This window comes from Python bivittatus, unplaced genomic scaffold (genome assembly GCF_059951505.1).
Source record: "Python bivittatus isolate LINGU-HERP-01145 unplaced genomic scaffold, Pbiv_v1 ctg000070_np1212, whole genome shotgun sequence".
NCBI classification, from domain to species: Eukaryota; Metazoa; Chordata; class Lepidosauria; order Squamata; family Pythonidae; genus Python; species Python bivittatus.
Window position 1 is genome coordinate 34,849,626 of NW_028277034.1, and position 1,153,433 is coordinate 36,003,058.

General features: G+C 37.6%; 12 protein-coding genes and 3 long non-coding RNA genes across 70 annotated transcripts; 9 read left to right on the plus strand and 6 right to left on the minus strand.

Annotated features, from left to right (window-relative positions):
* Positions 1-43,088: 43,088 nt before the first annotated feature.
* Positions 43,089-114,997, minus strand: UGT8 (UDP glycosyltransferase 8). 2 transcript variants are annotated; one of them, XM_088132924.1, is made up of 6 exons: positions 114,427-114,997; positions 73,910-74,733; positions 55,620-55,762; positions 50,270-50,346; positions 47,917-48,136; positions 43,089-47,722 (listed from the first exon to the last, which is right to left on the minus strand). In XM_088132924.1, exons 2-6 carry the CDS (start codon positions 74,729-74,731, stop codon positions 47,359-47,361), a joined length of 1,626 nt encoding a protein of 541 aa, XP_087989050.1. In that variant the 5' UTR covers positions 74,732-74,733; positions 114,427-114,997; the 3' UTR covers positions 43,089-47,358. The 2 variants fall into 2 exon arrangements, with proteins under 2 accessions (XP_087989050.1, XP_087989051.1); XM_088132925.1 differs by lacking the exon at positions 114,427-114,997 and adding an exon at positions 75,289-75,449.
* A 197,164-nt stretch (positions 114,998-312,161) lies between these two features.
* Positions 312,162-354,617, plus strand: ARSJ (arylsulfatase family member J). The gene is made up of 2 exons (XM_088132926.1): positions 312,162-312,988; positions 348,821-354,617. The coding sequence occupies exons 1-2, from the start codon at positions 312,666-312,668 to the stop codon at positions 350,205-350,207; spliced, it is 1,710 nt and encodes a 569-aa protein (XP_087989052.1). The 5' UTR covers positions 312,162-312,665; the 3' UTR covers positions 350,208-354,617.
* An 18,336-nt stretch (positions 354,618-372,953) lies between these two features.
* CAMK2D (calcium/calmodulin dependent protein kinase II delta) lies at positions 372,954-515,855 on the plus strand. Of its 11 annotated transcripts, XM_088132927.1 has the most exons (21): positions 372,960-374,242; positions 375,595-375,689; positions 437,508-437,567; positions 454,756-454,810; positions 456,528-456,593; positions 458,804-458,876; positions 463,919-464,021; positions 464,864-464,947; positions 468,423-468,517; positions 471,139-471,261; positions 472,094-472,177; positions 472,957-472,999; positions 480,273-480,310; positions 481,973-482,005; positions 485,936-485,995; positions 487,545-487,586; positions 491,583-491,631; positions 508,835-508,910; positions 509,824-509,918; positions 512,128-512,356; positions 513,731-515,855. In XM_088132927.1, exons 1-21 carry the CDS (start codon positions 374,178-374,180, stop codon positions 513,732-513,734), a joined length of 1,572 nt encoding a protein of 523 aa, XP_087989053.1. In that variant the 5' UTR covers positions 372,960-374,177; the 3' UTR covers positions 513,735-515,855. The 11 variants fall into 11 exon arrangements, with proteins under 11 accessions (XP_087989061.1, XP_087989063.1, XP_087989054.1 ...); XM_088132928.1 differs by lacking the exon at positions 513,731-515,855 and having other exon boundaries at positions 372,956-374,242; positions 512,128-512,360; XM_088132929.1 differs by lacking the exon at positions 481,973-482,005.
* Positions 515,856-530,516: 14,661 nt separating this feature from the next.
* ANK2 (ankyrin 2) lies at positions 530,517-834,739 on the minus strand. 24 transcript variants are annotated; one of them, XM_088132944.1, is made up of 51 exons: positions 834,309-834,739; positions 834,057-834,232; positions 660,410-660,511; positions 647,707-647,805; positions 646,710-646,808; positions 639,598-639,696; positions 637,193-637,378; positions 636,491-636,514; positions 635,246-635,344; positions 631,669-631,767; positions 625,012-625,110; positions 624,180-624,377; positions 613,297-613,395; positions 613,058-613,156; positions 611,727-611,825; positions 611,316-611,513; positions 610,777-610,875; positions 608,873-608,971; positions 607,946-608,143; positions 606,636-606,734; positions 606,443-606,541; positions 602,690-602,788; positions 601,345-601,443; positions 598,891-598,963; positions 597,591-597,647; positions 591,925-592,069; positions 587,634-587,736; positions 587,032-587,135; positions 584,730-584,771; positions 583,475-583,510; positions 579,583-579,807; positions 576,625-576,779; positions 574,605-574,816; positions 572,726-572,930; positions 569,787-569,883; positions 568,703-568,931; positions 566,169-566,294; positions 561,481-561,603; positions 560,477-560,509; positions 557,384-557,405; positions 547,258-547,332; positions 545,072-545,203; positions 543,009-543,149; positions 542,217-542,496; positions 540,676-540,967; positions 538,848-538,940; positions 538,274-538,357; positions 537,543-537,707; positions 536,109-536,291; positions 534,379-534,470; positions 530,517-532,767 (listed from the first exon to the last, which is right to left on the minus strand). In XM_088132944.1, the coding sequence occupies exons 2-51, from the start codon at positions 834,129-834,131 to the stop codon at positions 532,584-532,586; spliced, it is 6,174 nt and encodes a 2,057-aa protein (XP_087989070.1). In that variant the 5' UTR covers positions 834,132-834,232; positions 834,309-834,739; the 3' UTR covers positions 530,517-532,583. The 24 variants fall into 24 exon arrangements, with proteins under 24 accessions (XP_087989070.1, XP_087989068.1, XP_087989065.1 ...); XM_088132942.1 differs by lacking the exons at positions 834,057-834,232; positions 834,309-834,739 and adding an exon at positions 730,525-730,679; XM_088132939.1 differs by lacking the exons at positions 834,057-834,232; positions 834,309-834,739 and adding an exon at positions 688,866-689,003.
* On the plus strand, positions 669,757-776,226 carry LOC148216873 (uncharacterized). Of its 2 annotated transcripts, XR_015794594.1 has the most exons (6): positions 669,757-670,199; positions 688,970-689,077; positions 720,330-720,423; positions 763,640-763,733; positions 769,778-769,897; positions 775,110-776,226. It is a non-coding gene; the product is annotated as an uncharacterized LOC148216873 (long non-coding RNA). The 2 variants fall into 2 exon arrangements; XR_015794595.1 differs by lacking the exon at positions 688,970-689,077.
* An 11,748-nt stretch (positions 834,740-846,487) lies between the features above and the next one.
* Positions 846,488-870,555, minus strand: LARP7 (La ribonucleoprotein 7, transcriptional regulator). Of its 6 annotated transcripts, none has more exons than XM_088132968.1 (13): positions 869,921-870,249; positions 868,276-868,491; positions 867,414-867,514; positions 867,241-867,324; positions 865,158-865,322; positions 864,252-864,360; positions 863,688-864,047; positions 862,875-863,013; positions 858,678-858,835; positions 856,799-856,920; positions 854,788-854,947; positions 853,258-853,349; positions 846,488-849,324 (listed from the first exon to the last, which is right to left on the minus strand). In XM_088132968.1, the coding sequence occupies exons 2-13, from the start codon at positions 868,472-868,474 to the stop codon at positions 849,244-849,246; spliced, it is 1,770 nt and encodes a 589-aa protein (XP_087989094.1). In that variant the 5' UTR covers positions 868,475-868,491; positions 869,921-870,249; the 3' UTR covers positions 846,488-849,243. The 6 variants fall into 6 exon arrangements, with proteins under 6 accessions (XP_087989094.1, XP_087989091.1, XP_087989092.1 ...); XM_088132965.1 differs by lacking the exon at positions 869,921-870,249 and adding an exon at positions 870,481-870,555 and having other exon boundaries at positions 846,582-849,324; positions 863,688-864,050; XM_088132966.1 differs by lacking the exon at positions 869,921-870,249 and adding an exon at positions 870,366-870,489 and having other exon boundaries at positions 846,582-849,324; positions 863,688-864,050.
* A 433-nt stretch (positions 870,556-870,988) lies between these two features.
* LOC103058795 (5'-3' DNA helicase ZGRF1) lies at positions 870,989-909,241 on the plus strand. The gene is made up of 26 exons (XM_088132963.1): positions 870,989-871,444; positions 873,200-873,275; positions 873,401-873,481; positions 873,588-873,644; positions 879,116-879,292; positions 881,119-882,700; positions 884,041-884,117; positions 885,876-886,061; positions 886,458-886,563; positions 886,647-886,750; positions 889,472-889,604; positions 890,213-890,388; positions 891,203-891,390; positions 891,869-892,008; positions 894,775-894,921; positions 896,208-896,322; positions 897,076-897,332; positions 898,048-898,207; positions 899,251-899,328; positions 900,349-900,496; positions 902,272-902,399; positions 903,971-904,094; positions 905,409-905,585; positions 905,983-906,117; positions 906,532-906,793; positions 907,197-909,241. The coding sequence occupies exons 2-26, from the start codon at positions 873,255-873,257 to the stop codon at positions 907,346-907,348; spliced, it is 4,911 nt and encodes a 1,636-aa protein (XP_087989089.1). The 5' UTR covers positions 870,989-871,444; positions 873,200-873,254; the 3' UTR covers positions 907,349-909,241.
* On the plus strand, positions 887,735-889,475 carry LOC148216874 (5'-3' DNA helicase ZGRF1-like). Its single transcript, XM_088132969.1, has one exon. It carries the CDS (start codon positions 888,173-888,175, stop codon positions 888,848-888,850), a length of 678 nt encoding a protein of 225 aa, XP_087989095.1. The 5' UTR covers positions 887,735-888,172; the 3' UTR covers positions 888,851-889,475.
* A 12,131-nt stretch (positions 909,242-921,372) lies between the features above and the next one.
* Positions 921,373-922,740, plus strand: NEUROG2 (neurogenin 2). The gene is given in 3 exon segments (XM_088133267.1): positions 921,373-921,930; positions 921,933-921,966; positions 921,968-922,740. Coding segments are annotated over 3 exon segments (1,011 nt in total). The 5' UTR covers positions 921,373-921,659; the 3' UTR covers positions 922,674-922,740.
* Positions 922,741-936,634: 13,894 nt separating this feature from the next.
* ALPK1 (alpha kinase 1) lies at positions 936,635-1,008,766 on the minus strand. 6 transcript variants are annotated; one of them, XM_088132972.1, is made up of 16 exons: positions 1,008,739-1,008,766; positions 989,747-989,854; positions 980,449-980,629; positions 976,469-976,623; positions 964,620-964,818; positions 963,224-963,283; positions 962,581-962,667; positions 961,517-961,593; positions 960,308-960,403; positions 958,916-959,020; positions 955,769-957,845; positions 954,203-954,356; positions 953,045-953,207; positions 952,731-952,917; positions 950,887-951,092; positions 936,635-937,598 (listed from the first exon to the last, which is right to left on the minus strand). In XM_088132972.1, the coding sequence occupies exons 3-15, from the start codon at positions 980,561-980,563 to the stop codon at positions 950,893-950,895; spliced, it is 3,675 nt and encodes a 1,224-aa protein (XP_087989098.1). In that variant the 5' UTR covers positions 980,564-980,629; positions 989,747-989,854; positions 1,008,739-1,008,766; the 3' UTR covers positions 936,635-937,598; positions 950,887-950,892. The 6 variants fall into 6 exon arrangements, with proteins under 6 accessions (XP_087989098.1, XP_087989099.1, XP_087989096.1 ...); XM_088132973.1 differs by lacking the exon at positions 936,635-937,598 and adding an exon at positions 943,698-950,746; XM_088132970.1 differs by lacking the exon at positions 936,635-937,598 and having other exon boundaries at positions 943,698-951,092.
* Positions 1,008,253-1,010,846, plus strand: TIFA (TRAF interacting protein with forkhead associated domain). Of its 6 annotated transcripts, none has more exons than XM_025172883.2 (3): positions 1,008,253-1,008,536; positions 1,009,388-1,009,541; positions 1,009,659-1,010,846. In XM_025172883.2, exon 3 carries the CDS (start codon positions 1,009,681-1,009,683, stop codon positions 1,010,218-1,010,220), a length of 540 nt encoding a protein of 179 aa, XP_025028651.1. In that variant the 5' UTR covers positions 1,008,253-1,008,536; positions 1,009,388-1,009,541; positions 1,009,659-1,009,680; the 3' UTR covers positions 1,010,221-1,010,846. The 6 variants fall into 6 exon arrangements, with proteins under 6 accessions (XP_025028651.1, XP_025028652.1, XP_007437808.1 ...); XM_025172884.2 differs by having other exon boundaries at positions 1,008,253-1,008,508; positions 1,009,436-1,009,541; XM_007437746.4 differs by lacking the exon at positions 1,009,388-1,009,541 and having other exon boundaries at positions 1,008,253-1,008,532.
* A 336-nt stretch (positions 1,010,847-1,011,182) lies between these two features.
* AP1AR (adaptor related protein complex 1 associated regulatory protein) lies at positions 1,011,183-1,037,979 on the minus strand. The gene is made up of 10 exons (XM_007437748.4): positions 1,037,646-1,037,979; positions 1,032,394-1,032,442; positions 1,029,846-1,029,872; positions 1,026,913-1,026,938; positions 1,023,263-1,023,359; positions 1,021,213-1,021,311; positions 1,018,560-1,018,612; positions 1,018,112-1,018,185; positions 1,017,277-1,017,405; positions 1,011,183-1,014,026 (listed from the first exon to the last, which is right to left on the minus strand). Exons 1-10 carry the CDS (start codon positions 1,037,723-1,037,725, stop codon positions 1,013,761-1,013,763), a joined length of 900 nt encoding a protein of 299 aa, XP_007437810.1. The 5' UTR covers positions 1,037,726-1,037,979; the 3' UTR covers positions 1,011,183-1,013,760.
* Positions 1,037,980-1,038,078: 99 nt separating this feature from the next.
* On the plus strand, positions 1,038,079-1,066,870 carry LOC148216875 (uncharacterized). 3 transcript variants are annotated; one of them, XR_015794597.1, is made up of 3 exons: positions 1,038,079-1,038,143; positions 1,046,705-1,046,871; positions 1,064,737-1,066,870. It is a non-coding gene; the product is annotated as an uncharacterized LOC148216875 (long non-coding RNA). The 3 variants fall into 3 exon arrangements; XR_015794596.1 differs by lacking the exon at positions 1,038,079-1,038,143 and adding an exon at positions 1,044,447-1,044,670; XR_015794598.1 differs by lacking the exon at positions 1,038,079-1,038,143 and adding an exon at positions 1,044,447-1,044,670 and having other exon boundaries at positions 1,046,705-1,046,828.
* On the minus strand, positions 1,058,757-1,073,625 carry FAM241A (family with sequence similarity 241 member A). The gene is made up of 2 exons (XM_025172881.2): positions 1,073,404-1,073,625; positions 1,058,757-1,061,992 (listed from the first exon to the last, which is right to left on the minus strand). Exons 1-2 carry the CDS (start codon positions 1,073,614-1,073,616, stop codon positions 1,061,747-1,061,749), a joined length of 459 nt encoding a protein of 152 aa, XP_025028649.2. The 5' UTR covers positions 1,073,617-1,073,625; the 3' UTR covers positions 1,058,757-1,061,746.
* A 43-nt stretch (positions 1,073,626-1,073,668) lies between these two features.
* On the plus strand, positions 1,073,669-1,101,808 carry LOC112541816 (uncharacterized). 4 transcript variants are annotated; one of them, XR_015794601.1, is made up of 4 exons: positions 1,073,669-1,073,798; positions 1,098,255-1,098,478; positions 1,099,110-1,099,225; positions 1,100,128-1,101,808. It is a non-coding gene; the product is annotated as an uncharacterized LOC112541816 (long non-coding RNA). The 4 variants fall into 4 exon arrangements; XR_015794599.1 differs by having other exon boundaries at positions 1,101,586-1,101,808; XR_015794602.1 differs by having other exon boundaries at positions 1,098,255-1,098,422.
* Positions 1,101,809-1,153,433: the final 51,625 nt, after the last annotated feature.

The window sequence follows — 1,153,433 nt, forward strand, 5'->3', positions numbered from 1 at the left end:
TTTGAACAGTGCACCCAGAAGTTAATTTTAATAGGGTCTGCCTCTATAGCTAGACTGTGTTTAAAAGATGTTATGGAAGAGGAACAAGTTCTACATGACAAGATCAAGACTGATTTTAATGTGGATTTAAAAATGACAAGATACAAAAATGACATGGAAAAAGATGTTATACTAGACATACAAAAGAAATCAGCTGATGTCTTAATAATTAAAAGGTATTTTAAAAACAAACAAACCAAGAGAGTGACCTGGATAATTTTCCTATATTGGATTTACAAAAGAGGGTTGTTAAAGTTTTGAAGAATTTTGTGAGAGGGAACAAAGAAAAAATGAAGGGAAATCAAGTTCTATGACTTATCTGAAGAGACTAAAAATCAAGATTGGTAAAAGGAAAAGGAAAAAATATAAAGTTGGTTTATCTGATCAAGGTTAAAATAGATGTTATTATCTCTAATAACCCTCAATGGATTTTTGCTGACATAAGGGCTGAAATGAAGAAGTTTTAAGGTTTTGTTTTATAAATAAGAGATGGGATATGGGAAGAACAGATCATTTGTTGTATTTTAAGAGAAGGTGATAAGTTACTAAAATTGTTTATACATTGTGATGAAGCAGGAAGTCAATTCTTTATATATATTCTCCTTCTTTACTATATTCTTATTTTTTTTCTTTCTTTTCTATTTTTCTTTCTATTTTTTTCTTTTTTGCACCTTCTGTTTTTCTTTTTCTTTTTTTCTTTTTTTAGTTTCTATTAGTTTTTATTGTTGTAGTTATAATTTTTAATAAAGTTACTATTTAAAAAATCAACATGACCCAGCAGTGTGACATTGCTGCTAAAAATGCAAACGCTAACTTGAGGTGCTTTAACAGGAGCATAGATTCCAGAACTCAGGAAGTAATTGTTGCACTCTATTTCACCCTAGTCAGATCCCACTTGGAATACTGTTTCCAGTTCTGAGCACCACTGTTGAAAAGGCAAACTGGAGTAAGATCAGAGGAGGGCTACCAAGATGAACTGTCTAGAAACAAAGTCCTATGTGGGATGGTTAAAGGATCTGAATGGTTAGTCTCCAGCAGAGATGACTGAAGAGAGATGTGATACCAATATTCCATTATTTAAGTGTGGTCACATATAAAAGGGAGTGGTCTTAGTCTTTATTGTTCCAGAGGGCAGGACCAAAACCAGTGAGTTCCAACTAGAAGGAAATTAGGTCCAGGCTAGACACCCAGAAGAGCTGTAAAAGCTGGCAGTCAAATAGGCTGCTAGGCTGCTACATGAAATCATGGCTTCTCTTTTGTAGGAAGTCTTCAAACAGAACTGGTGGTCATCTGTCAGATGTGGTCTAGTGGAAACTGCAGAGAACTGGAGTAGATGATACAGTACTACTCTAGGATTCTATGATCAAAAACTTGGTACTTGGATATTTCTCCATGTCCTACTCTGGGGCCTAAATATAGACAAATTAAAAGCAGACATCTAACTGTCAAAAAGACACAGGTCTTAAAGAAACCGTATTGTGGGTAGATCTGTTGGAAGGAAGGGAGGGAAGGCAAAAGTTTTCTATGTTTCATCAAGCCATAATTCTGTAACACTCTGCAAACGTGTGTGCTAGGGTGAAAAATAAAATAAAGTGATTTCACAAGATCTTAAAATAACATAAAGCTGGTAGACAAGCTGTGTGAATTACAAGTTATTACATTGCCAGTGCCCTCTTTAAAACTCTTAAGTAGAGCTGTCTATGCTGACAAAACAAAGTTAATTTCCATATGTTGCTCTTTCACCCTAATAAATCACATTACCTTGATAAGATACATTTTTGTACCAAGAATTTAACCTCTTAAAACATCTTAAGCTCTTTATTAAAGATCACACTAATGAAACAATATATGTGCATGTTCTAATTTAACAACTGTCCATCATAGAGCAGCCCACATTCAGCTTTTGTGGCAAAATCTGCAAGGATGGAGGAGGCAGCTTTAAAAGTGAAGCTTCATGCCCCAAATCATTTGGAAGCCTCACAAGATCCAGGATATGATAAAACATATCTTGAAAACTGAAACAGGAATTAGGAATGGATCTTATAAAATGTCCATTTCCATGGAAGATGTGAGAAACGTTTGCCAGCCCTCCTGCACTCCAGATTAAAATTGGTGCTGAAAAAAAAAAATCCTGGATGAAGTACTATACTGCTAGGAATCTCTTTCCCCAATGATCCTCAGGAGGTGAGATTTTTCCATCAAGTCTGCAGTCAGCTTTGCAGCACAACAAATCTCTATTTTTCTGCACAGAAATATGTTTTCAATAGCAGCTTCCAGTAAATCTTAAGGTAAGAGAAAAATTCCAATCTTGTGGACATCATTAAGATGAGTAGGTCAGCCCTTTGGAATAGTCCTGGAAACACAGCAGCTGAAAACAAAAAGAGCTTCCATCAAAGCCATCTTATACAAGCTACTTTGGGCATAAAATGCTTTAATGCCTATAGCAACAAGGCTATATTCTGAGAAAGAAAAATAGAAAAGAAAGGAAAAAAATAAGAATATAGTAAAGAAGAAGAAAATATATAATTGACTTCCTGCTTCATCACAATGTATAAACAATTTTAGTAACTTAACATCTTCTGTTAAAATACAACAAATGATCTGTTCTTCCCATATCCCATTTCTTATTTATGAAACAATATCTATTCTGAGTTTGGCTGATTTAAATAATAAAGTCAGCAACTATTACCTACAGAACTTGATTTTCTTAAAATTATTACCAGGCTATGGCTTCAGCATTCTTAGATGGGAAACCAGGGGAGACACTACAGACTGAGAGCTTCTGTACAGAATATATAAGTGACAAATGCTGGACAGCTGGAGGTTGGTGTGCCTTTTAAAACATTCAGGGAAGGCTACTGCAGTGAAGCCTTTGAAACTATCTGGCAAAAAAATTACAGAGTTAATATTCTCTACAATCATGGTTATACTTTAAGGCTGTACAATTCTTTGGATTGGACTGAGATACTTCACAATGTGCAGCAGGATAAATGTAACACCTGTCTGCATCTCATTAAAACAACATCTTCCATCAACCACAATTTTCCAGGAATATGCAAAGCATGCATCTTTTACAAATTGAATCTGAAACACTGCATAGCCATACTATTTCCATCCCATTCTGCCAATAATCTAAAGCAGCTTTTGGCATTTTGATAGTTATCTATTATAGCCTATTGTCATAGCCGTTTCAAAACTGAATCTTTAACAGGGTCAAATTGAATAATGTTTGACTTCAAATCTTAAAGTGCAAAATCAGATCAAATCACGCCACTTAAATCTCCAATTCAAATTGTATCAGCACCAATTTAAATCCTATATAATATGCAAGTCTCATTGAATTCATTGTAAATTGGTTTTAGATTTCAGCCTCAAATCATCTGTGGTTTGTTCAATTAGGCTGGGGAAATACAGCTTCAAGCCCATCCTCAGCTATGGAATCTCACTGAATTACATTGGACCAATCAGTTGCTCTCAGTCCAATTTACTTCACTGAGTTGTTATTATAGGGATAACATGAAGGCAGATATAGTGGATCCAGGGACTCACCTTCTAGCTAGTGTCTCTTCAGTGAGTGGCCTGCTGCTACCTGACTATTATAGCTAAATCTACTGTCCTCTTCTACTGAGAGGCAGGGGACAGAATTCATTGGGAGACTGTTATGTATCCAGACAATCTTCACTAGAGGTCCCATAGAAGTAAGGACTTTGCTGAGTGCACCTGAGATTCAGGCCCAATGCTCCCAACTTCCTGAGAGAACTAAAACTAATCGGAGGAAAAAAATGACATAGAAAGTATGCTGGGCTACATTGGAGATCTTGTATTTTTTTCCCCCCTGTTCTGTTTGGTTCAGATTGAGTTGTGTAACATTTGCTCACCTTCTTTGTCTTTCTATCTCTATTTGATTCCTTAGGGTAAGGATTGCTAGCTGTGGAATACAGTGCTCAGCCTTATGTGAGATGGTGCACCTAACCTATTTTCTCAAGACCTTAACTTTGTTAAGATGGAACTAGTACCTCGTACTACAGTGACTTGCCCCAAGTTACTGTGGCTAAAAGGGTTAGGAAAACTGCAGGCATTTATTTAAATGTTTATTCTGGAAAAAGAGGATCTCCAGTTCTGCCCAATCCAGATTCCAAATGAAGGGAACATTTCCCCAGTCCAAAACAGGTGGTGACAACAAACTACGTGTCCAGGTGGAACAATAGCCTCAGCCAGACACCTTGGAACATCCTGGATAGAGATCCAGCAGGCTTGTGCTAATGTTTATGACACACAAACCCTCTTGGTATAAGAGACTTGATAGCCATCTTGAGCTTCCTGAAGAAAAGACAAAATATAAATCTAACAGCCACATCTTAAAAGCTCTGTAATTATATATCAATTAATTAATCAGGGAACTTTGCCAACAACATATTCCTCTTCAGATTTTTATTTGCTGACAAATAAATATTGGTACTGTTCAGTACTGCATTCCCTTTCTCCTGGTAAGTACCCTTTGGTCTTTTTATTGTTTTGCAAATTGATATTGAGTCCTTTATTCAAGAGAGACAAGAATGAGATAGCTATGTGTGAATGAAATTTCTCAGGTGATTTTTTAAAAGAAGTTTTGAGACTTTTTTTTTTCTGATCCCATAGGAAAAATAATCCATTTTACAGACTTATTCATGACTTCTCTTTCCTTTTGAATGGCATCCATTCTCATCCCATAATGCCTCAGAATTATACTATTGTCATACTGCTATGGAAGATGCAAAATTATGCCAGCTCAGTTTCTGCTTTTGTCATCTGCAGTATGTGTAGTGACAAATAAAATACGAAAGACAGAATACTGTCCAAAATACTTGGACAGAAAATACGAAAGAATCTTTGCTACTGCTACCCTTAAAACAAAGCTTCTTCACTGAAAAATTACTGGAGATTTTTTTCATTCCTCAACAGAATTAAATAAAAGGAAGAGGGGGCTTGGGGACATGCCAGAATGGGGAGTGGGGGTGGAGTTTTCCTCATGGTCCAAAGCTCCCTTTGTTCCACCTCCCTCCAGCAAAGTGGCAGGCAGTTCCCCTGGTCAGCTGAGGAAGAGAAGGAGATTTCATGAGGGGTTCTCCTGAGGGTTGTGAGGGAAGGGCAAAAGGTGGAAGCCTATATTGTATGTGGAAATGAAGGAAGTCATGGGTTGTCTAGTATTAAGGAAATGTGTGTAGTAAACAACAATAGTTACAAGTGAGCCTCCAACTGTGAATATTTTTCTGTACTAAAATCAACTCTTTTCAGATCTGTTTATTAATTTTCAAACAATGAACCAAATAAGCTTTTTCAGATTAATGATTCTGAACCAATCTAATACCCCACTCTGACAACTATGTCTTTGACAGTCATACCAGGAGATTCTATGCATTCTCATAGATACATGTTTTGGAGAAAGCACTTTCACTTACCTCCAAAAATATCTCCTAAAATTTATTCAGGATCTGATACCCAATTAACCAGAATTCCTTTTTAGACATTTAACATTTTCAGGGGATTGATTATTAAGAATTATTAATGGATTCCTATTATTTGATTTATATTCAGCATCTCAGCAAAGAATGTAATATAAGAAAACCCTTTGTAATGGTCCAGACCCTCAATCTATTTGGCTGGATTCTGCCTACCCAAGGGAGCATAACTTTGTCATGCCAAGGATTGCTACTGGTCTTTGCACAGCATTCGGGAGACTACACTTAAATGTAATCAAAATTCACATTTAATATAGTAAGTTATTTAATAATTTCTGCTTTTTTCATGTTATAACTGCAATGTAGGAGATGGCTTTGGAGGTCCTCAGAGGCTACATTCAAGGATTTGGGGTGAGCACATATGGTTCTGAGGTATATTCCAGGTTTGCACTGATCAGCAACAGCCTTCCATGTAGGGTGACCATTACAATATTATAACAAAGAAAAACAGTGATGACCAACTGAAACAATTATAACATGGAAAAGGAGGAAGTTTATTTGTAGCTTATTCTGATTTTAGGATGAACCATTCCTGTTCTACAGAAAATAATGCTCTCACTAGATGCCCTTGTCTGCTGTTAATATCATTTATCAATGAACGTGAATACAGTTCTTACCTGAAACAAGGAAATATTCCCCAACAGCAAAGTCCATGTTGGTAGGTTCACCAATTCTCTTCCATATAACTCCTTGGAGAATTACTTTAACATTCCCACCTCTTGAGCTGACATGCACAAGATTTAGACACATAAAACATTCTAAATGAGCCATTCCAGAACTTGTCTTCCAGCTATTCCCAGCAAGTACTCTTAAGGTCTGCATATTGTCTACATTGAAAAACATTAGGCAGAAGCCAAGAATTCCTGAATATAAAGAGAACATTTAATGATAATGAAAATATTTAAATGCATTTTATCTTATGTTTTCCACATGTGTCAGGGCAATAATACTGGAAACCTATTTTAATATTACCACAGATACTCATGATTCCCAAAATGACAAATTGTATGGTTGTGAATGGATCTTAGCAGATCTTTTGAGGACTACAAATGTATCTAAGTGTTGAATAATAACAATAACAATAATAATGGACTGGACAAATGTGCCACGCTTACCATCAACAGAGGAAAAATCGTGAAAACTGAAGGAATCAAGACCTATGGAAATAACATTAAGAATCTCATTGAAGAAGATCATTACAAATACCTGGGCATCCTTCAAGCTGACAACATCAAGCACATTGAAGTAAAGAAGAAGGTTAGTAGTGAATACATCATGAGAGTGAAGAAGATCTTAAAGTCCAAACTCAGTGGAGGAAATACCATCAAGATAATTAACACCTGAGCAATTCCAGTCATTAGATACACAGCTGGAATATTGGACTGGACTCAAGCAGAACTAGAAGCCCTGGATAGGAAAATGAGAAAAATAATGATAATGAATTATGCCCTTCATCCATGCAGTGATGTTGACAGACTCTACTTACCAAGGAGCATACGTGGGTGTGGAATGTTGCAAGTACACCAGACAGTTGAAGATGAAAAAAGGGCATTAGAAGAATATCTGAAGGACAGTGAAGAAGATGCAGTGAAGCTAGTACACCATGAAGGCTTACTGAATACTGAGGAGACCAAATTGGTCTACAAGAAAGACCAAATGACGAATAGAAAAGAGATATGACAAGGCAAAGTATTACATGGCCAGTACACAAAAAAAACAGCAGACAAAGCAGATAACAACAAGATCTGGCAATTGCCAAGAGCAGGAAAGTTGAAGAAAGAGACAGAGGAGCTAATTCTGGCTGCACAAGACCAAGCCTTAAGAACAAATGCTTAGAATTGAGTCAGAATTGAGAAGACAGTAACAGACAGCAAATGCTGTCTCTGCAAAGAAGCTGAAGAAACAGTGGACCACCTAGTTAGCTGCTGCAAGAAGATCACACAGACTGACTACAAACAACGGCATGACAAAGTAGCAACAATGGTGCATTGGAATATCTGCAAGAAATACCATTTGCCTGCAAGCAAGAACTGGTGGAACCACAAAAGAGACAAAGTGATAGAAAATGAAGAAGCTAAAGTGCTTTGGGACTTTAGAATTCAAAGAAACACCTGCCACATAACACCCCAGACTTAACAATTGTTGATAAGAAAGACAAAAAAGTCTGGATAGTGGACATTGCAATAACTGGAGAAAGCAGAATAGAAAAGAAAGAACTGGAGAAAATCACAAAACACAAAGACCTGCAAATAGAAATAGAATGGCTGTGGCAAAAGAAAGCAAAGATAGTACCAATAGTAATAGGCACCTTGGGTGCAATCCCAAAACATCTGGAGCTTCACTTGAATACCATTAGCATTGACAAAATCACCATCAGTCAATTGCAAAAGGCAGCTTTACTTGGAACAGCTTATATCCTGAGACAATACCTTTAACACCATCAAGCAACATCTGCCTATCCCAGGTCCTTGGGAAGCACTTGATAGGTGGATAAAAATGCAAAATCCAGTCTAAACATCTGGCTGACTGTGCAACCAACAATAATAATTTATTAAATCTATATGGCACCCAACTCCCAGTGACTCTGGACAGTACATAATTGTTAAAATTATATAGCAAAAAAAAAAAAAGCAAAAACCACAAAAACAGCACAAGACAAAAGAACAACAATGGCAAAAAAAAAAACCCAGAAGGAAACAATAAGGAAGAAAGGGGCATCAGTCATCCTTGCCAAAGACCTGAGCAATGAGCTCTTCAAAATACAAGTAGGGTAGGTGCCATTCAAATTTCAGGGGGAACCTCATTGCAAAGGGCAGGCACACTTCTGGGGTCCAGATAGATGGCATTGTCTAATCAATGGAACCCAGAGCACATCAACCCTGCCAGGCAGATACTATGGGAGACATGTGGTCCCTCAAGTACCCAGGCCCTATGACATGTAGGGTTTTATAGGTGGCAATGAGCACCTTTAATCGCACATGCAAGAAAATGGGCAACCAGTGCAGCTTACAAAGCAGAAGTGTTACATGGGCATATTGAGGCATGCCCATCACTGCCTGCACTTCTGTATTCTGGACAAGCTGAAGCTTCTGGGTAGTCTTCAAGGCCAGCACCATGTAGAGCATGTTGTAGTAGTCAAACCATGAGGTGACCAGGGCATGGGTGACTGTCTGAAAGGCCCCCCACTCTAGGAAAGAGTGCAACTGGTGCAGCAGATGAAGTTGGACAAAAGCCTTCCTGATCACAGCTGACACCTGCTCATCAAGCAGGAGCTGTGAGTCCAAAAAGACCCGTAGATTGTGCACCCTCCTTAAATGGCGAAGTGCAACCCCATCCAAGGTCAAAGTTGGAACATCCCCAGGTCTGGGCAATCCAAATACCCACAGCCACTTGGTCTTGGTAGGATTGAATTGGAGATGGTTCCTCCCCATCTAAACCCATACAGCTTCCAGGTATTGGAACAGAACCTTGACAGCCTCACTTGGCCAGGCCAGAGTTGAAAGATATAACTGAGTATCATCACTGTACTGATGATACCAATCCCCAACCAGGCTGAAGCTGCCATAACCTAAAGATGAAGCAGGCATGTAAGCAGAGAAGACAAAAGCCAGGAATCTTGTCAAAAAGATCCCTTTGGAGAGGTAGATAAGAAGGAAATAAGTCACTAAAGAAACAAAAGATAAGTAACCAAAGAAGCTGGGCCTGAGCACATGGGAAAACCCCCCCAATCCCATCAACAGCTACCAGATTTATAAATCAATCAAGACTAGCTGCCAGTCTTGTGAATCAACAAAGCAAGGACTTTGGGGGATGAAAGGGGTCCTAAAGCCCATCCACTTTTTGAGTTGTCCTGGATCCAGACTTGGCAACTTCCATCTCTCTAGCTAGTGTCTGGCAGTTTAGTTGAGAAGGACATGGGTAAGTGGGGATGAGTATGTGCAGGTGTAAGGGAGAAAGGGCAAATGTATATTGTAACCAGTAAAGTTTTGCTGCTCGGTTAAATTCATTGGCTTTCCATGTATTCCAAAAAACCTAATGGGCCTCAGTGTTCTGCTGAAAGTGATTTTTGTGTGTCCCTAATTATATCCCAGCTGTTGACCAGAGCTGTGTGTCTCGTCTGCTCTAGCTGCACCTATCTGAAAAAACCCAGGTAGAAAGCAAGGGGGGCATAACAATATCGATGTGCTCAACAGGCAGTGAGTGTGTGAGTGAGTGACCATAAGCCAAACCTGAGATGAGGGGCCTAGGGGGATGATCTCTTCCCGCCAACCAGCACCAACTGGAACTGGGCCCGGAGAAAGGAAGAGAACCACCATATAATGGTGCCCCCAATCCCCAACCCAGAGAGCCAGCACAGAAGGATACCATGGTCAACAATATTGAAAGACACTGAGAGATCAAGGAGCACAAGGATGAAGGCACCACAATCATCTCACTCTGCCATAGATCATAAACAATCACAACCAAGGCTGTCTTAGTACTAAGTCATTAAATAAAGTGAAAAGAGGATTGCCTTGTAATTATTGCCCTGGCACTTGCCATTACAAGAAGGTCCCTGCTGTTTTGAATAAGCAAATAGGTAGGTAGGTAGGTAGGTAGGTAGGTAGGTAGGTAGGTAGATAAATAGATAAATAAATAAATAAATAAATAAATAAATAACAAGGAGCTTATGGAAATACAAAAAAGATTGTTGTTGAAAATTTTTGCACAGGGAATTTTATGCTTGTTGTTTAGTCGTTAAGTCGTGTCCGACTCTTCATGACCCCATGAACCATATTGCACCAGGCCTTCCTGTCCTTCACTGCCTCCCTGAGTTTGCTCAGTTTCATGCTCATTGCTTCAGTGATGCTATCTAACCATCTCATCCTCTGCCGTCCTCTTCTCCTTTTGCCTTCAATCTTTCCCAGCATCAGGGTCTTCTCCAAAGAGATCTCTCTTCGCATTAGGTGACCAAAATATCTGAGCTTGAGCTTCTTTATCGATCCTTCCAATGAGCAATCAGGGTTGATTTCCTTTAAGATTGACTGGTTTGACCTCCTAGCAGTCCAGGGGACTCTCAAGAGTCTTCTCCAGCACCACAGTTCAAAGGCATCAATTCTTCGGCGCTCGGCCTTTTTTATGGTCCAGCTCTCACAGCCATACATTACTACTGGAAAAACCATAGCTTTGACTATGCGGATCTTTGTCGGCAAGGTGACGTCTCTGCTTTTTAATATGCTATCTAGGCTTGCCATAGCTTTCCTCCCAAGGAGCAAGCATCTTTTAATTTCATGGCTGCAGTCTCCGTCTGCGGTGATCTTGGAGCCCAAATAAATGAAGTCTGTTACTGCTTCCATTTCTACCCCTTCTATTTGCCAGGAACTGATGGGTCCAGATGCCATGATCTTAGTTTTTTTAATGTTGAGTTTCAAGCCAGCTTTTGCACTCTCCTCTTTCACCCTCATCAAGAGGCTCTTTAGTTCTTCTTCACTTTCTGCCATTAGGGTGGTATCGTCCGCATATCTGAGGTTGTTGATGATTCTCCCTGCAATCTTAATTCCGGCTTGTGATTCTTCCAGCCTGGCATTTCTCATGATGTACTCTGCATATAGGTTAAATAAGCAGGGTGACAGTATACAGCCTTGTCGTACACCTTTCCCTATTTTGAACCAATCGGTTGTTCCATGACCGGTTCTGACTGTTGCTTCTTGGCCCGCATACAGATTTCTCAGGAGACAGGTAAGGTGGTCTGGTACTCCCATCTCTTTAAGAATTTGCCACAGTTTGTTGTGATCCACACAATCAAAGGCTTTTGCATAGTCAATGAAGCAGAAGTAGATATTTTTCTGGAACTCTCGTGCTTTCTCCATGATCCAGCGAATGTTGGCAATTTGATCTCTAGTTCCTCTGCCTCTTCGAAACCCAGCTTGTACATCCGGTAGTTCTCATGTATTGCTGAAGCCTAGCTTGTAGGATTTTGAGCATAACCTTGCTAGCATGTGAAATGAGTGCAATTGTGCGATAGTTTGAGCATTCTTTGGCGTTGCCCTTCTTTGGAATTGGAACATAAACTGACCTTTTCCAATCCCGTGGCCACTGTTGCATTTTCCAAACTTGCTGGCATATTGAGTGCAGCACTTTAACACCATCATCTTTTAGTATTTTAACTAAAAACTCAGCTGGAATACTGTCATCTCCACTAGCTTTGTTGTTAGCAATGCTTCCTAAGGCCCACTTGACTTCACTCTCTAGGATGTCTGGCTCAAGGTCAGTGATCACACCAGCGTGGACATCAGGGACATTAAGATCTTTCTTGTATAGTTCTTCTGTGTATTCTTGCCACCTCTTCTTAATCTCTTCTGCTTCTGTTAGGTCCCTGCCTTTTTTGTCCTTTATCATGCCCATCTTTGCACTAAACGTTCCTTTCATATCTCCAATTTTCTTGTAGAGATCTCTAGTCTTCCCCATTCTATTGTTTTCCTCAATTTCTTTGCATTGTTCATTTAAGAAGGCCTTCTTATCTCTCCTTGCTATTCTCTGGAAATCTGCATTCAGTTGCTTATATCTTTCCCTTTTACCCTTGCTTTTCGCATTCCTTCTTTCCACAGCTATTTGTAAAGCCTCATCAGACAGCCATTTTGCTTTCTTGCATTTCTTTTTCTTTGGGATGGTTTTAGTTGCTGCCTCCTGTACAATGTTACGGACCTCCGTCCATAGTTCTTCAGGCACTCTGTCTACCAAATCTAATCCTCTAAATCTATTCATCACCTTCACTGTGTACTCACAAGGAATATGATCTAAGTCATACCTGAGTGGTCTAGTGGTTTTCCCTACATTCTTCAATTTAAGCCTAAATTTTGCAGTAAGAAGCTCATGATCTGAGCCACAGTCAGCTCCTGGTCTTGTTTTTGCTGTCTGTATAGAGCTTCTTCATCTTTGGCTGCAAAGTATATAATCAATCTGGTTTCGGTATGGACCATCTGGTGATGTCCATGTGTAGAGTCGTCTCTTGTGTTGTTGGAAAAGAGTGTTTGCTATGACTAGCTTGTTCTCTTGACAGAACTCTATTAGCCTTTGCCCTGCTTCATTTTGTACTCCAAGGCCAAACTTGCCTGTTATTCCGATTACTCCTTGACTTCCTACTTTAGCATTCCAATCCCCTATGATGAAAAGGACATCTTTTTTTGGTGCTAGTTCTAGAAGGTGTTGTAGGTCTTCATAGAAGCGTTCAACTTCAGCTTCTTCAGCATCAGTGGTTGGGGCATAGACTTGGATGACTGTGATATTGAATGGTTTGCCTTGGATACGCACTGAGATCATTCTGTCATTTTTGAGGTTGTACCCCATTACTGCCTTTCCCACTCTCTTATTGACTATGAGTGCTACTCCATTTCTTTTAAGGGTTTCTTGCCCACAGTAGTAGATATAATGGTCACCCGAATTAAATTCACCCATTCCCGTCCATTTCAGTTCGCTGATTCCCAAGATGTCGATGTTCAATCTTGTCATCTCATGTTTGACCACATCCAGCTTGCCTTGGTTCATAGATCTTACATTCCAGGTACCTATACAATATTGTTCTTTACAGCATCAGACCTTCTTTTCGCTTCCAGATACATCCACAGCTGAACGTCCTTTCGGCTTTGACCCAGCCACTTCACTCTTTCTGGAGCTACTTGGAATTGCCCTCCGCTCTTCCCCAGTAGCATATTGGACACCTTCTGACCTGAGGGGCTCATCTTCCGGCGTCATATCTTTTAGCCTTTTAACATTGTCCATGGGGTTTTCTTGGCAAGGATAATGGAGTGGGTTGCCATTTCCTTCTCCAGTGGACCACATTTTGTCAGAACTGTCTGTCATGACCTGTCCGTCTTGGGTGGCCCTGCACGGTATAGCTCATGGCTTCACTGAGTTACGCAAGCCCCTTCACCACGACAAGGCAGTGATCCATGAAGGGGAATTTTATGCTACTGAGTGAAATAAAACCTTGTTTATAACTAAAAGAAAAACTACTTTGAAAAAAAAAGTCATCATTCTGCATAATGTCAGTCAGGTATATCTTTAAAGTTTGCAGTTAAAAACAACTTAGCAGAGTCTCATGGATTGTATATCATTTAATATTGCTGACAATCAAGCAAGTATGTACATTTTTTGTAGGCTCTATGATTTGTAAAAGGCCTGAAACTGGCTTAATGTTATATTTTAAAAGTTTTTATTTCACTGTTATAACCTTGTCATTTATTCTGTTTCTTGCCAAGAGAACCAGATGGCTCAGTATTAATGAGGTTAGAAAATGGAGCTATAGCGTTAGCTCAGAGTCTAACTCGGTAGGTGGCAGACAATGGCCAACAAATCAACCCTTCACATGTATCTCTAGTAACATCTAGTGATGGAATTATGCTCAGAATTTGGGTGTCATGCAAACAGCAACCAATGAGAAGAACTTTATTTTTTATTTTATTTTATTTTATTTAAAACTTATATGGCTCCCTATCTTATACATGATAATCCTAAATGGCTCACAGTAATATTCAATAAAAACAGAATAAATAAAACCAACCGAACCCCACAACAGTGCTATATATTCCAACCACAGCACTGCAATGTCTATAATCTCTACATTTATAGAATGTTGCATTTACCCACGTTCTGAGCTTACTTCTATCCTAGCCCAATGCCTGGACAAAGAGCCAGATCTTCACACCCTCCAGAAGGCTAATAGGGTGAGGGCCCTCCAAATCTTATGGGAGAGACTGTTCCAAAGGGTTGGGGCAGCCATGGAAAAGGCACGTCTTTGAGGTCCCACCAGATGGCAACATTTATGGGAAGGAACCTGGAGTGCACCCACCTGCCTAACCTGGTAGGACAGGGAGATTCCCTCAGAGAGAGGCAGTCCTGCAAGTAAGCTGGACTGATGCCATTTAGGGCTTTAAAAGTGATAACCAGAACCTTGAATTGCACCCAGAAAGCAACTGGAAGCCAGTACAGCTTATGTGACAGCATTGCAACATGGGCAAATCGTGAAGTGCCTAGAACTGCAGAGAGACATGGATCCAGAATACAGGTGGCAGAACTCACAGTGACAAAGACCCTGTCCATTTCCTCAGAACAACCAGCTCAAACTGCTCGCAGATAACTGGGCTTAGATATCCCTAAGGCACCTCCATAGGTCTAACCAGCTAGAATGCAACTCAGAGCAAAGCTAAGCAACTTCGTTTGAAAGATGCCTAGAATAGTTCTCACAGCAACACTGCGGGATTTTCTTGCTCCCTCCTTATCCAGGAGGGATCTGGTCACCTGAAACAGGATCACCAGCCAACTATCTGCAGATATGATAAGAGCAGAGAAGTAAGCCTACTTCACCAGTCTTATTGCCACAAAAGGCTCCCACCTGTGCTCAGTCAGCCTGGCTCCTAGTCATCCTCCATGGTGCTCTAGGCATCTCTTGTGTCACTTCCTATCCCAGAGTAAACCTGTAAACCAGGGAGCTTTACAGGATCTGCAATCATAGAAAGTCCACACAAGCGTGATCCAGTCCAAGGCGCTTGTCACACGTGCATTCCAAACTGTAACCAAGACCTCAGCCAGACTGTGCACTAGAGTCTTGGGAATAACCCCAGGCTCCCTCTGGAACCCTATTGCAGTGTTGTCCAAACTTGGCCATTTTAAGATGAGTGGCTGCGGAATTCTGGGAGTTAAAGTCCACTCATCTTAAAGCAGCCAAGTTTGGACAACACTGCCCTGTTGGGTCCATTAGTTGCCTACTGCCTACTGATCAAACAGGCCCCACCTCCCTGCAGTGGAGGGCAGCTATAAAAAACTCTAGGGCCAGGAAGGAGTGATCTATCCATGACAAAGGAGTAATGTTAACATTCCCCAATATCAGATCCCATTGCCACTGCCCTGAGACAAAAGCCAGATCTAATGTGTGACCCCTGATAAGGGTTGTGCTCCCAATAAGTTGGATCAGGTCCATGGTGGTCATGAACTCCTGAGCTGACTCCAGGCCCAAAGAAAGCAGATTGAAATCCCCCAAGACCATCAGCCTGGGCAACTCCACTGCCAACCCAGCCACAGAGCCAAGGAGTTCAGGCAGAGCTGCCGCTGCACAGCAGAGAGGGAGGTAAGCAAGTAGCAAGCCCAACTGATCCTTCTAGCCCAATTTCACAAAGCATCTCACATCCAGCTATGTCCAGGGCAGTGCCTCTAAAGGCCACCAGAGACTCCCAGATAATAACAGCCACACTCCCACCTCTGCTCCAGAGTTGTGGCTGGTAACCACACTCAAAACCAGGGAGGACATATTTTCAAGAGACAAACCCTACCTTCTGTGCCCAACCAGGTTTCAGTAATACATACCAGGTCAGCCCTCTCATCTACAACTAAGTCATGGATGATATGAGCTTTATTATAGGCCAACTGGCAGCAACTGGAGTCCAGGGCCTCCAAGCTACAGAAACCAGGTCAGGGGCTGAGCCCAGGAGGTTGGAGCATGGCACCAAGGCCACCTTCCCCAAGAGTGACCCACTTCCTATCTCCTACCATATCTCCCCATGCCTATAATGACTCCAATGCTGCCGACTACCTTCTCCACCAGCACTACCACCATACATACTCTATGTGTGTTAGCTTCCACATGAGAAAAGTTACTACTATAAGTAGGGCTCTTGCTAACAAAGAAGTGACCACTAAGATGTAGACTTCTGACTTCTGTAATGCCTGTCTAGAGAATTTGGAGAATGGGAATGTATATAATCATATAATTTGTGCTTTCCAAGACCACTATTAGACCTAATGAAGTAACCACTTCAAGCTGTAGATCAATTTGAGTAGTTAATTGAGGTCTGTAGCCAAATTCCTGACCTATTTAAATAGTTGCTTTATTGCAAGTAAGACTGTGCAATGCAATGGTGCCCCAGCCAACTGCTATGTATGTGTTACTCTGAGGAAGCTCTCAGAATAATTTCTATAAATTGGGCAACCACCTGGACAGAATATAAGTAGTGGAGCGCTGCTGCTGGAGAAGAGTTGCCAAGGAAGAGATGAAAGTGATGCTATGTCCTACTGCTCCCTCAAGTGGAGATCCTCTAGAACCATTCCGAATACTTTGATTATGCAGCTGACCTTTTGGGGAAGCAAAGAAGAAAAAGGCAGTCAATACATAAATATACAATACCAAGTTTATTTTTTTAATAGTAATTTTATTAAAGATTACAATTACAATAATAAAAACTAATGCAAACTAAAAAAGAATAAAAATGAAAAATGAAATGTGCAGAAAAGAAACAAGAGAAAGAGAAAAAATAGAAAGAAAAATAGAAAAGAAAAAAAAATAAGAATGTAGTAAAGAGAAAGAAAAGAAATATATAAAGAAGTGATTTCCCCTTTCATCACAAGTATAAACAATTTTAGTAACTTATCACTTCCTCTGAAAATGCAACAAATGATTTCTTCTTCCCATATCCTATCTCTTATCTATAAACAAATCCATAAAGCCTCATCATTTCAGTCCAGCAAAAGTCCATTAAGAGTTACCAGAGATAACAACAGATCTATTTTAACCTTCATCAAATAAACCAACTTTACATTCCTTCCCTCTACTTCTAACAATCTTGATTTTTAGTCCCTTCAAATAACATCCTAGAACTTGATTTTTTTTCATTTTTATTTTGTTCCTTCTCACAAAATTTTTCAAAACTTTAACAAGCCTTTTTTGTAAATCCAATATAGGAAAATTATCCAGGTCACTCTCTTGGTTTGTTATTTGTATGTCCCTTTTAATTATTAAGACATCAGCCAGTTTTTTTGTATGTCCAGCGTAATAATTTTTTCCATGTCATTCTTGTAGCCTGTCATTTTTAAATCCACTTTCAAATCAGTCTTGATCTTGTCATGTAGAACTTGTTCCTCTTTCATAACATCTTTTAAACACAGTCTAGCTATAGAGGCAGACCCTATTAAAATTAATTTCTGGGTGCACTGTTCAAAAATATCCTTCAGTATGTCCAATGTTAAAATATTTTGCTTCATTCTGTAATTGTAAATTGAGTTTAAGTGTTTTTCTCCTTTAATTATAATCTTTAGTTCCCTCTAATGTCCAATTTTAGAGTCTTATCTTACTATTTTTTAAAATTCATACCAAAAGCATTTTCCCATAGCAAGGATTCTTTATAAATAATTCCAAAATCTTATTTCAAATTTATCTGGACCCTTAGTCCATTTGTAACTTTCTAAAATCAAAATTCTAATCACCCTTTTGCTGTCTCTTCCAAAAAGATTTTTTTTTATTTATTATTAAACTTGTAGTTAAGATTTCTTTCACTAAGGATTGAAGGAAACTCACCTGGTGCTGTAAAATGTGTCAATCCAAAGGTTCCTAATAGCTGAAAAGCAGTTAACAAGCAATTTCAAAAAGTTATTAAATAAGGAAGTATGCGAACTTAGTGTCCTTTCAAAGGCGCTGACAGTGGTTTGAGAAAGATGGCTATTCCCTCATCTCCCAGAGCTCTAACACCACTGGAGACCGCTTTCTTGTAGCCTCCTCACAAGGAGCAACTATCTGGAGCACTTGTGGGCAATCTCAAGTCCTCTCCTTGTCCAGAGGACATATCCAAGAACCGGTCTACTCGCCAGCTCTTCATTCTGCCATGGTCATCAGCTCCACTTTTTGCAGAGCCATCTTCACTCTGCCATTTCTTCCCTAGAAGCTTCAATAGCACCAAGTTTCTATTTGGCAACAAAAGTTTTATTTACAATACCATATAAACAATCTCTTGCTCTTTGTAAGAAGTGCTAAGCATTTTTTCCCTTCCTTCATCCAGTTGCATGAAAAAGAATTTGTTCAGAAATTCTTTCAAAAGAGAACATAATTTTATTCATGGATAAAATGTGATCTTGTCCTGATTTAATTATGAGATGGCCAAAGGAAGTATGAGAATTTCCTGTTTTCCACTGACCAAAAATCTATCTAGTAGTCTGCAGTCTCTTTGGTTTTACATATTTCAATGTACTCTCAACAGAAGACATTGAGGGAACTCCTCTTATAGAGTGTTACGTTTCAATAGTGAACCCTGTTCTTAAGAAGTTACTGTATTTCTCCTTCCCATGGGGAAATATATCCAATTTCTTTGCTCAGAAATCCTGAGGAAAATGTTACATTCTGTACCAAGGTCACTGAGTTCAGTCCAAGTAACTGAGTCAATTTGATCAAGTTAATTTGAATAGTTAATTAAATGAATGTGTTTGTTTCTTCATTCATTCAGCAAATTTATATGGTCACCCATCTACCAATGGAACTCTGGGCAGCAAACAAAAAAAATAATAACATAATACAAAAATAAAAAATAAAAAAGTGCATGAAGACTCTGTGAGAAGTCCACCAGTCTAAAAACTCACTGGGTGACTTTGGGCCCTCAATGGCACAATCTGAAGAGTAAGTTGATTGATTTCTTATATAGATGTTTTCAAAGCAATAAGCCAGCAAGTCTCACTGTGGTTTTAAATTTTCCCAGTCAGCTTTATGGTGCTTGTAGACAGCATGAGTAAAATTTTATCGACCGTTTTAGCATCTGTAAAACAAAACTAAGAACTTGAAGGGAATTCCATTACCAGGAGGAGCCAAATAAGATGAATCAACACTTCTGCCCTTCTCTTTAGCTGAAAAGTTTCCTAAGGCATTTATAAATTGTTAATAAAAGAAGATTGCTCTGGCCTACAGGCTTGTATTTTTAGAACATGATATGAGAGGATAACAAGCAAAATCAAGAATTCATTCTTAAAGTTAAGTAACAGTTTTCAAAATGACCAGGGAATGGAACATTTTTAGTGAAAAGAGAAGTCTGGTGGAGCTGGTATTTCATCAAGTTGGCTAGAATAGCACTGCTTCCTATTTTCATCTGCTGAAGCCAAATGAAACCATTTATTTATTTTTTCACTCAGAAGTAAGTCTTAATTCTGTACACCAGTTTGATGTAGTGGTTAAAGGCACTGGATTACAAGCTGGGAGACTGTGAGTTCTAGTCCTGCTTTAGGCATGAAAACCAGCTGAGTGACTTTGCGCCAGTCACTTTCTCTCAGCCCCAGAAAGAAGGCAATGGTAAGCGACTTCCAAAAATGTTGCCAAGAAAACTGCAGGGACTTCTTCCTGCAGTCATCAGGAGTCAGGCTTGACTTGGACCATCACAATTAAAAGTCTCACTATGTAAGTGAGAATAGGATTGTAACCAAACAGGTTTTCAGCCTTGAATTTTATTTCTATTTATTCCATAAAACAGATGGAATAATGGAATCTAAAAAGGGGGCATTGATTAAATTAAAATACTGTAGAAATACTTTATTCTCTAATGTTCCACTTTCTATATTTAAATAGAAGGAACTTTTAAAATTGTACTGATTCCCAAAGTAATCTTTCATGTTTTTGCCATCTGATGGCCAAAGTAGCTCAGCACCTGCATTGTCCACCCATGGCTGACTGGGCATCATCATCAAAACATTTTATTTTAATATTAAATAAATCAGAGATAGCCAAAGTCTGTTTTCCATAACAGAAAAGAAGTTGCAAAGGTCTTCTTCCTTTGGAACATGTCTCCAGAAAATCAACTTCCAATCATCTTTATTTGAGTACAGGAGGAACAAACGCTTGCATTCAAATTCTTGGAATAGTTGTTCTCACAGGCAAGAATCTGAATAAAGCATAAGGATTCTTGAGAAGCAACCATTTCTTTTTAACAAAGCTATCTACAATTTGGATAACTGGACTGGAAATGGAAGAAAACAGCTCTTAAACTCTACCAAAAAACCAAGATTATATCTGCCAAGAAGCCAAGGCTCTGCTCATGGAGGCTTAATGGTCACAAGATAGAACAGGGGACCTCTTTCGAATATCTAGGAGTAATTCTGCATGCCACTGGCTCAAGGAAAACTCACTGCAAATATGCCACTGCCACCAGGCAAAGATCTATCAATGCCCTTCTTAAATTTTTTTGCTCCAGCTGCATTTAAGCTTTTTCAGGCTAAGACATTAGCCCAGCACCTTGATCGGCTTTGTTGGGTCTCCAGCTTCTTGTTTTACTGTCTTGGAGCAGCTGCAATCCAACTTAATCACAGCAGCTCTTATCTATGGCTAGAGAGAGCCATAATAAAAGTCAAAGTAAGTGTGTGTCTTGCTTCCATAAACCTTTGGCTAAAGCTTTTATCCTCAACACTTAGCACCATTAATTCTCAGGATGACTATCAATTTACCTGAATTAAGGGTATAATAACTAAACTCCAAAGTCTGGTCTTCCCTCTTTGGTTCTCAAAATGGAATATGATCAGGCAAAACAAACCCTGAAGGACACCAAGCATCAAGCAGATCTAAGAAAGGCCCCAGCCTTCCTGTCATCAGCAAATAATACATAGTCACTGCTGCCAGCTATTCTGCACAGCTACAAGCACCCAGCCATAGGAAAGCTTTCTCCCTCACCCAATGTCATGCTCTCCCCTCTGTAGTTTTGGATGATAAATACTGTTTTAAAAGTAGCATTGACTGAAAGGCTCTGCCCTTGTGAGAGTGGAAACCAGGGAACGTGTACTTCTTCGTTGCTGTTTTACAGAGACAGATTTATCCTCCCTCTAATCAGCAGATATCCTGTTTGCTCAGTCTCGGCTTATGGCCAGGTGCTACTTATGGCTGCAGCACACATTGCTAGGTTTTACGCAGCAGCTTGTAAGATCCTCCAGACCTTGATAGCTCGAGTTCCTGCTATGTAGGTGTATCTCATTCATAGCCTAGACTTAGACTGCTTCTCTTTGATTTCACTCATGAGTCCCAGTCAGGTGGTTTTATAGAGGCATTTTAATTTTGTTTTACATTTTTATTTGCCAGTTTCTTAAGCTAGGCTGTTTTATAGGTGGTTACAGATTACTTATGGATATATTTCTTGCACTGGTTTGAGACCACAATAAAAAACTGACTAACTGACTCAGACCCTAATTCAAAGGCAGCACTACATCACAAAACCCCATCAGAAGCTCATTTAGAACATTCAGTATTTCCATTTTAAAACATAATTTTAAGGCATTCAGATTAATTTGGAATAATCTTTATATGATAGGATTTTCCTAGAAATAAGCAGGTATGTTTTGCGAGCCACCCACGTGGTTGTTACAAGTTTTTTAAAATAAATCCGCTAAAAGGCTCAGTGACGAATTCCCCCACAATGCATTGTGTGTCATAATACTGTAGGGGTTCAACTCCCATATTCACACAGTATGGCTGTATTGCCACATAATGCCAAATCCAGTCAAGCATGAAGTTATGCCTTCCCCAGACTCTTTTATCCAGAGTGCCCACAACATCTTTTCAAAATTACAAATCTTCCTCTAAGCCTAGGGGAACCCAGCTTATGGCTTATATCTATCAGCTGCATAAGCAAGAACATGATTTAATCTTTGCACACTTCTAACTTTACCAAGACTTAATGAGGAAAAATTCACAATTGACTTCAAATCATCTGAACAGTAATGAAATTGCTGCTGTGTAGGTTAGGATAATCTTCACAGACTCTCACTGAAGAGCAGACAATTAAAGCCCTAAACCATTGTGTATGGCACTGTTGGTATAATAGGGCTATGCAGATATTCCAAGAAGTGCTTTTACTTCAACATGGTCTCCTCGGTTCTAAATGCAAAGTAGGCACATTGCCTATAAGTTTTCTTGAGTGCCAGGTGAGGCTATAAGGTAATGTAGAACACTTCATAAGATATATCACTTTTTTGTCTCCATTAGGAAGATCATATTGTCTCCAGGGTGCAAAGCTCCACATTAAGACAAATCAAACCTATCTCATGTTGACCTATTAGTGCTTTTCATACCTAAAAGTCTTTACTAGCTAAATTGTACTTATAATGTAATATAGTTTACTGGTCTGCAGGTAAAACTCTTAAATTAAAAGATTTAGTTATTCACCTATTGTCAGAACCTGCAGCAATTGAAGGAATAGCCAAAAGAGGACTGATTTATTGGGGATAAGAAATGCTGGGTTTGCTTGCTTTGATTCTTCCATTTGTAACAAGGGAGGGGGGGACTGAAAGAAAACAGAGACTATTACTGATTGGGCAATAGATGGCCCTAAGGCCATATGGAAGCTTTGGTTTACATGTGGCCCTTGTAATCCAATGATCAAAAACCTGCTATTAGTGACCAGTTCAGACTTCTAATAAAAGACAGCTATTTTCTCCCGTGGCAGATGAGAATAGCTCTCTAACTCCACTATATGTCTACCAAGAGATTATCCCTGGCAGGGGCTTTGAAAGAAATTAGTTGCTATCCCTGATGAATTCCATTCAAGCTATATGGAAAATGTCCGTTGTACATTTGCCAGTGTGTGTAACAACCTGGGATATGCAATGGATACATGCTGGTAGTTCTGATTAGCAAAGCCACCCAGACACATATCCAGAATATGCTTACAAATTTTGTTTCTAATTTCACATAGTATTTATTATTGCAATAATTAATGTATACTTAAAAACATGAACTGTTGTACATCACCACATGCAAGCTTGCTTTAGTATACAATAGCAAAATCCTATTTACACTTTGAGCACACACACTGATACATGTGTGCACATATACATCAGTTACATCATAGCATGTCAACTGCAAATCAGCCTAATGTACTTATTTAAAATGTAGATAGCAGATATAAGTTAGTTACAGGACAGGACACTTTCCCAAACCTCCATGAACATAACAGAAAAGATAAAATACACAGGGTAATCTTACAGACATATATACAGTACAGAGAGAGAGAGAAACAAAAAAACATATATTGGGTAAAGGATCACATCATTATGCATAAACTAGCATCTGAAACAACACAACACTTCAGCAAGCACAGAACAGACACTTATTTACTAGACTACAGTCCTGCATGAAAGAAAAGTTGGGGCACAGAGCCCTGTAAAGAGACTTTTATCCCAAGCTTGTTTCAGATGGTCTTTGCATCCTACCCCACCCCACCCCATCCCCACTCCCCAAAAAAGAAGGAGAAATATTGCCCAGCCAAAAAAAAAAAAGCCTATAGAAATAATAATATTCCACAGTGAAAACCCAAGCTCTATTGCCTTCAGAACAGTTATCTTTGTGTGCTTTTATTCATTTACTAGGTTTATATGACACTCCAGTCAACAACTGACTTTGAGCAGTTTATATACCTCATTCAATAGTAAGGTTAAAAATACAAAACCTTAACAACAACAACAACACATCAATAACAATCCAAAAAGAAAAACCTAGCTCTAGGAACATCAGTTGATCAACAAACATTCCTCTATAGCAGTGTTTCTCAATCTCAGCAGCTTTAAGATGTGTGGACTTCAACTCCCAGAATTGCTGGCTGGGGGAATTCTGAGAGTTGAAGTCCATGCATCTTAAAGCTGCTGAGGTTGAGAAACACTGCTGGGGGTGGGGTGGGGGGAATCACATGATTCAAGTCTCAAAGCCTTCAAGAAACAACCATGTCTTGGTGGGTTTGTGGAGCCCCAGAAGCATAGGGAACAATCCAGTCTCCAGGAGAAGGTAGAAGGGTTAGAGTTAGAGAAGGGAGAGTCTATTCTATCCTAAAGAAGGGAGCCAGCGCTGGAGAAGGCTTGGCCTGTAGAAGACATTCCTGAAGGGTAAGTACTCGAAGGAGCTCTCTCTTTTAAATCTTATCAGATGGGCAGTTGCCACTAGGAGAAGGTGTCCCAAAGATATCCTGATCTGGAGCCATAATAGGCTTTAAGGGTGTCCAACCAAAACTTAGAATTACTAGAGTTCTGCATAACAGTTCTTCACAATTTTTTTCTACCAGGTCTCATTTGATTTGATTAAAAGAATCTGCTTTCATTTTTTAAAAAGAATTTCAGTGGAATTCAAATGGCTTGTGGTCCTTTTGAACTCATTTAATTACCAGGTTTACTCATTTAATTATCATGATAATTCTGTATTTCATTATGTGATGAATTTTTAGGGCAACTGTCTCTCCAGCAGTCAGCACCCTCCTTTTTTATATAATAGCTTTAAGTTTTTTTTAAAAAGCAGAACGATAAAAAGTAACACAAACTAATAATCAAGAAAAAGAGTAGAGAGAAAGAAAGGTAAAGGTAAAGAAAGAAAACAAAAGTGCTGAAAAATAGAAAAACAAAAACAGAAATACAAAAAGAATGACTTCCGACTCCTTATACAGCAGATATAAATGAAACATAAAATAACCTCTTACTCTAAAATTACATCTTAACATACATTTTTTGCACAGTCTATTTCTTGCACCCTGTTCCAACTGCAGCAGTTAATAAATCTCAAAAATAGCACCAAACAATATTCAGAAGTAATTTTCAAGCACCAAAATTAGAAAAACAAAAACAGAAGACCCCAGCAAGGGAGAAGGAATGTTTTAAGAAATCACAACACAGATTTTGCAGATTTTGGCACAACCTTAGCATTTATATTGCTAAATCCTCATGGTAAAAAAAGGGGATGCAGGGAAACCATTGATAATTTGGACTCTTTCTGAATTTCAAAGGTTAGCTGGAAGTTGGGAAGCAGTCCACTAGAATCAGATGGGTACTCCTATGGCCTTTCTAGTGATCAATGAGCTGTGGCAAAATCCTCTTCCTGCTGATCTGCCTCTTGAACAATGTATCAACAGAAATTCAGGAGGGGTTCTCAGAACAAAGTCTATCTTTGTGGTCCATGTCAAAGGGGCTTTATAAGTGTTGTGTTCCTGATAGCTCACAAGATAAAAGGAAAGCTCTCTCCAACCCATACAATGGCTGCAATCTGAGACACTGTGGTGTATAATGAGGCTAAAGCATTGCATTCCCCCACCTTTCTTTGTCACTTCCTTTTCTTATTTGCTTTGAATTGCTTCTTTCATGACTTTCTTTGACTCTATGGCAGTGGCCTTAACAAAGCATAGAAAAGAGATGGGATGTGATCCAGAGAAGCAGTGATTTTGTCCTTTTTTCGATTTTTAAGCATTGTTTTATAGAAAATAAGTACATCCATATATTATCTGATTTTATCCAGTTCCCCTGGGACTGTTCTCAAGAAACCAACTTGAGAACAGTTCCAGGGGATTATGCTATTGCTGACTAAAATTTGAAAAATCAAAATGAGTATGACATTTGGCAATGCCATCCAGTATGTTTTCTTCTACCCCCTTAAACTTCTCTGCCTGCAGCAACATATCTTCTGTTGGCTGTAAGCATGAGAACATAGAAATGGCCAAAGCCAACCTTAGTCCAACATGTTTTCATAGGAGCTAACCAGATCCTTCACAGCTGTTCGCAGGCAAAAGATGGAAACCTATACCTCTCCTATCATTATTCCTCTGCACCTGATACCTGGAGGCAAGATGCCCCTGATTTATGAAGTAATATCAGAGTACTGAAGACCCTTTTTGGACCTGTCCTCCATTAATTTATCTGATCCCTTATAAAGCCATCCAATTCAGTGGCCATCACTGCATCTTGCAGTAATGTATTTCAAAGATTAATCATCCATTTTGCAAATAAATCTTTCCTTTTGTCTGTATTAGATCTCTGTCCAGTCAGCTTCATTGGAAAACCCTGGTTCTAGTGTTTTGAGAGAGAAAAGGGGGAGGAAAGCTGATTACTTCCACACCACACACAATTTCATACTCCTTGGTCATTTCCTCACTCACCTTTTTTTCTAAGTTAAAGAGTCCCAAACCTTTTTTTTTTCCTAATAATAGATGCACTTTGGTTTCCTCATCTTCACTTTTTTGAGGTCTATTACATCCTTTGTCAAATCTGACAGCCAGAACAGTACATAGTATTCCAAAAGTGGACATACCATAGTTTTGTATAAGACTCTTATAATGTCAACAGTTTTATTTTCAATTCATTTCCTGATAGTCTTATATGGAATTGTCATTTTGCTCAGCTGCCACATATGGAGCCAGCATCTTCACTGAGCTATCTGCCGTTACCCCATGACCCCAACATCTTTTTTTTTCCTTGGTTAGTTACAGAGAAGTTCAAACCCCATCAGTGTATAAGTTAAGTCTCCATGTTACCTTACACTTATTTAAACTGAACCACATTTGCCATTCATCTACTTTGAAGAGATCCTTCTGGGGTCCTTCACAATCACTCATGGGTTCCTCTATGATAGTTTGATATCATTTGTAAATTTAGTCAGCTATCTGCTTATTTTAATTAGAGAATGTCTAAATTTGGGGAAAGGAACAATGCAATACAAGCCACTCACATGGTAGTTATGGCAGGCTTGACAATGAAGCTTTGATTAGGAAAGTTGTGGCATTTCTTGCCTTCAACCTTTTAAAAAAAAATGATTAGAATTTAGTAGGTGAATTGATAAAGAGTGCTTACAATCCAAGCCTTAGCCACTTTCCCAAACAGAACAATCCAGTGCTCTTGTCAAAGTGGTATGATAGATGTGACAACAAAGGCCCTCTGCAGTCACAGAATGAAGATAAAAACAGAAATCTCCCTGCATTTCTCCATCCTTCTTGTGGTCCTGTTTCCTAACTTCTTCCTGGCCTTCCCTTCCTAATTCTCCTTCTTCTTTGACCTGCGGGGACAGATTCAGCTACCAGCACATCTCCTTCAGATACAGTAGAATTACTGACTTCTGGGGGAAGCATGGTAAAATGAAGACAACTCTGTGAAAGCAGAGCCAATGACTGTGGCAAAGACCAAGGAACCAGTGAGTAGATCAGTTCCCTGGAACCTCTCCAGATAAGGAGAGGATGGGAGATCATCCACATGTGCTCCACAGGACAACAGTTTTCCACAGGTTTGAGTGCTGGGAGATGAAGGGATTAACCAACTTGCTTGTGAACGTGGTGGAGCCTTTTAAAGGACACTAAGTTCACAAACTTCACTTTCTAATCACTTTTATAAATTGCCTATTAACCATTTTAAAGCTATTAGAGACCTTCAGAATGACAAGTCTGAAAAGTCTTCATTGGGTGAGTTTATCTTCAACTCTGAACAAAAGAAAAATTAATTATAAGCTTAAGAACTTAAAGAATCTGAAATGAACAGCAAAAAGCTAAATAAGATTTTGATCCTAGAAAGTTATAAATGGACTAAGGGTCCAGATAAATTTGGAATATTGAAACTTTTACAATAAGACATTGGAATTAATTATAAAGAACAAACAGTTTCTCATAGGAAGTAGATCTATTTTGGTTTTTGGAAGATGTAACAGAGATAAGTAATTTCATGATTAAAAAACTGGGCACTAACAGGTCTAAAGATTTTAGGTAGAAGAAAAAAAAAGGCAAGCCTATAAAATGCAAAATGTTATAACAATGAAAATATTGAAGGAGACTTCTGAAGAATGAAATCAGAAAATAGTAGCCACAATATCAACAATGTCAGTAATTATATCTGCTTCTATGGATAACTATGTCCCAAAGATGTTATTGAAGAAATGACAGATGTAGAACAAATTTTATCTGACAAGATAGAAATGGTATCAAAAGTGTATTTACAACTGACAAGCCAAGAGAATGACTTGGAAAAGAATATTTCATTGGATCTACAAAAGAAATTGGCTGAAGTTTTAAAATTCAAAAGGGAAGTACAAGTAATAAACCAAGAACATGACCTGGATATTTTTTTCCTTATTGGATTTACAAAAGAGGCTTGTTAAAGCCTTGAAGAACTCTGTGCAATGGGACAAAGAAGAAATGAAGAGAAATCAAATCCTACAACAATATTTGAATGAACTAGACCAGTGTTTCTCAACCTTGGCAACTTTAAGATGGGTGGACTTCAACTCCCAGAATTTCCCAGCCAGCCATGCTGGCTGGGGAATTCTGGGAGTTGACGTCCACCCATCTTACAGTTCCCAAGGTTGAGAAACACTGAACTAGACATTAAGACTGTTAGAAGTAAAGGATGGAATATAAAGTTGGTTTATTTGATCAAGGTTAAAATAAGATATGTTGTTATTTCTGGCAACCCTTTGTAGACTTTCTGCTGACACCAGGACTGAAAAAATGATGCTTTATGGATTTGTTTATAGATAAGGGATGGGATATGGGATGAAGGGATAATAATTAGTAACCTTAGACAGGGCGAAGAGTCACTAAATTTGTTTATACTTGTCATAAAGGTTGGAAGTCACTTCTTTCTACATTTCTTTTCTCTTTTTTTATTATATTCTTACTTTTTTCTTTCTTCTGTCTCTTTTTTTTCTTTTTCCTTGCACCTTTTATCATTTCTCTTCTATTTCTTTAGGTTTAGTTTGTATTAGATTTTATTGTTATAATCAAAATTCTTAATAAAATTATATATCCAGATACAGCAAAATTGCTAAAAGTTGGAAAGAACTTGCTTTAGAGTTTGAAACAGAGGCAAGTTAGGCACAATGTTCACTTTCTCCCTTTAATACAGAAGTTTTTAGAAGGGGAATCTGAGTGTCCTTCTGTAATGGTACATGGGAAAGACCTTGGGAGATTGGGCCAAGAGACACTGCCTAGGGAACGGTCAGATAAGAGACAGCATAGCCTGCAGCTGGATAGTGGACAGGGCAACGGAGTCAGAAGAGACACTCCCTAATTTCTCTGGCTGTAAAGGAGACAGGGGGAGTGCTGTATTTTCAGACTTGTAAGATTCTGTTAAAGAAGCCTACAATAAAGTAGAATTAGCTTATCTGGTTTTGTTTCCTGTCTGGTCTACCTAGTAAGGCTGACACCTTCAGATATTGCACCTAAAATCACAAGAGTGAAATGCAGGGATAAGCTTTTTCATCCAGGTCAAATGTTGGGGAATGGTTGTCCTTTACCCCTGTAATAACACTTACCATCATAACATAAAATGAAAGGTTGGGGAACCTTGATAAGATGGGTGTAGGAAACTGCAGAGAGAAGAAACAAAAATAACCCACATGTAAGCAGATTTTCATTCACATTATAAGTGATTTTTCTGCTACTGAGACTCAAATTGCATTGCTTGAGGCAATTTATAAATATACTGAACTAAAATGCCTGAGGATGAAACCTCTGCAAAGATTGGCCTACATACAGAACGAAGGTAGAGTTCAGCACACAGAAATAGTTTTCTGTTCTATTCTTTGGGGGCAACAGATGTTTGGTGATTGCATTAAAGCTAAAATAGCATTTGGAGATGTTCTTTGTTGCACTGGTGAAATATTAATAGCAATTTAGGTATGCTGCCAAGAGGTTAGTTATAGCCATTTGTTATAATACCAAAATGTTGAACTAATTAGCTCTGTTGCTAAGAATATTTGTAAATTCTCATTCTTTGGTCACTTCTTTGTCAGTGACAAATAATTCATTTGAATCGTTGGTTAGAGAAATGAAATTGCCATTAAATGGCTTAATTGCAATTATCTACCACTCATCTGGAATAAAGAATCAGTTTATTGGTGAACTGGATTCATAGTTTTTAGCATTATCATTATCCTGTGGAAATTCTGGGAGATTTTAACATTCCAGATAAATCTTTCCTATTTGGTAGAAAAGAATATTCACCCATTATCTTACAATTTAGAATCATTAGAGACTCCATCTATCCACTACCAGAACAATGTTATTAATTTAATCTGGACTAAGGATATGCTTCTTGTATTTAGTGATATGCTTAAGAAAAGTCATTCTGATCACAATATTGCTGATTTTATTCTTTAAAATAAACTTCCTCCTCCCCCAGTATTTCACAAAGTTAACACCAGTCCATTTGGTAAGATATCTACTAGATCATTTGTAGAAATTGCTTTAGTGCTTCTGTCTGTTAACTTGATTTCATCTGTATCAGATTCACCAGAGATGATAACAATCTATAATTCAACCACTTCAAATAATCGTAGATCTTTTACTCCGATTTATAAATATAAAAGCAATTTCTGAGCATAGTTAACTTCTGACTTATACATAAACCATATTCAGATTAAAAAACTGTAGCAAAATATAGAAAAGAGTCACTGATAAGAGTAAATCCTTAGAACAAGCTATTTCTAGTTAATTTGCCCCACTGGAACATGCAAAGCAATATTCATCGACACTTAATAGCTACTCAATATCTACTAATGTCTATTGAAGCCAAGTCCCCAGGTGGCTTTTGGCACTATCACTTTTAAGTTACCTATACCTACTGCTACTAAGAAATATTTTTCCTTGCTTGCACCTAATGAATTTGATAATAATTTTTTTAAATCCAAAATTTAAAACATCCAAGCTTTAACTGGCACTAGATCCAGTGTCCCAGATTTAGGTAATTTATATTATATTTCTTTTCCCCAGGTATAAGTAGTCTCCAAAATTCTTTTTTTAATAAGAACTTTATTATATTATATTAAGAATACAATTAAAAACAAAAAAAGAGAATACAGTAAAGATAAAAAATAGAACTAAAAGAAAAAAGACAAAAACTAAAATAATGAAGATAGAATAGAATGGAAAGCGACTTCCGACTATCTCCCATACAGATATAAATACAAATTTAAAAAAAATTAATCTCTTACCACTAGTTAATCCAAATTCACATTATTTCTATCAGCATAAACCACTTAATTATTAAAACCCACAATCAACACTTTCGTTTTTCCCCCTCACAAGCAGGTAATCTAAGAAGGGTTGCCATAAGGAGACAAATTTAAAAAACAATATTATCTCTTATTAATAGTATTAATTTTGCCATTTAAACCAAGCCCATTAGATAATCCATTCTTCTGCTGTAGGTATTTGTGGGACCTTCCATCTTTCTTGGCCTGTTCATCTTCCAGATTCATCTATAACAACATCTTATACATTCTAACAATAACATATTGATCATTTATACAAAAACATTTAAACAGTTGCATATAAGTAGATCACTAAAATATAAGGCCTTCTAACTCTAACTATTCTTTTATTTTAAAATTTAAATCACCCTATCCCTTCTAACTTTTCCCAACAAAAGAGGATTTAATTCTTTTTCAAAGTATCTATCAAAACAGCATAATCCTTTCCCTTCCTTGATATCCTTACTGATCTTTCTTTTGGCCTAGTTATATCCACGTTTTCAGTATTAAATTTAAAATCAAAGTGTACCTGAAGGACCAACACATCTCTTGATTTAACATAGATTCTTAGAATTTATACAAAGAATTTTCTCTATTTCATCCATCATATTTATTAAATTTTCTTCTTTAATCTCAAAAATTTCCCTAGACCTTAAACAAAGTTCTTTATCTCTCAATTCCAGTGGTACAACTTTATTTGACTTTTTGTCCCTTTCACTTTCCAACAAGTTAACTGTGTCATTAACTTTTTTATTTCTTTCTTCCAATTCCTTTTCGATTTTGTCCAGTTTTAGGTCAAGCTTTTTATCAAGATCAGCAAATCTTAGATCAAATATTTGATTAACACTTTGAGTAATGGTTTGTGTGATTTTGAGAGTATATTCTTCAAACATACCTTTCATCCAGTCAAGTTCACCAAATCCATGCCTTATATGCTTTTTGGTGGCCATTATTTCTGTTTCTTCTTCTTTCCACCCTTAGTTAAAAATTAAATAAAGGAAAAAAGGAAAGCTGTTTCTTCCTTTCGATAGTATCCAATTTCCCAAATGCAAATGTAACTGGATAGCCACAACAAATAGCAAGATGGGGGGGGGGGAGGATCAGCAGCCAATCCCAGTTTAGAAAAATCATCAGATTTTGCTTTCTCACAAACTAGCAACAAAACAAAAGAGGATCAAATCTGCAGCCAATCATAACTTGTGAAAATCGCCAAGCCAAAACTTTCCCACAGCTTAAGAGTAAATCTTTCTCAATTCCACAAAGAAAAAAAGACAGGGAAAAAAAAAACTTATATAAAATTCTTCCTTTTTAAAAGCAAAAGCAAAATATAGATAAAAGTGCTCTCCTAAAAGCGTAGAAAACTTTAAAAACATTAAAATTTCCAGATTGCATGCTCTTATTTCAATCCTTCAAATCCAGTACAACGCACTTTAAAAATCCCAGAAAATAATGAAAGTCCAACCAAGGGAAGAAATATTTCTGAAGTGGGGATAGCCTCTTTAAATTCTTTAAATAACTTACAACAAAAGTGATTTTAGAGGTGGGGTGGTCGGAAGTAGTGTCTCTTTAAGAGGCTTTAAATGCGGCACCGAAAAGCTGATTCACCCGCTTCCCAGCTGATTGCTCACTGTTCATTCACGACCCGTGTTTGATCAATAAGCTATAGCTGTCCAGAAGACACGTGATGCGATTCGATAGCTTCCCCTTGCCCGGAGAATGCTTCGTGTCTCAGAAAAAATTCCTGAGACACCAAATTAACCACGTTTAACACTCCAGCTTCAAAGAAGCTTCAGCCAGAGGTACCTTCTGCCACATTGTCCTCCACCGGAAGTCCCAGTAGTCTCCGAAATTCTACCAGTTTCTACACATTCTATCCATTATGACAGTGTTTGTGTTGGTCCCTTTCTATTACCAGTAGAAGCGAATATGTGTAGCTCAGGGTTGAAATGTGGAGTCCTTGGGGTTCTCTGAGCTTGGTTGTTTTCTTGCAAACGTTTTGTTACCTGGCTAGGTTACATCTTCAGTGCTAGAATGGAATGGGGTTTGCTCTCTATTTATATACTGTGTCATGCCCTGCCAGTGTTGGTGGGGATGTGGGTTTTATTTTTATTCCCCCCGCCCAGGTATTAGGGTATCCTGGACCCTGAACCCATCTTGATTAGGGTATTGTTTACTGCTTGATTGTATGTCTGGTAGTAATCTTGGTGTTAATCTCTACTTATCTGGGTGATGATTGCTGGTGAGGAAGTGTTCTGGTCTTTTGTTTTCCTTTCTATTGTCTCTTTTGATTAGTGTGTAGATGTTGTTTATCTCTATGTGCCTATTGATGGCTGCCTTGTCTGAAAACCAAGCTTCCAAGAATTCCCTCATATTTTATCAATAAACCACAAACACTAAAAACTTGCATTTAATTATTGTAGGTTCCATTGGTTCCTCACCCCAGAGAGCACAGAGCAATTCCTACAAACAACTCTATATTCTTTACATTCCTTCATTGAAGGTAAAATTATTAATGGAGGAAATTTCAGGATAATTCCTGACATAAACCTGAATTGTTCTAGTGATACAGCTAAATTTAAACCGATTTCTTACATTTCACAAATGGATGAAAAATAATAGTTTGATATTTGGCAAGTAAAGAATGCTAGTTCTAAGGGTTTTTTTCCCCCTCATTGTCATCAAAGCTGTTCAAGATTAGTTTTTATTTTCTGTTCTAACAATTGTACAGATAACCTGGTTTCTTCTAAATTGAGAAATATTTTAGGCTCAATGTGTCAGTGCTGAAATTATTTCAGTAGGGTTCATCAGTTTCCAAGACCTTTTCCTGGACATGTAATACAAGATTATTTTCTATGATAACTGCCCCATGCTGCAACGTTTTTATATCTTATTAAGTCAGATACTTTTTCAGAAATAATTTCATATATTATAGTTATTTATAATATTGTGGTATATGTATTGGATTGTGTCTTTTTATCTTGTAAACTGCCAGCTGTCTGGTTACACACACACACACACACACACACATACATATAAATGTTTCTCATTATCTTGAAGACATATTGAAACCTTGACATCTCTCACAGTTGTTTTTAAAAAGAATTACAAGAACTTTTTGGAATTGCAGATGAAATCCATAGCTAGAGAGACCTATGGCCAGCTTTGGCTGATCTGTCACTTGTGACCCTACCTGGAAAAGGAGGACCTAGCCACAGTAACTCATGCCCTTATCACCACCATGCTAGACCACTGTAATGCACTCTATTTGGGACAGCCCTTAAAAACTACTCAGAGAATACAATTGGCCCAAAATGCAGCAGCATACATATTTTATGGCTCCTGTCATTGGAAGCACATAACACCAGTTTTGCGGACCCTGCTTGAATTGCCAGTTGGTTTTTGGATACAATTTACTTTGCTTGTTTTAATCTATGAAGCCCTTTATGGCTTGATACCTGGACATCTGCAAGACCACCTACTCCAGGTAGAACTTCCAGAAGTTGCTATCCAATTATAATTTTATAAGAAGGACATATTAAATATATAAGAGGTAGCCCTATTCACTGATGTAATTAATATAATTTTTAATTCAATTAAATCAGCTTCAGCTTTTGTCTTGGCCCATTGAGTGTCTTGGGGTATGTTTATAGTCCATGCCCTGAAATCAGTTGTCCACTTCAGAACTAAAATGCCACTAGGGAGATATTATGAAGTTTGCACTAGGTAGGGCCCTTGAGTTGTTTTCTGCCCCAGAATAGCTTATTGCTAGATGTCATTTGACCCTGAAGTTGCTGTTTACAGGAAACAGCAACTGGGACACGCCCATTTTTAGTGAGAGAGGGAGAGGCTGAATCTAAAGAGAAGCAAATCAGGGTGCCCTGGTTATTCTTTTTCTTCCAAATTAAAAAGGGACTAACCTAAAGCCTGCAATTTATAGTAAAGTATTATTTGGCACTATGTTAGTTCATTTTTAAGATGCTCTTCCAGAGACAGGGAAAATCCGGGGGAAATTATTTTTACCACTAGATGTCACCAAAAGCTTAGAGTTGGTCCATGGATTCTCTTTACAAACCAGTATTCAAGAAAATGGATGGTTTCTTAATAAAACAGATCAATGTACTTTTAAATTATGAAAGTACAATTCCAGCCCCTAACAAGCATTTGATGTCCCAGGATTTCCTGATTATTTAGAGAATTACTATGATCACTGCACAAGTAAATGAATCATAATCAAGACCTAATTTCATGTATGTCTAAGAAATGTGAATGATCCAGCCAATGTGAGTGGTGGGATGACAGGCATCCACAGAGGGGACATAGGGGACAAATGATGAAATATACATTGCAATGTCATGACATAAACATTGCTACTTATGCACTTGCATTAGGCATTGTGATGTAAGTATGAAAGGGCAGAGCTTGTGTTGTATGTATATCATTATGTTTGTTTCATTATTTTGGCATCATTGTAGCTAGGAATGGATGCCTACGGTTGTAATGATGATCAACTTCAGAAGCTGTTGCAACGGATGTAGAGGTACACCCTAGACAATACACAACTTCCTGCAAGTCAAAGTTGCATGACAATATCTGCAAAACGGAATGAGGCATTTAATTATTTACAGCATTTCTTTTTGGCCTTTCATTCAAAGAAAGTCTTTGCATAACACAATGTTAATACCACTCATGACTTTTTAAATTGCTAAAACTGTACATCTATTTTATGACTGATACCTTGCACAAGTTTTTAAATTACTGAGTAGAGAAATATCAACAAAAGAAATACCAACAAAAATATTCCCCTGTTCCTTATGATCTTTAAGAAGAGAATAAGAGAATCAGTTATATACAGTATAGATTGAAGGGGTGATATGAAGGGTTCTTCAGATATTGAGGATTTTTCATTTCCAGCAAATTCATGTTCAGTTGCTCCAGAAGGCATACCCCATCAAATTACACACACACATACTCTAAACTAATGTTTCTCAACCTTGGCAGCTTGACGATGTGTGGACTTCAACTCCCAGAATTCCCCACGCTGGCTGGGGAATTCTGGGAGTTGAAGTCCATACATCCTCAAGCTGCCAAGGTTGAGAAACACTGCTCTAAATGTAAGAAAGAATGTCCTGACAGTGCAAGCTCTTCACTTGCAGAAGCTGTGAACTCTCCATTCAATGAGGTTTGGTGATGACGTCCCCTAAAATGTACTTTACATTCTCCTCAATATTTGTGAAGGGAAGAAATAGGTTATTGTGGTGTTGCTGCTGTGGAGATAGTATGGGAGGGGAAAACTTCCTGAGGAAAAGTAATAAATAAAACTATTATTGATGGATGCTTACTGTACTTCATATTGGAGTCTTTCTTAAGCAGGGGACTACTGAAGGAGATGGAGCTGTTTTACTAGGAGCAAACCCAGACTAGGGGAAGCAGAAAGTGGTTTATAATAAAGCTAGTTCCTAAGAGTTATCTGTTAGGGAAGGAAATTGAAACATACTGCTTTTGTGATGCAGATTTTTCTATTGTTCTATCACAGAGTTTAATTGGGACAGCTTGCTAAAGTAACAGACGCGTTAAAGTAACAGAATTGTGATGCTTTGTAAGCATGGCAGACTTATTTGTAGGAAGAAGAGGTCTGAGGGAAGCTCAGAGTCTTAGCCATAGCAAACCTTCCATGTGTAAGAGTGACAGATTAATGAATAACTTATTAGGAGCCTGGGAAGGCAAGGATTAACCACCAATAAATAAGTTGACCTGGTTGCAACTCATTTTAAGTTATTTAATAAACTTAATTGACTGTGCAGTTTTGTATCATGTTTCACATTGTGTGTGTGTGTGTGTGTGTGGTGGGAGCAGCATAACCAATAGATCCTTCAGAGGTTTTTCTGGGGTAGTAGGATTTCACTTTAATTCTGAAGAAGAAAGAAAAATAAGGAAAGGGTCCCCACCACACGTGAAGGACACAGAGGCTCTCTAGTTATCAAATCCAAGGACACTTTGGGTGTAATGGTAGCTGAAATTGAGTACAAACTGTAGTTATATGCAGGTAGTATGTCTTACGTATAATTATGTATTTTCTGTTCCTAATTTATTAATAGTGCAACAGTATTATTCAATTAATTGGAGAAGGACCCTATATTTAGATTGCTTGGACACATATTTACATATATATCACAATCTGGCTTAGGTTCATTATACTTATTAATGGAACATGTTTTAAATAATCCTAAAGCTATGTTTTACTTTTTTTATTATTAAACTAGATTAGAATTGTTATTACTAAGATGTATATTAGACATCTGCAAGAATTCTGGCATAAGGAGCTGGAATATCATACTAGCAAATTAATGACAAAGGGTCTTTAAAATGTTAAATGACATATTAAACTTATTAAAATGAGATTAACAAAGTTTACTGGGCTCCCCAGAGAATGTTTTCAAAGGCTGATTATAATTAATTTAATTATATCAGAAGGTAAAATGTACTAGGGGACACTTACTCTTAAGATATAGGCTTCTCCTATTATTGTTCCATTTTGGTTTGATATCTATAAGAATGTTAAAATTTTGTTACAAAGATCATTACAGTTTAAGGATATGAATGTATTTTTATTTATATATGACGATCTTAAATATTACTATATGATGAACTAAATATAAGGCCATGCGTATTTATTTTGTAAAACTATTTTGTTAAGAAGTCCTCCCCACAAAATTACACATTAGCATTGAAAATATGTCTTTTGTTGAAAATGCAATGGGAAGATAGTTCTGTTACTAAATCACACTGTAACTAGTTTGCATCAATTACCTGACTTGCATGTCAGGTAATCTCTGCTTCCCTCCACTATTATACTGTAAGCAGGATGGCTTGCTAACAGTACACAGTGGGTGTGGAAATTTTTCTTTTCAGTTCCTCCAGTCTTCCTTTCGTCCTTCCCTCCTTTTATGTCCATCACAAGGTGCTTTTTTTTCTTATTCTGTACACGAGGAAATGGAGACGCAGTTCCATTTTCACTGCGCCTTTGTAAACACACCTCAGTGAGGTCATACTGCGTCTCTTTTCCAGGCTTAATAATGATGGCCTTTGTAATCCCTTGAATAAAAGCCACAGTAAGCACTTCTATTGCTCATTATTTTAGCGTCTTACGAGACTACACAAAATATAAAAGACAAAGGAGGTAATAGAGTAGCAGCTGTGTTATCTTCTTTCTTTAGACATTATATAGTCATTTTAAGATTAGTCATAATGTTTAATGTTATGGCATACCATGGGTCATAATTCCATTTGGGTGGCTTTGATGGACTGATAAAGATAATTCAATATATAATGAATTAAAAGAAATACACCGCAGCTGGGTTGAAAAAAGTTACTTTGCATATACAGTATATTCAAGAGGAGAGCATGCCCAGTGAAATATTAGATATATGTGTGTGTGTGTGTACATATTACTGCTTTCATTGCAGGAGCACAAAATCATAGAATTAGAAGGGCTTAACACATTCAATAAAGGGGAGCCCACCCCTTTTCTGGACAATAGGTTCAACTGTTAAATTGCTCCTACTAGTAGAATGCTTTTTTAAGCATTTAACCTGAATCTGTCTTCTTGAAGCCATTATTCTGTATCCTATATTCTGCACTGAGACAGAACCAGTCTTCATCTTCTTCTATGAGATACCTTTTCAGGTATTTGAAGAGTCCTATCATATTTCCCCACGTCTCCAGGCATCTTTTCTCAAGGCTAAACATCCCAGCTGCTTCAATATCTTTTTGTCGGATTTAGTTTCCAGTCCTCTGATTATCCTTTTGACCCTGATTCAGTTTCTCTAAATCCTTCTAAAAATATAGTGGCTGGGAGAAGAGAGAGTACTCAATCTGTGTTCTGACTAAAGTAGAATAAACTGTAAAAATTACACCCTGTGATTTGGGAAGATTTCTCTTGCTGTCTAAAATTGCATTTGCTATCCTGCTGCTAGTATTCTGTTTTTAATAAACTACTTGAGAGCCAGTCTGCTGTAGTGGTGAAGGCATCAGGCTAGAAATCAGGAGACTGAGATCTAGTCCCGCTTTAGGCACAAAGCCAGCTGGGTAACTTTGGGCCAGTCACTCTCTCTCACCCCTAAGAAGCAGGCAATGGCAAGCCACTTCTGAAAAACCTTGACAAGAAAACTTGTCCAGGCAGTTGCCAGCAGTCAACGCCGACTCAAAATCACTAAATAAACAAGCTATTTATTCCAAGACCTTAATTCATGCTGATTTCTGATCATATATTGCTTTCAATGTACAGACCAATCTCTTTATGATTTGTTCTAGGATCTTCCCAGGTATCAGTAGGAGACTAATCTATGATTCCCTGGATCCTCCTTATCCATTTTGAAGATAGGGACATTTATACTTCTCTAGTCATCTTGCACTTCACTTCTCCAGGATTTCTTAGAATATTATACAAGGCTTCAACTGGATCATCAGTTATTTTTTATGTATCCCACTCATTTAAACTCATTCAAAGTAAAATGATAATTTAAAAAAAGTGTTTTTGACCAAGTTTCAAACCCTCTCCTTTATCCTGCACTTGATAATTTCCTAGTGGAATGCATGTTTTTAAAAAAAAAAAATTAAAGAGTGAACTAAATTAAAATTGTGAGTAGTTCTGCCTTTTTTTAAAAAAACTTGCTGGTATTTTGCCATCTTCACTGAGCAGCTGGTGTACTTATTTATTTTGAACCCTTTTGTTATTCTTTGCATCTTTTTCTAATTGCAGCTCATTCTGAGCTTTTGTTTTTCTGACCCCATCTCCGTGGTTGCACACTATTGGTCTATGCTCTTCCTTGTCATTTGGCCCTCTTTCACTGTTTTTTGTTTGTTCCCCACTCATATTTTTTAGTTAGATTCTCCACACTTAGATCCTACTTATTCTTGCTCTGAGTTTATTAAAATCCACTTTCTTAAAGACCAAGTTACATTATGTTCAGTTTCAGCTTCCCTTAAAATAATTTTTTAAAAACATGGTCCTTCCCTCGCTCCAAGTTCCTGCTGTTTCCATTTTTTTAAGTCTTCCCTACTGATTAGTATCAAGTTAGAGATAGCTGATCTTCCAGTACCTTCCTCTATATCCAGAAAGAGAAAGCTGACAGTAAGTCACAACTTTCCAGAAAGGTCCATGCCTAGCAGAAATGGTCTCTTCCCCCAAATGTCAGAATTAGTCTCTTATCACTTCTTCATGCAGGACAAATCTACAAGTTGGGAAAATTACAACTTGACATTATTAAGCTACAAGAAACATGCCTTACCAAATGATTTTTTCAAGGACTAGGCCTTAGAAAGGACAATTTTATCTTAGTGGATGTTCAACATGTAGGACATATGTTTAATAGCAATCTTAAAATTGATGTGGTATGAAGATAGTGATGGATGTTTTATTTATTTATTTAGCTACTCTCACTATTGCCCTCATTAATTATTATGAACCTATTAAGAATGCTCCAGAAATATTTATAGCAATATGTGCTGGCGATTTTACTCGAATTCAAGATTCTCAGCAAAAGCATTCCCAAAAACACCTCATACATTTTCTCAAAACTAGAAAACTTTACAAAACATATTTTGGAATTCAAATAGATATTTGGTGGGTTTTTTAAATCCAAAATATAGATAGTATAGTTATTTTTCACATGTACATCAAAACTGTTTTTGAGTAGATTACTTTTAATTTCTTCTGTTTTGGTGGATCAAGTTATTGAGTCTTCTATACATGCTATTGCAATGTCAGATCATGCTCTTGTGATTCTAATTTAATTTAGATTTAGGATTAGGAAATCTCAATTTCACTTTACATTTGAAGCACTTAAACATAACTTTAAACTTTGAATGCACTATATATAATATGCTTTATTCTCTAGTGAATCTGAAGACTATTTTTTTCTATAGGCTTGACAAGTATTAAAGAAATATATGTTTGACATATACTGCATTTTTAAAGACATGGAACACATGAAAGCTGGCAAATGCCTCTAAAATACCATTGGAAGTCTAGCTATTATGTTTTTAAAAGAGCAAGATACTAACCAGACCTCCAGTGTTATGAAAATATTGGGGTCAAGACAACCAAAATTCAACAATATCGTTTTTTTGAGCAAAGCTCAGATTTATATTAAGCTAATGAATCCTTAATTTTAGTTGTATCACTGTTAAGGTTATCTAAATATAAAAATTTGTGTGTGTGTGGTTTCTCATAATTTCAGTAAATTATGCTCTGGAAGATTCAGCTGAATCCTATATTTCCACAAATTAAAACATTTATTGTTCAGGTGTTTGTTCTATCTGCTGCTGACACTTGAGTTACTGATTTTTCAGTTGTTCCACCATATATCCTACAGCTTTTTCCAGGATTGTGAAATCATTTTATGGGCTGATATATGGGGTACACAACTTTAGGGTGGGGAGGGTGGGTGGTACTCAGGCTTACAGGAAAAAAAGACAAAATTAATTTTTATTTAAAATTGAGATAAATTATATCAGTTAATATGATTCACTCTACCTTCTTTAATCATGTTTGTCTTATGCAACATGACAAAATAACACTTTGCTGGCAATTACTGAAGATGCTTCTTGGGACACATCCATAGCTTTTGTGAGCTGCATTTGGATCTGAGGTCTCACATGCTGCTCCTTTGTTCCTACTATGTCTCAGCAAATTCAGGCAGCTTCCAAGTTCCTTCTAGGTATACAATTTGATATTATTCTCTGCTTGAAGATGATTCTGACATTTACATACCAGTGAGGCAGTTAATTCAATTCTCAGTGCCCCTGCAAGCTGACTGATTGATCTCTATAATTGTGGAACTACTTTGTTTCTAATACTCCATTCTTGTCTTCTTCCAAATACTCTCTGGAACATATAACTAAGACTAAAATTATTTGAAGTGCTATACATATTGATGTTTTTCTGGACCAATGATTTTTAGACCTATGAAAAACAATCTCATGGGTGCAAGGATAAAATGGGTGTAGAAGCAATGTGCACTGGCCTACGTTTCTTGGAGGTCATGTAGAATTTAAGTATAATTAATTGAAATGCATTCCTGAATGGTATTTTCTCATTTTAACTACACAAAGGTATGTCACCACATAGGTATTTTGATTTCTGAAAACAGGTTTTAGTAAAATAAAAACAGGTTTTAGGGTTTTTTAAATACCATTGAGGAATTAAAATGTTTCTTCACTGTAGAGCTTAACTTGATGAACTGATAGGTATAAAATCAGCTATGCTTACAGAACATGCATAAAGTCTTATACACATGATCATATTTGGATCCACTTAAACATATCCAATGTTTTCTTTAATATAATTCATATTTCTTTTAAGTAATCTAGGTCTACTGAGAAGAAAATCAATTTCAATAAAAATAAAAAAGCAATGAATACTTATGAATACTTTTGAAGCTGTTGGAACAAAAATCATAATCAAAGAATCAGTGTAATGGTCTGGTGGAACCCAACAGAATCCATCCTTTATATTTACATATTCAAAAAGTCAAATATTTCCTCTTTGTTGCTTACCATGAAGTCATGTTGGCTCCAGCCCCCCAAGCAAGCAGCTGTGAGGAGAAAAACTGCTGGTGTTAGATTGGATACCACCTTCTATTAGCAGATGTGCAGTATTTTGTATTGCTAAGTACTATGAAGGTACTGCTAAAGAATACCTGATATGCTAGATCCTAGATTTGTAAAGTATACTGTAAAACAGCATCCCATTCCTTTATTCATAAAAACTACTGCAGTTAGAATGTACTGGTTTATACAATCAAAGATTCATAAGGATTGTAGAGAGATGGTTCCATAGTCATGCTGAGAAGTAACTGGATATTAAAATGTTCTTATGAATACTTATATTTGTCAGATTGGCTTGTATTTGTTGGAGTATGTTGGTTGTATTATTATTAAGTTAAAACATGTTTCTTAGCAAAGTGACTAAGACTTTGGAAGGCTTCTGTCAGTCACAAGTCAAAAATAAACAGGCTGAAACAAAATTATTGTTCCACTTCAATACATTAGACTTTCTCAGCATGGTATTCCAAGGTATGTTGGAACAGTAATTCCCAGAATACAAAATACAGTAGCAAGTGACATAATATTGCACAATATTATTGAGTAACTTGACAGAGCACTAATGAACACAAGCATTTTAATTTTACTAATCTGAGCTGAAATTATAAATATCCAGATATATTTTCTTTTAACTCTGATAAGGCCTTAATCATATTTCTATGTGGAAGTAAATCATATTTAGCAAAACTGAACAATTGTGACTTCATATCTTGGTCTTCATTTGATAGACATCTCCAAAGCACATTTTTGTAACTTGCATGACAATGCATAAACAAAGCATAACGATGTTGTAACTTGATCCAAAAATATCTTTTTTTTCTGCACACAGTGCTCCTTTCATACAAGGCCACTTATAAGTGAAAATGGAGTGGGAAAATTCCTGTATAATCCTACTGCTGCTAAAGGTTTGGGGTGGGGATAGTGGGGGGAAATCTTCAAGGTTTAAATACTGTTCACAGTATTACATGAATATACAGGTACTCAAGAACTGAACACATTTCTAGATACTTTAAATGACCCCAGCTGTGAGCCCAACTACACATGACATGCATCTTGAAGTTGCATTTCTTAAAAATTACCATCAGTTTTTGCATCATCAGTTTATGCTGACCTTCCCCACTTCTGCTTTGTTTTTTCCTTGAGCCATTAGGGCTATGAAAGTTTTTTTTTTTAAAGTTTTGAAACATGCTACAGACAGGTCTCTCCCTGGCTCATATTTTAAATGTTTATATATAAATGTGTATATGTATGTGTATGTACGTGTTTATACACACACACACATTTGTAATTTGATCCTTTGTTACATAAATGAAATCAACATACATATATGTCAAGATAGGAGTATGTTCTTCACTGTATGTGTGATTCATGTAACTTGCATGCATTGTTTCATAGTTTGATTATAATCCATTTCTTTATTTTATTGATCTGTTTAAAAAAATCTACAAATATTTTCATTTAAATATGCATTTTGCATGTGTTGTATTTTTAAATACATTTCATCTCTAAATACTAACTTTTGAATACATTTTGAATTCACAAATATTGAGATCTCTACTGAGCTAATAATAAAATAGTATAAATGGCATCCCTATTTATCTAAACATCTGTCTATATTTAGTCATTATAAGCACCTACAAAAGTGGTCAGATAACTAGGTTTTAATTCACTGAATAACAATGTCAAGCACAATCTTTGTATTCAAACAAAATACTTCTAATTTTATACTTCTGATTGGCAATAAACTGAAGACATGATCATGATGAATACAAGAAGAAGTAACAATTTGAATATGACACATGTTCTTTTCAGCTTAAAGTCTTCAGATTTCAAACTAATTTTCTTGTATTTAACATTCAGCGCTAATTTCAAACTGAAAGTCAAAAATTAGTGAACAATGAAGATGGATTTTTATGACTAATTAGTATTTACCAAAGAATTTTAATTCTGAATCTATTGATCCCTATGGACTGTATTAAAAATGTGCTTTAGAGTTCATTTTGTGCTTCCATAGAAATAGTATTACTAGAGGCAAAATCATTATTACCTTTGCTATTTTAACTGAGCTAAAAAAAGATAAATTTTTATTTAATATCTGTGCATATTTATCACGTAAGCAATATCAAATGCCAAAATGAATTTTGAAAATTTATTTAGAAGAACTAGGATATGTAAATATATGTCAAAGCATCTTTACCTTGCAAGTTTAAGGGTACCTATTTATTTTAATTATCAAAACATAAAACGCAATGAAAAGCATTTTATAAACCTGGATATGAGAGACTAGATTCAATTTCCTCCTCACTCATAAAGCTCTGCAGCTGGTTTTGGGCAGATCACTATGTTTCAGCCTAAGCTACTTCTTGGGCTATTTTGAAAGTTAAAAATGCTAAAAGATACAGCAGCATTTGATATAAGGCACTTAACAAAATAAGGTAAGTAAAATCTTGATACAAAATTGCCAGATCTGAAAAATAAGATAGCACATAAACTTTTCTACAAAGGGTTGCATTATTTAAGAACAGAGTACCTTATGTATTCAGCAGTCTTAAAAATTATCATCCAATATGTTTAAATTGAAGGAGCATAAAGGAACTGAAGATCATTGGAACAGGGTTAAGGAAGAGGACAATATGGGTGATAACCATGGAGGCTATTTGAAAGTGTTTCTGGCAAACTGTCAAATACATTAAGTCTTTCATAAAATGACACTGAATGCATATACTAAAAAAATGCACACCCTTTTTCTCACTTTCTTTGAGAAAGTCTAGGACAATATATATTATTCATGTATATATACGTGCAGCTCTACTTACACATAATATATTTGAATAAAGATATACTTAAAAACAACTTTTTTCTGTATTAAATCCATGTTTATTGCTTAAATTGTATCACAGTGGAGATTAAATTATTCTTAATCATCCGGTCAGTGCTTGTGTACTTCCTTCAATACAAAAACATTAAAACTAACTCATTCATACACTCTAGGCTCTGTCTCTCTCCCACCACTCATTGCCTCTTTGTGTTCCCTCAGTTGACACATATTGATAAGATTGTAAAAAGATAAAGCTAAAGGCTTATTAATAATACCACACTCTTCAAGTATCTGGAAAGTACAAATGCCTGTACTTAATTTTAGAAATGCATCTGCAGTTCTACTTTATTGCTATAATATAGAGGCTCCTGATGGGATGGTAATGAAGCATCATGTCATTGTGTACGAAGATGATTTTAGTATACAGTTTTTAAGAACTCTTCCCATGTTAGTGAATATTCAGTTTAAATTTGTTTTTGTTTTTATTTCTAATGCTATCAGACATGGGATTTCAAACTGCAAATAAAGTGTACACTCACAACATGTGCAGTGCAAATTCCAAATAAAGAGGATGACAAGGAAATTTAATAAACATATAGTTGCCAACACTGTTTTAACTGGAGACTCCTAATATTTTTAATGCTCTGTATTCCCATTCTCTGTTTAAAAACAGAATCCTATCTTGGTTGCAGTGATTGAAAAAGCATTGTGCAGAAAGGGATGCTACGAATGTAGGGAGAGGCACAGTGTTTTAACTGGTTTATAGGTTTAATGTCATGCATGATATCAAACCTCTATAAAAACAGTGTAACTGACCAAAAGATAACCTCCATTATATTCATATAAATGATGTTGGCAACTAGATAACATGGATTACATGGACCAGATTACTCTAAAGAATATAGACAGAACAAGTGAACCTCTGAACCATTAGGGTTTAGGGGACAAAAACTTAATTGTAGTAATATAATAGATAAGACATTCAACTTTATAACAAACCCCAGAAGGGGTTTGATTCTGCATTGCTCAATGGACAAGAATAATCATTTTCCAAAGAGCCTGTAGCAGAATATTTTTCTCTCTGCTTAATTTATTTTTTATATCTATTTATTATATCCACATAGCCCTTTTAGTTATTGAAAGAAAACAACCTTACTATGGCATAAATGATGAATCTAGGGAAAGGTAAGGAACATAACTAAAATTTACATAAATATAAAATTACAGCTTATGGTATTCTTGTGCAATTTCCTTTTCTCTAAAGAAATGGAAGAGAATGGAAGAGTTAAGTAGTATATCAAAAGTATGGTGTATTGTTATCATATTCTTCAATGCCTTTTAAGAATATGATTTTTATGGCTGCATTATAATTCTACAGTTTGTTTACTGCTATGTACCGAACACTATGAAAGATTACTTTAATTAACATCATTGTCAGATAACAAATTAAACCTTGGATAAATAAAACCAAGATTTTTTTGCTAAAATATGAATGAGTATATGAGAAAAGGAAGAACCTTTGTAAGTAAAAGGAAACCATTCCTTTTCTGGGACACACGTATTAAGATTCACAAATTGAATAGTCATGAATATACTTAATGAGTTACTTCAGAGAATTAAGGCTTCTAGAAAACATCTGTGCCAGAATGACCTTTCTCCATCAGTATTAAGAATAAAATACATTTTGTATTTTAGGTTGTGCTTCATTTTTCTAAAGATTTTCCTTAGTTCTGCAGAATTTAATTGCATAAGATTACATATTGTAGGGGAGCATTAGAACTGTTTATTGTTTTACTTTAGGTGTTAGACTATGTTACAGCTATAAAATTTAATTATTGTACTGATTAGTTGCTAATGTACATTGAGTAGTTGGCTCATTTCACCTTTTTTTCATGTTTAATGTGGCCATTTCTTCTGTACTTGCCATTTGGTATCCCATTTTGGTAATGTCCATTAATAGTAAGATGTTCATCAGTGGACCAAAGATGTTTGCTTTGCTTGCAAATAAATTTTGCTATCCTGGCCAAAATGTAGCAGAGTAAGGCAGTACCAAGCAGCACAGCAGCAGCAATATCCAATAAGAAATACTGATATAAAGAGACGGTGTAAACTGCAGCACGCAGATGCTGTGCTCCATTGTGACGAAGGATGTAATTAATCCAGTAGACTGTTCTATCAACAGGATGACTTGGTTGGTCTTTATGAATTTCAGACAGCTTCCGGGCCTGTTGTCTGTAGCTATGAAATGAAAAATAACAAGAAAAATTCTGCATTTTCAATTCTACCATTCCCACAACTATTTTATTGTAATTAAACATAATTTATTATATGGTAGATATGGCAAGGACACATATAATTAGTATAAGTACTTTATAAACTTTTATTTTACTGAAAATTTAATAAACTTTTTTTTAAGAAAAGACAATTCTTACCTGGGATCATTAATAACTTTCACCAGTGCATTATATAACTCATCCTCAGTAAGAGTCTTCCAGTTTAATAGTATACCCATGCCTTTGGCCTGCACTCGAGTCATGCTGTCATAATGGTCTCCGAAAAAAGGGATTCCCACCACAGGCACACCATGGTACATGGTTTCAAAAATGCTGTTCAGACCACCATGACTAAGGAAGGCCTTAATATTTGAGTGACCTAAAGCAGTAAGAGGTGAGGTACAGGGAAAAAAAGTGTTTTAATCATAACATAGAACAAAAATCCATGTATCTAAAACTGATCTGTACATAAAATTTAATACTAGAATAAGAGCCCCATTCCTTCATTTTCCTCAGATTCCTTTGACTTTTTCTTACAGATGGCAAGCACCCATGCAATTTCTCGGTGCAGCTGCCATAGGTAGGACATAGAAAATTAAATAATTGTACTCATTATTTTAGACTACAAATGAGATCAAAGATCTATCTCACTTCCTAACATTGACAAAAACAAGTTGAACAAAAATGGTTTCACTTTCTTAATGACTGTAGAGTTGACAATAATATATATTGCATACAAAACCAATCTGCTTAAGATACTACCTTAATAAACAACATTAATATACTTGCATTTAGCAATCTTGTTAGAATTATTTGCAATCAAAACATTTATTTTTCATTCCAAGGATTTACACTGACACTGCATGCAAACTTAAGGAATATATTTTCACAATCAGGTGTTCTATTTATCTCAACCTGAGAATAAATTTAAGGAGAAATGTAAATCCTTAAATGGTATTTCTCCATATAGACTGATTTTATGTCAGTAGGTAGGATTTTTTTAAAAATCACACCCAGTATGGGGCAGTGGTTAATTTGTCAGACTAGGATTAGGAAGATCCAGGTTCATGCCCATCTCAGCCATGGAAGTTCACTGGGTGACTTTTCACCAGTTGCTCTCTCTCTCTCTCTCTGAACTATTTCATAGGGTCATGGTCATGGAGGAAAATTGAACAAAATACACTGTCTTGAGCTCCTGGAGGAAAGGCAGAAATATATAACTAACATATATATATATATATATATATATATATATATATATATATATATATATATAAATTTAAATTTAAATTTAAATTTATAATTTTCAAACACTTTTATGTGCCAGGTTGGTGCCAAAATCTTCCTAAAATGCATACATTATCTTAAGTACTTAATAGTCTAGGTAGTGCTCCTATAATACAGGTAGTCCTCGCTTAGTGATTGCAATTGGTTCCAGCAAAATAGTCACTAAGTGACATGGTTGCTAAGAGACATATAACAGGGAGGGGGGAGGATTGCAAAGATCGCTGGTTGCTGCTGTCTTATTCAGATAAAGTTCTCTCATACAGTGTCCTGTGCCTGACCCTTTTTTTTAATCTTTTTTTTTTTCTTTTTGCCTCCTCGCAGAGAGGATTGCTTAAACAAGTTATCTCTTTCTGAACTGCTTTGCTCCCAGCACAGGGCTTTCCTAAAAAGTGCTAAACCCAGGGTGACAAGCTCAGCTCCCTGACCTTAATTAGTTGATTAGAACCCTCAGGCTGGCTCACAGCTGCTGCCTGAAACTGACCAGACCTTAATCAGTTTCACACTGAAGGCTTTTGTTGTTGTAAATGCCCACATTTGTCAGAAAATAATTTTTTTATTGCCGTTCAGTTCAGAAAGAGATAACTTGTTTAAGCAATTACTGTCAGATTTGCAAAGAGTTGCTATCTGAGGCAGTTGCTAAACAAGGACTAGCTGTACTTCAGTATGAATATGCTGCATAAAAATCTATAGGTCTTATGAATGCTCAGTTGATACAGTATCTCAAATGTAATTTGTGTTTATTCACTATCATAAAAAGTAAACAGTGTACTTTAATCTGTAGTAACCTGCAACTTTTGGCCTCATTCATGTAGCCTGAATTTCAAAAACTATCTGAAAAAGATCAACTGAGACCTCTGGAAAGAGTTACTTCTCTCTTCCTGATAACCTGCTGCTTGAAACATAGAAATGGGTGTCAAAAGAGAAGAGAAAAAGGCTACATCAGAGAGACAACAAACTGGCTCAAGACACTCATGGCTTCAGCCCCATCTACCCCATACATTACCTCTGAGGGAATGTAGATCTTGATACAAAAAAATTGTCTGTCTCTAGTTTAAAGTTAATAGAACTGGTCAGCTATCTGACCAGTTCTATTAACTTTAAACTAGAGTTTACAATATCCATATTGATATTCCTATACAGATTTAGGTTACAAATAAATCTAGTATTAAAAAACACATAAGGTACAAGAGGTTAACTCTAAATGATAACACCTAACAATACTTACCTAATAAATCATTCTGTGGTAACCATTCTATGAGTTTTGTATTATTACCTAAATTCCTGGGTTTTTTACCTGAAAATCTAAAATACAAAACAAATGGCAGCTTTAAACTACATTCTGAGAAGAAGATATATAAATGTATTGTTAGTTTTCAATGTTCAAAGCTTCTCAATAAAAAAAATAAAAAACCAATATAAAAAATCAAATATTAACTATATCCATAAACATATTTATAAATATACCACCATACATACAATAAATATACTGACATGTCTGAAAGTGAAGTACATTAGTGATGAACTTAAAAATAGTTTCACAACTAGGTTAGATGCCATATTGTAATAGAAAATACATTTGACTGAGTAAGGTAGTGTAACGCAATGAAAAATGTTAAAATCTACAAACTTTCTAACTTTATACTACTATTTGGTTCTTTCACAGATACCCTAACTCAGCATACTTTTCTCCTGATGCTCCTTGCTTCCAACCTGCTGTAAACTGCAACTGCTGTTTTAATGGTTAAATATCCTGAGCTCCTGTACAAAAGATGGACTATACATCTAACAAATACTCTCATAGCTAAAATCTGGATATACAAGAACTGTTTAAACAAAAGGTAAGGTTGGGGATGGACTTAACCTATATTGCATGCAAACGTTTAGGCATCCCTGAGCAACTGTATGTTTGAGTGAACAGAAGTAGACATAGAAACTACGTGGTACAACTGAAACAGAACATATCTAAATTTAAATGCATATTTATTATTTTTCAAAAATTATTTAATTTTATTTACAGTGCAGCAAAGATAATATACAAGCAAAATACTGGGGTTTTGCTTGGATCCTCTCCTGGCAAAGAGCGTGGGAGTGGGGGAGAAGGAAAAAGCAATAGCCCTTTTTTTATTTTTATTTTTTTGCATCTTGATTGTGGGGGAGTAGGCACCCATAGCAGCTGCGTGACAGCAGGCTTGTTTCAGGGGTTCATTTAAGTATGTGTGGGACTGAGGTATGGTAGTACTGATGGCTGTGATCTGAGAGCTCCTGGAATATCAGGGAAGTGCCAGAAGATTGGAAAAGAGCTAACATTGTTCCAATCTTTAAAAAGGGGGAAATACTGGATCCAAGAAACCAATCAGCTTGACATCAGTACCTGGGAATTTGAATAATTATTTCAATTTATATAGCTGCCCATCTCACATACATGACTCTAGGAGGCTCGCAAGTTAAAACAACAAAAAACAAACTCATATAAATAAAATTAAAAACAATTGTAACAGTTAAAACAATTAACCAGAAACATAAAAAATGTGGGAAAGTGCCAACCTACAGCTCACAAACAATACAGCCATCTCGCAGGCTCCCCACCTCCATGGGATCCCCAGGCCTGATGGCACAGCCATGTCTTCAGGGACTTCCTAAAGGCCAATATGGTTGGGGACAATTTAAACCCAGGGGGTGATGATATTCCAGAGGATGGGTGCCAAGGCATAAAATGTTCTCCTCCTGAGTCCCATCAGATGGAACTCTTTTGCAGATGGGACCTGCAACATGCCCCATCTGCCAGATCTGATGGGACAGGTATATGTAACCGGGGAGAGGCAGTCCCTCAAATAACCTGGCTCCATGCCATGTAGGGCTTTATAGGTCATAACTAGTACCTTGACTTGAACTTGGAAACAAGCTGGCAACCAATGCAGTTCGCAGAGCAGAGGTGTAATGTGTGCTGATCTTGGAGCACACATAACTGCCTGTGCTGCTGCATTTTGCACCAGCTAAAGCTTCTGGATGCTCAAGGGCAGCCCCATGTAGAGCACATTACAATAATCCATACATGAGGTGACTAGCTATGAGTGGCAGAGAGTAGAGCTTCCTGACCCAGGAACAGGTGCAAGTGGTGCACAATTCAAAGTTACACAAAGACCCTTCTAGCCATGACTGCCAACTGCTCCTTGAACAGGAGTTGTGAGTCCAGAAGGACCCTGATTCTGCACAGGGTCTGCTTGAGGCAGTGCCACCCCATATAGCACCAAGGATAGTAAATTCCTAGGTCTCGGAAACCCCCAAACTCAAAGCCACTCAGTCTTGCCAGGGTTGAACTGAAGCCTGTTGTTCCCCATCCAAACATCCACAGCTTCCAAACACCGACAGGACCTCATCAGCATCACTTAATTCACCAGAGGCAGAGATATACATCTGGGAATAATCAGCATGCTAATACCTCACTCCATGGCAATGGATGAATTCACTCAGCAGCTTCATGTAGATGTTAAACAGGAGAACTGAATCCTGCAGAACCCCACATAACAGGGCCAAGGGCAGACCTCTCAATCCTGAACAACACTAACTGGAACCAACCAGAGGAAAGAAGAGAACAAGAGCAATACACCCCAACCCCCACAGCTGGTCCAGAAGGATATCATGGCCAATGGTATCGAAGGTGGCCAAGAGGTTAAGTAGAGCAAGAATGGACGTACTACCCTCACTCCTGCCAGGTAATCCAAAAGCACAACCAATGCTGTTTCAGTCCCATGCCCAGGTCTGAAACCCAAATAAAAAGGGTTTCCAAGCACTTATAAAGAAAGTTGATTACTAGAAACCAGTATGGATTGGTTAAAAATAGGTAATGTCAGGCTAATCTTACTGCTCTTTTTGATAAAGCATCTGGATTAAAGGACCAAGGGGATGTTGTATATCTAGTACAGTGGTACCTCGGGATACGAACTTAATCCGTTCCGTGACTCTGGGTGTATCCCGAGTTGGTCGTAACCCGAAGGAAATTTCCCCATAGGGTTCAATGTAAATCCGGTTAATCCGTTCCGCCCTCTGAATTTGGTCGCACCCCGAGGCAAATTTCCCCATAGGGTTCAATGTAAATCCGGTTAATCCGTTCCGCCCTCCGCCCGAATTTGGTCGCAACCCGAGGCAATTTCCCATAAGGTTCAATGTAATTACCGTTAATCCGTTCTGGCGTCCACGGACCACACGGAAAGCGGCCGGGCGCGGCGTGGTGCGGCGCGAAAATGGCCGGGTGCAGCGCGGCGCGGTGTGAAAACGGCCCGGCGCGGCGCGAAAACGGCCCGGCGCGGCGCGAAAACGGCCCGGCGCGGCGCGGCACGAAAACAGCCCGGCGCGGCGCGAAAACGGCCGCAGACCACGCGGCAGGGCCGGAAAAACAGCCGCGGACCACGTGGCACGGGCGGAAAAATGGCCACGGACCACGTGGCACGGGCAGAAAATGGCCGCGGACCACGTGGCACGGGCGGAAAATGGCTCGTACCCCGAGGCGGAGTTCGCAAACCGAGGTAAAATTTTGGGGCCAGAGCTGGTCGTAACCCAAAAAATTCGCAAGCAGAGGCGTTCGTATCCCGAGGTATCACTGTATATCTAAACTTCAGTAAGGTATTCGATAAAGTTGACTGCCTTCTTGATAGAATACTGTGAATGGATGGTCCTGCTACCAGATGGATTTGCAGCTGGTTGAACAAACATACCCAATGCATGGCCCTTAATGAACGTTTATCTATACGAAGAGAGGTCTGCTGTAGGATACCCAGGGTTCTAGCCTGGGCCTGGTACTATTAATTTATTTATTTGGCTTAAATGAGGGGGTAGAAAGGATGCTCAGCAGATGACACAAAGCTGAGGGAGATGGAGTTTTGCTAACACCTCAGAAGCCAGGCTCAAGGTTCAAAAACTCTTAATAGACTTAAACACTGGGCCCTTACCAACACAGTGTAGTTCACTGGCAAGAAATGTAGGCTTCTACACTTAAGAAATAAAAATGAGATGTACAGGTATAAGAGAGATGGTACCTGGCTCAGTGATAGTACTTGTGAGAAGGATCTGGGTGTCTTGATAGTTCATAGATTAAGCATAAGGTCAGGATCATGGGAACTGATAATCCCACTCTACACTGCACTGGTCAGACCACACCTAGATTACTTTGTCCAGTTTTGGTCTCCACAACACAAGTAGTATACTGAGAAATTGGAAAAAGTGGAGCCAACAAAGATGAAGAGCTTGGAAGCTAAATCCTATGAAGAATAGCTAAAAGAACTGCATAAAGAAGAGAAGCTAATAGGAGATATGATAGCAGTTTCCCAATACTTTATTCTCCATAGTGCTTGATGGTAGGACAAAAACCAACAAGTGGAAAATTTAAAGAGAGATATCCAAATTTGAAATAAGTAGGAATTTCCTGACCATGAGAACTATAAAACAGTAGAATAGCCTACCCACTGGAGTTATGGGTGCTTCATTACTGGAGGTTTTCAAACAAAGGTTGAACAAATGGTTGAAACAAAGACATTTGGTCTCAGATGGTCTAAGGATTCCTGACCTGGGCAGGAGGTTGTCTAGAGGACCTCAAAGATGCTTTCCAGCCCTATGATTGTATCATTAATAAGGGGTTTACCACTGCTTTCTTCTGTGCAGTATGAAATTATGCCTTTGCCATTGTGACTAAAGTTATTATCTGCCTCCAGCATCTTCTTATATTGCTGCTACCTGATATAAGTGCTTGCTTGCTTGCTTTTGTTCAGCAGCTGAGATGGCCTTCATGGAGACCACAGTGGGAATATATACTCTTGACATATACTCCTGGCATTATTTGTTCATCACTCCCAGTAATCTCCCCTGGCATGATGAGGCAGCATTAGAGGATTACCAACTTTACAGTTAAAAACATTATCTACTGAATCAACTGCAAAGGTGTCCACAATTCAGACACCTGCCATATTCACTGATTTCAGTGGATCACTGATTTTGAATCTGTTAACAGCTACCCGTAAATAATAATTACATTTTCAAATTTTCAGAAAGATGTCTTGCATCATGTTGTATCAATTTCTATTCACTTAGAGGTTAACTGAACTGTACAATTTGACCAGAAACACCCAAACATGCCACTATATATTCACTCACCTGGATTAGGCACTGGTATGCTCCAGCAGTCCCACCCACTTGGAAGTAACACATAACACTGCATATGCCATCACACTCAGCAAATGCACTGGGCATTCTTAAGAAAGACCCAGCAAAATAAACCCTTGGGTAGACTTATTTCATGAAGCAAAAGTAGCCAATAGGTCCCCTGCCTCTTACTGACTCGAGGGAATGGCTCGATACTGCATCTCACCCAAGATTTCGCACAGCTTTTGAAACTGTAATACAATGTCTGAAACTGTGAGAGGGACATATTTCAAGAAAGAGACAAAAGACTGATACGAAAAAGCGAGAAAAGGAATAGACCTCTGGCTCTAGAATCCACGGGTCAACAATTTTCCATAAAGCAAAAACATTCACCAATCCTACTTCATTCATATTTCAAGTATTTGTTATATTACTATACTTACCTCCAAATCACTCTTTGAGGAAGACTAGCCAGGGCATGTGCCAATTTATTTGCTATATCTTCGGGTAAGTATTTCACTCCAGCTCCAAATGATACAAGGACAAAGCCACTGTCATTAGCACCACTCACCCACGTTTGGAGGTCCTATGGAAATAATAGGCTTGCTATCAACAAACTTACTATTGGAAATGCATCCAATAAAGGTGTGATGTCGTAACAACAACTTTGTTTAACTGAAGATTCATCAATAAATGTTATATACTTATAGATACTGTACAGATTAAAAATATCAAAAACATACCTCTGCACTTACAAGAAAATAAATGAGTTCAAAAGTACAGGATCCAGGCAGCAGGAAAATTACCATCTCTAATAGGCATTTTATACTTTATGTTACAATACAAACATGCACTCAATATTTGTGTGTATGCGAATGTGAGTGTGTGTATTCTCACCCCCATTCCTGCTAAGAGTATCTTTGGCAACAGGGTATTGTGGAATATTTATCCAGCAACAAATAAACATGGATACATTTTATTTAAGTTATGGGGAATTCTAGCAGACAAATGCTAGTGTTACCTTCACAGCAAAGATTTAAAACATGTTTTAAGGATGAGCAGAATATTTATTAATCAGATTTTTAGACTGCACAACTCTGATCTTGAAATGTTTGGTCCTCAAAAAAATTTGGCTGTTTCAAGAGGCATAGTTTTGAGCGCTCTAAATGTCCTAAGTATAGCAAATGGGCTGATTTTTATGATTTGAGATTTAAAAGGTTTTGGGGTGGGGGGGAACAGCCCAAACATTTTCATTTATAAGCCCAGGAAGTGATCAACTACATCCTGTATGTTAGTTATTCTATTTATTTGAAATAGGACTGAAATTAATCACTTATACATAAAATCGACAGTTTGGTGTAGTGACTAAAGGCACAAAGCTAGAAACCAGGAGGCTCTGAAATGTAGTCCTGCCTTAAGCACAAAGACCTGGTGACCTAAGGCCAATTGCTCCCTCTCAGCCCTAGGAAAAAGGCAATGGCAAACCATTTCCAAAAAAGATTGCCAAGAAAACTGCAATTACTTCTCCAGGCAGTCACCAGGATTCAAAACTGACTTGAAGGCACAAGAATAAAATCAGGTGTTTTCTATAAATAATGAGGGAGTCAGCATGGTTAAGGGATTGTGCTGGCACCAGGTTCAAGTCCATCTTCAATCATGGAAGCTCACTGGTGACTTTGGGCCTGTCACTCTTATCAATCCAAACTATCTTATAGGGTTGTTATCGTGAAGAAAAATAGTAGGAGGAAACACTTTGTATACTGCCCTGAGCTCCTGAAGATACAGTGGAATATAAGAATATAAGACAGCAGAAGGCACACACATACCATACCAGTTTCATCCCATAGGACAGCCACATATACCTTGTTGATTTCAGATCTTAACTTCTTCAGGTGCAGTGCAATACAAATTACCTTAGTTACATTTTATAATTGTTACATTGATAAGCCAATGTTCAACATTATTTATATAGTCCATGAGAACTGTTCCTACACCTAATGTTTTTATAATTAATAAAAAGAGAAAGGTACAGGAAATGGAGACAGAAATAGTTTGGAAAATGTATGATTTTTATTTTATTTTAAAGACTGATATGGCTGCCCATCTTCAAGCACAACACTGGGAAGCTCACAACAACAATAAAATCATAAAAACTATAAAAAACAAAAGCATAAAACCAGGCACCTCAGTCATCTTCCTGGGATGCCTCAACAAACCATCCATAGGCTCCCATCTCACTCTGCCCCAGCACCTGGGTGTATACTGTAATTATAGTCAAGTAACCAGTCAGTCTTCACCGTGGTATCTGATTCAAACACAAGGGAAATCAACTAGGAATATTACCTGGAAGTGGGTGAAATCAGGAAAATACTAAGGGACAAAACATATGCCTAAAGGTTGCAAAGGTGGGATCTGATATCTAGACAGAAATGGCTAATGGAAGTCAAAAGCCGTCTTCAGATTGCTGTCTGTGAAATGTCCTACAGTAGCACACCCTAACCCAGCTGTTAGGGATTGATCATGTCTAATGTCTGCAAACACCTAATCGCTAGGGATGTATCTTCAGATAATAACAGAGCCTAATAGTAATCACTATTTTGACAACTACTTGCATTGTATGGGGAAGCCCATCCGTCCAGAATTAACACCAGACCTAACATCTACTACCTGAGTTTTAGAGGGCTTAAGGAAAAGAATAAGTAGAATTTGATCCTGGCACAGATGAAAGTCCAAGACCACCTTAGTTAAAAAAAAAAGAAAAAAAAAAAGGAGCTACCTCAAAGGAGAACTATCTTAACCTTATGAAAGACAAAGTTAAGTTTATCAGTGAACACAATCAACTGCTCTGTTAAGCTGATGCAAACTCCACCAAGAGAGCTATTTCCCAAGCAATGAGGTGGTGTGAAAAGGTGGCCAAGGGCTCAAAGGCCACTGAAAATAAAAACAGAACAAATGATAAGTTTCATCCTAGTATGACTGAAGGATTAATAAAAAATACATTCTAAGCAGAAACTTAAAAATACATTTTGAGCAGAAACTGCTTAAAGACTGAAGGGAAGAACACAGCCATACTGTCCACTGGTATGCAAAAAACAGTGCTTGCCATCAGAAAACTTTGCTGCACTGGCTGCCAGTTTGATTCAAGGTCATGGTTGTTACCTATAAAGTTTTACATGGCACACGGCCTGGTTACTTGAGGGACCACCTGTTTCTCATAACATATGCTTGGCTGATTTGATCCAGCAGGGTTGGTGCACTCCAAGATTCTTCAATTAAATAGCGTCATCTATCGGGACCCCAAAAACACACCTTATCTGTAGCAGCGCCTGCCCTCTGGAATTAGGTTCCCCCCAAGATCCAGAAGGCCCCATTCTGCTGTTGTTTCAAGGAGCTGTGAAGAGCTGGCTCTTCACCCAGGCCTTTGGCAAGGGAGAGTGAGACTTCTCACTTTCTCGTGCTTGCCATCTTTTATCTTTATATTTTATATTTTATTGATTTTATTATAATTTCGTTGTTTGATTGTTGTGAGCCATCCAGAGTTGTGAGTCAGGAGGCATTCAATTATTATTATTATTATTATTATTATTATTATTATTATTATTATTATTAGCAGCAGCAGCAGCAGCAGCAGCAGCAGCAGCAGCAGCAGCAGCACTTTTATGGAGAAAGTACTGAATGGTCTCAGTTCATGCCTTGAGCTTGAGAGTGGGGAGGTCTGATGGAAATACCTTACCAAAGTGGAAACTGAAATAAAGTCTGATGACACAAAGCTATAAGTGCGGCACATTAGGTTTGGCAAGCCTAGCACAGAGTTATGAGAACACAGTATCATCTTAAATAGCTTTTGGATCAGCTTGGCAATCAGCAGCTGTAACGTAACAAGATAAACTGGAAAGAGTCTGCAAACGAATTGAGACCATGCCACCATTCACTGAAATACTGAGCACAGACAGCATTGCCATGGGTTGCAAAAACATTGATTTCTTGTATCCCCCAGCTGCAAAAGAGGCTCTCAAGTACTAATTAATTCATGCAGCATGGATATTACCAGCTAAGAGCATCTGCCAGCACATTGTCTTTCTGTTCAAGATGAACAGCCACAAGGAAAAGATGCCAGGCAGCACACCAATCCCACAGCCTCAGGGGGAGGTTGAGTAAAGAGGGCAATTTCATGCCACCCTGCCTGTTTATGTATGTCACTACTATAGAACTGTCAAAGACAGCTATCTAAACTTCACACTTTTATTGATTGACTGAAAGCATGCAGCATCCTGAATACTATCAATAGTTCCAGAGATTAGTATTGCTTCTCCTGAAACCACTGGACCCATACATAACATGCTCTAACTGTGGGCTTCCCACCTCATATTGTATGTGACTATAGTAAAGATAAAAAACAGCACAAGGTCTGTACCACCAGTTCAGAAAGATGAATACATGTAGAAGGGGAGAAACAGAGCATACCAATTACATACCTACAGTATTCTCATATCTAAATTTGCAAAGGTTAGGCACTCTGGTAGCTATCACCATAAGACCCAACTGCAAAACTAATAAGAATAATTAATATCCAGGCAGGACAGAATAACTGAATGCATGTGACTAAACTCAACAACTTTTGATTATTCCCCTCTGGTCATCTGGCATAAAATTAAAATAGGATGATACTTTCTCTAATAGGAAATGTTGATATGTTGCATGGCAAGCTAAACAACTCATCACTCTCAGAGACAAAGCTCTAGATGAATAAAGCTTGCTACCCATCATATCCAGCAAGTCTCTGAAGGGCAATATTGATTCTGATGATGATTCTGATGATTCTACATGGATATGTCTGTTGCTACAACTGTGGCATATTGGAATGGCATTGACCAGTCTCATCTTGATCTAGAACCACTTAATGTTCAATTTTGTCATGATCCATATGGATAGAATTGCCAGAAATTTCATCATGCCAGCAGAGCCTGTGATGAAGAACAGGATTAATGACATTCCTGATGATTAGGAGGACTGCAGGCCTCACAAGAAAAATAACACTGCTGAGCAGCATCTGAAAAGGGAATGATGGACCAATTTCAGCTCACCAAAGATCCACTTCTGTTTGCCACTGACCCAAACAGAAACAAGCATTGTGATGAATATTGCACGTTCCGAGACTGATTCAATTAATTATAATCTAGTAGGAAATCCTGTTAGGTTTTACACTCGAAAACTAGGGATAGATAACAGAAGCAGTTGGATTGGGGGGGGGGGGGACATAGGGATTGTAGGCAGCAACAGTGTGAGCACTGGTAATAACAATGTGTTGATACAAACAGAAAAAACGCTGCAACTGTTGCTTTCAAGTCTAGCCCTAATTTGACCTTCTTTCCTTTTTGGAGTTTGTGGACCTCAAACACTATTGTCTCCAAATACATCATTCCCACCTGCTGGCTCAATATCAAATGATTTGGCAAAATTAAACCCTCCTACCAAGCTACTGTCCACAATGGACTTGGAAAATGTTGACATGTAGTCTAGCTTCAGTGGAGCTCAGCAACATCAGAACACAAAAGTATCAAATAGGTTTAGATGGGGCTTCTGAGATTTCCAGAGTGAGATGGGTACAGCCCATATCACCCCACGCACACTGATGGAGCCAGGTCTTTAAACTTTTGGAAAGCCAGGAGGGTAGGGGCCCACTGCACTTCTGGGGAAGAATATTTCAAAGGGTGGGGGCAACGGCAGAGAAGGTTGTCTTCCTAGGCCCTGCCAGTCGACATTCCCTTGCTGGCGGGATCCGCAACATGCTCTCTCTGCCTGACCAGGTGGGACAGGTTGAAGACATAGGGGAGAGGTGGTCCCTCAGGTAACCCAGTCCCATGCCATGTAGGGCTTCAAAGGTGATAACCAACACCTTGAATTGGACCCGGAAGCAAACTGGCACCCAATGCAGCTCCCGCAGCAAAGGTGTTGTGCCACCCTAGGGGCACCTAATATTATCTGTGTGGCTGCATTTTGAACCAGCTGTAGCTTCCAGATACTCTTCAAGGGTAGCCCCATGTACAGCGCATTGCAATAGTCTAACCGAGAGATGACCAGGGCATGAGTGACTGACCAGAGAGCCTCCTGATCCAAGAAGGGGCATAACTGGCACACCACCCAAAGGTGGGCAAAGGCCTTCCTGGCTACGACCTTCACCTGCTCTTTGAGCAGTAGTAAGTCCAGGAGGACCCCCAGATTACGCACCGGGTCTATTTGAGGCAGTGCAACCCCATCCAAAACCAAAGATGATAAGTTCTCAGATACAGAGGGGCCTCCAATCCACAGCCACTCCATCTTACCAGGGTTCAGCTGAAGCCTGCTGTTCCCCATCCAGACCCCCACAGCCTCCAGGCACTGCAAAAGGGTGGTCACAGCATTACTCAAGTCACCCAGGATGGAGATGTATAACTGGGTATCATCTGCATACTGATGATACCTCATCCCATGGTGGTGGATGATCTCATCCAGTGGTTTCATGTAGATGTTAAAAAGGACCGGAGAGAGTACCGAACCCTGTGCCACCCCACAATGGAGGGGCCGTGGGCTGGATCTCTTGCTCCCAATCAACACCAATTGGGATCGACCTTGTAGGAAGGAAGAGAACCAGCGCAGAACTGCACCGCCCACTCCCAACTCCTTAAGTCGACCCAAGAGGATACTATGGTCGATGTTATCGAAAGCCGCTGAGAGGTCAAAAAGAGCAAGGATGGATGCACTACCTCCACCCTGCTCCCGCTAGAGATCATCCGTGAGTGCGACCAATGCTCTTTCTGTCCCCAATCCAGGCCTAAAACCTAACTAGAAGGGGTCCAGATAATCCATTTCTTCCAGAATCCTCTGGAGCTGCAACACCACCACCATCTCAACCACCTTCCTTAATAGGGGAGGTGGGAGCCTAGGTGAAAATTGTCCAGTATGATGGGGTCCACTGATGGCTTCTTGAGGAGGGGATGCACCAGGGCCTCTTTAAAGGCTGCTGGAAACACTCCCTCCCTCAAGGATGAATTCACCATTGCCTGGACCCACCTACATGTCACCTCCCAAGTAGCCTTAACCAGCCAGGAGGGACATAGATCGTTGGCATTGACTGTTTGGAGGACCCTGTCCACTTCCTTGGGTTCAACAGGATCAAACTGTTCCCAGATAACAGGGCAAGTCCATAACATGGGCATCTCTATAGACCATTCTGCACACTTGGTATCCAACTGGGACTGGATACAAGCGATTTTATCCTCCAGATGCCCAAAAAGCTCCTCTGTGTGCCCCTGTAAATGGGCCACTGGGCCCCCCTTTCCGAAAAGGGATCAGGTGATCTTAAGCGGGGCCGCTGGGCAGCATTCTGTGGATGCAATGAGAGCGGAGAAATGTAGACATTTCACTGCTCTTACCACCACAAGGTAGGCCTTAATCATGGCTCTAGCTTGTGCTTGGTTGTATTTGGTCTTCATTTTCCTCCAGCAGCACTCTAGATGTCTCTTAATCCTTTTCAAGACCCTCAGCTCCTCTATGAACCACGGGGAGTGTCAGGCTCGATGGGCTAGGAGAGGTCGCACGGGTGCGATCTTGTCCAAGGACTCGGCCGCTTTCCTATTCCAGAGGAAATATTCCTTCCCAGAGAGATACCTACCAGTGTATCAAATAGTCATGAAAGTCCTGTTTTGTGAAGGCCTGACAATGAGAACAGTGAGCCCTACCTATAATGTAGCATTGTTCTAATGAGGCGAGACTCTTGCCCCCAAAAAAAGAATAAGAAAAAGAATCAGGTAAATAACAAAGAATTTACAAACGTGATAAAATTATGGTTCTTCCATATTCATAAGTGATTAAAGATACTTGAATATCTTTGATCCCTGAAACCACTATTAAACTCTACACAGAATATTAATATCAGGAATGACAAGTAATATAATACAGTTCATACAATAAAATTATGAAATTATAAATTGCAATGAATTTTTAAAGAAAAAAATAAAACAAAGGGAGAAAAAGAAAAAGTTGCTATTACTATGCCAAAATCTCTAAAATATTCCAATCTGTGTTTGTATGGAGATGCAGAACTCATACACATGAATAGCTGGAACCATGATGAAAAAAAATAGATGCAAGGAGAATCACACAAATTTCCCAAATGGCAGTTCAATATATAAAGGGTAGTATGGAAGAAAGGAAGGTCAGGAGACTTTTAAATGACTAAGATTAATGAAGCTGGACAGGAAAATAAAGAGATTTATATAGAAACAAGAGTGGAGATATGAAGCAAAGCAGGCTATAATAGGTTTTGAAAATAAGGATAAAGAACCTGTGCCATATCCAAGAATGGCCAGAAAATCAGTTTATGGCTTAAGAAAAACACAATACATGATCCAAATAAAAAAGTGAGCAATTTTAACAGCATGTTACTGAGTTTAGGTGACTGGGCTGAGTTGAAATAACATTATAAATAAGATTATTTGCAGCGAAGATGATAGAATAGTCCATTTTAATAGATTAGATGTGAGGAGCAGCTTTTTTGAAGGGAGATGAGAAAAATTATTGAAAAACACTACAGTGTTGCTTGAAAGAGGACACAACTGAAGACTTTAGCTCCAGTTCCAAAAGTAAAAATGTAAAGTTATATTTTCACTTCTTGTATTAAGTTGAGAGTAAAAAATAGCATTGTGAGGCTCTGACTTTCCTGGTTCTAGGTCGCCTAGCTGATTTATTTGAAAAAAACAAGACAATGAAGCAGGACAAAAAATACTGCACAGCTCAGGTAGCTTTCCCTCAAACTAATGCATGGCTAGGCACTGCTGAAGTCCATTATGTGAAGGCCACCAGCCTGGAGAAGGCAGACATAGAGGCAAGAGGATTTCTGCTGCTGGAGTAAGACACACTGAAGGCTGTAGATTTGAGGATCTAGATTTTAACAGGAGAGGATTTAATGTCATATACTGACTGGAATTTACAGTATGCCATTCCTTCTGCTTGCCTAAGCCATCTCTCTCTTTTTTTTTAAATCATCTTAAAAAGCCTAGATTAAAATAGTAAAAAGACTTACACATATTCAGAGATATGCAACAATGACAGTGCATCTCAGCTTCTCCTTGCTTACATTTATATGCATGGCATATTTATAAAAATAAATCACTTAAAATCTTCTTAACTCATCACATCACTAACATATTCACCAAGTTGCTTAAATGAAATTTCCTTAGAAACAAGTAATACACTTCTGGGTATGTTAAAAATTTATACTGTTCTCCTTACTGACCTCTATGTATTACAGCTAACTATTGGCATAGTTGTCATTAATACCAGTCAAAGCTATAATCTTCAGAAAATTAATTTGGCTCTGAAATTGTATTAGAACATTAGAGAAGAAAAGAACAGATGGATGTTGCACAAAGAATCACTTCCTTAACAATAATTTGCAGATAACCTAAGCAGGTTCAAGTCTGGTTAATGCTTGGATGGAAGACTATCAAGGAATATTAAGGCTTAACAATTAAGACTGAAAGGAGTAGATCCTGGCTTTAAAGACACTTTACTTTTTTGCTGATTGAATACCCATTAATTATTGTAAAATATGAAACAAGCTAATCTAAAGAAGTGCTTTCATCAGCAACTTAAGTCAATTCAGCAAATAAGTGAATGCTAGATAGCATACCTTTCAACACCTTAGAACATTCCATGAATAAAATACAGGCATAAGAACGATGAAAAACTAAGTGCCATCCATAGTTTACAGACCTTTTCAAAGCAAAATCTATGTTAAAAACACTATAAGCATCACCACAGTTTTTGCAAAAAGTAAAATACCACTGAAATGAAGATAGTCTGCTTTGGGAAAACTTCGTTCTGAAGGGCACTTTCTGCATTCCTAAAAATAAATATGTGAAATGAAACCAAAACTTATATAAAATTATATTCTAAAAGCAAAAGGATCAAGTGGGTGAATGTGTTTAACTGAAGTTGTCTCTACCATTAGACACTTAGAACTACTACTAAGAGCTTTAACCATTTTAGTATTTATAAAAGTACATGATTACAAGACAGATATGGTATTGTACTTATGTTACTGAGTGTCCTTTGTCCTCTTAGGGTTTTTTGTAATTAGCTATTCTTTGCAGGCATAAATGCTAAATGCACAGCTGTGACTATATAGTGTGAGGTCCCAGCTGGCAGTAACCAGTGGTGCCTAATACTGAGCTTCATTTCAGATAAACAACACACGCAAATACAAACATAACTGAGCTTCAATGTCTAAAGCGCTCTCTGTTCAGTTCTTGGAATCAGATATGCAGAAGCATCAGTGACTATTTCCTAATACTTTTGTGACAAATCATCATTTATAGAAAAAGATACTGGCAATTAATAAGTAATTCAGAAAATAAACTGAGCGTACTAAGTACAATGAATATTGATTCTTACTTCTTCCTTTAAAAATATACAAATGGCTACAATTTAAAATACGTTTAATTTTATACGGCTTTCTGGATTTATTAATGAAGCTTTAAGAGTATCCATTTGTCCACGCTGGTGTGATCACTGACCTTGAGCCAGACATCCTAGAGAGTGAAGTCAAGTGGGCCTTAGGAAGCATTGCTAACAACAAAGCTAGTGGAGATGACAGTATTCCAGCTGAGTTTTTAGTTAAAATACTAAAAGATGATGGTGTTAAAGTGCTGCACTCAATATGCCAGCAAGTTTGGAAAACGCAACAGTGGCCACGGGATTGGAAAAGGTCAGTTTATGTTCCAATTCCAAAGAAGGGCAACGCCAAAGAATGCTCAAACTATCGCACAATTGCACTCATTTCACATGCTAGCAAGGTTATGCTCAAAATCCTACAAGCTAGGCTTCAGCAATACATGAACCGAGAACTACCGGATGTACAAGCTGGGTTTCGAAGAGGCAGAGGAACTAGAGATCAAATCGCCAACATTCGCTGGATCATGGAGAAAGCACGAGAGTTCCAGAAAAATATCTACTTCTGCTTCATTGACTATGCAAAAGCCTTTGATTGTGTGGATCACAACAAACTGTGGCAAATTCTTAAAGAGATGGGAGTACCAGACCACCTTACCTGTCTCCTGAGAAATCTGTATGCGGGCCAAGAAGCAACAGTTAGAACCGGTCATGGAACAACCGATTGGTTCAAAATAGGGAAAGGTGTACGACAAGGCTGTATACTGTCACCCTGCTTATTTAACCTATATGCAGAGTACATCATGAGAAATGCCAGGCTGGAAGAATCACAAGCCGGAATCAAGATTGCAGGGAGAATCATCAACAACCTCAGATATGCAGACGATACCACCCTAATGGCAGAAAGTGAAGAAGAACTAAAGAGTCTCTTGATGAGGGTGAAAGAGGAGAGTGCAAAAGCTGGCTTGAAACTCAACATTAAAAAAACTAAGATCATGGCATCTGGACCCATCAGTTCCTGGCAAATAGAAGGGGTAGAAATGGAAGCAGTAACAGACTTCATTTATTTGGGCTCCAAGATCACCGCAGACGGAGACTGCAGCCATGAAATTAAAAGATGCTTGCTCCTTGGGAGGAAAGCTATGGCAAGCCTAGATAGCATATTAAAAAGCAGAGACGTCACCTTGCCGACAAAGATCCGCATAGTCAAAGCTATGGTTTTTCCAGTAGTAATGTATGGCTGTGAGAGCTGGACCATAAAAAAGGCCAAGCGCCGAAGAATTGATGCCTTTGAACTGTGGTGCTGGAGAAGACTCTTGAGAGTCCCCTGGACTGCTAGGAGGTCAAACCAGTCAATCTTAAAGGAAATCAACCCTGATTGCTCATTGGAAGGATGGATAATGAAGCTCAAGCTCAGATATTTTGGTCACCTAATGCGAAGAGAGATCTCTTTGGAGAAGACCCTGATGCTGGGAAAGATTGAAGGCAAAAGGAGAAGAGGACGGCAGAGGATGAGATGGTTAGATAGCATCACTGAAGCAATGAGCATGAAACTGAGCAAACTCAGGGAGGCAGTGAAGGACAGGAAGGCCTGGCGCAATATGGTTCATGGGGTCACGAAGAGTCGGACACGACTTAACGACTAAACAACAAAATTGTTATCAGCTGCCCAGAGTTGGAGTTTTTTTTTTGTCTGCGCTTAGTCATTGCTGACCCTGCAGTGACTGCTTGGACGAGTCCTTGCAGTTTTCAAGGCAACTGTTTTTCGGAAGTGGTTTGCCAGAGCCTCCTTCCTAGGGCAGAGCCCAGCTGGCGAGCGCAGGAGGCGGGGTTTCCGTTGCTTCGCGCCCTTTTCGGGCGAGCACGGTTTCGCGCTTACCGGCAGCTGCTCCCGACTCCCGTGCAAGGCACCGCCAGCATTTTTCCTCCCACCGGAGTGAGAGTCCCCATTTATCTACTCACGTAAGTTTTCGAACTGTTGGGTTGACAGGAACTGGGGAGGAAACAGGAGCTCACCCTGTTTAACGCAAAGGCTGGATTCGAACCGCTGAAGCGTCGACCATTTCTGGCCGGCAACTTTCAGGGTCATTAAGCCGCTGCGCCACCGCGTCCCCGAGTTGGAGTTAGGCAGCATCAAATTTAATCATCAGTATCTATTGAAGCTGCAGGGGCATCATCCGTCTCTGTAACTACCTCTAGTTTTTTTTTAAAAAACAATATCCTTGGAGCAATAACAAAATGGAATTCAGATGTCAAAAAATGAGATTCTGATTTCTCCAATAGTGCAAAGGAAGGCATATCACACTGCAAGGTAGAAAAAGAGTTCTATGTAGTTGATTTATTCCACCTGCTATAGTTGACAAATTTCACTGGTAGCAGTGCCTGGCTGATCTTGTCATGGCTTGGAAGCTAAGCAAGTTAGATAGTATTTGTATGAGAGATCTCCAGGGAACACCAGGGCTGTAGGTTAGACAAGAAGATCAAAACAATACCCTAGAAGAAGGCAATAGCAAACCAGTTCCATATTGCTGCTAAGAAAACTACAGCGTCCATGGCTTGACTTAAAGACATTATAGTACTGTTTTAAAACAGTCTATTAACTATTTTTTAAAAATCGCAAATATCTGTATAGTCCTATTTTCTGAAAAAGCAGTATTTCTTCATGGCAAATGTGAAGCCTTCTTCATATGTTCCTCCATGCCCCCACACATAACCACTATGCCTACAGAAGCAGCAACAGTTGGATGTATCAGTAGTTCTCAACATGGGCCAAGGCATATTTCTAGGGGACCACAGTAAATTTCTGAGGGGGCCATCCACACTTAATTGCTAGGTGTTACTACAGTTTATTACAGTTTCTACACTTTACAATAAATATCTATCAGTTAACAGCAACTATGAAGGGTGTTGCAGAGGTAAATTAGGCTCAGAAGGGGTCCAACTCTGAGCAAAGTCAAGTGACTTTGTCTAGCAGGTGCTGTGAATATTCCTCAAAGTGGCCCTGTAAGAGTTCCTCTGGCTCTTCCTTACCCAGGAGGGACCTGGCCACCTGAAACAGGGCTGCTGGATGGCTATCTGCAGACTCTATTATCTAATTGGGTCCCAGAGTTTGGAAAATCTTTGTAAATACCTATCTTGCTTCATTTTCAGGGGCACATAGCAGAGAAAGGCCTTGGCAGCTACATATGAGAAGAAGTGTTCCTTGAGATATTTTAAATCCAATCTATTCAGGATTTTAAAAATCAGCATCAAAAACTTCATATCTGGTTCAGAAAAGGACTGGCAGCTCTCATTCATTACACCAGAACTCAGATGGGAAAGTATATAATTGAATGTTTCCTTACAATACAAATTCTTACAGAAAACTACAATGTTAAAAATAAACTAAGCTACCTGACTATCGGTTTTCTGGGTATTTCAGAGAATATTTCTTCCGTATCTAAAACTGGCAGTTCTACTATAACCCATGCTTGCAGAGAATTCTGGGAATTGTAGTTCTGAGACAAATTGAAAGAATCAAATTAGATAAAGCTAAGCTTTGAACTTGAAAAAGTAGATGCTTCTCATGCCTTGGTGAGATGGTGTGGCAATATAAATTGATACAGGTAGTTCTCAACTTATGACCACAATTGGGACCGGAATTTCCATCGCTAAGCAATGCAGTCATAAAGCAAGATGTCATGTGATCTCATTGCTTAGCGACCACAATCCAAAAGGTCCGGTTGCCGGGTTAAGTGAGTACCCACCCCATTCCAAGCCATTCTGGGCTTGGTCCCTCCCAATCCCAAGCCTCAGAAAAGTAAGGGACTGTCTCCAACTCCCCCTACCTGCCTATCTCCCCCTCATCTCTGCCCTTCTGGCCGCCCTGCACGCTGCCTTGCCTCAGGAAGCCGCAGCTGCCCGAGCCCAGTCCCAACCACAGTCACCTTCACCACTCTGCACTACAAGACCCCTGCCGCCTTGCGCTCTGCCACCCCAGCTGACCTTCTGTGTCTTCTTGCTCCAACTGCATGCTCGGGCTGGCTGCTTGGCTGGGCTGGGCTGGGCTGGGCTGGGCTGGGCTGGGCTGGGCTGGGCTGGGCTGGGCTGGGCTTTGGCTGCAGGAGAAAAAAAAGCCAAAAACAATCCCAGAGCTGCAGCATACCAAAATGCCCGTTTGCAAAAGGTTCCTAGACAGGGCTGGGCTGGGCTTTTGCTTTGTGCTGCCAAAAAAAAAAAAAGCCAAAAGCCCAGCCCAACCTGGCCCAGGAGCTTTTTGCAAAGGGGCTTTTTAGCTCTGGGGCTGCTTTTGGCTTTTTTTTTTTCCCCCTCAGGTGAAGCCCAGCCAGGCCAGGCATGCCTTGTCAGCAGCAGGAGCAAGTAGATGGTGAAGGTCAGCTGGGGCAGCAGAGAGCAGGGTGACAGCGAGGCAAAAGGGCATAGATGGGGGGGGGATAGGCGGGTGGGGGGAGTTGAAGCACCCTTGTGGTCGTAAGTGTGGGCAGGCTACCAAGTGCCCAAATTTTGATTATGTGACTGCGAAGGCACTGCAATGGCCATAACTTCGGGCACCGGTCGGTAGTTTTTTCAGCACGCTCTTAACTTTGAAAGGTCACTGAACGAATGGTCATAAATCAAGGATTATCTGTAAATAAAATAAATAAATAAAATATCTTGTACACAGGGGATATATATGAAAAATATATTGTCATTTTTCCATAATATCAACTTTAAAACATGAAATCATCTAGATGTTTTTAGCCTCAATAATGCCAACAGGCTCAAGTGGTTTCATATACACATTTTTTTTTTTACAGGTAAAGGCAGTAAAATAAATTAATGGGGAGGACTGGTCCAAAGACTAATCAATACTGTATTCAATTTTTAAAAGTGCCAAGCAGTTTTCCACACTTTTGCTAACTTACTCAAATACAGTTTTATTGAAGGACTCCCTTTTCAAGCACTCTTCAAACTTAATTATGTAGGTTCAAGACCTAGATAGCTATCAAGACATCTATAAAAACTGCATTGTTTAAAAAGAAGCCTGGTAAAATTCTTATTACTAATCTGAGAGTAGTTTAAATGCTTATATAATTCTCCTATGTTTGTTTTTCCCTGACAGAAAGACATTGTCTCCTGATGTCATTTCACAAATAGTAGGTAAACAAGTATATGGAGCCCTTGCAATATTTTATTCTCAATATTTTTTATTCCAGCCTTGATCAACTCATGGAATTTGCTCTATTTGCCAGTATTCTGTTCATTCTACCACTCCCCCAGCATGATATTGATGTAAAATTCTCAAGTGCCCCACCCCTTTGCACCATACTGAACGGTCAATATTTTAGAATTGTCCAACAGATTCATCACTGCTAAAGGAAATGGCTATCATAACCATGTTCCCTTGGAGAGGAAAAGTGTTTCTAAGATAGGCAGGAGTGCACATATGAATAATTCTGCATGTTTACAGGCCTCAATTGTAACCCAACTTTCCTGGCTAAAAACGTTACCCATGGATTATAAATTAGCAGCACATACAAGACAAGCATTTAATAACAGTAAGCAAAAAATCTCCATGTGATTTTCAATCAGGGCTGTTTTTTTCAGTGATTTATATAACAGCCTTATATATTCATCCATATTAATAACTTATAATGATAAAAAAGATGAAATTCATGACAGATGCACTTGCACCAGTTTTGAAATTAGTATTAGACATTTTCCAAATCAAGACATAACATGGGCAGACCAGGATATGGAAGAACCATCTCATAAAATTCATTCTCAGAAAAAGTTAGCAAAAGAAGGATATTCTGACAAATTTAATTTGGCAAAGTGTTGCTTCTGTTTGTTTCATATGTTCAACTTAATATTCACAAATGCTTATTTTTTTAAAGTGTGCATCAATATTACTGTAAATAGTGTTGCTTAGAATTACAATTATTTTATTATACCACAAAACACAGGTGATCCACAGACCACAAGAATCTCTTAGCTCAATTTGCAGCACCTAAAGCTCTCTGACTTTAAAAATTCTGGGTCTGTTCTTTCCAGAGACATCAGTGTATCATTGCCAAATCTCCCATAATCCTCTGTCAGTTAAAAAAGAAAGATTTTAAAAAATATATAACTCCAGCTAAAAAAATATTGACCTAAACCTCTCAGTTTAGAAAACATTTAATCTTTAAATAAGTATTGATTTACAATGAAACCTCAGTGCAATGGACTTCGCATGTAATAGACCAAAATCTATTGCAATTTGTGTTATCTATGTAATGATGTCATGACAGAAATATCAATTGTATCACTGCACAAATAACACAAATGATGTCAGTTGTATTATTTGCATCACTGCAACAACTACTCTTCGATATGACTTTTGGGAATACAGTAATGGAAATCCCCTCCCTCAACTAAGTGTATTAAAATGAAGTTTCACTGTACAGGCTTATAGAACAAAGCTGAGAAATTTCACAGTATTTCAGCAAACATTTAGCAAACTTTATTTTCTGCACATAAATATGTTATTCAGCCAAAATATTTTTAATTTTTTAAAACTTTATACCAATTTTATTCAAATTAACTGTACTGTATTTGAATGGATTTTCTAGATGTTGACACAAATTATGTGACAAATCCAAGAAAAGTACTACAAATTCTGCAAACAACAAGAACAAAGCCCTTAATGCAATATCTTAGGAGGTTTTAGTTTTCATTATTATAAAGTTGTCAAGCAATTACCCGAGAAATATTGGTTTATATAGCAACAATTGAATATTGGTGCCAAAGATACAGCTGGGAATTTCAAATGGGGATTTCAAGCTATACTGGATGCTAGAAGGTACATCACATCACTATTGTTACTTATGTTCAATTTTCAACACTATTCTCCTGTATTCATATGCTCCATATTAATGGATTTCAAAATAGAGTTTCATATTTAAATTTGTGATATTTTTCCCTAGCTCAAGACTCTGATATTCACTGATTATAATTTGGACCCCTCACAACTTCTGAAATTAAGAAAGAAATATCAAAACATTCATTAACACTGGAAAGGTGGGAATAAAGGTATTTATTTCTCTTTCCCCATGGGCAAGCACACCAGCAGCTGCTATTCACAAGGGATGAAAGAGGAAAAATGTTTGCATGTAGATTAAATGCAGAAAGCAGGTACAATAAGAAGTAGCAAAAATGGTATGATGGATAACTGCTAAATAGGATTTCAGCAAGACTGAACTGAATTTTTTCATTATGTAACTGTTTACTCTAAAAGATGATTAAGAAAAATGCTTGTTGTACCCTTTGACCAATATGCGGTTTTAAAAGTATAGGAAAACAATTATTTAAAAAGTATATACTAATGCAACTGAAATTCTTTCAATGTTTTATATCACTCACACATCATTTTAAAAATATAAGATCCTTTACTTGAATCATACAAAAAATACTCAAGTCCGAAAGAAAGCAAACAAGTCCTTGTGACCTATGTCATTCAAATTACGACTTATTGCACACTTTTGTTCAAGAGAACTACATCTTAACCTCTGACAAATAAAGCATATATTTAATGCTCTGACAGATATAGCATATATTTAAACAATCTGCAAACTTCCCTTTTATAGATTTAGTGAAAACTAACCAGTTAATTTTTACTAACATGACTTGAAGCTCTTTCACTTTTTAAACTTACTGAAATAAAAGTAATTGAAAATATAAAACAGCCTGAACTATAGGTAGTCCCCAATTTAAGAATGAGTTCCGTTCCCAAGGTCTGTCCTTAAGTCAAATTTGTATGTAAGCGGAACAGTATTATTGTATAATACTATATAAATAGTACTGAGTAATTAACTCAAACCATTATGTATTTAACTCAAATCATTCTGTATTTAACTCGAATTTTGCTACAACAGGCTCCATTCTAAATTATGAGTCACCCATAAACAGAGCATTCTTAACCCAGGGGCTACCTGTATTCAGTGTTGATTACTGTACTTGAAATTCAGATTTTCTTAACTTCATCTCTTAATGTAGTAAACAGCTGCTTGAACAATGTATAATATAAAGTTCTATATATTCGGTTTCCTGAAAAATTTCTTGAATGTCATCTTTCTCCTAGCCAAAAGAGCTCCCCCAATTCTCTGGAGCTGTTTACAAATGGACCATAGGGGAAAGAAGGAATGTATAAGAAATTATAAGAAACAAAATAAAGTAACATGGTAATGGCATGATCATGAGAATACAGCAGTTTAAAAGCTATTCACATAAAATACCCAAGTTGTACAATCTTTCATAAAAATAAAATTCAGCAAACCTTACTTACTTCTGGTAGAGGACTGGGTGGTTTGGTCAGGATTCCTCCCACGTAAACAACATTTGGTAGCGTAGGTCTTGGAAACTCTAGTGCTATATCAGTACATAGCATCCACAGGCTGGATTCCTGAACCAATTCATACATGGACCTGGCTGGCTGTACATTATACTTCTGCATTATCTTTTCATATTTTGGCAGAATTAAAAAATTGATTCCAAATCTTGAAAGCAGATAAACAATAGTGTTCTTAAATCTTTCTAGGAAGTTCATATGGTCTGTGAGAAGTGAATTAAATTCAGGGACATATACTAAAGGAGCAGGTGCACCTACTTCTGCTGGATACCAAAGCCCAGTGGAAAAAACAGCATATTTAATTCCTAAAAGATGGGCAATAACAAATCCACACATCTCGTTAGCATCCACTAGTAGCAGGTCAAAGTTTTCCTGTTTCAGGGCATGCAGGAGTTTCTTGTTGCCCACAGTCATGTCACAATTCTTGGAATAGTGATCCAGAATATCAAACAGCTCCAAGGCTGTTAGACTCCCAGAAAAGATTCTCCTCATTTTGGACTGAAAAAATTCATCTGAGGTGGTTGTATTAAAGAGCCCTGGGTATCGCAGTAGTCTGTAATGACTAGATGGAGGGACTTCTCTGCCCTCAGACAGAAGGAGAACTGCCTGGTGGCCTTGTTCATACAAGGCTGAGGCCAGGGTCTTGAAAATATATAGATGGCTCTCAAACAAAATTGGCGGCACAATAACTATTTTGGCAGCCTTTGAAATTCCAACAGCACTCCACAGAAGAATGAAAAATGGAATGTAAGACTTCATAGCTGAAATGATAAGCAAAAATGTTATTTAACACAGCTGAAATGCCATTTAGATTTTTTTTAAAGCCATTACTTAGTAACAATTGGGCATTTTAAGCCAGTCTTTTCGAACCTAGTCCTAGCCAATTGTGTTAATATACAATTCCCATAATTCCAAGATGATTGGCCTTGCCTCTATGATTTATTGGAAATGTGTTCCAACATGTCTGGAGGGCATCAGGTTTGGAAAAGCTGTTTTAAACTCTAACAAATTGTCACTGAAACTGATGGTACTGACAATCCTAGAAAGAAAGCTTTAGAATACAGCTTTAAATGTAGTTTTTACAGCAAAAAAAACCATAATTTTTCTAGGAACAAAATCACTGTGCAAAAAAGCACGCTAGGAAGAGACTAAGCTATTTTTTAATAGAAAAAAGAGAAACTAGAAATCATTTAAAGATACAGGCATACACCAGAAATATATAGAAGCTATGCTGCTTAACATTTTCAAATCACATTTCAAACTACACTTTCATCCAGGAAACTTGCCAGTTGTTCAACAGCCCACCATATCTTTACCTTTAACAGCCAGATGTGCAGATATTAGTAGGGAATGTTATTTGTCTCCATGTTGTCTCCAGTTTGTCTCCAGCTGATATCTTAACATTTAATCATCATTAAAGGCAGATAGGGTGGCCAGACCATTTTTTCCTAGTCACCTTCTCGGTCGATGTTACTTCATTCTATAAATCTTAGGGCTATATGAAACCTTCCAAAATGGTACTCTGTAATCTGGGGGGGGGGGGGGGGGCAGGGGGGTAGCTTACAAAGCACTTCTCTTTCAATCATTAAAGTAGTGACACCTTTTTCTAAACTATGCACACAGAGAGAGCCAGAACGAACTTATGAAACTGTCACATGAACCTGGAAAAAGATGCCACTGTTTTAATTATTCAGAGAGGGGATTCATATGCACTTCTCCTTTTTGCAAAGCACATCTTTTGGAGGATTTGAATTGTAGCTCTAATAAATAATGTACCCTGAAGAAGAGATGGAACAGAATTCTAAACAAACAGAATTAAACTGAGGGGTGCATTTCCAAAGAAAACCAAAACCCAGCTGATTTCTGGCAGATAGAATTACCAGATACTATTACTTACTCTACAGGTAATCCTTGCTTAACGAGCATTTGTTCAGCAACCGTTCAAAGTTACGACAGCGCTAAACAAATGGTATTTACACCCAGTCCTTGAAGTTACAGCTGTTGGAGCATGCCTGCAGTCACGTGATCAAAATTTGGGTGTTTGGCAGCCTGCCTGCACTGACAAATGCAGGTGTGCTTTAACAACCCCATCTATCCCTCCCTCCCATCTCTGCCTTTTTGGTGCCCTCCACTCCACAGCCCCCGCTGCCCTGCGCTCCACTGGTCCAAGCACTGAGGCATGAAGCCCCACCCGTCCCAGCCTGCCCCAGCACTACAGAGTGAAGCCCCTGCTGCCCCAGCTACAGCCACCCTCACTGCCCTGAACTCCGCAACCCCTGTCACCCTGCTGCCCACAGTTGACTTTTGCTGTCTTCTTGCTCCCGCTGCTGACAAGGCACACCTAGCCTGTCCCTTTGCAAGGCAGCTACTTCCATGACTTTTGCATCATGGTGCTAGGCTGGACTGGGGCAGTCAGGGCTTTGCAAAGGGCCAGGCCAGGCATGCCTCATCAGCATCAAGAGCAAAAAGATGGCAGTTTGGGGAGGCAGCGATAGCATACCATAGGTGGCTTGCATGTCCTCCTGCCCCTGGCAGCAGCCAACTCTAGCCTAGCTGTACCTATACCAGGCTGTGGCAACCAGTTACCCACCTACTGGCCTGCTTGCAAGCCACCCGGAATTTGTGACTTCCTTCCAGCTTCCTCATTGACTTTGCTTGTTGGAAGCCAGCAGGAAGTCGTGAGGAGGTTCTCGCTTAACGATCCACGATTCTCACTTAACAGCAGCAACCTGGACTGCCAGGATTGCCATCACTAAGCGATACAGTCACATGAGTTGTGCTTTACGACTATATCGCTTAGCGACAGAAATTCCAGTCCCAATTATTGTCATTAACCAAGGACTACCTGTATTTTGATCCCATCTTTCTACCCAGATTTTAATCAGTTATCTGATAAAATGTTAAAAACACAATTACCTAATTCAAACTAAAAAGGTCTTGATAAGGTAGAAATAAAATTAGTGGCACTATAAATCCTTTTTTTTTTAAATGATTTACTATGCATATTTTTTTGTTTTTATATTAATTTGAAAAATATGAAAACAGCAAATTGGTATTATGAATAAACTATTCTTGTCAGGAGGTGACAAAATATATTTTCAGACTTTGTATAAGAAAACTATAACATTTTCTTATACTACAAATCAACAGACTTCAAAAGAATAAATGAACATACCCTTATCACCCAAATTCTACCCATTAAATTATACTGAACGCAATTAAAATTCCCCCCTCATCAGACAATATACCAATTAAACTCACAGCTTCTATATTTCATTCATAAAATGAATACAGCACACGTTTCTTTTTTCTTTTTCAAAAATAAGTCTGTCACATTATATATTCCTTATAATCTGCCTATCTGTCAGACCTATCACCCATTCACTGAGAACTTACAGTAACAAATGCTGGACATTACAAACTAAACCAAAGTAATCTCAGATTTAAATCAGCAAAGACTGAAAGTTTAATTTAAAAAAGAGAACCATTTCTCACCATGGTATCAATAAAACAATAGCAAAGTATTACCATAAAGTCATTTACTTTCTTAAAAGATGAAAAAGAATGCTGAATTAATTACTGAATAATATGTACTAGCAGAGAACTCCTATGACTGCTTGAAAGGAGAACTGTAATGATATGTGGGAATGACCTTGGGAGACAGGGCAAAGAGACACAACCAAGAGAACAGTCAGATAAAAGGCAGCTGAGCCCGCAGCAGGAATGGTGGGGCAACAGGCTCTGAAGATACCCTCCCTTGTTTCTTGGGCTGTAAAGGAGACAGAAGAAGAGAAGTACTTCCAGACTTGCAAGATTCTGTTAATGTAACCTTACAATAAAGTAGAATTAGCTCATCTGGTCATGTTTCCTGTCTGATGTCAGCATTATGAGGCAGCCCAATCTTGCGAGTCTGAAAGTCTGTGACAGGTTGTTAGTATTTACAACCCTTCCCTTCCCTTCCGTTCATATCTTATGAGAGTTGTTGACATAGGATTAAAGATTAACTAATTTTTATATAACAGATTTTATAGCTATTTTATAAAATAGTTAATCTTTAATCCCATGCCAACAATTCTCATAAGATATGAACAAAGGGAAGGGTTAGGGTTGTAATTACTAACAATCTGCTTCAACAAACCAAATGCAAGAAACAAGTTTAGAGATTAAAAATGATTGTGCCAAGCCCTGCAAGAGTAATGGAAACGTTAATTCAATTTCAATTATATTGAAAAAAAAATAGAGTACTTGCTAAATGTCTACAATACTTTATGTAATTATATATAGCACTGTCTATGGAAATGGCATTCTTTTCTTACTTGGACACCTCCTCTCAACTATATCAAATTATATGGAGATTCTAGTCAATCTCTGCCAAATTAGTATCTCTCCTGTTCTGTTGGCAGCATATATTTTTCAGCACTAAGTATAGTATTTTATATTGGCTATTCTACATCAATATCCTGAGTGTGACAGTAAACTGCACATGCCTTTTGTTTCTTGCACTTTTGTTTCTCTTAGATTTCTCAATGGGCTTTGATACTATCACCCATTGTATCATGCTGGACTACCTGTAGGAGTTGGAAGCACGTTTTATGGTAGTTCCACTCCTACCTTGACAATTAGTTCCAGTAAGCAGTAGTGGGAAGCTGTCACATTTGTGGTTACTTCCATATGGGATATCACAGAGCTTGGCTCTTCCCCTATCATTGTTTAACATCTTAATGAGGCCACTGGGAGAGGTTATGCACTGATTTAGAAAGAAGTATCATCATTAGACTAATAGATTTATGCTAACAGGAAGTATGAAAAAGGACACTTGGTGAAATGGTATCAAAGAGGCTGCAGATTTTAAAAATGCATATAAAAGAATGCTAAAAAAATAGGATGAGAGAAAGATACTGAATAATGTGGATATAGAGAAAAATATAGTTACAAAGAATGTACTTAGAAAAAGCAAGGAAAGGCTAAGATTAAAACATAGAGAAAAACTGCAGTGGGTGTCATGTAAATGGGTTAAAAGACAAGCAGAGAGCCTCCAGCAGAGTTAACATAATTAAAAATAAAAGTAATGAATTATTTGGGATGGAACTGAAGTAAGAGAATATTGGAAGTATTTTTGAAATTTGTATGGGGACGATGAGATGTTTGAAGAGCTGAAATGACTGCTACAGAAGTTAACGTCCAAGAAAAAAATGGATTAAAAGTAATAAAATTATTATTATTAGATTTATATTCTGCCTTCATTTTGTACAACTCAAATATAAATGCTGTGGGAATGCTGAAAAATAGTAAAGCTTTAGGTATAGATGGAGGTATCTAGGCAAATGTTAAAATATGATTATGGTTTGCTTATGGAATGGCTGATTTGTTTAACATGTGAATACTGCACCAGTGCCTGATAATTGGAACCTTGTAATTATTGTTTCCTTGAACAAATGGAAAAGAAACAAGAGTTAATACAGGGAAAATTATTTCTTAAGCATGCACTGGAAAGCATTTGAAAGATTCAGATTGAAAATGAAATAAAAGTGAATAGGCGAAGTATGGAACATTTAGTAGGTGGTATATGGTCTGCTGCAATGAGTAACTGTCTTAATAGTAGAGAATGGGTGTTCCTCTGATTTGTCTGGACTGTACATTGTCAGTATATTCATCTGTTAGGTTTGGTATGTTGCTGCAATGAATTCTTTCGTAACTACTAGATCTATGAATCAAATTTCATTTGATGTTACAGCACTCTTCACATCTGTGAATCTAGAATCCATTCTTTTGCTAACAGAACATACAAAAATTGAATTTCCCAGACTCAAGGAACTTATTGTCTTTGCCTCACCATTTATTTCCAGTTGTATGGACAAATGTACAGACAAGTAAGAGGAATACCCATGGGATTACCCATCTCATTCATAGCTAGAAGCAATAGTACTCCCAAACATACAGCCCCAAACATGAATCACTTACACAGAGGATACTTTTTGCCATAAAAAGAAAGGAACAGTTAGAGACTGAGACAATTAACAACACCCTTAAAAGAATATTTACAAGAGAAGACAACAAATTATTCTTCCTAGATATCCTTATCAGTAGAGAAAACAATGGCAAATAGCAAACACAAGGACATAAAAAAAAAAAAATCCACACTAATCAAGTGCTTTACTACCAAAGCAACAACCCAATGGCCAACAAGAGGAACTGCACAAGAACATTATTCAGACAAGCAAAAAGCATACTGCAGTATCCCAGAATTTCAAAAAGAGAAAACAGGCTACCTATACAACACTTTCCAATGCAATGACTCCAATGCAATGAAACATCATGAAAAAGTGCTTAGTCACACAAGTTATCACAACCACAACCAACAGAAGCTATGAAAAGGATAACTTTCTCATACATTATAAATATCTCTGAGACAGCCCCAGCCTACTACAACCTCTTGGCATCAGTGTAGCACAAGAACAAATGAAGTCTCTCCAAAACATCTTAAGCAAACTGAAAGACTCACCAACAGGAAAAACAGGAATCATCTACAACATCTAACATAAGGACTGAAACAGTCACTACATAGGACAGACAGAAGATTGGCAAAATGCATCCATAAACATCAACTGGCAGTCAGAAGTCATTGTGAAAATTCTTTAATTTCTCAACCCATTTACAAATTCAATTACAATTTCAGCCATGAAGCTGTTGACATTTTAGAACAAGCCAAATCCAAAAATCCTATGGAATTTCTTGGCATTCTGAGAAATTAGCCATCAACACACACATATACACACAGAGAGATAAGCACTATACAGTGGTACCTCGGGATACGAACTTAATCCGTTCCGTGACTCTGGGCGTATCCCGAGTTGGTCGTAACCCGACGCATTTCCCCATAGGGTTCAATGTAAATCCAGTTAATCCGTTCTGCCCTCCGAATTTGTTCGCACCCCGAAGCAAATTTTCCCATAAGGTTCAATGTAATTACTGTTAATCCGTTCTGGCGTCCGCGGACCACGCGTCAGGGGCGGGAAAACGGCCAGGCACCGCACGGCGGGGCGGGAAAACGGCTGGGTGCCGCGCGGCGGGAAAATGGCTGGGCGCCGCACGGCGGGGCGGGAAAATGGCCATAGACCATGTGTCAGGGGCGGAAAAATGGCCGCAGACGTGTCAGGGGCAGAAAAATGGCCGCAGACCACGTGTCAGGGGCGGAAAAATGGCCGCAGACCACGTGTCAGGGGCGGAAAAATGGCCGCAGACCACGTGTCAGGGGCGGAAAAATGGCCGCGGACCACGTGTCAGGGGTGGAAAAATGGCCGCGGACCACATGTCAGGGGCAGAAAAATGGCCGCGGACCACGTGTCAGGGGCGGAAAAATGACTGTACCCTGAGGCGGAGTTCGCACATCGAGGTAAATTTTTGCGGCCGGAGCTGGTCGTAACCCGAAAAGTTCGTCAGTAGAGGTGTTCGTATCCCGAGGTACCACTGTATGTATGTATATGTGTGTGTGTGTGTGTGTGTGTGTATATACACACACACACACACACACACATACACACACACACATATATATATATACATACTACTTAAAAGTTATACAAAAATCAACAATTAAAGAAGGAAACAAACATTTCAGAGACATCCTCTCCAGCAGCCAGCCCAGAGAAGCAAGAAACAGTACCAGATAAGCAATCAGGGAAGAAACAATACCTTAATCAAGGAACTAACTACACCTCAGTCAAGATTGGCAAGGCAAGCTACTATGTATAAACAATCAGCAAACTTCACTTTCCATGCAATGATGCTGTTACCTAGCCTGATATTGAAACATCTGCAGGAAAAACAAACAAGCTCAGAGAATATCAGTAACAGTGAAAATGAATGTAAAGTGCCCGTTATATGGAAATGACAACTGGGTATGTCAGGAGAAATATAAAGGTAAGCTGGACTCAAGACTTAAGAAGGTCATGGTGAAACAAGAAGAGATAAGTATTAAGAATGAGTAAGTGCTGAATGAATGTGGACTGAATACAAAAGTAACCAGTGAAAAAGAAGCAGTTTGGTCATTGAGAGAATTAATGTGGATTAAATTCCCATGCAAATATATGAAAAGTATATGGATTGAGAGGAAGAGAAATACTAAGGAAGCTTTGGTTGAATTGAGTTGATGTGATCCTCAATGACAGGTGAGAAGGCTAAAAAAAAAAGGCAACATATCAAGCTGCATGTGGTAGAAACAAGCAAGGATGGTTGGCAAAGACAGAAAGGTATGGAGATACACAATGAATGCTATTGGTGTAAAGCAGATTTAGCTATATTTTCATTTTTTCTTCATCTAATACTTTTCATTTATTTTGTTTACTACTTCTTTTTCTTTTTGTATACTGTATAACACTGTTTGCCCCGAAAGGTAGGTAGGCAGGTAGGTATCAATACCAAAAATTGTACATTTTGCCTTTTTTTTTTTTACATTTTTTATTCCACTGTTATTATTTTTATAAATAACTCAAGGTGGCGAACATACCTAATATTCCTTCCTCCTCCTATTTTCCCCTGTGAGGTGAGTTGGGCTGAGAGAGTGACTGGCCCAAAGTCACCCAGCTGGCTTTCATGACTAAGGTGGGACTAGAATTCAGAGTCTCCTGCTTTCTAGCCTGGTGCCTTAACCACTAAACCAAACTGAAGTCTTTATAAAATGCTAAAAAAATACTTCATGGTCCAGCAACTGTGCAAAAATTGCTGCTTAAAACCAACCAGATCTGCACTAGGGTTAAAGGAATAAGATACTACAAGATTGCAGATCCCAGCCAATGCACTGCTAGCTGTTTTCATGAGACATAACAACTTCACTGTTAGCGAAGGCCATTTGCTGCTTTGAAAAATAACTCAAAATTTTTGAGAAAATCTTAGGAACTAAAAGTACAGCTTACTCAGTTTGTAGGTACTTCTAAAGAAAAATTATTTTATCATTAATATTACTTCAACTGAGAGAATTATCGGTTGATAGCACCCTTAACAATATAAGCACATGGTTAAATTAATTGATTGGAGTAACTATATAAGCATGTTTTATTGACAGATCAACAACTATACAATTTGAAATGAAAATACACACAAGCCTGCAGTCACCTGCAGCTAACTCCCCCTTTTCTAGTCATTTCTAGTACTATAGTTCAGCAAAGGAGAAAAGTGTTTCAAGGTAAGTTGGTGGAACAATTCCTAAACTCTACCCGTTTACTTTTAACATTCAATTTTATATTGACTTGAACAATTCCATTTTTATATAAAATTAGAATGGTTGCTGTTTTGAATGAAAGGATTAAAAAAATCCAAGGTATTATTAATCAAATTGCATAAAACACAGTTTTACAAGCCTTTTGTTTTTTAAACCATCTGTTAGCTGAATTTCCTTTCCCACAGAAGCAATGCCATTATTTACTACCGCATTATTTACTAACTTTCTCTTTGGAATATTTTGAACTTGCAGTATCCTTAATATAAGCATTAGCGCACTCCCAAATGCAGCATCTGGGAAGTAAAAACTATAGACATAATTGTAACTTTAAAAAAAAAGTTCTGGCTAGTGAGGATAGGCAACAATAATTTCTACTACTGAGTCCAAGATTTGTAAATAGGTATCTCTAGCAGAACCACCTAAACAGAGATGAAGTAGAGGGAATGCAAGGGAAGAGGTGGATTATGCCACTTTCAAATCTCAAGTAGATAAGAAAAATGGCCACAATGCTAGAGAAAGATAGGGCAGGCTGAGGTTAGAGGTAGTCTTCGACTTACAACAATTGGGACCGGAATTTCCATCTCTCAGTGATGGGGTCATAAAGTGTGGCTGCATTGTTTAGCGATGTCAATCCCTGCATTCCCAGTTGCCATCATTAACTGAATTCCATAGTTGTTAGGTGAGGCAACTTCTTGCTGGCTTCCCACAACCAAAGTCAGTGGGGAAGCTGGCAGGAAGTTGCAAGTCCCAGGCTGACAGGCAGATAACTGGCTGCTGCTGGGTGGGGGAGGGAATGAGGGGGTGCACGGAGGAGGGTCAGGGAGGGTGTGCGAGGGGGTGAGTGAAAGGCACCATACAGGGAGGGTGCACGAGAGGCATCACACAGGTTGGGGAGAGTCCACGGGGGTGCACGGCAGTGCACGAGAGGTGTTGTGAGGGTTGGGGAGGGTGCACGGGGGTACAGCATGGGTCAGGGAGGGTGCGGGTGTGTGAGTGGCTGGTATGGCATGAGCACAGAGGGGGTGGGGAGAGGGTGCAGATGGGGGAGACTTACCCCAGCAACTTGTGACCTTCTCTCTGGCTTCCCCATTGACTTTCCAGGGAAGCCAGCAGGGTAGGTTGCAAATGGCAATCACGTGATCACAGGATGCTTGGCAACTGGTCTTAAGTGCTAACAGGTTGCCAAGCAAGCACCCAGATCGCAATCACATGACCATGGGGGTGCTGGGACGGCCATAACTCCAAAGACCAGTCTCAACCACCATAGTAACTTCAAACTACCTGTAGTCCTAAGTTATTTACAACATCCTGAATACAATATAAGAGCTCAAAAACAACTATTCCCACCCTGTTTCTGGACTGTGCAGGATTTGGATTTGGTACAAATTAGTCAGCTGAATGTCAAGTAGCTCAGTTGGACCTTGGCTACGTAGGACTGGACTGCAAAGTTAAGTATTTGCACACTTTACTGGACATAAGCTTCCCTGAAGAATATATTTCCATACACAGATATACACTTCATAATCACTATTTATCTTTTCAACAGATGTATTAAATTGGAAAATATAAAGATGACAATTATTTCTCATGGAAAGAAAGGAAAACAATATAAATAGACTGATATTACCTCATATCTTCCCATTTCTTTGTTCACTTCACTGCTCTCTTTCTGAGCACCCTAAATCTTCATCAAGAAGAGTATCCATGGATATAGATATGCTCTTCTAACTAGTCAAGAGCATTACAGGGCCACCAGCTCAGTAATTTTTCCAGCTTCAGTTTGTACTTCTCATGTTACCAGGAGGTTTTAAATTGCTAAGGTGTTATGCTATTAAGAGATAATGAAACAGAGCAGAAATCGCAGCACTGTATTTACCTAACTCTCCTGAAATCCTATATTCATTTAGTAATGAGCACTTAATTAGTCACTTTAGAGTCTAGTGACTCTGCATCATAGCCAAATAAAGTTTGTACTATTGAAATATCCCCTAAGAAACCTAGCCTGTCAGAGATATGATCTGCAAAATTATAGATACTATTCTTTCTACCCTGTGACACACAATTGTAATTGTTTATTTTCTCTTAGATTATTTTTACTTTCCTTCTGCTTGTCCAGGTCCCTTCAGTTAGCAGACTATTCCTTTGTGTATGTGGTGGAATTTCAGTTAGAATGTGGTAGTTTGAAATCAGAAAAAACATTTCTGAAGAGTTCCAGCCAATAGGCTTCTGTTATTCAATTAGGTCAGAGACAGGGGAGATTATTAGGGCAAATATGTCACCTATGATGCTCAAGAGTCTTTATGATCTCAGGAAAGAATTTCAAATGTAGCAAATGAAAATATGTTGCTGCTGCCATTTGCTTGCCTTCAAGAGTTTCTGCCCACCTCACCAGATCTAGTAGGGAGAGCATGCTTCAGGGCCTTTCCATCAGTGTCATCTTGTTGGACCCAGAAATCATGCCTTTCCCGTGGCAGTGCGTGCCCTGTGGAACAGCATCTGGAAGTCCAGATGGCCCCAATGCTGATAGTGTTTTGTAAGGCACTGAAGACCTAGCTGTTCCCCCAAACATTTGGATCAGATAATTGGGCAAGCTCATTTATTTGTTTTTTAATTGGGGCTATTGTTTTAACCTCAGACATTGTGGTTTGGATTGTGGGATTGTTGCTATTTTAATTTTGTACACTGCCCAGAGTTATTGCTCTAAGATGGACAGCCATTGAAATCATTTAAATAATTAGATAGGACAATACATTTTGGAATCCTTTTGTAAAAGGGCTGAATTATACACTAGTTTGGATATATATGCGTATGTGTGTGCCTTTGAGTCAGTGTTGACTCCTGGCCACTGCCTGGACAGGTCCCTGCAGTTTTCATGGCAAGATTTTGAAAGCAGCTTGCCATTGCCTCCTTCCTAGGGCTAAGAGAGCGCAACTGGTCCAAGGTCACCCAGTTGGCTTCATGTTATGGCAGGACTAGAACTCATGGTTTTCTGGTTTCTAACCTGGTGTCTTAACCACTACACCAAAATGGCTCTCTTTGGGTTTGGGTAAGGAAGAATTTAATGTTCTTCTCATTAGTCATCCATCTACTTGGATGGATATAGATAGCTATGTCTAACTGCATAAGATAATATATATGAAGCATGAAACAATGAGTACCCCAGGTTGCTTATCCCTAGTGTAAACTAATGCATCTCAAATTTTATATCTTAGAGTGACTGGTAGGATCTATCAAAACACCTGGGATCTGCCTTGAAAGAAACAAAAAGTCCACCTCTTCTAGAAGAAATGTATACATTTACAGGCACTCAGTTATTGTATTAATAATCTGGGGTAAATTTTAAAGACCTAACTAAAAGTTTAAATGACTTACCTTCTATCCACATCTGACTACTTCTGAGTCCCACCTGAGATACATGTATCATCAGTTAAGAACCCACTGGAGTAGACAAAACAGGCATGATTGAGCAATAATCTGATTTAGCCCAGGACAATTTGTGTTCCTATTTCACAGAATCCACAATTCAAATTCTACAACTGATCAATACCTTTATTAATTTCAGGCCAATCAAAATATTTTATCAGGAAAAGTTCTTCGGAACTCTCCATTTAGGGATGGGGAATAGAACAAAACTCCTCAAAAGATGACAGTTATTTTGGTGACATTTGCATTTCAGATTCAGTCTGAAGATAAACATATAGAATAAATTAGTTACTCTTATATACTAGAGATCATCTAGGATTCTAAGAAAAGGAATAAATAGCTGATTTTTATGTCTGATTTTGATTCTTGACTAGGACAGCTGCACCTTTATGCCTTCCTCCGATCTCTAAAAAAAAAAGTTGGCAGCAAGACAATTCAGGAACTTCCTGGAAGAAGCATGCTTAGCAAAGTTTGTTTCCAAAGAAATCTTAGGGGGGGTAATTTAAGTCTTCCATAAGTAGTATTTCATGCCTCGGTGTCTGCACACTGCCACTTTGCTGGGAAGAAACAGAAATGGACATATGCAAAGACAGTTGGGAGCAAAATCCACAGCAACAATGTGAGACTTGCAAAGACTGAATCTACTTTAACGCTTTGAAAACAGTCACTCTCTTGTACTAGGAAGCACTGTTTTTAATGCATTGCACAGGCCTACCAAATAACAGCTAAGATTCTGGAATAACAAATAGTTCTGTGTGTGTGTGTGTGTGTGTGTGTGTGTGTGTTGTGTATGAAAGAGACAGAAAATTTCCAACGTGGGGAGCCAAATCCATGGATTTTTAATATTCATATTCTCTGGAAATTGTATTATAAAAAATGCTCACAATCATTTCTAAATTATGTGATAATATAAATTGAGGATTACAGTGCCTTTTCACACGATACAGACCTATATCAGTCCATGTAAAGCTAATATTGATAGCCGTGCCTTTTGAGGAAAAAAAAACCATAAGCAATATATTTTAACTATCAGAAAGAGTACAGTATAAAAATATAGAATAAATAATGAATGACCTGGTTCCCATATCACATGAAGTTAAAATGTGATTTTGGCTTAGTATGATGAATGAACCCAGCCAACTCAAGTTTATTCAATAAATGATAGTTAAGCAAACATAGCTTAGTGCAACAATCAATTGCATAAAACCAGAATAAGTTAGATAAGTTAGAACTAGGAAAAGGTGCTTCATGAGATCACTTGTCGAATGCTGTCAACAAATATTATATCCAACAGAAAAATCTTTACATATTTTTTCAAAGACGACAAAAAGTGTTGTACAGCAAAATTACATATTCCTATCTACCATCTTCATGAAATAGGCTGTTGACTATTACAGCTTATTCCACAATATTATCCATTAACCCGTTTCCCAAATTTGGTGGGGAGGGGGGTATTTTTAAAATAGCTGCTTTTGTAAAGCAGATTTTTAAGAAATAAATCCTGCACTGGCTTGGACTTGGTAGCCTGACGGGGCTCTTCCAACTCCATGATTCTGTGATATCAGAACTCAGCATGATAGTATTTCATATATGATTTCAAAAAACCTACATAGCCAGCCATTATCAAATCTTCCTCTTAATCACAATCTTCACCATCCAATACAGGGTTACAATGCCATTTTACAGTAACATTAATTTCACCTAGCTTATTTATAAATGCAAAGTTAGACCTCAGCCATCTCTTCTAAATTAACTGACTGTATTTCGTTCACTACTACCTATCATTTGTTAATAGCAAAGCAAACATTACTGTATCAGAAGGAAAAAGATATATAAACATATGAGCATAACCATATTTTACCTGCTGAGGCCTGCAGCGTGCCACAAACAACCCAGCAGAGAATAACTGATAGAGGGAAGAAGCAGGCAGTGGAATCATCTAATTTAGATACTGTCAGCAATCACTCAAGCAAAAATATGAGAGAAACTGAAACCCAGTCATCTACTTGTGCTGAGGATTTCAGAACAACAAAGCTATAAATAAGGATATTGTTACTGCAGAGATTGAGGCCTATTGGAAGGCCTTAAACATTAAAGACCTCCATTCAGAAGGGAGCATCAAGATGTCATATTAAAAGGAGAAAGATGCCGATAAAACCAGACAGGTTTTGTCTCCCTCTGGAGGGGAGGAGGACAGAAGGCCCAAATTATTAAAAGAAAAAGAAAAGGAGTTTTTATGGCTAGTTCAAATAGTTCATTACATAACACACTTCTCATAATGCATAAGTAGCTATCGGCATTATAGGACTGACGCTCTTTTCAAGTCTATCCAAGTCTTAACTAACACTTTATAGGAAAGAAAACAATGGTATTTCAGTAAGATTCCATGCAATACAAACAGGTGGAAAAACTAATGATTTTTTGTCAATTACTGCATTTTTGTTACAACACCCAAAAACATGGATTTCTGCCATAAAAGTAGGGTTAGCTTTGTATGAGCTTTACTGTGGTCATTCCAGATTGAGAGCCAAGTATCTAGATTCTAGAAACATTGAAGAAATGCATAATTCATTCTGTTGCTAATTTTAGCTTATGATTAAATTTCTATAATGCATGTATCACATAAAAGCAAAGAAGAGAAAATTTAAATAAATGTACTTTGAGAAAAGAGAAAAAGCGATACTATTCTGAAGAACTATTAAGACATTATCAGGTACTTTGGCAACTGACTGAACTAAAAATAAGTTTTCCAAGCATGATTCTCACAAAGAATCTTCAGCAAGATTTGTTGACAAGAAAGGGATGGGGTGACAAGAATTCCAGTAACTAAATTCTTTTCCACTTAAAAATCAATATATTCCAAAGTACAGTAGGGAACAGCCTGTTTACCTTCTTACTAACAGCTTTTCTGTGAACCTACAAAGTGACAGGTTTCTTTGTTGGTACCACAGGAAGTTACAGCTTACAAAACTGTCTTCTGAAACTTCATCAGTCTGAGAAGTAATAATTGCAGCAAAGACCAGTACAGTTCATTTAAACGGCACTTAGAACATGTTGCAAAAAAGATACAAGAGTAGTATATAGAAATAAAATCATAATTAGCAGAACACTTCTTTTTCTGACATTTCCTATAATTTACAAAAAAAAAAAAAACCAATATATTTGGGAAGGAGGAATTTCTGGAAACCTTTCACAGATGAACAATATGCTACAAAGAACTAAATTTGTTTGACAGTGGGTTCCATTCGAACCTTTTGATGACAGAATACTAGTATTAATACCAAAACATAATGTTATCTGCCATGGGAAGTCCCAGCGGCTAGAGAGTGAGGGAATATGCATAATCAGCAAATCGATCCTTTTTTAACATTTGATGCAAACTGAATGAGTTGTGACTCTGAATCACAACTGATTCTGAAGCACCAGAATCACAATTCATCCTCCCCTGTTCTGATCTTTGACCAAAATAAACATGATTGAACACCTCCTAAGTGTGTGTGTGTTTATTTTTTTATTTATTTAAACCATGTATATGGCCGCCCATTCTACTATCGTGACTCTGAGTGACTGGCAATGAATTAAAAGTGGAAAACAGCAAAGCAACCCAAAAATATATTTTTTAAAAATTACAATGATCAATATATCATGTGTCAGAGGTTCAAATAGGTTTTTTCCTCTTGCAATTGATAGAGAACAAACAATACACAAACCAGCCAACAAGGCTCACCTAACAACCTGGTGTAAGTGCTTGAGTCAACCTCACTGATTCTAGCCTAGGAATTGCATGGCTTTTCTCACAGGTAATGCCTCTAAGGATTGACAAGTACATTGATCTACATGATTTTTATTTTGAAAGATGTCTCAGCTATTTCACTTTGTAATAAATAGAAACATGCTGCAACTTGATAGTCTGCTTCAGACACTTGAAAAGAATAAAAATATCTGGAATAGCCATAAACTGTACAGGTAGTCCTCAAATTACGATAATTCGTTCAGCAAACATTCAAAGTTACAACAGCACTGAATGAATAGTCCGGGATGTTAGGGCAGATTCTGTCACTTGAAAGTCTGGAGAAAAGTACCCAAGAAAGCTTGGTCCTCAATGTTACAGCTATTGCAGCACCCCCATAGTCACATGATCAAAATTTGGGCACTTGGCAGCCCACTCACACTTATTACCACAGGGAACTTCAACTCACCCTATCTGCCTATCTCCTGCCCATTTCTGCCATTTTGGCCCCCTGCACTCCGGAGCCCCTGCTGCCCTGTACTCCACTGCCCCAGCTGACCTTCGCCATCTTCTAGCTCCCACTGCTGACCAAGCACGCCCAGCCTGACCTTTTGCGAGGCCACATGAGGCTTTCTTCCTGAGATTGTACAAGGCTTTCTTCTTGAAGTTACGCATAGCAGTTTCCTCTCAAGACCTGGGGAAGGCCTTGCATGGCCAGAAGCTGCCTCATGAAGGACCATGCCGGGTATACCTCATCAGTAGTGGGAGAAAGAAGATGGCAAAGATCAGCTGGGGCAGTGAAGCTCAGGATGGCGGGGACTTCAGAGTATAGGGTGGTGAGGGTGGTTGTGGCTGGGCTGGGTTGGCTGTGGCTTTGCACTGTGCTTCTAGGCCAGGCTGGGGCTTCCAAGGTGGTTGCAGCTTCACACTATGGCTCAGGGGCTTCTTGCAGCCCCAGAGGCAGGGCAGCCAAAACGGTAGAGATGTGGGGGGGGGGGGAATAGGCAATTGGGGGGACTTAAAAGGGAAACAGTCCCTTACCTTGGAAGTACTGCGGCTTGGGGCTGGAGGGACCAAGTCAGGAATGGCTTGGATCCAGATGAGTCCTTGGCTAATGACTGGTGGGATTCAGTTAATGATGGGAATAGGGAGTACTGGGAATGCTGTTGCTAAGTGATATGGTTACATAACATCAAGCTTTAGGACTGCATCACTTAGTGATGGAAATTCCAGTCCCAAATGCTGGCATAACTCAAGGACTACCTGCATTTCAGATCTCTCTATGGTGTTGACAACAGGTTTGTTTTGTCACACTGAGGACTGAGACACTTGCTCTCATTTATGCAGATACTCAAACATGTCTAAGTAAATACAGGTTTACAACTTTTATTGTTCACTTTCAGAACTAGAAGTACTAGAAGTAAATTCTAATCATGAATACATTCCAAACTCAAAGATTAGCTGGCTAGACTAGGTTTGAGTTCCAAAAAAATCAATGTGAGATGCCAACATAGACTGCTTGTTCAGAATAATGGTGCTGAGGAATTTCCCATTTTTATACCTTCTAACAAGACTTGACCAGCCCATCAAAGCTTGATCAGCCCCACTTTGACTTTTCTCTACCTACCTTATCCAGTTCAGGTAGAAACTGTAACTAGTATCTTCTTCAAACTCCTTATTCTGGTAGTTTTCCACATGCTGCGTAAGCTAAAATCTTCCTGGGTAAACCTTTTTGGCCTACTTTTAGTGGGTCTTACTCTCTCTCTTTCTCTCTCTGTGCATGTGTGTGTGTGTCTACAGAGAGAAAGGAAGAGAGAGAGAGAATTAATATTTTCTATTATTAATTAATATTTGTGTCACCAAAATGACACAAAATAGGAAATAAAGATTAACCATTTGGAACTCAGCTAAGTATCAACTATTTAGAGATCGTACAAACTAAATTTCTTATATCCATTCTAAAAGCTTCTCCAGTACAGCCCTCAAGCTCGAGGCAGGGATTCCTAGAACATCTCATTGTCCTCATGTGAAACCTGTACACAAGTCAGAAAGCCACAGCCCAAACAGAACATGGTGAAAAAGACTGGCTGCAGATCAGCAAAAGAGTAAAACAAGTCTATGTACTCCCCTCTTATTTATTCAACCCATATGTTGAATATATATTAAGGAAAGATGGACTGGAAAAAAAATGAGCATAGTTTCAAAACTGGAGGAAGAAATTTCAATAGCCTGCACTATGATGATAACATTACTCTTTTTTTTTTTTCTTCCCAGTGTTTTTCCTGCAGGTGCTGGGTCTGCTTTTTTTTTCAGATCAACAGAATGCTGATCCATCGGTTGCAACCAGAATTGACCAACCAGCTTGTCGCCCAAGCCACTACTATAACACTATAACATAACCATAACTATAATTATATTTATATATTTATAAATATATAATTAACTATAGTTACATTATAAATATAATTATTATATAATTATAATTTATAAGTATATAATTATAAATATTTATGTTATATTTATAACATAACTATAACACTACTCTGATAGCTAAAATTGCAAAAGATCTGCAAGCTCTAGTAATGAAAATCAAGGAGCACTGTGAAAAATTGGGACTAAGATTAAATATAAAGAAGACCAAACTAATGACAACAGGTTCAGCAACTAGACTTAGAATTGACAATGACGATACTGAAGTGATGGACAGCTTTTGCCTTTTACAATCAACTACCAACAGTAAAAGAACCAGCAGGCAAGAAATACTCCAGAGACTAGTACTCGATAGAGCAGTCATGAAGGCCTTGAAAAAGATATTCAGATATCGTACTGTGTCTTTACCTACTAAGATCAGAATAACACAGGTAGTGGTTTTCTCTGTGATAGCCTACCGAAGCAAAAGTTGGACTCTGAAGAAGCAGGACAGAAAGTGCACTGACAGTTTTGAACTTTGATGCTGGAGAAGACTCCTGACAATACCATGGAGAGCCAAGAAAACAAATGGATCACTGAATAAATCAAAGTTCTCACTTGAGGCATATATGATTGGGCTCAAATTATCCAACTTTGGACACATTATGCAAAGGCCTAGCTCTCTGTAGAAGTTTATAATATTGGAAAAGGTAGAAGGAAAGAGAATGACCAGCCGCAAAGTAGATTGACTCAATTAAAGCAGTGATAAGTCCATCTCATCAAATTCCATGCAAGTAACATAAGGTGCCAAGGTGAAGAAACCATCAGTTTGGCTGCCTCAAAACTCGAAATGCTGTACATAGGAAACATATTTCCTCTTCTATCAGAATTGTTGTTCCCAGTAGGCACAACCATCACAGAAGGCAACAGTACACAGAGCTGCATAAGTTTATTGAATCAAAGTTGAATACAGTTGTCCCTTTAATACATTTCTCAATTCCAGCCGTGATAAATATGAGAATATAAGGTTATTATTTGTTAAGACACATAGCTTTTCCTCTCTGTCATGTTCCTCTGTATTTCTAGCATTTTGCCTATATTTGTTTCCAAGTGGCCAATGGGAAATAGAGCTCAGAAAAATACTTTGAACCTGATTTCAAATCCTCTCTCAGCCAAGTAATTGCTGGATATTTTGGAACAAACTGGATTCTGGAAGGAGGCTGAAGGCAGCAAAGACCTGACCAGCTGGGACTCATAACTCACAATTCCGAAGTGGATGTATTTATTAATACCATAATCCATGATTTAAGAATGGGGGAGAGAAAAAAGAGACAGCGTGTCCACTCTGCAACACAGACTTCATCTAAGCCACTGAAGCAGCAGAAAATGGACAACTATACAATGAACAAGCAGATCGCTCCAGTAAGTAACTTGGCTATGGACTCTTTTTCAGATAGATCTAATTCTTATAAATCACTGGAATGGGACCTACAGACAGAATTAGAAAGTCAACAGCTCATAGAGCTCTCTTCCTCCATTGCAGAGAATGTCTCCTCGCCTCAGTCTACAGCAGTTTGCTTGGCAGCTGCTCTGCTTATGCAGGACGGGGTACTAATTTAGAATTTAAAAAGGGAGAATGTAACAGATTTTATATCTAGACAATGTCTGCTTATAGCTCAGATGGTCATCTCAGTCTTGGAACTTCTAACAACAATCATAAATAAAGCTGACTCCTTGAAGGAGTCCTTTGCAAAATTTATTAAGAGTCACCCAAACAAAACAGAAGAAATTAGGAAGAAATTGGCCACCCATATTGATGGACACCAGGTGGCTAGTACAAAGACCAGAGCTGGCCCCACTCCCGAAAACGTAAGGAGAGGAAAGAATATCTGTAAAGAAATTAACCCTCAAGTAGAAATTGGGTAGAAAGGAGACAAATGTAATTATCACTTAAAGACTAATCAGATCACATTGCACATTTACAACAACAAGGTGAATAGAGGGCGATGGGGTGATAGTATTGCTGTTATGCTGTCCTTGAGTCAGCTGCTCCATTGCAAACACTCTCTGATAGATCTGGTGCATGCTGAATGGCTCCCATCGAGAAGGTACTGTACCCAAATTTTATTAACATTCAAGCAGCCTATAGTTTCTAGCATGCTTTTTAGAATGAAGCCCTTTCTGAATATTTTCTCAATATTTCCAGTACATGTTTTCCACTCAGAGAAAGCGAGCCCACTTCTGGACCAGTCTCTTCAAAAAGATACTATCACTTTAAAACTTGATTGTAATAGCTCACATACAGATAAACACGAAACTGTTGATTGATTGATTTGGTGTGCTACCAGAACCAGAGCAAACAGATATTATACAGAGATTGGATGAATTAAGAGAGGCACTGACAACAACACAATCCACAACAAAGCCATTAATTAACCTGACTCTACCAAGTACTCAGGCCTGTGATAATATATCCACTCAATAGAATATTAAGAATTCTACAGTAAAGAAAAGTTCAGATACACAGGCTGACAGTGGGGAAATTGCAGTGCTCAACCCGGTCCCTGATAATTTGCAGACTGTTAAAAAGGTCTCAGTGTATAGTGACCTCTAAGTACCTAAGTACACAGACCCTAAGGATATGGCTTACCTTCTGCCCTTACCAGATTCAGATGTGCTTTTAACAACTTCCTACAAGGTGGATCCCCAGTTGTATCCCCCAGGAAATGGCTGCAAATCCTTGTGGGGGCCAGATGGGGATGCTGCAGAGACAACTGATAAAGGCAAAGAATCTTTAGTTCAACAACCAGCAGTCTTCCAGAGACAGAGGCTTGCCTCGGAGCCCCATACTATTTCTGGGGCTATTTCTGCTGTTGCTGAGGATGACCTCTTAGACACCCAAAATAAATCCACTTCTTGGTTAACTGTAATTAATAATAAACAGCATAAAACAAGCTATGCTTCCACCATATCTTACAATCATCTTTTAACAATGGCCATTACCAAGAAGATAAATTGACATCACGAAGACCAGTGCAAGATAAACACTCTAAATATTTTAACATGGAATCTAGCAGGGTGGTATCGATTTAGAGGTCTTATTCATCTTGATCCTCTGAGAGGTAAAGACATTATTATGGTGCAAGAAACATGGACTGATGAAGACCTCTTGCTTGATGGATATTACTCATATAAATTAGAAGCAAGGCCAAGCAGAGGATCAGGGAGATTGAAATAAGGGTTGGGTATACTTATTTCACCTCTTTGAGAGTAGAGTCCATACCTATCCCCCCTCTAAAACATATGGCTACGGCCATTCTTTTTAAGCTAGGCCCAGACTCACTTTTAATTATTAATGTCTACCTCCCTCCATTGCAAAGAAAATCTGAAATCACTGCCATATGGATGGAATTGGAACATTATGTTAGTAATCTCCTCCTGGAACACCCAAATGCTAGGGTCCTATTAGAGGGAGATTTCAATGCCAGACTGGGGCTAGATGACTATACACTATATAATAAATTTCATCAATTCCCCCCTCCTCAGGATTCCAACTTAACTAATACCTCCCTCACACGACTCTCTAAAGATAAAAGAGCAAATTACACTCATCTCTCCCTTGCTAAGATGGTAAATAGGCTTAATCTTTTGATATCTAACAGATCGTTGGCAGGAGACTACCTTAGTGAGTTTACATTTATGGCAGGGGTCGAAACTAGCACTATCGATTATATCTTAACCTCCATGGATTTAATACAGTATATAGAACACTTTGAAGTTCTACCACATCTAGAAAGTGACAACTACCACTCTCCATATACTTGAAGCTTCTTACTAGGCAGATGCTCCCTGAGGACTGCTTTCCTCTTGCTATTTCCCCAGTAGCTGCAATAAGATGTCGGGTTGCATGGACCCAGCAACTTGACCAAAAGGTAAGGAGAGCTTTAGCAGAGGACAACTTCCAAATAATTCGAACAGCCTTTATATCAGCCAACTCCTCTCGAAATCTAATAGAACTATATCAGAATCTAGTACAAAAGCTACAACTGCTATTAGCATGTGATCCTGACTTCTCAGTTAAGAGGCCCGCCTTTGCTTCAAAGCCATGGTTTAATAAGGACTGCATGGAAGCTAACAAAGCCCTTATCTCAGCATGTAAGACGTATAAAACTGAGACCGGGGATAACAATATAATGACTCTTAAACATCTTCTTATACTCAAAAAACAATACAAGCAATTAGTGGCATTTAAGAAAAAACAAGACACAAGATCCACTTGGGAACGGCTTACTGAGGCAGCAAAAAAAAAGAACTCTTCTCTATTTTGGTGCTTAATAGCTTGCCCATCTGCTAGAACTTATATCCCATTAGACTCCCATATATCTGCAGTTTGGGAGCTTTACTTTCGGAGGATGTATGAAGATCCCTCCAGCGAGACAAAAATGCAAACAATGAAGGACTTACCCAAGTGGCCCCCAGTCTCAGCATCTGAAATTAAATCTCTTATGATCAACTTAGGATGGGGAAGGCCCCGGGAGCCGACTTCATTCCTGCAGAATTGCTGAAGAATAATAAGGAGTGGTGGATCCCAGTCCTGGTGTCACTATTCACTTACATCAACAATACGGGACTATAGACCAATTAGTCTGCTAAATATAATCAGCAAACTTTATGCTAAACACCTACAATATAAACTCAAGGACTGGCTAGATCATGAGAACTTGATAGCAGAAGAACAAGCCAGGTTTAGAGAAGGGAAAGGCACCATTGCTCAGCATTTAGTCCTGCAGCATTTGATTGAAAAATATGCGACGAATAGATCAGTATCATTATATGCTGCCTTTATAGACCTTAAGGCAGCTTTTGACTCTGTTACCAGGACCAAGCTATGGGAGAAGCTGGAAGCTGCTTCAATTGATCGTAGGCTTCTCCACTTATTACGTGCCTTACATACCAGCACGACCCTCAAGGTTCGGTGTAATATGTAAGGGTCTCTCTTGATGCCAGTCCAAGTTCAAAAGGGGGTAAAACAAGGGTGCATTCTGCCCCCCCGCTTTTTAATTTCTACATCAATGACATGGTAAAATGGATAAATAAACCAAATCATCACCCCCCAAAAATAGGAGATCGCAGCATTGCCCTGCTGCTTTATGCAGATGACACTCTCTAGGACACCAGTAGGCCTAAAAAGAGCCTTGTGAGCCCTGGTTCAATACTGTAATAATGATAAATTGGAAATAAATTACCAGACAACCAAGGTAATGGCCTTTGCTAAAAGGACAAGACTTCACTCATGGCATCTTAATGGTCACAATATAGAACAAGTGACTACCTTTAGTATCTAGGCATGGTCATACATGCCACTGGCTTAAGGAAAGCGCACTGTGAATATGCAGCTGCTACTGGTCAAAGATCAGCCAACTCCATCCTTAAATTTTTCTATTCACAGGGAGGATATTATATTCCTGCTGCAATTAAGCTCTTTCAAGCCAAGTCACTAGCACAGCTTCTTTATGGGATCCAGCTTGGACCCCCAGCTTCTTTTTTTACCCCTCTGGAAAGAGTACAATCTGTGATGGACTGGAATGGAGGAAGGGGGGTGAAAACGGTGCTCTCATCTCCAGAGCAACGCTCTGGAGATAAGCGGAGAAAGCTGGTGCATCCCTAAACATTCCAGAAGATAGTAGAGAGTTGTGCCTGGGAACTACTGGTCAGTCTGAAAAGATTCTGTAAATAAGCGCTAGCTAATAAACCTTGCTGATTGAACCTACATGGTCTCCAGGAGTTCCTTGGGCTAGGCCTGACACAATCAAATTTATTAGAGCAATCCTCTAGATGCCTCATTGTGTTTCAAATGCACACCTATGTCTGGAGACTGGGTTGTCAAAAGTTGAATCAAGAATCTGTATAGCTTCCTTAAACCTTTGGCTAAAGCTTAATTTTTTTCCTCAAGGTCTTGCACCATTAATCCTCCAAGTTAAATTCTCCTCTTCATGGATCAAGGCTGTTGAGTCCAATCTTGCAAAACTAGATTTTTCTCCTTCCTCAGTACTTGATTTGGATTATGACCTGGCAAAACAAAATCTGAGACAAAGGGTAAAGGACACTGAGAGGCAAGCGGACTTAGAGAAAGTTCCATCATTCCTGTCCCCAGATTATACCAGACAAATTGTCAGTCCTGCCAATCTTAGTCAGTTAGAGTCAGCGAATCATCGGAAAGCTTTCTCGCTTGCACGATGCCATGCACTCCCCTCAGCTGTTCTTGATGGCAAATATAAAAAGATACCATTGACTGAAAGGCTCTGTCCCTGTGATTCCGGAGAGGTAGAAACCACTGGACATATTCTTCTTCGATGCTCATTCTATAGAGACATCTGAACAAAATTTATTTATCCAATGATCAATAGGTACCCAGGCCACTCTGACACCAGCTATCTACAGTTTCTGCTTAAAGATGAACAGATTATAGTCACAGCACAGGTAGCCAGATTCTGCCCAGCAGCACTAAAGATTCGTCGGAATCTGATGAATAACTTATTGTAAACATTTTTATATAACCAACACACTTCAATTTTAGATATTATCACTTCGTTGTAATTTTAGTAGTTAACAAGTAATAATTATAGGAAATCATAATTTAAGGAGCAATAATATACTACAGTATAGGCTGCTTGACCTCATGTATAAATGAAAGTTAGGCTGCCAAATTATAATTAGGATATGGATTTTATTTGCTATTATTATAGCTAAGAATTTTTAATTAGATATGTTTTGTGCATTTTTAACTGTACTGATCTATGACTGTAATAAAAATAAATGCTCAAATGCTCAGTTCCAACCCAACTAATTAGAACTGCACATCATTAATCAACACAATTTTCCCAACAAAAATAAGCAAAGGTTATCTGAATTAGTAATCAGATAGTTACCAAAAGTTGTCTTATACCATTTTGATTCCAGAAAGATTTCCAAGTGTAAAAAGAAAGCATGAGAAGTACCAGGCAAAAGGCAGGAAGCAAAATAGCAAGCTACAGTATATGTAGAACAGGGAAGCTCTATTCTACACCTTTTTATATTTCTCCCAGCTTCCATTCAGAACTTCTTTTCATCTCTTATTGTATGATGTAAAAGTATTAGTGGCTCAACAGCTGGTTCTCATCAGTTTTGTCATGGAATGCTCTTACAATTTAGGGAGGCATCTAGCTATTCTTGGGCCATTATTAGTCATGGAAGTCCTGATTCTTGGTACTTATCCATCAGTCATGATCTTCTGATCTTTTGCACATAATTGTTTTACTTCAGCTTAGCGTACTGTTGCCTGCTGTTCTTGAGTCTTCAGATGGGACAGAATGTGCTTCATTAGGTAGAGGATTTATCATAGGGATAATCTGAACTTTTTTTCAAGAAGCTTTTTACTCTTCCAATCATTAGTGACAAAATTGTACATTTAGAAGTTAGCATAATTCTCTTGTACCTAAATTAACTAGATAGTCATTAGTTTCTATCAGATCACCGTAATATACTTTTATCATAGCACTTGAGTAAAAGAATGGATATTGGCTTATTTGTTATGTCATCAACTCTGATTTATCTCATTTACATTAATCAGCAACATAACTATTTGGTTGAAGAATGTATGAATTGCTGCTGCCATTAGAAGCTTGAACACTTAGCCCAGATCATGATACCACAACTGTAAATGAGCAAAGCTCATATGAGTCATTTCCTGATAACTTCTGTATTCCTTGTTCAGCCTTCAGTAGCTTTACCATGGATATAATTTTGGCATCCAAATGCTTTCTCCTCTAAAGTTCTTTTTTCTTATTATGTACAGCTCAAAGAGGCATTTAATCTCATCTGTTTTATTTTTAGTCATTAGTACTGTAGTTGGTCATAAATTGAAATAACTGTGCCAAAAAATAATTTTGGGGCACTAACTCCAGGTCAGGATCAAGGTAGGGAATTTGAATCTCTCCCTCCCCAGACTCTAACTGCAACACCTGCTTAAGAGACAACAACATTCTACTTTCCCAATCATGTACTGCACATTTGTTAACAGAATAAAGGTACAACTCACTTCCTATACCATTATGTTTCTTCCATTTTAAATTGTTTAATATCTTTAGCAGATATCAGAGCTCTTCCTATGCCATTTCTGATTTGCTTTTACTCTTTATACTGGTCTATCTTTTTTCATGCTGTTATTATTAACGTTCCCCTTATTTTCCCAGTCTGACCAACTGATTTCTCCCAGCCAGATACTGCCATAAAAATAAAACAAAATAATTATATAAGTAATGCAAAAATAGCTGGCATTTACTTCTCAAAACTTCATAAAAACAGATTAAAAAAAGAAAAAAGAAAATAAGGCCAAAGAAATCTGCTCAGCAGAAAGACAACAAAATATACAGACAGCAAGATGTGATTATTAATAAGACAAATATGAATCTTTCGAGACTTTCTCTTTGGAACGGCCAGAATCACCTGACCACTTTATAATCATATAGAGCAGTGATTCTCAACCTTTTTGAAGCTGCCGCCCCCCTAAGGAGCAGAAAATTTTTCAACGCCACCCTTTGTGAAAATCCTGTAATTTAGGGTATGGGGAGGGAGGGGGGGAGTTACTGAATTTTAAAAGGCAAAAATTTTAAATAATTTTTTTCAGTAGACTTACACACCAAATGTGTTCGATTTAACTCGATACTTTTGCCCTGGAAGGTAATTGCATTCCTTTTATTAAAATTAAAATGACTAATGCAAAAAAAATGCTTAAATGCTCTTTTATGTAAATACGTTTATTTCAAAATGCTGTAAATACGTTTATTTTTTTGATGCTCGTTTTTTAAATTTTTTTTTTTATTTTATTTATTTTATTTTATTTGCAAATGCTTTTTTAATGTTTAAAAATTCTTTATTCTTAATTAGATAATTAAAAAAAAGCAAACAAATACGCTAAAAGAGTAATATCAATGAAACATGCTTGATTATGTCAGTGGGATGGTTGTGCTTGATGGTTCAGAGCCAGTTTCTGAACGTTCGGTTCAATATTGTTAGAGAGATGAAGGCGCAAGTCCCCTCTTTCCACGATTTGGAGTCGACTTCTCTTTTTTGCAATTAGATCAGTCACAGCACTGACTCCTCGCTCGACAAGGTAGGAGGAAGGGAAGGCAATTAAAAAATTTTTGATGATAGTCCACAGTCCTGGGTAGAGGAGATTGATGTTACTTTGAAGCCAAAATTCTGTGAGACAATCACCATTCTGGAAGCTGGCTTTCAAAGTTTCATGAGTTGAAAGTTCGGCCAATTCCTCCTGAATCTGAACCTCTGCTGTCTCAATATTCATAAAAGGGTTCATGACCCATTGAGGGACTTCCAGGGACAAAATATCCTCAAAACGCTCAGAAAAGTCCTTGTGCAAAGACTCAAGGTGTTGACAGTAAACTTGTGTTTCATCGAAGGGGATTTCACTGCTCTTATGCAGATCCGACAAGATCAGAAACTGGCTGAACTTGTTGCGACCAAAATTCTGCTTCCACAAAGTGAGTTTTTTTAGGAACGCAGAAATAACAGATTTTGTTGTGATCAAATTGAGCTCTTCGCCTTGAAGCTGCAAATTAATTACATTGAATTTTGCGAATAAATCGGCCATGTAAGCAACATAAATCTTAAATTGTAGCAATCTTTCTCTTCGAGGAACTCAAGTACAGAGTCGAAAAGATTCCAGAACCTATTGAGGCAGGCGCCTTTGGAAAGCCAGCGAACCTCGGTGTGTAGAAGCAAGCGATTGAATTCTTCATCGTTGTCCTTACACAGCTGCCTGAATAATCGATCGTTGAGAGCATTACTGCGAATTTTGTTCACAGCAGAGATGACATATTGTAATGACTGATGCAAATGGTCGCTGAGGTTTTTTGCAACTAAATGCTGTCTATGAATCATGCAGTGAACAGCTAAAATACCTGGTACCTCTTTCTTCAAAAGGGCGATGAACCCACAATGACGACCCACCATTGCAGGAGCTCCATCGGTGGCAACAGACATAATGTTCGCAAGAGGAATATTTTTCTCTTTAAAATAATCTTTGACAGTATTAAAAATAGATTCACCTTTAATATCTGCAATCAAGCTTCTTGCAAAAAGCATCTCTTGAATAATTTTTCCTTCCTTCACAAACCGGACATACGCTAACAGTAAAGCCTCATTAGTACTTGGCAAGGTTGATTCATCAACCTGAAGAGAAAATTCGGTGGGTATCAAAAGTTTGCATAAAGAAGCTTCAACATCTTCAGCCATCTCATCAATTCATCGTCGCACTGTATCATTGCTTAATGGGACATTTTTTATAACATTGGATGCGGCTGGATGGTGTAAAACCGTTTCTAAAACTTCCTTGACAGCCGGCAGTATCAACTCTTCGCTGATGGTATGAGCTTTCCCCGATTTAGCAATTAATTTTGATATATTATAAGAGGCTATCAAACCATCGTCGCATTTTTTTGATGAGGTTGCTAGTAAGCCTGAGACAGACGGTGCCTTCAGAAACTTGTCCCTAATGTTCGTGAAAAACGACAAATCTTTATTTTGTTTGTCAGGATGAATTTTTTGCAGATGCTCCTGCAAACGAGACGGTTTCATTGCCTCATTAGATAACACTTTGTTACACTTTGTTACACATGTAAACACATGGGTAGTTGCGAGTTCGACGGCGAAGGAACAAATCCGAACTTCAAGAACGTGGAACTGTATTGACGACACTTCTTTTTATTAACCGACATTGTTGGCGGCCGCAAAATATGATGAGGGAAAGATAACTATTTCTCAAAATTAATAATTCACAACCACGATAAAGAACTAATAAGTGCACTTACCTAGCCGACTGGCCAAATAAACAATGAAAGTAAATCGAAACTGAGGGGAAAAAACAGAAATGAAGCGAACAAAAAGCAACTCAAGAAACACGGGTCAAATCAAACATTCATATTGAAAGGACACTCAACGCACGCACTGTGATTAATCGCACGGGAAGACAGCTGACGCACGCGCTGCGATTAATCGCGCGGGAAAACAGCTGACGCATGCGCTGTGCTGGTTGGGATCGGAGAAGAATCGTAGTGTCGAGTTCTTCAAGGTCATGCTATCTAGAATACAAATTCGTCTCACCATTCTTAGAAGTGCGTGAGGGCAGCTGTCGCATAAGTTCGTTTTATTGCTGGTACAAATGGTGTAAACCGGATAATCGATTTAATAAATCTTTTTGGGAGTTTTAAAATTAATTTCGAATGCCAAAACATGCTCATCGCCCCTCTACCACCCAAAACATACCCACCGCCCACCTACCGCCCAAAACAAGTTCACCGCCCCTCAGCATCCTCCCACCGCCCCCCGGGGGGCACTACTGCCCCCGTTGAGAACCAATGATATAGAACAACAAATCAAATGAAATCAATAAGCCGCTCACAAGAACATAACAGCTGAACAAAAGTCAGCTGCCACCAAGAAGAGAAGAGAAACAACAGAAAAAGAGCTGGCAGGTTCCCAGATTATAGGTGATTAACAATTACCTTCATCTCATCATGTTTCCTTGCTATCTTGGAACACTGCAGGATGGTGAGATAAGTCAAGTGATCCAGATGTTATATAATAAACTCTGATTTTAGCATTTTATAGGAAACATGGATGAAATTACTACTACTTGATGGATATTGTGCAATTTCACTAAATGCAGTAGGGTCTTTGACTGGAGGATGACCAAGTGGGGAGTTAGCCATGCATATTATCATTAGACTGAAGACATATCATAGTAAACTAATTCCATTCAAGATCTTGTTCTGCTGTTAAATGTTTGCTTATGCACATTAAACGTAAAATTTCAGAACAAAGGAATATGATAGGGGCTGGAAAATTATTGATCCGAGCCGATTAACAATCATCCTCAAACTCAGGTTGTGCTAGGAGGTAATTTTAATGGAAGATTAGGCCCAAGGGATCTGACCCTTAACTTACAAGACCACTACTATTCTGAAAAAAGATTATTTGCCTCCTCAATTATAGCTGTACCACTCTAAGGATAGAAAACGCAATTAAGCTAGACTTTGCTTGGTGCAGTATACTAACAAATTAGATATATACTTCTTAAATGGAGCAATCCAGGGAGAAAAACCAGGGGAAATTTACTTTCTGGGCTTGCTGCAAAGTAATTACCATAGACTACATAACCCTCTCATGAAGTTTGCCAAATCTTATGGAATACTTGATTTAATTTCAGATTGATTATTGGTTATATTGTATAGAGTATTAGAGTGCTATATTATTCTCACGTCATTTTACTGTGTGTTCCCGTTTCCTCATGTTCTTATTTTATTTTACTTTACTTTACCTATTTTTATTTTTATATTTTTGGTGGGTCTGTGACTTATAACAGTGTCATTAATCCATTCATTTTCTCATCTACTGACATGTTGTGACCACTTTGGAAAACTGAGTGCAAGTCTACCAAACTTTAGAAAAAGTTGTAAAGCTAGTAAATCGAGAGAAAACTGTAGCCAAATTGATAAAGAAGTTGGAAAAACTTCCTTCCAAATTTTTATTTGAAATACTTAGGCTTTTTTTTTTTAAAAAAAAAAGTAGAGGTGTATGTGATATGGAAAGTAGATACCTCTCTCATAGTGTAACCAAATTAATCTGAAAAGTGTTTCATACAGATAAAAAAAATATATACTTCATATCCTATGGAAATCAGAGCAAGTTGGAGTAATTGCCTATTATAATGGTTTTAAATTAAAATCAGATTAAACAACTGTATTAGGAATAGGGCTTTCAATAGCATAAATATATAATGATTTCAATAATTATTATATATTTACGGTATTTCCTGGAGATAAATAGCAGATAGAATGTCTCTGACTTCCCATTCAGAGGAAATCTATGGGTATCTTGCTATAACAAATCCTTGGCTAAATATGCCTTTAGAGGGATGCAGCATAGCATATCATGTGTATTTTGTTAGTGGTCATTATCCAAGGCCTCCAGCAGAGGTCTTTCTAGTTCTGATACATGAGTTTTTAATTGGAGCTGCCAAACACTGAAACTGTGACCTTGTTCAAAATCACTATTGTACTCAGCCCAAATCAGCAAGCTGTGTCTCACTGATGTAGAAACAGATATTTATCTGCCCTACTGTACTGCTGTCTATGGCCAAAAAGATTTTGCAAAATTTTTAACCACTGCAATACTCTGTAAAGACAGACTACAACAGGGTGATCATAAACAGTATAAGCAATTATGCTGTTTCTTACCAAAACAAATGCTGATAAAGAAACCTATTGTTTAGTAGACATTATAGGAGGACAGCTGTGTTAGTCTATGATAGCCAGAGAATTGGGAGAAATCTAGTAGTACCTTTTCCAACTAACAAATTTTGTTAAAAGGCATAAGCTTGCATGAGCCGAGCTTTAAAGATCTGGAAAGGTTTGTATCTGCTGAGTTAGCTTAAACAGGGTGCAACATTATAGCTGCAGAGGAATTAGGCACATAACTTTGACAATATTGCAATCATACAAGAGATGTTTGTAGAATGCAGTTATGGCCACATTTACTTTAACTATTTTGTTTCACCTTTCTATAGTTGTATTACTTCCTATCCCTTTTGGTTTATAAATTTAAGGATGAGAACAGACTTTTGGTGGTGGTGGCACAATGGTAGCAATCCTGATCATATAGCATACTGTGAGAAGTCAGACATTATGAAAAAAGTGAGATTGGTTTTGATTTGCTACGGAAAAAAGGCTACTCAACAGTGTGAAAGAGAGAAGTGGGATTTGGGATTGGGGGCATATCACTCTGGAAAAAATAACATGTTCTGGATCAAAGGCAGTTCTTTCGTTCATATGAAGAGTAAGATAAGTTCCATCCACATACCCACTCCATCAACAGCTTCTTATACCTTATCCCCCTAAACTCCCCCTAAACTAGCAGCACTGGATCCAATTTGATACAGTATTTAAATACAAAATGTCAAGGAATTGCTAGGGCACTAATGTGAGCTAGAAAATGGTTTGTTCAAGTTTGCCACTGATGCCTATTAAGAGTTATAGCTAATTATAGCTATTAAACACTATATAAAAGTATATTAAAAAATACAGTATTTTTAAAGGAAAAATATTTTTGAAATACTAACATGGGTTATGGAATTGGGCCTTATCAAAGATGCCATGAGAGTACTAAATCTAGTAATCCTGCAATATCAAACTATATGAAAAATCAGTTTTCAGTAGCTTTATTTCTAATTTTATTAAGTAATTGGAAAACAGCAAGTGACGTCTTACAGGATCATATAAGATCCTACAATTAACAGCACTCTGAACAAATAATCAAGATATGGTAATAAAGAATACCATCTGCTCTTTTTTGAAGCATAGATGCACACACTTATTTTAATGAAGTCAACAAAGTCCAGTTATACACAATTCCCCAAGGATGCCCAAATTTCTTGAAAAACCTCAAAATGTTTATTACACTAAAGCATGAGAACCCCTAGAAATATTTTGTAACCTCAGGCAGTTAAAATAGAATCTGATATTAATTTGCAAGTTTTGATCTGGCAAACTACCTAGAGGGCCTTAAAAAAAATTAGAATGTTTGGGAGTTGGTGAAATTCTGTTGCAAAGTTTTAAGTTGCTATTGAATTTTCCCTAAAATAACAATTCAGGCAAATTTTGAAGGCAATTTTAAAAAAAAATGAAAAAAGATAAAATATCTCTTAAACTAGAGTTAACTGTAAAGAATGTTTAAAAATAAAATAATTAGTTATTTCTTACATAGATTATACATATTTCTTGATTAATAAACATTATTACACCTCTGTTTCTGAATATATAACAATTTTGGTACGAGACTGAGATAAACATTGTTTGAATATTCTCCTATGATGCTCAGTGATTAGTGACATACATAAAGTAGCCCACCATTTGTACTTCTGTTGTTTTCAGTTTTCTTGTATCTGATCAAGTTTTACCGAACTTATATGTGTAACTGTACACACTTCAGAAACAACAAGATTCAAGCCATCTTCCCATCTACATACCTTATCCTTAATAAGCTTCTGCTTATTCGAATTCAAGAAATCAGAGTATCATGAGCATTTGTTATGACTTTTTATATTTCATAATTATAGTTATTAATATAAACTGAAGTCTACCCTTAAGATCAAAAAGGATGTATATCTCTATTTGTCTAAATCTAGTTAATGCGAGCTATTTAAAAATATTCAAGCTCCTGAGCTACAATCAGTGCAATGTCAAACCCAATAGATAGAAACAATTCCTTCCCTAGATCTCCTCTTTAGTGCTATTCAGTACTGTTTACTATTCCTTTCATTTTATTCAAAGTCCTTTCCATTCCTACATTCACCCTGGACTTTGGCCTAGCCTTATTTTCCTATTTCTGTATCACCTTTCCTATCATTCTTCTCCGCATACTTGCCAATCCTATGCCATATTTGGTCCTATTCCTATGAATTACAAGGTTAAGGTAAAAGATTAAGTTTCACAAAGATATGGAAGAAAGGGGTGCTTAAGATCACAACGACACATCAGCTTATCCAAAGCAGGGCCACAGTAGACCTGTTGACAAATTTGTAATGATGTACCAATTTATCTGAAATATAGTAAAGGAACAGAATAAGATGTATCTTCTAGCCCTTTGAAAGAGGAGGTAGTGTCAGAAGCCTCTACAGTGTCTTTGCAGTGTCAGAAGCCTCTACAGTGTGAGACAAATGTTTAGCTCTTTCCATGAAAATGGAAAGGGGAGTATTTGCACAACTGTAAATATGATTACTAGAAATGCATGGGATTCCTAAACTCTATTCAAGAATTAACATGAATAAAATTATCACAAAACAACAAGCAACAAGGCAAGCTACATATCAAAGAAACTTTAGGGATGTGAGGTTGAAAAAAATCTTGACTTTTTTATAGTTCAATATACATTTCAGAGTTTTTAAAAATCTAAATTGTGAAGCATTATAATGTTGTACATTAAATGTAGTAGTAAATGCAAGGTAAATGATATACAGCTAATTCTACCATATACATTCCAGAAGTACCAAATGATTTTAAATGTACCCTATAATTGTGTTAACTGCCAAGAAGTACAAGATGTAGAGGTATATAAATTCAGTAATAAATAGATGCACCTTCATGTTCTTTTAGCTATGACTCAGATGTATACCTCTAATTCCTGCTCCAAGACACTGTATATCAATTCTTTTTTAACTGGGCAGGATTAGCTGTTTATAAATATTTATTTTTCAAATTTACAAGCCACCACAATCATGAAAAGATTTTTGATGGCTCACAACAGTAAACAAACACAATAATACCAAAGACAAATATCTTAGAAATACACTTGGGGGAAAAAACAACACTTAAAAGCCTCCAGAAAACCTATTTTCAACTTCTTCCAGAAGGCAGATAATATTGGTAATAAACAATCCTCCAGTCCCAGAATGCCAGCCCTATCACAGGAAAACTGTGTCTCTAGGCAGCCTAACCTCCCGAAAATGGGGAATAACCAGCGCCTTCTCTTGGCATGATCAAAGTGATTGGCCAACTCTAGTGGGAAGATGTAGTCCTACAGGCAACCTAGCACCCAGCCATAAAGAGCTTTATAGGTTAAAATTAGCACTTTAAATTGCACCCAGAAGCTGATAGGAAGCCATGCAGGGACCACAAAACAGGTGTACTATATGCCCACAGTAAGCACCTGTGAGCACCTAAGCTACTACATTTTGCATCAACTGAAACTTCCAAGTAGTCTTTAAAGGCAGCCCTACACAGAGCACATTCTAGTACAGTAGTCCAATTAGGTGGACATGAGCGCATGAGCCATTGTAGTCTGATCCTACCATCCCAAATAGGACTGCAACTGGCATACCAGTTGGGCAAAGCCCTCATCCCCAGCCATGGCCTCCACCTGCTGATCCAACAGGAGCCTGGAGTCCAGGAAAATCCTCACATCACAGACCTACTCCTTCAGCAGCAGTGCAACCCCATCCAAGACAAAACAGAGAGTGTAAAGGAACTCCATGTACAAACAATAGCTCCATTTTGCTAGGGTTTAATTTAAGCCTGTTCTCTCCCATCCAGACCCTCACAGCCTCCAGACATTGGAATAAGACTTTAACAGCACCTCCGGCATGGTCTAGGGTCGCAACATACAATTGGGTATCATTAGTATATGGTGACACCAGACTTCATACTGCCAGATGACCTCCCCTAGTGGCTTCATGTGAATGTTCAATAACTGAAAGGAGTGAGGGCAGATCCTCATGGCACCCCACATGAGAACAGCCACCAGGCCAATCTCTACACCAAATCACCACTGACTTGAGCCAGCCACTGAGGAAGAAGCAGAACCACTGTAACACAATGCCCCAATCCTCACAGTCAGTCCAGAAAGACACCGTGCTTAGTGGTACTGAAGGCTGCTGAGAGGTCCAAAGAGACCAGGATAGGCACACTAGCTCCATAAAGTCCTGACGTAGGTCATCAACAAGAGCAACTGGTGCTGTCTCTGTCTCACACCTAGTTCTGAATGCTGACAGATTAGGGTCCAGATAATCTGCTTCTTTTATGGCAAACCACTATTTCAATCATCTTTACTAAGAAGGGAAAGCTGGAGATCAGGCACTTGTTATCTAATACATCCAGATCTATGGAGAGCCTCTTAAAGAGGGGGCAATCCAACACCTCTTTAAGGGCTGGAGGCATCAATCTTCCGACAATGAGGCTTTTACAGCCCCCAAAATCCAGGGAACTACCTGCCCACCCACCACCCCTAGCTGTCTGAAGAAGCCAGGAGGGGCAAGGATCCAACCTGCAGGTGCGCAAGGGCATCCTAGAGATCACCCTATCTACTTTCTCAGAGGTAACAGGCCAAAAGGAAATGCAAAATAACTTGGCAAAATGCCACAAAAGACTTCATCCAAGTGGAATCCAAATTAAAGCAAGTTTGAGTGACTTTACCAGCAAAACGTTGAGCAAAGTAGTCAGAAGCCAGATGATAAATCAACATAGTGGCCTCTTTCCAAAAGGTAGCCACCTAAAAAAGGCCACCAGATGACAATCAACCAAAGCAGCAAGAGAGAAGAAATAGATAAGAGTAAGCCCAAATCTGGACATAGAGTATGTCCAAGCTCAGTCAAATGTAGTCTAACTTGTTTTCCACCTATGCATCAGACATTGCTTTTGCCATTTCATCTCCTGGAAGTTCTCAGAAAACCAAGGAGCCACCTGGGATTGGCCAGCAGGAAAAAGCCATTCTAAATGGGTCAGGCCCTGCAGAAGAAACAGGTGGCAGTCAACTGTGGAAGTGATCTGTCCATGACAAAGGGCAGATAATACTGTCTTCCATATCCATATCATACAATTGCTCAGATGTGAAAACAAAGTTTAACACATGATGCATACATGCATCAGAGCCAAGATAACCTAGGACAGGCTCATGATTATCATGGAAGTCATGAAATCCTGAGCTCTACAAGACTCAGCCCCATCCATCAGTTCCTCAGTACTAAGAGATGGGAGGTAGGTCTCCATCTCCAATCTGGCAACCAGATCTAGTAACTTAGGAAGGGATCCTAAGGAGCAGCAAGGCAACTGTTGCCCCAAAGGACCCCTAGCTTGTCCTTACAACCTAACTGAACACATAGACACTCATAGCCAGCCACATTTGGAACAGCAATCCTTGCTACAGATAAGGCATCACAGTAGATCAACACTATCCCAGCCCTGGCATTGAAGTTGATACAGGACATGAAATCTGGCTGGGCAGATTCCTGAGAAGACATCACTGCCCTCACTCAACCAGGTCTCAGTGATACAGTCCAAATCATCCATTCATCCACTACCAAATCATGGATGGATGCAGTCTAATTACAGACAGACCTGGCATTAACCAGCACCAGCTTGAGGCCAGGTGCCCAAAGATCCAGCCACAGGATCCCAGGTAGGGGCAGCCATTTCTTCCCCTGGTAAGGCTTATTCAGAGCTTCCCATTGTATCTATCCAAGCCTAACAAGACCAGGATAGTGCAGTTGTGTTCTTTCCCCAATCCACACCTAGCCCCGACCCTATTTAATATGGGACCCTGTATCCCATCCCTCTCCTTCTCCAAACTTCCTTGCTGCAGTCAGCCATGTAGTATAAGAAGGTTTAGTATTTCAGCATTGTGAACAAAGTTACTGTATGTATTAACTGGAGTATTCAGTTTTTTCTTAGCCTAAACCATTTGATATTTATGAAAATGGAGAGTTAGGAAAACTATACAGTACATATTCAAAAAAAGTTATGCCACTATGACTAGTATTGCCAATTGATGTTCTATTAATTTCTAGGCACTGTTGCTAAACAGAAGTTGCTGTAAATGTTTCAAGTGAAGTAAGCAATGTGATGACATAAGGCAAAAGAGCCAAAAGACATCTACCTTCTTCATGCCTGCCAAGGACCCTTCCTCCTGTGATTTTAAGATTATCCTTTTGCTTAAAAAGGGGGCAAAGCCAATTACAGCTTCTAACATCTTTATTTACAAGAACCAGGCATTCTTGGAAAATAATGTTTAGTAACTGCAGCCCTGACCTTTTTTGGAACATACAGGAATTTTGCCTGGGACATACAAAGGTAAGCTGGAGCACTGAGGAGAATCCTAGGGGGATATTAGAGGAGGGGGGAATTAACAACATTCATTTTCTCTCTGGTAAATTATCATTCTGTGAACTGGTAACTTTCCTCATGGCTGCCCTTTATGAGAATCTCCATATCATATTCTCAGTATTCCAAATGTGCCCATTGATCATTCCATCCTCTTTCATTCAATTTGTCTGAATTTGAGTTGGCATTATATGAAAGCACAACTTTGTGGCACAAAAATATTTTAATATGTCTGAATGGTTGCTTAAACAGACTACCCTAGAACTACATACATACAATCCGTTTCTGTCTGTTTTGCTATTTTACAATCTATTATGAAAATAATGAATAACTTGCATGACAAGTATTGTGGTGGTTACGGTTCTGAGAAGCACAAAAAAATGTGAAGAGTCAGGAGCATTAAAAAGAAACAGATGGTGAGGAGGTGATTGCTGCAGATGTATGGCAGAAAAATATCAGCAAAGTCAAACTCCACCTGACATTTCATTCTTCCTCAAGTCACAGGGCCTTGCTAGTCCCTGAGCCGTTGCAGTATCTATACAAAAAATACCCTTCCATTGCCATTTTGTCCAGGGCCCAGAACCAATTCCTGCATTAATAAGCACCCCCTTCTATAGCCCAAATATTTCACCTTAATTATAGATATTTAATCTTCTGGCATTAATATATTTCATATTCTGTCGCTTTCTACTCTGTCAGGGAGGAAAACAGAATACCTTTCCATTATCCTTCAGGGCCTATAATTTCACAAGATTTTCAGCTTTAACCGTTGACTGGCTTAAATATAAACAAACTTTTGGTTCTCCCGCTTAAAGCTATTTTTGTTTCATCTCCCTATCTGCCCCACTATTAAGCAGCCAGACAGCTTTCTCACTTTTTTCTCGTCCCTCTAGCGACCTCAGTTTAGCATGATCACACCTATCAGGAATCACCCATTTTCCACTCCTACTTCCCTGAAGTTCTTATATGGGGCTTCATTTCTTCCCGAAATAACCACCGTATGTAAAAACAGCTTGCTCTTTAATGCCAAGGCAATATTGTACCCTCTTTCTGAAGCTTCACTTCGACCAGGGACAGGGCGGTGTGCCACTATATTGTTTACCCTGAATCGCCTTGACCTCAGCATCCTCATCCATTCTTTCTGCCCTTGAAGAAGCTAAATTTCGCCTCTGCGCACAAGCCCAGCACAGGCTTTTCTCCACCCTCCAGCCCCTACCTTCCCACTCACCCACCAGCTTTCCTGACAAGCCCCCACCCCTCGAGGCCTCGGCTGCCGCCTCCATCCGCGAAAGGAACGAGACTGTCCCCTACAGGGCGCAAGGCCTGACCGCGAAAGGACGGCCACTTGGGGTCGACAAGGCAGGTGACTGAGGACGCAGCTCCGGGAAAGAGGAGGAAGAGGCCACCCAATAGCTCAGCTCGCAGCACTCCCGGCTCTATCTCCACGCCCGAGGCCGGCGGAAAACGCTGCGGCGAGCGAGCGCGTCCGGGCCAAGTTACTCGCCAGCTACGATTTAGGAAAGGGGAGAGTAGACGCGCCCGCTCAACCCGCGTCGTGAAGAGGAAATGCGCCCTCTATAACACTCCCTACCCCTAGTGAGACCAGAGCCTCCGGCGTCCTTCGCTCCCCTCCCCACACCTTTCAGCCAATCCCCACCTGATCCCAACCTCCGTGGAGTTCACGCACCCACAAAGTCAGGTTTCTGGCAGACTGCCTTCTCTATTCGACCCTACTCGCCTTGGCGCGCACGCAAACCCAGCCCACTCCCTTCCTTTTTGCACCCCTCGCACAGGCGCGCGCATCCTCCAACTTTCTCACTTGCCCCAGCCCCGCCAATTTCACCTTCAGCATCCCCCTGCTCTCTTTCTCACACAAACACGCACTCGCGCAGAGGCTCACTCTTGCCTCCCCCTCAGAGCAAAAGGTATTTCTGCTTCCTCTCCGGAGCCTGCATTTCTCTGCGCTTACCTACGGTCAAAATCTGCCTCCTAGTCGATGGGTGTTTTTTGCAGCTAGAATTCGTTTTCTTCTGTTCCCGCGGTGTAATTGGAATTTTTTTCTCGTTCTTTTTAAATGAAATGGATGTTCTCGGCGCGCGTTCTCGTTATCTTTCTTTCAAGTCTGCAGCGGCGCGAGCGGGCAAGATTTACTCTTATCCGCTGCACCTGCTGCGAGATTTCGCAGTGGCCTCTGGCTTCGGGCAAATGAGGGATTCCGCAGCTCAGGGCTCTTTCAACTTCTCAGCACTTCTTTTCTTCCCCTGTCCTCGTCCCCTGACTTCAGAATTGGCCACTCAGCGTCAGCTCTGCACATGGACCGTTACTGACATTGAGCTCTTGAGGTGTTCTCCGTATCGCGCGTAGCAACAGCAAAAGTCCCCGGAGAGAGCCGGGAAGATCAGCAGGCGATGGAATCTGTGCCCTTCCAGCTCCCGTGCCGAAAGCCGCTCCCAGAAGCCCTCGGCCGCCTTCTGATTACTAACACCATCCAGGCTGCATACAGCTTTCCGTGGGGCAATCCCCATCTCCACCTCCCAGCAGGCGGGACTGAGTCTCCCTCCCTCCAAGCGGCCTGGCCACTTATAGGCTCTCTCTGGCGGGAGGGAGGGGTCATCTGAGAGGAGCGAGTTGCGACTGAGACACGAGCAGCCCTCGGAAGAAAGGTTAACGCGAAAATGGCACGTGGCTGCTTCTGGGCGGGGGCGTCCTGGATGGCGGCCAGGGCTCCCAACGCCATGACAATGGAGACGAGATTTACAGTACTGTAGTATCTTGGAGTGTAAAGGGGGGAAGACGGTGGCGGACTGGTCTGCTAGTCTAAGGTATTGATGGAACTGATTGTCATCTCAGTACGTCCGTGAACGCTGGCGTCCAAGCCACATTTGCTGCAGCAGACAAAGCTATACTAGCAGCCCTGCATCCTTCCACTTCTAGCCTCCATTTCCCTCTATAGTGTCCAAAGGGAGAAGCAGTCTTCTGTTCCATACGTACGGTATGCGGCCACTAATATTTAAGTTTTCTATATGTAGGAGGTGAAGCCTACGATATCTAGAATTTCAATTAAAAATGTACGTTTGATTCCAAAATCACTTCCTATCCCACATAAACAGTTTCCATTCCCGTGGGCAGTTACTGTACTTGATGCTTTCAGTATTTTATATGAAAATGCCCATTAGACAAGTACATTAATGGACACAGGTAGATTGTGGCAGATTGTTATGGTCACCACAACTCCATTTCCTAGACTCGGTTTGTAATTATTGTTTTTGCTATAACAATGGTTACTCAGTCAAGAAGCCCATTCTTTTCAGGAAATCTCTTTCATCTTGCTAAATCTGATGTCTAACGTCATGTCTAATAACCCTTGGTGTATTATTTATAATTTTGAATTCTATGTTTTAATTAGAATCTTATGGAACAGCATTCTGGAATTTTAGGGGCACTGATTGTATTATTTTTATCCTGTGTTTTATGGATTATGAACAACCCATGGATGGCAGCAGATCATGCAAATGATATGACTTACATAACTACATGGCACCTGTTTATTCTGATGTTTTCCTGGCTTGTTATGGACACTGCTGAAATCACCCAGAGTCTTAAGAATGAGGGCAGGATATAAATATTATAATAAATAAATAATACAGAATGGAGATGAGAATATAGAACCAATCTGGATCAAACTGAAAATAAAATCAGGCAGGTAATCTCACGGGGAGTAGAGAAATGAAATTATCCCTCCCTTAAATTAATTTATGGGCTTGATATTATCTCCCACACTGGTTCTGTGGAGGAAATTCTTCCATTATCACATAGAGAATAACATCACCCACTTTGGTCATTTTTGTACATTTTTCTATTATACCCACTTATTTATGTTTGCCTTTAATGCCATATTCCCCAACGTGGCTTAGCCTATTAGTGTAGACACTATTCTACTTGATATCCATCTTGGTTTATGCATTTCCCCAAGATTCTTTTCCTATTTCCTGTATGCCTATTTCTGTTTGGGCAATCTAAATCATGTTTGTCCTCTTCCCATAAGAATGGGTGATATGCACCAGGATTAATTTGTCAGCAGCATTGTTAGGCAATCTGGGTAACATGTGAAACCTGAAACCTTCAGTCTAGGTAGGCAAACATTCCTATAGGTTACATGCTTGTTATAAAACTATTTCTAATAATTAACTCTGTAACAATTGAACTTAGTAGGGTTCACTTGGTAAGTAAACAAAGGATCAAGTTTTTGTATTTTGCATTTAAACACATTTCAGGCATTTTGGCATAGCTTCTATACTTGCTATTCTTGCCTCCTTGGCAAGAAATCTAGACACACTTTTCTTGAATTGATATAGACGAAGGGTTATGATACACACATGTGTGCTATGAGGGCTGTACAAAACTTGAATTCAATCTGTACAAGAAACTTTGGAGTGCAATTGAAGTTCTTGTCTAGAACAACTTAAAACAGCTGTATCTTTTCACAAGATCATGCAGCAGCTGTGAGACAGATGATACATGCATCTTCTAAAATAGCCCTTACAGATTAAATCTGAAGTGTTGTATTGCCCTATATATGTCATTTTTTTATTGTGATATATGGGAGAACCCACTATGTAAAATTTCTGATAAACCCATAAGCTACATTAAGTGTAGGATACATATAGACCTCTCATTATTATTGGGGCTTTTGGTATCTGTGGTTGTGTGACATCTGAAGGACCATAAATTTCCCTCCTTACATCATATTTCTTAGTACAAATTTTATATGAAAAAAAAAATCAAAGTTCAATTTTAGTATTTCAAGGTAAGGCGAGGAAAGAATGTGGTCTGAATCCTGGAGAAGCTCTGCCAGTCATTATGTATGATAACTATTAAGAGATACTGATTGATGTTTATATTTTAAAATAATAAGTACAGGTAGTCTTTGGTTAACGACCACTCATTCAGCAACTGTTCAAAGTTACGACGGTGCTGAATGAGTGGTATCGTTGAATGATCCTTGAAGATCTGGCCATCCCAGCACCTCCCACATGATCGTGATTTGGGCACTTGGCAACAGGCTCAAACTTACAACTGTTGCAATGTCTTGCTGTCATGTGATCACCATTTGCAGCCTTCCCTCCCAGCTTCCCACAAGTAAAGTCAATGGGGCAGCTGGCAGGGAAGGTCATAAGTCACTCCTGTAAGTTGCTCCCACTCCCACCACTTTTTCTCCTGAGTAGCCCTGCATGCCTTCCCACACTTGGCAGCAGCCACCCCCCACCCAGCTGCACTCATGCCTCAGCAGCCACTTACCCACCTGCCTGCTTGCTTGTAAGCCATCAAGGACTTGTGACTTTCTGCTGGCTTCCCCATTGACTTTGCTTGTTGAAAGCCAGCAGGAAGTCACAAGGAAGTCCTCACTTAATGACACATGATCTTCACTTAATGATGGCAATGGGGACTGCTGGGATTTCTGTTGCTAAGTGATGTGGTCATGTGACATCATGCTATAGGTATCAGGCCTAGCCCAAGGAACTCCAGGAGACCATGTAGAATCAATCCAGCAAGGTTTATTAGCTACAACCCCTTAACAAGAATCTTCCCAGAATGAAACCAGTTCCCACCGATGGAATTTCTTAGGGAGGTGCCAGTCTCCTCCGCTTATCTCTTCCTTGCTCCTCTGGAGATGAGAGCGCATTCTTTACTCCCCTCCCACCATTCCAGTCTATCACATCAGGATAGCATTGCTTAGTATTGGCCTCACGGGGTAAACCAGGTAGGAATCACAACCAGATGAGCTAATTTTACTTTATTGTAATGCTACATTGACAGCATCTTGCAAGTCAGAAAGTACAATTCTTCCCACCCATCTCCTTTACTGCCTAGAAACTAGGGAGGGTCTCTTCTGAGCCTTTTATCCCTTCCACTATCCCTCTGTGGGCTGTGCTGTCTCTTATCTGACCGTTCCTTTGGCAGCATCTCTTTGCCCAGTCTCCCAAGGTCTTTCCCACATTTCAGTACACTTAGTAATGGAAATTCCAGTCCCAATTACCATTGTTAAGTGAGGACTACCTGTACTGAGAAGGACCTGTATATTTAATCTCCAAATTCTGTATTACAGGTGGTCCTAGAGTTACAACTGCAATTGGGACCAGGATTGAAGAAAGAGGTTTATCATAAATAACAAAATGGCAACCCAATCCCATCACTCAGAACAGTCAAAACATTTGTAACAACACCACTAAAATCAGCTATATTTTGTTCTAAAGTCATAACAAGGCATATTTTGTTCCTACGTTCAAACCAAAACTTTAAAAATCCATGTATTTTGTTTCATGCTCCCAAGAGCTTTTGATAGGTTGGAACATTTTGATGTCAAAATGCTTTGTGCATCATTTATTATCATGGTGTGAAAGATTGTCATGTCTATTTCTGTGGAACACCAAGCTCATAAGGGCTTAGCTGCATATCCTGCTTGACCTGGTGCAAGGATGGCATGATATCCTGGTCCTATCCCTGCCTACCACGAAGGCAACTTCTGTATGTCTTTTCTTCCTCCGCTTCAAAAGTAATCCTTCCAACCTCTGCCAGTACAAGGGGTGCTATGTCGTCTGTGTACTGTACTTCATTTTGTTGTAGGCAGTTATTCTACTCCAGTTGGCTACTGTGTGCTGAGGTGGGCATGCCTGTTTTGTCTGGGCTACTGGACTGATAAACTAGTGAACCTTTTGTAGAAGGGCTGGAGTTAAACTGATAAAGAGTTTGCCAGCCTGCCATTCTAGGGAAAATGACAGCAAGAACGGTGGAAAGACAGTTTCTGCTGGTCCATCAATGGACTGGGGAGATGCTTATACAGGTAGTCCTCACTTAGCAACTGCAACTGGAACCAGCAATTTGGACATTAAGTGAAGCAGTTGATAAGTGAAACCATGAGTGCTTGTGATCTTACTTCAGCTTTCCTTTGCTTTACAGCCCTGGGAAGGTAATAATGCGAGGATTGGTCATAAAGTTACTTTTTCATCACCATTGTAACTGCAAATGGTCACTGTATGAGACAGTTGCTAAACGAGGACTATCTGTAATAAGCGAATAACTCAGGCATTGAGCAGGGGTTTGGAATTTAGGATTCTATGAGTACTAGATGTTGTTTACTCACTCAAATAGAAACTAACATGTCCTTAAAGACCTACCCAAGGAAAGGAATGCAGTTGGTGCTTGCTTTCCTGGTGTGGTGGGGGGATGGTAAAAAAACAGGGGAATCCATCAGCTAGAGGCCAAGGTGACCATTGAGCTGATAAAACACTGGCTAGCTTCATTGCCAAAACTTGAAATCTGAACAACAATTTCTTCAGCCAGCTTCATTTCTAGCCAGTATCAGCAGCAGGGGGAAGCAGCTTAAGACTGCTATGCGGAATTGTTTTCAGACTCCAGACAGTTTACATTAACAGGGTTAAAAATATAATCAATTAAAATACAATAAAAATGTTATTCAACAACAATCTCCAACAAAAATAAAATGGTAGCTCACTTGGGAGCTAAGATGGCGACAGAGCAGCAGCTTCCATGCTAAGCTTTTATTTTATTTGTTTTATCCATTTTTATAAATAGCCTAGCTACACGTCTTAATTTTTATCTAGTTTTATTTAATAAGCACATTCTTATTAAATAAGATATTCTAAATCTGAACACCAAGTCCCTAAAACATCATAAAGGCTTCAGATGTGATACATTGACATTGAAGCAATGGGGAAGAACAAGAAATGCAACAGGACAAGTCCAGGCTCACAGACTCTACCTAAACCAACAATGTAGCCAAAAATTGATGGCTGTGATGGACAATAGAACTGTGAGTAAAAATAATAACAAAATAAATCCTCTCCATTTCATCCCTGCCTCCAATAGCTATGATATATTGAACTGGGATTTGGAAACAGAAATTTAAAAACAACTATTACAGCTCTCCTCTACTTTGCATGGGGAATTCAACCATCTGATTGAATCCCTGCCTTGATTAGCCTCCCCTGCTGTTAATACATCTCTGAAGGGGGAAGAGCTAATCATGCAAGCACCAAAGGAATTCACAACAGGCTTTGCTGCTAGACAATGTCTATTAACTGCACAAACTGTAACTTCAATTTTTGAATATTTAACCTCTATAAACACAAAGGTGGACACTTTAAAAACAGCTTTTGAAACTTTCATATAAAGTTATGCAGATAAGCTAGCAGCTTTCAGAGAAACTCAAAACATTAGCACCAACTCCAATCTGTTTATTGGACAACCAAAGGAAACAAAATTGCCCAGGAGAACAAATTAAGATTAGAAAGGAAAACCAAATACAGGCAACCAGAGAAATAAACCCAAACAAATACAGCCATACACTCCAAACAGATCAAGTTGCTTTAACTGAACTAACATTGTTCAATGCTGACATTCTTAATATTGCTCAACAGAACTAACATTGGACACTGGTTTACCAGGAGAGCTATCATTCTATCACTCAGCTCACATCTTTGATGCCAGTGTCATATGATTGATCTAAGTGCTGTCAAAAGTCTTCTAGAATCACAGGATATAAATGAATTCTATCTTTTAACCATTCCACCATCTTCTGCTTGCTGTTCAAAATGAAATATTTTCTTTCTGCTTTTCAAATATACCTACTCTGTGTTTTCCACTTTTCAAATATACCTACTGTATGTTTTCCAAGATGGAAAAAAAATGCACTCTTTGGTTCAACATCTCAAGCAGTTGCAAGATGAAGTTCAAGAAACAGAATTAATTAACTCTTTTGAAGCCTTACCAAACTGCGAACAAGATGAAATTCTGAGAAGACTGGATCAATTGCAACAATCACTGCTGTTAACCTGAGCAGCAGCCAAACCTTTAACTGACCTGATATCTTTGGACTTCTTATCTGACAGCAACTCTGCAGAAAATCATGATAAACTCTCTGGATGTTGTAATCAACTCTACCGAAAAAGGAAAACAACCTATACCCCAGCAAATCCACATGTCTTTCTACCCCAAAACAGCCCAAATTGATTCCATCTTGTTCAGTTTCAGATAATGACAATCTCCTTCATTCTGTTGTATCTGAGGGCCTAGATCAGAAAAAAGGACAAAGAAAGTTGCTATATCAAGAATACTGTATATCCTAACCAAGATCCCCAGCTTGCAACTCCAGCTAGGCCCAGAAATAGCAAATTAATTGATATGAGTTCAAAGTTGCTGCCTGCTAATGATCTAATAATTCCCATTCTGATTAGAACATCAATATAAAATAATCAGTATGCCTTCTTGCAGCTGTACAAGAACATAATGCTTTCAATGCTACCAGTTGATTCGCCCCTAAGGTTCTGGGTTACATAAAAGCATCTCTTGGAATATTGCTGAATACTTTTATTATAAACATTTTGAAGACAAACTACTACAACTGTTGTAACACAATGATGAATTTCATTTTACAGACTGGAAAGATACCGGACAGTTGGATAGAGACTAATATAGCATTAATACCTAAAGAAAGTCAAGTTTGACCTCACCCAAAAATCATTAAATAATGATTATAAGTTATTTATGATGATTTTAGCTGAGAGAATGAAGATGATTTTACATACTTTATTCATGACGTCAGTGTGGGTTTTTACCTAAAAGACAGCTGAATATTAGAAACATATTGGACAATAAAAAGGAAACAAAAAGACTAGAATATCTTGGATATTTTGTAATACTTGGAACAAAATAATGAAAAACAAGCAGCAATTATTTTTCTTAATGGGGAAAACCCCTTTGACACTTTGAGTGGGAGTTTTTTGTTTAAAAATTTGGAAGATGGACTTTGGTGGGAATTTTATCAAATGGGTAAAATCAATTTATACCTCAGAAAAGGCACAGATAATTGTGAATGGAGAACTAACAAAATCCTGTGAGACACAGAAAGGGACTAGACAAGGATGCCTCTTGTCACCACTGCAGTTTATTTTAGCTTTGGAAGTATTAAACAAAGATATAAAACGAGATGAGAGAATTGCTGGAGTGAAGCCTTCTAAATGATGAAGAGGATGAGGATGAGGAGGATGATGATACCAATACATTTAGATTTATATAGCTGTCTGTCTCACAATTTTGACTCAGGGGCGCGGGACAGAAGATTCAAAGCAAATAACAAAAGCAAAAATAGTAATAGTAATTAACATCCATACAGAGAACCATAGCACATGCATGTCAAAAAGGATCTCAGTACAAACTCTGATTCTTCTACTGAAAGCAAATTATTTCCAGGATTTCTGCTCAGAGGCATCTTGTTCTGGAATGTTTTGTCGGTCTTACTGTCACTCTTTTGCATCTAATGGAGATCAAATTGGGGATAGCACCGTGTATACCACCTGGAACTGTTCAAGAGAAAATGGGAGGATATATATGTGCAATCAATAAATGAACCTCAGAATTCCTGGGAAAAAGAAAGCAGCCCCTAAAGGCCTAAAGCAGCTACCCCAGCTTGGGGGTATTCCAGATGGGTAGGAATTTTGGGAGTTGAAGCCCAGATATTGAAGGGCACTTGTGTCAGGGAAGGCTGGTCTAAGGGCTCCCTGTATACTACTCTACATGTAGTAGTTATATATCTCTGGCCTACAATAGTACAAGTGGAGTTATAACTCAGGGCTACTGTAAGCCACTAACTTTTGTGCAGTCCTCTGTTCTGCAGACTAGGGGTAAAATAATAAACTGCTGCACACCTGTTGTGATAGTCAGTTCAATTTGTGATAGGAGTTTAATAACGCTGGACAGTACTGCATAGTTGTGATAAGCTTTCAAAGCCTCACTGAACCAGCACTTTGGGGAGGGTAAACTCTCATTTTCTTGGGCTTTGGGTTAGCTTTTGGGAGGAGTTTCCTTTTTTGTGACAGAATTTCTGAAAGTACTTTTGGGCTTACTTTATATTGGACTTAATAGAAAATGATATTGTTGATTTGTTGTTTTCTGTTACACATTTTTCTATCATCCTCACACCTCCTTGGCTGCCCACTGAAAAAGCCCAGTGAGAAAAGTTTCTTCAGGATGTTTTCCCTTGGGTTTTAATAGAAGACTAGGAAGTCGGGGAGACTGCAACCCCCTGGACAGATAATTATACAAAAAAAGACAAGACATTCACATGGAGAGTCCTATTTATTTATAAGTAAATAAAGGAAATAACACATTCTGCCCATTAGAACTTCACCAACATTCTCTCCTTTTTAGAAATAACTTCTAAAGGAATTCTTTTTTATAAGATTGGATAAGAACTAGTCTGCAAAAACAACAACAACAAACACCCCCCCCCCAGATATGTTTTCAGCATGCCACTGATCGATATACTGCCTCTTGCAATTAAACAATAGTGTGAATCGAAAGTGGAACGACTTTTTCTAACATGTATTCCGGCCATTTCATTCTAATCTCCTGTCTAACCCAGTTGACTAGTTTTCTTACCACATGGACATTTTATGCCACTGAGTTATTATGGGGCTGTGTGGGTTTTTCTCACAATGCTTTGGCTTTCCCCCAGCTATAAACATTTTTAACTTGGCAGTTATTAGGAATTACATTGTTATACTTTTGTACCCCAAATATCTGGCCTCCAGCTTTATCCTGGATGTTTATTTTCTTACAAAAAGCTCCTGTAGACAAGCTGTGTGTATGTTTGTGTGTTGTAGAGACCTAGTCGATTTTGATCATGTAAATCATGGTAGAGGGTCAGACCACTAAAACTCCCATTGTTACTGTTCTGCCATTAGTTTTCTGGAGATGGGGCTAACATTCTGGAAATAGTTAAGTTTCAATGTGGCTCTTAGGTAGATCATCTCTAAACCTCTCTCATCTGTAACTCCTGCAAGCCACCCTTTTGTCCACCCCCTGCACTGGCCAGATCAGTCCATCCTTAAGCAGACAGAAGTAAGCTTCCTTTCCCTCAGAGCCACAAAGGGCAATACATTGTTATGCTAAGTTAAAAGTTACAAAAATGTGCAAGCATTTAAATTCTGTGGATCTCTCAATCAGACAAGCTGTCACAAAAAAGCAGCTGGGCAAAAATAAGAAATACAGATAGTCCTCATTTAACAACCACAATTGGGACTGGCAACTTAGTCATTAAGTGAAGCAGTCACTAAGTGAAACTGCAACTGTGCTTATGATCTTACTTCAGCTTTCCTTTGCTTTATAGATCTATGAAGGCCATAAATGCGAGGATTGGTCGCAAAGTTACTTTTTCTACCGTTGTAACCTTACTAAACGACGCAGTCACTAAACAAAGACTACCTGTAGGAAGACAGTCAATTATGCTTTACTCATGGCTGTAATAGCAGCATCCATGGGAGACGAGGGAGCTGAAAGGTAGGTGTACACGAGAGAAGGCACACTGTCACATAGCTATCTGCTAAGCTATATAGACTTTAGGTGTTATCACAACTACCTTGAATTCTATTCAGTAGCAAACTGCAAGTCAAGACAATGACTTAGATATCTTTCTGATAAACCTCTATAGCCATAGCATTTTGCATCAGTTGCAAATTCTAGGACAGTCTCAGGAACAGCCCAATGTATACCATATCTCAGGAACAATAAAGCATTCATGATTTATGAGCTATTAATGCAGTTACCAAGACTGATAGTTATGAGTTGCTACTCCACCTCCCATTCTTCTAATAAGTCATCTGAGGTGAAGATAATATGGATTATGGTGGCCAGATTGTTCCTTTTCCTTGTTAGGACAGCCCTGAAGCTTCCATCTGGCTTATTCAGGGAGTACAATCCAATCCAACACAACACAACCCAGCCCACCCAAACATCCTCCCTAACTGCCAGGTAACAACGCTGCCGAGCCACAATATTTCCATCATGATACCTCAACAATTTGAACTGGAGTTTTTTGTTTAAAAATTTAGAAGATACGGAGTTTGGTGGGAATTTTATCAAATGGGTAAAATTGATTTATACCTCGCAAAAGGCACAGATAATTGTGAATGGAGAATTAACAAAACCCTGTAAGATATAGAAAGGGACTAGACAAGGATGCCTCTTCTCACCATTGCTATTTATTTTAGCTTTGGAAGTATTAAACAGAGATATAAGACGAGATGAGAGAATTGCTGGAGTGAAGATTAAAAGAGAAATATAAAAATTACAGTAGTTTGCTGATGACCTGGTGGTAATTTTGGAAGATCTTGAAGGAATAGAAAAATTGATGGAAATACTAAAGGATTTTGGGGTGTTAGCTGGTTAGAATTAATAAACAAAAGATGAAGGTGTTAACAAAGAATATGGAAATGGGAAAACAAACGGAATTGATGGAAAAATTGGTTTTAAGATTGAGAAAAAAGTGAAATACTTGAGTATCGCTATGACTAACATGAATTGTGTTATGCCACTATAATTATGTTAAGACATGGAATGAAATTAAGAAGGACATGTTAAGATGGGAGAAAATACAATTGTCATTGCTTGGGAGAATTTCTGTGATAAAAATGAATGTTTTGCTAAGAATGACGGAAGGCATGTGATTGGCCCCAAATTTATTCTGCAGGAGGACAACGACCCCAAGCATACAGCCAATGTAATTAAGAACTATCTTCAGCATAAAGAAGAACAAGGAGTCCTGGAAGTGATGGTTTGGCCCCCACAGAGACCTGATCTCAACATCATTGAGTCTGTCTGGGATTACATGAAGAGACAGAAGGATTTGAGGCAGCCTACATCCACAGGAAATCTCCAAGATGTTTGGAACAACCTACCTGCTGAGTTCCTTCAAAAACTGTGTGCAAGTGTACCTAGAAGAATTGATGCTGTTCTGCAGGCAAAGGGTGGACACACCAAATATTGATTTGATTTGGATTTCTCTTCTGTTTGCTCACTTTGCATTTTGTAAATTGATAAACATAAACAATTTCAATATATATTTTTGAAAGCATTCTTACTTTACAGCATTTTTTCACACCTGCCTAAAACTTTTGCACAGTACTGTAGATTTTAAGAATCATTAAATTAGAAGTGCCATATTGAGAATATGGAATAGATGTCATAGGATCATAGAATCATAGAGTTGGAAGGGACTCTGGAGGACTTCTAGTCCAACCCCCTGCCCAAGATAGGTTATAAAAGCAGACTGGGCCTGAAAATACCTTTATGGGTCTCAGCCCAAAAAATACTTTACAGGAAAGAAACAGTAGGTAAAGAAAAATGGTTATAACCTAAAAGAGATTTTTTATAAAATAATGTGCCATTGTTATGTGACTCCAGAAAAACTGTCTAGAATACATAAAGGTACTTCAAATGTTTAATTGGAAATGTGGAGAACCTGAAGGGTAATTTTATTATGCCTGGTGGATTTGTAAAAAAGCCAGACATTTATGGATACAGATACATATAATGATACAAAGAATTTTAAAGATCAGCATTCATTCGAAACCAGAACTTTTCTTCCTGGGATTAATCGACAGCCAGTTTGGAAAAGAGCCATGGAAGATTATTTTTATATATGATTATTGCTTCAAGACTATTATATGTGCAAAAATGGAAAGACTTCAAAATGGAGGAATGGTTGGTGAAAATGACAGAACTAGAAGAGATAGCAAAATTAACTTTTTTGATTAGAGAAAGATCAACAACTACATTTATCAGTGACTGGAAACCCCTTATGGACTTTTTGCTGAAAAAAGAGAAAAATGAACTTGTGATTTATGGGTTTGAAGATTAGAAAGGGTAGCTTATGCAAAGAATGAAATTATGATGTAACTTTAGAGAGAGAAGGCAAAATATAAATGTATTCATAAACACTGTCAAGAAGATTGGAAGTCACATCTTTATAATCTTTATTTACCTTTTCTTTCCATTTTCTATTTCTGTTTCTATTTTCTGTTTTCTGTTTTCTATTTTTTATTTTCACTATTTACTATTTTTCTTTATTTTTATTTTTTATGGGTTTTACCATAAATTTTTAATAATATTACTAAATTATTAAAAATATTGCTGGGTGGCACAATAAAGTGGTGGATACCTATTTTGAACAGTACCTGTCAGAATTTAACATCATTTTATTACAGGAGACATGGTGCCTGGATATTACTTCTCCTTCTTTGCCAGGATTCTGCTCACATATCATTCCTGCAACTAAACTGGGTCTGTATGGAAGAGCAAGTGGTGGGTTATCAATTTTTATCTCAGTTGATATTAAAAGAACTATACAACAAAGGGATTGGTCAGACAGTGATTATATCCAGGTAGTCCAGATAGATACATAGCTAATATTTTGGGTTAATTCTCTGCATTAACATCTACTTTCCAACAGGATGGAACCCAAATCTGTGGCTCAAGGTCATCATTATCGTCTCTCCAGTAGTTTGCAGTCTCCCTGCCACATAACACTTCAATTAAATCCCAGGAGAAAACATTATATGGAAACTCTTCCTATTGGGCTTTTTCAAATCAGGCTGCCAGAAAGACTACAGAGTGACAGCAAGGTGGAGCCCATTCCACTGTAACAGGAACAGCAACATCTACCATCATGTAGCAGTCAAGCTTAAAACCAGCAATTTGAAAGAATTCAAAATTCAAAAAAAAAAGATATCAAGTAAATGAATAAGATAGAAAACTGAAACCTCTTTCACAAAGGAAGACATTTTTAGTGAAATTAGAGGAGAAATTTCAGCAGGATATTAAAAAAATATTCTTTACAACATTGATAAGCTATTGAAACAAAATTTATATATTTGACAATTTCCTTTCTTCATGGATTGTAATTATTGTTGCTTAAATGACTAAGCACAAATGCACAAACAATGACCCCTAACAGAATAATTCTGCTCTACACGGTAGCTCTCTGCTTCCGTCTTCAAGAACTCATTGCCCTGATTAACTGGATTTGGCTTGGTAGTTCATTAAATTCTCTGTGCAGTTTCACATTTCTATCAGGTCATGTTCGCAAAAGAGAGATGCCCTCTAGATAAGCCTGCAAAGCTTATAAAAGGCTTTGAATGTCATTAAAGGACTATACACAAGACTCTGTTAAATGGAAACAGTGCAGATAGCAGCATTTAGGTATGTCCATAGTGACAAGGATTATTAAGCAGATGTAGTAATTATAATTTCTTTCCTTCAATGATCTAGCTTTGTCCTGAGTCTAGACTGATCCTTAAACTCAGTTTTATGATGCATGCCACAACCTGAGTTTAGCATAGGTTTAACTCAAACTCCCTTACTTTCCATCCAAAACTGCATTACATATAAGTTGAGTTTTGGTGTCTATCCAAACTAGCTGAAAGATGCTGGAAAAAAAATTCTTAGCTTCAATGTTTTCTGCATATGTGTTTGATGCATAAAATACATGCATGGATATGCTCCAGCTCCAAACATGTCATGGAATCATCTTCCCTAATGCCTGTATGTTTATTGGAAATAACTAATTTAGACCAGTTGGCTATTGTTAAAGGAAGATGGAAAGAAAATTAAACTGGAAATTAACTGCATGGGGCAAAGGATATCCCTGTCCCAAATAGAGTCTAAATTCCCAAAATGTCCAGATGTTCTTTAAAGGCCTACAGTTGGACCTCAAAAACCCCAGGAGAAAACAAGATAAACTGTCTTTTCTTTCTTCATTGTTGTTCTTTTGGTCATTTCTTTCCTCCAGAGAAAATGAAGAGGCAGACTTTAAATAGCATTTTTTGCTTTGAGAGAACAGCTATATCTTAAGGGGAATTTGGATTCTACCTAAGAAACTGATGTCCTTACCTATTCTCCAATTACTTTCCCATTTAATTCCCCCTCAGTCTTTTTTTAACAATATGCAACTGGACTGAAGTAGGTGAGATTTAGTAATAGAAACTGGAGATATCCTTTAAATCAGTTTCTTACTGATTACCCAAAATATTTATATTAAAACTGGGCCTTACTTTGTCATGATACTAGTTTCATATTCCTATAAATAACTGAAGTATAACTATAATATTTAGCTTCTTTTGAAAATCAGATCCTCTCCAACCCCAGACTACACCATACATTGGCAACTCATAGTTTTCAGCTTTAAGCCACATTTCATGTGTTATGCAAAGCTGTTAAGGGCTTCTGCTTTTTCCCCACTAGCAGCTGATAAACTTAATTTTCTGTTCCTAATGGCAGCATTGCTTTCTCCCATTCAACTACTTTCATCAGGATTACTGAAAGAGGAAATGATGAGTTCACTGCAAATGGTAACATTATAGTCTGACATGTAGGCATAGACTGAAGATTAAATATGCATCCCTGTATATTTACCCCTGTAAAGCAAATGCCATGGCTGAGAGGGACAGAGTAACCTGGATTGGTACAGTTCTATAGGCAAAAAAGTGTAATCACCTGCCTAGAAGTGGGCAGTGATGCAAATCCCCAGCTGCCTTCACCCCTTTAAATGAGTAAAGGACACTTCAGTGATTTCATTAGCTTTGCCCTTACAGAGAACCAAGCTTTTACTTCAGAGATTTATGAGCTAGTGAAACACACTGAAATGAATTCCTTTTGCTTTTATGATCATTGGCTTGATAAAAGTGAAATCCTGTAAATAGATTGCATATAGTTGTCCATTTAAGAAACATATGGTTAAAGGAATGTAGTTTAAGAAAGAAAAGGTTAAAGGATCATCTTGTTGACTTCTTAAAGATCTAATATGGGAATAGTAGGTTTTAGGATGCCTCTCTAAGTGTCTTAGTTATACCTCTGCTGTGCTCAACCAATATGTTTTTAAATAAAAGCAAATCCTATAAAGTACCAATACTTTTTCAAACCTGTGTATAAGTGCTGAGCTCTTGAAACTTCTTATAATTCACATGTAGTATCTTGAAGGAAAGGAGGAAGGTTCAGCCCTATTTTTTTCACAGCAGCTTTTTCATATCCAAGATTTGGAGAAGGGATATTTCTAAAAGCTACAACAATGCCTTTTTAAAAAAAATTCCCTGTGATATGAAATGTTTAAACAAAAGTCTGTGTTATAACAAAATGGTCATCTGACCAAATTCTGCCTTGTGGTCCATCAATGCGTCTTTGTTAGGGAGACATCTCTAAAATATGCCTTTGTCCTGAATGGAATGTTTCTAGAGGCGTTCAACATAAGTAGCTTGGTAGGCAGTTGGTAGTCTCAGGCTGAAATGTGCAATCAAATCATTTAAAATCTGTTTAAAATTGTGTATTTTCTGTATCATAGCCAGTTCTTTACCTTACTGAAACTCAAGCATGAACAGTACAAGCTAAACCATCTAACTCAAGACTTCCAAAATATTTTATATACCTTCTTACCTTGCAAAACTTGAAAGAAAAAAGAAAGAAAGAGTATTTATCTTTCCTTTTGAAATATAACAAGTTACTTGAGTTATTTGTTCAGTTCCTTTTGGACTTTGATCTCTCTGTTCAGATATGAAAGTATTGTGAGAACTGCCATTAAATTTAGAAACATATAAGTTTCCTCTTGTTGCTTGATAAAATCAGGCAGGTGTTTTAACTAGCAGATTTTTTAATTATACCAAAATACAGTAAATTGTCATTCATATGATTTATGTATATTATTATTTAATTTTATTAATAAAATTAATAATAATATTTGTTATTATTATATTACTATTATTTAATTATACCAAAATACAGTAAATTGTCATTCATATGATTTATGTATATTATTATTTGACAATAGCAGTAGGAGAGAGGATAATTTGTATGAGATACCAAAATACTTTCAGTCATTATTACATGTTAAGATATATGAATTATGAAATATGAATTACGTGTTAAGATATATGAATCACCAATATTTTAATCATCCCATTCTCCACATCCAGGTGATCTCATGGGAAAAGCAGTAGGTGTCAATAGCCTAGAGTAAATCGCAGAACTCCGCAACTGATAGATGAATATCAGTTCATATCTCACTGCACATCGAAAACGCCTATCCACTAGCCTTACTACACATCCACAATTAGAACAATTAGTGGCCTTTCCCTAGCCATTATAGAGCCGCCTTGGCATAGCTGTACCAGCAGAAAGAATTGAGAGTGATTGCACAGCTATGTGTGAGAAATCAGGAAGAAGAATATGACTCATTCCTGAGTTCTCAAGAATTGCCTATTCCTTACCCTGTTACATCAATACAAGCCTTGTCTATCTAGGCATTATAGATAGCACATCTGACCAGAATGATATAAATATAATGGCCAGTTGATTAGTAATAATGACCCATCATATCAATCTCCCACATTTTAAAAAAAGGAACAGTTTAATATTGCTACTTTTATTTTGGAGGAAATGCACTTGTTCTCTAATCTAGAATGTGCCACCAAGCTGAATCTTCTTTCTGAAAATTCTCCTCCCACAGCTTTTTTCCTGAATAGGGGCAGTTTTAAATGAATTGAGGATTTGCTGAAATTGGAATAGAAAACTAGTTTAGGTTTTGATCTAAACTAGTTTCTGTATTGTGTGTGTGTGTGTATATATAAATAAAAGGAAAAGATGCCAAATCTTGTATTTATAAAATATTTATTTATTTATTAAATTTGTATGCCACCCACCTCCCCCAGAAATTTATTTATGTATTTATGTAAACATTTATTTATGTATTTATGTAAAAATTTGGCTAAGGCAATATGGTTTAGTTCTAATCCTTCTCTACTATCAAACTGAAAGCTGGATGCAAATGGTCTTTTGAAATTCTCCATATCTGGGGGCAGAGCAAAATAAATTTGCTAACATTTTCTCAAAAGTAATACTGTCTCTTACCAATATCAGTGGCATTGCTCCATCTAGAAGAATATATCCAAAATTCACTTTTCCTTTGAGAAATTCTAAAGCAAAATGTCCTTCACTGAATTGTGAGGAAAAACTGCTGATTTTTTTGTGCCTGACATCACTATGAGCATTGATGTATGAACAGGGATAACGATCAGAGAGTGTACACTGATGGCTATTGGTTGTCTAAGGAAGCTAGGAAAACAGGAACATAAACATACATAAATCTTAACATGGTGTCAATAAACTACAGAGTCAAACTGATTCTGATTAAGCAGGAATGCAATTAATGGATCTAAATCTGGGACTGGATCTCAAACTCTCTGGATGCATTATGCAAGATTTCAAACTTCTGAGTACTGCCGAAAGGCAGCTATAATGCTAGGCCTGGCAACTTTGAGTTTTTATTTCTCTCTAAAAACTCAGGGTGGGAAGGGGAGGACAGGGAAAAGAATAGATTGGATTTTAAAATTCAGAATTAGATTCTTAAAACCTACAAATAAAAAAAGCCTGATTTTGTACCTACCTGAAAATTTGCATGGGTAATGCACAATGAAGAAACAACAATGCCAGCAAATCTATCTATATACTACTAAAACTCTCATGTTTGTAACCTTCAAGTGGGCAAAACAGTACATCACAGGGTAACCATTTTTGAACCAAAGTACCTCAAATGGACTAACTTACAGAATTAACTGTCCAAAATCTGGGACCAATTATTCCCATGGGAGTGAAATTTGGGAACTTTGTGGCTGCTTCAGCACTGCTGTGCTGCTGCACCGCCATGGTCAACCCAGATTATGTGATTGTCATGGGTATATCCCCGACCTCTTTCCCACCTCCCTCTGTCTCCTGTGCCCAGTCAGCTGGTGACAAGGCCCAACAAACAAATGACAATTGGCTGCTTTGTAAATGAGGCAGAAATTTGAAATCTCTTAACAGCGGTGGGCATTGAGGGAAGGATGAGGGAGCGACTTGGATGCCTGCTGGTGAGATAGGGCTGGCTGGAGGGTGCCAATGTTCGATAGGTGAGCCTTCTTCCTCCCTCGAGGGAGGGAGCCCTTGGGGACATGCCAGAATGGGGAGCAGGTGCAGTTTTCCTCACAGTCCACAGCTCCCTTTGTTCCACCTCCCCCCAGCAAAGTGGCAGGCAGTTCTGCTGGCCAGCTGAGGAGGAGGAGGAGGCTTCACCAGGGCTCTCCTGAAGGTCATGAGGGGAGGGAAGGAGGGGGGGAGGGAGGGAGGGAAGGAAGGAAGGAAGGAAGGAAGGAAGGAAGGAAGGAAGGAAGGAAGGAAGGAAGGAAGGAAGGAAGGAAGGAAGGAAGGGAGTTCCCTGCCAGCTTCCCACAAGTCAATGGGGAAGCCAACAGCAAATTGTAAGTTGCTCACACTCCCACTTCTTTTTTGTCCTTGGTTATTCTATTTTTCTGTTTAGGTAAGGAAATATCTCTGAAACAATGAGCCAGTGGGTCATGGGTTGTCTAGTTTCATCTAATTCTGTCCAATACAGCAGCAAAATATTTTTAAAAACATAATATTTGAAGTTTATTTATTTATTATTTATTTATTAAATCAATTTATATAGCCACCCATCTCACTACAGGCAACTCTGGGTGGTGTACAACAAAGCTAAAAATAGAAAAATACATTAAAAATATATAAAACAAAATAAAACAGAGAATAAAAAGAAGTTAAAAATAAGAGCCATCTCACCAATTACCCCATCCCCTGGAGTCCCCTGGCCTGTTGGCATAACCAAGTCTTAAGAGACCTCCAGAAGCTCAACAATGACAAGGCCAAACTCACCTCAGGGGGGAGAAGATTCCACAGCGCAGGCGCCACAGCAGAAAAGTCCCACTGCCTGGGGCCTGCCAAATATAGCTCCCTAGGTGATGGAACCTATAACATGCCCTCTCTGCTGGATCTGGTAGGACAGGCAGATGAAATCGGGGAGAGGCAGTCCCTCAGACAGCCCAACCCATGCCATGAAGGGCTTTAAAGGTCAACACCAGCACCTTGAATTGGACCCAGAAACAAACTGGTAACCAATGCAGCTCATGAAGCAGAGATGTAACGTGTATTCTACTAGAAACACACATAACTGCTCACACCACTGCATTTTGCACCAGCTGAAGTTTCTGGATACTCTTCAAGGGCAGCCCCATGTAGAGCGCATTGCAGTAATCTAACCGGGAGGTTACCAGGGCATGAGTGACCGTGAGTAGGTCCCTCTGATCTAGGAATGGATGCAACTGGCGCACACTACGAAGTTGTACAAGGGCCCTCCTAGCCACAACTGCCACCTGCTCTTTGAGCAGAAGTCATGAGTCCAGGAGAACCCCCAGATTGCACCCAGGGTCTGTTGGGGGCAGTGCAACCCCAACCAGTACCAAAGATGGTAAAATCCTAGAACCAGAGGGGCTCAAAACCCAAAGCCACTCAGTCTTGCTAGGGTTCAGTTGAAGCCTGTTGTTCCCCATCCAGAATCTCACAACCTTGAGATAGGCCACTCACAGCATCGCTTAAGTCACCAGGGGCAGAGATGTACAATTGAGTATCATCAGCATACAGGTGATACCTGTTGAGCAGAGTACAGCAGTGCTCCCAGAAACCCTTTGCCCAGGGAAAAAATACACACCAGCATGATAGGTTTGCAACTGCAATGTCCATATCTTGTTCTCCAAAGAAACTCAGCCAGAAAATATATACTATCTGGTTGTTTATTGATAAAAATGCAAAACTTCATAAAATACAAGTTGTATACAAAATATAGGAAAAAACACTTCTCATATATTCAGCATCCAAGACTTATCCAGAATTACAAAGTCTCTAGCCAAAAACCCTCAGAGAAGAGGTACACTACTTGGTTATTAGTTACAACTACATATCCCATAAAACTTACATACCTACATAGTGGCTAACGCTCTACTGCAACTGCAACTACAACTACAACTGTAGGACTGGGCATACAATGCTCCAGTTATATTATTACTCCATACCCCCCACTGGGTAACTAGCATACACACGCCTATAGGTGGCAGTACTTAGCAGTATGCGTGCACAACACACAAGTCACAAGCTGTTTTGTTTACATAAGCTACATAAGCTAGACATAATATTGTTGTACAGATAACGGGATGAATTTCTTCCCATGAGAAAATCCTGACACTCCTCTCGCCCGTTTTCGACACAACAATACATGTTACAGGATAGTACAAGCAAATGGTTACAACAATACAGAAACAATTACATTTGTTCAAATCCAAGTCTAGTTAACATTGTTTCATGTGGTACAATAGGTAATGTTTTGGTAAATACATCTGCAAAATTTGATTCAGATAAACAATACACAAGATCAATGAAATTTTCTAACATAGCTTGTCTTACATTTTCGTACTTTACATCAACATACTTTGTGCGAGCTCTTAGGTTTTCTGTTTTAGCTAACCCTATACAGGCTTGGGAATCTTCATGCACTGTATAAGGCAATGACACCTTTATTTCCAAATCAGTGAATAATTGATGAAACCATCTTAACTCACAAACTGTTTCTGACAAAGCTGCGAATTCAGCTTCTGCTGTGGACAAGGCAATGGATGTTTGTTTCTTTGCTTTCCACGCAATTGTGGATTCACCAAATTTACAAACAAACCCAGTTATGGACTTCCTGTCACCTTCTTCTGCAAATGAACTGTCAACAAAAATTACAGGCTTTTTAGGCCCTTTGGTTGACATTTTGAGACAAAGGTCTCTTGTACCTTTTAAATATCTCATTACTCTTTTTAATCCTTGCCAATCATGTTCAGTTGATTTGGCCACTTTACGGCTCAAAACTCCAACAGCATAGGATAAATCAGGACGTGTCCATTGTGCTAGGTGAAGGATTGAACCTATCACAGAATGGTACACTTCAGGTTTTTCACACAACTTTTCACATATCTCATGTTTTACAAAATCACAAGTCATTGGGGTTTTTACAGGTTTTGCATCTGACATCCCCATTTGTGCTAACAAATGTTCTATCTTTTTCTTTTGACTTAGATAGATTTCTCCATTTTCAGCTCTTTGCACTTCAATCCCAAGGTAGTATCTTAACATACCTAGACCCTTCAATTTAAAATATTTCTCCATTTGCTTGGCAAATTCTTTTACCAAGTTTAAAGAACCAGTGGCAAGACAAAAATCATCAACATAAGTGAGAAGCACTGTATAATCTTCCCCAGTTCCTCTGGTATACACACATGGATCAGCTAATGATTTCTTGAAACCAATTTCCAACAAAGCTTTATCTAAACATTGATGCCAACATCTCCCAGTTTGTTTTAACCCATACAGTGCTTTACGCAATCTGTAGACTTTCTGGGAATCATCACATGTGTAACCTGGGGGTTGCTTCATATACACAGCTTCAGGAAGCTCAGCATTCAAATAAGCTGTATCCACATCAAAGTGATGAACAACCATGTTTCTTTGTGCAGCTAAGGTCAACATTACGCGCAATGACTCAGGCCTAACTGTAGGTGTATATGTAAGATTATAATTCACAAACTGCTCTTGTGAATAACCTTGTGCCACCAGTCTAGCTTTATACTGAACAGTATCATCAGGTAAAAGCTTCTTTCTAAACACCCATCTGGAACCTATGGCTTTTTCTGATGCAGGTAAATCAACAATCTCAAATACGTTCTGTTTTACTAATGCATTGAACTCAGTATCCATAGCAACATTCCATTTCTCTTGCTCATCAAAAGGTAAGCTTAAAATTTCTTTAAAATTCTGTGGCTCGCAGGTGATATGACACACCCTGACTTGTTGAACAACGAACCTTTCAGGCGGAACCCCTTTTGTTACACGGGTTGACCTATGTGGAATTTCAAAAACACTTCTTTCTTGCTCCTCAGTTTTTTCCTTTGCCTGCTGTAATTGCTCACCTTCAGCTAAAGCCGGCAACTCCTCCACGTCTTCTTGTTTAATCTGCAGAGAGGGGGGTGCAGCAGGTGCTGTTTGCTCTCTAGCTAACTCTGTGTGTGACTGCAAAACAACCTCTGAATTTCCATGAAGACTTTGCCATTCGGAAGGCTCTTCAAATCTGACATTTCTAGAGATAACCACTCGTCCACCACCCACTGAAAATCTATAAGCGTTAGATTCAGATGAATAACCAACAAATCTCAAACGCTGTGTTTTTGGTTGGTTTTTTCTTCTTTGAGACTGAGGAATTTGTACATAAGCAAAAGTACCAAACGTACGCAAATGCTTCAAGCACGGATATTTCCCATGCAGCAAAAAATAAGGAACTTCATTCACAGCTGAATTCCAGTGTCTATTAGTGAGAAACACTGCTGTTAACATTGCCTCACCTCAAAAGTGAGATGGTACCTGAGCATCTTGCAGTAAACTATCCTTTAAAATTTTCAAAATGCCGACCTTGCATTCAGCGATTCCGTTTTCTGCAGACATGCCAACATTTGTTAACCTGTGAAAAATGTCTTTTTTACGTAGCCAGTTTTGGAACCCATTGCTCATAAACTCGCCCCCTCTGTCAGTCTGCAAACTCCCTACTTTATGCCCATGTTTTCTCTCAACAAAAGCCACAAACTCTTTGAAACAAGAGAAAGTTTCAGATTTCTGTTTAAGCAAATAACAAAACGTGAAACATGTTTTATCATCCACCAAAACAAAGATAAATCTTGCTCCACCTTCACTTGGAGTAAACGGACCAGCCAAATCAGCGTGCACAAGAGCAAACAGCTTTTTGGAAATTCTGCTACTCTTTCTAGCAATAGGGGCAGCTTTTATCTTAGATTGCTTACACCCAGTACAATCAAGAAACTTTGCACACTTCTTGAATCTCAAATCTGATACACTTTTGCCATTTTTGACAAACATTTCCATCCAGGATGACCAAGCATTCTGTGATAATAATGAATACATTCATCATGTAAAGGCACATTACCAGCACAACTTCCAATTAACACATCTTGTTTAGGAAGCATTTCATACAAAAGATTAACCAATTTCCCTCTAGCAGACTCAGCCCCCTCTTTGATTACATAGCATTCAGAACCTTGGAATGTAACAGTATACCCAATGCTAGTTAATACAGGGACACTGAGAAGGGAAAAATCAAGTGTAGGAACACAGAGTACTTCAGAAACCACTTCCCCCAAACAAGGAATGAACACTACCTTGCAGGGTCACTTTAGCTATAGAACCATTAGCCAAGTTAACTTGTTGAATTTTAGGCAAAGAGACAAAGTCTCTAGCCAAAAACCCTCAGAGAAGAGGTACACTACTTGGTTATTAGTTATAACTACATATCCCATAAAACTTACATACCTACATAGTGGCTAACGCTCTACTACAACTACAACTGTAGGACTGGGCATACAATGCTCCAGTTATATTATTACTCCATACCCCCCACTGGGTAACTAGCATACACATGCCTATAGGTGGCAGTACCTAGCAGTATGCATGCACAACACACAAGTCACAAGCTGTTTTGTTTACATAAGCTACATAAGCTAGACATAATATTGTTGTACAGATAACGGGATGAATTTCTTCCCATGAGAAAATCCTGACAATACCTCACCCCATGGTGACAGATGAGCTTATCCAGTGGTCTCATGTAGATGTTAAATAGAATTGAGAGCACTGACCCCCACGTAGCAGGGGGCGGGGGCAGGATCTCTCTTCCCCAAGCACCACTGACTGGAACTGACCCTGGAGAAAGGAGGCAAACCAGCACAATACCATGGCGCCCACCCCCAATTCTCTGAATCAATCCAGAAGGATACCATGGTTGATGGTATCAAAAGCTGCTGAGAGATCAGGTAAGGCAAGGATGGATGCACAACCACCATCCCGCCATGCCAGAGATCATCCAAAAGTGCGACCAATGCTGTTTCTGTACCATACCCAGGTCTGAACCCTGACTGAAAAGGATCCGGATAATCTGCTTCATCCAAGGTCCTCTGAAGCTGCTGCACAACCAACTTCTCAACCACTTTCCCCAAAAAGGTGAGGTTGGATACTAGACAAAAACTGTCCAGTATCATGGGGTTCAGTGATGGCTTCTTGAAGAGGAGGTGAACCAAAGTCTCCTTAAGAGGTGCAGGAACAACCCTCTCGCTCAAAGAAAAATTCACCATCGCCAGAACCCACCCACACAACACCCCCCGGGCTACTTTCACAAGCCAGGAGGAGCATGGATCTAAAGAGCAGGTGGCTGAGCTCATAGTCCTAAGGACCCTGTCCACTTCATCAGGCCCAACAGGTTCAAACCATTCCCAGATAACTGGGCAAGACTCCACCCGAGTCATCTCCCACAGACCTGCAACAAAGCCAGCGTTCAACTGTGAATGAATCCAAGCGATTTTATCCAACAGATGCTGAACAAATTCCTCATGACCCTGCAAAATGTTGTCCAGGCCCCCTATACCCAAGAGGACCCATATCACCCAAAACAGGGCTGTGGGGTGGCAATCTGTGGATGCAATAAGGGTGGAGGAGTGCTGTCACTTTGCTGCCCTTACCACCACTTGGTAGGCCTTAATAGTGGCTCTAACCCATGTTTGGTCAAGTTTGTCCTTAGATGAATGCCAGTGATACTCCAGATGTCTCTTCTCTTGTTTCATCTCCCTCAGCTCCTCTGTAAACCATGGGGAATGACAGGATCCATAGGAGGGGAGAGGTCACATAGGCGCGATTCGATCCAAAGGCTCAGCCGCCCTTTTATTCCAGGCAGAAATCAAGACTTCAGATGGGCCATGGAGCAGACCAGAAGGAACAGCCCCAACTCCCTCCGGAACCCCTCCGGGTCCATCAGTCACTGGGAGTGGACCAATCTAATGGGTCCAGCCTCCCTGCAGTGGATAGTGGCACCAGAGAATCCCATGGTGATCAGGGCATGATTTGACCATGACAAGTGGGACACCAACAACTCCCCCAATTGCAGATCACATAGCCATTGCTCCAACAGGAACACCAGATCTTGGGTGTGACCACTCTCCAATGTCAGGCTCTGGATGGCCTGGGATAGGCCCATGGCCATCATGGTAGCCATGAACTCCTGAGCCACCTCAGATCCCACTCCCAGGAAAGGCAGATTAAAAATCCCCCAAGACCATAAGTCTGGGGAACTCTACCGCCAACCCGGAGATGGAATCAAGGAGCTCAGGCAGGGAGGTTACTATGCAGCAGGGAGGCTGGTACAATAACAATAGTCCCAACTGATCCCTAGAGTCCAACTTAATGAGCAGGGACTCATACCCAGTGACCTATGGGGAAGCACCCCTGAAAGCCATAAGTGATTCTCATGACAATCGCCACACCACCACCCCTGCCCCAGTTTCTCAGCTTCCAGTAAGATGGAGGAGGATAGGAGCCACAAAATCCCAGCCTCCAAGCCTCATAGCACGTCCCAAAACCACAGCGGCTTCTGCTCCGACCAACTCCAGCCTCCAAACTTCACAGCTCACCCCAAAAACACAGTGGCACCTACAGCTGACTCAATCAGACCTCCCAGCAGTACAGCATTGACTTCTGACCCTCCTTGCAACAGATATAAGTAACAATATACATCAAACTCTTACTCTAAATTTAGAACATAACTTTCATTATTTCTATTAACCCATATTATTTCTAATCATCAAATCCATGCAACATAAATTCATTTTTTTCTGTTTCCTGCAAAAAGTCCAAAAGCGATTTCCAGTTAACATTAAAGTTACACAATGCCTTATCTTGAATCACAGCAGTCAATTTCGACATCTCAGCCAACTGGACTACAAGATCCCAGGGATCTTGAACTCCATAGCATCCATCTGCCCATAGCAACCCCCTGCCTGCACTCAGTAGCATACGCATGCATGCCTGCATGTGTGCAGTGCTGCAGTGCCCCTTCCCACACCCACTGCCTGATGACACAACCCACTAAAGCACAGCCAGCACAACCTATGAAAACAATAAGACTACCATGCATCAAAGTCATCTCAGAAACAACCAAGAGACTACTGCAACCATATGGTATCACTGTAGCACACAAACAAACTAAAGCCCTCCAAAACATCTTAAGCACACCAAAAGACCCAGTAGCCAAGAAGAAAAAAAGGAATCATATACAACATACAATGCAAGGACTGTAACAGCCACTATGTAGGTCAGACAGGCAGAAGACTAGCAGGACACATCCACAAACACCAGCTAGCAGTCAGAGGACATGATGAAAATCCCTTAATCTCACAACACATGGACAGACTCAATGACAGTTTTAATTGGGAAACTATTAGCATCATAGATCAAGCCAAATCCAAAAAAGGCTAGGGAGTTCCTGGAAGTTTGGCATCAGTATACATATAAACACACATTTCTGGGATCTTGTACTCCATAGCAGGGCTCCTTAGAAGAAAAAGCAGTAGGAGCAACTTACAGAAGCAACTTATGACCTTCCCTGTTGACTTCCCCATTGACTTTGCTTGTGGGAAGCCAGCAGGGAAGGTCGCAAATGGCGATCATGCGACTGTGGGAACGCTGCAATTGCTGCAACTTCATAGACTGGTCATAAGTCCCCCTTGTTCAGAGCCGTCGTAATTTTGAATGGTGACTGAACAAGTGGTTGTAATTTGGGGAGTACCTGTATATTGTCTTCATTAATTTCTTTGGCCCCACTAAGAATCCTTCAGAAATACTGTATCTTCAAAAATTTGGGTTTTTTTTCTTCAAGTTACATTCTTTAAGTATAAATATTCTATCACAGCTGGGGATTTCAGATTATCAGCTGGATAGAAATACTCCCAAAAAGCACTTCTTTGCAAAATTGGAATGTATTGCAAGCATATATTTTGGAATTTAAGTTGATGATATCTGGCACTTGTTAAATATGAAATGAAGAGATTATACTTTTTATTTCTTGTGCACATTAACATTGTTTTCAATAGATTTTTGTAATTTTTTTTTGCTTTGGTGGATCAAATTGTGGGCTCTTCAGTCACCCAACTATGGTTTCAGTCCATGGTGCAGTAGGGCCATGGAGCCATGACAGAACATCTGCAGCCCTCTGCTCTGAGACCCTAAGAGAAGGTGGACTATATATATAACATCCTGACAGAGTCAGTAAATAAGGACTGTCCATTCCAGTTTTTAAAGCCACCAGACACTTGTTTATTGGAGTTTTTAAAAGGTTGGGTATCAGATTTCTTGTGCTAGCATTGTAAAAAAAAAAAATGAAATCTCTTTGACTCACATAATTTGGTTATGTTCAGGCATGGTTCCTTTTGGTTTTAAGTTACAATGTATGTTAACATACTTTTAGGAAAAAAATATGTAATAGCTAAAGATGTAAATGCGATGTTGAATTACACTCCTAAAATATGGAATTTGACCTTTTATGAAGAACTCTAGCTTTATCAAACTGTAGATGCCAAAAAAATATATACTTTTGATGTTAAAGAATGCATTCAAGATATGTGTTCTTTCTCAATTTTTGAAATGTATTTATAGTCTAAAAATTAAAAGATAGAGCAGTATGTTTCCATTTGATCTACATTTAATAAGTTTGAGGATTGAGTTAATTTATTTTGATATCATATGGATCTTATTTTTTTCTAAGTTCTTTCCCCTTACATTTACTGTATGTTATTCACTGTAATGTAAGTACCTTCTTATTATATTATCACTGATCTAGTATTCTTTTTGTTTTTTAGCTTGTTCTACTTCACTAATAATGAAAAAAAATCATAAAATAACAACATGCCCATCAGAAGCAACATTTTCAAAGTGTTCTAGGACTGAAGTGCCCAATGAAGGACCACCAGAGCCAGTTCAAAATAACATCAATCATTTCTCTTTGTCATTACAGTTGCTGAAGAATTACTTATGACTTATTCAATCAATGATCAGCAATAGAACAAAATTACACATCAATAATATAGCATAAACAACAAATAAATTAGAAAACTAAAAAAGAAAAACCTAAATAAAAATGGATTTAAAACCATATGTAAAATTTTAATAACAGCACATAAGATAATTTACCCTGGGTATAATATTTATTCTTCATTACCTCAGACCTAGTTCTGTGGTAAGTTGTTTGCATGCTTTCTTCAACTGCTGAAGAAAAATTCCTTGTACCTTCTACATCCACCATTCAAAGTCAGAGATCATTCTGTGAAAAGGTTCTCCTTCACTGAATGAAGAATTGTGTTAATGTGGGAGAATGTTATATATGTTGGTGGAGCTATGCATCAATAATGTCTTTTCACCCAGTGCAGCTCATCTAGTTGTGAAAAAGCTGTAACAGCCTTAGCAGTTTCTCACAAAGAATAGTTGTTTGGTTTTTTATGTGTTGCTTTGATTCTTTCCACTACAATACAAGCAAACTCCCTCTGGGAGGAAAAAGGGATAAGGCACAAACAATCTCACTCAGCTCAGTATTTGTCTATTAACATAACTACTGATCATGTCTTCTGCCTTTTTTCAGTCTGTGATGGACTAAACAGATTCCAGATCCTACCTGTCGCAGGTCGAGGCCATTCCTAGTGTGACAGTCTTTTAATCAGAAACAGTAGATTAAATCTAAAGTATTGTACATACAATGAATGTAGGACCATCACCCAAAGCATTCTAATCATGGGGTCTCCAGCAATCTAAATGCACCTCATTCAACAGACTTCTACCTCCTCAGGTTGAACAGGCTAAGGAAAATTCCAGTGTTGAAATATTTTAAGTATTATGACTGAGTTCAATGGGTTTTACATACCTTATTTATTTGATGTGCAGACCTCTAGTTCCTTGGACTGTAGACCTAATGCAAACAATTTTATTCAGTAAGTTCAAGCAATTTTATTTCTATAAATGTAGGAATGTTTGAATGTGGCTTATAACACATAGTAGCCTATTGTATACATGCCTATATCTGCTTCTTTCTCAACTAGTTATTGCATTAGCAACAAGACCTGACTTCCACTGTAAATCAGTTTTTGGCCATTTAATATTTTTCTCTCTGTTAACAGATTTCTCTTGTGATCCCTTCTGTTTCCAAAGTTCAGAGTTGTGTGTGGCTGTTTTTGGATTTTACAATCCACACAAAAGAGAAAGAAATCGGGTATAGGGAAATCCACCATGCATGCAGGCATATTGGAATGCTCAAAACATTGTAGAATGTTCTCTGTATTCAATAGATATGAAATGCTGAATGACTCTTGGGGGAAAATGGAAAATTCCATCAAGTAAACAGAATTATGTTTCAGAATGACATGGCTAGCTAGCAGGAATCCTAAAAAGGAGGATTCTACATGGCAACATTTTTTTTTAGATTTTTTTTTCTAACCTGCCTTTATTATTATTTTTTTTTTATTTATTTATACATTTGATTTATTCTCCGCCCATCTCCCCCCAATGGGGAACTCTGGGCGGCTCACAAAGTATATAATCCTAACAGTGACTAACAATTCTTACAATTACAATTACAAATCTACAGTGCTATATATTATACTATGTGACCAGCAGTGGTTGCTAGGGAATCATCCGGGCTTTTTCCTCCTCTGTAGATCTTTCTCGCCACTCGCATCGATCATCGCTCATGCCGGTTGCATTTGGAGTTCGGTCAGCACCGATATTTTGCTCCCCCACGCAGAGCCGCCGGTTCCTCCCGTCTAAACGGGAGTCCCCATTTATCTACTCGCCTATGGAATAGCTTTCGAACTGCTGGGTGAGCAGGAGCTGGGACGGGTGACGGGAACTCACCCCGTCCCACGGAGCTGGGCCCGAACCGCTGGAGTGCTGACCATTTCTGACCGGCAAACTCCAGCGTCATTAAGCCCTGCCCCACCGCGCCCTTTTTTTTTTTTTTTTTTATAATTTGCTCAGTTTAATTCCTCCCTCATACTCTTTAATAAACAAGATAGGGGAACAATGCATGGCATGGCTTTTGGAATTCTTTCTAACTCTTTAATAATGGTCCCTTCTGGGTCAGTTGAATGGGAGGGACAGTGCTTAGAATGGAGGAATTGACAGCAAACTGACCCACTGCCTCCTGCCTGTCCCATAGAAATGGACTGAAAGGTTATTTTTCCTGGATCTTTTCCCCAACAGCCTCTAGCCAGATCTGACTCATTTTCAACTCTGATCTTTCTTTTTCCAGCTTCTCCACCCCCCACCCCACACATATACCAAATATGGCCCTGTTCTGTTTGATTTTCTGGGAGATATCTTGCTGATGGACAGTTCTGAGGAACTTTACAAAATTTCATTCCAACTTTCCATTGGAATGAACAGTATAAAACTGATAATAAACACGATAAGAATCTGTAATGCTAGTTTTAGATACATCACAATTGCATAGAAAAATAACCATATTCTTTCCCTGCAAATTTTCGCAAACATATATCATATTTATTTCAGTCATTGACCAATAAAATACATACAATAAAACAGACAACAGTATTACCCCTTTCATCAATAACTATTAGCAACCATTTGCGGGTGAAGCTTACACATTATGTAGCAAAATTTTGCAACTTTTAAGGAAATAGATTTATCTTGATTATTTAGCAAATAGTGCAAATAAAAATTATCAGAATGCCCAGGGAATTTAAATAAAAGAGGGGTAATCAGCTGAAAGCGGATGTCCCTATAAAACTGACAATACAAGAGGACATGAACTGTGATTTCAATGGCACCGGTGCCACAGGGGCAGTATCGAATATCATAAGGGATTTTCCTGTATCTTCCTTCTAGAACGGCTGTAGGGAGAGTGTTAAATTGGGCTAAGGATAAGGCTCTCCTGAATTTTGGAACTGTAATATGGTACAAGTATGAAACTGGTTTGTTCACTAGAATTTGGTTGTTTGCAATTATATTATGGCTAAAAACAGCAGTTTCTGCTTGGCCTTCTATATCTAAGATCCTTTGCCTTAATAGTGACCTGGCTTGATCAAACTCTAAAGTCAGAATAGCATCGCTGGAAAAACCATAGAGACTCGGTTTCTTTTGGATAGCTGTTTTCCAGGTCATCTCAAAGTTATCTGCCAGTGTTAGATGGGTCAGTCCACTGGGGTTATGGTGTAATTTTAGCCAGCAGGTAAAGATGTTAATCCAAAGATTGGTTTCAAGTGTGCTGACTCCTGCTTCCTGTCAGAGTACTGCATTTGGGACACAGCTGGCTACCTGGAAGATATTTCTTAGAAATTTTGTTTGAACTCTTTCCAAGGTAATCATGTTGTTGTATGGTCCTAATTGGGCCCCATATAACAGTTGTGCTTGAGCTTGAGCTGCGGACAACTTACTTGCAGCGGGAATAAACTGCGTTCCTCGGAAAAAGTAATAAGTTAGGATGGCTAAGGCAGACCTCTGTGCATTACAGGTTACATAGTCCAAATGGGCATTTCTATTTCCTGAGGCTTGAAAAACTATCCCTAGATATTTAAAGATTTTAACCTGCTCAATGGACTGTCCACCTAAATTCCAACTTCTTTGTTTGGGGTGTTTAGAAAAAGTAAGGATCTTAGTCTTAGTATAATTTATTATTAATTCCTCCTCGATACAGTAATCTATAAGTGAATTCAAAGCTCTCTTAAGGCCAATAGAGGTTAACGATAGAATTACTGCATCATCAGCATACAATAATAAGTTAATATGTCTTTGGGCTAATTTAGGGGGGTGAAACATAGAATTACTGAAATAAGACACTAATGAGTTTATATAATAATTAAATAAAACTGGGGCCAGTACACATCCCTGTCTAACTCCCCTCTTTACAGGTATTTCTTTTGTGCCATGGCCTTGTATGCTGCACCTAACCTTCAATCTGGTATTCTCATGGATTTTAATAAGCAGCAGTAATAGGTGTTTATCTATTGTGGAATTTTTTAATTTAAGCCACAGTTTAGTTCTAGAAACAGTATCAAAAGCTGGCCTAAAATCAATAAATGCTGCGTAAAGAGATTGTCGCGATTTATGAGTGTACTTCTGAACTAAATGTTGCAGGACCAAGGCATGATCTAATGTTGATCATCCTGTTCTAAACCCAGCCTGTTCATCCTTTATAATATTTTCAGATTCAAGCCAATCTAGTAATTTCTCCTGTAAATGTTTAGCATACATTTTACCAATCTGGCTTAACAAACTGATTGGACAATAGTTGGCTGGATCATCCCTTTTACCCTTCTTGTATATTGGTATTATAACAGCCAGACCCCAGTCCTCTGGTATCACAGCCAGACGATCTATTGCTGTGAAAAGTGAAGCTAACACAGGAATCCACCAATCCAGGTTATTTTTTATTACTTCAATTGTAATGAAATCCGCTCCTAGGGCTTTCCCTGGTTTAAATTGTTTGATTATATTTCTGATCTCCGTGTGTGAGACTGGAGGCCAATAGGGGAGAGAGGACACATCCAACTCTAAATCTGCCAAGGAATTTTCTGCTTGACTATATAGGGTAACAAAATATTGTTCCCACATATTGGCTGGTATATGCGACAAGGAACTATAAGTATTATTAGAAAAGGATGGGGCTACCATTCTCCAAAAGATGGCTGGATTTTTTGCGCTGGCAGCCTCTATCAAGCATTGCCAGGATGTCCATATGGCTTCCCTTTTTTTTTGACAGGTTAACTGTTTGTACTGTTTTTTCAGTTTCACTAGCTCAGAGACTGTACAGGAGCCAGGTATCTCTTTATATAGCCTGAAATGATGATTTAAAGAATCCCAGGCTTCACGGCATTCATGGTCAAACCAAGCATGCCGTGACCTTAGGTCATGCCTTATTGCAACTGGTTGTGGGGCAGTTAGCAGAGACAGGAATGATCTAGCTAGACTGTTAAAATTGGCCAGTAAGGTATTATCTATCTTGCCATCCACTATTGCTGAGTAGAGTGAATTTGCTGGTTCCCCTCTGATACGTTAGTGATTTTTACTGCTTGTTGAGAATGGGGCAAAGATAATCAGCCACTGCTGTAATGTGGCAAGTAGGTAAAAACAACCTATCAAAGATTTTTAAACACAACGTGACAGGAAAATGGTCACTTTCTGGTCAGCTAACAATTGCAAACTTAGATATATAGGGAATCAAGCTCTGTGAAATCCCTGCATAATCTAGCAGGGATGGCTTAGTACCTGCCCAGTGAGTATACTCAGCTGGGTAATCATCAGTAGTAGACCCATTTAAAATGACCAAATTCAGTTTCGTAAAGGTTTGTATGAGACAGAGCCCTCTATAGTCACTAAGGACATCCTTAGACTGGCGATATAGGATGGAGGGAGTTATTACACCAGGTAAAGGCTGGCAATGAAATTTAGCAAAAAGTGATTTGTCATTTGCTCCAATTCTAGCATTAAAATCACCAGCCAATATCAAATGAGCTGTAGGAAATACAGTCCTTAGATCTTCAACATAAATATCTATTTTGCCCCAAACATATTTAATCTCTGATCGTATACGCAGGGGTGGAATATAGACATTAACCAAAAGAAGTTGGCTCCTACTAAATTGAAGCAAAACAGCCATTGCATACCGATCTAATGGTTGTAAACTAGTTACTTGGGCCTGCAATGAAGTAGATGTTAAAATGCCTAATCCCCCACAAAGCCTCCCATGCCCTGCACCAGGCACAGCTTCCAGTGCAGATGTCTTAAACCCGTCTACTAATAAATCACCCGCATGCCATGTTTCCTGGAAAAAAAACTATGTCATAGTTAGAAATATATGCAAGAAATGAAGGATCTCTACTCCTGGACTTCCACCCTGCAATATTCCAGGAGATAACAAACAAGGGAGTAGTATTATTTGAATGTCATTTGGTTTGACGAGACAGGGATGTTGCTGTGAGTTCTACCTGGGACACACTGGGTGGAGTACATCCCCCTTCTGCACTGTCAGGTGTTGCACAAGAACAGTCAGATATTTGCATGTCCATTGATATGGCTGTGATAAAATCCTGTGGGTGGTGAGCTGCAGAATCTGTGGTCTGCGGGGCTAGGTTTGCCTCTCCTGGTGGTATGATCAAATCTTTTGTGACACAAACTGTTTGTACAATTGGCTGTCTCCAGGACATGTTGAAGGCAAGCTCTCATTTATACTGCTTTTGCATCCTTCTGCAGGGGGCACAGAGATCAGATCAATTAGAGGGGCCGCAGTCTCATACACTGTAGTTAAAGTTTGCTTAAAGTCCTCTAATTTCTTCAATAAATCCTCCTATTCGCTTCCTGGCATGGCTCCAAAGATGTCAGTTATTTCTGCCTCTAAGGGATCTATTGTAACCTGCCTCTTTCTGCCTGTGGTTTCTTATCTGTGTTAGCTTCTCCCAAGGCCAAGGCTGATTTGCTAACTATACAGCTGGCAGCAGTAGCATCCATTCCTTGTTTCTCATTTAAAGTGCTAACGGCACCTTGATGGGATGACTCAATAAGTGGGGAGATCTGTGTTTCACGGAATACACGTCTTGGGAATATTATAAAGGAGGACAGCATAAATTTCATCTTAAAAAGCATGCTTGGGATTACAGATTGCTTAAATGTCAGCAGGATTCTCTTCAAGCCCATCTTACTAGGAAGCCACTCCACTGAATGTAAGTCAATTGCATAATGATGGCATCGTAATAGCTGACTTAAAGAGTAACATATGGCTTTCTTTGTACCCCACCGTCCGCTGTTAAATCTATTATGGGTAATTTCCAGGTAAATCTGATTTGTTTGCAGCATACGTATGTTACGATTTTGACTTTCAGCTCTTCCATGACTCAGCCATTGAGAGGCAGATTTTTTTAGGGTTTGATATCTTTCCTCAATCAGATCATCTGTGGGGTCTTTATTTTGGGCTACAAAGGATTGAGCCTTTCTGGGTCCAAAACTTTCTGCATCAGTAAATTGGGTTAATTTGTTATGAAAAGCCTGGATAAATACATCAAAGGACTCCTTCAAAGAGTCCACTTTCACTTTTACTTCAGCTAGAGAGTCAAAGATTAGAAATATAGTATGCGCTATCAGTGAGCTTTGCCTGGACACAAATTCTGTGGTCTCATTTCCATTTTTAGAACACTCTTCCTGCCAGTTTTTTGTTGTAGCATTTGTAGTGTGTGCTGCAACTGAACATATAGCTGCTTTAGAGGAGGAGGCTGTTACGTCTAAGATTCCCACAGAGTTCAATTCTCCACTATTATGAGTGGGGTAGTCCAAATCACTTTCATCTTTTGAATCCCAGTTCAGAACATTGTATCTATTTGAAATATGCCCAACGCTTGGCTTATCTGCAGCACTAATACTAGTGTTGTCATTACTTACATTCTCATCTTCGGCCACTCTCCCTTTAAGTTCTATAAGACAGTCTATTTTTTGTTGCTTGGATGGTTTCGTCAGTGCCTGCATGCCAGAATTCATTCTTTGTCGTTTCTTCCTCTTCCCCATGCTATTATCTTCTCTTGGCAGTAAGTTATAGACAATTCTCACCCAGTTATGTTTGAAGGGTAGTCATATGCAGCTGTGTGCAAGGGCAGGTACTTAAAAAAGAATTTAGTTAGATAATATAAAATAAAAATAAAATTTGCTGGAGCACTCCGATAGTTAGCTGTTTTCACTTCACCATCTTGGGTCCACCCCCACAAACATGAAAACAGAATAAAACCTGCTCCAGACCTAACTGCCCTTTAAAAAATGAACATTAATGTTTATATTTTTATAATTCTGTTTTGCTATCAATGTTTTTACTGTTTTTTTTAAAGATTGTTCTGGTTCTTGTAAAATACTCTAGTCTCCTCTAATAGGAAAAAAAAGGTACAGAAATAAATTTTAAAAATTGCCTTCTGGAATGCACATTCTTAAGAAATGGTTACTACTCAGTCACAAGTATGAGAAACTGTATGTACTTACAGTTTCACAATATACTTTCACAATGAAGTGACTAGAGAGCTTGTGAACAGTGATTTGTCCAGGGTATAAATATAAATAACTCAAGGCAGCAAACATACCTAATACTCCTTCCTTCTCCTATTTTCCCCACAACAACAACCCTGTGAGATGAGTTGGGCTGAGAGAGAGAGTGACCGGCCCAAAGTCACCCAGCCGCTTTCATGCCTAAAGCAGGACTAGAACTCCCAGGCTCCTGCTTTCTAGTTTCTGACTTTAACAGACTTGACAGATTAGCTCTCTCCATTCTTTCCAATATTTTACATTTAATGTTTCTAGATTTAAACCAATTTCTTATTGATGATATCTATCCTGTACATTCTTTGCCAGACTCGTTTTCTAGACCCTTCAACCATTCCCAGCATAATTGATTTTTCTAAGAAATTTGATTGCATGACAAGATTAAAATAAGACATCCTTAGTATTGGAATATTTTCCTTATACAGTGGTACCTCGGGATACAAACGCCTCTACTAACGAACTTTTCGGGTTACGACCAGCTCCGGCCACAAAAATTTACCTCGATGTGCAAACTCCGCTTTGGGGTACGGTCATTTTTCCGCCCTGATACGTGGTCCACGGCCATTTTTCCGCCCCTGACATGTGGTCCGCAGCCGTTTTCCCGCCACGTCGCGCCCAGCTGTTCTCCCACCCCGCCGTGCCGCGCCCGGCCATTCTCCCGCCGCACCGCGCCGCGCCCGGCCGTTCTCACGCTGCACCGCACCACGCTGCACCGCACCCGGCCGTTCTCCCGCCGCGCCGCGCCCGGCCTTTTTCCCGCTGTGCCGCGCCATGCCCGGCCGCTCTCCTACCACACCACGCTGCGCCCAGCCTTTTTCCCACTGCGCCGCGTGGCGCCCGGCCGTTCTCCCGCCCCTGACGTGTGGTCCGCGGACGCCAGAACAGATTAACGGTAATTACATTGAACCTTATGGGGAAATTTGCTTCGGGGTGAGACCAAATTCGGAGGGCAGAACGGATTAACCAGATTTACATTGAACCCTATGGGGAAATTTGCGTCGGGTTACGACCAACTCGGGATATACCCAGAGTCATGGAACGCATTAAGTTCGTATCCTGAGGTACCACTGTATGCTAACAATGAGTTTAAATTATGGAAAGTAATTCTGTTTTATAGTCTGGCTCCAGCAGGTATAAACAAAAAAGACACATATCTTATGCATATCCATGTAAAGGAAGACATATATTTTATGTATAGAAAAACACACGTATAGGATGTCAGATTCAGCCAGCATGGCACAGCTGAGGACTTGCCCAGCCGCGCTGAGTCAGTTTCACCACCTGAGCACAGCAAGGCAAAAAGGGGAAGTGAAAACCGCAGACTGATTAATGGCCAGCTGGGGCTGCTTAGCTGAAACTGCGGAGCGGAAGTTTTGAACTGGCGTCCATTAGCCTTGAGCGCCGCGGACAAAGGGTTGAGCAGCAGCGAGCAGCAAAGCAATCAGCATGTGATTAGGAACACCCCAGCTTTGCGCGCAACAGAAAGAACCAACGAAGGCACGGCCCCGGCAGTGGGGGAAAAAGCAATCAAGGACAAAAGAACTAAACTGAATCTGATATTTCGGCGAAGGGAGGAATTACCATGGGCGATTTGTAATTTAGCAATGGGGCCAAGAGCGGGGTCAGGGGAACTATAAATTGTAATGGAAAATGTGCCAAGCCAGTTCTGGCTTTGTTTGTAATTATGTATGTTACGCTTGAGTAAACTTCTTTGTTGAACACACGTGTCACGAGAGTTTCTCTAGACGAACGGGGTAAACCTTACATAGGAAAGATAAAATGCCCATTGCTTTAGCTCTAGATACAGAGACATCTGTTCACCTATAAATAAGAAGGCATCTGCCATAACTCTAAGATAAGGAAACATCTATCTTAGCAGAATATGAAAGGAAGACACAATTGTAATAACCTAATGCATTCCATTCTACTGATAATGATTGGCTAAATCTTTAAACTAAAAGACCTATAAAAAGGGGATGGAAAGGCAGTTCACTGCAGCTGCCACACAAATTTGGCAACCTTGGGTTGAATAAAATATTCTTTGACCTCCACTGATCATCTGGTGATTTATTGAATTCCTGGCTTGGGAAATGAACCAAGGGAAAGGAAGGTGTTTGATCCTTCTGACACTTATTTGGTAATCTTAGCATTCTCTGATCTTTCTAGACTAATTCTGTCTAAAATTCCTTGTTTATCCCAGGTATACAAGTAGCCCTCTCCAAAGCCATAATTCAAAGAAATCTAATCTTCCTCTGTCTGCTTTTTTACTGTCCAGCTTTAACAACTGTAGTTACTTTCAGGGAAAACAATAGCCTTTACTACTCTGCTCTTGGTATTTGTATTTATTCTAGTCAGGCATTTCCAATGAATATCTTGCATATAAGTTAAATAAAATAACAGTATACAACCTTGGTTCAATCTTTTCCCAATTTTTAATCATTTTATTGCTTCATAGTTTTTTGTGGGTTTTTTGGTTCTCAATAGGCAGACGTGGTAGATTGATGATTTTAAGAGTTATCCATTATTTGTTGTAGTCACATAGTCAAAAGTTTTAGTGTAATCAATAAAGCAAAAATATAGATCTTTTTAGAACACCTTTGCCTTTTTCATTATCCATATCTTCTGACTCCATCTAGCAATCTTTATTCCATGTATTGTTAAGATGTGGCTTGCAAAGTCTTGGGCATTATTTTACTAGCATGTGACTTAAGTACACTTCTTCAGTAGTTTAAGTATTCTTTAGAATGCCCCCCCCTTTTTTTGGTATTAGAATATACTGTACATTGATCTACTTTTATCCCATGGCTACTGCTGTATTTTCTGTACTGCTCACAAACCTCAAATATCACTTGAACTGCATCATCTCACTTTCTCTACTCTGAGAGAACAGATTAATTGAAAGAAATGTGAGGAGAATTCACTAGGCTGGCTTTAAAAAAGAAAATATCTTAATCTGTTAACTTATTTGAGTTCACTGAACTTGATTTTCTTCTTGCAGACATTTCATTGGCAGACCTAGTCTGGTAGTAAACCTGACAATTCAACCCTGAGCTACATATATTTTCCAGAGTTGAGATCTTAATCTCATGCATACACCTGTCAAATCAATTTCCTCCTTGGGACAGGAGGACCTCCTTGCACTTCAGAAAATGAATTCAGTCAGTATATAAGCATAAATGGGTTTCTTTTGAAAATATTTTAAAGTAAAGCACTTCTTAATCAAGGTTCATACATGTGGGAATATGAGCTTTCTTCTACTCCAGTATTTAAATCAGTGTTTCTCAACCTTGGCAACCTGAAGATGTGTGGACTTCAACTCCCAGAATTCTCCAGCCAGCTAATGGCTGGGGAATTCTGGGAGCTGAAGTCCACACATCTTCAAGTTGCCAAGGTTGAGAAACACTGATTTAAAGGTTTACCTGCAGATTCTCCCCCAACCCACCCTCTTCTTTTTTTTTTTTTTTTTTTTTGGCAAACCTAGCACTGGCTGGCTGCTAAGAAAAATGAAGTGTCTGCCTGGTAGAAAGAAAAGAGATTGGATGGGAATATCATAAAATAAATAAGGCAGAGCACTCGGTCATGCTCTTTTTTCCTGTTGATTGTGTAACTTTCAGAGTGCCTTTGAAGCTAAAGACTTACTGTACTTAGAAAAGTATCCTGAATCTCACATCAGCCAGAGCCAAAAGCATGCAGAATGCATATCTACAACTGAGGCCAAACAGTTCAATAATATATGAGTATTTTGTGCATTTACATTCCATTTGATTCCTTATGAAGGCCATTTGCACAAACAAATTCACACATGAAGTTCAACTACTTTCAGGATTTTTTTACAAAAAGCAGTGGCTTACATTCTAGACAGTCAGGCAATAGCATGAGTGGGTGAATAGTCAGCCCTATGTTCCTTAAAATGCAAGCTGATTTCCTTCAAAACTCCACTCAGTGCTCCGCTCCAGCCTAAGCCAATAGATTGGAACATGGCTAATTCCTGTTTTACTGACCCACAGAGGAAATTTCAAAAGATGATCCTCTATTTGCAAGAGTCGAGACAACTTCTAGTCACATCACTTAGAATTACATGGAATGTTACAGTAGTTTCACTTAAAACAGACATGTTTTATCTCATACTTGAGCCAAACCATTTTGTTTCATATTCATCCCCAAACTTGTAAAATGCACCTATTTATTTCCTTATTTATATAGCAATTTAAATGCTGCCAACTTTCCAGACTCAAGATGGCTTACATCCTTCTTAATCTTCACCCTTCTTAATCAAATGCTCACTAGAACAGGATAGTCTTCACATCCTTCCAAAAAGAAGAAAAGGTTTGTGGCTACATGTTCCTCAAGGGATATGCTGTTCCACAGAGTAGGGGCAGATACTGATATGACCCACTTCTGGGCCTCCATTCCCTTCTCCTCTTGTGAAGGTGGAACCCTCATCCCCTTGCAAGAAGAACACACAGAAGTCCAAATCTAGGTATAAGAGTGTCAGGTTCAGCCCAAAGAACTCCATGAGACAATGCAAATACAGTTCTGTTGGGTTTATTAGCTTCCACCTCAAGACAGAATCTCACCAGACTGAACCCAAGTTCCCAAGCCAGCCAGCCACAACACCATGAATTCCTTAGGGAGGTGCCATCCTCATCTTCTTGAACTTCCTATGCTCCTGTTGGGGGCTAAGAACACACTTATCTCCCTGAGCATGGCCTTCATAAGTCCATTCCATCACAGAGAGATAGTTTTGTAAGTACACCTAGGCCAAATGATACAGGACATTATAGGTTAATACCAGCACTTTGAGTTGGGCCCAGAAACCTATCTGCAAGTAATGCAGTGAATGAAGCACCAATGTAATTCTGTTAAAACTGTTTGTACCAGTTATCCTGGCTGCTACATTTTGGACCAATGGCAGTTCCTGAGTCATCTTCAAAGTTAACTCCTTTTACTTAGTTAGACAGTTTAGCAATACTCTAATCAGATCATGATAAGGGTATGACTCATCATCATCAGGGCTTCCTGGTGGTGTGGAAAGGCCCACAACTGGCACACCAGATGAAACGGGGCAAAGGTTCCCTGCCACAGCCTCTATTTGTTACTCAGACAGGAACTGTGAGTCCAGAAGAACGCACAAGTTGTAGATATGCTTCACTGGGAGAATGCAATCCTGCTGTTGTGGGGAAAAATAGGAGGAGGTGCTATATATGCCAATTTGAACTCCTGAAGGAAAGGCAAAATATAAATTGCAATAAATATATGCCAAACTCAGTGCCACAACTACAAACCACTTGAAATCACTGCCCCACGTTCAAAATGTTTCTGATTCAAAACCTTTTGCATGTCACTATGATTTTTTAAAAATTTATTTAAACATAGGTGAAGATGCCAATCTCATATGGATTACTGAGACCTGGTATATGAGAGCACAACAGAAAAAGGGGCTAAAGAAAGAATGGCTCTAACATGAGGAGTTCCTTTTCCTTTGTTGTGAGAGTATGTACCTTTTTGAGGGCTGAAAGACTGAACGGAGATGTTATTAGTGTACCACCCAGACGACTTCCCAACAGCCTTCTTATCCAAGTTGACTGGGTCATTCTGATTTGGTGCTGGATAATCCAAGACAATGGTCCTTGGGGATTTCAGCTTCCATGTGGGTTCTACCTTGTCAGCATCTGCTCAAGACTTTATAACACATTAGGAATATTTCAATATATGACTTGCTCAGTGCATGAAACAGGACAGCTCTTTAAAAATATTAATAATTTTTAAAAGGAGAAAGAAGAGAACAAACGAACAAAAGGAGCAAAAAATAAAAAATAAAAAGGAAAAAAATAATGCACAAATCTAATATCAGTAAGTGACAAAGGAGTTATCAAGGTTGTACAGTTAGTACTAGAAACAGGACAACTCTTGTAGCAGGGCATGAACAATGTTTTTTAAAGGTGGAGAGGGGTCTTGTTTCCCTATTACCAGAATGTGAAAAAGTTTGTACTAATCGTCATCTCACCTTTTGAAGGGTCCTTTCTAAATGGCTTACAGAGTTCAAAGAATTCCTGAATGCTTTTCCAGATTTGATAGAGTAGCAATTGCATCAAGGCCCTAATATCACCATGGAATTGTAGTGGAAAAAATAAACCTAACAAACAAAATGGAGACTGCTCTCCACCCCTTACTCGGCCCCCCATCTTTTGGATATAGCCAAGTTAAAACCCAGTTCCTCTCTTTGCCTAATCCCATCAGATCCAAATTGACCCTCCTTCCTCCAGACAAAGCCCCCCTGCCACCCCATCTAGACCAAAGAATAGAAGCTTCCTCATGAGCGCAGCCCAAGGGCAACCCTTACAAGGAAACTATGACCTAGAGAAACTGCAACCTTCTATCCTCCGTCAGCTGATGACCTCAACATTCTACCTCCTTTAAGAATGGACTTTCCAAGCTTTGCTGCCCTCCTGAAAGGCCCATTTGGCCTAATAATAGAACCTGCCCCAGGTACACTGACAAGGACCTGCCTAGCTTCCCCAAACTGGCCAGCCAATCAGATCCCTAGGATATCCCACCTTGGAGCCCTCAACTTCTATAAACATCCTTGCTTTCCCATGGTTCGGGGTCCCTCTTTCTTGTAAAGCAATTACCCAGTGATCATTGCAATAAATGGTTCCTCTCCTCAGTGTTGTGTTCCTTCCTTTGGCAAAATTCCACAACAATGATAAGGTGAACACTACAGAGTTTAGAATGCCCCCTTGTTTTTAGAGGTCCGTGGTCAATAAAGCTGGCTGGGGATTATCAGTGTACAGACAGCAGAAATGTTGCCAAAAGTCAACCAAACCTAACTTAAAGCACACAATCCTGCCTATTACCTAGCAATTAAAGGGCGTGAAAACAGCCTTTATTGCATTCTTAAATATTGCACAATAGAGTCATTTCATGTGGTTTGTAGGTTTTCAGCATACACCCCACAGTGTCCTTAGGCCAACTTGTACCTATTGTGCTGCTCTAGCAAGAACCATTGTAATAAAACTGTTTTCTGTAACTGATACCAAAATTGGTACCAGCCCAAGTGAGATGATACAGTACATTTTGTGAGAAAATTTCAGCTTGACTGAGGATATAGACATGTACAAGTAGCATGCATCTAACCCTCTTAATTGCTGGCTGTTATGGATGATTCAAGCTAGCTGAAGGAGATTAACTGAATACATCTAGTGGTTTGATTTATTTATTTAGGTTTAGACATTGCCCACTCTTGTACAGATTCAGACTGAATTTGTCTTTGTGGCTTGATGGATAACTTTTATTGGAGGGAGGAGGAATATGATAGTTTTGATTGTCTTCTCTCAACAACTTCTGATGCAGTTGATCATGATATCCTTCCAGACTGGCTGGATGAGTTGGGAGGGTGTTATGATGTTTTTTTTCCTACTTACACAGTCTAAGAAGATTTTGTAATACTACCCACTCAAACAACTCCAGACATCCATCTAAAGCCTTTGGGAAAATGCTATTGGGAAATTTGGAGTTTCATTTCATCGATACACTGATGATTCTTTAAATCTATTTCTTTCTAAGTCAAAAAATGATATGCAGGTCCTAGACCAGCATTTTGATATATGGTAGTTGTAGACAGGTCAGTCAGTTGAGGTTTCTTTTCTAATATAATTTTTACTGAATGATTTTTAACAAGATAAAAACAGTACAAATATTAGAAAAGAAACAAAGGAAATAAGAAAGAATAGTGAATAAGTAAGAAATAGAAAAGAAGGAAGGAAGGAAGGAAGGAAGGAAGGAAGGAAGGAAGGAAGGAAGGAAGGAAGGAAGGAAGGAAGGAAGGAAGGAAGGAAGGAAGGAAGGAAGGATTATAAAGAAATGGTTCCCAGTATTTTTGACAATGGGTATAAATACATTTATATTTTATCCTCTCTAAGGTTACATCATAATTTCCTTAATTCGATAAGCTATCCTTTCTAATCCTCAAACCCATAAATCACAAATTCATTTTTCTCTTTTTTCAGCAAAAAGTCCATAAGGGGTTTCCAGTCACCGATAAATGTAGTTGTTGATCTTTCTCTAATCAAAAAAGTTAATTTTGCCATCTCTGCTAGTTCTGTCATTTTCACCAACGATTCTTCCGTTGTAGCTATTTCAGAGTCTTTCCAGTTTTGTTCATATAATAGTCTTGCAGCAGTAATCATATATAATAATAATCTTCCATGGCTCTTTTCTAATCGACTGTTCATTAATCCCAGAAAGAAAGGTTCTGGTTTCTGTTGAATGTTGACCTTTAACATTCTTTGTATGTATTTGAACCCAGAAATTTCTGGATTTTTTACACGTCCACCAGGCATGATAAAATGACCCTTCGTGTTGTCTCCATTTCCAACATAAATTTGAAGTTTATACATTCTAGACATTTTTTATTTCAGTCCTTTTAACCACATATTTTCCCACTGTTCCATAAGTATATTGTATCCAAAGTTCTTAGCCCATTTTATAATACCGTCTTTCACATGTTCTTCTTCCATTTCAAATTTCAGTAAAAGTTTATACATTTTAGCAATTATAGTGGTACCTCTGCTTACGAACTTAATCCGTTCCGTGACTCTGATTGCAAGTCAAGTTGGTCGCAAGTCGAAGTAAATTTTCCCATAAGGTTCAATGTAATTACCGTTAATCCATTCCGGCGTCCACGGACCACACGGCAGGGGCGGAAAAACGGCCGCTGACCACGCAGCAGGGCAGACAAAATGGCCGTGGACCACATGTCAGGGGTGGAAAAACGGCCACGGACCACGTGGAATGGGCGGAAAAATGGCCACGGACCACGTGGAATGGGCGGAAAATGGCCGCGGACCATGTGGAATGGGTGGGAAATGGCCACGGACCACGTGGAATGGGTGGAAAAATGGTCGCAGACCACGTGGAACGGGCGGAAAATGACTGCAGACCACGTGGCACGGGCGGAAAAATGGCCGCAGACCACATGGCACAGGCGGAAAAATGGCCATGGACCACGTGGAATGGGCGGAAAATGGCTCGTAAGTCGAGGCGAGTTTGTAAGTAGAGGTAAATTTTTGGGGCCGGAGCTGATCGTATCTTGAAAATTTCGTAAGTAGGGGCGTTCGTAAGTAGAGGTACCACTGTACATTTGTACATAGTTCAACTTCACATTCTGTCTTCTGCTGCTTAATTCCAAATCTCTTATTATCTACTTTAAACCTTTCTCTTAACTGTGCATACGAAAACGATTGAAAACTATATCCCTCTGTAGCCAATTGCACTTTTGATTTTATCTTATTTTCTCCATGTTTCTCTTCTAACAACTCTTGATAAGCAAACAATTTCTCTTTACCTATTGTTTCTATCCTATAAAATGCTTCTTGTGCTGAGACCCATAAAGGCATTTTTGGGCACACTCGGGGTTTCTATCTGTTCCATATTTTCAATATGGCACTTAGAATATAATGATTCTTAAAATCTACATTAACCTTAATTTCATTGTATCATAGAAAACCATGCGATCCAAACCTCAGATTGTGCCCTTCTAATTCTAAAATTATCTTATTTCTCACCAAAACCCACTCTTTCATCCAGACTAAGCAGCAGGCTGCAAAATACAGTTTCAAATCTGGCAGTCCCAATCCTCCTTGTTCCTTTGCATCTTGAAGTATTTTACATTTAACCCTTGTTTTTTTCCCTTGCTATACAAACTTAGATATGTCTTTCTGCCATTGTTTAAATGGTACATCAGTTGTCAGAATAGGTAAGGTTTGAAACAAAAACATCATTCTTGGCAAAACATTCATTTTTATCACAGAAATTCTCCCAAGCAATGACAATTGTAATTTCTCCCATCTTAACATGTCCTTCTTAATTTCATTCCATGTCTTAACATAATTATTCTGGTATAACACAATTCATGTTAGTCATAGCGATACCCAAGTATTTCACTTTTTTCTCAGTCTTAAAACCAATTTTTCCATCAGTTCCATTTGTTTTTCCATTTTCACATTTTTTGTTGACATCTTCGTCTTTTGTTTATTAATTCTAACCAGCTAACACTCCAAAATCCTTTAGTATTTCCATTAATTTTTCTATTCCTTCCAGAAGATCTTCCAAAATTATCATCAGGTCATCAGCAAACTACTGTAATTTTTATATTTCTCTTTTAATCTTCACTCCAGCAATTCTCTCATCTCGTCTTATATCTGTTTAATACTTCCAAAGCTAAAATAAATAGCAATGGTGAGAAGAGGCATCCTTGTCTAGTCTTTTACCCATTTGATAAAATTCCCACCAAAGTCTGTATCTTCTAAATTTTTAAACAAAAAACTCCAGTTCAAATTGTGGAGATATCATGATGGAGATATTGTGGCTTGGCAGCATTATTACCTGGCAGCTAGGGAGGATATTTGGTTGGGTTGGGTTGGGTTGGGTTGGATTCTACTCCCTGAATAACCCTGATGGATAGCTTCAAGGCTGTCCTAACAAGGAAAAGGAACAATCTGGCAACCATAATCATATTATCTTCACCTCAGATGACTTATTAGAAGAATGGGAGGTGGAGTAGCAACTCATAATTCTCAGTGTTGTCAACTGCATTGATAGCTTAGTTGTGAAACATTCCTTGCTGATGCTGTATGTCTGTAAATGGATTGGCTCCCTCTAACCCTGTCTTGTTTGAAGTCTTTGCTCCTTTGGCTTGACACACTGGTCTACTGACTTAACTTTGATGTGGTCCAATTTAATCAACAAATCATATTCCTTTGGTTCATAAATGCTTTCTTGTTCCTCTCATATGGTGTACACTGGGCTGTTCCTGAGATTGTCCTAGAATTTGCAACTAATGCAAAATGCTATGGCTATAGAGTTTTATCAGAAAGATATCTGAAGTCATTCTCTTGACTTGCAGTTTGCTACTGAATAGAATTCAAGGTGGTTGTGATAACACCTAAAGCCTATATAGCTTAGCAGATAGCTATCTGACAGTGTGCCTTCTCTTGTGTACACCTACCTTTCAGCTTCCTCCCTTGTCTCCCATGGATGCTGCTATTACAGCCATGAATAAAGCATAACTGATTGCCTTCCTATAGGTAGTCTTTGTTTAGTGACTGCCTCGTTTAGTGAAAATTCAAGGTTACAACAGTGGAAAAAGTAACTTTGCAACCAATCCTCACATTTATGGCCTTCATAGATCTATAATGCAAAGGAAAGCTGAAGTAAGATCATAAGCACAGTTGCAGTTTCACTTAGTGACTGCTTCACTTAATGACTAAGTTGCCAGTCCCAATTGTGGTTGTTAAATGAGGACTATCTGTATTTCTTATTTTTGCCCAGCTGCTTTTTTCTGACAGCTTGTCTGATTGAGAGATCCACAGAATTTAAATGCAAGAGGCAGTATATGGATCAGTGGCATGCTGAAAACTAGTTTGCAGACTAGTTCTTATCCAATCTTATAAAAAAGAATTCCTTTAGAAATTATTTCTAAAAAGGAGAGAATGTTGGTGAAGTTCTAATGGGCAGAATGTGTTATTTCCTTTATTTTGTTCTTGTTGTCCAGTCATTAAGTCGTGTCCGACTCTTCGTGACCCCATGAACCATACTGCCCCAGGCCTTCCTGTCCTTCACTGCCTCCCTACGTTTGCTCAGTTTCATGCACATTGCTTCAGTGATGCTATCTAACCATCTCATCCTCTGCCATCCTCTTCTCCTTTTGCCTTCAATCTTTCCCAGCATCAAGGTCTTTTCCATGGGTCTTCGCATTATGTGACCAAAGTATCTGAGCTTGAGCTTCATTATCAGTCCTCCCAATGAGCAATCAGGGTTGATTTCCTTTAAGATTGACTGGTTTGACCTCCTAGCAGTCCAGGGGACTCTTAAGAGTCTTCTCCAGCACCACAGTTCAAAGGCATCAATTCTTCGGCTCTCAGCCTTCTTTACGGTCCAGCTCTCAGAGCATATATTACTACTGGAAAAACCATAGCTTTGACTATGCGGATCTTTGTTGGCAAGGTGATGTCTCTGCTTTTTAATATGCTGTCTAGGTTTGCCATAGCTTCCCTCCCAAGGAGCAAACGTCTTTTAATTTCATGGCTGCAGTCTCCGTCTGTGGTGATCTTGGAGCCCAAATAAATGAAGTCTGTTACTGCTTCCATTTCTACCCCTTCTATTTGCCAGGAATTGATGGGTCCAGATGCCATGATCTTAGTTTTTTTAATGTTGAGTTTCAAGCCAGCTTTCGCACTCTCCTCTTTCATCCTCATCAAGAGGCTTTTTAGTTCTTCTTCACTTTCTGCCATTAGGGTAGTATCATCTGCATATCTGAGGTTGTTGATGTTTCTCCCTGCAATCTTAATTCCAGCTTGTGATTCCTCCAGCCTGCCATTTCTCATGATGTACTCTGCATATAAGTTAAATAAGCAGGGTGACAGTATACAGCCTTGTCGTACTCCTTTCCCTATTTTGAACTAATCGGTTGTTCCATGACCGGTTCTAACTGTTGCTTCTTGGCCCTCATACAGATTTTTCAAGAGACAGGTAAGGTGGTCTGGTACCCCCATCTCTTTAAGAATTTCCCACAGTTTGTTGTGATCCACACAATCAAAGGCTTTTGCATAGTCAATGAAGCAGAAGTAGATATTTTTCTGGAACTCTCGTGTTTTCTCCATGATCCAGCGAATGTTGGCAATTTGATCTCTAGTTCCTCTGCCTCTTTGAAACCCAGCTTATACATCCGGTAGTTCTCGGTTCACATACTGCTGGTGAAACCTAGCTTGTAGGTTTTTGAGCATAACCTTGCTAACATGTGAAATGAATGCAATTGTGTGATAGTTTGAACATTCGTTGGCATTGTCCTTCTTTGGAATTGGAACGTAAACTGACCTTTTCCAATCCTGTGCCCACTGTTGCGTTTTCCAAACTTGCTGGCATATTGAGTGCAGCACTTTAACAGCATCATCTTTTAGTATTTTAAATAACTCAGCTGGAATACTGTCATCTCCACTAGCTTTGTTGTTAGCAATGCTTCCTAAGGCCCACTTGACTTCACTCTCTAGGATGTCTGGCTCAAGGTCAGTGACCATACCAGCATGGACATCAGGGACATTAAGATCTTTCTTGTAGAGTGCTTCTGTGTATTCTTGCCACCTCTTCTTAATCTCTTCTGCTTCTGTTAGGTCCGTGCCTTTTTTGTCCTTTATCATGCCCATCTTTGCACTAAACGTTCCTTTGATATCTCCAATTTTTTTGAAGAGATCTCTAGTCTTCCCCATTCTATTGTTTTCCTTGATTTCTTTGCCTTGTTCATTTAAGAAGGCCTTTTTATCTCTCCTTGCTATTCTCTGGAAATCTGCATTCAGTTGCTTATATCTTTCCCTTTCACCCTTGCTTTTAGCATTCCTTCTTTCCACAGCTATTTGTAAAGCCTCATCAGACAGCCATTTTGTTTTCTTACATTTCTTTTTCTTTGGAATGGTTTTAGTTGCTGCCTCCTGTACAATGTTACGGACCTCCATCCATAGTTCTTCAGGCACTCTGTCTACCAAATCTAATCCTCTAAATCTATTCATCACCTTCACTGTGTACTCACAAGGAATATGATCTAAGTCATACCTGAGTAGTCTAGTGGTTTTCCCTACATTCTTCAATTTAAGCCTAAATTTTGCAGTAAGCAGCTCATGATCTGAGCCACAGTCAGCTCCTGGTCTTGTTTCTCCTGTCTGTATAGAGCTTGTCCATCTTTGGCTGCAAAGTATATAATCAATCTGGTTTCGGTATTGACCATCTGGTGATGTCCATGTGTAGAGTTGTCTCTTGTGCTGTTGGAAAAGAGTGTTTGCTATGACCAGCTTGTTCTCTTGACAGAACTCTATTAGCCTTTGCCCTGCTTCATTTTGTACTCCAAGGCCAAACTTGCGTGTTATTCCGATTATTCCTTGACTTCCTACTTTAGCATTCCAATCCCCTATTATGAAAAGGACATCTTTTTTTGGTGCTAGTTCTAGAAGGTGTTGTAGGTCTTCATAGAACCGGTCAACTTCAGCTTCTTTGGCATCAGTGGTTGGGGCATAGACTTGGATTACTGTGATGTTGAATGGTTGCCTTGGATTCGCACTGAGATCATTCTGTTGTTTTTGAGGTTGTACCCCATTACTGCCTTTCCCACTCTCTTATTGACTATGAGTGCTACTCCATTTCTTCTAAGGGTTTCTTGCCCACAGTAGTAGATATAATGGTCACCTGAATTAAATTCACCCATTCCCGTCCATTTCAATTCGCTGATTCCCAAGATGTTGATGTTCAATCTTGTCATCTCATCTTTGACCACATTCAGCTTGCCTTTGTTCATAGATCTTACATTCCAGGTACCTATACAATATTGGTCTTTACAGCATCGGACCTTCTTTTCGCTTCCAGATACATCCACAGCTGAATGTCCTTTCGGCTTTGGCCCAGCCGCTTCACTCTTTCTGGAGCTACTTGGAAATGCCCTCCACTCTTCCCCAGTAGCATATTGGACACCTTCCGACCTGAGGGGCTCATCTTCCGGCGTCATATCTTTTAGCCTTTTAACATTGTCCATGGGGTTTTCTTGGCAAGGATACTGGAGTGGGTTGCCATTTCCTTCTCCAGTGGACCACATTTTGTCAGAACTGTCTGTCATGACCTGTCCGTCTTGGGTGGCCCTGCACGGTATAGCTCATGGCTTCACTGAGTTACATACACCCCTTCTCCATGACAAGGCAGTGATCCATGAAGGGGATTTCCTTTATTTACTTATAAATAAATAGGACTCTCCGTGTGAATGTCTTGTCTTTTGTTGTACAATTATCTGTCCAGGGGGTTGCAGTCTCCCCGACTTCTTAGTCTTCTATTAAAACCCAAGGGGAAACATCCTGAAGAAACTTTTCTCACTGGGCTTTTTCAGTGGGCAGCCAAGGAGGTGTGAGGATGATAGAAAAATGTGTAACAGAAAACAATAAATCAACAATATCATTTTCTATTAACTCCAATATAAAGTAAGCCCAAAAGTACTTTCAGAAATTCTGTCACAAAAAAGGAAACTCCTCCCAAAAGCTAACTCAAATCCCAAGGAAATAAGAGTTTACCCTCCCCAAAGTGCTGGTTCAGTGAGGCTTTGAAAGCTTATCACAACTATGCAGTACTGTCCAGCATTATTAAACTCCTATCACAAATTGAACTGACTATCACAACAGGTGTGCAGCACAGTTTATTATTTTACCCCTAGTCTGCAGAACAGAGGACTGCACAAAAGTTAGTGGCTTACAGCAGCCCTGAGTTATAACTCCACTTGTACTATTGTAGGCCAGAGATATATAACTACTACATGTAGAGTAGTATACAGGGAGCCCTTAGACCAGCCTTCCCTGACATGAGTGCCCTTCAATATCTGGGCTTCAACTCCCAAAATTCCTACCCATCTGGAATACCCCCAAGCTGGGGTAGCTGCTTTAGGCCTTTAGGGGCTGCTTTCTTTTTCCCAGGAACTCCGAGGTTCATTTATTGATTGCACATATATATCCTCCCATTTTCTCTTGAACAGTTCTAGGTGGTATACATGGTGCTATCCCCGATTTGATCTCAATTAGATGCAAAAGAGCGACAGTAAGACCAACAAAACATTCCAGAACAAGATGCCTCTGAGCAGAAATCCTGGAAATAATTTGCTTTCAGCAGAAGAATCAGAGTTTGTACTGAGATCCTTTTTGACATGCATGTGCTATGCTTCCCTGTATGGATGTTGATTACTATTACTATTTTTGCTTTTGTTATTTGTTGGCTTGAATCTTCTGTTTGCCCCCCCCCCCACCCCGAGTCAAAATTGTGAGACAGATGGCTATATAAATCTAAATATATAAGTATTATTTTTGGTCGCATAATTAGCAAGATATTTAGATTGGATCTGGCATTTTTATCCACCTATCAAGTCCTTCCGAAGGACCTGGGATAGGCAGATGTCGTTGTTTGATGGTGTTAAGGTTATCACAGGATATAAGCTGTTCCAAGTAAAGGTGCCTTTTGCAATTGGCTGAGAGTGATTTTGTCAATGCCAATGGTCTTCAAGTGGTGTTCCTGATGTTTTAGAATTGCACCTAAGGGACCTATTACTGTTGGTACTATCTTTGCTTTCTTTTGCCACAGTCGTTCTATTTCTGTTTGCAGGTCTTTATATTTTGTGATTTTCTCCAGTTCTTTCTTTTCTATTCTGCTGTCTCCAGGTCTTGCAATGTCAACAATTGTTAAGTCTGGGTTGTTATGTTGCAGGTGCTTGTCTGTTTGAATTCTAAAGCCCCAGAAATGAAGAATGAGCTTCTCCATTTTCTATTACTTTGTCTGCTTTGTGGTCCCACCAGTTCTTGCTTGCAGGCAAATGGTATTTCTTGCAGATATTCCAGTGCACCATTATTGCTTCTTTGTCATGTCATTGTTTGTAGTCAGTCTATGTGATCTTCTTGTAGCAGGTACTGTAACTAGGTGGTTCACTGTTTCTTCAGTTTCTTTGCAGAGGTGACATTTGCTGTCTGTTGCTGTCTTCTCAACTCTGGCTTTGTTTATGGTGAGACATAATTGACAGAAACCTATAGATTTCTGTCAATTATGTCTCACCATATTGTTTATGGGAATGACGCTCTTTGTCACCATATCAAGTTAGTGCCTCACTGGAGGTTGGTATTGTAGTAGTAGTAGTAGTAGTAGTAGTAGTTGTTGTTGTTGTTGCCTGTCTGGAGGGAGATAAAACTTTATGTTTTCAAGTTTGTTAATCTATGGTGAAGGCAGAAATCCTTGCCAAACTAGAAGGAGAACTCTTCCACATGTGCTCTAAATTTTTCTCCCTTTCTCATTTAGTTTAGTGAGTTAGAGAAACTCACTTAGTTTCTCAATTTATGAATATTTCATTGGTTGGGGGTGTATTAAGGGGATTCAAGTATCTGCACCAGTTCCTGGTACTGAATTGTAGCAGGGTTTGGGAACATTGTTTCAATTTTGTCAAAGATTCAAATTCCAAGTCTGCCAAGAAGGCTATCATATATTTAATATCAAAAGTGCCCATAATCTGGATAATAAAACCTGGATAATGTCTTGATTAACAGCCAGTATATTACAGCAAGTACAAGCCTTTAGGAAGAAAGGGGACAATTGTTGTTGAAAGGCTGGGCAATGTGTGGACAATGAATACTATTATTTATTTTCTTTGGTAGAAATGTTTGAATAAAGTGTATTGTGATATTGCCAGCTCCCAGTGCCTGGTTACATGCTCGCCTTGACCTTCAGTGTGGACAAATAAAACTGCATTCTAAAAACAGGATTATACAGTATTATATTTACAGTACATTATAGACAATCATGTAGTATATAAGCACTACAGCATAGAACACAGTTCATGGCTAATCATAAGGTAATTGTACCAGAAAATTTTCATTTCCATCCATAAAACAACACAGAGAAATATACACGTAAAAGTATTTTATTCTGAACCCTAAAATTGGATTTCCTAAGAACCCAGCAAATATGCTGAGAGCAGTGTTTCTCAACCTTGGCAACTTGAAGATGGGTGGACTTCAAGCTGCCAAGTTTGAGAAACACTGGCCTAGAACAATGTAAATGTCTCTATTGGAAAAACATGCCAACAGGACCTGTCACAGGCTTCAGAACGGTTACCTTGTGGAAGAGATGTATGACAGTTGCCTCCAAAATTTCATTTTGGCAAAATTAAAATTATGCTTTCTAAAACCAAATTTCAGATATTTTTGGAAAGATTGATGATTTGGGGGAGCGGGGGGCTGTTTCTTCCTGAATGTTCCTAAAGGTAAGAACAAATTATCCTGAAGTGGCAGGTTTTCTTTATTAGATATGGATGCTTGAATTTGACTCCTGGGTAGTATTCAGTGGCTTAAATGGACTCTTCTAAATCTATAATTCTATGACTTTTTACATACCAAGCACTGCAGGCAGAATATAGCAAGGTGACATATACCAAGTCAATCTGTTTATCCATCTACTCAGACTGACTGGAAGAAGTTCATCATCTTACCACTTGTTATTCAGTCATACCCTATCTGGAAATGCCAGAAACTGTGACCTTCAGCATATACAGCCATCGCTATAGTTCTTTTCATTAACAGAAATTAACAATCAATAAAGCATTTTATTTTCTAAAAAAAATAGCACAAGAAAGAACAATGAGCAACAATGAACACATAGTAAAGAAACAATACATAGTTTGGAAGTAAGTATAAGTACATTTTTAATCTTAAGGAAAGAAAGAAAATTTAAAACATTTCTATTCAATTACAGGTAGTCTTTGAGTTACGATGGCAATTGGGACCACAATTTCCATCGCTAAGCAATGCAGTCATAGAGCTCGGTGTCACATGACTGCATCACTTAGCGATGGCAATCTTGGCACTCCCCATTGCCATCATTAACCGAATTCCACTGGTCATTAGCAGAGGACCCACCCTGAGGTCCCTCCAACAGCCCTTCCCCCCATCTCTGTCCTTTTGGCCACACTGCCCCCTGCCTTGCGGGGTGGCAAGCAACCCCAGAACTGCATGGCTCTGGGGCTGCTTGCCATGCTGTGGCTTAGGGGCTTTTTGGCATGCCAGGGCTCTGGGGCTGCATGAAGGGCTGCCCAAAGTTGCACCACCCTGGAAAGCCCCAGCCACCCCAGCCCAGCCCAGCCCAGCCTCCCTCTGCCACCCCAGCTGATTGCCATTTTTGTAAGTGCAAGTGGGCTGCCAAGCCCCCAAATTTTGATCATGTGATCACCAGGGTGCTGCAACAGCTGTAACTTCAGGTACCAGCCATAAGTACCATTTGTTCAGCGCCGCTGTAACTTTGAACAGTCACTGAACAAATGGTTGTAACTCGAGGACTACCTGTATCTAAAAACACAGTTATATAGCTCAAGGTAATCAATTAGCAATTACTCTTGTTAATATATCAGTAAGAATGGAAATATAATGTCAGTAAAACAATCTTTAACGATTGGATTTTTCAAGTGTCTTTAATATTGTGCTGGGTTTTTTTTCAGTTAATGCTGTTTCCAACACTTTTAAATACCATCAGTCTAAATAAAAGTGCAATAATATATTGCTCTTATAAATCTGGGGGGTAATAATTTAATTTAATTTAATTTAATTTAATTTCTTGGCTCTATTCTTTTATTAGTCCTGGCGGAAATGAACAGTAAAGACATACTAGAATGAATTAGCAAAAGTTGTGTACTTTTTTTCCAGATTTCTCAAAAACAACCAGCCAAAACAAGTAACTAAACAGTCTTGCCATCAAAAAAGTCAGCATATATCAGTTGGTCTCTGGTGCAAACTACAAAGATGTTTATTGCTTTTTAATTTTCAGTGAGTTGTTTCATATATTGCAAATTATTAGGTTTTTAAAGTAATATGTGCACACATCAGTACATTAAGCATGTGATAATAAATATCTACCAGTTATTTTTATATTACTAATATTATTGCTTCATATTGCAGGTCTACTGACTCTTTTTATATTACAAATGCTACTATTAATGGCATAAGAAGCTCTGTAGTAGCAGAATTCCTTACTCCAAAGTTCCTTATACACAGCAAGTCTTTTGAGTCTTTTGAATATAGTTGTTCTTCCCTTATGACTTTTTGAGGGCTATATACAGTAACAGTGATTTTTAAACCAACTGATCTATATTACTTAAATAAACTTGGCTTGCATACAGGGAATTTGAAATAGAGAATCATAGATTACAAACAAATGGCTTCAAGTTTTGAGAAATGTGAACTATGTTTCTTATTTTAAAAATTTGGTTGTATTTTTTGGATATATTAGACTCCTCACAGATGTTTAGAGAAAGTTGGCTGTTCTCTTTTCTGTTCTGGAAATGCAATATTGTACAATGCTTTGATTTAGAGATTTGGGTTACAGATTAATACTGTGGTAGATTAGGTTCTTGGAGAAAACTAAACTTCAAAGAAAAGTATCCCAAAAATGTGGAACTTGTCCACGTAAGAAGAGAACTATATCATGCCTGAACAGTAGCAAAAATAATTTTGTATTCTTGGAAAGAATTTTAATCTTTGTTTAATGATATATGGATTACTGCAATGCACTCTACATGGGGCTACCCTTGAACAGTATCCGGAAGCTTCAGCTGGTGCAGAATGCAGAGGTGCGGACAGTTCTGAATGCCCCCAGGGGGCACATATAACACCGCTGTTATGCGAGCTGCATTGGTTGTCAGCTTGCTTCTGGGTCCAATTCAAGGTGTCAGTTATCACCCTTAAAGCCCTTCATGGCACAGGACCAGGTTATCTGAGGAGACATCTCGCCCCCATTATGTCAGCCTGCCCCACTCAGTCTGGCAGAAGGGGCATGTTGCAGACTCCACCAGTCAAGGAATTTCGACCAGTGGGATCTAGGAAGAGGGCCTTTTCTGCTGTGGCCCCCAGTCTGTGGAACAACCTACCTCCTGAGGTGCAGTGTGCTCCCACTCTCATGGCCTTCAGGAAGAGCATGAAATCCTGGTTATGCCAGATGGCCTGGGGTCTGCTTGGGGGCTCACACCAGTGGAAGTGGCTTGTGGGGTAATTGATGTTACTCTCCTGTCATCTTGAATGTTTTTTAGTTTTTATGTATAGGGCTTGTTTCTGTACTTTGACTTTTTAATTAATTAATTAATTTTAATTAATGAATGGGTGTATTTATTTTTTAACTGTTTGTGGCTTTTGCTTTTATTGTGAGCCACCCAGGGGGAAATGGGCGGCATACAAATTTAATAAATAAATAAATGTCACTTTTCAGCCTTTGAGATGGCCTTGTATTGATGGAGAGGCAAGAAGGGACAATATGATTCTGTATGGTCTAACTTTAACTCACTGAAAAACTGAATAAAATCCTACACGTTATTACAGACAATTCTTGTTATTTGTGGGTTCCATATTTGCAAATTCACCTACTCACTAAAATTTATTTGTAACTCTAAAATAAATACTTGTGACACATTTGTAAGTATTTGTGGACATACACACAGCAGCAAAAACTTTGAGTCACTGCTCTGGGCATGTCTTCTCAATACGCATGTCAGATAAGCTTCATTCAGGCATGAGTTATTGTGCTGTTGGCCATGAGTTCAGTGTTAATGAATCAACAATATGGTACATCCAGAAAAAGGAAGAGGAAATATGCCAATTTGTACATTGGCCACTCCAGAAATCATCAAATTAATATCTATGGTGCATGATAAAGTTATGGAAAAGATGGGAAAATGGCTAAATTTGTGGATTCATGAGATTACAACCAATAAAAAAGCATAGTGGACAGCATTGTTATGAGGCTGAAAGCCAAAGAAATCATGTTACCCAGAGTCAGGAAAATGCTAGTGAAAACACCTAATGATATTCAGAGCCCACAATCCATAAGCACTTGAAGGGAAAACCTGATATGTCAGTCCATTGGAGGTGGAACAAAAACGCATGGAAGAAGTCCAAAATATTCTGGGTTTGGTTGCACAACTGCTTCAGCCCAGAAGTTGAACACTATCTCCTTCAAGGTTTTATTAATTTTGGATAATGCCCCAGCCCATTGGCACAAGGAGCTCAAAAAATACCCATGTCAACATAGAAGTTCTTTTCATACCCCCAAATATTATGTCTCTCATCCAACTCCTCGATCAGGGCATAATAAAAGCTTTCAAGGTGCACTACATAATGGAGCATTATAGCAAGGTTTGTGAGACTCTCAATACCAGCAAGGAAGCCACCATGATGGACTACTGGAAGTCAGTTACCATACACAATGTAATGATTATGTTGGCACAGCTTGGAACAGCATCAAGCAGGCTACTATCAATAACTGTTGGAAATACATTTGGCTGGACTGTGTGAAAAATTTTGAAGGTGTTGAAAGTGTGACAGAAAATAAAAAGAACAGTATCAAAAACATAATGTATATTGCAAAGCAAATAAAAGGCTTTGACCACATGAAGGAAGAAGACATGAAGGAAATTTTGGCAGAGAAAGCAGTAGAACCCACCAATGAAGACTTGGACAAGACAGCAAAACAAGGCATCACTCAGTGATGATCAGGATGGCGATGAAACTCAGCCTAAGACTCCAAGGATTGTTCCTCTCACAGTGGCCAAAACATCAGAATGGAATTCTGCCTTGGAAAAACTTTTCAATGACATGGAAGAATGTGATCCTGTGCTTGAATGCAGCCTTAAATTTAAGTGCCTAACCTCCACTGCAGTCACCCCTTATGCCAAGACACTTAAAGATTTGAAACAAGTAGCCAGGTAGACAAGGCTGACACAATTTTTCAAGCTAGTTTGGGAGGTAAATCACCAATGCCATCACCAAGTTACGAAGGCCAAAGTTCTGAGGTAGAACTGTCAGATGTCGACATGACGCCCTTGTTGACATCTTCCTCTCCTGCAGAATATTAAGTTTCACCACTTTTCCTTTGGTTTTCATGGGGCACGTTGAGAGATTTATGCCTCATCATACATCCTACAGCTCCATCAAAGGTAAGATTTTAGTTAATGTTTTTACAGTATAAAACTTTAAATGCTTAATATTTGTTTCATGTTTTTTTTCCAGAACTTTTTTTATTTGTAAGAAATATATACTTTAAATAAGGTGACTTTCAACAAAAAAACACATAAAACAAGGCTGTATATCAATCAGTTGATGAAGATGTTGAGACCAGAGGCTCACAGGAACGTAACCCTGTATTTTCCCTAGGAGCAATGGTTCCGTATTTACTGATTCAGTATTTGTGATGACATTATAGAACGTAACTACTGCAAATAACAAGAATTTACTGTATTATTATTAATGCAGAAAAGTACCTTTCCCCCCCTTTTTTTTCTTTTATTTTCTATGTTTTGTTTATTTAGCTTTTGAGGCACTACGATGAAATGAAATGTACTAGTTTTGCTTCCAGTGGTTACTAATTGTAATATTATTTATTGTATTGATATAAACCTTTAATAAAAGAATAAATAATATATAAATGAATATCATTTCACAATCAGTACATATTTTAAGAAGGATGCCTGTATTAATTCCACCTAGATAATTTAGAGAAATTACTAAGTTAATGGTGAGGTTTATATATACTCCCCAAACTCCTAGATTTTCTTTTTTTATACCAGGACTTCCATATTAAGCCGAGCCTTTAATTTTCCAGACTTTCAATTGTACCCATCAGCATATGTTTAAACCTGAGTTCCTTTTTGGAATTAGAACAAGATCAAATATGGACATTATGGGCACAACTGAACAGTTATTATCTGAAACCTTTGAAATCCTGGCAAATATTTTTTGGGTGGGATATAGTTTTATATGCTTCCCTTACCTTGAGTATCATGCCACCTTCTAGTTGCAGTCCCTGGAAGTTACATTTCCAAGTTCCCAGGAATTCGCTAAATTTCAATAACATTTTCTTTTCTTTTCTTTTTCTTTCAAAGTTAAGGGTGAATTTCTACCTTAAACCTCCCCAAACTGCCCCAAATCACTGATCTGGAGACAATTTTAGCCTACTTCTGGCTTTGGGGGCATTTAAGCGTGGAATGGAAGCAAGATGTCCGCTGGGAGATGCATGTTTTCCACTTCCACCCTTAAAACACCTCAAGTCACCCAGATGCCTAAAAAATCAGTCCAAACATGCTGATTTGGGGAGTTCAAACAGTGTTAATGGATAGCAGTTTGCCTACCAGAAGCCTCAAGCTTTTACTCACACCCAGTTCTGAAAGGGTGCAAAAAATGGTTTAACGTATTTCAGTCCTGTTCCTTCCTGATGTCACATGTCAGCAAATGGTGGTCCACACCTTTCTTATGCAATGCCTTCTCTGGTTGTTTTTTCAGAAGCGTATAAAGATAAAGATCTGGATAAGCCACGGACATCCTGGTGTCACACATGGAAATAATTAATCTGGGAAATGATTTTCCTGATCAGAGGAAGAACCAGACAAGGAATGCAAATTCCATCAGTTCCTACCTGCAGGAAGCATTCAGAGTACAAGTTAGAGCAAGCCATGTCATGGGTAGGGCCTTTTTGAAAGTTTCAGTGGGAGTGAAACTGAAATTATGGTAAAACTTCAGCTGGCTCCAATTTATGAAATCCACGTCTGTCAATTAGGTTAGAATTAAGAGTTCCTATGAGCTGGACCCAGTGAGGTGGCCCAATTTTAGTGAAATTGCCTTGCTATTGCCTTGCTCTTTGTTGTGATTCTTTGAACTCTTTTCTCCTGACTTTGCTTCCAAACTCTTATCCTACACTTCTAATTTCACTTTGTTTCTTTGTTATTACTTTTTTGTATCATTTGCTTATGGAAGTGCTTGTTTACTTGCTGTTGGAAGCCACTATTGTATTAGTAATCTAATTGCTGACAGTGCATGATTCTAGATTGATACTGTCCTGAATCTGCCCCCCTACTGACCAGTTCATCCTAAATGATAAATCTGGTTTATATAATTCACACTATGCACACAGGCACATCCATACACATACTAAACACTGCATTATATGGTTTAGAAACAGAGAGATTAGCCGAACCACCCATTTATAAGGGAGCATATAGTCATAAGATCCTTCATAATTTATAAATACAATAACCAAAACTCCAAAATGCAACATAAGATAATCTGTATAACAAAGAATTAATGAAGAGAGACAGACAGACAAAGAGAAAAAAGAAGCTTTTAATAAAACCTACCCATATTCTCTGGGGCCGATCCCAATCGGAGGTGATAGGGAGCGAGAGGTCCCATCCTCGGCCCCTTCTTTGTGGGGTGCCTCAGGGTTCGGTTCTCTCTCCGCTCCTTTTCAACATCTATATGAAGCTGCTGGGTGAGATCATCCGTCATCATGGGATGAGGTATCATCAGTATGCTGATGATACTCAACTATACATCTCCATCCCTGGTGAGGTAAGTGATGCTGTTTCCGCCCTCTCGCGGTGCCTGGAGGCTGTGAGGGTCTGGATGGGGAACAACAGGCTCCAGCTGAACCCTGGCAAGACGGAGTGGCTGTGGGTTAATGGCTCTTCTGTATCCGGGACGTTGTCATCGTTGGTTCTGGATGGGGTAGCACTGCCCCAGACAGACCCAGTGCATAACTTGGGGGTCCTCCTGGACTCACGACTCCTGCTCGAAGAGCAGGTGGCAGCCGTGGCCAGGAGGGCTTTTGCACAGCTTCGGGTTGTGCACCAGTTACGCCCTTTCCTGGATCGGGATGCCTTGCGAACGGTCACTCATGCCCTCGTTATCTCCCAAATAGACTACTGCAACGCGCTCTACATGGGGCTACCCTTGAAGAATATCCGGAAGCTGCAGCTGGTCCAGAATGCGGCCGCGCGGGTGATTTTTGGGGCCCGAAGAAGGACCCATATAACACCTCTGCTCCGTGAGCTGCATTGGGTACCAGTTTGCTTCTGGGTCCAATTCAAGGTGTTGGTTATCACCTTTAAAGCCCTACATGGCATGGGACCAGGTTACCTGAAGGACCGCCTCGCCCCCACGATCTCTACCCGTCCCACCCAATCTCACAGAGAGGGCATGCTTCGGATCCCCGTGGTAAAAGAACTCCAATTAGCGGGGTCCAGAAGGCAGGCCTTCTCTGCTGTGGCCCCTGCCCTCTGGAACATCTTGCCCCCGGAGGTGAGACAGGCCCCCTCACTCCAAGCCTTTCGGAGGGACTTAAAGACATGGCTCTGCCATCTGGCCTGGGGCAGGGAGGGAAGAAATCAGAATTGGGGTTGGCTGGCCCCTTAGTGGTATGCTGTGGCCCCAGCGGCCTCTTGGATTTCTTAGCTTTTTTATCTTTTTAATGCTTGGTTTTATAACTTTTAACTGTATTCATGTTTTTTAGTATGTTGTAAGCCGCCCAGAGTCCCCCATTGTGGGGAGATGGGCAGGGACAAATTAAAATAATAATAATAATAATAATAATAATAATAATAATAATAATAATAATAATAATATTGCATAACATTCACTATCACATTCGCAGAACTGCTAGACAAAAATTTGCACATTATGGGTGACAATTGACCTATGGCTTACTCTACTTGACAGTTCTTTTATCAGGGGTCAAATTCATATGGCTTTGTAAGTCCCTATAAATTACGGTATGGTAGGGTGTGCTGTACATCTTCTATAGTATGGGGGACATGTGGCAGAGGTGTTCATAGTAGAGAATCTTTTAGTAAAAAAGGAAACAATTTCATCATTGTAATTATCTGAAAGAAGACTTTCTGAGCCCATGTCATCAATTATCATGTCTGTTAACAATTTAGAAGCAGTTTTATAAACAAATGGATCCAAAAATAGTTTTTGTCATAGAAAAAAGTTGAAAGATCCAAGTTCCATTTCAAGGGGAAAATTAAAATTAACGTTATATGTAATCATGTATAATATTAACATTGAAAAGTGGAAGGTGAGGCCTAGAAATGCATACAATGGCAAATACAGCAAAATTAACCAGGTTGTTGAAAGTTTTCTTTCTTGCCCTTCTGTTGTAAAAAGACTATTTCATTTGTTGATAAATGCAATATAAATTATCCTTCCAATGTTGTATAATAATGGCTCTTGTCTCTACATTTTGAAGTACATTCAAAACTGGTAAAAACCCTTAGCCTTCTGAGTTCCCACAGAGATTGTTGCCACTGCTCACTTGCGTGAAATATTGTAGCATTTGGGACCCTGACGGAGAAGGAAGAAAAAGGATTATTCTTTGCTATATTAATTGATTATGTTCTGTTGAGTCAATGTCAATGTTTAGTGACCACTTTCTCAGGAAGATCTGTCCCCTACCTGGTCCTTCAGGTCTTTTGATATATTAATAATCTTTTAATGGGGAACTTTAGATGAATGAATGATACAATGTAGTCCTGCTGTATATGTCAATCTTTCAAAAATGAATCTAAGTTTTCTGTGAAGAATAAGAACTATTATGTTTGACCTGCATGCCTGGTTATGTAACAGAAAAGAAGAAAGGATGCTGTCTCTGTCATCACAGGGAAGTTGTGAGCAAAATTAAGCAACAGTGGGCTTGAAACATGATGCTTCTTATTAGTGCCTCCCAACATCCCTGATCTTGGGATTAATCATACAGTAAATTAGTGATACAGAAAATGTGCCCATATGCCATATGGTTAATGAAGACACTCAAGCATCTAGGTTCAGAAAAGAGATCCCTCATTGGATTTTGATACCTCTTCATGAAGAAGACATAAACAATAGGGAATTTATTATCAGGTTATTTACTCTCCTTCCTTATCTTCTTTATTGAGATTTATTCAGAGGGCAAAAAATATTATGTGACATGCTTGGCTCAATATATTGCACTGTATTTTCTCCCACAACCAATGGATCAACATTCAGTTGATCCAAAAAAAGCGGATCCTCCACATGCAGGAAAAACGCTAGGCAGAAAAAAAGAGCTGGTGAAGATCACATAATAAAATATTACTACTACTCATTGTTATCTCCCCATACTAGAAAAGTTTGGTATGTAAAGTGGTTTTATAAACACATGGATCCAAAAACAGTTTTTGTCATAGAAAAAAGTTGGAATATCCAAGTTACACTAAAAAAAAAAACCCTATGACATGTAGACACCAATTTCAGCATATCATATGAACTTGTTGGAAGAAAGATTTATCTTACCAGGTCCGTTTCTGAGCCGGGAGTAAAGACACTGATGAATTGCATGAAGTTAGAAGGTTTATTCTTCACCCAAGAGCAGAAGCAATGATAGCATGCAGTTAGGTGGGCAGCCGCGCTGGGCCCCCTCCCTACAGTACATTATATACCTTCTGTTACATTCAAACCCACATTAAGATGTCATGACCTTTCTGATCCAATCAAAACCAGTTACCTTGATCTATACTCCTCCCCTTACCCAGGACCCCTCTCTCTGGTGCTGATTAAGGTTCTTCCTTTCTGTATGTAAACTAATTTCTATCACCTTGAGTGTTAACGCCATATATAAACTATCCTTTATCACTCTGATTGTCCACCAGGCGCTGTCCTGATTTACATTCTTAAGAAACAAGATCAGGACTGCTTATCTTTCTTTGTGAGGGGTCATCTGGAAAGGAAAAGACTATCAGGTCAAGACAGTTTATCTGCTTACATGAATTGCCTTCCAGTCAGGAAGAGACAAACCATGAAAGCAATTAATGTATCCTTGGGATATTGAAAAGTGTTGAGGGTCACATCCTCAAGAATGCAACCTTTTGATAATCTCAAGTGACCCCAATCACCATGAGGTCAACCATACTAACAGGAAAGGGAATATTGGCATATTGCTGGGCCTGCTTTTACTTCATGTTATACAAGCAGGTAAAGGTAAATGTTTAAACATCTAAATGTCTAAATATCTAAAAATGTCTAAATTTCCCAACCTTCTAACAAACTAATGATGAGGATGGATTTGGACATAAGTGCACTATTCAAAGAAGTGGTTTGTCCAAATGTTAAAATGCCCATCTAGCTTCAAATAAATATACTGTAATTAACCTAAGAAAAAGTGTTTGTAGGGGCTTCTTTATTCCACTTAGAGTGGCATGTGTTTTGGAGCAGAACATTAGCTTTATAAGCTACCCAGAAATTAAAGTCTGCTTCCATACTTACATTCCTACAAGGTTTCATTGAACTCCAAGTAATTTTTTCCCCTCTTAATTATTAAAACCAATTCAAACATCATTACTTTAAGAACTATTTAGAAGTAGTTGGAGTTCATGATGCTTATAAGAGGATTCAAGTACTGAAATAATCATACTAAAATGCAATTTTTCTCTTGGCAGTTTTTTAAAATTATCCAGATTTTCTCTGCTGCATATTCTCATTGCTGATATTCCTGCCTCTGCTTTTGATTTAGAGCTATTGTTCACTGGAGCTGAGACTGTAAAGAGAAACCATAGATGTTGGCAATATAGGAATATGCCTCTAAGAGAAACAGATATCAAGTCTGCTATTTGAGCTGGTTATCAATTGTTAATTGCCTAGTGATCCTTCAACTAGATACCTAAACTGAAAAGACCTTTGTCAGCAGCATATGCAAATTATATATATCCTGTAGCTGTTCAGGGCCTTAAAGGTAAGTGGGATGCTAAATTTTTTATTGCTTTTCTGTGCTTCTTCAATCTGTTCACTTCTTCTCTTTGGTTAGAAAACTCACACCGAACTGAGGAAATCATGCAATAAATACATTTCCTGTATTTTCATACCAAATGCAATCATAGCAACTTTCATAAAGCAAACTATAAAATATAAAATCATAAATATAAGACAATAATTGTGATTTATGGTACAGGCTTAAACAAACTGAAACTAGGAATTTCTCTAAAAATATTCATTTGTGATGGGTGACAAAATGTGTTCTACAAAAAACTACATACTAAACATTCATGACTAATTATCTTTCTTGGAAATAAATAGGAATGAGAGTTTAATAAAAATTTTCTTTGAAGTTTGAAATGGCATAAACTGAAATTATTAAATGTCAAAATAAGATAGCTGTTCTGTAAAGACACCAGTATTAGTGAATATTCTTTCTTCCACTATAAAAACAGGTTTGTACAAGTCTCCAAGGAAGGGGAACAATACACATACACAACAGCTCAAGAACTTTCGAAATGGCCATAGTCTCCTTTCCACATTCACTGTAAGTTTAGTAAAAGGCAAAAATATTTTTATATGGATAGTGGATATTACTGTCTGAATATTCAGAATCCAATCCAGACAATATACAAGATTTATTTATGTGTTTAGGTACGGGTATCTAACTGTTTAGTCAATTTATAAGCCACCACAGTCACTGAAGTGACTTTAGGTGACAACAGTACATTGAAAACATTAAAGCAAGACAAGAAAAACAATAAATCAGTTTTTTAAAAAATATTAAATTACTATATTGGAAACAGAGAGGATAATAAAAAAACATTAAAATAATATTCCAATAGAGGATAATATGCATAGCTCAGGGTTGAACTGTGGAGTCCTTGGGGTTTTCTGAGCTTGATTATTTTCTTGCAAAGTTTTCGTTACCCAGCTAGGTAACATCTTCAGTGCACTGAAGATGTTACCTAGCCAGGTAACAAAATGTTTGCAAGAAAACAACTAAGCTCAGAGAACCCCAAGGACTCCATAATATTCCAATATCTGTGGGGTACAAATTACCTTGCCTGAGGCCTGCTGAAAAAAACACATTTTTAAGGCTTTCTTAAAAGCAGGGTTGTGTGAACTTTGGGGGCAGATGCTATTCTAAAGGGCAGCACCAGCTACCAAAGAGGCACATCTTCAAGGTTCCATAAGATAGCATAATTTTATCAATGGGACCTGGAGAATAAGTTAGGTCTACATAGCTGAGGATAAACTTGAACCTAAGCTTCTTGGGTCCTACTTCAACACTTCAACAACTATACTACATTGTCTTTTAAGAGGACAATGGATTTCCAGCAGAATGCTGAGCTGCTTGTCTCCAGTATGTGAAGGCAAAATATTTCATTGATCAGAATAGACAGACTACTGAACTTAACTGTTTTATCATGAGGCAAAGGATAATAAAGATGAAGTTTCAAAACTGCTGACAGATTTATCTCCTATTGTCATTTGATCTGAAAAGACACTGAATCAACAGAATAAAGATCCCACAGAAACTTCCCTGCAATCAACAACGCCCTTCAGAATGATACCTTTGCCTTTGATGCTCACTCAGGTGCCTTAGGAAAATGATAGCTTAAGCATTAAAAATAGCAGAAAACATGCAAAGGAGAAGAGAAGGCCATTGTTCATGTAAAATAATATATTGCACAGCTTCTTTTTTCTTCCCTTTCTGCATCTTTATCATCTTATTGTTTTGTTGTATATAAATTACAACCAAGGTCTGATTAAACAATCAGTAAATGAATAGGATTTTACTGAGGCATGGGAATTGGTGTCTGTTCTTCTACATCAGTAGTGAAAAGGTGTTGCTAAGTTCCAGGTATTACTGACTACAGCTCTCAACATCCCTCATTATTGGCTATGTGGCTTGAACTGATTTATATGTGATTATTTCATATGACAAATAAGCTTCAACACTGGTTCAATTTTATATTTAAAAAGTGTATAAATGTTACATATAAACTTTGTAAAAGTAATGTTCAGTTAATCTTACTACTGTGAGAGGAAAAATGTTAGTGGCCTAAAACTAATTAGATAGATCACATTTAATAATAAAAGCAAAGGCTAGCTTAGAGATGACCTTTGGGGCAATGACAGGAAATAAGTAAAACTTGCAAAACTAATCAAACTGTTAAATAAGCAAACTTGTTGATGGGAAAAGACATGACAAGGACAAAGGGAACAGGGAAGTGTGGTAAAATTAGCTCTGGGGACGTTATGATTCAGGTTGCAAATCCTGAGAGTCATGATTCTGGTTTGCGGTTTTAAAGGATAAAAAGGATTGCAACTAAAGTGTTGGGACCACTTGGTCAAGCTGTCTCATTTGACGGCTTGCTCTTGCTGGTCCGCATTGCAGTGTGCATCTAAGTAAGTACTTTGTATGTTCTTGATTAAATGTTACTTCCTTATTGAACTAACTTTTAACTAACTTTTAATAAAGCTTTTAGAACTTTGAAGTGACTTATGTTCTGGTGTGTCTGTTTCCCATGTTTAATGAGGTTTTTCACCTGACGCTACATACTGTATTTCTCTATAGGATTATAGTACTTGACAGGACTTGTTCCTTATTACTTTAATCTTCCTAATTTGCTATACTTTATTCTTTGTTTAATACATGCACAATTTAGATCATTTGTAACTCACTGATTCAAATCTCTATAACAATGTTTCTTAACCTTGGCAACTTCAAGATGCATGGGCATCAACTCCCAGAACACAAAAGGTGTACACTTCAACTCCCATGGCTGGCTGGGGAATTCTGGGAAATTGTACAGACATGTTAAAGTTGCCAAGGTTGAGAAACACTGCTCTGTAAGGTAGTTGAATAGGCAGGATACTTCCAGTGATGTTATTTGTGAGGCACTGTTTCTTAGGTTGGGCGCCCACGAACAGTTGGGAGTCCTGCCACTGTACCAGCCTCCCTGCCTGAGCTGCTGGAGGCCATCTCGGGGCTGGCGGTGGAGTTCCCCAGGCTTATGGTTCTGGGGGACTTCAACCTGCCATCCCTGGGACGGTCCTTGGAGGCAGCTCGGGAGCTCATGGCTACCATGGCAGCCATGGGCCTGTCTCAAATTGTGCAGGACCCAACCCGAGATAGTGGCCACATGCTGGATTTAGTTTTCTTGTCTGAGCAATGGCAAAGTGATCTGAGGGGAGATGTACAGCTTTCCCCACTGTCATGGTCAGATCACGTCCTGGTGACCCTGAGTTTCTCCTATGCCACCCCCCTCCACAGGGAGGCAGGACCCATGTGATTGGTCCGCCACCGGCGCCTGATGGACCCGTCAGAGTTTCAGAGGGAGCTGGGGGATATTCCCGTGGACCTGCTGCACGGTCCAGTGGAGGCCCTGGCTGCTGCTTGGAATAGAGAAGCGGCTGGGGCCTTGGACAGGATCGTGCCTTTGCGGCCTCTCTTGCCACATCGGCCCCAACACTCCCCATGGTTTACAGAGGAGTTGAGGGTGCTGAAGAAGGTTAAGAGACATCTAGAGCACCGCTGGAGGAAGACATGGACTGAATCCAACCGAACACGTTAGAGCCGCTATTAAGGCCTACATCGTGGCGATAAGGGCAGCAAAGCATCAATACTTCTCCACCCTTATTGCATCTGCAGAGTGCCACCCGGCAGTCCTGTTTGGGATCACCAGGTCCCTCCTTGGTAAGGGGGATGTGGTGGTTCATTTACAGGGCCGCATGGAGGAATTTGCAGAGCACCTGCAGGATAAATTCACTCAGATTCATTCCAAGTTGGACTCCGAGCATGGTGCAGGGTCTGGGGAGATACCAGGGGATCGTTCTTGCTTAGTTATCTGGGAATAGTTTGATCCTGTGGTTCCTGAGGAAGTGGACAGGATCCTCCAGACTATGAGGATCACCACTTGTCATCTGGACCCATGCCCCTCCTGGCTGGTGAAAGCAGCTCGGGAGGTGACATGTGGTTGGAACCAGGTGATGGTTAATGCATCCTTGCAGGAGGGAGTGTTTCCAGCGCCCTTTAAAGATGCATTGGTGCATCCCCTCCTCAAAAAGCCCTCCCTGGATCCTACTGTACTGGACAACTTTCATCCAGTCTCCCACCTCCCCTTCTTGGGGAAGGTGGTTGAGAAAGTGGTGGCTTCGCAGCTCCAAAGGGTCCTGGAGGAAACGGATTATCTGGACCCTTATCAGTCAGGTTTCAGGCCTGGCTATGGAATGGAAACGGCATTGGTCGCACTTATGGATGATCTCTGGCGGGAGTGGGATGGTGGAACTGCGACCATCCTTGTGTTGAGCAGAGTACAGCAGTGCTCCCAGAAACCCTTTCCCCAGGGAAAAAATACATACCAGCATGATAGGTTTGCAAACTGCAATGTCCATATCTTGTTCTCCAAAGAAACTCAGCCAGAAAATATATACTATCTGGTTGTTTATTGATAAAAATGCAAAACTTCATAAAATACAAGTTGTATACAAAATATAGGAAAAAACACTTCTTCTCATATATTCAGCATCCAAGACTTATCCACAAATATAAAGTCTCTAGCCAAAAACTCTCAGAGAAGAGGTACACTACTTGGTTATTAGTGACAACTACATAATCCATAAATCTACATAGTGGCTGCAACTACAACTACAACTGCAACTGACAAAGCTGGGCATACAATGCTCCAGTTATATTGGCACTCCATGCCCCCCCACTGGATAACTAGCATACACATGCCTATAGGTGGCAGTAAATAACAGTATACGTGCACAACACACAGTCACAAGTTACACTAACAATAACAACTTTGTCACATGACTCATATAGCCATAATATTGTTGTACAGATAACGGGATGAACTTCTTTCCCATGAGAAAATCCTGACATCCCTCTCAGCCCGTTTTTGACACAACAATACACGTTACAGGATAGTATAAGCAAATGGTTACAGCAATACAAAAACAAATTTACATTTGTTCAAACCCAAGTCTGGTTAACATTGTTTCATGTGGTACAATAGGTAATGTTTTGGTAAATACATCTGCAAAATTTGATTCAGATACACAATACACAAGATCAATGAAATTTTCTAACATAGCTTGTCTTACATTTTCGTACTTTACATCAACATACTTTGTGTGAGCTCTTAGGTTTTCTGTTTTAGCTAACCCTATACAGGCTTGGGAATCTTCATGCACTGTATAAGGCAATGACACCTTTATTTCCAAATCAATGAATAATTGATGAAACCATCTTAACTCACAAACTGTTTCTGACAAAGCTGCGAATTCAGCTTCTGCTGTGGACAAGGCAATGGATGTTTGTTTCTTTGCTTTCCACACAATTGTGGATTCACCAAATTTACAAACAAACCCAGTTATGGACTTCCTGTCACCTTCTTCTGCAAATGAACTGTCAACAAAAATTACAGGCTTTTCAGGCCCTTTGGTTGACATTTTGAGACAAAGGTCTCTTGTACCTTTTAAATATCTCATTACTCTTTTTAATCCTTGCCAATCATGTTCAGTTGGTTTGGCCATTTTACGGCTCAAAACTCCAACAGCAAATCAGGACGTGTCCATTGTGCTAGGTGAAGGATTGACCCTATCACAGAATGGTACACTTCAGGTTTTTCACACAACTTTTCACATATCTCATGTTTTACAAAATCACAAGTCATTGGGGTCTTTACAGGTTTTGCATCTGACATCCCCATTTGTGCTAACAACTGTTCTATCTTTTTCTTTTGACTTAGATAGATTTCTCCATTTTCAGCTCTGTGCACTTCAATCCCAAGGTAGTATCTTAACATACCTAGATCCTTCAATTTAAAATATTTCTCCATTTGCTTGGCAAATTCTTTTACCAAGTTTAAAGAACCAGTGGCAAGACAAAAATCATCAACATAAGTGATAAGGACTGTATAATCTTCCCCAGTTCCTCTGGTATACACACATGGATCAGCTAATGATCTCTTGAAACCAATTTCCAACAAAGCTTTATCTAAACATTGATGCCAACATCTCCCAGCTTGTTTCAATCCATACAGTGCTTTTGTCAGAGTCTGCACACTCAATCCCAAAATTCAGTAAATCCTCTGGAGACTAAAAGTTCCATCAGAGATTTCTTTATTCAGGAGAAGCATACAGCATCATAGTTTGTTGAGTCTAATTCTACATAGCAAAGCCTTGTCTTTTTAAGCCCAACTTCCCCCCCTTCGAGGTTTCTATTCCCGCTTACAGCTCTTCGCACCTTGCACCGTTTCTCACACCTCCTGGCCTTGGATGTCTATCTCAAGATAGAGATAACGGCACCTGGCCTCCTCCTCCTCCCTCCTTTATGGCAGGTCAAGCAAACGGTTTAGCATAACATTCCCAGCATTTCACTATTGACCTATGTTTGGCAGTAAAAGCAAAAATTTGGTTAGCAATAAAAGCGAAATAAAAACAATTGAAGGTTCTTGTTTGCGTAGATCCTGACATGCCGCCCTCCAACGGAACGAATGTTCCTACATTCAGAAGAAAATCTGGAAAAGAAGATAGAGATATTACAATGATCATTAATATGGTTACTTAGGTTTGTGAGTGTATTTTGAGTGAAAGCGAGCAAGTAGTTTAGGGGCTTTAACATTAATACTGTCTACCCATTCGTGATGGGTTTTGGGGAAATGTTTCCATTGAATCAAGTACTGGAATTTGCCTTTATGTTTTCTAGAGTCCAAGATGTCTTTTACTTCGAAGTGGCTTTGTCCCTCAATCATGATGGGTGTTGGTGGAGTTGTTTCTGGATCCCAAGTTTCAGATTGCTTGAATGCTTTTAGTAAATTTGCATGGAAAACAGGATGAATGTTTCCATAATGTTTTGGCAACGATAATTTAAATGCCACAGGATTTATAACTTTCTCAATTGGGAAAGGTCCCACATATTTTGGAGCAAGTTTTTTAGATGGTTGGGAAGATTTTAAATTTTTTGTAGAAAGCCAGACTAGGTCACCTACCTTCCAAGGGGGATTTGCAGTGCGTTTTCTATCGGCGAATTTTTTATGCTGCCTTTTTGCCTTTTCTAGAGATTTCACAATTAGTGGCCACAGACTTGTAATGTTATTTATCCATTGGTCTATTGAGAGTTCAGGGAGGTTTTTAAGTGGTAATGCTGGAAAAGGTGGGAAGTCTTGGCCAGAGGCTATTTTGTAAATCCAGTGCTTTGATGCACTGTGTTGTTATAAGCCACTTCAGCGAAAGGAAGGAGTTCAGACCAATCATCCTGTTGATGATTAGTGAAGCATCTTAAATATTGTTCCAATAAAGAGTTAATTTTCTCCGTAGATCCGTCCGTTTCCGGATGAAAACTGGAACTCAAAGCTTGAGTAGATCCAATTAATGTAAGAAATTCCCTCCAAAATTTGGAGGTGAACTGTGGCCCGCGATCTGAAATCACCCTCTTGGGGGCGCCATGGAGGCGGTAGACGTGTGCAATGAACAATTTAGCTAATTTTTTAGCGTTTGGAATTCATGAACATGGAACAAAATGCGCTTGTTTAGAAAACAGATCCACGACAACCCAAATTACTGTGTTGTGATTACTTAGAGGTAAATCCACAATAAAGTCCATAGAAACTTCCTCCCAAGGTTTTTTTGGAGATGCCACAGATTGAAGAAGGCCCAGAGGTTTTCCCCCTCTTTTCTTTGACATTGCACATACAGGACATGTAGAAACATAGTCAGAAATGTATTTTCTCATGGTTGGCCACCAAAATTGTCTACACAATAGGTGTAAGGTTTTTATAAATCCAAAATGTCCCGAGGTTTTATCATCATGTCCCCTTTCTAGGATTTGTTTACGAAATGAAAGTGGAACATAAAGCTTGTCTCCCATCCACCAAGCTTGGCCCTCATGGGTTAGAGTATTTTTATTATTCTGGAACCATTCATCAGAATCTAAAGCAGCATTTATTTTTTGGAGCAGTTCATTGGTAGGTTTTTGTTTTTGCAGTTTTGCTTGGGATCTGGTTAGGGCCACTGAGCCAGGTTCTGTCTGAGGTGGTGCTTTAGGGATTACCGGGGCAACCACCTGTTCCCTTTGGCTGTTATGCTGAGGCAACCTTGATAATGTATCAGCTAAAAATTTTTTTCCTCCCGGTATGAATTTTAAAGTGAAGTTAAATCGACTGAAGAATTGGGCCCAGCGTACTTGTTTAGGAGATAACTTCCTTGGAGTTGTGAGAGATTCCAAATTCTTGTGGTCTGTCCACACCTCAAAAGGCTGGGCTCCCCCCTCAAGGAGATGCCTCCAGGTCATAAGGGCCCAGCGTACTGCAAAAGCCTCCTTTTCCCAAACAAGCCACCTTCTTTCTGTCTCAGTAAATTTGCGAGAAATATAAGCACAGGGTTTGAATACACCCTCTTCATCTTTCTGAAGCAGAACAGCCCCAATTGCTACGTCCAAGGCATCGGCCTGTATTACAAATGGCTTGTCAGGGTCTGGGTGTTTCAAAATAGGCTCTGCTGTAAATAAAGCTTTCAGAGCCTCAAATGCTTTTTGGCACTCCTCTGTCCATGTTAACGGGGCCCCCGGCTTTTGAGCTTTCACTACGACTTTGCCTTTTGTTTTTAGTAAATCTGTTAATGGCAAAGCCACTTGTGCAAAGTTTGGAATAAATTGGCGATAAAAATTAGCAAAGCCCAAAAAACTTTGTAATTGCCTCCGAGTTTTAGGTGGTTCCCAACCCAAAACATCTTTCACTTTTGAGGGGTCCATTTCAATCCCTGCATTAGAAATGCGATACCCCAGGTAATCTACTTGTGTTCTATAAAATTCGCATTTTGACAGTTTGGCATATAATTGAGCTTTCAACATTTTTTTTAGAACAGTCCACACCAATTTCACGTGGTCCTTTAAGTTGTCTGAGTAAATCAGGATGTCATCTAAATAAACCAGCACTCCTTGATATAAATGCTCATGTAGCACTTCATTAATTAGTTGCATAAACACCCCGGGAGCTCCCAAAAGCCCGAATGGGAGGACCTTGTACTCATAGCATCCAAAAGGGGTCGAAAAAGCTGTTAAATGCTCGTCTCCTTCGCGAATTCTTACTCTGAAATATGCCTCCCTTAAGTCCAATTTAGTAAATATTTTCCCCTTTGACAGTTGAGCAAACAGGTCCTTCATCAAAGGGAGGGGATATTTATTTTCTTTGCAAATTGCATTGAGACCCCTATAGTCCGTACAAAGCCTCAAGCTTCCATCTTTTTTTTCCCGAAATAAAACGGGAGCTGCCATGTGTGATTTAGCTGGCTGTATAAATCCCCTTGCCAGATTGGTGTCAATAAATTCCCTCAGAGCGGCAAGCTCTTTCTGGGTCATTGAATAAGTTTTCTTTTTTGGGAATTTAGCTCCTGGCTGAATCTCTATAGCACAGTCAGTGTCTCTGTGGGGAGGCAGTGTATCTGCTTCTTTTTTGCTGAATACTGCCTGTAAATCTCTGTAGGGCTCAGGAATGCTTTTAAGGTACTCTGGGTCCAAATCTAGTGATTCACCCATGCTGCTAGCTGTTGCCGCCGTTGCATTTTCTGTTTTTCCTGGCTGCTCCGGTCCAAAATAAATTCCATCTGCAAATTGTAATTGCCTCGTCTTCCAAAAAACTCGGGGATCCCACCTTTTCACCCAGTTTGCTCCAAGGATTAGGGCGTAATTCCCTAAAGGAGCCACTAAACATTTAAGAGTCTCTTTGTGGGTCCCTACTTGTAGTTCAAAAGGCTCCTTGCGATACAGCAAAGCCCCTCCCCCTGCTTTTGACCCATCCAGCTGGGTGAACACTATTGGAGTCTTTATTTTTTTCACCCTTAGCTCCAACGCATTAACCAGTATGGGACTGATCAAACAGCGTGAGCAGCCGGTATCCATTAGCGCAGTTAGCGTGGCTTTGTATTCTGTTCTAAGTGCTGAAATAGTCACTTTAAGGGTGGTAACACTCACCGACTCCTTGTCATCGGAGTCGTCGACCTCCTCCTCCGGTTCAGCCTTGGGTTTGTGAGCAGGTTTGTCGGGCTCGACGCTTGCCTCTTGTTCTTTTCCCCCCGATCCATTTTTGTAAATGACGAGGTCTGGGAATGGCGATTCCGTGCCTGCCGCCGTGGTTCCTTTTTTTCCTTTCGTGCCGGGCTTTTGTGCTGCTCCAGCAAGCTTTTTTGCCTCCCCCCCCTCCGTGTGGGTGGCGGTTTAGGACAGGAAGGCGCCAGATGACCGGGCTCCCCGCAGCGGAAGCAAACGCGATTGACCCCTCTAGGAAATCTCTCGTCTCCTCCTCTCGATTGCTGTCTTCGGGACGTCAATGCCAGGGCGCTGGGTTTCCTACTGAAGTCCGGGTCTACTCTTTTCCACTGGGCTTCGACATTACCCGCGTGCTGGATCCATCCGTCTAGGGAATTTGGGTCTCCCCGGGCGAACGCCAACTTCCAGAGGTCGCGACGCATTCCTTGCTGGAAGCAGTCAATTTTGAACTGCTCTGGCCAATCTGGAAGCAGCCCCGCAACGCCGCGAAACTCCAGGGTGTACTCGCCGAGGCTACGGGTTCCCTGCCGCATCGTGCTTAGTTGCGCCCGGGCTGGGGTGACTACTCCTGGGTCCTCAAATCTCCTGCGAAGAGCGGTTAGGAACCCACCCAGGTAGTTTAGTTCTGGTGCTTGTGCCGCTCGGAGCTGGATCAGCCACTCCCCCGCTTTGCCGGTGAACGCTCTGCAGATGTAGAGTACGCGCTCCCGGTCGGAGGCAAAAAGATGCCCCGTCTGCTTCATGCATATGGTGATTTGAGCCATGAAGTTGGGTACTTCCTTTGGGTCCCTGCTAAATTTTTCGGTTAACCCCCAGTGCTTTAAAAGGGCATCTTGCTGGGCTTGGATTGGGGCAACCCTCCGAGGTATCATCGGGGCGGGCACAGGTGGCGGAGCTGGGCCGGCCGGAGGACCCGGTGCTGCCGGGGCTGCGGGGGTTGCAGGCGTGGTTGGTGGGGCTATTAGTGATTCCTCCAGCCCTTCTTCTTCGCCTTCCCCCTCTGTGCCCGGGCTTTGGTACAGACCTGAACGACGGACGAGTTCGCTCATCCTCATCAGCTCCCTCTTTATCAAGGTGTTTTCCGATTGCAAGATCTGCACACAATCTTCTAGGGTCCCCCTCCGTGTAGATTCGGTTCTCCCTGTCGTCAGGGCCCAGCGCTTATCAGGGGCCATGTCTAGGAATGACATCTCCCCAGTCAGCTCTTCCATGCTCCACAACTTAGTTTTGCGCTGGTCAGGTTTCCGTGGTGGCAGGAGAGTCAGGTAGGTACCCTTCAGGGATTCCTTCCCCTCAGATCCACCTACGGCCCCGGCCACAGGGCACTCCTCCTCCATTTCCACAGCCGCGGTTGGCTTTTCGAGGGATTTCTCCATGGTGGTTAGTTCCCTGGTAAATCCCTCGTAAAGTGGAGTGAGACTCAACAAAATGTCAGAGTCTGCACACTCAATCCCAAAATTCAGTAAATCCTCTGGAGACTAAAAGTTCCATCAGAGATTTCTTTATTCAGGAGAAGCATACAGCATCATAGTTTGTTGAGTCTAATTCTACATAGCAAAGCCTTGTCCTTTTAAGCCCAACTTCCCCCCCTTCGAGGTTTCTATTCCCACTTGCAGCTCTTCGCGCCTTGCACTGTTTCTCACACCTCCTGGTCTTGGATGTCTGTCTCAAGATAGAGATAATGGCACCTGGCCTCCTCCTCCCTCCTTTATGGCAGGTCAAGCAAATGGTTTAGCATAACATTCCCAGCATTTCACTATTGACCTATGTTTGGCAGTAAAAGCAAAAGTTTGGTTAGCAATAAAAGCGAAATAAAAACAACTGAAGGTTCTTGTTTGCATAGATCCTGACAGCTTTATGCAATCTGTAGACTTTCTGGGAATCATCAGATGTGTAACCTGGAGGTTGCTTCATGTACACAGTTTCAGGAAGTTCAGCATTCAAATAAGCTGTATCCACATCAAAATGATGAACAACCATGTTTCTTTTTGCAGCTAAGGCCAACATTACGCGCAATGACTCAGGCCTAACTGTAGGTGCATATGTAAGATTATAATTCACAAACTGCTGTTGTGAATAACCTTGTGCCACCAGTCTAGCTTTATACTGAACAGTATCATCAGGTAAAAGCTTCTTTCTAAACACCCATCTGGAACCTATGGCTTTTTCTGATGCAGGTAAATCAACAATCTCAAATACGTTCTGTTTTACTAATGCATCGAACTCAGTATCCATAGCAACATTCCATTTCTCTTGCTCATCAAAAGGTAGGCTTAACAATTCCTTGAAATCCTGTGGCTCGCAGGTAATATGACATACTCTGATTGTTGAACAACAAATCTCTCAGGCGGAATTCCTTTTGTTACACGGGTTGACCTGCGTGGAATTTGAAAAACACTTTTTTCTTGTTCTTCACTTTTCTCCTTTGCCTGCTCTAAATGCTCAGCTTCAGCTAAAGTTGGCAACTCCTCCGCATCTTCTTGCTTAATCTGCGAAGAGGGGGGTGCAGCAGGTGCTGTTTGCTCTCTAGCTAACTCTGTGTGTGACTGCAAAAAACCCTCTGAATTTGCACGAAGCCTTTGCCATTCGGAAGGCTCTTCAAATCTGATATTTCTACAGATAACCACTCGTCCATGGCCCAATGAAAATCTATATGCTTTAGATTCATATGAATAACCAACAAATCTCAAACACTGTGTTTTTGGTTGGTTTTTTCTTCTTTTAGACTGAGGAATTTGTACATAAGCAAAAGTACCAAATGTACGCAAATGCTTCAAGCACGGATATTTCCCATACAGCAAAAAATAAGAACTTCATTCACAGCTGAATTCCAGTGTCTATTAGTGAGAAACACTGCTGTTAACATTGCCTCACCCCAAAAATGGGATGGTACCTGAGCATCCTGCAGTAAACTATCCTTCAACACCTTTAGAATGCCCACCTTGTGTTCAGCTATCCCGTTTCCTGCAGACATGCCAACATTTGTTAATCTGTGAAAAATGCCTTTTTTACGTAGCCAGTTTTGGAACTTATTGCTCATAAACCCGCCCCCTCTGTCCGTCTGCAAACTCCCTACTTTATGCCCATGTTTTCTCTCAACAAAAGCCACAAACTCTTTGAAACGAGAGAAAGCTTCAGATTTCTGTTTAAGCAAATAACAAAACGTGAAACATGTTTTATCATCTATTAAAACAAACATAAATCTTGCTCCACCTTCACTTGGAGTAAACGGACCAGCCAAATCAGCGTGCACAAGGGCAAATGGCCTCTTGGAAATTCTGCTACTTTTCTTAGCAATAGGTGCAGCTTTTATCTTAAATTGCTTACACACAGTACAATCAAGAAACTTTGCCCACTTCTTGAATCTCAAGTCTGGATACACTTTTGCCATTTGTGACAAATATTTCCATCCAGAATGACCTAGCACTCTGTGGTAATAATGTATACAATTATCATGCAAAGACACATTACCACAACTTCCAATTAACACATCTTGTTTAGGAAGCATTTCATACAAATGATTAACCAATTTCCTTCTAGCACACTCAGCCCCCTCTTTGATTACATAGCATTCAGAACCTTGGAATGTAACAGTATACCCAATGCTAGTTAATACAGGGACACTGAGAAGGGAAAAATCAAGTGTAGGAACACAGAGTACATCAGAAACCACTTCCCCCAAACAAGGAATGAACACTTTACCTTGCAAGATTACTTTGGCTATAGAACCATCAGCCAAGTTCACTTGTTGAATTTTAGGCTTGCATTTAGTCAGTAATTACTGCTCATTGTTTACAATGATTTCACTGCAAGAAGAGTCCAACAACCACTTATCAGCACAATGTTTGTCTCTGTTAGAAATCAAAGCAGACACCAGTCTAGTACTTGCTTGTTTTTGTTTGATAGGTGCTTTTCCACGACGGTTGAACCTTCTGGAACTCTCAGTAGACTGATTTTTCATAGGACAGTCTTTTAGAAGATGTTTGGTAGACTGACAACGAAAGCATTTCCTCACCATGCACGCAGTCTCTGTGCCAGTAGAAAGGCGCTGCTTTATGTTGTCAAGTTTCTTCTTTGATGTTATCTGTAACTCCCTCGAGCACTGTATCTCCTGCAATCTGTTGGTCAGATAATCCACGGTCAGATCGGCAGGTGGGAGAGCTTGGACAGCTTCCACAAGCATCTCAAACGATTCATCCAGGCTCGAAAGAATTATACATGCCTTTTGTTGCTCTGGAATCTGCACATTACGATCTGCCAGCTCAGCAAACAAAGTCTTCATCTTATGCAGGTGCTCAATCACATTAGCTCCTTGCTCCAATTTAAGGTTATACAACTGCTTTGACAAACTTACGATGGCAGCTGAAGTCTGTCTTGCATAGATGTTACGCAAAGCCACCCAGCATCCGTTAGCAGTTTCCAAATCACGAACATGCACTAGTTCTGAATACTCAAGTCCCAAAATTAAATTACCATACGCCCGGTCCAACAAAACTTGTTCAACATCTGTGGGCACAGCCGGAGCGGGATTGTTTACAAAACGCCAAAGCCCCTCTTTCATGAAGAAAGATTTCACCTTTATACTCCAAGTCTGGTAATTCTTTGGATTCAGTCTTTCAAACGGAAGGCTCACTGCCGCTGTGGGTGCCACCGCCATGTTTTACAATTATAACAGGCACGCAGATACAGAGAAAAAATCCAAACTTCAAACGAACCGTTCACAGGCAGGGTAATAAATCCATAAATCACCCTTTCACTCAGGAATTTCAGTCCTGGCTTGCATCACTCCTGGCCTCCGTCCGGGGCACAGTCCTGGAACAGCATTCCTGAAATCTCATGCCTAGAACCTCTGGGCACTCTGGGCTTTGGTTCTGGGTCCTGGGTTATGGACTGGGCCCATAACCTGTTGAGCAGAGTACAGCAGTACTCCCAGAAACCCTTTCCCCAGGGAAAAAATACATACCAGCATGATAGGTTTGCAAACTGCAATGTCCATATCTTGTTCTCCAAAGAAACTCAGCCAGAAAATATATACTATCTGGTTGTTTATTGATAAAAATGCAAAACTTCATAAAATACAAGTTGTATACAAAATATAGGAAAAAACACTTCTTCTCATATATTCAGCATCCAAGACTTATCCACAAATATAAAGTCTCTAGCCAAAAACTCTCAGAGAAGAGGTACACTACTTGGTTATTAGTGACAACTACATAATCCATAAATCTACATAGTGGCTGCAACTACAACTACAACTGCAACTGACAAAGCTGGGCATACAATGCTCCAGTTATATTGGCACTCCATGCCCCCCCACTGGATAACTAGCATACACATGCCTATAGGTGGCAGTAAATAACAGTATACGTGCACAACACACAGTCACAAGTTACACTAACAATAACAACTTTGTCACATGACTCATATAGCCATAATATTGTTGTACAGATAACGGGATGAACTTCTTTCCCATGAGAAAATCCTGACACCTTGCTCTCCTTGATCTCTCAGCAGCGTTCGATACCGTCAACCACGGTATCCTATTGGGACGGCTCAGGGATATGGGGGTGGGCAGCATAGTTTTTTGCTGGTTCACCTCCTTTCTCCAGGGCCGATCCCAATCGGTGGTGATAGGGAGCGAGAGGTCCCATCCTCGCTCCCTTCATTATGGGGTGCCACAGGGTTCAGTTCTCTCTCCGCTCCTTTTCAACATCTATATGAAACCGCTGGGCAAGATCATCCATCATCATGGGATGAGGTATCATCAGTATGCTGATGATACTCAACTATATATATCTATCCCTGGTGAGGTAAGTGATGCCGGGACCGCCCTCTCGCAGTGCCTGGAGGCTGTGAGGGTCTGGATGGGGAACAACAGGCTCCAGCTGAACCCTGGCAAGACGGAGTGGCTGTGGGTTAATGGCTCCTCTGTACCCGGGACGTTGTCATCGTTGGTCTTGGATGGGGTAGCACTGCCCCAGACAGACCCAGTGCATAATTTGGGGGTCCTCCTGGACTCACGGCTCCTGCTCGAAGAGCAGGTGGCAGCTGTGGCCAGGAGGGCTTTTGCACAGCTTCGGGTTGTGCACCAGTTACACCCTTCCTGGATCGGGATCCCCTGCGAACAGTCACTCATGCCCTTGTTATCTCCCAGATAGACTACTGCAATGCGCTCTACATGGGGCTACCCTTGAAGAGTATCCGGAAGCTTCAGCTGGTCCAGAATGTGGCCGCGCGAGCAATTTTTGGGGCCCAGAGAAGGATCCATATAACACCTCTGCTCCGTGAGCTGCATTGGGTACCGGTTTGCTTCCGAGTCCAATTCAAGGTGTTGGTTATCACCTTTAAAGTCCTACATGGCATGGGACCAGGTTACCTGAAGGACCGCCTCGCCCCCACAATTTCAACCCATCCCACCCAATCTCACAGAGAAGGCATGCTCCGGATCCCCGCGGTAAAAGAACTTCGATTAGCGGGGTCCAGAAGGCGGACCTTCTCTGCTGTAGCCCCTGCCCTTTGGAACATCTTGCCCCCGGGGGTGAGACAGGCCCCCTCACTCCAGGCCTTTCGGAGGGATTTGAAGACCTGGCTCTGCCATCTGGCCTGGGGTGGGGAGGGAGGATATCAAAAATGGGGTTGGCTGGCCCCTTAGCAGCCTGGTGTGGCCTCTATCAGCCTCTTGGATTTTTTAGCCTTTTTATCTTTCTCTTTGTAACTTTGGTTTTATAATCATTTAATTATGTATTGCCAATTTTAGTTTGTTGTAAGCCGCCCAGAGTCCCCTGTTGTGAGGAGATGGACGGGGACAAGTCAAATAAATAAATAAATAAAATAGATAATTTTTAATAACCGCTTTCCTCTGAAGAGCTATTTTTCATTGGCAGCATTCTGGATTTCTCAACAAATTTATGATATTTCAGAAATGTATAGCTTGTATGACAGAGGTGTCTGCAGGGAGATAATGAGATATCATGCAAATTATCCCTTCTGTATGTGTGTTGTGACATGGCATGCATGTATGAAAGAGGAAGAGCTTGCAGTTCTTTACAGCTCTGCTTTCATCATTGCTGATGGAAATTTTGGATCCTGCTCTGTCCTCCATCTCAGAGAAGACAGCTCTATTTTCTAAGTTCCTAAAAATTGCAAGTTTCCCACAGGAACAAAGAAACAATCTAACAATTGGCTTTCAGTTAGAATGCTAGAATGACGATAACCAAAATCCAGATCTCATGCTACTCAACATGTCAAACAATTTTTTAAAAAATTCTAGTCCCACCTTTCCTATTAACAATTATTTTTATTTTTCATAATGTACAAATTGAGAAAACAAAAAGAAAAAAAATACAAAGATTAAAAGAGTTAAAGAAAAACAATAGAAGAAATAATACAAACACATATGAACTTTTAACAAAACGACTTCCAACTTCCTTTGCAAAAGAGATATACAAAAAACCTTTCATACAACCTTGTTTAACTTTATAATAAGACTTCTACTTTTCCCAATATCTATTATTATAACAAATCATCAAACCCATATGTCACTATTCAATTATGTTCAGTTTCATACAATAGATCAGTAAAAGGCTTCCTATCCTTTTTACATTTTTTCAATGTTTTTTCTTTTATGATCACCGTCAATTTTGCCATCGCCATGAATTCTGACAACTTAACTATCCACTCCTCTACTGATCTTTCCAGTATTGAGCCAGGAGCATTCTCACGGCCATTGTCATGTAAAGAATTAGAGTCCCATGTTCTTTTTCTAAATATGTATCCATCATCCTCAATAAAAAAATTTCTGGTTTCAAATCGATGTCCATTTTCAATTTTTTTGTATAATTGTATATATATCCACCCAATATTTTTTTTACTTTTTTACAGGACCACCAAAGATGATAAAAGAGGTTCCTTCCTGTCTTTTGCATTTCCAACAAGCATTCAATATTCCTTTGTACATTTTGGAGAGTTTAACTGGTGTCAGATATCATCTATACATTATCTTGTAAAATTTTTCTTTAAGATTACAGCATACTGTGAATTTGAGAACCTTTAACCATATATTTTCCCATTGTTCAATTTGGATATTATATTGGAAATTGTTTGCCTATGTTATCATACAATCTTTTACTAATTCCTCTTCTGTTTCCAAAGTTAACAATAATTTATACATTTTAGTTATAAGATTATCATCATTTAAATATAGTTCAGTCTCAAATGTAGTTTTATCCCTTTCGAATTCATATAATTTCTTATCAACTTTGAATCTTTCTGATAATTGCATATATAAAAGCCAGTGGCACTCAAAGCCTAATAAGGTCAAATCTTCTCTAGTTTTCAATCTGATATTCCTTTGATGATTTTCCAACAAATCCCTATATCTTATCCAATTGTAATTCCCCATCATCTCTCTTCTATGATATGCTTCTTGTGGAGATAATGATAGAGATAGCTTGGGACATGTTCTAGATTTATATTTATTCCATATTCTTAGGATGGCCCGTCTAATATAATAATTTCTGAAATCCGCATTGGCCTTAACCATATTATAACACAGATAGGCATGCCACCCAAATCTCAAGTTATTGCCTTCTAAGTTTAATAATCTTGTGTCTCTTAATGTTAACCATTCTTTTGCCCAAACTAAACAAAATACTGCAAAATATTTTAATACTTGCAAAGAATTTTAAGTTCAGTAGGGCTAAACCTCCCCTCTCTTTTGCATCACAAAGAATTTAAATTTCACTCTAGGTTTTTTCCCTTGCCAAATAAATTTTGATATTTCCTGTTGCCATTGTTTAATGGTAGTTCCATAGTTAATACAGGTATTGTTTAGAAGAAGAATAACATTCTTGGTAGGATGTTCATTTTTACCACAGCAATTCTCCCCAATAAAGACAGATGTAGTTTTTCCCATCTAACAAGGTTTTTTTCAGTTCATTCCATGCTTTTACATAATTGTTCTGATACAACATACAGTTCATATTTGTTAAAGTAGTACTTAATATTTCACTTTTTTATCGATGTTAAAGCCAGTTTTCGTCATCAATTCAGTTTGGTCTTGCGATCCCGTATTTTTTGTTAACATTTTTGTTTTATGTTTATTAAGTCTGAAGGCCGCCAATGAGCCAATTTCCTTTAATTTGTTCATTAATATTTCTACCCCTTTCAGCGGGTCTTGTATCATCAATACCACATCATCAGCATATGCTCTTAGTTTATATATCTCACTTTTTACTTTAATTCCTTTTATTCCATCTTCTTTTCTTATATCTTATCTTCTTTTCTTTTCTTATTTCTTATATCCCTGTTTAGAACTTCCAAAACCAATATAAATAGGAGTGGAGACAAAGGGCATCCTTGTCTCATTCCTTTTTTAATGTCGCATGGTGGTGTTAGATCACCGTTCACTATAATTCTAGCTTTTTGTGGTCTATATATTGACCCCATCCATTTTGTAAAATTATCCCCAAATTCCATAATTTATAGAACTTTAAATAGGAAGGACCAGTTAAGACTGTCAATGCTTTTTCTGCATCTAGAAAAATTAAAGCAGCCCGTTTTTCATTATGTTGTTGTAGATATTCAATAATATTATATTATTATAATATTAATAATATTCAAAACTTGAATATTTCAAAAAAATAAAATGCACATTGACCCAAATATAGACCTCTTCAATCAGTTCCTCCATATGTAAAGAATTTATGAGTAAAGTATAGGATCTGTTCTGTTTTATAACAGAAAATCCTGAACAGAGTTATGTTAGTAGTCTGCAAATGTAATCGACTAGAATGTCATATATATATTAAATGATGATTCCATATAAAACACATCAGAATTCATGGCTATGTTAAAATATTCCTGTATAAACAACACTTGGAATAGAAATCCAGAACAAAGGAAAACAGGGGAAAGACAAGCTGGAAAAAGGGGAAAAGACAAGCTGTCTTTAATAAAAGGTAAAGGTTGGAAGGGATCTTAGAGTTCATGTAGTCTGTCCCACTGCCCAGGAATCCCTTATTATTGTATCCCCTAAATGTGGCCATCCAATATTTTCTTTCAGCATCATAAATTTTGACATGGGCCAACATGTTCTTCATGTATCTGCCTCTCCTGTGCGCTATCTGTAGTAAATGTATATACCTGGGCATCCCACACAATAAATGCCAATGTTTGTAACTAATATTCCTAAAATGAATCAGGAATGACAGCCTAATATTCCTAATGTATTTTAGATGTAAAGGATGATGACGATCATGCTTCAAAAATGAATTAACATCAGTGAGCTTTCTGTTGATGTCTGTTGTAATCTGGTTACAGATTGTGTAACCAGGTGGTAATTTATGCAATTCAGTGTCCTTGCAATCCACTGCACATTGGTATAACTTCTAGTATGCACCCAGATAATTGAACATGCAGCTTATTTAAGTAGAGCAGGACACAAACTCCTTTAATCAAACTTTCCCTGAATGAAGGGCAGCCATTTATTTTTGGTCTTCTCCTTCCTCTCAACTCACCTACTCTTCCTTCATATATCTCTTTTCCAGTTGAACTCTCATTGATTTTCTTTATATGATCACATTACCTCAATGTACATATATTTGTATTCAGTCCACCTTCAGTATCCACCCATTGTCGACCTGATTTTGTTTTACCAGACTTACTCATAAGTTCCTCATTCCCCCTGCATTCAATTTACTTTTATGTTTCCACTGGCATACTCAGCTCTCACTTCCATATAACAAAGTGGCAGAAGTATATCCTTATACAAAGCTATGTGTTTTTTAAAAATATATATTTTTATTAGTTTTTAACAATATCAGGTAACTGCATTAACATAAATCCATGATACATATAGAGAAAAAAAATTAAAAAGTATAGAAACTACAAAAGAGATCAACTCCAATGCGAAAAAAAAAGAGATAGGTACTGTACATAGAATATTTGCCATATATATAAAGTATACCAGACTATAATCTATTGCTATTGAGATAAACCATCCATCCAAATTTGATAGAATTGTGGTTCCTGCCTTTGATGTCTCATTAATTTCCATCCCTCTCAACATCCCACAAATCCCTCAAGACCTGGCTATGTTATCTGGTCTGGGGGTTCCAGGAGACTGGGGAGATTTTGTGATGGCCCCCTTATTGTGGTTAATATCATCCTCTCTGTTTTATGTGCTTTTTATAGTTATTTTTAATTGTGACTGTTTTTAGGTATTTATTCTTTTTAGTTAACTTCTGTATGCCACCCAGAGTAACTTTTATGTGAGATGGGCAGCTACATAAATATGATAAATAAATAAATAATAAAATAATATTTAACTTTATCTGTGATTTTTTTTCTAATGTAGCAATTAAAGAGGTCTTGTTAATCTACAACTCAATTGTTATATTATCTAGAGTTTTCCAGTGTTGTACAATTATTATTTTGGCTGCTAAGATTAAATAAGTTATTTATTTTTAAGTTTATGGTTTGGTCCTGTAAATAAATGCAGTAAGCCTAACTCTGGGGAGCATTTCTGTAATGAAGCAATGGAGTTTCTGAGTACATTGCTCCCAGACTGCCTTAATATCTTCTATGGTCAAATAGTATTGCTCCATTGTATTAATGGGTCTCTTCCTCCTTAAATGTAATTGGTAATTCACTCTGGTTCCCTCTGTCAAGTCCCCTTATCATCTATTTATTTTCCAGACAATAAAACTTTCACACTGGAGGATTTCTTATAATTAATTTCAAAATCTTCATATATATTTTTAGTAATTTTTAAACACCCCACAGGAAACATTCTTTCAAATCCATCTAGCCCCTTAACTTTCCAACCCTTTTGCTGTTCAAAAAGTAAATCTTTTCTTTTTAATCCTTAGACTTACATGTAGTTTCTTTCATCTAAGGTACAAGGAGATTCTCCTGCTTTAATAAAACTTGCTGTTTGGAAAGTAATCTATAAAAAGCTACAGTTGGATACCAAGTGTGCAGCATGGTCTATAGAGATGCCCAGGGTATGGACTTACCTTGTTTGATCCTGTTGAACCCAAGAAAGTGGACAGTGTCCTCCAAACAGTCAATGCCACCACTTGCCAACTACATCCAAATTTGTGGGTGATCCTTGTCCTCTCCTTAATCCAGAGAGGAGTTCTGAGTAGCTGGTCACTTCACCAGTTCCTCCTTTCACTGTGGTTGTCAGCTCCATGGAAGGGGAGTTGTCTTCAGTCTGCCTCTGCTGTCCCTGGAAGTACCCCTTCTATGGAGATTTTGTTTTTTTTAATCATGCTCATCTGGTTTATACACTCTTCTCTTAATACTGCCTTCATAGCATCCCATCTTGTTCTCACTGATGTTTCATTTGTATGATTTTTCTTGAAAAAAGTTTCTCAAAGTTTGAGTTAGTCTTTGCTTTGCTGCTACATTGGATAGTATTGTAGGATTATAGGATTAAAACACCAGTTATAAATAAATGGAATGATCTAATATGAAAGTAATAATCTCTGGAACTAGGTGGGTGGAATAGATGAGTTAGCAACTTATATGAATGAATGAATGAATGGTTATTATTTGAACACCTATTTGAATGGTCTGCCCCCGGAGACTGATGGACCTGCAAGGGTTCCAAAGGGAGTCAGTGGTTGTTCCTGAAGCCTTGCTGCACAGTCCAGCAGAGGCCCTGGCCACAGCCTGGGATAAGGAGGTGGCTGGGGCCTTGGACAGGATCGCGCCTGTGTGGCCTCTCTTGGCTCATTGCCCCCAGCATTCCCTGTGGTTTATGGAGGACTTAAGGGAGCTGAAAAGGGCTAAGAGATGTCTAGAGTACCGCTGGCAGAAAACTAAAGACAAGTCTGACTGAACACGGGTTAGAGCCACTATTAAGGCCTACCCAGTGGCAGTAAGGGCAGTGAAATGCCAGTATTTCTCCGCTCTTATTACATCCTCAGAGTGTCACCCAGCAACTCTGTTTAGGGTCACTCAGTCCCTCCTGGGTAGGGAGGACTCGGAGGACTATCTACAGGGCCGTGCAGAGGAATTTACTGAACACCTGATGGATAAAATCACTCAGATCCATTCTCAGTTGGGGGCTAAGTATGAGGCCAGTCCAGTGGAGTTGCCCAGAGAACGTTCTTACCTAGTTATCTGGGAACGGTTTGATCCTGTTGGCCCTGAGTTAGTGCAGCTACCTGTATTCTAGATCCTTGTCCCTCCTGGTTAGTTAAAGCCACCAAGGAGGTGACCTTAGGGTGGATACTGGCGGTGGTCAATTCATCCTTGCAGGAGGGGGTTTCCCAAAGCCTTTCAAGGAGGCTTTGGTCTGCCCCCTCCTCAAGAAATCATCGCTAGATCCCACCCTTCTGGACAATTTTTGTCCAGTCTCCCACTTTCCCTTTCTAGGGAAGGTGGTGGAAAAGGTGATCACATGGCAGCTTCAGAGGATCCTGGAGGAAACGGATTATCTGGACCCCTATCAGTCAGGTTTCAGGCCTGGTTATGGGACAGAAACAGCATTGGTCACACTTTTGGATGATCTCTGGCAAGAGTGGGGTGGCAATAGTGCATCCATCCTTGCTCTTCTTGACCTCTCAGCGGCTTTCAATACCATCGACCATGGAATCCTTTTGGGTCAGCTGCAGAAGTTGGGGCTAGGTGGCACAGTGTTGTGCTGGTTCAGCTCCTTTCTCCAAGGCCGAACCCAATTGGTGTTGATAGGGAGCAAGAGGTCCAGCCCACGGCCCCTACTTTTTGGGGTACCACAGGGTTCAGTGCTCTCGACGCTCCTATTTAACATCTACATGAAACCGTTGGGTGAGATCATCCGGCACCATGGGATGAGATATCATCAGTATGCTGATGATACCCAATTATACATCTCCATCCTGAGTGATCTAAGTGATGCTGTGGATACCCTCTCGCAGTGCCTGGAGGCTGTGGGGGCCTGGATGAGGGACAACAGGCTTCAATTGAACCCCAGTAAGACAAAGTGGCTGTGGGTGCGGGGAGCCTCAAGATCTAAGAGTTTATCATCTTTGGTTCTTGACAGAGTCGCACTACCCCAGACAGACCTGGTGTGTAACCTGGGGGTCCTCCTGGACTCACGGCTCCTGTTCAAAGAGCAGGTGGCAGTTGTGGCAAGAAGGGCCTTTGCGCAACTTCATGTTGTGAGGCAGTTACACCCCTTCCTCGATTGGGAGGCCCTCCGCATGGTCACTCATGCCCTGGTCACCTCCTGGTTGGATTACTGCAATATGCAGTAATATCCAGAAGCTACAGCTGGTGCAGAATATTGCAGCGCGGACAGTTCTGAATGCTCCCAGGGGGGCACATATAACACCGCTGTTATGTGAGCTGCATTGGTTGCCGGTTTGCTTCCAGGTCCAATTCAAAGTGTTGGTTATCATCTTTAAAGCCCTTCATGGCACAGGACCAGGTTATCTGAGGAGCCGTCTTGCCCCTGTTATATCAGCCCACCCCACTCAGGCAGGCAGAAGGGGCATGTTGCAGAACTCACCAGTCAAGGAATTTCGACTGGTGGGATCTAGGAAGAGGGCCTTTTCTGCTGTGGCCCCCGCTGTATGGAACAACCTACCTCCCGAGGTGCGGTGTGCCTCCACCCCCCTCCTGGCCTTCAGGAAAGGTGTGAAATCCTGCCTGTGCCAGAAGGCCTGGGGACCGGATGGGGGCTTGCACCAGTGGAGGTGGCTTGTGGGGTGACTGACTTTGCCCCCTCCGTCATCTTGAATGTTTTTAGTATTTTGTATAGGGTTTGTCTTTTATAATTGATTCTTAATGGATTAATTAGTTTTAATTATTTATGGGGTATTTTTAATTGATGTGGGGTTTTGATTTTAACTGTGAGCCACCCAGAGTCATCCGTTGGGGGAGATGGGCGGCATACAAATTTATAAATAAATAAATAAAATTATAGTCAAGATCTTCTTCAGAAGATTTTCTCTTGTGAATCCAATATTCATGGTAGATCTTTGTCTTTACATAAAGATTTAAATTCCTTCATCATGCACAACAACTTTCCATGGATTATACTAACACAAACACTGAAATGGATATTTCAAGTATTATTTATTTTTACTTTAATACAACTACAAATAATAAAAGTGGAACAAAACATGTGAATGCAAATAAAATAAAATGAAATATGCGAGCAGGTAAATTAACAAAGAAAAAAAAGCTAAAGTAAATTCAACAATACCAATACAACTGTGGCAAGCCAGCAGTCAACCATGTCTTTGTTACTGATCCCTACATCTGTCTGAACTCTGAAGCAGGTGTTGGGAAGAAGGAGAGTAATCCAGATATACTCTTTCTAATGTTCTCCTTTGCTTTTACTGACAAGGAGCATAAGAGTAGGTAGTAGCTTTGCTTTTCATAGGACATCGTGTTAATAGGACAAGGGAGGGTAAAGACAGAATTAATAGCAAGGAGGGAAGTCTTAAAACCTCTGGGTGGACACACCAAGAGGATTTTGAGGAGAAGAAGCTGAGCAATGGAAGAACTGATGGGCAGCTAGAGATTCTATAATGGCTAAAAGAACAGGACAGCACCTGCAGCTGTTGAAATTGTACTATGTTCTGTTGATTTATATCCATAAAAAGGTTGGCTAATACAGGTCAGGGGGACTCAGCAGTTGACAATAATTAGGATTTATGGGATACTGAGTGAAACATTCAAAAGAGCAGCCTGAGAAGAGTGCTGAAGAGAGGACAAGATTCAGCTAGGGTTAAAGATGGTAGAAGGTATGAAAATTAAAGATTTGCCAGAAAATTAACCAACCAGTCACCTATTGTCTCTTCTGTTTGAGAATGAGTGGTACAAAGCCAATTATTTATGGAAACTCTTTCTTTAGACCTAAAGTGGTAAATAGAAGTAGAACTATTGGGTAGGGAGGGCCTCTCAAAATGTCTGCTGGGCCACTGTGAGGATTACTCAGGCTATCTGGTGGATAAAATCACTCAGATTCACTCCAACTTGGATTCTAACTGGGTAGGCCAGGCCAAGCCAAGATGCCTGTAGCACAGTGGTGGTGTGACCTAGGATGAGTTTGAGCCAATGACTCCTGAGTAAGTGGACAGGTCTCTCTGTGCTGTCAGCTCACCACCAGTTTACAGGATCCAGGTCTCTCCTGGGTTATAAAGTGTTGTGAACAAACACAGATCTAGAGGGGAAAAAATGCTTATTGAACTTTAGACTGTCTCAGGTTATGAGAAACTGCTCACTAAAGAAAAGCAGAAAAATGAAAATACTTGTTTATTCTTCTAAGGACTAGCTTATATGCAAACTAGCATATATGTTTTTGTCTTTGTTTTGGGATAAAATAAGTGACCCTAACCCTCTCCTCATCATATCTTGGAATCTCTGTTTAAATACATCTATTTAAATATGACTGTTTCAGCTCCAATGCAACTGCTATATTATCGTTGGTATAAAGTAGTAATCTCATCCCCCACCCCCACCCCAAAAACACAGAGACTAAAACATCCTCATGTCTGTACCTTTTGAAGGCCAGCTGTAACGAGCTGCCACCTGTTGATCCCAAATCCAATAACTTTCCTTGCAACCAATATTGATTCAAAAGAAAGTTCATTTATTGAGAATAAGTGTACAGATCCAAAGCATTGCTAAGACTGATCAAAAGCGCGCCAAAAGCTGTTTTTCTTACTTCCCCCCCTCCCCCCCACATCGTCCTTAGTTCTTGGTCCTCTGATTCTCTTGCTGGTATGACCTTGAGCATGCCAGAGCTTGTGATAAGGAGCCATCTGCTTTAAATGGTTTCTCATTCCTACTCCCTCCCCCCTTTTACAATGGCAGAACAGCAGCATGTAAAAAACCATTTTTTTTTTAAACTAGCCATCTAATAATCTATTATAAAATCTTGCGAGGATTCTGACACCAGCTCATTTTTGTGTGTGTGTGTGACTAGAATAAGCTGTGATTTTATATCAATTTATGCAGCATTCCTTCTATTGTATGATTTCATGTATTTTCCCTAACTATGGTTATTAAATAAAACAGGACAAAAACATTAAAATTGCTAGTGTTTCCTTTAAAAACATTTCCTCCCATTCCTTAGCACTGTTATCCACATTGTCCAAAATATTTGGGCAGCACCTAGTTTTTGAGATATTTAATTAGAAATTCAATTACACTTGCTTCTGGCTTTCTCCCCTCAGATTTCATACAACTCTACTTCTGTGCTGCAGTCAGATAGATACTGACTGAAGGTCAGGATAAGTGGTTGGATCATTCTCATGGATGGATGTGAGAGTGACCTGGTGAGGTTTTCTTGGGAGAAGGGAGTTTGAGTGTGAGGGGGGTTGTGTGTGAGTGGGAGGTTTATGTATGAGTGGGGTTGTGTGTGAGTGGGGATGGGGGTAATGAGGGAATCCTAGTGGTGTTGACAGCATGCAAGTTGACACCATGCACCCTGAGACTCCGTTGCCCTCCCTTGTTGTGTGGTATAGATGTGTGATTGGTATGGAGTGTGGATCCCCTACTGAAGAGGCCTTCCTGGAAATGAGGCTGGGTGATGAGGGGGATTTGGTTGCCTGTTTCAGATCTCAAATTCACTAACACATAGTTGCTAGGTGAGGAAAGCAATTTAGTCAAGGCTGAAGAGAAAACGGCAAACAAGGAAGCGAATATAAATCAACAAAGTCCCTCGGAAAGTAAGCTTGCCTGGGTGATTTTGCTTTCAACAGGAGCATGCAGAAGAGTAGTCAAAATTGAGTCCAAAGTTCAGAAAGCCAAGTCAGGTTTGTCAGCTAGTCCAAGGTCAAAGTTTCACAAGCAAGATTTGCAGGAACAGCACACCACAGTAGGAAATCAGATGCTTGTTTCCAATGAGGGTCATAGCTGTCTCTTAAATCAGGCTGCAGCCAGCTGTCTTAAATCAGGGGATTTACTCCCTTGCTCAACAAGAAGCCTCATAACACTTCTTTGCTCTGCTCTTCGCTCTACTTGCTGGGTGCAGGGGCTGGGGGGCCTGACAGCATCCTTACAGTATCTGACTGCCCTAGCTGTTCAGGTGGCACTTGTATTTCATCAGCTGCAGGTGATACTTGGCTTTGTGTCTCCTGAGGCTGACATTCCATAGGTTCTGATGGAGCCTCTTCTTTGGAGTCAGAGTCAGCATCTGAGTCCTGAGCCATGGCATTTGGGGCAGGCCAGAGCATCTCTGTGGAAAATGGTATGGGCAGGTATGATGAGAGGCAGGGAGCGGGCTGCTCTCGAGGAATGCATCTCTGTGTTTGTTACTTGTGCTGTGCTCTAGCCCTCTGTGCTCATCTCCATTTCCTGGTCATCATCAATTCCCGTCAGTGGCCCTGTGTAATGGAAGGCTTGAGCGAGGAAGATACTGGTATGGAGGACCAAGGTTATCAGGAGGGAGGGGGAGCGTTCCAGAGCAAGCGCTTTCTCAGTCTGCAACAAGAGCATGGGAAGAGAAAGAGGATGAGGCTAGCCCCTCCCTAGAGTCTCACAGGGTATATCCACTAGTTGCTTCAGCACAGGTTTAGTCTGGTGAGATTCTGTCTATTAGGTGCAAGCTAATAAAGGAACTGGACTGGACTGGATTGCCTCCTTGTTGTTTTTGGGCTGAACCTGACACCCTGGCTTCCAGCTGCTGTTACTGAATGCCAGGTCAGTCTGTAATAAAGCCTCCCACATCTGTGACTTGAGGGCTGATCTGGCATGTATCACCAAGACATGGTTGGGTCCAGGGGGAGTCCCCCCCCCTCAGAGATGTGCCCAGCCACAACTCCAGGGCAGGGGTAGAGGTAAGGTATACCTCTATAGGTATAGGTATATAGGTATTCTCATCTGAGAATCTCTATTAGCTTTCAGGGGTGCTGTTCCTCAGATTGCTGAATGTAACACTCTGTTCATTAAGTTGGGTTCTAGGGATCAGTTGGGACTGTTGCTGATGTACCAGCCTCCTTGCCTGAGCTCCTAGATGCCACAACTAGGCTGGCACTGGAGTTTCCCAGTTCTGATTTCTTACCTTCTAATTTCCTTGAATCTCTCTTACTCTGTAACATTCAGTACAACAACATCTTGAGGCTGCAGAGCTCCATTCAGCCCATGAAAGCTTTTTACAGCACTCAAAGTTCTTCCAAAAATTACCACTGAATTGTACTTTTTAATGTGACAGAAAGGTTTATTATGTTACTTGTATTTGAAAGGCCAAAGCAATCTTCTGCTTGAGGAAAGTTGTGCACGCCTGTAATTAACAGATGAATAGTAGCTTCCTTTAATCCTTTTCAAGAATCAGCTTTTAATATGCCTTGTTCTAATTTGGAACCTCAAAGGGAACAGTAGTCTAATTTTGCTAAATATTTGAAAACGAGCACGAGGATCCTTTAATTCAAAGATATGGTGTTTATTTTATATGTGAGATTTAATTTTGCCTGTCCTATTTATAGAGTAGGCTGTGTACATGCTGATTTCCATAAAACTCAAACTGTGCACAATGAAGAGTGTATTGCATGTGGGTTTTGTGTGTGTGTGAGTGTGTGTGTATGTGTGCGCACGTGCTAACCAGAGTAGGCTGAGAGGAATGCACAGTGAAAAGGTTTAGATTGATCTGCGCAGAATTTATGCTGTATTCAATTCACATTAGCCTGTGCAAAGGAATGGTTCACATATTTTCATGATAACCACTTTTATTGTACTTCATGCAAGTGGTAAATGCATACCATGAGATTTTACTTGAAGTCACCAAAGTTGTTGGTCCTGGGCAATTTCAGTATGCACAAGTATAACAGTCATGACTTGTCAACTATGAATGTTCTGGTACCAAGTCTTTGTTAAGGCTCACAGAATATTAAATAGAGTACACACATTGGAGGTATATTTTGTGATAGGTTTAGCAGTAGAGAAATGCAGTTTGACTTTTTGTGATGAACTTACTGCTTATTTGGTCAAAAGATTGCTCCCCTTTTCCCCCCAGTAGGGACAGAAGAGCAGGAATCTGGGTCTGCTATATGAGCAACTTGGATCCAGAAGGTTTTTGTCTTGCTGCCCTGCCTCTGGACTCTTCTGGTATCCCAGCTGGTGTACTAATGGTTACCTATAACACTTGGTTGACCACACCAAAGAGACCTCTAACCCAGGGTCATCCAAATAGTTAGCCCTGGTATTTTCTGCATTAGCTGAAACATAATCAAAGACTTGAGCATTGCTGGAGGTATATTCACTCCTTTGCTGATCATGAATATCTTACTGTATTTTCTTTGGAATCTCAAAGGGCTCATGTGAGGATGAAGAACTTTTTCTCTTCATGTATAAATATGGCAAAGAACCTTTCAATGGTCCAATCTAGATGTCAAGTTTCCCATAGCAAGTGGTTAATTATTGTGTGGCTTCCCTGTAAGGGAACGGTACTAAATTTAGAGGGTTGCAGTCTGCCTATGATGATTCCCAGAATGAAAAACTTCCTAGGGATTTCAAATTGATCCTTTCTTGGTTTTGAGAGGATTATATTTGCTCTTTACTTTAGCACCAGAAGCAGGTTAAGACCACAGAGGAGAATTGCAGACAAGAAAGTACTTGCACTCATAACTTTTGCTAAGCAACCAGAGATCAGATGTGAAGCTCGCCACCTCCAAGACCAAAATATAATAATTTTTGCTCCTTCAAGGAGAGAAGGGAAGGGAGGTACAGGATGAGATGATAAAAGGAAAAACAAAAGCCTTGGATAGAAGAGATGGAAGGGAAATCTGATTCAATCCTTCAAAACTTCCCCTCAGGTGAAGCAAAATGAAATAATGCACACACTGGAGACATTAATATGTACATTGAGGAAAGCTCTCTAGTTTTCTAACAGAAGTGAAGGAAAACCAGAGAAGACAATCACATCTAATATATTAAATAATTACAAAATGCAGAAGTCCAATTATTTCAGTTGTTTTTTTTTAAAGGATGTGGAATACCCCAATATGAGATATAGAGTGTAAGTTTAACATTCAGATGAATGCAGCACAAAATGCAGGGTACTAGTTAACAATTCAAGGTGCCCTGGAAGAAGCACCGTCTCTAGTAGTATTAATCAATCTATCTGTACAATCTACTGAAGTCATTAATGGGCACAGGGATCTGATTGAACCACCTTCTCGTACAGCTGGAAAGAGAGTCAGGCAAACCAAACAGGTCTGTCACAAAAGAAGCACTCTAGTATATGCTATAAAATAACAGGAGATGGCTCACAGTGGACCAACAGCAAGTGCCATGCCCCATTAGCATCTTTAAGGAGATGCTCAGGGATGTTCTGAATATTTCAGTCACTGACATCTCAGAAGTGAATGTGCAACTTTACTGACCAAATTCTCAGAATGGCACTCAGCCAAAGACTCCTGGCAATCATTTTCTGGTATACAGCAGGATGGAAAGCCACATACCAAGACTTAATTTTTAAGAGATACATTGCCAGGCATGGTATCATATTTCCACAGGAAACTTGTGCTGTGGAAGATCCAACACTAAAGGATTAGGTCCTTCTCCCTTAAAGCAATTCCAGAGCCTGGTCATAGCAGACCATATGGGGGAATATGATTGTTAATACCAATTCTTACAGGCATAGGTTTGAACTCATTAGACCATTGCCACTATTATTTTAGCATAATAACATCTCTTGTTGTTAATCTATATATCCTTCCCATAAGAATTCGCCCCCAGGTATAATATTTATGAATGTATGCCAAAAAAATTGCAAAACTTATATCCTGCTGTTTCCCTAATAGTGGCTGGTAATTTCAGCGCTATTGATTCAAATGATGAGATGTTATATATACACCATCAGTGTCATCCTTCAGAATTGGAAATTCCTTTTTCTCTTCTTCCCTGGCAGCTGAAACAGCTGAGAGGAGATTTCAAAGGGCTCCTTATGATGGAAACTTTCTCCAAATTAGATCGATTTCTCCTTAATGGAGCTACTGTTGATAATCACTCCATTAAATTCTCACAATGGGTTGATGCAAAGCCTTCCTTGATTGATTTGCATGGCTATTGCTTGCATTTGGTACATGACGTACAAAATTTAACCATAGAAAATCACCCCGACAGCAATAACTTCCCAGCGTGGGGTTTAGAAGTTTGAGTTTTAATCTTAGCTAGCACAGCAAAGAAAACAAGAAACTGATCCTTTCTATTTTGGTATGAATATAGTATATCCACCCATGTAACACCAGTAACAAGCAAGGAACACTGAATACTTTCTGATGCTGCAAAAATTGGTCCTGAGGCAAGAAGGGAATAAGAAGATATGAGGCTAAATCTCACAAGCAAAGAGAAGCATGAAGCAGGCCAGCTTGTTGCTCAGTGGAGCAGATCAGGGAAACAGAAAAACCAAGGGTCAGCTTCAAGGTTTGGGTTCAGGTATTTGTCTCATTAGTGATGTAAAATTTGTGGCTATAATGTGTAATTATTTATGCATTATTGATTAGCACATTGTCTGTCTGTTTCTATATAACCCTCACTGACCTAAATTCGGAGCTCTTTGTGATCCCTGCATAGGTATCTTACTAAAGAAAATCAGACTTGGATCATTGTTGCTCAGATTTTCATTTTAGTGGAGTAGCTTTTTCCCCACAACACCAGATATATTATGTTTGAAGATACCTGATGCAATTTTTATACTATCTTATATAATGTCAATGTTAAGTGATGCCTGGTTACACATTCAAGGTAATCCAAGGTTCCAGGGCCAGACTCTATTACCTCTAAAATCAAGAAAATGAATTTGGAATGGTGGGCCCCTATCCTAACCTCTCTCTTTACAGTAATTGACCATGCAACTTTAATCTCCCAAGACTAACTCTTGGCTATACTTTTCTTAATCTACAAAGCAGGTAACTAACTAGATCCATAAATTAATTATTTATTAATTAATAATAAAGTTATTAATTTGCTGAGTATAATTAGTAAAATATACACCAAACAACCAGAAGAAATATTACTGGTTTGGCATGAAACTGTGATGGACTGGAATGGAGGAAGGGGGGTGAAAACGGTGCTCTCGTCTCCAGAGCAATGCTCTGAAGATAAGCGGAGAAAGCTGGCACATCCCTAAACATTCCAGAAGATAGTAGAGACTTGTGCCTGGGAACTGCTGGTTGGTCTGAGAAGATTGATGTCAGGCCTAGCCCAAAGAACTCCTGGAGACCATGCAGGTTCAATCAGCAAGGTTTATTTGACAGCACCTGTTTACAGAAAATCTTCTCAGACTGACCAGCAGTTCCCAGGCACAAGTCTCTACTATCTTCTGGAATGTTTAGGGATGGGCCAGCTTTCTCCGCTTATCTCCAGAGCGTTGCTCTGGAGACGAGAGCACCGTTTTCACCCCCCTTCCTCCATTCCAGTCCATCACAGAAACAGATCATACACTAGATGGAACAGATAGAACCTCTGGACAAGATGTTCTCCTTAAAATGAGGTTATGATATTACAAGCAGTAGTTTAGAAATATGCTACCAAATCTTGCTCTTCATTCTGTGTTACATTGATTAATTTTAGATCTGCATTCAATTCAGTTTCAAGAGAAAAGTTGTAGAATAAGTTTAATGACCATTATGTCTGTTCTTCCCCTTCATGGATCACTGCCTTGTAGTGGTGAAGGGGCTTACATAACTCAGTGAAGCCATGAGCTATACCGTGTAGGGCCACCCAAGATGGACAGGTCATGACACAGTTCTGACAAAATGTGGTCCACTGGAGAAAGAAATGGCAACCCACTCCAGTATCCTTGCCAAGAAAACCCCATGGACAATGTTAAAAGGCTAAAAGATATGACTCCAGAAGATGAGCCCCTCAGGTCGGAAGGTGTCCAATATGCTACTGGGGGAGAGCCAGGGGCAATTCCAAGTAGCTCCAGAAAGAGTGAAGAGGCTGGACCAAAGCCAAAAGGACGTTCAATGTATGCCCCAACCACTGATGCCAAAGAAGCTGAAGTTGACCAGTTCTATGAAGACCTACAACACCTTCTAGAACTAGCACCAAAAAAAGATGTCCTTTTCATCATAGGGGATTGGAATGCTAAAGTAGGAAGTCAAGGAATAATCGGAATAACACACAAGTTTGGCCTTGGAGTACAAAATGAAGCAGGGCAAAGGCTAATAGAGTTCTGTCAAGAGAACAAGCTGGTCATAGCAAACACTCTTTTCCAACAACACAAGAGACAACTCTACACATGGACATCACCAGATGGTCAATACCGAAACCAGATTGATTATATACTTTGCAGCCAAAGATGGACAAGCTCTATACAGACAGCAGAAACAAGACCAGGAGCTGACTGTGGCTCAGATCATGAGCTGCTTACTGCAAAATTTAGGCTTAAATTGAAGAATGTAGGGAAAACCACTAGACCACTCAGGTATGACTTAGATCATATTCCTTGTGAGTACACAGTGAAGGTGATGAATAGATTTAGGGGATTCGATTTCATAGACAGAGTGCCTGAATGGAGTGGATGGAGGTCCATAACATTGTACAAGAGGCAGCAACTAAAACCATCCCAAAGAAAAAGAAATGCAAGAAAGCAAAATGGCTGTCTGATGAGGCTTTACAAATAGCTGTGGAAAGAAGGGATGCTAAAAGCAAGGGTGAAAGGGAAAGATATAAGCAACTGAATGCAGATTTCCAGAGAATAGCAAGGAGAGATAAGAAGGCCTTCTTAAATGAACAATGCAAAGAAATCAAGGAAAACAATAAAATGGGGAAGACTAGAGATCTTTTCAAGAAAATTGGAGATATCAAAGGAACGTTTAGTGCAAAGATGGGCATGATAAAGGACAAAAAAGGCAGGGACCTAACAGAAGCAGAAGAGATTAAGAAGAGGTGGCAAGAATACACAGAAGAACTCTACAAGAAAGATCTTAATGTCCCTGATGTCCATGCTGGTGTGGTCACTGACCTTGAGCCAGACATCCTAGAGAGTGAAGTCAAGTGGGCCTTAGGAAGCATTGCTAACAACAAAGCTAGTGGAGATGACAGTATTCCAGCTGAGTTATTTAAAATATTAAAAGATGATGATGTTAAAGTGCTGCACTCAATATGCCAGCAAGTTTGGAAAACGCAACAGTGGGCACAGGATTGGAAAAGGTCAGTTTACGTTCCAATTCCAAAGAAGGGCAATGCCAAAGAATGCTCAAACTATCGCACAATTGCACTCATTTCACATGCTAGCAAGGTTATGCTTAAAATCCTACAAGCTAGGCTTCAGCAGCAGTATGTGAACCGAGAACTACCAGATGTACAAGCTGGATTTCGAAGAGGCAGAGGAACTAGAGATCAAATTACCAACATTTGCTGGATCATGGAGAAAGCATGAGAGTTCCAGAAAAACATCTACTTCTGCTTCATTGACTATGCAAAAGCCTTTGATTGTGTGGATCACAACAAACTGTGGCAAATTCTTAAAGAGATGGGGGTACCAGACCACTTTACCTGTCTCCTGAGAAATCTGTATGCGGGCCAAGAAGCAACAGTTAGAACCAGTCACGGAACAACCGATTGGTTCAAAATAGGGAAAGGAGTACGACAAGGCTGTATACTGTCACCCTGCTTATTTAACCTATATGCAGAGTACATCATGAGAAATGCCAGGCTGGAAGAATCACAAGCTGGAATTAAGATTGCAGGGAGAAACATCAATAACCTCAGATATGCAGACGATACCACCCTAATGGCAGGAAGTGAAGAGCCTCTTGATGAGGGTGAAAGAGGAGAGTGCAAAAGCTGGCTTGAAACTCAACATTAAAAAAACTAAGATCATGGCATCTGGACCCATCAATTCCTGGCAAATAGAAGGGGTAGAAATGGAAGCAGTAACAGACTTCATTTATTTGGGCTCCAAGATCACCGCAGACGGAGACTGCAGCCATAAAATTAAAAGACGCTTGCCCCTTGGGAGGAAAGCTATGGCAAACCTAGATAGCATATTAAAAAGCAGAGACGTCACCTTGCTGACAAAGATCCGCACAGTCAAAGCTATGGTTTTTCCAGTAGTAATGTATGGCTGTGAGAGCTGGACCATAAAGAAGGCTGAGCGCCGAAGAATTGATGCCTTTGAACTGTGGTGCTGGAGAAGACTCTTGAGAGTCCCCTGGACTGCTAGGAGGTCAAACCAGTCAATCCTAAAAGAAATCAACCCTAATTGCTCATTGGAAGTATTGATAATGAACCTCAAGCTCAGATACTTTGGTCACCTAATGCGAAGAGAGGACTCTTTGGAAGAGACCCTGATGCTGGGAAAGATTGAAGGCAAAAGGAGAAGAGGACGGCAGAGGATGAGGTGGTTAGATAGCATCACTGAAGCAATGAGCATGAAACTGAGCAAACTCAGGGAGACAGTGAAGGTCAGGAAGGCCTGGCGCAATATGGTTCATGGGGTCATGAAGAGTCGGACACGACTTAATGACTGGACAACAACAACAAATGTCTGTTCTTTAAATTACATGAAGACTCATGACTAAAAGTGTAGTGTTTTAGGTCATCTCACAAAAGAAATTCCCATGAGCATAGGTTTTAGAACAGGGTTGTATATTGGATCCCCACTTTTCAATTTATTATATAAACACACTGGTTTGAAACCAACAAATCTTTATTACAGTCAAAGACCAGCATAAGGAAGGTGGAATACAGTCAATTAAAAAGCATAGAAAATACATCAGAGTCTTAATAATAACAGTAACAGTAACAGTAATAATGGAAAGGTGTTACAGCAGGGTTGTATATTAGATCCCCCACTTTTCAGTTTATTATATAAAATCACTGGTTTCATACCTAAGTAATCTTGTTCATCCCCCACTCTCCGCCCTGTCTTGCAAACAGCATGTATGAGTGTTACTCTGTGCTGATGATGCAATAATACTGTATCTGATGCCAATAGCTGTGGGAAAAGGTTTGCACTCCCTTGCATTATTCTGTAGAAAGGATGCCTTGAAGATTAGCTATTGTAAGACTAAGATCCTTATGTTCTTTAAATGCATCAAGGACCAGAACTTGCCAATTGGATGGCCATGCAAATGAAGAAATAAAACTTTTTAAATATTTAGGTATGGTTTTCCAGGCAACAGGGAGACAGAATGCTGACCTAGGCTATGCAATCCAAAACGTTAAAAAAAATCTGCCTTGGCCATAAAATCATTTCACTTTACCAGATGTTTGTAATTTATATCTGCTGCACTAAAACTATTTGCACCCAAAGTACATGCCCAAATATTATGCAGGGCTCAATTAGGCCCTTGTAACAACATGGCTGCACTGGATAACCTGCAGTCTGTTTTCTTATGGAATATATTTCAAGTTGCTTGCTTTGTTTCAGATGTGGTATACCAATAGGAATGAGGTATCACCAAAATTTGAGGAGTGTTCAGAGCTCTGCACTGGAGAAACCAAACAGCCTTTACACAAGAGGATGGCCTGGCACAGGAGGATCAACAACACAGGACCAGAATCAGTTTATCTTCATCTAAAGGAAAAAGGACACTCATTTGAGGACAATAATGTTCACATTTTGGCAGAGAAGATAGGTGGTTTGAGAGAGGAGTGAAGGAATTCATTTATGCCAAAGTGGAAAATCCTTCCCTCAATAAAGGTGGAGGCCTCAGACACAACTTGTCTCCCATTTTTCATGCTGCTCTTTCATCAGTCCCCAGGAAGATTAAGACCAGTTCACAAGTTCAGCAGGGAGGCAGCACTTAACAACCCATTTGGGGATGAGTGAGGGTTTAGGAATAAGACATCCACATCTCAAAGACTCTACTAATCACATCTCCTATTGTTCCTTCAACAAGCCCATCATGTTAGTGAGAAATGCAGCCACCCTGGAAGACATTTATGGGGTCCCCCCAACCAACTTTCTAGACTGAAGAAGCTGCTTGAACTAGCAGCAAAATGTATCAAGCCAAAAGAAAAGAAGTCCAGTTGCCATGACTCAACCTCCAGATATCACCAAAATTGAGACTAGGCTCTTGGCTAAACATCTTTGCATAGTGACTAAGCTTATACTTTTATCAAGTTGTATTAGTCTGCTTTCTAACTAGAAAAATGCCACTTGCTAAGAAACTGACAAGCTTTTCCAGTGCATTGATGAATTAACATCCAAGTACAGTAAGTGTTTATCTTCATAGATTATATGATGACCTCTTATTCTACTACTTTTTATGTTATATTAGATGTGTTTTTAGTTTTTTATGATGGCCTATGACTGCAGTGAAGTTGATCTAATCTCATCTCATCCTACTGTTGCTAGATATATCAGCAGCATTTTGATACCATTCACATGGATTGCTGATGAAGAGACTTTAAACCCCGACTGGGCTGATTGGTGAGGCTATCGAAAGGTGCCTACGTCCAGTCCTCCAAATAAAAATTACAGTTTTATTCAGAGGACTGGACTCAGTTAATGATAGGCACCTTTTCTTTAGTACCTGAGTTCTGCCTTCGTGATATTCATCAAGATTCTGTTCTCACACCTTTCATGTTGAACGTATAATATGCAATCATTGGAATATTTAATTAAATCTTGTATCATGCTGGGCTCTGTTTTTTTTGGTGGGTTCAGACACAGGTGCCTAGCTGACATTTGCACCTGGATGACCATGAGCCACCTGAAAATCAACATTAATAAGACCAAATTGTTGATGTTAGGTAGAAGGAAGGTTTAGGAAAATAGACAAAGGATGTCTATGGTGTATCATTCCTGAGAATCTTGATAAAGACTTACATGCCTTCTTAGATCTCCCTGCTCATCACAGATAAATGTTGTAGTCCACAGCTGCTTAAGCCAATTGAGGCAACTGTATCACATCTGCCCTTTTATCTTAAACACTGACCTCACTATATAGAGAGAGAGGAAGGTAGATGACCTTGATAGAGATATGCCAGATCAAAGCAACGTGGGGTGAAATATATCTTAAGTCCACAACAGACAGAAAATATGCAGAAGAGGCTCAGAAAGACACCTTCCTAATTCACAAGAATATAAGAACGGGGAGGAGGTATGACAAATTGATTTCCTGGTCTGATTTATGTGGTGGGGCTGACACGAGAGTTATGCTTACTCTGGTTATCTCCACTTTGGGCTACTATAATTCACTCTATGTGGACCTTCTCTTGAAGAAAATTCAGAGACTTAAAGCACTGTGCAGGGCAGAAGCAAAATTGGTCTAAGAGCTCTCAGAGTTCTGTTATTTAATCTCCATGTCTTAGTTCTGTTAGTTCATCCCCTTTATTAGATGCCTGAAGCTAGAAGTGTACATGACAAGGTTTTACTAATTGCATATAAAGTTTTCTATAGACTGGGATCTGCTTACTTTACTGGCATCTTCTTCCCCATGTAATTAGACTTGGTTGCAAGAAGGACATACTGTCATTTTGTATCACTGACTGGAGGCAGGGCCTAGGCTATGAAATTCCTGTTGAACTCAGGGAGGACCTGACATTGGTACAGGTAGTCCTTGCTTAACAACCATTCATTTAACGATGGTTCGAAGTTACTATGGCCTCAGAAAGGGTGCTTTATGGCCCATAAAGCACTTCTGGCTGTCGTAAAACGTCATGCCACCACCACCACCCCGCCACCCGTGGTCACGTAACCACATTTTGGGCACTTGGCAACTGGCTCACATTTATGACCAGTTACCAAGTGTCCTGTGGTCATGTGATCACCATTTGTAATCTTCTCTACCAACTTCCCCAGAAAGTCAATAGGGAAGCTGGCAGGGAAGGTTGCAAGTGGACGGGATGAAGGGGAGCTGAAATCCTTCCACACAGAGGGGACAGGAAACCCATCAGTAGTCTGCAGGAATGGAGCTCAAATCCTGACGATTTGAGCTCTGTTCCTGCAGCCCCATGAAAGATTTCCCCTCCATGCATGGAGGGGAGGGGAATCCCTCCGCAGTCTGCAGGAACGTTTGAGAGTAAAAGGGTTGCCTGCTGGGAGGCACACAGCTCTCCTCACAGAGCTGAAATTCTTCAGCAGGCAGCCCTTTCACTCCATCTGCTTAATGACTCAGGATATCGCTTAATGTATGGCTGTGAGAGCTGGACCATAAAAAAGGCCGAGCGCCGAAGAATTGATGCCTTTGAACTGTGGTGCTGGAGAAGACTCTTAAGAGTTCCCTGGACTGCTAGGAGGTCAAACCAGTCAATCTTAAAGGAAATCAACCCTGATTGCTCATTGGAAGGATCGATAATGAAGCTCAAGCTCAGATATTTTGGCCACCTAATGCGAAGAGAGATCTCTTTGGAGAAGACCCTGATGCTGGGAAAGATTGAAGGCAAAAGGAGAAGAGGACGGCAGAGGATGAGATGGTTAGATAGCATCACTGAAGCAATGAGCATGAAACTGACCAAACTCAGGGAGGCAGTGAAGGACAGGAAGGCCTGGCGAAATATGGTTCATGGGGTCACGAAGAGTCGGACACGACTTAACGACTAAACAACAACAATCGCTTAATGACTGCAACCAGGAGTGCCCAGATTGCAGACGTTGAGCAAAGCAGTCACATGGACATCTCACTTAACAACTGCTTTGCTTAATGATTGAGATTACAGTCCTAATTTTGGTCATTAAGCAAGGACTACCCAAAGATAAAACAAAGATATTAACAAAGAATATGTTAGTAAGGCGAAAGAAAGAACTGGAAGAAGTCTTAGAAATACAGGTCACAAACAGGGTTAAATACCTAGGGATATATATTACACCAAAATGTAGTACATTGAAGGAGGATAATTATGTTAAACTCAAACGACAGATCGCAACAGATTTGATAAAATGGGAGAACCTACAATTATCAATGATTGGGAGAATATCCACCATTAAGATGAATATATTGCCTAGAATATTATACTTATTCCAGACAATTCCTATTCGTCTAGGGAAAGAGTTCTTTGACGATTTAAATAAAATTGTATTGAAATACATTTGGCAGGGTAAAAAAGCAAGAATAAAGCTTAAATTACTACAAGACGCAAGAGTAAGAGGTGGCTTTGCCTTGCCTAATTGGGAATTATATTACCAGGCGACAAATTTGAGGTGGGTAAAGGATTGGATAACTTTAAGAAATAATAGATTATTGACGTTAGAGGGACATGACTTCTTGTTGGGCTGGCATGCTTTCCTATGGTATAAGGGAACGAAAACACAGGGCTATTTTAGAAGGCATTATATTCGAGACGCGTTGTTTTTAAACTGGGAGAAGACAAGAAGACAATATTATTTAAAAGTTCCACGATGGATATCCACTATTGAAGCCTTCTCTTATCCAATAACATATAAAAAGGAACAAACAGTTAGATATACTGAGATATTGAATGAAAAGGGTGAACTTAAAACTATGCAAGCATTGGAAGAACAAGGTATAAAAATGAATTGGTTTTCATATTTGCAAATACAATCTAGATTTGATAAAGATTTTAAAGCAGAAGGTATTTATGATAAGCTGACTGTTCTAGATAAAATTTTGATGGGTACTGATGAAAAGGTGATTAAAAAACTTTATGGACATTTACTAGAATTTAAAATGGAGGAAGAACAGGTTAAAGAAACAATGATTGCATGGGGGAAAAATTTTGGATATGGAATTGATTTAGAGAAGTGGCAAAAACTATGGTCTCAAAACTATAAAATGACAATGTCAACTGCATATAAAGAAAACTTGTATAAGATGTTTTACAGGTGGCATTTACCCCCAGCGAGGATCGCGAGAATGTGTAAGAACAAGTCCGATAAATGTTGGAAGTGTCATCAGATACCCGGCTCATATTACCATATGTGGTGGACATGTTCAGAAGCCAAAAGATATTGGATTAAAATCCATACATGGTTGGAAAAAATGACAAAACAACACATAGATTTTAAACCAGAGACATTTTTACTGGGAATTATACCAGAAACATACAGTAAAGAATGGAAATATCTGATTGTAAATGTTTTGACAGCGGCTAGAATTGTATTTGCTAAGAATTGGAAGAATGAAAAAGTACCTATGCAGGAGGAAGTTATTAAGAAAATTATGGAATGTGCTGAGATGAGTAAATTGACATTTGAAATTAGAGAGCAAGAAGACAAACAATTTTATATGATATGGGATTTGTTTTATCAATGGTTGGACGAAAAGATACAGTAATGTAATAGATTAGGAAATTTTATAATAGAAACTCGATAAACTGATATAAATTACTATATATATATATATATATATATATATATATATAGTAATTTATATCAGTTTATATATATTATAAACTGTTTATTATATATTATATATATATAATCAATGGACAAAAATGATACAAATCTTATAATGAAAGCTATAATTTCTCGTAATAAATGGTGTTATAGATAGACTAGTCACAAATGATTAATAATTGATAACTGATAAATGTATAAATATACGTTGGATAGATAACATGAGAATCTATATAAATGGTGAGTGAAGACTATGAAAGGATGGCACAAATGATTGGTAGCTGGCTGACACACGGTTTAAGATGGAAGATGGTTTTTATGTTTTTTATGTTCTTGTTTGTTTATGTATGTTTGTGTTTGTTGTAAAAAAATAAAAAACTTAAAAAAAAAAAGCAAGGACTACCTGTAATCTGAAACACCTTTTAAAGACTTTTTTATTTAGAGAGGCATTTAATATTCATTAGGTAGCAGGGAAAAGTGATTTGTGGAGATAAAAACATGGCCTAGAGAAGATTATCATTCCCTCCCGGTTTTTTTCCACCCTTTACATACATACACACATATAGAACTCAGCTTTACAGAATTCAGCATAATTTAGATTTGGATGCACAGATTCTGCAACCCCAACATTATTGCCCCAAAGTTATAATTTTAAAAAATGTAACTGTAGTTTGGAGTCTTTTTAAAACATTGATTAATATTGAGCTATTATTGGAAGTTCAAGTCTCTATTCTGTATAAAAGCATTTGGATTAATATGCCATAAAGAGAAAGTATGAGTCATTCAGTTCTACCAGGGCTTCCCTATGCTCCATATCTGGGTAGGTGTTCATAATTAAAGCCATCTATTAATGCCTTTCTTGATGCAATGAGCTGATTTTTTTTTAAAAAATGTGTGTAGGCCATACAGTCATTTGGGTTCTTACTTGTTTTTTCCTGGCAAAATCACTTGCTTGTGCTCACCCAAGTCCTAATGTGATGAAATATGTATACTGTACAGGTGTGATAATAGAAACATTATTCAGCATGACAGATAATGTTCAGTGGACAGCGTTGGGACATGTTTACTGAGCCAGGTCTGCCAGCCTAGCACGGACTGGTCACAATTGTTCTTGACACATTTGCCTTTGATTATATAAAAGTCACCCATTTCTGATTTGTATAAACATCACCCATTCCAATGATTTTTCTGTTCTTCTCATTGAATTATTATTCCAGGGTGATTAACTTTCTTGGAGAGTTTGTGTGTCTGTCATCCTCTTAAAACATTTTTATGAAGAAATGTCTGAAGGGTAATCACCAGGTACCTGAAAAAAAGGGCAATGTAGATAAATGCCTCCTTGCACATTGAAACAACTGGGCAAGAAGCAATATATATGTCCCACACAAACTTATCAAAAAAGTTTTAGATTATTCAGTCAAGGAAAGAATTATATCAACCAAACTTGCATCACAGTGGTGGGCAGAGCCCTGATCATGGCAGCACCCAAAAGTGCTGGTATAGGTACAGAAAACACAACAATATTTATGTAGCATTATATAGCCAAGGTATTGTTAACTACTGCCTTCTACCGCTGAAAACCAATTGCAGCTTGCACACTAATTATAAATGAGCTGGCTAATATGTTCTTTGCCACAGCTACTATTCAGATGTACAAGGAAAGCTTTCAGACAAGCTGTGAAACTAGTTCCTCCCCCACCCCCCAAGGGATGGAAACTCCAGTCCCTTTTCAAACATGTGGAGGATACAGAGTTGGGAGGGATGTCTCTCAGTAAATAGAATTAAAATTAGAAAGAACTTGTACAGAACAGTAAACTGATAACAAATAAGGGAAAATCAATAGAGGCAAACTGGGTTTGGGCAAATATATAAACAAAAAATTATTTGTGTATGCAGGCATTATGTGTATTGATTAAATTCCTATGTTAGTGACTACAATTGTCAGGATGTGAACTTGTGGTTTGGTAGTTCTAAATGAGCCAACAATGAGTGCTGATTTCCCATACACATACACAGTATATTGTAATGGTTAGCGTGTTGGACTAGGAGCAGGGAGACTCAGTTCGAGCCCACCTTTGGCTTTGGGATAGTCATTGTGTTTCAGCTCAACCTATCTCACACAGTTGTTGTTGTAATAGATAATAGGTGGGGGTACTATTATAAAAATAATTATCTATCTGAGAACAATAGAAGAAAAATATTGTATTTATAAATTGAAATCTTTAAGCCTAGAGCCAACAAGATTTCATTGCTTTCTCTTCCTCCATTCAGAGACTAACATTTCCTATTGCCTTCCCTTGCAAGAAAAATGCATGTGTAGGATGCAAAGAGGAGCTTCCCAGGTTGGGAAAAATGAGAGAAAATCCCAAGAGTCTTTGAGCAGAACAATCCAGTAGCTAGCATTGCTGGTGGGTGAGGTTGCTGCATGTGAACTCTATCCCTTCTAGTTCATAATCCCACCATCTTTTCTGGGTTTCCCAATAACCTAGAACTATTCTTAATGCATAGTATAACTATTCTATTATTATTACAACATTTCAACTTAGAGCAATGTTTTCTTCTTACAAATCTTGTTCTGCCTTCTGCCTTAATTCCTTTCTCTGGGATTTCTTTCTTTCTTTCTTTTTTAATTCTCTGTTAATGGTCAGCATATAGAGCAGTGTTTCTCAACCTTGGCAACTTTAAGATGTGTGGACTTCAATTCCCAGAATTCCCCAGCCAGCATGGCTGGCTGGGGGATTCTGGGAGTTGAAGTCCACACATCTTAAAGTTACCAAGGTTGAGAAACACTGATATAGAGTATTTGCACCTTTCCACGTTGTGCTTTGCTTTGCTTTGCTGTGCCTCTATACTACTTTTTTCTCTGGACCATCCACTCCCTTTGAAGGAAAAACCTTCAAAGGGAGTAGATTCTTCTTTTATTTAGCTGCTTTACACTGTTTGCTGGTGGCTGCAGAGCTTCAAAACACATGTTTTCCTCTGTTTTCCTCTCATCTCCTCCCACACCTGGTTCAAGGTTGCATCTTTATTAGCAACTCTGCCATGCTGATGCTGGGGAAAAGGCTCAAATTGGAGAAGAAGGCAACATAGGTGCCTGCAATTTTTCTAAGCATTCTGCTCTTCCACAGTGGGTTTTTATTATTTTTATTTTGGGGCACCCATAACTTGGAGTGTGATCAGGATATGCTACCTACCATCTGAAAATGTTGTGGAACCACACTCTACCACTTTACAGTTACCATTCCCTTATTTTGATTCCTCACTTATGTTTACTCAAGGCTGGTGCCAGAAAACATGGACAGGCTGCAATTTACAGAGTTTACTTTAAAAGGTGTTGTCCCAGGAATACTGGGTTGTGCCTAGTGTGCTATAGCCCAATGATTCACACACCAAGGGTAGAGATAAGAACAAATTTATTCTGTGCAGAAGAGGGCACCTGGAGATTATTCCTCAAAGTAGGTGCAATCTCTGATCAGATACCAACAGCTTTTATACCGCTGACCTCAAGCAAGCATCGTGGGCTCTTAGAGGTTAGCAAAACAAGCAGATGTCTCCCTAATAAGCATTTTTCATGATATACCGTATTTTTCCGACTATAAGACGATACTTTTTTCTAAAATCCTTATGCTAAAAATTGAAGGGCGTCTTATTCAAGGAAGCCAAGGAGAGAACCGTGTGGTTGCAAAACTGCCCATACCTTGTCTCTGTGAATGGGCTTCCTCCAATCACAAGCCTCCAATCACGAGTGAAACTGCCCATACTTTGTCTCTGCGAACGGGCTTCCTCCAATCACGAGCCTCCAACCATGAGTGAAACTGCCCATACTTTGTCTCTGTGAATGGGCTTCCTCCAATCACGAGCCTTATGTAACTGATGTCAGCTGATGCTGAACAAACCAATTGGAACACATCCCATTGGAGGTGGAGAGCCCATAAAGATGTCAGAAAATAAAAATATAAATAAGAGAATGTCTTACTGTGCAAAATTCGAACTGAATGTAATCAGTTTTGCAAAAGAGCATGGAAACAGAGCTGCAGAGAGACAGTTTGGACCTCCTCCCACTGAGTGTATGATCAGACAGTGGAGAAAACAGGAAAAACAACTCCTTAAGATGCCAAAAAAGAAGAAGGCCTTAAGAGGAAAACCAGCAAAATGGCCAAACCTGGAGCAGAGGCTTAAGACTTGGATTCTGGAGCAGCACAGAGTGGCTTATGTGTGTCAACCAAGCTTATTCAATGTCAGGCAAGAAGGTTTGCAAGTGAAATGAAGATTGTTGATTTTATAGGAAAGGCAAAATGGTGCTTCAATTTCATGAGGAGAGAAGGGTTGGCCATGAGAGTACGAACAAAGTTAGCTCAGAAAATGCCACCGGTTTATGAGAATAAAATCCTACAGTTTCACTCCTATCTCATACAACTTCGGAAAAAATATGATTTTGAATGAAGTCAGATTGCAAACATGGATGAGGTGCCTCTCAATTTTGATGTGCCTTCCAACAGAACTGTTGATGTGAAAGGAATCAAAACAGTGGCAATCAAAACAAGTGGCCATGAAAAGACACACTATACTGCTGTGCTTTCATGCTGTGCAAATGGTACTAAACTGCCTCCTATGCTTATTTTTAAGAGGAAAACATATCCTAAAGAGACCATACCACCTGGCATTATTGTGCAAGTTCATGAGAAGGGATGGATGAATGAAGACATTATGGCCATTTGGTTTGCAAAGGTTTGGTCCAGAAGACCTGGAGGGCTCTTAAAGAAGCCACCTCTGCTTGTCTTTGATCAGTTCCAAGCACATTTAACAGGAAAGACAAAAAGGGTTGCATCAGATTTGCGAACACAGCTAGCAGTTATTCCTGGTGGACTTACAGGTCAGCTACAGCCACTAGATGTTTCAATCAACAAGCCATTTAAAGCCCTGATGAGAGAAGAATGGAGTGGATGGATGCAAAAAGCAGATGGTAACTTGACACCAACAGGAAGAGTGAAAAAACCAACCATTACTGAGGTCTGCAATTGGGTCCTAAACTCATGGTATGGCGTCAAACAAGAGGTGGTTGTGAAGTCCTTCAAGACATGTGGATTCAGCAATGCCATGGATGGAACTGAGGATGATCTCACATATATAGACAGTGACTCAGAAGACAGCAGTGATGCAATAGAAGTTGAAGAAACTGATATGTCTGGAACTAATAGCGATGAAGAAGAAAACAGTGATGCAACAGAGGCTGAATAAAGTGATATGCTCAAAGCTAAGTGTGATGCATAATATCATAGTACTGGTATATAAATGTTACCTAATTACTAAATAAAAATGTGCTCTGCTTTATCTTTAAAATATTGATTTCTTAATTTTGGGTTGGAAAAGTGGGGGTCGTCTTATACATGGGGGTGTCTTATAGTCGGAAAAATACGGTATATCACTAGGCAGCAAAAAGTACACTTGGATTAATCAAGCCTGTAAGGCAGGATTACTTTACTCAAAGGCCAGAGCAGCCCTTTAATTGGGTAGGTGATTTGCAACATGACTTCTGGGCCTGTTACAGTACAAGCTTTTCTCAGGGGGATGGGAAAGTCATACAAAGCATTAAAATGGCTGAAAAGTCCAAAATGTTCCAACTCTGGCTCATCAAGGGCACACCGTGTTCAGAGTATCTGCATCTTTAATTATACATACAAAACCTCTGCTTGCAATGTAAAGTTTGCCAGCCTCTTCTGTAGACAAACTGAATTCCTTGCTTGATCTCCTTGACAAGCCTCAACATAACAATTAACTTCCTAGGGCAACAAGCCATGTGTTGTGCAATAGCACTCCTTTCTGCCTGATCTGAAGGAGCAAGGCATCTTAAAGTATGATATCCTATTTCTGTGATATCCGGTGCATTCGTGATTAACATGATGCACTCAATAGCCTATCTTCTTTACATTATTACTCTTTCCTATGATATCTTTTTTTTCTTTTCCCAGGTAGGCAGTATAACATTTCTTTAATAGTTCTGTGATTTTTGTGCATTATAATATAGCAATATCTTCTGTAGTTTAAGATGCCATCAAGGCAGCTTTCAATGGGAAAGTGAGATAACACTTTGTATGGGCCTGGAAAGCAAGAATGTGCAAGTGTCAGTGGAAGAAAACACCCACTCATGCTCTGGTTTTGTACTTCAAGGTTTTCTCTCTTTATGTAAAGAGCAAATTACCATCAGCACCAGCACAACACCCTCGTCTCTCTCCTTTTCTTATTTCTTGAACATAAGCAGTCCTCACTATGCTTGATCCCACTCTTAATATTATAGGTCCTCTTGTGCTGAGAAAAAAGCCCCATATAGAAATCTTAAATGAGGAGTTGCAAGTGGTATAACCATTGGCCTCCCATTGTTCCTTATCACCAGTAGCCACTCTGGATCCCTGGTGCAGAAAGGCTCAACAACTATTACTGCTGTCTGCTTTAACAACCAGAAAGGTCAATGATTGACCCTCACCAGTGGAGCAGAAGATAGCTGAAATGTGAGACAGACAGCCACAGTGTAGTCTGTACTTGCGTTATAAATGCTGGGAATACATGCATACATACATATATACACACCAGATAATATTTTAAAAGGATTTAAATGCGAAGCAAGCATATGTAGTTTTTAATTGTGAACTGCCCAGAGTAACCCTTTGGGGGAGATGGACAGCATATAAATGTAATAAATAAATAAATAAATAAAAATAAATAGATGATGTGTAAATCAATATTATCTGGGTACCTCTGATTTTTTTCTATTTCACGGTGTTCTCAATGTTTCAAACTGACCATCCTTCCCATCCTAATGCCCCCCCCCCTTTTTTTAGGGGTCTGAGATTTTCTTGGTGTCTTCATTGAAGATCAGCTAACTTTGCACCTGTTTACTGATTCCACAGGTAGGGTCATTACCTGTTTGATTAGTAGGTTAGTACTGAGTTTGGTTGTTAGCTGACAGTTCTAGATTAATGCCTGTCACCAGTTATTATGGATGTATGTAAGCTTGGTTCTTTTTCAGGATATTGTTTTAAATGTGCTATTATGTTGCGTATTTTAGAATTAATATTTTTTAATGTATGTATTTATTATCAAATTTATCTGACCACTTGACAGCAGCTGGATTCTAGATGGCTTACAGAGTTTACATAGTAAAAACAGGGTATAAAATCAGAATAAAATTATTAAAATAATAACTAGCTAAAAATTATAGAATTGTAAATGATTTGGAAATGTTTACTCAGTTCTGAGCTAATTGTATTCTATTTACTGGTAATTATTGTGTGGGAAAGATTGTTTTGTCTTGTTCCATGTAATAAAGAAAGATGATGATGGTGAAGGTGATGAGGATGAGGATGAGGATGATTCCTAAAATTAAAGAGGGTGAAAAAGAAAAGTATGCAGAACCAAACTTCCTGGAAAAACTTTTTTTTTTTAATTCTAAGAATGTTTCTGATTTTTTTTTTTTTTTTAGCCTTTGTTTTATAAATGTTCTAATAGGAACATTCCTATGGAGAATTTCTCCATCCCCTGAAGAAATTTCCAGAAAATATTTCCCAATTTCTCTGATCATTCCTAAAAAAAGGTGATAGAGAATTTTGCAAGGTCATTTGTGCACATTTCTAGAAATTCCCTGGATTTCCAGCTACCATTGAAACCATAGATGCTCAGATGCTTCCTGGTTTGAAAACTACCTGGAAGCATCAGATTCATCTCAAACAGCTTAGTTTTGATGATAATGTGATGATACTGAAAAGCTAGAGGGAAAATAAATTGTTCTTAGCATAGTAAAAAAAAACGGCAGTTTACATACCAGGACCATAAATCTCAGTCATGGTTGTAGGATAACTGCAGATTATTATTTCTGGGTAGAAACCAAGATTCAATTGACAACCTACTTAACTTCTACTTATAGCATGGAGTGGGGTGCATTTTGTCCCTAATCCACAAGTGACTCTGAGCAGTGAACAATTCTAAAACAATGAAAACAATTTTTAAAAATACAAAAATAAATATATACAGCAGCTGAGAAAATTATCATAATAATTATCAATATAGCCAAGAGACAGAGCCCTTAACACATTCAGGGCCTCAGGCCTAAGCACGTAGCCAGGTCTTTAAAGACTTACGAAAGGCCAACAGGGTTGCGGCCATCCTAATCTCTGAAGGGAGGATGTTCCAAAGGGCAGGGACTACAGCAGAGAAGGCATGTCTCCTGGTCCCTGCCAGCCAACATTCCTTGCCTGATGGGGCCTGCCGCATGCCCAACCTGTTGGACTGAATTGGACGGGTGATTAGGAAATGATTAGGAAAAGACAGTACAGTGGTACCTCGGGATACGAACTTAATCCATTCCGTGACTCTGGTTGCAACTCGAGTTGGTCTCAAGTCGAGGTAAAGTTTCCCATAGGGTTCAATGTAAATCCGGTTAATCCGTTCCGCCCTCCGAATTTGGTCGCAACCCGAGGCGAATTTCCCCATAGGGTTCAATGTAAATCCGGTTAATCCGTTCCGCCCTCCGCCTGAATTTGGTCGCAACCCGAGGCAATTTTCTCTTCAGAGCCTGACTCCCGCCAAACCTGCTCTGCATTTTCTTTGGAGCCATGCTAACACGCACACCAAAAACCTTTGCAAAACACCGCAAAACACACCACAAGCCTCACCGAACGTCTCCTTGCTACCGCGACCTCGCCCACAGGAAGCCGCGACCACGTGGCAGCAGGGAAAATGGCCGCGGATCCAGTTCGTAAGTAGAGGCAAGTTCGTATCCTGAGGTAAAATTTTCCTGCCGAAGCTGGTCGTAACCCGAAATGTTCGTTAGTAGAGGCGTTCGTATCCCGAGGTACCACTGTATCTCAGGTAACCCGGTCCCAAGCCATGCAGGATTTTAAAGGTGACAACCATACCTGGAATTGCACTTGGAAACACACCAGCAACCAATGCAGCTCATGCAATAGTGGTGTTATATGTATCACACATCTGATACCATTTACTACCCATGCAGCCACATTCCATACCAGTTGAAGCTTCTGAATGCTCTTCAAGAGCAGCCCCATGTAGACAGCGTTGCACTAGTCCAAGCGAGAGGTTATGAAGGCATGGGTGTCTGAGCAGAGCCTCCCAATCCAGGAATGGATGCAACTGGTGCACCACTTGAGGTATGCAAAGACCCTCCTAGTCATGGCTGCCACCTCCTTTTCAAGCAGGAGCCATGAGGTTCAAGAGGAGCAGGAGGATCCCCAGATTGTGTACCAAGTCTGTCTGGGTCAGTGCTACCCCATTTAGAACCAAAGATGGAAAAGCCTTCTCTCTAAAAGGTCCAAATAACCAGAGCCACTCAGTCTTGCTTGGATTGAGTTGAAGCCCATTGCGCCCCATCCAGACCCTTAAAACCCTCAGGCACTGGGACAGGACATCCACGGCATCACTCAGAGGGCCTGGGGTGGAGATATAAAGCTGGATATCATCAGCATATTGATGATACCTCACACCAAACTGACAGATCACCTCACCCAGCAGCCTCATGTAGATGTTAAACAGGAGAGGTGAGAGAACTGAGCCCTGAGGCACCCCACAAAGTAAGAGCCACGGCTGCATCTCTCCCCCCATCAACACCAACTGGAACCAGCCCCAGAGGACAGAGGAGAACCAGCACAACACAGTGCCACTCACCCCCAACTTCTGAAGTTGGTCCAGAGGGATAACACGATCAATGATATTGAAAGGAAGGATGGATGCACTACCCCCATCCTGGTCCCACCAGAGGTCATCCAAGAGTGCAATCAATGCCATCTCAGTCCCAAACCCTGGCCTGAATGCTGACTGAAAGGAGTCCAGATAATCTGCTTCATCCAAGGTCCTTTGAAGCTGCCATGCAACCACTCTCTCCACAACCTTCCCTAAAAAGGGAAGGTTGGAAATGTAAGATTTGCCCCGTTCAACAAGAGAAACTCCTGTGACACGTGTGGTTCACAAAAGAGGTTTACTCATGCGTAACATAACAGTTACAAACAAAGCCAGGACTGGCTTGGCACATTTACATTGCTCCTTTATAGTTGTCCCAATCCCCCACGGGCCCCATTGCTAGGTTACATATTACAAATTAGATTGCAGATTGCCCCCTGTAATCCCCCCCTTCTACTTGAATGGCAGGTTCAGCCCAGTTCTCTTGTTTCTTTGATTGTTGTTGCCTATGGTGTTAACACAATGCATCCAGATTAGTAAAGTGGCACCAGGTGGCCCATTCATTAGTTTGCAGTTTCGCACTTCCTCTTTCTGCGCTGGTGCTGGAGCGGTGAAATTGACTAAAGCACGCCTGGGCAAGTTCCTAGGCGTGTAGCGCTGGCTGAACCTGACAGGAAACTGGATAAAAACTGTCCAGGTTGATTGGGTTGAGCAATGGTCTCTTGAGGAGGGGGTGCACCACTGCCTACTTAAGAGCTGGTGGAATCACTCCCTCTCTCAAGGAGGAATTAATCACCACCCAGACCCAATCACGTGTCCCCTCCCATGGACCTTTAACAAGTTACAAGCAGCTTTAACAAGTTTATGTAAGTTATGTATCAGTTTATATGCACTCATCTACCCCCCAAACTGCCTCTACACAATGTTTCAGGTCTCCATTGCCTCCTCAGAATTAGAAAATAAAAAACACAGATACAACTGCCTGTAACCTACATGCTAATGAAGTTTCAGCCCAAATGTCTGGTAGATTTCACCAAGCCATTCCATAGTGCATGACAATGAGAATGGAACTTCGAAGCACCTAAAGATTCAATGGCTATGAATTCAAGAAGAACTTGCCTCATGTCCCCTTCTGTAGCCTATCCTCCAGATAAAAGGGAACATCATCCCATCAAGGTCAAGTGTATGAGAGAGATGTACATGATTCCAAAGAAGACTGCAATCTGAACATTCATGTCAGAGAATTGTGCATAATATTGTGTGACCTTTTTTTAGCACCTAGGTATAAAGATGATCTAAATAACATTACTTTTTTTTTTATGTACAGTACTTCCCATTATAATAGTCTTGGAGAGGAGTTGCTTTTTCACTGGAGAAAAATTAGGAATGGATCTTCTTGACGCTGATGATACTGTATGTGACAGTATTTAAGAATGACCTCACTCCTGGCATTAAGAATGTCTTGAGTCATAAGCACATAAATGTTTTAAGTTTCAAATTAATCCTCTGACTATAAACAAAACAAAAAACACTTCTTTATCAAAAAGTGCCTGATCACTCAACCCACCACTGCACAACCAGCACAAGCTATGAAAAGGATAATACTGCCATACATCAGAAACATCTCAGAAACAACCAACAGACTATTACAACCACATGGCATCACCATAGCACAAAAACCAACTAAAGCCCTCCAAAATAGCTTAAGTAAAACAAAAGACCCAGTAGCCCAAAAAGAAAAAAAAATAGGAAAAAGAAAAAAATCATCTACAACATACAGTGTTTACATTTACACACTATTCAAAAGAGACAATAAAAAGCTAAAAAGGAAACAAAAAGACCACGACATATTGTCTCCATCAGCCAACACCCAATAAGAAGAGATGAACACAAGACAAATAGGCAGGCAGAAGGCAGAAGATTTTAATCAAGGAATTACCAAGGAGAAAACCATATCACCACCAAAACTGGCAGGGCAAGCTACTGTGTATAACCAGGGAGGAGACCACACACTCTCTTGCATTGATGATGTTATCTAATGAAACATCTGCAAGCAAACAACTAAGCTCAGAGAGAACCAAGGACCCCACAGTATAAACAAAACATTTTAGCTTTTGCCAAGACTTCCTAAAAATTCCCAGTATAACTGAGCCAATGATCAGAACTAGTTAAGGGCTTTTCTCTACTTGTACAGTATCAAATCTGCACTCAATATGCCAGCAAGTTTGAAAAACGCAACAGTGGGCCACAGGATTGGAAAAGGTCAGTTTATGTTCCAATTCCAAAGAAGGGCAATGCCAAAGAATGTTCATACTATCGCACAATTGCACTCATTTCACATGCTAGCAAGGTTATGCTCAAAATCCTACAAGCTAGGCTTCAGCAGCAGTATGTGAACCGAGAACTACCAGATGTACAAGCTGGGTTTCGAAGAGGCAGAGGAACTAGAGATCAAATTGCCAACATTCGCTGGATCATGGAGAAAGCACAAGAGTTCCAGAAAAACATCTACTTCTGCTTCATTGACTATGCAAAAGCCTTTGATTGTGTGGATCACAACAAACTGTGGGAAATTCTTAAAGAGATGGGGGTACCAGACCACCTTACCTGTCTCCTGAGAAATCTGTATGCGGGCCAAGAAGCAACAGTTAGAACCAGTCACGGAACAACCGATTGGTTCAAAATAGGGAAAGGAGTACGACAAGGCTGTATACTGTCACCCTGCTTATTTAACCTATATGCAGAGTACATCATGAGAAATGCCAGGCTGGAAGAATCACAAGCTGGAATTAAGATTGCAGGGAGAAACATCAATAACCTCAGATATGCAGACGATACCACCCTAATGGCAGAAAGTGAAGAGCCTCTTGATGAGGGTGAAAGAGGAGAGTGCAAAAGCTGGCTTGAAACTCAACATTAAAAAAACTAAGATCATGGCATCCAGACCCATCAGTTCCTGGCAAATAGAAGGGGTAGAAATGGAAGCAGTAACAGACTTCATTTATTTGGGCTCCAAGATCACCGCAGACGGAGACTGCAGCCATGAAATTAAAAGATGCTTGCTCCTTGGGAGGAAAGCTATGGCAAACCTAGACAGCATATTAAAAAGCAGAGACATCACCTTGCCGACAAAGATCCACATAATGAAAGCTATGGTTTTCCCAGTAGCAATGTATGGCTGTGAGAGCTGGACCATAAAGAAGGCTGAGCGCCGAAGAATTGATGCCTTTGAACTGTGGTGCTGGAGAAGACTCTTGAGAGTCCCCTGGACTGCTAGGAGGTCAAACCAGTCAATCTTAAAGGAAATCAACCCTGATTGCTCATTGGAAGGATTGATAATGAAGCTCAAGCTCAGATACTTTGGTCCCCTAATGCGAAGAGAGGACTCTTTGGAAAAGACCCTGATGCTGGGAAAAATTGAAGGCAAAAGGAGAAGAGGATGAGATGGTTAGATAGCATCACTGAAGCAATGAGCATGAGACTGAGCAAACTCAGGGAGGCAGTGAAGGACAGGAAGGCCTGGTGAGGGAATTTCACAGTGTTGGAACCACCACTGAAAAAGTGCTGGCCTTGGTATTCTAGACAATCCTTTTTCCAGGGTGGCACATGTAGAAGATTTTCATCCAAAGAAAGCAGTTCTTGGCTAACATACAGAGAAAGCTGGTTCTATAGATAGCTGTTCATAATGGTCAGTTCTCAGACTGATAAGGATTCAGAAGATGGTGTATAAGCAACAACTTGCAAGCTCCTTCACTACTGGTGAAGAGACTCGCCAGTGTACTTTTTCACAGAAAGGCAATACAAAAGAAAATGAAGAAAACTTTGCCCTAATGTACTTTGAGATTAAGGAGTTATAGAAAGGAACTATAGTCACCACAAATCTTGTAATCCCAGTCCTAATAAATCTTGCCAAAAAAACTCCATGAGAATTAAGTTTAGAAATTACTATCATTTTTAACCAGATGCCAAAGAATCTGATAGGGAGGCCCATTATGGATCTATATATCATAACAAGGACCTTGAATTTGATTCAGAAAACTATTGAGAGCCAATATGGCTTAGCAAAGTTTGAGCCATATGCTTGTACTAAGAATACATCTAACAGAAGCCTGGCCACCACATCTTGGATTTCTGGATTTTCTTCAAGGGAATCTGCATATGGAGTATGTTGCAGTAATCTAAATGGAAGAAAACTAAGCATTGATAATGTTACCCTTCTCCAAGAATAGATATAGCTGGTATATCATATGTACTTGGGAAGCAGGTGCTCCTTGCCTCTGCACTGATCTGAGCACTAAAGAGCATCACAGGTCAATGAGCACTTCAAATGGGCATAGTAATCCTTCAGGAGAAAGATACTCCCACCACAGCAGAAAAGGCTTCTTCCAATTGGTCTGCATATTCATTCATTCATTCATTCATTCATTCATTCATTCATTCATTCATTCATTCATTCATATTCTTTCTTTCATATCACCCCAATCTTATAAGACCCTGAAGGTATATAGGAAGAAAACAAATATAAAAATCCATAGAAACTAACTCAGTGGTCACTCACAATATTCTAAGGGCCAAAAGCCTATTGAATAAAATAATCTTCAGAACTTTTTTGAAGGAGGGTAAGGGCTGGATACATTTGTAGGAACAGGGTATTCTAGAATATGGGGAAGTCCTGATGCCTAGCCCTCTTCTCCTACATCTTATGTACTTTCCGCTGCCCATCTCAGCCTCAATGTGAGCCCCTTCCATTCCACTCCTCATCCTGTAATGTGAGCCTCCTTACTTTAACCCCTCCTTACCCTGCATTCTTCCATGGTTCTGTTCCCCATTTTCCCACGCAGTACTGATACATCTCCTTTCACTATCACATCACTTTGAAAATTGTGGTATTTCCAGAAAATTGCAATTTGATACTTTTTTTCCCCAGATTGATGCTATGGAATAATCCAGACCTTCATATTAATTAAAATATATATGTATGGAATGTTGGATGGATACTGGGGCTGTTACTTGATGGAAAGGATAAATAGATCTCAGTATCATCCACATTAAAGTGGCACCCATCCTCACAACTCCTGACAGGCATTCCCCTTTATATGGGTGTTGAATAGCATGGAGGAGATTCTGTGATACCGCACAGCTTAAAGACCATGAGATGTAACGATTGTTCCCCATGGAAGTTTTACTGGACTTTATCTTGTAAGCTGTTGGGAGCCTGTCTGATTTAGTGTAGTGGCATGCAGATTTAATAGTAATAAAGGACAGACCCAACTATTTAAACCGTACAACTCTTGCCCTTTAAAACAATGAACAACCCTCATCAGCAGTCTCCTACTTGAATAAGCAGAACAGATACAGCAAATGTAACTTTTCTGCTCCCCCCACATCTCTTTGCTGCACCTACCAATAATGGCTACAAAGAAAATGCAACCTTCCTCATCTGCATAGCCACTATTAGTGAAGTACACCCCTCCAATGACTTTCACAGACCAAGAAATAATCACCTAAAGCAACTTAATAATCAAATTCTTTCCTCATAGCTCTCTTCAATTCTTCCAACAACAGCCAGAGATAACGTTCTTCACAACCAGAAGTAATGTCCATGCACCTTCCTTGAACTTCAAGAATTTATTACATCTTCCTTCCTCCTTCCTTATTCATTTCTTCCCTCACATCTGCAGATTAACTTTGTCCCCCACAATTTGTGTCTTTCTTCATATCTGTAGAATACTGTAGTTAATAATTAGCAACAGTCGATTATTGCAGTTAATAATGAACCACAATTACTTTCTGCCATATAATTAAATGACAATACCTCCTTCCACCCACTTCCAATAATCTGGTTACAGCTGAGCATTTTTACAACCTTCCTCATTCTTTCTTCCTTGTCCACATACATAGTACCATTGTCTTCACATTCACAATCTTCCATCTTCTTCTTTCTACCTCCCATCCTTCCTTCTTTCTTTCCTTTCTTTCTTCAACTACCATACTCAAGATATACTTCCAACACTTTCTAACATCTTTGAAAGCCATCCAAAACTCCATAATGGCATTTCAAAGATCTATCCTACCATCCTCATATTTTGTTACAGGCAAGTACAGGTCTTATAAAAGAACTTCTAGCGTGCTGGCTGGGGAATTCTGGGAGTCAAAGTCCACACACCCCTAAAAGTTGCCAAGGTTGAGAAACACTGGCTTGGAGACTTTGCTAGGTACTGTACTTACTGAGCTCCAGAGCAATGCTGTCAATTGGATGCCATTGCTGTGTTGCTGTTTGTGCTTTCATCTCTACCTGCTATACTGTTGTAATGTATAATAATGTTTTCCCCACAAATGGCAATATGTATAAAATCTGATGTGTTCTGCCATCCATTCCACTGGTGATGAGGTCAGGTGACCGTAGCGTGTGGATTCAGCCAGGTCTGGCCATTTAAAGGTTCTGTGAGCATGTTCCCTCACTTCCCCTGACACCATTCTTTTCCCCACCCACCCCACCAGCAAATGGCATGTAAAGCATATTCCACAGATCTAGGGAACTGCTTTTCTCCCTCTGTCAAATGGGGACCTTCTTTTCTCTGACCCTTCATCCCTGTTTCTTATGCTGTACAGTGGATGCAGAAAGGGCAGCAAGAGGAATTGCAATTGTCTAAAACTTACCCTGTGAATATTGATCCAAGGCTGTTACTGCTGCTGTATAGAGTGAAATTGCATAATTGTGCAAGAGCTGCAGTCTTCTGCTTTTTTTGTGAATGTTGTGCATGTGTGTGTGACAGAGAGAGAAAGAGAGAGATGATCCTATTCCTTCCCCAGTGTTTAATCTTTAACAACAGAAAAGGCATGGAAGTTCACAGTAGTCAGATCTCATCCCATGTCCACCTCATTGTCATGATTGATGGAAGCTTTCCCACTCATTGGTGATGTTCGGTGGGGAAAGATTAAGCAAAGACTTTGCTTTGCTTACTGTGCCCCAGAGATGCCTAATCAGGACACCACCACTCATAAGGAGTTACAACAGATACAATAGAAGCCTTATAGGGATCCAAAGTGAGGCAGCAAATTACATGCTAGTATAATTTTCTGTCAGCTCAAGAAAACATTTCAACTCAACAGTGGAGAAAAGTCCTTAGAGATTTGTGTCCTTGATTTCTTCTTTCTTTTGCCACTTTACAGGTGAGGGCATAGTTTCTGAAAGGTAATGATTTTACTCTATGTCTAGGAGCTGAAATGGAAAACCATGCTAAATGTTTAAAGGGAGTTATTCATTGAACTGACTGTCCAAACTGGTTGCATGGCATCATTGTAGAAGACAGAGGACTCCTGCTCAGAGAAACACCTATTTTCCAAGATTCAATAATATCAAAACTTGGGTCTCTCATAGGCTCACCGTTGGTCAAGCAGTGACCTCTAGTGGTGTTGGATGGGAAAATATGTTAGAAGTTGTTCCTTCACATTATGTCCTACTTCTAGATTTCTGAGCCAACAGTTATGGATGCATGAAATTAAAGCACCTTAAGTTGAATGTGCCCTAAATATGTCAACATCCACAGCTTTCTCCACCAATGCCTTATATATCCTACAGCAGAAAAGAGTAGCAGAAAAATAAGCTTGGCTGACGTTTTATGTACACAGGAAGACTTCCACATCCAGGCTGCTTGCTGCACACAGCTGTGCTGTACCCAGAAAGACCAGCATTTCGATGATGCCCTCAGAGCCTCTTTTCACGTCTGTTGTTCTACACACCTGAACAGAGCCAAGGTGAAGTGCACTTATATAGCTATCTTTGCTTTTGAGAATCTTATAATGTATTTACATTTTTAAAAACACCAACAAAATATGTATGCCAGGAAGGAAAATGGGCATAAAAATATATACAGAAAGGGAAGATGCATAAAAATACATTATATGATGGAAACCTATTTTCAACATATGCTCAGATTTGGAAATGGGCATACCAAAAATCTTATATTAGGATTTTTTTCTCCAACTTGGGGCTGTGCTTTTATCTTTTTCACTTTCAATTTTACATTGGGCTGTAGGGGGCATATTGAACAGTGATGAAGTCACTGGGGGGAAAAAATCAGTCCTTTCTCTTCACATTGCGGTGGGGGGAATTGGGAGGGTTTAAGATGCAAGTAGGGGCATTAAGGTGGCTGTCAAAAATCAATGTTTTTGTTGAGAAATTTTGGTAATAGGATGTGGGCATGTTCTAGGGCTGTAAAATACGGCACTGATTACAACATGTGGCATAAGGTTTTCTCGTGCTGTATAAGGGAAAATGCACACAAGAATACAAATGAAGCTTGTACAACACATTTCACAGAGTAGGTGAGTTTAGATGAGAGACTTGAAGTAGAGATGATGGTAGTTGTCATTTTTGTTGTTAGGTTTTTAGTCACATCCAACTCCTGATGAACATCAACCCAATGTTGACCCAATGAACATCAGCTTGCCAGAATTGTCTATCAGTAACTGCTTCTTTGAGTTGTTGTTTTTGTCACCAGTGTTGTTTTTGCCACCATTTGTAGAATCTAGTCCCCTTGCTTTTTGTCAGCCCCTTTTTCAATTGCCTTCAATTTTTCCAAACATCAGGGTCTTCTCCAGTGACTCTTGTCTTTGCATTACATGTCCAAACTACTTAAGCTTTAGTTTCATTATTATTGCTTCAAGTGAGTAGTCTGGAAGATAAAGTAATAACATATATGTGTAAACTTGCACCTAGTAATATCCAAAGATGTTTCAGGTGCTGTATTTGTAAAGTCGAACTTAAGATTGCTCTCAGATATAGGGATCCATGTTAAGTATACTCAGAGCAATGGGCTAGATAATCTCTTCAAACAGTTGTTTCCAACACAATGTGAAGGATCATCTGAGGATCAACTATGCCTAATTGTCCAGAAGTAGTAGTAGAATAGTAGGTTCACAAAACACAAATCCCCAAACCCCATTAGTTGCATGTTTAAAAACATTTCTTTCCATTTTATTAGCAGAAATATATATTTAATTAAGTAAATTAGCTGATTAATTAGTTAACACAATTATAATATTTAAATTGCTGGTGGTGTTTGAAAATACTGTTATACACATAAGGATACATACAAATAATTTTTACTGAATCCTAGAGAAATTGTTAAGACAAAGCCAGCTGGTTTTAGATATTTAGAGGCTTGAAAATTGGTAAAAGAAAATCAATTTGCGGTTAATTTAGCCTACTTCTCATGGAGTTCTATATGTGTCAATCTGTTTAACAGAACTGCCTGAAGGCATGTTTGAACATGCTGAGATTCTTTTATGATCCTGAATCCCATCTATGGAGAATCTCTCATTGGAGGCTGATGTGGAGTGTATTGCTGTAGACGAATACTGTTAACTGTGTGGATGTATGTGTTTCCTTACATGTGCAAATAAAGTTGATGCTACAAAATGCCTTTCATCTAAGCCCTGTTGAGGCAGTCTGGAAATCAGTAAGCCAAGTTTAGTGTACAATCTGATGGCTGATTAACCCCGATAACATCCACACAGTTAACAGTATTCCTCTACAGCAATACACATCAGCCTCCAATGAGAGATTCACCACCAAATCACCATCTCTGCAGTGATGGCCCAAAAGGATACTCTGCTTGAGGTGGGAGGAAGATATATGGTTTCTCCACCGTGGCTGCCTACCATTCCTCCACAGCACATAAACAGTGTGCCTGTCACCCAGGGATAGAAGTGGTTCCATTCATACTCTGGCCAGCCGTTTAAGGGATCTCCTCAATGTGTTGCTCTAAAAAACATTGTCAAAGCAACACTTGTGGAGCATTGGATGAGGTGGCAAGCTGGTTTAGAGAGCTGAGAAACCATAGGTGCAATAAAGCTGCTTCTCCAGGAAGCATATCCAGAAGACAGCAGGTGTAAGTATGGATTCAAAGCAGCTGTTCATTTCGCCTAAAGGTCAGGACAGCTCCAATGTCTCTTTTTTTACTCTTCTGTTCTGTTATACTGTTAATGGATCATTTACTGAACCAAACAGTATAGGTACTGTTTTTAGGATAAATTATGGAGAGAAATGGCTCTGTCACATCATGCAAACTATCTCTTGTTCAAAAGTTAATCTCAAAAGCCATTAACTGGAATCTTGGATAATGCCACACTTAAGGCTGCAGGTGTTACAAAGATGTGAACACACAATGCTATACACAAACAAATTGCCCCTTTCCTCTGAGTCTGGGGTAATGTGCCACTGTATGTACAGTAAGTCTGCACTTGTAGGGTAGTTTTCATCCTGAGGAGAAGCGATTACTTATCTTGGAGATATCTCTGTGTAAATGAATCCAAGACTATACATGAACAGTATTCAAACCTTTTCTATTTCTTCTTCAAATAGATACAGCTTGAGGTGAGAAATTGGCTAAGGATCAAAACAAAAGTGTGAACATATAGGGTGTATATTCTCCCAGTGCCTGAAGGAAAGTATAAGGAGATTTTTCCACATGTAGAGTCAAGCCCTTGCCAATTTATCTCCACTGAAGTCAATTTAAGGTATCACAGAATTGGATGTGAGCCTGAAAGATCATCTAGTCAAACTCCCCAATGCAGGAAATCTGGTATTGCAACAATACTGATGGGAGGTCATTCACCATTCATCATCTGCTTCAAAATCTCAGTGAAGGAGAGTTCCATATCTTCCAGGGCCATCTGCTCAAAGTACCATGTATCTCATCCTAACATTTAGTTAAAATGTTTATATTTTTGGCTTTCCAAGCAGCAACAAATAAATTTCATCCATCTATTCTTCATGCCATCTCTAACCAACAGTGAATCCTGAGAAATTTAAAATATCCAGTAGGTGACACTCCAACTGCAGAGATTGATCTAGATGATTCTTAAGTATTTGGATTTGGGTTTATTTATTCAAATATGTTATATCTGCCCAACTCCAACAGACTTCTTAAAACAATAAATGACATCATTAAACCATAATTAAGTACTTTAATTTTCTTTACTTTGGAAACCAAACTGTAGGAAGTGGTTGTAACTCTGTTTCGTGGACAAATCACTCTCTACTCTGTTTTAGACTGGTGGCTACCATAAACCTTTGCAGTGGTGACAGACTGATTAAAATGGTCTGAACCAGGATCCTTATAGATTTGGATGATTTCCTGAAAAACATTTGGGGAATTTCCTGCCTCATTTGTCAGTGGAACTACTGAAGCCCCAGCCAACCTGTGAAACACAGAGATGGGCCCAGGTACTTGACACTGTTATTCCTAGGGATCTTCTTCCTTCCAGCAGAGCTGAAGCACTAGGTAGCTGAGAACAATGAATTATATCAGCAAAGAGCTAAAGTGTAAGTGGAGGAGTTGTTAAGATGAATTGGTTCAAAATGGCTTTTTAAGAATATTTGCAACCTTAGTGCTAGTAGATGTAGTGAGGGGTTACTTCTTTGCCTACATTTTGTCCGAACAGAAAAGGCTGGTGATGCACTGGAGCAATTTTCAGTATTCTTTGCAGACAAAATTAATCATATTATCCATGACTTGGACTAGTACTGGGGCAGTTCATAAGGAGATAGCCTAAGAAAATCAGTTTCCCTGTTTGTCTATATGAATCTGTTCAGACTGAACATTATCAGAATGTGGAAAGGGGTATTTGGAGAGGTGAGGACCTGTTTACTCAGCCCCCATTCATCTTCCTCCTCAAATCAGACAATTCAGGCCTCGTCCATAGTTATAGGAGCTGATTAATAATGTCTTAAATAGGGGATACGTTCTTATGTGCTAAAAGGAAAAAACTATACAGCCATTACTGAAAAAGCCCTCCATGGACCAAGAGCTTTCTCATTACAGGCCAGTCTCTAATCTTCTGTTCAAAGGTAAATTTATAGCTCCTTAGGCATCTGAATGGGATTTCACCCAATTATACTGAGACTCTTCAAATTACCTTGGTAAATGATTAATATCAGAAACTATTTGGGGCGAGTTTGTGTTGAGCAGAGTACAGCAGTACTTCCAGAAACCCTTTGCCCAGGGAGAAAATACATACCAGCATGATAAGTTTGCAAACTCCAATGTCCATATCTTGTTCTCCAAAGAAACTCAGCCAGAAAATATATACTATCTGGTTGTTTATTGATAAAAATGCAAAACTTCATAAAATACAAGTTGTATACAAAATATAGGAAAAAACACTTCTTCTCATATATTCAGCATCCAAGACTTATCCACAAATACAAAGTTTCTAGCCAAAAACTCTTAGAGAAGAGGTACACTACTTGGTTATTAATTATAATTACATAACCCATAAACTTACATACCTACATAGTGGCTAACGCTCTACTGCAACTGCAATTATAACTACAACTGTAGGACTGGGCATACAATGCTCCAGTTATATTATCACTCCATACCCCCCCCCACTGAGTAACTAGCATACACACACCAATAGGTGACAATAATTAGCAATATACATGCACAACACACAAGTCACAAGCTGTTTTGTTTACATGAGCTACATAAGCTAGACATAATATTGTTGTAGAGATAACGGGATGAATTTCTTCCCATGAGAAAATCCTGACAGTTTGAATCTACTAGTTCTTCTGGATCTGTTTGCAACTTTCTATTGACCAAGGCAATTCTCTGGGCTGTCTGTGATAGGCCTTGGTGACACTGTTTTGCAGTGGTCCCAGTCCTTCTTAACAAAATCACTCAGGTGATGATTTTAGGGAACTACTGTTTTACACCTAAGACATTGACCTGTGGTGTCCTAGGGTGTTTATCCTGTCCTTTATCCTGTTCTAACATCTATAAGAAACTGCTAGTTGCATGGAGTCTTTGGGGTTCTCTGATCTTGGTTGTTTTCTTGCAGACATTTTGTTAGTCACCTAGGTAACATACCTAGACAGGTAATGAAACATCTGCAAGGAAACAACCAAGATCAGAGAACCCCAAGGATTCCACAGTTCAACCCTGATACATATATTCTCTTCTATTGGTACTGCTAGTTATGTTATTTAGAGTTATGAAATAGCGTGCTGGCATCAGTATGCTAATGTCACTCAGTTCTATTGTTCTAATTTGGGGCTGCATGACTATATATGTATGCATGTATGCATGTCTTTATAAATTCCTTGGTTTTCATACATGGCCATTTTGATTTAATCCAGAGTAGAAAAGAGAGATAGAAATGTATGTCATGAAAACAAATAAGAACCTCTATCTTGTTTCTTTTATCTGTAACACCATAAATTTGGCTTAAATTATATAGATAACTTGATACCTGTTAGATGTGTGGACCAACTCCACAGTTCTTAATGAAGGTTATGCTGGCTGGGGAATTGTGGGAATTGAAGGATTCACATTCAGAAGGCACTAAAGTTCAAGAAGACTGATCTCTTATTTTAATAATATTTTTTTAAAAAGCATGCAGATTAGTTGCCTATGTTTTGTTAATTTACACGCAATCAACAGACGCCTGAAGTCTAAACAATTTACCAAGATCTCATTGTCTGAATAAGCTGCTTGACATCCTACAGCAACAACAGATTGCATATATAATATCCATCCTCAAAAGATACGTTGTTTGACTTGAACATTTCATCTCCGACAGTGAATCTGGTCAAGATCCTGCCCTCTTTCAAGTTTGAAAGTTCTTCCTCTATCTTAATCAAACCTGCTTTTAGTAAAATTATTTTCAAAATAAACATCCTCTGGATTCCATATTATTGTCAATACAGACTTCATAGCTTAAAGACCAGGCCATCTCCCTATCTCACTCTACCACTTTGCTGAATATCCAGCAATGCAAAGAGTTCTATACACTCTTTTGTGACATTATGATAGTTTCTAATAAAGAAATTCCCTTCAGGTTATGTATTGAATGACTCCTATTTCCTATTGGTAGCCCTTAAGGCTCACATTGCTTTTTCATTATGAATTTTGTTGTGCAGCATTTTAACTCAGAAACTTGCTCCAGGGTTGGAAAAAATGTTTACTAAACATTTGATATCGCAAAGTGCTTCAGGCGGTATTGAAACTAATACCTTTCTCTGCAATTCACCTGTTCTTTTTCTAACCCGTTACACTGATATACTGTGCAAAGATACCAGTGGATTGTTATTGCAGTTGGACCTTGGAACAATGGTAAAACACCAGATGCTGTTTTCTGTTCTAGTGTGCCATCAATATCATCAATATGATCCTAACTGTAAATCCCTCAGTTCAGAAGAGAGTAGGGATTATTAACAAAACATTCTCAATGGTTCTATTAGTGGAAATAGAAAGAACGATTGAAAATATAAATTCCTTTAGCTAGGTTATTTTATTGTTTATAACTGGAGTAAACAACTTAGTATCCAAAGATATTTATCCTGATCGCCACCTTGCTCTTGCTTTTCTGGGCTTTTATGATTTTTATTCTTTAAAAAATATAAATAATAAGCAAGCAGAATCTTTGCTTCCTATAATTACCATGGACTCTAAAGAGAACCTACTTATTGACTTAAAATGTTTATTTACACCTGAGTTATGTGGATTATATTTTTTGGCCACTTCTAAAAACAGTATATAGGATGGTTAGCCTCACGGCATATATATATATTGTTAAGGAATATGCAGATCAGTCTAATTCTGGGCAGCATCACTATCACTGGTCATACACCATATTCTATTCTTCAAATGTTTTGTAATTATTTTTAGGGGTGGGGAGGAAGACAAATGCTAAACCTCCTACACAACTGTCATCCAGAACTTTCCCTTGCATGTAGCTTTTTTATGCATTCTTTTCTCATATACATTTTTAAATGAAACTTCCTCTGAAGTATTTTTTTTTAACCTTAATTTCAAGAATATGTTTTTAAAATATTTCCAACTCTAATATAGCTTCCATGACCTCAATCACAATTGTACCAAGACATTATATGGTTTGATTTATTTTATCTACATGTGATTTCTAAAGTTGGCCAAGAGTGATTTATTCATAAAGCACGGCTGAGCAAACTATGGCTTATTATGATGTGTGTATCAAGTTACATTCATTGCTACTACCTAGGAAATATGCACAGGATTTCAGGCTAAAGTGACTGAATTTACATTGCTGTTATTTTGTCATGGTATTGTTACTATTTTCCTTTAAATAATGTGCTATGATTGAATTTTTGACTGCCAAAGGAATCCTTCCACTTGAAATCCACTGTCAAATCCTAATTGTTTATGGAGATGTTTGCATTGATGTAAGTACTATGAGTCACTGGGCCAAAAAATGTAAAGATGGTGAACCGGGAAGAGCTAATTTATGTAATCAAAAACAAAGTAGATGATCTGTGATAGCAACTGATAAGTTTTGCATGACAACGGCTGATGAACAGATTAAGGATAACTGGTAGATCAATCCAAAGGAAATTGCTTGGCATTTTACAGGAAGATTTTGGTCATAATGTTAATATTGAAAGGTTTATGCAAGATGGGTTCCTCATATGCTAACAGCAGAGATAAAAGCTTCAAAAATTGAAATTTGCCAGTACTATCATACAATGTAAGTAAAGCTGAGGAATTTCCTCACAGCAGTCTGAAAACCCCATCTGATGAAACATGGGCTCATCATTATGACCCAGAAATGAATTGTCAATCAATGGAATATCATCAAAAATCAATATCCAGGATTTGGCAGGAAAACTCATGGTTACAGTTTTGTGTGGATACATTCATATGGATGTCCTTGAATCTGGCATCACTATCAACTCAGGATGCTACATTGCAAAACTCAAAGCTTTGAAACAACAATTAAGCAGAGTCTGGGGGGAAAAATCCTGCAACATGACAATGCTAGGCCTCACACCTTATGAACCACTTCAAAAAGCAATTGTAAATTTGAATCTCACCATCTTATCCCACCTGCCATACACCCAGACTGGGCCAAGTGATTTCCACCTTTTCCCAGAATTGAAGAAATACCAATGTGAACATCTGTTTGATTGAAATGAAGAGGCAGAAAGAACTGCCAAGACCTGGTTGAAGAGACAAAGCATGGAATTACTCTGTGACTACTTTAAGAAGCTTGGCATAAATGTGTAGCAACTTCATTCATTCATTCATTCATTCATTCATTCATTCATTCATTCATTCATTCAATTTGTATAGCTGCCCATGTCAAACAAGTGACTCTAGGCGTTCAACTTCTAGGCGTTGAAGCTTTTATCTCTGCTGTCAGCATATGAGGAACCCATAAAATCAATTAAACCAGTTAAAAACACAATATAAAAACAAAAATTAAATACATATAGCAGCCAAGAAATATTATAATCCATATGTGTTAATACAATCAGGAAACAGGGCCTTCACACACTTGGGAACCCCAGGCCCAGGCACATAAACAGGATCAGGGCCATCCTAATCTCAGGAGGGAGGATGTCCCAGAGCGCAGGCCCTAGAGCAAAGAAGGCACATCTCCTGGTCTTCACCAGCCAACATTCCTTGGCTGATGGAACCCAGAGCATGCCCATCTTGCCAGACCAGATCACATGGATAGAAACAACTGTCCCTCAGGTAACCCGGTCTCAAGCCATGAAGGACTTTAAGGATGACAACCAGCACCTTGAATTGCACCCAGAAACATAGTGGCAACCAATGCAGCCCACAAAGCAGTGGTGTTACATGTGCCGAATAACCAACACTGACAAATGGTGGTGATTATGTGGAAAAGTAAATATAGTAATGAAAGAGTTTATTTCAAGGATTATTGTTCTGTTTCATTTATTAAAACATCCATATCTGAATTAAATTTATGGAGGTGGAGGCATTTTTATTATTTATAATGCCTCATATATCAATGAGTATGTATTATCTTTTTTTTCCCCCCCTTGTTAGGAGGTTGTACATCTGACCAGATCCATTTCAAATCAGTATTTCAGTTCAGACTGCTGAAGCAATTCAACTGGAATAATCAGTGCAACGTGGATCCCCAAACTGGTACAGTTCAGCTTTCCCAGCTGGTTTGTCAAATCAGATTTATCCAATTTAGAAAATATTTCTCACGCAAAAACTAATACATTTTCAAAGTGATTCAGGGGCAAAAAGTTTGATCTGACAATTTAATCTCAACTAAGTTGGGGGAAAAAAAATTATTCAGAGATGTGATTGAATCACCTTGAATTCAATCTTCATAGAATCTTATTATTGAATAATACACCATGCCATTTTCAAATTCTCTGATGAGCTTATAGTAAAAAAAAAAAAAACCAGAAAACCAAGTTAAATTCAAGACTATCTATCTACAGTATCTAGCTAGCTAGATTATCAAAAGCCTTTCCTAGCCAGTATGTTACTAAAGCCTTCTAGAAAGCAAAGAAAGAAGTTAAGCCCTTCAGTTCAACACAGATAATATCCCAAAGAACTGTGACAACTATAGCAAAAGTGCAACCCCATGTTGCTGTGAGACAAGCCTGAGGCAAGCCTGTGGGCGAACATCATCAAATTACCCTGGTGCATGGAAAATGTGGTTGAACCATGAAGAAGATTTAGAGAACAATGTTTTAAATTCTATCTTTAAAACATTTGTATGATCCAGAAATCCAACCATTCCAATGTATAGTTTGAGGTTCCATCTACAACATGAACCAGTAAGACAAACATTAATATGAAACAAGACTCAAATAGCACATAAAACTTACAGTACTTCAAATCACTAGGAAAAGTAACGTTCAAGGTAATTAATGGCTCATACCTCAAGGCACAAGCTCACTCTAGATTTTTTGCATTAATTGCCGTCTCATCTTAATAGTTAATTAAAAGGAAAGCAAACTTGGCTACCCAATTTCACTGGCACGCATCCAGCTCTGACTTTCAGGGTGACCTGGCACTTATTCTAAGCCAAATCAAGATGTTTGCACTGCATGATTGAATTAATGCCACAAAAAACCTAATAGTTACCAGAAATCTTCTGAATCCAAACATGGAGAACAAATTTCCTACTAAGGAGTCAAGTCAGAGCTGCATTTTCTTTGACACCTTTCTAATTATGAAATAGTAATGAAAACTAAAAGTGAAGAAAATATTTTGTCGAGATTAAAAAAGATGTAATCAATGATCCAGTTATAAATGGTGAGGACATAAAACCTTCCCATTTTTTTAAAAAAAACATTTTTTCTTTCAGATGTATTAGAAAAAGACACTCTCAGAAGAAGCTTCTCCAACCTTTTGCATCATTTTAGCTTAGACTATTCCGTAATGCTACAAAGTGATTTTTTAGACACTGAACATTATCTGGACTAGGTTTAACTGAAATTAATGAGACATACTTCTGAATAAAAAGATCTGGGATGTGGATAGAAATTATGAACAAAAAATACTTGATTAGGCTTGATTCATGCATAGGAACTCTGTTTGGTGCAACATATTTTTAAGACATAATCCTTGCTTTCCCATCAAAGCCTACATGTTTTTTAAAAAACCAAACTTCTACAATTAAAGGCATCTAACAAATTAATTTCTTTCCTTTGTTCTCATTTTGTCCCTTTCAAGGCCAGTTGCCTTGGTAACTTGCTTCTACTCATATCATTTATAGCTCTTCTCTGGAAGTGGCTATTGGGAGTATTTCCCTTTTCCCCTTTTTTCCTAGCACGTGTATACCTAGCTTCAGCACAGATGTTCTGGTTTCTTAAAATGGGATTAGCCATGACATTAAAACTGATATTCTCATTTTGAACATCACAGAAACAATGCTGTAAAACTAAAGGATGCTAAGAACAGCAGAAAAGTCTTCTTTAGATATGTTTAACATTACATTTTAAGAAATACTCAGTAACAGATAACAGACAAAGGAGAGAACTACTCAGCTCTTATCTCGGTGTTCTCTAAAGGTAGGGCATGGATTCCACCAGGTAATTTTAAGAAGCAGGCTCAAGGAGTAGGATCATAGCTTAAACCTGATAGACCTAGGCCCTTTTTGCAAAATGCTGACTTTATTTTTTTACTACCTCAATCACTCAAGTTACTAGTTAGTAACTAGTTAGTATCTAGTTCTGGTAACTAGGTGGCTCACATAACAGGTTCAAAACAATCATAAAGCCAATCTAAATGACAAAAGAAAGTATACTACATAACCATACATCATTGGAAGAGGGGAGTAAGCAGTCAGTCTAACAGCAATATCTGGAAAGATTCTAGATCACATTATAAAATAAAATAGTACCGTATTTTTCTGACTATAAGACGATACTTTTTTCTAAAATCCTTACCCTAAGAATTGAAGGGCGTCTTATTCAAGGAAGTCAGCCGAGAATCGCGCGGTTGCAAAACTTTGCAACCATACATCATTGCCCATACTTTGTTTCTGCAGAGAGGCTTCCTCCTATTGCTAGCCTCCAATCATGAGTGAAATAGCTTGTCTCCCAAACAGACTTCCTCCAGTCAGGAGCCTGATGTAACTGACGTCAGCTGATGCTGAACAAACCAATTAGAGGAAGGCTGTTTGCAGAGACAAGCTATCGGCAGTTTCACTCGTGCTTGAATGTAATCAGTTATGCAAAAGAGCCTGGAAATAGAGCTGGAGAGAGACGGTTTGGACCTCCTTCCATCGAGTGTATCAGGTAAATGTTAACTAATTACTAAATAAAAAATGTGTTCTGCACTATCTTTAAAATATTGGTTTTCTTAATTTTGGGTTGGAAAAGTGGGGGTCGTCTTGTACATGGGGGCATCTTATTGTCAGAAAAATACGGTAATTACTAGAAGGCTGCATGGGTTTATCATGAAATCTTGTCAGTCTAACCTTATTTCAATAGGCTGTGGGAATGCTGTAAACATATCTTGATCTCAACAAAGTATTTGATAACATACCCATGACATGCTGATTAAAGTATGGGCCATATGGCATAACTGCTATATTAGATGGACACACAGCCGACTTGAAAATGATATTTAAAGAGCACTCATACTTCTCATCAGTCTAGGGTAATATGAAATGGGATGTCACAGGCCAATATTGTTAAACAACTTTATTAATGATTGGAATTACATGAAGGAGAAAATGCTATCAGATTTGTATAGCACACAAAATTGAATGAGACAGCTAACAGTTTAGAAAATCAAAAAGATCTTGCCACTTCAAAGAAGCCACATAAAAATAACAATTTAAATACAGACATATGCAATTCCTTTTCTCTCATGCCAAATAAATCAAATGCACAGGTACAGACATAGCTGGGGGATATGTGACTCCCTAATAGTATGCGTGAAAAGGATCTTGGAATTATATTGACTGTAAGCTGAACATGAATTAGCAATGTGGCATGGTTGTGAAAAAGGAAATGCAATCTTAGGCTGCATCAACAGAAACAGTTTTCAAATCACAGGAAGTTATAGGTCTACTATATTTTGCATTGATTGGATACCACCTTAATTACTACATTCTGGGTATCACACTTTTAAGAACAATTCAGAGAAACTGTATCAGATACTAAGACGGGCAACAAGGATGATCAGGAGACTGAAAACTAAATCTTACAATTATGGGACCTCATTATGTTTAATCTTGAAAAGGATGGCTATGAAAGGATATAATAGTATTTTTCAAGTACCTGAAGGGGTGTCACACAGGAAAGCTATGGCCCCTGTTGACCTAGAATGCAGGATAAATATCTTAAGTTGCAGGAAGGCAGATTCTGGTTTTAATCTTGTGGAAAAGTTACTGGTATTAGAAAAGGTTAACACTGGAACCATTTACTCTAAGAAGTGATGAGATATCCTGGATATGCTCAAGCTGGATAGCCACATGGCAGGTGTGCTTTAAGTACAGTACCTGCTCAGAACAGTGAGCTGGACTTAATTGTTGAACTTGATTGTCTCCATTTAAACTTTCAAACTTTATGCAATCTGAACATGTCCAGACTTTTATTCCTGAAAAACAAAAAGTTATAATCTATACTTGAGAATAGGGATAAGAGCATACAGTGGATCTTGGAGTAGTACAAAGTTTCCCATTTTACACACTCATTCACCTAAAATCAGAATGTCTGTCAGAAAGAAGACTGTGCGTAAGGATTCAGCCTTAGTCCTTTGTTGTTGTTGTTGTTGTTGTTCAGTCGTTAAGTCATGTCCGACTCTTTGTGACCCCATGAACCATATCGCGCCAGGCCTTCCTGTCCTTCACTGCCTCCCTGAGTTTGCTCAGTTTCATGCTCATTGCTTCAGTGATGCTATCTAACCATCTCATCCTCTGCCGTCCTCTTCTCCTTTTGCCTTTCCCAGCATCAGGGTCTTTTCCAAAGAGTCCTCTCTTCGCATTAGGTGACCAAAGTATCTGAGCTTGAGCTTCATTATCAATCCTTCCAATGAGCAGTCAGGGTTGATTTCCTTTAAGATTGACTAGTTTGACCTCCTAGCAGTCCAGGGGACTCTTAAGAGTCTTCTCCAGCACCACAGTTCAAAGGCATCAATTCTTCGGCGCTCAGCCTTTTTTATGGTCCAGCTCTCACAGACATACATTGCTACTGGAAAAACCATAGCTTTGACTATGCAGATCTTTGTCAGCAAGTCCTTTGCACTATTTTTAATGTATAAAAAGCTTTCCTACCTACAATTCATCTAAACATTAGCACTTTACTGCTTTATTCTACTCAATGTATACATTGGCCCATAGATGTCTGAAAAGTCAAATTCTGTGATCCACTAAGAATAAACTGTATGCATAGTATTAGAGTAATAACAGTGTCAATCTGCTTGACTATTATCAAAAAGCTCAAAGAGCTTTGATTTTCTGCATTCATAATTCCTAGTCAGACTTCTGGCACTAATCCTAAGCATCCCCTGGGTTAACATTGTCCTAAACCTGTGGCTTGGATCCATCCAATGGTTCCTCCAGACAACCAGGCAGGGTAAGAATTGTTATATCAGGAAAATTGTCAACTATCTGTTTTAAAGATAGTCATTTCCCTTTTCTTAAAGAAATCCTTACTCATTCCAGGAATTCTTGATAATGTCTACCCTGTCTTAAACTTTCCTCTGTGAAAGGTTGTGGTGAAAATGTTGGCAGCTCATCTCCAGAGAGACCTAGAGGAAATGGTTTATATGAATCTCTAACAGTTAGGATTCAAATGGAGTCATGATATGGAAATAGCATTGGTCACTTTGCCCAATAATCTTTTTTGGGGACCTCAGTGGGGAATGCACTCTTCCTAGTCTTCTTATATTTCCCAGAGGCCTTTGATCCCATTGATTATGATATTTTAGTGGGCTTCCTCTGCGGGTTGGGAGGGGAGACACTGTTCTAGGTAGTGTCCTATTGTCTCTACTTTTGTCTTGACTACAGCACTGAATGCGAAGTGGAAGAAATAAAAAGAAATTTTAAAAAATCTTTAAAGGATGGATAATCTTTTGGTATTTACATTTGGAGGAGTCTATGGTCCTAGGAAAATGGGTAAAGCTACAAAATGTACACAGATTGGGCCAGGATTTGGGGAGGGAAAGATTATGTGGGTTGATGTTTTTCCAGTTTCATAGAATGTGTTATCATATAGTTTATATTAGGTCATGTGTGTTTTAGAACTCAAAATGATGGGAAATCATACCAATAGGTTTTGGAAATACATTCACCAGGACCTTCACAAAGTTGGGCCACAAATTGTCCACCTCTACATAAAAATAATATGTATATATTGAGGTTTCTTCTACAGTAACTCAAATACTCCTGGCTTGTCCAAATGATCATCCTTGAAAAGCAGAACTGATAACCTTTCTAACTGCAACATATTTGAGTTGGCACCAACACAGAACTATATGCTTTTCACTAAGCGATCAGTTCAGTGAGCTTTCTAGGAAAATTGCTAAATTTTGCACTATAGCTATTGCTGTCAGAGCCCACTGGATATAACTGGTATATGTGTGTGTGTGTGTGTGTGTGTGTGTGTGTGTGTGTACTGTAAAATTTGTAATTAATCCTTCAGTTATTATACTCAGTCAGGGTCAGATTGAGGCCAATTTATACCCTAAGCACAGCCCAACAATTGTGCCCCTCAACGGATGTGAAATTTGCACACCATAAGAAGAAAGCAAATGTGATATCTGACATCTTCAAACCAAACTTTTAAACATTAGTCAGTCACCATGCCAAAGAAAATGTTGTTGTTGTTTTTAACAATGCAGATTATACTCAAACATAGCAAATAAGGACAATTTTAAAAAATGACTACAGGCTGAGAGTGGGAAGGAAAGAATTAAGGGCATGATAGCTAGGGGAAGAAACTCTGTGGTGCCCCCCTTCCTTCAGTGCCCTAGGCCTGTGGTTATTCTGCCTAATGGTTAATCCATGGCTGTATTTAGCTCCCGTCCTTTTCTTTTTTTCATTTTCTTTATATTAATGAGTGTAACTGGAATTAATATCTGCCCATGGAGTATTTGAAGAACCATTCATTCATTATAACCTTTAAACCCTTAAAAGCTGATGAAAAATGTGTTCCCCACAAAACCTATTTGCTAAATATGTGAAATATACAGCGTATAGTGTATTCAGGGACATGAAAGCATTTTGTGAAAAATAGATAAGAATGATACTGGAGCAAAGTAAAGGAGAAAAAAAATGTGAAGGAATAGTAGTCTTCCAAAAACAGTAAAAAATTGGAATGGAGGATGGCAGTTCTTCCTTCTTTCTTTTGGAGAGAATATGTGTTTGGTATTAAAAACAGAGGGAAATACTTTGGAGTGCTTAATTTTTTTCCTCAGTTGGGATTTTATTAAATTAAATCAAATTAAATTAATAGTTTAATATAATTAAATTTATTTTAATTATAAATTATAACTTCATTATAAACCAATTAATTTTTTTTTTAAATAAATAATTTAGGTGATTTGCCTTTTACTTTTCCTGCTCTCACCATGAGTCCAAATTAGACAAAAAAGTCCAAAACTGTACTTATTGCTGAAGAGGTTATGGAATGCATTGTGGCCTTGTGGCCCTAAGGCTCTCAATTTGCCACCTCCCAAAAAACTGCTTTCTTTTCCCTACGGAAGTACAAAATTAAAGGATTTTTTAGTGTTTATTAAGTGTTTCTGTTTCATCTGCTTGGACTGCATTACACTGAAGCTGTGTATTTAAAGTATGTTCTCCTCTCTTCCTTTACAAAAATGGCTGTAGCTATTAAAAAATGACTCATAATGTATTCCTTGCTTGTGGGTAATTGTAGCAATGATAATTTTTTGGTTACTCTACAAACATCTTCTGGCTCCTAAATCTAAATCAAGATATCTCATGTCTGACAAAAAAACGAAAGAAGAAAAAGGACTGGGAATTCTACCAACACACAGCAAATTACCAGCATACCTGGAAAAAGGAAACCAAGCCTCCTAGTTTTCACATAGTTATTTGAACAATTTCCCTGTGCTTTTTACTCTGAGCAGTCTTTTCGCTGAGAAAAAGACATGGTGCAAATTCAAACCAGTTCTTAGCTCTGCATTACTTCAGTAAATGATGTTTAGGTGAGCATTATTTAGGCAATGATTACTTTTATAGTATTTGTATAATCTCAGTAGGAATGCCTATGGTTTCAAGGGGAGGGGGCAGTATATGTGTGCGTGTGATTTATGCATTGATTATACATTGGTTATAGTTCTTGCACCTTGTTAAGTGAAATGCTGACTTTTGTAAGAAGCATGATCTATTTCTTTGTTATTGTTCTTGTTAGATTTATATATTGCTTTTTCTGCAAGAGCTCAAATTTTCTCCAGTTTTCTCCTAGCAGCAACCTTTTGAGGTAGGATGGGCTCAGAGATACTAACTGACTCCAAAATGCCCTGTGAGTTTCCATGGCTGAAGAAAAATTTGGTTCACTTGGTCTTAATTGAACATAGTAATTACTATGCTACACTAGTTCTCCATTCATTACTTTGAAATGCAGCCCTGTGAAATGAAGAAGGAAAGACTGAGGATACAAGATCCAAAGGAGAAATAGGTATAGGGGAACATTAAAAAAAATGAAATAGAATCCTGGTGGAAGGCAGTGGCAAGCATCTTCCATGTAATGAGAAAGTAGCTGGAGTCAAGCTTGACTTTTGATTGATTATGTGTATTAAGTCAGTAGCAACTCTTAGTGACCATGTAGAGTTTCTCCATGACAATCTGCCCCTAACCTGGTCTTTCAGGTCTTCTAACAGTGCACCTATCACCACTGTAATGGCATACATCCACATTGCTGCTGATCTTCTTCTGTTTCCTTCTACCTGTCCTAGTATTAGAGCCTTCTCCAGAGAGCTAGGTCATTCCATAATGTGCCTGAAGTATAATTTGAAGGATAATTTGAGCTGGTCATCTGTGTCTTGAATGAAAACTCTACATTGATTTGTTGAACAATCCATTTGTTTTCTTGGCTGTCCATGGTATTCTCAGGAGTTTTCTCCAACACCAAATTTCAAAAGCATCTTTATATCCTGCTTTTTTAAAAGTCCAACTTTTGCTTCCATAGATGTCACAGGGAATACCATTGGCTTCACTCTTCTGATCTTTGTAGGTATAGACACATCATAGCATCTGAATATCTTTTCCAAGGTCTTCATGGCTCCTTTTCCTAGTGCTAGTATACAACATTTTCTTGAGTGCTTATTTCTTTACTGTTGATGGTTGATCCTAAAAAGTAGAAGCTATCTACCACTTCAATATCTTCATTGTAAATTCTAAGGCTCATTGTACCTGTTGTCATTAGCTTGGTCTTCTTTATATTTAATCTAAATCCCATTTTCTCACTGTGCTCCTTGACTTTTATTACTAAAGCTTGCAGATCCTGTACATTTTTGGCTATCAGAGTCATCAGCATAGTGCAGATTATTGATGTTTCTTCTTCCAATTTTAAAACTATGCTTATCTTTTCCAATCAAGTTCACTCAACATATATTCCAAATATAGGTTGAATAAATAAGGGGAAAGTGTACAGCCTTGCTTCTTTCCTTTGTCAATCTGGATCCAATCTGTTTTGCCATGCTCTGTCCATATTGTGGCTTCTGTCAGCCCTTCAGATTAAGAAGTCAATGCCATGTAGGTCAGTACTACTTTTATTATAAAGCTATAGTGACAGAATCTTGCAAGTCTGAATGCCCTCCCCACCCCCACCCCCATTCCTTTATCTTCATGTGAACTAGGGAGAGGTTTGTCTGAGACATTTGCTCACATTACTTTCTTGGCCTGAGCTTGGGCCCTTTTTATGTGACCATTGCCTTGGTAGTGGTTCTTCCTCCTGTCGCTCAAGGCCATTCCCTCTATCCTCTACACTGCCTGACCTCTAAATAAGTTTCACATGAGAAGCTTGACTTACTATCATTTATTTTGATGTCTTTCTTTTTATACTTATGATTTTCATATGTTTCATGCCTCGGTATGACCGAAACCTATTTTGCCACCAGCTTTTAGTAATTATGATCAGAGGCTCCAGAGGCCACAAAAAAGGGATGCTTGGATTATATCTATCCTGAGATTCATACTGTCCAAAAATTTTTACCAAGAGAAACTTTCACTGAAACTGTATGTGAAGTAAATGTTTAGCATGAACAGCTATGCTGGCTTTCCAGTTGGACACTTTATTTTGGGAGGGTAATAGCAAGGAATTTATTTTTTCTAGAATTTGAAAACCTCACTGTGAGTTGAGGGTTGATTGCTTTAGTTATCTTTTTCTCCTAATTTGATGAATTAACCCTGGCCAGGTTTAACAACCTTTGGTATTGAAGTATCTCCATCAATTTCCTGAGCGATCTGTATCTGTTTTAGGCTATTGATAATAGCCTAAATATCTGAATATCTGTTGATAATCTTCCATATTAAGCCAACTTCTCTGGAGGAAAGCAGAGGAGATTTGTACTTTGGAATCCTTTAAGAAAGCAATTTATCATGAGCACAAAGTGAAGCAAACAGTCTTACATTGTAGCTTGTGATGCCTGGTAGCACATTTTACCTTAAAGTGGCTCCCAAAGAAAGCATGGTATTTAAAATGCTCCACAGTATTAGAATGAGTGTTAGAAATAATAATGAATAGTTAAATATTCACTTTGATTTTGTACTTAGCCTACTGTGATTAACAATGGAGAAAATAGAATAAATATATTTAGAGAGCATTTATATATATTACATAGGTAATCTGGCAATTTTATTTTATAGTGATGTTTCCTTCCATTAGCACCAAAACTTCAGAGTAACTCTGCTCTCAAAGAAAGACAGAATGTACGTTTAATAAATAAATAGAGGAGGTTTTTGCATCTGCAGCTTATGTACAGAGGTCTTCATAAACTTGGATGCTTGTGAATCCCTTCCACAAGAGGATTCTATGATGATTTGAAAGCAATTCCAGACCTCCATGTTCTCAGAGCATCATGTATGTTGAACAGTTGAACTGATTGATTTCCAGCTTAACTGATACTAAAAAAGAATTGCAAAACTTCCTTTTTCAAGCGCGACACACTAGAATACCAAACACCTGGAAGACAATCCATTTTCCTAATCATGAGAGGTTTTGCATTATCCCACTTCTGTCTTAGTAGCTTTCTAGTAGATTTTGCAGCCAACCTTTTTAACTAGCTTGATTCAGATTCTTCCAGTCATATGCTAGCCAACATCACTATCCTCGTAAAAGCGGCCCCTTTTAGTTGTTCTTACCCATAGAAGCAGCAGACACCAATCTTTTCTTACAGACCTGTTGAAGCATTCAGAAAAAGCACCTGAATGTCAAAGTTGGTGCCATGCAAATTCAACAGGAATTTATAGACTGGAAGAATAACAACTCATAAATAGGCAGTTTTTCCCTCCTTCCAACAGTTTGGATTTGGTAATTTCCGACATGTTCAGAGCAGAAAAGAACTGTACTTTCCCTCCCTTATTCATGTTGAGTAGGGTGAGGGAATTGTTGTTACTTCAGAAGATACTATAGTTTAGAAGTGAACACTCTGCTGAATGGTAATTTCTGCATTTTTCTCCTATTGGTTATCTGAAGGAAGCACTGATATTCCTTGCTATTCTCTCACGAGCACTTATCCTGCCTTAATAAATGTATGAATTTTATGTTCCTTTTTTTTCTCTGTCTTCTCTGAACTTTGCTCTTTCACATGCTTTTATAATATATCTTCTGCTGCCATCTTGATACTGTCAAGGAGCTGTGTTTGTGCACTTGACACCTGCATTTTCATCTTCATTGTGACTGACTCAGCAGAAGCAGCAGCAGTGATCCATAATGAGTTTCTGGCCCGACTACTTCAGACACTGAAGTGTCTGTCTTAAGTAGCACCAGGTCAAAGTAAGTAGACTAAATTACAGAGAAAAGAATGCAAGACAATTGAGACCTGAGTTCTAGGGAAAGCCTCAATTATCAGATTGGTTTGATCCGTATGCATGCCTGGCTCACTTGTCCATGCTTGGAAAGACTTGCAAGAACATCATTGGCCATTCAGGCCTGATCAGCTTGAAAGTTTGGTAGGGTATACATCTAGGCCTAAAGTCTTGTTAGGATGACGGGTGCTAGCTAAAAAGGTCAGATATGACTTTGGGGTTGGTGTATCTTCTCCTACCCTTATTAATCCTGTATTGAAATATAGGGAGATTTTTTTGAGGTGGGGGGAATTACAGTGTGAAACTGACAAGGTATACAGTATATACTTGCTATGTGTGTAATAACATTTTTTGGATTCCAAAATAAACTCTGTTCCAGAAATTCATTCCTGGTTCCAGTGCACGAACTCCAGAAAAGCATAACATTTAAAAACCAGACCAAATTGCTTTTAGATATCCCAAAATGGTCAACACATTTCTGTTTCTACCCTGCCTCATGCAGTTTTCCACAATATATTTAAAAATAATCTACAGAGAAGATAATGTTCCTTGTAGGCTGATCAGCATTTTAAATAATCCTTAATTGTCATCTTTTAATGAAAGTTTGAACTGAGCAATTATAACATGTTCATTTTTAGCTGCCAAATAAGGGCTACCAATGTACTTGGAAGGGAAGTTGCAAGATTACATTATGTTTATTCAGTATATAAGAAGGCATAGTAGAGTTGCTAATTTTTTGGATCAGGGCTTGGAAGACGCCCTTGGGGACAATGACCAAATGCTTCAAAGCAGGTGTTGAAAAAATGGCTTGGGGGTGAATGCCAGTCACAGTCTTTCATCCTAACTTTCCTCACAGATTTATTAGGAAGATTTTTGGGAGGGATGCAAATATAATTAAGAAAGGTGGCCAAATAAATTAAACACATAAAGCCATAACAGGTTTATAATATTTATTAATATTTTGTGATGCCTCTTCCCAGCTGTTTTTAAAAAGGTGGCAGAAGCAGCTATGGAAGAGCCATAGCTCCATGACAAAACATGGGCCTTGCCTGTAGAATGTCTTGGGCTCAATAGTTGACTGAAGCACTACAAAGACATTTCCAGTCAAGGCCTGGCTAAAAAACCAACACTACATAAATCAGTTTCTTATATTATTAGCTCTATTCAAGACCGTTCATCACTTCCTTGCCTTGATCTGTTCATTGGATCACTCCTGACTAACAAAGGTAGTCCAGCAGCTTGAAATTGCTTGACATTGTGGGTTGAGTTATAACTATGCTTAATGTGTAGTGTTGTCATAGCATACTGCTTCAATTCTCATTTTCCCTAGCTAATTATGGACCTGGGAATTTGTGGGGGAGAGGATCATTGTTCAGTAAGAGGTTTAACTGTTCTTCCTCTGACTACAAAAGTTATTCTTAAAATTCCTGGTTAGGCAGGGAGCAATTTGCCTGCTGAAAATCCTTCCATAAAATTCTTATATGGTGGAGGATCACTGTTTTCTTTTGATATTTGGTTTAATTATTTGGTTTAATTATTTGGACATATGGTTTAATTATGCTCCATTATTATAATGAAGAATAAATACTACCTCTCTCCCCCCACCCCCAACACACACACAGAGGTTAAGATCTCACGAGCATAGATTATAGTCCTTCTCAACAGTTTTGGTAGTATTCTTGAGTTCACATGAGATAAGCAGATTGCTAAAGCCAGTCATTAAATATTAAAAACAAAAACAAATGTGAGAATCTCTGAAACTTTTAATATCACTGTTTGCAGGTTCAAATGCTGCTTGTTCATAAAAATGGGAGATTATTTCCTAATAACCATCTTTGCTATTTTGCAAATGGTGAAGCTTTAATCACTGGTTAGCTTGTCTTTTTCTACTGCAGTAAATTTTATTGTAGGAAAAAAGAAAAGGGAAAATTACCATACATATGTGTAACCATAAAAGCTGAATTTTAAGAGTAATTTATTATTATTCCTTTGTGCCACACAGAACAAGTTAAACAGAATAAGGCAATCTCATGAGGAACTTTACTGTTGCAGAGGATTTTTTTCTGAATAGGATATTTGTGAATAAACATGTTTCAAGGACTTTGGTCATTGGAAAGAGCATAAAACATTACTATGTTAAGTGATATTTAACGCTAATTTTTGTTACAAGGAATAACTGAAAGCAGAGCTTCAAAACGTTAATGACTTTAAGCACTTTTATTTCTTAGTTTCCCAATTTTTATTTGAAATGGCTTCAACTTAATCTGGTTCAGTCCACAGTTCATTATTGCTCAGTTTACAGTTTACACTATTTTCTAGTTTACCGTTGCAGAGATCTTAAACAATTTCTCTGCTTTACTGCCCTTCCACCAGTTTGTATTATTATTTAGTTCAGTGAGTTTTCAAAGTTGTGTTGGCTATACTTGAGTAATCACTGGTAATCATTTAACTCTGGCATGAAATATTTCATGAAATATTATTCCATATGCACTAACCTGAAGACTTCTGCTAAGACTGAAAGATAATAACAAAGGTTTCTTTAAAAAAAAACATGGTTATGCTGATACATGTATATCCATATACTGTAATGTAGCCCCCAAGTGCTTCCTTTTTTTTTGGTTTTGGTTTTTGTTTGGGTACATTGGTGCATGAATTATCCACATTAATTGTTTGCTGCAAACAAGGCAATTTTTAAAGAAGAAGCTTTAAAATATAGAGGGTAAGAAAAAGATGTTGCCATTTAAGCCTGATAAAAAACTGAGTTGCCTAAGTAACTGTGATGCAGTGATATTGAATTATTGTCACAAAAATTGGATGAAGATTCAGCATTGGCAGGGAAAGCTCGGTATATCTAGGCCATCTGCTGAATCTTGCTTGTATCCATTCCCCACATCTCTTTGATCAATATGTAATGTGCATTTGCTTGTAATGTAAATTGGATATGTTACAACCTTATTCAGGCCAGTCTTTTCTTGAGCATTTGTCTCTGTACTCTGCTAGCCACTGTCTTCTCTCTAACCATAGACAGGACCCTTCATATAGTCCCAAAATAAATGTTATTAATTGAACTATTTGCAGGAGAATAAACAATCAACAAAAAGGTATTTTTGGTATGGTCCCGGATAAAAGAGAAATAATTGAATAACCCATTCTAGGTCAAATAATTACTGAGTTAAGAACTATATGTAATGTATTTAACAGCAAGTCATCTTTGCCATGTTCCAGAATTCTTAGCATTGTAAAAGAGGCAACCTGCAGAAATTTCAGTGATATCAGAAGCAAATAAACCTTGTGGCCACTGACGTTTGGAGAAAGAGCAAACAAGATGTTTAAATGAAACTTTTTAAAAAAGGAAAAGCAGCCATTCTGTTTTACCTGTAAAAGAAAAAAAAAAAGATAAGATATCCATATTTTATTCATTTACAAACATAAAACAGTTGTGAGATTTTCTAAGTTCTCTCATTCCTGCATATAAAGTAATGAATGTTTGATGTGTATCCTATCGGATCTATCTCCATCAAATCTGATTTACCACAATAGAATTACTGACAAACAATTTCTAGGAATCCAGAAATATGTTCTCAATCAGAACTCAATGTTCTGTTATTATTACTGCTTTTTTGTTGGCTAAATATAATAAAATATAACAACAAATGTTTGGCAGTACAGGGTAAAGAAACGCATGGGAGATTTGCATTTAAATATGTGCACAAATAAAAAGAACATGCAGTGTTTCCAAAAATTGAAACATGGTTTTCATTAACTGATTTTTTTTCTCATTTAATGAGACCCTGAGCAACGAAAGTGTGGGCTATTTTCAGTCTGTTTCTTTCTTGCTTCCTAGCACTGAAAATAGCATCATATGGCTCAGGAGCTATACAAATTTTACCTTGAGGTATGATTTTTTTTTTTTTTTTGTAAATTTGTACACAGGAAAAATGGTTTCATGGGCTCATCTAACCTTGGTTGCTAACATTGAACAAATATGTATTAAAAGAATAAAGTGGTTTCTAAATTGTGTATGTTTCTGCCTGTTAATTGGCTACTCATATTAATACATTAACAATGTCGCATATATTCTACTAGTTTAGTGAAATGAGGAAGATAAAAACTAAACTACAGTCACAGAATTTTCAAAAATGTGCAGTGCAGTTAAAGCCAATGATGTACAATAATCTCCCATACGTTGCTTAGCTAATATAATTATTTAAATATAACTGATTTCTAATTTTTCTATTAACAATTGTAATCACATTCCTAACAGCACTTTGTATTAATACTGTATTTAACTTATATATTCTCAGTTAAGGCATAGGGGATGTTTATAAGCAACTTTTAAAATTAAGTTTTGGTGTCTAATGTTGTATGCCAAATCAAAATCATTACTAAATACTATTCAGTTATTTAATAGTGATATTATAATGTAATTTGGACTTGATAAATATATGTTAAAAAAACTGACAAGTCAACTTGTAAATGAAACAAGGATCAAAAGTCTAGCACCTGAGCAAGCTAAATATTTGGGAATCTTGGAAACATCAGATATTTTGCACAACCAAATAAAGAGAAAAATTAACTCAGGATATTGCAAGCACTGAAGGAAAATTCTAAAGTCTAGCCTAAATGATGAAAAACAGAGCTATTAATTCAAGGGGGAATACCAGTAATTCAATATGCTTCAGGAATAATTGATAGGACTCAGATGGTTCTTGACAACCTTAACTGGCAAATGAGAAAATCGATGTCTATGAATAATGTCCTACAATTTATAGTGATATTGATAGATTATACCTTTGAAGTAAAACTTGTGGGTGAGTACTCTTATGAGTATAACAAACTGTAGAGGAGGATAAATGACAACTTAATTACTACATTAAGAAAAGTAAAGAAAATTTATTGAAATTTCTGTTTGCAGAAATGGAATCTAAACAGGATTATAAAAAACAACAGATATGAGATTAGAAATTGGTAACCAAAGTCATTTTCCATGAGCATTTTTGGAAAATACTGAAGGAAAATCAGACAACACTAGAATACACAGTGGCTTAAGAATAGTATGTTAAAAAAAGAAAACAGAAGAAAAGGTTTTTTGCTGCCTAAGAACAAGCTGCCCACCCCACACAAATGTCATCAAGGCAAGAATAGAAAATACCAAATTGCCAAGATAAGGATGAAATAATGGACTATGTAATTTGATGCAGCAAAATTGCATAGACTGATTACACACAAAAAAGGCATGATTGATTTGGGAAGATATTACATGGTATAGCTGATGAGAGGCAATAGTTTGGGGGGAGCAAGCTGAACTGAGTCATCACTCAGTTAAGACATATAAATGTGCATATTACTAAATCAATTTTTCCTTTCATGACCTTCCTTGATTTTCCAGGAAAAATAAATTATGTAAAAATTAATAATCCATACTATATGCTTTAAAAACAGCATTTTGTTCTCTGAGGTCAGTCTAGATTTCCCATATGCCCCATTTCTACATTTATTAGTCAAGTACTTCATGTATGTACGTATGAAAATGTACATGCATAGTGGCTATTTCCCATCAGTGCACAAGAACCTTACATAACAAAAATCAAATCTATCCAGATTACCTGCTTGCTTGTTTGGATGCAATGTATAACCTGTATGGTATTTTCAGTTACATTAACCACTAAGAAGCTTCATTTTTATTGAAACTCTTCAGAGGCAGGTAGCCAGATGTTATTCAGTAGGGTTCAAACCCTCTACTGGGAATTGAACTTGCAAACCTTTGCACCTTTGATGACTATATACAGTATATTAGCTTTAGAAGCTATCTAGGTCCTGTTGCTCGGTGGTTTCAGGAAGGGATATCTAGAAGCACTTTAGAATGGTGTATGTGTGTGTGTGTGTGTGTGTGTGTGTGTATCACCTTCTCTTGAGCACTCAGATGTCACATTATATTATGCCCCCATGTAAGGGATTGAAGTCATGCAAAACCCATACTTGAGGGCACAACATAATGTAACATATTCATGTCTCTTCTCTGAGAGCTAAATGTAGAGTGGACTGTATATATCATTTTGAAGGATTTCTATCACACTAATTTGAGGGTGATATAATCATGTGATTGGTTACTGTTCTGTTTTGCAAAATGGAAACCTTGACATTCCAAGGTGGCCCTTAATGGAAAACACATAATTTGATTTACACAGAAGTCTAGCTTCTGTACTGAAATCAAAGAGCACTTCGTACTCTGAGTAGTAAAGGCATTCACTAATTCCTTGGAGACAGATAAATGACCACATATGTTCTTTAGGCAAGACGAGCAATCTTTTAATCTCCAACGAGTTTGATTTATTTTCCTGGTCTTGTATATAGACTGAATGACTTCCCTGTGTGCTTAACACAATATACTGTAATTAAAGAAGAATAAATTTGCTCATAGCAGAGGATTTTAGGAATGAAAATTTGCTTCATGAAACATAATGCATAGTTGTCAATACTCTCAGGCAAAAGGCTAAGTTAGCCAAACATCTATGTTTCAAAAGTGAATCATTAAATGTAACATATTGCAAGGTCTTCATGTTCTAGTCAAAGTCTATTAAATTCAAAACTCTCAGTAGAATATATCATAACTAGTTTCATAACTAGTGAGAAAGAAGCAGATATCTTATTTAATAGCCACTACTATTTTTCAAAAATACACAAAGACCATTATTTAATCATTTATGTTATATGAAAATTGATAGGCCATCCTTCTAGTGCATACACACCATTCTGGATGGCTAACAATTGTTAAAATAGTTTAAAATTAAAATCATTTAAAATAAGAACAAGACAAAATAAGTTCCAAAACAGAAAAAGAAATTATCTCATAAATGCAAACAGATGTAGCAGATAACATATGCGAATAATTTTTACAATGTCTAAGGAATGAAATGCCTTCAAAATTAGGAAGGACTTCACCAGTCAACAAAAGTTCAGCATAATGTACCAACTTCACCTCCTCTGAAAGGAAGTTCCATAGTTAAATCTGTGCCATCAAGGAGACCCTTTCTCTTTTAAAGAAACAACTGCGTTACAACAATGGGAGAACTTATGGAAAAATTCAGTAAAATTTACCCCAAGCTATCATTTAAGAGAAAATGGATACAAAATGTTTTACAGAGATGTACATATGTCTGTCCATAATTACAAAATAGCTAAGCCATTCAATAATAAATGTTGGAAATGCTGTGATACAGAAAGAACTTTTTATCATATGTTGCGATCATGTAAAAAATTCAGAAGTACAGGAAAGAAATACACAGAATTATTCAAAAACTTAAAAAACAAACTTGAATTGAAACCTCAGGGTTTTTTTTTAAACTAGGAATCTTTCCAGAATGCATCCAGAAAGGAAGTTTGAGTAAATTTAAGCAAGAATGGCTTCCTCATATATTACATGTCACACAACAAGGCAAAGTCAGATACTTAGGTTACCATTTTAAGGAGAAAATGTTTGATGTAAAGATACAGTTTTAATGTTTATAAATAATTTGATGTAATCACCAGTCAGGTACAATGGGAGGGAATCTAGAACTTAAGACTGTGTTTGCTAACTGTTTTTAGTATTTTTAAATTTATTTTTCTTCTTTTTTTTTTATAAGATCATGTGCATTTATTTTAGATAGTGATAAACAGTGGTGATATCAACATAAATATGAGTGTTTATAGTTTCGTAGTGGTTTACAATTCTTTCTCAAGATGTTATAGTAAATTTTGTACATTCAATTAATTGTTCGATGAAATAATGAATTTTAAATTTTATGACAATTGTAAATTCTCTGTTTATTTACTGATATTTTATTTCCCATCCTGTATGTCCTTTCTCGCTTTTTTTCCTTTTATGTAGTCATTTATTTTATTCTTTAAATGGTTTAAAATAAAAGAAGATCCTTTCCCCTTTCTCTCCCAGTCATTTTTTTTTTTTCAGTTAGACATCATAGGGTTGGCAGGAGAAGGCAGTACCTAAAGCACTGAAAACTATCCTGAAAGGTAGGTTATTATTATTTCATTACATGCTAATTCAGGTAGGACAGTGAAGAGGCAGGACTAGCAAGTGAATTCACAGACAAGTTCAGATTTCGGCCAGTTCACGACTCACATTCAAGACGTCAGAAGTCTGAGCAAGTTGTCTTTAAGCACCATGCCTGTACCTGTCACTCATCAGTCACTAGTTAGTGGAGAGACTGCAGTGTGAGACTTTAGCCTGTAATATTAACAGGGCCAATAAACATGCATCAGGGCTGGGCAGTCATGTTTAGTATAGTACTGGCCACAATTCATGTGCTGTGTAGCCCAGAATTTGGGTTGGTTCTCCTGTCACTTCAGTGAATTGCATCAGCTATAGTGATAACACAGCCTGGCAGCCACAGTGCCCAGGGGTTCCCAGTGTTTCCCTGACCATGTCTGATTCACATGGAACCACTGCATTGTATTATCAATGTGGTTATTTAATTCAGATCCTGTTGGGATTGGTAGAAAGTCTTTCATTGACATCTGCATGATCTGTCTATCACATCAAAAGAGAAAGAAACAATGCAGCAGGTGAAGAAAATCTGGTTTGCCCATCAACTCATTTAATGCCTGTTTTGGCAAATGAATGTCTAATAATGAGATGAGCTCTGCGTGCTGAGATGTCTGAAAACCTGCAATTCATTTGCAAGATGTAGCTATCTGGGGAAATGCTGAGTATTAGAAACAGTCCATCTGCCTTTGCTTCTGTGGATAATATATTTTAGCAGAATGTATTCAAAGCAGAAGACATTAAACTGGCTGTATTCTTCAGTTACATTTCACACTGTGTATCTGCTTTAAGACCATTGAGTTCAAATCATTGTGCATAAATTTGCAGCCTAAATATTGCCAAAAACTCCAAATGTATAGTGGATGTATTGTGCTTGCCGCTTCCACCACTGTATTACTTCCACATAATGATTATTCCTTCATGCACAGTGGTTCAGTGCATATAGAATATAAGATTATAAAATGTGGGCATACCCTGTTCCATGCATTTTGCAAAGATTTAAACCACACAAGCAAAGCCAATGGATATGAGCCATATTTCACATACTGTCAAAACGTCTGAATTGAATTTTTGTCAATATATTGATAAAAATATTGTACAGTAATGGTCTCTCTCATAAATCTTCCAGCCATTTAATAGAAGAGGAAACAAATCTGGAGCAGAGGTTCATGCACAGGGCCTTTTCTGATCCATCCTTCTTTTTCCTGAAGGTCCCACCTACATGAAAGTAATTGGTAAACAGTTTCCTGGAACGGAAATGTGGGGAAGCCTAGCGGCAAAGAGAATTGTCCAAAGGGGTTGTGGTAGCCTGCTGTTAAGTTTGAATACCTAATAAGCTATTGTCAAGCTGTTGCCAAAGTCCACCCAGGATTTTCTTAACTGGGTTTAGACTTAAGTTGGCATGAGCACAGGAGAGGTGCATCTTAAATAGTAAGCATGGATATAACCTCTGATTCAGATTTTAATAACCAAAAAACTTTAGGTTCACAATACTTGCCATGTATTGATCTGACGCCAATGAGATTTCTATTTGCAAAGCAGGAATCATGACATGATACCATAATGGCATCATCATGAAAACAGTCAGCTTTAAGATTAAAATTCTGATTAGACTTGACTGCAAAATATGCCAACTCATCTGCAATTATTTTAAAGAACATATCCATGAGTGTATGGGAATGTTCATATACTTATTAATAATTGATAGTTTTCTATTTTAAAATTGATATCCAATTAATAGTGATATTGTTTACTACTTTGGGCATATTTTACTGAAAACATGTGTAAAATATCTAATGTATAAGGAATAAAGAAGCAGCAAAGAAATACCCAGATGTTGCCCTTTTGCTGTCTAGAAAGATCATTTTTAAAAAAATTGGTTCACATTCACATTTCCTCCATAATCTAAAGAAACAAACAAAAACACAGTATTACTGATAGACTTGTGAAGCTGATTCTTCTGGGGAAGCTGTAGGATACAGCAGAATTCTTTTTTCTAAGATTTTCATACAGCTATAGATAGATGATAGACAGGCAGGCAGACAGGCAGAGATAGATATAACCTCTGTAAAATATTTAACCTGTAGCCAGTTTTTTATAAAATAGGCTGGTGCGCATTCTAAAAACAATTTTCTCATGCTACTCTTGTGTCTTTTAAGGGTCTCAATCTTAAAGTTTTAAGGAAAATAATATCACTGCATTTTCTTTCTTGGATTTGTTCCCTGGAGCTCTTCACATATGTTTTAAATTTTCAGCAAAATAGTTTGAGTATAACCTTGTTAAAATGAAGAACATAGAAATATGTGCTCACGAAGCTACCCTACCCAGTCCACTCCAATCCAGGCACATTCTTTGAATATTCTAAAAGGATTTTAGTTTCTACTGTGCAATGTTCACACCATACAACTGACTCAGTTATGCCCTACTTGAATTAATATATTCAGCTCTGTCTGCCAGCAGCATATAACACATTAAGGTTGGTGTGTCACACTGCAACTATGTTTAAAATATTTTGGTCTTTCCAGCTGCCACAACAGAGGCTGGAAGGGTATGACTTACTGTATGTCCTCAGTTCTTGGTTTTTCCCTTTCTTTGGATGGATTTTTAAAAAAATCTTTTATAGTACAATTGGGGATTGTTTCCAGTATGTCTATGGAGTGATGAAGCTACTGAATTCCTGTAAGGCCATGTTTTCATGGGCTCTCTCTTAGGACATCACCTCAGCCTTACTAGTGAAGAGAATCAACTCACGTGACAAGGGGAAGCAGTCTGACTGGGGGAAGTCTACTTTAGTCCCCCACTGCCAAACCTGATCTGCTGGTGGTCAAATTAACTCCTTCCAGGTTATTCAAGCGAGTTGTTTGTGTAGGTTTGCATATGACATGTAAATATGGCCATTCTTTAAGATATCTGATTGGAGATAGCTGTACAGTCTTCTTGGGACAAAGGTAATACTTGCTTTTAAAATTCAGGTTCATGGTTAGGTATATTTTGCCTTGAATGCAGAAATTAATGGCCAGAAATGCCAGTACCATTGCAGATTCAAGCAAAAGGTACAGCTGAAACACCATACTTTTTTGCCTGAATCTGCAACACTGGCCTTAGTAATATGTGCCTTAGTTATTATGAGAAAGAATCTGAGAGGGCAGGGATCAAATATGTTATCTGAATTAGGAAACAACAGGTTCCAACAATAATTTGTCATGTTAGACCTTCAAATGAGAAAAAAATCAAAGTAGTTAATAACCAGAGATATCAAACGGTCTTTTAAAAACAGCTGTATTATTTCACCAAGATTTAAACAAGCACAGAGTCACAACAGTGTCAATAGACAGGCATTCTCAAAATTTGTGCTGGCATAAACCACTAACATTTGAAATAGGATTGACCTTCATCATCTTGATAGAAGAAAGTCAGGAATTGGCTGTGAACAATACAATTCAACTGTTGTTAAATTGAAACCCTTGAGAAATGCACTGGTTTTGAAATGTAAGACCTTCAGAAAAAATATTCTATATAAAGAATACCCTTTGAGATGGATGATAATGCTTAATAACTAAAAGTTAGAAAGTGTGGTCCTGCTTGCTTTATCAGAGAACTGAAAACACAAGGAGAAAAAGCTTGTTATCCCTTGAGTATGGATGGTGAATATATGAGTACTTAGATTTTATTCCTTATTTAACTTCCCCCTTTTTTTTAATATTGCTGACGTGATTAAATAATTAAAGCAATCTTATTAGGGCTCCAATAGTTAAGAAGTATCAACTGCCATCCAAAACTCATTGGCAACATTTCTGTGTAGAAGTAGATGTAATGTGTGTACTGATGTAATATAAGTGTACCCAAACTATTATTCAACTAAATAAGGATATGTATATGTATGATTTTGAGAGAAATTTTCATCTGTTAACCGCTGTTATGTAGCCTGAACTATAACACTGGAGCCAGTCTTGAGTTCAGGAGATGAATCCCCCAGAGATTTGCCAAGTACAGTGGTACCTCGGGATACGAATGCCTCTACTAACGAACATTTCGGGTTACGACCAGCTTCGGCAGGAAAATTTTACCTCGGGTTATGGACTTGCCTCTACTTACGAACCAGATCCGCGGCCATTTTCCCTGCTGTCACGCAGTCGCGGCTTCCTGTGGGCGAGGTCGCGGTAGCAAGGAGATGTTCGGTGAGGCTCGTGGTGTGTTTTGCGGTGTTTTGTGAAGGTTTTTGGTGTGCGTGTTAGCATGGCTCCAAAGAAAATGCAGAGCAGGCTTGGCGGGAGTCAGGCTCTGAAGAGGAAATTGCCTCGGGTTGCGACCAAATTCGGGCGGAGGGCGGAACGGATTAACTGGATTTACATTGAACCCTATGGGGAAATTCGCCTCGGGTTGCGACCAAATTCGGAGGGCAGAACGGATTAACCAGATTTACATTGAACCCTATGGGAAACTTTACCTCGACTTGAGACCAACTCGAGTTGCAACCAGAGTCACGGAACGGATTAAGTTCGTATCCCGAGGTACCACTGTAGAATCTCTTCGAGCTCCTATAGAATTTATTCTCAACAAGCTTGCTGCTGCACAACTTTCTACCAATAGGGGACACTGTACAGAGTAGCTTCCCTCCTCCTGGCTATCTAATACAGTATAGAAAAGAATATTTCACTTCTGTGAACGTTTTTCACCATTTATTTATGTAATTAGGAAAAATCACACAGGTACATGACCAGTATACATATGTGTACAATAAGAACTTTATTTTAAGCTATTGAATGGACAGTCCAGTAACCAAACAATTCTTCCTCTGCACTCTCCCAAACTCTGTTCACTCTGATTGTCCCTGCCAATGCCTCTTGTAGCTGCTTCTTGGCGGAGGGTTTTCAATCTGTTTTTTTCTCCTTCTCTCATCCTAGAATTGTTCACCTCTTAGGTCATATCTCCAAACTGTTTCTCCTTTCATATGAATTTCCAGCTCTTCACATCACCATAACATAGCTGCCAATTCTTGCTCTCTCGTTTCTTGCCCAAAGCCTCATGCCTGTCCTCTTATTCATAGTAGTCTTTGTATGAGGGGCAATTTGGGCTTCTGCTAGTTACAAACACATTTCCCTTCCTTTTTCTCTCCTCTCTGGTCTCCCCTTCTCTACTTTTTTTTTTTTTGCCACACCCCAAACCGGGATCTTACAGATGTTTCTCAACTAGCTCTTTTTCTACCCCTCTCCCAATAGCTTCCTTCTTCCATTCTGCCCCCATTGCCATTGCCTGATCTATGGAGTTGGGGCTAGTTAGTTTAACCCATCATCAGCAATCTAGCAGGATTTTTTCTCTACCTCTGCTAACCTACCTACCTAAGAAGATCCTGTTTCCTTCATCCTGCAAGAAGCTACTACATTGCAATTATGCACACCAAACTCTACCAAAAAATGAAGAAGGTAAATTCCTCATTAGGTACTTAAGTCCCAGTATTTTCAATGCAATTAGAGCTAAAATAAAAACTCATATTTCCCTCCACTCTGCCTGGATCATCTTGCTGTCCAGAAAGCCTGGAGTGTGATCCTGTCAGGGCTGTGGCTTTGCCTGAACATACAAAGCTTCTCAAGGGCATCCTGGCCTTTAGTTCCTATTCTGCCTGGAGAAGTAGGAAAAATGTAAGGTTTTGCCTCAGCTGTAAGGTGTATGACAATTTAACAATGGGTTCTCATTGAACTGGGCCCAACCAGCTAGTTAACACCCCTGGTAGAGAAGTCTGTTATGTTAATAACCAAAAACTGCTCTGCTTCAAGGCCATGAAATGCAAAGCACGAAACGTAGACAGGCAGGAAAAAGCAGCACTGGAGTTTAAATGGCCACGAGTATGAGAGGAAACTGAACCCTTATGCTGTCACAAAGCAATCAACTGTTCATTATGGCTTCAGTCTAATGGTTTTTATCTGTGGTACATTGAATGTCTCAGGAACATCTGCCAAGTTCAAGCCCAGCAGCCTAGTTAAGCTGTGAAAGGTCGGGGGGTAAATGTTAATAGCTGAATCCTGGTCTAATTGTTAGGATATGAGCGGGTTGTAACTGCCGTAAAGACGATCAGAGGTCACTTCTTTAAATATCTCTTTTTTTCTTTTCTGCACTTTTTCTCTATCTTTTCTTTCTTTCTTAATCTCATTTTCTGTGTTTTTCTCAGGTTTACCTTTTACTTGTGTAAAAATATTCAATAAAAATTGTATTTAATAAAAGGGTATGAGTGGATTACTATAATACATTCTATATGAGACTGTTTTACAAACAGTTGGAACTCCCTTGATGGTCCAGAAAACTAGTCTGGGATGGGATATTAGGAGCATATTTTTTGAAAATCCTATCTGAGATATTTAAAGAATTATGTACTCTATGAACCAATTCAGCCATTAAGAATTTCTCCCTAACAGCATCTAAACCATAGATGTTAGGACAAGGAAGAGAACTTTTCCAGCTGTGCCCAAATTCTAACAATCCCAGTTGACAGATGCTGAGTTTGCCCATCTCTGGTGACCTTCTCTTTTCCTTCTCTCTCTCCTTGGCGTATTGGATACTAAATCTCATTGATAATCTGTCTCTTTTTAGACAATACTACTGTTTTTTTATACTGATGTTTTCTTGTAGGGTGCTATCTTTATTCTCTTTACTATAATAAAATATTCTAAAATAGCTTATCTCAAAAAGTATTGCAAACAAAAGATTTGATATAACATTTTGCATGAACATGCAGCTTTGGAGCACCATTTTCAGAATGTGTTTCTTGTTATGCCTAGACCATCAGGCCCTTAAATTACTGAGAGCATTAAGGTTAGTTATTTACATGAATATCTCCCCATCTGTGGAGGAAATAGACAGAAAAAGGAAAATGCACGTATAAAGAAATGAACATAACATTATTATTTCTAGAATGGTAGCAAAGCAGTTTAATGTATTATCTGCCTACATAATCTAGTATATGCCAAAAGCTATAAGCTATGTAGGCAAAAATTAAACATTGTACAGAATGTTCTTCCAAAAGCTAATGGTAGTCATGTAATCCATTTAAGAAACTACAAAGTCCAAAGTGGCACTGTCACTAGGCCACAAATTTTGGTTTGCAGAAGATTTTGGGTGACACCAGAGAGAAGTTCACTATTAAGGATACTTTCTTATATTTCAAGGACCATGCCATAGGGCTAAGGAACTGCTTGGTTCTCCCCTTCCAATGTTGTAAAACAGATCCTTAGGACAGATCCTCACTTTCTGCTTGGCTCATCACCAGCACGGTCAACTCACTGCTTCCTGGGTGCATAAACAGATAATGTCATCTTTCTCCCACTCCCATCCCATTGCAAATGCACCCCATGCCCATGTTTTCTAGCTGCAGTTCAAAAGTGATGTTCTCCAACACAAACCATCTTAAGTCCTTCAGGGGAGAAGATATCCTATGAGTAGTTCCATTCTAGTAGCAGTCTCAGCTCCAACAGGCTGCAGTGCCTAACCTGCTCCTCCCCTCCAGCAGCCAGTCACTGCCCTGTGTGGACATGGTTTTGTCCTGGGTTGCCAGGTGACTACATTATCTACTGGTCATAAGTTGTAATTGGCCTGTTAAGTCAGTTAACTATTATCAAGCTCATGCTCCATTCAACCCTTACATGTTCCCAGTGGGCACCCTTTCTTTTTCTGCCCAGGCTGGGTGAACCATGTTCCCTTTTATTTCCCTGTCCACAGAATGGCAAAGCTTCCATTCCCTTTCTTAATTTTTTAAACATCTGTCAGCTGTTACTTTGTTTCTGTGAAGCTGAGCTATCAGTTTTTCCTTGCTACAAAGTTTCCATGAGCCTACAAAGGAAGGGAGAAACCTTAGAACAACCTGTCCCTTAGGGTTTTGATTATTGTAGCATCAGAGCTACCGGGGTACCATAAGAGAAAAAAGAAAAGGTCTGTGTTAGTGTCAATAGCAATAATGAGAGAAGTGAAGGTGAAGGCATCCACGTGTATTAACATCTGGAAAAAGAAAGGGAGTGAGAAGGGAACAATCCCTAAAAGGAAAAAACAGGCAGGAGTAGATCGGTGTGGCTTGCTTTCCCTGCATGGATGGGAAAGGCAAGAAGCAGGGCAGCAATGAATCAAGAGCCTGCAGAGGCCAGACCGAGCGCTAATCTTGGCCTAATGGGATGTCCTGCAATCTGGACTGGAATTTCTGCAGTTGGCTTAAGAAACAGATGGGAGCAGAATGAGAGACGAGCATCTTAGGCTGTAGGGCCGAATTCCCCATAGTTGGAGAGGAGGAAACTGACATAGGTTTTATTTTCTCAGTTGTCTGCCAACTTTTGAGGCTAATAAGAAAGTCATAAAAGGAAGCGTCATGAGTGTAGAAGCTGAGGGGAATTGGTACAGTGGTAAGGTTTAATGTCTGAAGTATCCTATGCTTCTCTACTTCCACAACCACTTGCCACACTTCAGATCCACGGTAAACCAGCAGGATCAGGTCTAAGTGTTGTATATCATTGAAAGCAAAGGAAGGGGGGTCAAAGATGGAAGAAAGGGTCTCATTTCTGCACTACAAGACTACAGCCAACAAGACTTGGGATATGTCAAAGCATGATACCATCAGAGTGCTCCAACCAGATCATGGGAGGGTTCTATCAACTTCTGTTGTTGCTCTGTTCACTCCTTTTATAAGGAATGAGAAGAAATCTTAGTGGGATTTTCTATTTATGATCCAAGACAACTTGGCTGGCTTTTACTATATGTGCTTGGATGGCTGTAGAATGCCATTTGCTGCTCTGTCTTTGTCAGCATATTAATTTAGGCTTTCCATATGGAGCCTTTTATTATTAAAAGCCATTTAGTTTAAGCTACAGTTTTACTGTATGTCCAAAAACTAATTGCAGCTTCCCCTCCAGTTTCATACTGGCCTAGCTTCATAATAAGAAAATAGTATACAAACTGGAAATGTGTGGGTAGGTTTGTACAAACACCAAAATTCCAATTGTGATAGTTCTCTCTGGACAGCAGTCAGACTTAACAGGTTCTGGAAGCCCCAATCATTCTCTGGGCACTCAGAGAAGGGTATAAAAAGGATGCGTATAGAACCCAGGAATAATCCCTGAGAGAACCCTCTGTAAGAGGAATTTATGGGACTCTAATCAACCATGCAATATTGCAGAAGAATGGGAAGAAAATAAAGATGCACACCAGTCAAATGCCTACCCAATGATGCCCAGGGAGCATAACTTAAGAGTATCATCAATTCAGAGGTACCAGCCTGATGTAAGGTGGTAGGAGTTGGCCTCTAGAATCTCACTTAGAACTTGAAATAGTCCCATCTCAGCTATGCAAGAGACTCAGCTCATTTCAGCTGTAGACAAAGAAAGGGATGAAAGAATGAAAGGGATGGAAAAAAAATGTTGCAGATATTTGACAGCTTTCTTTTTCTTGGAAAAGAACTTGTCAGCAGATAATACTGTGAAAGAGACAAAATTTAGAGTAAGTAAATTTAGATTAAATAATATTGGAATAAATATTTGAAATTTGTCTTTATAAATGCAGTAATATATTGGAATACCCTTGAATTGACAATATATTGTCAATTCATATCAACAAACATTCCAACATTTTATATTTAACAATTTAATATGATATTCTGAAACCATAGGAGAAGTAAATTTTGCAGAGGCTTTTTCCCCTTTCTTCTTTTTCTTCTTAATAAATCTTAAGTGACTAATTATATGCTAATCAATATCATGCTATGCCAATTATAGTTAGATAGCAGCATTAAATATTTGACATATTCCATATAACTAACCAAGAAGAAAAAGACCCATGTCCTTACCAGCAGATGTTACTAGACCAAGCCAGATGTGAATTATGCAGGCACCCATCTGCTGAATTGCTCCCTGTGCCATCTCCCTTGATGTCCAGCACCATCTTTAAGTGCTTGTGGGAGTAGAATTGCTTTAAAAAATCATGTCTACCTTACTATCAATTTTAGTAGGAAAACATTCCAGGTTAGCATTTTTCTACTGATATTTTTAAGGGTATTTTTAAGGATATTTTTAAGGGTGTTCATAAACACTTATATTTGCAATGAAGACTCTGTATATATCATTGGCTAATTTACATAATTAGGAGAACCAGTTTGGTATAGTGATTAAGGCACCAGGCTAGAAATCAGGAGACTGTAAGTTCTAGTCCACTTTGGACATGAAGCCAGCTAGGTGACTGAGTCACTCTCTCTTTCTCAGCCCTAGAACGGAGGCAATGGCAAACCACTTCCGAAAACTTTGCCAGGAAAACTGACTCAACACTGATGCAAAGGCACCCCCCAAAAAATAAATAAATAAAATTCATAATTACTAAAGTCAAGTGCTGTCTAATCAAACTCTGTGTGTGGGGGGGGGGGGTGAGAGAGAGAGAGAGAGAGAGGGAGAGAGAGAGAGATTAATCAAGATACCTATTCACTTGCAGAGGGTGAAAACTAAACTGAGTTTACAAAGCTGCACTTCCCATGTCAGTGATCTAAGTATCTACAAAAGAAAAGAAGAAGAAGAGGGTGTAAGATACTTAGAAAAAATGGTAAAGATGTTGGTCAAGGTGAAATGGAGATGGATGCCACCTGCAGTCTTCTAGAAAATCTCTCAGTTTCTGTGTTATTGATCTGACCAGGTTAAAACTTGGTCAAATCAGTTATTTATTCAGTTAGACATCATTATCATTCAATCTACAAGCAAACCACACTTCTGTTGAGATAGGACCAAAGGGAATGATTATACAGTACACTGGGCAAATGTGGGATGCACTGTGAACTCATCATTAGCATCATGATTAGTTTCTGTGACATAACTTATTCAAAATTATATCACTGTTACTGCAAATACTACCCTCCAAAACCTTTTGAAATCTGGAATACTGGTATATTTAGAGTATTTTCTTTTCATGCCAAGGGTAATTTAAATAACCAACTATATACAAACACTTTGCGGCATGCTGATAAAACCCTTTTATCTACTTCGGCCTTCTACGACTTAGTATGCACCACACAAGCTGGAACTACAATTCTCAGAATGTCTAGGCAATTTTAGTCCCAATATTTCTGGAAGATGCCAGGCTGGGGAAGGTGGTTTTTTTATATAAAACATCTAAGAGGCCTGCCTTGACTCTTAAAGCTAACATGTTAGTAAGTTTACCCATAATAATTTTCTTCTAAATAATATATAATAGAACATATAAGATACGATATTACTCATTTACTTGGGAACAAATCTCCATGAATTCAGTAGGAATGCATGAAATTATATTATTACCTTTTATTTTGTTGTACCTCAGAAAGCGTAACTATAATTCAATTATTTTTAGGGCTATGAAGTTATAGGCAAGAAATGAAAATGTGTGCATTCTCATAACTGTTTGAAAAGGCATGCAGCATTACAAAATGTAGTAGAGTTATGATAAAAAGTTACCTGAGGCTATCCCAGGTATATGGAGACATTAAGTAATATTGTATAAAGGTTGGACCAATTTTTATTTCTTACTACGTCTGAAGCTAAAAGGTTGTCCATAGAGTTGAACCAGCAATTTTTTAGGCACTAATATATAGATATCACTTTCGGGAAGAACCAAGCAGTTCATAAAATCATGAATCAAATTAGACATAATACAAAATATGCAAATAGATTTAACATATATTTTCACATTTAGCAATATCCAAAGGATGGGAAGTCTCTCTTGCATACATGCTGCAGTCCTACGAAAAATATCTCTCCCTGACCCCAGATATTATTACCCTAGAACTACAGTTTCCACTGATACCAGTATGCAAATATTTATTCCTAATTATCTGAAAACACTAACTAAAAAACCCTTCTTCAACAAAATAAATTAAAATTGAAGAAGCTTGCTAAAATGACAAAAGCTGTAGACAAAACTTTACTAAGTGTTTAAATAACAAAGGTATGTACTCAGTTCTGCCACTGAAAACAACTCTGTACTGAGCACATGTTTAGAGGTGTGAATAAAAGAAGTGTTCTTCTGGTATTAGACTTATAGCATCTCATCACCCACAGTGACCACCAGATATGAAACAATTGTCCTCTCTTACTCTTCTCCATCAAGTAATCATTGAGAGTCTTGTTCTGAATCTTGAGGTAGCATTGAGAAATCATACCTAGTAGCTATATATCTTGTTTCTTAATTCTGCTTATTTATCAATTATCCTAAGCCATGCACAAAGTTTGACATTTCACCCAAACCTGTTCCAACTATAAAAGAAATGCCCATAGCTATTTTTAGAGGCAAACAAATGATATTGGCCTCATATATGAATGGCGTCCCTCAGAAAGTCAGATTCATATTTAAAATATCCACATGAAGCAATGCACCCCATTAAAAAGCACGGAACTAATTAGTTGAATATAATCCCAATAGTTATTTCAATATTTGGGATTTCCTCACCTCCTCCTGTTTACCAGGCTATTGACTGAAATGAACAACAGCAAAATCACAGAGGAAATGAAAATGTATGCAAGATACTTGAAATGAATATTCTGTCTCGGATCACTGAGTTTTTAAAAAAAGAATGGAAATACCAATTACTTGTCTTTAAAGCAGAAACAAAAGGGATATTTAAAACCAAGAAGTCTCTTTCAGTGCAGACTTCACAAAAAAAACTGCTGAAAATAACATTCCTGTGAGCAATATCTAGAGAGAAAACAAGGTGTGTAAAGCATTTCAGACATTCTATGGATCATGGATTCCTAGGAGAATGATAACCTGCTTAGAACAATTGTATTGGCAGGATAAAAATGCAGCATTGGATTAAATACTTTGAAATCATTTGAACCAGAAGAATATGCTCAGCTTTTAGCTGTTTCATACACATAAGTAGTTGAATTTCACTTCGTTTTGGTTCTCTGAGGTTTGTGCACATTTTTCATGATTCAACTACCTTATTTCATATTCTGAGCCATGCTGTGTTCTCAGTTATGATGTATACCCCCAAAATATTGCAAAATCTATTTCTTACAAGAAAATATCTCGTGTATTGATTCACTACTGCTTGCTTTGGATACTGCACTCCAAGTATCCTAGTGCTCTTCTGTAACAGTCGAGAGAAAAAGAAATAGCTACAGGACATGGTATTTAGACAGCTGTTCAAATTCTGTTCTTCGACTCACGTTGTTGCTTTCTGAATACACTTCCAGCTGGCACAGACATAGTCTGGAGAGGAATGAAGGCCCAGCCAAAGAAATGTTGCCTGTGAAGATCAGCAGGAGCAAAGAAGAGGACAGAATGCATGCACAAGAAAGAAGTGTAAGGATCATCATCCAGTATCTGTTTCAGGACTGAAAAAGTGATTCTGAATCTGTTCTGAATTCTGTCTTTTGAATGGAATGCTTCTAAACTATGCAGAAGGAATTCTAACAGCATTTTATGAGTGGGTTTTTTTCCCCTGAATAAAACTTTAGATTTTGCGGAGTTGTTTGACAGATACAGCAACTTACGTTCTGTGGACCCTGCAGGATTACTTACATGAAACTTGCAGTATCTTAAATCGAGCGACATTATCCAGTATTTTGGCAATGTTAATAGTCACCATTAGAGATTTAAAAGAATTCTGCCATGGGTCCTCATTGGGAGTAACCTGGATATTTCATTTATAGTGGATCCATGGTAAGATGAATGCTAATAGGACCAGTTCATATGGTGATTGATGAGGAAGACTGGACTGGCAGCCTTTTTAAACGTAAGAGATAGCTTAATGTCTTTCATCTTCTGTTTTCAAACTCTAAAAATATCCTGGATCTCTTACAGTGGAACAAGGTTTTTATCCAAAAGGTCCGTTTTTACTTCCTGGATTCAAAGACCACACAATTGTTGAGGTAGAAATCACAAGCCTGCAAAAAATGGCAGGCGCATACTACAAGCGATTGGCTGCCTCCCCTCTCACTCTTCCGATTTGAATGAAGGCACCAAACTGTTGTGGCCAAAACCTAACTTACCTAATGCAACCAAATCACTTTGAAGATACAACATAATTTTATTAGGTATGCAATCAACAATCAGTGTTCACTGAGCTCCCAGCAAAGCACGGCAGTTTGCTAAGCAGCCCTGAGGAAAAGCAGAACCACAGCTAATAGACCTTTGGCCTACTACATTTCAAAGACAAGGAAAAGGCAGACACAGTGTAAATTACAGCATGACATTGGAATGTTTTTCATAAGCCCATCTGGATGGCCTGCCAATTATTTATCCCTTCCTACTAGGTCAGCATGTTCACTATACTATCTCTGAGATATGGTCAGTGAATATAAACAATTTGGTTTACTGAGCCTCTGGTGCCTGACTCATTCTTCTCCCTGTTGCCACTCAGGGTCAATTCGGCTTGCTGTGATTTTCTTACAAGGGCGCTTTAAGCAGTTCACATATATGGGGGGGTCTCAGAGGTTTGGTAGTGAATGCAGCTGACATGTGTGTGGGGGGGGGGGCGTATCTTTTACCACCACACAATATAAGTTAAAAATGTTGGCTGGCCAAAAACCTGCTCCCAAAAGCAGCCACATAAATGAAGTGTATTTACTTTGGTGCACTTGGTTCTAGTCATTATAAGAAAAGCTGTATCTGCAATTTGTTGTTTCTAACTGCTTGAAATCATTCTTTTAAATTTTTAATTGCCTAATTTTAAATTTCAGAACAAAGGTAACATTTATTAAACTGTCTGAATATCAAGTAAGCCAGTTTGCAGCTTGGCTGACTAATCAGAAAGAGAATAAAAATAGCTTCTAGTGTCTCTGCCTAAGGCATACATTTTCTCGTTGTGAATTTGGTCTTGGTCCTTTCCTGTGCAACATTGAATGGATTGAGTTGCTGTTGAGACTTAACATAACAAGGTGGGTCCTATCAGAGATATGCCTTGAATTTGCATGTTGCACAGATATTGTCCGATTGACAAAGTGTGAAAGGATATGTTTTAATTGGAAGTGGCAGGTGCTGATTTTTATGTAGGGTTTGATTTTTGTTGGTATTTTAATATCTGGTTTAACATATTTTCTTTCTTTATTCATAGATGAATAGTCTATAGCATAACCTGAATCCTGAAAACATACCTGCCAAATTCACTTCCCATAAATTTATCAGAGTTGGATATCATGGGAGTGGCAATGATTCTAGCAATTTGTAATGATCCCTCCCATATCTGGATGATAGTACTTGGAATAGTTGCAGTTGAGCTAAGGGATCAGGGATCAGACAGTAGGGTAGAGATACTTCTTGGAAATAGGAAGTTTCCTATTTCCAATAGGGCTACTGGGAAGCTGAAAATCTGGCAGATATGTTTACAGGTGCCTCACTACTACCTGAGTTGGGATATCTGTAGCAACTATTTGCAGTGTTAGTCTCTAAAAGAACTAAATGGTTAATAAAACAGCTACATTAGATGTTCTAATTGATTTTATGTAGTAAGTTATTAATTTGCTAATTTATTTTAAATGGTCACCATGGATAATTATTTGCTATGGAATGCACACAAAGGATTTTTAAAGCTCTCTGGAGAAACCTTTAGTTTTGCTAAGTGATACATGAAATGGTGAGTGAGGGACATCCAAATAGTCTAGAAAATAAAATAAAATAAAATATGAAATAAAACCTCCATTTCCTTCTACAACAAAGGCTACTGGAACGAAATTGTAACTGTTTTTCTGCTTTGGGGATATGGTTTTTCATTCTCAACAAAGCAAATCCCTTGGCAGAATGTATAAATCCAGAAGTGAATTTATGGATTTGTATTCCCCAGAAATTCAAGGTAGCTCTTTAATCTCTATGGATTTCTGATTTAAGGGATCCTTAGGCAAGACATAATCATATTTCTTCCCTTGCATTTGCTTCATACTGTCAAATGCACATCAAGAGAGTGGCTAGCAAATGTCATCCCTATTGCCCACTCTTTTAATTTAACCTTTGTTATTCACAGTGGTGTGTTTTTAATGAAAGATTCTTCTAGTGAGGTAGATTTTTAATTAATCAATGCAATCATCGTATAAATTTATATTAACATTTTTCTGAGTTAGCACTAAAACTAACTGGATTTACGGCTCTGATATAAGACATTTTTCCATCTGCCACAGGAGTTTTTAGCCCTCCATCCTCTTCTACGAAACTGAGCTTCTAAGAATAACATACAAATAAGGATCATGTGCTTACTTAGGCTTCAATCCATAATCCAGAACTCTAGCTTGGTCAGTCCTAGTCTCTAGCCTCATCAGAATCTTTCATTGGGTAATGTTAGAGTATCAACATTTTAAATAAAGAACTAAGGTAACCTAAAAATAATAATAGAATGCAATGCAGCAGGGATAGGAAATGTGCAGCTTTAGTGTCTCATGGAGTACCTGAACCAGGTTCAATAGATGTTTTTGCAATTTTGGTTTCCTGCTGTGGTGAGGATCCGTCCATGAGAACTACAGTAAAGTTTAAACAATCCTTAACATAGTTCTTTTTAAAAAATGAATAAAATAAATCCAAATTCTACAAAAATAAATCCTGTTTTTCCATTATAACCAGACAGACAGAAATTTTATTTCGGTCATTATAACCAGACACGTGTTCCAATTTGGCATATCCATCATGGATTAAGTTAGGATACAATTTTTTAAAATTGTTAAACTGGCAGGCCACTTAAATTATTAAGATCAGTTTTGTTGATAAATACTGCTTGGAGACTATCAGGAAATTCCAGTGCTTTAAACTAGACTGGTAAGTAAAAAAAAGAAAATAAAATCCTAGAAGGTGGCAATAGCAAATCACTTCTACTGCTACCAAGAAAGTGCGTGGACGGGGATGTGAAGTCACCAGGAGTTAAGCTCAACTCAAGATAGCCTTTATATTTTTTTCATAAATCCTGTGAAAGCAAGCTTTTGTAGGGATTGTAAAACCAACTACACAAACTAGAGGAGTTCCTGGGAGTTGGGCAGTGTACATATTTAATACATAAATGAATAAAAATAGAAAAATTAAGACTGATTTCACTGATAAAATTGCCGGTGAAATCTTGCTGTTCAGAAATCTGTGAGTTCAGTGAAAACAGACTGCCCCAACCCTGAATTAGCTGAATTAGAAGTAAGATAGTTGTCCAACATATAAGATACTGTGAAAACCCAGAAGGCCGGTACTGTTTTCAAAGTGGCACAGAATTTTCACGTGGAAGTGCCCTTAGTGAGGCCTGTCGTTAAAAGGTTACACTATGGACATCTCTCCCCCATGCATGCAGGGGTTTCAAAGGGAAAATATTTTGCCATCTTCTTGGTTCCTAGCTATATTTAAAATCTATTCTTCTGCTACTGAGTATTTGACATTTACACTGCTGCTGGTCATCCTTTTCTCTCTCTTTCCACCTTTCCAGCATTAGAACTTTCTCCAGAGAGCTAAGTCTTCGAATTACCTATCCCAGTTGGATAATTTTTGCTTGGCATTCGTGCCTTGAGTGAGAACTCTGGGTTGATTTGTTCAATGATCCATTTGTTTGTTTTCTTGGCTGTCCACGGTATCCCCAGAAGTCTTCTCCAAGAACAAAGGCATCAATACACTTCCTATCCTGCTTCTTCAAAGTCCAACTTTCACTCCCATAGAGTCTCACAGGGAATACCACGGCTTGCACAATTCTGATCTTTTGATGTCAGTAGCAGTCAAAATTGTGGAACAGTTTAATAAAGATTTACTTTGTGAACAGTTAGAATAAAATGCATTGCTGAACAAGAACCAGCATGGGTTTATTAAAAATAAATCATGCGAAACCAACTGATCTTGGTTTTTGGTACAGTAACCACTTTAGTTGACTACATATTTATAAATTACTTGGATGAGGAGTTAGAAAATATTTTTGCCAACTTTGCAGATGACACAAAAATATTTTGTAGCCAACCACAACGCATGGTATTTTCAAAGCCAGGAATCATAAATGTGGCAGTGACACAATATTACCAAAGAAGCAGAGATGGAATTTTTACCTCTTTTTCAGTTTGAGAGCTTTTAATTTTTATTTTTGTTTAAGTTTGTTAAGCCTATTAGTGGTTTTCCTGCAAAAAATTCAGGAGATCACTGTGCAGCCATTACTCTGTAGTCTGGAAAGCTTTGGGGGAGTGCAAAAAATGCCATTTCTAGAAACAGAAACACAATATTTAGATGACTCAGGCAATACAATGGACAACAACTTTAAAAAGAGAAGCTGGGAAAAATACTATTTCAGAGACAACATGGACTAGTATGACAAATTATTGTGTCTGCCACGGTAGATCAATCTTTTAACTGCATTCACGTCTTAGTCTGCTAGAAATTGTTTCATTTTTCAACAGTCTTGTTTATGGATGACCAAGGGAAGAAATGTTTTGCTTATTAGACTCGATAATGGAAGCTGTATTTCTCTATGCCCTGATGCCCAAGAAGACAGAACCAACTAATAGCTACATTCTATTCCAGAACCATCTACATAGCATTTCAATGGGAGAAATTAGGTGAAAAACATTCTGAAACTTCTAGCAGTGATACAAAGACAGAAAACTATGATGAACCTACCACAAAGCTATGGCTGGGATCCAAAGGCCTTTAGAGACTTTGCCATATCCAGTGGAATTGTTCTGTTTCCCCCCTTCTATTTTGATCATGCTATATAACAAAGTGCTTTAAGAGGATTTGTGCATATGTGTGCTTAAGAAACTGGAGGCTGCTGCTTGAGAAATGCAAGCTAAAATTTCCATCATTAACCGTACAGTACTTTGGATCCTAGCCTGTAACATCAGAGGCAAATTTCAGCAGCAATCTGCCAGCACGAACCCACCCTTCCTTTTCTAAAGCTTTTCTTTAAAAGGTATTTTATCAGTGAAATGTTCCGGTTATGCAAGTGTGCATTCCACATTTGGACAGCCACCATAATAAAAAATGCACACATATGGATTACCCTGAACCATGCAAAAGGCAATTTCTTAAACACAAATTAATAAATACTGGTGTGGAGCCTAGAAGTCTTTATTTTCACGCTTAAGCAATGACTTCATCTTGAGATCATAATCTATGAATTAAAAAGAAAGGAACAAAATAAGAATGTAATGAGAAAAACAGGTTTATTATGGCTTCCGTGGCTTGATCTCAGCACTTTAAAGGAAACATCTTTGGAGAGGAATTATCAGCTATTCTCTGTACTGGGATAATTTTAATCAAGCCTAGACTGAAACCTTTAACATTCCCTTTTAAGAGTTTAAGTAATCAAGAGTTGCCAGTGATCATATCCTACAGAAAACAATGGCTGTGCATCAGTAAGAAAGATTTGGGCTAAATTTACACCTTTCAGAAAATATCTGAAATAATACTTTTGAGGATACTTCTCATTTCCTGTAGACAGTGAAGCATTATATCACAAGGAATGGGTAGAAATTCTTCAACATCATTCAAGATCAGATTTATTTAAAGTTGCTTCTATCATCAGAAAGTTTGTATTACTGTTTGCTTTGGTTCAAGACCATGGCAGAAGCCCATTTTTATGACAGTGCTGTAGCCAAGTTCTAAGATACTCCATATTGGCAAATGCCCCTAAGTAGGCATAGGAAACTATTTGAAGATCATGTTTTTAAAAAGTAAGATTAGAACTAACATGCTGACTTGTATTTCCCTTGTAAGATGGAAAGGTTATGCTGCAATTATTTCTTGAGGATTTAGCAGGGTTGATATTTAGAGAGGGCAGGAGAAGAGTCACACTCTGTGTCAGTAGTCAATAATATATGACTATTACTAAGAAGTGCTGATATTTCTACTTATGGTGAACTTTAATAAAAATCTGGGAGATGATAAATAGGTAGGTAGGTAGGTAGGTAGGTAGGTAGGTAGATAGATAGATAGATAGATAGATAGATAGATAGATAGATAGATAGATAGATAGATAGTTTACTTTTAATATTTATGCATATCTGATCAATCTCCCCAGCATATGAAAATCAGATTAGAATAGAGTAGCCGTGGTATGCTTCCAAATTAATATATATTCAGCCATCCAAATACACTATTTATAGAATGACAGAACCAGTTATAAATTTCTATCTTTCCTTCTCATCTGTTTTGAAAGTGTCTTTTATTTTATTAGCTACCTCTGATATTCCATGCCATCTTTATTGCAGATGTAATATTGCAGCCTAGCTATCTACTTGCCTGAAACAGAAAATACAAGGGAGGGAGGGAGGGGGGAGGGCATAGTATGTTGAAGAAAAAATAAACTTTTCTTCCCCCCAACCCCATTATGTAAAATTGAGATATACAAGTAACATTTGAGTTTCCTACCAAGCTTTTGAAACACAGCTGCAGCACTACTTATCAGAACATCTATTTTTAAGGGAAAATATTTTGGAAGGTTTACTAAAGCATGAATTACAAACAAAGTTTGACAGCTAATTCCATTTCCTAATGAGGAGTTTAACTAGAAAATATACAATTGAAATATGCTAAGTATTGCCACAGTATCCACTAATTGGTTCCCTCCTCTTAAAGTTGCACTTCCTTCTGCATAGCTATTCTGTGTCTTAAGGGGAATGCTTGGAGGAAGTGGAAACTCCAGTATAAAACTTCAATAGTATAATTTTCAAGCAGCCACATGCCTACTGATGTGGGCTTTCAGAAATTTTGCCCTTCCCGCTTCCACAAAACGTATAGTTGTTGTCATGGTTTATCCTTCATTCTCCACCCAGTCTCAAGCTTTTCTTCTCATTTGATTATAGGAACGAGATACCAGGCTCCCAGTTCTACCTGGATTTTCTCACAATCTATTGTTTCTATTTCTCACAATCTCACCGTTTCTGTTTCTACCATTAGCATTGCTTGGTGCTGTTGCTATGTGCTTGATGCTGTTATTTCCATGAACAAAGTTAAAGATGGTACATTGACACATTACATTTAGCACCTGAAGAATGGCAATGTGATATAAAAATATACAAATATGGAGAGCATGGCAATTTGATTGACTAATGATAAGATGATATATCCTTTGAAAATTACAAGATATGCCACAGAAGGGAATAATTGAAGAATGAAGGCTGGACAAAACTTATAGCATAATGCTGCTGCTGTTATCTGCACTTAATAAATAATAGTGAAAAATAATCCAGAAAACCTATTCATTAAGCAAAACACCAACAACACCAGAAGGGTGTACCAGAATAAAACTGTAGGAGAAAACCATCATGTTCTTTGTAAAATAATTAGGATGGCAATATGATTTGGAGAGTGCATACTATTACTACAGTGTACATTGCCTATGGGGCCCTGCTGGTTAAAAGTGGAAAGATCAAGACTAAAAGGATCCATGTCAGCAAATGGTTTTTTATTGTATTTTAACTAATATTTATTCTTGCTTTACTGTAAACAGCCCAGAGTTGCTCTTTAGTGAGATGGGCAGTAACTGAATTTGAAATATAAAAAATAAAATAAAATAAAATAAAATAAAATAAAATAAAATAAAATAAAATAATGGAAAGACCCCATCAGGAAGTCATAATACCAATTGTTGGATTAATGGGGAAGGGGCTGTGGTATCCCTGTTCCGCACACTTTTTATGTAGCACACTCCTTTTTGCTTTTTTCTTGGCAAACTCTATAACTAGGTCCGTTTCAGATGCACTTGAGGCTGCTCTTCTATGCAGTCAGCAAGTAAGGTTAAAACAGAATCCAAATTTATAGGACAAGTCAAATGTGGCATGGAGTCTCATCCATATCTCCACATTAGGCCCTACAACAGGTCACAGCCAGAACACTGTTACTTTGCTTTTATCTAGTAGAACAGTGCACAGTTAGAATTCAATGCTAAACAATTTTTCTCTGGCAAACGGACATAATAGAGTCCTGAAAAGAATGTCAACACATTCTTAAAATGTTTGTTTTTGGAGTCACATTGCATAAAAATAGATGGGCTCCTTGCCTATCGATAATTTTTGCTTTACTTTGTGTTTACCAGGAAGTTTTCAATGTGAATACACTATGAGGAAAATATAGTGATGTCGTTCCTAACACTTTAATTAAGACTATGTCAACTTTTCCATTATATGAAACATTTTTGTGGAGATTTCAAACACAGTTATAAAAATTCATTCCCACTTGAAACTTGGCAAAGGAATCTTGTTCTTCGAGTGTATTTCTTTTTATACAGTATGAGAAAAATGTACTTAAACGTCTTTATAATTTAACAGGCCATGTAAAACACTACAGGATGGGTTTTTAGGAACTTTCAACATTCTAATAGAATACCACTTCAGTTGTAAATTTGTGGATAGTTTGAGTACCTCAGCAGAAATGCTGTGGACTCTAACTATGGCATGAATAAAAATGGAGCTCCTGTTACCAAAAGTGCTATTAATTAATGGGGAGTAGCCCAGCAGTTGTTCCTTACTCAGTCTATTGTCTGATAAAAAAAGAAGAGGAAAAATGATTCAGTGATTCTGTCCACTGACTACTATATAAAACTGAAACAATGCATTGCTACTGGAATGGTGACGTAGGACGATCCCAAGACACCTCATGTCAGTTACTATGTTGGCTGGGATCAATGAGTGTTCTGCTAAAAAATATCTGGAGATACCATGTTGAAGAATGTAGAGATAAGTTAAAAGCTTCTTTTCAGCCTTCAACCAGTTCTGCAAATTCAGAGGTGTCATGATAAACATTTTTATTTAAATTTAAATATATCTGCCAATGACATGGAAACATAGGGTGGAGAATCTGATTTTTAAATCAAATTTTAAAAGCAAATGGGTCTGGTGAGGAGAAAAGAACTGTCTTGCTGTCTGTCAATTAACTTCCTGTAACACATTTCATCATCTTCTCAGGTTGTTTCCAATGTGGAAAATTATCTTTGTTGCAAGAAAGAACCTTGGGTAGAAAGCATACATGACACTATAAATGACAGCTTGGAGAATATTTTCTTTCTTTTAAAAAAATATTTACCTTGAGATACATTTTTTTAAAAATCTACATCTCTTTTTAAAAATGTGGACTAGTGTCCTGACTCCAAACCTTTAGACCTTTCAGGATATAATCAAAGACTTCTATATTCAGGGCACTACAGATACAACCTTGTAACTGTCTTCCTCTGATTCAGGGGATGAATTACTTTCAGTATTTCCATCTTCACACTCTCACAGAGTAGCACATTCCATCCCTAATGTCAGACAAAGTCTGCAGATTGGTCTTTAGTTTGCTGTGGAAATAAAATCATCCTGTTCTCTTAAGAGCAGTGAGCTGAGTCATTCTGGACTGTCCATGAATGTATTTCCAGAAGCTTTCTGCAAATGTGCCTTTTTCCTTTGGCTAATCAAGGAACCACCAAGGAGGAAACCACACACCCACCAAAACTGGCACGCCAAGCTACTGTATATAAACAGGCAGCAAACCCCACACTCACTCTGACTGATGACGTTATCTAATGAAATGTCTGCAAGCAAACAACCAAACTCAGAGAGCACCAAGGACTCCACATATCAGTTGTTGTTGTTACATTTGTATACTGCCCAACTCCCGACAACTCTGTGCAGTTCAGAAGTAAAAAACATTAAAAAAAATAATAAAACAATACAATGAAGAACAACAAGAATAAGAATAAAAGATGACAAGATGGCGAAAACTGGACAAGAGTAAAAAAACTGACCCTCCCACTACCAAAAGGGGCTTCAATCACCCTTGCCAAAGGCCTGGGCAAAGAACCACGTCTTCAAGGCCCATTAAAATACCAGGAAGGGGAGGCCATCTGGATCTCAGGGAAAACCTCATTCCAGAGGGCAGGTACGGGAACAACAGTTCTGCAGGCCTCAGAACATTCTGCTGACACGAGTCCCAGGAAAAAAACGTTGTATTCAAACAAGTGTTCTTTTAATTGTCATCTGCTTCAGTATATTTGCCTTTAAAAGAAATCTAAGCATTTGTCCATGTATGGAGTTTAAATTAAGAACTGTACATAAATATAAAAACTCTATAAAGCACAGAACTTCCAGTTCTTCATGTAATAATTCCTGACCAAAAACAACAACAACAGTTCATGCAGCTTGTATGCATTCTAAGTTAGTGAGGCATGGTGATTTGGTATGTGATTTTAGAAAATTGCATAGTTATAAAGAAAACATATGAGCGTGTTTGCTTACACGCTACTACCACAAGTGAAGCTGCAGTATTCTTTTGTGCTGGTACAGCTGGGGCTTCTCTCGTGCCCCACCCAGGGCCTCTGTTCGCACCCAAGCTAGGGCCTCCATTCGTGTGCCAGTCATGGCCTCCATTTGTGTGCCAGACAGGGCCTCAACTCATGCCCTGCCCAGGGCCTCCTTTTGCAAAAGAGGCCTGGCACATGAAAGAAGAGCCCTTCCAGCCCGGTCCTGCTTTTGCACCAGCGCAGCTCGGGTCTTCTTTCACATGCGAGGCTTCTTTCATGAAAGAAGGCCCTGGGTAGGGCATGAACGGAGACCCTGGCTGGTGTGCGAATGGAGGCCCTGGGCAGGTTGTGAGAGAAGTCCCAACTGCACCAGCACAAAAGAAGGCAGAAAAGAAGGCCCTGGCTGGTACAGTAGTGGCACCAGTGCCACAGGCACGGTGGCAGTAGGTAGGGCTGGGCAGCAACTGGCAGCAGCGGGTAGGCAGGCAGCCAGAAGGGTAGAGATGGGAGGGAGATAGGCAGGTAGGGAAGTTCAAGAGGCAGAGGAGGCAGTCCCTTACCTTACTGAGGCTCGGGGTTGGGAGGGACAAAGCTGGGAATGGCTCGGATCAGGGTGGATTGTCGCCTAATAACCAGTGGGATTCAATTAATGATAACAATGAGAAGTGCTGGGATTGCTGTCGCTAAGTGATGTAGTCATGAGACATCACACTTTATGACCGCATCACTTAAGGATGTAAATTCTGGTCCCAGTTACCATCATTTACTGAGGACTACTGGTATACATGTTAACTATAGGACAAACAGGCATTATTCACCATATTTCAAGACATTCTTTATTCTTTAATTCACTGCCAGTCAAGTTTATTGTAACTAAGCCAACGTTTAGAGATAGAGATAGAGATAGAGATAGAGATAGAGATAGAGATAGAGATAGAGATAGAGATAGAGATAGAGATAGAGATAGAGATAGAGATAGAGATAGAGATAGATCACCAGCTGAAACTAGAAATAAAATGTTTACTCTAAAAAAAGTTTCTGCCTCACAGGTGAGTTTTTAATTTAAGAATTGTTCAATTTTTCAGTCCTTTGGTGATACCTAAAAATGAAACCATAAAATTGTAATTTCGATAGCGCTGCCTATTGCCATGGAAATAATAATATTCATAGTTTATCTTCACTGGGGAATCCAAACATATCCATATGTACTGTACAAATATGAATTCATTTAGTCTCACGTCACCCTTGAGAGCACAAGGCTAGGATTTTACAGATGGGAAGTATTAAATACAGAGGAAGTTTGTGGCTTAATGGGGAATAGACTCACAGTGGTCTATCTCTCCGACCTCTTCTTTAATCACCAAATTATTGACTTACCCTACAAATGTAAAAGTCCTGCTAATGCAGACTGAGCATGAGATCATGAGGTTTGCCATTTCCAAATGGTTAAAAATCAAAGGTGGGATCACTTTTAAAAGAAGTGCTTGAATATATTCACACATATCCATCCTATGAATGCTATTCAGAGCAATAGTTCTAAGTTCAGTGGAATTTACTCCTTGAAAAATAGGTGGTGAAAAAGGATTACAACCTTACTGAAATGGGACCGTTTGTACTTTTTTGTATCTGCCTATTTTTTTTTTTTTTTGTCTGCGCTCAGTCATTGCTGACCCTGCAGTGACTGCTTGGACAAGTCCTTGCAGTTTTCAAGGCAATTGTTTTTCGGAAGTGGTTTGCCAGAGCCTCCTTCCTAGAGCAGAGCCCCGCTGGCAAGCGCAGGAGGCAGGGTTTCTGTTGCTTCGCGCCCTTTTTGGGCGCGCGTGGTTTTTCACGCTTACCGGCAACTGCTCCCGACTCCTTTTTTGCAAGGCGCTGCCAGCATTTTTCCTCCCACCAGAGTGAGAGTACCCATTTATCTACTCACATGGGTTTTCGACCTGTTGGGTTGACAGGAACTGGGGAGGAAACAGGAGCTCACCCTGTTTAACGCGAAGGCTGGACTCGAACCGCTGAAGCATCGACCATTTCTGGCCTGCAACTTTCAGCGTCATTAAGCCGCTGCGCCACCACGCCCCCCATATCTGCCTATATTAAACCTTTGTTCCTGTTTTTCACCTTTTTTTTTCTTTTAAAAAATTGTTAGGATATGTTAATATAATGAAGGGCAGACGCATATTGAATCCAATGTGCATCTACACAATAATACATTAATTCTGAATGCTGCTTCCTTTTCATGCCTCCATAACTCTCTATCCAAATAAATTTGGCTGTGTATGCTTGAATTATAATTGTTGTGACTAAAATCTAGTCTACTGTGAGTCTGGACATTCTGTTAAGCATGTATTACATTCTTTGGCTATAATTTGTTTTCCTCCATTTCTTCCTGCCACCTGAAGTTAGGTGGATGGGGATTTGGAAAAAAGGTATTTTTGATTACGATATCCTATTTGTCAATTGCCCTTTTTACTCAAGATGACTTATGACACCTGTTATCAATTTGATACCACAATTTTATAAATTTATTCCTCATTCCAGCATCTAATATTAGGTATCACTGATGTTGGATTTACTCACTGTAAGAATTTGTTTTAGGCTGAATGAACAAACAGTGCCCTCCCATTTTCACAGTTCCTTTCAAACTTCACAAAAATGACTACTTCTTTTTCATAAATTTGCAGAGGAAATTCACATTTTTGAAGGTATAAGTTTTGGTACTTTCCTCCTAAAGCCACCAGATATTCTTGCAAATCTTTTAGAACATACTAATTTGATTAAATGCTACATCTGTTGTTTTGTTTAATTTTCAGTGTTTGGTATTTGTATAATATATATTAATCAGAGCACAACTTAATTTAATAAGTTTTGATTTCACTGATATATGTATTATATAAATATGTCCCTATTTTCATCATAAAAATATTATAAGTATGGGAAAGAGAATCATATTTGCTTTAAAAATGAAGGTGATCCACATAAAAATCAAGTTTGTTAGTCAAACAAAAGTTGTCTTTTTGAGCCTTTCCTGTAAAATACAGTGTCATTAAAAATGAGACTCTGAGACTATACATTTTACCTACAAAAAAGGGAGATAGAAAAGTAGATTGATGATAATGTTATTCTTTAATTTAAATTGCAAATTTCACAAAACTTACAAACCTGCTCTAGAGTATTAGGAAGAGAGCAGCTGACTGCTTTTATTAAGTCAGTTGTAAACATCATTTTAAAAAAAGTTTGCTCAATATAAAATCCATGATGACTTTAGCTTTTACTAAAAAAAATCCAAATAAGATGCATCTGCATAAGAAAGGGTAGAGATCAAGAAAACAATCTAGTAACCCTTGGCTCTGGCAAAAATCAATGATTCAGAAAATCAATCATTATCTAACATGATGAGGAAGAAACCTCCTGAAAAAGAAGGTTAAATGAAAAAAGGTTGCAGAATGATCCAGCCTGCTAAATTAGTGCTGTACTCGTGGATGATCTTTTTCTTCTTTTCTTCTGCCTTTTCCCTGACAAAATTGAAGATTCTCACATGGTAAACTCTGATAAGAGTCCAATGTAGTTATAATGGTCCATCAAAAACAGAATTAAGTAACCCAATAGCAACAATAGTAATAAAAAGAGGAGGAGGAGGAGGAGGAGGAGGAGGAGGAGGAGGAGGAAGAAGAAGAAGAAGAAGAAGAAGAAGAAGGAGGAGGAGGAGGAGGAGGAGGAGGAGGAGGAGGAGGAGGAGGAGGAGGAGGAGGAGGAGGATGGTTGGTCACATAGTCAGACAGATATTTAGCCTGGATTTGGCATTTGGTCATATGGCAAGGTCATAGAAGAACCTATCAAGTTCTTCCCAAGGACCTGGGATAGGCAGATGTGGTTGTTTGATGGTGTTAAAGGTATCGTCACAGGATATAAACTGTTCCACGTAAAGCTGCCTTTTGCAATTGACTGCTGGTGATTTTGTCAAAGCAAATGGTGTTCAAGTGGTGCTCCAGATGTTATGAGATAGCACCCAAGGTGCCTATTACTATTGGTACTATCTTTGCTTTCTTTTGCCACAGCCATTCTATTTCTATTTGCAGGTCTTTGTATTTTGTGATTTTCTCCAGTTCTTTCTTTTCTATTCTGCTTTCTCCAGGTATTGCAATGTCCACTATCCAGACTTTTTTGTCTTTCTTATCAACAATTGTTAAGTCTGGGGTGTTATGTGGCAGGTGTTTCTTTGAATTCTAAAGTCCCAAAGCACTTTAGCTTCTTCATTTTCTATAACTTTGTCTCTTTTGTGGTTCCACCAGTTCTTGCTTGCAGGCAAATGGTATTTCTTGCAGATATTCCAATGCACCATTGTTGCTACTTTGTCATGCCGTTGTTTGTAGTCAGTCTGTTAAAATAATAATAATAATAATAATAATAATAATAATAATAATAATTATTATTATTATTATTATTATTATTATTATTATTGGAATGTTGTCAGTGTGAGGCATTCCAACCCATGTATAAAAGCGGTCATAAAAGTTGTTTTTGGCTTCAATACTGGCTACAGTCTGTTAGTCTTTCTAGAAAGCTCTGGATATTTTCCTGAATAGAATAGAGAGAATAGGACTGAGACTAATGAAATGGCTGGGAGTATAACAATTTCATTCTGTGTATCATGACTAAAGTTTGAGAGTGGAGTATAAATGTCTGTAGGGGAAAAACTCTTCTTGGAGAGCATAGTTTACAATGACCTCATCTAAGAAAAATCTAAGGGCCATATGTTCTGTTGGCCTGGTTTTGATTTCAGTGAATACTTTTTGAATGCTAATATTCTTGGAGGAACTGAGTCTTAGTATATGATTTTGAGAATGCCTCTTCTTATATCTTAATTTATTTGTTCTAGTTTTTATTATTCGCACCAAATATTTGCTGTGAGTCAGATATAATGTTCTTGCAGGGAGAGGGTGTAATTATATAACCTCCTGTTTCTATGTCACCAATAAGAGTGTAGGAATGAGTAATGAAAAAAGGACTAAGTCATCCATATTCTTTTAGTGTACATTTATTAAATTTATTTATTAAATCAATTTATATAGCTACCCATCTCACCACAGGCGACTCTGGGAGGCACGCAACAAAGCTAAAAACAGTAAACTACATTAAAAATATATAAAACAGAATAAAACAGAGAATAAAAGGAAGTTAAAAATAAGGGACCCACCTCACTAATTCCCCCGTTCCCTGGAGTCCCCAGGCCTGCTGGAATAACCAAGTCTAAGGGACCTCCGGAAGCTCAACAATGACAAGGCCAGTCTCACCTCGGGGGGGAAGATCCCACAGCAAAAAAGGCCTGCCACCTGGGGCCTGCCAAATGTATCTCCCTAGGTGATGGAACCTGCAACATGCCCTCTCTGCTGGATCTGGTAGGACGGACAGATGAAACCAGGGAGAAGTGGTCCCTCAGATCCGTGAACTAGTGTACACAGAAATTCCCTGAAATGTCCAGATATGTTGTGTACTAAACCTTTTCTATTGCAATCTAAAATAACCCCAATATTGGACTAATGGATTGAATCCCAACTATTCCCAATTTTGGCCTTCAGCTAGGATAATATGAGTTAAAATGGGCGGGAGGGGGAAACACAGTGTGGAGGATCCACATCATTAATTAGAAATTACACATAAACACACACACACATGCATTATTGAAAACAAACCACAAGAGTTTGCTACACTTTTTAAAAAGTTGATTAGATTTATAAGTTATTATGTACCTAAAATCTGACGTCAGAAAAGTAATATAAAATATGAACTCTGTTTTAAAGTATAATGATAAATTAATCTACTTTTTTTGCTCCCTAACACATCTCAACAGATGACTAAAAAATTATTAGTAGTATGAGGGTGGACAAGGGAAACAGATATTTTCAAGTAGGTTTCCCCAAATTGGTGTCTGCAAATGTGCTGAAATTACACCATCAACTTGGAGAAAGTGACCTAAAGTCTACAGACCAGACTTGACTCATCAACCATGTTATCTAATCCTAAAAGACTACACATGGTTGCTTTTTAATGCTTCTTGAAATAGTATGTGGGAATGACCTTGGGAAACAAGGAGAAAAGACACAGCCAAGAGAACAGTCAGATAAAAGGCAACTTAACCTGCAGCAGGAATGTGGATAGGGCAAGTGGCTCAGAAGGGACCCTCCCTAGTTTCTTGGGCTGTAAAGGGGATGGAGGAGAAATGTACTTTGAGACTTGCAAGATTCTGTTAATGTAACCTTCCAATTAAGTAGAATTAGCTCATCTGGCTATGCTTCCTTTCTGGTCTATCTTGAAGGCTGATACTTCTTTACATTTACATCAATTCATGATCAGTATTACAAGAAAGCTGTTTTGTGGGCAGGATGTTCATGGAATGTCAGATCCATGAAACTAGATTACTTACTTATCCAACAGATACAGGAATCTGTCTCATGTGTACAAAAGAATAATTCAGTACAGTATCCAGCAAGGTAAAAACAGTAGACTGATCATAATAACTAAGCTGTGTCACAATACAGAGTAGTATCAGAGTTAGCTTTGTTATGATCTTCAGAGCAGATGATTCAGCTACTTCATGTAAAAATTCACAAAGATCTACTTTTTAAATTTCCCTATTTGCTCTATGTCCCATCACTGACTAAAGTATCAAAGATGGGTTCAACATCGTTCTATCTGCCCCATCACTATACATGTCCTATTTCAGAATATCCTGAAGAAAGAAATGCTTGACTGAGAGTCTTACTGTTACTATAATGTGAGCAATATTTCCAATTACTACTGATTATTGCATTATTTCAAAACATTTTAGCTATGTTGAATTGTTAGCCATTCAGATAAAAGTATGCTTGTGCATGTGCATTCTGTTCAGTTTCAGGATTGGCAAAGGGGCCATTTGTTCTGAACTTTTCATTACTGCAATTTGCCTAGGGCTTTCTGTCTCTGAATTAAAATTCTACTTCCCTCGTTTTGTAATTTAGAACAATACATGAAAGTAGGGTGTGGTACATAATTTCCTGGCTGGCAAAACCCAGAGAGGATAATTACCTACCTAGGAGCTATTGGCTACAGGCCTGATTCTCAAATAATCATAAAGAAACTAGGTAAAAAAATGGCAGGCAAAGAGATTGCAACTTAGATATATGCCCCTCCTCATTTAACCTGCAGCAATAAAAGAGGATGCAGTAATAATTTTTCCACCCATCCACCCATCCTGCCTGACTCCCTGCCTATCTTAATGGAACTGACTAGCTTAATATTTGTGTTAGGAACACAGAGTTGGCAGTGAAGTATCTACACAGTAATTATCCCAAGTTGGGAAACAAGGTAACATGAAATTTTCACTTCCACTATTGCCTGTTCTTACTAAGGAAATACTATCCTACTTGAGAAGACTGCATGGTTTTATTGTGTGATCAATGGCTATTTAACACCTTCTATAGATTCATCTTGTACATAAGTAGCTACTCTATAGTGTTGACATTTGGAGAGGTGGGAAAAAATCTTTAATAAAGCAAAGATCAGAAGAAATTCATTTTTTTCATTTTCTGTGGCCCTCAGGACAGTGAAGAGTGGCCCTGCAAGGATGATAGGTCTATACCCAGTGCCCTGCTGACTACCTTTGCAGCTGCTGCCTTAGTAACACGGGGGGGCGGGGGCGGGGAGCAACAACACTGTGTCATTATCAATAGGCATTTGCTTTTTTTTTTTTCATGCAATCTCTATAATTTGGATGCTCTTCCCAATTTCAAGCTGAAAATTCACAGCTGCCATATTTCAGCTCAGTACATCAGTGAATGGTTACTTCAAGAGTTGCTTCTAGGACACTTGGACTACAGTGAAGAAGGAAGAGATTAAAGAAACTCTCTCTTGGGCAGGGTTTTCCTATGCTTATCTGCTGTCTTTAAGCAATTTTTAATTCTAGTAGTAGGTTCAGGATTTCAGCAATGAAAGTACAAAAAGGCAAGAATGATCACTATTTTCCCAAGATTATCATCTGCAAATTGCATTAGTTTCTCTTTCTGATCACCACTTCCAGATAAAGGGAGGTTTAGACTCTCTTAGTGAGAGAAAATATGCTACTGTAATTAATGTTCCCTTAGCAAACAGAACAACATGTGCATACAGATAAAGCAAGCAAGCCTGCTTCTGTATAATTAGTTCTTACAAACCAATAATCAGGAACTAATTGCTTTTATTTCTGTTCTTTCAGTTCACTAAATGGCTCTTTCCCTGCCTACTTCCAACCCTCTAATTTATAAAAAGTGCTTAATCTTTGTATCATTTTACAAATAGGAGATGGAGTAGAGATTTATTCATGCTCAGAGCTGGCCCACTGAAGACAGTGGGATTTCTTTATCATGAAGAACAGAGGTTTCACTGATTTCAGTGAGTCTTCTAACATAAGATACCTGGACTGAAACCAGAAACTTTACATTCCTATTTGATTTTTTTTACAGCCTTGGTTGCTCCATGCCTACCATTCATTATAGATTTAGGATTCAAATATGTTCTTTAGAAAATTTTACAATTCTTACAATTAATTCTTATAGTTATTTTTCCAATTCTGCCTAAAAAGCAAGAGATAAGAAGTTGTATACTGTAACTATGGGGTAATCAGTAATTAGCATGGTTTTAAAATTGGAGGAAGAAACACTAATAATCTGTGTTATGATGATGACACTAACCTGATAGCAAAAAATGCAAAGGATCTGTAAACTCTAGTAATAAAAGTCAAGGAGCACAGTGAGAAAATGGGACTAAAACTAAATATAAAAAAGACCAAACTAATGACAGGTAGAACAACCAGCCTTAGAACTGACAACAAAGATATTGAAATTGTGGATAGCTTCTATTTTTTAGGATCAACCATCAACAGTAAAGGAACAAGCAGTCAAGAAATATTCCACAGACTAGCAGTTGGTAGGGTAGTGGTATTCCCTATGACATTCTATGGAAGCAAAAGTTGGACTTTGAAGAAAAAGATAGGAAGAATATTGATGCCTTAGAACTTTGGTGTTGAAGAAGGCTCCTGAAAACTCCATGGGCAGCCAAGAAAACAAACCAATGGTTCATTGAACAAATCAACTGCGAGTTCTCATTCAAGGCACAACAAGCTGAAATTATCCAACTTTGGATATGTCAGGATTTTCTCATGGGAAAGAAGTTCATCCCGTTATCTGTACAGCAATATTATGGCTATATGAGTCATGTGACAAATTTGTTATTGTTAGTGTAACTTGTGACTTGTGTGTTGTGCACATATACTGCTATTTACTGCCACCTATTGGCGCGTGTATGCTAGTTAGTGGGTATAGAGTGACAATATAACTGGAGCATTTTATGCTCAGCCCTGCAGTTGTTAGCGTTAGCCACTATGTAGGTATGTAGGTGTTATAGGTTATGTAGTTATAACAAATAACCAAGTAGTGTACCTCTTCTCTAAGAGTTTTTGGCTAGAAACTTTATGTTTGTGGATAAGTCTTGGATGCTGAATATATGAGAAGTGTTTTTGCTATATTTTGTATACAACTTGTATTTTATGTTTTGCATTTTTCATCAATAAACAACCAGATAGTATATATTTTCTGGCTGAGCTTTTTTGGAGAACAAGATATGGACATTGCAGTTTGCAAACCTATCATGCTGGTGTGTATTTTTTCCCTGAGCAAAGGGTTTCTGGGAGCAGTGCTGTACTCTGCTCAACAGGATACATTATGTGAAGACCTAGCTCTTTGGAGAAAGCTCTAATGCTGGGAAAGGTAGAAAAAAAGAGAGGAAGAGGATGACCAGAAACAAGACGGATAGATTCAGTTACAGTGGTGATGAATGCACCGTTGGTAAGCCTGAAAGACCAGGCTAGGGACAGATCAACATGAAGAAAATATCTATGTGGTCACTAAGAGTCGACAGTGATGGCACATAACCAATCAATCAATAATTAAATTGTTTGTTTGTAACTGCCACATGTGATCTTTCTTGCTGTTTCTTTGTTCCACCCAGGTAAAATTGTAATTATTAAGACTACCAGATTTGGGCTGCAAAAATCTGTAGAATCCCGCTAGATGTCAACAAAGAGATAGAAAAAAGAATAATTATTTGCAGTCATCTATGAGTCATCAGGATTTTTACAGCCCAAATCTGGTAGTCCTGATAGATATATTCTATTAGAATTTTTTTTTTTTTTTTTAAGTTACAGATTTCTGCTCACACCAAACTTTTCAGTTTGCAGGATTTCTGGAAAGAACCCTGACAGGTAAAACTGATGTAAAGCAATGATGTAAGTTACTTCTTGTAAGTACTTCTATTGACTCATTCAGAAGCTAACTGTCACATTACTTTAGCTGGACTATTTATATTATTGCTGAGAATTTAACTCAATTTCTTGTTGTTTTTGTGAGTCTAAAACTATTTAATTACAAGCTGAGTAGTTCAAGTGTTTAGCACATGAACTCTTTAACTTCATATAGTTATAGGGAAAGATGTTAAACAAGGTAATTTATAGAAAAGGCCACACTGTAACAAAATATAACACTTCCTTGTAAACCTAAGATGAAGGACCCAGAAAGCATTCAGTAGGTTTCTTGGAAAAAGAAAAAAATCCCCAAATGGTTCACATCCTCAAAGTCATCCATCTTAATTTAAACATAATCCATACATTTTAAATTTTAAATCAATCATACATTTTATTGCCTCTACTCTGTCTTTGATATGCATTTGCCAGTACTGATCCACTGCCTTCTATCACTTTGCAAAAATGTAATCTTTATTAATGTAACAATCAGTGTTTAAAAAGCACGCTTTTAAATACATCAATCTCTCTTATTGATATAAACAACATTAATTCTATATTTATTCTGGATTCATCTTGGACAATTGATTGATTGACTGATTGATTATGTGCCATTAAGTTGTTTTCCACTCCTAACAACCACATAAATAGATTTTCTCCAAGACAATCTATCCCTAACCTGGTCTTTCAAGTCTCCCAACACCTCTGTAACTAAGTTCATCCACCTTGCTGCTGGTCATCCTCTTCCTTTCTTTTCTTCCACCTTTCCCAGCATTAGAGCCTTTTCCAGAGAGCTGCTTATTTGCATAATGTGCGCAAAGTAGGATAATTTGAGCCTGGTCATTTGTGCCTTGACTGAGGACTCTGGGTTGACATCTTGGACAAATTAAATGACAAACCAAAGAGTCACAAGAATCCTTTCATGAACTGCTGGGGAGGGGGATATATTTATTATGTTTTCTAAATCAAACACAGAGATGTGCTTTTTACTTTTTTTTTTGCACAGGGAAGCACAGAGTTGATTTAAAGTAAATGATGTCTGCATTTATATGTGGCTTTAATGTGTTATACAAATTGTTAGTCATTTGGGGAACTTTTTTTAATAGGATAAGAATGCAAATGAGTGAATCAATATCATTTCCACTTCATTGTGTTCCATGTGTAGACCAGGCCAAGTCTATATTTTCACTTATTGTTTCCTCATAAACTGAAATCCGAGATCCCATTTGATTTAAAACAGCAGAAGTCATCATTTATAGCTCAGATCATGTCAACACAGCCTTTATAAATGCTATTGCCTTTCTTGAGGCAAAGTGGTAGATATCATAATTCTTGTTCATTACAAGATAAGACAATTATGTTTCCACTTGTTGAATATATTGTGGGGGAAGGGAAACCATTTTGTCAGCAAGTCTTCAGTGGATTGATAACTTTATCATCAATTAGCCCCTGTATCCAGAATTCAATTTATAAGGAGCATAAGAGAAATTCAATCTCCTTTATATTCTTTGTTAGCTTCCTTAGTTGCTCTTTAACAGTTGCTGTTATTTTGGGGTGGGGAAATGGCTTTGTGAAGACTGGATGAAAAACTGAGGTTACATGATTTCAGACCCTAGGGTTTTTCCCTGATAACTTTAAAATGCTTTGCCCCTTACCTCTGGATAGAGGACCCTGGAACCTGGAATATGAGATCAATACACTGTATCTTTTTCTAATTCATAATTAAATGTCTCTTTGGAAATCAGTGTTTGCTAAAAAGTGAAATATAATAAATAGACTAAGAGTATAATCCAGTTGTTAGAAAATATACATTGAACTGAAGGCTCAGTAATAAAATAAATATTGTATAATTAAATATAGAAAAATCTAAATGTTGATTTCCGTTTTTGAGATATAGAGGCAAATCCAGCACATCTTCATTGTATTTCTCCAGATTCATGCCTCCTATGAAAACATGTATCACATCTGGCCTAGTGACTATACATTTGCATAGGAGATTATACTAAAGTACAATGTACAGTTATACTAAAATAATGGGACCTAGTCATTCATCAGTATCTCGTCCATGTATTAATTATCAGCTTCAGCAATTACAGCAAAAGGATTCACTCCCATGAATCATCAGTTTTTATTCGCACTGCTCTGCAACAATGGTTTGGCAGAAAGCATAGTATCCAGCTGGGAATGTACTTCTTACTAAGGTCCAATTCCTGTTACTTTATAAAGCAAAATTGAAATAAAATAGTGAGCAGTGACCTAAAAAAAAGTTATCAGGAAACAGAGCGAGAAAAATCTCCCTAGTACTTTCTATATTTTCAGTCTTTCTTAATTCCAGAATGAGAGTCACTAAGTATTATTGCTGCAAAAATTAATTTCGTTGAGTTAGAAACTTCATTGAATTATGACTGAAAATCAAGAAGTCTTTTAAGAGAAATCTACCATGGGGGCTCATAATAATTTTACTAAGCTTAGCATTCTATTTCAGCCTTTTCTTTTTTCAAGATCTTTTTTTCAAGATCTTTTTCCTCCAGATCTCTGTGTTCTCTGGTAATTATTGAGCTTCTGGTTCCATCATGTAGATTTCATGTGTTTTCCTTCTATTGGCATAAAAAAATGTTTAGTTGATGGCAAGCTATTTGTTTTTATTGTTGTATTTTTAAATGGGGTTTATTTTATTTATTTGTTACATTTGTATCCTTCCTTTTGTTCAAGAGCTCAAGAAGGTGTACATAGTGCCTCTCTTATTTTCTCCACAATAGCTCTGTGACAGAGAAAGGGCTGAGAGAGTGATTGGTCCAAATTTACCCAGTGAGCTACCACAGATAAGAGTGAACTTGAACCTGCATATCCCAGGTGCCAGTCTAAAAGTTTCCCCAACATTTGTATTAATGACTTGTAGGAAGAGGTACAGGTAATCCTTATAAAATCTACAGATAAGAGATTATGTGGGATAGTTAATACTGTAGAATAAAACAAAATTCAGTGCATAGGATAGAGAAATACTATAGGCTGGAAATCATTGGATGAAAATCCAAAACTCTTCACAGAAATCAAATTCACAAATATGGGGTGGGGATGGTAATGGCACATGTGAAAGGATGTTGAAATGGTTGATTGCATACTCAGTATGAATCAACAGGTACTGTAGCTGCAAAAAATGCAAATACAGTGTTAGATTGCATCAATATAAATATAGTTTATAAGTCTCTGCAATAATTCCACTTTATTCTGTATTGAGCAGACCCCATCTCAAGCATTTATGGATATCACACTTTAAGAGGATACAGACAAACAGGGGCAGGTGCAAAGAGCAAAAAAGATATTTTGTGGAGTACAAAGAGAGACAGAGGAAAAAGGGTGGGTTTAGCCTGAGAAAAGACAATGGAAGGGAGATATGATAGCACTCTTGAAGTAGCTGAAGGAGTATCATACAAAGGAAGGCCATAGCATGTGTTCATGATGCTAAATCATGATCAAATTACAGGAAGGTAAAAGCCTTTTGAGAAAGGATGCTGCTGGGGAAACAATGGGATATCTTTTATTGCCTATGTTAGATTGAGAATATGATAGACATTTTTCAGAGATGCTTTAATTTAAATTCCTGCCCTGAGCAGAGGTTTAGACTCTAGGACCTAATTGGTCTCTTTCAGCTTTATGAGATATGCTCAGTTTATTTAATAAACTAGTATTTATTAAACAAGCTTTGGCTTGTTTTTTTAATATGATATATTAACTGTGGCTTATTTATCCTGGTATCAAAGATATTATCACATTGCTAACTTGTATTTAGCAGACAAAATCTGCTTAACAAGGATATGACATGCTGGGACACGGGCAGCAGGAGCTAATGAGAAGCAGGAAAAGCAGGGAAGAGAAGGCTCTTGGAACATCAAGAAGCAGGAGGCTTGTCAAATATGTTGCACTGGGACATCAGGGATTCAGGAATTCAGGGGAGAGGCACTGGGAAGATGAGGATAGGCGTGGGTACATCAGTGGAATATGCCCTGCTGGGACCTACTGTAGGGAAGAGGAGAGAGGAAGATACACACCAGCCTTGTCCTAATTACCAGCTCTGGCACACTTGTTATTGTTGTTGTTGGAGTTAGGGTAAACCCACAATTTAACAGACCTTCAGCTTTAATAGACAATCCTTCCATTAGTCTGTTAAATCTAGGATTTATGATATAATGAGAAATGGCAACCAAGTTGTTGCAAAGCTTTTGATATGATTTGCATGGCATACACCCAAGACTATTAGACAGGATAAGAAAAGTGCTAGGTATGAAATCGTGCCTGTCTATATTTCTGTTAGTATTAAATTGCTGCTAGCAGAAAGTAATGAGAAATGTATCACTAAATCTGTTACACCTCAAACTGTCTTTCATCTGAATCTCAAGTAATCTTGTTTTATTTTGTATGAATGTACACATTTGCATTTTTCTACTGCTGTGCTACTGTGGCATAAAATTTGATTGCCATGACTAAATCAGGAATATTTCAGTGGACTAACACTAAAATATTTATGTGTGACAGAAATATACATAGAAGTAAATGTTTTAATTATTATTTGTAAAGCTTAACTGAGATATTAAAATGGTATATAAGCATTGGTGTAAGTAAAGTCTGTTTAATTTTCATATATCAAATTCAAATATACTACAGGTAGTCCTCAACTTATGACCATTTGTTAATGACCATTCAAAGTTATGATGGTGATCTCATTATAAAAAGCTCCACTGGACTTCATAAACAATTAAAAGTACCAGCCCTTACCAACATTTTTCTTGTCTCAGAATCCCATGATGAGTATCTTGATACAGCACTAAAATGTATACTGTAAAATTGAGAGTAGTAGTGAAGCATACAAGGGTGCTGAGAGGTTCTGAATGTGAGACAGACTGTTTCTTGGTAATGTCAAGAGTGGATCTAGGGGAAAAATAGACATGGATGAAAAGGAAAGAGATAAAAAAGCTAGAGTGAAAACAGAATATCTGTAGGAAGAAAAAGTACATCCTCTGTGAAAAAGTTATACAAAAGAAGGAATGGAAAGTGGCCATAAAGAAATATTTTGGAAGCTGCTGGGAAGAGAGTGCCAAATTATGTTACAGAGTGCCACAGAAGTGTGTGGAATTATGATAATGGGAAATATGTAAAAAGATGTTGGAAGGAATGATGAAGTGAAAGGATCTGCAGATTAGAAAAATGCATACAAGAGAATGATTGCTGCAAAAAATGACAATGAGAAAAAGACATTGTATAGTGTGTATAGAGAAAGGTTGTTGCAAATAATGTCATTAAAGAGAGCAAGGAATTCATGGAATCATAGAATCATAGGGTTGGAAGGGACCTTGGAGATCTTTTAGCCCAACCCCCTACCCAAGGCAGGAGTCCTCATACCCTGTTACCAACTCTTAAAATTAAAAGAGGTAGAGAAAATGCAGAGTGATTTTGAAGGAAGTAAACATTTGCTTTGGAAGTGGGTAAAGAGAGCTAAACAAGGAAACTCCACCAGAGCAAGTAGAGTTCTGTTAAAAACAGAAGTGATGAACTTTTACTGAAGTTGAAATAAAATGATTTCAAAATTACATTAAGAGAACTGTAATACTACAACAACAACAACAACAACAACAACAACAACAACAACAACAATTGTTTTATGCATACATTTAAATGAAACTCGGTTGGCATTATTTTAAAGTTACATATTGTCCAGGCATATTCGTCTATGGTACCATGGTGGCAGTAAAGCAAGCTGGCCTGTGGTTGAAAAGAAATACTTTGTATTCACATTTTCCAGTATCTGAAGCACTGAAAACAGTATTTTTGCAATACTGTTTCTACAAAAGGGTGCTAAAATCACTTTTCAAGACACATGGCACCATTAACAAGTACAAAGTAGACTAAAGAAAAGCAAACTGAGTATGAAAAGAAAATAGACTGTATGTTTGGAAATGGGAAACAGTGATAGGAAAATATGAATAATGACCATGTCTTTTAAAATTGGAGACATATGTGCAGTACCAGCAATATGTACATGTTTATTTAAAAGCAAATAATACTGAAAAGAATTAATATTAAAGTAGCAATAACTGTGAAAAGTATTGTAAAACCACCTGCATATCTATGAAAAGAAGGAAGAAAGAACATCAGTGGTGATTCAGATCAGTTTAAGAGGTAAATGAGTGATACCATTCACAAAACAGCAATTTATACTCACTTGTTTCAAAAATTCTATATTTCTGTCTCTGATCTTTCCTCTCACTATTCCTTCCTCTCTTTTCTTCTCTCCCACCAACTCTCTCTCTCAAATACATATTTGTCTCTCAAGACAATTCTACATGCAATTGATTAACTTGTCTGTGATCCAAGAAAGTTTATGGGACAGCAAATTTGTTATTTTTTAAGCTGATGTTGCCTTGGGTTACCCTGAATAAAAGGAGAAGTATAAATCTAACAAACAAACATTTGTGTTGGTTTTGCTGCAAAAGACAGCCACAGTTGCCATCCTATCATCTTATGGTAACAAAAAATCAAAAGCACTAAAAGAAAAGAATAAGAATAAATAAATGGTATGAAGGTAAACTTGTAAGAATGCTACCCACTTACAAGTCCAGGGAAGATAAGTCAACGTATATCATAACTTCATCTTGTGCAGCAACCGTCATTCTACTTTACTATTTTCCACACTATAGACAATCTCGCTGTAATCACTGTATACTGGAAATTCTACTTTGTCTACTTTTATGTAAGTATTGCTATCTATAATTTCTACTATATAGGCAGAATCTTTGATTGCCTTGATTGTCTACTGTAGCATTGTAATTTCTCCCATTTTTGTAGAGTTGGAAGATAGATATATAAGACAGTTTTAAGAGAAGAGTGGGAGCTATCTTGGGGGTTATCTGTTCTTCTGGATAATCAGTAAAAAATCCAAGGTTGTCCAGAGCCAGCATCACTTGCCATCAGCCTTGTTACATCTCTGGAGGGTCATACACCCACTTACCCCTCCTCATTTCTGTGTTTATTGATTCCTTCAAATACATTCCCATAACACAAAGATACGGAATTACTATTCTATATAAGGAGAGCTCGAACCCCACACAATCAGCCTTTCCTCTTCTGAGAGTATGACTGGAAAAGATGCATGATTTAATATTGATATCACTGATAGATTTATTTATTTATTTTCAAATTTGTATGCCGCCCATCTCCCCCAATGGGTGACTCTGGGCAGCTCACAATAATAAAAAAGAAGAAAAGTTTTATGAGAAACTTATGAGGAACATAAAACTCAGTTTTATGAGAAACTGAACCAATGTGCTTATAGGTTATATCCTATCTTTAGTATGATCAATTCTTACTGCTAAAAATCCTTCATGATGTTATTATTCGTATCATTTTATCATCTGTAGCAAATAAAAGCAACTTGATGTTAACAATAGAAAAGTAAATAGACATGGAAGCCATTTGTTGAATACCTATGATCACTTATTAATGAATATATGGTTACTTTTGATATTTGAGAATTCTTTATTGTGTTTATTGCAAAGGGGGAGGTGAGGAAGAGAGAAAGAGAGAGAGAGAGAGCAAGCAAGATTGTTAACAAAGTATTTCCAGGTTTGTTCCCTATTTATCTCTGACTCGTATGCCATTTCAGCATTCCTCATTTTCACTTTTTCACTTAAAGTGAAAATGATACAGCTTCATTTTAAGTGAAAAAGTGAAAATGATACAGCTTCATTTTTCTCTGTACCATTTTAAATGCTTGTTACAGTTTTGCTCCCTCATGGCCCCATCACCACAAATTTAAATGATTAATTGCAACACTTTTTTCAATGCACATTTGGTTTTCTGACATTCCTACTACAGGAAAGACAGATGCAAAGGATTGAGCTCTTGCATAATTTACTGCTGAGCCAAAGGCAGAATCTCAACAGATGTAACTATTCTCACCCCTCCATTACAAACTATACATGCCAAAAATCCTTCCTCCAAACAGCTTCCTTCAGAGTTAAGAATTAGAGGTATTGGCTGCATCCACACATCATATTAAACTTGGTTATTTTTTACCTTACTTTATTTAATTAACCCATCTCCCTGGATTTGTACAGCAGATTGCACCACAAACCGAACACATTAGCTAAGTTCACACAACATACAAAACAACAAATCCTAGCCAAACTAGTTTAGCTGTGCAAATGGTTCGGTTCCTATCGAATGCTTGCTTCGTTAGGTGACCCAGGAAAGTTATTTTTCTAGTCTTGGGATTATATTAAGAGGCTGTACAGGGTTCTAATTTATCTCTTTCATTTCTGGTTGGCATGTTAATAAAGCCATGTTTACTTTACATTTAGCTTTTGGCATGTTATATGAACTCTGCCATGGTGTTTAACATCCCTATGAAACCAGTAGGGAAGTTCATGTAAACTGGAGTGTGTCTGACACCTATCTGACACGTATCTGACTTCTCTCTTTTTTAAGAAGTACAGATGAGACCATGGAAGGCTGGACCATAAAAAAGGGAGAACCAGGAAAAGTGTTTGCCTGTGAATTTTGATGTTGGAAAAATGTTGTGAATTCCTTGGACCATAAGATGAAAATGCAATTCAGTACTTGATAATGTTAAAGTATACTGCTCACTGGATTGCTAATAATTTGAACACCTAAGAAGAAAGCAAGGGATGCTGGAGAAGACCCTTATGCTTGGAAAAACCCAAGGCAACAGAAAAATAGGCAACAACATTCCTGCATAATTCCTCCTCCAACTATTTATAATACAGTATTTTTTCAAGGCTTCAAAAAGACCTCCTGCACCCTTTACACATTTTTGTTGCAGTAAATGGGAAACACTACATTAATTTCTGTTTCTAATTTGATTCTAGTTTTAACTGTTTGAGTTGTTGTATCTAGTTTTTTTTTTAATTAAAAAAAAAGAATTATTTTTGGATTGCCCGGGTGCTACTACATTTTGAAAGTCCTCCCAAGAACCATTTGCTAAGCCAGCACTTTTCTCCTCCGTCAATTCCAGCAGGGAACGGAGGGCGTGCACGCGCCTGGACCGACGAAGGCAGGCGGGCGTTTTGTTTGGCTTTTCTCGCCAGCGATGGGCGGGAGAAAGGGAGGCGGGAGGGAAAGGAAAGGAAAGGAAGCGGGAGTTGTTCGCCGGCGCTCAGGCGGCAAGAGGCGAGCGATGACCTCGCGGGTTGCTCCTTCCCTCTCTTGAGAGAAACGCAATTTTGGTGGAGGAGATTCTTTTGGCGGAAGAAATTCGGGAAGTCGACCAAACAATCTCAGGGGGTGCGCGCGGAAGTTTTCCCCGAGCCTGTCCTGTCAGCGGTGGGGCAGCGGCAGATGCTTCCAGTTTGCCAGCTGCTGGCAGGCGAGAGCTCCGTTGCTGCGTTTCCTAGCTTAGGATGAATCGGGGAGCGGTCAGTGTTGGTGGCTGGAAGCTGCCGGGCGAGTCGGGCATGGTTTAAGATCGCCGGGACCACCCCGACGCCTCCTCTCCCGTGCCACCGTGGACACTCCCGGGAACCGTTTGCCATGGGCTCTCCTTCACTCCACCACCTCCTCTTTGGGAAGACTTCTTGAGTCCTAACTTCTCCTCCCACCGCAGGAACCTTCTGTCCTAGAGACGCAGAAGGGACGTGCAGCGTTTAACTCGGCTCTGCCGAGGGAAGATGCGAGTCGGGGGGTTGCTGGCCGGCTTCTCCGTGCTCAGCCTCCTCACTCAAGGCTACCTAGCGCGGGAAACGGTAGAAGACCCCGGGAAACCGGACGGGGCAGCCAAGTTGGAAGAAGACTTCGAGACACGACCTTCCTCTTTCCAGCCGCACCTCATCTTCATTCTGGCGGACGACCAGGGCTTCAGAGACGTTGGTTACCATGGCTCAGAGATCAGGACGCCCACCCTGGATAAACTGGCCGCAGAGGGAGTTAAGCTAGAGAATTATTATGTCCAACCAATGTGCACGCCGTCCAGGAGTCAGTTCATCACTGGAAGGTATGTGTGTGTCTGCGTGTCTGTCTGCGTGTGTGTGCGCGCGCGCGCGCGCTCTTGGTCATTAACTTCATCGCAGTGACTTGATCTGAAAAAGCATGTTTATTTTATTTAGTTAATAGATTAGCCTTTAAAAAACTAAGTGTGGCACATATGTATGCTTATGGGCTCTTTTATTTCTCAAGCAGCCTCTAAAACCATTTTACACAACACAAATTTGTGGACATCCTAAACATTAATTTAGCACAATTCTAAATATGACTGCTCAGAATAAAGTCCCATTGAGTTCAATGGGTGGGCTGATTTCCAGGTAAATGGGAATCTTATTTTGCTCAGGAGAGAATCTGATGAAGCCATTTTCTCTTTAAAGCATCACAACACATTGTTAGTATTTGTTACAGACTAACATACCACACCTGGAAGCAGGGGGTTAATGGGAACACAAATCAGTAGCTTTATTCTGTTAAATCGATTCTTTCTTAGGTAGGTGTTGGGACTTAAAATTACTCATTACATAATATTTGGATAGCACCTAATTTACATAGATGTAGTTCAATCTTTTTGTCATTCTGTTCATGTGAATAATATCAGCTAGATAGCATTGTTCTTTATTTTTTTAAAACAATCTTTATTTTTAGAAAGTACAAAATATAAGAAAATTACTACAGTATACAACAATAAAAACATTAAACTAAACAATCCATAAAATAAAAAGAAATCAAAAAAGAAATAAAACCAGAAGAAACCTACCTTATATATTAAATTTATAGTCACTAGCTTACAAAAAATACCATATAATACTACATTATAATTAGATAGAAAATATTATTGTAAAATATCATAAAATCTATGCCAAAGAAGGACATATTTTTCATCCTTTGATTAGTACAAAATATTGGCTTTTCCAGGATAGATAAGTTACACATTTCCAAAGCCAGTCTTTACTATCTGGAATAATATCACTTTTCCAGTTTCTCAGTGGGATCACTTTAGCCACCATCATGCATGGTTCAACCATAATTCCTCATAGACAGGTATTCCAGAGCTTTGGTATGTAACTGAAGATCACATTAATATCTTTAACATTTAAAGATTTCCCATAAAACTACTTATATACATTAAAATACAATTCCCCAAAAAGTGTCAAAGATTCACAGGACCATATCATATGGGTCAATAACTCTCAATTTTTTAACATCTCCAACAGAAAAAATCTGATGTCCATCCTTTAGAGTACATCCTTTGGGGAGTCCAGCACACTCTAAACACATTTTTTGATTAGTCAATCTTAAAGGAAATCAACCCTGATTGCTCATTGGAAGGATTGATAATGAAGCTCAAGCTCAGATACTTTGGTCACCTAATGCGAAGAGAGGACTCTTTGGAAAAGACCCTGATGCTGGGAAAGATTGAAGGCAAAAGGAGAAGAGGATAGTAGAGGATGAGATGGTTAGATAGCATCACTGAAGCAATGAGCATGAAACTGAGCACTCAGGGAGGCAGTGAAGGACAGGAAGGCCTGGCGCAATATGGTTCATGGAGTCACGAAGAGTTAGACATGACTTAATGACTGAACAACAACAACAAAATCTCAAATCTATCAATACCATTTAAACATTTTTTAAGAACATGAAGCTATTGATGGGGCAATATTGGAGATTCCAGTTATTTAGTCCATGTTTGATATATTCCAGTAGTATCTGCTTTAACAATATCCTTGAACTTTTGATAATGATATGTTGAGGCTTTAACTTCTGTCATGGATTCCATCAAATAGGAAAACATCACAGGTGCCCTTGAGGCGGCCAATGTTTCTGGACAAAATGAGCCATTAAATGTGTTTAAGTTGAAAATACTGCCACTATTGTGAGCTTGGAATACCCAATTCACTTTGAAGTCAGGAAAAATCCTTAAAATAATCATTACATAAGAATTTATTTAAAGTCGCTATCCTGGCTTCACCGATACTTTCTAATAAAAGATTTTACCACCTATTTTTAAAGTAGAATTTTTCCAAAGAGTTAAAGATTCATGAGTCTCATTATCAAAACCCAGTTTGCACCCCAATATGGCCCAAAGATGGAAATAAGTCACCTTTTCTACTATACTGTATGTTCTAAGAACTTACCGTGACTGCAGAAGGTATAAATAATAATTTTCTAACAAAGCCTATAAAGGATGATGATGATGCACTAAAATTTCACTCCACATACTTATGGCTGATATAATCTAAGCCCAATTATATTTTGCAAATCAGATAAATTAAAACCACCCTCCTCAAATTGTAATCTCAGTTTAGCTAATAGCCTTGGTGGGCTACAATCCCAAATAAATTTCCTAAGTAATCTATCAATGTGAAGAAAATATTTATTTGCTGTTACACTGGGATACTTTTAAGTACATAAATCAGATAAGGGACAATATTCATTTTAATAAAATCAATTTTACCCCTAGGACATAATGGGATTTTAATCTGTCTATTTACATTGAATTAATTTTTTCTAAAAGTTTCAACATACTTATTTCCACATATTTAGAATTATTTTGGGGAATATAAAGCCCCAATTATTGAATATGATCAGTGGAAATCACAAAACTCAACTCTTTACATTCTTTACATATCTGTATTGATATGTTAGAGCTAAGGGAAGTGAGCAAGATTTATCCCAGTTAATCTTATAGCCAGAGTATTTTCTGAAATACTATACGACCGGTATAAACGTAGAGAGGTACTTATACAAAATTGCCAAAGTATCATTGGAATATAAAAGTAATATGCACTCAATCCTACCAAAGTAATGCCCACACTGTCAAAGATTGCCTTACTACTAGTTAAAGGATCAGATTAAAAAGTAAGCGTGAAACTGGGCAGCCAAGTACCACATTGTTACTCAAAGGAGATTAAAATTATTTTATTTCTGATGACTCTAGTGTAGAGTTGCAAATTATAAATCTTAATCCAATGAACAAAATCCCTTAGAAAGCCATGCCTAATCACTTGCTTTGAAAATTTAATCCAAACAAAATCAAAGGCTTTTTCTGCAACTAAAGATACTAGTACAGCAAAGTCCATTCTGTCTTTAGCTATAGCTAATCAATCTATTAATACACGTAAATTGTCTGATGCTTGTTGATTTTTTTATAAGCCTGACTGGTAGAGGTGGTTACCTTCTGCAACCACCTACCCAATAAAGTTGTTAAAATCTTACTATCCACATTAATTAGTGAAATAGGCTAGTGTATAATTTCGAATCTTTACCTGGCTATAAAATCAACCTTAGATATACCTTGTAGAACAATAACATCATTCCTGACCTGATTTTATTAATCCTAATCTCTCTTCCTTAGAAGGAAGGATAAATCAGGGCCTTTGTACCAGAAGGTTTTCATTTTCAAAGTCAAATAAAAGTTTCAAGTGAATGAATGAAGGCTAAGGTTGTTCCACTTTGTTATCATCTTCAGATCTTAACTCCTATTTGCAAATAGTCAGAATATCACTCATACGCTAAAATTTGTGGTTGTGAAAGACTGTTGAAAAAAAATCCCTGTAGTCCAGGCATGTTGTAGTAGAAATTAATGAAAACTTAATCAGATATTTTAATATGCTTGCCATTCCTTTGCAATATTATATGCATGTTCATGTTACTGTCATCATAAAAAATGGATTAAAAGTTCTTATTTATGTTATTTTGTATTATATAAAACCATACTATTACCATAAAACCATACTGATATAAAAAAGTATGTTCATTAAAACACTTCATAATTTACAGTCCCAAAAGCAAAAACAATTGATTCTGATTTTGTGAATTCTGCAATGTACAGTATCTCTTTTCTCTTGTATATAATCCTGTGTTAGTGGCATTCTAATTTATGACAAGTTATTATTATAGGTGTATTATTGTCATGTCTTTTGGATAAATGTTTGCATGTTGTAGTTTGTGGTTTCTGACTTAGAGAAGTTAGAAATTCATTCCCATTGTCATTGGAACAATTAAAAGTATGCTCTCTGTTGGAATTAATGTGCAATCTGTTGTACAATTTTCATCATTCATTCTGACAGTGATGCACAGATGTCCTGTTTGAATGATATGCTTAACTGAATCATATTGTATGAAATCAAAATAGAGTTAATTTACTTAGCAAATTTAAATCCAGATTTGTTCGGCGCTATACTAATCACACATACCACTTCTCAGTAAATTTAGTCTTTTGTCCATATTATGCGAAGTACTTATCTGAAGATTAATGGGAACTTCCAATGTCCATAATTGAGACAAAATTCTAGGCACTCTGTTTCTGTGATAGTTTTAGTTTTACACACCTATAGCCATACTGGGGGAGGGGGCAGGAATGAGCGATGGACAGATATGACAAGGGGAAGTCCAGCCCCCTTGAAACCCTGACTGTGGTAGTAGGAATTCCAACTGCAAAATTGATTTAATTAAAAAAAAGGCTTCATCAAAATATAAATATATATAATGTCAGGAAATGGGCAATGCATGATTGTCCAATATGTTCCAGTTTATGTTATAATAAAATCTGGCATATGAGGGGCTGTTTTCCTGAACCGTTTCCAAATAAATCATCCATCTTACTCACAAATGAATTAAAATAAAGGTTAAGTCATTGCTTCATTACATTTACTATATCATTCATGCACACATATTTTGAAAGATTTGTTCTTAATACTAAAATGCTGTACCATTGCAAAAGTCTGTTTCAATGAAAATGTTATCCCAGTGCACATGTAGAGAAAATTAACATGGTGCATATATTTATAAATCCACATTTTCTTACATTAGCATCAGCAAGGTTCTTTTAAATTTAAACAGGAAGGCATTTCTACTTGTGTTGGAATAGCTGGGAAAAAAGTGAGATACAGAGATAGTGAGGCACTAGTTCAGCAGATCAGATTTCCCATTCAGATTCTGCTTCTTCAGGGCTGCATGATCATTATTATGGAGTGCTTTACTCTAGTGATGAACTGTCCCTGTTAAAATTAAAGAAACAACATCACCAGGGCTCAGAAGAGGACAAAGTAACTGAGAGTCATAGAAATGAAGATGGCCAGTCTAACTTGCTAACCATAAAGCACACATTGTTTAAATTAGACGAGAAAGCTAAAACAAATAGAGTGGGGAAGGGAGATTGTGCTTTTAAAACTAATCTATTCTGTGGATGATTATAAAAACCCAACTACTATGCTTTCAGAAATCATTTTAAAAACCCTGAAATTTGCCTTAAATTTCATTCTGACCGACTGACCGACTTTCTCTTTCTTTCTTTCTTTCTTTCTTTCTTTCTTTCTTTCTTTCTTTCTTTCTTTCTTTCTTTCTTTCTTTCTTTCTTTCTTTCTTTCTTTCTTTCTTTCTTTTTACAATATACTACCCTGGCATAATTTGAATTTCTGTTCTTTGTTTATTTTTTGCCATCTTATTTTCAGAGCAAGACACAATCCATGAGAAAGCAACAGAGAACAAGCAGAAGTTTATCTAATTTGAAATGTGGCATCTAAAATCTATTTGATAAGATCTACAATTCTGGAGTCCTTGGGGTTTTCTGAGCTTGGTTGTTTTCTTGCAAGAAAAGGACTCCACAGTTCAACCCTGAGCTACATATATTCTCTTCTATTGGTATTTACAATTTTGCCAAATTTCAAAGAAACCCAATAAAAATTGATACAGGGGCAGCACATCAAAGTACAGAATTAACACACTTGCCATTTTTACTCCAGGTGGTTTGGGATAATGGACATTATATTTAGTTCTGAAAATTGGTAAAAAATAAGGTTCTCCTGCTCAACTAAATCATGTTTTCTTTTTCTTTTTCTTTTTCTTTTTCTTCCATAGAGTGTCACAGGGAATATCATGGCTTGTACAATTCTGATCTTTGTAGGTATAGACACATCACGGCGTTGGAATATCTTTTCCAAGGCCTTGATGGTTGCCTTACCAAGTGCTAGTCTACGACGTATTTCTTGACTGCTTGTTCCTTTACTGTTGATGGCTGATCCTGAAAGGCAGAAGCTATCCACCATTTTGATATCTTCATTGCCAATTCTGGTTGTTCTACCTATTGTCAAGACTGGTTGTTCTACCTATTTTCATTAATTTGGTCTTCTTTATATTTAATTTAGTCCCATTTTTTCACTGTGCTTCTTGACTTTTAATAGTAGACCTAGCAGATCCTTTGCATTTACAGCTATCAGGATAGTGTCATCAGCATAGTGCAGGTTATTGATGTTTCTTCCTCCAGTTTTAAAACCAAGATCATCTTCTTCCAATCCAGCTTCCTGTAATATATATTCTGCATATAGGTTGAATAAATAAGGGGAAAGTATGCAGCCTTGGTGCACTCCTTTGCCAGTCTGTTTTACCATGTTCTATCCAGATTGACCTGTATAAGTTTCTCATGAGGACAATGAGATGTTCTGGGATTCCCATTTTTCTGAGCACACTTCACAGCTTGATGTGATTAACACAATTGATGTGATTGACACAATCAAAGGCTTTTCTATAATCAATTAAGCCCATACTGACTTCTTTTTGGTATTCTTTGGCTTTTTCAGTTATCCAGTGTACATCAGCAGTAATGTCTCATGTTCCTCAGCCTTTTCTAAAGCCATCTTGAACATCTGGCATCTCTTTTTCCATGTAGGGCTCTAATCTGCATTGGATGATCCTAAGCATTATTTTGCTAGTATGTGAAATTAAGGATATTGTATGATAGTTTGCACATTCTGTTGCATGTCCTTTTTTTGTTATTGGAATGTAGATTGACCTCTTCCAATCTTCCAATCCCTCAGGTAACCCAATCCCATGCCATGTAGGGCTTTAAAGGTGATAACCAACACCTTGAATTGGACCTGGAAGCAAACTGGGACCCAGTGCAGCTCGCACAGGAAAGGTGTGATGTGTGCCATATTTGGTGCTTCCAAAATTGCCCGCGCAGCTTCATTTTGAACCAGTTGTAGCGTCCAGATACTCTTCAAGGATAGCCCCATGTAGAGTGCATTGTAATAGTCTATACAGGAGATAACTAGGACATGAGTGACTGACTGGAGGGCCTCCAGATCCAGGAAAGGGCGTAACTGGCGCACAACGCATAGTTGAGCAAAGGCCCTCTTGGCCACAACTGCCACCTGCTCTTCAAGCAGGAGTTGTGGGTCCAGGAGGACCCCCAGATTATGCACCGGATCTGTTTAGGGCAGTGCAACCCTGTCCAAAACCAAAGATGGTAAGTTCTCGGATACAGAGAAGCCTCTAATCCACTCCGTCTTACCAGGGTTCAGCTGAAGCCTGCTGTTCCCCATTCAGACCCCCACAGCCTCCAGCCACCACAAAAGGGTAGTCACAGCACCACTCAAATCACCTGGGATGGAGATGTATAACTGGGTATCATCTGCATATTGATGATACCTCATCCCATGGTGGCGGATGATCTCATCTATTGGTTTCATGTAGATGTTAAAAAGGAGTGGGGAAAGTACCAAACCCTGCAGCACCTCACAAAAGAGGGGTCGTAGGCTGGTCCTCTTGCTCCCTATCAACACTGATTCGGACCGGCCCTGGAGGAAGGAGGTGAAGGATCTATATAAATGATGTAGATTTAATAGCATGACATATTTAGATTTATAATAATTTTTGACAAAGCCATTTAAGGATACAAAGAATATTTAACAATAATTATCTAAAAGGATAAATGTTGTTACAGTAATTGGATAAGAGAGTAAGAAAAAAATTGAGACAAATGGATGGTTCTTATAAGGGAGCTCCGTATTAGAATTATGCTATTTAGTGGCTCATGAGAGAGCAAGATGTAAGCGGCTCTAGAAATGTCAGCAAATATTCATAATAGTTATATCCAAAGCAAACAAACATCCAGAATTTAGTAAAAACAAATTAATGGGAAATAAAATAATAGATGCATATCACCATAAATCAATACAAAATAAGAAGTAATGGGACAAAACCAAGAACACTCCTTATTTTAACAGTAAACAAAGTTAAATTTGTGGCAAGTTATTGGAGACAGTTTTAAAGGGTGGGTGGGTGGGTGGGTGGGTTGGTTGATTGGTTGGTTGATTGGTTATGTGCCATCAAGTCAGTGTCAACTCTTTCTGACCATAGATTTTATCCAGGAGCATCTGTTCCAATGTGGTCCTTCAAGTCTTGCAATAGTGCACCTGTCACTGCTGTAAATTGAGTTCATCCACTTTGCTGCTGGTTGTCCTCTTCCTATTTTTCCTTCCCTTTTCCCAGCATTATAGAGTTCTCTAAGGAGACAGGTCTTTCCATAATGTATCCAAAGTATAATTTTGAGTCTGGCCATTTGTGCTTCAAGTGAGAACTCTGGGTTGACTTGTTTGAGGATCTATTTGTTTGTTTGTTTTGACTATCCATGGTATTGTCAGGAGTCTTCTCCAACACAAATTTCAAAAACGTCAGTGCTCTTTTTATCCTGCTTCTTCAAAGTCCAACTTTCGCTTCCGTACAATATTACAGGGAAACCACTGCCTGCATGATTCTGATATTTGTAGATATAAACACATCCCATCATCCGAATATCTTTTCCTGGACTCTCAAGTGCTAGTCTGTGGTGTATTTTTTGACTGCTGGTTCCTTTACTGTTGATAGTTGATCCTAAAAGGCAGTAGCTATCCCCCACTTCAGTATCTTCATTGTCCGATCTGAGGCTGGTTGTTTTACCTGTTGTCATTAGTTTGATCTTCTTTATATTTAATCTTAGTTCCATTTTTTTCAATGTGCTCCTTGACTTTAGTTATTACAGCTTGCAGAATATTTGTATTTTCAGCTATCAGAATAGTGTCATGACCATAGCACAGTTTATTGATGTTTCTTCCCTCAGTTTAAAAACCACACTCATCTTCTTCCAATCCATCTTCCCTCAATACATATTCTGCACATTCTGTAGGTTAAATAAATAGGGGGGAAGTATACAGCCTTGTCTCACTCCTTTGCCAGCCTGAAAGTGTCTGTTTTACCATGTTCTGTCCATATTGTGGCTTCCTGGCCTGTCAAATGAGGACAATGAGATATTTTGGGATTCCCATTTTTCTAAGGACATACCAGAGCTTCACATGATTGATACAATCAAAGGCCTTTCTATAATCAATGAAACACATATTGACTTCTTTTTGGTATTCTTTGGCTTTCTCAGTTATCTGGTGTACATCAGCAATAAGCGGGGGTGGGGAGCAAATAATACCAAAAAGTAATGAAAAATGAAAAATTGTTCTAACTGTGAGCTGCCCAGAGTCACCCTCTGGGGGAGATGGGTGGCATACAAATTTAATAAATAAATAAATAAATAGAACACAACTTTTATTTAAATAGTTCTGAATCAAACAGAACTGGACATAGGCATGCCACTGAAATCAGTGGATGTAACTCTATTATGTTTATTACTTTCATTAATTACATTCATATCTTACATTTCCTTTAGGTTCACAATACAATATACATAGCCGTACACCCCTCCACTCCTTGCAATTTTATTCTCGCAGTCTCTTTATGAGCTAGAGAATAGCCCAGAGTCATCTACCACATTTCATATTTGACTGGGTACTTTAAGTCTATTTAACTAATGTTAACTTCAGCAGCCTAATTATGAGCATATTACTACTAAGTCTTAATCCATTCCAATGAATTTAGCAAAATGTCTATTGTTGTAGCTTATTCCACTTCTGCTGCTAAAGTAGGGTTATAAATATAATATTATTTATTTATCAGTTATATAAAGAGAGAGTAAAGTGGGTCTTAGACAATATAATTTTAATGCTGCATAATCTTGGATATTATTTGGAAGCTAAATATTCATGCTAATATTGCTTGGCAGGATTATGATTTTCTTCCTCAAGAATGTTCATTTTATGTCATTTGGCAGAACTCATCTGATCCACTGGAACTATATAAATTATGTCAAAAGACAATTATTTAGTGCAAATATGTGTTCACTTTTACTTTATGTTCTAAAATAGCTACAACATAGTCCCCTTTTGTAAGGATGCTTCTGATGGCTCATAGTAAGAAAGTTTCATCAGTACTCTTTTTAAAACTGAATAATGGACATTCAGGTTTTTTGGAAGCTTATAACAACATGCAATATATTAGAGCTTTCACCCATTTTTCAGTTCATAAGAAGTGTCAGTCATACTTGTAATGGTACAATGGATCCTTCCAATTCCTCTCACTTATTTGTACATGAGTTTCTTACAGTATAACCATGAATGGAATACTTGAAAAAGTTCATTAGTTCTTCAGTAGCTGAACATAAGGGATCCTAATCTATTTCAAATCAAAATGCTTTTTCATTATATGTCTTCCTTTTAAATTTAGAACCCTTCAGTTTAATCTGTCCTCTAGCATTTTGTCATTTTGGTTTCAGTTCCATTCCTGACCACTGAATAACTCAAAATAGCTTTTGTATCTTAGCAATATTCTCTTTTTTTTTCTGAAAAATTTCTTTCATTATGAGAACCCCCAGGATATTGACTAGACCCTTTACTGCTGCTACTCCCTGTTTTGTGGTCTTAACTCAAGAATCTTTAGGTTCAAAGGTCTGTTTTGTCTCCCATGCAACTTTTTCTAGTCAGTACAAATATGATTCATGTTTAAAAGTTATTTGGGACATCTTTCATTATTTGTTATCTCTGCTCATTGTGCTAGCTAAAAGAAACATTCCAAAAGAAATATATACTGTAAATTTTATCCATTTGGATGATGCAGCAAAGAAAAAGCAATGAAGTGCTGGATATAAAGGCAGGATGTAGAAGGCTAGTTCAACCATTTTGACACTGAAAATATTGTACAAACTCTAGCTGAAAGGTGATTCACATATTGCCTTTTCAGACTGTGAGTGGAACAAATATTATGCAAATCTGAAAAAAAATATTATGCAAAAGAACTACTCCATAATTCACAGTGGACCGATTAATGTTGATGGGATGGTGGCATATAGCTATTAATGCAAGACAGGGTGGGAACCAATTTGAAGGTAGAACTTGACTAGGATTAGTTTCATCTGAGTCTAAGGTATGGAGGAGAGATGACTGTCAGATTGGTATCAAGAGATTTTACTGTGATTTAATATCCTAGTATCTTTTTAACAATGGCTCTGTCAAGGCCATCAGGTAAAAGTTCTGTTTCTTTTTATGGTAGTTCCAAGGAGTTTAGCTGACAGAACATGTTCCTCCATTTCACTGGAAATTTGCTCACCTACAATCAGAATCTGAAGGTACATTATACAGCAACTTTTCTAAAGCCAAGAATATATAAAACTAGTTAATACCTACAGTATGTATGTTCCTTGAAGGTTGGGGGGAGGACATAAATGTAATGAATGAACTAAAATATAAAGATCATTGAAAAACAGCTAATATATCGCATGTAACCATTTCTGTTTGGGAGTCTTTGGAGTTTATTTATTACCTATGCATGCCTCATGTACTTTTTTTTTTTTTTTAATCTTTTTCTTCCACCCGTTACTATTGTACAATGATTTGAAAGGCTAAAAGAGCCTATTATTATCATTAATCATCCTAAGAAAGGCAATTATTGCAAAACGTTTGGAAAATGCTTAGCTATATCTAATCAAATGAATACTGAGAGAGGGAAATAGAAAATTAATTGCTCTTATGGAGCTCCGAATGATGTTACCTAATTGAATTCACCTCTTCTTCAAATCAGTCCATGCTTGGCTGACTTACTACAAGCCTTGGGATTTAGTTTTCTGGTTACTGCAAGTTTGTCTTTGCCACCGCGTTGTAACGCAGGAACCTTTGGTTTGAACCCAATATGAGATAAGAATGAACTTTTCTTCAGAAAGCAGAATTTTGATTCATAGGTAGTGTATCCTAGATTCAAATCTGTCTGTATAATAAGTAGTTTTGTTGGACTCGGCTTGTTAGACATAAGCAATGTTCCATTAAACAGGGTGGAACATGTCAGTTTTATGGCACCAGAACCATTTAAGCTTACTATTGAACTCCTTTCTTCCTATACTTGTGAACTTTCCACTATATGAAGCAAACTGTATTGTATAGAAGAGAACCAGATGTGTGTTGGATTATAAGACAGAGGTACTTTGCTTTTGGGATACATTGTATTTGAAATATAGTACTTTAGTTCATTAGATTTTACTTGGCCACTGCCAGGCAGTGGGGAAGGCAGGAAGTGGTTTCACCCAATGGGAAAGGGCTGGGGGTTGGCTCAGGAAGGAATAGTTCACATTGAAACTGGTTGCTAAAAGGCTTGCTTTTGCTGGCTTCATGCAAAGGGGCTTCTTGGTGTGAAGGCCAGGCCGGCATGCCTCATTAGCAGCGGGAGCAAGAAGATAGAAAGGTGAGCTGGGACAGTGGAGCGCAGGGTGGCAGGGGTCTCGGAGTACAGGGTGGCAAGGGCGACTGCAGCTGGGACTGGGCTGCGGCAGCTGTGGCTTCCTGGGGCGTGGCAAGTAGCCACAGAGCCACGCAGTTCTGGGGCTGCTTGCTGCCCCTCAAGGCAGGGTGCAAGGTGGCCAGAAGGGCAGAGTTGGTGGGGAGATAGGCAGGTGGGAAGAGTTGGAGGCAGTCCCTTACCTTACTGAGGCTCAGGGCTGGGAGGGACTGAGCCCAGAATGGCTTGGATTGGGCTGGGTCCTCAGGAAACGACCGGTGACATTCACTTAATGACAGCAAGGGGGATTGCCAGGGTTGCTGTGGCTAAGCAATGCAGTCACACGACATCTAGCTTTATGACAACGTTACTTGGTGACAGAAATTCCAGTCTCAATTGTTGTCGTAAGTCAAGGACTACCTGTACTGCAAATGGAATAAGTTATATGCAGTCATATTGAAACTATTTCAGTAGAGTTTTAAGATCACTAGTGGTGATGGCACCAGGTTAGAAACTAGGAGATCATGAGTTCCAGTCCTGCCTTAGGCACAAAGCCAGCTAGGAGACCTTCAGCTAGTCATTCTCCCACAGCCCTGGGAAGGAAGCAATGACAAACCACTTACAAAAAAACCTTGCCAAGAAAACTGTAGGGAATTGTCCAGGCAGTTGTCAGGAGTCGACACTGATTTGAAGGCAAAACAACAAAACAACAAAACCCACCCTAACTCTAATCTGACTCTCTGTATACTTCCAGTTGACATTCCAGAGCCCCTTAGCCTGAACTCCTTGCTAGTGAATTTTGTGCCTTGTATAGTTGGACAGTGATTCATAGAGCTCTTCATTCAAGGTATGAGCTGAACCATTATATGACCACTGAGATGCATTAATTTAGGATTTAAAGATAAGATCCTATCTCTGCCTTTCTGTCCCTACCCAGTGCCAAGATACAGCCTGAAATCAATCTGAAAATGTGCTACAAAAATTCAGTATTTTTTTCTCTAAATTTCAGCAGCATGATCTTAGGGTGTTGGAGGGCATACGCTGCAGATTAGTTGCCCTGGCCCTCAATTAAAACAATTATCCTTACCAGCCAAGGCCATTGTATGTTAGCTCCATGATCCATCAAATAATTTGTGCACCTTTTCCAAATTACTAATTCCCTAGGGTTGCCTGCACTTAGCCCCTTGTGTGTGTATGGGTTTATTATGCTGCAAATAGTGATCTATATACTACTGAAACTCTCAGTGTTTGTCTGTTTGTAACTTTGAATTGGGCAAAACCATGCATCATAGGGCAACAATTTTTGAATCAATCTACCACAAATGGGCTAATTTAAAGAATGCATCCAAAATCTGGGACCCATTACTCCCATGGGATTGAAATTTGGCAAAGTTGTGGCCACTTCAGCACCACTGCACCTTCCAACTACACTCCCCAGAAACCTGTAGGTTGTGTGGTACATGGGAAGATGGGAGGGGCATATCCCTACCCTCTTTCCTGCCTCCCTCTGGCCCCTGAGGCCAAATGGCTGGTGTCAGACAGGTGACTGGCTGCTTTGGAACCAAGGCCAAAATCTGAAATCTCTTAATGGCAGTTGGTGGTGAAGGAAGGACAATGGAGCCACTCAGATACCTGCTGGCGAGGTAGGGCTGGCTGGGGGTCACTGGCAGTCAACAGGTGAGCCCTCTTCCACCTTGGAGGGAGGGGGTCCTCAGGGCCGTGCCAGGATGGGGAGTGCAGTTTTCCTCGTGGTCTGCAGTTCCCTTTGTTCCCCTCCCACCAGCAAAGTGGCAGGCACTTCTGCGGGTCAGCCAAGGAGGAGGAGGGATGATTTCTGACACTCCCTGGCAGCTTCCCACAAGCAAAGTAAATGGGGAAGCCAGCAGGAAGTCAGAAATTACTCCTTCCTTTTTTGCCCACTCTTGGTCATTCTGTTTTTCTGTTTAGGTAAGGAAATATCTCTGAAAGGATAACCCAATCACAGGTTGACTAGTTTGTATATATTTCTTTTATATGTACTGTATTGCTTTGGGGACCAGAGAGTGACAGATATCTATGTCTATGTCTATATCTATATCTATATCTATATATCTTGCATCCACCTACATGATCTCTTCTTTTTAAATATATGATGCTGTAGGCTTCATATATTCTCACCTTTTCTGCTTATTTTTCAACCATGGTGCTGAATGGCTTTATGCAGTGATATAGCCATAGTGATGATACCTCAAAAGCCCCATTTTTCCAAGAATTCATATTGATATTAGGGGAAGTATAGATTCATTAACCTCATAGTAATAATTCTGGCAATTCAAAAGTACTGAAAAGGAATACACCAAAATACAGTGGTACCTTGGTTCACGAATTGGTCGTGACCTGAATCAAATTTTCCCATAAGGTTCAATGTAAATACTGTTAATCTGTTCTGACCCCTCCGAATTTGGTCGCGACCCGATTTTGGTCGCGTCCCGAATCAAATTTTCCCATAAGGTTCAATGTAATTACAGTTAATCCATTCTGAACCATATGTATTTTTTTTAAAAAACCACAAAAATATGAAACAAAATACAGCACGAAGAGAGAGAACGCTAACCTTGCTCGACGCGACTTCTGGCATGGAGGACAGGAAGGAGGGTGGGGAGGCGGTTATTGCTTGGAGGGAGAGTCCCCCTCCCTACAGGAAACCACAACCACGTGTCACGGGAGGGAAAATGGCCGCGGATCCTGTTCGTCACCCGATCCGGCGTTTGCGAACGGAAGCAAAATTTTGCGAACGGTGCTGTTCGTGACCCGAATTGGTTGTGAACAGAAGCATTCATGACCCGAGGTACCACTGTATTCAGGTTATTTTGAAAATAAAATTTGAATTGAAATCACAAATATTTTTATTAAGAATTATTCTAGAGATATAAGTGAAAAGTATCACAATTTATTCAAATAAATGCGGACAGCAGAAAGAATCAATTTGGCACAATATTGGAAAACATAAACCTTGCCAATGATATTAAACTGAGACCTAAATTGGAGAATATGTGGCAATGGAGAAATTGACAATATATATTTACAGTGGTACCTCTACTTACGAACTTAATCCGTTCCGTGACTCTGATCACAAGTCGAGTTGGTCGCAAGCCAAAGTAAATTTTCCCATAAGGTTCAACGTAATTACCGTTAATCCGTTCCAGCGTCTGCAGACCACGCGTCAGGGGCGGAAAAACGGCCGCTGACCATGTGGCAGGGCGGAAAAAATGGCCACGGACCACGTGTCAGGGGTGGAAAAACGGCTGCAGACTACGTGGAATGGGCGGAAAAATGGCCGCGGACCACGTGGAACGGGTGGAAAATGGCTGCGGACCACGTGGAATGGGTGGGGAAATGGCCACAGACCACGTGGAACGGGCGGAAAATGGCCACGGACCACGTGGAACGGGCGGGAAAATGGCTGCGGACCATGTGGCACGGGCGGAAAATGGCCACAGACCACGTGGAACGGGAGGAAAATGGCTCGTAAGTCAAGGTGAGTTTGTAAGTAGAGGTAAATTTTTGGGGCCGGAGCTGATCGTATCTCGAAAATTTCGTAAGTAGGGGCGTTCGTAAGTAGAGGTACCACTGTACAACAGGAGTCTAACCAAATTCAGGCAGGAATGGTTCCTTTATAGACAACATATTATAGACCAAGGCAAGCTAAGGCACATAGAATATGGCTTTTGAAGATAAGAAATAAAGAGATTAATAAACAACTGAAAAAATATATAAACAACAACTATAAAAGTTTAAAGCAAAGTATAAATATCTAAGTAATGGCTAGTGGTTGGGGGAAAAATAAAAGGAAGAAGAAGAATGCATTATTGAATACTTCTTTTTACAATGTACTTTTTATTACACTATATCTTCTTGCATCTCTATTTTTGATCTCATACTTCACTACAATGTTTAAGCAATAATAACACTAATCAAATGCTTAAAAAAAAAAAAAGCAGGACTATGCGTTCAAAGAGCCCAGAGCTACAAAGGTGATTCTTTTTCCATCTGCTTCTCCCTCCCACCCTCTCTTTATTTCAGAAATATTCTATTTTGTTCTCCATTCCCAAACAAAGTGGTTCCTGTGCAAAAGCTGCTCTCTCTTAGCATATTGTGTGTGTGTTTAAGAATACTATATCTTGGAAAATTCTCCCACTTTGCTATGGCAAGTAAGCTATAACAATTCTTGACTTCTTGTTGTTTTCTTTTTCTGTCTTCTCTTTCTATAGCTGAACATTTCATAAAAGGAATCACTTTTAAGATGCTCCCCACAGCATTTCCCCTGCCACTCTCTCTGAAATACTGGTTAGTTGATTCTGTCACTCCTACTCTCTGAACTACTTCATCTGTCACTGAAATGAATGTGCTAAAATCATCATAGATTATCTGCTTATTATTTGATTGCCCTGAATACGATTGGCCTCAAATATTATTTCATATATTGTATTGATTACTAATTATAGTTTCATTTTTTTTACTTCTAAAACCTGTCAACCAGTTTAATAACCTAAAGGGTTCAAAGTCCCAAGAGATTTGGCACTACAGGCTCTAGTTTGTAATATCTTGGATAGTAGAGCTAATGGCTTCGGGCTTTATATTAGTTCCTGTTTGCTAGCTCCATCTTTGTCAGTTCCTTGGTAACCTTATTTATCTGACTTTCTCTCTTATCTTTCTCCCTGCCTTGGTTATCTAGAACTATATGGAACAAAGTGCCTACAATTCCAGTTTTCTCTTGTTTGTCTATCCAGGTACATCATTCATATTGGATGAGTGTGAGAGATCATTTGATTTGCTTTGGCAGCTGGCTCTAAAACTGTTCTGCCAACATGATACTGCATATTCTCTAGTGGTATCAGAATTGGTTTATCTCAGCCATCAGTCTTTGTTAACAGTGCCAATCTGTTTTAATGCAGCTTTTTCTTACTAATGCTAAGTGTGGAGTTTGTAGTTCTGCAGCATGAGCTTTGTTTTTCTGTCTCTTCCTTTTTATGGGATTGCTCTTTGATGACTCTAGGGAATATAATGAGTCTATAATAACACAGATGATACAACCCAGGAAGTAGGAAGCCTAGACTCATTCTTGGTATTAAAGAAATGCAATTCACAGAATATTTATGCGCTGCTAATAATGGGGAACGTGAAAGCTTACATGACTTACCAGAAGGCTGGCATGTCTATATAAAATACATAGTTTTATTTCATATCAGCTATACAGTGACCCCTGCAGTGTCTGCATCATCATTTTTGAATTAATTTTATGAGAATTTACATTCTGTCTTATATAAAGTTATAGAGTGTCTAGAAGATATAGACAGCTGGACAGAGCTAAGTACAAATATTCTGCCTGGAAAAAAAAATAAAAAGAAAGGTAAGTTTTGTTTAATGACATCTGGAAAAAAATAAGTAAGGGAAGAACATTTAATTGAAGGCTAACTATAATGTCATTGAATTAAGTTAAAGTAGGTCAGCTTACATCTTTAACATTACTATTGTTCTTTGTTGTCTAAGGATAGCCAACTGTTGCTTACTGAAGGCACTTGCTTTTCTCTCCTTCTAAAATGCAAAGCTGGGAGTGGAGGGAAACTGAACTGACTTTTTAACTGGAAAGACTTGGCTTGGTTTGGTAAAATGTCTGCCAAGTGATCCACTGGCTAAGTTGTTAGCTGCAAGGTGCCATAATAACATACAACGCCAGCTAGTCTGAGAGAATAGAAGGAATTATAATTGCATTTGCACAAATTGTCACTGTTCTAAGATTGGTCTGAAGGTTTGATATTAAAGCCAAAAACCATTTATCTATCTTTCAACTGCTAAGGTAGAAAATGTAGTTTCCAAAACAATTGCAACTCAAAGCAAAAAAAGAAAAAAGAAAAAAGAAATGTGACAGGACTTTCCAAATAATGTAATCAGTTTATTCTATCCCCTCAAGAAATGCCTCCCAATATAATTTGAAGGACTGTATCAGTCAGTTTAGGTGATATACAGTAAATGCGCACAAAACTGAGCCAGGTGGATTAACTACTTAGACTTTAATGTCATGATACATTACAGCTGAATTATTTTGATCCTTGTTCCTATAATTATATATTCAAAAAAGAAATAAGTATTGCTAAAAAGTCAGTTTACTTTTTTATCTCTCTCACAAACAGAAGCATATATGATACTTTTTAAAATTAATGTTGAACTTGTTCTTGGAAACAAAGCTAATCTCCTTTGAAGATTGTAAAGTAATTTCTGGCATATATCTAGTTTGGGACATCTGTATTTGCAATAACACAATGGAAAAGCATCTTCTTTTATTGTATCTGAAAATAAAAAAGAATTGGGTGTAAATTATAATCTTGTCCATACACCTTTGTTATTTTGTGATAATGCTCTCCTAGCTTAAATGAATGCTTACACAGGAAATGTATTTGCAAAATCACACAAAGCACCACAAATATTTCAAGAGCAGATTGACCTGAGTAGCTCATGCTGTCACTGTCTCATAAATGAACCTGCCCATTTCCAGTCTTGTACTCTCTAGATCTCTTACATTGCAACTCTCATAATCTCTTGCCAGCATTAACTGTATCCAAATCCAGTTAAAGGATATAGTGGTGCCTCGGGTCATGAATGCTTCTGTTCACGACCAATTCGGGTCACGAACAGCTCTGGTCGCAAAATTTTGCCTCCATTCGCGAACGCCGGATCGGGTCACAAACAGGATCTGCGGCCATTTTCCTGCCCGTGACACGTGGTCCGTGGCCATTTTCCGCCCCTGACACGTGGCCCGCGGCCATTTTCCACCCCTGACACGTGGTCGTAGGGAGGGGGAATCTCCCTCCAAGCAATAGCCGCCTCCCTGTCCTCCACGCCAGAACGGATTAACGGTAATTACATTGAACCTTATGGGAAAATTTGCTTCGGGTTGTGACCAATTCGGGTCGTGACCAGAGTCACGGAACCAATTAAGTTCGTGAACCGAGGTTCCACTGTACTTAGTTTGTTTCATCAACAAAAGGCAGGAGACACCCCTTGGAAATAAGCCCTTATTTTGTCTTTACAGTTCTTCTTCCATGGAGAAGATCTTTGGAACTTTCCCCAGCAACTCCAGGAAAAAGTCCTCCCTAAAACCCTGGAGACTTGCAATCAGTCATTTTTGACAGCACTGGGTTAGATGGCCTGAGACTGTTACTAAGAATGAACAGTTTCCCAGAAGTCTTTTGATGGCTTTTAACATTTTTATCATGGAGATACCAGTTAACAATTATTTTATTTATGAAAATACTTAATTTACTTTTATTGTTTTTAAAAATATTTTGTTGCTATTACGAATTTGATTGGTTGTTTATGTGTGTGCGTGTGTATTTATGTGCATATATGTATTTATATATATATATATATATACACACACACACACACACACATACATACATACATACATACATATATACACACACACATATACACAAACAAACAAAAACAACATATTTTTATAAGATGTACAAAACTCCAGATACAGATCAGGAGCCAGGAAGTCAGAACTGTTAGAACAAGTTAAGGTCTCAGTGATGCGGAGCAAGTTAGGAAATAGGAGATAAGAAACACACCCTTTCTTGTTGCACAGGAAAGTTTCAGGCAGAATAATAAACCTTTCAGTACATGTTCAGGAAGTGGCAATTCACTGCAAAGAAAATGTTGCAGCTTAATGCTACTTTGACAGGAGGATATAGAATCGAAATTTCTCCATCTAGCTTGAACAGTTTCTGATTAACACATATTGCAAATATTTCTAACAGTGTGATTGGTTCTAGAATAGAATACAGAGCTGATATGAATGATGGTTAATTAGTGACCAATAGGAAAGGTTGTGTGGAGTCCTTGGGGTTCTCTGAGCTTGGTTCTTTTCTTGCAAACGTTTCATTACCTGGCTAGGTAACGTCTTCAGTGCTAAAATGGGATGGGGTTTGCTCTCTATTTATGTGCTGTGGCCTGCCTTACCAGTGCTGGTAAGTGTGGGGGTTTTGTTTTGCTCCTCTGGTAGTTCTTTGATTAGCATATGTTTGCTGCTTGATTGTGTGCCTGGTGGTAACCTTTGCTTATCTGGGTGACGATTGCTGGTGATGATTGCTGGTGATTGATTGCTGGTGATTGATTGCTGGTGAGGCGATCTTCTGGCCTTTTGTCTCTTTTGAATAGTATGTAGATGCTGTTTATCTCTATGTGTCTGTTAATTGCTGCCTTGTCTGAATACCAGGCTTCCAAGAATTCTCTTGCATATTTGGATTTAGCTTGGTCTAGGATGCTCACAGTTTCCCAGTTAAAGCTATGGTTGAGTCTGTCCATGTGTTGTGAGATTAAGGAATTTTCATCATGTCTTCTGACTGCTAGTTGGTGCTTGTGGATGCGCTCTGCTAGTCTTCTGCCTGTCTGTCCTACGTAGTGTTTGTTGCAGTCCTTACACTGTATGTTGTAGAAGACTCCTGCTTTTTCTTCTTGGGCTACTGGGTCTTTTGGTTTACTTAGGGTATTTTGGAGTGATTTTGTTGGTTTGTGTGCTACAGAGATGCCATATGGTTGTAATAGTCTGTTGGTGGTTTCTGAGACGTTTCTGATGTATGGCAGTGTGATCCTTTTCATAGCTTGTGTAGGTTGTGTTGTAGTAGATTGAGTGGTCAGGCACTTTTTGATAAAATTCCGTGGATATCTATTTTGTTGGAAAATGTTGTATAGGTGGTCTTGGGAAAGGTTGTTTCATGCTAAATCACACAACTGATTGCCCCAGGATCAGCTGTCTTTTGACAGTAGCTTTCCAAATCCCTGCTACATTATATAAAGCTTAATTGGCATTTGCTACAGCAACTTTCCCCAATCTATCAGATACATTGCCTACAGCTCCATTAATTGAAATCTAGCTCAGCCATTCACTGGAGGGCACCATGTTGTGGAATTTTATGTGTAATGGGTAGACATTAAAACAGACTCTTAAGCAATTTGTAGAATACAGTCTTCCAGCTTTTAAAACTTTAATATTGTTGTTATACTGTTGTTTCTCCTGGAGGAGTACTGAGCAATTTAAACATTTTAATTAAGCTACCCAAGGGAGATTTCAACAGAACATTCATATGTACATATAATTACCTTTAACCTATCCATGTTATGAAATTGTCACAAATAATATTTTTTCATCTGGAATATCTCCTGAAATAGTTATTTTAAATGTCTAAAGGATTTTAAAAATACCCCCCTAAAAGCTAATGATATAAAATATGTCTTAAAATAAAGATTAAAAATATGCAAAGTAGTTCCATGCTATACTTCAGCAATGGGAAGCATACTTAACGAAATCTTAGAATAGCTGGTGGAATAGTTGGTGCTTTAGCAAATTAGAGTAAATTCCCAAGATTAGACACCATCTCTGAAGTGTATTCCTGTCTGATTTGTGTCTAGGAGATACAGAACAGGTAATGAAAAGAGCAGCCAGAATGATTAGGGCATTAGAACAGACGCCCTGAGAAAAAGCTACACTATTTGGGGTGGCCTCTAGTTTAAAGTACATAGGTAAGTTAAGAGAGACACAATAAAGGTGTATGCAGGTTGTGCCTGGGATGAAAAATATGGACAAATAGTTTTTGTCCCTCTTTTAGAGTGTTAGAATAGAGGGTCAGTCATTGAAAGTAAATATGGGGAAATTTGGAGGCATAGTTAAACTTTGGGATTTGCTGCCTTTGAACTTGATGGCTACAATTTAAACTAGCCAAATCCATGGAGGGTATAATTATCAGTGGGTGCTATTTTTAAGTATGATGGTTCTCCACTGCCTCCTGAGTCTCAGGCAACATACCTTTAATATCAGCTGATGGGAATCATCAGTGGAAGGGCACTATCACTGTCCAGTCCATGTTTGTGGGGCTCCTGAACACATCTAGTTGTTCTATTTAATAGTAGCAATAATAGAGCCAAATTCTGTATAAAAAAACAGATCATGTAAAGTTTTGTTTATGTCTGGGAGGCAAATGAAACCTGTAATTTAAGTGCAGTCCTTAAATTACAGTTGCTTCCATTAGCCCACTGAATCTCATGAAGCTTTACTCTCTAAAACATTTGTATACTCCAAGAACTCAAACCACTGCATATGAACTCATCAGAAAAGACTCTAGCTAGATTTATAAAAGAATGATGTTAATAGGCAGGAGTACTGGTTTCTTCATAGGGAGATTTGATAAAATACAGATCTGAAATTCCAGGGATGGTCAAGAATATATTACAGCAGTCCTCTCAAGACTGCTACTAGAATTCCTTTAATCTTTTTAAATATTTCCTTTTGACAAATACTGTATGTCCTCCTATGTAAATGGTGTAACTTAAAAATAAGATTATATGTGTGGGCTGCAGGATAGTCTTAGTTAGAGGAAAGAAACAAGAACAACATACATGACTTTTCAAAGCAAGACAGTAGATTCAAATCAATATTCCTGCAGCTTTTTGCAAATTTGGACTATTAAATACATTCAGAAAATGTGGGCAATCCCCCCCCCACTGCTTTTATCTTTAAGAGCATGGGTCTTCATGTTTTTCAGTGAATAAGATAATTGTGTGGGACTGTTTTTGTTAAAGATATATTTTGTATATCTGCATGTGAATAATTAAAAACTATGGAAGTTTAAAAAAAAGTTGTAGAAATTCCAGCCTTCTTTTTATAAGGCTTTTTTGACGGTGGTATTTGTACAAGTAGCTCATAAGTAAGCATATTATTTCTCAGATTGCATTGCTTGTGTTGGATAGAGAGGAAGATCTGCTTTTATTTAAAGTTCTCATTCTACAGGAAATGAGTCTTAGCATGACAAGTAAGCATCAAATTCCATCCAGCTTTCTTTTCTAGTGTTCATATAGATGCCTGTGTTCCATAGTATAGATTTAAACAGAATTAAGAGATTTGATTATACAATCAGTTTCCTTTTTGAACAAGTAAATGAGAAGGGTAAGACTAAACGCACTAGCTCATGCACCAGTAGGTTGCCAAACATAATTGCAAAAAAAAAAAACCTATACAAATGCAATGCCAGTTTGTTGCACTGTTGTTACCATTTACATCCTCACTATTATAGGACAAAGAACAGGCTGTTATTCAAAGTTTCATGACTTTGGGACATGGGACTCTAGTATATTCACACAACAATGGGCTTCACCATTCTCATAAGGGTTAAGATAATACCTATTTAGTAAATGTTATATACTGTATATCAGAAAGCACAGAAGTGAATAGTGAATGCTTTGATCAAAGCTTCATTTTTACCTTGTAAGATCCCTTAGTTACTGGAGCTGCTGATTTAATAGGGCACTGGAAAATTCATCAGTGTTACAGTGCACCACTTGAATTTCTTTTTTATGCCTGAAAATCTAAAGTTGTTTTAGAAATTGTTGATGGTTGATGATATCAAATCGTCCTGTGCCATTTCTTGACAGTATCATTCTGATACTGGGGTACAAACAACTCTTTTAAAGTCATATCTGAAAAACAATTAGGATGCACTTAAAATGATTAGCATAAAATAAAAAACAAACCCTTACTGGTAGGACAATTGTGATCAGTGGTCTAATATAAAAATTAGTAGGGTACATAATCTTCTCTAATGTAAATAAAAGAGAAAGCAAACCAGAAACTAAAATTTTCTGACTGAAATACTGAACTCATGATAAATAATAGAAGTCCAGCTAAGCCCAATAATATAATAGGCTTAAATCTGATTTTTAAAAAATCAATTTTGTTGTTGTTCAAAGTTACAAATCAAATTGTACAATAATTTGATTAATAATTAATAATAAATAATAATTGTGGCCCAGGAAATGGGGGTTCCAGTGGATATTGTGCTCAGAAAGGAGAGGTTCAGTTTTGAAAGCCAAACTACTGGTTAATTTTAAGAGGGAAGAAAAAAATGCTCTTTTCAAACAATAAGCACCAAAAGTCAAGGGTGGTTACAGATTTCAGAATAAGCGGTACAAAGTCTCAGTGATTCTGAGGTTAGACACAGGTTGGGTCAAAAGAAAGGGATCAATAATCTGATGTGGGAGGATGAAATAAAACTTCAATAGACTTGTCCCCTTGACTAATTAACTTAAACAGTACAATGTTATGCCATGGAAGAATACTGAATGGAAGTATGCAAAGAAAAAGGTATGAAGAATAGTCCAATCTGTAATGTCAATTTAAAATATTTCTTGATTGCCCAATACTGAATACCAGAACTCTGTACTGTTACGTTGAGTGGCTTGTCAATATTTATTTTTTATTTAATTATTTATTAAGTTTCTCACCACCCATCTCACTGAAATGACTCTGGGCAGTTTACAGCAAAGATAAAATTCATTAAAATACAATATAAAACAGTCCTAATAATAAATAACTTCCAAGAAAGATGGAGAGTTGGCAAATAATGCAAGGGAGCATTGTCAGGGTGCTAACCACCCCCAAGGACAATATACATATGTTATATGATATATAATGTATACATCAGCGTAGGCATTCGGTACCCTCCATATGATTTTTCATTTCCACTCTTATAAACCCCTATACAGAATGGCCAATAACAGGGGATTGTTCTTTCTGTAGAAATCAGATTTTAATTTCTTTGCCAACTCTGTCTCCTTTTTCCTGGCAACCTTTATGTACCTGGCTTTACTCCCTGTTCTTTGACAAATTGATTTGTTAGCCATGGTGTCAGAGTTGTGTAATTTAAAAGAAATACAAAATAGAGAGCTATTATGGTATAAATATGTTAGTCTGGGTCCAGGAAACCTACATTGATGTTTCCACTTTACTGTGGAGATCACTGTTTAACTAGCACTGTAGAATCCTAGAGTTAGCAGGAACCTTAGAGGCATTTTAGTCCAGCACCCTGTTCAGTGCAGGATCCACTAAAGCATCTCTGAAAAATGACCATCCAGCCTCTATTTGAAGACTTCTAGCAAAGGATAACTTTTCACTTTATGTGGCAGCCAGTTCAACCGGCTGACAACTTGTATGGCTAGGAAGTTCCTTCTGATTTCTAGGTGAATCTCCTTCCTTGTAGTTTTAACCCATTGGTCTTGGTCCTACTCCTTGGGGCAATAGAGGTCCATTTCTTCTTCTTGTATGTATGTATGTATGTATGTATGTATGTATGTATGTTTGTATGTATGTATGTATTTATTTATTTATTTATTTATTTATTTGAAGAGTGCTGTCATATCTCCCTTCAGTCTTTACTGTAGGCTCAACAAATTAACTGTTCCCTATACAGCTTGGTTTCATGATTTGGTAGCTCCTGAACTTGCTCTGATTTGTCACTGTCCTTTTTGAACTGCAGGGCCCAAAATAGGACTCCAAATAAGATTTGGCCAGGGCAGGGTAAAGTAGAACAGTTACTGCTCGTGATATGGGCTCTGTGCTCTGTTTATCACCCAAAATAGCATTTGCCTTTTTAGTAGCTACACCGTACTGCTGGCTTGTGTTTAATTTGGAGTTGACAAGGTCTCTCAGATCCTTTTTACATGTACTACTGCTAAGTTAGATCTCTCACATTCTATACTTGTCTTACATTGTTCTGATCCAGATGTAAAACTTTATACAGCCTTGCTAAATTCCAAGCTGCTCATTTTAACTTACTGGTCAAGCCTGTCTAGAAACCTTTGAACCTTAACTCTTTCATGTGAAGTATTAGCCATCTGTTCCCGTTTTGTGACATCTATCCCCTCATCTTCCTTATCCAAGTCATTGTCAAAACGTTGAACAATGCAGAGCCCAAGAGGGAGCCCTATGGCACTCCACTTGACACTTTCCTCCAATTTGAAATGGATCCATCAATAGCCATCCTTTGCATGTGGCCATTGTGAGTCAGTGTGACCAGACAGTGAGTCAGTCTAACAGCATCAAATAGCTCATATTATAAGTACACTTACAATGCATTTATATTAGCTAAGTTACAGTCGGGAATTTCTATGCTGTTGAAGTTCAATTATCTAGATTGAGTAAAGATAGATTGGATTCTGCTGTATTACTACCCTTAAATATTGAAAAAGCTTTTGACATGGTACAGTTTAATTTTCTAAAGCACTAAGTGTATAGGGGTATGGTGATAACTTTGAGGAAGGAATGCAAGAGTAGTTAAGTAAACACCAGCATATCCCTGAAAAAGAGGGATGAGTGAGAAAGAAACTCAAGATTACCATTTCTTTATTCTCTTTGATATAAGAGAGGGCAGAAGGATACTGGCAGAAAGTCAGACTTTCAAGTTTCAATTATTATACCCTACAACATTAGAGTACAGTTCCAGTAGTGTTTGCAGTCTCTCCTGACCTGGCCTACCTCAAAGGGCTGATACTAAGTATAATTTCCCATCTTATTCTAAATGGATTATGATGTATTATTACACAACCAATGGCAAGAACAATAACAAATCATTTAATTTCTAGCCCATTTGAGTTACAGCTTGGCACCAGAAGGGTTATTATCCAGTGTCTCTGTTGTTATTTCACTTGTTTCTTGAACTATTAGAAATAATTGTTAGGCAACCTTGTGATATCACTGGATTTACATTATTCTTGTTGGTTGCACAGTCAGCCAGATGTTTAGACTGAATTTGGCATTTTTATCCACCTATTGAGTCCTTCCCAAGGACCTGGGATAGGCAGATGTTGTTGTTTGATAGTGTTAAAGGTATCATTGCAGGATGTAAGCTGTTCCAAGTAAAACTGCCTTTTGCAATTGATTGATGGTGGTTTTGTCAATGCTGATGGTGTTCAAGTGGTGCTCCAGATGTTTTGGGATTGCACCCAAGGTGTCTATTACCATTGGTACTATGTTTGCTTTCTCTTGCCACAGTGTTTCTCTTTCTATTTGCAGGTCTTTGTATTTTGTGATTTTCTCCAGTTCTTTCTCTTCTCTTTTGCTGTCTCCAGGTATTGCAATGTCCACTATGCAGACTTCTTTGTCTTTTCTTCTCAACAATCATTAAGTTTGGGGTGTTATGTGGCAGGTGTTTGTTTGAATTCTAAAGTCCCAGAGCACTTTAGCTTCTTCATTTTCTATTACTTTGTCAGTTTTGTGGTCCCACCAGTTCTTGCTTACAGGCAAATGGTATTTCTTGCAGATATTACAATGCACCATTGTTGCTACTTTATCATGCTGTTGTTTGTAGTCAGTCTGCGTGATCTTCTTGCAGCAGCTGACTAGGTGGTCCACTGTTTCTTCAGCTTCTTTGCAGAGGCGGCATTTGCGGTCTGTTGCTGTCTTCTCAGTTCTGGCTTTGTATGCATTTGTTCTTAAAGTTTGGCCTTTTGCAGCCAGAATTAACCCCTCTGTTGTTGCTGTTGTTGTTATTTAAATTTGTACACTGCCTGATTCCCAATGACTCTGGGTAGTTCACAATAAAACAAACAAACCCAGTACAATAATTAAGAGGAATAAAAGATGGCAAGAACTAGGCAGCAACAACAGTGGACCCACAGCACCCAAAAGGTGGCTTCAGTCACTCTCACCAAAGTCCTACGAAAAGGGCCAGGTCTTTAATGCCCTTCAAAACACCAGCAGGGTGGCAGCCATCCAGAACTTGGGGAGAACATCATTCCAGAGGTCAGGTGCTGCAACATAGAAGGTGCACTGCCAGGGTCCCGATAAATGGCATTGTTTAATGAAAGGAACCCAGAGCATGCCAACTTTGCTGGATTGAATTGGTCAGGCAGATACCATTGGAGATAGGCGTTCTTGCAAATAACCAGGTCTTATGCCATATCTGTGTGTGTGTGTGTGTGTGTGTGTGCACATGCATACACACACACACACATGTACATATATATGTATACATATATACATAGACACAAATACATACCCACCCATCCAATGGCAGATTTTGAGTATCTTATTTTCATATGCTGATGAGATTTTGGCATTTTGGAATAACTATTTTACATCATTGCTTAATGTGATGCAGATGATTCAACAATTTGGAAAACATACAGTTTATAAGATCAAATGGGAAAAGTCTAATTTATTTCACTTGGGATATGATATATGAATTGATCAGTGTAAGATATGTACAGAACATATTTAATATAGCAAGACCAAGCCAGCAAGGATTTCATTGGCTAAGTAGAGACTACCCCTTGAAGAAGGAGACTTTAATTTACAAGAATTTCAAAAATATCATTGGGCATTTATTTTATCATCTATATTTATGTGCAATGAGAATTTAATTGAATACCAGTCTTTATAGGCTTTATTGGAAAGTTATGTATCTCCATAGTATTCTTGAAAATTACTTGGGTTGACATATAAGAAAAGTTATTCCCTAGCTTATATGCAGTTAAATGTATTTGGGCCCTATTGGGATGTAGACTGGATTTTGATTTTGAGTCTCATGAATATGTAACTTTGTAGAAAAACTCTATTTTAAAAAAAGGGTGGTAAGATATTATATTGGAAAGTATGGCCAAAGTCTGGAATAGATACAGTACTTTAAATCAATTACGTTGTCATGTTTATTTTAAAGATTTTCAACAACTACAGATAGAATTTTTTTTTTTTTGCCAAATACTTATCAGTGGCAAGGTAATTCCTATGACTTCCTATATGAGGTCTAACTAAAGATCAGGAAATCTGCAAGTATTTTATCAGCCACAGGATTTATTTGGCTGATAAAATGCATGCAGATTTCTCTGGTTCTCTTGTTTCTTTAGTTCCCTTGTTAATTTTAGGGTCCCATTCACCCCTTCAGAATAAACTAAGGTAATAACTAATAATTTATTATATGAATATAGTACTTACTTAGAATGGAATCTTACTTTATTAATAATGTGATAGTACAATGCATTGCAATCATCCAGCCACGGTCATTTTTAATTTAGAATTCATATTATGATTCTGCATTTCTTCATCGCATAGACACTGCATGTTAATCAACTTAGCTTTAAAAAAATCAGAAAGCCTGATAAGGAGCTTGTATTAGTTACCTCTTTTTAAAGTACCACTTTAAATGCTCATGGCACTAAACATGATTTTAAAGGTATTTTTTAATTATTGATTTTAAATATACTCCTGATTCAACTCCAAGGCCTAAATATTTTCCTAATTTATTTTAATAATGAAACTAATATAAATTTTATTTATTATTATTAGGTTTGGGGATTATATTAGTTTAATTTCTATCACCTCTTGTATATCTGCATATGTGTATTTTGTATTTCTTTTGTAGGATAAATTTTTATCTGTTATATCCACAAAATATAGTGAGTAGCATACAAATGTGGAATTATTGAAGATGGTACACCAAAACTTATTATTTAATTTTTCCTTGAACAAGTAACTTCAGTAGTATAAGTTCAGTCGCTTATTTCCTCTGCCTCTACCAATTTCTCCTTATGCAATTCAGTGAAAGATAAAGTTTGTTGTTTTTTTTACTCCCCAGGGTATTTGGACTTTGAAGTACTATATTGCACTGTATAAAGTATAAGAAGCACAAGCTGGTCTACAGATTTAAGAGTATAATTCAGATATAGCTAAACAGACAAGGCTTACTGAAATAAAAGAGCAGTAATTCCTTGATTAACTTTCTCTGAATTGTACATACAGGCTGCAGTTCTGTAATCAAATGTACATGCATAGCCATTTGAAGTCATTTAACTGATTTGGGTACATGCTTTGAGTGATGGCCAACAGTAAAAAAAAAAAAAATTGTGTAAGTTGTTTGGCAGATACAAACAGCCCTTTTACTTATTGTATACATTTCATCTTAAAACAAAATTGTATATGCAGAGAAGTAACAAAACATGGTGAAGACAAAGAATCGCATCTGTATCCATCTAGGAAAAATATTCCAGTACTGATTTGAAAACGGTTAAGCCTTGTATCATCACTGAATACATTATGTAAGCCACCCCATGTGTTCTTTTTATGTCAGATATTTCTAAGTTTACATTAGATGGAGGGAGCTGGAATAATTATCCCGATCAGCAAAACTCCCCAACTTAAAAAAAAACTTTTTTTGTGAATAAGCCAGAACCAATGAATTAACAAAATAACTACTAGTTATATTGCTGAAGGTTCATCTTACAAATCACATTATCTCCGCATTTAGTACTTACAGTCTGCAATTATTTGTATTTGTGACTGGATCATTGGCTGGCTTATTTTATTAATAATATGTATTAACTCTAATATTCAATTCAGTTTATTAAACAAAATAATTCTGTTTCAATCTGTATATTTAATTTTAGTCTTAAATCAACCACAAACTGTATGTTAAGCAGATACAAATATGGTATTTGCCTCTGAATCACAAAATCAATTATTGCAGCTGCAATCCCCTGTTTATTTTATATCTTTATTTATGGTCATAGTCCAGTTTACATAAGATGGAAGTTCAGAATAACACAGATTTTTTTAAAAAAAACCCTATTCATATCCTAGCATCAACAAGGAATTAAATTATAACACTAAAACATCTAAATGCTGAATTTTCAACCATATATAGAACTAGCTAAAGAACAGAATTTAACAACTTTCATTAGATTAACTGGGAATTCATCTGACAGTAGATGAGTTATATAGTAATTCTTTATATTTAACAGATAAGATATATTTCATTCTGGCTGTGTTTTTTCATTTATTATCATGACCGAGTCAGAGGATGATGACGGCCAAGATAGACAAAGATAGACAGTGTTCTACCTTATACACCGTGTTTTTCCTTGTGCAAGACCTGGGCAGGTCCCAGGGAACCAGAGACATGTCTAGATGTCTCCACTACTGAGATGGATATATACTCTCTCTCTCTCTGCCTGGGGTTTGAATATTTTGTTTTTAATAATATTTAATCTTTAATACTGATTTTTATATTTTTATAATGACTGTCTTATATATGTGCTGTTTGTATTTGATTATTGTAAGCCGCTCAGAGTCACTTTTCGTGAGATGGGTGGCCATATAAATTTGATTAATAAATAAAAATAAAATAAATTCTCCATAATGCGATGCCATTTGGGTAGAAGGAGTATCAATGCAACAGAGTGAAGCAATGCATCTCTATTAGTATGGGCCACTCTGTATGTAAAGATTTTATTTTATGCACTTTTTTTTGTTCCCTACCTCTCCACCCATGCATACATGAAGACTGTTCTGTCATCACGTCTAGAAAGATCATTGGCCACCCAAGTAAACTTGCAGGTTGCCATACAGTCAAGATTTGGCAAGCAAGTGAAAAGGCATTCCAAAGAGGACCATATATGTAAACTGTTTGTGAGTACTGGAGGTCAATCAAAGACTCCCAAAAAAGTGCAAGGAGAAAAATATTGGAGGGAAAACATTGGAACTGGAGGCAGCATCAGTATTCAAGAGCTAGGAGCAGCATGAGTGGATATACTTTTCCTAGCAGCAAGAAGGAACAAGTCTCAGTGGCTCAAGATATCCACGTTGGTGAGTAAGATGGCAGAATTCCAGAGCAACACTATAGAGAAAGAAGGAGCAGCAGTGTGAGAAGAGGCATCTGATTGTGTAGGCTAAACAAGAGTTAAAACAAGTGGGTAGCAAAGAAGATGAGCAGTCGAGAAGTAGCAGTCCTATTCCTATAGCAAAAGAAGGTCGTGGTTTTGAAAAGGAAGCAGTAGCTAAAAAGGCCCGGATACTGACATTTATCCCTGAGTTGTAACAATGCTCTCCCCTAGAGAATCTCTAGGAGACTCGAGCTAGAAAAACCCAGGTGTCTGTGATGGAGGGGCGGAAATAGTTCCTACAGGAAAGGGACAGTAGAATTATCAGAAAAAGACTACAGGAAAAAATTGAATTATAGAATAGGTAATAGAAATGGGATATATGGTTAGAGAATCAAAATTGGGATAGAATAAGAATAAAATATAGGACATACAATATATGCAATGTAAGATAAAAACTAAGAAATTAATAGAATCATTAGAAATGAAAACTCACAGTAGTTAATTTTAGAAGAATCCCTTATTTTTGTAATCCACTGATATAATTTGCTTTTTTTTTTTTTTTTAACTTTCTTTGTGGTAACAAAACTACTTGTCTGGAAAAGGAGGTCTTAGTGTGATGTCTGAGCTGTGCCTATGATGACTTATAGGACTATATCAATTTCCTTGACTTAACATGGATAATTCCATTTAGAGCTTAAAATATATTGCTGTATTATTATTTCCTTTCATAAACATTGAGAGTAAGGCAATTAGCCAAGTTAAGGGGAAAGGTCTTTGATATAGGCAATGCTAAATAAATACTTTAAAAAATTAAATAAATAATTAGCAAGACACCACTGACTTTATGCAAGACTGATTTAATTGAATGGGACTTAACTTACTATTTGAACTTTATGTGTCTTCTTCTTGCTCTACCTTCTTTGAATACTTGCATTCCTTTTTTTTTTTCTAATAATATTTGCAACTTTTGCCCATACCGTCAAGATATTTTTCAGTTACGTATTACACTAGAACATATCTCCTGATGGGGAAAAAAAAACCGCTACCAGATACTTAGCAATGTAATCCATATTAGAATATGTGTACAAGTTATAGGCATTATTGGGAGTGATGTGGGAGCAACATTTGCATATTTTGCAATTACATCTAACCTCAGAAATATATTTTGTGAGAAATTTTACCTTGAACGATAGACTACAAATCTAGTAAACATTACATTGTAAGTTGTACAACAGAGACATTTAAAAAGTCAACAAAAATATTAAATGGATCATGATAAAATGGTGTAAAAACAGACTTAAAGCTTTATGATATTGTGTAATTCTTAATATTTTATGTTTTCACATTTGTGGAAAGACGTCTGTGGCTAAAATATTGTTTTATTTCCAGAGCCGAATGGTTGTTTACTTATTTAGACTTTATGATACTGCTTGCTAATTGTCATATTGAATCCATTTTGTATTCATATGGGTACCATATGATTTTTAAGAAAGAATTCAATAAGCTATTTTGACATTTAAATATATCATTGTATGACAAAATGATTCCTGTACTGTAAATATGTTTACACTTCCCAACTGCAAGCATAATAACAATATCATGTAATCTTATCCAAAAATGTGTTTTACTAAAAACTAGGCCTATAAGCTTAATAAATAGAGCGTATGACTTTTGTAAAATTCTCAAATTTTGTCAGGGAGAATCAATATAACTAAAAAAAAATACATTTATAATGACATATGTTTTTGTAAGCTGGGGTCAGAATTTGCCAGATGGCTGAGATGTTATCTTCCTCAGCTGGTACCCTCAAAGAAAGAGTCCTGAAAACAGGCAGAAAGATGGTAGAAATGAAGGATAATGGATTTTATCCAATAACTAATGGGACTTTTCCTTCCTTCCCTCTCTTTGCAACTCTACAAGACTCTTCCAAATCTGTTCCAGAGTCTCCCTGTTCCTTGGAATAAACTTAGGGACTATGCAGATATTACAGATTGGAATTTCTTTGTATCAAATGACACAGTTGACTATATTATTGTAATGTGTGGTTAAAATACCCACAGGTATATGGCAAAAATTTTGGATTTTCTCATTCTTTTCCATCCCCTGCTTTTTGTTACATCATACCTGATTAAGAGTTTGGAGAACTCAAAAGTTTGCATAACATTTAAATCATTGTGATTGATCTAATCACAGTATTGCCCAAATGTTGATTTTTTAAAAATGGTTGAATATGATTACTATTCCTTTTTATATATTAATATGGTTACACTTCTCAATTTAAGAGAGGAATAATCTTAATTTTCTGATTAAACTTGGATTAAACTAGTTATACTCAACAGTCAAAAGGAAAAAACCTACAAAAACATAGGGAATGCTCCATTGCCATCACTGATACCATGAACATGAATGAGAAGTTACATTCATGCTGAATAAAGAAGGCATCAGGACTTTGCAGAATTGGTTTTTTGAGAAAGGAGATGCCTTGGAGTTCATACTTGTCCCAACAATTATTCATGTTTCTTTCTATAAATTTGTCTTACACTTCAGTAATATTTATTAATTTGCCACATTTGTAGGCCACTTATCCTGTAAGACTTATCCTGTATCAGATGGGTCATTTATGGAAGATGGTGCTACTTTCAATGTTACAATCAACTTGCAAGACCGCAAGAGATCCCCCACAGTCTGGGAAAGAGTGCAGGAATGTAAATGGATTGTCTTAGAATAGCTTTCTTTGCTTATGCAAAAGTGTTTATTTTTCTAATTGAATACAGCTTTGTAGCTGGGCTGATGAAAATGGGCTTTTTAATTTGCTGTTATGGAAGCCTCGCCAGGTCTCACAAGATGCTCCATAAAAGATTGTGGTATCTATGCTGAGAAAGGTTGCCTGTGGTGATCCTGCCCTTTGGGGATACCCAATCTCCTCCATACCATAGCTTCTTCTGCACCACCAAGCAAGGTTTTAATGTTATAAATGAGTTATAATTTAATTGTTGTACACAAGAGTCACCTTGTGTGAGATGGGTGGCTATATAAATATGAAAAATAAATATATAAATATAATAAATAAATAATAAAACATTTTATTCAAGCCAGTTAGATACAACTGAAGTGCTGTATAAGAGGAAGGAAGGAAGGAAGGAAGGAAGGAAGGAAGGAAGGAAGGAAGGAAGGAAGGAAGGAAGGAAGGAAGGAAGGAAGGAAGGAAGGAAGGAAGGAAGGAAGGAAGGAAGCTCAGAACCAGTTTCTTGTGTAGAAGACCCAATAGTTACTTAGACCAATAAGTGAACTTGAGGCTTTTATGGGAGTCACAGGGATTATTTCTTTTAATCTACCGGGTAACCAAAATGCTCTGAATGGATTAGTGTTGCTTAAAAGATTACAAAAATGTAAAAACAGTAAAAAATAAGTGAAAACAATAAAACAGTAAAATGCAAATAATACAATAAGGTACAGTTTGTAGCACAGGAAATAAAAAAGCCACTATTCCAGTGAGGTCTGAACCCTTAAAATCAGATTGAATGTAAAACTTTACAAATGCCTGGGAAAAGAGGACTAGCTTTGCCTGGTGCCTATGCCAAGCATGCCACCCTAGAGTTACCATTATATTGGTGAGGTCCAACTGAGAAGACTTTTGTGTCCACCTCTATATGTCACTTGGCAAACAGCCCTGACAAGATATAGAAGGGAAGAGTATTTTGGCCTTCTGCTGGAAGAAGGCCTTCTTGTCTTACTTGACAAGTGTTTCAGCAGTGAATTTTCACACAACATATCTAAAATCTCAGAGCTGGAACCCAGTATTTATTAACTTGAGAATAAACCACAGTAAATATATGTGGGCTTACTTCCAAGTAAATATGGATAGGGTTCCATGCTCCATTATGCATTCCAGTCCTATTTGTGACACCTATCTACATTTTCATTTTTCCTTGTTTATCTAAGGTATATTTTCTATCTTTCTTTCTTTCAGGTATCAAATCCACACAGGTCTTCAGCATTCTGTCATACGGCCCACTCAGCCAAACTGCCTGCCTCTGGACAATGTGACACTACCTCAGAAACTGAAAGAAGCAGGTTATTCGACCCACATGGTTGGCAAATGGCACTTGGGGTTTTATCGCAAAGAGTGTATGCCAACTCAGCGTGGGTTTGATAGCTTTTTTGGCTCACTTTTGGGCAGTGGTGACTATTATACCCATTACAAATGTGACAGCCCCCGAATGTGTGGCTATGACTTATACGAAAATGACAATGCTGCTTGGGATCATGACAATGGAATGTATTCTACTCAGATGTACACTCAAAGAGTGGAACAAATCTTAGCCTCCCACAACCCCAGGAAACCTGTATTTTTATATATTGCATACCAAGCTGTTCATTCGCCGCTTCAGGCCCCCAGCAAGTATTATGAACGTTACAGATCAATCAGTAATATAAATCGGCGCAGATACGCTGCCATGCTGGCATGCCTGGATGAAGCTATCAACAATGTGACACATGCATTAAAGCAATATGGTTATTATAACAACAGTATTATAATTTACTCTTCAGACAATGGAGGGCAGCCAACAGCTGGTGGGAACAACTGGCCTCTCAGAGGAAGCAAGGGTACTTACTGGGAGGGAGGGGTTCGAGCAGTTGGCTTTGTTCATAGCCCTTTACTAAAAATCAAGGGGAGTATATGCAAGGAGCTTATACACATAACGGACTGGTTTCCAACACTGATTACCTTAGCTGAAGGACAGATTGATGAAAATACCCAACTGGATGGCTATGATGTGTGGGAGACCATCAGTGAAGGCAGGCGGTCTCCAAGAATAGATATTTTACATAATATTGATCCCATATACACAAAAGCCCAAAATGGTTCTTGGGCAGCTGGCTTTGGAATATGGAACACTGCCATTCAGTCAGCCATCCGTGTAAACCACTGGAAACTACTAACAGGAAATCCAGGATACGGTGACTGGGTCCCTCCTCAGTCTTTTAGTAATGCTGGCCCTAATCGCTGGCACAATGAACGGGTTTCGTGGACAGCTGGTAAAACTGTGTGGCTGTTCAATATCACTGCTGATCCTTATGAACGAGAGGACCTTTCTAGTAAGTATCCAGGTATAGTTAAGCAGCTGCTGCGAAGGCTTTCCCAGTTCAATAAGACAGCTGTGCCTGTTCGCTACCCACCTAAAGACCCCAGGAGCAACCCCAATTTGAATGGAGGAGTGTGGGGCCCATGGTTTAAGGAGGATAAAAAAAAGAAGAAATCAAATAAAAATAAACCGGGTAAAAAGCAAAAGAAAACCAAAAAGAAATCTAATAGGCAGAAAGGACATTCCTTGAACTGCCTTTTAAGTCAATAATTTCAGCTGGAGTTCTATGCTGCAATTCTAATCATACTTACCTTCTTCAAAAGCATTTACAGGCTTCAAGGTACATGTGTGTAGCCTCAGGATGTCATTGCTAAAGTGAAAGTAAAATGTTCTCCAATATTTGTAATTGAGATATCAACACCGGAATGTCATTTCTGCACTCCTGCCGGTTTTGTTTGGGCTTCCATTGGAACAGGAGGATCCATGTGTAAGATGTGGTTAGCGTCAATGCCTATGCTGAGAATTATAAAGTCTTCTGGACAGGTGAGATGTTTTTGCACTCATGACTAAATGAACCCTAATCTCTAGGACACTTGGCTATATGGTTTTGCATTCAGACACATCTGTACATTTAATTAGTCATGTGAAATCTCCACTGGATCAAAGAAAACAGACCAAAAAGAAAAAGGCAAAATGTTAAAATGAGTTTGGGTTTATCTCCTAATTTTGATCCAATGAAGCAGAATCAGACATTAAGTTACCAGAGTAACTTGAATAAATTGTGAAAAGGCTGCTTTAAATTTTGCCTGCCTTTCAGCTGAAAAGGATTTTCTTTTTCCCTTCTAGAATATGCCAGGCTACAATTCCTTCCGATAAAAATAAGCTATATACAAAACTGCTTGTATATGGTTATAATTACAAAAATATGCAAATTGAAATCCTGGACTGGATTATTTGTGCATTAGTACATTCAAATTAATACAGAATCCACATATAACTTTACAAAGAATGGCAGTCATGTAATATACCAAGTGCTGCTGAGGAGTGTCCTCTATGGAAACTGAGTACCTATGATGTCTGATATCTAGTATTATTAGTGAAATCTGAACATGGCACATTTTAATTGAAATTGATGATTCAAGATTCAAATGCAACAAGATTCTATTTGAATCTGTTAGAGATTTAATTCAATAAATAACCAGACAGGCATCTAGTACTAACCACAGCACAAAGATAAAAAAACTTGCATTATGATGTCACTATACAAACCCCAGTCTTTCATACTTGGCATCCCAACATGTAAGTCATGTGGTTTGTACTGCAACATCACATGTGTTTCATTATTTGCCTCCATGCCAATGCGTCTATTGTCATGGAGAAAATCTAAGTAGTTGCTAAGAGTCAACACTGACTTGATGACATATAACCCATCAATCCATGCCTCTATTCAGTCATAAATTGTAAGTGGCAGGCATCAAAATGCCAACAGTTTGTTCATTTGGGGGGCAAAATGAGATGAAAATCTATAGATCAAGTTTTCACTCAAATAAATGCTTGAAATATTTTTATACACCTCTTTAAAGCCAAAGATAAGAAAATGATAGCATAGTAGTATCCCCATTGACTATCCAAGAATGTATAGATAGTTATTTATATATTTATTTTTTATTTATTTGATTTATAATTTTTCTTTTTACTGTTGTAAATATTCAAGATAGCCAAACTATTATATCCTATTTCAATTAAAAATAAATATTTGAGGCAACGTTGCTAGTCCAACATTGTTTTAAAAATAGAAATATATCACTATCACATATATAATGTACTATGATAAAATGATATAAAAATAGTTTGGATATATATGCAATAGTTTAACAGCAAGCGCATTATTTTAGAGTTCAAGCAGTAAAGAAGGCTGAGCTAAGACAAGATATAGTAAAGATAGGCAATAGCAGAAAGAAGATGTTTTATTTTGGCTTTTGCCTATAAATCAATAAAGATTTTAGTTTGAGGGGAAAGGAGAAAATGAAAAGAAATAAAGGTGAACATAAAGGAATTGAAAAAATAGCATACAAACTGGATACAGAGATTAATGGATTATACTACAAAATAGATTTGTCTGATAAATGGAATGATCTAATAAAAGGATGAGGATAAATGGTTGTGAATTTAGGGAAACATAGAGGATCACAAAAGAAAAGCAGATAAAAAAGAGGAGCAGAATAAATCTGAGTCTCCCTTCAAGCAAACCTATCTAATCAGTTCTATCAGAAGAGGGAAACACAGACAAGAGCAGCAAGGTCATGTCACTATCAGTTCATCACACTATTCAGCTTCTCTTTTCAGCTTTGAAAAACTGGAAGAGTGTTTGAAGGTCTTACAAAGGCAAAATTTTCATTAACTCTCTTACACCTTTAAAGTCACTCTCTAATGATTTGAAAGCACCTGATTCAACTTTATTTCAATCATTCTGAAGATTTGAACAACATACTCAATATGAAGGAGTCATCAGATTTCCTAAGTACATTATAACATTTGCAGCTTTGTACTATTGGCCAAACCCAACATGCAGAGCATTCCGAACACAACGGCATTCCTAAATCACTGTTTCCCATCAGTTTCATAAATCTCATGGATACAACATAAGCAAAGAAAGCTTGCAGCTAGGAGAGCTATATACTTGTTTTATAGCCATCATGTGAATCCATTTGGCAGAATTTAGCCACAAATATATCTTACTAACTTATAAGGGAGTTGCTTATATGTAAGGGCAATGGCTAAAGGCTAAGCTCTCTTGAACCAGATATGCAATCCAGATCTAATCTTGCTTAGAATAGGCAAGAATCCATGAATATAAACTATTCTGCAACTGGCAATAATCAAATAGCAGTTGTAGTCCTAGCTATTTAATGGAGGAACATTGTTTTGTAAAGTGAAATATAATTTTCAGAAAGATTTCAGGATTGGATACAGTACTGAGCATTGATTTTGCCTGTGGATGATCTCTTCCAGGACCAGGATGGTGCAACTTTCTTGGTTCTTCTTGATCTCTTAGTGGCTTTCAATACCTTCCAGACTGGTTTGGGGGTTAGGAGTGGGGCACTGTGTTGCAATGGTTCTCCTGTTCCAGGGTCAGTTCCATTTGATGCTGAGAAGGAGGGAAAGATTGAACCCAAGGTCTTCACTTTGTGGGATATCTCATAGCTGTTACTTACCCTGATCTTAGTTAACATCTACAAATGGCTGCTGGACATGATCATTGAATGGCATAAGATTGGGTAACAATATGCCAGTGATACCCACTTGTATATCTCAAACCATGCCAACCATCTTCTGGATCAGTGCCTGGAGGTTATCAGAGTCTAGATGGGGAAGAAAAGGTTTAGGTCCAACACTAGCAAAACTGAATGACTCTGGATTTAGGGATCCTCCATTTCCAGGGTCTGCCCAGTTTACTGGTATGCAGTTTTGGTGTCCTAGACTCACTTTATGAGCAAGTGGCAGCTGTGGCTAGAAAAACATTTCCACAGATTTATTTTGCGTACCAATTGTACACTTTTCCTGCATCAGAAGACCCTTCTTGTAATCTCTCATGCCGTAGCCATCTTTCACTTTAACTATTTCAACACAGTCTACGTGAGGCTGCCCTTGAAGACCACTCAGAAGCCACTGCTGGTTCAGGATGCAGCAGTATGAGTAGTTAGTAATATGCCCACGTGACACCTCTATTCCACAAACTTTGCCAGTTGGATTTCACATGCCATTCAAGGTGCTAATTGTTATCTATAAAGCCCTTCATGGCTTAGAGCCTGTATATTTACAGGGCAGCCTTTCTCCAGTTGTTTCTACCTGTCACCTGTCCTATAAGATCTGGCACAGTCAGCATGCTTCAGCTCCCATTAACAAGACAACATCAACTTAATGGACCTTGGAGGTATACCTTCTCTGTCACTCCTACCCCTGGAACAGCATTACCCCATTGTCTGTATAGTCCTGATCCTGCTCTCCTTTAAGAAAGTTTTAAAAAATTGCAACATGTTTTTGATCCTCTTTGTATACTCCCTTAAACTACTTGCAGTAATGTAGCCAAACAAACAAACAACAAAAGCAAAGAAATAAACAAGGCTCACAAATAAGGAAGATAGGTTTGCCTTTCTAGCAGCTGCTGTCAGCCTATTGCAAAACCAGGATGCATCTTCAAAACTAGGTTCCATCCGATTATTCCCTAACCCATATAGAGCTCACTCTCTAGTATGTTCTGGTGTGAAAGAGCTGACCAAGGACAGAAGCCTGGATGAAAGGTGGTTTACCTTGCAAAAACAGGACAAGATAGGGAAGATAAGCAGACTGCATCTTGTGGCACAAACATGACATAATTTACTGTCCATCACAATAAGTCCAAATATTTTGGCTTTGTGGTTATAGATGGTTAGTTTGTTAATCCATTGCTATCCTTAAGAGAATGTTGTTTCATGTAGCTATATTTAAAAGTACAGTACTGTAAATCAGAAAGATCTGTAAAAAGACTTACTCAGGTGCATCTCTTCATTATGTGCTTGTCTCCAGATTTCTCAAGGTAATGATTTGACTGTGTAACCAGTTAACCTTGTTTTTGTGGGAAAAAGCTATATAAACATAATGTATATATCTATTAAAATAGTTTATTTTTATGAAAATTAATAGAGTACTCTTATGTCACTGACTTTCCAAGTTTTGAGATGGCTTTATAAAATATGAAAAAACAGACTGGACTGTCTGCCATTTTGCTTTAGACATAAATGTATCTTCCCCTTCCCCACTCTAGTCACTATAAAACATACAGTGTTACATAATAAGCAGAGTCCAGGACAGATAGTCTGGGACTTTCCAGATGTTTTGGATCACATTCTTAAGTCTTTCTTGCTATTAGTTGTGCTGGGACCTGGTGCAAAACATTTTGGAGGTGCACCTAATTCAGATCAGTTTATTTATTTCTTAGATTTATATCCCACCTTGATTTTTGTAGAACTCCAGCCAGTGTACACAATGCTGCTGCCTCCTATTTTTCCTGCAACAACAATCCTATGAGGTGGGTTGGGCTGAGACAGTGTGACTGGGCCAAAGTCCCCCAGCCAGCTTCTGTGGTGAAGGGAGCACTAGAACTCACTGTCTCCTGGTTCTGGTTCAGCATCTTAACTACTATACCAAACTGGCTCTTCAACACATATCATGAATCAAGAAGCTAACATAATAAGTTTAGACATATCCCCGTGTGCGTGTCACACACTCATGCTATCTTTGTATTTAACCATGCTTAAAATATAATCTGCTGGCTAACCTGCATTTGTATAGAGATGTATAAAGCAAATTAATTGCATGTATATATGTATATATTTTAATTACCTATATAAACATGTATCTCAAATGCTCAAATGAGTCTGGACTTGGTCAAGTGAGATCAGTGTAGAAACTACCTAAGAGTCATACACAAAGCACACCTGAAAAAGCAAAGAATCCACCTGCATGATATCCCAACCATCTTGTGGTAGCTGCTCTGCTACTCCACATCACTGCCCTGAAAGAGAAGTGCAGGTCTGTAGCCATGGAAAAATAACCTACTGTGTCTTAAGGTTTTTGGGAGGAGAAATGTTAGCAACAACTGTATGTAATGTGCAGTTATAGTGAGGGATTAATTTTAGGGTGTAAAACAAATACTAAAAATTTACTTTCATTGTAAAGGGACATGGTGACAGACATTAAAACAGCCAAAACCTTTAATTGGAACACTTTCAAATGAATGTTGTTCAGTTTCAAGTTTCTACCAGGATTATAATAGCTTTTATTTTCCAAGTCCTGCAAAACACACAATTTGCAAATATTCTGTCACAAGTATATTCAGTATAGCATGTGTTTAGTGAACTTCCTATTTCTATAATTGTCCATGATAAATTTTGTATATACTTAAGTATATCCTTAAACTGCAGCTTATAAATACTCATTTTAGTAAATATCTTGTAATGTCAGCTTAAAGTTATGTCAAACATGGGATACTACAAACTGCCTGGTGTGGAATTTATACATTTTGCATAAAAGGTTAATTGTATTAATTACAGAAATCCACACGTGCTCAATTTTTTTTTTTAACAATGTACCTTTGAGATCTCTTGAAGAAAAAAAAATTGGCACAGCCTTCCCCAATGAAGGGTGGGTTTCTGGACCACATACTCCCAATATCGGAAAGCATGAGATCAGAAAAAAATGATCTGTTAGTGTCATAAGGAGTAGGGCTGAAGCAAGCAATGGGCAAGACCCTTTTGCTTTTCTTTCTGATAATTTACAGTAATGTTTCTCAACCTTGCCAACTTTAAGATGTGTGGACTTCAACTCCCAGAATTCCCTAGCCAGCACACTGACTGGGGAATTCTGGGAGTTGAAGTTCACATATCTTAAAGTTGCCAAGGTTGAGAAACACTGACTTACAGTATCTCACATACATACAAGAAGTAAGCTCTAGAGAAGGAATGAGCAGTTTTTCTCAAGAGGGCTTGCAGAGGTTTCTGTACTCAGATTTCCATTTGTATAGAATCATGATGCTATTGTTAGTGTTAACCCATTAGGGTTAAATCACTAATGCAGACAGATGCAATTATGTAGGAGCAATGATATGAATAACTGGAGAAATCACAGAAAAGACTGAAATTTGCCATCGTCAGGGTTTCTCACCCCATTTTAACAAGAATCAAAATGCAGGAAAGAGTCTCCATAAACAGGACATACATATTCAAAGGGTCACAAGGACAGGAGGCAGCCTTCCCTAATCTAGGACTCTAGATGCATTGGGACTGTATGATCCAGAAATCCTACCCAATGTGGCTTGGAGCTAATTGATTTACTGAAAGAGGACCATCCATGCTTATAAATGCATACATAACAGGGAAGAAAATGCTACTCTAAAAACTGAATTTAAAACAGGCTTATTTGAAGTATGCTCTTTCCTATCCCAGGGAAGATAGAAAGTGGCTTCACTTGACAATTTCCATTTTGTGGCACATCCACCACCTTCCCCTTCTCGGGCAGCTCTTTAAAAAGACAGAATAGTCCTCTTGAGAATGAGACCTAAGTGGGTTAGATAAAATGTGTTATGAAATGTATTACAGATTCATGCTGAGCAGAGGTAAATTAATTATGATTTCTGGCAACGTTCTGTTTACATTTTTAAAATTCTTACTAAATACAAAAAGAAAGACGTTTGACCTCTAACATTTCTTCTGTTCCTCTGATTCCCTTGAAATGATAATTGTTTTGTCAACATCTACATGTATACCTACATTGTCTTTACACTTGGAACTTGAAAGATCCCCAAAAGAATCTGATTGCCAATAAATAAGCAGCTAGTTATTGATTATTAATATTATTTATAATAAATAATGCAGATGGCACTATCAAAATTTGTGGAAAGTATTGACGAAAGCTTCTTTCACATAAAGGCAACAATTTCCCTTATGTTGAGGCTTCTGTCATGAAATGTACTACAGAAAGTTTCATTTCACAGCCTCCAAACGTAACATTGCTAAGAAAAGTACATATATCTACAGACAAACAAAGCTACCACATTAAGCAAACAAAGTGCTTCAGAGGGAATTCAAGCAAATTCACTGCACCAGGCACCTATATACTACTAAAACTCTCATGTCTGTAACCTTCAACTGGGCGAAACAGTGCATCACAGGCAACGATTTTTGAACCAAGATACCTCAAATGGGCTAATTTGAAGAATACGTCCAAAATCCAAGACCCATTACTCCTATGGGATTGAAATTTGGGAAATTTGTGGCCGCTTCAGCACTGCTGCACAGCCACAGTCAGCCCAGGTCACATGATCACCATGGGTATGTCCCTGACCTCTTTCCTGCCTCCCTCTGTCCCCTACACCCAATTGACTGGCGGCAAGGCTTGATGGGCAAGAGGCGATTGGCTGCTATGGACATGAGGCAGAAATTTGAAATCTCTTAATGGCAGTGGGCATTGAGGAAAGGATGAGGGAGCAACTTGGATGCCTGCTGGTTGGGGGGCACTGGTGGTCAACGGGTGAGCCTTCTTTCCCCCTGGAGGGAGGGGGCCCTTGGGGACACACCAGAATGAAGAGCAGGGATGCAGTTTTCCTCGCAGTCCACAACTTCCGTTCTTCCACCTCCCCCCAGCAAAGTGGCAGGCAGTTCCACGGGTTAGCCGAGGACAAGGAGGAGGAGACTTCACTGGGGGTCTCCTGAGGGTCATGAGGGGAGAGCAAATGGTGCAAGCCTATATTTTATGTGGAGAGGGAGGAAGGAAGATTTCTGACACTCCCTGCCAGCTTTCCACAAGCAAAGTCAATAGGGAAGCCAGCCGCGAGTTGTAAGTCACTCCCACTCCCACTCTTTTTTGCCCTTGGTCATTTTGTTTCTCTGTTTACAGTAGGTAAGGAAATATCTCTGAAACAATGAGCCAATGGATCATGGGTTGTCTAGTTTTCCTTAAAGATTCCACAGCTTGTCTTGGGCTCACACTGTAGGCGTGCAGTCCTAAGAAATTATGGTGATTTAATTTGATTTAAGGAGGCAGCAGCTGGTGGTATAATATGATATGGCATACTAAAAGAAACAAATACAGTAAACTAGTATAGCAGGAGGATATGGAACTGGATATTGGGGTTCAACTTATGAAAATTGTGGCAACTGTCAGAAATACATAACAAGTTGATGGCTTTATAAAAGCAAAAGCAGCACAGAAATCAGCAGTTGATTTGAGCATCAAAGTTAATTTTGGTGAACAGAAGTGGCAAATTGTCTTTACACAATTCCCTTAAGATTGTAAAGATGGAAGTACAGATAATGCAGATCATTTAACAATGATGCAACTCTAGGTTCAGTACAAGAAAAGTTTCAACAACTATGAGTACGCCAATATTTTCAGTTTCATAAGTATTCTTGATGAATGGGTTCAGAACATTAGATAAGCAAAAGTGGAAGGATGGCTGCCAAAACCTGAGAAGAGAACACTTCAGAATACAAAGATATCATATATGGATGGATGCAAATTAACAGAAAAAAACTAGTTTTGTCAGATGTATTGTCCAAAGAGGTAAGCAATTCTGTACTTATATTGAAGTATATTTTGAGATCCACAATGAATCAAGAATGACTGACTGGCCTGGCAAGAATTACAATTGGAGGTAATGCTGCTTGCACTTCAAACACTGATCAACTGATAGCAGTATCTGCAAACAGAGAACAAGGAAAATAGAATTTCAAAAACAAAAGCAGTTTCTCACTATTAGGGGAAAGGTCTCCTCCTCTAGAAGAATTTTATTTTATAAATTTGTAATCACTTAGATTTTGTATTCTATATGTTTCTTCTAGATGCATCTTTAATTTTTAGGTTCTGTGGGTATTCTGTTTTGAACAGGTAGTTTTAACATCTCATTTTACAGGACTCTATCTGCATGGTTAATGTAGTGCTGTGTGCCCAAGAAAGGAATGCTCAATTAAGTTAATGTTGCCTTGGACCCCCCAACTCCTTAAATCAGCCTCGATGGCAAGTAATTTTCACTCAGCACATATATAAACATGCATAGCCCAATAATATTAGGAGAAAAAAGCCACAGCTAAGACTTTATGGAAGGTGAAAGTTAGCTCTTCAGTTATTTTCTAAGATGAGCCTCTCTGATGAGGTAGCAGTTTTCTTTCAGTTCTCCATACTGATCGTTTCTGAAAGAATTATGGCTTACTCCTTAACCTTAATTTCTAATTACAATTAAATTTAAAGTACTTGTCACAGGATTCACTGTCTTTTTTTTTTTCTTCCCCACTATCAGCTTTAAACTTTTAAAATGGGTGGGGGGAAACGGGACATATTTTTCATATATACACTGGAAAGCCACACAGACTTATGATACTGTATAAAGAATAAAGCAAGCTATATCTATGTATGAAAATTTCTCTTTTGATCCATGCTTATTTCTAATCATTTATGGAGAATGTTACTCCCTTACAGCTGCTCTCACTCCCCTTTCAAAATGCAGATCAAGACCTTATAAACAAGAATAATAAGATACATTTAGTTGAACCTTCCATACAAAATGCTGGATCAGTAATGAGCAGGTTAAGAAATTATTTGGATATAATGACTGCTTTAGCAGCACACACTTGTTTGAGGTCCAATGGAACCTGCCCATTTGTGACTAATGTTAAAGAATAAAGGGATAGTCTGAAATGACACCATTGAACTTAGAGCCCCCCCTGCTGCTTGAGTATAGGAATTTCAGGGGGGAGGTTGCAAATCACATACCCTAAATATGAGATTCTTGATCTTTGTTTTAGGACAATTATTCTGAGACTTGTAGTTTAGCAGTCTCTGGGAGATCACGTGTCCCCTATTGCTTAGAAGAAGGGAGATCCATATAAGTTAATGAAAAGTCTTTTTTTAAACTGCTGTAGGAAAAAGGTTTTATTTATTTATTTATTTATTGAATGAGTGAGTGAGTGAGTGAGTGAGTGAGTGAATGAAATATTTGGATTAGGCTGGAAAGTTGAAGAAACATCTTGGAAGAAGGCATTGGTAAACCTCTTCCACAGTGCTGCCAAGAAACCTGCGTGGATGTCATCATCTGGAACTGAGCTTGCCTCAAGGACATCTTTACTATTCATATGCCAAAGAAGCAAAATGGAATTTATGTTGGATACGGTGGATTCATTATGTTTCATGCTGGACCTGCTTGAGCATAATTTCTCGTTATTTTTTTACTTGGGGGGAAAATTCTTTGGCATGGAAATTACTAAATAGTGGGTGTATGGGAATATCATATTACAGCCTACTAATCTCCAAATCTTTAAGATTAGGAAGGTAAGAAAGAAAGGTTACAGCTTGATTCTTGTTATCTTAGATACAATAGCAAGTAAATTTGCAACATAAATAGCAGTTTTTACTTCTCTGGAGTTTTTGTGCGAGGGAAGAATGTAAATCCTCAGTCATATGAGATGGCCTAGCAAAAAGCCAAAGCCCCTTGCAGATTCCCAGCACATAGATGTCCAAATAATTTCTCACCCTGCTCATTACTGATCAAGCATTTTGTATGGAAGGTTCAATTAAAAAATTGCCCAAGGAATTTAGATCTGATGGTGGGAAATTACTGGTTGTCAGAATTGTAGAACAACCAACCTTCTTCACCTTCATCCATGATCGCCCCAGGCTCACCTGAAGTTGGTTATTAGGATGCAGCAATTTAGAAGTGGAAAAAGTCATCTAGCTAATTGTAAAAAGCATGACATAATTCCTGGTGTTTAACATTCAGCATTCAGAAATATTAGCATTCAGAAATATTCTGTTTCACCATTTCTAGGAATGGTTCTCTTAAAACACACATACATAGGATTCAAGTTCATTTCTGTAATCACATGATCAGTTTTCATACACACACACACACACTAGATATTCTGGGAAGATTAATAGTAGAATCAAAGCTTTACTACCCTAAACCTTGCCAAGGTTGAGAAACCCTGGTCTAACCCTTCCAAGATCTTCTGTATCATCCATTATAAACTTGTCTTTTTTCACTGACAAGTGGGCACTTTTCCATTACCACTCTAGGTATCTGGCTTCTCTTTTTGTATCACACTTATCTGGCATCCAGCCCAAGTGCTTTGCGACAACCCCATCAGAGGCACAACTCTAGGAGTATGCTACCTGGCTGCCCGCTGCCATCTTTCTACTGTGGTAAAAGCTGGGGTTGCTTTAGCACTATGACATATGTTGTCACATATGTGGGGAAGTCTGAAGAGTGTGGGCAAGCAGGATGCAAGGATAAGAAGAAAAAAATCCTCTCTCACCCCTGTGGGTGGTATATGTCTTCCTCAGTCTCGGGTCCTCTACCAGAGGCCTGGGAGTTTGAGAGTTCTGTGCAGTATCTTAGCTGTTCCCAGCACTGCACTCTTCTGGACAGAGAGCTCTGGTGTTGTTCCTGGGATCTATTGGAGCTATTCTCCCAGCTTAGGAGTCACAGTCCCAAGTGCTCTTACCATCACGGAAAGCACTTTGGCCTTTACTTTCCACATCTTCTCTACTTCCTTCAGGCCCTGGTACTTCACCAGCTTCTCATACTCCTTCCTGATGTTGCTGTCACTTGGCACCGCTACATCTATCACCACCACTGTCTTCTGGTCTTGTCTACTACCATGATATCTGGTTGATTGGCCAGTACCTGCCTGTCCATCTGGATCTGGAAGTCTCACAGGATCTTAGCCCTGTTATTTTCCACGACCTTCTGTGTAATCTCCCATCTGGCCTTGGGAGGTGTGTGTGTGTGTGTGTGTGTGTGTGTGTGTGTGTAAATAAAGAAAAGCTGTTGGTTTGGTGAACAGTTGACTGAAGCATATGTCTATTAATGCAAATTCATAATCCCTAAGAGGAATATAACCAGAAGTGAAGAATTTTTAACCTTTGCGTAGTAGATACAGATATTATGTTTTAAAAAGTTGACTGGGTCCACGCAACAGCCAAGCCAGGGTTGAAAAATCTGTTGATAGCCAAAGGCCATTCTTAACTTTCTTGGAGTAACTGAGGGCTACAAAGTGGGTAGGGCTGGGGCTTGGAACAGGAGCTCTCTATGTAGGGTTATCAGATCAGGGCTGAGGAAAAATTAAGCGTTTTCCTTATCTCTTTCTGCCATCTGGGAGTCATATTGATTGTTACAGCCCACATCTGGTAGCCTTAGCTTTGGGGGCAGGGGCTTATTTTGTGTTATGCTTATTTTAAGGCATGTATTACAATTTGCAAATGTTTCCCAACTCAGAATGTCAGGAAACTATACCTTCAGGTTTCTGCAATCATGGTCAGAGGAGAGTTCTAAAGGCTGCATGTGATCCTGGGGCGACAGATTACCCATTCCTACAATATGGTTTATGGCACAAGGACTGGCTTTACACAATATAATAAAACCAAATAAACCACATTATGGTTTAACGTATTTTGTGAGCTTGGCTTATCTAATCTATGTATATTTTAAGAACAGTTAAAGAAATAAGAGAGGACTGAAGCTAGGTGGCAGAACATATTAACACAGAAAAAGCAAAGCATATTCTGCCTAGCATGTTGTACAAAACAAACACTCTGCTTTGTAAACAGGTATGTATGACTTAACATGTTGTGTAAATGCAGGCTGTCAGGGGAAAAACCATGTTAAACATGGGAGACAGACACACTATAAAACAAGTCACTTCAAAGTTCTAAAAGCTTTATTAAATGTTAGTTCAACAAGCAAGTAAAATTCAACCAATAGCATACAAGGCACTCACTTAGATTCACACTGCAATGCCGACCATCACGAGCAAGCTGTCAGGTGACAGCTTAGCCGTGTGGCACTGACCCCCTCAGATGCAATCCTTTTTATTCTCAAAAACCACAAACTACAGACATGACTCCTAGGTTTAGCAACAGAACCATAACTTCCTTGGTGCTAATTTTACCATACTTTCCTGTTCTATTCATCCCTGTCACGTCTTTTCCCATCAACAAGTTTGCTTAGGCTTGCAAGTTTACTTATTTCCTGTTATTGCCCTACAGGTCACATTTTAGTTAACTTGGCTCTATTAAACGCAATCAAAACTAACATTGAAACATATAGAAGGCTACTAATAATTTTCCTCTCACAATCCCCACTTTTTGTCCTATGGACAACACCGTACTAAATCAATCTATGCAAAGCTATGTAGCAACACTCCAGTTTAAGACCAGGAGAGGACTTTACGTATTTAGAATCTAACACCTGTGATATAAGATCAAAAGGGGGAAACACTACTTAAGTTGTAGCATGTGCTGCAATTGTTAATATGGCATTGGGCACTGTCAAACAGCAATTAATATGGGAAAGCATAAAGCAGGTCATCTTCAGGAGGGTCCTCAGTGGGTTCTACAGCAGGCAATTTCCTCAAAGAAGCATAGATTGCATCAACCTCATCTGGCTGAGTATGCCGAGAAAAAGTTGTCCAGAAGGGCACATAAGATAACTAGGAGACCACATCAGGTATAGGAACATTAAAAAAAATCAGGAGGTATAGAAGGAAGTCCAGGATGAACCGGTTAAACCCAAAGAATTGGAAATTCCCGGTCAGGGAACCAGAAGTGGGGAAAACTGTCATTGAGGAAGGTCAGAACACTGGGCATAGATAGTCTATGGGATCATAAACTGCTGGCTATTTGCATCATTATGGGAACATTTGTTGTCACCTTGACTGGTAGTAAACATTTACAAATCATTAAAGAGACAAGATACAACAGAAGGATAATACAAAATATCATGAAAAGGAATATCATAAGGCAGTTTCAGCCTTTCCTGGTATTCAATAAATACAGGTTAAACAAGCCACATCTTCATTCTGGGCTACGCAATATATGCAGATTCAGGGCTGCAGCTTTACTCTCTGGAAGACCATCCACTAACATTAAGATGTCAAGGGGGGCGGAGGTGCCATTTTGTCTGATTTTTCAACGGGCAGGAAGGGATTAGGCTAGGAACAGGACTGGAAGACCAATGGAATGCCAACTGTTGCCATATTCAGTTTTAAAACACTTCAAATCAAATGTTGAAAGCCTAAAACTGTGCCATCAACTTTTGCTAATTTTGTTGACCAATTTTGTAGTTCAGTAAAAGTTGCTGGGAAGGGGGAAAGAGGGGTTATAGGTAGACTGTGAATTGCCTACCCATCTTAATGCATTGTGTAAAGGTTGCCTAAAACTTTGTACAAAAAATTTCTTGAGCCAATTGCTAGAACCTTCTCAAACATTTCAACTGAAGAATGTTTATAAATACTTTTCTAAAAAGCCCATTACATGAATGCATTTCATCTTCAGATGGTTTTCTTCTCATTAATTAAAACCTAAGTACCTCTCATTCAAAATGAAATTCCTTCCTTCCTCCTTTTATGATTGCTCAGTGATTCTCATATTTGGGGATGATTACAATAACACTGTAATACTTTCAAAGATAGTGTTTTGTTTAATAAATAGGGGAGCGAGACTGATATTTCATTTAAGTGTTTCCTAGCATCAGCTTAATATGCAAGAAATATAGTAATGAGTTTTGGGAGATGGTATCAGAAGCAGTTATGAAAGTTAAAACACTTCTGGTTTTATTAAGGCAATTATCTTGGCCTGCACCCTCCTCTCTGGGCCTTGCAACATGACAGAGAAAACATGGCCATTACTCCATCTGACACAATTTTTACTGACTTGTTCTAGTGTAACACCATATCCCAGTAAAATAGATAAAGTAGAAATAATTTTGCCACAAGGAGAACTGCTATTATTTCCTTCTGCATATTTATATATGCAGAATATATAAATAATACTTTATTTATTAATTAATATATAATTAATACTTTATATTCTTTAGCATACTTGCCAAATAGAGATTGTTCCTTGCGTTGCTTAAAGAATGTTAACTGATTATGCTAAATAATTAGGTATAGATACTGATTTTTTTTTTTTAAAGCTGTCCTAAACAAAGTAAGCATGACTTATAGGAGTAAAGTTCAGTAATGGCACACTCATAAAGTATGGAAGTTAGGACACTGTTATGTGTACTGTTTCACACATAAAGATGTATGCCATTGCAGTCATGAGTTAACTAGCTTCTTCACTGCATGGTTGGCATGTGAACAGTTAGTGTGCTTTGGGTCCTATTGATTAAACAATGCCATCTACTAGGACCCAGGGAGCATGCCTTCTCTGTTGTGGCGCCTGCACTCTGGAATAGCATCCCTCCAGAGATCCATGTGGCTCCATCTGGATGGCATTCCAGAAGTCTTTAAGAACCTGGCCTGTTCTCCCAGGCATCAGTTGTGTTTTTTTAGCATAGGTGGTGTGTTTAGTCTGGACATACATGTTCTCTTCTGTTCTTTTTATTGTTTTTTACTCTTTTAAGGGATAAGCTGCCCAGAGTCACTTTGGAGCCTTTCAATCTAAATAAATACAGTGTTACCTCATAGCTTAGCACTGATGGTAGAGTCTGGGGAGAAGAGTGTCATTGATTGATTATTTGTCGAATTTATATGGCCATCCAACTCACAAAATTGCAACTCTGGGCAGCTTGCAACAAGAAGAAAGTAATTGCCATGAAACAAAGGAACAACAACCACCACCAAGTTACCAAACATATAGTACACCGCGTGGGGCAAACTTATCTAACAACCCCAATGCCCGAAGGAACAGCCAGGTCTTCAAAGTTTTCCTGAAGGCTAACATTTTTGTATTGTTTTGTGATGTTTGTGCTTTTTTAAGTTATGTATCTTCCCCCTTTTTGTAGTGTTTTGGGATTTTTCTGACTTCTGTGTCTCCCCCTTTTCTGGTTATATGTAGTGTTGACAATCATTGTGCTGAACTAACAACTGCATCCTTCCCTCTGTAGAGAAATATCCTCCCCCTCTCCAAGAAGGGGTGCGGAAGACATGTAAAACCTTGTACAGGGGCCTGACATAATGTAACATCTGTCTCTCTCTCGGGAAGCTCAAGAGAAGATGCACTATATTTACCATTTTGATAGATTGAAAGACTGTACAACGTACTTTATACTGTACAGGATTATTTAGTCCAATAGTCAGCAGCATCACAACAAATAGTTTTACAGAAAGTGCTCTTTATTTTAGTTATTTATTTATTTTATTTATTATTAAATTTGTATGCCGCCTATCTCCCCCAATGGGTGACTCTGGGCGGCTCACAATTAAAAATCAAAAGCCTATAAAAAATTAAAATACCCCATAAATAATTAAATACTCAATCCATTAAAATCCTATACAACAAACCCTATACATAAATACTAAAGACATTCAAGATGACCGGGGGGGGGGTTAAATCAATTACCCCACAAACCACTTCCACTGATGCGAGCCCCCATCCGGCCCCCAGGCCTTCTGGCATAGCCAGGATTTCACACCTTTCCTAAAGGCCACGAGAGTGGGGCACACCACACCTCGGGAGGTAGAATGTTCCATAGAGTGGGGGCCACAGCAGAAAAGGCCCTCTGCCTAGATCCCACCAGTCGAAATTCCTTGACTGGTGGGGTCTGCAACATGCCCCTTCTGCCAGACCGAGTGGGGCGGGCTGAAATAACAGGGACGAGACAGCTTCTCAGATAACCTGGTCCTGTGCCATGAAGGGCTTTAAAGGTGATGACTTGAATTGGACCCAGAAGCAAACTGGCAATTAATGCAGCTCACGTAACAGTGGTGTTATATGTGCCCTTCTAGGGGCATTCAGAACTGTCTGCACTGCGCATTCTGCACCAGCTGTAGCTTCTGGGTACTCTTCAAGGGTAGCCCTATGTAGAGCGCGTTACAGTAATCCAACCGGGAGGTGACCGGGGCATGAGTGATTTTAGTTATTACATTAAATATGGCAAGGTTGAAATTCAGATATGTCCATTCATGTAGAAAAATTATTTGTTGTTATAGATGGTACATTATTTTTAATACCACAGCATAAAGTGATTTATATTGTGTATAGAATATAGATTAATGATGTGCCATCTAATAAACTGACTGATTATGTGCCATCAGGTCATTTTCGACTCCTAGCAACCACACAGACAGATTTTCTCCATGATGATCTATCCCTAATCTGTTCTTTTAGGTTGGTTAGCCAGGATAGGGTATAGAATAGTCCAGGTAAAATAATTTCATTCTTTTATTTTTCCAATAGGAATAATACTATAGCATAAAATTCCCTGTGTTTTTTCAATACGCTGTACTAAAACTCCCATCATTTGCAACTGGCACTTCCAGTGGCCATTCTAAATGGAAATGATAAGAGCAAAAGTCTAACACATTTGAAAAGCAGCCAGCTAAGAATGAGAGTTGGTTAGTTCATTATTTATTCATTAGATGTATATTCTGCCTTTAGTACAGGAGCTCAAGGTGGCGTACATACTGCTTACTCCTCCGGTCTGCCCCACAACAGCAACTCTGTGAGTAGGTTGGGCTGAAAGTGACTGGCTCAAAGTCAGCCCATGAGCTTCTGAGACTGACTGTGGACTAGAACCTGGGTCTCCCTCCACGTAATCCAACCAGGGTCACTCTTTACATTTTACATTTGAAACAACTCCTTGTGGTTGCTGAGTCATGAAGTTTCAAGACTAAGCAGGGATTTGAACCCAAGCACGAACAATCCACTGCACTGTTGCTATGTATTTTCCTGAATTTATATGCTGCCAACTCCATATTGATTTGTAGCAGTTTACAACAAAATTAACACTTCTATGGTATAACATAATATATGAAGCATGTAAGCTAAGTCTAGAACATCAACACCACAAAATTAAAATATACCTTGCAACTCCCTGATCATTCTTCCTACTCTTACATGGCAAGACAACTGCACTGCATAAGGAAACAGGGAAAGGGGATCTTATACATTTTCGAAATGATTGTATGGCCAAGATATGTGTATGGTTTTAGTTTAATATGCTTCCTTTTCTCTTTCCCCCCAAAAAGTGCCTCCCGCACATTTTATTGGATTCTTGGCTTGTTTTCACTAGTGAAATATCTTGCCTTCATTGCTGTTTTCTTTGTGAGACAGCTAACGGTCTCCCAACTGTCAACCAGTGTGAACAAAAAATTATTCATCTGGCTGACATCAAGGACGCTGTATCTAAAGTAAAATGCTAAAATGAGTTTCTGAGCCAGGAAAAGAAACAGACCTTTGAAGAACCAGTATCCAACACAGATAAAAACCTGTGATTCTGTTCTTGTTATAAACTACTTCAAGGAAAAATCAGTCTGAGATAAAATGGCTTTTTGCACAACACTTGAGGAAGAGCTGGCAGGCAAGTAGGAACATACAGTATTGCTAAAATCAATGGTGTTTCCCCCTCCCCCAAGAAAGAAGAACCAACATAAACGAAAATGCTTCATTTCATTCTCCCATTCTTATGTTAACCCCCATAATCCCTAGCCATCAACCATATTGGGCACTGTAGTTCAATTCAGTAGGACAGCATCCAGTTGGAGGAAAATACTTTTAATTGTCTGATGTTATAAAGCCCAACTTAAAAACAAAACAGGATAATCTTGGAGAAATGGGATTAAACGGTACTCAGATATGCTATATAAATATGTCAGTTCCTATAGCTGGCTTTAAAAGAGGTTATTGCTAGAGCAGATTAATGTTAGCATTAGGATTACTAAGGACTTGGAGAATCATTTTAGTCTTTCCTTAAACATGGCTAAATGGCACTCAGTGCCAAAGGCAGTGTCACATCTATAGTTCTTTCAGAAATATAGCGCCCGCTGGTAATAGCATCTGATGTATCCCAGGCCTTTTAAGAAACAGGAAGAAATATTACATGGAAGCTATATCATTTCTTATATGGCCACACAACAGAAAGTCTACTAACCAGAGGCAATTTATTTAGGGGTAGTTTTGTACTTTCAAGCTAATCACGACCATTTTTCATCCTTCCGGTGTAAATTTCATACTTCTGTCATTAGTTTTCTCTGCAACGGCTTTCTCCTTTGAGTCCATCTTAGGCCTCATGAGACTCCATGCTCTGCATATTGTGATTCACACATGTAGGAAGGGCTGAAGTCTGGAGTAACTTCTTTCATGTATAACCTTTATATATTTTCTTTCTGCTTATTCCACTTTTTTTGTTACGTACCACAGAAAACAGGTTACACAGGGAAGGATGTGGAATAATGTCTTTTGATTGGTAAAGATCATCACGCCAGCAACTAGTGTGCGAGTAGAATGCAATTGTTAAGGAGCTCAACAACCAAGCTCACTTGGTGACTTTGTGACCATCACTCTCTCTGAGCCCTTCACTAAGAAACATCAGGAAACAGACTCTGCAAGTTTGACTGGAATTATATTTTATTGATATAGGCTATAACAATAGAATCTTGAAAACCTGAATGAATATGCTACTGCCTTCCTTTTATATGTTAGTGAATTAGGGTAGAGCCAGTCCAAACTTCTTTCTCACACTTAAAATATGTTTTTATTAAACCATCATGCCTGCAAAGTTTATCCAAGGTCATCTCCATGGCTCTCTACACCAAGCCACCTCATCAGGTTGTTGTAGTGGGGCTAAAAGTAGGAGAGAGCTCCCCCATACATTACCTTGAGCTCTCAAAAGGTAGGACCTAAATGTAAAAAATAATTTTAAAAACTGCCTCGTTAAGTGCATAAAACTAAAACAAAACATACTCCTCTCTTTATTCGACTCTTCTTCCTCCCTCTATGCCTTCCCTCTATTGAAACTGAGACTGCAGTTTGGAGCAGGGATTTCTCCTTTTTAGTCTATAAATTGCAAATATTAAGCAAAGTTCTATTTGTGTGACTTTTACTGGAAGTAGAACTGTTGAGATTTTCAGTGTTGCAATTTTGCGTTTTTATGTTTGGCCTTTATTCTTATGATGTTTGACTAAAGAGGCTTGCGTCTGGAAATATAGCTGCAATCTTTAATTATCCAAGTGTGCATGGCCCTAAAAGTCATGTCAGCATACAATAGACTGCAAGGGCACTAAATTATATAAATTACCACTTTGGTGGCACAGCTAAAAAAAAAATTCTTTAACCTATAGTGCTTATTATCTCTGGGATTATCAAAAGTTTGATATTTATGGCAATATTTACAAATGATTTATGAATGTTGCCCTATAATAGGTCTATTCCTTTCAAGAGGTTTATTGTCCTTTTCTTTAGCATCATAAAGTCTGGCAGTCACTCTGGATACATGCTTTAAAATCTGGATGTTTTAACTGACAGTATTCTGAGAACGAGTTATTTGCAACATTGCATTTTAACAGTCAACACTGAATTGTGATTGCAATTATATTAGTTGTTTGTTTTGTTTTAGACTGTAGTGAGGAGTGAATATTTGAGGCCACTGAGGAGGCATTTAAAATGCTTCTCACCTACCCAGTGCCAAAGTTTCTTTGAGATATTTCAGAACATTCATCACCTTCACATTATATTCTACTACCATCCTCAGATAAGAGGACAGAACTCATAGCAGAAGATATTTCATTCCAGACTGTTGCAAGCAATTTAGCTCTTAGGATTTTGGGGACTGTATTTCATTTAAACATTGTATGTGCACTTATTTTTTGTAATAGTACTTATTCATTAATATTTTTCTACAGTTTTTAAATTGTTTATGTTTACATTGCACATACCTAGTGATCAGACACTTTATTTAAATTCTGTTAAATAACTCTCTGGATCTGGCTGGATTCACCTGACAATAAAAACAAGATCTAGCAAAAGTTTTTGTCACTTTTAGTCTGGTAGATGTTGCTAAAAGTCCTCCTGGCAACCTTTTACTTTCTAATCATTTATGGATTGTGTCTTCTCTTTGGTAACCATTTATGCTAATGACTAAGAGGGGGCAGAACATTTGCAAAATAAAATTATAAATAATTAAGTCTGAATGCCCTCTGCCAATTAACACACATTATTCAAGTCATGGCTGTTTAAGGCTACACAAATAAATCATTAGCTTAATGATTTGCAATATTCTAATCTCTACCCATATATTTTACTCTATTTTAATTATTATAAACACACACAATTTTTCACCATATTAAACAATGTCTCATAGAAGCAGTAAAATTATCATTAACCTGATTAGTCTCATAATTTGGTAATTAAATGCATTCATTCTTTTTTGTCATCATTATTGACATTCTAAAAACAAGTTCTGTATAAAATAGGACACACTGGTTCCTGGTATTTTGAAACAATACAATTACACTGCACTGAACTGGTGGAAGTTTTCTTATAATGTTTATATGTATTAATGTTATTTTTGTTTGTTTCTGTAAATAAAATGTTCCATCCCTTGATATCATAAGCTTGAAGTCATTGGTTTTATTTGAACCTACGGACAGAATCTAAAGAATACTTTTAATTTAAAGAACAACTGTCTTCTGCTTTGAAAGGATTCAAGAAGCATAACTTCAGTGCTGAAAGGAAGAGTTCCCATAATTCATGAAAATATGCTGACCCCCAACAGGAATGAAACCAGCAAGGTCTGCTGAGATACAAGCAGGAGGAATCAGGTTTTCAGTATAGATTAAGAAACTGTAGTTAGCTCCCCAAGTCATAAACACGCAAAGGCAATGGCCCCAAATTAAGTAACTCCCACTGCACATTCCTTATTCAAAAAATGTTACTGTCAGTTGGAAAGACTATGAATGGATGGATGAGGCTGAGGAATTTCTCAGTGTGAATTCTGAACGGGGAATACACTTTACTGAGTTCTACTTCCTCAACGAAAAGCAGAGCTTGCAACTTTGGAAAGCATTACAGCAGTGTTGTCCAAACTTGGCCACGTTAAGATGAGTGGACTTCAACTCCCAGAATTCCCCAGCCAGCATGGCTGGCTGGGGAATTCTGGGAGTTGAAGTCCACTCATCTTAACGTGGCCAAGTTTGGACAACACTGCATTACAGTATCTGAAATCAAGCTGCCCAATATATAATCGTGTGGGTCCAAACCACGTCTCTGCATCACTGCACGGGCCCTGGGATCCTCTGTATCTTCACTCAGATCCCGCTCCGTCCCACAGCGCTTGCTCTCCTGGACTTCAGCCAGGCACCCCCGCAATTCACCTGCAACGTCGCGGGCCCTGATTGTGCGGAAGGCGTTACTATGTTCAGCGACACTTCTAGAAAAGCGTACAGCACCTTCCAATCTCATCTTAAGGACGTGACTCAGAGTCCTTTCAGTGGGAGGTTTCCCCAAATATGCGTATACAGAATCGGAGCCTTATCGCTCACCCCGACACGGTGTTACTCCTATCAAGAAAAGTATAACGCACAGCTTTTTTTTTTTTTTTTTTAACAATGAAGACTTCAGATTTAAAAAACGCAGCGCCTTGCTCCCTTTGACCCCCTCGCCCAGCATTCCCACGGCAAGACAAACCCAGCTGCTCCTCCCCTTCCATGAAATAGGCCGGGCCGTCTCGCGAGAAGCAGAGAAGCGGCGTTGTTTTCCCTCCTCCCTTTTTGCTTCCGAACGGAGACTGGCCGGATGGAACGCACGAGGTGCCGTGTAGATTGTGACGCCGAGGCATGGAACACGGCGGAGAGCGGATGGAGCCGGGGGGCGGGGACGCTTCCCCCCGTCCAGCCCGGGAGTGGAACCTGCCTGGGACCGGCTGCTTCTGAAGCTGGGCGACTCGGGCTGGAAGCCGTTCTAAGGACGAGACCCTGCTGTAAAGGCAGACACGCAAAGCGACCGGCGGCCCGGCGTTCCTCCTTAGCGCCCGTGTTGCCTGTCTTTTGTTTCAGACGATCTCCTTGGAAAGCTTTACACGTCCACTCAGCCACACGTCTTGGAACAAAGAATCAGGGAGGGAGGGAAGGAGGGGCGCTCCTGGGGCTCTCAACGAAACCTATAGGGCACCACCTTCCGCAGTCGGTGTGGGGACGCGGGGAAGAGTGGGCAGCGCCGCTCTGCTCTGCTCTGCTCTACCCAGGCAGGCAACGGGACTTGTCCGGCCGTCGCTAGAGGGAGGTGTGGGACAGAGAGAGAGGAGAGGAGGCGGCCGGGAGAGCCGCCAAGGCGACGGCTGCCGGAGGGAGAGCAGGAAGGACGAGCCGAGCCAGTCGCTGCTCCCGATCGGGCTTCCCTTGCCTCGACTCGAGCGCAAGATTGCGCGGCGGCCCCGCTGTCGAGGCAGCCCTCGGGAGAGGGAGCTTCGGGGGACGCCCGGCGGAAGCAGGCGGTCTTAGCAGGGGCGGCCTCTGAGGTTGCCCGGGCAGGGACAGCGGTGTCATCCTCCCCGCCGCCTCTTCGTCCCGCTCCCCGGTGTTAAATCTGCCAGAGCTGCCGCCGCCGCTTCTCGCCGCATAAGCGCAGGCTTTCCTCGGCGGCCTCGGGTTTCCATTTTGGGTGGTAGCGTTTCCGTAGCCAGCCCTTCCCGGAGAGACCCCAGCAGCGTCGGGCGCGCCGAGAGCGGGAAGTTCGCGGAGGAGCCCGCCCTGCCTCCCCTCCGGCTCCCCTCCCAAACAAACAAGCCAGCCGGAAAGTCTCGAGAAGCTGCCAAGAAGGAGCGTGACCGAGACTCGCCCGGAGGAGAAGAGGAGGCGGAGGAGGCGGAGGAGGAGGAGAAGCAGCGCCTTTGCCCTCCCATCCTCCGTCCTGACCGCCTCCCTCGGCTGAATCCACCTTCCCTCCGTCTTCCCGTCCTCGGCGGCGCCAGGGGCAGCAAAAGCCGGACGCAGGATGGCTTCAACAGCAACCTGCACCAGGTTTACCGACGAATATCAGCTTTTTGAGGAGCTTGGAAAGTAAGTGGCCGAAAGCCCGCGGACGGGCTCGCCTGCTGCCGGCGACCGAAGGGCTTCGGGCGGCGGTGCGGGAGGAGGAAGGTGGACAGAGGAGCCGGACAGCTGGGAGGGAAGGCGCGCTCGCGGGGGCTGCGCCGGGGTCGGCCTCTGCCCCGGGTCGGCCGGAGCTCGCGGGGCGGGCAGCGCGGCTCATCAGCCTCTCGCCGAGCTGCGGGAGGCTGAGCTGGCAGAGTGGCCGGGCGGAGGCGTGCATGGCGACGGCGAGACCCCGGACAGCCCTCTCCTCTCGCCCCCGTCCTGCTCGGCGTTCAGCTTCAGACCCGGAGCTGCCACGTTTATTGGCGCGTAAAGTTCAGCCCGGTCGGAAGGGCGTGTTTGCGTGTGTCCGTGTGCGATCCTCTCCCCGCTCGCTCCTTCGTTTCGTGCGGAGCGTATCAGCCTCGTCGGAAGCAAGGCTTTGACGCGGGATTTTCCACCCTGTCCGCCGCTCGCAAAGTGGAGGGGACACATGAACCCGGGGGAGCCGCCGGTGACGAAATTGGCCCTTGGGCAGCGTGGGTGGCTGGCATCCGAACGCCCATTCGCACGACAGCCGTCCAAAAGAGACGGGGGCGGCAGGACGCTCGACCCCCGTTTAAGGACCGGGAAATGTAACGAAAACGTGCATTTTGTTCAGGGGAAGAGTGCCATTTAGAGTTAAACCCTCTGCTTTTTATTACTATATTTTCTTACAAAGCAGAAATCTATCAGTTCAGTGCTGTGTTAAGTCTGTTATATAAACGACTTGAAAATGCTTGACCAATGGCTGGCAGAGTATTAGCCTTGTGAGCCTGTCATAAAGAGCAGCCTAATTCCCGTGCTCGCCCTGCAAGGGAATTGCCCACGAATGCTCGTGCTTCCAACTGCAGGTAGTGACATTGATTGGATCCAGGCCGCTCCATCGAGGCTTGCGCTTAAATAAATATAACGGGTGGTATGTCTACCTGAGGAGGAAAATGGATTAAAAAATAACAACAGCGTTCCACTGCAAAAATACGTTCACACATGCCTTTGAATCAAAGCATAGTAAAAACATAGGACGGGTGTGAAAAATGTATATAATTTTTGTGTTAAGGTAGCCTCTTACAGGGATCGGTACATGCATTCAATATATTTGAAGAAGGCATCTTTTGCTCACAGTTTAAATCCACTGCTACAGATCCAAATTAAGGTGTTTATTTTTTTTTTTAAGAAAAACATGTATTTATTTATTTATTTACTGTCTCCTCTCTTGACACTGTTCAGATTATTAGATGGTTAAAGTAGCACAGCCCCAGCTGACATTTATGTTATTCTTGTTTATTGACTTCCAGGGGGGCTTTCTCAGTGGTGAGAAGATGCATGAAAATCACTACAGGACAAGAATATGCTGCTAAAATTATCAACACTAAAAAGCTGTCAGCAAGGGGTGGGTATTCTTAAGCTGTTGTGAAATATATTGCAGTAATGCAGATAGACATGAATTGACTAGATGGGAAAGAAAATGAAGATCTTTGCTTTTTTGCTACCTGGATTTCTGTGTTTTGGAAAGCCACATTTAGCTTGATGTATTCCTATGGCAAAATGTAAGAGTGCCTGCAGGGCTATTTAAATTACCTATTTAGGTTTGTAATTGTGAAATTGGCTCAGCTATTACATTTACATTTTCTGCCTCACTTTTGCCTTCATTGGAGGAAAGGAGGACAAATATTAATTTACTAACACTCTCCTGTTCTGTCTACACACACAAGTCATTCACTGTGACATTAAAAAACAAAACAAAAAATAGGGGAGAAGTGACATGCTTCTCTTATTCAAACATTCTTGGTTTAAAATAAAACTGATCTTTGTTTCTCTCCGTGCTATAAATTAAATATTTTCATCATGGTAGAGTATTTTTCTCCTTTATATTTTTCAGATTTGCAGTCTTTAATGCATAAGGATTATACAGGTTCAGTTTTTACGTGTCTAGAGCACTCTCCAAAATATTATAAGCAACATTTATTTTTCCAAACAATCTCTGCTAAATTGTGTGGAAGTTACACAGAGGAAGCTTTGCAGATCCTCTGGAGCATCAGTATTGTTGGGCAGGAAAGGCTTCCAGTGGATTACATCCTATATACATACATACATACATACACATATCCTTAAGTTTGTATGCTTGTTCGTGGTAAATCCACATTGATGTACTTACATGGGATGTTGAGATTATGGATTATTTTCTGTTAACATCTACACTTTCAGATTAATTTCTAGCTTTTTCATAAGCAAGGAAATAAATGGAGCTGTTTGTTCATTATGCCAACCTATAGTGCATACCTTTTATTGTTAAGGCCACGGGTTGAACACATTTATCATGCATTTATCATTGATAATGAACTGGTTCTGTGAATGTGTTTTTACATGTACATCAAACTTTTAATGTGACTATGATATTTAGAAGATTATTAGTAGTAAACTGACAGTTTCGTCTGAAGCATGTTTGCTTAGAACTGATTACCAAGGAGTTTAATAGGATATACTGCCTAACCCCTACGTATGTTTATTTTGAAGTGTTGTAGATACCCCAGAGATAGCAGCCCTAAATTTAAGGCAATCTTCTCTAAAAAAAAAAAGGAAGACTAAACCTAAATAAATAAATGAATAACTTTCATAGCCGTATACTATTTTAAAGATCAGTTATTTGGGAAGAAGTCCCACATTTTCCTTTCAGTTAAATTACACTTTCTCAATAAGTTGTAACTGTAAGCAAACACTTTTGGCTTTGTAGCTATTATTTCTCATTTTTTGATGGAATCATTTTTTCTTGTTTCATTAATATTACTGTACATCTCTAGCCTTTCGCCATTTGGAGTTTGGAATTATACGCTGCAGTAGCCTGCTTATGTTTTTAAATTTAGCTACTGTTGCAAACTGGAAAAGATTTAATGCATTTTAACTTTTTCCAGCTCAGAAACATTTGACTCTGATTTTTCATTTCATTATAACTGCGTGAATTATGTTAGGATTAGATGGATCAAACTGTTAAATGATATGCAGTTACTAATTAGGTAGTGAAGATTAATTCCATACTTCTAAAAACTGTGTGTCTTTAGTATTTTCAGTATATTGAAACAATATACTGAACAATATAACAATAAATTATATTTTGAAACCAAAATATAATTTAAATAAACCTTTGGGAACTGTGAGAATACGTAAAATAACCAACAATTGCATTGGCTGTAGAGAATAAGTAATATAAATGGTTAAACCTAAAACTTGATTCAGATGTTCCATATTTAATTTAGATGTGAACAAGGTGAGCTTTAGCCATCTGCCATAGCTATTTCCATTGTCTTCCACAAACAGCTTATTCCTACTGCTTTTAGTCTAACCTTTGAGCTGGTTTTTTTTTCTTACATTATAAAAGAAGGGAAGCTTTCTTTAACCAGTAATGTTCTTTAGCCAAATTCTTAGGTGGTTGTTGATTATTGTATGACTTCATGTCATCCATTTTGCGGACATAAATTAAAACCTTTGTAATGATATAGAAGAGAGAAATTTTGTCTTCTACTCTTCTGTATGGATGTCAAACTGTATTAAATCTTGAACATTTTTTCCATAATTAAATTTAAAGGCAATTGGAGAAGAAAATAAGACAGGTGGACTATTTTATTGAGACTCAAAATAATTATTTTGTTGAAAGATTTAACTCTGTGGATTAAAAAAATAGTTTTATTAACAATGAGGAATTAGAAAAATTACATTTCACTAAAGGAAGGGAGGGAGGGATCGAGGGATCAATGGGATGCAGATGAGTTGGGAAAGAGTATGACAAGGAAAGAAAAAAAAATGTATCATAATAAAATATGATGACAACTCAGAGGAAAATTTCTGTTTTTAGTTAGTAGAGTACAACAAGCAATATTTAAGATACAAATATGGATTCAGCTAAGTTACATTGTCCATTAGGGATGCTTAAGAATCAATTGAAGAAGTCTTAAAAGTATATTAACTTCCACCTCAGGCTTTGCAAAATAATGTGTGGAACAAGTAATAAGCATTAGATATAATAAATCTCTGGCCTTTTTTGGCATAGAGAATATTGGTCTACTGTAAATCCATTTCTGAAGAAAAGCCAATGGGAGTTTTATACATCAGTCTGAACTCCTTAAAGAAATGCCAAGGTACAAATTAATAAATAACTTGTTATAAATTATGAATGTGTTCCTCATTTACATTGTTAGGACATTCTTGAGTCTAAAATAGCCATTTCACACAGTACATAAACTTTGCTTGGTTAGCCCAAATGCAGTGAGTTCCAGATTAATGTAGGAATGGCTTGAAGTTTTTAAATGACATTTTTATCTGAGATGCTCTAAGTATTTTTCCCATCTGTGGTTTGAGACGGCTCCTTTATATGTTACTACTGTAAGCATTATGATGAAACTTCAGGTGTGAACAAGCTTTAAAACGCTGTGAATGTTAACAGTGCACAGATTAGTGCCCTTAGGGACATTTAGCTTGAAAAGATTGGCATTGTTTTGGAATACCTATTTTGTGGATCTAAATGTTCCTTGACATCATTTTTAAGATTGTTTTCTACAATATACTTTTTATTTGTGGACTTTCAGTTTTGAGCACATTTATCTTGCTAACAGTTTTCTGTGATCCTGAAATGTTTTCTCTTTCACATGCAAAGGTATTTTAATGAAGGAAAGAAAATAAAACCTGTTACCTATTTCTTGGCATGCTAAGGGCATCCTGTTTGTGATACTAACTGTCTAAGAGGCTACTTTAGAAATAAAATGGATAAATCAGTATTGTGGATCTGTTTATGCTTCTGTAGTCTAACTTGGGAACTTCAGACATTGTTGAGTGATTTGGGGCATTTATAATTGGGTGTGATGCTCAGATACTTCTAGTTTGTAACCTTTTTGCTCCAGTGCATCCAATTTGAAGATCAATCCCTTTTTCAATGCTTTATTTTCTTTGTGCCATTTTATAAAACAACAGTCCAATTTTTGTATCTTTCAACAGAGATACCAGTGCTGTTTAATTTGTAATTTGGAAGGAAGAAAAAATGAGGAAACATAGGGATGATGTAGCACCTTAAAGCAGGTTATTTCTAGGGGCTTAATGCATTAAATATTATTTATAAATCAGAGACACAATATTGTTGAGCAGAAAAGGCAAATAGAACAAAACTTTTTGTCCTCCAATTCCATGAATATCATATGCAACCGTTTTCTTCTCTTTCTCATCTTTTTGCTCCACTCTGCTATTGTCTGATTCCTTGCAGTATCACCCTCTCCTTATTTTTCTTCCTTTGTTTTTCCTTTGGGAAATTTCTTATTCCCCTCCAGTAGAAGAATAGGAAGAAGGAAAACAATGTTCCATTTCAGTTTTTTCTGTTTATGTAGAAATGGTTTTCTCTGTTGTTTCAGAAACAAGGGGTGTCTACACCAACTCAGCTTTTGTCTCCCTGGTTTGATTGGTGTAGATCATTAGAGGCAAGGAAGAAGCCATCACAGGATGTGCTTCCTCTAAGAGAAAACTGAACACCTGTTCACCTTTGAAGAAGTCCCACTATGCTTATGTGTGTGTGCGTGTGTGTGTGCGTGTGCACGCACATGAATCAAGAGAGAGAGAGAATGAGTCCTGCTAGATTATGTTCATCTAGTCCACTTTCTGATTTTCACACTGAATAGCTAGATACAAATGGAAGGCTACGATGAACTGTAAGCTGTAGCATTTAACATCTTAGTATACAGTGACATACGGCCTTTCAGTAAAGAGGTTACAAATAGTTATTATGGTTAATAAAGTCAACAAGGAGTCGGGAGCAGTTGCCGGTAAGCGTGAAAAACAGCATGCGCCAAAAGGCGCAAAGCAACGGAAACCCCGCCTCCTGCGCTCTCCAGCTGGGCTCTGCCCTAGGAAGGAGGCACTGGCAAACCACTTCCGAAACACCTTGCCTTGAAAACTGCAAAGGACTTGTCCAAAGCAGTCACTGCAGAGTCGGTAATGACTGAGCGCAGATTAAAAAAAAAAAAAAAAGTCAACAAAGCTGTTATCATTGATTTTGCCTGTTATCAGCTTGGTTGTGCTTAAGGAATACAGCACGAGAAGTTTCCTCTTAATTTTCTTTGAATGGTTAAGTAAAAGCTAATGCCTGTATTCTGTTCTTTATTTCTCGAACTATCACAATGTGGTATGATACATGCAAAGTCAGTCTATGATGGTTTGGAACTTTAGAGGGTCGGGACCATCCATAATCCTTGCTTTCCCTTTTTTACTAGTTTTTATGAAATGTACTTTTCTTTGAGTCCAAACTAGAACTATCTTCTGTGGTCTCATTCAGGTCCCAGAACAGGCTGGAAGAGTGGGTTGACAGGAGCAAGAATTTGCTAAGAAAGTTAAAATAATACAATTGGAAGGAGTTATTTAGTCTAGATGCCTACTCAGTATAAGACTGTATCCTCAACAAATGTCTGCCCAACCTCTGCTTGTAGATACTGTATTACTTGAATGGGATGCTATAACTTCCTTTGATAATTGATTCCAGTCTTCAGCTGTTCTTATTCATAAACCATTTTTTCTATCACTGAACCAAAATCTGCATTCTTGTAATTTAAGACTATTTTTCCATGTCTGTATTCTGGGATGATAAAGAGCAAGTTGTGGTCTTCTCTGATACCCCTCCAAAGTACCTGAAAAGTGCTATCATATCTTCTCTTGGTCTTCTCTTCTCGGGGATAACTATTTCCAGTTTCCTCATTCTTTCTCAATTTTTAGTCCCATGATCACTTTCATTTCCCTCTTTCAGTTTGTCTGAATCCTTTTTTAGAGTATGGTGCCCAGAATTGGACATAGCACTAGAGGTAGAATCTGACAGTGTAGAATAGAATAAAGTTATTATTCTATCTGTGTATAGGTGTACCCTCTTTGGCAGATATCTCATATTGTCAACTCTCATTCAACCTGTGATCACTGAAAATTTCTTCTCACACATGCTATTATCCAACCAAGTATATTGCATTCCCCTGTCTGGGAGCTATACTGAAATATGTTTAAACCTCACGTTTCCTTAGTTTGGCCACTGTGATTTCAGTCTTGGAAATGTTTCTGTATTTCCTGAAAGCTCCTACAACAAGAAGTAGAAAAAAGAGCCATCTATTCCATCTGTATACCAGACAGCAATAAACAGGACCCATTTCTGTTCCAAAGTTCCTACAGTGTAGCTGTCAACAAGGAAGAAAGACATGGGACAACAAATGCTGTTGTGCACATACGCCTAACTTAATTATGGAACATAATTCTTTCTCCAGGCTGGTCTCCAAGGAAAACACAGTTCGTACCTAGCAGGATGCTCTGATATATAAGAATAACATGATGTAGAAAAGGATATTTCAGGATCTGTTTGACTGTCACCTTTTGTTCTTTAATAAACCAGGGGAGAGGAGCATTATGTGTTGAACTTTAATGTTAATAAGTTCAGAGTAGGAAGTCACAGCTTGTAATACATGAATGTGTTATGAAGCAAACATCTTTCCCCTAAAAATGAATGTCAGGATCATTCATTCAAATCAAGAATATTACAGCCTGCTGTTCCTTCTGTTGTGGGCTTATATGCCCTACATTCCTTGAGTACATGAAGGGAAGGATTAACACAATGGCTGCTGCTTTGGTATATATTCACTGATTGCTGATATTGCCTTCAGCTTTTATGCATTTTAATGGGCATAACAGGGTGTCAGCATCTGGCTAATCTTGTCTGGGTCAAAAACTAAGCTAAGCCAGTTTAATATTTAGATGGGAGACCTCCAAGTAATACCTGGAGGACTCTAGATTAGACTTGGAAGTTGAAAAAAATCCTGGAAGAAGATAATGGCAATGCATATTCATCCTGCTGCCAAATCCCTACCCCTCAAAGCCTACACAGACATCACTATGAAGTCAGCAGGAGTTGAGCTTGACTTAAGATACTTTAATTTACAGAACAAAAGCCTAAGAAGAGCAGAATGAAAACCTTTCTACCGCAGTATCCTATTTCCCTACCATGGCCAACTACCTACTTCCAAAAAGCCAATCAACAGCCACAATTAACAAGAATGAAAGCTAATATTAAGCTTTGGCATTACAAGTTGGTTATGGTTTATTATGTTAGCCATAGATGAAACAGACAGCTCAAGGATTCCAGGAATGCTTGATCACTGTAGGATATTGTAACAGAATCTTGAATGGAGTTTCTCTCTGCCCATCTTAAACCAAACAGTATCAAGGTGGGGTTATTTTGAGTTTCTTATTCTTCTTTCCCAGGTCTGAGTTTTTCTTTTATTTTTCCTTAACTGCTCCTGCATACCTTCATCAAGATTATATCCACATTCCTCTACATATAACAAGCCAACTGTGGGCCACCTCTCTCTTTTATTCATCATGCGCAGTGCAGACCCTGTACCTCTTTCCAGACTATGCTCTTAGTCAACCATTCTATCCCTTTCCTCCTATTATTGGGAACCTACTCTGTTCTTAACCTGGATCTGGCTTCTCTTGCAGATAAATTGGTAGAAAATAGAGGGTCTGGGGGCCCCAAAATTATTGCCCTGTTCTTTGCTTCCCCTTGTGAGGTATGCAAAACTTTTGCCACTTCTACTAGTGGTCCAGCCGCTGTGCATCCTCAGGCACAAGGGTCACGTTTCTAAACCTGGAACCACAGCAATCAGGGTAGGGTGTGGTCACAGATGGTATGGGGAGGTTATGAAAAAGAGTGTCTTGTATTTGCCTAACCATAGTGCTTTTTCTACACTACAGTTCCCAAGTGGCAGTGTGAGTGCAATTTCAAAAGAAATCATAGACCTGCAGTAATTGTACATGTAATAATTGAGAATTTGGGGAATTTATGTATTTCTAGTGCTTTGTAAGTCACCATCTGCTTTAAATTCATGTTGAGAATTTGTTCCTCTTTATAGCACCCCCCCCCCTTTTAAATATTATATGCCTTATGGGCTGGAGCTAGCTATTGGAGAGTGTTAAATTTATTGCTGCAAATGTTAGTTAAAAGTAATTATTTCTAATATATTAAATTAAATCTGAATTGTGTTCCTGGCAGCTACAGGATAAATAGTATGCTTAAAATACTGTAATTTCTGTGAGTCCAGTTTTATTTACTCACCATTGTTAAATGGAACATTTGTGGAGTATATGATCGCTGCTTTAAAGTGATCCCACATGGAAATCACCCTTCCCAAAGTGAGTTCCACTACCTATAAACTAAAGGAGCTCCTTTTTCTAAAATATATCAGCCAGAGATATTCTACTTTCTTTACTTATTTCAAGTACTGTAAAAGCAAAAGCCTCTTTTAAATCATCTGACTTTTCTTCTCTTGTTCTTTCTGTTGCTCTTTTGGTTAGGAAGATACTGAAACTGTCTCAGAAGTAGACTGAATTTTCTTTGCACTTTACCTTCTTCTTAAATTAAATACAGCTATGCATATGTGAAGAGAAATTATTCAGTTGTTGGTGAAACTGAATTTAAAGACTTGTTTTGTACATTTAGCCATGTGCTTTGCTAATATACATTGTTAGTAGTAGTTATTTCCTCCTCTAAAATTTAGGAGTTCCAGACAGTATTTTAAAAATATCCCAGATCTTTAAACCTACCATGACATTTTTATAGGCCAAATGTCCAGGCATCTGAGATTTTATCATTTTGATTCAGGAAATATTCTCATACTCATTGTAGATGATTCATAGTCATTACCTTCCATTGAGATTTAGCTACATATGAGTGTGTGGATTAGGAGAACAAAAAGGAGCATAAGTTGTTTCAAGAGCAAACCAATATTTATGGAAGGGAACATGGGTGTATCTAAAACAAACGCATATAAGCACAAATTTTATATATATATATATATATATATATATATACATACGTACGTACACACACACACACACATACACGTACACACATGCATACATGCATGCATATATTTGTCAAAGCCACTGTCCTAGATGAAACCCGGAGCATCCACTAAGATGGGACCCAGAGATGAGCTGCTGAGGGAATGCTTCAGGCAGCAGCAGACATGGGAGGAAGTTGAAGTGGAGGAAATACCATGGCAAGACAAGCCCCTGCATGGGATGTACCATTGACAGGTAGCTGAGGTGGCTGACATTGGGAAATCCTATCAGTGGCTGGAAAGGGCTGGACTAAAAGACAGCACTGAGGCACTGATCATAGCAGCACAAGAACAGGCACTAAGCACCAGATCCATAGAAGCAGGGGTCTACCACACTAGACAGGACCCAAGGTGCAGATTCTGCAAAGAGGCCTCAGAGACAGTCCAACACATAGTGGCAGGTGTAGGATGCAGGCAGGAACAGCATATACTGAACGGCACAACCAAGTAGCTGGCATTGTGTACAGGAGCATCTGCACAGTGTATGGGCTAGACCCCCCCAAGTTCAGATGGGAGATTCCACAGAAGGTTGTGGAGAATAACAGGGCTAAGATCCTGTGGGACTTCCAGATCCAGACGGACAGGCAGGTACTGGCCAATCAACCAGACATTGTGGTAGTAGACAAAGACCTGAAGACAGCGGTAGTGATAGATGTAGCAGTGCCAAGTGACAGCAACATCAGGCAGAAGGAGCATGAGAAGCTGGAGAAGTACCAGGGCCTGAAGGAGGAACTAGAGAGGATGTGGAAAGTAAAGGCCAAAGTGGTCCCCATGGTGGTAGGAGCACTCGGGGCCGTGACTCCTAAGCTGGGAGAGTGGCTCCAACAGATCCCAAGAACAACATCCGAGCTCTCTGTCCAGAAGAGTGCAGTGCTAGGAACAGCTAAGATACTGTGCAGAACCCTCAAACTGCCAGGCCTCTGGTAGAGGACCCGAGATTGAGGAAGACACATACCACCCATAGGGGTGAGAGGGGAATTTATTTATTTGTTTATTTTTTTGCATATATTTGTAAGTACTATGTATTGCAATTAGTTGGTTTGATGGAATGTTAATATTTGAAAAGAGCTAAAGTATATACATTCTTCATTATTGAAAACCCTGATATGTACTGAATGTCAGTAAGAACAGAAATAAGCTGTCCAGTCAGCACTGTCCAGAGGGAAGTATCAAGACTGAATGAGAATGGGGTGTCTCAGTGCAACACCCATCTCTCTTGTGTGTCTGAGCATCTATCTTGCTGAGGTTAGCCGTGTTTTTTGCTAAATCTACATTGTTATATTCAATAGTACCCTTCTCTAAAACTGAGGAGCCCCAGCCAGTGCAGTATTGTAAAAATATCCCAGATCTTTAAGAGCTAGCATTGATATCCACCATCTTACTGATTTTGACTCCCTGCCAATCCCTGTGGACAGTGGTATGCCTAGTCTGTTTTAATTAAAAGGCTATATTGTTCTGAAATCTTAATATCTTGTAACACTTAACTAGCTTGAAATATTTAAATTTGTTGTTGTTGTTTAGTTGTTAAGTCGTGTCCGACTCTTCGTGACCCCATGAACCATATTGCACCAGGCCTTCCTGTCCTTCACTGCCTCCCTGAGTTTGCTCAGTTTCATGCTCATTGCTTCAGTGATGCTATCTGACCATCTCATCCTCTGCCGTCCTCTTCTCCTTTTGCCTTCAATCTTTCCCAGCATCAGGGTCTTCTCCAAAGAGATCTCTCTTCGCATTAGGTGACCAAAGTATCTGAGCTTGAGCTTCATTATCGATCCTTCCAATGAGCAATCAGGGTTGATTTCCTTTAAGATTGACTGGTTTGACCTCCTAGCAGTCCAGGGGACTCTCAAGAGTCTTCTCCAGCACCACAGTTCAAAGGCATCAATTCTTCGGCGCTCAGCCTTCTTTATAGCCCAGCTCTCACAGCCATACATTACTACTGGAAAAACCATAGCTTTGACTATGCGGATCTTTGTCAGCAACGTGATGTCTCTGCTTTTTAATATGCTATCTAGGCTTGCCATAGCTTTCCTCCCAAGGAGCAAGTGTCTTTTAATTTCATGGCTGCAGTCTCCATCTGCGGTGATCTTGGAGCCCAAATAAATGAAGTCTGTTACTGCTTCCATTTCTACCCCTTCTATTTGCCAGGAATTGATGGGTCCAGGTGCCATGATCTTAGTTTTTTTAATGTTGAGTTTCAAGCCAGCTTTCGCACTCTCCTCTTTCACCCTCATCAAGAGGCTCTTTAGTTCTTCTTCACTTTCTGCCATTAGGGTGGTATTGTCTGCATATCTGAGGTTGTTGATGATTCTCCCTGCAATCTTAATTCCGGCTTGTGATTCTTCCAGCCTGGCATTTCTCATGATGTACTCTGCATATAGGTTAAATAAACAGGGTGACAGTATACAGCCTTGTCGTACATCTTTCCCTATTTTGAACCAATCAGTTGTTCCATGACCGGTTCTAACTGTTGCTTCTTGGCCCGCATACAGATTTCTCAGGAGACAGGTAAGGTGGTCTGGTACTCCCATCTCTTAAGAATTTCCCACAGTTTGTTGTGATCCACACAATCAAAGGCTTTTGCATAGTCAATGAAGCAGAAGTAGATATTTTTCTGGAATTCTCGTGCTTTCTCCATGATCCGGCGAATGTTGGCGATTTGATCTCTAGTTCCTCTGCCTCTTCGAAACCCAGCTTGCACATCCGGTAGTTCTCGGTTCATGTATTGCTGAAGCCTAGCTTGTAGGATTTTGAGCATAACCTTGCTAGCATGTGAAATGAGTGCAATTGTGCGATAGTTTGAGCATTCTTTGGCATTGCCCTTCTTTGGAATTGGAACATAAAGTGACCTTTTCCAATCCCGTGGCCACTGTTGCGTTTTCCAAACTTGCTGGCATATTGAGTGCAGCACTTTAACACCATCGTCTTTTAGTATTTTAAATAACTCAGCTGGAATACTGTCATCTCCACTAGCTTTGTTGTTAGCAATGCTTCCTAAGGCCCACTTGACTTCACTCTCTAGGATGTCTGGCTCAAGGTCAGTGATCACACCAGCGTGGACATCAGGGACATTAAGATCTTTCTTGTATAGTTCTTCTGTGTATTCTTGCCACCTCTTCTTAATCTCTTCTGCTTCTGTTAGGTCCCTGCCTTTTTTGTCCTTTATCATGCCCATCTTTGCACTAAACATTCCTTTTATATCTCCAATTTTCTTGTAGAGATCTCTAGTCTTCCCCATTCTATTGTTTTCCTCGATTTCTTTGCATTGTTCATTTAAGAAGGCCTTCTTATCTCTCTTTGCTATTCTCTGGAAATCTGCATTCAGTTGCTTATATCTTTCCCTTTCACCCTAGCTTTTCACATTCCTTCTTTCCACAGCTATTTGTAATGCCTCATCAGACAGCCATTTTGCTTTCTTGCATTTCTTTTTCTTTGGGATGGTTTTAGTTGCTGCTTCCTGTACAATGTTACGGACCTCCGTCCATAGTTCTTCAGGCACTCTGTCTACCAAATCTAATCCTCTAAATTTATTCATCACCTTCACTGTGTACTCACAAGGAATATGGTGTAAGTCATACCTGAGTGGTCTAGTGGTTTTCCCTACATTCTTCAATTTAAGCCTAAATTTTGCAGTAAGAAGCTCATAATCCGAACCACAGTCAGCTCCTGGTCTTGTTTTTGCTGTCTGTATAGAGTTCTCCATCTTTGGCTTCAAAGTATATAATCAATCTGGTTTCGGTATTGACCATCTGGTGATGTCCATGTGTAGAGTCATCTCTTGTGTTGTTGGAAAAGAGTGTTTGCTGTGACCAGCTTGTTCTCTTGACAGAACTCTATTAACCTTTGCCCTGCTTCATTTTGTACTCCAAGGCCAAACTTGCCTGTTATTCCGATTACTCCTTGACTTCCTACTTTAGCATTCCAATCCCCTATGATGAAAAGGACATCTTTTTTTGGTGCTAGTTCTAGAAGGTGTTGTAGGTCTTCATAGAAGCGGTCAACTTCAGCTTCTTCAGCATCAGTGGTTGGGGCATAGACTTGGATGACTGTGATATTGAATGGTTTGCCTTGGATACGCACTGAGATCATTCTGTCGTTTTTGAGGTTGTACCCCATTACTGCCTTTCCCACTCTCTTATTGACTATGAGTGCAACTCCATTTCTTCTAAGGGTATCTTGCCCACAGTAGTAGATATAATGGTCACCCGAATTAAATTCACCCATTCCCGTCCATTTCAATTTGCTGATTCCCAAGATGTCGGTGTTCAATCTTGTCATCTCATGTTTGACCACATCCAGCTTGCCTTGGTTCATAGATCTTACATTCCAGGTACCTATACAATATTGTTCTTTACAGCATCGGACCTTCTTTTCGCTTCCAGATACATCCACAGCTGAACGTCCTTTCGGCTTTGGCCCAGCCGCTTCACTCTTTCTGGAGCTACTTGGAATTGCCCTCTGCTCTTCCCCAGTAGCGTATTGGACACCTTCCGACCTGAGGGGCTCACCTTCCGGCATCATATCTTTTAGCCTTTTAACATTGTTCATGGGGTTTTCTTGGCAAGGATACTGGAGTGGGTTGCCATTTCCTTCTCCAGTGGACCACATTTTGTCAGAACTCTCTGTCATGACCTGTCCGTCTTGGGTGGCCCTGCACGGTATAGCTCATGGCTTCACTGAGTTACGCAAGCCCCTTCGCCACAACAAGGCAGTGATCCATGAAGGGGGAAATATTTAAATATATGTTCTTATATTCTGAACCTAAAATAAGGAATATAGAGTCACCCTCTGGGGGAGATGGGCGGCATATAAATTTAATAAATAAATAAAATAAATAGAAGCTTTCTAAGGCCAAACATTTCTCCCTTGTACAAATTTACTGCTTGTAGAGGTATGAGAAGCTACATACAATACTTACAGATTTTTTCATATTCAGACAGTTCATACTGGGTTGGAAAGTGTGGTGTGTGGTTGATAATTCATGTATTCAGATTAACATCTTTAGAAGATGTTCTGATCTTTAAAAATACTATATTTAAACTAGAGAAGCAGCAGCTGTAGAAGGGGCTCAGAATTCTTGCAGAAATAGACTGCAGTGTACCTTAATTATGCATCGGAATGAAAGAAGTTACACCACTGCTAACTGGCATAGGGATAACTAACAAGTCATAATGCTGTCTATAAGGTACCAGTCACAATTACACACACACACACACACACACACACACACATAAAAGGAAGATAAAAACTAATGCAAACTAAAATAAGAAAAAGAAATCAAAGAGAAAGCTAAAAGTGCAAGAAAGGAAAAAAGAAGTAAAAGAAAAATAGAAAAGAAGAAAAAAGATACAAAAAAGTGGCTTCTGATCTTTACAGCAGTTATAAGTACAATTATAAATTTACCTCTTACTCTGTGGTTACAACATGACTCTCTTCTTTCTGTAATCTGTCCTGTCTAATCATCCACACCGTAAACCATAAGTTCATTTTTTTCTGTTTTACGCAAAAAGTCCATAAGGGGTTCAAAATTCTAAAGTATACTATGAATAATAAAAAAATCAATTGTATGAATTAATTTCCCATCACAAGGGGAAAAGACAAGTAAACAGCATGTTAGAAATTGCCTTTCCAGCTGTTTTTATTTTGGTTTTATGGATTTATTATTTCAGCATTATTTTACCAGCTTCCCAGTTCTATTATTGTTTTTGTTGAAGACAGCTTCTCAAGAAAATGAAAACCACAAACTCTTCCGCTAACCCAGCAGCACCTGTTGTGTTCACAGCCTGGTAAACTTGACAGATGGCAAAACCCAAAAACTACCAACGAGTTTTGATATTTGCATATAAAAATAGAGGAAAATGTATGTCAGTATTTGCCCTATTTCTGGCTATAAACTTCTTGACGCGCTTAACCTTTCAGGTCCCTTCCCTTCAGGAAATCTTGCTATCTAGGGGGACCGTGGAAGCGTGGCTTTTCCGTGGCTGCCCCTACCTTATGGAACACCTGGGATAGAATGAGGATATTTAGAGCTGCTTGTGGGACATCCCAAGGGGGTGACGGAGGTGCCAGGTTTTTGTTTCGTAATTTTCTGGTTTTACGGTTTATGATTTTATAGTTATCAGTTTTATTGTTGCAAGCCACCCAAAGATGTGTTTAAGATGGGCAGCCATACAAATCTTTTAAATAAATAAACAAATCTTCTTCACGTGTTTACTATGGGTAACCTTTGTATCAGTAATAGAAAATTTTTAAAACAAATTCTACAGAAGAGCTACTGCACTTATCTCCTCTTCTTTTTTGGATCAAATAATCGTGACATGCAGAATTCAGATTCTTTCACCAAGTAGCAACCTCTTTAACTATTTTATTTTACGTGAATCATGCCTGAAGTTGAATTAAACATCTGCTTTGAGTCAGAAAGCCCCATCAGTCTACATTAGTCAGTTAATGTCAGTTCACCTTGAGGAGTATAGTAAACCCACCCATGTGTTTATATATAGGTGCATATTTATAACTCTCTTCCTCTTCATGCAGTTCCAGTGTTACTGAAAATCTTTTATGTACCAGCATGTTTGTTTATATCATTGCCACATTGCCCTATCTATACAATAATTCAGTACCTGAGTTTTTCTCTGTTGTACTTTTATACTCGTTTCTACCACATCGTGTTTGCAAATGCCTTTAGCTGGAAAATGTTTGTAACTACTCTTGAAAGAGGTTGATTTCATAGAGCTGATACAAGAATTTCCCTATTAAAATATAACTAAGTCAGCTTATATCGTAGTACCCAAATCTTTTTCAGGTCAAAAGCCATACGTGACCTTTGAGTAGCATGCTGGGTATGCATTGAAAAAATGGGCATAGTTATGAAAAATAAATGGTGGGGCCAAGACAAAAACCAAGCTTGATTTGGTTTTTGAATTGAACATTTAGAGGTATAATTTAATATCCATTTGTATGATTATTTCCCAGGTATTATTTCCCTCATCTGTCACATTAAAAATTATAATTTGGTGGGAACTCTTTATGAGGTTTGGGGAGGAGGTAAAGTTACGTACCTCTTCCTTATACCTAACTGCAACTTAACTCTTTATTCCAGTTGCAGATTTATTTTGATGAAGAAATTCTCTGGACAGATGAGAAGTTTGCTGTTTTCAGCCAGCAGCTTCATAAAATAAAGCTTATTTTAGTTTTCCTTGTATGAGCTTGTAACCTATCACAGTTATATGTACAAAGGTTCCTTAGTGCAAATATCTTTGCTGAATATGCAGATACATTTGTAGACCACATGTCACCAGAGGTCAGGCTCTTCTCCAGCACTCACTTGATGAGTTTATGTCTTTGTTCTTGGTCATGTACAACATTTAAAGGCAGGATTCCATTCTCTAAACTGCCTTTTTGAGCATATGCAGGGTAGAGGCTTTAATTGTGGATAGGCAGCTTTTTTGTGCTGGGGATAGATATATTCTGATAGTATATGGAGCGTGGCCAGTCCAAAAATATTCATTAATCAAACAATAAACACGCTCCTAGGACATTCTCTGCCATCTCTATGGAATTTTTGTCAGATTCAGAGGCATTGCTTCAGATCAATAAGACGATGGATTAAGACTGATGCTTTGTGTCACAGCATGCCAACCTATTTATTTATTTTCAGTAAAGGACTCTTTTAAATGGGAAGGTAGGACAGGTAGCCTTGTGAGCAGTAAGGGAGGTGTCAATGGATGTTCTGTGCTCTCATGTATCATAGTGTCCCTGCTTTAAACCTGGTTTTCTGATCCCAGTGAATAATATTCATCCTGCAAACATGCTTTATATTGTACAAGGCCACCACTTTTGGATAATATTTCATGTTTTTAATGAAATAGAGTCCTCCAGTCTACAAATATATGCTGTATGAAATTGGTTATGTCATCTGATTCCTATCTATGAAACCAAGTTATAGATCTTGCTAACAGAAAATTCATTAACTAATTTGAAATTTGGTGGCTCCAGCTGAACTTTGATTCCCCTGGAACTACAACAATTATTTACTTCAAAGCAAATATTTTTCAGATGAATTCAGCCTTGCTTGTGTTTGCTGTATACCATAGATTTGTATACAGTGGTACCTCGGGATACGAACTTAATCCGTTCCGTGACTGTGGGCGTATCCCGAGTTGGTCGTAACCCGAAGGAAATTTCCCCATAGGGTTCAATGTAAATCCGGTTAATCCGTTCCGCCCTCCGAATTTGGTCTCACCCCGAAGCAAATTTTCCCATAAGGTTCAATGTAATTACTGTTAATCCGTTCTGGCTTCCGCGGACCACGCATCAGGGGTGGGAAAACAGCCGGGCGCGGCGTGAAAATGGCCGGGTGCGGCGCAAAAACGGCCGGGCACCGGGCGGCGTGGCGGAAAAATGGCCGCGGACCACATGTCAAGGGCAGAAAAATGGCCACGGACCACGTGTCAGGGCGGAAAAATGACCGAACCCCGAGGCAGAGTTCGCACATCGAGGTAAATTTTTGCGGCCGGAGCTGGTCATAACCCGAAAAGTTCGTTAGTAGAGGCGTTCGTATCCCGAGGTACCACTGTATTTGATGCTATGTAAATATATTCTTAAATGTACATATGTATAACTCACCTTAGGTTGCAGCTAGTGTTGTGTGGTTCAGAGAGATAGCAGATGATTTAGTGCATGGAATCCAAGAAAGAGAGAGAGAAGATAGAAATCCTGCTGGCCAAACCACCCACTTCTCACAGCCTGAAAACCAGAAAAACTCAATATGTAACCCTTTAGGGTGGATAGAAGATGGAACAATGAAAGCCATCCCTGCACAAGATGGAGATTGAGTTCTAGTGCTATGAATAGTTCAATGGTGATTTTCATACACATACATGAGGGCCATTTTCTATGAAATAATAGCAACATATCATTGGACTGCTTTGATGAATAATAGCACATATATGAATGCTAGTGTTATGAGCAATTGTAGCATGCTCTGTTTTTACCAGCTCATTTCTATATAAATGGCTGTTGTTCTCCTGGATTAGAACTCAACTAGTGTGATAGTAAGTATGATCACCATTCTGACGTCTTGCAGTTCTGCTAGATTTCATCTCCTGTGCTGGCAGATAATGAAGGCCGCTTAAACCCAACAAATCTGAAGGGTACCAGGATGGTGAAGACTACATGAGCCTTTAGACATCTAAAATCAAGTTCTAGCCCAGGCCAGAGGCTCCATGTAGGTAGTCTCTAGATTAGAGATCCTAGCTTACATAGAATAGCATGATCTGAGAACTCCCTACATGTCAAAGCTAGTATATTAGGGAAGTTTGGCTAGAAGCCTGGCATGCTAGGCTACTGTGTGAAGAATTTTTTTACATGTAGAATGTTCTTTTTATGGATAAACATTCAGTCGTCCCTCATGTGTGGTCAGGAATGATAGAGGCATAATCAGAATGATCCAGGATAAAGTATCCCCGATCCATATGAAATCCTGACAGCCGCCTTCTGCACCCCTGAAATGCCACCAAATACAGTGGCACATTTTTGGTCTGACTTGGGGAGGGGAGCAGTTCTTGAATAATATAAGCAAGTCAAGCTTATGGAAAAATAAATACAGTATACTTGTTTTGGTTGGTTTACCCTAGCTCTGCATACTGCCTTGGTTTAGTGGCTTAGTAGTGCTTGTTGCCACTAGCTGTGTTCCACGGGCATCCTTGTTTGCTTGGCATTCTCACCCATAACCCTGGTGGGTGAATGAATAGGGATCCGAGAGCTCATGCACTTTACTGGCAAGTAAAAAGGAAGACAAAGCAACCGGTAAAGATAAATTCTATAGTGCCAACTCCTGGGTCTGGAGCATGTGGCTAGGGAAATCAGTCCCTCTCCTTAATTGTCAATCTCAAGGTCTGTAATTATAATCAGCCTTTATTTTTTAAAAAGGAAAAGACCAAAGGTAAAAAAATCCTTTCTAACTTTAAGTTGTCACATGCAAAACAATGGTGAGGAAGATAGGATTGTTCAGATCACAGATAGCTATTTAAAAAAGGAAGATTCTGGGCAGATCAGAAGATGACACAGAATTGCTTCTCATTTAGAAGAAACTCTGTTCAAAGGGTTTCTAAGTTGCATGAGACACACAGGAGTACTGAGTAGGCATAAAGAAAATAAACATCAGAGACAATAATGGTAGAACTTTGATCAGATCCTCACAGCCGTCATCTTGACTTTTTTTACCACCCCTGGGTTGAGTGGGTTCTAGTGCTGCCTATGTTATGCTTGGGAAAATCCTACTTAAGACAGGATTTTGTTTTGAAGAAGACTGCAGTCTGTATGACAGAGAGCTGACAGTCTGAGCTCCTGTCAGGGATTATAGACAATAATCAGAACAACTTCATGGGCCTGAAAAGAAACCACAATAATAAGTTTTGATCCTGTCCCAATCCTCTGAAACCAACTTGCTGTAAAAAAAAAGATCCCGCTGTCTCATAGATGTCTTCCCATTTGTATTTGTACTTATTTGTACAGCATTTAGACTTACCATTTCATTTGTTAAGAATAGTTCTAGTTTCATACACTATTATTAAGTAAAGCAACAACTCACAATGAATTTTTACTAAGTTTATTTCTTGAAGTTTTGACTGGATAAAACATTTTGTCATTGTCATAAATGAAAACGTGATATTTGATTGAGGATATTTTTATCACAGCAGACCTGCATTTCAGAGAAGATTTGTATTAGCTTGATTTACATTGCTACAAGAGGTGCCATTCCATGAACCCTAATGATGGTTCAGCCTAGTTTCAGGGGCATAACATTTCATTTTAACTTTTTCTGGAAGGGTGGGAGGTTATGAAAGCATCTTTAATAAACAGCATGGATGACAATATATTTTCAATAATTGTTGTTGCCTATGTACCATCTAATGTTCACGTTGCCAGCTTGAAAGCAGATTTTTCTCTTCAGTGGAGAGAAGCTCAATGTGGCAGTCAAATCAATACTATTTGTTTGTTTTGGTGTTTCTCATTGCTTGTATGTAAGGGATCAAGAAGCACTAAGGTTATCTGCAAAGTACAAAGCAGATTAAGAAGCCATGGTTTAGGCGTAGCAATATAAAGTTTTACTTGATTACATGGGGTGAATAGTACCTTTCAGGAGCATATAAAACCCTAAAATGAGGTTGCATTTTAAAAAAATTAAAACCTACCAAATGTAAACTTTCAAATTCATGTTCCTAAAAAAGAAAGTATTGTTACTTGAACCTCATAGTATTTAAGATCTGTTATCTTAGTCTGTGCCAGTTTGCTTTAACTCTTGGCTTTGGTTGCGGTTTTAACTTTTTAACACTTTTTTTCAAACATCTTGTATTGATGTAAGTGCATTCTGTGTTTTATTTTATTGCTTGGTTATGATCTTGTTGTATGTTTATTGTGGCATTATTTATTTATTTACTACAATTATTTGTAGTTCTCTTTTCAGGATCAAAATCTTTCCTAAGTGGTGCACAAGCAAAATAAACACTTGTAATAAATACACATTTTTAAAAAAACATCAACCAACTCCAAGGTTCTTTCCCACCAGCAATTGGTGGTAATGGCTCTTTGGGTGAGGGAAGGAAATGTCCTCTGAGCAGTCTTTTGGGATGGTCTCCACTAGGGATGTGTGGCACATTGGGAAGGGCAAGTGGGGTGTATGCCATATCTCCTGGCCCCTCCTTAGAAGAAGCTGTGTTTTTTCCTAGGCCTACATGAGGCAGTATATGGAAGGAGTCACTAACAGGATACCACAAGGTGCTTTAGAGTAGGCATAGGTGTTCTGTTTACCTCAAATGTGTATTTTCCAGGAATTGTGGCTCTTTCCTCCCCAGGAACTCTTTCCCCAGGGTACTTGATGGGAATAGCTGTGTGGCAGGCTAAGGGAAGTGTGGAGGGAAAAGCAACAGTAGGCTCACAGTCAGGATTTCTTGTATTTTCATGATTTTTGGAGCAAGCAAGTATTCTCCTTTTTTTTAACAAACTAAGCTTATCTTGGAGTTGAACCAACAACATATTAAAAAAGCCAGTTATGATGCACATGGAATGATGTCATCACACGAATGCCATGAGTAAGTGTTTGCATCCCAAAATCTGATGCTAATATGTAGCTTGTGGCATTTGCATCATGATGTTGTCATGAACACGTCATTATTCCTCTCACCTTGTGGACACCCATGGGTTTGTGGAGTCCTTGGGGTTCTCTGAGCTTGGTTGTTTTCTTGCAAATGTTTCATTACCCGGCTAGGTAACATCTAGGGTTTGCTCTCTGTTTATATACTGTGGCATGCCCTGCCAGTGTTGGTGGGGGTGGGGGTTTTGTTTTATTTTTTCCCCCCTTTGGTAGTTCCTTGATTAGGGTATTATTTACTGCTTGATTGTACATCTGGTGGTAATCTTGGTGTTAATCTCTGCTTATCTGGGAGATGACTGCTGGTGAGGAGATGTTCTGGTCTTTTGTCTTCCTTTCTATTGTCTCTTTTGAATAGTGTGTAGATGTTGTTTATCTCTATATGCCTGTTGATCACTGCCTTCTCTGAATATCAAGCTTCCAAAAATTCCCTTGCATTTTTGGATTTAGCTTGGTCTAAGATGCTGACAGTTTCCCAGTTGAAACTGCGGTTAAGTCTGTCCATGTGTTGTGAGATTAAGGAGTTTTCATCATGTCTTCTGACTGCTAGTTGGTATTCATGGATATGCTCTGCTAGTCTACTGTCTGTCTGTCCTACATAGTGGTTGTTACAGTCCTTACACTATATGTTGTAGATGACTCCTGTTTTTTCTTCTTGGGCTACTGGGTCTTTGGTTTGCTTAAGATGTTTTGGAGGGCTTTAGTTGGTTTGTGTGCTATGGAGATGCAATGCAGTAGTAGTAGTCTATTGGTAGTTTCTGAGACATTTCTGATGTATGGCAGTGTTATCCTTTTCATAGCTTGTGTTGGTTGTGTTATAGTAGGTTGAGTGGTCAGGCACTTTTTGATAAAGTTGTGTGGATATCCATTTTGTTGGAAGATGTTGTAAAGGTGGTCTGTTTCCTTTTTCTGCTGTTCTGGGTTGCTGCAATGCGTTTGTGTAGATGATACCTTTGTTATAATAAAAAAGGAACAACTAGAGAAGGCACATGAAACCATTAACCACATCTTCAAAGGAATAAAAGTCATCAGAGAGGAAGAAAACAACAACACGCTACCCTTCCTGGATATCCTCATCAGCAGAGGAAACAACAGCAAATTAGAAACCCAAGTCTATCGGAAGACAACCAACACTAATCAAGTACTCCATTACCAAAGTAACAACCCAACCTCCCACAAGAGGAGGTGTGTAAGAACATTATTCAAACGAGCACAAACTTATCAAAAAGTGCCTGAGTCATCTACAGCATACAGTGTAAGGACTGTAACAACCACTATGTAGGACAGACAGGCAGAAGACTAGCAGAGCATATCAACAGGCACATAGAGATAAACATCATCTACACACTATTCAAAAGAGACAATAGAAAGGAAGACAAAAGACCAGAACATCTCCTCACCAGCAGTCATCTCCCAGATAAACAGAGATTAACACCAAGATAACCACCAGATGTACAATCAAGCAGTAAACAATACCCTAATCAAGGAACTACCAAAGGGGGGAAAAAATAAAACAAAACCCCCACCAACACTGGCAGGGCATGCCACAGTATATAAACAGAGAGCAAACCCCATTCCATTCTAGCACTGAAGATGTTACCTAGCTGGGGAACGAAACGTTTGCAAGAAAACAACCAAGCTCAGACAACCCCAAAGACTCCGCAGTTCAACCCTGAGCTACACATATTCACTTCTATTGGTACCCATGGGTTTAACTAGAATACCAATAAGTTCCCTATCTCAAAATGGTAGAAAATCACATCAGTGGATTTCAGGAAGTTTGGACCTCTGGATGGGGTAGTAGGAGCCACATGTGGTTTTAAGGTGTCAAGATCAGACACTTCAAAAATTAGCTTTCTGTAATTTTAAATCTAATTAGTAAAAATGGGTTAGTTTCAATTAATTATAGTTAAAGCATACCATAGTTTTTTGAGTTTGAAGAACATGACAAGATTGTAATTCATCAAAAATGGAAGCAAGAAATTCTTCATGGGGCTTTCTTAAAGAAGGCACAGTAGTAGTCAAACCAAATATTTTCCTAAGCTTGCTCTTATAAAAATAAATGGTGATTTAATGTTATGTGCAAATCAGTCTAATGTGATTTTGGTTTAGCACAATGTGTGGCCTAGTCATTATGATTTGTAAGATATAGTTGGTAGCAGGGTGGCCAACACTATGGCTGTCAGGATCCTCACTTAACATTTTTGAGGAGGAGAAGGGCTGCTGTGAGCAAAATGATCATGCAAAATGGGCAAAGCACTGTTACATATATGAGTGGGACCAGGATTTTCAGGGTTTACCTTGGATTTAGAGAGGATTTCTTAATTTAAGCCCAAGGTTAAACCTGATTTAGATGTTAAGAAATATTATATGTTTGTTAGTGTAGAGAACTGTTTGCTCTGGATGAAACAATGAATTGTGCATACAATAAAGGATGTTAAGAGTTTTAAGATGTAGTTTAAAGTTTGGGGTCTGTTGTTTGCATCCTGAAACCTATGAAGGCAGTAATGTGTGTGAACGATTTCTGCTTTCCTAGGATAATAGGCTAGCCAAGTGGAATGAATTGTTCTCTTCCACAGCATTCTGTAAATATTTCAAAGTGTGAAGTTGGATCAATTTCATAAATAAACAATTTAATTATAGGAAAAAATAGAGCAGTGCAACATGAAGCTATGCTGGTTATGGTGTGGCATCTGTAAAGTTACATGAACAGTGACCTCAGAGTCATATGTTTTGTCTTAGAAAGTGTTGATTTCCTAAGCCAAGGAGTATCTTTTACAATTCCACAAAGGGAACAGATACTGGAAGCTATTTGCTTTACATATGTACTATGTAAATATTAAGTGGCCAAAAGCATTAGAAATGATTTATTTTTTATCATTTTATTTATTTTATAATTCTAAGAGAATTCAAGCAGATGGATGGATGGATGGACGGCTGGACGAGAGAGAGAGAGATTATATGCCATCAAATCAATGTCAAATCTTAGCAACCACATAGATGGATTTTCTCCAGGATGATTTAACCCCAACATAGTCCTTCAGATCTTCCAGTTGTGTACCTCTTGCTGCTATAATTGAGTCCATTCACCTTACTTCTGCTTGTCTTCTTCTCTATCTTTCCAGTGTTCCTAGCATTATAGACTTTTCCAGAGAGCAGGGTTTTCACATAATGTGTCTGAAGTTTGATGATATGAACCTGACCATTTGTATCTTGAGCGAAAACCTGGAGTGGCCATCCATAGTGTTCTCAGGAGTCTTCTCCAGCACCAATATTCAAAAGCATCAGTGCTGTTTCTGTGCTGCTGCTTCAAAGTCCAACTTTCACTTCCATACAGGGAAAACCATTACCTGCTTCTGATCTTTGTAGGTATAGACATATCTTGGTATCTTAATCTTTTACAAGGCCTTCATGGCTACTCTAGCAAGTGCTAGTCTGCAGTGTATTAATTGCCTGATGGTTCCTTTATTGTTTATAATCAATTCTAAAAGGCAGAAACTATCCATCACTTCAATATCCATCGTCAGTTCTAAGGCTGATCACTGTTGTCATTAGTTTAGTCTTCTTTATATTTAAACTTAATCCCATTTTCTCAGTGTGCTCCTTGACTTTCATTACTAGAGGTTGCAGATCATTTGCATTGTCAGCTATCAGAGTAGTATCATCAGTATCGCACAGGCTAATGATGCTTCTTCCTCCAATTTTAAACCATGCTCATCTTCCAATCCAGCTTCTCTCAATATATATTCAGCATAAATGTCCAATAAATAAGGGGAGATTATACAGCCTTTTGACTGTCTTTAGGTTTCACATGAGGACAATAAGATGTTCAGAGATTCCCGCTTTTCTAAGCACATTCCACAGCTTGATGTGATTGTGTCAATCGAAGGCTTTTCTATAATCAATGAACTACATACTGACATATTTTTGGTATTTGATTTTCTCAATTATCCAGCATACATCAGCAGTAATGTCTCATTTCCTGGGCTTTTTCTAAAGCCAGCTTGAACATCTTACATCTCCCTTTCCATGTATGGCTCTGATCTGCGTTGGATGATCATAAGCATTATTTTGATGGTATGTGAAATTAAGAATATTGTGTGATAGTTTGCACACTATGTTACTTTCTTTATTATTGGTATGTAGGCTGACCTCTTCCAATCTATTGGCTACTGTGTCATTGTCCAGATTTCTTGGCATAGCTTGTTTAGAACCTTCACAGATTCTTCTTCTGTTGCTTGCCATATTTCTGTAAATATTCCATCAATTCCTATAGCCTCCCAATTTGGTAAAAACTGGTAATATTGCCACCTAGTATGAAATGATGCCTTTGCTATTGTCACTGAAGTTGTCATCTGCCTCCAGCATCTTCCTATATCACTGCTGCCTGGTGTAGGTGCTTGCTTGCTTTACCTGCAGAGGTGGGATTACCTTCATGCCTTGGGTGACCCTGTTGAAGTATATACTCTTGGCATATACTTTGGCGTTTCAGCTCATCCTTCCCAGGAACACCCTGTCCCCTGCCAAGATGAGGCAGCACTTGGAGGAGGTTGGGAGTAGTTTGAGAGGTAAATAAAAAGATAAGGGAGAGTGAAGAAGATACAGAGATCAGCTAATTCAAGTCTGGAAACATGGGATACTTTTCTTTGAAGATACGTGGTGCAGGGGATACTGCTTATAGGGGTGCTAAACTATCATTATCTGTATTCAACTTACATCTTTGAAGTAAAGGCCCAATGTTATAGGAAAACATAAGCCTCCAGTTAGCTGCAGTACCCAGGTCCATCTAAATACATTTTAAAAATTAATTAAAAAAATAAATGGGAAACTGGCATTATGGAAAGTAGCAGTCTCTGGCTTTCTATTTTTTTTACAAAGCTGTTTCTATGCCCAACATGGATCCTATAGATGTTGGAAAACTGAAATAGTGCAAGCTTGTTCATTGCTTGGAAATATCCTTGGGTGCTGAAGAAAAGACACAAAAATAAACTCAGAGTGGTAATAAAAATAATAAATTAAACTTGTATGTCCCCCTATTCCCAGTGACTCTGGTAGAGGGCACTTGAGGGGCTGCAGGAGATTATGGAGATCAGTTTTTTGTTGTTGTTTTTTTAAGCAGTCATTCCCACTGTAGCTATTTTGGGTATAGGTACTCTCCTAAACCAGCTATTACATAAGAGTACATTTTTACTTGTTCTCAGAATTGAATGCATATAGGATCTCTGCTTGATTTAGAACTTCACTTTTGGAAAGTTCTAATCCACTTCAGATTTTCTCCTCTGAGGTATATAACATTTGGGGACCCAGCAGGGGGAATTGATGAAAATCATATGAGAGGACCACAGCTGAATAGGGATCAAATGTAATACTAATTTCCTCTTGCCAGGAGAACCCTTGAGGCTATGGGAATTTACAACAGCCTTCAGAGTCCAATATTTTTGGGAAAAGTTGTTGTATGAGTATAAAACCAATACAGATTTTCAGTGCAGATATGATCTTGGTTACCTTTTTCTCTTTCTACCTTAAATCCCACTGTTGGGATTCTGCTTACATGGAAAGACTTGGATTAAGTTATGAATGGCTACTAGGTATTCAAATTCAGCTGAAATGTGTTCTCCTCTACTGTGGATAATATTCCCCAGTACCATAGATTTGGTGTCTTGCTGAATGAAGAAACCTGCAGTCCCCCTTGAAACTTTTCCAATGACTTCCCTTTTTTTCCTTTAAAAACAAAAGACTGGCTAAAAAAGAGCATGCCAAAGCAATAATCAAATTTTCTTTCCCTAAGAGAGCATGCGTCTATTGTTCTAGTAATTCTCCTTTTCCTTTTTCTCCCCAAAGGAATAAAATGCTTGCAAACAGAATCTCTGACCAAACAATGGAAATTTGGGCATCATTTTCCAGTGCAAAGAAAATATAATTTTAGTTTAGTGCTTTGGGATTGGTTAGTATGAGCTGGAGGATAGTCCATTTCATTTCCCCTCTATGGTTCTCTGACCTACTCTTTTATTGAATCAGCACTAATATTAAAATTTGTATGACAGATACTTACTATTTGTTGGAAACATTAAAATTGAAAACATATTATTGGAATGATCAAGAAAGAATGATTTTTTTAAAGAGAAAGGGGGAAAAACCAAGAAAAAATCCTTAGCTAATGCAAGGAAAGACTCTGTGCACTAATGTGATCATACCTATGTTTTTTAAGCAGCATGTCTGGCATCAAGGTTTGAAATATCATCTATCTCTGGTGCAGTGCTTATATTTTTCCTGATTAATGCAATTGCAATTCACAAATTATCCATGCCAGAATTCAGATTAAACCCTTTGAAGTTTATTGGCCATTTTAAGCCACAACTGGAGAAGGTGATAAAGATAGCAGACTTCCTTCAGCCTTTCCCAGGCTGGTGCCTTCCAGATATGTCAAACAAACTCCTATAATCCTCCAGCCAATCCGATTAGGGATTATTAGAGTTGTCCAGGAGGTCTGGAGAAGGCCAAGGTGGGGAAGACTACCTTTGGGCAAAGATTTCCTGATTTGCAGATGCAGCCTATCTCATGCCCGAAACCTTTTTCTCTTTCTGGCAGCATATTATTTCAAACTTGGCTCCAATTACAAATTGTTTTCCTATTATGCCAGTCATGTAGCATTGGCAGCAACATGCCTGGCCAGCCACAGAAATCTGAGACTCTCCTTTTATTTCCCCAGGAATTTGAGTATTGTGCAAAATCCTTCCATGCTGTATTCTCTTTCTGTGCCCTAAAACCCTATAGCGATCGTTTAATAACGTTAATCGAAACAGGGTAGTACTTGGGGAGGGGGGTGCATTTAAAATGAGAAAGGAAAATATTAGCACATGCAGTGAATTGAGAAAAAAATGCTATTCTTCAGAGCCACTGGAGATTAAGAATGGAATCCAGTTGTACAGTACTGCTTCTATTGGCAGAAGCAGTATGGAATGAGAAGGAATGTTTGCCTTCTTCCTACAATTTCTCCATTCCTTCAGCACCTGCTTTTAGAGCACTTTTCCCTTCCAGCCTTCCAGAGTAGAATCTGAGGAGCCATTGTGAGGAAACAGTAGGGCAGAAGGGAAAAAAAAGGTCCCATTACATGAGTGTAAATTCAGTAGGAGAACACTGAATATTCTGAGCTTTCATTTATGTAAATATATATAACTTATCACATTTCCTTCATGAGATTCATGGTACCATACAATGAATTCTCAGGTGATTTTTGTAGCTGCCCATACCTATTTACCTTCTGCAAGGTAGCTGAATCATATTCTCTTAGCCCAGGCTCTGCAACTTTAATAATAACAGTGTTGCTCTGTAAAATAAGAGCCAAAAGCAATATCTATGCCACCTTGAGTTGTCCAAACTACAGGGTGGTGATGGTGGTGGTGGAGGAGATAATTTTACACATGCAGTTAATATGATGGTTGCCATTCCATTGATTCAGACTTACTTTTAGTTACAACAGCCTCTATATTGTATGCTCTGAAAAAGATGTTATGTTTAAAGATACTTCCACTGGGGATGTTTTACTATATTATGCATACCTATTAGAAAATATTCATATTTAATTATCAATCAATATAAGAAACGTTTGGATAGTAAAACTTCATTTTAAACAGTATCAGCTCAAGTAATGTAATGATAGCATAACTATTTTTAAATAATAATTTAAATAATCATATTTTTAAATATCATTACATTTTTATGAGAACAATATTGATGTTCTTCCTTTCTACTTTCTTTGCATTACTAAGGGATGCTTGGAACAAATTAATATTAAAATGTTTTACAGTCACAACACTATCAGTAAACCCTAGCTTTACATAAAAGAACCACCTATTTAGCAGGCAAAATCCTGCTGTAAAAATTGCTTTTTTTTTGCCAGTTAGTAAAGAAAGAGGGAAGTATCTGCAGTTTATAAGACAAAGTATTACAGGGTTGGTGTAGCTAGATAAATAGCTTCATACCAGCCAAAGAACTGCAAATATATGATCAAGGAGGTAACTTACAAAAGCCACACATTAATACATTAGCAGAGGCCATCAGAAGCATGTTAGATGAATTAGAGCAGGATGGGGTTTATTTTCAACATATTTCCTGATGTTTCATTAACACAATCCATCACAGTTTATATGATAGCCTTTAAAAAGCCAATTAGTCTTATGTGAGTGGGTGGCAGTGTATAGCTTTTGTCTTACAAATATGAGGTGCTATTTTCAAATGTTCTTTTTCTCCTTTCTGAGAGTTATTACTTAGCAACAAAATACTTACTGCTTTACAGGGCGCTTCACAGTTCCAGCAACAGATAAAGATACTGTGCTGGAAGAGCAGTTCCTACTCTTATATTCAGCTTCTACAGAAACTGGCACATGCCACGATTGGTCAAGAATGGATAATTCTTGTATCCTTCACTAATTTATCCTGTTTTTCCATTTTCTAATTGGGAGCAGAGAGCCAGGGATAAAAAGACCTGAATGGCAGAATACACACTTGGCATACAAAAGGTAGTCATGTTCTGTTAAAATTATCTGACCAAAAACAGCAAATGGGGAAGAACAGTTTCAGCAGTTCGAAGTCCGAATGTGAAATGGCCTTTAGCTTTGCTCCTCTCCTTTGAAGTCAAACCCTCAAAGGTGTACCTGAAGTAGTTCTCTGGAGTATGATGCCAGAAAATATGGATTTAAGATCTAAATCTTTTCTGGTCTTGGTAAGCTTAATGTATTTACATATTGCATTTCCATTGTATTTTCAAGATACAGTTGTTTAGAATTTCTTATATCAATTACAATTTATTGATTAGTCATTTGACCATATCAAGAAACTATAAACAGCAGTAAGAAGAAATAAAACCTACTGTATTCATATTATACCATCACCCTTGCAAACTTCCCTAATCTGTTCTAAGCAATCCATCCTCTTCCATCCTATACCATCTTTCTGCAAAAGAAATTCCACGAAACTTCCTGTATCTTGCCATAGAATTGAGTTGTTCTAGTTATACCTGGTCCTTCTCTTCCCAAATCATAACACTGCCTTTTGGACTTGGTCTTTCTGTATTATCCTTCTGTCCTGATGTGCCTCTGAGTGGAATAAGACCCATCTGCCATCTGAAGTATGGGGTCTAAGTTCTGTGTGCCCATAAAAATTTACAGCACCTGGTAGGCGGTCACAGTCCTCTCTTACATAAATATAAATGTCAGAGAAAAGAAAGGCTTTATTATCAGAGAGATATACATAATCGAGGGTACTTCTTGATTTCCCCCAATGGTAAGTAAAAGGATAAATAAAGCTTTGATCCTTGCCTCCTAAGATTTCCAAGTTACACTTCCATACCAGGATTAGGAGCTGTAAAATTGCAGCATTTGTTTTCTGTTCCCTGTTCTGTATTAACTATGAAGCTAATGAGAGGAGTTCTTCAGGTAAATTGCTGATGTTGAAATAAACTTGTATGGATGGTCCCAACCTAGCATGAAATCACCTAAGGAAATTTCAATTGCCTTAGGAATGTTTATAATTATTTCTGTCAGAATTTCTTATATATTTCTTCGTAAAATAAATTCAGAGGAAATTTATCATGCAGCTGCAATCAAAAATTAGCAGTAAGTTCATTATGAGTGCATGTGTGTGTGTGCACGCACACATACACACATACAGAGCCATCTATAATTTTAATTGTATCAAGAATGACTGATTTACTTCTTGGGCAATTTCACAACTTGAATTTTATTGAAATGTGGGCAGATCTGCCTACAGTTTAACTTCAGTGGTTAAAAATGTTTTGCTAAAAATGGGACTTGGCAATCTATAAGCTTACATTCTTCTCATTGATCCTTTGTTGTAATTATTACATTTACATGCATGAGAGACAGTGTATATCATTGCTGTACCAATTTTTCATACATTGTAGGATTTAATGAAATGTTATTCAGGCCATTTGCTTTTCTGTGATGATCAAATATTATTTCAAGGGCAATTTACTCTCTGGGTATTTAGTTATTGCCTTTTTTACTACCAGTTGCAGCAAAAAGAAGTTGGGTGTATAATTTAATTAAACTGCAGTTAACATCAGAGACATAGAATGCTAATGCTTAAGAAGAAAGCTTTATCTAAATTTTGTTCATAGCAATGTAGGGTTAGGGATAGTTTATATGTAATGGGTGCAATATTTTGACTTTTTAAATAATAACTTCATTAAATTTTAGGCAAGAACGATAAAAGCTAATATTTAAGAAAAAGTAAAGGAAGAAAGAACAAAGCCAAAAGTGCAGAAAAAAAGAAAGGAAAAGGAATATAAAGAAATTGCTTCTAATTTTCTTTTACATAAATTTAAATTGACCTCTTACTCTGTTGTTACAACATAACTTTCATTTTTCTTTCTTATTTTTTCTAATCATCAAACCCATGTATCATAATTTCATTTTTTTCTGTTTTATGCAAAAAGTCCAGAAGGGGTTTCCAATCAGCATGAAACAATCAGTCCCAAAAGAAACTTCTTTGGCTTCAGTTGTATACTAATCTTTAAAATCTTCTGAATCAATGTATGTTTTTGGATCCAATTTTTTTTAGCTTTTTTACATGTCCACCAAGCATGATAAAAAGTCCCCTCTTGTTGTTCACATTTCCAGCATAAATTCTGGAAAAATATTTTGACTTTTCAAGACTTAGTAGTTGTAGTCTCCTTATTGATTTTTATTAACTCTTGTGCTAGTTGTAGTAGATACCACATATTTCCCTACTTTTCTGTGTTATTAATCAACTGTTATTTGGTTATGGGTTGTAGAAACAGCCTGCACCTTGTCTTTATAAGAAAGATAAGGACAACCAATGGTTGAGATTTTCTGGATTATAAAATTACATTTTTGTACCTTATTTTCAAAATTATGTATGTTTGTCTAACCATTTTCCTAATATGCATTGTTACATTTTGCTAAAACACATATTCAGAAGTCTGTACTGAAGGTTGCTTGAGATTTCTGGTGGAGCACATTCCATCACAAAACTTGAGAGGTTCTTTTGCAAGAAATGTCAACAATAGGCTTAAAAGATCTATTTCGTCCCTTAAGATCCTCTTTGCGGTTGTGACACACTGATAATTTTGCCGTTGTCAGGTTTAACTTGCTGTACTCTGGTGAAGTGATTCATAGTCCTCTCATTGTGTTGCTCAAACTGAAAGCAATGTTTAACTTATAAATAGATACTTCTTGTAAATCATGCAGATACATTTAGAAAGGGAAAACATATTGATGTGTGAATAATTTAATCTGTGAAATTCATATAATGGAGGCTCAGCATAAATTGCTAGTGATACTTAATTTTGGTGAAACATTAACACCCATTCCAAACAATGTCACATACTGTAATACCCCCTAAAATTTGGAATTCTGTCTTAAGTTATCAGAGCTAAAACTGCTGTGCCATACTAGTATAATATTGTTATTTAATTATGTGCTAACAAAACTGGTAGAATACCTCATCTTTTAAATATGCATACAAAGCAGATGTGTTGTGTAGGATTGTATTGGTTTCCCCTTCATACTGAATTAATGATACCAGCTTCTTTCTGTTGATTGATTGGTTAGGTGATTAATTTCTATGCTGCTGCAATCTTAAAACTTGGCAGTACACCACATAATCCAGAATAATAAGGCATCCGCAGTCAAGGTAATAAATAATTAATAGAAATAAAATCATCCATTTTAAAACAGCTGAAACACCCTATGAATGTGTATATGTGTAAGGGTGGGGTGGGGTATGATGTATATATGATAATGTCATCCCTTTAAGCTATAAAGAAACCATAGAAGAGCTCTTTCTTAACTGACTTCTGGACATCAGTCAGCACTGGGGAAAGTCTAACCTCTAAGGCGATGTTTCTTAAAGAATGATCCTAGGACCCGTGGGGGTCCCCCAAGACTCTCTCAGGGGTCTACAAAATCAAAATTATTTGCCAGCCTATTTTAAAAAATAATGCAGTATTACAATTCCATTAAACAAGCATGAAAAGCAGCAGTGAATACATCAATTTTAATTTTTAATACAGTAAATATATATACAAAAGCTCTTTTGGGGTCCTCCTCATAATTTTTAAAAGCAGGAAGGGATCCTGAGACAAAAAAGTTTAAGAAATACTGCTCTAAGGGAAGATGTTCTATAACACAGATATCATGATGGGGCAATATAACTTCCTGGACCTCAGCCCTTCTCCCCACCTCATAGAAACAAGGGACCATCAGCAGTTTTTTCCCAGGTTGTGCATATGAGATGGCTGATTAATGTTGGAGAAGATTGATAAGTTAAAACCAGCACTTCAAATTCTACCCAAAAACCCACTGCCAGCCAGTGCAAGGGCCACTGCACAGGTGTGATATGTTCCTGGCATCTAGTGCCAGTTAATAAGCAGGCTGCTACATTTATGCCAAGACTGCCACTTCGTTCAACCAGGTCTGCCTGCTCATCCACCACCAACTTAAGAATAAGCAAGGTCTTATTATAAGCAGACTGCTGTTTACCATCAACAATTTGAAGCCAAGGTCACCAGTGAAACAGCCAGTAGAATCAGGATTGCCAGGCTGGAAGTAGAGATAACCACCAAATAGTTGATCTTCCTACCCTTCAGCCCTCTCCCTTTTTGGCCAGGGAGACACATACTTCCATTATTGGTGCTGTTCTGGACCCTTCTCTTGACATCTGCTGGAACAATAGAAAATCCTTGCAATCCTCCAAAATCATCCAGCCAGTGGATGTGCTCACCACTGCCCCCTTCACTGACATCTTCAGAGAGCCTGATCTCTTCATTCCTGCTCTATTCGGCTGCTTGTACTCTGGTCCCAGTTTCAGCATGAACAAAATCAATCAGTGGCAAGAGCAACTGTCAGGCCACATGCTCCACATCTCATTGACCATGTCACTATATTATCATCATGCCAACAGCTCACAACCCTGGCATAAAGCCAACATTTCTGACTTTGTGCTTCATCCTAGAACTGTGGTACTTGCTGTCAAGCCTCTATAGCAACTAGAGGACCCAGCAAATCTCAAGACAAACTCTGCCATAAATCTTTCTGACTTTCTGTTTCACTCTTTCCCTGAAATGTATCCCTACTGTCTTCTGTCATCAAATTCCTAACTTTCTACACCTATACCAAGGAGGTAAATTCCCACCTCTTTTCTATAACCATCTAAAAACCATTTTAAAAAATGCATTTACATATAAATCTGTCTTTCCAAGAATAGATGATTCTGTTTCTTAATGGACAGGTTTTTAATCTAGTAGATACATACTTTTTGGATAGGGGAGATAATTTTTGATGATTTTCCCTTGTCATCTCATATGTTGTTGAAGGATCCCCAAATTATCTGGAATCGGTTTTATGGGAATATAGAGGATGGAAGGGTAAATTAGTTAAAATTGTTCCCCTTTCCATCAATTGGGAACGTCGAATTTCACTTAAACCCAAACTGGGCACCATGTACTTAGTTGCATAAGATTTTCTGGCTCCATTTTTTCCCCCCTGAATATCCCTAGATTGGTGTGCTGAAATTTAGTGGCATAAGAAATCCAGTTCAGTTTGACAATTCAGAGAGCCACCTTGTTTGAGGTGTTAGACTTGAATAATCTGATTGATTCTGACTTCTGATTTTTTTTTTTGACTACATAAACAGAAACATCCAAATCATTTGAATCAATTTGAAGGCATCCTGTTCAATTTGGCAATTCAGTTTACGTTTCTAATTCGATTCAGAAGATTTATTCAACTTGGATATTGGTCAAATCAGCTTTTGAATTGAATATCTGAAATGAAGCTTTGCACAGGCTTAGAAAATGTACCCTGTTTAATGGTCTTCCCAATCAGCCATCAGAAGTAGTCTCCTTATTTTGCCTAATGCTACTGCTAGCCTTACGTCAGTAACAGTCTCCAGGTGAATTGTGATGTAGCAACGACTTGGTATTCCTAGGGCTGAGGAAAGGCGTTGCTGATCAGGTGGGACTTTTGAGCCTCCACCTTGCCACTCTTAGATTTTTTAAAAAATGTATGTTTACAAATACCTTTGTTGAAAATAACCTTCCTTTCCCCCTCTTGCTCTTCAGTTATTATAATTAAAAGCTGTTTGCCTTTATGTGCAGGGAGAAGTGAAAATATTCCTTCAAGATTTTCTTTTTATTCTCCTATTAATCCAAAACGTTTCAATCTAACACAGTACAATATGTCGACCTCAGCTTGTAAGATTCAGCATAATCTTCTTCACTATTGTATGAGAAGAGTAAGTCACAAAGGAATTTAAAAAATTAGCAATAGGCAGTAATCTTTTGGTGCAATTTTAATTTGGTTAATGCGTATTGACTGTAAGAGAAGTATAAGAGGGATCCTTTTCTGCTAGTGATCTACTTCCAAACAGTCTCCTGGGGAAAGTATTTAATGCTACTTTTTTACCATGTAGTAGTACAGTAGCATGATTTACAATACTGTATGCTTTTGAGGTTTGTTGAGTTAAAAGACTTTTTGGAGAATTGAATTATCTGTTTAGTTACTGGTGATAAAGTACAAATGGATACTTTCCTATATAGCTATTAATGCATATACTCCTATGCATTTATTTTTCTGAAATATAGACATTCAGTGTGATATATTTTTCCATCTTTATGGAATTTATTATAGAGATTTGGCTGGTACCCTGTAATTCAGCTAACTCAGTTGCAGAGACAGATACAAGGCTGCACAGTGGTTAGCTCCAAATTAAAAGTATTTCTGCATTTTTTCCCTTTCAAATTAGTATTTGCTAATATATACAACAGCAAAATTGTACACACAAAAATATGTTCAAAATAATATATTTGCTAATATATACAACAGCATTAAAGGATCAAAACCTCAGAATTGTCACAGATAATAGTTAAAAAAAGAGAAAAAGCCTTCCTGATGCCTTTGCTACTGTCTCTTTGTAAGAGAAGTCTCAGCCTGTGGCTTGGCTGCTCTTTCACAGAACAGTATTTTCGATCCAGGGTGTCATGTTGATGTCAGCTAGAAAGTACAAAGCAAAACTATATGTGAATAGAAAATCAGGAACAATCTGGTAGTACTTTTTTTGGATTAACAAATTTTATTGGAAGGCATAAACTTTTGTGAGCTGCAGCATACTTCATTGGTTCTCCTCTTACAGTGTCTACCCATGAGTAGAAAATCATCGCTTTGGAACTGCTGTGTAATGAGAGCAGCATCAGGAGGGGAAACAAAATGAAAGTGGGCATTCATAATCTCATAACTTTAGGAAAGAGATCAGCCACTGTTACATTTGCACTGGACCTTAATCTTCTTTATGAAGTTTGAACTATGTGTAATCAGTTGCATTGAAATAGGAATGAATGCGTTAGATGCCGTACAAAAATTACACATGTTTCTATTCAGAATGCAGGAAAAAGCATTCAGCTCTAAGCAATAATTGTAATCAAAGACTGGACTTTTTTTCTCTCCACATGGGGTTTGTTGGGCTTTTTAAAGTACCTTCATTCAGTTTGTGGTTAGTACAACATGATAACCACTTAGCCAATTTTAAAAGAATCAGTAGTGTCTTATAACAAAATGTCATAAACACTCAGTGGGTCTCAAAAAGGGGGTGCATTTGGCTGTTGTGTATGAGAGATGCACTCTCTCTCAGCCCTAGAAAGGAGGCAGTGGCAAACCACTTCTGAAAATCTTGCCAAGAAAACTGCAGGTCCAGGCAATCACCAGGAATCTGCACTGACTCAAAGGCACCATACCAAAAAAAAAAAAATCACAATACTGTAGTTGTTCAGTTAGGGTTTTTTCCCTACTTAGATCGAGAAGTCTGCCTTTGGAGAATTAGAGACTCCTCCTTTTCTGGGGGTTAAGTGTCTCAATTTTCCCCCTGTAGTGCCTGCTATTTATTTTAATAAAATGTACTGATTAATAACAACAACAATACCTTAGCAAGGAGCTTTTCATCCTTGCATGCTTTTCTGTGGAGAGAAAAAAAGTCCAGTCTTTGATTACAATTATTGCTTAGAGCTGAATGTTTTTTCCTGCATTCTGAATAGAAACATGTGTAATTTTTGTACAGCATCTAACGCAGTTAAGAGTCAACACAAAGGGTACATAGAACAGAAATAGGGCCAGAATTAACGCCTCAGTAATTTTCTGCTTCTACTGTATCAAGTTAAGAGGAAGGTTTTGTATAGTTGATCTCCACCTTCCTGGCAAAAAATCACTTTCCTAAAGGGTAAATGTTTATGTACTACAGTAGCGTAAATATTTGGTCACTAATATGGATATTTGTGCAGTGAGGAGAGGGCCCTTTTGTAACAGATTGATGTGGATTCTATCTCCATAGCTGATTTGTGAAAATTTGCCTATAGAAGCTGATCTAGAAACAGGTAAAGCCTTCCACAGAAAACGACTCGTTTGAAAATGTTGTCATGGTAATACGTTCCTGCACAAAATTAAGATGCCATGTATCTGTTCTGGGACTCTATCACTGCTGATTGCAGGTGGAGGATCACATGTCTGAATGAGTCCTCATGAAGACAAAATGCACGTCCCAAATTCCACATATTTTAAATGCTTATAATAGGCTCTTCTCTCTGGCAGTTTTATGTATGCAGGGAGGGCTTGATTTGGGTGAGCATTGAACCCCACCTGCTTTCTACACAGTCCAATAATGTTTCTTCTTCTTGCTTTGTTTTTACTGCTAATCATACTCTGTTGTCCTTCCTAGAATTTCTTAGACATTTTTGACATCAAATATTTTTAAACAGGTAATCTTTAAGGTCAGTGTCTGGCTCTGTTTGAGACATAGAATAGACCTTTTGGGGCTACAGTACATCCAAGCCAAGACACTTATACACTCTATAGACTGCCTGTAAACAAATTTATAGCTTACCTTGGGGAAAGTATGAACAATCTGTTAAAGAGGGACTTGATAAGAGATTACATCATCCACGGGCTAAAGAAAGCACGAGAAAGAAGCTCAAAATAATCCTGTCTTTATTTTGTTTAGTAGAAGATGGGACAGAAAGAAACTTGCACAGGTTTTCAAAAATTTTGTTGTTATGTCTTACAATAATAAAATAGCAGTCCTGGAATTCCTGTGGTGTCTGTTTCTTGATCTAGGTTACCTTGAAGGACTGACAAACTGAGGCTCAAGTCCCATGACATCTTATTTATGTAATTTGCCTTAATTTTTAATATTCTCATTTTTCTGCTCTGGGAGATCTGTCATCTGTTAATTTGTGTTAGACTTTTATCAACAGGTCTTCAGCATTGCAAGAAGCTAGGGAAGTGAACAATAAATATGATTGCATGTATTCGTATGAACATAAAGTCCAGTGTAAACATGGAATCTTCAAGAAAACAAGAAGTAGCCAATAGAGTAAGACAAAGAGTTTAATTTAAAATGCAGTGTTTGGGAACCAGTGGCCCTTCAGACCTACTTCTAGTCCACGCAACCCTAATGAACATGGTCAAAATATATTAGGCCATGCTTAATTTCATCCTCTAGTTTTCTTATAAGTTTCTTCTTCAAGAACTCAAAATATTAAAATATGAAAGAAACAAGATAAAAGTATGACAGACCAACTTGTGCTGGTGAGAACAGAGTTTACAAGAACAATCCAAGAGACACATGTTCCAGTATAAGATCAAGAGCCAGGGCTCAGAAATATCTTTAGCCAGCCAGAGTCTAACATGTCCATGTTGAACACCTAGATGTGGGCTACAGGAATGTATTTATCCACTCAAATAGATTCAGAGGGATGATCAAGGAACTCATGATGCATACTCTGATTTCTTTGGCTTTTAAAATATCATTCTATTCCATTTTGCCTCACTATATTACGAAAAAGTCACAAGAGTTATTATTCATTGAAAGAATTCCTCTACACTTTGCAACCTGTTCCACTGTTTCCCAAATTCTTATAGCAAATTGCCCATGTATCATAGAGCTTGTCTACATTCTTCCTGATCCCTGCCTGAATAAGGTAGAATAAGGTCCCATTTAGACTTCCTATAAGTAACCATCTTGAGACAGACTGAACGGTAAAAGGAAGGAGGATTCAGATGTCATTATTACTTTCTTAGTATACAGAAGGTTCTTCACCAAAAAACTTATAAATGCACCATAGAAGGTGTTCCTTGTTTTGTTTCTGAACCCAGAAAAGGACCCCTTATTTAGTAGTATTTCTGACCTCCAGAAACTTATACAAGAGGGCCTAACTTTGTCTTAAGCCAATCATATTTAAGTCATTGTGATTTAAATAGAATTCATATCTGTACGGTAGCCAGGGCATTAAATAAATTTGTCACAGTGTAATCTGGAGAGGAGAGTCTGAAATAATTACATTTTCATTTGGAAATGAAATAACACAGCATGATCAAAAAAGAAATCAAGATAGGTTTTCCATTTAGTTGATGAATCAGTGACTTCTAACAGGGATATAGAGTACTAAATGAAGTCCTATAATGAAAAACGTGGCTGTGGTATCACTACTTTTAGTATAGAGGGTTTAGGTTTTGGTGTCCCTGTATCAATATTTTTTGATGCTGGGATTCAAATCATAGCTCAGAAATGAAAACAAAATTATATATATTAAAAGGATAAATATTTAAATAGAGGAAAAGAGTAACAAAGAGAGTAAGATTAAATAGCATATTGTATTAGAAGTAGTTTTAATTAATTGGTATAAATGGAAAGCTGTACTTGAGATGGCATCAGTTGATGATGTAAGATGATTTCTCACAATACATTCACTTTGATTACATTATTGTTTGGCTAAGATTTAACAATAAACATGGGATATTGAACCATTTGATTTTCTGCCCAAAATTCCTATGCTGACAGAGCTACAGAGCCTTCTCTGTTCTGACATATAGTTTTTATTGCTTTAGACTTAAAATATTGTTGATGTATTTCAACTCAGCATCGTTTAAAGTCTCTCTTTTTCATCTTTGCTTTTGTGAAAAGTGGATACAGAATCTTTACATAGTTGGATTGATTAGCTATACAGGTAGTCCTTGGGTTACAACCATTTGTTCAGTGACCCTTCAAAATTACAACAGAGCTGAATGAATGATACTTACAACAGGTCCTCGTAGTTCTGGCCATTGCAGTGTTCTCAAGGTCACGTCATTGTGATCTGGGCACTCTGCTCCCAGCTCGCAATTACATCACAACAAGCTGCGGTTTCATGATCGCAATTTCTGACCTTTCCTGTTGGCTTCCCATAAGCAAAGTCAATGGGGAAGCCAACAGGAAGTCGAAAGTCGCAGTCACGTGAAGTCCTCGCTTAGCAACCCATATGGTCCTCACTTAACGACAGCAACCGGGACTGCCGGAATTGCCGTTGTTAAGTGACATGGTCATGTGATGTTGCACTTTACAGCTGCATTGTTCAGCGACAGCCATTCCAGTCCCAATTGCCATCATAAGCTGAGGACTATCCATAAGTATTCTTTCTAAACATGCAGATCAGAAGTTGAAGGGTGATAGATAGGATATTTAAAGTTTTTCAAATGCTTGTCACTTACAGTGGTTTTAGAATCCTATGCAGTATTTCCCCCTTTTAGTTTGACCAGCATTTCAATATTGCTGGAAATTAAAAGGTCTTAAGTCCATTGCATCTGGAAGACACCAGTTTACAGAAGGTGGGCTAGCTAGATGATAAATGCTTTTACTAAGATACTTTTTTTAAAAAATTGCAGGGAGGTTGCAGTTTAGAAGGGTTTTATTTATATTTCTGTTATTATGAGATTTAGGTTTGAGATGAATAAAATCTTTGAGGAAATCGCAACTTGCTGTTTCTGTAATTATAAGCAGAGACTGAGGAAATGGGCAGATTGGTTGGACAAGCTTAGTGTATCAAATCCCATTAATCTATATATTATGTAGCCATAGATATTTCAGTGGGATTCTGTCTCTCCAGCAATCTGGGGGTTTATGTCTGTATTAGAGCAGGAAATAAGAAATCAGTTTCTTTGAATCAGAGAGATTCAAACTCAGAAGGACAGGAATGAATTGTTCTTAAATATAGTTTGAAAGTGATGGCTGATCTCAAAATGTGATGGGCAAGCTGTGAACTTTGGATTTATATACTTGGAAATTAAATCCCAATATTACAAAATGCTATATGTCATCTGCTGTATTCTTTTAAAAAAAGAAAGAAATAGAGTGTAGGTAAGCACTGAAACTTTTTACCTCAAGAGGAATTAAGTACACAAACAAGTAAAATCTCTGGTTTTGTTCTACGTATTATGAAAGAGGTGAAGCTATCGATGTTAAATGAGAACAAATTTGTAAATATTAGTAAAACAGAATAAAGAAGGGATGCTGGATCAGATCTACGAGCCGTTTATCTAACGTTGTATTGGCTCTGGGCAGCAGCTAAATGTGGTTTGTGTTTGTGTCCCATACTGTGCCTGAGATCAGAAGTAACAGAAGTGGCTAGAGCGTAGTGTAGAAAGTCCTCTTTTGTATTTTCAGTGTGATATTTTGAGTGTATCACTTTGTTTTTCAGATAAGTTGACAGATTTCTCCCTTCAGCAATGTCTGGCTTCATTTCTGCTGTAAAGCATGTTTCTTCTCCAGTGTAGAAACAGAGCATAAACATGGATAGAATTCTTAACTGAGATTTGCTCCCTTGGAATTACTCTATCTGACAGAGCGGAGTCTGTTGATAGTAACATGCAAAGACTTTGTGGAGAGCTTAAAGCTATTTGAAGATCTTACTTTCTGCTAAGGCAGGATGGGTAATTAATTAGCTGAAGAAACCTGATAAAGCTCCAGTTGCTTAACAACGTAAAAGCAAACAATATCTGCCATGTGTTTTCTCACTAAGCTCATTTATATCTAACATTGCATAAGGCGTGTCAACTGGGAAGGGTAAATAAATACAGTTGAGATAAATTGTGGAGTTAACTAATATTAGATTGAAATCAGGTGTTAACATTGATTGTATGGTTTATATTTCCCAATTTATGTATTGGAATATGAGAGATGTGTTTGCAAGGTTGTCAAGAAGCTTTTCTTTGCGTGGGGACTAATCTAGAAAAAGGTAAAAGTGAAAGACAAATTTATTTTATTTTGGAAATACAATGGGTAGGTATTTTTAGGACAGTTGGATATTTCATAGGGTAGTAAGTCTGGGAGTGAGGCAGGTTGCTGTAGTGATTAAAATGCAGGGCTAGAAACCAGGAGACTGTGAGTTCTAGTCCTGCCTTAGGCACTAAGCCATCTGGGTGGCCTTGGGCCACTCATTCTCTCTCAGCCCTAGGAAGGAGGCAATGGCAAACCACTTATCAAATCTTGCCAAGAAAACTGCAAGGACTTGTCCAGGCAGTCCCCAGGAGTCAAAAATTGACTCGAAGGTGCACACACACAAAAAAAAGTCTGGGATTGTCATTAAGGCTTGATAGAAAGCCATCACATTTCCTGGATTCCCAAAAGTCTTTTTGAATTATGTCTCGGTGCAGTTTAGGTATACACCTAAAACATAAAGTGCAAAGAGGCACTTGCATACTCTCTCCTTGTTGCAAAATTGCAAGTTCATTTTATTTAAAACCACTGTTTCTGATCTTTCTCTTATCTATCCATATTGCAAAAAGCCTACAAATAATTTTTGAAAAGTGTGCTAGTTTTTTCCAAATCTTACATGCCAAGTGTACAGAAATGCAGGTAATGTGAAGAGGTTTAGGCTGATTTATTAAGTAATACCCATACAATGTGATCCATGAGTACTTCTCTGATTTTCACCTATGGCTACTATGCTTTGCTCCTACCTTGCATTAATTAGTGTTACTCAAGCAATTGTCTGTAGAGCTCTCAGATACTCTTTAAACTTGTTTTTACTCTTACTTTTTTACTCTGAAAAATTTAAGTCATGGATTGAGGGTTGATTAAACAAACAATATATACCAGTGCATAACTGTAAAATACTGTGGGTGCAGAATTTTGAGGATTTTTTCCTTTGTGCACAAAATATAAACATCTCTGTTCATGTATCATTTTAAGCTCTGTTTTGTTTGTTTTTGGTGTTTCATGATATGCAGTGCAGACAGTGAATTAATCACTAAACCATACTTTGAAATAATGTTTAGTCGATCTACTGATTGCAACTCTCTCTTAGCTTGATATGAGAATAGGAACATGTGGCTTGTCATTTTCTGACTTATTTATTTATTTTATTTATTACATTCGATTTATTGTCCGCCCATCTCCCCCCAATGGGGAACTTCTGGGCAGCTCACAAAGTACATATCATACAATTACAATTCTACAATTAATTACATTATGTGACCGGCAGGGGTCGCTAGGGGGTCATCCGGGCTTTTCCTCCTCCGTAGATCTTCCTCGCCCAGCTTCCTCGCCACTCGCCGCTCACACCGGCTGCATTCGGAGTTCGGCCAGCACCGGTATTTTGCTCCCCTGCGCAGCACCGCCAGTTCCTCCCATCTAAACGGGAGTACCCATTTATCTACTCGCTGATGGAATAGCTTTCGAATTGCTGGGTGAGCAAGGAGCTAGGGCAAGGGACAGGAGCTCATCCTGTCCCGCGGTTTTGTGCCTCATCCGGCCCATTAACCTATGGGTACCTCATGGGCTCCGGGCCTTCTGTAGCCTTCATAGGTCCTAGTGTCTTGAGACTGGATTACAGAAATTGCCGGGGGGGGGGGGATGGCCAAATTTTGATGGCACATTTATTTGTTTCCTTGTTTTAGAAAATTAAGGATTGGAATAGAAGTGGGAGACTTCTGGGAGTCAAGCTATTCTATTCCCATTATTAACCTCCACCTCCACCAGTGGTGTGCTGGAGCTGGCTTGGACCAGCTCATAAGAACTGATTGTTAAATTTTCTGGAATTTTGCAAGCCAGCTGAGAGGAGACCTGGGCCACTGCACCTAGTGCACCAATCACCTTTCCAGAACTGGGCTGAACAGATGTAGCTTTGTTGTTTGAGGTGCTCTCTCCTAATATAAACACAACCTTGATAATTTGCATGATTATTTTCTTGATTTTAGTATACTTTTGGCATACTTTTTAGAAATCTTTTATTGACATGAAGAGGGCTATCGAAGACAACATTTTTCTGCCTACTCAAAGGCTACTCAATATCTCAGGATTCAATCTAAAGTCATAACTTTTCATAGCTAATGCTGTTATGATTTTAGACTGAATCCTTAGATGTTGAGTAGCCTTTTTTTTTTAAGTGTGAAACCTTTATTGTACAGTTTTTTGTACTGTATGAATGTTATCCTTTTCATTTATTTATTTATTTATTTATTTTGCACTATTGTATATCTAGTTTTATTTATTTGTCTTGAGTACTCACTTAGAAGAAGGCCAGTCTAATGCAGCAGTGCAGGCAGTTATGGGTGCCTGTCATTCAGCACAGGTGACACCTCTGCTTTACAAGCCACATTGGCTGCTGGTGTGTTTCTGGGTACAATTCAGGTGCTAGTGGTTGCCTAAAAAGCCCTTTTTGGCTTGGGGCCAGGTTACTTACAGGACTGTCTCTCCCCTGTGGTATCTACCTGTCCTATTAGATCTAGCAGCAGAGGCATGCTCTGGGTCCCATCTACAAGGAAGTGTCATCTGGCGGGACTCCAGAAGAGAGCCTTTTCTGTCATGGTGCTTGCCTCTGAAACATCATTCCCCCAGAGATCAGACTCACCCCAACCCTGCTGGCTTTTCACAAAGCCTTGAAGACCTGGTTTTGCCTTGAGCCTGGGGCCCCAGTACTGTGGGTGAGCCCGTTTTTTGGCTGTATTGAATAAGGGTGTTTGTTCTGTGCTGTTGTCTGGCTCCTATTTTATCTTATTTATAGTTTTACCTTATTGTTTTTAATTTTTTTTAATTCTTAGCCACCCAGAGTCATGCATTTGAGAGGGGCAGCCACAACATTTTAATAAAATAATAAATAAAATAATAATTGTATAAATCAACTGTTGATTTAAAACAATGCCAAATTATCTTTGGGGGACCAAGGGCTTTGGGGAGTCTTGCTAGGAGCTACATTCCAAAACCAAAGTGCAGGGCAGAAGAAAAATGACATTGATTAAATGTAATTAAATTGTTTTAAAATGCTAAATATGCTTACTCCTGATGCATTTGTTTATTTTTTTTATTCAACCATATTAAAAAATACAAAAAAAATTGGGAAAGCCTGGGTGTCTTACTTAAGGCTCCAGAGAGCTGCATTCAAGACAGTGGCCACAACAACAAACAGACAAGCTGTGGAATGAAGTATTAACAATCATAGTAAAGCAGAACAGCTTAGCTTGTACAGAAAACAACAGACAATAGAGCAGTGGTTCCCAACCTTCCTATGCCCCATACCTCTAGGAAATGTTTGATTAATGTTTGCACCCTCTACAAAAGTAATGTCACAACTGAAGATGAAGAAGTCTAATTTCTATTGTGGGTGAACAAATTGAACTTTAAAAAATAAGCTTTTAACTCGGTGCATAAAATTGTCGCACCCCCTGAAATTCCATCTCGCACCCCCTGGGGATGTGGGCATTCCAGGTTAGGAACCCCTGCAATAGAGGATAATGGAGGAGTTTGCTCCCCTACAGAAAGATAGAGTGTGCTGGATATCCTCTACAGGGGATACTTTGAAATGATGTTCGTAGTTCTTGGGAGCACACATGAAAAGGTTGCATTTCCCATTTAAAATCCGTTAAATCAATAATTTTAATTCTTTACATTTAATTAGATAATATTTCTTTGCAGAGGCCTTGGTTTTTACTTGGGTTGAGATTTCAGAGCTAAACTGTTAAGCCAAAGGTGGAATAGAACCATAAATAAATAAGTCACTCACTCACTCATGTGATTCCCTGGGAGAAGAGTTTATGTACTAAGGAACGAATACCTATATAATTATCTATGAACACAATAACACAAGAACATAATTTTCTTTTTAAAATGGTACCAAAAAACATTGCAAATGCTTCATAATAGCTTTCTGTGCAACATCCATGCTTCTGTTCTCCTTTGGCTTGTGCCTAATTATCCATATGATGTGTATCTCCTAACTAGTGATATGTGTTAGACATGTAAATGTAGATTCTATTTAAAATTCCCATTAGTATTGAAATCTGGGAGGAAAAAATTCTGAAGCACCTTACTATGTGATTTAATCTCTATACCCCCCAATCTTATAGAAGTTTTATTTTCTAATCAAATAGCTGATTATAATAATTTTGATTAAATAATGCTGTAGTTAATATTAAATTAATACAGCAAAATGCTTCCCTGTTGTTGGAATTGGATGAGGAATATCCAAATATACATGCAGAATAGACGTAATCTGAATTCATTTAATAATATCAAATGTTGAAAGGTAATCATTAACCAGACTTAGATAAAACCTCTGAACACCTATACATACAGCAACTGTTCTAGCTTCATAAAATGTATATTCATTTTATTTTAAAATTCAACAAGCTGAGCTTAAATTTTGCTTGAATCAGGCAATGTGGTAGCTTGACATTTTCAATGGGTATCCAAAATCAAAGATAAAATATCTTACCATCAAGTTATTTTATTCCTGTAAGAGAAGATTAAGGGAAAAATTCTCCTTCTGTATGCAAGTTCTACATCACTATGGGATAGCAGATTATAGTACAGCTCAGAATTAGGTATTTGCAGATTGATATAAGCAGTCTGATTCATATGACAAGCTGCCTTCACTTTTGCAAAAACGGGTTATTTTCCTGAAGAGGAATTGGTGTTCTTTTTCTTCTTTAGGCTGGTCCAGGAATCTGGCCTTGAATAGAATTAATTGAAGATTCTGTAGATGCAGGATGCTGAGCAAGCTTCTTCCCTTCCATTGTTTTATACTCTACATTTTCTGAAATCAAAAGGGAAGAGTTGCAGAGTACCTGCTTTGAATATCAAAGTCCCAAATTTAAAAAGCCTGCTGTGCTCTATATAGCAGGTTATTAGGAAAGGGTTGGTTTATTTTGGGGGAGCAAACTGGAGAATTTTATTAACTATTTACGTTTGTCCAGGGCAAAGAAATAAGAATAGGGATAAAGTTAGATCACATTATTGCCCATTTATAAAGGCTGACATCAGTTCTTCATATTTCTAGTGAAAACAGAGGTGGGCATCCTTTTGGTGCTGGGTGTTTAGATTTGTTGGGGAGCAGGAAGGTAATAGTGAAGAGAGTATACACCATTAATCTGGAAAGATAGCATAATGATATTCACCATTGTGGAGTTTATCCTTTTTTTTTTTTTAACATCTCAGGCTAGTGTTACACACGCTGCTCCCAGGTTCGGCTTATGGTCACTCACTCACACACTCACAGCCTGTTGAGGCACGCGGATCTTGTCAGCCCCCCTTGCTTTCTACCTGGGTTTCCAGATAGGTGCGGCTGGAGCAGATAGACACACAGCCCTGGTCAACAGCCAGGAAATAATTGGGGATACACACAAATCACTCACACACGCACAGCCTGTTGAGGCACGTGGATCTTGTCAGCCCCCCTTGCTTTCTACCTGGGTTTTCCAGATAGGTGTGGCTGGAGCAGACAGACACACAGCCCTGGTCAACAGCGAGGAAATAATTAGGGATACACACAAATCACTTCCAACCGAACACTGAGGCACAAGAGGTTCTTTGTAATACACGGAGACCCAGTGAATTTAAAGTAACAGCAAAACTTTACTGGTTGCAAGGTACATTTGCTCTTCCTCATACACACACACGCACTTACCCACGTCCTTCCCAACTAGGCTGCCAGGCACTAGCTAGAGGGACAGAAGCCGCCAAGTCTGGATGACTCAGATGACCAGGACGACTCAGAGTGGGCGGGCTTTGGGACCCCTTTTATCCCCAAAAGTACAAGTTGATGGGATTGGGGTGAGGGCTTCCATGTGCTCAGGCCCAACTTCCTCTTTCTGGTTCAGGTCCTTTGTTTTTTCCTTAAGGACTTGCTTCCTTCTTATCTACCTCCCTGAAGGGATCTCATAGATAAGATTCCTGGCTTTTGTCCTCTCTGCTTATGTGCCTGCTTCATCTTTAGGTTATGGCAGCTTCAGCCTAGTCTCACACTAGCCTATTCCCTTGCTTCCTTGCCAGTAAAGCAAGAGCAAATGCTAGTGCCGCCAGCCATTGAAAGATGTAAAAACAGCTGGATGTGTTTTTCAGAATATACTATATTTTCTAAAACTCCTTTCTGATTTTTCATTTGCTCTTCATATTGCAAAAACTCCAGTGTTTTGTTGGATTTCTTTCCCCAACATTCCATCACTCTGACTCATTGTGATGCTCTGTATTGGTTTCTTAGTTTGGTTTACTTTCATACAAGTGGACTATGTAGGAAAAGGTTGCAGTGCACTCTGAGCTCCTAAGAAGTATACTCTGGTCAAGGACTCCAGCCAACATGAAATAGGGCCTTGTGGTTCTTATCTGGAAATAGTTCAGAAGGGGAAAAGCGGAAACAAAGACAGCAGTTCTTTTTCCTGCCTTGATATGCTGAAATGTAATAGGTCTCAAGTCTTCAATAAAGTGTCCATATTTGCCACACTGATGTCTCCCTTGGTTCTTGCCAAGCTTAAGAGGAAGCTGCAAAGCAAAAAAAAAAAAAAAATCAGCTTTCAGTATCACTTTTCTTTAGAGATATTTCTGGGTACTACACAGACCCTTGATAGAAGGTGGGCTCCTTTCGGTGCAAGGGACCATAGTTAACAATTTGATTATCTGGTGGGATGGGCAGATGTAAGCTTATGATTAAATTTTCCTTTCATTCAGGATTGAAGGCAGACTCAGCTGGTGTTTTTAGACTTGTCAGTCCGAAGGTCTCTGTTAGCTTAGAAGTAGTTAATGAGCAATTTCCTAAAGTGATTAGAAAGTGAGGTTTGCAAACTTAGTGTCCTTTAAAAGTCTCTGCTGTGGTTGCAAGAAAGATGGCTAATCCCATCATCTCCCAGCACTCAAACCCATGGGAAACTGCTGTCCTGTGGTCTCCTCATGAGGAGCAGGCATCTGGAGCACATGTGGGCAATCTGCCATCCTGTCCTTATCCAGAAAGTTTTCAAGAACCAGTCTACTCACTGGTTCCTTGGTCTTTGTCACAGTCATTGTCTCTGTTTTTGCAGAGCTACCTTCAGTTCGCCATACCTCCCCCAGAAGTCCTGAAAATGAATGGGGCTTTCAACTGGTTTCTGAACTCAGGGTGAGAAGGGACCCAGGTCTGATAACCATCCTAAGACTGAAAGTATAATCTACTCTCATATAATTTTCCAGAATATGCCTGGTTGAGGCTCAGCTTAATCAAAATTGACAATTAATACTGAAGTTCAGGTTTTGAACTATGTTTTAAACCTAATTAAGAAGACCCATAGATCCCATAGTGACACTTAGGAAATAATAAATTAAGAGAAATACTAAGCAGAAATTTGCATCTGAAAGGAGGAGGTGGAGTATCAGATTGTCTTAAAGACAACTTAAAAAAAAAATGAGCAAATGTCTCCTCTGCCATGGACCTTTCTCATACCTTGTCCTTTCCCATTATTGAAAGTTATGCCAATCCTATATCAAACTTGGAAAAAAAAGTCTTCTAGGTGTTGATAACCTAATTCTTGGTTGGTTTTCACTGCTTTTATTGGAAAGTGGTAAAACCCAAAGAGCATTTCGGAGAGTCTAAGAGCCTTAGAAAATTGAACTGTTTTTGGTCTGAGATGAAAAACCCTCAAGATTATTTTCACCCATAAAACATGTACATAGTAAGGCACTCTTTATGGTGCGGTAGTTTCATGAGTGCTGAGAAATGGTCATGATTCCACTAGAAGTCTGGTTGCTAGACAACAGATGTGTTCTGAATATGAATGACTGCTGCAGCTTTTACTGGTTTTAATGTAATGACCAGTAGAAAACTCCATCACTTTTATCACTTTCCTTGGATTCAGCACTTAGTTGTTTTCTGTGGCCACTTTATAAATATTAAATTAGTTTCTTTTAAAACCAGCTACAAAATCAGTGATTAAACTGTGGCACAGCTTACATAAATGAAGGCTAGCTAAGGATGTCTGGTAACAGAGGGTAATTGTATAAAAAAATCTTATGTTATAATCTCTAAATGAAAAGCAGGACAATATACATGTGAAGAGTGAAATCCAAGGGAAATATTTCTACAGCAGAATTATTCTGTCTTCTGTACCAGGACTTTTTCTCTGCCTCCTAAAACTGCCTTCACCTGCTTTGAAAATCTGCCCTGAAGGGCCCCAAATCCTTCAGTGCAGATTTTGAGAATATATAGGGGGAGGAGATAGGCAGAAAAACCAGTTTCATGGAGAAAAGCCTGTTACTGTGACATCAGATTTCATCAGAAGAAAACTACAATACAGTATGGCTGTAGGCTGTAAGTAGGGGTGAACAGTGGTTGAGATTGAAAGGCATAAATGTGCTTCAGAACATGTTGAGGCTCATATGTAGAACCTGCCTGCAATTCCTTAAGACCAAATGTATCTTTTCCCAGGATTGTGCTGCATTGGTAGAGTGCAACCGTGCAACTCCTGGAAAAAATGGGGAGATGGGCGGGGCCAAGTCATAAATAAATAAATAAATAAATAAATAAATAAAACAGGGAGTTGGATACAGATGTTTAAGCTGTTTCCACATGTTTAAAATCCAAAGCACTGCACAGCCTTAGTTATTAGTAATGATTGTCATGTTTTTTCTTTGTAGGTTTCTTGGATTGTAGGTGTTTTCCTTCGCTGTGAGTTCGTTGAAGACTAAATAAGAGGATTTTGATTAAGCAGAGAATTTATTTTTAAAAACTTAGGAACAGCAAGCCAGAATAATTTAACTGTGTCTGTAACTGACCCTGGTAACCTTAAAGAATCAATAATAATTAGGAGAAGTTTTAGGCAGGAATTTAGCTCTTTTAACTCATGTCTAAGTGGAAGAAAATGAGTCCCATTTATGTGGGATAAAAGGTTAGACATCTTAGGTCCTTCTCTACTTTGGACTCTAAGACCTCTAGATGGGTGCTAATAGGTTTTGTGAAACCAAATTCTATTTAAGTTATCCTCCAGGCCATATAGAAGTGGGGCAAGGGGAAATCTGCAGAACTAGTATAAATCCTGGTATCTCTGATGTTGGAGTTATGTCTGAATCTTTTTCTTTTGTTTTATTTATTACATGATAGCTTTGTCTAAGCTTGATAAATTTAATAGCTGGTAGTTTTAAATGAAGTTTAAGGAAATGATGAGGTTGGCATTTTCCAAAAGATAATGGAAGATGTAGGCCAGGGTTAGGTACTTGGTGGTCACCAGATGTTTTTCAGTTTCCATAATCTTTGATCAATGGACCTACTGGCTGGAATTTATGGAAATTATCATTTAAAACATCTGGAGGTACCAGTTTGTCTGCCCATAATGTAACCCTTAAGAAATTTACTAGCATTTAATAGCACCTACTCCTTAGAAATTGTGCTTAGGCTGAAATCCTGGTGATTTCAATTTATAATATTTATAAATTTATAATAATATAATGGCATTATACTATATTCATTTTATATCTGAATGTAGATTATTTACTGAACCAACATCACAAAGAAAAAGAAAATTATTTTTCTTTAGTCATCTCAGTGTCACTTCTACACTGTTTTTAGAATCCAGTTTGTATTTCTGAGTTATTTCTTGTATATGCTGAAGTACTACTGGCCAAAATTTAGAAGGTTGGAATATTTAGACATGAAAAAAGCAACAGAGCCAGCGTTCAAGCATGACTCACCATTTATAAACTATGAACTTTATTTCTCAATGGACCTCTTTGAGGATGAAGTCTGATGTCAATAAGGAGACATACCAGAAAGATGATTTAAATAGCTCTTATTTTATTCTAATACCTGATACTGAATGCAAGTTTGTCCAAATTTTGTATGCAACAGTGTTGAAAGAAATCTGTACTTCTTGACATATGGATTCTTGTGTAGTGGTAGATGCCTGAATGTTTTGAGATTTTAGTCAGAGGTCTTAATTTTTAAAATGATGGCATCTATTATTCACCCAGTCTTTCCTTAGCCCTGTTGCATTCTGTTCCAAAGAAGTCATTGATATTCTTTATACTTCAAGCCACAAGACAGGAAATTGTCCAGTAGTGAAAAATGAAGGTTTTTTACTCAAACTTGGATGAAGAAAATCGGATCCATTTCCTTATCTGAAAGAAAGCCAACAAGCATGTATTGAACCTTTCTGCCTATTTGCATATGGGTGAATAGGGAGTGTCCTGATGCTCTCCTCTTGCTTTAGCGTCTCTTTTTGAAGAGATTTAATTGTGTGTGTGTATAAAAATATGAGAGAGAGAGATGATAGATATTCAATTTTAAGTATAAAGTCTCTGTTTCAGCATATTAGAGAAGTTGGTGTTTACACATTTTATGTTTAACCTTTAAAAAAAAAGCCAAATGCCTGTGCAACGAATGTGTTGCTGAACCTGATTTGAGTCTATTCCCTGCCATCAAGATACTTTAGGTTACCTTTTGATAGATGTTATGGCCTTTGTCTGTGGAGCCAGCCCTGAGTTAACCGCATTGCCCACCCATTTCTGAGTTGGGGCATCTGTCCCCCGAATGGTAGGCATATGTCAGGCTCTTGTAAATTAAGTGAAACCTGTGGCTGATTTTACTTTGGGAAACATTCTGTTTACCCTTTCATAAAGTAGGATTTACTTGATCTGAACTGCAAAAATCTGGATGACCATTCGATGACAACAAAAAGATAGTATGTCTCTTTGCTTCTATCCACCGGTTGTCTGGATTTTTGCAGCCCAGAACTGACAGTACTATATAAAGAAAATGAAAGACTGGGGGATGTGACAACATTCTGCAACATTTCCATCCTAACTATATCATTTTTATTTGTTCAATTATCTTTAATAAAATATTTAAATTTTACAAATCCTTATTCTACTTTATCTCCTCCATCAACATGGACTCAGAATTTTGTAAGCATATCTATAATTTACGGGGAGGGGAGAGAAATATGTTTCCCATGCTGTTCTCAATAATCCCAACTTCACTGAAAGATATATTTTGTCTGTCATGAAAAGTTAAGCAGAGTTGGATCCTTGTTAGTACAAGGATAGGAGACCATTAGAAAATAGCAGAGCTATAGTCTAATTTAGGAAGTTGGGGGGAAAATCCAATAAGAAGAGAAGGGCAAACTGCTTTCCTATTGCCTTCATGGAAAAACAATATGACTGAACAAAGCAGTTACTTTAATTGTCACCAACCAGCAAAGAATACCATTTTCTGCAAAGTTGGTCTTCGAGATGTTATTTCATAGACACCATTGATTAACAAGATTATGGACCTTTGGTCATGTTTGCCCTAAAATCAGCCAAAAGCATGGTGCTTCAACTCTAGGAGAAGTGATCACCTTCTACATATCAGTAGATTAACAAATTGTACTCCCTGTTCCCATAACATGCAGACAGTACATCAACATGAAAATACAAAAAATACAAATACAGGGGTATTTGGCCAGGTCTCTTGAGAGTTAGAGATCATAGTCAGCAGTGAAGTGAAGTTGTACTGTCAACTGATATGACCAAAACATCTTTACCCATCTCTTCCATAGGTTGTCTTCCTTTTTTAGTTTTCATTTTTAGCTCTTTTTTTAATTCAAAATATTCCAATAAAATAAATTACTTTTTTAAAAAGTTAACCTAAATCAAGAATTTGGCAAAACGAAAAGAAAAGATAAGTAGATTTAGGGAATCATTTATAAACTCAACAAGAAATAGGGTTGGTTTTGATATGCATTTTGATGTTGCATTTTTTAAATCTTTAAATCGCATAAGTGAGATGGGCGGCCATATAAATAGATTTAAATAAATAATACAAATAATCCTAAATTTGAGGTCTTGTAGCATATGGGTCTTTTGTCTTCAGTTTATGTTGTAAATAAGTGATAAAGTTGTTGACTGAAGGCTTAAAAGAGGCAGCTATTTCTTTTTCTGGATGAAGTAATTCAAAGCTCTAGTTTGTAAACAATGTGAGCTTGTATATCATCATACTGGAAAGTCAAATCCTGGGATTCTGGATGTCTGTCCAGGAAAGGGACCCTTAAGGAAAATATTTGAAGAATCAGATTTTGTCAAGATACTGGAAAAGTGAATGATGCTTCCTATTTGGGATGCAAAAGGCTACTTTCTCTTAACGTACACTGCCTTATTTGCAATTGCAAATAAGAGATGAATGAAAATATATTGGAGGCAGGGTCAAACCATATTTTAAATAACCAAAATAAGTGATTAATATTTATATCAGGATTTGGAAAATTTCAGTAGTAGCAATTTAACTGGTGTTTATTAGGTTTTGCATACTGTGTTCAGTAATTTAAAAAAAACTTCTTAAATAATTTTACAATGCAGCTAGCCATTTAGACAAACTAATAATAACTTAGTTTTTATAGTCCGTTAAAAGTTTCATTGAAGACTAACATTCTGAGGTTGATTTTTAAGAACAGAATCAGCACAAAGTATTTTATCCTCTTAGGCAGAGTAAATACCCCCCTCCCCACAAACAGAGTACTAGAGAATGAAAACTGGGAACAGTGAAAACAGATCACAAGCCCGTACTTCTCACACTGAAATACATTTCCCTCTTGAATGATGAAATACCATCTTTAGTGCTGACTGAATATATAGCCTTATTTGAAATCTGAATCCAGTTAATATTAGAAGCTTTAAAGATTAGTTGTTGGAAATGTTGTAGTTGTTGGATATTCTTACATTAGTTGTTGGATTTTTTTTTCCTGTACAAATCAATGCTGAAATAGATTTGTGCTTCTGGTGGGGGAGATAAAATACAATTAAAAATCTCATCTGCTAAGATTTCCACTCTGTCTATGTGAATAGTAGTACAGTATATTCTTGTACTATTCTACTAAGCCTTCCTTTCTTCCCATCCTCTTCCTTCTTCTTTCCTTCATTCCTGATGTAGGGTTGCATATCAGATCTCAAGTCTCAAATATGTAGGTAAGCTCCAGAACACTCCTATAGTGACCACACAGCCTCCAGGTATACAACTGGAATATGGAATATTTTTTTTTCCTGCCAAGGCAACTCTAAGCATTTCTCTTTTTCATATGATCTTTTGCTATTGCTTACAGGTTCTAACAGTTCTCCAGTTGTTATTTTCCTATGTATTTAAATAGGAAATATTTATATAAAATATTAAAATAAATATGTTAAGTAAGACTCACATGCTCACTAGGAATCTCATCTTCTTTTAAAGACTAAAGTGAAATGAGCATAGTTCAGCAACTAGGACCAGTCAAGATTCTATAAAAAAATCTCTCAGCTATGACACTACATGCCATGAGCAAAACCACAGAATTTGCATGTACTGTATGTGTATCTGTGTGTTTTAATATGCTGAAGGGAGTAATTAGAGAGGGTTTCATTTATGCAAGTCTTATTTTTGGAATTTTTGTTTTTGCTCGGATGTTATTTCTGGAATTGAAAATTACATTAGTGTTTTTTGAACTGGAATCCGAATCTTCCTTAGAATGTGAATATGAAGATGCTGAATTACAGCTGAAAGCTGTAATTAAAGTACTAATTAAAAAGAAGCAAAGGGTGTCAGGTAAAAGAGAGTATTATGAACAGAGAATACTGAACATATGAGTTGATACATTATTAGCTAGATATTAATTCATAGGCATGACTATTAACTTGGCATTCTGCTGTACAAAAGAATGAGTACTGTCCTCCTTGCCACCCATATAATGAGGTTAAAGTTGAGTAGCCAAATTTCTTCTGCAATCATTGCAGACCTTCACAGAGATTAGAGCTCTGGGAAAATGAGGATTCTAATCATAGAGGGACCTAAGGGGATATTAAAGTTTCCTGCTTTGAAAAATTTGTCCTCAACCCATGGAGGACAATGAGGAAATGCTGGAGCCAGAGTGGGCAGTACTAGAATATACTCAGTCACATTTTCTCCTCCCACAAGTTCATTGTTTCCCAAATACCCTAAGAGTACTCAAACCATGATGTTATCAGTAGCGCTTAGGGCTACCATGAATAGTAAAAAGGTACAAGTGTCCTAGAAGAGCACTTAGAGCAGTGTTTCTCAACCTCCTCAACTTTAAGATGGATGGACTTCAACTCCCAAAATTCCTCAGCCTTTTGGCTGAAGAAACCCAAAAGGCTGAGGAATTTTGGGAGTTGAAGTCCATCCGTCTTAAAGTTGAGGAGGTTGAGAAACACTGACTTAGAGGCTTATGAATACAATACCTTTTTTCATTCCTGTTTTAACATTATTTGAGGATAAATGAGAATCTGCTTTTTTTAAAAAAAGAAAATGAAACCCTTAATGTATGAGCTGATTAATCCAGATATTCCTTCCCCATTCCCCTATCACTGGTGTTATCAGACATCTGGCAAAAGGAGGACATGTCCTCCTTTTTGTCCTCACATCCTAGGTCCGGCAGGCATAGCCTTAAAGTCAAATACTGTCCGGCTTTCTGCGTATCTCTTCTTGAGCAGCTTTTCTCCGCAGTGCAGCTCTTCCCTAATAAGTGCTAATCACAAGTGAACAAGCTCAGCTCTGTGACCTCCATTATTTGATTAATGCCCTCCTGGGGCTTGCCGGCTGCCTGAAATTGACAAGACTGTAATCAGTTACATGCTTTTGCCTCCTAACCAGTTCTAGCACATTCCTGCAATTGAAAAACCAGTCTTTCTGATGTTGGAAAAAGTAATTTCATATACATGTAAGCCTAAGAACTTTTTTTTTTTGCAGTTTTTGCAGTTTTTTGCTGTAAATTTTGTCGCGGATGCCAAGAAAGTTAAACAGTGTGTCCTCCTTTCCCTCTCATTTTACCTCATTCCAATTGTCCGTGTCCTCCTTTGCCTGTTCATATATCTTGTAACCCTACCTATCCCCCCTTTGTATCCAATCATTACAAAGTGTGTCAGATTAATGGAATATGTTTTGCCTAATCTTATTCAAAAGGCTGGAGGAATGGCAGTGCCCATGCAGAAAAATAACTTCAGGCAAATTGTGTTGCCCTCATTTAATCTCCTTTCATCCAGCAGGCCTTTTTTTAAAAATTGGCTCTATTCGTAGCATTGCCTACAAGTATCCTTTATACTTTTGTAACTTCTGTGAGAGAGTTGTCTTGGCAATCATGGCTACCTAACAAGTACGTAAAAATAGGAAACATTAGGAAGACTGGGCTCTGCTGAAGGGGAAAAATACTTTTCCCATTTAAGTCCATGATATATTAGAAGAGTCCCTTCTTTTTGGGACACCAGGTAGCTCTCCAGAGAAAGTAGTAAATAAAGAAGATAAATTCAAGTGTAACCCTTGGAGAAGATGATGCTTCCTAAAGGATTTGGTTGGGGGAAGTAGGTTACTTGTGAACAGTACAGTAACCAGCATTGGTTTTAGAGAAGGTTAGATGGATAGGGACCAAGGGGTGCGTTCTTTCTCTTTGAACCTATTTGAGCAGAATAGCTTCCTGGACAGAAAGCCTTGAGAATTGTACGATGTGATGAGAATAAGCAGGCTGTTTTTGAAGTGTCTAAGGACTGAAGTTTGGAAATGTCCGTCCTGTGAAAATAGCAGTCCTATAAAATGTCCTTGACTCTGAAACAGAAAAATCAGGACAGTTTCAGAAATGTTTGCAGTCTGGCACATTTTCCTTGGATGTACTGTTCAAACAAGAAACAATTAGAAAACTTCCTTGAATACATATTAACTCTTAAGCATGTCCAAAATAAACTCTGGATATTACTTCCACACTTTAAAAAAACCTAGATGCTTGTGGAATAATATGTTGCTGCTTGAATAGATTGCATTCATTTATTCTCAATGAAAATGAAAAAGGAAGGTTTTTATTTTAAAAGACAATTGCCAGTAATGGAAATTATCAGAGATCCACCCTGGATTATATAAGACATTATCCTGATTCTTTTCACAAAAAATGGAAAGATGTATTTTGTTTTCTAAGTCTTGGATCTGCTATCCACAAAATTTGGTATCTGCAATCTCTTTCCATATTTAAACAGATATGTATGTTCCACTTTTTCTTCCATTGAAGATATGGTGATAGTGGAAACAGCCATCATGTTGCAGAAAAGAAAGGGCAGTTACTTTGATCTTTTTCTGTCTATCACCCCACAGTTCTGCTCCCACCACACACAGAGGAAAATCTTTGAGAGAATTACATGGTGCTCTGCTCCCCTATCTATCTATCTATCTATCTATCTATCTATCTATCTATCTATCTCAAATTTAGTCAAATTTATCTCACTCAAAGAGCGACTCTGGACAGTTTACAATAAAAACAAGAATAAATACTAATTAAAATACAATAAAACAGTGTTCTTAAATATTGTATTCCAAGAAATAGTTGGTAAATGAAAAGTTATTAGTCTACAGGAGCCTCTTCAGGGTACTAACAACCCCCAGGGTTGGTTACCCCTCCTCCCGTCCCACACGAGTTGGCAGAGCCAGGTCTTTACCCCTTTCCAGAAGGCTGGGAGAGTGGGGTCCCACCTCACCTCTGGGGGGAGAGTGTTCCATTGGGTGGGGACAATGGCAGAGAAGGGTCTCTTCCTGGGGCCCGCCAGTTGACATTCTTTCGTGGACGGGGTCCGCAACATACCTTCTCATTCACAGATACTCTCAATATTTCAGCTGTTGTCTGAAGAAACCAAAAGAGGAGATCCCTGTCACATAGCCTGTCCCCATTTTAAGGCATGGCTAAGAGACTGGCTGCATCTTAGCTTCAACTCTTAGCCAGCCCTTCTCCAGCTTCTATAATCCAGAGCCACCACTGCCTGATGCAAATGAAAGTCTGTAAATTGCTAAAATCCATCTTAGGCTATATATTCCCTGATTTTAAATGTGTTATATCTTTATTTTCTGCTTGATTCCGTACCTGAAATCTTTTTCTTTTTTCCTGTGATGATGGGGCAGTTCCACTTCCCCTAGCTACTTTTAGTTACATTCTGTTTTTATTTCTATCTGGTTTAAATCCAATTTTTACCCAATTAGTTGGTCTTTTGCTTAGATTTACTTGAAATCTAAAATTAAGATCAGATAACACACATTATAACAGCATAAATAACAGGGTTTTTCTTCTTTTTAATAGAAATATGCCAATTTCAATTAACCATGTAAAAATAACAAAAAAGAGATATATTACCTGATATAGTACTTCTTATCATCCCATTCTAGATAACTGGGATGTTTTCTCTGACATCATACCCTACTTTGTTTTTCTTTTCATTACCAAGGAATATTTTAACAGCTTGGCATTAATGATCTGTATCATGTCAGACAAGATAAATTAAGTGTGGTGTGAAGTAAATTAGGCTGAGTAAACTTCCTTTTTATTTATTTAGGGACTTACTGACTGTAAAGTATAGAGTAAGAAATCACAATGTTTCATTAGTCTTTTATATATGCCATTATGCAGATGTTAAAATGTTTTCTCACCATGGGCAGCAGGACTAATTGAAAACCCAGTTAATAGAAGAATAAGTTATTTTATTTCATTTACTCCCTTAAATATTTAGCCATGTCAAATTTTATGGTAACTCCTCTATTCCATTACACATTATGAGATCAACACATATGCAATGTTTTCAGAGCAAGGGTGTTAGCAGTTGCATCATAGGGCTGGGTAACTCTTCAGGTTCATAGGCAGAAATGTGTTTTGGAGTACACGGTGGCATTTCTATCAGCCAAATGTGTCTTTTCCTGGAACTGTGCAGCAGTTAAAGAGGGATCCTGGGGAAAATTGCAGCTGCTTTAAGATAAATGCAGAGAGATGGTATGTTCACACCCTGTATGTGCGGAAGCATCTTTTCCCCTTTGAATTCAAGTCCTACACAGCCCTATTATATCCCAACTCTATAACAATAGTTATCTTGGAAATTCAGCTCCAAACTTGACCACTTTTCAGGAGCCTTGCAAGATATTTTGTGGAATCTATTGTCTTGTTTGCCTCTAAGTTAGCATGCCATTGTATGGATCACAAGTTTCCAGAATACTCTATTATACCAAATAATTATATAGATACAACATCTGACTTCATACCTGTGAGAATTTGACCTATGTAGTCCATAAGTATATGTCCCACTGCCATCTGAAAACCTCATTCAGGATATTTACCTACTACTAAAAACTGAATGATTGCTTAGTGGCAGGTTAATTCAGAGGAAATTATGAGCTATTCTCAAAGAAGCAGAAAATTAGGTTAAAGTTCATAAAATAATTGACTTATAAATTATTTGCTCCATTGCTAGTAATAGCAGCACTCCTCAAGGCCTCCTATAATAAGCTCAGCTTGGTTGTGATCCAAACTGTCTCCGTTTCAGCAGCCCATGTTAGCTTGCTGCATACAAACTTTTTTAACCTCAAAAGCTTTAATGTTAAAAATTACACCATTCAAATGTTTAGCTATAGCTTGTTAACAAAAACGATTATCAATATTAAATACTAATTATATTGCTTTCCTTATGCATGTAGGCACATAGAAGCAATGCGCATCCTACCGCATAGTGCCTCCAAAACCTACTGAGATGAGGCAGTGGATACTGATACAATTCAAATTAATCATCATAGTACAGTGTTGTCCAAACTTGGCCCCTTTAAGATGAGTGCACTTCAACTCCCAGAATTCCCCAGCCAGCCCTGCTTGGGGGGGGGGGAATTCTGGGAGTTGAAGTCCACTCATCTTAAAGTGGCCAAGTTTGGACAACACTGTCATAGTATATATTATACTATCGAAGGCAGGCTCAATATGACATTACTGTAGCAAGGGAAACTCCTTAAATATTTGGTAGTTGGAGGCCCAGAAAAACTTTCCACCCACTTTTTTAAAGCTTTCCTAATATAAAGTGGATAACCTAGCATGAATTTGTGTATGCTTGTGGGTAGCAATGAGCCAGGGTTGAGTTTGAATTAGCAATCATGGGATGCATGAAATCAAACTAGTGGTTCAGTAATAATATTCATAATGAAGCAGAATGCTGTTTTCTCAGGTGAGCTAGTTTGTGTCTAAGTTATTCAGTGCTTAAAGTGGAAGAAACAAGTTGTCTTTTATTTTTGTTTTGCTTTTTGTTTTTTTTGAAGGAAAAAGCATTGCTGCAAAATAGAAGAAAAAAGAAAATGTGCTGCTTCATCCATTTCATTGCAATGTTTGAAAAGCAGTCTGTGTGTGTGTGTGTCTGTCGGCTTGTACTAAACCTTTTGATAATTTTGACAGCAAGGTCAATATTATCTTATATTCTTTGTGAAGGCTTAGAAGAGATAACATAGTTAAATCTGGTTTTTATTGTGGACTTGGAATCTTTTTCCCTTAAATAAACTAGGAGATAGTTGGATTGAGGGAGGGCAAATGAAGAGGTTAGGTATATCTGGGCATTAAAAATGCAGACAATCATAGATGGCAGCAAAGAATTGGATCATTATATACCTCATCTAGTGGGCTTCCAGATTTTTGTAGCCCAGATATGGTATACCTACCTTTTCCTCTGCCCTCTCTCCTTTTTTCACTCATTTGTTGTGGTTATCATTCACTGTGATTCCCAAATTGGCAATGATATTTGTAAAACATAAACTCTGAAAATTATTAGTGATGCACAGTTAAGCTTTTGTAGAAAAGAGCAGGTCTACACATCCTCTGCTAGCCCCATGCAGACTAGCGATTGGAGCCTTTTCATTAAAGTTGTTCACAATTATAAGGAAAACCTATGCTCATATATTTCCTCTTCTGTCCCTCAGGAAAGGGAAAAGGAATAAAGAAGTAAGGGACAGAATCAGAATATGAGGTGGAAGATAGACTGAGGCATAGTCCTTTTCTGTCCATGTCCACAACCGCTGACTTGGACCCCTCTTGTCAAAGCCACAATTTTATAATGAATACAGGATATGAAAGTGAAATTTTACACCTTAAATTTTTGTCTTGAGTAGGTGTGATGATCACTTCCTGTTTTGTTTCACACAGGTAAATGTCTAGCTGGAATACAGAATTATTGCAATTTCAATTACACAAAGGAAATTATATATTATATGGCCAGGTTTCAATTTATTTCGCTTCTGTTAAATTAAGAAAATGTTTTTCTAAAATTATGTATATATTTTTATTTCTTGCAGATCACCAGAAATTAGAGAGAGAAGCTAGAATCTGTCGCCTTTTGAAGCACCCTAATATTGGTAAGAATATAGAAAGATTACGGCTGTTGGGAAACTTACTAACACAACTATCATGAAGATAGTTTCCTAAAAGTAAGAGGAAGCAATAATTGTTTTACTCTAATATAATACTGTTGTCAAACATTTCAGATGTGAATATTGTAATAAATTATGGTCATTTAACAGCCTAGCATCACTGTCTAGCCCTTGGAACATGATCTGTTCCCTCTCATCCACTGTGGCCAAAATGAGGAAAATGAAGAATTGACAATAATTTAGTCTCTTCTTCAAACTCAATACTGTGGTGTTTTATATAAAGAAACAAGTTTCATAAACTTTGGTTTAGAGTTGGGTTGTTCAAAAAATCATAGTTAAGATAAGCAAGATTTTTTATCCAAGCAGTATGATAATTTTAAAGTAGACATGAAAGCGCCCACAGTTGGAAACTTTCACATGCACTTTACTTCCTACTCAAAGGGGAAGAATGATTCGTTTCTATGACTAGGGTTGGAATCTGGCCTAGGAAACCATTTCATTTTCTTAGAATACTTTCTGTATATTGAGATATGCAAATAGTTCACAGTTTCATAGAGTTCCCTTCTCCACACAGAGACACTGCTGTGGCATTTTTACTTCACTTTGGACAATTGCACTGCCGAGTAATGGAGGAGGAATTGCTAGATTTGTGCACATTCTTTGCCATTAGAGTAGAGGGAAGAGGCAACCATTCCTTTCATGACAAAGAGAAGCATTTATAGCATGTTACATTCAGTTTTGTGCATTGTTACAGTTTGGCAGTTGTTAAATTCTGATGAAGCACTGGTCTGTTGCCTTATCCTTTCTAAACTGGTTGATATTTTGGTGGTTCCTGTCACTTTGAGGATGCTTATGGACATAGTAAAGCTGTTGCTTGACTTTGGGCCTTTGGTGTAGACTTCAGCAGTTTCTTTGCATGGTAATGTTCTGAGTTTCCTGGTCCTTACTGTACATTTCTGAAAAGTAAAGAACATTGAAGTTGTATGAGACTTGCTCATATATATGCTTGTATGAAAGAGGCAGTTCCAGTGTGGCAGAGTTAGAATAGACTAGAGGTAGGCCAGAAGTTTCTGTTTTGTTTGTTTCTTGCATCAAAATGTTGGGCACATTTGGAAGCAATTTTCTCCTTGAGTTGCTACCCTTTTGGGAGGAAGGAAGTCAGAGACCAGAGTATTTCAAGGATAAAGGGCTTTCTGCCCATTCCAGAATATATGTCCTAGTATAATTATTATTTTAGTTTTATCTTGCTTGGAACACTCGGTTTCCTTTTGTAATCACTAAAACTCAGTGTAATGCCTTTAATTGTTTAGAAGATACGCATGTTTTTTTTTTAAAAAGAGTTAAACATTAATCTTCAAATGGCTGAAAACTGCAATTATAATATATACACACACACATACAAACACACACACACACACCTGTAAGTTATTGGGGGGAGACAGCGTTATGCAAAATGCAGAAAAGGAGTAAGTAATTATAAGCTAAAGAAATTAAACCCATGAGATTTAAAAAATGGAGGGAAATATAGTTAAATCTAATTTAAGCCAATATTGTTCACTGTACTGTTCTATAACTTTTTATCCTTGCAAACCATCCTTGTTTCCACCATATCTATACATTATAGATTACATTTTGATTTTTGAAATTCTTTTTTTTGTTTAGGCTCTCATCAACACCATCTAATCATGTATTGGTCTTCCTCTCGACTCATGAACTCTTCTTTCATGTATTTGTGATTCATTCATTCCTTATAGTTCACCAAACTGCCTTGATGTTCTTTTTTCAAGCAAGTCACTCTCTTTTATACTCAATCGCCATTCATTCAGCACTTACTCAGCCTTGATTCCACCATACAGTTTTTAAATACCCCATTCCCTCTGCATTCAGCTTATTTTTTATGTTTTTCTTAATACACCAAACTTGCAGCTACATATAACAAATTAGCAGAAGCATGCTGCTATTCGCAGTCATTTTGCTTCTTTTGACAGACATTAATTTCTCACAAGAAATCACATCTTATCCACTACCTTGTACCAGCATTTAAATTTCACCATATGGTTTCCCATCTTTAGAAGCATTCTACCGAGACTCCATGTTTATTTATTTAATTTTATTTACAGATAGACCATTCCAGTCAGAACCATCTCTTGAGCAGTGTGGAAATTTATCAGCCTGCTCTACTTTTTCACTATTTATGTGTAACTTGGAATTGTTGACTCCATTTTCTCTGTCAAACACAACTCTCTTGATTTTTTTAATACATTCATTTTCAGACACAGCTGCCTTGGTTTCTGATACATTCATTTTCAGTTCAAAACAGTATGTTGCATCATGCAATCCATCTAAGATTTGCTGCAAATCATTTGGTTTTTCAGCCAACACGGCATCATCTCCATACCAAAGTATACATATGTTCAAATCCAACTGACACACCTCTGCCATCACCATAAACATTCCTTATATATTTAACCATAAATACTGTAAACAACCAAGGAGAAATCACACATTTTAGCCCTCTCAATATTGAACCATTTGCTAAGCATTCCATTCATTCTCCCACATGTATTACTTTTAACATACAGTGGTACCTCAGGATATGAACTTAATCCGTTCCGTGACTCTGGTTGCAACTCGAGTTGGTCTCAAGTCGAGGTAAAGTTTCCCATAGGGTTCAATGTAAATCCGGTTAATCCGTTCCACCCTCCGAATTTGGTCGCAACCCGAGGCAAATTTCCCCATAGGGTTCAATGTAAATCCGGTTAATCCGTTCCGCCCTCCGCCCGAATTTGGTCGCAACCCGAGGCAATTTTCTCTTTAGAGCCTTACTCCCGCCAAGCCTGCTCTGCATTTTCTTTGGAGCCATGCTAACACGCACAGCAAAAACCTTCCCAAAACACTGCAAAACACACCACAAGCCTCACCAAACGTCTCCTTGCTACCGTGACCTCACCCACAGGAAGCCGCGACCGCGTGGCAGCAGGGAAAACGGCCGCCGATCCGGTTCGTAACTAGAGGCGAGTTCATAACCCGAGGTAAATTTTTCCTGCCGAAGCTGGTCGTAACCTGAAACGTCCGTTAGTAGAGGCGTTCGTATCCCGAGGTACCACTGTACAGTGGGGCAAAAAAGTATTTAGTCAGCCACCAATTGTGCAAGTTCTCCCACTTAAAAAGATGAGAGAGGCCTGTAATTTTCATCATAGGTATACCTCAACTATGAGAGACAAAATGAGAAAAAAAATCCAGAAAATCACATTCTCTGATTTTTAAAGAATTTATTTGCAAATCATGGTGGAAAATAAGTATTTGGTCACCTACAAACAAGCAAGATGTCTGGCTCTCACAGACCTGTAACTACTTCTTTAAGAGGCTCCTCTGTCTTCCACTCGTTACTGTAGTAATGGCACCTGTTTGACCTTGTTATCAGTATAAGGCACCTGTCCACAACCTCAAACAGTCACACTCCAAAGTCCACTATGGCCAAGACCAAAGAGCTGTCGAAGGACACCAGAAACAAAATTGTAGACCTGCACCAGGCTGGGAAGACTGAATCTGCAATAGGCAAGCAGCTTGGTCTGAAGACATCAACTGTGGGAGCAATAATTAGAAAATGGAAGACATACAAGACCACTGATAATCTCCCTCGATCTGGGGCCCCAGGCAAGATCTCACCCCGTGGGGTCAAAATGATCACAAGAACGGTGAGCAAAAATCCCAGAACCACACGGGGGGACCTAGTGAATGACCTGCAGAGAGCTGGGACCAAAGTAACAAAGGCTACCATCAGTAACACATTATGCTGCCAGGGACTCAAATCCTGCAGTGCCAGACGTGTCCCCCTGCTTAAGCCAGTACATGTCCGGGCCCGTCTGAAGTTTGCTAGAGAGCATTTGGATGATCCAGAAGAGGATTGGGAGAATGTCATATGGTCAGATGAAACCAAAGTAGAACGTTTTGGTCTAAACTCAACTTGTCGTGTTTGGAGGAGAGAGAATGCTGAGTTGCATCCAAAGAACACCATACCTACTGTGAAGCATGGGGGTGGAAACATCACGCTTTGGTGCTGTTTTTCTGCAAAGGGACCAGGATGACTGATCCGTGTAAAGGAAAGAATGAATGGGGCCAAGTATCGTGAGATTTTGAGTGAACACCTCCTTCCATCAGCAAGGGCATTGAAGATGAAACGTGGCTGGGTCTTTCAGCATGACAATGATCCCAAACACACCGCCCGGGCAACGAAGGAGTGGCTTCGTAAGAAGCATTTCAAGGTCCTGGAGTGGCCTAGCCAGTCTCCGGATCTCAACCTCATGGAAAACCTTTGAAGGGAGTTGAAAGTCCCTGTTGCCCGGTGACAGCCCCAAAACATCACTGCTCTAGAGGAGATCTGCATGGAGGAATGGGCCAAAATACCAGCAACAGTGTGTGAAAACCTTGTGAAGACTTACAGAAAACATTTGACCTCTGTCATTGCCAACAAAGGATATATAACAAAGTATTGAGATGAACTTTTGATATTGACCAAATACTTATTTTCCACCATGATTTGCAAATAAATTCTTTAAAAATCAGGCAATGTGATTTTCTGGATTTTTTTCCCCATTTTGTCTCACATAGTTGAGGTATATCTATGATGAAAATTACAAGCCCCTCTCATCTTTTTAAGTGGGAGAACTTGCACAATTGGTGGCTGACTAAATACTTTTTTGCCCCACTGTATATTATTATCTCATTCAGCAGCAGACTTTCATCTTATAAATTTCTGACCTCTTTGCTCAACTTCCACTTTTCTCTTAGTTGCATACAGTTTATCTGTTTTTCATTCATTCATGCTCTTTACCATTTGCTCTCTTACATTTCAAGTCATCAGCTTCCAAATACTTAGACACCACCGGGTAAGCCTCAAGATATTAATTTTTGCCATCCATCGTAGCTTTGGAAAATCAAAGCTTTCCCATAACACATTTTGGTAAGCTAGAGAAGGTGTAGATAGGTTATCAGCTTTAATTATTTCCATACAACATTCCCTTTCAATGATAAGGACAGTAGCATGTTTGGTACATTTTGACCAGTGTGTTTAAAAGACAATCAAAGTACAAATTTATTCCAAGCATGGACACACTGTTTTCTAATCTAGACACTATTGATTCCCACCAACTCGGGTATATTGCTATATTATTTTTATGTATGTATTTGTGTCTGTATACACAGACACATAAACAGAGAGAGACAGAGAGAGAGAGACTCTATTATAGTGTAAAACTTTAGCCCCTTTCTGACAGTCTTCCACCCATGTACAATAAATGCATGGAAGCTGGAAGGTGCTTAAGTATAGAGAACCTGTGTGAATTTTTCTGTACATAGAATCTGTACGTTGTGTACAGCTAGAAACCAGGAGACCATGAGTTCTAGTCCCACCTTAGGCACAAAGCCAACTGGGTGACCTTGGGCCAGTCACATTCTCTCAGCTCTGGGAAGAAGGCAATGGGAAACCACTTCAGAAAAACCTTGCCAAGAAAACTGCAAGGACTTACCCAGGCAGTTGCCAGGAGTCAGAAACTGACTTGAAGGCACACATACTACACCATGTCCTTTGAATGTGTTACTTCAACTTCCAGAATTCTTTGCACTGACTATGCTAATTGAGGAACTCTAGAGATGGCTGTACAGGAGACAACCTGCCTGTTTTATACAATAAGCACAGCATATAGAAGCTGCAGTGGGAGTGGGCATATGGAATACATGCTTTTTGTACTTCACTTGTTTCTTGCCATGTGTCTTCCATTTGTGCGCAGACTAACTCATGACACTGTGAAGATTCTCAAATGATAGCTAAGCATCCTGGTTTGTTAGGAGAATGGCAACAGTTCTAGGGTTTATTGTAGTAAACCTGCTAAAGGTTTTTGATGGTGGTTTGCAGTCAAGTAGACATTCTCAGGTCTTGGTATATATCTGGGAAATTCTTGACAATCTAGTTACCAGAGGAAGCATGTAAATCAGCAGAGGAGCCATATGAAAATAGCAGCACCACAGCTGTTGCTCCACGTGCTTCATAGCATGGCTTTCAGTCCCAAAACAAAATGGAGACAGAGCATTTAATAATCTAAGAAAAAGACAAAATACAAAAAGCAACACAATCTCGGGTCCTCTGAAATGTGTTCGTTGGGTGTAGATTGATGGCCACATGAAAAGGGCAATTGTGTCTGTGAAATGGACGGAATTTATGTAAGTCCTAGAGAAAGAGAGTTCTGACTTGGTTAAGGCTTCTTATGTAAGTGTTACTGAATAATGCCAATTTTCCTTGGAAGTGAAAGGAAACAGCAGAGCATGAGAAGAATCTGGGTCCTGAGGAAAACAGGTCCTTATCCGTCATTGCACACATTTCCTGACAGCTTCTTTTTCCTTTGAATCAAGATCTGAGAATCTTCAAAAACTGATTTTATGAAACTTTAGTCCATTAGCATATGTTTTTTTAAATGAAATGTATTATTTATGTAACATATTTTTATCTCACTTTTCTACATAAAAAAGCACTTAAAGCCTCCTTTAACATGAGATTAAGTATGTTTACATCAACTTCTAACCAAGTTAAATAAATATTTCAACTGCCATAGTTGACCAGGAAATGTGCTGCCTATTACTAATGGCACCCTTTTTATCCTTGGGAGAATGAGTTACCTTTTAAACATTATGCTTTAAAATGCAGTTAAAGTATAATCTTCTGCCATAATTGTCTATCCAAATAATTGGTACCGATGAATGTGTGCCTTTCACAATATTTCATGTAAAAAGAAACATTTTAAGAAGGACATTTCATTGTAAAAACAAATGATCTATTTGGATTTTCTTAATTTTTTTTTTTTTAAAAAAGAAAATGCTGTAATTTTAAAAATCAGTGGGATGTTTATAGAAAGGAGTAGCAAAACCAGTATCTAATTCTCATCTAGGATTATTATTATTACGAACTACTATATAGAAGGAAAATACCATGTTTCAGAAACCGTTACAGAACATTGTAGCTGGGCAGGACATTAAATGCACATAACAAAGAAGCAGTGATAAAGCTTCTCAAAGTAAATTTGTTTTTCAAGAGAACATGATCATATACCATCTCTTTGTTGGTAGTTGCCTTTTTTTTTTGTGTGTGTGTCTGCGCTCAGTCATTGCTGACCCTGCAGTGACTGCTTGGACGAGTCCTTGCAGTTTTCAAGGCAAGTGTTTCGGAAGTGGTTTGCCAGAGCCTCCTTCCTAGGGCAGAGCCCAGCTGGCGAGTGCAGGAGGCGGGGTTTCCGTTGCTTCGCGCCCTTTTCGGGCGCGCACGGTTTTTCGCGCTTACCGGCAACTGCTCCCAACTCCTTTTTTGCAAGGCGCCGCCAGCATTTTTCCTCCCACCGGAGTGAGAGTCCCCATTTATCTACTCACGTAAGTTTTCGAACTGTTGGGTTGACAGGAACTGGGGAGGAAACAGGAGATCACCCTGTTTAATGCGAAGGCTGGACTCGAACCGCTGAAGTGTCAACCATTTCTGGCCGGCAACTTTCAGCGTCATTAAGCCGCTGCGCCACCGCGTCCCCCTAGTTGCCTTATATTTATTAGTAAATTTCACTATATACATTTATTTATTTAAAAGTACTATAGCAATTATGTCCCTTTAACAATGGGTCTAGAATAATTTAGAGAGCTAAGGAAACATTTTTTTTTTCTTATCGTATCTTGGACATTTCCCAGATAAAAGAGTTGCACACTTTGCACCGTTGAGCTTATAATTTCAAAGGGAATACAGATGTGCAACTATTCATATCCTGATGTTCCTCCTTAATTCAGACACATTGTCCTAGGATCGTGCAGCTGTAAATTCTTTCAGGAGTGCTGAGAGGTATACAATACGAGATACAAAGGACCTTTTCTATTTTGGTTGGGACGAGCTGCACATTTCACTGTTTATTATTTTAAAGGTTTCAGTTGCACATTGTCTTGGAAGATGCCCAAAAATAGTTTTATAGATAAACCCAAATGCATGTACAATTCTTGATTTCCATCTCTTCTCTCTAAACCACTTCCACAAGTGCTTACTTCTGATTCAGTGGGATCACAAACAAGTGCGAGTCCGTTTAGGTACTAGGCTAATAATGAGATAATCAGCTTATCATATGGAAATCTTTATCTGGTTTTCCTATATGCTAAAGTATATAAATATAAATAACTATACAGTAGCTGGTTTCAAACTATTCTGTGGTTACTGTAGCCGCACCCTTATTTTATTTTATTTTACTTATTTAACACATTTATATAGCCACCCATCTCACTAAACGTGACTCTGGGTGGCGTACAACCAATAGTAAAAACAATATCACAACTCTTAAAACACTTTAAGAAATAAATAAAAACAAGATAAATAAGATCATAAAAACAAGATTGCATGAGAATGTTATTGACTAGTTCTGTCATTGTGAATACTGTATGATTATTATTATACTTTGGGTTTTAAGAAATGACCATGAAATAGTTCCTTCCTGATCATATCCTTCTGAATTGTATTTGAGGGTGATAATATACAAACAGTTTGGCTGGCTGGCTGGCCAGCTGGCTTGCTTTTAACCTAATGCTGTGTGAATTTCTTAAACCAATGTTTGTCAACCTCAGCAACTTTTAAGATGTGTGGACTTCAACTCTCATAATTCCCCAGCCCATTCATGGGCTAGGGACTTCTGGAAGTTGAAGTCCACAGATCTTAAAATTCCTGAGATTGGGGAACACTGTCTTAAACAACTAGTTTCCATTGCCTAATAAGAAATGGCAGTATTACAAAATAGTTCTAAATGTGGCTCTGTGTGTGACCATGGACATCACATTAAACCTTTTTTAAATTTTTTAAAAATTATTTAAACCCATACAAATAATAATGAAGATAATGCAAGAGTAATAGTTGCAAACAGAACTACTAAATTTCATTTCAGGGAAAATATTATATAACAAGTAGAGCCAGTTTGGGGTAGTGGTTAAGGCATCAGGCTAGAAACCAGGAGACTCTGAGTTTTAGTTCCGTCCTAGCCATGAAACCAGCCAGTCACTTTCACTCAGCCCTAGGAAGCAGGCATTGGCAAACCACTTCCAAAAATCCTTGCCAAGGAAACTGTAAGGACTTGTCCGAGCAGTCACCAGGAGTCAAAAACTCAATTGAAGGCAATAAATAAATAAATAAAACAACCATATGATAAAAACAAAATATAAAAACTAAAAGGGAAGGTTTTTCTACAGTTTCCAATTAATAATAATAATGAAATGTACAATTCAGCAATGCCTTTCTTCAGCTAAACATTGTCTGCCTGCTGTGCACTGTCCTAATTCTGCTGAGTGGGCCTGTTTCGTAAAGTGTTCACCTGTAATTTTCACCCATCCATGTGTTGTTGTATAGGTTGTTTTAAAAGTAGATAGTTGAGGAACTGCTTCACATAATTTGGAAAAGTGCCCATTCTTACTACATTTTCATTCATGTATCGATTTGGAAATTGTAAATCTGGTACAACCAAGATGCATTCTTCTTCAATTCCTGCTTATCTTAGTATCGGAAACTCCCTGGTAGAGTTAAAACTATGAAATCCAAGTTAAAATTCTAAATGAGTGATAATGTGATTTGTTAAATGGGTTTTATGACCATTGTAGTTTGTTAATTCCTGTAATTTGAAGCCAATGGCTTGTAGTACCACATTGCCTGTGCCTTGTGTCAGACTTCACACAAGGACGTCTTGATTCATTTTGATTCTTCAGATATGTGACTCCCTGCACTCAGTGACTGTCAGGAGAACATTCAGGGATTCAACCCATTTAAATAAAAGCTTTATTATAAACTAGAAAAAGTCATATCTGTGCAGATAATTATAAAATGCAGGACTTCCAACATAAAATAAGTGTGTGGGGGGTATATGTGTGTGTGTTTGTGTGTACACATGCATGCCAATCCAAGGGTTTAAATCCTAGTCTCTTTCTGTCTCCCTTTTTGCTGCTCTTTTCTTAGAATATGAAGGGGGACATCACACTGTTTTTATAACAGGCTTATCTGGTCTGCAGCTCTTTGCTTCTGGCCTTGCAAGCTTCAGCCATCACACCTTGCAAGACATGCAAGTTGTGGTTGTTCAACAAACCATGGTTAAGTAAGTTATGGTTTACAATATGTGAATTGGATTTAAAGCTGCAATTTTTATCTCTTCTCTACCTGGCCTTTTGCTTTTATGGAGTCTGGCTTTTGGCAAATGTGTGTGTGTGTGTGTGTGTGTACACACACACACACACACACACGAACATACCAGTATGACACAAGCAAATATTTACTTGGAAGGGTGATATATCTAGTATTGGTTTCTGCTAGGGTTGACAACCCCAAATTGACAAGGTAGATAAGCTATGCTATGCCGAGTTTTGTCTATTTCCCACCCGCACCCCATCGGCTATTCTTGTAGAGGAAGGCTGCCTTACACTCAGAATTTTCTTCTTTTGGATAACTATGGTAAAACTATCATTGTGATCATTCATTTCTCATAAATTAAAGGAGTAATTAAATAGTTGGAAACTACACAATTATTTCTATGTGCACATAGAATTCAAGGCTCATGTATCTCAAGTAAAGATGGTGTCAGAAGCAGTTTAGGATATGTAGAATAGCGTCTGTCATTTCTGTGGCTACAATAAAATTGTTCTTCTTGGATTCTACCTCCAATGCAAAGTAACTTACATCCCTGTGTAGCTCAGCTAAAAGAGTATGTGACACTGCCAGAATTTTTTTCCTTTGCTAATCTTTGGGAATGCTCTTTAGTTAAGCAGCGTTTGAATCAGGATTGGTATCCAACCAAATAAAGCATTTAATACCAATGACTTGCATTGTAGTATGACCAAGTGGTGTGGATATTTGGCCCCCTAAATCTGAGGACCTTCCAACTTTAGTCTTCGATGGAGTTCAATTTCCCCATGTGAGCCTGCCACACAATCTGGGGATTGTCTTGGACTCACAGCTCCTGCTTGAAGAGCAGGTAGCAGCTGTGGCCAAGAGGATCTTTGCATAGCTCCATCTAATGTGCCAGTTGCACATGTTCTTGATCAGGAGGCCCTCCAGATAGTCATTCATGCCTTAGTCACCACATAGTTGGACTATTGCAACTATATGGGGCTGTCCTTGAAGATGATTTGGAAACTACAGCTGGTGCAGAATGCAACAGGACAAGCAGTAACAGGCATGCTTCAGTATGTGTATGTGACACCCCTGCTCTGCAAGCTGCACTGGTTGCTGGTCAGCTTTCAGATACAATTCATGTTGCTGATTATCATCTATTAAGCCCTTTGTGGCATAGGGCCAGGCTGTTTGAGGGACCTCATGGTTTCTGCCATGGTTTTTGCCTGTTCAGTAAGTTGGGACAGAATTGGTGAGCTTTGGGTCCTGTTGATTAAACAATATCATCTATCAGGATACAAAAAGCTCACCTTCCCTGTTGCAGCACCTGCCCTCTGGAATAGCATCCCCCAGAGATCCATGAGGTTCCTACCCTGATGGTGTTGAACCCAGCTGTTCTCCCAGGCCTTGGGTGTAGGGTAGCAACTGAACCTGTCGGGTATGTTTTTGTAGTATATTTAGTCTGTCTTGTCTGGACATATTTTTTATTATTATTTTTATTGTTTTAAAATGTAAACCTCCCAGAGTCATTCTGATTTCAAGCAGCCTTTAAATCTAATACAATCAATCAATACATACATACATACATATACTCCTTTTATAATCTGCTGTTTTAACCCGCTTGCATTTGGCTATACTGTATCATATTCTTACATTTATACTTTTATCTGAAATATGGTCAGATAATAACAGTTTATTTGTTTTTAAAATTCAAGTCAGCCTGAAATAAAGGAATTTATTGTGAACTTCATGTAGCTAGCTGCTTGTATTAATAAGACATTCAAAAGTTACCTTCTTTTCCATCTCTGAGGAATAAGTAAAAACAGTTTAGCAAGGAACCAAAATGTGATAAAACTGATTAATTGAGGTTAGAAATAAATATACCATGTTTCCAATACACGTGTTAATTAGGGGAATGAAAACTGTAAATTCAGACAGTGCAAATCGTCTGTTTTGAGGGATAACACAGTGATGGCCTCATGGACCGATCAGTATGCACAGTAGAAGAGGCTGATTGGAAATGGTTTGGAGGTGCCAACTAAAAGTCAAACTTCACATCTGCCAACCCTGTCCTTCATTAATCAAAACTGAAAATTGCTTCTGCCAGCCATCAGTTTGATTGATTTTAGGAGCTCTTGCTAAGGTAGTGAAACATTTCTGTTTCTAACAAAGTTAGGTGGAAGTTGGCTGCACAGTGTTGACAACTGGAAGGATAATACCAAATTATGTCTCAAATACCGTTTCTTCTGAGCTCCTTCCCTCCCTCCCTCCCTCCCTCCCTCCCTCACATCAAGATGCATTTAATATAGTAAAGCAGTTGTAGGCAATATGAAATGTGCAGGCAGTAGCATGACCACTTACCAGGCTGACTTACCTGAATTAATGTTTTAAAGCCTCTTTCAATTATAAAAAACAAAAAGGAAGCAGGCATTCAACAAAGCAAAGTACTGTAGCCTCTAGCATCAATTTTTTTTTTTTTAACAAAAGCCTCTGAGCCTCATATAAACCCCAAAAGCATCCTTAAAAAACAGATATGGTACTTGGGTACAGCTCAGTGCTAGAGAAATATAATTTGTAAATACACTCCATGCCTTCCTAGGGCAGGAAGAACTTCAGAGCTAAACCTCCTCCTTGCTTGTACATTATCATTCATATTCATGCTGGTTTTTAAAAATTATTTTTATTATTGTAGTTCTTTTATTTATACTAATAATGTGTTAGGTACTTTAAAATGGTCCAGGTTACCTAAGGGACCGCCTCTTCCCCATGACTTCAACCCATCCCACCTGATCACACAGAGAGGGCATGCTTTGGACCCCCTCGGTAAAAGAACTCCGATTAGCGGGGTCCAGAAGGTGGGCCTTCTCTGCTGTAGCTCCCACTCTTTGGAATACTCTGCCCCTGGAGGTGAGATTGGCCCCCTCACTCCTGGCCTTCCAGAAGGCTTTGAAGACCTGGTTCTGCCACTTGGCCTGGGGTGGGGAGGGAATACATCAAGTGTGGGGATGGCTAGCTCCATAGAGGCCTGCTATCTTCAGCCTCAGATCCATCATCTTCTTGGACTTTCTCCTTTTTTAGTAATGTATGGTTTACATTTTTATGTTTTATGTATTTATATGTATTTATAGTTTTAATGTTTTGTGTGAGCCACCCAGAGTCCCCCATTGGGGGGAGATGGGTGGGGAGAAATTTAATAAATTAATAAATTAATTAAAAATTAAAAATGGCATGCTTGTAGAGAATGACCAGGCTTTTATTGTGATATGCATTTGTTTGTTAAACATAATGAACAAAAAGGGGGGAAATAAACTTTAAAACTTAATGAAATGTAAAAAACTAGTTTTTGGAGCAGATTGTTCTTGGTTCAAAACATTCTCAAAACAGAAAATGCTAATATTTTTATAATTATTATTTTAATATCTTAATATTCTTTAAGTTTTATCACTAGGAGATAAAGCTGTGTAGGCTAGTAGAAAAAAATAGAAAAGGTAGTATTAATCTTAGTGCAGGGGCTAAAGGAAGAACTAGAATAGGCTACAGTTAGCATAATGGAGTGGTAATGAATTGTGCAGCAGCTACTTTTAGCAGAATCAGAGTATTGATTTTGCATTTCCACACAATAAGTATTAGAAGTTTGTCACTGATGTAACAGCACTGTTGGATTCAGCTTACATACATTTCAAAGGGGCCTCTTTAAACTTCCATTATAAAAAAGCAATGGGAGAATACTGTATTGAAAGGCAAGGATCCCTTTCAGAGCCTATTAAAGTACAAAAGCGGGTGAAACATGGTTGTATTCTGGCTCCTCTACTATTCAGCTTTTATATTAATGATATGGTAAGATGTCTAAATCACCCGGATTTTCACCCCTCCAAATTAGGGGACCAAAGTATTGCCTTGCTGCTTTACACAGATGATGCGGTTATACTCTCCAGGACACCTATAGGCCTTAACAGAGATCTCTGAGATCTCTGGCCCGATACTGTATCAACAATCAGCTGGAAATAAATTATCAGAAAACCAAGATCACGGCCTTCGCTAAAAGGCCGAAATTCTGTCCCTGGTATATAAATGGACACAGAATAGAGCAAGTGACTAGCTTCAAGTATTTAGGTGTAGTTATGTATGCTACGGGATTGAGGAAAGCCTGCTGTCAGGTTTAGCCCAAAGAACTCCAAGAGACAATGCAAATTCAGTTCTACTGTGTTTATTAGCTACTACCTCTAGACAGAAATTCTCCCCAGACTGAAACCTAGCTCCCAAGCCAGCCAGCCACAACACCGTGAATTCCTCAGGGAGGTGCCAGCCTCATTCTCTTGAACTTCCCACACTCCTCCGGTGAACTAAGAACACGCTTATCTCCCTGAGCCTGGCCTTCATAATTCCATTCCATCACACCCACTGTGATTATGCTGCCGATTCTCGACAAAGATCAGCAAATGCTATCCTAAAATTCTTCCGGCACAAAGGAGGGTATTATGTACCAGCAGCTCTTAAACTACTCCAGGCTAAGCCGTTAGCCCAGCTCCTTTACGGGTCCTTCATTGGCTCTCCAACTTCAAGTATTACTTCCCTGGAAAGAGTCCAATCAAAGTTTATCAGAGCGGCCCTCCAAATGCCCAGAGGTGTGCCACATGCGTATCTTTGGCTGGAAGTAGGTATGATAAAAGTTGAGGCAAGAGTTCATCTAGCTTCCTCGAACCTGTGGCTAAAGCTCAGGCATTGTCCTCAAGGTTTAGTGCCACTTATCTTTCAATATCCTGGGTGTAAAGATACAGACTATATGCAAATGCTGCTTATAGATGAACAGCCAACTGTTACAGCACAGGTAGCCAGGATCTGCGCAACTGCAATGAAGATCCGTCAGATTATGACTGGGAAATTGCAGTAACATACCCTTTGTATTAACTTTTGCTGTATATCTTATATCTTATATTTACTTTTACTCTTATATATGTTTATATCCAACAAAATACTAGTTATTATAATATCAATTAATAAGATTGTATTTAATTTTGATTAAGGAGCTCATTTAGATTGTGATATAAATGTATTTTAATATTAACTAGAATTTGTAACTTCAAATCTATTTGATTTTAGCTGGTTTATCACTTTTTAGACTCAAGGTATATACTTTTATAAAATTGCCACTTGGTTGATGACTGTAATAAATTTATTGATTGATTGATGTGTTACCCTTTCACATGTTCATAGAATCATGCAGTCATTCAGGAGATCCTTTAGGGTATTAACTCCAAACCTCTCTCAGTACTGAAATCCCAATAAAAACATCCTGGATGGATATGACTGTCTAGCTTTCGCTCGTCCAGTCAAGGGGAAGTCATTACTCTCTTTGTAACTGGTTCTACTATCAAACTGATCTACTGTTGAAGATTTTTTTCCTAAAAGGGTAAACATACCTTGTCCTTAAAATGTAGTTTCTGATCTCCTGGTCATCCTCATTTCCTTTCTCTGCACTTATTCTTGCTTTGCTGAATCTGTCTTAAAATGAAATTTCAAGAAAGCCTTTGACAAATATTGCATGAAATTCTGATTAACAAGCTAGTTAAGTGGGGAATAGATGGCATAGAAATTAGGAGGATACAAAGCTAACTTAGAAATTATACTGAAATAAGTTAAATGGTTCACAATAGGATGCAAGGAGGCTTAATTTTTTTCCCCTCTAGTCATGTGATTCCCATATGAACATAGTATTTGGACTGCTGAAGACAGTAAATGCCTGTATCAGGGCTGGATTTCAGTACAGTGGGGGGACCCAAATGATAATTCAAAGAAGTGACTGGGCAAAAGCAAAGAAGTCCAGCCTATACTGCTTCCCACAGCATCTTTCTTCTTCCTCCTTTTTTAAAATATGCATAGTAGGGAGGGAGTGGTTAAATATAAGTTTCAGGTTCTCATTGTTTTATTTTTACTTTTGAAATACAGTGTAATTTCCTGAAACAAAATAGAACCTATTCTGAAGTAAGAATATGGCTAACTTAAGGAGTGATCATGATTGCAGTGGTGGTTATACGATCATCAAGTGCAGGGTCTAAAACTATTTTGCAGTATCAGTGCCCAAATGTTATTTATTGAAGAATCCTTCACTATGGGGAGGTATGACTGTGCATGTATTGTGGATCCAGGTTTCAAGAAAGCAAAATGGTTTTCCGTTATTGCATAATATCCACTTACCATAAAGAAGTTGTCACTTAAACAGAAGAGGTTTTTGTAAGTGAAAGTGAATGCATTTCTACCCAGGAGTCAAATGGATACTTGATAAAACTAATTATTCATTTCGAAGGTCAGATCACTGGTTTCAACTCTCAGAAATGTGTTTTGAACCAAGGCCTGGTTCATTTCAAACCTGAACTTGAAAAATGGAAATGTGTGGCACAGTTACCTTTCTGTATAGTGGATCTTCTGCCAGTATAAAGTGCCATGCATCGACTGCAGACTCCTAATATAAAACAAAATGTTTTGAGTTCCACATCCATTCCTTTCTAGCTAGAACAAAGTGTTTTTGATGGATTCACTCTGAAAGCCGTGAAAGATAATGTGCCTTTGTTTTTGTATTATATCTTCTGCATGTTTTCATTTTTAAGGTAATGGATGAGCAGTTTATTCTGTTTGCTACCCAATATTTGTTGACACTTGAAACATTGTATGTGCTGATTGTTATTTAATGGGTTCAGGAAAAACATATTTTTCTTTCATGTATAGATTGACTTACTCAGGGCCTCCAAATAGCTATCAAAACTGCAATTTAATCTGCAATGATTTATGTATGTAAAGGGCATATAAATACATTAGATGTTAGTCTATGACATTTATAGAGTTATGTTAAGATACTACAAATGTATCTGTTTTGCATGATGGGAGTGTTTCCAATGGAAGGTGTAACCCAAGGAAAAGAGTAGAATATTGTTAGATGTTAACAGAAGGGTAGAAGGAAAGGATAATAAAAAAAGGAGAAGCTAGAAAAAAACTAGGAAAATCTTTCTTTTCTTTCAACAGTGCGACTTCATGACAGCATATCAGAAGAAGGATTTCATTACCTAGTCTTTGATTTGTAAGTCAACTTGCCTGCTTGTAGTTTGTGTCCTATAGCATTTAATATATAAAATGAAATACTATGTCACATGAACCAGATTAAAAAGCAATGGAGCGGAGATTGCCAGAGGGCACAATAAGCAAACCTAAAAACACACTAACCTATATGGCTCTGAAGAAGCCACTGTACATGGTGTACACTTACAGTTCAAGGCACTGATGGCTATATCGTATCTGCAGGGGAACCAGTCTGTTCCAGGTAACCCTGGTTCACCATGTCCGCACCGCATCACTGTGAAGGGTTAAGTAAAATCCATGTTTATAACTACTGTTATCTATTTATGGAAAATAGATAAACGTTAATGAACTTTCTTAGGGGGATTCTCTAAGAACGAAGAAGATTATGAAAAAAACTGCATTTAACAACATAACGTATATCACATAATATTGATCCCTTGCCACTAGTTACTCTAATAAAGAATAACAGGAAACTGTGGTTTGTGAGTTCTGATCAGTTCCTGGTTTCTAGTTGGAGATAAACCAGAATTTCCAGTTTAACAAAACCAAGATGTTTTCTGCAGCAACAGGTAAGCTATTTTGAAGAGAAATGAGGAGAAAGCATACAAGCAATGCGATAATAAATGTTGAAAAAAAAGTTGTAGTATAACAGAAAATAATTCCAAATGTATAAGATTTGTCAGAAAAGATGGGAACATGTTTTGTATTGCAAACCTGTTTACTGAAATTTTTCAGGCTACTATATGATTTACTGAAACTGTAATAAAAAGAAAGAGGTCACTAAACAAAAAATACATAATTGCTGTTAAGTAATAAACTCCCTTTCACCCAGTTATATCCAGCATTGCAAGATATTTTAGAAAGAATTGGTTTTTTGTTTATGAAGCACATTGTTTTTGCTGAAAACACTATTGAGCCAAATGTAAAGGTCATTAAGTGGGCTTGTTATTGCCTTAAAATGTCTCATTTCAGACCTCACAGAACAATGTGTTTTGAACTAAATAAAAAAAAAATCAAATGAAAACCCTCATTTTAACATTATCTGCTTATTAATATGAATTGCTTTCTCTTGATTCTTTATTGGATAGTTTATTTAGACTTTTTAAAAAATACAGCTAAATATTGAAGTTCTTATGTATGAAGGGCTTTATATAAAATAAGAGCCAAATAGAGCTGGTATCTCATCCAAAGTGATAGAGTGGCAATTTGAAATGGTATGAATCCTTGCAAGATAATCTTTTGCCATATCTACTGAAAATGGACAGCAGCACTAGACAGACTAACAAATTGTGCAGTTCATAATTTATGCATTATATTATAAAGGTCCCACAATGAAATACACCAACTCATTCATGATTTTTCATGTAGTTTGGAAAAAACAGTAAAATAGGCCATCCTTTTGGACTATATGATGAAGGCCTGAACAGTGAATGACTGAAAGGCCATAAGGCTAAGGGAAGGTTCATACTTTATGTGGGCAAAAATTCTCCTGTGCAGAATGTTTGGGAGTCAGTAGATTTAAAAAATGTAATGTGCAAGTGCAGTAAACATTTATTTACTAAGGTTAGACACGTTATCTGCATCTAGAACTGAGTCTGGTTGCAGATCCTTCATTGTATGAATCAGCCACATAATTCAGTACTGTATTTGCAAAACTTGGGTAAAAATTACATTTATAATTTAGTTTTACCTGTAAAAATGTTTTATGTCATTAATAGAGTTACTGGAGGTGAATTATTTGAGGACATTGTTGCAAGAGAATATTACAGTGAAGCAGATGCAAGGTCAGTCCTGAATTTTCAAAAAAATTTAATCATCTGTTTCTGTTGTTGTTTTTTAAAGACTTACTTTTAATGTGATTAATTTAGTGTAATACCCTGCAGCAAATTACAGTAACCTTTCTTGGATTATATATAGTCTTGGAAAACAGCACTCATTCAGCATACAGGGATTCCACTTGTTCGCTTTTGTGGAGAGTCTATTCTTAGATATTTGTTTCCACAATACATTTCTCACTGGAATATTATCATATGAGAATTTGGTTCTACAAATAAATGTTCCATTGTTATTCTACGGGTTGGATCCAAGTATCTTTCCTCATACAGTAGGAACCTTTAACATCATTTCATTGTGATGTCATTACCCTAAAGCAATTTCATTCTAGTAAAGTGTGGTTTTCCTTTCCTCCAGTCCCACCCAAAATATCCTATCTTACAAAAATGATTTTGTAGAAGTTGAGCTGTTCTTGAGAGAAAAGGGGAAAAAATCAGTATGGCAGTGATTGATTTGCTCATGTAGCAAGTTTTTGTACTAGCTTTTGTTAGAATCTTTAGAAAGGAAAGGAGTGATACTTTTGGTCTGAATAATTTGGGCCCGCTAAAATCAAGGAGGTCAGCAAATTCTGAAAGACTCCCAAACTAATGAGTTCCAACACCCTAACTAGCCGGTATCTGAAACCCACCCGGCTCAGCTTTTTTTCTTTTCCATTGCAGACAGGTAGAGAACTGAGTCCATGTGGCTTTATTCTTTGCCTGCCAATCTACCAGTGACATCAAAGTAATGTTCAGTCTTTTAGGCCAACTGACACCAATAAAATGTTCACCTATTGCTGTGAAAGCGAGGAATGATTCTTTACTTTGTTTAGTACTGAACTCAAAGAATCTAAAGGTCCATCTTTAATTTTTTTGCCTATTTTTTCCCATATTTAACAAGTGTGTAATAAAAATAGAGATTGAGGTAGAAAGAGAGATAAATAAATGAATGGGTGGAAGCAGAGTGTCATCTCTAATACCAGAAAGGTCACTTCTGTTCATGAGCAGCATTATCTGGTGGAGGAAAGGAGAAGTTTTTTTTGCTGACTCTACTTTCCCCAAAAGCTTCATGCAGCACCCTGTCATGTGCTGTGATCTCTGTAAAAGAGCAATGCAGCAGAAGAGGAAGAAGAAAAAGATACTTGCCTCTTCTTCCAACAAGGTTGTCTAATTGACAGAGGGGTTTTTTTCTAGGAATTCTATATCCTACTAAATCAAGTTCAGAGACTCCCCACTTTTTTTTCAAAGATGACTGCTAATCAACTGACTGCTACAAATGCACTTTTCAATTAAACACTGATTTTTTTCCACGTTTTATGTTCTATTAAACTGTTTGGTGTTCAAGAAGTTTTGTGCTTTACTTTTGCTTTTGCTCTGTTTTACTTTTCCCTTTATGTTTCTGTATAAAAATGTTGTATATATGTTGGAGTTAAACATGAAAGGAGAATGCACATAGAAATAGCCATTATACCATTAATTAATATGTGGAAAGCATGCATATATTAGAAGGATTTGCATAGAGATGTGTCTGTTGTTCAATTAATAGGCATTCTTTCTTAGTCACATTGGACACTAGAATATAGATACCTAAGTTGGTTAGCAAATATTCATGCTCTCCAAGTGAATATGCACACTCTCCAGATTGTATAATAACCCCAGCTTCATATTTTCCAGTATCATTCAGAACACACTGACCAGTTAATAAGCCAAATTCTTTTTTGGTCACTACACGTATTATTGACGATAGTGACCAGTGTTTACACAAATTCTCTATGCTATTTATGTTGACAACATTTACACTGCACTGCTAGCTACAACGAGCCTACATTATTTACTGTAGTTCTATCACCTAGTATATGTTTAACTTTTCCTCTCATATTTCAGCAAAAATTCCACCAAAGGCTTATACCTAGCAGCATTATCTGTTATATGTTAAATGTCATTTCTTTTGATTCTCTTAACAATTTTCCTAAAGAGAAAGAGAGAAATGCTATGTTTCAGTTCTGTGTGTAAATAAATCTGTCCAAAAATGTGATTTGATTATTTTAATTTATTGCTATTTTAAGTTATTTTTTTATTATTATTATTATTATTATTATTATTATTATTATTTTCTGTATTTAATGTGATTATGTGCCTTAAAATGTTTTTTCCCCTCCCATTCTGCCCTTGTATCTTTGCAGTCATTGTATACAGCAGATTCTAGAAAGTGTTAATCATTGTCACCTAAATGGCATAGTGCACAGAGACCTCAAGGTCAGTATCTGGTGCCCCATAGGTTTGCTAAGAAGTTATTATTATTTTATTTGCTTCTCTCTCTCTCTCCCTCTCTCATCTTCTTCTGTTTTTCCTTCCTGGCTTGAGTTTTAAGGGTGGGTCGGCTGAGAAGTTCCCTTGGCTATCCCTCCTCACCCATAATATGAGAAATGGATAATGCATGACGCTGCTTTCCACTCGGCAAGTGTCACAGGTTTAATGTCCATCACAGAAAAAGGTAGAATAGGGACTGCTAAGACAGTGACCTTCCAAGGGATGTGGTAGGTGCGAGAGATATCAGGACCCGTTGTGGAAGGCGATTGCATCAGTCTGGTAGCCTGTATCTGTGGCTGACCTTTGTCTGTGATAGATATTAGCCTGCAGGTTTAAAACACCACTTCTGTTCAGAGACAATGGGTTATTGTAGCAGAATGACGGGTTATGCATTGCTCTGCTGGAGTAGGATAGATCCCTCAGGCAAGAGTGATCAAATAATTGCTTGGCTAAATGAAACCATGAAGGGTGAATAATTTATCTCAAATACAAAACTACTTAAAAGTAAATTTATTTTCAGGGTTGCTGGTGCAAAAAGGCCTTCAAGGCAAGTAAGGGAGGGAAGGAACAAACTGCACCAGATATTTAACCCAAGTTTGTAAAATGGGTTTATCACAACTGATATGCTCTCATTGTCTACCTATCAGTATATTACGTGCATGCCCAAGAATAGACCCTTCAACCCTTTTGTTGAGGTTGAGCCTGAACCAATCTGTCTCCCTCTTGTTAATGCCCTACATAAAAATGGGCTAAACCATGCATGTAACTTTACAGTGCGCGTTCACATTGTCTGAGGAAGTAGCTGTTCTAGCAGAGGAATGCAGGTCCATACATATTTGAGAGGTTGTGTATCACGATCTCAGTTTGTTCATCATTTTGCACTTTAACCCAGTCTCACTGAGGTTATACAGACAGTGAGTGTACAGCTTCGAACTAATATACGCCCCCTGGTGTTTGCATGCAGTCATTGCATTCAGCAGATCCTGGAGGCTGTGCTACACTGCCATCAGATGGGCGTAGTCCATCGGGACTTGAAGGTGAGTAATGCTGTGGGGGAAGATAATCATACCACACAGATTCAAAGCACTACATAGCTGCATTTCTGCATCTAGAAGCAAGGAAACATCCACTGATTATTTGGCAGGAGGTACATGGTTGCAAAAACAGACAACTACTTTTCCCTTGCAGATGCTTTGCTGATTTTATTCCCACCCACCCTCTACACATTAATTCAGCTTTGCCAAATATAGCTAAGGATAATCAGTTTTCGCATCTGATTAGCTTCTTCAGTTTTTTGCTAAAGTAACATTGTTGACCAGCAGTTCTAGCTGATTTTTAAATCTTATTTTTACAATTAAAAAAGACTTCATGCAAACCTAAAATATACAATCGTGAATGCAGAACAGTAGTAATGAATATGAACAAATAGTTTGCCATTCTTTTAGAAGTTAATTCAGGCGCTTACATGCACACATAAACATACATACATACATACATATATACACAGATATACATGCAGTTTTTCATAAATTCAGAACAAAAATATTTTTCTATTAAATTCTACAAAGTGTAACAGTAATATCTAAAACCCTCGATCTGAAAACTAAGCAGAATATCATAGAACCTTTTAAAGCAATTTCTTTCATTTCCTAGCTGCTTGGATGAGATCCGTAATAAACTGTAGAGCTGCCCATTAATCTCACAATACAAACATTTTCAAAAAGAAATTCAGACACAGTGGGGCCTCTGGCATTCACCAGTAGATTTGATACAGTGAACATTTATTATAGCAAATCTGCATAGCTCACTTCAGATAATAGTAGTTCCTCTTGCCAGTTATTTGGAATAGTTCACTCCCAAACTGGATATTGTATGCATTTGATCATAATCTGTAATCATTTATGCTCTGTATATTATGTTGTTGTATTTATGACAATATCATCATTGCCTAACCTTGACAAATATCCAACACAACCATGCACTGGGTGAGGATAATGGGGTAGGGTGAATGTGCGTATATTGTTTCTGATAATAGTCCTAAATATGCTTTGAACTAGAACCCATATTCTGTGATGCATGAAATGATTGCCTAGGTGGCAGGAATACACACTCAGAGCACAAAAAGACAGAATGAAGACATGTATGTGTGTTGGTGTGTATAATTGTATATAGGTTTTTTTTTTTCCTGTAATCAGGGAACAGTTATTTATTTAACTATCTATATTACACGCTTGCTTTCCCAGGTGTCTATTTCATGCATACACAAGAGTCTATGTCACAATTTTTTTGTTTAAAATGACCCAAGATTCTTTGCAGAATTTAATTCAAAACAAAGAAACAAAGAATTAATTAAAATTATCTCCCATTAGAACAACAGAATTGATCTCTCCAAAGTCAAGTACCATTGTGATTGCAGTTTCTGTAGCTAATACTGCAGAATATCTAAGAAATATGAATGTCCTTAATACATTCTAAATTATACAAAAGGAAATAGTTCCAAGGCTGTTAGATTTTTTTTTTAAAGAAAAAAGTGCTTTAAAGAACAGAAGTCCTTACTTTTAAAAACATTCTTCTTGTCACTAACAGAGCAATAAATGCAGTAAATTATTTCTGTCAATGTTTTGGGTTCTGTTTTGTTTTTAAATCAAAACCCTTCTTCAGATGTAAAGCTTTAACTTTTTATCTTGGATAAGGGATTCCATAAATCATATACTGTTTAAATACCTGTGTACATTTTTAAATAATTTTGCAAGGATGACATAAAACTTGGCCCCCCAAAATTTTGGGAGACTAATGACTTCATTCAATCTTTAGTGCTGAAACCCATTAAAACAAATAGATTGAATGCAAATCTAACTCATATTTATAGAATACAATTAATGGGACTTAATTTCAACACAGCTATAGTTTTCTTTAAAGCTGTAGCTTTGGATCTACCCAATCAACTCAAGTACTTGTGACTACATGTAGGTTAAGAACACCTGGGTTATAAACAACCCACAGTTAAGAATGGAGCCTATTGTAGCAAACTTCGAGTTAAGTACACAATGGTTTTGCGTTAATTACACAATATTATTTATGCAGTAGTATACAATAATACTGTTCTGGCTTACATTCAAATTCAACTCAAGGACAGACCTTGGGAACGGAACTCATTCTTAAACTGGGGACTACCTGTATTTCCGTTTCTTTCATTATCATAACTGGACTGGGCCAATTACCTTTTTCCAGAGAAATTGCATATCATACAGAAATTACCCCTTGTAACTTGTGATTTTTTTTTGTCAGCTAGATCACCAAGTATGTGAATTATAAAACATATACTTGTTAGATTCTTTTAGAATACCCTTTATACGTGTAGTTTATATATCAACACAAAATATGTTTTATGCCTGTTTTATCTGTTACAAGAACAAGAATAAATTACTGTTTTCTGTCTACTATATGCACATCTGCAGCTAAAGTGCAACTTTGTGATCCACACACTGACTTGTTCCTTTTTTGGATGGAGTCTAAAGATTCCATCTCTGTTAAATCCCCCATTTTTTTGTCCAATTGTGTACATTTGCCCCAACCTATTCAGAACTCATGCATGATAAATCTATTAACATTTCCATCGTCCTGAAATGGCTGGTGCATGTTTTTTTAAGGGCATAGTCAGCTGCCCAGAAGTCAAATGAGCTTGCTGTTGAGTGTATGGCTGTTCTGTAATGATTGGACCGTGTTTCTTTCCTTATGACTGTGATATTTGCTTTATACACATGTCCGGAATTACTTGCTGACAATATTCAGTGGTTCTTATGGAGTGAGGAAGAAGAAGAAGATTAGGTTGTTATCCCAGTTCTGTGTTGTGCTAGACCTAGGTGCTTGCCTATGGGACACGTGTAAATGTAATACAACGTACTCTAATGTGACATTATGAGAATTTTTGAAGTTACATTCCCAGCCATCTGGAAAGTTTAGAGAGAAGCTGGCTTAACATCACAGGTCCTGCATAGGATTTTGAAACTTATAAATATTAAGATTTTCAATGCTTTCCAAGAACTAATCTTTACAAACTTTTTTTCTGCCTTAAAAAGTCTTTATAGATTAATTAGCCTGGCAAACTGCTTGTAAAATTGATTGCACTTTTTATAATTCTTGTAGTAATCAAACTGTTTTTTTTTAAAGTTTAGATTCCAAAAACCAAAAATAACATTGAATATATTTATATCTAATGGAAGGATGTCATTTTAAGATGATCTTCACTATAATACAAACTCGATCCTAGGGCTACTATAACTGAATTGCAAGAAATCTCTACAGGGTTTTTTTTGTATCTTTCCTGCTATCTAGTTGCTGTATAGATTTTGACAAGACAGATATAGGTAGCATTTCCAGGTCATTTGTCCATTTTGTAACAAACCATGTTTATGATATATCTGTTTTTAGTAAAGAAAAAGATTTGAGTCTTAGTCTGGATATCGGTGATTGGTTGTGTTAGACTATAACTTTTCCTACAAGAGGAATGCATTGAATAAGACATTCTGTGGGCCATCTAGCTAAGATTTCCACAACTGGTGTTCTCCAGAAGTGTTGAAGAGCTGGGAACTCTGGGAATTTCAGACCAACTAATCTGATGGGCATCAGGTTGAAGAAGGTTAATAATCCTGTTATTGAGAAAAACTTCAGATTCTCAAACAAAAGTTGTAGAAGCTTGATAGACCAGTCTTAGAGGCTTGTCGGTCTGTGCTGCTGATGCTGGGTTTCTATAGAAAACAGAGCTTTTAAATGTGTAGCACAAGAAAACAGCCTTACTCTAAATAAATTGTGGATTAGGGATCCACTTAAAAATTCTCAGAATCAAACTTTTATTGCTTATCTTTGAAAACAGGAAAAGTGTGTTGTCCCTGCCTCCAACTTAATCTATATAAAGTAAGTACTGAGTTAGAAGTATTGACTTATCTTCTACTTTCTTTTTTTCCTCCTCCCCCCCCCCCCACGTAAAGCCTGAGAACTTGCTTCTAGCAAGCAAGTCAAAAGGAGCAGCTGTAAAACTGGCAGATTTTGGATTAGCAATTGAAGTTCAAGGTGAACAACAGGCCTGGTTTGGTAAGAAAACATTTTCAATTTTTAGTACTCTTCCCTGTTTATCCTGCCATCCCTACACCATATTAAATTAGTGTCCCTGCAAGTGGGACATTAAAGAAATCTACTACAGATTTGCAAAAGGTGCCTGAATTGACACTGTACTATTGAACCATTTTTCTCCAGTCAGAAATCTACATTAACCCCCTGCAAATTAAAAGCATAAAATGCATGAAATAAAAAATTATATTTCTGAAAGTTGCATATAAAGAGCAAAAATGACTATTATCTGTAACTATATTTTAAAATAAGCTTACATTGGAGAAACATATTTTTAAAAAGCTTGCATAAAAAGACTTTGAGAAAGTTGTCTTGAAAACTGTGTATACACAAGTTAAAAGTGAAAGTCCTACAAAATATAGAAAGATTCAAATGATGGGTATATTAAAAGTTGTGCAGTTATGCCAGAGGTATTCTTTACTATTGGATCAGGAAATCATAAATTGGTTGTCCTTTTTGGTTTTCCAAAATATTCAAAGCCCAGCTAAATCCCTAGAGCATAAAACAAGATGAAGTGGTGAAAAGAGAGAGGGGGAGAGAGAGAGAAAGGCATATTGATAAAGGAACAGAATAGTTGTGCTTCTGTACGAATGGACTTGCTCCTCCACAGATGAAAGCCCATAGTAGGTTTATGGAAGTAATTCACAAATGTCTCTATTACAGAAAAGATACACAGATGGACAAAGCTAAGTTGTAGTAGGTGGTGATGATATAGCCTAAACATAGATACTTTAAAAGGGGTTTTAGAAATACCTGTTATTCTGACTGGATGCTTTCCATTTCCAATAAGCATACTTTCTTTTCAGGCTTCGCTGGTACCCCAGGATACCTTTCCCCTGAGGTGCTACGAAAAGATCCCTATGGGAAGCCAGTAGACATGTGGGCATGTGGTAAGCTAGTTATGATTCGGGGGGGGTGCTTTTTGTTGAAAGAGGGGGTAAGGCTGGAGTGCATTGCTTTCCCTAAAACACTCTGCTCTAGTGTACTTCTCTGTACATTTTTAAAATATATATTTCATAATTATGCTTTCTTTTCCATTTTACTTTCTATCATCATGAGAATGTTGGCAACCCATAAGAGATTGTGGAGAGGCTGGGAAAGGAATGGAAGGGGGGAATAGACATAATCAAGGCATAGTGGGCCCATCAGCTGACAGCTTATCTTTCAAATGGCAACTGAACCCATATAGGAAGAAATTGGGAAGAAGGGTTTCAAATCATTCAAAGAGAGTTTGCCTTAACTCACTATAAATGAGGGTTGGAAAGTCCTCTTACAATTTCCATAATTCTGTGTTTATCCGGGACTAGTATTAAAGAAGAAGCGGTTTGGTGTGGTGGTTAATGCATCAGGCTAGAAACCAGGAGACCATGAGTTCTACTTCCACCTTAGACACAAAGCCAACTGGATGACTGTGGGCTAGTCACTCTTTCTCAGCCATAGGAGGAAGGCAGTGGCAAACCACTTCCAAAAATCTTGCCAAGAAAACTGCATGGACTTGTCCAGGCAGCGCCAGGAGTGAACACTGACTCAAAGGCACCCTCAAAAATAGCAGCAAAACATTTATTTATTCAATTAATTATTTAATTATTTAATTTATATGCCGCCCATCTCCTCAGCGGAGGAGATATCTCGTTGAAATATTTATAGTGTTTGCTTTTTTGATCTTCCCCAGCTGTGTGAAATTTGACATAACCCTTGGATCATCTGGATGAGCTCAGACTCCAGCAACACACGCTAATAAACAACACTGCATTATTATTCACTGAATACAAAATGATTAATATATCAGTTTCTATCAAAAAGCACTGGCCAGTTGCAAATTTAGTGGCCTTATGTATATCCAGCTTCAGTTCTCACCTTAACTTGAAAATAATCACATTCTATCAGAATGAAAGAACAAGATAAAAATAGTAAAATTGTAACTACAAAAGTTGTTGCTATATACATTGATTAATTTATATTACATTTGTGTTTCATTAGTTTTTATAATATCAAATTATAAATAAATTGTGTTCAAAATTTCCCACTAAAGATGCTTTACATTTAAAAAGCTAAAATTTAGTTAGAACTGCAGCTTACAAATTCAGTGAGCATGTTGTTGTTGTTTAGTCGTTAAGTCGTGTCCGACTCTTCGTGACCCCATGAACCATATTGCGCCAGGCCTTCCTGTCCTTCACTGCTTCCCTGAGTTTGCTCAGTTTCATGCTCATTGCTTCAGTGATGCTATCTAACCATCTCATCCTCTGCCGTCCTCTTCTCCTTTTGCCTTCAATCTTTCCCAGCATCAGGGTCTTCTCCAAAGAGATCTCTCTTCGCATTAGGTGACCAAAGTATCTGAGCTTGAGCTTCATTATCGATCCTTCCAATGAGCAATCAGGGTTGATTTCCTTTAAGATTGACTGGTTTGACCTCCTAGCAGTCCAGGGGACTCTCAAGAGTCTTCTCCAGCACCACAGTTCAAAGGCATCAATTCTTCGGCGCTCAGCCTTCTTTATGGCCCAGCTCTCACAGCCATACATTACTACTGGAAAAACCATAGCTTTGACTATGCGGATCTTTGTCGGCAAGGTGACGTCTCTGCTTTTTAATATGCTATCTAGGCTTGCCATAGCTTTCCTCCCAAGGAGCAAGCGTCTTTTAATTTCATGGCTGCAGTCTCCGTCTGCGGTGATCTTGGAGCCCAAATAAATGAAGTCTGTTACTGCTTCCATTTGTCTAAAACAAGGATCAGCAATATGACCTGAAGATATCAAGGCATCCATGATACTTCTAGACAGCGTTCATGAATCCCTCCAAATTAAAATGAAATAATAAAGTAAATGGTTGCCAAATCTCTCATTTTGTGCACAAATATTTCAAGATGTGGGGTCAGACAGTTGTCAACCTTACAAAATTTCAGGTGAGATTATTTTGGGGAATAGAGGTTATAAGATCATGAGATTTTTAATTAGTACCTGCTAACCCCTTTCAAGGAAAGACAGGTAACATTGTCTTCCCAAGTGATTATATTCTCTGTAGTTTTTCCAGTGTGCAAATTACAATCACGTGGCTTCTAATTGCATGACACTAATAGCAGTCTAGATGTACACACTTGTTTGCACATAAGCTTTCTCTTTGCGGACATCAACATGTGTAAATGTGACAGTTGGACTAGGCCATTCATATAATCTCTATCCTTCTTTTATACGTGTGAAAATTGGTAAACCCAACTGTTGCTCGTTCCAATCTTGAGCACCATTTCAGACCGTACATATAATGTTCTTCATATAAGTGCTTTCTACATATTTGCAGGCTTTCCTTTTGGGCTGTAAACAGAAATACCACTGATTGTTTTCAGCAATCCCATTATAATTCTGGGTGCAACTCAATCATAATCCAGTCCTGATTATGCTGGATGGCTGTAAAAAAGATAGAACAGATTTAAAAAGCAACTTCAATAGGTAAAGGAAAAGAGCTCAGCTGTTGCTAAACTGCAAAAATGTATTTGGGGTTTTCCCAGCTGGGTAAAGGGAAATTAAAGCTCTACAGGGAAAAAAAAACAGTTGAAGGAAACTATTTCTGCAGAAAAGGTTTAGTTCACCTCTGTGCCACCAGTGCCATACTAATAGTTTCCCTCTTCCATTTCTCATAGATCTGAAATTCAAGTCTGCCCCTAATTTCTCTGGCAAAGATGCTCATGGAGCTTCTATGTACCTGTATTTGGCTTCATTCATTCATTCATTCATTCATTCATTCATTCATTCATTCATTCATTCATTCATATGTCAAATTTATATCACCACCCAACTCCCCCACAAGGAGGGACTCTGGGCAGTTCACAACAAAACAATTTAAAATCAGTAAAAGCATAAATAATACAAATATAAAATACAATTATTAAATACAATAAAATCCAAGAGATGGTGATATTATTTCAGCCTGTGACCAGATAATATCAGTCAAAGGTAAGACTAGGGAACCACCCAACCCCAAAACTGGCTATTCCCATCCCCACCCCATGCATGATGACAAAACCAGGTCTTCAATTTTTTTCTGAAATCTAAAAGGGAGGGGGCCAACCTCACTTCTGGGGGAAAAGTGTTCCAAAGGGCAGGGGCTGCTGCAGAGAAGGCTCGCCTCCTGGACCCCGTCAGATGAAATTCTCTCGCAGAGAGTCCGTAGCATGCCCTCAGGAAAAGAAGGTTCAGTGAAAGAAACTGCTGCTGTTCTTTCCTCAGCTTGCTGTTGTGATTAGAATTAGTGTCCATATGCCCCAAAAGCCAGGAGATCTCATTATGGATTTCCTGTGTACCATCTCCTTCAGTTAATCTTTATGTTTGTTACTTTGACTCATTGCTTAGTTTAAAACCATTGGGAACTTTGCAGGTGTTATTCTCTATATTCTCTTGGTGGGATACCCTCCTTTTTGGGATGAAGATCAACATAGACTCTATCAGCAGATCAAAGCTGGTGCTTATGATGTAAGTAACCTATGCTTCAATTTCTGTTTGTTTTTATCATAATGGTTTACTATCACCTAAAACAACACAATTAAGTATTTGTGTTTCTGCCGTTCTCTTACTTCCCTCCCCACCTCTGAAGTTATTCTGGTGACTGAATTTTTCCTTTATTGTATTTTCTATTACCATTTAATACTCAAATAACTGTGAGTATTTACAGTATGTGCTTTAAAGAGACGTGGTAAGAGTAATGGATGCATGATGACTGGCATGTGTAAGGAAACTTCAATATGGCATATCCTGTGTAGTAATGTAGTTTGATTTCTTTTAAAAGCAAAGTCACAAATCTATTTCAGAAACAATAAATAAATAATTTCTCACATAAATCTCTACATAGCCATAGTTATATTTTGGAATCAGGTATAGAGATAGCCAAGAGCCAGTTTGGTGTAACAGTTAAGGCACTAGGTTAAAAACCAGGAGACCGTAAGTTCTAGTCCCATCTTAGGTACAAAGCCAGCTGGGTGACCTTGGGCCAGTCAATCTCTCTTAGCTGTAGGAAGAGGGCAATGGCAAGCCACTTCTGAAAACTTGCCAAGAAAGCTGCAGGAACTCGTCCAGGCAGTCGCCAGGAGTCACCACTGACTTGAAGGCACCCCCCCCTCAAAAAAAGAGAGACAGCCACAATTTTTAAGAAATGACTAGACAAATTCATGGCTATTAATCTTCCAGGCAGCAAACCTTAAATATCAACTACTAAGGAATTACCGTTGAGGTCTGTCACCCTCCTGTCAGTGCTTGTGGGTTGCCTGAATGGAGTTGGTTTGCCACTGTGTAACACATGCTGTGTAACGCATGCTGGACCACATAGGCCCCTGGCTGATCTAACAGAGCTCTTATGTTTTAAAATCAGGCTTCTACAGCTTCCATAGATTTACTGGTTCCCCTTTGATGTATATGTTCAAGTAAAAGCAAGACAGTCATCTTTTGATGATGCTTTATTTGGATTCCTTTCTTGATCAGGGGGTTGAATTAGATGGTTTAAAATGACCTCTCCCAACTCTAGGATTCTGTTGCTCTAACCCACTGCCCTCCAGCTCTGTTGGACTACAGCTCTCATCATGCCAATCACAGTTAATGGGAGGTGTAGTCCAAGAGAGCTGGAAGGTGCCCAATGATGCTGATGTAAATAAATATTTTCTGTATTTATTTTCTTCTGCCACCCTATTGTACCCATCCCTGACACACATCACTCCTTGACCATAGCTTCTTTCTTTATTAGGGCAAGCAGTGTTTCCTTACCTTATAGTTAGGTTTGTTACAGATTCCCACACCTGTAATCTGTCTTGATTTATTTGCAAATTTGCGTATGTACATCTGGGGCAGAAAAATGTGAAATGAACCGTGAGGAACTGGTACCGCCTACGATGTTTCCATCCTATTTTCTCACTGCTCATAATTTTCAAGTCCAGCAATTGCAGCCACAAGAGTCATTTTAAAAAATGATGAGAGTTTCCCCCCTGCCAACCCTTCCTGTTAGGCACTGATGCCTGTTGGAATGTATTTTCAAATAGACAAATGTCTCTTCTACAGCATGATTATCTTTCTTGCTATCTTGAGGAGTCCATCTTACAAATTGCTTTTCATAAAATAATAGCCTGCTTTCAGAAGGACAATCAGTCTTGCAGGCTTCACCTATGCTGAAATGTATGTGATTGCTTTCCATAATCAACAGGCAAGTATCAGTGGCATGCAATGGTCAATTCAGGAGTAGATTATCTTTCCCAACTATGTGGAAGGTTATTGGAACCTATTTACCACTATTCCCTTTCTTCATCTCTCATACAATTTAGTTTTCTTTTATCTAGATTTGACTCAGGTTTTCTGTGTCTCAGTTCAATACTAATTAATTTGTTTTTATTAGTGCTGTGCTGAACCATTCACCTGGTTTTCAGTTGCTCAATTTGTGAGAGCAGGAGGAATTCAGAGTGAAGTGAATGAGGAAAAAAGGAGTACAAATTCTACTTCAAGTTCATGGGAAGGGAGGGGAGGTTACCATATTTGGTCAGTGGCCAGCGACTTTTTTTCTTTTTATCATTTTTTTTAAATCTTTCTTTCGTTACATATGGCAGTACATCCAATTTTTTCTTACTTCTTTTTTACAGTGATCAGCTGATCACGCAATATTCAGGGGACCATTCCACACTCCTTGTCAAGTGATGTTGTGAGAAAGAAGAAAGGAGAATGTGGAGAAAAACTCTTGTGCTACTTCAAATATGAGTAGAGACTTTTAAAGCAGAGAGAGAGAGAGAAAAGTCCCATCAGCCACCAACCCAAGTTAAGACCACCTCAAGCTCTTCACAAAATGATTTATTGCCTAGAAAAGAGGCAAAACGATCCTTGCTTTGTTTTCAAGGAGTAAAGATCCCTGCAAATGCTGCAGCCCCAGTTCAGTCTGAGATGATTTTTACATATCTTTTATTTTCTTAAAATATAGCAAGATGGCTAAAAGACATAGTTATTTAGTTGGTGTTTGATCAAAAGTATTTTTGAGGTAGTTCACAAATTAAAGATGAAAAATAGTTCACTGCCACCTGGGTTGTTGTATCTGTTTGATTTTACATGAATATGTGTTCTTCAAGTTTCCTTCCCCAGAATGGGATACGGTGACCCCAGAAGCAAAAGATCTTATCAACAAAATGCTTACAATCAATCCTGCCAAACGTATCAATGCATCAGAGGCCCTCAAACACCCCTGGATCTGTGTAAGCAGTATTTACTTTATTTATTTTATTAATTCTGTTCTGTCTAGCAGTTGTCTGGTTGGGGGCAAGGTTGGGTATTTAGTTACTGCCCCTGGGTATCCATTTTACTATTTTGCAGTTTATTAATTTCCTTCTGTAAAACCTTACCTCAGTATTGTAGCTGAGACTCAAACATACAGATATTAAAGCATAGAGGTGACTTCCTTTGCTCTCGCAGAGTATTGGAGTTCTGTAGTGCCAATACATGAAATTTCTGTTAAAGAGTCATGCAAGATACAGTTATAAGTAGTCCTCATTTAGCAACTGCCTCATTTAGTGACCACAGTGATGAAAAAGTAAATTTATCACCAATCCTCTCATTTATGACCTTTGCAGGTCTTTAAAGCAAAGGAAAGCTAAAGTAAGATCATAAGCACAGTTGCATTTTCACTTAGTGACTGCTTCACTTAATGACCAAGTTGCCAGGCCCAACTGTGGTCACTAAATGAGGACTACCTGTACTTTTAATTACGGAACTAAATTAACCCTGCAAAGCAGAGGGTATAAAAGCATGATATGAATACTAATTTGTGATCATCTTGAAGAGAAAAAGAGTTCAGAGATCAGAAGGTCCCTTTTGGTAATCTAATACATTGCTTTATTTAATGGCAACATGAATCAAGTTAATTTTAAATGATGGGAAAGAACATGGTTATTCTGACTAGGAACTCTTGAATTGTCACTGATTTCTGGGTGCATCTCCAAAAAACATTTAATATGGAAGACTAATATTAAATAACAGTGTAGATACAGCTGCATGCCTTGAAACATAAACTCTGTTCTTGTCTTTCAGCAACGTTCTACTGTTGCTTCTATGATGCACAGGCAGGAGACTGTAGATTGTTTGAAGAAGTTCAATGCAAGAAGGAAACTTAAGGTAAGAAAGCAAGTTTTTCATGGACCCCTTTGTTTCCTTTATTGTTTTTTAAATAGCTGGTTGGGAAAATAGCATTCCCGAAAATGTATTCTAACAAATCCATACAAATCAATTGTACATTGGTTTTTGTTCTTCTTCTTCTTTGTGCAGATTTTATGTTGCATTGTTGCAGAATTTGGTGTCAGTACTTTTTTTGTCTTAGTACGCAGACTAATAAAATAAAGCCAGCTTCCCAGTTCATTGGTGCAGTTTCTTGCTCTCTGTTTGGAAGTACAGCATTCCCAGATACTGAAAATAATATAGCAGATACGAGTTATCTAAAACTACACTTGTTTTAAGCCCTAGGGAGATTTCTGTCTCTGTTTCAATATTCCATTTCCTCTCTTTTCTGTGTGGGTCTGTATGTGTGCATGTATGTGTGCATAAGACGGGTGGAGGGAATTTTGTGTTCACATGTGAAACTGAAAATAAATGCACACCTATCTCCCTTTTTAACATAAAATTGTAGTGCTTTCTTTTTTTTTTCAAAAAAGTACCAAGTATTTATCTTTTTAACAGGGAATACAACTTAACACATACTTATATTATATTTTTAGAGCAAAAACTCAACAAACATCAGAAGAAAAATACAGTTTAATATATATTATACCACTGTTTATGAATACTATATATTAAGATGAACCGTTAGCATATTTAGGGTTAAATTCTGTATTTTGATATTAAAATGATATGGTTTTATCTTCTAAAATATTGGCATATGCTGGATTGTGTCTTTTCAGGGAGCCATTTTAACAACAATGTTGGCTACAAGAAATTTCTCAGGTACGTGCAGTTCACTTCTATGCCTCTGTATTGTTAGCTGTTGATATGCGTTCATGGAATATATTAAAAAATCTTCAATTTGTTCACATACTATTTTGTTCATTTGTTTTGCCAAATATATTTATTTTTTGTTAGGCATCGTCCCAGTACAGGTGGAACAGGATGAAAATTCTAAGTGGTTCCCTTTTGTCATTTCATCCTTTCTACAATGTTCTTTCTAACTTCTTTTTATATTCTAGCTGAAAATTCTAAAAGACCTGAAAGCATTTGTTAAAATATGCAAACATTAGATTCACAGCATACCCGCTTTCCTAAATTCTCTTTTATGTTGGTATTGAAATATAACTCTAGAAGTAATTATTGGCAGAGTTTATTAAAACATTGTTGTCAATTGTTGGGTTACATTTTCCTTTTAAATGTGTCTGGAGGAGTAGTTGGGTACAATATAAGAAACATTTTTCTTCAATATTCAGACCAATCCTGCTGTAGTAGATGACATCCTTGGCATATATACCATGAAAAACTGCTTGTTCAAAATGTATGACATTTGTCTGCTAGACTCTTATGTTGGGTATATTAAATTTCTTCCATAGATCATCTCTTTATTATGCCAACAATATAATTTGAGCAGAAGGCCTCTGGCTGAAATTTTGAAATGCTTCTGATAGTTTACTAATATTGTTCTAGATAAGATTTTTCCAGGTAGCATGAGAACTGACAGTAGATTAGCAAAGATTGTTCTAGGTAATGTATTAATATTGTTGGTTTCACACTCAGCCAGATGTTTAGACTCGATTTGGCATTTTTATCCACTTACCGAGTCCTTCCCAAGGAGCTGGGTTAGGCAAAGGTTGTTGTTTGATGGGGTTAAAGGATGTAAGCTGTTCCAAGTAAAGCTGCCCTTTGCAATTGACTGATGGTGATTTTGTCAACACCGATAGTCTTCAAGTGGTACTCCAGATGTTTTGGGAATAATAATAATAATAATAATAATAATTATTATTATTATTATTATTATTATTATTTGATATAGTCACCCACTCCAGTGGACTCTGGGCAGCTTACAAAATAAGAATTTATTTATCTACTTGTTTATTATCTACTTGTCTATTTATATGATATATAGTCAAATAGGTGGGAGGACTAAACTGCCACTTTGGGTTGGTATTCTATAATCAGATTATAAAAACAAAACTAAGTACAATTATAATTTAAAAAGCCAACTTTGAAAGACGATACCCAGTGGAAATAAAATGCAGAAAATTGAATGTCATTCCATAATCAAATTATTTTCAAAATCCTACAGTCATCATTTGCTCAGATATCTAGCTTTCTTGCTCCTCTTTTTTTTCCTTCCCTTTGTTAATAGAGACTTTAGAAAATGTGGAATACAGCATACATTATTGTCTGTATTCCTTTAGATTTTATATTTCCACAGCTGTGAAACACAGCTAAGTGCACACATTTTGGAAAACTAACTTTGATGGATAACATAAAAAATACACAGATTAAAACTGAAAACTTTAAATCACCCAGTGATAATAGATTCCCATGGAATACCAAAGAAGCACAAATATGTACCAGCTAGTTGTATAATGAATATATCAGTTATTTGGAACACCAGGATCAAGATCAAATTTACAGTAAAACCTTGGATTGCAAGTAACTTGTTCTGCGAGTGTTCCACAAGAAGAGCAAACATTTCTAATAAATTTTAACTTGATAAATGAGCGATGTCTTGCAATACAAGTAGTACGTGACACCAAATGTCACATGATCACAACTGAGCCAGTGGTTCTCTGTCTTGCTGCGGGATTGTGGGTGATCGCTTTGATATACAAGTGCTTTGGATTACAAGCATGTTTCCAGAATGAATGATTCTCGCAAACCAAGGTTTTACTGTATTTTATTCCTTTTTATTCATTCATTTTACCATTCCATTAGTGGCAGAGAGCTATACTTCTTACAAGTGAAAGTTTGCTATCTTGTTTTCTAACATTTGGCAATGCTACTCCATTGTTTCATCCAAGAATTCCAAGCAGAGGCTGATACAGAACTGCTTCCGATGATCTCAAAGCATATGGGGAGAGGATTGGGTCTGCATGTCTAGAAGATCTTCAGAGTACAATCTATCAGCCTTTTCTATTCAGAGAAGTTACACAACCAGGCAAAATTAAGAATGCATACGTCTCCTAAAATGTAATAATTAAATATATTCCTAATAGTAGAAATTAAGAAATCTGTCTTGTAAAATATATCCTCTGCTGTTCAGTAAGACTATAGCTTCTCAGGAAAAGTGATAACTTTCTTTTAAAAGTGAGGAAAATATGAGCAGAACTGAATGCTCTTCAACTTCTATTGTCGCTTTAAATTTAATGATTTTGCAGGAGGAATTTAAACTTGCCATTAAAGTGATCATTTGGTGTTGCCTGTTTTGATGGTCAGAGGAAGCCCTGCTCTTTCATTCCTTCTTAACAGTTAAGGAACATCTATTGGACACAGAACAATTTTGTAATGATTCCTGAACAGCTGTTCCAAGATGGTTGCATTGATTCTAATGAAATGTTTGTGAAATACCGATTTCTTCTTAACTCTAGATGGAATTTCAAATAGAATTCCTTATTAGTAAAAGGAATTATAATACATATCTAACCATTTTCAGCACTCACTGTTCCACTCACTATATCATATGTGATTTTGTATCCTGATTTAGCTTTATACTTTTCTCTTAACCAAAAAAGTACTGTAGATAAATTATTTCATTCACCCTGTTTTGTTCTTGTTAATGTATTGTCATGGTACCTATTGAATGGTGGTTAATTTAAGAAAAGGCGGCATCATGAGGGCATTTAATTTTAGTTTATTCATTTTCTGTTTGTACATGTCATGTACGACATGCTACTGTTCCTTTTTTCTTTTAGTAATTTTTGTGCATTTCAATGTATTTATAAAAATGTTTTATTTTTTTCCCTTTTGGTTCTTCCTGTAATGTGGAATGTTTGTTTCTTGTGAGGTAAGCCCCTAAGAAGCTGAAAGGATTTTTTTTCCCTTCAAACTCCTAAGAAATGCTTGTTCCAACCCATGTGATGTTGTTGCCTTTTGTATGCTGCTTTAGGATGGAACTAGATGTTACAGGAACTACATCATAGTATCATGTTGAGTTTTCCCTCCATTAAATTGGCTGGTGCTTATGTGAGCACGGAAATTCACAGCAGGATGTCATGTTTCAAAATCCTGGATATTATTGGGGCGGAATGATGAGGAAGCTTAGGGGCACTTCTTGTCATAGCAGCAGCATGGCTCCCATAACTTCCAGTTCCAGCCTCATTTCCATTTCTTTGAGTTAGAGTGCTTACCAATCAGTAGGGCTTTCAATGTACTAGTCTTTTAATTAAGAAAAATAAGCACAAATGCCAGGCAGTTTTTTTTTTTCCAATTCCTCATGTGATTAGGAATATTTGAAAACTGGAATGGTGTGAAGCATCTATTTCATTTTAATATAATTCAGCATACACCTTCTGTGTTTCTCGTTTCCTTGGGGAAAAGTGATGTTTCAAAAATTTTTATTGCTTTGAAAAGATGTCAACGTGGGGATTTTTGGCATCTTCCTCAAATAGCTAAGCTTCATTACTTTAGTTTGGATTGCTGGTGTGCACATTTTGATACCCCAGTTTTAATTAAATATGTAATCCTGAAAACATCAACATTTCTTTCTTTTTAAAATTAATTACTTAATTTGTGTTCTACTTTATACTCCAGCATGTATAAAATAGGGCATAAATTAAATAATTAATTTTATACTCTATACTTTATTACTCTAGCATGTATTCAGAGTGGCTTGCTCAGTTTGGATGAACTTTTTACAGTTTGCTAAAATATAGCTTGATATCTGAGCAGAAGCTTCTGTGGCATCCATAATAAGCCACAATGATATCAAAATAGGTGCATTTGATATTGCACACAAGACACAATTATGTGTTGTGATGTCTGAAACAAGTATTTAAGTCCAGTCATCATGATGCACATAATTATTTCCCTTCCCCCATGCTTCTATTACTTCATTCTTCCTCAGAATTCTTTAGCTTTATCTGTGTCAAGTTCTTAGTGGTCTCACTTACAAAGAAAATAAGTTTCTTCCAGAGCTCTTTTAACAAGATTTATTGAAAGGAAATATTACAAGATTACAGAAATCTCAGCATCTGGATTGTTTCCCTTTAACAATCAGGTTTATCTTCCACATTCCTAAAACAGAGACTCTCTCCACCTGTTACGGCTCTTGTGGGAACTAGCAAGGAGGCTGTTCTCTTAAATAATAAAGGGGAAATGTTCAGATACCATATCAATGTTCTTAGCATGACTTGGAAAAGGATGCCCAGTTTTAATATTTTATGAATCAGGTTCTTAAAACTCATATAAAGTATAGGATTATAGGATTTGATTAATAAACTAACATTTAACCACAGTTTCCTATTTTGTATGAAACATGCACACAGTAGTTTAGTTAATCAGGATTAACACAATGAGGAGGCAAAGACTTGAATGCATTGCCAATATCAGTCTTCCTCAATAAGATGTCCTTCAGATATATTGACCTGCAGCTCTAAGAATTCTCAGCCAGGATGGGAATTCTGGGAAGTTTATATCAGTTTGGCTGGAGAAGGTTGGTGTAGATGCCTTCAGTAATAAAAGTTTGTTTACAGAGATGGGAAACATATGACCACTGGTTCAAAGGCAAGTCTGTAGTTTTCATTGCTGAGTTAGACTTGGACTTTTGTGTTTGATATAATCGCCCAGCATTTTAGCCATTGCTCTAGTACACTATCAGACAATGTTGTTTTAAATGCAGTTCTTACAGAAGAAGGATGAATTCATTTTGATCCTGCTAATATTCAGCCAAATATAACCCAAAGAATTATCAAAAGGTAATCAGGCATATGCTTATTACACCCAAACTAAAAAGCTACAGATTCACCAAGCTTAGCAATTAGTAAAGTCGTCACTAATTTCATTTGTACTTGTATCCATCCATTGTTTTTTATGTTTAGACATGTGTAGTCCTAATGTACCAACTCCTACTGAAAGCACAATCCTTCAAATAGTGTTTTACTATGACATTGCAAGAAAGTTGCCTCATTGTTTCAGCCAAATAGTCAGCTTCAATTATTGAAGACTGATATTATTTTTGAAATGTAAGTTGCATTAATATAATCTTGTGGCAAACATGATAAGTAAAAACTTAGTGGTTCTGTTCTTGAAGCGGCAGGGCTTGCATAATTTTCCCACAATGTATTTTCTGATTTATTGATTTAGAAAATGTATATGTCATCCATTTCCTTAATGGCTCTTGACAATGTACAAAAAATAATAATAAAGTATCTTAAAAGTGAGAAATGTAAAACACAAAAACAGGAAACAGTACAATATTAAAACTTAAAAACAATTTTTAAAAGGTGAGTGAATAATTATATTTCAGTGAGTAAAGGTAGTTAGTCTTCCTAAAGTGCAGTAGGGGGAGGGAGGCTTGCTTCAGTGACAGTTTGCCCCATAAATTGGACTTCGCAATGGAAAACAAAATTAAACAATGCTATCAAATGCATTTATAGTAGGACCTGGAACAGACATCCTGTTGTTGCTGGGCGGACTTTTGGACTGCCTACTCCAGTTTAAATAGTTTGAGCCTAAATTACCAGTTACGCAGGCAGCACAATCCTTCCGCCACAAAAGAAAGATTTCATAAAGTGCAAACTCAGTTTTCAAATTGTTTATGCAGATACAGTACATGTACAGAATATCTTCTATCATGACAGCAGAATTCCTATCCATAAAATGTTTCTGTTCATAGCCGAAGTTAATAGCGCTGTGGGTAATGCTTTACTCTCATTAAGATGACTGCATTTCTCTTTGGTAGTCTGATATAATTTAGAAATACGTTTGCATTTATAATTTGGAAAGTTACTTATTCCACGTAACAGTTAAATGTATTGCTATACAAACGTCATTTATAATGCAGTGATGGTACCTATAGTGTAAATTCTAGCAACATTTGGGTTGCTATCTTATTAATACTAATTTTCCATATATCTGTTAATGTTATTCTCACATAACTTCAACAAGATACACGTGACTACAAATGAAGAATAAGGCATATCTCTGCACAAGCTCCCTAAATCTGGTTTTCTCTTGGGAAAAAAAAAACACAAAACACAAAACAAATGGCTAGGCAATGTATAAAAGCTTATTAAATACATTCATTATTCTTAAATGTATAACTTTAACCTTAAAAAAAAAAAAAACTTCCAAAGACATGTCAGAGGATAATAGGGATTAACACGCACCATTCAGTTTTCTTTGATTCTTGCTGCTTTGTCCCATTTTGGGAGACAAAAGGTTACTTGATATACTTTTTCCCATCTCCTTTTTAGTCTTTGCTGCTGAGAATTCCTAAATCACGAAATCCAAACCTTGGAATTCGGTAAGGGTGAGGAGGAAAGGAGATGAGCTTCTGAAAAATCTCAATTTGCTCAAGCCCTTTCATTTCTTTCTGATCTCAATTCTCTTCCATTGAGTATACTAAGGAGTAATTTTTTTTTTTTTTCACAAAGCAAAAGCAGGAGAGGCAGTGAAAGCATTCTACCTCAGTTCTTCACTTGCACAGCTTCAGGAATTCTTTCTGACCTATGAGTAGGATTGTTCTACCACTCATCTATAAGCAATGTGGATATAGTTTATCATACATAGTACTCTAAGAGTAATAAGTGTGTCCTTCTTTTAGATAGAAGGAAGGAATTATAGTCAGAAAAGTTTTTAAATCAACAAACAACAATGTAATGTGGTACAAAAATATGATCTATAATTTTCTCCAGCTTTGTCTGTTTCTCCCTTTTTGTGTACTTCACATACCAAGATGGTGATAGTTCTGAGTAAGAGCTGGATATTATATTTTCAAACATGGAAAATCATAATTTGCTTTTTCTTATCAACAATCCAAGGGATTCTGCTAGATACTTGGTAAAATCTCGTTTAAACTTCACAGTACCTGGTAGGAACTAAATCACCCCTCCACAGCTTCAAAAAGTTTTATAAGATTCATAATTGTTGTTTGTTTAATAAAGATATCACGCTAATATAGAAATACTTTGCTAAGAGGTAGTGGAAGGGTGAAATGACAAATAATGATAAATGGAATTTGCAAAAAGAAAGAAAGAAAAATATTTTTCATGGTTTTCTTGTTGAATTAGTCAATTGACACTGTTTCTTTCCTTCTGATTTATAGCAGCCAAGAGTTTACTGAAGAAACCTGATGGAGTAAAGGTAGGTTACAAATATCAAGGGCAGCTAATGATATTCTCACTCATTTTTCACTAGCACATCACCTTCTAAATTCTGTTCCTTTGGGCACTAATATAACTGGCCCTGTTCTTCATTAAGAAGTCTATATGTGTATACACAAGCGCCTGCACACACACATACATAGTGAATACTCACTCTTGAGGATAGTATCACCACTGCCCTGTTGTCTTTTCAGAAAACAGTTAAGAGAATACTTTTCCAATTGGCCTTTGGGGCAGCAAGTGATATTTAGCTAGAAGTAGGTGAGCCAGGGAGAAATTATTTTACTTAGTTCAAAGGCAACATAATGTGTTTTACTTGTTGAGTTTCTTAATGTTTCAGAGTTGTATATGTTTTGATTTTTATTGTGAGCTGCTTAGAATCTTATCTTAGGAAGGGGCAATGTATAAATTAATGTATTAATTAATTTAATTACCCCTTTCTAGTCATTTTAATGATGTAGCCATTTTTGAATAGCAGCCATTTTATGTTACTAACATTCCATTTCTCAGAAAATTATCACAAAGTTTACCGATCATTGACCTACATTCTGCCAGAAATAATCAGTGTGTCTGGGCAGAAAGTAATACATTTTAAGATCCCAGCTACCACGTTCAGATTGAGTAAGCAATATTAGTAAGAAATAGAAAAAGTTTGTAGCTTTCCTGTATAATGTAGAATTTCTGAGCTTGTGGCCTTAGAATTCCGTGCAAGGAGAGATTGTTTCCATATAAAATGTTTTAGGTAATAAATTGAAAATTAGCTTCAGAAAAATAGGAAAAAAATCCAAGATTATTAGCGTTAAATAAAATGTTTCAGCTATTATCAGAAGTGTAATTTCTATGGAACTTTCTCTTTATTAGAACAATTCTTTAAGCTTTTACTCTTGCATTTACTTTTCTTAAATCTGACATTTGAAGTATCTAACTCATTGTATGTTTTCTTTGAATTTGTGATACGTATATGTTTAAATATTTCATGTATAGGCATATTGGTAGCCTAAGCCAGCCACTCAGTAACAGCCAAATTCAATACGATTCTTTTCTGGACCCGGTCGATGCACTTCCCAAGACCTATTGCAGAACATTATTTGCTGTACTGAGAATTATACCCTACTCCTTTTTCCATTAACCCCAATGACTATCTCAGACTTCTCTGTGTCCAAAATCTATCCTTTCCAGTGGAATAAAATGGCTGCTTTTTTTCCACTGTTGGACAGTTCAGTAGAAATATCTGTATCTGTAATATGCTCCAATCCAGGTGGTTCAGTAGTATTTTTATTGCAGATCTGTAATAGTCTCTGTCAGAATTGGTCTGTTTAAACAGAAGTGCTGATGATAGTTACTACCAGCAATTTGCAGGTATTATTCTGGGAGTGGGGGTGTTTATGCCTGGTATTCAGGATTCTTTCTCATATCTGTTCTCATAGGGCATCCTGAACGGAGAATATGTATTCATTTTCCAATGCCTGTTTAAACAGGAGATTCTATTCGTATGCAGAATATTTCTCCCATTTCTGCAGATTAGGCATTTTCAAAACAAGCAGCCAAACTACAACAAATATGCTGTTCTCCATGCATTGATTCTATAAATCCAACCAGTCATATTTTCTTCTTTTCCTTTCTCTCTGACTGGTCATATCAGAAAAGGAAGTCCAGTTCGAGTGTTCAGATGATGGTGAGGATCTTTATCTGCCAGACTTTTCATCCTATGAAATGTTCACACTTAGAAATGAAATAGATGTATTTATCATAGATTTGGTAATGTAACATCAGAAGCTACAAGACTTTTAAAATACACTCTTGTGACTTCTGCATCACTGTGGTGTTACATCCTAAATTAATCATTTGCAATTCGTTTACACGCTGTGCAAATATTGGTGTGAAACAGATGGATCACTGGCCATGACCCTATTCCAATACAGTAGCATTGTTATTTGAAAGCCTTCATATTTTTGCTGTAATCTTCTTGTACTTAAAGCAGATAGCTTTCTGGAAGGTAAAGGAAAAAAAGTGACATATTCTTTCCAAAAGTCTTAGAAGCTAATAGTAATCTGGTAGGTGTCAATGAAAAACTATCACTGGAGCCACCACCTGGTGGTGGATATTGTGCAATATTTGTATCAAATAATACAGTCTGGTTTCTGTTATCACACACTTACTTTAAATATAATTGAGAATGACAGATGTTGAATCAGATAATTCGACTCAGTTTATTTCTGTAGTATTTATTTTATGAATAAGATTTCTCTATTTTTTAATAAAACTTGTTTGAAGGGCTAGTTTTTATTTTTTTTTTCTAGTATTTTTCTGTAAAACAATATTTTTTTAAGTGCTTAGGACTGCGGATCTGGATTCATAGATATTTATCCATAGATACAAGAAGCAAATTAAAAACAAGTTACTATCAAATATTGCTGAGTATCATAAATGGTTAATTCAAATCAAACAAAATAAAATGACATATTGGTGAATAGTAAATGTTGAATCCTACTTGACTATGGTTTGTGTATTTTCTGGGGGATTTTAAATCTTCGTTAAATGTTTAAATGATTTAAATATTGTTGTAATATTAAATATTGCAGTACTGTTGTAAAAATAGCTAGAAGTGTTGTCAGTGAATCAGTCAGTTAATGTTGATTTCCCTGTCAGAATAGAGTCTTGATTTTTCTATTTCTGTCATGTTTGTAATTCATCTGCAAAAGATGCAGTCTGTCTAAATTAAGACAAGAGGAAGTATTTTTATCCTGCTGATTTGTGGGCCATGAGTCTTTATGAAGGGGGCTTGCACATTCATTTTAGAAGGTATTGATAATATTACTTTGGAACCCTAAAAATGCAATTAGCTTCTAAAACCTTTTTCTAAATGTTAGTCCTTTTTTTTTTTTAAAAAAAGCATACAATTACATGCACTGAAGGTGATAACTCTCATTATTACTGAAAATAAAGCTCTTCAGTGTAATTTATGAGCAGTTTGTATATACTTATACAAGGACTATCCAGGTAGAGCCTTTAAAGTACATGTAAATCTTCAAAGGTATTTGCACCAGTGATGTACAGGTGTACATTAGAAAGTATTTTCTGTTGTCTAGATATCCTTCTCGAGATTAAAATTGCTTGGCTAATACTTAATATTTTATTCCTGCTCAGGATTTTGAAAAACTATATATTTTTTTCTTTTTCTCTATTTTTAAAGTACTAATTTTGTGGTATGCCAACTTGTGTTCATATTAATTTTATGACTTTCTTTTGTTATGAGCTTGCTTGCAATTATAAGATACTTTCTTGTGTTACACAGAAAAAAGCATGAAATGAGTTTTTTCATCCCCTTTTAATTCCAAATAAATCTGTAATAAGAAAAATTGTTTAATTGAAATGGTACGAAGTTCCTGAACAATATAGGAGTGATATAAAGAGAAGTCATAGAAGTGCAAAGTGGGGCCATTGTCTGTAGACATGTCTATAAGTCATGTTTGTAAATTGCCTAAATTGCAATCTATAGAACTTAACAGAACTAGTATGATTTTTTTGTCATACTGCAGACCCCATTTTTAAAAATTATTACTGTTTATTGTTAATACTGTTATTTCTGTTAAATGCATTGTGAATATTTCCCCTTTTAAGCATGCTGTAAATGGTTAAAGACAAACATAGTGGGTGTATCCCTCACCATGTTGTTATATCTCAGACCTAAGCCATCACAGAGTTTCATTTATTTTATACATTTCTGTGAAATGATTTATTGTTTTTATGAGTGAGGCTAATAGCATCTTTTTGCCTTAAGCTACCCTTTGAATTCCAATTTTTTATCATCTGCCCCGCTGTGTTGAAATAACCAGCTCAGATTCATCATCTTTGGGGCTTCAGCTTTTTACCCCCATTAGTGCTTTTTTAAAGAATAGTAATACATTTCACATCTCAGTGTAGTCTGCAAGAATAGTACTTGTGTTACCCATTAAGAAGTCTGAATGTGACATCATTAGCTGCCTGTATTGATCTAATGTTGAACAAAGAAGATGAGTGAAAAACAACAGTATTGTTTTCCTTTTACATATATTGTAAAAGTGTTAATGGAGCAGTAAATAATTCTGTTTTGCTGACCGGTTAAACTTTTTGTCTGATCAACTTTATTGTTTTGATTGCTGCTTCCATTCTGCAGTCTGTGTGTCTCTGTGTGTGTTTATGCATGAATATACATATAGACGCACATATACCCATGCCTGAAAAAATATATATTTATGGTCGTTTTAAATTTTACTTTGTATACGATAAGGAAAAATGAACCAAAATTTCAAAATTACACTTAACTTTTCTTATATACATATAACTGCAAGGCAGTTTTTTAAACTACTGATACAAAATATTAGCTATTTTTTTAGGGTACAGTGTGGCACGTATGAGTTTTCAGTTCTTAAGAGTTTAAAGCTAATTCATAATATGGGTTAAACTGCAAGATTAATTTGTGTACAGAGAAACAGCCAGTTTTGGATCAAATGATCTTCTATTATGTTAGCTAACTTTCTATGTAATTCACCTTAACGTGGTTGACAGACAAAAAATTTTTTAAATATGTCTCAATGTGTTATGAATACTGTATGTTAATTATTCATTAATTATCTGAGCTATGTTCATTCATTCAGATCATGCTTAAAGTTATATTTTAGGAAACCAACCTTTCTGTCTACATCGATTTTAAAGGCTCAATATAAAGGAGATATTTGCTATAAGATATTACTAACATTTAAGTAATAAATGTTTTATAGTTGATTGAAGTGATATTATATTGTGCTTAAAATTTAGGCTGAACTTCAGATCAGAACATTTTTCTTCCTTGACAGTGGGATAACATAATTTTTTTCACATTTAAGAGATATTACTTAACAGCAAAATGAAATTAATATTTTTTCTGAAATAAGAAATGTTTTCCTTATAAGTATCCTTAGGATGCCAATCTAAGAATACATATCTATTAAAGGATAGATACTGAGCTCATGTTATCAGTAGCAAGAAAATATTTCCTTATGTTTACAGCAGCAGACTAAGGTGTATGCAAGTCTGAAACTGAACTAAAGTCTGATGTACTTCTTCAGTATGTAATGGGTTGATTTCTAAATGTTTCTGGACTACAACTCCCATAATGTTTTTTTTTTAATAATTGGCAATGCTAGCTGAGGTTGATGGGAGTTGGACCAAAACATCTAGAGGATATCATTTTGTTTGTTGTTTTCACTAATATCTCATATAAATGTGGAAAGTGACAAATCAACTTTTAGAAATGTGGTCCTATCCACTCTAAATTTGCATTAATAGCCTACTGCTTCATATGAAGTATTTTTAAGAAGCCTCTTAGAATCACATTTGAAATGATAATCTGTAATATCCCTCCTATACAGCAATTCTGAACTGCATTGAATGCTGCTGCAATGGTTTCTTATAAATCTGTTCTTGCTCTTCCTTTTGATGCTGTAAATTCATCCATTTGTCTTTATCATCATATGGCATCTATATCTATCTGTCTATGTTCATTCTATAGAGACAGATATAGATATGATTATCTGAAGTGAGAGGTCTAAGGCTTGTTTTGTTTCTATTTTCTGCATATCTACAGATAAACAACAAAACCAACGTGGTAACCAGCCCCAAAGAAAATATTCCCACCCCAGCGCTGGTATACCTGGCTTTATCCTTAACTTATTTTTGAGTTCCATTTCCATTTTTTTCCTCGCTCTCTTTCCTTTCTCTTTCTTTTACTTGTTGTTTGCTTTTAAAATTGTGAAGCTTTCCTCCTCCTCCTCCTCCTCCTCCTCCTCCTCCTCCTCCTCCTCCTCCTCCTCCTCCTCCTCTTCTTCTTCTTCTTCTTCTTCTTCTTCATCTTCTTCTTCTTCATCTTCTTCTTCTTCTTCTTCTTCTTCTTCTTCTTCTTCTTCTTCTTCTTCCTTGGGAGCTGACGATTGTATTTCTTGGGGTAGCTCATTGTCAAACAGTGTGTTTCTAATTAGCCAGTGTGCCATGGAAATGGATGTACTTATGCAGTAACATTGGTCACCGCCATAGTCGAGTTTCTTTGCATGCTGTGTAAGAAAGTGAATAGAGTGTGCTTTTGTGTTGCCTTTAGCTCTTTGCCTGATTTCTTTTTCAGTATTTACAAATGAGGCTTCAACCAAATTTCTTCAATTTAACAAGTGTGTCAAAGTCAAGGAGAGCTAACAAGATTATTGCTAGGCAACAACCAAGTAGACCTTATTCAGCTTTTCATTCCTTTACTTTCTCAGCAGGATTTTGCATGACTTTGCTTACTGAGATCAAGAGGCATCTAGTTCTAAAAACTTGTTATAGTTACCTTTTATTACATAAAAATCATTGTGCCATAATAGGCTCTGGGGGATTGTGTAACTAATGAGTTTGGCTATTTATATCATAACCTTGCTTCTGTTATTTATTCTGATTTCTTGGGGCTGTATGGCAATGCTTTAAAATTAAATCCTGTCTATTAATTGGCAGAGGCATCCCACCTTGCATATTTTGATAAGTTTATTTGAAGAAATGCTCTTTTTTCAAATTTGCACAAGATGTTCCTATATACTAGTAAGTACTGGCTTGATAAGATATGTCTACTAGGTATCTCCCAAGTGCCTTTGCACAAATTATGAAAACTTTTAAATCCCCCCTGAATGAGAACACTGGGCTCACACCTAGATACGGGATGGCCCTGGAAGACTCTGTATAAAATGAGTTAGAGGCTGTCAGCACTCCTCATTGCATCCTGGATTGTTACAAATATATAAACATGCAAGTGCTTAGCCTATTATGGCCCCTTGTATCTTTGTAGGCTTTAATTGTGCTTTAATCAGTTACTTAATATACTTTCCCTCATGGAAACTGTGTCATAAAATAGGATGGTATAAATGACATAAAGAACAGGATGGTATGAATGGTCAGCACGTTCCCTGGGAGAACTCAGTGCCTCTCTAGATCTCCAGAACTTCAAAGCCCTGCAAGTCTCCAAATCATCACTAAGATTTTTTGCATGCTGGTACAATAGATATGATTACCTTTCTAGCAGTTTTGCCAGTGACATCCTCTGGCTGCAGTTAACATTGCTTTAGCTCTTGTCGGTACTTAGCACATATCATCTGGTCATCTCATTCTTCCTCCTCTTACTAATGCAAAATCTGTTGATGAGAACTGTTTTTTCTCTCTATTTTACTCTCACTCAGGAGCCCCAAACTACAGTAATCCACAATCCAGATGGAAATAAGGTATTCAGAAAGAACAAGTCTGCTCTGCTCTTTTCAAATTCCATGTTCCATTCAGTTTTCCAAATCACAATGTTAATGCAAGCCTTAGCTAGGAAATTAATTAGGAATTCATGAAGTCTGTAGAGCCCTGTGCCATTTGTAACTGGATCCTGGTGAGCCCTTTTCTCAACCACGATAGAGGTGACATAGGTTGAGGACCAAGAAATTGTAGTGAGAGCTGTTTAGTGCTTCTAATTTCCATTTCAGGTTTCTGGCTTGGAATAGAAAAAAAATAGTTTTCCTCAAATGCAGAGTGGTCCTTTTTTTTAATGCAATAATTACTGAAATTCAAGGAAGACACACTTGGAGGTCTGTTTTATCTTTTGTTTCTCAGCCTGGACATTCATCTTTATACAATCGAAGTAGGGAATCTTTGGGGTAACACTGCTAATTTTAAATTGCCTGGTGAGCTACTCCTATGTTTACATTTTAGCAGGTGCTGTTTTTATAAAGTTGTAATATATCCTCATCCATACAAACTTGAATACAGTTTCTCAACTATGTTTTTCCTCCTTGAGTCAACATCTTAAACTTTTCCAGCTGTGAGCAGCAATTCTAGTGTTGTCAGTCAAAAGACGTTCATGTCCCTTATGTTAGTCTTTGCCTTCCTGGGGACTCCAGTAGTCCAGTGCCTATAACTGGCTGATGTGACCCTTGAAGAAGATGCTTTGGATCTAGCAAACACAATATGGCTCAGATGAGAAGCTTTCCATTCCTGATTAGAGAAATAACTTCTCGATTGAACTTAAGATTTCTTTCAGAACACCATTCAGCTGCCCACACCTTCAATGACAAAAATGTTAAGGTGGATTTCACCTGTTACATTTTTGTTCCCGGGTCAGCTGTATGTGTGGATTGCATTGCATAACATCTCCCTTTTCTTTCTGTATACACTTGGAAAGGGGCTAAGTGACTGATTGATTCTGGGATAAGCAAATATTTTTAAAAAGAAGAAACTATTTTTAGCCTGTGCTACAGTGTTTAATTCTACAATGGGATTACTGCTTCCTAGTCCAGTAATTGAAGAAAATATCACTATATACTTTGTCATCAATATTCTTGTCTGACAGTTTAATTACTTGTAACTATTCTGTTGTGTTTCTGGATAGTAGTTGAACATTAGTATTAATACTATAATCTTTTCTTAAGTACATATCCTAGCTTATTATATATAGATCTGTAGCTTATTTTCATATTTATTTATATATATTAGATTTTTATGTTTGCTTTGCTATCACTTCCTCATATACCATATTTTGGCTTTTATATTATATGTAAATAACATGAAATTTACACTGTATATTTTCACTAATATCAAAATTTTACCTGACCTCAGAGTCCATATTAGACAAACCATCATAGCTCTTTGATGTGATTACATTTCTTGTCTTCTCTGTATAATTATATAAATGGTTATAAATATGCCCCTCCCACTTCCTGTTAAACAGAACCCAAAATGAGTTTCAAAATGGAAGAAAAAAAAACATTTGTAGAGGAAATATTTGTTAAACGTGCATCACTTACCCCCTCCCCCTAATAATAATAAAACAAACCCCAACATGATGGGTGAATTCGATGTTTCCATGGAGTTGGCTTCAAAGGTGATGCATGAAATTTCTTCTGCTTATGTGTGTCTGGGTTTCATAAGCATTTCTAAGAGTGTGTTACATAACCAAGCATGGTACAACTCTGTGTGTGTGTGTGTATCATTTTAAACTAGTCAGAGCATGATGGTTTATTTTGAATGGATGGACAAATGTTTGGGATGGTGTGACACTCACTGACACATTTGTGGGTGTATATATCTTGCTGACAATACATTAAACTTTCAGACGCTTTCATTTGAATTAGCCTTACAGAAAGAAAGGACACTACCAAGATGTGTTGATGTTATTTGTGAATTATTGTTTTATCCCAAACCATGGGACATCTGAAATCAGTAAGCCTTATAAATCCCAAGTGCATAATGTAATGTTGTAGTTTACCCACATATACATTTGGGATATGATCAGAAAAAGAGAGCTGTCTCTTTTTTAACCTGGTGATAAATCTTAGTTGCCTCAAGTGGTTAAACTAGTAGTCATATGCAAGTCTATATTTTGTGCAAACCTGTGTTTGAAGAGCTATTGTCCTTATCCTTCAGTCATAAAAAATGTGCTTAATTAATCATACTTTTAAGGGTCTTAATGCCCCATAATTCTTAGTCACTTATCCTTAATTCTTAAATTCTTAGTCACTTATCCTTAATTCTTAAATGAAGTTTATACTTTTTTTTTGCTCATTTTATTTACCTATTTATTATTTTATTTATTTTATTTTATTGCTTATTTATTTTATTTTATTTTTTTTTATTTTATTTTAATCATATATTTTGCTTTTTTTTTTTCTTTTCCTAAGTTTCCATAAAATGTTTTGCAAAGTCATTTTTTAAAAAATAAAAGGCTAAACATTTTACTATCTTTGATAGTGTCCTTTTAACTGTGTCAACTAACTATTTGTAATCCATCAAACCATCAGAGGTACTTGCCTTTTTGATACTAAAGTGGATTTTTAAAAACTGCTGTCTAAAAAACTAATCATTTTAAACTGGCAGAGAACAAAAAGCCTGAAAAGGATAGAGTAAAAACATCAGAAGAAGCAAACAATCACTGAAAATTTTTTGAGCACATCTGTGTTTTAAGATTTGCCACCTCTTTATTGAATATATTATTTTTAAAAAAATATTGCCACCAAAGGGGAAGTTTTATTTATTTTTCAGTTATATTTACACTCCAATATTGTTCAATACTGAAAAATTCAATACATGTAGCCCTCACTTAACGACTGTTCATTTAACAATAGTTCAAAGTTATGACAGCCTTGGAAAAAGTGCTTTATGATCTGTACTTGCATTTGTGATTGTTGCAAACCATTGCACCACCTCCCGTGGTCACATGATCACAATTTGCTACTTTAAGCGAATCACTGCGATCGTTAAGTGAATCACAAGTGAAGTCCGGCAAAAATATCCTTTGGGGAAGCTGGATTTGCTTAATGACCACGTGATTCACTTAATGACCATCATAAAAAATTTGGCCTGGTCATGTGGTGACTCACCTAACGACCAATTTTTCTGGTCACTATTATGGTTGTTAAGTGAGGCCTACCTGTAGTCATAGGAATCCTTGTAAATCACCAACTGTCCAGATTAAACTTTGCTGTTTCAGCAAAATGATAATATCAAATCCTTTTAATTCCTACATCTGTCTCCATAATTTTAGTTATACCTTTAAGAATGTAAGGCCTTTCTTTTTCTTTATGCATGTGTGTATGCATGCATGCATTGAACTGGAGGCCCATTATATAATATGCCTTGAAACTTCCCTTTCACATATGGCCAGGAGAAGAGGGAATGGCAGGGTAAGAGCTGCTGCTGTTTAAAAAGCACATGCTCAAAGGCCTTTGGGCATGTGGGATCTTTTGCTTGTAAAGTACTGTGACTCAATGTAAAATTAATGTGAGGTTTTGTGTGTCTGCAGTGTTATTAAGAGACTGTAGGTCAGGCTGCAATATTAATCAGGGCCTATTTCTACTTGGACTATTTTGCTCTACGTCTTGTATTTGCCAGTCTGAAATGGCTAGTTCTGACAGTCAGTGACCATAATTTTACTATAGCTGCCTAAAAAGTGTCAAAAGGGTTTAAGAAAATCAAATCTGCCCATTCTTCACAGTTGTATTTCCTTTTTTTTCCTATGAAGTCCCGCATAGGTCAATAGGAAATGCATCTCTTTTTATGTTCCTTTCAAATTGCCTGATATTTGGCTTAAACCAGAAGCAGTCATTCTCTGTGGTTATTTGTTTGAGTCTTGCATTCATATGGTCTACTTCAGGGCTTTGCATGATATGTATAATACTGTACATACAAAGCAGAAATTAAGAATGTGGGATTATTTAATAAATTACTCTTGTACTCAACAGGAATCAACAGAGAGTTCCAACACAACCATTGAAGATGAAGATGTAAAAGGTATGATATGAAGAGATGTTATATTTTATATATAAATGTAAGAGCTACTCATGTTTAGTATCATTTGTTTAATGCACTAAGTATAACATTTCATTATAATTTTAAGAAAATTTTTAATAATTAGAATGGGAATAAGAGGTGGCATACATCAATTTGTCTGTCTACATAATGACGCTTACATCACATCTAGAAGTTACTCCACTTTAGAACTTTAGTAACTCCTTTTCCCAATAACTGTATCTTGTTTATGCTGCCTTAACTATTGTCCACCAGCCCTGAACTCGAACAACTTATGTAAATTGGCATGTGTAACATGGACAGGATTCCATAAAATAATTGCACTGCTTCCTCAGATTTCTAGGAATATATTTTGTCCCAGTTTCTTGGTTTCATAAGCCATTAGGATGATACACTGTCAAAGAAATAAGATTGCTTCTTATTTAAATGGTTATTTCCATTCCATGTACAGTATTTGTGGAAGTGTTCCCATGCCTTCCTCTCTTAGCAGTTGAATGCATCCATAAGCATTCAAAGCATTTCAACAGTGTAATGTTTCGTGTCTGAAAAGCTTGAATGATATAATAAAATCTTAGATAAAATCTGATCACCAGTTCTTACATGAAACTGACTTGGTTTCATGTAAGGATGCAGCCCACTGTTTGGACTAGACGTCTGATAAAGGAAGAGTAAAACCAAATAAATAGAAGATACTGTTCATACTTTTCCATTTCTCACTATGTCTTTTCAGTTGAGTTATAGTTGTAGGTATAGGTATAGATACAGGTAGTCTTCACTTACTGACCACAATCGGGACCGGCAGCTGTTGCTAAGTGCTGCAGTCACTAAACAAATCACATGACCGTGCCAGACTTACAACATCACTTCCACTTCCATTGTTAAGCGAATCACTGCAGTTGTTAAGCAAGACATCAGATGATTGCAACTTGCAATTTCATTTCCACTTCCATTAATTCTGCTTGTTGGAAGCCAGTTGTGAAGCTTGGAAATGGCAATCAAGTGACCACAGGACAGTTTCACAGTTGTAAATGCACACCAGTTGCAAAGTGCCCAAATGGTGATCACAGGACGCTGTAGCAGCCATAAACATGAGAATTGGGTGCAAAGCTTTTTTTTTAACTGTCACAACCTTGAACGGTTGCTAAACAAGGCAGTCAGTAAGTGAGGACTACCTGTATAGACATAGATAGATATGGAGATAGAGATAGATATATGGAGTATTTTTACAAATAGAATCTGGTTAGATGCTAGTGTTTTTTGCTTTCTGGGTAATTTTGCAAAATTTTGACTGATTCCTTCTGTTATGATATCATGCTTTCTAAGGCATGAGTGGGGGGCTATGGGTGTTTGGATATTATTCGCATCCATCTTTGATCACCTTCCATCAGGGAATGATGGCAATCATGACAACTTTTAGACAGCAATCGGGTCCTTACATTTATTCTTGGGGTATGATCCATCCAAAGTTAAATGGTTGAAGAAGACTTTGCCATTAAGTTCAAAGGCAAATTATTCCAGATAGAGCACTCCCTTGTAAATAGGATATGCATTACAGCTATTAAGGAGACAAACTAGGAAAAAGAAGAGTTAAAAAGGTTTCCCCATACAGATAACAACCTCCAAGGTTGCTTTTCATTTTAAAAAATGCCCAAATGCTGAGGGTACTCATCTGACTACTTTTTATGATGGGTAATTTCAGTTCAAGATTTTTTTCAGTAGGGCTGGTTAACAAAGGGCAAGCTGCAACTAGTAATGCTTTGGCTATGCTTAGTTAAATGTGTGTTGGAAATTATGCAGAATAAAAATGTAAAATATAGGGAGCCTTTCAGCATCTTCCTAAGTATAGAAAGATTGTAAAACATAAAATAAGTTTCGGGGATGCTATCACACCAATTATCTGTTTTGCAAGTCTTGATTTTAGGATGAGTGATGCTTTTTAAATTTGTGTGATAAGACTAATTTATATTTTTATGGTAAGATTCTCTCACTATGATGCAGTGAAATTCATCATTATAGTCAGAAATTTGTTAGAGAAGATAATATAAGATAATAGTTTGGGACAAGAGTTAATAGTGCAGAACTGGATTAGTTGCATCAGATTTTGGTTCTCTTATTCTCACACAAGATACTTCCATGCATTTTGATGGAATCTCTCTTTCCCCTTCATCGTGGTAAACTCCAGCATAGTAGACTTTGTACTTATGGAAACCACTAGATCAAATTATTAACCATGAATCATCAGTCTCAAAAAAGCTGTTTGTCCAATTACTTGAGTTTTACGTAATTAGGAGTCACCAAGAAGTCCAACTTAGATTGAGATTCTTGGGAAGGCAAATTGCTCACAGCAATCTAAAGGCAATGTATTCTAATTTTTGCATGGCCATTCTCCATGTATGCAGCGTTTATGCATCTTTGAAAATTAAATTGGGAATTATTACTAAAACTTGTTCTTAAGACTCATAACGTGAGGTTGCCTCATTAGAATATATATTCAGGCTCCCTTGGTTTATCAGTTATACGTATATGCATAGCAAGTGCTTAATGAATGTAATCCATATTCTTTATTTAGAGGTTTATTTACTAATTTATATTAATTATAGCTGGACCAGAATGTTATAAACAGACAAGGTATACTGACCTTGTTTTTTGTGATAATTACTTATCTTTGTAAGAATATATATCATTATGGGAATTTAGTAATATCTTCCATCTCTACTGGTGTGTAAATAGAGACCAAATGTGATATACTCTTTTTTCTTAGAGTTCTTATTAATGTTGCAATGTTCTGTTTTCATTTGTTGTGTACAATTAAATTATTACTTTGGAGTTTTGTTCTGGCCCTCTTTTGTTTTCCTTATATCTCCATGCCTCCCCACTAATACAGTTCTCAAAAAGGAGGGTCACATGTAGGTGTGATGTTCTGTTCACCATTCCTCTACTCCCTTTACTGTTTCATTTTACTGATCACCATATTTTTGTGTCCTGGTAGCCACTCCTACTATCAATGTCTCCTGACAATACTATTTATTTATTTATTTATTTATTTATTTATTTATTTATTTATTTATCAAATTTGTCACCGTCCATCTCATGAAACAACTCTGGGTGGTTTACAACAAGATAAAAATTCATTAAAATACAACTTAAAACAATTTTTAAAAATAAATAGGTTCCAAGAAGATGGAGAATTGGCGAGTAATTCCTTGGAACATCATCACGGGCCTAACCACCCTCAAGGATGGGTAGAGCCCATATTACTCCATGCACACTGACAGAGCCAGGTCTTTAAACCTTTTTGGAAAGCCAGGAGGGTAGGGGCCCACCACACCTCTGGGGGTAGAATATTCCAAAGGGCAGGGGCAATGGCAGAGAAGGCTCTCTTCCTGGGCCCTGCCAGCCAACATTCCCTCGCTGATGGGATCTGCAACATGCCCTCTCTGCCTGACTGGGTGGAACGGGTTGATTTAATGGGGTGAGATGGTCCCTCAGGTAACCTGGACCCTTGCCATGTAGGGCTTTAAAGGTAATGACCAACACCTTGAGTTGGACCCAGAAGCAAACTGGCACCCAATGCAGCTCCCACAGCTAAGGTGTTATATGTGCCATCCTAGGGGCACCTAATATCTGTGTGGCTGCATTTTGAACCAACTGTAGCTTCCATATACTCTTCAAGGGCAGCCCCACATAGAGCGCATTGCAGTAGTCTACAGGATGAGTGACTTACCAGACAGCCTCTGATCCAAGAAGGGGCGTAGCTGGTCCACCACCTGAAGGTGGGCAAAGGCCCTCCTGGCCACGACTGCCACCTGCTCTTCAAGCAGTAGTTGTGAGTCCAGGAGGACCCCATATTATGCACCAGGCCTGTTTGGGGCACTGCAACCCTGTCCAAAACCAAAGATGATAAGTTCTCGGATACAGGGGGGCCTCCAATCCCAGCCACTATGTCTTACCAGGGTTCAGCTGAAGCCTGTTGTTCCCCATCCAGACCCTCACAGCCTCCAGGCACTGCAAAAGGGTGGTCACAGCATCACTCAAGTCACCCAGGATGGAGATGTATAACTGGGTATCATTGGCATATTGATGATACCTCATCCCATGGTGGCAGATGATCTCACCTACAGTGGTTTCATGTAGATGTTAAAAGGAGCAGAGAGAGTACCAAACCCTGCCGCACCCCACAATGGAGGGGCTATGGGCTGGATCTCTCACTCTCAATCAACACTGATTGGGATCGACCTTGGAGGAAGGAAGAGAACCAGCGCAGAACTGCACCGCCCACTCCCAACTCCCTAAGTCAGCCCAAAAGGATACCATGGTCGATGGTATCAAAAGCTGCTGAGAGGTCAGGAAGAGCAAGGATGGATGCACTACCTCCATCCTGCTCCCGCCAGAGGTCATCCATGAGTGTGACCAATACTGTTTCCATCCCAAATCCAGGCCTGAAACCTGACTGGAAGGCGTCCAGACAATCCGTTTCCTTAAATGAAAGTCATTTAAAAACAGTTAATAGAGGTGGACTGAAAATAGGCATTTACTATAATTTGAATGCTTGGTACTTCTTTCTCTCTTGATGTTGGTGAACATATTTTCTTATTTCCATGATTTCATAATGGACTGGGACTAATACAATATATGAAAGAGGACACCTAAAGAAATAATTTTTCTCCACAAAGTTGGTTGAATTTGAATTTTATTATGCTGATAGTTGTAAGGTTCGCTGCATTTGGTGCTGGAAATAACCCTCGTGAGACACAGACTCGAATGAAAGCTAGTTTACTCGGGTAATGTGTAGTGGTTACAGACAAAGCCAGGATAGGCTTGGCGCGGTTTCTTACACTGTTTTATAGGGGTCCCCCCTTGACCCGTAGTAACCCTGGGTTCCGCCCCTGCCCTTGTCCCTAGTCACCTGTCTGCTTGTCGAGATCTCCCTCCCCTCTCCTTAATGGCAGATTCAGTCAGGTTTCATTGTCCTCATGATCGTTATCTTTTGTCCGTGTTGTTGGTGTGCTCATGGGGCTTTTCTCATGCAGATGAAATGGGGTTTCTTAAGTCATGTTCCGACTGATCGCTGATCACCTCCAGATTGCTGTATTCCTGAAGTATTGTAATCGGCATTGCCCAGGGCGTCTGGGGAGCCGCCTGCGCTACAATGTTGGCCGTTTCAATTTACTCTTGGCCATGAGTTAATTGCCGCCACCTGTTGCAATTAGCTTGTGGTTTGCCTTGTTTCCCTTCCCTGACCACCTATGCCTGAGACGGTGAAATTGACTAGCGGTGGTGAAACTGAACAGCGGCGCTGGCTGTACTAGGCTGAATCTGACAATAGTAACCCAGGAAACTTTTTTCTTGTAATGTGGTGTTGTATATGTACATGTATCAGTAGATAGTTAAGGAGTAGATAGTTAAAGATATAGTTGGATATATGATTTTGTCTTCTCTTACTGAGCCTACCGAATACAAGCTAGTACCAATCAAAGGACATTCTTTTGGTAAATCCCATTGAATGAATTGGAGCACTCATATGCTGTTATCATGGTTTACTTGAACTTCCAGAAAAAAATATTATGGTTATCAGGCCATTGGGCAGAAATTGTAAGCCAATGTTCAATCATATATATTACCCAAGCATTCATGTTTTGTTTTGTTTTGTTTTGTTTTGTTTTGTTTTGTTTTGAGCATCCTACTTGGTATTTCATGTGCTGTACATAGTGATAGCTGAAGTTTGAGCTACCTGTGCCTATCTCTTGAAAAAAACTAATCTTGATAAGCATTTCAGGAATAAGGAAAAGCGAGTGAAGAGAAGAGAAGACTATCTGGTCTCTGACCTGCTTGGGATGATGTATTTATATTTGTTTACAACAAAATCCAAGCACTAAGCATTTGTTATTAAATCAAATTGCCATGTAGTTAAGGAATTTAGTGGGATGGAATAATCACATATTTATTCATTTATTTGTTAGATTTTTTCCTGTCTTTCATCCAGAAGCCCAAGGCAGCATATATAGCATTTTTTCCTCCATTTTTTTGTGCAGCAACAAATTTGTAGGTTCCAATATTGACTGGCCCAATGAAATTCCAAGGCTGAAGGTAGAGTTGAACCTGAGGCTTCCAGATCCTCATGCAGCACCTTCACTCTGCCACCAGACTGAATCAGCTACACTGCATGCTTTAAATATCATTACTTTTCCCCCACAAAACATTCTGGGGATTATAGGTTGATGAACATGCTGAAAAAACCTCCATGCCCTGGTTCTCTGACAAGAGGAGGAAATAGGATTAAGCCATGAATATATAATCGCCCAGTATACATGGTATAACAACAATATTTAAAATGCTTAAATTTACATAAACCTTTGTATTTAGTCATTAGAATCGTTGTTGTTGTTGTTAGACTAGTTTGCTTATTGGTTTCCATCCTGAAACCTAAAAAATGTCACCCATATATTAATTGATCATATATAAATGCTTTGATAGACAACTTAACTGAACTGCCGTTCATGTTATCTGAATCAGGGCAGGTATTTTTAAAAGCATAGAATGAAAATAAAGTCAAGTTTAATCCACATATAAGTGCAGTAGAGAATAGTGTGTTGCCAAAGGCCAAAATTGCTTATAGAATGAAGTAAGTGAAAATTGAAATTGTAGAAATATATCATTGAGACAATGGATTATGTTATCTTAGTTCTTTACAGACCTACAGTTACCTTGGCATGGATTTTTTTTTTTATTTTAGAGTCATGTGATGACTGCAAAGAATTATGATTTATAGATGGATGTGAAAAATAAGAGAGGCTTCCTTAGGTGAAAATCCTAAAAAATAAGATCTTAATGACAGGTGGCTGTGCTGTAAAATTGGAACATTCAGTAGTTATGTTACAACCAGATGGTAATAATCACTTTTGAAAAACATAATTTGGCATACATGCTCTTATATTTAAATAAAACATATTTTCTTTTAAATAGAGAACTTGTATGAAATGCATGAACCCTCACTTTCCACATCTGCAGAAAGGTTCTCCTGCCCAAATTCCATCAAAATAAACACAAGCCTTGGTAGAACACAAATACATGGCTTCCATCCCTTTTGGAGTGACCTGGACAAAAAAGTGTTCCAACAGGCCTGATGTAAACCAGTGTAGATGCTAAATGTATCTCTGTATACATGGTTATTTTATATTAATATTATGAGTGCAGATGCATCATTCAAACAGGGGTATTATGAGATTGATGAGTGTCCACTTTTAAGAGACTGCCTGGAAGTTCTCTGCACCCCTGACTATTTTCACACAGTAATCTTTCGTTCAGGAGCACATCCCACTTTCATGCTGACCTAAAGCAGGCCACAAAAAGAACTCTCCCACTATATGAATTTATGTCAAAAATAAAAACTGAAAACATAAATCATTTGATAAGATGGCCCTAGGTCTGAAAACACTAAAGTTTGCAGCCCAAAACTAAAACAAATCATGGTAAATGAGTGGGTAAAATGCATTAGTTCCTTATTATGAAGCATAATAGGGGTTCTTTGTTGAATGTTACAGAAATTTCTGTGGGCAGGAAAATGTTACACATTCTAAATGAGAGAGTGTTGATACCAGTGTGTTCAAGAAAGTTACATAGCATTCACTAGCTTTGCAGACCAAAAGCACCTCATTCCTAAAGTGTGTAGAAAACATTAATATGTGACTTTTTTTATTAGATAGATATTGCAGCCCTTTTCTTTTCTAGATGGTGCTGTTGATTCCGAAAACATCTCTGAAATGGATGGGGGTAATGAGCATAACTGCTCTACACAGCATCCATAACCAAACCTTGGACACAGAGGGAGAGTGAAACCTCCCACAGGAAAGCAGGTCTGTGTCTTGCTTATCTGGAAATAATTGAGGTGCACCGCATTTCCCAGGTATAGGGAAAAAATTATTACAAGGGGTTCAAATGTAGGATTATTTATTTATTAGTTTTATATCCTACTTTTCCTCCAAGAGCTCAAGGTGGCATACATGAAATCCCTCCTTCCAAGTTTCCACATGAAAACTACCCTATGAAGTGGTTCAGGCTAAGAAATAGCAAGAGATCCAGAGTCACTCAGTGAGCTTTTGTGACATAGGGTAGACAGCAGAATCAGATTCCAATCTCTGTTTTAAATCTTAATTAAATTTTGTAATCCTCCCATTAACTTCTTGATTTCTCTCCTCCCCCCCAAAAAGAAAGCCTTATACCGTACTGGAAAAGAAAGAAAAGGAATTGGAGTCTCTCTGTGACTTTGACTCTTACTGTGTCTTTTTCCACTGGGGCTGCAAGCCCCAAGATTTTTAGAAAGGGACTAAACAACCTGTGACCCTTTGGGTCATCATTTCAGAGATATTTCCTTACGTAAACAGAGAAACAGAATAATCAAGGGCAAAAAAGCAGTGGGAGTGGGAGCGACTTATGACTTGCTGCTGGCTTCTCCATTGACTTTGCTTTTGGGAAACTGGCAGGGAGCATCAGAAATCTTCCTTCCTTCCTTCCTTCCTTCCTTCCTTCCTTCCTTCCTTCCTTCCTTCCTTCCTTCCTACCTACTTACCTACTTACCTACTTACCTACTTACCTACTTACCTACCGGCTTGCACCATTTGCCCTCCCTTCACAACCCTCAGGAGCCTCCTCATTGCTGAACCACAGAACTGCCTGTCGCTTTGCTGGGCAGAGGTGGAACAAAGGGAGCTGCGGACTGTGAGGAAAACTGCACCCCCACTCTTCATTCTGTCATGTCCCCAAGGGCTCTCCCCCATCCTTCCCTCAACACCAACTGCTGATAAGAGATTTAAAATTTCTGCCTCATTTCCAAAGCATCCAATTGCAGCTCACCTGTCAGGCCTTGCCCCCAGCTGATTGGGCACAGGGGACAGAGGGAGGTGGGAAAGAGGTTGGGGATATGCCCATGATGGTCACGTGACCTGGGCTGACTGCAGCAGCACAGCAGTACTGAAGCAGCCACAAATTCTCCAAATTTCAATCCCACAGGAGTAATGGGTCCTGGATTTTGGACTCATTCTGTAAGTTAGCCCATTTGAGGTACCTTGGTTCAAAAATTGTTACCCTATGATGCACCACTTCACCTAGTTGAAGGTTACAGACATGAGAGTTTTAGGAGTATATAGATAACTCACAGGATGTCCTTTCCCACCTTCTTCCTTTCCGCTGTCTTTCTCTCAGAGTAAGGATTTCTTTGTTGCTAAGATGGAGGGAAATGGCAGAAAAAAGAGAGCAGAAAAGGTGAGATGCAGATCCTGCCATTTTAATCAGGCTCACTGCAGTGAGGGCTCAACCTGAGTTTATTTAATCAGGAACATGTTCTCATTTTTCTGTTTTAAAACACACCCATCCCTAGTGTGTTGGTGTTTTGGACATGATGTTGCAAAAGAAGTTTTTTTTTTTTTTAATTGCAAGTTAATAAGTATTTTAAAATGGTTGGTTGATCCCAGACTGTAGCCAGTCCCAGAAATCCACATGCTATGGGCTGTCACTTATAGTGTCAGTAATTTAAAGACAGTGATAAAAAAATTGCCTCTGCACTGCCAGCTAGCAATTTTATAGCTATTCAGTGAGTCTAGAACACGAGGGAATAAACTGTCTTGATATCTTTGGCTTCCCCAAAGTCAAGATATCTAGTCTTGCTGTTGCACTTGGCCTAAGGGATGTTGAGTAGACTGTTCTGAAGTTGATACTGAATCAAAATGTCTCCCTTTTTCCACAACTGTGATCCCATATCTGTAACCAAGATTCACACCAAATGCAGAAATAGGATTTACAAGTTTGGGAAATGGTAATTATTTATTTACCTGTGGCAAGGTGCCAGATATTCTAATATGACTAAACTGTTACAGTTGAAGAGATACCCATAGCCATTAATATATTTGGATAGAAGGTATACAGTAACTTTATTGGTTTTCATTTTAGGGAATGAAGTGTTTGCATTTTCACTAAGCATGCATTGAATCTCAGGAGGATCTTTGTTTCTTAGGAAATTGAGGAGAGAATCATCTGTCTTAATACTCTTGCCAGATCATTACTGAATGAATTGCGTGAAGCTCCAGAAATTTGAAAGCCAGATCACTCTACAGAGGACTGTTCATACTGTTTAAGAACAACATAAAATTATTCACATGTGTTAAAAAGTGTCCCTGGCTTCTTTTTTGTAGTATACAATGTCAGAATAATCTGTTTTTCAGAGTGAAATATTTCTCACCTGTTTTTTCCATGTGAAACTCATATAATTTTTTTACTAATAATCAAATTATGGCCTTAGTGCAATTAACATTGTCAACTTTCAACCAAATAGGTGGTATGAAAATATCCTATCATACCCACCTACAATTGTCCAGTTACATTATGGAAACGATTATCCAGCACATTTAGAGGATGTTACACTGCAGATAAATGACCTAGATTGCAACTCTTACGGAAGAAAATGCTCATGGTGGAGTAGATTTGCTCAACTTCATGTTGTATGCCAGTTACGCCCCTTCCTGGATCAGGAGGCCCTCCAGTCTGTCACTCATACCCATGAGACACTGACACAGGTAAAGAGGGAAGTAGCAGTCTCACAAGCATTCTAAGATGTAGACCAGCTACACCCAGCTAGCAGCAAGCAATTGTTTCTCCACACACCCCGCACCCAAAAACCTGATAAGGACTGAGAAGCAACTCAGAAAAAGGTAGGAATTACCAGGCAACCTCAACCTGCAGCAGGACCTACTGAAGTATGGGAGCTAGAAAGTGGGAAAATGCATGGCCAAGAAATAGGGTTCTCAGTCCTTAAAGGAGAGAACTAGAGAAACAACTATGCTGAGGCAATTAGGAAAGTGGAAAAAGGAAATATGTAAGCTTGTTGAGTACTGTCAATGATGTCCTTGTCATGTATACTTGTGGATAAGCTGAGAATTTTAGGTGCCAAAATACACCCAAAATATAGGGTTCAGCTTATGTGCAGATGGGCTCATCCACGAGTATATGCAGTAGGTTTTTCCCTCAGCTTTTTAAAAATACTTGTATATCCCATATATACTCGCAGAAAGCCCATCCACATATAAGCTAACCCTCAAATTGTAACCAATATACCATGAAAAATGTGTCACCCACGAATAAGCCAATTGTGAAAATTAAAACATACGAAAATGTTGAGGGTCGGTTTATCTGCGGGTGGCACACTTTTCATGGTATTTTGGTCAGTTTATCCACGAATGGACTTATATGCAAGTATACTCTATATAGTAGTATTAATCACAGATAGGTAGGTAAAATTGTATATAATAGGCTTAATGCATTAGGAGTGTATAATTTGTATAATTAACCTATCTTTTGCAAATATGAGAGAGTACTCATCCTCCTGGTCTATGGCTTGTAGCATACCTTAAGTCAGAAGTTCCCAAACATTCTTGGTTCACAGTGCTCTTAGTGTCTCAGTAATTTTTTTACAGTGCTCCTGCACCAAAACTGTGAACTGCCTCAAACTAGTTGTTCACATGGTGTCCAGCAGATGTTGAATACAGGCAGTCCCCAGTTTAAGAACGAATTAAGTCAAATTTATACATAAGCCAGAACAGTATTACTGTACAATACTGTATAAGTAGCATTGTGTAACGAACTTGAATCATTGTGTATTTAACTTGAATTTTGCTACAATAGGCTCCGTTCTTAACTATGGGTTGTCTGTAACCCAGGTGTTCTTAACCCAGGGCCTACCTGTGTTGTGTTTCCGTCAAAAATTTAAAATATCCCATGGTGCCCTGCGAGTACACTACAGTGCCCTGGGGCATTGCAGTTTACAGTCTGCGAACTACAGCCTTAAATGCAACTCTGCCACAAGTATTCAGAATAGAAGTGGGGGATGACTTGGTGATGTCATGAACTCTTTCTGTACAAATATGAAGGGTACAGATACATTGAGACAAACTCCCAAAAGGATGGAGCTTACTTAATGAGCTAGGGTACAGTTTGGCATTACCAAGAAAATTTGTTAAGTCATAATGGAAATAAAACCTCATGAGTCTGAGCAACCGCAAAGATCAGTGGCATTATCAGCAGAAGTAAGAAAAGCAGAAGAAGATTAGAATGGAATAACAAGAGAGATTGGATTGTTTCAATTTAGAGCTTTACATTTAAAAGTTGAGAAAATAACTTTCAACTAGACGATATTAATAAAGATAAACACCACACGTAGCATTTCATTGCCTTACAGTGGCCTTCTGTTTGGACTGCTATAATACCTATAATACCTAATTTCTCTCAAGCTTTGCTGAGACCCATGCTATTATTATCATCATCACCACCACCACCACCACCATCATCATCATCATTTTTTGTTATTTTCTAATACTTCCTGCAGGAAATCTCTATGTAGAAGTCTGTAAAGGCATTCAGTATGAATAATGAGCCAATAACCCTTGCTTGTATTTCTTTCAAGTTTTAATTGTTCTTCACAACATTCATAAGATATTTTTTTCTATTTGGATGATAGAGGGAGCTTCTTCCCACTTATCTTACTACATTTCATGCTTAGAAGTAGCAAATACAATTGTTCTGGAGTCAGAATTCTTCTATATGTTGATTGAGAATAAAGAAGCTTAATTTCTTGGTCAGCTCTTCCTATCTAGTTGGGTTGCAGGTGATATTTTGTAAGTTTGAAAATTGCTTGTGGTTTAATGGACTTACATGCCATTGAGACTGATTTTGTTTTTGTTTTTCAATCTTAGTGATTAATGATTAAATATACACGTTCTTTTTTTAAAGCCTTACTTGTCATTTTATTTAAATATCTATGTACTATATCACCCGTGTATTTCTGCAATAAAACAGTCTAAATGGCTACGTAATAAGCGTTTTTAAGATGCCGCTGAGAAGAGTACTATGTTGGTACCAGATAGACTTTTGTGAAAAAAGTATTCCTGAGTTGGGACGCCACCACAGAAAGCTCTCTCTTTTATGGAAAAATTAACTTCTCTTTCAGAAAGAACAGAGAGAAAAGATTTCTATAATGGTCTGAATGCTTAGTCAGGTGGATGTAGAATGAGACACATTTCCATGGGCTCCTTAGCTTTTAACATCCACAGTGGTCCAAACTCTGAACATTACACTGTTGGCTTCTTGTTTATTCTTTGTTTTTTGTCATTTTTGTGTCCTTTTGTTTCCTTGTGGGGGTTAATGTGGTTATTGCTTTAAATACTGTGACTGTTTTGATTGGTTTTAACCTCACTGTATGTTTTATTTTTGCTCGTATAAAAGCCGCCAAGTGATGTTTAATTGCTGCAGGGTAGAAATATTACAAACAAATAAATATGTGATGCATTTTTTTCTATGGAAATGTGTTTAACCTGTAGATTCATGGCATTTTATTTTATATATTTTGTATAAAACTTTCTGCAGCTCACCAACTTGCAAAGAATCGCAATGTATCCCAAGTTGAAAATATATATTACAAGTATTTGTTCAGAAATTGTTATACCATATTTTCTGTTTTTCCTCTAGGTATGCATTCTCAAATTTAAAATGTTGCAGGCCTTTTTATGTATTTTTACCCTATGAGTGAATTTTCATTATTTTTAGTAATAGATACATAGTTTGGCTTCTACTTTTCTGAGATTTTGATGATTGTTGTTCTCATATATATATTCCCTTGACAGAGCTGTGCTTTGATCAAAACATTGATTCTGTCTTCCTTTGTTTGTTCCAAAATATATTGAATGAGATCTGTAAGTTTGACTGCCTGCTTGCCTTTTCTTCCTGACCAATTTTGCAGGGTAAAGGAAAAAAATCTGAAAACTTTTTTTTTAACTTTATTGATTTTCAATAAAATATAAGGAAACTGAAAAAACAAAGATAGAGAAAGAAAAAAAAACAAAGTTAAAAATGCAGAAAAGGAAAATGAAAAGAAAAGAGAGAAAGAATAGGTGACTTCCAACTTTCTCTGTTGCAGATATAAATAAATATACATACATCTTTTACTCTAAAAATATAACTAATACAAAATACTTCTCTAATCCTAAAATCTAATAATTGTCAAATCCCCAAGTCAACATGGCATTTTACAATCCCAAGCAAAAAATAAAAATAAGAGTGATTTCCAAACAGAAGCAAAGCTAAACCCTCCCCCTTTTTTAATCTCAGTACTCTATGTCACCATCTCCGCCACTGCCATTAATGTCCAATCATAAATACCTGTGTGTTTTGTCATCTATGTGCATATAAAAATCTCAAAAGTATTGTCATATACCATCGTCCCTTCCCAAAGATAATAGAAAGCACTTTCATATCACTCATATTTCCCACCACACTAACATTCCTAGTAACTTACCCATTCAGTCCTAATCAACAAGAAATCCCTCTAATAACTATCAGGAGTCACAACCTATATTCATTTTTGCTACTGTTAAGCAACAGTAATATTAATAACATTGTCATACAATTCTGGTCCCCAAAAAATTGCCATTAATGTATCAGAAACCACAGTCTTATGTTTTAACCATAATCAAACAGATGTACTTTATACATTTCCTGTTTACTTTTAAGAGGTTCATTCTTTAATCTTCACAGTTAGTACCCCACATATTGAATCTTTATTATTTTCTCCTTGTTTTCTTCTTTCAGGAGCAACTTCAATACATTCTCTTTATCTTTCAGTAATTTAAGACCTTCTTTTTGTAGATCCAAAATAGTGTCATCATTAGACTGATCCCAGTTCTGTTTACTTTTAAAGAGTTCATTCTTTAAACCTAGCAAATGGTGCCCCACAAGTTGAATCTTTATTATTTTCTCCTTGACTTCTTCTTTCAGGAATCACTTCAATAAGTTCTCTTCGTCTCTCAGTGATTTAAAACATTATTTTTGTGAATCCAAAACAATATCATTGTTAGGCTGATCCAAAGTAACTAAGTCCAAAATAAGATTCTTTTTCTTTAAAGTCCAGTAAAATATCCATTTCTCTTTCTTATTCCATATGTTTATTATCCATATTCTCCAAGATATCCAACTTGTGTTCAACTTGCCTCACATCAGTAGCAGCCTCATTTAATTTAGCATTGAGTTTCTTGTTCAAATTATCAAATTTATCCTCCAGGGACTGAATTATTTTTTCTGCAAAGTTTTGGAACATAATCTTGAAGCACTCATCCCTGCAGTTTGCTCTCTTAGTAGCCATAGTCAATAGCACTCTCTAGTGTCAGAAATACAAGTTATATTCTATCCAGAGTGAAAAGTGAAAGGATGAAAGTCCCTTTATCTTAAGATTCCTCTCCAATTAGCATCAATTAAGAAGACAAAGCAGAGTTTACACAGTTCCCATATTCACATTCCAATATCACAAACCCAAGTGCAGATTCACCAGAAAAATAAAAATCCTTTTCTCTTGTTTCTTAAGAATTAATTTAAAAAAAATCCAAGCCTTTGCCTTTTTTGCTGAATATGCAAAACCATTTATCCTAATCAAAAAAAGAAAGTGAAATCGTTCCATGAAGCACCAATAGTAGCCAAAAGGAAAAAATACACAGTAACTAAAGAATGCTTTTGTAATTAAAAAAGCAAAAAAAAAAAAAATTAGAAATGAGCGGGCAAGGGCCTGGGTTTTTTTGTCTTCTTTGCAGTTTGGAACTTGATGGTAACCCCGCCTCCCAGCTGATCATGCACCAGTAGATCCCGAAAGTCTGTTTCAAGATCTTCTGGCTGTGAAAAGTTGTCCAGATGTCATAAGGGACAATTTCTAGGTTTCTCCTTGGGTCCGTAGAATTCTTCAGGCTCCAGGAAGCCTGCCTGAGCCTAAAAAGTCTGTGAAGATGACTCTCCACTTGAAAAGGAGAGCCTAACACGTGGCCATTTCTCACCGGAAGCCAAATCATATGAAAACTAAGGAGGAGTGGAAGGTATCAAATTACACTTGAGGAAAATGCATCTTTTCTTGGGAGGGAGAAAACTCTCCCTGCGTATCAATCCTTCTTAGAAATTGCAAAGGGGAACAATAGTGCTTTCTCCTGCTGTGGGGAAGATGTGGTATCAGCAGCCATAACTAATGTACCTGCACTCACTTTTCTTCTACCTGAATGATTACCAACCAACATTGTTCCAATTAAATTTAAAAATGCAAAAGATTGTTGTAGTTCAGAGGTCCCATAGAAAGGGGTAAAGATTAAGTTTTGACAAAGTATTCAAGCAGTCTTGCTTTGCTCAGTGTTTTTATTTAACTAGAGAGAGAGAATGAGAATCATGCCTTATATTCATTTAGAGCACTCAACATGGTTATCATGAAATAAAATGTGCACACAAAAATTAAAAAGCAAAGTATTTCCAGCCAGCAACTCCCATAACCCCACCTAGCATGGTGAGAGCAGTTCTCACCATGGCATACACAGTGCAGTCTAAAATGACTGGACAGCAACAGATTAGTAAATGGCAGATTGAGAGCAGAAGCAAGCACAGATGATATCTAAGAACTAAGCCAGGGGTTAGTTAGCCAACAGCCTTTTCACACATGGAATGCCATTACACAATTGAGAGAGGCAATCAATCTAAAAATGTCCAAAGCTGAATTTTGCAAGATTTCAGAGTTTCAAAAGATTTCAATTTTTAAATTTGGGATCCCACCAATGTCATCTGAGGATGTCGGAGGTGACTTGATGCCCCTGGATACTACAGTGCTGTTCTCTGAACTATGCTATGTTAAAATCCGTAAGAGTAAACCAGAGGCAATATTGTAGAACTCAAGAAATGGAAAGAGATAAGAGAGACGAGTATTTTGAGATGTGTAGGTTTCAAAAGATGCCACACATTCCCTTTGAAAACACAAGGAGAATAAAAACAACCTGCAAGGAGTATCAGAGGAGTGCTCTGTCAAATGCATGGAACTCAGCAAAGGATTATTCCTATTATGCCCATGCTTCCTCTCTGAATGGTTTTGAAGCTACAAAAGTTCACTGAAGGCAGAAAATATGTGTAGAGGTCAGTCCATTGCACAAAATTGGTAGCAATTCAACTCTTGACTGTATTAACAGCAAACGATAAGGGGACTGCAGAGGCTGTCTGAATGCATGATATAATTGATCAGAGAGCAAAACTCAGTGACTTAGACTGTTGTTCATACAGTCTTTTATTCCGTTGGCTTTCATTGTACATTTAATCTTGTGTCATTTTACTCATGTTTCTTTCTTGTTTCCAGCTCGTAAACAAGAGATCATCAAGGTTACTGAGCAGCTGATAGAAGCTATCAATAATGGGGATTTTGAAGCCTACACGTAAGTTGCCTTCCACTCCCTAGCCACCTTCCACTCACTTGGATATCAGTACTAATGTTAGGCAATATTCAGCAACTGGTTATTATAACCAGAATGTGGTTGCAGCCCTCTTGATCATATTGAGAAGAAGGAAGAATTCCTCAAATTTTGAGGTGGGGGGCCTTTTAGTGGTCAAAGGGTATTGATGGGTATGATAGGTCAGTTTATGATTCAGGTTTGTATCACAGTTGTGGGCAGAGATTGGATTTTCTGGTTGTGGGGACAGAAGTTAAATTCTTGCTTTCTTCTAACTGTGTTAAGTTTCATATGTTTCCTGCCCCAGAATGGTAGGAAACCACATAACCAGAATTGGGCTAGATGGTGTTATATAGTTCAGCATAAAGACTTTCATATGTTTATTTCTTTAATATATTTCCAAAAATTAGACATTGTCACATGAACTCTGTAGGGTTTATCTCAGCTTCTTTACATCATCAAGAATTAGTCCTGGGGGAAAAGAGAGGTGGGTAAAAGGTTCAGCAGAAAACATTTTCATCTAGCAGCAGCCTACGTGTTTCATGTTTCAGAAATACATGCATCAGTGGGAGATGGAGCAGCCACCTGAAGGCATTTCCAGATGAGAATACCTTTGGGTATCAGCGACCCTAGAGCTGGCTTCACCTGTAGTGTGCCTGTTTTTGTGTGTGTGTGAAAGAAAGGGATGGGAAGAGCACCAGGACTAGTGCCTTAAAGCTGTGGTTTTCCAACAAGGAGATTATAAGGGATGTAGGATTTCAGGAAGGAACTGAACCCTCATCAGATGTCCTGCAGACTGGATATGAAATGTAGGCTCACTGGATTCAGCTTATGCACAATGGTTTCTTACTCTTGCAGCATAATGAGTACAGAGAGATTTTTTTTCCTTGTTCTATAGGAAAATCTGTGATCCTGGACTTACCTCATTTGAGCCTGAAGCTTTGGGAAATCTTGTAGAGGGGATGGACTTCCACCGGTTTTACTTTGAAAATGGTATGTTGTTACTTGATATTTATGTCTTTCAAGCCAAACATTTTAGATTACTGTCACAAAGTACATATGTAATTAACCGCAACTCACAGGAACATAAGCAGTTCCCAGCTGGATCAGACCTGGTCCATCTAGTCCAGCAGTCTATTCTCACAGTGGCCAACCAACTGCAGAAAGAAGCCCAGTAGTCTCCCAGCAGATGGCCTTCAGAGGCAGTCACACTGCCATCAAGGCTAATAGCCATTGATCCCCCTGAGTTCCATGAATTGATTCAACCCTTTTTTAAAGTGAGCAAATTCAAATAATTTAAGGCATTACTTATATTTGGTAGGCAACATTCCTTTGATTGAGAGCCGCAATTAGCTCCCCCAACCAGCTGGAGGGTTGCAGGTAGCATCACTTGAAGGGTGACTACATCACCAGAAGGAATATATTTTCCTTTTGATGGGTTCAGGGCAGAATTAGGCCCTCAGAGATCTTTCTGCTCTCAAAAAGTTTTTATGGTGTGTGGAAATTGCTGGTTGAGGAAATTGATTTTGCTTAAAACCAGAAAGGACTGCATTTCTGATTACTTCAGAGAATAGTCTACTCTGTGGAAATAAAATTGAAAATGGGTATGATAGGACCAAGAACAGAATGAAATTTGACCAAACCTAATGCAGAGTTCTTCACATAGGGAAACAAAGTCAAATGTAAAGGTAAAAGACTGGAGGATGCTTGGTGTGCATAAAAATTATTTAGCTTTGGGAGATGGTGACCAGCATGGGCTACTCAATAAGCTTCATAAAAACACATATCTGTACACAGAAGATTGAATTGTAATGCGAATTAACAAGCCATTATAATAAATTAATATGTTCAGATAGTATTAGCAAAGATTACATTTTTGTTTGCTTTTTAAAAAAATTAAAATATCACTGTCCCTGGTAAATGAAAAGTGAAATGTTATATATCAGCATCGTGAAGGCCTTTGTAAATCAAATCATTTAATGCTAACATATATCTGTACATTTTATATCTGTACAGATCTATATTTTCAGTATAGGCCTATTTTAGCAGACAATCATTTCAGGAGAAATTCCTAGCCACATTTTTTCAAAAGCTCTCATTTTCCTCCTTAGCACCAAGTCTAAGCAGTTAAGTTTTAAAATGGTAGAACTGCATCAGTACCTTGTTAGGGCTTTTTATTCTTTTCATTCTGAAGGATATGACTCCTCTTGAAGATTCTGGTACAAGCAACACAGGTTTCATGTTTGCTAAGAGGAGCACAAATTCTTTTATGTGTAAAACAAAGAAGTGAGTGGAGGTTACACAGTGTCCCTTAAATAAGTTTGTATAAGCCATAAATTATAATTTAACACTTTAAAATATTAGAATAATGCTTCCATTCAGTTGTGAAAAAAACGTCCATGTTTCACGTTTGGAGACAACTCATTGTACATAGAATGGAAAACCTATGGTTTCATCAGTGAAAAGCAAACAGGAAACCGTTGTCTCAGTTTTATTGTTCCCCTTGCTCCTTCCAACTGCTACATCTCCAGGGTTTAAGGGAAAAAACACCAGGAATAATACCAGTTTCAGAATGGTGGTCACCAGATGTTTGAAACTGCAGAGCCCTAAAGTTGAAACCTAGTAGGTACCAGGTTACCTGTACGTAAGTGTCCTAGAAAATAACTATTGTATTTTATTTTCCTATAAGTTTTAAGTCTACATCAATCTCTCTAAAGCAGGAAAACAAAATCATAAATAAATAAGATGGCAGGAACTGCAGACTCATTCAGCAGAGGAATTTATGATTTGATGCATATTTCTCATGGTCAGTAATGGCATACTTCGCAGTAGGAATAGTCCCTTTCAGGTCATGTGTGGAATGTTTATACAGACTGCAGCAGATGGAAAATAGTTTAAATATTTTAAAAATGTCACAGGTCCAATTTTGATCCTCACCTAATTTGATCAAGGATTAATGTTTGTAACTCCAGCTCCACTATGTAATTAAGACCCCCTGTCCCAATAAATATACAATGTTGTGTGATATATTGACTGGTGCTTATACTCTGTGAACACGATCCATAGAATGTTAGGTGAGTTTATCAGTGACTTCTCAGAATTAACCACTTTTATTTATTTGATGCTAAGCATGCCCAGATGATCCGGAGTGCAACTGTTTTGTGCATTAAGGGTTTTCTGTGATATGTCTTTCCCTCCATAGTTTTGTCGAAGAGCAACAAGCCAGTCCACACCATTATCCTGAATCCTCATGTCCACCTGGTAGGGGATGACGCTGCCTGCATTGCATATATCCGACTAACTCAGTATATGGATGGAAGCGGAATGCCAAAAACGATGCAGTCAGAAGAGACCCGGGTTTGGCACCGCCGTGATGGGAAATGGCAGAATGTTCATTTTCACCGTTCAGGATCACCAACAGTACCTATCAAGTGAGTAATGGATTTGTGTCCCCTCATTGCAACTTTTCTGCCTATCTAGCTTTAGACCTTTGTTGCATCATTTCATCCATACTATCTTTTGTAGGTGCTGTATTTTTCTCATTCCACATTTCTTTTTGCCCATTACAATCAAGCCCAGGCTAATAATCTCTGGGAATTTGAAGCAATTTGTTTTACACCACCCAGCATCTGTGTCAATTGGTGCAGTATAAATATGCTGCCAAATGAATAAAGCCCCATATTTATGTCACCAATTATTTGCATATTATTTTTCAGCAGGGCTGTGCCCGGAGCAGCTTACAACATTAAAAAATTGAAATAAATAGATTGTAATAAAACCAGGTATATATTCATAGCATGAATAAATAGTCAATACAATTTTGCATAAAATAAATCACACTGAGTCAGTGGGAATTAACGGAATTAGGGGCATATTGGCTGTAGCAGAAAAGATTGCAATGCTAATTTCCACTTTGTATCTTTCTTATTATTTATCAAATCAGCTTTGGAAAAGATGACAGATTGATTCTTAGAATTTGCTATGATGAATAGTCACAGATTCCAGAACAGAACTGAGTGAACTGGTTTGTTACAGATGAATGCTCTGATATTAATTTGGCTGTGGAAAATAACCACAAATTCTTCCTTATTGTGTCAACAAGTGAATAAAAATCTGTGGTATCCATCTGTTCCATAGCTCCTGACTATTTAAATAAATGATTTAGCATACCATAGCATGCCATAATCCTTCAAACCAAACCTCCACTTGAATATTATCAGAAAGTACCAGAAATAGGAGCTTTGCGAGAATCAGAATCCCAAGCAGATGAGGCTCAAAGTTATGCAATGATTTCATCATGTTACATCTGAACTTAGGATGTCCTGATCAGAGTACAAACAGAGGGTTCTGCCTTCTGTTGGATGACCTTCATGTTCATTCCTAGCTTGCTAAATAATGTTCTGGAAGGACCTAGCCTCTTTTCACATGTTTCTAGTCTCCTCCATTATAGTCAGGGTGGGATTATAATGCTATAATATTGATATAAAAATCACCACACCAAAATCAGTAGAATTGAATTGTTTGTCTGAATATGGTATAGATTATTACTGAACTCTGTCATAGCAGCAAGATGCAAAAAAAAAATCGTCTTGTACAAACTTAAATCGGTTTTCCCTTAATTTAAAAAATAATGAATGTGAGTGAGTGAAGAAAATAGTTACAGAATTTGATTTGTTTGGATCTTTTTAATGAACAGTAAAATAATTCAGTTTATTTGGAAATTACTCCAAGATTTAGCACAAAATAATTAATGTTCCTTTCATTCTCTCTTTCCTTCTTTTTCTCTCTCTCTCTTTGTCTTTTAGCTAAATGTCAGCGCTGCCCAAGTTGTGTTCTCCGCACTCCACACTTGGTTGGCTCCCCCTGGGCCATCCCTTTGCCCTCTTCATGCATGTTCTCTGAGTGCATGAAGCTGTGAAGTTTCTTCAAGTGATGTTTAGAATCGCATCATTTTGTTGTATATTCCATTGGTAGCTTTTTTTTACACTTCATTGAAGGAGATGTTCCATGGCAATTGGAAATAGAGGTACAGGAGAAAGTGTAAAGAGAAAAATTGAAATGCGAGAATATATTCAGGCTATACATCTCAAGAGATCTGCATGTGCACCCTATAAAAACAAAGGTTAAAAAGAATTAACTTTGTTTTAATTTTTATTATTTTCTGAGTCATTTGTTTTTAAAGGTTGTTGCTTAATCCTTTTGTCATAGAAGGATTAATGAAATTCCTACTAACAGCATATTTAATGTAAGATATATGGTAGACATAGTGACTTAGACCAAAGCATTTCTATAGGTTTGAGGTCTTGGAAAGTTGCCTTTGCTGTGATTCACTATGTATAAACTGGAAAAAGGCAAAATTTGGAAATTTGACTTCAACAAGAATGATCTGTCACTGTGGTCATTTGGTCAGCAAATGTAACAACAAATTGATTTCTTTCTTTTCTAGTTGCTTATTTAGTGTCATTTTCAGGAAAAAAAAAAAAAAAAGAATTAGCATTTTTAGCTTTCGGAAACCAAGCAGTGAACAGATTCAATATAGCTTCTGCTGATACAGTTTATGGGTAAAATAAAACTTTTTTTTAATCGTTTTTTGGATGTACAGTACATTTATTAAAGCGAGATGTTGAGGATTTTTTAACTGATATTCTAATAAGATGTGTAGCAATCTAGAACAATTAGGTCTTAAAAGCTTAGTATCAAGAGATGTCTAAATTTTCTTTGTATCAATTTATTACCAGGAAACACCTGTTTTCTAATAATGTTGTCAAATTTAACAGTAATAATTTTATCATTTTTTCATGGCCTATTGACAGCCTTGAAAGTATGAAATAAAACAATAATTGTAGCTTTATTAATTTCTCCCTTTTCCCAGATGTCAAATGTCCCTCAAATGTCTATTGCTGCATATATACTGGCAAAACAAGCAGCCAAAAAGCTTCTCTGTCAGTTTAAAACACATTACTTGGATAATGTTTGTTTGCTTTTCTTGTATAAATATGAAATTATATTTCCAAAAGCATTGCTCCTTCTATTTCAATTTTTTAAAATTGTATTGGTACTTTTCTTTGTTGTTAAAGTCTTTTTCTTTCCTTAAGTAGGGCAATCGATTTTCTGTAACTCTGTATAGCGCATGACATTTTGATTAATGTTCTTTTTGGTAAGTAAAAATTTACAACTTGTAACAGCTTGAAAATTTTTAAAGCAGAGGAAAAAAAACTCCCAATTTGTATAACTTTCATCTCTCTATACTGATTATTAATCAAAAGTGGATCTTATTCTTTATACCTTGATGTTGTAAACATTATATTAGAGAAATTTAAGCTTCTCTGGTGATAGTTATTACATACTTTCAACCCACAGAAGAATTTAGAACAATCATCAATAAATGTCTCAAGCCATATTAATCTGCTAGTGGGATCTGTGAAAAGATAATGGCCTCATGCATAATTTTTTACAAATAAATTTCTTCTTTTGTGAAGCAGCTTTAGGTGGCATTAGTGTATTTTTATTTTATGAAATATGGCATAGAATTTTTATACTCTTTTACCATAGCATGCTGTGATGCCATATTATTCTAGATCGTCTGTCTTCCACACTGAGATGTGAGAAATACAGTGTGAGTTAGTTCTCTGTACTCCACCTAAATTATGCATCTAATTCTTTGCCATTTTAATACACTGCAGTTTACTATGAGACCCAGTGTGTAGGTATTTGTGTCTGTATACATATATATGTCTCTCTATGTACACATATATATGTGTATATACATATATATGTACATATATATATGTGTCTGTGTGTGTGTATCTATATATTGATATATAGATATATATTGATATATAGATATAAATAAAGATATATATCTCCTGCCACAATGGTAAAGAACTGACATATATATTTAAGAATTAATAAATTTGTGATTTATGCTGACATTCGATGTTTCATTGTTTTCCTTTGAGATTGCAGGCCTCATCATTCCTTACCTTCCATTTACTACCAAAATGACCATTATCATAAAGGGCTGCATATATTAGGTCTGTGCAAGGTGCTTGGAATTCAAAATATTTTGACATTAAAATAGTTGTTTCAAATTTAAAACAGGATATTCCCTCTTCCTAGAAATGTTCCTACACTGTTCCATCCATTCCAGAAATGTTTTGAGCACTGCTGCTGTATGTTACAAAAATATCTGTGGTGGTACTCCAGTTTGTGGATGAAGAATCCATGTCATAGATGATTTTTAAAAAACTGTGTTCATTTCAGATAGCTGGTATCAGTGGTGCTTGATATTTGGTTAATTATATTGTACTGTATTCTATATCTAGTGATCTTCCATCGTCTGGTGCTATTCCAAGAGTTGGTTTCAGAACACCCTACGTCCATTCAGTAGGGGTTTTTTTGCTCTACACTAATCATTCTGCACACTTTACCATATGAGTGACCTGTATTGGGGTTAATTTTGCATGATATATGATAATAATTTATGGCATTTTTCAGTGCTGCAAAAAATAATTAAAATATTAATTATGTTTGGTACTTTAAGTTTAGTATAGTAATAGTGGGTGTATGGGGGGGAGCCATGTGGTTTGCTTTGAGAAGTTAGATAAAGGCCTCTGCTTAATTTACTGTATTTTTCAGTTTTCAGTGTGGTGTAGTAGTTAAAGGCTCAAGTTCAAGTTCATCCTTAGCCATGAAGACTTACTAGATGATCTAACAAGTAAAATAAATAAACCCGACTGTGTTTTTTTAAAAACTGCTTTTAGATCCTTTCCGAGAAAACAATGGTGTTTTTCCAGAGTATGCCCTGTGGATCCTACATAAACTGGTTGATTTGATTTGATTTGATTTGATTTATACTCATCACAATAAAAAAGACTCCTGGTAGTTTACTATTCATCCATCAAAATACAATAAAATGTCCATGATATAATCTTAGACTGAACTTTGCTGGATGCAGTACATGTGTTCTGATCTTTGGATTTTTTCTCCAAGTGGAAATGATAAGATTCCTACATGCTGGCACACACCATCTATAAGATCATTTACTACAGTGCCCATTTTAATTAACAGCACTGTCAGAATTATTTATTTCCACATTCAACCTCCATAAATTGATAAATCCATCTGTCTTTCATTCAGTTTTCCCTCTTGCTGGCAGCCATCTGGCTCCTCTCTTTGGCTCTTGTTGTAGCTTGTCAAATGAATAATACCTTGTTCTCTTTTCAGAATATATGGAGAATTTCTGCAAACACTTCATATCAAAAGTGCTTGTAATAGGTGGCATTACAAGTGCTTGTAATAGGTGGCATTCAGCTTATAGCTGACACTAGTATGGGAAAAACGACTTACCAGAAGGATCCGATTTGAGGACATAAAGAGAATCAGTGCAGGATTGCTTTTGCTTAAATTGATTGTCAGTGTCATATTTTCCATTACAAATTTATATTCGGTTTTCCTTTTTCCAGATAAACATATTCTAAGCATGTTTATATCAGTTTATTATGTAATATTTGATTTGTTCAGCAACAGGAAGACCTAACATCAAAAGAGAATGATAATTCCTGGTTATCTCCAGAAGTTGAATCATGTAATATTGAAGAAAGTTTTTTTTTTCCATGTCTCCATTCCACATCTCTTCAGGGGAAAGATGTAGAATAAAGGAATATACATGATCCTATGCCAAACCAGAGGCTGATGAAGACATTTCCAGTGTGATTCACCGATGCTCTTATTTCAGTATCGCTTGGTTGATATGATTTAAAAAAAAAAAAATTCAGCTGGATCCTATAGCTGTTAACGTAATAAGATAGGCTCAAAATTTAATCAGTATAAACAAATGTTTTATGTCTTAGTCTGACTTAAAGGATGTTCTTTCAGAGTCTCTTCTCTCTAAGATGCTACACGTTTTGCCAAACAATGATAGGGGAGTTTCAGCCTTTATTTTCTGGGTGTAATCAATGCTGCCTTTCTGAATGTCCTGCAATTTCTTGCCCCACTCTGACCGGCAGTAAAGCAAGAATGCTAGGGACATGAAGAGAGATCCTGTAGCCTTGTAGGAGGTCATGTAATTCCACACAAAGGGAATAAATCAGGTAGATAAAGCAACCCGGTGTCTCTATTCACTTCTGTAGGCTTACATTTTGATGGCACCTGCTCAGTTGGGCAAACAAAATAACAGGTCAAAAGAGGGTTATTAAAGCAGGCCAATCATGAGAGAGAAACTCATTTGGAGGATCACAGTTAAGCAATTGGAAGGGCAAGCAACATTGCTGTGTAATTCCACCTGTCTATGCAAGGACCCACCCATAGCATTAATAAGGTCTGTAGTACTGCTGAGAGAGATGGTGCATTGCCAACATGCTCATATTAACCCAAAGCCTGAGTCACTTGGGGTTTTGCTTTTAACATGGATTGCGTAGGCTTTCCTTGAATGGATACAGTTTACTAGGTGTCAGTTTCCAATTGTTCCAAGAAGCAAGCAACAACTACAACTTCAGAAAGAGGACAAATATTCAATGGGTGAAATTTAAGTAAAAAGGCTTTACAAAATGTGTACACTGGGAAAAGTGTGTGCAAAACTGCATGTAATGGGATAAGTGCACATGAACTATATGATCCATATGCAAATGTTACTTCAAATCATTTTATTTTTTTAATCTGAAAATAGGATAGAATGACTTTAAGATAGCAAATCAGGTGATGAACAAAATCACATTATAGATTTGCTATGAATGTGCACAGTGCAACAAATCTGAGTGGAATCATCAGTCCATGTAATCTAGATTGAATCATTGATTCAATATGAATCTCCCCCCCCCCAAAAAAACCCCATTCTCTGTGCATTTTGATAAGGCCAATAAATGGTTTGATTGATTTAGAAGAAGCCAATTCAATTTGATCACTGGATCCAAATAATAAGCCAATTTAGAAAGCTATTAATTCAAAGTTTTGTTCACGTCACATTTGAATTGACACTCTGAATCAAATCTTCTTGTAGCCCAAATATATACATAGTTCTGCTTCAGGACAGGTCACATTTCCTCTCTAAATGATTGTCTAAGGCCTTTTCAATTATAGTGTCCCATTAGGAAATGCCTTCCCCAGAAAGTTTTTATGTCGTCAACATTTTGGTCTTTTTTGACCTTAGCAATTTCTCAAAGGGCAGAACTTTCTGTTAGTAGAAATACAGCATCACTCCAGAAAAAGCCCCTTGTGGAGAGTTCCCTCATGATTAAGGAAGTTCAGGAAACCAGACAGACTGCAGATCACTGGAGAAAGAATTGTTTAATGAAAGATTGAACATTCATAGATACCGCTGGGCCATTCTGGGTAAGTGTTAAAACACCATCCCTCGACCATGCAAGTTTCTTCAAAATTTTCTTCTAGTTTGAATTAATTTGTAAAACAAATTATTATCACCAAATTGAATCAGAATGGATAGAAAAGATATAGAAGACTCTTTGTTAATACTTCATTTTTTAAAGAAAAATGCATTTTTTTTTCTTGTTGAACCAGTGTTGTGTAACGGTTAAGATGCTGAACATGGATCAGGAAGACCCAAGTTCAAATTTCCATTTGACTGCCTCAGTCAGTGGGCATTCTGGGGCAATCACTCTATCTCTGCACAACCACCTTACCAGGTTATTGTCTGGGGATAAAATTACAGGAAGCTCTTCATGTATCCTATCAATGGCTGTCAGAGAAGAGGCAGGATAGAAATGCAAAAAATGAATGTTTCTTTTTGTTATGTGCAGCTTTTATTGTTCGATTTAATGTTTTAACCTTCCTGAGGGTTTTTTAAAATTTGTATTGAGTTTGATGCTCATTTGAACACTTACCAACAGCTTATCTACTCTTTCCACTATTTCTGTATCATATTGGAGGGAAGCAACAGCAAGAAAACAGGATCTGCCAATTCCGTTTGCAAAATATGCCCTTCTCAGCTGATGAATTTCTGCAATGGTCTCACTTGTAATGAGTACCCACTACAGGAAACAGATAGTCTCCCTCAAATCAAGCTGGACATCTGGTGGATATTGATACATCCATGTAATTTTCTTGCCAAGAACATAGAAGTGGTTTGCCATTGCCACCTTCTAAAATATTTAATTTCCCACTCTAGGCTACACACAGATTTCCTAGTGTTTTCCTATCCAAATGTTTAGCTTTTAGAGGTCTGCCAAGATCAGCTGCATCCTATTTTATTTTGTATTTTATTATGAAAAGCCACAGTTCTTCCTCAGAAAAGGAAGAACTGGGGCCTATATAATTTTTCATATTGATGATGATGATGGATGATGATGATGATGCAAACGATCTGCAAGCCCTAGTACTAAAAGTCAAAGAGCACAGTGAAAAAGTGGGACTAAAATTAAAGAAGACCAAATTAATGACAACTGGTAGAACAACCAGCCTTACAAATGACAATGTGGTGGATTGCTTCTACCTTTTAGGATCAGCCATCAACAGTAAAGGGACAAGCAGTCAAGAAATACACTGCAGACTAGCACTCGCTGGAGCAGCCATGAAGGCCTTGGAAAAAATATTCAAATGTGTCTATACCTGCAAAGATCAGTATAGTGCAATGGTATTTCCTGTGTTCAGCTCCTATGGAACTGAAAGTTGGACTTTAAAGAAGCAAGATAGGAAGAGTATTGATGCTTTTGAAATTTGGTGGTGGAGAAGACTCCAGAGGATATCGTAGACAGCCAAGAAAACAAACCAATGGATCATTGAACAAATCAAGCCAGAGTTCTCACATGAGGCACAAATGACCAGGCTCAAATTATCCTACTTCAGACACATTATGAGAAGACCCAGCTCTCTGAAAAACGCTCTAATGCTGAGAAAGGTAGGAGAAAAGAAGACGATGACCAGCAGCAAGGTGGATGGAATCTGTTACAGAGGCGATGAGTGCATCACTGGGAGACACGAAAGAATGGGTTAAGGATAGTTTGTCTTGAAGAAAATGTATCTACTTAGTTGCTAGGAATAGAAAACAGTTTGATGGCACACCATCAATCAAAAATACCAATGATGTAAGGTTGAACTGCATATGGGCAATTTCCCTGTTGCTGCTTCTTCCCAAAGTGTGAAAAGATCAGAGAAGTCCTTGAACAATACAAAAATATCAGGCTCTTCTTTCTTGCTGAAAGAATTTAAACTTCAGATTCATCTGCAAACTGCTGAGATAGAGGAATTATATCACATCCTATGTCAAATTGAAAGGGATGGTCTAACTATGCTGAAATAAAGCAGAAAATTTAATATCTGGACCAGCTATTACTACATAGAATAAAAGAGGTCCTCCAGAGGAAGCAGTCTAAATATGATCATTCCCACTGGCACAGATAGGCCTTCATAAGAATGATGAGTTTGATTTCTAAAACCTGTCAGGTATGCTGGCAAATGGCTGTTGTTTCAAGTGAGCTGATTTATCTGCAATGATTTGGAGTTGATGGCTTTCACATGACAAATGTGCTGCTGTTAACATTGTTTTAGAAAAAGAAGAAAATATCTAAAGACGCAATTTCCAATCTTTTTTACAGCAGTTACAAACATAATTATTAACATTTCCGCCCTCCCAAATTATATATCATGGTTCTCTTCTTCCTATAAACAACCCTTTTTAATCAGTAAATCCCAAAATCATCCGTTCATTTTTGCCCATTTTCAGCAAAAAGTCCATAAAGGGTTTCCACTCTTTTATAAAAGTAGTCATTGTTCCTTCCCTAATCAAACAAGTCAATTTGGCCATTTCAGCAAGTTGCCATCTTCCCAATCCACTCTTCCGTTGTGGGTATTTTTACATGTTTCCATCTTTGTGCATATAATAGCCTTGCTGCAGTTACCATATATAAAACCAATCACCCATTAATCTTTTTCAGTTGACTATCCATAAGTCCTAGTTTTAAAAAAAAACTCTGGTTTCAACTGAAAGTTAAGTTTTAAGATTCTCTGCATTATCATATATGTGTCTAATATTTTTTCACTTTCTCACAAGTCCACCATGCATGGTTAAATGTCCCTTCATGCTTTTCACATTTCCAGCAAGTCAGAAGTACCATTATGTATCTTAGATAGTCTCTCTTGGTGACAAATACCAATGGTACATCATTTGACAATTCTCTTTTAAATTGTAAGACGATGTGAATTACAGTGGACTACAGCTTTTGGAGAAGGACAATAATTCAGTGCTCATTTGTTCATTAGTTTCAGCTAAAAGAACTAGATAGCAAGTAACGGGAAAGGCTCTGCCAGCAATCAGGAAAGCGCTATATTTGGAACTGATGGTAGGAGACTAGAAGAACTGTCTTGCCAAAGAGACAAGGCAGCATTCATTACGATTCATGGTACCCCTTCCCCATGTGGATTTCAGATCTGCTCATATACACATCGGTGTAGGCAATTGGTAGTCTTTTATCTACATAAAATGTTATGGATGAAGCAGACTTACGAGAGCAAACACTGCATTGCTGCTGCTTTCCTTACAATATGGGAACCTGGTTTGCATGTTGAAACAAGCTGCATCCATTTTGTCAGTACAACTTTGGAATGAGATTTGCGATTGGCTTTTAGAAAGGTAATTCTAGAATTGCTGTAACAGACGTAATGGCGATGAGAGATGGAATCATATTGAATGAATCATAATGTTCCATACGTTCAACAACGATTATAGGAGGCATTTTACTGTCGATTGATAGACCTCCTATAAGCCTACAATAGGCAAGCAAGAGAGACAGAGTGGAAGCCTGGAGGTTGTAAAAAGTAAATACATCTTACTTAACTAATGATACCAATTATATGATTAAATCTGCCTGCATATATTTGTACTTGAATATAAATAATTCTACAGAACGTAATAATGTAATTTTTTCATTTCCTGTTAACGTATGCTCACGTTGCTTGGCTGAGGAAAAAATCCAAAATTTATCCAAATTGGGCATCAATAAATACCTTTAGGAGCACAATGGCACAGAAGACATGCAATCATTTGAATTTTCCTGAACTATCCATCAATTGTAGTATAAAAAAGCACGAGTTACAAAACAAAGAAGAAAATTTCTAAAATTAGTACTGATGCTACAGGCATGCTGAGCAATTTAAAGTCAATTTCAAAATGACGACTCGAGTATCAATGCAATAGGCAGGTGTTACAAAGTAGCAGATTAAATTTAGTATTCAGACAAATGCTAACTGGTTTTCATCGGTTCATCTAATCCTAGCTATCACACAATGTCTTCCTGATAAAAACAGGACAATTTGAACGTGTGGTTTAAAATAATAAATCTATTGGAACGGATCTCTGAGAATTTGCTTGCTCGCACAGGATTCAGCCATTCTTATCATAAAAGCTTGTCCCAAAAGCTTATTGGCAATTTCTGGAAAATTATTATCTACTGCCCTCCTGTGGCTCTACAGTATTTTAATTTTCATTTTGGGGTTTTGTTTGCTTTGCTTTGTTGTTTTTTTAAGGAGAATGGATATATTTTGACTGTAAACTGCAGAAAGGTTTTCCTCAGAGAGAAAAAGAAAGAAAAGAAATGAGAAGAGAAGAAAGAAAACAATATTTCCTCAAATACTGGAGAACTATCGTTTTCAATAGCTTTCATCCACAGAAAAAAATGTTGAATTTAACATCAGTGTGGAATACCTTAATGTAGAGATGCATTGGTCCCTAAAAATCTTTGATGCAACTTCCAGAAACCTCTAAAATTGTTCAGTGTTTCATGTGACAAAAGGAAACATTATTAACTATATAGTTGAAGAGTAATCCTACCAATTATATATTTAAAATTATATTTTGTTCCATGAGGAAAAATAAACCAAAATCCAGAGTTAAGCATACTGTTTTTTAGGAGTGAAAATATTTGGATGTTTGCTCAGCATTTTGGATTGTACTCCTCAGTTTTTCTAGGCAATCTCTATTTGATAGGAATGAGCAAAAACTTGATTTAAAGGCAGTTTGACTGAATCATTTCTTTAAATCCTGTTTACAAGTCAATAATACAGGACTTGGTTGTCTTCTCTGAGACTTCTCTGCAGATTATTGCTGGCCTGTTCCCACAACATACTTAACCCATTCAGCCACCAGTCTAGTCAAATGTCTCTATTAGTGGTTCTGGTACCACAAAACCAGTCTAAATGGGTTCAAAAAAAAAATCACCATTTTAGAAAAATTGAGTCCTCACCCATTTTATCAGAATGGGTATCCTATGAGCCCTTGTGCCAGAAACAATAGGTAGCCAAGCTACTGTGTACTGTCAATAAGAAGGGACATCACTAGTCCCTTCTTATTGATAGTGGACATCACTAGTCCCTTCTTATTGATAGTACACGGTAGCTTCGCTACCACAGTCAGTCAGGGTTTGGAAGATGTAATCTGAGCTGGTCACTAGGTCCCTTTTATTTTTGTGAATATGTATTGTTATAGGTTTTAATTGTATATTTATTTATTGTTTTAACGTGTTGTGAGCTGCCCAGAATCCCCCACTGGGGGGAGATGGGCGGGAGACAAATTTAATCAATTAATTAATTAATTAATGAGGCTGTGAGGAAAAGCCCCCAGCCTTGCATAGATTAAACTATGACTTATTTTAAAATGATTTATTTTAAGAGTTAGTTTAACCCTGTGCAAAGCTGGGGCCTTTTCCTCACAGCCACATTAATGTGTATTCCCCCAGTCCTTGAGACAGCAGAAAAATATGCCAGCATAATTTGCACGTGCCTGATGGCCGGGTTGAGCCTCAGAGTCCGGCAAGTAGTCCTGTCCTTACAGCTTCGCTATGGGACCATTTAAACATAGCAGGTGGTGAACCGTGCAGCATCACCATCCAGTGAGAAAAACCACCAAGCACTCTCTGGAAACTGCGGTAGAGTAGACTTGGGTAAGTGTGGGCAGGAGACTGAGGCAAGGCTTTAGCCACCTTTCCAGTCGCCCAAGTTTCAGGTAGCCAATGCAGAGCTGTGATAGGCCATTTTACCCTATTTCTGATACGTGTCTACCAGTGTTCTCAAAGACTGGTAAATCTGCATCCAAAACTAGCCTGGCTGACAGGTTGATGTGACAGAGGAGGACTGTGGGATGAAGCTGGTGAAAGTTCACACAACTTATTGAGAGAACTCCTTCCCACTTCAACCCAGCCCATTTTCTATACCACCAATCTGTCAGCTGGACTAGTTTTGGACACAGGTTTACCTGTCTTCCAGATGACTGGTAGAGAGATTGACAGGTTTACTAGTTTTCCTGTCAGGTGAGCTAGAAGAGGAAACTGGCAGATCTGTTGTAAATCCCAACCCAGCTTCCAAGTACCCCTATCAATAACTCTACCCAAAATGGTATTAACCGTAGAAAAAAAGGGCACTGCCTCCCTTAGAAAGTCATAAAAATAATTGAAAGTATGGCCATGCAAAATTCCTTGCTGATAGAAGCAGCAGAAAACCTTGAATGTGCCCATCGGATAGAAACGGCAATGCATTCTTTTTCATTTTAAATTGACTGACACTCTTTTAAAAAAATGAAAAATAAAAAAGGTAAGATTACCAGACTTAGAAAGATCACTGCAGATGTGTTTTATAACAGGCCAAGAGCTTCCAGAAGACTCGTATACCAGTGTATAGTAGCAAACTCCAGGTCAGGCAACATGGACAGATACTTCTGTGGAAACCAGGTGTCTGGCTTTTCCTGCAGTCTGGCTTTTCCTGCACTATTAACAAAATCTAAAGAAATCCCTACATTATAGTCTCAGGGCCACCTAATGGTGGCAAAGGGTGCAATGTGCCACAGATGCTTCCTTGGTGTCAGCCAAGCTAGACCTGATGATAGGACATTGGCATGCAAAGCAAAGCAAATTTCCAGCCTCCAACAACTTTAGTTTCTATTATTCCTCCTGGCCCTAAATGGCCCCAAGGAGCTTCTTAAAGAATTAAAATAATGGCTGCCTACTCCAATGTTTTGGGACAAACCTGCTCAGAAAAAGGACAAAGTAGTAATAATGGGAAGCTTCTGCAGGAACACTGGAGCGGGTGGCAGGCAGCATCTGGCAAACAGAGACTTTGCCGCTACCAACGTGCTGCATGGCAGCAATTTGTGAATGGACAAGTCCCACCAGCAGTCTTTTGGGGAAATATAACATCTTTCAAAATTCCAAATGTGCCCACCAACCCCAGTAAGTTGGAGATTCCTTTGATAGTTGGCATCTACATTTTAAGCACCACTTTAATAATTTAATTATTTCACTACTTCTGCATATAAAATAAGGGAATTAAAACTTCACCTTTCAACATCCAATTTTTTCATGTTTCTTTGTGGCCTCCGTTTTTGTTCTGTGTGCATTCCATCAGGGGACATTGAAGTTTCTGGGATTCCTCCCTGGTTCATTTCTTGTGCCTGAGAAACCTGCATCAGGACCATTTTTTCCCTATGTTGCCTCTCATCTTTATTATCATTGGTACAGTATCAGATTGTATTGTGCTATTATAATACTTTGTGCAATCTGTAATATATTTATCTGATGACTTGGTCTCCAGCTACTTTGTTGGTAAGCTAGGATTACCATATCTGTGCCACAAAACTTCAGATGAACATTAGATGGTAGCAAAGAGATACAGAAAATACTAGGTTGCTTTCTTGTTGTTATGTTGATGAAGGTTCTCAGTCATCCAGGTGGAATTATCTGGAGGTTGAGTCATGGCAACTGGACTTATTTTCTTTTGGTTTTTTTTTTTTTTGGACACTACTTGTCCAAGCAGCTTCTTCAGTCTAGAAGGTTGGTTAGGGGGGACCCCATAAATGTCTTCCAGGCTGGCTGTGTTTCTCACTAACATGATAGGCTCCTTGAAGGGACAATAGGAGAGGTGACTAAATATTTAATGACCCACTTGGGGATGAGTGAGGGATTAGGAGTAAGACATCCACATCCCAAAGACTCTACTAATCATATCTCCTATTTAGTGAGAAATGCAGCTACCCTGGAAGAAATTTATGGGGTCCCCCCAACTAACTTTCTAGACTGAAGAAGCTGCTTGGATAAGCAGCGAAATGTATCAAACCAAAAGAAGTCCAGTTGCCATGACTCAACCTCCAGATATTTCCTTGTTGTTGTCCTCCTCTAGTGTTTGTGCAGATTTTTGGATAATACTGGTTTTATGTGGAAAGAGAGAGAGATAATAGAGATGGTCATATAAAGATTTGGAATACATGGAATAGCATGCTCATGAAACCTATTCTCTCTTCTCCTTTCATCAGAATAAAGACAAACTGTAAAGCTGCTTGATACTTTCCTGGAGGCAATGCAAGGGGACTAAGGAACTGAATCTGAACTTGAATGGGATGACAGTGCTGTAAATACATAGCTTTCAAGTTTGGGAAACAGGGAGATGGCTTATTCTGAATAATTTGTTCTCATTCCAAAGGAACCAGTATTAATTTGGGATCTCTCCTTTATTCGAAGTTGCTACTAGAATCACAGTATCATCAGTGACAAGGGCCTATAACTACTTTGGCGTGCCAGCTACATGGGACTACCTAGGAAGAAGCCTAGCACTTGCAGCTGGTTCAGAATGCCAAATTGGCAGGGGGGATGTGTTAAATGGGACCGTATGCCAGTGGTATATAAACATCTGTGCTGGTCATCTGCAAGTTGCAAGATTCATGATTTTAAACCCAAGGATTTGAAGCATTGCCTCCTAGAAATCCATCCAGGTTATACATTAAGAACAGCTGAGGAAGCTCTGCACATGCTCCCATCAATAAGCCTGGCCTTACTGTGATGACTCAGACTAGGGCTTCTCATTAGTAGTGCGCTTCACTACCAATAGAAGGTAGTGAATTTGCTTATGGAAGGAGTTTAACAGTCTTCAGCAACTTAAACTCTACTTGTTTACCTGGACATTTCCATGGTAACAACTTCCCTAGGACCAAACTGCCTCCAAATAGTTTTAGTCATGGCAAATGATTTTAAACTGTACAACTAAATGCTGGACTGTGTTCTTTTTAACCACTTTTGCACTCTTATAAGGTGTTTGTTTGCTTTTTAATGGTGTGTTCTGTGTACTGCTCTTGGGAGGAAGAGGGGTATACAATAACATTAACATTAAAAAGTAGCATGAAATTACATACAGTATGTTTTATTTTCTCAGAACTATGCCAATGTCAACTGATACTTTAGCATGAGAGGGTCTTTAGACCACCACCTCCTTCCCACTGTGATCCCATTCCAAATAATTACTGCATTTGAATATTGTTTATCTGTAGATGCAATTTGCAGCTAGTGCCCTTGTTCTAGAGAACACCAAGAGCTACAGATGCTTATGCATTTGTTACCATATGCTTATTTCTCATTTCTTCAAGCCTTGAAAGACAAAGCCTCAACAATCTCACAGATGTAGTAGAGACAAGGATGGATTTTTCTCGGCTCAGCCCATGCAGCAAAAGCCATGGAAAATAACTTCTAAATTGATTCCCTGATTGCTACATTCTCCAACCTTAAGCACTGGGACTGTAGCACCCAGAATTCTCAAGTTCTATTTCTAACCTGAGCTAGTGTGGTTGAACCCAGAAAACATGTAGGCAAAGTCTGATGTTTGTTAACACTATTTTATTTCTATATCTTTATTGCTGTTGTAAGCTGCCCAGAATGATTGTATATAACATGGGTGGCTATATAACACAAAAAATGAATAAAATAAAATAATAAAAAATAATAAAAGGCACTGGATTTGAATGTGCTAAACTAAGGGGTACCTCTGTCCTTTCAGGTTACTTTCTTCATTGCCAGTCTTAAAAACTGCCTCACTCTCTCTTTTTCTCATTATACTGACATTGGTATACTGATTTCATGGAGGATAAAAAAGCTAAACAGGCATTGTTCTAACATTCATATACAATAAAGCATTTCAATAAAGCCACCCAGAGTCACCTGCTGGGGGAGATGGGTGGCATACAAATCAAATCAAATCAAATCAAATCAAATCAATCAATCAATATGAAATCAGGTTTAGAATGAAAGGATGGACTATGAGAAATGTAAAGCAGTGTTTTTTCTCACATTACGTATTTGTTATTCATCACTGCTTGTAAATAAATACAATTTTGCCCTTTCCTGTATCCTGGAATAGAATTTTTTGATCCTTGCCATACTTCCTTCACACTTAATTATTTTACTATGCCTGTTCTCTCCCAAACTAGCATTTGTGTTGATGTGATTGAAACAGATGAATCAATGTGAGAAAGTTTAATCAAATGGCTTCCCTTAGAGAACAGCACATTCAGGATTCCATTTTCCGTTGGCAACTATAAGTGGTTTACATTTTGATAAAAATCTTAAAGATCATATGATAACTGATAAGAGAGAGTGCAAGTCTCATTTTTTACTGCAAAGGAAATCCACAATAGCCAAACATACTGATGCCACCATGCTATTTTTTTTTTAAAGCATAAAAATATATGGAATAGGCAAGCAAGCTCAAAGGATGCTCTTTACCTGTTAGTATGCTGTAGCTGTTCAGACAAAGCTAGCATCTTCTATCAAGTTGTGTTTCTTTAGTACTGACAAATAGTTGCCTCTAATGCTTCAACTGGTATGCAAGATTTTCAGCAAAAATCCAGAGTTCTGCTGAAAAGGATGGAATTACCTTGCTGTACCACTGGCTGTCACTGTACAGGTAGACCACACTTTATGACTGCCCTGTTTAGGGACCAAAGTTACAATGGTGCTGAAAAAGTAACTTTATGACCAGTCCGCACATTTACGACCATCGCAGCATCCTGCAGTCACGTGATCCCCATTTGTGTGCTTCACAACCAGCTTCCAACAAGCAGAGTCAATGGAGAAGCTGGCAATAAAATTGTAAGTCACAGTCACATGATCTCTTGCTTAGCGACTGTGTTGCTTAGCAACAAAGTTGCTGGTCCCAAATGTGGTTGCTAAGCAAGGACTACCTGTACATCACTATATGTATGAGTATTTGTGCATATATACACACATACATGGTATATAGTATATATGCACAAATATATACTATATTTGCATACTGCTCCAGGTTGGCCAACCATACAAAATAAAATCATTATTAGTTTTAATCTTGTTTTTGATTCTCTTTAAGTGATTTTAAAGGAAAAGCAAAACCAAACTAAAGCCAAAAACGAAAAATAATCTAGTAACAGCAGGCAGAGATAGCAGATGACATATTCACTTTGCCTTTAGAGTCAAAGCCTTTCTAAAAAAGAAGGCATTGAGAAGTTGCCTTCTTAAGGAAGTTCTACTCTGAGATGGTCTTTTTCCTTGTTCCCATCAAATGTGCCTTTGCCATTGTTGGGATGTAGAGATAATTCTCTTCTCGGATCTGAGGATACAAGTTGGGCAGAATGGAGGAAATTGACCCTATAGTTATTTAAGCCCTTTGGGACTTTGAAGGTCTTCATTAACTCTCACATAAAATTAACCATAACAGTGTAGACATTGCCAGGATTGTAATTTTGCAATTAAGGCTTCCAAATTCTAAATTTGGAATTTCCCCATTCTAAATACCAAAAAGAGTGTGTGTGTGTGTGTGAGAGAGAGAGAGAGAGAGAGAGCATACTATCATTGCTACATTTAACACTTTTACATTTTTATTTAATTAAATCAGCCATTGTACACATTGCAGCTATGTATTGTTAGTGCTGTTTGTTTGTTTTACATCTTTAATACATGCCCTCATAGATATATTCAGTTAAGTGTTATCACCATGGGAACAAGATGCTGATTTATCAACTTAAAATCACCTTCTCACAGTATTCAAGTTCTCTGATAACACAGCAAAAATTCAAAACTGAAAAAGGAGAATAGCCATTATGCTGTTACACAGAACATCATCTGCACCGCAAATAACACAACAGAAATGCATTTCTTGTAGAGCCCCAGTCTTGAAGGTTAAACAGTGATGTTCTTGACAATGAGAAATGAGCTACTGTGTGTCCTGCAATTAGGTCTCCTTTCATTTTGGCAGTCATAAGTGCTTGTGTCCTGCTTTGCCAACAAAACAAATTTGCATGGCACTGAGTAGGGTTTTTTTAAAGCAGGAAACCAAAACCTCCTTAAATGTTTCCTTTCTCTTGGCATTGTTACTTAATGAGGAGGTGCCATTTGTAACATTTATTTTCGGCATTCTGAGCAGTGAGTCGTTTTTTGTTTAAAGAAAGAAAGGCTAGCTAGGTTTTGAAAAATATTCAGCCCTAGAGGACCTGACTCATCATTGCTGAATATACTTTGTGTTTATCAAATAACTGACTCAAAATGTATATCATTTCATATAATATATATATATATTTTATATATATATATATCTCTAATTACATATATATGTTAAAATGCTACAGAGCTTCAGACCACTATTAGAATTAGGTACAGACCACAGAATAATTCCAGGGTCATATATGCCCTTCTTGGAAAATCAAAGTGCAGACATTTACATGACAATGCTTGAAAGGTGGTTAAGGACTATAAATAAAATGGCAAGAAAAAACAAATGCTTGGTGGATCCCTGTCTCCTCATCAGTAAAACATTGGGGAAAAACCTCAAACAGGATGTTAACATCTGCTCGCTCAGTGCTAGGAAGGATGAGAAGCAATTGGCATGATTACAGAAAGGCTGTGTTTTTATACTCCAGTGCCACATGCGTGTGCCAGATTAAGAGAACTCTTGACAGAATGTGATAAATCAACTATATTTTTCTGAAGGGTTTTCTGAAGGGTAAGGGTTTCTTTTCCTCCTTCGAAACGTCTATAGTGCAATGGCCAGCAGAAACAACCACTTCTAAGACAGCGTGGTTTGCTAAAGGAGTGATCAAAACAGTACAATAACCAGAACTGCTGAATGCACCCAGTTTCATGTCCCTGATCTAAAAGATTTGAATACAGTATGCGAAAGTGCCACAGTAGAGCTGCTAGCACGTTATATCTAACCGGGTATATTTTTCTTCAGGAAATCTTGAGGTGGCTTTCCCAGGAAGCAAAGAAACAATCAACTGTAATGGAAACAGCTGGAATTTGAGGTTTTGTTCTGACTCTCAGAAACTTTTTCGTCAAGTAATTCATTACACTGGAAGTCCTATGAACAAGGAGGACTGACTTGCTTCATTCTCAGTAGATCCGTGTCCTAGTCGTAATGGATTGGGTTAGCAATATTACATGAACTGTTCTTCAACAAACCTTGTAGTCCCAATGCTAAAAGTAGTCGCAATAGGCAGTGCTTCTTTCTGTCTTGTGAATCCACACACTTTACCTATTTACAGTTTAAAGTTAATAACCTCCTTAAAAAACACATGTACACTGTCATTTGAAGAGGCCTGTGGAAGAAACTGATGTGTCTATGGATCTGATGCAAAAGCAAAGAAAAATAAAAATAGCAAGTTTGACAGACTGTCAGGAGAGCACAGAGTCTATGAGTATGAATAGATAAAATCATCCAGAATGATCTTTGGTCACAAAATTAGCTTACAGATATTTAGAAACAAAGGAAATGAAATGAAAAGCCTACCCTATATGCTCAAAGTAGAAACAGAAGTGTTCCCTGATGATTATGTTAAATAATAACACCTATGATAAAAGAAAGTTGGATAAAGCTGGATAGTTAATGGATATGTGTGGTGGTCTGTGGGTGAGATTTAGCAGCATCTCATTTGGCCTCTTTCTTCTGCTCATCTTTGCAGAAATGCCTTAATAGTTGCTGAAGGTCATGCTGAAGGTCATCCTGGGGTAGCGCTTCTGGTGTGTCCTCCAGCAGCTCCACATGAATCCGGTTTCCATACTGGTCCTTAACCACAGTCCTCTTCTGTGTACTAGCTTTACTCATTGTTGTCCTATAAGGAGTCAAAAGGGCAATGAATATATTTGTAGGATTTGTTAAGGAAATTGCATTCTATTTTTTCATTTTAAAATTCTAGCATGAGTTTTGGATTCCTGTAGGTGAAAAGACTTGAAAGAGCTAGGAAAAGTGCTGAATAAATATGTATAGGTGAAGTATCAATGAAATTTTTTTAAAAAATCCTTTCTTATGATACACTTTCACAACACAAGCCTAAATTTACAATCAAGGTTTAAACTGGTAACCTTATTAAAGTGTCAGCAACTTGTAACTTCTTGAGAAACTTCTTATGGCATAGACTTTCACAGGCAGGAAGGAAGTGCTGCCTAAATGGATTGTAGGTACAGACTGTAGCCTGCTTCTTACTAAGATCAACAAGTCAAGCCAGTGCAAGTTTTGTCACAATACTATGTAGAGTGAGAACAGGATAGTTTAAACTGTCTTTTGTACTGTTTGAACTTTTACATGCACGTACTTTTGTAAAACAAGGTGGGGAAAAATAATATCACCACACTCATTTATGCATTTCAGCATCTGATGAACTGAATTCTAGGCCATTAAGGCTTGGAATCCAGCACAAAAGTTTATTTAATCCTCATGGTACTAAAAGTTGTTTTGTTCAACAACCCAAGATATATACCCCTTTTAGGACTGGATGTTACAAATGCATGCTTTCATACAGATGTTAACAACTTATGAAAATCATACAAACATGCAAAAATGTTACCAGTCAGAAACTTTCAGTTATAAATGTGTTTTTTAAAGGGTTTTTTCCCCTCTTCTGCTACTGGGAAAAGAATACTTAGTCAGACATTATTGCTTTGTAACATCAGTGCCTTTGTCATGCTATATTTAAATGTTCTAATCCAGCAGGACTTTGCATGAATGTCCTGCAACAGGGAAATATTAACAAGATAAATGATAGAAGGGCAACCGTATCCCTCACTACAAACCTGCCAGTTTTTGTCATTCCTCCCCATACTTAAAGATTTTACTCCAAAGTACCTCATGTACAGGAAGATGGAATACAAACAAATGTGTCATTCAATATTTTTTACTACTACTTCTCTTCAAGTAAGAGATTTCTGCAGTAATCACCCAGAATTACATCCCAAAAGTAATTTATTAGGTGTAAAAGACAGTTCTTTCCCTTCAGTTATATTGAAATCATAATTAATTCCAGGTAAGTAGTTTCAGTGACATGGACATTTATTGGGGGCTTTAGTTTAGCCCCCCCCCAAAAAATTTGGGTCTTTTTGGAGTTGGACCTAAAGCTAAAGCATGTCAATTAATTGTCCAGTTCATTTCCCAGGTTTTCCTGTTCTCGTGACACACTGACTTTCACACAACATAGTTAAATTTGTCATGCAAAATGTTTCTACAATTCTAACAATAAGAACTTAGAATCAGAATTGTAGTTGATTTATTTCCAAAACAACTGTTTGTTCCATCAGTTGATTCTCCCTTCTTCCACAAAATATGTTAGTTTCCAGGTAATGCTTAGGACACTGAGACTGCAAGTTGACATTATTTTACTCAAATACTATGACGGTTAGTCTGTTAAATCTTTGGCTACTAAACAGGCCAGTGTCATGCCAACTCAAACCTTTTAATAAGCGAACCATCCTCTTTCATGACCTCTTTCTCTACTAATGGGGGGACTTCAATTTTCATTTTGTTACCTATGTAACTCAGGGCCTAAAGTAAAACAGGAAGCATAACTGTAGCATAAAAGACCCCAAATACAACTTAATTATACCAACCTGCTAAAATATCAGAACAACCAATGAGAAAAATCATATATATATATGAAAAAAAGTATTAATTACCTAGCTGCATCTTCTGTACTTAATAAGAATTTTGAAATATGTGCCAAACAATAGAATCTACTCTTACTGAGAATTAATTCAGAACTCCTGGTGGAGACAAATGACCTCTTGTGGAGAAGAACAAGGCCTTTTCTTCTTGAGGAAACTCAGAGAGGGCAGTAAGAGCCCCAATCTTACTAACAGTTGGGATTTTGCTGATTAGAAAAAAGGCACTTAGACAAGTGATTTGATCCAAGGTTGTCCTTATCACATACACATTTCAAATGGGATATAAACACTCAAGCCATAAATTATATTTCTTATACTTTGAGTGGAAGTTTTATATGTTAATCCTTCTTTTCCAGTTACAAATTCTGCTCTTTTGATTTATGAGTAAAATAACCCCAATTGTAAATTGAGCTGTATTGTTAGAGTACATTCGTACTGGAGATTTCTCTCCTATAGCCCTCAAATATGTTGCCTTCCACTGTGGTTTTGCATGCTGCGTTTTAATTCATCCAATCTAAAAATGGTGCTTCTTGTTCAATCTGGAAATATGGTAAAAAGAAGGTGGTGCTGACATCCCTCCTATCTGAGCAGAAATTATCTATCCTCTATTTATTCATCCAATACTGGATAATATTTTTAATCAAATTAGATATCATGATTTTGCAATCCTGCTCCAAATGTATCTGGAAAAAGTTTGATACTTACTAATCTTTGATAAACGTCCAAGTCCTGCTATACAATTAGTTCCAAATGGGGAAGCCTGATTCTCCTTTTGTCTGGAAAAATGTGGAAATTCTGAAAGGTTCCAACTAAATTCACTGTATAGTAATGAACATGCCTAGGCAAGTTGGCCCCAATTGGCCTTGTCAAGGAGTGGGGATGATATGATTTGTCTTGATGAAGCACTTTTGTTTCAGTTGCTTCTATTGGCAAATTCTGTAGGTAGAAAATGTTCCTGTATGTGTAGGGCCTCTTCCTGTATCTCTTCCTTTTAATGAGATACTGGAAGTGGTCAACTGAACTAATTGGAAGCAGCAGAAAAGGCTTCTGTGCACGCACAAAGTATGTGCTACCTCAGTATAAAAGTTCCTTTCAGCTGCTGGATATCCTGGAAGGGACAGTGAGTGAAGGAATATGATGGGTTTGCTTTGTTCTCGAGCGGCAGCACTGCTTTTCAAAGCAGCTCCAAATGAGTGCTTTGCTTAAAGCATCATCAAAGCATAGCAAAGCACTTTTCGCAGCTTTGTATAAGACCTAAAATTAAGATCCAGAGTGATCTCTTGTTAGGCTCCATTAGATGATATTCTCAGGTCTTTTTCAGATGGATGAAAAGGCTTTGTGAATGTTTATATCGAGTTTCTCTGAACATGTTGAAAAAGGATACATTTCTATAATCAAAACTCCACATTTGCTTCATTACAGTTAGCTATTGATGATTTCTCTATGTACATATATATGTTTCTGCCCTTAGTACTACTGCAGTTCTTGCAGTGTTGCCAAAAACATAAAAATATCTCACCTCTTCGAAGTCATCTTTGGCTGATGGAAGATCCATTGCTAAACTAGAATCTCCATGATGTTTTTCCATTCTCTCCCCATGCACTACGGTAGTTTTTATAACTTTGCTGACCTTGCGGCCTTCCACTGGTTCAGCCTGGAATTCTGAGGCACTTGATAAAACACTTGGCTCAGAAAAAGTCATCTATGAAAAAGATTTCACGAATAATTGGATGCTTATGCCAGAACCAAGGTTATTGGGTGATTAGATATGCCCAAAACATAATCTTGCTACTTATTCATCTGGCTTCTTCAGTAAAATGAATATACAAATTGTAGAGAAATTTTTTAACAAGTCTAGCTCCCAGCTACAACATTTTCCAAGAACTGAACGAATCAGTATATCACAAAACTTTCCACAGGAAAGTGTATCTAGTTCTTTCAGCTATTCACCTAATCTGATTTAGATATTGTAAAACATGACCTATCTCAAAAATGAGAGCCAGCTTGGTCCAGTTGGTTAAAGTGCTGGACTAGGGGTTGGAAGATCTAAGATCTACTCCTGATCTGAGTCCAGAACCCAAGCGAGTGATTTTGGGTCTTCTCCTCTTAGCCCTAGGAAGAAGTCAACAGCAAACCACTTCTGAAAATGTTGCCAACATTGAATATGCCTGTCTAGTCACTGGGAGTCAAGACTGACTTGAAAGCAAAACTTAAAAATAAAATAAAACAAAACCTCAAAAACAGAATGCATGGTTTTCTCTTTCAGCCATGCAAGCCTAATCACGCCAATGGCTAAAGAGTTCTCCCTAACTACCTGTGTTGGATTTCAAAGTCAAGCTTGGCATGCAGTAAAAAACATAAATTAAAAGCGTAAATGACTTTATGGTATTAATTGGTCCTACCATTCAGCAATTAACTAGCTCTCTCCCTGCAAAAGTTATGTTTCTGTTACTGTGTCAGTATGTCTATTTCAGAATGTAGTTATGTTTGTAACCTTTTAATTTTCCAGTTGTGTTTCTATTTCCAACACAAAAATGTTTTAGAGAGAAAAGTAGAAAAATCTCTGTGATGAGTAAACCCCAGTCACAGGATTCGGTCACCTCTTTTTCAAATTGCCTTACAGTTCTGCATGCTTAGGTGTGCAGCCCCTGTGTGAATCTCCCCTTATTTATTTATTATACAAAGAACTCAATCCATCCAACAAAAACGTAAAACCATATTCAACACTCAAATGCCCCCCAATAAAATCCATCTTCCAATTAATCTAAAAATGTGAACAACAATCAACATTAAAAATAAAAACAGTTTAAATAAGGCACATGCAAATGAGCCTTATGGAACAAAGTTTACAATTAAATGCAATTGTCAGAGTAATTTCTGTTAGGATAATACTAGTGCCAATTTTGAGAATTCTCAACAAATAAAACCTTGGCAAAAAAATATATAATCTAACCTCTGATTGTTCACTGTCACTCTTCAACACCACCCGCTTTAGGACTTTGGAATAACTATCTCCCTCTTCCAGTGTAATGGGCTCTGGAGGCTCTCCTTGCATCACAACTTCTTCCTTTTCTGTTCCATCTGGCAAAACGAATCGCCTGATGATCTTCCTAGTGACCTAGTAGGGTGGCATGTTCATCAAGAGTTCTGTCACCATGTGGTTGAATTTTAAATCATAGCAGTCATATTTGTCCTTTAAAATATCTAGCATTCTCTCTCTGTTTGCATACCCAAATAAACCTTAACTTGTTATTACATTAGCAGGTAATATGAGGCACAATTTCAATTAAGAATTAGAACATCAAAATGTTATTTCAAGCAATTTTAATATATCCATCACGTGATATATATTATTGAGTACATTACAGCCTATTGTAACATGCTTCTACTCCCATGATTTTGCAAATATTCCTACAGAAAAATATACAGAAACTATTTTGTCAAAATGAAGAAAAAAGATCATACAAATATATATACAAATAAAATGGTTTGTTTTATCCCATGCAAAGTAGCTGTGATATGCATAGAGCCTAAATTCTCACTTCCCAAAAAAGATTTCTTTGTTACGTATGTTTAAGTGTCCTAGAGTGGCATGTTCCTCAGTTTAACTCTGCAACACTTGAAAATGGGTCAAATATAATTAATGCTCTTTATACTTCCCCCATGAAATCATCAGCTGAATACCTTCTTCACCACAATATGGCCGTGTTCATCAGTGTACTGTTCCTCCGTTACAGCTTCTGGTGGCATTTCAGGCACATCATCAGCCTATTGAACAAAGAACAGAATTCAGAAAAAATAACTAGCTATTTTAAATAAACTGCATAACAGAAGTTAGTTGGTTAAAACAACAACAGCATAAATTAAGCAAGAAGCACTGAAATTGCTCCAACTCTATTAAAAGTTCTGCAAATAAATCCTTTTTAAAAGCATGCAAACTTGGAAGAAGAAAGAATTTGGCTAGGTGGTGCTGAAGCAGCAAATCAAACCATTTGCTCTGTCAGGGGGATAGTCTTTCTCAAAATGCAAACTAAATGTCCACCATTTGGATTTCCATTCCTTGACTTTCCAAATCAAATTGGAAAAATATTTATGTTAATCAATGGACATGCATTATCCAGAGACATGCCAAATTCACCAGTGCATTGTCAGCCAAGGGAGTGCTTCAGGAACAGGCCTTTGGGGAAAGGGTGGGTTCTGGAAGTATAACTAGGACATAATCGCCACTGGTACGTGCAATAGTTCAATGCTCCTGTACCTGAATAATCACCCGGCGGCGAACGACCCTGGTAGTTACCATCTCTTCCTCATCTGAGCTGACCTCCAGCTCACCTAATTCCTCTGCTAGCTCCTAGTGGAAGCATGGAAGCATTGCTCTCATCATACTGGTACTGTACATATGAATGAATACTTGGGCCCTTGTCTAATAACAAAATGAACACCATACCAATGCTTGCTGGAATGAGATACCTTACAAAATATGCTACACTACTTCTTTCTTTCTTTGGGCTGAACATAAGATAATGAAATCTTTTTTGAATATCCAATGGCATCTTAGCCTATGGCAATCTTGGAAAACCTGCCTTCAACTTTCTTTTGATACCATGTACTAAGAGCAGTGTATCAGTTTGAATAATGCAGATATACTTAAAACGTCATCTTCCATAAACCCAGTTTGACTAATCAGATAAGAATTTCCAGCAACTTGTTTAATTAGGAACTAGATTATATTGTAATTTTGAGTTACTGAATAATTACTAAAAAGTATTGGCTGCTATCTTTTAGCCAGTGAATAGAGATAGAATTCCTTTACGCTTAGAAAACAGTTAATTTTGATTGAAATAGTTCTGGGATATTTTCAAAATCTTTTTCACCTTTGCAATAGCAGTATCTTCAGCTAAAGATCCTAGAAATAAAATCTGTCCATTACATATTTGCTGTTGTGATTCATATGCAATGACACTTGGGACAGGTTTCTTAGAGGCTTACAATGATGACTAAGAGGCCATGGTGGCAACTTTCAAAGTACCAGGTAGCTGTGAAGGACTATAGGTGGGATGCTGATATTTGGGTCACTGTTATATTGGACAATCCAAACATTGTAACCAAGTTTTCAAGGGAAAAAAATGGATTATTTTCTAGAGGTGAGCAAAACCTTTGAAAGAAGTGGTTCAGTGAAATACCTCTTTTTATAGGTTAAAGTAGCCATTCTTTTTTCAGACTTGTGCGATTGCTTCAGAAGCTGCTCCTGACTGTTCCCATGTGTTTGTGCCTGTACAGCCAGTTCATTTCATTTTCCCCAGTGAGTGAAATACTTGGGCATGTACAAGCATGCAGATATGGTCAAGGATAGCTTCCAAAGTAGCCACACACATCTGGATAAAGCTGCTTTTCCATTCAAAGACAGCTGCTCCATGCATGCTCCTAAATGTTCCCAAACACCTCTTTGGAAAAAAAGAATTGTGCAGCTTTTATTATTTTCTGATTTAACTGATTTTTTTTTAAAGAAAGGTTTTGACAATTCCCAATTGCTATGGAACAAAAGTGCATTTTCATTCACAATGCAATTCCTAATGCATTCTCTGTAGAAATAAAAGGGCCAGTGAAAAGTGTATAGTTTGAACAAATGCTTATTTTGCTGCCAATATACATGTTTGGAAAAGCTGTCAGAATATTTGCTATCTTTTTTTCCTTCCCATACAGTGATCATATACTACAATAATATTGTATCTTAATCTTGCTATGTTTTTTTCCTTTTTTTTCTTTCCAAAGAATTCTTCTTAAATCCATTTCAGATTTTTCCGTTCAGGCCTACTCTGTTCTTACTCAGCTGATAGCAGCTTTTTAGTCAGATTTCTCTCTCTTCACTTCTGTGTTTCTGCCTTGCATTTTTCAGTGCATCCGTCTTTCAATTTTCTTTTCTTAGAACAGTCTTTTAATCTATTGTGTGTGAAAAGCCCTGTTTCTTATTATCTGTGTGTATTGTTCTGAGCACTAAATAAGATTATGTTAAAGATTTCCTTCTTCCCAATCATAAATCCTTCCAAGGACACTACTTGATACATCATGTTAGTGTTGCAACTTACTTTTTCTAACAATTCTTCTTCATATCTTTCTAATTTTTCAGGCGGTTCATCAGTGGATTCAACAATCACCAGGCTATTTTTCCTTGGATATGTATCTTCTTGGTGGAAGTGATGGTCTTCAGGTTCTTCCACAATGGGGGAATCAGTTCGATCACTAAATGTTGGAGTATGAAAGGATGGCCTTTCCAGGTCCTCACATCCTGCTGTGGAATCCCCAGATTTGTCACTGACAATGCTGGCTGTTTTAACATTTTGGGGCACTTGTGTCAAATCTGTTCCAGAAGTTGTGACACTGTTAATAAAGATTCAAGGAAACAAATGATTACTTGCTCTACTCCTCACTTTCTTTGAGGAATAAGATTTATTATAAAGCCACTTGGTTTTGAAAAGTGGCACATAACGTTCTGAAATGAATAAAGAGGGATACAATTGAGTGAGAATACAAGTGAGAATTCAATACTCATTGAATGTTCATTGTCATGACTACAAATCTGATATTTTACAAGTTTCATGTTTCTTTGGAAATACTGTATATTAGAACTTATTTTCAAATAAACTGTGTATCATCAGACAAAAACAGACATCTAACAATATGTTGTGTGGTAATTTGTCTTAAACAAAACCAGTCTACATTTCCAGCAATCCATTATGATCCACTTTGACTAAGAGTGGTGGGACTTTCTAATAGAAAAGAGCCCCTCAATTTCCTCCCCTTTTTAAAAAAGACTTGGCCTCCCTGAATTCTTGGCCACAATCCCATAATCAGCTACCACAGGATAACAGCAGAAGGAAAAAAAGTATCAATGAAAATATTCCATTAATGGTTTAATTTCCAGTTTGTCACATTTACCATAGTAATTGTCTATTTGTGCTTATTTAATTCAGGGTAATATTACATGAGCGCTTTTATTCTAAAAATCATCTGTTGTATTTCTGGGACTAGGAACAGGAAAACTCAAGGATTATTCACTTTGGGTATCTTTGGACTCTTATTGATTGACACTCTGTTCATGGTAGCACTGTCTCCTCCTCAGTGAAAATTTAATCCAGTATCTAGATGACCTTGGCTGATCTCAAAAAGCTGAGCAGTGTTTGACTTGGTTTACTCAGATGGGAGACTGAGAAGTTGAAAAACATCCCAGATGTAGGCAATGGCCAACCACTTCTAGATCAGATTGTTGCCAAGAAAACTAGATGGATATGACAATGATGCCACTAGGAATTGAATATTTTGCCATACTAAAAACATACTCAGAAATTTGACAAATGTTTAGAAACATAATAAATCATAAATAATTCTATGGTTTATTTCTATTTAAATTAGTAAGTCCAAGAATATTTTAAAATGATATATCAATCATATAGAGATTATTTTTCTCTGAAATTTTAGAAATTATTTAGCTCATTTATTTTTTTCTTGACAAAGTTGAAGGATTTCTAATCATGCAAAATTTGCATTTGTTGCTTGGTCATGTAACATGATCTCTATGCAATAAATATTCCCTATTACTGTACATTTTGCCCCACTGTAGAATTCTTACACATACTCCTGTGTAGTAGGTGAATCTTCTGTCAGCTCATGAGGCTTCCCTGAGAATTCAGCTTTCACATGATCTTTCTGTGTTTGGTGTAGTAGTTCTACCACAGATAGTTCTGCCTCAGCCTTAGATGTGCCTTCATGCAAGGGTGAGTAGCTGACAGAAAGGTCTTCTTCTGAAACAAGGGGAGGATGATCAGATTGCTCACTGCCTTTAGAAAAGGAATATTCTTCCTCCTTTTTATCTTTTGTGCTGCATAGATCTTCATGAAGTGCAGAGAACCCTGAAGACAAAGTAAAACAACAATCATTTAATCTTTAAAAATGAAGTAATTTCTATCTAGATGCAGATTTGTAGTGATGTCATGTAGAGCAAAGTTTTCAGGCTAAAAGATCCTATATACAAGCAACTCCCCACACTGAGCAGTTTCCAAATATAAATTAAAAGTTTGTTACATTTAACAGTAATTAAATTACTGTTCATGCCATATGTTCAAATTTAAGAGCTTGCTAGTGATTTCTACCAAACCTGTCTATAAAACACCATATAGACAGGATTTCAGTGTACATATAAACTATTTGATCTCTCTATATTCAGTGATATAGCACAGGATGATTCACTTCTCATTATCACTACTACAATATTGAAAAGCTTTGTATTTATTCCTATATGAACTGATGGGAATGCTCTCTATGATATGGGATAACTGATGGTTATCTCAGTTACACTGATGGCTATTATTTGATAACAATGAGTTATCGTATAATAAGCATGCATGTGTAAGCATATTCTTACCTTCACTGTGATCCAGTACCATTGTCTGTTCAATTTCTGCATAGGTGCGACCATGATCTCGGGACATTTCCATGCTACTTTCCATTAGATGAACAATATCCATTCGATTAATTTTTTTAAGACACTCTGTAAGACCTGAATCTGTGTTATGGAAGAGACAGCATTTATTTTTAACAATCTGTACATATGTCAGTAGCAGCAGAGTTAATGTATCCACTCAGTTCCTACATAACTGCTGTGACGTCCGCCAGTAGGAGGGTAGAGTATAAGACTGCCTCTAACCACTTGAAAAACAGTCTTTACTTATTTTTCTTTCTTTTTATCTCTCTAGTTGTCAGATTATATTCCTGGGGAAGGATATGAATTGCCTCCAGAAATAGTTTTTTTTAAAAAAAATCTTCCAAGTAGCATTTATCCCACTGTACACATTCAGAGCATGATATATGGAAAGGGTGACCATGTGATAACTTAGCACAAGTTATCCACACTTCTGAAGAAAGCAGCCAAAAAAGCTGCACTGCTAGTCCCTTCATTCCAATAGGAAGTACGTAGCTAGGAGTCTATAGCAATATAGGTAGTCCTTGCTTAGCGACTGCCTTGTTGAGCGACCGTTTGCAGTTATGACAGTGATGAAAAAGTAACTTTATGACCAATCCTCACATTTACAACCTTTGCAATTCTATAAAGCAAAGGAAACCTGAAGTAACATCATAAGCATAGTCATGGTTTCACTTAGTGACCTCTTCATTTAATGACCAAGTTGCCAGTCCCAATTGTGGTTACTAAACAAGGACTACCTGTACGTAATAGTAGAAAGCTACTAGCTAACTTGATTGCTGAAATGAGATTATTTCTTAGGGATGAAGTAGCTAATAACATACTGGTTCTATCTATGTTTTAATTGTAAGCTGTCCAGAATCACAAATGGGATGGGCAGCTGTATAAATTTAATAAATAAATAATAAATAAATAAATAAAAATAATGAAGAAAAATGTATTATGAAAGAGTTCTATCCACATCCCTGTCATCTACCTATCAGAAAAAAAAAATATTGGAAGAGTCCTATTAATGTTTGTAACCATATTAGGAAGGAAAGATATATCCATTCATAGAGCTGTCTTATTCTTTTAAGTATGTACAAGCACAAGACATCCTGGAGAATACACAGAATTGACCTGGAGATTATGCAGGTACAGTTGCTTTGAAAGTGGAAATTGCACATAGCAAATAGCAAATAGTTTACTGTATATGCAATATTGAGAGACAATCCCTACACTTTATAGTGAGTTAATAAAGGAAAAATATTAATTGGCATACATGAAAAGCAACAGCCAGAACACTGTGCATAAAAGGTACAGACCAGCATTTCCCAATCTAGGCAATTTCTATATATGTGCAGTTCAATTCCCAGAATACCCCAGTCCACATAGGCATTGCTCAGAATTCTGGGACTTGAAGTCCACACACCTGGAAGTTGCCAGGTTAGGAATCACTGAATACATCAATTCTTTGATGGCTACTACCAATACATTATTGCCAAGTTCCCATTTTAAATGTTCTAGGAATAGGAGGTACAGGATTCTACAGTACATTGTTTAGAAGTAGGCCAGTGATAAATAGATTGCAGGGCAGGAAAACAGGTTTATCTTTCTCTACTTGCATCAGTTTTAGTTTAAAACCATGCTACCTTCAAGTTATTATTGTCGTCCGAGAGAAGCATACAAACAGATTGCGAGCATGTTGGTTTATATCATTCGGATATAAACAGTTCTATATCACTGAGAAAATGGTAAAGATAAATATTAGAACTCTTTTTCATCAGTCCCATAGTCTCAAATAAGTTGGTCTCAACCGTGCAGCTACTTTTAGAGATAGGAGATTAGATTATAGATAATTATCATCTACAGAAATCCATATGCGGTATGTGTGTGCCTGGGTGTATGTAGTAGCTTTAATACTGTATTGCTTTTATTTTGTATGACACATGCATTCTCTTATGAACACTGCACTTGGCTGTCAGAATGGAAGAAGTGAGGGATGGTAACTGCTAAAATAAATATACCAGTAGCATGTTTTCCATCTCTTTCCAGCCAATATTTCAGTAGTGCATGACTCTGATCCTGAAGGGAATTAGGATTCTCAATTCGAATTTGATGAATTTGTTCTTCAGTGAAATCCAATTCTCTTGCTAGCTCTGTAAACACAAAGTATTCAAATAATTTTGGCCAGTTGCAATTCTTTACAAACATTTATCACTTGATTGTTACTTTTAGATTACAATCCTCTACTCACCTTAGAATAAACCCAGTAAAAACAATAAGATATACTGAGACAGGTATGTAGATAGGTAAATCTGATAGTATTTAACAGCTTTGTCCAGTGTGTAGACCAGTGTTGTCCAAACTTGGCCACTTTAAGATGAGTGGACTTCAACTCCCATGCTGGCTGGGGAATACTGGGAGTTGAAGTCCACTCATCTTAAAGTGGCCAAGTTCGGACAACACTGGTGTAGACAATATTTTTTGTTATTGTAGATATGGAACATTGTTAAAGTTATACTTGGAACCTATGACTTATTCGGTTGCAATCCAGTTATAATCACTACGCTGCACTTGCTCACTATCACCATCATGTTTTTTAATTGAAGTGTTCTCTGTAGCTTCAGGATCCGGGGTGGCACCTTTGTACCCCTCTTTTTCACCCTGTACAGCTCCCATCCTACAGCCATCAACTTTTGTGGGCAAATTGCTAAATTATGGGTGTGCAATTCAAACAGGTACATTAAGACTCCAATAAGTGTAATGCATCTACTGTACTTTTACAATATCTTCAGCCTCCTAAATTTGGATAAATGGCACAACATTCACCCTGCCATTCTGGGGATATCATTGCATCACCTCCATGCTCCCTGTAAAAATGATAAAAACAATGGAGTCCAAAATTGTAAAAAATTTGCCATCTCCTGTACTTGATCTTTTATGAATTCTGCTTAGTTACGAAACTAATGTTCTATTGTTTTCATGGAAGACTTATTCATGTGTTCAAACTACATTTAACTGTTGTTTTAAAAACACAGCTTAGTTTCCATTAAGATTAATCTCAAAGCAGCAATAATACATCTGTATTATGCGTTAAGTACATGGGTTAACATGATTTTCTACTATCTGCAAAACAGTTCATTCGCATTTAGTACATCTCACAAAGTGAAAGATGTATTATTTATTTATTTATTTATTATCTATAATGGTGCCTTTCCTTTCTATTCAAATAATAAAAACATGGATTATATTTATGCTGAAACAATATACTTTTGCATTGTACTGTGGGACTTCCTTGAACGATCACTTGGAAGCTGCAGTTCATCCAAAATATAGTTTGCTTGTTGACTGATGCTAGTTGCTATGATCACTGTATATCTACAGTATCTTGCAGGCCTTGCACTGGTTTCTGGGTACAATTCAAAGTGCTATTTTCAATTTTTTAAAGCCCTACGTGGTTTTGTACCTAGGTGTCACCAGGATCACTTACTCCAGATTCAGCCTGTCCAAGGTGGTCCTACTGATAACCTAATTTTGTGAAGGATGTTGGCGTGAGAGACCAGAAAATGCTATTTTTCCATCATGTTAGCCTGGTCCCCTTGGTGATAGCTTTTTGGAAATTATTAAACACTGAACTTTTCCAGAAGGACTTTGGGAAGTGATGAAAATTTGCTATTTAGATGTCAATTTGTTTATTTAAAATACTAATGGATGTTTCTCATTTTTTTTATGAACATGCATGGTACTTTTGCTTTACTGTGGGCCTTTTATTGTATTTTGGCATATTGTGAATCACTGTGAGGCAGCAAAGATCAATGTTAATAATAGTTATAATAACAGAAAATATTTATTTTATAACACAGATCTATTGTAATTTCATATGTATATATACATACTTATATAATAAGATAGCATACACACCTATACCAATTAAACTTATACCATGCCAATAAGATTAAATCTTCAGTGCATTTTATTGAAAGACTCAAGGAAGAGTCAAAACCAAAGGAAGAACTGGATTGCTATTAGAATTTTTGAACTACAAGTTCAACCTGTCCAGTCAGCATGTTCAGAGATGTTGGGAGTTGTACTCAAAAATAACTGGAAGACATAATGTTGCATGGCCCTGGAATAAGCAAACATGAAGAAACTGATGTTTCTGGCAAAAAGACAGATTAACAACTGTGATCTCTACTAGGTTATACTTTACCTGTCCAGCTGAATCCAAGATGATCAGCAATATGTGCTAGTCTTTCTTCTATCCTTTCCTGATCATCTTGTTGTTCTAAAATAAGATTAATAGGACAATTGTTTATTTGTTTGAAGATATGGGGGGGGGGGAAAGAATGAAAGGAGTCTTCATAAAATAGGCCAGTGTTTTTAGAACAGTAGCTGCTTTAAAGTGAACTAAAAGGTCTTGATAATTGACTAGACTTAAAATATTCTACTCTTCGGCATTTCATTAAAAATGGCTTTCAAACATATGCATGAATATGTTATTGGAAACACTGTCCTAAATTTTATGTAAGTTCCCATCTATTTTAAATAAAATAAAACAAAGGGAAGGTAGATATTTTGGGGGCAGAAATTTCATTTTTCCATGCTACTTTGGTTAATAACAAATTAGATGCACATTTGTGGTTCTAGGATCAGCCTCTATGTCCTCCTCTCAAACACTGAGCTACATTTTTAAGCCACACAGTTTCAAACAGTCAAAACAAATTATGAATTATTATCTTGGGATGGTATATTAAATAATATATTTAGCCCAAATTTTCATCTTTTTCCCCTCAAATTTTTCCTCCTTCACAAAAGTAGGCATGGAAAAGCAAGCACAAACTTCTCTGGGGAAAATGTGCATAAAAGCAGCAGGAAAAGTGGATATATCCAAAAGCCAAGACAATATCAGCAGAGTTTGAGTTTTTGTTTTCCCATGAATGTATTTTAGATCTTCAAAAAGCCTATTCGGAAATATATTCAGAGTTCCACTACCATTTTTCCTTAGTACTCTATAGTACTATTATAGAAGTGGATTCTTAAGAAAAATATATATGAAAATTCCTCTCTAAATTTTGGAGAACTGAATCCATAAATCCAATATTTGAAAATAGCCTTCAGTTAATTATGGAAGCAAAGATCAATAAGTTTCTAGATTCTAATAACTTTGATACATATACATGGATCTACATATCCAAAATTATAGTAATCTTACCTGTCTTTTTCTGTGTCAAAAATATTTCATTAAAAAGATTCAAGTAGAGTGATGAAAAATCAAAAACTAAAACTTGCATGGTCAGCTGTACTACAAGTGAAATAATGTTATATTTAATTATTAGTGTTAAAAGAACATTAGCAAGTGTGTGTTTTTAATATGAAAAGGCTTATTTTGTTTTATTTATGCTTTCCATGAACATTTGCAGTGTGCAATCTTGAGATTGTTTCAGGGACAGTAAAATACATAAAAAACACAAAACAAACAGAGTTCACACAAAACACATTAATAAACATGGGAAGCTTTTTAAAACGACACACAAACCACACACCAAAAGCAGGGCCAGGGGTAAAAGAGAAGAAACAACAAGCAAAACCTTGCAATTTATGACATGCGTAGCAAAGGGAATCCCAATGGCTGGCAAATACCTTCAGCGTGATCAGGGACATTTTCATCAGGAATACGCTCAATCAGAGTCTCAATAGACTCATCCCAAATGGGCCTGGTGTCAAAGATGTCCTCGGCAAGTGACTGCTGGGTCTCAATGGATGGCACATTTTCAATAACCGAAACTTCTAGGGCACTACTACTTTCATCATCTGAAACTAATTCTTGTTCTTTCTCTGACTGTGTAAGTCTATCCACTAACTTGGAAGCTTCATCGCTAATCTCTTCAAAGAATTCAATAGAGTTTTTGTAAAGGTCAAAAAAATGTTCCTTACTTTCTTTTGAGGGACTAACAGCATTTCGGGAAGCTGAGGTACTTCTGCTCTTAACAGGTAATCGTGAAGAAAATATCTTTGGTCGGGCAGTCACCAACTCATCTGATTCTAGCTCAAGCTTCATCTCACCCACCCTCTCTCTGGTCTCTGCTTCTGCCTCAGCATAACTTCTAGCTTTGACTGAATGCTTAGCTTTTGAGTCCATAGAGGCACCGGCATCAGACTCAGATTTGCTCCTAATGTCTTGTTTCATAGGTACTTTGCAGGTTATATCGGGGATGTTAGATGACTCTGAGTTCCAGGCAGATGTTTCTGTCTGTATAGATTCTTGCTCACCTCTTTGAAAAATTGCCTTAACTGGAATTTTAGACTTTGGTTTGGAGGGATCATCTTGTGGTTCTTCCAGGTTGTCTATAAAGCCAACTGAAGGAAGGCTCTCAGGTTCTGACTTTTGTAATGATGGCAATGTAGCTGGAGCAGTCCTTATGGGGATTTTGGATTTGCTTTCAGTAGAAGGCACACTCTCCATGGCAGCGGTGGGGATTTCAATCACAGATTTCTGCTCCTCTGGTGAGGAATCTGGGGAATCATCTTCTTTTTCAGCATAAACAGACCTAGTGACTGTTGAAAAATTTAAGTGTACATCAATCACTGTCTGCTCAGGAGAGATAGGACAAGGCACCTGGAAGCTATCAAATGCATCACTAGAGGTGAGGTCATGATCAGAAGCTGTTGTTTCTTTCTTTGGTGATTTTGAAGAGGCTGAAATACCCATTTTAATAGGAATTCTAGATTTAATATCTTCTTTTGTACTATATAAAGCAGTGGTCTCATCCTCTGATACAGATATAAATGAACTTTTCATAGCTATTTCTGCTTTATTTAATTCAGAAGATGCAACTGAAATTGAAGATTGTTCCTCAGGGGGGCATTCTAGGCCTTCAGCTTCTCTCATTTCTTCAGATAATGATACTTCTTCCTGAGACTGCTCTCCCAGCTGGAAAAAGTCTAAGTTTTCATCAGAATAATTCCTTTTAGTCATATCAATGGCACCACTCCTTGTCATTTCAAACAATTTTCCTTCCTGGAAAAGAAAGGGATTTGGTTCACTGGAAGGAGTCCCATCTTCAGTAGGAGTTCTGGCTGGTGTTGTATCAGGTGTGGTGCCTTGTGATCTCCTGTCTACCATTAAGCCAAATATTTTTTGTTCTTCCTCCTTCACTCTAGCCTCAAAAGCATCATCATCTTCCCGAATTTGACTCCACTTGTCAGAATCAACATCTGTCCTGGTTATAATTACTTGGCTAATTATTTTTTCAGCTTCATCCCTGATATCTTGTAAAGCAGCTTCATCTAGTGATGTGGAGTCTGATGCTGAAGGTAATGAAGCTGATGTTTTCTGAAAATTGTCCAATTGCTTGGATTCTATCTCCATAGAGACACCTTCTGAGAGCTGAACTTCAGATCCTTCTGATACTGTTCTATAAAGAGAACTCATTCTTGTACCTTCAGCAAATTTAGTTTTTTCTTTATCAGAATAATCTTCCTTAGGTGACTGGTCTATTCTTGTCTTTAAATCAATTTCTGTACTAATTTCATCATTATTAAAAAAATGCGGTGATGGGACATTTTCATAAGGGCTTGTTATAGGCAGAGCACTACTTTTGCCAACTTCTTCTGTATCACTTTCATATTTACCCTTTTGGGTTGTTGGAGATGAATATCCTGTAGAGTGCTCTGTGCTAGAAAAAACCCTGTCTGACATCTCAAACCTGTGGTCAGTTCCAGCCATATCACTTCCCAAAGTGGAGTGATCAGGTGAAACATTAGTAGCCAATACATTATTTTGTGAAACATAGCAATGAGAAGTCCCAGGTATACAGGAACCCTCTGAAGTTCCTATAGTAACTAGGCCTTTTGGTGACACCCTTTCAGATGCTACACTATCTTTTAAAGAATCATCCTGGTGGTGTGATGCCACTGAAGTTTCATATAACTCAGTTATTTTTTGAGCATCATCATCAACAGAATGGTAGAAAGATTCCTCAGGTGGCATCATAGGGCCATTAGGGCTAACTGTGTCACTCTCATCTGTGCTGTAGCACTTAGATTCGCTAGCCTGTGCTATGATGCTGGCATCAGAGGCAAGTGAAGTATCACATGACATTTTGGTTTCCTCGGTTGGTTTATCGGATTCAGTGTTATCTTCCTCAATACTGAATGTTTGCTGCTTAGACTCAATAGGCTGAAATCCTGTCTCTTCAGGACTGGAACTGGAATCCATATTGCAAAGATGAGATGAAGAAGGCTGCAGTCTCATTATAGGTTCCATTAACAGCCCAGAATCAGCTTCTTTTTTCAGCTTTGTTAATTCTGGCTCACTTTCTGAGGAGGAAGAGCTTTTTCTAGATACAACTCCAGAGGTCACTACTGTAGATATAGCACTATCTTCTAGAGTTGTTGAAGGTATAATTTCAGTTTCAGAAGCACCTTCCAAATCAGAAGCTGAAATAGTGTCATCTTGTTTGGAATCCTTTCTATAGTCTCTCTTCTGTTTTGCTTCCTGTTCCAGCTCATCAAACATCTTAATTTTGGCCACCATTTTAAACATCTCCTCTTCTGGGGTGAACCTTTTCTTTGGCTCACCTTCTGAATCATCTTCTGGCTCTTCATTAACTTCAGGAATTACTGCAGACTTGGGTATGTTTGCGAGCACCTGTGAATCTGTTATTTTTGGTGTGATTTCATAACTAATTTCTTCAGAGCTAGGAGTCTCAGGTGAAAGAGGGCTTTTTCCTGAGCTCTCCAAAAGAGATGTTTGTTCTAAACTGTCATCTTCAGCACTTCCATCAGGATCACGTAAGAGTCTAGATCGTACAGGAGTTAGTTCTGGGAAGTTTTCAGCTTTAGCAGGAGTAGCCTGAATTGGACCAGGACCTGGAAGGAATCCAGCCTTTGCTTTCTGTTCTACAGGGCTGCTTTCCAGAGAATCACGACAGGGGGATTCTTTGGTTGGACTAGGCTCAAGGGAATCAGGTGTTTTACGTGAAGAATTATCTTCCAGTACTGGGCTTCCTTCCAATGAATCTTTATGACTTATAGCTATGGATTCATCTGCAGCTGGACTAAGACCTTCACCCTCATGGCTAGGAAATGAAAGCTCTAGTCCTCTGCTAATGGTATACTGCTCAGAGGATGCATCCTCATCTTTTTCAATAGAAGAATCATGTAGTTCACCTAATTTAGTTAAATGTCTTTGATCTGCCAGCACTGATGACTTATCATGGACAGCATCTTTATCAATCAGAGTTGAGCTAGAATCTAAGTCTTTAGATTGTTCTTCTGGCAAATGATGGGAATGGGACTCTGTGGTTTCTGTCATATCTTTTAGTTCTTTGTCACAAATAGTCATTTCATTTTCTGTTGGAGAAAGTCCCTTTGGTGAATGCGTTTCTGCTGTTCTCTGCACTGCACTGGCTAATATAGTTTCTTCCATCTGGGCAGCAGTTTCTGTTTTCTTTGATGAGAATGAAAGGCTCTCAGGGCTTGTTTCTGGAGTTTCTGCCAAGCCCTCATGCTTATAACTTTCCTCAGAGCTGTTCTGGGGAGTTCCATCAAGCAGGCTACCAACTGGAGAGTCTGCTATGCCTTCGTGTTTAAGACTTTCTGAGCTGCCATCTAAAGCACCACTTTGCAAGGAGAGTGTGGGCAAAAACCCATCTTTCACATATTCTGATGGAAATGTAACATTGAATGGACTGGTCAGAACTTGATCTAAGTGAAGCTCACCTTCCTCTGTAATTGAAATGTGCCGGAACTGTTGGTATTTATCATTGTCCTCCAGCTCTTCTTTTATGACTTCAGAAAAATCAGTTGATGTCTTTCTGTCTGGACTGATTTGAAGCTCAGTGTCCCCTTGGTCATCAAATGTCAGGACTACATCCTTGGATTTTTCTTCAACAGCGCCAGGAGATTCTTTTTTGGTGTCACTCTGTGGTTTTGCAGTTAAATCTTTCTTCAAGGTTATATGAGGTATACCCTGTGTGACTTTTTTAGATTGCAAACCTACCTCTGTCTGAGGTTCCTGGGTCTTTTTGCTTTTAGGACTGTCTTTTTTGTGTGTGTCTCTAGGTGTTAATGCTGGCTTCTTTTCACTTTCTGCTTGAGTGGCTCCTTTTTTAGTTGTCTCTTTGTCAGTATCCTGTTGTTTCTGCTTTATAGACTTATGCTCAAAAAGGCCAGCTTTATGCTTTGATGGGTCTTGACCTGACTGGAAAGCTTTCATTAGTTCGCGAACAGACATAGTTTCTTCAAGTCTTTCTGTTTTGGAAGATGGTGAAAGAGATGGCTTCTTAGATGTAGGAGAAACTGGAGGCTTTTTAGCTGTAGGAGAAACTGGTGGCTTTTTAACTGTGGGAGAAACTGGTGGCTTCCTTGATGTGGGAGAGACAGCTGGCTTTTTTGTGGTAGGAGAAACAACTGGCTTCTTAGTAGAAGGAGATGAGAGTTTTGAAGGAGAAGAAGCAGCAGCAGAAGTCTTTGGAGAAGCTGGAATCTTTGTGGATGAGGGAGAAGCCGGAGTCTTTGAGGCAGAGGGAGAACTTGAGGGTTTTGTTTTATAAATAATCTTTTTAGTTTGTGATGGCTTTGTAATAGGCTTCTCAGATCCTTCCTTTCCTTGGACTCGAACTGGCAACTTTGAACGCCCTTTCTGTTCATCTTCTACTCGCTTCTGAAGAGCTTTCACTTTATCTTTGATTGACCCAATAGGGGTTTCTTCTATAACTGGAGACACAGCAGTATTCTTCACAGGCTCTGCAGTAGATAATAGTTGTTCTTCGTCTAAAGATTCCTCTGAACTGAACCTGTTCAGCCCTAAATTTTCATCCTTTCCTTGGGTTTCTTCAACCTTTAGCTTTTCTTTATCTTTTAATTTCTTTCTAACAGGTTTTTTAATTTCCAAGGTAGGTTTGCATTGACCTTGCTTCATTTGGTCTTTTTCATCTGCTTCAGAACCTCTGCTTATAACGACAGCTTCAAATCTTTCTTCTACTATGTCTTCTTGAAATGTCTGGGGCTGCATTTCATTCAAAGACACATAAACTTTTAGATCCTTGCTGAGATAATCAATCATTCCTGTCATATCTTTTGTTTCTTTCTCTGATTTTCTTTTGCCTGTTCTATTTTCTACACAAATAGGCTCACTGACTTCCAAAGGAGCATTTTGCTTGGCCTCTTCAATTTCTTCATCACTTACAATAACCCAGTCTTCTTCCACCAACTTTTTTTCAGAAGCAGATCTTTGTAAATCTGGCTTTTCTTTGGGGCAGCTCCCACTTCTTAGAATTTCATTTACTTTTTCTAAGTCCTCTTTAACTCTTTCCACAATTTCAAATGGTTCTCCAGGCTCTTCATCAGCAGCTTTTGCAAGATCTTTCACCTTAATAGAACCTGTTTTTTCAGAAGAATCTGTTGTCAAAATTGCAGTCATTTTTATCAAATCTTGTTTCATCTCAGAGACTTCAGATAGCAAATCTGGACTTGCTAGGACAGGAACATCATTGACAAGATGGCTTTTCAGGATAGATGTTTCTGTAGATTCTGTTTCGTCATCATCTTTGATGGAAATGGGGGAAAACATTGGAAATAAATGGAAATCAAAAATAGAGATTGTCAAATGTAATCAGGACTGAAATGACTGTTTTTGATTGCAGCAGTAGTAGCATCAACAAAATGGTCTGGGAATGGTGGGTCCACAAATCTGATGGTGGGGGAAAAAAAAACCAAAGCAAAGCAAATAGGGAAAACTGAAAAGGAAAGTGGGCAGGAAATAACTTGCTTAGTTTTAGCAGTACAGCACATCCATACACACAACACCAAAGCTTTTATAAACCAAGACACCATAAAAACAAATTCAGGGAAGAAAAAGAAAGCGTGGAATTTACACAAAGATAGATATCTCAAGATTGTTCAGGTGTTACAGATTAATGCTCAAATAAAAAGAGAGAACAAAAGAAAGATTGTAACTGTTTGAAAATTGATGTCCTCAAAGAGAAAGCCAGTGGTAGCAAACTTCAGAACCATAATTAGTTGATATGTAGGTATAAACTTTACTCAATAATCGAAGTAAAAAAAGAAATCTATATTTACATGTAATTCTACAATACTCTACAATAAATGAAATACATTGATATCTGAGGTAGCTGCAAACCGGCATTTCATCTAAGGGGAATCTTACATCCAAATAATGACACAGACACAATAGTTATTTCAAGAGGCATGGTCCTTCTCTTGGAACATCCTCATATTGAAATAAATAAGATGAAAAAATAAGGGGGCAATTAAAACAACAATACCACAGAACAAAGAATTCAAATGTTCAGGAAGAAAATGTAATGAATGGCAACCAGAAACATTCATACAGGGCACAGAGATATACAGACACAAACATACACACGATATATATACATATATATATGTAAGCCAAGTTATTTCCATGCAAAGCAAAGCTGTTGCATACATTGCAGGGTAACCACCCTTATATTAAAAGAAGCCCAATAAAACTTAAATGGTTAAAAATTAAAATGGAATTAAGTCATGTGGAAAATACTGTGGTGAAGTGTTGTTTTCTATACCCAATGTACTTCATATCTGACTTTGAAAAAATATAGGAGGTGACAAGAATAAAGAGAAAAAGATTTGCAGTATGGCTCCTTTTAGAGAAATCAAGGACTCTAGTTATTTGTAATTTAGTTTTTCGGTCTATCAGAGTGTTCTGCTATTTCTTACCTTATTTGTTAATGCAATTGTGTCCATTTCCTCAACCTCATACCACCACCACCACCACCACCCCATTACTATCTTGCCTGGCCTGTCACCCTTTTCCATGATCAGCCAGCTGTGGCTGTGAGATGTGGATGTTAGAGACATGCCTGATGCTACTTGTATATATTCAACTTGTCCCCCTTTCTCTCTTTTCTGGGTTGTTATGCATCTTCTGAGACATTGGAGAGTTTGCTCTAATTGCTGATGGTGTCATGAAAGCTTACTAGTTCTCTGCTGGTGCAGCACATCATGGTATATCAGGCACTTCCTGAATAAAGTGGGCAGGGACTTGGCATTCTCCAAATAGCAAGGTTTGACTTAGCTACTGCTATTGTCAAATATGATTTGACTGAGTTAGTGGCTGATTGTCAGCCTTACAAGATAGACCACACAAGAAACACAACCAGTTATGCTAATTCTACTTTATTGTAAAACTACATTAACAGAATCTTGCAAGTCTACATCTCTCCCCAGTCTCCTTTACAGCCCAACAAACTGGGGAGGGACGCTTCAGAGCCTCTTGCTCTGTCCACATTCCTGCTGTGGGCTCAGCTGCCTTTTATCTGACCATTCCCTTGGTTGCATCTCTTTGCCTTGCCTCTCAAGGTCTTTCCCACATATCATTATACAGATTGATTTGGGTAAGATGTTGAATCTGACCAGCCTCAACTACCTACTTCTATAATGTGGCCTCATTCTCTGTATACTTCTGAGTAGCTATCACAGGACATAACTCACATAAAGCCGGCACTAGGGCACAAGAATGCTTTTTTTAAATAGCCATTTGTAGCATGATGTAGAGAACCACTTTGGTGTAATCACTTGGTTTGGTGATTAAAGGCACCAAACCAAGAGACTGTGAGTTCTAGTTCTGACTTAGGCGCAAAACCAGTTGGGTACTTTGGGTCAGTCATTCTCTCTCAGCCCTAGGAAGAAGGCAATGGCAAATCACTTCCAAAAATGTTTCCAAGAAAATTGCATGTATTTGTACAAAAAGTTGCCAGGACAACCTAACTCCACACTCATCTGTAGGGATAATAATTCATTTCCAGCAACAATATTCTAAGACATAAAAAGCCTCATAGAAATACTTCACCAGAGTATTAAGGCATAGATGGATGGCTGAAAGATCTTTGTTACTTTCAACAGTATCACTTTTATATGAACATATAAACATTTCACATGAGAAATGTCATGAAGATTTTTGACCAACTGAACATTTTAATTTTTAAAAGTAATACTGTATTTAATTTATGAAATGCAATGATTTCAGGCCACGAACTTAAAATTGGAGTGGGGAAGGTGTTATAGAAGCCTAACAGCAATAGCAGGGTTACCAGGGAATGTAAAAAACAAAAAAACAAAAACAAGAATGCTTAGATGAACTGACTTAATATTTTAATTTTAAATTATTAATAACAAATAACAGGTTTCATCTAAAGGCTGTAGTTAGAGTATTAGAATCTTATATTTAGAAAGTTAATATGATCATCAGTGGCAATTAACATTTGCAATCTCTCTCATGCCTTCTTATTAGGTAATTTATGCACACCATTACATTTTTATTAAAATCTTACGTTTTTCTGATGTCATGTCAGTCTGAAAAAGAACAAAGAGCGAATGGGTTACAGAAACTTAACGTTACAATAATTGGTGGAGACTGTCAAGCTGAACTATACCTAGGCTAAGATCACTTCAGTTTTCAAATATAATACACATGATATTAACAGGTCAATTTTAAACATTCTCATACAAAGAACCTTATTGAATTCATTTCTTCTTGATAAATATTCTTAGGACTGCAGTTAAGCTAGTTACTTAGAGTGCTGGAATTAGCCATGCCTTTAAGTCATTAGTGATCATGAGTTAAATTTGTTAATTGGCAATACAGACAATGTAAATAGTTAATTCACTGCATTTATAGTGGACGTTAAAAACTGAGCACACCAGCCACTGAACTTGACAGGCAGAAATGGTAAATAATACTGAAATGGAAAGTGGGTTACTTTTAACTTGCACTTAGGAAAGTATTTTGAGAAAATAATAGCAAAAGTGGGAACATAAGGATCAAAGCATTTATAAGAATTTATATTTTTGCCATGTTTTGCCAGAAAATTTAGAGTCATTTATTTTACTGAAGTATTTTTAAGTGGAATTCTATTGTGAGAAAAATGAATCTTTGGGTGAAAAAGACAAGTTTCTAGAGGCCTCAGATGAATGGGATTGCCTCAGTAAGATTGAAACATAAAGGCATGTGGAAGCATCCTTGAAGCTGATGTGAACCAGGCCGGTTGTAAACTCCTTATCGCAAACATTCCCATAGCAACCTAGGCATCTGCCCTGAGGGAGGATGCCTTCTTCCTGGCATTTGGCACCTTGAACTCATTTGTGTCTTCTTCTCTGTGACACTATTGTTTTACTAGCAGTTAACAGATTACAGAGGGGCAGAGAGTAACTTGAGAACTATTGCCTATTTAGGTATGCCTGCATCATCATATGAATATGTATGCGTATACGTTCTTTTTCCCTTCCCCTTCTTGTAGAACTGTATAAATATCAGAGCATCCATTTTGCCTGGAGGGGAGTGCCTCCCACTAACTTCTGGTGGGGTCCCCCTCCAGTACGTACTGCTCAATAAACACTGCAGTGAAGCCTTGATTATTCTGCATTTGTGTCCTGCGTTTTGATCCCACACTATATTTATATTTATTGCATTTTGTTTCACAAATAATTACTTTTTAATGTTCTGTTAATATACCTATTTACTTACATGCTCTTTATTGGTCAGCAACTGAAGAAGGTGTTTTACTCTTATGATTATACATTTACAGACATTCATTTCCCACTACACTTTTAAAACTTTGCCCCTGCATTTTTATTTATTTATTTTGCTTTTCAGACAATGATTACCCATTGTCTGTCTGTTTCTAGAAAAGCCTTATGAGAAAAACGATTACAGCAAAGAACTCAAGAGAGGGGACACTTTTTGCTTACTGCAATTCAGGTCATTTTGCACTGTTGCAAAGGTTATTGTAATGGAGACAAACTACAATAGAGTGACTCCAATTAACTGAAAAAGTCTACAATTGCAGTTATTTTTAGAAATTTTAAAAGGTCCCAGGAACTTAAGATGAGACATCCTTTCTTTCTAATTACTGTTTGCTCTGACATCTATTCCTGGATAAAATTGCAAAAAGAACACGCTCACCTATCCACCCAATTACAAGGATGTAAATACAGAAAGTTAGATCAGCTGTAGCTTGAACTGTCCTTTGAAGACGTCATTGATAAACATGTAAGCTTTCCCTACATAATCAGTGGAGTGGACTAGGCCATTACATACACTATCTTATTAAAGTAGTTTAGCTGATTTACAAATATAAATTTTGTATATTTAGATAAATTGCTATTGTTTTACAGTGTCTTCTTCACTGGTAATGTATTGGCTCAAATTAGCAATGAACATTTACTGCTGACAAATGTGTAGTTCTCGAAAACATTTTCATCTCATTTTTCAAACTTCAGAGTTATTTTTCTAGAAATTAAAAAAAAAAAAACCACTGGTCACCATGACATGAAAAATTTTCATTTAACCACAGTTTAATATTATATCCAAATTGAAACTGTGGTTAATTCACCTATGTTTTATTTGACAGGTGTGATGGAATGGAATTATGAAGGCCAAGCTCAGGGAGATGAACATTTTCTTAGCTCGCCAGAACCGTGTGGGAGGAACAAGAGGACGAGACTGGCACCTCCCTGAGGAATTCACACTGTTGTGGCTGGAGGACTTTGGGAACTGGGGTTTGAGTCTGGGAAGATTCTTGCTAGAGGTTGTAGCTAATAAACATAGCTGGACTGAATTGGCATTGTCTCTTGGAGTTCCTTGGGCTAGGCCTGACATCAATCTTCCCAGACTCAAACCCCAGTTCCCAAAGTCCTCCAGCCACAACAGTGTGAATTCCTCAGGGAAGTGCCAGTCTCGTCCTCTTGTTCCTCCCACGCGGTTCTGGAGAGCTAAGAAAATGTTTATCTCCCTGAGCTTGGCCTTCATAATTCCATTCCATCACACAGGGAACTTAATAAATCATATTTTGATTTGGTTTATCTAAAACATAGGTAAAATTAATCATGGTTTGTGCTGTTTGTTACACAAGTGTAATTAGTTAAAAATTGAAGCATTTTTAATTTATCATTATAAAAATGCATGGAAAGGTAATGTCTAATTCCCATTATGCTGTATCATTGTTTAATTTTATGTTAAAACAAGGCTAGTGAGTCTGACTATAAAGACTATCATAGTGGAATCCCTTTGTTCCTTTCATCAGAACAGAAGCAATTCATCAATATTTTTCTTTCTTTTCCACTACATTTTATCCCTTTTCGAAACACCTTTTTCTCTTACATATTCTCAATCTCTTCTGTCCTTCCAAAACAGAAAAGTGTAATAGAAGAAATCTAGATTATAGAGATCTTATAACTGGATTGAAGGCAATGGGCTTATGAAACTTGATCAATATCCACATGAAATTAATTTAAGGTGGGGCACTTCTGGCCAACAGACAATGGGTTGTTCACACTTGTCCTAGTCATGTGGAATTCAGCTGAATGGTCTTTCCTATATTTGAATCCCTATCATAGACATTTTATAGCAGAATTAGCAAAGTTACCTCTTCTTCCTGTTCTTGATCTGATTCTGATTCCTTTAATCCAATATGCCATGCAAGAAAAGAGAAAAACAGAGCAAGGAAAGATAGGATGCAATTAAAGGAAAAGCATGATTTCTGGACACATTCAATTGGTAAGAGTATATAACGAATACAATTTTTGCACTTGCCCCTAAGAAGGAAAAAAAGGGAACAAGAAAGTTGGTTCAGTTAAGAAAAGTGGGGATTCAAGTAAATTCAAAGAAGAAAAGCTATTTCATGTTAGGCTTTTGTTTGATTATTATTGTGCATTAAACTTAAAACATTGTTTCTCAAATATGCCAAAATTCAATATGTGTAGAAAAGTTTCTTAAAGATGCCTTGAGCATAACAACAACAAGAAAACGTAGCCATTTGCTAGATTTACTATTATCTCTTTAGTTAAGATTTCAGATTTAATGTTGCTATGTTTGAGTTACAGTAAAAGCTAGAGTACTTGCATATGGAATCTCAGGCAGTTTTCGTGTTCATTTAACTAACTATATGAGTCATCTATGGACAGCAAAATGCTGGAAAATGAGATTATTAGTTTGGGGCTGAGCAAGAAGGCTATAAATAAAGCTACTTTACAGATTTATTTATTTATTTATCCTCCAGCACTGCACTGCCAATGGAGTGGGCTATGTATGTAAATGCACAAGAAAATGCCTTAATTATCATATGAGTGAGTGATAACAATGGTGGTTGCTATTATGTATTAATAGATCTTAACTCACACTAATGAGCCATCATTTCCATACAGAGCTGTGGCGTGCATTACCTGACTCTCAATACTCAAGGAAAATAGAGAGCCTCTTACAAGAAAGAAAGCTATATAATTTATGCATCCCTAATATGCAATATTAAGACATAGATATTTACATAGTTCATAATTTGTGAAAAGTACACTATAGAACAAGGTTAGTGCCTCTTAAATTACAGTGTCTAACTGTAATATACGAGCAGGTTGTATTTGAACTGGGGAGTACCTTTGTGTATACTGGTAATGTGATATTCAGATTGCAGATAGCTTGATGTACCAGACCTCTTGAAGATTTAGGTTCCTTCATAAAAGATAGGCGTCCACAAGGTTCTTGCGTTGTATCCCGAACCTAGTGAAGAAAAAAAGCAAGAGCTCAAACCCAACATCCTGAGTATGTCAGTATTGCACTCATCTCTTCATTGGTGGGATGTGGGCAATAGTGTATTGATCTATAAAGTAATATCAAGAAGAAATCCTAACTTGCATAGATATCTGTTTGGAATAAAACTGGGCTTTAGTAACATGTTGGCAAAAATGTGCCAGAACTGATCAGTACTCTCCTTACTCTTAGCAGGTAATACAGTATGTCACAGAAATAAAGATAAAACCTTCAGCTGACCAAAACCATGACAGGTGGTAGAGGTCAATATCTATGGACCCATCTGGTGACAACCAAGTATTATGGAAGATTGTGACTTAGAATGAAAAGGGTAAAGAGCATGTCTATGAATGAGACAGGGGAAAATGAAATACTGTAGATCTAGATGAAGGTAATCTGATCTTATGAACTGGAGTTACTCCCCAGATTTTCATGCACCTAAGATTGCAGGTCACGAAGTCCCCATATTACTCTATACAGACAACCCTGCAGTTATTTCTTGTACACCTGTTGGGCTTAAATGTGTGGTGAAAACCATTGTACATTACTGTACCAAATTCAGCTTGAACATAAATTACCAGAAATCTAAAATCATGGTTTTTGCCAAAAAATCAAAACAACAAACCTATATATTTAGCAGAACAGATATACTCCTTTAAATATTTAGCAATACAGTAGTTTTTCATGACAGGGGACCCTGGAAAGCCCATCATGAATATATTCAGCAATCATGTCAAACTGCACAGGCTATGAAAAGTGAGGTGACCTGATATCTCCAGTGATAAAGCTTTCTGAAGCTAAAACACTAGTCCAAATATTCTATGCAGCTCAGGTTGGCCTATATATGAAGCAAAACACCCTAGAGACAATACAAACCAAGTTTTTAAGGTCTTTATTTGCCACACCATAGGGCACCTCCAACATTGCACTCAGGCTTGAGTTGGGGATGCCCAAAATTGGACACAGAGCATGGGAGAGACTATGGGTGGCATGCTGGTTAAAGATTAGGGTTTTTTTCCTATAGGTTTTAGCTGATTATTATTTCTCTTTATCGACAAAAGCAGTAGAGCAGAAATTAAGAATATGTGGGGTGCCTGTATATTCCTTATTAACTTTGGACTATGTTTGGCCCAAAAAGCTGATGTTAAAAATATTGAACTACATCAAATACCAGTCCAAAGTCAGTTAACTCTGTCAGACCTTAAGACGTATGCTAGACACAGGCTCCCGGGAACTGCAAGATATTTGCACACCCTTACTTCCTCTAGCTTGAGGAAAGGACTTTTCAGCGCCAGACACATCTTCCCATCTTCAGTACTATTTGACAGGTGTACCAGCATTCCTCTATCTCAGCGCATTGGATCTTGTGACTCCGGGGAAATCAAAATGATCCAACATGTCCTTTTTTCTGGTAAATTTTATAAGGATCTTCAGAGGACATCATATCCCCTCTCTTACCAAGAGCACCTGGAAGAATGGGGATTTTTACACCCACTTTTTATTTCCAGATTCAGATCATGAAACTACCTACATGGTGCTCAAATGTATTGTTGGATCTGTTAAAAAGATGCAACAGTTCACTTTCAACACAACCTGACAATCTTTTCTATTTTTCAACTGTCTGATTTTATTTGGTTATGTCTACAGCTGATCTTTGTAAATAAAATAATTTGACATTTGAAATTGAGTTAATGAATACTTGCAACAAAGTGAAGGTGAAGGTTTAATTATGAATGAAAGGATAAATTGGTGTTATCCAGCTTGTTATGGGTATGTTTGAGAATACAAATACATAGGTTGGTAATGGTGGCATCTGCACTGAATGGTACTAATGAAAGAATCAGGGATGAATTTTGGAAAAAATTATGCAATGCTATGAATCAATGCAATTCAGAGGGGTCTGGTGGGAAATCTGCTAGGTTCCATTAATGGATGAGTTGGCACAAATCAAGAGACTGCAAAAAAGTGACTGGGCCATTCATATATCCAAGAACAAAAGAGCATGATGACTGTTCAATGAGTATCTGCTTAGAAAAATACCTGTTTATTTCAAAAAGACCTTTTTAAACACATGTATTAATATGTGCCTATGGCAAAGGAATTAATATAAATTTAAAAGCATGTATTTGTTTATGATAAAGTTTGAGAGTATTAGAAAAGGATACAAGGGTAAAAGAGATTCTAAATGTGGGACGGATATTTTCTTACAGTGTCAAGATTGTCTCTTGGGGAAAAATGGACATGCTAGAGAAGGGAAGAAACAAGAGTGGAAGTCAAATGACTGCAGGAAGATAAAGTGTAAGTTCTATATGAAAAAATGTTAAAAGACAGATTAATTTCCCAAAAGAATGAATAGAAAGTGGATATACAGAAAGAGGATATGAAACTACTTAGAACAAGGTTAAAATAGTCACATTACAGAGTGCCAAAACATGTGTGGAATATTTTACATGTTTGAAAGGGAGTGAAAGTGATATGTCAAACAGTGGAATTTAATCAAACGTTGGCTGAGAGCCTGAGTGATTGTATGATTATGTACAGAGCAGGATAGATCTGAAAATTAAAGTATCAAATACCAAGGCAGTTGAATTTGACTGGTAAAATGGAGTGAATGACTGCAAGCTATATATAAATGGCAAAAAATTAGAACAAGTAAGTGAATTTGTATATGTTGGTAGAATGCTACCAAGGATGGGAAAATTGAGAAATTATAAGCTGTCCAATGCTGGTAGTAGGTAATGAGTCTGTGGCAAGGGATGAACTTTTATTAAAAGAAGCAAAGAGTATAAGGATGTGTTTCAGCCTACTTTGTTCTATGAAAGTGAGAATTCGTTGTGCCAGAAAAAACATAGAAGTAAGCTGAACATACTGGGAATAGGATGCTTAAGAAGTGTATGTGGTGAAAATATAGGATATAGAATGTATGGATGTTGAATAAATGTGGGCTGAATATAATAGTGAGTGACCAATAGGAACAAAATATACTGAAGTGGTTTCTTCATATAGGGACAATGACTGTGGATCAAACTGCAAAACAAATAGATGAACAAAGAGTAAATTGTTCAAGAGAAAGAGGATGTCATTCTGAGACTGAAGAAGAGAACCTGGCAGATTCATAGCTTGTAACTGGGGAATCAGCAAGTGGTCAGTTCAGATCCAGCACAGGAGATTGCCAGTTCAGAGAACAAGGAATCAGACCCTAAACATGGGAGTAGGACAAGCTCTAAAGCACACTATCAGTTAAGGAGCATTGAACACTGGAGCCTGGGAACCTTCTTGAGAGGAAATGGTGTTTACTTCTTTAATTAGGCAAACTTTAAGCTCCAACTGCTGTCAAACATCCCTGAGGATCCATGCCCTTGTTGGAAACAACTCTCCACTAGAGACCTGCATTCTCTGCCCTCTCATTCCTGGTTTCTCTTCAAGCTTTCCCTTGCAAATGGTTTTTTTGGCTTATGACACCTGGACTGGATATTGTAGACTTCTTTAGCCTCATATTATCGGATTGCCAACCAATCTGCTCTTTTATGTTGTTTTCAAACTGCAGCTATGAGTTATAAGTCAGAGGTACTTTTGTACAGATCTTTTTCTGCCTAATGTATAGTCTGCAGTTCTAGTGTTATCTGTTAAGTGATTTACCAATGGGCTAATAAAACTGTTGGAAATGGGCTAATTGCCACCTGCTCGTTGGTGTTCAATTTAGTGCAAGACAGGAGCAGACAAACAGGTGGCTGGATGGAGTTGAGATCCTGAAAAAGAGATACTTGTTTTTTAAGGAATATATGAACTGGTGCAGGGATATGGAGGAAGCAAGGACAATTTATACAGAGACAAATGTAAGGAGAGCTATAGTGAATTTGTCAGTATAAACTAGTTTTAGTTAGGGGTTTTTTCTTAACATGCCGCCAATTTCTTTAGCTTATTATTTCTTACTTCTTTTCTGCATTCTGAATTCCATTTTCACCAAAAAGAGAGAAAAGCATAATGTGTGTGCATGTGGGTATGTGCTGCATAAATATATGTAGGTAGGTAGGTAGGTAGGAAGGAAGGAAGGAAGGAAGGAAGGAAGGAAGGAAGGAAGGAAGGAAGGAAGGAAGGAAGGAAGGAAGGAGAAAGATTCCTATATCTAAGCTGAAGGGGCCAACAAATGTATAATAGTACAAACTGGACAGAAACATACCGGTTCCTAAAATAAACCATACCTATCTTTAGCCACTCAAACCCTGCTTAAATAAGAACATTACATCATTATGTCTTCTACCAAGTACTGAAGTTTTTGCAGGTCTCTAAAGAAATTAAAACCACAGAACAGGTACTAATATTTTATACAGGACATTACTTGACAGTGTCTAAATGAAATATATAGACAAGCAGCCTTCAAAAAATTAATATTTTATCATGGTATTTTTAAAAATATTTGCACTTCTCCCCCCCCTCCCCTAAGGATAAATAATATAGACCAACACACTATAACTTTATTACTGGTATTGGAACAAAATAAAACCAAACTTGAAATACATATTAATATCAATTACCTTGACAAACAATGGAAGTCTATTTTCTTTGAAGGCATAAAAACTGAATATGTGATGTTGACCACTCTTTGTTAATGGTACTAAATTCCCAAAGCAGTCCACATATATGGGTTTTCCTTCTAATACCTACATATAATTAATAAGAAAATAAAATTTTCATGAATGCTGTTCTTATATTTTATTTTACCTAAGTTAGAATTTATTGTTAGCCTTCTTTAGAAGGCACTATTGATATAACCACATTATTTATACCTGCAATCTGTAGTCATTTGAATTACAAAAACTATACTTTTCTTTAAACATATAAGCAATAACATTCTGAACTTGTGCAATTTAATACAAACACACACACACACACACGAATTTTATTCTAACTTGGGTATGTAGGATTGTCCGAGATAACAGCTAATGCATTTTGAAGTTCTTAGAACACTGAAATCAACAGTGGACTATTAGGTGACTAGAAGAAACTGGCCAGTCTCCCAAGCATTTGAGATATGTAGGAAATTACTACTTTTTTAACTATGTGACATCTAGGCATTTTTTTTCAGTCAGTCTTTTTATTCGCACAGTGTTTATAGGATGCCACCCAATATCAGATTATTTTCTGTACACGGCAGATAATATACTCTGTAAAAAAAACCCTATCTATATCAACTGTCTTGAGCTTTCAATCCATTTAACAATATAACAGAATGGGAATACTGCTGATTTCTGAAGAACACATGACTGAAACAGTTACAGATAAATAGCAACAGCAAATATGGATTAATTCTAAATATATACAAATACATTCTTATTTCCAGGCAATAAAAATTTCTTAGGAATTAAATCAAATACTGCATATATGCAATATGTTCTCAATCCAATGTTAAATGCTTTTTAGGAAACTATTGTGTTGATGCTTTCTTTCCTAAATTTTCACACAGTTTGTCAATAAGATCTTAAACAAAACATATTTATACATTGAGTCTGAATATCAGAGGTAGCAGAAATGCCAATTTGATTTAATCAAATGTAAACAAAATACAATAAATTAAAAGTCTTAATAGGATTATCTCCCTATATATTTAATTTATGAATTTCTTTATTATGGGCAACCAGAAAACCTCAGTAAAACACAAACAATAAAAGAAACTGTAAAAAAAAACAGAACTAAGATGAAATATTCAACTTTTAACGAGTTCTACATGCAGTACAACAGATTTTGCAACACTTAAAGAGATTCTGATTCAGCAATAAACAATGAGGATAAAATGAACTATGAATTTAACTAAAATGTGCAGGGATCTTTACAAAACTCACAGTATAAAAGAAATGTAGATTTAGGGATACCCACTCCACATGAACAAAGATGGGATGCATATGGAATTCTCTTTTCCTTCCAATACAGCTGCGGTTAACACATTAATTGATTAGGCTCTTTAAATTTTGGCACCATAACTTGATTTCAGTGCTTTGCTGATTTGATTCTATAAAGCTGTTTTCTAAAACACATCTCTTGGTAGGGAAGACCCTGCCATACCTCAGTACTACTGTCTTAACAGTAGATTAGTCTGATTAAAGCCCAATGCTAATTGAAAGAAATTGCAATAAAGCAGCTTATACTGGAATGGTCTTATGACATCTTATGATAAAGTAGTCAACCAATGTCAATGGTATTAAAAGAGAAAAATAAATCCTTAATCATTAAACAAAGATGCTTAACAATATTCCAGACTCCATTGAAGTAATGTCAGATTCTCAGAAAAGAACCCTTAATTACTATATAGTTAATAATTTTCCCCTTCCATCATATAGGAAAAGTTGGTAAGACTTTTAGAAAGCCTCTTGGGTATTGTAAGTTTTGTTTCTCTCACTTATCCCATATCTTAACATGCCATTAATTACTGAGACACCTGTTTGTTTGTATTATAAGCATTAATCACCAAGATTGCTATTAAAAAATAACCAGTTGTTCCTATATCCCCTTTGTGTATTCTTACTTTGAAAGAACAAAATAATATTTTGATGCATTTAATTGCAATGCTTATCATTTTTAATGTCTTAAGTAACTCAAATTCTGATATTTTGACCTAACCAAAAGCATAATACACAATACAATTCCAACTCAGTCTGAATAAAATTACGATCAGCTGTAGGACAGACAAGTGGTTATATAGCTACACATAAGGACATTTAATTTGAAAATGCTATTTTGCAATAAAGATCTATAATTTGGTTTCATTACATTTTCTCCATTTAACATTTATTGTTTTATTTATGCTTACAGCATGTTTCATCTCAGAGCAAATTAAGCTATGGGATAGTGACTGTTTTTGTAAAGAAAACAGCATATATGAAAAGTTAAATCCTTTCCACCATGCTGTGATTTTGAATTAATGGATTAAATATTCATGTGTTTAATATATCACCTAGGTTCTCTAAAATAATGAGATTTTTTCCCTTGTTCTATTTTTTTCTGAACTCATAAGATAGTGAAAACAATGTTTTAAACTAACATGTCCAAAAATATATATAAAGAAAAACAATACCTCTACATCCCTGCTTCGAGCAACTTCAGCAAAGTTTTCTTGTTGTTCTAGTGTTTTATCCACTTTATCATCGGTCATGCAGAAACATCTTAGTCGGGCTTCTATGGGATCATGAGATTTGGCAAACACTACAAATTTGGCCATGTAAGGTACACATATAATTTCTCTATACACTTGAGAAGCAAATGTTACAGATTCCTGTATTTGTCGACAATCTATCAACCAAAATCTGGAAATAAATAAGCATATTAAATTATTACAAAAGAAGTCTAATAGAAAAAAAACAATAATAATGTCATGAAACTTTTCTAAAACACTAACACTGATTTCAAATATCTGATGTAAAAAACAAATTCAAACATTTACTTCATAATTCAGATTCGGCAGTGAGGGTGAAATTGCCCCCTTGACTTTGATGCAGGGTCTGGATCAGGACTGAAATGGATCTGAATGTATTGCTAGTTTACTCAGGATTAGAGAATGTCTTCACTAACAATTGTACCTTAATTTAAGCCAAAGTATGAACAAGATTTTGCTCCAATACATTACATCTTTGCTTTTCCCATTCTCTCTCTTATAATTTTTCCCCTCTTTCTGAAATCCTCATCACTATTCCAAGCAGCAGACTGTTAAGAGAGAAAGAGAGAAAAGCCTCATCAGAGGCCTCAGTTACTGCTTGCAGAAATTTTTGAAATGAGTTGTTCAGCCTTAGAAGAAGTTGCCAACACCTTCAGACTATGGAATCCTAAGAGAACTGTTTTTTAAAAAGTTCTGGCTGTTTAGAACTCTACCAGAGTAGTAGCTACCAGAGAACAGTAAGTTTACTTGCACTGTTTACATTAGATTTATTTGTTTAGTGTAGCTGATAATTCAGAGTTAATTATAACTTGGTTTATCCCAAGATTAGATCAGAATTAAGGAAGGATCCTATTATAAACCTTATATTGCCCAGAATAGCATCTTCTGGATTTAGTAGGTGACTTATGGACCAGAGGCATATGCATAATATGCTGCCAAATTAAGGTTAAAGTTCTGAAATACTTTTTACAGTTTTATTACTATGTACTGTTCTGTATGGTGTTACCTGGCAGATACATTTGTGGTGAAGGAAACACATTCATTTACAAATGTTAATGGTGTTGTTCCTGTTATGTCTTCCCACTGAGCAGGTGTTGTTCCTCCTGAAACAAATAGGGAAAATGTTGAGGGTTCCTGCAAAATTGTAAGATTGAATGCATAATATTACTTTTCATTAAATTCCCAATCATGCAAAGTCTGACCTAAGAACATTCCTAAGGTTGCCATTCATTAAAATTAATTCTGATCCCTGCCAATATGACATTTAAATGACTAGTGTAAAAGACTAACATAGATATAAATAATTTAAATCATGGGACAAACTGTCTAAATGGAAACTTATATCTTCATTCTTCTCCAAATATATGCAATTATAAAATCTGTGATCTTTGGAATAAAAGTAATTTTGACAAGCACTTCGAAAGGATCTACTACCTCAGTACACAACAGAAACCAGCGCTTATTTTAGGTACAGAATTAAAAATGAAATAGTAAATTCTTCACATTAATGCAGTGCAAGTTTTACTGCACAGTGCAGATTTTACTGCAGTGCAAACATAATTTCTTTTGCTTGCAAAAGTAGCTTCTGTTTTGTTTAGGCTGCTGGAGAGTTTGCTTTGCTTTTTTTTTTTTTTTTTAATTTTGGTGATAGTTTTGAGGCTATTTTTGAATTAGGGGTGGCAGAAGACTGCTGCTGCTGTTTTCTGTTACTTACCATTATATTGTTTCAAAGCTACCTTGCTCACCCACACTTCCTAATTTGAAACCCCCTGATGGGAGAATTTCCTCAGTATTGTTTCTCCTGAGAATTAATTCAAGCATGAAAAGTCAAGAAAACCACAGATTGCTGAATAGATACAACAAAACAGATAATATTTATCTCCTGACCCACTGTGTTACTAACTAAAAAAAACCACAATTTGATCAATATTCTCTCCTCCTTTGAAAGACAAAACACATTTTCTTCTTTGTTTAAATAAATTAGAATTGGTAAGAAAAAAATGACAGCTTGTTGCATACCTCAAACGCCTATATCTAAAGACTTTATTTGACAAACAGTGCCATTAATAAATAAATGATGCACATACTATTTTGAGCTATTATTCTAGAAGAAACAATTATGTTTTACAATATTTTTCACAATGAGCTGATGCAGATATAACACTGGTGTCCTAAAACTGGCACTGAGAAATCTCAGAACAGCAGAAACTTTCACATAACAAGTACCACTGCTTTACCTACTTAAAGTAAGCAGTTCTTTTTTTTTTTTTTTTTATCTGCGCTCAGTCATTGCTGACCCTGCAGTGACTGCTTGGACGAGTCCTTGCAGTTTTCAAGGCAATTGTTTTTCGGAAGTGGTTTGCCAGAGCCTCCTTCCTAGAGCAGAGCCCAGCTGGCGTGCGCAGGAGGCGGGGTTTCCATTGCTTTGCGCCCTTTTCGGGCGCGCGGGGTTTTTCGCGCTTACTGGCAACTGCTCCCGACTCCTTTTTTGCAAGGCGCCGCCAGCATTTTTCCTCCCACCGGAGTGAGAGTACCCATTTATCTACTCACGTGAGTTTTCGAACTGTTGGGTTGACAGGAACTGGGGAGGAAACAGGAGCTCACCCTGTTAACGCGAAGGCTGGACTCGAACCGCTGAAGCGTCGACCATTTCTGGCCGGCAACTTTCAGCGTCATTAAGCCGCTGCGCCACCATGTCCCCCCAGCAGTTCTTTAGCACAATAATTAATTATTAGTAGTATAATTAGGTGTAGATGTTAACTATAGTTATAGCTAAATTGTATTTTTCTTTAAACTGATTGACCACTCATTAAAATTAACATTTTGATTTTAGGGAACACGGTTCTGTTTCTCAAGCTTATAGTATAGGGAAATATTTTAGGGAAAGGAAATGGAAATTATTTGCTAACTATAGCTAGCAGAGAGCTATTGGTACAGTTGTACATTTCCTGTTGCCACACTTGAAAAATGCTACAAAAACTATGGGAAAAGAGCTGAAGAGGGTAATCAAAATAATCAGGGGATTTGAGTATCTTCTTTATGGGAAAAAGTTAGAATGGGCTCTTTAGCTTATAAAAAAAGCAACTCAGAACATGTTGAGGGATTTGAAATCATGCATGACCTAGAGAAAGTGGACAGGAGAAGTTTTTATCTCTTCCTCAAAATGTGAAGACCAGGGATCATACAATGAAAGTATGGGGAAGAGAATTAGAACACACAAAAGTACAACTTTACAGGTATATAATTAACCAGTGCAATTCATTACCAGAAGACAGGGTGATAATCTGGAAGATTCAATGCTACTTCTGCTACTAGCTGGGAACAGCATGCCTTCAAAAACCAGTTGCAGGGGAATAACAGTGAGAGAATGTAAGACTCCACACTTGCTCCTTGTGAGCACCCCAGAGAAATCTGTGGGGTTGGGAACAAATGCTGGACAAAGATGGCTCTTGACCTGATCCACCAGGACTATTCTTATATTCTTACAATTTAAAACTGTGGAAAAATAAATCTGTCCTTTGTTGTACAAGCCAAATAAATGTTCTTCTATTAAACAGTGATATTAATGGCATAACTAAATACTGGCTAGTATCCATAATATTTAAAAGCTTCCCCCCCCCACAATATTTCATAGTAATATTATCCATGACTCTTTCCACTGGAGGGCTCCTATTCTTAAACTACCTATTCCAGTCACTGAGCACATTTTTAGAATAAAGCAATACAGTTAAAATGGCAGCAAGTTGTTGTTTTTTAAGTGAATATACATTGTTTGGTAGGCAATGTGCTATTTTCACTGTAAACCAATGTTAGTTTAGCTATGATCTATGGAGGATAGTTTACATAATTTTGTAACAGGGCCTTAAGGAGAATTTTAATGACCTAAACCACCAAGATCTTATTTCAGTACCATGCATGGAATTCTGAAGACAAATGTGAGCTTACCTGTGATGCTGCACAGTAATCTCAGAGTAGGTGTCTCACCTCCATAACCATTAATCATCACATCACTCGAAGCTTTGGGAACAGGAATAGTCATAGTTATCGGCTTATGGAATTTTCTTCGCCTAGGTTCCAGTGTGACAATAGGACTGAATGTGGCTTTGTTGCCTAAAATTTTCTTTATAAGTTCATTGTGCATAGGTTGGGCCTATCCAAAGATATGGAGAAAAGAAAACTTAACTTAATTATAATCATTTGAATAATGATCAATTACAATAACATAGTTTGTACTCTGTGGTGATTTCCCTTCACTTAATTTGCTGCTAACTGCTGTCATCAGCTGATCCCCTCTCCCTTACTAACTGGCCATCAGACCATTTCTAGTGAAAATATCTCTAGGAATTATAATTTACCAAAGCTCTGGGGTGTTATGATTTCACAGAATTCTCAAGAAAAGAGAATTCTGACAATTATCTGAAAAATCTTTAAATCCAGTTAGAATCAAGATGGGACAAATTCAGTTATCTCTAGCCATTAGATGAGTACAACTGGATATCTTCATATTCTTATGTCATTTGCTGAAAATGATAAAACATTCTGTGAACAAGTCCTTTTATCTTTTGTATACAAGAATTCTTCCAGTGAAGTCTAACTCTTTTGGATTATTTGTGAATTAAACTAGACTTATGGCATGCTAATCAGAAATTTAATGAAAGACAAAACTGGAAGAAATGAACCTAAATTAGTGGTCACAGTTCAATCCTACACTCAGAAGTCTTAGTAAGTGAAATGGGGCTCAACCCCAAGAAAGTGGGCACAGGCTTTTAGCCTTAATGTTATAAAAGGCAGACACACAGCTTTTATACCAGTAAGTCGCACACATGTGCATCTTGGCTGCAAAAATCTAGATGATCATTACTAGTCCTTTCCATGAGATTTTCTCACTAAATTTTGAGTATCTGACTTAGCAAAAGTTCCAGTACAAGCGAATACGTGTAGCTCAGGGTTGAACTGTGGAGTCCTAGGGTTCTCTGAGCTTGGTTCTTTTCTTGCAAATGTGTCATTACCCGGCTAGGTAACACTGAAGATGTGTAACACTGAAGATGTTACCCAGCCAGGTAATGAAACATTTGCAAGAAAAGAACCAAGCTTAGCAAAAGTTATTACTGAAGTAGAGCTATGCTATAGTACTTCTCTGTTATTTTGTTTTTCTCCTAAATTCAGTATAATACTTAAACACAGAAAATATTACTAACTAGGGCACAATAAAAAAAAAAAAAAAGAGGAGAACCTAACTCTTTGGGTCATTAAGGATCCATCTAGATTTTTGCCACCAAGATCTGGTAGTCCTAAAAAGAATTAGTGTGCAACCAATTGTATAATAGTTTTAAAAAAGTTTTTTTTTAGGTCCTTTATCAGTCATGTGTATGGATAAGTTTTTCAAAGATAAAAAGGCTCAAAGAATTTTTTAAAAAGGCACTATATGAAAAATTAATATTTTATGTGCTCTAGGGAAAAAGGAAAATTCAAGTCAACTTTCAAAAGTATCTGGCAAGAACCTGGCCTCTTAAAGAAGACTCCTTCTTTAAATAAATGTTTTGAATGCATTATTGGTTTTAGATATAGTTATGGAGACCTTTTGTTCAAACCTTTGCTACAAATTTTTGGATATATAATAAATTATATCCAAAATAAGTTAATATGTTATAAATTATAACAGGGTCTGTTTGCCCTCCACTAAAACTGGAATTCAGGAGACCTAAAATGCAGGGCAAATACCACAGAGGAATCAAAATGGAATAGAATTACAGGAAACCTCTCTTATCCTTAACAGAAATACTGCCTTACAAGGATTGTAACATTCTGATTTGGTTTCTCCTACCTGAAGACCAACACGAATTCTCTTGGTTAATGCTCCCTCTGGAAAGACTGCTTGTACTTGTGGAACTACAGTACTGCTTAGTACACCACCCTCAGGTCCAATGAGATTGCTGTCTTGTTTGATCCGGGATACCACTGCAAAGTACTGTGGGAAGTCCCGGGTGATAATACGGCAAATACGTTTCTTCTCCAGCTCTTCTGGAGTGTCGAGCACTGGGTGAAAAGAGCAATCATCGCTTCAGATAGTAAACACTGGAATTGCCATAGAGAAAAACTATACATTCAGTCTCATACATGGACCTTTTAATGTTTCAAAATTTATTTTAAAAAGATGTATGAGACCTCTTCCAAGCATAACCCCTACAGTAACCTGACTTCTTTTCAAGCTTCTGTGACACCCTAAAAAAAAAACTGTAGCTGCTTGAAAGTACCCCATTAAAACAGCCACATTTTTTTCCTTTCAGAATCATGTGGAAGATAGAAAAATATGCTCTAATGAACAGCAGAAAGGTGCTATATTCTTATGAGGTCAAAGTGCCTTTTCCAGATAGTTTTCAAAGCACACACAGCCCTAATATACAAACATAAGCTTACACATTTACACACCTTTTTGCTAAATGTGCTTCTGATCCTAAGAGGTGAAGCCAGAGTAACTTTCACAAATTTGCACTGAGTAGATTCAGGACTTGAGCATCATATAAGTAGAACAATTCACTATTTGCTGCTTATGCACAGCTACAATATTTCCATTTAAAAGCTGATTATGGATGATCTCATCCACATATTTAAGGCCATGTTAGGCCTATTGTTATGTCATAATGGAACTGATGTACAAAAAAGAAAAACAGTATGTTCAGAGAAAGGTTAGGCAATTTTAATACCTTTGGGTGTCTGGGCCTACAATTCCAATTCCCTTCCATTGCCATGCAGTCTGAGGATGTGGGATTTCAAGTCCAAAATACCTGAAGGACATCAGATTGTCTATCCACGTAAGGAGAAAACCAAGGTTCAAATCCCTTACCTACCCATGAAACTGACTTCATGATCCTGGAATATAACTGTTTCTCACCTTATCTAGGTATCAGAAGTACTGAGACTAAAGAAGGGAGAAAAACCTAAGACCTTTGAATGAAGAGTTTGATATATGTGTATTATAAAAGCAATATTTCAGCTTGGAAGCAGAAGCTTAATATCTACATGCTTTATATTCCAAATCATATTTCAGAAGTAGCTTAGCAATCATCACATTAAGTTTCATGAGATCTGTGTTTGGTTAAAAATGGCTAGAGCAATACAGCTATAGTTTAAGTATTTTACATTGTTATTCCGAATATAAAAAGATATTTTGGAACCTGTACTAATGCATATAAAGTAATAAAATAAAATAATATGTTTGGAGGAGCATGATATGGTGTACAATGTGAATTTCGTAATAGATTTCATGTTTGCCTTCTTATATTTCTTTAACATGTAATCACTAGTTCAAATTTTATCAAAATAGTTGTATATAAAATACTAGTTTTAAAAATGTTAACCAGTTAAACTATCCATAATACACAATCCATGTTACTCCTAAATTCCAATTTATAATCTATTAGAATATCTATGTGCTCCATTTACAGTTAGACTTCAGCACTGTGCATCTGGCTGACTTCAAAAAGCAAACAGGGTTCATATCTGGTGAATACTTAGACTGGACACAACTAGGATATCCCTGGGCTGGGAAATCAAAAACATCCCCAAGAAGTGAGTAGGGTAATGAAAACTACATTAATGTATTTATGAAGTCATAAGGAACTTCATTTATTGGAATTTATTTTTTTTATTGCATTATGCTCCCTTTCTGAAAATCCTGTTAACCTTCTACCATATAACTATTGCCACTATTTTGAGTGCATAAGTAATTGACAGAAACTATATGACAAATTAGAATTGCTATTCCTTCCAGCTAAGTAAGCATAGGACTATAACTTTGATTATTTTTCCTGTGGCTTTAAGATCTTGCTTATAAAAATATGTACCTTCATCCATTCCATTTAGTATTTCATTTAGCTCATCTTCTGTAAATTCACAGAAATGCTCTTTCCAGTTGTCCCCATTCTCGCTGCGCAAAATCACCAGCTCTCTTTCTTTACCACGCAAAGCCGCAAAGTGAGGGATTTCAACAATCACAGGCCTATTACAGCAACAGATCATGTTAAAAGATTGTGACAATAGAGAAACAAACAGATAGTTTTGTTTAAAGCCTGTAACAAAGAGACCTGGAACTCTGCCAGTTTCTTTGTTATTCCTTGATATGATTCTGAAAAAAGCATGCTAGGAGCACCTTCATATTGTAGCTAAGATCAGTCAGTGTTGCACTTCTAGTTTTTCTGTGTACATAGAACCCTGCCAAAGACACAGGGATATGGATAAATATTTTAGATTTCTTTTTAAACATTGATAAAATCCATAAAATTGAAAGTTATTTCGAAGTCTGGAACTGTGTGCAGGCATCCTTGTTATAAAGAATCTACTGGTGTGTGTGCGTAAATGTTAAAGAAAAATTATGTTCTTGTAATAGAGGAAAAAAGAAACCATTTTAAGTAACAGGGTATTTTTGTCTTTCATTTGCGTTGACTTTAAATTGGCTCTTTATTTCAACTGACATTTTCAAAGCTTATTTTTATATAGTGAATATACTGAAATAAATAATTTCAAATTATTTTACAAATGCAGAGATTTAAGAAATGCTTATTATGCACATCCGTAATACATTCTCGTAACACATGCTTTCTACTTTTGTAAATTCTATAAATACATTGTTGTATTAATAATTTTTCAAGAATAACTGAATTATGTAAAGCCATATTTATTGATCATGCTAAATGCTATGTTATATCCAATATATAACATATGTATTATACTGGGGACTATGGCGGCAAAATAATAATAATAATAATAATAATAATAATAATAATAATAATAATAATATTATTGCAGCAACAGATTCCTTTCATTTTAGTCCAGGTTGCTTTGCTACAGACATCAAGCACATAACAGCAGAAATGACTGGTACATTCTATAACTAATATTTTCTCATGCTAAATCAAAGGTGAGGTCAAGGAACTTTAAGAAAAAGTACAAACATATCACCAAAACAAAAACCACATATCACAAGGGCTAGAAATGGTCCACTAAAGGTTAGGATACATACTATAAAATCATAGAAAGGACAATGTCATGGGCACAATGACATAAAAAATAATATTGCAGAAGGAGAAGAATGGGAAGGCCGGCATCCATCAATTTGTTTTAAGTCTCTCCTACCCAAGAAATTTGGTCCCTGGAGGCCCCAGCTGTAGGATTCGGCTGACCAAACTTTCTCCCTCATTAAGTGGGGGAGGAGCTGTAGGCAGGTGAAGTTTACTGAGTACATCCAAAGCAGCAGTGAAAGAAAGAAATAAAAAAAAAAACTTTATGTACCTTTTTTTTTTTTTTTTTTAACAGAACCCCAGTGCCACTGTCTGCTCAAAGTGGAATTAGGCTTACACTGAACGCCTTTCTGCCTTTTTGTGTTTGGGAATGACCCTCTGATCACAGCAATTCATGACATCAGTCTCCCATAATTTAGAACTTCATGGTTTATTCAGTAGGTGCAATGATACATTAGCATCACTTCTTGAAATTAATGGGAGCCTCTCATGAAAAAATGCATGACAATATGACAATAAGGTCTGGTTTGGCAGGAAGTGTTCAGTGTCTATCATTTCACTGCCACGACGCCACTCAGGGAAGTGCCAGTGACATAAGATGTAGCCTTTGGGAAATTGTATGAAAACTCTTTAACGTATGAGAGTTTTCATAGACAAACTTCACAAGGCTGATAAAATAAAATAATCTTGGTTGTTATTATATTGGAATAATCAGAAGAACTTAAAGTACAAATGTACATGGGCACTTTATTTTGGGTTTGATGCATTTTTTATTTAAACCTTTATCTAGTTTTGAATAGAGCTTCATGGAAATTCTAGGAGCAATCCCTTAGTAACAAATGTGCATCTTCTCATGGATTAAAGTTTAGGAATAGCTAAAACACAGCAACACCAAAATAATGGGGTGGTGGGAGATTGGTGGTTTCCCTAGCTATAATGCATATCAGATTCTCTCTCAAACCCCATCCTCTAAAACAAGATATTATTCAAAAAACAGCTCTGACTTAAAACTCAGTTTACGGCCTTAGGTATGTCTCATCTGCTTCATAATGGATTAAAGATGTTCCTTTTACAACTTCATCCTTTGGTTTCCAGCAGAAGCCATTCATTCTAAGCAGAGGGGGTTTCCTTTGATCATCCACTTTTGGATGCCACCATTGATAAGGGAAAATGTTGATAAAATAAAAATACTGAAAATGATAGTTTCAGCAAAAACAAAAACAAAAACAAAAAATTGCTGAAATATTTGCAGCAATTTTGATCTTTCTTTGGGGCATTGCAATACAAAGGATAAAATGCAATCAGAGAACTAGTTCTATTGCTTCAGCCCCAGAAAAATCATTGGTTTGTGCTTCCCAGGAAGTCTCAATTACTGACAAAACACCTACTGAGAGAACACAAGTTCCTTGTAAAGGGAGCATTAGCTTGTGGTTGCATTTTTCAACAGGTATGACATCTGTATTCACAACATTTCTGCTGCTATTATTATTTAACCTTAAAAGAGAATATGTAATTAACTGATTGTTATAACAAAATGAGTTTTCTTTTTACAGCCCAGCATGGCTTACACCAGCTGCTTGCAGGAAGTGCAGTAAACCTTGACTTGTTGCTTTAGACACACAAGCTGATTGAATTATCAGATCCTATCTTTGCACTGCATAGATTATAAGAGTCAGTCTTTTCACTTCTACTGTTAAAATGCCAAACCACCCCATGTTGGCTCCTCAATCAGTAAAATAATATTTTCATGTTAATTAGTATTTGGGATTATTAAAAACTTCTTACCCAAGAAATTGAGCACCAGAAGGCCCAACTTCAATAAGGCGACTAGCCAGACCATCTCCTTCCACCATTGGAGGCATTGTGGCAAGTCTATGGCGTTTGACCAACCGGCAGGTAACTCGAGTTGGGGCAGTGCATTTCCGGGGTGGAATAATGATTCGAAGCCCATTGTGTCTGCAACCCCGCATAGCACCACCTCGAGCATCAACCATAAAACTGACCAGAAAACTGAAAATTGGGAAGAAAAATTAGGCATGAAAATCAGTTATAATATATGTTCCTAAAAGTATTTTCTCATTCAGAAGCGACAGACTTCAAATATCTGAACTAACCATTCTTAATAATCAAAATTAACAATACTTATATATATATCAGTTAAGCTATAGTTAGAGTTTCAATTAATTGCACAAATTAAAAAATCAGAAACATTTTTATTATTTTTAGAGAGTAGAACCAATTAGCATAAAACTAACAAATAGGCAAAACTCAACTTAACTAATTTCTGTGAGTTGTACTGGATACTACACAGAGTACTGCAGTAATATTTAGCTGTATAACTTATGCTAATTTATATATTGATATTGTAATTTAATGATGCATTAGCGTTATTGTGGATAAGAATATAACAAAACTTTCAATTACTAAGAAAAAAAGAAAAATATGGAAAATGAGAGGCTTTCACATTGTCAACTTTTGTAGAATTGTATCTTTGCAAGGAGTAAAATCTCTAGGAAGTTTTAAGAGGCTGGAATTCCACATAAGGAACCTGATGCACAGTACCTGTTATTTTGCACCTGAATTTTAAATGTAACTTTTTTCAGGCAGTAAGAAGAACAAATGAATTTGAAAACTACCAAAATATAATATAAACTGTACAAAAATGTGGCCATTTGTGGGTGAGAGATTTTTCATTGGTGTCTTCTTCTTGCAATTCTGTCCCTTAAGGTAAAACTAATACGTAATATAAATATTTTGTATGAAAAACAAATACAGAATTTATTTCTTTGAGAGCATCTACCAGGTTTTGAATTTTTCCAAGTCAATATCACATGCAGTTACAAATAAGTGTATCAGTGTGGATGAAGATGAAGAACCGTGATCTGCCATCTTGAAGCATGCCATGCATTCTAAATCTTTCCTATCCCTCCTCTCCAAAGATGTCTATATCTTGATGCCAAAGCATTCTTGCCCTTCAATATCATAAAAAAATAAAAATAAACTTAGCGGGGACAGTGCTCCAAGTTTACAGCTACAGTGTCAACCACACTTTCTAATTTCTGGTTATCATGTAGCTATAAATATACAAGAGTTAGCCTGCCCAAAGGAAGGTGGGGAGTTGGCAACTCTACATCTTATAAAGTGCCATTTGGGATCCAGCAAGGTCATTTTATTTTAAGTTTCAAAGTGAAACGGACTGTACTCACTGTAGGCCAGCAGTTTGTAGTTTTGTAATATAAAATTGCACAGAGAACAAACAGTATAATGTTATGGAGGAGTGCATGCATTGTTGGTTTTAATAAGGAACTAATATATTAGCTAAATCTTAATTTTCATTTTTTGTGATTTATTCTTTAAGGCTTTTGAATTCTGTTTTGGGCTTTCAGGGACTGGGAGGTAAGTCTCATTTTGATTAATGAGACTTAATTCCCAGTAAGTTTCCTTGGGATTTCCATATTTATTTCCCAATTTCTATCAGTTATCTTTTTCTAACAAAGTTATGTAATTATATGTCCTAGGCCTCATGAAGTAACAAAATTGCATACAGTCAAATCCTTGATTTAGTGATTCTTAAACATTTCTGAAGAATCCTAACAAATATTATGTGACAATTACAGGATGAAAGTAAACGTTGCACTTGTCCCAAGTATCTTTCCCCAGCTTTTATACTTCACTGTTTCCCCCCAAAATAAAATAATGTTCAAAGATTCCAAAATTTTGTTAGATCTCAAAATCTCCCAAGATTCTGCTTGAAAACACCAAATCTGGTATGAAATCACTAAAACTCACAGGAGTTTTGGTGCATTTCAAGATCCAGCTTATTTACATGTCATTGCAGAGTATTTCATAATAATATTCAGTTTCTGGAAAAGATTGTCCATGAATAGGCTAATTCAATAGCTCTTGGAAGGGGACTGTGTGTATGTGTGTGTTGGTTTTGAGCAGAAAATTTTCTTTGCCCTGAGACAAAAAGGCCTTTTTCATGGTGTACAACTATATTATTCAAATCCTAAAACAGTAAATCAGCAGGAGGCTTCAGAATCTAAGGCAAAACATAACCTTTTCTCCCATTTTTGTAGTCAGCATTCACACACCCTTAAAAACTATATTCTTAGATCCAGAGAAATTCCTAAATTTCACAATTTCAGGCTCATAGTCTAGATATAAGAGCCAAGGAAACCTAATATCCTGGGTTATGCACTTTTTCATCTGTCTTCTCAATTCATTTAAATTGCTCCTGTTAATGGAAGCAAATGATGAGCCTATTCAATGCAGAATAATTCTAATAAAACCACGTACTTTTCATCAATGTCACACTTTTGGATGAAGCAGAGAAGATAACGAATGTTCTAAAATTCTACCAATGATTTGAGATTGTTCCAGGATATTTCAATTTAAAATCTGAAAAATGTGCTTTTCTGTCTTTTACAATTGTATAATATATCTCATTATATACACTAAAGTGCCTATACATTTAAACATTTACATTTAAATTAATACATCTCCCACAAAACAGCTTTCTGGGAGGACTATCAAAAGAAAGAATAAAAGTCTGCACAGTTGAGCTCACAGAAGATAGTTGAGAAGGATGTGACATATGGGAAAGATTTATATTCATAAATATAAACTAGGTGCTTCATAGGACTAAATATGATTTTCATGCAACAGTAACCATAACCAATTAACTGTGGATGCATACTTTTTAACCGAGGGGGGGTGGAATAAAACACTCTATGCATAATGAGTTCAGATATAATAGTTAGTCAGATAGGTAGACATGCTTGTCACCATAAAGATGGAAAGAACAATCCTTATTGGAGTATTTCCACAATACCCCCACACCAGAATTGTATTGTATTGACCATGTCAGGCAGGGAAAAAAGGAAATGGCAGCAACCAGTTAGTCAAGAGGGTGAAATACTAAACAGTTTGAGTAATTTGCTTCAGCATGTCTCAAGCATGTCAAAAATAATAGGGCCAAACTAGATATTCTGCATTTTAAAGACACAGCAAAATGAAAAGACCACTAAAATGCCTATTTAAAACTTAATGAGAGCTGTTTTTTTAAAAAAAACCACACAATTGAATATAATCCAAATTGATCGTTAAAAAAGTAAGGCTGGATTTCTAGCTTATCAATATATAGTCTATGTATAGTCATATTTTTACATAAATCAGATTTTTACAGTTTTCACTAGACTCTTATTGGATGTGGGCATGTTAGAGCTTATTGAATAAAAGCTAAACTGGGGTTAATGGTATGCAATGTACACACTTGATAATCACTTCTTTTTGTTGACTGAATATTTAACTGAAGACCTAATTTTCTTCCTTCAGAAATGTTTCAAATCTACTTTAAAAACAAGGTATATTACTTTAAATATTCAAATTCCAGTAGCCACAATTCTTTTGCAGTACAGACATAAAAACTAAAAAAATTACATTTTGGTCCTTTTGGAGGCTTCCTACAGGAACATTAGTGGATAGTGATTTTATTGCTATTCTATGAAAGAAAATCTTAGATCAAATAGTAAATATGGACAGGATCAGTCTCCTACACTAAATAATGAATGTCATCAAGGAAACAGAGTATCTTAAAGTGAGTAAATAAAAAGGATGGTAGAAAGAAGAAGGGAAAAGAAAGTTAGCATTAAAATGAAATTATATATAAGTTCACCTGCTGTTTTCATGGTCAAAACATGGAGAGGAGTGGCTGCAACAGAAGAGATAATTTAGCAAAACAAAACAAAAAAGAATGAATGAACAAATAAAATAAAACCAGTCAGAAAAGACGTCTAACTACAAATGGAATGATGAAAAACATTAATTATGAAGAGCATATGCAGTAGCAAAGATGAATGAAACATTCCTTTGTAACCTCTTTTGAATGGGAGTATTACTCTTGCCCCTAAAATCATCTAAAAGCATTTTTTTGTATGAATGTTCTAGGTAATCCACAGTCTAGAATCCACTTGCTAGCCATATTTATTGTGGACATGTTTCAGTCCATTTTATTGGCATATATATAGTGAAAGAGCTTTTCTAACCATCACCATTATATAGCTGAACAATATTCATTTGCTTCCATATGATAAGACAGTAACGCTTTAGTTAATCATGAGGTATCTTGCTAAATTATGTGCTGCATTTTTAAAGAACCAATTAAATTGGAAAAAACAAAGCACAACTGCAGTAGCAAATTGCCAAGATCTTAACACCAACTGCACAATTAATAACTTATAGCACAATCCTATGTGTGACTGCTAAAAATTCAGAGTTCAACTGAGTTCAATGAAGGTTACCTTTAGGCAACCATATCTGCTTGCAATTTCCTCACCTGTGACAGTGGGGTTTAGTTATAGTGGAGAAAAAAAATTACCTCCAATCTTATATCCCTTTTTAAAAATTCATTTTCTGAAAAATATGCTCATTAGTATTATTTAACTGCACATAGCAGTTCCTTTTCATGTTGTACTCCAGATTTACTTCTCTGAAAATATTTTGTATTTATTTTTTTCAAATCGTAAGTTTATATTTGGGCAATGTTTTATGAGTTCTTTTTTCCAGTGTCTTTTCTCCTTAATTTTTAGCTCAGTGCTATCTACCACTATTTCCCTAACCTTTTCCATTCTAGGTTTATTGCAACATACGACTTTCCTGTTCATAGAAAAGAGGAACAAAATTTTCATTTCTTTCTTCCATTGTACTGATCTAAAATTAACAAATATGTCATGTAAATTTTGTGTACTTATCTGACAAGTCTTGACTCTAACTTTAAAAAAGAGTTTCAGAAACTTTTTCTTTATAAATATATTACAAGTTTGTAAATTTTTAAAATATTTTTATAAAGCTTGTTTTCTACCTGCTAGGTCCTCTTTCTATTAATCTTTGTGAAGATACCATATTAGGTAAAAGCAAGAAATATCATTTACCTTGTTAGCAATGATCCAATCTCCTTTTTGGAAGACAGGCAGCTAAGAATAACAACTCTAATTATTTGTCAGTTTTAAGTACTGGTTCCCTTCATATACCCCCCACTTAAAAAAAATATCAACTGACACAAAATTTGAAAATTATCTAAGGAAATCATTACTGCACTAGTTTTTCTACAACTAAAGATATTCAGAAAAAATACACACTGAAGTTTACTTTTATAGTAATTATTATAAATCAGTATGTATATGTGCTCTCTGTTGCTACATAATTGAATGGGATCACTCAGTCCAGAATCCTCTGGACAGAAAGACAGAACAGACCAGCAGCTTAAACTGCAACATAGAGACTGTGCATATATTTCCATATGCAAGTCACGTATGTACAGATTGCATGGATAACCCTATGTACAAACAGCTTGTTATAAACTGTGTAGACTACAATTACACAAAGTGGAAGACAATACTATAGAAGCAATCCCACTCTGTTTTTAATGTATTAATTATATATATATTCCCTTAATCATGATATTAATATTTCTGAACATAAGATCTTCTCTTTGATCCAGTATTTTGTTCTACATATAAAGGATAATATATGAATGGGGCTCAAATACTTGGAAAATGTTCTTCTCCCATAGAGGTAACTAACTTAAGCCAGCATTGCATTTTTAATTGAATAAATAAATAAATTGCATACATTGAATTCATATTCCATACAAATAACATACAGATATCCCTCCCAAAGATGTATTGCATACATTATCTTTTCCAGTGAGTTAACTCTAAGCTATGCGTAGAAAAGGCTTGCTAGTAAAAAGGCTGGCTACTGTCATGCTATCTTAAGAGAAAACTTATAGCTGTCAGCATGAAACAGTTCACATGCAGTATATGTCAGTAATGCAGTAAAAGCTTTTGCTGCACTTTGCTGCCAGTCATTTCAGACCAGGCATTTGTCTAAACTGATTAAAGGTGCAAGGCTGTTAAAAAGGAAATGTGCAAGAGATCAACCTGGATTCGGTAATCTAAACAACATAAATGAAATTTTATCTTTTCAAATAGTTTCAATATTTAGGTGCATCTGAAGATTACTTACAAGTTTGTAAGTAATGATATTTGCCCCACACATCCCCCCCTCAATTATTTCAGTTTGGTGAAAAATTCTCATTAAATTAAAAGTTCTATCACACATAATTCATGAAAATGTTTTCTGTTTTTTTTTCAAATCTATATTTTTAAAAAACTTCAGCTTAAAATATTTACATGAAGCATCTTTTTAAAGTTTTCTGTGTTTAAATATCATTCCAAAAGTTGGCACTGTGATATTTATACTGAAACCCAATAAGAATGGGTTTCATTATCACTTCATTAAAGAGTAGTTTCACATCCACACAGATAAAGGTTATGAAGTTGCTTTCTCTACTGAAGTGAAAAAAAGATGTCTTCATTTCAAGAATTTTTAACAGCTGCTGAAATAGGACCATATTTTTTCTAAACCATATCCTTTCTGCTTCTATTCACCATGCCTTCACTAACCCTTCAACTTATCATGACATTTGTATTTGTCTACATATTGGTACTCTCCATAATGGGAGGCCCTACACATGAGGTTAGTTGGTAGGACTTTCCTGTCAAATAAAAGCCTATGTTTGAAAAGCTTATCATATATAGGATCCCTCTATATAGAAATTCAGGGGACATAACCTGTGCCACACAAGTCCACTGAGTCTAGTTCACAGACAGCTTCTATGCATGAAGATGTCTTAACAAAATGTCTCATGGTTCTCTCTCTGTGGAAACTTAAATCTAAAAACTGATCTGATCAAACCTGGTGGAATAATAAATGCCACAGCCATTAAGCAAAAATGTCAGAAAACTGGACACCGCTTATTAGCTAGCATAAAACTGTACCATTCCAAATCTATTGACACTTTAAGTACAAATATTTTCATTATCTAGTATAATATAATTGTGAGCCATGACCTTCCAAGTAATTTCAGCATTTCATAAGAATATTTAGGAGTTTGTTGTCTGCCTTAAAGTATGTTCACATTATCACATTATCAATTTAAATCAATTTCAAACAGGTTTAACTGTGATGATCCATAACAAATAATGTCTTATAACCATAAAGCCATTAGGGTAATCAAAAAAGGGTTTTCAGCATTTTTAAGGAAGATGTCATAACAAACATGGTTGAAATTCAAAGTATGGTTGAATACCCTTATTAAGATTATTTTGCATTAAGAAAATAAATTAGTAGAAGGTACATCCAAAGAAAATATTAGTACAGGTTACTAACCCAGAATGAATAGGGCTAGCGGAAAGAGTGATGTTGTCCAGGTTATCAGGACTCCAACTTAAGCGGTATGAATTTCTCTCACCTTCTTTAGCTAATGCAGATATCTGGAAAAGCAGAGAAATATGTTTCCTTTTTTCTTTGCAATTGTCTCTAATCAATCCATTAAAATATTTTCTACATTTGGATAAAGTATAGATTACTTTAGATTATTAAAACCCATGAGATAGAATACTAGAAAAAAAATAATAACATTTTAATTATATTAATGACCGATTATAATAGCCTTAGGGTTGCAGTACAGTCCCATTCATGACTACTCAGAATGAGTCAAATGCAGCTTACTCCTAGATATATGTATGTATACAAGATTGAAGCCTTAAACCTTCAGAAATACTGTTAGACTCTTTTGATAGCAAATTTTTAAAACTATCAAGTTTTAATGTAAATTCTACACAGTACCAACACTTTTGTTTTTAGTATTCTAGTGTTCTATTATCTATTATCCAATCATATTCTAATTCTCCTTTTCAAATCCCTTTGTGCAGAACAAGGATTGTTATAAAGCTATATATAGATCTGCAAAATAACCTGAGACATCTTACCTGGTGGCTTGGGATAATGACGGTGTCATCAATCATAGTGCTGTCCCTCAAGTACGAGGTATGGCTCAGTGTACGGGACCTGTCTGAACTGAAGGATCGCAGGCTGGTAGATTGGTATTTGGGCAACATTTTCAGCAGTTGTGATGGTGTTGTGAAGGTAGGATTATGGGCAAAGCGAAGGAGTGAAAAAAGCTTGCAATTAGCAAATAGTGTAACTTCCAGGGGAGATTATTTAAATATACCCTCCATTATTCCTTGGAGTTAAGTCATGCTCTGGCTTTTCTGTTCCAACACACATAAACAGAATCACAATATATTCAATTTTCTACTAACAAATATATCATGGATGTTGTGTGATTAATCATTCCTACATATTCTTTCTTTTTTTTATAGAAAAATCCATTATTTGTCCTTCAAAACATGATTTCTAGAAGAAAAACAGAAAGAGTCCCCTGGAAGGTACATAGAAAGTGGCCAGCCAATGCTATTATTGTTGTGCAAGATTCTTCAACAGCATTTACAAGTACAGTAAGCAATGACAACCATTATTTCTGTCTCACATACAGACACAAAACTATAGAAGACCATTTGCTGAAGCAATGACAGATGCAAAGCAAAAAAAAAGCGACTTACACGCAACCAGAAGCCTAACTATGAGCCTACAGTAACTGGCCTAAATTTTGTAACTTTGAAAACCAAAATACAAATACATTAGGCCTTCTGTGATTTCTATATATTTATAGAATATATATTTCAAATACTGATTTTGAAGCTTCTGTCACTGGAGTAATTACCAGATGATAATTCACATCTTTCTAATTGCCCAGAATCATTGTAATCTTAAGGCTTCAAATGCTGATCAGCATTAAATTATTATCTAAGCAACACAATTTACCACTTCATCATGAACTATCTACAGATTCTTCAGGGCTATAAATAATGCAAAATATTGCATAACTGGTAGAAAATGCATATAATGCTTCTTTTTTTAATCTTTCTATATTGCATCTAGTGGCCAAGTCTGCAGCCAATAACATGGATAAACTTTCTTCTAATTTCAATTGAATGAAACCAGACACAACTGAATTTAATCAGTGGATTGATTTCAGACAACAAAACACAAAATCATGTTCATGGAACCAAGTTTTCTTCTTTCCTTCCCTCATCTCTCTTTCCAGTATACTTGGACAAGATATGGGAAAACTGCTGCTAACATAAATCACATTTTCCCTTATGTAAATAAAACCAGTTAAATAAGTTTAGAATGGCAAGCTTAATATCAGCCTGACTAAAGCCTGATACAAACTGGTGTAATTGTTCTTTTGTATTCATCTTTTTTTTTTCACTGAAATATTATTTTGTAACAAGAGGATATTAAACAGGAGCACTAGTGCGGCTTATGTTAGTTATGTCAGAGTGGCTAATTCCATCAGAAATGGTGGGAACAAAGGATTAAACTTTCTGTCCCATGTTATGATCCTGATCCAGTTAAAGAGTCCCCATGACTCTCTGCTATTTCTTAAAATGAAAGATATTAACCATAGCAGATCATTGTTCCTAAATCTATGAAACCTTGGTAGATAGTTACATTTCCTGTTATAGCATTCAGTTTTACTCTTTAAATTACCAAATTTTAAGTAACCAGCCCATTCTTTATACATCGTTGACCACTAAAAGCAGTGACACAAAAGGCTGACAAAAGATTTGATACCCAAAATCCATTACAGCTCTGTTACTGAAGTATTCCAATAAGTAATGTAACAGGCATTCACACATAAGGACTTTATAAAACTAAATTATCTGTTTTTAAGGAAAGCATTTGACTACTTCTAGACTACTTCATAATATTTGTTTAGTACATATTAGACTATGGGAGATGTACATACAGGGCCCTTAGTACAGAATAGGGACTTAGCCAGTAGTGGTTGTACAGAGATGGTAGAAATTTGTAATGAATTTGGAGAAAAAAAGAAGAGTACCTTCTTCTTTAGATATCTACATAACACAAAATTAATAATGCACTATTGTCATGCTTGAGGTACACTTGATCTGACAAAAAAACCCTCTGTTCATTCTACTATTTTATTCGTCTGCTTCAAATCACATCATTACTTTATCAATATCTTTCTTCTCTGCAACCCATGAATTTTCCAGCTCTGAGGCAGCACAAAAGAAGCACATAATCGACTCCTGCACTGACACAAGGACATGTTTCTTTTCTGCAGTCATTGATGCTTTCCCAAACAACTCCCTCCTAATCCACCATAGACAGAGCAAACATGCTTTCTCTTCAACTTACTATTTTCTTATCTATTTCTGATACATTTCATTAAGAAAGGTGACAATAGTTCTTTCTGTCTTTCTATTGTGACAACTATATCAGAACAGAAAATGGGCAGCAAGAGCAGTGTCATAGTACAGTACCATAATTCTTCCCTCCATAAGAAGTAAGCTAGCTATTAGTGATAAGCATTCACATTGTGGCATTTTCTAAAGCTGATTTTTAATTAGCACCTTTCTAGATGTCATTATGGAGTGGGATAAAGCTTTGGTTGAGATAATTACTAACTGCAGTCAGAACAGATTTCAGTTGCCCTGTAATCTTCACAAACTCTAAAACCTAAAACTTTTCTTTGGCAAGCTTGCAAAATGGAATCGGAGAGAAAATGATAGATGCCATAAGGGAGAACAGAAAGCATTGTTTTCAGGCCTCATAATACCTACCTGGGCATAGTGCTATTGAAAGCATAAAAAGGAAGGAAACAGAAATAATAAACATGGAACACTTAAAAAAAAATCCCCTGAGATTCTAATGAATTAAAATGATACTGTTCTAGAAATGTGGTTGTGTCAGTGGATGGAAGGTATGAAATGTCCCATAGCAGAAACCAAGTGGCATATTCATTTACAGCACAAACTTTGTTTCCTGTAATAATGATCCATTTCTCATTTATAGAGGCTTCATACATTAATATGAAAATGTGGGTGGCCAACCTTGGCTGGAAATTCTGAAAGGTGCAGTGCATATCTGGAGCACGTGGACTGTCTTGCCACTTACATATTCATTGTATATAGGAGCTTGTGGAAGTGCTTATATAATTGGGCTGTACAAAATATTTGAAGGAGACACTTCACAATATGCATCAGCATAAACACATTTACAATGATTAAAGCAGCTGCATCTTTTGTAAATCTCACAAGGTTGTTTTGTATACTGGTCTTGGCTATCACCACATACCTATGCGTACACAATCACTGTGTTTCACTGGGAAGCTGATTCTAACAAATATGCCTAAAAAGTATTTGATATAGTTCCCCTAAATAATGATTTCTATTCTATTCTATTCTATTCTATTCTATTCTATTCTATTCTATTCTATTCTATTCTATTCTATTCTATTCTATTCTATTCTATTTTCCCCAACCCTGAGCTTCTTTTAAAAGCCTTCTGGGATGCTTTATTTTGACGTAATTTTGTTCCTTGAGGTGAAGGAAGGTTGATAGGATGGACTTTTATTATTCATGTTATTCTCATCTGCTTTTTACAATATTAGATAGACATATTTTTTATCCAATAGAACATTAGAACAAGAGTACTAAACATGTAAATTATTATAAACGCTTTTTTGAGTACACAATCAGATCTTCATGTATAAGTCTCTTTTTACTTATACAATGAAATCAGTGGTGTTGTACTTTCATTTTTAATAATAAGGGGTGACATTTTATTTTAAAATCCTCTACTCTGAATATTTTTGATAATCCATGTTAAGTCCCTAAACTAAGAAATCTACGGTCACATAAAGAAGAAAATACTCTGTTTTTCATACTGTGTGATTGCACAGTTCTGAAATTAAAAACCCTGTACTGGTTTGTTTCAAAAGATCTACATTTATCTATGAGTTTCTAATGCAAAAGACAAAGACATTTTCATAATTTACAATGCAAGCACTGCTTTATATATTGTACTCCTTAGATAGTTCTTTTGTTCTATGGTGAAAAATGTTCTTCTTTTATAAGTCAATATTTAAAAGGCAGAGCTCCCAGAAACTTATAAAAGAGCAAATACACTTTTAAAATAGTTATTGATAATATCTTTTCCAGTAGAGTTTATTTTTCTCCTTAATAAAGAATGTTCAGTTTTAATATCTCCTGAATATTTTTGGACATAAATAAATAGACAAAGCAGGTCTATTTCAGCCCTAATATTCATCTACATTTTGAGTAGCTGCTCAAAAAAGGGTACAGATAATCACAGTAGGAAAATTCTTGCATTGTTCGTGAAGGGTACCTGTCAGAGCGGCCTCCTTCCAGGCTGTACCTCAGGTAGTTCATGCCATCTAAGAACTGGCTGCTAGGTAAGGAATCATCACCTAGTTCCTTCAGATCTTCAGGTCTAAGATATTCTCCCCCATCTCCTGTCATTGTGTCATCACCTTCAGCCAATACACAAATTCCCAAAGTCAATCAGCAATAGAATTGTTTCAGCACTTGAATGAAACACATATAAAACAGATATGGTTACTGCCACTCTTGAAGCACAGCAAGCACAAAGAGTTAATACATTTTAAGGAAACACTGATCAGTTACACAGGATGAAATTAATATAAGCTTTTTAAAAAATCACATACAATCATTCCTTTGTCTTTTGCCATAGTAAATAGTATTAGCAGGACTAACTTCATGGGTTTTAGTTCATTTCAAACTCAGCTGGACTCTGGCAGAAACTTTGAATATGTTTCCACATAAGAAAAGGGATGTTGTTTCTCTATAATGCTATTTGCCATATTTCAATCGTTACTGTCATATCATTAATTGATTAAATAAGTATAAAAAAGACATAAGTAATTAAATGAGATAGTAATTAATAAAACAATGGTTACATTTCTTGTACAACAAATGTCTTTGTAAAAAAAGATTTTCAGAGAATGTGCCAACTTAGCTTGCCGAGACAGAGATTTGCACCAAGAAGACATTAATGATTAATTAAATCAATGTTTGTCTTATCTCATTTTTATATCAGATAGTAGAACATAAGGACTTGAAGGACAGGAATAAGGGTTTCAAAAATAATTAGGAATGTGGAATAAACAGAAGTGAACATTCTAGGCAAAAAGAATTTAGACTGATTCTAAGAAAAACCTGTTCAGGCTATATATGGGTCTATATAGCCCAGTGTTTGTTTGTTTATTGATAGATTGATTTCAATTTATATGGCTACCCATCTCATTGTGATAACTCTGGGTAGCTAACAGCTAAAAAACAACATAATAAATACCACAATAATAAATACATAATCAGCTTTGTATTATCTGCTTTAATAGTGGCTCTCCAAAGATCACAGGCAGTAGTCTTTCCCATGGCTTGCTAGCTAATCCTTTTAAATTCAAATGCCAGGGACTGAACCTGCAATCATACAGAACATCATGTCTATAACTGATCTATGGCCTCTCCCATTAGAAATAGCCTGAGTTCTGTGAAATATTTTCACATTTCCTAGCAGTACAACAGATATATACTACATGTATTTTCTGGGGAATTAAGAATGGGCTCGCTGACAATTCATGAATCCTACTGATTTTAGTAAGATTATGTATGACATATTTAGGAACCAACTGATGATGAATAAGGAAGGTACTGCATATAAATGCTAATGGAACATGAAATGATCTTAACTAAGAATTTAAGCAAAAGGATGATGTCTGTTACTTGGATTACTTTTCTCATGCAATAATCTTCCACTAAGCCAGAAACAGCCTTTCCATTAATGTAAGTGGTTTCCATCTAAGTAAACATATATTCACTGATGGCTATTCTGCATTTTCTGCTTGCCCTAGCACACAGCTGTGTCACCTACTCACTGGGAAGATGATTTCCACATGAGTTTTCTGCCTCCATATCAAATTGTGGCTGCCACAAGCAAGGCAGTCCAGTTTGCCTGTTGAGACTCTTTCTATTCTGACACAGATGCTTCCATCTGTATCGATCAGTGTGTGCTCTGGCAGTCCTTCTCTCTGTTTTTGATGGCCATTTTATGCTGGGCTGCCTGGCATGAAAGGCTGAACCTTTGTTTTACAAGTTCAGCAGTGGAGTGGTGAAATGCTGCTGCTTTCTTTGGTTTTTCAATTTCACTGGTGAAACCTGTAAGAATTCTGCCAGGTTTCCCCTTCTAGCCCAAGGGATAGGAAAACTTGCTGTTTTTTTTTCAGCAATCCTCAAAAGGCAGGAGAGGAAGGAGTTGAAATCTGGAAAAAGATTTCTAAAGCTCCCTTTGTTTTTTGCTGGTATACAATATTCAGTGAGGACAAGCAGCTGAAGGTTGCAGTGCAAAAAAGTCCTAAGGTACTAAAGCAGGGAAATTAATAAGTAAACAAAATTTCAGATTACTTTTAAAACAAATGATAAAAGTAAGAATAAATACAAGAACTATATAAGAAAACAACTTCATGTTCTTTATCTAGTGATTAAGTCTATATAATTAACCTTAAATACATTAAACCCTGAGAATGCTTGCTGATAAACAAAGGCACAGACCCTTCTTCTCTCATAGTTGGAAGCCCTCTATAAATAATAAATATTTGCTTATGTAAATACAGAAGTAGATGGTGAGATCAGTTAAGTCCACTCTACGGTTGCACAGGTGGCTTAGACTATCCCTTTGACATTCATCTATACGGTACAAACATTTTCAAAGATAAGATGCCTGCCCATATGATAAGCACAAAGGGCCCTTTTCCTTACATTTTTGAGTAGCATATGCAGCCATTGGAACTGACTATGTGATAACTACTATCTTCTTGCCTATCAGCCAAATGGTAATAATTAGCAGCTAAATAGGGCATTATCTTCAAGACAGTGAGGAGAAATTTATATTGAAAACATTACAGAAATCAGTAGTTCTGGATTGGGGGTCTCTTGTTTTCTTTAAAAGGAATCCAAGCTCTTGCTACCTCCTGTCTCAAGCAATGCTCTCATGGAGAATGGAAGTTAAAGCAATTCAGAATTTTACCATGTTATTCTTCATGTGAATTTTGTAACCATAGCTACCATTCAGTTCAGAGTTTTGAAAAATATTACCCTGCTGCTTTCAAGAGCCATGTTGTCTGGCTAAAGGCCCAAAGAATTAGGAGTTAAGTAATTACAGATGATCATCATATTATGTCAGCCACACATAACTCCGAGAAGCACATAGGGAAACTAGGAAATTAAAGACAAGAACATCTGCTTCTGCTTCATGATGAGAAATGAGGCTGCCAAAGGTGACAGTTCACAACTGTCTCTGTGGATCTTTTGAAAAGGGAAAAATATAGGAATTATCTACATCAAATAAATGCATGGCAAGTTTTAATATTTTGCATGTGATGACTCTAGAATTTTTAGAAAACCATTTTACTGAAAATGTCAATAGTGTCAATAGTTACCTGCTTTTAATGCCAGATCTATCAAATTAAGAGTCTCCAGGAGCTATACAATCCTAATACTGCATGACATTCCTCCCTTTCTTTCTTTTTAGATGTCTGGCACAGTTGTGGGCAATATTTTCAGCAGAGGCATCAGCACACTTGATCAAAAAAGAGGGTGGATGTGATCATACGATCAAAACCCTACCTCTTTTTTACATGCGTGAGCTATGTGATACACATAAAAAGAGGGTGATGCTTTGCTTTCACAGCTGCCATCTTGAGGCTTATTTTTACTGCTCCCTCTTCCTTGAGAAGCTTTATTTCTTAGACCTGAGGTCTGCATGCTGTGCTCAATGGTGGGTAGGAGGCATGGAGAGAGTTCATGAAAACACCTACACTCCATTAGCCTTACAAATCATCATCGTTAGAAGAGTGGAAGAGACCTTCTCACATATATACAGCCAGTTTATTGTTTCCTATTAATAGCTGCACAGGAACAGCAGTCTTCTCTTCATCCCTTCATGCTTCCTTCCACAGCTATTTCTGCTGAGGTTTAAAACTAGTTGTTCAAAGGATAGCTCAAGCCTTGAGACCGCATACAGCCACTCTGAGCGATTCTACGGTCAATCATAGACACCTCTCAGAGGACCTGGTAACAGTGAAAGTATCAGATCTGAGCAGCTGCTGTGCCAGCCTTTTGAAGAACACTTCATTATCAGTTATATGGTTGCCTCACCGCAACTACTATACAAGCTGTTAACCTCTTATGTTCTGCATAACTCTGCTAGAAGCCACATTTTAGAGGCAGAAGAAATGGAAATAGATAACGACAGCAACAGCAATGAGGAGAGAGAATTGGGGCATCCACAGAAAATTGCAAGACAGAACTTGCAAATTTGGCCATCTTTGTCTAAGTTGCTAACTTGCAGCGACAGAAACAATACAGTGAAACAATTATAATTTAACTTTGATAATATTTATTTTGGTTTTTCAAATCATAGATTATGCACCTAAGCATCTACAGGTAGTCCTCATTTAGCAAGCACAATTGGGACCAGCAACTCAGTCGTTAAGCAAAGCAGTCGCTAAGTGAAACTGTGACTATGCTTATGATCTTACATCAGCTTTCCTTTGCTTTACAAACCTGCGGAGGTCGTAAATATGAGGATTGATCACAAAGTTAATTTTTCATCACTGTTGTTAACTGCAAATGGTCCCTAAAGAGGCAGTCGCTAAGTGAGGATTACCTGTAGTCCATCACCAAGCACCAGGTACAATGTTTCTAATGAAAACACAGGAATTCAAGGACTAAAGGGACTATAACTTTTCTTTTCTTTTTGAAATTATGGTTCTTTAAAAATGTATAATACTTCTACCTTTAAAAGAATTGTAGCCAACTTCTTTTTATTATCAATTCAGATATATAATGACTAGTGAGCAACCCCCCAAAGATTATCAGTAAAGATCATAAGAGCCTATCATTTTATTTTATAAAATAGTTGGTTCACTTGAATACCCTAACACATGTGTTGGTGTGCATAGTTCCACCATAGCGCTGCAAACTTCCCCATGTTGCATGATGAAGTCTTTGACTTCTATTCATCTCAATGCAATTGGAACACGTTGCATGATTAGGCACTGATAAAGCAGGATTCTCAATCATAGTTTCTACACATGTTGAACCCAACATGAATAGGAACTCACTGCAGATGTCCTTGATCAACAGTGTGTAGCCAAAGACACTTGTGGATACTGCTGACGTATACTACTCTCTCTTCCTTACTTGTGGCAGCATTCTGTATTGATAATGATGCCTTAATAGGGTTTAAGAAGCATAATGTGTTTATAACAAATAAAAAGGTAAATATTTTTGCTTTGTATGAACATAAGTTCAATCATTAAATCCACCAAGTAACTGAAATATGTTGATACAATTATATTACATAGCCCAATTTTAATACCATTAACTACGAATGAGGATGCTATAGCACAATATGTTATATATCCAAAGTTGTGTTTTACATATCGTAGATTAGTATATATGCTATGTATTACACAGAACAATGTAAAGGATAACTACTAAGATGGTGACTTGTAAGGTTCCTACTTCAAATGTGACATTATCTATTAAGTCACCTTTCTTCTTAGTGACAGTCTTGTTCTGATAACTTCGTCCTTCTATATTAATGAAATTAATAATGCTGAACTGCTTAGAAAATACTGATACGTAAGGAAATAACATGTTATGGTGTGTCTTTTTGTTTTAAATTAATGACATGAAAATACAGGATTATTACACTTTTAATTAACATTGGAAATTAGGGACATTCCCCAGGCTATAACTCAGATTCATATTAGTAGTGATTTTTTAAGCCATATTTCTCCATTTGGAGAATAGAGGGTGGGACAAACTGTAAACATGCACGAATTCACAATCAAATTTAGTGTCTGATCAGTGTTAGGCACTCAGTATGCATTATTTTTTTAACAAAGAAATCATTTAAGCAAGATAAAAAACATTTTCTTTGCTCCCCAAGAGTTCTTTCCACAGTACCTGCATCACTAAAGGCTTCCTCGTCAGTGGAATGGTCATAATCAGAATGTTTTAAAGCTGCATAATACATACATTAATTTCAGGGGGAAATTGTTTACAAAGGAACATATAAGGATCAATTATACTGAAGTTACATTACAGGTAGTCCTTGTTTAGTGACCGCAATTGGTTCCAGCAGCATGATCGTTAAGTGAAGCGATTGCTAAGTGAAAATCCAATGACCATGACTGTGCTTATGATTTTACTTCAGCAATCAAAAGCCTTCAGTGTGAAACCAATTAGGGTCTTGTCAGTTTCAGGCAGCAGCTACCAGCCCCAGGGTTCTAATCAGCTAATTAAAGTCAGAAAGCTGAGCTTGTTAACTTGCAGTTAGCACTTTTTAGGGATGCGCTGCACTGCACTGCACTACGGAGAAAAGCAGCTCAGGAAGAGATAGCTTGTTTAGGCAATCTCTCTGTTCTGGGGGGTGAAAACAGGTTAGGCACAGGACAACACAATGCCATACTGACTGACTGTAACACCGAACACGTAACTGAGAAAGAAATGCTGTGAAGGTCGTAAATGCGGGCATTGGTCACAAAGTTACTTTTTCATCACCATCGTAATTGTGAACAGTCACTGTCTGAGACAGTCGCTAAACAAGGGCCACCTGTAATATGTTTTATTTGAAAATCATGCCATACATAAGCTATTTGGTCCATTTAGAGAACATATTCAGGAACAACAATGTGTGTATGTGTGCATGCTTGGAGATAGTTTACATTATGTGTATGTGTACATGCTAGGTAGTTTACATTAAAGAAAATGGCATTGGGATAACTCTGATTTCCCCATAATTGATTTTAAAAGAAATTCTAACATAGGAAGTAGTTTGTTAGTCCATCTGAATCAGTATTGTCCTCATTTCCCATTCTTGCATGCCATAGCCCAGAGATATCTGAAACAATGGTAATTGGCTTCAAAATGGCAAACACAACCAGCAAGCACATAAGAAATGGTGGGGCTTTGCTTGCCCAGTTGTGCTTGCCATTTTAAAGCCAACGATGGTCACTATGGGTGCTGCTACTACGGCCTAGCCTACCCAAATCACATTACTTTCTACTTTATCAGAAACAGTTCTTTAGCTGAACATGTATTTTAATTAGTTTGGTACATTTTCAGTTTCTATTCCTATTTTCAGCAAAATGTAGGTATTTTAACTTTTCTTTTCTACAGCTTCACCAATTATCCTTGATAAATGCGATAAATATGTTTTATAAATGCATACATTAATGAACCAAGTGCTCCAGAGTGAACTTACCTTCCTCATCAGAAACATCCAAAATTTCAGTCATAGTCTCAGGTACATTGAGCTTGTGCTTCTCAGTGACAGTCTGTAATAAGAAAAAGAGAGAGGTCATCTGGCCTGGACCTTGTTAATCCGAGCAACATCTGAGCCAGCATGACTCTCTTAATTTATGTCACTCTCATATTTCAGGTAGGCAATTGAAGTGTTAGGGGGTCTTTGCCCAAGGACCCCTACTGATAAGGTAAATACCAACTGGGATTTGAACCCTAGGCTCTCATGTCAAAGGGTGGCTCTGTAACCACTACGTTATCCACCCATTGCATATGGATACAAGTTCAAGAGTAGAACTACCATCAGTCACCTCCTCTACATGGATGACATCAAGCTGTATGCTAAGAGTGAATGAGACTCTTGGCTCGCTGATCCACCTGACACAGATCTACAGTGAGGACATTGGGATGTCATTCAGACTGGAGAAGTGTAGCCAGACTGTAGTAAAGAAAAGGAAGGTAGTTGAGACTGATGGGGTGGAACTACCAGCAGACCACATAGGAGACATACAGACCAGCTACAAGTACCTTGGTATCCCACAGTCACATGGGAACCACGATGAGGAGGCAAGGAAGACAAGCAACATCCACGTACCACCAAAGGATAAGATGAGATGCTGTTATACACACATAATTTTTTCCCTACCCCCGCCCCATTTGTTCTGTTTAATTAGAGGCATTTTTTTCTTTAAAAAGGAGGCTTTTTTAAAAAATGAAATTTGGTTTTATTGTGATACTTTTATTGGGATTCTGATCCTTTATTTCTGAGAATTGTTTGATTATGTATCTGGTGACTTTAAGCCACTTAGAATCTCTAAAGTGGATGGTATATAAATGATTGTATAAATAAATATTTATAATTCCCTGAATTAGGTAAATTAATGGTTTGACTTATATAACATATCTTCCTATGGAAGAAATCAACTCAGAGCAAAACTTTTCCAACATAATCCCAAAACATCCAATTTGCTGACCTTAATTGATTCCAGAAGGGAAGGGGAGACGATGTTTAAAATCCCACTTGTTTTTACAAAAGTGTTAATTGGTGAGATGCCTGATTTTCAAAGATACTCAGCTGCCTGTGCATGCTATTGAACCACACGAAAAAGACATTCGGGTTGACATTCGGGTGAATTCATACAAATATGAGATTTTCATGTGTAACAGTAAATGCTTTCCCTAAACAGCAACTCTCTGGACTATGCCTTAAGATTTGTTTGAAACTGCTTGATTTTTTTTGAAAAAAGGTTACAGAGCAAGATATTTCTCTAAAAATGTTTCAGTCCCTCCATGCTGAATACCTACAAGTCAGCATGATTCACTATGTTAATTATTTAACAGAATACATCCTCTTCTTCCCCACCATAATCTTAAATGCAATCTTAAAGATGTTTGTGAATCTTAAGAGTCTGTTGTACTTGAAATAGAACTGTTCCTCCTTTATATTTTTCTGCTTTTCTATAAATACCAACAGTCCTGTCACTGCCAAGCATATGAATCATGTTTACATCTAATATTAAAAAGACTAGTTTAGTTTTGGGAAATGATTTGTAAATAGTAGGCTTCAGTTTGCTTCACTGTATAAGTTTGATGGGTAAAGAACAAAGTAATTTCAATATCTTAAAATACTAACAATTAAAAGGTAAGGAACATTCCTGTTTTTTAATGCATCCACTTCTGCCTCAAATTTCTTGTTTGTACCACAGTTATTATCTTTTCTAAGCCTGATATTCAATAAACCCAATCTACTTTCAGATTGGATTTAAGTATGAAAAAGAGTCTTACTAAACAAATGAATAAAATGTGGGGGATGGCAATTATTGGTAAAATCATAGCTTCAGGAGGGATATAAATTGCCTCTTCCTAATTAATAAATAAAATGTTCCAAGTAAGCAGTGAATGAAGCACCTGGTAACTACATCTAGAGTATGATTTAACTGCATCTGTATTATGTTCCTGGTCACAAAATGTTTGCTCTCTTCTTATTTGCAATGTGAAAACCTTACTATAATCAGGGATAGAGAAACCTGTGATCCTATACAGGTTCCTGTACTGGCTGGCCTCAGGACTCCTTACTACTATGCCCTAAGTAAAGAATAAAGGAGTAAGGAGTATCAGAAAGGACAGGAAATGAGAGGTGACCCAAGTAACTATTAAATTAAATGCACAATTGACATGAAATTTAACTAGAAATGTTTGGAGATGTACAGAAAAGGCATACAATTCAAACAATACACTGGGGTATGTTTAATGACACTTATGAACACACTTATCACTTCTGCAGATGGCTGCACCTATAAGTACTGAATGACATAAGTATAAGTACTGAATTGGCTGTAATTAATCTATCCCTTTAAAAAGACCCCAAACAAACAAACCCAGAATAAAGTATTGGAAAAATGTCTGTTGTACTCACAGTTGTGGTGGTAATCACTTCCTCTGTTACAACCTTTAATGTGTCTACCACTGAGATGTATCCCAGACGCTTAGCAATCGCTAAGGCAGTGTTGCCATTCTGAAGGAGGAGAAAAGGAAAAGGAGAGTTGTGATATGAACCAATGAGATCACAGCCAGAACTGAATGAGCCAGCATTTCCATCCAAAATAAGTCATTCGCTTACGAAAAACTGCTTTACAGTCGTTGCAACTTTGCTCAGACTATAGCACCAATTGCCATGGTAACATAAACTCAGAACATCTGTCTGTTACATTTTTTAAAAATACACATTTTAATAGTTTAACCCACAGCTTTCTATATCACATTAGACAATTGTTTATTTGTTGTTTGTTTTCTTGTCTAATTTTGACAATAAGCTTTTAATTGGCAGTGATTTTGATGATAGTATTAATACATGCCAGATACAGTAGGAATTTAAGAGGTTCCAACTCAGATATATTAGATCAGATATGGACATGGTGCTGTAGATACAAACCCAGAAAAATGAAGCAAATAAGAATCAGTATATTTTTAACATGTTTAAATATATACATTCTCTCATTTAAAAAAAAAATACAGAAATATTCAGAAACTAAAGTGTGTTTTCTTAACTTTAGGGAAAAAAAAGAACTAACTTGGATTTTCTTGCCAATGTAACTGTTAAGTTAATATAGAAGTGATAACCATTGCTTCCTATCTTTATTATTGTTTCAGCATCATGCCCTGTTTTTTTTATTGTTTATTATTTATATTAAGGGAAACATGTAGTAAATACACTAGTATTGCAATATTATATAACCAATCAGATTTGCCTGTAACCGATTATCTATGAATTCAATATTTTTAAACTTATTTATATATTTAATCAATATTTATAGAGTGAACAGGTGAAAGAAATCAATCAGATTTGCTGCTGCAGGAGAATGAGTGTCAGAAATATGATGTTTGTGTGATAAAGTTTTTGTTTCACTATTACTATTGTGTTTACATTATGTTACATTTCTCAGCAGCTGCATGTTCAATCGTATGCTATGAGGACAAGCATATATGTGCAATGATATCCATTCTATAGTTTAAAGAACTCATGCATACAATAGGTACCATTCTTTCCTTAATAAATTATAGCCACATTGTTATAATTAATTAATTAAAATTTATTTTTAGCTGACATATATCTTACTACAGGTTCTCCAAGCAGTCATGTCTATTTATCTGATCCCAGCTGACTAATCCAATTTATTTTCTAAGGCACTTTGAAATCCAAAGGTTACTGCTGCTTAAAACAAATCATTGCAAATATATCATTAAGTACTCTACAATCTTACCGCAGTGATTGCGTTTGGCTTGGCCCCATGTTGAAGAAGCACATTGATGATGTGAGTATGGCCTTGTTGAGCAGCTTGGTGCAGAGGAGTGTATCCATTCTGTAATTAGTGGTAGTTAGCACATTTAAGAAATATAAAGGGGAAAAAAATCCCAAATTAGTGTTAATTTACTTTGTTAATATTCTGATTTTGCAGAAGTATTAATCACAATGATGCCAGATGTTTCATCAGGCAGCAGACATCAGTAATAGATCTTATAGATTTTTCATACATTAATGATAGAAGGTAGGCTGAGACCTATCAGATCCCTATTAATTTTTAGAAATTACAGTAAATAAGAAGTAATCAGTGGGCTAAAGAAAATAAGATAAAGAACACATTAGGTTCCCATGAAAGCTGGTTGTGTTTGTGTCCTGTAAAATTAGGTACTATATTCCTTTTATTTGTGGGTTAGTAACTGTCTCTTCAAGTTGCTGGTTGCTTTATTTTGGGGGAAGGAGGGGAGATAAGAAAAAACTCTGAAGTAAGCATTTATATCTATCATTCCATATCACACATATCCTGCTTGCCTACAACCCTGCAGTTTTCTCAGCATTTTAGTCTTAAACCTGACAACAATATCCCTGTGAAAATTCTCACTAACATCACTGAATTTATTCTAACTAATATTAAAAAAGAATAAGATAAACAAATGGAGAAGTGAGCAATGATAATTTGGTGGTGACACATGCTCTGGAGCAAATTCCAAACTGAAAATTAGAATTTGGAATAAACACAGAGTTTTCTTATGCACACAGTGTAAGTATTTCCTCCCGTTGCAAGACCTTCCTTTTAGAAATTGAATGGGCTGCTTCTCAACTCCAGAAGCAGCCAGGGTTTAAATAATATAGAAGTAAAAGAGTTTTAATTAAAATATAACAAGAAAGTGAAAATTAATGCTCCTTGTTCATTTTAAATTTAAATCATTAAATTACTTAAAATTAATTAAATTATTTAAATTAAATCTGTTTTTTTACAGTCATACATTCATTTCCCCCATTTTTTCTTATAAATCTGTTCAAGCAGGCTTATCTTTTAAAGGTTCAGCACGCAACACTGATATGGAAAATTTAAAAATAGAGACGACATATTTTCATAGGAACAGCTCTGCCAATGCCACCATAGTCCAGTGTTTTGTTTCTCATAATGATGACTCTGAGGTGCTTACAAGCACAAGATGGAAGCAAACACCTTCCCTGTTGTTATTCTCCAACAACTGATATGTGGAAGCATGCTATTCCTAACCCAGAAGTAACACTCAGTCAAGAATAATGCCCTTCAAATCATACTCCAAGGATTTATACAATCCCCTTCCAAGCCATCCAAGTTATGGCCATTACTATATTTGATAGTAATCAATTTCACAGATTACTTATGCACTATGTGAAAAGGTGTGTTTTTGGGGGGGGTCAAACCTCCTTCAAATCAGTTTTATTAGGTGGCACCTAGCCCTGCTTTTTAGAGAAGGAGAAAATATTTTTATGCCCACTTTCTCTATGCATTCAGGATTTTATACACCTCAACACATCCCCCTCATCACATCTCCCTGCTTCCAATCCCAAATATTCTAACCCTTTTTCATGCAGAAGATGTTCAAGGCCTCTGATCATTTTGGTTGCTCCTTTTAGCACTTTCCCCATATTATAACCTTTTTCAAGTGTACCAGCCAGAACTGTACACAGTACTCCAGATCCAGATGTACCATAGATTTGTATGAGGGCATTATAATGCTGGCATTTTTATTATCAGTTCCTTTCCTAGGGATTCCTAGCATAAATTTTGCTTTTTCCACAGGTGCTCTTCACTGTACAATGCACTATGATCCCAAGATCTTTTTTATGGCTAATTACAGATGCCATCAATGTGTATATCAAAGCAGGGCTTTATGCCAAAGCATCCACTACCACTTTACCCTTATTACCTTAAAATAAGTATAACATGGTGCCATTTGGTTATCATTCATTCACTTTAAAGAATTCTTTTTAGAGATCTATATAGTCAGTTCACTTTTTTTTTAACCATCTACAAGCTTAGCCAGTTTACTGCTTATTCCTAAGTCCCTGACTTTTGCAATGTGATGCAAGTCAAGTGCATTTCTGATCATTTCTCTTCTAGGTACTATAACAAGTGGATTTTTTCCAGTGTGAGATACAACATTTGCAGTGTAATCCTATAGATTTCTACTAAGAAATGTCTCAATGGAGCTTACTTTTGGATTACCTCAATCTAATGAATGTTGCACCTCTCATAATTTAGCAACTAGTCCAACTTTATTCATGATATGTAACTTAATAAATAAAACATGACATCTTTAAAAGGCATAAAAATAGATAGAGGCTACATATAGGCTAGTTAATGTTCTCTTGTTACTATTATTCTAAGTATTGCAGCATTTAATTATGGTTAATAATAGAAGTGAAAATTACCAACTACATTCACTGGCTTTCTCTGACAGTTTCTGCTCGCTCTACCCAAAGAACTGCTAAAGTGGGGCCTTCTCTGCGGTAGCCCCCGCTCTTTGGAACATTCTGCCCCCGGAGGTGCGATTGGCCCCCTCACTCCTGGCCTTCCGAAGGGCCTTGAAGACCTGGCTTTGTCACTTGGCCTGGGTGGGGAGGGAATACCTCAAGCAGGGAGATGGCTAGCCCCATAGTGGCCAGCTGTCCTCGGCCCAATTTCCCATCTTCTTGGATTTTCCTTTTTTAGTATTGTTCTTAATTCTAGATGTAGTATGTATTTTATATATATTTATAGTTTTAATGTTTTTTGTAAGTCACCCAGAGTCCCCCATTGTGGGGGGGATGGGCGGGAGAGAAATCCAACAAATAAATAAATAAATAAATAAATAAATAAATAAATAAATAAATAAATAAATGTTCCCACCTACCAGGAGATATGGTGGGAGGGGGCCTGACAGTAGGCACTGACAGTGGGCATTATCTGTAACAGCTTCCCTCCTTAGGAGTAGCTTGCCCTCCAAAGCAAGGATCGCCAGCACTGTCATGGCTTTCCAACCCTGCTCTTCAAGAAGACTTTGGGGGATTAATTATAGCCATTGCTCCATCAGAAACAAAATTTACCTCATTAATTTTAGTACTAATTAGGAGATTTAGATTTTGGATGTCACTATTTAATTTATCATAATACTGATTTATTCTGTAAGTTCTGTAAAACACCAAGAATCTGCTAAGTTTCAGGCAGTGGCCAAATCTCATAAATAATAAATAAATACAACTTTGATCAACTGAAGAAATAGGCATTTGCTATTTTATAGTGTAACAACATAGTTAAATTGCTTCTATACAGGAATGTATCTAGCCTAATTATTATAAACAAAAATATGTACATATTCATTAATATTTCCAGTACAACAATACTTAATAAGATGAAGCAATAATTACAAGAGATAATTTTGCATATTACACAATAACACTTTTAACTTTAACTGAATATTTTTAGATTAGCTTTCCTCAGACTGGTGCCAACAAAATGCATTAGCACTGTAATTTCAGAATTCCGTGGTCATGCTGATAATGACTGGCTATGAATTATTATCTGTACATAGTAAATACAGTATTAATGATGCTTTATTCATAGACTACTGCATTGAAAAATTGACCCTTCTACTTTCAGATATTGTAAATTTCTTAAATACAAATTAATATTAACGTGCTTGTTTTTAAATGAAAAAGAAAGGAAACGATTAACATTTACCTTTGTCTTAGCATTGACATTAGCTCCTTGCTTCAGAAGAAAGTTCACCATCTTGATGTTTCCATAGTGACAAGCCACAATTAGTGGAGTGTAACCCAGCTAAATGAAAAGGACCCCCCAAAAACGTAAGTTGTGAATGTGATAAGGCATTGGAAATTTATTTTATCATCTTGGAAATTACTGTTTGTCATACCTTTGTCTGGGCATCTTTGTTTGCTCCATGCTTTATCAGCATATCTGCTACATTCACTTTATCTTCTTGAGCTGCTAAATGTAAAGATGTCAGTCCACTCTGAAAATTAACAACACAAGTACTTTTAGTGATACAGATTAAGAGAAGAAACATCTTATATACTGTAATAATTAAAGTGTTTTGACCATCATCAAGGGTAACCCTTTATAAAGCTTCTTGCAGCAAAATACCTCTCTGGCCATAACCTGAGTAATAAGGGTCAAAGCTTGAATACCACAGGCTGTAACCATGCTGCCTTGGGGAACTGAATCCTAACAAAGGCAGGTATTTAATATGATATTCCTAAACATGTCCTCTCAGAAGTAGCCCTAATGAAATTCAGTTCAATAATCATTACAGTAAGTATCTCAGCTTCAGTGTTATGGAAATCTCAACATGCTCTAACAGATTTAATTGCAATTTCCAATTAACATATAAGCAGAGATCAGAGCCACAAAGAACTTCTGCGGATATGTTATCTGCTGTTGAGGAGATTAGTAGTAGATTTAAAAAATCATATTCCACTAATGAGTGTTTTAGATAACGCTCATTAGCCAAATATATTCTTACACATCTTCCTTTTTTTATATCCAAGTAACTTCTCCCTAACAATTATCATGAACTCTCCAGACTGTCAATTTGTTCACAGCTTGTTTCCAATTCTGGTTAGATATTGGAGAACACAAAAACTGTAGATATTAACAAGATGGGGTGGTGGTGGTAAAACTGGGTATTATAAAAGAATTGAACAGCATGGCGACTGGCTTCATACGCATGCTGGAGAAGAGAGGCAGAAAAAAATGAAACATTCTGCAAACAAGGAAAAAATATTTATACAATTCTGAATATTTGGTGAAATTCTGCCAGGAACAGTAGAATCTTGTAAAGGAGACACTTACCCTCAATCCCAAAACCAACCGTATCTCATAATCATAATCATTACAGTAAGTATCTCAGCTTCAGCATTATGGAAACCTCAACATGATCTAACAGATTTAACTGCAATTTCCAATTAACATATAAGCAGAGATCAGAGCCACAAAGAACTTCTATGGATATATTATCTGCTATTGAGAAGATTAGCAGTAGATTTAAAAAAATCATATTCCACTAATGAGTGTTTTAGATAACACTCATTAGCCAAATATATTCTTACACATCTTCCTTTTTTTCTTCTCTAACAAATTCATATTTTGTATTGCTTTGTAGAACACATATCATTTTCTAGATGATAGTTCAAGAATTCATTCTTAATAGAAAGAGAACATTACCTTTGTGGCCACATGAATATTGGCTCCCTTCTCCAGAAGTACGTTCACCATGTCAGCATGACCTTCCTGAGAGGCCAAGTGAAGTGGAGTCACACCTTGTTTGGTCAAAATATTGGTCTCTGCTCCATAATTCAGTAAGGTTGTGGCTATCTGCATCTGATTCTTCTTAGCAGCAATGTGTAGAGGAGTATACCCATTCTAAAACCAGTTGCCTTGTATTAATATACATTTGAATTTTGTTTTCTTTCATAATAAAATATCAAGAAATTGCCTCTTCAGAGAATAACCATTATTTTTCTGATACTACAACTTTCACCTAAAGAGTAATATTAGCCATAGTTTCTTGAATGAAATCACAGCTGCAATCATTTAAGACATACGTTGGCACTGATATTTCAAAGGTCCAATCTTAATTATAGAACACATCATAGCTGTTATTGAGAAGAGTTACAGGCTTTCCTTTAAAAGATTATTGCTGATTAGAATTCATGTAACTTTTATAGAACTTGACTTTTGATGACACATTGGAGACATCCGTGCATTTCCTAGCAATAATTACATAAGTGGTTTGCCACTGCCTTTTTTCCAGAAAGCTTTTTTACTTATCTAAGTGTCTGAGCTTCCATGCTCAGACAAGGTCAGCTTGGTGGAAACTATACCCAAAATGGCACCTCATCCATACTTGTCTTCCCTAAATGGATTCCTTCCAGACATATTGGATATGTGCCAGCTAGGGTGGAAGATAATTGTGATCTAACGAGTCTGGAAGGTTATAGCTTGTTTATTTTAGAACAGTGTTTTTTAAACTTCCCCAGCATGCTGACTGGGGAATTCTGGGAGTTGAAGTCCACACATCTTGTTGCCGAACTTGAAAAACACTGTTTTAGAACAACCGGAACATATTCACAGTAGAATGGTAAGTCTCACCTTGGCAGTAGCATGAGGAGAAGAACCTTTCTCCAGTAAGAGTAGTGCCACTTTCTGATTGTCGTAGTGAGCAGCAACATGGAGGGGAGTGAGACCATTCTGGAAAGGGTGGTTTATGTTAAGGCATTAAGTGCTGGTTAGCTTTGTTTAAACTAGCATTAATTACAAAACAACAGCATAGATTAAATAAGCAATTGACTAAGAAAAACACAGCAGGTTTAACTCAAAGTGAATTATTTCATATTAGACAAGTTATTTAAAAGAGAAGAGTATTAAATCAATATTAGACAAAAGATTTTTTGCTTTTTAAAAAAGAATACGCCATTTCAATTTTATTAAATTTTCTGGACTGGTATATTTGTAGTGATGTACAAAATAGTTTGGATTCAAAATGTTTCCAACTTGAAATGCCCTATCATGAGTCCATAACAGCTGTTTTGTCCTTACTGAAAGTGTTCTGACACTATTCCAAGTATCCTAAAAGTATCTTCTGCTTAAATCACTCCTGTTTTGAGCTCTGAGCACTTCTGGGGGGCAGGTTTCAGCAAAAAACACTTCCAGAATGGTCAGGATATTATCAGAAGACTTCCTTCACTATGATTGGAACAGCTGTTTCAAACTCAAAACATTTCATACATCCCTAGTATATTGCAGTCCTAACCATATATTCTTATTGCCAAGCCTGAAATCCTCAATGACTTTATAGCAGAAAGAAGAACAGAACACTTCCATTTTATCTATGGAATTTCTGGCAATCTGGAAAAATAGCCATCTAATTGAAATCCTTTATTATTATTTTTTTATAAATATACTCATGGTGGAATTACATGAAAGCATATCTGTAGAAGAGAAAGAAATAGGGGATTCCCTCCCCTAATCTCACTCACTGTACAATAAGTACAAAAGCTAGTCACTAGTCAGGGAAACGCTATATTTTCAAGCAGCTGCATTGTTGCTGAAGGGATTACCAAAAAGTTGCAGCTGAGGTGGGTGGCAGACTGAATGTGAGGAAGGAAATTGCTGCAGGGTTATTTAAGTCTTATTTAAGTTATTTAAGAGAGAGAGGGAGAGAGAAAGAAAGAAAGAGAGGGAGGGAGGGAGGGAGGGAACTAGCAAGTTGGTCAAGGCTGAATTTCTGATGCATGATAGACAACCTGATTGCCTTTCCTAGCATATCTGAGCAAGATGTTTGCCATGGAATGATTGTTTATGGGACTCTTGTTAAGCTGAAGAGAACACCTTTTTTCTTCCCTCTTTTAACTCTGTGTTAGAAAGTTAAAAGTCTATCTACTGAGGCACCTGAACAGAATACTGCCACTGAGATTGGTACTGAGCAAAGTGACACATTAGAATAGTCTGTTGCTAAATGTATCAGTTTCTTCATCCCCCTTTTATATCACCTGTTTCTGTTCAACATTTCCTGGCAACTTTTCTTGCCCCACTGCACATCATTAACTATAGTTGGCATGAACATGTGAGACAAATTGAACTAGATCTTATGAAGTACATGTAGAAACCTTGACATGGAGCTATAGCAACAATATCTTCTATCATGTGCTAACTATAATGATAAGGTACTATCCTTGTTGGCTTTTCATGACATGCAAACAATCACCTAAAAAGGAAGCCTTCATGTGATAATCCTATAAAGAGTCAGTCAGTGAAATCCATTCTAATTTGTCCGTTACAATACGATATAAGCACTACCTGTAGCAATTAATACTGGGAAAGCTTTTGTAAAAAATAGTATAAACATAGTACCTGCATACTGTTATAAATGATATTTTTATTTCAGTATCAAATTCTTCTGTAATATTGAGTGCAGCATCAAAACTAGGATATTTAACACTTAGAACAAAAGTCTCTTAGTTACTGGTAATTCAAACTGGAATACTAATTCCTACCTTCCCAGCTGAATCAGCAGATGCACGACGCTGCAATAGGAGTTTTGCCACATCTAGGCTTCCATACTTCGCTGCCACATGCAGTGGTGTGAATCCCTTCTGTAAAATATGGAAGTAGAAAATCAGAGTACTAATATACTCTGAAGGAAAACCTTGTCATGCTTCATCCAGATTGATACTGAAATTAGAAGGAATCATAGGCCGAGATTCAAGAACACAACAGCTTTATTACAGATACTAGAAAAACTGTTAGTACAAAGAAAACCAGCAACTGCAAACTGTAACACCCAACCCATATATAGAACAGCTAAATCTCACATCTTAAGTCTCTTCCTTCTGCTCATGTTTCATAAGAGGCTGAGGGCCATTCATTTTGGGGCAGAAGGAATGGATGACCCGTGTATATTGTTATTAAAATCTGGTTTCAAGGCCTTTGCTTCTATGTTAGCCCAATCTAGCCATAACAATCTATTGGTAAAATTATAATTCTGGTCTTAGTTGACTACTTGGAACATTAACACCAAAACTTTAGATTTTACCTTGGTAGCCAAGGAGTGTGCTGCACCTGCCTCCAACAGAACCGATGCTACATCAACTTGGCCTTCTCGGGCAGAGATGTGTAGTGGTGTATACCCATTAGTTGTTGCAGCATCTGGGTGTGCCATGTGTTGCAACAGTAGCTGCACAATTTCTGTTTTACCCAAGCGAGATGCAATATGCAGTGGTGTCTGTTCCTCCTACAACTCAAAAGATGACAGAAGTTAGATATTATCTATCTATCTATCTATCTATCTATCTATCTATCTATCTATCTATCTATCTATCTCCCACCCACCCTTGAGTTCTTTCACTATAGAAGATTGCAAGAAAAAAAAATTCATCATAGCACACCTAGAATTCTTCTGACTTTGTTAAAAATGTTGCAGAAGCTGACATGTGAGAATACATACCCTAGCTCGTGCATCAACCAAAGCACCGTTTCTTAGGAGGCAGCGCACAACTTCCACTTGTCCTGCACGAGCTGCCATGTGTAATGCAGTCTCACCACGCTGAAGAAAGATGGATGTGTTAAATTTGCTAGCCATTTGAACAAAAACCTTCAAATTGATTTAACGTTAGTCTTGCATATGGCAAGTGCCTATTTTCCACGTAGTGTGAGTCAAAGCTATTCTGATAACAACAAATAAAAACCCAATGTCAGTTTTCTTCTGACAGAACTTTTTCCCACATCCTACTAGAGCTAATTTGGAAGGAGAATATGAGGGACTGCGGCAACCAGAATTCGCCCCTCTGCTTCTGCTGAATTATTTCTCTTTATTTACTGAACAAATTTATAACTTGCAGCTATGGTGTAAGACCTGGATTTCAGTCTACACTGAATTTCGGGAACTTGAGATACTTGTTTATCATTGGAAATTCACTAGCACAACCTTCTGGGCATGCTATACCACATATTGGCACCATTGACACAACTCTGCTATTATAGCAGTCAGAATGGAAGACACAGGAAGGTTGGGAAGAAGTGGATTTGCGACAAATTCATATATTCCCAAACTACAAATGTTTGTGATACAACTTTGCACAGAATAAAACAGAGGCAGAAACCAAGTTAATCTATTAAATTAATTAGACAAATTGGCGGGGGGGGGGGACTCCCATCTTTCTTCTCCTACTAAACTACACTGAAATAATAGAATATAGGATTTCATATCCACTGAACCACAACCCCTATAGCTATAGTATATAATATGGATTTAATCTGCCAGCATCCATATGTAAACTCCCGAGAAAAGGATTGTATTACCTGGTCTTGAGTCAAGCATATCCTCCCGCTAACAACGTTTTTCCCAGAAAAATAAACTCTATTTTGAATGCTGTTTATAATAACTAGGTACTTATATTTTCTCAAGGACAAATTATCTATCTATCTATCTATCTATCTATCTATCTATCTATCTATCTATCTATCTATCTATCTATCTATCTATCTGCATTTAAATAGTTTTGCCTATCCTGTACACAATCTGGTATACAAACAACAGAACCTGAAACTATTTAGCAAATTGCTTAGACATTGCTTTGAGATTTCAGAAATAAAAGTGTGCTTTAAAAGTATTTACAAGACAAGCAGAAGACAGAGGAAAGCACCATGTTCCATTTTAAATGTATTCCTGTAAGACGCTTAGAAAGAAAAGGTTCACAAAATACTAATATCTAACGTAGCTTCTGGTTAAGACACCCCTAGCGAGCTTAGGATTACTCAAATCCAAGCCATACTCACAATGTTAGTGACATCTGGAGAGGCACCATTTTGCAGTAGAAGGAGAACTATGTTCAGATGCCCCATAAATGCAGCCACATGAATTGGTGTCAGGCCCGACTGTGAAATAAAGCAATAGCAATTTTACTCCTCTGCAAAATGCCTTTAAATTCTGCCTAATTTATATATATCTAAAAAGGAGAGTGTGAAGAGAAAGAAGAGATGGCCATGAGAGAGGGTTCTTTGTGAAATTTCTCTACCTCTGTTATAGCTTGGATTGAAGCCCCATATTTCACCAGCAGTTCCATTACTTTAATGCGATTTTTCTTGCAAGCAATATGCAGTGGAGTAAAACCATTCTGTGCAAAAAAACAGTCATGTTAGTTAAGCATGCACCTTCTGTTCTCATACAGATAGATTACCCTTTTTAAAAAAAGTCAGATTCTGACATACTGAGAAAACAAGAATACCAAGGCCACTGGAACAGCTGCAGCAATGAGCCCAAAAGAGAATTTGTGAAGTTAATGGATGTCTTAAGCAGACCAAAAAAAAAAAAGTCTGATTGGCAGTTTAATCTGTGTGGTGTTCTTTATTCTTTTTGCTATAGTAGTAGCTGATGAAATTGAGCTACAGAGACCACAGCAGTGTAGCATTACCCACCCTGTGTAAATAATACAGACTTCATAATCACCAACATCTGCAGTATAGGACTGCACCCCATGCAAGTAGTTTCTATGGTGCTTGGAGTATGGGGAAGGACATTAGAGTAAGAATGTTTGATTATATTGCCACCATTTTCTATGGCTTAATATAGACTTTCTCCAGTTAATACCAGAGTATGTTAACTATAACGGTTACTTCAGTACTTAATTTGACCTTATCTTATTATTAAAGTCCACTTGTAAATCTATGTATTCTGAACAATTATATGACAATGCTGAACTGTTAATTTTTTTTTTTTTGCATAGAAATAGGACATTATAGCAAGAGACCACTGATTAATTATTGAGAGACTTGAACAATGGGATTTACAACCACCATAAGAAGTATCAATTTGAAAAATTATGGGTTTTAACAAGCAACTCAAATAAGCATGATCCTACTCTCCCTCTTAGAGCTCTCTCTGCCCCCAAGAAACTTTCCAGAGGTTCACAATTTCTCCTGAACAATGTGGGAGGGACAGGAGTGGGCTGCAAGGGAGGGGTAGTATTTGTTCCAAATTGGACAGAACTTCACCACTAGCCCACAACATCCTTTATCTGTAGAAAGCCAGGGCTGACAATATCACATTATCCAGGAAGAATCTTGGCCCACAGAGAAGCCCCTTGGAAATCAAAAGGATAAGAAGAATAGGAAAGTCAACATAGTACATGAACTTCCCTGTTTGCTTATTTAAAAAAAACCAAACCACTTTAATTATCACAATAAGAAACACAAGTTTTATAATGAGTTTCTGAATTTATTATTATTGGCTTAACAATACTTTAATGGTATTTTTGCAGAGTGTTATGTTGGGACAGGGAATCAGGTGAATTCAGCTTAATCCCTGTGATATTGGTATTATTGTGATATTCTCAGTACCAAGTGGAAAATCTTGGATTCTCTCCTAACTTGGAGGATACACATTACAGTAAAAGCAATAGATTTGTTTCCTTTTCTTCAGTTTTTAAAATGTTGTTTCATTCAGCACTGCCAACTATTTATTGTCTGAATCTTTAAAAATGCAAGTGTTTCTAATTCTATCCAGAGCAAAGCACCAATGGCCATCTTTCCCCCTCCCAGGATGCTTCTGAAATGAAACTAGTTACACTAATACTATTGACAATTGAGAGCCATTTGGGAATAAGAAAAAATAGTCACTGACAGATTTCTTTCAGCCACCAAAGTTGGCACATGGGCTGATATAAATAAGTCTTTTTTTTTTTTAAAAAAAAGAACTGTTGGAATGCATAGCAATTTCTAAACTGTTCGAATAAATGGAAAAGAAAGGAAGCTATCACTTCCTTGTCTCATTTCTGAAACAATTTATCCTCTTTCGGCTCAACCTACTCTTGGCCCCAAATTCTCTCTCCTCCATTTGCCATGTGCAAATAAAGGAAATAAACTGGGGATGCTATTTCAGGTCATTCCTAAATTGTATCCATGATACACACACGCACATTCTATAGAACACAATCACAATACATTACATTCCAGAATTGCATTGTCTAAGCTAAAAAATAGTGTGATTTGTGTCCTACAAAAATGCACTATTTCAACAACACAGGTAAGCCATGCAAAAACAAATGCATGGTAACTTAATTCATGGGGAGATCTACACAACATACAAAATAGAAACATACAGAAGTATGGGCATCCATGGGAAAGGATGAATGTGTTTTGATATCACAACACAAATTCCATTCCTTATACACTTGTGCATGACACTGTATTGATAATATGAAAGGGCAGAGCTTATGTCATGTGCATCTTACAATGCAGATTTCATTATTTGGGCATTGACATGCTTACGGAAGGACACCTATGCACAGAAACCATCTATTCAGGAATAAATTACTTATTGTATCAAGAACCAAAAACAGGCTTGGGCATCCTAAATGTTAACAAACTTACTATGCTATTAGCTTTCATAGACTGTAGTCCACTTCAGCTATTGTATTGGGATATTTTTATGTTTAATCACATAATAATAGTAAAGGCTACAATATTCCCAAACTATTCAGTGCTCCATTTACTTTATGTAAGGTACTAGCAATGCTACCATTTATTTCTCAAATCAAAACCAAGGTCCACAGATTCTGTGGGTAACTTGTCACAAAGCCAGGGGGGAAAGTGGAATTGAAATGAACTTTGAATTGTTTGAATGATCTGCTAAGTCCCTCTACTAGTTCATACGAATGCAGATTCTACCATTCTATTCTTACCTTCCTAGCCAGAATTTGAAACTTAATTGTTAATGCAAACTAGAAATAGAGCTGTTCCAAATTTGGATCAGGCATAAAGCCTTAGGGAAGAAATAGACTTTTGTTAAAAGTTGCATGAGTTATTGAATAAGATACCTATCTTGTTAAGCAGCAAGAGTGTCTTAGTGTGACATCTAAATATGATTGTCTTATCCTCTATGGATTTCTTTATGTTAGGTGTCTTCAAATATTCTTTACTGTTTTTTTTTTCTTTACTTTTAATGGAATACAGAAGAAATTCATTGAGAAGAATGAGCAAGAAACATCACCATCCATGAAACACCTGCTCAGTATTCTGCAGCATCGTCTGCTATTTGTTTAGACTCCAGTCAAACATACTGGTGATCCTACATTTATTATCACCGGCATCATCATCTTTGGATCTTAAAACTAAACGATTTATATTGACATGAACTGCTATAACATTTTTGATTGTATATCTTTAAAAGGTGCTCCTCCTGTTATTCTCAAAGAAAATACTATTTAAGGCCCTTAAAAACAATAACAAACTATTTTTTTCTCAAGTTTCTATTTTCTTCTTGGTTCTGCTCTTTCCACAGTGGTTGAAAGGCAGCCCCATGCTTTGCCTTGTCTACTGACACCATGCCACTTAGGTTTGACGTTATGCTGTGCTGTAGCATCTCTTGTTTAATCCCTAATAATGTGAAATTTTAATTCTGCCCTCAGGTGTTACATAGTGTTTTTCTAGGCAACATCAAATCAAGAAGTGTTTAGGATTAAAAGAGGAATCATATATTGTGTATGAGTGAGTCCATGTGTTATAAAAAAGTAAAGTCTCCTTCAAGTGGAGTTTGACTTGGTTATTATACGGACACATGCATGTGTTTTTCTTGGCAACAGTTTGGACATGGTATTTCCTTGTTTTCCTAATCTGATCTGTAGCCCTGGAATTTCTTGGTGGTTTTCCACCAAAGTATTTAACAATGTTCAGCCTTGCTTAGTCTTTTTGAGCATCTAAAGACTCAAGGAAGACTATATTATTCATAGTAGACATATGTAACCAACTATATACAATAAGGTATATCAAGGCTATATGATCAGATGTATGCAATTGGTAAGCTACTTATATCTCCTAATTGGTGGATGTGGGCAACATTACATTGATTTGCAAGGCAGTCCCTAGATGAGAATTCTAGCTTCCATAGGATAGCATGAATATCCTTGGAGTAAAATTTGGCTTTGGTTGTCTGGTGGCATATTGGCCAAAAATTGCCTAACCAGTAGTGTCCTTATCATTAGCTAGGAATAATGCATGCAGCACTGATATGACTAAAAGTGGTGAACTAGTCAATATCTTCTTTCTTTTGCTAAAAAAGCCTTGATTGACCAAAATTGTGATGGATGGAAGAAAGTGAATATCTGTGGACCCATTTGATGATGTCCATGGCATATAGAACACTGTGACGTATGAAGTAAATGGTAAATGGTAAAGAACATAAATTACTGAATAAAATGGAATAAAAGAAAATAGGTATATTGTGTGTCTGTGAAACTAAAAGAAGGGTGTGGTGCTCCCCCTCTGGAATAGTATCCCCCCCTCCCCCCCGCCCAGACAGTAGACTTGCCTGAATCCTGCTGGCCTTTTGCAAAGCATTATAAACTTGGCTCTGTCATCTAGGCTGGGCCCTGGCAGTATGGGTGAGCCCATATCATAGTTGATTTGAATGTAGGATATTATTAATGTTCTCAAAAGCTATTTTTACACTATTGATGCTGTTTTTAAATTTTGACTGTTTTATCTTGTTTCTATTTTGTTTTAATTGTTAGCCACTCAGACTCATGTATATGAGGTGGGTGGCCTTATAAATTTGATGGAAGGGAGGGAGGGAGGGAGGGAGGGAGGGAGGGAGGGAAGGCAAGCTGAATGAAAGTGGTCTGATTTTGTGAAGTTGATGAATACATGAAAGAACCAGAGAGGAATTTTGAAGTGGAATGGATTCAAATAGAGCAGTTGGAAGGAGGGCTTGTCCTGTTCTGGAACAGATAAAATGAATAAACTATAGTTTTCATATTCTGAATGGGAAAAAACTATGAACATGCTAACTTAGGCAATCAAACATATCTATCAAATCTAAATTATTAAGCAATGCCAGACTATCTGGCAAAGATATATTAGCTCAATCTTTCCCAAGTGAAGTCTTCCAGGTGTTGGGACTTACAACACTCAGGTTTTGCAAGCAGCATGGATTTACTGGGTAGAAACTATAGGTCTTCTACCCCAACACAACTTCAGAACACTCATGAAAAGGGCTGCATTACACTGATGTCATTCACTATGACACACTGCTTATGGGGCAGAATATAATATAATCTTTATTGTAAACTGTCCCCTTCATGGATCGCTGCCTTGTCGTGGTGAACGGGCTTGCGTAACTCAGTGAAGCCATGAGCTATACCGTGCAGGGCCACCCAAGACGGACAGGTCATGACAGACAGTTCTGACAAAATGTGGTCCACTGGAGAAGGAAATGGCAACCCACTCCAGTATCCTTGCCAAGAAAACCCCATGGACAATGTCAAAAGGCTAAAAGATATGACGCCGGAAGATGAACCCCTCAGGTTGGAAGGTGTCCAACGTGCTACTGGGGAAGAGCGGAGAGCAATTCCAAGTAGCTCCAGAAAGAGTGAAGCGGCTGGGCCAAAGCCAAAAGGATGTTCAGCTGTGGATGTATTTGTAAGCGAAAAGAAGGTCCGATGCTGTAAAGAACAATATTGTATAGGTACCTGGAATGTAAGATCTATGAACCAAGGCAAGTTGGATGTGGTCGAACATGAGAAGACAAGCTTGAACGTTGACATCTTGGGAATCAGCGAATTAAAATGGATGGGAATGGGTGAATTTAATTCAGGTGACCATTATATCTACTACTGTGGACAAGAAACCCTTAGAAGAAATGGAGTACCACTCATAGTCAATAAGAGAGTGGAAAAAGCAGTAATGGGGTACAACCTCAAAAATGACAGAATGATCTCAGTGCGAATCCAAGGCAAACCATTCAGCATCACAGTAATCCAAGTCTATGCCCCAACCACTTATGCCGAGGAAGCTGAAGTTGACCGGTTCTATGAAGACCTACAACACCTTCTAGAACTAGCACCAAAAATGTCCTTTTCATCATAGGGGATTGGAATGCTAAAGCAGGAAGTCAAGGAATAATCAGAATAACACGCAAATTTGGCCTTGGAGTACAAAATGAAGCAGGGCAAAGGCTAATAGAGTTCTGTCAAGAGAACAAGCTGGTCATAGCAAACACTCTTTTCCAACAACACAAGAGACTCTACACGTGGACATCACCAGATGGTCAATACCGAAACCAGATTGATTATATACTTTGCAGCCAAAGATGGAGAAGCTCTATGCAGACAGCAAAAACAAGACCAGGAGCTGACTGTGGCTCAGATCATGAGCTGCTTACTGCAAAATTTAGGCTTAAATTGAAGAATGTAGGGAAAACCACTAGACTACTGAGGTATGACTTAGATCATATTCCTTGTGAGTACACAGTGAAGGTGATGAATAGATTTAGGGGAGTAGATTTGGTAGACAGAGTGCCTGAACAACTATGGATGGAGGCCCGTAACATTGTACAGGAGGCAGCAACTAAAACCATCCCAAAGAAAAAGAAATGCAAGAAAGCAAAATGGCTGTCTGATGAGGCTTTACAAATAGCTGTGGAAAGAAGGAATGCAAAAAGCAAGGGTGAAAGGGAAAGATATAAACAACTGAATGCAGATTTCCAGAGAATAGCAAGGAGAGATAAGAAGGCCTTCTTAAATGAAGAATGCAAAGAAATCGAGGAAAACAATAGAATGGGGAAGACTAGAGATCTCTTCAAGAAAACTGGAGATATCAAAGGAACGTTTAGTGGAAAGATGGGCATGATAAAGGACAAAAAAGGCAGGGACCTAACAGAAGCAGAAGAGATTAAGAAGAGGTGGCAAGGATACACAGAAGAACTATACAAGAAAGATCTTAATGCCCCTGATGTCCATGCCAGACATCCTAGAGAGTGAAGTCAAGTGGGCCTTAGGAAGCATTACTAACAACAAAGCTAGTGGAGATGGAGAGGGCGGAGCTGGCGTCGCGGCGATACGGCGGGCGATCCTGGGCTTCCAGGATCGCAGCCGATATCTCCCCCCCCGGATGGTCCCGATGGACCTAAGCCGTCCCGTAGAGACGGTGATTGCAAAGGGCGCGTCCTGCGGATCTCAGGGACACCGCAAGTCCCAGATTGATCCCAGGAGAAGCTCTTGAAGCCGGCGGAGGAGAGGCAGCCATTTAATGACTGCGAAAGCCGGGACAGCTCCAAAGGAAGAAGAAGGAGAGGGGTGTCAACCAGGTGAGATGGACCTTTACTATTCAACTATTCGTAGAGAACACCTTAAGTAACTTAAAGAGATTTTTAAAAGTGAAGAAAAGTGGATTAAGCGGCGAGATTGAGCCTTATAAAAAAAAGGGGAAAAAAATCTTTGTTTTTTAACCTTCCCTTTTTAGTGGAATTGGCAAGATGTTTTTCTTTTAAAAAATATATATTTTTAACTGGACTGGCTTTTTCTTTTCAATACTCAATAATCTTTTATCTCAAGCTTCTTTTTTGATTAAGATTTTTTTTATTGTTATAAGAAACCTATATTTTTTGTTTTGGAAATGGGGAAAGTGGAGTTAAGAGAAAGTAAATGAAAGAAAGTTGCACTGCCATCTAGAGGCTTGATATAGTGTTTTTTTTTTTTTTCATTGTGACGTATACTCAAGGACTTTGGGCTTTCTAAAAAGATAGTGGGATGTGCATGTTTATACAGGTGCCATCCGAATAACTATAAATAAGAAAGCGGAGTTGAAAGCGATTTTGAAAATATTCAAGATAGAAAGTTTGAGTTAGTCACAAGAGCCTTGTTTAGTGGCAGTAGCTCTTCTTTCTGGTAGAAGCTTTGCTTTGCCCTCTATTCCCCCCCCCCCCCCCAGCTGGACTTTTAAAGAGATCTAGCCTTTCCCCTCCTCTTCTTTTTTTTTCTCTTTCTCTTGGCAAGAACAAAGATAAAGAATCCTTTGACTTAAAGAAGGTCTATACAAGGGGTTTGATAATAGACTATACGAGAAACACAATGCAGAAAAAGATTTTTAAACTATCGAGGATGACTATAAAAAACTGGAAGAAGAGCTGCAGAAATTCCTGCAAGAAAAAAAAAAAAGACATCAAAGCTAAAATGGACTTAATTAAACATAAAACGGGATCAATGGAAAAGGAAGAAATAGTACAAGAAATCAGAAACACTAAACAGAACTATTTTGAGGCTTATAAACTGAGAATCAAAAAGGGTTAATCAATTGATAAATGAAGAGGGACAGACTTGTTCTTGGTAATGAGGGTGAGAAAAAGATTATACAAGATTATAATGGAAAATTGTACTAAGAGAATACTTAAAAAGAAGAAGTAAAACAATATTGAAAGAAACTACTCCAGATGCCTAAAGAAAAAACGAGGGGAATACAACAATGATGGAACTGACAGAAGCTTCAAAAAGCAGAATGTTTGAAAGGACATTTATTATTGCTTTCTCTTATCCAATAATATAGAAAAAGGAATAAACAGCTAGATATTTTGGGATATTGAATGAAAAGGGTGAACTTAAAACTATGCAAGCGTTTGAATAAGGTATAAAACTGAGATATATAGTAAAGAATTGTATTTGATTGTAAATGTTTTAAGATATTAGACTAAAATTCATACATGGTTGGACATAGTAACATATAGATTTTAAACTAGAGTTATTCTTGTTGAAACATGTAGTGAAGAATGAAGTATGTTTTGATAGTGGTTAGAACTGTAACTTTTAAGAATTGGAAGAATGAAAAAGTACCTATGCAGGAGGAAGTTACTGAAAATTATGGAATGTGCAGAGATGAGTTAAATTGATATTTGAAATTAGAGTAAGAAGATAAGCAATTTTATATGACACGGGATTTGTTTTATTAATGGTTGGATGAGAAAATATAGTAATGTAATGGATTAGGAAATTTTATAATAGAAATTTGATATTAATTACTATATATATATACATATATAATCGATGGATAAAAATGTATTACTAATCCTACAATGAAAGCTAAAATTTCTTGTAATAAATGACTTTATAGACTAGCTACAAATGATTAATAATTGATAATTGATAAGTATACAAGTATATTTTGAATAGATGATATGAGAATTTATATAAATGAGTGAAGATTATGAAAGGGGCACCAACGATTTGGTAACTGGTTGACACACGGTATAAAATGGAAGATGGTTTTTTTTATGCCTTTGTATGTTCTTGTTTGTTTATGTATGTTTTGTGTTTGTTGTAAAGAATAAAAAATTTTATTAAAAAAAAAAAACAAAGCTAGTGGAGATGACAGTATGCCAGCTGAGCTATTTAAAATACTAAAAGATGATGTTGTTAAAGTGCTGCACTCAATATGCCAGCAAGTTTGGAAAACGCAACGGTGGCCACGGGATTGGAAAAGGTCAGTTTACGTTCCAATTCCAAAGAAGGGCAGTGCCAAAGAATGCTCAAACTATCGCACAATTGTGCTCATTTCACATGCTAGCAAGGTTATGCTCAAAATCCTACAAGCTAGGCTTCAGCAGTATATGAACCAAGAAGTACTGGATGTATAAGCTGGGTTTCGAAGAGGCAGAGGAACTAGAGATCAAATTGCCAACATTCGCTGGATCATGAAGAAAGCACGAGAGTTCCAGAAAAACATCTACTTCTGCTTCATTGACTATGCAAAAGCCTTTGATTGTGTGGAGCACAACAAACTGTGGCAAATTCTTAGAGAGATGGGGGTACCAGACCACTTTGCCTGTCTCCTGAGAAATCTGTATGCGGGCCAAGAAGCAACAGTTAGAACTGGTCACGGAACAACCGATTGGTTCAAAATAAGGAAAGGAGTATGACAAGGCTGTATATTGTCACCCTGCTTATTTAACCTATATGCAGAGTACATCATGAGAAATGCCAGGCTGGAAGAATCACAAGCTGGAATTAAGATTGCAGGGAGAAACATCAATAACCTCAGATATGTAGACGATACCACTCTAATGGCAGAAAGTGAAGAAGAACTAAAAAGCCTCTTGATGAGGGTGAAAGAGGAGAGTGCGAAAGCTGGCTTGAAACTCAACACTAAAAAAACTAAGATCATGGCATCTGGACCCATCAGTTCCTGGAAAATAGAAGGGGTAGAAATGGAAGCAGTAACAGACTTCATTTATTTGGGCTCCAAGATCACCACAGACGGAGACTGCAGCCATGAAATTAAAAGACGCTTGCTCCTTGGGAGGAAAGCTATGGCAAACCTAGACAGCATATTAAAAAGCAGAGGCGTCACCTTGCCGACAAAGATCTGCATAGTCAAAGCTATGGTTTTCCCAGTAGTAACATATGGCTATGAGAGCTGGACCATAAAGAAGGCTGAGCGCCGAAGAATTGATGCCTTTGAACTGTGGTGCTGGAGAAAACTCTTAAGAGTCCCCTGGACTGCTAGGAGGTCAAACCAGTCAATCTTAAAGGAAATCAACCCTGACTGCTCATTGGAAGGATTGATAATGAAGCTCAAGCTCAGATACTTTGGTCACCTAATGCGAAGAGAGGACTCCTTGGAAAAGACCCTGATGCTGGGAAAGATTGAAGGCAAAAGGAGAAGAAGACGGCAGAGGATGAGATGGTTAGATAGCATCACTGAAGCAATGAGCATGAAACTGAGCAAACTCAGGGAGGCAGTGAAGGATAGGAAGGCCTGGCGCAATATGGTTCATGGGGTCACGAAGAGTCGGACACAACTTAATGACTGAACAACAACATTGTAAACTGTGAAGAGGAAGCCCTTAATGCTTCAAAAAGTCTATGACTGTAGTTCTCTGTAGAAGCTCCTCCTCCTCATGTACACTGACCATTCTGTTTGCCTCACATTCTTATCTACATGCCACTGTAACCATTAGATCTCTTCTAATGCCCAACTGTTTTACTATCTACATGGATTTGTGGCAGAGTCACTGAGTGTGCAACTGAAAAGGCCAGCGATTATTCTCCTGTGTTTCTATAGTCACTGAACTGAATGTGTGGAGTCAGTATCCCAGTTCCCTTCATACTCCACCAGAAGTCCAGGAAAAGTTTACCAATGCACGGGCATTTGGATTTGCTCTCTTATCCAGAAGAAGCTTAGTGACACGATAGTGGCCACAGTGTGCAGCAACATGGAGGGCAGTCAGGTAATCCAGTGTAACATCATCAACAGGAGCTTTGTGCTGCAGTAGGTGTTTGACACACTCCACATGGTCACCCTGGGCAGCCATATGAAGCGGAGACAGTCCATTCTGCAACAAGCAAAGCAAAGCATTATGCAGCAACAAATTTGTAAATACTCTCTCTCTCTCTCTCTCTCTCTCTCTCACACACACACACACACACACACGACAAACTAAATTTAAGTCTTGAAAAATGTTAAGCCTACAAAACTCCAAAGTAACAGATTCATCCGTCAGGTTACAATAGTGCATTGCCAAGGTATATTCCAAAGTTGGTTTTGAAGATGTACGTCTTGAGGTTTTGCTTATTCACTTGGAAAACCTCACTCTGTTTTAGAACACACAAAGCTGTTCAGGCATTTGTACTTCATATCTAATCCATTGTCTATCATAGTATATTAATACTGCTTTCCTGGATGTGCATCTAATTTTTTGATACCTTCATTTCATCTGCACATATTCTGCTTGTAGAAGTTTATGAATGGATTTTTGCATAAAAAGCAATGGAAACAGCGTGGAAACAGAAGTGAATGAGAAAATAAGTAACCATGTGATAAATATGCGAGCATGAGTTCATGAATTTTAGAATATTTTATTACATTTTATTACATTGATTCCTTTACTATTTTTTATTTATTTTACTGCTATGGGTTTCAATATCAATCAAACTTCCTTAGAATACTAGTCTGAACTATAAACATACCTTGGTCCTGGCAAGCAGTGGAGCACCTCGTTCCAGGAGAAGCTCTACAACTTGGTCATGTCCACTTCGTGCAGCACAGTGCAGTGGAGTCAGCCCATCCTTTAAAAACAGCAAAAACAGAAACAAAGGTTCTTTTATCTTGGAATCAAAGAGTCATTTTCCTGTACTGCTAATACAAATCTTGCAGCAAAATTAGACCTTCATTGGAGTGGCAATGATTGCCCTATCTTCCCTCAAATATGGAAGCTCTCAAAAATGATCCATCATCAGTTAGGGAGCAGCAGAACTGGCATTAATAAGTTTAGGTAACTCAGGAAATCAGCATTAAAGTACAAGTATTTCTCTATATTACACTTACTAATAGTTCTCACCCTTGCACAGAATTACTGTTAGGAGAGAGAGTTCTATTAGGAAAGATACTGTAAATATGTTAACCCTAATTTATTAGCAATGAAAAGAATAAAAAGACCACTAAGAACATCGCTCCTTTTGGAATGCCCAATTTGTCTGGATATATTGGGCTATGTGATAGGAAGTTATAGGAGATCCTTGCAATATTTGTAATTATTTTTGAAAGTGTGGGTTGATCAGTTCAGGGCATAAGCATTCCAAATTAGGATGCTGAGGGCCTGCCCTCCATGCGAGCTCAGGAAAAGGGCCAGAAGACAGTGTTTTTCTGTCTGTGTTCCATCCCTGTGGAATAGCTAGTACCTTCCCTTGTAGTTTTTTTTTGGGGGGGGGACAGAACTGATTTTCAGAGCTTTTAATTTATAATTTAAATTATAATTTATCTGGTTGGATTCTGACCACAAGAGAGGGTTGTTTACTTTATGGTTATTTTATTATGGCATGGTTTTAACTGATGTTTTGGCATATGGTTAAATTGTACATTACCAGGAGACCAAGTGAAGTCAGCAGTATATAATAATGCAGACAGGCAGACAGATTACCTCCATGATAACAAAAATTGTGGAAAGGAACAATAAAAAAGGATAATAAGAATGTCAAAAGAGACGCCCGTAGAAATGATGCTAAATAAATAAATGACATAAAATAGGAAAAAAGATGCCAACCAAGGAAGACTAAGCAGCACGGAAGCATTCTTTGACAAACTTGCTGTCACAACACCCATCCCTGCATTATGTCCTTTTTTTGTATAAGAGATCCTGTCTCAAATCACCTGAAAGGCTTTTCTGGCACTAAACATACTGGTTATCAAAAGGCCAGCCAGTGGAAAATTTAGAGAACAGCATGCTTTCTATGTGGCTCTTGATTACCAAGAATAAGCAGTGGAGAGAGAAAGCAGAAGAACAGTGAGGCCTTAAAATAAACCCACAATTACACTGCCAAAGAAATAAGGAAAAATATGCAAATTGTACTGGATGTTATCTTTGCAGACTCTGCCAACTTAGTCATGATCTATGTAGGTCAACATTCAACCAGTTCGGCAAACTGAGCTCTCCACATTATAATTTACTTACTCTTAAGACCTGAAAATTGTAACTGTAATTGTAACTAACTTAAAATCCATTAATGTTAATGTCACTTTATTACCAATAGCTTGTCTTATGTTGTATCCTTAAGGGATGGTATCCTTAAATTCTGCTAGAATTTCCCACCACAGAAACAAAGGAGGTCAGTTCCTAAATCCTGGAAATGCACTGAAACATTGGATGAAATAATAGGTTGATAGCACACTTTCAGCATCAATGGCTAGGCAGGGCTCCTTGTGGAAAAACAGTTGTAAATTATCTATTTCCAAAAGGACCTCAACTATTCCACATCACTTTTGCCCAAATGCTACATAAATAAACTGTACTTTGTAACAGCATACTTCACACATTCATTCAAAGAATGGCTAAAATACAAGAATATGCCTTGTCAAGAATCAACTATATTCTGTTCCCTTGCTTAAGTCCATAATACTGAAGGAAGAAGACGCCTGAGATAAAAAGAAAGCCATATTGGTTGTGGGCCTGTTCATATATTCAGTTGCTTATGTGGAGAAATCGACCTAGGTAGAAAATAGGACTTACACATTAGCCTTACCCATTCTTTCACCAGCTAGAAGTTTGAAGGAGAACATATTTGTATTTGGTTGAATGCAAGTACAGTTCCTTGTGTGTTCCAGGGCCCTACTTCATTGTGGTCCTGAACTATGCAAACAGGTCTATTTACATTCAGGCCATCAGCAGCAAATGTCTTTTTTTACCTCTAGCATAACACATGCAAGTCAGAGAAAGTCATTTTAAGCAGACCTCAGCCTGGAAAAAGTCAGATGCCTTGCTTTTATGCATTCAAAGACACAAACTCCAAAAGCCCAGAAGAAAGCAACATATACCATTATCACCATGTGACAACCTCCTGATATTATTCATTCATACAAGAGCTCCAAAAATAGAGCTCCTAAGGTAATCTCTTAATCCATTTCTGATTAGTGAGGTGTTCAGATAAAACTGAGTGAATCACACTGCCAACTTCTTAGCTTCTCAGCTAAGAGAAGTAGTCTATGCTAAGATCCCAGCCAGTTTGATGGCACAGTCTTATTTTATGTCTCCGGTCAGGAAGCAAAGATTCCACAGTATTGTAATAAATCCCATTAGGGCAGGTAAACTTTGCATGTAACAGGCAGAGCTTTTAATATGTTTACTAATTATCAGATGTTTATCACAAAATAAGTGTTTTATATCTAGAAGTAGGGAAGATACAAAAACAGGGAAAATCATTACCTGCATGATTCTGATCTTTGTAGGTATAGACACATTTTTTCACTGTGCTCCTTGACTTTTATTACTACAGCTTGCAGATCCTTACATTTCCAGCTATCATAGTGTCATCAGCATAGTGTGGATTATTGGTGTTTCTTCTTCCACTTTTAAATCCACACTCATCTTCTTCCAATCCAGCTTCCCTCAATATATGTTCCGTATATAGGTTGAATAAATAAAGGGGAGAGTATACAGCCTTGTTTTACTCCTTGGCTTCCTGACCTGACCTGATCTGACCTGACTTGTGTATAGGTATTGCATGAGGACAGTGAGATATTCTGGGATTTCCATTTTTCTAAGCACATTCCACAGCTTTACATGATTGAGACAATTAAAGGCTTTTCTATAATTCATGAAGAAGCCCACACTGATTTCTTTTTGGTATTCTTTGGCTTTATCAATTATCCAGCATGCATCAACAATAACATCTCATGTTTCTCAGCCTTTTTAAAAGCCAGCTTTCCATGTAGGGCCTTGTAGGATATTGTACAATACACACACTGTTAAGTCTCCTTTCTTTGGTATTGGTATGCAGACTGATCTCTTCCAATCTGTTGGCAACTGTGTCATCCTCCAGATTTGCTGGCACAGTTTGCTTAGAACCTTTATTGATTCTTCTTCTGTTGCTTGCCATATTTCTATAGATAGTCCATCAATTCCTGTAGCCTTATAACATAGTAATCATCAGAGTGCTGATCTAACTTCATCTTCAGTACCAAAGGTCATTGGTCTCAAAAGGTCTGCTTTCATGAAAAATCTTTGTGCTACCAGCACTAATGAAGCTTTATCTTGCAGTTGACTTAGATAAATATAAGTGGTTTAGGAGGAATGGTTATCAGGCTACCTAGCATTGTAAGCTTCACCTCTCCATGTTGGCCTTACTGTGCATCTAAAGTTGTAAAATGGAATTTTGAAAGCATATCAGTTTCTCTCTACCATATCTTATACCAAACAAAATCAAGCTAGGGTTATTCTGAATTTCTTGCTCAGCCCTTCCTTTTTCCCCAGACCAAATAAACTTTTCTCCTTTAACTATTCATTGTTCCTTTCTCCCTTCTGAGGGCCAGGTCCCCATTCTTTCACTATTTATTAGATTTTACCTTGATGATAGTATATTGATACTGATATTTTCTTTTTATGGTTTTATCTTAGCAGCCTGGTATTTTCCTGCCACAGAATAAAAAGAAGAATGTTTTATTTAAGCTCTGAGTTTCGGCTGCTAGGGTGAGGGAAGGTTGCATGATGGCATGGTAAAATTGACTGTCCCAAGGGATACCTTTGGCTACAGCTGACTTGATTGAGTTACACTGGATCTTAGGGCTCTTAGCAGCACAGATAACAGATATGAAACTATTTCTTTCTTGCCTTTCCTGTAGTTATTAATGAAATCCATTCATGCATTCATGTTATTAATAAAATCCATTCATGCATTGTATTCAATTTTCTTTAGCCTTAAGGCTTTTATCTTATAAGTTATGTAAATAATTATTATTATGGTTTGGTTGCACAGTCAGCCAGATGTTTAGACTGGATTTGGCATTTTTATCTATCTGTTGAGTCCTTCCCAAGGACCTGGGATAAGCAGATGTTGTTGTTTGATGGTTTGATAGTGTTAAAGGTATCGTTGCAGGATATAAGTTGTTCCAAGTAAAGCTGCCTTTGGCAACTGACTGGTGGTGATTTTGTCAATGCCAATGGTGTTCAAGTGGTGCTCCAGATGTTTTGGGGTTGCACCTAAGGTGCCTATTACTATTGGTACTATCTTTGCTTTTTTTTGCCATAGTCGAAACAACTTCTGTTTGCTGATTATTATTATTATTATTATTATTATTATTATTATTATTATTACTACTACTACTACTACTACTACTATTACTATTCACTTAAGCATGACCATAACAAAGTAGACAAAGCAAGGTAAAAAATGATGTAAGCTGAATCAAAGTTGGACACAAGGATATTGCACAGTGGCATGACATTGACAAACAAAACCAAAATTCTGGAATCTCCCACACTGAAAAATGTCTCTGAGCATACAAAGAAGAGGCAGTGCTAAATTTCTGCAAATTGGATGCCAGTCCTTTCAGATGTCAGTGTCTCTGTGCTGACAGCTCAGAGCAACACTCCCATCTGATGTGGGTGATAAATTAAATGAAGCCATTTTAAAGCTTTATCAGAAGGGCAATCTTATGGAGATCGTAGGATCTGAGATTATATTTTCATCTAGCATTGTTCCTTGTTTGGCAGAAGAAATAAAATAGACTAAGAAAAGTTAGAACTGTTAGAATACTTCTATCTGTAACCATGTCCCAGAATCTTGAATTAGAAAGGTCACTGATATCTACCATATACAGCTGCCTAAATAAATCTTTCATCTCCATTATAAAAGTAGAGGCTTACTTGCTTTTTTCAACCTCTTTCAGCAGCTGTTTAGCTGGGTAGCACAAATTAAAGACTCTTCTGCAGAAACCTCTTATAGTGCTTACTGTCCCCTGTACTCTAACAGGCTCCTTCCTTGCCAGCTTTTAGGAAAACCTTAAAGACTTGGCAGTTTTCTCAAGCCTTATCTTCAATGAGTTCTGTTACTCTGTTTTAGGGTTTAACCAAAACTGAGTTTAAAGTAAATTCACATTTCAACAGTATAGCAGGATTATTTATTTATTTATTTATTTTATTTAAAACATTTGTATAGCCACCCGTCTTAAAACAACTCTGGGTAGCTTACAACCAGTGAGAAAATATAAAGCCAACAACAGTAAACTAAAACCAAAACAAACTAAAAATCAGAAAAACCTGGCACCACAGCCACACTTCCCTGGTGCACCCACATTCTCACCCAACCCTGACCTCATCCTAACCCAATGCCTGGGGGAAGATCCAGGTTTTAAGTATTCTCTGGAAGGATAGAACAGTAGGGGCCTGTTGGATGTCAGGGGGAGGGTGTTCCACAAAGCAGGGAAACAGAAAAGGCATGTTGTCAAGGACCCACAAGATGGCAATGTTTAAGGGAAGGGACCTACCCTATCTGCTCTGGTGGGACAGGAGATACCCTCAGGAAGAGGCAGTCCCTCAGATTACCTGGTCCTGTACCATGTTATGTGCTATTGTGATGTGTATTGTAGTTTGGTGGTGTTATACATTGGTCTGTTTTTACATCCTTTGGCTGATTTAATTCTTTAAAAAAAACTGTGCTGTTTTACTGCTAAAGTAAATCACCTACAAAAATTTGGTTTTGTTCCATTCTAAGCATTTCATGGAGAAATAAATTAAATAGGTGACTGGAAATATTGAGGATCAAGGTTTAATCCAAAGTTTTCCTTTATAAACTGAAAGCAAGGTTCTGTGCACTTTGAAAATGAAAGCATAAAAAAGATGCTTAAGAATTGGAATAGCATTCATTCCTGGATTCCTCAATCAGTAGCATCTTTTTTTTTTTCAGCCTCACACAGTAGCTTGAAAAAAATCAGGCCATTTTAATGAATAACAGAGAACTGGGGTTTTTGCAAAAGTACTGAAGCACTTTTTCAGAATGATTTTCTGATAAGAACAAATACTACACTTTATCTTACCAAAAGGCCAAAATTCATTTTCAAAGTATATGCAGCCATAACAGAAAGAGCATCCATTCAAAGAAGGAGTTTTCACTCATGGGAGGAGAAATAAACACATAGAAGGATTTCTTCCATGAATAAAATGTCATCCTCACTAAGTGTAAATTTCCTTCTACTCACAAAGAAAAAATGTTGGATCCAAGCCTCTACGTAATGACTTTCTGAATGAAGATTTCTAAAAGAATGTGTTTTGATGATTAGAGTTCTAGCCCCTGCCTAAAAAATAAGCAAAAAATTAAAATGCATGAGAACATACATTCAGGGAATAAAACACTCACCCTGGTTTTGGCATCGATCTGCCCTCCACGATCCAACAAGAGCTTCACCATGTTGGTGTTTCCCCTTTTGGAAGCCACATGCAGTGGGGTGATTCCATTCTACACCATGAAAAGAACAAACAAAAGCATGATGGGATTGGAGACGCTCAATGGGAATGGCTTTGCATTTTGACACAAAACAGTACAGAAGATAAACAAGGATGTATCACAGAATACATTAAACACCAAAAACAGCCCTATCTGGTTCATAAAGGCTGCCAGTCAAAACCTGACTATATGCATAGATTATGTCTACTAGAAACATAACAGCATTCATGTTGTGTCATGTTTAGCTTTTCATTGGAATAAACAGAAGGTTAATAAAGATAAACATGCTCTCAAGTTGAGTTCAGACCCTGGTGATGATATGAATAGATTCAGGTAGTTTTTCTAGGCAACACTGCAGAAGTGGATTGCCACTGCCTGTTTAGTTGGTTTCTCAATCTAGTCCCCAGCCCTGGGATTTCTTGATAGCTTCCCAATCAAGCCCTAAACAGGTCCAACCCTGTTTAGCCTTTTGCAAGACCATCTGAGGTCATTCAACATCATCTATCTTTATTACAGTCTAGGACTGGTGCAAGATAATTTAAAACAACCCAAGTGCTATCCAAAAATATAAAATAGCGTTGCAACAGTTTAATGTATAATGTGCTTCTGTTTGGATATGTCACAGCCTTATGACTAAGGCACACAACTTAATAATTAAGAAGGTGATTTCAGAATACCTGTCATTTAAAAAAAGACTTGATTAGGGTAGTCAGGCAATCTTTCCATTAGAGGCCGAAGTCACTGAGGGTACAGTTCTGTGTAGAACATACATCTTAGAAAAACATAACCAAGGATTTTGAGTGCTAGAAGCACAAGGGCATTGCCTAAGTGCTACAGAGATTCCTTTATATCTGCCATCCATAACTGCAGAAGGGAGGGCATTAAAACCTGCCCTGGAAAAAGCCCATCAGTAATGGGTATAAAATAACTTGAATAAATAATCTGCAGGTTATTAGATGCTGCCACCTTCTTAGTACTTCACCTATTTGAGGTTATTTGAGAGACTGCCTCTACTCATCCCATCAGGTCCAACAGGAGGGTCATGTTGTAGGTCCCATCTACCAAGGAGCTTTGTCTGATGGGACCCAAGAGGAGAGCCTTTTCTGCTGTGGCACATGGCCTTTGGAACATAATTCCCCTGAGGTGAGATTAACCCTATTGATCTTCTGGAAGGTGCTTAAAACCCAGTTTTGTCATCAGGCCTGGGATCCCAGGAAGTAGGGAGCTCATTAAATGGTTATATTGTTTGTAAGTTTGGAATGCACTCTCCTATGTTTTTTTTTTATTACAGTTTTAACTGTTTTAATTGTATTTTAATGGTTGTTTTTACTTGCTTTGATTGTTTGGGTTTTTTAATTGTAATTGTGTGTAGCACCCAGAATCATAAGCATAAGATGGGCAGATACATAAATTTAATGATAAAATAATAATAATAATAATAATAATAATAATAATAATAATAATAATTTCTGAGAACTGGAAAGGGATGATAATTTTGCCTTTTAAGTGTATACTTAGATTGATTAAATGTGTAAAGAAATAACTAGTGTTTAGTATTAAGGTTTAGATTAACCTAGATTAAATGTAATAAAAGCAATGATGTATGTCCACATGTTTCTGTTGATTAATGCAGGTAAAACCCATGATTATCACATTTGACATAATTTTAAATATGGAGAGTTTAGATATTTGTGTGTTGTAATGCACTCACTTATATTTAAGACATCAAAAATCAAAACATCAAAGGTTTTGCTACAGATACACGCAGGCATACAAACAAACATGAAAGACAAAAATGACCTAGTGAGTCTCTATTCATAATCTATCAAGTACTTAACTACATAGACAAACATCAGCGCAGCCACAATGAAACCAATTAACATAACAAATATCAGCATTAAAATGTCTTAAGTAGGTCTGAAGATTTTGTTTAATTTCATATTCATATATATTGGGTAAGAATTTGGCATCTTGGTAGGAAATAGGAAAAGAAAAAGATTAAAACGTAGTTTAAATATATGGACAAAACCAATCCTAAAAGTTGTAGAAATTAAGCAGGGTAAAAACATTTGAGTTGACCCCATGCAACCTATGAGACAGCTAGTAATCAGATGATGAGTTATAAGATGTTAAAAACTAACAGCACAATCCTGTGCATACTGTATCTACTCCAAAGTTAATCCTACTGAGTCAAAGAGAACTTCTGTGTAAGAATATGTAAGATGCAGATTATATAGGGGGGTGTTGTTAAAAAAAAAAAAAAAGGCTTTATAAGCACAACTTGAAGAATTAGACTGAGGTTAGAAATGAGCACACATCTCCAACTTTATATAAATACTCATCCAGCTTGTACAAATATTTCTAAATTTATTTTCAGGTATTATTCTTTAAAGGCCAATGTCTAACATATTTTAAAAAATACAAAACAGTTTATAATACATGAAGAATAGTCAAAATATAAAAAAAGAAAATACAAAAGCCTCAGTCATTACTGAAATATAATTCAATAATCCCCAAGAGCTGCTGCAATAAGGAAGTTTTCATTCTTGCTGAAAAGTAAGTCAGATTGATGCCCTAATGAGGTACATTTGATAAGCATGAAAAGATTTATTCATAGAAATAAATCAAGAATAGGATTTTTTTCCCTCAAAACATAGCATTCTAGATAAAGATAAGCCTTAGTGGATTCAGACTTGTGCTGATCTAACACAAACCAATCACTGTATAGTTTAGAATGATAAGAGAACAAATAAAATTAGGAAGTGACGCCAACATGAGGATTAGGGTGATCCATATGAAGATCTATGTGGGAAAACAGGGTTAATAAAGCAAACTTTCCCAATCTACTGTCTTCAGATGTGTTAGATTGTAACTGACACTATTTCTAGGCAGCTAATGAAAATGGTTATAGTTGTGCTTTGGCATATCTGGAAAAGTTTAAGGAAGCTTTCATAAGACGTTCATAAGAATATGCGTGCCAAAGTCTGTTTCCATCTTCATGTGATAGCTATGTGGCTGGAACAAGCGATACCTTGATGATTCAGGGTGAGTGGTAGGTGAATTAAAATAAAATCTGTTGATATGAGCATGCCACAGAGTAATAGACATAAGGTTTTTGCTACCATACATTTTTTCTGGAATGCCCAATTCATAACCATTCTTAACTTAAATATTGACTATTTAAAAATGAAACAATATGCATATTATATTACTTTTAGATTCTTGATATTTTTTTGTCCACTTATAGTGGTACCCTGTAAAAATACAATGAATACATTACAGTAAACTACAATATATGAAAAATAACATTTCTGTGGGGGAAAATGAATAATCATTGCCTTTAAATAAATATTTAGAACAAATCTGTGAATGGGACCGATTTACTGTTTCTTTTCAAATATTTTTTCTTTCCTTTTCAATATGAATATTTAAAGAAAATTTACTTGACAATTCACTGTTATTTCTATGTGCAGAAGATGACAATGCATACCCTTGCTGTGAAGTCTACAACAGCTCCTCGGTTGAGTAGAAGTGTCGCTACATTGACGTTTCCATAATGTGCTGCTATGTGCAAAGGTGTGAAGCCACTCTGCAAAAATAAACCAGTCCTAATCAGAATATCCAATTCTTTTTTCCATAAGACAATACTTAGCTAAAATTCTGAGGACTATAAACCGGAATTATTCTCCTAAATCTGGTCTACTCTAATTGTACAAGGATAAAAGGCTTTCTTATTTGTCCATTTCATTATTTATTCATTATTTATTCATTTTTTCTTAGTTCAAATGCAAGGAAACGCATTTTCTCTGTTTTCTGAGAAAAAACCTTTTAAATGTTTTTTTATACTTCTTAGCAGGTACTGTACCAAATGCTGCCATGCTACTTGTTGCCTCTCCATACAGTTATAAAGTGAGGGATGTGGCTGACAAGTTGGGGGCAGGGAGTGATAAATTACACATGTGTATGTTCCCCTATCTGTCTTCTATGACAGGGTTCCTCAACCTCAGCAACTTTAAGATGGGTGGACTTCAACTCCCAGAATTCCCCAGCCAGCCTCAGTTGCTGTGGTTGAGGAACCCTGTTCTATGGCAAATTTAACATTTAAATTTAACATTTCCATATATGTCTACAGAAAGCAATTCTGTGGAATTAAGGGGCAGCTTCTTTTTTAAAGTGCTTTCAACGTCCAATTGTCAACATTTTTACTATTTTTTCCTCAAGAAAAATAGAAGCCATGTGTTTCCTGAGCTGGGAATACTTTTAAATTGGAACAGAGTGCCACTGATTTCAGTATATTAAACTGCCCCAGAACTTGAAAACATGATAAATTATAAAGAGTGCATAGGGAGAGAAGGTCAGAAATTAACAAATGTTATTTGCCCACAAACAATCCAAACCAATTGTCCGGATTAATATTTTGGTATGGATTTGCATTGCTACAGAAATAAATTCATGTTACAGGCAATTGTTCTGCACTTAATAATTCCTCAGCAGGCCTACTATTTTTAGTTCCCTATTCTATTATTTAAAAACAAATACAAAAATCTAGGCCATCTCAAAGCCGAAAAGTAAAACAAAATAAAAACAGAAGAGACAGTATACCTTTCTGCCAATTGTAGCTACTTAAAAATGAAATGTGATACGCTCTGAACTGTATAGAACAAGGGGGGGAAATGCAACATTTATCAGTAAAGGGTTGGGAAGAGTAGGTTAACAAAACTGTTGTTTTTGGTACCTCAGTTGTTCTATTCACCATCATCTGTTGCAGCATGTTTTGGAAAAAAGAGGAAAGATATTACAGATTTGTAGAAAGACAGAGAACTCAACTTGTTCACTGAAATGAATTACAATCTTGTTACTGGAAAAAAAAAAACTGATAAACATGATTAATTTCCAATGTAAATGTATGGAATCCCACATTTCCATGGGCCACAATCCAAAACTTACTCAACAGCAACACTTCTTTAACAGTTGTTTTTCCCCTGGGAGATAATCAAAATTTCAGTCTAAATTTTGTATTTCAGAGTCTAAATTATAATATTAATTGGGTTATATTTTCAAAGACAGAAAGCATTGAAAAGCCACAGATAGTCAATGCAAGAAAAGAAATCTGAAGCATGAATTGTGCCTTTAAGTCCATGTCTTCTTGCAACTTCACTGTAAAAAAAAAGGGGGGGACTTTGCTAGATATATCAGATTCAGCATCCACAATAGCCTTTATAGTGCTATATGCTTATTCTACACATTAAGATATTTTATAAGTACACTACAAACCATAAAGGAATAAATATGTGAATCATAGAAAAAGCTGCACATGGTTGCACTTCCACTCTCAGTGAAAAAAGTGTTTATTTATCCTGCTTGTTGGATAAAGAAATCCTTGGAAGCATCCCATCTTTGATACCACCCCAATCCTGAAAAAAGAAACTATTTTTACCTTAGACTGAACGTCAGCATTATGATCATTCTGGAGGAGAAGTGCTGCTGATTTGGTGTCATCTTTTCTGGCCGCGATATGCAGCGCTGGCAGTCGCACTTTCCCCTTAGTGTCATTCTCCAGAAGGATAGCCACTGCCTGATTGTGTCCTTGCTGCAACGCAACTGCTAGTGGAGTGAAGCCATCCTGTTACAGTGGAAAGAAAAGAGATGCTGCATGAAACTAGTCAGTGGTGCTATCCAGATCTGACTTGGAACAAAAGCCTTGAGTTCCATTCAGTGGATTAGGCTCACTTTTGGCTACCAGATACATCAAGGTTGGCTTATCACTGAGGTAATATTACTATTTTAAACAGAGTGTTCCTTGTGAGACCATTCAGTCTAAGATTAGATAAAAGTTGTCTAAAAGTAGACAACTGAAAGGCAGAATCCATATGGCCCTTTTTGGCACCAAGGGCCCTCACACAAACTGCACCATATATCAATATGCAATATTTTTTTATATTCAGAGTGAGATATTCACTTGTGGAATCCCACATCAAAGCATTCTGTTCACTGTACTGAACTGCACCCTCAATTATTGACTTCTCCAGATATTAAACCTAATTTGAAAATAAAGTATTAGACATACTAAAATTGTATATTGTACCAGTCTTTCTATTTACCATTTAGGTGGAACAAATATATTTGATCACTGTAATTAAGAATATAATTTTAAATGTACAGAAGGTAGAGTTGTCAGGTTTCTTTACTTTAAAATACTGACAGTTCAGGAATGTTTCCTAGAAGGGCATATCATAGAATATAAGCAGAGAATATAATAAAACATGGTAGTGTTGAATTAGGCACCATAATAATGACTATGATTGGAATCCATGTGACACATAGATAGAGGCAGTAAGAAAATGCTGAAGCCAAAGTGCTTTATGAAACTTTTAATCTTTAAAATGATAAAGAAGAATGCTGATATTCTCCCATCTTCAGATGAATCTCTTTCCTCTGGAGACTGTGAACAGAAGATTGAAACAGGACCAGAGATCTAGGGGCCATGGCACTCACAAGGTGGGGTCAAAGATACAAACATGACAGAGTGGTGTCATGATGCAATCCCCACCCCTTTTGTATGTTTGTCAATACAATTACATAAGGAGTGTGACTTGCATTGCAATGCTGCTTTGACTACCTGTAACTTGCCTTTTTTTGATATACACACACCTCCCAGCAATTGCCACCATGTGCAAAGCCTTCCTTCTACTCACATTCAAAATTATAATGCAATATAGCGAAAGAAGAAGTGTTAGGACAACAAAAAGCTAATAATGAATTGTTGATTTGGAGTTATAAGCTTTCTTCCTAGTTGTTTAAAGTAGGAGAAGGTAGGAAGTGAAATGCTCCTTTCAAATCAAGAAACACTCAGTAATGCCTGTTAATAAAGTAGGTGGTTTTAGAACTACCAGAGAAAAGGTGTTATCCATTTCATCCTGTTTCACGTACTCACTTGGACTTAAAATAGAATAACACAGCTGCTATTCATTCCTAGCATAATATGATCACACTTTTAAAGTCATATCCTCACGAGAAATGAATCAATATACGTGGGGAGACAACCATGCAATATGTAATCATCATCGTCGTCATCAAAGAGAGAAATGTAGGCACCAGTGATTCATTCATTTGCACTGTTGCTTCTGTCCAGTTCCTTAGCAACCACACAATATTCCATATCCAGCAAAACTGCAATGGGAGCAGGGCCACTGTCCATCCCAGCAACAAAATCTGCAATGTAACATGACCTCAATGTATCCCAGCAGCAGAAAGGATTATTTTAGAAGCCACCGTCAAGTGCAATAGTATCCACCAAATGAAAAGATAGCAAAACAGCTGTTAACAAAGGCAACCTTGGCTCCTTTATTAAATACCATACTATCTTGAATACGCTGTAGTGGGTTTACTCCATACCAAGAAAGGTGACAAGTGAAGAAATTGGTAAGGGATTACTTCACATTACACAAATATTAAAGGTAGAAGATTGTTTTGTAAATAAATTTATTCATGGATGAACACTTCAGCAATGGGAAATGTTACAACCACACTGTAGTATCAAAAGAGTTGGGACAATATTTGGTTAGAAATTTTGAAGGTATGGATGTAGTGGAAGCAAGGATGGTGTGCAGGGGTAGAAATATATGGAGAGTTATAAACTAGATGTAGCTGTATTTTTCTTTATCATGATTTTAATTGCTCTGGCTTACAATTTTCTTTACTTTCCGTAACACTGCTTGCCCCGAAAGAGAACTGAATTGGTATGGATTTATGGTTTTCATATAATCAGGATGAAGTAGGAACCATGATTTTAAAGAAAAGGACAAGCAGAGGAGGAGGAGGAGGGAGATCTGAATACTGTACCTCAGTAGCAGTGCTCTGATTGGCTCCATTTTCCAGAAGATATTTTACTACTTCAATATGGTTCTCCTGCGCTGCCATATATAGAGGTGTGAAGCCGTTCTAGGGGAAAGTAAAGTAATATAGTAAAACATAAATATTAAAAACCAAACCAAATTAGACACAGAATAATGGGATTTGTCAAGCAAACTCAAGCAAAATCCAAAGGAAAAACAAACAACACATTTCACTGAACAACTCAGTTCTAAGAAATATCAGGCACTGACAAGGATCTTCTTTTGGCAAAATGACTTTTAAGCTTATACCTTTTTAAATATTTAATTTATTAAAGTAACAAATATCTTGTGAGCTCTATTAAATATGCATTAAGCATGAAAAATGAGATTGTAGTGATTCTGAAACTTTATGTAGTTTTGTAAAGCTTAATATACCCTTCAGATTCTTTCTGCAGCACTTAAGTTACTTTAGTATATACTGCAAGACATAGAATTTTTGAATGAATAATGTAAAAGTTGCAATATTTATGAAGAAAAGAAGACATCTATTACTTATTACTTATATTTAATTGAAGGCAACTCACTGTCCACCATAAAACAGTGACCTTAATCATGGCAGATTTATGGGCTGGAACACCTCAATTTATATTCCATGGCATTATAATATAAGTAAAGCCTTGTTAATTATAATAGGACCACAAAAGAGCTTTTACAACTGGATATCCTGATCAGGAGACAGATGTGAACAAAGGATTTAAGAGGAATGTAAGATTCAGATTTTCAAGGAAAGCTTTGCAAGAATTTCAAGTAATAAAATTTATCCTAACTGCCATCAGGTTTAATTCTTATAATGCCACAAATTACAAAATACAGTTCTGAGCAAGCTATTAACATAGCAATTGTTGCTTGCATTTTCTGCATATCTTTGAAAGTGACACTGAAGCATATAATTAATTAAAAATAGAAAATAAGTAATTTTCATTCCTTTTTGGTTAATTCATCCAAGAAGAAAACGTCAAAGCAATATATGCTATACACATTTTTATTGGTTTTGAGAGCATCTCATTAAGTTATATAGACACAGTACTTTGCACGTTATATTTAAAAATTATTCACTGTGTACAGAGCATATAACATAAGAATTCAGAACAGCTTAATAGATTTTGGTATTATGGTTTTTGAACAAGCAGCCTTGCTATTTTTGTTTCAGGATTATTGCACAGTTCTTCACTTGTGTTTTGAGGTCACCATGCATTGCATGGAAATGTATAACATTATGGTAATCAAAATGCATCATTAAACAAATCCTGTTTGTCATGCCATTTCATTTTTAGCTACCATATGAGCTCTATTAAAAAATCATCTACCAGTCACAAAATGTGTGATATGAAGTGAATCTCCCTTTAATGCACCATAAAAAGACACAGACTTACACAGACATTCATTAAATTTTTAATATATAAAATGTCAATTAAAAACACTCATACAAAGAAAATGTATTTGCCAACCAGACTGGAGTTCAAATAGTTTCAAATATGAGAACACAGCAAGCCCAGGATGTACTCAAACATTTTACTACCAAATCCTGAGCAGCAACCATTAAGTTCAAAGTACATAGAACCAAACTAACCAAATAATTTCATAAATAACATCTATTCCACTCCTTGGAGTAATATTTTGTTCAGAAGCTAATCTCAATTTTAAAATATCATGAATTCTGCACATTTGTACACAGAATATCTATCTATCTATCTATCTATCTATCTATCTATCTATCTATCTATCTATCTATCTCTCTATTTCTCTCTCTATCTCTCTCTCTATCTCTCTCTCTATCTCTCTCTCTATCTCTCTATCTCTATCTCTATCTCTATCTCTATCTCTATCTCTATCTCTATCTCTATCCATCCATCCATCCATCCATCCATCCATCCATCCATCCATCCATCCATCCACATGCATACATACATACATAGAAACATTATGTATATACCCATAAGCTATGAATTCTAATTCTGCATCAGGCAACAACCATTTTTAACACTATTTAGTTATGTTTAGATATATCTTCACCCTAAGTAATGGCCATATTTGAGTAGCCCCACACATATGAGAACACCAGGTTTCTTGCCCCTGGTTGAATTACATCCGTCTTAAAAGAGCTATGGAGACTGATAATACCCCAAAGATATTTACATCTAAGTACTACAAAAGCAGACCTATTCTCTCAGCATAGAATCTGAGAGAATGTAATTCACTTATAATCACTGTTATCTCTGAACTCTTTTATTACTGATTTGGCAAAGTAAGAATACTTTCTAAAGGAATTTCCACCATGCAAAAAATTATGTAAAATCATTCTTTGGGAAGCTCACTTGTTACCAGTAAAAGTATTCAGAAGAAATTGCTATAATCTACTATTAAATCAGTAGGAAGTAAATTCCAAAAACAGACTGCATTTACCTGTTGATTTCCTCCTAACATAGGGTTGGTATTAAATTTCAGTTGCAAAGATATAATAATGTGCCAGAATGCCTGCCATATAATATCTGAGCCAGACTATCTTTATTTTCCAAGTCAGTTGTAACTGGATCAGAATTCAAGGATTGAACATCTGTTATAATGACTACAGGCAGTGCCTAGAACATTTAGTGCTACCAATAAATGAGCTGAAAAAAATGGAATAATCATTATATGCTCCTGGTGAGGATTTGTTTTGGTTTTTTACTGAATACAATTCAGTTTTTCTTTGAAATGCATATTAAAGTTAATTGACTATTTTATATTTCTATCTTGCAATTCCGATATAAGTTTTGGCATACAGTAAACAAAGGTTAGTAATTAAAGTTTATTTCATTAGAAAATGAAAAGCAAATGCAAGTTTCTTGAGCTTCAGTAAATCTATCATAGCTTTCCCCAGTGAAAGAAGGAGGTACAGAAGGATTAATCTGGCCCATATTCACTTCCAAAATCTTAACCAAAAGCAAAAATTAACCACTTTGATGGGTATTATATGGTTGCCAATTTGCTTCCAAGTGCAATTCAAGGTGCTGGTTGCTACCTATAAAGCCCTAAATGGCATGGAGACTGATTACTCCCATAGTATCTGCATAGTCCATTTGATCTGGCAGGGTTGGCATGCTCCAGGTTCCATCGATTAAACAGTGCCATCTTTCAGGAGCCCAGAAACACGCCTTCTCTGTAGCAGCATCTGCCCTCTGGAATGAGGTTCCCACCCAAATTCAAATGCCCCCCCCCAATGGTATTTCAAAGGGCCCTGAAGATGCAGCTGTTCACCCACGCCTTTGGCAAGCACGACTGATGCTCCTTTTCTTCCTTTTCCTTGTTCCTATCCAGGTTTGTTTTCTCTACCATCTCTGTTCCTTTATTGTGTGTTGTTTTGTGTTTTTAAATGTTTTTAACGATTTGTAAACCGCCCACAGGGAGTCAGGTGGCATGTACATTTAACGAATTGTTATTAACATATATTTATGTTTCTGTTAATGTTTGTATAGGGGCCATGGGGATGGAATAATGGCCTGGCAAAGGCAGATAATTAGAAATGGTTTGGTTTCTTACCATTGTTTTTTAATTAGGCTCTGGGAAAAAGGTTAGTTGAGGTGTCTACCCCATCTAATTATCCACTTTTTATTCTTCCATTTCTCCATGGTACTGTGCAAGTATGTTGACATTAATTAATATACTTTTGTAGAAAACAAGTAAAATTATGTATCTGGCATACGCTCCTTTGTTCTATCTTTGTTCTCACTTCCTTCATCATTTAATACCTTTGCATAATATGAATCTTCAGTTCTAGACACCGAGTCTTCCTATTATGTAACATTGCTGCCTATGAACCAGCAAAAAATCTGTTCAATCCAAATCTAATTCCCACTTGCACAACATGCATTTAATACACACACACATAAATATTTGCAAAGTCAAAGTCAGCTTCAGATGATCTTTTAGGGTACTTTACCTGACCACAGGCATATTAATGAAGTGTCATTAAAGTATGTATTTGTATAGAAAAGCACTTGGTCAGTTTAAGCCCCAAAGCAGGTAAACTCATTAAAAATACAATATAATTATTTTTCAACCTCATTCTTAGCTGCAAGTTGCTTAGACAATATACAATTTAAAAAATCAATTCATAAAATCAAGAAACATCATTTAAAAAAATAGAACATTTGACAGCCACATTAAAATTAAAAAGGGACAAAATATTACACAACCCCAGTGGACTGACGCATCTAACATTGGCAGATAACTTCAAATCCTCTTGGGAAATAGTTATTCAAAAGAAATGGAGTCTCTATGGTTTCTCCAGTGATGCCATCTTAACCTTAGAGTCAGATCAAGCTAGATCAATGTTAAGGCAAAGGATCTTAGATATACAGTAGAAGGCCAAACAGAAACTGCTGCATTTTCTCATAATATAATTGCTAATATAATCTTAGCACCCAAACCAGTTTTGTATTTATATCATATTACAAATTCAGGAGAGCCTTCTCTCTAGCCTGATTTAATGCTCTCCCCACAGACGTTTTGGAAGGGAAATATAGGAAAACCCCATACAAAACGCAATATTGCCTGTGTGACATAGAGTGCCACAGAAACCACGGCTCATGTTCTTCTGTATTGTCAGTTCCACAGGGACATTCATCACCACTTGATTACCACCCTTTAATTTAAATTTCCAGGGCACTCTGCTAATTTTTATTTGCATTATCTGTTAAGCAACTAAGATAAATTTATTTCTCTAAAAGTAGCATAATTCTGCTATATTATGTGTAAGCTTTGCCCACAAATGGTTGCCAATGGTTATTGATGTTAGGAGATAATTCTGCTTTGTTTGTTTTATAGAATGTATTTTTATTGGTCAATGACCAAAATAAAGTCTCTGCCTGTCTGTCAATATTACACAGCCTTAAAAGCCTAATTACAACAGAGTAATGAAGAGCAGTTTCTAGGGTGAGATTTCCCAGTCTTGAATACCCACTAAGCTAGTCTTCATGAATGGTAGAACATGAGTGACAATAAATTAGACAGTAGTTCACAAATAATGGAAGTTGTCACTCAGGTATTCCAGCCACAAATAGTTTAGGGACTGAGCAGCAAAACCAGCAGTTTGAAAGCATCCAAACTAGGAATCGCTTACTGTAGTGTGCTATATAAATTAAATGCCTGACCAAAATCTAGTTATCATTTAGCACAAATATAGCTACCTAGAGAATGTGGGGTTTTGTTTGTTCAATAGAAGAGAATTTTGTTTGTTTGTTTTTGTGCCTTCAAGTCAGTGTTGACTCCTGGAGAAGTCTCTGCAGTATTTTTGGCAAGATTTTTTTGGAAGTAGTTTGCCATTGCCTCCTTCCTACGGCTGAGAGAAAGTGACTGGCCCAAGGTCATCCAGATGGCTTCATGTCCAAGGCAGGACTAGAATTCACAGTCTTCTGGTTTCTAGCCTGATGCCTTAACCACTACATCAGACTGGCTCTTTAGAGAGTGCTACATTAAGCCACAGTGGCCAATGTTTTGATGGCCTGGAGCAGCCCTTAATGTTGTATGGAGGATACCAGGTATAGTTGCTGGCACAATGTCCTGAAAAGGACAATTATACCCTGCCCCCCGAACAAATGCTCACACTATTTTAACTTTAGAAGTATCCCAGACAATTTTGGGGAAATTCCACTGATTAATTTTGAAGAGAATTCCAGGGATGATACAAAAAGAAATCTGGGAGCCACACATGACCCTTGGGCTGCAACTTGCCCGCATCTAAGAAGGCTAAGCAGAATCCAGGCTTGAGAATTTATGCAGTTTTTTGTTGTAAGAACTCTGATTTAGCTTTTAAAATGAACATTCCCTGATGAACTTTCCAGCTGTTCCAACATTTTGAAACAGCTCATAAACCAGAGAAATGGGAAGGGCCCAGCCCTTAGAGTTTGACACTCTTTAGACTATCCATGCTAATGCTGTTCAGGCATGAGATTTGTTTGTGCGCATAGTTTGTTTCTTAAAGTATTGCATGTGAATGAGTCTGCCAATTTCTTAAGTAAATGCCAACCATGTGGTATTACTTGAGATTGCTTTGACCATGAGAACATGATCAATGCACATTTACTGCTGTAAAAATGCTGATGCTTGTAGAAATGCATTCATATACTTTAAAGAACATGCATACTGTATGTACCTTAAGGGCCTTTAGTGTTATGAACTTCAGTAGCCCTATGCACAGATTAAGAATTTTCATCTGACTATAATGTCCCTTTATTTAAAGATTTGTCAGTTCCTTTCTGTCCTTTCCCTTTTGGAGGCCTCTTCTGTTTTGCTGGTATGAGTCAGCAATTGCAAAAATAGATCAAAGACTACTGTCTCAGATACCAAGGCACTTCCTCAATATCAGGGGGCGGGGGGGGGGGATAGGAAAGCATTATTCCAGATGCTACCTTGTAGTTATGGCTTGTGAATAATCACTGCTCATTATCACGGTAAAACTTTAGACAGAATAAAAATATAACAAGTCTATATTTTAAATCTATATTTTACATCTGCTAAATTGAAAATGGAAATCTGTATGGTATAGTGATTAAGTGCTGGACTAGTCCCTCCTAGGATTGAGATGCAATAAGTTAGAAAGTACATTAATGAATATTCTTTGGTTATTTCTAATGGTAGTTCCTTGTTGGTTAGACATATGACTATGTATAAACCAATTTCCAACTTTTTTTTGAAAAAGTTAAGGTTTACAGATGTTATTGTGTTATGAAGCTATTTTCCCCAAATTTAGAAGAGATTTGGCTACCTGGAATGTTACAAAAAGGTGACTGCTTTTGCAGAAGGGTATGTGAGTACCAGATTCTAAAGGATGGCTTAAATGCAGTAATCTGGACATTGATTTTTTTGATATTATTGATGTTAATATGTATAATTCATAAAATAGCTAATTTAGCTCCTGCACACCATCTGTTGGCAATTGTTAAAATCAATCCCCATAGTGAATAAACTGGATACTTCACTACATATGTCACAAATTAACCTTGAGATAATTTGAAAATATATGGCCTAGATTTTTAAAATTCAGATTATGTATGTATGTATGTATGTATGTCAACTTACCTGAGACTGGGCGTTAATATTAGCTCCTTCTTTAACTAGAACTTTGACCACTTCAGCCTGTCCTGCCAAGGAAGCAATATGTAGCGCAGTATTTCCCTTCTGCTTTGCACAAAATAAAAATGCATATATTAATTTAAATTGTATCTAGAATTAAGAGCAATATATAATAAATCACAATAATAAAATTATGAACTAAACATTGAAATTGCTCCATTAGGAAATGTTCAATATCTTCCATTTCCTTTACAAGCTGACTTAAAATTAAGACTATCCAAAGACTTTTACAGGAAAGTAATAGTCTTTTTTAAAAATTTTAAAAATCAGTATTGTTAATAGGCATTTTTCATTAGGAAGTACCATAATTTAGTAAGCCATTTACTAAAATAGTTGTTTCTAATTGTGAAATTCTGTCAGCAACATGAGCACTGAAATTTATTAATGCATACCAGTTCCTAATAAATAAGAAAAACTGAGCATGTCTGCTGAAAGAACACTATTTTCATCTAATCCATAATGAAAGAAATTATTAAATTAATTAAAAATTTGTTGTTGGCTTATTAGGCAATTGAATAGAGTTTGTTTTAACCAGTTCTTGGTTTCTTTCAAAAATCATAAAAATTAAAGTTCTACCAGCTGTGTAGAAGAAGGACCAGGACTGGGAAACAAATGAACTTGCTACTTGTTTTAGGCTTGCCCTGCCTCTTCCAGGTAAATGTTAAATCCTGATTTAGCATAATAAACCAAAAAACAATCATTATTTGCAATTGTAATAAGTCTTGCAGAGTTTCACAGAACTAAAACTGTATCTCATGTGCAGATATAGTTTCAATCAGGATAGGAGAAGAAAACAACATGCAGAAATTAAGTGGGAAATATACAAAGGCCATAATTCAGAAATACTGACTAAATAAACATTAAAACATTTACCAGTAGAATTTACCCTTCACCTCTCTGTGTTAATGTGATGTTTTTTAAGCAACTGGGCAATAAATATTACCTTAGTTGCAGAATCAACTGCAGATCCTCTTTCCAGCAATTCCTGAACCAAACCCACATGGCCTTCTTTGGCAGCCAGGTGTAAGGCATTGAGACCATTCTGGAAACAAATAAATTATACCGATTGTTAACATGGAGGTTACATTGGCACTTCAGAAAACGTCTGTCACTCAACCATAGAGTGCATAGTGTGTCTCAACTTCAGTGTAAGTCACGGAGCTGGCAAGGTGGGAGCAGCAATTCCCAAAAACTATTAAATCAACATAAAGCAGGTGTCTTCCAAGGCAATAAAGAGAACAGCCAAATGACCATTGACACAGAAAAGTAGGAATAAAAAGTGTATAATTTTAAACTGCAGAACAGAGCTATATAGAGACCTTGATTTTTGTGACTGGAATAAGACAAATTTTCTATATATGCTTATGTGTCTGCAAAAGAAGAAACAAATCTTGTTTACTTATGTCTGCAAACCTTCTGCCAAGCAACTCATTTTTAAGGGGTTAACTGGAGAGCTGTAGCTTATAGCTATGCCTGATGTGAAACCTGACATTCAGTTCCTGGCAACCTCCAATTAAAATGGTTGCAGTTAGCAGAGATCTCTGAGAACTTCTGGCATTCTCAATAGACAGCATTAAATCAGATATACTAATGGTCCGATTCAGTGCCTATGATTTGTTTATTTTTGGCACAGTGCGCTGTATGAATCCAAACTTTGTGGTTTGTAAATCACATACTATGGCTTAGTGCACTGACTTCCATAAACTACTTATTTAGTTGGCTTACGGCTTATTCAACAAATCTTGACTTAGAATAGTGTGTAAACCCAGACCATTTAAGGCAAATTATGTGTGATATACATTGGCTGCATATATTCTCATATTCCATATCTATGGGTGAATCCATTCTGCACAGCATATTGTCATTTTGATGCAGTTTATAAATTTTAAAATGAGTTGTTTTTTTAAGAGTTCAAATTACCGAAAGCCAAAAAAACTATGAGGGAGGAAATTTACATGGAGAAAGAAGCATATAAGAATAGGTATTTAAAAACAGGCTTATGTTGTGTGATAAAGCATCTGTTGTTTTCTTGAACTGGACCACTACAATTTCTGGAAAATAATCTATTCAGATTAGCTGCTGGGCATTACTGAATCAATACTATCCAGGCAGTGTGGAACTGGCTGCCTGAGAATAAATAGACGGCAAATAGCCTCAGGAAGGTAAGAAGGTAGACAACTGCCTTGTTTTTATGTAGTCTTCTGGGGCTGAGAAAGAATGGAATTCCTGGACAATAGTTTTTGAATATGATTAGATGACCTACACAGAAATAATAGATTTTCTGGAGGCACACATCAAGTGCTTACTTACCTGCCTCATGACATACAGGGAAATTATAAATGTTTGGAAAACCTTTGAAAACTGCCCTGGAATATCAGTTTGAAGTTCAAGTTCATGAGATTTTAGGCCAGGTCAGTATTTTCAAAAAGAAATCCTCAATCACTGTGCAAATGAGCTCAGGTTATTGGTGGGAAAGATCTATCTCAATGAGATGTCAAGAACATGGACAGTTTAGGTTTTATTTTGTTTTGTTAAGGGAAAGAAGAGATCGACTTTGAAATGGCATCCACACATCTGTGTTCACATTTCGATGAAATATTATTTCCAAATTAAACATACTTCTCATATGTCCATCAAAGGTACCTTACATAACCATGTCACTGTAAACCCACTGCCAGCTCCCTGTGTTCAAATTTAAATGGCTGGGCTATTTCTTATGCTGTCTGCATACATATGCTATGCTGGACATGTTCATTTTTTATCAGCATGCCAGAAGAAATGTCAAATTTACACGAGGCATTTCTTCCCTTGGAAAAAGGGTCCATATGTTTTTCGTAAATTAAAAATCAAGTAAGATTCAGAAGAAGAGAGAACAGTACAGACAGGCCATATTAGACACATCAATAACAACATCTTTCTAATATGGACAATGTTGTAGAGTGTTAGTAATTTAATTACAAGGTCATTTTAATGGTAACAGCTTTTGGTCAAGAAACAAATGTTTCAGTTTCAGGCCTATGAAAACCATTTGAAGCTGACCTGTGCAGCCAATCTCAGAGTTGAGAACCCTTCATTGTTTCCTCTATCTGACTAATTATAGAGCGTAGAAAACTGTAACAAATCAGTTTCACCCCCTTGTTCACATGATTGTGGTATGTCTGATAATAACTGTGTTCAGTGAGGGTGAACAACAGTCATTGTTCCTCCTTCTGGTTGGCTAAATTTCACTTGGAAGGTGGACTGAAACAGCTTCACCAGCCACCTCAAGCTTTCACCTTGAAATAGCCTAAACAATCCTTGAAATAATTTCTTCGTCTGCACCAAATCCCAAATGAAAGAAGGTTTGACATTAATTGCCAACCTTTTGCTTCTACATATATCATATGCATAACTACTGACATTTATCTACATACACAAGAAGTTCTGGACCATATGGGAGAATCCTACACTGTAGCTGTTTATATCAGTTTGAACCTCATACAGTTAAACTGAGAGGAGCCACAGTGATTTAATTTGGGTTTAATATTAAGTTATGACAAATACATCAGCTTTGAATCTATCTATCTATCTATCTATCTATCTATCTATCTATCTATCTACCTACCTACCTACCGTGGGGCAAAAAAGTATTTAGTCAGCCACCAATTGTGCAAGTTCTCCCACTTAAAAAGATGAGAGAGACCTGTAATTTTCATCATAGGTATACCTCAACTATGAGAGACAAAATGAGAAAAAAAATCCAGAAAATCACATTGTCTGATTTTTAAAGAATTTTTTTGCAAATCATGGTGGAAAATAAGTATTTGGTCAATATCAAAAGTTCATCTCAATACTTTGTTATATATCCTTTGTTGGCAATGACAGAGGTCAAACGTTTTCTGTAAGTCTTCACAAGGTTTGCACACACTGTTGCTGGTATTTTGGCCCATTCCTCCATGCAGATCTCCTCTAGAGCAGTGATGTTTTGGGGCTGTCGCTGGGCAACATGGACTTTCAACTCCCTCCAAAGGTTTTCCATGGGGTTGAGATCTGGAGACTGGCTAGGCCCATTCCAGGACCTTGAAATGCTTCTTATGAAGCCACTCCTTCGTTGCCCGGGCGGTGTGTTTGGGATCATTGTCATGCTGAAAGATCCAGCCACGTTTCATCTTCAATGCCCTTGCTGATGGAAGGAGGTGTTCACTCAAAATCTCACGATACATGGCCCCATTCATTCTTTCCTTTACACGGATCAGTCGTCCTGGTCCCTTTGCAGAAAAACAGCCCCAAAGCGTGATGTTTCCACCCCCATGCTTCACAGTAGGTATGGTGTTCTTTGGATGCAACTCAGCATTCTCTCTCCTCCAAACACGACAAGTTGAGTTTAGACCAAAACATTCTACATTGGTTTCATCTGACCATATGACATTCTCCCAATCCTCTTCTGGATCATCCAAATGCTCTCTAGCAAACTTCAGACGGGCCCGGACATGTACTGGCTTAAGCAGGGGGACACATCTGGCACTGCAGGATTTGAGTCCCTGGCAGCGTAGTGTGTTACTGATGGTAGCCTTTGTTACTTTGGTCCCAGCTCTCTGCAGGTCATTCACTAGGTCCCCCCATGTGGTTCTGGGATTTTTGCTCACCGTTCTTGTGATCATTTTGACCCCACAGGGTGAGATCTTGCATGGAGCCCCAGATCAAGGGAGATTATCAGTGGTCTTATATGTCTTCCATTTTCTAATTATTGCTCCCACAGTTGATTTCTTCACACCAAGCTGCTTGCCTATTGCAGATTCAGTCTTCCCAGCCTGGTGCAGGTCTACAATTTTGTTTCTGGTGTCCTTCGACAGCTCTTTGGTCTTGGCCATAGTGGAGCTTGGAGTGTGACTGTTTGAGGTTGTGGACAGGTGTCTTTTATACTGATAACAAGGTCAAACAGGTGCCATTACTACAGGTAACGAGTGGAGGACAGAGGAGCCCCTTAAAGAAGTAGTTACAGGTCTGTGAGAGCCAGACATCTTGCTTGTTTGTAGGTGACCAAATACTTATTTTCCACCATGATTTGCAAATAAATTCTTTAAAAATCAGACAATGTGATTTTCTGGATTTTTTTCCCCATTTTGTCTCTCATAGTTGAGGTATACCTATGATGAAAATTACAGGCCTCTCTCATCTTTTTAAGTGGGAGAATTTGCACAATTGGTGGCTGACTAAATGCTTTTTTGCCCCACTGTATTTATCAAATTTATATGGCCGCCCATCTCACAAAAAGTGATTCTGGGTGGCATACAACAATTAATTAAAACAATAAACATATAAAACAATCATCATTAAAAATATAAAATATAAAAACCACAAGGCAAAAGAGAAAGTGACTATTAACTGCAATAATTGAGTCATCTTAGGGTTTCACTGGTCCTCAGGCCTGATGACTTGGCAGGTCTTGAGGGACCTCTGGAACATAAACAGGGATGGAGCTAACCTCATTTCAGGGGGGAGAATATTCCATAAGGTGGGCACCGCAGCAGAGAAGGCCCGCCTCCTGGGACCTGCCAATTGTAGTTCTGTAGCAGACAGGACCCACAGCATGCCTTTTCTACCAGATCTGATGGGGCAGGCAGATATAATTGGAGAGAGGCAGTCCCTCAAATAACCTGGTCCCATGCCATGAAGGGCTTTAAAGGTTAAAACCAGCACCTTGAAATGGACCTGGAAGCAAACTGGCAACCAATGCAGATCACGGAGCAGAGGTGTAACAGGTACTATTCTAGAAGCACACATAACTGCCCCCACCATTACATTCTGCAGCAGCTGAAGTTTCTGGATACTCTTCAAGAGCAGCCCCATTTAGAGCACATTACAATTGTCCAATTGGGAGATAACTAGGGCATGAGTGACTATGAGCAGAGCCTCCTGATCCAGGAATGAGTGCAACTGGTGCACAACATGAAGCTGTGTAAAGGACCTCCTAGCTACGACTGTCACCTGCTCTTAGAGCAAGAGTTGTGAGTCCAGGAGGAGCACAGAGTGTGTACCAGGTCTGTCTGGGGCAGTGCAACCCCATCCAGCACCAAAGATGGTATAGCCCTAGATCTGGCAGGCCCCCAAACCCAAAGTCACTCAGCCTTGCCAGGGTTCAATTGAAACCTGTTGTTCCCCATCCAGACCCTCATAGCCTCCAGGATAGGCACCGGGATAGGATGTTTAGCATCACTTAATTTGCCAGAGGCAGATATATATAGTTGGGTCATATATTCATCATACTGATGGGTCATAGTCATCATACCTCACCCCATGGCAATGGATGAGCTCACACAGTGGCTTCATGTAGATGCTGAATAGAAGCGGAGAGAGCACCGAACCCTGCAGCACCCCACATAGTAGGGGCCAAAGGTGGGATCTCTTTTCCCTGATCACCACTGACTGGAATTGACCCTGGAGAAAGGAGATGAACCAGCACAACACTGTGCTGTCTGCCCACAATCCTCTGAGCCAATTCAGAAGGATACCATGGTTGATGGCATCAAAAGCTGCTGAAAAGTAAGTAGGGGAAGGATGGATGCACCACCCCCATCCCGCCCACGCCAGAGATCATCCAAAAGTGTAACCAATGCCGTTCCCATCCCATACCCTGGTCTGAATCCTGATTGAAAAGGATCCAGATAATCCACTTCATCCAGGGTCCTCTCAAGTTGCTGCGCAACCACCTTCTCAACCACCTTCCCCAAAAAGTGGAGGTTGGATACTGGACGAAAATTGTCCAGTATAGTGGGGTCCAGCAATGACCTCTATATTCATATGTTTCCATTCTTCTCTGGGGTAACTGTGAGGTTACTGGAAAAAAAGTTTCTATTTTCAGTCAATAGATCATATCCATATGATACATATGTCATACGTATCATATCCAAAATGAAGTTGTGTTTAATCTTAACTATAATTTAAGAACCAGGATCAGGACCTAATTTAAAATTGGGCTGATTATCAAACCAAATCTATATTTGGCACTAATACCAATCTGCAGCTAATTAGAAATGTAACCCTTTATCAAAACCATGGGTCCACATGCCTATATAAGGCCTTTATCAAAACCATGGGTCCACATGTCAGAGTTTACACAGCCCACTATAATAAATGCAGTACAATATGGAATACACAGAATAAGATGTCTGCTCTGTTGCAAATCAGATTAATCTTGAAGAATTATGCCACAAACTATTAGATTTTCCACTTAAAAAGTGTTAATTAATCTGACTCTTTTTTTTTTCTTTTCACATGTTGGAAATCAAAGTCAGCAAAATCAATTTAATAGACCTACTTGAGGAAAATTTTCAGAAGATTTCAGTCTTTACTATCAAAAATTTTAAAACATTTATTGGGTTATCATTTATAACTTTCCTGAAAATCTAAAATTATACTCTGTGTCTTCATATTGTTTAATTTAATCATATTATTTAATTTAAATTTATGAACCTTTATGTTACTTAATTTAAAGTGACCAAGGTTCATACTTTAGTGTGTTTTACCAAAGCTCTGAAGCATAAATTATTATCTTGGGATGACCTCTTTAATTATGTATCACTGCAATAATCAATGCACTCAATCAGCTAAGAATATTTTACAGGGATATGAAGTAACAATATTAATTAACAAAATTCTAGCTTAAATTTATTTAAGAAGAATATACAATAGCATTAGAGCCACAAATAGCTGTGTAAAATGTTATTAATTATAATTCTTTTTTTTTAATAGTATTTTATTGAAATTTTTAAGATTACAAAGTTAAAAGTTAGAAATGAAAAAGAAAATTGAAAATACAAATTATAAAGAAAAGGAAAAGAAAAGATGAGATAAAGTAAAAGAAAAAGAAAAGAACATGAAAAATAGATAGCTTCCAATCTATCTCTGGTCTTAAGAATAATATAAGTGTCATAAGTGCTAGTTTTTAATGCATTAAGTAGGAATAATTCTTTGTCAAAGCATATCCCATTACATTTATAATCTAATCTTCAAATCCTCATGTAAGCTTCGCCCTACCTGCATTTTGCAAATAGTCCATCAATGGTTTCCATTCTTTAAGGTAATAATTATTTGAATTTTCTTTTAATAAACAAGTCAGTTTATCATTTTCTGCCATTTCCATCAGTTTTAACAACCATTCTTGTATTGTTGGTAGTGTCTGGGTTTTCCAAAATTGTGCATAAAGAAGTCTTGCTGCGATAATCATGTATTGAATAATTTTATTAATTATAATTCTTGATCAGAACAGGATTCAGTAAAATAAATGGAATTTAATTTTTTCTGTTTTTCACTTTTTGTTGCAATTGAGCTAAACAATAGATTAGTTGCTTGTATTTAATCATTCTTGCCATGAATGCATTATGGGGTAAGACAAATTAAAGTTTGTGTAATGAGCAAAGTGTTAGCTTAAATCACTCTCAGATTATCTTTCCATACCATATATAAAAGAAATGTATGTACCTTTCCATACAATATATAAAAGAAACTCCTCTATAAAACAACAGTTTACACAGTTTTTTTTTAAAATAACTAATTTTATATTCAAGAAATATTTAGGTACAGTATAAAAGGAATTTAATAAATAGTTTAGAGAAACGTTTATCAGTACATTACTAAAAAACGCTGTCAGGCAAGTATATTTCACATAAAAATAGAACATTCTTTGACAAATACCAAGAATGCAGAACTGGTTATACATTTAAATTATACTGTGATGTGTCAGTAATACAAAGCATTTCAAATGAAAGATAGGCTGAAATTAAATTATGCTGGAAGTGCTTCAGCATTGCCAGCTTTTCAGTGAAGTAATAGAAAGAAGTAAAACCAGTCGATACAAGATAATGTCAAATTCAGTTAGGAATGTTTCCAACATGTTACAGACAATGCCAACACCCCTTTTTTATCTTTGGATAACTTATTTGTAAACAGATTATCCAGGATCTATAGCAGCTGTGTTTGCATATTCATCTTCTATGAGGTGTTGCCTCATTTTGTGTGGATGTATTCCACCTTCAAAAGGTGCAAAAATGGACAATCAAAATGATTAGGAGCTAGAGGTTTTCTCCAAGGAAAAATTAGAGTGTTTAGGGGCTTTTAGGCTGGAGTAAAGGCAGATAAGGGGAAAATGGCAGAGATATATAAAATTATGCCTCATGTAGAAATGTGAAAGTCATATTTTTCCCCTCTTTTCTCATCGTGGTATATAGGAGATTATCCACTAAAATTAGATTCAGGACCAACAAAAGGAAGCATATAATATGTATTAGTAATTCATTTGTGGAATCTACTGTCTTCAGATTTCAGGTCAGTTGGGCACAATTGAATCTGTTTAGAAGACAGGCTGGCTGGAAACCAAATACTGTTTGACTAATTAAATGGATCAAGGTGGGGGGGGGAACTGATGGAAAAAACTCATGGTTTTCTCATTATCCAGAGGTTTTCTAGGGATCAGAAAACAGAAGATTCAGTGTTTTCTGAGCTTTACACTAAAGAGTCCTGTCTAAATGTTAAGAAAATACTGCTGTGAACCTACAGAAAAGGAAGAGAGTTTTATGAAAGGAAAATAGAAAAGCAAGTCTTGGTTAATTATCAGTTTTGTTTATCACTAAGATTAATGTCTCTTAACAAACTTCAGTGTTGCATTTGTTCATGTAACCAAGAACCAGAATCCATAATTAAAAGAGGTCTCATAGAAAAGTGTAACATGAAGTAAAGTATAAATATGACTAAGTAGTGATTTTTTTACCATGTTACATTACTATCAGAGTAATATGTGTAAAAAAAAAAAATCACCATTTCTTCTTCATCTAAAGGGATTTGGAAGGGCTACAATTCATTTATGATAGGTAGTGAGAATCTCTAAATTTGGAAAATTGTAAACTTTTTAAAAAAAAATTACAAGTGCATCTGCTTTTTAGTGGCATTTTAAGAGTTACATAATATTACTAACATTCTTCATCTTTTAGTTTGTTATTTAATGGCAGGTAGGGACATGGGGGGGAGAGAAAGAGAGGAGAGAAAAAACTGATAGCATTTAAATATATAATTTTTCCTGCAGTTTTTAAAATGTAATTTTTATGGCAAATATTTCCCATATTTATCCAAACGGAAGGAGATTCTGTAATTTCGGACAAACAAAGGGAAAATTATGGCAAAAATCACTTGCCTGTTTCCATTACTGTGCTCTCAATAAATCTGAAAGAGACCTTCCATTGTAAAGATAATTACAGCAGCATATATCTTTTGGGTTTAGATACTCTTGTGAATGGAAGAACACGTGCAGTGGAAGTTTTCTGATCTAGTGGGGTCATTTAACTGGTGGAGGTATTCTTCCTGCTCTCCTGTAAGCCCTTATTCCATTAGCAATAATGGGGCAGAACTAGGGGATCAGCAGGAGGAGAAAAGATCTTTCCGTTGAAGGAGCAATCTGAGTAGAATTCTACTCAGGAAATTCTTCCACTGATGGGAGCAAATTCTGACTTTAACCCATTGAGTATTTAATTAGCAATAAACTAATAGCTTATTAGCTATTTAATTAGCAATAAACTTATAGCTATAATCAGTTCATATATAGTGAATATCTGTAACAAAATAACTTAGCAGAAGCATTTTGGCAAAGTCCTAATTGTCTATAATTGTCAGGCCCATCCCAAGAATGACAATGAGGCAGTGCAGTCCAGTCCAGTTCCTTTATTAGCTTGCACCTAATAGAATCTCACCAGACTAAACCTATGTGAAAGCAACTAGTGGCTATACCCCATGAGACTCTAGGGAGGGGCCAGTCTCAGATTCTTCACCTTCTCACGGTCCTGCTGTGGGCTGACGAAGTGCTTGCTCTGTAACCTCTCCAGGAATGCTCCCCCTCCCTCCTGATAACCTTGATCCTTCATTCCAGTATCCTCCTCGCACATGCCTTTCACCAGAATAATGCTTAATTATAGATTGTGTTAATCTGTCTTTTATGTTTGGAATGTAATCTCACAAGTCAGGGAATGGGCAAGGAAAACCAAAGTTTGATGTCCTCTTCAAGAAGAATCAGATACAACTCAGAGCTTTCTTAGGAGTATGATTCAAAGTTAAGGGATTTATTGTACACTGAAAAAGTAAGGCTTTGCTTCCACACATACGTATAAATAAGTGAACCTGCCCCCTCATTCACATGGGTTAAAATCCCATTTGGGTGGATTCCTCTACACCCTGAAGAAGAGGATGAAAGTTTAAAATAATCTATTTGGTTATTTTGTTTCTATACTATTCTTTAAAAAAGTATTTCAAATTACCTATATAAACTCTATGAGAATATAAACATACTTAGGGTTGTAGTGGAACATGCTTTTAAAATGCTGCTGTTTAATTAATATCACACACGCCATGCTTTATAATGAACATGTATAATTCAGATTGCCACTCAGGAATATCAGCTCCTTAACTTTATCCGAACACACTTCAAGCTATCCTATAAAAGTATCTTACTTACTACTTGATATTCCATAAAAATAGTAATCTCAGACTTCCACATGTGAGATCACTAAACCAGGTGCATTGTGGAGGAAGATGTGGGGGAATATACATTTGAGTAGTAGAAAGCCAAAGATTACATGCCATGCTGCCTCACTTAATGACTATGAGCTAATTAATAAAATATTGCTGCCTTTGAAATATTTTTATTCTGACTTCACATCACTGTTTTGTGAAATATATGGCTATTTTTTGCTTTGTTTTCATTTATATATATTTATATCTATCAACTGTATAGTCATATCATACAGAGAATCAGTTTAACTGTTTCATGAGATATGGTAAATAATTGACCACATACAGTAGATAAATTGTATTTAAATGCCTTTATCACATGTGCTGATCTGTACAACTGGCTGGTCAGTATCTTCTAGAGTTAGAACATGTGATTCCACATGGGTTACATTTCCGTTAATGCCACAGACATCTTCATTACAAATTCTGAGTATTCCCATTTTGAGGCACAAATCTCTTGGAAAAGCAGGATATCAAACTGGCACAGAAAAGAAATAAAGATGGAGTCCATCCATTTAGTATGCTATCACACTACATTAGAGGAGAGCAAGTATATAGCAGGGTGTCATTTGATCACTGCTAGCCTCATAGATGGTCCACTTGTCAATAAGTTCTCTTACCTACCTCAGTCAGCAGTTATAGATCAATTACTGTGAGACCAATTTATTGAAATATCTAGAAAGGCCATGAAATGTATGGTGGGTATGACCTAGTACTAAGTTTGGACTCTGTTTTTCATTTACCATTATATAGTCCTCCTGTAGTTCTCTCTTCTAAATAATGTCATAATTTGTCCCTTTTTAAAAAAATATATTTCTGGTCTATGGCCATCCGATTGACAGACAGACAGACAGACGGACAGACGGACAGACGGACAGATTTCCCATTTAGAAACAGGTATTCTGAAAGATAATGCTTCACTAAGTTATCTGTCAAAAACATAGATTTTAATATACATAGCAGTTCTTTCTTACTCAGTAAGAATTCACTAGCCTACAGGAAAGCTTTAGCTGAAGAAAGTCCAATATCACTTCTTCAGTGAAACTGTAATAAAAAAGGAGTTGGGACAGACTTTTTTGCAGTAAATGCATTCAGGAATACAGGTTTGCTTATAATTCTTTCAACTGTCTGCATGAGCATTTAAAATACAATTATCCAATCAAAAGACAAACATGACCTAGATTTTAAAAATGCTACTTTTCCCAATGACATAACATCAAATCTTCACTATTCCTTAACTGGGTTCTATTAATCCTAAACTCATTGTGGTATCTCTAATAGTTTTCAAGCAACATCCACTTTGTCACTCAATATGCAACACTGTGATATTTATCTGTAATTACTATGGTGGCTACTTTAAACATTTTGTATTAATTATAATTTGCAAAATTGTTCTAAAAATCTGTCAACATATTCAGCAACAAAGTAATACCTGGAGATTTAGCATTTGATTCTAGCCTTTTGCAGAGAATTTGGAAAAGGGCACATGCCAACCTTGCCATTTTGTCTCTAAAACAAAACAGATATCGAAGTGATTTAGAGCACTGCAGTAAAATGGAATCTTTCATGTGTACAGGAATTTTAGCTTCTGCCAGCATGGTGACTTCTAGTTATTTTATGACTGCAGCCCTCAGAATTCCAGGCCAAAAAGAATGGAGGGTATTCTGCTCGGGAACGCTGTTTAAGGCCACATAGGATAACAAAATTTTCATTTGAAATATAATCAAGTAAACCTCTGCCCACTAGTAAATAATTATATGTCAAATATCATTATATGGCACCTGACATTTTAGCTGTATGATGCTGTGTAGAGTAGACAGACTGAACTGACATTAAGGACTGTTCCTTGTATCAACAAGAATAAAATTTTCTAGATTTCTTCAAAGAAACGGACAATCTGGCTGTAACAATATCCTATCCATTATCTCTACATATAATGAACAATGCAGAAGACTATCAACCTCACCCCATGGGAATGATTTCAGGTATATACAGTATATTTTTACCTGAGATTGCCTTGTTTAGCAATGAGAAAACACTGGAGAAAGGAGGTTCCCATTATCCTTAAACCTGAAGTTTATAAAACATGAGCCCACATGGGATTACTTACTTACCTGATTGCACGTATTGATGTCTATTCCTCCTTTGAGATATTCCACTACTTTGTCCAGATTGCCAGCTCTGGCAGCTCGAAGGAAGCTTGCATTGCTGTCTGACTGTAGAAAGCAAAGCAAAATAATACTATTGAATGTTTGCTCTGAAGGTAAGCAACAGAAATATGACTAAAGGAAAGCTCTTTGTTCTGTTACTGATGTTTTATCCAATTCTTATTGATTCAGTTAGAAAGTGCATGAACATTATTAAGTTATCACTTTTTTTTTTATTTTCAGTACTTACAAGTGGCTTCTTTAAAATATGCACCACCACCCTGTTCCTCAAGGAAGCTCAATAATCTCCAAATCTAACCATTCTTGCCCCATTTAGCTGCCTGATAGTTGCTAGGAAGGGCATGGATCCAACACACAAGTTCAGACTATAGAGGACCCTATCCACTTTTTCAGGTTCCACAAGTTCAGAGTAATGCCGTATCACATGATGGCACCTCATTCACCACTATAGGATTATCCAGCCCAAATTGGATACAAATGACTTTATCTGCAAATAAACCAACACATTTATTCTGCATGCCTCTAGTTGTTTCATCCTGTTCATTCTGCCAGGCAAAAATCTACAGATGTAATCAGTGCAGAAAAGAACTGCTGCTTCACCGCCCTTACCACCACTGTGTAGGCTTGAACATGAACTCATATTAGTGCTCAGTCATATCTGTATCTGGTTTTCTACCATCATCACTGTGGTCATTTTTTCAGTTGTTTCATTTCCTTCAGCTCTTGGTAAACCAAAGAAATGCTTGGGATTGATGACTGTGCAGAGGTCATGGAGGAACAATCTTATCCAGCACTCTGGCCAACTCCACATTTGGCAGATCAACAAGGCATTAGGGAATTGCTTGCCAACCTTAATTATGAATTGTTTAATTCTTGCTTCACTTACAGGATTCCTTATACCATCACTGAACCCAAAAACAAACCACAAAATGTATCACAATGTGTATGTAGCCACATGGGAAGACTACAATTAAATCTATTGCCATTAAATAAAGAGAACACTTGATAAGGAAGAGATTCTTTTTTTAATTATAGGGAAACAACAGAAGTTTGAAGAATATTCTGTTATAGATCTTTGAATGTAGTAGCTATTTGCAATGCCTTCAAGGGATACACACAGTTGTATTATTGCTTATGCTTCATGGGAAAAAAATGAAAAATTAAACAAGAAAAACTAGGAGGAAAAAAAATTAAGGAACTTTTGCACATATATGCAAAACCAGCACTATAATTGCATAAGCTTTTTATAATTCCTAAATAGGAATTTAATTCCTTTTCTGACTTAAACAGAATATTAATTGTTTAGAGCAAAGATACTGGAAATGAGATGAAAGACCTTATTAGACTCTCAGCTGAAAAAAAAGCAACAATGTAATATTGTTTCTACTAGGATGTTCATAGTAGTAAAACATACATTTTAATTATTTCTATATTCTATAAAAATTTCTAGAATATAGAGTTGGAATATTTATATTCATAATCAATTGCTAATGGTCTTAAAAATACTTGCATTAAAATACCAAGGGAAGATTAATTCAACAAAAATATTGTTTTTAATGCTTTCTGGACACTCTAGATAATGTTTTTAAAAGGCTATTAATTTAATTATTAAAAGTAAAATGAATGAAGGTATGCTTCCTCACATGATACTTTATTATATGGCCCTATTGCCCCATTTTGATTTGATACCCATAAGTTTGCTAATAAGGTGCTACAGAGAGCAATACAGATGAAAAATGTAAATGAATATTAGAATCACAGACCAAAAACATTATGTAAAGAATTACAGATATATTGAACAGGGTGGGGGTAGCCGATGGACAGTAAAAGATCACTATTCAAAGTTGTAAAGTTAGAGCTATTCCACATGTACAGCCTTAGATTACAGATAAATGTTCATTTTCATTTATTTATGATCAGGCTTTTTAGCAACAAAATGGAAAGACTAGTGAATATTATTTTATGTGGTCAAGGTTAAATTATTAGTTTAAAAACTAGATTCAATGTGTCTTGTACATTTCTTCCTTTTGTATAATGAAGCATAAAATTAAAAAAAGAGAAAATCTTATCTTCACCTATCAAGTATCCAGGAAAGAAGCAAAAAAGTTGATGTCCATAGTTTCTATATTCCTGGAAAGTTATGAAATTAAAAGCAGAAATTGTGGTTGCTAAACGAGGACTACCTGTAGTAAGTTAAAATGCAAACAGTACACATTTCTCCCTTGGCCTACCTAGTTCGTTTCACTCCCAGCTATAAAAATGACCGGCCACATTCTGCAGAGCCACACAAAACGGAGTGTCATGTTTAGATATATCATATACTCTGCTCCTCTGGACTCTTTTGGCAATATTTTTCAGGGTTACTGGATGGACATTGGACTACATACAAATTCATGCTCATAAGACATGTAATGGAAAGAACAATGTCACCTATTAGCCCTGTATCTACTATCACTGAAAACTATTCACTCTAAAGCCAATGTCCCAGATCGCTAAAGATTAGCTAGAGATATGAAGGCTCAGATAAGAACAGGAAAAATTATGGCAGAGGAATTAAAAATTTTAGGAAAATGTTAAAAGAAATACAACAAAATACTTTTTAGGATAATGAATGCAATAAACCTAGATACTCACATATTGCTATCCCTTAGTATTGAAAGTCTTTTCTAATAACTGGAAATTGAATCACTATATCTGCAGCATAAGAGCACTGCAGTTCATGTATACAGAGAAGTAACTTGTGAAAGAGTAGAGAAGCTTATTTCAACTGGAGCAAATTTTCAGTTTTCAGAATCAGAAGACTATCAAGAGAATACAACTGAAGACTCAGAAGAAGCAGAAATAGCCAAAAGTAAAAAGAAAAACTTGGAAAATAAAACTAAACAGATAACATCTAGAAGGCAAAACTTTTATTCAGTGAGTTCTGTCTTTTCCTGTCTTCCTCAGCTTTTATTTTTTCTAAAGATGTGAATGTGAGGAATCAGCATATATATATATATATATATCCCTGTTTTATTATTATGCTGATGGTTTTGTATCTTTTCAGCTTTATTTTTTGCCAACTAGGGAAGCTGACAAAATTAAGATTTCCTAGGTTTCTTAGAGTTCCATTTGTAATAAAAATTAAAAATATTTAATGTAAATCCAATCTGTAAATGTTATTATGAAATCATATTTAATAATTTTAATACAGCAAACATGCTAATTTTATACATAAACTAAGGTATCCACAATACATTTCATGTTCTTAAAGTAGTAAAGTGAGCTTTCCATAAAGGCTGCTGCAAAAATTAATCTTCCACATATTTCACAAAGATCAGGATTTTCCCCCCATAGCTTCAAAATTTCCAGAAATTTTACATCTCTAACTTTAGCCAGAACACCCAGAAAGTTTGCCCATGTACACATCATTATCATACTTGTAGCACTTGTATATAAAAATCTGAGGGAAACCTCATAAATATAGAGACCAATGAATATGGCCACGTTGAGGTGCGCCCTTATACCTTTTGCACATGTAGTAAATGAATGGGAGCAACATTAGAACAGGACTAATAATCCATGAGGTCCAGAACTTTTGAGTGACAATAAAAAGAACCAAAACTGGATTTTGATTTATATCAATTAGAAAGAAAATGCCAAGAACAAAAACAGCATCCAAAAGAGTCTAAACAACAGTATCACAGCAAATCATGTATTTTACATTTTGCCAACATCATAATTACAACATTTAAAACATGTATAACTAAAAGACAAAGATTTGACCATGACTATGCCAAATTCTGTCCTTATTTTATTTCTGCTTCCATGCATTTATCTAAATCCTCATCATTATTTCCCAATCACTTTTTATCTGAGTCCATCAAGAAAATGCCACTCTGTTTTAGTGTTAAAAGCATCCTGTTGGTGATTGTTTGATCATCACCCTTAAGCCCCTCGGTCAGTCCTAATTTAGCTCTTAAGTCATCATTCTTCAGTTTGAAGTTCAGAACATATTGTGCATTTGTTTTGTTTCCTATGCTTTAGTTCACGCATTTCCTTGGCTTGCTTGTGTAATATTCTCATGCTGCCTGATATTGTGCAATATTGAGAATATTGTGTAATATTCTCATGCTGCCTAATAAGTTCCCATTGAACTTAATGAAGAACAATTTTGTTCAAAAAAATTTTTGAAGTAGAAAAGAATTTCAGTAAAATTCCCATGAAAGAAGTGTTTTGTTCATGCATCCACGTAATTATGAGTGGCCAAGTGAGGTGCATCAGCTTATCTACAACCTGCTATGCTCACATGAAATTATACTTAAAAATGCGAAGTAAGGACTAGACAAACAATAAAAACAGTCAGTAGTAGTAATTCAAAATTTGAATTAGTGCAAGGAACTAACAGAATTTTTTGGTTTATTCATGCTAGACGTTCCTTAATCCTGAATATAAAAACCATACCTTGAAGGACATGGATACTTTTTTTTTTAATGTTCAATAAAGAAATTCAAAACTGTATTATGGATTTCCACCTCATTTTATTTTAAAGGATTATTTTCATAACAAATTTTTATTCTATAATCCAATTGAGAACTTTGTGTGTAAATCAAATCCTAATAACATTTTCCATATCATTTAGCATCAAGAAGGCTAACCCTACCAAGGAAATGTCAACTGAGATATTTGCATTGCCAAAGTCTTATCCTAGTCTTCACGTCCAGACAGTTAAACACTGTAATCATGACACAGCAGCAGTAGCAAAATCTGCCCCATTCTAAAAAGTCATGATCTACACCCAAGTGAGCTTTGTGCACTGCAGCAGAATTTTTATTGCAAGAGCAGAAAGTGAAGGCACAAAACCAAAGGGCAAAATAATTTATGGAGTGTTCAAGTTATGGCACATTTAAGTACAAAAGTGTGATGGACTGGAATTGTGGAGGCCAGAATCGGGGAGTGAAGAATGCTCTTTCATCTCCCGAAGCGCAGGGAAGAGATAAGAAGATGAGGCTGGCACCTCCCTGAGGAATGCAGGCTATGTTACTGACTGACCCTGGGAACTGGTTCCAGTCTGGGAAGATTCTTGATAGAGGTTGTAGCTAATAAACCTTGCTGGATTGAATCTGTATGGTCTCCTGGAGTTCCCTGGGCTAAACCTGACATCAATTCTGGCCTCCACAATTCCAGTCCATCACAAAAAGTGCTGCATTCTTTCACAACTTTTTGTAGGATGATGGCTATATGGATCTCTTCACTGATATTCATCAACTTCATCCAAAGATGTCTTTCATTTCATTTTGACTCATTATTTGGCCCACTGATCCATTCTTCCTTCATATACTGTATTTGTTTGCAATGTGTTCTGAATTCATTCCCCCTATATCACCCAACCACCTCAACATACTTGTTACTGATCACTCACCTTTCTATTCAATCCACATTCATTGAGCACCTACATATTCTTGATCCCATCTTTTTCTTGTTTTGTTGCATAGTTCCTAGATAAACGTTCATACAACTTATTCTTATGTTTTATCTGACATACCCAATTATTACTTCCGCGTGGTTACCTGATGATGTGCCATCAAGTTGTTTTTGACTCCTAGAGACCACATAGATAGATTATACTTCCAGATAATAAAATGGAAAAAGGATGCTCTTATACTATTTTTCTCCTTTTGGCAAACATTTATACTTTGTAACAGAAAGTACTACCCATAAGTACTAACTTATAAGTACTATGATAATTACTTAATAAGTACTATCTTACTTTTTATTACTGTTTAATAACAATTTTACCAAGATATACAAATTCTTGTTACATATACATGAAACTGCTGGGTCACGTTGCACCTTTTCCTGGATTGGGAAGCCCTTCAGACAATTACTCATGCCCTAGTCACCTCACAGCTTGACTATTGCAATGCATTCTGAATAGGGCTGCCCTTGAAGACCACTTGGAAGCTACAACTGGTCCAGAATGTCGTGGCATTGGCAATTATAGGCATGCCTCAGTACACCCATACGACAACCCTGTTTCTTGAGCTGCATTGGTTAACGGTATGCTTCTGGGTACAGTTCAAGGTGCTGGCTATTACCTATAAATTCCTACGTGACATAAGTCCTGCTTATCTGACAGAATGCCTATCACCCATGGTGTCTGCACAGTATGAGCTGACAGGGTTGACACTTTCCAGGTCCGTTTGATTAAACAGTATCATCTATTAGGACCCAGAAAGCATGCTTTCTCTGTCATGGCACCGGCCCACTGGAATCTTGTTCCTCCTGAGATCCATGTGGCTGCCACCCTGATGGCATTCCATAAAGATCTGTCTGTTGTCCTAGGCCATGGGTTAGAGTTGCCCCTGTTGGATATTTGCATGTATGGGTATTGTTGGTTGGATTTGCCATCTTGTTCTTTGTTCTTTTCCTTTTTTATCATTCTATTTCCATTGTATCTTCTACCTTGTTTAGTTTTATTATAAGCTGCCCAGAATCAGTCTAGAGTTGGGTGGTGCCTACACTGAATAAATTGAATTAGATTTTCAACATTCTAATAAAATTAATGATTTTATTTCATCTTTTTTTTCCCTTAGACACTAACATTTGTAGCATTTGTTTTAAGTCCATTCTTTGACAAAACATTATGATTCCCATACAGAGCTCATATATAATTATCAGCAATTTTCATTCAATTTTATCCTATATTATTTCATCACTTTTATATTTCATTCTATTCACTCCTTCTTTAGCCCATTTCCTCTACTTGCAGAACAAACTGTTTACTTTCATCAAAAAAAACCCTACCCCAATATTACTGAAAGGGTGTCAAAACATTGAGAGCTAATGATAATTTATTGTTTCCATTCTAGGCATAGGTATATATTACAGCTAATAACAGTATGTCTACTTCCCTTAGTACCAGCATTTAAAACTGAGAAGGTGGGACAAATACACATAGCAAGAAAGGCCACAGCACTTTGCCGTTCTTCCTACTTCCTGAGTTCTCATTGTGTGTATAGAAGGCAGGATTACTTCGAACAAACCAGTACAGAATCCACATATAGAAGTTGACTCCTTTCAATGAACTTTTTGTTAGATGACAGAGAATACATATATATAAATGGCTTGAATTATCTAACAACCAAAATTAGCTGATATTTATTCCCTGTGGTAATGGCTACTGATATATTGATTTCTATACCTTTTTTAAAACTATATTTCTAATACTGATCCTGAATCTAATAATGTACTTTTGTGCCTCATTCAAACTAATCTGTACAGCTTACGTTAGCTTCCTTTCTCGTGGCATTAATTCACTAACGAGGTCTATAGCTGAACATGAAAACTGTCCTTAATCCACCTTAACATGTTTATCTCTTGATGTGTGCCTGGCATTGAGGTCAGGCAGCACTTAAGGATCTTTGGAATGTCTTAGTGTGTCGTTTGGATTTGGCAGTAGACATTCATCCTTGCTTCTAACTCACATTAGTTTTCAGTTTGCATGCTCAGAATGCATATTACATTACCAAAATAATCTGTTCACTTATAGCCAGAAGAAAATGCATTGCATTACAATAAAAAATGCTAATGTGATAGAAAATCATATTCTGAATCAAGAATATGATTTGACTGCAGTCAAAAGATAGCATAAGGTAATACTTTGGTGTTACTGAGATGTAACTTTGAAAATAAACTGCAAATACTAATTAGCTTTGATTTTTAAAAAAAGTTATGCTAATTCTGCTCTCCGCAGAATCACATTATTTAAAATCAGCAAGAAAAGGCACATTTAATTTGATTTTAAAAATTCATTGCCAGAACGATATTAATTCTCAAGCCAAAAGGTACAATATTTCTTCTTGGTAAACAGTGCAATAATCACTAATGTCTTTCAACAACAGCTTTTAAAATAATTCTATATCTCAATCAGTGCTGCCAAATCCCATTTAAAATGTGGGGTTTTTTGGAACTGATAAATAGTATCAGAAGCAGTCATAAGATTGCAGTGGTTAAAGCAAGAGAAAGGCTTCCTTTAGAGTAATTCTGGCTACCATGAAATGTTTGTGCTGCACAAAACAACAAACAAAGGGATGGCATCCATTGAAATTCTGCTTTCCTGTTGACTTGTATTGACAGAGGGACCTGAAGGGACCAAGATTGTGAGGCCAAGTTGGCCAGGCAGCCTTCAGCTGCAGAATTCAAAAAATGTGGTGGGGAGTGCATTTGGCAGGAAACTGGAGGAAGGAATAGAAATAAACATGAAGTAATCAGGAAAGCATGACACTACCTTTTAATTATGAGATGTTCTCTGCAGCATTGGAAAAGTAATGTGAGATTACAGAGACATATTTCAGTATGAGAAGATCAAGATTTTAATCAAATTATATATGGACATGCCCATTAAGAAACCTCTCAAGTATTGCTACTGTTTGGCACTCATCTACTGTGAGAATATGTGACTAAGATAAAGACAAGAAGAAGACAAGGCAACTTTTGGGGGGTTTGGAGCAGAATTTTTTCACTGATTTCTTTATCCATCATATTTTTCACTGCCTTTAAAGGTAAATATGATCTCAAGATCTCTTCCAGGAAAAGTACAAGCAATCAATGCTAAGTAAAAAAAAAAAAAAAGTAGTGATTCTAAAAACAAACATTGACCTTCCTAATATCTAAAGTTTTGCCAAAATTTTAAGATTTCATATGTCTACAATATGATACTGCAGACTTAGCTGTTGCTGCATAGGTGGGAATAAGTCCGGTGGTAGAACTGGTAAGACAGCAGGATTTAGACAAATATTAAGAGAAACTTCCTAACAGTTCACTTGGTGCTATTCTACATCAGAATTAACTGGCAAAGGAGGTATTATACACAAACTAATTACGTGATTTGGATACTTTCTTGACAATTAGTGTTATACAGTATATAAAAACAGACATAAATAAGCTACTCAGCTTAAATGAAGCCATTTGCATTGTCTCATGTCAAATTTATGAAGGATGTTCTTGAAAACAGAATGATACCATATATTAGGATGGCTATTTTATATAAGATAGAAACTGACTGTCAGTAATGGGACTTTATGCTTCTAGCATAGGAGGAAGTTCCTGTGGAACTGGTCCAAAGGTTCTTTGTTGTTTATTCATTTTAAAACAACTATTTCCAATTGCATTTAAACTGAAGGATTAGAATAATCCTATGATTTCATAACTTTATTCTAAACAAATAAACTGGCATGTAATACAGCAAGGACCAATCCATGCAAGGAAAATTGTTTTTGCTAACGTTCACCCATCCTTCCTCTTACCCAAAACATTGGAGAGAAGGAAGAATCTTCTGCATTTAGATATGCACTTCCTATGTAGAGAATGTAAACAATCCAACCATTTATATATGCAACTGCAGCAGGCAAGCAACTTCAGTTCACCTTCACATATTTTGCTACCAGATGACTTCATGAATAACATCTTGTTTTCTGCCAGCACAGTAGCATATTCTTGACATTATCTCAAACATGGGTTGGGACTTCAATGGCAAACAGATAATAGTGATGCTAAATAAATGCACAAAAGCACTTGAGGAGTTATAAGATACTATGTGGCAGGCTGACTCATCTACATACTGTGTCATACTAGTTCTTGGGCTCCAAAAGGCATTTAATAAATTGGATTAGCTTATGTTAATTATATGTAAACTAAATACAACATACTTGGATTAATCTCTGAATTGCACCAGGTCCTATGAGAGACTGATGTTGTAAGTATATAAGTATACTATAATAGTATAGACATTCCAGATATAATGCTAATATTCTACTTCTCAAAACAACAATATAAAAACAATAGTATAATCTACTTTATTTAAAATAAAAGAATGTCTAATCTTGAGGAGTGCATATCTATAAATTAGTAATTACAATATACATTCATTTCATTGTTCACTTTTGCGAAATTACTAAGAATTATGAAATCATGCAATACTAATACTAATTGTTTTTAAAAATATTGTTACAGTTAGACTTGATAAGAAACTTCTGATTGATTCAGTGAATCATGCTTTGTATTAAACTTTGGCTTAAAGAAAGCTAATATGATTCTATTGCAGATGGTGTTTGGATTTTTTAAAATAATCTTTAAAAACCATGTGTTTTGTTCTCTCTATCTTCATATTTCTACCAAAATTTCTGCAGATAAATAATCGGGATATTTTTATTATGATAAAAATTGATTAATTATATTAAAATCTTCCAGGCAATCAAAATTTACTGAGAACAAAGTATAATTTATTTTTGACAAGCTACCAAGAATGTCTGCAAGGAAACAAGCAGAAGTAAATGTAATATTGAATTTTGAACAATGAAGATCCAAACACACCATGTGAACATTTAATGCAAAGTTTAAAACTGCAGCTATATATTACAATTAAATGCTAGTTCAGATAAAAAAGAACAAGAACAACCCTAATTATTAAAACATGCCACAAAGCTCTTGTATTCACATTCACTCTAAAAGTAGATTCATATTCATGTTTGTCTCTGCTAGAGGTACAAAGATTGTAGCCACAAGCACACTGTTGTTTCCAATTAAGTCTAACAATTCACTGAGATATTAATTCACTAATTCCAAGCAATATCTATAACATTATCTATTACTTGTACAGAACAGAGAAAAGTCATCAATCTATGTCTTGATCCTAGTAACTATAAACATTGATGATGTTGACTTATGAAAACAAAGTTTGCTTCAATCTTCTTAAACAGGAAATATATATTTATATCATACTATATTCTACCAAAAGCAATTTATTGTTTTTAGGTTCCCAACTGACTTATCAATATAGTCTCTCTTTTTAAAAAACATGGTAAAATGCCATCTTACATCTCAACCACAATTTATTAGGAGGGCTCCAGTATCTATGCTGTTTACACTCTTAGATTTTATATACACATCAAAACATTCTCCAAGTTACTTTGTTCAATCCCAGATCATCTAACCAACAGCCTCTTAAAACACAACCAGCCTGTATTTTTAGCAGCTATTAACTGATTCGAAACGGCACTACTAACTCAATATCTTCCAATTATCTTTTTATAACAAGGTCCTTGTTCTCTCAGCTGTATTCTCTTTAGACTTACCAACCCTTCAGGATCTTTACTCACTCCATTGTTGCATCCATAATAGTCTGGAATTTTATCTGCATCTTGCACACTCCCTTGCACTCTTACACCCTTGTCTGTGCGGCAAGCTTGGCAAATGGGTGCATTGCCCATATCCTCCTGTTAACTCCTGTAGTGGGTTTGACCTCGCAGATATGGAATATTCCAAAAGGGCAGATGACTTTTGAAAATCGAGACTGATATTTGTAACTTCTATTATTTGCTCTCCTGAGATTTCTTTGGCAGAGATTTCTCTCTACTGGCTGCCCTATGTTAAAAAGAAACTTTAGCGACTATAGCCAGCATTCAGTGACAATTTCCAATTCAGGCTCTGCCTGTCTATTTTTACACCTACTAGCCCAGCTATGCATGTAAACTGAATGGGGAGGGAGGCAGCCTGACTAGCTCTGAGTTAAGGCCCTACTGTGTGAAATGCCTTCACATACGAAGGTTATTGAATTACCCAGCTGCATGCCTTTGAATGTTTTGATTTTTTTTCTCTCCCTACTACATTATACATCAATGCTTGCTTACAGCACTACATTAATGCTGCTCATTTCTAAGAGGAGGGGCAGAAAACCTTTTACTGTAAAATGATCTCTATTAGGAATTTATCATACAAGCACTACCAGAATATATGGAGATACTTTTAAAAAAGGGACATTTAATGGACAATTACAGCATATTTGTAAATCATGCTGATTTCTTTCTTCATTGGATTTATGAGTCATACTGTCCAGAATTCTTTTTCACAATTTGCAGGACTATGGCATCTGAGTAGTCTCCAAACTACACAATAGCTCAAATATGTAACATGAAACTATCTATCTGATTTATGGTAATATAAATGTGTTTTGGGGACAGTCCTAATCATAACTACCATATGAAGGTGAGGGATGCTGAAATTTTCTCCAACCAACAGCTTACTTCCAACTCCCCCAAGTGGGACTTTAAAAAAGCAAAAAAAAAAAGCAAAAAAAAGCAAAAAAAAGCAAAAAAAAATTGAAATCTAGTTGTAAATAAAACCAATAAAGAGATCTATCTTCATCCAAATTTGACAGCCTTTCTAGAACAATACTATGCAGGATGTCATCAAGATCTGCTGAAAGGAAAGTTTACAGGGTTGTGGTCTCCCCATCCCATGTATCCCTGTCCCGATAGAGGGATCCTATAGGATGCACAAGACAGTTTAAATGTTTTAACTAGGTTTAAGGAGTCAGTAAACCATTCTTATTAAGTACCATATACTTGAATGTTTGTCTGGGATAACTTTCAGGCAGTGGGAAATACACTTAAGATCTTAAGTGTCTAATTGTTGTTTGTTCAGGCATGTCTACTGCTACAGGGATGGGCAATATTTTAGCCTGAGGACACTTTTTCTTGCCTTAAATTGTGGAGGTGTAGTTGATGATGTGATGGCATTACTGGAGCAGGCTGGGTCAATTTGGGGTAACTACACAATCTGTAAGAGTTTTAAGGGATCATTTCCCCCCCCCCCATCCCCTCAAACAAACAAACAAGATAGATCCCAAAATCTTTGGCCAATCAACGCAAGGCAGAACTGTAGAACACACCCATGGGGGGTTAGATGTCCTCAATCAACCCACATTTTTTCACCCCTGGACTATTTCTTTAAGGAACTTGGGGCAATTCCCTTTTAGGCCAGAATGTTTCCGTTTGCAAGGAAACATGGCACAACAGGCCACCAAGAGTTTTTAGAAAGAACAGTGCTGTCTTACAGTCAGTTTTATTGCATACATTAAAAGCAAGCAACTGAAATCTTTTTGGACATGTATTGATATAGAAATAAGTATATAGTCTCCAAATAGCCAGTTAGAGTCAAATGCAACTGGGGCAGTATAACAGTTTCATAAATAAATATATAATATAGAAAATATCCAGCATATAACCTCAGTATAATGAAGATAATAGGAATTTGACTATGGTTTTAGTTTTGATGCCATTTTTGGAAGGCATACTGATTTTGTACAAAATAGTTTCCATTCTGCAGTCTATACCACTCACTTGAAAGACTCTAGGTATTTACAGTAACCATTGCATCATTTTTAATAAGAAATCCCCAAACAAAATGAAAACAAAACTAATGTCATTTTTAAAAATATTATTAAAAAGGCAGCCCATCGCAATTAGGAACCAAATGTCATTGAGGCAGAATCTTCTGAAAGGCTACTAAATTGGGAGTCCACTAATCTCAGGGAGTCATCAAGAAGGACCACCTTCAGGCTGTTATCACTTTTATTTCACATGGTACAGTAAACCCAGCATTCCATTTTGTGTTTTTTTTTATGATAACTTTATTATATTTCAAAGTACAGTTAAAATGCAAAACAAAGAGTACAGCAAAGATAGAAAATAGAACTACAGTGGTACCTCGGGTCACGAACGCTTCTGTTCACGACCAATTCAGGTCACGAACAGCACCGTTCGCAAAATTTTGCTTCCCTTCGCGAACTCCGCATCGGGTGACGAACAGGATCCGCGGCCATTTTCCCTGCTGACACATGTGGTCGTGGCTTCCTGTAGGGAGGGGATCTCCCTCTCCAAACAATAACCGCCTCCCCACCCACCTTCCTGTCCTCCACGCCTCAAGCAAGGTTAGTGTTCTCTCTCTTCATAGTGTACTGTACTGTGTCATATTTTTGTGGTTTAAAAAAAAAATACATAGAACAGTATTTCAAATATGGTTCAGAACAGATTAACCGTATTTACATTGAACCTTATGGGAAAATTTGATTCGGGTCGCAACCAATTTGGGTTGCGACCAGAGTCATGGAACGAATTAAGTTCGGGACCCGAGGTACCACTGTAAAAGAAAAAAGACAAAAACTATAATAGTGAAAGTAGATAGAAAACTGAAACAGAACGTGACTTTTGACTATCTCCAATACAGATATAAATACAAATTGGAAAAAAAATAATCTCTTACCACTAATTAATCCAAGTTCATATTATTTCTATCAACACAATCCATCTAATCATTAAAACGCACAATCAAAACCTCATTTTTTCCCACACAAGCACGTAATCTAAAAAAGGTTGCCATAAGGAGACAAATTTAGAAACACTGTTATCTCTTATTAAAGCTGTTAACTTCGCCATTTGAGCCAAATTCATTAATTTTAATAATCCATTCCTCCACTGTAGGTATTTGTGGATCTTTCCATCTTTGAGCATATAATATTCTTACTCAGCATTCCGTTTTGGAAAGAATGTACAACGTAGTAGAATCTTATAGGAAGGGATGGTCTGGTAGGTGTAATTATGGAGGGTTAAGATCAGCACTTAGAATTGGACCCAGTAACTAATTCAATGACCAAAGCACCAGAATTATTTATGCCCATTCACACTTGGACCATCTAGATCCTACTTCCAAGGCATGGAAGTTGAAACCTCCATTACTTCATGCCCCGAATCTATCACACACACTCTACGTCTCAGCCTCTCCAACCAAAAAACCACTTTGCCAGCTGCAAAAAAACTTTAAATAAGCCCAAAAATCCCAAACAACATCCTTTCTAACACAGAATGGTGGATCTCATAAGATGCCACCTAAATATATATACTGCCCAGCAACATGCAGTTCTAGATTATTGTCCTACTTATTTGTACTAAATTATTCTTCATATCTGCCATGAACTATAATCAGTATCTGTTTGTGTTCCCTACCACATTAGGACTGCTGATTATAATTCATTCATGCCTTCTGGTATTATCAGTAGCATCTGCAGGAACTTGTTACTGTTATACAAAGCGTGTACAAAAGGAGTGGGGCTTGTATCTCTGCTTTCATCAGTCTGATTCCCCTTCCCTCCATTGCTGAGTTCATTGATTATATTTTGTTATTTAAAAGTTAACCTACTCTTGATGCTTATTTGAATTATATGAAAGAAAGTATCTGTTGTTCAGTAAAATATTTTGACACTGTTAACCAAAATCATATTTGTTTGCCGTAAGAATATGTGTGATGTGGATGTTTTAACAGTTATTGCCCAGTAGTGGAAACGATGAATTGAGGCAGTGGGACTGATAAAGTTTGTCTTTGTCATGGAGGGAGGAGGTGTTTGAATAACAGAGGAAGAAGGAAACGTGAAGCATTATCTTCAAGTTGTAATAGCTGCCTCTCATTCTTTAAAACCCTGAGATACCAGCAGGTGTGAATGCAACTTCTTCTAAACAGAGATAGATGAAACCTCACAATAATTTCTGTCAACTCTATTTAAACTTGCTCCTCAAAATCCAACTCCAGTTATTTGGTAGAGGGCAATCCTTGTATAGATCATCTTTTACCTGTATTTATTCTATGTATCTCGTAGTTAGCATTTGGCAACCCAAAGACTTGTAGAACATATTTTATAAATATATCAGATTAATTTTCTGTTCCTGCAACTCTAGTTTCTCACCTCCAAATTTACAGAAACTGGCAATATTATGACCATTTTAAAAAATCATTTTTATCTCAAGATTTTTTGCTACAAGTCCATAAAATTTATATTCAGCAATGATATTCAATTTATATTTAAATTGGTAAGGAGATACTCAGACACTTTTGAGTTAGGAAACTATATATTTAGCTGACTCCAACAACTGTCAATATTATATAACCTTCACATTTTTGGATTAAATCTTTGTTAATAATTTAAAGAGAGACATGTTCTGCATAAGCAATCTCTTGGACAATTCATTGTCTTTGAAGAATGCTATTGGCTTTTTTAAAAAAGCAAAATATACAAGATATTTAATCTCTATATAAATATTTAGATATAAATATATATCCTTATAAACCAGGGAGAAACAAATAGAAAGATAGCATGCTAAGTAATATCTGTAGTACTTACAGATTATTTGGATCTATATAGATATCCAGAACAGAGATACATATTCTTCCAATATTAGTGTTGTTAAAATGTTTCCAAATTATCAAAGACAGTACACCATAAAGCAAATAATGCCATTTTTTGCCTGATTAAGGCAGTAAGCAGCATTCAAGCCAAGAGTATAGTTAAGCACCTTAAGTTTCAGAGTATAGAAGGGAGAAAGTTCCCAGGCTCATGTTATTGATACAGCTGTTGTGGATCTGTTCTATCATATCAGATGGCAGCTACGGAATAAGAACAGGACAATTGTTACAGTTATCTAGGTTGTACATCAATCCATTATACAGTGAAAGCAGAAACAATGAGAAAGAGTCAGAAGTTTCTTTCACTTGTGAATTGAAGTTTCTTTCACTTTATTCAGAATATCCAAAAGGTCATTAATGAAAAAGTGCAGGGTGCCTAACAGACTCATTGGTTTGTTGTGCCATGAATGATTTGATCCTAGGATTTGTAACATTGTACCCTTTGGGAAAGTAAGATATCCACTCCAGTTTTATATCATTTATAACATTTGCTGAGGAATTTTAAAAACATCATCAGAAGAGTTTACCATTGCTTTATTTCCATCTGAAACTTTACTGAATTTGTATATCCCTTTTCTACAAATAATAGTAGTCAAGATGGCTAAAACAAAGCTTGAAGCCATTCCGTATGTTGTTTCAGTTATATGTTGATTAGTATATTCCATATGCTCAAACTCTACAGAATAGAAGTGTTGTATTCATTTCTGTTCCTTTACATATCTTCCAAATCCATTTCTACTGAAAGAATGTTCACTGGATGTCTAGCGCATTAACTACTGGCACTGAATATGGACAGTCAACCAAGCAGTGTTTTGGTGCATGGGGAATGGGCTATTCTTGGCAACAAAAAACAAAAAAAAAGTATGTGCTTTGAACTAAGAAGCTAAACAGAATATATTCAGATTGTAGGGATTTATTCATAGCCTGACATGTTCTTCACTGGAATGATCTTCTGTTTAGCAACCTTTGAGGTGCCTTATCATTTCACAATATTTATCTTGTTTGAAAGCTGATATTTATTTGACTTCTAGTTTTTCTAAACCGGGGTTATTTTTATTCATATTGATTTTGCACAACACTGAGTAAAGATGAAAGGCTTAAAAAAAAAAAAACGCTGCAAAGGACGCTTTACTATCTCAAGAGGTTCAGAACACCTCTTGAGACTCTGATAGATCAGAGAGGTATAAATCAATTAAAGCACAATGCAGTCATCAAATCATTCAGAAGTCCTACAGGGATTTATTTTTTCTTAAAATACTATTTTTTCTCTATTTGTGGCATTTGGCTGACTGTTTGTATCAAAGTATCCTGTAAAATTAGACATAGCTGCTACCAGAGAACCATCAATTATTGTTACAGAAGTGACCAAATACATTAGCATTTCACTTATATTGCTAAATATATCCAAGAGAAGCTGTATTAAAACAGTGCTGCTACTGAGGATGTAATAACACTGCTTTATATAATGGATGACAAGTGTTCAAAGTGCTTTGCCTACATGATATAGCAATTCTAGCTTTGTAAGATAGCAATACTAACCTTTTAAAAGACAATGATATTAACGGAACCACAAAAGAGATGAGAAAATACTGGATGCCCATATACAAAGGAAAGCAATGAGAAAATTATTCCCTGTGCTGAAAATCTTTCGAGTCTGAAAACTTTTCTATTGCTGATTTTTAAATACATGCCAAAAGACATAGCTTCATAATCATGGGTTGTATGCAGCCTGCCAAAAGTACCCCTTCCTGCAAGCATTTACCCAGATTCTGTTATCCAACTTCAACAGCACTGAAAGCTTCCATTCTCTCCATCATCCACAACCATTACTAGTACCAACACCACCTTTTCTGGATTCCCCTATCCCTCTTCAGTTTATAGGATAAGATAAAGATATATAGTATAGATATGTCTATGAGCCAGTCTGGTGTAGTGGTTAAGATACCAGGCTAGAAACTGGGAGAGAGTGAGTTCTAGTCCCTCTTAAGCACAAAGCCATCTGAGTGACCTTGGGCTCAGTCATTCTCTCTCAGCCCTAGGAAGGAGGCAATGGCAAATCACTTCTGAAATCTTGCCAAGAAAACTGCAGGGGTAGTCCAGGCAGTTGCCAGGAGTCAAAACTGACTTGAAGGCACCAACCCCCCCCCCCAACGTTATATTTATACTATACTGTACTACACTATACTACACTACTCTCTCTCTCTCTCTCTCATATAGATCTTTATATATACAGTAGCAGTATGGATGTGGGTTATCATTTTTAATTATCAGAAGCAATCTAACTATATTTAAGAATAAGCTCATTGATTTTTAAAGTTAATGTATGAAACTTCTGTTTTTCTCTAAAGTCAATCATTTACTTAGCAATGACAGGCAATCCAACAGTGATTGGATATTTTCCATTGATCTGTATGTGCAAAATTTTCTATTCGGTCCCAAAATTTCCTCTCTTCTGCAAATCCTCTTGCACTGAAAATAGTAATTGTTATAATTAGTGGGTTATAGGAAAAGGTTGGAGCTGTTAGTCCTACTGATGAGTTTATGCCATATTGATAAAGTAAAATGCAACCGTGGCATTTTACATTAGCCTGGATATTCTTGACATACATACAGTGAATAATGATCCATTTCATTTTTAGATAACATTCATAAACCTAGTGGATGATTTGACAATAAATATCAAATAACAATCTTGTGGACAATACTCCTAGCCAAGCTACCCATTAAAGTTTAATAATTAAATACTCAACCAATTGCAAATGGTTATTCTTAGCCATCTTTTAAAAATAATTCCCACAAGGCTGTTCCTATATGTGAATCCATCAGTGCATTAATCACAGTAATCCCTTCTTGCTAGTACCAGAGGCAGAGAGAGCTTTTATCTGATATAAACATATGTCTCTATATTCAGCATTCAAATATAAAAACATACAGTCAGGTCCAGAAATATTGGGACATCGACACAATTCTAACATCTTTGGCTCTATACACCACCACAATGGATTTGGAATGAAACAAACACAATGTGCTTTAACTGCAGACTGTCAGCTTTAATTTGAGGGTATGTACATCCAACTCAGGTGAACGGTGTAGGAATTACAACAGTTTGCATATGTGCCTCCCACTTGTTAAGGGACCAAAAGTAATGGGACAGAATAATAATCATAAATCAAACTTTCTCTTTTTAATACTTGGTTGCAAATCCATTGCAGTCAATCACAGCCTGAAGCCTGGAACGCATAGACATCACCAGATGCTGGGTTTCATCCCCGGTGATGCTCTGCCAGGCCTCTACTGCAACTGTCTTCAGTTCCTGCTTGTTCTTGGGGCATTTTCCCTTCAGTTTTGTCTTCAGCAAGTGAAATGCATGCTCAGTGGGATTCAGGTCAGGTGATTGACTTGGCCATTGCATAACATTCCACTTCTGTTCCTTCAAAAACTCTTTGGTTGCTTTTGCGGTATGCTTTGGGTCACTGTCCATCTGTACTGTGAAGCGCCGTCCAATGAGTTCTGCAGCATTTGGCTGAATGTGAGGAGATAATATTGCCCGAAACACTGCAGAATTCATCCTGCTGCTTTTGTCAGCAGTCACATCATCACTAAATACAAGAGAACCAGTTCCACTGGCAGCCATACATGCCCACGCCATGACACTACCACCACCATGCTTCACTGATGAGGTGGTATGCTTAGGATCATGAGCAGTTCCTTTCCTTCTCCATACTCTTCTGTTCCCATCACTCTGGTACAAGTTGATCTTGGTCTCATCTGTCCATAGGATGTTGTTCCAGAACTGTGAAGGCTTTTTTAGATGTCGTTTGGCAAACTCTAATCTGGCCTTCCTGTTTTTGAGGCTCACCAATGGTTTACATCTTGTGGTTAACCCTCTGTATTCATTCTGGTGAAGTCTTCTTTTGATTGTTGACTTTGACACACATACATCTACCTCCTGGAGAGTGTTCTTGATCTGGCCACCTGTTGTGAAGGGTGTTTTCTTCACCAGGGAAAGGATTCTTCGGTCATCCAACACAGTTGTTTTCCGTTGTCTCCCGGATCTTTTGGTGTTGCTGAGCTCACCGTGCGTTCCTTCTTTTTGAGAATATTCCAAACAGTTGTTTTGGCCACGCCTAATGTTCTTGCTATCTCTCTGATGGGTTTGTTTTGTTTCTTCAGCCTAATGATGGCTTGCTTCACTGATAGTGACAGCTCTTTGGATCTCATCTTGAGAGTTGACAGCAACAGATTCCAAATGCAAATAGCACACTTGAAATGACCTCTGGGCCTTTTATCTGCACATTGTAATTGGGGTACTGAGGGAATATCACACACCTGGCCATGGAACAGCTGAGAAGCCAATTGTCCCATTACTTTTGGCCCCTTAACAAGTGGGAGGCACATATGCACACTGTTGTAATTCCTACACTGTTCACCTGAGTTGGATGTACATACCCTCAAATTAAAGCTGACAGTCTGCAGTTAAGGCACATTGTGTTTGTTTCATTCCAAATCCATTGTGGTGGTGTATAGAGCCAAAGATGTTAGAATTGTGTCGATGTCCCAATATTTCTGGACCCGACTGTACTGTCCTAATATTTATTTGTATGATTTATTTAATTATTTATATTTCTGCCACATGGAATGACTCATAATAATCACATCATACTTATACAAGAGTACAGTGAGAGCAAATACATTATTAATTAACCTAGCCAACTATATTAATAAGAATCAGAAATAATGATAATTTAGAGTCAACACATGTTTTATCACAACAGATAAGATATATGATACTGCATGTGTACTTCACTTATGCATGGAAGGAACAAACTCTTCCTGAAAACAGCTGTTTTGCCATAGTGCTCTAAACCACCCAACTAACTTGGAATAAAACATAAAGATACCCTGTATTTGAGTTCAATTTGTCATGACTTTTTGGTCCCGTGTAGGCACAGTTTAATAAGCATAACTTAAAACAGTCTTTTTATTGTTGGAAGAAAATAAAGGAGAACAGTTGTCTCCATTAGTGTAGATATTTGCCATTGTTTCAAACAGATTTCAACAAGAATTAAGCCAGTGTTCAACTTTCACAATTCACCAATAAAGAACAAAGTAACAAAATCTTTCAGCATGAAAAATATTACAAATTTCATTCATCGATCGATCGATCAATCAATCGATCGATCGATCAATCAATCAATCAATCCATCCATCCATCCATCCATCCATTTAAAAGACTTGTATGGCCACCCATCCTATGTGCCATAACTCTGGGCAGCTCATAACAATAATAAAATCCCCAAACAATAAAACCAGAACCTGCCACCTCAACTAACACTCTCCAATACATCACCAAATACAACTCCCTAGCTCCAACCTCACCCTTTCCCAGCACTTGGGGGATGTCAGCCCCACTAAGTAGACCACACCAGGGAATTAACTCCACAAGAAAGCTAAAACTACTTTTATTGAGATTGGCTATAATACCATAATCTAGACTATGCTGTCCCTGTGCTGCTACAGAAAAGACATGCTAGATGGTAACATTTGAGAGAAGAGACCTATAGAGAGGCACTGAAAAATAATACCACTCTTCTATTCATGGTTTCCTGTATTCCATAAGATAATCATATCTTGGCTATAAAAATCCAGAAGATCACTAGATAACAGCAAAAAAAAACAAAACAAAACCAGCCTAGATATGGTATCCCCATTCTTAAGGCCTAGTATTAATGTGCAAAATTTTGTTTGATTGGGCCTTGGAGACATAGTACTTTTTGATAACAAATTGTTAGTGTGGCTTTATGGCTTAGACTAGATATTGTTTAATCTTTTATTTTGCATGTTTCTATTTGGTTATCTGTTTTAATCCCTTTTGTAAAGGTATCTATGAGCTTTGTTTATAAAAGTTAATTTTCCACAATTTAATTAAAGTTAATGGGATATGTGCTTTAAATGTAGTTTAAAACATGGCTTTGGAATAAATCTATACTAAAAGCTATAGCATGGATCCAAAGAATAATTTTTTTCATCAACTTAAATAGCCCAACCTTACCATGGTTAAACATTGGCCCGAAAATAAACTTTACAGAAAACATGGTTTATCTGGTAATTTTTATCACATGGTAGTCCACTAGTGTGCTGTCAACTTCAGAAATGTCAAGCAGTGTAAAATTGCTACACAACATAATAGAAAGACTAAATAATTAAGCAGTATGTGCATTATTAAACATGCAACATCTTAAGATGTTCATCAGTGGCAACATAATGGGAACTACATGAAATAATAAAATTCTCAAGGGCTTAAAAATAAAAATTCCAGCATTTCTTTAATGGTTGTGAAGAGACCATGTCCACACCCTCTTTGACTTCAAAGGGATAAATTCTCTAAATTCTTTTAGTTAAGAATCTTCCTGTGTTGAATATGATACCTGGTATTGGGAAACTATCGAAGTCTACATGGGGAAAAACAGGGTCATATTCAATACAAATAAAATGGAGTAGCTGTTGATTCAGAGGATTGATTTGAGGATTGTGCCATCTTTGGCTCTTGATAGGATTGTGCTCCTCAGAAAAAACAGGCTCACAGTCTGTGGGTCCTCCTGTATTTGAAGCTTCTGCTCGAAAAGCAGGTGGAGATAATGGCCGGGAAGGTTTTTTCATAGTTTCAGGTTGTACACCAGTTGCAGGCCTACCTGGGATAGGATGCAATCAAGGTGATTGCTCATGCCCTTGTGACTTCTAAATTAGATTAGGACTTTCCTTGAGGAACAGCTGAAAAATTCAGATGATCCAGAATGCTGTATGCTTAATGTGTTGGATTAAGCCAGTCAAATGTTAGGTGAACCCAGCCAATTTTAGTGTATTCCACAAATAAGCCATGGCTAAATATGATACCTATGAACTTAGGTAATCAACAACTATTAGCTTTAACAGAGCTCCATGCTTTCAAAATATTTAGAGGTACAAATTATGCTGACAGAACTGATGAATACTTATGCCCATTTCACAAGGATGCACTTTCCGATGATTGCTGCATTTTTTTCTTTCAGTTCTCTAAAGAATTGAAATTAGATATTTGGTATTTAGCAAATTAGATTTTCTGTTCAGCTGAAGTGTATATTGGGTTATAATATTTGGATGCTGTGTTATAAGATTATGTATCAATGCTTTATGCACATGTAGCAGTTCTGCTCTATGATTTTTTGATTATAAGAATAAAATAAGGGAATTTTCATAATAAGTTGAGAATGTGACAACACAGGTAAGGACACTTAAAAACATTAGAGGGCAACCCCCTCAACTCACACATACATTCCCATTACCCATTCACCTGATTAGAAATTTATAGCAAATTATCAGGCAATATAATCTTAGTTTACTACATTGCAAAGCAGAAGAATAGCTAAATAGGTAGATAACTTATCCAACTCCCAAGAATTTAATCCAATCTATTAGTTTTCTTCTTGGGTAGGAATCAGGCTAGATGAGACTATGTGCAGGGTTATCTTTCCTGCACATTTTTCTGCCTTGATTCTGGCTTCTCTTCCCATCTAGACTGTCCTAACCAAGGTGTTAGCTAGAAGAAAAAAAATATATCCCAGAAAGCCAATCAGAAGTTTGGCCTAGTAAAAAAGGTACTATTTGCTAAGGGAAAATTTTTCTATGTAATTTTGAAAATGCCAAGCAAGTAACCACTGGTGAATGCAAAACTTTTTAGGAAATAAACTGTTTCAAAGAAAAGCAGATTTTCTCCCTAGACAAAGACTGTGCCCCCTCCCCTCAAAAAGTAGGAGAATTCTTCATGAATACATTCCAGCATTATCTTCAATTTGTGTACAATTTCCTCCTTTTGCTAAAGCTTGTCATAGAGATAAAGATAATGTGAGAATTTCCTGACAAATTGATGGCAAAAGATTAATCAAGAGATTTAACTGATTTATTAACTTACTTGCATAAAAATATATATTAAAGATGCAGAACAGAAGTTGTACAGATGTCATTGGAATATTACTCCCTTTGTTTCTGACTGTAGCCATGCTTGGGCTGGTGAAATGTACCAGCCAGAGAAACATCTTTGATTTATACATTTTGTAACATATTGGGGGGGGGGGGGAGATGTCCCTAGTATTGCTCTAAGGAAGTAGGGGGTTAATAAACAAAATTGGAATTCATGTGTAAACACTTTGAAAGGGGTCCTACAGAGGATGCCTCCATTTGGCAAACAGTCCATGTGTGGCTGCTTTCTGACAGCTGAAAATATTTTTTTTTTTTTAAAAGTGTTAGTGTGAAGCAAAGGAAAAAGAAAACATTGAGCCATGAACTATTGAACCATAATCAGATCAGAAGATGGGTGAAATATTCTAGTGCTCTACACATAGTCTTTTGTGCTGTTTTTAATACAAGATTTTGGCAGCTTTACAAGAAGACTGTAGCAAAAAAACCATATTTATTATTTCAAATCAATGTGTTTTCCTTATTTCTGAAGCTCCTGCTACTTACAACTCTAGTTACTATCCATTCTGTGTTCCTATTTTCCTTGTCTCTCCTAGCCAAGTTTTCACTAAAGTGAAATTAATCTGGCAGAATAAAAGAAATGGCTCTAGATGTAGTCCCGGGGAGGCAGGTAGAAATGAAAGCTCCACCTCTGGGTTTGTGTTTGTGTTTTTGATTTTTTAGCCTCCTGCTAAAGTTTAGCCCAACAGAGTCTATCCTCTACCTCTTAAACCATCCTACTGCACACACGATGGTGGATTATCCTTCAGAGCCAAGTTTGATTCCATACATGAAATGGGGAAGGATGTTATTTTGCCCTTTGTATCAAGAAACCAACTTCTTAAAAGTCACTGCACTGGGGTGAGACAGTCATGCCTGGGCTGTACCATTTCAGAATGCCCATAGAAAACTACCATATCACAGAAAGGTCTGGGCTTCTATCTAATTTCTAGTGGAAAGGTAATATGGCATGTTGAAAACATTCAACTGTACTGTATTCCTCTTATTCTTCACACGATTCCATGTTCCAATCCATTTTTTTTTTTTAGCTTTCTCATGTTTTCTGGCTTACAAATTTTGAGGCTTCTTATTCAGCTGCTCTCTAAGACTTGATCAACTCAGCTAATACCTATTGGTATTATAAAAGCTGAGGGAATTGTTTGTCTGATGATTGTTACTGATATGTTTATTTTATTAATTGTGTTTAATTCATACAGAATACATTAAATGAATAAATATGTTCCATTAGGCCAGCAGTAGGAATCCTGCAGCCTTCAAATGTTTTCAGAAACCAAATTTCTGAGTATTTCCATATTTATGACTATTGATCATGCTGACCAAAGCTTAACTGGAGAGCCAGAGCCTTCCCATCTCAATCCTAGTGTATAAATAGGCCAGTGAGTTCCAAATTGAAACACTGAAATTGATCTGTCTCCTAAGATTGTAAATATTATTTCATTACCCTAGCCTAGATACATCATTTAACGTACTTATTCAGGTCCTATAATGTTTTATACTGTTTCTTACCAGTTTTATACTAAGCCATGATTTGTTGGGTTTACTATTGTACAAAGTGATAAATTGTGGTTTACAAATACAATGATTGTATCAGACACCCAATAAGATCCCATTAGGATTCAGTACAGTCACATAGATCTACACATACTCATTTGCTGCACACGTTTTAGTGCCTTTCACTTCTTTTCCTCTTCTATGCCCCTCTTCCAATATGCACTTCCTGTTTCCTCCTTCCTCCAATATGAGCTTTTTGGAAGAGTTACAACCCCAGTGTTTATATGCCTCACTCAGGGAAAACATGTGACTTCATTCTTTGGTGGCCAGAAGAACATGGTACGCCAAATTGTTTTCTCTGAGCCTGATGATATCTCACATACAGCTTGTCAGATTTACACACACATTTGTGCATGTAAATATTTATATAGGGAGCTAATATCTTTTCCCAAAGTAAAAAAAAAAAAAAGGAGCCATCAAACCATAACCATTCAATTTACCTTTGTCATTCTAATATTGCAAGGGGATTTCATGTTTTCTTCAGTGTTTATAACTTTCAACCATATATTCAGCATATGTACTATTCTGGCAATTATCATGTATACAAACATGCATGTGCTTCCATTAATATATACTTCTGCAAGAAAAAAATACCAATAAACTTAAACCACACTCACCTTGTTTGAAAGCAAGTGTACTATGCAACTAAGGTAGCTATTTATGTAATACTGTATTACTGCAGTAAAAGACAGGTATAGGGAAGCTGATGGCAGAATATTAAATGGCACAAAACAAACGTAATTGTAGTATTTTCCTTGAATATCCTTGGCCTATTCTTATACCAGAACATCCTGATCTCTCCATCTTCTGTGACCAATATATTAGTAACTTGTGGCCCATTCTATGTCTCTCTGGTTCTAATCAAGGCTGTAGAGCACTATATAAAAAGGAAATGTCAAAAGGTACTGATTTAATTATACCCAACTTTAATTAAAAGCCCCAGCATCACAGTTTATAAAATCAGAGATCTGCAAAATCATATCACTGCAAGCTACCCTCTCCTTGATCATATCTATCAGTATGTATGTATTTATGAGCTCTATTCATTTATTATACATCACAGTAGATACGTTTGTTGAAAGAAAATCACAACAATATATAATGAAAGGGATGATTACTTGTGCAGCATTTTCTTGGAGGAATTAGGATAGTAACCACAATCTGTCTGGGAGCATCTATGCATCACAGCTGTGCCTGTACTCGAAATGGTATTCATATTATGCTAAAGAAAATTCCACTGCAATTCAATTAATGCAGCAAACAAAGCATTTAAAGAATCAGGCATATCACTTCAGATATCACAAAGGTATTTAGCAGCATAATAAATTGGTAGTTTAAGAAAAAATATTGACATTAATTCAACTGGAATAATTAATTGATTCCACAATGCCAGTATAAGAAAATGAGAAACATTCCAGGAATATACTGAACAAGAACAGCAGGTATAGTAATTTTAGTGATTTGCTGAAAAGATCTGTAAGTTAAAATGCAGCATGACTGGACATATTCATTTGATCTCAAGCATATTATACATGATAGAAAGTGTGTGCAGTTTGCTATGAAGTGTTACAGAACAGAAAACAACTTGTACAAAAGGTAAGATATTAATAAAGAGGCGTTAAAACAGGCAAGTATTTCCTGTATATTAATGGTTGTTTCAAATAAGATTTCCTTTTTCCATATGTAATTTTACCTTTGTGCAAAATAAACAGGATGCTCTGGAGTAGGCATTCATATCTATTTAAACAAGCCTATGGAGTGATCCAATTCACCATTACTTCACAACTGATGAAATGCAGATATAAAAACACTTGTATGATTGGTAACCTGTGACTATACATTTTTAAAACTTCTAGGTCCATGAACACATATTCTGTATGTAAAATGTCTCTAAGCAATATAGATAAGTGAATATGAATTGTTAAGAACATAATTTCAGATGTACATCTCCAACATGCTCAGAATTGTTATATTATCATCCAATATATGAAATTGTCATACTGCTGTCTGCTGTTTAACCAGCAAATGCGCAACTAGTTAGTATTTGGCTGATATTTGTTTGTGTGCGTTTACTTTTAAAAAACCAAATCAACTGTCACTCATTTCTCTGTGCCAATCACAACTCAAAATCAGATGCAATCTTACAAATGCTTCAAAAAGAAATGATCAAAGAGTGGTTGACCTGGAAAAGACCAAATTTTATTTTCAACTGAATTTAGTTTAACCAAAAAATACTGTATACATCATTTTTCAGTGTCTGGGTTAAGAAACATAGCAATATACACAGGGTACTTTACCAGAATATCAAAACCTAATGGCACATTTAGGTCATCACTGCAAGCAGAAGAAGTTTGTTTACTGGATTTGATGTGAAACTGCATGCTTTTTGAGGCAAAGAACAGAAAAGAGGAGAAACAGTGCCATAAACCTCAAAACTGATGCAGCGCAAAGTCCCTTTCTACCTGCCAATAAACAATTTCAGATCAGGCATAAGAAATACCTGCCTTCAAAGGGATCAGATCAGACTTGGTTGCTTTGAAGATAAAGGAAAAATGGTATTAGTGTCACTAGCTTTATTTACACACTTAACTCCTGTGGCTAGGAATTAATTCATTTGCTCAAGCGCAGCAAGCCTATCGAAAGCACGGAATAATTTTTGAGAAGCAAACACACGTAGACGTTTTGGAATGAAAATAACAAAAATGCTGTTATTATCTCACTGAAGTCATCTTTTCTGCCTACTATGGCGTAAGGAAAAACGATGGGGAGATATGTTTGCTCCTACCTTGCGCTTCCGATTTTCTCTAGATATCTTCCTCTGCCTTTTCCTTTCCTTCTCTTTCTCCCTCTCCCTTTCATCGATTTCTGCCTCCCGAACTTTTTTGATAGAAGCAGCAGCATGAGCCATTTTGGAGAGGGGGAAATCAGCTTGGAGGTCTCCGTTCCTGTTACCCAGATATCCAAGAGGCTTGTTTATCTTACAAGGACACTGCCAAGGTAATGCTGGAAGCCAGAAATTCACAGGGCAACCCTCTCCTCCTCCTTCTCCTCAAGCTGTCTCTGATAGGTCACAGCTGTGCTCCAGCCTCTGCAGCATCCATAATTCAGCATGATACCCTGAATTAAGAGTCTCTTGTGAGCCCTTGCACAAACACAGAATATGCACACAGAAGCAAAGATAGCTCTGTGGAAGAGTTCCTTGCAGAAGGCAGGAAGCCACTGAAAATTTCTGTGACAGGTGAAAAAAATCCACCCAATATAAAAGAGTTTTGCCACACTGAAAAGGTCTGTTGGGATTCCTCCAGATGGACTGTGCTTCTCAGAGGGAGAGCCAAGACAAGCCCACCTCTGTACATCCGCTGGAAGTGGGTGGGGCCACGGGTGGATGGGGGTGGACAGCTCCTTGCCGCTGCCGCCACCATCACCCTCTTACAGGGTGAGGAGAAAATGGTGCAGTCTGACTTAATTACTCGCTGCTGCTGCTGCTGCTGCTGCTGCAAATGTCTCTGCTGAAGCAGGTGACAAGCTGCACAAGCCACCGCTCCACGCTTTTCTTTCCATGTTTTTAACGGAGCTATCCCCCACCCTAAAACAAGTTATAAAAAGAGGTCAATATTGCTACATTCAGAGCAGACCAGATGCAGTCTGTGCCGTCTGCAAGCAGCAGCATTCTGGCTAAATCTGTGCTTGAGCTAAGAAGGGGAGGAAGGAAAGTCTGGGAATAGTCGGATCCTTATTGTGTCATTTTCAACTCCACGTGAGACTGCACTAAGGGAACTGCATTAAACAGTGAGCTTGACGCTGGTTGGAGAAGGTACTTCAGAGAAAAAAATATGCAGCATAATCTGGCTCACATTATGCTACTCAGCTGAACTCTAAGGGGAAAAGGTAATAAAATATAGAGTATCTTAGTCTGCATTATATTATACATAACTGAAGACTGACCCTAGCTATTTGGTATAATGATTTGTGAAATGCTTATGTTAGGAATAAAAAAGCAGGATGGCAGTAAAAGGAATTTAAAAAGAGACACCATCTTTTTTTATTTTTAAAAATTATAATTGCCCCTCCCCCAGTGTTTTCAATGATACATTAACTTGCTTTTATCTTAGATAAATGAAGTCTCTCTTCCTTCAGTTCCAAAACTATGGCTGAAAAGTGGCCTTGCAAAATATCAAGACGACATTCCAAAACAGAAGTTGCTATTTTGAATACTTTGAAATTTCAGAGCTGCTGCTTTCTAGGTATACATAAACAGGCCAATGGACATTTGATCAGACAGCAGCTGATAGTATCAGATTAACCCAGTCCAAAATTTAAACTGAAAAATAAAATAGTTTTATACATTAAAATCATCCAATGTCAGTGCTCAAGACAGAAATCATGCATCTTATGATGATGTCCAAAGTACATTATTCTAAAAGGCATTTTTCCATGTTTAAATGGAGTTGAGTTGATCTCATCACTCAGATGTAAGGCAATATGATTTAATTTATATGGAAGAGATCCTTCTATCTCATTACTCCCTACTGATCAGATGACCCTGCAAAGCATTCAGAAAAGGGATTAGATATGCTTTTCACTGTTTCTCAACCTCAGCAACTTTAAGATATGTGGACTTCAACTCCCAGAATTTGTCAGCCAGTATGCTGGCTGGGGAATTCTGGGAGTTGAAGTCCATACATCTTCAAGTTGCTGAGGTTGAGAACACTGCTTTAGATATTGAAAGCAAGACACAGACATAGGAAGTGAGTGGAAGTTCCACTAAGCCAAAGATTATATTCTCCAGTGTGCCAGTGGTGAGTGCATCTGTTCACCAAATGTGCAGGGTATCAGCTAGAGTTCCTATATTCCTTATTATTTGGGATAAGTAGATAGTTTATCCCTGATGTCGCCAGAGCAGTGAGACCTCTTACCCTTTCTGCACAATGCCAATGAAGTCTTAACCCTTCCTTTCCATTCCCTACTCCAATTTAGATTTAAAAATAAAAGAGTATTCCCACTATTTACCATGTCTGTCTTGGACACAGTGCTTGATGGCACCTCCTTTCTAAGTGAAAGTTCTTGCTCCTTCTAGATCTAGATTCCAGAAGTATTTGAAACAGTGAATTATACTGCTATTTATTGTATTTATAGTTTACTGTGATGGTATTAGTCACAGGCTTCTAATAATTATTTGTATGAGTGGGTTGCTTATTTATTTTTATGCTGATTTTGAAGTGTATTAGCTGTTTTCAGAACATTCTCTGTTCTGAAGAACAGAGGAAAAGATACTCACTATTGCTCAGCAAAATACCTTATTTCAATGCAGAAGATCAATTCCTGAGATTTTCCAGTAGGACTGGAAAATTTTCTACCTGAAATCCTGGGCAGCAATGCTTAGAAAATATAGTGAATATTGCCAAGATGTAGTAAGGATTTAACCGAGTAGAAGAATCTATTTTAGTTTCCTGTGTTTGCTTGATTGGAATTATGTGTCACTGAACTTAACTGGAGTTTAGTTCTCAGTAGACTCATGTGGAATTGTGTTTATAATCAGAATGTGCCATAGCCATACAGGTGGCTTTTCTACAATTCATGTAATAATTGGTTCTGTGAGATTATGTGAATTAGCACTTTAGCAGTTCTTTATTGGTAGTGTAAAAGTACTAAAGTACTATATGGGCACACATATTTAAAAGCTTTTTAAAGTCAAGTCATTGTGCAAGTAAGAATGTCTACCTTCCATCAATTTAAGGGCTACTTCAAGAGACACATTTGAATCAGTGCAACAGACTGTTCTGGAACAGGAATTCATGAGTTTTAAGGAATGAAATGGGTACTTTGAGCATCTATAAGGTTGGAGATACTCATTTTGCCCTTAAACTCTCCAGAGTTTTTGTTTGTTTGTTAAACAAATGTTGGGCTCCATTCTTCAGTAGGAGACCACTAAAGCAATACTACCAGTCCAAATATGGGACTTAAGCTACATTTTCTGCCTCACTGAACTGCACCTAGTGCACACTGAAAGCTATGCAAACTCAAAATAAATGCAACTTCCCTGATAGCAACTGCTGCAGAGTTGTTGTTTGAAAAAACTATGCCTAAATAGCCCACCGCAAGCAAGCAAATGTAATTTAAAAGACGGTAAGCTTTTGATGATATTGATTTTAAATGTCCTAGATTAAAAAATAGTTTGGAAAAAACAGCACCTTGTTTTATCAATGTACATCAGGAAGTGGACAGTCATTGTCTAATGAGTGATGCCTCTCACTGAATCTAAGGAGATGAGTAGCTATCAATCAGAAGACCAGATATTCAGCATCCTGTTTGAAAAAAAAAGAAATATAATTTTGTAGAGCATTTTTCCTCTTTCCAACTTTTTTTTTCCAGTTTAAGTGCACTGTGGAGCTGAAATTCTTGTACAAATGGCATGTAGGAGGTGAGTGGGAGAGGAAGCAGATGCACAGTGAGCTCGAAAGAACAGAAGAGCAGAAGAAAATATGCCTCTTCTGACATTGACTTGTTGCAACTGATTGTGGAGAGAAAAAATGAAGTGCAACAGAATTCCTTCAGGGAAATTCTGAGTCCAGATTCATATTTCCAGCATCTTATGTATATATACTGTAGCTGAGTTCCTTCTGCTCTTAAGAAAAAACATTTTGTGATGTTCTAGATGCCTGAATAATAATCGACATCTTGTCCAGAGTTAAAAGAGAACACCATACTTAATAGATTCTAGTTCAAATACCTGAAAATTGTGTCCTTGATCTGTAGAACTCATATTCACTGTCCCATTCACTGGAAATAAATTATTACTGAGAAAAGGAACAATTAAGAACATAAAAAAACACAGCTGAATGAAGTTAAGGATTCATCTACTCCAGCATTCTATGTCATATACGTCAACTGGATGTTTCACAAAGGTCAAAAACCTGAACATGACAGATAGGCTTCTTCCAATGGCATTTCCCAGCTATTTAACGTGTGCTGCATTTAATTCAGAAATACACAACCATCAAGACTAAGAGCCATTGTAAGTACAATCCTGTATCGATTTCTCCAGTCCACTTTAAAAAAACATCTAAAGTAGTGTCCAGTGGTCATCACCACATCTGATAGTAGCAAAGTCTAAAGCTAAACCCTGTGCTTTGTTAACTCTGTGGAATGTTTATTTTTGTTGGTCCAGTACATATTCTACTGAAGAGCATTGTAATTCTAATTTTGGGGGGGCATACTGTGAAGTGACAATATAATTTCTTTTGCTCTTGGTTTTCACAATGTTACTTTCTAGACCAGTTCCATAATGACAGGCTCTTCAATTCTCCAAAGGTATGAAGAATAATTGCTATATCCTAGATAGTAGGTAAAGAAAAGATTACTTTTCCAGAAGAGTCTGGAGATACACATCACAGATTCAGGGATCCAATAGTCAGTGTTTACAATTCACAAGTAACTCAAGAAATCCAAGATAGCTATAGAGTTTTGGGTAGTGGGGGATGGAACATTGTTTGCCACAAAAAGTCTTCATCCCTTTATAGACCAGTTTGACTAATTTGCTAAGTTATGCTTCTTCATTTCTAGTAGAAACCTTGATTTTCTTTGCTCTACCATTCATAGTTTCTGACAGGCTGTTAAGCCTGGGACCTTACCTAATTTGTGCCCTGGATCAGCTGACTCAGCCTGCACTTGTATCTCCTCACTCCCTCTTCCACTGTGCATTCTCTGAATATGAAATTCCTGTTAATTCCTGAGGCTCTTCAGCCTCTGAATATGAAAACTCAGACTGATCCTTAATACTTCCATGGTTTTAAAATGCATGGAAAGAAAACCTGTATTTGCTGAATTAGAACAAATCTGATTCCTTCATTTAAATCAGTGATGAAGCTTGCAATACTTTTTTTCCTGAGCAGCAGAAAATGATATCTAAGGCTTAACTATATCTGAAACCTATTTCAGACCAGTGTTATTGGTTCTGTCTCAAATTCCATTTCTTCAGAAATACAATTTTAAGTTTTTATACTGGCTTCCTTCTGGGTCTCTAAATGCATCCCTAACATCTTCAGCAATAAATAAATAATTTTATTTGTCTTCTCAAAAACAGATCATACTGTAGATCAATTTTACGAATTGGAACACTAAGATGTTATTCAAGTCTTCTGCCTGTCAGACTCTGAGCCCAAATCAATTTATTTCAGATTTACTCTTAGTTATTGCATTTCCATCCAATTATTAATCATGATGTTAAACTTGAATAGAAACACTGGAGTAAATTACTAACTACAAAGTAACTATTTATGTATCCCACTCTACTTGCCCTAATTTTTTAAACTCATTACACTAGCAATGAAAGATAAGATACTAATGGTTCCAAAATAGAGCATTTATATGTAGCCTATTAATTTTGGAGAACAACCAAGAGTAAGAAGAATAAAACTACTACCAGTTTTTCAGCAAACTCACTCCTGAAAAGCATAGTTTCTCTGAAAACTGTATAGATTTATTAAGCATTGTCATCAGCATGCTTTAATGAGTTTATCACTTTATGCTTTTTTCTTGTGTTTCACATAGATTCCCACATGTGACATAGGGGTACACAAACACACACACAATATGACATGCTATAAATCCAATGCAGTGAATTCTGGTTCACAATGTTCTTAGCCTTTGAGATACACAAGTGGAAAAGAGGTTCACTTTCTTTTTAAATGCTTTGAAAAAGCTAGTGCCACGGCCAGCACTGACTTGAAACTCAAGGTTTGAATGTACAGTATTTATAATCATTTAATGCAGCAACAGAACAGATTATCGTCAATGGAAAAGCAGATGCTATTGCTCTCTGCAAAAAGAAACAAAGCTTACCACATAATCCTACTTCATAATTTACTGCTCAAAAATAGCGGTCCAAAAGGAACCACTCTGCCAATTTTAATAAATGTATATTTCAAACTAAAGATTAATACAGTCTCTAAGCATTTCAATCCAGGTTCCAAACATTAAATCCTTTTGCATCATTTCTGATTGCAGGGTGGCTTCAGATAAAGAAAGAAAAGTATTCTTGTGCCCAAGAAAATTAATAGTAATTTGTAGCCCCCTACTGGAGAAGCAATACTAAGCAAGCATTATGGGCAAACATAAATAAAAACCCAATATTTTAGGCTCATAGGAAAGGTGACTGCAATTTGAGATACTGAAGTAATAATTGTTAAGCTTATAGTAATAGTAAAGGGAGAGAATATTTTAAATATTTTGTTCTACTTTTTCTTTAAAGATTAGGAAAACCGCCCTTCTAACCAACTGGAAAGAATAACATCTTAGGGTGCTTTCAAAACAGAGCCAAATTGAATGGAAACCATCATATGCTCTCAGATACTGCCTTTGTCAGGAACAGTCCCAGACCCAATTTGAAACCACGATGCAAAATCAACAGATAAAAGGAAAGAAGAAGAAACTGGAGGGCTTTTTCTTTTTTACCAGACTGAATTGAAATGGTAAAAAACACACAGAATTTTTCAGCACCAAGTTAGCAACCTGGCACCTGAAATCCTTGTCAACAATACAAGCGATAGTAACTGTAGGCGTTGTTGCTATGCATACTTCATTTCCCACACAGTCCTTCCTTTTGGCTACTCAACAAAAGCCATGACAAAAGCCACCATTCCCTTTTCTGACCAATGATTATTTGGGTCAATGGGTGGGAAATGATTGAACCTTATTTCCTTTGCTCTCCAGGGATTCCATATACAAAAAAGGTGGCTTTATCTTCATGTCGATAAAAGAGAAACAGTAGTGGGTTGGAGGGACCTGCCCCCTCCATCAAAAATCTATAGACTCACAAAAGTATAAGAAGAGCAAAACTCTATTATGGCACAAACATTTATCCACTGTCATTGCACAAATCTATCTGCCGAGCATTTGAAGACAGTCATTTAAAAAATCCTCCCTAAGCAGATTTTTAAGAGAGCCACATTCCAAATCTCTATCGTATCCTGAAGTTTTAAATAGAACTGCTGACCAGCAGTTACAAAGCAAATGCACCCTAAAAGACACTGATGCAGTTGAGCTATTTTGCTCAATGTACAGTTTTAGAAATGATGTACTAATTAAGCAGCATCCCAAAAGGCAGGACTTTACAAACTTTTGAAGTACTGATAGACAGCAAATAAAAAGGGCGTTCCATTTTTATTATTTTGAAGGCATTTAGGTTCCCACTTTCTTGAGGATATGGAAAAGCATTCCAAGAGAACAATGCCACCTGATTTAAGTTGCAGCTAAGAAACTGAGCTACGGGTCAGACTAAAATCTCTCCTTTCACATTATCTCACTAAATTTCCTTTGGCAAATTGCTTGCCCTCATACTCAGTTTTCCTCTCCCCTTACTAGAATATGGGGATTAATAGTTATTTGACCTTCATAGTTATTGTAAAAATTACAGTGAGATAATACTAGTGTAGTGCTTTGCTGATATATAAAGTTATCCATTATTATCTATAGCTAGTATTATTAACTACCATTTTAAAATCCAGATAGTGTGAGAAAAATGGGAGCATTGTAAAGTAAATAAATAAATAAACAAATTTTTAGCATGAAATACTATAAATAGGGTTTACAAGAGGGAAATTTAACTTTTTCAAGATTACGTGATATGTGCTTTCCTAAAATAATTGATAACGCTATTACAATTGAGCAAAGTGCATCAAATGTTTCTTCTTACCTAATAGTTTATTTAAAGATATCATCATTTGTCTAGTTGGTCAAACATCTGAGGATGAAAAGGCACATTTACACTCATTGTTGTTAATCAGCTGCACCTTTAGGTTTTCTTTTCTGTGCATTCTATTTTAGCTACACATTCACAATGATACAAAAAATAAAACTGCAATCGTGTACATCTTGACCTGAATATTACTCTCCTTCTACGTAGTTCTCATCAACAAAAGAGCACAAAACAGATGCAATTCACCTACAGTTCTGATGGTTTAGCAGGAAACAGTAATGGTTTAGCAAAAAAATGGTATCTAAGAACAGAATGAAAAGGAGCAAGGAACTCCAAGCTTAAACAGTTTACCTGAGATACACCATACAACAAACTCACAGTTTTACAACTATTATATCTATGTACTTCAGGCTCTGTTCATATACTGTATGCCATAGCTTGGAAAAATACACAGGGACAGAAAAATATCCCACTATTCAATTCCACTTCTTTACGTGTGTGTGTGTGTGTGTGTGTGTGTGTCTGTTTTAAGATGTTCCTTGTCAAGCGCACAGAAATTCCAGCTTCCTTCTCTGGTGGAAGCAGAACAAGCTTGGTTCTTCTAAAACTAGGAGATGGAGGCTGGGAACGAGTGGGATTTATCATCTCTACACAGCCTCTGATGAAAGTTTGGAATTCCAGAAAAAAGGAAATCCAAATAAAAGGAAGCAGAAGATCTTTGTTTCAGAAGATTCTATTCATTTCTTTGAGTCAATATTGAATCTTGGTGACTATTCAGAAGGTCCACGCAGTTTCTTGGCGATATTTTTTTGGAACTGGTTTGCCTTGCCTTGAGAAAGACTAACTGGCCCAAATCATCCACTTGGCTTCATGTGTAAGGCAGAACTAGCCCTCAGTCTTTGGCTGTTGCTCTTTGCTCTTCTTCTCTCTCTTTCTCTTGCACGCACACAAACACACACACACAAATACTATATATTTCTCTCTATATATCATATGATCCTATGATCTTTTCAACTGTTTCATCCTTTGTAAATTTCTTTCTTTCTCTCCATTTTATAGATATTCTTCTATATAATTGTTTAAGGTTTATCATAATTGTATACCCTAGTACTAAAATCAGGTGGTAGTTATCAACAGAACTATATCTGAACAAAAGAAGAAGTATTTGCAATTGTTGTGTATCGCAGCCTCTCATGCCAGACCATCAAGCCACAACCTCAAAATGGAGAATGGCCTTCCATCCAGTCAACATACAGTACCCACAAGGCTAAGATGTTCCTTGTCAAGCGCACGGAAATTCCAGCTCCCTTCTCTGGTGGAAACAGAACAAGCTTGGTTCTTCTAAAACTAGGGGATGGAGGCTGGGAACGAGTGCGATTTATCATCTCTACACAGCCTCTGATGAAAGTTTGGAATTCCAGGAAAAAGGAAATCCAAATAAAAGGAAGCAGAAGATCTTTGTTTCAGAAGATTCTATTCATTTCTTTTTAATTATTATTATGTTTTTAATTAAACATTTTTGAGAAAGTTAAAAAACACAAATAAGAAAAGAGACCAAAATGAAAAGTAAGACACAAATGAATAAACAGGGAATTTATAAACATCATAAAATTAAAAAGGAGTAAGTTTGTTGGAAAAGAGTTTATATTTCATTAGTTTTAGATAATTGAATATTTAATATTATTTTAAAAGCCAAAAGTCATTGTTAAAATACAATTAGTATATGAATATCAATGACAATAATAGCACAGTATAAATATAAAGTAAGGTAAAGGATTATAGTAATTATACAGTAAACTCCATTGCAATATCTTGGCTGTATATTCGGACAGTGTTGAGCAGTGATTCTATTTCAGATGGGGATTTTCCACACAGCTTCAGATCATCCATGTAAAGGAGGTGGATAGTCTGGCAGATGTTTTTGATGTTTGATAGCCATGGCCTGACTTGTTCAGTACTGTTGACAGAGGAATCCATGCAATGACAAACAGTAGTGGTGACAGTGAGTCTCCTTGAAATATTCCTCTCTTGATGTTAACCTCTACCAGTCTATCACCACTGACCAGCAACTGTGTCTTCCACTATGCCACTGATGTTTGCACAAAGCTTCTGATGTTTCTACTGACTCCTGTTATTTCTAGGCATTTGATTATCCAATCATGTGGCAGGCACTCAAATGCCTTCTTGTAATCAATCCACGTTACATTCAAGTTGGTCTTCCTTCTCTTGCAGTTTTTCAAAATCAGCTTGTCAGTTAGGAGCTGATCTTTTGTTCCTCTGCTGTTTGGGCAGTTTCCTTTCTGCTCATATGGAAAGAGCTTGTTTTCAGCTACGTAGATGCTGTTGGACTGCATCAACTACCACACCAGTTAGCAATTTGAAAGTTGTTGGTAAGCAGGTAATTGGCTTGTAGTTGCCTAGTGCTGCCCCTTTTGTTGGATCTTTCATTATCAGGTAGGTTTTGCCAGATGTTAAGCAATCTTCAATTTCACCTCCTTGCAGTATGTTGTTAAACTGCTTGGCAATGAGTGGGTGCAGACCTGTCAGATGTTTCAACCAAAAACTATGCAGTTCATCTTCACCTGGTGCTGACCAATTCTTGATCTTTCTTTCCTTTTTCTTCACCATTTCTGCTGTTATTACAAGTTCTTTCATTTCAGCTTTTTTTATTCTTATCCACTTCCTTTATCCAAGCTGCATTCTTGTTGTATTTCTTTGGGTTGACCCATAGCTGCACCCAGAACTGTACTGTTTCTTCTTTGTCAGGTGTTGACTGGTTCATTGCAGTGTCTCCATTGATGGATTGGTAGAAACATTTCTGATTCCACTGAAATTGGAGATTCTGCCTATAGTGTGCAATTCAAGCTTTGTATCTGCTGATCTTTTTGGCTATGGCTGTTATTTGATGCTTTATTATTTCCAGTGCTTCTTTGATCTTCCTTGTTTTTAAGTGATATTTCTTGATCAGGTATTCTTTGCTTTTCTTGTCTTCAGCTTCTTTTCTTTCATCTGTTCTAGCTTGCTTGCATCTGATGTTAGCATGCTGATCTTATGTTCGAACGTGATCTTCCATTTTGGTGACACACTGTTTGGCTTTTTTTTTTCTTGTTTGTTAATTTTGCATCCAAGGTATTCAGTTATAATGGCAGCCATGCTGTACATTGGTTGGTTGGTTTCTTGCAGTGAGCTGGTGCTTATATTTGATATTACAGTATTGACTTCTTTTAATACTTGTGCTGTTTCTTTGTAACAAGCATCAATGCAGGCAACCTTATTATGTTCTTTTTGTGCTCTTCTAGCTGCTCAGTTATTCTTTGTTTCAATTCCTATTGTTTTTTAGTAGAGAGTTTTGTTCTTTCTGAGAAGAAGGCAGAGGAGAGGGTGCCTGGTTTGGGAATGAAAACAATTCAATAGCTCTGCTGGCTTGCTCTACTGCCAACTCCCCCTGGTTTGCTTTACAGTCTGAGCTACTTCTGGCAAGGCTTTGATTTCTTTGCCCTGGGGAGACCTTTTCAGTTCTTCCAATTCTACTTCTGTGAATACTTTATTTTGTATTATAAATCAACATTGATCTGCTAGCTTCTGTTCTGTTATTTCTGATTCTGGATGTTGTTCTTTCCAGAACTGGTGCATTCTTTTCAGATATCCTCTTCTCATTGGACTTGATTTGTAATAACAGATCATTATTTCTTTGTTTTCAGTCTTTGTATATTTGTAACAGGTAAACAACTTTTCTTCCAGTAGTCCTGCAGCTGCTGGTGCTGGTTGCTCAGCCAACAGTCCTGAGTCCTGTAGCCCCCTTGTCACCAGATGTCCAGGAACTAGAATACCTAGCACGGTCTTTGTCCCGGGTGATGACCGATCTGGGATAAGTTTCTGTAAATTAGGATTGACACCTGAAAATGACAGAAGAAGCTTCAGGTCTTTATGGCGGAAAGTGCCCAATTCCTATCAGAATTTTACCCAGCTGGTGCAATTGTGTTAGACTAATACTGTTATAAAGTCAATGAGCTAATGCAACTTGAACAGATATTGACCCAAATTTCCAACCAGATCTGTGATAAAGTCTTCCTAATGGGATCCAAGACAATAGAAGCAGCAGGAGTGATGGCCCAGAAGGTGGCAGAATTCAGCTCTCCAGCTGAGTTGGGGTGGGTAAGTACCAACATGACTGAGACATTCTTGAGTAGGAGAAAACCTGGCAGGTTAGGGTTAATCCAGAGGCTGTATCATATCATGTATTACTCAACCCACCAACAGGAGGTAACTTTTTTGACAGACTAGGTCTCCAATTGCTTCAAATGTGGAGAAATAGGACAAGTCTAGAAAGCCAGTTCTAAAGTGATGGCACAAGGAAACCAGGTTGAATCTAAAATTCATTAGCCAGAGAAACTTCCTGGTAAGGACCTCTCTAAGTTCAGTATGGATGTTTCCACCCATGAGGTGAGAGAATGATATAATGGGTACAGTGATACTGAAACTACAGTCTTTACTGCATACACCTCATTTGTCTAGGACCAACACATGGCCCAAAGAAACTGCAGAAGGAGTAGGAATTTACAGTGATGGAAAATTATGTATTTATTTCAATATATATGGCTGCCTCTTGCAATAGCGAACCTCGGTGGTGAGCAAAGTTTAAATGAAAACCACAGTATATATTAGGACTCTTAAAACATAGTGTGTTGTTGTTGTTGTTCAGTCGTTAAGTCGTGTCCAACTCTTCGTGACCCCATGAACCATATTGCGCCAGGCCTTCCTGTCCTTCACTGCCTCCCTGAGTTTGCTCAGTTTCATGCTCAAAAACATAGTGTGCTAATATATAAATCAAAACAAAAATGGCAGCAAAGAATAAAAAGCAAAATATTATCATATTGGCTCACCCAGGCTTCACTAACTTCACAAACCCCATGCCTAGGCAAACAACCAGGTTTTCAACACTTTCAGCAAGGCTAGCAGGGTTGGAATCAATCTGATTTCAGGTGTAAGGTGTTCCTCTCATCCCAGTGCAGAAAACATGTGTGATACCTACCCACCACAAGAGAAGGATCAGAGATCAGCAAAGATGGACCTCCCTGTCTTGACTGTAAAGGGTCACACAGAGTCTCCCTTGGAAAGCTGGAAAGCCCCTCCAGGAGACACGGCCAGAGCAGAAGAACCACATCCAACTTCAGATCAACCAAGCTTCATCTCTGATTCAAGGCTCTTTCAGCTCCAACTGGTTTTTACACAGTAAGCTACTTAGCAGTCAAATAAGGTTGTAACTTAGAATAGAATAGAAATCTTTATTGTCATTGTACTACTTGTACAACGAAATTAAATGCCACCCCAGTACAACTTTAAAAATATAAAAACCATAGAACACATAAAACACATACCACACATAAAACACATATAACACAACCTTCACATTCCATATTGCACAACCCCTGATGCTGCATTAATACTGCACTATACGATAGAATTCAATATAGTTACAGCTCTAAGATAGAAGCTATTCTTCAGCCTATTCGTCCTTGTTTTTATTATCCTGTACCATCTGCCAGATGGTAATAGTTCAAAGAATGTCCCGGGTGGGATGGATCCTTAAGAATGTTTTGAGCCTTCTTAAGGCAGCGGGAACTATAAAGTTCTTCCAAAGAGGGGAGAGGGCAACCAATGATCCTCTGGGCAGTGATGGTAACCCTCTGGAGCACTTTCCTATCCGCCACTGTGCAGTTAGCAAACCATACACAGGTGCAGTAGGTCAAAATGCTCTCAATGGTACAGTGGTAGAAGGTCACCAGCAGTTTTTCATTCAGTTGTTGTTTCCTGAGAAGTCTCAGGTAGTATAATCTCTGCTGGGCCCTCTTAACCAAGGCTGCAATATGAGCACCCCAGGTCAAGTCCTCCTTTATAGTAACACCCAGAAACTTAAAACTGGCCACCCGCTCCACTCAGTCTCCATTGATAACCAGGGGCTGGACATCTAATCTATTCCTCCTATAGTCCACTATAAGCTCCTTGGTCTTACTGATATTAAGAGCCAAATTATTGCCTCCGCACCACGAAAGCAACCGGTCCACCTCATCCCGGTAGGCTGCGTGTCTTCCTTCAAAGCGCCAGGTGAGACTCCATATTCTACCCAAAAGTATCAAATCATAATGTCCAATGGGTAGCCAAATTAATCTGTCTATATTTTGATTAAAATATTCTAATCTATATGATATTTTATTGCTAGCAACATGGTGGTAGAAGTGTAAAATAAATAAATACATACATTCAAACACTTCGCCTTCTCAGCAGCTGCCAGTGAGCTCAACCAGAAAAGTCATTCAGAATTATCAGAATTATGGAATCATATAAAGATGATCATGAATTACATCTTGGCAGATTCCCCCAGCAGTTCCTATCTTGAAAAGGTTTTTAAAAACTCCATTTGTTTTCATAGTGCAAGAGAGGAGAAAGGGAGTAGTTAAGGAAGGTGACCAGTATCTGCTTATTTAAGCAGAATGAGGCTCTTTTCTGGGCTCTCTTTACTCATTCTGAAGCTGCTTGTGAAAAGCTTTCTACTACAGGGACAAGTTGTTGATCTAAGTATTTGTATTATTTCTGGATAAATCCGTTAGTTTCATTTTTCTGCTTTCAATTATTTAAATTATTCTACCAATTGGGTATTGGTAGAAAATATTTAGTCCATTATTAGAAATTGTTATTATCCCTTAAGTTTGATTACAGTATAGTTATTCCTTAAACCACATTCTGTAAAACAGATAAGTGATCTCTTTTGTGTCTCTCTCATGGTTTAAATTAAGAGCTATTCACCCTAGTTGCCACAAGAGGTCACACTTAACTGTTGGAAATGTTACTTGAGCTGTAAACCAAAAACTATTGTGTCCAGATTAAAGATATTTTAAAATGTCATTTTTTTCAAACACACAAGACTTCTAATATAGAAATCTTCATTTTCACATACATAGTCTCTAGCTCCAGAATCCTGTTGGGCTCTGTCTGCAATAATCTTTTGCTTTTCACCATGGTAGCTAAACCTGATGTGAGCTGGAGTTTATAGATGTCCAGAAAACCACATATTTCCTAAATCTGCTCTGAATCTAAATATTTTAAATCCAAATAATGTAATGATGTGCATAGAGAGATGCTAGGGTTAAGGAGGAATAATGAATAATCTGAATCATTAAGGAAACCCAAGTTGACTTCCTAGACTGATAACCACAGTTATTCTCCAGATCACATATTTTCCAAATTTTTCAGTGTAGCTTTTATCTCAAAATTGCACAAATCCTGAATATTAAAAATTAGATAAACAGGCAGACTGAAAGATAAGATGCATGCCATATTAGGAAAAGTTACATACCATATATATGCCAGGTTAAGAAAAGATAGGCAAAGATTCTTATTAAAATTAGCTATTAAATTATAACTCACAAACTGATATAGAATAAATTTAACAGATTAGATGTAATGGATAATCCAGACCTAGAAGATGCAAGTGTGAAAAAGACTTAAAACTTCAGGCAGCAGAACCTAAAAATGCTACTACCGTTCTTTAACCAGTCCAATCACTGCAGGCTACAGATGTACAGAAATGCTGAGCTGAAACCTGAAAGCACTGTTGATTTAAAACTTCTCATGCCCTCTTTCCTTTTCACCACAAAACGGATTCCTGACTGCTATTCAAAACTGCTGATACAATTTGCCAGGAGTTTTTCATTCTTGCTGTTTTCAATTAGTATCTCAGTTTGATGGTAGCCTACCATTATTTTGCACAAAATGACACCTTCCAGAAGTCAAAACAAAAATGAAACCATTCCAATGACACATCTGATTAAAAGTTAAGTCTACTATAGTAAGACAGTTGTCATCAATTTTATCAGAATTTCTTTTTCATGCTATCCCCTGGCATGTGGGTGGTGGGGGACCTGAAACACCTGCCCTCTCAAGGAAAACTGATATATCAATAGAGAAGCATTTATATTTATATTCAGGCTGATAGTATGAAGCCTGGTGAACAAAAAGGGAAAACGACATGTTATGACAAAATCATGTGTTCTAGTAAAAAATCTGTATATAATAATGAATTTCCCTAGTGAGAACAGGTTATTTCCAAAGTTTAAAAGAATTGCTATAAAAGTACCTCTCTTTACCACCACTAGATGTCGCGCAGCCCCCAGTAGTGATGTCAAATCACCACACCTAAATTTAAACATCCATATGAGACAAAAATAAGTACTGTATCTTACAAATTGTCTAATGAGCAAAAAAAGACACAAAATTTTCTACACTTATAGAAGTTACTCCCTCATAGGAAGGGCTTGTGTCAAAGAAAAGGTAACAGCTCATTTTTATCATTTCTAAGAAGTAAAACAGCATATGTGAGCCCAGCCACTGAGACTTGTAAAGTGTGGTTTACGGCCTAGAAAGTGGTGAATTATTCAACAATCCTAATTATGACATGGTGCAATGAGTATTGTAAGTGTAACATACAAAGATTTATTCAAATGTTTGACATATATGCAATTTAAGATCAATTTGAGAAGAAATTCCTTTAAACTCAATAAAGCTTCTGAGTGAAGCTTACAGAAGTGGGGTGTAGATGTTTGTACAGGTAGTCCTTGTTTAACAACAGTAATTGGAACTGGCAACTCCATCACTAAGCAATGGAGTGATAAAGTGAAAAATCACATGATTGTGCTGACTTACGATGGCAATTCTAGCAGTTCCAGTTGCAGTCGTAAAGCAAATCCTGCATGGTCATTAAGCAGTGACATCACATGACTGCAGCTAGCTACTTCCTGCCAGATTCCCCACTGACTTTGCTTGTGGGAAGCCAGCAAGGAAGGTCGCAAATGGTGATCATGTGGCTGCAGGATGCTGTGATGGTCAGAAATACAGGCTGGTTACAAGCACCCAAATCACCACATCACTGTGGAGGCACTGCAACAGTTGAAACTTTGAGGACCGGTCATAAGTCCCATTTGTTCAGCACCATCGTAACTTTGAACAGTCGCTGAATAAGTGGTTTGTAAACAAGGACTACCTGTACAACAGTGTTATAGTCTGTAAGACTGTTTTCTACACTATCAGCTGCTATCCAGGTTTAAACGCTTTTGTAGACCTACTTTTAAATATCAGGAATTCAATCTGACATCATTTCTATGATGGGTATATTTTCTAACACTGAGAAACATACAGCTTTTATATTTTTTTGGCTTATCTGTTTTTTTTATATAAGTATGGAGGGAAAAGCAGTACCAAGGTAAATAAGTGGGAACGGAATTATGTTTGCCCTCTACATAATATCCAACTATCTAATTTACATATGAAATTCCAGCAAGATGTAAAAATATAAACATGGTGACCAGTTCACAATAGGACTAGCAAGCCATTAGGGGACGTAATAAATATTGTGTGGCTTTGCACCAAGATACTTACAGGATCATCCACTATGACTGAATTCAACCCGTCCAACTCACAGGTCCTGAAAAAGTTGTTATTGGCCCCTCATTTTTGCAAGGTTGGGGGGCTGAACTCACAGGCACTGCTTCTCTGTTGGTGCATTTGCATCACAGAATAGCCTCCTTCTGGAAACCAAATGGGCTCCCATTTTATTAACCTTCCTAAAGGTATTAAAAACAGAAAGATTTTGGAGGATTTATGGAATTGATACCACCTATTTTAAAGTTTCCTGTTATTTTGATATATTGTGTAGTGGTGGGGAGAGCAGAGTTGATACTGTTTAATTACTTTATTTATTTATTTATTTATTTATTTATTTATTTATTATATTTTGTAAAGATTTCTATTGTTTTTATCATTTTTTATGTGTAAGCCGCCTAGAGTCACTTGTCTAGTGAGATGGGTGGCGTATCCATTTGATACATAAATAAAATAAATAACTAAATTTAACTTATTTACTGTGGATATCTTAATTATTATTGTTTGTGTAGTTGTTATTGTTATGAACCCGAGACTCTAATGGTAGCAAACACACAAATCTAGTAAATAAACAAACAAAGGAATTGTGCGAAAACATATTGCCCAAAGAGAATATATATTCAAGCTGGCAGGACTCAAAACAATTGTTTTGACTGTTCTAGTGGTAAAAATTCTCAGCAGACAATAAAAGATACCAGAAAATAAAATATATCAGAAAATAAAAGAAAATAATAAAAGGAAAAGAAAAAAGAAAAGAAAAGATACCAGAATACAACACATTCTTTGTGCATAAAACTAGCCAGCCAAAGCAACTTCCATGACTAGGTATGATCTGCCTTCTCTCTTTTACTACATACAGTCGTTTTAAGTAGGGATAAAAGCCAAGCGTGAAACAAACACAAGAAAGGTAACTGATTGGAGTCCCTGATACATGAGTAAACTTCAGGCTGAACATCTTGGAGATTTCTTGCCTTCAAGGTCTGATTTATTATTCTCTTTCTGAAGAGTGTAGCTGTGTTTGTTCACTTGCTTTGATTTGGCTCTCTCCTTATGGAACCACACCAGCCCAACCTCCTGATAACTGTGGTGCAGGTCAAATGCTGACAGTTCTGTGGCTCTGCTTTATATTTTGCTGCTGTTTCCAGCTCCATGCCAACCAGCACTGCTTGATGTCCCAGATTTCCTTTTTATTCAGTGTTGTCAGTTCTTGTTCTCTACCTTTTGCCCTCCCATTAAACACTGTGGCCTTTCCAACTTTTCTGATGTCCATTTCAACTGCAATTTTTGGGGAGCTTGGTTTAGTTTTTATGGTTCTGTGAATACTTCCTTTTGCCCACAGGCCTGACAGTGAAGGTGCACTTATCAATGCTCCCGTGCTCTTCCACCGAAGGCCCAAATCCCAAATATATCCTGCTTATGTTTGGATACCATCGTTGACATGTAATTCCTTCCATTCTCATTCCAGTTGTCTGTTAGGCCTGAACTTTGAATACCACATGGCACAGAGCAAAGAGGCATACTAAGCTATAGTTTATCCAGCTAAATCTAATTCTATCTTGATTCAATATCTCATTTCATCTGTCATTAATCATTCCTATTAACTTGCATCTGTTACATATACCTGGACTTCTGTGTTTCCTTTTTCTTGTAAAATGCTGGCAGTTACCTTCTGGAGATAGAAAACAGAATCTTTCATCTCTGGTCAAGGGGTTCTTTTCATCACATACTGTATGGTTATCAAGGGGAAGACTTTATGATTTAGACATGTCTTTCACAGGACATGTTTTATGAAGATGTGCTGGTGGCCATGGGATAAGGAGTCTGTCCTTTAATGAACTGCTAATGGCATAAAAAAAAAATAGAAAGTCAAGAATAAAAGTAAACAGGCAATTTTCTCAATATAGGGAAGTAAGAATTGAAGTTCCTCACTGTGGTAAGTTGGGATCAGTGCTTCTCAACTTGTTTAAAAACTAACAACAGAGGGATAAGGAACAAGCTTGTCAAGTTTGCAGATTAGATTAAATTAGTTAGACTGGTAATTCAGTTTAAGAAAATATAAAGTGATACACATTGGGACAAATGAGTATCTCCTACATTGTCAATCCTTAACTTCCCAAGAAACTTAACACCAGCACAGAATCTATTTCCAACAGTTATTGCCTCAGACAGTTGACACTGCTCTGCCACCAACACTTGGGTTAATGTTGGTGCCTCCCCCCTCCTCCCACTTTTCCATAACTTAATGGTAAACTTCATGTGAATTCCCCATGGTCCATGCAAGGCAGCAATAACTTGACATTTTTAACATTCCTGTTCCTACATATCTCCCATACCATTCTCCTGTCCATAGTTCCCTCAAGTCTTGAAGCTAGAAGACTCATCAGGGGATTAGTCTCTGTACGCTCACCTATCAAAACCCAAGTCTCTCCCCTTTCATCAAGCTCCCCCTTCTTCCCAAATCTGAATTAGTGGCAGTGGTGGAAACCTCTTTGTATGCCCAGTCAGGTAATTTGAATTGAGGAGCAAATGGAAGTAGTGAAGAAGCTGGGATGAATTCACATCAGCTGTAGGTTCCCAGGAATTATCATTATCCATGTAAACCTTTCAATCAATTTCTACTGCATGAAATTTCCTGTATGAAAAATCAGAATGCATTCCACTACAACCTTTTATCCCCTCCTGTTCTGTGTGCTTTTATAGTTTTTTATTTGTAACTGTTTTTATGTATTTATTCTTTTTTAATTGTTGTATGCCACCCAGAGTCACTTTGCGTGAGATGGGCAGCTATATAAATACAATAAACAAACAAGCAAACCTCTCCATCCAACAAGATGGAAGGGGATGGTGGAGCTAATATAAACGAGGAGCATGGATGATGCTCCCAAACACTAGAGGACAATGAAAAACTGGGTGTATCTCCAGTATATCAGGAAGTTCTAAACAAAAGGTGGTTAGATTGATTTGCAGCAAAACAGTTAAATTGGTCAATATATTTGGCATCACCATCTTGGAACAGAACATGGAGAGGAGACACTTGGTAGAAAACCATATGAATCCCCTCCCAGCAATTGTGGGCTGGGTGGCTTCCTAGAAAGGTAAATATTAAAATGCTTATAGGAGATCTAGGTATAGTCCAGCTGTTCCCAAAGAAGTGTCAGCCCTTTGAGGTAGTCCAGACCAGGAAACCAAAATCATGATACTAATACTACTTTTATTGCAATGTACTGTAACAGAATCTTGCAAGTCTGAGAGCACTTTCCCCTTCCTGCCTTTACTTTCCAGAGAACTAGGGAGAGTCAATTCTAAGACGCTTTCTCCGTCCCCATTCCTGCTTTGGACTCAAATTTCTATTATCAGACCATTGCCTAGGCTGCGGCTGTTCCTCCTGTCTCTCAAGGTTATTCTCACAGCCCATTACATGAAGCTCCTCAAGGAATTAGGAGGCCTCTGGCAAAGATAAGAGTCAGGAGGCAGTCAGAAAGTGTACCCTAGATTGCTTCAAAGGAAGATAGTTTAGTGACGTATGAGCAGAGTTATTATAAGCAAACTCTGTCCAGCTGTCCTGAAAGGGAGGATAAGGGTATGGTTGCAAGGTGATATTAGTTCTATCTCTTGAGCTGACCATAGATGATAGGCCAAAGATAGGTGAAGTTTAATATCCATTCATTGAAAAAGGCAACCAGAAGCCATAAAATGCAGGTGCCTGTCTAAAGTCAGATGATGGGGAGAAAATGGATCCAGAAAATCTGCTGAACAGCAGAGTGGAAGCCATGGCAGGGCACGAAATAGAGCACCTGAAAGAAAGGTCAACAACCACCAAAAGTTCTTTAAGATCTTTGACAAGTGGCTAGATAGTTATAAAATCAAAATAAACTGTGGAAGGACCCCCTGTGGAATGAATATGGATTGCAGCAAACTAATGGGCTTGCCAGTCTGAAGCTTGGCATGGCAACATGCATGGCATAAAAAGACATAATTTTAAATAACTGCGCTGATGAAAGACCATAGGTTATGGAAAAGAAGATGATCACCCATCCCAAGTACATTATATAAATATTTGGAAGACAGCTGGATGTCTCACTGCAGGTTATCAGTCTTGCATCCAGAGGAATTTAAGGCGATGTCATTGTAAGTCTGAAATAATTCCAGGACTACTTGAAAACACAAGAGGGAGGCCAAATAGAACAGGAAAAACTCATGGTGGTTGCCAGTGGTGAGTTGCATTGGTTCTGTGTCTAGTAACAGGGTCTGAGTATATGAGCTAGTCATCAGTGGTTTCAACCAAACTGACTTAGGATAGATGCACTAAGTGGGCAGAGTATGGCTATGCCGAATGGAAGATTCAGTGAAATGACATAGTTACACCAGTCTATCAGAGTCTAAAGTTTGATTCTGGTTCCAGCTCAGGTTTTCAGTTTGACTGGATTAAGTGTTAATTAGCTGTTCCACAGCAATCCGCCCTGTGAATTTCTGTTCGTTGCATCCTGGAAGTCCTGGTTACTGGGATTTCCTGGTATATACCTGGATTGGGCCAGATAGGGTATTTGCTAGCAAAATGTCCCCTATTTCAGCATCTCAGGCTGGTCAGTTTAGCTGGATACCCTTATGTGAAATAACCCAATTCTAGGAAGTATATGCATAGGACCTGTTTGCGATGGCACGATTTTTCCTCAGCAGAGTGACTTTCTTTTAATTTCTGCTATGTGGGCTCAGTCTCTGAAGTCTCCAGAGTCCATGACAAGAAGGAGAAGATACCAAAAGCAAGCAGTAGTAGGCAGATTTGGATTACTCCAGTCATTATCTTAGGAGTGCCATTTCATACTAATTTGTCCTATATCTCATTAGGCAGTACTTCTTTAAGCTAGTCGCCTAAGCCCCTCTCATTCCAAGTCATATCTATTGCCAAGAATATATTTCCATACCAAACACTTACCCTGGAGATGGCAAATTTTGCATTTGACTCCCATTTGCCTGATTGGATCATTAAAGCTGGCCCTCAGAAACATAATGTTGTCTAAGTCAAATAATATCCAGCAAATTAATGGCCTTGATCAATAATGGGATAGCTCACTTTAAAGTTTCCTCTACATCGTGCTTATCAATAAACCTGTTTCTGGTCTCTGAGACATACACAACTCTCTTTGTGCTAAGAAGGCAATACACTTGAAAGTTGTTGCATCATACTTGCCTGGCACATGTATCTCCTGGGACCCTGCTAAGATATGGCCAATCTCTCCTGTGGTGGATTCCTCCCCACTTGCTGGACAAACCAATTCATGATCACATACAGTTTTACCACTGGCAGCAACTAATGTTGGAAGCTGGAGCAAGACATTTGCTAACTAATCACAGCAGAGTCCCTAGTAGATCTGTAGACATCAGTCCAATTTTCTGGGGGTGTGCGAGTTCTCGTGTTCATGCAGGAATAAAGGAGAGGCAACAATCTATCAGGTTATAGGCAAGTTTGAATTTAGCTGAAGTTTCCCAAGAAACTGAACATGGAAGTCAATAGTTCCTGTAACACCAGCATGGACACCATTTCCATCAGTTGTTGTCTCTGATAATTAAGGCTACTGATTCAACCTTATAACCTTGGATTAATTTTAGTGACATTTCTCCCACTGTCAAACCTCACTGTACTTAGAGGACTGAACCATTTAGGCAAGTTCACAAGAAGTCCAAGAAATTCTGATAACGATGTAACTGAAGAAAGTTAGGAAGCCATAACCCAAACAATTTCAGCAACAGCTATTTTTCAAGAAAAAACATTCTCTATAAAACAGTATTCAAACTCTCCTGCATATTTTTCTCCTTCCCTATCTAACAGACAGACTACTTGCCTACTTTTTGAGCAGGCTGGTCTGTTTCTATCAGTCCTTTGTTTTTGCAAACATCAAACTCGTTATCATGTTTTTTTTTTACTGTGTGAGAACTAACTCTAACACCCAGCTTTTCCATAACTCAGTGGAATATCTGCGTTCTGCTCCTCATAGCCCATGTAAAGTGGCAATTGCTTGTCAACATTTCCACATTCCGATCTGAAATGGAGGGGGCCGAGGCGGAGCACGGACAGAAAAATGTGTGGAAGATATCTCTCACAATGCCTCTTGTTAAACATATCCATATTCAGCAAACATATTACACGCATACCTCTTTCCTAAGCAAGCATTTCTGGCCAAGATTACAGCTGATGGGCAATTTGTAGAAAAACCTGCTTAAAATAATTTCACAGTACTGTTACAATATGTTTTTGCTGTTATACTACAATACCATATAGTAATAGATCATTTGGGGTAGATAGATATAGATAGATAGATCTTAATTCTAAATGACTTATATCAAGAAATTATGTTTTATTTTTCTTCATTAAGCTGTGTATGCTTTCTTTCTTGTGCAATTGTTTCAGCCTCCTTCTCCCATTAGCTCTCACTATAAAGAGCGAGCTATTGGTAGCACTGACAGCTTAATATTTTCACCAACATCCTATTATGGCACCAACATCCTATAAGGCACCATGATCACCAAATGATCAGTATGGGGATCCCCTCATATACATTATAAAACCAAGCATCCTTTATTCTTTAGTAGAACAACAAATGGCCATGATATGCTCTCTATGTAACCTCATCTTCTATGAGTTAAAATGCCAAATCATCTGATTATATCTTCAGAAGCAATTCACAAGAGTGTTCCGCTTCAAAACATGCAAGGTTTCCAGTCATAGCCTCATGGGAGTGGCAGAAAAGATGACACAGGTGTTAGATCTCACAAAGAAAATATATTGGCAAACTCCAGGAACAAAGAATGCCCCTATCATATGTCTGCATTGATTGAACCAGATGGAACTGATTCAGATCAGTAACTACACTAGGATTTTGGGGCAGTTTGCTGTCCCTTCTGACACTATTGCTTCTTACTACTAATTATTCTTGCAGCAGGTCACGGTTACCATAGTAACTGGGTGTTTGATCTTCTAATCAGTGTTCAACTCTCCACTGTTATGTTACAATACAGATACAAGCAAGCAAACATTCTCTCTCTCTATAAAGACTCTTGCTTCATTTTTCCCTTTTCTTTTCTTTTAGGACATAATGCAGCATTAAAAAGACTGCCTTCCTCACAAGTTCCTTTCAAACAGATTTCACTTCTGATATAAAAATATCAGATGTTCCACAACTCTGTATGAAGTCCATTTTTTAAAACATAACTGCATTTGTCTTTCAAGCATGTCTGGAGGGCACAAGACTTCTACATAGATTCTAACTCTCCAGAGGGAACTGGCACAGAGGGAGGACTGGTTGTGAAGTAGCAGAAGGGAAGAAACTGCAAGAATGGACTAAGGGATTAATGCAGCAAGTTGGGCGGAAGTGAACGGGAATGCTATGGCTGTTATCCTAGTGTGGCTGTGCAGGAAAGAGAGGGCCCCAAGCAACTTAGAGCCTGCTAGTGGTTTTTAAGCTACAGCATTTTAAGTTTAAGAGAAACTGATTTACAGCAAAGAAACTCTCTTTCAAATTAATAAGCAGGGTTTTCTTCAAAACAAAGCCTGCATTTCTGGAATTATGCAAAAGCAAGCAAGTCCCTCCTTCCCCATTAAAAGATAGGTTTTTAAATTCCATTGTGTATTTGTTTATAAAATAAACGTCTCATGGGTAATAAAGTTGTAAGATGCTATCATTGTTTCATTTGATAAATTTAATTATTAAAAATAAGTGGCCTATTTATTTCTTGTCCAACCTTAACCTTCAAGAAGTTATTTTATTCATAGGGATTCAGCCAATTTTTATCATTTTAGGGGGTTATGGAGTTTGATAAGACCTGCTTTAAAATACTTTTAAAAACACACCAAGATTAATGCTGACCACCATCCACATATTATTGCTTGCAAGAACCATTTGATTGAATGGTTCACAGGCTGTATAGGCCTTGCATGGCCTCATTTAACCATTTAAGATTGCAGCTCTAGGCACATTTACTAGTGTGTAAATCCCTATCTTTACTTATCAATGAACCTGCTTAGAACTTTGTTACAAGAGTGTGTGTATGAGAAGGTTAATCATCTTCAATAAATTGCCTAAATAAGCATGAGCTGAAATGGCTCCCTTGATGCCTAGGACTCCTGGCTTAGATTTTCCACAACATTTTCATGAAGATAAACCTACCTGTTACAAAAGTACCAGGAAGTGTTGAAGCAGAAGAGCATGAAATACAAAATGTATACACATGAAGACATTTTTAATTTCATGATCATGTAGAAACTCCTGGCATTTTCAAAAAAAACTAATGATATGTTACTCATTAAAAACACCTGTTTCCATTATCTCATTCCCAGTGTTAAAACAGGATGTCAGTAAAATGCACAGTATTTATTGTCTTGTCCAACTAAATTCAAGTTATACCTCTATTTCTACAAAACAGCCTTTAAACACTTCAATCTATATATAATTTCTAATATTAAGGCTGACTTACAGAAGTTCTAACTACAGAAATAAGAAAGAAATATTTAAAAGATGAAGAAAAAAGAGTATCTGAATTATAAAATTCAACAGAAGACATAATAAGCAAGTTTTGTACTTCTGATCTACAGAATTGTCACCCAGGTTTCAGAAGGCATGATGTGATCTTTACATTACTTTTTTCAAGCTCATATTGAATTTGATGGGGAAAAGAAGAACACCCTGGTGAAATTCTGAATGGAGAGATTAATGGCTTCTTCACTTATTTTAGGTATGCTGTAGCTCAGGCTTATTTCCTTTTAGTGGTCTGTATGAATCCTAGCTTTCTGTGCTTCAATTAATCCCTACAGAAGTTACTATGAAGGAACGTCTCCGGTGTAGTCTTCTCAGGTCAGAAAAGCAGCAACCATACAGGTTGCAGAGTGATGGAGAGGAATGTAGCCAGAAATAAAAAGTGGTACCCACTGCTCCTTTACATACCACAATACCTGGTGAAAAAGTCCACCCTAAGATGTTGGGGTTTTTTTTAACCCCTATGATTAGATGATAGACTTGCTATTTTTTTTAAGTACATTCTTTCTCCCTTTCCATCTGGCATTTTACTGAGAGACTGAATACTGAATGGAACCACTTAGAAAACCCAGAGGCTATGCAGGCATATCCATAGTTAACTGAGTTTATGGAATTAATTGGCTCCACAGATTCATGGGCATCCACCATTTTTATTTATTCATGAAGTCATCATGCAAATGATGCAAGACATTTGATTTTTGTCAGTTTTATCATGACACACATTATGTAATTTGCATGATTGGTACAATGATGTCCTGATGCACATGGTGTCATTGTAGCTTGTACCAAACACTTATGCAAGGAACAGATTCTCATAACACAATATTTAAAAATGGGGCTAGCTAATGTTTGGTTTAACTTGTTGTGCATACATAGCCATTGTTTGCTATTCTTTGTCACTATAAAGCAGCAAATGACCCACACAGCACTGCGGTTTCAATCACTTCATAAGAACTGTATTTTGTCTCATGAAACAACAGATTTGATCCAGCCACCTCATTTCTACTCAGAATTCAGACCCATAATTAGTCCCTTTATTAGAAATTTTAAAATTTAGTGTTTATATTTTAACTAGCCATGTTAAAAAAAAAAAGCAAAAGTAATTTCAGTCTGCACTGTACTTTAAACTGAAAAAAACAAAGTAATACCTCAGGTAACTTGACTTCACAGATCGTCTATGAAGATTGTATTTCTATAAACACATGTAGTATGTAGTACACACACAGGCACACAACTATGTCAAAACCCATTCTAAGAAGCTATGGACCCACACAATGGCTTGTGGAGCTTACAATTTGGATTCAGTAGTTTCCTAGGGTACAGTTCCCCTTAAAATATACATTTTAAACTGATATAATCCAACTAATATATTCAACAGTAACTGTCCCAAAACTGGATTAGCCATTTACCTGAATAATTCATTCAGCTGTAATAAAGTTCAAGTGTGATGTTGGAAGCAGATTTTCACTCTTCCTATAATTATTAATGGCGGGAACATATTAGGATATTGAGCACAATCAGAGGAGATGTTGATACCATGCTGCACTGCCAGGATTTCACACTTCAGAGAAACATCCCTGAACCTGTGTGTTTATCCAGGTAGTTTACTATGTTATAATCCATCCCAAGCAGTGTCTGATGCAATATTATCATCATATAATCTGCTTCAGGTTCTCCATATATTTCCTGAAGTGAATGCCATCCTATGATTAAGTTAATCTGGAATGTTAAGTAAAATTCCAATAAAATGTATATTTTTTTTCCTTCAGTTATAATGATTTCACATTTAACTCCAGGATATTATTTTACAGTCTTTTAATAGCGTAAGAACATTCTAAGGATGTATAGCAAAATATTTTTATATTTTTATATACTTTAATATTCTTTTAATATATTTTTGGACAATCTAAATTATAGATTTAGTCAGCAATGCATGCATTTAGCATGCTACTTTGACCATTACTCCATAATACAAAAAATTTTCTACTTTCTTATAGAAGACCTCTATCTGTCACTAATAGGTAACTGCAAAACACTTGTGTTTCAAAGCATAGAACATGGCTGCACAACCATCAGAGATTACTGACAAAGAGAGCTGTTAGTCTCATTTATACTGTGAACAGTCTGGTACTGTCCAGTTGTTGGTATTAAATCCACCATCCAGAGTAACTCTGGTGATTCAAGTAGCCAGTGATTCACTGTAATCATGTAATGTTTTTGATCCCAGCCAGAAATTCATTGCGAGCCATTTGTTCCTATACAGTATGAGTTAAATCATCATGTACATTGTAAAACCTGCTTTATGGCTTAGTATTGTGTGTAAAACTGTCAATTGTAGCTTATTTAATACATCATAGTTCAAACAAACATAGTTAATGCTTTCCGTAAATCCAGCCCTTGCTAGTGAGGTGTTGAAAACTGAATTTGTCCCCAATGTATCTATATATGGATTTTGTCTTGATATTTAATTTTGGATATCCATACCTTAAGAAGAGTCATGTGCAAATGATTGTACATTACTTGTAGAAGACCACATTAAGTAGTGGACACATACATTCTAGAAAAAATCCCTTTTGGAAATTTATAGGTTTGTCGAAAGACATGCTGCATTAATGACCCTCAAAGGAAACAGAAGAAAACAACTGGGTGGAATATGTTAGATGTATATTTTATTGTGATTTAGTTATACCATTTCAAGCCAGTAGGCTTTCAAAAACCTATTACAAGACAATTTTATTCCGCATGAGATGAATTGCAATTAAATTGATTAAAGGATCTCCATGCAAATGTTTGTACTCAATTAAGCCTAATTACATAATCAGGAGTTGCTGGACTTAAGTCCAAGAACCATTAGTTTGCTATTTGGCTATCCTCTATGAGGAACTATATGCTCCTGATTTCTGGTTCCTGGATCTCTTATAATAACAATTTGCGGTTTAGTCCTGACAGTCAATGAGTTAAATTACAATACTCTGTGAATATGCTATAGTGAATATAATGTTTTCAATAAAAGCCATAGTTATGTCTGATTATAATCTTGCAATACTTTCCATCAGTAGTCAGTCCATGAAGATGAGGCCATGAAGGCTTTCACAAAATCTTTTCCCAGCATTATTTTCATTTAAATTTCTCCAGCCTAGTATCCTCTAGAGGTATTGAAATTAAGACTCTCATAATTCCCATCCTGCATGGCACTGGTTAGAATTATCTGAGTTGTAGCTCAACACATCTGGAGGGCACTAAGCTGAGGAAGCCATAGCTAATAAAGAATGGCAAGACATGACAGTTTGGAGGCAAGTTAAAATAGCCATGGGAGGAATCTGGCTGTAAAAATGAAGTCATGACATAAGATGTAGTCCCTGTCCCAGTGTCTCTTCTGTGATCCTACAACTAGTAATAACTTATCCAAGTTCTCAATAAGAAAAAGAAAGGCAGTGCTATGAAGAAAGGACCATGTTGCTTGCTGGGGAGGTACACAGAGGGAAATAGAGAGAATCTCTTTACTCTGTTTGTGGTTGGCCCTTAAAGGAGACAGCTTATAGCTATATTTAGATCTGAATATACTGTATATGACAACAAATCTATCCAGTGCAATGCTCAAAACCACCCAGAGTCCCTGGGAGTCAGGCAGCATATAAATTTAACAACTTCCTATTATTACATTATTATGATTCATTATGAAGGAGCAGTCTGTATAGAACAGGTAGAACCAATTAGCTTTGTCTGTGATTCACAAAGGTATTTTAAACATTCTTCTGGGTTTTGCAGCCAAATGAGATGAAACATTTCCAGCAGCAAGAGAAATTGAACCTTACTGACTGGGTTGTCACTGGGGTAGACACTTGCTAAGGAGCTCTCTGCATCCGTCCTTCATCTGTAGGTTGAGAGGTGCTAAGCAATATTGACTCCCATGCTGTTATGCTGTTCAGGAACGTTCATTGGTATAATCAGTAGCATTATTTAATTCCAGCTTCATACAGAAGCAAGCACCACAACAGATGCAGTAATAATACAGAGGGCAACTCTTATTACCGCTTAATGCAGTTCCACTCTTTTTACATGTTATAAAAAATAAAGGCATGGCAAGAATATAAAGGCTAACAAAAACTTTCCACCCTCTGCAATTGTGCACATAATATCTCATTCCACAATTAATGTGTTTGGGCCAATTGATTGTAGCTGAATACGCAGGAATCATTACACCTCTTTAGCTGGTAAAATGTTGCAACATATGCGGCCTGGGTTACCATGGAGGAAGGGACACTCTGTCACAGAGGACAGAAAGGTAAATGCAATGCCATGAATTCTGAGAGGGTGGACTGTCCAAATCCAGGCAGCCATTTCCTGCTGTTCTTTGTGTGCATAGAAAGCACCTCACTTGCAGTAGGGAGACATGATTGGTATTAGTTTTGGAAAACTTAGTGGAAACTTAACAAAATGTTCCAAGAGTCCTTGCCAATCAAGGGCATATGTGAAACAGAGAAAAGTCCCCTGTAAAGTATATCAGGAAGGGCCATTATATTATACTCTTGTAACAAAAACCTGTTGTACCATCATGAAGGTCAGGGCCATCCTGCCATTACACAAAGTGAGATAATTGCCTCGGGCAACTGATTTGAGTTCCCTGAAAAGATAGTTAATATTAGTCCTTTCATTCATTACTGCTGTGTTTTTTTCTCTCATACATATGAAATTTCCTGCTTCACAGACCAAAATAATATGGTAGACCAAAATAATATGGGTGCTACACTAAGGAGAAATGAAACTGAATAGGCCGTTTGTGTAAAGCAGCAAAATGTTATGGCATAAGCTTTTATAGAAAAGAGTCCATTTTTTTCAGCTGGTGGAGGTGTGAGTATGCATGTTTGTAAGACATATCAATTTTCTTGGTCCTAAAGAGTCACATCAGTTCCTGGATCAGGATTTGGAGGCAACAAAAAAAAAAGTATGTCCACTGCCCAGTCCTCCTTCCAAGTAGGACTAGTGGAAGGGAGAAAAAAATGAGGATTAATTCCATGCTCCAGAGACATCCTGGTATATTGCTGGTTTCCTAGTGTAGGAAACCATTGATTTTTTACAGAATCACTGACAAAGAAGAGAGAAATTCTGTTCTTCACAGTCATTCTGTTCAAAAGCACTGGTTACCTGCTTCTAACAGCAGAATGCTAATGATCTTTTCTACCAGCCAGCTGACCAAGTTTGTCTTCCATGGCCAAGTCAGATATGAATGTTGTCTGAAGAACATGTCTGATAGGGAGAACTGACAACAAGAATGTAAAAGTTGCAGAGGTGAGAAAGTACACTTGGATCACCATAAAAACATAGTTGCTGAAAGCCAAAACTTCCTCTCTCTGATGTTGATTTTGGCAGGGCTTTAAAGGCTGTTTTAGAAAATTGTGATCCATGCTACATAATAAGTAATGGTGTTGTGGGTTCCATTAAATCCACACATGAAAATCTTTACAGCAATTTCATTATTAATTTGATAATGGGAATGATTTGCAGAGAGGCTGGTACAGGATGGAAGGATAGAGTTACTCAATTGGCTAAGACTCATGTATCCTTGTATCTCTCCTTTTCCTTTCCACAGCATCCTCATATCCAGGAAGGAAATCTGAAGGGGCATTGTATACACACTTCATTGAATAGAAGTACAAGGCTCCACACAATCACAGAGCCTGAAGGTAGGATTTGTGATTATGTGCTGTGTTGCACTGAGGCGCAACACAACTCCTCAATGGGTTACACTGTGATGAGTTCAGAAAGAAAAATGGATGATGCCAGCAGACGTGGTCCCATCCTTCTAGCCTGCTTAGACCTCACGTATTCAGTAAATTATATTTTACAACATTTCTTAATGGAAAACTATTGCACAGGTACTCACAGGGAGAGGAACAATAGGGACAGTAACAAAACATGCATCACAACTTTAGCCCTTCCAAACTTGTGACACAAGTATAAAAAAGTAGAGCTTTCATCATCATTACATCATGACCCATCTTTCAGCATTTTGGCATCGCTGTGGTTAGCAAAAGGCACCTATGCTGTTAGTCCTAATTATAACTATTTTTCTCCATTTGCAGCTGCTGAAACAAAAATGAACTTTGCATTAATTGTTATTGGAATTTGGAGGGGGGCAAGGTATTACAATGTTTTAGTAACTTTGTAATCCACCCAATAACTTGTATTATTGAGCATATTAGATTAAAACAAACACAGCTAAATAATCATTTTGTGCTACAAGTTTTCTTCTTTTTTTCATTCATTCATAAGCAAAACATTTCAGGAACTCAGAAGCAATAAAAATTGTAGATAATAAACTTCTTAATAATGGCACCAAAGAAACTTTACACAATTGCTACAGTAGCTAAAAAAGAAGTAACCTGTTCTTCTAAAGAAATCAATGAGAAGAATCAAGCCTTCCCAGAAGAACATGATTTAATGGTATTCTCAATAAATAATTCACTGCCTTCACCTTCAGAACTTGTGCAAGACACAAGAAGTCTGTCCTTAAAATTACAATGTTTAATTGTGCCACAAAATGTATTTAGATGAACATTTAAATGAGGCAGTTAATCTTTCAATGCTTTATTGAAACAGAGGTAATTTTCTCATTGTTGTCAAGAAGAAATCTGCTTACTTTTAATTAATGACAACAAAATCAAATAAGATTCACTTTCATATATGTTGTCTGGCACCCAAGCTGTATAAATAATTAGCCTACAACAGTAAGAATGTAGAAAATACAAGCAGATAAGTGTTCATTTTTAATAACTTCCCACTTTACTCAACTGCACCCCATCACATACCATATCCTGTAGCATTCCAAAAGATCCCCCAACCCTCAGGACCAGATTTTTTTTTAAATACAAAGGACACAGTAGAAAGAAGCAAGATGCCGTAAAGTCCCATGATGCAAACTGAATTCTAGTTCTATAAAATCAAGCAATATTTTTTTTAAAGTTACTATTTATCTAAAGAAATGGACTAAACAAAACCTTTGTCTATATTTTTAAAATGCAAACAATAATTGCAAAAAAAAAACAACAACAACCCAGTCACATATACTTGTATAACGGCTGAATTTATCTGAGTTTTGGAAAATACAATATTTTAATCTATTTTTCTAATTACCCCATAATATTTTGCTGCTAATTTATTATGCATATTTATTAAAAGCCATCTCTCTAAGTCACTGCACAAAGGTGTTAAACAAAGAGCAAGAACTATGGCCAAACTCCCATAGCAACCATGAATCAGGGTTTAGGCTTGTCTCTGCTTTTGATTACCACTGGTTCCAGAGTAACATTTGAATCTAGAAAATAAAGAAATAAAACCTCTACTGCAATACACAATTCAAATATAAAAACAAATTAACAGAAACAAACAATGCATAAATTCATGCTGACAAACATGTAACATCTTCAGACACTATGAAACCAAAAATAATTTACCTTCTCAGAAATAAATACAGTATTTTACATCAGCTTCAGTGGATAACAACTAATAATACAAGATTAGAAATCAGATAAAATTAATTGTAGGCAAATTCCATCCCAGCCAGCACCAGTCCTTTAGATGCTGACAGCTAAGCATTTCTGTAATGAGACAGGAATGACCACATTGCAACTGCATTCCAGATTCATCCCTAAATAACCAGAGATGTATGTCCATCTTTCCAACATAAGTATTATACATAAAAGATTGAACACAGAGTCTGTTCATGATCATGCTGCCTTATCAAGATTCTGTATGTGACTAAGGAAACAGCAGTGAGTAGGAAAAACAGCAACAGAGGCAGGACAGAGATCAACAATGAGAACAACACAACTCATGCTGCTATTGTTTTCTGCAAGCTCAAGGGTAGATGGATAGTACTTCAATTCAGCACTGGGGAAAGGCTCTAGGACTACCACTACAAATGATCCCAAATACAAAATATCTTTCTTTCTAGAGAAGGAACCTGTCCAACACTTATGTAGCCAAAAAATAGACAACAATACTATCTATTGACCTTTTCTACATGGGAAACTTTCCCTTTCAAAACCATAGGGCGTTCAAATTTCCTAGAGCAGTTCCAAGTGCAACCAATCCCTGTACTGAAGAAATGGACATTATATTTCCCATAAAATATCCTGATGGTCTTCTATTCACGATGCTGAATAGAAGATTTGTGTTCTCTAACTGAAGTATTGTGCCTCTGATGAAGCAGTGACATTTGGAGTAGGAACAGAATGTGTTTCTTATCTTTGCTTGCATTCTCACTCAGTGGCAGTCACCACAGTGTCATCAACTGGAGTAAACTGTTTAAAACTTAAAGGAATTGCCAACTCATAAGTCATCTTTCTTCAGTGTTTCAAAGTTAATTAGTATGAATCACAGCTATACTAAAGAATGTTGTTGTATTTTCAATAATTATATTTCTAAGGTTTCCCAAATATCACATTCATGTTTTACTGTAATGTTAAGTTGCCATAAGTCCTTATAGATTGTTGTCATAAAGAGAACTCTTTCTCAATTATTTTAATGACCACTTTTAAATAACATCTTAATCACTTAAATACATCAGCTACTTAGATAGCATCACTGAAGCAATGAGCATGAAACTGAGCAAACTCAGGGAGGCAGTGAAGGACAGGAAGGCCTGGCGCAATATGGTTCATGGGGTCACGAAGAGTCGGACACGACTTAACGACTAAACAACAACAACAACTTAAATAGCATGAATTTATTACTTAAATCAATCTTAGAGCACATTTGAAGAGATACTTCAATATTCAAATGTAAAAAACAAAATTATCACATATAGCTATATAGTTACTGTATACAGAACTGTCTAAGCAACCATACCTAGCTGTTGAAATCTATTTTACAGAACAACAGATAGATTTTTAAAATGTAGAAGATAAGTGTACGTACAACCCTATCCAGTAGATCTTATAAATACTGCACTATGTGCTAAAATCCTTGGATTGATTTGAGGTCACCTCTTAGAAACTACTTCTTACCTCCAAACCCAGATGACTTGGCTCTTTAACCATAAACTATGCATTCAGGCAAGAATCTTCTAAATGATCTTCTTCAAAAATTATGACTGGAACAGTCAAATTATGATGAGAATTGGAGGTATGGTCCCACGGTGGATATCACAACTGCTTGGTTGTATGATGTGATAACAAAATGTCAAGTTAAGTATGTGATGGTTGCCATTGTCAGCAGGACTGCAAGTGGAGTTAGAGCTGGGGCAAGGACCAGAGCAATGCTCACTACAGGGATTGTCTAGCTAGAAAAACAATCTTGGTGAGCTTCTCAGTATACTGAAAGGCAACTGGAAGGAGTTAAAAGAATTAATTGCCTAGAATTTGATGGCGCCTGACTGGAGGAAGACATGGAACTATGGTGGTGGCAGTAAGCATTATTCTAGGCCACACAGCAGGTAGGGGGAACAGAGGCTGTGGGCACTGTCTGGGACCAAGGTATTCTCAGGACTACTTTTTCCAGCTTAAAATGTTCCATCCAGTACGTTCATCCCATGAGAAACTCTTGGTGATTCCACACCTTCAGAAATAGAATGAAGCCAAACCCGGGAAGCATTGTTTTTCAGACATGGCCAGAAATGTGGACAGTGTTTGTCTGGAAATCAGATTTGCCCCTTCTCTGAGCACTCCTAGAAACTGATAAAGGAGTTTTTGATGATTGAATGATGTTGTCTGTTGCTCTGATATGATGCTCCACACTTTATAACCATACCAGTTATATTGTGGACATTTTAATTTACTTTAATTATTTGGTTTTGGTCTGCTATGGATGCATTTTGTATTTTGCTGATGGAAACCAATCCTGAATGGCTGCCCAGCCTGAGAACACACTGGGAACTCCACAGAGCCCAGCAGAGATGCTCTACACAGAAATTCAAGAAATGAAATTGCCAGGGTCCTAATTAGCCTATATCAGAGCAACCACCAGCAATTAGTTTCTCCATTGCAAACAGCTGCACCAAACCTTGGCTCTGTGCTCTCATGTTCCTGAATCCTGTTTGATTCTTGAACCCCAGTTCTTTTGCCCCAGACCCTCTGACTAACCTCTGTGACACTTGAACTCCTGCACCATCCTGGACTATACTTACTCATACTGTGGACTCTCTCATATAAGACCTTACTCACTTTTAAATGTTGCTTGAGTGTTGTCAGGCCTAGCCCAAGGAACTCCAAGAGACCATGCAAATCCAGTCCAGCTATGTTTATTAGCTACAACCTCTAGCAAGAATCATCCCAGACTAAAACCCCAGTTCCCAAAGTCCTCCAGCCACAACAGTGTGAATTCCTCAGGGAGGTGCCAGTCTCATCCTTTTGTTCCTCCCACGTGGTTCCGGTGAGCTAAGAAAATGCTTATCTCCCTGAGCCCGGCCTTCATAATTCCATTCCATAACAAGTGTGCATGTATGTGAATTTGCCAGCTTACTGCCTAGAACCATTTGTTAGGAAACTCTTGCAAACCAGTTCAGTGTGTGTGGTCATCCTTTAACAAGACACAACCAAGGCTTCAACCAAGATAGAAACATATAATCATTTTGTCTAAGAAAGCATTAAAAACTTAGAATCATTCCATCATAGATCTGGAAAAGGCCATTAAGGCCACTAAGACCAACTCCCTGCTTCAGATAAAAAGAAATCTTTTATTAACTTTTACAGTATTTAAATAGTAAAATACTTTGGAAGGTTTTAAACTGCTCTGAAGCCATCCATTTTGATTTCTTACTTTGATACATAGGTCCCTGCTTCAGAGACATCTACAGGGGCAGTCAATGACAACAAAATGTCAGGTGTGATTGGGTTATCAAAGCCCTGCCCTTTTTTAATGTACCACATGCATCATTTAATGTGCCACACCCATCACGTAAAAATGGGGAGGGCTTTGATTACCAGATCACCTGATTCTGCCCTGCAGAAGCCCCAGACCTATTTCCATTTATGAATATGTTTTTAAGGGGTTTCCAAACTGAACCACACATTTGAAGCTTCATATACTCATAATTATATATATAATTCATATACTCATAATGGTTGGGTTACAGAACAATTAGCCAGTTTTCCCAGTCAGCATAATAATCTCTCGTAACTCACATAGGAATCTCTCCTAATGCAGAATGTAATTTGAAATGACACAAAACAAAATTATGTAAGCAATAATAAATGCACCAGATTTTGCAATGATGTGACTATAAAAATATTTATGGAGGCATTAGCCCATAAAACTAGCACACAAAGTCAGTATTTAAATTTTGATACTTACACTCTAGAAATCAAAAACTTAAAAAATAGTATACATTCCAATTGTTAAGATATACAAGTCTAATGAAAACTGTTTTTGCTCAGAAAACCAATTTCCTCAACTACACAAATAAGGAATTGATCAAATGGAATCAGATTATTCCCATGTAAATATCATAATCTGGAATGCAAATATTTTAGGGATATTAATGGAAATCTTATATCTAATAACTCTTAACAGTTTTTAGCATGACCTGGTGATAGTTAGAAATGATTGTAGAAATTGCAAAAACAATGGGAATCTACCATAAATTCTAAAACAGGAATTTTTGATAACAGAGTCTCATTCCATTTGAATATACATTATCTTTCATTATATGTTTCTAGTCTTACACACATGCACGAATATTAATAGTGCATGTGTGTAAGACTAGAAACTAAGACTCTTCCGTTCGCTGATGAATGAAATATTACGACTACAGTAAGAATGGTTACTATCCAATAGAAGGGAATATATGTAGCTCAGGGTTGAACTGTGGAGTCCTTGGTGTTCTCTGAGCTGGGCTGTTTGCTTGCAGATGTTTCATTACCCCACTAGGTATCATCATCAGTGTTAGTGAGTGTGGGGTTTGCTCCCCGTTTATATACGGTAGCTTGCCCTGCCAGTGTTGGTGGGGCTGTGGCTTTCTCCTTGGTACTGCCTTGATTAGGGTACTGTTTTCTGCTTGATTGTTTGTCTGGTGTTAATCCCTGCATATCTTGATATTGGTTGCTGGAGAGGATGTGTTCTGGCCTTTTTGTTTGCTTCTTAGCTTTTTTATTGTCTCTTTTGAATGGTGGGTAAATGTTCTTTATATCTATGTCTCTATTGATGGTTGATCAAAGTAATAACCCAACCTCCCACCATAGGAGCTGTGTAAGAACATTATTCAGAAAAGTATAAACACACTGCAGCAACCCAGAACACCAGAAAAAGGAAACAGACCACCTACACAACATTTTCCAACAAAATGGATACCCATGAAACTTTATCAAAAAGTGCCTGACCACTCAACCCACTACAGCACAACACAAGCTATGGAAAGGATAACACTACCGTACATCAGAAACATCTCAGAAACAACCAGCAGACTATTACTACCACACGACGTCACCATAGCACACAAATCAACTAAAGCCCTCCAAAACATCTTAAGTAAACCAAAAGACTCAGTAGCCCTGGAAGAAAAAAAAAAAACAGGAGCCAACTACAACATACAGTGTAAGGACTGTAACAGCACTATGTAGGACACACAGGCAGAAGACTAGCAGAGCACTTCCATGAACACCAACTAGCAGTCAGAAGATCTGATGGAAACTCCTTAATCTCACATCACATGGACAGACTCAACCATAGTCTCAACTGGGAAACTGTGAGCATCCTAGACCAGGCTTAATCCAAAAATGCAAGGAAACTCCTGAAAGCCTGGCATTCAGACAAATCAAGCATCAACAGACACATAGAGATAAACCACATTTACACACCATTCAAAAGAGACAATAAAAAAGCTAAGAAGGAAACAAAAAGACCAGAACACATCCTCTCCAGAACCAACACCCAGATAAGCAGGGATGAACACCAGACAAACAATCAAGCAGAAAACAATATCCTAATTAAGGCAGTACCAAGGAGAAAACCTCATCCTCACCAACAATGGCAGGGCAAGCTACAGTATATAAACCGGGAACAAACCCCACACTCACTCGCACTGATGATGTTACCTAGTAGGGTAATGAAACGTCTGCAAGCAAACAACCAAGCTCAGAGAGCACCAAGGACTCCAACTATCTTTGGACTTAAGATATGCATTGTTTCACCCTCCATTTAGTCAACATTTTTTTCTCATTAAATAGAACATTAGTACACTTAGTATGTATGTATGTATGTATGTATATGTACTTTCAGGGCAAAATTCAAGGTTGAGGGAAAGAAGAGTTAGCGCTTATGTTATCCCAAAGTAGCAAATTGTGCAATCTCAAATGTCAGCTTAGGTTAGAGAGGACACAGAGCAGGTGCAGGTTAGAAAGGTATAGCTCAGGGTTACAGAATCTGTGGCCCACCAGCTATTGGTGAGTTCCAGCTTCCCTCAGTCCTAGCCAGCACAGCCAAGGTTGAAGGATGACAGGAGTTTCTGCCCAACAATATTTGGAAAGATAAACATTTCTGACTTAATCTGTCCTAATCATATATAATATTGTATTGGTATGTGGGAATGACCTTGGGAGATAGGAGGAAGAGCTGCAGAGTAAGCAATGGTCAGATAAGAGGCAGCTGAGCCCGCAGAAGGAATGGGGCGTGGCAAATGTCTCAGAAGGGACTGTCTCCAGTTTCTTGGGCTGCAAAAGTGAGGGGGGAGAGATGTACTTTCAGACTTGCAAGATTCTGTTAATGTAACCTTACAATAAAGTAAAAATTGTCATCTGGGCATGCTTCTTGTCTGGACTACCTCACAAGGCTGACAAATATATATGCATATATTATACTCTAGCCTGATGAGCATGCACTGGGAACTTTGATAACCTTCTGCTAGGAAGCTTTGAAAAGTCCACTTTTGTAAACAGACATTTTAACAAGAAATACACTTAACATATTTCTCAACATGAGCATTCAACATGAACTGCAGTCTCAAATGGGAGTCTTGTTTTGTATTTCTTTCTCCCTCCTCTCTTGGAATGTTATTGAGGTGTCTTCAGGGCAGTCAAAAAAGTCAAGATGGGATCCATAACTGTATGACTGAAACCCCACCCTTTTTTATGTGTTGCACGTAAAATTGGAATACCCTTTACAATAATTGTAGGAAACATGATATAGAGTCCACTGGAGTTGAGCAGCCAATAAATTTAAATAATAATAGTAATAATAATAATAATATACAAATGATATTCAAATAATATAGTGTGCACCCTTTGATATATATTTATTTAGGGATCATTTAGGAAAATTCTCAACTATTAGCCAGTTTCTATAGAGGGGTAAACCTATATTTTGTGATAATGTAAGATAAATATATTTTGCTTAGATGTGAAAGCCAGTAATTCTGTGGATTAATCTTCACTATACAGCAAGGTGGAGTCACAATATCTTTTGCCACTATTTTTTTTTCCTTAGCTGGATTAGAAACTATTCTTTCCATGTATTTATTTAAACGTCTATTTAGAAAGATGACACATAACCATGGAAAAATTTACCTTCACATTTTCAAGGTTTTTGACAGATTTGTTCTTCTTATACCCTGATGTACTGAGTTCCTATCAGGTTGCTATTTAATACAGAGATTCATATTTTGGAAATGTATGTTACAGCATTGTGTGAATTCTACACAGGCATACAACAGATGACTGCAAGATCATCTGCATTTTTCCCCCTTGGGCTACACAGCCACTACCAAAACACAAAATCTTCTTCATCAAAATACACCTATGGAGTTTTCACTATAGCTACTCTTGTAGTAAGGTATTAAAAAATGATAGGAGGGCATATATAACCTGATATTTACTCTGAAGTCACTTTTCAGTTTTGCAATGTTTATTTACAAGCCAATAAACACATAGATGAAATAGGTTTAAAAGTAACTGAATGTGAGGACAGATGAAGATGTGGAAAGATTAATCTAATGATACTGGAGATACAATCCTAGTCAGACAGTTCTGGAAATTAGCCTCACCAAATATAAATGCAATTCTTGCCGAGTAAAAATGCATCTCTACTTGTAGCCTAAAAATCCTTTAATAAATGCACCCTTTCCTAAAGAGATCCTGGCTGAAAAGCTGGGTGTGGCCATGTATTGTAGTAGCCTGCTATCACCAGCATTTAGTTACAGACATCTGAAAAAAGGGAGAGTTTTTTAGCTTTCTGTAGTTTTACCTGTTTGATTAAACATGTGTGAGATAAATCTCAAAGATAAGAAAATACCTGCTGTCAAATCTGGAAAAAACAAAGTGACTGCCATGCCCAACCATTCAGTCACAGTATTCTCCATCACAACAGTATTATCTTCTTAAAAACACAGAGCATGATACCATGAAACTGACATTGCAAGGCATAACAATAGTAATGGAAGAAAACAGGCAACAATGTGTTTTTTAAAAAGCCCTTTTGTTCATTGCCCATTTGGATTAATATTTGCATTGTCTAACATTTCAAGCCACTCAAAATCCTGTGTTCTTTATCAGCAAATTAGCTATTTATCAGCACTGACAACAAATCGCTACTACAACCTTTACACACCAGAGACTTCTACCCGCCATAATGCCTTTAATGATTAAACCACTATAACTGCTTCTTTTTTGCAAAACATCAGACAGGATCATCAACCAAAAACATAACCATGTTTTACACAGCATGAAAAACACTAAGGATATGAAAATACAAAGATTGAAGGGCTGCTAGTCTCTACACCTTCGTTCTTAAGACTTCAGACCACTCCTACTGCCTGACTGTTCCATCACACATCTTGCTGTTCCCATCTACGTTACCTTCTTGGGTCTTTTCTTCCTCTGATTATTTCCATTATACTTCTCCCCACCATCACTCTTCTGAGCTGCATCTTCATTCATCATTTTGAATCGTTCTTCAGAGCAAAGAGCTGTGCCATTAAACCCTTGCAAACATACAGACTATCAGCAAATATGTCACTTACTGGATAGGAGGAGGGGTGGGTAGAGGGGGAGGGAGGAGGGAGGGAGGGAAGGAGATGTGAACATGATGACGTTGCTATGGTAGCAGCTACCACAACTGTTTATCTGACTGCATTGTTAAATCTGATTTATCCAATTAGCATAGGATCCTGGTTCTCTCACAGTACAAAATGTTTGAATTGAATGTACAGAAACCAGAATGGAATGTGAGAAATAAGTGCTATGATCTATGCAGTTACAATAGAGGTAAAGACAGACAAATATACAGATAAATATGACAGAATCTTCATACAAATCTGTCACAATACTGAGGTCACTATAGCAACTTCTCTCTTTTCTATAAGATAATTTCTAATATATTAGTGGAACTGCTATACTGTGAGTTTTTTATCTTACTAGCACATGATTGGAATAATTATTTTATTTTGTTTTTTAAGTCCTTTACATTCCACATTGAGCAATTACAATCCAAGATTAAAATTATATGGGAAGCAGAATTTTACTCCTACGGTACTTTTTTCATTTTATTTTAGCAAAGGAATAATAACTGAAAAATCTGCATCCAGTCCAATTTGTTGTACTGTAATTTCAGTTTCTATGGCCTTCCAGAAACCTGGTTAGAAATTCTGGAAGATGTTGCAAAAGAAAAGTGGAAGCTATTTTGTTGAAGAAACCTTCTCTAATAGCTTCTGCTATTCTACTTAATAGCTTTTTGAACTTGGTAGTACCTCTCTAAATCTGTACTTGGTTACATCAAGAAAAAACAAGATAAGTTAAGCATTCAGAGAAGCAAATCTACATTGACCCAATTCTGAATCACTGCAATCTGTCCCAACATATCAGTCCTTCAAGGTAGACCAAGGTAAACCAGACTAGAAAACCAAAGTTATGAATGCTAATGCTACTTTTATTATAAGGTTACAGTAACAGAATCTTGCAAGTCTGAATACACTTTCCCCCTCCCTCCCTTTATTTTTATATGACCTAGGGAGGGTCACATTTGAGATATTTTGTCAAATTACATTTCTGCCCTGACTCAGGTATCTGACCGTTGTCTTGGTTGCAGCTCTTCCTCTTGTTCTCAAGATTATTCCTTCTTCCCATTACACAATGTTAACAGATTCTCTTTACTTTCCATCAGCTGAAAGCCATAGTGAGGAGAATTCTTCTATTAGCACTTTTAGATCCAATTGATGTGGGGGATCAAGAGGAACTGGAGGCCCTGGGGGGTTTATGGTAGGTTATACCATTTGAGTGGTGATAGGGAGAGGATGTTATGATGGGAGTCAGAGGACAGGCTGCTTTCAGGGAAGACAACCCTGGTGTTTATTACCAATGGTGTGTTCTAGCCCTCTAGACTCAGACCCAGGCCCTGGACAGCAGATCCATGGAGGCCCTGGCTTTCAGCTGCTCCTTTTTAACATCAGGTCAGTTAACAACAAGCCCCCCCTTTTATACAATATGATCACTGAGCAGGCAGATCTGGCGTGTATCACCAAGACCTGGCTGGGCCCTGAAGCGGGGTTGCCCCTTTTGGAAATGCCACAGTGCCAGACTGTGAGCCGGGCTCACAGTCTGGCACCAGCCAAGACCCCAGGGCAGGGGAGGAGGGGTAGCAGTTGTCATCCGGGAATCTCTGTTGGCCTTCAGTGGCACTGCTGTACAAGTGGCCGGTTGTGAGACCCTGTTCCTGAAGTTGGGCTCCTGAGAACAGTTGTGATTGTTGTTACTATACCAGCCTCCCTGCTACATAGCAACTTCCCTGCCTGAGCTGCTGGAGGCCATCTTGGGGTTGGCAGTGGAGTTCCCCAGACTTATGATTCTGGGGGACTTTAATCTACTGTCCCTAGGGCGTGCCTCAGAGGTGGATCGGAAGTTCATGTCCACCATGGCAGCCATGGGCCTGTCCCAGATTATTCATGACCTGGCACAGGACAGTGGTCTCACACTGGACTTGGTTTTCTTGTCAGAGCAGTGGCAATATGATCTGAAGGGGGAGTTACATCTGCCCCCTCCGTCATGGTCAGATCATGTCCTGTGGCCTTGAGATTCACTTCTGTTACCCCCCTCCGCAGGGAGGCAGGACCCATTCAATTGGTCCGCCCCCTACAACTGATGGACCTAATAGGGTTCCAAAGGGAGCTGGGGGTTATACTTGAGGATCTGCTGCATGGTCCAGGGAAGACCTTGGCCGCCACCTGGAATAGGAAAACGGTCAAGGTCTTAGACAAGATTGCACCTGTGCAAGCTCTCCTGAACCATCAAGCCTGAGGAGTTGAGGATCTTGAAAAGGATTAAGAGACATCTAGAGTGCCACTGGAGGAAAAGGAGGACTGAATCCAATCGAGCACAGGCTAGAGCCACTATTAAGGCCTACCTTGTGGCAATAGGAGTGGCAAAATGCCAATATTTTCCATTCTTATTGCATCCGCAGAATGCCGCCCAGCAGCCCTGTTTAAGATCACTGATCCCTTTTGGGAAAGGAGGGCCCAGCTGCGCACCTACAGGGCCACGCAGAGAAGTTTTCTGGGCATCTGGAGGATAAAATCATTTGGATTCATTCCCAGTTGGATACCAAGCATGGGGCATGGCCTGTAGAGATGACCAGAGGATGGACTCACCCTTTTATCTGGGAAGAGTTTGATCCTGTTGAACCCCAGGAAGTGGACAGGGTGTTCCAGACTGTCAATGCCACTACTTGTCTACTAGATCCATGCCCCTCCTGGCTGGTTAAGGCTCCTCAGGAAGTGATGTATGGGTGGGGTCCAGGCGATGGTGAATTCATCCTTGAGGAAGGGAGAGTTTCCAGATGTGTTTAAAGAGGTGTTGGTGCATCCCCTCCTCAAGAAACTATTGCTGGATCCCACTGTATTGGACAATTTTCATCCAGTCTCCCATGTCCCCTTTTCAATCAAGAAGGTGGTGGCATTGCAGCTCCAGAGGATCCTGGATGAAATGGATTATCTGGACTCTTTTCACTCAGCTTTCAGGCCCAGATATGGGATGGAAACAGTATTGGTCACATTCAAGGATGATCTCTAGCGGGAGCAGGATGGGAGTAGTGCATCCATGCTTGCTCTTCTTAACCTCTCAGCAGTTTTCCATACCATCAACCACAGTATCCTTTTGGGTTGACTTGGGAAGTTGGGAGTGGGTAGCAGTTTTGCGCTGGTTCACCTCCTTCTCCAAGGCCAGTCCCAATCGGTGTTGATTGGGAGCAAGGCGTCCAGCCCTCGGCCCCTCCTCTGTGAGGTGCCACAAGATTCGGTACTCTCTCTGTTCCTTTTTAAATATATATGTGAAACTGCTGGGTGAGATCATCAATCACCATGGGATGAGGTATCATCAATATGCAGATGATGCCCAATTATACATCTCCATCCCAGGTGACTTTAGTGATACTGTGACCACCCTTTCACAATGCCTGGGCACAGTGGGGGCCTGGATGGGGTGCAACAGGCTTCAGCTGAATCCTGGTAAGATGGAGTGGCTGTGGACTGGAGGTCCCTCTATATCTGGGGGTGTACCATCTTTGGTTCTGGACGGGGTTGCAATACCCTAGACAGATCCTGTGTGTAATCTGGGGGTCCTCCTGGACTCACAACTCCTGCTCAAAGAGCAGGTGGCAGTTGTGGTTGGGAAGTCCTTTGCTCACCTCCGTGTTGTGCACCAGTTACGCATATTCTTGGATCAGGAGGCCCTCCAGTCAGTCACTCACGCCCTGGTCCTCTCTTGGTTAGACTACTGCAATGTGCTCTACATGGGGCAACCCTTCAAGAGTAACCAGAGGCTACAGCTGGTTCAAAATGTGGCCACTTGGGCAATTTTGGGTGCCCCAAGGATGACACATATAATAACTTTGCTGCAGGAGCTGCATTGGGTGCCAGTTTGCTTCCGGGTCCAATTCAAGGTGTGGGTGATCACATTTAAAGCCCTACATGGCATGGGTCCAGGTTACCTGAAGGACCGTCTCACCCCCATCTCATCGACCCGTGCCACACTCCCTGAGCCTAAGAATTTTTAGTTCACTATCAGTATCTTAGAAGATATTTATTATTTGTAGGAATACAGTATTGTTATACCGTATTTTAATTAATATTTATTCTTTTACTGTAAATTACCCAGAGTCGCTTCCAGTGAGGCAGTGACAAATGTGAAATAAATAAATAAATAAATAAATAAATAACACACACACACACACACACACACACAATGTATGTATGTATGTATTTGCATAATACAAGAGAATTCAGAGGCCTGTTTGGAAACCTTACTTTTGCAAATATTTTTTATTAATATCATTAGTAGTGTAGCTGCTCATAATACCAACTCTCATACTAGAGTAAACGGGGAAATTGATGGCGCAAGTGCTCCCTCACGCATCAGAGTGGATGTCCAAATAATTAGCCAACTGAAATTGCTCTTATGTTTTCATCCTTTTAGACTAAGCATATTTTTAATATAAATACTGTAGGCAAAACAAAACAGAACTTCCCTATATAAATGTTTTTCTCTAACTCTTTAAATGGTGGGTTACATATACTAAAAATTAGGACTGCAAAAAACATCACAAAAAATATTTGGTGAACATACATCTTAATGGCAGGCTACATGGAAGACTACATGCAGTTCTATCCCATAGTCTCCCTAATCACAAGACCCAAAATTAAAACACCTTCAAAAGAAATGCAGATTAATAGAAAATAGTGAAACATAACACTACCAAGTCCTGCTGTGCTGCCTGATTGTAATCGGGAGGGATGAGCAAACACTCCTGTTGTTGAGTATATGCCCAGAGTATATAATTCCTGTTAGGTCATCCGAGGTGGGAAAGTCATCCAAGCTGTCCAGCTAAGCAAGCAAGTAAGTATATTGGGCAGCAGCAATATAGGAATATCCTGGACATGGAAGATGACTTTAGTGACAAGATAAGAAGAGGTTGATGAGTTTTCTACTCCAGTTCAATTTGAAATTGACAAAACATGCAAACAAGATGTGCTGCTTGTGGTTGGAGACTGGAATGCCAAAGTTGGAAATATTAAAGATGAAAATGGAGTTGAACTGTATGGCCTAGGAAACTGGAATGAAGCAGGAGAAAGACTTATCAGTCTCTGCCAATCCAGCTATTTGTTCATTACTAACACAGTCTGAACTACCTAAAATGATGCCTATACATAGGGACATTGCCAGATGGAAGATAAAAAATACAAATTGACTATACTATACAGATGGAGTATACAGAAATCAAATTGACTATATTATTGGTACAAAGAGGTAGAAGAGCTCAATTATAACAGCAAAGATGTGGCCGGGGGTGACTATAGAAAGGATCACAAATTGCTCATGTACAAAGTTCCAAGTTAAGATAAAACAGAAGAAAGCTAACCAGTTTCATAATATGAGTATATATTCACCATTTTCAAGAAGACTATCAGGAATCACTCTGAAGTCCTCATTGATTGGGAACCAGAGGAACTGTGGAATGAAATTAAAGAAGTTGTTAAGGATGAATGTGAAAAGAAGCTGCCAAAGATCAAGAAACAGAAAAAAGCAAACTGGATGTCAGAACAAATTGTGGGAACTGTCAAGCCGAGAAGAGCAGAGAAGTGAAGAGAAGCCAAAGCCAAGAAAGACAAAGATCTCAGGAAAGAATTTAACAAAGAATTTCAGAGAGTTGTTAGAAGAGACAAGTAGTATTTGATCTACATCTGTAAAGATATTGAAAAAGGAAAGAGACATGGAAAAACAAGGAAAGTCTTCCAAAAGATTTCTGAACTCAAAAGAAAATTCCAAACTTGAATTGGTAGGCTAAAGGATGCCAATAGACAAACATTAACTAATTCAAAGAAAATCAAACAAAGATGGTAGGAGTATACTGAACTTCTGTACAGTAGATATGTAAACGTGCAAAATACCTTAGGAGATATTCCCTATTTTCAAGAACCTATAATACCAAAAGATGAAGTTATATCAGCATGGTCATTACCTGATACCTTCCTGTATCAGAAGGCTACAGGAATTGATGGAATTTCTAAACAAATATGGCAAGCAACAGAAAAAATAATCAGTAAAGGTTCTAACCAAGCTTGCCAGTAAATCTGGAGAATGACTCTGTGCCAACAGATTAGAAGAGGTCAATCTACATACCAATACCAAAGAAAGGAGACTTAAACAGAGTGTGTAAACTATTGTACAATGTTCTTTATTTCACTTAATGTTTAGAATAATCCAACACAGATTAGAGCCCTTCATGGAAAAAGAGATGTCAAATGTTCAAAGTTTCTTTAGAAAAGGTGAGAAATGACACATTATTGTGATGCATGCTGGATAACCGAGACAAAGAATAGCAAAAGAATACCAAAAAGAAGTAATTGACTATAGAAAGACCTTTGATTGTGCCAAGCTGTGGAGTGTGCTTAGAGAAATGGGAATCCCAGAACATCTCACTGTCCTCATCCAAGACAATGACTATGGCCAGGAAGCTACAGTACAGACAGAACATGACAGGACAGATTGATTCCAGGTTGGCAAAGGAGCAAGATAAGGCTGTATACTCTCCCCTTATTTATTCAACTTCACGCAGAATATATATTGAGGGAAGCTGGACTGGAAGATGATGACCATGGTTTTAAAATTGAAGAAGCCACTTCAATAACCTGCACTATGCTGATGACACTACTCTGATAGTCAAAAAATGCAAATGATCTGCATGCCCTAGTAATGAAACTCAAGACCACAATGAAAAAAGGGACCAAGATTAAAAATAAAGAAGACCAAATTATTGACTACTATAGAATTTATAATGGAGATATTGAAGTTATAGTTTTTACCTTTAGGGTCAGCTATCAGCGGTAAAGGAACAAGCAATCAAGAAATACAGTGGTACCTCTAGTTACGAACTTAATCCGTTCTGTGACTCTGGTTGCAACTCGAATTGGTCTCAAGTCGAGGTAAAGTTTCCCATAAGGTTCAATGTAAATATGGTTAATCCGTTCCGCCCTCCAAATTTGGTCGCACCACGAGGCAAATTTCCCCATAAGGTTCAATGTAAATTCGGCTAATCCGCCCTCCGAATTTGGTCGCACCCCAAGGTAAACCCCATAAGGTTCAATGTAAATACGGCTAAACAGTTCTGAAACATATGCATTTTATTTTTAAACCTCAAAAACATGAAAAAAAGTACAGTACAGCACAGTATGAAGAGGGAGAATGGGGTGGGGAGGTAGTTATTGTTTGGAGGGAGAGTCCCCTAAAGGGACATCGGGGAGATCTCCTTCAGGGGTTTCCTCTCTTCTTTGCCTCTTAGCTGCAGGCTCAGTTCTGGGGAAAAACCTGTCTAAAGTCAGTTGCCAGCCTGCTCTGCATTTTCTTTGGAGCCATGCTGACAAGCACACCAAAAACCTTCCAAACGCCACAAAACACACCACAAGCCTCACTGAACGTCTCCTTGCTACCACGATCTCGCCCACAGGAAGCTACGACCACGTGGCAGCAGGGAAAATGGCCGCGGATCCGGTTTGTAACTCAAGGCAGAGTTCGCAAGTCGAGGTAAATTTTTGGGGCCGGAGCTGGTCGTATCTCAAAAAATTCATAAGGAGGGGCGTTCGTAACTAGAGGTACCACTGTATACCACAGAGTAGCATTTGGTAGAGTAGCCATGAAGGCCTTGGAAAAGATATTCAGATGCTGGGATTTATCAATACCTACAAAGATCAGAATCATGGAGACAAAGGTTTTCCTGTAACACTCTACAGAAGCAAAAGTTGGACTTTAAAGAAACAGGATAGGAAGAATATTGATGCTTTTACACTTTGTGTTCATAAGAAGTTTTCAGTGCAGCATTATATCAGAACATATAATATCTTCAACACACTCTCTTTAAACTCTCTTTTATATATTTAAAACAATTGTCAAGTCATTGACATATTTTCCTACTCATGATACCAAAATAATAAAGCATACATCATAATGTCACAATACAAACTCTGCCCATTCGTGCTTGTGTTGTGATGTTGCTTGTAAGTATGTAAGGAGCAGAGTTTGCATCACAATGTTGTAACATGTTTAATCATTTGCCTCATTTGATCTCCTCCTGCAGATGCAATTGAATAAACTTTACCAACAATATCAATAAATACTCATCAGGTCCCAACCATTAACAGTTTTAAATGCCATTTCTAAATCTTTGAAATTTGATATAAGCATCCCATTCAATTATTTTAGGACTCATGTTAACTGTAGCACCCTTTAGAAACCATTAACAACATCACTACTGTATTCCATTTTAAATTAGCTGCAGAAGAGTGTTGCTGAAACTACTAGATTCTGATCTAGCTCTAGAGCGTTTTGCAATAATGTAAATTACCAACTATGAGAGCATGGGCTATTGTGGCCAGGCCATCCCCTTCAGCCACCAGATCAGGCACAATTAGCTAAATGCACTCTTGGACACCAAAGCCACCTGGGCTTTGATTGACAGAGCTTAATCCGGGAATATATCAAGGCTGCCACATCTGCATGGATTTACTCAGAAACAAGAGACCTACCTAATTTCTGGACTTATGAGCAAGCAATCAGCAACGCCTCTATTTTGTGAAGATTCATATTCAATTTCCTGATCTTTACGCAGCACTTCGCAAAGGGCTGCAATCCTACACAGTATTTTGCAATTAAACCCCATTCCATATACAGCATATAAACATTCATATTTACAATTTGCAGCTCATATGTTTGAATTGCAAAGTTTGCTGATTGATATGTTGTATCAAGTCTTCCAGTCCAACACAGTTCCAGTGCTAAATATCTCTACAGCACTATGCAAATTGAAATAGCACCATTAAAACTTAAATACTATGCATTTGTAAATATTATCATTTTTAATCGTACAACAGATCAGTTTCTTCCATTCTTCCTATTACTTATATAGGCCCACTCTATAGTTAGTAGCATTAACTAACTACTGTATAAAATGCTGATATCCATAAATAATGAAAGAAGTAAAAGTCACAATTTATTGGCACTGGTGTTAGAAATACTAAAATTAGTTCCACTATGTATTACAAATATAAAATAGCTCTTTTAAAATATATATATCATCCTTCTGTACAGTAGCTAAAACAATTGTTTGAAACAATAACCATTGACACTAGTTGAAATGTTACACAAATGTTACACTGAGATGCTATAAATAAACTATTTATACTTCTATTAATCAGTGTATGCATGAATAGCATATTTTTCCATTAGCCTTTCCTGATCTACTTATAGGTCAAATCCATTTCCTTAGTCATCAATACAAACTGTATTTACTGACTTTCACTGTCTAATTAATAGAGTCAAAATAATATGAATAATCGTATAAAAGTACTTCAAGTTGCTGACTTATTTCATATCTTATTCAAATATTATTTATTGAACTTCAGAGGGACTGTTGCTTATAAGCACTGAAGCACTGTAAAATACATAGTTACCTTCTTGCAATTCTTTCTGGTGGAAAGTCTACATAATTTCTCTTCCTCCCTTTGCAAATTTTTATTTTTAAGCTGGTTTTTAAGATTTGATCCTCAGCTTTACAGGGATATATTTCACAGTAGTATCTTGTAGCGAATCTGGGAAAAGTCTGCCTGAGCCTCTTCCAGAACTTGTTTCTTGTTTCACAGAATTTAAGAAATGATTCAGCCCTCTTTGCTTACATAATTCTTTCCTGTTTCTTTCAAGGTCACCTAGCTGATTCTCTTTGTTTCAGTCATCAATCAACATAACATAACATTCAAGAATAAAATTACAGCCATCCCATTGTATAACAGTCTAGCCTTTCTAGTCTAGAAATTACTAAAATTTAAATTACTAGCACAACCTATAATATCATGATGTCAATACCATTAAGATTGTAACATTATTATAAAGACAAAAGTGAATACAGTAGCTACGTATGTAATTTGGGTAAAACTATAGGATAACAACCAAAGAAAAATAAAAATCGTTGACATGAAATGTAAAATCACTATATTGCTACTATCAAAAGTAAACTATATTTAATATTAATACTGTAACTATGAACTATATTAATGTGATATTAAGTAAAATAGCATATAAAAGAATGAGAATAACTTAAAAGGCTAAAGAGCTTTTTAAAAAATGCTTAAATAGACCAATAGCATGGAGATTTACAAGCACAGTCTTCCTCAAACTGATGTCTCTAAAGGTTACTTGTAAGTAAATTTTATCAGTATGGTTGTGGAGGATGATTATGTGCCATCAAATCACTGTTGACTCTTAGTGACCATGTAGATTTTCTCCATGATGATCTGTCCCTAAGCCGGTCCTGTAGCTCTTCCAAGGGTGCCCCCATCACTACTATAACTGAGTCCAACCCCTTTGCTGCTGGTCATCCTCTTCTTCTCTTTCCTTCCACCTTTCCCAGCATTAGAGCCTTTTTCAGAGAGCTGGGTCTTTGCATAATGTGTCCAAAGTAGGATAATTTGAGCCTTGTCATTTGCACCTCGAGTGAGAACTCTGGGTTGATTTGTTTGATGATCCATTTGTTTGTTTTCTAGGCTGTTCATGGTATTCTCAGGAGACTTTTCCTGAGTATGGTATTGGACCATACATAACAAAATAAACATCTACATCATGAGCTGTAATTGACCTCTTCTATTTTAAAAAGTATAATGATGGATATTTTTATTTTAATGGATATGTAGGTATATTAAATTTAATTGTATTTTGCATTTTTTCTGTAACTATTTTCAATTAGTATTTCTACTTTTCATCTGGCAATGTCCATATGTATTTATTAAATACATTAACAAATTAATATTGTAATTTATGTGGATTACCAAAGACTTTATTGAGTATAAATAGCAGGATAAGGAATCCCTCCCTCATAGCTTCTAGAAAGGCAGTCAAAAGATAACTAATCTAAAGGACATTTTATTTGTGATGTCACCTGGAATGGCTATATTTTGCTGTTGTTGGAACAGTTTTATCTACTTCTTATTGTTTTAAGGTTTATGTATGTTTGTGATTGTGCTTTATTATATTAGCTTTATATTTTTTTAATTTGATATTTATTTTTTACTTTTATTGATGCACGCTGCCATAAATTATGAGTTGGACAACCTTATGAATTCTATAAACAAACAAAGTTAACTGCTGGAAGTCCTGTTGGAGCTGACAGTAAATTAACATGGTATAAAAAATTAATAAATCTGCAGCCATTGTATATTGTTGATTCCTAACCATTAACCATACTTGCTAGAAATTTTAAAAGTTAACTCTGCAACAACTTAAATTGCATCAGTTATGTGAAATTTATTTATTTATTTGTTTAATTCAGTTTAGGCACGTCTCAGCACCAAGCCCAACTCTGGGTGGATCACAATATAATAAACAATAAAAACACAATACAAAAGAAAACAAGATGGGATCTGGTTGCTGTATACAAATACATAGACAAAAGCACATCCAACAAGGTACTCTATCCATCTTACCTCAAGTCCTATAGCTTTCCAGATACTGAACTATAACCAACAGTGAAGAATGCTGCAAGTTATAACTCAGTGACATATGAATGCCACAAACTGCATACCGCTCTAAGAAACAAATTAAGAGTGGTCCATGTTAAACAATTCATATCAGAATACGTAAATACTGTACATTGTATGAATATACAGTTTCAGAGATTTGCTGCAGCATCAAGCAATTACATTAGCTCCTTCTTGGTGAATGAAGAACAGGAATCTTGGTGAACGTCTAACTGACCTGTAGGATCATCTAACTGACTTGCAGAAAAAGTTTGTAAGATCGTATACTAAGAAATAACAAACATTTTGGAAATCCCATCCTCTGCTTACTTCAAATGCTATGTGGCTATTATAAATCAAACAGGAGATATGACTGAAGAAGAAGGAGAAGATTAAGATCAAACTTTTCCTCCCAAGTCACAGTATTTTCTTAGAGCACTTTTTTTCTTGTAGGATAACAATGATTACACTTTAGTAAGAGAAATATAGTCTCTATGTGCTTAAAGTCCTTTTTATTTTTATCCAAGAAAGTGAAAACAAACAAGCTGAAATGAAGCTGAAGAAACTACCTTTAAATGGTGAGAAATTTATTTATTTATTTATATATCAAGTTTGTCACCACCCATCTCGTTAAAAAATAACTCTGTGTGGTTTACAAAGAAGTTAAAATCAATTAAAAATTCAATGTAAAATGGTCCTGAATAAATAAAAAATAAATATAATCCAAGAATAGATATTAAATTGGCAAGTAGCTTGGGGAACATCATCAAGGCACCAGCCACCCCCAGGATTGGGTGACATTCTTGTTGCCCCACACAAGCTGGCAGAGCCAAGTCTTTAATCCTTTCTAGAAAGCTGGGACAGTAGGGGCCTGCCACACCTCTGGGGGGAGAATATTCCAAAGGGCTGGAATGAATGAAATATCAATTCATTCTGCATGTGAAATGTTATTAGTTTCATATTTAGCAAAACATCAATCACTGATCTTCACTTCCCCATGTTCTATCCTTTTTCAAAAGGAAGGGTAAAATCAACATAGTGTTTCTTTTTAGAACAATGGAAAAATCTAACAAACAAAAAAGTGAACAGACAACTTAAAGCTCAGAGTGTAATTGACATAAAAGGCATACAAAAGGAATATCACAGCATAGACAGAAATATTTCCAATTGTAAGGGGGCCATATGTTATGCCAAAGTTGTGCAAACTTTGATTGATATAGTTGCTATGACCACAGATGGTAGACATGACTCCTTCAACAACACAGTTGTTTTCCCACAAGTGAGATTTAGAGCAATCAAATACTTTGCTCCAGGAGGCTGAGTTCTGATATTCTATGAGGTTTTTTTAAGCATACCAGTACAATTTCATACACTGTTATGAGAATTCTCCTAATACATATTCATCCAAGCAGGCATAAATAGAATCATGATCATTTGCCACATTCCAGCTTTCCTTTCATTTAGAATAAGTCTGAAAACCCCTCCTGCACTCAGTGATGCAATAGCTTCCACTTATCCATGCCCTCCACTAGCGCAGAACGGTCTGCCAGAGCCCCACCTTTGATTTAAGAGATATAGAGACAGAACTTACCAGGTTTTTTTTTTTTACTCAGATCAGTACAAGGGGCTACAAATACAAATAAATCAAGTTTTTAAGTCTAAATTTGGACCAAGTCTCACTAAGGTTTATTGGAACCATCTCCAAAACCAGATGCAAAGCACTAAATTATGCTGATCACATTTACATTTTGTTCTTTTCTCAAAAGCACCTAAAAAGTCTCTCCAGAGCTCTTGGAAATTAAAAAGATCTCCAGTTCTAACAACCATCCATCAGATTGCTGTTTCCATCATTCTGCTTTGAGGCCACTAACCTTAGGCCTCTCTCTCCATCATCAGGGTCTGTCTTTGATGACACACATAACTGGTTTGAAAGAAGGGGAGAATAACATGTGGGGAGCGGCTAAAACCAGTAAGCAGACAGAGGGCATTTGAAGTAATTAGTTCTAGTTCAAAATAGTTGTAGTGGATGTTTCGTGCTAAACCAACTGATCCATATCCTCTGTACAGAGATGAAAGAGTTAATGGTGGGGTGACATTTTCACCCAGATGCCAGAAAAGTCTTAGACCAATGCCAGAGAAACATGACTTCTATAGGCATTCTAATTTTGCCCCCATTTTACTTTCCCCCATAAATACATGAGAAAATAAGAGGCAAAAGGTCTTTGGGAAGCCCCCAAACCCATTTGTGGTGGAAATAACCCTTATTGGGCCACAGCAGATATTTGAATTTTGCAGATGGGGTCCCTGGGCTAAAAACAAAACAAAACAGGAAGTAATAGCCACCCAGTCTCCTTTGTAGTGGCTAGGAGGCTGTCCAAAATGCCCACTTCATACTTGAATATCCATAATGGTGTGCTGCTGTATATGATCATAAATCTGTTCCCCAAGGGAAATCTGGCTTAATTAACTGTGTGGTGTGAACATAACCAATATCTATTCCAATGAGCTGAAGCGGAGGAAGAGATAAAAGGCAGCCTTGTAGAAAGACTCCCTTTTTCAGGTTCTTTCTTCCATCAAAAAGTATTGCTTGGCAGCAACCATTGTACCAAGGAGAAATGGGTTAGGCATTTCTCTATCATCTGAGAGACTATTTTCTTACCCCTGTTTGGCTTTCACACTTGCTGACCTTTTTCCATTCACTTGTTTTCTAAAATTTACATCCTGCCCAATTTCTAAGACTTCGGATGGCTAACATAAAATATCAGTATAAATAACAAAACATGATTAAAATATATTTAAGGGTCAAAAATAACCCATGGCACAAGATCTTTAGTTCCAAATGTTCTGTTAAAAGCCAGGTCTTCATTGCTTTGTTAAATGATAGAAGTATGGGAGACCCATGGATTCCAGGATGCAGTAAGATCCACAGGAATAGGGCCGCTAGTGAAAAGACGTGTTTGTTTCCACCCCTTATCTCCCAAGGGGATGAACTCTAAGCACATCTTCCTGAGCTGATTAATGTTAATATTACAAATCTAGAGATAATAAGTTGTTAGCGATGTTTACCGAGGAGCTTCTTAGAAATATTTCTGAACTGAGATGAGAGAACTTCAACGTAACACCATTATAAAAGAGAAGTTTGGCAGTTTGGTTCCATTCTGTTCTAGTTCAAAAGCAGCTCAGGCTCCAGTTTTCTGCAGCGCTTGCATATTTCTATTTCAGTGAACCTTCCTAAAATATGAAAATTCAGTCCTCTACTACTGCCAGGTTAACAAAGAATCACAACAAATATATGATTCTTCTTTCTGAATCCATCAAGAAATATCACCTTACTTCAGAACGACTAACATTATTGGCTAGGTAAGGACCTCTCCTTTTCTTAGAAATATACTTAAAAACAAAAACTATTTCTAAAAGCTGGGAAGATCTCAAGCTGCTACAATGAGAAAAAAATAAAACCCTACCGCTGGTTTAGTAGAGACAATAACAGGATAGGAAAGAATGGCATGTTCTCAGACACTGTTAGAACATTCTGAATGCTCTCTTCACCAACAAAAGCTTCTTTTATGAGGAAGTGGGGAAAAAAGCCTTTTATTCTCTAGACTTTGATGGAATCACAGCAGGGCAAGGGCACTGAGAAAACAAGCATTTGCTACACTGGTCAAATGGCTGTGAACTTAAGAGTTCCTCGAAGTGCTTTATCTGCATTCATTCATGATTACATGGTGTTATGGAGACTTCTAATAAAGGTTCATTTGAGATGAAGAAAAGCAAAGGTCTCTCTGTTAAAAGTTATTTAGGATTCTTGTCACATGGGTTGCTAGTTGCTCCTACCAGGATGGGCAGGATATCTGGAACCAAAGTATGCAATGGGAAAATGTTATGAAGTACAGAGTAAAATGCACATTTTATTTCTGCACACACTGTATGTAATATTCACAAATGTAACTTCATTAGGGATGTGGTGGCTATTAAATCAAGTGTTGTGCCACCTATAGGTTCCTTTTGTTGACCTCAGTTTTACTCTTTGATCTCATTCCAAAATGCCCACATGCGTATTGTGGCTCTCACACACTGGGGAAAACAATGCCTTTACCAGTCAACAATGGAGGAGCCCCAGGGACAGATGTCTTTCTCTTTCACTCTATTCCAGCCTCTCTCATGTAGAATTTTCTGAAGACAATACTAGAGACATCTAAGTTGACAAGTTCCATCCTCACCAGTTTAGATTCAGACAAAAAAACAAATTGAGATGGCAGAGCATAGTCATTCACTTCAATGCTTTAAGATGCCCAATGGTGAGACTCAAATATAGCATTTCCCAGAATACTCACATATGTGTGTGTGTGTGTGTGTGTGCGCGCGCATGTGTTATAGAAGAAGAACTTTATAAAGTCAAATAGTTGTACCTAACTATTGTAGATGCCGAAAAATTAGTATTTCTTAAGCTTTACAGGAAGAAATATAAAAATTACAAAATACAAAAAATGAAACAAGTACATGAAAAACAACCCCCTCAAAAAGAACAAAAATATGAACAATAATTTTTATATCTTGTCTCTTTCTCTCCTTTTCCATGATTTGTTTTTACAGTTAATGTTTTAAACATTTTGATACTCAAAAATAGTTTATTTTGTTGGGAAATTGGTTAAAAGATATAACCATGTACTTTTATAAAGGAAAAACAAGATCAAGTCAAAGAAGTACACTTTAGTTGATAATGTAATATCTGCCATTGAACTGAATAATCCTTAAAAGTGCTTAACTTCTACTGGAAGTTATATATTGCATTTTTAATACTTCCAGTTGCAAGACATTTCCTGGGCAAATTTCATAAGACTGAACAAAATTAAAACAAGGAACTCAATAAATACTAATGATAGTAACATTTTATTTTATTTTAACTGTGTTCGCCACCCAAAGTCACTTGTTGAGATGGGTGGCCATATAAATTGAATAAATAAATAAATAATAAATAAGGTTGAGGGTATTTGTTGCAACAAAAAGACATGCACAGAGAAACCAACTCTAATAAGGGAGGGGAGGGGAGGGGAGGGAAGGGGAGGGGAGGGGAGAAGGAATGAATTTCATTAATCACAGTATGAATCTCAGTAAGTAGATGTAAATGTACAGAAGTATATGTGCCCTGAATAGAGAGATAAAGTGGTGGTGATAAACAAAGGATTATTTATGAAGTTTGCTTTTGAAAGGTCAAGTAAAACAAGAAATAGCTCTACTACTGTCATAGTAATCTGTGGAGGCACAATTAACACCAAATATAATCAATTTAATAAAATCCAATCTGCATGGCTATGACTCACCCTGTGGTAACAGCCATGGACGATGAGCAGGCATAGCTAGATCAATAGTTCAAGCAAATACCCGCTCATTTTCTAATAAAAGTTATGCTATCAGCTGCCAATAGTACTCTTCTGCTATTTACATAGGCAGGTCAATACATTTGCAAGGAGATTAGTAGAGACCAATCAGACATTAAAGTGATAGTATTCAGAAATCACTGGAGGATAATTTCAAGCTTGCAGACATTCTATAACAGACCAAAGCCACTTAAAAGAAAAAAAGCTAAAAAGAGTTCCTCAGTGCATATTCACTAAACTGGAATTCATTGGCAAATATGACAAGAGAACATGAAAAAGAAGACAAGAAGAAGCATGTGACCCAGAGGAGTAAGAGATTCAGGTGACATTCAGTGAAGCTCAGCATCTGATCTCAGGCTCTTGCTATTCAAAGCAATCCATGCCCCATCCTTCCAGTTAAGGATTATGGCGTAAAAAGAGAGAACAGGACCATGGAAGTTAACAACTGACTGTGTAGTCAGTGCCACCAGGAAGGGCTTGAGTTCCTCAATCACAGACTACCTATATGAAAGCACTCTTGGCAATAGATAAGCTACATCTCATGAAGACTAGAAAGAATGTCTTTGGAAGGAGCCCCACCACTTCATCAGGACAGCTTTAATATAACGGGGGAAAATGTGGGGCAGGGGGGAGAAAGATGGAAAATGCCGACAACTGAACATACTCCCCAGGCTTGGAGCCTACAATATAGGAAATAAAGAGAAGCATAATAGCAGAGGAGATGGTTATAGACTGGCAGGAAACTGTGAAGCTAGTATGGTATATCACTCATAATCTCAGATGTTTCTTCACCAGTGCACAAGTATGGGAAAAAACAAGGAGAACTTAAAATCCTAACTTGGACAAATATGATACCGTAGGTATCATTGAAATTTCGTGGGATGCCACAATGATTGCAACATAACTTCCAAAGTCTACAACAAAAGATATATCAAAAGGAAGAAGAAAGTATATGGCTATAAAGAAATTTATGAAGTAAACCATGGAAATCTTGTTTAAAGTGAATGGGTAAGCATGAAGGGAGAGAGAAGCAAATATAATTGTGTAGACTTTTGTATATACGTTAGGCAGACAGAAAACATGGACAAGGCTTTTTTGAGCCAGATGACCAAAGTTTCAAAAGTAAGGATGGGAGATTTAAATTGCCATGGCATATGCTGGAAATAAAACTCAGTGAAGAATCAAAGTTCCAATGATTGCACGCGACCTGATAAATCCCCTTTATGTGGTCCACAGAGTACCCTCTAACTATATTATTAAAACTAAACAGAACAATTTCCTTCCATGTTTAAGTAAACACACATAAAACTATAGGATAAACCCTCAAATAATCATACCCAACTTAGTAAACAATTCTCCCAAAACCTTTATTCTAATTTTGCTCCAGTTCATTATTTACTCAGCACTGGAAGATCATATAATCAACTGATAGGTATTTATTATTTTGCAATGTATAATTTTGCAATGACTATTTTGGATTATTTTGTATAGATATGACTAAAAATAAGATCAGTTCAGAAGTACAAAAAGTGCTGAAGCAGCTTCTTCCAATCCTCATGCTTTTCATATATTACTATTCCAACTCCCAGATTCCTACCCTAGATTTTTTTGTTGGCTGAAAATTCTAGTTCCTGAAATCTAAACATACCTCAAGAGCATCAGCTGGAGAAAAGCTGAATGCAGTATTGATAAAACACTGATGTCAAATCCATGAAACGCATATTGCTTTATATCAATTTTTATAGAGGAGCCAGATAAAGTTTATTGTAACATTTGCTGAAACCACATATGGGTTGTTCAAACCACCACCTTTGGTGGTCACTTGAGCAGAATTATCTGACTGGATACAAGCGTTAATATGAAAGTTGCAAGTTTGTTAATGTTATCATTAATACAAAAAACATCAGTGGCAAATTTGATTTCAGCAAATGTTACAATAAACTTTATCTGGCTCCTCTATAAAAATTGATATGAAGCATTATGTGTTTCATGGATTTGACATCAGTGTTTTTGAGGTATGTTGACTAACTGTAATATCTAAACTAACTGAGAATGACTGTGAGCATTGGCAAAAAATATGGTCTGGTGTTATTTTAGCAATCGTGCATGGTCAGTGCTAATATTTCAGGCAGCATCCAAATTTCCTATTTTCAAAAGTAAATAAAGTTTCCTTCAAATTGATCTTAACACCTGGTTCCTACTTGGACAGATCTATGTAGTTACTGAAACAGCTTTCCATCTTGTTATGATGTCATTCATACCATACCTGCTCTGATTAACTCCTCTCTTAATTAAATGTAGGGGTCAGTTTATGGGGAAGACTGCGTATCTTTTATTAGTTTATATATTTGTTTATAGAAATTTCTAGGAAAAGTTGGCAAATTTTATTTAGTTGTGATTGTGTTAGAAAGTGCTGTGTCTGAGTTTTGCCTAAGACTAAAACTATCAGCTAATTAAGTATTTTTTTCCTAAGTTTTTAGCATGCTATTCTTGCTATTAAATTTCTGGGTTTTTTAAAATATGCATATTGATTACTTCTTCTGTTTTACTAGATTGCACTGCATCTGCTATGTTTTTGGGCTTTGACCATTGTTGTTACTATTCTTCTGCTGTTGGAGAGGTCATCCATTTGTTTGGGATAAGAGGTCATCAATATGCTGACAACCCTCAGTTGTACCTAGCCCCACTTGGAGATGCTCCAGATGTCCTGAACTGGTGTCTGGAGGCTTTGATGGTCTGGGCAGGAAGGAAAAAGCTTAGATGAAAACCCTAGCACGACACAGCTGTTGTACATCCAGAAATATCACAAAGTCTCGTAATATTGGCCCCAGTAGTTGTTTTAGAGAGATTCATGTTCTTCCCAAAGGACCACTTCATGATATGAGTCTTCCTGGATTCACGGCTGCTGTAGAGCAGCATTAAAGCTTTGGCTTGTGTGCCAGTTGTGACCCCACCTGAACCAGGATAGAAATTCATGCCCCTAAAATGACTGGACTACAGCAATATACTCTGTGGGGGCTTATAATGACTTGGAAGCTGCAATTGGTGCAAATTGCAGTGGCCAGACTAAGAATCCTTCGAAACCCATATCTGCAGAAGTACACCTATTCTGGATTTGCTATATTGGCTACCGCTAGGCTTCCATTTTAGAATGCTGATTATTACCTGTAAGTTCTTTTATGGCATGACTCTCAGATGCATTTGGAATATTGAGATGGCTGGATAAAGGAGGGAATATGGTACCACTGGAGGTTCAGTTGGCTCCTACCCTTCTCATATTTTAAGCTCCTTAAAACAACCCTGTTTCAATGGCCTTTTGATCCCTTCAATAATGATAGGATGTTTATTATTGTTGTTGTTGTTGTTGTTGTTGTGTGGATCTTTCTATAGTTAACTTTTTAGACACATTAACCTGATGAGTACACTGCCCAGAATTGTTCAGATTAGATCAATCTATAAATTGTGGAAAACAAATAAACAAGAAAAGCACAAGGCAATATAATTGTTAGAACATATTATCTAATGTAATACAAAGTATCTCTATTATTTACTTTTTGCAGAGTCGCTTGCTTTTTCCTTCTCCTCAGAGTTACTCTCTGCGTATTTTTCAGTCAAGAGTTCTAGCGATTTCATTGTATTTATCTCTTGCCCAGAAAGACTCCCAGACAAATAGCACATAAAAAAAAAAAACTAGTTTTGCTAGGAAGAAGTATGAATAGTGGACTGTGATTACTCTCTTTGAGGGGAGTTATGCCGCCTTTCCCTTTTTAATCAGACAACAATCACAATCACCCAAAATAAATAAATATTTCTAGCTGTGAACTTTTCAAGCATGACAAAAATTCACCAATTAGCACATCAGAACTCTGTGAGCAAGACCGTTGTCGGGCTTTTTTATTCTATATGAGCCTACAATTACTTTCACCTGAATAATCTGTCCTGGTATTTACGACAAGCCACAAAGCTTCTCCAAGGTACAATATGCACACTAGTATCCCCAGAGAGTCCATTAGGGCACAGAGATCTACCTTCAAATGTTACTGGAAGGTTATTAAGACTGATGGATACTGTAGATGCTGTACAACGAAGAGGCAATCAGCAGAGATTCTACATCTTGTAAGGCAGGGGGACCCAAAATAGCCTGTGACTCCAGCAGCAAATGCAATCAGCTGAGGTAACAAAAATAATTGCAAAAACGTTGCTGCACCTTAAAAATAATAAATGGCTTTCTATTTAAACTTTTATAAGACTTTCTGTTTCTACTACAAACAGGTAACATACCTAGCCCATTGGCAAAGATAGCTAGTTTGCAATCACCCTATTACAGGTGAAAATAAATGTTCTTGTGATAGAAACAATTTACTCTCAAAGAACCAAGAGAAAAATCCTGACCTAAAATTGAAGCTATAAATACCATGCTTTGCATTCAGATACATTTTTCACATACTATTTTTCAATTATGATGTTGTACCATTTCAGCTCAAAATGCTGCTTATCTATTTTCTCGCTGTTAACTGATTGTGGTGGGAATATGGGATTTGCTCATGTTTTAGAGAAATATACTTGATCAGAATCTTGGAAACTATCAACATATATGACTCAACACTACAGCTTTAGGACATTCATTTACTGAATCAATTGTTTTCTTTTATCAATAGATCTCTATTCGGCAGTATCTGCTTGAATATCCCTACAGGAAAAAAGTTTTTTAAAAAATATTTGAATGCTTACTTTCATTCAAGTAAGCATTCTTGATCCTTTATTGTCCAATTCTTGATTAATAGTATACAATTTCATTTTCTGTGTAACACACTCTAGAATGATGTAGAAAACTGGGATAAATGAACCAGTATCATGTCTCACTCTAAGACAGATTCTTACGTTATAAAATTTAAAGTCTCATTCTTTTCAAAATTTATAATATACCAATACATATTATAATGATTAGTACTTTAGAAAGAATATAGTAGAATACAGTACTCCAGACAGAACTCCAGTGGATAAGATATCCTGTTGTCCTACAGCAACATATTTTACTTCGTTTTCATATCTAATATGTATTTAATTTTTAAAACTACTTCTTTCTTGCCAGTTATTTCTAGTTTTTGTGGATGCATTTGGTTCCCTTACTAACAGATTTTGTCAAAAGCTTTAAAAAGTGCAGATATTCTTTTCCTTTATCAGAAATGGAATCCAGGCCGATCTGATCTGATGATGATTATTCAGCACTCAAATTTTTTTCCATCCAGCTACTTACAAAATAATTGTTTTATATTTAAGATACATAGAATGATTATTCATTTACATCAATACAGTTAAAATACTTGGTGTTCTCTTTGCTTCTTGCAGGGTTTCTTTCCACATATTATTTCTTTAAACTTTCTTGCTAAATCTAGATTTGCTATTCAAATCTAGATTTGAATAGTTGAATTTTTAGCTGCTTTTATTTTTCTTGGGACAGTACTAAATACACAATGGAAATAGCTCCTGGTAACTAGAATACTGAATGACTTCAGAGAACAGTGAACGGAATGCTGTTTACTGTTAAGGATTGCACTGTTTCAATGAAAATGAAGCAAAATCTTTGGATAAATTGGTGGTAAAACCTACTGTTACCTATGACTCTATGTTAGCACTTACCCGTTACTTCTTCAACTTTGTTATCCAATTTAGTTCAGCCAGTGACTCCTCAGCAGTCCTGCCAGATCCAGCCATCTCTTGGCAGTCTAGCACTTTTTAAGTCTTTTAAGTCTTTTGATGCTCCCTCTTCAGATGCTGGCATTATTTCGGCTGCACGGAGCAGGCTCTTTCTCTGAGTTGGTCTGTTGGGTCTAGAGCAGGAATAGTAGAGCCATTGCCAGCTCAGCACCATTGCTGTGTCCTGACATGTCAGAGTCTGCTTGCTGGGTAGCCTCTTCCTGGCCTGCTTCCTCATCTGAGAATGGCTCTTGAAGCCAAGTTGTGTTTCATATTTTAGAAGTCATAATAATTTAGGAAAAAAAATGTCACCCAAAAGTAGTTTTGTAACAATGAATATCTATAAGAATTTTTAAAATATTAAAAATGCACTGATTCTGTGTTCAACTTCATTAGCTATTTGCTAAAAATTTATGTATTTGTTATAGCCCAACTCCAACAGACTCTAGGTGGTGTACAAAACCACAAAACCATAAAAGCAATTAAAACATAACACCACACATACAGCCCAGACTAAAACAATCTTAAAAGCAACACAAATCACAACAGGGCCCCCTAAAACATACTAATACTTTAACCCCAGGCCTGGGACCAAAAACAGGTTTTAAGAGCTTTCTGGAATCCCAGCAGAGAAGGCACTGTCCTTTTCTACAGAGGATGCAGTTGCAGAGGGTGGGGGCTGTGACAGAAAAGACATGTTTCCTTGGTCCTGCAAGATGTCAACATTTAATAGAGGAGACCTGGAGCACACCCACTCTGCCGGAACATATCAGGTGGGCAGAGACTATTGGACCTCAGATACCCAGGCTGTATGCCATATAGGGATTTATAGGAAATAATCATCACCTTGAAGTGCACTCAGAAGCCAAATGTTACCCAATGCAGCTCACGTAGCAATGGTGACATATTACCTATTGGAAGGCACCCATTACTGCCCATGCTGCTGCATTTTGAACCAGCTGTAGCTTCTGGGTAGTCTTCAAGGGCAGTTCCATGTAGAGCACATTGCAATAATCCAGTTGTGAGGTGACCAGGGCATGAGTGACTGTCTTGCTAAATTAACTAGAAGCAATGAAAATACACTATTTCCTTTCTTAAAAGAAAGCTTCTGGTTTATTTACTGTATAAAGCAAGAACTCTGCCTGTATTCCCTAGAGTCTGAGAAAACTGAGTTATTATGCAGGCTTTTTGCAACCTTTTCTAATCAGATATATGTCAGCAATTTCTATATGAAAATTGTCTTATCTCTTATCTTACAATCCTCCAATTTCCAGATGAATCCTCAGATTAAACAATTTCTTGATTATAGCTAGTAATGCTAAATACATGTTATGTAGCAGCATAATGTTGAATTAAACTTTAAGAAATATACAATTCAAGGCCTTGACTTATTATATACCATCCAGTTGGTGTGAACTCTTAATGACCACATAAATAAACCTTCTCCAGAATGTAGATACATGATTTTCTATTTATTACATACATTTTAAAAATGCTCAACTCTGACTGACTCTGGGTGCATCACATAATAAAAAGCCAGAATAAAAAGGGGAAACAGATTATATGTGTCCTGAAAATCCTTATGAAACAACATTAAAAAATATTATATCACCCACCACCCAGGTTTTCTTTTTTTATTATTTATATTTATTAAGAATTTTGAGAATAGGGAGATTTTCAGAAATCAGCAGAATGGGAGTCATACAGGTACTACAGTATTACAGGACTACCTGTATGACTTCCATTCTGCTGATTTCTGAAAATCTGCCTCAGGTTACAGTGGCAATTGGGACCGGGACCTCCATCACTAAGGGACGTGGTCATAAAGTGCAATGTCACGTGACCACATCGCTTAGTGATAGCAATTCTGGAAGTCCCAGAAACAAGGACCATGCAGGACATTAAGCGAGGACCTCACATGATCACAACTTCTGTCTTCCTGCCAGCTTCTCCATTGACTTTGCTTGTGGGAAGCAGCAGGGAACACTGGAAATCGCAATCACATGACTGCAGCTCGCTGCAACAGCCAGAACTCCAAGGAGCCATTGTAAGTCCCCCTCGTTCAGCGCCATTGTAACTCTGAACAGTTGCTAAACGAATAGTCATAACCCAAGGACTATTTGTATGTATATCTAGACAAATGCTCTTCCAGAGGCAAGCACTTTAACAGAGAAGGCACACCTCTGAGGCCCCAGTAGGTGACATTGTTTAATTGAGGGGATCTTAAGTGCACCAATTCTACCAGCTCTTACTGGACAGGCACTAACAGAGATAGGTGGTTCCTTAAATTACCAGGTCCTACAGATTAACCATTCCAAAAATAAAGGTTCATATTCAAAAAATGTATTGTTAAAAATGTGGATATGCTAGGTTTACTTCAAAACAGAGAATATAACAAATCAATAGATTTTAATTTACTTGTGGTATTATTCAAGGCAATATTCTAGCTGATATGTTAAGTAGACCCATACCACTTTTACCACCATATTACTATAAATATAAATGTCACTTAAATATTAAAATGCTAATAAAATGCTTCATATGAAACTACAAATTTATGTTGTACAATTAAGACATAACAGAAATATATTTTGGATCATAATTTTCTACCTTGGTTAAGTCACTACATATCTCAATATTGAATATTTTTGTTATGATTCAGGTTATCTGTGAAGCAAAATGGAAAGTGATATAGATTACCATGGTTAATGCATACTTCTGAAATTAATAATTGAAATTAATGTTTCAATGATATTCTTCACCCAAAGTGTTCTATAGAACAAGATCTGAGACTCTGACCCTGATCAGTACTTTCCTGGTATCAGATGAGAGAAGCAGTCTGACTCACATTAAGAAAATGAGTTTGAGAAAATGCTGGCAGGATTTAATTACAGAAAAAAGAGTTTTAAAATGAGAAGAACGCCCAAGAGAGTTGCATTTATCTTTACTACTGAAGTTATAGGACAGTATCTAGCCTGTATTTATTTTCTTAGGGCAGGAAGGTAACTATTCTAGGACATCTTGAGAGACTACACTATAAGAAAACAGTAGATCCTGATGGCATTCACCCAAGAGTTCTTAAAAGAACTCAAATGTAAAAATGTCAACCACCTAACAAAAAAATACATAACTTATCTCTCAAATACGGTTAGTTTCAAAGGACTGGAAGGTTTGCAATGTGACATCAATTTTTAAAAAGGGACCCAGGGGAGATCCAAGAAATTACAGGCCAGCCAGTTAAACATCTGTTAGTAGAAACAATATCAAAGAAAAAACAACGATGCACGTTGAGGAAAAGCTTTCACTGAAGGAAAATCAGTATGGATTTTGTAAATGTAAATCCTCTTTCACCAGCCTTTTATTGGAGTTGTAAACAGACATGTGAGGTGATCCTGTCACACTGCATATTTTTATTTTTTATAGTAAAAAAAACCTTTGGCATAGTTCCTTATCATAGACTTACAGTATGACTAAATTAAATGGTCACAGGATAAGAGAACCTGTTCTTTTTTGGATTACTAACTGCTTTATGGCAATTCTCTCAAGAAGCAGAGTCCATCAAGAATCTGTGTTGGGACCAATGCTTTTTAATTTATTCATAAATGATCTTGACCTAGGTGGACATAGTAAATTCTTCATGCTGAGGTAAAGTCCTCCTAGGATCTCTTCAAACTGGGTAAATTCTCAAATAACAAATTAACTCAATTTAAAACAACAACAACAACAACAACAAAAACAAAATCCAAACTTCATATATACCCAAATGGGGTCAGAATTGTCTATCACTAATCTCAGGGTTAAAATAATGTAAACTCAATATGTGGCAGCCATGAAAAAGACAAAACACGCAGGGAATTGATATGACTTGGTATGTACAATGGCAAATACAATCAAGATATGAGAAGGATGTTAAACAATATGGACTTTATGGGAAATTAACAGAATTGGATGAGATATTGATAGGGAAAGATGAGAAAATGATTAAAAAACTATATGACTATTTATTAACATTTAAGATGGCGGAAGAACAAGTTAAAGGAACTATGATTGCATGGGCAAAGAATTTTGGACACTCAATAGATTTGGAAAAATGGGAGAACTTATGGGAGAAAAACTATACTTTGACAATGTCAACAGCATACAAAGAGAATCTTTATAAAATGTTCTATAGATGGCATTTTTCCCCTTCAAGATTAGCAAAGATGTTTAAGAAAAAATCTACTAAATGTTGGAAGTGTCATCAAGAATTAGAATCCTATTACCATATGTGGTGGACTTGCCCAGAAGCTAAAAAATATTGGATGAAAATATGTGAATGGCTAGAAAGAATGACACTTCAATACATAGAAATGAAGCCAGAGATATTCCTATTAGGAATGATACCAGAAAATTATAGTAAAGAAGATATATACTTGATCATCCATGTTCTGACTGCAGCTAGAATTGCATTTGCTCAGAATTGGAAAGGGGAAAAGATACCGAATGATGAAAATATAATAAGGAAGATATTAGACTGTGCAGAAATGAATAGGTTGACACTGGAGATTAGAGATAAGGAAGATACTGAATATTATAAAATATGGCAGGTATTTTATGCCTGGCTAGAGAGTAAATATGAAAAAGAGTAATAGAAAAAGTTAAGGAGTTTAATTAGATAATATGCGATGTTTTACTTTTATTGATGATACATATGTATTTGGATATATTGGTAATATGATAATATGATTATACACTGTTGTATTTGTAACCCGTTTTGACTCGCTGCTCGATGTTTGATAAGATTGTTTTTTAAGAATAAAAATTTGTTAAAAAAAAGAAAAAGAAAAAGACAAAACACATCCTAGGGACAATTAGGAAAAGATCTGAGAATAAAATTCTAATGTTGTACTGCCTTAGTACAAATCTTTAACATACACGCACCCGTATACTGTAAATACTGTTTACAGTTCAGATTGCATTTTTAAAAGATATAAAAGAGATGGAAAAGTGCAGAAAGGGGCAACCAAAATTAACAGAGGCCTCAAACCTCTCCAGGAAGGACTAAAAGTTTGGGATTTATCTTGGAAAAAAGCAACTGACAAGAAACATAATTGATATGCATAAAAAATGCATAGCCTAGAGAAAATAGAGGAAAGTTTTTCTCTTTCAAAACACTAAGACAAGGGATCATCCAATAAAGGTGATTGGAAGGAGATTTAGAAATGGAAAGCATTTCTTCAAGAATGCAAATTAACCTGTGGAAAGCCTTATTACAAAACATAGTGAAAGAGCTTTGTCACTGTCTCCTGTCTGTGAGCACCCCCAACCCAGAAATATTTAGTTGAACACTGTGAGAAAAATGCTGGGCTGAGATCAGGCTTTGCTTGCTCCAGCAGGATTATTATTTTGTTCTTAAGTACTGTGATACTGAAGGGCATTGTTTTGATATACAATTTTACACCCTCTCATAATGTGTGGGCATGCATGTGATAGTGCACTCTATCTTATTTACAAAGGATTAACTTGCTTTGTAAAGAGCACAGCGTTTCTTTCCCCCACCTTATCTCTTAGTTGAATGCCTGATTGCCTTCTAAGAGAGCACAGCATTCCCCCACCCCATTTCCTTTAGAAGCAATTAGCCAGATGCCTGACTGAACAAGTAAGCCATAAATTAATTCCGTACCAGGCTGGTGTTAGGCTGGTGTCCGGAGAAAGAAGTTTGAAATTCCAAAGAAGAGATAAGAAGAAAAAGTTAAACTTAGATTCACCTCTTTAGGCCCACCTTTACTTTTCCCTGGGTCATCCCAAAATTCCCTTGTATGGATATGAGGGGATGTACTATCTGAATACATCTGAATATGCCTATAAAATCTTTGTTGCTTGCTTTGCAAGGTGTGGTTCTGGGCAACACTCCTTGAGCCATCCAGAAGGTTTCCTTGGCCAATAAAACCTCTGTTAATTAAAAGCCTCATCTCAAGTCTTCTTATTTGGCTTTATTGAAACTTGGGAAATAAAAGGTGCCATACAATACAAAACAAAACAAGCAGAAACAATTTTCTTTTACTAATGGTCTTAAAAGCACTCCAGAAATGTTAAGTTACCATTATGCCTTAAAATATGGCAAGAAAGTGTGTTCCAATCTGTGTGTGGCAGGGACCCTTGTCGAAAGACTAGCCAACAACAGAAAGCAAAGACTGGACTCTCCAAGATGTAGGGAACCCGCTGACATTTATTCTTCCCAATCCCTCAAACATTCAGGAACAGCGATTCAGAACAAAACCAGACTCTCTGGAGCCTCAGCAGTCCAAATCAAGAAGTCTAAGTAACACGCAAAATAAATCTCTAGCCAAGGAAGTAAATGGATCTGGAACAGCTTTTGAGGCTTGTTTTCCTGCCCTCGCACCAATAGCATCAGTTAAACTTCCAGCTTGACAACAAGCCTACAAGGAGCTCCTTAGTTGAGTAGTCTCTGGCTCCTTCCTTCTCTCCAAGTAAGGCTTTGCAGGGTCTGGAGCCAACTCTCTTCTCTGCCTGGGCAATTAGCTGAATCCCAGCCAAGCAACATAGAAGGGTAGAGGAGTTCATTTATACAGGCCTGATAGAGGTAGGTGTTGTCTCTTCCTCTTCCTCCTCTACTTCCTGCCCTTTCTTCAGAGCAGCCTTTATGTTTAGCAGGCCCTGAGTCTGCAGGTACTTATATTCTGATGCTGTGGCTTACTCCCAAGGAAGCTGGTGTTTTCCCTCCACCACACTGTGTTTTTCTAAAAAGCAAGATTCACTGAATAAAGTTGGATTTATTTTCTCACATTATAGCTAATTGTCATTTATCTGATTTGGCCACACAAAAGTAAAAATTAGAATAGTCAAGATATATGAGATAGAAAGTGACTAGAGGCAACCTAAATGTGAGCAGGCTAGGAGGATATTTCTTGCAAACAGTAATGTACTCTTGGGATTGCAATTCTGGGTAAATTACCTTTTTGGGTTGAAGAAGCATATAGACTGAAGCTTTAGTCTTCTATGTAAATTGGTAACAAATAGGTGTATCACTTCTTAAGAAACTAGTCCAACAAACCACTTGGTTGGGAAAAACTGGCTGGGTGACCTTGGGCCAGTCACCCTCTCTCAGCCCAACCTACTTCACAGGGTTGATGTTGTAGAGAAAATAGGAGGAGGAAGGAGTATTAGCTGTGTTCACCGCCTTGAGTTATTTATACAAATGATAAAGGTGGGATTAAAGAAAGCTTTAAAAAAAAACTATTATTACTAAGATAGCCCTCCAATCAGAAATCTCAACTTAGTATTCCTCTGATAGCACAAAGAGTGATATACTATCAGTCAAGATCGGGGTAGTAATATACTATCAGTCAAGATTGTAAGAAACTGAAAAGAAATGTTAGATACAAACAACCACGAGTTAAGAGAATAATTCATCAACAGCTTACCTCAGAAACAACAGCTCAGTCTATGCTCTAAAAATGAGATTCAAACCATTCAAAGAGACTTCACCTTAATGAACTCACTAATAAATGAGGGCTTGAGGTTCCTGTTGCAGTTTCCCAAATTCCATACCTTACCCTTATTCCTGGCATTAAAAGCGCATTATAGAAGTAATTATTCTTTCCTTATTTGTGCCTTGCTGGGAGGGACTTGACAGATAAGCTGTGATTAGTTGAGTTTTGTTCTAGCAAAGTACTGTAGACATTTGAGGTCTTAAGAAAATTGGCACGGCCTGAGATACTAATACCATATATCTGTCCTTGCTGAATTGGGTGGAAGAGAAAGAGATGATTAGCATGCCATCATCCACAGTGGCTTATCCTCTCCCTCCACTTTTCTCCTTGCTGAAGACTGACTCCAGCTTTTAAGAGATCACTGGTATGCCTGATGTCCTAGTCTTCTGCATGACAGGAATTGCTATGGTGGATTCATCCTCAGAGTCCCAAGCTACAGATATGGTTGTACCCTAATATAGGATGGTATAGCAAAGTATATTAAAGATTCTTTTGAAATGTATCTGGGAGTGTGTTAGACTTGACTACTCTTCAGAATACTTCTGACTCCCTAATTCTGAGAATATAATAAGCAACATCAGACTTCAGTATAAACAAATCTCCTCCATGTCTCCTTCATGTCATCCTCTTCTGACTATGACTGCTGAAAACTAGTCAGTTTTCTGCCATTTTGTATGTGAAAAACATATGAAAATTAAAGTCCTAAAATAGGTATATAAACAAGTATAAAACAAAAAAAACCTCTGCAAACCCTAGCTTGCCATGTGTATGATGCAGAGCCATCCATATGTGTGGTCATGGCCTGCTAACTTTGACTCACTCACCCAACCCCACTAAAGGTGTTAAATTGGAACTTGGTCACCAAAATGTTGTCCATTCCTAATGGAGGCTTTTCTCCTGGTTAATACAATAGAAAGATCTCTCTAAGACTTTGTTCACATTTGCACATAATTCTAAGACTTGCTTGCATAGTCTGTATTCTAACAATCACCTAAACTGGATATACATTCTACTATAAATATTTACTATCTTAAAAAGTACAAATGTCTTTATTTAAGCATCACTACTAAATGCAATAGTAGCAGAAAGTAACATCATGTAATAGGTAGAAAATAGAGAAGCATATTAAACTGACAGACTGATCTAATAGAATATGACTATTACTTTTTAAATGGAAATGTTATTTTTTCTCAATTTATTAATATCTGCCCTGTAATCTTAATAAACGTCATCTTTTGAATATCAAAAATGGTTTGCTTTATCTCACAACCATCTTATGACAACTCATTTTTATTTACATAATGGTAACATAAGAAATGTTTACAGATGGGGAAGTATTGTGTTACTAAATACCTTCTACTCAGCTATTATTCAACCAATATCTCAATTCACCTATATTTTTCAAGAGATCACAATTATGATTACAATATATCCTATTCTGTCCAATGTGTCACTAACACATTTCTTGTACTGCATCTGCCTAAGTAATTTAGTTAGCCGCAAATAAATGAAAGCATGCAGATGTGCTACTATGCTCAAAATAACCTTTCAGAAGGAGCTAAGCATAGGAATTGTCAAGATTATCCCTGCCGAGACAGAAATAAGCTATCTGTCCATATGATCTAAGAACTGGATCCATTAACAAAAGAAGATTGCCAACTGCTCTACTACAGCTGTGTCTGCTTTTAAAGAAGAACAAAAACAGTCTGGTCTGGTCAGCATGAAGCAGAAAGAAAGAGATGATTATGCGTAGCTCTGTAGACTTTTTTCAAGCTTTCATGCTAGTAAATAAGGCTACTTTATTGTAACCCATTTACAGTTTGACAGCATGCAGTACCTGTGAACTATATCCTAAAACATTTTTTTAAAAACTATCTGTACAAAATAAATAAAATATAACCTTTGTGCAAAGTGCTAGGGGATGAGTGTCTGTTTCTTTAGTATAATATTTATGAGCATTGGGAATTAGGGAGGTGGCACTTATTTGAAATGCCAGGGTCAGGGAGTATAAAGTGATGCCACTTCTTCATTTACGCTAATAAAATAACCACATTTTGGGTTATTTCACATTCATCCACGAACACACATGCACATACACAAACCTAACATGTAAAATAGTTATTTATTAAAAACCCTTTCAAGGTTTTTTTTTAAACCCTATCAGTAGTAATTCTATCTATAGTAAGGAAAATTATATAAAATTACGTGAAAATAAAATACTGAAATTGTATTCAGCTCCACGTTAATTAAAGGAAATAAGTAGACAGAGATTATGTATTAATCCTTTGTCAGGGTGTGGTGAGATAAATTATTAAGATAAACTGTAAAGTTCTTTTGTTACTATATCTGCATTAGTAGCTAGTAAGCTAAGTAAGATGCTTTAAAAGAAAGTTTATTATCTAAATGAATTTCATCAAGTGATTTCTTACACTGAAAACACACTAGGAAGAGGAAGAAAGGATAAGAAAAAGTAACAAATCTATATATAAAAGCTAGGGATGAGGCCTCCATATTTAAGCACTGCATGCCTTTTATTTCTGGGTATTATAAAAATATAAGAGTCTTTATAAAAAAATATTTTACCAAAGGCACTATTGCACTCTTTTCTCTTAAAAAATAATTAGAATAGATTTAAGATAACACTGAATGTCATGAACAGCCCTTGTTGTTTCCTATCAATTACAGCTAAGGACCTCTGAGGTTGAATGTTAGTATTCCCTTGCTTAGATGGGTTGACGCCAATTATTGTTTATGTTATTTCTATATTTTTCCTGGATTCTGTTTTTGGTTTTATAATTGTGATGTTATGTCTTATAACTATTGCATTTTAAACAGCTGTGTGGGATTTTTTTTTTCTTAGATTTGGCAATCTACATAGTAAATAAATAAATAAGAAAAGCTAGCGATCCCTCCTGAGACTTTTCAAGAGGCATGAAAATATCGGAGAGAGCAAGGTATGTTGTTATTCCCCAGGTGTGTTCACTAGACTGTAATTATAAAACTAGTCCTCTTTTCACAGATGGGGCTTCTGGATTCTTTCCAGTCCATAGATTTTATATTTTAACAACCCAATTGCAATCATTTATTTGAAATACACTGGGATTTTTTTCAAATTAAAAAAATATATTTTAAAATAGTTTGGATTTTTTCTTTTTCTATTTGTGGCAGTAGCACTAACATTCTACATAAGTGTATGATTAAAGTTATGTACCTTTAAGTACATATTTCTTATTATCAGCACAGAAAAACTGTAATTTTGATTTTACTAGAACCATAATTTCCCTGGGATCACAAGTTAACTATATATTACACACACACACTGCAATGCTATTATTTAAACAACTTTTCTGTTACAAAGATAATCCTAAAAGCACATTTAAGTCTTAGGGAGAAAAATATTTTTTCAAAAATGCACTTATATTAATAATTTCAAATTTGTAAATCAATACGTTAATTTGCTATAGAGTTTCAGATTTCACCAGATCATATTCCTTCATAATTCACAAGGTCAGATGTTTAGTAGATTCTAAGGGTTTATCTGCACTGGTCAGTTGCCCCATCACCAGAAAAGGCAGGCAACTATTTTTGGAGGGCAGAAACATGTCACTATACTAATTCCTCACATACCATCAAGGCAACCTCAGCTCATGTTTCTCTGCTCCATTTTCAAACAGTAGTTCTTCATGTCATGTCATTTCAAGTGCTCCTGTCCATTTCAGATAGTGGGCTTCAGTTTTTGCAGGATAATTCCAGCTGTTCATTGGCTACTTCGCAGAAGCAGGAATGCCCCTTCAATTAAATCATTGCTGATACAGTTTGCAGGACCATCCCCATGATGTGGTAACAAAGAAACAAGATGACTGTTACGAACACACAAAGCCTTTTTATGTGACTTCAGTCATGTGGTTCTAACCACCATCTTGGCTTTTTAGACCTCCACCTCTCAGCAGATACCCCAATTGTCTATAAGATAATTTTAGAGCTAACCTTATTATGAGGGCTATAATAGCATAATGGCTATAATTTTTGACTTGCAAATAGAAAGTTTCTGGTTCAAAACCCACCCCCCTACCTACAACCTTTTTTTTCCTCTTGAGCTTCCTATTTTTCATCTTTTTTCCTTTAAAGTCCAATAATTTCACTATTTTTCCAACCAGCTGAAATGGAAGGGTTTCACCCTCAGTTATTCACTCTAAGTGGGCTATACGAGAGTCGGAGATAAAATCCTTTTACCTCAGGTGATTGGAAAAACATGAAACGGTACCGTCGGACTTTTTCAAAAAATAATGAACACACAGGGAAAAGTAAGTAGTTCAGGAAAAAAAGCATTAAAAAGTTGTTCTGCATTTCTACTTAAAAGGCAAAAGTAATAGCCATTCTTAAAGCATTCATGATAAAAATAGCTTTAAAAGGTATTAGAAAGAAACAGCAAAGATAGGATTTTTATAAGCTGGCTGTTGTATCTGCATATATATACATGCTGATGCTTTAATTGTGTATATACACATTTAATTTCATGTTGTGTCTGCATGTGCATGTTTCTACTACACATATTATGTCCAGGAGAATCTACCACAGGAACAGAAATGTGGGAAGGCAGTAAGGAAATTGTCTGGATGTGGTAGTCTCCTATCTGAACTGGAGGTTTTACAAACTATTACTAAACATTATAGACAGGATTTTCTTAAACCATCTTAGAATTAAGCTGGCATGAACACAGGATAGGAGCATCTTGAATGGTAAGAGTGAATATGTCTAAGGCAGAACCATAGCTAATCCAGCAGCACTGTTTAATCACTGAAATCACCAGTGCAACTAAGAAATGTCTAATTGAACCATTACTCCTGATTTTACAAAACATTATGTACTCCCTTTAGGAAGTGCTGTATGCTTCATTCAACTACCCTGAGATAAGAATGATTTCTCCTGAGCATGGCCAGAATAAAGATTTCAAAGAGTTAAATTACATTCCAATATCAAGACCAAAATGGTTAGTTGTACTATTTCAAAGAATGTAATTCTTCTGGTGATGAATATTTGTTCTCTGATTGCCTGTCAGCTCTCTTTCTTTACGCAATATACATTGAGAAAGAAGATAGCTGAAACTTTAAATTTAGTAGCAAAATATACTTGCTATTGCCTCTTATTCCTACTTCTTACAGCAAAATGTTTGCAAGAAAAATTGACTGGGATCAGAAAGAAAAACATTGTTTCTGATTACTGAACAAAAGATAGCTTCTAAAGAACCATAAAAATATGTATTGCATGATAGATCTTTAAGCAAAGCAATAATATGATGAAATACTATTTTAAAATAGTTCAGCAGCAAGAATGTGCATTCTGAGATATAAAGCTCCCAGCTCAAATTTCAGTTCCACATTTAACTCACTGGGTTAGCTAGGCAAACCATGAATAAACTTGCTGTCCTACTGCAATCCCATTACAGTACTATACAAGATAGTTGTAGGAAATATTGGAAGTATGTGAAATGCTTTCAGTATATTAAGGAACAGATACTGTATATTCTGCCTTCTATTCTGTTACCACTGAAAACTTGTATTGCAACATTTACTTTAAATTAAATGTATTCATCTCTAGGCTTGGGAAGGATATATCAGAAGTGCAGCAGAATCCTTAACCATTTGTCCAACTCCTAGTTTTGCTGGTGTTTCTTATCATTGCTATCACCATCTTTTTTTAGATCATAAGGCAATGAATAAATTTCATTGCAACTGCTGTTGTACTTTCTCTCCATTTCTGCTGGTCAGAACAAAAGAACAGGAGAGTGACCAGATGAAGAACAGTAAAGATAGTGGGAAACTACTAGCATGTGGGCCTTGACAAGTCAGCAACTATGAAAACCTTAATCCTAGCCATAATAGAAATGCTGTTCTGTCATAGGAACCTTAAAGTCACAGGAATTATTGATCCATATTCAAGTAGTCCTCGTTTAGCAACTGCCTCATATAGTAACCATTCAGAGTTACCACAGTGATGAAAAAGTAACTTTGCAACCAATCCTCACATTTATGACCTTCACAGGTCTGTAAAGCAAAAGAAAGCTGAAGTAAAATTGTAAGCACAGTTGCAGTTTCACTTAGTGACCACTTTGTTTAATGACTGAGTTGCTGCTCCCAATTGTGGTCGCTAGACGAGGACTACCTGTATTATTATCACAGGGTAAGAATGTAATTATTTATTGGACAAAAGTCTTGGCAATGGCAATCCAGAAAGCAATATTAGGAATATATCTCTATACAAATCAACAGAGCCAGTTTGGTCTAGTGGATAAGGGTCTAGGCTAGAACCAGGAGACTGTGAGTTCTAGTCCTGCCTTGGGCATGAAAGCTGGCTGGGTGACTATAGGACAGACAGACAGACAGAAATTTTATTTGGGTCACTGACCAATAAAAATACATTCAGTAAAACAAACAAAGCAAATTTAACCCCTAACAACCGTCACTCTCTCTCAGCCTCCAACGTCAGGCTCGGGCAACAAGCCTGTTGGTCAATTCCTGTCGCAACCATTGGATCAACATTCAGTTGATCTGAAAAAAGCACACCCTGCACACATGGGGGAAAAAATGCTAGGAAGAAAAAAAATCTCTATACAAATCAACTTATGCTGTTGCATTTTATATAAAATTATTTTAAGAAAATTAATTTCCTCTGTAGCTGCACCAATCTTTGAAGCATGAAAACACAATGCATGAAATGATTCATTCTTAATAATAGTTCTGAAATGTATTTATAAGAATAGAGCGACTTTTCGTGTTTTGTTTTGTTTTTTTGACTGAAAGAACAGTTGCTTTGGATTCCCTGAGACAGCCTGAGTTTTGGCAGCAATCGAGGGCTAATATAATATAAAGTCAATACCCTTTCTAAAAAGAATGTCCTTGGGTTATAGAAGAGCATATATTCTTGCAGAAAGAACAATTCAAGGTTTCTAAAAAAAAAAATAAGGCCAAAAGAATAATGAATTAAACTGTTCCAGCTTCTCATTTGAACAAATAAGGACACTTTTTAGTTTTGAAGGAAGGAGGATAAATGAACTGCAGGGGACTTTTGTCTGAAATGCAGTTAAAGAAAAAATTCATGCCACTATTCTGCTCTGGGATCCAAACTGGTCTAACAATCACTTTTATTGGGTATTTTGCAGAGATGAAGAATAAAATCAAGTTTGAAAGTTATAAAAGTTAAAATATTTTAAAGTATTTCAAATATTATCATAGAAAATCTACCTCAATTTGTAATTGATAAAATTACTAGTCTACTGATCAAGACTCTGGATGGAAAATATAATACAATGCAATGTAGCCTTAATCAAGTCTTTGAATTAGCTGATTAGACTGTTTTGGCCTAAACATGGCCCAAAATAGAAAGGTTTTACGAAGCCATAGAATCCCTCCTATTTTGAAAGCAAACAGGCAAAAAAACCTGGTCTCACTACATAGTAAGAAAGATTCTGTAAATCTACAGAATATATTTTGTTGGGATTTCAGTTCCAAATTTATTGATAACTCTGCCAAAAGTTGTAAAATCAGCAACATAAAATACCATATTACAGATAGTCCTTGCTTAACTACAGTAACTGAAACCAAATTTTCACTGCTAAGTGATGCAGTTGTGAAGTGTGATGTCACATGACTGCATCGCTTAGTGACGGCAACCCCAGCCGTCCCCATTGCCATCATTAAGCGAGAATCATGGGTCATTAAGCAAGGACCTCCTCACAACTTCCTGCCAGCTTCGAACAACCAAAGTCAGTGGGGGCACTGTCAGGAAGTTGCAAGTCCCAGGTGGCTTGCAAGGAGACTGGCAGGCAGGTAAGTGATTGCCGCTGGGTGGGGGAGGGTATGCAGGTGGTTGCAGCAATGCACGTGAACGATTTCAAGCCTGGAGGTGGCTGTTGCCGGGTGTACAGGCAGCTGCAGTGGTGCAGGCAAGTGATTTCAGGCCAGGAGGTGGCTGTTGCCAGGTGGGGGAGACTTACTCAAGCAACTTGCAACCTTCCCTGCCAACTTTCCCATTGACTTTGCTTCTGGGAAGCTAGCAAGGAAGGTCACAACTGGTGATCACGTGACTGTGGGGTGCTGCAACTGTCATAAGTCTGAACCAGTTGCCAGATTATGATCATGTGACCATGGGGATGGTGCAATGGCTGGAACTTTGAGGGCCAGTTGTAAGTACCACCCTCTCAGCACTGTCACAACTTTGAATAGTCACTGAACAAGTGGTTGGTAAGTGAGGACTACCTGTATATACAGTAGCTGTGCTGTATTTATAAATCCATGGACTGTAAGACATGGAGGAAAAGATTTATACAAAGAAAATATAAGTTTACAATTTCACAAAGACAGTTTGGTCCTAAGAAAGGCATAGCCATTATAGATATTTTTTTCTGATATACTGTATATACACCAGCTTCTCATGAAAGAAACTCTTTGGCCACATTATGTAAGATCCTAGCTTAAGTCTCATAAGAATCCATGAAAACGTGTCATAAATCATTATTGTGGTCACCAACCAGTCAATAATACTGGAGGCTCACAAGCATTTCATGACCCTTGATTCTTGAGTAGTTGAAATTTCTATTTGGTTACAATAATACTTCACTTTATGTGTGTACATGTATACTCTTTTGAACATACATCCTCTCTCTATATCCAAATCAAAATCATCGCAATGAAAGTGAACAAGCTTTGTTATTAAACACATAAATCAAAGGGATACATTTTGAGAGAAAGAAGTTGGCAGCCAAACCTTATTCTTCTTTCTGTCAATAGGGAATAGTTCAAGTGTGTTGATCCTGAACCATAATCAATAGTTAAGAATCTATATTCATAATTGTGGTATACCGAAACATGTACAAAAAATTCCTAAATCTTTGGCCAGAAGTACAATGGAGCTCTTGGTCTTCCCCATTTTTTTCAGAAGGATGGTATTTTATTTATGTATTGAGAATTCATACACAGCTTTCCACTTTTCTTCACAATAGACCCTTACTTGGAATTTCTATATTCAAGATACACTCTAACCTGTTAAAATGCTGAATAAGAAGAAACAAATACAAGTCTGCTGTACATCCTCCTCTTTTTGCTGAGAAATCATTTTAGAGGTATGTAGAACCTGTCAGAGTTCCACTGTCAATTATGCTTTTTGGCTCTGATTTAGTTTTGTCTTGGCTGCTAAATTAGAATTCAACCTGCTGGTGGGTATTTGTGTCTGAAATTCTAATATTACCTGTAAAGGTCTGAGAACTACAATAAAGTTTCACATATTATTATTAAAAATGTGCAGTTTTTCCTTTCACTAAGCTTATCACCATGAGAGTTCCCATGATTTCTGTATGTCTTCAGCATATTCCCATTCTGGTCATTCTGATACAGAAAATGTGTTATGTGTAGGATATAAACTCCTAGTGCTAGGCTAAAATTGGCTGACATTCTGCCTTCATCACAGTGGGAATAGAACTGACAGTCATCTGAAACTTTCTATTAAGTATAAAGGGAATATTTATAGTACCTCTTTCACCAGTACAGCATTATGAAGTGGTATCCCATTTTGTCAGAAAGTGCAACAGACGTTAATATGCAGTGGACCACATTTATATTTGCTTAATGACATAATTATGCAAATGATGCAAATTATATCATTCACATCAATTTATATTGTTAACTTAAAGTCATCACACAAATGATGGAAACCCCTCTACCATGTCCTACTCTCTGATTCAATGGACACTGCTAAAAAAAATGACAGTGTCCCCCCAGAAAGATTTCAGTGTCCTAAAAAGAATAAATGAGCCCCTGAAGAGAAAATCTTCAAGGATATTCATTTATTTTCCTTCTTTTTTATTTCTTTTTAATTTTTATGTTGAAAATGTTTATATATGGCAATAGAATAAATCAACATTCATTCATAGTTTCCATAAACTGCAAGATTCCCCAGAAATAGAGCCATTATTCTTATTAATGTAAAATACATAATCTTTTTGAAACCTGATATAAATATAATCCATCCATCTGTAAAATTAATATTCAAATTTTATCGATAACCTTTTCAAGAAAAGAAATGAAAAAATAAAAAAATTATTTCCAATCTTTTTTTTTCTTATTTTTCTTTTCATTTTTTTATTGTATTGTAAAATCCTAATAAAAATATTTTAAAAAAATAATAACCTTTTCAAGAAGAGCAACTGACCATAAACAATTTTTCAATTGTTAAATTATCAAGGAATTTCCACTGTTGAGCAATTATTAATTTAGGTGTTGGAATTAAAAATAAAATAAGGTCCTTCTTATATAATTATTTAGCCTAACATCCTCAAAAATGAGCAAGAATCAATTCTGGGGCACATTCTAGTCTTTGCTCCGCTATAAATCTTACTTCTTCAAATATTTTGTTCCAGAAAGGCACAATTTTTCACATATCCACTCTACATCTAAAAAAAATATTCCCTTCTATTGATAGCCTTCTATTCAATACTTCTTGAGTAGTTGTGAACTGTTGGCACTATTCTTTATTGGAGTTAAATCATTTTTTAATAAAACAGATGTAAAAAATTCAGGATCATGTTGGTTAGCAAACTTTGAGAAATTAATAATGAATTATCATTTCCTTCTGTTGCAAGATTCTGCTTTGACTACATTTTTTTTCTTGAGTTGGTGTTAAGCAGCTCAGACAAGAATTCTGCTCGGGGCAATCTGTGCTGATGCGAAAGTGTTGCTCCTCTACCAATTAATTATACCAATTTATTTTTGCATCCTACCAGAGCAGCAAAAATATAAAAGGATAATCTTATTTCCTCCGTGTGGCTATAACTTAGACATAGGTTCTTACTATAAGCCTGATTAGGCAATATGGTGCCTATAGATACCTTCCTCATTAGATTCCTGTCTCATATAACTAAACTTCTAAAAAGTCTTATTTTTTTTAATTAGAAAGCTGATTGCTGCCAAGCAAAGCACTAATTCCAGCAACTATTTTTTTTAATGTAAAGCAATGCTTCTGGATCTCATACAGTTCCCATAAAAATTCTTGTGGGAAATAAGGATAAACATGATGAGTTGCTGCTTTCTTCTGATATATTGTTATGGCCCTTCTAGACATGTCCTCACTGGCAGCGCCAATTTTCATAGATCCGCTTACTTGAATTTCGGTTCACTCATCCAAGGCAAGGACACTTTCCATATCTTTATTAAGGCATAGCAGAATGCTAAGAAATCGGAAGATTGAGGATTACATTAATACAATGATACCAATATACACAGCCCTAAATCACACCATCAGCTAAAAAGGGCTATGCAGTGGAGATCAGGAGATCTACATAAGAGGAGGGAGCATTAAATCACCTAATATGGCAAAATCAGGAATTCTGGCTGCATAAGAGCATGCTCCAGTCTCACTTCCCTTGTTTAAAACTCTTCTGCTTCCTGATCAGTGTTCCTGTGACATTAGTTTGCTCTGTGAATACAACTGTGGCTAAACTGTGAATTGGCTTTTGGAGATTTCTCTGGCTCTGACCCACGGGCTGTTCTTGGATGACCCAGCTTTCTGGCCTGCAGTTTCTTTGAGCGAGCAGCCTTGCACAGCTGACATAATTTGCACAAGAACTCCGACTTTTATATTTTCAAGCCTTTGTTCTCTGTCTAATAATCTGCCCTTATATCTGACTTGGCTCCTTTGAAAGATTTATGATAGCCAGTTAAAGTTCACATACACATATCTGCCTTCCTTTCTATTTACCTCATGTCTAAGACTCCTATAGGATAGCTAGTGAAACTTTCCCAATATTAGCTCTCCCCAAACTAGCAGTCAGAAGCAGACTGAGAACCCATTTAGCTATTATGATTCACCCATGGAAATGTTTATCACATCTTGTAGCAGTAGATGCCGTAATTTCATTATAAATTGTATGAAAGAATACTTCCTTTTACCCATCCTAAATAGATCATCAGACTATTTTATTGAGTTGCAGTATAATTAGATAAGAATTATCTGAATCCTCCTCCATGTTATTGCTTTTTTTAAAAAAAGTCTGCCATCCTTATTTTTCCATTTCTTAACTTTCCAGACTAAAAAGCCCCAAAGACTTTATCCATTCCTAATAATAAATATGTCCTGTGTTTTTAAATATCTTGATTGACATTTATAGGATTTTTGCAAGTTCCAAATTCTTTGAAATGAGCCACAAACCATTTTATGTACAAGAAAATGTTAATTTCCTACATAAATGCATGCAGTCCTTAGTAATGGATTTGCAACATAAGGGTTCAATTTCTGGTACTATGCAAAGAACTTGTGTTAATGAAAAAGATAAATTCATAATAGGCAAAGGCTGAGCCATAGCCATCATTCATAGAAAAGTGTAAAATGAAGATAGTAAAAGATACTGTGAGTCACCGAAACCATCTGGGCCTTTAGTGAAATTTTGAAACTAGAAACAACCCTGCTACACATCAAGAAGCAACCCAGCCTCACATATGCAGGGCATTGTGAGTTTCTCTAGAACAACTTTTTGCACCTAGACACCATGTCTCCACCTGTCTGAATTCAGTTCTCTTAATTGGCTGTCGTCCAGCCTATTACCAATTTAGCTGAATTGCTGCACTAAGACATAATTCCTCTGAGCTGATTCACTCTTGATGTATCAGAATGTCTTCTGCGTATCCTATGTGCCAGAGTTCGGCTTGGTTCGTTGGTTTATTCTATTTGTATATCACCAATCGATAAAAACTTACATAAATCCAGGAAAAAGATACAACTGATTGAAATGCCATAGTAAACAATAATAAAATTGTAAAATTACTGTAAAAAAATAATAACAGTAAACACAACCAAAATACAAGACAAAACGGGACAGAGCAGTTAGACTGCAATTTTAAGAACGGTGACAATTAACTAGGTGCCAAACACTGCATGGAAGAATTATCTCTTAAGTGGCTTCTGGAATATTACTGCTGCAAGTCTTAATACTAAGGAGAGACTATTCCAAAAAAACCAGAAAAATGACTAAAAATGTTTAAAAGTTTGAAGGAAAATATGTGTTTACAAACATACAAGTAGCATCTTATATCATGTTAAATTATTATCTGATTTGTTTGCTTTTGGCTCAGCATATTTTGAGAATTCAGCCATTATTGTTTATAAACAGTAATTTATAATTTAGGTTATGTATGAACTTAGTCAATTGTAGTTTATCAATAAACCATAGTTAAAACAAACCTGGGTTGGTGTGGTTGTTAGACTGTTGTATTATGACTGGGGAAATCCAGGTCAAACTCTGATTCAGACATGAGTCTAGTAGGTGATTCTCTATTAGACATTACCTTCAAATCTCTTTCCCAGGCTGTTGTAAGGATCAATGAGAAGAGTTGGGAAAATATGTATATTGCCAGGAGCTTCTGGAGAACCACAACTGCTTTCCTAAATATATGAAATTACCTCCTATGCAAACATGATATAAAAAATACCAAACTATAAATATTACAGAAAGGGCTTCAGATGTGATTTGATGTTTGCTTTTTTATTAAATCAGGTTTAGCAAATCTACTTATACACATCTCATGATGTTTTGTGGCTACATCTCCCACTGTTCTACAAATTATACTCCCAACATTTCTGGAGGTTGCCAGGTCAGAAAGAATGAATTAGCTTAACAAGAGTCCACGTACTACAAAAATTCTTATTACCAGATATGATTACTACTGTATGAAAACATTGGTTTACTTCTGGGTCACTGAGGTAACATGGATGTGGTGTATTACTTATTCTCAGGCCAAATGCACAAAATATAGCAAACTGTAGCCGTGTTTATTTATATATATATATATATATATATATATATATATATATTTTACATACACAGACATTTAGTAGATTCCTTTTACGCTACTTGATAAAGCGCAGTGCAAATCTTACTAGCAGAATCCAATCAAATCCTAGAATTGTCAGTTTGTTGAATAAACTCTTTGATTTAGATTTAATTTGTGTTGATTAAAGTATTCCAGCTATGTGTTGTTTTCAAAATGGATTTTCAGATTTTTCTATTGAGATACAAAAGACACTGTTAATTTAATCCAAACAAAAATATTTTAAATATCTGGATAGCAAACATCAAGCATTTGTTAAATGATTTTGTTCTTCTTGAATATATTTTTGACAGCAAGAAGACATTGTTCTGGGATAGTATAGATTTCTGGAAAACCAACTCTCTTTGAGAAAAATATTGTTTATTATAAACATGCAGCATAGAAAATAAACCTTGCTTTATATAAAGCAGGGATGTACTCCCTTATTGGCTGCTATATTCCTATTTTTTGTTCCAGGTGTTTATACTTTATTTATACATATACATATAAATGAGCATGAAACTGAGCAACTCAGGGAGGCAGTGAAGGACAGGAAGGCCTGGCGCAATATGGTTCATGGGGTCACGAAGAGTCGGACATGACTTAACGACTGAACAACAACAAATACATATATTCTTCTTTATTTTCTATTCTGTGCCTTATTGTTTTTATTCCTATTTTGTATCCTACACTATATTGTAACTGTATATCTGTTATTGATTTATCATTTCTATTTGTTTTCTTTTTTTTCCTTATACTATTTTTTTTTATGCCTTTGAGTCAATGTTGACTCCTGGCGACTGCCTGGAGAAGTCCCTACAGTTTTCTTGGCAAGATTTCAGACGTGATTTGTCATTGCCTCCTTCCTAAGACTGAGAAAGAGTGACTGGCCCAAGGTGGGGCTAGAACTCACAATCTCCCAGTTTCTAACCTGGTGCCTTAACCACTACACCAATTATCTCTTAACTCTGTTTTGCTTTCTGTGCTCTTACCTACATCTTTAGATAATGGATAGCTGATTTACTACAATCCATGACCAGAAAACAAAGCTAACCAGAAAATGTAACTATTAGTTTAACAATTTGTAACATTTAGTTAATTAGTTAACATTTAGTTTGATTTAGTTAACTGAAACATTTGTACAGTCTTATAACAGTAACAGCTCTTACAGATAAATACAATAAAATAAACAGTAAATAAACTTGCTAGGTTTCATTATTTGTTTCCTAGTAGCACAGGCTCTAAAGCAGAATTTGCCATTTTAAGAATAACATCATCATCAGAATTTGCAAGGGGAATTTAAATATAAAATTTATCTCAGTCTACCAGGAAACCTGGAATTGGAGCTACATAAAAAAGAAGAGTATCAGTATAAAACTGGCAATATAACAGCACTTGACCCACAGATTCAGCTGTTTCTGAAAAACAGGACCGAAACCTCCCTGCCAAGGTACATTAACATCATTCTTCCAGTAAGGCTGAAGGCAGAGCACTGAAATGTGCTAAGGTGAAAGCCCTGTGGTATTTTGCAATATCAAGATTATAAATATATTTAGCTTGGCAAGGACTTTACATAGGTTTCCCTTCTCAAAGCAAAAAGAGGTCCTAGCATTGTCTTTCCATAAATCAATACCCATTATCTGCTGTCATACAACCTCTTTAGCTGTGAGGAAATCTAAGGATTACAAGGCTAATGTGGTCAGACCACAACTGTATAGCTTTATCTCAATTTTCCAACTTGAGTGAAACTTACCTAGTTGAATCAAGGGGGTAGGCTCCTACTTACCCATATTTGTGCTTCTACTGAAATAGATCCTGTCTCCACATGAAAGACAACGTTGGGAACACAATGAGGGGCTCACAATACAGGGCAGATACATCATTTTCTATTTAAAAAAGGCAGATTCTTTTTTTTTCTTTTTAAATGTATTTTTTATTAAACATTTCCAAAAAAATCCCCATATAAACAGGCAAAGAAAAGAAACAAAAGGGATGAAAAAGTAAAATACAAATGAATAAACAAGGGATTTACAAATATCATAGAAGTTGTAATTTTCCAGTACAGTCAGGTCTCCCTGATCTGTATTCGCAGAGTTCATCATATCAAAAGGTGGCTGCTGCTTGCTGCCCTCACCCTGAATGATGGTGGGGCACATGCATCTTCAGTCTTGCAATGAGCAAAATCCAAGTAGGATAGCTTGTGACCTTGTGGTAGGGTATTTGTGTTTAAAATTGTAAATCAGGGGTCAGCAACCTTCTTTTGTGTAGGGGCCAGAGATTGTGATGCCACCATCATTTCTTCCTTCTTCTCCACCTGTTAGCTTGCTCTTCCCAGAGCTGAGTGAGGGAGCTTGCTGAGATTAACCTAAGGTGCCTTTATAGATTAGAGCAGTGTTGTCCAAACTTGGCCACTTTAAGATGAGTGGACTTCAACTCCCATGCTGGCTGGGGAATTCTGGGAGTTGAAGTCCACTCATCTTAAAGTGGCCAAGTTTGGACAACACTGAATTAGAGGAAGCAGAATTTGCATAATTTCTAACATTCATAATCCTGCTTTTCGTATGGACTACAGATACTGTTATGAAGATATAAATTAATACTTCCTATCTAAGTGTTTTACTCTGACTCTATTTCCATTGGGTAGATATCCTAAAGCTTTACGGAAAAAGAATTGGTCTGTAAAGACTCTTGCTTAATTCATGTCTGTACATATTTATCTTCATAAAGGAAATGGATTGGATATTTGAATAAAGACTATTAACTAATATGTTCCTGGAAATTACTATAATGGTTTAAATATATAAATATATATTTAATATAGAAACATCTATGGGCAAATATCTACCTCCTGAGAGTGAGAATTTAGGGAGAAAACTGTTGAATTGTGTTCGAAAAACAACGTAAGTTATTTATTCTCCATAAGAGGGCACTCTTGCTTTGCTTTTTAATTTAGTGCACATTTAATATACATTTAAAATATCCACATTCTGCTATTTGAAAACTGCCACATCTTTTAAAAGATAACAATTTTTAAAATACAAAAGTATAATTTATTAAGGCTAATTATTAAAACTCTCTCTTATTCATGGTTGGCCAAAAATACTACTTCATTTCATGAATGTTGGGAAATATTCATACTTTGGGAACTGAAGCACAATATGATAAATATTAAATTAACATTAACTGCATAACATGGAGGATGTAGTACTATGCTGTCAGCCCTGTAAGGTAGACCAAACCAAGAAACTAATGCCATATAAGTCTAAAACTACTTTTATGAGAACAGCTATAATGACAGAATCTGGCATGTCTGAATCTACAGAAAGGCCCCCTTCCCTCACTTTCTGTACGTGAGGACAATTACTCAAACTAGTTTCTTGGAATGGGCTCAAGCCCCATTTGTCTGATTGTTGCCCTGGTAGTGGCTCTTCTTCCTCTCCTTCAAGACCATTAAGTTTGACCTCTACATTAATTGTGTAGGATTGATTTTGATGTAGATATCCTCCAAATTTTGAAAGCTCTTACATTGTTTTAAGTCTTTGGGAACTTATATGGAACAGCATAAAGGCTGGCAATTATAGATGCCTTGTCACTACATTCAAAATTATTTACTGAAGTTAGAATTCTGAAGTTAAAAAGATTTAGTATTATCATTTTACAAAAATTAAAGGAATGCTAGCCAATTTATTTCTCCATGGATACATTTTGTATCCATGTTTCTCCATACATGTTCCAAAAAGTGAACAAGAAAATGAAAATCTAGGGTATAACTAATCTCATTATTGCACTTTTGTCATTAAGATTTGCACTATATGATCAAAGTACAAAGGGCAACCTTAATTTAGAATTCTAATTGCAACAGTTCTTTGCTTCATGTTTTCCTATATTAAGAATAAATGAATCCCTTCCTTATACCAAAGGAAGCTGGAATTTGTTTGAAGAGCCTGCTATGTTTAACATTCATCCTGTAGGCAGAAAACAGCTTTGTTTTCATGTGATTTAACACTTTAATAAGGTAATCAGCCCTTTGAGGTAGGCCAGGTCAGGAAACAGATGCTACAAGAAATATAGGTAGTCCTCACCTTACAACCACAATTGGGACCGGAACTTCCATCGCTAAGCAATGTGGTCATTAAGTGAGTTGTGCCTGATTTTATGACCTTTTTTGCCATGGTTGTTAAGTGAATCACATGGTCATTAAGTGAATCCAGCTTTTCCCATTGACTTTGCTTGTTGGAAGCTCCATGGGAAGGTCGCAAATGGTGATCGCATGACCCCAGGATGCTGCAACCATTGTAAATACATGCTGGTTGCCAAGTGCCTGAATTTTGATCATGTGACTGCAGGGGTGCTGTGACAATGGTAAGTGCAAGGACTGGTTGTAAATCACTTTTTTCAGTGCTATCGTAACTTCCAACTGTGGTTAAACAAATGGTTGTAAGTCGAGGACTACCTGTACTAGAACTCTATTGATATAGGATATAAAAACAGAATTTTGAAAGTCTGATAGTATTTTTCCTTCTTTCTTTGTTATACCAAGGAGAGTCAAGATGGGCAATCTTTAGTTTCTGTCTCAAACTTTCCTGGACTAAGCTCATGTTTTCATAACCGTTGCCACATATTTTCTTTAAGGCCATCTCTGTAGTCCTCTATATAAGGTTAGCCTAACATAATCAAGCCAAACATATATTGGCTAATAGATCCCTAGATCTGTTAGAAAACTGGTTGATTTTGTGCCATCAAGTTGGTACTGACCCTTAGCAGTCACATAGATAGATCTTCTCTAAAATGATCTGTCCCCAACCTGGCCCCCCAAGTCTTCCAATGGTGCACCCATCGCTGTTAAATTGAATCCATCAACCATGTTACTTGTTGTCCTTTTCTCGTCTTTCCTTCCACTCTTCTCAGCCTTACGGACTTCTCAAAGGAGCTAGCTTTTCATGTAATGCGTCCAAAACACATTCATAATTTGGGCCTGATCATATGTGCCTTGAGTGAGAACTCTGGATTGGTTTGTTTTACGATTCATTTTTTTCAGCAGATCATTTTATGCAAAGTATATTCTGATTTATACCTTGTATCAGACATTTCATATTATTTGTCAGAAAGGCCACAGTCATGATATGATATAATAATATGAAGGTAACTGTTTACTGAAGAATGTAGATTTCAGTGTAACCATTGATGGTCTATATATTATTACAAACCTTTTCTTTCATTAGTCACTCAGATGCCAATCCCTTAATTAACACAAGTCTTTAAATAACTTTTTGTTTAGTGGTACTTCATAGATAAGATGAATCATTAATCTTTTAACTGTTCACCGGATTAATAACAGAGTACCAGAGATCTTGTTTATATAACAGATCAACAATTAATTAATTAATCCCCTTTAACCTATTACTGTCATTGGACCAGATTTATTTATTGGTCTTATTGGAATTCAATTCATCTTGTAGTGATCCTTGCCTGCTAGCATTAGGAAAAAAGTATATAAAATATATGTATTTAAGAGGGGTTTTTTTCATAGTAAAAGTATTTCTAGATTTATTTATTTATTTATATGTCAAATTTGTCACCGCCCATCTTGTTGAAACAACTCTGGGCGGTTTACAAAGCTGTTCAAATCAATTAAAATTATAATATACAATAATCTTAAATAAATAGAGAATAAATAGATCCAAGGATAGAAGTGAATATTGGCACTCACTCAGGGAGTGTCATCCGGGTGCCAACCACTCCCAGGATTGGGTAAGATTATCACCCCAAGCAAGCTGGCAGAGCCAGGTTTTTAATCTTTTCTGGAAAGCTGGGAGGGTAGAGGCCTGCCACATCTCTGGGGGGAGAATATTCGAAAGTGCGGGGGCAAAGCAGAGGAGGCTGTCTTCCTAGACCCCAGCAGCTGATATTCTCTTGCCAACAGGGTCCACAACATGCCCTCTCTGCCTGACCAGCTGGGAGGGGTTGATGTGATGGGGTGAGACGGTCCCTCTGGTAACCTGGACCAATGCCATGTACGGCTTTAAAGGTAATAACCAACACTTTAAATTGAACCTGGAAGCAGACTGGGACCCAATGCAGCTTGCACAGTAAAGATGCTATATGTGCCATTCTTGGGGCACCCGCGAGGCTGCATTTTGAACCAGTTGTAGCTTCCAGTTAGTCTTCAAAGGTAGCCCCATGTAGAGCACATTGCAATAGTCTAGCCAAGAGATGACCAGGGCATGAGTGACTGACTGGAGAGCCTCCTGATCCAGGAAAGGGCATAACTGGCATACCACACAAAGGTGGGCAAAGGCCTCCCTGGCCAAAACTGCTACCTGCTCCTGAAGCAGGAGTTGTGAGTCCAGGAGGACCCCAGATTATGCACCAAGTCTGTCTGAGGCAGTCCAAACCCATCCAAAACCAAGGATGCTAACTGGGTATCATCTGTATATTGATGATACCTCATCCCATGATGGTAGATGATCTTACCCAGTGGTTTCATGTAGATGTTAAGAAGGAATGGATAGAGTACTGAACCTTGGGGCACCCCACAGAGGAGGGGCCATGAACTGGACCTCTTGTTCCCAATCAACACTGATTGGGATCGACCTTGGAGGAAGGAAGAGAACCAGCGTAAAACTGTGCCACCCACTCCCAATTCACTAAGTCAACCCAAAAGGATACCATGGTCAATGGTATCGAAAGCTGCTGAGAGGTCAAGAAGAGCAAGGATGGATGCACTACCTCCATCCAGTTTCCTCCACAGATCATCCATGAGTGCGACCAATGCTATTTCCATCCTGTATCTGGATCTGAAAGCTGACTGAAAAGGGTCCAGATAATCCATTTCCTCCAGGATTCTCTGGAGCAGCAACAACACCACCTTCTCGACCACCTTCCCTAAAAAGGGGATGTGGAAAACTGGATGAAAATTGTCCAGTATGGTGGGATCCAGTGATGGCTTCTTAAGGAGGGAATGTACCAGCATCTCTTTAAAGGCAGCTGGAAACACTCCCTCCCTCAAGGATGAATTCACCATCGCCTGGACCCACCCATATGTCACCTCCCGAGTAGCTTTGACTAGCCAGGAGGGACATGGATCTAGTTGAAAGGTGGTAGCATTTACCATCTGGAGGACTCTGCCCATTTCCTCAGGTTCAATAGATCAAACTGTTCCCAGATAACAGGGTAAGAGTGTGCCCTGGGCATCTCTATAGACCATGCCTCACACTTGGCATCCAACTGGAACTGGATCTGAGCAATTTTATCTTCCAGATGCCTAGAAAACTTCTCTGCATGGCCCTGTAAATGGGCCAGTGGGCTTCCCAGTATCCTTCATATATTTATTTTAGCTCCAAATGGGCAAAAATTTGGTGTTATGAATGTACGCAAGCATTCCTTCGCAATGATCTCAAGTCCATATGGAATGAACTCACATAACCAAGCATGGAAACATTTCTTGCATACACATGTGAAAGGCCATCATTAGGGTCCATCTACAGCGTGTAGCCACTGCTAGGCAGCTCAGACACTTCTTTTTTTTAAGGGCTTACTCATAGACCCACCTAGATATAGAAGAGATCTACAAAAAACGTTTGTTTTTCAATGCAGCAGTAATGAGGAACAATTTTATTTACTCTCTTTCTTGAAGAAAGTTTTCCAGTCAGTTGATCTACCTGAGACTGCCTCAGTTTCCTTGCCATTGATTCTGACATAATGGCTGCTTCTTCCTGAACAAATGAGTATTCTGTCTTCACAATGACTTGTGAGCTAATGCCAGGCAGGGGTGGGATAGCTTGAAGGTGGGAGGAAAAAGGAATCCACCCATTTGAAATATTTCATTGTTTTTCATGAATTTAAGTGGGTCAAGAAAACCTCAAACCATGACAGATTCATCAGTTCTCTGATCATGTTCCCTGAAAACAAATGCTTTTAATGCTCAACTTTCATTTTAATTATAAGGATATTATTAATTCTGAGGATCCTAGACAAAAATGCATGGCATGGTGGGTGGTTGAGTGGGTGGAGGGAGAATGAATAAAAAGACTCAGTGTTCATTTTATTAGATTCAAGTTTCCCTATCAGTTGTGGGTTTTGTTTTCTTTTTAATATTTCATAGCTTAATGCATTTAAAGACAAATAAGGGTAATATTTTAAGATTATGAAAGCAGCCCCCTATATAAACATATCTTGTGTGTGGTGAACTTTCTATTTTAGTTTAGAGAATAGTGATTCTTGATTGCATAGTCTCAAATTATTATGGCAGAACAATTCTGAAACAGAAATGTCAACTGCTATTTATTTTGGAGCAGTTAATCTGGCCAGTAATCCTGACGTTAATCTTTCTTTGTTGCTGTATGGTTTGTGAATCATGTATGCTTTCTCCAGTACTGTATCTTAATGGGACCCAACAACATGTTTAAACAGCCAATCCCCACACACACATAATCCTTCACCCCTGCAAAAGAAACCAAGCCTTTTCAATATCTTTTCCCCATAGTTGGGGTCTGCAAATACAATTATGACGGTTAGAATGATCTTGGAGTTTTTCCAGACTCATGTCTCTATGTAAACAATCATGATAAACAAACCTCCAAAATAGATTCTCACTGTCTGTACCCTCTGGCATTCATATTCTACTGTATGTACCACCCACTTCTGTGGGCAGAAAATGTTAGGATGTTTACTGTTTATGGTAGTGTTTCCCAATCTTGACACTTTCAAAATCTGTAGACTTCAATTTTCAGAATTCACAGCAATGATCATACTGGCTGAGGAATTCTTATAGTTGAAATTTACAAACCTGGACAACCCAGGTTGAAGATGGTTGGATTATACCAACTAATAATTAATTTTCTTGCTGTCTTCCAACCTGACAATTAATTATTGCTCCTGCCAATTGTCTGCAGCCTCTCCTATATTTTAGTTCAGCATGCCTATGTTTTGGGACTATCGTGCAGATAAACTTTGCCCTGCCATATAAAGAAAAATAGCTTGCTAGCAGTTTGCTTCTGCATCTCCACCTCCACCCCACGGTCTTTTTGTCTGCTATAAACAGGTCTATAGGGTAGTCTGGGATGTCAAGAAAAAACAAAAAGGCAGAAGGCAGCAATGAGAAACCACTTCCATAGTGTTGCCAAAATGACCATGCAAGTCATGCCTATGTCAAGCCTTAACCATCAGCAATCTGCTAATTGACTGGACTGGAAGTACAATTGAATGACTCACTGCACAGCCTTTGGAGCTCAGCTAGGTGTTTCACAGCTATCTAGAATGAGGAGGAGAGAAGTATACTTCACTGAAGTTTAGAAATAAACTGGTGAGGAAAAAATGGAGATGTGAGGAAAATACATCACTTCCTCTGCAATCTGAAAGATGAAATAGTTGGTCTTGATGCCCTTAAACACCATTCTTTAGATGGCCAAGGGCAAAATGTGTTGATTGATTAATGATGCCTTGAATAGGTAATTTTCTGAAGAGAATCCAGACACTTTGTTGCATGGAAATAAATTGGGGAAAAACAAATAGTGTGCTAGTCACAGAAAGGTTAATAAATTTTATTTAATTGGGATTCTGGCGATGTGTTCAAAGGCAATTTGTAGAGTTACACTATATATATATTTTCAAGACAAAGCCTGTGAGATCATTCTAACCTTGTAATATCCTCTATATTTTACCAGTAATGCATTGAATGTTATACTATTGGAGTAATGGAAACTCATCTAATGATCAGCATTAGAAATATATTCATCCTGACATGAAATATAGATATGGATGACTTTTAAAGGACATAGTTCTTATTAAAACCAGAGTTTATAATGAAATGCATATAAATGAGAATCAGTCCTTAGAAATACCATTCTTTTTGTAAAAACCTGCTAATATATATAGTCAAATCTGAGTAAGAATTGCTGTTCCTTCAGTAAAGCAGAAAGAAAATGTCCAGATTTAAAACTATATTTCAGTTTATTCTAAAACAGTATTTAAATTACAGGTAAAGAAATGGCAAAATTTTAATTATAACTCATTTAAAAGATTTGGTAGAATAGAAGATGCACATTTCTATTATAGACACTAGAGTAACACTTTCCAGATTCTCAATTCTATTCCCAATCCATCCTTATATTCTGGATTTTCCCCAATAATCAGTATTCAGTCAGAATGCTCAGGTTTTGTTACATTATTTTGGATCTTTCCCATTTGGATTTTCTTTCCTAAGATTTTCACCACTTCTAAAAATCTTGTGATTTCCTGAAGACCTATGACGTCTTTGTCTTGTTATTGGATTGTGCTGTTATAGCTATATAAAACCTCAAATTAAATAATGAATTAACTATTATAAGATTTAGATTGTCATTGAAAATACTTGGGCTTAAAGAAAAAAAAATTAAAGATGAAAAGACCTTGCTGTTGGCATATCACTGATTATAACAATTGCTTCATACACTTGTAGATTTGGGAGAAGAACAATGTGTGGGCCTCCGCAGGACAGCAAAGGGGGCAAATGACGAAATGTGCCATGACCTAAGATGCAAACTCTGCCCCTTTTGTACTTATAGAGTGCCCAAGTATATAAGGAACAGAACCTGCACTGTGACAGCATGATACACATTTTATCACTTAGATAAAATCTCAGTTTGCTGCGGATGCTGCTGGGACCGTGAATATTTTTAAGACATGAAGCGTCACTGGAAAGGCAAATCAAAATGTATATTTTATAAATTCAAGAATTAGATGTATATAGTCAGCTTTTCTGCATTTGGAAGCAACATGAAATCAAGTTAAGCAACATGAGAACAAGTTTAGCCTAATCATAATACATAAAACTAAACATTAATACATAATATTAATCATAATACAGATTAATCATGTTATAGGGTCCTGATAACTAATTATGCAGCAAACAAAACAAAAATAAAGACTTCTCAATTCCTACTTGTGGACTTGTATCAAAGGGAAAGGGGAAACACATCAGTCCAGAAGGAGGCCAAACTAGTTTTCATACTGCTAAACTATGATTTAGTGTTATGTACACTAAACTGTAATTTACTCTTACTTAGCAGTGCAATGAAGGTGTTCCTTCTTTCTCCCAATTATTACTGGTCTTGTAGAAAATAATATCCAGTGGGAAAACCATACATATTTTTTCAGCATTCTGTACATCTTATAATATCTTATAAAACATATGACTATGAGCTTCTGTGCAAGAACATTCTGAACAAAGCTGATACTGGAAACTCCTTTAGAGAGAATATAAGAGATTTTTCTGGAATTTAATGCAATATACTTCAATTTCCCTTCTCCTGGATCCCTTCAGAAGTGCTGGGATTAAATCTCCCTAGCTACCAACAGATATGCCAATATTATAAAAAATATTTAAACCATTCATATGGCCATCCATCTCATGGCAGCAGCTCTGGACAGCATACAAACCTAAAACTACAATTAAAACAATCCAAATAATAAGCCTACAAGTCCACAAACAATAATCTCAATTTACAGTAAAACAACATCAACTGGCAGAACTTGATTAACTTCTTGGTCCAAGCACCTGAAGAAACAGTCAGATCTTTAATGCCTTGTGAAAGGCTTACATGGTTGGGGCTATTTATATCTCCAGAGGGATGCTATTCCAAAGGCCAGGTGCTACAACAGAGAAAGCATGACTCCTGGGTCCAACAAGATGACATTGTTTAATAGAAGGGATCTGGGGCATGCCTTCCCTGCTAGATCTGCTGGGGCAAGCAAAGGCAATAGGAGATAGATGGTTCTGCAAATACCCTGGCTTTATGCCATATACAGCTTTTTTAGATGATAAATAGCATCTTGAATCACACCCAGAAGCCCACTGGGAGCCAGTGCAGCTTGCAGAACAGTATTGTTATATGGGTGTAATGGGAAATGCCCAAAACTTCCTGCACTGCTGCATTCTGGTCCAGTGCAGCTTCTGAATGCTCTTCAAGGGCAGCTCCACATAGAGTCATTACAGTAATCCAAATGGGAGGTGACTAGGACATCGGTCATTGTGAGTATGGCCGAGTCCAGGCAACCCTGTGCAAAGGTCTTTCTGATCACAACTATCACCTTCCCTGCAAGCAGGAGTCATGAGTCCAGAAGGACCCGCAAGTTGTAGATCAATTGTGACTGGAAAAGTGCAGCTCCATGTGGAGTTAAAGATAGAAAATCTCCAGATCCAGGGGGCTGTAGAACCCATAGCCACTGGGTCTTGCCTGGATTGAGCTGGAGCCTGTTTGCCCCCATCCAATCCCTCCCACCCACCAGCCTCCAGGCACTGGGAAAAAAACTCAACAGCATTACTTGGTGAGCCCAAAGCACAGAAGTAAAGCTTGGTATCATCAGTGTACTAATGATATCTTACCCTGTATTGATGGATGACCTCACCCAGCACCTTTATGTAGATGTTAAACAGGAGTGGGAAGGAGTGGAGCTCTGAGGCACCCAACAAAGCAGGGGACTCAGACTTGATCTCTCACCCCCACCAGCACTAACTGGAACCAGCCTTGGAGAAAGAAGGAGAGTTACCAAAGCACCATGCCTCCCATTCCCAATCCCCTGAGCCAGCACAGAAGGATACCATGATTAATGGTATCAAAAGACACTGAGAGATCATGAAGACCCAGGATGGATGCACTAACACCATCCCAAGCCCACCAAAGGTCACTGACAAATGTAATCAATGCCATCTCAGTAGTATGACCAAGTCAAACTGAAAGACATCCGTATAATTTGCTTCCTCTAAGGTCCTCAGGAGCTAAAACCCAACTATAGATGGTCCTCATTTAACGACCACTCATTCAGTGACCATTCAAACTTGCAACTAAGTCCTCAGGTACTAAGCAAGTGGTACTTGCAACCAGTCCTCAGAGATCCAGCTGTCGCAGTGTCCCTGTGGTCACATGATCATGATTTCCAATGTTCCCTGCCAGCATCCCACAAGCAAAGTCAATGGGAGAGCTGGCAGGAAGTCAGAAGTCGTGGTCACATGAGGTCCTTGCCTAATGACCTGCACAGTCCTCACTTAACAATGGCAACCAGGACTGCTGGGACTGCTGTCAATAAGTAGTGTGGTGTGATGGAATGGAATTATGAAGGCCAGGGTCAGGGAGATAAGCATTTTCTTAGCTCGCCACAAGCGGATGAGACTGGCACCTCCCTGAGGAATTCACAGTTGTGGCTGGCTGACTTGGGACCTGGGGTTTCAGTCTGGGAAGATTCTTGCTAGAGGTTGTAGCTAATAAACATAGCTGAACTGATTTTGTATTGTCTCTTGGAGTTCCTTGGGCTAGGCCTGACACGTGGTCACATGACATTGTGCTTTACGGCTGTATCACTTAGCAATGGTAATTCTGGTCCCAATTGCTGTTGTTAACCAAGAACTACTTGTACCTTCTTTCTCTCTCTCTCCCCCACCCCCCATGATTTTATTGTTGGAATAGTGAAATATAAAAGAGAAAAGAAAATGGGATGAAACTAAAGAATAGCTACTGAATCTGGATTAAAAGCATTATAAAAAGACTTTCTATAATATATTTTCCCCTTTCCTTCCATTTATGTCCCCAATTGCTGGCAGCAATTTGGATATCTATACTTTCCACTGAATGTTACAGATTCTTGCCAGTTTCTGTTTAAGTCCTAGAAACCATATTCTAAGTGTTTAAATTCATCTTGCTGTGTAATGTGTGGTATATAATGGAGCCATTCCTGCTTGAATTTGAAGTTTAAATTCAAGTAACAGAAGTTTAGTTATGCAATTTTGCCATTGCAGCATATTTTCCAGTTTTAGTCTAAACTAAGTATCATCAGAAAGGTTTCTCTTTTCCAGTGTTGTGCCAAGTTTTTTCTGTGGCTGTCAACAGATATCTTAGTAAATTGTGATATTTTTCATTAATGTTTTTTGGAATTATACCAAATAAAAATATCTGTTGTTCCAGTTCAAATTTTATTCTTTAGAGTTTTTTAAATGATGTATTTACTTCCAGTACTTTTGGGTTCTTTACATAACTACCACATGTGATAAAATGTCTCTTCTTCATTATGGCATTTTCCACATTTGTTGTTATATGTTTTGTCTATCTTGGCAATAGTTTATAGAGTTATGTACCAACCGTAAAACATTTTATATCAATGTTCCTTTAAATTATAGTTTGGAGTAAATTTTATTGATTTTTTCCTGTAACTCTTTCCATTGAACCACTGTGACTGCTTCTTTGAAGTTTTTTAATCCATTTTATCATGCAACTTTTGATTTGTTCTGTCTCTGCATTATATTTTAATAATAATTTGTAAATAGTCCTAATAAATGATTTTGGCTTTGTATAAGCATTTCAAATTCTATTATCTCTCTCAAGGTCCCTCATTCTTTTTTAAGATTTTTTTTTTTACATATATTTGCTGATGTACTGACCATGGTAAATTTCTTCCTTCATTGGCCAATTCTTGTTGTATCCCTAATGTGTTTCTTGAATCTGGATATGTCATATCGGCATATGTAATTAAATCTTTTTACTGTAATTGTCCTTAGCATAAAAAGCATTTGACAGTCATGCTAATGGTGAGATTGCCAAATTTATCCTTGCTTTTAGAAGATTCCAAATGTTTAACAAACTTTGTCTTATAATATGCCCCTTCAGATTCTTTTCTTCTTTTTATACCATAAAGACCTATAAATTCCATTAGATAGGTCTGCTCCTTCTATAATAGATGTTTTATTCATTCTGTTATCCATAATAGGCAATTTATTCTGTATGACAATCTGAGATTAAGAAAAGCTAGTCCATCTCTTTCTTCTGAGTGTTGTAAGATTTTGAATCTTACTCTCGATTTTTCCCACTCCATATAAATCTGTTAACTGTTGTTTGCCAGACCTGCAGATTTTTGTCTGAAATTTAAACCATTTGGAATAGAAAGTTCATCTACCTTAGTATATTTATTTTTATCTCAGTGAGTTCTAGACAAGAAAATTTTAAACTTTTCTACCTGTCAAGGTGAAACCACCCCCTCTCCCAAAAACTTTCACCACTACATGGACCCAATCACATCACCTCCCAGGAGACCTTGATCAACCAGGAGGGACATGAATCTAAAGTACAAATGGTGAAACTCACAGCTCCAGTGATCCTATCTACTTCATCAGGTCCAAGTACATGAAATTAAAAGATAAAATGAAATTCTGCATACCTCATTTATATATTGTAACTAGGGCTAACTGGTGTGGGGTGCAAAAATCCAGACAACACTTAATCAGAAGTTTTCAAACCTTTTCAGGCCATGGAACCCATCATGAAAAATGATAAGTCGTCATGAGCACAATTCATTGAGGGGGAGGGGCATTCTGAATATCAGCTGACAAGCCCCACCTTTTGCTATGGAAGTCCCTGGTGCAATTTGTTTTTAATGGAACCCAATCAAATTCTCATGGAACCCTAGGGTTCCATGTAACACAGATTCAAAAACTCTGACTTACACAACATATTTTCTGACTCATGAGTTCTCTCTGCTATCATCTCATGGTCATTCCTATTTGTGCGGCTCACATCTAGTAACCCTAATTATAAAATATTCTATTTGGACAAGATTGGGAAGGTCATGTAGATTAAATAAACTAATCCAGACATGGATTTCTCTGTTCTGTAAAAAGTGGAAACAAACCTGACCTTCTTGATCTCTTTACAATATTAGTAAATCACTCTCTTAAAGCTATAAATTTGCCACAAGAAGCTAAATAGTGAGCTGTCTGAGGAGAACTCAACTGCTACATGCTAAAGCAGTTTATCAACATGCAGCCAGGTGAATAAAGCAGCTGTTGACAAAATGGCATAAAACTTCTGAATAATTCATGTCAACAAGGAGCAATCATCACACATCATCTACCACAAACTAATATTCACTTGACTCTGTCCCACAGATTGTCATCAACATCTTGCAGTTTTGAAAACTAAGTCATCCAAACAAAATAAAATGTAGTATATATTGTAATTTATTTTAACATGATAATTTGCTCCTGTTGACAAGTAACAAGCCCTTGAGACCCACCTGTGACTTATCCTTGTAGCCACTCTAATGAGTCAGGTCTTCTTTACAAGTAGCTACTCCTAAGGGCAGTTCTATTATTAGCCAACGTCAATAACAAATTCTGGAGCAGCATAAGGTATTGAAAGACAGAGCTATGAATGCTACAAAGCCTGCCCTGTACATCCAAAGCTATCTTCTTGTCCTCATTTATATGTAGAAAAAAACTGCTAATCGAGTATTGTAACATGGGAGGTAGCAACATGTTTTGGATTAACCTGTTTCATAACAGAGAAGCTGCACAGGAATGGAGCAATTTGTGAATATTAAATCTGGCCAAGTACAGATGGAAAACAATGAGGAGGCAGAAAACTAAAGTGTCAGAACTATTTACTGCTGCAAGTAAATGCCACACTGGACGCTGAATGTACCGTAGCAGATAATAGATGCTTATGGTCTCCGGTAGTGATATATAGATCAATAGGATTTAGGTCCTTTGTGGTCCATTTCACCAATGACATGATGCAAAAATCTTGTAATCATATGGTAATTGCAGGATGATGTGAGAAATATTGGGGAAATATCAGTAACTGGGATAGAATCTAGTGTTCGTGTGTTTCTTTTCATGTGATCTAAGCCCCCCCACCCCACTCCATGTGGTATTATGTAAGAATCTTGCTCTATTCATAGCAGGAGTTATTATAATAATGCATTCTACCTGTGCACAGATTACTGACTCCTATGGTGTCAAAATTATCTATGAATGACTGTGGTATCTCCATTTTCTTCATATTTGATTCCATCAAGGACGGATATATATCTAACATAATAACACAAATCTCATGCAAATTGTAATAAAGGCATAATGTTGAATATAGATTAGTAGAGACAGTCCTCTGGTTTGTTAGAAATATCCAAAAGTGGCCTTCTGTACTGAATTAATTGTCCATTACAGTAGTTTGCATACAAAATCTGAATTTATTCACTCTCATTTCATCATTTCCATTCCTAAACTTGTAGTCCCAAATGATGGCATATAATCTTTGTCTATCTTGTTTCAACAATATTGAATAACATTCATTTCCGCAATAGCATCCTGTGGGCAGGCTTTTAAATCTAATATTCTTAACTGGAGCAAGGCAATGAAAATGAGAAACTAATTACCATTGGAAAGTGGTGAGAGAGGATAGTTCAGGATGATGCATTTCAAAAAGAAAGCTTTTTAGATTTCATAGGATTAGCAGTATGTCAGATGCAATAGATGAAATTGCCTGAAACAAATAACTCTAATTTCATTTTTTTATCATTTAAGCTATCCCTTGCTTAATTCCCAAGTCATGAATTCTGTTTCTAGATAAATTCCATATATAATATCTTGAAAAATATTGCTCATAAAAGACATTTTAAAAAGCCTTAGAGAAGTTAAGAAATGAGTTTGAATATATCTAAAACCATTTAGGTTTGTCATGTTTACATTCACTATCATTTTCCAGGCTAGATTTAGATATTTTAACCCTGACTATAATAGGCGACATTCCATCTACATCAAGATTTTTAAGAACCCTAAAGAAATCCTTATAAAAGAAGAATGCTGTTGTTACGCACTAAGCTATGGCATCATAGGAAATGCTGAATCCCATGGCCACCTTGAGTAGGAGGCATGCTATCAAGGTTATTAATGGGCAGCTCAAATCTAGCTGCCCCAGATGGCTGCCCAAAGTTGTGCAGCATCCAATCTTAATGAAGATTCAGGGTGACAGAGATAAGGAGAAAAACACTGATTGGATTCAATGTGCTGGAAATTAGACAGGCTTGCCCTCATGTATTCACACTCTGTGCTGGCACTATGGCTATGCTCTGGTCTGCTTGTTAATTTAGCAAAAGAAAACAGGTTAGAAGGACAGAACAAGTTGTATGGACCAATAAAGTTCATTCTTTTTATGGTATTATTAATATCCTGGGTTACAGTTTTATGCAGATGTAGGCTTTAGGCTTATATCCTAAATCTCATTGGTTTCCCAGTTCTTAGTAGTAGAAGAGCGGGAAACCATTTTTGTATCTTCATCCCTCCTATACAGCAGTCTGGGCCATTACAATTGTCTACAGTGTCCTGCAAATTGCTTCTCCTTCTTTCCTTAACAGCATTCTGTGACTGAAATTTAATGTATGGGAATTAATGATCTTAGTTCATTTTTTAAGGCATCTTAAAATGCAATATTCTATGGAATATCCTGGTTTCCCATATGTAGTTAGCAAAGCAGTTTTATATACAAATACAGTTTTATAGACAATATTATAGTTTATATGATAATAGAGAATAAATAATACACTCTGAATAAATGTTTGTTCTGTATTTTTTTTTAATTGTCAGAATGAGAAGCCCTGAAAACAAAATTCAGTCAAGACTTTTTAAAGTTGCAAATCTCATTAAATCATATTATATTACAGCAAGCACTTACATTCTTAAGCAATCTTCTGGCTAGCACAGACTTAGCTATCTGGAAAACAGCCAATAAACCATTTGGTTCTTCCAAAGTTATATAGTGATGCAATATATTGAGGAATCAGGCATGATGGTAAATCTGCTAATTCTATGAACCACTTTGAAGTATTGCTTTACAAGCAATAGTAAAGAAATTATATGCTAACTCTTCCCAATTAGGCATTCTTGAAAAATACTGAGATTCCCAGATATTTCTGGGTTGAAGAAAGCTGCTATATGACATTGAAACAGAATCAAAGTAATAAAAGATACTGCAACTAAATGAATCCAATCTCTATTTCATTATATTTCTATCCTAATAAATTGTACATTCTTTCTGGAGCCTGAGCAACAACTTTTTCTACAGATCTCAGTTATGCTTTCAACTTTCCACCAATATCATCCCCTTCCATTTGTAAATGTATTATTCCAAGAATATATTTTTCTTTCATAAACAGGACCATATTCTGTTGGTAGTGACCTCTCACATACTTCCAAATACCTATAATAAGATTGGAAGAATGCAATTAAATTTAGTCCATTAATGGAAATTAATACAAGAACTAGTTCAGGAAATTGCAACAGTAATGATAGCTTAAATAAGTTACTCAAACTAGAAAATTGCATTTGTGACATTTTAACTCTGTATTCTTTTATTTTTCAGAATGTGGAATAACATAAGCAGTTATCTGCAACAATTTCAGCCATACTTGATCATAACTGAATGCTTCATGCAACTTTGTTGCTGCTAAGTAAAATGCCAGGGTACCTTTTGTAACATGGTGGTCATTATAAATATGCCAGTTCTTCATAACTCCATTCAGTACTTACCTAGAACAAAAAAGGCACACATTAGACCATTACAACTTTGTTAGAATATGCTTCAGCCTCAATGGATATATATTACAGAACTTAAAGAAATATTTTACTGTACTGTTAAAAATAAATTAGTTTTTTCCACTTATACAATTCCCAAGGCAAAAATTATATACATACATTATTTGAATACAAGCCTAAATCAACAAAGTGAGGTTTATTCTTAAGTAAATATAAGATTTCAGTCAGGTCTATTTCCTTAAGGTAATTAAAGTCATTGAAATTTGAGAGTGAATATCACAATATTGCAACCGTCAATGTCCAATATAGAATTATCTTTTCTGATATGAGTTAAAGTCTCAAGGTGTGACTTTTATAAAGCTCTCATTTTAGTCTCACTTTCCCTTTATAAAAAAGAGATAAGAGCTTTAATTAATTTCACTGGGACTATTTTAAGATCTCTTGCAGAAGCTACTTTGAAATACTAATATTTTAATGCAATGCTTCTAAAACATTGGAACAATCCAGAAGAATAATCCAGAAGACAGAAATTCCCCAGAACTAAAGGATCTTAAAACAAGTAGACTTTGTCTTCTCTACAAATTATAACCTTGATGGACACAATATGTTCCAGCCATGGATTCTTACTGAATCTGTTAGATTTTCAGGGATGACAAGGACCCATTTCAGATATTCTAGAAAGATATTTGTCCAACTGTAGCTCCTGGTGATAGCAGCAGTAGTTCACATCAAAACAATTCTAAGCACCATTTTAATTGTTTATTAATTTATTTTTCCACATTTCTACTTCACCACAATTCAGACACTATCTCCAGTTTACATAAAGTATAAAAACCAAGTAAAACATTCCACAATATAACAATTATGAAAGCAGTAAAACAACATACCACCCAAACAGAAAATTACAAATAATAGAAACAGAAAATGTAGATGGCTTAATAAAATCAGGAGAAGGCTCTCTGAAGTAAATCCATCTTTAAAACAATTTGAAATGTCAACAAGGAAAGGGCTAGCCTGATCTTAACCAGGAAGCTATTTCATAGGAAAAGCAGCACCTCCTTGCTTCAGCCTTCCAGACCTGGCAAATGTGTGGGATCAGTAACTGTTTTTCTCTGATTTAATTGGTCAAACTGGAGTTGGAGTAATTCATCCTGCAGATATCCAGGCATCAAATTATAAAGGAATTTATAGGTTGAAACTAGCACCTTAAATTGTATCCAAAACCAATTGGCAACCAATGCAGGGTCTATAAAACTGGTGTTAGATGCTTGCAATGACAGGAGCCAGAAAATATGTGGGCTACTGTATTTTGAACCTATTGTAGTTTCCACGTAGTTTTTAAGGGCAGCCCCCAGTAGAGTAGTCTAGCCAGGTGATGATAAGTGTATGAGTTACTGTGGCTAGATCTTTCTCCTTCAGATAGGATCACAACTGACACATCAGCCAAAGTTGGGAGTAGGCCCCTCTGGCCACTGCCTCCACCTGCCATTCTAGGAGAAACAGTTAGTCCAGAAGGACCCTGTGTCACAAATCTGCTCCCTGACAGGTAGCGCTTGTCCATCAAGAAATAACTCCAGTGGCAACAGAAAACCCCAATGTATCCACAGCAATTCAGACTTATTTGGGATTACCTTCAGCTTGCTTTCTCCCATTCAGACCCTGACAGTCTCCAGGCACTGGGAGAAGACATCAACATTATCTCCATCAAGACCATGGTGAGTGAGTGTACTGATGATACTCAGGGCTGGCCTTAGGCCAAGGCCAGGCACTGGCCTGGGGTGCCAAAGTTTAGAGAGTGCCAATGCCACCCTTCTTCTGAATCATTCTAAACGTACAAATCTTTTCATTGGCAGGAGTGGCGCCATCAGTCAATGTGACCTAGGAGTGTCATATACTGTTGAGCACTCACTGAGAGCATACCCCAAACCATCAGGATGATCTCTCCCAGTGGCTTCATATGAATGTTAAAGAGCAGGGGAGAAAGGATTGAACCCTGTGACAATCCACACACCAGGGGCCATCGAGCCTGCAATGTTCTCTTTATATACAGTACAGCTGTGCAAAGTATTTGAACAAGGTGATTCACAGCATTCAGAGATGCTAATGAAGTATCTGTCTTCAAATCTTTAAAGCAGCTTTGTCTGAAAGCTATTCTTGGCTGCCTGTGCACACAAAGCCACTTCATATTGAGGAATGGCATCAAATGCATGGATCATCAATGGCTGTAGTTACACAGGCCAGGAGTAAGTTCATACTTACTCTCTGTCATCCCCAGAGTCAGTTTGGTGTAGTGGTTAATGCATAAGCCTAGAAAGTAGAATACAGTGAGTTCTAGTACTGCTGTAGGCACAAAACCAGCTGGGTGACTTTGGGCTAGTCATTCTCTCTCAGCCCTAGGAAGGAGGCAATGGCAAACCACTTCTGAAAATGTAGCCAAGAAAACTGCAGGGATTTGTCCAGGCAGTTGCCAGGAGTCAAGACTAACTCAAAGGCACACACACACACACACACACACACACACACCAGAAAATGTTTATCCCTATGACACCTCTGGGGATGACAAGAGATAAGTGCATTCAGACCCCTTGACCAGAATGGAAGGAAGAAGGATTTGTAATTGCCCTATAACAATACAGTATATAGTATTACCAATACAAGCAAAATAAAAGGACATGAAAAATGTGTGACATTGTCTCAGTGTGACAAAGGTTCTTAATTGAAAGAACTCTTATGCAAATAACCAAAATTTCACACCTACTGCACAAAAGCAGTTACTTTTAGTGCCCATAAGACTTTCTTATTCAGGCTTTGTATGAGCTGACTCACGTTACTCCTTTTGAAAAACTTCAAACTTTTGGAATGTTTTGTATTCGATCAAGCCTTTCAAAATAGCTATTGCTACCAACTACAGCTCACAGACTTTCTCTAATGACTTGGTCTGCTTCAAATTTGACAATGCTATTTGTGCATTAGCAATGCAATGCACTGTTTTTACCAACAATTGAAATATGTCTTCAAACTAACTGCACAATGCTATCTTGATAATTAATATGCTAAGTAGCTAACATAATGTATTGCATGTTTATATTTTTAAGATTTTAAAGTATGTTATATGTTAAGATTTTTGCTTGTTTGATTCATTGCTTATTTTATGTTTTTCTGTTTGGGGTCAGCAACATTCTAGACACTGGGTATGCCTAACCTGCTGAAATGTTATGAGAAATTTAAGCAATCATACAACATTGCTAAAATTTCATAGATGGCCAAAGGTTTCTGACATTTAGCAACATTCAGGAAAACTGGACCGCCATGGTATCTAACTTTGTATTTGTATACAGTAATCCATTATGAAAAGCTGTATTATTAAAGATGGAGTGTGGATAGCACACATTTTTAAAACAAGAGTACTCTATATATAAATGTTTCTATAAAGCAATGGAATTAGTTCCATCCATTTCTACTTACAGCCAGAATTTGGATAGTCATTTGCAGGCTCTTCAACTATATGTCTGGAAATTAATGAAGAATTGTGGACACCAGCAGATATCTATTTTTTTATTTATCAATATCAAACTTTGAATATCTAATGTGAAATTTTTTAAAAATGTGTCATATAATTTGCCATAAAACAACTGAATGATGCTTCATCTGAATACCCTCTAATGCTAGAGCAACAACAAGCTCTAAAGTATTGATTCAAAAGTCATACAATATTGGAATATAAAATCTGTATCAATGGCCCATAAAAGTTCCATGGCCTCATATTCAGATACTGTAAGTCTTCTGAGATACCTGAGATCTACAGTAGAGGACTATTTCTACATTTGTCATGAAAATTGGGAAACACTTGAATGGAAACAAGGAAAATAATCTTTTCAGCTCTATTCAGTGAAGAATAGAGTGAAGCTAACCCTGCAACTAACCCAGACCTTGTGTTTCCAGCATTTTCTGTTTATCAAGGTGTGAAAAACGTTTATGTCTCAAGCTGCTGCTAAGAAATGTATTTTCATGGGAACATTTGAATTAAAGGAATAGTAATCTTTTATCAAAGGTTTTTGAACTTTTTAAAGGAGAATGAACCGGCTTCCCTTAGGCTGGTGTTGCTGTCAGAGGCGTCCCTCCCCAGAGGAGATTAAGGGAGAAGAGGTAACTGCAAAAGCAGCATCGCACCATTGCGATGCAAGCTTTACCCCTTTTGTACATGCATGTTTACATCACATGCACATACAAAAGGGGAGGGGGTAGCTTGCATCGCAGTGGGGGAATGCTGCTTTCGTCATTTTGATATCATTGCTAGATCCTACAGACCCATCTAGTTTACGAATTGCAATTTCATTACATTCAGGAGTCTTGGTGAATATTTGGTTTTGATTGATTTCATTTTGTTTTTACTTTTGCTCTGTATATCTTCTTTGGATTTTTAAAATTTCTTTAGCTTTAATATGTGATCTATTCTCAAAGAGTTATATAGGTATAACTGTCCTAAAGTGGTTCCTTTAACAGAATTAAACTCTTTATTACTGCACCTTATTTTTAACATTCATTTTGAAATAAGATGTCCACAGTGGTCATAAATTTTACCCACAGATACAACACAGGCCAATTCAGTCTGATCATACATATTATAAGCTATTACACTCCCTGCCCATCAAGCAGAATTACCTCGTTTCAAATCTCTGCTGTCTTCTTTAATCATCATAAGGCAAAGGAGGATTTCTCTAAATACTCAGCCCCATGCAACCTCATTTCTAGTCCTTAGAAAACAAATATGCATGCAAGAACGCACAACCCTAATATTAACAGCTAGGAATTTCTACTGCAGACGGCTGAAATTATTTCTAGCACATGCTCTTAGCAAGGTGCTCGAATTAAAATAAGCCTGGTGTGATGAAAAATGCATATGATATACAGTAAGTTGATAATGTGAATTAATTGTGAAGAGTTAATTGGGAAATAATTGTGAAGAGTTATATATTCTCTTCAGAATATGGAAACACTTCAGTGGCTTCAGTAGGAATACCGGACCAAACTGTCTAACTTGTTTCGCTGAAGGCACAGCAGATATATGGCTCTCCTCTGTTAGTAAAGTATTTAAACACAAGAAGTTCTCTGCCAGATGAGGCCAATGGCATCTAGTGCAAGATTGTGCATCCCACAGAAGTCCAACCAGATTTATTCAGGAAGCTCACAAACATGGACAAGAAATCAATCATCTTCCTTCACAGTTGCTCGCAAACAGAAGGTATTCGGGTTACCATACCGGGCATCCCAGACGCAACAAACAGCCATGAAGACCACTATCCACTCAGCTACATAAATTGGTAGCTGTTACTATATTTAATGATAACTCGATAGATCAACTGTCTGTCTCCCTTACCCCCAATCTAGATAATCCTATAGAAGCATCTATAGTCATTCTGTTAAAAACTACCTTCAGTCCCAGGGGATATTGAAATTTGCAGTATTTGATGTTACCTCCCTTCATTCAGTTAGTTCTGTCTCTCCTTGATGGTTTAATCAGGTTGTAGATTGAGGATCCTGATTCTAACTCTTCCATGATCATAGTTTAATCTCCATCCTTTCTTGGAACATCACTGGCCAGAAAATGAAGAACCTGGATTCTTTCTTTTCAAAGTGTCACTAAAATGCAGTATAACAATATCTCATAAATATTTAAAATCTCTTTAAAATGGTTGGGACTTTGGGTAAGCTCCTTTTACTAGTAGAGATTCAGTACAAATACTCGATATATTTTAATACAACGTATCTACCACAGTTAAGGCCACTTTTTAGACATTTATAGTTTCTTATTGATACTGGTAACATGATAACAGAGTGAACTCTAAATACATCACAACTGAGCTTGAGGAAGGTGTGTATTTATTTATTTATATCAATTTATATGGCTGCCCATCTCACCAGTGCAACTCGGGGCAGCTAACAGGAATTAAAACACTATATAAATATATTGTGAGAGGGTTCTTTTGAGAAATGATATAGACCACCAGCAAAGAGTGTTGCTAATTTCCCTGCATTTCCAGGAAGGCTTTATTATATAAAAATTAACAAACTTACTTATTCCCCAATTCTACCTTAACACTTATTACTAAACCTATGCTATATTATACTATCTCTATGCCTATACATTTACTTCTATACCATTTAATAGTGGAGTTTACCTTCCATCATTCATCGTCAGCTGGGTTTAAAGTTGAAGTCCAATACATTTGGAGGACGCATGAGATTGAAGGGCAAGGACTATACATTCACCCACACCCCACACATAGCACATCTGGATAGAACATTGTTATCTTATCATTATGACATGTGATCTTGGATTAAAACATGAAAAGCTTGTGTAGTCAGCAGTACTACAATGCTAATTTCTGACAATAGTCTTGGATAGTATTTACCAGCACCACTCAAGTAAAACTAATACCATTTTTAGGAACTATGGGATTAAAAATAATCTTCTTGAAGGAATGGGAGATGAAAAAAAATATAACCTTTTCAAATTTTAATTACCTGCAGGCAATATACTTTAACAATCTATCTTGCACAGAAATTAACTGTTCATGCCTCTAGTTTAATTTTGAATAGTGACAAGAACCTCATTTTCTCTTTCAGCTATTAGCTTGATTTATTATTAAATTTATTATTAAACAGCTATTCTCCCTTCTCCTGACCCCACCCCCAGTTTTTGGTTTTATATTTTTATTTGTTTACTATTTTGTCTGATTAGTCTTGAAGGTCTTGAATAGCCTAAGAAAGTTACTCTGTTACTGAGTTTGTTTTTTTCTTCATGGCTACTTTTACCTTTTAACTTATTCCCATAGCCCTGTACCAATATGAATGTACAACTTCTATTTAACTTCTGAACAAAAACTATTTTTGTAATCTGACTGGAAACAGGAGTTTTATCGAGCATTGGATAGGCTCCAATTTATGGAAGACAATGCAAATGAAAACTAGCTATCAAACTATTTTTGCAAATGGAATACAAATGGCTGTTTTTCTTCTTCTTTTGCATTTATCACAGAGGCCTTCATTTCAAAAGTAATACATTTAATAAATCAATAAAAGATTTTAATTTCTCTAAAAAATATAAAAGCAAACTTAAATGTGTTAAAGGTGAAAGCATTCTGTATATGCGTGTCAGTGTTTTTGAGAAACAGACTCTGACCTGAACAATGATTAGTGAAGCAGATTTTATAATTATAGCAGAAAATATATTTATTGATAGAAAATGCATTATAGGGATAGGCAAAGTGTACCTAGTGAAGTACATTCTATCAGGAGAGGAGTCAAAGAATATTTGCTCTGTCCCTGTATGCTTGGGAAGAAGGAAGTCATCCCAGATTATCAATCTCCTATACAAAGAGTAGGACCCAGAGGAAACCCCTAATCTATCTAGAGTAACTGCCCCCTAGTCGTCTGTAGGCCATGAGGTAGTAATGAGTCACTTCCATTAGATTTGGACCTCCAACAAAATTAGATACTCTGTATATAGTTACTCCATGATAATAACTACCTGATTTCACTTTATGTGTGGCTAAATAGGTTATCCTTGGAAAACGTCTAACTATGTGTTTGCTAAGAGTTATCACTGACTTAATGGCTCATTGTTATAGATCACTTATAATATTTATTTTGGAATGAGTAAACTGCATTTCATATATTTCCAAAACAAGCAAATATCTCCTAGACAAACAAATTTAATACTTATGTTTCTCATTTTCAAAGAAAGTAGTAATTATATTTTCCAGAACCGTCAGCTTCTTCATTTTACTTGCTTTGTATAATACCAAGAATAGTTTAACTTTTTAACTGACGAGAAAGCATGAGAGAAAGCACAGAAAGAAATTTCATTATTCTCTCAATTTAAATAATGGTGGAATGAGAAGAAAAAAAACCCCTTCATTATTAAACCTAAATTATCATAAAGTGTTAGTGTGTGTGTGTGTGAAAATATATATATCATATATACATGAGTCAGTTATCAATGTAAATCTATATAAATAAGCCGCACTTCTACTTAATCAAACATGTTATTATTGAAGTGATTTTTTAAATCTTTCCCAAAGTCCAAATGCCAAATACATTACCTGAAATATCAACCAGCCACCATCATCCGAAAGTTAGATTCAATACAACATAGTCCAGCTTTCTCCAACCCAGTGCTCCCAAAGTTTGTTATTATATAGCCATGCTGGCTGAACCTTTTGGGAGTTGTAGTTCTTTTTAACTGTAGGGCACTGTTGGGATGTAGTGAAAGCATTTGCATTAGATACCCTTCTCTGGATAACTACACAAGGGCAATCCATAACTTAAATTTGATTGGGACATTTAAATGGACAGGCAGCCTGCCCAGAAGCTATAATAATCCTGAAAAGGTTTTGGCTTAAACGATGGACACATTAGCATGAACCTAAGATGGCCATTTTGTTTATATATGTGAGGTAACTGCTTGTGCTTTTCTCTTCCTTCAGTATTAGCCTCCTACCCCCGGTACTTAACATTATCAGATAGAGATTCAATTTTGGCCACACAGTTTAAAACCCAATGTCAAACAATATGCTGCCACTTACTTCTTTCTGCCTAATCCACAGAGGTCATTAAGATAGCTCAATTCCTCCCTCCCTTCCTTACATTTCAAACTGGTTCAAGTTAATGGGATTCAAAATAATGTACATTGCTTGGAAGTCTACTAGCTGTGTGAAACTTAGTTCTATGTGCACTACAAACCAGCTTTCTGTACACTCTACTCCTTACATGCAGTGCAAAGCAAACATGAGGAACTATTTTTATTCAAAAAGTAAATGACAATTTTGATTTTCACATGTTACTGATATAAAAGAACAGGGAAAACATAAAGAATGTCAGAATTCAATGCATCTGTACAGCTTGAGACATCTTTACTATTCTCTCACACATTAACTAAACCAAATAATAGTAATAATAACATCTGTAGCAGCAGAAGTCATTCATCTGATACAAGCAACCTTTCCTATTTAAATGGCTCTATATTTTAAAATTATGTATAAATTTACATAAAGGTTCCAGATTCTAGAGTTGTAAAGGGAGACGCAAGAATCACAATTTTTAAATACTGGCTAACATTGAATTCAGCCCCGTATAGTTTGATCCTCTTATACCGACAGATCGGCAAAAGTATCACTTTAAAAGTGTGTTCTGGAAGATTGTGGGAGAAAGGGACAGGAAGTTCCACACATGTACATATTTATCTATTTACAGGAATATTTAATATATATACTGTATAGAGAGAGGGGCTATTTCAAATGGAGCTTTTTAAAGTGTCTGCTTCACTCCTTCACTCATACTGCTTCTTTTTGGGCTTGCGTCTATCCTAGAGAGGAGAGGAAAATAACTCTTTTAGGGACTTCTGGGATTCCAGCATCTTGACTAATAACTGGTCTGGTTCAAAACTGAGTCCTTCCCACCAGCGAGTTTACTTAGCGGATAATCCTCTCAGTTCCTGCCTGCTCCTGCTGGGCTCCAGTTGAAGATTCTTCTTCCTTGATACGCATGGTATCACCAATCCACACCACAGAAAAGCAATTGCAGGAATGCCCCAAAATCTTCACCTCCATTACTCAATGCTTCTTCTGTTTTATATATTTATAGCAAAAGACAGATGTTTTAGTTAGGCATGAACTTTCTTGTTGCCTATGTGACACTGAACCTTATTTTGATCCATGGGGGGGGGACTTTTAACCTTGAGAAAATTGCATAATCCCAAATCCAACAAGTCAATTCACTGTGACACAAGGTTAGGCTTCAGTTTTCTGATCTTTCTCCCAGGGCCCCTTTGGCATCCAGGTTAGATTACATGAAAACCACTATGAGGCATGGAACACCAATTGGATTTGTTCCTGCTACTATTACATCTATTTTGTGATTCTTCTGTTTTCAGTTTTTTACGCAAAGTTATATTGTCTTATACATGTCAGTGCATGATCTGTTCATTGACTGTTAAGTGATCTGATTTGCTTTCCTTTATATTTTCATAAATTCATTTTTTAGTTACACAAAAGCAACCCATAATACATACATGATTCCTGTGAAGTACTTTGGATATTATTAAGTAGTTTCTATATACTGAACAGTAGTCTGAATATTACACAAAAATTAATCAACTATGTCTTGAATAAGAGAGTCATGCGTAGCAAGCATCAGCCCTTTCTTTATCAACCTTTTTAAGAGTGCAGCTAGTTAGGCCTAGAATAGCTTTGTAATTATAGCATAGTTTTTAAAAGCAAGCATTTTCTACAAGTGGTAATTTTCATACTACCTAATTGTCACTTAATGTGTACATTTAAAAGACAGAATTGCATATAGTCTACATTATTGCTCAAAGCTTTGAGAGGTAAACTGAATTTAGCCCATGGTGAAATAATCCAGCAACACCCTATGTTATCTACCAAGAATACATAAAATTACAGTATTTTTCTGTTACAACTATCTCTGTAGCAAAGAAAATATCTTAGAAACATTGTGCCTCATTTATTCAAATTTCCAAATTCAGAATATGAGATCAGTCAATTATAGCCTTAGCAATAGTTTTCAAGCTCTGTTTAATATAGCTTTAAAGTACATTTTAATCTGTATTACTTTTATTACTTCCAAATTATATTTCTTTCATATATGCCTTTAAGGTAAAATATCAGATTTTTTTTGGTGCACCTGAATCTTTTATACAATAGTTATCATGCAAGGAAAACTATATTTTTCTCAAATTATTTTTAAAATAAGACAGAAATCTTAGATTTTCTGAGAATAAAAAATAAGGCAGATTTTTTTTTTCTATCTAATCTTCCATTTGAGAAGGAATCATCTTAAATTCATGGGCGTTGTCCTTTGGATAAAAAGGGTATCTCTTAAAAATAAATTATGTAACTGATAATTTGGCATTTTCTTTTTATAAATATACTTGAAAAAGAATAAAAGTAAATCTAGCCCAGTCTCATGAAGGATATTTGCTGCTTATTCCAATGCATATTTACCCTGAATACTTCTACTGACTTCAGTGGGGGTCACTCCCCAATAACAGGTTTAAGGCTCAAGCACATCAGATAGTTAAAATTCTGATTTGGCAGTGCACAATATTGAGATAGTAAATATCAACTGCATTCATAAACTATCCTAGGCATTTTTTAAAGAAAAAGTATTGTCCACATTTTATAAAAAATAGAGAATACAGCTTCCTATAACACAATCATATTTATTTAGTTGTTCCATAAGGTTATTTGGGGAAGTAAAAAGAAGGGCAGATCACCTTCCAAAGGCAGCTCAGAGATAATGGGATGGGAGAAGGGAAATTGGTAGGAAACAAGTATCAGCCTTCTGGACATGTTCCACAATTGCAGTCAGCTGATATCATTCATTTCTCTCTGTGTTGGATAACCCTGGAGAGATGAAAGCTACATTACTCATGGATATAGTTGATGTTTTATAGGTTTCCTATGAACATCAGCTTTGTGCAAATTGCATTGGGAGGATCCCTTATCCCTACTCCAGGATTACAGGCATAAAAACAAGATTTGCATTATAAAATGTCTTCAAATCACTGCTAAAGTAAAGACGTATTTCTGTTCATCCAAACAGCTGCTTGAAAGAAATTGATATTATATGTATTATCAGTTATTTAATTCAACAATGGCATACCTTTCACTATAAAACACTGACAATAAAATGTAAATCTTCACAGGGTCAATAAGTAATAAATAATGTGAAGGGAACTATCTTTACTGAATAAGATTTTGTTTTTCACACTTTCTTGAGTTACAAAGAGCTTTTTATAAATATATTCTCATCAAGATTTTCTCATCCATTACCACACCAAGCTTTTCTTGTCCATCGATCAAAAATGATAAATTTTGTTACCTTGCTCTTCTCTCTCACATAGCAGAACATTGGGATTTAACCATCCCCATCCTATTTTAACTATGGCTAATCAAAATTAATTACCAAATCACTAAACTCATGGCAAAATCATATTCTGCACTTCTGCCTTAAAAAGAGCAACTAAAAAACATGGTGGAAGAAACTGCAGGCTATTTATAAGCCATTTATAAGGATAGCATATGAAAGAAAAAGATGCTGAACTTTAGAACAACCTGTTGCTTTTCTATATTCAAATTCATATCAACAAAAGTTGATACAGGTGTGACTACCACCTGGGAAATGAACTACTGCATATACCTACAATTAACCCCCTGAACTCAAAGAAGCTCTCTCTCAATAAACAATTAGCACTTCTTTGTTGGTCACTGCTTTCTTATTTTTCCCTCTTCTCAAAAAAAATCCGTTTCACAGTGTGTGTGTTTTTTTTAATTAGCTTTCAACCATTGCAATTAGCCTCACTTCTGGCCACAGTGCACACTCAGAAGCAAAACACAGACATAAACACAAATCTCCCAAATCAAAATGCCTTCCCCTGAAGAAAAAAAATAGAAATCAACACTTCTGATTCTTCTATAAGAGTCTGTGGTGCATCTGTTGAAGGAAATACACAAGGAAAAAGAGAATTGCTAGTCATAAAATACATCCTTCAGTTACTCAAAATAAATACAGCTACTCACTGAAGAGCTTAGCCATTCTTCCCCACACTGTGACAATGCTTAGCAGAGAAGAGTCCTTCAGCCTTTCTTGCAAATGATGTCAAAGACAGAAGGCTTCTGTATTGCAGCCTTTTTACTGTAATCCATGTGTTTCATTCTAGCCAGTCCTTGCTGACCACACAACACCGCATGATCTCCCTTGTATATAAGAATGCCTTCAGATCACACCAGCCTTTGGCAGTCCGTGACTCTGGCTCTGATCAACTGCATTTGGGAGGAAGCAGTTTGAATGAGAAAGCAAGTAGGCTGTTCCTCTTCTCTCCAGTTTTCAGTTTAAGGGAAAAAATCCTGTGATATAAATAGGGATATTTTTGGGCTCCAGTGTTCCATGGTTACCTCGTTTGGTGCCTACTAGACGTTCTCCCTCATCAAACTTTCACTTTCATATACATTATACATGTGGGTTTTTACTGGGCAGGTTTCCACATAAAGCAGTTGGCTGAACACTTACTATTCTTATTTTTTTAAGAAAATCTGTGGAGCAGGAAGCCAAATTTGGTATTTGAGCATGCTGTGGTGTCCAGGATTACCTAAATTTGAATTGTATGGCTTGCAAAGCTGAACAGTTGAACAATTTATTCATTAAAGCTCCACAGAGCATCATCACAGAGATCTAAATATAGCTCAGCCACAGATCCAGGCAAGTGCCCTTCGAGAACAAATTACCACAGAGTTTAGAACATCTTCAAGTATCAGAACTATTGTACAATTTTGTACAACCTTATGGGTGCCAAAATATATAAATGCTGAATTACTTTTTTTTTATCACCCAAATTCTTCTGAGATCCCATGTGAGGACACTGAAGTGTTGGGACATTTCAGTCATTTTTTATTGTTTTATTTATTATTTTGGAGTATCAGAAACTGTTACCAGAGCCATGTTGCTGATGCTGACATGCCCTAAGTATTTGTTTCAAGGTCTTCTTCAGCATACAAGAGGTTTCCTTAGCAATTAAGCCTATGTAGAAAATATTTCCCCAAAGGTAAGAAGCTTGAAAATCACTATTCCAGTTTGAAGCTGTTGTAGACTGGCAAAAGATAAGTACTTTGGAAAATGCCTACTTTTTTAAAGAAAAAATAACATTCTGGGTATTGTTGCCCAGTTTATACAAATGATGTCAATGATGCTTACATTTTCTGTATTCAAAATTGGGTCCTAGCAAAAGATAGTAAGGATCAAATTCAGCAAGACTAGCTTGTCAGTAAACATAATTTAGAACTGATTAAGAGTCAAGCAACTGCTTCCTTAATTTATTTAAAATTAAAATAAATCTTTGCCAGCTGTGCAGTTGTGTATATGTGAGGCTTTTTTTTTTTTTTACTGTTATTAGCATTATTAGCTTTCTGTTAAATCAACAGTGCAAAATTTTCAGAAATCTCAACTCTATATAATCTGATCTCATTTAGAGAGATTTAGGCTGAGCACATACAGAATAGTGTTTTCACTGGCACCATCTATACTATGACCATTTTCAGATAGAAGGCCAGTCTGCTTTCTATCTGAAAATGGTCATAGTATAGATGGTGCCAGTGAAAACACTATTCTGTATGTGCTCAGCCTAAATCTCTCTAAATGAGAGACTGGCCTTCTTCCCTAATGGAATTCTACTAGAGGAAGGGAAACATACTGAAGTTTCTGACTGTACAATAGCAGACCAAAATATATTAATACCTTTTTTTCCTAATGCAAGTTCCATTGGAAAACAAAGACTGTTTTACTGAAAAAAAGAATTACCTAGGTATGATCATTTAAGTTGCTTTGTATCTTAATTCATGAATTTTGCTTTTTGTAATATTGCTTTACATATTTCTGGTGTTAAATGAAGACCAGCTGTGTGGCCCAGAAGAGCTCCATTATCTCTATTCATTTGTATATCTCAGAAAGTTACAAAAACCAGTTTCACTGAGTACGTTAGCCACAGTCTTGCGTGGAGAGGATGGACCTTAACAGTATTCATGAACTCCATCTTGGGGTTTCTTTGAAGACAGCCCCCAAATTCAGGTAATGTAGAAAACAATTATCCAAGTGTTAATGAGGATGTGAAAGCAGAACATATGACCCACCAAAACCTGAATTAGCTACTAGCTAGCTAATTAGCTATTAGCTAGATTTCTGCCAGTTTAAAATACCAATTTCTAAAATATTGACTGCATTTTAAATGGAGAAAAACATTTTTATTCATGCTTTCTTGCAACTGCTGAATTGGCTTAAAAAAAAAAAAAAGGATTCTTCCACTATAGTCTAACAGTCATAGAATGGCTTGCCATATGAGTTTGAAGATACTTTCACTACCATCTTTTAAAAACCCATTTGCCCAGATCTTTCCCCACATTAAAAATGGGATTGATTTTAGCATTTAGGAGGTGAGTGTCTTAACTTTGGAAGAACTGCTTTTAAATGAGAGCCAGTATGGTGTAGTATTTCAGATGGTCTAGGAGCAAGGAGACACGCACCATCAATCATGGAAGTGATTCTATGATTGAGTGATTCTGGAACAATCTCTCTTAGCCCAACTCACCTCACAGAGGTGTTGCTGTGAAGAAAACAATGCCTTAAGCTCCTGAATAAAAGATGTGGTATAAATCATAAGTAAATAATTACTGGAATTAGGATGATGATGATGATGTGGTTTTAGTTTGGTACGCTGCCTGCGGAATGCTTTGCCCTGAAAGCCTAGAAATATTTTATATAAATAAATCACTGTTTTGATGAATTCAAAAATGTTCCAATTGGATTAAAATCTAATTCCTGGCTAAATCTCTCAGTGCTCCACAGCCCCAGGAAGCAACAGGAGACAAGAATACAATTTTATGCTGTCATATATACTAGGACTTTTTTTTTTTTGGTTCCTTCAAATCAGTGTTGACTCCTGGCGACTGCCTAGACAAGTCCCTGCAGTATTCTTGGCAAGATTACAGAAGTGGTTTGCCATTGCCTCCTTCCTAGAGCTGAGAGGAAGAGACTGGCCCAAGGTCACCCAGCTGGCTTTGTGCCTAAGGTGGGACTAGAACTCATGGTCTCACGGTTTCTAGCCTGATGCCTTAACTACCATACCAAATTGGCTCTCATACCAGGGCTATAGCTTAATTAAAATATCTTGGGAATAGAGAGGCCATTTTGTTGCACCTATATACAGATTTTAGTATTATAAAATTTTTATTTTTACGTATTTGTAGTATGACCACACCCTATAATATTTTAGATATAATCTTCATGAATAAGTGTTCATTTTCTTCACTGAGGGTTGTGTGCGTGTATGTGTTTGCAAGGAGGAATTGGTAACAACAGTTTCTGAGGTTTTGATAATGTCTGAGCATTTGCACTTATGTTCATTTTTCATACTTGGAGGTTTTAAAAGCTTATTAAGAATTCAATTGCATCTTGTAATATGAGATTTTTATTCATGTACCAATAACAAGAAGAACAAAAATCCCATCCAACTTCTTACAGGTTTTGAAGCCTTTAATGGAATTGTCCTTGATGAGAGATATGGAAGAAAATTCATTTCCTGCTAGCCTGACTCATGCTAATGGACTTTTAAAGTGCAGCCTCTCCACTCGGTTCTTAATGACTTGTTGCAATGGAGATGGGAGAATCATCACACAGCAATGCCATCTTCTGGCATAGTTCCGGTGAGAAAAGGAGTATGCTGAATACAGCTCAAAGAAAGCTTATTTTCTTTGGAAAAACAAGCTCAAGCAGCCACACAATAAATCTTGAGAATTGGGAGGTTTTTCTCCTCAGTACACATAATGTTGGATTGTGATTGTTCATAGAACTGAAAGAAAACAGAGAAAGAAAACACACAATACTGAACTTGAAAAGCAAACTCACTTGAGTGGAGGAATTCAAACTGAACATGTTTGCAAGTGTACAGAGTGCTGCCAATTTATACACAAATGTTATGGAGAAATAAAGGTTGCAGATACAACCCTCTAAATCGTTCCATGCCACTTACTGAACTATAATGGGGTATAGCTCAGGAGGAACGGTTGTTGGTCTTCCTCCTTTTAAAAGCAAGTTCTAAAACTGGGGGAAAGGGTTAGCTTACTTTGGTCACTTATCCCAAAAAGAGGAAAGCATTTTCTAAATAATAACATCTTATAGTTACGTGCATAAAATTTGCATATGCTACTTTAAAGAGGATAGTTTTCAGTCTTAGAGAGGTGTATAGCTCTTGATTTAATTTAATGTGATCCACAGCTTAATTTCAAAATTGCAAACAAGCAACTTAGACCTCTGGTAAAAGTTATCTACCCACTCTGTGACAACCAGCTGTGTGGGAGAAAAGAAGAAAAGAGAGAAGAACGAGATAAATGGGTCGATCTGTCTACCTTTGGCTCTGTTCATCCATATTGGCATGTTGACCCTAATAATTGGTGTCAAGGTAATGTACTTCTAACAGAAGTTGTAACCCCCTTGCTTTAGTTTTTATGCATTAATATAAGACTGAAAAGTATTTATAATGGAAAAACTATATCTCACCATAGCAGGGAAGGCTGTGATCTATCTTCTGGCCAGCTGCAAAATGGTGATGAGCAATTTCAAAATCCTAGTATCATTTTTTTCCTTTTAATCTTTGTCTTTAAGCTGATCATGGAATGAACAATCTTTCAAGCAGAGGGTACCTTCATATACAGTAGATGCCTGTCCTCTGATAAGCTTTCAAACAGTACAGTCTTATTTTAGAGGATTGTTCTCTATAAAATAGGGCATATGATTACCCTAGGTTAGTACAGTAAGATATATTTTGAATTCCTTGGTGGCAGCATGTAAAAATGCAATAAAAAGAATGAACACAGAGTTATAAATGACTCTGGAATAGAACAGAGCATGCATAATCCTATCATTATATTTCTAAATTGTGCCCCTATTATAATAATAAAATTCCTCATATGCAGTTTTAAAATATTACTAAAAACAATTAATGGATTTTATATTTAAAATTAGTCCTACTTAGCTTTTTTCTGTAGCCTTTGCAGAAATTCACAGGACTTAGTTCACATGTAACCATAAAACAGTATGTTGGGTGTTGGCTTACCATGCTTTGTGAACTCAGTTAAATGTGGCTTTTTAAATAATCAACAGTTTTTTAACAGTGGTTCAGTGTGATTTGTGAATTCAGGCATTGTGTAAATTTAATATTTCAAAGTGCTGTTTTTTGAATTTCATGGCACTTCATGATTTGAGACCAAGGTCCTTGAAGGAATAATCATAGGATATCCCACTTTGGATATCCCTTTTAGATGAAGTGTGGTAGAAGTGAAAAGACATTTTAGGTGGTAGCACCCTCACTGTGCAATGCCAAGTATTTTTATTTTTAGATCTTCTTGTACCTTTCAATTCAAGCTTAGTTCTATTTTTTAAAATTATTCTTTAACCTCTGTTTATGTAGTTTGATGTTCTATCAAATGTCATTATATTGTTTTTGGTTTTACCTTGTTTGCTTTTATTCTGTAAACCACTCTGAAAACTTACTGTTATAGAGCAGCCTATAAACACTTTTAAAAAATATAAATGCTAAATATTTATAAAATTGTTTCTTTTCCCCCATTTTTAAAGAAAGCAAGTTATAACAAAACCTACTACTGCTTTGTATATTTACAGTTTGATAGCTGAGTGGCAAGAATAGTTGGGTTTCTCAAAACCTGCAGAATCTTTTGTAATTCTTCATAATATTAAATGAAAACCAAAGTCTTCTTCAAGTCAAGCTCAGTTCCTGGTGACTTCTTGGGCACATCCATGAGATTATCTTAGCAATAAAATTAAAGTAGTCTGCCTTACCATCACCTTCTTCCAGGATTTCTTTATTTCCCAGTCTAGCTTATGCCCTTATAGCGTCCCATCCCAATCCTAAAAAGATCAGGCCTTGTTTAACCTTCCAAGATCAGCTGAAGTCAGCTAGGCATTCATACTCTGGCCTTCCTTAAATGGTAGTCTCCAGATTTGGTGAGCTACAATTTCCATCATCCCCAGACCATATGGCTAGCTGGAAGGCACCAAGTTGGAGAAAATTGTCTTGTTGGATCCAAAAATACTTGTTGGATCAGGCAAAGTGTAGCTATAACATGCATGGAGGGTACCAGACCCAACACAGAATATTTTCCTGATACTTCTTGAAAAAACAAAACAAAGCATATTTTATTGAATTCGCATCTTCCTTTTCTACTAAAAAAAGGGGCCACGGTGGTCACAATAAAACAAGATTACAATTGAAATGTTTTTAAAAATACATGAGCAGCTTAAAAATAATCAGTCTTCTGTTCTCACTCCCAAGCAATTAGTATTCAATAGCTCTGAAGGAAACTGTTCCATTTAACTTTCCAGTCAAATATCGATAAAATTTGACTTACATGTATTTAAAGATCCCCAGTCAGATAGTTAACTGATACTATATTGTCAATTGTTGAAATGTTTGTGCATTCTTTTTTCCAATTATATATGACTTTTCAAATATCTAATCAATCTATATGCAAGAATTAATACATAACAGATGCTTGGAAAAGAAACAGCAAGCAGTGGATCAGTCTTCCGCACACACCCCTTCCACACATACATACACAAGCTCCCGCATTTAATACATTCAGTAGAAATGTATTTCCTTTTCGCTACTCAATGTTTCATTTAATATTAACAATAACAATTACCTAATTAGTTTATTAAAATGTGTAGGAGACAGCTCAAATGCATATATAATTCTGACTATTGCTGATCAGAGTTTATAGTATTTTTCATTATTATTTTATTTTAGCACTTTTAAAAAATCACTGTATTTTTCTCACATTCTTTTAGCTTGGGATTTCAGCACAGAGTATGGATTCATGTGGCCTGTGCTTTTTCTCGTCCTCGCTTTTAAATACTATCAAATCAAATCAAATTTTTATTATGGTCATCGACCAGCATAAAGAGGGTGGGGTATGGTAATTAAAAAAGCATAAAGGATACATCAAGAGTAAAAAATAGCAAGATCTAAGAATGATTTTCTTTTCTGGAAATTTAAAAGGCTGGGGTCTACAGGCCAGTGCAGCCAAGTGTTCGACACGTTTTTTAAAATGATCAATTGTGAACAATTCAAATTAGCATTATTTTCGCATGGGAACAAATCCCCAAATTCATCAATAATTTGCAGATTTTCTGTTCCATTCATTCTCAAAATAACAATGCCAACTGGCAGAAGCCAAGTAAAGGCTCCAAATAAACATCTTGGTAGCTAGTTACCAAGAAAGAAAAAGAAACTTACAGATTCCTAAGTCAGAAATATTCATTGAAAACACATTTCAGACAATTTTCTTCTTCAGGAAAGATGTTTATTATTCTGCTGAAAAGAAAGGAACCTACACACTTGTTCTATCTTATAGAAAAAGCATGTACAAATATTGCAGATTCTATGGGAAAAAAACACAAGGGACAGTTTGTGAAATAAATGCTGGGTTCCGCATGAATTATACCTTAAAGCAGCCTTCCACATCTTGCTGTCTTCCAGCTTACTGAATTAGGTTATAGCAATTCGAACTGTCAGCAAGCTGAGCCAATGGGAGCTGACACTAAAAGGTATCAGACTGGAAAAGGCTGATTTACAGGGATGGGAAATGCAGAAATTATACTCCCCCCAAAAGGCCAGTCCAGAGTTATCTTAACCCCATGGTAAGCTCACTTACCTTCATCCAGAGACGTGAATAATAATTACGATTAAATTCAAATAGATGTCCAGAAAGAAAAACAAAAATGTTCTTGTTGCAGTTGTTAGCATATTTTACAGCCTACTAGTTAACTAGTGTAGGTGGCTAGGGCGTAGCCTCTGATTTTTATTGACAGGAAATCAGAACTACATTAAATTTCATAAATACACAAACATAGTAGTTTGCTATCTCTTGGGAATGTTTTATCAAAATATACCCAACATTCATAGCTACTAAATTTCACTGCATTTACATATTCAAACATTTTATGGACACCAGGCTAGAAACCAGGAGAGTTTGAGTTCTAGTTCTGCCTGTGGTACAAAACCAGCTGGATGCTTTTGGGCCAGTCACCTTCTCTCAGCCCTAGGAAGAAGGCAAGGGCAAATCCTCCCAAAAATCTTGTTAAGAAAACTGCAGGGGCTAGTCCAGACAATTACTATTGCTGAAGGCACAAAATAAACACACACACACAAATATTATGTTTTATTTCTGGGCTTATTCTACATCTCTCCTCACCACTATTTTTGAGGTTTAATCTCTCTCCATGGATTTTTGTTCATGAAAATTTAAGATACAGATCACCTGTTTTGCCTGCTAATGAATTTACATCATCCTCACATGTACTGGAGAAAACCAGGCGCCCTCTGGTGGGTCGTTTAAGAAAATGAAGTTATTTTTATTTATTTATTTATTTATTTATTTATTTATTTATTTATTTTTATGGATAGATAAAATAAGATAGATATACCCTTGGGTAGAGCTCTATTTCTGGTGACATGGACACAGCCATCCAGTATCTTAGCAACAATGTGAAAGTGATCGGCCATTGCCTTCTCAATTTTTTTCCTGTTTGTTTTTTCCAGTTTAATGTACAACCCTGAGGATTTCCTGGTGGTTTCCCATCCAAGGACTTATCAGGCCAGATATTGCTTAGTTCATACCTCAGAAAAGGTCAGCCAGCTGTTACCATCTGCTATGCCAAGAGGTGTAATACAAACTTGCTTGACAGCCCAAAGATAATGCTGGAAGTTCTAACCTTCAGCTATGTGAGATTAACTGGGATTCAACAGGAGTACTGTTGTATACCTTTGCATACCTTTGTCTTCAAGAGCAATATTTTTAAACTGGTAATTTGTAAGTCTGTTGAATTGGTTGCCTCCTAGAAGGGTTCTCTTTTACTTGTGCTGCCCCACTATTTCCTCTAGTACATGTCATTTGCAGTTCGGAAAAAATAAAAAAAGGTAGGGCATAATAGATGTATAATGAGTGGGGAAATGTTTAAGTAATATTAACTTTTCATTTTAAAAAATGTAAGAAATGAAAGCTGAGTGCAAATTGGGATAAAACACCGACATGTCTAAACATCAGTGTATCCAGAATTCTTCAGGATTAAGCAGGATTGCTTGATTACACCATTGCCACATACAAATTAGGATTCTACAAAGTCAAGAAGTGGTAGCTAAAAACAAAACATGGCTTATGACTCTAGCTTATTAGGAAGGGAACAAACCTGAAATCCTGTCTTACATATCACAATGAACAAAGCATGGAATTTCACCAACTGCAGCCTCTCCCGCTGGCAGCAGTTAAATAGGATAATCAGGTAACATTCACAACTATATTTATATACTTGTGATAAGGCAGAATCAATTATGGCAATATGACAGTATAACATGCATGTTGCTAATGATAAAATTGTGCAAAGCAGATATAATCAGTGATGTAAAGGTGCATATTATGCATTTCTATTTCTGAACCTCTTGAAATTAAGCTTGCCAGGATGAGTAAATCTGCTCAGATTATTTCATATGAAAAGTATAGTATATGCCTAAAATACTAAATATGTTTGTCAATGGCTGATGTCCAAGACTTACAAAGAGAATAATCAGTGGGTGACTCAAACACCTTTTTAAAACTATGAAAATTCTAGGATGATTTTTTCCATGCATAACTGAATTTAGGGCTTCTGAGAAACCTAACATGGGACTAGGCTGTAAAACAGTCATACTTAACATCAGGATCTAATTTAAGATACCTGTTATATTCACAAAGAGCATGAGGAAAACAGATAGCATTTAAGAAGCTTGCATCAATACACCTTTTGTCTCCCTATAGAGTACACACTGTTGCAAATGTCAGGTAAATGAAATTAAAAAGCTCTTAAAATAAAAAGCAATGACTCCACTGATTGTCAGTTGAGGGGGTTTTTTTCCTGTTTGAATCATCTCTCCAGAAATGTATAAACAGAAATATTTCTAAGAGGTTACTCAGGAAGTAGCTAACAGACCTTTAGGATTTCATTCAAACATAATGTATTTATGGGGCAGCACAGATAAATACTGCACATATGCAGAATTTCATCGATAACTACTCATAATATAAAGGCTAAAACAATGAAGTCTACTTTTAAAATGCATTGGAAAATGTGTGCCTTATGCAGTATTATTACATCAATATGATCCGAAGAGAAACCAGAATTCAGTTAGAGACAGATTTACAGGAGGAAAAAGGATGAGAACATGCATGGTACCTCAGGACCACATCTTCAATTTCCATTTTCATTACTCTCTATATATGCTGTGTAAATCCTGAAGCAGGAAAGCCATCAGCACAATCTAGAACTGAAATTATCTACCCAATGTGGAGAGCCTATACAAATTAAAAAGGTTCTCTTGTTCACAGTATACACAAGGAAGATGGACAAGAATGGGAACAGAACAGAATGTCAAGTAAAGTTGTAGGAATAAGCCTTTATGTCTAAATTAATCTCATACCTGGAAAATAAATCTGATACAGAATTTAACATGGAAACCATTTTTAGACTATAATTCTACCCATGGGTTTGTACCGCATTAAAATCTGGTTTTGTTTTTTTTAACAAAGTTTTAACATTTAAGTCATGGATGATTTCTTAAAGGTAGTTTCCCTACTGACTAGATAAGTCTAGTGTTTCACTTATATTTCATACTTTGCTGATTACTACTGATACTCTTACATAAAGTTGAATTTAATAATGTTCTATCATTTTAAATTTTTATTCATTTATTGGATTTATAACCCATTTTATTCAACAGATTAAAGATAAAATGATATAAAATATTCAAATGTAGAACAAAATTAACAATTATTCTGAGAATGTGTACTTAACTTCCTTGACCTTATGATGCTTGTAGATCTCATTTATATTTACTATGTACTTTTCTTATTTTTTTTTCTTCATTACTCTTTTTTTCTTCTGCTTCTTGTACACTTGCATTATGGCTGAGTAGGGCTAATGTATAGCACTGTTTTTCTCAAAACTTCACCTTCATGCATTCACCTATTCAATGCATGTTGACTATAGATTCAAATGTCTGAGGAGGAAGTACACATCAGTATGTATTATTCTCATTTTGCCTTTCTATTCTTAGCATCTAAAATAGCTGTCAATACTTAAAACCCCAAAACATATTTTCAATTAAAACAATTAGAAGCAATAGCAATTATCAATTAAAAAAATAAACTGGGCCAAATGCCTTCTAACTGGTTTTAATTACAGGTAGTCCCCAGTTTATGAACAAGTTCCATTCCCAAAGTCTGTCCTTAAGTCAAATTTGTATGTAAGCCAATATGGTATTATTTTATAATACTGTATAAGTAGTATTGTGTAATTAACTTGAATCATTGTGTATTTAACAAGAATCATTGTGTATTTAACCCAAATTTGGCTACAACAGGCTCCATTCTTGACTATGGATTGTCTGTAAACCCAGGTGTTCATAACCTGGGGACTACCTGTATAAACCCCCTGTCCGAAATTCCAGTCAGCATGATCAAGGATGAAGTAGACTCCAATATTTCTAGATGACACATTTACCTCGCCACAGGAAGTGGCAACACATATTTAATATTGGCTGGTCTTTTAAAAGCAAAGCAGAGTCTGCCCTGGTCAATATTTGGATGGGAGATTATCAGGAAAGGCCAGAACCACCGGCTGGACCAGAAAGTAAAAAATAAAAACAGATAAAGAGAAGCAAGCCACTGCTGTACTGCTGTCAAGTATCCAATATGGATATGTCTATGTAATGGCTAGGAGTTAAACCTCATTAGCAGGAGGCTATACTTACATTTAATGTAGCATAATGTAATGTTTACATTGTGCCAAATAAACCTCTTTTGGGAAAACATTTCAAAGATCCCTGGCACCATCACAGAAAAAAAAATATTTCTTCTCGTGATATTCATTTTGTGTATAAATGGACATCAAGAGAAGAGCTTTTCAGAAAGATATAAGAGAATGGGCAAACCAATGGAGAAATGGACAGAATGTTATGGTGCCATGTCATTTGGAACATCAAAAATTGACCACTAACATGTTAAAATGAATCTGGAGATGAAGTAACAACCAGTGTGGGCTTTCCAGGAGAGGGGTAATGAGCTCATTTCACCAATACCCATGTAACAAACTCGCCACTGGGTTCAGTATCAAATCATCTTTCAAGATGAATCTAAAGATGCTTTATTTGGGTTTCCTCTTCTGGCAGGGTATTGTACTCAGTGGCTAAATGGGCTCTTCCAATTCTATGGTTGAAAAAATAACCTACAAACAGAATGGAAAACTAATTATTAGAACAGCACAGTACTTCTTGAATAATTCAGAAAAGGTGCTTTGGAGTATGAGGGTGAACATACTCATGAATGAACATAGCACCCACATGGAACTCTTTAAAGCAGCCATAATATACTAACAAACTGAGACCACACATTCTCCTGGGGTTCCGGGAGGCCCTTAAGAATTGGCTCTGTTCCCAGGCCTGGGGCTAGTGTGTTTGTGGGACCCCTGTCATGTTTTATTGTTATTGTTATGGCTGTTTTTAGCCCAGGCTGTCCATTTTGTTTACATATTTAACTGTTTTAGCTGTTTATTTAGATTGTGTAAGCCATCCAGAGTCTACTGGAAAGGGCAGCCACAACAAATTTAAATAATTTTAAACTTTTAAATATATTTTCCCAGATTCATGCAGCTGCCCTCTGTAGCTGCTATGTGATCCCAGGACATGATGAAACTGCCAAAGAGTTCCAGACATGCTACGTTTATGCTTCTGGATGCTTTGAAGCACCTTTTGGAGCTGAATCCAAAGCACAGCACAACCCTAGTAACATCATTTTCTAAGAAGGGGCAGAGATGGTATAGCTATAGTGAAAACTGCTGAAAGATTGTTTGTTCCACAGAAGCAAACTGAACTTCCACTAATCAAGATGAGTCAAGGGTATTCACAAGCCATGAATCTATTGCTAAAGATGACATGCAATCTATCCAATATGAATTAAATACAATTCTCTGGTCCATCAACAGCTACACAAAGCACACCTGCCTGAGTTTCAGTTTATCTGGCATCATGTGTTTTGTTCCTGGCATAAACGAGTCTTTCTGGATCCCATTAAATATCAACAGGAGATTTCACTCCAAATGGAACCATTCCAGCAACTTCATGAGATATTGACTGTAGGAGGTACTGAAGAACATAATAGCATAAATGCCTGCAAGAGAACAAAGTATGTTTAGCACTGCCATTGGAACCAAACTGGCAGAAAGTATCAAGACTACTACAATTGGTGCTCCAGCCAAGACAGGTATTCCAGATGGCTTTCAGGGTACACAGTACAGAAAGTCATAGAGTGTCATGGTCTATTTTGACTCTTGTGAGTCAAAGGCTGAATGGCCTGAACCAACAATTTGTCAGCCTGGGGAGCCAGCAGGCAATTAATCACCTGAAGCAGAGCAAGGAGACAATGAGAAGGAATAGCTAAGGACAGATGCAGATAATAAGGGAACAGATTCTGGCAGGGGGGCTAGCCATAGGATGCACCAACAACTTCAAAGGACAGAGCAAAGGCAATCTGCTCAGCTACTTAGGAAGCAAGACAACAACACCTCTAAGTGAGCCATGCCCACAGCGGTGGCTACTTAGGTGCACCTACCATGACCTCAATCTCTATTGGAAACAACTGTCCAAAGTTGGATCTGCATTCCTGTATCTTTGTTCTCAGACTCTAGGCTTTATGACTGACTTTTGGAGCTTCCTGGTATTTGATGCCTTGACCCACAGACCACTTTTGTTTCCCTGCTACTGACTCATCCCATTTTCTTGGACCTCCATGCTATTGGCTACCCACCTTGTAGCCCTGCCTCTTGTCTCTTGTGGCTACTATTTTGGACCTCTGGCTCTAGATATCTGAACTCTAGATCCCTGAACTCTCTAGATCCCTGAATGAGAGTTCACATTGGCTACCAAGCAAGATCTCACCTTCTCAGTATTTCTCCTGGAGCTTGTGTGTGACTGCTTAACTGAGCATTCTACTAGCATTTTAGTTGTTTGAATTACAGACCCATCATTAAACTAGTTGGAACTTTCTACTGTTTGATTACTCAGTCTAGAACAGGACATAAAGGTCCAAAACAATCAGTGATATCTTAGTTCCTACCATTTATTTTCTAACATTGGTTATCAACCAGAAACAGCTGTGGTAGATTTAATTTGTAGACATTGAGGGCTCATCCATAAACCTGCTTACTGCAGTTCAAAGGCATCCCACTTTTCATCTGCTGAGATCACATCCTCGCAACAGGGCCTCCAACTCATTGGCAGTATCTGGGTGTTTAAGTAAGCAAGTAAGTAAATAAATAAAAAGCTAAGAAGGAAACAAAAAGAGCAGAACACATCCTCTCTAGCAACCAACACCCAGGGATAATCAGCAATTTACACCAGAGAAACAATCAAGCAGAAAACAATACCCTAATCAAGGAACCACCTAGGAGAAAACCACACTCCCATCAACACTGGCAGAGCAAACTACTGTATATAAACAGGGAGCAAACCCCACACTTACTAGCACTGATGATGTTACTTATCAGATAATGAAATGTCTGCAAGTAAACAACCAAACTCAGAGAGCATCAAGGACTCCACAACTTTCCTTTTTTTCCCTGTTATGGTTACTCTCAACAAAGACAAATATGGATGCTTTCTCATTTAAAGCCTAGTACTGGTGCCAAACAGGAATTTATGAAGAAAAGAACACACAGCTGGATCAGTCAAATGCTACATATTGACTGCTGAAGAGGTGGGGAACGAAACGAAAATATTTATTGTGGCTAAGTCTATCAGAAACATTGAAAAAGAAGCATAATTAAGAAAGATTAGAGTCATATAATTACATAACAGTGGAATGACATTTTAACAAATTTCAACATAAGCACCAAACAAAGGGTTAAAAAAGATTTAGCCTCTGATTTAACAGCTATTAATCTTATGCGCCAAATTGTTTGGCAGAAATAGATATGCATGCTCTATGGCAGATCTGATGAACAAAGTTAAGGATTAGAAAATGAATTAACATGGCTTATTTAGCATAAACCAGGATTTGTACTCACTGTACTTTGTTGAGCAAACCAGAGAGTTAAACAGACAAGTAAAATAATTATCTCTTGTTTGATCACCTCCTGGTTTGTTTCCACTTTTTTCTTTCAGTACCCAGATTTCAGATGGAGTAAAAAAATAAACCAGAACTAAGTCATGAATAAGCCACAATCCTGGATTCAGACATAATAAAAAACCCTAAATAAAATAAATCAGGCTTAGGGAACCAAAACCAAATTTTATCATTGCCAAGAATCTATGAATTTTGAAGGAAAACAGCTAAACAAAGCAGACTGCAGTTTAATATTATGTGCTAACTAGAAAAGAAAGAGAATATGAGTTGGAAAAAGACAGGGGAAGAAATCAAGATAGGCAGCCTACACTTCAAGCATTCAATTATGCAACAGTCTGGATTGGTAATAATGTTTAAGAGGCAGAGACAAAAAGCGAAACCACTTACCACTGGATACCAGTTAGTACTCTGCTTATCACCAGTATTCAAGGAAACATAACATGAAATTTGCTCACATATACAATAAACAGAAGATGCTGGTATGCTTTGAGCCCTAGTTATAGCAGTATAGCTGGATTCAAAGGGTTAACATAGCATACACTCATCTCAAATCTTTTGCAGCATTTTTGGTGAATGAATCTTTTGTTACATAAACAAAGATTCCTTTAGTATTGAAAAGTTTCAAGCCTTGCCGCATCGTACTCCTCATATTCTGTGGGAGCAATTAAAGCATGCAGTTAAGCCAGAACACTTTACAATCATGCAGACTTTTCTTTTTAAAACTAAATTAGTTATACAAGATGCAGTGTAAGATACTTGACAAAGTTCTCAGACTGCACTGTGTCAGGGTAGTCAGATTTTTTCCTCTTAGGGTGGGAATCTCAGCAGTATTGTTGGACTCCACCACAGCCATGATTTGATTACCAACAACAGAAAAATGTGGAACAGTCACATATAATTGATCCCAGCATTTGGTAGGAAAAACAAAAGCTATTATTTTAATGTTATCAGACAAATTACAGAAAAATCTATATTTACATGTTAATCACAAAGTTGGATCGTCCAAGTAGTTCCTACTCAACTCATGTCTATGTGTTAGCTATAATCTGTTACTGCGTTAAAATTTATAAACTCCCATCAAAAATTTGATAGTTGTCATGGATTAAGTATCATATTCAGTAAGCCAAAATTTTATATTTTGTCATTACGTTTTATGGCTAAGACTGCAATCCCCTGGAATCTTACTTGAGGGTGACCTACACTAAACTCAGTGGGATTATATTAAGCAGTACATAGAAGAGAAATAGGTGAAAATAGTTTCTTATATTTACTGTCAAAAATGTAACTCTTCACAAACAATTCCAAAAGGTTTCTGTGGTTGGAACTATTTAGATGTAATATATGTAACTGTGAAACTAATTGTTTTCACTAATTGGACTAATTGTTTAACTCTGAGCCACAACAGAATCAAAATACAAACAAAATACTTGCATATTTACCTAATTGTTCTTAGCTCTTCCAAATGTCTCTAGCACAATTTGCACCTTACACTGATCAAGAGTCTCAGGTAATCTTACCTACTATATTTTTTTCCCATTTAGTACAGAGCTATTTCTGATGGTAATCAAAGCTTTTCAAATTACCACTTCTTTTGATTCATCCACAGTTAATTTCATGTCAAATTAGTGCCAGAGGAAGCAAGATATTCCTACTTTAAAATATAAGTGCATTGTTTCACACTAGAGAAAACCAGAAAATAAAGCAGGATTTGCTGGTAGAACTCAGATGATAAATAGATCAGCAAAGATTTCTGACTTTCAGTTTTTCTATAACACCAATAATACAATGACTGGTTCCATCCTAAATTATATAGCTGAAATAAATAAAATAAATAAAACCCAAAGGGAATAGCCCAGAGTAGATTTATGTGTAGGACAGTGAAAAAGAGCCAGAGCACATAGTCATGTCATATTTCTGGGCTCAGATGTCATTAATTGTTTTAGATTTTAATGTTTTGTGTTTGCATAGGTTTCTGGTTAGCGTGCGCCATAATTTTAGCAACAAAAATAATTTTAAAAAACATTTTGCAAATCTGAAGTCTTGTTTTTCTGCCTTTGATATAAAATAATGCATTAATTAGCTTCCCCACTTCTTTGTTATCATGGAAGCCTCTCTACCCACCTGAAAGCTGATTTTCCCAAACAATATGAGATGTGGCATGAAAAAGTTGAAGTTTCAGGGGGAATTACTAGAAACTGTGGGATCTCCCAACTATGAATAAAATTTCTTCCAGGCATGCAAGCAACTTTTTGAATCAAATCCAGAATTAAAAACTAAAACAGAATAAAAATGTCTTAAAACTTCAGAATGTGGTAAACTTTCTATTTTTTTGTCTGCTTACAACTGAAATAAAATGGAAATTATCTCATGGGTGCAGTCAAATTGAGAATGCAGGAATTGGCAGGTTTGGTGTAAGGCCATTGTCCAGAAGGAATTTGAGACTCATTCTCCCACTTTCAAATATCTCTTGGGCCATGCTAGCTTTCAAACCTTCCTTCCTTCCTTCCTTCCTTCCTTCCTTCCTTCCTTCCTTCCTTCCTTCCTTCCTTCCTTCCTTCCTTCCTTCCTTCCTTCCTTCCTTCCTTCCTTCCTTCCTAGCATTTTTCTCGCCGGTGTAGCATCTGATTTTTTGCAGATCAACCAAATGTTGATCCATTGGTTGCAACAGGAATTGACCAAGCAGCTTGTCATCTGAGCCTGATGCCATGAGCTGAGAGAGAGTGATTGGACCAAAATCACCCAGCCGACTTTCATGCCTAAGCTGGGACTAGAATTCACAGTCTCCTGGCTTCTAGCCTGGAGCCTTAGCCACTAGACCAAACTGGCTGGCTGGCTGGCACACATATGTGCATGCGCGATAGATAGATAGATAGATAGATAGATAGATAGATAGATAGATAGATAGATAGATAGATAGACAGACAGACAGACAGACAGACAGACAGACAGACAGACAGACAGACAGACAGACAGACAGATATGGTTATCTGGGAATTTATATTATTTTTATCCTTTTTTTTTTTTTTTTTTGGTGAAAAGGCTCTGGTACTGCTTTCCACACAAAGAGACAGTCTTGCCCTAAATTTTTAATCAGAAAAACACAAAACTGAAGGAAACAGAATGGGAAAGAGAGAGAAAAACTTAAGTTTAATGCAATGATTCTTAAAATGATTTTTTTCTATAATGAGCTGAATACATTCTATTATAGAAAAGCTCAACAGGCATTTCAGATATCACTGACATATGGAGTATATTTCTGCTTATGTTGTTATAGACCTTTGCCCAGTACTGAATTAAAGGGCTACCTGACAATGCCAGCATAACATGTACTGTCCCCACTGCCAATTTCTTATCCTGTCTCTACTGTGCTTGTTCTGAACCACCGCTGACTGGTGCTGTACCACTCATTATAGGAAAGTTGATTGCTTTCTTCCTCCTGCTGTACTACCGGTTCCATCACCAGTTAGTGAGGAAAACATTCACAAAGCCGGACATGATAGGTGAACTGGGATGGGCTTGGTTTCTCTCATTTGGTTGGTCTGCTGCTCCTCCCACATCTCATTTGGCATCTTCTCAGTTAAGATAGTATAAAAGATACAAAGATGTGGCAAGACAGTAGGGCAGAAACAGAACCCAGAGAGAACAGCCAGCCCAGCCCTAATTGTGCAACTAGCCAAGTCCTAAGAAACAGGAGAACTCAAATGGACTAGAGCTGCTGATAGAGGGTAGGAAAGTGAAATTGGCAAGTACAGAGAAACTGGCAATTAAGTAACAAAAGTCTGATTCAATATCCCACCTTATTTTCTGGAAACTGAAATGAGGAAGAGTGGAACTGCTGCATTTTAAGGTAAAGATACAGTTCAGAAAAAAAGTTACAGTGGAATACCCCAAATAAACTTCTTTTTCTCTTCTATTGAAACTTCTTTTCCCCCAGATACTGTAAAATGCTAGAGTTCTGTTCTCCTTTCCTCTACTTTGCTGGAAGTCTGGAAATAAAGACCCAGTAGCCCAAGAAATAAAAATCAGGAATCATCTACAACATACAGTGTAAGGACTGTAACAGCCACTATGTAGGACAGACAGGCAGAAGACTAGCAGAGCGCATCCATGAGCACCAACTAGCAGTCAGAAGACCTGATGGAAACTCCTTAATCTCACACCACATGGACAGACTCAACCATAGTATCAACTGGGAAACTGTGAGCATCCTAGACCACGCTAAATCCAAAAACACAAGGAAATTCCTGGAAGCTTGGCATTCAGACAAATCAGCCATCAATAGACACATAGAGATAAACCACAATTACACACCATTCAAAATACACAATAAAAAAGCTAAGAAGGAAACAAAAAGACCAGAACACATCCTCTTCAGCAACCAACTCCCAAATAAGCAGAGATTAACACCAGACAAACAAGCAGAAAACAAAACCCTAAGTAAGGAACTACCAAGGAGAAAACCACACCCCCACCACTGGTAGGGCAAACTACTGTATATAAACGGGGAGCAAACCCCACACTCACTAGCACTGATGATGTTACCTAGTCAGGTAATGAAACATCTGCAAGCAAAAAGCCAAGCTCAGAGAGCACCAAAGACTCCACAATAATTTGAGGAGCAATGGAGGCAGGTAACAGTAATGAAAGGAACTCAAAAAACAAAGTACAAATGCTGAAAAGGAAATGGTTGGGGTGGAAGGTGGCTAGTAAACAGAATAAAAGGGGCATTTCCACTATTCCCAAGATTTGGCAAAATACATCTCTAATCTCACCTAAACAGGTCAGCAAGCCTCACTTCCAAAGTAAGGGGTAACAAAGTGTTAGATTTTACACACCTTGAAGCTATGGTGGGCTGGTATCAGCTTAAGAGGGCAAATACTTTAAACCTGGTATACCGAATGATAATTTAACAGGGATGAAATGAAGGCAACATCATTGGGGCAAGGAAAAGAGTGGCATTGTCAGAGCACGATTGTGTTGTGGTAAAGTGCAAGTGAGGACATGGCAAGTCACCCACGACACTAACTGGTAATAGATAATACATCTTGACACCCTTTTTTTGTTCTTCACAGTTTCATTTGCACCTCCACCTTCAGAAAAGAATAAAGTCTTCAGCTAAATTTATAATTTCAGGGATTTTTCCATTCGGTAATAAGATGCTCAATCAATAGTACCAGAGACTCTTTACATGATACAAAGTTCCATTTAAGTTTCTTCTTAGGAGCCTGACAATCAGAAAAGGGTGGGTGAAGACTGCTTAAGGTACAGATTTGCTTCATCTTTTTTTTCTTTATGGATCAGTCAATTATTGAAGGAAGGGTAAATAAAACAATTATTATTTCTGATATTGCTATCTTCTATAATATAGCCTCAAAAACAAATGCCCATATTTATTTTCAAAGAAAAGGTATATAAGAAATTGAAGCTTCTGTTTGGTTAATCATTCAACCAATCCAATGCAGGATTAAGTTGAGTGACTATTTCTAATTCTATATTTACTAGTCAGTGCATCTCTTAAAGAGAGCCAGTTTGGTGCAGTGATTAAGGCAACAGGCTAGAAACCGGAAGAGCATGAGTTCTAGTTCCACCTTAGGCATGAAGCCAACTGGATGACCTTGGGCCAGTCACTTTCTTTCATCATTCTAGGAAGCAGAAAATGGCAAACAACTTCTGAAATCTTGCCAAGAAAACTTCAGGGACTTAACCAGGCAGTTGCCAGGAGTCAACACTGACTCAAAGGCCCACACACACACATCCACACACATCTCTTAAACAGTATAACTGCTCAAATCTTAGCATCTAACTTAATATTCAATTAGTTTGTGAATGATAGCTCTTACATTACTAATGGATTAGGCAGTCACCAGGAACATGCTTTAGAGCAGTATAAAGCAGTTTAAGTATATTCCATGAAACATCAGTGTTCTGCAAACAGCTTGGAGGAATGTCATGAGCGTTTGTAAAAATAACTGTGTACCTGGCTCAACTCTGCTGCTAGCTGTTATTGTGCATGTAGAGTTGTACAAATTTTTATCAAAGGAATTTGATGTATCACCTCAACCAGGACTGTGGTACCTCCAGCAACACTGCTCTGCTATGATGTAAACTTCTCTACCTATCCAGAATTCTCATTCAAAGCAAAGTTTGAAATGATGCTGTTGAGTTGTTCTAATGAACAAGCAAGATGAATGCATGCAGCACCTGCCACCAGTCATTGGTGGGCATGATCCCATAGGTCAAACCCATAGCAACTGACTTCACTTTCAGCATGAAGCCAACAAGTGTGCCTTACAATTACCAAGAATGTTCATCCCAAGTACAGAAAGTAAAGCCTCAATGCCAAGGTCATCCTTGCACAGTTCCCACCCACTAACAGCGGGCAACAACAAGCCAGCTAAGGAAAAGCAAGGCAGTATCTCCACTTTCACTTTTGAGCAATGCTCCACCTTGCTCGGTCCTGGACAAAAACCACCTGACTTTAAATTTGCTGAAGCTTGCTGTCTTTGCTACTGTCATTCAGCCACCTGAAGAATTCACCAAGACAAATGTGCCTGGATATTGCGTCCTCCAAAAGCAACCCCATAGCCATACTTTTTAGTTATTTTATGAAACAGATACAGGTGTTCAGATTAAAAAAGAAAATAAAACAGAATTTAGAGTCCCATAGTGTTAGAAAGCTTTAGAGAAGTTCTAATTGTTCCCATCAAGTATAATAGATGCTTCAAAATACACTTGAAAAAAAAAAATTCTACCTGCTAGTCAGAAGTCATTCAGCATGGTTACACAAGTTGTTTGAACCAGTGTGGAGCAACCATGAGTAAACGAGTCACCCACTGCCACACAACTGAAGAAATTTCAGATTACCCAGGTTATCCTGGGAGCAGCCATCTCTGGTAGCATTCCAACCACCTCTGTTGTGGCTACAATTTCCTGTTGTTGTTTAATCAGCTCCAAAACATTTATTTTAACTGGAGATAGTCCAGTCTGGATCAAAATCTCCTCACATACTATTTCTGCTCCAGGTTTGATATATATATACACACATCCTATGTGCCTATAGAGGGGGAGGGCAGGAATGGAAACAGACCAAGAGCAAATGAAGCAACTAAAGTTAAGTACACTAAAAACTTGCCCTGGATACAATGTGATTGAGATTATCTGCACTAACCATACTTTATCCTAAATTCCAGATTTGTGCAGCATATTAATATGCTTTAAATACCTTTAAACTGCATGCTTTAATTTATAACAAACATAACATTCAGTGTCTAGGTTAAAGGGATCCAAGAAGGTCAATGACTGAATAAGTGAGTATATTTATTTCAGTTATTGACTAGCAAAATGGCAACCATGTTGTGTTCAAACAACTTCAGTTAAAAGGCAATGTGGTATGGGGAGTAAAAGTAGTGACATACAAACACCAATTAATTAAGGTTTATAGTCAAAGATACATATACAATCACTATGTCATTTAATGTGAATAAACTGTCTCTCCAATATATACATATTTGAATTGGCCGTCATATTGCTGCCAAAAGACAAAAAAAAAAAACGCTAAGTGGTTTTCTAAAGTGGTCCCTGAGTTGAACCAAAAGCGGAAAGGTACTACCTAGGTTCACATATCATGCTAAGTTTTTGGTTTGTCTTAAACCAAATGAATCATGAGTTGCTGGGAGTCAGGTGGCATATACATTTAATAAATTATTATTATCATCATCATATAACTATAGTTCAATACAGGTAGTCCTCGCTTAACAACCACAATAGGGACCGGAAAATCGGTTGTTAAGCGGGGCAGTCATTAAGCGAGTCACCACATGACTGGACCTGGTTTTACAGCCATTTTTACAATGGTTATAAAGCAAATCATTGCAGTTGTTAAGCAAATCACGTGGTCGTTAACCAAACCATGTGGTCATTAAGTGAATCCAGCTTCCCCAATGGAGAGTTTTTGCTGGAATTCGCTTAACAACCACATGATTTGCTTAACAACCATGTGATTTGCTTTATGACCATTGTAAAAAGGTCACAAATAGTGATCACGTGACCGCAAGGGTGGGGTGATGGTTTGTAATGGTCATAAGTGTGAGTACAGGTAGTAAAGCACTTTTTCTGAGGCTACCATAACTTTGAACTTCATTAAATGAACAGTTGTTAAGCAAGGACTACCTGTAAACCATGATTAAGCAAACCAAACCACTCAAGAGGAACCAGATATGAACATCAGCTTTTTCCACACCAGATCTGAAAATCTTGTATTTGACCTTCCCATAACTGTTCACAGCAGAGCCAAGGTGGACTGTTGATAAACATATAAACAATTTATAGTATGATTGAAAAGGTAAATATGTTCACAACAAATATGTTTGCGTCTAAAAGCAGTAAATGGTTTATTTGCTCCTTGTGTTATAGAAAAGGCCTATGATTTGATACACATAAACCTTCTATGTCAATTATGTTAAATATTAAAAATGAATGCTAGTTCATTTTTAGTCTCCAACCACCTAACAACATGCCTTTAGCAAGTTGTCAGGTTTCTGATAACTCAGCACTAGAGCAAAACTATGGCAATACTTCACTTACTAGTTTAAAAAGCAACCCACTGTATATTAGAGGCATAAGGCAGAAATGCAAATTGACAAATAGCATATTATATTATTAGGTACAAATTGCACAGGTATGGATTTTATATGATCCAGAGTTCCATTTGTTATTATACTGAAATTTACTTCTTGTGATTTTTCCCAGTTCTCCTATTCACACATGAGCTTGCTATAGCTCCATCTTCTCTAGATCTGCTCCACCCCTGTAGTTAAAAACTCCAGATTAAAACAATCCATCTCTACCTACAATTGGATATCAGCTCCCACAATCAGCATACTTATTTCACAAAGCATCTATCTGCCTCTACCATTTCAGATTATATTATAAAGTTGCATGCAGGAATGCTCCATTATTGGAGAAGCGCAGAATCCGTTGCACATGGAAAAATATAGGCAGTATTCAAATGCATAGTTCTCTACCAGCAATTTAGAATGATAATGTTCAGAAATTACCAGTTATATAAACTGTCCCTCTGTCTAAAGTTTATGAAATTAAAGTAGACACCAACCAACAAAGGTCTGTGAAATCAGTCTTATACTTCATTATATTTTCTTCACAGTCCTGAGACTGAAAAACAAATTCAGAATAGATTTTCATTCATTTTTCTCTCTACTAAAATTAAACTTGGAGTAACTTATTGGAAGTAGTCTTTCTAGTTTTTAGCTGACTGTGAAACAAGAATAGCAAATAATAATAATAATAATAATAATAACAACAACAACAACAACAACCACCAGAGTTTTCAGCCTGACCTTTCAATATAGAGTTCAATGTCAGTTATTCAAGTAAACATCTGAACATAACGTCTGTCTGAATTCCAAATCTTTGCAGTAAGCATCATCAATAATTTATTGTCACACAGCAGACAGAATAAATATATAATACAAATTTCACTGCAAATATTTTTAAAAATGTTTTACATAAAAAATAAATAAACCCTTCAGTGAATCTAAAGTACGAAAGCAATAATCCCTGAGAATACAGGAAGGGACACCACCCTAAGGTATCTCTATTCATTTCCGGAATCTTCCATAGGATTTTAAATGATCTAGATATAATTGGAAGGGGCAGCGTATTGTCTTTTACATTCTGAAGTTGGCAGCACTTCTGCTATATCAAGATTAGGCAGAAAATGTAAACAATTCTAGCAAACCCTTAAATGTATGTATACATGCAAAACTGATGCAGTATTCTATGAAAGGTATACATCTTTCAGTTTCGTGTACTGCAAAAGACAATACAGAATGAAAATAATTAAACTGGTAATTCCAAACATACACCACTTTGCATAACTGTTCCTTAACCAAAAAGCAGAGAACAACTTGATTAACCATTTTTCATGTGACCAAATACATTTTGATAGGAAGTGTTAATATAAAATATCGCACAGGTATAGATATACATTGTTCCATGGTTGTTTTCAGAATTTGATAGATACCACATGTTTATGTTACCCTTACTATGCGCATACACAAACACACACACACACACACACACAGACTTGCTAAAGCCATGTGGTTCCTGTTAGAATCCTAATAGTATTTTGCAAGGCTCTGTATGCTGCAGCAGACAAATTCATTTTAGATAATTTAATGGATGACCCTGGAAACCAAATTCATTAGCTCTCAAATCACATAGCTAGACATTACCTTTATCCATGACACAGCTTATCAGTCTAAGGAAAAAGCCAAAAAGAAAGTAAGAAAACAGAAGGGTAGGTTTAGGTCATAATTTAGATATAAAACAGAATAAAATTAAGGGACAATATAAATTTATCTACAAATAAAATGAGTTGTACGTATAAAATATCTGCAATCATAAGATTAAAAGAGCAGCTCCTTAAGAAGTTCAAATGTTGATTGAATAAATAAATAAATAAATAAATAAATAAATAAAGGCTAAGTGATACTGCATTAATAGACAACCTTTGAGATTATTGTGCTAAACCTCTTAGCACCATCACTGAAATCTCTTTTTAGTTTCCTTTGCTGATATTGCAGCTCAAGCTACTTGCAAAATGATATTTGTGTTTCTCTCATTCTTCACATTATTTACTGATGAGTGAGTCCAGGCTGAGATGGAGCCATTCTCACTATCTTCACTTGTATTATAAATGCATGATAAAATACATTTCAGGCAATGAAAATAAGATTCGTCCCTCTGCATTTTCCCAGTAATCAGCAATGAAGAACCAATTTTGGGTCCCTCTTCCATTTCCATACAAAATCACAATCCTGAGATACTCAAACTGCAGCACTGTTTTGCTTTACACAGTGCAAATTGCATTCTGTATCACTCAATAACACACTATGGAATGTATCTCTGTATTATCACACAAAGCTTATAACAACTAAATGGTATATTTTTCCTTCCTTCCTTCCTTCCTTCCTTCCTTCCTTCCTTCCTTCCTCCCTCCCTCCCTCCCTCCCTCCCTCCCTCCTTCCTCCCTCCCTCCCTCCCTCCCAGTGTTATTTGTTGGAACAGTGCACTCTCCAATACTGTCACCTTCAAAATAACGCTTTCTATACCTCAGTTGCATTTAAATCTTATGTAACATTTCATATTTGACGGGCATGCTATCAAAATTTTGTTGTTTGCTGGGAAAAGTGTTACCAGAATGTTGTCCATTTGCTTGCTGGGGGGAAGCAGTATCAATATGCATTATATATGTTTAGTGATGAGATAAATGGAACTCTTCATATGTAAATTGCTCATCACTGAATGTGATATGGTCCAGGTAGTATGACAAAATATATACATGGATCCTCTTCTGTATTTTGCATGATCTGTGAGTTAGGCAGTAAATGTGCATGAATGTTATCTAGATAAATGATGTCATTTAGAAGGAGGATGCAGCAGTTGCTGTGTGATATGGTGTATGAAGTTCTATACCTGCATATACTACATCAATCTCTGCAGAAAAATAAATAATAATAAATAACCAGGCAGCATGTTGCCTGGCAGTCTTGCATATTGTCTAAACTGCATGTCCCGTATTGTAATAATGCAGATACAGTATGCCTATATCATAAGGTGCTCCTGTGCATATGAGGTTTATACGTTTAACAAGGGTAAAACTTCTCTGTACCCATCCATCTGGGGCAAACAATATGGAGTTCTGTCTCTCCTTAGGACGTGATAATATAAAGGGTAGCAAGCTCATTTGATACGCCTAAAGGACAGGGCATTAATTATTATGAAATTTAGTAACAAGATGATGCTGAGAAGAACCTACATGATTTTTATGAAAGCAGGGAGCTCAAACAGAAGGTGATCATTTGGGAGTTGGTCTGTTACAGAGCGCCACAGCACAAGGCAGCAAGTGAAGCTCTAGTGGTGTCAACAAGCTTGTCTGATGACAACACAGTGCGGTGAAGCAGTCAGTTCCTATGCACTGGCGTGCACAAACCTGAATTGGTCATTTCCATCCCCCAGTGCACTTGATGAAATGGACCTTTTTTATTTTGGAGTTGCCACCCGACACTCAGTGGCTCGTCCCAACCGCGCCTCCTTGCAACCCAGTCCCCACCGATTGCAACGTAGCTTCTTCCAAGACGTAAATAAAAGCGGAACCTCGGAATGGGAGAGCGCGCCTATGTACGCGTGTTGGGGTGTGTGTGTGCGGGCACGGGCGGGTGGTTGTAGTGCCTGCCACCCTGTGCCTCCCCGGGGTCCATAGAGCGCACCCACCTGCCGAAGGCGTGTCTGGCTGCCTTGGGGCGATATCCCGCCTCCAGGAGGGCCAGGGGAGGTGGGGGAAGCCATCTTCCGTCCCTTGGCTGTTTCTCCGTTCCGTCACTCCGCTTGTCTCTCCAGTCCTACTGAAGTGTCGTCTGGTAGCAGCAGCCGCCGCCTCCTACTACAGCCTATAGAGAGAGGCAGGAGCTGAGCCGCTTGTGCTGGGAGCCCCCCTCTCTCTCTCTCTCTCTCTCTCTCTCTCACCTTCCTCCGTGTCCCGTCGACCTTCTTCCTTCCAGCTTCGGGCTAAGAAGACTTGGCAGAGCCGGCTAGAAAGCACGCCCGAATTCCCCACAGCCGACCGCCTCCGCCTGCGAGGAAGTGGGAGGGGGGCGAGGGTGGCGGCGCAAGCTGGGGGCGGGAAGCGCGGGTAGGGCACGCGACTGGTCAGGGAATGACCTTCCCCGGGAAAGTCGCAGGCGCCACCGCCGCAGCTGCTTCCTTGCGCGCTGGCGGCGGACGCTGTGGCGCTCCTTCAGCGCCTCTGCTCAGTTCTGTTCCTCCGGGTCTTGGTGCAACAGCAGCAGCAGCAACAGCTTCATCTGCGCGCGTGCGGGTGCGCGGCTGTCGTGGGAGAAGTGGGGAAAGGGCAGCGGCGTTGGGAATATCGTAGCCGCTCTTTTCTCCTTCTTTCTCCCTCTCCTTGCGCGCGTGCTCACACATACGCGGAGCGAGAGGGAAAAGCTGGAGCGAAGAAAAGGGGAGGCTGCATCTGCGATGAGGTCATGGACAGCTCCTTGAAATACGGCCGGTGGCTCCGCTGGTGCTGTGCCTTACCGGCTGGCGGAAAGCGGCGGCGCGGGGGGCGTAGAAACGGATATGAATAACCCCCAAAATAATACCAGACAGCCGTACGCTCCGCACCCGCGCCCCTTCTCAACGAATTGCAGGATTACAGCCAGTCGGCGCTCTCCACAAAGCCGGCGAAGGTGTGGTCGCACAGGCCGAGGTTTTGCTTCTGTTCTCAACAGGACGGTCGCCGGAAAGAAAAAGAAACGGCGATTGGCAGAGCAAGCCTATTCGTGGCACTTTAGAAGCCCCCAGCTCCTAGCTCCCAGGTTACAGCAACCTTCCCGCAGCTGCCACTGTTCAGACTCAGCTAGGGAGCCTTCCTTGGGCCCTAGGACTGCAACCCAAAACTAAGCACCTCTTACCGACTGAAACGAAGGCACCACACCAATTTATTTGGGGCTAAGCCCCATTGACTCCATGATGTTTAACCATCAGTAGGCATGCACAGGATTATGTGAGGTAATTGGTAAGGCTACTAATAAAGTGGAAATTTCCTGATCCAGGGTAATATATCTGTCTTTAAACGAGCTTTTAAGTGCCAGTAAAACACAAGATACTTAGCTGCTGTTTTATTTTAACAGCTTTTCACATTTATTTTGATGCAGCATTTTGTTGCTACATTAGGTTATTTTGTAAACTGCCTTGTAGGTTTTCAGGTTATATGAAAGGTCAGAATAAAAGAATGGATCACTCAAGTCTCCCATTAGCACAGTGGTCAACTAGACACCTATGGAAACATTAAATAAATGCAGTAGCTGTTCTTTTCCAGCAACAGGCAGGAGGCCCTAATCTTGTAGTAGTATATGTGACTGTTGGATATTTATCTATATATACTGGAAGACTGCATGATCTGTCTTCTACACTGGCCTCTGGAAATCACAAGAATGTGGGGTTTTCAAAAAGATGGGAACTTCTTAACAGCACTTGGGAAGAATGGCCAGAGATTCTTTTGGGATGGATACCACATTTGGCCTGTGAGCCTGGATTATCAGATCCTTATAAAAGTTTCTTTTCTCCATCCTGTCCCCCATGGCACAGCTGATGGGAACACAGAAAAAAAACTTTTTAATATCTGCTCCTGCCAAAAGAGATAGGCTTAACTCTATATTTGAGGTTGTTCTGCCAGCAAGCAAAGATGTTTTATATCCAGACAAGTATCAGAGTTGTACAGTGTCCCATTAGGTGATACAAGTTTAATTGCTTTTTTCTCAAAAGTTATTGATACATTGAAATGGAATGTTAATATATTTATAGGAGGAGAATAAGAGGGGAATAGTCTCTGGGAGAGGACTTAAGGAACCTGACACCAGGTAGATGCTGGGATCTTGTTGTAAATTTGTTGTTGTTGTTGTTTAGTCGTTAAGTCGTGTCCGACTCTTCGTGACCCCATGAACCATATTGCGCCAGGCCTTCCTGTCCTTCACTGCCTCCCTGAGTTTGCTCAGTTTCATGCTCATTGCTTCAGTGATGCTATCTAACCATCTCATCCTCTGCCGTCCTCTTCTCCTTCTGCCTTCAATCTTTCCCAGCATCAGGGTCTTCTCCAAAGAGATCTCTCTTCGCATTAGGTGGCCAAAATATCTGAGCTTGAGCTTCATTATCGATCCTTCCAATGAGCAATCAGGGTTGATTTCCTTTAAGATTGACTGGTTTGACCTCCTAGCAGTCCAGGGGACTCTCAAGAGTCTTCTCCAGCACCACAGTTCAAAGGCATCAATTCTTCGGCGCTCGGCCTTTTTTATGGTCCAGCTCTCACAGCCATACATTACTACTGGAAAAACCATAGCTTTGACTATGCGGATCTTTGTCGGCAAGGTGACGTCTCTGCTTTTTAATATGCTATCTAGGCTTGCCATAGCTTTCCTCCCAAGGAGCAAGCGTCTTTTAATTTCATGGCTGCAGTCTCCGTCTGCGGTGATCTTGGAGCCCAAATAAATGAAGTCTGTTACTGCTTCCATTTCTACCCCTTCTATTTGCCAGGAATTGATGGGTCCAGATGCCATGATCTTAGTTTTTTAATGTTGAGTTTCAAGCCAGCTTTTGCACTCTCCTCTTTCACCCTCATCAAGAGGCTCTTTAGTTCTTCTTCACTTTCTGCCATTAGGGTGGTATCGTCCGCATATCTGAGGTTGTTGATGATTCTCCCTGCAATCTTAATTCCGGCTTGTGATTCTTCCAGCCTGGCATTTCTCATGATGTACTCTGCATATAGGTTAAATAAGCAGGGTGACAGTATACAGCCTTGTCGTACACCTTTCCCTATTTTGAACCAATCGGTTGTTCCATGACCGGTTCTAACTGTTGCTTCTTGGCCCGCATACAGATTTCTCAGGAGACAGGTAAGGTGGTCTGGTATTCCCATCTTTTTAAGAATTTGCCACAGTTTGTTGTGATCCACACAATCAAAGGCTTTTGCATAGTCAATGAAGCAGAAGTAGATATTTTTCTGGAACTCTCGTGCTTTCTCCATGATCCAGCGAATGTTGGCGATTTGATCTCTAGTTCCTCTGCCTCTTCGAAACCCAGCTTGTACATCCGGTAGTTCTCGGTTCATGTATTGCTGAAGCCTAGCTTGTAGGATTTTGAGCATAACCTTGCTAGCATGTGAAATGAGTGCAATTGTGCGATAGTTTGAGCATTCTTTGGCGTTGCCCTTCTTTGGAATTGGAACGTAAACTGACCTTTTCCAATCCCGTGGCCACTGTTGCGTTTTCCAAACTTGCTGGCATATTGAGTGCAGCACTTTAACACCATCATCTTTTAGTATTTTAAATAACTCAGCTGGAATACTGTCATCTCCACTAGCTTTGTTGTTAGCAATGCTTCCTAAGGCCCACTTGACTTCACTCTCTAGGATGTCTGGCTCAAGGTCAGTGATCACACCAGCATGGACATCAGGGACATTAAGATCTTTCTTGTAGAGTTCTTCTGTGTATTCTTGCCACCTCTTCTTAATCTCTTCTGCTTCTGTTAGGTCCCTGCCTTTTTTGTCCTTTATCATGCCCATCTTTGCACTAAACGTTCCTTTCATATCTCCAATTTTCTTGTAGAGATCTCTAGTCTTCCCCATTCTATTGTTTTCCTCAATTTCTTTGCATTATTCATTTAAGAAGGCCTTCTTATCTCTCCTGGCTATTCTCTGGAAATCTGCATTCAGTTGCTTATATCTTTCCCTTTCACCCTTGCTTTTCGCATTCCTTCTTTCCACAGCTATTTGTAAAGCCTCATCAGACAGCCATTTTGCTTTCTTGCATTTCTTTTTCTTTGGGATGGTTTTAGTTGCTGCCTCCTGTACAATGTTACGGACCTCCGTCCATAGTTCTTCAGGCACTCTGTCTACCAAATCTAATCCTCTAAATCTATTCATCACCTTCACTGTGTACTCACAAGGAATATGATCTAAGTCATACCTGAGTGGTCTAGTGGTTTTCCCTACATTCTTCAATTTAAGCCTAAATTTTGCAGTAAGAAGCTCATGATCTGAGCCACAGTCAGCTCCTGGTCTTGTTTTTGCTGTCTGTATAGAGCTTCTCCATCTTTGGCTGCAAAGTATATAATCAATCTGGTTTCGGTATTGACCATCTGGTGATGTCCATGTGTAGAGTCGTCTCTTGTGTTGTTGGAAAAGAGTGTTTGCTATGACTAGCTTGTTCTCTTGACAGAACTCTATTAGCCTTTGCCCTGCTTCATTTTGTACTCCAAGGCCAAATTTGCCTGTTATTCCGATTACTCCTTGACTTCCTACTTTAGCATTCCAATCCCCTATGATGAAAAGGACATCTTTTTTTGGTGCTAGTTCTAGAAGGTGTTGTAGGTCTTCATAGAAGCGGTCAACTTCAGCTTCTTCAGCATCAGTGGTTGGGGCATAGACTTGGATGACTGTGATATTGAATGGTTTGCCTTGGATACGCACTGAGATCATTCTGTCGTTTTTGAGGTTGTACCCCATTACTGCCTTTCCCACTCTCTTATTCACTATGAGTGCAACTCCATTTCTTCTAAGGGTTTCTTGCCCACAGTAGTAGATATAATGGTCACCCGAATTAAATTCACCCATTCCCGTCCATTTCAGTTCGCTGATTCCCAAGATGTCGACGTTCAATCTTGTCATCTCATGTTTGACCACATCCAGCTTGCCTTGGTTCATAGATCTTACATTCCAGGTACCTATACAGTATTGTTCTTTACAGCATCGGACCTTCTTTTCGCTTCCAGATATATCCACAGCTGAACGTCCTTTCGGCTTTGGCCCAGCCGCTTCACTCTTTCTGGAGCTACTTGGAATTGCCCTCCGCTCTTCCCCAGTAGCATATTGGACACCTTCCGACCTGAGGGGCTCATCTTCCGGCGTCATATCTTTTAGCCTTTTAACATTGTCCATGGGGTTTTCTTGGCAAGGATACTGGAGTGGGTTGCCATTTCCTTCTCCAGTGGACCACATTTTGTCAGAACTCTCTGTCATGACCTGTCCGTCTTGGGTGGCCCTGCACAGTATAGCTCATGGCTTCACTGAGTTACGCAAGCCCCTTCGCCACGACAAGGCAGTGATCCATGAAGGGGCTTGTTGTAAATACCTATTGTAAATAGTTTTGTTGTATACACTGAAGAAGAAGGATAAACCCTCCACTGTCTTACTTTCTGTATGTCAGTTGCCATCCTTGTAACCCTAGATACACATCCAGTTCTAAAACAACCCAATCACACTATGACACCATGGCCTCCACAGTTTTATAGAGATGGGACTGGCAGCAGTTCCAGGAAGGAGGAAGTTGTAATTCAGTATCAGGCCACAGATTCCCATCCTTACTGTATATCCTTCTTATGGCCTGGATATTGTTAGAAAGTTGCCCATTGCAATTCTGAATGAGAAAAAAAACAATAATATGATTACAAACATGCAGTCTTGACACTGGATTCCAATTATAGAGGAGAGGTCAACTTTGTGGGCTAATGGACACTTTTGACACGTGTGCTCTAACAAAATGTAGCTGTAGTGGGCATATCCTCAGGACACTTTAGAGGAATGGTGAGATATAAATATAATAAATAAATGCAAATATCCTGTATAATAACATTTATGAATTGCTTTAACGTGCTTCACAGATATTGTATTTGTTTTACAAATTGAAGGTTTGTGGCAACACTGCATCAAGCAAATCTATCAGATGATGATTAGCATTTTTAGCAATAATTTTTTAATTAAGGTATGTACATTTTTTAGACATAATGCTATTGCACCCTTAATAGACTACAGTATAGTGTAAACATAATTTTTAAATGCACTGGAAAACCAAAACATTTATGTGACTCATTTTATTGCAATATTCACTTTATTGTAGTGGTCTGGAACTGAACCTGCAATATCTATGAGTTATGCCTGTTTATTCCCTAGCATACTATGACTTCAGAAAAAAGGGGAACAAAACTGATATACTGTAAATACTGAAGTTTATAGAATATATGTAAAGAGCAACGATGCTGATTTTTAGATGAACTTTTTCTGACTTAACTTCAGCTAGAAAGTTATGGTTAGCTTAATCAATGTAAGAAATGCTCACTTCACTGCTGTGAAGACGATTCTTTCATTCATCTATTTATTTATGCATTAATCTATAACTCACCTGGTTCAACAGACCTATGCAGCTAGACCCATACTAAGTATATTACTGTATTTTAAATGTTAGGTTTATAATGTTATCTGTAAATTCTATTCATTTGTAATACTATTTCTGTGGTTTTGATTTAGAAATTCCAGAAAAGTAGTGTGATAGGAGATAGGGGAAGAAGTATTGTAGAATATTGAAATGTAATTCATTTACTGTAAAATCAATTTGCATAGGCAAACTAGTAAACATAAAATGCTTCTTTTTAACCTAAATTAGCAGGGCTTTTAAAATGTCTTAACTGTGGAGTTTTTATATAGATACAGAAAACTCTCAGACTGATATCTTAATTAAATGGGATTTATTGCCAGAAGTAAATCAGGGAATCAGACTGGTAAAGTGTGGTATATAGGACCATAATTTCAATTTAGGGACCAAAGCAGCCGTAACAACAACAAAAGCCAACCATAAGTAGAACCTCATAGTAACTACAATTTATAGATATCCATTGTCATCTACATATATTAATTTAATCCTGAACTTGGATTGAGGGTTAAAGAAAGCAGTAAATAAATCAAATATTTGAAGGTGCTATAAACACTACTGAGAATAAGCTGCTTTTGCTTTTGTTTATGTGTGAATAATGAAGTTATTCTCTCTCTCTCTCCCTCTCTCTCTCTCTCTCAAATTTGTACCTTTCTTACTGCTGTTTTGAAATGAATCAGGCTTCTGGGTCTAGGAATAAGCTCTTTTACACTAAATCACTGCATCATATACAGTCATTGATCAGAAAATCTGTTCCTACAGGACAGCTGATGCAATATCACTCCTCTCTCAGACAAGAACAGCATCCATCAAATATATGTCTGTTTATGAATGTATAATCCCATCATCAGATATGATGAAAATAACTAATTAAGATGGGCAGAATCCTTTGTTCTCTGAACATCAGCTGCTTAAGACTCTTCTCTAGTTTCTGCTTCTGTGCTTATCCATTGTACAAAGAAGGAGAAGGAACATGAGTTTGAGACTAAATGTCCTATTAGAAAGTGGATACTAATTCTGGACAACAGATATAAGCACAGTACTAAAATGCAAGGAAAACTCTTATTATTTTGTTTATTTCTTCTTGTATGCCATCTGTCATGAATATAAATGCCAAATGGGCTATCCATACCTTTAAAAGCATCTAATATTCTCTGCCATACATCAGAATTATCTTCTATCATAGTTATCTTTGTCAAATAAACTTTTCCCACTACCAAGTTAAAAAGCTATCCAACCATTTTACTTCTTACATCTGAAATTATGTTAACATTACATTAAAGCAAAATAGCCATCCCCAAACAAATTAGTGAAAGTCTGTTCTCCTATAATCTACCTTGTTGGAAGATTAAGGAAAGCTGATTTCAAAATCAAAGATAAGGAATAATGGGTATAAAATGAGCTCAGGATACAAAGTGTTAATGGGGAAGTCAAAAACTATAAGAAAAAAAGTCTACCAAAAAAGGTTGGCTGGTGACCAGAGGAAAGGGATATGTGTCAAACTCCTTGTAATAGAAAACAAGATTTTCACAAAGACTTCTATAATCAGATTTATTGAAAGAGAAAAGAGATAAGGTTACAGAAATGTCAATGACTGGGTATTTTTCATTTTTAGAACCCAATTAACTCTTGTTGCTAGGGCAGAGCTTTCTTAATTCTCTTGCTAACCATCCTTTGATGAATAGGAGAGTTAACTATTTTCCTGATAAAGGAGGAACATGCAGATGTCTAGAGCTTGTTTTGTTTTCCAGCCTACATGCCTTTTTCCCAGGTTCTGAGAAGTCCATAATATCATGCCTACATCTCTTCATGCTCCCCAAAAACAATCTTACCCAAACAGGTTAGCTAATTGACTTTAAGGTAACATAACCTAACAGATTTTATAATTTAAATACTTGAGGATACCATTGGATAGTGTTGGAATAAGGTGGGTGAAATATTCTAATACTTGTACAACTATTGACAACTTATCTGGATCATAAGCTGGGAATGAGATAAGAACAACATGAGAACAAGAAAGGAAACTGATCTTGTCAAAGCAGGATTTGTCTATGATGCAATGGAAATACATACTGGTCCTAAAATGACTTTTTAGAAGCAATTCAAATGAGTCTGGCACAATGAACTAGCATACTCTGAGAAAAGAGAAGATCAGCATTCCTCTGTCACATCCTGCTTTATGGCCCCAAGGAGTTGATATGATAGAGCTCAAAGGAGTTATTTAGGTCACTGAATCCAAATCCTGTTTTGCGCAAGTAGTTTTTAAGCTAAGACTGGATTGACACTATTAGGGTAACATAACAAGGATGTATATTTCCTTGGACTGCACAAGATACTTCTTAAAGACAGCATTTCCAGGCGGGGAAAAAAAAGATTTTATAATGTTTGTGAATGTACAGTGTGTTGTGAATATGTGAGGGTCTGCAGTGACTTTCTTCTAATCATCTTCTGGCAAGGTAGTCATATGCATCTATCAATAAACATCAATTTTATGGGCAAGAAATTTTTGTGAAAATAACTCTAAACTATCTTCAAGTTGCATTTCTATACTTTCTTACTATGGAGTAAATGTCACAAGATTCAGGGGGATTTACTTCTGAGTACTTCTAAGGTTGGTTGGAATCCTTGTACTATTCCCGAGCTTCTGAAATGTAGATCTGAATTAACACCTATGTAAATTATTAATGTCAAAGCAGCTGGCAGCACCTAGCCGATCTTGGTGGATATTGAAAAATTTAAGTGAAGTTGCACTATTTAGTACTTGGATGGGGGAATCACCAGGGAATTCTATTGCTGCAGGCCAGACAGGGAATTTGGAAGAAGGCAATGGCAAACCACTTCCATATTGCTGTCCACAATATGGCATCATCAGATTTTGAGCTTGATTTAAAAAGATTACAGGTAGTGCTCGCTTAACAACTACAATAGAGACCGTAAAATTCGTTGTTAAGCAGGGCAGTGCTAAGTGAAGCATCACGTAACCATATTCAATTTTACAACATTTTTTGTGGTGGTCATTAAGCGAATCATGGTTAAGTGAACCATGTGGTCGTTAAGCAAATCACGTGGTTCCCCATTGATTTTGCTTGCTGGAAGCTGACTGGGAAGGTTGCAAATGGTGATCACATGATCCTGGGATGCTGCAACTGTCGTAAGTGCAAGATGATTGCCAAGTGCTCAGATTGCAATCACATGCCTGTGGGAGCATTGTGATGGTTATAAGTGCAAGGACGGGTCATAAGTAGCTTTTTAGTGCTTCAAACAGTTGCTAAATGAATGGTCGTTAAATGAGGACTACCTGTACTTTTTAAATTAGTAGAAGTAATGATGGAATCAGCCACAAGAGGAAGGAGACACACTATTTTCCAGGTATCATAACCAATTTCCATGATACTAAAAATTAGTTATAAGAAGTGTTTTAGTGGATCAGATAAAAACTTCAACTAATCTATCATTCTGCCTCCAACTGTGCCAACTCTAGATCCAAGAAGGGTATGTATATGTTGAGGGAGAATGGAGAAGTTTGTTAAAAATAAACATACTCTGAATATTTAATCCAGCTTAGTAATAGAAAGTCTTTGTTATTAATAATGGCCAATAGCCATTAGTATGCTTATCCTTCCTTACACTCAATAATCTAAGCCCCCTATTAGGTTCTGGCTGTTCTGCTTAGAATTAGAATAATTGAAGCTGTACATCTGGAGTACCACAAGTTGGGAAAAGCTTGTAAAAACTACTGACTTTCATCTGGTGCTAAATATTTCCATGTTAGTGCACTTTGAAATGCTGTTGCTCTGAACTATTTTCAACTATTTTTATTTCATTAAATGATGCAAATCAGAAAAAGGCTATGATTGCATAACATGATAAGAAAGTGCTATAACCATCCATCTGTGTATATAGCATAAGTATATATACTATACAGTATGTGTGTGTGTGTGCACACGTATATACACACACACACTATATATACTGTATAGTATATATATTTATACTATATACACAGCTGGATATATAATATATAACTATGGTTGGGATTATTCTTATTATTATTTTCATCATTTTTGTTATGGATAAAGCCTCAAGATTTGAAAGTGACCTGGGACTTCCCCCTCCCCCCATAAATGCAGCTCATCAAAATTTCTCAAGGTAAGTAAACTGTCATAGAAAGCAAACTGTCATAGAAATCTATTTGTATATTATATATACAACTGTCATAGATATATATTTTTGGAAATGAGTTACCCATGAAGCCACATTTTTAACCAACTTTTCTTTCAGGTCTCCATTTCAAGACATTATTTTGGTGTTTTGTTTTTCTATAGCTTTTATTGTGTTGTTAGAGAGGACTGTTCAGAACCCAGCATCGTATTTCAACACAAGGATCGTCAAGTAAAAGAGATTTAAGAGCTAGAAAGAATTTCAGCATCCTGTCCACTGCAGACATAAAAAAAGCCAATGAGTTTGCATATGCAGAGAAGCTGCTGATAATCCAAATCAACAAAATTACAAATTCTTTCACCCATGTAGTTTTGATGGTATAAATGTGGAAGTACTTGTAAGCCTTGATAACAAACGACTGTCAACAGCAGTTTGTGGACAGTGTGGGCTGCATACTCCATTGCAATTAGTTTTCAGGGCCTGCTTCTTTTATTCTGCAGAAATAACTACTTTTTCCTGCCCTTAGTTTAGCACCAAAGTTAGTATTTGTGTTGTCAGCACCAAATCTAAAACCATTGTTTCTTAAAAGTTATTCTTGCCAAAGGGCTTACATGTTTCTCTACATGCTACGTAGAAGTTTTATGAATCTCAGATATAAAGTCTAAAGATTTTCACCTTCACACCCTTACAGTATTTTACTGTACGAAATACTTTCAAATGTAAAATACTGTGTGAAATAACAAAATGAATAGAAAATATTACACATTTTCTTTCCTATATCTTTGCTTAGAGTATATAGAACTTCAGAAATTAAGAATAATTTCTTCTTTATAGAGAACACTTAAATTGCTTCTTTTTTTGGAAAGAATGGCTATACAATATATTCTAGTATCAGATGAGTCAGCAAAAGTACCGGAATCCTGGTTGCTCATTCCTTACAATGCTGTATTGAGGATGCCTCCAAAGTACCAACAAAGCATTTTATAACAAAATAAAATGCCTACTCATACTGCATATAATTTTTTAAAAAGTGGTGAGAAAAAGTAGTAAATTAAAGTGGAAATTGTGGGAAACTTGGGAAAGAGTGATTAGTAATCTTAGAACTCACCATATTGCAGTCAGGGAGAACTGAATGTGGTCAGATTAGTGTTCTAGATTTCAAGAGAGCTGACTTCAATAAGTGTAGGAAGGCTTCCACAGTTGGAAATCCTGCAGAACAACACTTCTTTGGATATGTGTGGAACAAGAGGAAAGTCAAGGAAAAGGTCTGTCTGCTGGTTGGAGAAGATGGCAAGATGGTCATGGACAACAGGGAGAAAGCTAATCTGTTTAATTCTTATTTTGCATCTGTTTTCTCAAAAGGAAAAAGTGGCCCAACCTGTTAGGGGGTGCATCATGGGGAGACAGAAGAGAAATGCAGGTCAAAATAGGCAAGAAAGTGGTAAGAGAACTTCTAGCTGCTTCAAATGAATTCAGCTTGTCAGGGCCAGATAGGTTATATACCAGGATACTAAAGATACTGGTCAATGTGATATCAGAATCACTAAGTAAAATCTCTGAGAACTTCTGGAATATTGGAGAAGTGTCAGAAGATTGGAGAAGAGCTAATACTGATCTGATCTTTAAGAAAGAGAAAAAATGGACCTAGGAAATACCAATCAATGAGCTTGACATCAATACTCTATAACACCTCAAGCAGTGCCTGAACAGTAATTCCATTCATTTGCACCTGATCACAGTGCATGAATGATAATACAGCCCAACTGGTGCTTTTTCTATATTTGCATTAACGAACAGCAATGCATATCATTTACACTTTAAAGTAGCAGAGATAAAGAAGTGAATAAAATGCTGTCAGAATCCAAACTGGTAAAGGTACTTGTTTAATTTGCAATAAGATGCAGAATATTGGCTCTAAGCTTCACAAAGACACAGGGTGTTTTGAATCTGGAGACAGAAGATTCACTAAGGCTGACTAAATAGAAACCCTGAAACATCCTGAATTAATTCTCCAAAAAATGGCAGAGTTCAGCAAACATTTAATGGATTAATAGTACCAAAATAAGATTTTATTTTATTCCAATCAAGAGATTGACTGAAGTTACATTTCAATCATTTTAGAATTCTTAAAAAGATTCTGAGCAATTTGCCTACAAAAAAAGAAAATGCAAGTGCTCATGTTCCATAGTTTATATATAAATGTATTCACTGCATTGGGCTTTGTGTGTTTTGTACAAAATATACAATTTGTTAGTATACAATTTGAAGTATAGAAATCCCACACTAGAGTGCATACATCTATCACTATAACCTTCACATTCGCAAAATAATCCCATCATGTAGAAAGAAAACACATTGCTACAACAAATCTGGAGCTCTTCTGTAACCTGAGTTCTTTACTGTATACATGTTGAGTCCAGGCAATTATAATTTATTTGGAAGCCACAGATTAAAAGCACTAGGGCTATATGCATTTTGAAAATGATTAGGAATAAGAGTGTTGAACTTTATGCAAACATAATACTTCTCTGCTATTTATGAAAAAACAAAATTTAAGGCTTCTTTGCCAGACTGGAAAAAAAAAGTGTCATTGCTTTAAGGAATCTACTGATTAGAGTTAATTCAGTTCTAAATATAAAGCAGTATCAATGAAGTACTGCAATTTTTTGTCCTGGCCCTGTTGTGATCCATCAGAAAGCAATCTGTTATTTTCTACATACTATAAATTATAACTACTTACTTTAAAATGTATACTAAAATCTTTAGTAAAGTGACTTAAAATACAGGATATAAAACCTTACCAAAGCACAGTCTACACTTTCAAAAACCATTAATTAAAAAAAAAGTAGTTCAGGCTTGATATTTTAACCAATGTTAAAATATGTTAAGGGATGCATGAACATAAATGCAAAACTTTAAAGTTCTTAAAGACTTAGTTCTCCTGTGATAAAGACATTTTCTCACTCTGTGTTCCCTGCTCCCCCTTTAGTAAATGGAGGAACTTGTCTATTGATAGCTTTGGAACATGTAGAGTTTAACAACTAAATTTTCCAGAATTAGCTAGTGCTGATAGTGAGCTACTTGAACTTTTAAAACACATGGAGCTACTTATATGATTGCTTGTGTTGCTGATAATGTCAGAATGTCAATGGTTGAAAAACTAAAATGTTTTCTGAATTATTTTACATATATTTGTCTTAGATCAGCACAGGATTACTAGAACTTATCTTCCCTTCTTATTGTTCTGACAGAAAACACATATAAAACTTAAAACAAGAAAGAGCTTTTTGGGGGTTTTGTTTGAAGCATCACAAGAACTTGCAGGAGTCTTATGAAGTTAAATGAAAATACCATACAGGACATTAGTGTGTAAAAATACAGAATTTCCAACCACTAAGGAGAGGGGTGAAATTACATAAAACCTTACATGGAGGCATCATATAATGTAACATCTGTATCCTTCTCTCTCTGAGAGCTTAAGGGAAAGTGGATTGTGTATACCATTCTAATAGATTCTTAAGAAGTTAATGTCATACCAGATAAAAATAAACAGGAAAGGTGAGACCCAAGCCATCCTGACTGAGTCCATCAAGATGGGGCCATGCAATCTGGCAAAGTACTAGTCTTGTTTTAGTGAGTTTGAAAATATTTAATGAAGGCCAGAAGAAATAATGCTGATTACATCATTCATATTCTATAAACTATCCTGTCATAGGTAGCATTTAAGTATATGGCTATGCCACTGGAAAAGTAAAAGTATACTTCTAAAACTATGGGTTGGATCCAGAAAAAAGATTTTCCTGCTTGTCCACAAGAAAGAGGATGGAATGCTCTTTTATGCAAATTCTCTTTTGTGTATTTCTTGTGATTGCAAAAAAACTGCTCCAGAAGACTGGGGGGAAATTTATGAAAGCTGGCTAATAGGGGCTGTAAGAACTACTAACAATGCTTTGCCTATTATGAAATGAAGGTTCACAGGCTCCTTTATTCCATACCAAAAATGGAAGAACTATTTTGGGTTACAGGCAGAAAATATGGTGCTAAATCCATGCTTCTTAATTGCAAGTAACTTTGATACTGCAGATGGAATGATACTGCTGGTGTACAACTTAATTTTGATTCCATCTATAGGTCAAGTTTTCTTTAGTGGACTACCCAGGCAAACCTGCATAACTTGTTACATAAAATATTTAATTTCTTCTCTTCTCCCACATCAGAAAGCAAGAAAATATTCCATTTTTAACAGTCCTTTAGGATGAATTTTAGGGTCTCTCATTCCAATTTATTTTAGGAAACAAATATTATTTCAATTTTTTATTGCATTCTTACAACAGTTTATAAAAATTCAGTGTGCTAAATATTTGTGCAAAAATACATACAAGAGTTTGTTCAATGCATTCTTTCCAAAGAGGCTCAAGTAGTATTCCATTCTATCAAATTCAGCACAATTTCATTTGTCTGACTGCATTATGAAACAATCAGATACTTTATCATACATTTATTTTCTCTCTTTATAATATTTCATGTAAGTCATAAATTTACTCATCCTCAGAGAAACGGATATGCTTGCTTATCTCTTGAGTCTTTGCCAGTCTCATTTTTTCAGCTTTTGCTATCAACTATAAAAGAAAAATAAACAAAAAATATTACATTACTATTTTAATTCAGAAAATATGAAGATTATCCATAAAACTACCATTTGCAACTAAAAACTTTAAAATCAAGAACAGCCCAATTACAGGTACAGAATTTTAATTTCCTTGATTTTAATGAGACATGGCTTACTTTTAACAATTTTATGCCTACTACTGCTCTTCAGGCTGCATCTCCTATTTAACAAAATCCTTTAAAAAGTTGGGCTACTTAATCATTAATTTTATCCTCAAATATTAAAAAAAAAAATCTGCAGAAGCTTAGTGAGCAATATGGGCTTATCAAATAAGAAAACCTTAGTAAGCAACATTACTGAATGGGGATTCAAACATGTTTTTTCTGGACCCAATTAGTCTGCCACGCTTTCATAATCTTAGCAACTTCCAGAAGGACTGAGGAATTCTGGAAGATGCAGTCTCAAAGAAAAATGTTTTACAAAACAATCTATAGTTTTGGATTTAATCAATTATGTAATTGTGATTTGGATGCCATACTATGAAAATACTTGCTTTTTAAATATGAATTTTTAATTTGTCTTTTTACATATCCCCAAAATCTAAGTTTGGCAACTTTGCAAACATTAAAAAAAATTGTAACTAGACAGTGCTGATAATCTCCAATAAAATCTTTTATTAAAAATGCCAAGTTTATTGATAAGTCTTAGTTTCTACAAGCAGTTAAGTTAATTCCCAATAGGATGAAAAGGCAATTCAGCTACTAGCAGCAATAGAACAATTTAATTTAATATAAGTGCATTAAGAACTTTAATAAGTTTTATGACTATAATTGTTGATGATTGGTAAGGAGACAGGAAACTGGGGTCACACATGTTAAAAATTGAGCAAAACCTCTGATATTCAATAGACAATTTATGAAGTGAGGATAATTATACAGATAACTAGATATATGGATAGATAATATTTATAAACCATCTGCTTTTATCTCCAGCTTACTCCTCTGAAACATCAAGCATAACAAAATATCAAATAATATTTAATATTATTAAACAGTTTAAGTCAAATGAATGTTTTGCAGAGTTATTTTTATCACTAAAAGAGGGCACTGGCAATTAATTTATCATTTATATTAATTTATTAGAATTGTTTAATTTTAGGTAAAATTGTTTACATGATTTCAGAAGCTTTCCCTTTAAATCATTGTGTTCATGGAAAACAATGCTTAATATACTTGAATAATGGCAACTTTTTTTCCAATGGCCATAATCGCATTTCATTGAATAGCAACAGCAGATGGAAACATTTCTTTCATTCCATACCTAGGTAGAAGATAGAAACAAAAGCTACATTTTCCTGGGTGGATTCCATACTGAAGTCATTGAAAATCCACCTACCTACTGATTCAGGAAGACAATTTCAGCCAACAGTATTAAAGTGGTCAATGGTTATGCAAATCTTACAGGAATTAACAGCACAAAAAATAGTGTCAATAAGATCCCAATGCTTGAATCATTATGGTTGCATGTACTCAAAATGTAAAGCAATTTGAATAACAAGTAGGATGCAGGATTCTTCAGATTTTTGAGGTTAATGATTTAATACCTAGCTTTGAAAATCCCTTTGAAATGTACTAGCTTTCAAAAGCACCCATTTTTAACAGAAAATCGCTTTAGAAATTATGCAGCTAGGATTTGCTTTTGGACCCAGGTTATCCATTAGTTTGATACACAATTTATAATACTTTTGAAAATAATGTCTAATTCTGACAACACAGTCCTTAAAAACTACTCCAACTCAGGATCTGAAAATCAAACTAACAGAACCTCATTAGGTTTTTATTGTTGTCTAAATTTACTATTTCTTACTATAAAGAAGACCAAACTACTTTCAGGCAATGTATGGCCTGATAATTCTGGTACAAAGTTAAATGATTGAACAATAAAGTAAACGCTTCCCTTAACTCTGGTTGCAAAGGGAGATGTATAATCGTTGTAAGAAACAACATGCTATTGGATGTCCATAAGAACATGCTATCTATAGGTATTTCTCGCTTAACAACAGTAATTGGGACCAGAATTTCTGTTGCTAAGCAATGCAGTCATAAAGCATGATGTCACATAACCACATTGCTTAGCAATGGCAATCTCTGCAGTCCCTGTTGCCGTCGTTAAGTGAGGTTTTCAGATCGTTAAGTGAGGACCTCCTTGCAACTTCCTGCTGGCTTCCAACAACCAAAGACAGAGGGGAAGGTGGCTTGGAAGCAGGTAAGTGGCTGCTGCCAGGTGAGAGAGGGTGCACGAGGGTGCATGGGTAGCTTGCAAGGTGCGGTGTGAGTACAAGGCTCAGGGAGAGTGCGCGGGTGGCAGCGAGGTTTGGGAAGGGTGAGGGTGTGCAAGTGGCTGGGGAGGTGCGGTATGAGCGCAGCAAGGCTCAGGGAGGGCACACAGACACCTGGGGAGTTGCAGCACAAGCACAGCAAGGCTCAAGGAGGGTGTGCAGGGGGCTGGGGAGGTGCAGTGCGAGTGTGGCAGGGGTGGCTGCTGTCAGGTGGGGGAGGGTGCACAAGGGTGTGTGGGTGGACGGCAAAGCGGGGCACAAGCACAGAGGGGCTGGGGGAGGATGCACAGGTGGTGGAGACTTACCCGAGCGACTTGCGACGTTCCCTGCCAGCTTCCCCATTGACTTTGCTTGCGGGAACCAGAACGGAAGGCTGCAAATGGCAATCATGTGACCGTGGGACACTGCAACTGTCATAAGTGCAAGCTGGTTGCCAAACACCCAGATTGCAATCATGTGACCACACGGGTGGTGGGATGGCTGGAACTTTGAAGACTAATTGTAACTACCACTCATTCAGCGCCGTTGTAACTTTGAACGGTTGCTGAACGAATGGTGATTAACCAAGGACTACTGGTATTGTTATTGGACTAAACTTCTTTTTATGTACTTCTCCTAATTACCCTGATATTGTCAATTTAGTTTTGAATATTTGAATACCAATTCCCTTGTGCTGGTTAATGACCACAATAAAATTTTTCCATTTCAGTTACTGGGCTGGTGTTCGTATAGTTTCTCCAGTATTCCTCAAACAGTTTCAACAAATACAAGTCTTGAGATATGTCAGAGACTAACAAATGTATTACTATATATGCTTTTACAGCAGAATGTGATGATGGAAAGTTTGTACAGTAACAAATTTGTTCACCTTTGAGATAGCACATAATTCTACTAGAGATCCACTGAACTATCTTGAAAAAATAAAGCTGCCTTATATTGATTAATAGTTCCAGCAGTGCTAGACAGATCAATTATGCCTAGCTCACCTGGTTTATTCTGATTGGCCTCAAAAGTATCAGTGCAACTGAGTTTTAGCATTTCTTTTTAAATGAATGAAACCTGGTTACACGCAGAAATGGAAGGAATTACGTATATCTACAACTGAAGAATGGATAGTGAAATTAATGGAATTGACTGAGATGGGGAAACTGAAGTAAGTAAGTAAGTATGGTTAAGTAAGTAAGCATGGTTAAAAAAACAACTTTGGCTTTGTTTCTACCTGGAAACTGATTTTGGACTTTTTGCTTGAAACTGAAAGAAATTAAACTTTAATTTGGAGGGTTTGATGACTGTTATTTTTTATGGCTAAAGAAATACTTTGTATTAGTTTAAACATTAGAGTAAGAGATGAATGTATTATACATTTATACCTTACCAAAGAAAGTTGGAAGTTACAGTATCTTTTTTCTTTCTTTTTTCTTTTTTTTTTTGCACTTTAAATTTCATTCCTTTTCTGATCTTCTTTTTTTAACCTTTTTTTTCTGTTTCCTTTTATTTTATTCTTTGTTGAAACTCAATAAAGTTTTTTGAAAAAAAAAAAGAATGAAGCCTGGGATCTTATTAAAATCTATACATGAATTAGAAGTTCCAGATCATTTATCTTACTTTTTCTGTGCCCCGCTTCTTTTCTCTAGGTTGATTAAGTTTAGCCTGCCGATCCACCAAGATCTTCTGCCAGTATCTTTGTTCATGATCACCTTAATACAAACATATTGAACCAAAGTACACAACTTTACTTAACATGGCCCTGTGTCAATATATTATTATTATTCTTAAATTAAAAAGATGTTCTTATCATGCCTATAAAAATACAGAAATGTGTGCACATGAATAGCATTAAACTGTGGCTGGTGATATGGGCAGAAAGGGTGTTAGTCCAAAAGCACATAAAGTTGTATGCGTAAGCGGGACTCCTGATAAGCCCATTTCTAAATCTTTACCCTAAACACACAAAAATCTTTAGAAGCCACCAGACATGAGACTTTGGGAGTTGAAACTGTCATGCATATCCACTTCCCCCATGATAGTTTATTCTTACTTGAGTGTAAGTGACTGACATCTATAGCATATTTCTTAAAAAGAAAACATTTCATATCAGAGAAAAAGCTACAATTCTTTTCAGGTTATACAATGTGCATCTTTCTTTCTTTCTGTTTGTTTCCTTGCTAATTCTGTACTGCATGAACAAATAAAAATAGACCTTCTGAGTATGAATACTGTCTTGAAAACCTACTAAAAAGAGTGGGGGAAGAAGCAAAGAGCAAACATAAGAACTTAAAACATGTTCCTGAATTTATATGCACAGAAATATGACTAAGGGGAAGGGAGATGAAATACAGAATATATATAAATTTGAAAAATCACGATTGTAAAAGATAAATGAAATCTCTAATTATTTTGCTCCCTTCCATCGGAGATCATTTTATTGAAAGATCCCCTTTTTAAACTCTTGTAACTGACATATACATAGGGCTTAGCATTTTAAAAATAAGAGCTAAAAATTACAGGTAGTCCCCGGGTTAAGAACACTCAGTTTATGGACGACCCAGTTAAGAATGGAGCCTATTGTAGCAAAATTTGAGATAAATACACAATGAATTGAGTTAAATAACCAATGGTTCGAGTTAATTACACAATACTACTTAAACCGTATTATACAATACTGGCTTACATATGAATTTGATTTAAGGACAGACCTTGGGAACAGAACTCATTCTTAAACTAAGGACTACCTGTAAAGGAAAGCAGGGGAAAGATAGGATCTGAATTTTTACTTGTTATGTAATAGTTTGAAGAGTTGGTAAACAATCTATAATGAGGGTATAAGGAACAGAGTGTTCTTAATCAGTTTGTATATATACTACTGGGCTGCTCTGTATCATTCTAATTTAAAAGGGTATATCTAGCAGTTGGCATTCCAGACAAATTTTAATCGCTATTGCCAGTGATTTCCTTTTTAACAAAGGGAAATATGTGGCTTAAGCTCCAGACACAGAGAAGTGACACTAGCTAGATTTGAAAAAAAAAAAATTCTGGGGACAAATACCAGAATACAGAAAGTCATAACCTAAACAAGTGTATTTCCAAAACCAATATAACATGTGCACACCACATAAATATGCATATAAACCTCACCTGAAAGGATCTCAAATTTCCAGTTGTTCTTTGTCTGCAGCTCTTTATGTGAGTTTATTAAAATTTGTGCATCTCCAGGTGTTTTAAGCCGCACATGACATTCTGTATCTCCTTCCAGCAGATCAACATAAGCAACATTAGCTAGTGTTGTTAGCAGGTCCTATGATGAAATGGATGCACCACATAAGATACATTTATTACTAACATTAATTTTTATCTACTTGTTAAGGAGAAAGGGGAAGGAAAATAACAGTATTATTTAATCACACGGTGGTGACTAAAAAAAGAAAAAAATACAAAGCAAATGCTGCAAATTTAGAAAAATATAAAGTACAATATGATAATGCTCAAAAAGAGAGTAAGAATTCTGTCTTTATCTCTGTGGAATATTATATTTGTTCCTATCTCCTTCCATCTCTACCTCTCTTCATACAGTGCTGTAGCACTCTAAAATCCAATAGATTAGGACATAGATTTTCAAAATATGTAGTTCTAATCAGTAGACTTTTCATTTTCATGCTTTTTGTCAATTCATGTTTGTATGCTGTATGCACTGTAATATCAGCACAAAACAAATTAAATAAATAATATGATTACAAAAATGTGTATGCCATTGCTCTGTCAAACCAGTCTTAGTTACTCTGTCAAGTAGGTCAGTTTGCAACATTTGTCCACGGCCAATGAGTGAACTGCACAGTAATAACAAAGGTTACCCGTTTCCAAAAACTAATTCTATAGCTGGCACACACTATTTAAAATGCTTTATTTACTGAAATTAAAATCTTCTATCATTCAGTTCTTTAAGCCCTGCACATCCAGATGTGAATCTCAATAAACGTACTGTACTGTAATTCACAAACAGAAGCTGGAATAATAAAAAGTATCAACTTATCTGGTATACTTTTCCAGCTCTGAACATATAGCCTCCATGAGCAATTACAGAGAGATTTAAATGTTTAAATATTAAAATTGTCTTACAAATAATTTCAGATGATAAATCTGGCAAGATTAGGACTACATACATTCATAGAATAGCAAGACAAAAAAAATTACATTATATATTTCCTAGGCAATAATTATAATATTTAACATCTTAAGAATTTATATTGTTCAAAGCAGTTTGTTTGTATAAATACAGTTCACTAAGTGTTATTATTCCCATGTTATAGATTGGGTAGAAAAGACTCAGGCTGAAAGACAGGAGCTTCTAAAAATACCTAAAGAATTACCAAGGAACTATTCAAACTGGCAGATTTTCTATTTCATGGCCATAGCTCAGACATATCAACTCTCTACGCAGAACTTTTAAAAAGATTCAAAAGGATAGCTGAATGCTATCAACAGTTTTCAATATTCTATCATAGAAAAATAACAGTTATTTCATGTTAAGAGACTATAAGAGTTATTTTCTGTCCCTGAAATATACTACTAGTTCGCATTATATGTTGGTAGTTGCATATTTCAGACACTGAATATGTTTTTTAAAAATGCTTGATGTTCATAGACACATATTGGATCTGACATTGAAGATACCACAGAAGAGAATTCAGATGCAAACTGATGTGGAGATCTAACCTCTTCAATAAAATTTACGAGCCTATCTGCACTACACATGGAATACTCATTAGAGCACAAAACATTTTCTATATAATATTATAGCTAAAATGTTAAATATTATAACAAATATAAAAAAGGTATACATGATAAGCACCAGAACTAGACATCAGGAGCTGTCATTTCTCAAATCACAAAAGAAAATTTATTCACCTCTTAAGAAATAAGGACAAATTATGACTTTTTAAAAAGGTAATTGTACAGGCAAGCAACTCTTTATAGTTAAACAGTTTGAATTCTTTCTTTGAAATAAACTCAGTCTACTTTTTCAGTTAAATAATCCAGGAGTAAAGTTTATTCAAGATACGCGCATCACTAGTTGACAATCAGACTTTATTCAAAGTCATAAAATTCCAAGATATAGATAACTGCTTCTCTAAGATTACTGAAGCATTACCTTGATGTGCTTCCTGCCTGGCAGTGGGTCAGTACTAAGGATTTTCACAATCACCCCACTCTCAAACTGGGGTCCCATTGTATGAATCTTCTCAGCAGGAGCTAAACCATCATTGCTGACAGCTGTTAATTTGAAAAGGAGAACATTAATGGAAGGTCTTAATTTGGTCTCACAATAAATAAAGTTTTTACGATTTCATATAATTGGAATGTAACAGTGTTGCTAGAAATAAGTATGTTTCTTTTAACAGTTTGGCATGCACATATCACTATTGGTAGTGTAAAGACCTACAATATAATACTTAAAGAATTCTAAATGCTACCACTGTACTAATTATATACTTAAATATTTTAAACTAGGTAACTTCTGTAAGTATTCATAATTTTATTGTGGTTTTTTTGAAGACAGCATCTTTATATGCATTGCTACTGAAAAGCATCATGACAAATATGTTTACTAACATTATCAATTTAGCTAATTTTAATTTTTAAAGTTAATTGCTTCTGCAAAGAAATATCTATGAGAGACCTTTCAGCCTTTTCTGAATAATCAGTAACTGCAGACAAGTTTGATTCTTCACAATTAAATTGCCAGAAAATAAAGTTAAAAAATTATGTGTGTAATCGATACAGAAACAGACTGCTACACTTGAATACAACACAATTTTGTGATTTTAATTATTTGAAAGTGGAGTTCAGGCTAATTAAACTGTACTTTTCCACCTCTAAAACTGCAAAATCTACCAACTGCATCCAAATGAAGAAACAGTTATACATTGCCAAATATATATATATATATTAAGAAACTGAGGAACTATGAGCACATGTTCAGTCTAGGAATCTGTTTTCATTACTATAACTGAGCTCAAGGTTCTTTTATCTACAGCCCATTCTAATGAAAGGAGACACTCAAAACAGCTTAAGCAAGAATATGGGAATCTTTTAAATTAAATTATTACTAGTGTTAAACAAGCAAAAGACTACTGCAAACAATAAACTGCCCACCCTAGCTAAAGGAACCACAGAAAAAACTGAATACTTCCTAGATTTCTTCAACAGTGCTTAAAAATAGTTCACTATTTCTAATGATTTCTATTGAGGCACAACTAACACCTGGCTAATTGATTACAAGACGTGTACCAACATTAGCACTGCAGGCAAATGTTGCCAAACCATAGTTTAGCAATATTTGTGTGAACAGAAAGGAACTCATGTAAAACATCAGTATTTCCCTCCACTGTCCTCCTGTACATTTACAAATAAAATAGCATGATGTTTTATGTTGATCATTCTAGCTTGTTCACCAGGAATTGTGTTTTAAAATAAACTGCCAATACCATGTGATAACTAAATCAAGGTTTATAGTAGATAAAGCAAATTGGGGAAACACATTTACAAATAAAGACAATTAGTATTTCATGAATATCCAGGAAGTACAAAAAGTGAAACTCAGCAAATAATTTGTCCTCAGAGGAAGAGGGGAGGGGACAATACCAAGACTTTTTTTTTTTTTGGTCAAAGTAGTCAGCCTTAATTGATGTTCTCCAGTTGTGGTAGACTACAATGGATTCTATTCCTCACTAGTAGGGTCACTGGGAAATCTTGCTTTGCAGCTACACGAACTCTTTCCTGTTCTATCAGCAAATACATGTTTTTCTATACAATGTGAACATCATTTGCTAGAAGGTCCTAAGATAAACAAGTGTTCAGTATCCAAAATCTATCTTCACTCCATGGAAGTCTGTGTTATTTTATTAAAATACACCAATTCTGTAATAAAATTGTTAAGATCAGGTTCACACATTTCCTATCCATCTTATTCTTAAACCACAAGCTGTTCTCCTTAAAAAGAAACAGAAGAAATTCACAATTATCTTTACATTTGCCATTTCTTGTTGCAGAGTCATCTGGTGTACAGACATCTGTTTCCATTGCTCCAAAAGTCACAGTGTTTGTTTTGGTCATTGCTTTTTTCAGAGATGACATGCTTGCTTTCTGTAGGGTCAAATACTCTTGCTTCAGCTGCATCCACTCATTCCTACAGAGATGGAGATTGAAAAATGCTAATGCAAAGGTTGGAAATGACGGGAAACAAAGCAACAAATTTAAAAAGAGTGGAATTTCCTTATATAGGGGTGCAAGGTTCCTATTTCTCAATATGGCATAACTGCTTCTATGATGATTTAAAAGAAAATAAGACTAAAACACTAATTCATACAGCATGAGTGTGTGTGCGGGCGCACATGTGTATATGACTTTTTGAAGTTCTATAGAAGTTTTCATTTGACTTTAGAGACCTGAATTTACTGAAAGCTTATATATTTGAGAAAATTAGTGTAACCATCAGAATTCTGTGTCACCTATTAAATAATTCTTTCAGATTTGTTTCTGAAATAGTAAAAAATGTGATTCAGTTTCTAGTGGATCACTTAATATCTATTGGTTGATAGGAGTCTTTCCAGGAATGCTAGGCTAGATAGATATTGGATTGATCTTAAAAACACAAGCAACTGTGCACATTTGGTATCTGTACACAGAGATTAGTTATGAATTAACTGTTTAAGAAAACTTAAATATAAAAGTTTGCTTGTATATTCACCCATACTAGAGATTAGAAGACCAAAGCCTGAACACTCCTGTAACAAGCATTCATACAGCGACTGTTTGAAGTTACAGTGGTGCTGAATGAATGGTACTTATGACAGGTCTTTGAAGTTCCATCCGTCCCAGCACCCCGATGGTCACATGACCACGAACTGGTCACTTGGCAAGTGGCTCGCACTTCCAACGGTTGCAGCATCCTGTGGTCACATGATCGTGATTTACAACCTTCCCTGCCAGCTTCCCATAAGCAAAGTAAATGGGGAAGCCAGCAGGGAAGGTCTCAGGTCACCCTGGTAAAACCCTTGCACCCTCCCTAGTCTGGCAGCAGCCACCCTCAGCCTAGCCTCATTTGCACTGCGCCTCACCTTACGGGCCACTTGCACACCCTTCCCTGCCCAGCAGCAGCTATTCTCAGCCCCACCATGCAGGCCACTTGTGTACTCTCTCCCGCCCAGCAAGAGTCACCCCCAGCCCTGATTGTGCCTTACCTGCCTACCAGCCTGCTTGCCACCTGGGACTCGCTTAACAATCTGTGATCCTCACTTAACGACGACAACAGGAAGTGCCAGGATTGCCATTGCTAAGCAATGCAGTCATGTGACATCATGCTTCACAACATCGCTTAGCAATGGAAATTATGGTCCCAATTACCATAGTTAACCAAAGACTACCTGTAGTCCATTTTTTATTTGCTATTATTGATTAAAGAACTAAACAGTGATGTCTGGATTGCAGCTATTTTTCTAGACTGAGTAAAATATCATTCAAGTAATGGTTACTGAACTATAGGAGGGATATTTTATTCAATATAATCCATTTTCTTTACTTGTAACAAGGTACAATTGGGGCACAGGAAAGAGGAGAATTTCATATTTACACTATCAAGTTTTCCCTAGCTACCAAAACCCTTTCTTAACATACATTAAAAAAAAAACCTAAGTATTTTACAGTAACTAAAAAGAAAAAAGTTCAATAAAAAATAGGTTACAAGCATATGAGAACCTTCTGCAGGAGGAATTTTCTCAGCATCTCTCGAATAAAATCGCTCGGAAACTTTCTCAGTTGGACGCTGGCTTTGTTGCAGGTCCGGTGAAGATGCCTAGAGAGGAGTCTTGCCTGTTATCTGGGAACGGTTTGACCTGTTGGACCTGAGGAAGTGGACAGGGTCCTTAGGGTTGTGAGCTCAGCCACCTGCTCTTTCGATCCATGCCCATCCTGGCTGCTTAAAGCGACCTGGGAAGTGTCACGTGGTTTTAGCAATGGTTAATACTTCCATGAGTGAGGGGGGTTTTTCTTCGCCTCTTAAGGAGACTTTGGTTTTCCCTCTCCTCAAGCAGCCATCACTGGACCTCATTATACTGGACAATTTCCCTCCAGTATCTAACCTCCCCTTTTTGGGGAAAGTGATTGGGAAGGTGGTTGTGCAGCAGCTTCAGAGGACCTTGGATGAAGTGGATTATCTGGATCCCTGGATCCCTTTCAGTCAGGATTCAGGACTGGGTATGGGATGGAAACCACATTGGTTGCACTTTTGGATGATCTCTGGCGAGGACGGGATGGGAGTTGTGCATCCATCCCTGCCCTACTTGACCTCTCTGTGTCTTTCGATACCATCGACCACTGTATCCTTCTGGATTGGCTCAGCGGATTCGGGGTGGACAGCACAGTGTTGTGCTGATTCACCTCCTTCCTCTGGGGCTGATTTCAATTGGTGGTGGCTGGGGAAGAGGGATCCCACCCTCAGCTCCTGTTATGTGGGGTGCTGCAGTTTGGTACTCTCCCCCCTCCTATTTAACATGAGGCTACTGGATGATCTCATCCATTGCCATTGGGTGAGCTATCATCAATATGCTAATGATACCCAATTATACATCTCTGCCCCTGGCAAATTAAGTGATGCTGTGAATATCTTATCCCAGTGCCTGGAGGCTGTGAGGGTCTGGATGGGGAACAACAGGCTTCAGCTGGACCCTGGCAAGACTGAGTGGTTTGGGATTTGGGGCCTTCTGGTTCTAGGACTATGCCATCTTTGGTGCTGGATGGGGTGGCACTGCTTCAGACAGACCCTGTGCACAATATGGGGGTCCTCCTGGACTAAAGGACCAGGACCTGGACTCAAAGAGCAGGTAGCAGTCGTGGCTGGGAGGGCCTTTGCTGCTTCATATTGTGTGCCAGTTGCACCCGTTTCTAGATCAGGGGCCTCTGCTCACTGTCACTCATGCACTGGTCACCTCCCGTTTGGATTTCTGTAATGCGCTCCACATGGGGCTGCCCTTGAAGAGTATCCAGAGTATTCTGCCCCCGGAGGTGCAATTGGCCCCCTCACTCCTGGCCTTCCGTAGGGCTTTGAAGACCTAGTTCTGCCACTTGGCCTGGAGTGGGGAGGGAATACCTCAAGCATGAGGATGGCTAGCCCCATATAGGCCTCCTGTCTTCAGCCTCAGATTTTTCATTTTCTTGGACTCTCCTTTCCCTTTTTTAGAAATGTTTTTAAATTGATGTTTTATGTATTTATATATATTTATGTTTTTAATGTTCTGTGTGAGTCGCCCAGAGTTCCCTCATTGGGGGGAGGTAGGCAGGTGAGAAATTTAATAAATAAATAAAATAAACCCAGAAACTTCAGCTGGTGCAAAATGCAGCGGTGCGGGCAGTTATGTGTGGCCCTAGGGCGGTACATGTTATACCTCTGCTCCACAAGCTGCACTGGTTGCCAGTTTGGTTCTGGGTCCAATTCAAGATGCTGGTTTTGACCTTTAAAGCCCTTCAAGGCATGGAGCCAGGTTATCTGTGGGACTGCCTCTCCCCAATTACATCCACCCACCCCATCAGGTCTGGCAGAGAAGGCATGCTGCGGGTCCCGTCTGCCAGGGAATTACTTTTGGTGTGTCCCAAGAGGTGGGCCTTCTCTGCTGTGGCACCCACCTTTTGGAATCTTCTCCCTGCAGAAGTGAGATTAACTCCATCCCTTTCAACATTCTGCAAGTCTCTCAAGACCTGGCTATGTTATCAGGCCTGGGGTCCCAGGGAACTGGGGAGATTGTATGATGGCTCACTTACTGTAGTTAATATCATCCTCTCTGTTTTGTGCTTTTCATAGTTATTTTTTAATTGTGACTGTTTTTATGTATTTATTGTTTTTAATTATGTGTCGTACACTGCCCAGAGTCACTTTTATGTGAGAGAGGCAGCTATATAAATATGATAAATAAATAAAAATAAATAAATTATGGGACAAGAACTGCAGGACCAACTGAGAAATTAAAACAAGTTAAATGGTTAAGGCTACTTGGCCATCTACAGCACTAACATTTTACAAATCATTAATTCAATCAGAGAAAATGTTAAAGGCTTGTTATCTCACCTTCCTGGTCAACCAGGCAGGCAAACATTCCATCATTTTACCAGAAACAGTAAAAATTCCAGCTATTGTTCTATAAGATGTCAAATAAATCCTGTATATTTTAACATACTTTGAGAGAATTCTCAGTGGAATAACTTCTTCTCCCATCTTATGTCTCTCTTTATGTTTCTTCTTGTGTTTTCTTTTAGACTTTGAAAGAGAGGTTTCTTTCTTATCACCAATCTCTCTCTCTTCTTCAGTAGAAATTTCTAAATAAAAATGGATTAAAGTTATTATAAACAGCTTACAAGGAGTTCAAGTCAGTTTACTTGGCTCTCTCACATGAAATATGCTTTTTTTCTTATAACTGAAGTGATGAACTTCATGACTGAACCTTGGTTTCTCCAACCCTAGAGAGATGCACTGAAAATGGCATTATGATTAGTTTAAGAAATACCTGGCATCCTTCTTCACTACATAGTAAAATCCTCTTTTTAAATCTAACATTAAATTTCTAGCCTAAGAATCAAATGTAAACATCTTGACTTTAGGTCAGATAATGAGATTTTCTGCAATTTTCCTCTTCCCTACCTCATCCTCTCCACCAGATACTTAAAACAGATTATAGGGGTATAGAATATAGAATATTCAGCATTTGTTCCACTGTCAGAACCACATCAAAGGAATGGTAACAGTGGATCCAACCTATAAATTATACTGGAAAAATTTAACAAAATACCTTCATTCTTCTATTTCCTTTTTTAAATATACTTCTATCATTCCAAGAAACAAACGTACAAAAAAATAGGATTTCCTCTCCTCTTTCAAACTGGAACAAAATTTCCATTCTCTTCTGCAAAAGCATCAATATCCCAAGAATTTTTCTTCCAAACTCTGATCTTGATTAGGAAATCATTAAGAAAAATTAGTAATATGAAACTACCTTTGGAATCCTCCAGGCCTTCTGCTGATTCCTCCTTTGTAGAATGAACATTATCTTTCTGAGAAATTTTCTTCACTTTTACAACTGACATCTCTCCATCACCAGAGCGACTCCGCTTCCTCTTTCCTGATCTAGTTTCTCCTAATCCTGAGTTTTGTGTTTTATCAAGTTTCTTTTTTTCTTTCTTAGAGGAGTGTCGTTGGATTTCTGACAATTCTGTTTCAGAACTTTCTGATATTGTCCTGTGACTTTTTGTGCATTCTGCAGAAATAGCCATATATAAGTCTTTTGCTCCAGTATTTGTTTGCTGGCTGTTTTCCTTTTTTGTTTTAGATTTTTTCTTTTTCTTCTTCTTCTTTTCTTCTATGCAAAACAACAAAAATTACCTCAGTATTCTGAATGAATTACATTTTTGCCCTCTTTGCTTCCAAGGAGAATATAGAAATGTTTATGGCTATCTGCTTCATTTCCTCCCACAATATCTCACAACTCCCCTACCAGAGGAAGATTAAGGAATATAACCGAATCCACAGTCAAAACTGAAAGTATCAAGGTTATACTCACCAACTACAGCAGAATCACTTGTAGGCAATGTGGGAACAGCTTTGTTTTTTACTGTTTTAGGAAACATACCAGGTTTTCTTGGTGCATCTTCTGGTGGGTTATTCAAGAACTTAAAATGCAAAAGCCAGATAACGTAAGACAGCAACTACTAATTAATAATATAACAAAATCACTCCAGGTCATCTTACAAGCATATATATTCATTCTACATGAAATATAATATTACAATTTATTTTTTTGCTGAACACTTTATGGAATATATTGTACTTTCTCATGCTATGAACAATTTAAATGCATTATATTTAAATATCTTTGTAGTGCTAATCCAATTAGATATTTAAACATACAATCTGTGATACAATAATAAAAATTTGCATTAGGCTCAAAAGGGCTAAATTAAGACTGAACGATAGTACTTAAAAACAGTTCAACCAAATTTACCAGCCAGAATAAGCTAGTTAGAGTGCATTTAAAGATATGTTTTATGTAATTATTCCAAGTATTATGATTTAATACCTTAAGTTACTTTGCGGAATAAACCTTACTAAAATTGTGAGACTCATTTTGGATAATATGCAAAGGATTGACAAACAAGTTCAACAGTGTCAGTGACAAGAACTGGAAGCTATTTAACATTATTCATTCAGAAAGTATTTTTTTTTAGAGTTCTAAATCTTTAATGGACACTATTAAGACATTTTCAATATAGTACAATACTTCCCCTCAGATAACAGATTCTGTATTTTCAAGTTCTACTGCATGTACATTGTAACCACTGAAAATCTTCCATTACATTACAAAAGGTTTTTATAAAAACAGTGTTTTTTATAAAAGCTACAATTATATATCTTAAAGTAAATAAATTAGTTAAAAATAAAACAATCTTTTCAGTTGCTTATAACTGACCTCAATAGCTTTTTCTGCTTGTTCTTTTGTTTCAAATTCCACAAACGCAAATCCTTTGGGGTCTTTGGAGGTCTTATAGCGAGGAATGCTGACATAAACTACATTGCCACATTTTCCAAATACCCGTTCAATCCAACTGTGGCTGACATTTTTAGGAAGCAATTCCTATAGCAAAAAAGTAACAGCAGACATAAAGCTACATCTCCATATATGTACACACACAAAACATGCCCACTTGGTATGCACATTTCTGCATGAATCATTATACTAATATTGTGATTAAAGTAGCAATTAAGTGATATGCAAACCCAGAAGTGTCATGAATATGACATTTTGTTTATTACCAATTTTAGCAGAGAAATACTTTCATACACATATATAATATCAAGGACAAATTTATATAATCTTAAGCAATTACCTGAAGAATACAAAACCATACTAAGAAGGTCTGAAAAAGAAGTTACTATGAGACCATTATCCCTTAAAATACTATTAAATGTTTGAAGGAAAGCTCAGTGGTGGCAGCAGTGGCTTATGATTTTTGTATTTCACAAAATAATTAATCTTTTGTCCTATGCATAAAAAAACCCGAATACAAAGTTGGGAATTATCTTTATTAGTTCAACAAAATGCCGTAAAAAAGTATGCAAGCTTACACGTTTTTCCAGAAACTATAATATTTCTAGATGTAGAAGAAAACATTCTACTTCCCCACACTGTCCCATAAATATATACTGATGAACTATTAGTGTGCTTGAATCTATATGAATCTATAACACGTGCTTGGCTAGAGGGTTCTAATTGAAGGTCTGCTAGAATGAGTTGCAGTTTCTCATTCATGAATAGAACTGTGAAAGAGAAAACAAAGCAAAGCAGCAAAAGATCAGAGAAGACAACAGTTGCAGCGAACAGTAACAATTCAGTGGATGAAAATAAGGTAGAAGATTTAAACAAGACCAAAGATTTCACAGAAATCTTTCAAAGTTAAGCCAGATATTTTTCAACACATATGCAACTGCACTAAGGAAGCAACAAGTAAAAGATATTTGTACTAAATTTTCAGTAGTAACATAATGAGTAGAAGGAAAGTTTCAGTTTAAATCTTGAAACTGATTCAAGAAAACTAACTGGGAAATATTTCAGATAAAAACAATTGATTTATTAGGGAAGTGAAGTGGTTTAGTGGGATATACTTGAAAAAAATTAACTAAGTACTGAAGAAACACAAATATCCAATCTGGATGTCCATAATTATGTTTTAGAGAAAATCTAAATATTCAGTTCAATTAAAAATAAGTTCCTGATCTGTGTATCTTGAACATATATTCTAACCCAACTAGTGAGTTGTAAGTGCAAAAATGTACTAGAAAAAATTGCTACAGAAGTGACAAGATAAAAATGACAAAAATATAATTTTATATATTTTTACAATTATATAGAATTTAAATCTGCTTTTGGTAAAACACATTTGATGAAACTCTGGGCTTGGTAGGCAAATCTAGCAAAATGTGTACATTATGAAACTATTATTTCCACAGTTAATATTAACTGCAACTTAAGGTTTACATAAGCTAATTAAAGTGACGTTACGATGGCCAAAAGCATTTTTTCACAATTGTGGTAGTGGAAGATGGACCAGACTAATTTCATTCAATGGATGGAATGGTCCTCTATTCCATTCTGACAGGTCAGAGAGAAGGACTTAAGGGAAGGGAAACCCCTCTCCATGAATCCTGCTCCCTCAGACAAACTCTTGTCCAACTACCACTATCTACAGAGAAAAATACAGTCCCCTCAGCACTCAAAAATCGAGGATTTTGAAGCGTCTTGCTTGAAAGGAGAGAGAAGGAAGTGGTAAACACAAGGGTCTCCTGGCTTATCCTGAACCATGTTTACTGTTGTGCTAGAAGAGTGCCAAACATTTTGTGCCACTTAGCTGATACTCACAGTTCTAAATAAGGGCACTCGACAAGTGAAAGATGTTTTACCATGCCCAAAATTCTACTTGTACAAAAACCATCACAATATTTAATTGGCTGTTTCTGAAGAAAGAAAAAGTAAAAGAAAATAGGCAATATCTTACCACGTATACTGTACGACTATCCACATCTTTTGGTTGCTCACCCAAAGGTTGCCGCCTTCTGATCCTAGTTCCTTCTAAATCCAACTGTAAGATATAAAATTAAATTAAAAATCCATTCCACAGTATTTTCTCTTTTTCACCTTACAGAATAGAAACAGAGTTTTCATACTCACTTCTACAACAGATGAACTTTTAACCGCTCGTGCTATCAATTTTCTATCAGTGGTTAATTTTTTCATTTTGTTAAAAGAAACCAGAAGCGATATGTCAACATCTAAAATTAGAAGAATTAAAATCAGGATAGGAGATTGTAACAGGAATTGTGAAAACCTGGGGCACTGATCTTGGGAACTGCTTGTCAGAAGAAATCTTCCATTTTTCTGATTGGACAATGAGGGAAGAGGGAGAAGAAAAGTTGGTTTTAATGAAACATTGAAAAGAGATATTTTAGCGCAGCTGATCAGTGATAAGCCTGGGATCACTATTTGTACTTTAAATAGTCTTTACTGAAACAAAGAAGCAAGATAAATAGCACAAATAATAAAAGTCCTCTCTATTTGGGTTCTGTGACAAAGCCTGTGCTTGAATTAATTCATAATTACTCCACAATTGATTTTAAAGTTTTACTACAACATTCATTACATTTCAGATAACAACTATACATGGTTATAAAGCCGTGTATCTATCAGATGAGCTTCCAGGAAAGAATCCCGTAAAAAGAAATCCACCACCAAGAACACTTGCTACTGATTTGCATGGCACAACTGACAAAGCCTAATATATGAAGAGGTATTCCTTTCTATTATTTGGATGAACTATTTATGATTTTACAGTACAAGCATTTAAATTAGTCAGAAAAGCAACAGATAGCCAGTTGTTGTTTTTATATTTATAAACTAAATATAGTGATACCTGCCAGAACTAACAGCTATCTGTAGTAATACACATGAACTAACAGGAATTATTTTTCCAAGAGCTGCATTTCAGTAATAATGTATTTGATTACTAGTTTAAAAAAAAAAAAAACAGACTCACATCCATCTCTAGATTTTTCTATTTGTTCTCGGAGAAATTTGTCTTTGTGAAGATTAACATCGCCAAACCAGAAGTCAACTTGCTTTGCTATATCAGAAAGCACCTGTTTAACTCTAGATCTTTTCTTTTTTTCTCGTTCCTTTCTTTGTTCAGTAGTTTCTTTTTCCATAATTTTGCTTCTTATACTTTCTGTCTCCATTCCTATCACACTGTCATCTGAAAATTAATAAAGCACAATTGTCATTTACAACTTAAATGAATCCACTTTAAACTTACAACATTGCACAATAGTGTTAACTAGCAAAATAATTTAAAGGATTCATCTTTTTCTCAAAAAAATGTATAGAGAGGGAAGCCAAATTGGAGAAAGCTGCTCAGTGGGAAATAAAAGATTAAATTAGCAAATATGAAGTTATTAGTTAACAGAATAGCCTGGAAGGTTTCAGTAGTACTTTGCTATTCCACATTCCTCAGACCAGCACTACAACTGCATTTTATTCTATTTTAAAAACATAGCATTCTGGAAAAACAGTATGGCAATGCACAGCAGAAAATGTATTTGTTTGCATTTATTACAAAACACAAGCAAAGAAAGAATAGCAGTTCTTGTTGTATATACAAGACCCACAAGTACTTGCAACAATATAAATATTTAAACAGCAACTTAACATTTAAAAATAACCAGAGTTAATGGCATAATCCCCAATCGACACCTCGAAATCCTCACTGAACCCATTAACTCAGGCCCAAATAAAATATGAAAGAGAGAATCTTGTGCTACCTGAAGTGTCCGCTTCTGCCATGTGCTTTATCATGACAATTAAAGAATACTAACAGTCTTTTGGACCATAAGGCTATAATAAATCTTATAAATAATAATAACATGTTCTAAGTAAAGAAAAAAAATGCTCTTCGACATCAACAAAATTTTAACCATTACAAAGTATTCCATACAACAATCACTCTCACATCTCTTTGCCAATGAGACAGTAACAGATGCTTCATTTTAGAACCATGTGCTAGAATACATACAAATGTACCTCCTGCTGTTAGATGACCATTCACAATGATTGAGGACAGTGTATTTCCAATTATAACTCCAAGGGAAAATAAGACCACAGTTTCCCGAGAGGGCAAACATGCAACATCGATGCAACCTTTCTTATTAAGGTCTTTTAGTTTTCAATATATGAATACGCAGCTCGCTACATACATTAATGTATAGAATTCACCCTCGAAAAGTCTCTGCCCCCACCATTGTGAAAGTAACTATCCGTCCTGAACGCTTTCAAGAATCCAAAGACAATCAGTAACTGCTGGAAGCAGAATGTTCACTGTTTATCCCAGCTTACTTTGATCCACGAAGGCACTTTCTATTTTTCCGCAAGAAGTTAATGAAAACGCTCAAAAGGACTTTCAAATCACCTAATCAGGCGGGGTTGAAAATCCGGCACGGCCATTTCACAGGGCTTTCAAGTGTCACAAAGCCCTTCTTTGGCTTGGGATGATAAGAGCACGAACTTTCCCTGCTACCCCAAATCAGCCTGAAAAGCGGGGAGATGAGAAGCTGCCCGTCGCCGTCGCCTCCTCCCGCACAAGGACAGGGCGGAGGTGTGAAGAACCCAAAGAAGCTGCAGCGCCCTACCTCCAATGGGGGATCCCCAGAACTGGGCGGCGGCAGATCCTTAGGCTCTGCAGCCGGCGGAGATTTCTTGACTGCGAGTGATGGGACCTGCAGCCCAAAGTACCCGGAGTGGGGCGGGTGGGGCGTGCCAGCTCTAAACCTATGAATCGCACCAGCTCAGCGGGTGTCGAACCAAGCCCTATACATCACCCCGAGCGGTTCAGCGGAAAGACAGACCGCAGATTGCCTTTATACTCGACCCACCGTTCACTGCAGCCAGCCAAGCGAAAGAGGGCGGGCCCCACAGCACGCGCGCCTACAGATAACGTCAGCAGCCCAACGATCTCGACAGTTAAACGGGCTCCGCCCCCCACCCAACACGCGACGTGCCGATGCGGTCCTTTGGTTCAGGTTCGCCATGCGCAAAGGAGGGGAAGGGGTTAAGTCCCCCACCACTGCTTCGTACCATGTGCTCTCGAACGGGCCTGACGCCAAGAACCAAGGCGAGGGGTTCAGAGCAAGGTCATACTCAAAGCTGCTGGAACCCTTAACTCTCCCCCCCCGCCCCGTCAATAACGTACTGTAGTATTAAATGCTCGCGCGACACGCGGGAGACCCCACTCTTCCTGGATCTTATTGGCTGACTGAAAGGTCAGCGAGGCTCGTTCTGCGCAGGCGCACACAAGAGTCCTTATAAAGGAGGTGCGACGAAGGTTCTCCTGGAATCCCATTATGGATCCCAGAGAGATAGTAAGTTTGAGCGTGACTGTTTAGAACAATGTTTTTCAAACTTGGTAACTTTAAGAGGTGTGAACTTCAACTCCCAGAATTCCCCAGCCAACATGTTTGGGGAATTCTGGGAATTGAAGCCCACACCTCTTAAAGTTACCAAGTTTGAAAAACACTGGTTTAAGAAACTCGATAACAACGAAGACGGCTTTTGGCGTCAATAATTCCAGAGCTACACTGTTCTATCTTTATGCCACCTCGTACTACTATTAAAACGATAGGAACTCTAGCTTGCACCGTATAACTGGAAATTGGGATAGAATACCAGTCAAAAAGTTCAGAGAAAGCAGTATTTTTATTACCACATAGGTGAAAAATGCGTAGGATCTTATCTGACAGCGCAAGAGAGTTCAGTCTCACTGAATTGGCTGATCTTGGAAACGATGCAAAGCTGACCCAATTAGGACTTGGATGGGGGTGGGGGGGGGGGATTTCAACGCTTTCACTAGGCAGGGAAATCTGGAAAAAAATCAGAAAAAGGCAGTGGCAAACGACGTGCACCAGGACTTGGCCTTGACTTTACGCTAAATTCAGCAGGGCTCCTTCCTGATAGATGTGATAGATGTGCAGCACTCGCCTCCTTCCGTCCTTATCAACTTCATGATTAAAAAAAACCCTCCAATACCCTTTGTGCTGGAAGCTACTTTAATGTCCATCCGGGAGTCGGAAATTATGATGGTGCAGCCTTTTCGTCTCTATGGTATTTGTCGCATCTCGGAGACGTCATCGCGCCTGTGGAGCGGGAAATTTTGCAAGGTAAGACTCTCGTGAGAGGGGATGAGGGGCGTCTGTGCCGTCCCTCATCCATGTGACCCTGTTATTTGTGAACGAGTCGGGTCGGCAACGTTATCAAGCTTATAGGAAGCCTTTTGCCAACCTGACTGAGGACTGCGATATATTGATCCGTCAGCTGTGATATGTAATCAGTTTTATACTCGTACTTTTTTAGGGATGGTGTAACTTCAGATTTGGGTGCCGTTTCTTTTCCTTATCCTCTAATGCAAAAGAGAGTGACCGGATACATCCAGTTTCATATCTTCTTACCGCTGCAGAGTTCAAAGCTATGATAACTTCGTATAGCATATTTTAAGGCAGGGGCAGGCAATATATGGTCCCCAGAGCCCCACCCAGGTGCACTGCTGAATTTCAGTCCAGTAATTGCTGAAAATCAACAGCGCAGTTTCTTGTTGTGTGATAGGAAACCCATAAACATTGTAATATAGGTCCTAAAATAGGCTTAAGATTATTTTGTTTAAAAAGCCCCCTCCCCGCAGCCTAAAGAAATGGAAATTCTATGCTTTATACAGTATGTCATAGCTATGCCCACGTTGAGTCTGAGCCTCATCCCCACTCTACCTAAAGAAATTCAACGTGCAAAGGGTTGCTACCAGAATCTTGCCTGTTTCTCAGGGATTTAATCTATGTAATCCAGTTCTTGCATAGAAGCATTTTGCAGAGGAACAGCCATAAATCAATCTTAAGTCCATGGAAGAAAAGGATAGAAATGTAATGAATAAGAAATAATTGTATTATAATTTAACTTCATATAATTTGTTGATAAGAATGAAGGGCAGGATGAAAATGTGATTAATACATTAAAACAGGGAGCAACATTATCTGGCATGTTTAGAGTTAAGGATAAAATTAAAAATAGGTTGGCAATAATGATTAGAATTGTAAATATATGATGTGTCTTTAGCAAGTCTGATATGCAGTAATTATGTGTACCAAGTTAGTGATGACCCTTAGCTACCACATAGGTAGACCTTCTCCAGGATGATCTCTCCTAACTTGGCCCTTCAGGTCTCCCAGTGGTTCACTATTGCTGCTGTAACCAGGTTCATTCTCCTTTCTTCCACCTTTCCCAGAATCATGGACTTCTCAAGGGAGTTGGGTCTTTGCATAATGTGTCCAAAATATGATAATTTGAGCCCGGTCATGAAAACTCTGGATTAATTTGTTTGTGATTCTTTAAATAATCAGTTAGCTTGATCATAAATCTCATTATTACATCATTACAGTCCAAAAGTTTTTCAGAGAAAGATTTAAGTGAGACATCTTGTGGTTGTTACATGGAATTGAATATATTGGGGAAATGTATTAGAATTATTAAAATTATTAAAATCAACAAAATTCAAAACAATATTTTTCAAAACCTGAGAATAAATTGCTGATTAAGGGATATCATGTAGCTAAGACTACATTCCTGTAGAGATTTATTTGTATCCATTTAAAGCAAGATTTGCTTCTAAAGAAATGCTTATGGTAATATACTGCTTGTTACAATTTAAAAAACATTTGCTCTAGAATAATTTCCATTGAAACTGTGATTTCTAGATGTATATTTGTTATACTGTATTGTAAATAACCCTCTGAACTTCAAAAAATTCATATTTCTGTTAAGGGGCTTTAGAAAGGAAACAATATAAAATGAAATTTAGAAACTATAGTAAATATTTAACTTTGACTTTCAGAGATGAAGTTGTTTTAACAGGATTTTTCCCTCCCCAGGTGGTGTGATGGTTGGAAGTGAAAGCAGGTGGTATGATCTTAGTATGCCCAAATAATGGCTTATCAGGAATTTATTGTGAGTCTATAATCTTTTTGATTAATATCAACAATATTTCATACATTAAAACATATCATGAAATAAAAAATATAAACAAGATTCTGAAATAGTAATCAAGAGTATATTTTCACATATCAATATAGGTTTTATACACACATCAGAAGACTAAAAAATCAAAAGTATGGCAAGATGGAATTTTGAAGGCCACATTTGGAGGAAATAAGGTAAATTTGTATGTTCAGTTTGGTGTTACGGTGTCAGCAGTTTTATATCGATTTGATTACCTAATGAAATATCAGTCATCTGTTTTATTTTTTCTGTTTAATACAGGCAACCTTATTTGATGACAAAGGACAGCTCTTGGATAGTATTTTCATAAAGTTTCAGGTATGTGCTTTGTTTTTATTTGTTTGGTAATTTTAGAATATCAGTTGCTTGTTCAATTTCATTAAAATATTCTCTGTTGATATAACCTAACCACATTTGGCCAAAGTCCTACTTAGTATATTACCTACAGACATACATACATAACTTTCTTGTTATTCCCTTTCAAGGTAAACAACTTTATGCAAAGTTCAGAAAAAAGATGTTTGAAACAAAAGAAATTAAAGACATGATATAGGATAAAAGCAAAATAAATCTAACTAAATCTAGTTCACATCAACACCATTCACATCAACACCATTTATATCTCCATACCTCTTTATCTTTGAAAACCATCTTTGCTTTCACCACATTGTATACTATTTTTTGTTCTTTACAATTCTCACTTCTCTCTGAGGATCTACAGGTGAAACTCGAAAAATTAGAATATCGTGCAAATGTTCATTTATGTCAGTAAGGCAACTCAAAAGGTGAAACCAATATATGAGATAGACGCATTACATGCAAAGCAAGATATGTCAAGCCTTACTTTGGTATAATTGTGATGATTATGGCGTACAGCTTATGAAAACCCCAAATTCACAATCTCAGAAAATTAGAATAGTGTGAAAAGGTTCAATATTCTTGGCTCAGAGTGTCCCACTCTAATCAGCTAATGAATCCATAACACCTGCAAAGGGTTCCTGAGCCTTTAAATGGTCTCTCAGGCTGGTTCAGTAGGAATGACTACTGAATGGGAAAGACTGCTGACCTGACAGTTGTGCAGAAAACCATCATTGACACCCTCCATAAGGAGGGAAAGCCCCAAAAGGTAATTGCAAAAGAAGTTGGATGTCCCCAAAGTGCTGTATCAAAGCACATCAATAGAAGGTTATGTGGAAGGGAAAAGTGTGGTAGAAAAAGGTGCACAAGCAGCAGGGATGACTGCAGCCTGGAGAGGATTGTCAGGAAAAGGCCATTCAAAAGTGTTGGGGACTTTCACAAGGAGTGGACTGAGGCTGGAGTTAGTGCATCAAGAGCCACCACACACAGACGGATCCTGGACATGGGCTTCAAATGTCGTATTCCTCTTGTCAAGCCGCTCCTGAACAACAATGTCAGAAGCGTCTTACCTGGGCTACAGAAAAAAAGAACTGGTCTGTTGCCCAGTGGTCCAAAGTCCTCTTTTCTGATGAGAGCAACTTTTGCATCTCATTTGGGAACCAAGGACCCAGAGTCTGGAGGAAGAATGGAGAGGCACACAATGCACGATGCTTGAAGTCCAGTATGAAGTTTCCACAGTCTGTGTTGATTTGGGGAGCCATGTCATCTGCTGGTGTTAGTCCACTGTGCTTCATTAAGTCCAGGGTCAACGCAGCCGTCTACCAGGAGATTTTGGAGCACTTCATGCTTCCTTCCGCAGACGAGCTTTATGGGGATGCTGACTTCATTTTCCGGCAGGACTTGGCACCTGCCCACACTACCAAAAGTACCAAAACCTGGTTCAATGAGCATGGGATTACTGTGCTTGATTGGCCAGCAAACTCGCCTGACCTGAACCCCATAGAGAATCTATGGGGCATTGCCAAGAGAAAGATGAGGGACATGAGACCGAACAATGCAGCAGAGCTGAAGGCTGCTATTGAAGCATCCTGGTCTTCCATAACACTTCAGCAGTGCCACAGGCTGATAGCATCCATGCCACGCCGCATTGCGGCAGTCATTGCTGCAAAAGGGGCCCAAGCCAAGTACTGAGTACATATGCATGCTTATACTTTGCAGAGGTCCGATATTGTTCTATTTCCAATCCTTATGTTATTGATGTCATGTAATATTCTAATTTTCTGAGATTGTGAATTTGGGGTTTTCATAAGCTGTACGCCATAATCATCACAATTATACCAAAGTAAGGCTTGACATATCTCGCTTTGCATGTAATGCGTCTATCTCATATATTGGTTTCACCTTTTGAGTTGCCTTACTGACATAAATGAACATTTGCATGATGTTCTAATTTTTCGAGTTTCACCTGTAATTAATTCAATGCAACTACAAATTTCCTAGTTTTTCTTTTCCCCTTACCCCATTCACTCTACCTTTATATATTTGTTTTGCGTTTCAATCCTTATTCATTCTCTCCATATGGCCAAGCCAGCTTAGTGTACTTCTTTCATACAGATTTTTCACTTTTGTATTCAATTCACATTCATTCAGCACCTGTTCATTCTTGATCCTTACTATTCTTGTTTCACTACATAAACCATTCCTACTGCATTTACATTACTTTTTATGTTTCCACTGATAGACACAACTCCCACTTCCATTTAACCAAGTGATCACTTTAGCTTATTTCAACATTTATACCGCTACCTTTTTACTAGCATGTATAGATCTTAAATTTCTCCATTATTTCCCATCCCTAGTATACATTTTATCAAGGAATACAAATTCACTTGCTCTGATTTTTGCACCATTTACAGTTGTTCACTCAGACAAACATAAGTACCTTTTGTTTTCAGTACCTTAATTTTCAAGTCCATACTCCTCTTTGTATCATACCTTCTAATATTCACTGAGTTCCCAGCAAACAGTTAACAGCATGGCATCATCTGCATACAAAAGTACCCACACATTCACATCCCAAGTCAACAAGGCTATATTACCATTTGTCCATAAATATATTAAACATTCAAGAAGGCATCACACATCTTTATCTTATTCCCTGCTCATGTTGAATCATTTAACTAAGCAAGCACCTTACCTTTGTCATATACTCTTTTTATTGCTTTAGTAATCTACCTCCAACTTTATACTCAAACAAAACATTCCAACTCAAATTTGAGCTCATACTTTGCCTCTTTCGATAGGCCTTCAAAAACAATGTGCTTCATACATAAAACCACCAAACTAACCATGGCTTCAGGCCTACTCCAGCCAGATAGTGTAGAGGGAAAGGGGAGTGGCCTTGAAGATCAGGAGGAAGAGTTGCTGCCAAGGCAATGGTCAGATAAAAGAAACCTGAATTTGGGGCAGGAATGTAACATCTTAGACAACCTCTTCCCTAGTTCACACTGAGATAAAGGGAGGGAGAGGGGAGGTGCATTCAGACTTGAAAGATTCTGTTACTATAACTTTACAATAAAAGTAGTATTGGCCTACATGAGTTTGATTTCCTAGTTTGATCTACATTGAAGAACTGATAGATTGCATCCATCTGATCTTCCAAACACTGTCCGGTGCTATCAAAGCCCCACTATTGCATTGCTGCAAGCTAACACCTCTAAAGTGGACAGTGTTACCTCAAGATGGTAGATACTAAAGCGGACAGCATTACTTTAAGATGGTAGATACTGAATTAAGGCAGAAATCAGAAATCCCCAAACACAATTGTTCAGTCTAGTGAGATTGTATAGACTGAATACATAATCCAACCTCAATAGTCATAGCAAAGCACTACACCTGAAAGGACAATTGTAAAGGTCCAGTTCAAATATGAAACTGACATAGACTTATTTTAACCAAAATTGGATTAGATTGAATGTGACAAGATTAGCATTATGTGATGGACTGGAATGGAGGAAGGGGGGTGAAAACGGTGCTCTCGTCTCCAGAGCAACGCTCTGGAGATAAGCGGAGAAAGCTGGCGCATCCCTAAACATTCCAGAAGATAGTAGAGACTTGTGCCTGGGAATTGCTGGTCAGTCTGAGAAGATTTCTGTAAACAGGTGCTGGCAAATAAACCTTGCTGATTGAACCTGCATGGTCTCCAGGAGTTCTTTGGGCTAGGCCTGACATATTACAAACTATCCAAATGTTAAAGTTTGCTCCACAAAGCTACAAAGTCAGTTCAGATCTGGCCATAAATGCATCAAACTTCAGAAGTGTAAATACAGTACTATTTTCTGTTTTGCCTTTTCAAAGTCCAACTTTCACTTCCATACTTCGTCATAGAGAAAAACATTGCCTGCACAATTCTGATCTTTGTAGGTATAGACAAGTGACAGTATCTGAATATTTTTTGTAAGGCCTTCATTGCTACCCTACTATATGGCTTATTTTTAGACTGCTAGTTCCTTTACTGTTGATAGTGATCCCAAAAGGCAGAAGCTGTCATTGTTTCATTATCTTCATTGTTAATTCTAAGGCTGGTTGCCGTACCTGTTGTCATTATTTTGATCTTCTTTCTATTTAATCTTAGTCTTGTTTTTCCACTTTGATCCTTGACTTTCTTTATTAGAGTTTCCTGACCATTTGCATTTTTAGCTTTCAGAGTAGTATAGCACAAATTATTACTGTTTCTTCTTCCAATTTTAAAAGCATATTCATCTTCCAATCCAGTCTTCTTCAATATATATTCAGCATATAGGTCAAATAAATAAGCAGGGAGTATGCAACTTTGTCTCGCTCCACTGCTGACCTGGAGCCAGTATGTTTCACCCTGTTCCATTCAAACTGTGGCTTCCTGTCCTGGGTAAAGGTTTCACATGAGAACAAAGAGATGTTCTAGGATTTCCATTTTCTTAAGGACATTCCACAGTTTGATCAAGACTACACCTTGGTTTTTAACTCACATCAGTCGTCTCAAATGGGTGAAACTTGTAAATGCATGATTAGTGTTGCCTGTCACATCCTGGATTCTGTATGGCCAGGCAGCTCATCCATGACATTTTTGACTACCATCTTGGCTGATGTCACAATTACTATTATTGCAAAGTGTTTGATTCCTTTTGTCTGTTGACCCAGAAACTCCTACTCTTCTAACTCCTGTGTACGTCTCAGTGAGAAGAGTGGAGTAAATTGATGTCACTTGGGGAATTCAGCTTTGAGGACCTGAACTAAGCTTAGTGGAGACAAGTACTAAGCCTTGCCAACTCTTTTGGGACCACTGGAGGCATGAATGTCTCATACCTCTGCAGATACAATGCAAATGGCATTCACTCAATAGGACATCCAAAGAGATGACCTTGTTCTTCCTGAAAGACATACAGGTGAACCAGAATGAGTGGCAGTTGGGCTCAACATTTAAGCCAAACCCAGACAAGATGGTTGAAATCATAAAGTAGAGATCAAAACAACAAAACAAAGTATTACAAAAACCTTTATTAAAGTTACTGCTGAAATAGTGTTGCTTGTGGCTCTAAGAAGAAAAAGATGCAATATCTGCATGGACACATACATTTTTTCTAAACCAGCAAATGCATAGTAAGCTTTCTTTTTCCCATTCATACATTTTATAGTGACCTGCTGAAGAGCAAAAATCTGTCTTTCAGACAAGTATATTTTCAATAATTATCCCTGAAATTTAGGGAAAATGATAGTACATTAAAAACTCCAGAAAATATTTTGCCTAAATGCCTAAAATATTTAGCTAATGTTATGTGGAATCATGTTTGCACAGATATGCATAAAGTGTGAAATATAGAAGCTATATTGATATACTGTGAAGTTATATAAACTTGCTGAAATGTAAAAATACTTTTTTTCCATTTCTTTAGATAAAACCGGGTGATGACTTTGAATCTGAGCAATATTTAATCACTGTAGAAAGTGAAAATGTTTCCAAAACTGGTTATAATGTCCAATCAAAGGACATAGAACAACGAAAATTAACAAGTAATCCCTTGAAATCCCTTGCTGTTTCACCTCTATGTCGTCCAAAGCGAAAATATTCTGTATGTTGTCTTTTCCCTTTCTTTTTCCATATGTAATATTTGATAAGACTGTGCAGTGATCTGGGTTTGAGGGAGAAAAGGTGATTTGGAGGATGCAGGGAGCTCAAGTAGTACCTATCAGCAGATCTTTAAAAAATTATTATCTTTTCCTCGGTTTATGCATTGCCCTCCAAAAGACATGTTTGCTATAAGCAGGTGCCAACAGATGCTATGTAGGTACCCGTGCTCACTTCAAATCATCTTTTCCCCCTTTGGATGTCAATCACTGTAAAGCCCTACACTTAAGTAAATTCTAATTCATGAATTCAGTAGCAAATTTGATGTTTGTCATTATAGGTAGTCCTCAACTTACAACAGTAATTGGGATCAGAATTTCTATCGCTAAGCAATGTGGTTGTAAAGTGCGACTACATCACTTAGCGACAGTAATCCCTGCAGTCCTGGTTGCTGCTGTTAACTGAATCCCACAGTCATTAGGCAAAGCAACTTCCTGCCAACTTCCCTCAACCAAGTCAGTGGGGAAGCCGGCAAGAAGTTGTAAGTTCCAGACAACTCGCAAATAGGCCAGCAAACAGGCAGGTAAGTGGCTGCTGCTGGGTGGGGATTGTGTGAGGGTATGAGGGAGGCATGGCAAGGGTCAGGGAGGATGGGATGCACGAATGGCAAGGGGAGCAGCAAGGCTCAGGGAGGGTGTGCGGGAGTGCGTGAATAGTCAGCACAAGCGCAGAGGGGCCGGGGAGGGTGCATGGGTGGGGGAGACTTATCCCAGCAACTTGCAACTTTCCCTGCTGGCTTCCCCATTGACTTTCTGGGGAAACTGGCAGGGAAGGTCACAAATGGCAATCTTGTGATCGTGGGTCACTGCAATTGGTCATAAGTGCGAGCTGGTTGTCAAGCACCTAGATTGCAATCACATGACCACAGGGGTGCTGGGATGGCCAGAACACTGAGGACCGGTTGTAACCACCATTCGTTCAGTATTGTCATAACTTCAAACGGTTGCTGAATGAATGGTCATAAGTCAAGGACTACCTGTATCAGCCATGTGCACGCGCACATGCTACTGTTGGTTATTTTTGTCCCTCGCCATCTGCAGTATTATGTATACTATGATGTGAAGTGGTTCAGATCAGCCACTGTATTTCATACTGGCAATAACCTTAGTTATTATGAGTGCTAACAGCAGCAGGTGTAATACATGCTATTAGATCAGCAGAACAAAGTGAATAAAAGCAAACTGCAGTATGGTCTACAAGCTGTATGGACACTATGTGAATAAGTTACATATGAAAAATGTATGTTGATTGACGCAATATCATTGCTGCTTTTATATTAGTAATATCATTCCCAGTCATGTTAATTTGACTTCAAGCATAGCTGAAACAGATGCTTCCTAGCTTCCATGAGTTGCACTTTACAGAAATATACATGAGATAATTGCATTCAGTTTTTAAAAGGAAAAAAACCACCGTTAGGTTGTGTTATTCAGTGACAAATATGCAAAATATTTGAAGGTCCTTTGTAAAATGCATTGGCATGACCAAAGCACTACCTCTTAAAGCATTGAGACAGAGTTTTCCTCTGTCGTAAAATTCACTGTTGCCACTATACAGGTTTTTCTATATTATCTTCGAATATTCAGAGAAACTCCCTTGAAGTTGCCATGTTGGGCCTTCTAGAGGACACTGTTGCCTCAATGCTTTGTTGAGGGTTGCTTTGTAAAATACTTCTTCAAATTCTTTGCACAGCTTTATTGTAGAATAAAGATATTACAAGTAAATATGTGCATAACTAATACTTGCCACATATACAAAATGTTTTTCTAGGGTTTCCAAGTACCACGTCAGGTGGAAAAGAAAAAGATAGTAGAAGAACCTGCACTGCCATCTACATCTGAAGGTCCTCTCTCATTCATCCCTCGCCAATTCTATGTGTCTTCTCCTTTATTTTCTGTTCCTTGCAAAAAAAAGGAAGATACCATCTTACTCCCAAATTTTAATGGAGATACTTCTACAAAGAATAGTAAAGTTGCTGAGCCTGTTAGTTTTCTGGCTTCTACCTCTTTAGATGATGAACATGTAGTAGTACAGAATAAAAAATGTACTGATAACGTAGCTGTTGAATATTTGAAGCCAAAATTTCAGTTAGAAAATGCACTGGTCAACTCAGGATACCATGCAGTTTCTCAGAACCTTCGAAGCAAAGCTGAAATTGTAGCACTTTTGAGCCATGACCAAAACATTTCCAAGGGACTAGAAAATGAAACTACTGCCTCACTGAAAAATCTACAGTTTACACTAATGCAATCAGAATCCAACTCAGAAGTTCTGCCTTTAGTTGAGCCATTAGTAAAGAGGGACTCTTTGCTAAAAAATAAGATAGCACCTTTGTCTACCTTCACAAACAATACTAGTGGAGAAACTACTAAACACATGTACCCACAGCACCTTTCAGAAAAAACTCTGCAAACAAAAAGCCGATGGGATGCTTATATGCCATCGTGTTTATCTGATGTACATAATACAGAACACAACAAAGAGGATACTAGTGATTTGCATCCGGTTCAGAAGGGCTTAAATGAGAGTGACTGGGTAAACAGAAGTCAATGCAATGACCATGAAAGGATTCCACAAATGCCTTCTTCCTGGAAAATTGATACTTCAGTTAGTAAAAGTTCTATTGAAAGTCAGCCATATGACTTTTTACCAACTGAATCCTTCATGAATGAAAGCAATAACACTGAATTAAGTTCATTTGATAATGCTAATTTGAACTGTGGAAATGCGTTTAAAACATTTGAAGACACATCGGAATCAAGCAGATATGGAATAATTGATAATTTGGAAAGGAGTTGCCTGCAGTTGCAAAACAAATCTTCAGTTATGTGTTCTGAACATTTTTCAAACAGATCTGCAGATGCTGAGTTTGGCAATCCAGGAAAACAATTTACAGAGGTTAACTTTAATCTTTTAAATATGCTGGATTTTAGTGACACAGAAGATAATGAGCCCAACATAAATAGCATTGTTTTACAAAGTTCTGCATGTCTAAAGAAGGAAATTAAAGACCAACTTGAGGTCGGTGCTCAAAAAAACTGTGATGCAAGTGCATGCAGTAGTGAAAGGCAAAACAATATACAGTTAATGCTTCTACAAGATCATGATTTGAACAGGATCTCAGGATCTCAGCCACTGCATCTTTGCAATGACATTTCTGCAAAGCCTGTCAAAATTAAGGAAAATAGTATAGCCCTTTGGGAGGGAAAATGGCAAAATTCAGAAGTTTCAATTAATGAGAAGATAGATACAAATATAATTCAGGCTCAGAATATGAATGTTCACCAGCAATTGTTTTGTGCTGGCAGAAGCTTGTTAATGGAGAGTCATGTGGACTGTGAAATGCATGACAGTGAGTATTAGACTTAACTAAACTGGGGTAGGAAAACTAACATTCCATATATTTTTGCTGCTTTGTATTATTTGCAAATAAAAATAATGTTTGTAAAATAATAATATATTTTTATTTATAATATGGAGGTTGAAATAGGTAATTGTTATGGTAATAAAATACTTAATTTGCAGTAAAAAATAAAAGTTCTGATGTTTTTCCCCAGTGTATTTCAGACAAACATCAAAAAATTAATTTCAAGTTAGTTACTCCTTAAAAATAGTATAAATAAATAAAATTAGAAAATGCAGAATGTATTTTGGATTTTTTAAAACAAATCCAGTGAAGATAAAGAGATTTCAGTTTGTGTTACCTCTCAGCTAAATGTTGCCTTACTTATCAAAACATTTCTTATAAGAAACAAATGAAACATTCTCAAACTAAGTTCTGTTTTTGGTTTCTATTATAAAACTATTTCTCCCTGTCTCATCTGAAAAACAGTGCACAAAGTGAAATAAAATTATTCTTTTTTCTCAGATTTTCTCTGAAAGTGGTGATCACTAAGAAAGGCATATAACTCTGATCCTTAACATAAATTCAGTATATACGAAAAGTTCTTATAATTTGTCGTAAGATCTAAGTCTCAATTTATGCAGGTTATTTTAGATACTCTCAAAGGCTCATCTACTATCAAAAATACCAATGGATTTTGACACTAAGCTTTACTTTGCTATGTGGAAGAACTGAGGTGAACCTCAATTTAGGTGCTTATCACTAGACTGGTGAAAGTGGACTTCCTGGCTTCCACTTCTCTATAGCAGGCCCCCTAATCTCTACTCATGGAAGATGAATATTTTTAAAGGAGGAGGGGAATTGTCTTATGCCATAATCTTAATCAGGATCTCCAGAACATGAGAGGCCAAGGTGGGAAAGAGAAAGGGAAGTCCTCAGTCTACAAGGCCAAATTTATATCCAACCCAGTGCTTTTTAAAATTTACTCAAAATGAGTTGCTCTTGGTATGATGAGATTGTTAATACTGTGTATAAGTGATTCTTAGAATGTTTGGTTTTTTATTGTGTAAGCAGTTGTTAATATTTGATTTTTGATTTTTCAAATATTTCACTGTTTAAAAGATTCTTTGATTTCTTCTGTTTCTCAGAATGTTTAGCTCTAGCAATTCTTACTTCTACAGCTTTGAATTTAGTAATTTGATTTCATTTGTTGTTATTATGACTAATTCTACCAAAATGAATTTATATTTAACAGATTCATATATGCAAAAGCATTAACCCACAACAGAAATACACATATTAAATTAGCCTGGTGACTGAAGTTCATTGTGGTTTTATTTCTTTGGTAGTTAAACAAAATTTTGCTGAAGCATTTTGTCCTGAAGATGTGCAGATACCTTGCCTGCATTCTGACTCTCCAAATTTGGTAATCTTCTTTGGATGTTGTATAATAATGATGATGATGATGATGATATTAATAATAATAATGGCTTTAATCTGTGTGTTCCATAGTACATTTTAAGGGAACTTTTCCTATCTGCATTTTTTTTCCTACTAACTATTCCTGATCCTGCTTGCAGGCCTCTGGAGTCCTAAAACTCACTCCATTGTCTGAGGATTCTCCAGAGCAAGGTTTTGTTGATGAGAAAATCTTCAGTCTCCTACATAAGAAGTATTGACTTGAGCCCCGTGTTAATACTATTTCATTAGTATTATTTATTGAAAGTGCACACTGCCAGATACTCTGGGTGTTTCAAAGAAAAAAATAATAAGACTAGGAGCAAAAACATGGCAAAACTGGGCAACACTATTGAGAAGGAGCTTCAACCACCCTAGCCAAAACCTGGACCCTCTGAAACACCAGTAGGGTGGGAGCCCCCAGATCTCGGGGTGGGAGGGGCCTCATTCCAGAGGGCAGATACTGACAGAGGTGCGCTTTTGGGGTCCTGATAGATGTTAGCCTGTACTTCAGGCGAAATAGGGTAAGGTCATCGTTGCTGAGTGGTCACCAATGAATGTAAGGGTTAGCATAAATATGAACTGATAATTTTTGCAATTGAGCAAATTAATACTGCAAGGACATATAAATCATTAATAATCTTTTAAGTACACTGCAGTTCAGTGTCTCAGTTCTTTAAAAGGTATAAGGATTAGTAAAGATAGGCAAAATATACCCACATTCTGAAGTTTTAATAATTTGTGCTTAAATTTTTCAAAATTTTAAAAACATTGAAATGTTGCTGTTGACGGAGAGAAAAGAGCTATGTAGGAATAAAAGACAGATAAACTCCCACATATTGGCAACAGTGCTTGGATATACTGTATTCTGGTTCTAGCAATTAAAAATAATAAGTTAACTTTGGGATGACAAGGTATCGTGGACATACAAGTTCTAAATGCTTAGCTTCTGGAAATCCTAAACATTAAATATTAACTTTTTTGCCTGTAGATTTACATATAGGTTTACAATAAGAAATTATTACTAAGCATTGGCTTTACACTGCTGTGAAGCTTCTCCTAAGCTAGATAATAACTGGTTGTGGGGGGGAATGGGGGCAAGGCCCCACATACAGAAATGAATAAATGGAATCTATTAATTTTAAGATTTTATTTTTAAAAATGCCATAATTGTCAGCTAAAATGAAATAAAAGCCATCTTGTTAAAGTGTTTTTGTTTAAATACATATCGCATATTATAGGATATTGTATTGGAAATAAGGAATTTGCATGTTAAAAATGATTTTGAGGTAGTAATTTAAAAGGTACAGGACTCAGTAAGCATGTGTAAAATTTGGATTTTAAAATTTTTCCTATAACACTTTTTTAGGGTCTGAATTCTCAATTGAAATGTAAGGACTCTTACGTTTTTGATGTATTTCTGCAGTTGTAATTTTCTGAATTAAAACACTGCAGGTGTGATGTAAGATTATAATACCATATTTTTGATAGAATTCTGTTTCTGAATCAAATTTCAATTTAAAACAAAAACTTCAAAACTTAAATTTAAGTTTCGAAACTTAAATTTAAAACCCTCAAATTCTAAACCATAAGGGCAGTTTGCTGTCATGCTTAATAAATGAACAACTGTGATAAGTCCTTGCAAATTTTATTTTTCTTTGTGCCCTTTTTTTTTTGTCAATGAACATAATTGCTTTACAATATTTATTCCATTAAATGTACAAAGGTAGTTGAATTTCACGGATACCAGGTGAAAGGCTCAGCATCTAGTGAGATGATGATGAGAGAACCCTGTTCATATCCTATAAAGGATCCACAAAGTGATACAACAGAATCTGAAACTGCTTCAAAGGATGCCTGTTTTTTCTCAGCTCAAGAACTGAACTGTCCTGCAGTGCCTGAGTTTGTTAAGGTAAACTAAGAATTTTTTTTTTTAATTTATAGATTCTTTAATCTATGAACACACTCTGAAAAAAGTCAAGGTTATAATGGCTTAAAATACTACTCTATATGAAAGGAATAATTATCACTATCAACAAATTCATAGGATAGGGAATTTCCTGTCAGGATCAGATAGTTTAATCCAATCCCTCTCATGAGAAGGGAAAAGATCTTTATAAATGCTTTTTTACGGCACCTAAATTTTTAAGAGGAATCACTAAGGTTCCTGTTTAGTGTTCTTGTTTTCTTTATTTTTTTGCCATGTTGATATGCAGTGATTAATGCCCAAAATTAATCTAAAAGCCAGTGTCACCCTGAAATGCATTAAATATGTTTATTTGTGTGTGTGTGGGGGGGGTATCCTTAGCCCCTAGGTTCAAGGAAACTTTCAGAAGATGATCTCAGTAACAGCGGGACTGAAACATTCAAAAAGGAATTCAACTTTTTTGAAGAAAAAGTCAATAATAAATTTTGTAAGTGACTATCAGTATGAACAATTAATGACCAAAATGTAACATGATTGTTCAACATTTTGTATGTTTCTTCCTCTTCATAGTAACAAAGACTATGCCTTTTAAACCTCCAAGTCAGATTGTGACAAATTCTTCCTCAAATGTAGATTTGGAGTTCATGAAGTGTACTTCGGTGGAGTTGAATAAGGTATGACTGGGTGGCTCATTTTTTTTTTTATCATCATCAACAACAAAAAAATTACCACCACAAAATTGCCTTGATTCTAGATATTGCCAGTATGTTATCCCACTAGGATCATATTCTGTCCAAGGAATGTTGCATTCTTTCTCTTTTTCAAGAACATAATTATAACATTTCTATGTTTCTCTCTTTTCCTTCTTAAAAAGTTTTTTTTCTTTCTCTCCCAAGGGAGGGAGGGAGAGATAGAGAGAGATAGAGAGAGAGAGACAGAGAGAGAGAGAGAGATCATGTGTAAGTGTGTAGTAGTAGTAGTAGTAGTAATGTTAAGAACACCATTATCTACATCTATTGGTATTTTTGAGTTAAAGAAGTTATTTAGTGACTAAGTGAACATCAAAGTGCAGTTCATTGTTTTCTATAAAATATGGGAATAAATGCTTACAGACTATTTCAATAGGAGGAGGGAGGATAGTGGAAATTTAATCACTTGATCAAGGTATCTGTCACATGTTTTCTTGGTATATTGGAAGTTAGAATTAATGAGATGATTGCATGAAAGATTAAGCACTATTGCAAATCATTTGTTTAAATACGTAATTGTACATTTCTATTTATGAGCAATTTTTTTGATAATGCAAAAGGATACATACATATGTGTGTGTATATACACATACATACATACATATTTATTTATTTCTATTGGTAATTAAGTTTCCTTATATATTTTTGCTTTTTACATTCTTTTTGTTCAGCTGTTATCAAAACAATGGGTTTCTTCACAGACTACTGGCTGTCAGTTTTTCCCAACTCCAAGTAGTAAAGAAACAGTGCAAGAGCAGGGATTGCTGATGTCCAAAACTGTTCCAGACTTGCATATGGATAATAAAAAATCCTTTTTCAGTAAGAAAGTTTTGATTGTTGATGATATAAATAACAGTTGTGCCAGGTTTTTGTAATGCTCCAGTTGGTATTTGAGCATTCTTAACCTAGCTTGATCACTGTCAAGATGTGATTCATATGTTAAGAAATGATGCTGAAATTCATATCCCTTCCCACGTGGCTGGATCATGACATTTTGCTCAATGCACAATGATTTTTCTGCTCGTAGAAAGGATTTTCTGTGTCTCTCTTAGTTTTGAAGAAAATAGCAATTCCAAATTTTCAGGAGTATGTATAATCAAAGTTTTAAGATCCTTTTGTTTAACAAAATCATTAGGCTACATTTATTGTAACTTACCTTCCAATAAGAAATACAATGTGCTGATTACAATGACTGCAGATGAAGTTTTTGCTAGTGAACATATTTAGGGAATGGCAGTCCATTCCAGCAAATATGGACTGAAAATAATACTAATATTCAATGTGTTATGATATTATTGATATACTTTTGTTTTCAAGTGTCCACATACTGTACCCTGTTTTATAGGAATGGGAAAGTCCTTGTGTCCAGAAAATGATATGTCTGTCCTCTTACCTGCTCATAGAACACAAACTCCACTTGTTTTTGGACTTATAGATAAGCAGCTTTCTGATTCCCAACTTTATTCCAGTGCAAAGATCTGTAAACAGATTCCTCACTGTTGTGGTTTCTCAGTAGTTAACACATATGACAAGTCAGAAATGTTAGGGCCTGAGGACAGGATGTGTAAAATTTTTGCGGATGAAAAGTATATAGGAGTAAGAGACAAGATTGCTATACAGAATGCATTTCCTAATGTGTCTGAACAAAAGGAACAAAGCAAATGGCAGAAATACCACAACACAACTGGTTGTGATTTGAGATCTCAAAATAGCAATGAAGTGGCCATGGCTGATGATATCCAAGCTGAGAATTTTTTAGGAATGTCATTAGAATACAGAAGAGAGAATCAGAGTAATGTCATCTATAAAAGCCCTCTGGACTCTGTGCATCTGGAGACAATAAAAAGCATGCTTTGTAAACAGCAGCGAAACTTTATCAGCCAAGATTCTATTTCAGAAAGAAAGAAACTTTCCCTGCACTTAAATCAACATTTTTGCACTGAGGAAGCTCTAACTGAGTTAGGTCACCTGATTTTTCCCAACATAACCAGAGATAGCAAGGTATGTAATTATTCCCAGTATTAAGAAATGTTGTCAAAAATTGTCCATTATGCGTACTTGCGGATTCGCCTTGTTGTATGTTCCTAATATTTTCTCTTACAGGGTTTTTTTTTAACATGTTAAAGGTTTCCAACAATACTGTGTTAATAGGTTTCAAAATATTTAATAATATTTGTTGCTACATTTAAGATATTGAGCCACTTCTCATAATCACATTGTATTATTAAATCAATATATGCTTTTATTCATCCATCCTTTTGCTGCAAGCTATGGTAAAACAAGGAATCTAATTAATCATAGCCTCTCACTTAGACTAAACTGGGATGCTATAGTTGTAAGCTTCAGAACAAATCAATATCTTCAATCATTGTTTGAAGTTCTTAGGGTGATTTTTATGGATCAACAAAGTCGGGTTCCAAAATTATATACATTTTGGAGGCAGGATAAGTATATTTCCAGATTACTTAAAGTTACAATTTAGCATTTAAATAGATGTATTTTAAAAGATCCAGTTAAGATCCAGTATGTGGTCATAACAGCTGGAAGGACAGACATTATTGCCTTAATAAATGCTATATTCAGTTGTTTAAATATACTCTGCATATGAGAGTAGAAAAAGAGGAATTTGCTTATTTTATTTTTCAGGACACTTCTGAACTGTATTTCCCTAGGGCGGATATGGTAAAGAATACTAATGTACCTAAAAGGCAGAAATACATTCCAGTTGAGTTTCAGTCACCAGCACACTATAAGAAGGTTTTTACTACTGCATTGATAGGTATGGTCCAACTTTTTATTTTAGTACTGCTACTCAAAATTCATAAATGGTTCTAAAAATGCATTGCTGTCAAGGTTTTTGATTAGACTTCTCAAGAGGTCAAATTTTATGGGACCAGTAGTATAGCAAATGGGATTTCTAACCAATATAAACTGCCTTGACCAAGATTATTATAGTTTTGCAACAGAAAAATTACATAGTAATTTTCTCCCTGGCCCTTACTTCCAAAGTCAGTTAGTACCTTTCATTTCATTTCACTTAACCTGCATCATAGGTCAATGAAGGAGACTCTAGCAGTATTGTATGGCAACCCATATTTAGCACTAAAAATAATTGATAGGTTTTCTAATTGTTTCCCCAATGTTTCCCTTATAATCTGTCTATGGATGACAGTATAATTAAGAAATTCTTAGTTTTAAAGAACTTTCAAAAAGTTTTTAATTTAGTTTTTCCCTTCCCTAAACTAGAGCCATTATTAAACATGAAAAGCTGACTAGGCACCTCAAGCAAATCAATAGATTTGATAAGCAATGAGATATATTAAATACATGTTTTTCCCACATTCTAATTGCATAATATCTCATATTATTTCTTATTCTTATGAAAAGAACATTTAAACGTATTATTGTTTGAATTATCACAAAACCTACATAAAGCTCTTGGGAAAGTGGATATATCTTTCTATACATCAGTGAAAGAAGGGCAACAAGAGAATTCTGCACCTCTCTGCAGCCACAAAATAGCAACTAAACTTGTTATGGTTAGAAAAGAAGGCCGAAATAAGGTATGTTTTTAGAAGCTTAGTTAACACGCATTATCAGAATTGTTTTAACCGTGGTTTTACTAGGATAGACATTAATGGTGCGTGCACATGAACTGCATAGGTGTACATATTTTTGTGAAAATGCAAATTTTAAAATGTCTAATTTGTGCATATCGGCTTGTATTTTGGGAATAAAATAATTTATTATACATTTTATCAGAATATTTATCTGACAAATATTGAAATTAATAACCATGACAAAATATTTTGAGCATTTTAACAGTAAACTGCTGAAGCAACTCAGTTCTGCGCACACTGTGGGGAAGGGGAATAGTTTCCCTTTCAACAGAACCTATTTATGATATTGAATGGCCAGTGATCTGATTTCCTATGTATAAGTTTTGTTTTTGTAAGTGTAATAATGGTTGCTGGAAGATTTTGTCCCTGTGAATTTTCCCAGTGAATATCATTCCTTAAAACCTGGTATTTGCTCCTTTAATAGAAAATAGTATGAAGGGAAACAAATTTAACAGCGGGAAAAATAAATATGATGCATCAGCTCAATAATCTGATATTGTATCTAGTTACAAGTTTGTACTATCTGTGACTCAGAAGCCATATCACTCAAAATCAGTTTAACTGAATCAGCATCTTCCGAGAGATTTGTTATATGATCCCAAAAGTCACTTGACCTATAAAGTTAAGTTTTCTTTCTTTCTTACTTTCCATTTTGAATGAACTGTAATCAGGTTGTCTGTTTGATAGATCTATACACACACAACTGCACACGCACTTACATAAATTGATCAATTTTACGGCTTGCATTTTGTTTCAGGGTCGTTTTTTCTATGCTTGTGATGCTGCTAACGCAGATCGATGTGATTTTTTTAAATGGCTTGAGGATGTAAAACCTACACAGATGGAGAGTAAACCTTGTATTATACTTCATGATATAAAGAGTATTGGAACTTATCTCAGATGTCAAAGAATTTCTATCTATGAAGAATGCCAACTTCTAGTAAGGTACTGTATGTTGAAATGTTAAGTACGCTTGAATAGTAGTTTATAACTGAAAGGAAGTGGTGCTAATGGATAATAAAGATGGTATCTATATTACTTAAGGTTTTTTTTAGAAAGAGTTACTAAAAAGTAATTAAAAAGTACTTTGTTATTATAGTGCAAAAATAGTAATAACAACAAGCCCAATATTACAAATGAATTTCAAGCAGATGGTGTCAGCTTGAGCACAACTAAGCAACTCCTTGGATCATGGTATCTCCCCTGCCAGGTAAGTATACTACAGTAGTTTAACACTTTCACTCAATATCTGTTACACATACTAATATTGATATTAATGAAGAGTTTATTCATTATTTTGACTAATTTTAAAGCTCGTGTCCCCAGTTGTTTTATTATTTTTTCATTTCGTGAAAACCCATTGTTAGTATTTGCTTATAAAAGCAATATATAAATTTAGGGTTCTTATATTTCATTTTTACAGGAAAACTTTTGATATTCAAAGAAAACAGTTTGGTAAACAGAAGAGATGTAGTATTGCAAAGGCTAGCTTTGATTGTGATTCTAATAGCAAATTATTTCTTAAACTGAACCGGAAGGAGCACTCTTCTATGTACAGCAAAGGTTGGTAAACTTGAACATCTCTGAGACTGGGAAAAATTTATGTTACGTTACATTACATTATATTATATTACATTATGTTACAACATAATGTTACATTACATTATATTTATTTGTTAACTGACCCAATCTATACCACAGACTGAGAACAAACCAAAAATATACAAATAATAACATAATAAACAATTTACGATATAAAAGTATGGAAAAATTTCCATGCACCAACCAGCTGGAGCCAGCAGTCTGGGCACTGTATTTTGGACTAATTGGAGCTTCCAGGTTGTCTCCAAAGACAGCTCCATAGAGAGCACATTACAATAGACCTGCTCTATGGTGATCAGGCTGTGAGTTATTGTTGCCAAGGCATCCTGCTAAAGATAGGGCTGCAATTGGTACACCAGTCAAAGTTGAGCAAAGGCCCAACTATGGCTTCTACCTGCTGTTTAAGAAGAAGCCATACGTCCAGAAGGAACCCCAAGTCACAGACCGTTTCTTTTGGGGGAGAGTGCAGCCCAATCCAGAGTTACTATCAAGACCATTGCTACTTGATTGTCTTAATATTCATTGGGGGGAAAATCCCTCTATCTTGAAAGATTTAATCTCAGCTTGTTTTGTTTCACCCAGCTCCCAGTAGCCTGCAGATACTGGTTTAGATTTAACCTCAAACCATCAGACGACTTTATTTATTTAATCATTTTATATCGCTGCCCATGTCACATACATAACTCTGGCATGCCCTCATTTCTCCTGTTCAACATCTATTTGAAACTGCTGGGCCAGGCCATCCGTTGGAGTCAGATAACATTATTTGATTGATTGATTGATTGATTGATTGATTGATTGATTGATTTAATTGATTCCTATAACTGCCCACAAAACACATGACTCAGTTGCTTGATGACACAAAGCTGTGTATCTTGACCCCTGACTGACCAAATGATATTGTCAAGGTTTTGTCCCAGTGCCTGAATCTGTTGAGGTGTGGATGGGGAAGAATAGGCTTAAGCTCAACCCTAGCAAGGCTGAGTGGCTGTGGGTCCATGGACTATCTGGCTCTGAGGATTTTTTGATTTTAGTTCTGGATGGGATTGCACTTCCACAGACAGAACTGGTTTACAGTTTAGGGTTTTTCCTAGACTTGTAGCTCCTACTCAAAGAGCAGATGGCAGCTGTGGCCAGGAAAGCTTTTGCATGGATTCAACTTGTGCATCAGTTACACCTGTTCCCAGACCAGGAGACCCTTCTTTCAGTAACTCTGCCTTAATCACCTCATGTATGGATTATTGCAATGTGCTTTTTATGGGGCTACCCTTGAAGACCACTTGGAAGCTGTAGCTGGTCCAGAATACAACAGCATGAGTAGTGTTGGACATACCTTGATATAGCCATGTAACATCTCTACTATGCAAGCAACACTGGTTACCATTGGGCTTCTAGGTGCAATTCAAGGTACTGGTTGTCCTCTGTATACCCTATATGGCACAGGGCCAGACATTTGAAGGACTGTTTTCCCCAATTATTTCTGCCTATCCCATAAGAACCAACAGGGTTGGCATCCCTCAGGTCCTATCTGTTAAGCAGTGAAACTTTAACCCATCTGTTAAGCAGTGGAACTTAGGAGGCATGCCTTCTCTGTCATAACACTTACCCTTTAGAATAGCATCCTCCCCCCCCCCCCCGCCAGGTCTGGACAGCCTCAACCCTGCTGTCTTTCAAAACAGCCAGAGGAAATTGATCTTCCCCAAGCCCTGGAGAAGAGCCAGGTGCTCATATCTGCTAAGAAAAAGATAATGAACTATACAGTACATATTAAAGTTTTGGAATCTGTTTATCAGAAATTATGGTTGTATCGACTATGGGAGGAGGCTAAAAGAATCATATTAAGAAATTGGAAATGTGGTATTATTCCTGATGTTATATTGAAAACCTGTGATCTTTCTGTTTTGAAAAAGGCAATATTTTCTACTAATCAAAGGATGTTACGATGGCAGAGATTTTGTGATGTTTTACAATGATATTTTGTATTGATTATAATTTTGTGTTAACTACATTATAATTAGTGTATTTATTAGTAGACCAGTGAATATTGATAAATATATAAGGTAATTTTTCCTTTTTTCCCTCTTAGGGGTTGTTATTATTTTTTAACTTTTTTTCTTTTGTTTTGGTTTCTATTAATTTTTTTCTTTAAGTTTAAAGATTGTTTTGTTAATTGTGTATGTTACAAATCTAAAATAAAAAAGAGATATATATGTCATGTAGATGCTGATAAGTTTTTCCCCCGACATAACTATCTTTTATTTCAATATATTAATGTATATTTCTTTGTGTCTAATCCTTTTAAATTGCTTAAAGTCCTCAACTAGTAGGCGGCCTTAGAAATTTAAATTATAGATAGGTAAATAAATACATATTCTGATATTTTTACTTATTATTTAGCTTATGTAGTAAAACAGTTGTGAATGTCTTTTTTCTGTTCATAAAATAATTAAGTGATGTACATGATAAGAGTTAACATACCTCTCAGAGAAGTTTTTCATCTTAAATAGCATTCTTCAGAATATGAAATTACTTAATATGAAAATAAATATTTACCCAATGCATTTCTGATTAAGAGAAAGAAAAATACCAAAGTATTTTTTCACAGCAAGAAAAAGGAAGAAAAAAAAGGAAATAACTTTTTTCAAAATTTCATTTGTAGATGTACTTCTGAACTGCAAAACTGATAGCTTGGTGTAACTTATGCAAATGTATGTACTTTGTTGACAGATGATCTTTGGGTTGTTTCCAAGACTTTGACCTTTGAACCCTTGGACACTTTCATTGCATGTAGTGTTTTCTTTGGACCATCCTCTAACAATGAAGTGGAGTTGGAGCCTCTCAATGGTTATAGCCCCTCAAATTGGTGCTCAAATAGTACGTTTCTGCTCTGGATTTTTTTTTCTGTGTCTTAGAATAGATTACTCAAAATATGACTAACTCTCTAATATGCCATAAAACGAAATTAACAACGCATACACCTTAGTAGGAAACCCAGTTCATGGCATTTGATAAGTTAGAAAATCTAAGTAGCCCAAATATTTTAGCTACCCACAGGATGTTTTGCTGCAAGTGAAATGTGTTTGCTTGAAAATTATCTTAAATCATGGTCAGCTTGAAAAAGTTAAATATTTGCACAACTTTGACTAAACCCAAGGCATGATATGTGGTCTTTTAGGTTCTCAGAGGGTTAGTGAGAAAGCAGAGCTAGAGTACAGGGTAAGAATGGGTTGAACTGAAACACAATTACCTGCTTTTCTTACAGACACATATACATGGTATGTGTATAACTGGTAAGAAATACAAATATATCCTTGATAAGCAGACAGGATTAGATAACCATAATAAAAAACTCTTAAGTTCTAGAGAGCAACATAGGAATAGGAATGTTTCTTCTAATGTAAATGGTAGGTGCGTGTCAGTTCTGAAAAACATTGCTTTGAGGCCAAGGAATTAAAACACTCCCTGACTTATCCATTAGTCTTGTCAGGGAAAAACCACGTTAAACACGGGAGGCAGACACACCATAAAACAAGTTACTTCAAAGTTCTAAAAGCTTTATTAAATGTCAGTTCAACAAGCAAGTAAAGTTCAGTCAAAAGCATACAAGGTACAGTACTTACTTAGATTCACATTGCAATGCCGACCAACTTGACCGAGCTGTCGGGTAGACAGCTTGACCAAAATGGTACCGTCCCCTTAGTTGCAATCCCTTTTATCCTCAAAAACCACAAACCACAGACATGACTCCCAGGATTTGCAACTGAATCATAACTTCCTTGGTGCTAATTTTACCAGACTTTACCATACGTTACCATACTTCCCTTGTCACGTCTTTTCCCATCAGCAGTTTGCTTAGTCTTGCAAGTTTACTTATTTCCTGTTATTGCCCTACAGGTCACATTTTAGCTAACTTGGCTTTATTAAATGCAATCAAAGCTAACATTAAAACATATAGAAGACTACTAATAATTTTCCTCTCACAGTCTTGATACAAATTAGACTGTATATTCCCATGCTTATTATTTACTTTAAAAACTATTGTTACAATTGTTACTTGCACGCATAGTGCCTTGTCTTTCTGGACCTAATTTATGGTTCAGACTTTTCTTTAGTCAACTTCATCTCTTAATAACTATTTCTTGTTATATTTTCTTTCTTAGTGATTGTTCATGCCTTGCTTGTGTGTAATGCTAGCACTGAACTTACAAATTTGAGAAATATACAGGAAAATGTCAGTTCAATCACTTTGCCAATCATGCAACATCTGCTTATGAAGTATGTAGTTTCCTATTTATAATTTAAATAATTATTTCTGTAGACAGTATTGTTTAGAAACATGGCAGAACAAATATTGCTTCACTGTTTAATATGAATTTTGCATATAATGTGGGAAACATTTAAGATATAACTGTGCAAATAAATATATATAATGTGATTAAAATATATGATATTTGCACTCATGATCTCAGGTTTTTTTAAATCTATGGAAATTTAGATTACCTAGAAAAATTAAATATGAATATACACCAGTATATTCCAATTATGTTCCAAGTACACTAGGAGAGATGTAGCTACAGTATTAAAAAAGGTATCACTTAAGACATTTTTTAGTGTGTTCTTAGCTTCCAGAGATGAATAAGATTGTCTTTATCCCCAGTGTATAATTCAATTCTGCATTATGGCTTGCACCCATAAAATACATCACAACAGGCCATGGCAATAATATTTATGTTGATAATTTCAAAGAAAAAAAATCTGCTAAACTCACATATGTATACTTGCACACAATCCACAAATATCTTGAACGGGTGTTAAGGAAGGATTGAAAAAAAATTTACTACATTTTAAATTATTTTCTTGTAATCTAATGTGCAATCATAAATGACAGTGATATTATCTTTTAAAAATGGAAACACATTTGTACATTTATTGATATAAATAAATTAATTTGAATCACTTGACTGGAAATGTATTTTAATTCTAGTACTATAATTCAAATTATAGTGAATCTTATCTTTTGTATTTTAGGACTTTCAAGGAGTTATCTCCAAAAACCAAAGAGAGGAAACAAAAGTTTAAACCACCAGCGCTAAATACAAATGCAATAGCATCCAAAGCTTTCAGCCCAGAAACAGTTATAAATCTTGCTAGTAAAATTATTCAGGCTTTTCAGCTAAATAAGGATCAGGCCACAGCAATGATGCAGATAGGTGCCATGATGACATCACAGGAAATTAATACAGAAACAGGGAAACATCAGACATTTCCAATAACAATAATACATGGTAAATTATTTTACAAGAGCTTCATATTTTTGCTTCTCCAGTTCTATATTTAGCCCATATTTTTAATGAACCATCTTCTTCCCTAAACATTTTTTTTCCAGAATTTTAATCTAGATTTTTTTTTTCTTACTACTATCTTCCATTTATATTCAAACTTCTTGAACACAATATGTTTAATTCCATGCTGGTGTACTGGATTCATATTCAACTTGCTGCTTCCCATGTACCCCACCAAATCTGCTTTGGAGGGTTGGGGTTTTGCCATGGGCATATTTGGGATATGCAAGGAATGTGCAACAGGGAGGAAGCTAAGAATTTTCTTTAGGAGCATTTATATTGAATAAGTTTTCTATGCAGTCTACTTCAGTATCCACTGATACGCAGATTAAATGAAAAGGCATGTTCTAACTACACTGAACTGTGAGATTAGGACAAAATATTATCTGAATCTTCTCACTATTCTAGTGTGCAACAATTGTAGTGTTAGTCAGCTTTCTACCCTAAATCCCAATATAACACTTCAGCTAATTAGATGCAATCATTGTACATACAACTAAGAATGTTTGGTTTATGTTTTCTCATGATGAATGTTTGGTTTCTCTAACCCCATTAATGCTCAGCCTACTTTCAAAGGAAATAGCCGTTTGAAAGGTCAGTGCATAATATGTTTGTCTGGTTCTGTTAATGTACTTAATTTATTAAACTCAACCTATAGGTGTATTTGGATCTGGAAAAAGCTTGTTGCTGGCTATTGTTATTTTATTCCTGGTACAAATATTTGAAATCAGTGAAGCAGCTAATGGCAAAAGGTCAGCGCCATGGAAAGTATTGGTTTCTTCTTCCACAAATGTTGCTGTAGACAGAATACTGTTGAGGTAAGTAATTTAGGAATTATTTATGCTCATATTGTTCCCATACAAGATCCTTTGTTTTTCTTTTTTGTTACAATAATATTGTAAGTCGATATAATTAATCTTGATTTTCCCCTTCCTCTTCGTTTTTGCAAACTAATCAAATGCAGCTTTTTGCTTTTCTTCTGGGTACCAACCTAAATGCTATTTTGACGAAATCTAAAAGCACTTTCTAATCAGACTTTCACACTTGGCCTGTTATGGAAGAAAAGAATACTCATAAATACTAGTTTAATCTAGAGTTGGAAAAAATTTTTTTAAAGCTTAGGGCTAATGAGAAGCAATTTGAAATGAAAACGTTGAAAAATGAAAAGAATGTTATTTGGAGTTTCTTTGGGAACTTGTAATTTTATGAAGACCTCTTGAAATTTGAACCAAACTCTGCCTCAAGAGCATTTTTTCTGATTCTCCTCTTCTAACTATTTAACATTGCACAGAGTGACAAAATGATTAATGTAGCAAGTTTCTACCCAAATTCCTCCAATTCACAGTCCTTCTGCAGAGTAAAAGGAGCATTAATATCCCTTTGTCCCTGAAGCATTCACTGGAAAGACTTTAACCTCTCAAATGGAGAACTCTATTTATATCCTTACCCCCTCCTGAGCCAGTTTGGTGTACTGGTTAAGGCATCAGGCTAGAAACCAGGAGACTGTGAGTTCTAGACCCCCCTTAGGCACAAAATCAGCTGGGTAACCTTGGGCCAGTCACTCTCTCTCAGCCCTAGGAAGGCAATGGCAAATCACTTCCAAAATCTTGCCAAGAAAACTGCAGGGACTGTTTCACGCAGTCTCTAGGAGTCAACACTGAGTCAAAGGTGGGGAAAAAAAAAAACCCTCCTGAGCCCCTATAATTGGTTAAAGTTATCCCAGTGTGACAGCTTCAGATTTGCACATGAACATTTCAGTTTGTAAACTGGTGAAGTTTAATGACTATTACAAAATATAAATGAAAGGACCAACATTTCTTTTAATGTATTTCAAATAATGAATTGTTGTTGTTTACTTCAGCCTATTAGACATTGGATTTGAAGACTTCATTAGAGTGGGAAGTGTTAAAAAAATTGCAAAGCCAATACTTCCTTACAGGTAACTTGCTTAAAATCTTTAACCAGGTCCAAGTGTCACATATGGGTCTACTAGGAGCCTTTGAGCAAGCAAGAGTTTGTGTAGAGGCACAAGAGTACTTTCACAAGAGAGCCATATAAGCAGCTGGCACAGTTGTGTGATTTTTTTTCAAACTACAGGTAGCTATGTGGAAATTCAAACCAGTCTTTTTAGCAACTTATACAATTAGAATAATTTATTCCCTTATTATTTTCATCATAAGAGATTATTTTTCTAGGTTCATTTACCATTACTCCCTACCCTCCAAAGTTATCAGGGGATAAGTGAACATTGGGCATTTGGACAGTAACATTTATTGAAGGATGTAAGCCACCTTGAGTATTAGTATGGGACATAAATTATCCAAATAAGCACTTGGAATGAGTTCTTAGTGAGGTTGAGCTGATGACTACTTCTATATTATTCTGTTTAAGGACATTTTATTTTCCAGATCTTTTTAAAAAGTCAGGTGAATTTTATTCTATGATTTTTATTGCTATATCTTTCTGCTGTTCGGACATTTTAAAATTATTTTTAAAAAATTGTTTTGATTTGTATAAGCCACTCTGAAAACAACTGGTGATAAAGTGTACATTTTAAAACAAATATATGAGCCACCTAGAGTCATGTATTTGAGATGGGCAGCCATATAAATCTAATAAATAAATCAATCCTTGCTGGCTACATCTGTGCAGAATTTTTGAATGCACTCACATATAAACAAGTAGATTCTAACCTAGGCTACTGCTTATAATTTATTATTTGGGTGTAAATATAACTTTTTACACAAGGCTTCTTCAAATAGATAATCCCTTATCTTCTGTTCTTTATTCCATAAAGTAGTATGCTATGCTATCTTTTGGGGGGGGGGATCTTCTCTTAGATTTCAGTAACTGAGCATATATCTAAAGTAGAAGCAGAAGTCCTTTGTGCAGAGGCACCTTAGCACAAATGAACTGTTCTGTTCAGCATTATTCCCTACAATTATGCAATATGTTAAAGCTTGCATGCTGGCTCAGGACCTGAAAATGAACAGCTGAAAGAATTACTTGCCTTGATGAAGGAAGATTTAAGCCCAGTGGAAAAAATCTTTGTGAAGAAGACTATTGAACATCATAAACTGGGCACCAATAAAGCTTCCCTGAGAAAGGTAATGATGAAGTGTGTTTGCATGTGCCAATAAGTAGCATAGATTTTTGTTATTACTAATTTTATTTTTAGATGCTCTGGTTAAGGAGTACAGTGTGGTGAACAAAAATAATAGAAACAATCAACAATAAAGCCATCTAGCCTAAAGCCAATGGAACAATAAGAATACAATCAAAGCAAAGTTTATTTAAAAAGACAGTCTGGAACTGTAAATTCCTGAGTGAAAAAGCATATCTTCAGTTATCATTTAAAGCAAAATTGTGAGGGAGCTATTAGCACTTCCTTTAGGAGACAGTTAATTGGAGTATTGTCCCAGTTGTGCATTGATGGTGAAATGGAATATAATTATGGAGAAATCCTTCATTAGTTAACTTGTGATGTAAAAATAATTAGCGAACATTTTTATGGACATTAATGTTGGAACTATAGACTTGGTAGATCTAACTACAAATGAATCATTTGGACAGGTATTATGATGAATCTCTTTGGGAGTTAGGAAAATTATGGGCAAGGATCAGAATTATTTGAATATAATATGTTCTATTGTGACAAACTAGTTTTCTTTCTGCCAATATTAATAAGAAGCTGTTCTGCAAGTTAAATATGTATAATACAGTCTTATTTCAAGTATATTTAGAAGTGAGATTTATTGAGTGAAATAATGCTCAACCCTAGTAAACAGACTTTTTCCAAATGCTGAATTTGGAAACTGCATCTAGTGTGTTTTTTTAATGTGAAGCAAATTACTGAAAAAGAAAATATTTAAGAAATACAGTAAATTTTCAGGTTAACAGACTAATGAGGGAAAGGGTGTCTGCCATATCCAAATGTCTTTTAAACTGTGAGTTGATGGGGAGGGGGGCTCCAAAACACATTCATACTTCAATGATTGCAACAAATTAGTTTTTTTTGTTGGCGAGAGTAATTTCCTAAACAATGGACTTTGTCTTGCAGTGCTTTAAAGAAATCCTACTGAAATTTGAACCAGACTCTATTTTAAGATCATTTTTTTTCTGATATCTCCTATTTAATGCTAGCATAGAATGATAAGCAATTAAGGTTAATGTAACAAGTTTCTACCAAAATTCTTCCAATTTACAGTTCCTTTGCAGAATAAAGGGAGCTTTAATATCCCTTTGTCCTTGAAGCATTCATTGGAAAAACTTTATCTTTCAAAGGGAGAACTCTGTTTCTTTATAGTCCACACCACCTCCCAAGTTCTTTTAGTAGTCAAGGATAGCCCAATGTTATAATCTGAGATTTATACATGAATAAATTTGAAATGACTTTGTCAAATGACAAAATCCATTGTTTGGGTGGTTGTTATTGCCTGAAATTTGGTCAAACTCAAATCCAGCAGAATTTGTCTACTAAATCCAAAGTCCACTAAACTGCTACCCCTTAAATTGAGCGTTTATTGTAACTATGAATAAGACTGGGCCATAAAGTAATCAGTCATTCTTTTACTACTTAAAGACGTTAGCAAATGTGGCATCAGATGCATAAACTAAACCTTAAGTTACTTGCGTTTTTAGTGCTTGCATGCTTCGTTTAAAAAAAAAAAAGCAAACTTGGGGCACAGGTAATAGATTCAGGATCATGGGGTCATGTTTACTCATTATGTTTTATTATAAATTTGATTTTTTTTAATTGGTAGCACCATTTCTGAATATAAATACATTTAATAACCAAATAAGTTGAATTTTGATTGTACAACTTACGGTTTATTATCTGTACAGAGGTATAGATGGCTTTATTTTTCCTCTGATGATGCAGGTGAGGGTAGTGGGATCTACCTGTGCAGCCTGCTCATTTCCATGCATGAAAAATCTTAAGTTTCCTATAGTGATTCTAGATGAATGTAGTCAAATGACAGAACCTTCATCTCTGCTCCCTATTGCAAGGTATGGCATCATTTTAATTTGCTACTAGTAGTTAAATTCAGGTGTACTGATTGTTTTAATTTATGATGTAAGTTTAAGAATACAAGCAGGAAAACATCTTATAACCAACTACAGGTAGTCCTTGCTTAATGACCGTTCATTTAACGATGGCCTGGAGTTATGACAGCCTTGTGAAAAATGCTTTACGACCCCTGCTGTCACGTGATCACAATTTGTAACCTTTTTTGCGACAGTCATTAAGTGAATCACCATGGTCATTAATTGAATCACATGGTCATTAAGCGAATTCCAGCAAAAAAAAATCCATTGGGGAAGCTGGATTCGCTTAACAACCACGTGATTTACTTAACAACCATCTGATTTGCTTAACCACTGTGGTGATTCACTTAATAACCATCAAAAAAATGGTTGTAAAATCTGCTCCAATTCGCTTAACGACCAAATTGCTTAGCAACCTAAATTCTGGTCCCTATTGTGGGTGGATAGCAAGCACTACCTGTAATATAATTCTTATTATTGGCAACAATTCAATGACCAGCCTTGTAATTAAATTCTCAAAATGGGGTAGAGGTGCGGGGGTACAATGAATGATTGTGTGAAGCTGATCTCCTTTATTTACAAGGTTCTAAATACAACATATTCTTTGGAAAACTTACACTGTAATAGTGAAAGAAATCTTCCAAGTATGGTGAAGGCAGCCAAGAGAGGGGAGAAACCCTTACAATTCCAAAATTGGGGTTTGGCAAGGTATTATTTGTCTTCGAGAAACTAGATTTCTAGAAGCAGAATTTTATTCAAAGACTCTTGTTGAAGCAATTTGCTTTTAGCTGCTAGGTCATCAAAATCTGGAGGAGTGGCTATTCTTATTCCCCCAAAACATCTGATTAAGGTAGATTAGTTCTTTATGGATCCCAAGGTTCAGTATGTATTTGTTAAGGGCATAATACAACAGAGACACATTATACTGGCCAGTTTCCAGTTTCCAGTCTTTTCTGCATGCACCTTAAAACTATCCAAGGAATTTAGAAAGGGAGAACAAAGGGATTAGAACTGGGTGCATGGAGAACAAGTAATCCATTAGCTAAGGATTATATATGCTGCTTGGAAAAATATAAAACACCGAAGGACAGGTAGTATTTTAATATCTTTTCATCTGGGCTTCTACATTAACAATAGTTTGATACCATACTCCAAGTCTGCTGGAACTTTGTGATGTGGAAGGAATGAAGCAATTTAGAGATAATTAGCTGTTTTTAGCATAGTGGTCCTGAGCATACTAAGAGTTTAAACTGTAGCAAGCATTAGTAAGTGAACAGGCATATAGCATACAGCATAGTTTCAATTCTGTATTACCAGTTAGGCTTCAAGAGGAAGTTGGTCAGACAGCTAGAGCTAGCTGAAGATTGTGGTTTTGCATTTGACAGGTATGGCATGGTGTCTCTATTTTTGTCTTTAGGATTTTTTTGCCCAATGCTATGGTTTATATAATGTATGAGCTGCCTTTTACTGAAAGGAAGTTTCCCATTTTTTAAATTAATACATGATGGGCAGAAATGTCTTTACATTTATAGCTTTGAATGTGAAAAGCTGATTCTTGTTGGAGATCCTAAGCAGCTACCACCTACCATTCAAGGGTCTGAAAGTGCACATGACAGTGGTTTGGAACAAACTCTCTTTGATCGACTCTGTTTGATGGTGCGTACTTCTAATATCTAGAAACACATACTTGTGTTGTTGTTTTTTAACTTATTTAGAGTCTCTGGAGTGAGGCAGTTTAAAAAATCTTATAAATTCACACACATATATAGCAAAATGTTGCTTTCTTAATGTTATATGCCCTGCTTTTTATAAAAATATTTAGTACAAACTTCAGTTAGTAGATATTTCAGTATGGAATACATGAGACAGATATGATGTCCATTGTGAATAGGCATTCATATAGAAGAATATCATAAGGGCTGGATAACTTTCTACTGTCTTCCCTAAAAGTTCTTCCCCAAAGAATTAGTGGTGCAGTTAAAACAAATACTTCTATTAGAATGTTTATAAAAATCACTCCAAAGAAGAATAAATCATCTTTTACAGAATTCTTGAATCAGGCAGAATCTGTTGAATATCTGGGTTGAATCAGTAATGCCAGTATATCATTTTCACAAATACTAGTACTTCTTTAATTTTTGAAAATGTTTTTATCAAATAGCATTCCTTCTTTGGATCTTTGAAATAAGATACACTGTAGCCTACAAGCTTGGCATATTTGGTCATATTTGTAGATAAGATGAAACTATTATGTATTTTTTCTAAGGGTTGGTTTGCAATTTCTTCTTCCTTTATTAGAATAGAAAAAGTATAAATATATTCCAAATGTTGCTAGTTAATAATCTAATTTGACAAGACAGTTGTTGTAAGGAAAATATGATTCACAGATTTAAAATAAGAAAAAAAGAAATACTACGTAAATATGTTTAGAAAAACAACACAAAGGTATATGACCAAATTACCATACTTCTTCGTTGAAAGAAAACCATTTTAAACATGATAAAGAACAACAATCTACACTTCAAGTTTGCAGGTAGATTTATCCTTCTGATTGCATAAAACAAGTATCTCAGTTCTCCATAGCTATGGATGAAGTGTCTCTAACTCTTGGTACGCTGAAACTTTTTATAAACCTGGAAGACAGCTATGTCTTTCACAAGTAACAATCATGTAGAGCTATGCTAATAATCCTATTTATTTCAGACCAAGTGTGATGATATCATGACACTTGTCCCATGATACAAAAGGCTTAGAGCATTTTTCCAGTTTATATTTTAATAACTGTCCTATCCTATTATCCTTATCTTGTTGAACATATTATTTACAACTATAAGTCTAGCATAAAAAGGAATCTCAATATAGAATTAAATTCGTTATACAATAAGAGTTTATATATGTTATAGCATTAGTTATAATAGGGTTTAACTAACAGTTATTTTTGCTCTCTTTTTCTCCCTGCTATAATCATAGGGATACATGCCTATATTACTTAAGACACAGTATCGTTGTCACCCTGTTATTGCTGCTATAACCAATGAACTATTTTATGAAGGAATTATGTTGAATGGAATTTCTGAAACAGATCGAAGTCCTCTCATGGACTGGTTACCAACCCTGTGTTTTTATAATGTTAATGGATCAGAACAAGTAAGTATTGTATTAATTGAAGATAATGGTTTAGAATTAAGAACTTATGGTCTCAGTTCTCATGTTCTTTTGTAAGCCAAACTGTTTAGGACTGAAATTGAAGAAGATGTATCCATGAAGTAATTGTGTCCTGAGCATAACATATCCATGGATCTTCTCCATTTCATAAACCCATACACTCATGGCTAAAATAGTTAATCTATATGAATGAGCTTCTTCCCATAGCATGCACTTCTCTGTCCTACTTGATTGAGCATTCCAGTGGCAACCATATGACAAATCTAACTTGATAATTAGTCTTGAGTTAATAGTACTACATTTCATTATTTCACCAAACAAATGAGTTAACTGGCTTTTTTTCAGGTTATATAACTCAAAATCTGTTTCTGGTTTCTAGATTGAAACAGACAATAGTTTTCACAATATGGCAGAATCTTTTTTCATTGTCAAATTAATACAGTCTCTGATTGCCAGCGGAGTAGATGGATCTATGATTGGGGTAATAACCCTCTACAAATCCCAAATGAGCAAGGTATGCTTTACTCAACAAAACATTGTCAATGCAGTATTTTTCAGGATAATATTAAGTGTAAATTTTAATTTGATGTTTTTCAAACAAGGAATCCTCAGCTTCATTATGACTTAATTTGCCTTAATATTCTTTAAACTAATTGGGAATTATTGGAGATGATCCTGTTTCAAATATATTATTAATTAAAAACCAAATATGTATACTTCAGTAATGGGATGGTTTGCCTCAGTTTTGGATGTGCTGTTTCACTTTACTTAGAAAAGTCATGTGTATACCTTACCATAAATTTTCATTGATATTTGTGTTTTTCAAATATATTTTTTAATCAACCCATTCCAATGGTGGATATTTTATTTCATTCAGTCTTATACAAAGCTGTAAAATGTCAGGGACTTCATCTGTTTGTGTTTGCAGATCCGTAACTTGCTTGGTGCTGTACGCATGGATGCTACACAAATCAAGACTGTCCAGGTGTCTACTGTTGATGCTTTTCAGGGAGCAGAGAAAGAAATAATTGTTTTATCTTGTGTAAGGACGAGACAAGTTGGCTTCATAGATTCAGAAAAGAGAGTGAATGTGGCTCTGACAAGAGGAAAGAGACATTTATTGATAGCAGGAAATCTAAACTGTTTAAGAAAGAACAAATTGTGGGGACGTGTTATTCAGCACTGCACAGGTATAGTAAGATACTGTATTTTAAAATATAAATTATTCATGTATTCATTCATTGTACTTATAGTCTCCCTGTTCTTTGAAATGCAAGATGGTAGAGGGGATCCCCCCAGTATTATTTTTACAATAGCAGTCTTTTGAAGTAGGCTGATTAGAGAGAGAATGCCTGTCCCAAAATCTCCAGGAGAGTTCTGTGATCTGCTGGAGGTTTGAACCAAGGTCTCTCAAGCTGATACCTTCACCACTTTAAACTGGCTCTCTCTGAAGTCATCACTACATCAAGCTTGGGTAGAATTATCCAAAAATTATCATATGGTTCTTTGTATCTAGGCCAGTGTGTTTAAAATATATTATTAAAATTAAAATTGAACTGTTAATATATAAATATACTATTCTGCTATTTATAGGGAGAAAGAATGGATTACAACATGTTAGCCAATGTGAGCGGCAACTGAATGATATCATTAAATCTTATTTCACAAGGAAGGTGGAAGAAGAAATGAACATGGAAAAGGAAAAATCTAAAAATGAATCACTTTCACAAAAAACAAACACATAAAAATATTGGATTATATCAATGGTTTCATCTTGAATATCGGAATTAAATAACAATTTTGATATTTTCAAGTGCCACCAGTAATCCTGTTACATGCATTAGAGGTTTTTAAGAAAGTTTAAATATAATAAATAACTTTATATTGTAACAAGATCATTTCTAATGAAAGCTAACTTACTAGGAACGGTACATTCCATGTCAACATACTTTTTCTTAATACATGGTTATTTTAATTCTTATACTACTCTGTAAATATAATGGAATTAAATAAACTCAGTTATTTTAAGATGTTTTTTCATAAATTATGGATTACAGTTCTCACTATTAAAATAGATGCCTATATTCTGTAATCGATTGTGTAAGATCATTGGGAAGAAAGTCCGTACTTGGCTTTTTTTACTCTTACAACTATATCACTTAATATCACTGTGCTGGAAGGGACTCTTTAATCCATCCATTCTAACTCCCTACTTCATGCAGGAATTCAAACTAAGCATCTCTTACAAATAGCTATTGATCCTAAGCTAGAATACATCCAAAGGAAGGATACCCACTAATTCTCTAGATAATTTTCACTGTCAAACTGCACTTACTGTTAATAAATATTTTCTATAGTTCAATATGAATCTGCCTTCTCGTAACTTAAATCCACTATTTTGTGGCTTGGCCTTCTATGTAATACCCTTTCACATATTTCAGTGCTATCATATCCTCCTCCAGTCTTCTTTTCTGTAAGCTGAATATAACAAGTTCTTTAAATTTCTCTACATCGGACTTAATTATTTATGGATCCCTGATCATCTTTGTTTCATTTGTCTGAATCTTTTAAGTGTACTGCTAGAACAAGACATAGTGTTCAACGTGTGTCGGATCAACACAGACCCTAACAATAAAGTGACACTACTGTAACTCTTGGCATTCGTTGGTTAGCTGCCTCAGACAAATACGAAATCGGGGGAGGGGAATGGAAAGTATGTTTTCATTTGAGAAAAATTCTACGCTTGGCTTAGTTTTGCATGGGTATGTTTTGCAATCTTAGAAGATTTTCTCTTTGTATGAACATCTTCTAAAAGCTTAGAATAAGTAGCACTGCTTATAAAGAAAGACATAATTCATTGCTTTAGATTCCATCTTATATTTCACATCCTATTGATTAATATAAATTGTTAAATATTATAATTTAGCTGCCATGATTATTACAAACACATTAAAGAAACTTTTAAAAAACTAATAAATATATAACAGGATACATTTCTGAGTACCAATATTCACTTCATCAAGCATGACATCTTTGGGATTTGGGGAGGCAATCAAATGTAAATACTATTTTAATAAGCATTCTTAAATTAATGTTTACCTATCTCACATTCCTAAGAAATCATTATAAATGATAAAAGTCCTATAACTTTGTAATAATTTTTTTGGTAATAATTGTACAGAAAATACAGTTCTATTCATCATACAAAAACTAGCAGCACAGAAACTAGTTGCATGATCAGTTGAACATATGTTCTCATTTTTAGCTGGTTCCAGTTATACTTTAGAAAGTGGATTTTGAAATGTATCAAAGTTAAGAGTCTATCCTATTTATTAAGTATATACTATATTTCAAAGTATCTAACATATATATGATAAGTTGCAGCAACTTTGAATAGAAAAGCAATTTTAATTGAAAAACAGTTTTGGGTAGAAAGAATTTAAACTTCTAATAGAAATTAGTCCTCCATTGTTTAGCCATATATTACTTTAACTATATCACAATGCTATTGCAATTGTTTAAAATACCATACTGCCTGCCTTCTCAAAGTATTATATAAAAAATATTCAGGGATTTAAGATACTGTATCTCAGAAATATAAATGTTGTTTTCTGAAGAGTTAAGATTCTAGCTAAAATAAAGATTGTCCATTAGGTGGTGCCAGTGTACTCTCTGCTTTCCCTTTCACAGCATGAAGATAGCAAGCAAGGGTCATCTATTTTTTTCTTTGAAATAATGACAATTTGCATAATCTCACATGAATTAAAATAATTATTCAAATGTGATGCAAGTCTCTTACCAACAGACTTTGAAGTTCTCTTCAGCAAAACGAAAATTGCACTCTAAACTATGAAAGCTATCTACATTTCAAAAGTGAAGGCAAGCTCCACTATCATATTTTGGTTATTTCTTAAAAAGGTTTTCTTTTAGCTCAAGCTGTCACTAAACCCATTAATACACAAAGTGTGGAAGAAGAAGAAATAGTCAAGAGCTGAATAGCATCTTTTAAATTACTGGTGACACCCCTGTTCCAGCTCCCTAAAATCTCAATCAACAATCCATTAGAACTCAACAGGAGTAAAACTAAATCCTCGTTTAAGTGTATTTATCCGATCTCTTTTCTCTCTTTCAAATGCTAAATCCATTTCAGCATATGCCCCTTCTTTCTCTCGCCTTTCTCTAAAGGCTGGCAGCCTATCCTTCTCTTGTAAATATGAAAGATGCTAATCATATGACATATCACGTCTCAGTCGGAGCTTGGAATAAAGCCTTGAGATTTGGGATCATTGGCTCCAGACAACAGCTTCATCAGCCGGAAAGTTGGGTTTTTTTTCTCCTTTCCTTCAACTCTCAATCCCTTCTTTGTCTAAGAAAAAATGCAGCCAACTCAAGCTACCCTGGCCATATGGTTCACTCTGTATTTTCTTATAGCTGAATTCTGAATTGTTTCTGTGACTTGCTAAGAGATTTTTTCCCCACTGAAAGTGTATATAAAGACATAGTCATACTATTTTGTGTTAGGATGGTTTTCAGTGCTGCTGCTGCATGAACTTCCTATGTTGATTAAAATCAATGCACTCCGCATTGATTTTATTACTCCTGAATGAATTCCTTCCTACTGCGCTCTAAATATTCTTGGAAATACAGCCCTTTGACTTCCAACATTTGGAAATTGAATAAATAAAAAATAAAATAGAAGTTGATGATCATGTACTTTCAAGCACAGAGTTTATTTTAATAGGGTTCTGTCAGATTTCTTTCTCCCCATCTTTTCTACGGATATGTGTTTGTCTATATCTTCTCCTTCTCTTGCCCCCTCCTTCCTCAAGACTCTTTCAACGAATCATTAAATTCTACAGAGGTGGTCAAGCCAGGCCCGCTTTTCATGCATTTGGGAAAAGAAAGGAGTTCTTGAAGTTTAGAAGATACCCAAGGAAAACTCCTTGAATGACATCAAAAGAATGGGTTTCCATAGCTGTTGAAGCACGAGAGCCATGTAAGCTGCACAAAGGCGGGTTGGGGCAGTGGGACTGTCCCGCTGCTCTATCCCAGCACAATTGGGTCACTGAAATAGGGAATTAATTACCATTGGAGAGTGGGCAACCCATTCACCACTGCCTGAGTTTTATTAAACGCCAATATAAATAACAAAACAACTCTTGTGGCTGCACTATTCCGACACGCCAAAGGAAGGATTAGCTTGGGGATTAACATCTTAAAGTCTATGAGACTTTCTGACTCAAGGCTCGGAGCTGGTAATCGTATTTGTCTCCTGGTTCAGCGATTAGTGCTCCCTCACTCCAACCTTCGCCTGCTACCCAGCGTCCCTTTTTGCAGGCTTCTCTTTTTGGGCGTCCATCCCATCTCTCCTCACAATTGGCTGTTCTTTTGGCCACATCTATAAAGGGGGGGAAAGAAGAAAGAGAGAGAGAGAGAAAGAAAGAAAGAAGAATTGCATCTCAGCCATGCAATCTTCAAGTTTCTGGGAAAGTGGAGGAGAAGAGCTTATAGGCTCCTGAGGCTGGGGTGGAGAGAGTCTACCGCCTTAAAAGGAGGAGGGAGGGAGGGAGAGCCTGAAGTTTAAAAATCACTGTGTTGAAGCCTGCACCTGCCATGCAAATGCAGGAGACAAAACAATCAGAGCACCATCACAAAGAGGAAGGGTTGGAGAGAAAGAATAATTACAAGCAAGGGATGCCTCCAGGCTACATGGGTATAGGCATCTTCTGATGAGACCCCAAAAGGGCACCCATCTGTCAAACCAAGGGAAGTACAGGGAAATTGTTGTGCCCTCTGGAGCTCCATTTAAATAAACAAGAGCAATTTCTTCACCGAGTGTTCTTGCGCTACTTTCTTCAGAGTTTCTGAGTGCCAAGTGTGAACGATAATGACAAATAATACACCATTACAAACTCAAGTTTAGAATTCAAATGATATCCAAGAATAGTTATGGTGGTAGGTACTTTATAAAACTCATTGGAACTCAAAAACATGTATGGATACTTTTTTCTGGCTTGTTTGACCAAGCCTGTCATAGGGTGAAAAAAAATGGGGGGGTTGATCACTAAGGAACCCAGAGTGATATTAAGCTTTCATTGTACCATGTGCAATGCCATGCAAGACATACTCACTTGGTGCAATGACGACAGGAAAGGCATATCTCTACACTTCTTGAGGGTCCAAAGTGCATAGTCTACAGTTTTTGTGACAGTAATTCACACTTCTGAATAATTTTAACTAGCACCCAACAAATTTACCTTACCTTGCATGTTTTTCTAATAGTTCTCATTTAATTTGATGAAAGACTTTTTTCCCCAACAGAATTTTTTAGGAATTATCATGGGTGGAGTATGGCATTGTTGCACTTATCTAGTTATGAGCTGCTCACGTGAATATCTTATATAATACTCTCTCCAGTGACTTGCAGTCATGCTAGCTTCCCACATTTCAATCCCATTCTAAGGGAGAATCTCAAGGGGGAACTGCCATGGGCTTTTTTGCATGGCAGTTCAGTTTTCTGCATGGCAGTTCAGAATCAGAACTTTGGGAAATTGTTGGAAAAAATTGCCTTCCACAGGAGAAATTCTCTCACTTTTTTGGTTCACAAATTTGGTGGAGAAATTTGAAAAGCCATTTGTACCCAATTTTAGTTTTAACTAAAATGTGGCTATATTTTTTTAAACTGGGGCAACTGCTAGATAGATAAAAACATTATATTTAGATATCATATGAGAAGCACCTTACAGGAAAACAGGCAACAACCAAAATGGGTATTGGGGAAAAAACCTGGGCTATAGTCAGAAAGGCAAGAGACAACAAAATATCTTAATCAGTGCACAGTATTAACAGAGAAATATGAGTGATGCCTGTGTACCTTTAGAGAGTAAGCCCAACGACCTTGACGGAGATGTGCAAGCTCCGTTACCAAAGTGCCGAGGGGTGAGCATATCTTAAGTTCACAACAGATGGAAAATATACAGAAAAGCTCAGACAGAACCTCACTAACTCACAGAAGTATAACAAGGGGGAGGTGGTACAGCATAATCAGACTTGCGAGATTCTTATTATGGCCACTCTCAATAAAAGTACTGTACAGTAGTTTTAGCCTTCCCCTGGAGTTGATGTTCTGCTCTGGTCTACCTGGTGGGACTGACAGTACAGTATCTGTTTATCTATGGGCGATAGCATGCATCTTCTCTATCTTCTCATCCAATCAATATAATTTAAAGCAGGGGTTTGTGACTAATTTAATTTAATTCAATTCATTCCACAGTGAGTGGATTGGAATTCACACTATGAACCACAATCAAAGAAATTACATCATGGCATAACATGATCTGTGAACCATCAACTTTTCTGCAGTTAAGGCACCCTAAATAAAATATTAAATTTCTTTGCTTGGCCAATTTGGGGCAAATAGCAACCCACGCAGATTCTGTCAGAGGTTGCTAGTTGTCTCAAATGCCTTGGAGGCTGAACCTACACTGAAGGCTACAAAGAATAATGAGCTAATTGTTTACTCTAGACTTGAAAGCTAGACAGGATGGAGAAGTTGAAAGATCACCTCAGAAAAAGAAAGTGGGAAATCACTACGATATTGTTCCCCAGAAAACTGCACTGGTAAATCCATGGATCTGCCAAATCTCAAGTTTGACCTGAATGCACCTTTGTGGAGATCAAGTAACTAATTCTGAATGTACTGCTTTAACATACGGGCCGTGGTTGGGTTCATAGATCGCATTAAACCAAAACATGATTGGACTGTATCTTTACTTAGCACGTGATGTAAACACCGTCACTTTGCTCGCAACCAGGCTTACTGGCTTAGCGCGAGTTATGGACGGAATCTCTCTGCATCAGTCAGGTCGTTCAAAGTATAACAGCCGCTCCCTCCACCCAGGCCAGCCCCGCCCCGCCCGCCCCGCTGTGTAAATTGGGAGGGGAGGACGGGCGCTGTTGCTCCTTCCGCCGAGGTAAATCCTCGCCCTGACCCCGGGACCTAACCTGAGCGTCCCACCGCGCAGCAAGCCTCCTTCTCGCCACGTCTCTTGCTGGAAACCTGGCGGCGTCCTGCTGGCTGGCGCAACTTGGGCGGTCGGCCTGAGCCAGCCCAGTCGCCTTCCCTTGCGCCAGCCGGCCTTTCCCCTGAAATTTCTGGGCCTCCGAGAGGTCGCCCCAGCGTTCAGGCGTCTTAAGCATCACAAAGGCCTCTCGCCAAGTCCCCTGGCCGATCCTGCCCGCTCCCTGCCCTTTCCCTTAAATCATTGACGTTTTCCTCGTTTCTTGATCCCTGCCTGCTTTGGCCTTTCATTGTTCTCCTAAAGGAGGATTGAGCCGCGCGAAAAGGGCTGCGGTTGAACAGTTTGACCCTTGCTGGACCGATCGGGTCCCGGGCCGGGCAGGGATCTCAGGCCTTCGGCCCCCACCCCAGCCAGTGCCACCCCTTTGCATAACAGTTCAGCCTCATTTCACCGGGACGCACTTAGTGGACCACACAAGCGCTCTCGACTGCCCGCCGAGGGAAGGCGGCGTCGCCCCGGTTTGTCCTCGCTCCTGCTGGGCTTCAAAATAAGGAGGGACGAAAAATAAGACATTTCCCCTCCCCTCCATTTTCCTGATCAGAACGGTGGGCAAATTAGGTGAGGTGGATAAGCAATTCCTGGGGAAAAGAAAAGTAACCCTACCTCGCGCTGGCTGTCTAGGAACCAAGCCTGTAGGGGTTGAGGAGCAAGAAGGCCGCCCTTTCCCGTTGGTCCACGCAACCTATAATAGAAACGTTTCCCCAGTTTAGGGTGGGTTCACACAACATGCTAAAGCATAATGTGGTTGCTTTGGTTTGTATTAGTGTTGTGTGAAGCCAGCCATTGTGGCTTGTAAATATGGTTTGTGTGTGAAATGAAGACATTGTGGCTTAGTCAACAAACAGTGATTAAACCATCCATGCTTTGATGTGACTGAGTTCTACTTGGGCTGTTTCCTCACTAGGATGTACAATGTCATCCAGACACTGTGCAGATGAGGAATCATGACAAACTTCATATCCTTACAAGATGGTTGGGTGATGTCTAAGTTATTAGTGAAGAAATGGCCAAGAGAAACAGGACAGATCCAGGCAATTGTTCTACAAACCTTACTTGGAAGTAAGCCCTACATGTCAAAGGAGTTCTCAACTCAGAAGATAAATCCCATTTAACTAAATGAAATGAACTTTTCTGTTAAAATGCATTTTAAGCTCCTAAAAAAAAAAACTAAGATTATCCATTTGAAACCCAGGATTATTCCTTAGAAGTCAGTTGCCATTTAAAAGAATAGAATTAATTGCTCATAAACATTAAGGCTCTAGAGTTAGTCTTATGTGAAACAGACCTTTTCAAAAGGTTTTGGATCCAACCTGCAGTTTTCTGGCATGGCTATGTAACCTGCTGTCATCACATACTTTTTGATTTTAAACAAGTTCTGTAATTGATAATTAGGTCAATGAAAAGGCATTTCTGGTCATTTTAGGCCACCAATAGAAAAAGTTGTGTATATCTATGTGTCTGGGAATAAATCTGTCTGAAGGAAGTCAAAATAATGACAAGATATTTGATGCAGTAAGAAGTTAAAACTGTCTCAAGAAAGAGTTGCGCTCTGAGATGGGTGGTAACTAAATTTGAAATATAAATAAATAAATAATAAAATAATAAAAAAAGACTACATGTGCTTTGTGCTGAATGAATCATGTGCAAAGGTAATTTCTGTATGCTTTATCAAATTAATTTCAAATGCAAGTCATAGAATTTCAGTTGTAAACAACACATAGGATTATTCAATTCAAATATAAATGAACAAATAAAGTGCTCAGATGGATGTAATGGAAAGAATAACTGGATATTATAGAGGTAAATCAAACAGGAGTATGCTGTTTCAGTCTCACTGAAATGAATGGAGTGGGGCAATTTATTTGGAATATAACTTTCATTGTCTGGGTTGCACATGTATAAATTCACTTCATTAATGGAGGAGAGGCTGAGTGCATCTTGCCAAGCCATCTTTAACTAGTTGGGTTCATCACTGAAACTAAAATTGGTTTACAAATTTAAGTGGCTAAATTCATGCAACCTTGGAAGCTGAAATCAAACACATGGTGAGGGGTATGGGACTGATACTTTGCAGCCTTTCAGAGGAAGAAAAGTAAGTCCCTTCTTTTCTCCTTTTGTAATGTTGCTATTGCTGTGTAAAAGTGGTATGGTTGATAAGTTGTGATTTTTTAAAAAAATGGGCTGAAAGTGTGAGAAAATTTGGCAAATCAGAAAATTGCTTTAATACAATCCAGGCTTTGCAATACAAAAGCTGTTCCCTGAAAGCAGACAACAGCCTCTCAAACCATAGCAAAGAAGAATCTCTCCACACTCTCGCTTCAGTGGGTGGTTTATTCACTTGCCAGGGCTGGCCATTCTCCTGCCATGCTAGTAGATGCAGCCTCCTTTGCTTTTAGCTGTCCAAGGCAGCACATTTGATGAGGCTCCCCGGCCCTGGATCAGAAAGACAGAGCCTGTTGACCTTTAGGACTGGTCACCAGGCCCAGCAACTTGGAGTGCCGTACAGCAGGGTTCTGGGAGTTGAAGTCCACCCATCTTAAAGTTGCTTAGGTTGAGGGACCCTGCTGTACAGGAAAGGAAAGTCCGTTAGGAAGAGGCAGATGCTTGGTTGTTTGGCCCAGGTCAATGTTTCTCCTCCAAGTGGTTTTGACCTGGAATCTGTCAGTCTGTAATCCCTCACTGCCTATTCTCTCCCCTTTCCTTTTGACATTGCTTTAAAAATAACCATGTGAGCCAAGAAAGAGTGGCAATGGGTACAGCTAATAGCCATTTCCTCATTTGTCATTTATATCTGCTCCAGGATGCCCTAGCAATACTAGTGTTCCCTCTTGAGTGCCTATCTTGATCCTGCCAGGATTTAAAGATATTTTTCCTGCATAAATTGTCAGAATACCATTACAGCAAAAGGGAAACACCATAATGCTTCACCATCTCTTTTGGGAGGCCAAGTTAGTGATCTGTAGCTAGAGGAGTGCTTGGGAATGTGGGAATGTACAGCCATGCCCCTGTCGCTGACTGGGGGCATACAGTCATTGATCTGAAAGGTGCCCAAGCCTGAGGACAAGGCCCCTACTTAACAAGGTGTGGTAAACACTGGATAGAAGGCACAATATGGACAGTCTAATTTATAGTGGCATCCAACCATTAGTAATAAACAATCACTAGATTGAGGGCTAAATGGTACACTGAACTGTTAGTGGGAAAATCTTTTATGAGAACACCACATCATAGATTTTGGTGCATCGCAGAGGCAAGACTAAACTAAACTGAACTAAACTAAAAGAAGGGGGTGGGGAAAGGGGGAAAACTATTTTGCCATCTCTCAACATAAGGGAGTCAAGTAATGCAAGGCACTTCAGCAGAAGGATTCCAAGAAAGATTCCTGAATATCAAGGCAGTGTCTCACTTCTTCAAGACTATGAGCTGTTTCCCAGTCAGACACCTGAGCCAAAATGCCCGAATAAAACAAGCAGTCTATTAGAGCTGAAATAGTTCTGTTGGGGTGAGTCTCAGGGTGTGATATTAATCAATAGCAGAACAAAATAAATAAATACAGAAAGGATGGGGAAGAAGAAAAAGGTATTCGAGGAGAGTGGGAGAGTGATTTCTCACTTGCTTATAGAATCATGCAATCATAAACTTGGAAAGGGCCAGTTAAACTGTTGAGTTCACCCACTGCTCACAGAATCCAATTTAAAGCACCCTCAACAACTGTCTCTTAACACCTCCAGCAAAGTGGGCCTATCAGCTCACTGATAATTACTTCCATTACATTGTCAAACTGATCACACCATCAGAAAGTTTTTCCCCTTAACATTAATTTTCCTAGTATTTTAGGAAATCATAGAACGTCTAATGTTTATACTATCTTCCTGATTATCAAAGGATTTTGTGGTGCCTTAAAGACCGAGAGCCTTTTTTCACTAGGAATTCTTAGTATAACTGTACACTTGCTATCTCAAAATAAGAGTGGTAGAATATTTTGGGTGATGACTGGGTAATGAATAGTCAGTGGTATGTATTCCCTGCCTTTCTAAAATTCAGGATTTTCCTAGGGATCGTATCAATGACTGATCAAGTTTGGTCTGTCCATCTGAACACAGCTTCTTGAAAAGGGAAAGAGGAAGAGGGATGGGGGGGGGTGCATGGTGGCTTTAGCAAGAAAACTACTTAAACAAATGATAATCAGATTGTTTAGGCCAACATCCTGTTACCAGGGAGCCCAACAGCAGTTTTTTTTTTGGAGCATGTTCTGATGATGCCCAAATAATCATCATGTGAAAAAAGGGCCTAACAATACTTCTTTACAGCTTAAGACAGAAGGAAAATCCATCTGTTTACAAAAGCTAATGTTCTAGAATTCTGTTAGTCTTTAAAGGGCCAAAAAACTGTAGGTTTGCCACAGTGGACAAAAGTATAGGCCGCTCTAGATCCTGAATATATATTACCAGACAAGTAAGCATTCCAAAGATTTTGGTCTTCTTTTCATTTCCAGATTTTCATTTAACTGTATGAGAAAAGTACTGTTTTCTTTGGGTTCCACTTAAAAGCCTAAAGCTATTTTCTCAAGAATAAATTTCATTGACTATAATGTCGCTACCAAGCGTCTCTAACATTGAGAGTCAAATCATACAAACCAACCAAGAATTCTTTTTTCCTCCTTTCTCCAAGACACATTTCTAGATATACTTCCCTAGGAACTAGAAAACTCCTATCTCGAGTGAACTTGATGCACTGTGAAATGTTTTGAATGTGCCTATTAGACCAATCCTATATATGTTTATTCAAAAAAAAGTCCTATTCAAATCACTTCAGTATTATATATGTTTACTTCCAAGAAGGGCTGCAGCCTAATTAAAGGATTTGTTTGTTTGTTTGTTAGTGAAATTGTGGCAGGCTTGCTTTGAACAAAGAATTTGCTTCCAAGTAAATATCCATACAATAAGGCTTCAGCAGCCTTCTTCTGAAATCCAGTTAGCCTTATATACACACCACAACCTCATTTTTAACCAACCATGACTTAGCAATCCTAGTATAACAGGATGTGAGAACAGAAGTAGTGATCATTGAAGAGAGGAATCCTGTTGAACTTGGTGACCAGTTTCATGAAACATGCTACACCATACGGTACTGTGATTTTTCTCAGATGCCACTAGCAGTGATTCAAGCCTGTTTCCAGTAATGTTATGTTGATGCAGACAAAAGTCACTTCACGAGATGGGCGGTGACAAATTGGATGGATGGATGGATGGATGGATGGATGGATGGATGGATGGATGGATGGATGGAAAATCAGACAAAAAGACAGACAAAAATATTTTAAATATGCTTATATCTGTTTTTTAAATAAACTAATGTCCATGTAGGAAAGTTCCAGTCTTTCTGCATTTTTACCACCTATAAACAGTGGAGTTCTTCCTCAATCACATGATTAGCCTTCTGTCCACCATTTTTTCCATAGTCACACTATTTCCCCTATTTTAGCTTATTTTTTCTACAGGGAGAAGGGGCGGAAAGAAAGGACTTGCCAGTTTCAGTTTTCTAACTCTACTTTTCTGCTCTTTGATGAAACTGACATGTTCTAAAGAAAATCTTGCCAGTTTACATTTTAGCAAAATAAATCTTTCTCTGCTCTGCTACCATTTTCCTTCTTCCACTCTGAGAAGTATTAGAACATTTCCTTTTCCTTTAAAAGGGCAGTGTATCAATACTGATCATACATCAAGTCATAAATCTAAAGAGAAAATAATGAACAAGGCATTGGTGACCTAGGAACTATGAATAGAAAGGGCTGTGGCAGAAGAATAACTGGATTATCTGCATATTGTACAAAGGCAGTATGCACTTACATCTGAAGTAAGCAGCTGGGAAGCTGACTTTCCTCCACTAATCAGAAAGGATAGCATGATGATATTTAAATCAGAAGAAACATTATTTGTGGAGGTAATGCACATAACTTGGAGAAACAATAAGGAAGCTGTTTTAAAATGTTCTAAGCACCGCATAGAAAATCTCCCAACTTTCCTTCCAGGGAAGCCTTCCACTTTTATGATGTTTAGCCTTGAAACTGAGAGGTTAGGTGACAGATGCCCCCTAAATATTCTCTTTCCCCTCTAAATTCAGTCTTTTTTTAAATAAGTAATCAGCTTCACCCTGGTTTTTGTGTCCCATTCTGAACCTATATGCCTCTCATAATCCACACTGCTCTGATAGCCACCTACCATGCTAAGACTATGGCGGAGAAATCCCAGTTGCTAGACTGACACAAGCCAAATTGGACACCACTTATGGCTTAACACCACAAGTGAAGCCAGCCACAGATGAGCTGAAGTTTAAGTGAGAGGAGCACCAATGGGGCTGGGCATCTACCAGTCTGTGGGGCAACCTATTCCCTCTCTCTAAGAGAAGCTCATTTTCTAAACGTGTGACATCAGGGAGACACACTGGGATGGAAGAGACTCAACACCCCTCTTAATGCACAAATGCAACTTGCCTAAACCCTACTGTTAAACATCATGACCCTGGGCCTCTTTTTTAGCTTTGATCAGCTGCCTCTTCACCAACCCCTGGCTTCGTTTCTGGCACACTCTCCTTTCTCCCCGTTTGAAAAGGTAAGCAGAACCGAGCGTGGTGAGGTGCCCCTCCTGCCTGGGCTTGCAGAGCCATGCTTGGCGTGATGGTGAGCAAAGGCTGTGGGACAGACCCTCTTCCTCTCCCCTGCCGCAGCCCTCGGGCCTAATGAGTTGTCGAAAGGAAGCTGGTTCCAGCGCGCGTGGCTAGCGGGACGCTCTGATTGGCCAGCTGCGCCTCGCGACCCCCATTCATTAATAAATTAGCGGCACGCTCCAGCCGAGCGCAAGGCACCAATCACACCCCAGAATTGTCCTGGTTGCCCACACACTTTCGGAGGATCTGATAAAAGGAAGGAGGAGGGAGGGGAAGAGGAGCACCCCCCCCCAAAAAAAGAAAGAGAAGAGATGAGTGATGATAATGAAATGAAAAGGAAAGCTAAACCTGGGGAGGGGGAGAGCCAAGGAGGCCCCGGGGGTACATTTGATTGTTTTCCATGGGGTATATAAGGGGTTTTAAGTAGAGTCGTGTGCCAGACACACAGCCACAGAAACACAAGCAGCTTCGCTTTAACTAGAGGGTCCAGGCGCGTGCCAGCAGCTCTCCCCACCGAGTTGTCCTGTTTCTTACACACACGCAGGCCAGCAGCGACGGCCATACAACCAGCTCTTCAAAGACATTGCCCCCCTCCCGGCAAGGGGCCCTGGACCCACACCAACACCCAGCGACGGTGGGACCTTCTCCAGCAACAGGGAGGGAGCGGCGTGGGGCCAAGCTGAACCTGAAGGTTGCCCCAAGGGGCGGTGCGGAACGAGGCAGCAGCAGCCAGCCACGTCTTCGGGCAAAAAAAAAGGGGGCCGAGTGAAAAACAATTCGGTTACCTCTAAGAGAGCCAAGTAAGTTTCCGATTCCCCCTCTCTCTTTTCCATTTCTTTGAAGCGGACTTGGTTGGCTGAAGGCGCTTTTCGGGCTGCAGCCAAAACTCCCGTTTAGCGCTTAGGCGCAATCGCAGTGGCTCCCTCTGCCTCCCCTCCTGGCCACGGATACTGCGGGGAAGGCGAGGCGAGGCGAGGCGAGGCGCGGCTCGCTCCAAAGACAACCCGCGCTGATTTCTGCAATGCCTTGCCGAGCGGGGTGGCTGGAAAGCGAGGCGCCTCTTTGGTTAGCTCATGCTCGTGACCTTAAACCTTGCAAGCAAATCCGAGGCAGGGGAGTGGTTCGTGTTCCCAAAGTGATCCGTCCGAAGACCCCGAGAGTTGGACGGGAGACTTTAAAGCGCTCAGGAGTCCGCGGACTCTGAAGCTTAGCTCTGTGTGTGCGTGTGCGTGGCTGTGCGTCGTCGCTACCTTGGCTGTGGCGTTGATGTCTATACTATGAATGCTATGGAAGAGTTTCGCACGGGCGTATGGTAGATGTGGACAGGACTCTCGAGCGAGACGCGCCACCAGCTTTCCGTTGTAAGAAGAGCGAAACTGACCCAGCCGCGCCCGGGTGCACTCCTACACGCGCCTGCCTCCTTGGAGCGCTTCGGGTGGGGTGCGAAGGGATGCTCCCCGAGAAGCTCCAACTGCCTTTCCTCGAGGTGACCGCTTCTCTGGTTTTGTGTTCTTACAGGATGTTCGTGAAACCGGAGACCCTGGAAGTGAAGGAGGAAGAAGGGCTCCTTGACACCCGGTCCGTGCCTCCTCCTCCTCCTCCTCCTCCTCCTCCTCTTTCTTCCTCTTCCTCCCTCGCGCCTTTCTCGTCGGGCTCCGAGGGGGAGGACGACGAGGAAGAAGAGCCGTCCCACCTCCTGTCGCCCTCGGTTTCAGCGCCCGAGGCGGCCGTGAAAGCGGCGGAGCACGCGCGCCTGCCCCATCTCGGCTTGAGACGGCACGACTGTAAGAGGCGCTCCGGCCGGGCGCGAAACGCCTCCCGCCTCACCAAGACGGCCGAGACGGTCCAGCGGCTCAAGAAGAGCCGCCGCCTGAAGGCCAATAACCGCGAGCGGAACCGGATGCACAATCTGAACGCGGCGCTGGATGCCCTGCGGGAGGTGCTGCCCACTTTCCCGGAGGACGCAAAACTGACTAAGATCGAGACGCTGCGCTTCGCTCACAACTACATCTGGGCGCTCACCGAGACGCTCCGCTTGGCCGACCATTGCGGAGGCGGCGGAGCTGCCGCCGCCGCCGCCGCCGCCGCCGCCGCCGCCTTCTCGGAAGCAGTGCTGGGCAGTATAAGCGGCGGCGACGGCCACGGCATTTCTCCCGCCTCCTCCTCGAGCTCCTGGAGCTGCACCACCAGCCCCGCTCCTTCGGCCAGCTCCTCCGCTTACAGCTGCACTTTGTCGCCCTCCAGCCCGGGCAGCTCCGCCTCGGAGTTGGACTTCTGGCCCCCGGAAAATGCCGGCTACGTGCTGTCCAGAGACTTAATCTGACGCCCGCTCGCTTCCCACCCGTCCCTTCCCGGGTGGGCCGGAGAGTGGTTAGGCTAACCGTAGCCGGCCAGCAGCAGCGACCCCACGATTCGACTCCCGGAAAAGCTCAGCCGGTTTTACCGGACCGGGCTGGGGTGCGCAGCAAGCAGCGCTTGAGGCGGATCCCGGTGGAGCGCCTGATGCCTGGGACGCCTGGCTGCAGCCCTCCGCGGGCCTTCCGCTCTGCGTGTCTTCCTCTCCCCAGCAGTGTCCGTCCGACTTCAGCGGTGCCTGGCCCTGGTGGCGTCTGCTTGTTTCCCATTGCCAGCCCAGCGGCTGTGGGAATCACACCTGTCAAACCAAACTTTCTGTCACTGCGATGTGCACTTTCCCACCACGTCTTTTGTTCGTTTTCTCTCTCTGCCTCCCCCGCTCACAGTGACATACATACCTCTTTCTCTTAGCTCTCCCTCTCCTAGCCAGCTGTCTCCTATGATTTATGCAGAGTGAAAAGGAGAGAAAGTGAAAAATTGGAGGGTGGTTTTGTTTATCCGTTGATTTGCTTGTTTAGATCGAGTTAGGAGGCGCTGCATAATTTGTAGGCATTACCCTGATTGAATGCAAGCGTGGAAATGTAGGGTGAACTCTATTCTAACAGGGGTGGGTGGGGGGTGGGGGGTGGGTGGGTAGAGAATATAGAATGGGGTGGGGTGAAGTAGGATGGGATGGACCGGGCTGAACCTGAAGAGGAGAGTCTCTTATGCATTATTTATCTCCACCTCTGATGGCTGGGAAATGCCTTTATCCTTTCAATAGACTAAAAATACAGACAGAAAAACATCAAAGAGAGCATAAACTGTAATTAGCCACACACTTTTGCTTTTATTTATTGTAAAGGAAATAACTTTTTTTGTAAGAAATGAGGGAAGGGGGAAGAGACACAGATATATTTTTGTATATTTTACAGAGTTTATTCTAGTATGTATTTACAGTCAGAGAGCAGGGAGGTGGTTCTTAAAAATAAAACATATATAAATAAAAATATATAATTTTTCATGAGATGCAATTGTGGCTATCTGTGGCTTTGCTAACAGGCTGAACATTATTTCTGAGTTGTGACTGCTTTAGTCGATGTTCTTTGCCTACAGTCTTGGATGTAAATCCTAATGAATATAGAATTTCTCTTTTACTTATGTACTTTGCTAACAGTGCCTCACAGATCAGTTTTGAGGTATGCCTTTTTTAGAATCAATGAGATTAATTCCAACATGAGTGTAAAACTATCCAAAGTGGCATAAAGCAAGGTGTAGTTGTAGTCCCTTTGTTTTAAGTCAGTAGTAAAACTTTCACTTCTTTATTTAAGTGAAGTGTACACCTTACTGTGTAGACAGGGAGAACATAATAGAGATGACATCTGGAGAAGGTTTTCACTTCCTGATCAAGCAGAAAAAAACCAATTGTTAATTGTTTTTAAATTGTTTTATTATAGAAAGAACAACATTTGCTGTTCAAGAATATTATTCAGCCTAGTTCTTAAATAATTAAACCATGTCCGCAGGAAATAATAATCTTCAGTCTTTCCCTTACATTGATGGACAGTCCTTTCATAAACAAAAAATGAACACTTTTCTATAATCCAAGATTGCAAGTGAGGGGTTGTACTGTCTTTCCCACGCTGAAGACTGATCTTCTGGGCTGCCCTCCATGCTTGATAAATCCATAATTCTTCATATAGTGATCAGTTTCAAGTTTTGGGTATATAATTAAGAGCCTAAGCCATTCCAGCTCTTTATTCCAGAGTTCTTGTACATAACTAATACCCACTTTACTAATACTCCTTATTTATAAAGCATGCTCTAGAGTTAGAAACATCTAAATCTCAGTCCTATACTAACAGCAAAACAGGAGTTTGTGACAGCGCTAACAATAGCCTGAATCATAATCCAGTACAGATACCTGGAACTGTTTCATAAGAAAGATAGAATATTTGTGATAAATCAATTCTACATGATAGAAAGTAAATGGATTCAGACAAATTTTCCCTTGTTTATTTCAGTAATGGTGCAACCCTTTATTCCAAAGTAAGTCCCAGTAACTCATTAAACCTTACTCTTGAGTTTAAGGATTGTGTCTTAACTTAGGATAATACTGAAATGGAAGTGACTTTAGTTAAGGATCAAGTGGTTACTCCTAGTGAGCTACACTGATACCTGAAAGCAGCTTAACATGATTCAAAGCATGTTCTGCAGGGCATCACTTTTAATTGATTGCATTGCACTTTTGTAAAGTGGAAAGGCAATGGCATTTGAGGAGTAGAAACAAATCCACCCATGTAAAAATACATACACCGCTGGGGAAGGGGGGTAGGCAAACATTTTATTGTTCATTTGATTAGGAAAGTTGTAACATGGTCAAAATATAGATTTCCCTTTTTTATGATATGTGGATATACACAAAATCGAATGTTCAGATTTATACTATTCTGTACTTACCATAAATACAGAGAAATCCATGGAGGAACAATTCTTCATCCTTGCAATACAATCTTATCCATGGCTACTTCAAGTTTTATTAATGTTCACTTCCAAATAAATGGATATAGAATCATAGTATTTACCACTATGTTCATGCAGCAAAGCAATAATGGTTTTAATCCTAGTGTTAAACAAGCCAGAGTTGCTTGGTTCACATATAGTATTATACCAGAAATCATGGTTTATAAACCACAATAATTAGGTTCACATATCACACTGGGCTCAAACAATATTATGATGTAATCTAATATATGAACTAAGGAACTGCCTATATGTGTGAAACAAGATAGATTAAAACATAATAATGCATACTTACATTATTATGCACACTTTCCTGGGAGTAAAACCTACAATAATAAATGGAATTTACATCTGAGTAGACCTACATATTTAGGCTGAATGCTAATGTTTTAAAACTCACATTACAATACAATAGCTACCTCCATTCCATTTAGTGGTTCTCTGGAATTCACCTGCAGCAGAATCAAATGCATGCTTTACTCAGAAATAATCCTCAGTGTGTTAAACGAGTTAATTTTCAAGCAAGAATGCAGATTCTGTAGCATGTTGATACAATTTTAAAAAGAGGTAGAAGAAATCCATTACACACTGTTATTGGCTAGAGACAATGAGCCAAGTTAAGGACAGTGTGTATTTCTTTGCTGGATTTATATCCCACTGTTCCACTAGCCAAGATCATTTCAGGTGGCTAAAAAACAAAATCTCCAATTTAATTTCAAATACTGTATAGTTAAAAACATAAAACATTTTTCAAACTATAAAGGGCATTAATTGCCCAACTCAATTAGATCGGCCCCTCAAAAACAACCTGCGCTCTTAATATTCCTTAAATAGCAGTGATTCCCCCAGAAAAATACCAGGGAGAAAGAGTTAATCTAAGCTCCTTGGGTTGACATAGAATGTCACAGGAGCAGGTCTTCTGGGATTGAGTTCACCCAAGGTGCTAAACAGAAATGTAGTTTTTCTTGCTTGTGGCTTAGCATCTTGGGTAAACCAGTGTGCCTAGCAAACCATGATTTAGTGGTTTAGTATTTACTAAGCTTTGACACTTGTGAGATTAGTAAACCATGATAAGAAGATAAAGCTTCTTGATGTGCGAAGCAAGGGCTGGCTGTGTGCCTCACATACAGGTAATTCTCCAGCTATCCAGCTGGAGCCAGTCAAAAAGAAGGAGCGGTATGGACAGGGTGGGGCAAAGGAAGTCTACTCGTCTGCCTTTCTTCACTCAGCTTTATCCCTTTGGAATGGGCTGAGTGACAGTCAGCAGACGTGCATCACGGGGGGCTTGTCTCAGCACGCGAGAACTGCCTAAGGGGAGCCCACCCCTTGCGGGAGGCAGCCAGTGCTGTCACCCAGCAGCCACGACAGAGACAGGGATCCAGAGGGCAGAAGGAAGGAAGTCCTTTACGGTACTAAGGAGGAAGTGAGAGTGAATGTCTAGAGATGCAATATTCATGTGTCTGTGGTAGTAAATGGGCATGTTGAGCTTCTTTCTCTTACTTTTTCTCTTTTGGCCTACTAAAGCAGAGATTACTGCATATTCACCTCACATCTGAGCAAAGTTTAGAATTACAGATTAAATGGAACACCTTATCCAGCAGTTCTGTATTCATGCACTGCACTAAGCAAGGTATGGGATTTTTAATCCACAACTGACTGGGATGGCAGCAGAGGGGAAAGCACAAACTACTGTTAGAAATCAGAGTGACTGAATTTACCCAACACTGTTGGGTTAGTAAAGCTGTTTCTTCACTAGTGGTTTGTAGGTCCTCCAGAATCATCCACCCATATAACAGTAATGAGGATAGGCTTTATATGGCCCCATTAATGGTTAGGTAATAGTAACAGACACTTTAAATCACAACTGAAAAAAGAGCCTAAGCCAAACTGCAGTTTGTGTATCCAACCAACTTGTGTGTTACTGGGTTGGCATAGATTGCAACCCTACAAGTACCTATACAATAGGGCTTCTGAGTAGGATCATGATATTAGTTTAAGAAATCATTCTCATAAACTGAAGGGGAAAGAAAAAGAATCAGATCTGGATAATATTTGGATGGGAATCCAGCAAGAAATGCTAGGGCTGTACGCCAGACTGCGATGGCAAAATGTGCAGGAAGAAGACTATGGCAACCACTTCTATATTGTTGCCAAGAAAACTACTTACCTCCAGGGAGACTTTACCTTCTCAAACAAATAAGTACCAAGAGTGATCAAGTGCTCATCAGTCATCTCCCTCTCTCTCTCTGAAGTTAAGAAGGCGGGATGTTTCACAATACTGCAAGTCTTCTGTTCTTTAAAAACCATAGCGCTTGCCTTTTAAAAAATAACACCCATGGAATGGGAACTTTGAACATCTTTCAGACCTGCTGTCAAAAATGTATCTACAATCTGTGGGAAAACAAATGAGACCATAAATTATTGGGGCAGATGGGCACAAGGGTGTCTGAAGGGTGATAGGATGAAAAAGTCAAGATGGCAGAGAGGTGACAGTGTGATCAAAGTCCCACCCTTTTTTAACATGTGTCACGCACATAAAAAAACAGGCAGGACTTTAATTGCATGGTGGCCTCCATCATCTTGATTCTTTTGACCCTCCTCTGGGGACACCTCTGGGAAGGGATGGGCCTGAAGACTAAGCTTAGGCTGAGTCGTGTTCCAGTTCTGCATATGCTTAGCAATGAAGGCTCTTTTCTCTGTATTTTAATATTTGCATTAAATAAAGTAATACATAAATAAAAACCTGCATTTAAAAAGATTCCAGGTGGCTTTATCAGATTAAAATACAATAAAATGCAAAGACTATCTCAAGATAAATTTGATTCCTATTGACTATATGGATAGGCCCATGTAATTTTCTTTGGCAATAATATGGGAGCAGCTTGCTATAACCTTCTTGTGGGATGTTTTTTCAACTTCATACCTTTGGTGAGACCTGAAAAGCTAAGCAAAGTTGGATCTGGATAATCATTTCATGGGAAAGCATTAGGGAATCCCACAGCTGTACACCAAACAGGAAAGTTGAAATGGCAAAGCATATCTGCCCAGAAAACTACATGGAACAAGTTTTCACTAACTTTAGAAATAACATACCTCATTAAACATGCAACAAACAAAACAGCAAATAAAAAAAACAGGTAGAAAAGCAGCAGAACCAATGCTGAAAGTGGAACTTTCACAAGACTAATTAGGGGTGCTTAAAAATAAAGCTTTTATCTAGTGTCAGAAATATGATAAAAAGATGTTAAAAGGTTCTCTTAACATCCTGCAGTGAAGTATCACCACCTGCTTTATTTCACAAGGCATTATTTCTGCCCCAAAGCTACTCCAATAGTACTAATTTATCTGTCCCCCTGTTATTTCATAGACTGACTAATGTTCAAAATCCAATATTTAATTTGGCACACTTGAATTTATCCTGCTATTCCTATCAAGGGCTGGATCCACACTTCCTATTAATTTTCTGTGTCTTGTGATAAAACTGAGGTTGCTTTTGCATTATGGACAATACAAAGAACAGAACAATTATTATGGGTGAATAAAAAGATACCAAACTAAAGCAGATCCAGAAGCAGGAGGGAAAGGACAAGAAAGTTAAGGTGCTAGTTTTTTGCTGGAAAAATGCAATGTTTTCCAAAATAAATATTCTAATTGTTATTGTGATGATAAGTGTTGAACAGCAAGTTTGGTGGTATAATTGTGATTTCATTTATAGAAAGTGCTGTAGCTCTTCCAGCATTTAAGCATATGCCATTTTGCTCTCTCCGTTTATGTTTAATTCTTTGAAGGTAGTTGATTTCTGCCTAGAAGAACAGAATTAGCTACACTTCTTCCACAAAGGCAGTCCTCCTTTCATATGAAAAATTGGGGTAGATTAGACTATTTTGAAAGCTTACCCACACTTTTGTTCCCTCATGATTAGTCCTAATAAGGACATTAACCAACTATGGATTTTCATTTTTTTTCCCTCATGAGCCAGAAGACAGATGAATTATAGAGGGATGAATTAAGAGCCATATTTGTCATAGAAACAGCATGAAAATTAACATAAATTTTGAATTAATTCAACTTAATTGTTTTTGGGAGGTCTTATCTAGGAACTTTATTTATGTGTGTTACTTAATAGTAGAGCATGGCAGCAAAAACTTGAAACTTGAGGCAAGCAGCATAAAACTAACACATAATGTGCAAACTTAGAGCAAGCAAACATCAGTGAAAAGCTACTTCAAATGTGATTTGTTCACCTTGATAAGAGGCTCCATCTGATCTTCATTCAGATCATTCATCACCAGCACCACAACTATTGTCTTCGTCATTTTTATTCTGGCCCTTTTCCTTTTCTTCCTTCTCCACACTGCATATCCAGGGTACACTTTTTTTGCAATCTCTGGATATCAACACCTGGAAATCATTAGTTGGCAGCCAATTCTCAAGCATCCATTAAATAAAATGTGCAGCTCATGAATCTATCTATTGGATTGGATCCCGGAAGTAGGAGAGAATGAGAGAGAGATGCCTGTAAAAAGAGAATTAATGAAATTAGGTTAGCTCCATAAAACCCCCACCTTTTCAGCCTTGGGCTAGAAGTGATCAGCTCTATTGTTTCCTAGCCAAGTAGGGGGTTTATTGTGTGATAAATAATTCTCCCCTCTCCCACCCTTTTAAAAGTGCTTATTTGCATAATCACTGCTTTGATGTAACAGCAATCTGAGGCTGAGAAGTCCAAATCTTGCAGTTGGCTAGAAGGGACAAAACAAGAGGCAATCTTTCACTACCGTGACAGTGTGTGGGGCTGTGTCAGGACCAGCTTTACACTTTGTAGGAGAGAGAAAGAAGGAGGAAAAAAGAAGAGTGTCCCTTTTAATAATTAAACTCCAGGAATACCAGAGGGACAAGTTGTTCTCTCTTTTTAGCTAAGAGCTAGGTGAAGGTATGATTTTCCTTCCCAATTTCTCTCTCAAAAGGACGCTTACAAGGAACTTAATATGATTTTGGTTTATCCCGTATTAAAGACAGAAGCATTCATTCATAAATCTATAAATTAAAGTTTTAGGTACAACCCATGGTAAAGTACATCTAAACTTGGTGAAATCAATGAGATTTAAGAGTTTTGCACAGTGTTCCAACTCTGCACATGCATTTGACACTGAGCTACAAAACTGTACATCGTTATAAATTAGTTGTTACCTTTTTTTACTGGGGTAGACTGATGTCAGAAATCAGGGGAGTGAAATAATTAAGATGAATAGAGCAATCCAGTAACCAAGTTTATAGCGTTTGGATGGATAGTGAAGTCTTTTGACATACTCAGTGTCCTGCTGATGGCAGATTAGCAGATAGTAAGTGAAGATCTAGAGATGTTTGCATTATGGTGGTTGTTTTTATAAAATGTGTTCCTCCTCTCTCTTTTCTGTTGCACTGGTTTAAATACTTTACACTGTCCAACCACCTCTACATCTCCCTTTGAAATTTCCTGAAGATTTCTGAACCCTAGGAAAAGCCACTTGTAGAATTTGGTGGATACAGCATCACACTTCACTCTCTGCGATTAAATTTCCTCTTCTACCCTTGGAGAGGTAACCCAACAATTCTTTGGCTCTTGGGACCCTGTTCCAAAAGCTTCTGGATTTACAAACTTAAATTATTGATTGCCTAGATATGGTCTGATTCCCACATGAACTTTCAGAGGCCATAAATCACTATCATCATCTATAGAAATAAGAAGTATCTAAGGTGGGTTTTTTTTCCAATCAGGTGATAAATTTCATTTCTAAACAGTTAAAGCATCCACTTATTTAGACTCTTCAGTATGGTATCTTTGCAGTTTTACAATATTCAACTGTAGTTCAATGAAGTGGATCACTATTAGGCTATAACTTGGTTAAGAAATAATCAAGTATCAGTTAATTGCCTATTGAGGGTTCATTTCAAACAAATGAAAAATCACTCTTAACAGAAGTTTAAAAAATGAGGATATAGTGTAATCTTTTAATGCACATTCCTAATGACAACCACAGCAAGATCTTTATACTAAACTATAGAGGACTTAATATATTTATTTCAGTAATTTGAATTCTGTAAAGGAAGAGTCAATATTGTTAGTTTCATTTTGCCATAAAGGAACTTGTTGTTGTTGTTTAGTCGTTAAGTCGTGTCCGACTCTCCGTGACCCCATGAACCATACTGCGCCAGGCCTTCCGGTCCTTCACTGCCTCCCTGAGTTTGCTCAGTTTCATGCTCAAAAGGAACTTGGGCCAGGTCCAAGTCCCATCCTTTTCCTTGCCATTGTCAGTATTGGCTTTTTTTCTTCTCATAGGTCTAACCTGCCCAAATGCTGAGAGGAAGACTACAAGATGCTGCTGTATCCCTGAAGGAGTCCAGTTTTCCTGCTTGGAGAAGGCAGGTGAACTGTGTGTAGTATTAGGAGGCCTGGGGGGTCACCAACAGACCTTTCACAGAGGGTAAACTCCAGCAGATGCCCTACAATGCAGCTACTTTGACAATGGTTAACTGAGATGCCGAAAAGTAGTAACTTATCAAAAGCCATCTGGAAAGTTTATGGATTGAATAATGTTTGAACAGGGGGGCCAGTAGTTTACAAGCCACTGAATTATACCAGAGGGATGAGGAAAATGTTTGTTTTGTTACTCCAAACATAATGGCACCAATACAAGGCTATTGAGTGTGCTTAAACCAGAAGGGAGATAGCGTGGCTTCAGTGGGGTTAGCTTTTGATGGGGCTGGGAAAATTGGAACTTTGACTCATAATGATTGAGAGTGAGACCTGTTTGCACAGATTATTGCCCACTTTTATATCAGTCTTTGCCATTAGCAAAATAGATTTCCTTGGCTTTGCTCAGATCTAAAAAATAGACATTTTATCTCTCCTTGAAAACATAGCCATAATTTTTTACTGCCTTCTAGTTACAGTATAGGCAAGTCTTTACAGAGCTAATGAAGAACAAATTTATTTGTTCAAAATATTTCTACTGAGGATGTTTGGCAAACATTTCTCCTCTGCCCACATGGATGGCCTTGTTTATTATTTATTTAAAATAGTTATATGCAGATTTTCAGATACAGTCTCTAAACCATGATGTAGCTTATTTGGCTTTGGTTTGTGCATTAAGCGAAAACCAGACATTGATAAACCAGTCACTGTGGCTTATAAGCAATCTGTGTTGAGAAACCCACAAAGGTTAGGACGCTTTCCATGTTGAGACCAGTGAGATATACACAGCTCAAATCATTCGAGACATTATTTTAATCTGCATATACAATTGGTTTCCCAGTAAAGTGAGAAAGAACCCGACCTAACAAAGTTTATTCTGGTATAGCTTTTCATTTCATCAAATGAAGATTTGCTGAAGTCTTTCTTCTGATTTCCTGTCCAGCACAGTAATAAAAAATGCTACTTACCTAAGAGGTATTTCTTAGTAAGCAACATAAGTCTACATTTATAGAGTTGGAGCAACTGGGTTCCACAAGAATGTTAATGCTGTGCTATGTAATGTGCTGTGTAAAAAAGACAACAAATGGACAACTATCCATCCAAAATAAGTCAGGCAAAGTAAAAGCTGCTTGTTTCCATAGCAGCTCTTTGCCATAAAAGCTTAATTTCTCCTGACAAAAAGGTCATCTTCCTTGAAAACATCTTTATGATCCCTGTGTGTATTGTGCTTTTAGTATAAAAGCATCTCTATGCTATCAATGCTCAACTGGCAGTTCTATGTCTCTCAAGGGGGTTTATTGCCCTCCTTGGCATAAGAATAGCATTGAGAAGCCAAACCTAGTGCCAGTGTGACAAAGGCTAACCCCAAGGGCCTGTGTTTGCTTTCTCTGGGATAATGCATACTTCTCAGAGCATAGCACCATAATTAAAAAGAGTGTTCCTGACACACAACCATAATTTGGCTGTGTAATCTTAAACAAAGATATTTTCCCTGCCTCTTCTGGATGAATGTCTTACAACAAAGGCAGAAGCTACATGGATTATTATGGTGGTTGATCAGCTGTTCCTCCCTTAATTTTCTGTCATTGATCACAACACAAAATTAAATGCAAGAAGCCAAACATCAGAGCCACAGGGGGATCGAAATTCTTTGCCCCTTTAAGTTTTGTGGCCATTGAAAGGGAAATGCAATGAAGCTTCAAAAAGAGGAAAGAATATATCTCTGTAAAAAGCATCTGTTTATACTCATGAAAATTTAAAAGTAATATAGGTGGTTTCCAGTTACTTGTAATTTAAAGAGTAATACACTGCCACTTAGGAAATAATCCTATAGTTTCTGGGACAGTGTTTAAAGAGTCATATGATATGTTGGTTTTCAGGGTTGGGAAATCCCTACGTTGGAAAGATCTGGAGTGGATGTGGTGAAGGTGAGCAAGAGAACTTTGGATCTCAGCCTTCTACTGCATGTTGAAATGGAAGAAAAATATACACCAGCTGTAGAGCTGGTCTAAATTTATTCTCTCCTATTCAATCTCCTACTTGGAAATCACAGTTTCAGTACAATCTTGATGTGAAATTAATGATGTTGAAGATACCGTTAAGGAGGCAGAATGAAGAAGTGGCTGTGGAAATAAATATCAATCTTCTACTGATACAGTTTTGAACATCCAGACTTTTTGGAACTGGTTCAATGATCATTCAGAGTAAAGAACACTTAAATGTGCCATGTGATTAATGCTGTCTACTTTGTTACATTATTAGCACTGTAGCTTAAAAACAAGGAAACAATTCTCACAAATTCTTGGATGGTGGTCATCCAAAACCTGTTGCTCTCCAATCAATTTTGGTTTCCAAGAGTATTTCTAGCATATGCTTACCATTAAGGCTGCCAAAATCCATGGGACCACTAGTTGACAACAAACAGTTTGGAATTTTAGATATCTCTTTGCTTCCATCTAGTGTTCATATGAATATTTTTCAGCCCGTATGTGATAGCCCTACCACCATAGCTTTTCCCAACTTGGCAGTCTCCAGATATGGTGGCACCTACACTGAAAGTTCCTAGCCAACATGAATAATTCTGGCAAATTTATGTCCCAGTGTCTCTGGAAAGTATCAGATTGAGGAAAGCTGCTTTACCACCACACACCACTCAAACCATCCAAAAGCGTGATGAGAAGAAAACTACAGTCACTTTAAATCTCATAATTCTGATGTACTAACATGGATTTTGGTACTTTTTGCAAATCAGAAAGTTGTCACTGAATTTTGATGGTGTAATCTTTGGAGCCCCTCAAAGTCACTAAAATATGATTGGGCCATGCACATAATCCAATGATGATTGTAAAATCATCATTTATAATCCAGTCCTTGTAAAATATTTATATCCTACCTCTGTTCTAGAGAGTTCTAGGATTTCTATGAAACAGTGCTATTATACCATGGCTTGAAATCACATAAAGTTAATCTTTGCTGCTACTGAATGCCAGATCAGTTTGTAATAAGGCTCCCCTCATCTGTGATCTGATTGTGGATGAGAGGGCTGATCTGGCATGTATTACCGAGACCAGGCTGAGTCCTGAAAGGGGTTGGGGTTGCCCTTTCTGAAATTTGCCCAGCTGGGTTTCGAGTGTAGCATCAACTGTGTCTCTGGGGCAGAGACTGTCATCAGGGAAACCTTATGGCTTTCAGGGGCCCTGCCCCACAGGTCCCCGGTTGTGAGACCCTGTTACTTAAGTTAGGCTCTAGGGATCAGTTGGGATTGTTGCTGTTGTACCAACCTCCCTGCCTGGGCTCCTTGACACCATTTCTGGGTTGGCAGTGGAGTTCCCCAGACTTATGGTTCTGGGGAACTTTAATCTGCCTTCCCTGGGAATGGGGTCTGAAGTGGCATGGGAGTTCATGGCTTCCATGACTGCCATGGGCCTATCCTAGGTCATGCAGAGCCTGATTCGGGAAAGTGGTCACGCTCCAGATTTGGTGATCCTGTTGGAGCAGTGGCAATGTAATCTGAAATTGGGGGAGCTTTTGGTGTCCCTTTTGTCATGGTCAGATCATGTCCTGATTTCCATGAGTTTCTCTTGCACCACTACCCACAGGGAGGTTGGACCTATTAGATTGGTCTGCCCCCGGCGACTGATGGACTCTGACCCAATTTCAGAGGGAGCTGGGGGCTATCCCTGTTGGTCTGCTGCACGGTCCATTCAAGGCCCTGGTTGCCACTTGGAATAAGGGGGCAGCTGAGGCCTTGGATTGGATCGCAACCATGCAACCTCACTCCTCTTGGGGATCCCAGCATTCTCCATGGTTTACAGAGGAACTGTGGGAGATGAAATGGGAGAAGAGACGTTTAGAGCGTCACTGGTGCTCAACAAAGGACACACTCGACTGGACACAGGTTAGAGACACTATTAAGGCCTACCTCATGGGAGTAAAGGCGGTGAAGTGCCAGTACTTCTCTGCCCTTATTGCATCTGCAGAGTGCTGCTCTGCAGCCCTGTTTTGGGTGACACGGGCCCTTCTAGGTAAGGGGGGCATGGAGAACCTCTTACAGGGATGTGCAGAGGAATTTGCTTAGCACCTGTTGGATAAAATCTCTTGGATTCGTTCCCAATTGGATGCTGGCCTTGTTGTAGGTCCAGAGGAGATGCCTGGGGAGAAGTCTTGACTGGTTATCTGGGAATGGTTTGAACTTGTTGGACCTGAGGAAGTGGACAGGGTCCTCAGGACTGTGAGCTTGGCCACCCACTCCTTAGATCCATGACCCTCCTGGCTTGTTAAAGCAGCCTGGGAGGTGTTGTGTGAGTGGGTTCAGGCGGTGGTTAATTCTTCTTTGAGTGAGGGGGTTGTTCCTTCACCTCTTAAAGAGGCCATGGTTCATCCTCTCCTCAAGAAGCCATCACTCAACCCCACTATACTGGACAATTTTTGTCCAATATCTCACCCCCCTTGTCTGGGAAAGGTGACAGAGAATGTGGTTGTGCAACAGCTTCAGAGGACCTTGGAGGAAGCGGACTATCTGGATCCCTTTCAGTCAGGATTCAGACCTGGGGATGGGACAGAGATGGCATTGGTTGTGCCTCTGCATGACCTCTAGAGTGGGCAGGATGAGGGTAATGCATCCATCCTTGCCCTACTTGACCTCTTGGTGGCTTTCAATACCCAACCATGGTATCCTTCTGGATTGGCTCAGGATGGGGGGTGGGTGGCATGGTACTGTGCTGGTTTGCCTCCTTCCTTTGGGGTCAATTCCAGTCAGTGGTGATTGTTGAGGAGAAGTCCCGCCCTCGGCCCCTACTATGTGGGGAGCCACAGGGATTGGTGCTTTCTCCTCTCCTTTTTAACATCTACATGAGGCTGCTGGGTGAGCTCATCCGTTGCCATGGGGTGAGGTATCATTAGTATGCTGATGATAATTACATATCTCCACTCCTGGCGAATTAAGCGATGCTGTGAATGTCTTATCCTGGTGTCTGGAGGCTGTGAGGGTCTGGATGCTGAACTACAGGCTTCAGATGAACCCTAGCAAGACTGAGTGGCTGTGGTTTTTGGGGCCTGGTGGTTCGAGGGCTATGCCATCTGTGGTCCTGGATGGAATTGCACTACCCCAGACAGACCCAGTGCACAATCTGGGGGTCCTCCTAGATTCAGAACTCCTGCTTGAGCAGGTGGCAGTTGCGGCTAGGAGGGCCTTTGCACATCTCCATCTTGTGTGCCAGTTGTGCCTGTTTCTGGATCAGCAGGCCCTGCTCACAGTCACTCGCACCATAGTCACCTCCAGATTGGACTACTGCAATGTGCTCTACATAGGGCTGCCCTTGAAGAGTATCCAGAAGCTTCAGCTGGTTCAGAATGCAGTGGCATGGGTAGTTATGTACACTCTGAGAACAGCGCATGTTACATCTCTGCTCTGCGAGTTGCATTGGTTGCCAGTTTGCTTCGGTGCCCAATTCAAGGTGCTGGTTTTAACCTTCAAAGTCCTTCATGGCATAGGACCAGGCTATTTGAGGGACCACCTCTCCCTGGTTACATCAGTCCACCCCATCAGATCTCACAGAGAAGGCCTGCTGCAGGTACCATCAGCTGGGTACCTGTATTTGGCGGGTCCCAGGAAACGTGCCTTCTCTGCTGTGGCGCCTGCCTTATGGAATATCCTTCATCCTCAGATTAGATTAGTGCCATCCCTTTTGCTATTTCGAAAGGCCCTCAAGACCTGGTTATTTGATCAGGCCTGGGGCTCCAGGGAACTGGAGACCTATTTGGATGGCTCCATTGCTGAGGGGGCCATTTTTATTCTCCCTCTCCTATGGTTTGTATTTCTGGTTTTTACGGTATGTATTAATATGCTTTTATATTTCTTCTGTTGTTTTTATCTGTCTTTTCATCTGATTGTTGTTTGCCGCCCAGAGTTGCTTCGGTGAGATGGGCAGCTATATAAATCTGATAAATAAACAAAGAAACAAACAAATTAGTCATCCCTTGAATTGTAATGATTTGAATGGATTTACTCCTTAAATGTAGCTTAATCATTAATTTTATATAACTTTGCAAAAGGATAAACAACAATATAAGAAAATTTTCTTTGGTCTTAAAGTTATGCATGAAGTAAAGGTATGTATTAATTTAGATGAAGCAATTCTTTGTTTTTTGAGAGAAAAGGTGAGATGGGTCTTATAAAACATGGCATCTGCAATTTGAATTACTATTAGTATTAAGAGGCTGCGCGTGCACACACAACTGTGACTTGAGTAGTTGTGCCATGGGAATTCAGTGCACCATTTTTGTCCATCAGAAATTTCTTAGTTGATTCATCTAACCAAGATTATAAGGCTGCCAAACTCAACCAGTGTGACTCTTAATTATGCTAGCTCCAAGACAGATACAATTTGGGGGCCTTTTTGCAGGCATATCAGAGAATTAGTACACTTTAATATGCCAATGCATCAGCAATTTCTTTCTCTGCCAGTAGCATCATGGTATTTCTCTCCTAACTTATAAATACGTTCAGCCACCTTCCAAGAGAGTATAGGATTACTTCTCAAATTAGATGATTGATTTATGTATTTACAATATGTATGCCAACAAGTTTTTTTCCAGAAGACATTAGTATAATAGTAAACATTACGGAACATGGAAAAAGAAACTTTTTAAAAGACAAGATTGCTATTTTTTCTAAAAATAGTTTAGAAAAACCTTCTCCAACTTGGTGTCCCCCAAATTTCATTTTTATTCTGGTCCCCTCCAATTTTGGAGTATGTCCCCCCTCTCGCCAACATGGCAACCAGAAAGCTAATGCGATCCTTATCTTGAAAACATTTGCACACCCTTGGTTTCTAGGACTGAACCCTCAGGCTGCAACCCTAAACACATACTTAGTAGAAAGTAAATCCTATTTAGCATAGAGGGACTTAATTCCAAGTAAACATACTTTGGACTAAACTATGGAAATCTTGAGAAAGGCATTGCATGCACAATTCAGGCTAATGGGGGCTAGTGCACAGCAACACTTATTCTGCATTTGTTTGCATGACAGAAATGTGTATGGCACCAGCTCTATTCAGGCCATCTCCCTGTTCCTCAGAAGCTTATTTCTGCCTCTTCATGAAATACTTGATGATCGTCTGCCACACATTTGACTGAAGCTTCACTTGACAATGTCAACTGGCCTTCTGTTTCACTTGACTGAAGTAATCAGATAAACTCAGCGTGAAGGAATAAAACGGAGCCAGGAGCAAGGCTGACAGTTAAATGGAGGCTAAGCCTGTGTTTTCTAGGCAAGCGTCATCAGAGCCTTGTTGGGGAGATTTTGATGTGGTGGTGAGCAGCTTGGAACAGCTGCGCTCAACAGCACAATCACGCTGTTGAAGGGCAGAATGGAACTGTGTCCCCTAATCGTATTTTCTTAGATATGGACAATAATGTAGAGAATTCTGACCAATCAAGAAATTCAGAGCCAAAGAATACTCTCGTGCTTTGCCCTTTAAAATACATGAGCAGACCAAAACATTATTCTTATTCTCTAACTGGTAGTTTCCCAGTATCTTTTGCAAGCCAAAACTGATTTGTGGTATCTTTAACTGCCCCTCAGATTGTGAGGAACTGTCTGAATAAAAATATGTCTGAAGTTCCATTTTGCACTGACAATTAATCTGATGTGGCTTTTCCCAAGTGGCTTTTATTTTCCTTTTCTGGTTTTGTATTTGCTTAAACACTCCTGTCCTCCAGTTAGGCTATTATCTCACAGACTGGACTGAAAGAGTGGCTGAAGTGAAAGACTTCAAGATTTGCCATATAACTTTAGTTGCCCTTGTTGTATTTAAATAACTTTTCAACCATCTACCAATTAAAAATAAATTACTCTTGTCCATTCATATTATATTTGTATGCATTGCTGCAAAATTCTTTTATGATCCAGAAATATTGTAGGAGCATTTATAGAGTAATAAGATGAGCTTTGTTTGGCAGTGGTGGTGGTGGGTGTTATCTGAATTACTATGGGACACAGTCCCCCAGAATCCAGGCAGTATGAGATTTGATTAGGCAGCAGCCAGTCTGTTGCATTGCAGCAAAGCAAGATGAGAATCCCATCAGATATGCTGAAAACTCCACTCCTTTAGGGTCCTTCAGCTGATCACTTTAAGAATTATTTGTTTTTCAGGCTGAGGAGAACCTTTTCTGCAATGGCCTCACACCTATAAGATGTCTTGCTACTTCAGATTCACCAGGCCCCACCACTGTCAGCTTTCAAGAAACCATTAAGGATGTCTTCATTTACCTAAGCTTTGCCCTAAATAAATGATTGGAAGATGAACCTGTTGAATTGTTACAATCTTTGTAGAGTGTTGCTTTTACTATTAGTTTCATTAAGGCAATCTCCCTCCCTCCCTCCCTCCCTCCCTCCCTCCCATCTATCTATCTATCTATCTATCTATCTATCTATCTATCTATCTATCTATCTATCTATCTAGGCTTTTATGTCTGGAATTTTTAAAATAAAAGAAATATATATAATAATTTTCTTTCTTTTCACATCCCAATGCTACCCCTATCCCTTTTTGTCATTACTTTTATAATGTAATCCTACAGGTAGGAATATTACTTTTAACTAATCATATATAAACTGCTCTGGAGTTTTTTTTTCAACTGATGAGCAGGGTAGAAATGTGATAATTAAATGAAGAAATTGAATGCAGGTATATACAATTCACAGTACATTCTCTCAGCCTTCCTTTAATATTGAATCTTGAAAAAGTAAGCCTGAAATTTTGACAGCAGCAGTAACCACTGTTGGTTCTTTAGTGGAAACTACAAGCATGGCCAGATACAAAGATTGCAAGGATATAACTCATCAAAGCAGCTCTGATGAGGGCAAATGGCTTTTCAAACATTGCCCTTCCTTCCTTCCTTCCTTCCTTCCTTCCTTCCTTCCTTCCTTCCTTCCTTCCTTCCTTCCTTCCTTCCTTCCTTCCTTCCTTCCTTCCTAACCCTCTTGTATGCTACTCATTTTATTTGTATGCTACTCATTCCTGAAGGCACTAAAATGATGACATGTCAACATAAAATAAAAACCTCCAAACCCCAAGCGCATATAATAATAAAAATTTAAAAATACAAATGTCACATTTCGTTTGTAACATAGCTTCTCCTGTGCAAGAAGGAAGAGGTAGGTCTTCACCATTTTCTTGAAGCCCAAGAGGAATGAAGCTAACCAGGAGAGAGTTTCAAAGAGTAAAAGTGGCTTTGGAAACAAAACACTTCCCAAACGCTGTCAGGTAGCAATCTCATAGGGACAGGACCTGAAGAGAATTGACCCTATTTGATCTGGTTGGATGGGCAGATAAATACAGAAGGCAGTGCCTCAGATAACCAGGTCTGAAGCCATGTAGGGCCTTATTAAGCTGAGTTCACAAATTGCACTAATTCATAATGTGATATGTTTGGTTTCAGCTTAGCACAATGTGTGAACAAAACCATTGTAGTTTGTAAACCAAGGCTTATAATTTAGCTTATTGCTTGCAGCCAGCTAGCTCAATTAATATGTTACTGTTAAGCAAGGTATGATAAATAATATGGATCTTCAAGCATTTTAGACTGGGGGACACATTTAGAATTTTGTTAATGAGTATTCTCACAGAATGGTTGACATAATGAGTATGGTCCATTATAAAACATCTACTTTCCAAATGGCCTGACTGGTAAGGTTGCTTCCTATCTTCTCTCAGGATGCTGCTTATTTTATTTTCTGAAAATGATTCTGGGGTATATGTAAGATCCATAAGCATCCTTGAAAATAAATTTTGCATGAGGCTGTTGTTTGGCAGCCTATTAACTATCCTTTTTTTTTTTCACTAAAAGAAAAAAAAAGATGGAGTCTGATGGGACTAAGGGAAGTATCAAGTCATGGACCCAGGTCTTTGAGTGATGTCTTCCTTAGCATCCACTCCATCTATGGGAAATTCCTTGCTGAAGCTTCATTAGAGTGAATGGCAACTGTTCAAGTTGAATGATGCTACTCTGTAATGCATTTGTGGATATTAAAATCTAAATTCATAACAAATGGTCATGGTTATACAAAAGTTAACTTCCAGGAAGAAGAAAAAAAAACCCAAAATATATGTAATGTGGTCATTTATATAATTGTATTAAGGGTAGATGGGATTTTACTTCTGATTTCCTAATCATTTTAATTACCAAGAAGAATACTTGTGGGTCATATTTTCTTTAGCCTCTTAAGCATTGTTGCATATTTTCTGTGCCAGAAACTTTAAATGAGAAGGGAACTGCAGCAACTACTTCTTACTTTGTGGAATCTCATAGTTATATTTTGCTTTGCTTTTCTCTATCTTTTGCTTCCTCTCTCCTGCCCTTATTTAAAAGAGAGAGAGAAGACAGCATGGACCATTGCTGATGGAATATTTACCTTCATGAGCTTTTTCTAAAAGTTAATTACTGCTTGGAGCAAGTTGATTTGGCTGTCTTGAGCTGTCTTTTATTAGTAGAGTCTTTCATTAATTTCCCTCGCTGGATTTGCTGTTAATAGCTGCCTGGTCTCAGGCAGCACAAAGCAGCATCTGTGCCATTGATGGGGTAGGAGAGGTGACGCCGTTTACAAATCAGCTCTGATTAACATGATGCTGTAGTCTAAGGAGAGCTGCGTCTCTCATCTACCACCAGCTTCAGGAACATCAGTCGGTACTACTACAGCTCCAACATGATCAACTAGTGTCATTTAGTAAAAAGAGGGGACAAAGCAACTTTTCACATGGCAGCAGAGGGCAACTGGTGTAACTAAATAAAAATGCCAATGGATCATTTGGACAAGAAAATGATTAAACATACAATGAAGTAAACAAAAATAGCTGGTGCCACTGATGGCTGTTAGAGAAATTTATCTGACCCTAAAAACACTGTTTGAAAATTAAGAACATAAAATTACGCCCATGACTATTTAGTCCAACATCCTGCACCCAATAGCAGCCTGCCCAGATGCCTGGAGCCAGACTAGTAGTTAGTCCTGTTGTGCCCAAAGAAACTGACTTTCTTATAATGGATTTTACATATCATGCTAAGCCATAGTTTGGATCAGCCATGTTCATTCAGTAAGTGGCTTGAATAACTCATAAAGCTTAACATCCTAGTTTATAAACCACACTAGCTGGATCCATATTCTGAGCTAAAGTCAGTCAAATAAACCACATTAAGGCTGAGCATGGTCAGTGAACTCAGTATGACTATGTCCCATAATTGACTCTGACTTTTGAAGCAAATCATTCTGTAGCTGATGGGATTCAGACATCATACTAAGCCATGATTTGTTGAGTAAGCAACTGTAGCTGATTCCCACATTATGCTAACTGTAAACCATAGTTTTCAGTTAACGAGAAATTACCCGCTGGATGAACTTCTAGCAAGGGAAGATCTAACTGACAATTAAGCCTAATCTACTAGGAACATCTGCCTTTTTGCTCAATAGGAAGTTACCACCATTGCTAGTTATCTTTGACTTGCTGCTCAAAGGAGTCTGATTATTAAGGTGATTTCTACAACTTAGAGATCACACATACAAATTAAAAACTATAACTATTGGTATGACTGAAACACCAAATTAGGAAAGAATAAACAAATAAGCTTTTTGTGTCTGTTGTAATCTCTATATTGGTGAGACTGAATTGAATTTGGTCAAAATGTAATGCTTTGTATCCTCTACATGCAGGAAACAAATATAAACAAAATTTCAGTTCCACCCACTCTGATGACATGAACAGTGCTATCACACCCCTTCAGTCTTCATTTTTGATGCAGAACTTTCCCAATTCCCTTACTCTTTTCTTTAAGACTTAATTTCCAGGTTACCGTCCTTCTTATCCTTCTTTATGCCTAGAACCAATTTGTCTGAATACGTCTTAAAATATATTATCCAGAACTGGACATAGTACATTTGGTTAAAGTTGTTATTGAAATCAGTAGTGTATTTTTTCAAGACATTGCCTTTTAAAACAAATCTAATTATTCAAATTCTTTATTTACAACAAGGGATCAGCAATAGATATAACCAGATAAAATCAAACAATTGAAAGAAAAGGAAAGAGACAGGATTGTCAAGTTATATTTGATGTTAGTTTTTGCCTCATTTTAATTACTGCAACAATAAATTTGGCTACTGTATAGGTGGTTTTGCGGGTTGAGTCTGAGACTAAAAATATAAATACTCAGATTTCTCTTCAGGTTACATAAATCTTTCGTCTTCTGAAACTGACATAGCATAATAGCTAAGGAGTTAATTAAACAGTATTTTTAAACTTACAGTCAACTTTAAGGACTGTGCAGCCATAACAGCACAACAAAGAAGAAGCTGATCTTCAGCTGTTTTGGGCTATAATAAACCATGCTGTTTGGAGATGAGAATTGTATTATGTTGTAGCATAATACAGAAATGGCAGAAAGTTGAGGAAGGCCGCTTTAAAGATACAATGGATAAAGCCCAACCACAAAAGCAAAACTCAAAAAGCAAGTAATAATTCTGATACTGACTGTCAATGTTATAAATAGGCATAAAGCTTCTAATACCAAATTGCTGAATTGAGTAGAGCATTTACACACTGCTTCCTCCCTTGACAGAGGAATAGAGGAAACCCTAGCATGGCTGCTTCCTTCTGCCTTTCTGGAATCGTCAGTCCAGCCTTTCCCCAGCTTAGAATAGTTCCTAGAAACACAGAAGGAAGTAGCCTTCTGTGCATTGACTGTGCTGTCTGGGAAATTTGGAAAGACATCTGGTTTGCAGAGATTGTATTAATGTATGAGAAAAAACAATATGAAGGTACCATAATGAGAGCCAGTTTGGTGTGGTGGTTAAGGCACCAAGCTAGAAACCGGGAGACTGTGAGTTCTAGTCCCACTTTAGGCACACTAGCTGGGTGACCTTGAGCCAGTCACTCTCTCTCAGCCCTAGGAAAGAGGCAGTGGCAAACCACTTCTGATCCACTGCTCTTGCCAAATAGGTCTGCAGTCCTGTGCTGGTGGCTTCTTGTTTCCAGCTATAGCAGAACTTATTTACTTATTTAGGGAAAGCATGTGGGGCTGGACTAGGACCGGAAAGACTATGTTTCAATACAATCTAGCCATGGAAACTTATTGGAAGGCTTTCAGCCAATCAACCTGTCTTAGATCAACCTGCCCCACAGTTTTGCTGCTGTGAGGATGGATTGAAGGAAAATTCCCAGGTAAATTGCCTTAGGAAGAAAGGTGGGAGATCAATCAATCAACAAATAAACATGAAATGAAGTACTGGGAATAGTGCTAAAAAAATGTCTACTATAGTCTTTGTCCTTTGACTGATAGAATGCAATATATTTAGATAGCAATTTTATTTCAGGATGCATAATGGGCAAAAATTCAACCTCCAGAATCAGTCTTAAGTGGTGAAGTTTTTAGAAGTAAACTTGACAAATATAAAAAATTGGGGTATAACTAATTGGCAAGGAATATCTAATATTAATGCTTACAGCTTAGTCAGAGACTTTTTCAGAGCAGCTCATTTTAAAAATGCAAAGTAAACAATGACTAGCTTCATGCATTGCAATTAGACCTAATGCACAGTAAGAAATTATGTACTTTGAGTTTGGCGTAGCAAGATATGCAAACCAAGACAATTGTTAGCAATAACCCATGTTAAAAAATCATAGCTTACTGAAATGCGTGAGTCTAGCCATTGTGTTGTCCTGTTGACTGGATGTAGACCTATATACCAATGTCTAGAATCCCCAGTTGGGCCAGGGTCCCAAGATGCATGCACAAATCTTTTCACAATTGTTGTAAACCCTTAATATTGCACTTTATAAAACTGTTTTGGGATATATCGCTGTAAAATTGGGTTATATCTATTAAACTGTGTTTGCTGCAAAAACATAGATTTACCTTCCATTTATTTGAAATTGTTAAGTGAACATATCAACATGCAAGCAGAGAAAATGAGAGCCACTATATCTTAGCTTAGCAGCATGGCTTGAAAAGAGTTTGAGTACCTTCTTTCTGGAGAAAGACAGAGACCCAGATACTTGGTTAAATTTTAGGAGTAGATTGGTATCTGTTTTTCTTGGCTGTGGAACAAGAACTGGCATAATCTTCCCAGGAACATGTGAGCTGTCATGTATCATTTTAATCTGCAAAACACTGGAGCCAAATGTACTGTCACATGCTGATTTTACTTTTCTATGAGAAAGTGGCTCTGAGATCATTGATGGATTGTTTGCTCTCTATTTAACACAGTCAAGATGCTGAATGCCCTCGGGTGATAGACAGTGTGCAATGGGAACGAAAGCAGAACTGATGACCCAGTTCAAGTTCACCTTACAAAGCTGGAGGAGTCTGTGAGCAAGACTCTAGAAAAGGATTATTCACACTTGCATTATATGTTTTGAATGCATTTTTCTTCTTGTGCAGCTGCAAAAGTCCCAACACTGAAGATTTTGCACAGAGATTTAAAAGAGATTTAATTTTCTCCTCCTTTCTCTCTCCAGCTTTTTCCTCTTACCACCTAATTTCTTCTATAGCTCTGGACTGTGACAGAACATTTATATAATCAAACAATGCAGCAAAAACATCATATAGGTAATAAAAGCAGGATAAAGAAGCTGCTGTACAAAATCTAAGCTCCCTCCAGTTTCAGAAACAAAGCCATTTCCTTTTCTTTAAACCAAACTTTAAGTGATACATTCTTTTATGAAATATTCCTGATCTATCCAAAAATAAGAGAGATATCCATACATCTTTAAAAAAGGCACTGCCATTTAATTAACTGGCCATATCTTCCTAAAAAATAGCTTGAGGAAGTCTGCTAAAAGGTGCTGTGTTCAGAAAATATTCCTGTTTTCTATTTAAATGGCAAGAGAGTATTATCTCTTGCAAATATATAGGTGTAATTTGCAACTAAAACACTAATAATGTTAGGATGTGGCAGGCTTGGCACATCACACTGAGTTATAACGTATAATGTACAAAGCCTAGGACTAAGCCATTACACCTGAAATTTGGCAGGTACCAGAACTCAGATCCAGAGAATGATGAGTGTGAAAGTTATGGGAATTGTGCCCATAAGGAGTTCATTTGCAACAACACAGATAAATTTTTTTTTGGTTATTTTCTTTGTGAAAAAATATGCACATTACTGTTAGTTTTACTGATATTTTCTCAACTCTTGATCCTCTTTTTGAGCAAATTAATCAAAAGGGGTCCAGATCATGACAAGGATTGATGGAAATATCTTAACTGTTCCAAGATAAAGACCAGGTTTAATGTGTTTCCACCTATATTGTGTTAGGCCCAAGATAATCTGGGACATCATTTGGCTGTGAATTCCTGGGCTGCCTCCTTAACCAGGATGGTAAGTTGAAATCCCCCAGCACCATAAGATCCAGCAATCCCAGTAAATATACTGCTGTGCAACAGAGAGGACAATAGATCATCAACAATCTTAGCTTGTCCTTGTCTCTGTGGATATGCCTGGTCAATGAAGCCACAGTTACCTTTTCTTCTGGAACTTCTTACCCCAGGCTCCAGATGCTGTCTCCACTGCAAAAAATGTTCTGCTGCAGTACAGCACCAGAGGGACTAGTAACCCAGAGATTGCTCCTGCTCCTGTCTGCTTTGCTTGCCTTGCCTCTCAAGCCTGGAAAACAGCCACAGACCCTGAGTTTCCTGCCAAGCTCACTGCAGATTGCCATCTAATCTTGACTTCTTGCTGACCTGACAGCCCTGGTTTCTTCAACTGCTTTCCAAGTCTGACTCCAAGTTTACTCTTCCACTTTTTCAATTTTCATGCTATTCCTTGTAGATTTGTCTTCTCCAGCCCAACTATCAGACTTTCATTAACTATATTACTTTCTCTTTCACTTCCTCTCATCTTCATTATCTTTCCCTTCTATCCACCTACTAAAAACATCAACATTCTTCCACTCTCCATCACCAATGCCATTTTAAGTGTAGATCTTGCCTTATTCTTACCTGTGCAGTTAGACTCAGAACCTAATAGTCTCATACCTCCACCTCCTTTGGGTGGAAATATATACTACATCATTACATCTAATATGTTAATCCCATGGTAACCTGCTACTGTATTGGGGGGAAATCTTCCTGTTTAGGTGGGCCTTAGAAGTCTGCCCCAAAATTCTGCCCTTGAGCATCACTATTTAATATACATCCATATCAAATCAGGCATCACCAATGTAAAATGAGGTTCTAGATACATTTAAAAAAAGGGTGGGAGGGAAATGGGTGTATGGTGAAGCAACCAGACAAGCACTGATCTAAACATGCTCAGTCTGCAAATTATCAACTCACATTTTGGTAGGAATTCCAGGGTCATGTGAAATGGCCCACTCAAAAGAAATCCACATCACAGGGTGGTATAAAACAGATGTCTGCTCTATAGCTGAGATCCCACCATTGTTTAACATTGGGAAAGCCGCAATGGTAATTACTACTTTTAAAGGGGAAAAAGGGTTGAGACCCACAGTTGATTTAGAAATTCTCCTACACCAACCTCAAAAAAATGAAAGTGAGCCATTTGGGAGCTTCAGTTGCTGCAATAGATTTTGTGCAAGAAAATGTGCAGTACTGTTCCCTGGGAGTCAAAATATTCCCTTATGAAACATTTAGGAAGTGAAACGTTGTAATGCCACTATTGCTTCTTTTTCCCGTTCTCCAGGTGGTAGCTGGCAAAAGTCCAGGGAGGTCACATCCATGAATTATAAGCTTTGATCAAAAAACACAAAAGATTGCTTCATAAACAGTTAAAAACAGAAAGAAAGAAAAGGAAAGGAAAATAAAAGGCAACAGCTGCTTTTACCCAGGGCAAGCACCATTGATGCCTGTGGACAGCATACATGCCACAAAACATTCAAAGAGGATGAGTGTCAAACTAGAAGCAGTCTGAATATATCAAATAGCTCTGAGCAACACCCTTTGCTCCAGGATCACTGACAATATCATTGATCGGTGTAGCAGAATGGGCTACCACTTCATTCATAAGTAGCTCTGGGAAACGGTGGGTTTTTAAATTAAGGCTGGGAAACTAGCATAGAAAGAGATGGCTTGGTGATTGCAAAGAATGTTTGCTAAAAAAAAGATGAATTTTATCATGTACCTGATCTCTCAAATAACCCCGGCATTTCAAAATCGTTTTGGGTAGCTGCACCCCAGGACACGTACGCTTTTATTTGTTTTTGGAGAATCCCCATTTATTTCTGCTCTGAATAGCTTTACATCAGTTTAACAATTTAATTGTTCTAACATTTTAATTACATATTAAACACACACATACACAAACATGTATATATAACAAGTTCATATTCAATTAAGTTCCTTAGATTCAAGTTCTTTCCACGATTACATTTTCTTTATTAATTTCTATTTAATAAATAACATTTTTATTTATTAATTTTTTATTTCATATTTTTTATTTTTTAAAATTTTGGTCTATGACTGTACATTCTTTAATAAATACTACTGAATAAATGAAGTCCAGTTTTTGGAGAGAAACAATTTTATGGAATGGATCTTTCCTTCTCACAAATGCTTTTAGCATGTGAGATCAGTTTTAAAGATAATGCAGATTTTCCATTCTACATCCAAAGCAAAAATATTGCAATGCATTTTCAAATGGTATAAGAAATATTATTGACACATACATTTTATGAAAAGGACTAAGTCTGTGGTTTTTTAATTGCTTTTAATGGTTTCATTGTTGTTTTTAATGTTTTATGGTGGCATTAGTGGTGTTTAGGTTTTTATGATGTTACTTTTATTTTGATTTGTGGCACAACAGTTTGGTAGCTTTCATGGTAAAATGGAACAAAAAATAAATATTTTGATGCAGGCTTTCATGGCCAGTGTCAATCCAATGGTGATGAGCTTCTGGGCAAATAGGCCATGGTCTAATTATCTGATTTCCTGTTAAGAAGTGTGCTAGAGAGCAGACCACTTTTACCTCTGACAATGCTAGCCACAGTTGCTGAAGAAATGTCAGGATACCAGATAATTAGACCCTGACCTATTAGCCCACGAGCTCATCATAATTGGAAAAAATAAATACACTTTCCTCTTCTTCTGTATTTCTCTGGATCATTTTAATTCTATGACTAAAATATGAGAAGTTTTTTTTAATATGGAGGCAACCATTATCATGTGTTCCTTGTTGGTCCTTGGATAATATTAAGTTGAAGATGAGTCAGGTGCCATGGGTCAAGTTCAAAGCAGAACTCTCATTTAATGTACAACTCCAAATCATGCGGTTGTTGAAGTCTGCTGACTTATGAATTTAACAGTGCTCAGCTGGCTTATTTGTGTGGCAATATTAATAGAAGAAGGGAGAAATGCAGTCTTTTTGCAAGAAAATATACTTTAAAATGCTTGACATAAAGAACATGACTGCTGGCTCAGCTGAGAGTCTTATCAAGCCTATTTAGCTCTGCTCAGCTGCATTAATGATCATCTCCAGATAAGTTTTTTTTTTTTTAATCTGCACTCAATCATTACTGATTCTGCGGCGACTGCCTGGACGAGTCCCTGCAGTTTTCAAGGCAAGGTGTTTCGGAAGTGGTTTGCCATTGCCTCCTTCCTAGAGCAAAGCCCAGCTGGTGAGTGCAGGAGGCGGGGTTTCTGTTGCTTTGCGCCTTTTTCGGGCGTGCCCGGCTTCCGTGTTACCGGCAACTTGGTCCTGTCTCCCCTGCAAGCGCCGCCAGCATTTTTCCTCCCACCGGGGTGAGAGTACCCATTTATCTACTCACATAAGTTTTTGAGCTGCTGGGTTGGCAGGAGCTGGGGAGGAAGCAGGAGCTCGCTCTGCTGTGTGGAGCTGGCCGTGAACCGCTGAAGTGTCGACCATTTCTGGCCAGCAACAGGTAGAGCAAAGGCTGCCTTTTATAAGGGCCAAGTTTCCCATCAATGACTAACTTGCATGATGGTTAGGCACAGAGCTATGTCTGCACTTTGAACATCAGACTTGTGTGCACACAACATTGCAATTGTACAAAGAGTAAGATAAAGAGAAGTAACTAAATGCAAGGTCTCTCCTTATGGGTAACATCTGTCCCCTGTTAAAGAATGAGATTTTCGATATTAGAACATGCATAACGCAATTTAACTGGATATTATGGTGCAGACATAACAATAGGAAAAGATGTTTGTCAAAAAGTCAAAGCAGGGACTCTTGGGTAAAGGGGCTGACCATTACCTAATGTCACTTTAGTTTCTCTATTGAAGGTCTTGTCAGTGAAAGACGGGAACAGATTTCATTGCATTCTGTATGTTGATAATTGAAGAAATTGTATATCCCTTTCTTTCCAAAGTTTGTCAGGCCTGATGTTTCTTTCTTAGAGACAGAATGGATTTGGGGATCAGTGAGATAAATGAGGCCTTTTCCATTACCAGTCACCCAGCCTGTCCAAAGGAAAAAACAAAAAAGCCATTGTCTTAATGTAAGCATTATGTAAACTATCATGCAATTTTCTAAAATCAACCAAGTCAGAAAAATAATCAACTCTAAAATTTGTTCATCTGTGCCTATGTCCATCCTGGGCACAGGCACCTGCATATTTTGCGGGTTTCAGGACTTCAGGTTACTTTCAGCTTTATCCATCAAGATTTTTTTTTAAAGGTAAGTCTCCTTAATTCAAAGGAATTGAATTAATTCAAAATCTCCTTTGAATTAAGCTTATATCCAAGCAATTTTCTTGGCAGCATGATGATGGAATTGGTTTACCATTGCCTTCTTCCAGGATTTTTTAGAAGTCTAGCCTACAGCTCTGATATTCCTTGGTAGTTTCCCATTCAAGTACTAACCAGGCCCTAACTATGCTTAGCTTCCAAGCCCACACTGAAAATGATTCTCCTCCTCCTTAAACATTTACCCATTATTCTTTTCTTATAAAAAAAAAATGCTGTAAAGCAATCCCAAACTTGCTGCCCAAAATGCCGCCTACCCCAAACATAAAAGTGAAAATGGAGAAAAATGATACAAAAATGATTGTGCAGCTTTGAAAATGTTTCCATTGATTAAAAATTGTAATATTTTTATTTATTAGATTTATATTCCACATTTTGGTAGTATACATAGCACTTCCTTATCCAATTTTTCCCCTGGCGACCACCTTGTGAAGTGGGTTGAGCCAAGAAAGAGTAACTGGACTAGTCACTAAGGAAGCTTCCATGGCTAAAGGTGGATTTGAATCTAGATCTATTTCAGTCCCTTAGTATTAAAGGCATATTTATCGACAATGTAACAGTTAAAAACGTTTTTGAAGGTATTATACATGTACAAAGTGCTACAAAAGTAGAATTATATACTCTTTTGATTCTATGTCCCTAAAATATTTCAGCAATAAATATTGTTTCTGCAGCTGGATCAGAGGGGCAGGGGGCACCAGGCTAGAAATTAAGAGACTGTGAGCTCTAGCCCTGCCTTAGGCAAAAGCCAACCTTAGACCAGTCACTCTCTCTCAGATCTAGGAAGAAGGCAACAGCAAGCCACTTCTGAAAATTTTGCCAAAAAAACTGCAGGTATTAGTGTCAGGAATCAACACTGATTTGAATACACCAAATAAATAAATATTTGGTGTCTTTGAGTCAGTGTTGACTCCTAACATTAATCCCTTTGACAGATCAACCAAGACAATATAACAACTTTAGAAAAATGTCTTCAGAGTTATTTTCACAAATGAGGACATATGGCATCTAAATTGCTTATGGAATTTACTTATGTGAATTTACTTACTGCTTATGTGAAATGGACATTAGTCACTTGCACCTTCCAATCAATCAGTTAAAACTTGCACTATGTTTGCTGCCATTCAGATATTAATTGATTCCATTCCATACTCCCTTCTGCCTACCAACCTTTTTCTTTTTCCTTTCATCTACCGTGTAATTATTTAGCATTCTGCAGCCACTGACATTTGAACTCTAATTATTCACATTATGAAGAATGTATGACTGTTCAAAACAAACTTCAGGTTTTAATAATCCATTGGCCTAGTAAAATACTAGATTTCATCTTATGATGTTGTCAAGTTCACAAACCTTGTAAATCAACCACCACATCTGTGCCTTGGGAAATTTCATAGCAGAAATGACCATATGCAAGTCCATATTCTGTGGCTTTATACTCCAGTTTTACTACATTGGTATTATTGGATAACTTGACAAACTCTCCCAGAATATAGGGTTCCACTGTTACACATCCTTGGATAGAATTACCTTCTAGTATCTGTCAAACAAATAAGAGGGCTACAGTATGAATAGTGTTTCCATTTAAATAGTGTCCACTAGTTTCTTGAGGACATTTGTCCCTTGTCTCCCGCTAAATTCTTTATAGCCTTCTGTTCTCTCCTTACCAAGAGTACCACTGATGGAATGTAAAATATTTGTGTAGGGATTTTTTGCTCATACAGCCTTTTGTTGAATTCTGTCACATAGTATTGAGCTGTCATTTGCCGCTCCACATCACTGAAATGGTACGCAATCTCTTTCTCTTCTTTGTACTCTTTGCCAACATACCTATGGATAATATAACACAGACCACAAATAATATCCCATAATTATCTAGGAAATATATTCATTGCTCTTCTCCAATAGCAGCTCAGTATGACATGAAAATGTAAATCCATTAAATACAATCTAGGGCTAGGCAGAATGACCCTATGAATAACCTGGAAGATTTTCCATAGCTGAGGAACCACCACCTTGTAAGTCATTTTGGGTTCATAGTAGAAAAGGGAGCCATGGTTCTTAACCCCCCTTTTTCCCCTTTATTCCCACCTTTTAATTATTTTTTCCAAAAGAAGGGAAAAATGCTCTATGGCTGACATAATTTTTCCTCACGTTTGGTTAGCGTTTAAGAAAGTAGGAAGGAATATAACCTTATGCAACTGATGGGCTAATAGAATACTTTGGTGGTGGGAAGAGGGGAAAGGTTCCATATTCATGAAAAACATTGATAACATTGAAGGAAGATTTTCCAGGGAGAACTCTGTTTTTCCTATGGAGGAGGAAATTCATGATAATCTGTATCCTTGGATGTTCCCCCCAGGATTCAAGCTGGCCTAGGATATTTGCTATCTTAACTTTGGTTTTTCCCTATTTAAGCTTCAGAAGCAACCTTGACTGACAATTGAAACCTCTAAGGTCATCCTTTGATTATCTGGATGCTCACTACATGTAAGCACTTCAACTCAGCAATCCTTCTACTGCTGGGGAATTCTGGGAATTGAAAATCAAGTCCATAATCTAGAAGGTACTCAGGTTGGGAAAGGCCACCTCTGGAGGGAGATGTGGAGATCAAGCAGTGGTAGACTGCTGGCGTTTTGTTTGTATTTGCTACTTATACTAGGCTGCTAAATAACATGTTGCCTCAGCAATGCTGGAACGCTGTTCTGCTACAAAGCTGAAGTAAGTTTCTGCTTCCCAGAGCCCTATATTTAGTATAATAATAATGCAGCATAATATGCAGTTTGTGTGAACTTTTCCAGACAGCGTGTTGTCTTGAGTCATACCTTCCTAGGGTCTCTTCTTGGTGCAGAAAGCGTATCCAAAAAGCATTCCTTTGCTTGCCTTTCTTTGCCACGCTCAGGTAGTCTCCAATATACGCAGCTGTCTCCTGAGCTGTCCACAGCCCAGATATCTTGGAGTATTTCAAAAGCAGAGCATCTAGAAAGAAAAATGGATGAACTGCCTTCTTCTTCAGCAAAATATTATTTAATGCCAGTAATTAAGAGTGAAATGCAAGTCAATGTGTCTTCCCAGATAGGGTGACAGAGCCATGGCATTTTGCTTTCACAACCTGACCTGTAAGAACCGCAATCATTGCTCTAATATAGTGCTACTGCCAGTGTCATACATGTTCAGAAATGCAAAATAGGATGAATGGCTTTCGACTGAGAAGATATTTCTCAATAATATGTTGCCAATGACTAAAGGTAAAAAAAAAAAGAAAAGAAAAAAAAGCAGGGTTATGCCCCCAAAGGAAGTATATTGTATTGTTTGTGCACAAGATACGATAACTACAAAAATGCTAAAATAAAATTAAAACAAAGCAAGTCCTCTGCAGCAGACATAGAGCTTTATTTGAAAACTGTGGATATCAGTATTAAGATTCTACCTGTCATTAAATCATTAACAGTTTCTTCACATCTTACATTTTTAAGAGTGCAAATATGGTACAAAAACCACAGAAAAACAGTTGTATCAAGATGACAGGGAGATCTGAGGTCATAAGTCTTGACATTTTCCAAATCTCCGTACCCTCATTTCTTTTCCTTTATTTTTTGGATGAAAAATAAATTTTATTCAATTTTACATCAACATTTTTATGAAATTCTCGTTGGCAGGGTAGGAAGCTTATGCATTTAATTAGCCTCAAGATAGCCATAGGGTGAGTATCTTGTCCTTCACTGTACTATCCTCTTTCCATCAATGAACTACAAGATTCCATACAATCCTCTGACATCAGCAATCATATGACTTTTGTGAGAGTGTGTGTGTGTGGTCAGCTGCATTCTAGCTTTTAGGAAGGGGAAGCAGCAAAAAGAAGAGAAAAGCCCCTCTGACTACTGGCACTCTACCTGGTGCTGTGGTAGCATGGATAGCATTAATTGCATCATCTACCACAGACTATTATGTGATTGGTCCTACATAATATGCAGGATTTTACCACATCTGCTCTGCCACTGCCAGTTGTAGTACTGGATAGATTCTGAATTTTCATATTCATAAAACATTAAGATGGAAGTGGGACAAGGAAAAGAAATATACCCATATTCTGATCATTCCACTACATTCAAAATAAGGCTAGCCAATATTAACTGATATTTGCCCCTCAAAATTTGGTGGTAAATATGTAATAAAATAAGCATAATGGTGTCTGCTTGCCATGGCAATAAGCTCCACTGATTCCAAACAGTGTGAATGAACAAGTAGCCCTACCATGAATCAGATGGTCCGAATTTATAAATCAGTGTGGAAGTGCCAGGATGCAATTATCTTCCATCTCTGAAAGCAGTACAGAATTATTAGGATCAAAATTCCTGGAACAAAGATATAGTTTAGAAAGTGTGACTTACAGTGTGCTTTATGCAGGAGGTTTGGTTTAAAGAATCCTGTATTCTTCATTCTCTCAATTAGCCAAGCATGTTCAACACCTGAAAAAAGCTTGTCATAATCATCATTGCTCAGAATGCGAGCTTGTTGCATTTGTTCTTTGACCATACTAATAAAGGAAAAGGAACTTTCACTAGAATTCATTAAGGAATGATTTCCCAGTTCAGAAAAACTACTGGAAAAACTGGATCCTTTGCACCCTGATTTCAGGGAGCTTGAGCTGTGGCAGCTGTTCAAAACGCCTCCTAGCTTTTCACCTTCATCTTCTTCAGTTGTAGCACAATCACTGGAACGATTTACCCCTGGCTTGTCGTACCATCCTGATGAACAACCTGGGGTCTCATGCCTGTAATTTTGTGGATCTCCTATTATACCTTCATTGGTACAATGGTCTATTAACTCTCTTCCATCATCAGGAACCAATTTCCAGTCCTCTGCTGTTTGTGGATTAACTTCAGGTATTTTGGAGGAGCATCCTTTTGGCAACATATTGGCAGATTGGTTAATCCAATTTTGTACAAAATGGTCACATTCAGCTTCTAGCACATTGTTTCTTATGGAGGCAGGTAGTGACTTTTCACTGGGTAGATCTGGATTCATTAGTGAATCTTCAGTTCCATCTACAGTTTCTCCTTCTAAGTCAATGATTTGCCAATGATTTCTAGACATTGGGCCTGAATCTTGTATACAGTTTGCATAGTCTTCTATGCTTCCTTCTTTTCCAGTGCTAGAAATTGTAGCATTGCTGCTGTCCTTGGTTCTGGAAATCTTTCCTGAAGAAATTATTCCAAATAGATCTTCTTCAGAAGTAAGACTCAGTACATTATCTTGTTTGGAGTTGGTGCTATTAGCTTCTCTGAGTGACTCCTTTGAAGCATCCACTGCTGCCTCCATATGCTTCTTTCTGAAATTTGGGTCTAACTCTTTTGACCTATTAGTGAAGGCTATGCTTTTCCGAAAGGGATGCTTTAAAGAACCTGTGTCCCTTTGAGTGCATTGAAGTGTGATTTTGTGTGTTTCATTAGACAACAAGCAAAAATCACTCTCTTGAATTTTCTTTTCGACATCTTCAGGCAAGTCTGTAGTGTTCTTTGTTTTTTCTACCTTATCCTGGGGTAGATCATTTTTATTACTGAAAATTTCTTCCCAACTAGTAATGGAACTTGATCTGGACAATTTGCTCCAAGTTCCCAGTGGACTTAGAACTTTATTCCTGTTCTCAGAATCAACTGAAATCTCACCAGCTTTGTTTTGGTTATCAGAAGTTTCACTTTTTGTCTCTTCATCAAGAGAAACATTCCCTGTAACATCAGGAGAAATTTTCTTTCCCATTTGGGTTTTAAGGCTATCATGTCTTTCCCTCGCTTTCTGTGAAACTGGAATTGCTACATTGTGATTGTCATGAGAATTTGCTTCAGTAGCACACACGGTATCCATATTTCTGGTTTCTGTCTTCAAAGTTGTTATACAGGCTCCTGTCCTCCCTTTTCCTGGTCTAATTTTATGGCTCACGCAAGTACTTTCAAAAACATCACAGACTGCTTCATGATGCTGAAAATACATTCTGAGAACGTTCTCAAAGCTCAAATCACCATTCACAACCTGCTTTTTGACATCTGTTTTGTAGCTATCAGGAATGTAGGATTTGGCATCTGAATTAGGGAAATTTTGCACTTGCAATTGCTCTTTAACTGACATGACCAGGCACATAATATCTTTAGCAAGCTGTTCTTTTTCCTGCTCTTCATTTTGAAGTGAATGACTATAAGCATATAGCTTCTCCAAGGCTTCCTGGCACAACTGATTCACCTGATTAAGGCTCTTGCTCTCCCCATACAGCCGCTGGTGTACTTTTGCAAGGCAGAAGGCTGCTTTGATAAAACTGTGGAGCTCCTGTTTGCTGGTGACTGGTTCTTTGTCCTTCTTGCTCAGTAGACCAATTTCAAAGGACTCCTTTGCTAGGGATAAATAAAATGCTTGTTTTTCTGAAGGACATGCACTTGAACAGCTGTAAGTCAGCAAACATGTTCCACGGATATTCTGAAAAATAAGTACAGTGGAAATGAATAGGATTTTGTCAAATTCATGTGTCAAATATACATTTCAAATCCTTTAAAAAACTATTTCAGCATGTAATTAGGAATTTGGTTTTTTTCCCAATAATTTTCAGTTAATTATATTTTCTATATTCAGTAAAAGATATGTATTAGTTTTATTTATTTAGCATAAATTTATTTAGTATAACATTTTAAGTCACTGCTCATCTTTATAGAAAACAGGGGCGCTTAGAGGAATACAGTAAAAACACCTTCAAAAACACTAAAACAGCATAATCAGAATCAAACAACTGTGGGTATAACTACAACAGAAACAGATCGAACATATAAAACAAAGATATAAAACACCTAAATTAATGACTAGTAATTACATATGGGAATTGTAGCCCCGAAATTTGAAAGAAACCAGGTTATCTACCCCAGTATCAAAGAAAGCAAGATCTTTCTACAATATTTAGTAATGAGTTTATTCATGTTATGCAGAGCTGTGTATTGGCTACCTGGATCTTAAACATGATCTTACAGTTGAAGGAATGAACTATCTATGGTGTTGGAATGACTGAAGAGGAAGGGCAGAAAGGAACAACCATGTGTTACATGTAGACTTGTTTAAAATATTCATTTGCTCCAGAAGATAAGATGAATTAATTTTATGGAACTTAAATTAATCATGCCTTGCTAATTTTGACATTTATAATTAAATATGGATTCAAACAAGAAGCTACATTTACAGCTATACTTATTCTAAGGTAAATGCCAGTGAACTAAATGGAACATGCTTCTATTTCTGACTGCAATATTAATTACAGGCAATAGCAATTTTTTTTAACTGATAGTTGTTTAGAATGAAAAGCTTCAATCCAGTAAATGTACAGCTTGCATTTTAATGTCCTCCTTTATATTTCATTCATTCCATCTGCACTAGAAATTTAGATTATAATCTGAATCAGAAATATAGATAGGCAGCAGTATATTATAAGAGTAGGTGACAAAGGCAGCTGTACAGAATCTTCAGGGCTGGAAGGAAACAGAACCACTGAGCCTCGTACTTACTACTGCAGTGAGCACAAACAATGGTGTGAACTGGCTCAAGACTGCAGCCAGCTTGCAAGCTTCAGCAGCTGAAAGTAAACGATGGCCAAATTCTTTAAGAAGGTTCTGGTAAAACAGCAAGAAGAAAATGTACATTTAGAGATGCTTCTTTTGTAAGTTTTAAAAGCCTACTTTATATCACGCTAACTCAATTGCATTTGTTGATTTAGAGACAGTGTATGATAAAAAGAATAGGCTTGAATTATGAAATATTTTGCATGAATATGGAGCTGAAGATTGCTCAATGTGTCACAAGCAGTATATGATAGAAATAAAGCATGTGCAAGGATAAATGAAATTCTTACAGAATGGCTCAATATTGAATTGGGAGTCATACAAGGATGTGTAACATCATCTTATTTGCTTAATGTACTGTATTTCTGGATGAATATATAAGGAATGCTTGTAGTATGTCGGATGGGATGGGACATTAATGTACGTGTATTTCAGTAAACAGATGATGCCATGTAGCTGCCTGAGACCCTGAATGATTTGTAGTGAATGTTATATAGAGTGTATGATGCAACCAGGAATATGGATCTGAAAATTATTATATTTAAGATGCCTGCATTTGACTTAGAAAATGGAGTGAACAATTGCAAAGTATACATAACTGACAAAAACTCGAGCAAGTATTTGTCTTCTCATATAACATTTACTAAAAATGGAAAAATAAATGGATTTTAAGTGATGAAAATGCTAGTAGAAAGATGCAGTTGGTTGTAAGAAAATAATGAAATAAGTGAAAAATGGCTATGTATAACAGCCTTCTGCTTACTTTGTTATATGGAAGGGAGAGTTGGGTACATGCAGATAAACATAAAAGGAAGTTGGACACAGTGGGAATGGGGAACTTAAGAAGTGCGTGTGGTAAAACAAGAAACATAACAAATGGTCAAGAATGAACGGGTAATGCATGAATGTGGCTTGAATACAAACATGAATGACTGGTGTAAAAAAAATGTTTGGTCATGCAGTGAAAATGATGAGCTTCAAACACAAAACAAATATATGAAACTTAGGTGAATGGGTTGAGAGGAACATTGGGTGGAGTTAATGACAGTCTCAAAAAGAAGGAGGTGAGAAGTTTAAAGAACAAAAGGCAATGTATGGACTGTATGGATGTGGTAGAAGCAAGAATAGTAGCAAGGATAGAAGGATATGGAGCGATATGGTAAATGATGTTGGTATAAATTAGTTTTAGCTATGTTTCCTTTTCTTTTTCTTATTTCATGCCTTTAATTCCTTTGATTTACTATTGCTTGTTCTTTTTCTGCACAATGCTTGTTCCAAAAAGTATGTATGTATGAAAATTAGCTAAATCGGGTTCACCTCTGCTGCAAAAATACTTACCAGGCCAAGTTGAGAATTATTTTTAAATGTGATGTAATCATCTTCACTCATGGATATAAAGATGTTAGCCAAAATACCCAGTGAGGTAGCTATTCCCTAAAAAAAACATACATAAAGAAATATATATTTGTTTGTTTCTACCTTAGTTACTGCAAACATGTGTACTTTTATGCAAACTTGAAAGACAGGAAAAACACCATCTAAAGCTCTTTATCTACCAAATTCTTAGTGGGACGATCAGTTTTTTTTCACTAGTCAGGAAATATTAAAAGAAGATCTACTTATGAAGACAATTTGTTTTTTTTGTTGCAACAGATTTGCATCAATATATATTGTTCCATTTGTGAGCATATCTGTCATGAAGATTACAATACATTTGGACAATATGAAGTAGATGAACAAGATGAACTCTGCAGACACCAGTAAATCACAGAGAACAGCGATACTAGGTACTTAAAAGTTTTGTGCCTGTTGAACCACCTCAAGATTAATTAGGCATATCAATATTTTTTGCAGGTCAGTGGAAAGCTGAAGAACACTAACTCATCTACAAATATAGAAAAAATAACCAGAATATATTTACATTTCACAATTAATTCCCCATCTAAATCACCTGTAGTTCAATTACTTCAAATCAGTAGCTTCTCTTCAATTAATTTACCTCTAATTAATTTTCCACACAGAGCCTGTTCCAAATTAAATTTGCCTTCAATTAATCACCCCTGTTCATCTTAAACTAAATTACATCTAGGTATAAACTGTAGAGCCATACTTTGGTGGTAGTGGTGTTGAATATGCCTATATGTGTGCATGTATCCATGAAAGAGAAAGGACAGTGTCCACATTCTTCTAAGGACTCTATTTCTTTCTCTTTGTTACATGCATCTATATAAACCAGAGTCTCAAAACTTCAACAGCTATTACACCTTTTAAAATCAGAAAAGAGAACAAAACTGCTCCTTAAATTTGCAGCATCTTAGATGTCAACTGTTCTAGCACCAAGGGCTTCAGAAAACATGGAATTTTGCCTTTTCAATATAAACATTTTTATGAAGGGCTCTGTCTCTTTGTATTCATTTGAATGTACACTATCAGTGTGTAATGTGTCTATTTATAATATGAACTTCTAATAATCACACAAAGTATTATCCAGCTCCAACCTAGGATTGGGTAGGAAATATTCAAGGTTTTAAAAATTGCATTAATCACCTTCTTATCTGGCTGTGGAAGTGTAAAATAACCCAAAATTGAGGCCCAGATCAGCTCTGCTGCTTCATACCACATCCCTGAAATACAACACACATAAACAAATATTCATTTTTAAAATGTTTATTTTTCAAAAAACAGTTTTGCTAGTGATAAATGTTGGAGCCAGTTTACAGACTGTGATAATGATAGGGGTTGAGAATTTCTTGTTAGGAACTAATACTCTCAATGAATATTTATTCATAATTTATTTGTTATCACTTCCAAGAATGCCTAATTTACATGAAAAGCTATTGTAATCAGGATGGAGCATAGTTACAAAAAATCAGCTAAAGAGTATATGTAGTATCCATCATATCATGTTATGTACCACAAGATACATTTCGTTTTCCAGAATCTGGAATAGAACTGGACATCCTTCTCAGAATTTCAACTATATTTATATATATTTTTCAATTTAAAATATCCTAGTAATGAAGAAAAGACAACAATTACATTTCAGCAAAGGCAGAAGAGGTTGTGTACTGGAATACACCAAATCCTCATATTTTTGTTAAGAAATATTTTTCAGCATGAAAGATTTTACTCAAACTGGAAGATCATTTCGTTGTGAGTATGTGTGCGTATGCCTTCTAGTCAGTCCTGAGTCCTGGCAGTTACATGGACACGTCCATGTAGTTTTACTGGCAATGGTAGGTAGCAGCTGACAGGAAGTAACTGCCCCAAAGTCACCCAGTTGGCTTTTGTGCCTAAGGCAGGATTAGAACTCCAGTCTCCCAGCTTCTAGTCCAGTGTATTTAACCACTACACTAACTGGCTCTCAGGAGACCACTGCCATTTTGTTATTAGTGTTATCATGTGCAACTTCTTGTCTCATTAATTATTTGTTTTTGCAGATGTTATCATTGGGTTTCACGTGGACACCAAGTCTGTCCACGTGAAACAGTTTCAATGTAATTGAAGTATTGAGTAAAGTAAGTAGATTGAAGTATTCTCTTCAATCTATTCTATTCTATGCTCATGAGATCATAGAAAGTGAGACTGTTGGAATTATCTAACAAACCTACCCAGTTTCTGTAGAATCTGTCCTCTGATCTGTATACAGACTGATTGAACAAGAATACGATCACTTTCTTTACAGTACTTCCATACTCCTAAAAAAAGAAAAGGAAAAGGTCAGTTAAATATCATTCAGAGCTTTGAAGATGAGGAATCAGAATAATAAGATCAAAAGTTGCTCAGAAGTTAACACTCAGCTGAAGTTAACAGTCCTTTTTTTACACAGTCATTTTGTAACTTAAGCTCTTAGAGACATTCAAAGACATAAATACACGATTATTTTATACTTTAATGACATAAATTTATTATGGGATTATAATTACAGTGATATTTGGTTATATCATATATTTCTACAAAGACCCATTCATTAACACAGTGAATATATTAGAGATCTTCAGTAAGCCAAAGTACAGTTATTAAAATGATGAGGATACATTAAAATTGGTTCCCAATAGACCTGACATGGAAGGCGAAACATGCAAAACTGAAGAAGTAAAGACCAAAACAGAGTTTTCCTCCCACCAAATCCCTTTATAACTTAAGGAAAATGCATCTAAAAATTATTTGTCTATCCCAAAGTAGGCCATAACTAGCAATAACTAACATTTATAAATTAAAAAGGAAAGATGTATAAAACCATTATTTATGTACCTGTTGCTCCATTGTCAATAATAAGACTGCTAAGAATATATTCGGCCTTCAATAATTTACCTAGAAATATTAAATATTTTTGTTATAAACAACATGACAGGGCAACGTCACTTCATGAGTATGATTCCTTTAGTTGAAATGATCACCTAGGGTTAATAGAGACAGCTGTATTACTATATATACAACTACACATGTGCATAAACTGTGTGATATTAATTTCCCACCACACTTGACATAATCACAGGGATTTTTAAAAATAACTATAGCTTTCCTTTAGCCCAAAGTGTGGGGACCTACTTCTTAACTTGGACCATAGCGCTCTTGTAATGATAGTGTAGTGATTGGAACCCACCTTAAATTAGGCTGTAACCAAGTAGCAGCCTTAGTTAGAGAATAGTGATATAGGTGGTCTCAGCCTTACACAGCTAGTTAGATGCAACACTCTCCTTGCTTATTTTGGAATAAGCGCTATTGAACACAATATATTAAACAACAAGAGCCTTGAAGTGTTTAGTTTTATATATATAGGCTCAGATTCATCCAAACAAATACTTTGTTCTATTTGAGGTTTTATGCTCTAGATGTTACCTTGACTGACGCTGGATTTTAAAAATGAACAAACCGTGAGCTCTCTCACTTTTTTGCTGACATATCTATTTCTCAGATTTGCCATGAGAATGCTAAAAAACCCTAATATTCCTCCTTGTATTGTATTGGAATGAAGTTATTGAAAAAAAAATAATTACAGTTTACCAAACCACTGTAACAAAAGCTAGCAGATTTTTTGTTTTTGTTTTCCTTCTTACGATAATCAGGAATATGTTCTACATATTTGAAAAAAAAATACCACAATACCATTTATGTTTTTTGCACAGAGCAAAGGAAAAAAGTCTCAGTTATATAAGTAGGTTAATTGCACTATAGCATTTGCACCCCTGAGTATCTGCAGATTCTTTTTTTATCTTTTAAATGAAGCTTGAACTGTACACAGAAAATATTAGAACTGTGTAATCTATTTTAAGAGACTCTTGTTCTGAAATACAGCAATTCACAGATTAGTAGCTAAAACAGCAGGGAGTAGTTGTATCTAAAAACAGTAAGGAGGCAAACGTTCCAATTAGTATTTTCCACATTCTTTCACAATTTTTTCTCCTGTTCTTCTTCCCCATTAGAAATTCTTCATGCCATGCACTTTGTGTTGGAAGAAGATGGCTACTTGGCTGACAGGAAAAGGATGTCAGTTTGTTTGTTTTTTTTTAAATAGAATTGTGGTCATAGAAATGTCACCTTGAGAATGGGACAAAGTATCCTCTTGAAAGTCAAGTATCTTCTAATTGGAACTGGGCTAAGAAAATGGAGTAAGAGTCAAGGTCAAATGCAGAGAGCATTTCATTACCTGAATTCACAGAGATGCGAGCCTGACGGATCACCAGCTGAGGAGCAATTGGTACTGTAGGCTCCAGCCGATGCAACCTTTTGACAACTTGAAGAAGCTGGCTGGAACCATCAACCCAATATAAAAACCGGTCAACAAGGAACACCATAGCTGAAGCTGTCACATAGTCTCTGTTGGCAATGGAGGTTTTTAAGTAAACCTGAAAAGAGGAAACATAGGTGAGTAGGAACAAGCTGCCCTAGGGAACTATTTGTAGGGGACTGTCCATAAAGTGCACTGTTTGCTAGGAGACAGAGGGTACCAAGCTGCAACATTTATTCACTTCTTTCTCTGAAAGATGTCTACGCTTCCCTTGAGCTGCAGAAACTGCATCCAATGCAGCAAAAGAGTAGAAAAAGTGGAAAGGGGCTTACACAAGACTTTACAATGTGGTATACACTTTCTGTACGGCAGCCTGGTATTTTACCTTTGTGTGCAGTGAAATTTATTTTTGTAGCTTTTCCTGGCTGCTCAGCTTTTAAACTGAAAATTAAGTGGTGCTGAGAAACGTACTTCTGTAAACAATTGTATTGATTATATTAAGCCATGACTAGTTTAGTTTGTTGATTAAGCCTCTGTTGCTGGGTTCACAGATAACACAAAGCCATAAGTCATGGTTTACAAACCACAGGGACTGAATTCACACTATAGGCTAAGCTAAGTCACACTATGGCTTAAGCATAATATATGAACCTAGATATTAAGTTAGTCTAGAACTAAGAAAGTTAAGTTTGGTTCTCATTAAAATCAATGGGATTTAAATTGTGGACAACATATCCTACAGATTTTAATGAGAACTAAAAAGCAAATGCAGTCTATATTCAGAGAAAGCAATCTATCTGTTTTGTTAAGGGATGGAAACAAAATGAACTTTAATGGACAGATTGATATATATCCTCTTCCTCATGCATTTTGGGAAGTACCAAGGCCCATTCCACCCCTACTCTCCTAATATTTATATTATAGAATAATTTGCTCAAATTTGTAGCCATGCATCTGTCTGCAGGGAGCATCAAGGTTTTTGGGCTTCGAGAGAGAAGGCACCCTAAAGGAATGCAAATTCAGAGCAGCCTTCTGGGATTATTGGGCAAAGCCTTGTGATAAGGGAGCCCTGGATAGACCTTTCATGCCTAGTTCGGGACGTTTCATCTGCAGGAAAAGCCTCAATGGTTTGAATGGCTACTGGTTGTGTTAGTGGGCCTTCAGACAAAACTTTAGTTAGGAAAAGTTAAGAGGAACTGGTTCCAACAGGCAGCAGCTCCCACCCAAACTTGTCTGAGCTTGGAAGCTAAGCTGGATGAGGCCTGGTTAGGACTAGATGATGTCTGGCTGCCTGAAAACTTTATAACAAAAGATCCAAGAAAGAAAAAGAAAATCACAAGGATGGATCAATAAACATACAAAAATGTATCAATTATAAAAATTACCTCTCAGATTTGGGACCAGATGCTTTTGTTAGTATATCAGGAAAGAACTACGCCCTGTGATTTATTTTTAAGCCCTTAATCTATTTAAGAAATTTATACTTTTTAACCACTTTTTCGAAAAGCAAAAGTATGCAAATAAGCAATAATTTTAAATGTGTTTTTTGCTTAATTTCTTTAATAAAACAGAACAAGGAGAAACTGAATAAAACAATTAAAAAGGAAAAAAGAAATGCAGCAGCAGCAGCACCTGTTGCTATCTCAAACAAGGACTCAGCTCAGACACACCACTCAGAGAAATTTGAAAGCATCTTGACAATAAGGTAGAAAAATAGAAGCTTCTTTCACAGAGGAAGAAACATCCTGTCAATACTTGGAACCCTTCTGTTTCCCTCATGTTGTCTTCTTTTAGGATTTAATTGGTCGCCAGAAGAAATGAGAGAGGTAGAATATCCTTTGGCCCGCAGGGTCAGGGGGCGTCCAACTGGTCAGTCTGAAGAAAGTAGCATCATGCTGCAGACCTTACCTCTTCTGCATGTGCATTGTGCCACTGCAGCAAGAGCGGTGGATCTTACAACATGACAGTGTGACACTGCCTCTGTCCTTTTGACAAAAGGACCCAGGGCTGTGGACAGCCATCTCTTCACTAAATCAGTGCAAAAACACTATCCTCCAGTCACGAGGATTTCACCAAATGTTTCTTCTCCTTATAAAGACATCTTGAAAACAAACTCCCTTTCACCATGCAGAGGGAAATTTTCCTTCATGGTGTTAACAGGAATGCAGAGTATATGTTTACTCACAAGATCAGGGTGTCAATTACTCTGAAGTGCTCTTCAGACAATTCAAGCAGACGATTCTTTTTGAGAATATTTTTTTTTTTAATAAAAGGTGGCAACTGAAAGGGGTTCCCCTTTCCCTGGAACATATGCTTTCCACTATGGGAGGAATCCTCATCTTGAAGCACCTGCAAACAGATACTGCCTAGGTACCAATCCTTCACAGTGCTCCAGCATCTACCCTATGCATAAGCATTGCCTTCATTGCCCCATATATTTTTCCCCTTTGCTTCTTGCCTTCCCTTAAGAAACTGAAACACAAAAGCACGGGAGAGGGTGACCTGCCAAACAAAAGAGCCTTTCAGTTCCTAGGAAAAGGAGATGTGGAGAAGTGTAGGAGGAATCCAAGTGGCCCTATTATTTCCACTTGCACTAATTAGACATTTTTCTGTCAGCTATTGAGCACCGCTGAGAGGCCAAACTCACTGAATTCATTTCTAAAGTGTTTACAGAAGTTTGCATCTGTTTGTGTCTCTTCAGGAGGAAAATAAGCACTTCAATAGCATTGTGAAAAAATCTAAACCAAGTTTCCCTATTCTGCAAGGCTCGGCAGCTGCATAATTGAACTCTCTGCTTAATGCCGAAACCTCTTGTATCCCTCTTCAAAATCAAGTTGACGTAAAATAGGGCGAAGTCAAGACAGGGGAAGAATATTTCCTATTTTTTTTTCTTTCCCTCAAGGTAAGGTGGCACTTCACTCTAATAAATTCAGCTTGGTATCAGTTGTTGATATTACAAGCTGTTCTCCCATCTCCTTCAACAACATGCTAAGAAAATGTTTGACTATTTCTTTGCCTATGAAATCATACAACAGCCCTTAGTCCACAAGAATACTGTAGAATAGATGTAAGACCTCTTCTCCCTAACAAATATTTAAACAATATCAAACAAAAATCAAGGCAAATTCTGGGGACAAATCTATAGCAACTGAAGAGTGTAAGGATGATTTCACAGATGAAGGCTAGATAAGGCAACTAATTTCTTCCTCCCAAGATCATTTGCAGAGATTTAATAAAATTATTGTTTCTCACAGGCCAAGAAACTAAATTATGTCCAATTTAATTTTGTTAGTCTCAAAACCTATAATATATACTTGGTCTGCTGTAAAGTTGCCAGCATTTCTTGAAAAAACTGTGGTTCTGGAATCATCCTCTTTTGATGGATCAATGCCAAGTTATAGCAAAGATTCCTTCTCTTTTTCCTGGCATTATCATGGGGAAGCATGAAGTAGCTGGAAGGATGGTACCATAGTTCAGATGTTCGTATTCACAGAGAAAAGAAACTGTAAGAAGGCTTGAGTTCACCTTGATGAGGCTTATGAAGGGACTGAAAGCTTCCCTTTTAGATAATCTAAGTTTTGGCTTACATCTGGACAATAAACCAGGATTGGCTTTAACAGTGTTTAGGAAAAACAACCCATCTTCATAAAGTATTTTTTTCACTTTCTCTAGCTCGAGTTAAAACTAACCACAATCTCTAGGAGTTTGGAAAGCATAATAGTAATCATAACTGAAAGAAAAGCAACTCCTTGTGTTGCAATCCAATAATGCCTATGTATAAAGCTATTGATAGAAAAAGGTGAAAAATATGCTGATCAGTTGGAAATGCATGTTATATTCTTGTACATTAAATCAAATAAATGATTTATAAAATTCTCTCCACATATGCATAATATGGAAACTAGGAATAGCTGGTTTCTATCTGACTTTTACATGGGATTATTATGGATGACTTTTGAAATCCATCACGCAATGATCCATTACAGGCTTCTCAAATCACAAGTTAAGGTAATGTCTCACAAATCAGGCTCAACTCCTGGAGACTATATGAGCACATTCATACAATTTTCTTTGCAGTAGTACAGAAGTGATTTCTTATTGCTTTCTTCCATGATTTCTCAAGTTCCCAGTCTAGTTTACAGCCTTGATATTTCCCATAGTCTCCGATCCAAATATAAATCAGGTCTGACTCTGGTTAGCTTAATCAAGTTCAGGTAGGTGCTGCCACCTGCTGTGGCAAAATACGTTTGTACCATGTTAACAATACCAAATTATTGTATAGTTGTTCTTACGATGGGCATCATTGATGTGTTAGCACTTCTGTATTTTAATACCCTCATTCGCTATATAAACTCAATATTCTTTTGCTGTTTTTTGAAGAGAAAGTATGTTTTTGACCTTGCCCCTAGTTCTGTTTCCAATTCCACACGCACGTCCCACATCTCCATGGAAAAAGTGATTGGTACATATAGATGTATATAATGTATCTCTATCAAATCAATATAATTTCAAATAAACCAATTCAAAGTTGTAATTGTAATATTTATGTCAAAAGATAATGTATAAATCATTGATTCAGTGAATAAGAAGAACAGCCCAATCTTAAAAAAAAACAGAATAGAAAGATGGTGGATGGGTGGAAGGGAAAAAGAAGTTTTTGTATTCATCATGGCTAAAGAGAGAAATAAATGAACATCTCTTTCCACAGTGCCCAATGCGTGTTTGTAACTGAATTTAGGGCACAAAAGGAACTTCATGGCTGGAAAACTGAAGAAGGTACAAATGGAATTAGATTTGCAGAAGATTTCTGTATGTTAATTAAAATGCTTGTGTCTGGGTATGTGTGCAGGTTGGGGATGAAAAATAGTTTTCCCTAAGGCCTTTTCCTCAAAATCTCAAAAAGGAAGAATGTGCTGTTTTCTAGTTCATTATTTTAGTGATTTAAATCCTCCCAGCATTACACCTTTACGGTTTCAGTTTTAGCCTCAAGTCCAAGGCTGCAACACCAAGCATTTGCCAGAAAACCTTCTACTTCCTCAGAACCACCTGCTCTAGCATTTGTTAGCAATGTTGCAAATGCAAAATTTGGGCATAATAAATTAACGAATGGAATGGAAACAGAAGATAATAGAGGAAATTTCAATGAGCAAGAATTAAATGCCTTCCAAAAGAATATGCTTTGCTTTCTTCCTTGCCTTAAATATTGGTAATTGAGATTCCATTTTCTCTAGTTTTACACTGAAGTTCCCACCACTTTATCATCACAAAAACCCTGAAAGGCAGGCCAGGCTGAGAAAGTAAATAACTGGCCCACAGTCATCCAAATATTTTAAATAAGGATTTCCATTTAACATCCAAAACTCTAGCTAATTATGTTACACTTAGGGCTACCAGATCCAGGCTGCAGAAATCTAAACGAACACTAGATTGCAGCAAGAAATTGGAATTGTCCGTATCTCTTTGCTGCCATCTAATTGTTGTCTAGATTTTTGCAGCTTGAAAGTGGTAGCCCTAATCACACAGACCTTGTGGCTTTACCTTGAAAAATAAGAAGACTGAAATTCTTGTTCAGTTCTGTACATCATAAGAAAATCCCTTTAGCAGAATCTAGATTTCATAGAATGCAACTGATAGAGTTCATTATCACAGGTAGGAAATTAGCTGCACAATGGCACCTTGAAAAGAGGCAAAAAGAAAAAAGAAAAGAAAAAGAAAAAGAATGTTGCTTTGGCCCGAGTCATGTTCAAACATATAGCCTAGTTATCACTGTTAGACTAAGTCAGAAATAGACATGTGACCTTCAGTGGTTATTGAATTCCATCTTCCATCACTTGCAGTCAAGTGAGAGATGATGAAATGGTGCCAATTAACACACAGATGACAACATGCGCACTTCTGTATAAAACAAATGATTTGCATCAAGATGCTATCCTTACATGGAATCAGAATATTTTCCACAAGGAGAATAAGGGAGAGAGTTGGGTGGCTGGTGAATGCTCAAACTGTTTTATTTAATGTAACAAAGAGATACAGCTGTGAACTGTAAAATGGACCCAAGTCCTGTAGCCTAATCTTCTTCCCCTCTTTTATTTGAACCACCCCTTCTCTTGAGTTCTAGTTCTAATTTGCTTCTTCTCCTGTTTATGTTACACGTTTGTGTTGCAATTACTCTGTTCTTCTTCTGCCAGGTCCTCCTTTTCTTAGGAACCCGTCCCTTATCTGTTTCCAGAAACTAAGCAGCACAGCCAATGGCACCTAAAGTCCTTTGCTGGTTCTCATCCTGTATGTCATAATGGCAGCTCAGCCACTCCCCACTAGAGACTGAATCGCCATCACAAAGTCCTTTAGGAGTTTAGAGCCGGAGTGCTAATAGCCAGCATCATAGCACGGCAAGTTATGCTTTCTCATTAATGAATGTGCAAAACCCCAAATGCTTTTCTAGAGTGTCTCGGGAATCTTAGTTTCAGAAGTGTGCAGATTTAATTAAAGTTCATGTACCTTAATTGCATCAAGAATGATGCTGATTTCAATGAGTTTTTGGCAACTCTAGCTTGTTTAAGATGTGACCACAAAGCTCTTGACTAAAAGCTGGGGCTAGAATCAACACTTGGCTATCAGATATCTAGACTCCCAAATAGGAGGTATCAAGGAAGCTCTCCTCTGGCCCATCCTTTGAAGCACCAGGGAACTGCCTCCATTTGTAACCTTTTTTTATCTTCTAATACTGAGACAAGGTGTAGCACAGTGGTTGAGGCATTAGACTTAGATCAGAAAGACCAGGTTAAATTCTTCCCAAACCGCAGAAGCTCACTGAGTGACATGGGGCACTTACTAGCTTTCAGCCTACTGTGGAGTCCTTGGGGTTCTCTGAGCTTGGTTCTTTTCTTGCAAATGTTTCATTACCTGGCTAGGTAACATCTACCTAGCCGGGTAATGAAATGTTTGCAAGAAAAGAACCAAGCTCAGAGAACCCCAAGGACTCCACAGTTCAACCATGAGCTACACATATTGGTTTCAGCCTACTATCCAACAGAACTGTTATAGGAAAAACTGGAGGAGGGAACCATATTTACACAACTTTGAGATCCTAGAAGAAAGACAGAATATAAACCTAACAGATAAATAAAAACAGCCTGCATAATTTTTAATGGTGATTATGCTAGCCCCAGTGGATACAGTAATACCTTGGTTCATGAATGCGTCTGTTCACGACAATTCGGTTCATGAACAGCAGCGTTCGCAAATTTTTGCTTCCATTTGCGAACTACGCATCAGGTGACAAACACGACCTGCAGCCATCTTCCCTGCTCTGACACGTGGTCGTGGCTTCCTCTAGGCGAGATCGCAGTCGCAGACAGATACTTGCTATGAAGCTTTTTGGTGTCGCCTCAAGCAAGGTTAGTGTTCTCTCTCTTCATACTGTACTGTACCGTACTTTGCTTCATATTTTTGTGGTTAAAAAAAAATACATATGTTCAGAATGGATTAACCTTATTTACATTGAACCTTATGAGGAAATTTGATTCAGTTCACGACCAATTCGGTTTGCGACCAGAATCGTGGAACGAATTAAGTTTGTGAACCGAGGTACCACTCTATTCTCTCCTGAAATGGAAAAACAGGCAAAAAGTAGGAAAAAAAAGAGTCCAAAAATAACAGTTGAAATAAATAATTGTAGCAGTGAATGTTGAAGAAACTCTAAGTTGGTAATTAAAAACTAAAAAGTTTGGGCTTTTTTGAATTAATATAACTATATTAAAAGTTTTCTTAGTGTCCAAAGGGATCCTGCATTTTATTTTGAATTTAAGTTTATTGAATCAAACATTTGTCATCAGATACCTTAATCTGAATTTATATTGACAAATAATGAGAGTGACTTCTGAACCACTGAAAGAATTCATGAAAAATTGTGCTAAGAGTTACCATATCTTTTCTTCATTTCAAATTCCTAGCCAAAAGTTCAACAGTGAAACCCATGGTTAAGAGAAAAAATATTGTGGGGTGCACATCTCACTCAACCAGCTTTTTAAGATTGGTAAAACCAACAGATATGGGATTCTCCCCCCATCCCCACCCTTTGCCAACTCCCCAGTGTCTTTCATGAGCATTGAAATCTGCTCATTTTGTACAATAGGATTCTGCAGCCAATGCCAAGCTGAACTGTTTAAAAGGCTGATGTAAGCAGTCCTGATTGCTTTGCATACTCAGCCAAGCAATGGTCTGCAAACAAAGCTTTGCTTGTAACAATGCAAGGCTAAGTCAAATTTTCAGACAGGAGACCCAAGTGCTCTCACAGAGATACTTTGAGATCAGGGAAACTACTCAAGAAGTAAGATGCTGCATGCTGTGAATAAGGACCACAAAATCTGGCCTTCCAGAATAATAAACACTCCATTCAAGGATCCCAGAGCATTTACAAACACTGGTTCATTCTGGTGGAGAGCTTATTCTAAACTCACCACTTTAGAATGAACCCAGACATAATGTGTTAACTGTTTTTCCCAACAATACCAACAAAGGCTTATTTCTGTTTCTGGGAGAATTAAAATAATTCCTCAAATCATATGAAAATAGGAAATACAGAATTTCATGTTTTGCTGTCAAGCTGTAATATTTTTTTAATAAATAAAATTCAGCTGAAAATCTGATAATGTCTTGATTATTTAAAAGCAAAGGGAGAAAAAAAGTGAAGCAGGAAGGGAAAAAGCCTTTCTTGACTAATAGTAATAATATGGGTCAAAATGTCAGTCAAAGTACGATTAAAAGGAAGACAAAAAGAAGTGTCTCTTTTCTCCTGCATACAATAGTGCTGGAATATAAATTACCAACAAAACTGAAATAATACTTGAAAGCCCCCAGGGAAAGGAGCACAGTATTTGGGAATCACTTCTTATGGTAGGATGAAAATGATGGTAAACCACAAACTTTGGGACATTTGGGTGAATAGTTTCAAACTAGCATGAGATGGGGCCAAGAGACCTATAGTCTGTAACCCCAAGATCTGCTTTGTTTCGCAGGGGCAGCTGCAGTTATCAACAGATGTTTCGACAATAAATAATTGGTATCATCCCAGAAACGGTTCATCTACCTGGGGTGAGAATATAATGTGTGCAAACATGGCTTTGCTATTACAGCCACATTAATCTCCTATCTATCCAGGTTTCTCAGAGAGTTTTCTGCAGGTGTTTATCCTGGGAGGGAGCAGACAAATGCTTTTGAGTCTGGGGGCTTTGTGGGCATTGTCAAAGGGTCAGCCTCCACCATAAATTTCTGTCTAAGGCCACACACCAGAAAGGAAAAGAAAAGTAAAAAAAAAGAAAAAGAAAAAAGATGGGGGGGGAAGGGAGAGAGAGAGGGAAGAGGTAGAAAATAGCCAAAACAAATTCAGAATCACAATAAAACTCCACTTAGTGCCAGGAATTTGTAAAACAGCAACAGAGCCCTCCTCCTCTGTCAAGGCATGTAAGTTACATCATGCAAGTTAAATCCATTTGCTTATGGAGGGGGAGAAGAGGAATGACTTAGTACTGATTTAATGGAACTTTAACTGTTATAACTCTCAGGCAAGCACTGCATGCTGTCAACATTGAGCCCCTCACTGTGATATTCTATTTGCACCCACTTGGAGTCTTACATTTAGCAAATTTTGCTTGGTTAATGGCCCACAATTCCTTGGATAAAGCTTGGAAGTACACATCCATGCAAATGCTTTAGCTGAATACAATTCTGCAAAAGATGCTGCCAACAGGATGTTGGGTCCTGTGAATGGGAAGGGTCCAAATGAAAGATTCTGGAGTGTAACAGGAGCATGCCAAATAGGAATATCTTATCTCTATGCATTTGCCTAAAATGTAGCAAAGGCACAAATGAGCATCAATTGGAACTGTTTTGTTAGAGAATTGCTCCAGGAAATGTGCTATGCCTGATGAATTTTGGATATTAGGAGTGTTCAGGAGATTCAGATTCAAAAGGCAAAGCATGATTTGGACCATGTGGGTGTATATAAAACATCTGTTGGAATACCTTAAAGCAACTGCCTCTTTGTTTGGGATTAAATGGCTGCCCATCATGGCTGTTGTGCAATTGCAGGAAAAGAGATGTCTGGTTTAAAGGGTTCCTGACAGGTGCTACATGTACACTCACAGGACTAAGTCACATGTTGCCCTTTGAATGGATTTGATTTTGTTCTTCAGTGTGAGATGCTTCCTCTACAAGGGGACAGTGGAAGAAAGAAGTTATTAGCACTTCACAGGATATCTTAGTCTGCCTTCTTTTGCACTGACTGGCCAGCATCCTAAAATCTGATCGCCAGGCCCTTCTCTATGTCCCAACTGTGGCATGAAGGTATGATTGGTGAAGATCAGAGGAACGGACCCTCAATGACTCCCTGGTTTGAAAGAACGAACTGTCACCCATATGTCCATTGGTGGTCATTTTGTGAACGGGCAAGGCTACAGCGAAGTCTTGTTCTGAAAACGACCGTAACAACATGTTCTCAAAATTCCAAATGTGTCCACCAGCCACCAAATTCTATATGCTACAACTGATTTTACCTTGGAGAAATCATCTATTGAAATATCAAGAAGAAACGTGAGCAACAACTTTTGGAAATAAAGACCAAAAAGGTAATGAATTAAAATGTAAAAAAAGAAATAAAATAAAAATGCTTGAGTTTGATTTAAAAGGACATGATTAAATGAAGAGTTAATTGCATTCAGAAGGTAATAGTCTATGAAATTCAAAACCCTTCTAGAAGTTGAATAGAAGAGTGAAAGGCACCCAATTCATTTTGCTATGAGAAGTAACTGATATCTCCCTTTCCAAATCAAGATGCATATATCCAAGGTTGACCAAATTACTTCAGCACCTAAGACAAAAAATCCCATGAGCACACTGGGGTTAAAAATACAATAATAATAAATTAGAAAGTATACAAATTTCCTCCCCTTCCCAAATACTCAAAATAAGCTGCCCATCACCTAGTAGCTTTGAGAATGAAGGAAGCCTCTAAACAAAACATTTTCAAAATAGAAATCTCCTTTTCAAAATTATAGCCATGATGTAACAAATAAAACCCTTTTTCTGATTCTCATCCCAACACAGATCTAGACAAGCCCACTAATGTCAATCTTATCTAACACATAACATTTAGAATGAAATTCTTTATCTCAAGGGAAAAAAACCCCCCAGCATGCATGTTTTTATTCACTGCTGTGATCCATGGAACTATTATTTCAGAAGAGATTTACCCACTTGTTATTTGCTTTGATAACTGGAATCACAATGGGACATATTTGATTATTTTATTTATTATTTTATTGGCCCCATCATGTGGGCTGGATAAGGCTATCCTGTTCTTTATCATGCTAACAGATAAAATATTAGATTTGTGTTTTTCATTGCATACTCCAAAGTACACCTGATGCACTTGAGTGAGTGGCTTCTTTCATCCCTTCACTGCAGGAAGTCCCCTTGTGCATGAACCCTGTGCTTACATGAAAATGCATCCTAAACTACAGATCAGGTTACATATCTTGCAATATGTGAACAAAATCAAACCACTGACCCCATGTCTTCTGACGACAACAAGAATCAATTTAACCATCAACTTGAATAGAAGCAGGATAGCAACTGTCATGGGGTAGAAGCAACAGTGAAAAATGGCGGGAGGGGGGTCACCTGTGTAACAAGGAAGCTACCATCTGTTGGGTCACTGTACATTTAAGAGCTAGTGCAGGTTTCAAGGACAGGTGTCTTTGGTGTCATACCAGTAACTCATGCAGCCTTGCATTGATCATATCTTGCAAATTTGTTTTGTCTTCGAGGTCTATGGCTTGTTTGTATTGCCACCTTTCTGGCACAAAGGGCCACTTCATTTCCTTGGCCTCTTCGATGAGGGTCTTCAAATCCTCAGGGAGTGAAGCTGAAAGGGTCAAAGGGCAGGTAAGTGAGTCAGCCACAAAGGTTACAAGGTGATACCTTTCTTGCTGAAAGCATTCCCTTGCCCAGATTGTCTCTAAGGAACTACAAGCTGCCACTTCTTCTAGCAACAGACCAACAGGGAGAGGGGCTACCTGTCATCAGGTGACCTCTCATCCTCTGCCCTGCAGCTAAACTGGAGTTGTCTGCCATTAAGGGAAGAAATTTAGCAAGAAGAGAAAGACTGGATTGTTTCATGGGTATGAGCAAAGAGCAAAAGTTGGAAAGGAATGGAAAACATAGGATGCTCAAAGGAAACTCACAAATGTGGATATTAAGTGCTAATGCAACAAACTCATAGCTTGATTGTTCTCCCTTTCAGTATTATGGACACAGAATAAATATGGACAATTTCATTATAATTTGATAGATTTATACCCTGCCTCTTCTCCAGAAGTTCAAGGTAGCTTATATAGATTTCTGTTCATTTTATCCCTGCAAAATAATCCTGTGAGCTAGGTTGGGCTGATTCAAAGTCACCCAGTGGGTTTCCATGGCTGAAGGCAGACTTGAACCTGGGGCTGCTCAGTCTTTGTCCAACTTCTTGAACCATTACATCACACTGATTCTCAACAAAATTGTTAGCTATGTTTGTTATTTTGCATCCTAAATTAAGAAACTCAGACAAGTATTTTAGCATCAGAATGGGTTGTATCCAGATTTAAACACACTTGCTCTATGAATGGGGCCAGTGCAACAGTTTTATTTCCTATCCTACTGCCCTCTAAAAAGCTGTTTAGAAGAAAGTGGGAGATAATTGGGAAAATTGTCAAAAATTACCATCTCACCCAGTTAACATGAATCCAAGTTCCCTTGATGAAAAGCAGCTTTTTATAGAGGTACTACTCTGACATTAGATTAGGATAAGAAATACATCTACAACTGACGACTATATGTGATAATTACCCAGAATCTCAAGGAGAACCAGTGATGTGTAGTAGTAAAGGCACTGAACTAGGATTGGGGAAATCCAGCTTTAGGTCTATCCTTGACCATGGATGTTACTTCTTAATCAATGAACAAGATATTTTTTAAAATCTTCACTAGAATTGTTGACCAAAATAGCTTATGCATTGGGAAAATATGAAAAGTGTATGAAAACGTGATAGAAAAAGAACAAACATGGGAGACAAGAAAGCTGGTGCTGCTACAAGGCAAGACAAAGTAATCAATGTATTAATGAAAAATATTCATAATTTTATTTATTATAGTTTTAATATGCCCGATAATGAGCATTTGCATTTCATTTCAACAATTAGTGATCAAGGTGACTTGTATAGTTGATAGCCTCAACAATGGCTCAGGGATTTACAAACTGGAAAGATTCCTTTCCAAATCAACTTTTCCTCTTTTCTCCCCTTTGTCTCCCAAATTCTGCCTCATCTGAGCATCATAGAAAATAATGATAACAAGTTCCTTGTTTTGAATTCATGAACCAACATAATAATATATGCTGCACCGTTGCTATTATCTTTTAAGCACGATGCATGGTTTACTGAATTAATCAGTGGCCAACACGTGTGATACAACTTTGTGATGCAAACTCTGCTTCTTAACTACCTGTGTGTGATATTGCAATGCAAGTACTAAAGGGCAGAGCTTGCACTGTGACGTCATAATGCATGTTTTATCACTATGGTTAGGAATGGACACCAATGAATCTTAAATTAATCATACAGAATATGCTCATACCACACCAAGCCATGACCCAGTTAACTGCATTTTAAGTCTAGTTTTTGTACAACTTCAACCACTGAATAATCTAAAGCAATAATCTCTGTCACACATTGTGACATTATTAGTATGCCCATTTCACTGGTTCAGACCGATGTTTACCCTTATCTCAGCTGAGGATAATCGATCCTAAGAAGCTCCAAGTCTCAGATCCTTCCCTTCCTGAAGCAGTTCACCTGGAGGGGCCTGTCTAATGAAGTGATTATAAAGGCATTGATGTAGCATATCTGGAACTAAAGCGATTATTGATCAAGCTCTGCAGCATTTTGCAGGGGAGGAAGCAAAGAAGAAGCTACCTGATTAAAAGTTGCACAGCCCATCTGAAGTGAAGTAATGAAGCTGAGAGGGAATAGCAAAAAGGAAACAAAAGTACCCTTTGTGGGATGAAAAGATATAACCCTGCTTTTATATAAACTATATTATTGAATGAATGTGGACAGTAAGGAACTGTAATCAAAGCTGAACATCAGTAATGCACAAACTGTTGTTCAAGAGGCTGTCTCCCTCCCCACCGAATACAGCCCATAGCACTTCTAAAAGTAGCCACCAAAGGACAAAAATATTAAATAAGGGGAAGTAATCATATTAAAGGACAGGAAGGCCTGGCGCAATATGGTTCATGGGGTCACGAAGAGTCGGACACGACTTAACGACTAAACAACAACAATCATATTAAAATAATATATCAATTGTAAATTAACTGGCAACTTTTTGGAATATGGCACTGACGCAATGAACAAAAAAGATTGCATACCCCCACTGTACACAAACAATAATTTCTGAATTAGCTGGATCTCAATTTTCTTTTATTGTGGCTGATTTACTACAAAGTAGCAAGTGCTACTGAAGCATCGAACTAGGTGGGGAGAAACCTCTGATTTACCTGCCAGAATGGCAGCTAAATTTACCTGCCAGAAAAGGAATTCAATCTTTGTAGAGATGGCGGTGATTTGGAGACTTTTCCAAAAGATTTGGACAATAAAGCAGATGACATTATGATTTCTTGTTTGATATTAAATAACTTGAATAGAGAGAAATTCTACCACAGGGTACGATGAAGGGTAATAATGGCAGGGAATATGGTAAAAAAGTGACCACTTTGTAATTTAATGTAAAAGGTTAGCATTGTTAGTCATGATTTTATGCATGGAATTTGGAAAAGCTTCTTGCAAATACCAATCCTTTGCAAATTTCTCTGCCTTGTTTCATTGAATTCAAGGGAACTTACATTTGACCAAGAATACACAACTGCACTGTAAAATGATTTACTGTTTCTGTTAACATGTTGGGATACCTGTATCTGGAATAATGTATTCCCAAAGACTAACAATGCTAGCTTTCTATAGAAAGAAAAAAGCAATAGAGTTTTGTCATATTTTTATGACTGATAAACTGATCGCACCATGAACTCTCCAAGGGAAGGTCTTGCTTCATCATATGGCACACTATATTAATCTTCCAATATAAACAGAAATTGTTTTTATATATATTAAAAAAAACCAAATTATATTACACATTATTATCATTTATGAGCCTTTGTTCAAAGAATCAAAATACCACAGAATGTTCCTCTATAAAAGCATCTTGCTCTATTTTATTTTCAAAATGACCTATGTAATGAAAAAGCAATTAAAGAAGTCCAAAGTAGGGAAATCTGTCAAATATGTTTGTAACAGAGATGGATTTTCAGTAAATGGAAAGGAAGTAACAGCCAGTATTCAGAAGTTTCATGATTATTTTCTTTTTTTTTTTAATAATTTAAATTTATGTGCATCACCAAACTTTGGGAACATTGTTTTTGTCAAGTGAAAGCTGCCCCTTACAACCTATGCTTACTGAAGCTTTAAATGAGAACTGACAGCAATTCAGTGGTATAATGTGGCCTCCTGCCCTGCTGGCCTTCATACTCACATCATGTTCGGGTTCTAGAAATCCAGTAATGTTTTGACTGCTAGAAAGAACAGAGCAAACTGGTGAGGATACAAGCTCAGGTGATCAGCTGTCTTGTATCTGATACTTAACACTGGGATCTCACCTCTGAACAGTTGATGTTTGCTTTCCTTGGGCTGGTCTTCCACCATTAGTGAAGGCTGCTCCAGCATTTGCTTGCATTCTTGCAACAGACGGTTCACCATTTTTTGATTATTCATGATGCACACTTCTGCTCTGTTGGAATCAGGAGGAGGGAGTGTTCTGGGTGCACAGTGATCAATTACCTAGGAGAAGACACACATTCTAAATGAAAAGAATCCCTTTCGGGCTGACATACCTGGTGAACAAAAGAAGTAGTGGGGGAGATGATTAACTAAAACATCATCAATTATCTGCAAGGCTCAAATAGAGTAGGATAATAGGATATGTATATGATAGCCTCCAAGGACTTTATTAGAGAAGGGTATGAAATTACTCCAGGGTCCACAAGATAAACTCCAAGACAACAAACATCTCCATGCAAAGGGAACACAAAGAAAGAGTTTGAAATTCATAGAGTTTTAAAGTCCAAACAGTGAAATGGCCAGCTGGCTTGTGAATACAGAGAATCATTTTACATATATACAACTTCATGGGCTCAAGTGCTTTAAACTGGGGAAAAAAAATAGCAAGAAGGCATTCTAGCTTTGCATTACAGGAAAGAGCCAGGATGTTAGATACATTGGTAGAGTTCCACCACATAGTCTAAATGTATGATAATTTTACAAAGCACACAGGAGCTGGAAGGTGGCAACCTCCACTTTTCCCTCAGTCAATAAAAAGGAATGGTTCAACTTATCCTATTAAACTATCATATGTGGTTTAATTGCCCTCCTTAAAAATACCTGCCAATGAAAATGGCATCCTTTTGTTGGCTGGAATTCTGTAAGTTCCAAGCTTAATACATGTGGGGGACTCCAGGTGGGGAAAACTGCCCCGATTTTCAGTGTGCAGTCCACCCAATTTGGTTCCCTGCTGATGTGCTGGACTTCATTTTCCATGATTCCCCAAACAGCATGACCAAAAACTGGGGGTGATAATGGGAAATGAACCAGGTTAAGGAAGACTAGTCTAGAGATACTTCCTTTGTGACCAGTCATGGTCATGGGTTTCTCCACCCTATGAGCAGAACATGAGTGGCAGGGAGAAATGTCATGTTAAATGACATATGACTTGGGTGAGTTTTGTCTAATCATTTGGGAGATCAGGGAAACTCTGAGGTGGTACTTTGGGGGAGTTGCTCTGTGTCTTTAATAATGGCTGCTTTGACTTATGAAATGAAGTACTAAACAAAATAGAAACATATGATATCCAATATGCATATAGGATTTATAGTGAGGTTAGTTTCTGCTGATTAGGAATCAGATTAATATTTTATATGTGAAAAGCTGAATGTGAGGACATCTTGTTCTTTTATTGCTAATAATAATAATAATAATAATAATAATAATAATAATAATTTCTTCTAATCAAAAATATTATTTAATGAAAACACATAGTTGCCATCTATCCCTTGACAAGCTATACCTCACAGCTCACTTCTGAGATCCTTATGTCCTCCCTCCTGTATTCTGCGGCAGTGCTTCGATGGAAAGCAACATAATAGTAAGAAATTGCTAAATCAGCAGCCTATCAGTCTACAGGCTCTGTAATCATTATTTCTTGGCTTGTTTTGCATACTGTTGAGTGCAAAAATAAATAAAAATTTCTACCAATGCATATAACCATTCAAGTCATATCATATTATTTCTGATCCAACATTTCAATAATTCAGGTTGTTGTATAAATCAAGCTGTATATTATCAAATCTATCCATCCGTCTATCACAGGTCACATTAAGCTCTCTTAGGTTAGTAGGCAACAAAAGCCCTAATGGCACTCAAAAAGGAGGAGCACCTGATAACCAACATTCCCTGCCAACAATACTCAAACTATATCAGTCCCATTAGGATACCCCTGTGGATATTCAGATGTCCACAGGGAAAGTCTTTGGATGTGTGATTGTAAGGATGTTGACTTTCACATAAGCAAGGATCTTGACCCTCCTCCCAGACTATTCTCTCTTCAAGTACTCTCATGTGTTTTGAAACCCAAGGTTCTATTCAAGCAAGTTTTATTTAACTATTTTAGTTAAACTGACTTCAGTGATTTTGTTTGGTATTATATATTTGTAATTGTTGTCTTCCTTTGTTCTAATTTTCTCTTTCCCGAAATAAACTGATTTGGCTGTATAATTTAAAAAAGGAATATCTCATTAAACCTACAAGACACTGTGGGTTGTAGTATTCTTAAGATTTTCATAAGAGTTCTTATAATTTCTTAACTGACTCTACACTGATTGCATCATCAAGGCTTGAGAAGGGTATATGCCCAGCACTGTATCAACAATTAGGGGTCAGCAATCTTGTCAGTTACTGATGCAATTGCAGAATCTCACACACTGGTGTGCATGTGCCTCCTAAATTTAAATGGCCAAGTTTCAAAAGTTTACCAATATTAATAGTGCCTTCACCCTGCATTTTGGGGCAAGCATGCTGAAATCCTGCATATTCTTTCCTGAGTACTTCAGGGCTTTGAGCATGAAAAATTCAAAATACCTTTCGTTTCATTTTCATCCTAGGGTTGGATTGAAGGGAGAAGTCTTTGGCAGAAAACCTAAGTATTGCCCAGATGGAAGCTTCCTTCACTATAGTTTCTAATTTATTTCTATCTGCTGATTCTTCAGCACTAAATTCAGGGTAGTTCATATAATCTAAAAAGTTTATCAAACTTCTGCACTGAATTTATGAAGCTACCACCCCAGGCAACCATGTTTTCTAAAGCAGTGAGTACATGTACAATCTCCAGGATAACCCATTAAAAAAAGAATGATAGTTGAAGTGGGGCTTTTGTCTATAAATGCTTTTGCCATAATTAATTTCTCTACAAGCAAGTGCAGCAATACTATTGTTTTTTTCCTGCAACGTATCAACACAGAACAATTCTAAATTTTATATTGTTAGAATCTGGATTTAACATTCTGAAAAGCCAATTAGGTTCCCTAAGCCCTTTTATTCTTTTTTTTTTAATTACCCTAATTTTGATCTGCGGGCTATAGTATAATCCCAGAGACCAATGAAGGGGGAACAAAGACTGATGAGTTCTATGTAGAGGCTGCATTTATGGATTAATCCCAACAGGGAACAACTATAGCTCATCACAGGCACGTTCACTGGGACTTAGCATAGTCAACGGAGAAAAAGCAATTGTTATTTATGGCTACTGCTGCTTTGACTTTCAAATAAATATTTTAATTATTTTAAATGCCACACTAAAACTTCCCTGTTCTTTGAATGGAAATCTGTGGTGGCCCTAAAATAGATGCAGCTGTAATTATACAAATCTTCTGGTCATGTTAGGATTCATTTGCAGAGCCAAACAGGGAATGGGTGATGCTTGAATTACTGGGGGATCTGGCAGCTGCAGGAAACACAAAGCTCATTATTACCATTACGTGTTCCCTTATTTCCCTTTGGGAAGGTAGGCTTCTCTTCTTCTTCTTCTTTAAAGGATTCAACTAAAGGACCTAGAGAAAAAAGACTCTTTTTCAAGCATCAGAAAATTAATTATTCAAACATGGAGACACACAGACTTTCCCCACATTGGGCAAGTCCTTTCTCTGGCTTCTGTCTCCATCAGGAGTATCTTGAAGGATAATGCAGGCATGGAGTGAGAGGAGTTTAGGAGTAGCACTGTTGTAAAACCATTCTTAAATAACATAGTCTGTTATCCTATATCTTATATTTCTAGGTTGGTTTCTTTACTGCTTCATATAGCTTTACTTTTTAAAGCATTCAACAGATGGTGCAGCACACAAGGAATTTCTCTTTTAGGGTGGTATAAGAGAACAATCAGTCTATCAGTTTAGTTCAGTGGTTTGGCTGCAGGACCTGCAATGGAGAAACCCAGGTCTAGGTCTCTCCATGATCACAAAGCTCCCAAGGCAATTTGAGGTCAGTTTTTCTCAGTCCAACCTACTTTAGAGGATCATTATTATTAGAATAAAATTAGAAGAATTCCTACATAAAAAGCCTGTGTAAAGCATGGTTACTTGCTTCATGATGGTGCCTTGCTTCCAATAGCTAGATCAGTGTTTTTCAAACTGGGCAACTTTAAGATGTATGGACTTAAGTCCCAGAATTCCCCAGCCAGCATAGACAATTCTGGCTGGGAAATTCTGGCTGTTAGACCCAAGCTTTTAATTTTAGAGCCAAAACGAGAACAAGTCAAGATTCTAAAAGTTGCTCATTACCTATGAAATGCGTTTCATATTATTTCCTCTTAAGGACAGCCAATGGACAACCTAGATGCTAAGGGCTATTTGTTTATGTAGGAACTATTCCCCACCCAGACTAGAACCATGGTTTCTCAATCCCAGCCCTGGCAGCTCTGGTCTATATTGATTCTATCAAGGCTTGAGAAAGGTAAGTAAGCAGTCTTTGGACTGATGTGCAGGTACCTCCCTAATTTAAAATGGTTAAAGTTTTGCAAGTTTATCAGTCTTAACACTGCTCTCAGCCCTGAGTTTTTCAGCAAGGATGTTGAAATGTTGCATATTCTTTCCTGAAATCATGCAAGAATGCCAGAATATCATGAAATAAACATCTTGTTATTATTTTTTATTATTTTATTTGGGGATGGAGATGGTGTGTGGACACCATCTAGAGGTTGTCTGTAGCTGTCCACTGCAGCATGGCATAAAAGCTCATGCTATTGGATTTCTGTTGTGAAGAAATTCTGTCAGTAATGCAGCAGATAACAATTTTACAGTCAACCACATGAATAGTAAAACTAGGGTTATTTCAGTTATATAGCAATGGAACAGATTGGAACGATGTCATAAAATCAGGGACAGGCAGACATCGTCGTAACAAATGTAACCCAGAGCCCACTTTTATCTGTTGTAGCAATATTGGAGTGGGGGCTGCAATCATTTCTCTCTGCTCCAATATTAGTTTAAAAAGCACCTTTAGAGAATTGTAAAATAATGCATCCAATGTTCAGCCCGGCTGCAAATTATCTTCCCTCCCCTACTGCACTTTGAACTGTGTGCTTGTTAAAGCTACTTTGAACCCGTGTCATTACGCTACAGTGCATTTTGTCTCTACTCTTTTAAAAGGGTGGGCTTTGCTCTCTTTGGAATTGAATAGCAAGAGTCCTGTGGTCCTGCCGAGGGGAGAAGGACTGAGCCCCAAACACATGGCCTTTTCAAAGGTCAGATTTAATTTTTTATTTTCACAATAATGAGGCTTCTCCCCTTTTTGAAATCAGGAGAGCTGCATTTTATTTGCACTTTCTTCACTTCTCATCTGAAATTACATTTAAAGCAGGGGCTATGGGGCTGGGGGTGGGGTGGGAGCTACCAGCTGTTTATTTTTGAAGGAGTTATTGAGACAAATAAAAATTAGCACCGCTGGCCTCTTCCCATTTTGTTGTATTCTGTAGTTTGGCTTTTGTTTATTTTGCAGAGTTTTTTTTTTTTAATAAATAGCCAGCCACTCTTTTTGCTCATGGTAATAACAGTATGCTAAGCAGAAGGTAAAATGATTATTATCTCCTTCCTCCTTCTCCTTCTCTTCCTCCTGGCAATTTTTCTTGCCTTTCACTCTTATAATAGACATAATATTCCACACAGCAAGGAATCAGTATAATACAATGAGCTAATGTGAGATGAGCCAGTCAATTTGCTCATAGTCCTATTTCCATCTTATGTGGGGACTGCAAGACTCAAGGCTTCCTTTTTTTCTGCCCAGCTCAGTACACCAAATGACCCCAGCAGTATTAAAATAAGGAAAACCCTGACCAAGAAAAGCCTCTCCGAAGACAAGCTCACTTGTTAATATGCAGCAACATGAAAGGCTTTCTTTTCTCCTATACAACTATAGCAGTGTGTGGGTGTGTGTGTGTAAATTGCAGGGGGCTCATTGGCATAAATCTTGGCTGCGACCTCTGAGGTAAACGGGATTTACATTACTTTCTGACAAGAATTAAATGAAGGCCTTGTGACTATATGAACAGCCTTCGAGACTGCAACAGATGGGCATGAATGCACTCCCTAGGCAAACTATCAGTGACATCTGTGTCCCCCAAATTCTGGTGGTCTCAGCCAATTAACAGGCAAAATGAGGGAAAGGGGAGGGGGACCAAGAGAGGCTGGTCCTACCCCATCCCCTTTCCTTAACAAAAGCTGGAGCAGAAGTACTTGTGTTTAGGAAGGAGATCAAAAATAGTCTGGAGCAATGAGGAAATTGTTTGCAGAAATGATAGAGATAAGCTTGGGGGGAAGGGAGGAATATGTTTTATTAGATGTTAGTTCAAGATCAAGTTCCTTTTATAAAACAAATCTCCCTCCCCTCCCCAACTTCCAATGAACTCTAAATTTACAGAAATGTGGAAAAATACAGAATTTAGCTTGGTGCTCCAAGCACAGGTAGATACACAGCAAAAAATCTTGATTCTTCAATTGCCCTACAATTTGCAGATTTCCTGCACTCCCATATGCGTCTAGTATTTTTCCAGAACTTGGGTCCAGTTGTTGTGGATCCTGATTTGACATATATATTGAGCTTCTCTTTATGACATGGGTGCCCAGCATATGGTCCCAGGGCTGTATGTGGTCAATGAAAAGCTTGGGGGGTGTCCCGTAAAAACTCCTGCAAAGGTTGCCACTAAAAGGTCTTTTTTAAAGGGACAGAAGGGGGAAATAATCAGACAGATGAATGTACTTGAATAATTGAACTTAACTTTAATTTTATTTAAATTCAGTAAGTTAACTTTGGGTCCTTGGCCCACCAAATTCTTTCTCCTTGTCTCACATACCTTTTTGGAATGTGGCCTCTGGCATGGCACTCAATGGCCAAGAATGACTCTTGCCCCTCAAAAGTTATGCCTTCAGCATTATAACATGATTCTTCCTCCTATTCACCCACAATTATTATTTATTAAGTGATCTACAGTGGGGAATAAGTAATAGTTTAATCATGTTCAGTTTTACTAAGGAATCTGAGATCCTGTGCATGAATCCAGATCCAAAACAAGGAAGCAATCAATTTCAGAATATTTTTCCATATGAGGGGGAATAACTATATCATGACTTGATCTATCAGCACTTATCTTTGGGACAACCCCCCCCCCCACCGTTTAACTGTAAAACTTTATATTATAGATGCACATGTAGGCCCAAACATATTTACATGCACATATTTGCTAGGCATTCTATGAGATAAAAAAAGTATTTTTAATAGCCTTGGTCAAGAAATGTATCTGCAGTCTTCTGAGGATTAACATGATTTTTGGTCATGTAACCAAGGAGATAAGAGTTGTATCTACACCATCCATGCCCTATTATTCTAATGAAATTCTCCCCCCCACACACTCTTTATTTAACTAAAAGTGACATATTTCCTAATGATTCATTCAGTCTCATATCTAGCTTGATCCTTACTGTACAATCCTTTGCATACTTACAGGGAATAAGCCCCAAAGGGGCTTTAAAATAAACATGCTTAAGTAGGTTAGCCCTGTAAAACACCAAAAATGCTTATTGGAAATCCTATGTATTTAGCAATGTATATATACTATTGATTTCTATGAGGCTAATTATAATTAGTAATCCACTGCAGAATGAAGACCTCTTCAATGATGGTTATGGATCATAATCTAACCTGCTGATCTAGTGTGGGTTGGTAGATACTAGACAGATGTTTTTCAGCAACCCAAAATCGCTTTGCCAGCTTCCATATCTAATGGAAGACTTGAACCTGAGTCTCCCCACTGCTAGTCCAGCACCTTAAGCGCTACAGCACACTAGTTCTCATGAGGCTAATATACAGATAAGTATACAGTGGACAGAATATAATATACATCTTTTCTTGGGATTAAGTCACACATTCCAATGAACTTTACCTTTAAACTATTTGCATAGGATTGCAGACATAATTTTAAAAAGGATATAAAGTAAATCCCAAATTATATTTTACTTTTGCATATATTGTGTATAGTTTCTTTAATAGAGACTACCTGTACTTGATGCCTCCCAAATTTGTCTCATTTTAAAAATTATGCAAATTTCAATCTAATGGGAAGAATGCTTAATATGTACTAAAGTCTATAAGTTTTGATGGAGGTGGAGAAGTGGGGCAGCCCCAGATTTCCAGCTTTAATATTGATGCAAGAGGTGATAGGTCTGGACTTATTCTTTTTCTCTCTTTATCCCTTAATTTTAGTACACTGTTTATAACTGATTATCTCTTATAGACAGTACTTTTCTTTTATATCCAACCAAAGATATTTGTGCAAGTCTTCTGGGAATCCAGCTGTTTCAATAGAAACAATCTAGCCAGAAAGTTATGTGATCCAATGTATAATCCAAATTAACCAAATAAAATTGGTTATTTATCTCTGCTACTTGCTTAATACCTTTTCTTCAATTTTTTTTGAAATAATTTGAAACTAATCCTTGGAAAAACATCCATTTTTACTAGAGACAGGACAAGTTTAACTTTCTCCACCTTAAAGTATCTGCTATTATCTTGATCCAAATCTGTGAATTTTAAAAATCTTTTAATATATTTTATTAAGTAAAATTCTCAGGTACTTAATCAGTTTAAGTACCGTATTTTTCCGACTATAAGACAATACTTTTTTCTAAAATCCTTACGCTAAAATTTGAAGGGCGTCGTATTCAAGGAAGTCAGCTGAGGAGAGAACCGCGCGGTTGCAAAACTGCCCATACTTTGTCTCTGCAGACAGGCTTCCTCCTATTGCTAGCCTCCAATCATGAGTGAAATAGCTTGTCTCCCAAACAGACTTCCTCCAATCACGAGCCTTATGTAACTGACGTCAGCTGATGCTGAACAAACCAATTAGAGGAAGCCTGTTTGCAGAGACAAGCTATTGGCGGTTTCACTCGTGACTGAATGTAATCAGTTATGCAAAAGAGCATGGAAATAGAGCAGCGAGACGGTTTGGACCTCCTCCCACCGAGTGTATCATGTAAATGTTAACTAATTACTAAATAAAAATGTGTTCTGCACTATCTTTAAAATATTGATTTCTTAATTTTGGGTTGGAAAAGTGGGGGTCGTCTTGTACATGGGGGCGTCTTATTGACGGAAAAATACGGTAATATTAAACCCTGTTATCTGCTGCAGGACATTGCTTTTCTTCAGATAGATTTTATATGATCATTTGCATCCGCTTCTTGTTAATTGAATATCCTCATACTGAATCATGCCACTGTACATGTTCCCTGATTAATTCTACTCTGGGTATTTATGAAAAGGGGTGGGGCTTCAGTTGCAGTGACGTAATTGCTCTCTTACCTGTTTTGATTCCCCTGCTCCAGATGCTGCTGAGTCCACAAGCTGTTACCTCAAGGAATCACTCTCCAAGCCTAGGGATTGGTCCCTCTAGAGGCTCTTCAAAAGTTTCTGCCAAATCATAATTTTTAAATATGACAATGAGGAAAATATTAAACAGATGAAGAATAAGCTATATATCATTCTCATTTATTTATTTTTACATTGGCCCTTCCTACTTCCTTGTCCTGGGTCTTTCTTCTGGTTGGATTGCCCCCTTCCAAGTATGCTACCCAAAGGCCTGTACAGTCCTCTGCCTCAAAAGACTTATGGCCTCCCCTGTTCCAGGCACAGTTTTATGGGCTAACATATCCAGGCTAAGTGTCCATCTGTCTATTTAGTGAGCCCATTTGGGTTTGTAGGCCCTGCTTGGGATAAATTTAGGCCTGGGTGGCAAATTTAAAGCATACCCACTTTTCTTGTGTGATGAATTATTCTATTCATGAGTCCCACATTCTAACTATCCTCTGTATGTAACTCCATTCAGGCAGGAGGATTCTGTGGCCAAAGGCAGAATCTGAAAGGAGTCACATTTAGGAACAAAAGCACCTGTTGTTTTCCATGACTAATGTTCTTAAAAGTACAAGTTTGGACTGTTCCTCTCTAAATATGGCCATCTCAAAACTACGCTACATGTGGAAGAGATGATCAGCATTAAGAGCAATAAATTTAAGAAGCTCATTAAAAAGACATAGCGAATTTGGTACACTACATATTTCTAGATCAAAGGTACTTTTGAAGTGACCAAATTCCAATCCATGAACAACTGAAACTGTTTCCTTTTTGTTCTGATCTTACTTGGTGGTGTCCAATAAAATAGAAGTTAAGGAAATTGTTGTTATCTGAATATGGTCAGAAGAAGTCATCAGTGAATGACAGCCTTGTCCCCAACAACAATTGGCAAAATCATTAGGAAGGCAAGGCCAAGTGATGCAAGGAATGAGGTTTTTTTCCAGCTAATCTTGTCATTCAGCCGTTGTCACCCACAACTCCCATCCACTTGCTGTGTGAAACCAGCTTAGTCTTTGTCAATGTTAACAGGGTCGGGAAAGACTTTCTCATTCATGAATATGTATCATCAGCCTACATGTCTACAGAGACAAACTCTTCAAAACTGCAATTAAAAAAACAAAAAAAAACAACCCTCACCAGCCAACCAGCCACCAAAACCCTAAGCTATCGGGTTGAGAGACCTGAAATGCTAGTAAGTAATGTGAGCTCACGCTTTTGAAATTAACCAGAGGAACTCTCTGTTTTAAACCTTTCTTTAGAGCTTGATGAGGCCTGTAGAATATTTCTTCATGTGCAAATGTGTAAAACCTGCACAATTTCTCAAGGGAAAAGAAACAATTATGCATTTTAGGGATCTAGTACCTTTTGTGTATTTCAGATGGTTTTCCAGATGCACTGTGCAGGTATCAAATATTCACAAATATTCCTTATCTTTAAAGTGGCAAGATGGAAACATCAAAATTTCTGCAGAACAAATTTGGAGAATTTTTCATATGACAAAAAACTCCTGGCCCATATTTAGTTGATCGTAAAACAGGTATGAGCTGTGAAATAATTTTTTAAGTCAGTGTTTGATTTCAAAATCTTTATTATGTTTGAGATTCAAATATAAGGAAGTTAGTCTGTCAAATATGCTTTTGTATTTGGGATTAATTAATAATATGGTTTCAGCCCAAAATTTTGAAGACCAATTTTTATTTAATGCACTTTTATAAGTGACACTGATACTTTTCAAAATCTTGTGGGTTTTTTTTTTTACCCCCTGCATTAAAAAAAAGAAAAGAAAAGAGAGAGATAGCAGCAACAAACACAGCATTTCTGCAGAAACAACATCTTAAATGTCCTCAATAAACAGAGGAAATAATGCATAGTCTGATATACTTTATTACCTTGTCATACATAAGACAAAATTTGGGGTACTATTTAGGCCACTGTATAATATGCTACATTTTCAGCCTATGGAATCTGACTTCACAAATACTGTAGGTTCAGATAAAGTAAATAATGTAACAGAACAGAGAAAATAATAGACAAGTTCTTGTTCCCTTTATATAGTCATAGGTCTGGGAATAAGATACATTTAAATTAAATTGTAGTCTGTAAAATCTTTGGAGCATGCATCTGTATTCTTATGTTTTTGCAAAGAGATATGCATGTTCCTAGTCCCACATAAATAATTTCCATATGATATCAAAAGCATGCACATATAGGGAGTAGGGACCAACATGTACTCAGAAGTAACCTGATGCATGCAACAACATGTTTAGTACTTCATAAAGTACCTACATTATTCATTGTATTTCCCCCTTTCAGTGAAACAACAAAAAGGATGTAACTCTGTGGTAGAGCACCTGCTTTGGATTCAGAAGGTCACAGGGGCAACGTACAATATCTCCGAAAGCCAGGTAGCAGTGTGAGCGTAGTCCTCTGAATGAATGAAGATAATGCAGCTGCTTGTACAGCTGATTCCACAGGAAATAATAAGGAAATAGTCACTTATATGTATCTTCCTTCTTGGAAATATATGGACATCTAGGGAGTAGGGACCAACATGTACTCAGAAGTAACCTGATCAAGGTCTTCCCAGATAACGGAACCCGGATGTGCTCACTCACTTCCACAGGATCTGCCCAGCTGGCGTCCAACTCCAAGTGAAGTCGAGCAATTCTGTCTGACTGATGCTGAGAATATTCCTCACAGCTGCTATGCAAGGGTTCCCCAAGCCTCTCCTTACCCAGAAGGCACCTGGTCACCCTAGACAGGGCTGCTGGCCAGCTATCTGCAGACTCAATAATAGCGGAGAAGTAAGCACACTTCGCTTATTGAATGGTGCTGCCATTTAGAGAGTGCAGCCTTTTGTCTATTGTGTTCAGTATTGATTACCATAGTGGTAGAAGCCTGGTGACCTCTAAATATTTTAGTTTATAACTCTCATAATCCATTGTCCTTGCTATGCTGACTATGGCAGACAGAATCATGTACATAATCTTACTGTATAGTCCCGCACCAGCTCTCTAGTATCTGACAATACAGTGGATTGAATCTACATTTTGCACATGAAACATGTGTTCCAGGATTGATGTACTGATTGATACTACTGTACTCTTCCCAGTGAATCCAGTCATAACCTTCTTTCTCCTCTTCCTCCTCATCTCCCAAGCAAACTGCCACCAGGAGTTTATATATTATTATTTATACAATCAAACTAGTTTAGTATATGTGAAGTGCTTTACAGACAATATCTCAGTAATGTCTTTAATATTCTTTTACAGTCGTTTTAAAGAAGAAGAAGTTTAAACATTGTCTTCCAAGTTGCTATCTCTGGGTATCTCTACCTTCAGAATTTAAGCTGATAGCAACTGGTAAAAACTTTGTCTCTAGTTGCACCTTGTTGAAAAACCTGCCCCCTGTCACGGGGCCACCTGGGTCATTGTTAGCCTTCAGTCACTCAATTAATGTGTGAAGTGCATTTTGCATTATTATTGTACCTATGACAGCAATTTGTGGTTCTATAAATGTTATTGCAACTTTAGCTTGAATTGTTATTGCTTTTGAAATGAAAAAATGAAATGTAAAATATTTCTACTTCTCTATAATAAAAAATTGAAGGGTTAGAAATTGAAATGAGAACAAATATGAAGAGAATGAAAAGCAAGTAAAAGAGCTTTGTTCAATTAGGAAAATCTCTCATCTAATCTATCATCCTATACCTACAGTGGCCAACCAGACGCCCTTGGAAATCCACAAGCAGAGGATAAAAACACTAGGCCCCAGTGTTGTTACTCTCAGCAATTTGATAAATCCATCACTGAGCATGGACTTGAAGACAATGTTGATGTCCACTTTTATCCACTTCATTGCTTTTTTCCCCTTTTTTCCCTATTCTGTCAACAGCAAACTACCTATCTTACCCAGCATAGAATTCCCAAAGGTAATTAAACTGATTTCACAGAGAAAACAGAGCCAACTGGAATCTGATGCTCTGTTTCTGGGGCTGAATCCACAAGGCCTGTCATAGGACCCTCTCTCTCTGACCCCCCACCAAATCTATTTTCTTAGCCATTTCTGGGCAAGCTGCCAGATAACTCGGAATTAAAGGCTGTTTCTCAGCGTAGAGAATATGATACATATACAGGCAGTTCTAGGTTTAATCTTTTGGATCCCCAGTTAAGACTCCAAAGAGCCATTGCCACTGACTGTAGTCAATATGAAGCTGAATGCGCCAATGGTAAAAGAAACATTTTTAAGAAGTTTTGAAAGAAAGGAATATAAAAATGAGGAATCTCTGGAATAGTGGCCTCCATCCTGCCATTAACTGTTCTCTACTAGATCTGCATTGTCCTAGGTATCAGTGGAGAATAAGTGGTTAAAGCAGGAGATGAGGACAATTGGGTGATGCCTCCAATTTAACACCTCTACTTGAATTTTCTTTTTGCAGAAATTACTAAGGTTTTGGATTATTGAGAGAGAGAGAGAGAGAGAGAGAGAGAGAGAGAGAGAGAGAGAAACCCTGCTGATGGCTTTACTTCCTGCATTTGCAATTGAGCAGCAGAGCTAAATCTCATATACATATGCAATTACTTGGAAAAAGCCACAATAGACTTAGTGGGACCTGTGAGTCTATTTGTGCCTTTGAGTCAGTCTTGACTCCTGGTGACTATGTGGACAGGTCCACGCTGTTTTCTCAGCAACATTTTTGGAAATAGTTGGCCACTGCCTTCTTCCTAGGGCTGAGAGAGAGTGACCAGCCCAAAGTCACCCAGCTGGCTTACTTTTCAGCAAATGTACATAAGATTCTAAGAGTCACTTAAAAAAAAAATTAAAAAAGCTTCCATTTGTTCCACTTTTATTAGGCTTTTGTAGGACTGTCGTCACATGGAATTAGAAATTAGCCTCAGCCTACATTCCTCCCCTCTTCTATTCCCCATTTAATCTCACTTTGGATCAGTGAGATCTTGATGTCATGTCCTTGTTTTAAATCCTTATCCTTGTCATTGCTTGCTAATGTGCTGGTTCCTTGCATGGCTTCAGTTGGTTGCTCATACAACATTTCACTTGTTATGCTGGGCTTTTCTCTGTTCTATGATTCCTCAATTCTAGTTCTTTCCAACTTTCGAAAACATTGACAGCCACAATCTCACTGCTGGGTTTGCCAGAGAATGAGGAAGAGGAAGTTTGTCTCTGCACTTGCATCACAGCAAATAGAGGATTTAGTTTCCATAGTTGTCAGTCCAGAACTTTTAACCCTGATCTTCTCAAAGCAAATGCACAATAAGTAGCATGGTCAAACTCAGTGAGATGATTCATGTGCATAAAAGGAATCACGTGCAGAAATTCTGATAGGATCAGTTTTGGCTAAAGAACTAATCTTTCAGAAGTAGAACAAACAAAGCATTGATGGACATTATGAACTAATAAAATATGTCTGATACAACACTGCCATCTAGGGATAGGAAAGAAAATGCAGCAGTTTTTCTCTAAAGCTCACACTTTATATTAGTGTTGTCCAAACTTGGACACTTTAAGATGAGTGGACTTCGACTCCCTGAATTCCCCAGCCAGCCATGCTGGCTGGGGAATTTGTGAGACTAGGCTGAAGCTGCCATAACCTAAAGATGAAGCAGGCACATAAGCAGAGAGGACAAAAGCCAGGAATCTTATCTATGAGATCCCTTCAGGGAGGTAGATAAGAAGGAAGCAAGTCCTTAAGGAAAAAATAAAGGACCTGAACCAGAAAGAGGAAGTTGGGCCTGAGCACATGGAAGCCCTCACCCCAATCCCATCAACTTGTACTTCTGGGGATAAAAGGGGTCCCAAAGCCCGCCCACTCTGAGTCTCTTAGTCATCTGAGTCCCAGACTTGGCGGCTTCTGTCCCTCTAGCTAGTGCCTGGCAGCCTAGTTGGGAAGGACGTGGGTAAGTGCATGTGTGTGTGTATGAGGAAGAGCAAATGTACCTTGCAACCAGTAAAGTTTTGCTGTTACTTTAAATTCACTGGGTGTCCATGTATTACAAAGAACCTCTTGTGCCTCAGTGTTTGGTTGGAAGTGATTTGTGTGTATCCCCAGTTATTTCCCCACTGTTGACCAGGGCTGTGTGTCTGTCTGTCTTCTCCAGCCGCACCTATCTGGAAAACCCAGGTAGAAAGCAAGGGGGGCTGACAAGATCCGTGTGCCTCAACAGGCTGTGAGTGTGTGAGTGAGTGACCATAAGCCGAACCTGGGAGCAGCGTGTGTAACATTCTTATTGGTGCCAGAAGTGGGATACACGGTTTGGACCCTTTGAATTTATTATTTGAGTGATTACTGATGGCTTTGTGGAAATTTGGAGACGCCCAACAAAAGGGTGCTTTGTCACTGCCTGCCTCCCAGGTGACAGCTCCGCTGGAGAATCCTGAGGAGGGGGAAATGGGTTTGGTATATTGTGAAGTGATGGAGAAACTTGTTAAGAAGTTGGGATTGCCTCTTGGTGACTTGCAGGAGAAAATGAAGTCAGTGTATTCAGGGAGGGATGTTAGGATAGAATTTGGAAAGCTGTACAAATTAAGAGGAGGGAAGAAAAAGAAAGATTTACCTTATTACTGTGTTGGCAGTAATATTGGGAGTTGGCTTGTCCCAGATGGACCAGCTCCTCACACAGTTGCGGTCAGAGAACTGCTCTTTAAAAGGAGACTTGGAACAACTCAAAAATACCCACCATGTTTTGCAGGCTGATTACCAGCTGCAAAAGAGCCAAATGGTGGAACTAAGAGAGACCTTGGCTCAACTGAAAGATAGTGTGGAAAGGGAAGAGGAATGGCAACAAAAGCAGGCTGCGCAAGAATTAAAAATTGAAGCTTTAAAGGACCTTGTGCAGACCTCTGCTAAGAATAAGGGCAGAGCATGTGGAGAATGTAGTAAGGTAGAGGAACTACGCAGACAAATAAGGCAACAGTCTTACCAAATTGCCTGCTTAACAGGCTCAGACCTAGATGAAACCCCAGACTTTCCCTTTGATGGGAAGGAGCCTTTTGAGGAATTAAGCCACACCCTCCCTGAGGCTTCAATATCAGCAGTGGAAACCCGAGCACAAACAAGGCGCAGAAATGCTCAAAACCAGCAATGGGAAGAGTGGGAACAAGTAGTCACTCATACCCCTTTATCGGGAGGAGAGCTGAAACAGATTGTTACAGATCTGGGGCCTTGAGCCCTGACCCTCTCAAATGGACCTGGAGGCTGCATCAACTCAGCCTCCAGTACAATTTGTCTGACCAAGAGATCATATTAACATACCCTGAAGTTCGCACCAAGTGGCACACATACCGGTGACATCCTAATCCCCCCAATCCCGGTGACCGCCTTAGTGTCTTACAGGGGCTCCAAAACATGGTGCAGGACTTAATGATTGGTACCCAATTAAGGCTTAAAGCCATTGGGGATTGGCAGGGGAAAGAGGACCCTTTAGAATTTTGCCATCACTATTTGTGGTATCAATTCATAGCCAGAACAGAGCCACCTAATAACAGGGATGAGGGGTGAACGATGGGTGACATCGATGGGTGACATCATGCAGCGCCCTTGGAGCAATCAGTCTTTAAAAGGAGTGCTGGGTGTGCTGCAGCGCCCCGAGTGAGCTTGGATCAGGTGAGTGGATGCAGCTTATCCATTAGACTTGGCCACTTTGGAAACAGATCTACGAGAAGCAAGGAAAGCTGTTGGAAATGTTGGAGAGGAAAGTAAAGACTGTGGGGGAGGTGCGAATAATAAGAGATAGGTGGGAAAGAAGTGGGGGAGACAGCAGGAATAGGAATTTGTGGAGTAATCAGGGCCAGAGAGTAGGGAATGGAGAGGAGCGTGTGCAAGTGTGACGAAAGCTGAAAGACTTAGGAGAAAACATGGAGAGATGGGATGGGGCTCCTACTAGAAGCTTGAAGGAGCGGGTGGAGCAGTTACAGAGAAGTCAGGGAGGAAAGCATGGATCAAAAGAGGAAGATGAAGGGAAAGTGAAGGAGAAAGAGCAGCCTTTTTTGCTGCTCCAGCAGGAACTGAAACAATTAACAGAAGCTTTAAGGAAAGTTTCAGTCCTAGCTGGAAGGGGAGGATATGTGAATTGGAATCACGAATGGCTTAAAAACTTAGCAGAAGTAAGAACAGACATGGCTAAAGCCTTGGAACAAGCTGATGCTGCTTCCAGAGAATCCAAAATTACACTAAACCAGGGGATCAAGTTATGGTGAAAAAAAGGAAAACCAGGAGGAGCCCTGGGACCATGATGGAAGGGACCACATACAGTCCTTGATGTAATTTCACCCCATCTAGTGTACCTGGACACGAACAGATGGTGGCACCGCTCCCAAGTCAAGCCTGTGTAACCTGTGTAAATAGGCTAGGTTATTTTTGTCTTCCACTCCCTCTTTTGTCCCCCCCTTTCTTTGTTTTCTTTTTGTTGTTGCTGTTGTTGTTGTTTTGTCCCCCCCCCCCCCTTTGATTTTATCCACAGGATCCAAGCATGAAGATCTACATCCAAATTCTCCTGCTGGGACAATGCCTAGAAGCTCTGCAGCACAGTTCTAACAACAATTTTTTTGTAGAACTGGCACAAACAGCTATGAACAGCTCAGCTTTTTGCGTAGGGAGACTTTTGACAGTAGGAGGGGTCACATCCACCTGTTTCTTTGGAATACCCTCAAGCCTAGAGACATTAAGAGATGCTACTGCTTTAAAGAATTTCACTAATGACTTGTGGGAGGGAATGTTCTTTCACTTTGGATCTTCTCCAGAACCTGAACCATGGACAAACCAGAGGAGAATGACCCTGAATCTTTTAGGGGTAACCAATGCAACTCAATGTGTATATTTCACTAACCTTGGGAATCATAAACACCCACTGCCCTCCAATTCTCCTGTTTTTACTTGTGAAAAGGTCTACAATATCTCCTATGCCTCCACCCCTTTATTTTTACCTAAAGGTTTCTTTTTGTTATGTGGGCATGAAGCCTATACTCATGTCCCAGCCTACAGTTCAGGGGGGCCTTGTGCCATTGGGTGCTTGACCGCTCTATATGCCCTGCCTCCAATGCAAATAAACCCATCAACCCGACTTAAAAGGGAACTATCATCTGATTGTGAGAGTGACGTGACACTCTTATCCAAAACAGAAGTCATGGCTCTGGCCCTCTCCTTAGTGGGGGTCCCTGCACTGAGCAAAAGAACCTATATGGACCTCAGAAAAATGGCCTGTATCCTAGCTAAAAGTGTCAACCCCACATCCTCCCTTATTGCAGTTCTAACTGAAGAAATGACTGATATCAGGGCTGCAGTCATCCAAAACCGTGTGGCTATTGACTATCTATTATTAAGGGCAGGACAGGGGTGCGAATCCTTTCAAGGTCTTTGTTGTTTTAACCTAACCAACAATGAGAACTACATTGAGGCAAAACTAGCCAAGCTGAAAATTCTAGCCTCTCACATCTCCCAAGATCCAGAAGGATGGAACTGGTCATGGCTCACATCTTGGTTACCAGACTTTGGATCCTGGGGAAGGAAGATTGTTCAAATCTTGCTGTTTGTATTATTTGCCTTTATATTAATTTCCTTAATCTTTCAATGTGTTAAATCTGTTTTCCAGAAATGTTGTATCTCCATGTCAACTGGACAGCAAACCTATTGGCAAGAATACGTAAAAAAAACCTGTAATGCTCTGAGTGGGTGATGAGTGAGCCCCATTTTGTGGCATCTCCTGTTTAACTTGATGCCAAGGGGAGGAATATGTGAGACTAGGCTGAAGCTGCCATAACCTAAAGATGAAGCAGGCATGTAAGCAGAGAGGACAAAAGCCAGGAATCTTATCTATGAGATCCCTTCAGGGAGGTAGATAAGAAGGAAGCAAGTCCTTAAGGAAAAAATAAAGGACCTGAACCAGAAAGAGGAAGTTGGGCCTGAGCACATGGAAGCCCTCACCCCAATTCCATCAACTTGTACTTTTGGGGATAAAAGGGGTCCCAAAGCCCGCCCACTCTGAGTCTCTTAGTCATCTGAGTCCCAGACTTGGCGGCTTCTGTCCCTCTAGCTAGTGCCTGGCAGCCTAGTTGGGAAGGACGTGGGTAAGTGGGTGTGTGTGTATGAGGAAGAGCAAATGTACCTTGCAACCAGTAAAGTTTTGCTGTTACTTTAAATTCACTGGGTGTCCATGTATTACAAAGAACCTCTTGTGCCTCAGTGTTTGGTTGGAAGTGATTTGTGTGTATCCCCAGTTATTTTCCCACTGTTGACCAGGGCTGTGTGTCTGTCTGTCTTCTCCAGCCGCACCTATCTGGAAAACCCAGGTAGAAAGCAAGGGGGGCTGACAAGATCCGTGTGCCTCAACAGGCTGTGAGTGTGTGAGTGAGTGACCATAAGCCGAACCTGGGAGTGTGTAACAAATTCTGAGAGTTGAAGTCCACTCATCTTAAAGTGGCCAAGTTTGGACAACACTGCTTTATATAGAGTGGCTGCAAAAAATCAGAAGGTATTTGGTATCACCTTTTTGGACTAGCAAAATTAATTAAAAGGTGTAAGTATGATGGTCAGAAAAGATGGTACTAGATTCCTAATTTTTTTTCACCATACACCAACATGGCTCTCCTCTTAAAATACAGAGTGGCGGGAAATGTTTGAAGTAACTGGGCAGTGCTATTTGTTAGATAAACATATATGATAGAGATACATTTTTTTTCATTAGAGAAAATAAGTCAGTTTTCCCATAATTTTTACATTCACTCTATTAATATTTTCCTAATTTCTTCTCCAATATTTTTTCCTTTCTTATTTGCCCACCACTTTGCTCATCAGCAGGAGGTCATGAATGTTTAAAAAACAATATCTTTGTGGAAATTGTACAGACAAATTTAAATATTTTTAAAGCATATTAGTAAGAGCAGGATAGATTTAACTGTGTATTTCAATCTTCCAGTGAAATTGAAGCACTGTAAAAGTGTTGAATTTTGGCTATATCATATTCAATATTTATATTTAGAATAATTTGTAGTAAAACCAACCCTACAAACTACTCAGCTCAATTGTTCCATTTTGTTTAAAACATTTCTTTACTGAAAATTTGTCTTACATTTTCCCCAAAAGGACCTACTAGGTGAAATTACTGGGCTTTTCCTATCTAACTCCTTAGGCTTACCTTCTTTTTTTCTGTTTCAAAGCAAGCCATGCCTTGCTGTTGTATTCAAACAAGGAAACTAGAGCTTGACTTGCTGACCTTGGTTTACAGAGCAGATTCACTAGCTTATCATTTTGGCCCTTTCTGTAATATGCACCATTTCTATAATATGCACCATAAAATGGGAGAGACTCATTGGCATTATAGCAGCTTTGTCTCCATGATCTGATGGAGCAGACTTCAGTGAGGGCCTGTACAGTATACTGTTAATGACATAATTATGTTGATTGATTATATTGTTGCTGGTGTATCATAGGACCATTTACACCCCACAGTGGCACCAAACAGAATACAGGCAGTCCTCAAGTTAAGAACGAGTTCCATTCCTAGTCTGTCTTTAACTCAAATTTGTATGTAAGTTGGAACTTGTACTTAAGAAGTACGGTTCGTCAGCTGGAGGAAGGAGACTGCTGCCAGCCATTTTTAGTAAGAGGCAGCCTGTTCATAAGTATGAGTTGTCTGTAAGTTGGACGTTCTTAACCCAGGGACTGCCTATATCACTAGTCAATGTAATTTCTCCCCTAACAACTTTACAGTTCTCCACCACCCTAAAGGATGGGATATGGGCAAGGCACACCTATTAAAACAATAGGCATGCCTTGCCCTTCCACTGCCATAGAGACCTTTAAATCTTACTCTATTCATAGGACTAGACAATACATTTTCAATCCCAATAGAATGAATTACAGGTAGTCCTCACTTAGTGACCACTTGTTCAGCAACTGTTCAAAGTTATGATGGTGCTGAATGAGGGGGACTTACTTTTGGCCCTTAAAGTTGCAGGTATCGCAGCATCCCCATTGCCACAGGATCGCGATTTGGGTGCTTAGCAACCAGTGCACATTTATGCCAGTCGCAGTGTCCTGTGGTCACATTATTGGCATTTGTGACTTTCCCAGCTGGCTTCCGATAAGCAAAGTCAATGGGGAAGACAGCAGGAAGTCACAAGCTGCAGTCATACGTGCTGCTAGGCCAGGCTAGGTCCTTGAAAAATACAGCTTCACTGAAACAGTTTTTGGTTTTGTAGATACCAATAATGAAATCCTAATTAACCTTATTCAGAAGGAGGTTCCTTCATTCTTATCTGAAAAGTTCATGTTTCTTGTAAGTGGAAGACATTATTGAGGAAGAAAAAGCTAGTAGAGAGATTTGCAGGAAATTCACAGCAAGATTCTCAAACATTGCTCAAGCGGGAATTTCCAGAGATCTCAGTGCCAAATGACATCAAGTGACCTCATGGCTAATACATGGCACTTTTCAAAATGCAGATGGAAAATCAATCTTGCAGCTACTGTATACAGAAACTTCTCTTCAAAAATATTCCAAATGATCTTAACCAGAAACAGTATATAACAGCATATATCAAATATGGGTAATGAATAATAATAACAATAACAACGTCTGTAATTGTCAGCCTTCCCAGGTAAACCAGACAGGAAACACAACTAGATGAGCTAATTCTACTTTATGGTAAGGCTACGTTAACAGAACCTTGCAAGTTGGAAACTACAAATCTCCCGCCCTATTTATTGCCTGAGTAGTTAGGGTGGGTCCTTCCAAAGTTTCTTTTTCTGGCCATTAGTCTGCTGTGGACTCCTTTGTTTTTATCTGATTGTTCCCTAGGCGGCATCTCTCCCCCCGCCCCCATGTCTTCCAAGGTCACCCTCACATTCTATCACAGTAATCCAATTGTGGATTTAACTTTGACAAGGCTGGGTTCAAAATGAATTAAGCAATTGTTTGTCAAAATAAGCGACAATTAGCCAAATTTGCAGATTGATCATGATTTCATGTAACATGCTAAGCCATCTATGAGCAAGGAACATTGTGGCTTGGCAATGTGAATCAAATTAAATCTGAAGAAAGCATTGATTACCATAATAAGAAATGAAGTGAATGAGCACAGGTGTCTGTTCCTAACTGTGAGAAGGAAATCAAATTCTCCCCCCCCCACTTCCTGTGTCAGCAGGAAGTCAAAGCTTCCCATTTGTCTCACCCTCCCATTGTTTATCTCAACAGCAATCAAGGCATATGATTAAATTATAGTAAGAATGGGCTCACCTAAAAAGATTAAAACGTAGCAGGAAGAATCAAGAGTTTAAATAACTAATGACCTAGTGGGAATTTCACCTGAGAGTACACTCTCTTGGAATCCAGGTTAATTACCTTTTTTTAAATGAAAAAACAAACTAACTAGGTACTTAGTGGGAAGATTCACATAGCATATTAAACCATGATTGAACATGACATACATCAAAATAAATGAATCCAAGTCAACATTTAGATGTTTTCCTTCCACCTGGCTAGGAAGACAAATTAACCAGGACTCAGTGTGAAATGCATATTTGTCACTACATGCAAAGTGCATTTTAAAATAAATTCTACTCACGGCTAAATAACACAGTTACAATCCTGATTTGTTTAAGAAATGTTTTATTTTAAACCACAATTCCTGATTTGCAACAAATAGTATACCAGGAGTCAGGTTCAACAAAATTGATTCCTGGTATATTCTCCCTACTTATTAAACTACCATTTAGCTTTATGAATTACTGCTATCCAAAAGTGCCTTTTTTCAAACTGATACTCCATTTCTCATGGAGATGGGGTGCTCTCTACAAACACAGAGACATGGTTTGTACAAAATATTGCTATCAGAATTGGACAGCAAAAATCCAGACAATTTGATGGAGCAAAAAGTTAGAATTTTCTTTATCTCTTTGCTATTTGGTCACTGGAGTTTTGCAGCCCAAATCTAGCAGTGCTGGCATAAAGCACCATTTATTAATTATGACTTTTTAAAAAATAAATCAGCTTGCTTTTCCAGCACTGTAGGCATAAACTGTGTTTTACAAGTCACAGTGTCTGGGGTCACTTAATATGATAAACCTAAATGATTTTGGCTTAGCATTGACATGCAGAATAAGGACGAAGCTGAATTTCAATGATAGAGAAATATTGATATTGTTGCTTATCAATTAAATTGACCAACTTCAGGGAAAGTGACATTTAACTGAGGAGCAGTGATTTAATTCAGAGATAGCATGGTCAACACTATGTACTTTCTTGTTTAAGAAACATTTTATGAATATTAGCTTCCGCATGGGCATCCATGACTGGATGGCATCACATGTGTTCATGATATCACCACACAAATGTTGTGAATTGTATCACAATTGTGTGAATGATGCTGTCATGACTCTGATGACATCACTCTGGCTTGTACTGGGTGCATATGATCTTCCTCAATTTTCCTTTAAATTAATGGGATGGAAAACAAAGAATATATAGACTTCAGTAGTTAGGGAAATTATTTAGAGCAGTAACACTACCAGGAGTCTATCACTTGAGTTCTTTCAAGATGGCAAAGTGAAAGCATCTAGCTATCAGAGTGCTCTGGCAAATTTTTATTTCTACTCTACATTATCAGACAAATTCCCTTTTTAATTACTGACCCCCATGAGCAACTGTATATGATTAATTTCCAAACAAATTGGGTAAGAACTGTTTATACACTTTGTGAAGAGAAGATTACAGCACGGGAAAGAGGAAGAAACAACAAAGAATGAATTCTGGCATGCAGATATTGCTCAAACCATCCAAGCAACAAAAAATAGATGATCTCATGGAATTGAAAAAGAAGATGGCTGAAGACGAAAATATAAGTAATGACAGTACCAGCATTAGCATTATCAATAAACCAAGCCCCGGGCATACTCTAAATAGATAATGATTGGTACCCACAAGATGAAAGTGTAGTAGATCAGCCCACTTACAACACCGGGGAACCAAATTCCCTGGGCACTTTACATAACAGTTTCCCCTTCTGAACCAGCTATGTGCTTGGTTGCAGCATTTATTACAAAAAGCTGTCAGGAAGAGATTTCTAAAAATGAAACTTGTGTCTAGGCAAGGCTTACTGATGGCACAGATTGAACTATCAATTTTTGATTATCTAACAGAAATAAAAGTGAAAGTGGACTCACTGAAATAATCTTTTGATATATTTATTCGGTCCCTTCATAATAAATTATCCCAGTTTGCTGAAGTAGAAAGCTCTGGATCTAAAAATGTTCAAGCTGTTGTAACCCAAAATAAAGACTCTACAGCTGAATTGACTGAGAAAAGGGAACAACCCCCCTAAAAAGATGTCCTTCAACTTTTGAGACATGGAAGGGCTGAAAATCAAAGTCAAAATAACTGAGTGCTGCAAACTAATCAGATTTATCTACAGATTATCCTTAATAGACTCAACAGGGGACAGTGAAGCTCAAAGAAAGCAATACTTTACTCCCTAAGCCTGTTACTTCAATGCATTTGACTTACATTTGGTGGAGTGGCTCCCTGGTAAGATGGGCTGTAAACGAATTCTACTGACATTTAAGCAGTCTATAATTCCAAGTATGCTCTTTAAAATGAAGCCCATGCTGACCACTTTCTTAATATTTCCAAGGCATGTATTGTGTGAGACACAGATCTCCCCGCTTATTGAGTCACTATATCAGGAGATTGCCAGCACTTCAAATGAGAACCAAGGAATGGAGGCTGCTGTTGTTGCCACCAGTTGCAAAGATAACAATCCAGCCCTGTCCCTGGGAGAAGCTTATTCAGATAAGCAATGTCAGGCAGAGAGAGGAGGACAGATAGCAGCCAAATCATTGGAGGCAGAATGAATTGACACCCTTGGAGCCTTGCCAGGCTGTGAACAGGAAGATCTACTGAAGATGTTAAAGGATCTTATGCAAACTTTAACCACAGTGCACAAGATAGCTGCCCCACTAATTGTTTTGGTCTTTATGCCCCATACAGAAGGTGCCATAGAAACCACAGTTCATGTTCTTTTGTATTGTCAGTTCCACAGGGACATTTGCCACCAGTTGATTATCCCACTTTTATTTAAATTTCCAGGGCACTCTTGATAATTTTTATTTGCATTATCTGTAAAACAACCAAGATAAATTTATTTCTCTAAAAGTAGCACAATTCTGCTACATTATGTGTAAGCTTCGCCCACAAATGGTTGCCAACAGTTATTGATAATACGGGATAATTTTGCCGTGTATATTTTATAGAATGTATTTTATTGATTAATGACTGAAATAAAGTCTCTGTCTACCACTTTGTCAGAATCACAGTTGGCCTCTGTGAATTCCTCTCAGATTTTTAAATTATTTAATATCTCTGTAATCTGTTGCATGGATTCTTCTTTCCTGTTCACATATTAGAAGATACTAAGGGTTTATCTTTGTGTTGTACTATTGATCAGTTAATCTATAGTTTTTAATAGAGTTATAAATTCTAAAATGTTGGTATATAATTTACCATATTACTCTTCCCAAAATTATGGATAGTGAACTACAATGGGACAATAGTGGGACAAGTCCATATTATTTGCATCAATGTGTTCTAACCCATTTTATGACAGCCAGTTTGGTGTGGTGGTTAAGATACCAGGCTAGAAACCATGAGACTGTGAGTTCTAGTCTCGCCTTGGGCACAAAGCCATCTGGGTGATCTTGGGCCAGTCACTCTCTCTTAGCCCTAGGAATTTCTGAAATGGAATTTCTGAAATCTTGCCAAGAAAGCTGCAGGGACTAGTCCAGGCAATTGCTAGGAGTCAACACTGACTTGAAGGCATCCCAAAATTTGAAAGCTATATAAATTTCATTAATAAATACAGTAATACCTCGGTTCACGAACGCTTCTGTTCGCGAACAATTTGGTTCACGAACAGCACTGTTTGCAAAATTTTGCTTCCGTTCGCGAACTCTGCATTGGGTGACGAACACGACCCGCGGCCATCTTCCCTGCTCTGACACGTGGTCGTGGCTTCCTGTAGGTGAGGGGGACTCTCCCTCCAAACAATAACCGCCTCCCCACCTGCCTTCCTGTCCTCCACGCCAGAAGTCACCTCAAGCAAGGTTAGTGTTCTCTCTCTTCATACTGTACTGTACTGTACTTTGTTTCATATTTTTGTGGTTTTAAAAAAAATACATATGGTTCAGAATGGATTAACCGTATTTACATTGAACCTTATGGGAAAATTTGATTTGGTTGGCGACCAAAATTGGTTGGCGACCACATTCGTAGGGGTCAGAACGGATTAACCGTATTTACATTGAACCTTATGGGAAAATTTGATTCGGGTCGCAACCAATTCGGTTTGTGACCAGAGTCGTGGAACGAATTAAGTTCGTGAACCGAGGTACCACTGTAAATACAAAAGATTACACTTTGAACATAATGAACCTGACAGTCAACTCTTTTGAAATATTTTCTGAGGTATCAAGTACACATGAAAAACAATCTTTTGTTGAATTAAACTCATCTTAAGATAATAAGAAATATGCTTAATATTGTTTAAGACTTTTCACCATTGATTTTTTTCAATAGGGGGTATTCCATCTCTTTACCACAAAGTTTTTGCAAACTGCTACTATCCACTTTAACAATACTCATTGTCTTTAAAAAATTATAGATTTCAAATTGTCCAAAGTACATTTCCGTACTCATAGTAATTCAGGAGCTTTAGATGCTGCTGATGTGTTTGGATAAAATTGTGAAATTAAAAAAAAAAGTTTTTTAGACAATCCAAATTTCTCTTGCAGTGACTCAGATGGTTTAACACCTGATTGGCAATAAGTTAACTTAAAGTATTAATACACCTAATACCACAGAACCCTATGAATTCCAAAATAAAGATTTACTTGCAATTTTCAAACTGGGATTAACCCCAAAATGGAAATGTATGACATGAATAAGGTCAAAATTATACTTCAGTCCTAGCATTTTCCAAATATGGCATCATTTAGTATTGGAAATACAGCTGGATGTTGATTTTACAAAAGGAACTAAGGCATTTCAGATATCAGAGGAGTCACATAATAGCTTCCTAATTGAGCCCATAATGTTTTTTTTTTTAAAATTTGATTACTTGGATCCTATTGAGAAATAGAAGCCCAGAGGTACTCCCAGTGAGAAATTCGCTCATGAAATACATGATCTGCTTAAATTCAGATGCTAGCCATGGATTTCGAATGTCTCTTTTGATATTGTTTGGTTTTGCAACAATTAAGTCTCCAGAGAAAGAAATAACAGAGTAGTCTGTGCAAGAAAGTCAAAAGCACAAATGTACATGGCGGGGAAGAGAGAGAGAGAAAAAATCTTCCAAGGAGAGATGTTCTGCCACGCGACGCTACAAATGTGTCTTTATCGACATTTTACAAAGACTTGGTGACTTTTAGCGAGCTCACACGCCCCACCCACCTTCTATCTTCACTGCCGAAGGAGAGGAGGGACCTCGGATGCGCACCAGAACAACGTATAGAATTGAGACCCATCCCCTTCCCGAAGGTTATCCCCCTCCCCTCCTGCGGGACGAGAAAGAAAAGTAGATGTTTCCTGCTGTCGCAGCAAAGCATCCTTCCTCTAGCAAGCGTCGTCGACCCGTTTTCTCCGAAGTCGCCCGCTTTCTTTCAGTCTCTCGCTGCTGCTGCTGCTGCTGCTTTCGGAGATCGCTTTGCAAAAGGTGAATCCAAGGAGGAAGGCAAAGGCAAGTCATGTTTTGAAGCCGATCTATCGATTGCTCTGTTAATAGGCTTTGATCGTTTAAATGTTTAATGCATAGGGTTTAGTAGAGCCCCCTCCACTTCAGAGGAAGGTTTTCGATGCGCACGTACTCACTGAAAACTCAGAAACAGCAATATCGTAGAAAAGGGCGGGGAGAAGCAATAGATTAAAGTAAGCCTGCCCGTTTACCTTGGTTTTTGCACCCTGGCAAGCTTCAGGCGAGGACGGGGGCGGAGCGGGAGGCCAGCCAAGAAATCTTCAGTCCCTCTGAGTTTCAGAGTTGAACGCCTGTCCCGGCCTCTCGTCGGATGTTCCCGTAGAGTCATACATTCACGTGCCCCGCCGGAAATAGAAGCGAGAGCGCAAGCCTTCGCCGGGAAGGGCCTCCGTGCTGCGTATAAACGCGAGCAGGGTTGAGGCAATCGGGCGGGGAAGAGTCCGCCATCTGGGAACGCGGAGCTGAGCGAAGTGAAACGTTTTGCAGGGACGCCTGGCTGGAAGTAATTTAGAAGTTCGACAACAACTTTTTTTCCTCGCCTTTGCAAGGAGGGGCAGGGCGAATAGCTGCCCCGGGCTCCGTGCACAAGGTCATGGGGTAGGGGACGGGGAAGCTTGGCCTAAGCCTCAAAGCGAACGTAGTCTCAGTTTTCGTTTTTAGGCTAGAGCTGTATCTCCTGGCATAGTTTTTGTGCTTTATTTTACCTTTATGTGCTGCCATAGGCTTATGGTAACGATGATGATGGGGCCTTAAAAGCCATAGTGGCCACTTTAGATCTCTCCATAAATGGCAGTATTTGAACCAATCAGATAGATCAATACTTTCTTCCCATGCAGGAAGAACAGTAAACTGAAATCAAATCTGAAGAATTTTTTTCTGTATTTGAAGTATACTGGAACCAAACCTGGTAGCCTCCCATCCGTCAAGTATTTGATTATGACTCCAGTCAAGATGGACACTGCTTGTTCCAGCAGGCTTGCTTCCGTTTTTGGCTGTGAGATTTCTGATCAGCGTTTTGACTTCTGGTTCTTCTCTTTTTCATGAAAGAACATCCAGTAAGTATCAGGCAGATTGATTTTAAAATAACTTTAATACATGCCTTTTTTTTTAGGATTTTCTGAGTTAGTACTGCCATGTCTGATTTTGAAACTGAAGATACTGAAGAAACTGTAACCTGTCTGCGAATCATTATTTATCACCCAAAACAAGAAGAAAGTCCAGTCTTTCATGCTTTAAAGTTCTGTCACAACCAACAGCTGAGAGCAGATGATGTAGTGAAATTTGGAAGAGATTCAAACATCTGTCGTTTCCCCTTTATAGATGCACGGGTCTCGCGTGTTCAGTTTGGCCTTCAGTTTTTCAGACACTTCAACAGCTCAGAGTTTGGTTTTGAGATTAAGAATCTGAGCAAAAAGGCAAAGTTAATTGTGGACAATATTGAACTGGGCTATCTAAATAAAGTCAGCCTACCAGATAAATGTATGGTTTGCTTTGGAGAGTACCAGATGTTACTACAAAAACAAGAAGGACAATCTGAGGACTATTTTAACATCTGCTTTGAATTGGCCAGAAAGTCACTGTTACAAGAAAAAAATCTATTTTTGAAAAAACCAGTCTGTGAAAGTAGCAGTTCATATACTCAATTTCCAACAGAGATGGATGAGAATGAATAAATTGGAAAATTCCATGAAAAAGTTTCAAACAATTGTGTTTTTAAGTGCTTACCTTTACCTTGTGTGTTATGGTAGTTGAAGCTATATTTATCTATATATTTGCCTCTTTACCTGCACTGCCAATAGGTTAGCATCTTTTTGAGAGCTACACAGAGTCACTTGATGAATGGCCAGCCATAAAAATTGAATAAATAAGTATTCTTTCAACGTTGCTACCTTTTGGCATCTTTGAATGAAAGCCTCTCTTCCTTCCCATCAATCACCATCAGTGGCTATTTCTCTGTATTTAGATCCAGTTCCCCAAGTTGTACTGATGTTTGTACTAAACTTAATGCTTCTACTTTTCTCCCCTTTCCTCCCAACTTTCTTTTTTGCATTGTGTCTTAGATTATAACAGCATTTGGCGCTAAATATTTTAATTTGATGACCTTAAGAGAAAGATGTTTATTTTTATAAGTTTAGAGATACTTATAAAAATAAACATCTTTCTCTTAGAGATATTTTGGCCAATGATGAGGTTAACAAATGAAGTCTAGCCAAGTCTAGACTGGAAACAGAAAAAAAATCCTGGAAGAAAATTGGCATACAACTTCTCTACTGTTGCTAAAAAACCCTCTTTTTTTTTTCATGTCCATTAAGATTTTGGGGTCAGACTTGACTTGAAGGAGATTTTTAAACCAATTTAATTTTTAAAAAAATCTTTAAAGTCCTGAATGGTCTGAGGGATTGCTTGTCTTTGCATTGAAGTTGGTAGACGAGGTCTTCTTAAAGATGTGCCAATTTTAGAGACCTACCTATCAAAATATCAGATCACAAGATAATGAAGATAAAACAACCAGTAAAAGGCATCATAGAAAAAGGACAGTCCCCCCCCCTTTTTTTTTAAGGAAAAACAGGAAGAATGGAACAATGAGACTCGAAAAATATTAGGCTAGTTATGAAGTGCATAAAAAATTTATTCATAGCTTGAGAAATCTAAACTTTTAAGGATTGGTAACATGAACAAGTCAGGAAGTGAAAGAAATTCATGTCAAACCAAAAATATACATTTGCAGGGTACAAATCTCTCATAATAAAGCATATTACAAGAACTGAAAATGTAGAACATAATTTTTTTCAGCAACAAACTTCTACTTTAGAAATGTAATCTATGAAGAGTTTTTTTGTGGAAGGTAGTATGTACATATGATAAAAATCTGTCTTTTTATTTAAACATAAAAGGCACAAGGAAGGAAATCAAATTATGATTTTAGCAAACTACATGAATTAAAATTGTTACATATAAACATTTCATAATTATTTACTACCACTGACCTCTTTAAACCCCTAACTCTGGGGCAGTGAATTATGTAAACAAGTAATAAATATTCAGAATCATCTGAATCATATCATAATCTATAAATTAAGATATAAGAGGAAAGAGTTAATTAATCAATGTGGCAGTAATTAAGGCTTGTTACAGAACAGCAAAAGGACAAATGCCAAGAACAAGCCTACCAAGTAGAATATATGTCATTAATTTATGCATTTTTAGTGGTTTTAGAAACTACTATTCCCTTTGGTAGCAAAGGTGCAAGAGATGTTCAGCTCTCCTTCAGCAGATGGCAGCCCTGGTTAATTTTGTCTGGGCTTCGAACATAAGTAAGGTCAGATCTGAATAGTACTTGGGACCAAGATTCGAGTCAATACATGAGCCAAGTCTAGACTGGAAACAGAAAAAAAATCCCGGAAGAAAATTGGCATACAACTTCTCTACTGTTGCTAAAAAACCCTTTTTTTCATGTCCATGAAGATTTTGGGGTCAGACTTGACTTGAAGGAGATTTTTAACTTTTTAAAACCAATTAATAATTTTCAGTGTTGCAGTTCTGGTTTTCCTTACCACTGTAGCAGCAGCTGCTAGAAGCTATCATCTTGCTTATATGTGCCTATAGTATTTCATTGTTAATGCTTTGCAAGAAAACTTGTTAGGAAGCTTGTAAAAAGTCCTTAGAGCACAACTAGCAGGACAAAATGAAGTTCAGCAACTCAAGGAGGTATCATGGAAGCATATACTGCTGCTCCCTGATTTATTACATTGCTAAACTCTGAAAATTGCTATGAATCAGATACTTGTGAGGGAGACATATCATCTGCTTTAACATACAAATGCAACCATCATTCCAAAGCAGTTTTTGCCATGTCATAAATACAGCTTCATAAGAAGTTTTTTCTAGTCTCAGTGGCCAGAACCATTTAAGCGCAGGAATTTTTTTTTGAGAATCAAACCATACCAGTTATAGAAGTAACATTTTTGAATAAGTGTCATCACTCTATCCATTTGCAGCAGTTATTAAATCTGATAAATTGAATTTTATTATTAATTACAAGAATGGAATGCTTCACATACTTCAGAAAGATACACTTCAATTGGAATGTGTGTTTGTACTGATTCAGCCACAGAAAGTATTCATGCTTTCTATACTTTACAAATCAGAAAAACATTAAATTACCAATTATTAAGCAATATTAATTTTACACAATGTAAAAATTATGTAACAACTTTTTATTAGAAGCATTTATATTTTTGATTGGGGAGAAAAATGGAACCTTAAAAAACACAAAACCCTGCATTCTGGTATCCGATGTTTTAAACAAAGGAGATGTCTTCAATATTTTCAGATTTCTCTAGTTATATGGCTCATTACTGCACATGATAAATTTCATTTATAATGCTTTAGCATACATTTTAAATGTAAGACATTGTGCTTGAGATCTAATCTCAGTCAAACACTGGGAGGAATAAAGAAAAATCACATTCAAAAGTTTACTTAATTTTCAAAATGAATTGAACTGAAAAATGTAAAAACTGTTAGGGATGCTTTAACTCAGTGACAGAGCACATGGTTTGCATTCAGCATGTCCCTTTTCAGTCCTTGACATGTCCAGGAAAATCTGGGAATCTCTTGAAACACTAGAGAACTGGGAAAGTACTGCCAGTGTTGGCAACACTGGGTTATATGGATCAATAGACTGATTCAATATAAGGCAGCATCCTATGTTACTTGGGAAGTCATAGCAGAATTCCTGTCTAGTTTCATATTTCAAGTACAAAGGTGCTGATCAGATTTCCTGCTAAAATTATGTTAATGTAGGTATTTAAAGAAATAAAAAATAGACTGAAAATAGAATAATGATTAAAACATCAAGCTGTAACACTATATTTAATGCAAACAGCTGTATGCTTAAACCTAAAACAGACATAACAGAATCATTCAAGTATAAACATTTAAAAGGTAGATGATAAAAATTGCACTTACAATTCTGTTCAGATAGCAAACCATACTGTTAGCAAACCATATTCTTTAATGGACATAAGGTATAACATAGATTCCTTCTTTTTCTAGAAATCTGGAGCTCATTCACCAAGTTCAGTCACTGTGTAATTTCCTTATTTTAAAGGAGGCTTTGTAGCAGCAGCCACTAGAGGATTGTGCACAATACAGGTTTGTAGGTTTTGCCAACTTCAACCATTTTGTTAGATGCCCAATGGCCAATTTCATTATCTCACTTGCTGATCAACACCAGAAGTTTTTTGGTCTGTTGCAGAAAGTTCTAAAACAGGATTTACAAATCCAGCATACTCTGAATTGCCGTTATCATCTATTTCTGCACTAATGAAGTCATTTTCCCATTCCAAACCAGTAGAATCATCAGATGTAGAAGTTGGGTTACTTCCAGTTTTCTTGCCACTAAATTTCAATGCTGCCCGGAGAATATCTTCTTCAGTTTTTGAACGTTCTTGCAATGGGATCATTCTGTTTATACCTGCCATTAAAAAAATGTTTTTAATAGAACCTTTATATTGATTTAAAAGTTGTCTTTCTACAGTTCTTAGGTTTCATGTAGATACATCTAAATCAAATAACAACCATTTGCTTTGCAAAATGTGTAACATTCAGAGGGAAATCCATGTAGCAGCCAGGAAATGAGATGGTACTTCACGCGTTTAAAGAATCAGCGTGGCATAAATGTTTGAGGAGTACAATCTGTTTTACCAATAGCCAAGTTTATTGTGGTTTCAGGATTAAGCTTTCAAACAGAAACTTTTGACAAAACTTGGGATGAAGAATATATTAAGAAAATCAGTAAACTCATAAATAAGGAGAGTAAAAGCTATGACAAAAATTAATCTTACCCTTTTAAAATCCTGCCTAGCTTATTCCTGCAGGTGTTGTCTTAACTAGCCTATGAAAATACATTTGAAAGCTGTTTTCTATTAATTATGACAAACAATTTATTGAAACTTTTATTTTAAAAAAACCCTTGAATTCTGTCCAATATTGCACAAGTGTACTTTCTCTTACCTTCCGGGCACCATTTTTTTCCCTAAAAGCTCCTCTTGTGTGATTCTATTTAAGCAAAATAAATATGCAGAACATTCTCTGTACTATTATGATGTGTGGAAATATATAAATAAATAGCCAGCTACTAGCCCTTTCCTCTGCATACTGTGTGACTCCAAGAATATAGCAACAACATACTGATTTTTCTAACAATACCTGTTTCAGTAGCAAAAATATTTTATTGCTGAGCAAAGTTCATTTTTTGTAATGTAAATAAGGGAGTACAGGTAGTCTTTGGTTAACTATGGTAATTGGGACCAGAATTTCCATTGCTAAGCAATGTAGTCATAAAGAGCAATGTCATGTGACCACATTACTTAGTGATAGCAATCCTGGCACTCCGTTACTGTTGTTAAGCGAGGATCTTGGGTTGTTAAGCAAGGACCTCCATTCAACTTTCTGCCGGCTTCCAACAAGCAAAGTCAGTGGGGAAGCTGGCAAGAAGTTGCAAGCCCCAGGTCGCTCGTAAGCAGGCTGGTGGGCAGGTAAGTGTCTGCTGCTGGGTGCAGGAAGGCCAGTGCAGCATGGCATGAGGGTGGCTTGGGGTGGCTGCTGCAGGGTGTGTGAGGGGCTGGCAAGGCATGGTGTGAGTGTGGTGGGGCTGGGCTCATTGCTGCAGGATGGGGGAGACTTACTTGAGTGACTTGCAACCTTGTCTGCTGACTTCCCCATTGACTTTGCTTGTGGGAAGCCAGCAGGGAAGGTTGCAAATGGCGATCATATGACCATGGGACGCTGCAACTGTTGTATGAGCTGGTTGCCAACCACCCAGATTGTGATCATGTGACTGTGGGTACTGTGATGGTTGGAACTTTGAGGACTGGTCGTACGTACCACTCATTCAGCGCTGTTGTAACTTTGAACAGTCGCTGAACGAGTGGTCATTAAACAAGGACTACCTGTATTTAGATCTATTTCTTGTGATTTTGATGTAGATACCTGTACAGGTAGTCCTCGAGTTACGATGGTAATTGGGACTGGAATTTCCATCGCTAAGCAATGCAGTTGTTAGGCGAAACATCACGTGACTGCATCGCTTAGTGACAGCAATCCCAGCACTCCCCATTGCTATCATTAACCGAATCCCACCAGTTGTTAGGTGAGGACCCACCCTGATCCAAGCCATTCCCAGCTTGATCTCTCCCAAACCCAAGCCTTAGTAAGGTAAGGGGCTGCCTCCTCTGCCTCCTGTTAAACTCCTCCACCCGCCTATCTCCCCCCATCTCTGCCCTTTTGGCTGCCCTGCTCAGCAGCACTCCTCAGTGGTGGTGCTGGGGCTGAAGTAAAGGCCCAAGGTCTTCAGCAGTCTCAGCCGGCCACCATTGCCCCAGGGCCTCTACTTCAGCCCCAGTAGTGCTGCTGTTGAGGAGTGCCACCTCAAACCCCATGCCACAGCCAGCCACCCCAGCGCAAAGCCTCCACCCCCTTGCCCTCTACAGGTCCTGCTGCTCCCAGCTGACCTTAGCTTTCTTCCCCCCATTGCTGATAAGGTGCGCCCAATCCGGCCTTATATGAGGCAGCTGACGGCCATGCCAGCTTGCACTGTTCTCCAAATAGCACGCCCTGTTCTCACGATGCTTCAGAAAGCCTTTGGAAAGCTTCTGAGGTCATAAGTGCGGGCAAACTGTCAAGTGCCTGAATTCTGATCTTGTGACCGGGGGGCATTGCACCAGCTGTAACTTCAGACGCCAGGCATAAGTACCGTTCATTCAGTGCTGCCATAACTTTGAACGGTCGCTGAACAAATGGTCATAACTCAAGGACTACCTGTATAGCAGTGTTTCTAAATGTTCTGCCATTGTGGACCACTAAATGTTTGGAAAATGTGGGGGACACCCAAACACCTCCTCCCTGTTTTTGTTTTTAAGAACATGGGATTTCATGCTTCTCAGTGAATAAGATAATTCTTATAGTTATATTTGTGTATGCTTTGCCTTATCTCTACTTTTAAAGGCCTTTTAAAATTAAAATTTGTACTAAAATGTATTCCTAAATTAAGTATTTACCATTTGAATGACTTTGTATCCCATGTCATGTCAAAAATGTTCTTCAGTAGAAATCTCTGAGTACTAAGTCTTTCACATTAGTGAGGATGATGTTACTTCTCTTCTTGTACTAGGAGATTCATATTTGACTTGATGGTGGACAATTTGATCACAGGAGCTATATACCATCAAAAAAGTTGACAGGTAGTGAACATAAATAGCGGGGATTGAAAGGGAGCAGGCTCTGGCCAATGAATACAGAGAGGCTGCAGATTACCAGTAGTCTGCAGGCCACAAAATGAGGATCATTGCCATAAAGAATACATCCTAGAATAGCAATATAACTAAAACTACCTGTAGTTCTCAAGACCCACAGCACAGAGGTCACCAAAGACTAGAAAACTTAATTTTTACCTGACTAAATTAATTCAGATATTTCAAAATTAATATTACTTGCCCAATGTGTACACACACATACAAAATCCAGCTCAAGATTACCTACTGCAATTTCTTCTTTGTTCATGCTTCCCTCAGAGGGATTAGAAACCTAGATAGCTTATGACATTTTAAAACAAACATGCCGTTTTGATTTTTAAAACCCAACAGTATTCATGGTGTTGAAACAGCCATTTAATACTTTATATTATTTAGATCAATTAAATGATTATTATAGGATAGAACATATACCTTCTTCATCTTCCCATTCTAAATCTAAGGAATTACTGTCATCATTTCCACTTGTAGATTTGGTTTTGGTCATTAAATCACAACTGCTCTCTGTATTTGGTGTCAGAACAGTGGCATCTGATGAGAGTCCTGTAATTAAAAAAAATTAAATGTACTTGAAAAGGAGGAGGAGGATGGGAGCAGTAGGGAAAAGGATAGGAGAAATAATTCCTATCTATACACTGAAAAATTATCTACATGTATTATTTATTCAAGTAATAACTGAAGTAACAGTTTGGAATCAGATTTCATTTCAAAAAGTAATAGGATTTTTAATAAAATAAAATAAATTTACAAAATTATTTTTTTGTACTTCAATTTTGCCATTATGACAAACACTTAAATGAATGTTTTAGCAATATTAAAATTTAGTCAACTAATGGACTAAGCTTTCTGAAAACAAAACTTTGTTCCAGAGGTACTCCTGATAAAGGAAAGCTATGTTTACTCCCTAAAGCCATCTATATTTTCCAAAAATCAACTATGGATGGGGCTAGGTGACCCTCTGGGAGGTGACATAGGAACTACAGTGGAATCTGCAAACGTCTCTCCCCAACATTTCTTCTTTGACTAACAAAGATATGAAGCCTCCTAAATAAGGAAAGTAATGATGTCTTTCACAGGTCAGGAGACATTGCTTGTTTAAAAAAAGGATCTGAATTTTGGATGCTTGCGATTGATAGTCACATTTTGTGACTCATGTGTAAGATATCACTTATGTTCACTGACATGTGGGTAAAAGTAGCTAGTTAAGATGAGAGGGAAATTGTAGAAAATACACACATAGGAAACTTACTGCTAGTGCGGAAAGCTTCATATGGTAATTTTACATTTCTCAAGTACGAATCAAAGTCCTCTTCTGTCATGGAACTGTAAAAACAAGTTATACCAAGTGGGCCTACATTCAAAGAAATATTTTGGAAATGAAAACTGGTCTACTACACTGACAAAATTTATTGGCCTTGTTTTTATTTTAAGAAAAACATACTGCATAAGTGGCTGCCAGAAATTCACTTCTGGATGATCATAAGCAGAACTGAAAGCTTTATCCACTACAGTTGGGTTTCTAAAAAGGTAGCGTTTGGTTTTCCTTTAATGCTAGTAGACTTGCCAATTTTCCTATATACCTTTTAAACATGTAAACTGGGCAAGGTATACAATTCTACTATTTGAAATTCAAATTTTAAATATTTTCTGACTGTACTGTTTACTTAAAATTCCTCAACTTTAATTGTTCATCTTACCTTTGGGCATCTCCAGGGTTTGCTCTCTGAGTTATTCTCTGCAACGTTTGTTGCTAACAAAAATAAGAAAAAAGCAAACAGCCACTTAAGTGATAACATTCTCCAAGTTAAGAGCATAAGCAGCATTATCATAGTATATCAATTTCTAGAGTCAGTACTCAACAAAACAATGTATGTTTGTTTGCACTCCATGTCTGATATATTTTTGCACCCCATGTTTCTCATTAACAATGGGGTGTATTTGTTATGTAAAGAAAAGTAATATAGAGCTGTCAGAAATTATCAAATCAGAGAATTCAAGTATGAGGATGAGTTAAAGTATCCATTATTTTAATTTTGCTTCTAAATGAACAAAAACAATTTTCATTAGACAATTTAAGCCAAGATTATTAGCCTGATCTAAAAAGATAATACTGTACTATCAGGGTAAAATAAATACCTGCTTTAGAAAGTATAGAAAAAAGAATGTAAAGACATTTCCTTTGCTGAAAGAAAGATGCACTTGGATATTTACCACAAGATTTGTCTTTGTCTACTGTTTTTTCTAAATGAGTAATACTTATAAGCAGCTTAATATGTGGAATTGTTGTAGCAAGTCCTCATCTAATTCATTCTATAGACTGGCCTGTTAATATCTTCAGTAAAGGAGCCTTTGAACCAATGGGCATCTCTCACTTTTTTCTATATAAAGGACACAATCCAAAAAGTTAAGATACCTGAGCAAGATATTCAATAAAAAATCCCCCTCTCCCCCTATGGATGGTATGTCTTCCTCAATCTCGGGTCCTCTACCAGAGGCCTGGGAGTTTGAGAGTTCTGTGCAGTATCTTAGCTGTTCCTAGCACTGCACTCTTCTGGACAGAGAGCTCGGATGTTGTTCCTGGGATCTGTTGGAGCCATTCTCCAGCTTAGGAGTCACAGCCCCAAGTGCTCCTACTACCACTGGGACCACTTTATTTTCCACATCCTTTCTAGTTCCTCCTTCAGGTCCTGGTGTGTGTGTGTGTGTGTGTGTGTGTAATAAAATAAAGAATAATAAAATAAAATAAAATTTCTACGTTGTTACTTATTCTGTAGTCTTCAGATAATGAGTACAGAATTTTAGTCTTGATTTCTTGACCACTGATCTGTATGTTATTGTTTCTATGGCAAAAACAATGAGCAATACAAACAAGGAAAATATATTATTTGATAATAATATATTATATTCTCACATGGGCCTGGTGTTCCACTTACCTTTGATTTAGAGCCCTTTCCCCCAAAAATAAAACTCAAAATCCTCTTTAGATTTTGTTGCTAGAGATTTGTTGAAACCTAGGTAAACAACAAGTTCAAATGATCTCTTTTCCTGATGTACCTGGCTTGAGTGGAGAATTCCTAATTTGTTACTTTCTTGTAGGTATCAATCCAGAATTTAACTGGCTTATAATCAGAGTTAAACTGGCTTATAATGTTGGTTTGTAGCAGAGTTAAATAATATTAGCCTTGTTATGCAGTCAATTAATGAACCAGAAAGTCTCTCAGGAAGAGGTACGAGCATTCAAGTTCCTTATTTGCTCATGCATATTCTTTGCTTACTGAAGTAGCAGTTTTAAGCTGAGCTTATATGACAAAATGTATGATTTCAGTTGTGTGTAAAAAACTAATTTTTGACATTTGTGCTAGAAACTCATCAAATGCTTGTTTATGATGGGTCAAGGAAAGAGAAAAAAAAAAAGATAAAATGAAATTTAGAAAGGTTGAGCAAAAAACCCACCAAAAACTAGACACCAAGTTACAAGCTATTCAACAATCAAAACCAATACTTATTTATGGATGATGATCCTATTCATATTCCAGAGAGAAGTAAGAGTATATATGTTTATTCTCCACAACCCTGTGAGGCAAATATAGCTGAAATATGTTGGTATTTGAGCCAGTTCTCAGTGAATTTCATAACTGAGTGGGATCTCATTCTATGTGTCCTATAATATAAGATTTTAATGACTGTTCCCTATTAGTTTTCAGATTCAGTTTAAGGATCATATAGTATCTCCTTCCTTGCTTTCAGTAATTTCCCTCTGCATCCTTAGTATCCAAGTTTTTTACCTAGATTTTGGCAGGCGGCCTCTCTTGTTACCAGCCGACAATTTCTAATAAGCTCAGACACAGTATTTTTACACTAAAAATTCTAATGCAGAATTAAACATTTCAGCTTATTTCTGTGAATTAACAGTCTATATATAAATTCTGCAGAAGAGCTTTCCATGCAAATGTAGATAACTGAAATAATATTATGATTTATCCACAATTAAAGCCAATGAAAGCTGGCATTTAGAATAGGAAGAAGGCACGGATCTTGGCATACACGTTATACTAGACAACCATGGACAGGACTCCTTTGTCTGTTTAGCAATTCTTACTGGCAGAAGGAAGAAATTGCAAATCAGACTGCATTAGCACACTTGTCGATACAGTATGAACCATAATTGTAAAAAATTTGGCTTAGCATTATAGCCAGTACATAACTAGCACTAGTGAGAGACTAAAAGAAAATAGAAACTGCTACAAACCAGGGTTAATGCTGGATGTTGTTTAAGAAAGCACATGAAACTAAGAGGAAGATACATAATAGAAGCTCTAATACATATATTTTGGGGTCTTTTCCCCTCACCTCCAAGAACTTTCTCTGCTTTGCTGCCCTGGCTCTTTCACGCTGCACAGCATATAAAGTCTCCTCTTCTATTCTTAACTTCTCCTCTTGTATGGCTAACTGTATATGAACAAAATAATAATGGTTAACAAAAGAGAACCTAGCTATCTCTCCTATGAAATTAAGTGCACTAAATTTAAAGGAAAAGTATTTGTAAAGAATCTGAAACGTAAAATGTACTAATAAGACTTTAAAATAAAGTATTGCCATATTTAACAGAACTTTTAATTGTATTATGCATATTATTTTGATAAACAGAATTCCTTTAAAATTTTTAATTTGGTTATTAACATCATTTTCTGTTATACCTTTTTATCTGAGCTGCAAGATGGACATTTTATTTAATGGTATTAAATAAATATGTATGTAAGACAAAGGAGAAGACCAAAAATTGTCCTTGAACATTGGTAAAGAATGAAAACATAATTACTCCCATTCTAAAAGTAACATTGATCTGCGCCTATATTCAGGCAGCAAGAAACATTTATCCTTGAAGCAAATCAATAGTTGCTTAGTCTAAATTGGAGCAGTTGCTCTGAGTCTGAGACAACTATTTTCAAACATGAGTGCCTTCACGTGGCATAAAATCAACAGAAAGCAGTTATTTACTTTTGGAGTTACCAATTTAGATAAGTTGTTATGCTTCTGTCTACATTCATAAATCTAACTGCAACAAATGGGAAGAAATAGCAACACTTTAAATTACACAGCATGTCTGTCTACAAGACAAATTATGAGAAACATTTTTGCTACAGAACACATTTTCAGTACTTCAGCTACCCAAAGAAGAACTTTTTGCATTCTTCTTTGTTTCTATACTATTATTAAAGCAGAATAGTACCAATGGGTCTTCTGTTAAATTTATTTTCCCATGCCAAGCAGTTTTGGCCTTTATAATAATGGATAGACAAGTCATTTATTGATCTTCCTTCCAGCTTTCACAGTGATACTGAAATGGACATGTACAATCTTTTTCATGGTGGCATATGCTAACAATGCTCTCCTGTTTACTTAATACATTTCTAAATTACCCATTAACTAAAAATTTCCTGGATACTTTAAAGTAGCTTATAATAAACAATAAAGTAGCAGTAATCAATAAAATATTTGATAAGAGTAAAAATTATTGATAGGAAGTTAGCTGAAAATAATGATAACAAAAAACATTACGGAATGGGAAGACAACATTAAGCCAGGCACCTGGTACATCTCCCTAGGAAGAGTTGTACAACCCAAAGGTCATCTAATGTTTCTCTTCACAGAAAAAATGTACTGTTGCTATTTTGAATATACTGCCCAGTTTAGACAATTATTCCAGACTTCATAAAGCACAGATTGTAAAGCTGGGACCAAGGATTGATCATGTATGGTCTTTTAAAGTAGACCAAATGGTGTATGATGAGAGGATCATACAAAATATTCAGGAGCCAGATCATAACCATCTGAGATTTGGGAAGCTTGGAATGATTTTCTCCATTGGGCCTATGAATAAGAAATGACTGCACAAATCTTTTGTCCTCTCCGTGCCGAAATTTATCTGTAATGTTCCAAGCTAATAACTACCTGTGTTGTCGAAGGCTTTCACGGCCGGAATACGGTGGCTGGTGTGGGTCTTCCGGGCTGGGTGGCCGTGTTCTGGAAGTTTTGTTTCCTAACGTTTCGCCAGCATCTGTGACCGGCATCTTCAGAGGGCAGGAGCACAGACAGGAGCAGTTCTTCCAGAACACGGCCACACAGCCCGGAAGACCCACACCAGCCATCTAACAACTATCTATTCGTTTTATACGAACCTTTGGTAACATTTATCTGAACCCTTTCCCTATGAGTCTGCTCATATTCAATGACAACATGTCTGTTTGGTACTTTTTTTCTCTTCACTTGGTTCCTTTAACTTCAGTATTACAAGATCCACAGTGAATGCTTCGCTCACAAATTTCCATTTCTATCAGCCAGTTCTGAAGGCACATTATTTGTATACAGCTTTGTGCATCCATAGAGTTACTATGCTTACCTCTGATTGAAGCTTATCATCTAAAGTTCTCTGTTTTTCAGCAATGGAATTGTATTGCCTTTCTCTAAGAGCAGCAATTTCTTCTTCTGTCAGAGGTCTGAAGAAAAAGAAGAACGAGTGCTACGCCTGTCATTCTGATCCCTTCAGAGTAGGAAAGCCAGTTTCAACATTTAAGAATTGGAAGGATAAGAAATTGTCTGCACACAAATGTGTACTCAGTCCTGTTTTCTGAGCAGCAGCAAGCACTGAGGCAAGTACAGCCATTTCAAAAAAATTAAAATCCCAGCAAGACCCAAATTCAGCCCCACAACCAAGAGATAAATGATGTTTTGCATAGGAGTTTTTAGTTACAGATTATAATAAAAAAGAGATTATTAATCATAACTAAAAAAGCTGATGACTATTACAGTTTTACATCTTATTCCTCAAATTATATTGAAACAGAAGAGGCTTCACACGTACTTAATATTTTAAACATTTTAAAAAGCACATAGTACACAATTACCTTTATACAATATAATTCCTTTTTGTGATATTTTTACTAAATTTACTGTGATCCATGTACTTTTTATCCATTACAGAATCAAACCTTTATTTCTAAATTTTAGAATATATATATATATATATATAGTCTCATTTGAAGATTCAAGACAGCTTACATATCATAAAGCCATGAAACATTCGATAAAATCATAAATGGTAAATACATCAATACACAAAATCAAATAAATAAAAATAAATCGCCACCTGAATGGTTGCCTTCAAACATCTCACACTTTTTATTCTGAAGGTTCCACCAAAAAGCTCTAATTTAACAGCATTCCCAAATATTAATAAAGAAGAGGCCATTCTAATCTTGATGGGCAGGTTATCCAGAATGAGGGGCATCATATAAGAAATCTTTCACAAGCATATATTGATTAAAGATGTGGGATTTTATTAGTGAACACTACAATGGTTGTTTTTGGGACCTTGTATTACTGGAGGCCTCCGTGGAATTAAAGCATCCTTCAGAAAGACTGAAGGGACCAATTGTGCCTTATGCTAATCTGCTTCAGCAAGTGAATCCTGTAAATTAGAACTGCCCTTTATGTTATTTAATATGCCAATTTTTAAAAAGAAAGTTTTAGGATTCAAATCTTGGAACGTTTGATCATTTTAATTGAATATTTAATCTCCATTATAACATGTACATTTAATAACATACATCTGCTCTGTAGAGCTTAAATTTCAGGATGTAGTACTGAAACCAAGCAGCTATATGTTTTTATACTATATACATGGATATGTTTTATATACATTCAAGTGACATAACAGTTTTGCAGTCTATCTGCATTCTACATACTACTACTACTATTAATTGTATTTTTTTGTTTGCTTTTTAAATGGAAGAATTTCCATCCTACACTGTGGTTTATGGGATCGCAAATTTGAACAGGGCCATTTAGGTGAAGTTCACCACCCTTTCCACTGTAGGACTCTAAATTAAATTATTTTGACAGAGGGCTAAGCAACCACATGAAATCATCCAATGAGAGGAATTCACCATAAAGATATCCAAAATTGAGTGTTTGGAACTGGATCATATCCAGAATACCACAAACCACTTTCTGTTCTGGACAATATGCACGAACCAACTCCAGAATGCTTGGATCAGTTTTGTCCAGGAGAAAAACAGAATGTTCCAACAGAAAAGTGAAGGTGTCACAGCTGTATTGTTCCATTCTGCACATCCATATTCACCACCTCCCTCAGTAATTGGTTCCACAGTTAAACTTAACTTCCTGTTAGCAAATTTTTCCTAATATTCAGTGGAAATCTGTCTCGCTCTGAGACAACAGAAAACATATCTTGACCTTTGTGTGACTGATATGTGTTCCCCACCTCTTCGTACAAATCATTAACAAATATGTTGAAGATTATTAAACCCAGGACCAAATCCTATGGCATCTCACTTTATACTTCAGTTCACTTTGATGAGGAATTGCTGATTAATGTTTTTGGGAATGGTTTTCAGATCAATTCTGAATCTACTTAACAGACATGCCATCCAGTGCATACTTAACTAGCTTGCTAATTGAATGTCATGGAGTATTGGCCAAATCTGCTGGTAAAGTCATGCTTTAATATCTCCATGGAACAATTTAATAGAGTAATTACCTAGTCAAATAATGAAGTAAGATTGATGCTTACAGGTCAATTGTTTCATGATTTATTCTAAAATCTTTCTAGGTATTAATGTCAGACTGACTGGTCTATTGTACCTAGATATCCTTTTCCCCATTTTGAAGATAGGAACATTTGCTCTCCTCTAGTGATCTGGTACTTCAGCCATTCTCCAGGATTTCTTAAAGAAAATGGACAGAGTTTCAGCCATGTGTATCAACAAGTTCCCTCAGTATCTGAAGATGCAGTCCATCTGTCCCAGAAAATTTATATTACTTGAGGCCAATTGAAATAAAATGAGGAACTATCAAGTTTGAGCTAGATTCTGATCTTTCAAACAGATCTTCAGTAGGAGCACATATCTTAGTCAGAAGACCACCCAAATAGGAATCTTCACTGAACAACTGTTAAACTATTCCTTTTCTCTTCCTGTTATTCTGAAAACATGTGAAGGAGCCTTTTTGGTTGTTCTTAGCTTTCTTTGCTAGCTTCAGCTCACTCTTAATTTTACTTCATGGACTTCTGCTATCTTCCTCCCCACCACCCACTGGAATTGTTTGCAGTCATGCTTTTGCTTACAGGTGGTTCTTATGATGGTGCTGAACGAGTGGTAGATACAATCAGACCGTGTACTTATAGCTGTTGAAGTATCCCTGCAGTCACATGATTGTTATCCAGGTGCAAGGTGCCCAGATTGGAATTAGGATGGCGTAGTGTCCTGTGGCCATGTGATCATGATTTGCAACCTTCCCTGCCAGCTTCCCACAAGCTAAGTCAGTGGGGAAGCCGGCAAGAAGTCTGAAGTCATGGTTATGTGAAGTTCCCGCTTAACGACCCGCATGGTCCTCACTTAAAGATGGCACTGCTAAGTGGTGCGGTCACGTGGTTTTTCAACTTACAATCCTATGGCTTAACAATGGAGTTTCCAGTCCCAATTAGCATCATTAAAGGAGGACTACCCTTATCTCCTTTTTAAGGAATGTTTACCCATCTGGACATCTTTTCTTATTAGCAAGCATCTTCTGCCACAAAATTCTAGTGGTTATTCATCTAAATTTATCAAATTAATCTACTTTTCTGAAGTCCAACATATGTATTTCAGACTTAGCTTTAGTTTATCTTAATATCAAGAATTCCAGCATTACACATTTTCTCTTAAAGTTAGCAAGTCTTCCCTATTAGCTAGGTGCAGTCAGAGATAACAATTTATGCCTTTCTGCAAACCCATGACAAAGAAACTTTCTAGGACCCTAGCTAGCAGAGTTTGTCTTACAAATCATATTGCAATAATTAAAAATAACATTCTATGAAATGTATCCTCTGAAAAAAACTAAAAACATTATGATCAAAATCAGTAATTTAGATTTTAAAAATGTCAACTTGAATTGAATTAAATTGAAAAAGCAGATGATTAAAAAGAATGAAGCAAGCAGCATGTGTAATAGGAGAGGAGAAGAAATCAATTCATAAATATAACCTCATACCTTTGGTTGCTTCCTGGACTTTCACCCTGTTTAAAAAAAATGTGTTTTTAAAAAATGTTTTAAGAACCTAATTATTAAGCTATTTTCAAAATAGAGCTGAAATACATGACTTTAACCACCTATCCTTTTAATAAATCAAATCAGTATCAAACACTGTCAAATTAAAATATACAGACAAAGATCTGTTGATATATTTTCAGTCAATATGAAATTATTATCTCTAAATCCATCTTCCATTCTTCCCTGAACTGGAACTAGAACTGTCAGAATTTTTAAATTAGATCTGTCAGCAAGTCTAAGGAATGTGCATTTCAAAGCAAATATCAATTCTCTAACGGGTTATCAGTTGGTCAACAGATGTTTTATTTGTATCCTCTTCAAATTATATCTTAACACTCAGAATTGTTTTGTCTCTTCGGGTTAAGCTACATACAACAGAAGCAAATCTGTTTAATCACAGGCTTGTGATTTCGCATGATTAATGAGAAACTGGATATTCACATTTCACTCAGGTCTTCTCACTCATATAATAAAGACAGCTTTTTGGGCTTCTTAGAGGGATGAGAAAGACCACAAGTAAGATGTGAAGTTTATCTTCCTTTACTACATGGGAGAATTTATTATTTAAAAAAAAATGCTTTACAAAACAAATCTTGGATATTGTCTTATATCTATCTCCATATTACATATACTATAGATATTGTCTCTATATCTATGTCTAATTTATAGATAGATAGATAGTTATTTGTGTGTGTGTATAAGATCATGGCATCTGGACCCATCAATTCCTGGCAAATAGAAGGGGTAGAAATGGAAGCAGTAACAGACTTCATTTATTTGGGCTCCAAGATCACCGCAGACGGAGACTGCAGCCTTGAAATTAAAAGACGCTTGTTCCTTGGGAGGAAAGCTATGGCAAGCCTAGATAGCATATTAAAAAGCAGAGACGTCACCTTGCCGACAAAGATCTGCATAGTCAAAGCTATGGTTTTTCCAGTAGTAATGTATGGCTGTGAGAGCTGGACCATAAAAAAGGCTGAGCGCCGAAGAATTGATGCCTTTGAACTGTGGTGCTGGAGAAGACTCTTGAGAGTCCCCTGGACTGCTAGGAGGTCAAACCAGTCAATCTTAAAGGAAATCAACCCTGATTGCTCATTGGAAGGATCGATAATGAAGCTCAAGCTCAGATACTTTGGTCACCTAATGCGAAGAGAGATCTCTTTGGAGAAGACCCTGATGCTGGGAAAGATTGAAGGCAAAAGGAGAAGAGGACGGCAGAGGATGAGATGGTTAGATAGCATCACTGAAGCAATGAGCATGAAACTGAGCAAACTCAGGGAGGCAGTGAAGGACAGGAAGGCCTGGCGCAATATGGTTCATGGGGTCACGAAGAGTCGGACACGACTTAACGATTAAACAACAACAATATATTTGTTTATATATGTTTGTTTATATATCTATTTTAGTTATTTTAATACTATATATCTATGTACAGTATTTATTTTTATATCTTATTTCTATGTAACTATACAGTATGTTTTACTTTTATAAATATATCTTATTTCAGAGTTGTACCCCTTTTGCTATATTTTCTTCCTCCTCCATCTCCTGCAGGCAATTATGAATTATCCACGTGTATGCTAACTAAACAAGGGTTTACATGACTCTGTCCTTGGCTGCTCTTCCAGATGTGGAGTCCAGGCAAACCAAAGTTCTATTCTGCCTGCCCTTGTCTTCTACTTCTCTATTCTGGCTACTCTAGATCTGATGTTTTGTACTATAAGTGGCTAGGCCTCTGGGGTCTTCAGCTTAAGCCACCACTGGGACCTATGTGTTCCCAAATTTGTGACTGGGCAGGAAGGGAGATTGCTCCTAGCCCTGGCTGAGGTTGGTGTTGCTGCTGGACTCTGTCATCACCCTGATTCCCTTGCCTATAATCTAACAGATACTGTTCTTCAGGGTGCTGACAAAATTTCCCTTCATGATATGCCAGAGGTGTGTTCTGCAAGCGAACGGATATAAAAGCCTTCCTCAGTGGGGCACTGGTAATATTAACCAGATACTGGGAGAGGCTTCTATTTTTTTTTATAATGATGAAACCAAGATTACACTTTGAATGACTGTACTGCACATCTTTATTTGTATCCCCTTCAAAAAGCCAAATATTATTTTCCCTGTTTCAAGAACTAAATTTCCCCAAAGGGGTTCACTATGATATAATAATATGAACGCTGGATTACCTAAGGGACCGTCTTCTCCCAGTAGTTTCTACCTGTCCAATTTGGTCTAGTAGATTGGAGATGCTGTGGATCCCGCCAGCCAAGGAATGTTGGCTGGTGGGGACCAGAAGGCGGGCCTTCTCAGCAGCAGCTCCTCCCCTTTGGAACTCAGGATGGCCCTGACCCTGCTAGCCTTTTGTAAGGCTTTAAAAACCTGTCTAAGTGCCCGAACCTGGGGTCCCAAAATTGTTAAGGGCCCAGTTACCTGGTTGCACTGTTGATTTTTATGGAACTTTTATGATAATGATTGGCTGCCTATATATAATTTGTGATTGTTTTAATGGCTTTAATTATTGAAATTGTTCCCTGCCCAGAGTCACTTGGATTGAGATGAGCGGCTATACAAAATGCATAAATAAATACATTATGTAACTTCTCTAAAAAGAACATAATTTAAGTAACACAGAACTGTGATTATTCTTAAAGCATGGAGTATAACATTTTACCCATCATTCTGCATAGATGCCAGAAACTAAAGGTAGTGGGATAATTCTTAAAACTAATTCTAAGAATTAAATAAATCTTAAGTGCCACCTCCTCTAAATAGTTTTCCAATTCACTACAGTTTTAGTTGCTCTAATTTCAGATACCTTATAATTTAAATTGCATATATAATACTTCTACTATCCTTAAGGTCAGTACAAAAGTACTTACCTCATCACTTTCCACTAGGTTCTCAAACTGAAAAAAGATACAATGATATTTCAATTAATCAAAACATAAGTAATGTGTTTAGTGAAATACCAAATACACTTCTTGTATACTTATCTATTTAAGACAAAGTAACTGTCATATGTAGTAAAGCTTAGCAGCTATTTTTAAAAAATTATTTATAAATTATAAAATTATCATTTTCATTTTAAATTTAAGTACATGGTACAAATAGTTACTTTTGTTAATATATAATTTTTGATACATTAAATATAGTAATAAACAATAATAGAAAAATATATTGCTCAGTGTTTTTTTAAATAATATATGACCATGGATTTGTATATGTATTAAGAGTATAAATTTTTTTCCACCTTGTACACAGACAATAAAATCACATCAAACGGTTTTCATTTGCTTCCTTAAATTACGATAATAAGGCCAACCTAGGATCCAATGCAATATATTGCTTATTTATTTTCCTTATTTGAATACAAACTATTTGCCAAAACCTTTGAATTTTTATACAAGACCACCGCATATGTTAATGCAGTCTCCTCCAGTTCTGTTAACCCTTGCCAAATCCTTGGGCTTGTCTCTGGTTTTACTAAACTCAACCTCCTAGGGTTACAGACTATCAGTGAAGCAACTTCAATGAATTTCTCCTAATTTTAGCTGATATTGGTTTAAATGGGTTTTGCCCATACAGAAGTCCAAAAATAGTTTAGAAACTTGATATATTGATTTGCATAGGTTTCTGAACTGTCTTCAAATCCTATAAAGTACCTCTAGATATTTATGAGATTTGCTCAAAGTATTAGAAATTCAAATCTTTTTTTCTGATCGTTTTTGGGAGGAAGAGTGTTTCAAATTTAGTTAAGTGTCTTGTGTCTTTATGCCTTTTCCCTGACTAGATGGTATTGCTATAACATGTAAAATCTGATGTATCTGCACACAAGGCGATACATCCTTGTGTAATAATATCCTAGTATTAATTTTATTTGTTCTTCTGATAATGGGGTAAAGCGTGAAGAGACCTCTAATTCTATAAAGTCCTTTTCTGTTCTAGTTTGTAAAATAGTTTTTTTTAATGGCTAGAATACAACATTTTAAGGGTGAAGGTACCAAATCAGTATACTTTGCCATTTATTACAAGCTTCAAATATGATATATAAAAAAGGGTTTGAACTTTTACCTTGTTTGAATAGCTAGAAAATAGTAATAAAAATATTATATTCAAATCAGATTTAAATCTGAAAAATATTCTGAGGTTATAAACATAAATATTCAGTGTTATTGCATTCTACTATCATTGTAAATTGTGAATATTTATTCCTCCTGTATTTGCATTGCTGTACATAGTTTTAGTTTTAACCCATGCCTTTTTCCCCACATGTATAAAGTTATTCAGTAATCTTCTGCCATTGTGGATAACTACTTTATAAAGAGCAAGAGAAATAGAAAAATAAACATGGTAAATATTTTTACTATCTTCCCTAACCAAGATAGCTTTAATTTTCATGAATTAAGCTTTTGAGTAATATTCTTAATATCTCTAATAAATGGTGTAAATTTTAAAGAGTACCTTCAACATTTTATATATGATTACCTTCAAATAACTGAGGTATTTTATGTTAATTTTTATGCCTCTCTGTATCCCTGTAATATATTTGTGATTGTTTTTCTATATTAAGACACATTGTTTCCAATTTAGTGAGATTCATGTACAGTAAATCACCAAAGTTCTTAACAAGATAAATTTTGAAATGGGCTCACTAAAATTGGAATTAAGAAAAACTACATAGTCACCAAACAAATTAACTTTCATATGAATTGTTTTAAACTGTGTGCCTTTAATTTTGGAATATTCTCTAATTTCTATAGCAAATTAATTTCTAGGAAAAGCAAAAATGATGGGGAGAGAAGAGACCTCTGTTTTGCCTGCTTGGCAGTCATTTACAATCACATATACATAATAATTCATTGATCTTTTGATGTTTGAAAGTCTTTTCTGGTAACTGGAAACCAGAGCTTCTCCTGTGTCCTTTCTTAGCTTTTGTAATGTTTGACTTTGGCAGCTTTAGAAGATTTATTACATTTATTGCCCATAACAGGCAGTCTTAGGAAAAGGCTGTTTATGTCAGAAGAGGGTACTAAAACCAGCAAAAATAGGAGAGAAATGTAAGGAACCAGAGGGTTCAAAAAAGTTGATTTAACTTGTTTATCAATTTCCCTCCCTTTTTCCCATTTACATAATAGTACATATGCAGTTCATAATTACATGAATATTATTACATTTATTTTATCCTAAGATTATAGTATCTTATGTCTTCTTTGCATTTTAAAGGCACTGGTTTTAATTAGATTAAGTCATTCTTAAGAACAGACTCTTCTAAATTAATGTGATTGAAGTTAGTAATGAATAACTAATTCTAACTGCTCCAATTTATTTATTTATTGCATTATATTTCAGTCAGCAAATTTGCATTAGGAAAAATTCATGTTAGTTTCATAAATATGACTAGTAATGGTATTGAAAATCTTTACTTACCTCTATAGTGAAATGTTCTCCTGTTGAGCATGTCCTAAAGTACTTTGATCTAGAATATAAACCAACAGCGTCATGACAGAATTACTATTATATTTCAAAAGTCCACAGAACAATTTTTCCCTCATTAGATTTTTTAAAATAGCTACCTATGTATAATGTTGTCTACTGTACTTTTCAAAACTTTGCCATGAGTAACCTGCACATAGCTACATGCCCTTTTTTGCACAACCTCTGAAATACTCTTTTAATAAAAGCTTGAACGCAGTCTCATGTATATCTAGCACAGAAAGGCATGAAATTAAGACTCATGATTCCCAAATAAAGAGTCGCTAGCATTAGGGCTTAAAAGTAAAACGTGGCATATTAAAAAGATTCTGCAAACAGAGCTCACATATCACACTATACTACGTTTAGTCATGGTTTTCTGAATAAATCACAATTTATTAAATTAATACAAAACCATGTGGACCTCGTTGCAGTGTAAAGCAATGAGTGAGCTGAACCACCATATACAAGCCTAATTTGGAGGCAATATATATTTGAATAATCAAGAAGAATCACCTAGCTCTGCCACTATTGCAATGCTGTACTTTCTGCCAGCAGTATTAGCAGACTGGCAAGGTACAAAGGTGAATCTCCTTTCCTATCTTCCTAGGAATAAAGAAAAACTAGGAATGAGGTGTCTATTTGCAGAAAATTAATTTTTCCACCTAGCATTCTAAATCTAAGTGACATGTTCTCAAGTGAATAAGTAATCTGTTGCATTGACCCTGTAAATAAGGGGTTGGCACATGCACTGAACAAAGTTGGATTCTAATGTGTGTTCTAGCCATCACTGATATTATTTATGCATTCTGAATATATTCAAACAGTATTGTACTATGGAAGAAATTAGTAAAGACAACAAAGTCTGTCTTTAACTTATATGGTATATAACAACATATATCAGATATGAACTCAGAATGAAAAGGGGAAGTACTTTTTACCCATTACTCCTTCCTGAAAAAAACTGCAACCATCTGGAACGTGTAGTGACATGGAGGGTGAATGGTGAATTGAAAAATCCACTCTTCCTCCAGAGGAAGCTCCACTAGATCTTATTTTCTTTGTCACTGAATATTAAAACATATTTGATATCTTTCTCACATGCAAATAGTTAACTTTCATTTGAAATCATGAATTACATAAAATAATTTTGAATTGCTGAGAACTTACAAATTAAAATATATTAGGCTTTTTAAAAGGAAGTGCACTATACCTCTTACTTTATACAAAATAAAGAAGTATTATGGATTTTGTTATTCTCCAGGTAGGATAATAAAAGTAACCCCAAAGCTCTAATTATATTTATTCCCATAAGCAGTTAAAGAATAATGTTGTGATTCCTCTAGGGGTAAAATGAAAGCTGACAATGAAGATGCTGAAATTACACATGACTGAATTTTAATTACACCTGCAGCACAAAGATGGCTCTTTTACAACAAACAATTTAAGCCATAGGCAGCTGTTATAAGCCACAATTATGTCAAAATGAAATAGATGTCATGATTTGTGTCATGATAACACAAATGAGATGTGTTATGAGATGTGATGCATTTGCTTGGTGACATCATGATATACATATTGTCATTTACTTCCTTAATTCTCTTGAAGATATCTATGATTTAATAGGATTTTAGATTATCTTGAGAAACATTTTTATAAAATGCATCAAGTTTTGTATCAACAGAATGAATAGCAAGATGAATTCTTTTTTCTTTGTTTACTTTTTCATGAAATAAAAAGAGTTCTATTTTCAAAAGAGACTTGTGAACCTTTTGGTACTAGAAAAATTAATTCTCAGCTTTGGGAAAAAAAGGCTATTTATATATATATTTAAAATATAGCCTACCAGATCTATTGTTTTATACTGTACTTCTCACAGCTTCCAGATTACAGTTTAGATTAATAAAAAGAATACTGCAAAATATTCAGCCATAAATGATATTATGCTGATACAAATAAAATGCAATTGTCTGGCCTACTATAAATTTTCAATGTATCTTTACCGCTAAATAATCTATCCATCCTGGCTTTATGATAGAAGGTGACTATTAAACCCTTCAGTCCAATCACTTGCTTGGTGTTAGCGTCCAAATTAAAACATTTTTGACAGGTGGCTGTCTAACCTCTGCTTAAACATATCAGCGAAAGGGGAGCACAGCCCTTCTGTGTAACTAGTTCCATTGCCAAATTGTCTTACTGTTAGCAAACCTTTTTCAATCACTCAGAATTTGTTTTCCTGCAATTTAACTACATTCTTCTGTGTTCAGTAATCTGGAACCATGGAAAACAAACCTTGAAGTTCTGTGTGAAATCCTTGGAAATATTTAAGAGTACTAGTGTTAAGACATCAGGCTAGAAAGTGATGACTGTGATTTCTAGTCCCTCCTTAAGTACAAAACCAGCTGGGTGACTTTGGGCCAGTCACTCTCTATCAACCCTAGAAAGAAGGCAATGCCAAACCACTTCTGAAAATTTTGCCAAGAAAACTGCAGGGACTAGTCCAGATAGTCACAACAAGTCATGACTGACTTGAAGGCACTAAAATAATGTTGATAATAATAAAAAAATAATATCCTACTCAGTCTTCTCAAGGCTATAAATATTCCAATACTGTACTTTTCTCTTTTAATGTATTTAGAGCCATTATGGCAGCACAAAAATATAACACTATATAATACATATATAATGCAATTATAACAGAAGCAGGGCTGGTAAAACAATCATTTAGTTGCATACGTATCTATGAAGTTTGCTCCTGCACTGTATATCTACTTGTGAGTATACATTCCCAAAATTTTCAAGCACCAAGTTAAATTTAAGTACAACTGTGGCATATTCTAAGAACAAATTATTATAGATGATGTAAACTTAGAACATAATTTAAAATTACTTAAACTGATTGAGTTGTTAAACAAAATAACAACAGCTGTATTAATGTTAATTCTTTTAAATGTGTAACAAAGGCAAACTACAGATCCTAACCCACTATTTTCAAAATTTATTTTCAAGAGTAATTATAATACCCAACTGCAGCCAGCCCTTTCACTTTCTGTACTCTTAGAGCTATAAAATTCAGTTTATTAAAATATAGCTGCCATATAACTGAATATTGGGGTAACTACAATAAACCACTGTAGAAAAATGGTTAGAAAAATAGAAAAACTAGGTTGCAAAACAGATCTCAGCAACTGGTACTGAAATAAATGGATGTAATGATTGGGGATGTTTAGCTTAAAGAAAAGATGCTTATGAGTTTTTCCCTGTTTCTCATAGCACTAGAACCAGAGAACACCCAATGACACTAATAAGTGGAATATTATTCTTATCATCCTGTGTGTGTGTGTGTGTGTGCGTGCGCACGTATATCTGGAATATGTAGATAAATTCCTAGAAGCCAGGTTCAACAATGGCTACTAGCCTAGATGACTGGTATTTACAGAGGCAGATGTAATAATTATTTCATTTGTTTTCAGAAAATCTTAGAAAAAGTAATGGATTTTTTTCTTTGTCTGCTCCATACATTCTGAGGTATTTTTTTAAAAAATAATCTTCTAAACAAATCAGAAGTGAAAGAAAGTTGAGAGGCTGAAGACAACCTAACGTGTACAGTAAAGAAAGTTAATAGCAACTGCCAGCAGGGCTATAGTCTGAACTAGACAACCATTGGGTCATCCTTTGAGAGGAAGGTAGTAAAGTCTGTGGAGTCCTTGGGGTTCTCTGAGCTTGGTTCTTTTCTTGCAAACGTTTCATTACCCGGCTAGGATGTTACCTAGCCGGGTAATTAAACGTTTGCAAGAAAAGAACCAAGCTCAGAGAACCCCAAGGACTCCACAGTTCAACCCTGAGCTACACATATTCACCTCACACTCTTTGGTAGTGAAGTCTGATGTGACCAGAATGAATATTAAATTTTAGGCTGACCATATTTTTTTTATCCCAATGGTGGACAATCCCGTTATCATCTAAGAAGAGTATATATCATAAATAGAAAAATAATTGTAGTGGCAAACAAACTTCAATAATAAGTCAATATTTACTTATGTAAACGGATGCACAGAATGACTATGGGTGGGCAAAAAAGCAGTGGGAGTGGGAGCAACTTCTGACTTCCTGTCAGCGTCCACATTGACTTTGCTTGTGGGAAGCTGGCAGGAAGTGTTGGAAATACAATTGTGGGGACACAGCAGTGGCCACAACTTTGCAAATAAAACTGGTCTGAACACTGTGCAAATTTCAATTCCACAGGAGTAATGGGTCCCAGATTTTTTACACATTCTTTAAATTAGCAGATTTTAGGTACCTTGATTCAAAAATAGTTGCGGTTGTAATGCACTGTTTGGGCTAACTTGAGGATACAGACAAACAGATAAATACAACGAGAGTTTTATTAGTGTATAGATTATTGCCCTTTTTATCCATAGAAAGCCTATGAAAATGTGGAAATAAATAGAACACGCTCATCAAAAGAAAACCCTTTATACCTCCTCCGTCCCCGATACAGTATGTCATCTCAACCTACCTATTCTCAAATATCATTACAGCAGGGGCAAACAGGAAATACTGCCCTGTTATTCTTTATTTGTTCACTATGAACACAATTAAGAACATGCCTGAATTAGCCTGTAAGTACAGTAAATAAGACCTAATATCATTTACCCACACTACACCACCAGACTTTATTAAAAAGCCCATGTGCAAGTCATGAGAACCACAGCAGTGTATTGTGATCCCCTAATTGTGCTGAGACCACCATTTATCGCTGTTTTGGGGTAGGTAAGCTCGTGGATGCCTGTCTCTTGGGAATCTTCTAAGCACAGGTGACTGGCAACCCAGTGCAGCTCCACCAGATCGAAAGGTCACCGAATTCTACATCCTGCTTCGCTGCAGAGGCCAACCTGGTACCTCCGGAAAACCCCACAGGGAAGGCTTGAAGGCCACCGCCTTCAGACACGCCTGCCCGCTGCCAACTCGGATTCAGATACACTGCCTGTGAATATGGAGGCTTTATCCAACCCTTCTGGTTAACGGCTACGGATCGAGTTTCTGGCTTAATTCCCTCTTCCAAGGCGCCTGAGGCAAAGCTCCACCTGCGGTGAGGCTCTGCCTCCCAGTCACAGGCCGGCCTGTCCTAAATTCCCCGGAAAGACGGAATCGAAGTCAACCGGCCCAGGCCTGCCGCCCTTCGCATCTGCCCCCGCCGCTCTTACCCTCCTCCTCGCTGGAGGCGTCCGGATTCCCGTCTCGGGAAGACCCAGCAGCACCACTGCGCCGCCCAGCTGTTCCCCATGGCATGCTGAGGGGGCGGGCGGGGGCCCTTGTCACCCACCGACGCAGCGCCGGAATTGGCTACCTCGGTCTCTTGGCGGCCGCGAGCGGAAGAAAGAGATGGCGGGGCAATAGCTGTGACGGGTGCCGCTCTCGTGCATGGGCACGGGCGGGGAGAACACACCACGCTCAGCCGTTACGGCGGCGCCTGGGAAAGCAGCGAGCCCGCTCTTCCCCCCGCCTCATTGCCCCCCCCCACGTTGTGACGGCAAGCTCAGCTGTCGCGTGCAGCCGTCAGCCACACCCCTCGCCTCATTCATCGCCCGGGCCTCGGAGGCTGGGACTGAGATGGCCGGGGAGAGCATGCGTAGACTGGGACGTTCTGACTCCTCCCCTACTTTTAGGTACGAATGGGATCGTCCGCAGGAAAGAGATGGAAGGTTGGTTTGTTCGGTGGAGGGGTGAGCGGATATCAGCGATATCGGGAAGTGGACGAATAAAGTAGTTATTCTAAATAGTCTTAGAGGATGGCGGGATTCTCGTGGCTCAGTTCCAAGCTAATTCAGGTTCCGAGACTCTACACTCAACCCATATGGATTGCTTTTAATCTGAAAATCCTCTTCTAGTTGTGATTATACAGGGGATGGTCAATATATACTGCTCGATATTGCAGCAAGTATTGGCTGATATTCTCAGAAGCCTTTAGAGAGTGCTGCCTCTAAAGATTTGCTTTAAAGCTGGGCTTCTTCTGAGGCAGTTCTGCACTCTTGCCCTTCCGCTGCTTTCAAACCTGAAACGCTTTATTGACGGTGCTAGTTTGACCTTGGATGCTGCTGTTTCTATGGTTATAGCCTCGTTGTCTTCACAGCTTTCTTCCCATTCCTAGCCCGTTTGGTATGAAGCAAGTTACAAAAGATTGAGTATTTATTAGGTTCAAAAGATTTTACTGTAGTGGCTCAGCTTCATCTCTTCCTCTTTCTTTGAAACTAAGTTGGAACAATCTTGTTAAACTACAATGCAGCCCACAGTGTAGTAACTGGTTAAGTTAATGGGAAAATGCACTTGTGATGGATGGGAGTGTATATTTGTAAAATTCTTAATGCCCCTATATAATGTTTACTTCTTTGTTAATAACTGTATCTAATAATTAAGATAATTATTATCATCTTTGCCAATAATATCCTTATCTTCATATCTTAATATTAACAGAACAACTTATTTCCATCCATCTTCACAATATGTTCCATCTTGAATCCATTTAGTTGCTTCTTACTCAGTTCATATATTGTTAGAATCAATAGTATAATACTGAAATTATTGATGTTTAGAGGCCTAGCTTTTCAGAAAAAAAAGTGTGAGCAATAATTTCAAAGCAGTAGATTCCACGTGAGAACCTATTACTAGAATCCACAGAGAAATCTAGCGAGTTGAACAGAGGAGGTATTTTTCTGCTCAGTCTTAAGACAAGGATTGTCCACCAAAGTTAACAAATGTCTCAGCCCATTAACTGAGCCAACATGAAGTTCAGATTGAAAAAAAGGGATGTTTTACTCATAAATCGTCAGAGTTGTTGATATTTCTATTTATTTCATATGGCCCAACAGTATCCCCTAGAACATTTCATAAGTTGGCCTCGTAATGGGAGGCCTGAAAAAGCCAGAATTGATCTTTTTTATTTTCCAGAATGCTTCTCTAAAATAACTATTTTTATAGATAGCAGCCAGCGTCTAATAATAGGGTTATTAGAAAGGTGGGCTCAGCCACCTAGTAATTTCTGGATTTTTTGCTTTATTTCTGCTTTTATAAAACTATGAGAGAAGTGCTCTAAAAAGAAAGGACTCAAGAGGGGAAAAAGGAACCTATCTATTTGGCCCTTTTCAGATTAAATGTCTTCTATACCTGGAGACTAGACTATTGTTTGAAATTCTTAAAATCTTCCTCATGTGCAGGGATGTGCAGTGATACAGCTGCCCCTTGTGTTTAGTGCAATGTTTGTTAAATTCTATATTTCTGCCAGGAAAATCCAAAGTACCTTACTTTCTAGTTTTCCCATAGCTGAAATAGAAAGCCTTTTACAGAAGAGTTTGAAATCCTCAATTGAACTAAGGCACAAAGAAATAACCAATGAGAGACCAGTCCTCACCAACCTGCACCAATTGGAAGTCAGCTTGGCTAAAGACCAATCACAAGTCAGGACACCTGGCTATAAAAACAGGAACCCAGTCAGTCCTTGTTCAGTTGCTTGTTGTCTGCATAGTAGATCATCTTTCCTCTGAAGATGCCAGCCACAGTTGCCTGTGAGATTTAGGAAATCTGTTGTCTGGACCATGGTCACTAAACCTTGAAGCCCAACACTGCCCAAACTCAAGCTGCCTTATTCCCAAGTAATTGAGTAGTAGGATCTCAGCCATCTTAAACCAAATTAAACAATGTGGCTGTGTGGTGGCTTGGACTTGATTCTAAAAAGGCACTTCAGAGCATATAGGAGTATGAATGTAGGACTTGTTTGCAATGCTTTAAAGAAGCATCATCTTTTCCTGGAGTAGCAGGGCTGTTCTCTGCGGCTGCTATGCAATCCTGGGAAAAGGTATAGCTGAGCAGTTACTATGTCCACCCCTCCATACGTTCTAAAGTACTTTCAAAATCCTGAGCACTATGCAGTCCTATTAAACAGCACAAGTAGAATAAGTCAGCGTTGACTACATTTATAGCAGCATCAAGGTTATCAGGAGGGAGGGGGAGCATTCCTGGAGAGGTTACAGAGCAAGCGCTTCCTCAGCCTGCAGCAGGACCGTGAGAATAGGAAGAAGCTGAGACTGGCCCCTCCCTAGAGTCTCACAGGGTATATCTACTAGTTGCTTTAGTAAAGGGTTTAGTCTGGCGAGATTCTGTCTATTAGGTGCAAGTTAATAGAGGAACTATACTGGACTGGACCACCTCATTGTCATTCTTGGGCTGGGCCTGACATCCACTCACCCAAAGGATTTATTTGGGGCACAGTTATTCTATCCTCATTTTACTGATGGAGGATACATTTTCCTTCTGGTGCTAGAAGAATATTCTTATTACATCCAATTTAGGGCAAAGCTAATAATAAGTTACTTTTATTATTATGAGAGACAATATCCTATTGTCTCTCATTTGCAATTTAAAACTGGTATTGAGGACCTTAGGAGCTTATTATTTGCTTGAGCAATGGCCTCGAGCAAAGTGATTTGAGAGGCAGCTACCTTTGGTACTGTTCTGATCTATGCAACATAACATCCAAATATAAATATATTTTCCTGATGTTTTGTTTATATGTTACAAGCTAAAGGTCAGAAAGGAGAGGAGTTTAAGAATTGTGTTTGTAAAGCAGCTGCTATAAATGTAGTCAATGCTGACTTATTCTACTTGTGCTGTTTAATAGGACTGCATAGTGCTCAGGATTTTGAAAGTACTTTAGAACGTATGGAGGGGTGGACATAGTAACTGCTCAGCTATACCTTTTCCCAGGATTGCATAGCAGCCGCAGAGAACAGCCCTGCTACCCCTGGAAAAGATGATGCTTCTTTAAAGCATTGCAAACAAGTCTTTCCGTTGTCTCCTTTTCTTTTTGAAACTGCACAATTGCCTAGGGCCTGTATTTTGAACAGAAAGAAGCTGGGGAGAGGATCACTTTGAGAACAAGGGCTAAAATATGAATTGGGCCAGTTATGTTTTTTTCCTGCTAGGATTTGCTGTAATAATTTGTAACCCAGGAAGGAAGCCATTGTACAGAAGGCTGGGATATTGATCAAACAGAGGGCAACTGGCAAGCTCTCTAGTAATGATTTGCTGTGTCATCTGCAATGCTTTCTTTAACTGTAATGGATTCCAAATCATACTTAGGACCTTTCCTCCATTGCACCTAACCACAGCATAAACATGCTGTTGCAATTTTCTGCCATATCCTCATGACAATGCTTTAATTTCATCCTCAACCCATACGTGAAACAACTTAAACTTGTCTGTAGTTGTTCCAACATTAACTTCCTCTTTAAGCAGGCAGCAAAATGTGGCAGTTTTATTGTGGGTACAGTCTGACATGCTCTACCAAACATTCAGTAAGTGTCACCATCAAGTGACATATAGGAGGCGGAATCAGCTTGCCCCTGATTGGCCAGTTTAGACAGTTATAGGCATACCTCTGTCCCTCTGGTTCCTGGGTGCCTCTCCCAGGGCTATTCTGCTTTGGGCAGCTGGAGAGTTTGCTGCTTCCAAACTGGGCTCTCTCCTAGTTCTATCCAGGTCTGTGAACTGACCCACTGAACAGCAACTGATCAGTGATTATATGGAAGGCAGGGGGAGTGCTGTATAGGGAAATGAAAGAGAAATAATTGGTCTCTGCTGCTTCATGACACATCTTTCTCCGTATCTGAAACCTGTTGCTTGTGCTTTTTCTGGACATGGAATTAGTGCCATTCCAGGAGAATGTTAAGTCTTTTGTGAGAGATTTTAGGGAGGCTGAGCAAGTAGTGGAAGGGAGAGTAGACATAAACCATAGGTAGGTATGTCAGTTGGCAGCTTATTTTATAAGCAGCAATTTAGCACAGGTGGCGGGAAACCCAGGAAGAAACATTTCAAATTATTCAAAGGAATTCCACCTTAGTAAACATTAAAATGAGAAATTCTTCCTACATTTTCCAAGATTCTGTATTTACCCCAAGAATAGTGTTAAAGATACCTTTCTGAAGTCTATGTAGTTCTTGCTTCCTTGATCGTGACTAGCTGTATGAGGCTTGACCTCTGTGTTCAAAAGTAGGAACATTTCCCACACGATACACTGGTGCAAAAGCAGAGGCAGTTCTTATAGATGCTGAGACCACCAGATTAGCCATCTATCAGAACTCACCACCTTTCCAATGTAAGCACCCCATGTTAAACGATGTTTTCCTGTTGGCTGATGATGTTTTGTGGGAAGGGAGAGAAATGAAGTCCTATGCAGGTAGTCCCCAGTTTAGGAACGAGTTCCATTCCCAAGGTCTGCCCTTAAGTCAAATTTGTATGTAATCCGGAATAGTATTATTGTATAATACTGTATAAGTAGTTTTGTGCAATTCACTCGAATCACTGTGCATTTAACTTGAATTTTGCTACAGTACCTGTACCTTAACATTCCATATTTAAATAAATAAGCTCAGCACCATTTGCCAGAATCAAGGATGGTTGTGGTGGTAGAGAGCAAATTTTGTGCTAGCATAGTTTTTTGCTGCCTTAAGGACTGGTGGGTAGAACTTTAATTTGGCCATGAGAAGAACCCTTCAGCCTCCCTTTAATAAATATGACACCTAGTGCCACTAAAGCCAGAATAGAGTGGTGATGCAATACTGGCTACCTCTCCTTAATAAGGGGGATATAAGCAACCATGGTATCTTGCACAACTAACTGTAAAAATTGCAGTTGCATAAGACTAGTCCTGAAAGTGTTACTGGTCAGATTGATGGTAGTAGTGTTCTTGCACAATTTCTTGAAGATTAAAAAAATAAAAGCAGTAAAAAGTACTAGCACTCTTCCAAAAGAATACTAAACCCATGTTAAAAACCAGGAATAGCCCTGAGTTTAAAAAGAACCTGGATAAGACCTAATAAACGCTATGGAAAGTATTGCTTTGGCATTATGCAGCAAATACCTCTCTGGAACTGAGGCATCTGCTCTTTCCTGGAGCCCAAACAAAAATGGCCCTGGAGGAGAGTGCCCAGAAATTACAGGGGAAGGAGCTTGCCCACAGAAGTCCGAAGTGACCCATGGGAGCTGGGTACTTTCCCGTTGCTGACCACCTTAACAACCAAATGGTCAGTGAAGCATATGAGATCTTACTGATGGCACAAATTGTGGTGGGTGAAGAGGGAAAACATTACTTTAAAACTGAACAGTTGACTTTAAAATGCCTCAGGTATGGACTGGGCATGAGATGAAGGTAGGGTCATGCGGACATGGGCAGTTAGCAGGACATGTTCATGCTATGGTTCATGCTGTGAAAGTACCCTGAGTACTTGGGTTCACATATTGCAGTACGCTGTAATTTTGTTAAGTGTTTGTTGAATAAACCACAATGAACTGCATTCAAACATCACGCTAAACACTCTCCAGCAGTGGCTCACAAGTGAATGTTTTATTGCAGCACAGTGTATGTATGTTTTTCTCCTAAAGGGAGCAGTCAAAGCTTTGGATATAAGAGGACTCTTTCCTTCTCTGCAGCGAATCTAATGTCTCTTTAATAACACTGAGTCTTCATAATAGTCTTTATTGTACACTAAGGGGCTATTTAAAGCCTTAGGAGTTGCAGAAAGTTCTTTGTGATTAGTTACTCATCTCTTGTAATGGGTTTTCCTTCAAAATGGAGGTGGCAGCCTGGTAGGAGAAGATCTGGATCTTACAATGTATTTTAATACTTATATGAATCTCAACAACAGGATCTAGTGAAGACGTCTGGGATGCTTCCTCTGGATGAATACCTTAAAATGATAAATGTTACATCATGCTCAGGGCCTTTCCCCAGATGCATATAATCATGGCATAAACATGGCCTGGCAACTTTTTTTCCCCTGCCATGTCGTCATTTCTAGCCCTTGCTTTTTCATGTTTCATGCATGAGAAAAATTCTCATTTGGTTTTTCTGCAAGTCATAAATGGCCCCTGGGTGGCACCAAAACAATACAGAGGAAGAAATGTTCAATGTGCCAGATGATGCAGTAGTAACAGAAGCAGAGCTAACAAAACAACAGAACATAGGCACAAAAAGAAAAGTAACAAGCAGTCCCTTCTAAGAAGATATGAAGAGCTCTGCTGGTTCAGCCACTGACCCATCTAACACACTTTTCTGTATTCCACAGTAGCCAACCAGGTGCACCAAGATGTTCATAAATTTGGACATGAGGATGATCACCTCTTCCATCATTGTACCTTAGCAATTAACATTCAAGGCATGCCCTCTGTGATTTTAGAGGTAACAAACTTCATCAAAATTACTAGCTGTTAATGTCCCAGTTAATCCAGTCCTCTTTTAAAATAATTTAAAGTGGTGGTCAACACCACATCTGATGGCAGTATCAGTGTGAGTATGCATTGTGTAAAAAGTACTTCCTTGTATTGGTCCTTGCTGCAATTAGGTTTAATGGACAACCCCTTGTTCTAATATTGTGAGAATGGAGAAGAAGTTCTCTTACCCATATTTTTCCTTTCATGCGTGAGTTTAGATACCACTCTCATCTTTCCCCTGGCCGCCTTTACTTAAAGTTAAAAAGAACCAGACGCTGTTGTCTAGTGTGCCAAAGTGGTATAGCAAGTACTGTGTTTAACTAGGTTTGAAAGTTAACCATAGAAGTTCGCAGGGCCAATCACTTTCTGTCATGCCAATAAACCTATCTCATGGGATTATTGCAAGTATTAAATTGGAGAAGGGAGTTTTCCACCTTGAGATCTTGGAAGGAAAGGGTAGGAAATAAATCAAATAACCTCTCCTTGTTAGGTAAGTGTTCTAGCCCCAAATTATTTGTTATTCCACGCAATATAAAAATAGGAAACAATTCACAGGTGTTTGCAGAAAGATCTCTTGCCCTTAAAATAAATTACAGGAGTATAAATGCTGTTAAGTATTGCCTCTTTCTACATATATCATATTACATGTTCTATTCTTTTAAGTGGCTTACAGATATTTAATTATTTTAGAGGTTTTCTTGCACTGATTTATTGGGGCATACTTACATAAAACAAAATTATAGAATAGATCCTTCAGTGATAAATTATAAATTTCATGGAAGAATTCTCATTTTATAGTATAAATGCTCACTTAGCAGTTTAAACATGCAGAGTTACAACTCCTAAAGAAAGTGCTAATATATCAAGTATAATAAATCATTTAAAGATTTTGTTTCAGAAAACTGTAGCTTTAGAAAAACTATCCACTTTTTCACAATTGCTTATTTCATGGAATTTATTTAACATACTTTTTTTTGTTTTGTTTTGTCTGTGCTCAGTCATTGCTGACCCTGCAGTGACTGCTTGGACGAGTCCTTGCAGTTTTCAAGGCAATTGTTTTTCGGAAGTGGTTTGCCAGAGCCTCCTTCCTAGAGCAGAGCCCAGCTGGCGAGCGCAGGAGGCGGGGTTTCCGTTGCTTCGCGCCCTTTTCGGGCTTACCGGCAACTGCTCCCAACTCCTTTTTGCAAGGCGCCGCCAGCATTTTTCCTCCCATGGGAGTGAGAGTCCCCATTTATCTACTCATGTGAGTTTTCGACCTGTTGGGTTGACAGGAACTGGGGAGGAAACAGGAGCTCACCCTGTTTAGTGCGAAGGCTGGACTCGAACCGCCGAAGCGTCAGCCATTTCTGGCCGGCAACTTTCAGCGTCATTAAGCCACTGCGCCATCTTTTGCCATTTTGCATGAGGTGTTTCAGACCATAAACAGCTGATTTTGCTGATAGAATGTAAGCCACAGCGGGAACATTTCTGGCTGACCAATGTTACAAAATAACTTTAAATAAATAAATCTTGGGGAGACTTCTTAATGCCACAACAATGAAAGTGAGTTGGTGATAGACTTAATTTTTAAACGCTCCCATCCTTTATTTACAGAATTCAGATATATAAGATGGAGTGCCTTTTCCCCCAAGAGACGTATTTTGTTACCTTCTGAAAATGCACTTAAGGATAAAAGTGTTTCTTAGTGACTAGGTTCATATGTCATGTTAAGCCATAAGCAAACTCTGTTGTATGAAACCAGGCATTATGGTTTATAAATAATGGTGTATGGTGCATAATATGTGGAAAATTCAGCAGAAATTGTGGCTTATTCAACAAACCTCATTCATTGCCCACATCATAATATGGTTGTTTGGTTTTAGCCTAGCAGGTTGCATAAATCCAGCCATTCTGATTTATAAACCAAGGTTTATGACTATATGTGAATCCAGTTGTGGCTTAGTGTGATGTGAGCCATGCAGAATGGCTTAATTTTCTAAAAGTGGCACTCCTCTCTCTCCAGGCATTGCAGATCTGTACATTCTGTTCTCACCCTTTCATGACTGGAGAAGCATTGGCGCCTGGGTGCCATGCTTCCTAAAAATAGTCTGGATTGCTACAGCAGGAAGTCATTCTACTGAGAAGAGGTTTGACTTCTGCTCTCTTGTTGCTGGTTGTTTGCATGTACAGGTATGACTGTTGCTCAGTGTGTTCCACAAAATAATACCAATTATCTTTCTATTTCTTAAAGGCAGAATATATGCAGCATTAGGGATACATGGTATTCATAAGTCTCATAGCACACACATATGTACACACGTATCTGGGAATGGTTCAAACCTGTGGGACTTGAGGAAGTGGACTGTGAGCTCAGCCACCTGCTCTTTAGATCCATGCCACTCCTGGCTTGTGAAAGCAGCCCGGGGGGGGGTCGTGTGAGTGGGCTCTAGTGGTGGTTAATTCTTCTTTGAGGGAGGGGGTTGTTCCTTTACCTCTTAAAGAGGTCTTGGTGCACCCCCTCCTCAAGGAGCCATCTCTGGATTCCACCATACTGGACGATTTTCATCCAGCATCTGACCTCCCCTTTCTTGAGAAGGTGGTTGAGAAGGTGTTGTGCAGCAGCTTCAGAGGGCCTTAGATGAAGCAGTTTATCTGGATCCTTTTCAGTCAAGATTCAGGCCCGGGTATGCGGCAGAAACAGCATTGGTCACACTTTTGGATGATCTCTGGCATGGGTGGATGGAGGTTGTGCGTCCATCCTTGCCCTACCTGACCTCTCTGCTGCTTTCGATGCATCAACCATGGTATCCTTCTGGATCGGTTCAGGGGACTGGGGATGGGTGGTACAGTGCTGTGCTGGTTTGCTTCCTTTCTCTGGGGTCGATTCCAGTCAGTGATAATTAAGGAGGAGTGGTCCCGCCCTCGGCCACTATTATGTGGGGTGCCACAGGGTTTGGTGCTCTCCCTTCTCCTATTTAATATCTACACGAGGCCGCTGGGTGAGCTCATCTATCGCCACTATACATCTCTGTCCCTGACGAATTAGGTGATGCTGTGAATGCCTTATCCTGGTGCCTGGAGGCTGTGAGGGTCTGAATGGAGAACAATAGGCTTCAACTGAACCCTGGCAAGACTGACTGGGTTTGGGGTCTTGCTGGTTCTGGGACTATACCATCTTTGGTGCTGGATGGGGTGGCATTGCCCCAGGCAAACCTGGTGTGCAATCTGTGGGTCCTCCTAGACTTGCGACTCCTGTTCAAAGAACAGGTGGCAGTCATGGCTAAGAGGGCCTTTGCACAGCTTCATATTGTATATCAGGCCCCTTCCTGGATTGGGAGGCTCTGCTCACAATCACTCATGTCCTAGTCACCTCCAGATTGGACTACTGTAATGCACTCTACATGGGGCTGCCCTTGAAAAGTATCCGGAAGCTTCAACTGAAGCAGAATGCAGTGGTGCAGGCAGTTATGTGTGCTCCTAGAAGAACACATATTACACTTTTGCTTTGTGAGCTGCATTGGCTGCCAGTTTGCTTCCGAGTCCAATTCAAGGTGCTGGTTTTGACCTTTAAAGCCATTCATGACATGGGGCTGAGTTATCTGAGGTTATCTCTCCCCAATTACATCAGCCCGCCCCATTAGATCTGGCAGGGAAGTTATGCTACAGGTTCTATTGGCCAGGGACTTGCACTTGGTGGGTCCCGGGAGGTGGGCCTTCTCTCCTGTGGCTCCTCCTTGTAAAATATTCTCCCTCCTGAAGTTAGGCCCGCACCTTCCCTACTATCGTCTAGGAAGTCCCTCAAGACCTGGTTGTGTCATCAGGCCTGGGGGTCTTTGGGAACTGGAGACATTCTCAGATGGCTCCACTATGATTGATATTCTGCTCTCTGTGGGGGTTTGTATATTTTAAAATTTTTGATAATTTTTATTTTAGTAATTACTGTACTTTTTATCTTTTTATAATGATTGTTTTTAAACTATTTACTGTTTTATATAATTGTTGTATGCCACCCAGAGTTGCTTTGTGTGAGATGGACAGCTATATAAATGTGACAAATAAATAAAATATGTATTAACATACCCTACAGATGCAGTTGCTTCTCTGATGCTGTAGTACAAAAGTGTGTTACATAAAATAATTGAACTGGACTTTTAGATGGCATTCCATAATCCAGTTTTAATCATTATTACTTCATACAAAGTGGACAGATTACTGCTGGGAACATCAATGTTTGTGTCAGGTCACTTCTAATCCAAATGGCTGAAACAATCTTTGAGTGATTCTTTCTTTCCTACCCTCCCTCTCATATAACCCAAATCCTGATAGGAATAAAAGTGCCATACAACTAGACCTGTTTTATGGATGCTTGTCTGTAATGTTTTCAGATATCTGCCAAAGAAATCCCAGGTGCGCTGACCTTTATGGTAGCCATTCTGGGTCTAGGCTTTCTCCACATCTCTTTTTCTATAAACTTTAACACACTCTTAATTCATTTAATGAAGGTCTGTTCTAGATACGGGTTCTACTTGAAGTTAATTTTGTTTCAGTAATTAAGACATTTTTGTTGTGGTGGTATCTTCATTGTGAAATGCAGCCCACAACTAATTGGATCGGTGCTAAGTAGAGGTATGCACAGAATGGGAAATGTGCTTTGCTCCATACATACAACAAAGATTGTGCTCTGTTCTGGGATGGCCAGTTTTTGGATGGAGCAGGATCCATAACTGCCTGTTCAGGGTTCCATCAGTCCAGAACCTGGAACAGATCTGGAAATTCCAGACATAGCAGACAGTAGGGTTTTGAAGCAGGCAGGGGACCATTAGATGGCAGCAGAGAACTACAGAAAATACCTCTGACTCTTTGCTGCTCTCTCCTGATTACTGGGAGAGAAGAATCAGATTCAATACCCGCCCCAGTATTTCAAGAAGTATGTACTCTTTCCCCCTTTGGGGGAGTCTGGCTGTGAGAAAAAAAAGGAAAAAGGAATTTTCAGTTTCTTCTTGAAAGAAATACAAAGCCTGCACAGAGACATATATTAAAAAAATCTCTCCCTGCCTGGCTACTGTTCAATCTCAATTTAGAATATGTTTACAGTTAAGCTAAAACAGGATGGCATATCATCATCATCATCATCATCATCATCATCTGGAGCACTGCTGTTTCAGATTCTGTCCACCATTTCAGATTTCAGACAGAGCAAATCATAAGGAGTATGTTGATCTTGCTTTCCGTTCTGATCCTCTGAAAACATGCCTATCTTTTTATGAGTTTATTTTACATAAACAAAATTTTATTTGATCTTCCTACAGAAGTGAAAAAGATCAGTTCCAAGATTTTATATGTATTTCATCAGTGCATATGTGAAATGTGATTTAGAGGTATTTGAAGATGCAAAGATAAGCTATCTCTTTTTAAACCAATGCAAGTATGATTTAGATTTGTACTCCTGCAAAAGAAATTGAGGGTGACCGATATTAAATTCTTAACCAAGAATGCACTAAGGTGTGGTATGCAAGCTTTGGTGATATACTTTATTATACTCATTTGACCCAAAAGTTAAAAACTCAGCTTTGTAGGTGTCTACGTTTCAGAATATTTATTTTTATGTAAAATAATAATCTTTTACAGAATCCTAATGCAATTTAAATATAATGCATCCATCTTTCTGCTCTTTTTAAAATGCTGTTGCATCAGAAACCACAGGCATATTTTAAATCAGAAGCAAGAAAAATTAAATGGTAAAACCATGTAACAATCAAAGCAATGGAGTGCTTAAAGTCATTGGAAGATTTCCTTGTACATAAAGACACTAAATTAATGAAGTGTTACTTGTTCCAGTTACTCGTTCAACCTCCCTCAGCGCAAACATTCCTCTGAAACAGTGGACTGTAAAGACAGTTTGAAGTCATACACAGAAATATTAGTTTGACAGTCTGAATGCTACCAGTCACTTGTCCCAACTTTTAGAATTTAATTAATATCCCAACTGAAGTTTCAAGCGATCAGTACCAAAGTATAAAGTGGCTGCATCATATGTTGAAAAAATAGCCTGAGTTTAAGAAAATGTAGTGGTTTAATCATATGTCTTTAACCATTGCATTTTATTTATGCATTTATTTTATGTACATTGTGATTTGTTTATCAGACTCAGTTTCATACACACACACACACACACACACACACTGCTTTGAGACGACTCTTTCATTCTACATTTACGTAGTTGTTGTTTATATTATTTATGAATTTGTGTATAGGTAGTCCTCACTTACCGACACTAGTTGGGACCGGGAACTCTGTCACTAAGGATGCAGTTGTAAGGCACAATGTCACGTGACTATACCGACCTACAACAGTTCCAACAGTCCCAGTTGCTGTCATTAGATGAATCCTGTGTGGTCGCAGTGTCTTGCGGTCACATGATCGCCATTTGCAACCTTCCGGCTTCCTCATTGACTTAGCTTGTTAGAAGTTGGCAGTGAAGTTTCCAAATGGCAATCACATGACCACAGGATGCTGCGACACCATAATTGTGAGCCAGTTGCCAAGTGCCCTAATTGCAATCACATGACCACAGGGATGCTGCAATGGCCACAACTATGAGGACCTGTCGTAAGTACCCCTTGTTAAGCCCTGCCATAACTTCAAATGGTTGCTCAATGAGTGTATGTTAAGTGAGGACTACCTGTAATTATGTAATGATATGCAAATAGCATTAATGGCATAAATAAAGTAATTTACATCATTTGCCTCATGGCAATCATGTAATCTTTGATTTATCTGATTTTAGGGCATAACAACACTTTTCTCCAATTTTTCTTTAAAATGAGGTTTCACTGTGTTCGATTTCACTTAGTAAACATGTATAAGTTTTCTTGTTCCTACACTCATTACAAAGGCTTAAATCAAACCATTCCTGTTTTGAAAATAGAAGGGGAATAAATAATATCATAGATCTATTTCTCAGTTTCCATTGAATAAGCTAGGTTAAACTGTTGGATTCCTAATGTACCAGTAGCCTATGCATACTTAGAGTTCTTCTGCATGGCAGTAGCTGATTGCTGTCATCCAGTGTAGGCAATGGCAGAAGAATAAGATGGCTTACAATAGGTGCAAACCACATTTCTAATCCCTATGATGCCTTGTCAGTGAAGCAAAATAGGGGTTCTGTCCACATGAGAAGTTAGAAGAGGTGGGATGAGGAAAACGTTTGGCACCTGTAAATTCTTGCACTTGCTGAATTCTTCAATCCCATGGAGAGATCACTTAGGGATGGTAGGATTCCATCACTTGTTTCCCCTGCTCCTTCTGCTACTCTTTTCTCTTCACCTCTTCTGCCATTTTTGGCAAGAAAATTGGGGGGAGGGGGAGAAAGGGGCTCATGATCTTCTGCTATCAGCTGTCTGATCCTGTAGCATGTTCCCTCTATAGGACTGGAGGAGTGGCATCAAAAAAGCAATTCTTCCCCACTTCTCTCCTTGGGGACAGGAAAGGCAAGGGAGAAGAGGTGAAGCAGGTCTTTTGGGTGTCACTTTGTCTGGCACCAGAAAGACCCCATCCCTTCCCCTCCCAGGTCCATATAGTTTTCTTGGCAAAAATACTGAAGTGCCACAGTTGTCTTCCTGGATTTTCCAATTTCCCAGTCTAGCTTACAGCTCCGGTATTCCTTGGTAGTCTCCCATTCAGGTATTAACCAGGCCTACTTATCTTCTGAGCCCAGAAGCTTAGGGTGCTACCATATGCAGAAAAGTTGTCTTATTTTACAAGCAATTCATTTGAATTATGTATTAATTTGTTTTGTTGTTTGTGACCCTCCCCATTTTGAGAATGAGGCCTCTGGTCAATGCATAAATGGGGCTCTTCAGACAGTCACTCATGCCCTGGTCACCTCACAATTGGAGTATTGCAATGTGCTCTACATGGGGCTGCCCTTGAAGACCACTGGGAAGCTACAGCTGGTTCAAAATGCAGCAGTGCGAGCAGAAGAGGCACCTCTTGGTGTGCCCGTGTGTCACCCCTGTTACATGAGCTACATTGGCTGCCAGTTGGCTTCTGAGTGCAATTCAAGGTGCTGCTTATTAGCTATAAAGCCCTGTATGACATAGGGCCTGGATATCTGACATACTGCTTATCTCCAGTTGTTTCTGCCCACCCAGTATGTTCCAGCAGAGTGGGTGTGTTCCAGGTCCCCTCCATTAATCATTGCCATCTTGTGCGATATAGGAAGCATGCCTTCTTTGTTGCAGCCCCCACCCTCTCGGCCCCCAGAGATAAGGATGGTGCCCTCTCTCCTGGGGTTCTGGAAAACTTTGAAAACCTGGCTTTGGTCCCAGGCCTGGGGTTGGTTTATTATTTGTTCAATGGCTTGTTTTGTTGTTTTTGCTGTCTGTTAGATTATTTTAGTCTGGGCTGTCTGTGTGATTCAATGCTTTTAGCTGCTTTTATGTTTTCCCTAGTTTTGTATGCCACCCAGAGTCCACTGGAGATTGGCAGCCAATAAATGTAAATAAATAAATAAATAATATACAAACTCTTTTATGGACACACAAGTATAGATCACAAACACATTTGTTAGGGGTGAAAGTCTTCAGAGTTGGTTTCACTAAGATTTGTCAGCTAGGGAAACTGGGGAACCCACGTTTCTTGCTATGATTATAACCTTTTTTATGTCTAATTTTCATTTTAAAGAAGACTATATTTCAAATTCAAAGTCCTCTTATTTTGGGGTAGGTATTGTAATTTCTCTTGCATTGCTTGCTTGCAGCTGTAGGAAGACTTTTTTTAAAAAAAGAAGATAACACTGAAATCACTGAAATTCAGCTTTTACACAAAGAAGCAGAAATCTTAAAGAGAAATATGTAGAAAAAGAAGAAATTTGACAGAGAAGGAAATTCACTTTATCATGTATAGACAAGGGTTAAATATAAAATTCTTCAAGATGCAAAGGAAAGAGGAGGACTAGGACTGCCTGATTTAAAATTGTATTTTGTAGCCTGCTGTTTGGTTTGGATGAAAGAGTGGGTGCTGTCAAGAAATAAGAGAACGTTAGAATTAGAAAGACACAACCTGACGTTTGGATGGCATGTCTTTTTATGGTACAGAAAAGATAAAGTTAATGGAGATTTTTAAAAGCCATTATGTTGAAAGTGTGATATTATGAATATGGAATAGATATAAACCCAGACTATGCCCAAAAATACCTTCATTGGTTTTAGGACAAGAAGCATTTTACAGAAAAGAAACAGCAGGCAAAGAGAAATGATTAACATATCAAGATTTGTTAGAACAGGAATGTGGAGAATTTAAAATGAAGTCAAGAGAATGATTGACTGCACAGCGGTTTAGTTTTCAGTGGTTTTCATATGCACAGTTAAGAGAGAGAATATAGATAAAGTAACTGGTATTGAACAATGTAAGACGGAATTTGAAATTAAATTATGTACCATTGATGAACATTTGATTGCTAAAATGTATAAGCTTCTGTTGATATTTGAAATGTAAGAAGAAGTTAAAGAGTGCATGATAAAATGGGCTAAGAATTTTGGTTATAATATACAGATGGACCAATGAGAGAGAATGTGACTAAAAGGTGTGAAATTAACATTGTATTACAATTTAAGAGAGAACTTTTATAAAGTTCTGTACTGTTGGTATATGACACCAGAGAAATTATCTAAGATGTATAAAGGCACTTCTAATCAATGTTAGAAATGGAAAATGTGAAGGGACATTTTACCATGCATGGTGGACTTGCGAAAAAGCAAAAAAACAAAAACATGATGATGCAAAGATTAAAGATTAATATTTGGATAGAATCAGAACTTTTTTTATTGGGACTTATGGATAGCCAATTAAAAAAGACTTATGGAAGACTGATTTTGTATATGGTATCTGCAGTGAGGCTACTATATGCACAAAGATGGAAAAAATACCCACAATCAAGGAATAGACCGTGAAGATGGCAGAATTTGCAGAAATGGCAAAATTGACCTGTTTGTTCAGGGATAAAACAATGTGCTTTCATAAAAGACTGGAAATCTCTTATGGACTTTTTGCTGAAAATGGAAAAAAATGAATTGATTTATGGATTTGCTGATTAAAAAGGGTTGAATATGGGAAGAAGGGAAACATGTAATGTAATCTTAAAGAGGGAGGAGGGTTATAAGTTTGTAACTGCTGCAAAGAAGATTGGAAGTTGTTTCTTTATGTATCTTTTTCTATCTGTATTGTTTCCTGCACTTTTTCTTTTTTCTATTTCTTAATATTTCTTTATATATTTTCATGTTTATCTTTTATCTATGTTAAAATCTCTAACAAAAATTACATGAAAAAATATATCCCTAGTACGTGCATTTTTCAGCTTCATAAGGTTTGTTCTGTTCTTCACACATCAATATTGTTTTTCTTTCAGTAAATCTCAGGTCATAATGAAGCCTATGGAACAGAACTGTACAGAGATAATGAGACTAATTCTTGGTCCAAGATTCCACTAGAAGCATTATAATCCTTAAGTACATAATGTTTTTATTTTCCACAGGGACATTCTAATGCATTTTACAGGAAAGCTAATGCAAGGAGTTCATAATTACAAGGAGCTAACGATAAGCAGTATTCATTTTTGTTTTAAACTGACAATCGTAGGATAATTGAGTTCTAGGTCCAGTGCTGCTACTCAGGGTGTATTATATTGTCACGTTCTACTTTCAAATGAAATGCAGTTAAAGCTATTTTAATTTGGTGAGTTCCTATTAAACTTGTCCCCTTTCATTTTATGTTACTTGCACAATAAATGCTGAAAGAAATAAAGGGAGTTGCCCACATAACAGGAGGAAACAATACTAAAAGCTTGCTCACCACAAAACTACGAGAGAACTTGCTGTGACAAAGTTCATGATGGACTTTTGGAACAGCCCATCAGTTCTATGTATGTTGCTTTAAAATCTATTCACATTAATTGTTAGTGTACTTTAAAATCAGAATAATAAAAAAAAAAGAATATACCTAATGTGGCCAGCTTACAAGACTGAATAATCCAGGCAATGTGATTGTTAAGGCCAAACTAAACAAAATTGATATCAACATCATCATCATCTGAGAATCACATTCAGCTAGGGATGACATACAGTTTTTGCCTTAAGAGAAAAAATAGATTTTATTTCATTGATACTTCTATTTAATTATAAAGAAGTTAGCATTATTCTGTAATCATGAATGTAATAGTTTTATTCTATTACATTAAATTTTACAATGTGATAACTTTTGGAGATCTTTGGAGGCAGCACTCAAAATCTTGGGTTGTGCATCTCTATCCAGAATCAACTCCCACCAGACCAGCAAAATCAGATTTCATGCACATTGATGGAGAAATTAAATCTTATAAACTTTATTTTTGGTCAGTAGCTGTCTTCATGCTTATCACTGCCAAAGACTACTTTTCCTAAATATACTTAGTTTTTCTTGTAAAAATATTTGATAGCCTTAGTATGTTCAAGAGTGTATGTGAATATGTATGAGCTTAGAATGTGCATCCCAAAATAGAAGAAAAATGATCGAAGAGATTGTCTTTGAAGTGGTTAAGACAGTTGGGCTTAAAACTGACTAGAATCAAACTAGCCTTGGGGAACGGGACTGCTAAAACGTTAGTGGCTCTTATTGCTATGAATGTATGTTACTAGTTTCAAATCCATAACGGTTATGAAATAAGGCTTAGATAATGCCTTCTCTTTTTCTCCACTGAAATTCAGTAAGCTATATCATGTAATTATCAGATAAACTGAAATATGAACAACCAGACATGTTTTATCATCTGTAGTCCTTCTTCACTGTAACAAACTGCATATTCATGACTTGTTCCTGTTTTTTCTTATTTGTAGCCTTAAATTGGCTTAAGTTGTTGCCCCCATATGGATTTTGGGATTTTTCTTTGACTAACAAGTTTGTTACTGCTTCCCTTTCTCATTTATCCATATGTCTAATTCAAAATTATACAGGGAAATTAACATTGTGGAAATTATCTTGAATATTTATATTAGCATTTTAATGTTGACATATTATTGCAAGACCATTGGCGTATCTCATCTATGGAGCATCTTGGACTTTAGCATATTGTTACTGTATACAGTTTAGCAGAGGTGTAATCCCTGAATGATTTTAAATAATAAACATGATAAAATGTAGTAAACTTGAGTTAAGTTTAAAATAGAATAGTTTATCCAACTGTAGCTGGGAAATGGAAAAAATCATCCAGGAAAAAGGCAGTGGCAAGCCACTAATGCATTGTTGCCAAGAAAACTGTATGAAGCAGAAAGCTCAACTTGAAATAAACCTTTTTAAAGAAAATACTGCACAAGTTACCCATTTGCACAAATTCACAGTTAAAACAACTATAAATGCCATGAACAAGTATCAAGCTCAGTACCTTTACTGAATATTTCTTGGTTGTTGTGATTTCGGAGTTCAAAATATAAATATGCTTGACTTGGAAAGCATTTAAATGTTTTGAATATATATATAAAATAGCTATATATTGTTCCTATGGTACATAAATTGCCTTTAGACAGGAAACCAATTTAAGGAATCTGCTGATTATGTATTTTATTCAAGGAAATTGCATTTCAACTGCTCACCAGATTCAGTGAAGTTATACTTAGTTGTAAACTGTTCAGATTGTTTTTGAAGTAAAAGCAAAATCTTTTATCAGCTAAAGCTGTGATATATTCCCCTTCTATTTTATATAAACATTCTATTAAGAATGCAGCATTTGGAAAAAAAAAAAACCCTGTATTTTCTGTTTCTTCCTAAGTATTATTTACAAATTAAAACGAAATTGAACAGCACAGTTAACAATACTGGTAACATAATATTAGGTTAATGCTATATTAGCACTTTGTGTTCATGCAGTGTTAAGCATTAGGTTAAATTAATAGATTTACTGTGGTATGAAAAATGCTAAGTCTTTTCAAAGCAGTAAGATGTAATAGCTAATACCTTTTTTGGTATATTGACCTGTAAACCTGTTTTGTAGAGGTCAGGTGGCTTGGGAAAGAGCATGATCTGTTTTCTTTAAAGGGACAAAATGTGGGTATAACTAGATATTTAGCTAAGCATTTTAGCATTTTGCATCTAGAAGATATAAAAAATGCTGGAAAACCAGTTAAAACATACAGTACGTCATGAGGAAAGTAACACAACAGGCAAATGTTTAATTATTGCTGAATAATTTAATGGGCTTTAATAATAATGTCAATATACTGTAGGTACTTGAAGTTAATATAGATTTTTAAAAGTAAAACAAAAATGAATTAGAATTATTAGGCAAAAAGTAGTAGTGAAGAGAAAGCTAAATGCAGTTATTTTTAGGTTCAGTACACAATCAAGGACAATAATTTTCTCTCATTGGATCACTATTCTCCAAGGAATTTCCTTGGAAGGTTTTGCTATTTATTAAAAAAAAAAACAAAAAAACAACCCTGAAAGCTGCCATAGAATCTGCCCCAAACCCAATATTTATTAAGAATGAACTGGATGGAAGTAAAATGAATAGAGTTAATAAATTTATTAATATTTACAATTCATACTATACTTTTTTGCACATATATCACTCAGATAGTTAGAATTTAAAATGCACAATATTAATCTCATACTAAAGATTCTAGTGCCTTGTTTTTATGCAGGGTTCCTAAGAAGTATGTTCCACTACATTTAATGAGATGAAAAGTGCATAGGACAGCAACTACTGTATATCTGGTTTTCCAACATGACCATTTGGTAACATGGTATGTTGAGAAGACATCCACTGAAATATCTTTACAGGTAGTCCTTGTTTAGTGACCACAGTTGGAACTGGCAACTTAGTTTTAAATGAAGCAGTTGCTAAGTGGAACCTCAACTGTGCTTATGATTTTACTTCAGCTTTTCTTTGCTTTATAGACCTGCGAAGATTGTAAATGTGAAGATTGGTCACAGTTACTTTTTCATCACTGTCGTAACTGCAAATGGTCACTAAACAAAGTAATCACTGAGGACTACCTGTATTCAAGGAGAGTGAGCTTTATTAATTATTCATTTCTTATAGAATTGGCTATGTAGTTCTTTTTACCTTTTGATCATTTTTTTAGAAATTTTTATTGTTAAAGAAATTCCTTGTCTAGTTGATTTCTAGTTATTGCAAATAACACTAATTTTTTAAAAAAACCTTCCAAATGCTTTTTGAAGTTCCTGTGCTACTAAAGGTATTTCATTATAAATTAATGAAATACATTTTCATTAAATTATTAAAAAGAAAATCAGGCAAGAGCAATTTTTAAACCAAGAGAAATTTTATTTTAAAAAATCTGAATGTTTACAAGTATAGTTTCATAAAAACATTTCTGCGGAAATAATTGAATATTATAACCATTCTGAGTGTCACATTTTTTCAGAGCAAATCTAAGACCCCTGTGTGTCATCAGAAAATACCTTCAAAAGAATCTGTGAGGTCACCAGCTTCCATGCCTGATTGCATCTTCCTGAACAGTACATGTAATACTGATTTCCCCCCCAACGTGATAGTATGGTATTCTGACATGTGAAGAGCTGCAGCAAGGATTATCTTCAACTAAACCACAGTGCATGGCTATTCAGTATCCGGTACAGTCAAGAATCATATAAAATAAGTACATATTTGCTCCATTCCTCTCCAAAAGACATTACAGTTATAAATAGTAGAATGGTAATATAATAATTGAAGATCAAAATGTCAGCAGTTTCACTTAGGATCAAAACATCCCCAAAAGTCTGATCATATTCTAACACCATTTGAAAATCATTCTAATGGGCCAAATGATGTTCCCTTAAATACAATCAATCAATCAATCAATCAATCAATCACACACACATATATTATTCACACACAAACTACAGGTTTGGAGTGAGTGTTACTCTCTACATATTTTAAAATTATTCTTACAGTACTTGCACTGAACTTATTTCACTGGCAATGACAATCAGTTTTTTTTTTTTTTAAATCCTTGTTTTCTGAGTACCTACTAAGGCATTCTTTAGATTCTGAACTGGAGCCACACCCTTAACCCTAAAAAAGAGTACAAAATTTAACATCCAGCTATATTGCAATGCTTAATAAGGAGCTCCTCTGTGTATGCTTTTTCCTTATCCATTCTGCCATTTCACTGAAACACATAAGCCTGTTTCCTCTCACACAATGAATGAGAAAGATCCTGTAAGAAACTTCAGATATATATTAGAAAACTGTAATAGCCACCAAAGATACAAAACAATTTATTGTTCTTTATCACTGAATCAATAATCTTGATCCTATAGATTGTTTAGTTATGGTCACATCAACAGAACAGTGATATTTTTAAAGTCTGTAACATAATAAATTAACAAGTTTTAACTTAAAAAAAATCTTTGTATGAAGTAGATGAATAAAAAATAAAAACTGATGATTCATTAATGACATATAAAAATTAACTATTAAAATGGAGGCTAGAATTTCTCTTAAACTTGGATAATAAAATATTCTACTTAAAACATCTAAGGTGTGAAGAGAAATTTATAATACCATAAATAACAAATATCATGAAAACTGGTTTTTATCCAGTGGTGATCTCCCTTTTGCCTATAAACAGTTAATCTGTTAAAGGATAGGTAGATTTTCAGATTTTTTTCTTTTTTTAGAAATCTGTTCCCAAGAAGTCTGTGCAGTATTCAGAATAGTATGTGAATGGTGTAATGGGCTTGCAGTGAGAAAGGAATCTCCAAATTTTATTTCTGTAGTACAACTTGCTGCAGTAAACATGACAGAAAGGACTTTTCATTTGTGGACTGAATTTCTTTGGCAATGCATTTCTATGGTTGTGATGTGAGTACTCTTGGATATTATCCCAGCTTTCTCCTTCAAAAACATTTCACTTTGCAAATCAGTGTAATCAGAACCACAATATTTTTAACATATGCAAAGAGCTTCACCAAAAAAATATTCAGTGGGTTCTAGACTTGCATGGTAGATACTGAATTAACAAAGTAACAGGAAGCATGGCTTTGAAGCGGAACTGTACAGGTGATTTTTATCAACTAAATTCTCCACGATTCTTAATCATCTTAAACAGTGTAGCGTTTATGCTCTAATGAGGTCTCTGCAGCGAACATTTCCATAAATATAAATGTAGGGTAAACTTGATAAAGAATGGTAGTAACATTTTGACCCATTTCATTATCAGTCCTGGAATTTGTAACTAGAAAATGTGCTTACTGATCTCCCTAAAAGTGAACAATATTCATGTCATTTCAAAGGAAGTCATGGACAATTTCAGTAACAATACTTTATGTAGCTTGCTCTTAACCTGTCTGCTGAGATTGCATATAATGTTGAATTAAACTGAGATAAATTAGAAGAAGTCCATTAAAAAGAAAGGAAGAATCCTACTTATCCCCAGAGAAAGTTTTTTTTACAAATGTGCACATAATGAAAAAATGAAATGGAAAAAGAACTCCAGATTTACTGGCTTCTTCTTTAGTCAGACTGATATTTTTCTAATATATTTACAAATCATAAATGGCACTAGTTATGCAAAAGCAGATTTGCTTAACATGAGTTCATATATATATATATACACAGCACTGAAGGAATTTGCAAAGAGATTTACAAGGTGATTAAAAAATCATACAACGTAAGAGCTCATAGAAATTGGCTTTTTAACAGTTTTAATATAAAAGGTATTTTTTGAAAACAGTCGTAACATGACTATAAAAGCACCATTCATATGTTGAAAAGTGTGTTTATATCCCCAAACTCCTGAAATTGGAATTCTTTCACTCAGTAAAAGGATTTACTAAATAAACAATTTGACTACACTGCCTCATATTGAGACCCTTTTTTACTCACCTATTCGTAACATATCAGATTTTTTTTTCCTTTTAAATTACAAAGATAGTTTGGAAGAAAAAACATGCAAACATTTAATGGCTATATAATATTCAGCACAGTAGTTTATAATAATACCATTCTTGTTCAGCTAAGTATGTAAATCCACCAAGATATAGTCATTCAAGTGCTATGCAATGTATTTTATTGCTGAACATAAATAATAACAAGGCACAAGACAGCTACTAATCCAAGAGCTTGTAGACCAAGAAACCAGAGCATAACCCAGAAGAACAGGATTATTACAGGTTCCACAATCCTTTCACCAAAATACATCCTTGTGAATCCTATCCTTATGAGGCTTTTGTTGAGCTCACCAAACAGAGTCCCCATCTTTTTATAGTCGTCGGTAATCAATTCAGTATTATTTTCCCTTTCTTCTTGCAAGACCTAGAATCGGAAGAGAAAAAAGATTACTAACCTATATTGACAAAACTCTATGATGTTAATCCTCCTTTTTAAAATGCAACCTTGCGTGCAGAAATACTTTTTAAAAAAACTTTCTGAAAGGTCACAATGTGAAATCTTCTTGCCATGATTAACTAGCAATGTTTTTCATTATTAAACAATTATCTTCCTTTCAATAGTATTATTTTTCAACATACAACAAAGTATTTTATTAATGTGCTACAATATGAAATTGTTATATATGAAATATCTTTTTCTCCCAATCTGTTTCAGTCATTACCTAATTCTACACAAAGGGACTTGTAGTTTGTATGGATATATATTATATGGGATTTAATTCATTTTTCAACAGCTCCTATCTTTCAGTAGTCTGGTTTCAAGTTGAGATTAGGGGAAAAAAATCATATTACTATACATCTGTTTTCCTGAGATATGCACCAAGCAGCTCTTTGGTTGCAATGCAAATATGAGTTATTGACACTTAGTAGGAAAAATAATTAAATCCCGTACTCTGATTATTAGGAAAAGTCACAAGTTTTCTGGTATTTCAAACAGTAAAGCATTTATCATATCCACACACAATGGTCATTCAATATTCCTGGCCCCAGCACATGCTGCATGCTGGTACTTGGTGGCTAGCAGTTTGTATTTGGCTCCTCCAAATTGTAGGCATAGCAAAGAAAACTAGATACAGCGGTCCTTGGTTAATGATGTAATTGGGAATGGAATTTCTGTTAATAAGCGATGCAGTCATAAAGCATGACATCATGTGACCATATTGGCAAGGATGTAATGTGGTTGCCATTTGCAACCTCCTGCTGGCTTCCCCATTGACTTTGCTCGTGGGAAGCTGGCAAAGAAGGTCGCAAATGGTGATCCTGTAACCATGGGATGCTGCCACCATTGTAAGTATGAGGACCAGTCATATCACTTGTTCAGCACTGTTGTAAATTGGAACTGTCACTGAATGAGAGGTCATTAAGTGAGAACTATCTGTAGTGTCAAAAAGGATTGTGTAGTACAGGTGGTCCTTGTTTAATGACTATTCATTCAGCATTTCCTCATAATCACTGAAACATTAATTAATGAAATATTCTACAAATTTGGACAACGGTTCAGCTAGAGCTTCATAAAATCATTTGTTAATATAATCTTATGGAAACTTTTTATAAACCTAGCATGAACCTATGTAAGAAAACAGAGTTTGCATAGATCCAGTATATTTTTGCACCCATGATATATTCTGCTGAAGAAATATAAGAGTCTGTGCTGTGGTTTGAATCAAATGCAGTATTGGTATTTTAGGTATAGCCTAAATTGGCATGGGGAGTATTCTGTATTATGTTGTTTTACTATACCGGTACCGACAATACAGAGATTGACCCATAGATTTGCATCAGAAATCTTTAATTTGAACATAAGCATATACTTATACTCTTCCCAGTTATGACTAATATGATACTGTGATGGACTGAAGAGAATCCTATCTGCATGTGTACCATGTATTGGGGATATGCATCATATTCAACCAAAACCGGTATCCCAAAGTGGAGTGGAATGATTCAGAACAGATTTGCATCCCACCAGAGTAGAATGGTCACATGTGAACCCATTCTCTTCCAAGTACCAACTTTCATGATACTAAAATAGCCATACTAGGAAGGAATAAAGGATGATTGATTGATTTGGTGATTAATGTATAGTGTATGGTGAAGGAGGTCAACTATTCAATGTTATAACAATGAAGACTGTTTTGCAGATGAGTGCTTTTAAAAAAAGTTTTATTCTTATTGATGAACAAGTAATACAGTACCTTCATAAAATCTGTGTACAAAGCAATCCTTTTTATTTGGACCTAGTTTTTATTTGGTTTCTATATTTTACAGCATAATTTGACTGACTCCACATCCATACTGTATTAGTCACTTACTAAAATTTTCTTCTACCTCAGAACAATCTTTCCTCTGATTAAAATCAGTTTAACAGATAATGTAGAGTCCAAAACCCTGCATGGATTTCACTGAAAATTGTTCCCTCATGTTTTAATTTACTTGCAAATTTCATATTCCAGTGAAAGAGCAATAGTATTACAACCATTTGTTTTTCCCATATTGATCAATGAGACAATGAAGTCCTGTTTTAAAACTGCATTTCAGGACAGGAAAGATATTGATAAACCAGGATGTGTACAGGGAGGACCACCAAGATGTTAAGGGGCCTGAAAAGAAAAACCTGAGGAACAATTGGAGGTGCTGGATATGTTTAGGCTAGAAAAAAGATTTCAGAGACTAAAGCTGTCTTCAAATATCTGACGGATATCAGGCAGAAGACAGGACAGAATTGTTCAGAGTTGTTTTATAAGATAACAGTGAGTTTATGTTACAAAGCAGATTTTGGTTGAACATCAGGAAAAAATTCCTAATGATAAAAACTATTCAACAGTGGAATAGACAGCCTTGGGACATAATGGCTCTTCCTTTATAGCAGGTGCTTAAATAGAGGCAGGGTGGCCATCTGTTAGGGATGCTATATTAATAGCTTTCCAACCCTTACATTCCATGATGCTATGAAATCTCATCTGTAGCTGGAGAATGAGTCAGATCAGACTATCTCCCAGAGCAATTTGGAACAGACAGAGCAATTTCTGGAAATCTGGTCTAGGCTTTCAAAGTTGACTAAGTACTCTCTGCATGCTGTAAATACATATTCATTGTTTTGTTACACAGGTAGTCCTTGCTTAACGACAATTGGGACAGCAACTTCATTGCTAAGTGATGGTCGTTAAGTGAGACATCATGTGACCGCACCGGACCTATGACCTCACTTCCACTGTGGTTGTTTAGCGAATCACCCACGGTCATTAAGCGAGACATCACGTGAACTGTGACTTGCGATTTTACCGTCTGCTTCTCCATTGACTCTACTTGTTGGAAGCTGGATGTGAAGCGTACAAATGGCAATCACATGATCACAGGATGCTGCGACAGTCACAAACACACCCCGAATCTTGATCATGTGACCGCAGGGACACTGTGATGGTCGTAACTGCAGGTAAAGTTACCTTTTCAGTGCTGTCATTACTTTGAATGGTCACTAAACAGGGCAGTCATTAAGCGAGGTCTACCTGTAGGGAAGTTTCAAAAGTCAGGCACATCTATAACTTTGAGAGAATGCACCTAAAAAAATTCCATGAAATTAGAACCATAAGAGAGGATTTTATTACCATTTCAAAAGACTAGAAAGGTGATTCCAATTTTGTGTTTTAGGAGATAAGTGGATTAGTAAAGTCATCTTGTAAACAACATTTTTAAAATCACAAAATGATGTAAACATCTTAAGGTAGAAAAGAATTATTTTGTTTCTGTCATTATTAAAAAAAGATGGGCTATTCAAAGAGAACGTTATATAAACACAAAAGCTATAAACTGAGCAAGATTCATATATGTAATTCATATTTAATATTTCTTATTAACTAATATGTGCAAAACACCCTCCTATTTTAGACTATTTATTAAAAATGTCATACATTGTGATTCATAGCCATCATTCAGATTCATAGGGAAAGATATATTGCTGAGCGTGGAAATCTTGCTATTGACATTAGGAAAATGTATGTTTATAAAGTTCTAGTAAAAAGAGTATAGTTAGTAATTACCTTACTGTGGTATCTAATATCCTGCACTGAATACAGTCTTACAAGTATATGTTTGGTGCATGCACACACTTATTCAGTCACCATTGGGAAGCCCATGAAACAGCAATGCTCAGCCTTCAAGAAGGCATGGTGCCTCAATATGCCATATGTCAAGGGAACTGCAGGTATTTCCCAACTGGAAAAAAAAATCCCCAGAACAGTAGCAAGATAAGTCAAATAATGAAATCGGAGTGGTAACCAGCTGTGATGACAAAAACAGATCATCCTACATACTAGGACTCAGTTTTCCTTTCTATCTTATTTCCAGGCTTCAGGAAGAAAAATAATTTGCTCTAATAAATTCACACATTCAAATAATCACCATAGCTCATGAAAAAAACCCGCTCAGCTTCCCTGTTCATGTTGAAGACAAGATGAGATACACACACACACACAGGTTTTGGAACACACACAACAATCTTCTTACAATCTGCAAGTAATTTTTTGACCAGGGGCTACTGTTATGTAAAAACAAATTAATTAAAAGATTGTTTGCAGGTTTGACCTACAAATTTATTTTCTAATTTATGTAAGTCCTCCTGAAGTAATCTCTCTAGTAGATTACATTTTGATTTGTTAAATTTATGTTAATTTCAGCTATGTTATATTTTCCTTTTGCCAAGACTATCATTATCAGAACAAAACTGATGGGACCTCGGAGACGTACCTTTTTGGTAGCCATCCCAGCCCTTTGGAATAGTTTCCCACCTGAGATTCGAGGGATCCCTACTCTTTTAGCCTTCCGGAGGGCTGTGAAAACTTGGCTCTTTCCCCAAGCGTTGGGCTAGGATGGGAGTTGAACTGCGAGGATGTTTGATTTGATGCTGGGGGGAAGAGTATCTGTTTTTAATTATGTTTTATGTATTGTTGTGAGTTGCCTAGAGCCATTGCATGAGATAGACAGCCATATATGTGTGTGTGTGTAAATAATAGTTATTTTATTATAATGTGTGTCTGTGTGTGCATGCACATATATATATGTATGTATATGTATCTATAATGTACATACAAGCCCTGTCAATCAATCAATCAATCAATCAATCAATCAATCAATGGAAACTTTAGATGTGTTCTCACAAAGTTGCTGCTTTGCTTCTTTCCTATTTCTATTTCCCAGGTGGTCTGTACTGTTCTTGATATTAAAGATTTTTAATTCATATTTTATTCTCTTGTTCTTGATTTTGAAGACAATCATAAGTACAGTATTTCTTTTCTTCTTCAGCACTCCTAAAAGCTTACAAGCATTTGTTATAAAATTGCAAACAACTGCTCTGTTTTTCATTTTAGAACACACTACATATTTCTCAGTTAAGAGAGGAAAACAGAACAAAAGAAACACATGTTAACTGTCAAGACTGGATCCTGAACGGTTGAAACACCAATGTTTTATTTCATAGGCAAGGCCTTGCCTACTAGGATTATAAACTTAAATAATAATTATTTAAAGAAAGCATTTTTCAGGTATTTAATTGCAAATTACAAAAAGCAAGTGGAAACATTCACATTTTCATCCAACAATTTTACACATGTACAAAATATATACAATGTTCTTTCTCTCACACACATACAACTCATTGTGACTAGATGTCTTAGAGGGCAATCTCTTTGACTTTTTCATTTTTATGGCAAGATATGTAGATTCCACATTAGTTAGTCTACTTACAATGGAGAGAATTGTCCTAGCCTGCCAGACAAGTACTAGTCTAAAAGCCTTTCATGAGACAAGAGCTACTTGTTTGGAAACAACTCTAAATCCAGGATGCCCTCTTTCTTCAAAACAAGACTGTTTTCTCCATTACATTCATGAAAATATTATGTATATCAAGATGATACATAGCTAGAATTTGCATGTATATAGAGCCAATTATGCTTGTTGATACAGAGGCTAGATCCTACATCAAACCACACTTAAATCATAATTAAATGATGATAAGGAAAGATTTTTCCTACTTGTTTTAAAAACAAAACAAAACAAATAGAATGTCAAGAAACTTTGAACTGTATGCCTTCCATCACAGTAAATACCCTCTTAATTAGTCCACATAGTTCTGATAAACTGACAAACAGCCTTAACAAATCTTAACATTGTTAATTGTGTAGTTCTATTTATTCCTGGTCTGATAAAGATTCTACAACTCTTGAAGAGAAATCTTTGATTTTTAGTGATGTCCTTCCATGTACTCTTATTTGGAAGAAACCATTCAGAAAAATGAATCCCTCTATCAATATGCACAGCATCAAATTGAAAATACATTTAAATGTATTGGAATGATGAGTGTGGAAAACTGGAATGATGAGTTTCACAGACTCTACATATAAAGCTGAATATAGAGAACTAGAATTTTATGGGGGCTAAGTTGAAATGAAAACTGAAAATAGGAAAGCATGCACCTATACTAACTACCAATATAAGTACACTTTTCCCTACCACATATAAATAACAGGTAGTCCTCAATTAACGACCACTCATTCAGAGACCATTCAAACTTGCAACAGTGCTGAATGAGTGGTACTTACAACCAGTCCTCAAAGTTCTGGCCATCACAACACTCTCACAGTCATGTGTTCATGATTTGGGTGCTTGGCAACTGGCTTGCAGTTACAATGATTGCAGTGTTCCGCAGTCACATGATTGTCATTTGCAACCTTCCATGCTGGTTTTCCACAAGCAAAGTCAATGGGGAAGCCAGCAGGGAAGGTCACAAGTTGCTTCCGCTTTTTCCCGAGAAGCCCACTACAGACTGAGATTCCAGGGATCTTGTACTTCATAGCGTGCCTGCCTGCAGCACCTCCCACCTGCACTCTGTAGTGCATGCCCACCTGCCTGTGATGCCGCACCAGCTCTCCCCTGCCTGGCTGCACTCATGCGGCATTACAGTGCCCCTCCCTCACCTGCCCGCACTTGCGTGGTGCCGCAGCACCCGCCCACCAGCCTGCTTGTGAGCCACCTGGGACTTGCAACTTCCTGCTTGCTACCCCATTGACTTTGCTTGTTGAAAGTCGGCAGGAAGTCACAAGTTGCAGTCATATGAAGTTCTCATTTAACAATGGCAATGGGGACTGCTGGAATTGCTGTCGCTAAGTGATGCAGTCATGTGACATCATGCTTTATGACATTGCTTAGTGACAGAAATTCTGATCCTAATTTCCATCATAACTTGAGAACTACCTGTAGACATTCCTTGCCATTTTGAAGTAAAGTTTCTTCCTTAGTGACAGCACATAACTAGTATACCCCCCCAAAATAAAACACAGATACCATAAAATCTTTATTATGGTCATAGACCAGCAAAAACAACAACAACAACATACAGACACCCCCATCTCGCTTTTGTATAGGAAAGCTGTAGACAATTTGAGCTGGCTCAAATAGTTGGTTAATTTTTTTTTTTTTTTTAAGTCCCTTTGAATCAGTATTGACTCCTGGTAACTGCCTAGACTAATTCCTGCAGTTTCCTTGACAAGATTTCAGAACTGGCTTGCCATTGCCTGCTTCCTAGGGCTGAGAGAGCGTGACTGGCCCAAGGTCACCCAGCAGGCTTTTTTCCTAAGGCAGAACTAGAACTCATGGTCTCCTGGTTTCTAGCCTGGTGCCTTAACCACTACACCAAACTGGTTCTCGGTTGGTTAATAGGGCTGGGCAAACAAAACACCTCTTTGAAGCTACCTCTGGCTGTCTCTGCATATATATACTTATGTACCTACTTCACTTAGTGGCTAGCATGTACATGCATGCAGATATAGTTGAGATCATCTTCTGAAGCAGCCACGCAAAGCTTAATAATTGTTTTAATAATTTGAAAAGAGGCACTTTGTACATGCTCCCTTGTGTTGTAAAGCAATACTTTTGAAGGCTTTGTAGTACAGATGTTCAATGCTTTGTATTCAATTTAAAAAAGGTGTTTCAGGGCATATGGGCCACAAAAACAGTTTTCTTGGGATCATGTGCAGCCACAGAGACTCCTGTGTGCCCAAAGCGTTTTTAACAAACTATTTCAAAAGAGCTTCATAGCCCTACTTTGAATATCCCAATTGGATAATTTAAGTATCAGTGCAGATGTGGGAGGCACTCTGGGAAAAGGAGCTTCCATATATCCAGGATACATTTAAAAGGCCTTTCAGAGGACAGAGCAAGGGCAGCAAATATTTAACTTAAGAAAAAGACCAGAGGCTAACAGTACCATTTTATCATACATTACAAACCCTTAGATCCAATTGATTTCAAGCAAATTTTGACCAGGAGTGTTACAAAATCAGAGCTTTCCATTTTATAGCTGGGTATGTGGAATATGATACACAATTATTCTATTAAAAACAAGTTGTAATGGAGCACTCAAAATGCATTAGTTGCTAATTGTTAAAAGTTATGTTTTAATGTAAAGAACTTGAATATTTAGAACATACTTTCTCCTTCTATGTTAGAATATATTCTAACCATAACCCTAGCCATCTTGAAACACTAACTATCTTAAGGATTATTTATTTTAGATATTTGTGTAACGTTTCTGCTTTTGAGACAAACCATGCGCTAAAATTACCCAACCAAATTTGGTCAAGGACGCAGAAACTGCTTGTAATTGATTTTGAAGCTTTATAAAAGACCAATACTATACATGTTTTAAATGTGAACACTGTTAAAATGATATAATTTTCTTAGATTATTTCAGAGGCTAGAATCATACAAAATGTAATAATTCAAATCTTAAGAGCAACTCAATTCAAATCACCACTCAACCATGAAGTTAATTGGTTCAGTCACAGAATTATGTTGAGAATAAATGCAGGTAAAGAATAACCATCTTGACCTTATTGGAGTACAGGCGGTATATAAATGAAATATTCCTGTACAATTTTGCTCTAACATGTTAGGATCTCATATCCTTTAATTCCAGGAATTCTGCTAAAAAGAAAAAGAGAATAGGCCCTGTAATAACTTATAATGAATTTTCGGCATATACTTTCAAGGATGCTTTTTGTTTGTTTTACTTATAAGGCTTTAGTGACTAACGGTATATAAGAAAAGATGCAGTATTGTTGATAGATATGTAAATAAATAAAAATATTATAAACATTTATTTTGTGTACCACCTTGAGGGCAAAAAGGAATACTATTTAGTACCCTTTTGCTTAATTGTAGTACACATCTATTTCCAAAGGAAATGTGAAATGAAGGAAGCGCTTGGGACATAATTTCATTTCCTGAACTACCAATGTTTTAAGATATTTATATAGTTTGTAGTACTTCTATTTAATAATGTTCTTGAAACATCTGCTTAGAGGTAGAAATTGCATCACAGAATTGGATTATATGTAATTTTGAAACCACAGATGTCAGGCTGTATCCCAGGTGTTTAGTACTCTCATTTGCTTTAGTAAGTGCACTCTGAAAACTACAGCTTCAAAGAAAATAAAATCTGCTAGGATATTCAATAATTAAAATAAAAAAGTCTAGCTGGAGGGAGCACTAACAAATTAGAAATTAAATCTCTTTTAATTTGGGGGCAGGGTTATGCTTATTATTTGCAAGAGTTCATGCTTCTCCTCCTCCAGTTTTGTAAATAAGTATCTTTCCATCACTTTGGATAAAATGACACCACACACCTTCATATGTCAACTATCGAGCCACCTGCCCTTGCGTCTCATACAAACTGAGGAGGATTATCCTATGTGGACGAGGATCTTTGCTACAGGGACGATCTATTTCACGCAGCCTAATTTTTACTTTGATATTGTATACCTCTACCAATAACAGAGAAACTTAACAAAAGATAATGTATTTAGGAGTTTTCCCTGAAATATCCTGTTTTGTAATATTTAGGATCAAATAAAGACGAACAGAATGGATTTATTACTGCTTTTGCTTAACTGTAATAACAACCTCAATCAAAAGTTTGGTGACTATCACTCATGCTCTTATTACTTCCCAACTGGCTCACTGCAGTGCGCTGTATGTGGGGTTGTCCTTGAAAACTATCTGGAAAGAACAGCTGGTGCAAAATATGGCAGCCTGATGCTGGTGGGTGACAGCTGCTTCAGTAGTATTACACTTCCAGTAGAGGAGCTCGGGGATGAACTGCTGGGTCCTTTGTGCTCTTTGAACTTGGTTGCAGACATTTCATTTCCAGGCTAGGTAACAGTGCAAGGGGGAGTGGGGTTTGCTGGCTGTTTATATATAGTAGCTTGCCCTGCCAGTCTTGCCACCCACCCCATGTTATTTTCTTAGCCACAGGGTTTCCTAGTGGTTTCCCATTCAGATACTAACCAGGCTGAATTTTGCTTAGGGTTTTTTTTTTTTTTTTAGATTAGCCAAGGTTAGCAAGATGCTGCCACCTGCTTAGTGTAAGAACATTCAGAACCCTCGTACTTATCTCTGTCCATTTTTTCAGATCATACTTGTGAGACTTAACTCTAATTACATCAGAATTTGTACATTTATTATTCAAATATCCATACTATTCTTAGCAAAATATTCCAACCCCCCCTGCAGAGGTATTTAAAAGAAAAAAAGAAACATCTGCAGTATCACAGCAGATACCTGAAGGATGTGGCATGTCAGCTTGGGCTTTAATTGAAGTGTTACACTGAACATTTCTTCTGTGTGTGAATGTGTATGTGTTTTATTATTCTCCTTAAATCTGATGGACACGAAAATTGCCTTACTATTTTTAAGAACATCAACATTTTGGTGAAATTCTCATTGGCAGGTGTGAAATTCTTGCACTTTAGTTGTGATATGGCTAAGGGATGTTGAGAGTATTATCTCTTTTACATTGTACATAATTTCTTCAGCAGCCTACTGAACTTCCTATGCTTCCATCTCAAGGGAAAACATTAGAGAGGACTCTTCCTATTTTATTCCCCAAATTAGGAAGGGGGCTGCAAAGGATCCTGAGAAATGATACAGTGATGGATAAGAGCCCAAAACAGCAACACCAAAAACAGAATAAAATATTCTCAAAGATATGAAAGAAAATCAAAAGTCTCCTAAACATGAGATTGAAAAGAAAAAAAGTAATCAAACGTATAATTCTTTTATAATGTGATCTTCCTGATTTTTTAAAATCCAATATACAGTCTGAGAAACAGTTCACATGTAGGAAATAATCATACTCCTATGCAATAAGAGTTTATCTAACTACTGTATGTATATGTATAAAAAGTCATGCTGTGTTTGTTTTTTCTTCACCCCAGTTCTACCATCCTTCCCAGAAATTCAACATTTTCCCCCCTCGTGTTCTCCAGGAGCCTCTTCCCAACTTACCAGGGAAAGGGGAAGCTCAGATGCAACGTCTCCCTACTGTGGGGAAATATTAGACCCTTCTTCCAGACTGGCAGCAACGCTTTTCTGTCGGAGCACCTCACCGCCGGGCTCCAGCACTGCAGCTCTGCCGGGAAGGGGAGAGGGCGCCCTGCCCGCCCTGCCGCCCGCGCGGATTGTTTGGTCCGACCGCCTCGTGCAAGGAGGTGTGCCGTTCCTCCTACAAACCACATTTCCCCCACGTCTGCCGCTGACAGTACGGGAAGGCAAGGGTGTACTTACTGAGGGGGGGGGGCCAAAAGCCTCTCGGTCCGGACTCCCCAAGCCGGCGACAGCCCTGGTCGCCCCGCAGGAGAGTTGGGCTCCGTGACACGCCACCCGGCGAAACCTGAGACGCGTCCCCGGCCAGCCGCCGCCCCTCCCGAGCTCCCTGGCGCTCACCTGCTGCTGCTGCGGCTTGTCCTCGTCCCCCGCCAGAGGCAGCGGGGAGTGGGGTTGTTGCTGCTGCTTCTGCTGCTGCTGCTGCCGCCGCCGCCTGTGCCGGGATCCGCCCCCTCTGCCCCTGACGGATGGCAACGATGGCGCCGTTTCCCGTTCCCACTCGCTCTCGAAGAGGTACTCGGGCGGCAGCAGCAGTTCCTCGGTCGAGCCCATGGCCGCCGCCGCCGCCCGTCCTCGTCCCGGCGCCTCCGAAAGCGAAAGCCCCTGGCCCGGCCACCCCGCGCGGCTGCGGGTGAATCCGACGCCGTCGCGTTGGCTGGCGGGCGAGGGCGGCGGAGGCTGAGGCAGCGCGCGGTCGCCCCTCAGGCTCCCTCCGAAGCAGCGGCTCTGGCCTGGTAGGGCGTGCCTCGAAGGCTGTCACGGGTTTGGCGGGAGGAGGAGGAGGAGGGGAAGAAAGACGGGTAACGGATGCGTGCGGGGGAGAGAGCGGCGCAGGGGCTGCGGCGTGCGCCGCGCCGAGGAAGAGGGGCTTTGCTGTGGGGAAACGTGGGCGGCGGCGGGGGAGAGAAACGGGCGGCGCGCGTTTGAAACTGTCGGTTCTCTCTGCGCCTTTAAAGCTACCTTTATAAAAGCCCCGCCCCTGGGATAGGGAGACCCTCTTTGGGGTGGGGGCTTTTTGCCTCTTGTTAATCACGGCCCGCCCGCTTTTTTCTTTGTGCGGGGAAAAAAATCAGGTGGAAATCTTGGTCGTGTGAATGCCAGGCTCTGGCCCTTTGCCTAGACTTTAGCTTTCGCTCTAATACTTCCGTTTCTACGGGCTAAACCGGGGAGGGGGTGCCGTCAGGACTGGATCTGCAGAGATAGGTGTGTGTGTGGGGGGTTCTACTAATTTCCCCGCACCGAGCACGTGCCACGGAAGGCTAGCCGCTTTAGTAGGCTTTGTATCTTGATGCTAGATAACTGGAATCCAGATGCTAGTTATCACATAGAGCTTGCAATTAGTCCCAGGTACGGACCAGCGTCTGGACAACCTTGGCTGATGTCAGTAAGCTAGGCGGGGTTGGATCTAGATATCCCAGGATTGGGAAATTAAAAAGAAAATATCTGGAAGAAAGTTATGGCGAACCATTTTCATATCATTGCCTGTAAAGTCAACTCAGAGGTTTTTGTTTTACCAAATACTGCACGAGGTTTCAGATTCTCCAGGACTGCAAAATAGCCCAAGAAGGCAGAAATAAAATAGCAGAAGATACTTCTGAGCACATGATCAGCTGATAAATGTGTTACTAGAACCTGGACTGGCTGTTCTCCTTTTTGCTGTTCTACCCTATGGAAAATCTCTTCTGTCTGCCCTTGGTTTAGAGCAGGAATAGAAACACTGATGTATTAGATAGCTTTGGCTTTTTAAAAAATTATTATTATTATTAGAAGCTTGATATCTTACAGCCAGGTACAAAAACATAGGCAGAAATAAAGAGCTTGGTGTATCCAGGTGTAATTTCTTCTTGTGAATTTTATAGGGGCTAAGTTGAAATGAAACCTTGCACAGATTTAAAGTGAGCAAAGGTAATCAACTATGCATTTATATAATGTATCAATTTAATTTGCCTTGAATAAAAAGCGACAAGGGCCCTTAATTAATATGCACACACAAACAGGCTGTCTGTTTTCTCCTTAACTCTCCTTGAGTGAAGACTTCTATTGGCTAAACTAGCTGGTTTATGTGGTTACATTAATACAGAGAATTGTTTTTAATACAATAAATAATTGATTCAATGAATCTTGGCTTAAGGGACTTCTGATTTGACAAAATCTACAGGATCTGAGTTTTGTTCTGATTACAAGCAATAATAGATTTCCTCCCCAACAATGGGCAAAATCTATTGTTTGGACAACACTTGCTGCTTCCCCTCAAAATGGGTATTCTCTGCTATTGGGAATACTATATGGAATTCTTTTCTTGAGAGCCAGTTTGGTGTAGTGGTTAAGGCACCAGGCTAGAAACCTGGAGACTGAGTTCTAGTCCTGCCTCAGGCTTGAAGGCACTTGAGTGACTTTGGGCCAGTCATTCCCTCTCACCGCTAAGAAGAAAGCAATGGCAAATCACTTCTAAAAATCTTGCTAAAATAACTGCAGGGATACATCCAGGCAGTTGTCAGGAGTTAGCACTGACTTGGAGGCACTCACATACATATACAAATCTCATATTATATACAAGTATGTTTTGGGGCTAAAAAATACTCCAGTTTTCATTTAACAGAGTGAGATGGTCATTTATCTGGCTTTAAAGGACACTCTTCCTGCATTAATTCATTGAATCAAGGGTTTAGTGTAGAATTCATCTCAGTTCACAGTTCCTCTGTTCAAAATTCACATCTAAACTTTCTTCATTTCAACAAGCTAATTTAGATGGAAAAATCACCCTTGCCGAGTTATTTAGTTAACCAAGAGATCTACCTGTAGACTTTCATCTACTGTTGTAGTGTGAGTGAATTTTCTGGAAGACATTGTCACACAAAAATCAGCTAATGTTCATGGTTGTGTTAGTTAGGATTAAAAGTTCACCTGGAAGTCAACCCAAATCCCATTGTAGGGACAGGGAAATGGCTAATTCTGGGATGACTGGGAGCAGGCTATTAATATTTCCAGTACTATCTGAATGGCCATCACAAAATCTGCATGTGCTAGGTGGGTAATCCTGCTTGGGTCTGAGTATGATCAACTTATAAAATGTGTGGGACTCACATACAAAGTATTATTCACAACTACAGGCTCCACTGTGGTGAATCAGGCCTCTCTTTATAAGATAATCCAGGGTCCTCCCTTGTGGATTGAAGGGTAAGACATCATCAATAAAAACTATTTCAGTGCTTTCTAAACTCTCCTTCCCCTTTGCTAAGCTGTGCAGCAAGAGTGAGACATTTAGAGTATATTCTATACAATTAATAACTTTTTCCCATTGAGTGCTACACTGGGTAGAGCAGTGTTGTCCAAACTTGGCCACTTTAAGATGAGTGGACTTCAACTCCCAGAATTCCCCAGCCAGCCATGCTGGCTGGGGAATTCTGGGAGTTGAAGTCCACTCATCTTAAAGTGGCCAAGTTTGGACAACACTGGGGTAGAGGTTTCCTTTTCCTGGCTTACAGCTGTTTGCAAGCTTAGAGGGCATACTGGTCAGCAGGTTAAGTAAGAACGTTATCATCTTCAGTAAAATTAAAATCATAATAGATATCTTCTGATCTCATGGTGATACAATTAGATTCCAGGCCATCCAGTGGCTAAATTGCAGAGTTACAATATGTACACATACTCATTTATTTTTATTAAATATACCCCATAGAATTTTTATAATAGTCATCTCTAAATCTTAAAAGTGTTTAAATAAGTAGGACAGAGGAAGCAAAAGTCAAAACAGTATAATATTGCTGTCCATCTGGCAGAATCTGAATGCATAAAATTCAAGTAAGACTAGTGTATTAATAATTGTATCTTGAGCTAAATAGTATTGAATACACAGAGATCAGCTGCAAGCTTTCAAAAGACTCTCAGATCTGGGGGTGCTGAAAAAAATATTCCTTCTGCTCTGATTATCTATTTCTTCAGCAGCCACAAGGTAAGATTTTGTCCTTTCCTATTTTTCCTTTGCCAGTTCATCTGTCTTGACTTTCTCAAACTTTTGATTATATCTTGGTGTCCATGTAGTCTAAGGCAGGGTTCCTCAACCTTGGCGACTTGAGGATGTGTGGATTTCAACTCCCCAGCATGGCTGGCTGGGGAATTCTGGGAGTTGAAGTCCACACATCTTCAAGTCGCCAAGGTTGAGGGACCCTGGTCTAAGGTACCTTTTCTGATAGTATGATACAACAGTATACTCTATATGTACTATTATTGTTCTTGTTCAGTTATTCATTCATTTCCAACTCTTTGTGGTGTGATGTACAACAGTTTGCCAGGATGGTCTATATGTAACTGCTTCTTGAAGTTCTTTAGGGTCATGCTCACATGATAAAATCTTGCCACCTTGTCTTCTCTGGCTACTTTTTCTGTTGTGTTTGATTTTTACAAGCATCTTCTGTGAACATCTTCTCTAAAGATTTATTCTTTGCCATTATTTTTCCAAAATGTTTAAACTTTAGCTTTGTTATTAGTGCTTCCAGTGAGTAGTCTGGTGTTATTTCATTTAGTTTTGAATGATTTGTTTTTCTTTCTGTCCAAGAGATTCTCAACCATTTTCTCTAGCATGATCATTCATACTTTTTCCATTACTTCTTCACTTATTTGCACTCGCTTGGCACAATCAGTTGACATGATATTATTTTTTTAAAACAAAATACTGAGTGTCAGACTAGTTTTTGCACTTGTCTTTCACCTTCAGCAAGAGATTGTTTCAGTCTTCCTCACTTCCTTCCACTGAAGCAGTATCATTAGTTTATCTGAGATAGTTAATATTTCTTTGAGCAATTTCTTTGAGCATTTCTTATGATATGTTATCCATATAAGTTAAATAGATATGGTAGCAGTGTAGAATCTTGCCATACGGCTTTCCCAATTTTGAATCATTTAGTTGCTTCATATTTTAATGGGTTAGTTCCTGCTCAGATTCTTCAATATGCAGGTAAGGTGGTCTGGTATACACAAGTTTTTAAGGGTTGCTCACAGTTTATTATTAGGCAATCCTTTGGGCATAACTTGAGCCTCTGTAGAGATGTTTTATAAATATTTTGTAGGGAGCGTTAACAGCCTGTTGCTTCTTTGCTTCTGTACCTCAAGCTTTTGCTGACCTAGTGACTGTGTGGCTAAGGGTCAGTCTAGATGCTAAAGTTATAAGGTGCTAAGCATGTACAGTGGTACCTCAGGATACGAACTTAATCCGATCCGTGACTCTGGTTGCAACTCGAGTTGGTCTCAAGTCGAGGTAAAGTTTCCCATAGGGTTCAATGTAAATCCGGTTAATCCGTTCCGCCCTCCGAATTTGGTCCCAACCCGAGGCAATTTTCTCTTCAGAGCCTTACTCCCGCCAAGCCTGCTCTGCATTTTCTTTGGAGCCATGCTAACACGCACACCAAAAACCTTCGCAAAACACCGCAAAACACACCACAAGCCTCACCAAACGTCTCCTTGCTACCGCGACCTCGCCCACAGGAAGCCGCGACCGCGTGGCAGCAGGGAATATGGCCGCGGATCCGGTTCGTAAGTAGAGGCGAGTTCGTAACCCGAGGTAAATGTTCACTGCCAAAGCTGGTCGTAACTGGAAACGTACGTTAGTAGAGGCGTTTGTATCCCGAGGTACCACTGTAAAAGCTATGCTGATTGTAAAGGGACATTTTTAACAGTTTGCAGAGTTGCAAAAAGAAATGGGAAGATGTGGTTAAGCTAAAGGCCAAATGTCTTGCTTGCTCGTATCAGAGGTCCTGAAAAGGGGAAACGTCTGCAGTTTTCCCCTTTCCTCCTCCCAGCTCCTAGACACATTTCCTGAGCATGCATGAACTTTTGCATCTGCTCTTGCCTCTAACCACACAATGCCACCACATCCTCTGCATATGAGGAACCCCTGGAACAAGTGAGGACTAGAAACTTAACTATTGGTTTATGCTGCTTAAGCTAATGTTTTGACAACCTTGGAAGGCGGGTACACTTGTGTGTGTGACCCTCCTCCTAGATGCTTCCTGATGACAAAAAGGTATAAAAGCGGTTGTAAACTGTTTTAGGGTGTGGCTGTTCTCTGTCTTTTCTCTGCCAGTCAGCCAGAGACTAGTCCACCCTGCTTTTCTTCTGGCCAGAAATAAAAGCTGTATTTGCTTTGGAAAAATCTCTGTCTGGAGTCTCATTGGAAATCATAGAATCCAGGCTAGCGAACCTTACAATTTGAAAGCACAGAAACATTTGTGATTCCAAACTACATGTTCTGAAAACAAAATCTCCCCAAAGATAAGCATAGTCAATTTAGTGCTGTAGCTTGTCAAAAACTTGCTAAAAATCAGTTTCTGAATCCCATTCAGAAAATACTTTGGATCCTTTCATTTGGGGAGACCATCTTCTAGAAACTGAATTTCATACTTGAATATGACTTATTTTTCAGGGCCTGTTAAAATGTGAAGGAAATGCTTCATTATCTAGTTTCATGCCCTTCAGCCTGGCTCCCCACCTGCCTATCCCGTTAGCAATGCCCCTTCACATCCTGTTGTACATGAAAGTGACCTGCTGTCATAGTGGCTGGAAGATTAATGCAGGTGAACGACTTCATCTATAGCAAGGCTGGCCATTTTTTGCTGGCTGGACGCCACCACACTTCATATTTGTACAGCATGTAGTTGGTGTAATGGTGTTATATATGTGAGCCCAAACAGGGTTTTCTGCTTCTTTGCTGGGGTTTCTGTGGGGAAGGGAAGGTTTGAGGTTTTTCTTGTTTTTAAAAACTACTGAAGCTTCATTTTAAGCTTTTAAAAATGAAGATAACTACAGTTTTTTGTGGTTTCATGCTTATGCCACAAAATGGAAGGAACAAGTGTCACCTATTTTTAGTACCTGTGATCCAACAATGGTTCTAGGTCCTCAGATTTCCTTTCCCTGTTCTATAGAGTAGCTAGTCCCTGCTGTCCATTTATTAACGAACCCAACATTTTATGGTTTGATGTGTAATCATTTACATTCTTATTTGTAACAGACTTTAGAATCTATACACTTGCACAATGCTACAAAGTCTGTCATCAACTATATGTGTGAATCCTTAAAGCACTAACATCAACGGCATCTACTGTATCTGCATTTGGATTTTGCACCTTCTGATTCTTTTTTATAAGTATAATTACATCTATCAAGGATCATAATTTTGGTAGAATGACAACTTTAATTTTGGAAAGAAGAAGCAGAAGAGAAAGAATGAGGAAGAGGCCTAATTTGCGGTTCATTTATTTTGTGGTTGTTTTACCGGTATGAGTAGAGCAAGAGCCTTAGCAAAATTTTAGAGGGCTCGGGCTTCTCATATTCATTGAATGACAATTACTGAGCTTAAGATGTAGAACTGATTTCATAACATGTTTTGCAGGACTGAGAATGCAATGCCTCTTTTACAGTCTTTTACTGAAAACAATACAAATATGGTATATCTGTAAGCCTTTACTGATGCTATAAACTTCTGTTTTGTTGTTTTATTGAAGCTATATTTTTAATTATTGTGATCCATCCTAAAGTCACATTGTAGTTAAAGCAGTATATAAATAGCTTAAATGCATGCATGAATGCATAAAAGCTATGAACCAGGAAATCCTTAATTGAAGGTCATCTGTGCCTTACTAGCTCTCCTTAGACAAGTTGCCATTCTTTTGATCTTAGTGCCCCCCTAACGAAAAGGAATATCAATGTTGTGAGGGTAAATTAGATAATGAAATCTGGACATGTTAAAGAAAGGTACGCATGTCCATGACAGACAGTGGAGGTATATCTTACGTGGAAGATAGCAAAAATGGCTTTACTCATGTTCTAATAGAAACATGGGGTGGGGGTGGGGGGAGAGAACTCTAGATCCATTGTATCTGCCCATCCAATCCATTTGATTGCAAAGGTGTTGGAATAAAATACAGATGTTTATATCCTATTTTGGGTCAGAATCATAGCTGAGAAGTAGAGTGGAAGCTTGTCATATAGTCAAAAACATGGCATCTCCAATTAATAGGCTAAGAAAGAGAACTTCTGTTTTGCCCGAGACCTTGGAGAAGATGTTGTTGTTCAGTCGTTAAGTCGTGTTCGACTCTTTGTGACCCCATGAACCATATCGCGCCAGGCCTTCCTGTCCTACACTGCCTCCCTGAGTTTGCTCAGTTTCATGCTCATTGCTTCAGTGATGCTATCTAACCATCTCATCCTCTGCCGTCCTCTTCTCCTTTTGCCTTCAATCTTTCCCAGCATCAGGGTCTTTTCCAAAGAGTCCTCTCTTCGCATTAGGTGACCAAAGTATCTGAGCTTGAGCTTCATTATCAATCCTTCCAATGAGCAATCAGGGTTGATTTCCTTTAAGATTGACTGGTTTGACCTCCTAGCACTCCAGGGGACTCTTAAGAGTCTTCTCCAGCACCACAGTTCAAAGGCATCAATTCTTCAGCGCTCAGCCTTCTTTATGGTCCAGCTCTCACAGCCATACATTACTACTGGAAAAACCACAGCTTTGACTATGCGGAACTTTGTCAGCAAGGTGACGTCTCTGCTTTTTAATATGCTACCTAGGTTTGCCATAGCTTTCCTCCCAAGGAGCAAGCGTCTTTTAATTTCATGGCTGCAGTTTCCGTCTGCGGTGATCTTGGAGCCCAAATAAATGAAGTCTCTTACTGCTTCCATTGCTACCCCTTCTATTTGCCAGGAATTGATGGGTCCAGATGTTTTTTTAATGTTGAGTTTCAAGCCAGCTTTCGCACTCTCCTCTTTCACCCTCATCAAGAGGCTCTTTAGTTCTTCTTCACTTTCTGCCATTAGGGTGGTATCATCTGCATATCTGAGGTTATTGATGTTTCTCCCTGCAATCTTAATTCTGGCTTGTGATTGTTCCAGCCTGGCATTTCTCATGATGTACTCTGCATATAGGTTAAATAAGCAGGGTGACAGTATACAGCCTTGTCGTACTACTTTCCCTATTTTGAACCAATCGGTTGTTCCGTGACTGGTTCTAACTGTTGCATCTTGGCCCACATACAGATTTCTCAGGAGACAGGTAAGGTAGTCTGGTACCCCCATCTCTTTAAGAATTTGCCACAGTTTGTTGTGATCCACACAATCGAAGGCTATTGCATAGTCAATGAAGTAGATGTTTTTCTGGAACTCTCATGCTTTCTCCGTGATCCAGCGAATGTTGACAATTTGATCTCTAGTTCCTCTGCCTCTTCGAAACCCAGCTTGTACATCTGGTAGTTCTCGGTTCACATACTGCTGAAGCCTAGCTTGTAGGATTTTGAGCATAACCTTGCTAGCATGTGAAATGAGTGCAATTGTGTGATAGTTTGAGCATTCTTTGGCATTGCCCTTCTTTGGAATTGGAACGTAAACTGACCTTTTCCAATCCCGTGGCCACTGTTGCATTTTCCAAACTTGCTGGCATATTGAGTGCAGCACTTTAACAGCATCATCTTTTAGTATTTTAAATAACTCAGCTGGAATACTCTAATCTCCACTAGCTTTGTTGTTAGCAATGCTTCCTAAGGCCCACTTGACTTCACTCTCTACGATGTCTGGCTCAAGGTCAGTGACCACACCAATATGGACATCAGGGACATTAAGATCTTTCTTGTATTGTTCTTCTGTGTATTCTTGCCACGTCTTCTTAATCTCTTCTGCTTCTGTTAGGTCCCTGCCTTTTTTGTCCTTTATCATGCCCATCTTTGCACTAAACATTCCTTTGATATCTCCAATTTTCTTGAAGAGATCTCTAGTCTTCCCCATTCTATTGTTTTCCTCGATTTCTTTGCATTGTTCATTTAAGAAGGCCTTCTTATCTCTCCTTGCTATTCTCTGGAAATCTGCATTAGTTGCTTATATCTTTTCCTTTCACCCTTGCTTTTCGCATTCCTTCTTTCCACAGCTATTTGTAAAGCCTCATCAGACAGCCATTTTGCTTTCTTGCATTTCTTTTCTTTGGGATGGTTTTAGTTGCTGCCTCCTGTACAATGTTACGGACCTCTGTCTATAGTTCTTCAGGCACTCTGTCTACCAATCTAATCCTCTAAATCTATTCATCACGTTCACTGTGTACTCACAAGGAATATGATCTAAGTCATACCTGAGTGGTCTAGTGGTTTTCCCTACGTTCTTCAATTTAAGCCTAAATTTTGCAGTAAGCAGCTCATGATCTGAGCCACAGTCAGCTCCTGGTCTTGTTTTTGCTGTCTGCATAGAGCTTCTCCATCTTTGGCTGCAAAGTATATAATCAATCTGGTTTCAGTATTGACCATCTGGTGATGTCCATGTGTAGAGTCATCTCTTGTGTTGTTGGAAAAGAGTGTTTGCTGTGACCAGCTTGTTCTCTTGACAGAACTCTATTAGCCTTTGCCCTGCTTCATTTTGTACTCCAAGGCCAAACTTGCCTGTTATTCCGATTACTCCTTGACTTCCTACTTTAGCATTCCAATCCCCTATGATGAAAAGGACATCTTTTTTTGGTGCTAGTTCTAGAAGATGTTGTAGATCTTCATAGAACCGGTCAACTTCAGCTTCTTCGGCATCAGTGGTTGGGGCATAGAGTTGGATTACTGTGATGTTGAATGGTTTGCCTTGGATATGCACTGAGATCATTCTGTCGTTTTTGAGGTCTTATTGACTATGAGTGCAACTCCATTTCTTCTAAGGGTTTCTTGGCCACAGTAGTAGATATAATGGTCACCTGAATTAAATTCACCCATTCCCGTCCATTTCAGTTCGCTGATTCCCAAGATGTCGATGTTCAATCTTGTCATCTTATGTTTGATCACATCCAGCTTGCCTTGGTTCATAGATCTTACATTCCAGGTACCAATACAATATTGTTCTTTACAGCATCAGACCTTCTTTTCGCTTCCAGATACATCCACAGCTGAACGTCCTTTCGGCTTTGGCCCAGCCGCTTCACTCTTTCTGGAGCTACTTGGAATTGCCCTCCGCTCTTCCCCAGTAGCATATTGGACACCTTCCGACCTGAGGGGCTCATCTTCTGGTGTCATATCTTTTAGCCTTTTAACATTGTCCATGGGGTTTTCTTGGCAAGGATACTGGAGTGGGTTGCCATTTCCTTCTCCAGTGGACCACATTTTGTCAGAACTGTCTGTCATGACCTGTCCGTCTTGGGTGGCCCTGCACGGTATAGCTCATGGCTTCACTGAGTTATGCAAGCCCCTTCGCCACGACAAGGCAGTGATCCATGAAGGGGTTGGAGAAGATGATCCTGGCCTAAATGGACAAATTGTCTAGGACTGTATAAGGCAGCTTCCTATATTAATATTAGTAGACGCTTATGAATTATTCCATTGAAAGTTATCAGAATTACTTACGTCCCAAATGTTATTAGGAATAATATGAAGTTTGCATTTTCAGCATACACAGTCCAGTGATTAATGGAATGGAACGAGGCTATTATGATGTAGGGAAGATGATAATGTTGATACAAAAGCCATTTTTCTATTCTGCTTTAATACAAAATTCAGACTGTTTAAACACTGAAATATTTCTCAGTATCTCCCAGAAAAATTACTGGCTTTCCAATTCATTTCATTAACTGAAAAACTGATGGGAATAGCAGTAAATCAGTATGATAGTAACAAGATTTTTTTCATTACAAAATGGATTTACTATGAATGAAAACATTCTGTCTTTCATTTGGTTCATATCCAATGTTATTGTACCTAAATATTATAGTTATAAATCTCAACCCAGTATGCTTAGAGAACTTGTCAGCTCTGTCCATATAACCAGTAATGGTCATGTTTAGGCCTAAGCCTGGATTTTAAACTGATAAATTGTGTAATCTTTCCTGGTTTCTCAAGTGTGCCTAAGAGATATAAAAATCATTTTTATGGTTACAGAAGATATGATCTAGGAATTATTGAAATTCAGAACAGGGGCTTTATTAAGATGGCCTAAATATAATGGAAATGAAAGCATTCATTTGGTCACTTCTACTATTGCTGCTGCTACTTATGTTAAAGTAGAATGTATTAAGAGTAGCTTATAGCAGCAATTTAGTTTCTCCTGTAAAATGCTTTTTATAAGAACTCATGGGTTCAATCCACTTAATAAAAACATGGAATAGGAATTAATATGGGATATAAATAGGAAAGAAATCCATTTAATGCCAGTCTCTCTGTGTGCTATCTCCTTTTTGTATTATATATTTTAAAAGGCTGTTGTATAATAATTTAAAACTGTGACATCTGTGTTACTTGATACAGTGTCACTAATCATTAGTTGCCAATGCTAAAGTGAATAATGGTTCAAGAATCTGTCTTAGGGCAACCTCCCCAACCTGATACCCTCCACTTGGTTTGATTATTGTTCCCATCATACTCAACCTGAACATACCTTGTTATCTGATTTAATGAGAATTACAGTCAACACATCAGGCTGAGGAAGGTGGAATGAGGTGATTCCTCTGAATATGATTCAGAGCTGCATAAGAGCCATGCAGATTGTATCCAGGTGTTTGACTTCTAGCGCTAGGAATCAAAACACATAGTGCATCTCTTCAGTTTCTCCTTCCAAAAGGATTTTCTGTGATAAGAAAAAAGAAAATCAATGAAGTGGTGAGGGAATACTAGAGGGTTGCAAATGGAAAAATTCAGAAGATTATGCAGGTAAGCGTAGAATTAATTATACAAGAAAAATCCTTATTTGGAAGCCTTCAGTGGTAATTTGCCCAGCTATGGCTGGTGTCTCCATGGACATAACTATCTTCAAATCAAGATGGTACCCATGGATATCCTTAATGCCTACCAGACATATAACTAATCAGGTTTTAATTTTTAAAGATTCTTATTTTTATAGATATGAAACTATCTCCTGCAGCATGTCTGCCTCCCATATCTGTCTTTATAAGAGTAATAAGACATTACATAAGTCTCAAGAGGCATTTTTTAAAAAATGAAAGTAGAAGACCGTAGCTCTGTGTTTTGTTTGTACATGTGTTCATCCTGGAAGCAGACCTTTCTAAACCAAGCTGCATCTTTTTCTACTGATGTTTATCTGACCAAGTTTGGGATTCTGCACACAAGTTGACTTTTAGGCGGTGAAGGAAAGCTAACTCACATAAAATGTATTGGTACGTCACAAGCAGTACTAATGTTTCTGCTGTTTTCCCTAAGCATTATATTATCCTTTGTAAATTCATTAATATGTGATCACATAATTTTCAATCTCTGGAAAACTGCCTAGAAAAAAACATTAAGCCATTGTTCGTAAATTCCGTGAGCATTACTAGTGCTGTGATACCTAAAGAATGTTTGCAAATGTTCCTGTTGCTTGAAGGTGAACGAGAATCAGTACATTTCCAGGAAGGGACTAGTGTGCTAGATTGGGTGTTGAAAAAATCCACAAAGGAGGGAGTTTACCAGCCTTCCCTGACTGTGTAGACTCCAGATACATGCACTTACTCCCAGAATTCCCTAGCTGGAATGGTCATCACTGAGAATTCTTAGTGGAATGAAGTCTACACTTCTGGATGGAAAGTGGAGGAAGCCTGGTCCCTCCTAGTGAGAAAAGAGTTCGGAAGATAGGGCTGTCTTAGGAAGCTTAAGATAATGCTAACAAGTTCAATAAGTGAAGACAAGGAGGAAAACATTTGATTTAACGTTTTCAGTTAAATTAGCCAGAGGGTGGAAATAGGATAAATTGGCTAACTATAAGGAGAATGTTATTTTCTCCCACAAATCCAAATAAGGCTGTTTTCTTTCTCCTGATAGGATGAGCTGAATTTCACACATAAATTTGCCAGTTATGTATATCTTAAACTTTACATTCCCTTTGCTTTCATAAGAGCCGAATAATTCTGTGAGCCTCTATTTGATTCATACAAACATTTTATTGATCTATTTTTGGCTATTCAGTTTCAGTTCATAGGTAATCATTTCAGTTCTGGTTTACTGTTAATATTTTGAACTCACGACTATTCTTTTTCATATGAAACCTTTAAAAAGCAGTCATCTCTCTTTGTTTTTCCTTTAAAAATCAGTTTATGGACAAACTTAACAATAAATTTTGGAACAAAGCAGTTTCCTGAAACAAAAGCTAAAAGGAATTGCCAGAGCTGAATCACAGCAGATCTTTAACTTGATTAATTCTTTGTTTTGCACATTTACTAGAAGGACAAAATTATTTTCCAAATGCATGAATATTTTAAAAATGGTAACCTATGTATTGATTCTGCATGAATCCTATTAAAATAAAATAAAGTATTTGTAATGTAGTGCTTGTCATGGTGTCATTTTCAGCCGCTCTTTTAAAAATCATTTAAAAGGAGTATATTATGTGTAAGTATTATGCAAGCAGTTGGGAGTGTTAGCTCCCCAGAACTGTGAAACCTGAAATAAATTGTTTCACAGTTTCACAATGAGGTGAACTTTGCTGCAGTATGTTGAAATAACTTTTCCAGCATCAGGCAAGCTGCAGCAAACCTGGAACTGGAATATGTGCCTCAATCTGAACAGCTCATTGGACAGACATATAGTGCCAGCTTTCTCGCCTCACCACTCCCTATCTTGTCCTATCTTCTAAATGCCTTATAGCCCTCAGCCATCGTTGGTCTGATCCAGAGTATGACAACTTTCTCTTCCAAGAATGGAGGAAGGCCCTAGAAAAGCCAGTGGCAAAAACAGCTGAAAATGGGTGAGAGTGCCTACAAAAATTGCATTCAAAGCATAATCAATTCTGACAAGATAAATAGACAATAGAAGGATAATGTGGTTGTGTGAAACTTTTAGCAAAGATCTGATAATGAAAAGGCAGATGTAGGTGTAGAGAAGCACAGAAATGACCTTGGAGAAACTGCAGATATGCTTACAATAATTTGGTCAAAAATATACTTCAAGCATGGGAAATAAAACATTAGAAAGAAAGTCGGAGTGGCTCCACTCCAGTTCTCTGGGGTATAAGAGGGAGGGAAGGGAAAATGCAGTCAGGCTTTCAAGATGCTGTTACTGTAGCCTTCATCAATAAATATATTCCAGCCAAATTTGTGAAGATGGTTTCTTGGTCTGGCCTATCTCAAAGAGCTAACAGCAGGAAGTGGTAACAGATAAACTAGGAAGAGTACAACAAATATGGAACTGTAGAGATAGTGTCAAAGTAACAAAAGCTCAAAATGAGCTGTGGGGTGGGGAAAACATCTAAGAACAGCACAAGGCTCTTTGGCTATGCTCAGCACAAAAGGAAGAGAAAATGATTTATATATCAGCTGCTTAGTGAATATGGCTAAATGCTAACAAGTAACAAAGAAAAGGCAGAATTACTCAACTCCTATTTTGGTTCAGTCATTTCCAACAAGGTTGGATGCGATTCCCTATGGAACTGTGAAGAACAGAATGAAGAGAAAGGAGCTGGAGACTGATACAAAAAGAGTGAAGGAATGCCTCTTTGAATAGGTTTAAATCTCTAGGCCAGGTGAATTGCATCTGAGGCTACTGAAGGAACTTGCTAATGCTCTAGCTGGTTGTCATCTGACACATCTTAGAGAACAGGTAAAGTGTGGCAGACTGCTGAAGGAAGTCAAATATTCCTATCTTCAAAAATGGGGAATGGGAGGATATGTAGACTATACACTAATCATTCTGATATTGTTATCTGGACAGATTCTAGAGTATAAAACAATTCATCTGTAAATAATTTGAAAATAGTGCTGTGATTACTACTTGCATTCTTTGTAGGACTTATGAACGTGCAGTAAAATGTAATTTCTTCATATAACTTTACATTGGTGTTTCTCCAAGTATGGTCCAAGAACCCCTGGGGTTTCCCCAAGAGTCTCTCAGGGGTCTGCAAAATCAAAATTATTTGCCAGCCTATGTTGAAAAATAATACAATATTAAAATCCCATCAAACCATTGTGAGAAGGGGTAATGGCAGAGAATGCATCAATATTAATTTTAATGCAGTAAATATTGATAAATATAACACATACAAAAACTCTTTTGGGGTCCTCCACAATTTTTAAAAGAGGGAAGGGTCCTGAGAGAGAAAAGTTTAAGAAACACTGCTTTACATCATACAAGGACATGGGGAACAAGAAATAGGATGAATGGAAATGCAACTTTTCTATTGTTTTCTGTTTAGGATTTGTCCCTTTTTAGTTAACTTAGTACCTTGCAAAAGCAATCTGTAGTACAAGATAGTGACCAGGTGAAAGTGGTACTATCTATGAATAGGTTGAAACATACTCTGGTGAGCTCCATTAATTCTAGCCAGTGGTCAGGGGGTGTTGGAGTTGTTTCCAACAATACCCAATTTCGGTAGGTTGCTATATCTCTCTTTTGCTCTTTATGGACTTAAAAGGAATTGGCTATTTGCTCAAATTTTACTTTTTAACTGTGTTTCAGATTGATTTTTCTTTAAAGGAAAAGAAGATTCTCAGAAATCTAAAGAATCACAAGTCTTTCACTGTTTTATTTACTTACCTGTTTCCAATCTCTAACATATGTACATATGTTACATATGTAACATATGTAATAACATGAACGCTTTAAAAAGGGATATAGTTGTGTCCCTGCAGAGTTCTCATATACCAGCAAAATTGTACACCAATAATTTGTAATGCACATTATTGTACTGAGTGAGTACAGATTTCTACTGTCATGTAAGAGCTCACTTTAGTCCTCACCTATCAATTTGCATGTGTTAAAAATGGGACAAGGGAAAAATCTCTCATTAAATCATGATCTACAAAAAATAATGATGAAAAGTAATTAGAATTTTCCCTTACAGTATATGTAATAAATCTTTCTTCTCATTCACCAGACTCATTAATAACATTCTTGCAAGGCAAATGAATTTCCAAGAAAGCTAAATCTTAACTTACCATAATATCTACCATAAAAATGAAACTTTATATGACTGTTCTGGCTACAATCTTTCCCTTGCTTTTTTCTCTATATTTTGGCATGTAACTTACTATATTAAAATAAATACAAAATAGTTCATTTGTCTTCATGTGAATGCTAAGTAAATAAAATCTTTACAGGGACTATACAAAAAGTTAAATCTCTCCTTTTATGTATGCTCCCAGTCTGGATTGTCCCCACCCTCAAACTAATTTTTAAAATGTTATTACAAGTTTTATTAATATTTCTGTTTTGAATTATTCATTCACACTTTACTAACATGTTTAATTTTGTTCTTGCCTAAAGTGATGAAAGGTCACTTGATTATGTTTGAGCCAGGTATCAAAGTGTAATGTGGTAATTTACCTTAAAAAGACTTGGAGGGTTGTACAATAGGAACCATTGCCATGAAAGATTCCCCAATTTCCTATCCAATTATATACTTCTGTAAAATTTCTGTGATCCCTTAAAGGATCCTTATGCCTTTCATTATCCACAATCCACATCCACAATCACTAGATAAACTGAATTAGGTAAATTTCAGGTTGATAGACATTTGGGATGAGTCCATTTTAAAATAATCAATGGCCATGTTTGCATGTTACATTAATTGTTGAAAAGGAAAGATTTATCTTGAGTGATCCTAATAATGCATAATGCATAATTGTTCTCCTTCTAGCAGGCAGTGACTGACAAGTCACAGATGCCCCTTCCGTGATTTGTTAGTGAACTTGAATTTTTGGCTTGTACACTGAGTAAGCCAGATACAAACCAGATCATAGTTCAAAAACTTGCTTAACTACTATTAAAACAACAACAATAATAGTTCATAATATTTCATAAAAATAAAAGTTGATTAAAGTGCAATCGTGCATATTAACTTAGAAATAAGATTTGCTGGGACCAGGGTGGTGCAGTACCGAAGAAATGCACTTGGACAGACCTTAGCCTTTGAATTCTAAGACATTAAGTAAGGTAGAGTTCCATCTACAATCCCAGTTCTCACTTTGCTACTTAAAATCACAGAAGTAGTCTGTACGCTACACTCAATTTAGGTTAAGATTTTAAGACAGCATTCCTTGGAATAGCGTATTAGCTCTTTATAATGCCTAACCCAGGCATTATAAAACAGAAATCTGGGTGGTTCCCACTCAGATGGCATTCCAGACGTCCTTAAAGACCTGGCTCTTCTCCCAGGTTTTGGGCTAGAGTGGCTGGAGCCCCTTGTGGGGTGTGTGATATATGTTTTTGTGGTGTTGGCTGGATTTGCCATTAGACCATTTAAAAAAAAAACACCATTTTTTAATATTATGAGCTGCCCATAAATATCTGGATCTGGGCAATGCCTAAATCAAATAAATAAAACTGAACTCAAATTATAGCTCTGTTATATTTTCTAATATTTTCATAACTTTTGATGTGATCTTGTTGTTTCCATCTTAAATCACTAAAAAACCCAGAGACCTAGGACCTGTGTTGTCAGAGTGAGAAGAAAGCATAAGAGACTGGGGAGGAGTTTGGACTGGAAGAAATAGAAGCTCTGTAGGGAGGACCTTATTAACAGATGGAGATAAGTCTTTATAATTAGAATCTCCAAGACAACACCAGGCTTTGCTAAGTCCTGGACTTCTTGTGGCATCAGAACAGGAGAAACCAAACCATCTGTAGCTCCAGGAAGTACAAGTCTAGCTGAAAGGTGGAGTTTGAGAACATAAAAGTTTTCTCAGGAGTAGGACCCCACTGACAAATATGGATTCTTTTCTGATCAATCAAATCTGTATTATAGTCAAAGACCAGCATATACTAGCAGTTGAGGTTCTGGACTTCTGGCTGGTTAAGGTCTCAGTTTCTATGAGTTACTGCTGGAATAACCTGTATATTACCATCTTGATTTGATGAAACCCTAGCTGTTGTCTCCACACTGGCTCTGAATTCAGCCTTGGAAGTTTAGTTAAGTTTGATGCCCCATCTCCTGCTTGCATTTTGAGTTATGAGTTATTGTACTCATGATTTCATTCTCTGCTTGTTTGATTCAACAGCCTAGCCACAGTCTGAAGAGGATACATGGCTTCAAATAAGGAAGAATACTACTGAAGGATAATTTCTGAGTTTGTTGAAACCAGAGACCAGCACACCTTCACTGAAGTATACATTGGTTTATTGTTCAGCTCTGAAGGCAAAGACAAACCTAAAGAAAGGGAGAGAGTTATAGACTTATGCAAATTAGAGCATACATGTGGTTGAGTTCATCAGTAAGATATTTTATCGGGTATAGATAACCACAGAATATTTGATTGGATATAGCACATCTTATATCTGGAGAGGTAATTGAAATGTAACTATGAGGAAATGGTCAGGACTATAAAGTCACTAGGGATTTTGAAAGCCCAAAGAGGCAGTATTTCATTGACCTTGTTTCTTTCTAGGGCGTTTCTGTTAGCTCCATTAGATGGACTAGATCAGGAATCAACTCCAGAGGAGGGCTAAAACTACTTTTATTGAGATTAACTATAATAGAAACTTGCAAATTTGATTGTACTGTGCCTCTTCCTCCTTAAAGTTCAGTGATTTAGGGAGGCATTTGAGAAGTTTCCTGATGTTATCTTGGTTGTTCTGGCATTAAAAAAAAATGCTTCAGCCCTTTTGCTAGGCAACAACCCATATCTCCATCAAGGTCATCTTCCTTCCTTACTGCACTTTATCTTACTATGTTATCTTGCCCTTGTTTCTCAAACCATTGTTTTTCTCCTAGTATCTTTTCCCAGCCAATCACATTCCCTGGCCTTCTAAATGTTTTAGACTGAGCTGAGAATTTGCTTTTTCTAGCAAAGTGTATTTGAGGAGAGGTAAATTTTATTTGCCTAATCTGACACCATAGAGTTAAACTAGTACTTTGTTTTCCCTGGAAAGTTGTTTTTAGGGTAGGTCTTTTTCCCCTCCCCCAAATTTACGTATGTTGGTGATGCTGGCTAGAGATAGTATAATCTGATCCATCTCAGTGGTATCAATTTGGGAAAGGCTATATAAGAAGCTCTGGACCAGGCTTGCACAACAGGTTGATAATTTAAAAAGAATTGCGGACCACAATGGAATACACCGTTCAGCAGCTAGCAGAGCAGCAGCAATACTGGAAGTGAAGCCTGGAGATGCTGTAGGCCAGTGTTGTCCAAACCTGGCCACTTTAAGATGAGTGGACTTCAATTCCAGAATTCCCCAGCCAGCCATGGCTGGCTGGGGAATTCTGGAAGTTGAAGTCCACTCATCTTAAAGTGGCCAGGTTTGGACAACACTGCTGTAGGCGCTTGGCAGCTGAGTATCAGAGTGGCAGTGGCGAATTTATTGACTTTTTAAAAAACACTGGCGGGCACGAGTTTATTTGTGGGCTCTATGTTATGCAGGCTGCTCTGGACCAAGAGACAGTGTTGTATAGATAGTGTTTGCAGACAAGTGAATGATGCAGTAAAGTGGTGACATAAATTTTGGTTGCAGCAAGATATAGAAGGTTTTAGGCTATTTTGTCCTAAGGAAGATACTGTTGCTGATCAATGTTTGAAAAGCTTCTGTTAAGCTTTGATTATAACTAGACTTTTACGCTGCCCAGAAATATTCTATCACTGCTGAAAATGTTCTTCCTGTTGAACTTCTGTGTGATTTCTTCACTATTTTTAGTGAATGATTTTTTGTAAGTTTTCTCCTCATGCTTCCTTTCATATTTGCTGACCTAAAGGAAAACAATTCCTCCCTTAGAAAAAGAAAAATGTTAAACCGCTTCAATAGTAGTTTGTAAAATTTTGAATCTCATGTTGGAGTGCTGTTAGCTGCCTCAGTATCTGAGATTAGCTGAGTATTAGCTGCAACAAATATGGTTCAAGATGGTGATGCATAACATATTTAAAGGAAACCAGGAAAACTTTATTTTTGTGTAAAAAAAATGTTTTGGCACTTAGAATTTCCCCAATGCCCTATTTCAACTATGTGAATTTAAAGCTACAGATTTAATAAACTACTAGAATTCATCTTTCAAAAGTAAGTATCTATATATTTTTCAGATAGCATATAGCTTTGGAAGGAATACAATGTTATATATAAATATTATTCATAGAGTAGCTAATTTATGAATGTTTTTAATGGAAAGAAATATATAAGATCTAAAAATACAGTTTGTTTGAACCTTCTATCTGATGCACTGGGTTTACATGTAAGTCTAAACCACAAACAAATCTATGTATGAACTCCTGCCAGTGAAAAATTGGTTTTTCAATTTTTAACTCGTATAATTCTAGCCAACATGTGGATCAGGGATCATGCGAATGGAAGCCCATGGCTGGCATGAGGTGGGAGAAGGAGGATGTATGTAATTTTCCTGTTAAGTTCTATTCTATGCAGTGTCTTTTTGTTTGATAGCACACTATCAACTTAATAGCACATAATCACTTGGAGAATTTAATGATTGTGAAAAAGATGTTATGAGCTCAGCTCACATTATGTTTTTAAGTTCACCCTTTAAATATGTGTGAAGCTCTTTCAGTTTGGGAAACTATTTTTCAGTTTTTGAGTCTATATCCCAAAACCATATTTAAATATTCCTGCACATTTTCTTGTTTTTTAGGCAGCTATGTATATAGTATGGAGTAGTCTTCTGAAATATATTAGGTGACCACCAGGTGGCACTGTTCCTCTATGCAAACCATGGTAGTCCTGTAGTTTACACCCATTTCTGAAATTTGTCTTAGACTCATTCTTTCAATTTTAATATTTTATAGATCCGATAATTGCTATGTCAACATCCTGAACATATTAGGTGTTCTATGCCTGACATGACTTTTTAAAAAATTTCTGCCACATAGTTCTTGTGACAGTGTGAATTGTCTTGTGATAGTGTGATACTGTTTTTCAAAGTTAATTAAGAAGCAGTGTGCACTAAAATAGAATTAAATGAGAGACCTGATTAAAATCGGACTTTAGAAGCATTCCAGTTATAGCAGTCACTTTCCTGAATACTAGACAGACAGACAGACAGACAGACAGACAGACAGACAGACAATGTTTGCATTTGAAGGAAGTGCCTGTCTTTCTCTTTTCCAATTTTGAAATGAATTTCAAAACTGGAAGAGGTTGCGCTGTTCAAATTAACAATTTCAATGAATGGGCAAAGATATTGCTTTTGGGACTTGAATCCAGACTTCATTCCACAAAAGCCTCATGGATCTAACTCAAGTGGTTTTAAGCCAGGTTTCCTCATCTTAGTCCTGTCCAGATGTGTTGGAACCACAAGTTTATGAATCCTCAACCCAGCTAGTCCTCTCAGTGCATCTGGAGAGCACCAGGGAGGAGAAGAAGAGTTTAGGATACGATCATCTATTTGTTGCCACTCATTCTTGGAGGCTATTACTTAATATTAAAAGGGAAGTGACACATTATTATAAAATTATGAATTAGATTCCTATGTATCTGACCCCCATCATAGAGTGAATTTCATCACACTCTTTTCATAACATTTGTGAAGGGATACTTCATGACATTAAAGCTTCAGGAATCATATGAAAGCCTACTGAAAAATAATTGGTTATAATTTACCAAAGAACAAAACAAACAACAAATAGTTGATGAGTGAGTGATGTGCCGGCTAGCAACTGAGCATTGTGTTATGATCAAAATGTCTGTTTAATGTTAAAAAGATTTATGTCTAGACATCTTGTCCCATTTCCAAATTGTCTGCTGCAGACTCTTCTCCAGCTTTAATGTTTTTGATTCTATGTGAAAGCCAAGAGGTGAATTCAAATAACCTAAGAAATTATGTTTGAATTAAGGAAGAATTAAGGAAGAAAATTGGCACTGAATAACAGGGTGCAATGCAGTTCTGATGCAACTTTGATGTGGACCCCCAGAATCTCTTACTAATGGCCAAATTTCTTTAGCAAATGGCATTGCCACCAGTTTCAATCCTGATTATTAAACTGTTTGGGGTAAAGCTAGATTATGTTTTCAAGAAAAAAGGGCAATTTTGCACATCTCTGGGGCAGATGGGCGGCATATAAATTTAATAAATATATATATAAATAAATAAGCCAATAGGATATATTTCTTGGTGGTTGATAAATAAGAATGTTGCCATTACTTTAGAGGATTGGATTAAATTGAAGTGAACTTTCTGAAAAAGCAGAAATTTAGACTTAGATATATTATGTTTACACTAATTCTACCCCTTACCTTGTTTTCATCTTACTCAGTTTTTGAGTGCAGTACTTAGCATCACACAAGACTGAATATGACCTTGTCCCTGAAAAGGCACCCTAGATCTCAAACACAAAACCAGATCTCTAGTTCCTCGCCCTGGGAGCTTCTGTCAATAACCTTGATCCCTGTGCATTTATCACAGCCTTGAAATGAACTTGATCTGAAGCCCTAAGGCAGTTTAGGGCTCTTCAAAGCTGCTGCTATCTCAGTATTTCTTTCGGTAAATGAATTCCTGTTATTTCATATTGCTACCATGATCAACATGGTCCCCAGATCTCAGTGTAATCAGGAGCTTGGACTCTTTTCTGCACTATCTATATAGCCCCCTTTCTTAAATATGAAACATTTGTGTAGAGTGTGTGTGTGGTATAAAATTCATAGTATAAATAAAAGGATATCCCGTTAATAATAATAATAATAATAAAAAAAAGATCAATATCAGGGTGGAGGAGGGAAGAATTCTGACTGCAAATAAATGCTGGAGTCATATCAAATGAATTGGCTACAGTACTAATGATTACAATATGAGCTTACCATTTATATGAAAGGCAATATAATTGCTGTAAAAAAACTATTGGATTTCATACTGAAGAAAGGAAGAGAAATGCAGCGTTTCTGAGGTTAAGGATAAATATAATTGATTTATGATTAATATGTAGGCCTAGGCTTATTGAGCAAATATATTGTATTTTACACAAATGGATATAAAAGCATTTTCCTCATTTCTATGTGAAACCCAATATTTTGCATGCCAAAGAATGAAGGAGGTTATTGGCTTCAGCTACTGGTGGATGAATCCTTGACATCAATTCTTGCCAAAGTCAAGTCCATCTGTTGTGTAGCATTGGAAAATGAATGGGAGTTCAGAACTCCAAAGAATAATATGAAGGAAGCTATAAAATAGCTATTCATGGAGTGATCCAAGTAAATGAAACAGATCCATATTTTCAAATTGGCTTACTATGAATTAATTAAGCAAAAGTGATCCTAGGCATTTAGTAGAAGTATAGGCATTTACTAGGAATGGATGGAAATCTGAAGTTTATTCTCCCCCCACAGGAAACACCATGATAAATTGAATGAATGAATACATAAATAAATAAATGATAGTCCCTGTACTTTTCCAGCTGTCCACTAACATCAAGAAAATATCATGCCCCAGTCCATGTATTATAACTCTTTAAAATATGCGGTCTTAATTTGTGCCTAACCGCTGTTACAGATTGGCAAGCTTTAGCCTTTAAAAGGGCTACGTCTTTTCCTTTGCCATGTAGGAACTGACCTGAGTGGAAATTATAATTTTTGAGAGGCTAACATTCCAAAGAAGCTTCAAATCATTTTAATCTCAGTTATCATTCTGTTCAGGCCCCAGCCTAGATATGAGAGTGAGTTAGAAGTGGCTCATTAGTCCCATTCTAACCTCTGCCATTCATTGGTTTATTTGAAAATAGACTACATTTATACTAACAATCATATGAATGTACAAAAGTCAGGAGTTAAAAATGTGTATACAAACTCAATTTTGTTTCTCTGTACATTCATTGAACATCAAAACAATATTTTAGCCAATGATGTCTTAATTCCATGTATTTTGGAACATAAAAAACCCTCTTGAATTATTCTAATTTGCTCAAATTAGGAAATGTCTGCTTATACGGCTTTATTTCTAATTTAATTATTAAATTTTAGAATTTTATTGTTACTTTATTATCATTTATTGTTCATTTATTCATTATTTATCATTGTTTATTCATCAGCCATTTTGAACTTGATTGACGAATGATGGGGTATAAAAGATTTAAACCAGAAGCAGATGATCTTTTTGTGACTCTGAGTCATGTTTTAAACTTTATTTTCAGAGGTTAGGGCTGAAGGACATCGTAATTTTATACAAAAAGGCAGGATCAATTCCAGTATCATTCTAATTCTAATTGTAGAATAAAAGAACACGGTGGGAGTGTTTTGTGGATTAAGCCACTAAAGGTCTATGGGCAGATCATGGCTTTATAGATAGCATACAAAATTACAGGTTCTCTGCTTCCACAAGAGTGCCTTATTTTATCCTTTTTTTTTCAGAACTAAGAATTGTCCTGGTATGAACATGTGGCACTGGAGGCAAACGCAAATATATTGAGAGGATTTTGAGATTGCAACTGCAGCCATCAAACCTGCCACTTCTCTTGAATGGGTTGATCCCTATGCTGTTGTAGGCACATGATGATCAGTGGTACTGAGAGAGCCAAGGTGGAGCAACTCAGATATCCTCAACTGCTACTGCTATGACTACAATGGAAATAGGGGTTGGTGCAGTAGATGCTGGATCCTCTGATTTCCTTTTTGGTAGACATGCTGTTCCTAAAGATCTTGTCTAATAGAATCGTATCAAAAAAGAATACTGCCCTGTATAACTGTCACAGGCATTTATTCCACAGTTTGCTATAGCCATGTGACCTTTAGTTCTTTAACTTGGTTGAAAACTTTCTACCTCTGTGGGCTGTATGGTTCCTCTTTGTGCTCGGTGCTATCAGTTCCTTGTTGCTCCTATATAATAATCTTTTGTTTTTGAAAGTTTGGCGCATATCTTTTCTCTTTCTTTGGGGCTATTTTGATTTAGATGTAAGGATCTGGAAGACTTTGATTTTGCATTGCTCTAATGTTTGGCAACCTACAGGCTTACCAATTAAGTTAGCAGGCTTCATGATCAATGCCCACATATCTTGAGCACATCCTGACTGTACTATGGAGCTAGCTGCTAGATGTTATTCCTCCCAGTTGCCTTCTATGCTGCAACTGGAATGAAATTAAGCTTCTACTTTTATATAACTTTTAGCATAACATGCATTAACCTATATTTATTCCAGGTAAAGTAATTATCTCATTTGAGTTATTATTATTTTTTTGATAATCCTCTTTACTAATTTGCATCCTTAGAATATACCTGGGCTTGTGTTTCCTGTTTTTCCTATCATGTGGTTAGCATCCAAGATTGGAAGTGAAATTCACTGGTGCCCTTCCTGGGTCAAAGTGTCCTGTTCAGTTGGACAAAGGTATGGATTTTTTATGTATCTGTAGCCAGGAAATTATAACCATGATTAATCTTGATCAGATTACATATCTCATCATGTACACTGTCACATCTTGATCATGTATAACAGAGAGGTGTAATAGTATGTGGAAGTGACCTTGGGATACAGGAGGAAGAGCCGCAAACTAGACAACGGTCAAATAAGAGGCAGCTTAGCCAACAGAAGCAATGGGAGCATGGCAAACATCTCAGAAGGGACCCTCCCTAATTTCTTGGGCTATAAAGGGGAGGGGGAAGCATGTACTTTCAAACTTGCAAGATTCTGTTAATGTAACCTTACAATAAAGTTACAGCTAGTCCTTCTAGTTATGCTTCTGGTCTGGTTAACCCTGCAAGGTTGACATCAGTCTTGTAAGTCTGAAAGTTTATTTATGAAATTTATGAAAATGGTATCTGAAGTATTATCAATCATACCAACCGTAATGTTGTCAGGTTCTCCCTATTTGCTAACCCATACTATGGTTTGTCCTATTTGATTCAGCATATTGTGTGAATCCAACCATTGTGGTTTATTCTATAAGCTTTGGTTCGACAAAACATGGCTTAGTAGAATATATACCAAATCATAGATTGATATATACTAAACCCTGTGTTACACCCCCGAATGACTGATGACAAACCAAGTGTACCGAATAATTTTGTCCTGATATATTTAAAGACTTGCAGCAAGACAGGTTTGACCTGTTTTCTGTGGTCTGATTTCAACACTGAAGATGGCAGATGGAAGAATTTAAATAGCACAGCTTGTGACACGACCTTGGAGCCTGTTACGTTTTGATGGACAATGGCTTAGTTTTGTATCTGTCACAGTTTCTTTTCTTGGTTGAATGAATCCTTTTCTTCTCTGTTTATATTCATAATGAGAGGTGAAGAGATGATCAGGAGCAGTCAATCATGTGTCAAGTCCTCAAGAAGAAAGAATATTCTGAGTGCTTTGTATAGTTGCCTAGGCCAGATTTGGATTCTCGTTATAAGAACGCCAAAAGTCTGCCATTGAACTTGCTGGATTTGATGTAAAGCTAGAAGAGCAAAATCTGGCCAGGCTCAAGAAAAACACAAAACAGGAGAACAGCATCTTTCATCACTGCCACTGTAACATATAACAGCGGCCATCTCTGAATCTGCCTCATTTTGTTGGTGCTGTATCCATGCTGAATTGATTTACCTTGGCAGTTTCCTGATTGTTCCAATGTCTATTTGTTTAAAATGGAAACTGAGCTATGTTGTCTGCTCTCTCATTTTTTTGGCATGCGATCATATTGTGTCTCCCATTTTCATAATCAATCATCTGCAGTATTATTTTCCATGGTATGTCTCAGTTTTACAATACCTTTGGAGACATTTTATATAAAATTCAGACATAATGAAAAAAGGAATATTTTAAAAAAAAACTAGGGGAAAAATCTCATCCCCGAGTCTCCAAATATGGGAAAAATATCCTAGTTCCTTAAGGTACTAGCTTGGTGCTTTTAAAAGAACAGTAGACCTTAAGCTGTTGTTTCAATACTTTTGTAAGAAATAAAATTTGCAGCAGTGAACCTAATATGCTTTTGGATCATAAGCACCTCTACTTCCCCTTTAGCCTGCCTGCCCTTAGATTAAGGCACGCCGGAGTGCTGCCAGGTTGATTTTAGCGTTAATTGAGTTCAGCCTGAGTCCCCAGGCTGGTCCCTACAGAAGTGTTGAATTAATCTTACCCAACCCGATGCTTTCCAAGTGTTGGAATCAGACATCTGGAAACTCCAATCACCCTGGGGCAGGATTTAATCAAATACATTTGGATGGCACCACACTGGGGAGAACTGCCATATACTGAATGCAGACCATTGATCCATTTAGCTTAGCATAGGCCACCCCAAGGGTCTGCAGTGTGGTGCCTCCTGTAATATCCGTAGGCGATATCTGCAAAAATCACAAAATTAATTAGAATTTATTTTTATTTAAGAAAATTGGTAAAAATCTCAGAAGAACATTAAATATGGTAAGATTTCAGGCAAAAACATTCCTGCAAGATTCCAAGGATTAGATGGCCAAAATCTTGTGACTTTTAGCAATCTTGGAAGATGTCAACCATTTTAGTATTTCACAATGTTGGTGGATATTAAATGATGCCCAGGGCCTGAAAAGAGTACCTGTATGCTACATAGATTGATTATTTTGTTCCCATATTCTGGGCAGGGAGGCTCTCTTGCAGTTTGCTAATCAAGAAGCTGGAAAGAAGAGTTTCTGGATGGTAGTTCTTATAGACACCCTGATGTTATGTCTGAAATTAACCAGGACCGGGATGAATGGAATCTAAATTTCCCCCCTTATTTTTAACAGACAGTTCAGGAAATGGATTCTCCATGACCTTCTTATTGCTAAGAGACTAGACCTTCAACGGTGGAAAGATAAATTTATGGCCTCAGTTACTCAGTGGAGTGAAGACCTGATGTTATTTGCAATTTATGAATGAGTTGCTTATAGACATAGATTATGTATGAAATATGATTTTGATGAAATATGTCTAACCTTTATTGAGACTGTTGTGTAAAATGTCATATATATATATATATATATATATATATATATATATATGAGAAGCCTTGTGTGTATAATTTTTGTTGAGTTTTTTTCCCTTCCCTTCTTCTGTGATTTTTTGTCTTCTCTTTGTTCTGTTTTATTAAATGAACAGAGGCTATTGAAAAAAAAAATCCCTCCCCCTCATATAAACTCAATGGCTGAGAGACCTTCAATAGCTAAATGAGCCCCGTGATGGTGTGGTAGAAGACAGAGAGGTCCAAATTTGGGGGTGGGAGGTGTTCAGGTCACATTTGGCTTTGAGTGGTATGCTAGGCCAAAAAAGAAGTCATCTGGACAAGAAGAAAAACTAGATTTGATTTAACCGAATGTTAATGTCATGAACAATTAATCAGTTTTCAGTATGAATGTGGTTATTTCCATTGATTTAATAATTTTCTCAGAAGCAATAGATGGAGAGGCTTTGCAGGCTGCAGATTATATGCCCTCCCAAATCATTTAAAAAAAGGAAAAGAAAAGAAACACAAAAGCTTGTTTTGATTATTCCTATTTTGTGGCTGTTCTGATCTCTATATATGTATATATATATAACATTCATAATTATATGCGCACTTACCTGGAAATAAGGCCCATGGACAATAGGTATTCACAGAAGGTGTATGTGTGTGTCAAAATCTGCAAGATGGCGGATGCAGAATAGCGATCCAAGCCCCCACCCCATTTGTAAGTGTATGCAACAAGAGGGTGGGGATCATGACCCTGCAGTCACAGTTTGGCAGAAATTGACCTTTCCGGTAGATGTCCCTGCCATGGATAATAGTATGGATAATTACTCACTGCTGAATAAGCATGCCCAGGAATCCATTACAATGTTATACTTGTTCATTTACCTTCTTTAACTCCCTAGTTGGCTGTTCTCTCTCTTGTCAAGGCCAGCTTCTTGGTCAATCCTTATGCTGCAGTTTTGCAGACTTATAGTATCACGGGATGAAAAATGCTACAATATTTATCCAGCAGCATTTTAGTTTGCTTTTCTTAGAATATGGCTTGCCCTTTTAATTCATGACAGCTTGAGTGTTTCAGGAATAGGATTGCAGTAAGCAATATTAAGATTAAATGTTTTCTGGCTATATTTAGTAAATTAAACCACTGCATTAGTTCTTTAAATGCAAAAATAATGTGGGAATCCCCAGGCATGAAAACCATCACCAGCACTTTTCTTATTTTTTTCAGCTTAAAAGTTTAACAATAAATATGATTCTCTCTTAAATAGGGAGAGAACAGTTTTTGGAATGCTTAGAAAAGCCTGTCATGATGATTTTATAGGTGGTTGTTTTTACTTAAGACATTTCTGAAACTTCGTTGCTCCTCATTCAGTAGCTGGAGACTTGCAGGGACAAAACCTGTTCAGAGTTAGAATCCAACTGATTGAAATCTGCATTTTAAAAAGGACCACATGAGCACTGAGGCGTGTTTCATTTAGTATCAGTTCACTCATTTATAAAACTAGTTTCCTAGTTATGTCAAAAAAGGGTGATCTGTTGAGATGGCTGACAGATTAGACAATAGGCCTGTTAAGGAACAAAGTTGTTATGCAGGTGTTCTACCCGTTTGCCCTCCAGCAGTTGTACAAACCAGCTAAATTATGCCTTGGCCTGATATAACCTGGCCTTATCTAAGATGAAAGTGTAATATCATAGAGCTCTAGGATGCAGGTCATATTTGTTGTTCTCTATCTCTGATCTCAATAAAAACTGTGAATAAGGTGGATAGCAATATTTCCTGCTGCTGTGGCTCCCGCTTTTCTAGAGTTTCAGTTGCTCACCTTTCCAGTCTTCACATTGTTGTTCTTTCCCCTTCAGCAATATAGTTCTACTTGATTTCAGCTGGAGACATGCTCTCCCATGTATGATGGGTTGAAAACGTTGGCACTAGCAGGTGTATAAACATGCATGTCCAAACAAATCCTGGAGTTGTATAGAAGACAATATCTGGTCATTCCTAAATAGATGCTGTCCTTTCTAGTCACATTTTGAACATCATTTAAAAATCAGGAGTGGCAGCCACCAAGTAGGCTGATTTTTCCCATGTATGCACTAGCATTATAGCTTTTTGAGTAACAGATGTTAAATTCAAATTCAGTTGTTCAACTGAATTCATCTTCCCACATTCTGGAATCCTGGTAACTTCCTAAGCCTTCTGTCCATAATAGTAAGCATAGTGCTCAGAACAATCCATTCAGCCATAACCCAATAAAAGTTTAGAATCAATTTGGCAGTGCATAAAATAAACCTTGTATATTGGGGATTGGCAACCTTTTGTTGGCTAAGGATTGCACTTTGGTGAAAGGCAGTTGAGGGGCTCAAAAGGAAATCAGGTCGGATTACATATGTAAGCAGGGTTAGGGAGTTGTGGAGACCCTTCCTTCCTTCCTTCCTTCCTTCCTTCCTTCCTTCCTTCCTTCCTTCCTTCCTTCCTTCCTTCCTTCCTTCCTTCCTTCCTTCCTTCCTTCCTTCCTTCCTTCCTTCCTTCCCTCCCTCCCTCCCTCCCTCGTCATAATATACTTTTTATACTCCTTTCCACATATTTTCCACCTCCAAATATCTAATTCTTCTTGGCAGACTACCAGTTGGATTCCCCCCCTCCCCCAAATATCCACTTTAAAATGGCAAGAAACTGCACTGTTACCTTTCAGCAGCCATGGTCAGAGAGCTGTCCAAGAGCCATGCCTGTTAGGAGTAAGCTCAGCTGACCTCATCCATCATCTGACTAACAATGGATGAGACAGTCTATTCCTGGTCCCTGTCACTATCTTATATTGAAACATGTCCATTCTATCTACTTTCTGCTTTAACTTTCTGTATTAATTTTAGATATAGCTTTTCCTAATATACATGTGTTTTAACATATAATAAATGAGCTGACAGTTGCATTGGAGAAGTAAACAGTTCCAAAGAAAACGATTCTCCAATTTTCATATCAATCTACATAATGAAACTCTCAAGTTGTTCAGAAGCTCCCTTCTCTAAAGGTGAGAGACACTCACCTCTGAAATCTCACTACTGCACCATTTTGAGGCTTACACAGGTGGAAAAGCCTTCATTGTGTGGCAAGTATTGGAGGAGACAAAGGATTACTACAGGGCAAGATATATGAAAAACCCTCCTTCTTTTACACCCTCCCCAACTTACAGATATGACCTTTCATTCAGGTTTAATGCTAATGATAGGGATAAAACTTCCACTGTGGAAAGATGGAGCAAACATATAGACACTCTGTTGAAAGGATTATAAATCTCATCAGCGCTAATCACACTGAATGCAAGTGGAAGGAGACATTTTCAAGGCAATCATTTTAAGACTATCAGTACTGAGAAGCTTTTTTTTTAACCTTCTCCATGGATGAGGGGATGATTCAGGAGCTCCTCTGAATAATCCATATTGGGAAGAGTAGTATACTAATGCTCACCCTCTGAATCGCGCTGGCCTCTGAGTACAGGAGAACCCTGGCCTTAGGAAACCAGAGAGCATGCTGAACTGAAGCAACCAAATCACACTGGCAAACAGCTGTTGATATACTACTTTCCTTCTCCTCCTTCCATGAATTTCTGGATGCTCTGGGTGTCACTGGTCCTTAGAATAGCCAATGGAAAGACACTATGGTCCTCCCATAGCTCAGTCATCTGTAGAAGCAAATTTGCACTGAAGATGTTACCTAGCCGGGTAACGAAACGTTTGCAAGAAAACAACCAAGCTCAGAGAACCCCAAGGACTCCTTGGTTATCTGTCTTTATCTACAGGCTATTTTCTATGTTGTACTTACAGTAACTGCAGATGGTATTCCACATAGGCAGACAGAATTTTTAAACATGATTACAATAACACTTGCTAAGTCAAGAGTGGAGGAAAAATTAGTACCACCGGGAGCACAATGATCACAATGCAGAGGTATAAAAAGAAATCCTATATTCTATTACTTTTTTTTCCTGGAAGATCCATATGCAAACTAGAAAGTGATCATGAAATAGCTCAGCATGTGCTTTAAAGCATACTAAATTAAAAGGTCAGAAGCTGGTTAGGCTCTCAAACTGTAGGGGATGTGGTGATCTAGTTCCATTAAAGTGAAACCAGACTTTTCTCATGGAAGAAAGACTTGGTTTATAAGATTACTTGAGCTAGAAATTCTTCAGCCAAGATGTGCTGGAAAAGAATGGATGTAGGAAGAGAGATCTGCACATTGCCCTGAATTTTAATACAAAGTACGGTATCACCTTGGATCAGTATGCAACAGTTTTTATTTATGTTCAGAATATTAAATAACTAACAGTATCAATTGGATGTATTAGATTACATCTAAGAATCTCTCAATTATTTATTTATTTATTTATTTACTCATTCGTTCATTTAATATTTGCCTAACTTCAGAACAACTTGGGCAACTTCAAAATTTAAAAAGTGGCGGTTAGAGGCTGAACCATTATTTTTTTTTTCTGGATGAAATCATCCCCTTCCTCAAGGAAGGAGATATGTATCAATGATGGAGTCAACCACATGTCACTTCCCAAGCAGCCTTCATTAGCCAGGAAAGGATGTAATAAATACATTGCTGGGTTAGTAGCCCCAATGATTCTGTTGATTTCCACACAATTAACAAAATCAAACTCTTCCCAGCTAACCAAGCAAGGCCTTGTTTCCATCACTGTATCTACCAGATGCCTAGAATATTCTTCACAGTGGCCAGATAGATGGTCCTGGATCCCTTTTTCCCAGCAAGAGTGAAAATAAGCATGATTTTTGTCTCATTGTCTCCACCTAAAATCTTTTCTAGATAGTCTCAAAGTGTTCTTCAGGAGTATACTGGGATATAGCACAGAGTATTAGTCTTTCCATATCTTGAATTCCATATGTTTGTCATTTAGTCTAGACTCAGTACACACCTGAGAATGAATTTGGTTGTATTTCAGTTGTGGTTTTATACATTTCACAGGCTTTTAAGTATTGCAGGAATGTGCATGCTTGGATTATGCATAAATACCATAATAAATCTCACTCAGAATCTGAAAAAGGATATGATCAGTTCATTCATTGACAATTCAGCCTACATACATATTTAATCACATTCAAGCATCACATCTGAGCAAAAAGAGCATAGGCAGTCTCTTCCTTTCTCAGAGAAATAGCCATAGCTACTCTGAGTACTCTCTTACTTTTTTGTAATTCCAAATCAGGAGTCTAAACCAAGGTCAGATCATTGCTTGTAATACTGCTACAGAGATTGTTTACATTTTAGTTGATCAATTAAGAAAGAAGGACAGTTTGTGCTTTCTTAAAACCATTAATTTTTCTGTACAAAGGCATGCAAAAGACTGGAGGAAGGAATGTTAAATTTGACCCATATAACTAATCATATCCAGCCTGCTCAATGCAGGAATCCAAACTGAAGCACTCACGGAGAATTGTAGACGTTAGCCGAATTCACTCTGGAAGTGAAATTAGCAAGCGTTTTCTCCAAAAGTTGCCTTGAAGCTCTACAGACTCCAAGTATATTGTGGAGATACATTTCTAATTCTTTTTTCCATCAGTGGTGTCAAACACTGATGGATTTGTCTCTCAGAAGTATCTTCCTGCATTTTAGCAGGCTGTGGGAAAAGCATCCTGACATTCTGTATAATATTGATGGCTGTCGATACATGGATAAACTTTCACTGTTCTGACTGGCATTTCAAAATACGTGTAACCGTAAAATTATCTTTTTGAAGATACTTCATTTTAATGCATATTTAATGCATTTAAAGATTACCCCAAGGTAAGAATTTATACCAAGACTAGCATTAAGAATGTAAGTGATGAATGATTGGACAGCAATAAATCAAGACTGGCAACCTGCGGCCTTAAGGGCTGCATATGGCCTAATTTCAAAAGCCCCCTACAATCCATTAATTCAGAACTCTGGCAGATATAATTTGTCTTAGCCTGCTGGACTAGTCTTTGGCGAATGGGGAAGGACTAGACAGAGGAGAAGTGGGACGAGGAGAAGTCGGAACGAAAGAACAAGCTAGAGAAAGTATGCAGAGCAGGCCTTCTGAAATTCTTTCCAACCACTGGGCCTGCAGTGGCCATAGAAGCTGTCTCTTTTCTTCCGTAATGTGTTCCATCCCTGTGGTGTGTATGCATGTGTGTCTATGTATGTGCATATTCTGCTCTCTCCATGTGTGGCATCCTCATGTGTTTATGGAGTCCTTGGAGTTCTCTGAACTTGGTTTTCTTGCAAATGTTTCGTTACCTGGCCATGTAACATCTTCAGTGCTAGAATGGAGTGGGGTTCGGTCTCTGTTTATATACAGTGGCTTGCTCTGCCTGTATGTGTTTATCTACATGTGTGCTATGTATTTTTGTCTCTGTGTGTGCAGGGACTGAAATAGGAAGACCCTACAAAGTAGGGATAACACTTGCCATCTTAATCATTTATCATCATTTACTAATGATGCTTTTAATGAAATCCTTTTAAGTTACTGGTTTTAAGAGATCAGCCATCTAGTCTTTTCAAAAATGGTATTAGATGCATTAGCATTCTGAATTTTTTCCTCTTCTAACAAAATGTATTTCCCACCAGCCTTAAGTGTAAGAACTTAATTGTTGTCTATATTTGTACAATGTATTTGCCACACAGTAACTGCTTCTTAATATATTTACATGAGTAATTATTTAAACGATTCTTAAATATTAGAGTTATACTTTGATAATGCGTATTCTAATTCCGCCTAATTAGTAATTAGCGCCTAAACCAGCCTCATATTTATATCATATCACAGCTCCCAAATTCAGGAGAGCCTTATCTTTAGCTCGATTTAATGCTCTCCCCACAGATGTTTTGGAAGGGAAATATAGGAAAACCCCATACGAAACCCAGTATTGCCTATGTGACACAGGGTGCCACAGAAACCATGGCTCATGTTCTTCTGCATTGTCAGTTCCACAGGGACATTCGCCATCAGTTGATTACCCCCCTTTTATTTAAATTTACGGGGAACTCTGATAATTTTTATTTGCACTCTGTTAAGCAACCAAGATGCTTATTTCTCTAAAAGTAGCAAAATTCTGCTATATCATGTGTAAGCTTTGCCCACAAATGGTTGCCAACAGTTATTGATCTTAGGGGATAATTTTGCTTTGCTTGTTTTATTGAATGTATTTTTATTGGTCAATGATTGATATAAAGTTCGGTCTGTCTATTCTAATTCCTGAATGACATTTATTGCATATTTTGAAAATTAATTGCTTTCATGTTTTTCAAATAAAGTTTCCATGTTGAGACTTAGCACAAGCGAGCATATAGACAAAGATATGGTTTTACTTTTAAAAAAAAATTAATATAGGAAGGCCTATAAAGTAGGGTTCTTTGAAATACACAATGCTATAAAGGTTAATAATGTATTATTTTTAACTGTAAAGGTAGAGCATAGGATTCTTGTGTTTGACTTTTCAAATCCCCTGTAAGTTTCTGATTGGTTGTTTTCCAAGTTTTTCCTCTGGTTAATCAGTCTACAAGGAGAGACATAATTTTTTTTCATACAATTCCAGTCTCAGAATAAAGCTTTAATGTGAATTATTTGTGATTGCAATTTGGTATTTATAAGTGGAAGTATTCTGAATAAAAAATGAACTTGAACTATGAACTTGATTATACCTTCATTGTTCTTTCTGAAAAGACATTGACCAGACCAATTTACAAGTCAGTTAAAATAAATATATATAGGCAAACCCGATTTAGTCGCACACCATATTGTTAGCAGATTTATACATTCTGTTCTTACTGAGTGAAGAAAACACTGAATCATGAAAATGGTTAGTTATTGTACGGAATATTCTTCCAGAGCTTGAAATTTCTAATTGTGTTGGGACTGCAACCTCCAGAATTTCCATCTAAGAGATATGTCTATTTACCAAAAATAGACCTTGACAAATGGATATTATCAGTATCTTGCAAATGAAGCTATCTGTGTGGGCAAGGTTTGATGAAGATGTTGCTACCTGTAGGATGGTAGACAAAGATCAGTCTAAAATGAATACTGCATGCGTACCACATCCTGAAAATATCATATATATTCACATATATGTAGTACCTAATGTACAGAGTGTGATGCACATCTCGTCTTAAACTATTTCTTTAGAACACAAAGAATTATGTATAGCATTCAGATGATTTTTAAAAACTGAGTACTGCATGGGTTCAATGACAACATTAATAAACAGGAAACACGTTTGGAAAATATCGCGTTTTGGATGGCAAAACAAAAAACAATGAACTATGGGTCAGGTGTCCAAAGGCTTTGTATGGGTACGTCTGTGTCTGTGTACGGCTGTGCTGTATGGCTGATCTATTTCTTTGGCATACTCAGTAAATGGGGCTCAGGTAAGTAGAAAGACAAGCTGGTTTATCTCTGCTCCATCCTGACTCTGTTTGGTGCAGGACCTTTTTTGCAGTGAGAGAATCTCATCTTCAGTCGGATCACTGAAGAAGGAAAAGAGATTTGGAGGAATTCCATTTTCAAGCCAATTTAAGCTTAGCTGCTGACAAGAAATAAAATATGGCTGTGGTGCCTGCTCCCCTTCTACATCAAAAACAGCACAATAAGTGAGATCAGAAGAGTTGGGCGTAGGTGTACTAGGGGTGCTCGGGAAATGTGATCTTTGTGATCGGAATCCCCTGGAATAATGGGATTAGAATGTAATTCTCCTCTGGATTTTAAACTTCTCTGAATTTGATAGGCGGTTCTCAATTCAGAAAGAGAACATATGCTTAAAATTCTAGACATATTTTAGAAGTGTATTTAGAGAAAATTTACAACATGCAGACTTTGTGGCAAAATATTTCAAATATTAAAAAAAAAAAAGACATTTTATGTAGATTAAAACATTCCCAGGTCAGTGCAGACACAGGCTGAAGTGACTTGTGAACAAATGAAGCATTAACACAGACTAGAAATAGATTCCTGAAAATTGTGTAGAAGCTAACAGTTTACTACCATCTCACAGTATTTAAATCAGTCATGTTCACTTTACTTGTTCCCACTTTTTACCAAAAATGGCACTCAAGGAGTAAAAAAGAAATCTAATGAAACAAAATAATTAATTAGGCACACAAATGTATTGATTAAAACACAGCTGAATATATTATCTGTAAAAAGTAGATAACAGCCAATAATTAAAATCCAACTCGGATATTTAAGAGAAATAATTATTTGTAGATCACAGCAAGTTTCTGATTAATTTTAATGCACATAAGATGCTATTACTGGAAATACTAGGGCTCCACTTATGCTGACATGTTTTCTCAGATAAGACAAAGAGTGATTATAAATACATAAATAAAACAGTACCGATAAAATAATCCAAGGAATTGTGGTCTGAAAAGTACAGAAGCCCCACATGTAATGCAATGGAGGGAACAGGCTTTCTTCCCATCATAGACTGAGATGATTTACGGTGTGTGTGACTTGAAGAAAAATGCATGACTGGAAAACTTTTTATATTTATAATGTGGCAAACTTTTTTTAGTACCCATGTGAAGAATCCAATAATTCTAGCCCTGCCATCTCTACGATTTTTGGTGGTGATACAAAGGTGGCAGGAATTCTGGCTTCTTCGTATTTGTACAGTTTTTGGAGGGTTTGGCTTTTCTTCCCATTAAAATGAATGTGTTCAATGGATGCCCACCCCTACTTTCGTATAAACTGAAGAGTTCCTTATTACATATATTATTTTCTGCGTGAAAGGCAACTTTTATTCTTGTTGGATAAATGCTATTTTTTCCTGAATACATGCAACTAATCAGAAGGAATTATAACATATTGCTTTTATGAGAATATTTATGGACATATGTTGATATATACAGTAATAATATAAATTATAGATCTCTCTAATGAAAGTGATAAAACATTATTTTCTACTAAGCTCCCAAGTTTACAAATGCATCTCACATTTGCATATGGCTATGTTTTAATAAACACGCTTTCAAATCTTTTGTTGTGGTGGTGGTTGCACGTGGCTTTAATAAATAATGTGAACAATACAGTATCATTCTAAAAAGAAAGGTTTTTAACATACAAAGTGCACTTTCACTTTCAGGTCTCAAATGCAATATTAATCATTCATTCAACTTTCATTTGTCATAACTGTGCTTTCTACAATCAACTGCAAGGAAACATCCAGAATTATTAATATGATATTTGAAAATAGGCAACAACTTCAAGAGAATTTAGTGACAAGAGCTGAAGACAGCTTGCTGTGTGAAAAACAGCAAAAGTAATGACATCTGAAGTCTATTTCTTCAAACAAAGTTGCTCGCAGGGTCAAACAAAATGAATGATGAATAGAGCTGGGGTGTGAGGCTCATATCTCAGTTCTTTTGTGTAAATAGTAAACAGCTGCAGCCAAACGTCCTTCGTGTCCTTGAAGGTAGTGCAAGGTTAAGATCTCCAAGAAAAGATCATTTCAGCTACCACAGGACTGTGACATTCTATGCTCTGAGTGTCTATTAGGACACAGAGTAATCTGTTGATACTGACAAAGTAGGCTTTAGGCTCCAAGAAAATAACCGGCATTAATAAAACTTATTATTTTAAAGAAAATTGAATCCCCTAATGGCTTTAACTTACCTTCTTCCACTTGGTGCCTTCTAGAAGTATTCATTTCCCAGCCAGTATTAATATTACCGGCTTCTCATTTTATTTATGGACTTACAGGTATTGGATAATATATTTATTTAATTACTTATATATTGCCACATTCCATTGGTGTACGATAAAAACCAAAATAATTATAACTGTAATACATAAATCATAAATTTATGTATGGTGCTCTCTGGCAACCTGATCTTCCACATTTCCTTGATAACTGGATGGTGAACTCAGGCAACAGTAAACCATTTCTTCCTCAGCACTTGGCTAGATTTCTGTAATACTTTCCATGAGGGCCTGCCCTAGAAGGTGATCCAGAAACTGCAAAATGGACAATACGTGGTGACCAGAACACTAACAAAAATTGTCACGAGCCAATTGTCACCAATTCTCTGGTCATTGCATGGGTCACCAATAGGTTTTCAAGTCCAAACTGAAATGCTGCAGCTCTATGTGATTTAGCTCTGACCTCAGAGTCTGTCCCTTCAAGTGGAATCTGCCTGGCCCATGTGTGTATTTAGGGGAGGTTGCTAAGGATCCCATCAGATCAAGGAGACAGGGACCTGAAGACAGTTCTTTTTTGTAATGGCCACCACGTTGTGGAATACATTGTCCCAGAAGTATCCTCCTTATTAGTTTTTTTTTTTTTAACAAGATATAAAGCCTGTGTTATTTAATAGGTCATTTGGTGAATTATTTTTGTGGCTTTATGAAAAATTTATAGTAATTGGGCAGCAATATCTTTTGCAGCATATGATTACTGTATTTCACTTCTGGTTGTTTTTTGCTTTAATTATTGCACATTTTCAGTCTTTTGACCAGGGTATAAATACCTGTAAATAAATACCTGATTGCTAATTATCTCTACTATTAATGTAGCTACGTTAAAAAGTTTACAAAGTAAACCTAGCTTTGGAAGAGACTTTCTTAACGTTTTCCAGGGCCCCATTAAGAAGACCACTATCACCCTTTGGAGTGCTTATAGTTTCAAAGGGTACATTTATAAATTCCAAATATGTAGAATGTTCAGTTTTTATTCATTTCAAAATGCATATAATCTTTTATAAGATCATAACATGATACCAAATATACAAAACTATATGCCAGTATTGTATCAGGAGAAAAAAATAATTAAAGAAAAACAAAACTAATAAAAAATAAAATAGATACAAGAGAATAAGCAAACAGAAGAAAAAAGCGACTCTTTTTTGGAATGACATCAGAGAGAGAAAAAAAGTGTTCTAGGGCAGGGTGATGACTTCACAACCATCTTTCAGGGGATGCTATCATGGATGTCCTACCCTGCAGATGCTGCATTGATTGGTGGGCAAATCCTAGCAGGTACATGCACTTCTGACCCCAGCTGCTACCTGAGCATCCAGAAAGAAATCTTGCTTCAGCAGCAATTCCATGCTGTGAACCCAATTATGGGAACTCAAGGCCATAAAATCTTAGGTGCAATTACTATATTACTCTTTTAGAACCTACAATACTCCTTCCTGTGTAAGAAGTGCAATTTATGCAAAATTAACAGTAGACTGATTGGCTGTTTAACCAGCTCTGATTAATCAACTGCATCTCTATCATGGTTTCCTCAAAAGAATTCTGGGAAACGTCTGATATGAATGCTGTTAATTTTCTGATGGAGTTCTCTAAGTTGCTCCATATTGCTACTGTTCCCAAGATACTTTGGAGACAGAGAATGAAAACTACATTGGCTATTAAACTAGTTAAATATAGAAACTAAGGGTAACACCACCACCACCACCACCACCACCACCAATATATTAAACTCCTATAGAAAATGTATACTTACGGCTGAGCAGATGGTTGATCTGGTATATCTTGTGTGTCCCACTGCATTCACAGGAGATATGATTTTGTTGGTTGTATTGTACATGTTTTAAATGTAATGGAATTTTTGGCAGATGAAAATTAGGAGATTCAAAAAGACTATGCAAATAAACTGTCAGATTAAGCTCAAACTATTTATATTTGTCTAAACATGCCAAATTATATTTAAGCTTGGGCATATTCAAGATCTTTATCCGACTGAACCCTTTTTGGAAGATGATAGGAACTTGGCAGAGAAACATTTATCAGCATGGATTGCTTCCAGGGCTTTGGTTATACTGATTATTCTATTTTGGTGCTGTGCAAATTGATGCATCTTCCTATAACCATAAGATCAGAAAGGAATTGTATGACATAAAATTGCCCACAGCGCTGCCATAACAGAGGTGTGTCTAGTAGGAACACAGTGAAACATTTGGATTCCTGCAGTAAGTAGAATATAGATGCACCTTTCAAAATGGTTGGGAATATCAGCAAATTCAGAAGAAGGTGGTAACCTTATTAATGGGTACTGGAAACAGATGAAACCAGTGCTTTATCAAGTATACTGTTCCTGATTTCATAGGTCAAATCAGATCAAATGTGCTGGTTTTGATTTTTAAAGTCCCTATGCGGGCTAGGATATGATTAACCAAAAGCTTACTTGCTTCAGCATGTAACTAGTCTCTGAAATCAATTTGGAGCACCTTCTGATCCAAGTGGGAAAAAAAGGGCTTCTCAAGGGTTGTGTCACTTTGGCTATAGAAGATGTTCCTCAAAGAGGCTGGTGACCATTTCTTATTCCTTTCAATACCAGATGAAAAAACATTGTTTTCCCAGTCTTCTAATTGCTTTTATTACAACAGGATAAAAACCTGCTGAAAAAATGAAGGACCATCAACAGATTTTGCAGAATAGATTGAAAATGGAAAACTATTTGAAGGACACTTTTGTGCAAAAACTATATATGCTCCCCTCTTATTCAAATTCATAATGAAAACAGGGGCATAGTGACCAATAGAAATCACAATAGGGTAATGTTATGATCAGTATAAGTTAGGATTAGACTTTGTGTTTGTTGTCAACAATACACTGAGCAGCCAAAGCCTATATACTGGTTTGAAATATTTTCCATCAGAAGTATCATCAGCAAGTGAGTGATCAAATGCTGTGTCACTTAAAGCATCCGAGTAAAGCTTCATGCTCACAACTAACCGTCACTTCTATTGTAGCTATCACTCTGTGGCAAGCTACATCCAACAGACACAGTTGTAAATGCCTAGGCAGAGGAGGAAGAAAAAAAAAATCTATTTTCTATATAACCTAAAGCCACCATCATCTGAAACTAGCATTGCAAATTTCTCTGGCTTCAAAGATAGCGATGAGCAGATTGACAGCTTTCATTATGCAGCTTATGTTCAAAATAAATCATAGATAATTATGAGAGCTTTATCATCATAGCGTTATGTGGTCAAATGGATTGTGACGTTTTATGAATACAGGCATAAAACCTCCTTTTTTCTAATTTGGTCCTCAAACCAATTTGACAGTTAAGCAGAGGTTCTAAACATGGCCTTAGATGCTATTTTATAAATCACTGTAGTGGTATACTGTATAATAAACCTTTCCATCAAAATGCCACAAAATAGAAGGAATAGAAAGAGTAGAATAGACAATGTATTTGGTGCTTTACAAACTGTATGACCTACAGTATTTTTGTCTTAAAATAAACTTTGATTAGCCACTTAACGTTGCAGGCAATCCCAGTGGAGCTGTTGTCTGTGTGTACCCCTGCACATGCACACAAATGGAGATAACTTTTGAAGTAGTCACATATAAATATAGGTGCTTTAACATTTTGAGGAGTTTTTTGCTCACGCTAACCTACCTTGCCCCTTTCAAATGCTTTGCACAACTAGAATTTATAATCTAACATGGTGAAGTTATATGTGGACTGGTTATGCTGCTTTATCGATCAGTGATCATACCTGAGAACAAAGATGGTTATCTGTTGACATCACCAAGGAACTTTTTCAAAAATCGGATCATGATTTGTGTTTGATTGTGTAATAGGAAAGAAAATTGAGCAGTTTATTGAGAGAGACTTTTGGTACAATTTCCAAATGTATTCCACCAACCAAACAAAATAATCATTATGTGGAATTCAAGTAATGCCAAAGTTTTACAGATCTACCTGCTCTGTGCCTTGAGGAAGTATTGATTTGTTTGTTAGATTTAAACCCTGCTCTTTTTTTTCAGGAGCCCAAGGTTGGATAAATAGAACTCTTTCTTCTAATTTTTCCTAACAATTACCCTGTAAAATAGATTAAGCTGAGGGAGTGAACTGTCATGGTTGAAAGTGGAACTGAACCTGGGTCTCCTTGGTCCTAGTCCAATAGTCAACCATGTTTTGAAACATTTTCTCATGTCAAATATGTGTTATTCATCCCACATAGCAATAGTTTCTATGAAGTATTTTCAGCATGCCTACCTATGTGGTAGCACCAAGAGAATCTTGGCTGATATCACCAAGCTTCTTAAAAGTTTGGATGACTTCAGTTAGCGCTCACCTATTATTTTGACATATTTCTTGATTGGGCCTACACTGCTTCATCCCTAACTACTTATATCTTGTTTTGTTGCATCTGTGGGCTTCCAACTTGTGAGTTAGAATGCATGCTTGGAAAAGAGCATAAAAAAAAGCACACACTGCACTATACACAGTTGTATCCCTATCTCCAGCTCTGAAATGTTGGCAGGTATGTGTTACTTTCAGTGTGAGGCGATGAATTCAGATGTTAAGCAGCTGGTTCAATGTGCCTGATATAAATAGTAGAACCTTAAGAGGGAAATCTTGCAAAGGACTGCAATGTTAAAAATAACATTTCTGCCAGCATAAAAAGTAAAAGTCAGTATTTGAAAGAACTCTGAAGAAGAAAGGTTTATGTCCATATTAAGATGGAGGCCTCATAAGATGAGGCCCCTGAAAGGAAAAAATAGAGGCCTAGGTGAGATGCTAATAAAATACCTTTCTATCTGTGAATTGGAAAATTCCACTGACAACTTTATTTTTATACATCTGCCAAGACAAACAGAACAGTACATGCTAAATTGGCTTGCCCTAGGTTAGAAAACTTTCACCTAAACATTGCTACGTTTCTTATGGGAGAGTGGGTCATGTTAATTACTCCAAGCCTGTTCACAAGACCAAAATGTTTTTTATATGTGTGTTAGTACATGTAGCTGTAATTGAATTTTTTAGTCTTTATTTTGCACATTGAGCTATTCTTAAGTGTTGCAGATGGGTTGGCTTGCAAATGTTTAGAACTGTTTGTTTTATTATATATTATAATTAATTAAATAAACAGAGGAACCTTTGTATAGTTTGTCAGCTTTCCATATTTCCAGTTAGACTGATTGATTGATTTTTCACATTTCTACCCCACCGCAATCCAGAGACTCTCAGTGGCTTATATAGAAATTGATCTAGTTAAGGTAAATTTAGTTCATACTTAGAAATAGCAGAGTTGAAGGCTTGATGGAAAGTGCAAAAAATATCTCAGAAAAAGGCAACAGCAAGCTACTTCATATTGTTGCCTCTGTGGCCACGTCTGTGTAGGCACCAGGAGTCAAGCTTGACTTGAGAGAATGTTTATGATGTTTAGGACATTTTGCAATAGGCAAATGGTTTCTGAAAGGCTATTATTATGGGATTACAGTTTTACTATAGAATTATTGAATACTATGCATTTTCAGGGCATTTGCTGTAATGGAAGTTGAATCTGCCTGAGTTTTGTAGCCTCTGAAACTTCTTTCTGCTTGGAAAACCTGATACACTTAATAATATTTACAGTATCTCTCTGCTAGAACAATGACATGCTACGCTACAGAAGAAAAATGAACTCTTCCACGTATGAGGAGAAAATGTTTACTTGTACAAAATGGGGCACCTGCAACATGATCAAGAGAGAACCATAGCTGAGTGGGAAATGATATGTGCTTCATAAAAAAAGTCCCAAGTTTATTCCTTAACATCTCCAGCTAGGAATAGAAAAATTGTGGCCTGCAACCTAGAAGAACCATGGGCAGTCATTCACTAATTACGTTACCTCTTTAAAAATTTATCTGCAATTTTCTTTATACTGTAGCAAATACAAGTTTATAGAATTGTCTCATAGTATATATAGGAACTAACTGAACATGAAATAATAAATGTCTGGGTTAAGCAGGCAGCCAGAAGATAAATGCAAATTATAGTAAGATATTAATTTAATGGGGTGTGGAGGGGAAAGGGATGCCTATTAAAGCCAAATATCCATTAAATCAAAGATTTCCCTCCTTTTTTCTTTGCTTTCCCAAAGCTTGATGACAGGCTCTTACAAAGAGGTGGTTCAACAAAAGACAGTTTGAAGTTTCTGTTCTAAGGGATGTCGTTCTCCAGTCCTGCCTTAGGGACTGTTGAAGAACCCCTTTTAATTTGCATGCTCATTCAGCAAGGAAGCATGGTTTAAGCTGGAGTCATGGTGGAGGAAAGGAATTCTGGCTGCAACCACTTCCCAGTTTTTATCTCCCAACCTGCCCACCTACTCAATCAAGCCATCTTCCTTTCACCTTACTTTGCTGCCTCCCTCATCCCAGTGTGCTACCTGACTGAACTTAGCAGCATCTTCCCAGCCTCTTTCTTTTGATTTAGCTATCACTGTGGCTACTCCAGGCTGCTGCTCATTTGCTTGCCCATTCTTAACAGTTGCCTTTCTTCCTTCCCTCTCTTCTCGTCTAGAACTCAACCATGAAGCATACACAGAAGTATACATATCTGGTGTTTTTTTTTTAGGGGAAGCAGTGACTGTTGTCTAAAGTGCTTTCCCAAATAATGGACAAATCCATTTAGGGGAGGGGGTGTCTGGTCAAAAAATCTTATCTTTTGTACTGGACCTAAATCTATTACTGAGAACTTACTGTGGAGATTTTTTCCCCCTTCAGATAGTAGATGGATTTGTTCGTTGCTTTACAGATGGTTAATTGCCTTTCCAATGCTGACTGTTTTGTTCATCTTATACTGTCTTTCTGTCAAGACTGAACATTTGATCAACAGCTCTTCAACTTTGCATATCCAACAGTTTGAGAGCCATCAGGAAAGATCTGATTCATTTCACTCTACTTGCGTGAGGATTGCACCTCAAATGTTTAGCAGCTGCCAAGTTTTATAAAGTGTATAAGTAAATTATGAAACATGTTTGGCTTTGCTCCAGCCTTGGTTCACATAGAAGTCATTCAGAATTTCCCAACTGTGAAAAAAAATGGACTGACAACAATGGTTGTATATTAAAAAAAAATCTATGCAGAAATGTGCATACTCTTTTAGAGAAACTTTGCTAGCTATAGCTGTAGAACAATGCAAATGAAGCTGTTTTTCATTTAAGTTCCAGATAAGCTCCAGGAATCTCCACATTATTTTTGTTGCTGTTGCTTTTTAATTTGAGCTGTACCATTCCTAGACTGTCCTAACAGGTCAAATCTGGGAAACAACGTGGATCCATCCAATAAGAGAACTTCCCCATGGCATCATTTCTACCCTCTAAGCCTCCAGAACAGTTTGAAATCATTTTCACTCCTGCTGATATTGGAAAGTTAAGGACATACTAAAAATTCAAGGCCACAGTCAGAACTTTCCCTTTAGTTCACCCTAACTCAGCTGTTCATTCTGATACAAAGAATAATTAAATAATCCAATTTAATAATTAACCCTCCCTTTCATTTCATTAAAAAAATGAAATGAAATGAAATAAATTTCAGGTTCCACCACACTTCACATTTTCAGTATATGTTGTATGTGTTTAGTACTTTGCAAAAATATCTGAATGTTTGCAGCAATAACAGTTTGGTAACCAGGTGAATCTGTCCAACGATTAAACTATTATTGTTCCTGTATTACAAATCCCATTTAAATCCCTGAAAACAGAATGATATTTTGTCATGAATGTTGCTACTAGGTGCTTTTCCCTTTAAAACTACCATTGTTCCAGGCTGCAACAGTGGATAAAACAGAGGTGAGATTTTCTAACTTACTTTTTAAGCATTACCGCATCTCCACAGTGCAACTATTTGCACTTCATTGGAATAACCGAAATCCCTCACCTCCCCATTCTGCCATAACAAAGGAACAATGAAATTAAAAAGTCCAAGTAGGCTGATACTTTGGACATTCATTTGTCCCCTGTTAAAAAGAAGGGAAGAACTCTAACAGATATCATCTTGCGTCAAGCTAACATTTCTCCTTAGATTGCTACAAGGTGGCTGAAAGTCAAGAGCTGGAAAGATTGCTGAGGCAAGGATTTCTGCTAGTGAGAACAGGACTACTGCTTCAAAAATGAAATGTCTGAGCCCATCATAGGAGTGGCCTTAGTCTTCCTATATATACCCCTTGGTTTCAGTCTCCTGATAGCAGTGCTTATTGAGCCTTAAGTAGCAGTAAATCCAAAGGCATTTTAAAGTTGTAAATTCAATCCAAATTTATACAAACAGACGCACTGGTAGATCATATTGTAAAGGCAGAAAGAGAGAAAGAGAAAGTCCAAAGACAAACAAATCGAATTTCCAGAACAGGGTTCCAGGCAGCTTTGAGGTCTGTTCTTCCATTCTGCCCATATAAATGTGAATGTGACTGGAAAATTGTCATGCGTAGCATCTAATGAGGGATCAAGCATTTTGTTTCGACACATTAGATTGTGCTAGTCTCAACACAATAGATTCCATCAGAGCAGAGTTTGATAGCTGTTAATGGACTTTTATAACAGATGTGCCTTCACTGGCTGTACAGTTTCGTGAAGTTCTACTGTAAATGCCAGCAACTCACAAAGGTGATTTTAACAAAAGTCCTTTTGCTGGTTTTCGGTGCTGTAAGTATCATAGAGGCTGGTCAATCATGAAGAAATGCAATAGCCTCCTCTAACTCATATATCCCAGGACTGTTTTTGAAGGACATATTGCCTGATAACTGGTGATGATATTTGGCCTCAACTAGTATGGCTACACAAAGTATAAGAGGTGCTTTGCAAAGCACAGGAGCATGTATGAAGCATTTCTCTGTGAATCAATAAGACAGCCAATTTTTTGCTGTACCTTTTTAACTATGAACAAATTGTGAACCAAATTCTAGACAGGAAGTTATGATTTAAAGATATACATGAGTTGTTAAATAATATTTCTAAATTTGAAATACTTTATATGTGAAGAAATTTGGACCTATCATTTTTGGAGTATTGAAAAAAAGATTGGTGTTCATGGAAAGACACTTATTCCAGATATCAAAGGATGGCTTGACAAAATGTGTGCACCCTCAGTCTTTGAACTGGCCTTTATTAATATTATGGAAGGACTGGATAATGTGATTCTGTGTGGTCAAGGTTTAGTTTGTTTTTCTTTTTTCAGTTCATTAAAACAAAGTGTTCAAAGCTATACATGCAAATACTTCCATTAGCAGGAATCTTCTGTTATCAGAGCTGTAGCCCCAATAACTATTTGTATTTGTAATTTCATAAAGGCTGTAATGGTGAATTCTGTATTTAACTATGTGGAATATGTGAAGAATTGTTTTCTTATACTTTGTAAAGAATGTTATGTACAAATTATAGTGGGACATATTTACAATGTAACTTACCTTTAAAATACATCATAAGTAGTTAGAATGACCACAAATGACTAATGACCATTTTAAACAGTCATCTCAGAGTTTTTCCTTGTAAAATTCCAGATGCTGACATCCATATTTTATGGGATACAAAACAAAACTATTTAATGTAACTGCTGATGGGTTTCCCAGATGAAACAGATTTTTAAAAAATATAATAATAAAATGTAATAGGTTCCATCTTTGTTCACTATGAAATGAAAAAAAGAGCAGTTGGCAAGTGAATATTTCCTGTGAATCAGATTTTGCTGTGTCAGATAATTGTACTATTTCTTCCATGAAAAAAGAATATTGGTAACAACAATAATAGGAACAATACAACTGTGATAGTTAATTCTTGAATATACAGATGCATGATTCCTGAGAAGTGATTTAAAACTTACGTTGAAAATTCACAGAGAAAAACAAACTTTCATTAATAAGCTATTATTAATTGGGACCACTGGGCTTTGGAATTTTGGATCAACTCTGTCCATCCATTTAACCCAGCTATTAAATGTTCTGTTACTTTGTCGGGGGGGGGGGGATGTCCCTCCCCATTGCTTTCCATACCAAAGTTTATTCCTCTATCCTGTCCCTCAGAGGTTGAAACCTGGAGTGGTAAAAGAGTGAGTTTGAGGTGAAAGATAATAGGAGATGAAAGTATTAAATTTCTGAAGCCATTTGTAATACAAAAAGATGGCTTGTGCAGAGTCAGATCTTGGATCGGTTAGCTCAGTAGTTGTCTATGTTGGGTGAGGAATCCTACAGCCAGCTAGTCAAATGCAGCCCTAAGCCCATTTTTTATGTCTCTTGGAGCCCCCAGATCATACCACCAAACTGACCAACTAATCAACAAAAAAACTGAGAGCCAGTTTGGTGTAGCGACTAAGGTGCTAGGCTAGAAACTCAGGAGACTATGAGTTCTAGGTCTCCCTTAAAGCCACCTGGGTGACTTTGGCCAATCACTCTGTCTCAGCCCAATCCCCCTCACAGGGTTGTTATTGTGGGGAAAATCTGAGCATTAGGTATGAATGCTGCCTCAAGATGACCAAAAATAAAGGTGGAACTAAGAATAATAATTAAAAAAATAAACCGGTGACATGTTTAAGAAACAGGACAGGTGTTTTAGGCATCTTATTTTATGTTAATGTACATCAAAAAGCAAAACAATAACTACATTAAAGAATAATATGGCTCTTTGGATGTAGAAAAGAAAGATGGACTGATAGAAAGAAAGCCCTTAACTGCAAGAGCACTTCCCTTGTCTAAAGTCAGTTGGGTTTTCCTGATTTCAAGGTTCTTCCAGATGCAGTTGGAGTTATAATGGATTAAAACTGGGAAGTTATAGGAAAAACTGAGTTACAGAAACAGGAAGCGTTTGTTTTCCCAGGTGGTCTTCTAAGTAGTAATCACGCTCAATTGGAGTTAATTTCCAAGGCTTGGTGGTGGACTGATCAGTCTTTTAGTGTTAAACATTTAAGATGACTGCTGAAATGAAGCAAAGCTTTTTGTTGTTGTTGTTGTTTATTTTTTTCCAACCACCAAATTAATTTTCTCTTGTATTTAAGGTTAGTCTTTGCCCTAGTCTTATGCCGCTAAATCCTGCAAACAATCGCAGGCTACCACAAAATCATGAACCTATGATGTTTTGGGGTAATAGTTCTTCCACAATTGCTCCCAAAAGAGTATACAAGATGACAACAAAAAAGGGAAACAACTTTATATTTATTATTATGGCAAAGCTGCTAGTGATAAATTATGGAGGGAAAAGAAAGGACTGAAGGATAATTGAGTGAAAAACAAATGTCAGTCAGAGTAAACACAGCAGATTCTACTGAACCTATTTGCAAAATGTCAGAGGAGTTGTTTTCCCTCACAATATTTGTGCTGGTTTAAAGGGACTGCAGTTTAATTAAATTTCCCCACTGACATTGGATATTCTACTCGATGTCACTTTGAGATCTTGCTAGGATGAAGTACAGCATTCTGATTAAAGGATGCAGCAGTCTCCTCCCTGTATGAGATCTAAATTAGATGAATGTTGGCCTACTTGTCAGCTGAAAGAACACCACTAATATGGATAGGTCCTAAAATGTTCCTGGTAGGACAACTTCAACATCTGTTGAACACTGCCCAAAAGTGGACAAGAGGATTTACCTCAAAGACTTAAATCTCAAGTAACAGAGGGTATTAGGTGTTCTTAGTGGACTATGGCACATCCTATCTTAAAAAATGTTTAACTCTCCTTTAACAAATGGCAAGTGGGCTTAAAAAATATAGAAGTTGCACCTTTGCAGTTCTAGTTCTTAATATTTTGTGAGTAGTATTCAGACAGTTCTTAGGAAGTTTCCATCACAATATATATAGGGCAGGTGAGCAGCAGAATTAAACCGTGTTTGTAAGGCCTTTTATCTTCAAGCATCTTATAAACAATGATAGAGTATAGATGGCTGTTTTGGTTACTTCCTGCAACTATGAAGAAGTGTGTTGAGTCCATTTGATTATGTTGGTTGATCGGAATCCATGAGAATGTTATAATTGACTTAAAGATTTGTCAGCTTCCTTCTTGATTTTGGGAATAACAAAGAACAGGAAAAGGATCAGAAATGAGAAATGACCATAATTTCTAAAGTCTGCAATTCATCTTGAACAACATACTACAACTGAACATTTTGATGGGTTATATGTGAGAACAAGAGAGGGACAGCAAGAGAGAATGCTAACTTACTTGTTCCAGAAACACTTGAAAAAATTGTCCAACCCAGTGTCTACCACCAAATATATGGTAAGTAAAATTTTTTGAATACTCACTCATATCTGGTGGTCACCAGATTGAGTAAACCTGCTCTAAATCTATTTGGTAAAATAGTAATATGTTACATTGATATTGGCCTATCCTGTGCTCAGGCAGTAGCATCTTACCGGGTCAGTATGGCAGCTAACTGCTACTGAGAAGAAAGCACAATGACATGGTAATGTAAGATTCTCCTTTAATCTTTAACCTTTGAAGGCTCTTAGTAGTAACAAGGATATTCTGAGGATAGGTAACAGTGCCTTGAAGTCATTTCTAAATTACAGTAACTGTTTAATTACAATGCATAAATGTCATGGTTTGTGCCAACTGAAAGTAAACCAGTACTTAACTTTAGCAAAAGGATCTAATAAAGGTGAAAAATGCCAATAAATCTGTTTTTCAAAACAGCAGTCTGCAGCAAAATGATGATTATTCACAAAGATAATATAACAGATTATATGAAATGACCAGAATATCCTTACCATAGACTAATATTATTGAAATCAATAGAATTTACTTTTTTGAGTTACGTTGCAGATTTCTAATAGAATATATCCCAGAAAAGCAGAATAATAGCTAAAGTTTCCTCTGATTATCTTTTTGACTATGTTCTTAAGTGCTCATTAAAAAAATGAATAGAAAGGTTAAGAATAATATCTAATACCATACATAGTATTAGTTCCTCATATTCTCAGGGTGGCATGCAATGTTCTGATAGAGAATAACATTCTTGATTATGGCTAAGGGAGCAGTGAGTTAAATGAAGAATGTTGATATGCAGGTTTGCATGGGATAATATTATTCAGGTGTAAAAGGTTCATAAAATGGAGTAAAGTCCTCTAGTTGTTTTCAAAATAAGGAGAAGAAAGTTGAAGTGTGGAGAATGAATATCAGCTTAAAAGGCAGAATAAGACTAATAAAAGAATCTGATTTGGTATGTTTTGTCCCCTGTCCCCCCCCCCCATTTAGAATTAACCTTCTGATATGCTGTGCTCAGCTGTTAAAATTGTATGCAATAAACAGCTGGGATGGAAATGTCCAAGAAAAGTTGTTTTCCTTTCCTTTTTTCTTTTTTAAGTGTAAAGAAAGGAATATGCCGGTGCATTAAACATTCAGTGTTTTTTCAGTGCCTGCCAGAACGGTATCCCCAAAGCTTTCACAAGCTGCATTCTGTTTGTGCAGTAAACAAGCAGCAGCTTCTGCACCTATGCACATTTGTTTACTAAATATAAGGAAACAATGGAGTTCAATTAAAAGTAGATTAGTCGCACATGTACCAAAGGAACGTGTACTTAACTGACTATGGCAAATCTGACTCCAATTAAATCCTCAGAGAGGCTGCTTCAGCATGCCTGTCTAGGCCTTGTCAGTGTCTTCCTGTTAGACTGAAGGCTGGGTGGTTTTGAAATATGTTAAAATGAACATGCAATAATTGAAGGGCAGATGTTGCTTTAGCAGAGGTTTGCTGCAACTCTGCAGATGGGATGGTGGAAGCATTGTCGGGTGCTACGTTATTGCCTAGTTCAGCACCATATGTGCCTCTGGTCTCTTGCTCGGTTTTTTTGTTTTGTGAGGCATAAATAAAACTGAGCCCAGGATAACGGCATGTAAAGATAGGGCAGCACAGTTTTAAAAGTCTTTTACCAACCTACCTAAGATTTTTGTGTGTTTCAGCAATACCTTGAAGAACTGAACAGATAACCTGTTGGTGAATTTGGTACTTTAAACACAGAGAAAGAACAAGAAAAAAAAATACTTAGGAAGGCAATAATTAAGGTTAATATTTCTGAAATTTTCCATTTTAGCAAAATCTTCATCTTCCCTTCACTGAGGCTCCTTAATTCAGAAATCAGTAAAGTACAAAGAATGCTTGCTAAAGATCAAGACGATTATAGTGGGGGATGGCAGAAGAAAAAGGGTGATGGCTACACTTAATTTTAACATGCAAGGCCAGGACAAAAGTTTAATTTTAAATTAAACTTAAGTTTGAAGTAATTAAATATAACTAGTCCTATTATTTAAGATTTTACTTCTTGCATCATATTAAAGTGGGGAGTTGTCATATATAAAAACAGCAATTTAGCAGCAACTTTTGGAGAAGCTTTGAAGGTTACATTTAAGGCTTTGGGGCCATGTGTAATCCTGAGCCTCAGGCAGTGGATGCTGTTTTGGACCATTGACCTAAATTACTATTCTGTCCTGTCCAACCTCTGATGCATGGAACTCTGTCTATGAAAAGATGCCCCTTAGTGGTTTCTCTGATATTATCTATACAAGTTTTGTCAAAAGCAATAAATATTCTTCTAATAGAAGAGAACATGTGTAGTTCAGGGTTGAACTGTGGAGACCCTGGGCTTCTCTGAGCTTGGTTCTTTTCTTGCAAACGTTTCGTTACCTGGCTAGGTAACATCTTCAGTGCTAGAATGGAGTGGGATTTGCTCTCTGTTTATATACAGTGGCTTGCCCTGCCAGTGCTGGTGTTTTTATTTTTTTTTCCTGGTAGTTCCTTGATTAGGGTATTGTTTACTGCTTGATTGTTACCTAGCCGGGTAACGAAATGTTTGCAAGAAAACAACCAAACTCAGAGAACCCCAGGGACTCCACAAATATTCATCTGTCATCTAACCTGAACATATTTTTAGTTTGTACATAACTTTGGGACCTTTATGTTTCCCGTATCACAGAGCATGATTTAAAAACTGCAGATTTGAAGAAAAAAAAATCCTTCCAGAGTTTTAGCTTATTTAAAAATAAATCTAATATATACTGGGTGAGACCTGAAGATGGGGCTGTTGGCAAAGAATTCAAAGGAATAATGACAAGTACAGAATTACATAGATATGACAGAGAATGCAAATTGCTTCTCCCTGTTATACCCTTTATATTTTCAAGGAGAAGCAAAGTTATGCATACTGCCAGAAACTGCACAATCTCCTAAATTAAGGTCCAGTTCAGAAGGTCAGTTTTGTTTTTACCTTTCACATTATTCTAAAAGGTTTCTATTGGATTTAACTTTTATTCATTATTTAACACTGATGTGTGTTCAGGAGGTGGGTGCCAGATCATTTTTCAGGTAGTCAGTTTGAGGCTTTTCCCTGGCAATATTCTTGGAAATATATTTATGTATTATGCAGATATACTCAGCAGTCACCTTTATGATTTCTTTAGCTTCAGAAAGTGACATCCCAATTCTGAGAACTGTTTTAATATTAATAATAGTAGTAACGTTTACAACAGCAACAACAAATGTGATTTATTGTAATTTCTATCCAAAAAACACTCAAGATGGGATATAGTTCTGATAGCCTGGGGACAAATAGCATATTACTTTAGATACATACTTTTCCATTGCACGTTTTTCTTCTAAAATAGCAGCTGTAGACAGGTCCCATCAGAACAGAGATCATAGTAAAAAAAAAAAAAAAAAAGGTTGAAATTCTCCTTCTGGGCCACTACATTACCCACAGCTGATATTTTAAAGCACAACTAAGGAAAGCTAAACCATGCATTTAACATATTATATAGTTTGGCATTTGCATGTACATTTGTCCAAGCTGTGAGTTAAATTGAGTTGCAGAAAAAGAACTGTATATAATACCTTTTTGTCCTGCTGCTGTATAAATAAGTTTCTTTAGATGTCCAAAAAGAATAATGATAAAAATATTGAAAAGACAAAAATCAACCCCTACCATACACAAAGGTGGCACCAGGCAATCTTTATATGTCCAAAAACATTTATAGAATCTAATTATAGGATTCATAAACACATTAATCCCCAATGTTGAAATATTTCCCAGCTATTGACATTGTTTAAAACCTGGATCCTAATATAGTGTCCCTGGGTATACAACACGTCCTTGCTCAAACTGAGGTTTTGTGGTTTGTTTAATTTCATTTTATTAAAATAAATAAATCCATTTATTTTCCATTTACAAAGGAAAGCTTCAGCCTCAGGTATAATCTGTATTTTCAACAATGTTTCTAGGTTTCAGAGGCATTATTAGAAAATAAAATGGGAGGAGCACCAACCCATTGCTTTGCTTGAAAATGTCCCCTTGTGTGCAGAAAAAAATGAAACAGGTGGTATAATAGACAGTTGCAACAGCAAAGAATATGTGTAGCTCAGGGTTGAAATAGTGGGACCTTGACGTTCGTTGAGCTTGGCTTCTTCTTGCAAATGTTTCATTACAATGAAATGAAATATTTACAAGAATAAAACCAAGCTCAATGAACTTGGGGACCCCAACATGGTAGACAGTTTAACTGAAAACGGTAGGAAAAAAATCTCATCAGTTTGCCTCTTGTAAAGGATGTTTTAATTGGCCACGGCCATCATGGCATTTAGTGAGAGTACCTATAAATTACAAAACTGAGAATGCCTATAAAATACAAAATGTCCCCATGGTGTGGGAGCAATGATCTAACACATGATGCAATATATAAATGCTTAATTGCTGAAATGTGTCCTATATGGCAACTGCATCATCATTATTATATTTTATTCATTTTTAGGGTTGCAGCTCACAGAATGTAGGTGATAGGATAATGTATAAATAATTAAATATCACTCAGTATCTCAACAGCCAAAGTAGACTTTCCTGGCTTTATACCCTTCCAGATGGAAGAGGAGTTAAAGCCCGACATATCTAGGAAAACAGGAAAACAGAGCAACTTGATTCTATCAATCTAAGGCCAAGGCATAGAGCAGTTGCCCTACTTTTATGGGATAAATAAACTGTGATCTTTCTTATCATCTCCTGTGGAGAGGTTTTAGGCATTCCCTCTTCTTCTGCGAACCTGTTCATCTTGTAATGAAAATGAATACCTTGCCTCTAATTCTATGGAGTACCTCAACTGTGTACAGGTGGTTTTTAAAATGTATTTTATTTAAGTAAAATGTTACATATTGCTCATTTTACTTAAATAAAATACATTTAAAAATTTAAATTTAAAATTTTATTTTATTTTTTTTTTAAAAAGAGAGCCAGTTTGGCCTAGTGGTTAAAAGGCTCCAGGCTAGAAACTGGGAGACTGTGGGTTCTAGTCCCACCTTAGGCATGAAAGTTGGCTGGGTGACTTTGGGCCAGTCATTGTCTCTCAGCCCACAACGTCAGGTCCAGGTGACAAGCCAGTCAATCAATTCCTGTTGCAACCAATGGATCAACATTCAGTTGATCCGGAAAAAAACAGACCCTGCACCTGCGGGAAAAACGCTAGGAAGGAAAAAACAAATTACTATTGCCCATCTGGAAGATTTACCACAATATAATAAGATAAAATTACCCCAATACAACATAGCTAAAACCAACTCTGAACAAAACCAACCATTATAAAAACAGTTTACAAAGACAGTACAGAACTACAATCTACTCCCAATTTTATTGGAACAACATGGTCTTAAAAGCCATACAAAAGGCAAGCAGGGTGGGCACCCTTTGAATCTCTGGGGGCAAAGTGTTCCAAAATGTGGGGGCCACTGCTAAAAAGGCATACCTTTTGGCCCCTACTCCCTGCAGCTTATTTCCCAGAATACTGAGAACATCTTTCATTTCAGTACTTTTTGGGCAGTAGTCTGTTTCAATATCAGCAGTTTGACAACTGTCTAAACACAGTGAAAGAGGAAACTCCAACAAAGGGAGTGATTTTTTTACACTTTCCTGACTCAGCTGTTCACCCTTTTCTTATGAAGTATGAAATTTATTAACTAGAGTACAATTCTGACTTTTGGTCTAGGAATAATTTTTTTCTGGTTTCCCAAAGGATTGCACATGCTCACTTAAAAATATAATTAACGTGTGAAGTACTAATTGACAGGTACTGTCCAGCACAGCTTGGGATAGACTGGTTACTCACATTGCTTTAACCAGTTGGTTTTAATCATGGTTTGTTGAATTAATCACAATTCTCTGGGTCCTCACAAGATGGTAAACTGAAACCAACCAGATGACTTAGTGTGATGTGTGAACCCAGATTATTCTTCTCTCTGTGTCTCAATATATCCTGTTCCTTCATAGAATATGATCTTTTTGAAAAGCCCAATAAGAATTTTGGCAGAATAAAAACCTGTCCTAAATAAAGTGAGAACAATATGGCATATTGCCTGAAGGAATTCAGCATATTACTATTCTGGATGGATTACCTCGTCAAACTATAAATGATTACTGTCTTTTGCAGTATTCTGGAAGTTTATTTAGTAAATCAAACTTTTTCTTCTCTTTTATGTACCCATACACACTAGGTCAGTTTTAATTAAGACATTTTAATCAAGTTCTAGGTCTAGTGTAGTAAGAATTAATTTTTGAATATTTCTGGGTATAAACATGCTCTCTGCCTTGTGAATTTTTTTTTAATTTAGGTTTGAAAGAACAGTACATAAATAACATAAAAGATCATCAACCCCATCTCTAATTATGAGACTGGAGTAATTATGGAAGTTTTACAAAGTTTAAAAAAAATCCACAGACAAATATTAATAATTAAAAGACTATAAATTGAGCAAAGTCAATAAACTGATAACAAGGAATAAACTTTATTAACCAATATGCCAACATCCCCACATCCTGCAGATATGTAACTACTACTTTAATTAAAAATAACTTCATTCGTATTATTGTCAAAACAGTATCACAAAAATCATGTTCAATGTACATAAAAAATGGGTTGAGCGTCTATCATACTATTGTGGTATGACTTCCTGACTTTTTTCACTACATCCTGTGAACCCCCTGATCTTGATGCTATTCTATGCCACAGAAAAGGACTCCTTTAAATTGTAAATATGTAAGGATAACCATGACAATTGCACTAGGAATATATTATGAAAAACATTGCATTAAACCAGGACCTTATTAGTCTGTTTAAAAAGAGTCCTCTTTCTCTTAAAAGTAAATTAAGTACAGATCCAAGATCCAGGAGATTACTTGTGTACCATAGGCACTAGGGACTATATGTGTGTGCAACAGGAACAAGTGAAAAATGTGTATCATGATATGACGCAAACCCTGTGATTTACATACTCACTTCTGATTTGGGACTTAAGTACAGTACAAAAGGGTGGAATTTTCATAGTGACATCACCATACACATGTCACTATTCTTCTGTCCTTGTAACTAGGATTAGAAATATAATGAGTTTCACAAGTTTCAATTTTCATGCTGAAATTGTCCATGTAGCAGAATTTATCATCTCCCCTCTAGGCTGTATAAAATACTGATTGTTTCTTCAGTTCTGTTGAACAGCTTTGTGTCCCAGGCTGCCGTTCTTTGGTGTTCTTTTCCCACCTGGTGGCATTAATAAGTTAACTGTAGTTAAATAAGTTAAAAAATGAAGAAATTGTTTCTTCTTATAGAATTGCAAACATTACTGAAAATCTAGTAACTAGTAACTAGTTTTGAACATCCCTGCTGGAATGTCATAATACAGTGTGCATTATATTTTTTAAAAAGCCTAGATCAGTGTTGTCCAAACTTGGCCACTTTAAGATGAGTGGACTTCCAATCCCAGAATTCTCCAGCCAGCCATGCTGGCTGGGGAATTCTGAGAGTTGAAGTTCACTCATCTTAAAGTGGCCAAGTTTGGACAACACTGGCCTAGATAGACAGAAGGATCTAGACCTCTCACTTAAAATTTCCTACATGCTAACACTGCACCATTTAGCTAATGTTTGCTTTTTTGCAAGATTTAGGGAACAATTTTAGACTACTGGCAACTAGAGGAGCCTTGGAAAAGGGGGAAATGATACCTTATTGGTATATATTGGTATACAGGCACATTTTTGTGGGTATTTTTCTTAAACTGCCCTTATGGAGAAAATCTGGGTATGCAGAAGTGGACCTTCAGGACACAAAGCAGCTATGTCATTCCTTGCTTCTGTCTGGAAAAAATGTTCAGGGCCAACCTATCCTGGAGCTGGTGCAGTTCTCTCAACTTGAACTTCACAACCCCTTCTTTCTGAGCTGCAATAAACAGTAGAGTAATAGATGTGACAAATGCTTTGCTGTGGATCTGCTTCTGTCCCAGTTATTAGGATTTTTATGCTACAATGGATAGTTTACTATAATAAGATGATCTTTATCATATTTAAGCTTGTAATAAATATCACATGCTTGAATACATTCTGTTGGAGAATGGTTAGATGTAGGCATAATAAATAAATGATACTTATAAGAAGAGTACAGAAAATATCAAATACCAGCAGATGTCTTCACTTGACACAGAAGGTAATAATTGATCCTACACATCATACAGTTAGAACAGTTAGTTATATCAGTGCTGAAATCAAGTTTTCTGAGTGTCCTATTGAAGTCTATAGGAACTATATTAATTTTTGCCATGTTTTTATACCAGGGTTTCAAGATTGTAACCATGTTGGTATGCTGTATTTGATGCATTCCTTTGTCATAAATTGATCCTGTGAGTAAATTATATTTATAATCCTTTGATCAAAGTCAAAAAGACTCATTGAAAATATACCAGTTGTTGACAAGAAAGAAAGTTGGTTTTCTCAGAAAACAAAAGTACCTTATTTTTCAGTCTATCAAGTATAATCGAACTGAGGCTGATTTTTTGACCATTTACCTCTTAGTCTGAAATGCTGAACTTTTTTACCTTGTGATAACTGAAATATTGGGTCCATTCTGCAAAATAATTTAGCTTCCTTATTATCTCAGTGAAAAGATTTCGGTGCATTTAGTTCCTGTATTTAAGAGTTCATTGGACACTGATATCTATAAGCACTGACTCAGTTTCTTAATTTTAGGCCCTGGATTTCATAATATTACAGGTAGCCATAAAAAGGCAATACACGATATTTTCATTTTCCAAAATGCAGTAAGCCAAACCTATTGCATTGGAATCCCCTCAGGAATGGGGTCATAGAAAATTGCCACTGACATGGCTTGATATTACCACTATCTATAGTGTAAATTGTGCATTAATATGTTAGGCCATTGCACTACTTTGATTTAAAACATAATTCCTTGTCCTACTTCATGTCTCATATCAGTTGAGAATATCAAAACCTGAAAGCAAATTGATACTTCCTAACATTGCTGGGTGATGCTGATGCAAAGGACAAAATGTCATCTTCTGGGTATAGGAGAAGACTGAATTGGCAGGTGAACTCAGTTTCATATGCTAAAATATATTTCAAATTGTTAGGTTCACAGTATATAAATAGCTACTATTTATTATATAAGACCCTTTTAAAAAATTACTAGAATTCCACTGTATAGTATACAGAGACTTGGTCCCACATTAGTAAGACTCTGTACATGGAATAAATTAAGTGGCCATAGCCATGTGAAGGAAGTGGCTTTTAGGGTTATAACTGCAAGTTGGCAATTTGCAGAAGAATAACAGCTAAATAATATGCTAAAGCAATGACTGTATACAATAGACAACACAGTATTCTCCATTCACTGTGCTGCTAAATTACTTGGTATGGTTCTTCGTAAAAGGATTTACTATAACTGGGATTAATCATCTTTTCTTGCTCATATGTGATCTTGTGCAATGGCCTAATTGCCACAAACAGGCATTCACAAACTTTCAATGGGAACTTGTACAATTTTGATGACCTTTCAACATTCTCACAAGCATTCTTGTGCAAAATATTGCAAAATTTTAGTCATTTTATTTTATTTTAGAGGACAGGTTAGGAGCACATCCTGGAAATTAAGTAGGAACCTGGCTGTCATGTTGATAATCCTTATTAGTACAGTCTGAGCTTACTTGTGTAATACCAATGCAGCAGTTTGAATCATAGAATTATAGAGTTGGAAAGGGTCTAAAAGAGTACAAACCCTCTGCTCATAAGATGATGTACAATGTGGAATGTAACTTCAGCATCCCATAAAGATGTCCACTTAACCTCTATTTAAAGTCTTTCAATTTCCACCCACAGGTCCTAATTGCCACCTGAAGCAGCGGAGAACAAATCTCCATCTTCTCCTTGACAGGCTTTGGATATATAAAGATACATACCCTCTCTTCAGATGCCTAGAGAAGAAACTTTACTTCAGTCAATGACAAGTATATAGCAAAATAAAACAGTAAAATACAATAAAGAACCCACACAACTATAAATACAGTAAACAATATATAACATAGAGTTACAAACATTACATCTATAAAATCAATTAAAATATCTGAATAACTAAACCTGAAAGGGTTCTATTTTTCCTAATATGTTACAATTGACATTTATATGAGGTATAACAAAAAATTCTAATAACCATCTAATAAATTAAAATACAAAAATATTAACACAGTCAATGGGTAGAAAATACTTGGGTACTGTACTCCTGCAAATAATCATACAATCTACCTCTTTTGATACAGGAAATATAATGTATTTAACAACATTCAGAGAGATTGTATCAATTCTATCAGATAATAAATACCAGAGATAAAATGAATCTGTGTGGCCTGGATGATTTGCTATTGGTGGACTCAAGCAGTGTGCATGAAAGTTCCTGGTAAAAGGAACAATACTGAAGAAAATGAGTAGTGCTTTCAATGTGACCAGTTTCACATGGGCAAAGCCTTCATTGTACAGACTTTTCTTATACCTCCTTCCAAGACAGCTGAAGGTAAAACATTAAACTGTGATAATGTCATAGCCCACCTATATTTAGATATTTCAGTCTGTGTCAGATAACTGGCTGGACTAAGATTAAAGGTTTGAGCCCTCCAATAGACCCCTACTGCCACATGGGATTGTCCTTTCAATAGAGGTGAATCTCTGCCCCAGGTAAGATTGTGACCACTTTATCCTACACATTTAACTATGTTTAAATAAATATACCAGTTCTAGCACTTGTATTTACAAACACTAATGACTACGTTACACGAAATACTCATCTTCAGGGTTTCAGGCAGCTAACTTGCCTTTCGAAATTTCAGCACACCCCATCCTATTACATAAGGTTACTATTTCTGTTTTCAAATTCTTACTCAATATTTCATCCCTGGGTTTCTTGTCATCTTAGTCCTCTGCCTTTTCAGAGTTTGAATTAACTACACATTTTGAATGTCTGCTTGGGTAAGTATGTCTATACCTCTGAATTACACTTCTGCTTTTTCTGTTTTTGCCTTTCTTCCCTGTGATCACATGTATGCATAGTCATGCTATATCTGGTTATTTTTACTCCTTTCTAGTTGATTTCCTCATGATTTTCACTTGCAAACTTCTGGTAATATCCTCCAAGCGTGCTGATATTTCTTTTTTCTTCTTAGATTCTACCATTCTACCAATTCTACCATCTTAGAATTGTCTGTGATCAAAGCTCTGTTTTTTATGTGCATTGCAGGTCCATTGGAGGAGCTTCCATAACACCACCATGGCTGTGTTCTTGACTTTTTTGACCATACCCTGCAGACCCGCCTACTCCCCTTTGGGTTTAACAGAGAGGGTTGTGAGTTAAGTAAAAATTTCAGAGAGGAAATAAAATTTCACTTTCTCACATTGTTTCTGATTACTATTGCTGTATCGACCCATTTCCTTCTGCAAGAATCCAATGAAAGTTTCAGATCAGAGGAGCTTCCACTCCTTTGCAACTGCTTTTCCATGATATCAACAGTACATCCCTCATATATACCATTGGATCCCAGCCGTGGAGTTTCACAGACATGTCAAAAGACATGATGACTGATTCACTTTAGGACAGTAATTTCTTCACAGATCTGTTGTTTTAATTACCAAGCTTCTGCTTTTCACCAGCTTGCTCAGAGGCAGCACAATGACACGATCACAAATGGAGCAGATGAGTGAATGCTGATCACATAATCACGATGCATGACTCATATTGAATAGACACACAATTTAGCTTATCAGGAGGAGCACACCCCATCATATCTGATGTTCAGACAATTGGCTGTTCAGCAAGTTCAAGTGGAGTTCCTTTTGGCCTGAGCTACACTTTCCTGTCATGCCAAGGCAGGTAGATCTAATTGTCCTCATTTACAGTAATGCTGTGGATAGGAAATCTGATGCTAAATAATGCTGTTCTGAAAATTCATCTTTATATTTCTCTAATTCTATGTACATTTTGTTTGCTGTAAGAGCATATGAGAACTAAATTCTGTCAATATCACCAGCATTCCTACTTCATCAATGGCAAACAAAAGACTTGAATGTCTGCCAATAGGTTGATGCATTCAGATTAGCCTAATTTTTACAACTCTAAATGTTTACATCTCTATCTTATCATCTATCTATCTATCTATCTATCTATCTATCTATCTATCTATCTATCTATCTATCATCTATCTAAAAACAACCTTGGCTCACATAACATCCTAGAGGCAGCTAACCAAGAACATATAATGGCTTGTTATATTCTTGATACATTAGACATACTACCAAAACACCTTCACTGAACCCTTATCTTAAGTTATTTAATATAGGTGAAGGTTTGGTAAGTGCCTATAAGCCTGAGCTAATGCTGAGCAAGTTTAAACTATGTGTTTGTGAAAGTGCAAATTTTGGTGGAAAATTGAATATAGATTGCAACTTAGATCACTTTAATGCAAAAATGGGTAAATTGGATTCCAGTGTGAATCAGACTAATTCCTTCCCTTTGCTTCAGAGGCATCAATTTCACAGGAAGAAAAAGAGAAAGAATGTGCAGTAAGAGGTGGGGGAGGGTGTTGCTCCCTTTTGGCTTTGACTTTACCCAGTGCCATCATGGAGTTACAGAAAGGTTATTTTTTCAGGAATGTACCTCTCAACAACAACAAAAAATCCCCCTGCATGACATGCATACAATATGTCATTGCAATAGGTATTACTGTCACAACATAGATCACTTTAATGAAAAGGTGAACCATGTTTTGGTATGTTGAATACCAGCTGTGCTATTGCCTTTATAATATCCTCTCCTGCTACTGTCTCGGCTATCTCTCGATGGCCTATCTAGAAAAGAAGATGAGAAAGCCAAGATAGTGCTGGAATAAGTTGGGAGTGATTAAAATGCAAATAAACCAGAGCTCCATTTGGATTGGTGGGTGTACATTTGTAGATTAAAAAGGGACCCAGCTTCCCTTTACCAGTATGACAGGTCACTGTTTCTAATCTCAGGGTCATGTACAAGTTCTTCTCTTAGTAATTGCTTAGGTTGACATCTATCTTGACCTTTATTTACTTCGTTCCTTCTGACTGAATCAGTGCAGGTGAAGAGGTCACACAAGCAGTGGAGGGAAAACTATCATAGAATGTAATGAGGGTTAAGGAAAAAAGGATGCAAACTATTTTAGTCTTGGCTAGAGATGGAAATATAATCTGAACTGAAGCCTAGTCTAGTAATCTTTCAGAGCACACATTTCTTTCAGGTTTTCTTGGAATTTCCCTTTTTATTTTTATTTAGTCATGTTAGTTCTGTTTCATTGCCTTTAATAAGGTTGGTAAAGTCACATCTCTGCATGTCTATGGATAAACTACAAAATAATCAGGCAAATTTGTCAATGGGTTTTTAGGAGCTGGTAGCAAATTGCAATCAAAGGTGAATTAATAGTTTGTCAAGAGGTTCAACTATTATTTGAATAGGGATGTGTGTAGATTTAAAAAAAAATGTTCCTAAATTTTTTTTCTAATCACATTATTGGAATAAATAATCAATGCATGTATTGTTACTGTAACATTTAACATGTGCTTCATAATGGCTTTTATATACAAAGACCTAGCTCTCTGGAAAAGGCTCTAATGCTGTGAAAGGTAGAAGGAAAGAGAAGAAGAGGACGATCAGCAGCAAAGTGGATGGACTCAGTTACAGAGGCAATGAATGCACCATTGGGAGACATGAAAGGCCAGTTTAGGAATAGATCATCTTGTAGAAAATCTATCTATGTGGTCGCTAGGAATCGAAAATGACTCGATGGCACATAATCAATCAATCAATTATAATGGCTACTGTTAATATTGCATTACTACTCTCTGTATGTTCTGAATTTCATTTTCTCCTGATTTCACCCAATCCTATTTGTGGAAGTACACACCTGTAATTTACAAGACATCTGCATGTATATCTGGTTATGTATCTGTTCAAATAGACTTCAGATCAACTTTTGTTGATTTGTTGTGTTTCATCTAGTAGTAGTAGACCAATGTAACTAGAAGATTTGGAAGATGAAGCCCATTTTATCTCCTCCTCTTCCATGTTAATATTTTTCTTTCTGTTTAAAGGCATCAGAATTCCTTGTTAGTCTTTATCCTCCTGCACAATAAAATGTGTTATTTTTGACATTTACTGGGTGCAGTTAAAACCATTTAACTCCTGGATGGTTTCTTCCCATGGCATCAATTCTTTGTTTCTGCCATGTTTTTAAACTCCCAAATGTTAAGGAATCTGTTATTTAGCAAATGTAGAAAGTCACTTTAGAGAGAGTTAGTAAATGATCTACTCTCATCATTCTATCATATGAGCTCTGTTTGCATGACCCAACCAATGCAGCCATCCAGCACGACAATTTCAAAAATGATGACGTGCATGTGATATCATTATGCAAATGCCATTTCATTTCTACTTGTGTTCTGATGTTTAACACGGCATTTGCATGATGGTATTGTGAACCTCCCAGGTAGACCCGACAGGAAACCCAACAAGATGAGCTAATTCTACTTTATTGTAAGGCTACATTAACAGAATCTTGCAAGTTGGAAAGTACAAATCTCCAACCATCTCTTTTTACAGCCTGATAAGATAGGGGAGGTCCTTTCTAAGTTTCTTCTCTTCCCATTATGCAGCTGTGGGCTTCTTCCCCTTTTATCTGATCGTTCCCTAAGCAGCATGTCTTCCCCTCCTCTCTCAAGGTCATTCCCACATACCATTACAGATATGGTCATGTATTTGTTATTTTCTCAGCCTTCATCCCTCCACAGACACTGATGCAGTCACCCACTTTCCAACTGTCTATATGGGATAGTTTGAACTTTCATGTGCTGGCCATTTTTACAGTCATTCCAGCTAGTACAAGAGAGGTGGAAGGCTTTGTCTTCATGTCCCACTTTCCTTTTTCTTCCTGCAGTGAAACCATTTTTTTTAAAAAAAACTGTGTTGTTATCAGCATTACTGATAACTGTAAATAAGTTCTGGAGGTTTATTCACTCCAACCTACTACTACCCATTTTTCAACTGTCATTTTGATCACTGAGGTGAAAATTAGACACAGAAATTAAAAGCTTAAAGAAGCCTGACATACTTCTCCCATAAGATCCTATAAGTATGTCATGTGAACAGGGTCCTTTTGTGATAAGACCATTCAAAAATTAAGTTGGCTTTAATAGTCTCGCATTCATGATAGAGAGGCATTCTGTCAATTTAGTTCTGTCTCATATTGGGAAGGATGAATTACACATAAGGAACTTGAACTAAAAATATTGTATCAATTATCTGTTTATTCAGTTTGAAGGCAGTTCCAATTGGCAATGACTCAATATATACAATAAAGGTGTAAAATAAAGTTTTACAACTTCATAAAAAACAAACAGAATCAACGCCATAATAACAATATGTTGGGGAATACTCAAAAATTAATGACACCTATTCAAATGGGTTCACAAACCACCCTAGCCTAGGATCTGTATCGTCTTCAAATTATTTCTTACCAATTTAATTATTGGTCCTCCCTATAGTGCCCTAAATGGTTTGTGATCAAAATATCTGAAGAAATGTTTCATTGTTCATCCCATATGAACTTCATCATAATCTATTTTTAAATGCCTTTGATCACCAAGAGAAGTTTGGCTTTTTTAGTAGCAGCACAATAATTATGGATATATAAGTTTTAGATGTGTGAAGAGGACAGATATATGAATTTGTTTACCTGTGAACAAATTTAGTTTTGAACGTTTAGCTACTGGATTTCTCTGAATGTAAAAATACAAATTCAAATATGGGTGTGCTTTAATTCCATGTTTTGAATATGAAAAAATACTCCCCCCCCCCCCCCCACATACACACATCAAATTAACAAAGGAAAAAACTCATGTTGTGGAATCTCCTTACCTCTTTCAGAGAAAAGCCAGCCTTAGAAAATAAATTTTGAAAAGGTGCCACTTTCCTCTTCAAATGCTCTTTCAAGATTATCACCATACCTTCATTAACATTAGGTGTGAACATATATATGATCAGCAAAGTCCTGAATACTTTTAAGGAACATCTAGATATGCATTCAGCACAAAGACCTTCCTTAGTCATACTCCATCCATATACTTACATATAGAAGAAGGAACAAAACAATATCTGTGTATCCCACATCGATATCATGCAACCTGCTACTCCTTATTATGTGGAAAAGAAGTCCATCCTTGTATCTTTGAAAGCCTTCCTTCAGCTAAGAAAATATGTTATTGTGGGCTTCCATGCACTAATGGAATGGCATGGAAGTCTTGGTGGATACAGTTCCAGGTGTATAGACCTCCCTTTGTAGATACTGTACTCACAGTGTGAGTCTATGAAGACATGTCCTGAGGATGAAGGTGGCAGGCACAGGGCCGCTCCATCTTCCATTCATTAATGTGAACATGGAGGACATAACCTAACTGAGCTTCTAATTAAAGGATATGTTTTCCTGAGAACAAGATGGCAGGCTAGATGCCTGGATCAATTTTATCTAACTTTGATACTATGATTTTATTACTCACTTTAGCAATTTGATTAATAATTATGTTCCTCCCACTCACCAAGTGATTTCCAGGCATGTAGATTTGATCAGTCTAATATTTCTATATCTATATCTATATCTATATCTATATCTATATCTATATCTATATCTATATCTATATCTATATCTATGAATGAAATTCTGAGCTGCCAGTGGAATTAGTGTGAATAATGCATAATAATCCCAAATATTGGCATCTAAATCATTGTGGGAAGCAATTATTCATAGCCTGGCCTGTTCCCAAAGAATTTAGGACTCCTCCCTCCTTGTGCAATGTGCCCATTGCTCTGACTTATTGTTCATAAGTATAGGCTGTCATTTTACTGTCAGAAATAGTTCTGTAATTGATTAATCACTGCTCAAAAGAATAATTGGCTCTTTTCATAAGGACACAATGAGGTTATTGTGTACCCCCATCTTTCCCTCCCACTCTCTTGTAGTTTAGAAGTGCTTTCAAGGTACAAAAGTTCCACTTTGGCTGTAAGCATTTTTACCTCATGCCCTGGAAATGAGTCTTGCTTTTTAGCTGCATATTTAAATATTCTCTAGTAAAAAGATACATTTCATTCTAGGTACTATGATCTTCCTGCATCAACACTATTGTAGGTATGTAGCCAATCACAGTTGGCTATCTGACAGATTTCTGCAGCGAGGGGGTCAAAAATGTCAAGATGGCAGCCACAAGCATGAAGGTCTTCAATTACATGGTTGTGGCTGCCATCTTGATGTTTTTGACCCCCTCCCTTCCTGCAGACATCTCTGCTATTTGATAAGATCACTGTGAGAAAATGAAATCATCTGTAATTTGCTGGTGGTGACCAATAAAGCCCTTCATGGCATTGGGGCAGGTTATTTGAGGGACGTCCTCTCCCCAGTTATGTGTCCCTGTCCCATTAGTTCCAGCAGGAGAGGCATGTTCTCCCATCCTTTAGGGAGGAAGAGAGCCCTTTCTCCTGTGGTGCCCACCCCTTGGAACAACATCCCTCCAGATAATTGATCCGCCCTGACCCTGCTAGCCTTTTGTAAGGCCTTAAAAACACAGTTTGGTCACTGAGCTTGTGGATGGAGATGTATGGCAGAGCCCATGCAATGGTTCTGTTGATTTGCTGGTGTTCTTCACAGTTGTTAACTGTTCATGAATTTGAAATGAGTGGCCATAACATTTGAAATAAATAAATAACATTTGTGACAATGTTCCTTAGACCGTCATATGCTGATTTTCCCCCAGCCCTTCAGTTCAGTTCATTATTGGAAAGTATAATACAAGAACCAGTTTAGGGTAGTGATGAAGGTGCTAGACTGGAACTGGGAGACCCTGAGTTCTAGTCCTCTGTTAGCCACAGAAACCAGCTGGGGGACCTTCTGCTGGTGCCTCTCTCAGCCCAACTCAACTCTCAACATTGTTCTTGTGGGGAAAATAGAAGGCAGCATGTACATTATGTACATAATATACACATTATGTACATCAACTTCAGTTGAACAAAATAAAGGTGGGATATAAATTAAAAAATAATAATTTGGGGCGTGTTCTGTTGTTTCTAAGAGTAAATGCAGTCAATTCAAACAGATCATAATAGTTTTAGATAAAACAAACCCTTTCATCTTTTCATCAGATCAAACTTCAATGCCATTTCAGAATATTGTCCCTAAAGTAAGTATCTATGGCTTAGCCCCTGTCCTTGTAGTCTTTATTTATTGCCCCTATTTGGCCTCGAATTTATTTATTTAAAGTATTTCTGTAACAGTGCTTACGACAAAGAACTCAGAGTGAGTTACAAAATCCTAAAAACGTTTCCGAATAAAAACATGGTTCTGAAATGAAAGACAAAATTATTTTTAAAGAACCTCATCAGCATTTTATATGAATGTCTAGTGGTTTTTGAATATTTCCCACTTTGAAAATGGACAAAGCTCCAGCCTTTAACACACCTTAAATGCACTGAGCAATCTAATACAGATGAGGCATTCTGAAGATAATTTCTTTCCTTTTCTCATTTTAGAATAAAACATAGTAAAAACTAAGTTTAAAAAAGAAACAGAACAAAACTCGGATTAAACAAAACTCAGAATAAGATGGAAAAAAAACCTTATGCACTTAAAGGCAAATATAAACATAGAATTAATAGTTGGGGAAGACAAACATAATAGCATAGTTTTTAAAAATACAGCTAAAAGATCAGCATTGAGGTCAAGGGAACCATATAATTTTTTGAGAAGTGCTCCCCCCCAACCCCCTTATTAAGACAGTGCCAACATGCTCTTTAATCTGTTATCCCCAGCAGCTAAAGGAAGTTCAGATATGACATATAAGAATGAACAGTTGAAAAGCATAATAAATGGAAGCCAAGGACTTGGCTGATGAAGTTGGTGGGATAGATGGTTTAAGAAATACTGCTTGTATCTTTGCTAATGTTAATGATTCAGTGCAAAGAAATGTTGCTGGCTCTTTGAGTTGTATTTATTTCAAAATATGATTCATGGAATACATAAGCTGCTAGTCTGGGTAGATAATAGCACACAGAGATGGGAACTTTTTTGTGTTATTATTCCAATACAGTTCATCTATAATCTGTAAACCAATGGTAGTTGCAGAAACCAAAATTGGTAGGGCCACCCATTTTCTCTCTCTCTTTTAATTTTTTTCTTCCCGATCTAGCAAATTTCTGAAGATGGAGAAATCACACTAGAAAAAGATAAGACCTGTTAGCATGCAGGTATTTTTTGAAATGAAGTTGAGGGCTATATGAAATTAGGTTGTTGATTATCTGGTTTACGGATTGCAGAGCAGTGGCATACCTAGCATACGGACACCAGAGCGGATCATTTTTAATACCCCCCTCCTTCATTGTTTAGAGCAGTGTTTCTCACCAACTTTAAGATGTGTGGACTCCAATTCCCAGAATTCCTCGGCCTGTGTTTCTCAACCTCATCAACTTTCTCAGAAGAATAATCAGGGTATGCTCTGGCATACTCTTTAGGTTTTATATATTCCACATTTTGGCAGAATCTACACAATCAATGGCCTTGCTTTTTTTCTCTCTTTATGTTTAGTTGTATCCTTCTTTATAAGATCTTAAACAAAACTTTGCTTGCATGAGGAATTAGTGCAATTGTTCAGTAATTTGCACATTCTTTTGCATCTTTGTTCTTTTTCACTCTGTAGGTGGCACAATCATGCACCATATTTGCTCAGATAATAGTTGACATAGGGTAATTAAAGAAATGCATAGTTCTCCTATGGCATTTTCTTCCATCTTTATCTGCAAATGTATCAGTTGCTCAGCAGGTCAATTGTGTTGGCAGTAGGCCATTCTGCCCAAAGGGACAGATTGGAATGTGCTCTGGGTGATACAGCTTTTCCCATCAGTGTGAAAACAGGAGAATGCTGGGGATGGTGGAAAACTGTCACTTCTTAAGCTATACTGAAATATATGAAAGACTTTTGTGGTGGTAGACAGAGATATAACCTCTGGCAATGATTGACTGGGCTGCCATAGTATCAAACAAACAAACCAAGCAGCAAAAGCATTGTCACTGGTTGCATTACTCATATCTTACAAAGAAATTAAAATAGGCAAAGATTTTGAATGGTAGTAGTAGAAATGAGCCCAGAAAAGAAGGCAGGTCTTAAGAACAAATATAGTCCCACCATTAACAAAATAGTAGTTGGAGGTGACAGATGTTGGGAGATGGCCATCAGGTGTGGAGGAGATGCCCAAGGCCCATTATCTTGTTTCATTGAGGCATAGTAGGGGATAGAATTCCACTGTTAATGCTGAAGAAAGGCTGTCTTTATTGATTGAATGTGACAAATTGGAAAAGGCCAATAACATCCTTTGTGGTAGGCAGCAGATATCATGGAAAAAGGGACCAGGTGAAAAGAATGAGGGGAAATGCAGAAGAAATTTGAGAATGGGCTAGGAAAAGAACTTTGCACAGCAACTTCCCTGCCTGAGCTCCTTGATGCCATTTCTGGGTTGGCAGTGGAGTTCCCCAGGCTTATGGTCTGGGGGATTTCAATCTACCTTCTCTAAGGGTGGGGTCTGAGGTGGCTTGGGAGTTCATGGCCACCATGATGGCCATGGGCCTATCCCAAATCATCCAGAGCCCAACATGGAACACAGTCGTACACCGGATCTGGTGTTCCTGTCGGAGTAGTGGCTACGTGATCTGAAATTGGGGGAACATTTGGTGTCCCCCTTGTCATGGTCAGGTCACCTCCTGATTACAGTGGGATTCTCTAATGCCACTATCCACTGCAGGGAGGCTGGACCCATTAGATTGGTCCGCCCCTGGCAACTAATGGACCTGGATGGGTTCCAGAGGGAACTGGGGATTGTTTCTACTGGTCTTCTGCATGGTCCATCTGAAGCCTAGGTTGCTGCTTGGAATAAAGGGGCAGCTGAGGCTTTGGATTGGATCACACCCATGCGACCTCTCTCCTCTCTGTGGTTTATGGAAGAGCTAAGGTAGAGGAAGTGAGAGAAGAGACATCTAGAGTGTCTCTGGCACTCAACGAGGGACGAACTTGACTAAACATGGATTAGAGCTGCTATTCATGTCTACTTAGTGGTGATAAGGGCGGTGAAGTGTCATTACTCCTCCGCTCTTATTGTGTCTGCAGATAGCTGCCCCGCAGCCCTGTTTCGGGTGACACAAGCCCTCCTGGATAAGGATGGCTTGGAGAACCTTCTGCAGGGACATGCGGAGGAATTTTCCCAGCATCTGTCAGATAAATCTCTTGGATTCATTCTCAGTTGGATGTTGGCTTTGCTGCAGGTCTGGTGGAAATGCCTAGGGAGGAGTCTTGCCCTTTTATCTGGGAACAGTTTGTACCTGTTGGACCTGAGGAAGTGGAAAGGTCCTTGGGGCTCAGCCACCTGCTCTTTAGATCCATCCCCTCCTGGCTTGTGAAAGCGGCCTGGGGGGGGGGGTATCATGTGAGTGGGTTCTAGTGATGGTTAATGCATCATTGAGTGAGGGGGTTATTCCCTCACTTTTTAAGGAGGCCTTGGCTCACCACCTCAAGAGGCCATTGCTAGACCCCACTATACTGGACAATTTTGTCCAGTATCTAACCTCCCCTTTTTGGGGAAGGTGATTGAGAAGGTGGTTATGAAGCTTCAGAGGACCTTGGATGAAGCGGATTATCTGGATCCCTTTCAATTGGGATTCAGGCCTGGGTATGGGATAGAAACAGCATTGGTCATGCTTTTGGATGATCTCTGGCATGGTGCGATCGAATGGAATTACGAAGGCCAGGCTCAGGGAGATAAGCGTTTTCTTAGTTCACCGAAAGAGCGTGGGAACTACAAGAGAATGAATAAACATAGCTGAATTGATTTTGCACATCTCTTGGAGTTCCTTGGGCTAAACCTGACATCAATCTTCCCAGACTGAAAACCCCAGCTCCCAAGCCAGCCAGCCACAACCCCATGAATTCCTCAGGGAGGTGCCAGCCACATTCTCTTGTAGTTCCCACACTCTTTCGGTGAATTAAAAAAACGCTTATCTCCCTGAGCCTGACCTTCATAATTCCATTCCATTACACATGGGCAGGATGGGGGTTGTGCATCTATCCTTGCCCTACGTGACCTCTCTGTAGCTTTCAATACCATCAACCATGGTATCCTTCTGGATTGGCTCAGGGGACTGGGAATGGGTGGCACTGTGTTGTGCTGGTTCACCTTCCTCTGGGGCTGATTGTGGTGGTTGAGGAGTAGAGATCCCGCCCTCATCCCCTGTTATATGGGGTGCTGCAGGGTTTGGTGCTCTCCACCCTTCTATTTAACATCTACATGAGGCCGCTGGGTGAGCTCATCCATCACCATGGGGTGAGGTATAATCACTATGCTGATGATACCCAATTATACATCTCTGCCCCTGGCAAATTAAGTGATGCTGTGAATATCTTATCCCGGTGCCTGGAGTCTGTGAGGGTCTGGATGGGGAGCAACAGGCTTCAAATGAACCCTGGCAAGACTGAGTGGCTTTGGGTTTTGGGGTCTTCTGGTGCTAGGACTATGCCATCTTTGGTACTGAATGGGGTTGCACTGCCCCAGACAGGCCCTGTGAGCAATCTGGGGGTCCTTCTGGGCTCATGACTCCTGCTTGAAGAGCAGGTGGCAGTCGTAGCTAGGAGGGCCTTTGCACAGCTTTGTGTTGTGTGCCAATTGCGCCCATTCCTAGATCAGAGGGACCTAATCACTGTCACTCGGGCTGTAGTCACCTCCCATTTGGTTTTTTGTAACATGCTGAACATGGGGCTGCCCTTGAAGACTATTTGGAAGCTTTAGCTGGTGCAAAATGCAGTGGCGCGGGGAGTTATGTGTGCCCCTAGGGTGGTACATGTTATACCTCTGCTCTTCAAGCTGCACTGGTTGCCAGTTTGCTTCTGGGTCCAATTCAAAGCGCTTTAAAGCCCTTCATGGCATGGGACTGAGTTAACTGAGGGACTGCTTCTCCCCGATTACACCTGCCTGTCCCATCAGGTCTGGCAGAGAAGGCAGGCTGTGGGTCCCATCTGCCAGAGAATTACATTAGCGGGTCTCAGGAGGCGGGCTTTCTCTGCCGTGGTGCCTTCCTTGTAGAATCTTCTCCCCCCAGAAATGAGATTAGCCCCATCCCTCTTAACATTCCACAAGTCCTTCAAGACCTGGCTATGTGATCAGACCTGGGGCTCCCAGGGCACTGGGGAGATTTTGCGATGGCTCCCTTATTAATTTTATCCCCTCCTGTTTTGTATGCTTTTATAGTTTTTTATTTGTAATTGTTTTTATGTATTTCTTCTTTTTAATTGTTGTACGCCGCCCAGAGTCACTTTGTGTGAGATGGGCGGCTATATGAATATGATAAATAAATGAACGAATAAATAAATAAATAAATAAATAAATAAATGTACAGATAGTCCCCGGGTGAAGAATGCCTGGTTTACAGTCAGCCCATAGTTAAGAACGGAGCCTATGGTAGCAAAATTTACACAATAGTTCGAGTTAATTACACAATATTATTTATACAGTAGTATGCAATAATACTGTTCCAGCTTACATACAAATTCGACTTAAGGAAAGACCTTGGGAACAGAACTCTTTCTGGGAACTACCTGTATACATAATCTAAAGGCAAGGAAGGATAAAGGTCATATATGAAATAGCTAGCAAAAACCTTGACTGTAACCATCTAAAATTCTCTGTAATATAAGTAATTGTAAGATATATCATGTGAATTAAAAAAAAAAGATCTGTAGTCTCTGTAATCATGATAGGTTATCATAATGGTTTGTCAAAGAGGAAGGAAAACACTAGGAGCAATCCTCAGGGGAAAAAAGGGAAGGGGAGAGAAAAGAATAGCAGCAATTTAATCAGTTAATTTAAGATTGTTAATTTTTTTTAAAAAAATCATTTTATCTTTGTGATAACTACAGTTATTCTCACGCAGTGGCATTACTGGTCTCTTTAAAATAGATGCGCTTAGATTGAAAACATTCTATTGAATCTAAGCATATAACAAGAAGGTATAATCCATTGATATTAAAAATGGAAGCTTACCTTTATCTCTGGGTTAAACAGTACAAATCCAGGAGAGTCAGTGAATATTTTGAAGTCAGAATGAAGGGCAATACTGCGGTTAAAGTGGATTTGTCAAAGCATTATGTGCAATACTTTAGAAATGGTTTAATATTAGGTCTAATAGAGAGCATGAAGAAAACAAGTTGAAGAGAACTTATTTTCTGCATCCTTAAGTACTGAAAAAAATATAACTTTAAAAAAAGAAATAGCAGATAGTTATCTTGTTGTATGTATTCAGAATTTTAAAAATCCTTATCTTCATGAATGCTGTTCTAGTAAAGAGTTTTCACTCTGTCAGGCCATTTGCATGCAATAACAAATTCTATCTTTCTTTTCAATATAGATAGAAACTGCTCCAATACCACCCTATGAAAGACTGCTCGGAGGGACAATTTGAAGGGAAATGACACCATTTCTGGTTTCACCAGTTCTCTAAAAACAATGTGCCTTTATTCCTTTTCAAAAGAGGCTGGTCTCCTTTGAGTTTACCTTGACTTTTGGTGCTTACATAGATACATTAATGAACTTCTTTTGGGTACATTATAGACTGGTTAGTTATTGCCCTGTTTTTTCTACTTCCCAGGTCTACAGCCAATTGGTTTGCTGCTGGTCTCCCATTGAAATACTATCTAGATCAATCCTGTTTATTTTTTCAAATTCAGCAAAGGTTGGTTAGATGCTTGCTACATAGCTGGGTTTTACAGTAAAAGACAATACTGAATAATATTGCGCTGAACTGTGTTTCAAGTTCTGGATTTTTTTCTTTGCATTTTTATTTGTAATCTATTAGAAATGCATTAGAATAGCTTTAAAATCTCATCTTGGCCATATTTTGGAGCTTTCTTTATCGTTTGAAGATGATAAAGAGTATTGTTTTCTGTGATGCATCTTTCTGTCACTGTATAATCTCCCTAATTGGACGCACTTCCAGATCTAAAATTGATCCATTGAAGAGTTTCTCATGATATCTTCTCTCTTTAGGATTTAATTGAATTATGGGAAATGCATATCTTGGAAGGGATGACTGTACAATGGAACTCTTACATATTTCTTGATTTTTTTATAATTAATATTAAGTACAAAAAATCAATACTCTTCCAATGATTACCTAGCAATTTTTTCTCCTTTGAGAGAGAAATATTTTTTTTCCCATCAAAGTGAATGAGAATGGGGGGGGGGGACCCAATGCATGGGTGTGTATGTGTCTGTGTAAACATTCAGTACATGATTCCAATGTCTGCAAACTAATTTGATATGGATAAAATTATTTTCTGTGCCTGGCCTAAAGCATATCACTTAGATCATTCTTGCATTGTGGAAATGTACTTAAACTGGACTGATTGTACTCAGTATTCTTATCTTTGCAATATGCTTATTTGCTTATTAAAATGGAAGCAAACATAGAATTTAATTTCTAAATAAAATGCATTGTCATAATATAGTGCCATAATTTATGATCACATAATCAAGAATGTAAGATAAGATTCTGAGCCAAAGCGAGGATAACTGGCTACCTGGGCCACTTAGTGATATAGAATGAGCAATTAAGAGCAGTTAAAGGTGCTCAGATAAGCTACTGACCTTGATCTTTTGTCTCTTCTTAAAATCTGAAAAACCACTTGCGCCAACATTGGAACACAACTTCTCTTGCTTCTCAGATAAGGAAACAATCTCCTTTGCATTCCTTGTAGCAACTAGATGAGCCAATGCCACAAACAGTCCAAACTGAATGTTCTGTGGATGTCCCTTCAAAGCTGTAAATTATTATTGACTTCAAAAGCATGCTTTACCAAGTCTCAGATTAGGCTATTATGGAGAAAAGGATCAAGGACAATAGTTAATCTTACTGGAAGCCAGCTTTTCCATCCAGTGTGCCTAGTTTTCAAATACAGTGCTCAGACACAACTTATTTACCATTTTGTACTGTATTATGAAAACTAGGTGAACAATAGTTTAAATAATAACTTGAAATAACAAGGTCATACAGTAGTAGGGACAAACATACAAGATATACAGTATCCTTTCCTTCCCTTAGTTTTATTGTCTCACATTTACAGTTATATAAAGGAGAGATTAGCTGCCCTCGCTGACCCTGTCCCATCTGCCATAGCTATATCAACTAGTCCCAACCATCGTGTTAAAAAACATGTGCGATCAGTTCCAAACATGGGGTGGAAGCATTGTTGCTTTCAAAGCACTGTAGAAAGACATCCTATGTGGCATGATTTTTCTTTTATACATGTTGAACATGTAAGATAATGCTTATTTTGAAGATACTCATTATAGCTTCGCTATGCAGTCACAGCAAAAACTGTGAAAACTAGCTGGTACCTTAAAGTTTAAACTCTTTCTAGGAAAAAGTCAGCAGAACTTATCTGACCAATAAGAGCTGCCTTATTAATTTAATTCATTTAAAATACTTATGTACCACTTGCCACTCAAAGTGTCTCTTGGCAGTATGCATATTATCCCAATCCAACAACTGCTGTCATTTAATGATATGATTCCTTAATTCCCTCTTCACTTAACCACTTTTTCTTTCCCTTTTGTTAGGGTGGACCATGGGCAATAAATCTGAAGTTATTCAGAACCCATGGGAGATACCAGTAATCAGGATTAAAAAGTTATCAAGACAGAAGGATCAACCAGGACTATAGCCATGGAAGATGCCAGAAGTTAGAATTGAATAATCTAGGAACAGAGTTTAAGAAGATTATAGGTACTCAACAGAACATATGTTTGTGTCTAGAGGATCTAGTGACTGGCCTAGGTTTATGCTACTGAATTCAATCCAGGGTAATTGCCCACAATCCATTAATTTTTGATTCCTTCTGTTCCTCCATTATTTCTCCCCAGTATCAAACTTCTAGATTTTAACTGCCGAAATATAGGTTTCTATAGGAAATAATAGGAAAACAACTTATTAGTTCTCCCTCCTTTCCTCTCTGTTTCTCTTTCTTTCACTCTGTCTCTCTTAGTCATTCTCTTTGACAATTTTGCACTTCCTATAAAGGATTATCTATTTTTCAATTATTTTTTGTTCTACAATTAATTGTAATCCTTTTCTTTCATTTTCATTATGATTTATTTTTCCTATTATATAAAACCCTTAATGAATGACTGATTAAAAAAACTAAACAAGCCCAAAACAATAATGCACATGTGGTTGGTACAGTGTAATTATTAAGATTATGAGTCAAGAATAAACTACCAGGTTTCTCCAGGCAAACTAAACCACTCAGTTAATGTAAGGCATGGGTTAATAATATTAACTTCCCTTATTTAGTTGCTTAAAGCAACTTGAGCTCTTGGATTTTATTCATGTCAGACATGTGCAATCTGTGGAATCCATAGTCATTGGAGAGTCAAGTATTGTAATGGATTTTTAATATTTATTTCTAATGTATAGATCCCAGTTTTCCTCTAAGGAATGTAAGACAAAAAACATCAACCTTCTTCAATCTGGTGTCCTCCAGATGTTGGACTCCATAAATCTCTAGCCAGAAAACATCATGCTGGATGGGAATTATGTGAACTGAAGTCCAACACACTGGAGGGTACTGAGTTAGGAATGTTGTTGAGAGTACAGTACTCACATTATATCCTCTCAAACCTATTGAGAAATTTCTTGGTATCTTATCAAAGGTAGTCAGTAAACAGTGCAAGCAAAATTTACAGTTCTCTTACTTGGAACATGGAATGCGGCTTCTTGTCCGCAAAGCATATCATGCATTTAGGTCCAATTACTCTTTTTCAGCAAGACCCATTTTATAGTGCTAATGAGTTACCATGTACTGGAACAACTTGGATAAAAGAGTGGTATATAAATGCAATTAATAAAAGTATGAATCCTTGCATCAATTTAATGGGCTGTATAAATAGGTGAAGTACAGTTTTATGCCTGAATATATTTCTTATACTCAGAAATAAGCCTCTTGAATTCTAGGGAAGTTATTAAGTTATTCAGATATATAGAATTGTACCTTTAGTGTCAGAAAGTGCAAATCACAGGGCATCTGCACATGCAGTCTTTACACTGCACCTAGCCCGTGCCCCACTAATCCCATGATGTCATTCCTGTTTAGCACTTAATTTATTTCCAGCTTAGCAAGAAGTCACTACAACCCAAGTCTGGTTTTTGAGACACCATGGCTCTGTTAAGCTTGAGGGCCGTCTGTTTCCCCAAATGCAGAAGCTGGCTTCACCCTGCCTCTCAGTTTCTGGGTTACTGCCACATTAACAGATTTTTCAAGGGGAAGGCATCTTAAAGGCTTCTTAGCACTTGATCACAGGAACTACTAGGATGTTTTTATAGGCAGGCAGACAAATGCATGCAGCATGAAGTAAGGATGTGGTTTTATGTGAATGTATGTCTGTGTGTATGCAAGTGATTTATTTCACTTCCCTTTAGTGGAGAATGTGGCTGAGAGGTTTTGTTGGCT

Excerpts from the sequence above, each read along its gene's own strand:
- LOC148216874 (XM_088132969.1), top strand. The coding sequence starts at position 888,173 with ATGGGAAAGTCCTTGTGTCCAGAAAATGATATGTCTGTCCTCTTACCT.
- FAM241A (XM_025172881.2), bottom strand. The coding sequence starts at position 1,073,616 with ATGGGCTCGACCGAGGAACTGCTGCTGCCGCCCGAGTACCTCTTCGAG. Across the intron at positions 1,061,993-1,073,403 it reads ACAAGCCGCAGCAGCAGCAG|GTCTTGCAAGAAGAAAGGGA; the intron begins GTGAGCGCCAGG and ends TTCCGATTCTAG.
- ALPK1 (XM_088132972.1), bottom strand. The coding sequence starts at position 980,563 with ATGAATAATCAAAAAATGGTGAACCGTCTGTTGCAAGAATGCAAGCAA. Across the intron at positions 962,668-963,223 it reads TATTGACAATGGAGCAACAG|GAGTATGGAAGTACTGTAAA; the intron begins GTACATAAATAA and ends TTCTTTTTTTAG. Across the intron at positions 957,846-958,915 it reads TGTTTGTGCTCACTGCAGTA|AATATCCGTGGAACATGTTT; the intron begins GTAAGTACGAGG and ends CTTATTTTTCAG.
- ARSJ (XM_088132926.1), top strand. The coding sequence starts at position 312,666 with ATGCGAGTCGGGGGGTTGCTGGCCGGCTTCTCCGTGCTCAGCCTCCTC. Across the intron at positions 312,989-348,820 it reads AGTCAGTTCATCACTGGAAG|GTATCAAATCCACACAGGTC; the intron begins GTATGTGTGTGT and ends TCTTTCTTTCAG.
- ANK2 (XM_088132961.1), bottom strand. The coding sequence starts at position 671,712 with ATGGGCAATGCACCCATTTGCCAAGCTTGCCGCACAGACAAGGGTGTA. Across the intron at positions 584,772-587,031 it reads GCTAGCCCTATTCATTCTGG|CTGCCTGTCTTCCAAAAAGG; the intron begins GTTAGTAACCTG and ends TGTTATTCTTAG. Across the intron at positions 560,510-561,480 it reads CATTACCAGTATACACAAAG|GAATCAGAATCAGATCAAGA; the intron begins GTACTCCCCAGT and ends ATTGGATTAAAG.
- LOC103058795 (XM_088132963.1), top strand. The coding sequence starts at position 873,255 with ATGGCTTATCAGGAATTTATT. Across the intron at positions 873,276-873,400 it reads TGGCTTATCAGGAATTTATT|GTTTTATACACACATCAGAA; the intron begins GTGAGTCTATAA and ends ATATCAATATAG. Across the intron at positions 886,564-886,646 it reads AAAAGTCAATAATAAATTTT|TAACAAAGACTATGCCTTTT; the intron begins GTAAGTGACTAT and ends TCCTCTTCATAG.
- CAMK2D (XM_088132928.1), top strand. The coding sequence starts at position 374,178 with ATGGCTTCAACAGCAACCTGCACCAGGTTTACCGACGAATATCAGCTT. Across the intron at positions 375,690-437,507 it reads TAAAAAGCTGTCAGCAAGGG|ATCACCAGAAATTAGAGAGA; the intron begins GTGGGTATTCTT and ends TATTTCTTGCAG. Across the intron at positions 473,000-480,272 it reads GGCTACAAGAAATTTCTCAG|CAGCCAAGAGTTTACTGAAG; the intron begins GTACGTGCAGTT and ends TCTGATTTATAG.
- UGT8 (XM_088132924.1), bottom strand. The coding sequence starts at position 74,731 with ATGAAGTCTTACATTCCATTTTTCATTCTTCTGTGGAGTGCTGTTGGA. Across the intron at positions 50,347-55,619 it reads CCTCAAAGAGTGATTTGGAG|ATTTTCAGGTAAAAAACCCA; the intron begins GTAAGTATAGTA and ends TTTGTATTTTAG. Across the intron at positions 47,723-47,916 it reads AAAGTTATTAATGATCCCAG|CTACAGACAACAGGCCCGGA; the intron begins GTAAGAATTGTC and ends TTCATTTCATAG.
- TIFA (XM_025172883.2), top strand. The coding sequence starts at position 1,009,681 with ATGTCTGATTTTGAAACTGAAGATACTGAAGAAACTGTAACCTGTCTG.
- LARP7 (XM_088132965.1), bottom strand. The coding sequence starts at position 868,474 with ATGGAGACAGAAAGTATAAGAAGCAAAATTATGGAAAAAGAAACTACT. Across the intron at positions 854,948-856,798 it reads CAGGCAGGAAGCACATCAAG|GACCTGCTAACAACACTAGC; the intron begins GTAATGCTTCAG and ends ATTTCATCATAG. Across the intron at positions 853,350-854,787 it reads GAAATTTGAGATCCTTTCAG|GTGATCATGAACAAAGATAC; the intron begins GTGAGGTTTATA and ends GTTTGTATTAAG.
- AP1AR (XM_007437748.4), bottom strand. The coding sequence starts at position 1,037,725 with ATGGGGAACAGCTGGGCGGCGCAGTGGTGCTGCTGGGTCTTCCCGAGA. Across the intron at positions 1,021,312-1,023,262 it reads ATGATAAGCTTCAATCAGAG|TTAGCCATACAAGAGGAGAA; the intron begins GTAAGCATAGTA and ends GTTCATATACAG. Across the intron at positions 1,017,406-1,018,111 it reads TGAAGCTTTCCGCACTAGCA|GACTCTCATCAGATGCCACT; the intron begins GTAAGTTTCCTA and ends TTTTAATTACAG.